This window comes from Ciconia boyciana, chromosome 16 (assembly GCF_034638445.1).
Source record: "Ciconia boyciana chromosome 16, ASM3463844v1, whole genome shotgun sequence".
NCBI classification, from domain to species: domain Eukaryota; kingdom Metazoa; phylum Chordata; class Aves; order Ciconiiformes; family Ciconiidae; genus Ciconia; species Ciconia boyciana.
Window position 1 is genome coordinate 3,917,295 of NC_132949.1, and position 1,147,734 is coordinate 5,065,028.

Consider the following 1,147,734-nt stretch of genomic DNA (forward strand, 5'->3'; position numbering starts at 1 on the left):
CATCGCGCTCCTGTCGCCGGCGGAGCCCCCCGAGAGCCAGCGAACGAAGCGATGCTGGAGCCCCGCTTCGGGGCCGGGGCCGCGGGCCGGGCTCTCCCGGGCGGGGCAGCAGCCCCTCGGGGGCCGGGCGGCTCTGCCCGGGGGTCCGCCGCCGGGCGGCCCCTCCCTGCCTCCTGCCCTGCCTGCCTCCCTGCCTCCTTCTTCCCTCCCTGCCTGCCTCCCTGCCTCCTGCCTTCCCTGCCTCCTGCCTTCCCTGCCTCCTGCCCTCCCTGCCTGTCTCCCTGCCTCCCTGCCTGCCGCCCTGCCTCCTGCCCTCCCTGCCTCCTGCCCTCCCTGCCTGCCTCCCTGCCTGCCTCCTCCTTGCCTCCCTGCCTGCCTCCTCCTTGCCTCCCTCCCTGCCTCCCGCGGCCGGCGCCGCAGCCCGGCCCCGCGGCGGCGGCGGGCGGCTCCCCCCGCCCCCCGCCGCGCCCCCGCCGCCGCCTCCGCCCCCCGCCCCGTGACTCGGCTGCCTCCCGCGGGCGGCGGCGGCGGCGGCTGCCGGGCGGTGTCGTGCGGCCCCCCGCGCCCGTGCGGGGACTATGAAGCACCATGGTGTGGTGTGACCGTGGCGTCCAGATGCTGCTGACCACGGTGGGCGCCTTCGCCGCCTTCAGCCTCATGGCCATCGCCATCGGCACCGACTACTGGCTCTACTCCAGCGCCCACATCTGCAACGGCACCAACATCACGGCGGACGAGGCGCAGGGGCCGCCGCGGCGGGCGCGGGGCGATCTCACGCACTCGGGGCTCTGGAGGATCTGCTGCCTCGAAGGTACCGGGGGCCGCGCCGCGCCGGGCGGGGGGAAGCAACTTCCCGGGGGGACCGGCTGCGCGCCCGGAGGCGCCGGGCTGAGCCCAGCCGGAGCCGGAGCCGGAGCCGCGCCGCTGCCTCGGACACGGCCGAGGAGGAGGATGGCGTTACCGTGGCAACCGGCATCTCCGAGATTGCCATGGGAACCGGGCGGCGGGATGCGGAGCTCTGCCCGGGGGAGCTCTGCCCAGGGGGGCCACCTCGCTCCGCGGCCCCCCCCGAGGCTGGGGGCCCCGGGGCTTCAGGGCTTTGGGGGGCTCCTGGCGGGTTCGGGGCTTTGTGGGGCGCATCCGAGCCCTCCAGGCTGGGGCCTGGGGACCCCCGGGGCTGTGGCCGCAGGGGCTTTGGGGCTCAGCCTCAGCGCTCGGGCAGGACAGCAGCAACCCAAGTTCCTCCCCATCTACCCTCACACAGACACCGGGAGCCTGGTTGAAGATGTTGTTGCTACTGTGCAAGTGCTTCACTGTGGACTCGGGGTTACTTAATACAGCTCAAGGGTCAGGCTGAATAATATTAACAAATAAAAAGCTACGTGTTTGAGTGGCTGGGATGGGTAGCAGGACACCCCCTTTCCCGCAGAGGCCAAACATGTGGCTCCCTCTCTGAAAATGGAGTTGTAGAGAAGGCGCGGCGGGTAACTACCAGGACAAAGAAACACATGGGTGTTTAGAGGATTTGGCATAGCAGATCGGAAAGCCCAGATGGGAAACAACATCTGTCAGCCGAGCGCGTGGAGCTCTGACCGTGGGAAATCAGCACATCCCCAGGAGAGGGACACACGCTGCGGGCAGGCGCTGGCAGCGGGGGCCAGGGCCGCGGTGGCTCTGAACCCCCTCACCTGCCGGGTCCATTCCCACCGCGCGAACAGCCAACAGAGCCTCAGTGATGCTGGATAAAAGGGAGAGCGTAGAGGAACACTGTTGACTTTTGCTGAGCTGCTCTGTGGCTCGTGGGGGTGGGGGTACGCCGGGGTCTTTCTCCCCACAGTAATGCGCTTGGGATATCGGCTGCAGTGCACCTGATTCCATCAGCACAGCTTAACACACGTGAACTTTACAAACCTGGTTTCCTGGTTTATTCTAACTGACAGACAGCTCAGCCCAGACGAGCCCAGCTATAGTTCAGAGTCTAGCAGCTGTATTCGGAGGGTTTTTTCTCCCCAGAAAAGGCGGTGGCATGGTAGAAGCACCTCATCCTCACGTCTGTTCTCATCTTCTCCTTTTGCTAACAATTCAAGGCTGCAGTGTAAAATCATTTTTCTCTTAAAGTATCAGATTTGCTACCTAGTCATAGTATACGCACAAAGAATAGCTGTAGGACAAGAAAATATTTTTAGACAATAAAGAGAGAAAGAATTACTGAAATGTGAAGGTTTACGGGTAGTAATAATAATGCTTGGCTTTATAACTCCTAAAGGAAATCTAACTCTCGGTATGGGCTTTTATGACACCTGGAAAATGAGGGCTTGCATCTGAGAGCTCCTGAGTTTGCCTGAGAGATGCTGAGCATCCTCCACTTGAACCGAATCTTGTGATCTTTGCTGAGCTTTTTCTAGTGTCTTCAGTCTCCGTTTTCTGTGGAAAATAAGTTTGTTTGCATCTTGCGGGAGTTGCTAGCATGCTCTGCTAGACTGGGCCTGCCGTCTCCGGGAGAAATCCCTGAGTTTCCCGAAGTCAGGATTTCTGCATGGTCTTCCAGGAATCTCATTCTTAGAAATGAAGTGCAGCTTTGACTGAAACTGGTGGAATTTTTCCCTTGATTTAAACTCAGCTTAAGTAAGAACTTTGCTAAAAAAAAGAAGTCAGTGAAGTCGTGAGAGATGGGCAGCGTTGCAGACAGTGCCCAGGAATGCTGGCTGAGCGCCGGTCTCATTGCATCACTGGGGCAGCGCCTGTGCCTTCCTGAGCACATTTTATTTGCAAGGGTGTTTGCTGAAAAATTGCACCCAGCAGTTGTGTACAAGTGAACCTTGAATCCTCATCAATTCAGGGGACAAAAAAAGCATTTCATGTGACCCATCTACCCAAACGGCAATTGAGCTTTTCTGCTCAAAATTCAAACGCTCATAATCAAATTACAAAGTTACAAAATTTAAAGTTGTCAAATATGTGCTAAGAATGGACAGTTTGAGAAAACTGTCATCTGTTCACAGATAGGAGGAACAGAGACTACATTCTCTCCTACATTTTCCGTATGTTCTGTCTTTGTAAGATAAAATCTATAGATACATTAAATTATTCATGTTTTAAACCATATCGTGGGACTTTGATTTCGACATGGAAAGGTTCCTTTGTTTCATAAAATAATAAAACCATTTCTAGAAGCTGATTTAAAACAACACCCCTTGATTGTTTCAGAGCATCACTCATTTGGTGTGGATGGGTCTTTTAGTAAAATCAACATAATAGTTGCAACTCTGAGGAGATACCCAGCAAGAAAATAATTTCAGTTATAGATTTTTATATGTGATTAAATGGTCTGGCTTCAAACCTATTTTTAAACCTCTTTTTGTGTTTTGGAGTAATAATTATAAAAACCTACTTAATATACTTTAATGGTCTTAAGCACCATTTCACTCATCTCAAAAAGACAAATCTAAGACGCAGATGTGCAAAAGCTGAAAATTCCTTGAACAGCCTCTCAGATTGCTTTTGACATGAATAAAGCATTTTGCGGAGTAAATTTTGGGTCAACTGAAATTTCCATTAAAATGTTTCTCAACTGCTGGATTTTGAGCAGTCACCTGTTCAGTATCCCAAATTCCAAGATTTCAGACAAAATTGCTGAAACAGAATGGAAACGAATAACCTTCTAACCCAATGATTAGGTGTTCCTCAATGTTTTCCTGTTTTTCTTCTTCAGGACAACATTTTACAACAAATTAACATCGTAATGATAACTGGAGTGATGCAGTTTAGGGATCCAGCATATTATCTTTGTTTGGAGCTGCAGTTGTCTTGGGGATGAAATCATGTTTCAGTACTAGTAGTCAATACTACTATGGAGCTTAGTCACTCAAGTAGCGTTAATGATACATCAATCAAACTCTTGCCTGTATAATCCCAATTTCGTTCTTTTAGCGTGTTTGTCAAAGGTGGAGGTAGGAGGCTCATTGAGTGGATTTTAAACAATAGCAGTATTTCTGCATGGATTTTTAAAACTTCTATCCAAGGTAATTGCCGTAGGTAGGAAACTGTTTAAAATAGTTCTTGGTATGAATGTGTGCATAGCAGAAGTGGATGTTATTTGACTGAGCCTCTGCAGTACAATGGCCCACAGGCTCCCTGGCAAAGCTGGTTTTTGGTTTTCCAGGGCCATGGCATCTACAATAACTGCAGTTTTGACAGCTAAAGTTAAGGTATCACTGGAGTAAGAAGTTTCTGATGAAGCCCCCATGCAGCCATTCTGGCCACACCTGAAATCTGCACCCCAACCCACAAATTAATAAGAAGAGCAAATCAGCCCCATTTCAAGGGACTGTTGTTATGTCCCATGTCCACACTCGAGCTACAGTAGCTGTCACAAGCTGTGGGTCTCTGTCAAGATGGTGAAGACCAGAGTCTTGCAAACACAGCAAATAATCCTTTCGTGGTCAAGCTAATCTGAGAAAGAGAGATTAAACCACCGTAATTTTCCAGCAGCCCCTGTTCCTATGGTAAATGTGCAGCACAACTATGTAAGCCTTGCACAGTCTTAGTCACAAGGAGGATCTGCTATTAAAATATTTGCCTAGAAGAAAAAAAAAGATATTTTAAAAACACCACTTTATCCACTGAAACTGCTTATCTTGGTGAACAATCATGCTGAAGTTAATAGGACGGCTCACAATAGAGAGCTCTACAGGCCCTGTGACATCAAGATACGAAATCAAGTAATGTACTTGTAATTTAAATTTATTCAAAGAGTATTTTATTAAACACTTCAGCATATGAATGTTTTTGAACCCATTGTGTCTACTGCTTTCAGTATTCCCTGTTTGCCATTTACTTTTCAAGTGATGCAATTGGTTATTTAATTCAGGTGGAACCATGTGTCCTTCCTGACTGGGTGGCTGGAACATTTCTAATCGGGAGGAAGGATCGAGTAAATCATTTATGACTCAAAAACTTGCACAAATGCACATTTGCACAATTATTTGCAAGTCTTCCGGCTTGGATGAGTGCACACAAACATGGGAACTGCAGCACGCCTATGCGCTGCTTCCATGGATACTCTTGAAAACAAAATTAAAATGCTTGTACAAGTGTTTGAGGCAAGCAAATAAAGGAAGGCTGCCATCCATCAATACTGCAAATTCATGGCTCATCCAAAAAGAATGAATATTCTTTAGTATTCTCAAAGCAATGCTATGAAGTCCTAGCACACCACTATTTGTAATAAACTAAATACAATGCACACTTTATATTCAAATGCTATTGCCAAAGTTTTATTTGTCAAAGAGCAAATGTTACATCACTTTAATGTCCAACGTGACCTGCCTTGGAGGTTATATCCACAGGCACGTTAAGAGATGGTTGGTCTTCTCAGTTTTTACAGGCATGTGAGCCTATATCCACACTATGAAAGAAGGTAGCTGCAAATGGAGAATACACAAATGGGTGTCTCTGCTATGAAAAACTCACTCTGTGCATGCTATTTCTTGGACAATATATACGTATTTTGTACATGCCTTATAGGTCCTGAAGAGTGAACTTTCATCCACACATCTTTCAAAACGAATGTAAACACATTAGAGGAGGACTTTTCTGAGATTCAGCCCATGTTTTCTTTCTTTCTTTCCATACATCCTGCTCATACCATCTCTGTTTCCTTGGTAAAACACGTGCTGTTGAGAAAGTGCCTGTGCTGCACTCATTGTGTTTAAAAGCAATTCTCAGAGCTCCAACGTCATCTTTGCAACAGTGTTTGAAGCAGTGCAGTTTTGTCAGCAATTGATGGAGTGATTTTTGACAGCCTTTTTAGGTTAATTTTTTTCAAGAGCATTCCATTTGCTAGAGAGAGTTTTTGAATTTGGAGCAATTTTTACAGATGCAGAGTTCAATCTCTTCGTAATATTGTCCATAGTTTAACGTATTTTAAAATACTGAGAAATTTTGTGCTGGAGGAACTGTCAGCAGAAGATGGGTTAAGGCATTATGTATTCTCTTCTCAAATAAAAAAAGCAGGGGTCTCCTAAGTACACCTCTCTGAACATTTGTAACAGAAGTTCTCAAATGACCGTATTGATGTAACAGAACAGCCATTCTTCCTGAGACACTCTGTGAAACAGGGATCTGAAGCTAATTGACTGAATATATGTCACTTTAATGAATTAATTTGCGTTCTTGAACTCGATCTACTATATAGCCAGTAGGGAGCTATCAGGCTACACGAGGGTTTTGGTTTTTTCTCCATGGCTCTCAGCATGTCAGATATCCCAATGCAAAGCTTAGAACCCAAAGACTTTCTGTGCATTAGAGAGACTCCCCGAAGGCTGTAAACCAATGAAAGCACATTTGTAATCCAGCTGTACAGCTTCTTCATCTGTACAAGATGTAATGTGGATAATATTAATCTTACCTAGGTTTCAGAATTGTTATGTGAAAAGAGTCAAGGATGCATTGGTTTATATAAATAGGAAACCTGTGGCTGTGTTGTGCTATAGTTGCTTTTTTATTCTGCATATAATTATACTGCATATTGTAGGTGGTTGACAGATGGCATTTGTGGTAGTATCTGTCAGAGCCATAGTAAGTCATTTTGGGGTTCTCAGGGACCTTTGCAGTGTAATCTTTGGGCTTCTTCCAGCTGCCATTACTTTTAACTGACCTTCTGCCATGGGCTTTTATTACTGTTTTTAGATACTGGCAGGAGCTCGTAGCCGTTGCACCTCATCAGGGCTTGCCCTGCCTTCTGGCAGCTCTACTAACCCTCGCCAGTGTGAACTGGTAAAACAGGCAAATATAACAATGTATTTGTTTGTTCCTGTAAAATTTCAACACAGTAATTATTTTACCGGTGGATCCTGTCCCATTCGCTGGGTCACTCCGCGTTACTTCTGCCCAGATCGTGCTGTCCAAGCTGTAGTTTTGGTCGGAGTCTTGCCTGGTGCAAACCACATGAACCTCCTTAAGAAGCTGGGCGAGAAGGAGTGTGTATCTGATATCTCCGTTCTGTAGCCTTGCGTATCTTTACAGAAACAGAATTAAAAAAGAGAAAAAAATATTAGGAGGAGTGGCTAGTGCTTTCATCTCATTTTTAATTCTTTTGAGGCAGTGGGAGTACTTAGGTACTGAGTGTAACTCGAAGTCTGTTATTAATACCTCTCAGCACCCAGATATTTAGCTGGTGTCTGTGTGGTTTGTGTGTCAAAGAGCTGAGCAGTAATTTCTGCATCCCCAAACTGGAAATGGAGAGGGAGGAGGAGGAGGAGGATGGGCTTCTCGGTCTGGGCTTTGCTAGGTTTCCTGCCTGATTTGGGGCCAGTTACTTTATCTTTCTGCCCCTGACTAGGAGGGGTAACTGTGCTTCCTTCCCACCCACTTTCCTCTCGTACTAATAATAAAAGGGAAAAGAAGATGTGGAGAAACTGGGACATGGCAATAGGGCTGCCCAGCTCAGAGAAAGTGTATGAGCACTGCTTCAACTGGGTGTGAAGCATTTTGCTTGCAACTTATGTTTTATACGTGGAATATTTGGTGTTTAAGCATGTCTTCCTGAGGGACAGGATTAAATCTGATTCTCCACCTACGTAAATTTAAACTGCTTTCTAGGAAGGCGGTGGAATTATGCCAATATGAAACCAATATAAGAGAAGGGATCATAGATCTGTCCCTTCAATTGGACCTTTTCCTACTGGTCGCTCTTTTCTGAGCCAAGACTCATCTCAGGAAATAAATCATACTATTGAACTGAAAAACTGGTCCTGCTTCCAAACATTACTTTGTGCTTATCTTCATTTTAGATTTCTGTTTACTGGTATTTATTATGTCGCAGACTTATGGTTCAGCATCCAAATTCTTACTAACAGATGGCAAGGCAGGATGCACAGGAGTAGTAAAATAAACAGGATAAATGCACAACTGCCCATATGTCTGAGAGGCTGATACACATTTCTGACTTACGAACAAAAGGATGTTTTCAGTAGACAGCTCCAGTGCTGTGCAGGGCTTCTCGCTATTTTCTGCCTTGCCCTGAAGTCTCTCACTTCTTCAGCATATTTTGATCAGTTAAATTACAATATATTTTGTCCTCTCTCTTCTATTCACAGATAGTTGTTTCCTTTAGTTATTTGTCTCCACTCCCAAGGTACATCAGTTCATTTTATCTTCAAAATTTTAGAGTGGAAGGTGGCTCTTTCCTGGGCTTCGGCTCGTATTTTTTCTTTCAGAGTGGTTGTTTTGGCTATTTTGAGGGGCACACAGAGGTGCTGGCGACCACAGCGATGTTTGAGATGGTGACTTTCTCTCTATTGGGATTTATTATAATATTAATGATATGTGGCCTCTCTAATCTCTCAAAATAGCAAGCCCCAGGGCAAGCTGCCTGCAGGATGGATGGCCCAGCCTAGACAGACTTTAGCTAGATTTCCCTTCAAATCTGGGGGCATTTTTGCCAGTTGTTGCATGCTGTGGGTCAATGCAGTGAAAGCGTTGAAGCAGCTCTTGATTTAGCCTGGCAGATAGTCCAGCCCCCCTTTCTCCTCCTTCTTTTGGCATCCTGTTGTCTGAACATCTTTGTTCTCATTCTCTTTTTGCCTCTCCTTGCTGAACTGTTATAACTTTCCTTCTGCTAAAAAGGTACCTTCTAAATTAGCTTTTCAATGACAGTGCAGGAGTCTTTCTTTTGAAAACTGGTAGCTACTGCCCCAGGTAGAAATTTAGGATTTTTAATTTCTCTTCTTAACTCTTGAGCATCTCTGTGCCCTCCTGCCAAGGAAAAATGTATAATCATATACTTGTCAAAAGGTACGAGGTTTGGGTTCTCTTTTCTCTACCTGTTTTCGTTTGTTTCCCATGTGTTTATCCAGGCTCCTGCTTACTGTACAAATAGCACTGTAAGTTCTTCTTCAATAGAATTGAGTCATTCTTTGTCAAATGTTGTATGTGAGGGAATGCTAGATTATAAACATGCAGTCCCGATACAGAGAGACAGATGAAGGGAGAGTGCATTATGGAATTACAGTATTTCCTGTGCAGATTACCAGACCCTGATACAAATTAACCTCTTTTATTGTTCTTTTTCAAGCATTCCGCCTTTTAATTGCTGTTTTGGAATTGTGCCACTTAGTTATGCCCTTTGAATGCTTCTCACTTAGCCAGTCCCGTTAGCTTGATAATGCCAAATATTTCAAAGATATTCAGAAGCGACAAGCATCTCCTGTTCAAGTGGGAGAGGTACCCTGTTCAGTGAGGAATTACCACCCTCCTTCAGCTGCCAGGTTTTTTTTCAGATTTAGTTAATAACCATTTTGAAGTCACTGCCAATTCTCTACTGAAGGATTCAGATCAGTTTTCTCCCATTTATATATTTTAAATAATGCAGTTTTGTGTAGAATATGGATGACTGAATATTTTTCTCCTGTCCAAATATATAGCACTCAATAATGTTAGGATTGTTATTGTGTCTTACTTGCATCTCAGAGGCAGTTTATCTATTGTTGCTGCTAGGCATTAAAAAGGAACCATGACATGTCGCAATTATGACTTGGAATAGGATCTTGCCAGAGGTACATTGCCTAAATATTATCAAATCTAAAATACAATTTATTGCACATACCTATCTTAGAGCTGTGCATACCTATCTCATGGCTCACTGAATATCAGTGATGGCTGTTAGCAAGCCACTGGATGATTTTGTTGTAAGAATTTCCATGCTGTTGTTTTTTTTTTAAAGCTCAGCCCCCAGCATCCAGCTGCCCACAAGCGAATGAAATAGCAAACTCTTAAGGCTGGAAGACCACGTGGCTATTTAGACTGAGTTTTCAAAGGTAGCCAGATGTGAAAGTTAGTAATATTCCTCTGTATATGACTCATTAATAGCAATAGTGGGCTTTAATCATCTTAGTCCAGTGGAGCTTCTAGACTCAGGTAAACCATAGCAATGCTCCTTTACATACTTGCATACATTTTAGTGCAAAATTGGATGAAGTTGGTTTCTTTGTGTGTTGGTTGCTTTTTAGCAAACTGATAAAACAGCAAGTTGCATGGTGTCCCATCACATTTTTGTCCACGTGGATCATGAACAAGGTCGAAGCCCTCACATTCACTGAACAGAGCTGTTACTTGAGCCAGTGGACTAAATAGCCCAAAATACATTGTTATTCTCCAGATATGCCTCTGCTGATGGTGGGTAGGTTATTTGTTGGCAATTGTGAACTGCCAAAGCTTCAGGACCTTGGTTTCTAGTGCAGGGTGCAGAGGGAGAGCCCCAGACTCTTCATATATTTCCTCCCAAATTTAACCTCCCCCGGTCCCACCCTGCCACCTGACATACACCCGGCTGACAGCGGTTTATTCTGTACAATTAGAGCTCGGCAACATTAATGATTCCAATTGGGTTTTATTAGGGGAACTGTTGGAAAACATCAGTATCAAGCAGAGCTATCCTAGACATGATAAAATATCGATTAATAAATCAGGGAGCTAAGTAACAGTTTGGAAATGGCTTCTTAAAACTAAAGTTTCTAATCCCAATCAGTTGGGTGCTTATTCTCATCCTCCTGCCAGCAGGCAGCAGAGCATCAGTTATTTGCCATTACAGCAGTTTTGGGTTCACCAGCGTGCTCTTTGCAGACAGACCAACCTCTTCCAGACGGACCGGTAGGACGCAGACAGCCCCGATCCAAAAGCCCCTCTACATTTATGCACGTGCTGAACCCAAGCCAACAAACCTGGCAAAGGCTGAGTTTCTTGGCTCAGGCTTTGTGCTGCTTGGATCTGCCCCCCCTGCATTTGGATCAGAGCTGGTCCACGTCCCCCCAGCTCTGCCCGCTGCGAAAACACATTTTTGTCTGTCGACAAAAGATCCTCCGAGATGATGAGTAATCTTCTCAAAGAATGTGGCTTATGAACTCTAACCATATTTCCAGTAAAGGTTTATGTCTTTGAAGCTTACGTTGCATCGAGAGTCAACAGGATTTTGGTTTTTTAAGTCACTTAGGTGTTTCCAAAAATATTTATCCAAGACTATGCCGCTATCTGCTAATCATGAGATTAAACATCCTGTGGTTCTCCTCAGTAGACTGAAGGTTTGCTTCAGAGGTTGGTAAATGTTTCTCCTTTGCTTTGCACATTTTGCTATACTCTTGTCTTTGTCTTTAGTGCTGGCAAATGCAGATGGTTTTGGAGATGCTTTGGGATCCTTAAAGATGCAAGACCTGAAATAAAGCGCGTAGTATTTAGGAATGATGCTAGGGCTGTATTCACAGTGTCACGTCTAATTATAGCCATTTGAGCAATTCATTTGCAATGTCCCGCTACGGTAGTGCTTATTAAAATAGAATCCTCTTTATAGTTTGGTAGCAGATTAAGAGGGGAAAAAATAGCTATCCCATTCCATCCGATGTCTTTGAAAGAGGTTTACTCTCATAACTTGCTTTCTAGGGATATTCCCCTTGTTTTCACTTGTAATCCTGGTCTGATTTTTAATGACTGACTTTGTGTCTCTCGGTAGCCAATTCCCAGTCACCTTTTCCTAATTTTATTTTAATTTATGTATATAAATGGCAGCGTTCTAGCTGGAGACAGTCTTTGGACACAGCAGCAAAACCCCATAGAGAAGGAAAAACAGGCCAGAAATTTTCCACCTGAATTCTAAGACTTACGCAGGGCTTCGGCCGCACAAAGAGCCAACACGCTTGACTTTGCAGCATCAGAGGAGCGCTCAGACACAGAAGCTGGATGAAGGGCAAGTGGTTCAGGATCAGGGCCAGACCTGGTCTGCCAGGACCTCGCCGTTGGCATCTCCAGGCGACAGCGCTGAATGCAGCTACTCCCACAGGTTATCCCTTTTTCTGGCATGCCTGCTCTGCCCCGGGAGGGCTGAGCAAGTGGTTGCAGCTGGCCAGAATATGGGTACGCAGTTCCTAATGCTGATTTTATAGCATTAATGTGCACCTGTTTTGGTGGCCAACTGGCACCATGTTCAGCCTAAAACGTGTGTGTAAGCCTGGTATTAAAAGAGGCATAAGAATTAGCGTGTATCAAACATGTCATTAGACACGTGCCTGGTAGACATAATGTAGGATAATGAATATGATCACAAGAATAAATTAATAACTGAAAATATTTTTTATACGTATGCACACTTAAAACAGGATAAGAACTAAGTGACACTTGTGTCACCAGTTTATAATTAAAATGCAGTGCTTGAATGAAAATGTAAGCTTCAATTAGCCAGCACGACCCTGCTTCCGGCTTTACTTCCCACTGAAAAGCAACGATAACAAGCTCACATTTATTATCAGAGTTTTTCCTGGAGCTGTGCACTGAAACATGCTCACATCTGAGCCCTTTCACTGAAGACATTTTTTCGCTTCAGCAGTTTGGCATGCCATACAAAGGCTCTCTGATTTTTAGTGATGTTCACCTCCTCTTACATAAAAATGTTTTCTGTGCATATTATTTGGTTTTAGTTAAAGTCCAGGTGCACGGGTTACTGAAGAACCAAAAGGATGGCTCATCACATAGCACAATGGGTAATTATTGCTGAGCTTCACTGTATTGCACAGACAAATCCTTTCTTGGAGCTCAGCATTGTAGCTGTGAGAGAGAGAAAATACCTACGATCTAGTCCAAAGTCCTACGAGGGTAAGAATAGATCCTCTGGTGTCTGCTTTGCCTATTTATTTTTTAACTATCTCAAGGGATAGAGCATCACAATTTTGTTTAGAGATACTATTTTGCATTTTAATTTCACCACTGGGAAGTTAATACATATGTAAATTATGAGGTCTCATGTGTTCCCATTTTCATCCCAAGAGTCTTTCTAGTTAGGCTTTTTGTAAAATGGTTCAATAATTCTCTGGGTTTGGCCTCCGTTTAAGCCAAGATTTATCTTGATTTATGCACGATCCAGGCAAAGTTCAGTGCTGCATAGCCTAAGAATTGAGCTTCTGATTTCTGCAAGACAGGGCAGGGTCTGTGGCTAGACAGCTGAGCTGCCTCTGTAGGCAGAAAGAAAACCCAGGTGCCTCAAAAGAGCAATTCTGGAAATGCGTGTGCTGGGTGGGGACCTGCCTATGTCAACTTGCAGGAAGGTTAATGCTGTGCCACATCTTGGCTCCTGCCCCTCTATGCAATTTGGGTACCTGGCTCAGCGCTCCAGCGAGGGGCCATGCCATCCACTTGAGATCCAGATCCTTGAGGTGCCTTTTGAGAGCTACTGACAGCAATGGTATCTTCACAGACACTAATCATGCCAATACCAAAAAAATAGGAACCTTTTAGTCTAGGACTTATTCAGCCTGAAGATGTCTTTCATGTCTTGAGGACATGCAGTAGGTGCTCAGTTGGGCATTATTGCACCCTTCAAATTGGTCCATGTGCAGACAAGGCTACAGAAATCAGAGTCCAAAATAAGGAGGCTAGGGAATGCCCTTCTCAACCAGTGCTTAGGACAGCTGGTGAAAGGGATACAAACCCTAACCAGCCCCAAAACGTCAACATAGAGCAGCTGAGCCTCGGAAAGTGTACTTAAGGAATATGTCCTCTCTGACAGAGATGGGACCAAATGTCCACATGGATTTCTTTTGCAATGCCCCTCCAATATTTTAAGCAATTTCTACAGGCAGAATTCTTTTAATGTAGGAGTGGATGTCAAGCAAGGATATCTCAACTCAGAATACATATATGCTCTTAGCTTTGGGTCAGGCAGTGATGTGTGGTGTGGTTAGAGCCCTCAGGGACTCTTCAAGCTGTAAAAACTACAAACCTTCTGGTTTTTCACTGGTGCTATTCACATGGGACAGAGTGACCTCTCCAGAAAGCCTTTCCAACAGCAGCAGCAATCTCTTTCAATAGTGTTTAATAACTACCCATGGAGAAAATTACACTGTATTTAAAAGGGCAGAAAAATCATCTTCAGTTTAACTCTGCTGACTTTGGTAGAATTACACCAAAAATGACTTTTGTCTGATATCCTTTCCTAGACTAATGTTCAGTAGCTGGGCTGAAAAAGCCTTTCAAAGGCAGATTAAACAAGTCCAAATGGTGAAATATTCTTTTAATTTTCCTTCACACACATTATTTTAGGTGTAGCTTGGAACGCTGCCCTTACAAGAGGCATCCCTTTAAATATTTATACAGCATCAGTATGTAGCCACCTTCATACGTTTTTAATGATATGTTCCTTTCTCAATTAACCATTAGGTAACCCTGTTCTATAGTGTTCCATATTTTGCACTGCCTTTACACTACCCTTGGATTTTTATTTATTTATTTTGCTGCGGAACAATGAAGATGTCAAGGCAAGGCCCAGGGGCACCGTGGAAATCGAATTCTTGGAGCGCCACTGCTGTTGCCATGGTGGACACGCACTCAATAGCACACTGTGCTGCTCTGCAAGCCAAGGGGATTAAAACCCCGGCTCCGCTGCTGGGCCATGTCGGTTCACCGCTGTTACAATGGCAGCTCTTCGTTTCCATAATTGTAGTTCCCAGGATCGGGGGGGAAAAATATTGAAGCAAACCCAAGCAAAGAGGTGAAGGCACTACGAAGGGGCAGGAAGCATATCTCCATTCTGAGGTTCTCCCTGGGAACCGCAGTTGTGTCTGACAGGTTTCTGGATTTTCCAGAGGCTTTTCTCTTGTGTCTTCTCATTTTGTGTTAGTTAGTAAGATGCTACGGTATGCCAAGGTGAATAGGTCAAAGCCCAGTGCTGTCAACTGAGTCAAAGATCTTTACTATTTCCTCAGCCCTGATTCAGGCTGAAAACCCACAGATGTGTAAAAGTGTTGGCACAAGCCATGGGTTTTTATAAAGGTGGGATGTTTGAGTCTTGTTTAATTATACCACATTATCGTAGCAAAATGATTTCTGCAGAAGCTGCTTATGGCTTGTTTCCATCCTGATTTCCCTCTCTCCCAAGAGGACCACAGGAGATGGCAGCGTCCAGACATCATGACTGTATAACCAAAAACTTAGCAAAGCCTCAGCAGATTGACAGAGGGCACACGCATCCCAGGTTTGGTAGGGAGATTATTCCCCTGACAAAAAAAAGATACATCAGAGCTTGTTCTAAGCCCTGTTATACTGAAAGCAAGAGCAAAATATTCCTGCATGCTGCTTCCTAAAGACAAGTTGCACCCTTTAGAGCTGAAACCCAGCCTCTCCTTCTCTTGCCTGCTGAAGGGGCCTTATCCTGTACTTGTTTTATAAGTAAGAGCTTCAGTTAAGTCAGTAAAGATTTTGTCTGAGGATAATGGGCTCAACGAAATACTGAAATGCAATTTCCCTGAGTTGCAGTGCATTGAAGAAAGAGATTGAGTCACAAGCAATCCCCTTCCAGCGACGGAGCTCGGTTTCTGCTGTACACATTGCTGAATCAGTCCGAGTAAGGATGTCACCATCTCTTATGCTGGCAGATACGATAATTCATAAAAAGCACAGGGGTATTTTCATATCTTCCCTCCTATGAACCAAATCTGGTATGATTTGGCTCCATCAGTGACTTGGTTTGCAGGGTTTTTAAATGTACTGGTAAAGGGACATTGTTTGCTCCAAACAAAAGCCGTCTGGGCTTCGCATTCCCAACATGTGTCTCAGTAAAAGAAGCCAGGCAGCAGCTGAAATACAAAGAACTGCTCTCTTCCACCAAGGGAAAGGAAAGGTATGGCCAAGCTTAAATCGTGCCCGTATTTGAGGCTCTTCTTTGAGTTGCAGAGGCAATTTTTTCTCAGTGTTTGCTGCAAATATGTTTAAATTCGCTCTGTTTTGGAGGCAAGTAGTCAATGCATCTGAAGTACATACTTGACATATGTTTCTTTTCACATGCTGTCCTCCATTCGTTTCATGTAGCAGATGCTCAGTTTATCGCTTTAAATGTATTCTTATTTACTAGACATTATTTTAGAAAATAGCTGTTTGGAACTAAACATTTCCAGCCCTTCTTTGGGTGCTGGGAGCTCCTTTCTGCAGCTGTCCTGGGTGGCTGCATGCAGATGTTGACAGGTCAATTTGCATTTGAAGAGCTGGATGCAGTGAGCTAAGCAAGGGATTTTCTTCCCTGCCTCTGAAGGCAGTCACTTAAGCACTCCTTGCCAAATTTAGCCCTGATGCTACTCTTCTTAATTAACTAAAGCAACATCCAAGCTGAGTTTGGCTCATTGTTAGCTGCCCATTTGTTCCAGGGTTGAATTAAGCCCCCTAACCACGTAAAATAAAGGATCTTATTCTGAAAATTGATTGTACAACAGTGAAACGCAAAGACAGTCCTAATTCACAGCAAGGTGGTATGTACAAGCTGGTTTATCTGATTTCCACTATATTGTCCTGTTGCCAGAAACGGCAGGTCCAAACCTTCCAGCTGAGGTCTCTGGTTTACCTGGCTGCTGCATACTACTGGAGTCAGAAATGTTTTAGTAAAAAGCAAGTCCTGCTATCAAGAAAGAAGTGTAGCTTGCACTGCTTGATCCCCCTTCCTGGAGAGTACTCTTTTTTTTTTTGTTGTGTGGGGGTCTTTCATGTACGTGATCCATCCACATTGACTCAAAGCACAATTTAGCAGAGACCAAAAACTTTCATGCTGTAGCAGGGAGAAAAGCTAACATTCAAAGAGCTGTAGCCCTGTCATGATCAAGGCCCATACACTTTGCTTCCTCTTCATTTTCTTTTCTTTCCTTTAGATGTTACAAAACTGTCAAGGAAAGCTACATCCAGCAGGTATTAGAGCACTGAACTGAACCTGCAGAAACATGGGAAGGCATAATTAAGGCTGTCTTTTTTTTTTTTCACCTTCATTTCACCGCAGTTCTGTGCTTCCCTGCCATGTCCCTGCCATGATCAGCTGTGGGCAGCTGCTGGTCTCGCTTCTCCCCCATAATCTGGATTTCAGCAATTTTCCAGTTTCTTCGTGCTGGTCTAACACAAGTTACAGCTGCAGCTGAGTTTGCTGCACATCCCCCCAGTCAAGGCTGCCATGGGGACAAAGTTACCCCTCTGAACTTTGGCAGTTTTGATGTCTACACATAGGCATTACAACGAACACTAACAGCACGTTGGACTCAGTCTGCGTTTTGGAGCATTCGTGGCAAAATTCTTCCTGGTCACAGTCAAGTACCAACTCATTCATCACCCCAGCTGTGCATGGGTGCAGTATGAGAGACTGCTGGCACAGTGCGCTTTCTTAAAGAAACGTGTTTCCTCCAGTCCATCCTTTGCAACACGCATGAAGCTTTTCTTGTAGATATCTTTTTTTATTTCCTATGTAAGAACTTAAGGGGAGGGGATAGGAATGGAGAATGTCACTGTTAGACAGGCGTGATTCAGGTACCCATGGTGACATGAGATCACCTCCGCATTGTCACCAACACAAGAAGATTACCTTATACAAGAATAACTAAGAAAAGAATTTTTGACCTTCAAGATTTTCTTATCTGTAAACATTATAACTGGATAGCAATGCAACCCAACTTGTCAACAACAAGAAATAAAAGAATAATAAAACTAATTTAAAACCCCACAGTGGCAGTGGAATAAATTTGTACATTTATCATTTCAGAGGTTCCCAACGCTCCTGCCTCTTTTCCTGCAAGGTTTAAATTATTAGATTTTTTTTTTTTTACATTATGTTTACTCTCCTAAGAATAGAATACAATTTACAGAAACTCATACGGATGAAAAAGCATTTTCCTTTTGTGCTGTTGCTCACACAGTTAACACGCACAAACCTGCACCTTCCAGCTTTCCAAAACCTCGGTTCATACCACCAGACAAATTAATTCAATATTCAGAAATTTACTTTGAAATCCTTAAAAGAAGAAGGTTTATTACTTGAACTTTCACTTAAGAAATATCATACATCTCAGTGTTTGGTGCAAGACTTTATCTGGTCCAGTTAAAGGGGCAGATTCTTCCCAACACTTACATGTGTGGCTGGTCCCCAGCTCTAGTGTTGGAGATATTTGCATGAGAAAAGATCCTTAAAGTGAAGAAATGCAGGATAAGGATCTAAGCTTACCGTAACAGCTGGAAAGAACCTAGTAAAATGAAATTCAATATCTGCTACTGTAGATCTCCCAGGTTTTAAGCTTCCGAGGCAGAGGGTGATTTTTAAGCAGAATTTTAACTTGCACGTACATGAATTATTTCTATGACTTGCTCAAAAATAGCAATTTGAGCCTGACTCGCAATGTACTTACACAGGGCTGAAGTGTGGCCAGGCAGCCTGCCCGTGCCTGGGAACGCGAAACTTTCTGCACACACCTGAACCAAATACCCCACTTGGGTCTGGCACTGCAGGCTGGGGACACGCTCTCGGTGTCCCTTGTCCCTCCCCTGACATGGGGCAGCAGGGGACGGCCAGAGTTCAGGGTCCAGACTTCTCGCTAAGGTCTGAGCCAGCGAGGGAGAGCCGTAGTTCGTTGCCGACAGAGGCTAACGGCAAAGTGCTGTCCCCTGAGAGCAGGGGAGCATCATGCTGCATGACTCAGAGGCACAGCTGAGTCACAGCCTCCCGTGGCTTCTCCTGTGATGGGAAGGGGTTAGACACCGTATTCAAGATAGTGCTTGAAGTCACGATCCAAATCATTGTGTTCAGGCTCCTCATTTGCTTCACAGGGAGAAGGTATGTTGTGCTTCTTGGAGTCTTGGAAAAAGCAGTCTGTGGTGCAGGAAGATCAGCTTCTTGATTCCCACTCCTAAGAGTGCTGTTAGGGAAGAAAAAAAAAAATCGAACAAAAAACACCTTTAAAGCACAAGGGGATGACAGTATCTCTGCTGGAGCCCCTCAGAAGTCAATGAAGGTACACCTGGCATATCGAGTATTTGCCGGTTAGCAGGACGCATCAGCTAAGATCACCTGAGGCATGCAGAGCTGCTGCAGAAAAGCATTGACTTCTCATGAGGGTATGTCTCTCCTACTCGAAAGCACTTAAGAGCAGATCCATGGAGGGGTTCAGGTGTTGCCATGCCTAAAAAAGCAGAAACTTGGCTTACAAGCCCCAGCACCCTGGACAATCAATGAACACCGAAGAGCAGACCCCAGGAGCTGGACCCTAATGGTGAGCAGCATGGCATCAGGCCTCAGCTTGGCAAACCCACAGGGCTGGCGTTTCGGGCTGTGCTCATCCTGAGGGATGGACATCACATTTAGGAGTCCTCTGGATGGAGTCACAGCAGAGCGGGCATGCGTCGGTGCATCCCCCCTCGGATGCTGGCGCTTCCCTCGCAGCACTGTTAGGGTTAAATGACACCGGCAGACCCTCGCTCTCCAGTAGGTATTTGCTGGCACATAACCCAGTGAATCCAGTCTCTAGCGCATGAATGATCTAGAGTCACTAGGAAAACTTTCTCAAGAGCTTATTTAGGAGAGGAAGCCCTGATGCATCAGTAGTGCTGTGTGCAGGAGAGCTGCTGGAGCCCGTTGATATTTCAACACGACCAAGTATTTTTAGAGCCATCCTATGGTGCAGGAATTTAACTTCCATTTCACAGCCCTTGAAGCCTGGCAAACTTTCATTAACATTTGATGCCTTGAAGTCATGTGAGGTCTGGGGGAAAAGAGAGCAGAAGGAGGAAAAAGAAATACACCTTTTTGGAGCGTGTAGTTTGCAAAGTTGCTGTGAAGCTTAGAAAAAGCCTCCAATCCCTCCTCTTTGTACCAAGTGCTTTTAAAGTACCCAAACCATTCAGAGAGCGTAGCTTGAATCCCAAACCATGGCTGTGTGGGAGAGTCTTGCTTAATTAAAAGATAACTTAAGTTAACATGTTAAATACCTGGAGTCTCTCCGACCCTTGGGGAGATTCAAGCACTTTTTAAACAGAGAGCTCCCCACCTTAGAAGGATTATGCCTCTCTTCTTTGTCCATTATTAGGCAACTTTGCTAATATAGGGCTTTTTGACCCATAAATCCCCACATTATTTATAAGCCATTATGCCTCCCTCCTACAGAGGAGAACCTGGGACACGGAGCAGTTACAGGATTTGCTCCCAATTCCCACTGCACGCACTGCCATTTCTGCTCAGCACAAAGTAAGGCTTTTCTACCCAAATTTATACACAGTTGTCCTGGTTTCGGCTGGGATAGAGTTAATTTTCTTCCTAGTAGCTGGTATAGTGCTGTGCTTTGGATTTTAGTATGAGAATAATATCGATAACACGCTGATGTTTGGGCTGTCGCTAAGCAGTGTTTACATTGGTCAAGGACTTTTTTTTTTTTCTTCAGCTCCCCATGCTCTGCCAGGTGCCCAAGAAATGGGAGGGGGCACAGCCAGGATAGTTGATCCAAACTGACCAAAGGGCTATTCCATACCATATGATGTCATGCCCAGTATATGGTATTCCATACCATATATGTCATGCCAGCATGTTGGGGACTGGCTGGGCATCGGTCGGCAGGTGGTGAGCGGTTGTATCATCCCCCCCCCTTTTTTCCCTCCCTTGGGTTTTGTTCTTCTCTCTCTCTCTCGTTGTTTTCCTTCTCATTACAATTAATTATTATTATTACTATTATTTTGTTCCAATTATTAAACTGTTCTTATCTCAACCCACGAGTTTTCTTACTTTTGCTCTTCCGATTCTCTCCCCCACCCCACCAGGGGGGAGTGAGCGAGCGGCTGCGTGGTGCGTAGCTGCCGGCTGGGGCTAAACCACGACAACAGTGAAAACAGTGCTTCCCTGGCTACAAGGCAGACTTTCAACTGGAAAATAAATTAACAGAAACTCTACTTCCCCCCTGCCCCCCCCGCAAATACACACACATATACAGACACACACAGGGTCTCTTTGCACACAACGGAGATTTTTCATAGGCTGAGGGAGTAGGAAGAAGAGACGTATTTTTGTCTCCTTGGCAAAGATATATTGGCAGCATATCACTGAGTTGTAAAGATTGAGTAAGTACCAGAGCGTGGCCCCGTTAAGAGAAGCGGGTTTTGGAAAGCTGCCCTTTGGCTGCCTGCGCCCGTCTGCCAGGACCATTGCAGGGATGCTGCCCTGGGGGGGGTTCAGCGTGTGGGACCCCAGACAGCCTGTACAGCCTCCTGTGGAGGAAGAGGAATTTGTAATACCTGGAAATGAGGAGCTGTCAGCTCTGCATCGCACCAGATGAAGTGTCTGAAGGGGAGAGGAGCTGTAAATCTCCCCTCGTGCACGGCACCGTTCCCGGGTGGTCGGAGGTGCTGCCTGCCTCCCGAGCCAGGTACCTCTCGGGAGGTCTCGCCAAGGTGGTGACAAACTGGTCCTCTCCTGCTTTCAAAACTGGAGAGGAAATATGGTCCCCGAGATGCTGTTACACAAGGTCGGGGAGAGAGATGAAGGACTGAAGAGGGAGGGCTGTGAGGGAGTCCAAGGCACTAAGCCTGTGCAGCCGGGCACGAGGGCACCTGCCTTTTGACCAGTCTTCCCGGCAAAAGGAACATTTCTTGGCTTTTCTCCTCCCAGCTGTAAACCTTGCCAGTCACTTCCATGCCATCCTAGGACAGCAAAAAGCAATAAGCATTTCTGGTTACAATGGAAGATGTGCCTGATGCTGCTAAGGGCTCTCAGATACATTATTTAAATCCAAGTATGAGATCCCAGACTGGTTTGCCCAAAGCTACCACCACCATTATCCTTCCCTGATGCAGGTAGAGACATTTCTTAGTAAAATGCAATTCTGAAATGCTGAAAAGAGAGATGAAAGTAAACTCAGAAATCTCGACAATAAAATATTTATGCATCTGTGCTTTAGTGCATTGTAATTTTGCATGATATGCTTTGCTTTTCAGGACTGACTAGATTAAGGCACTTCTGATTCATTAAACACATTTTCCCAAATGTTGTTTCTACAAATATTGTTGGGCCATTGTGCTTAGTTGTATTTATTAACTGGTGTAACAAGGAAGTTACATCTTCCATAAACCTGAAACCTGAGAGGAACCCGCTTAAATGTGTCGCTCTGAATCTCAGCAGAGAAGAAAACAGTTCAAATGAATAATTAAAGCTTAAAGAGGTCATGCTGCTTTTGCAGTCTCATTTTTATTTGTCACTGCTTAGTTCGCATTAGGAAATAGAAAGTTTCAGGTGCAGGAGCCAAATGAAATCTCTTCTGCACGTGTTCATTTAAACAGATCTTTTTGGTAGCCGTCTCTATTTTTATGTATTAGGTCATTTGTTAAATGTAATAATTTAAATCAGTCCTGGGCATTATAAGTTTCAGGCTCTTAATTTTCATCAGGCAGTGGCTTTGTGCATCCCCTCGCCTTCTGTCAGCAGTACGAGCACCGACCCTTCGGCCGGGCAGGGCTGTGGATGCAGGCAGAGCTGCTCGGGGAGGACCCAGGTCGCCATCTGGTCCCCGTCTCCACAGGCACCACCAATCTGCCAAGCTCCTGCTCTCCTCCTAGGCCCTCTGCTCGCCTCCGGCCACCCACCGCCCACCCTTCCCGTCTCCTCCTCCTCCTCCTCAGCTCTCTCTCCCTCCCACTTTCTTCCAAGCTTCCTTTCCTCCTCCCCTGCGAACCACCTCCCGTTCCTCCCCGCTCTGCCCCAAAGCGCTCCTTTTCCTCCTTTTTTACATAGCTCTCTGCCTTCCTCCCCCAGGCCCTTATTCCCCCAGAGCTGCTCATCATTTTCCTCCCCCTCTCAAGGTGCCCCAGTGAGACCAGCCTGCCCCATCTCCTGCACGAGGCTGGCCGCAGCCAGGGACACACCGTCCTGCTGCCAAGGCACCCTCTACCACCAAATGCCTGAGACACCCGAGCCTGCCAGCACCTACCCGCCGCGAGGGTATGGCACCTTTCGGGTTGCACGTACTGCTGGGAATCAGGAATAACCAAATCAGTAATAACTCTAATTCAAGCTAAAGTCCTTCATATTTCCTTTATATTTTCTTCCAGGATATATTACAGTTGCAAAATATTTTTGCTCCTTTTATTTTTTCACACTGGAACTTAGTCTTTCTAACCAGCAGCTCTGTTATTTTTTCCCAAGGTTAGGCATTAGCCCTGGGTATTCAACTGGACAACACAGTCTCTTGGATGCACTGCACTAATCTCTCCTAGCGGAGTGTCTTTTCCACTAATACATCACGCAGATGATTTTTGAAACCTTTGCCTTGCATTTCCCAAATCCAGCCATCAGTAGGGTTTGGCAGTTACACCCCTTTCTCCTAACCTTTAGATTCCCCATTGTCATCTGCCTTGTTTCAGTCCCGCATCACTGATTGTGCATGATCAATCTCTAGAGGTTTAGCTTCTATGTATAACTCAACAAGCTGGCATAGAAATGAGGAAGACATGCTCCAAAATGAATGCAGATCCAACTCAAGGTCACTGCATTATGAAGACAGACATATTGCAAGCATTCCCTTCAATTAAGTTGATTTATGGAGCGAAATTTCCCTATTGCTTCTTCAATATCCAACTGTTTTTCTAAACGCCATCATCTTATGATGAATCACCATGGATTGAAGAGACATGGAAACATTAGAAGATTGCAGGAGTGTCCAAATATTCTGCATATTCCTGATCAATTAACTAGTGAGCTCCTATATCACTACTTTCCAATCTAACCCTCACTTTTTTTTCATGAAAAAACTTTGTGGTGAGCCACAAATGAGCCAAAAGAAAGTTTTTTAAAGAAAGAGTTCAGTTCTAGATGTCAGGTTAGAGACATTCCCTGCTATTAGAGCAGACAATAATTCATTTTATGCAGAGAGGTAATTACGTGGTGCCTTGTAAGCTCCTGCTACACCAAGAGATCTCACAAGGTGTATCAATTACATGAACCATTTTTCCACTGACTAGATCTGGAGGGGTTTTCCATTACAGAAGCATTCTGTGCATGCTACTCCAAACATCCCCAGGAATTACCCGGGTCCTCATTCTGGAGAGCTGTATCTTAAATTTTAGACTGCTTTATGACAACTGCAAACCTTGCCTGTTGTGAAACGAAGATGTTTCAGGAGCCTGAGAAAAAGGCAGTTTAGGACGGTCTAAAAGTAGAAATTAAGGTGGCAATAGCTCAAGTCTGCACATGTATGAAAGTTGAGGTGGCAGAAGATGCAGGGGATAAAGCATCACACATTGTACTGGGTATATGTTTCATCTAGTTCAAGAACAGTATTCATTCCCCAGACATGACCATGACTACGTCTCAAATTATAAACTCAGTAGGGACTTTGAAGAGACGTGAATGTCCATTTCCTTAAATTTCCTCCCCCGGGTAGTGACGAGCCATGATACAGGCTTTATAGACATGCTGTGATCATAAGAATTGAAACCATCAAGCCCTGGTTGATCACCATGTTAATGAGGGAGAACTGATGAGTTACTGAAGTAAGGGAAACCAGATGGATAAAAACCAAACTATCCCTTAAGGGAAACTTGATTCCAATTGTGCCAACACAGGAAAAAAGCACAGTTTGACAATGTGAAAATAAACACAATTTGTCATTTTGTAGCATATGAACGCTTCATCAGACAAAATGACTATCTGTTCTCAAAATTGCATCCGGTACAATTCGGCATTTCAGCCCTCTCATAGTGATTGATGGACTGGCAGCAATCTGCCTGAATGATCAGTCTTTGTACTGGTGAATGTATGTCAGGGTCAAGAATATTTATTTCTGTTTAGTAGGCATGGAGGTGTTGGGTTGACGGTTGGACTAGATGATCCTAGAGGTCTTTTCCAACCTTAATGATTCTATGATTCTAATATTGGGGGGGAAAAAAGTGGATTTTCATCCAAATCAAGATATATCTGAGTCCTAGCTGGCATTCAGGCCACCACAGCTTATTTCCCACTGCTCTCTGAGGTGTTGGAGCTATGGTGGCCACTGTGTAGTTACAGTTGTGAATAACCAGTCAGTCTCTGACACATTGTGCCAAAAGCACTGCTGGTTACTAAAGTACCTCTTTAAATTAAAGCATTTTGGACCAGAATGTAAGAAAGAGGCTGGAAACTCATTGGAGAATGACTTTCAGTTTGAAGCTGTGATGGGTGAAGATGCTCACCTAAGAAGCCAACACCAGCTCCTCAAGTGTTAGACCAATTTTATATAAGGTAGAAAAGCCAACTGCAAAACTAATGGAGGTTTCTATCCAAGCTCCAAATTCACTTTAAAAGGGAGAGAATGATTATATCAGCCACCCAGAAACAGCTTTGGCAAAGCAGCAGTGGAGCAAAGTATGGAAATGAGCGGTGAGACAAACTTCTGGGCTGCCGGGATAAAGGACTGCGGCATGAGATGCAGGACGAGACGAGGTGTGAAGGCAGAACACAGCAAGCGTGGGCCATGGTGGTAGATAGAAAAGCAGACACAGAAAAGTGAGTTAACAACCCCATGACAACTGGAAATGTTGACAGTCTCTTGGGAATGAGCCAGGCATGGGAACGCTCGCTGTGGCAGGGCTAACTTAGCTCTGACTTGAAAATGTTCCTCAAGCAGCATCACCAGCATTGCCCAAAAAAAATCGTCATACCCAGGTTGAGGAATTGCCCCTATTTCCCTGTGCAGATGATTTCCAAAATGCAAACTGAACATCAGGGTTGGAAGTATGTCAGTGCTTCTTCCTAGAAAACACAGTCATTCCCCCAGTAAGCTCCAGAAAAAGGAGCAACAAAAAAGTCTAAAATAAGCCACAGACCCCCCGGAAATTTCCCCCACTTTGCCATCCAAGCAGCAGCACAAGAGGGCATGGTTAATAAGGAGCAAATTGCAAGTGGTGGTAGGAAGACTGTCAGCAATGCACGGGGGGGCTGCTGGGGATGCCTGAGCAGTGGTGGTGGAATAACGCAGCACGCGATTTTAGCTGCTGCTTGGCTAAGGAAAGGCAGCTGGGAAGGGGATAGGAGCATTGCCAAATAACCTCAATCATGACTTCTGTGGCCAAAATGCTGGTTTATGAGAGGAACATTCGAAGAAAATGGAAATTAAGTAGCTCAAAACAACATGTAACGTACAATCAACTGTTATCTACTTCACTGCTGTCCTACATTTCCCTGATACTATTGGTATTCACTGTGGTAGCACAAGGACACTTAGTACTTCTGGCAGCAGTTTTGTAATGACTGAAGAGAATTCAAAGGACAGCAGCCAGACACTGTGATGTGTTTTATTAGCTCCCAGATGTGCAGGTGAGGTGAATCTTCGGGAAATGAGTTTCGCTGCCACGGATTTTCTAACATCACTCAAGGTCTCAAATAAAATCTTATAATGGAACAAAAGGCTGTCAGAATTTTAAAGTCATCTTTGACAAAGCATCTTTTCTGCATCTGTTCATTTCTTAGAAATACAAATGCACAACATCTTTGATGATATTTGCCCAGCTGAAAACAGAAGGTCGGATGCTGAGCCTGTGTATACCCACATGAATTAAAACCAACTGAGCTTCTGCAGGCATTTCCCTGGATGCCTTCTGGTGTAGGTGATCAGAATCTGGAGATGCTTTACCAGGCTGTACAAAATAGCGTTCAGGTGTTACGTCCTGGATTGCAGCGTGCCAAAATAATATTGCTCAAAGAGTAAAATTGCTCAAGCCAGAACTAGAAGTCACCACCCAACAGCAGACTTCTTCACCACCCAAGTGAGATACATCTTCTCCTGTGTGGCTAACTTCTTTGGGCAACGGTGAGCATCCACTGGTATCTGGAGGACATCATCAGCTAAGGCACCACATCTAGGCCACAGGAAAAATCCGGAGTGTTCGAAGAGAAAAGGGTGGGTCATGACATGAAGGTCAAACTGCCCAAGCAGGAACCTCACCAGTCGCTACTTATGGCTGTGAAATTGGCAGTCGGATCAGCGGAGATGGCTATTCTGCAATGTGGAGCATGAGCTCCACTACAGTTTGAGACCACTGTAGAAAAAAGCAATGCAAGGAATAGAGCAACACAACCTTCGTTCTGCGGGGATATGGTGAAAGGAGAAGCTGTGAGCGAGGCAGCTTCCAACTGAGAGAGCTTTGTAGAGGAGCAACAAGGAGAGGCTGCAGATGGCAAAAGGCAATCAGGTCGGACACTGCCACAGTGCAGGCAAGTTGGGGAAAGCAGATTATCATATCCTAGAGTAAATACTTGAGAGTGGTGGCATAAGACAGTCTCTTCTCTCATAGACAGTCTATGATAAATACAGGAGGGAGCATTAGCTACTATACGAAGCTAAGAGAAGTGGAGCAAGGTTAATGGTGGGACTGAGTATGTCAAATGACAAGATAAACTGAGACCTGTTCCTAGAGAAAATGTGCTTTTGCCAGACTTGAGGGGAATGGCGAGCACTAACAATAAAGGCTGGGGTGAGAGCGGAGCGCGATCCCCTGCCAACACCAGCTACCAGCTCATTTGCAAGTGCGTGGGCAGAAGCAGCTGCGAGCTGCTCAGTGCGCGTCTCCTCCAGCACCGCTGCCGCCAGGATGGTCTGAGCCCTCGCGAGGTGTTAAACACACCGGGAAGGTGTTTTGTGTTTGAAATCGTTAAAGAGGAGCAAGATGGAGCCAGCAGCAAAAGCAACCCGTAGTTATTCACATGGCACTGAGGGGACCGATGGAAAGCTCTAAGCAGCGGAGGGTCTGTAGGCAGCGGAGGTGGAGGACTGGAAAAGGGGGAAATTCACGTCACAGCAGAAGATAAGAAAATAAGAGACTCAAGGAGGAGTTTTGCTTTGCCCACCAGACAATTGAAAATAGATCAAAAGAAGAACCCAAAGGGTTTGTTAGAGCTAACAGCTCCTAAGGAAGAAAGTGGGGCAAATTTCAGACGTGTGAACATTTTAAAATCATTTTCTTTTTGCCCGGGAAGTAGAGGGGGAGCAAACAAAGGGAGAAGACCAGATTCTAATATCGCTGTTACTGGGTGAGGCAGATTTGAATCCACTGCACTGAAATCAGAATCTGGCCCTTAAGTAGGCAGTTCAGCCCCCCGCAATGAGAAACAAGTGAATTCTGAGTTGTGGGATGAGAGATAGAGAAAGAAGGAAAGGACTTTTATGAGGAAAAATAGAAGGTTATTATTTCACTGTCTCAACACCTGTAGAGTAACATGGTTAAGATTCAGGATAATTTCCTTTTAAAGACTCAGCTGAGCTGAATTTGCTTTAGCCTGACCATGACGCGCACAGACAGCTAGTGATGGTCAGCTGGTTTATGGTACCATGCTAGCCCACAGTTATGGGAATGGACTTCTAATCTTTTTAGATCCTAAACATTTTCTGAAAACAAGACCTACCCTGACAAAAGCATGACAATAACCCCAGGTACTAGCTGTGCTCTTCTCCAAATTCACCTTCAGGATGAAACAAAAACACAAACTGTCATATGGACAAATATTTCCCGGACTGGCAGGACTCAGAGGGTGTCAGACAGCATCTGTCTCAAAAACAACCTATGCTTTGAAGTTTCCAGCTTCGCAAGGCTCTCACAACAGCCAAACTTTTCTCAAAGGCAGATACCAAATAAATGTGTATTTAACCTCCCGAGGCTTCTTTCTCTGCTGGCTCCATCCTCCGTGGCGATGAAGGCGGCGTTACAGCAGCAATGTGTAGCAAATTCACATGGGGTGTGTTTTGCACATGACCTGCATCAATACTTCATGATTTCTTTTATAATGACAGCATTAAACATCCTCTGACAGAGACTCACAGGATCTGTGCTTGTTCAAGTAACTTAAGGACAGGCCTGCGAAATTCTCAGCAAACAGCAGGAGACAAATAATCAAACTCGGAACAATTTAACATAGAAAGCACCAAGTTACAAAAAAAATATCTAATGCTGTTCCTTGTGGCCTGAGTGGAGAGCTCAGGACCATAACAGTCCCTGTTCGACCATCAGCACCACAAAGCAGGTTTTGAAGGTAAAAGGAGGGGCACCACCCGTTCCTCTTTTCAAGGGTTATTTTATGATGAGAGGAATGAAGAGAAAAGAAAGTTAACTTGGTGGCTGCATTTGCCATTGTGTGTCAATCCAGTGAGACAGGGGAGTTGTACTGGTGGAAAATCAAAGAAATGAACACAGTGCACAGATAGACTCCACGCTGTAAACTTTGCGGAGAGGAACATTTTTTGGCATGTCTGATCTCCTTTGCTCACTATTGCTCAAATCACACTGCAAAGGATTTCAGAACCTGTCAGCAGAGAAATCTTCCTAAGGAAAAAAAAACCAAACTGTTTCTCTTCTCCCCTGGCAGAGTCCAGCGCTGACACACTCTCACTCACTATTAATGGAGGTTCTCCGCTGTTGTCCAAGGGAAGTGCAAAGCCATGCCATTAGGGAACCCAGTCCCACACGGCATGCTCAGATGGACACTGTGTTCAGGCAACTGCTGGTACAGCAGCCCCACTCTGCATGTCACGCCTTTCTTGTTGTCTGTGATGTTATCTGTCAGCCAGCCTTCTCTGTGCTGATATATGCAGAAAACTTGTCATTTAAACATTCAGATATTCAAGCGTTGCAGTAAGTCGGCTAACGGTTGTCTCTGGAACTGAAGCACAGCATTTAATCACAGAATAGATGCAACAAGCAGAACCACCGGGCCAAATTTCCCATGGTTCCTTACTAATTGCCTTATTTTTAATATACAGTCAGCTCCTTGCAACTTGTATTCCCCGTATCTGGAAGCACTTGTTGTCAAATGATCTTGAAAATCATTTCCTTCCACATCTTCAGAGCACCCCAGAAGACCCACATTTGCCAGAACGAAACCAGCTGGTTAGTGGGATTTTAGGCTGGACAATTATGGGGTGTATTTACCTGCCCACAGGTAATTGCTGTAGCCATGCGACCACTTCTGCAGCTGACATTCATAGCACTCATTCCATCAGCCTAACCCCCCTCAGGAGAAAATTCTGCTTAACTCTATTAATAGTGTGCACATGTGTGACTGAGTATCTGTAGCTGCTCAAGAGCTACAAGAATGTGGCGTGTTGGCAGGGGAGAGTTTGATCCAAGGAGGTCGCAAATGTCTGGTGTCCCATGAGAAAACCAGAAAGGCTTCTCAACCAAGTCCCAAAACTGATGTTTTACTGCATAGTCTCACCAACAAGGGCGGGCGAGAGGGCTGGAAGATGAAATAGTTAATCGAGCAATAGCTCTGCAGAAGCTGTTGATGGAGAATGAGGCAGCAGCTCAACCCATCTATCCTCATGTGTCTCCCACTGCTATCAGATATCGCCTCCCGTAAGCTCGTGCTCAGAGCAAGGAGACAAAAATTGCTATTGACAGAAGCACCCTGCAGACAAGGTCCTCTACTGCAAAGCTGCTAGCGTCTTGCATGGTGGAAACCTATTTTAAATGACAACAGAACGCTAATGTTATGGAAAGATCTTGTTGTATATAGTTTTCAGGATTAGGGGGGAGGAGAAAACAAAGGTACAGCCTGCCTTGACATATATTGTCAGATATTTAAGTGCTCTATCTTCCAGTGCTGATTTGTGCAAACACTTCCAGGGCATCAGGGAATGTTGTCATTGATAAATACTAACCACGGGAAATGGCTGATGATATGGCCAACAATGACGTGATCATGTAACGCGTGGCCACAAACAAAGTTAATAAGCATTTGCATCCTACAGCATTAGCCGTCGCGCTCAGTCATCAAAAAGTAAACCCCCAGTGAACAATTCTGCAATGGTACAGGCAGGATTATTAGAGGATTATTTGAGAAAGAGCAAGGAGAAGGTAGTATGTCATCAGAATTTGGGATCACTACTTTGATTTAGTGTTGAAAACTCTATGTACTTTGAGATCTCAAACCCCAAAACAAAGCTTAATCTTCACTTAGGCGCTACAATTCCCTCCCTTATCACATTATCTGAGTACATCACACTCTAATTATAGTTATCTGAACAACACTTAGTGAGATTGGGAAGTACTAACCTTGTCAGAGAAGCCCTTGAACGCAGAGTAAAACCGAGTCAGAAACAATTTTTAGTTTTTAAATGCCAGCTAAGTACGCTGCAGCCAGTGGAAAAAAATGTTCTTACACTATCAGCAACACTTCAGAAAATTTGTGTCTTCATTATCATTAACCCAGATCCTGAAGTCCTGGCTCAAAATTCAGAACAAAGTTATTATTATGAGGAAAAAAATGCATTATAATATTAGTATTTCTAAAAGCGTCATTTAAAACATATCAGTAATCATTCAAAGAAAGGAGTAATACTTATAGCATCTCAGTGGGATATTATTCTTACTCTCAAGAGGTATCCAGAAGTGCTTCTCAATATTTTAGTATCTGTTAGGCAGTGATTGCAGTTTATTTATCTCTCTCTAGTGGGCACAGAAGTAGAAGTTAAATATTCCGTCTTCCTCTCCAAAGTATATAAGGGACTGTATCCTCAGACTCAAGCAAACTAAAAAAATCTCTTTTCCACGTCACATCCTGATGTGGAAAACGGCCCATGCGTGCCTTACTGAGCATGGCCCAGTGACCACGTTTGTCTACACTTTTCTTCACCGCATCCTCTGTTGAAGCCTTTGAGAAGAGCTTCAAGGCGTTCAGGCCTTGTGCAGATGCTGTAGCATAGCTGCTACTGAATTTAGTTGAGGTTTTTCCTGCCACCTCACCTGTTTCATGTCTTTTATTCTTTTGCATTGCTTTGCATGCTAGGGCATGGAGCCAGGTATTTCACCAAATCTCAGTTTTGGTTTGGTTTGGTTTTTTTGTGTTTAAGTACAAGTCAGACTCTGCTGTTGTGCTTTTAAAGATGACTACTGCTTCAGTAGCTTCCACCCAGCTAGTTTTAATTTTTCCCAAATCTGAGTTTCTAAGTCCATCATTATGAAAAAAAGGTATTGTTACATTTCCTAGCAAAACTTTGTTTCTGGTACTTTGTGGATTGAAAGAGCCCTCAATACCCTGTAGATCACCAGAGTTCTTGATAGCGACTTCAAGCCTCACTGAGAGTTTAATAAGCTGCTGCTGAGTTATATGACACCTATTAAGTTTATGGAAAAAATTTATCCAGTCTGTTGCTGTTATTAGCTATCAAATACCATAGACACTAGAGAGGACCCTGAACCAATATCTGTGATCTGAACTACAGCAAAAATATTGGGAAGAATATCTTGGATTCCCAGGCTTTGATACAGGCCCAAATTGCACAGCCATTTGCTATTTCTATAAGAAGTTGGCCAGAATGACCAATCTCAGTATCCCTAAGAACTGGAAATAGAAAGGAACTCCCAAGCTCATCTAGAATTTTCTGTTTGGGGCTAATTATCCTCTTTTTTCACCTCTGCTAGACTTGATTGATAATACTCTTTCATGTGACAGGCTCCAGATATAAGGACAAGGAAATGAGGGTTTCCAACCATAAAAGAGGAAAAGCCCAGACACTGCTAATACCAACCCATCCTGTCTTGCTGATGCGTTTCAGTCCTGCGATGGAAGGGATGGCTTCATGGCCTCTGTGTAAGAGAAAGTTCTGCTAAGGGGCCCATTGCATTCAGAAGTTTAATAACGTGAGGCCATTTTACAGAGGCCAAAACTCTCCATCAATCCATCAATGCTGCGAACACAAGAGGCTTGAGGAACATTTCAGTCTTGCAGACTTCTTGTCTCTTAATTGAGTTTCTGGAAGTGGGACGTTTATTTGGGCTGTCGCCCATGTCCATGCCCTGTGAATGTGCAAGTTCACAAAGCAGCCTTTCGTGGACAGAGCTCTCTCCTTCGTGCATCTACCTGTTTGCACAGGAGTTTGGGAGCTCAGTTACCTGTGATACTTCTACTTGTCTATCAGCTCTGGATAAATTCAACCAACTACCTTAAAAGTTATTGGAGGAGTACATACAGACTGAGAGACAACCCACCTATACACACACAAGCACAGAGTCATTGAAAAGCCTATTTCCATAGGAAATTACAGTGAGAAGATTATTTAGATTTTTTCCTTAATGAATAGGAGAGAGAAAAAATAATACTCTGAATGTATTCCCTCTAAATTGGCACACCATAATGAAGAGACTCAAAGAAATGACCATCCACTCTCAGAGGCCCTGTTATGCTGGGAGGGATTTGGTTTGATTGCGTGAACTGCCATAAAAATAAGCACCGGCATCTTTAAAATCTGAATTTTGGATTGCCTTGCTGGAGAGCCATCAGGAGCAACAGACCAGCTGATGGCAAACAGAGGGATGCATGGGCAAACATGCTTAGCCGGAGCAGTCCCAGCTGAAGTGCTCTCGTCCGCCTGCCAGACAGGACAGGTGTGTCACTTCCAGATGTGACGTGAGCCATTTATTTCTTGTTCACAGCCTTTGAAGTGCTGTGCAGAGAAAGCCTGAGCCGTTACCGCAATTAGAGTAGATACATCATTTACTGGAAGAATGAAATGCACTCTAGTAGCAAACCTGCAGTTGACACTCACAGGGTGCAATTGAAATCCTCTGGATTAGTAATTCTTTTGAGATCTTTGTACTCATTGGTAATAGGTAGTGAAATAAATCCATATTTATATCCTACAGACTGCAGCTGTGCTTCTGTTAAAGTCGTATTAACTGATGGTTTTTAAATCCTTCTGCTAGCTCGAGCTGTAAGCACCGAAACTCCTGTGCAGAGGATAACTCATCCTGGGTGATGTATGTTCCTGAGCACGAAAGCGCTGGTTAATGAATAATGAAAGCACCAAGGCAGAATCACACCTCGGGGCTTCACTCCTGCAGTAAGCTCTCTGGGGAGAGGTCCCCGTGCAGCTCGCTGTGCGACAGCAGTCTCAGCTACCCAACTGCAGCTAAGAGTGGATGTGGCTATGGATAACCGTGATAGAAAATAATACAAAATACTAATGGAAAGCTTTACCCAGATGGACAAAGTGCTGAACCTCATCTTGTTCAGTCGAGTGAGGGGTTCATCTGGCCAGTTCTGGCGTTGTTCCTTCAGGTATCAGGAGTGCACACTCGTGCCCTGACTTACTGCACAGGCTCCTGGTTAACTAAACAAATATGCCATTAAAAGCTGAGCCAACCTTGAGGGAGACATATGGGTTTAAATTGCAGCAGAAAGAGATTTATGGACTTGTTTTCCAAGCCTAGAGAGTAATTGAAGAGGCCTCAGACAGTTCAACATTTACCAGCTCTGATAAGGGAAACCAGCACTTCACTGGGGACAAGACAGGAGGGGTGATGGGTGCTAGATTGGCACTCAGCTTTGCTGTGGAGCCCCAGGCATGGATCAGGGACCCAGAGTGACAGTCACTCTAGGAAGAAGAAGAAGCTTTGCAAACTCAGTACGCTTGTAAGATAAGCACGGCGCTGATAAAGCAAAACACAGAGAGATTAAAAAACTCAAGAGAACGATATTAGTGGCAGACTGAAGAAAAGAGCCCAGGAATCCTGGCGCTCTCTTCCTCAGCTAGGCTTCAGCCCAATCTGCCCAAAATTCCTGACCTTAGAGATGGTTTCTTGATCGCATAAAAAAAATCAGTGACCAACCCTACAGGAGAATAATTTACTTATACAACCTGGGAGGAAAAGGAAATAAAGCAGAGCTGGCAAAAGTGCATTTACCTGGTTCTATTCCTTATGTGTTATGTTTGGTTTGTTTTCATTTAGGAATCTACAAAGGACATTGCTTCCGAATCAACCACTTCCCTGAAGACAATGACTATGACCATGACAGCTCAGAATACCTTCTCCGTAAGTGAAAAGTAATACCTAAAACACAGGATTAACAGACATGGCCAGAGAGACTTTCCTGGGTTTCTCTTCTGTAGAGTGCAACCCAAGTCTTATTCATTGCAAGAGACTGGCCCAAACTGGGTGGCACAGAGCAGTGGTGACGTACGTCCAGTTCACGCTGCAGCTGACACAACCATGACCCTTGGGGACCCCTATTTCAGGGATTTCCTTCAGCCAGGGGAAGGCTCATGATTGTGGTGCCCGTTCTCTAAACATTAGATGGAAAATTTTCAAATGAAAAGTACAGCTATCATTCCCAGATCGGTGTGGGTATTTTACAGAGGGAGTATTTATCAGATTAGTGTATCAAAACAGGTTTGAGGAGTGGGTTCCAGCCCAATAGGAAGGTTTTCCTAATGCTTAAATCCAACCCTTATGCAAGCCTCATCCTTTGCAGCTGCTGAGCCACCTCCCCCTTCAATGAAATTACTGCATTGTAGGAAGGAAGCTGAAATTTCTGCAGCTAAGAGCAAAACCTCAGCATGAACATGGGCTGTGGTTTCCCTGCATGGACAGCCAGCCATTGCTGCTCCGTGCTGGTGTGTAATCCCCCACAGCAGTAATTTCATCCACCAACCTGGTGCTTGAAATAAGGACAATCATTTCATCTCCTCCAGACGACCATTCACTCAGGTGATAGGAAATCTTGGAACCTGAGTGTGAAACTTCACGATCCTGCAAAATTTGAGTTCGATTTCCCCTTGCCCGGAGGACACCTTGCCTAGTTGTTCCTTTTGAACAAGAGAGCTGACCAGCCAAGCTGAAAGCAATATCCTTTACCAGAGAAAGGAACTGCAGTTCACAAGGTGTTGGGAAAGCTTCAGGGAGCAATGAGTGATGCTGGTAGCTGATACACCCGGCAAGGCAAAACACTCCTCAATTACACTGCCATTAATTACCTGAAACACCGCTTAGAGAACCACTCTGCCCTTCTGCTCACTTCTGGGAAACAACTTCTGGTTGCTAAGACAAGAAGAAAGAATAAAAATCTCTGAAAAGTGTGCTTTACCAGAGAACCCAGATTTTTTTTCATCTTTACTCTTGTCAATTTAGATCAGTCATAGTGCTTGGGTGACATGATTTCAGTGCTCAGGCGAAGGCAGACTAGCAGAGTGTGAGCACAGCTGCATTTATCTTTCATACAAAGCCTTGGAACCAATATTAAATTGATGCCAGGTCAGCTTTAGGAAAGAAATATCATTAGTAAAAGGACTGTTAAGGAAAATGGAATTAAGAAGCATCTTGATAAAAGTGTGTCATGCCTTCTTTATTTGGAGAAAAGGGAGAACTGGGAAAAACAGGCTACAGCTCCGCACTGAGACATGAGATTGGCAAATTGTAAGTGTAGTTGTGACGGGTGTTCCTAAAAGCTGTTTTCCAAAGTGACTAAGTACAGACCTTAAAAACAAGTTGGTTCAACCCTTTATGTCTTCTGCAAAATCAGGCTCCAGCTGCTCCCCCCGCAGAGGAGAGCTCATCCTCACGTAGTCTGCACGGGTAACAGGACTCCTCTGCTTTAACTTCTGTGAGAAAAACTGCAGCTCCACTTAAAATGCGTATGGTGATTTAGAGATTACTGAAAGGTTACGTATCTAAATCCAGAAGAGATAAGCTCATACGTATATGTAATAGGAACCAAATCATTCTCTAACTAGACACAGACAAGAGAATATTTGCATCCTGTTTCAAAGGAGACGTGACACCTTCCATCCCATTTGTGCCCTCTGTGCAACACCTTTGCAATCTGCTGTCTCTGTATCATTCACCGTGCTTTTTAGCCATTTCTTGGCACAAGTCTCCTGGAGGGTTATGTTGGGGGTAACCCTTATTTTTCCTGTCTTGCTTAGACAAAGGCACCAACACCATGCATCCTGTGCTCCTGAACGAGCAGCATGAGGGGTCTCAGCCTGCTCCACACTTACCAATCTAATATAGGCTTCAGATAAATGTAAATATTATGGTGCTAGCAGAATTGAGCCCTGGTTCAAAACCCTATTGAAATCAGTGAAATGACTGATTTTAGGGGACTGTGGTCCGGGGAGTGGGTAGGAGCAGGAATTTGGATTTTGCCCTTCAACATTCAGGCTGCTCCCTGCAAAACCAAGCAAACGGCAGCCACGGTGAGAACTAACACGTGCAAAGGAGCTCAGAAAAGACCCCTCCTATTGAACCTTCCCTGTGACAACACACGCCAATCTGTGTGTCTAAAAAACATCCCCTTCACATGTCTGTGCAGAGCCCCAGCAAGTGCCAGAGGTATCGCTGCTGCGCACAGAAAGCCCATGCAGCCCCCGGGGCTGCTGCCTGCGTCGCCCAACCGCACACATGTGCTCCAGCTTCCCTCCTCTCCTGCATTTCTGCAGGCACATAGAAACCAAGCTGCTCCGATCCAGCACTGCACGAAGCACATGCACCTCTCCCTTTGCAGAAGAGGGCATTTCAGCCATACTCATCCTCACCGCTCGTGTGAGGACGTCAGGGCTCTGCTGCGGTGCAAAAGTGCAACCATGAGGAGGGGTACTGGGGACCCCGTTTCAGGGGCATGTCTACACTTTCATGCACTTCTTCCCCACATGCTATAGCATCCCCTTTTTAAAGCTATTTGCTTGGCTCCTGCCTTTCGGAGGAGAATAAAAGCACGAGCGGAGTGCCAGGGCTCGCAGCCCCGTGGGGAGGAGCAGCACGGCACGCTGCGGCGCTTCACCGAAGGAGGTGTCACAACGCATAGCGGTGCAGAACAGCCGATGCAAACAGACAGGACGGTAAACAAGAAAAAAAAAAGCAGGGGAGAAAGCAAAAACCAGATTGCCTTAATGTTTTTTGATGTGCTGTCATTTTATTACCAGTATCAGGAGACATATGTAAAAAAATGAGCTTCCTTTTAAATTTCAGAGCTAAAAGTACACATTGTAGGAAAAAAATAGACTGTGGAGTTTTACAGGAAGAGAACACTGTGTGTTTTGTTTCTCTTCACATTAATTACCTACTATAGAAAAATTATGTCTGGAGATTATTGCTACAAGTAGAACACACACCCCCCCCCTATATTTGGCATATCTGGCAAGTTCCTTCTGATTATATCACTGAAGCATTTTAGGAAAGCTCTTTTGTTTAATTGAACTCATTATAAACAGCATGAACATAAACTATAGAAAACAACGACCAGAAAGGGCCACAGTAGATTTTAAGCCTAGGCTGCCTTTTGTCAGGACAGTAGCAGACAGACAGTGATTTGGGGTGCCTTCATGTCCAGCAGCACAAAGCCCGATATCATTGAATATTTTTCTAATAACAGACTCTAAAAACTGACCGAAAAGTCAGAGCCCTGTTACCTCACACCAGACACGTGGGGATACACCCAGGACAAGAGAGTGGGCTCTCAGCACTCCACGGGCTTTGATTAGAGACCTTACACCCTCATTACTCGGGTTTGCCAATTATTGCAAGACACTGTCAGAACAGTAATGCATCCGACTGAATTGGGTTTAGATCTGGTTAGAAAATGCCCCATCTGTAAAGGACACGTGCAGCAGCATTGCCAGTTTTGGAAGGAGATGGACTTTTCTCACTGTTGCAGATTGATACAGACATAAGCTTCCCAGGCAGGGATTGTCTTTTTTGTTTTATGTTTGCACCATCCTGATGCGGGCTGGGCCCATAACTGGGGCTCCCGGGGGCTTTGCAACGCGCACAAAAGCAATGCTGTTATTAAATGCCCAGCCCTGTCCCTCTTGCAGTCAGTGGGAGTTTTGCCACCAGTTATCAGGGGAATCATTAGGAGGCAATTCACGGAATTGGGAACGCCACGGCCATCAAAAGTAAAATGAGAAAGCATCAGCTGTAACATCTGGCCGTTTCTCCTCGGGAAACGGGCGCCGCTCGCTGTGCGTGTCAGCCAGGAAGATAGCACCCGGGAGAGACCGTGTGGCTAATGGCTCCGCATCAGCAGATTGGTCCAGATGGCGGTTTGCTCCTCTGCGTGCACTCAGCCCTGGGGGTCCCCATGTCCTCCCGGCGTGCTGTGGGGTTTCCACCCCTCTGTGACAGCAGCCTCTGACCCCCACCCACCTTGAGCATCCCCACGCCCCGGCACCCGCTCACCCTGCCGGGACTCCCCTTTGCCTTTGCCTTTCCATGGCCCCCAGCTTTGGGACAATCCTGTTTTCCACAGCAGCATTCAGCACCTTATCTCCCCTTCTTCAAAAAAATCCTCTGTCTATAACAATATAACTTGCTCTGCCTTTCAGGAACGCCTACCGGGTTTTACCCCTTTGGTTTTTACAATACGGACTTCCTCTTCTTGCGCCTGTTTATTTTTTCTCAGTCCTTTTGTTCCCTCCCTGCCACTTCCCTTTCGATTATTGCTTGGTCTTGTAGTGACCTGACTTTGAAAGCTGGCTTAAAGTGGTGTTTTAAATTTTTTTTCAGGGATTTTATAGCCCGTGCTGGTGAATGGACTGAGGCATACAGAATTTGAAATGGCTCTACTTAGCTGTCAGGAAACTAAACACAAACATCTGAGACACACTTGTTAAAATTTCTTCCTTAGAAATCTGAAAGGTTTCAATGTCCTTAACATTCAACGAAAGAAAAAGGGGTTATTAGCTGTGCTCACTGGCAACACGAATGCTGCAGACTCGAGCTGTAATTTGCTCGCCTTGTGCATGTACCAAGGAACAGACCCGTCTGCTCAAGCCATCCCCAAACGTTGTAGGGTTCATAGCCAGCTCATGAATTTTTGACTGCTGCTCCCTGCGTTGATGTCGGGTCTTACTGTCACTTACCTCATGCTTTGCTAGAAACGGTGCTAGAAACGGTACACGGTGGCATCAAATAATGGTGATAACGCTGGACTTTCTAGGAGAAAGCTCAAAAGATTTAAGCTACTCAGCTGAGAGTGTCTGTGCCCCACTGGCCACCTATCCATGGCCTCAGCTCCCAAAAACGTGCACAGAAATGCAGAATCAGTGATAATTCCAGCAAAAGCCAGGGGTTTTGAGACTTTGTAATCTCCACACTTGCGCCTGAGAAGGCATCTGAAATGATTACTGTCTGTCCTGGTTTTCTGCCTATCTCCCCTCCAGGGATTGTCCGTGCCTCCAGTGTGTTCCCCATCCTAAGCACAATATTGCTGCTGCTCGGAGGACTCTGTGTCGGAGCAGGAAGGATTTACAACAGCAAAAACAACATTATTCTCAGCGCTGGGATTCTCTTTGTTGCAGCAGGTATGTTCTCCTTAAATGGAGTTCTTAAGAAGCGCTGCCTTTTTAAACTGAAAAGGACTGTGGAAAAGCTTGTTGGCAGTTCTCTCCCTGTACCCCTTTCCTGGATCGAGGGCACTAGCAACATCACGCTAGGCAAATTTCTTAAGACAAAAATATGTTTTTGAAGCTCTACAATAAGTATATTCTAGAAAAGCTTTTAGTTTTCCTGAAAAAGGAAGCTAAAGTCAGTAACAAGCAGGTTTTACACTATTTAAAATGTATTAAACATTAGATGAATCAGGCATCTCTTACATCCAGGGACTTTTTCTTTTCTTCTATATGATGGCAGAAAAAATTCACCTATCATAGGTGAGCCCATTTTTTTTACACTAGAAACATCTGAGAGAGTCAGCCACATTGGTAATAGCTTTCCCTGAAGCTCGGATTAAGCATGCTGCATTTAGATGAAAATTCAGCAAGGTGGAACTTATCTTGATCAAGGTGAACAGCCATAGCCCTGAGCTCAAAATGTATTTTTATTATTATTCTGAATGTTAGAACCCCACTAACAATATTAGCGAGCTCCCATATGTGAATTCTTTTCCACCATGGCAATGAAGAGATGGGAACAAATCCTGCTGAATATTTTGGGATCCATGTGAGCATATGTGACCCAGATGTGGATCTATTGTTTGTTTTTCAAGAATAAATGAAATTTTGAGATAAATGGAAGAGTAAATAAGTGTAATAAAATTTCCTGGTCATAATCTTTGAACCATTCAGGTCCAGAAAGTAATGTGGCTTGAATTTTATCTTCCCAGCCACATAACCACTGATTTATGCTTTTCTCTCTCTAGGACTAAGTAATATCATTGGGATCATTGTCTACATATCAAGCAATGCAGGTGACCCAAGTGACAAGCGAGATGAGGACAAAAAGAACCATTACAACTATGGTTGGTCTTTTTATTTTGGAGCCTTGTCTTTTATTGTGGCCGAAACCATAGGTGTTCTGGCTGTGAACATTTATATTGAGAAGAACAAAGAGCTGAGGTTTAAGACCAAGAGGGAATTCCTTAAGACTTCCTCCAGTTCTCCTTATGCCAGGATGCCAAGCTATAGGTACAGGAGGCGGAGGTCCAGATCCAGTTCTCGATCTACAGAGCCTTCTCCATCTAGAGACATTTCTCCAGTTGGCATGAAGATAGCAAGCACCATTCCTATGAACGAAATTTCCATGTACACTCTTTCCAGAGAGCCTTTGAAGGTTACAACGGCTGCCAGCTACAACGCAGACCAAGAAGCCAGTTTTCTGCAGGTTCACAACTTCCTTCAGAAGGAATTTAAGGAGGGACTCCACGTCAACATGGTCAACAGGAGAACGACGCCTGTTTGAAGTACCTTCCTTCCTCGCGCTTTTTGAAGAAATATCGAAACAGAATGGATCTGTCATGAAAGAGAAGGAGCGATGTTAAAATACCCTCTCACCTCTTTAATTGTGGCATGTGTTGAGGTAGAAAGTGGAGATCCTCTGGACCAACATAAAGATATTACATGCTCGTAGCTTTTTTTGAAGCTATTCGGAGTTTGTTTCTTTCAGTTCTTGGTGTCACGAGATGAAGGCAGTTCATGTTCCTGCACTTTTGTAGCGTGTACAAAGTCTCGGAGAAACTGCAAAGGACTTGCCACCAGTGTGTTTTAAAGGATTACAGAAAAATTGTTGTACGACTTTTTTTTTTCTAATATTGAGATCCCTTAATACAAACTTGCAAATATGATTTATAACCAAGTCCAAGGATGAATACGAACTACTCATCAAGTGAGCCACTTCCCTTTGACACAGCATAAGCTTTGCCTCTTTCAAAAAAAAAAAAAAAAGAAAAAAGAAAATATATTTTTGAAGGCAACACTTTCTAAAACTGACCTGTGCTATGGAAACCGTAGAGCACCCACATACTGAGCGTTACAGACTCCCTGATGGGGTGGTAAGGGGGTCTCCCATTTCTGGGTGTAAGGCGTCCCTCGGGGCAATGCAGGTGGGGGAGAAGAGGGTGAGTGCATCTTGAAACACCTAGAAAGGGACGGATTAAAGTAGGTGGGACTTGAGCATATTTGCAAATATCATTTATTGCCTAACATTTAGAAAACTTGAATTCTTATTTTGACTAGCCCTAGTGCCTGATCCGGCAAGGTGCTGAGTGCTGTCTGTCAGGAGCCCCTATAGACTACTTATAGCAAGAGCGAGAAGCAGAGCTGAGCCGGGGTGGCCCGCGCAGGTGAAGCCACCGGTTCCCTGCGACTGCATTCCTGTTTTCCTTACTGCTTCACAAGTGCAACACTAACGCTACTGGAGACTAAGATATCTAAGCAATGTGCGTAAGAAAATGAGAAGCTAATATGTTCGGACTAGCAAAACTTCCTGCAGCAATGGGAACTGAGTGTTAACAGAATGGATGACAACTTTGTATTTTTTAAAATAGAACAAAAATAATCACCATTTATGAGATATTTATTAAACTCTTTTTATTATGAATAAGTGCCGCATGGTGCAAGGTATAGTTGCTTTTAGATGGAAATGATGGTTCGACCTAATTTAATTTATTTTGTAATGATGAATCTACTTATGTGCAGAGAGCCCACAGAAAACTCTATGCATCACCTAAGGGGGAACTAATTTGTACCCTTTGCTTCTGTATATTTCTAAAAAAGTCGGAAATATTTTTTTCTTTTAAATTCCTGCTTTTATTTTTTACACTTCGGCTTGGAATCTCAAAGATCAAGGGCCTGACTCAAAGGTCATTTAATTTAATAGTACTCATGTTGATTTTAGTGACCACTCGACCAAGCCATATGAGAATGAGGTGCCCAATTCTCCTTGGATGAATTAGGTGCAGTGAGAGAGGAGCATCTAATTCCTGTAGACTCCTTTGAATATTCGCGTCATCTTTGCCCAGAAAATCTTTGCTACCAGAAGACTAGAGAAGTGGTGACAAGAAAAAAAACATGATTTGGAAAGCTTGGCTCACTGATGGTGGAAGATCTCAGCCAAACTGTTAAAACCTCTTTAGTCTTAATTTATCTTGTGATGGCCGCAGCATCAGTGACTCGGTGGTGTTTTGGATACGAGGCTTTCAGCTAGTAGAACCAAGTCCTCCAGGGAAATCCTGGAGGAGCTGCCTTAACATCCCAAAAAGCAAGTCGAACCCACTCTCTCCCCCAGGTAAACCCTGCTTAAGCCTCTCTCCTTGCAAGAACCAAGACACAATTCTCAATTTTAAGCGAAAGTCTTCCCCTAGTTGCTGTTAAGCTCTGCCTAGCCCTCAGCCTGGCAGAGCGACATCGTTATTTTGGCAGAGGTGGGTTGGAGCCTTCATCCCTGCTTATTAAGAGTTTCCATTCAGGTTAAAACTCTGCTGGGATCCTTTTTCAAACCTCTGAACTCTGAGAGCTAAAGCGAATGGAGCGATGGGAACGATTTAAAAGTAGAAAATGCTGTGCTACTTTCTGTATCAACACACTATGGAGAAAGATGTTACACAAGCTTTTTAAAAAAAATTCAAACAGAGGCAGACAAGAAAACTTTTTTACCTACTTTTCGGCTAGGACAACGTAAAAGAGTTCTAAAATTATTAAAGTTCTTGATGAAAGGTTTTTTTTACAAGAATCTTTATGCTTTCAAACAATAAATTATTTCCTACTTTTTGAGACTTCGTAATATTAAAATACTTTGATTAGCTATGATAGAAGTAGAAGTTTGCAATGAAAAAAAAACCTTCTGTCTCATTAGTGTGTCATACTAAGTGCTAATTAATTTACATCTAATTATAGTTGATGTATTTTTCAAGTGCAATTTCCCAGAACTATTTGTTTCCCACTGTGTTAATAAACTAATAGTTAGAAATAAGTCCTCATCCGTGTTTACTGTAATTAAGAATAAAATCATTCCCTTTAAAACCAGGAGTTAGATATAGGCTGTTTTTCTAAACTCATGTACATTGAACTGGAAGTTGACAGTGTGAGGTTTGCTTTGCGCGTTGGTTTTGTTCCTTTAATCGCCATTCTCCAGTGAATGTGTTTAAAACCAACCATCCACTTCCAGCCAAAGTCTAAGGCTTTTCTAGAGCCCAGGTCAGACCTGCAGAGGCACGTGCAGTATTTTTACACCACGTTGGCAAAAAAAGCCTTGCCGAGCATTTCGGGAAGTTCCTCTCTGCCAGAGCCTCCTCGCCCAGAGCAGGGCTGCTTTCAGCAGCTCTCCGAGCACGATGCCCTGCTTCGGTCCGAGCCAGAGCATCCGCTCCTTCTCCAGCAAGCACCCTTGAAAAATGGAGCTGGAGCAGGGAAGTATTCATGGGATGCTCATGGAATACGGGGTCTGGACAGGGAACAAAGGCATGGGGAGATCACAGGGACCAGAGCTTTCGTCCTGTGGGAGAATGGGGGCTGCAACGTAAAACTCATGGTCTGTGTCAAATTGCAGCGCAGTAATGTGTTCAACCAAAGCGAAAAAACTGTTGTTTCATTTGACAATTCCGGTTAAAAAAAAAATCCTCCAAAAATCAGTCTTTTCCTGTGGAAAACTTTGATTCTGACAAAACTGAAAAATCTGCAGCATTGCTACCCATGAACAGTGTCTTGCTCCATGGCTGATCTATCTGAACAGAATTAGATTGTGCTCGGACTTTGCAACCACTCAGTGATAGTTTAAAAAAAAATAAAAATCATCTGCTCTTCCACATCTCTCTGGTTTCCCTGGACAGCATTAAACACAAATTAGCCCCCATTTCTCAACAAGGCCTGCAGATATCATCATCATATCATTAACAATAATCGGTCTTTTGGTATTATCCTATAACATACTGTAACAGCAGACCTAAAAAAAAATGCTATTGGATCAGATTCAATTTGCTGAGAAATAAAGTTTCAGGTATATCGTCAGGTCTCTCTTCCTAGTTTCTCATACACAATAGGAGTAAAAGGAGAAATCACTTCATATGCCCGTACAGCTAACAATAAACTATTTTTATATTTCCTTTTCTTTCTGTATGGATCACATATCCACAAGGGCTAATATATCATGTCCCTTGAGGCTACTTTTCTGTCTGCAGTTCTAAAGTGTTATTTCCACTGTGCTTCAGTTCTGCTGGTATAATCACAACCATGTATAATGTACTTAATCCTTACTTTTTAAATAAACCATTTTAAATGTATCCATTTTTGTGTGGAGAAAGGTATATAGATTTTTAACTTCCACATTCTCTGAGCTGAGATTTCTGTGTTTATTTTTTCACATTTCTACCTATTTTGATTGCAGCTGGGGATGTTACCGGAAGCCAATATATCAGAGAAAAAAATATTCTTGTGGTCCCACAGACAAAGAATTCTCCAAGATAAGCTATCTTCACATTTCCAGGCATTTGGGTAAGAAACTAAGAAAAACCTTCTAGTTTCCAGCTTAAACTTGGCCCATGAGAGACACACTCTGGTTTGGGTGCCCAGTTTGAGACTGGTATAGCGGCCAGGGGCACTGCAAATCACCGTCAACAAAAATAAGCCAGTGTCTTCTGAAGTCCTAGCCCCGAGCTTGTGCTTTGCCTCCACCTTTTGAGGTTTCATGTGAATTTGCTTCCGAGCATCCTCCTCTCCCAGCTCTTGTCTGTTTTGCCTGAAGAAAGCTCGACCCCGTGTGCTGAAGCTCCACAAAAGCCTTGCTCTGATCACCACCATAAAATCCCAGAGGTGCGAGCGGCACCGAACACGGGTCGGCAGTTCAGCAGCCTCTCGCTGCTCCCAAACATCCCGAACCATCCCTGTATCAGAGACAATATTTCTTCTTCAAATACCGCTTTTAACTTTACCCTCCCGGTTCCTAAGCCTCCAGATTGTCTTTAAAGATGAAGACCGCCTGCGTATCTCTATCTGCCTGCCTCTCCCCATACGTATGATCAATTGGCATGTCTGGAGGGAGGCAGGGGATTCATCTTTTCAAATGCCTCCGACACCCGGTAGTGAAGCCATTTAAAGCTCAAGCCCAAAGCTGCTTCCCTTGAACTAAAATAAATGAAGGCTCTTCCCACATTGCTGAGCAAGTCTGTGGGTAAATAGTGACCCCAAGAGCGGTGGCTGCCCCGCTGCCAACAGGGACGTATCAAAACGCGATGTCGTTTGAGGGGGAAGCAAAGACAGAGTCCTTAAGGCTTTGGAAAGTGGAGAAAGAGTCCAGCGAGGAGGATGTGGCATTTCCTTGGAATGAGAAAACTAACAAACATGGGAGGTACCGAAAATAAAAGGGAATGAGGAGTGCTCTGCACCTGTCTGCAAAACGGCTCGTCTTACAGCCACCGCCTCGCTTCACCAGAGCTGAAGGGATCGCTTACCGAAACAGCACACCCGGCACGGCGGTCGGTATTTTAAGAGAACGAAGCTGCGGATCAGAGGTGCGGGCAGCGGCAGGGATGGCCAGCCCTGCCTGCGCTCCGTGGGGCTGCGGGGCTGGTGCCGCGAAGAGGCTGGGCTGTGTCTGGCAGTGCGGGGCCGTATCTCCTTCTTCATGCCAATGGGAGTCTATTAAAAAAAATAAAAAAACAAGCAAAACACGCACACGCATTTTGCTCTTGCCTTCAGTGATGGCAGGATTTCAGCCCCAGAATTAGGGAGTTTTTGGAGGGTGCCACTGGCGGTACTCCTGGGTATCAGCTATGCAGAGCCAACCGTGCCCAGGGTGGTCTCACCGCGCCAGGGCAATGCAGGCTCAGGAGCTCAAATATTGCTAAGCAGCTCCCATTTGAGGAAAGCTGTTCGCTGAAAATGTGCTTGAGCTGAGAGCGGACCAGGCGCCATCTCCTCCGCTCTGGGTTATTCTCACCTAGGAAGGATCGTTCTGCAAGAAGGGAACATCAGAACATCTTGCAGAACATCGTTCTGCCAGAAGGGAACCACAGAATTTGGTTAATCTGGGTTGTGGTAAATACAGAGGCTGGTCTGGAAGAAATATAGAAAAGTGCAAGTTCTGGGGAGCAGAGCCAAGCCAAGGCCTCTGCTAGGGACAAAATAATGCAATAGTTGGTCTTGAGACACCTCCTTTAGCATTTTCTCTAGTAGAGAAACACAACTGTCTGTCTGTCTGTCTCTCTCTCTCGCACTCACTGCTGCTAAAGTGCAACTAATGACAACTCTCCCTGCTTCCCACCAGGTCCTCATTAATAGTCTGTTTCTATTTCATGTGATACTGGTTTTTAAGTGTGAATACTGGCCAGCTGATGCAGGGAGACTGCAGGAACTGTTCCTAGAGGATTATGCACCAGTCTTCTGGATGTGCAGGCAACCTTTGCGGTTTCCTTTAGTCCTTTGCTCCTCCAGAAATGGGGTTTGCTTCCACATTTGTCAGATGCCCGCCCAGCCCACCAGCCCTGCCGGGGAGGGCAGCTTCACCTCCACACTGCGACAGAAATTCCCAGGCTGGGGACAGAGGCTCAGGCCACGGGCAGAGGAGCCTTTTGGCTCTCACCACGGTGGTTGCAGGGGCCACAAGCCGTGATCACTGAATACCTGCTGCCGGTCCCCAAAACCACACCAAGCCTATGCCAGGAGAGGCAGGCAGCAGTGCCTCTGCAATACAGCCACATCAGCTCATGTAGCAAACCCACAGAGCCCACGGGGAGCAATAACCCCACAAGATAGTTTCTTTCCCAGGGACTGGTGGCTCTAGGTCACTTTTTTGGGGCTGGGGACAATGTTTCACCTCAGCTGCAGTAATGTGAGTTTCCAGTCTCCAGGGAAGCCGCTGCCACTCGTGTTGAACCTCATTGCGTCCCGTTCACACCCCCAGCTCCGCTCTGCAGGGGAGGGGAGCGAAGGATGAATTTTTCCCTTCTGATTTCACTTTAGTTGTTTCCTGGATATTATTAGGAAACTCAAAACAAAACCAAACCCTGAGGAACTTACCCAGATCGGAGTACCTAAATGAGAATAAAAAGCATGATTCTTGCCAACACTGGAAGAGAGACAGAGACCAACAAAAAAATTGAGTTCCCACCCCTGCAGTCCTTGTAGGTTGTAATTAGTCTAAAGCACGACCATTAGCACTTGCTTCCTCAGCAACCAGAACCTTGCTTTGTGCCCACATTTGCAAACACACATTCACCTTCTTACACTCAACTTGCAGAGGACCTGTGCAGTTTGTAGCATCAAGGAAGCAAAGTCAGGATGCGGCTCCTAAGATCGACTGATGTCTAGTGAAATTTAACAAGAGACTACTTCAAAAGAAAAGGCGTTACATTTTTAATGCATTCCTTTTCTGGTTTAAAGTCTGTTCCCCTTAGGATTTTCCACTTTCATGAGAACTCTTGGTTCTGGTTTAAATGTAAGCCTCTAATATTTCTCCTAGCCCCAACCCGGCATATCACAGTCCTACGTGGGGCTGTGAGCATCTTCCTACAGACGTGCCCGTGGTCTCTGGTCCCCGCCCTGCCCCATGTCCCCAGCACCCTCCCCAGTCCCCTTCCCCTCCAGTTTCGCACCGCGTACCTTCGCTCCTTCCCATGACTCCCACCTCCGCGGCAGGCCCAGGGCATCAGATGCCCATACCAGGTTCAGACATGTCACCCTGCTCCCCAGGGGCGTCTAAGCCAGCCCGGTCACACATCAAGCAGAGTAATGTTAACCCCTTTAAGTCATATTTCAATGACAGTTATTTTGGATCAATATTTTTTACCTTACTCTTTATTTTCTCTCCCTTTCCTACACTCCCCTTTCACCTTAACTCATTGCTTCAGGTCGTCCTCATTAATTTGAGAAGACAACTCACCACCTTTATTTTGACATCAAATTGGGGTGTTCATAAAACAGGACTGGCATAGCTTTGACTTTATCTTGACATGGTAACATGATATTTGCAGCTTTCCACTGACTTTTTTTTAACCATTGTTTTGACATTCAGGTACTGTCACCCTCTTCAGTTTGACATCGCAATTGTAATGTCATCTCCACAGTGGCCTCTGCATTGACATTAGCATCAAATTAGCTTTACAATCAATCAGCTGAAATATCAAAGGGAAGGAGAGAGGTTGGCCCCAGCCCAGGCAATCTGGGTTCAGGGCGACAGAAGTCACTTCCGACAGAAGGAAAGGATGTGGACTATACGCATCCAGGAAAACTTGGACAGTAGGAAAGAAAGCGAGCACTCGAGAGGGTTTGCATTAGAAAAAACAGGCAAAAGGCACCAAAAAAACAAACAAAAAAAGACTACTCAGAATACTTCAGGTTAATTAAAAATTAATTATAATTAAAACAAACAATAAAATCGATAAGTCTGCTTATTTTGCCGCTTTCTTTACACCACAGTGCTCGGCTCTGGAGGGACGTCCAGCTCTGAACTCCTTGCAGAGGCTGCTGCGAGCTGAAGGCGTGGGCGTGCAGTTTGTGGGCTCCGGGGCTATTAGACTATTTAGGATCAGACTGAACTCAGGCCTGATGCCATTATAAACACAGATGTTTTTATAACCGAGCTGAAAAGTTAATCATCCTATTAATGCCTATTTCTGGGCATGCCACAAGTCAAGAGATTACAGCTTTTGAACGACGGCTGTAGCAACTCTGAGCCAGCGCCCACCCGGTCGGCTCGTGGGAATCCAAAACACACCCGGCAGGACGGGGTGGAAAGCTGAGCTCTGCCGGGCTCTCCTCTCGTTACGTGCATTAATAGCCTCCTCGCTGCGCCGGCTGACACAGCCCAGCAGCTGTCTGCGGCCGCCCCGCTCTCCCCGGGCAGCGCGGGGCTGACATTTGCAAACGCTCAGATGCGCCAGGATTTTGGGAGACCTCGTGAATCACCCGCTGCGCTCTGCCGGGAGCACCGGTCCGGAGCGGGATGGACGAGAGCAAACCCCTGAAGGTCCGGCTGACGTTCTCCGTGATCCTGGTTGGCGTCTCGCTCCTGTTTGCAGCCGTAGTGACTGACCACTGGGCCGTACTGAGCCCCAAAGTGGAGGAATATAACGCCACCTGCGAAGCGGCTCATTTCGGGCTATGGCGACTCTGTACAAAGCGGATTTTTATGCAGGAGCAAGGTCCCAAAGAGAAGGGCTGTGGGCCGATAAGCCTGCCAGGAGGTAGGTGACCACCCACCAATGCACGAGAGAAAGCACCAGGCAGTCATGCCAGGCTTTGCTTAGGAGGTTGCAGGACATGGCAGACGGAAAATAGGGTCCGTGTTCCTGTGGCACTTAATTTGGCATGGGGCTGCGTGGGGCTGTTTTCCTGTTGGTCTCTAAACACACCTCGGTGTCACCCCTCTTGCTGTAAGTGTGCGCTGTGTTGCCTTGCACGTCTATTTGTGACCATATTTGAGCCTCCTGCACAACAACGACAGTGGTGGGGAGAAAGGGAGGAGGATCGGACACGGTGGAAATCGCAGAGTGAAACTGGGATAGAGGAAATTTTGCTGACATCAGCCAAGGGCCCCGCAGCACCCAGGCACGCTGACTGCAGCAGCCAAGAAAGCGGATTTATGGGTAGCTGGATCTTTAGGATTTCCAGATCCATATAGCTACGAAGGAACAGCCTGTTCATGGCTGGCATTAGCTATTGAGCTATTTCAATAACAACCGTTCCTCAGGGCAGGGAGGAACAGGGACCTGCAGTATGTTTTGCCGACTTCCAAAAAAGAGTCATAAACTGAGTTTGCAGCAATTTCTCAATGACTTACTGAGCCTCCTCACCTCTCGGCAGAGGCAGCCTGGTCCCACACGCGTCTCCATCACGGGTTCCTCCAGTGCAATCGATAGGGAGGGCGGCGGGGGAGTGGGTACAGCTGCTTTCTGGGAAGACGGTTACATTCCCATGGTAAAAGGAGCTCATTATGTTTTTGCTGATCGCAAAGTCAGCAACATTCGCGCCGCATGCACTAATACACTCCCTCCATGACCGAGCTACGCTGCTTTTTTAGAAGGCTCATAGGGTACTGGATGCTTTCCAGAACAGAAATAACAGGATTGCTTTCACGTTAGACTCACTGCTTGAAATGAAATATGTATGTTAACACATATTTGAAAATTTCCTGTGAAAAATCTTACTGCCTGGGCTTACTGTATACTCCCTGTATTACTGCAATTCTTTATCTCTCTGGCCAAATTACACGTTCTGAAGAGAGGAGCTCAGCCTCAGCGTTCAGATCTGCCTCTAACCAAATTTGGGAGTGTATCATCCGTATGCTTAATGTCTCTCGCGAAGGTACTTATGTGCCTAGAAACATATTCCTCACTGTACACCTTTCCTCGTGCATGGAGGAAAACTCCCACAAAAGGAAAAACAATAGAAACGGCTGGATAAACACCAAAATTGCACAACTGTGGGGTAAATATAAAACTCATAAATATCCAGCTGTCTGCAAAAAGCAGATTCACAGGCAGGGCAGCACGAAAGCAGCTACTATCTTTGACAGACACCAGCATGTGCTTGCACGGGCACTGAATCACGTCCCAGCGCTGCCGTTCTGCCGGGCACAGCGGACAACCGGGCAACGATGGAGGGGCTGAGCCACCCGCCCCAGCCCGGAGGTGGTTTTCCAGTTTTTAAAGGTATTTGGGAATTTAGATGACATCCTGTGTCGTAATCAGCATCCAAGGTTTCAAAGGGTGAAATTCACACCTCAATTATAATATAAATATTTTAATCCCTATTTTACTCACACCAGGAACACAGCGTGGGGTGGAGGGGGAGAGAAGAGCCCCTGCGGATTTGGGCTGCTAAACGGTGCTGCGCCCGCACGGCTCGCCTTAGATTGATTTCACACTTCTGGGAAGAGATGTCAGCAGGGAAACACCGGGGTTGTGAAACCTGCAGCAGTCGAGAAAACGTGAATGAACAAACATGCAGTAAACAAGCAGATGTGGGCACTGGTTTTCCTGAAAATCATGAGACATAACCAGACATTACTGCCAGGACTGGAAAAGAAACATAAGAATTTATCACTGCATTAGTAACCATTTACCAGTCACTCCCTGAGGAGGAAATGGATGGCATGATTAACATTATTTATTAGGTTTTGAGCTCAGCACAGTGCAAAATGGGGAGAATGACTTGGCTCACAGTCCACAAAACGGGGCTGTGATTTAGGCAGAGCTTTAAAATTTAACAGCGCTCTTCCGAGGATGTTGACAAATTGGAAAGGGCTCAGCATCCTGCTGTAAGAAATAAAAAGATCAGGGAAATGGCTGTTAAAACTAGGCAAATTCAGATTAATACTGAGACATTTTTAACTGTGGTCAGTGGGCACCGGGGCAGTTTACTACCGGCTGTAAACTGAGTTCCCCTTCACTGCCAGTAACTCCAGTGTAGGTGTTGTCCTACAAACTGGGCTCTTGTGCGCCTGCACGCTGGGCAGCAGCGGCGATGCTCTACAGCCTGCGTGTGCCACCGGCAGGTTAAACAGGTCCTTGTAAATATGGAAACCTGAGTTCAGGCAACTGGAGAGGAAAAGTGCTCGAGCAAATGGGTTATCAGCAGGGCTGTCTTGTTCCCCGTGTCCATATAAGAGACTCAGTCTGCAAGACTGGTATGAAATTAAACTATTTGGAGTTACCATCTACAAAACTCAGTGTGTGTCAAAGGCCTTCCCCTGGCTTGTTGGCCAGGTCAGAGCCCAAGGTCTGGCCCCCTCCACTGCTCAGCCCTCACCTTAACACCTCCTCTAATCACAGCAGCAGGTCCGGTCTCCCAAACGTAACAGAACTGGAAACCTCTCATTAAAATCCAGGTTTTTCTAACCATCCAGCCTGCCACAGAACCCCACAGTGTTCATCTGAGGTTCACTTGCAAGGTGGGCTCCAGCCCCTCCCCAGCCTGTCACTCCAACGCTCATGGGTGACAGCCGCCACCTGAAATTCGGCGTGGTCCAAACGCCTTGTGGCCTCGCTGCCCTTTCTTCCCCCATGAGGTCTCCATACTGCAGACCCCCAAGTTTCAACTATAGCTCAATGCAATCGCAGTTTGACTGCGTTCCACGACTGCGGCAGCTGCCGTCCAGCCCCGTGGCGGTGAGCGGCAGGAGAGGTTGGCTCTGCATGAGTAGAGGAAAGATGAATTGGCCCATTTGCCCCTGCACAGCGGTCATCCAGGAATGGTGGATCTGGAGGGAAGCGGCCAGGAGGGCTGTAAGGGTGGGTGACCTGGAGGGGGGAGGACACCGTGTGATAAACTGCACGTTGCAACCCTAAAGTTCACGCAAGTCTTAATGACCACAGAGCCCCTGGACTGCTCCCGTCAGCACACTGAGGTGACCTCGTGGCAGAGATAATGCAATTAGGGGTGGAGAGAAACCAAGATTGCCACACCGTTTTCATCCATTATAAAACCAATTTTAAATCCTATCCATTATGTAAATGTGGTGTGACACAAATGGGCTCTTCTCCTATTCATGATGGCACCAGAGAGGCATTGAAGTGCCTCAGTTCTCTTGAATAACAGCAAGTTTTGTTGAAACAGATATTCCTGGCTCAGCAGAGCACCGAAGCATCTTTAAACTGAAAACAATATATCACTTTACCAAAAACAATCTAGTTATATTTTCCCAGAATAAATGCATTTTCCAAAACCACCTCCCCTAGAGCTAACCAACTTCTGTGATAACCCCATTTATCGTACCTTGGCAGAGCTTTGCTATAAGCCACAAACGCAGAGGCAGCTCCTTTTCCTGCAGACAAGCCCATCTCCAAAAGAAGGTTTTGTGCGCTCCCCCTCTGCCGAGCCTTCACGGACTGGAGGGTGGACTGGGCTGGTTTGCTTCACCTGCAATGGACACGAAGCTGTGCCGTGTCCCCCATCACACTATGTCTGGATGGCTTCACCTGGGGCTTTGTCCAGTCAGCACGCCCGGGGAGTCCTTTGAGTTTAGCCTTTTTGGAGAATTAATTAAAAGCCAAACCAAACAAGCGAAGATGAGGAGTCCAGTTTCATCCCATCTCCCTCCCCTCCCACAGGAGCCAAAGGATCCCCAAACTGGGATCACCACACTGGATTCTCAGCCTCAGGCACCTCTCAGTCGCTGGCAGAGGCACCCAACCTCCGCTTTGGGGCTCAAAATTTGCAATTTCAGTCATAGAGGTCTGAATGCAAATATGTTTCCTCCAGTCTTTTGCAAGGATAATAAACAGGTCAGGAGATGCCAGAGCTGAACATTAACCTTGTCTCCAGCAAGGAGAAGCTGCAGATGAAATAAGAGTCAGCTTATAAAATTAAGTAGATAAGAGCATCTCGAAGGAATCTTCCGCTAACGGGCCCAAAACCACTGCTTTACAATTGCCTGTCTCCTGGGAGAGAGAAAATAAATCCTCCTTGAATCAGTAACTCCAACATCTGCCATTTGCATGACAGAAAAAAACCACAAGAACCAAGAGATAACATACAGTACTCTGGTATCTTCTTGCCGCTAGAAATTAATACAGTAAATAAACACCGAAATGCAGTCTGTGTCCCCAGGCAGAAACCCTGCATGGTCCTGCACCTGGGACCTGGCTCAGGTGACCTGTGCTGTAGCAGCATGTCCTGGCCCAGACACTGGAGAGGACCATAAAGTCCTCCTAGACTTTCTCCCAGCATCTCCTGGAAATCGGTGCTGTGTTATTTAATGGACAAGAGATGCTGGTGTTAACCAAGTGGCCCCTTGCCGCAGGCAGTGCCTGTATTTCATGCAATCTTGGCGTGATTTCCCGGTCTGATGGGAGTCCAACCTGGGGTGCAGGAGGGGTGCTGGGGCAGGCGCTTAGTGTGTCCTCTACAGCCCAGCTCAGCAGAATAGCGCAATCAGAGCTGGCGCTGCTCAACGTGTCTCTGCAATTGCACCCTTCCAGCCGAATTCCTGGCAAGCAACTGTTCTCCCAGCTCCGCGCCCCTTCAAACCTTCGATTAAATCAGTTATAAATAGCGAGAACACCCTCCACCCTAACCCTGCTGCTGCCAAAGCTTCGAGTCAGCAGGTCCTCACCAGATGCTCCCCCACCCCGCTGAGATGCTGAGGCTGAAAGCCTCCAGTGCATCTACTGACGGCAATGACATCTCTTTGCGGGCTGACTCTCACTAGGCTGAGTATGAAATGATATCGTGGCCATTGAGAGACTCAGCTACCAACTTCCCTCCTCCCAGTATCCCCCTGCCCCACAATCTTGATCCTTGTTCACTTTATAACCCCTCTATAAATATCCCATGTATGTGGCAGCATGCTCACGTAAGGTCCAGATAGAGGAACTTCATAGAGTTCCCACTATCTAACTCTGCTGTCTTACCAAATTAACTTAGTAGACTGCTCTGGTGGGAGTGAACTTTGGTAAAGCCAGGTTGAGTGAGAGCCTCTTCGCCCCTGACTCGGATGGCTTTGATCAGCCTTCCCTTCCCTGGACAACTGTTTGTGGCTTCAGATAGCTTTTGTCTTTTTGGTCTAACAGCCAAAAAAAAGCCCTCGGTGTCCCCGTTGTAGTAAAACACCATGTGCTTTGCTGCATTCAGCAGCCTCATTGCTGGGACCCCCATAGCATGGTGACGTCCCCCCCACGCAGCAAACTCCCCTGGGCTGCTCCGCCCTGCCAGCCGCTGCCACGCGGGGGTCTGTGAGCTGGAGGAGGGGTGAGCTGGGAAGGAGAAGGTGGATGAGGACACTCCAGCCTCCTTTTTTGGAGCCCAAGCTCATCACAGGAGCGGTGACCCTCCTATGGCCGACGGGGTGATGCCACTACGGAGTGGGCTGGCAGTGGCGAGGGGAGGTGAGCCGAGATATCAGCTCAGCTGCGGGCACGACAGGTCTCATCATCAGGAAATACAGCTACACAGAAGCAGGAACGTGTGATGGCCAAAGACAGAATGAGAAAAATTATCTGTTATTCATGTTTTAAATAGATGAGCAATCAGTGTGAAAAGCTCTCGGAGGGAGCAGCCCACAAAAGGTATCAGAGGGGACTTCAGCCTTGCCCATGCTGGAGCCGGTGGCCTGGCATGTGCGTGCCACTCATCTGCTCCCAAACAAAACAGATCCAACTCCAATTTCTCTGTGCTACCAAGGGTAGGGAACCTTAAAAACATTGCAAGTTTGATACATCAATAAAAAGCAAATTCGGTTTTACTACCTTTTATCAGACGTTCCCAAGCACACTAAATTTCCTTTTCTCTTTCAGAACACAACTGCTCCTACTTCAAGCACTTCACACCAGGACAGAGCTCGGAGATATTTGAAGTAACCACCCAGAAAGGTAAGAATGATCCTGAAAAATATTTTCCTAACTAACTGAGGTGCACACAAGATCTAAGTTAAGGGGTCCCCAAAATGAGGATTCAGTCCTGGTTCCACTGAAAGCAGTAGAGGAATTTCTATCAGATACCACAGCTGGGAAAAATGTAAGAAAAAAAAAAAAAGCTCTGAACAACATCAAATGCCAACTTCCTGGGAAGAATAATTTTTATATATGATCACACTCGTAACTGTGATTTTACTCAAAGTTGTCCCACAAATATATAACAATGTCAATACACATGAAAACTGCAAAAAGTCTTTTCAGCATAAAAATGACTTTACAACACTGGCACTATCTGCAACACTCTGAGCCTTTGCCATGGAACGAAGGAGACCTTAATAAAATCTAAATGAATAAACCATACCCCAAGCAGAGTCTTGGCCCTGAAAAGAAGTACAGAGACTCTGTGAAGACCATTAGCAATTTTATGCTTCATATTGATTTTATATGAAAGGCATGTAAAAACCAGAGCTATCAATGGAAGGAAGGAACAGAGATCCTACAAAGACACACACAGTCAGTGTTTACAGAGCATGGATTTTGAAAACAGTCTTTCACAGACAAATTTCACATTTCTCATAAGTCCCTGATAAAGCCAAATATTTTTAGCACTCATCTAATGTGCTCCTCTCTTTTTCTCGCCCTCTCATTAAGGACAAATTCCTTTCTAGTTCCCACACGACATATTTTGCTGTGGAATAAATGAGCTGATGATTACATTACACATATTAAACAATCTGCTTTGCTTCCAGTGGAAATTATAATGGTGGAAAACTCTGCACACAGGCTTCCTAACAAAGCAGTTTCCTATGACAAGGAAGACTGGGAATTTTAAGTGGATACAAGAGCATGTATCTGAGGTACCTGCTTTTGCTCATTTATATACTATCAGTTCCAGCCATCTGATGTTAAAAACCTACGCAATGCCTTCTTAGTCATTTCAGGAAAAAAATCAGGAAGAACTTCTTTTCTTTGAAATAAAAGAAAAAAGCTTAAGCCACAGCAAAAGATTTTACATCGAAACAAACTCTTTCAGGCAGTTCTAGCACATAGTAAAGAGAAACATTAAGGAAATAATAATAAAACAGTGGTATGAAAAGCAATGAGAACAAAGAGTGATCTGCTGTTCCCTTTCGCAGAAATAGGTACGTTTCGATGGGAGCTAATTAGTAACAGGCAAAAAAATTCTTCATGACTTTGCCTGGGAGATATTTTTTTTTAATGGCTTGAAAGGCAAATATCATCAGGCACTGTGATGTTCACGCATGGCTACATGTGTTAAATATTAAACTAATCTGAAAACGAATGCAATATGTAAATGAAGGCCTGAATTATTCAATTAGCAATTCTTCCCCTCCATTCAAGCACTGAACTGTGCTTCGGCTGGGGGAAGTGTCCAGCGCACATCTTAGCCGGCTTAGCAAAAACCAGGACATTTTATGGAGGGCTTAATCCTATGCCCTGAAGAAGCTGGGTTTTCACAGAGCTGGAAATCACTGTCTTAAAGGAAGAAAAAAAAAAGAAAAGATGCTACGCAAACACTTCACCTCTGGCCTCCTGCCTGCTTTGCCTGCTCGGATTTTGAGCCCCACGCAGCATACAGCTGTCTTTCTGCATCGGTACAACATCAGCACCATGCACGGGGGCCTTGTTGGGGCTCTGCAATACAGATCTGGAATAAAAATAGCATAGAGCCGTCTATTTAATCTGAGAGCAGAGTGTGGCGTGAGGGAAGAAAGAAGAGCGTGGAGCCCAGTAAGGCTTCAATAATAACATCTATGCAGCAGAGCTAAAATGACTGCAGCCCAGAGCTTCATCAGACCAATACAGGTGCCATTTGCTCTTTCAGTAAGCGTTCAGAAAGTGTTTCCCCCTCCTGCTCTGTTTTTATACCCTTTGCATTCAAAAGATACATGTCCAGTACTTGCCCCTGCTTTTATTTGAGGAAAATACTCAGTTCACCAGAGCCACCTCTCCGCAGCAGTGGGACGATACGTATTTCTCAGAGTGACCTACTGCAAAGTCGCAACAGCTGAAGGGAGCATGCTCAAAATTTGCAGACTTTTGCATTTTTTGGTGTTTGTTTTGCTTTGGCAGAATACAGCATTTCAGCTGCAGCCATTGCCATCTTCAGCGTTGGCTTTGCAATCATCGGAACAATCTGCGTCCTCTTATCCTTCAGGAAGAAGAGGGACTATCTGCTGAAGCCAGCATCCATGTTCTACACCTTCGCAGGTAGGAGGCTCGGTGCTCACATACTTGCACTCGGTTCATAGGACAACGTAGAGGAACTTAGATAGATCCTGGGAGGACGGAGACACTTCTAAAAATGCCCTAAAAGTGGCATTTTCCTCCTAGCCACAGTCAGACTACAAGTCCCTATGTGGTGCTCCAGCTGAAGAGCTCTGAACGTGTCCAAGCATTACCCAGCAGCTTGTCTGTATTTTCTCCAACTACCTTTAAAAGGGGCATTTCTAACATACTCAGTTCTGGCCCCAGTCTAAACCAGGGATATATACTATTCCAGCTCATTTATTAAGACTCAAACCAAGAAACAGCTGATCCAGGCCCAAAATACACAGCTGTCTCCCAAAAACATGAAGACTGCATTTTTACATGAGCTAGGAATACCTTGAATGCCACAATGACTGAAAGACAGAGGTGCAAATTGTCACCTCAATAAAACTCTTCTTCAGCCTTTGGAAAAGCTGCCTAGGGAACACAATTATTCCTCCACCACTTTGAGTTTCCCATCCAAGCCTGCCAAAAAGATCACACTCAACAAGTCAGCGGCTGAGTCGGATGGCCTGGCTTATAGCAGAGCTCTAAGCAGTTGCGAGCGATGGTTCCTTCAAACAGTCAATGACTCACCTGTGAATCTCACTGCAATTCCTGTATGCAAAAAGACAGATGAGGTGGTTAATTAAGGATGAAAAATTGACAGCTGGTTATTCAACCCACTGCTCCTATCTTCCTTCAGGCCTCTGCATCATCATCTCTGTTGAAGTCATGAGACAATCTGTGAAGAGGATGATCGACAGCAAGGAGACAGTCTGGATGGAGTACAGTTACTCCTGGTCCTTCGCCTGTGCCTGCGCCTCCTTTGTCCTGCTCTTCATCTGCGGCATCACCCTCCTCCTGATCGCGCTGCCTCGCTTCCCCCAGAACCCCTGGGAGACCTGCATGGATGCAGAACCGGAGCACTGATGTTCCCAGCACCCATGAGAAAAAACAGAAAGCATTCTGAAAAGATTTGGTTTTTTTAAAATGTCTGGGTCTCACTATACAATGTGCACTCCATTAGCTAAGTCATTACTGAACCAAGGCATGTTCAGTTGTAATTACTGCTTTGTGTCTTTTTTTTTTCTCCTTTTGTTTTTTTTTTTTTTTTAAGAAAGCAAAAAGATCATTCAGCACCAGTGTGGGTCGTGGGTGAACGGCACTGCTCTGTGCCAGTTTGGGGATGCCCTGTGCTGATGCAGTTGGGGGGAAATCTGTGTGTGAGCCAGCTTGTGCCACAAAGATAGCTTTCTTAGGGAGATGATGTTTGGTGTAGTTGGGTGTAGATCCGTGAGGGATATCGGGCTTTTACACCTCATTTGGTCAGAGAGAGACAGTGAGAAATTCTAGCTCGGCGGGGAATCTGTTTCCCCATTCATGCTGTATTCCTCTACCTCCCTAAGAAGGGTTAGCTCACCACTCTGGAATAAGTTGGAGGTCCTTATGCTATTCTATTAAACTGTTAAAATTTGAAAAACAAACCCAACAAAAAAATAACAAAACCAAAAACTTTGCCTAGCATTGGGATCAAAATTTCTCCTACAAATTTACACCCTGCAGTTCCATTCTTTTGAATTACGCACAAAAAACCTGCAAGATACAGTTTTTGTTCTGCTTAAACTTTGATGGCAAAGCGAAGAAGTACTGAACATTAAAGTGATATTTTCCTTTAATAAAAAGCATAATCTTCCAGTAGCATGATTTTCTGGAAAATTATTTTGATGGATGAATCACTTGGCCCATCAAATTCTGCTAGGTCCAGAATGACAGTGTAATTCTGGATGGTATTTACTGTACAGAGCTCTCATTTGTTCCCTGTGAATGGGCTTTTTCAGAATCCATGCTTTGCTCACTGCATATGTATACAAAACTACATTTTAGGAAAAATCCTTCAAGGTAGCTGCCAAGAAGGAAAGGTCTTAGACTGAACCACCCAGGAGAGTCAGCCCCAAAAATACTACGAAAGTGCCTCGCTGTTTATGCACGCCTGAAGAAATGTTCGCCCCAGGCATCGCTGACGGGGGATGCTGCGGAGGCTGGTTGCGTTGCAGAGCCCCCGCGGTGCTCTGCTGTGGCTGCCTGCAGCGCCGGGGGGGACTGGGGGTCCCCCAGCCTCACACCCTCACCCAGCCCCTCCGGCCGAGCCCTTTGCACCATCATGGTCCCCCAGCACCAAGACGTGGGTGTCCTTTTTCCTTTTTTTTCTTTTTTTACAGTTCAGTTTTCCGAATCTGCTCAGCATTTTCCCATTTTTCCCCCAAGTAGGAAAAAGTATTTGCTTTAAGTTGCAGTTCCTTCACCCAATAATTTACAAAGCAGGAGAAAAGGAAACCAAAGTGTCCTTCCCTTCGTGCTTACCTGTCCACAATTCTAAAGAAAAACAGAATCCAGAACAGAAGTTTTTTGATCATTATGAAGAGATCTGAAATCGTGACACGTTCAAAACATTTCAGCAATTTTGTGCTGGTGCGAGGGGCTGCCCATGGCCCTGCCGTCGGCCAGACCCCGTCCAGGCGTGCTGAGCCCCAGCAGCCCCCAGCCACTCTCAGGCATGTCTCCAGTTTCCCATCAGTAGAGCAGCAGCGAGAACAGAAGCCTTTTGTGAAGTTGCATTAACATTTTTCAAGCTCTTTGAAGTTGAAAAGCACTACAAATAACATGTATATTATCAAGTTTTGGGAGAAAGCATTCATTGGTGCTCAGATCTGAGTATGAGCTGAGGAACTCTGCCTGTCTCTCATCATGAGAGACAACTGCAAGTCTTCAAGTTGTCACTGAACCACTGTGAAATGCTAAATGGTTTTGAAATCTTATTTTTGGGTACAGAGCTGACATTCTTAATTTGCATTTTCATTGTTCAGAAAAACAGAGGCTAGTTTCTAGGGAGGTCCTTTACACGTGACAACAACTGAAAAGAAAGTAGTTGGTGTGACCCCTGCGGTGGCTGACCCCAGGTTGGGAAACCCAAACACACGCAACACAGATTAATCTAAGCAAAGCAGCTGGCAGGCACAAAGGCATTCCCAGCTCAGCCGTCATCATCAAAATGGCCTCACCTTGGACATGCAGTGGGTTGAGATAAGCGAGGCTTGGGGACGTGGGTCTAAGTTCATCACCCCATGCGGACCGGTGGCACGTCCTGTAGCCCTGGGAAGCCCCTTGCCCACACCTTTTCTGAAGCACCATCCCTCTCGTGCAATGCTTCTTCTGTGACAAAGTAATTTCTAGATGGCTTCTCATCCTGATGGGCCAACTTGTTGCCCAGCCAAGGAGCTGCTTAGTCCCCTTCATGACAGTCATGAGCATTGACGGTTGGATTAGATGATCTTAGAGGTCTTTTCCAACCTTAGTGATTCTACAATTCTAGAACATCATACATATTTCAGATAAACAGACCCTGGAAGGTCTCACCCATCCCATGCACGCTCCTGCTTGTGTCAGGGCTGAACCACTTTGTCCAAGCTACAGTGAGGGCAATGGAAAGATTCCCAGTGAGTGCTGGGGTTTGGCCTGGATCCAGAGGTTTTACAGCCTCTCTGTGCTCACTTTACTCCCAGGGCAGAGAAAACACGCAGCTCACAGCAGCGAGACCCTGCACCCACAGACAGCAACTCAGACAGCTGAGCTAGATGCCTCCTAAAGCTCTTAAACTTGCCGAGCTTTATTGTCTGTCTGCTGCAAGTTGAGGCTTTTTCGTAATTCACTACTTCGTATGGTCCCTGCAAGACTGAGAAGCATGTGGATGACTTCATTTTCTTTTTCCAGACATTAAGAAATGCTGAGGAGGAACCCGTCCATTAAATTGGTCATTGGTATTCACAGTGGGAAAGGCACTGCTCTTATAGCAGGTTTGTTCTGCCATATCCAAATCCCTCTGCCAGGGAGCCAATAATGTGTTTTGAGAGAGTTAATAAAAGTAATTCAAAAAGGCCTTCATAAAGTGAAAAGAAGACTATAATGCTGGGGGGGAGCTGTAACCAGTCTGAGTTTTCATTCTCTCAGCTGAGCAAATAGCAGGGAACGGCCACCAAAACTTCAGGAACGTAACATGAAAACGTGAAAGAAACATCCTTGCTGGCAGGGAGTCATCAGAGCAAAACGGGGATGGGAACCCAGCTGCTACGCAAGCCACAGGAGCACACACAGGTTTGGGAGATGGCCTAAGAATTGAGTGGGAAACACGTACCAGGGAGAGGAAGAGGCAAATTAATTCACAGAACAAGTAACTACCACCAGCCACCATGAAATCCCAAACGTTGGTCCTGCCACCACCAGACCCGTGGACACCTTTGGTCACGGGTCCCCTGGGTGACACACCATTTGCCACTCCGTAAACCATCACTGCCCGTCCCGAGGTGCCCCAGGGCATCACACGTGACACGGTATCGTGAGATTTCGGTTGCTAAAGTCTACCCACCACACTGCAAAGCCCAAGTGTTAAATCAGAGTCAGTGCAACACAAGACGTGAAGTTTTTTTGTTTATGTAAGAGTAAGATTTGCTGTTAGGCACCAGGTGCGGAGAGAATCTGCTTCCCTTATTTTTAAATGCTGTGTTGTGTGAATTTAATGTGCAGAAAAGGTGCCAGACTAACAACCCTGAAGAACAAAACTGCCTGTTTAGCAAGCAGCTAGCTGAGCCCTCAGAACAGCATTTATCTGCAGAGAGGGACCGCAGCAGTCAGCCCGGCCCCAGCCAGGCGGCGGAGGAAGAGCTCGCCCAGAGCTCGCAGGGCAGCCAGGCTTATGGCACACACGGGAGCACAGACGGGTGCTTGCAGTGAGGGTTTCATTCAGAAATCTTGGTGCAAACCCCTACTTTTCCCTTAGTCCATGCCTGAAAAGTGCCAGCATATGCACGATGCTCGGGTGTTTGACCAGCCTGACATGTAGTTTATAAAGGCACAGGTATGCTTGCTTACTTCTTTTTTTCCACTGATCCCTTTCCACACTGTCACTTCCTTGTGGCCATCACCTCTTTTTTCTCCTTACTTTGACAGTTGTGGAAATTATTTCCAGAAGGTCTGAAAGATCTGAGAATTTTTGCCCCCGCTGCAATGAGATCCATGGCCCCGCTGCAGAGGGGCACTTTCTCTCCTGGGCTTGGCAGCTCTTGAGGAACGTACCCAATACCAGAGGTCACCAACGTCAAGCGACGGCTGTTTGCAGTGCCACATCCTGCCAGCCCCAGGGAGGGCCCTGGAGATCAACACCGAGCCCCCGGGCTCGATCCAGCGCGCTCCAGTCGGACATCTGCATGCCAGGAACCTGACCAATATGCAGAAACTGTTTATTGCATAAACTGCATTTTAAGCTTCACTTAAAATAAGCTGCTGCACTGGAACAGTGCCCCTTTGAATGTTACATTATTTTTATAACTTAAACACTGGAGTATTAGGCTGCTCGGTACCACAGATTACACCCATAGCAACCATAGGATCTGTTTTTAAAGGCATCTACTCAAATTATTTCCCCTTTCCATTATCACCAAGGGGCAAGAAAAGAGCGTTACGTCTTAGTTTTGACTGAAGTAGAGAATGAGATTGTTCTTGCTTTGTCATATTTGATTGACGTTCTGGCTCCAGTGAAGCTACTGAACATAAATTCAAGCCATACAGACATCACACATGCACACTCTGCATCTAGACACACAGTGAGCCGCTCTTCTGCTTTCTACAAAGAAATGCAGAGAAGGGAGTAAACTCTGATTTCTGGCCTACTCTCCTTTTAATAAAACCAGCAGCACAGGCCTGTTTTGGCAGGGCTGCATCCCAGGGCTCTGGTTCAGTTTTGTGCCCACTACCACCGGTCTCGCCGAGAGCACCGCGATGGCTTTACAGCAGGGCTTGTGAAGGTATTGGCCCCTCAGGAGGGAGCAAGTCTTACGGAAAATGGACTGACATCTTCTAACTCGTCTTGGATAATTCAGATCACAGAGCATTTTGTGTAGTTTATCAGAAGCACTGATTAATCCTTAATGAGGTAAAAACTTTTCAACATTTCTCAACTAAAGTTGCCAAAACCCCCACACCAAACTGATGTTTCCACCACATTTGCTGTAAATCCTTTTACTTTACTTGAATGAAAGAAAAGAACTTAGAATGATTCAATCCTTGTTCCCTGACACAACCAACAAAAAGATACTGGCGCAAGTATTGCTATACCAACAAATAGCCCATATTTCATGTCAAGGAATATGATGTGCCAATTTTTTTGTAGGCACCATAGATCACCACCATCCGTCTTGATGAGTTAATTGTCTGCAATTTTTCTAGGAAAACTAGAAACTTAAAAACTAACAAAACACATTAAATGAGTTGAACGATGAAACAGGCAGAGCATGAGCATCATGGGCTTATTGCTCTGGAAATGTACGGATTCTGATATGCCTGAGTTCACTCTAAAAAGAAAATTTAGAGTGGTCAAACACACTGCTCTCAGTGCTACTTATAGCAGAGATATTATATACATAGCAAAAGAATTGCTTATACGGCATGATCTCTGCAAAAAAACCAGCTGAACTTGACAAATCTGGGAACAAAACATTAATTAATCAAAGCAGGGAACAGTACGCACAGGGTTTGTAAAGTCAATGGAAGCACTCACATATTGCTAAGGGTCAGTAATGCCATAGCCCATACAATTAAGTAAAACAGTACGAACTAAACTAGATTACAACTTTCAGGAGAAAATATGGATGCAGGAGCTTTGGTCCTAACTAGCCAGCTTTTATGCATAACAGCTATTTATTAGTTGTATTGTGGAAACACTTGAGGCTGCCATTTGAATAGCAGCTGAGCATTGTAAAGGGTGAAGATTTCTGCTGGACAGGATGGGGAGGGGCATTGTCCCTATGACATGCTCTTGGTTTCGAGGAGCTTGACACCACTGACGGATCCGAGAACGCACCCCCAGCTGGATCCACTGCACTTAAGTGTCCTACAGAGAAGGGAGACCGGCACACGACAGAAGAGCCCGGCAGCCAGAGAACTAACCAAGCGAGACAGGGACGTACCACGAAAGCTCTGCCCGAGACCTTGGCAGCGGCAGAGCTCCTTTCAGAAACAGGCTGATTTCCAGCAGGCAGGAAAGGCAGGAGCAAACCAGGCAAGCTGTGGACAAGCACAGTCATATCCCACACCACAACAGAGTTTACCCAGGACACCAAAGGAAGGTACTATACCATCAAAAGATGTAAACGTTATTTCATAATCCACCTCCAAGTTACCTCTGTGCTCATGGAAGCGAGCAGCATCTGCTCTGGTTTCTTTTTCTGACTTAGTAAAGACAAGTTTAAAGCTTGCAGTTTTGTAAGAATTCAGTCTTCAAATATACACAGGGAAACCTACCAGCTGCATTCAGTAAGTAGCTTTTTAAAGGGTAGAAGCTCTATTTGAAATGAAAAAAAAGTTTAATTTTTTAGAGTTCAAATAAGTTTTTAAAAAATCTTTCTCTCAATTCTTTTATTAGTTCTTAACACCACAGTGACAACCTCCCATGAGACATCCAGTTTTTTCTCATGAAAAACTGGAATTAAAGAGAATAAAACCAGAACTTATTCTTGATATTAAATACAAGCTTTAAAATTTAGATCGGGATGACCTCATCATTTAAATTTTCCACAGACAACAACGGGGGTTTATTCCTGGACAAGGAGCGTGGGATTTGGCACTAATTGTACTTTTAAGTGTGCCATTTTAGCTATAAAAAAAGTCAAGGAGCCAAACACGCAGTTGGTGTATACGCCCAAGCCTCCATTCATTTCCTCAGAGTTGAGACAATTTACACAAACCAAAAATCTAAACTAATCATTTTGAATTTTCACTGTAATCGCAACAGCTCCATATTTACAGTGCAGCCTGAGCCAGTGCCCACTGGAGTCATCTGTAAGGCTTAATTTGATTTTAATAAGAGTTCGATTAAAGCCCTAGAAGAGTTTACAATACAGTTTCGGGGGTTTTTAAACAGCTATGACTTCAATAAACATTGGATAATTTGCTCTAAAAACAAAAGATCCCACTCAGGGCTATATACATGACATATAATGGCTAGACAAGACATTTCGAAATAAATAATCTTTTGGAAAAAAATTAACTCTAAGAAATGCAACTGATTCATGCTAAACATTTCCAAAGCTGATAGTCAGAAGATCTCTACTATACCATCCTCAAACCCCTGGGTGAGAGTACTTATGAAAATTTAGAACCAAAACCAGCAGGGATTTTCATAAAGTTACAGAATTGAAATTGTAAGTCAGAGAGAAAATGCGCCTCTATGCATAATACTTTCAGTGTAGATAAAATGCCAGTGTAAAACAGAATAAAATGTGGTGAGATGCGACCCTTAACTAATTGACAGATAGCGGTAAATTAACAAGTGATGTTTATTAGTTTAATATTCAAATATGGTGAACAGAATCAAAAGACTGCTCCATATAAATGAGTGATTTTGAAACCCCTGAAATTACAATGCCGACTCGGCGAAGTGAAGTGCATTTGAACCCTACCTCTCCTCTGTCATAGTCTTGCACATCTCATCAAGAACTCTTCACAGACTATAACGTTCAGGCACACAGATTTTTCTTCTCTCAGAGCAGTGCCAGGTGCTCCGTTGAGGAGAACTGGCACAGCTCCACTGAAATAAAAAAGACTGAGGCTAACTTACACTGAGCACACGCCCGGCCCTTGCAAACAAATTTCCCGTGGACCTATTTCTGCAGCTGTCAGCTCGGCAAAAACCCATTTAACAGTAGTTTTGCTTGATTCAAGGTTGCAGAATTTGGCCTCTACTCATTTTTGGGTCCTCTTGATTTGATGCCATATGCTGAAGTGCTAAGCATAACTTGGCAGGGGCTTTCCCCTCTCCCAGCATCTTTTGTTTGGTATAGACATTAGGAAATAAATTAACGAGTTATGCGTGCTTTTCTTTACAGCAAAAAGAAGGAAAAAGTTTTTCAGATTAAGTTTCTGAATCACGAACCAGCAAAGATTTGGAATCAAAAATTTATATGCAAACCTCTGCAGTGTACTGAGTTTAAGATCAACCCCATACATAAAGACCCTTGCCTTAAAACATGAAGTCAAATGCAAAAAAACCTGATTGTAGCCAGAGCAAAAATCTGATTGAATACAGCAGTAGCCACTGCTCATTAGTAAGGTGTCCCATGGACAGCTGTAAAAATCTGAAATCACCCCCACACAGCTCTAAAATTTTAATTCTTGTATCTAAGAAGTAGAGGAATACTGCAAATACACCCAGCTCAGTCCCTGCAAAATATTTCCCAGATTTAAAGTTATTTCTTCAAGTGTAAAAGGAGGGACTGCTTCTCTGGGGAAACTATACAAACACCCCTCTCTATCTCCCCAGCCGCAAAAGTATGAACAGTGTGCAAGACCGGAAATCTTTATGGACAAAGTTTATCTTCTGAGTTTTCATTCACACTTGTTTCTTTAATTTGTAAATATCCCACAATTATTTTTTTTTCAGTTTGTATTCCTAAAGGGCCAGGTTTGTGGAGAACTTCGCAGAACTCGTACAGATAAATAACCTGGTAACCATTCTTATCCCCAAAAGATTTAGATTAATTTGGATACAGCTTTGACAAACATTAAATCTCTTCTTTAATGATGTTCCTCAAACAAAACAGTTAGCAAAATATCTGAATTTCCTTGTATAATGTCACATTTTAATGTAAACATCAAATAATGTACCAAAAGTTTTACCGGAAAAAAAAAAAATTAAAGCGGCACAATTCTTTATACCACTGGAGAAGGGGGGAGGAAAAAGCCAGATTACAAACATTTACACATGCATAGTGGAAAAAAAATTAAACAAACAAACAAAAAAGTATTTTACTAAATTCACGCATTTTTTTTAAAATAGTTATTAAATCTACTAAGCACCAACATACCTAAAAATTTATTTTCAGCTTCATGATTCATTTAAAAAACCTATCAAATTAACTTTTCAAACAAGCTTATATTACTAGCTTGTCCAAAAATAAAATGTAGAGTTTTTTTGTTTTTTGTTGTTTTTTGTTTTTTTGTGGGTTTTTTAATTGTTTATTTTAAAGTATACCAATACTTTTTATCTGAATGTTTCCAAACAATGGCATAGGTGTCTGCAAAGAATGCCTTTACTTTACCCTACAGTGGATGGAAAATACAATACCACATCATACAGAATCTAAAACTATAAAAGTCTGAGAATGCAGCATCCCTTCACAAAAAAGCTGATAAAACTGAAAGTATTTAGAAGATGCTGCACCTTTATTTAAAAAAAAAAAAAATTAAATGAATTTAAGCAGAAATAACATACATTTTTACATTAACTGGCCATTTCTGGTACAGAAACCCAGCATAGTATGCTAATGTTATTGAATAAATGTAAATGCTACTTACAATCTTCTTAAATACAATTTAGACAAACTTTTTTTTTTACTTTTTTCTTTTTTCTTTTTTTTTTTTTTCCTTTTTTTAAAGTTGTACAGGTAACCTCTCAGCTGCTAGTTTAATGCAACCTATCATTAACATTACACAAATTAAAAAATAACATGTGTGTGTTTTCCTACAGAAAAGCTTCCAAAAAACCGACCCACATCAAAAAATGCAAAATAATGGAATATAATAAAAAATTAGTTGCAAGTCTAGCAGCAAAGCAATTAAGTGAGGATATATTTACTAATATAAACAAAGGGAATATTTGCAACTACAGGTGAAGCCCCAACTATCTTAGATCTACTGACACAAATAAAAATTAAATTCTCTCTAAAAAAAATAATCTGATTATTTAAAATAGGAGTAAAAGCCATTGCTACCTGATGAACTACCTAGGCTAAGTTCCTGAAACAAAGACAAAGGGTCGCTATTCTTTTTTGTCTGCTCAGGAGGAGGTTTGGGCTTTGGCGGAGCCCGCAGAGCACTTGCGTAGGACATGACAGGCTTGCTCCCACCAGCGTTCTGCTGGCTGTTGCTGTTCGACTCGACGATCTGCTTGTTGGGCATGAGAGGTGGGAACTGGCCAAGATGTTGTAGCACGCTGTAGTTGAAGGAATTGGATAGCTGTATGTTTTCGGCCTTCAGGTGTTCCTCTGGGGGCTTGACCGTCTTCGGTGGAGCTGTGAAAGGAGTAACCAGAGTTTGTTTAAGTGAGCAGCTCTGACTTAGGAAATCTATCTGTAGTAACCCCAAAGCAAGTACTGAGGGGTACTGAAACTACCTCTTCTGGTAACCTTCACCACCACCAATTTTCTACGTTTAGTGACACTTGGTCCTAGGAAATTGCATAATTAAGTTATCTAGCTTCATTTCCAACGATTGGATCTTGTGTTACCCTTGTCAGCAATGCCGAGAAGACTGATGTTATTAAACATATTCTCCATGTGCATGTACCTATGGAGTTCTTAACACTGAACCTGCAATTCTGCACAGGCGGATTTAGCAGATGCACTGAAGGTAAGCTGCTTCAGAATGGGATATACTCTAATTTAAACACTTTATCCACTGAGACAGCACAAAGACTATTTCATTCTTCTTGCTTTATAGCTTAATAGGCTAAAATTAAAATTTACAGCACCATATATAATTCATTCTCAAACAGCAATTCAGAGTCCTGAATGCCAACCAACTAATTATTGATATTTTAGTCTGAATGCATTCCTGCTAATTAATATGTTCTTGCTCCAGATTTAACAACTCCTGTAACTATCAGAAAAAATGGTGCTTTAAACCATAGGTATAAAACTGCTTTCAAGTGAATTTCCTGAATCCTAATGAGGTATCTTACTTTTGTCTGGAGAATCCTGCTGTCTTACATAGCTAGAGGAACTCTACGCTGAAATGCAGGTATACATTCTATCTAAAATAGCCTAGGAATTAGGCAACAGATATATTCCATAATTATTTCAATCTTTAAATGTAGATGTCATTTTTAGAGTGCACATACAAAAATGTACCATCAAATGAGTACGAAAGTAGAAAAACATAAGTATATAGTAAGTTTCTCACTGCAAGGGTCACACACAGGCTTTTGTTTTTCATAAAGTACTCAAAAAAAAAAAAAAAACAAACCAAAAACCCACCAACCCCAAACCAAAAAAAAAAACCCCAACCCAACCCATAGAAGAATGAATATGGAAAGCACATAAGCAAAAGAGTTTTGCTAGGGTTGCTACGATTCCAAAAAAAAAACCCCAGAACACAAGCAAAAAAACCTCCCCAAAATAACCATAGCACTCAAGAGAAGGCAAGTAATGACAAACACGGCCAGAGGTGAAAGCTGTGTGTGGTACAGGTATCTAACTGAAGAAAAAATATGGAATAAACATATTGAAAAAGAACTCAAATCATTTTCTTTCTATCAACAGAAAAAGCAATGCAAATCATACTCTCAAATTGCAATTTTGGAAAATGCCTGAATATAACAACACTGAGCAATTCACAGCAGCTCTCCTTGCACTCCATAAATCCACGTGGATATAACCGAATACTTGTGCCGCAGCCATTTCTGATGTACAGGAAATAGAAGCCCTTGAACGGTCTGGGGTCGTGACTGCTCACTCTCAGGCAACACACACAGGCACAGGACTAGTTCATAGCATCTCATTCTCATGGATTTTTATTTAATGGATAAAAATCAATAGTAACCAGAAACACTGATGTTATTGGTCATTAACCCTTAGCACTATAAAACACATTTGGGCTTTAAAAATGATCATCATAGCCAGTGAGCTGTAAATGCAGAAAAGCACAGCAGCCATAAAAATGGAGATTTGTTTGCATGAACTATTAGATACAGGGTGATGTTGCACATATATTTATTTACAAAACAGAAACCATGCTTAACTACAATAAAAATATTTTCGTAGCAGATACAGACAGATACTAGTCAAAACTTGCCCCTTTCGCTTAGGATTTATTAGCAAATGTATAGATATGGTACTTTTTACATACGCATATTTCCTCTGAGGATTTTACTCACAAACATGTTCTCAATCTTTACATTAAAGCAAGGAAATGTGGAATCAGCCTATCCCAGCATAATCTTGCTAGGGTTCCTCAGCTCCTATTAGAAAACCACAGAGTCTAGAGAGCAACTTCAGAGATGGATGCCACTCCTGATGACACATAATATCATGCTTTCAGCTCCTTGGTTTTCAGTAAAAATATAAACAGATTGAAGGAGGTGCCTTGAGCTTGAAGCTTTGAACTTAGCACAAGAGACAGCGCTATAAATATGTTTTTGTAAAACAACATTTTCACACTTTGGAAATGAAAATGCACATTAGGAACTTAACTCTTGAGCACTGTCGCTGATATAAACAGCTTTTTTTCATTCAGTCTACACTGCATGTTTCTACTTCACAATTACTACACTATGAAATTACAAGATGTTTTAGGTTTATAAAATTTGACCTAAAGCAATTAGGTCTTTTAAGGGCAATAGAACCAGCTTATAAATATTTTTTCACATTATTAAGTGTTTTTAATGTTCACACTGGAAGATTGTTCATATTTTAATTATTACTGTTCATTATTTAATTATTGTTCATATTTTTTAATTATCATTGGAAATCCTTAAAGTAAAATCATGGAGAAGAAACTGTACTATCCTGGTAATTTTTTTTTCCCCCACAAACATTAAAAATATGCAGAACAGAAGAACAGTTACGCTGCTCCAACTCTCTACTTGCAGCTTTTTTTAATCACTGAAAAGTTAATTTAGTTTCTCTCTGCTAAATCAATCAGCACTGCTCCTACCACCAGGGAAGCCAGGTTCCAGTGCGATTCTTCCATGGTGAGAGTTTAAACTTCATCATTATTTTGATGAAGTACCAGAATTTACTAGGAAATACACTGAGATTACTAATTCAGTTTATGTTGTTTCTCCCCCAGACTGTAATATCAACAAGAAATATCATTGATTCTGGAAACAAATAACCTATCTTGCAAATAAATCCCACCAGTTACCTTAGGTCCTTTTAGCAAAAACTCAGCTGCACTTGAAACCACTGTAAGAGAATACGTGGGTTTACTAGAACTTTTGTGAGCAGACTAAGGAGCAGTATTGCTTTTTGTAGATGAAGAATACTCAACAGTATTCTTCTTAAGACATCAGCAATGTACCAGGATGTTAACAAGGCAGCAAATGAAAATAGGATTACTCTAAGCAAACCTTTAACTACTAAAACAATGAATACTTTAAAAAAATCTTTGTGTAAATTAGTTTCGGGATTTGAAGAGATGGCAGAAAGCATTTTGTGAAAAGAAAAAAAATAACCCCAGCCCTTTCATTTAGACTTGCTCACTCCAGCCTGAATAGTCTACTTAATGGAGCAGAGAGAGAAGCAGAGAAGCCAAGATCAAGTCTGTACCTACCTAACAACTCCCGGGGTGGAACTGCTCTGTTGGCTCCATTGCATGGAATGTTTGGGTATGGGGCAGATGAGGAGGAGTTTACCCACAACTCAGGTGATGAATAGTTGAAAGATGATGGGTTACTGTGGTCCTGAAGCTCTTTACACTGACCAAGACTGTCTTGAGGAGTGCTTAATTCTTCAGAACAAGCCTGGACTGAACTAGAGGAAATTCTTCTTTGGTACAACGGCCTGCCTGGTCCTCTTGGTTCATACTGCAAACAAAAAAACAAAACAAAAAAAGGCCTTTTGCTCCTTTTATTTAACTGCATGCACCAAATACCATTTTCCCATCCAATTTTTTTCCCTGCAATGCCTTACGAAAAAAAAAAAGAAAAAAAAAAGTCCTTTGCATTTAGAAAAAAAAACTAATACATTTCACATTATATTTTGTATATAGCAGTCACTGATAACGTATTTTAATCACACAAAACAGACAAAGATTTTTAAATGAAGTGCAAAGAGAGTCAACTGAGATTCCTTAATTCTTATCAACCTTTCCATCTTACACTCCTACGTGGGAGATGTATCACACAGTGAGGAGGAAGCTACCCAGCATTTACAAAGGAGGCAAAGGAAGCACAGAAAGATACAAGAGCAAAAGAAAATGTTCAATTACAATGTAGAGAGGAAAAAAATGGCTTTTCGTTTCCAAGGGACAAATGAGTGACTTGTATACCAGGATTTGGGGAAGCATGACACATTTGTATACTGGATTTTGTGTATGTACACACAAAACAAATGCTCTGGAGAAGTGTGTGCCCTCCGGAGAAATAATGCAGAGAATTTCATCTGAAACTACAGAAATTACTTGCTTCCATAAACCCTGTAGATCACGTAGATGAAAAAGGCAGGAGCTCCATTAATAAACCTGGTGGCTTCAAGAGTTCAGTTTTAAGGATCCTCTAAACCTTCTCAAGATTCAAAGCAAGCCTGTTGTATTACAGTTTATTTTTAAAAAATAAACACAGTATTTGCTTCCTTCTGCACTGTACTGACTAACAAGAGCACAAATAACAGAAGTCATGCAAGTAAATCTATACTTGGTAAAGGCAAAAAGTAAACATCCTAATGAAATGTCATAAAAAGTTAGCTAAATAAACATCAAATAACTTGCTTGCAATGCCCCAATATTGTTATTCTATCATCCACAAAAAACAGACAGGGAGAAAAAGAGTGCATGAAAAAAACCTGTAATATCTCATTATAGCTGCCACACTGTTATGATCTACCAAGGGAACAGCACTTAAGATATCCTGTCACTCTACTCTCTTGAGGATATTCTTTAACAACAAAAAAACCCAAAATTCAGAAGTTACTGCCTGAATCACACCCAAAAGTATACTTTTTATTGAGTTTAACGGGCAATTTTGGTAAGCAATCAGGAAGTTATCAAAGTTCTGGACACTTGCAAGTACAGGACCAGACAGAATAACTTAAGTATTCCCTTCGATATGCAGTTCAAATCTGGTTTGACCAACCATATGCAAAAGCTTTCAAGTATCAAGTCAATGAACAGTTTTATAAATAGTGATTGAGAAAACAGTTTAGTAAAGATACCAAAAGTCATGACATCTCCCCTGACACCTGCCTTACATGAGGGTTCTCTGTTAAAAATACACCTAAAACTGCATTTTGATTTCTTTGTATATTCAGTCCTACCTACCAGCTGAACTAGCAGTCCTGGAAACGTTACATGCAAGTCTCTGTCTTCTAACACTTTTACTGCATTTGGCATTTCTGTCACATATTTTGAAAGGAAGAAGAAATAAGAACTAAAACAAATTTGCACTAATTACATAAAGGCTCAGTCTATTTGTCTTCAGATAGCAGGAGCTGTCACAAACTCTGTAGGAATATTTATTAGTTTATTACTGCTGAAAAGCCATTGTTCCTATGTCCCGCTGTACTGACGACATTAACTGTTGTCACAAAGTATTAGATTTTATACAAGGTGGTATGGCTTAATGGACCGAGACATAGAATTTTTAAATGTCTATAAAACCAAACCTTACTACAGCTCTAGCTGGGCCTGAGGACTCCATTAACCTCTCTGGATCTGTGTAAGACAGGAATTTGTAAAACGCACTGGAATTCAATTTTAGTTATTTTGCTCAGGCATATAAACTAAGTATTTTCTATTTTCAGAAGTTGAAAGACAATTAAGTATGTATTATGTGGGACCGTGATGAGCAGGGATACCCCCACAGCTTCTGTAAAAACCTTGACAGAAATCCATCACAGAACAAGCCACTTAACTTTATGTACAAATATTGGATTACACACAGTCAGTGCAAGATTATCTGAGAATATTAATTCTGATATTCCTGGAATACAACCTGGCTCCAGCATACTCCAGGTCTACATATCATACACTCCTTAGCACTCCAGATTCCAACAGGGATTAAAAGCTCTTGTTCAAAATGTGACCTGTCCTAGTTGTATGTGCTTGGATAGTCTGCATCCCATAACACACCCCCTTAGAGTCCAGAACAAAAAAAGATCGAGAGGGATAGAGCCAGCTCTGCTGTGGCAGGGTTTGTGCTGGACCCAGATTCATGCAGCACAGCTGGATATCTCTGCACTGATTTCCAACACTCTGAGCCCCAAAAAGACACAAGATAGCTTTACACAGAATTAGCTCAGGCCAGGTGGGATTTATTAAATCAGGTTTTGTACCACACTAAAACAACTGCACTGCTCTGGTCTCAAGTTCGTATGAAAAGTAACTCAACCTGACTTTCCAGAGAGTCATTTCATGAGTTTGCACCTGGGGTGTGGTTAATTTGCACTCCAGGTAAATGACATGCAGATAACAGTGCAATGATTGCAAGAAAACTCTGAGTAACATTCAAAAAGCCCAGACCTCCTGCTTAGTAGAGAAACTGTTATACCTGCACTGATGAGAACCACAGATAAGCACAGGGTGAACAGAGAAGCAGAAATTCCCAGTGTGAGCTTTTAATACGTGAGATATTTTGCATTCATGACCACTTCAGAATATAATTTGATATTAAAATGACACGACAATTGTATACGCAGAGAAAAATGCCTACCTCTTCTAAGCTGTGGAGCGAAGAAGCAGATACTGCTCGAGATGTGAGTGGATGAAATGGCTCCTGACCAACTGCATGCTGATGATTCTGTATTTGTATAAAAGGGTTTTGTTGCGACCTATGGGGCAATGGAGGTATACCATAATGAAAGCCCTGCCCCATAAGGTGATTCTGCTGTAGGTTAGCGTAAGTCCACGATCCATCAGGTTGCAGGTATTTCAAGGGAGATGGGGTTATATGTTCAGATGGCATTGAGAAAGGAGGATTGTATATTTGGGGTAAATGCTGCTGAAATGCTGGGTTACTGGGTATTTCAATGTCTCTGTTGTTTTCAGTGAAGTTAGGAAAGTGACCACTGTGGTTAGAGTTGCAGGAAGGAGAAGGGAGTGCTGGTGGGCTTCTGGGCTGAACTTGTCTGTATTGCAACAGTCTTGACTGAGGGGGTGGCATTTCAGCTAAGTCCCGACTTTCACTTTGATCACGGTGTGACAGTTCTCTGAGCAAATCCTGGAATCTGTATTGACAGAATAAATGTATCAAGAAAAAGAAAAAAAATGTTTTGCTGAAATCCCACTCTTTTTGAGGTTGAGAAAACTCAAAGCACAAAACACTGAATTTAAATATACTCATCTTTGCGCTTATTGACCCTAACTTCAAAGGATATGACTGTGAGCAATCAGAAATTAGGCACAAGAGGATTACTTGGATGAAATACCTACCTGAATCATCTCAAAGTTTTAATAACTCTTGAGATTTCCTTTTCAGTCAGAAGAATCAATTTTTTGTTATCTCTTAAGAGACAACTAAGGTAAGGATTTCCTGCTTTATTATACAAAGTAAAAAATTTCACATAGTTAAAGAAAATTTTAACCCCTTAAAAGGCAAAGACCATAATAATTGGGGATTCCCCTCACTTGCACAATATATTTCCAAACTTCTTCAAAAGGTCAAGAATATTCAATTCAGCACTTCACAGAGTCAGATAAGAGAGCATTTAGAGGCTTTACCATGGCTATAATAAACCAGATGGAAAATAAAGCACAGTGGGAGATGACAGTAAGCAGAGGCAATTTAAAAACCCAGCCTTTACAGTATACATGATTAAAGCTGATGACCACTGGAACCATTTTTCTGCTTATGTTCAACAGCTTCCCTTCTTGCCCCCTAATGCTCCATCTCAAATATAAGCATTTTTTTTAATCTGCCTTTAAAAGCAAAGGCTTTTTCAAAAGGAAGAAAAGTTTAGGTTTTGTTGGGGAGCAGTGTTGGGGAGGGGTTGGTTTGTTTCTTTTCAAGCACATAAATCTGAGACTCCTAATTCAATGTGAAGAATTTACAACTTAAATAGGCCTTAACTACACTCAGATATCTCTTTTATAAACACAAGGTTGTTACTCTCTATCTTTTCCTTATTCCATAAATACAGCACTGAAAAGCTCCATAAAAGTATTTTTTCCACTACAGCTTTACTACCCAATATACTAACAGAATAAAGCATAACACATAATAAAAGCATAGTTGTAAGCAGCCTGCCAACTATTTTAACCTTCATAATACCAGCAGCAAAAAGCAATACCTTTAAGTGCCTTGCACTTGATCACAGTGTTACAGATAGGTGCCCACTGCTCAATTTTATACAAGCTCTGATGACTCAGTAAACAAATACCTTGAATATGTTGCCTCTGTTTCATCTTCTGTATTACTGGCAAGTTTCCAGTTTGCCCTAACTTGCTGCTGTTGATGCAATCCAATTGGTTGCTGAGGAAGATGTGGTAGATGAGGATGGTGATGGTGTTGATATGGAATAGTGCCTTGACTGAGATAGGCATTATGTTCATTCCATTGCTGTAACCTGGCTTGTTGTTGCTGCCTTATTGTTTCCAAAGCTACATTTCCATGCATACGATCTATAAAAATAGTTTTAAAAAAAAAATTTATCTAATGCCCCTTTTTAAAGATCTTTATGTCAGAAAAAAAAGAATACTTTTTATACAGTATATTCCAGGGCTTATTATATACTAACTGCATTGCAGTGTATAACCTGGTTATTTAAATCACATGGAAAATCATATAAACATGAATCTTCTAATAAAGTGCTGAATATTCAAACATGCCTCAAGCAGCAAATTATGCTCAATGACATTACTTATGGAAACTAACCCAACAACAACCCAATTCAAGGCAATATGCCTGAAAAGGTAAATACCTCCTTCATTTTCACTTCAATGTAGTTATAAATGCACACTCCGAATTTAAATAAAGGAAAATCACCTACCTAAAGTGTCCCCTAAGGGCATTCCTGATGGATTCTCTTCAATGAAGTTGTTCAAGTGGGTTGGCAGAACAGGGTTGTGCTGTGTAATGGGCCTCAAAGGATTATTGACTTCTTGTAACATAGGTGGGGGGTGTTGTTCTGAAATCACAGCATCTACAGCAGGAGAATGTGGTCGGTGGGGAATTGGATTATTAAAAAAAGATTGGCTGGGGCCTGCCTGGTAAGCAGGGGAAAGCTGCGAAGGTTGTGGAGGCTGCTGATTCAAATGATTATGCTGCTGAACTACCTGGCTTTGCTGGGGTGGCATTTGGTTTTGTTGTTCAGGCAAATGATTTTGTTGTTGACTTAAAAGGTTTTGCTGCTGTTGCAGAGGATATGGCTGCCTTGGTATCTGTGACACATGCTGGAAGTGGCGGTTGGGAACTGCATACTGTGAGTGGGGTGGGGTGAGATGTAGATTCAGCTGCCTGGGGTTAAGATTATCTTTGCGATGAAATTTAGCATTAGGATAACCAACACTGGAACGTGACTCTGGGCTTCTATTCTGAGAATTTGCTTCTAAGTCAACCTAGAAAAAGAGAATGAAAAAAACTTTGAAAATTTACATTAAAAAACCAAACAAAAAACATGTCAGTAATGAATAAATCCATTAAAAGAGGGAATATTAAAAAAACCAACCAAACAAAAAAAAAACCCCACACAACAAAACCAAACCCAAACAAGACAAACCCACCTGCTTGGATTCCACAGGTTTCTTCTCAGGTGTTCGAATTTTACTGATTTCAGGTCCAGCAGTGTTTTCACTTTTACCTAAATATATTTAAGAAATTAATTAATTTGTTTAAATGAAAAAATTATTATTTTGAGAGTTTTTTTCCAGACACAGGAAAATTTAGACTTAATAGTATAGCATTTACAGCATCATAGATATTTAATATTATTTACCCAAATAACACTTTTCCTTTAATCTCTGTGCTTTGTTCATTAATCATCACTAAGTAGTTCTTCCAACTTAATTGCAAATAACATCAGCAGTAGTTACCACTGGACTGTAGAACAGAGACAGACCAATTATGCCCTCAACAAACACACACCCCAACTTTGATTACTTCCTCCTCTGAATCTCACAATATCTTAGTTATTCTATTTGTAATGGCAAATCACAGGTTATTTCCCCAACTCTGTAGATCCTTCGATTTCACTTAAAAGAAAGAAAGAAAAAAATCCTTTCCACAATACCCTATTTAAAGTACATACTCCCTCATAACAAAACTAATTTGCAATGCAATTTCAACAACTAACCATTTCGACTTTGTTCATGTTGCTCCTTGTCTTGGTGCTGAAGCTGCTGCTGTTGTCCTATGCTAACTGGCGAATGATGTCCCAGGCCATAAGGTATAGGAGACCCACGCCCATGTGCCTGTAACAGGTTCATATTATATGCCATAGCTGCTTGATGAGTAATGATTCGAGGGTCAACTGCAAACCTACCCTGATACCCCGTCCATGGTACCTACATAATTTAAAAAAAAAAAAAAAAAAAGATGCAATCTGTTAAGGTACATTAAAGGAAGTAACGTAATAAGCACACTGATATTACATCAGTAAGAACCAGTTTTCCATGCATCAGATGACCTGACACACTACCACACAACTACAGGTGGTGCTGGAAAGGGAGAGCAACAAGGGCAGGCCTAGCAGCAAGGGGCAAAGAGCAAAGATTTTGGAGGACTACGCTGGGCAAAAAATTTTGTATCAAAACCCATTCTTGTTTCAGTGGTTTCAAAATTCAGAGAGAAAAGACTGATGGACAAATTGTATTTTAATAAACTTTATATTAATCTCTTCTCCAAATAAATAGAAGTGGGTGAAGTTCAAGAAAATAGAAAGCCCTTTCTCCTGGTAGTTAAAAGAGACATTAGGCTGTGTCTCAGGGGGGGAACAGAGAGAGAAGCCTCTAACCTGAGGAATTCTTTATGGTCCTTGTACCACCCAGTGTTGTAACACAGACTGAGTGGCCATAGCATACCTCTGCACCCACAAGACACTTAGTGAAGTTAACAGGACCATTGGTAGAATCAAGAGACTATCCACACGTTAAGAATGGCAGGGCCACTCCAACGTGTCTATGCTACATGACACATGTATTGCAGATCATCTTCCTAAATATTTGAAGTAAAATCCACCTCCTGAAAGCATGTAAAAAAGTCAGGAATTTTTGCAACATTTTAAATTTTATTCCTAAAAGGAATGCAAAGGAAGACAGCTCTGGATCAAATTAGTTCAATCTTGCCCTGTAGGGAATTTATTAAAAGGATGAAAATGTATTAATAAGAGGAGAGTGCAGGGAAAGTAATCATCAACACTCAGGCTGACAAAGCATCCTTTACTGATGACAGTAGACAACCTCCTCATGTTTTTACCTTGCATATGGAAACTGCCTTAAACAAAGCAAAGAGATTACTTTATCTTACATGAACATAAACACATTTTACTTCAGTCCCTACTTGTTTTAAGTGTAACAGCTTTTATGCAATTCTTTTTTTAAATTAGTATTTGCCCTTGAAATGTGCACTTTGAACTTTAGCTTTAGGCTACTATTGCCTGTACAATCTCCAACAAGCTTCTTTTCAAAAGCAGCTGTCTCATTAGTACCTCAGTCTTCCCACTTAATTATTTTAAAAAATCCATCCTCAGGGAAGGTAAGCTCAAAATACTTAGTTTTAATATACTTCTTTTGATTGGAAATACATAAAAATGTTAACCTTGGAACAATAAGACAGAACTTTTTAAATTATCTTGGTTTGATATTAATATAATGTGAGCGAGCATGACAAACAGCTGCTGGCCTTCTCATTGCATTTAAACTTATCCATCAAACACAGATTTCTAGTAAGCTAGGAAAAAGGAAAATTCCTTGACCTAGCACAGAAAACCAATCTGTAGCTTCCAGCTGATCTAACACATACAACTGAAACTAGAGTTTCTACAGCAAGTCCCCTGTGGAGCATCCATAACCTCAATTGTAAGAGAGGACTTATATTATTAAAAAACAAATGAACTGTATGCCAATGTTTAGCATTACGAATGGAGTTAAACACATCTGCATGTGTGGGTTCCACGTCCTTCATGTCTTCAGGAGTTGTGTACACACATACATGTTACTCCACAACATCGCTTCTGCAGCCTTTGTTCTTTCCTCCCCATTCTCTTCCTGGAATATGTGACTGCGGAGGTTAAAAATAAAGCAGAGACTGCTTCTTTAATTTGTGTACGTTTTGGTGAGACAGTTTTATTTGTAATGCAAAATTCCATACATAAATGTTGCCTAAAAGACCTGATTAGGGATCTTCATTGTGTTCTCAAATGTCATTAAGGAAAAGGATTGGAGATGAAACTGGTTTGCTATGAGGTTCTGGAAGGGGAAAACATCCCATTATGCTTATTTTTCTTATCACTTCACTTCAGACACCTTGCACTACAGACATCCAAAGCTGATAATTTAAACTGTATGAAGCCAATAAAGAGAAACAAGCTCTGTCTGAATCACCTATGTCTCTCCAATGATTAAGAACTGGACTAGGTAATTAATTCAGATGCAGGTATCTCAAGTCAGATGAGACAGATCCCACTGGTGTGCCTAAACCTAGAGCTGAGAAAATACACCAAATTACATGAACATGAAATTGCTTTTTAGGCTGCCTGGAGTTATTTGTGGGAGCAATGTTTTTAAGTCCTCATTTTCTGGTGGTCCTCTGCACAGCCACTCCTAGAGCCAGCTAAGCCCACGTATTTGAAGTAAAGTGCTGAAAAAGCTTGCAAAATATTCGCTAACTGATTTTGCCATTCATTTTTGTACATACAATAATTGGGGGGGGGGGGGAACAACAGGAAAATGAATTCTTACAGGCAAAGGCACAGACATGACCATATTTCCTCCATAGACAGCAGGTACATATAGAATACTTGTCCCAGTGTGTGGATCTATCCTTTGAACAGGACTTGGAGATTTCCCCAGATTGGGGTGAGGTCCCAGAGGAGGAGGGGGAGGAGTATATGCTCGGATAGGATTTCCAATTAGAACAGAAGGATTGGGCTGAACTAGAAAGAAAAAAAATATATATATACACACACACACAAAAAAAAAGAAGATATATACACAAAAAGAATATGAAGACTATCTATTTCTTTCTCCATCTTAATAGCATCTATCTTTATAAAGCATGTGTGCAACTCTCTAATAGCATAGGTCTGATACACCGAGAGAAAGCATTAATCAAATCCTGTATCCCATTTCAAAAATTTGAAGAGGCAGAAAATACAAGTTGAGATATAGAGAAACAGGTAGCTGGTAACTGCATTAACGGAAGAATGTCCCAAACCAATTAAATATGCTGACAGTCAGAGTAGCTGTTAAACACTGCATCAAAAACTAGAATCATGCTCCTTTCTTTAGCAGGGAAGACAAGCTTTAAATTAATGCTTTTCCAAATTAATACCAAAATTATTAAGCTGTTGCATGCTACCTTGCAAAAGTATCATTGGTAATATCTGGATATATGACAGCACAATGTAAGTTCAAAGCACAACATAAACCAGTGCATGCAATATAATATCCTAACTCTTATAGTGCAAATTCACTAGTACAGTATTTTACATTATGAATTTCAAACACAGCCATTTTTAAGAGGCCAACGACAATGCTGTGTTAAGGCTCTAAACTCAGTGTCCACAACACCTATAAAGGGATAGCCTCGGAAATACCTAATGTCCACTTAACAGTCTATAATCTGTTTCTCAAATGCACACAAGAAGTAAATGGCTTTCAAATAGAGAACAGACTAGATACTCAATTTATGTCAAATTACTATCAACTTCACTGAAGCCAAATCAGCATGAGCTCAGAGGAATTCCTTCAGTAACAGCACAGATACTTACCAATTCCATCAGGTGGAAAATGGTCATTCTGGTTATGATGATGGACCTTGCCCTTTAAAGGGAAAAACAGTAATAGTAATGCTTTGCATTCTTACGTAAACCAAAGCTTTCTATTTCAAGTGAACTTTATAATTAAATACAAAATAGAGTTTGAACGAAGTTAGCCCAACATTTGATTTTTACACATTCAACTGTCCAGTTCCATCACGTGACTATGAATTCACGAAGTTGGACATTAAATACCACTAATTCAATTAACCAATGCGTCATTACCAGTCCCTCTGGGGATATTCTCTCCCAAGGCCTGTTTTCAGATGCAAGAAGAGTCACAGCAAACTACTTTGAGTTTCTTTTCTCACCATTTTATTTCTCACTGTCTCACTTATTTTAGGAGCAGCACCCAGTACTAACGTAATCCTCAGTATTCCTCTTCCATGGCAGCTCTTAGTGGAAGCATGATCCATTTTCTTCTCCAGGTTTCAACTCAACTTGGAGACAACGTAGCTGCCACCAGTTTTACTCAGTTGCTCACCCAGCCTCGTTAGACATTGCCTCCCTACCACATCTCACATATCTGCTTCTGGACTTTGGCCCCTTAGTGACTGCTTCCCCAAAAGTACAATGTAGTAGAGTTAAGAAACAGAGCACTCTGGGGAAACTGTTTTTCCTTGCTGAACTGTACATTAGTAAAGGAGGGTAACAGAACCGAGTTATCCCTCCTACATGCTCATGAGTTTATAGCATCAACTAACTAGTTAATATTCATAAACTGTGAGCACATATTCAAATGCCAGTATGGTCATAAGTCTTTTGCAGGATAGAAATACTTTACTTAATCTGGACCTAAGTACCTTCACAAATTTAAAATAAATCTAAAAACCCTTTGATGCTGCAAAACTTTTCTTGCCCAGGAAATAAGTCTAGGCAGTTTTCCAGCACTCTGAGCAAATTAGTCAGGGTACAAAGACAGGTTGTTCGACAATGTTGACTCATGCATAAACCAGATTAAAGAACTGGCCTCTGAATTTTTGTCTCGCTTTAAAAATGAATTATTGAAAAATAAAATAATAATTGCTTTTCATTGCAGCACTTAAACAAAAGAAACCTGTTTATTCACTAAAGAGAGCAAGATTCAGTCTAAAAATGTAGAGAGCTACATGCCTTAATCACTCATGGTTAGTACAAGGCATTTCTGTATCCGTTATGCTGTCAGTTAGTATCAAGCTGTATGTGCACAAGTCCAACAAATCTCTGTTCTACCTACCATACTTGTATTTTATAGGTGCCATATTTTAAAAACTGAAATAGCAAATAATTACATAATTTCATAAGAATAGCTGTCTTGTTGAACAGGAGCTTCAGCATGTAATGGTAAATATAAGTCAACAGGGGCCATTTGTAAGTTGGGGAAAGGAGGTGTTGGTTTTCTTTTGTCTTTTTCTTTTAATAGTTTTGATGGGTTAATGACTTTATAATAGTCTATTAAGGACTTAACTGTTATCATTTCTCAAAGATTTCCAGATCAAGGTTCATTTCCCTACCCATCTACAGAACACCTAAATCTACACTTCAACTGATGGCGATTGAGAGCACTGGCGCACGGACACACTCAGTTTCCTCTAAAAACTTGCTCCACCTTCAGAGTATAAAAATCCACATTACATAAAGGCACTTAGAGGAAACTCAGACCAATATTTAGGTGACTTCACACAGTTAACAGCCCTGTCACTCCTAGGATCCCCCTCTAGTCAACAGACAGAAGAAGAGAGTATTCTCCAGAGACTTCATCAGATCTGTGGTCCTCACTGGCTGTATAAAATACCTAGGATGACGACACATCCCAATTTAAGTGCCTGAATCCAGGCCGAAAAGCTGGAGCACAGGCAGTGAGCGGGAGGTAGGCAGAGTTGTAAAATTCAGAGCCTAATTTACTGTACACTAACAACCCTGTGGGAAGCTCCGAGTTCTGAAAACTTTCTGTTTCCACATTATCACCTTTAATAAAGGCTGTGCCTATCCAACTCTGCTGCTCCTTCCGCACTTCCACCATCCCCAGCCAAGCCACACAAACGCAGGTGAAGGCAGATGCCCTCACAGACAGGGCTGCCATGAAGCACAGCAGCCCACAGCCAGCCAGTTCCACATTAGCTGTTTGCTTCTCAGAGAGCCAGGACTGAAACTTTTTTTCTTCTTTAAAAAATAAACAGCAAAGTGGTTTTCAATGTCCTTACATAAATCCAAGAGCAATTCTGCTGAATAAGAAGGTGCCGTATTTACAAAATCACTTTTCAGCGCATGTGAAAAACAAGCCCTGAGCTGCACGGATGTCTGTAAACTCACCACAAAACACTGTATCGGAGGCTGTTCTCATTTTTTCACTACAAAATACACCAGCACTAGGTTTTTAATCTTTCATCTTTTAATGTTAAATATTGTACTTAGGAGGTCTAAGATAAGCAAAGCTAACCATATGCTTTTAAAACTTGAGCAAAGGGAAATGTATCACTTATCACAGCCATTTTCTGTGTGTGTTTGAGAATTACCTGCTCGCTTTACTTCTGTTACTGCACATGCTAGCTGTCGATTGTATTCAGAGGGAAGAGATTTTATTATAATTATGATATAGGTGGTAAAACACTTCAGATCTTAAGCTGAAAATACAGTGCTGGCAGTTTGAAAGTGTCTCTTCTGATTTCTACAGCACAAGTGCTTAGTTTACTAACAAACTGGAAGAAAAATAAACAGAACAGTCTATTCACAAGACTCTCATTTCCCCAAGCCCTGCCCTTTTTTTTTTTTTTTTTTAAATGTACTATACCTGCATTTTCAAATACTCTTCTTTCATTTTAGGAAACAAAAAATATCAATAGTGATGTTCTATTATTAAAGAAAATGCATTCAAGGCTGAAGCACTCATGAAAAATGAGAGTGCAGCAATGACTTTTTAAAGACAATTTTTTCATTTACATTTTTCTGCAAGCCTAGTGTTTTGACACATGACTAGATGCTTTAGAAATCTGGTGTTTGTTTCAGAAAGTAATGCATTTTGATGAAGAAACCAAATGTTCTCACTTACAAACTCTCTTTTGGGAAGGACTGCCAAAGGGAAGACTTTCCTTTTTGTACTGTTAAAGTTAAAAAACCTGTCGTAAAAATTTCGTTTAAATGATACAGCCTGCAACAAAAATGCAAAGCTATGGGAAATACATACGTTTGTTCCTTCTTGTACAACAGAATTCATCACAAAGCTGACAACCTGCATTTTAGTTGCATCTCTAAACACAATTTAATGGAATTATAACTCAAATTATTTTGAAATAAACTACAAAGAACTATTAAACCAGAATTAATTACTAATATATCATTCCCCAAAAAAGCTCCAAAATTTAGTGTTATTCTTTATCATCCTAAGGAAGCTATGTATTTTCATCACTTCTTTACCTGCTTTTACAAAAAGAGCTGATAAAATTACCGCTGAGTGGTAATTTCATCTCTCTGCCCTCTTGATCCTAATGAAATCTGGTCTTCTGAAGGACATTATCAGTGAGCTAATCTAGGTGATATACTGTTTTACAACATACTTTTAATTAAATCAATTATCTTACATAACATAACTCCCTGAATTTTAAATGTGATTTTTAGATCAAACCAAACCACTTTTGGCTATTATTTTGTTGTTTCCTTATACTCCTTGCCACTGTCTATATCAACCTGTTGTTTCTCGGGGTACAGTCAGAGCACAAGCTGCTTGGGATAGGGATTGCCTCTTGTTCAGAGGGTTTAATTTGGCTTATCTAAATACTGAGGCCAAGACCCATGGGTGAAGTTCGTCAGGGTCATTGCAACACAGTCAATGAACATGCCAGAGTGAACCAAGGTATACATTTTAGTAAGGAAACAAGGCTTGGACAACCCCAAGCTATATTGCTAAATACTGTATTATAATACAAGTCTAGAGCTTTCACTTGAAAACGCTGAGGATCCCTCTGGAATTTGCATTCATATCTGATTGCACTGATGCCATTTTAAAACAAACAGCTTGTTCCATAAACCTCTGATATCATCTCTCAAAAGGCATTTCTACATTCACTTTCCCTTTCTGCCAAAATTCATCATCAGTGAAACTTTACCTTTGGTGGTGACTGCTGTTGTTTGGTGGTATTCGCTGAATGTTGATGCCGAAGAGCTCGGGGGATAAACTCAGGAGCCAGTGGGTTCAACACATAAGTTTTCTTTAACTCCAAAGCTTCCAACTGAGCTTTGATCTGTTCAAATGTGATACCGTGGAGGCTTTCATTCTCATGACATAGGGCAATAAACCTTTCCCAAAATTTCCTATGGAAACAATTTTTAGAAACAATAAAACGGAGTAAGACTTGATGAATGTTGTTAAAATTAAAACAGATTTAACATAACTGTGTGGTATTTTTATTTTTCCTGTATGCTCATTTTACAGACCAAGCCATCCATCCTGCAAGCTGATACATGCATCTGAACCCCACAGCATAATGCAAAGCTCCCCAATCATTTACAATGGGCATACGGGTCTGTCCATGCATATCAGATCACAGCACTGGCTGTATATTACATTTAATATTAATGTCATGGACAGGTCTAACTTGGAATTTTTTTCCTAGAAAGCCAAACACAGTGAACACAATGCTTAAAATTCTGGAAAGCATGTGATTTATGGAATTTATTAAATCTCAAAGAGTCACGGGGATTATATAGATTCTCAGTCCCAGAAGATGACAAAAAGATTCTATGAATTTAAGCAGATCGTTCAATTCCAGTGTCACAAATACCAAAGTTGAGATATACCCTCAAAACTACTCTTGTGAAACACTTCAGAGTTGCGTGAAGATTAACATGTCAGGAGTATCTAGAGGGCCTTTGAGATCCTCTGGTGGAAAACAAATAAAACCATAAATTTTATTGCGTGTCAGATATTTCTATAACATACAGAAGAAATGTCAAGCATCCATCAGATGACACGTGACTTTCTCTATGAAAATTCTGTATCCAACTTTTTGGAGGGTGGAGGGGTTATTTAAACCATGTAATAAAAGAACATTCCTACCTGTCTTCTGCTTTCTTATGACATGTCTTTTTATTGCTTATAAAAAAGTCTTTACATTTTTAACGTCCACAGCAGGATCTATACAAAAATTTTACACTTATAATGATGATTTATTTTTTTTTTAACCTCAAAGGAACTTTTTTGGTGAAGTTACTTAAGCTTAAAAGATATTTAAATAAGGTCTGAAGATGTCACTTTAAAAAAAACCAAACTCATTGAGCTGTTCTCTCTCAAAAAATCAAGAGTAATGAAAGTTATTGAAAAAGAGTATTAAAAAGACAATGATCTTAAAGGCGTGCTTGACTAACTCATTCTAGTTGACCCTTCAGTAATAAGGTCTGGCCTATATGCAAACACTGTTATTTCCCAAAACCTGTAAAATGAGAGATTATGGTGCACTAATTTTAACAGCGGTGTCACATTTTGCAAGCATAAATGTCTTTCTTGCAAGAATACTGTAATGTTACTCATGTATTTAAGAATTCAAAATAGTTTTCCCTAAAAGCCCATCTTCTGTTGTGATTTTATAAAGGCAAGAAATGCTCTTTTAAAATTCAGGGTGCAAGATGGCCCTTTTTCTGCATTTCGCTGTAAGGCAAATCGTCTTGCAAGGTTTTAAGTGAGGATTAAAAACCAAAATGAAATACTTGACTGGGATGCTTTAATGATGGAACTCCCTCTGATTAATCAATTCAGTCACCAAACCCACTGCCAAGTACCACAAATCCAGAAACCCATCCACTTTTGCTTAAAATGCCCCCAGCAGTCTCTCTACACATGGAACACTTGTACTGGGGTGTAAGAACAGAGAATAAAATACTGCTGTCTCTGTCTTACAGTGTGCTCTGGAGTTTAAAGGGAGTGTCTGCCAAAACAGCCCTGTCTAGTCCGATCGTAACACACAGAAATGTAATGATTACCCTGGGCATACTTCACAAAGCTCTCCACAACTATCATTACAGAGTCTTGACTCATTTTGACAGGTATTAGAATATTCATAAAATTCAAGTACTCTCTAAACTTTTTTGAGGTCTGTTTTTCCTAACGAAATGTCACTTCTCTCAGACTTCTATACTCCTGTTGTACTAAAAAAGAACCATCTTTCTAGCAGCATGCCTGAGCCCCTCCAGCACTATTTTCAAAGAGTGAATGTTCAATTATTCAGTGAAACAAGACAATGGTGTATTAAAGGGAAAGCTTGAGATACATCTCAATAAAGCTCCAGTGCTCCTTGTTTCTTAATTATCTTTTTGCTTTATAATTTTGAACAGCTATACATATATAAACAGCTGCTGGTCTTCAAAAGGCAAACTCAATTCCTAACTTCCAAGCCTGTAACTTATGTACCATGCTGATAGCCTATACTTTCATTTTAGTAAGTTTCTGCATGCCCTATTTCAGATATTTTGAAGGAGCCATGCTTGGAGAAACTGCTGAGCCCCCACATTTGAAAACTGGCTCCCCTTTGGGTATCTAATTTAAAACCTCAACACTCAGGCTTACGTGAAAATTCAATATATTATCTTCCTCACTGAGATTTAGAGAGAGTAAGACACGTGGTCATTCTCCAACGAAAGCTGTATTTAGACAGATGGTTAGAAAACCAATAATGGTCCTAGGTGCCAGCTAGACTAACTAGGGATTCACTAACTCTCTGACTTAAGTAACACTGCACATCCTGAACCCCAATGTAGGGAAGAGAAGCAAAATTTATCAACTAAGAGTAATTTCTGAACAAGCCATAAGAGAAATCTCAGCACAGCATGGCAACCTCTACAGCTAAGTCATGTATTTCTGCAGCATAAGTTGATGAACTAGAGACTGCACTAGCAGACTGTAATAGACACTCGTCATTTGTAGATCAAGTGCTTGGGAGGCATAGAGCTCTCTCTCATCAGTTAGTTACATAAACCAGATCACGTCTGAAAAAAACAAGCAGGTAATGGGAAAAGTGAAATACAACCACAACCATTATTTCTCTTTTAATAAGATGTGATTAGCAGTTTAGAGCAGATCACGTATTAATGTATGGATACTCTTGATATGTCCCCAGCAGGTAAGTGGTTAAATTCAGGTTATATTTCATAAATGCAGTAAACAAAGGTTTGGTTTCCATTTGGGTTTTTCAATTCTAATCTTTGAAAACCACATGCATTTTCAATACAGTATAAGAATACTGCTCAGGAAAGTAGAATACAACAACTAATACATATTTTTAGCTTTATTTTAATAATGTAGTCAGTGCAGTGTTTCCTCTCTTCGAGAAGTAAGCCTCAGGGTTTATCTCTGATCATCTCAACATTTCAGCTCTTCCATCGAAAAATAAACCTTTGAAGAACGAGAACTTGGTATCCTTAATGTCACTGTTTACATCTCTTAGCATTTTTCACATTTCTTCACATTTAGGTCTATGAAAAGTAAAATTCACTCAAATCTTAATGAATTTTTTCCTAGTGTCATGAAGACATAAAAACATAAATAATGATTTTCAAGTCTTCTACCTTCATACGACTGTAATAATATTCAATTTTAAAATACTACATTACATCACAATTTTTAACTCCAAATTATATATTACTTTTATTTATATATAAAATTGTAACAGGTATACCAAAAAAACCCACCAGAAAATAAAATGAAGCATCTTCAATTGTTACTCTCAAGTAAAAATTAGAGCAACTATAAATACATTAAAAGACAGTTTATCAATGACCAGGTGGTAGATATCTCACACTTTTTCTCTGTAGGCTGTTATACATGGTGACACAGTGACTCTGGATAAGAAGGTAAAACCAGAACAAAAGAAAAACAAAAAACCAACAAAAAAAGCCAGACTTGTCCACCCATAGAGGATATTAAAATGCTCTGCTTCTCACCTGTAGTGGTTTTCTTCACCATGATTAAAAAAAAAAAAAGTCCCCTCTCTTCCCTGTCAGCAAGACTTGCTAATCAGGGGGTAGAGCGGCCCTTGCACTACTGCATGCTTCCAGCTCCAGAGCAGACTTGGTAGATGGCATCGCAGGAATTACTGCAGCAGAGACCGACACTTCAGTCTACGCAGGGCTACAACTGCCTGCTCTGCCTGAGGGGTGAGCTTCAGCAGCACATTTGGACAAGCTGAAATCATGCCTGCAGATTCAAGCCTCTGCAAGAGTTGGGAACACAACTAATGCTTTACCATCTTTATGGTATTACTATGAATATAAATGTGAAGAATTTCAACTTCATTATACAGTTATTTTAAGGGTTTAAATATATTGTGTCTTATTTGGCACCTGAAAGAATATCCATCATTTTACTAAGTCCATCAGTCATAGATAAACACATTTTCTAGTATCCTTAGCCCTGATAAACTAAGGAATATATATAAAGTACCTGCATCTTCCAATGGAACATAAAGCAATAGGATCTCCCACCACAGCTACCAAGGATTGTGCTCTTGTAATGGCAGTGTTGAGAAGTTTGTAATTAGACAGAAAACCATAATCCAAGTCTTCTGTTGAATCCTCCAGTAACTGCTCTTTCCTTTTAATTGGTGTTTGCTTATGTTTGCATGTATGCCGTGTTCGTACTGTGCTGAGAAACAAAACTCTAAACTGTTTTCCTAAAATGAAACAAAAAACAAATGGCTGAGATAATTGTAGCTATTTCTGCTAGTAACACAATCAGATCACTGCACTTGCCAGCCAGATTTCACACCTAGATATTCTGAAGAACTGATAGCTACCCTTCACATGAAGAGCTTTATGCAAGAATAATAAGATTTAAAAATTTTAAAAGATGTACTATAAATAGCATATTCTATTACAAGAATATTTCCTCTTTAAAAAACTTATTTTTCATCTTGATATTAACCACTCCAGAACTTTCTGAAATGCTAATTATCTTTACAACATTGCCAATCAGCCAATAACAAAACTTGGATTTATTTATTCTACCTTAAAAAACAAAGTTCTGGACATTCTTGTTTCATATTTAAAAATTTCTCAAATATACGAATATCTACCATGAAAAAACAGAACACACTACTCACTGTCACTCAGATATTTTATCTTCCTTTGTTTTTTACTGAATAAAAGTGCAACCTAGCAACAGGCTATGCCTACACAAAATTCTTGTTATCAATGTGATTCCAGGAACAAATACCAAATTTGTGGACCCCTTTTTACAGTCTATTCCCCAAATGTAAAAATCAGTAAAATATTTTGAGGCTAAAGCCTTGTTACTTTTTATTTGGAACTCTGTTTTTCCCCCTTATGAAAAAAATCCATCAGTTTTCACATTTTTCACTCAATCAATTTATTTTTTAAGTAAGCTTGAACTTAATTTTGAAAAAAGATAAATCTCACATCCATGAGTTTATTGCTTTGGTGTTCAATGTTGGAACAACATCTAATCAGCATACTTGCCAGTTTCATTTTGATACATCGGTTTTTATGGGCTATATCACAGCTCTCCTTTTGTTCTGATCATTTTAAGATTATTTTAGTAAGTCTTACTTAACTTCAGCAGTCACATTTTTCACTTCCTTAGCATATCTTTGAGACATGTAACTATTACTTACCCTGAACATTTAGCACTCTCTCTACACTGACGTCAGACAGTCTTTTTTTCCGAAGTTCAGCCCGAATTCTGAACACTTGATCAGCATAAGGTGTTACGACACCTATACTACCATCATCCAATTTGCCCCAGGCAACAGGCCATTTTCTTCTTAATTCTTCAACACGCTCTACTACTTCAAACACCTTAAAAGAAAGTCAGAATTCTTAAAAGTATGCTCCACTGAAAATCATTCTTTATATGGAAAGAGAATTTGCATTTTAAAGCTCTAAAACATTTACATGACACAGTATTATGTAGCCCTACTGAACAAGCAATAATACTATTGCATTCTATAGTGATACTCTAAAATATCATGTATTAAAACAATGTATTTACTGTACAGTACCTTTTTTCAATCTTGAAATAAAAGTTTGCCCACAAAAAAGTCACCTTTAAAGTACAAGCTGGGAAATTATATCAGTAACCTTAATTTCCATGCTTATGTTCTTACAAAGATGTCAAGTGCAGTAGGACCTTTCTTATCATACTTTCTTTAATTTCCATAAGTAAATATACTGCCTAAATAGGGATTATTTTATTTTTATTCTGGATTTTATATATGTCACATTATAGTTGGATGACTCTAGAAAGAGAGTATGCATACAAGAGCACAATCGCTTCCCATTCCAAAGGATACCATCAGGAGTTTCCGATTATTCATCAACTGCTAGTTCATCTTTATGAAATACTATTAAAGTTTGCTACCTGAAAAAACTAATGAGTAATAACACTGAAAACCTCCTCCTGTGATGAGACAGGCTTAAAGTAACCTCCTGCCGAAAAGCGCCAGGCATAGTACCTTCTGTTTCAACACACTGAACAGAGATACTGCACTACAGAAGGTATTTCTGAATAACTTCATGGAAGGTTTGTGGGTTTGTTTGGGTTGTTTAACATTGACATTCAATATGTCATTTAATAAGTGTCAATATGTCATTCAATAAATATTTATCCAGCTATTTAAAGCATGATAATTGATGAATGCAGTTTTCCTATAGCATTGCAAACGCAACCACAGCCTCTTAATGGAAGCTAGGCAGATAGTCTTTCCTACAAGAACCTCAAAAGTATTCTTAACTTTCTTCTCTTCCCTATTCATCCAGCTATCTTTGGCTGTGGGAAGGGAGTGTTAAAAATAAATTTAATTCTCCTAGCTTTGATATTATCTCTTCTTCAAATTGGTGAGTGGGAATTCTAGGGACTTTTATGGACATTTCAGGAACATGAAAAGTGATATAAATCACAATGGGTATGTACAATAGTATAAAGCATAGTAGTTCCTAACTGCTAAAAATCTGTGGTTCCATGCTGACTTCTTAGCATCTAAGATCTGATTATATGACACACATTCTCATTTAAGTATATATATTTAAAAAATTAATCTAAACTGGAACAGTTTGTTGAAAAACTCAGGAATTTCAAAAAAATCAGGAGTAAACTAATAAAGAAAAAAAAATCTGTTAATCCTTAAAAAGCCACAAGTAGTTTAGTTTTGATAATTTCAGATTTTCAGAGGGCAGTGAAAATATGTGGCTTTTTTTGAGCAAGTCCTGAATATAGCTTTTTGAAACATAAATTATTGGATTTAAAAGCTAGTTCTACTGACAAAGGATATTAGAATAAACTTTGATATCTATAAAAACTGTAGCACAAATATAATGATCTTTTGCAGGTATTTTGGCAAGCTTTTCTGGAAGCATATAGCTTCTGGATATGTAGTTAGAATTAACACCATATAGGGAAATCTTAGAATTAAGACCAAAAAGGGAAAGCGTATTTTCCCTGATTAATACCTAATATAGGCACCAATGAACCATAAGATGCCCCAATGCAAACGTCCATTAAGGGTCAAACAGAAAAAATCTCCCTCATGATCCAAATTTCACTTTTTCATGTTGGTGTTTAAGCAGCTGTTGTCCTTCATTTCTGCCTGTAGCTATTAATGACTCACAATTTTCAGACAGTTACTTGGCCACTGAAGATATTTTTAGGTTTTTTACAACTTTTTTTAAATGGCAAAGCAATCCAAGTAGATTAATGAAAGTAGTCAGGTGCCTTCAGTTTTTTTCAGTGATGTGTCCAGAAGTCATTGGAGCTTCTTATTTAAGTAGATATTTTAATACATCAAAGAATGCATAACAAGTGCAGCATAACAACAACAAAAAAGGTTGAAAATTGTGCATCAGATTAAATGTACCATGATCAACAAGGGGAAACACAGACAGCTCTGCAGTGCTTCATAACAAACACTGCTGCTAAACTGCAACCTAACTTCGGTTACAATTCCTCATAAATTTAAGAAAATTAGTAATATTTCTTTGTTTTTCTTTAAATGGCAAGGACATTTCTTAAGACATCTTTTTGGTAGGAAAAAAAGGAGTTGGGTCAACCCCTCCCGGACTTGAGGTGACTGGAAAAAGGCATCTTCCACTACAAAAAGTATTACTAAGTCAGGGGGGAGGGTGGAGGAGTGTTTGTTTTCTGTTTGGTTTTGTGGGTTTTGGTTTTTTTTTAACTCACAGGAAGGAATGAGAATGAAAGTAATTTTTGAAGACTACAAATAAATCTATGTGAAACAAATTTATTGAGAATAAGTTCTCACCGAAAAAAAACCTCATCTGCACGTGATCAGTTAGACACTGATCCTAAACATATTAAAGCAAACACGAAATGTTACTCCAGAGGACTCTTATCTGAGTGGGAACATTTCTACAGCAGTCAAAGAGATCTAAGTTTTACTTCAAATTGCAGTTGCTCTCAGTTGCTAAGATACAACCATCAGAATGTCACAAAAATTATCAGGGAAGACATCCTGAAGAATGAGCCTGAGAGAACTATATGCAGCTTGCAATTTCCAAAGAAAAAAAGAAGATAAATTAGTGGAAATGTTTACTACAATTGCAATGTTCACTATTTCATGTTTAGCAAACTCCATGTTCCCCTCTCCTAGTAGAGGACAGTTTATGTCTTCCACCTCCACTGAGCATAAACCAATAAATTTGGGGGGAGGGGAGCTTTAAGAAAACAATCAAGAATAAAGCCAAAGACGAGTTACCTCTGCATTATTGTAAAAAGCGGTACTATTTTTTTCTTGCACATCTTCTCCACGTGCTGTGAAGAAAGTCAAAGGGTAGAAATCTTTGTGTGCTGGCTGCTTTCCACTTGCCATCAATTTGCCTTCATAGAAAAGTTCAGATGTGTAACTGTAACAAGGCAAAACAGAATAAAATGTGGAGTCTACATATGAGCTCACTGATAAAATATGCAAATCTCACTGATAAAATATGCAATCACAAAATACTTCATCAGGAAAACAGAACCACTGATTACTATTCGGCATCTTCAAGTGATTTCTCTGAACTGACATTTCCATACTACAGACAGAGAAGAAGGCACTAAAAATATGCTTTTCCAACACTTTTTCTACAAAGGCAATATTTTCTTCTAATCTAAAGCTTGACAGAGTTACTAACAGTCTCACTCATGTTTCACTCAGATGTTCTGGTGGCTTGGAACTGGGCAAAAGGAACACTTGCTGTCTGGGACTCGTTATTCCGCAGACTTGCTGGACAACAAGCCTGCTTACATCAGTTAAGAGTTGTTGAACTTGGAAGATATATTTACTAAAGATTTCACATGTACTGAGCACAATGCAGGCCAAGCGTTCAGCTTCCAAGCAAGCTTTTCTTCTGTGACTTCTACTCCAGACCAATCTATGTTGCTAGTCATCAGAAACACAACCAGAACATACTTCCTCTGCTGGCAAGCAGGCATTACAGAAGCTGGCTGACTGAAAAAGAAATGAAGCAAGAACTACTTTCATGGTGGAAAGCAGGAGGGAAGAAGGCAAATTGAATGGAACAAGACAAAAAGCCAGCAAGAAGAGACTGCAGATTACTATCGTTAGTACTGTAATACTGTTGCACGCACAGTAGAGCTAAACTAATGCACTGGCTTTCATTAATTAGTGAATTCTGGTATAATCTAACTGTGGAATGCTCAGCCTCCAACCTTAATGTTCTTCGGAGATAGCTCTGTGGATGCAGTAACATGAATGCAGCCTGACATGAAGACAACAAAAGCAGGAGACTGTGCAGTCAGCGGGCCCACTGAGTTCTTCCAGGCTTCCAACTATTGTAGCTTAAGATGTAAATAACTGGTCATGGAAAAGCTAAAGAAACCAGTCTGCTACTGAACCATCATCAAACAACTGCAGCCCACTACTGACCAGAACTGGCTTACACTGGACAATCCTGAAGAATATGCAACTCTTCTGTGGATTGAGTTGCAGCAGTCCACTGCTGCCAATGAGCAAAACTAACAATTTCTTCTGCAAATTAATTCTTAGTAATGAGTTCTCATTAAACAATGAAACACCCTTTCTACAAGGACTGTTTTGTCCAATTACAGCTCCAAAGTCAGGCTGAACTAACGGCTTGTTCTTTCCTTAATTTCTTTTGGTCTCTTTAGTTCAGTTAGGTAGGTATGATTAATGAGCCCACCACAAACCATCTTCCTACACTTACTTCTGTCTTAAGTGCCATGGTCCCATTTGTCAGGGGAAATTCCACATTATAAAAAAAAGTAGACTTGAGACAATCTCCTAAATGGACCACCATCAGAGCATTTAGCAGGTTTCACTTCACACAGTGATACTTTCTAGTGGAATTAGGCACACTGGACTTTCACTAGACAGCCGACTAGCCCCAGTGGTATTTCTGCAACCCTTACCTCGGCATTCAACACAGTGGATCTTTCTAGGAATTCACTGCTGAACTCCAACTGCTGAAGTGAATTTTCATAATCTGAGGCAAATTTCATGGAAGTGATCTCTAACCACGACCTGAAACGATCCCTTCCTTTTCACATTCCCTCTCATTTTGAACTTACAATTTCAAGAAATGTATAAGAAATTTAGCATCACCCAGTCTATAATTACAAAGTCCATAAAATGAAGACAGATCAAGCTGTGTAACAAAATACGTTACACTCTCACTTTTGATTCCCCAGAGCACTTAAATACTTCTGCTTTTGCTTTGAACACAGTGATAACCTAATTAGTATGACTGGATACCAACATAATATTGCTCAGTACATATTTGAGCCAGGATTTAAACTTTAGCATTTTTCCCCATGATTGCACTTTTTCTTTCTAGCACAGCTCATGGATGAGCTCATTACTCTAGCAGCCATTAGTTTATCATAGCATAAAAATGCAAACCCAGTGATTAATGTGTCTTGAAAGAAGTAATAAAAAAAGACAACAGGAAAGAAACATGCCCAAAATTTGACCTATTTTTTTCTGTACGTAGTTGTATACCCATACGTTTCTTACATTGCACATAACTTACTGTTCCAAGATAATCCACCACAGTAATTCTAAAATTCTGAAACAGTTCAAAGAAACACAGACCCTATATAATATACTGCATAACAGTTAAAAAGGGGAAGTTAGCTCTTCTTTCACTTAGTGTGCAAGTCTTGCAGCCAAAGCATCCCCACCTGAACGAGGAGTCTGTAATACAACTAACTGAACCCCTAGCATCTTCTAGGAGACCAAATTTCAACCTAGTAACAAATTACTCTACTAATTAACGTTGAAACAACTAAGATTTCATTACAGAAACATGTAATGCTTCTCTCTTCATTCAGTTGAGCTTGGCTCAGAGTTGTTTTGTTCACTCACAACAGTCAAAGAAAAGCATGATACAGTGAAAAAGTTCACACCTACTTGATGATAGCTTCATGGGAGCGATAGTTCTCACACAGCAAGATCCTGCATGGAAATTCTGCAGGGTAGTGCTCATAGAGCCGATCAAGCAATGAAACATGAAGGTTTCTTTCCCTGGCAAATTCACTGTAGACAAAAGGACTGAGCTGTAATAGACACACACATACAAAGAAAATGTAACTAAATATGTGGACTTGGAATTTCATGCTCCCAACATATGTATTTTGCATCAAAACAAAAAGGAAACCTTACTTTTACTGTACATTCATAGTTGGAAGGCATATACCATGGCTATGCCATAGAAATGCCCATTCCTACTGTAAAAGTGACAAAAGACCAGTATGCTCTTAAAGGAACAATAAAACATTCAGTAACTATGTAAAGAGGAGAGAAGTATCCTTGTATGTAAATTTTTTCTTTGTGGCTTGCACAGATGAATAACTCAAAGCAGAGAGCTGTTTGACACCCCCCCCCAAAAAAAAAACCCCAAAACACCAACAACCACGAACACCCACACCAAAACTGTGTTTTGAGTGACATTACACAATTACTCTGACAAGCACTTTACAGTTAAGTTAATACCACAAATAGTACAGATCAGAAAATACAGAAATTTGTAACACAATTTTAAAAACTTAAATAGAAGGTAATTGGAAAAACTAAAACCCAAGTGGCCTAGTTACTATTACACTAAACTACTACTGGGCTTGTTTAACAATAAAAACATCATCTAGTACAGCAGGAAAAACAGAACCAAAGACAATGAAAAAAGATTTTTAAAATAAAATTTTAAGATGTAGGAATTAAGCCAATCTATTCTGTCATTCTGAATACATACGATTCAGATTCTGAGTTTGAGTTTCACTTCAGATAAGTATTAGTTTTAGAAATTTAAACACTGGATACCTCATAGAGCAGCTTCTGAGAGAACCTGAGGTATAGAACAACTCTTTACGCACGTAGCCTGAGACACACAGGCCAAGTCAAGACTCTAGCCATCCAACCAGGCAGATGTGATCTAGCCTGAAGTGGTAAGAATTCCAGTCTCTTAAAAAGCACTTTTAAGATCTGTATTTAAAAAGCACTATCCCAGTCCTTGGGATTACTATGATCATGACTTGAAATTATCTAGTAGTAGTAAATCATAGGTCGCAACACTACTCTTAAGTTTATTACCATACCAAAGCAAACATTCACTCTATTGCTATTGTGAAACGTCAAGAGAATTAAAGGCAAATCTATAAAAACAAATAAATCTGGCCTAAATCAACAAAGCAAGTACGGTTGACTTTTCCAAGCATGCTTTCTCATGCCTACAGACTGCAAAATGACATGCACAATCAGCATTTTAAACTCTTCTAAACTCTTTAAACCAAGCAATTCCTAGGCACATCGCAGTAACATCAAGGCACTGGTTAACTTCTATTTCCTATTTCTTACCTGTTCAAATCCTTACCGGATTATGATGCTTCTAATAGAAAAAAGTTGTCTAAATCATAGTACACATTCTCCATATTCTTCAATTCTTTCAGAAATCAATAGGGACTATCAGTCATAAAAAGTAGGAGAAACTCCTACCCTGACTGTAATCATAACTATCCCCATATCTTATGCAAATAATATCCCTTGAACTTTCCTTGGCTTCCGCATCTATTATATGCCTGGTAAAATTTATGCATCTCCCTCTTTAAAATGAAATTTTACTTGCATATAGTTCAGTGGTTGAGCAGGCCCAAGTCTGTTCTATCACAGATTTCCTATGTAACCTTGGACAACTCACACGCTTTGTGCCTCAATTCCCTTACTGTAAAATGCAGACAACAGCATATTCTCACTTAGCAGAAATATTGTGAGGCTACATTAGAGATTATGAGGTATTCGCATACCACAGAAATTTGGAGTAGATAAATACCTTAAATATATAAATACAAATTATTATATATATGCACTTTAAATTGAAAAATTCTATAGCTCTTACCTGCATATGGTCTCCAGCCAAGACAATTCTTGTGTTTTTATTAGCTAATGCTAGAGGCATAATAGTTTCGCACTCCATCGCCTGCGCAGCTTCATCTAACAGAATGTGTGTAAAAAAACCTGTAAAACAGAGATATCAGCAAATAAATGAAACTTGAAATATGATAAAATAAACGGTGATAACAATACAAGAAATTGTACTAGAAGTTCTGTATTCTGAGAGTAAGCAAAACTAGAAAAAATTCAGTATGGCTTATACAAATTAATTTCTAGCAACTACTAGAAACCACACAAACAATTTTCAAACCCATCAAATGACCAACAGTGGTCAACTGATTGCCAGTGACATTAGCAGTAGCCCACAGCTCTGCCTCTCTCTTCTGATATACATGAAGTTAAATAAGTGTTTTATCTGAGCTCTCCTTATATCAAGAGGAAAGGTTTCTTGGCAGACCTCCCTCAGTAGGTTTCTCAAATCTGAAAGTCTTTTCATCACCATGAGGCTTGAAGAGCTTTGGACAATGACAATGAAAAGGACTTCCTCATGTACCTGAGTCCTATTAATTATTTTATATACTAAATTTCCCATTAAAATTGCACACATACCTGAGCACTTTGCTGGTTATGGGCTTTAAGGAATGGGGGGAGTGGGGGGATGGGGGAACAGAATTTGAAATTCAATCTTATGATACTACTGGACCAAAAGGTTTCTTGGGGGGCGGGGGGGGGTGGTGTTGGAAGCTATGCACTGGATAAGATGCACTTGAAAAAAACTGGGCCATGGTAGACTTTTATGAAATGTAAATTCAGGATATCTATACAAGAGAAGTGTTTTTATACACTGATATATATTAAGGTTTAAAACAAAGTATTAGAGGACTTGGTGTAACACCCAATTAAGATTATATACATAAAAATGTAGCAATTTTCTTTGGAAAATATTAATTTCATACAGCTGCACACACATTACTATGGCACGACTGTACACAGCTCACTGCCAAACAAAGCTGTTACTTCCATCTAAAGACCTGAAAATATTTACCATAAATTCCATGTCAGTTTTCTCTATTGCAACAAATGCCTAAACGTAGCCATAAAAAATTAACATAAAGAAATTCCACGTTCTCCAAAAAGCAGATGGATTTCATTTGGAGATCAAGAAAACAATAAACCCTAAGCAGCCTCTGCCCCCCAAAAATCAGTCTAATATATTTCAGTTTAGAAAACAACCCGAGAAGTATCACGTTAACATAGCATGGGTTTGTATGTGTGGGAGTTGTTTGCAAAGCTAAACAATTCACAAAACAAGAAAAAAGTTTTCTGTGTGTATTTATGCTTACATGCTCCACTGAGTAATGACCTTAATGAGCATAATATTCAAAGTCAGAATCTCAAACAGAGTTTTCCCTCTTGGATCTCAGAAACACCAGATCATAGAGAGCACTGATTCTTTATTTTTTTTTTTTTTAAATACGGAAAAAACAGAATAAGCAAAAGGTTAATTTGAATGCCAGCAGTTTACAGCTTTGTAATAAACATTTATTCATTAAAAAAAGAGAAGACCCTTTAAGATTATCATTGTTTACTTTATATTTTAACAGTTCAAAGAACTGGGTAAGGAACTGACACTGGTAAGAGGAAGATAATTCTCAAAGCATGGACACTTGTTATTTAGAAATTTTCTTACCTGGTTCAAGATCCAGTTGACATAGATACTGTGATGTATTTAAAGTAACAACTACTACTCGTTGCTTAAGAATGTCTTCTTTCTGTGGCATCTGAAAGGTGGAATGTGTGCTTGAAATCAAACAGTACTGATGCACAACTGGGTGGACAGTCTTTACCCAGCGATTTCTGAAATATACCCTAGAAAAGAAACAGTGGGCTTATTTTCTGTGCAGTTTGAACACAGTGACAGCCTAATATTTCAAATGCTAATATTCTGGTTTCTGATAAATAAAAGTAATCTTCAGGAAGCAAAATATCACAACTGTGCAGAATTACATGCTAAAATGTCTTGGATTTACCTTCCATTATTTGCTGCAGTGCAATACTACATACATGAACGGTTATCAAGGATTAACTCACATATGCAAATCTGTAAATTCTTCATACGTTTAAGCTCTGCGACCATCACATCAATGTATTTCATTTTAAACTATCAGTAAACTCATTTTAAAGAAATATTTCCTCAGCTGAAATATAAATATAGGTCTTGGAACTGACAGAGCTGCAGTGGTCTGCACATTTCATTAACTGCAGCCATAGGATCTTTAAAAAACTTTTCACAAGACATTAATAAAATCCTGTACGTCCTTTTACACATACTATATGTCTTCTGAGTTCTCAGAACCAAACAGGAAGTATATTCATCTTTTTATCATGCAGGGCCATAATTATGATACAGTGTAGAACAGAATGGGAAAATAGTGCCAAAAAGGATGGCTAAAGTATCAGGACACTGTCAGCAAAGCGCTGGACTTCAAATATCTTTCCATGGCACATAAGATAATTTTAATCACCATATCATGAGATCAATGATGAGTTTTTCTTAAAAAGTGATGAAATGTTACGGCCACCCTAGCTAAATGGAAGAGGCACAGGGAAGAGACAAAGAGTATGCCCCAGAAAAGAGAGTACAGATAACTCCACAGAGGTCTATAGAAATATACCAAACCACACCAGCTGAGCATCTGGATAAAGATGTCAAAGGGCTTCTCTATGGAGTGTTCCTCAGAAATATAATCTGTATCAAGTAAGAACTGTGAATCTAAAGTGGAACCTTAAAACTACAGGAAACTATTCTACAGATATTAATCTTTAGAACTGAAGTTATTTTATTTCCAAAGCAAGTTAAGATGAAATGATTTAAACTAACTTCAGTTCTAAATATAGGATTTAATGCTGTTTGGTTTATATATTCATTATTTATTTTCTTCTTATTAATTTCTCTTGCACCCATATTACAAATCCCAAATCATTAATAAGATATTTGGAAAAGTGTAATCATGCACCTAAGTGCAAAACGTGATTGCACTGGCTGGACTTTGGATATCCCATGTCCACCCACGTTTGAAAATTACAGCTCAGTTCCATATAATGTGAGAGAAACAATTCTTAGGATTGTAATAAATTTGGTTTGTGAAAATACAATGTCCATTTTGGACAATAAGCACAAAATGAAATGCAAAGAAGTGCAAACACACTGCAGTATTCTGAATGGCTTTTCAATTTGACAAGACAACCAACCCAAATTGACACTTCACGTCCAAAGGTAACTCCAGTTAAGACTGGGTTCAGGGCAGGAGCAAACAATACACTCCTGAGTTATTCTTGGAACAAGAACCTTCTAATGTCACCCCAATATATTTATTTCTTATCAGCCACCAAACTGATAAGCTTTATTTGATAAACTGTTATTACATCAATGTAACAACACAAAGTCATGGCCTAATAGCTAGAACAAGGTAGTAGGAGCAAGATAACCAACCACTGCTCTATTTATCCCAGCCATTCAGTCAGCTTTTATATGATTCAGTTTCTCAGTCTTGACTGAGGGTAATACTTACCTACCATCTCACAGGAGTACTGTGAGGATTAATGAGTTTATTGTGAGTTTATGTTTGTAAAGCACTTTGAGATTCTTTGATGAAAGGTGTTATTGAAATGCAAAACATGGTTATTAGACATTCTTATACCATGCACTGTCTTTTATTACAAAAATTCAACTATGTGTGACTCACAGATTGGCTGACAGCATTTCAAACTGGATTGCTGCTTACCCATTAATTTCTTTTATTTTGATGTGAGATCAAAAAGGTATCCCAGAGCTATTATTCACCTCTGGCATAAAAACACCTGACAGATGTGACTACTTCAAAAATATCATTATATAAGTAAGCCACACCAAACAAGGGATTTCTTTCTCAGGTGCAGTTTGGGCTAATAAAATCTCCTGTAATTTCATTATTAGGGTTTTTTTTTCTTAAAGTTAGAGGAACCCATTACAAAAAATGGGTTTTACCAGCTTAACACAAATCATAACGTTGCACCCTACAACATACCCTTAACTTCAAACAAGCAACTAACCTTCTAATCTTAATACCTGCACAAGCAAAGTACCTGAATGCCAGCAGAGTTGGGCAGTTACTAATCAAAACATTCATTAGTACCTGCAACACATTCTATTAGTGTGCCACTATAGGTACGAAGATGAGCAAAAACTGCAGCTACAAAACCAAAACCCAGCCATAGCTCACATGAGAGGATATTTTCTCACATCATGTGCCTCACATCAAGACTTTAATTCTGGAGAAATTAAAACCTTGAACGCTAAGGTTTACCCAAACCACAGGCAGTGAAATTACTAGCAAATACATAGAGAACCACATTGAAATGGAAATCCCAGAAGATTATAGATTAGGGTCTCAATCTTCTGCAAACAAAAGCACTGAATATATCCACTGTACTTACTAATGCTGGGTTAACATGCACAGAAGCTGCATTTTGCACGGAAATTCATACCACCTTTATTTCTAAATGTGGCATCTGGATATCTAGAACAAAAGCCTTAATTTTAACTGTCAGCTAACCTATCTATGTTTTCATCAGCTTTCCAGCCATTACATCAAAAAAGAAATTTGCTCAAGTATTTCTATTAAATGTTAGTCAAATTGAGTATTTCCTAATCTTTCGTGTTCTGCTTCCATTGATAAATTTCCATCGAAGTATCAATTTGTACAACAGACTATTTGCAAAAGTAGTGAATTTATATCAGTAATTCAGATTCACAATCATTTCCTTGTTCATGTTTCAGGCTGGGATTGCTCCTAAATCACTTAAAATACACTTCTAAAAGTTAATAAAGGGGGAGCTTAGTGTCAGAACCTCTGAGGGAGGCTAAATAGAGTTTCATTTGCACTCCTGTCCTACAAAAGCAACTTCTACTTCTCATGACTCCTTACAACAAAGTGAATGGGGGCTAAATTTAAGTTCTTCAAAACTTCTTTTCCCTGTTCTGCACTGGAAAACCCTAACTCCTCCCAGTTCTTGATAAAGAGGCCAGGATTCTCCCTTCAGGCTGTGCTCCAAAGAACTCTTCTTGGATAAACTCCAATCCCAGCTCCTCAGATTTTGTGCAGTTATTTCTCATCTGAAATCCCTCAAGCAAAAAGAACACGGAAGTGTAGAGGAAAAAGAATCTAGCAGTCTCATTTCATGCCTCTGTTAAAAGACCATTAAAAAAAAAAATCTAAGTGGTCCCAAGAAGCCTAAAGAAAACCTTAAAAGCACCTGATTTCCTGCTTCCATTTCTTTTGATCCACCTCCAAAGAGAGGCTCATTCTCACGAACAAGTATGTTCCTTGGGATGCAGAAAACACGTGAAGAACCTGTCTTACAACCTGAAACTTAACTTTTTAATCAATCGTCCTTTGAGGATGGCATAAGACAGAAGCTAGAGTTTCAAGAAAAAAAGTAATTGGCTAAAGAGGCATTTATTTTACAAACTAACATTTGATAAGATAAATTAATACCGTTTTCAGTAAGAGAACTTTACTCCAGGCAATTTGGAAAAAAGGGCAATGGTCCTTTAAAAAGTGTTGGGGTTTTGGTTTTTTGGGTTTTTTTTGTTTTGGGGGTTTTTTGTTGTTGTTTTTTGTTTGTTTGTTTGTTTGTTTAAATTCAAACTCTGGTTTGCTCCGATTGATTAATTTTTATAGTCTGGGTATCTCCTGAAGCTAGTAGCCACATACTAAAGCTACCTGGTTTCAGGCTACATGCAGCACTTACATATGTATGTTATGAACAAAATACTAAAAAACAAACCAGAGAGGTTTCAGCTGAGATAGTCAGCAATAACATGTTTAGGAATAAATAAAAATAAAAATATAAAAAATACAGATAAAAGCAGTATCAACCTCTTTCCTTTTCCCCTAATATTACATACAAAACCAGCGTATGGATACAACTAAATCTGAAATATGCAAGTAAAATAATAGTCATAAACAGCAGATACCTCAGTCACTGTATGCCCAGAAACACACACAGAAACTGCTGCTCTCTGCTTCCTAGGTCTTGACTGGAGTTTTTAGGAGACGGTGATAATCTGAAGTATCTAGCTACAGTGCCTACCTCAGCAGCCTACCTCCTGAAGACTCTAGCAGTTGATGGAGAGAGACAAGCACATCCACAGAGTAAAAGGGTATACAAATTAGGAGCCAATTACTACCTCTTATGGCTCTGACTCACTGTCTAAAGGTGCCTGCTTCTCCACACTTAAAATCAAGTGTCTTAGCACCTAACAGAAGCACTTAGTTGAAGGCTCTTTCCTCCTAACTGTAGGTTAGGGTTGGGTTTTTTTTTCTTTCAGAAACACTTCTGCATTAATTTACATAAGTATAACAAAATTGTTTCACTGTCAAGTTTCTTCAGTAAAGAGTCAGGTTTTGGAGTGTGCCCCTAATACAGTTGAATCATCTAATCAAACCCAGGGGGCTTTTTTTTTTTCTGGGTATGAATTTGTTTATGGGCATCAGGACTATGAGAATTTGGCCTTCAGGCTTCATTGGTATTTTATTTCGGTGCAGAACTTAGACTCAATATAAATTCTCAGTCTTCATTCTGACTTTGCATTTTCCAAAGGGCACAAAGTTATTTTGTTAGGAAAAAATATGAATTTATAACATGATATTTAAACAAAAAACCCCAAACTCTAGGCTTCAAACTTTTATGTCGCATCATTGACAGGATAATTTATTTAGTGTACATCTTACCCACAGAAATTTACAGAAATATTTACACAGTTCTCAGTACTCAGTCAATGTTAAATAATTAAGCTTTCCTTCTTTATAAACAACATAAATATTATGGTGTTCCCCACTAAGCTATGGAAATATTTTTAGCAAGGATACTATTCAGCTAACTCATCACTTGTAAATAAGGAAAAAAATCTAAAGCAAACTGTTCAGCCATTTAGAAACACATCAAACTCTGCAAGTAGCACATCCAGCTTTGACAATTAACTGCTTCTACTCCATTTGATGTTTCCTTTAAAATATTGCAAGAGGCTCAGCGCACCCTGTTTAAACTAACAGGAATTATTTTAATGTGAAAATATATCTTCACAACAGTCAGTAAGAAAGGTAACAGATTCATAATTAATTTTATGCTAGGAGACTCACATAGCTCTAGCTTTCAATTCAGATAAACTGACTCTTTAACGCCTGCCAGATCAGGTCGACATGCAGTTAGCTTTCAAACAACATAAGCTTCTCAATCACATGTAATATTTTTTATTTGAAAACATACATACTCGTGGATCCATAAATATATATACACAATTCCAGAGGTGCCTCCATTTTCTAAAACTCTTAACTCTTCATAGAGGTATCATGGCTATTTGAACAATATCATACAATCTACAGCGGCACTTTTGGAAGGATTCATAACAAATACTATGACAATTATACTTAAATTCAAACATTCAGTGACTTTTAAATTATGTGCTGTAATTTTCTTGGCAAATATGTATATATATTTTAACCATAAGAAAAATACCACTTTTGTTTATGTATGTTTTTCAAAAGTATTTCTGAGATGGAACTATACAGTTGAATACAGCACATAAAAGAAGGTAGCAAAAGCCTGGTAACCACAATAAAACTGTATTTAACTTTAACTCCTTGTTCTGTTAAATCACACTTCAATATTCCTGAAAGTGTCAATTAGACACATTTTTTCCCACCGCAAAATTAAGACACCGTAATGCTTTTCATCACAAAGTGCTTTACAAATCACCTTAAGACAATCTGTGTTAAAATACAACCAGATCAAAGGTAACTTTTCAAAAATTAGCTGCCTTCTTTTCCTTGGCCAGATCCTCAGTGTCTGTAAAATGTCACATGGCAACTAAAGCCAGCAAACCTAAAAGAATTTACACCTGTTGTAAATCTAGCCCTTTCACATAACTTCATTGGCTTTACTGACATTGCATAAAATGTGTAAGTCCAGGATGGCTTTTAATAGCTAGCAAGTAAACATACAGAATAATTTTCTTAGTAATACAATAAACTCACACACTGGCATTCAGAAAATGATGCCCATAATTTAAAAAAATATATACCAAGCTAGCAGTATACATGATATATCATGATTAGTGCACAAAATATTCCCAGAAGCGGGTTTCTGCCCATAAATAAATCCTCCTTAACTATTTCTATGCAAGTTTACCCTCCTTGTTCTTGAAGTTTCCACCTCTGCTTCATTTTTTTCCTTAACTAATTTCCACAAAACACCCATGGTAAGTACATTTAACCACATATACAATGACTTCAAACTGACTTATCAGAAGAGGCCAAACTACTTTCACATGATTCTCTAAATATGTAGCTCCTATGACATCAAAATTTTTCTTCAAAAAGCCAGGTGAGTAGCCCCAGTTTCCAAATTATCACTGTAAACGTGAGTCAAAATTTTCTGGAACTAAAATACAATTAAAGTTCATTTTATTTTATCATAGTAGCTTTTAGAGGAGCATATCAAAAGTTTGCTCATTAGGAAAGACACATTTATCAATAGAATAATAAAAGCTTAAAAAAGGATGTCTTTATTTTTATTTAACAAATGACCCAAAATTATGTTGACAATGTTTCACGTTCCTTTTAGTCTATGTTTTTAAAAGCACTGCTGGTAATGCCAATATGCTTTTATGTTTCAAAAGTTCTTTAACCTTTTTTATAGACACCTTTTCTTAAGAATAGTATTTTATAGATACATAATAAGCCTTAAAAAAATACCTGAGAGGTCTTGCCTGGGGATTGCCTGCTTCTACATATGGATGTAAATAATCCTTTATGTAGAGATCAGCAGCACTATTAGAATGGGTGCAAATGAGAATCCTGCTGGAATAAATGGTGCAAATAAAAAAGCAATGAAGAAACAGAAAACAATTCAAAGCAGTAGAATACAAAAAAAAGGAAACAGTGGCCATCTTCCTGCACATTTGTCTTAATGAACTAGTCACTAACCTACCATAGTTTGCATGATTCAGCCCTTTAACTCAAATCCTTCAGTTATGAAAAGATTTAAAGTTCAAACAGTTTTTCAATAATTATTTTGTGATTATTAATCTAGACTTGATTTTAAGTAAGGAACAGCTTTTATTATCTAGCATACTGCAAAACTTTCCATGTCGAGCAAATCACAGTCATTCTACATATTGCCAATTTTAATTAGTTTTGTTCTAAATGGAAAATACAGGCTAAGACTATAAAATTACATTATCATTCAAAACAATGACGGATGGCTTGGGTTTTGTTTGTTTTTAAGCTGGATGGAAATTCTATATTTCTACCTTTCACTTAAATTTAGGTAAAAAATTACATCTTCTCTGCTAATCAAGTATCACTCTTATTTAATGCCCCATCTCACCTAGTATCCTGTTGTTGGAGTATGTGCTTGACTGCCTGAGCCAGAGTGAACGTTTTTCCTGTCCCATAGGGACCGATGATAAGAACAGGAGGCAGTTGTATTGAAAGTGGAGTAGTGATAGCCAGAACAGCCTCTTTCTGCTTAGCATTTAGTCGAGGGTCCAACTGCTCATCCCATTGTCTGTACAAAAGGAGGCAACAGAGTTTAAAAACAGAAGCTATGACAATCTGCTGTCAGTCAGAAAAGAAATGAGGTAAGATTTCAAAAGCTTTAAAGAAATTAAAGACCCTACATGCTACTATATTGACTGTGTCATTCTGAGGCACACTGAAACAAATCAACAAATCTAGCCAAACAATCACATGCTTTAATTACAAAACTTTGATAATATTTGCAATAAATCAGTTGGGGCTTTTTTCAAAAGGAATCTAACTAGTTCTCAATTTACATTATCTCACCTAACTATAATTAACCTGCATAGTACACATTTTAGAAAAAGTATATGCTGTACCATCACCTGATAACAAAAGCAAGTAGACATACAATGATTTTCTACTGTTACTATGCAAAATGTAACATTAGTTATGTTTCTTCCCTGCAGTATTTACATTGTCAGCTTTAAAAGTCAATAGTTATACAACCCCAGGGCTTGGTAAAAAATATCTACCATGAAATTCAAAAGCAATTTAAAAACTAATGGCTACCAATTAACTACAAACTTCTCTTTTTTTTTTTTTTTTTTTTTTTTTGAGATCATTAAAGCACATACCTCTAATGGGAAAGCAGGCTAAAAAAAGGATTTTTGCTGTAACCGGCTAGTGATACCAGCATTAAGAGGAAGATGCTTTCAGAAAATTCCAATGAGCATAAGAGGTTAAAGATTTGTAGACACAGGTTTTAATATTCCCACTGACAGATTTAAAAGTAGACATGCATAGTAAAAAACACCTGTCACTGCTGCACATATGGCCATACTTTAGTAATGTGATCTGCTTTCGTACAAGCACTATGCTTCTTACAGACTGGGAAAGTTTCTGTTCAGTAGTAGTTAGCAACAGGGAGTAAAATCAAGAGGGAATTGACTGAATTCCTAACTTTTAAGACACATATGAACAACAAGCTGGCAGGAGACTCTATGAAATACTGGAAATTAATAGAATAAAACAAAAATAGAAGAAAAACAGAGGGACCGACAGTTCTGAGTGAGCCAGAAGTACTGAATCTCAAGGTAGGGCAAACCAAGCCACCAGATGGAAAAAAACCATGCTCATTACACTGACTTAAACTGAACTACAACCATTATATATATCCTTTATGTATATAAAAAATATAAAACAATTATACAAATAAATTGTATCAACTACAACTAATATGTAAATTTCTGTAAATATAAATTTCCTGACATAAAACAGAGAAAACAAAGTTCTAGCTTACTTGACTTACCTTCTTTTTATTGAAATCACTGCTTACTTCCAAACTATTCCTAAACACTATTTCCTTGTAAGATTCACCCAAAACTTAACTAAGTCAGTGAAGATTGTCATTGACCTCCAGTAGCTTTGTACTATAACTCTACGCAAAACCCATTCCCTTCTTTCTGCCTTTACTGTCAAAGCTTTGATGAATGCAGCAGCATCACCCAGAACACTGCTCCCACCCTTTTATCATTTCTGTTCTTCCTACCCTTCCAAAGACAAACCAAATTTTTTCCAGTAATTTTTTGTCTTACATTATCTAGCTGTCTCAGGTTTCTGGCCCGATCACTTTCCTTTTAATCCTTGAGCTATCTTCTGATTTGTACTGCATCACAATCACGCTCTTAATTCTCACCTTCAAGACACCACCCGACTCCACGCATGCTGCACAGGCTATCAGTTCCACATACCTCTCATTTCCCTGGTTTCTAAGTACAGAAACCTCATGCCTCTTTTATCCTTCCCTGTGCAGCAAGAATACTGACCATATTCCCTGAGCATTTCTCTTCCCTAAGTTTCCTCTTCGAGACAAACTATTTTCACTGCGTCAGCCTTAAGTTTCCTTAAAAGTATTTATATAACATAGGGATTTATAATTTCATAAAGGAAACTGTAAGACACATGTACAAAGAATCTCAGGACTGCTTTCAAGTGCAATGCTGATCCTTCCAAGACTCATTCCCACACCTTTCCTAGTCATCCCCCTCAGTGACATGTCCAAATTTGGACTCATTGCATCAAACTCAAAAAGTGCTAATGGATCGTTCCTTGCAAACAGGAGTCTGCACACTTGAGATCCTGCACAGAAAACTCCTTGTAACTGGCATTTACATTCCTATAAAGCATCATGCATATTTGCAGTGAAGAACAGCAGAACAGTAAATAACAATAGCAGATTTCTTTTCTACAACTACAATACAACTGCAACACCTACAAAAACACAGCTCAACCACAGGGAAAAACAATCAACAGATTCTAGTCCTCAGAGGATCACTTTTCTTGGTTTATTTAGAACAGTTTCACTCCCTTCTCTGAACCATTCTCATCATTAATGAAGAGCAAGGCATGTTTCTTGTTCTAGGGCAGATTTCAGCCATCTGTTATGAGAAATTCAGTACCGCATTACCATACAATCTTTGATATTAAAGTGTTTGTATTCTTGTACCTGTTGGGACTCCAGGGTATGGTGGGAGTCATGCTGACATCTGGAAACAAAATACTGTTGTCCTTAATCCTGTCCAAGGCGTAATGCATTTCACAGAGGGGTAAGCGATTTAACTGAAACTGAAGTTCAACCTGCAGCACAAAACGAATGAATAAATGAATAGGTGAACCAAAAATGATTAATTTAGAAAAAACACTCATTCGACTTTACTGCACATGATACATTTTTATCTGCCTGCAAACTACTGACTCTCAGAAGAAAACAGCAAACATCATTCAATGAAAAGATTTGCAATAAAATTAACTTGCTCCTTTTTTTTTTTGAAGCAAAGATAAATACAGTATTTTCTTTAATGTCATTATGTTGTTTGACTTTTAAGGTTAGATTCCACTGTACTTTCAGAAAAAAATTAAAGGGAAAGCATTCTTGGAATTATTTTTGGACAAAATACAAAAAGTACTCCTGGAAAATATTACTGTCCTAAAACACTTGTTTTTAAAAATATAAGCTTCCATCCCTTATTGTAAGAACAACCTTGAAACAGTGACAGGCGAGAAATTTTTACAGATCAACAGATGATATAAATCAGATGTGTGACCAGCAGGGATAAACCCCAAACATTATTTATTTCTAGTCAAACATTCTGGAATAATATAACTTCTCATTTACGTTCAATTATTAGAATTCTCCAAAAGTTAATTTCTAACAATTAGTTGCTTATCAATACATTCATTTCCTCGTTCTCTCAACTACTTATGTTTTAATACTAGTAAATAAAAGAGAATGCCAGCAAAATTCTGGTACAAAGCCAGAAACAACATGCAGAGCACGTTAACATCCCTGATTAAATTCAGAACTGAACAATGGACAGTGAAATTAGTTTATACATACGTATACTAAAAGAGCAAAGAGAAAAATACATTCTAAATTCGAACACTGGATAACAGCAGCTCCTGGGGAAACAATTCATAAAAATAGTTCACGCAGATTATCATTTACACGTATTGAAATTTGCAATTATTAATCTCTCCAAAAACAAATGAATCTGATCAGAGCATTGCGCCAAAGAACTAAATGTTAACTAACACAGAAGCCATGATACAAAATTTGACACAGATTTGCACTCATATACAACAGCATAAAAACATCCAAAGCTGCTGAAGAACTTCAAGAGACTGACATACATTTTTAGGGTTTTTTCAAAGCAGTGCTATCTATTGCTAAATATTTATGTAATTACTGTGCTACAACTCTAAGGAGCATTTTTTGATTAAATAAGAGTAAATAAGTACCTTTCTCAGATTTACAATGAACTGTGAGCATGCTGACTAACACCCAGCCAAATTACTGCAACCTGTCTGGAAAAGCACCCCTCATTTACCTGGAAAGCATACCAATAATATTTCAAATTTCTATGGTCATCTTTACTGATAGCTTTCACAACTGCCTTACAGAAGCTGGTTTGCTATTACCAATTAACAGATGAGAAGAATAGGAACGGAGTAAAGACGTGCCGAAGCTGATACATCAGCACAATCACACCGCTGAAGAGACGGGGCAAAGCTGCAGTCGAGCGCCCCATGTCATCCCAGAGAAACGCCACGGAGGTGACACAGTCATTCTAAACGTACCCCCATGCCCAAAGCAAAAATCGGGTCTCAGATCTATTAATTTTCTCCTCTAGCACTCTCACTGATTCTCTATTAGTCAGTCCATTATTACTTAACCACACTTTAATCTCATGATAATTATTGCTACCAACCAGAAAGTTCAAGAAACACAAAGCAATACTAAAATACATTTTTCTAATTATCTTTTCTGACAACTTATATAAAGAATTTTAAAAGTCCTTGTCAGCTAAAATAAGTTTTCCTTATATACTAGAAACAAAAACCAATTTGTTGTATTAAAGATCCCTGTGGTTATCAAAATAAGACAGCAAACTTGGGGAAAAAAAGAAAAAAAAGGAAGTTAGAAAAGCAGAAAATCACTTCTCTAAACACGACAGGCCTCATTCAAAGCCATATAAACTTCTCCCGTGAACCTTCTCCTATGGAGGAGAATTCCTCCTATGGACGAATAAGTTAGCCTTCTAGATTTAACTGCTTGTTGAACCTGACATTCCTTTATTTGCCCACAAAGTCCCTTCCTACCATAGGGATCACACCTGTAAAAACCCTCTTGAATACCAGTAATGTTTACTACTTGAAGACCATCTCCTTCAAAAGGATTTGCAAAACACAGCTCTTAGCATTTTCTTTTTTCTACTATATTTAAATATTACACTGTTCATATTATTATGTAGCACGTAAAATCAACACTAGCTTTGCTGTAAATAAATGATGTTTGCTTGTATCGGCGCAGAATGTAGCCATTAACTTTCAGTCTCTGGCAGATATGAAGACATTAAATATTCATCTTGACTATCACATTTTACAGCAAGATGTATAACCATAACTCTGAAGAAAAGGGCAGTAACAAATCTGTACAACATCAAGCATGGAGTTCACCAAAGTGATTGTAACTGCTAGGAAAACTTTTTTTAAATAGGACACGTAAACGTTTAAAAAAATCTTTTTCCCTGCTGTTCCACCATGTAGTTTATGCCTATCCACTACCTTAGTAAATACCCTGGTTTTCAAAAGCAGCGTGGTTTAGCACTTGTCAAGAATGACAGCGCCAGCCCACCCTGCCCGAGGGGGACCTCGAGCTGCCTTCCAAAGCTCTATCCTACCCATCTCTACCCAGCGCCCATTTGTCTGCCCAACAACATCCCACAGATGTTTGGAAAAGACTTCCATGCAAATGGCAACGGTCCCAACCTCACAGTTGAATCTATACAGGAAAAATATCTTTCCTCGGACAGATCCAAGGCTAACAAAAGACCACCCAATATAACAATGATAATTTAAATGCAGAAAAACTGTGATGCTCCTCTGAGCAACACTTTAATAGCCCCTTCTGGGAGTCCAAGCAAGGTGCTTAGCATTAAATACCTCTTATTATCTACCTGCATTCACCACTTTCTTTAACAGCTTGTGATTTGTTTTGTTTTTCATCCAGTTTGGATTGAATCAAACAGTTTTATTTGCTGTTGCAGAGTACTGAATGAGGCCATCTGTGAAGGAGAGGTATGTAACCTGCTTTAATATATATTCCACAATAAGAAAACAGTGGGAAAGGAAGTTAATCCATTGCCAGTTTCACAGAAGAGGACACAGAACAGAGTAACCACTCCAAAAATAAAACAGTCGCATGTTAGTTTGGTCACCAAAAAGAGCAGCAGCCAAGGGGGCTTAAAGCACCGGTTCAGTCCACCCCACCTCCATGAATGCTGCACTTGATAAAAGCAGAATTGTGTATTTATTATAGTTAAGCCAGGACAACAGGCAAACAAGTGATCAGGAAGCTTCCAAGATGAATTATTAGAAGAGGAAAGGAAGCAAACCACCTAACATATCCAAAACCTACAGAAATAAAAGCAATTTTGTCAATGTTTAAGAATCACATAGGGAATATGAACTCCACTGAAAACAACAGCAAAATTTCCAGCATCTTTAATAAAAACACTATACATCCAAATTATAATACCCTCCATTCTAACCTGAGGATCCCTTTCCAAATTTGCAGTCAATACTTAATCAGAAAAAATTTCCTCACAATTAGAATTCATTAAAATATAGGTAACACTTTAAAGATTTGACCACCAATTCACTGATATGTGTATGAAGTACTACATGATTTTACAAATAACTTTAGGATCCAATTTTTAATGCAGAATAGATTTGCTGCCTCAGGCGAAGTTTTATAAGACACTCAAAGAAAAATAAGCCAGTTACTGAAGCCCCAGCTCATTTTGCATTCCAGTGGAGTTTCTGATAGAATCAATTAGTAAGTTTAATTATTGTTTTAAGAAAACAAACACAAAGCCGAGAGCCCAGAACAACGTAAGTCTTCCCAGGCCAATTATCCATGTTAAATTAAGACATTAGGATTCTTGCATATGTTTCCCAAACAAAATGCATGGGAGGAGATAATCGTTTGGTGAAAATGCATTCATTCCAAGCAATTCCAGTGACCTTAATTTGAGGTTATTTCTGTTTGGTAACAAGATCAATCACAAGGTCTACAGCAGACGCACACTGGGGATGGGTGAGGAGTTTAAGTATATAACTTAACTAGAGCTTTGTCTTCCCTTACATGCATTTACATCTAATGCACTATCTTGATTGCAAACTACACAATATTTAAAAAAAGAAAAAATTATCCACGCCCATTTCATGTTAACTGCAAAGTAAACAAAAGCCTGATCTTACTGCCAACACAATTTTATCTAGCAAAAGTGTTATAACTCCTCATTTTGTGATTGAATGCCTCCAAGACAGATATTTATCTGTCTTAGATATAAGTGTCAGCAGAGTGAGAGCCATGGAGGCAAGTATTATCATTCTGAAACACAGGAGATATATAACAAAAGTATCTATTCACCTGCCTCATGCCTCCATCTACCAACCCTCATCATCTTCATCAGGGAAATACTGGAAGTTGAAGACTTTTCCACTGAAGGACAATATTCCTTTTGTTCTGATATGGGCGCAGAAAGCAGCACGAGGCCCCTTCATAACCTCAACAAACCTTATTAAAAATTAATCTCACCTCAGGCCTAGGAACAAATAGCGGAATCCACAATGACACAAACAAAAAGAACGAGAAGATACAAAAAGAATGAGAAGATACAAAATAAAAAGTCCAAGATGCAAGTTATCAAAGACTGAGTTCTAGCTGGCTAGGCTACGTCAAGAGCAGCAGAGAGGGGGTTTTTTGTTTGGTTTTGGTTTTGGTTTTTTGAGAAAAAACACAGGAATAGAAAACTCCCTCCTTTGACTTCATTAAGAAAAGGTTCCTGAGGTCTCTGGTGAGAATAGCTATGATGGACAGAACAATAGAAGCCACATCAGAGAGACTAAGCTGGAGAAAAGTCCAGGCAGCAAGAGTAAGTAGTTCAGTGGTTTTAGAATGAGAGGGGGTGGTTTTAGAATGAGAGGGGAGAGGGTGGGTAGGTCTGGTGGAAAGCCCATGAACTACCCACAAACACCTACCAGCAGGAAAATAAAAGTAAGACAAAGCTTTCCTTTACAAGTCCATAGAGAGACGGCTTTGTATTTGAACCAGAGATGTAAAAACAATGTCCAAGACAGCTTACAAATCACACTCTCAAAACTATGAGATATACAAGCAAAAATATGCAAATGATGCCTAGTCATCTCAGAAGAATTTTGCCAGAAATGAAATTCATTAAAATGTATTTTTACGCTGTGACAGTTCTAAAATATTAATTTCTTTTCCAAATAATAAGACTCATATATACGTACAACACACACACATATATCTATATGTGTATATTTACGTATAAAAAGATTTCACCTATCTGAAATACTCATCTGTGCTCTGCTTTCTGTGTATGGCAATGAATAACAAAATTCCTTTTCATATCTTCAAGCAATTATTTTGGGTGGAGCCAAAACAGACACAATGCAAACAGTTCCCATACCAAAACCACTTCCACTCAGACTTACCTGCATTTCACAATCTGCCCGAAGATTAAGTTCTTCGCAGCATTCCCTGGATACCCTCAAGAAGATATAATCCTTTGTTTTCTCCTCAATAGCTGCTTCATAAACCTTCTCTTTGGTTCCTTGGGTCTGTGCTGACTTATCTTTAGTGACAGGCAATAAATAAACAGCATTGACTTTGGTCATCACCAGCCGTCCAGCCAAAGTGTCTTCCGAAAGTGTTTCAGTGAGCTTAAAGCGGCCAAAAAGTTGTCCATTTTGGGCATACTTTGCACCTCCAGAAACACCAGTGAGCATGAAGCTTGCTACAATCTGCAATTGCACTTTTATGTTGAACCTAAGTAAGAAAGCATCAAGTCAGTGCAGAAAAATGCTCTCAGATTCAGAAATGTCATGCATTCAGACTGAAGATTAACTGCCTTATACATTCAGAACTTTTAAGCATAAACAAGTATAGCCAAACTGACCCTTCATAAGTACGTAGCTGTCAAATGTTTACACATTTTCCTTTTGATTATAGCCTGTAAAACATATATTCAAAAGAATCAACATCTATGAAGCTTAAAAAAAGAACCTGCACAAGAATCAAATACTAGACTTTCTGAGACCAAAATAAGTTTAGGGTGAATTAGAGTTGCTAATGTCCCAAAATCATGTCCCAAAGAAGTAAAAATTTCTATTTAAATAGTTTGTAAGCTTATGTTAGGTATTCAAGGAGAGACGTGCGTGCAGGCAAAGAACAGAATAAGATTACTATTTATTTCATGTATCTCTTCCTGCTGCACACCCAAGATGGTAATCTACATCTTAAAAGGTAAATGGTATTATACCTATAATTCAGAGGGATTGATTAAAATGCCTCAAAAAAAAAAATCAGAATGTAGGCATTAAAATGAGATCATTTTATTTGAAATGAGAGAATGGCCTCACAGGCTCAGCCATATAAACCATTTGTCCACAGAATTCCTATTAGCAGCAGGTTCCTCCTGTAATCAGACACGTAACAAATTCATTCTTTGTAGTTACCATTTTCTAGAAGTCACATGCGTAACACATTAAAGTGACTTATTAGCACACTTTATTGACCTCTCACCAATACATACTAATCGCCTCCTAGAGCGTTTGGGTTTTTTTAAACAGATTGCTTCAACCTGGTTTTAAAAAGAACAAAAGGGGAAAAAGGTCCGTCACACTAACAATATTCAGTTCTCTTCTCATCAGCAACTTTCTCCTGAATTTGCAACAAATTACAGAAGAAAAGTAAAAACCAAAGATTTTCACAAATGAAATAAAACCTCTTGGAAAAAACCCTCATTTTCTTATAATACTTTTCATACTCATACTGTTTTTATTTGACCTGTTCTTCTTGTAATTTCTATTTTAACCTAATAAACTGGTAATTCATTGTTTAAGCCCTGTAGTGTCAATAGTCATAAGCCCATAACAATAAAATCCAACATTTTAGCTCACTTGGTAATTAAACATCTACCAAACCAATCAAATACATTTTTTTCATATCTGGCAAAACATGAGTCTTGCACAAAAACTGCACGTTTGCCCCCTTGTGGTAATAGTTGCTCCTTTACATAATATGGGTATTTAAGTCAGACCCAAATTTCACACACCTCCACTCTCAAAAAGCAAGAGATATCTTCTTACTGAACACAGATTTGTTCAGTTCATCAGTAACCACAAAGGTTACTGCACAAGCTACAGTCAAAGCAATCACTCAAAAGCATGTACTTCAGGGAGCACACCAGAATTAAGTGTAATCTTTCCAATTTCCACACGCACTAAAAAAACCCAAAACAACAAAAAACAAGCTTTCTTCTACACAAGTGCTGCACTATTCCAAAGCAGCTATCAGCAAGTTAGCAACACCTAGAACAGCCCATATCTCATTCAGATGATTGTTAAAATACTATATAAAACATTTAACACAGTAACCAAGAGCTCAGCATTATTACTAAGATGCAATCACATGCTATTGTGAATTTAATTTGTTAAAACTTTCCTGAAGTTGAATCCCTATGCTACTGAATGTGCATCAGCTCATTCTCAAATTCAGATTTATAAAAACGTGCTGGAAGACAGTATTACTGCCATTCTGAGACAAGGCACAAGTTGGTGTCTTTATAAATTACTAAACTGAATCTGCTGTGCTAAAAGGAACCTAAAGTTTAGAGTTTATCAAGCAATTTCTATTGAGTAAGCTGACACCTTCTGGCAAACTGTTAAAAGTACAAAATCCTCTAAGGATTAGATTTTAAAAAAACAAAAGTTGCTTCTTTCATCCATTCCTCACCCTTGCTTTGCAGGTTTATACAAAAAAAAAGGTTTTCAGTCAGGCTTATACAAACCAAACAAAAATTTATGTTTCCTCCTAAGCACTGTAAAATCCCAGCCTAATTGCAGTGTTAATGAAACTAGCTACAGAAAAGCCTGTTGTTCATATTTAAAATCACAGAATTAAAGAAAGACTTCATAAATCATTAATTCATCCAGTACCAATGCAAGCAATAAATTCCTAAAAGGCAAACAAACCCATTCTGAACAAAGCCCCATATAACAGTTTCTTAAAAGTACGTTCAGCACATTTCCTCTTGCATCTACACATGCAGAGTTCAGACAGGGTGTGCAGTGTGACACCTACCTATGCATTGATAAATGTGAGACATAGTAATGACAAAAGCAAATTTATTTTCCATCAAAGCCAGTATTTTAAGTTTTCACAGCCCTGAGGATAAATCTGCTCTGTAATTCTGGTAGCAGACAGTGTACTGAGTGGAAGGAGCTACATGTCACCTCACACATTCTTTAACATTCGTACAAGAAAATACACACTAAGTTCTAGCCACTCTTAACAATACTATGCTGTTTTTCTTTTGAATGTGCAAGCAAGAAAGGAAGAGTTTTAAAGCCATCAACAGACTGTATGTAGGGCAAAACTTTCCAAAACCAAACTAGTATCTAGATCAGATCATTGTTCTGCTTTTTCTTACAGAGTATGTTTGCATTCGGAAATTAGACAGCAGTGGCTCCTTTATTCTAACCTTTATTACTCTATTTTGTGATGTACTCATGTAGAGTAATTTTTACAAATGCCTCCTGAAATATTAGAATAAACATGATCTAAAAGTAAAGCTCCCTGAGACTATCCAGAATGAACTCTCCTATAACTGAGTTCAAGACCTTTTAAAGCCACTGCAACCTTCACCCGATACTTTTCAGTAGTTCCACTCAGGTGATCCCACGTAAAGTCTGAAACAGTGTTTTCCTAGAAAGTGGGAAACCATCAACATTCTTAAAAGCCAACAGTTCACTCCAATCTGAACCACAGACACTCATGTTATTCCAGTCTTGTCATAAGAGACCATGTTGACAACCCTACTACTTTTACGATACACATACACAAACCCATTAGAGAGTAGCAGCTCATCAACATTTTCACTCATGGCACCACTTCAGAGGTATTACAACCCACTTGCATTTGTATTTCTGGGCCCAATTCTAGGCTTACAACCCTGTCACTTCACTAGAGAATAGCGAGTGTGTGATCTTAGCCACAGAGGATCAGGAAAGTGTGCTAGTTGGAGCCTTGTTGCAATAAAGTGGGTCAGCTACAAGATCAAAAGAATATTTCTGTCATCAACACTATCAAACCAGAAGATTTCAAGAACACTATTAAAACTTACTTTTATTAATCTACTAGGTAGAAAAAGAAGAGCAATAACTTATTGCTGCACCAAATTGTCCAAAGGGGAAGCATTACACACAGGATACACTTACTAATCTTTTATTTCTACAGGCATGCTGCTCTTTGGTTTCCTATGAGGCATGAGAGCGTAATTCTGAATGTGAAAATTCACTCAGTAAAAATATTGTTTAATTTTGTATCATATTTCATAATGTTTACTTTAAACCCACTTTTGTTTTAAAAAGCCTTAGAAAAGTCAACCTGATTATAAATATGTATAATGGAGAATATTTCTGTATGCTGAAAATAGCATTCAAGCATAATTCCTCTGTATGTTAGATTCCAGCTCAAGAGCAGAGCGCAGCAGCGATGAAAGATATGAAGGAAAATAGTTCACATATATTGCCCTTCATCTGAGATACAAAAAAGAAATGGAACTATTTTTCTGCTTTAAAAGCATGAGAAATACAACTACTCATAGTATTTTCTTCCTACATTCTAGAGGGGTGATTCAGCTGAACCTCTGCAGCTCCAGGAGTGGTCCGCCTTAAAAAGACATTTCTGATTTGGAACTTAATTGATAGAACTAAATTTGCTACTAAATTAGGTTAAAGGGAAGTTATACCATATTGACTTTCCATTCTGAGTAGTGCAACACTTTAAAACTCTTCTGTACCACATGAGTGCAGGCAAAATTTTTAACCACAAATATCCAGCTACAGAAAAAAACGCTCCATGAGAGTCTATACATAGGAAGCTCACATCTTCTTCCTAGCTCTGTATTTGCTCATGCAGCTAATCCAGTTGGGTAATATGTACATAATACCTAAAGATATTACAGAACAAAACAAACAAAAAATGTATACTATATGCCTTTTATTCACAAGCTCATTTTTCAACCTATTTAGAGAATAAATATAATAAAGTCAGCTGCCACATCATTGTAAGATCAGAGTTTAATCCACCCACAATTCAAACTTTTTCTTAAAAAAAAAAAAAAATAAATTTACACTCCCTCAAGGCCTTTTATACAAAGATTTCATATATTACTTTGCTATAACCTACTTTCACCAAGGAACAAAAATACGATTCTTCTTATTAATATCTTTTTGTATAGAGAGCCAAAACACTATAAACACAAATTATTATTATCCAGACACTAACAAAACATTGTACAATAGTTCTTTAGTGCCTCCAACTGTAAGCATAGACTGATAACATACAATTTCTTTTAAACAAGTTATCAGTAAATTACATTTGTTAAGTGCTAGTGACTTTTATCAAAGCTTACTATTTCCAGACTCATATTCAACTTCACTTCCAAGAAACAGGAAGACTTAGCATCTTAAACAATCACGTAGGTTTTATTTAAAAAGTTGTCATCCTCATTTTAACAGGACAGCAAGAAATATCTAAGAAGTATTTTTATAAAGGTATCACTTACTTGCTAACTTCCTTATACTGTGCTATTTCCTCTATATAAAGGAGGTCATGTAGCCGTGACTGATAGTTGGTCTTGGTCAATGATTTGTCCAGGACAGATTGTGTAAATAGCTGGTCAGCAGATAGAGGGATTTGGTATCTGGTAAGAAGGCTCTTCTCCAATTCAGTAGTTTCATTAGGCTCAAATTCTACAATAGTCTTAGAAGTAGAATCCCAACGCTTAGCTGTGGTTAGTAGCTGTTGCCGTGCATGCATCAGGTATTCAAGATCTGGGTGTAGATACATAATAAGGAAAGGAAAGAAGTTCAAACTCCGTATATGTTTGTTTTTTATTAAAACAAAACAAACAAAACACTATTAAAAATAATCCCATTAGAGATAATGAACTAAATGTAGGTAAGAGTCCCCTCGGCCTACAACAGCTTTAGTAAGTTCACTGCTAGTAATTGCCATCCCTACTTTTCAAGTATACACAGAGAGCAAGCAGGCTCTCAAACAAGACCAGAAAATAAAATATTCTATAGATAGCAAATAGAGTGAGTACAGACAAACAAGGAAAGCACTTTTATTTTAATAATTGCAAGCAACTTTGAAGGACTTGGCATCACAATATGCTTTCAAAGCCTAACTGCAACATCATCTCATTTCAGAAATATAGAGTAGTGAAGAACCTTACAATATATACTATAAAATTTAGAAGGCAATAAAAACAAATTTATAAACTAGCTAGTAAGAAATCATTAAATTTGCAACATTGTGAAAGCCTTTAAAAAAATTTCTACAGTACCATAATATGTGTATTCTGCAGACAGTTGCATTATATAGCTGAAGTTAGTTTGCTAGGCAAAACTTTGGAAATGTAACCTAACATGATATAAAGTTATAAAATTAAAAGGAAATTAATTTTTCAGTGTACCCTAATTTCAGGGACCACATAGCTTAAATGAAAAACCAAAGACCAAGCACTGTCTACAGCCACCCAAAATATATCCATTAACACCACAGAAAACACTATGACAACAGTGCACCAGTTAACAGAATTGCAGTTACATTGCAGAGCTGAAAATATTTGGCATTTATAGTGAAGCTATGATATCTTAATGTATTATCTCTGAGTAAGATTTAAGATAGGTATCCAGGATATCACACCAACGCTGAAAAGTGTGCAAAAAAGACATTTTCAAATTCAAATTAAATACTTAACATCATCTTGACTGTCTTTATTCTAAATAGAAGGAAAACAGCTTTTTAGCAAAAGAAATGTCAGTTCAGCTTGACTGTGACTACAGGAACATAGCTTATCTTACTCGCTAATCTCCTAAGTATGTGTTCACTAAGAAGCCAAATTTAAGTATCTACCTCCAGCCTGAACCATATTAGTAGCTACAGTTGTATGGCAAGAAAAAGTCCATGTTTGTGTGGTTTCTGTGTTTGAAATCATCTCACCATAAATGAAGCTTTCTCTGGTACTAAGCATACCTGAGATCACAAAAGCTCCGTAATTGTGCTGGGATTGAGTCCTCCTTTCCTAGAAAGAGAGCCATTTAATTCCCAGCACTAGAGAGGCTTACACTGGAAGCCTGACATAAAGAGTTCCTGGCACAGACTGCACATACGATGACCCTTTCTTAGAGAGCACTTTGTACATTCTCAGCGCACAGAAAACTTCTCTCAGTTCTCTTTTTCCGTAGCAAATAAAGATTTCAAAATGCATAATGGAGGCTCCTCCATTAAAATATTTTAATGTTGACCTTTCTTTCCCACCTAGATATCTAGACAGGGCCCTGAATTACATGCAAATGTAGAGACCTCAGGCAGCTTTCTGTTTGAAAAACAGTTCCATGAGATCCCAATTCATATATACCAAAAGTAAAAGAAACAATGGAATCGGACACACATCCAACAGTTATCCCTTTCACTTGCCTGCTTACACACTTCTTAGATTACCTCAGCAAAAAGCCCAGGATTTTGTACTTACATTTATCTGTAAAGCACCTAGCACTCTTTTCATTTGAAACAAATACTAGTAACAACCTGCTTGAAGACTTCAGTGTCCCTCTGCACACAGCCAAGCAACATGTGAAAAGGAAGTATCAGTAACTCATGCTAGAAAGTGCTATCTCAACTTCATCCATCACTTTCACGCGGACTTGAACTGGCTGTTCCTTGTATCGCTCTGGTTAGTAGTTAGTTTAAGCCAACAAGGACCAAGACCATAGACTGGTTTGACAGTAACTCTGACTTTGCAAATAAGTTATGGCTTAGTTTTCTCCATCTTAAACAGGTTTACAATAAAAGGACACCTGTTCTCCACAAGCTCAATGTCTTAGGAAGCCTGTCAGCTGTAATTACCCACATTGTTACATGGAGATCATATAATAGTTCCTGAAAAGACCACAGCCTTGCTTCTAAGCATAGTTTCTCGTTCGCAATCAATATTCTCTGCTTCAAGAGACATTACAACCTGTACAGTCTTCCTGCTCTTGGCTACAAGTGCTTGGGTCATCTGGAAAGATCAGTTCATGATCTTTGGTATTTCTTATTTACAGTTTCTTTTTGTTAATGTTGCAAATGTTAACCTGTTAGATGAAAATAAAGGCCAAGAATAGGAAACTGCTGGTTTTAGTTTCATCTTCTTTCCTTCTTTTTCCTTTTTCTTCTTCTTTCTGCTCACATCCCAGTGCCACAATTCTGTTTCTTTAGTGTTTGCATCACTCAAATATACATAAAAAATTACCACACTCTATCCCACCCCCTTGCTTGCTGCCAAGTGACATAGTGACCTATATTTAGGTCTCTTAATCTTTTACCATAAATCAAAGTGCTTCCTTCTTTTTTGCACCTCTTAGAACATCTTTCAATTTGTTGACATCTTTCTGATAATGGAGTTATTTCAGGTTTGAACTGAGAGGTACAGATCAATTTCATAAACAGAATACAACCCTTACAGTAACATGTAGTGGGGCTTTTTTTTACTGGAACACACACAAATAGTTACACTTTCTTTACATTTTCAAAATTCATGTCAACAGCACTTCACTGAGTTACAAGCCTATACTTTGCCTTTTGCCTTTGACAACCCTAATCAGATATTGCACGGAAAAAAACCCCACAACTTCTCAGATAGTCTGCTTTAAGTAATGAATGAATTACCAGGTATATTCTTATACAGAAGCACTTCATCTCTCTATCTGACCTTTTTCTATGGGTTTAACATTTTCATCAATACAAGAATGATTATAAAAACATACACATACTTCAACTTCCAGTGCTGCCTTCAGACACATACCAAACCAGAAATTCCCAGCATTTTGACAAGATGTAGGAGTCCTATCCCAACACAGAGTAATAGTCATACTCCAGTTATCTGCCTTATTTAGACCTTCTGAAGCTTTTGTCCACTATTTATATTCATATATATGATGAACATAACATACAGCAAAAGATATTCACTAGCTGCTAAAACAGATGCTGTTCTGCCCAGAAATGTGAAAAGGAAAGAGATGGCATGAAAGATTTCCACTACTCCAAAAGAATTTTTTAATACATTACCTTCAGTTGAAGCAGCATCAATCATTACTCGTTGCATGAGGACTGGTTCTAATCCAAAATCAAACACAACAGTTTGGCGAAAAGTTCCAAAGATTTCTGTGTTAAAGGCTATACTGACTTTGTATATATAATGATCTATTCCGTTCTGGACCATCTTTCCTCCTATCCATTCCTGACAGTTTTCTGGAACTTCTTGTGATACCTGGGTAGTGCTGTCTCCAGCAGATATTGCAACGATACTAAAATGTGGACGATGGGCATCATAAAGCAATGCCACTCGATACAGCATTCTTGCAGGCTATAAAAAAAATGCAAAGGTTGAAATGACAGTATGTTGGAAAACTGAAATTATTTCAGGAATATCTTCCTTTGCAATCAGATAATGAGAGCTTATAAGAAGCCTCAGCTTCTCAGAGCAGGTACAAGTCCTGCCCGCTTTCCAGAAATCTGGGCAGTCGATACATAATCGCCAGAGCTGCTGGGAAAAGAGAGAGAAGGGATGGTGCTAGGAAGCTTCTCTATTTTAAGAGGAATTATGCAATTGAAATCTTAATCGCAAAAGGTTATGGGCTGCATTCTAGTTATTATTGACTCACTTTCAAAAGATAAGTAGTCCTACCTTACAAGTGAGAGCAAATGTCCATGTCTGATGAGACTTTTTGGTGGTGACAGTTACCGATAGCTCAGGATTATGTTCTACTCTCACTCCTTCTACACATTCACTAAGCTACATTAAAAGAAAAAGAAGATAACATTAAACATCTACAGACAGTATCAAAATAAAAACATTCAGGAAAAGGTAGTATTTTTTTAACAGAAAATGGAAAGAATGGTTTCCTAGGTTGTGCAGGATTGATGCAAGTCCTGCGTAGGAATTAATGAAAATATGTGCTAATTCAGAGAGACAAGCAAGCCAAATCTACTAGATCATACTATGTGAGCAAATAATATAACCATTTAAGGACAATTAACCACAGGACTTGATTTTCAAAAACCAACTTAATTGTAAATGTTTAAAGTAGAACATTATTTCATTTGGAAAGAAGAATCTGATACAATGAGGCCCAAAGACTGCTTTTCCAGAAGACCCCAGATCTCACTGACGTCAATGAGACTACTGAGACACCAGGAAACTAGAATCAGGCTTTCTACTCATTAATGCATTTTGCAGAAAGTCCACTCTTCCCAGATTTTAATCAACAATAGATGGACCGAAAACTCCTTAGGGTCAGTGGTAAGTAGAGCTGGTCGAATGCCGCAAAAACGTTCTTTGGAATTCCAAACAGCTGCTAAGTTTGATCATGTCCATACCCCACACTCTTCAGTATTCAAACTTTTTTGAACATTTAGGGGATTGGCTGTTCTTCATACAAGTGCCTGCAGCTGCAGGCAAAGAAAAGGAGCCATGCACAAACAAGAGTATTCTCCACTAAGTCGTGAAAGCTTCGCCATTTATTGTTCTCAGTTTAAAAAGTTCTGCCATCTAGTCAAGGAACAGGAACAATACCATGAGACTTGGCTGACCCATCCTGCACTGGGAATAGTAAATATGCAAAATGAATAAGCTGTGATTAACCCATAAACTGTAATTCACAAACTCTACTGAACTCCTGAAAATGAGTACATTTGCAGAAATCAGCCTAAGTCTCTGGTATCTTTGCAAGAAGACATAGGGCAGGATGGAAAGGGGAGCAAATTGGTTGGGCAATTTCTTGGTAAGGAGTAATTCGACCAGCTCTGATAGTAAGGGCCAAAAACAGGCTCATCTGTTAGTTTTAAATATGAGCACATAGGGAAGTAGTATATTTTCCTTACCACTTTCTCAGGAGATAACGAATTCATCCATTTCTCAATCAAGGTTTCCATATAACTGCCCGAACATTGTTTGTTTTCCTTCTGCTGTTTTAATCTGATCAAGCGGGAAGCATATCGTTTTTGCCATTCTGTTAGCTCTTCCTGGGAATGTGCTGAAGTACACTGTGCACCGTACCTGCAGATCCCTTGCTCTAAAAATCTACATAAAATAGGAAAAACGATTATGCCTTGAACTTTTCGGTCTCCAATTAAAAAAATAAATTTATCAAAATTTTACTTTTAAAGCCAGAAGGACATTCTTTAAGTCTCTCTCACAGAACTAAAGGCAGTTTAGTCCATGTGAACTAATTTGGAAATATATACATCTATACAGCATTTTGTAAGAGAGGCAGCAGCCTCTCTTACTGCAAAGTCCAGAAAAGCATATCAAATTTCTTTGAAACATAGGGGGACACAAGTCTTCTTTAGAAATTTCTAGCTTCAAAGAAGAAAGAATCAAGTTTTTGTACAGCAATAACACAATGAGATCGTGGACCATCCCTGAAATGACTAGGCGCTGTATTAATATGAATAAAACACTGTTAATCAGGAGAAAAGGGAAGATATAACAAGTTTCCTCCAATCATTACGTTATTAGCTGACAAATACTTATTCAGCAGTTTTTCCTGGAGCAACAGTGACATCACATGGTCCCTTCTACCAAATACACCTGCACAGAAATAATCTCTCAGGGAAAAGGTTTAATCCTCTTCTTTGTAAAGGGTATATCAGTCTAAAAGGATCTATTTTTGCAGAGGTTAAGGATTTGTTAAAGAAGTACATTTTTCATTTAATGGCATGTACTGATGCATCAAAATTAATGATATTCCAAACACCTGTATACAATTTAAGCATTCTAGTTCTCAGAATTATTTGTAAGTCTGGGCAAATGCCTGTATAACTTGGGAACTATTTTTATAATTAAACTTTATATTAAAATTATAAAACACAAGGCAATAGCTGTACATTCATCATTCTTCAAAACTGAAGCACTTAAATAGATGACAAAACGAAGAATAAAATGGGAGGGGGGTAAATTCTGAAGGTACTAAGAAAGTGTTGGATATACAGAATAAACATCAGGCCAGGAGACTGTTTTGTTCGTTGTTTTGCATAAGGAGACTATAAAGAGTTAATGTAAGCATCACATTTATTATAAACAAAGCCAGGCAGGCTGATCTCTGTCAGGATATTAAGTTTATAGAAATTCTGTAAACATGACTATATTTGAATTTTATGTGGATATGTGTGTATATACTCATATTAAGAATCTCTTCCTACAGTGATGAGTTACTGTAAAAAAGAAAGGATGCACCAAGACTAAATTAATACAGCAAGTCAGGACCCCACATCATTGACGAAGGCAGCAGAAGGGGATCACTGACTGAATAACCTTTCCATAGTAAATGTATTATGTAATGTAACATGAATTAGAACGTTAACTTTGAGCTACATGATAAAAACAAATAACACCTGACTATGACATGGAAACCTTGCAGCAAAAGTACCTGGATATCTAGGCCACACTTGCATTAGCGGTTATAATTTGATTTAGCATACACTTTTCCTTTAAGAAAAGTTTAAGTATTTAAAGGTTTGAGTGACCAAATTGTAAATAAAATAAGCATGATATGTATCACAATGTTACTAAAGGCATTCTCAAGAAATGTTCCTTAGTATATTTTAAATAAAAATATTTTTCTTAGCAGTCAATTTCAATATTTTTATTGTAAATTTTCCAACTCACCATTGCATTAGAATCCTAAAGTACAATTATGATTTTCATGGCCCAAAGTAAATGGAGTGCAAGCATAAAAAAATTGTTGACCTGTTCTTATCAGCTACATAGCAGATTTAAAATCAAGTGGCTTTCCTTTTCATTATTTAATAGGGAAGCATATTACTTTAAAATGTCATCATTATGCAATTTTTCCAAGTTCTCATTGTTCGTATTTTAATAGAACATTTTTTCTCATTTTTAGTTTCTTATTTAATACCTCCTGCAATTCCATAGCTTCATTATCTAGAATAAATCTGCTGTACTCCTACTGCTTTATGGCACACGGGAAAAATAAATCACAGCTTCAAAAATTCATATTCAGTACTTGTAACTGTCTCCTTACAAGGAACTAAAACCTTTAGTCCATGGTCAGAATGATACTGTTCCTATGGATTTGCTGAGTAAGGCACATCCTTCTCACTGTAGGGGTTAACAGTGTGCATAAAGCTAATCACAGCTTTAGTGGAAAAATGTTTCAGAGCAATGGTTGGAAACATGGTATAGATGTTACTCAACAGAAAATCATCATGAACTAAAAACTGTAAATATCTGCTTTTTAAAAATTGCTGAATATGCACCAGATATTATAAAAATCAACAAGAGTTGCCAAGATTTAGCATCTCTAGAAAATCACGCCATAAGTAGCCCAAATTCAGTGATTCAGTCATGTAATTTAAAAAGCAGGTCAGATTCCTGCTCATTTTTTTAAATTATTTGCATCAGTTACATATATGGCAGAATCAAGTGCATAATGATGGTTCCTCCCCATATATATTAATACAGTTTTACATAAGTAATGGCAATTAACAACACAAACTAGAGGCAATATTGACTAGTAGACTGAAACAAACAAGGAGGAAAAACTCCAATACAAGCCATTGGATCTTCAGCAAGGCAATTCACCTCTGTGTATCTGAGCTTATGCAAAATGGAAATAATGAGAGCCGGAGGGAAATTCTACAAACATTTTTTTTATCTGAAGACAAAGACCATCTATCAACAAAGCCCATTTATCTGAAGGCATGCACCCTATCTGCTGTCAAAGCACACTTCACTGTGCTTCAGGCTGCTAACACTGTTGTCTGTGGGAACTTTTCACATCTCTGAAATTATAAAAATTAGAAAAGGTAGGGCAAAAAGACAGATGCTGACCCGTCACTAGAAAAATGGTCCTCCAACCACTCTCTTATGAAAATGGAGCTAATGATTCCATTTTATAAAGTGAGGTGCTTCTGGATATACTGACCCTTCCAAAAATCTGTGAACAAATCAACTCCTGTTCTAACAGGTACCTTCATTTTCCTGACCTTTTAATCATTCTGTCAGCAGCTAAATAAAAGAGGAAACGTTATGATCCCTTGGAGAATGTTGATATAAAGCAATGACTTTACCTTTTACATAGCGTGTATTCTTCACTGCTTGTGACTCCCCTGGGTGGAGGGCGGAACTGCCAGCCATCCCGGGACCCTGCCAGAGTAGCCAAAACTTAGGTTACTTTTCTAATTGCCAAGTATTTCTGAGTCAAATAGTAACTGTCCAGGGAACTGTACCTCTAAACATCAACCCAAAGTGTATTTGTACAAAAGCAAAATTATCCACCAAAAATTAATTTTCAATCCCTTACAAATTCATTTAGAACAAAGGCCCAAAGGCTGTTGAGGCAAGTTTCAAACAATTTGCAGAACAGAGCAGGCTCTGATACAGCACTTTGACGGATAAACAGAAACTTCTGCCTCCAAATTCAGTCAATGATGAGATAATTCTACCTCAATCCCCAGGGCTAATCACAATAGTCAAGCCCCTTTCTTGCTTTTTGACTACTATGCAGTGCTGAGCAATCAGTAGAATCCAAGTCTTCTCACTACAAAATGAAGTAACTTTAGAACTGAGTTACATACCTTCTTCTAAATCTTCTACATGATATCCTGATGGTACTTTACCAGCTGCCTACAATTATATAAAAAAGCCACAGTTATAAAGGAAATCAAAATAATTTCATCAACAAGAACTGCTTTGGCTTCTTTGCTGTCAAAATGTGTTTTAGAACAACCGATACAAAAATATTAATCAGAAGTCTGAAATCACTTCCAGTCACAAACATGAATTTCATATTAACCTAACAACTGGATTGCAGCCAGTGATAAAAGGAATTCTGACAGGAACCCTGAGTCTACTCATTGTTAGAAGAAAATTTTAAGATATTTTTACAAGACCAAATTCCACTCTGTGATCGCTTTAATGTGGACAGCTGTGAAGTTTTTAAAAGGCCCAAAGTCTAAACTGTATTGAGATGTCTTTCAGCTTTGAATCTACATTAAAAATAAAGCCCAAATCAACGACAAAGCATAAGGAAAAAAAAAAAAACAACAAAAAAGAAGTGGCAATTCAATCAACAGACATGACAGATTAACCTCTAATACGAAAAAAGGTGCCTGAGAGGTAACAAATTTGTATTTGTTAACCGATTTCTTAAGTCATGTTTATTACTTCAGAATCATTTCCAACAGAGAAAAATACAATAAATAAATAAATAATACAGATCTAAATGCTTTGAATTCTTTCTACTCACTACTTCAAGACAGTCAAAACCTATTAGCATCTTTCTCTATTTTCCCATATGTCATGCAAGATTGGGAGGAAAGGCTCCTGGATAGGTAGGTGGTGAAGACCAACAGACCAGTGGAAACAATAACGTTTGAACCAGTATGTTCATAGTGAGCCTGGGTCTCCTGGGACACATGAAAACAAGCCTTTCAGCTGTTTCAGGTACTGCTCATTATTTTCCCAATAATATGCTCATTATTACCTCTGTTTCAGCAAGAAGTGTTTTCAGTCGTGTCAGATCTTTAGTTACCATCCCGTTCTGGGGGGAGAAAGAATATTAATACATCAAACACATAAACCTTCACATGCATTAAACCACAGCAACAAAGTTCATCTCCCCCTGCACTACCACCAAGGAGAAGGGCAAGAAGGAAAAATGAGTTTGACTTACAATGCACAATCTTAAATGACATACTACATAACACTGAGCAAACATTACGGTGAAAAAAGGGAATTTTACACTGGCCAAAACCAGCACTAGACTTACAGCAAGTACCAATACAGGACAATGCAGGAGAGCAGCATATGTAGAACAACTTGGGGAAAAAAAAAATTTCTTATGAATTTTAGCTGCCACTCAAGACAAATATTAATAGCTACAAAACTTATTGATTGCTATCCTCCAGAACAGTACTCTGCATGCACAGTGGCCCTGGAGGCAGTATAGCCCAACAGACAAGGACTCAGGAGATCTATGCTCTATTATCAGCTTGGCTACCGGCCTGCTGGGTGACCTTAGGCAAGTCACTTCAACTCTCCATGCCTCAGTTTCCCATCTGCAAAACAGGGACAGTGATACTGACTGTCTTCACAGGGCACTTGGTAAGCTGCTGATGAAAAGCACTATACATGAGCCATATGCTATGGTTACTGAACTGCTTTGGCTCTAAAGGAATTAATATAATGAACTTTCACTGCTGTTGCAGTGATGAATTCATTTCTTCTTAAGGATCTACTTCATAGATTACTAATTTCTACAGTTTCATAACTCCCTCTACTCTGATGTAGATAGACCATGTAATTTTTGGAGTTTTCACTAAAAAGCAAATATTAGCCATGTAACTAAAAATAACTGCATATTCAAGTACATCTGAAGTAAAAATCTTTCAAAATTGAATTTATCTGAAATATATCGCTAAGTGTAACAATTTCACGCTCATGTAAGTGAAAACTTTTATTAAAGGAACCCAGACCTGTGGTTTTTATTTCAATAATCTCTTCAAAAATGTAATTAAGTGCTACTACATTAGTTAGACTTCTCTACATTTTGACTGTGCTACTGAGCAGCAGAAATTACACTCTTTGTTGAAAACTTACACACTCAACAATTCTCACACTTAGGCTTTTTTCAAAATGATTTTTTACTTCTTCAGCAGAAAGGCTGCAAATTGAACCTGTTGAGCTTAAACGTATTAGAGCATAAAAAAGTTAGCAAGAATCATTCTCTTAAACCACCGGGGAGGAAACTGGATGGATTCCAATTCTTCAACAAATTCATTCCAAAACTTTGTTTCATTTCTCCTCTCAGACAATGGCAGACGTCAGTAAATCAGTTGCTGGTTTTAATATTCCTACTGAAAACAACTGTGTCTAACAACCTAAAGCTTGTAAAAACCTCTCAAATTCTGCTTTGGGACAACAGTCTGGAATTATATATGAAGCTACCTTTATTTGCACAACAATAGCTCAAAACAAGGGCACTGTACATTTCCTGCGATAAGGAGCTTTTGGCTATTTTACTAATTTTTTCTGAAGGCAAGTTTCCTTCGACCTCACCAGGAATTTTTCAATGAAACATTTTTGTCATTAGAAAACACCAGCTAAACAAAGAAAAAAACCTCTTCTTTATGTAAAAATGGCCAATGGCAGGGGGAAGGGAATTCAGGATATATATCAGACAGACGAACAGAACTCCCTCTCAAAAACAACCTACTGATTAAGTTAAGCACCAAGATATAGGAGACATGATCCAATTTCAAGGTAATACGCCTTCCTACAACAGTTTCTGATGTCACTTACCCGTTCCTCATGGTCTGACCAGAGCTGCTCTTGTTTGTGCTATGACCATGTTTCTGGATTTAGCATCACCAGCAGTTCATGGTGACAAACTGCATGCTATTTAATCTAGATTACAGAAATAAAAAGGACACTATCCTTTGGAGACTTATATACGTTCCTAATTTTCCCCATATAAGTAGTCACATAAGAGTCAGAACAGTTACTTACATGTATGGGGTTAAAAGCATCTTTACAAGTTTTGGCAGTTCAAGGGTAAAACAGAAGCTTTGAACTCAAAACTTTATTTTCGTCTTGAAATGCAAAGCTTTTTCTTTTTCCTGAAAAGCTTTCCACAGTGTCTTACAACTTATCATGGGCCAGTTATTGAAAAGTCCTATCAATAATTTTTCTGCTTTACTGGCTAAACTTCGTGAAGTACACACAAAATGGTATCAGGTGCAATTTTAAAAAAGTAAGCAAAAGTTTGAGATTTACATTATTCTAGTCAATCACACAAATATGCAAATTATTTTGCATTCCCTGAGGATTCAGAGACAACAACAAAAAAACTTTTCAAAATCGTAACAACTCTGAAGCACTGGTAATGCAACAACCTAAATATCCCGATTATATATGTGTGTCCATATACTTATCTTTGTCTTTTTCATACAAATAATTTTTGTTGCAACCTGCCAGTCAAACATATGTTCAGAAGTTCATTATTAAACACATCTTAAAAAAAGGAAATACAAAACTGTTTTTTAAATTATGTAGATTGCAGCAAACCCACTTACCAGTGATTCACCCATCAGTGATTTGGAAAGAACATTAGACACAATTTGCAGCTTCCCTTTAAGATGCATGCAGCAGAGCACTGCACGGAAAGATCCATCTCCCTTGGCCAGCCCCTCTCCCAGCACTGCAACACAAATCAGCAACTATTAGCTTCATGATAGTATACATTTAAATAAACTATATACAGTTTTCATTCACCTTTAACATGAAAATAAAGTCTGAAACTTGGGTTGAATCCATAGCTTCTTGGAAATAAAAGTCTTGGATGTAAAGGAAGTATTACTTGCTCTTGTCTAATATGAACTTGAAACTTGTCTCCCACCACCTAAGAAATGCTGTACATGAGCTCAAAAAAGGTTGTAATGTTTACATGCTAAAATAGACAAAAATTAAATATGGGAAGCGTAAATTCAAATATCTGACACAGACACAAAGGACCTCCTCTTCACAGAAAGGGGGAAAAAAAATAGCAACCAACAACCTCTCAGTAACACAAACATGCTCAGGAAGATCCATTCATGCTCACAAAAAGCATGCCCTGTCGTTTCCAAATATAGCTAACCTCCTCATGGTCAATTCCTGCTACTTTGAAAGGGCTTTTATTCACTTACACTGTAAAGTGCAGGATATAGGAACAATTGTTTGAGTCCAGAAATTTACAGGCTCCATGTAACAGAAAACTTTCCTAATGCTTTCTAGCACTGGATCAGATAGCTAGCCAAACAGACACTTTCACTGACACTTCCAATAGTGAAAGGATTTATTTCACGATATAGACGTGCTTCAGACAAGCAGGAATAACACTTATTCATATATATTACCTGTCCAGAAAACGAAATGCCAGAGTGACTAAAAAGCTAGTAAGCTAAGCATGTGAGTTGAAAAGAAGGCTGGACAGTTGTTTAAGATTACAGAATTGTAATATGTATTACTGTTATTGCAGGCAACATCGACATCTGTGTTTATGCTGCTACTCATGCAGATGCAAATAGCTCCTCTTAGTGCTAACAGGAATTTTACATTCACCACAACTTCAGGATTACATTTTAGAATAATAAATCAAAACTCCTCACTCAACTGACGTTCACATCGTTAACAGAAATTGCGTGAAAGACTAAAGAAAAAATAGTCCCACAAAAAACATTCATATAAAACCAACTAGACATCTCTTCAGAATGAAATGGTAACTAAATCCGGTTCATGAAGTGCCTCAAAGATTAGTCTGAATTCACCACTCTGATGATACTGACCACATTTCCAAAAATGGAGCTTACTTCCCAAATCAGAAGAAGGAGCCCCAGAAATAGCTTTAACATGTCTGACAGTTTGCTATTTTAACCTCAAAGATTAGATGTCCAATTATGATATTTCGTATCATTAACTGCATAGTATTACCAAGCTAAAACATACAGTTGCACATAAAAGGTTACAACACAGTAACCAGTATCTTTTGTTAAAGATTTGTGGAATAATTTAACAGATTGTAAATTATCATCATTCCTTGTAACAGTGCAAGCAGCATACTATAAAGAACATATATTTTTCTAGCTATTCTAAAATGTACTTATCATTGAGGTTAAAATAAAACAGTCATATGTATGCAACATGTCAAGTCTTGTAAAAAGACAGAACAGCAGCTTGAATAAAACTCTATTTAAAAAAATTGTGAGTATCAAGGAAGTGTGAGTATCACATAGTCCATACTAAGGTTGTCTCTTTCCAAGGGTATTTCAAACATAAAACTAAAACTAAGGCCCTTCAGGATCACAAATGCAGATACTCTAAACTGTCAGATGCTGGGCTACAATTGATAACAGCACATCATAGGGAACCACAACCAAATAGTTCATTCATGTATTCATAAAAATACAGGGGGTGGTGTGTGTGTATACAAATACATATATATATATATATATACACACATACCCCCACTATTTTTTATACATATATAAATATGGCATTAATAAGTTGAAATATGTCCTCATATTCATATGTCCTTTCCAGTTTTAGATCTAGAAAAAATATTTGCAGAACATGCTGGCATGAACTAAGGAAATTAACATTAAAGTGGACGCTATTTCTTTGTTACTAATATACACTTGAAAGCTGTTTTCTCTACTTAATTTAAAAAAAAAAAAAAAAAAGAGTAGAGATCAGCGCTCCTATTCCATCCACTTCTATGCCCGTCCAGTGACAGAAGAAAAATAGTTAACATGACAGTTCCTTTGAGATACTGGTATCTGACACATATGCCAAGAAAAGTTTTAACAGATGAATGTCACCCATCTACCCCTATGACAAACCCATCAGATCTCATCAATCAGAATACTACTCATTAAACAGCATTCTCTCTCCTACCTCCTTTAACCATCATTCATCTTTCCATATGTCTCTCTTTCACTTTTATTTGCCATCATGAAAGACCACTATGATGTTAGTCAGAATATTACACCCTTGGCATATATCAACAGCTAAAAGCAGCAGCTTTAAAAAAAAAAATCCAGGCTATTTTAAGAATGGTACTGATTAAGCGATGTTCAGCCTTTTTAAATTTGTTAAACTTTAATTTTACACCTACAGAAAGCAAGTTTACTTTTCTTAGTTATGTTTTGTGGACCTCTGCAAGCAGGCTGCAGAGCCCCACAAATTCCCCACACTATGACTTGAGTATCAGTGAAGAAAAATGCATTTAAAACAAACAAACAAACCCCACACAAAACCAGAAAGGAACAATTTAAAGATTATCATTGCTAGCACAGGAATGTCAGAATAGTATTTCACACAGTCTGTGTAACAAAACTGTGGTTTGAGGAAACTTCCTTTAAAATTCAAGAGTAGTTAAGGAACTAAAAACTGAAAGGTGGGATCTACCCACCTTTTCTTTCCAAATCTAACTGATAAACTCTGATCCAACGCTTACCAAACTCAGCAAAGAGTTCTCAGTGAGTTTTGAATCACTTGCATTACACATGAATAACAAAACATTAGCAAGGATGGTTAATTCCCTTAAAAACACCCCAACCGAACAAGGCAGTGAAACATGAAAGGCTCAACTTCAATGTGACCTTTGCACATCAGGAAGCTTTAACAAATAGGAATAAATGTAAGGACATCATCTTGATTTTCTCTGAATCAAGTCCCGAAACGCAAACCAAAATATCCACCATGTCCCTAGGAAGAAAGACGGAACAATCAGCTGTCTTTATCTTCACAAGATTCCTAACACTATCAATTCATCCTACATTTGAATACTGAAGTATCTATTAGCCAAATAGCACCACTGTGCCAAAGACATGCATTTGAGTTCTGGTACTTGAACATGAGTTACAAAATAGTGAGATCTCTCTCTAAAAAAAAAAATTTAAAAAAAAAAAAAAAGGAGGAAAAGTATTATAAAGCAGATACATAATTTTAACTAGGAAAAAAACCATTCTTAGCAAACTAACAAATCTGGGCATCGGTTTTAAAAATTCAGACAACTGACTGCAATTTATAACACTATGTAATAAAAAAAGAAATAAGCATACCATGCCTACAGTCTTCATCTGCTTGCCCATACTTTTTCTGAAAGGTAAAACATGAAAAGTTTAAAAATAGCATTATTCCAGTTCGCATAAACAACTACATGCTTGAATTACAAGTTTCTTAAAACTTTTAAGAATCCATTATCTTGTTTTTTCCAGGGTGGAACATGTAAAGAACATCAGTCACATGTCAAATATAATATAATTAATTCTTAGAATGCTGACTTTTTCTCAAATTCTCAGCAAACGGACATTTTAAAAGAGGAACATGAATGGGCAAAGGTATATGTTTATGTATGTGTTTGTAGGTGGCTCACAACACCTAGGAAAAAATACAAAAACTTAACTTTCTTTTCTAGCCACTAAATTTTTTTTAAACTTGCACTAATATGGTGCTGTTGAAATTTGAAAGGTATGTATTTTATTTTACTGTCTCTCCACTGGTGATTTTAAAAATTACTTTGTTTAGTAAAACAAGAAGGAAAATTTGAATTTATTTTATATTTTTTTACTTATAAGCCTTCAAGTATCTATATAATTCATGTCTTTAATAGGAAGGTTTTGATTACAAGTATTTTTCCAAAGCCCCTGAAGACTTACTGCAATAATTTTCACTATGATGAACATCCAGACAGGTGCCTCACAGGATTTTCAAAGGCATCCAGGTCAGAAACGTATTAAATACTGCTAAGCATCTATCTGCATATTGGCCTATGTAAATAATTTTGAGAAGTCAAGTCTGTAGTAACACAACTTCCATTAAAAAAAAAAACTTGGTTATTTCTGAATCTCTTCCCCTGAGGAGCCATAAGATAGGTCACATCTTAATTTAAGAAGTTTCCCAGTCCTTGTTTTGCACACTGAATAGTTCAGTTCAGCTATCTATTTAAAGAATGCTTAAAAATGCTCCCTAATCAGATGGGCAAGATTTGTCTTAAAGCTGCCCAGCAAGGTCTTACAACTTGGCCAAACTTTTTCCACTTGGGATGAAACTGTTCATACCATGAATAATACATGAAGATTTGGGGTAGACAAGGCCCCTGTAAATCTGTAATAATATTTCCAAAACAGAAAGGTAAGGAAAAATGTAGGTTCATTAAGCAGGTTATAGGTTTATTCTTAAGCACTGTCATGTCCTTTCCTTTAAGAAAGCGTAGCGCTCTGATGCTTTAAAGGAAGGACACAAATTTGGCAATGAGATCACCTATAATTCAGGGTTATGCCTCTTGTCTTGCATTTACAAACCTTTACAAAAAGCCCAGTTTTCACACTTCCATTAAAAATCTGCCAGAGCCTAAAAGTTACATCTTTCACCAGCCTTGCTCTAGCCTAGCAATGGAAAACTAGTGTATGATCAAGTATTAAAAGAATAATGTTAGGCCTATGCCAATGGAGCTAAATTAGGTATGAACCAGCTATCTGAATTCTGGCATTTCTCAGCTTTGTTTGTTGAGTGTTTAGATTTGCAACCTTAATTTCATGCTCTTTAAAGATAAGGTAATTTGGTGTGTAATTCAGCATAACTGTACAAACATAATACCCTAAAACCAGGTATTTTGCCTTCCTGGAATGTATTTAAAACTTTTTTTTTTTTTTAGAAGTATTTTTTCTTCATTCTTTCAGAGAACTGTGATTCAGACCCAAACTACTTAGAGGTCCCAATCCTGAAAAATAAACAGATCAGGGAAAACTACAAGACAGAAGCCTCAGACATGCTTTAGCAAGTGGGATTCTGTGGCAAACCAACATGCCAATCACAGGAAAAACTCTGAATTTTATTTAAATCTTGACAGTACAAGATATTTGATCGCTCTTTCCAGTTCACTAGATACTATTAAAGAGTCACACTCACAAGTTGTAAAAAGGAAGCAATTCTATACAGAAGAGTCTCGATTTTGATGCGGTCGATTTCTGCCTGGCATGCCTCCGGGAGGTGAGCTGGGGGGTACTGGCTGAGGGAAAGGAGAGCCTCTGTGCAATGCTTCACTGCCACTTCATAATCCTGCTGCTTAAGAGATTCACATGCTTGTTCACATGACTTCTCTGGTCTTCTGTCTGCCATGACTCAGGGACAGAAATCCTAGAGTGGAGGCAGAGGGGATGATAAAATGTTGGTTAGCTGTATAATGGCAGTGACAACTTGCCAACCAACTTCCATTCCCATCTCAAGGTGTTGTATCACATCCCCTTCATTTTATGCCATTCGCATTTCCTATCCCAGTCTTTCTCACTAACTAACGTTTTCCCAGTCTCTTCTCCATCGCTCCCAGCTCTCGGTTTTGATTCTAATTCAAGAAGTTATTAAGCCCATGACTGATTTTAAGAATATAAGTAGTGGCTTCAAATTTTAAAGTCAGCATGGATTTAAGCACTTTGTTACATAGAGGCTTTTGGGCCTTCACGGGCAGCATGATCTTTGCTTTGGAAGTAATACAACTCATCCACCAACTGCTCTTTCTGCGAGCCTGCAGCCATTTCCTCCAAGACACCTTTCTCTCCAAAGCACTCCTCACCTACGCTCAGGGGAGGGAGCCGCTCTCTCCGGCTGGGTGAAGCACGATGGGGATGGACAAGGATGAATGAGAAAGAACAGGAGGTCAACAGGAAACCGCTTCTCTTCCTTCAGTTGGTTTATTTCCATTTATGCCTGAGAAAGCCTAGATACCTCTGCCACACCAACACCTTTATGCAGAACTTCTTAGATAATTTTAAAGTAAATATTTTTAGGGGAAAAAAATTGAAACAGTTGTTGTAAAAATCTGTATACAAGACAGACAGCATTATCTGCCAATAAACTGAGACAAATGGTTATCCACAATCTAAACCACCAGTAGAAAAGCAAAGCACTTCTACAATCCCTGTCTACATTCTCCCTTTGTTCACATAATATTTAAATACATGATACATATTCCTAGAGACACTGTACTTTAAAGCTGACTTCACAAAAATGTGTTCTGATAACTGAAAGAGGAAAAAATGAGTTCTCATTTTCATTTTTAGCAAGTAGCAGACTATCAATATTTGTGATATTAACTATCATGATTGTCTCAAATAACTATCTTTAGCCCACTTTAAAAATTCACTGCTAAAAACTTCCTTTATACTTGATAATTTTAGGTTTTTAACCAAACTAAGGTAAAGTAACTTCAAGAAGTTAATCTGAACATCAAATAAATGCATTTTCCTTATATGAAAAATAATACACTATCCCACTTTTCTCATTACCACATGCCTAAGCCAATATACAGTAGAAATGTAAACAAGACTTTTCATATATTATATGACATAGTGTTCTATGTGTTCTCTTCCATTCTTAAAATTTGCTTTTCAGTATCAATATAGAAATGTAAAGCAATATTGATTTTTCCAGACAATTTTGACTTAAACCACCTTCCCTTTTACAACATTTATATAAAAATTTCTTATGTACAACAATATATCTTCCCAAAAATGAAGGAGCGCAAGCATGAATAAATTTGCAGTTATCCTGATACAAATCTGTGACATATGCCTGTCTCTTAATAATGACCTTGCAACATATTATCTCATTCATCCAGATATTTCTCTTTCTGCTAAAAATAAGTCCCCATTTTCAATCAGAATAGGAACAGGCAAGTAGGTTTTGTTTTTCCATACATAGGAGTCAATTCATTCATGGAGTTACTCTATTAACATTAAAGACGCTCAGCTGGATCACTTAAGCACATATTTTCAATTATATAAATGTTAGGTATTCTTAAGCTGTTTATGCAAGGATCCTTTCTAGATACAACTAAAAATTACACTGATTTCCATTTCACTAACATTTTAGGCCACAGTGGGTTTTACAAATCTAGGATTTGCTTCAATAGTAATACAACAGTTAATTGATGTTTTTCTCATGTACATTCTGTTTTCCTCCTAAGGGACTGAAAAGAGAGGATTTCATGAACTCTGCTGTACTTCTGATTTCCTCACTTCCTGGCTGACATATAACCAAAATTCCTTTGACCAAAAGTCTCAGCAGAGCTTCTGTGTGTTTATTCCCGAAGAACTGTTTATACACAGATCCTATCCTAACTGACCTGGCCCGCGTAACTGACAGGCATTTGAAAGCTGCACTATCCAGCCCTTCGTCTCCAACATGGCACCATGTAAAAGAAAAACATTTTTATTTACCAGCTGTCTTATGCTGGCTGGTTTAATAACTATTGGAACTAGTCTGTTTGAGGAGAAGCCGGGTCTTACACACCCAGCAGTGGTCTACTGTCCTGCAAAGGCCACACAATTTCTTTGGGTCAACTTGGAGACTGAAGAGAGCACATCAGAGGATGTAACTGACCCTAAGCAATAACCTGCGGATTAAGTTTAGTGGAGCTAAGAGAAGTCAGGACCAGGCTGTTTGGGTAACTGGGCTAAACTGAGTCACACTATCAGTATTTCAGAGTGTAATTAAAAAAACCTCTGAAGTCACAGTGCTACATAAGGAGCTGCTGCAGTGTAATTTGTTTTTTAAAAAAAATCTAATTGTAACAAAGAAAACCAGTATGTGGACAATATATGGAAAATGATCCATTCAGGCTCTCAGATTTCATTTCAGTTCCATTTATATCCATGCATGCAGACACAGACACGCACACTTATTGGGTATTTGCACCATCTACTACTAGTTTGCACCAGACTCCAATACAGCTGCTCCAACTGTTCCTTGGAGGCACTCAGCTCTTCCTGCTGACTCTTTAAAAACCCGTGCTCCTAGTTTTGGTCCCCTGAGCTGTGCCTAAATTAGCAATTGAGACTAGATTATGTGAATGTGAATTACAACCATGCTTTCTTAAAATCCAATCTATTGTCATACCTGACGTACTCATGTTTAAAATTATTTCAGAACAGTTCATGTTTTAACAGCCAAGGAATGGAGACACTTGTCAAAGGAAATTTATTTTGAGTTCTAAAAATGTTTATTTTCAAAAATCTGAAAAGTAAAACTGGAATTTCTACATTCACTCCAAGAGTAGAAATTATTACAGATTAGAATTGAAAGCTAAAGTGTTAGAAGGTCTGCACTATATTCCCAACTCTCTTTGCAAAACTGAGCAAATTACCTATGCACTTTTTCTATCTGTAAAACTGAAATTAAAATACTAAGCATGTAACAGACAAATGTCAGGATTATTCATTTTCTCAAAATGTCCTGGAGAACCACATGCCAGTAGAGTTCTAAATTCAAATTTGAGTAACAATTTATTCTAATAGCAAAATTTAATACATCTTCAAAATTTTGAAGAAACAGTAAACAGGCATATCCCCACTATCTGAAGTTACACATCTAAAATAGGTGGACCTTCCTTAGAAATACAGGCACAATGTCCTATCAGCAGAGCCTTTATTAGCAGGGGTCAACTCAAAGCATTTCTTAGCTTTGAATCATCTCACAGCAGCACTGCTGCCTACAGAAAGGCTCCCGATTTATGCTCTCAAGTAAAATATTTAAACTCAGCGCCTGTGAATTCCACCTGATATGACAGTAAGCATCACGTTGACTAGAGCACAGACAGAAGTTTACACAACTCCTCCTCACAGGCTAATCCAGAAATCTAACCCTGGCATTATACTTTGTACCTCCAAAAAACTCCTGCCTTTAAGTAGAAGAAAACTTACTGATCTTACATTTCTTTGAAGGCCACGTTGTGCTCAGCTTAGCTTCCACAAAGTATCATTTAAAAGATGTGGTTAGTTCCAACTGATGTAACTTAAACCTTGGTGTTTTTTTCAGTGAACTGTGAGGGTTGGGTTTTTTTCCCTACAACGAATTATTTCAGGCTCAATATTCCTAATGAGTATTTTGCCTTCTTTCCAAAGCTACTTTGTAAACAAACATGAAAAGAGTAACTAAAATCTAATCTCCAAATAAAACTGCACATTTCCCCTCCAGAACTGCAGAGGGGGCTGGGAAAGGCAGAAGGGACAGTTTGAGGAAGAAGAGGGATAAACAATGTGATCTACACAGTCATTTATTTTCAAGTAAACACTGTGCCTGCTTGGTGCACAGGAGACTTTTGAAGAATTACTCCACAGTCTGATGAGTCCAACTTCAAACTAAAAATCGGTGTAGGAGGAGAGAACATCATGAACTAAAATTTTAGTGTTTCACAGCAGTTTAACTCATGACTGTGCACTTTCATGCTTCACAGCTTACCGATGCATTTTATGGAACCAAAGGGTCCATACATTAAGATAACAGTAAGTTAAGGCACATGACAGTTCCTAAAAATTTTCAGACAGATGCTTTTTCAATTCACTGTAAAGCATCTAGCCAGATAACTCTCGCTGTACTTCATAAACAAACAGATTAGAGGGCACAATGCTGTTCCTATTAATGTTATTGGCAAAATTCCCAATGTCTGCCAAGACAGAAGGATCAGATCCAAGGTCTCGCATGCCAAGCTGACAAACAGTAGACAAGTCAGTAAATATTTGCATATTTTAACCAGACATTAACATCTCTTGTAAAGATTTATGCTAAAGCAATGTTGTTCAACTTGCAGTCCTACAGTGAGACTGGTAGGAATTTACTGTCAATTGAATATACTTCAAGAGCCACATCCTGGGATTCACAAACTGAAGCAAATGAATGAGACCCATTGCCACGGGGAACATGCAGGGGGAAGAGCCTCTCCAGCTGCCTCCCATTACAATCCATAACCCTTCAAACAGTTCTGCTGTGAGAAATAAGCACCCAAATATTCCTTGCCAAAGCTATTCAGCTGTGTCCTCCTGTTAAGAGCCCACTGTATTGCAGGAAAGGAGCGGAGAAGAAGGGTTTGCCATTCCATTGCCTATTGCGGTCAAGCTGGCACAGGCTCAGAGAAAGCAGGGCAGGAATTCAACTCATCCTGCCCCTCTCGAAGGTCTCACGCATGCGGTGACCACGCTGTGTTTCCTAACCCTTTGTGATTTTTCAGCCCTTCTCGCAAACTGGAAAGACTGGCCACCAAACTGGACAGAAGTTTTAAACATGTAATAAATTCAGGTAATACCTCAAGAAGAGACAGCTGTTTTATCATGACTTACCAGCAATTCCATTAAAGAGGCAAGAAGAGATCTCCTAGATTTATTTTTGAGAATGGTTGCTCTGTCCTTCCCCAGTAACTTTTGAACTTCAAGTCAATTTGACCTGAATTTCACAGAAGTCTAAAGGGTCCTGAAGATGCTGCAAGTTTTATGAAAAATGTGTAACAAGACAGATAACAGAGACCCAGCTTTTTAAGTCCACCCAGGGAAAGGAGAAGTTATAATTCAGCCTCTTTTTGATACCAAGAGGTCAGTTACCCCATCAGTTACTGTCATATGCTGCCATTTACCCAGTGGCAGAGACAGCACTGTACCAAAATATCACTCATCAGTAAAAGAAAAATCTTATTTATGTTTCTTGCCCATAATGATGAAAGCCATAAACTGCATTCATTAGCTTAACTGCTCAAGGATCCATCCAGTAGTTTCCAGGTTTCACTAAAGCAGAGTTTCCAAACTTTTTAGACTTACAGACACTAGCAATACACATCGCATAACTTTTTGAAATTTGTAACTGGTAAAATTGAGATTATAAGCAATTCACATATGAAGGCCTCAAAAATTTGTTGTTTCCATAATACAGAAAAGTAATATTTGGGAAGTCAGAAAGTTGGTATGGACACAATCCCTGTGACTGAAGAGTCTTCTAGTTCCCTTTCACTCAAAATTATCAGGAAAAGACTGACAAGATACTTTAATTTACACAGGTATGGGAAGATCTGGGTTTATTTAATAATCTGGATTAACTACAATACATTGAGGATACTACATCAGAAAAATGTTAGCTACTGTGAACATGCCAACGTTACAGTTAAAAATGATGGGTCACTGAAATTCAAATATCAAGACTCTGCAAACAAACTGCATTGTCAGTCCACATACTAAAATAGGGAATAATACATCTATCTACTGTTAAATCATATTATATGGTTGCTCTGGCATCTCTAGCTATCCCATCTTAAGGCATGCTTGCACCTCTAGATAATGTTACAAAATTGTTTTTGTAGTACTCCAAACCAGCACTGAAGTACCTTTAGATTAGTAAAATAAAATTAAATATCTATTTATTTTCCTTACCTATAGTGATAAAATAAACTTATCTTTGCCTTGAGACAATAAAGCATTTTATTCAAGCCTCCAGGAAGGAATAAAATACAGCTGCACAAAATACAGAAACCACTTACAGACACACACAGAAAAAATGCACTTTCCTAGTGTCATGACATACACATCATAAATAATCCCACACTCAGAAATCATTTAATAAAATGAGAGTAGATAATGATAGTGCACTATACCAATGTGAAAGACTTAACAGAGAGAGAAAAGGATGGCGCATCTTTCATGCACAGAAAAGAATTATATGAAAGGTGCTTTTGCTGTTTTTTTATTTTAAGAAAAATATAATAGCAGAGATCTTATGCACTCATTTATTGCAATTATGACTGAAGTCAGTAATATTAGATATACACAGTCCTCAGAAATGTACTGCACACCTTACAGAACAAATACAAAAGTCTCCACCCTTGAAAGAAGACAATTTAATCAGTTTTCTGAAATAACTGAGTTACTCTGGTTAATGTTGTACAACTCCAGGCAAAATGACCCTACTTTAAATTCCAAAAATGATGTTAAATCTGAAATGGAGCATACAGAATGAGGAAAGCTTATGTCAAGGTTTTATTATATAGCATAACAGCAGCAAGAACTTCTGCTACATGGCCTCTAAGGAACATGATATACTTTATTTTGGGAAGGGGAAAAAAAGGGAATTAAGAGGTTCATGATGACCCCTACCATTAAATACTTAGGTTATCCTTCCACCTTGACAGACCAAGAGAGCACCATAAATTAGGAGGACAAGTGATCTCTGGCCACATAAATGGAGCCTTGAGTCTGGTCCTGTAAACTTAATGTATAGAATAAACACATCCACATTTACTGAAAAAGGAACACGTGCCTGTGGGTGGATTACCATTCACATAACAATAGTAACAAAAATTATAGCAGCAATTGAGATTAAATAGTTTTTTAAAAATATAGCAGCAATTGAGATTAAGAGCAAATGCCTTCTGCATCTGGATCCTCTGTGTTCTTTAAATCACTTTACATACATCACAGATAGTAACGAGTTAGATTTTATTGCATGCCACTTATGATTTCAGTACAGACACTTTATTAAGTGATTGTTAACAATTTATTACCTTTACTAACCTTTTTTATTTTAATTTTGGAAAATGCAGCAGAAAGGACAATCTATATAGCCACCAGCAGCAACATTTATTTACATGTGGACAAACTGGCTATCTTTGGCTCAAAATCTGAAAGTAACTCATGGCCTCAGCACTTGTAACCACCCCATCCACCACGTAAGCATCCCCAATACCTTCATCTCCTGCCTTTAAAACGATCCTTTTTCACACAGCTGTCTGAAAACATTATCTTGATGAAACTAAGCAAAATACATGGCAAGTCAAAGCACAACATCTACCTGGCATGTACACACTTTGTCTGTAAGCCATCCATAACTGACAGACACAAGATTCCTAGTTACACAAAGCAAATATATATATACATATTGCATTCATTAAAATCACAGTACAAATACTAGATTGTAAAGTCCAATACTCAAAGGTTGTTTAATGACAAAAGTATCTGTACAAGCTTATGTTGGCCCTCCTGTGTGTCTGCATTATGATACAGCCTTTAACTGTATTAGTCACATACTACATTTTCCAAGGGCAACCTGGCTGAATGAGCAGGCAGAACAGAAGCTGCCTGCTTAATAGACACCTAGTTATATACTTCAGCATAGGGTCTAAGGCCTTATTTACTGCATGCAACTCAAATCTGGTTCTCAAGATGCATTTTAATGTTTTCAAGAACTTTTCAATAATGGTCACAAATACTGTGACCAAGCACTTCATAAGTATTAAGAAAATATCTTTATCCTTCTGACATTATTCCCATTTTACAAAGAATTAAGACATTAAAACACATCAAAGCCAAAAGTTTCTATAAACTTCTTATATTCAGATTAAGACAACTAAAAGTGATTTTTCCCCATTATGGTCTGCCCTGTACTATACAGCCCTTTATATGATCAAAGCAGAACACCCAGTGTCTGCAGAGTGACTTAGGAGTATTCAGCATTTCTCTACATCACAAGATGGAAGCGTTCATTAGAAATACAGAAAACGAAGTGTAGCAAAGATAGGGCTTAAGTATGATTTGCCCTTTTTTTTTTTTGCTATTCCCTACTCCATTTATTAAACACCTTCTAATTTATGCAAATAGTGAAACTGTATTCCAACAAACAACTGTATTAGCATTATAAAATAAATTATATGTACCTACACAGTAGAGCCTTCCTTCTATTCCTTTCTTTCTAACACTAATATTTTTCAATCTCAGTTTTCTTGTTCAGCCACCCCCATCTCCACATTTATTCTACATACTCTGAGAAAATCTGCATTTTGCACCTTCTGTTTAAATCCAGTTGCTGCTTCCTCCGTGCTGCATGAAGGTAGAGCTGGTAGGAAAGAGGAACTGGCTATTGGCAGTACAGAAGGGGAATTCTCTGTGCTCTCATTTTTGTCCAAAATCACACCAGGGAGGAACGCAGAAGCCCTAGCCTTCAAACTGCATGGAACTCCTGTTTAGCTCAGGCTGAAGTATATTCACTTCAGGGATGATCTTTTAGATTTGTACTAAATGCTAATTTGACCAACGCTCAGAAGATTATTCACAGGCTTGATAACAAGTATATCCTCGGCAGAAACATCATACTATACCACATCTCAACTTTTTACAAAGCAGCGCTATAGGACATTAGATTTTTTTTTTTCTATTTTATTGTGAACGTAAGAATGTATTTTTTGCCCAATTTTTAGAAAAGACTGAATCGTGTTGGCAGACCCCTTCACTCCCTCCAGCACCCAAAAAGCAACCCTGGGATAGACACCTACCATGAGAAATTTCAACCCAAATAATTAAAATTTGGCAAGTAATAACCAACTGAAATGAGGAGTATGTCATAGTAAGGATCAGGTAACATAATAATAGGTGGTGCTTCTGCCCCACCTAAAGTTCTTTTGGCTCCTTCATAGAAAATCTTCACGTAAACAATCTTTCATAATAACCAGTTAACAGCAGCAGTTTGTATTCCATATACCTATATGTTCTTACTGCTTTTTGAGAGTAGAGTTTCTCACACTTATCCAAGATGAGGACATTTTAATTGAAATATTGTCCCATGGTTACCATTTTATCCCCATAACAACATCACCAATTACTTACTTTAAAAAAATGCATTAGTAAAGTAATTTAATCTTTGCTTCTCTTAATGAAATTTGCCAGAGAAAAACAAAGGGAAAAATCAGCACTGCACAACCAGCCAGCTCTCCGTGGAGCAGCACCAACCTACAAGTCTCAAACTCAAACATGCTTTGCAGAAGAATACAGTATTCATATTCCAAAAGCTGTTTTAAACACGATAATTCACAACTTTTAAAACTATAAACTACTTGTGGTAGAACCTGTCTTTTAGACACTTGAAAAACAGAACATGGCCTTGTTCCTGAGTGTCTCTGCACATTTCACATTATAATGTTCAGTAATAATTTTGACGAAAAAAGTGAACACCATTAATCTTAAGGACTTACACAGTCATGCAATTACCAATATTCTTCTCCGCTGAGTCATAAGATATTGCCAAAAGTCCTTTTTGAGAAATGTCTGCTGTATGATATATAGGTACATCTGTGTATATGTGACTAAACATCTGTCGCCTAATTTTCAAAATGCCAAGCAAGTACAAAACGAGTGTTCCCAAGGAATGCAAAGAGGAGTCAAAGAAGAATCCCAAGCATCATTTCAACACAAAACACATATCAGGATATTTACAAATGTGTTTCAGAAGTTTAAATGCAACACATGTCACGAAGTTTTCCATGACACTCATTGAATTTGCCACTCATACATACAACAGTCTTCAGAGGGCCCTTGGCCACAGTTCATTTGCCAAAGCTCACCAATTTAATCAGTCTCGGAGATGGAACCAAATTAGCAGTTCCTAATCTTCAGTCTTGTGTTCAATTCGCAGCTTCCTCTAATACAGCTGTATTTGGATTTCAGCAATAAAAGTATTTTTAAAATTAGGAAATTATTTCTCACAGAATATCCCCTTATGGAAAACCCGTGCAAACTCCAAAGCTCAGTGGTTCAATGCAAGTTTTCTCTTCTTAACAGGGATAATGTAGCAATGCGGAAACAGTTGTTCTGCAAATGCCAAACTTTCATTTTCATACAAGAACTTTCTCCACTCTTGACATGTCCCAGTGTTGCAAAGCAGCACACACCTATGACTAGGAGACCTATCTGAAGAACACAGCTTTGATCACCAGCGCAAATGCAGGTGCTATGGGTATATATATCACAGTTTTACAGTTGGATGAGAAAAAAAAGCCCTTAGTTAATTTTCTGTTTGAGATGCAAAACATGAATCACACTTTCAATCCATTCAAGAGGCAAAAGAATGTAAAAGTCTTCGTGCTGAATATCAGTTATAGTGCACAGTTCACAAACTGAACACAGAAATAGGCCAGAAAGTTGTGACACAAAACCAGGAAAATTTTCTTTCAGTATACCTCAGTCTTCGTTGCAGCATTATAATGAACTTAAATTTATTATAGTAGTGAATAATACTGTGACTGAGTTTTTTGTTACGCATTTATAGAGTGCTTAGTACAAAAGGATCCTACCATAACAGATTTAATAACACAATCATGCCACCCACAGATACTCCAAACACATCTTTCCCAAAATCATACCTATTATGTAACTGTGTAGGATATTTTTGTGTGCTGTTTTGAAAGTTCAAAGCAATAACTAACCTCCACCACTAAAAATTGCTATCTTTATTGTAAATAACCTTTGAAATTCATTTTTACATGACTGTGCTTCAAATAGTTTGACATAATATACCTAAGCTTGATTTGGGGAGTTGTCTTCTAACTGTATTTTAATGATATTAACCCTTCTGCATCCAGATAATGTTTTTGGACCGTCCCTGTTTCCTCTTCTCAAATGCACAAACATAATACTACCAACAGGTTCAATTTTTAGACCTCTCCTGAGAATAGAATATGGATTCCCAAGTTCTCCTCGCACAGCAAACCCTACGGGCAACACCATAACTTGTATCCAAAACACCACAAGTTTCCCAATGGCATTCACGCTACTCATTCCTTTTGAAATGAACATTAGAGATTCAGTCACGTATTTTAAACCCCACTCAAAGAACAGACATCAGCAGGAATGAGTAACGATCCTACTGTGGTTAATGGCATAATTCTGAAAAAACTTCGGAAGAAGAAAAGCAGTGTCTAGCCTAGCCAAACAAATATAAACAAAACTACAGCCAAGTAATATCAGTCAGTTCAAACGACAAAACTAATGTCCTGCACCATTCCAAATGCGTGAGTGTCTTAAGATACGGCCAGAGTACAGTTACCTCAAAACCGTTAGCACAAACAACTATAATCAAAAACATCACTTCAATAAAATACCCACAGCACTCGGCTACAACACTGCCTTAGCGCAGATTCAGAAGTATGCTAAAAAGACATTCCCCCTAACAACCTCCCTGTGTAGACAATGAGAAAAGCCCAACAAATTCTGGCTCCCGAGATGGCAGAGGAGCAGATGCAAGGCAGCTATCATGGCTGGTCACCAGCGTTAAGGAATCCAGCTAGCTGATGGGGAATTTAGTTGAGAGCAGCGAAGGAACATACTTGGGAACAGAAGCACACTGCCTGTCCCCATCCCCCCAGATTATCCCAGGATAAAATGAAATTTTCCCTTACAAAAATACAGATTGTCTTACGTTAAGTGAGAAGGTATATAAGGAAGAAGCATTATTTCACATGCTGCCAAAACCACTGTGCTTTTCATTTGTGGCATTCTCCATTTATTATGTCCACAAAGATTTGCTACTTTCTTGGTTTGCTGAACCACTAAATATTTTCCAGCAAATTAAACACTCGTGCCACATTACTAACAACCAAGATTCTCAAAAACAGCTCTTGCTGTGTTATGTTATTTCCCTTTTGCCATAGGATCTGAAGGGCTCCGAAAGATCTTCTAAGCATATTTAAGCAGTGTAATTTTTAGTGTTTTGATGAATACAGTATTTTTGCTATATATAACTATGAAAAAAAAAAACAACTGTGAAATTCACAGACTGAAAGATCATTTCTAAAATAACACTTACCCTAACTACCATAAAACCAGCTCAGACAAATCCACACACTGCTCACATTTCTACCCTTCGCTTCCTGCCACTCCAACATTCAAAATTTCATACCTAACAATTCTACTATTCTTTTGCTTCCAATGGTTAGTCATTACAGCTCTGAGAATCATCAGCCTTTCTACTGCTTACAAACAGGAGAGATCATGAAATGTATCTCCCCAGATTGCATATAAGCCAAAGATTAAAAACATCATTCTTCATGCAAGTGGTACTTCCTGAGACTAACAGAAACAAATCGCACAACAGTTTACAGTAACATCTCCAAAACATCTCTTTACAGAAAATCACTTACAAAAACTCTTGCTACCAACTCAGCAGCACTGTGTACCTACTGCTTCTTGGAAAAGCTATATAGTTCAGTGTTGTTAATTCTGAATTACCTTCTTGCGAGTGTTCTAACATCTGACAAAGACTCCATGCCACTTAGAAAATTTGATAGTTTGTACTCATTCAGAAGTAGGATGGGGCCATAGTAACCACTCAAACTTCTTAGTCATGAAATGGAACCTCTCAGTGTAGTAAAATTACATTTAAGAAGGAAGAAGGTTGAAATCCATGATTTCTTATCTGGCTCTCCTGTCATAAGTCTGCAATCTAGTATTTTGGAGGACTCTGAGAAAAGACTGGGTAAATAACCAGTGCATTTCCATTAAATTTATGACAATGAATTTGCATATAAAATTGTAGAGAAATATTTGGATATTATGTTATAGCCACATTAAGTATCCTCTAACTTCAACTAGCAGTACAATGGAAATGCAACAGAAAAACAAATTCTCACCCATGGGTAATTACAATCTTCCTGCTTAAATTCCTAAGCACTTCTTTTCCGACAGTAATAGTCACTTTTCTGTGTTTCTCAGACATGAGTGATTGCTTCTGGTTGAAGCCTCATGTTGTAAACATTTGTGTGAAGAGAAGATGAAAGCTCAGTAAGCAAGACTGGTTTGGAATAAGGAACTTGAGTTACATATCAATACCACCATAATAAAATCACCAGAAGCTGGACTGTTTCTGTAGAGCGGTCTGACCTTGCAGACTCCTAATTTCACTATCTATAAAGTTTAGTTATTTTCTGTGTCATCGTCGTCCCCCCCCCAGGAAAAAACAAGTGTTTACTTTCCCAGACAAAATCTCCAGAAGACCAAGCATTCCTTCATTTTTTAATTCCATATCAATGCTGTGTACAAACTTTTGAAAAAGCAGTCTCTTTTTTAATGTTCTCTTTCTTTTCCTCCTTGCTGAAAAAAGAATGACAATCACAGAAGTCTACCAAAGGGAGTAAGAAATCAAACATATAAAGTACGATGTCTTTAAATGTGTGTCATTGATATACATAAACACAAGTGCTAACTACTGCCAAAGGCCACAGAAGAAACAGCAAGACAAACAAGAACAAAAAAAGGAAGGTCTTGTTTGTTCTGATCATCTAACCCATAATACTTCCATTTAAAGGGGAAAAATGCATATACCATGTAGCGATAATGGGATCTTGCCTTAGGACCTCAACAAAAGAAGTGAGAAATGATTAAACAACTATGATAGGTGAGCAGGAGGGAAGATCAGGAATACAAACTTTGCTATTTTCTCCCCCACAACGAGCCACTAGCAACCTTGCACCAAGAGGAACACTGGGGATCTACTTCCAGGAGGAAGCCTTTAACAACGCTAGGAAAAAAGTAAGGACAGGATTCACGTTGATCAGGATCTTGGCCTACTGATCCCCAAGGCAGGGGGAATACCAGCTGTCCAACAACTCTATCCCTAAGCTAGAGCAGAACAACACCATCCTTCCTCCTTGTTCTCCAAGCCAGCTCCCAGGGCTTTCCCTAGTTATTCAGGCTGTACACAGGGGACAGGATTTAAATTATTACAAAAGACTTTTCTAATTTAGATTTCACTCCTGCTACCAGACCTATCTAGGTACCACTGACCTCAGGAGTGAATGCCAGTGAGGTGAAAGATTCAAGGGCTTTCAGATAATAATCTGAATTGCTCCAGCAATTGCTTCTGCCATTACTAAAATGAAAACACCTAGAATAAAGTGCAGTAGCAAATGTAAGATGGTAAGTAAGCAACAAATAAAAAGAAAAAGAAACAAGAAAACCACACTGAAAGTCAGAAAGAACATCCAACTATAATTGCAAAGGGGATTTTAGTAACAAAAATAATTGCCAACGATGGAGAAAATATTTCATCAGACTACTAAATTAACAGAGTTGGAAAACACTAGTAATAATACTGCCTAGGTCTTACATAGCCTCTTTCATCCACAGGAGTCAAGACTCTTTACAACTTGGTAAGATTCACTATTCCTATTTTAAATTCCTTCAAAAGGAAGCATAAACAGGTGAAGTGATTTGCATGAGGCTGTCCAGATCTCTCAAGCACTAGGCCTGTACCCTATCCACCTGGAAATATTACCTCTTCAAACCTTCCAGACACTCTTACTTACATTTTTCGAGATGGGAATTTCTCCATGAATCTAACCGTCAAGCAGAAGTTCTCTCCAAACTACAGCCCTTCTCCTGCAACCACATCTACTAATACAGATCCCAAAGCCCAGGAGCAACTTCTCTGGAATCAATGAGATTTCACAAAGGGAAAGGATCCTCCATGACAGATCAAGAAGCAGAACTGGGACAAATTACAGATTAAGGTGCTGCTTCCACATCTCCCTTTAATTTTTAGTCTGCTAGGAAGAGAAAAAAACAACTCAAAAAACCCCCCAGAAAACAGCAACAACAACAACTTACAAGCCCCCCCCCAAAAAAAAAACAGCTATTACAACTTTTCAAGTCCTAAAGCTTTAAGAGGCCTCTTTCATAGAAAAGTTCATCTGGCTCACTTAAAAAGGCACAGGGTCTGTACGAATTAAAGAAGGGGAAATACACACTCTGTATGTTTGATAAGTCAAAAAAATTCACGGAGGTAAGGAGTGATAATAGAAATGTGATTTCAGCTAGGGAAAAAAAAAAGTAATTTCTGCTTTCATAACAAAGATAACTCAATTTTATCAGTAATAACATAAAATGTTCCTTTACTTACCAATACAGAAAAACTGTTCTGCTAATTAAAGTTCAATAAAAAAAAAGCTTAACTCAGCTTTCGCCACTCAAAACTTCTGCGCTGTAAAAGTTAAGCCTACTAAAGTCTGATTCATCTAAGAGCGAATCCCTCAGTTTGCACCCCGAGGAGGGGGAGGGAACGTGGTGGGCACTTGTACACTCTCCCCTCATCTAAATTTCAACTGCATGTTCAAAATCAGCTCCTCACTGCAGAGGACGAGCAAGCTGCCCAGCATCCCCAGACTGTCCCAATCAAACAAGCTTTGCCATTTAAAAAAAACCCAGAGTTTTCATTCACAATCTGCTATGACTCTAAAGTATTGAAACAATTGAATTTAAAACACGTTACTTTAAAACCTCCCTGTTCTACCAATCAGTCTTGGAAAATAATGCAAACTTGCCAAGTATCACTTCATTTAATTTGGTTATATTTTCATTTTTACAAAGGAATGTGTTTTTTCTTAAAATAAATAACTGGGGGGGGATATTTTATCCCTTGCCTTGTTTCAATTACACTATTTATTAAGAACAACAATATTAGAAGACCTCAACAATTTAAACCATCCCAACAAGACTAGCCGTGATGCACTCATCTGTCAACGGGGATATTAATTTTTAGGACATTTTTGGGTCTTACAACTGAATTATTTTATTTCTTCAATGAAAAGTGAAATATATTATGTAATTTTAAAACTTCATCTCAAGCTCACTGTATCCCTGATAATGCAAAAATCCTATTACCTTGTTACCTCTTCCTCATTTTGTTATTAATTGGAAAGCAATCTTGCAACTGTTTCCTTGCAGTTATTTCTTAATTTCCATCAACAGTATGTCTACTCATGTTACTATAATCAAACAACAGCAGTTTGACTAACAATGCATTGAAGCCAAACAACTTCACTCATTTGGAAATTAATAAAAGGACACGACCCACCCCAGGAGGGGTAACATATATGCTTCCTCTACTTGGGGATTTGCCCTAAATATATATATATTTAGGGAGGACTGTATAGTCTCTGTTGGGAGGACTGTATCACAACCTGCAGTATTAACTCTCCTATTTGCAGTTTCACAACAGTTGCATTGTATAAAAGGTGATCTCGGGATCTGTGTTAGACCTCCCAAGTTCTAGCCACTCGGCCCTGACAAAGCCTTCCTGCAGAAAACAAAAATATACGCTCATCCGCCAAGCCTTCATTGCTCTGAGGGTTAATTTTATAACAGCTGTTAAATTCTCTCAATTTATTTTTCCACCCTTCAACAAACCCTACCTAAACCATTTTTTTACTTCTATTTTATTATTGTTATTCCCTGGCTGTCGCTGGCCGTTCCCTCCCGCCCCGCCCGGAACAAAAACAAAGCTGACTCCCACCCCTCTGCATCCCCCCACCTTCCTCCCTGACGGAGCACCCCCGGAGCCAGGGGAAGCCGGGGTTGTGCAAGGCATCTCCGGCTCTCCAGCCTGGCCTCTCCGCCTGCCCCCGCTGCGCCGGGCGCAGGGCCACCCCGGCCCGCCCGCCGGCGGCCGCGGGCCCCCGGGAGAACGCGGCAGCCCCCGGGGCTCCGGCCGAGCCTGCCCGTAAACAGCCCCCGAGCGGCTGCCGCTGCAGGCCCCTCCGCAGACACAGGGCCCTCTCCAGCCGGCACCGCTCAGCCTCCGGCCCGGCCGGCAGCCCCCGTTCGGCCGCTCGGCCGGCTGCGGGGCACCGAGGGTCCCCCGGGGCCTCCCCGAAGCCCTCTCCAGCCGGGCCCGGCCACCCTCGGCCCCCGCGGGGGGCGAATGGGGAAGTCCTGACTTACCTGTCATTACTTTCTACGCCATCTTGGATCCACTTGTCAACGTCCCCACAAAGCATTGTGGGAAAGCCCTCCCCCGCCCTCCTCCCGGCCCGGCGGCCAGCGGGGGAAGGCGGAGGGCGCTGCGGATGGGACGGGACGGGACGGGGACGGGGACGGGGACGGGGACCCGGACCCGGACCCGACCGGACCGGGACCCGCGGCCCCGTCTGCGGCACTATAGAGGGAGGCGGCGGCTGGCGGAGGGCAGCCACGGGCTCCGGTCCGCAGCTCTCCCCTCACGCAGCGGCTGGAGGGGGCACTGCCGCGCCGCTTGGGCTGGAACCCGGCAACCTCGGGTTTTTTCGTTGGATTTTTTTTTTTCTTTTCTTTTTTCCACCCCCTCCCCTTTCCTGGGAGTCGTGTCACTGCCTCAGCACGCACGCAGCAGCTGCCAAGCCCGAGGGGCGCTGGCGCAGCCGGCAGACGCGGGCCCTGCCGGAGCGCTGCCCGCTGCGCGGAGACGCGCTGCGCGCCCGCGGAGCCGACGCGGACCGTCCTCCTTAACGCAGGGTAGGAGGTGCGCACACGCGTAGAGAAGGTCCCGCCCGGTAAGCTGCGAGACAAAGTCCACCTGTGCTGAAAAGGTTGGGTTTTCCTCGTGGTTATTCTACTGTTGTGTTGTGTTTTGTTTTTAAAAAGTTACTTCCCTTAAACTTGCAGAAACCTGGGTCCGCGTGCGCAGGCTGCAGCCAGGCGTTAGAACAGCTCACCTTGTACACCGAGCTTTAAAAACCCCATCTGCCTTTGCTGAAGGACTGTCGGTAGTGCGTTTGTGGCTGCGCATGAATCCCAGAAACTGCTTTGCATAACAGTTTTATTTTCACGGAGTAATCTTCCCTGTTAGCTGCGTTTTCAAAATGTTTGGCAATCAATTCTTAATACCTACACTGTTTTGCAAACTGGCCTTTTTAAGGCGTTGCTGGCTCAGCCGCCACGGATGCGTGCCCCTCGCAGTGCATAGGCCATCGTGCTTCAGGGCAAAGTGGACAAGAAATTAGGGAAAAGCAGCTTACTTCAGGATCTTAATAAAGCTTATCAACAGAGCAGGATTCCAGTGTTTTTTAAAAATTTTTCTTTCTACTTTAATTAAAATAATTATAAGATCCAGATCATTTTAGTATTGGATTTTCCTAAATACATTTATATTTAAATTTACATTTAACGCCTCCTAACTCTTTGAAGAATAACCACCAGCCAAGCCTCTGATGCATTGCCACTGCATGAAGATACTTGTGCCCAAGAATATTTTCAATATTCATCAGTAATGCATTTATAAAGAGAGAGCTCCTTGCAAAAATGTAAATGCGTAAGGAAATAAATGTAAAGAAATCCTTTGCCTTTGCAGCCCCAGACTTAAATCAGTCCACTTTTTAATTCAAGCTAATAAATACGGTTGGGAGTGTAGTTAACTGTTTCAGTGCTTACCAGAGGCCTTGCTAGAGGGGAGTGTGGTTGGTCCCAGCCTCAACCCAGGAGACGCCATTTCAGGACAAAAACCCTCCCGCGGAGCCTGCCGTAGGCCATCTCTGCTGGTCCCCAGCTGCCCACCTCGGACACCATCCCCAGTGAGCCCAAAGGGCATGCTGTGGCTCTTGGGTGTTCTCCATGGGCACTGTGCAAGGAACAGGGCAGTTACGGTGAATCAGATAAAGGTAAAACCATGTTCAGGATCTAACTAACTTTGTGTCTCGTTCAGTCCAGGTTGTTGAAGTGGAATTAGTCCTTTTAATTTGGAGGTTGGTTGTGTTTGGTTCCTAGGGAGCTTTCATATTACTGATAAATTTTTCTGCTACAAAATGCAAGGAAGGTTTTCTTTAAAATAAATGATAATTTTAAAAAAGCAGTGGAAAATAGAATGAGTTTTATATGTCTGTATATATCTAAAAATACGCATATATCCTCTGGAGTTCAGTTTGGGGTGAGACAGAAATTTGCTGGGTTTATTTTTCACATAAGCTGTCATTAACTTTTGAGTCCATTTCTTCTGACAATATTTCTTTATACTGTGCTAGGAAAAAAAGTGTGTGGCTAGTAACTGAGTTATAGGGGAAAGGATTTGTTCAGTGACAGACACTGCTTTTATTGCGATCTGTCTCTGTTGTTTTAAAGTTCCTATATTGAAAGTACTGAAAGGCAAAGACTGCTGTAAAAAGATGGGAACTCAGCACTGTAGAAAGACCCAAAAAGGAGCTGGGGAAAGACTCTGGCAGCAGGGGAATCCCCCGCCTCAGAAGAAGTGCTGTGTATAAAACACAATATGAAGACTGTGCCCTTACACCTACTGCTTTTTATGATCTTCTTTCTTACTTAAATTAAACCTCTTAGCCCCTATATGAAGTAGGTTTTACTCTATTTTGTAGACTGGTTAATTGTATTGTATAAACCCTAAGTGGACATGCCAGAGGCTCCAGAGGGAGCCAGCAGCTCTGAGATGGGGTTGCCTGCCAAGCACTATTTTGTTCAAGTACTGCCGCTGAGCCTGCAAGATTGGAATAACTGTATTATTTCCATGTGGTGCCCTCTCCAAGCTCTTTCATAGTCTTTTTTCCCAGATAGAAAGATGAGGACTGTTGGTCCAAAACAAATTTGGGCTCCAAACACTCATTAACCTTGGAAATTCTGCTCGAAGTGCAAATCATACAGCAACTGGCCTAAAGGATGAGATTCCAAATCCGAAGGGCCTTAACATAACTAAACTTTGGTTTCAGAGCCACTTCCATTGTAACAGCACAGAAGGCAGAGTATGCCACTAGCAACCGGTTATACACTACATGGGAAGGAAGAGACTTCTTGTGGCTTTTATTGACACGTTTCAATACAGTATTAAAGGATAATTTAAGGAAATAAGCTTATAATACTAGCTGCTACTATGGGAGGGACTCCATAAGATGTCTCTCTCTTTCTCTCTCCCTCTCTCCTTAATGCATATTACCCCAGTGGAAGCTGCAATTTTGGCTTCCAACCTCTGCAATCAAACACATAATTCAGAACTCTACAGGCTGAGTTGACAAGCCAGGTCTTCACTCAGCATGGGCTGGGCACAGAAGCAGATGTGTTACGTGCTGACTACTGGCTTGCATTTGCAGAATTGTCCAGCCTTCCTAAGTTCCTGGAATCCCCATGTGCTATGCTCACTAATGGGATTTCATGACAAGAGGAGAGCTCACAGTACTAGGCTTCTGCTGAGGAATGTGAGTTTTTGCACTGGTTGCAGCACACTCCCTTTCTTTTGCCCAAGGAGAGCAGGAGCAGCTAGTCACATGGAGTCTGGGAGCAGAAGAAAAGCAACAGTGTATGTTGCAAATGTAAGAAAAGCCAAAGGCACAATGGGGAAGCATGAGATAGGAACAAAAACAATGAATGTCTGCTCAGCATCATGAGACTTGACAGGACTCAGATCCTCAAAAGCCTAACAGTTATATTTCTAGGGACTCATTATAATGGTAAGATTAAAACAAAACAAAAGGAACCCCTCCAACGAATGCAGCAATACCAAATTGAATTCCACTTTTACATTTTTTAAGATTTCAAAACCTTTCAGATCTGAAAATCGCAATTTCCTGCTGGAATTTTGAAAGCCCAGCCTCCCAGGGATCGTAACTGCAAGGAAGCCCTGTACAGAAGGCACTAACACATCCAGTCTCCCTACCCTTAAGTCAGGATTCTGTAAATTATGACAGTTCACAGGGTTTCTCCCTATTCTGTGAAGCTAGGAGCCATGGCCAGGTCCTTGGAGAATCTAGGCTCCTTGCCAAAAAACAGGAGTTTGAAAACCTGAGGCCACTCAGGGCTGCTAGGCTCCCTGCCATGAAGCTAAGATCTGAGCAGAGCTCCGAAAGGTGTGGCACGGATTCTGGAAGAGTTGGGAACTCTGAAACCCTCACTTGCTTCGGGGCTAATGGAGAGCTGGTAGCCAAAAAGCCCTAGAGTCCTGGCTCAACCATGAGCTGCGCGCTTGGAATCACAGCTATAGCTTGGTTTCTACATTTTCAAAACAAAACTATTTTAATTATTTCAAACTTACGCTGCTGCTTTTTTTCCTTTCTCCTCAGACTTTTGCTTTCACAGGAAATTCAGAAAATCAATTTCTATTCTATGATAAACTTCACTCCTGTTTCTGGGAACTGGCATTTCTTGAATTCCAATACAGAAAACACAATTTTCAATCAGCTCTACTCATGATGTCTAACTTCAGAATACAGGGAAAAACATTACAATTAACATGTAAAAGTAATAAGCACGATAGAATACATTCAGCACCAAATTGCCTCCCTGACCCTGCAGCCTAATACCCCGGCAGGCATCTTGAGCAGTTTTCACCTCCAAGAAACAAAACAACAGGAGGCCTTTCTCAGTAGAAGTTCCAGACTGACTGCAGTAATAGCAGCAACATTTTTATTGTCTTAGCACACTGGACCTTTATAAATTTTTGAACTCCCTCAGAAGCAGCAATCATGGGAAACTAACAGAAGTTAAGTGGTTTACCCTCTGCCACAAACAAGTCAGTGGTAGACCTGAGGTTAGATAGCAACAGTAACTCTTAGTCTTACTAAACAATAAAGCAAACTGTTTCTAGGCAGCCATTAATGTCTGATTATTAGGCTGAAGAGTAGCAAGTTTTGATTTTCCAGCATGAAAATTCCCCTGGAATTCCTCCAGAGTCCTCTAATGAACAGATGATCTCAACTTTAATCTTACTTCATAATTATCCAAGGATAACATTTCTTCAGCGTGGACTCTTTAAACACATACAATTTCTAGAGCAAGTAATATTCAAACCAATTAATTTTTCCTTTGATCCACAAAATGAGTGTTGAGAAGCAAACAGCAATAAGGGGATGTTGAGGGTACATTGAGGAGATAGGAACTACAAAGTTCAGATTAATGCAATGGTTTGATCCCACATTGTCAAGATCAAAGATCTTCAATCTCAGTGCCTCTTTTTTAAGAAGCCAGCATGTCTTTATGTTGACCTTTAAATTGCTCATGGAGGAGTTATATCTGACATGTATCTACATTCTTGAGATGAACTAGCACCAAAAGTTTACAGCTTGTCTTTTTTCCTAGCAACCTGAATGTGGCAACCTTTTCCAGGGAGACTCAAGATACACTCCTTTCGTTTTCATTAACAGTAGTCTGCCAACAACAAAAAAAAAACCAAAACTCCAGGCTAAATGAATAGATTATTTTCCACTCACTTGGGCTTACTGTACAGCCTAATAATTTTAGAATTTTGTTTTAATACTCCTCTTTTGTGATGTGTGGGGAGGGAAACCCTGAAGGATTCTTGCTTCTGGCACCAAGTACTAGATACACAACAGGTGTATCTCAATCTGAGGATAGAGTTAGGTAGGGAGTTTGCCTTGGGCAGTATGTTGTCAAACCAAGACAAAGGTGTTGTAAGTGAACTCAGTGAGGACAAAAATCTATTTCGGACCAAAAGGCAAAAAGCTTGATCACTGTGGATCTTTGGTATGAATACAGACCATGAAAGTGAACCTTCATAATCTTTCTGAATTGAGTTTTAAGGAGATACATGGACTGTTGAAAGATAAAGTGTGCTTCCACGTTCTTTCCAATGCTGACAGCAAAAGGTAGTTGCGAGGGGAGAGAAACCACCTCCTCTCTCCAACAAACTTGTGCTCTAAATGCAAACAAAGGCAGCAGAGAGGGATATAGCTAGGCCAGAGAGGGAGTAGGATCCGCAAGAACCCCAGAAAGTAGGGCCAAGGAACCACTGAACCATTCCACTCTAGGATAAAAAGGACAAGAGCTTTGGCTGGGGAAACAGGTCCAATATCTCTCATCTGGTAGAAGTGTCACAGAGTCCATAAGCTTAAATGCTTGGGGTTGAAGATTCCAGACCAGATTTGCGAACAGAAGAAAAAGGTTTATGATAAGAACAGGGAGAGGCGAGTTCCCACTTCCCCTGATGACCCATTGTTCCCCTTTCTGATTACCTCTTGCCTCAGTTTCCAGAAGATTTATTTTTTTCAATTGACAAAGTCAAAAACTGAAGTTACTTTGTTCATTATCCTAGCAGCAGCCAGTTTTGCTCATGCTACTAAGGCTAGCCTCGCAAAGGCCAGTGCATCCCATTCTCAGACATGGTTGTGACAAGACACAACTCATACATCTGGGATTGTAATACAATTTAGGAAGTTAGATGGTAAGCATTCTATGCATTCTAAACAGTCTGCTCCTCTTTCTCCCTTCCCTGATAGTTCAGCTGCTTTTTTGTTGCTTAAATGCAGTGAGCTGGATTGGCATGGCTTGATAAAGTTACATGCATCCGAAATGACATTCCCAAGCTTCCCTTAAGCTATGTCCAGAGTCTACATTTCAAATGCAAATCAGTGCTTAGAAGCTTCCATCTTTTCCTGCCCCTTCACAGACTTCCCTCACTCAAAATCACTGCCTAAAGTTTCCTGACTTACTGTGTATTCATATGATAATTACCTGTGCTAAGAGTGTTAGTTTGAATGAAGTTCAGTGTGCTTTTAAAGAGACAGGATTTATATACATCTCAATACATCATTTACAATTATAGTCTCTACCTAATTAATTATGAACATAATAGTTATGGCTAGCATTAAAAAATCATTAAAAAACAGAGCAAATTCAATAAAAGTTCCATTGATTCTTCCTATACTATTCGTGCTACTATCTTACTTTCTTAAAAAAACAGAACAGGGACATGGGAAAAAGTCCACAGCTTCCCTCCATTACAAGTAGGTTAAAGCAAATAATAGGACATTATCTTGTCTGAATATAACACATTCAATTATGAGAAGCAGCAGCTTTGAAGTATTATCTTAGCTAATTGCATAATTGCTATTGTAGCCATTACAAACTGTAACGACAAAACAGTGCAAATTAGTGACTTGCACCAAGCAGACAAGATTCAGGTAGATTTCTCAGCCAGTTCAGAATTAATTAATAAAGTTTATCTGTAGTCGCAAATGACAAGAAATAGCATTATTCTTAAGCATGAGCATCCAGAATTTTGCTCAAACAGTATCTTGATATAACATTACAATATTATCATTTTAAGTTACCTCAATGCATGCTACTGTAAAACCCTAGGATTTTATTATTTACAGTATATCCTCTCAATCACAGCCTCAAAAAGTCCTGTAATGAAATAACCACAGAATTATGTGTTAGGCAGATAAAGGTATACATGGAAAAGAAGAAATCACAAGACTACTGTTATACAGACAGTACAGTTTTATTATGTTCTTTCACCAATTGTAGCAAAAACATTTAACAACTGAATGAATAATCAAGGGAACTTAATTGTCAACAGGAATTTCAGAATTATGTTCTAAATTTTAGACCAGGAAGGCTTGACAGGGAGAAAACAAACCATATACACACTGTAATAATAGTCTCTATTATGAAGATTTAATGCCTTCTTTAAAAGCACTGAGATTATTGAGGCACCTTACTGCAGGTTATGTATCATCTCCTCTTTGGCAATGAGATGTGTGGTTTTGTTAACTAGGGCCATTAGTGAGTTGAGCTTGTGAGACCAGTCATTGAGTATATTGTTTGGGTCCTTAGGCCTCTGAAAATTGATAATTCCTGCCAGCCTGTCTACTTTAGCAAAGATGGTCTTATTAACTACTAGGTTAGACAGGAACTCCTCCGATTCCTGTAAAGACAAACAGCACTAAGTCAAGAAAATAGCATTTTTATCTATAAAACATCAGAATTCCTCCCAAACAGCACTAAAGCACAGGGAACAAGATTTTCTTTATACTTAACAGAAATACAGCTGTAGTAATATTGTACTTAAAAAAACGCACAATACTTAACATTGCACATGTTGGCACTGCAAGGTACTAGCACGATCTATTAAAAAACGTGTTGTGTTTTTTTTCATTTGACCTATATCTGATCATGTTTCATGAAATTAAAAATTTAATATACTACACCAACAGACTTTTACACTTTGGAGTAGTTGGCTCCACAGATATTGGAACAAGCCATCTGACAAGCAAGGCATAGGAAAACCCATGTAAATTACTGACCACTGTCAAAGAAGGTTTATTCCAAATTTGTGGAAAAGAGCAGATTTAATTAAAAGACAGTAAGGTAAAGCTTTTCATTTGCACTCGAAATACCAATATGCCACAATGTATGAATCTCTCTGGAAAGCTCTTGAAAACACAAAGGGGGATGACAGGAAGACTACTCCACCCCATGTTCCTAAAGTACAACCATCTATAAACAGGGACATTTAAAAGGTGAGAAACCCTGTATCTTCAGTCAGTTTTAATCATCCATTGACAAGAACTTTTTAACATTGAAACACAAGACAAGAAGCTCCAGCATTTCAATGAGACCTTGAATATAAATGAATTTTTAAGAGCAGCTTTTGCCTTATGAGCACATGCATCATGAAATTGAGTTCTGCCTGGATTAAAAAACAGTTTTCTAACTCCCATAAAGGCATGAAAATACACTGAGGTCTTCATATTGACTATATTCAGATTCAGACAAATATTCAGATTAATACTATTACTCCCAACAGACTTTTACACTATTTCCTATAAAAAGAACCCAGTGAACTAAAGTTCCCTTAATGCTCCCTGTCTATCACTATAGCACACTTCGTTCTTCCTGTAAGAGCTGAAAAGCACTGGTAACACAAACAGGGGAATTAGACTAAGGATGAAGCCAGGAGAGCTGCAAGGATACTACACAGACAGATATACAGAGATACGACGATAGATACTATATCCGTGAACATTCATAAACACACAAGTGTAAACCCTGAGCATTTTGTACTTAGTGTGGAAATACTAAGCAGTGTATTTCTACAATGCTATGTCTTTCTGCATCGTCTGTAAAACAATGCAATGATGATCTATAGCATCACTTACAGAGCTTTCTAAGCTAAAAGGAGAACTCAAATTCAAAGAGAACATTACTCTGCTGAATACGTACATTTTTGCCACAAACACATGCACACATATACTTCCACACCTTTTATGAAAGAAGGCTAAGCAAAGCAGCACTTACATCAACGGAGAGATCCAAGAGCTGTGCCATTCTCTTCATTGTAATTCTGGTGTAATATTTAGCCATTATTCTAATATTCTGGAATAAAAGGGTTCAGAGTAGAGGGTTATGTGCAAAAAATAATTGAAGCAGGCTGCAAAAATATAAAAGTCAATGTTAAAAGCAGATTAGGAGCTGTAGTGCTCTAACGGCAGTCCAGCATAAGGTACGTGAGGGAGTTGTGAACAAATTGTTCTTTTGCTTGTAAAAGGTATAAAAGTTTCTACATGACAAATTTTTAAGTAATGAAATCAAATAATTATGAATTTGAAACAAAGCAAGACTTTCAAGTGTCTGCTCTATTGAAATGTGAATGGTAAATCTCACAATTTGAGTGCCATATGCTCTCTTCTTCTGGCAACTGTGCCAAATACCTATCTATAATAAAGATATATGAGCAAATAAAATGTTGAAAATATAACACAATGGAAAAGACAACTTATCTGCTGCTTTACTACATACTTTTGTTTCTCTTTGTAACTAAAATATGACAAGCGAACAGCACTTTTAGTTGAGGCACTGAATACATAACTAATGCTTAAAGACAGCCATACTTACATGTTCCACAACTCTATTCTTTAAATCTTTCCATCTCTTTTCACCTTCCTCTGTACAGCCAAAAACATCTGTTGCAGGACTGTCAAGGGATCCTTCTCTCAATTCTTTCCCGTATTCTTCAACTAGGGCAGTCCATCGCATCAATTCCATGGTGGTAAATAGTTTTAGGAGGTCTCTAAACGGTTTAGTAAAGTTGATTTACAATCCTGTATTAATAAGGCTCATTTCATACTTAAATAGATCAAAGAAATAATTTTAAATGTTTTAATTTTATTACCATTAATATTCATTGTTCTTCATTAATATACTCTATAATACTTCATGCTATCAGGGGGCAGCTCAGGTCAGACTGTGTTTCTAACAAAGATCTTTCTCTTATAGAGAGACATTTATTTTAATGTAGAACTTGCACAATCATGAAAATCTTGCAGTATTTTTCATACAGCATTAAATTCAGAGATGGTTACAGCAGACTCAGCTGTAATAAACAGATTTCACTTGCACAGCTAGTTTGAGACAGACTTTTTTTTTTTTAACCTAAGAATTGTTTATTAGAAAGAATACTTACTTATACTTCGGGATTTCTTCTAGCTTTTTGTCACTACTAATTCTGTGCACCAAATCAGATTGCTCGTTGTCGTAAGGTGAAAGAATAACATAAAGAACAACGCTCTTCAGTGCCTGTTTAAGAGAAAAGAGTGTCGTTTTTTCCCATAATTAAACAATTAAACATGCTGCCCACAGAGCTTAGAACTTAACATGTAAAAGGCTTAAGCCCAGCATATTAAGAAGTTAAGGTGAAATTGATGTCATCTTGCAGAAATGAACCCTCATTCACAGTGAAAGATTTAAATTTATTCAGGTTAACTAAAATTCTAGTATTTAAAGTAAATACATGAAAAAATCTTTTCAAATATGTAACGTTTGTACTGCATACACAACAGTATCACTTAGACCAAACTTGCACAGCTGTTCCTAATTTCTACACTTTTATAAAACAGACAAGACATTCTCAAGATTTCAAAGACAATATAATGAAGATGTTAGCTATAAATATTCATTTGAAATCAACTTCATTATATCTGTTTTCAACTAACCAATTTGTTAATATAGCCATTAAAAAAAAATAAGAACACCAGACTGATGAGATATTTAATCTGCTGTAAATTGATCTGGTAATAAAATGGGTATTTGCAACATGAAAATACAGACATTTTGTATGCAATGTTTTTTACCTGCTGCCACTTTTCACTTTCAGCCTGGATACATGGAGTATCGTAAATGGCTCTGTAGTGCTTACAGATGGAGAGGTAGGAGCCTTCATGTTGATCCAGCTGGATCATTAAGTTGTAGTATTTCAACTTTAGTTTCTGAAACAGTATCAAACAGTAAAATTAATACAGCTCCATGAATCATATAAATGAAATCCAACTGGATACCAGAAAATGGAGGGATTCAAATACACTTGGACCTGAAGAGAGGCATGTCAGATTAAAACTGGGATGGGGGCAGGGGAGAGAAATCCTCCAATGACTTACTTCTGTGTTTTCTTCTTGAAAAAATTTTGTATTAATTTTTTTGCTGATAATTTGAGTCCGAATATAGTCTTTTACAGCTAGACAGAGTCTCATCTGCTCCAAGATAAATTCTACACGTTCTTTCTTTTCCATTGAACCATAGGTTTCCACCTAAAATGAAAATGTAACTATTTAACACCATCAAAGTCAAATCAAGTGAAGTCTTAAGTGTGCAAGAAGAGTGGAAGGTTGTCGGGGGGAAAACAAAAGAAAACAAAATAGAACAAAACAGAAAAAACAGCCATTCCAGAGCAAGTGAAAATGGAAAAAAGGTTATTCAATTTGAAATTATAGCCCCCACTTACACCGGAAGAATCCACTAAAGTCAGTGCACTACCTAGAGAATTGAAATCTGTTTTCCAAATGGGAAATATTCTATGTAACCTAACTATGAGACTAACAAAAGCAGTTAAAACTGAATTACACTGTCACTAATAACAGTTAATCTCATTCCAGGCATTTCTGCAGACGTACCTGATTAAGTTCCTAAACAATAATCTAAGAGCAGAGAGAATTAATTTTTATTGCCAATGCAATTTTGAGTTACATGGCATGTTACCTGCAGTTCTTGCAGAATAGAGGCAGCCTCTTTCACTTCACCATTCTGTTCTTTTATTGTTGCAAGTGTCTTTGTCAGGCGAGCACGTTCAATTTCCACATATATCTGAAACCAGAAGTAGTAGTTTAAACATTGGAATTTTCTAAAGAAGAGCGCAAACTCTAAGACCACAACCCCGCTAAGACATACATTTGATGTTTTCATACAACCAATTAATTCCTTGTGTATCCATATGCTATACTGATACTATTCACAACATACACAGATAAAATATGATGGCTGGTTGACACACTGGAAGTATTTGGATCAAATTAATCTAAAAAATAATGTCTAAATTCATCTACCATTCTTTAAGTAAACATAAAAGGATGTGCACTGTGAATGAAGTATTAGATATTTTGTCTGCTAAAATATATTGAAACAGATATGAAGATGTTAATGTGTACCAAGTACTACCATTTGCATTATTTCACTCACTCCTAACCATCCATAAATCAACAATACTTGATTAGTAACAATTTAGACTGACTTTGAACAGGCAAAAGCAGTAACATTAATACAAATTTGCCTTAATCCAGAATTGTTTATTTTCTTAAACTAAAAGGAATGTTATGTAAATAATTAACTTGGTATAATGCTTTGCTATCACGTTCTGGTTACCGTAACTGTACGTAACACTTTGCTAAGCCCAGGAGAAATTAAAATAAACCTGCCCATTTCTCTAACAAATTCAAATACATAACATTTTAAAAAGTGAAAAATAAATGGCATTAGAACTCTGAAATGTATTATTCATTATATTAATAATACATCCAAATATCTACATCATGGAAATATGACCCGTGTTTCAGCAAATTATTTAAATACAAAATCTTGAAAATATTTGCAGTCTTTTAGGAAGAAATACACTACTTGACTTCTCAGGTTCATTTAAAAATACACTTTTGCTCTTATTTGAACAAGACTAAAAAATAGCGTTAAGAAGCTATGCTTTTAAAGAAGGTGAACATTTTTATTCTACCTTTTAGACATTCAGTCTTAAAACAAAATCTTACTTTTCCTTCTGTAACCATACGCAACGTGTCAATTAGGCGCAGTTTGACTGGCAAGTCTGTGATGTCTTCAACGTAAGTGCAGCACTGCTGGACCATTTTAGCAACTGCCTAGTACAATAACAGGAAAGAAAAACATACTGTGTTTTTAGATTTCTCAAATGCATTCAAACTATAACACTCGGACATAAGTACTACATAGTTTCATATCAAACTAAAGAGACTCATCTCAACAAAAAGCATGCAAGATACATCTAATCACTTTTATTCATAAAAACGTGTAAAATGATGCTAGCAACTAATGCTAGAAGTCAAATGCGATGCTGTTCTGTCATTTCTTTCTTCTCAGTTTTTCCAATGATATTCAAAGTAATCCGTCCCATGCAGTTCTCTCTTGAAAACCAGTACTCCTCTTCTGCGAAATCCACATGACTCTCACATGGACTGACAAGACTTATCTGTTTGCCCTAAGACCTGCATAGCTAAAGGGAAGGCACATTTCTCTGCAGTTCTCAGACAGAACTGAATTCCAGAGTATAACAGGTTCAAAAGCAAGCATGTAAAGCACACACCTTATTTGATCACAATAAATTGCAATAACTGTTTAACATACACCTCATGTGAACAAGAAAAATTAAAGAGTATGTCTACAATACGGACTGTAGAAGACCATAAAGATGAACTATCATCTAAAAGCACTGGTATGCACTGAAAGCAGAAAAGTCACAGCTGTGTTGCCAAGAATGGCAAGCTGGACCACACGGAGCTTGGGCACAAGGTGAAGACAGACTAATTCCAGACATCAGTTTCATTATTGGCTTTCATTACGCCTACCAAAAAATGTCAACAAAAGCTAATTACAATATATTCAGGCAGGTGCTACAAAGTCAGGAAAGTCCCTACACACAAGGGGGAATCAGATATATAATACACCTCCAAATATAATTTTATTTTTTGTTTCAAAGGATTAAATTCACCTGTTTTAACTGACTTCTTCTCTTTGATAGAAGAATAATATTTTCATTAAGAGCATCCCAGTCTTTAGCTTCATAACACATTTTCACTATAGCAACTAAGATACGGGATGTGGAGACCATGTCAGATGCCTGTAACAAACAAACAGCATGTTAGTGATGGGATAAACAACCTGCAGACCTCTATCACTTGCACTTCTATTATACAAAGGGGAAAAAAAAAATCATTATATCTAGCCTCATTGATTTTCTTTTTAAACAAAAAAACAACAAAAGAGAAAGACTGATAGTCCAGTTCCCTTCATGACTTTAATGCAGTGGAACAAGGGGGTGTGTAGGACAACCAGCATAAACGCTGCACACCATATGCTACTTACCGTTCGTGTTTGTTTTTCCAGGGAGAGAAGGTTCTCAATTACTTCTTGCAATCTTCCTTCCTAATGTGATAGGCAAAGAATTATCAGCATAAGTGAAGAATACAACTCAGTTTCAATTGAGAGTAGCTCTAATTCTCATGTAAGTAAAAATCTTAAAAAAGAAACCTACATAGCACTACCTTTAAATATATGGTTCTACACACAGATTAAACTGGAAAGGTACTAGTTCCATTTTTGCCCAATACACGCTATAAATTGTCTGTCTTGAGTGAGAAACCTAGCAAGTTTCAGACAGGTTTGGTTAGCGCACATTCACTGAGCTAGATGGAAGACTGATTTATTTTCTAGCCAAAACAAAGCTTTGAGTGAGAACAGATAGGCAATTACATACCTTGGTCAAAAAATTGTTTTACTATTACTTTCATCCACCTTCATCGTATCTTAATTACAGCATATTATAGAAAGCATAAACTACATGCTTTACAGTCTAAGCAGGGAATTATAATAGTCCTGCTTTTTGGGTTTTGAGAACTATATTTGCCTTTGTTTAGAGGAGTTAGAGATACCACAATGTACTTTTAGTCCTAAGTTGTAATTCCTAGCAAATATCTTGTAAAAAATGTTAACATGGGAGAATATGCAACAGCCTATGGGGCTGAAAAAAAAGTTAGAAACTAGAAAATTAATAACAAAAGAGAAAATGAACTTATTTCTAAAATGTAGCCACGCTACTGAAATCTTTTAAACTATATACTATGGTTTGTCAAGGATGTGCTCTTACTGCCACAAAATTTACATGTTATGTAGCAATGAAACATGGTCGTGGTGTCCATACCTACGCAGAGCTGTGCCCATGGGATAAAACACCTGTGCCTACTCTCCATACAACACAGTCTTAAGATAGTGTAAGATGCAATTTACTTATGTTAAGGCTACTGCCTTCAGAATCCTACTGAATGCTATATAGTACAACATGTCTTATCATGAGACACATGGATCGAGCAAAGCATTTGCAGCATGTAAAGAATCAGATGCCATCCTACTGGGAAAGAACGTAACAGCAAATCCAATCTGTGTGTTCTGAGGTCTGAGATGCATAGGAATCTCTATGCTACAGCACAAGTCCATAAAAGATACCTTAAGATACACCAGATGCGTCACTACCTCTACAGTCCCATCAGCAAGACATTCTGTGGTCGTCTGTGGCTGGCTGCACATTCGTGTTTGCTCAGCAGATGCCAGGCACCCTATCAGCCTGCCATGGCTCTGGCCCTCCGTGCCAGTCTTTTGGGGCAGGTACATAACCCAGTCAGAAGGACGCAGCGCGCTGCCTGTCTAACCTGACACAGGATCAATTACACGAAGGCAGCTTTGGTGCACAGCAGTCCTAGGATGAACAAGCACCTACCCTCCGCGCAGAAAGCGGCAGCAGGGGAAAGCCACGTCTCTTCTGGTGGACCCGGGCCTTCCTATCCCCTTACCCGCGAGGCTGCACCCTGACATCTCCTCTCGTCCCCCTCACCGCCCCTCCTGCCCCCCATCCTTCTGCCCACCCTTCCATGCACTGCCAATGAAATGGTAGAGCAGTCCCTACTTCTCCCCTTCCCCAAGACGGCACGGGAGGGCCCGAGCCCCGGACCCCTCAGCACCGGATCGGGTGACAAGAGGCGGCTGCACGTCGCGCCGCACGTCCCCCCGCCACCGGGCCGCCTCCCCGAGCGCGGCCTACCGCGCCCCACGCCATGACTCAGCCCATCCGCAGCGCCGGGCTTTCCCCCCCACCCTCACCTGCGCCAGCCGCTCGCACTCAGGCAGCCGCTGGTCCACCGTCGCACTGTAATCCACCTCCATTTTCACGATACGGCCATCGGCCCGCTCCGCGCCGCCCTCCGCCATCTCCCCGGCTCCGCTCCGCGTCCCCCCTCGAACACACACCGGAAGCAGCCCGGCCCTGCGCGCAGGCACGGCCGGGGCAGCTCCGCGCAAGGCCCCCGCACTGCGCCAAACAGGCGCTGGCGGAGCCACCTCCGGCCGCCTCAGGACCCGGGGCGGGCGGGGGTGAGGGGATGGCTCCCTTCCGCGCCTCTCGGAGCATCGCCGTCCGCGGCTCTCGGCCTGCAGGCAGCCCCGCAGGCTGCTCCCGCCGCCGCTGCTAAGCCCCGGCCTGGCTCGCTCGGAGCCGTGCCCCGGGCTGAGGGGACCCCCGGCACCCAGGAAGGGGGAGGGTGGTGCCAGATGTGGGGTGGCGACTTCCCCATGGAGTCCAGTCACGGCCCTCGGCTTGCCCTGCGGCCTCCTGCCTCAGCAGGGGCGTGGATGTTGGGCACAGTTGCCACAGCCACGGTGTTGCTCGTAGCTTGTGTGTCAAGAGCTTGAGGCCTCGGTATGGCCGTAGGGTGAGGGGTGGCGAGTCAGGAGGGTGGTGTTTTCTGCTGTTTCCCCACATCTTGAGAGAACCGTGCCACGTTGACATGGCAGGCTGCACCATGGTATGGCCTCAGTGGAGGATTTGGGGTGCAGTAGCTGGTGACTGCAGCGTGGTGATTTCAATGTATCTCACGTTCCAGCCTCGAGTCATTTAATCATCTTGCATTGCTGGAGAGTGGGGAAAAGGTACGAGACACTGGTTTTTAAGAGTGCAAGGATCCTGATTTTTAGAGAGTGTTGCACCATCAGCGTGTTTGATAAGTTGTCGTGAGATGGTGGTGCAACGCTTCTGGTGGTAGATTGCCATCATCTCCTCTTCTAAAACAGAATTTCATATGCTACAGAAGTCTCATTCACTGGAGAGATTCACAGAAACTCACTCATGTTTGCAAGCAAACATCTCAGAAGGAAATAACAATGCTCTGTATCTTTGGATGTTATTTAAGACTCCCAGAAAAAATGAGTTACCCATTAAATTACATTTTGTGTTGTGTTACTTTATGACTATACTGCATACATAACAACACATTAATGTGTCAAAGGAGTATTTGAGAGAACTGTTTTAAATCTTTTGTTTACAGAATTAAGACTGAGTTACTACGTCTACTACACTGGTGTAAATACAGAGTAATTCAATTAAGTGAATTCAGAACTGTAAGACTGTATTTTGCAATGGTGTCTGATATATGCTTTCCAATTAGCACAGCACAGACCATGGACTTTGAGTCACTTTCTGTTTGAACTCAAACTTGATTTAAAAAGTCAAGTAACAGAATTTATCCATTATCCTTAATCATTGTTTAGTAATTAATTGACTAAGTATTGAAAATACATGCATGTATCACAGAGAGTGTATGAGTTGTTCTTTCCTAACTCTGGCCATTTACAAATTTTTACAGAGCTTTGGCTATTTCTTCTGAATTGTAAAATCTCATTCTTTTAGGTTGTTGTAATATTAGTATAATTTCATAGTCAATGGATAGGGAGTGATGGCTTTCAGGCAAGTTAAAAGTCAGATACTAATCTAATTGAACATGTTCCTATGCACAGTAACTTTGGCTCAGACAGTGAGCGAACGAAGAAGAAAATTAATGCATACTGCAACTGTTCTCTTCCTTTACCTGCGTGGGTATGCTGGGAGACAAGGAGGCAGCTTTTGCCTCCAATGTAGACTTCCTGAATGGCTCAGTAAAACCTACATTCTTATTCAAAAGTCCTTAGTAAAATACCTGAAGACTTTTACTGTCTCTTATTATGAGGCGACGTTTTGCTGACACAAGTCCATCTGGAGTTAACGTTCAGCGTGATTTAACATTCAGGGTTTTTTTTTCCACAGGTCAAAAATGAAAGATGAGTGAAAAATGTCTTATTTTTACACCTGATCATAGAGAGCGTGTTGCAGAGTAATAGTTTCTGACAATTCACAGGAAACAAAGAACCAAAATTGAAGCAGGCATGCTTGGCAGAAACTTCCTGGCTAGCTGGAGCTAGAAGTTTTCTCCCTCAGCACGTCCCCTAGAAAGCATTTGGTGAGCGTGCCTTGTTGAGAGTCCCGGACAGCAGTCATAGTAGGGAGTTGCAAAGGGTATTGCTATGATCACCGTTTTTTTTCCCCCATGTGTATGTGCAGACAGCGCAAGACTGAGCTGTGCTTGTGGCAATAAGTATGGGGTGACTGAAGAGTGTTTTGCTGCAGGTCTGGGAAGTAATTTTGGTTTCCATTTTAAGTAGCTACTGGATTTGACACGCTACTTTCCACAGATCTGCATGCTTTGTTATTTTAAACAGAGCTATAAGGTTTGGTTTATGCTGAAAGCACGTAATAGGTGATAAACTAGTTTAGGTTTTCTCCTGTTTTTATTGAAATCAATGTCCTTGCCTATAACTGGGTAGCATCAAGGCCCTATGCAAAGTAGCTCAATTTTTTTACACTGCTTTTCGGCAGAAATCCAGAGATACCGTTCGCAATGAATGAAACAACTAGCAAATCACTTAAAATTGAAGTAGATGTTTTAGATGTGAATTTGGATATCTCTCATCTATCGGTAACAGTACAGGTATTGCCTTTTTTTGGCTATTCTGCGTAGAAGTTTCAGGAACATATACTACCAACATTATGAATTACAGCTACAGTTTGGATATTTATAAATGGCTGTTGTCAGATTTCAGATAGAAGACTTGTTAACCACATTGTTCATACCTCAGTTGAAAATCCAGCCTATTAACAGAGCTCCTGCATTTTCTGTTTCTTTGTGTAGGTGTTTGCACTTCACTGGAAAGGCAGGGTGCGTGAAATATTGTGCCATTATTGCAACGGAATGGAAAAGTTAACATTGTTGACTCCAGGAGATGGCACTGTGTCCTCTCGGGGCTAAAAATGGTATACATAGCTTAGAAATGTACATTCAGAACCAATGAAAATCTGAGGTTTTTTGCTCGCTCTTGTTATGAAACACACATTTCATTGTAGACCTGAATTCATCTTCAACTGTCCCAAATATGGTGTTTCATCACTTTTATTTTTGCAAATGATTTATATTTGAATGCAGATGTGTATTTTACCATTATCTGTACAGTGCCCCGTATTTTCATCTTGCTGTCACAGTGCTCCCCTGCGATACGTGCTTTACAGCCGTTTGGCAGACAGGAGAAACCGCAGCGCGAAGGTTGTATGATTTACCTGAGGCTGTGTAACCTTTCGGGTTTCTCTGCTAGTTTCAGAATTGGGTTCCCATGCGTATCAAGTTGTAATTAATAATGCGTAAATGCCTCTGAAAAACACACAACCCAAGCATATTAAAAAACGATTTAACTACCAAATTGCCTACTAAGTAGCAAAAAAAAAAAAAGGGGGGGGGGGGACACCTCCTAAAACGGTTCTGCCCTCGTTATTCAACTAGGACGGAGGCACTTTTTCACTGAACTTTCTGCGTGGCGTTTGAAAGTCAACAGCTGATAGGAAAAAAGACTTATTTGTGTTGCAAAATCCGCTGGCTGATACCGAAGGGCTGACCGAAAGGGAAATGGGTGAGGCCTCCACATCCTGCGTGCCATCTCCCCCGCGCCCGCCGCCTGCGCCCAGCGCGGGCTGTCCCCTCTCCTGTGACGAGAGGCGGGCGAGCGGGGCCGGCGCTGCCGGTCCGCGGGGCCCTCTCCTCTTACACCGGCTTGTGAAGGTTCTGCGAGGTGCGCCGTCACACGTAGGGCAAGAAACTTCCCCAAAATCCAGAAGTCTTCGCGGCAGAATTAATTCAAACCGCGATTTCTCCCGGCCCGGTGCTGCCGGTGCGGAAACCAGGCGCCGCCGCGGGCCGGCCACGCCGTTCTGCTTAAACCCGCCCGGCTGCCCGCCCGCCCCCTCTCCCTCCTTCCTGCCGCCCCGCTGATGTCAGCCGCGCCCCCGCCGGGGCCGCCGCCGCCGCAGCCGCTCCGCGCCCGCGGCTACAGCTCGTCCGCCCGCCCGCGGCTGCGCCGGGGAACGCGCGGCCGCCGGATCGCCGCGCTGCCCGCCCCCGCCCCGAGCACAGCGGGAGCCGCGGCGGCCGCAGCCGCGTTGCGGTGGGGAGGCGGGAGCCGCGTTCGGCAGCCGGGGAAGGAAACGTTATAAACAGGCTTTGTCTGGGAAATCGGCATCCCGTCTTCCCTGCCGGCGGTGGGGAAAGCCGCGTTTTCGGCTCATTGGCTCTTCTCGCCGCCCCAGGCATGGCTTGACACGGCTGCCAGCGGCTGCCGGTTTCGTACCGCTTCCGACGGATGTCTTCGGCCGTAGCGACAGCGTTTGGGGTTTGAGACTCGGTGGCGTGTGTCGGTGCGGGCGTGTGTGAAATTCCCGTGATCGCAGGCTGAGGGAGGGCGAGCTGGAAGAAAGGAGCGGTTGTGTTGGCTTTTCGTCTCGCTGGGTCAGCCTTCCTGGACGGTCGCGTTACTCTCTTGTGGACACCCTGTCAAGCGCGTACAGAGCAAGAGCCTTGATTGTTTTTTCCCCGTGACTGGTTTTCGTCGTGATCGCCGTGCAGAAATAGCCACTTTCCTCCCAGTTTGCTGGTCCGCACTGAGGCAGCGGGAATATGCTCATGAAGGAGTACCGGATCTGTATGCCTTTGACAGTTGAAGAGGTAAGCTCCGCCGCGGTTAACGGGCAGGCTCTTACTTACCGAGGGTTTTCTCTTTCACGGCGAGTTGAGGTTGTATTTGTTTCACTGAATGTTTTTTCTTCGTGTAATAAACTTAGTCGGAGGTGATTGTTTAGAAGGTATGTTTTTATTGGGAAATAAGGGAGTCCTACAGGAACGAAGGTAACTTAAGTGTACTGAAAGCATCGTGTCATCGAAGTATTGGTGATAAAGATTTTCCAAGCAGACTTTCAAGAAGGATCTTATGTGTTATTTGCAAGAGCATGCTTTGTGCTGAAATCCTCTATCTGTTAAAGCGTTTGTCCAAACCCGAGATTCTAAATATATCGTCACCTTTGCTTAAAATACCCTTGCAGATGACCGTGGCCTGAAACTCCAGCACAGGTAGGGTAGATAGGTGATAATTTAGTCGCAAAACTTTTTCGTTATTTAAAGACACGATTGAAAGTCAAACTGCTCTTTGTCGATGTTCTAAACTCTGTGATAGAACATTATGTTTTTATTTATCTGCAAACAGCCTACCTGTTTATTGTTTTAAGTAAGGTAGTAATACCCACCTGGCATACGCGTGCCGTATACCTGTGCGTATGGCACAGCGCTCGTTTGGGTGCAGGAGGTACCTGCGGGCCTGACGGCATCTGTCGATGGGAGGGCGCTCTCTGGTTTGTAGTGTCTCGCACGTAGAACAAAAAGGTGGAAGTTTTAGTTGGCCGTTTACGCTACGGACGTGGACGCCGCAGAGCGGGAACAAGCCCGCTGCCGGACGCAGGCCCTGCGCGGGGCGGCGGAACCCGCGCCGCGCATCTTGCGCGCAGCCGGCCTCGAGCGGCTCTTCTCCGGCGGGCGGCGCCGCCAGGGGGCGCCCTCCCCGCGGCCGGCAGGGGGCGCGCTGCCCGCGCCCCTCTCGCTGCCCCGCGGGGCGGCGGCGGGCTGAGGCCCCGCGCGGGCGTCGGTGGCGGGGCCTGCACCGCCCGCGGCCGCCTCCGCGGCTGTGGCACCGTGCGGCCGGGCTGCAGCCCGTGGTCGTCGGGGAGGAACGCTCACAGGCAGAATATGCCCCTCTTCGCCTCCCCTCCCCCAAGGTTATAACAAGATACGGTTACTCTGCAAATTAGTTTACGCATTTTTTGTTTAAATGCAGCCAGGTGAGTGTCTTGCTGCACAATTTTATTTTACTTTTTGCAGTGTGTGTAGAGGAGGCCTCGCGAGTATGATGAGCAGTCATTTCAATGGTCTTTTTGTCTGTCTTCAGATTTGGCAAATTAGTAGTATTCTAAAACTGAGAATTTAAACTGCCAAATATTTACTTTGGGCTGCTCAGGAAATTCCTTCTTCTGCGAGCAGGACCTAAAACCACCACATACGTGTAGGTCAATAGGCATAGGTTTGATTCTAGCACTTTTCCAACCAAATTGTATAGTATGCTGTGACATGAGATGGCAATATTATTTTAATACAATTTGTTTATTGTATTATCCTAATGTAGACAACATTTTATCCAAGCCAGTTCCTGATGTCCTCAGACTACCACACTTAGTTAATAACAGTTCATTATGTTTTCAGAAGGGAGCACATCTAATTATTTTGAAAAATCATTGTTAAACAAGATTTCCAGATAAGAGAAAAGTTCAAAAATCTCCCAAAACAGGAATGGCTGATGCATGGTGAGGCAGAAGATGACATTGGAAGTATTTTGTTCTCCAGAATGCTAACAGAATTAGTAAAGATACTCATGCGTCTTGTAATTTCTCTTATGTTGAAACATCCATTATTTAATCCAAGAGCTGCAGCTGAGATGCATTAATGAGGGACCTTGAACATATCTAATATTTAGCATGAATTTCATTATTTATTATAAAATGAACTAGGACAAAATTGTGAAATTAGCAGATATCTCATTTTTGTTGTACTATTTACGTCCTAAAAATGTCCTGCACTGTGTTTCTCATAGTGGTTCATCTTTGTGACAATCTATGAAGGTGTTACTGTCTTATATTACTTTTAGTTGCACATTAACTACCAATATTGCATGATGGTTTTGGCATCTGTAGAATAAGAAGGTGACGTGTTATGTGGTCATTAGGAGAACATCACAGGGCAATGCTCAAAAACCAAGAGCATTTTGGTTCTAAGAGGCCCAAACTGCCTTCTGCAAGGCGCTAAGTCACTCTGAAGTTCAGCGGGCTTTGACGGAAATGCAATTTCCAAAGGATATGCAATTTCTCACAGGATTGGCATGTTGGGCCCTGATCTGCAATGGCACTTAGGTACCTAATTCACATTGACGTTACTGGGATTTAGGCACCTAGGTATTTTTGAGGTTGTAGGTTTCAACAGGTATGTGAAAAATGCAGTTCTTTGGTATGCAGCTGCATGGCTTCCCTTTTTGTGCCGTTTTCCTTACTTAGACTTTACAACTCTGTTTTTTCCGCCGTTTGAAAGTTCTGGCTTTCGGCCTGTGCACTTTATACATACATTGAAAAGCATTTCCTTGAGCAGTTTTCTTTTTTAGCACTGACTTGTCAGTTATCCATACATAGAAGTCTCACAACATGAATGAGAAAGAATTCCATCTTTAGTCTGTGGTGTTGTGTTGCCACCAAAACCAGAGTGGCTTCCCATGTCATTCCTGTGAAAATAATCAGGCACAGGAGGCAAAACGAAATGTTAAGTCTGTCAGCCAAGCACCTGTACCCAGTCTTCTGTAGCCAGATTTTGTGTGTAATGTGAAAAAATGTGCATTAAAGTGTTGCGTAATGTCCAGTCGAGTAACTAGAAGTCATTACTTTGCATGTAAATAAATATGCACGAAGCAGTATAGCAATTAGTACTACACTGGCTGACTATTACGACCTAAATTTACCTCTAGAGAAGAGTTAAAAACTGTCAGATGTCACCGTAACAGTAACGCTATCTCCAGTTTTGAAGAGTTTCTGGCATTGTTGTGGATGGGAGATTCTGCATAGCTGGTCTTCATTAGTTACTGCAGATCGTGTTCTTGAGGCAATCTGTCATTGATTCTCTTATGAGATAACATACCCAAATATTTATGGTAGTTTTGCTCGTATACCTGTCAGCTTGGAGGTCAAATGCTTTCTTGCAAATAAAACATTTCCTAAGAAATGCTGATGGCTACAGACTTAACTGTTCTTGTGTATTTTGAGCTAGGATACAGGAGTCAGAGGTGCATCTTTGTTCCTTGTCCATAAGCACCAGGAAGGGCAGGTTGTTCCAAGAGATGCTGTGGCACCACGCTACAGTTCTTATTCAAGGCTGAGGCTAACTCATGAAACTGAATTTTTATTAACAGTTATTTAGGACTGTTACATATATATTGTTGAAAGTGCCTGATCAGCTTTAAAATAATTTGAGAAAGGAAATACCATGTTAACTTCTAAGCAAAATAACGACAACTGCTGTAAGAACTTTGCAAATTAGGTCAGGATATAGCTGTTGGTTGACAAAGCCAATACCAATTAGATTGCCAATTAGAAGTCATTCTGTACCTCACTTGTGGTACTTTTGGGAGGCATGCACACAAATTCAGTCCTTTTGTTAACACTGAGACCTTATAAATTAGAAAAAGACATTTCTTTTCATTAATACATAAAGCAAGTAAAATCTGTTGCAGTAATTGCTTAGGGTATGTTACCAATCTTCATCCCAGCTGCAATTAAACAACGAGCCTGCCTTGTGGTTATTTTTCCCTTTGCATTTTCATGTGTTAGTTCATTCTTACAAATAGTTTGTTACATCATATGAGAGAATATTATAATAGGCTGCATTGTGGTTTTTTAAATATCATCAGTTAAAAAAACACATTCCTAAGCAAGCAAAAAGAATGCCAAGCAACGGAAAAGAACAGAGATGCTAAAAAATTCTCAAACTTAGGTCTCATTGAAAAGCATAATTCCACAATTCTTCACAGGAAGGATTACATGGTTTGGGGCTTTTGAGATGCCTTTATCAGAAAATGTAAAACAAATCTGGTAGGTTAGCATGTTACTGAACTTTTATTTTGGAAGAGGCAAAGTACAGTGAAGTTTATTATTTGTGTGGGAAGTTATTATGCTTTAGGGGAATAGGTGGAAAGACATTTTTGCTGGATCCTGTTGCAAATGGAGTTGTTATTGCCATAAAATGCTAATAAAGACGTGAAGCTAGGTTGTATATATTTTAAAGCTGAACATCAAATAAAATACAGTAGTCATCATAGGATTTTTTCCTTGGAAACAGGGATGACCATTAACATTTCTGTTAGTTCTGAACTATACGTGTATGGCCAGCACCTAAAGTCCTAAAAGGTTTTTCTTTCCTTTGTTCTTTATTTCAACCAGGATTATCTCTGCTGAAGTTGGTGGAATTGCTCCCATTCTATGCTTTAAATAAAAGCTATGTATCGAACATATATAAAATTATACGTGGTCCTTTTCCGGGTTGAGAGATCTGTGGGGAGCACTGCCTGCATGAGGTGTGTAGGAACAGCTGTATTGTCATGAATGCAAACAAGCAGAGACCTGCAACATGTCCGTAAATGTAGATCATGATTTTTCAACAAAAAATCCTTTCAACATTAACAAAGTCTGGTTTTGGAGGTGTTGTGCTTTCTCCTTTAGAAAAGTATCCAGTGTTTAGCTCTTGTTTCAAACATTATGAATTCTCCCAGTGTGGATTATTTAGGTAAAATTATTTCAACAACATATGTGTAAAATGTATTTGTGTTCTCTGAATCTTGTGTACATTTCTTCTTTAAAAGATTTCATAGTTACTGTTTTGTGTACAAAGGGTACTTGTTATAACATGTTTTATTCAGACAGATTTAAAGCTCAAGGAAAGCATTGGAGAAAGTGTTTTTATGCCCTGAGAGTTAGCAGGTGTTATGATATTTAGCCATAACTATATGCATGTAGAACAGAAAAGCCTTTAGTAGGGTATAAAGTGTAAAATACATTTTTTCTAACCTACAGGTATCTACTGCAGGACAAACTGCATATACTCATTCTGCAGTTAATACAGAAAGATTAAATAATGATTGATTATGTATGCTTTTTTCATTTCCCAGCTGTAACCATATAACATATTTTCAGGAATATGTAAATGTATGGAACATTTGAAAAAGCAGTATGTTGGTTGTAAGCAAGAGGACTATAAGAAAACATAAGGTGAAGTCAGCTTTTCAGATTTAATTTGATTTAATTACTTGTAAATAAAATAATAGTGTGACCATGTCATGACCATGACCTCTGCAGAAAAAGTTTATCTGGCAGTTTTGAGCTGAAGTTGTCCAGGAAAAATGGAAGCTTATTGTGCAATTTTAATTTAAACTATCAACATCTATAATGCATCTATAGTCTTACACTGATTCCTTTACAAGATACTAAAGTGCTATGAGAAGTAAAGGATTTTTTACTCTAGTTAATCATTCTTTCTGGATACACCTTACGAGAACATCACCAGCCTTACCTTCTTTTTGCAATTAATACTGTGGAGGCACTGATACATTTGTCTGAGGAGTATTCAGAGTTAATTAGTGATCTAGAAAAGCTCTTTACACCATTATGAATGTCTTCTTCCCCTTCAAAAGAAATCATTGTGTGAGACTCTTGTTAGCAAACAGATCTGATCTGGTCTTTTGTGGGTGGTCATGTCTGCTCACATCACAAGGCCTTTGCTACATACAGTGTGACCTTCAGTTGACCTTAAAGCTTATGGACTGGGAAGAATCATTGTAATGGTATAACAGACAAAATAGGTGAGAGAAAGCATCAGAAGGTAACTTTTAGTACCAAATAAGAACAGCTATTTAATTTTCTTTTGATGCACAGTCTAGTTGTAAGAATGAACAGATGAAAGTGAGAGCTGTGTTTTACCATGGGAAGAAAACAAATGCCTTGCTTTAGCTTGACCTTCCTGTACTAGTTGTAGTCACCTGGAGAGCCATAAAAGCAAAGCAGTGCAGAGCGGATGTCAAACCTTTATTGAACTCCACTGCAAACAGAAGACCAAAAATACCCAATTTTCTCCTTTACTCCTGTTTGCACATTTCAGTACAACTCTGTGAAAGAAACAAGACAACCTTTGTTCTTAAAGTTTCAGTGTAAATCATTAAAAAAATCTTTCAGTGGAAAGGATTAGATATTACTCAAGGAACTCCAGACTCTGACATACATCTCTCCATCTCTCTTGCTCTGTCTCTCCTTGTCAACACTTGTTTTCTCCAAGGTATATATATAGCAAATAATACTACACATTTGATTTGAAGGCTTTGTTGGCAAAATATAGGGCACAGTTTTGCGTTTCCCTTAAAAGAAAATGCAGCTTGTCAGTGTTTTAGGACATTTTCTAGCTAAAGCACTCTGCAGAGCTTTGATGCTATCAAGAACTCCACGAAGCGTGTTTGTCTTTGAAGCATAACGTAGGTTCGGAAACAAAAGAACAGGGAGAGAAAGACACAGAACGTCAATACTGGCTTTTAAAACTTAGTGCTTTCTGTTTGTTTTTTTTTTTGGGATGAACTTCGACTTGTTGAGAGCATGAAGTTGTCAGAGTTGATGTGAATGCTAAATGATCAGCACTTTTGAAACTGTGGCTGCTTTTGTTTATGTACCTAATAATGAATGTAGATGCCTATATTAGCACCTCAAAGTTTGAAAACTCTGATATGTCAAATACATTTTCCCTTAGTTTGGTTGGTTTAACTTCCTCATCTCTCTAATTGTAAGGTTAGAAATAATATAATTATACCAGTTTTCATGTGCTTTTTGCCTGACTGCACATGTTAAAAAAATGCTAGGTGATATATAGCCCTGAAAGTATATAAAGCCCTTTAGATTACAGAAAGAGAAAGATTTCTGTAATAACTCAGAAAGATTAAAAATTATATTTTCCTTCATGAGTATTCAGTTTAGTCTGATAGGCATTCGTATTGTTAAAACCTGTTAGAGATCATGTTCTTTTGTAGAAAGACTGCCTAGTCAGGTAATGGAAAACCCATAGTATATAACAATGATTCATTCACAATATTTTTCTTTGTGACTAGTGAGCTGACAAATACGTTCCCCAGGCTGTCCTTACAGAACCGAGTCAGTTGTGGATGCTGAAATACATGCAGGCTTTCCATCTTGAATGTCTAACCTAACACACAAGCAACCATTAAATACTCTAAGGATGGAGACAGATAATACACACATGCAAACGGTTGAAATATACTCAGTAGTTGTGGGTGAGGGATAATTCTTTGTATCCTTGCTCATGGAAAACTTATTTGTCATTTTAAATTAATCTTTTTCAAAGAATTACAATTTTCCTTATATTTTATCATTGTCTTCTTTGGTTCATAGAGCATCTGTCATGACCAGCAGTATATTTTGTAAGACTTGATACCTTGATACCAAAAGAAAGCAAATAGTGACATTCCACGCAAATTTGCTATCATAGCCCTCCAGTGCAGCCTGAAGAACTCTGTGTAGGCACATTGTGCATGTATTTAAGTGGAATTACCAATGTCTGCGTGCATCTAGAAAGAAAGGAGAAAGGTGCTCCCCAGGATTATTGACTAGCTTTAAAAAGGAGTGAAGAAAAGGTAATTTAGATTTCAAGTTGGGTTAACAGATGGGTTTACAGTCTGTAGGTGGGAGAAACTAGATTTGAACTTAACCTGTGTTTATATGTAGTGCTTTTAGTCTAGCCTTAGGCTTGTTTATCTCCTTCTCAGTTCATAATTTCTTTCCAATTTTGGTTATAAGTGATCAGCCAATTTTGAATCCTTGGGTATGTATTAAAATACTATTTTTATTTTTATGAAGTATAATGCAGGGTGCTAAATTGTAGGAACGACATTTTAGTGGCTTTTCTTGGAAAAAAATATGTATCTTCCATCTTTTTCCTGTTTGTGGTCAGAAAATGCTGAAGCACTTTTGGGTTCTATTAGTTTTGTCCTTTTACAGTTCTAAAGCTGGTTTTACAGTGCACACTCCTAGCTTTTGCATATACTTAACTTGCATACATACTTAATTTAAAGCACAAGTAGTCACATGTCATGAGTCACATGCATAAATGTTTGTAGACTGGATTTAGTAAAAGACTTGTTCATATGCTTTCCAGAAAAATTATGGTCTCTATTTAGGAGTTTTTACGTGTCTGTTCTAAGATTAGTCTTGACTAAGTGATTTAGGAATACTTAGGCTCTGTGGGAATTGTTTTCCGTGAGCATGCTGAGTACGCCTTATTTTCCATTTCATCACACTAAATGTCATATTAAGTTTAATGTGTTGCCCAATTAATGACTATGTTTAATTTTTTTTCAGTAAAAATATTATTACAATGCATGACGGAATAATTATGTGATAATGACACCTCAGTATAACACATACTGGTGCTCAATTGCTTGATTAACAATCACTCACTGATGATAGTCAGAAACACAACTAATTGTTGAAGATATTTTCAGCTTTTTGCTCTCATTTTATATAAAAGTTATTTAAAAATACAAAACTAACCTTTTGTGCTAGTGTCACCATGTTACTTGAAAGGTTGCCAATATACTGAAGTCCACTGTGAACCAAAAAACTGTATTTATCAGAAAGATAAAGACAATGATAACTCTAAAGGTAAGCGTGAAGTTCTTACACATGCCAAGCTTATTTCTCCTGGTCGTAGGTGGTTTTCTAAGTAGTCTCACTTGTTAGGCCCATTGAATATACTGGTCCTAGTATGTGTAATCTCATCTTCCGAAAGATGCTTGACAAATTTATCCAGCTATTTATCTGATTTTGTCAGGTTTTCTTTGAAAGTGCAAATTAGCTGACCTTTAAGTAATATTTTCATGTAATAAACTAATTGTACAGTGACTTGAAATAAGCCAAATGAAACATAGGAACTGTACACATGATCACAGTCTTAAGTAACCTGCCTGCTTCTTTTATCAGATAGCCTTGATAGAAAATTTATTTAAATCTTACTTCAGTGGATCAGCTTTTGTTTTTCGTCACTCTGTGTGAAAGGAGAATCGTTCAGTGGAATTTAGACCGTAGTAATACCAATGAGTTCTGTCGCTGATGTCAGAGAGGCCAAGATTTCACCAAATATGTATGACAAAACACAGCATATTTTTAGAATAGAAATGCTGGAAATTTAAATTCCATTTTAGTTGCATGGTGCAAATCGGAAATAATTCCATTGACCTCAGTAGATCCATTCCAGATTTCTATCAGTCTAATCAAAAGTAGACTTTAACCAATGGCTGTAAACTAAAAGAAAATGTAAATTTCTCAAATCTGTTGTTCCTAAGAAAGAAGCCAAGCTGACGTCTCTAAATCTTTAGCATTCTTGCCTAACCTAAAAGATGTTTTCACACGGTTGGATTAAGGGCCTGGATTTGTGTCAAACCTATGATAATGTCTTTGAGCCTACACAGAATTAAATGATTGCTGTCCTCACACCGCAAAACTTGGCAGTAACCTCTTCGCTCTCAATTTTCAGTCCTAACTTTGTAGAAACTCTGATTCTCTTTTCTTTCTCCCATTTTTGAGTCCTTGGTCATGCTCCCAAATAAGGAAGCCTAGCCAACCACAGCAGGCGTCTGGCCAGCTGGCAAAAATCTGCTGCTCAGAACAACAGCCTGCTGCTCTTGCTCTGCCTCAGTCTTGCAGAGGATAAGGAACTATACAGCAGACTAAAACAATTGATAATTCAGCTCCCCTCTGAGTACTAAGCTCAGGCTTGAATCTCAGTATTCCCTCAGTTACCATGGATCTGTGCACCCAGACTGAAGCTAAAGAGAGCACTGAGCTCCAAAATCTCTCAAACGTTTGAGAGGGTTGCTAAGTTTATTTGCATTTCCAAACTGTTTGCTACTCAGTCCAAGTTTTTTCGTTTGTTTTTCTTTTTTCTTTTTTTTTTTCCCCCAGGGACAATTCAGTATAAAAACATGTTTCCATATATTAAGGGGACTCTGTTATATGTTTGGGCTAGATTCTGCCCCCCCTGCCCCATTAACTTCAATGGAAGCAGAATAAAGCCTACTATGGGGCAGTTTTTGTTGATTTGTTTTCCGCTGTTTTGCTATAGCTTGTTCTCTCCAATATCTCTGCTTTTTTCATGTCTGAACATGAACTCACTCAGAGTCAAGTGATGCCGAGCTTCTATATCTGTTCTCAGTGGGTTTGAGATGAGGCAAACAACATTTTAGTGGAAATGTTATGTCATAGTAACAAATGCCTATGGATTAGTTAGTTTATTTCCAGGACCTCATGGGCTATACATTGCTATTTATAATTTCACTTTCTCAAGCAGCCACGACTGTGTTTATGTTACCATGGTGTTACTTGCCATACTTGAGAGTGGATAGTAAATGCTATAATTGAAAATAGATACTCCCACTGAAATAAGTGTAACAGGTGGCTGTTTTTATTTAATCGTGCTGCAGGCGTAACACAAGTTAAATGTGGATACCTCTAACCCTGCCTTTTCGCCAAGACATTTTCAGGCATGCCAGTTTGTCTTTGGTGGCCAAGACTGGAGTAAACAACATGAGTGATTTGTCTTGTGACAGTCCAAGGAATGTCAGTGGCAATCAATGAGTATTCTCCACTTCAGACTTGAGAAAGCAAATGTTCTTATGCAGGAGACAAGGAGATGCTCTGATATCGGGGGGAGGTCTATATCTCATCCTTCTGCTGGGGACCATAGTCTGGATAAAGCTCTAATTCCTTAAGAGAGTTTGAGGAACAGTGGTTGCCATTTCCTTGTGATTTCCTCATATTAGTCCTTTTATCTCATCTCTTAATTTCCTTCAATTGTCCACCATAAGGAATTACACATCTGGTTTGAGGTCTGCTCTATCTTAATATTATATAGTTTAGTTTGACGTTAGCTTACACTCACCCTCCTGGTGTTGGCAACACACATCCTACTGGCAAAACTGTTCAAACCATCCCCCTCTCACAACCATAAGAATAGCTTTAGATCAAATTTTGTTAACTCCCATAAAATCGTTTAAATGTTATGTATATAAAAATATATAATACATAAATCATATATAAATATATTTTCATATATGAATACATATATATTTTTTTCATTCTTAGAAGGACAGAAACATCTGGATATTATCCTGAATTCTCCTAAATATTTAGGGAGGAAAAAAAAGGATTGTAGATTTTTCTCTCACAAATATTCTAAAATGTGAAAATTAAATAATTCAAAAATAGCAGTATTGTTTCACACTCTATACTTACTGCAAAAAGTCATATGCCCAAGAGTTGTAAGTAACCAAGTACGAACACTTCAGTCAGGATAGGATGGTTGTTATCAAAGGCATTTGCAAAATAGATTTTAATAGAACCATACAAAAGATACCTAATTGGTGCGATTGTATGAACAGTAAAGTGCAGAGTAGAGAATCTTGCATGAGTTCTGCACAGGCATCTCCTGTTGAGGATTTTTGTAGCCTTTTTTAGAAGTAGCTGTCAGACTCCTGCCTTTACTCTGTTAAGTTTTTTATCAACCAAAGGCCAATTGGGTCCTCCAATTTTTTGTATCACTGTAGGATATGAAATTAATTTTCATCAGCAGGAGATGATCTGTGCATTCATAGATTTTTCTCTTGAACTCAGTTCAAGCTTGTTCCTCCGTTTTCCTTTTGCATTTTGCCCAATGAATAAAGCAAAGCCAAAAAATATAGTGGTTCAGAAGGCGGTATGATTTGTCATATTTTGTTTTTAAGCTGGTTTACATTGGCTTGAAATATTAATGTTATTTAAACCAGTATTGCTTCCCGTGTACACAAGACTGAGAGTCACAGTTTACGTCTTAAAGCTTTGCAAGGAGGTCCTTAAGGCCTTTTACAAGCTTCTAGCAATTGCATTCCTTTCCACAGGTTGTTATACTTAACATCTTTGTAGGCCTTTTCCACATGTAACAATTTTGGAAGTTAGACTTGCAAATTAAGTAAGCTACTTTAGCTTTCTAGGCTTACCTTATAGGTAGCAGTTGATTGACTTTATTGTTACAGAAAAGCTGAGGACATTCCCTAGGGCCACTAACAAACTTCCATGTAACAGTAAGTATGCAGTAAAGCATTAGTCTTTGAAGTATTCATGCATATTTAATGGTAAGGAAAGAAGAAGAAAACTCAGCATTGTAGCCGATCCAAGCCTTTGACAAGAACAGTGAGTTAAGAAAAAAAGCACTGAGTTTGCAAGATGTTTTTCATCAAATGAAATAAGAAATGCAGTACTGAAGGTGATTAATATAGATTAGTAGATCATGTCTGTTAAGAATTGTGTTATAGATCCACACATCCAAACAGAAGTTCACTGTCAATCTTGGGTTCTAAATGTCTTGCTGAGTTACCCCTGTTCAGCTGGCCCTTCGCCTGCTCTTTTTGTAGAGGCAGGACCTCTGCTTTCTTTTGGTGCTGGTATGGGGTCTGAAAGTCACAGAATCCTTGCTTAAACCTGTGGTGCCCTGGAGCTGCCTAAATCTCATCTAAAATAGACTATTGACCTGGGAAATAACTAACTAGCTTTTCTAACCAGTGTAGCCCATGTGGGTATAAGAGCAAGAGTCTTGAGTCAGAATGCTGTTTTAGCAAAGTCTTCATCAGTTACAGACCAGAATTTTGTCTTGAGGTTTATGAAAGAATAGCCATTGTGCTCTACCAGGCTTCATTTTGTTGAGTTTATATCTGGTTATTCCATGCTTTTCTTAAACAGTTATCTATTAATATTAATTCTTAAGTCACAATTCTCTGCGTGAAATTGTAGTGTGAACTTTTATGTTAGTGTTGATAGGTGGTTCCTGGTATCCCCTCCCTCCTGCCCCAAGTATTCATTTCTCTGGTATCTTGCTTCTTAACTCCAAATTAGACAGTACAGTGCAAATGCTCTGTGATTCTTGGTCTAAAACAAGATTTTAACCCATTTTGTCAGCTAAAAGAAAATATTGGAAAAGTAAGGGAACGAGGATGTATACAGAAGGCATTTTTCATAGAAAGGAATTTAATAAAAAATAAGGTCGTATAGCAATAGGCAGAATTCACTTGCTCCATCAGGCAAGAGTTAAAAGCATTTTCTATTTTTTTGCAACTGGAAATAGAAGAAAGCTAGGTAGGAAATGAAATAGACTTGCTGATTGATGAAAGCTTTGCCATTCTTTAAATATTTTGTCCTGTAATCACTGACATAAAATTAATTACAGAGCTGTTGGGGTACATTTTTGCCTTTCGTATTTTGCAAACCCTTATTTTTCTTTTGCACTTCTGACACCTTCTGGTCAAGAGTTTCAAAGAAAAAGGACTTTTACTCCATTTTGTCTACATAACAGTTCATCACCCCACTGATATATGTGTGCAAATTATTTGCACATGTCAGATTTAAACATACATAGTTTTGGAGGCACAGTAAACTGCAAGTTGACATGTCAAGTTAGCCCCAGTAAGTCAGCTGAAGATTTTGGTCCCTTATGTCCTTTCTGTAGCGAATTAGTGCACTGTATCTGCTTATGACATTCTAGAAAACAGGGAAAGAAAAGTGATATTATCAAAGTTTAAAAGATGTGGAGCATCAGTAGGCTTTTTTTTTACCATTTCCCATACCTGCATATTGATACTAGTTTAAAACTACTTTTCTTAGGCTTCAAGTATCAAATATTTCTTCATATTTTGCATTTATACTGATGAGAGGAAAGGTTCAAAAGTGATGAAGTAAAGAGTTACTGGGTTTGTTCCTGTTAAATCTTTAGCATTTTTTTATAAACTCCAAAAATATATAAACTCTTCTGTGAATCATTTCTTGAGGAAAACCAGTGTTTCAGTTTATCTGTCTAATGGAGTCACTGAGGAGGTTCACATTAGGGAGTCATGAAAACGTGAAGACTTGTGGGTGACATAAAGCCGTTCCAACATGCTAAGTATGGGATCCTTTTCAGGCAGACTCTAAACAGCTTTACAAATTAATCATTACCTTAAGGTAGGATGGCACTGTGGTGTGAATTGCATTTTCATAAGAATGAGAAATAACTAGCCCAAGATTGCAGGCTCGTGTACTGTATTCCTAAGGAACCATGCACTGGTAATATGGGTAGGTGTTGTCTCCTCTCAGTAGATCTTTTGAGATGTTTCTCTGCAATTTCACACCGTTAAGTCTCATGTCCCTAGTAGTACACTTACATGTTTTTGTAAGTAGAAGCAATAGAATAGCTGTGTGGTGATATGGACTAACTAGTGGTAAACTGGGGGCTGTTTGGTTCCTCTCTCTGTAGAAGACCATGGGGAAGCCTAAATTTTAATCCCTGAATTCTTCCATCTGTCATGCGCTGAGGTGACCTTGTGGTGAATCTGGGCTAAAGAATTTTAAGCTGGTGTTCCAGGTGTTCATTGCCACTAGGGTCAAGGAGATAAAGTTACTCAGCTTTTCATCGAATCAAGAGTTGCTCTCTAAGCGTTGCAGGCTGCAAGTGATCACTGTAACTCTGTATCCTCTCTGCTCTATGTTCTCTCCTTCTTTCTCTTTGTACTCTCTATAATATGCCTCCCACTCCCTCTTTTAAATCTTTTTTGTAGGAGGTTAATTACAAAAATGTAGCTTTCCATCCTTGTTGGGTTCAAGTTATCGCTTGTTCTTTTTATATATTGTTCATTGGGGATTTTTAAAAATAAGCTGTGGATGAGCATGCTACCATCGTTAATGAGTATGTTGAACACTTTAAGACCTAGCGCAAATTCCTCTGGGACTTCATTGGTGTCCTCTCTCCGGTGATAAAAATTACTTGTCTATTTATTTTAGTTTGATATTGTATCTTTTAAACAATGATTTATCCATGTAAGGACCCTTCTTCTTATCTCATGGCAAATTCGTTTCTTTCAGAACATCTGGGGAGTGACCTTGGCAAAATGGGCTTTTGATATTGACTTGGCCTGTATCAGCTAGGTCTCCTTTATCTGCATACCTGTTGACCCCTTCAGAGGCAGATTAAGACATGACTTCTTTCACTAAAGCTGTGTTAACTTTTCCCTCTATTTATGCATCCAAGCTGTGCTATTCACACTTCTTTTTTTTTTTTTTTTTTTTTTTGCTTGAGTAATAGGAATCACCCTCATACGCTTTTTCTCAGTTTTCTGTCCTGTCCTACTTGGTGAAAGTATAGAATTTTAATTTAATGCCAACACAATATATTGAATTAATTATAAGTGCAAAGAGACAGAATTCCAATTAGAGTACCAGCTGATATTTTTTTTTTAGCATGGCTATCTGCTTTACTGCATTTAAGCACAAAACTTTGGTAGAGGATCTTCAATGACTTTTTTTTTAAATACTTATTCATTGAAATCATTGACTATTTGGGGACTGCTTCTTCAAGAGAATCAGAGAGGTAGCAATAATGATAACAATTAGGAATTTGGGGGGTTTATTAATATTTTTGGCAAGCAATATTTGTTAGTGGTATACCATAGTATTTCCATATTATAATATAAGTTGTTTTTCCAAGTGCTGGTTGGCTGTGTCATGTTCCTTAGTTTCCATTTGGAGCTGAGTACTCTTCTGATCGTTTTATCTCTGAAAGGAATTAACATTTGCTTTATTTTAGATACTAGCTCTTGCAGGATGCATGTCATTTAAACTAATAGGATCCTGTGTTATGAGGCATGATTTTTTTGTTTATCTAGGCTTTGTCATTGCCAGTAGCAAACACTGTTCTGCTGACGTTTCGTCACCACAGTCCTAGTTCATGCCCGATGCACACAGAATTGGCAGTCTTCAAAACAGAGATAAATTGCCGTGTCCATGTTTAACTTTGATTTGTTCTTACGCTTCTGCTATAACCTCCTCCCACTGACTGTAAATCAGTAAGTGAAAAGCACACCATGTACACTATCTGCAGCCAGGCATTTGATATGGTTGTAATTAATTGACAACATTCCTACAGTATGCTGATAAGCAAGATTAGTGCCTTTCTCAGGTCCACTTCTACTCACAGTGAAGTCAGTGGGGGTTTCCCTTCGTTTGTATTAAGAATGCAAAAATATGATCCTAAGAGAGAATTCATTGAATGAAGAGCTGTGTATGAAATACAAGACAAATTCTGTACTGAACTGCACTCTGTAGAACTCCATTGGCTTTAAGTAAAGTAGAAGAAAATCTAGTAATTTATCTATCAGTGGGAAATGAGGATATGTCTGCAGGCTTGTGAATTTTGTATTAAAGCTTTACCTCAATTGTGGTGTCTTCATATTATAATAATACATGTAAATCAGTTTGCAATATAATCAATGAGCTGAGTTAATACCAATTATGTTAAAAATTATAATTAAGACAGGTAGTTTTGTAGTAAGAAGATACTAACTTGAAAATAAATTTTCTAAGGGAAGATCTAACATTAAAAAGGAAGTAGTATTTCTGTGGGCTACAACTACTGTCATGTCAAATCTTGTGGCCTTGGAAAACCAAATGCACCACTGCAAAACTTTCTCTGACGTATTTTTGTCTTTCACACTTAGATAGGAAGTATATCGGTTGGGTATAACGGTCAGAAGGAAGCAGGATCAGGAAAAATAAAAGTTCATGATCAAATGCTGATGGCAACATAATAGCTGACCAGCATTTGAACAGAGCATGAGGTTTGCATTAGGAAGGTATACTTTTAGGTTACACATATTTTGTTCTGGAATGCTGAAGATCTCCCTGTTAGAATTTGTATAACACAATGCCAGAAAAAAATAATGCCTGGTTTCATGATTCAAGCGAGTTCTCTTTGTCTTACTCTCCCACAATGTACTACAAGTAATTTTTGCATATGACATTTGCTTTTACGTGTTCTTTAGCTCTGTTCTATCAGAGGACCAAATTATGTTAGAAAATTCTAACTGTTTCCTAGGGACTTTTAATAAAATTGTGGAATAGATTATTTGATAAATGATATATAATATGGACAAATTGGCACAAGATGACGCAAATTTTTGTCTGGTGAGTAGATTCCTAGGAGAGATGAGCCTGGCTTGGTAAGCGCTAATACATCTTCCTTTTCTAACACTTGTTACTTTACTGCCTCATCTTCTCTAGCAAGTGAGTTAATAGTAAAAAAATTCTTCATGTATCTATTCTGGAACTTAGGCAATTTAATTGTCTTCTGTTGATATAAAATCTTAAAACCTGTCCTCTTCAGGAGAAAACCTGTTGTCCTCATAAGAAAATTAAAGCATCCCCTGACCACAAGTGCAGGAATTCTAGCAGTCTCCTTTATGCTCCACATTCAAATGGAAATGACATCAGTAGATGTTGGGACCTTTTTGTTCTGCTGCTGATGCTCTCTTGTAGTGGCTGTAGTCCTGAAACTGATGGCCCATGGAAGTCTTCACTGTCAGTAATGGGAAAATATGCAAATATAATAATCTTCTGAATCATCTTTTATAAGGCGTTACTGTAGTCTGAGACAGAATTACAAGCCACCAAAACATGCAAATCACATTTGTGTGAGTGACAGAGTGAGGGTGTCCCTGTGTTTAAATAGGGCATTACTCAAAATAGTGCTATACCAGCTTTCCATGGGAAAGTACTTTCTGTTCAGTGAGATGTTTTCTTTCTCTACCTAGTCATCAAAAACACCATCAATCCCATTTCCAGTGAGGCAAGCTTCTGTGGAATGTGATGTTTGTTATTTCCCTTACCTGATAAGAGCTGTATACCTAGATTTGTACAGAATGTAACACATACTCTTTTTTTTTTACTTTTTTTTTTAATGCAGAAAGCTAAATTCACTCTTTCTGTTGTTTTCGAGCACCTTAATGCAGGGAAGGAAATAGGAATGAGTCTGTTGGAGTCATGAAATAGAGTAGAGTATATGGTTCAAAATAATTCAAAGGTAACCTCCTGCTAGTATTTCTGCATCTGTTGAAAAAAAAAAAAAAAGAACATTATTATGGCACACAACTCTCAGATGAAATTTCAGAATTTATATATTGTGCAAATGGAATATACTGTAAATATTATTATAATGCTACCAATTTATTGAATGTTTTTGGTGTGATTAACAATGTAAAATTAAAATCTATGTAGGCCATAAACATATTATTCAACCAGCTAACCTCCTGGATCTTCAGGCTTGACCTTCTTTTTTCTCTGTATGCATGGACTTTGTACAGGCATCAAGAATTTCATACTAATATATAGAACTGACAGTCAAACAAGATCCCGTGAACAGAGGTGATAAAACTTTTCCCCCCTCAGTATTCAAAAGTGTAATTGCATCGCAGATATATCATTGCATATTTGGATATAAAAAGAAGCTTTAAAATGTTATAGAACACAGAAACTAATGTGTCATTTTCATGTTAATTTACATGGCTTCGGTTTGTCCTGCAAAATAAAATGTTCTTATTCTTACAAATTTTTTTTCTTGCAGTTTTTATTAGCTTAAACGTTTAGGATGATCCACCAATTCAGTTTGAAGTACTAAAGGGGAGGTATTCGTTGCAAGTATTAGTTCTAGTGTATATGTCCTTCTGAACATCAAATTAATAGTTTGAGTCATGGAGGTTAAAAGGAATTTTAAGTGCTGCTTTAATGAGGACAGACACTAACATCTTTTGATACCTTGTATCGAATTTAAGTAGTATGCCTATCTGATATACTATTATAGTGGTGCCCGCTAGTGCTTTCATAATTATGGGCCTGTCAGCATTTCCATTACAAACCCCTATATTACAGCTGAAAATATCACTCCAGAATGAAGTTTTGTACAAAGGCTTTCAGCCTTGAACGAAGAAGCTTTCAAAATTAATTTTGCTGCTTCTCCAATTTAAAAAATGAAGTTTTGCTGTTGCTTACTCTACCCTGTATTAATGTCTTGTTTTCAGGAAAAAAACCCACAGGGTCAAAATACTGATGTTTGTTTCCTGTAGCATGAATATAACACATCCAAAAGATAAGAATTGAAAGCTGAATGCTTTCATTTAACCACAAAAAAAGAAAAAAGAAGAAAAAAAAAAGGGCAGCACAAGCAGGAAAAAGTACCTCTGCAAGCTGCCACTCCGAGTTCATACCCATTTCATTTGCAACCTCTCTACAAAGATTTCAGTAGCCTATATCCTTTTTCATAGATTCCAAAACAGCAATGAAATTATAATTTCATTTATTTATCAACATAGACTGGTTTAAAAAGCATTATTTAAGGGTTCAAGGACAAGCACTTAGAATTAGGAGATGCCAGAATTCACGTTGCCCGTACAGTTTTGGTTTGCCTGCTTTTTGAATGTTTTTTCTATAAAACTGGTTCTTGGAAAGGCTGGGTGGTGCTCAAGTGAACACCACTTTTTCATTATATAATTTTTTGTCTTTTTTTCCAGTAACTTATTACCCGTCTCTGAAGTTGGAACCACTGTCTATCATGGTGTTGAGTGATGCTTATCATTAAAGTGTCTGAATGTTTTACAAAACATTAAGCAATTTATTTTCATTACACTTTTGTAAAATGAACACATTTTCTAATTTTACAGATGACGAACATCTGTATTGAGACATGATAGTTGAAAATATTAACTTATTTTGAATATTTAACACTTGGAACCTGATTTTTCAGAGTGGAATTACATAGCCCATTTAAAACAGAGTTCTCATTGACTTTAGCTACTTTAGCTTTAGCTATCTGGTAAATATTTACTGTATTTTTGAATCAGATCTCTTATGTCAAGTGGGGTACCTAGATCATGAGGAACAAGGAGATAGCAATTGCTTGTGAAGAGCTTGGGTTTAAGCAATTTCCCTTGTGTTACCTAGATTTCTTAATTTCTGTAATTTCTCTTCCTTATGCATCACAACTGGGTACTGTTGTGCTGGTGATGCCCAGAGGATACGCGCTGATGTGGATTCTTCAATTCATATGCCCTTGAGCTGGCACAGTTTTCCTTTCCCAGTATGTTTTTCAGCTCTTCAGCAAATGGAGCAGAAGCCCTATGTAAAATCGTCTACAGTAGTATGTAACTACCTCGTAAAGGGAGAAAAAGCGGTACCTAATTATTTAACTGTGCCATAGTGTTTCTGCACACAAGTGCATTAATATCCAATAAGCCGTCCATCATTTTTCCCTAACTCTTGAGTGTTTAGCTTTACAAGCTTGACAAGATTTCCTTAAGCATAGCTTTTGTTTGTAATTATTTTGAGGGCTTTTACAACATTCTGAGGGAAAAAAAGCTTGACTATGTGGTATCGCGTGAGCCACTTCCTGTATTATCATCAGTGCTGGAACCTCGAGATGCACTGCGCAGACTTCTGCGCTTGAGATAATGGAGGGTAATGGATAAAATAATAATTTAAAATGTACATGATGACATATGATAGAAGAGAATAAGCAATAGAAAACAAGTGTGATAACATACAAGGAAAACATATATCCTATATATAGTAGGATCTGTGAGGGGCTTCAGAGTGTGCAGTAAGCACATAATATTTTGATAATTCATCTGGAAAGCTCTAAAAAGCTTCAGTTGAGAATATGGAACTGTATTTGCAAAGGCTTAAATTTTAAAGGTTTATATTTAGCCAGGGGGCTAAATATGAATAGATTGTCACGTGAACAGCATAAGATAGGTATTTATGCAAAGACTACATGTCTGTTGAATTTCAAGTCCCTTTTCTAGACCACTCTAGGCATTAGAGCCTTCTAAAGGAAAAAAATAACATTTATTTCTAATACAACGAATCTTTTCTATTTAATAATTACTGTTATTCTTACCAGCAACCAAAGCATTCCTGAGCCATTTTGATTGCAGCTTTCTGAGCCTAAAGTAGACACAGTAAAACATTCATGCAACTAAAATTTAGCAGAGTTGTTACCAACAAGAGAACAATCTCTTCTAATGGAAGTTGTCAGCAAGCTTAATGATAGGTAATCTGTTACTTTCTCTGCTTATACTTTAGATACGTATCTCTTCAATGTAAGTGGTTCATTTTCATATTACTCTTACTGATGGTGTAAATTTTAAATACAATTCTGTTAACAGAAGAATATTGCTACTTATTTACACAATATACTGCCTATGTCAATGTTAAAATAAATAGTTGGTGGTAATATAAACTTGTGTTTTACTTAACTGGCAATGACCTGCTACAGTATCAACATCGTTGCTAGTAATATAAACAGTCCAGCTAGTAAATACAGAACACATTCACTAAACTGGCTTCATTGTCAAAGCAATATTTTGTTAAGTGAAACTGCCAGCTGCTTATGATATTTTAGGCCGGATTCATCAAGGCAGTGGCTGTCTTCAAGTCAAATACAGATCAGTAGGAGCTGAGAAGGGTTATTTGGCTTCAGTTATAAGCTCCTTTATCTTTCATTCCAAAAAATAATAATAAAACAAAAGTCAAAGTTAGCGAAAGTTAGGAAGGAGCTAAGAGTATAGGCACACTTCTGAGTGCAATACTGCAGTCAGTTATCTACACCTGGATTATCTGTAAATGTTAGCCTGCGTGTTGGAAACAATCTAGCCATGGTAGCACAGCGCAATTCAGCCAAACAAATTAGTCCATGCTGAGCTTGTACTGCAGTAAATGTCTGTATTATTTTTTATTATTTTCATGTTGTTTCATAGATGAGTTATTTGCTAGCCCTTAAATCTCATCGTCTTTCAGCATCCTCTTCATATAACCTAAAAACACATCTAATCTTTCATTTAAAGAGAATTTAAGGTTGTTCCACTTCTTTGAGCTTCTTGCTTAATAGCTATTCATACAGATCTTTAAGCTGATGGTGTTCTCTGAGAGGCTAAGATTAATTTCTTCTATGTTTTAGTGTATTTCTGAAAGGATAAAATATAACATTTTTGTTCATGGTTTTGTGTTCTCGCAGGGGCAATTGCAATTTTGGGAATTTCCAAGAGGTTGTGACATCTAGAAAATTATTTTGAAGCCAATATCCAATGGTAACCTGAGAATTCATTTAATGGCACTTTTTCTTCCTGATGTCACTGGAAGGAGGAATGTCAGTCAGATGGCTTTAATGAAATATTTGATCTACGGATGACTGGAGAAGCAAGGATGTCTCTGCAAGTTTCCCTTTGGGATTGCTTGCATTTCTATGCTTGAGAAAGTGCATATTGTGCTCTGTTGTTGCCCTGAATGCATGTCTTCACAAAGATGAAATAGTAATGCAGCAGTGACATCTTCCAGTTAATCATGTGGCAAATGTGCTATAATGTGGAAAACTGTTTCACATCATACCGACTTCACAAATACCTCAGCTGCAACGATAAAAGCATCCATTTTGTAAAGGTTGATAGTTTTGTGATATAAATCTCACCAACAGATAGAAAGGGGAAGAAAATAATCTAAAAATGTAATGGCAAAGAATAGTATAGTATTTCAGCCCTGCATGATTACCTTTAATAGTAAGTGGAAAACCAATGCTAGTTTTATCTTCCTGATGTCATGAAATACTGAATTATACTTTCATTTCCATAGGTCAAAAAAAAAAATTAGGAAATGTGATCCTTCATAGGCATTTATTCATATGAATGAATCTTTAGTTGTTCTGGCTCTCTTCATGACAGGGAAGTAATTTGTCAAATAGTTGGGCTTGTCAGGGCTTTGTGGCAGAGTAGAGGACTAGAATAACAGTATAAATAGCAAGCCTCAAATTCAAACCTTCTGGCTACAGAAGAGTACGTTGTGTCTCTTTCTGTAGCATACATTATGGCTTATAGGAAAAACTAAGGTCTTTTTTAAGAAAACAGCCTTAGCAAATTAAGGTAGTGTACAGAAAGCTTGGCTCTCCGATTTGTGTGAGCTCTGGCACAGAAAATGAAGTGACCTTCAGAGAGCCAGCTGCAGTGAGTGGATTCTGAACCCAGTCCTGTGGTCAGTGCAGCTCAGGAAGTTTCCTAAATTTTGTTTAGGAAGCCACCAAGAGGCCATCAGATCTATAATGCTGTGTAGTCATCCTTTTCTCTCTACCATATTTTGTACATAAAGAAGTTGAGGAAGGTGGAAGACTGATAGGCGAGCTGGATCTGCTAGATTTGTACCAATGGGAGGGAACTATGTGACACACATTTGCTATATGTAGAATTCTCTGGTGTTCATTAAGGCAGTATAGCCAGGTGATAGAGGAAAAACTAGCAAAGACAAATCCAAGGATGAAACTCGTTACTTCATTGCATCTCTTCTGCAGATTATAATTCAGGTGCTATAATACAAATCTATTTGTTCTCAGTAACTCAGAAAGAACTAGGCCATGGGAGTCCTCTGCATTGTAAAAGAAGAGCTCTAACCCTACGCTAAATTAAATTGAATTAAACACACAGTTTACGCTTTTGGAAGGCTTATTTGGTTGTCAGATCTAAGCTTTTGTACTCTATTTTGATGGTCATTATGTGTTTGTGTGTTAGAAATTATTGAAAGAATAAGAAAATAAAGCAATAATCAGTCATGCTTCCCAGACTCTGTATTTTTAATATCACTAAGTGCCACGGGAAAATGACATGAAAACACTATATTGTCATCCAGCAGACTTGAATGCAGTCTTGCATCTTTCCTTTTCCTAAATTAACTTTGTTTTGCAACACTAAGGCCTCTTCTGTGTTCAGGCTTCACTTTAAATGTCTTAAATATTTTTAAATAGTATTTACTGATTTTGCAATTTAAATTTAAAGAAATAGGTTGCACTCAAAAATTTGGTTTGATTTTTAAAAATTTTTTTTTCCCCTTTTGGCCTTAAATATTACTTTCAAGACCACTGCACTATCTGTTCTATTTTATTGTAATAGCTGGGGTACTTTTTCTTTATTAAGTAACTTAATTTACCTATCTTAGCTGTTTATTTGTTGTGAGTTGTTTGGACATCTAGATTACATCAGGTAGCTATTGAGCTATCCAGAATCATGATAAGAGAATGGGCACATGACAGGTTTAGTGTAGTCAACTAGAGGATACTCTTTCAGTATATAAACCCATAACTGCTTGTATGCATGCATGCATCCCACTGGAAATGCCAGATTTCTTCCCACATATTGCCCTACTTGTCAGCATTTGTGCTTACAGCAAGACAACCATTTGGCTACAACAGAAGTAACTCTGCAGGCTTCCCACAGAGCCAAACTGATAGCTGGCTCTCAGTGACAGTTGTGACCAGTTAAGACAGCAAATTTCTCATTACCATCCTTTCAATCAGAGAGTAGAATTTTATGCATTAATTTATTTGTTTTTAACTAATTGTATGCAGCCTGGATAGAAGAAAAGATTCAAGAAGTACTGTTTAGCCTAATTGTCTGCAGTGGCAGGGACTGGCTTTGATAATCCAAGACTGGGAAGCAGGTATATCAAATCCCAATGATCAAGGAAGATGCAGCTGAAGAATATGCCTACTCTGCTGTGACACTGTGTAGCTTTAATTTGTCTGTCTGAGGTGCTGGATAGCAGTTCAGCCATGGCAGCGAGGAATTCAGAGTGCATTGCCTGCCCAGATGGTTATCTTCTTCTCAGGAGAATTGTGCAGTCCACACCGAGCACAAGGCAAAACAACAACAAAAAAAAGAGCAATAGAGAATTTAGGTTTCGAAGTTGGATAATTAACCATTAACATTCCTCAAATGTATTCATTCTATGCAGTGAATGTGAGTGAGGGAAGAATGGGATATTATAAAGATTAACGAGTGGCTGGGAAGTGACAGTGTGGATCCTGCAGTAACAGTTTGCCGTGAGCTCCCATTAAACCTATTCTCTCAACTACCTAGCTAAAATATTCCTAGACAAACTCCAGACCCCAGGCCCTGCTTAAAATACCACATTCCGGAGTTTTCCCTGTTTTGGGAACACCTAGTAGGTAGTGTGACATCCTTTGCCTCCCTTCCCACCCCAAAAGTTTTCAAACATGGAAGAGAGATTTACATTAAACAAATCTGAGCAGCAGCGCACTAGAGCACTTAAGTTTGTCAGGTAGGAAATTCTTCAGCATGCATTTGCCTAGCCTTTGAGCTGTAGAATAAAGTACTGAGTATTCACATTAAAGTTTTGCATTATCTGGTTAACAAAACTGATAGTTCATAAAGTTTTTAGACTAGAAAATTCTTTCATAAAAATGCTTCAGTCACATGCCTGTAGAAATAGTAGAAACCATCCAAAACAGTATAAAAGCAATGTTTGAACTTGAAAGTAATACTGTTATGTATTGTTACAAATGTTTGACTGAACCACATGCATTTAAAAGTATGTTAGACTAAAATTTGATTACTGACTGACCTGTGAGACCAGTTTGGGCATGGACATTTTTAGTGAGATTTATTAATGTTTTAATCTTTTCTTCCATCCTTTTCCTTAATTATATATTTTTGTGTTTCCTGAGGAATAATGTACAGCCACATAGCATATGTCAAAGTATTCTATAAACTTTTCCAGATTCTTTATTTTTATGAAAAGTAATAAGTTTATCAACTTGCAGATGACAAACTAGAGGAAGGTCAAGCTATGTCGGCATGCAACAAGTTTGTGTTCTTGCTGTCTGCTCTTTCTGCATGCTATAAAAAAAAAACCAAACATATTAGACAAAGAGCTTTCATTGGGTTGCCATTGCTACAGCAACCGCTTCCTCTCTGACTTTGAACCAATGACTTGTTGAGAGTTTGTTGTTTGGGTAGCAGAAGGCTGTGGGGTAGCAGGAAAGGAAGCAATGATATCTTTAACTGTATTTTTAGACTATGGTGAGGGTTTTTTTGTTTAGCTTTTGTGTGTGTGGTTTTGTTTGTTTTTTTCAGTTATTGAGGTCTACAGCAGAATGCTCCAGCTTAATTCTCTGACTTTTGTATGAAACCAGCTTTTTCTAATGTGTATACATTTAAAGTCTTTGAGCTATATGTTTTCCATTTTAAACATGTGTATTTGATAGTAGATTACAGCAGATTGCATAAGCTGTAATCGCATGACTATCGCCACACACTGTGCTGTGGTCTGAAGGACCAGAGGAAGAAAACCAGGTTCTCTATAAAGAGGTCTTATCTATTTATACATTTTGTTATTATGGTTTTCAGCTTTATTCCCTGGTGCTACCATACACCATGAACCCTATACTCAAAGGACACGTTCCAAATGACGCAGCTGGCTCTAACTAATGAGGAAGTGGTTAACTTTGGAGTAGAAAGTGCAGAAAAGCTGTTTGTTCACTTACGTACAAAGCTCTCTGGAGTCAACAGGAGAGTCTTTCCATTGAACTCAACAGGATCTGTTCCAGCTTAAGTGGTCTTTTGGAAACTTCTCTATAGCAGAGAGTTTGAACACCAAAGAAAATTCTTTGTGGTAGAAAGAAAGATATTCCCACTTACAAGTATTGAGAAATTGTCTTATCTGTTACTTGTGGTATACAAGCTACTTCAGAAGAGTGCACCGCCCAGCACAGAACCAGGAGCTACTCATTCTTCTGCTGTTGCTGGTGATCATTACTGCTACTGCTGGTATGCAGCAGAGGCATGGCAGGAATATCTGTCCTAGAAGAGTTTTTTAGTTCTCTGGTATATTGTCAAGGCTCCATTTGTAGCATTGGATTCCCTTACATGCTGCACATCTTCACTGATAAATTGCCAGCTATCACCTACAGCTCCTGTATAACAAGACTGTAGGTATCTCTGCAGAATATAGAGATATTTATTTGCTGTATAAGCTCAAGAAATTATATCCCATTTAACCCAAGCATTATCAGTTTAACTCTATTAGTAAGGGTAACTGCCTTAGAGAAGGGTAATTACCTTTCTGTGTGTATGCTTATAATGATGTATTTTGACCATGTGAAGTTTTAAGGGATTATGTTTGGACCCTTATAAATGTTTGAGTTTTTAATGAAATTGTTGTAAGTTGGTTTGCAGTCCTTCAATTTACTGGATTCATCAGGATAATTATGTTGTATTATTTATAATACATTATGGCAGACAGTATGCATTATTTTGATATCAGGTTTAAAATATTCACTGGTGTTTTGCAGATATGATAATTAAAAGTACACGTGAAAGAATATTGCATTTGAGATTTCAGTAGCAGGATTTTTAAAATTCATGCACTAGAAAAATACATCATGTTTTAAAAGGTTTTATTTCTCTAATCTTTGTAAGTAGGATGAACCTGTGTAATTCTTCTGTATTGGTTAAAATCTGCAGTTTTGTTGTAGTTTTCTGTACCTCCCTCTGTACTGTTTCCAAGTTCTGTTCCAGAGGAGATGCTGGTTGTGTTTGTAATGTTCTAGACTTTCCTTACAGGATTTGTTTGGGATCTGACACTGGTCATTAAAAACAGATAAGCACTAGTAGAATGCTTAATGGTGTGAGACCATCTTTTAAAAACATCTGGAGACCATATAGCTTCACATTTCTGGATTCTGATAAAATTGAATTAAGCCTATAGAGTCCCTTGGCAGTAATTCTTTGCCTTCATCCTCCCTTTGTTCTACATGTGGTATTGAAAGAATGTCTGATCTGGAAGCTTTGGAGTCTGTCAGTTAGTCAGGAATGTGGTCCTTCCTGGAAATTTAACTTATGCTTACGTAAGAGCTTCCGTTCTCTGTTGTGCTGGAAAGCAGCAATTCTACTCATCTGTATATTGTGAAAGTACTTGCACCTTCAAGGTGGAAAAGTTTTAAATGAAAGGTTCTGTACTCTGTAATTAATCTAGAGAAAGACATTAGATGGCAGGCACATATTGTCCCGAGCATCCTCACTTCTCCAGCATGTGCACTCCACAGATGTCACAGTTGCATTGCTTTCGGCAGCAAACTTCAGGTTTCTTGCCCAAGAGTTTACTTGGCTGCAGTTTTGATTTTCCATAAGTCAGTAGCAAGCAAACAGATTTCTCCCCTAAATGTGCTTACTGCATTCATTAGAGACTCCACACATGTAAAAAAGGCATCAGTGCAAAAATAGTAAGTTGCTACGGTAGTGACTTATTTCAACATGGGATTTGTTTTGTCACTTGCAGATTTATAGCGTAGGTACTTAGTTTGCAAATGTTTGTTCTAATTAACTAAAATGGAAAAATTGTATCTTCTTTTGGTATTAGTTTTGAGATTTCAGTGTGTCTTATAAGTCTGGGAATGAGGACGAAAGTATGTCTTCATTTCCATCTTATATAATTCAAGTCTTGCTCTTGCGTACTTCCTTTCATCAGATGACTTTAGATAACCTTAATATCATCATCACCCTAATCTCTAGGTTGGACACAGAGCTGCAGAAGTGACCTCAACTATTTGCAGACACAGAACTGTATCTATCATTATTTTTATCTTCAGAATGCAGGCATAAAATGAGTACATTTCAAAAATAAAATTGAAGTCAGTTTTATTTTAGAAGATCAGAAAGTAAGATGAAGTATTTGTGATAATCAAATTAAATATTCTGCACTGTGAATATATTTTTGTTTCACTGGAAGTAGCAAACAAGATTTCATTTTCTTCTGAATAAGATACCAGAAGGCAGGTTGAATGTCTTGTTCAGGTTGTAAATAGTAAGTACTAAATTCTGATGCTTGTTTTTTTTCATTTTATATTGTGTATCCTGAGAAAGTTCTGCTTTTTCACATTTATAAGCAGGATTCTATCGCCTAAAATGCATCATAAGGAACTTGCTTGCCAAAAAATGTAGTTGCAGAATTATTGCCCTTTATGATTCTGGCAAAGAGCATGGAATCCTTTGTAGTCTCTTTGGTGCTTCTAAACTCAAAGTTTACAGGCAAAATTTTTTTCTGAAAGCATCAAATTCTCTGTACTTGAAAGTTGATGGTTTTGGTATGAGACAGATTTTTATAAGTCACAAAAATGAGTAATTACTGAAGAAGAGTAATTAGAGAAAAGTAGCCTGAGGGGAAAGAAGTTCTACTTAAACATTAAGCAAATACCATTAGCCATGCAAAAAGAGAAAAATAATTTCTAAAAGTATGAATAGATGTACACATGTTTGGTCCATTTATAGTTAAACTTAACTCCCAAGTCCATTTCTGCACTCTATTGAATTTTGAAAGGGTCAAAGGAAGTATGCAGCTCTGAATACTCCCAGCTTAAACTGAGCTGAATTAAAAAAAAATATTTTTTTAAAGTCCTGCACATCAGAGAAGTTAATCTTTATGTTCAAACTCAGCTTTGTGGCTCAAGCCCTTTGACGCATCGCATTGTCTGGCTGTCCACAGCATTTCCTTTCTCTAGCCAACAAAAATGTGTTTAATATGCACGGCACACAAGTTTAGTTTCTTCTCTTTTTTTCCCCCCAATCTTGTTTATTTTAATGGAAGAACACGTAAGAGTTTTTGCTGTCCGGTTTAATAAAGCAAGCTTCTCGATCACCACGACTAATCCATGGAGAACGTTACCTTTCACTGCAAGCGAAATAGATTCATGTGTCACCCTGCATGTAGGGCTAGTGCACGCTGCTGAGAAGGGGTCAGTGACGGTGATTAAGAAGGAAGCCTATGCTTTTCCATTCTGACTTTTCTTAGAATATCTGAAATGGAAAGAGTATTTTCCTGGAATATCAGGAAAAGAGTTTGGGTTACTAAAAAAACTTCAGTAACCTCTACAAAAAATATGTTGAAGTTTTACTTCATTTTACTGCATTCTAAGTTAAAATTTTAAGAGATTTACTAAACAGCTCCTTGAGCTTCAGCCTTCAAAGTAACTACAATCTCATGAATGAGTTGTGGTTAACAAATAAAATATGCTTTTGTATTGACTTAGAAAAAACTTCGATAGTATTTGATAGTTATCAAACCAGTTTTGCACTGTAAGGCAAAGTGAATTGTGCCTGAAAAACAATAAGCTGCAATTAAGGCATGACATATTTGTGGCTTAATCAGAGGGAGGTATTAATAAAGAGAGAACAGTAGATGGGAAGAGTGTTTCAATATGTGTTACTGATAGCCTGGTTAGAAGTGGTTAAGCGACATAATAAGTCCCTTTTAGCTGTTTTTTCTGGTTTTGTGAACAGAAGACATTTTAGACAGCCTCCTGAAAATTTATATGCACCCTTTGTAGGAAATGTATGTATCTTCATAAATCTAAATAATAGAATATTATCGGTATTTGTGTAAAAAGCACATAGTGTAAACGGTTGAAAAATTTAACCAGATGACTCACTGTAAAATATTGTTAATAAAAACTGATTCTTAAAAATTGTATGAGCTTGTACACTCAGGATAAACAGCTGGCATTTTTCAATAGCACAGCTGGTGTAGAAACATAAAATTACTACCATTTGAACAGGACATGAGCTATATTTGGCCAAACACTTGCATGAAAGCTGGAAATTTGCAACTTAATTTTCATTTATTTTAATTTTCACTGTATACCTATTAACCACAGATCTGGACCTGCTCCTGTTGATTTCAGTATCGCTCATTTAGGTTGTAAGCCATTATGCGCCAGGACACTGCAAATTTGGAGTAGGCCACGTTTCTTTAGCTGAAAATACTAGAGGAGGATATTGTCTTTCTGAACATCCAATATGTTGTTGCTGAACTGTCATTCATAAGAATTTAAACAGATGAAGTATCTTAAGGATGTAATTTCTTCCTTGAAAAGGCAAAGCAAACTTGAAAGCAGTAAGAATTGCACTTCACAGCATGCAGAAGTCAACTGTTCCTGCTGCAACTTTTTGTTTGTGAGGCTACAAAAGCATGTTCCCATGAATTTGGGCAATACTAAAGAAGACTGCTGGTGCAAATCAGCCGATGTGTAGTGCATTGTGAATCACAGATGCATGCAGGAATTAACTGAAAGAAAAATTTCAAGTTCAACTCTAAACTTTAACTAGTGAGATTCTTTATGTATTACTAGGGTAAGTGACATTTATACCACTAAATGACTAGTATGGTTTTCTAGGGCCTCAAATCACAACAGTGCATCATATTTACATTCAAATTGTAGGACCTAGGTGTTTATAGTTGCTATTATAGCCTTCCTGCTAAGCTTTCTATAGACCTTCTCAATCTGGCTGGTTTTTTAAATGAAATTACTTTAAACCATTAATTGTATGCTCGATCAGAAAGCACTGTTGCCTTCCTGACAGCTCATTCTGTGTTTTCCTGTCGTAGCTTTAATTTAGTCTAAGGGCTACTAGACTGGCAAACTACTACACAGGCAAGGTCGGTTCCCTCATTTCTACTGTAATGAAGCAATGGACACCCTGTAATAGGGACAGCATTTTGCCAGGAATTTAATCTTTACTATTCCATTAGTGTGGGAAGTTTTACACAGATTACTGTCCTGAGTAGTAATAGCATTAATCACTTAAAATCATCTATAGACAAAATAACCCTTTGACATATTTAACATTAATTTTCTTGCATCTATTATTTCTCCCACTGGTTGTTAGTGAATACCGTCTTGATTTCTCATATGGCTTCTCTTTCTTCTGTGCACATTTTTCTCGTTGCTGGGTTTTCCTGTGTTGCCTTATTGTTCAATTCAGGTGCTTCCTACAACTGATTTTCAAGAAAAACTATACCTCTAATGTATTTCAACCCAAAGACAAATTGACACTTGGAAATATGGCACTCACTTAGCTGTGGCACCTCACTAATAATCTGTAATTAGACAAGGTCAGTCATGTAGATTTTTGGTGGTATTACCTCTTGTAACGAGTCAATCCTTCTGTTGTTTCAGAAGGTGGATTGATCTTTTGTATAGGTAAAAATAGGTTTGCTTTTGAAGACGGTAATTTAGAAAGCTGCCTTTGCTTCTTGAGCTACTTGCTCCTATTTGTGCCTCAGGGACAGCCATTTTAAAATAACAGTTCATAAAAACTTCTTTGCACTTAGGATATCTCTACATGGCAAAGAGAATGAAGTGCAAAGGTGCCCAGTTTGCTCTAAGCATCTTAGCTTAGAAACTAGAAGTCAAATAATGTATGAGTGTAGACTCCACACTGCTATTCAGCCAGGCTGAAGGAGATCTAATATTGATTCGGTGGTAGTCCGGGTATCTGCGAGGCACTACACTGGGCTGTAAGAACACACCCTTTCCACATTCTCTGTTTACCCTTCATGCTTTCCTTGCAGATTTTCCCAGCAGTCAAAGCCAGCAGTACTCTTTTCACATGACCCTAGCCCACAATGTAGTTATTTTACCAGGAAAATCACTATTTTAGAAATACAAACTGCTACCTTCACACTGCTAAGTTATGCTACGTAAGAGAGACTTCCAAGTTCAAATTTACAGTGAGTTTATTTTCTTCCTGCGCATGGCTATCTAGGCAAAGAGAATGATTATTTCGGTGGCAAAACGTTTTCTAACTCTGCAATGATTAGAAGTCTGACTGATTTCCCTCCATAGCAATGTCCCGCAGTAAAACCTTGAGGTGGTGGTTAATGTATACTACCAGGCAAGAGAGAGATTCACTTCTGAGAGCCAGAAGTCCAACTGAAACAAAAACAAAAACCTAATTCAAAAAGCAAGCGAAGGAGGAGCCAATGCGAACCCACCAGTACATGAAACATCAAATACCAGCACATTGTACATTCCTCTACGCTCGTTAAAACCAACCTAGGAATGTTAATAACAAGGAAAACAAATCACCTTGTCAGAACCTGGAGCTTGTGTCATGGAAAAGATTTTTCTTAAATTATTCTTAATAGCTATGAATCATCATCTACACAAGTATGGGGATCAGAAGGCACAGTCTTGGTGCTCTATCAGCCAGTGTTATAATTGCCCACATGTGAGGGCTCTGCTTCAACCTCCGGATGAGCATGAGGATGCATTAGGCTTTGCCCATTTCAGAAGGCAGACAGAATGATGTCTAATAACAACATGAAGGATTTATAGTCAGTGAGTGAGATAAGAGAAACCACTTCTGTTTAAGTAATTACTGTTTAGAATTTAAATAAAAAATTACAGGTGTCTTGTGGTAAAAGCACTGAGCTGGAAATCACTAGATTGAGGTTAAATTCCCTTTCTATCACAGATGTCTTTTTTAAGGTTGAGGTATTAATTTAATTTCTGTTTCAATTAATCAAATATAAAAGAAGGATAATACTTTCTTTGCCTGTCTTCAATATCTAACTGTAAACTTTTCATATTTATGGCAATGTGGGGCTTAGGTCTTGATCGAGACCTGAAAACAACGCTTTCTAACATCACGACAAAACACACAATAGGAAACTTCAGTGTGTCCTCCTAAACAAAGATAGTTACTCAAGCAAGTACATTTCCAAACAAGTTATTCCAGACATAAAATATCTGTAAAACTGCTGTTAAGAGATTGCTTGGAGTGACAGGCTATGCATGTTTGGACAAGTCACTTACCTGGGCATCACCATGCTTGTGTCATGGTGGTACTTTGAGGAATAATCAGAACTTGTTTTAAATAATTCTAAACATGGAAATCATTATACAAGTGCTGAATATTATTCCTATTAATACTTTTAGTAAAAAAAAAAAAGGCCTGAAATGAAGTCTTGGAACACATTCACCAAGGAGCACACAAAGAGTCTTCCACAGACTATGACTTGAAAATAAATCAGAAACATATCAGTCAGTTTTAAGATTGTTTTCTATTAATGAGATAGCATTCTATAAATCAGAATTCCTTAATCAAATTGCTACTGCTTTGCCATAATCCATGTCCTTGGATTCAGTGTAGCTAGACAGATACAACTGACGATGAAGTTGATTCATTATCTTTTCTTGCTAGAAGTAAATCTTTACTAAATTGAGGTCAATGGCAAAACACCTGTTGCCATCAATGGAGGCAGGATTGTGCCCTTTATAGCTGCCTCTGCAAAGGAGCACATTTGTGCACAAGTACAGAGCTGTTTCAGTTTAGTTGTTGCTGGGTTTCTTCTTTTTTTTCTGTTTTTACCTTAGCAATTTTCTGAGGGCAGGACTAGAAGCCACTGGCATGTTTTAGCATGAATCACTGCGTGAGAAACACTTTCCATTGTGAAAATGCAGTGTGCTGAACAACGATTACCTTTAATAGGTATGAAAGACATTCAGCATCTTCTGGACTCTAGCTTCTAACTGCAGGGAGGGATCTCACTACTGACTTAGAACAATAAATTGCATAAATCGAAATGGCAGCACCATCCCTGATGGTTTAGTCTAGTTATAGAAAAGTAAATATAGATGAAAGGGTTCAACAATTCTTTTGAATATGAGAATTGCCATATAAGATGAAGCCAATGATAAATCTTTTATATTTTCTGTGAGAATTCAGATAAGAACTTCAAGGAATGGTATAAAAATTTCAGATTATGGATAGCTTTGGCATAATTTCTCCTTTGAGAGAATGTTACTTCTTGCATTCCACATGAAGTTTGAAAGGTTGTACTCTAAGGCTCGTATTAGATCAAAAACTGAGCATAGTCGGTCAGGCTGAAAAAAATTCAGACATGTTTGTACAAGGATTTCTTGTACAGCTTCTGCTTAAGACAATGGGAGTTCTACAAATGAAAGATGTGTAGGGTGGACCCCCCTTTTTTTCTTTTCTTCCCCCCCCCGTCTCAAGAACACCAAAAAGGTGATTTTGGTCTCACATAATTTTAAACAAAATCAGATTGACCATCATTATGCTGTTGCTAATACAAACCTTGTTTCTTGTATGACTAAACTCCCAATAGGCAAACACCATCTGCCTGTTGAAGGAAAAGAGAAGTCACCACTGAGACAATGTCTAACTCATTAGGAGTTGAGAAACATCAAGTCTCCTACAAAAGCTACGTAGCAATATCCTTAGAAATCTCTAACTCCACATTCAGTGCATTTGTTTGTTGAAGTTCTGCCTTTGATGTTGAAGAAATTTTCCCCTATTAAACTGAAGAGTTTTCAAACAAAGAGCTTTTCTCCAGAACCAAGTTCAGATCAGGTAACATTGCGTGAAATTTTACTAACTTCCTTGAAACAGTATATGGTCTTGGAAAATTGTCTTACAGCTAAGAACACAAAAATTCAGATTGTGATAGAGCAACATAAAGAATAGTGGCACATCAGTTTACCCTTGCAGGAATAATGAGTATTATCTACTGCCGTAAAATGTTTCTTAAGTGATATTTCTCCACAATATTGATAGGAACTTAGAAAAAGCTGTGACTTTTTTTCAGGCATTTAAATTTCAGCAAGTTCTGAAAGACACATCTTTGCTTTGGACTTTATTCATGTAAATATAAACATACACTTTTAAAACAGTTATTTTATCTGAAATAATAGTTGTGTACTCTCCAGTTTAGTAAAGTACTGTAATTTTGGAAGTTAACTCTTTTTTTCATCCCGCTTTGGAATGATATTAAAATTTTATAAACCAGATAAAAACAAATGAGTAGCACACAAAGGAGCTAAGTTAGCTACTTTGAAGTACGTGTAAAAGTATGTTTCTTTTGCAGAATACAGCTGCTTTCTAGCAGGACTGCACAGTCATTTCAGTAGTTGTGAAAGGTGGATATTTCCACTTGACTGGTGTCAGATCCATAGGTATGGAAAGTCATCGCCTGGGGAGAGGCGAATAGCGATAAGATTCCTGCAGAATTGCTGTCCAGGATTCCTGCAGAATTGCTGTCCAGCACCAGTTGTGGTGCCTTCTGTTTTCTTCAGCATCTCCCAGGTGAGAAGCGCCATGCTGATCTGCCTTGGATACCTTCTGTGAGATGTTGGTATAACTGGACTGTGTGTGATTTTGAGTCTCATCAGAGAAGTAGAACCTTTCTGTAAAGTAATTTCTACTTGACAACACTGATAATCATCTGAAGAGTACAGCAGGTACGCAGCTTAACCACTCTTAACCATGTACTCAGATTGATTTACAGTCTTTGTGATTCGATATTTTGCTAGCATTTTATGGTAGTATGGGTCCATGGAAGAACAACAATCTCCATTAGCAAAACGTGGTGGTCTTATAGGTGGATATCTCTGATTCGTGATGCTGGAGCAAATGAATGCTTTAGGACAACCCCATTGTTAGTTGTCACTGTGAACGTACATTCGTCTTGATGTTTCTGAGCCAATATTTCCAGCAGAAACTGAGAGGTCTTCATTTGACCATTGAATCTGAGAGCAAAATTGCAAAGGACTAATGGAAGTAGGAAATCAAAGCATGCAGTGATATGTGCAAGCACGAAACACTTTCCAGAGATGTCCATGGCAACTAACAGTCATAACTTTATGGGATAACAAAAATCTCAATAGAGATCTCAATAGAAATATTGGCTTTATGGCAAATTGTAATTCCTCTCCCCTCTCCTCACCTAACCTTTTCATGTTCCACAGGCTATAAATTACTGGTCTCTTTCTTTCCATTAGAAGATAAGCACCTTATCACCTCTCCTCTTTTCTAACATCCTTATCACTCCACAGGCAGTAAGCATCTTTACTCTCAGGTGGTCTAATTGATACATATCTAATTAAAGGCAAAGCATTTTTTCTCAACTTGCATTCAGCTTTGAAGTATGTTGCTTTGATATCAGACCTACAGAACAGCTTCATGTGCCTGAAAGTTCTCCTTTTTCCAACGGTACTAGTTGATCAAATAAAATATACTGCTTCTGTCCATAAACTTTGCCTTGCCTGTGTACCAGTGTATTCATTTATTCTTAGTGAAAAAGAGAAGACAATTTTTCATGGAATTAGTTAAAAGGTGTGTGTGAGGACAGCAGCTCTTCAGAGCCTTGAAGATTAGGACGAAATGTTTAAATATGATGAGACAGAGAAGAAAAGGATCCAGTAGAGACTAAGGTAGTTAACTGGATTAGCAAGAAAAATAATTTTAGGGCTTATCTCTTAAATGGGGACATTTTGTGTGAAAGAGGTACCATAGATGAGAAAGCTGGATATATCGGCAGGAGATAGTGCCAGCATCAAATTGTTTAAAGAGCATTATTCTGCTTATCATTTTAGTGAATCTTAGGAACATTTCTATGTAGTGAGAGAGTAGATTCTCCAAAGTTATATAGGATATAAAGAGAAAGAATGATCATTCTAATTTAAAAAAAAAAAAAAGGCCATAAATTCTCACCAATTAAGAGAAGAAAGGAGAGGAAGAAGCATTATGTGCGTAACACTGAAATTTCCAGGCACCTCTGAGTTGCATAGCCAGCACTTATGCAGAGATTTACTGATTTTTTTTCAAATGTTGCAAGGATCACATTTGCACAATTAATTGACCTGACCCGTATGACACTTGCTAGTTTTGTGACAATTGTATCTTCTTTTGTTCCTGCTCCTCTTTTTTACTATTTCCAACAAGTTTTAAGAGTGGGTTATGTTCTTCACTGTGAGGAGACGTTTGAAGAAAGGTAATGGGAAAGGAGTCCACTGAAATTACCTAATTAGATTAGAGGAAAAGAGACTAGATCCAAGGTACCTCATCCCCCCCTCAGAGGACCCTTTTGCCCTTCAAGAACCTTTTTATAAACTTGAGGCATTTTTTGTACTTTGGAATTATCAGCTGAAAGGCACTTTTTTGATGCAAGTAATTTGCTTCACTGTTGTAGTGTGTGGCTGGCAAGGAAGTAGATCTCCATTCAGCGCTAGGAGAAGGGAAATCCCTGTCCCTGAAGCAAATGATCCTGCAAGATGCAAGTTCTAAATTTCTTACCTTCTTGTGGCCTGCCTGCTGCAGGGGAATGAAATGGGGTTATGTGGAATTTAAAGAACTTCGGTAGGGAGCCCTCCATCATCCTATTCCTTATCGTTCTGTTTAGTAAGACTGTCTTGTTGGCAGTTGTTAACAAGGTCTGTGATGGTTTGGGGTTTTTTTCCCAGCTAATTGCTCTTTTGATTTGGGCTTTTTGGGCTTTTTAAAGTCTGCGATAGGATTGCTGTTTATAATATATAATAACCACAAGAATCTCGTAGTTTTCTGAGGTCAGACTGTCACTACGCTTTTGTTTGCTTATGCTGAGTGAGTACTTGGCAGCTTGTGTGCTCAGCTATTCTCTAAATTAACAGGTTGTTCTTTGTATTTGAAGTGATTGATGTGATTGAAGTGATTAGCATGTATATGCCTAAATAAATTACTTTGGGAGAGAGAGGGATCCAAATGGAGAAAACTGGATAGGTCCAAAGACAATTTCTTGTAAGAACCATGGTATGTTGAAGAATGTGGAAAAGACTTAAGTGAGAATAAAATCTCAGACCAGAAAAATGTATGGGAAAGTACAATTTTACTCTAAAATCTTTGCTAATGAAGGTTCAAGGATGTACTTTTTGTTATATTTCTCTGGCGGGAAAAGCCCTGGTGCAGATGCAGACATACTGAGAAAAAAAATCAATTGCCGGTACAACAATTTATTTTTCTGTGATAGCAACGTTGGGTCAACCCTCCTGGGTTTTGGCTTCCTAAGTAACTCAAGAACCTATAGAAAAAGGATCATTTAAGTGCTTAAATTCATTTTAATAATATTGCCAAATCACTTGTCTCAAGTGTCTCACTTGTCTTCTTTTTCGAAGGACTTAGAGTCTACATGGGTTTTTTCTTAAGAGCTGGCACTACTATTTCTGTGGATCAGCGATAATTCTCCTGAATCTTTTTGCAGGGCTTCATTATTTGGCATTGTGTTGGCATGACAGGAGAATCTTGTGTCCCATAGAATTTTTAGAGTTCACCTGCAGATTAAAATCCCCTTGCATGTCAGCACATGGAAGCAGTAGATCAATTGTTTATTTATGCTTAACTTATTTACTTACAAATACAGTCTGAAAATAAAGGGCTGGCCTGATTTCTTACATCTGTATACACACAGTTTTTTGTTATTTTTTCCACAAGTGACGCCCTGGACTTAAGATAATGGGAGTACCCTGACTTATAGGTCTAAATGAAGCTGCAAAATACTGGTTTTCGCCCTTGAACCGCCTTTTATTTGCACATACTGCTATATCATTGTATGACGTTGGCTTTTGAATACATGTATTACATAAAGCTAATACATTGTTCTTGATTGTGCTTTGCAGTACAGAATTGGACAGCTGTACATGATAAGCAAGCATAGCCATGAGCAGAGTGACCGAGGTGAAGGTGTGGAAGTGGTGCAGAATGAACCCTATGAAGATCCAAATCATGGCAATGGTCAGCTAACAGAAAAACGGGTCTATCTCAACAGGCAAGTGCAATAACGCTGTTTCTCTCGGCGTGGGCTGTAAAAAAATTTGCGAGGAATATCCCTTCCAGCCACTAGCCTTTCTGTTTCAAGTGGAACGTGTTCCCACGAATACATGCCGCTTCCTGGTAGCCGTGGGAAGAAGGAAGGTGGACTAGACCGGTGACTTGAAAGAGAGACATTAGTTGTCATTTCTTCTAGATTATCTTCACCAAGAGAATGAATTATAACTTGAAGTTAAGGATGTACTGAAAATCAGAACTTTTTGTTTTCTTTTACACTTAACTGTCATTCTGTTTTCCAGAATTATGGGGGGAAAAACAAGCAAACAAACAAACTAAAAAGCAAAAAACCCAAACACCCCACCCTCACCATAAAACCAAAACCAAACCACTAAAATTATTTAAGGGTTTCTCGCTTCATAATAATGTCACAAAGCCAGTACTCCATTTTTGGTGACAAAAGATTTGCCTCAGCAAAGTTAATTGACATTATGAATGACCATTAGGCTTGTACAATGATGACTTTCTGTACCAAAATAATAAGTTTAAAGACATGATGGAAAAAATTGCTTTTGTTTCCCAAATGTTCCATCATTTCTTAAAGTGAAATATGTGTCTCTTCCTATGGTGAAATTATACTGCTGAGAGTCAATGCCTCCACACTCAAAGGCTGGAGATGTTTTAAAATATATATTTTTTTGTGTCCTGTGAAATGTATTGCTCAATCTGTTCCCATTTTTATTACTGCTGATCTAATGAAGTATCGCTGCTTTTCTGGTGTTCTTCTATTCCCCTGAGCCTGTTTCGTTTTATTAAACTTATGCTCTGCAGCATTCCATAGTGGGCATAGAAACACTATAGCTATTGCTTCTACATTGCAAGTTACTCCTCCACTGCCATCCTGACATATCTATCCTTAACTCAGGCTAAATTGAATCACCAGTAATGTTGCACACACACACACAGAGTCCAATAATATATATATATATCTTGCCAACATTTAATATTGTTGTGATTGTAATTCTGTTCTCTCACAGGCTAGATACAGGACTTGGGGAAAAATCAATAAATATGTTCCTGTTGTAGAGATCCCAGAAGTTTGGGTTTTTTCTGTTTCTGGATATTTCTTTCCTTCATGTTAAAAAGAGATAAGGCTTTAAGCACAGAAGAGCATATTCAGAATTCCCACTTTAGGGTAATTCAGAATAACCACAAGGACTGTGTCCTAGAAAGCACGCACAAGACATACTTGGGAAGCATGTAGTTTCTGGTAGTGCAGGCAATGGAACAAAGGATCTCTTAGTCAAAGACGGGTATGAACATTGACAAAGAGTATCTGTGTGCCTACAACAACTTGTGAAGTTTACTGAAAGCTATGGTGGATGCTTGAAGTCAGGCTCACTGAGTTTAATGATAATTACAAATACTCCTTGATAATCATCACCAGCTTTGCTATTTGAATCTGGTTTTGGTGTCACAATACCACCAGCTCTTCCAGTACTATTAAAGCTTTGTGGAAAGGATCAGCAAGGTTTCAGGCAACTGTAGGTTTCGCTGGGGGGCCAGGATCTCTCTGGAAGACTTCACTCAAGGAGACATGCTGCCATACAAGATGTGCTGAAAACTTCTCCTCTGCCTGCCTGCCTTGAGGAACAGGACTCCTTACACCAGCACAGTTCTCTCCCTCATCTTTCTTCTTCCAAGGTCCACCGCCCTAATAAACTTGCTAGCTTTGCTTCACTTTATTTTGCTCTGTACAGATCTCTCCTGAAGAAATTGGAGCTTACATATTTCAGTGATGGTTTCTTGGAAAGATTTGTGCATTATTTTCACTTATCTTTTCTTGCCTGCTAATACTTTAATTCTTGCAGAGGGTCTTCTTGCTTACCAATGGTTTCAGCCAGAATGCCTTTAAGAAACACTTCCTCCCCACGTGCTGAAAGACTGAACTTCATCTGGGGAAGGAAGAAATAAAAAAAAAAACCCAAACCCCAAAAAATCCCCCAACAAAGAGAACGTGATCCACAGATACCAGTGCTGCTAAAATAGAAATACTATATTTTCTTTCTCTGAATGGACCCTTGAAACAATTCATGTGTGTCTATGACTGTGACTTGCTGGCAACTCTGAGTATAACGTGTGTTTTGCTCATAAAATTATTTGCTTTGGAGATGTGCTGTACTGGCGAAGATAGGTAGACAGGCAAATACGCTAAAAACAACAATAACAAACAAAAAGCAAATGAGCAGCTGTATGTTAGCTAAAACATTACTAGTAAAATTTTCTAGTGTCAGGGTAAGCCTTAGTTATATTCAGAATTGTTTACTGCCTCATCTCTCCTGCTGGAGCATTGTTTTCAGAAGCCGAAAGTCTGCGTCCTCTGGTATTTATTATTTAGGCATCAGAGTAAAGTTTAGCAGGGGAAAGGGAGGGAGCAGAGCGATAGTCATAAAAAGACGCTGACAGAGGCTGACAAAATTAACAAAAGATCTGATACAGTGAAGTCTATTATGCAGTATGTAAAATGCTGCTTAAAAGACTGTATGCAAGAAAGGTTTATGTAAAGAAAAGATTCTGGTTTTGAGCAGTGTCATCAAAGAGCAAAAGTCAATGCACTTGACTTTGAATCTTTAGATAATGTACTAATGTCTGCATTTTGCCTCTGGGCAAATGCAATATTTATGTGTAGCTAGATCATGGTTAAATAAGCCTTAATGATCCAAACTCTGTATTTTCCTCAGAAATTTGCTAATACGGAAAGTTAATTTACTTTCTGCACACAGTTATCTAAACATAACTGTTTCAAACATTTACACTTAGAAAACTGAGGTTTGAAAGCATCTACTTTAGTTCAGTAAAGATTCAGTCTTAGGCTGGGTGATCTGCTCAGCACATCACCAGACTAACACGATTTTAACGGAGTCCCTAAAGTACAGTGATATTTGTGGTCTCCAAAGGTCTGCCTGCCTTTGAGTGACTACTACAGCATCTTTGTTCCTGGCAGCTTCAGTGATTATAATTGATGTCATTAAGAAAGGTTTGAAAGATGAATTCTCATGAACGTGCCTTTTTAAAATGTATGTTTGTTCATCACTTCTTTGGTACCCTGAGTGAACAGACTTCTGGAAATGAGAGACCCAAGATCCATGGTAAAGAAAATGCTCCCACTTTTCCATAGGATTATTTAATTCCCCTTTAATGATCTTTCCATGTGCTGTATCCACATCTTTCATTTCTTATTCTACTGCTGTTCTACCACCACATTGGTAAGTTCTCTTGACAGACCGAGCCCTGAGCTATGACATCAGTTCCATTAATTCTCTTCACTTCTGTGATTTACTTTTCCCACCAGCAAAATGGGACTAATATTACCTACCAGCATCACAGAGGTGTTTTGAGTGATTTGTTAATTTTAATATAAAAGCTTCCTACTCAAGAGTTGGTGTTGGTAGCGTGGGAAGAACTGCGCGCTAGGTGAGTTGAATGTAAGGGTTTGTGTGCCAGCAGAGAATATGGAGGAAGAAATAGTCTCTAAGAAGAAATAATGGAATCGGGATCGAAGTGGACTGAAAGCACATATTTACTCGTGACCTCTTGTTAGAGGGTGCCTCCCTGTGGTTAAGAATACTGTGACACAGATACACCTTGTCTGGTCTAACCTGCTGATTTCATCCATGACCAAAGGTTTGAGGCCATAAATTCTTGAGATCTGCAACCTCAATTTAAATCTGATCAGAGGCACCATATCGGTCACTTTGAGAGGGGAACCAACAGACTTGGTTTCATGTATGCTTGTGGAGAAAGCTGAGACGGAATGCACAGTCATGAGATGAAAATGCTGTTGTGAAGTCTAGGTATTGCTGTGGCCTGTGAAACACCTGTCAAATTATGAGCACGTTTGGAAGCACCTTCTTTTCTACAATACTCATAAGTCATAACATATTCTAATTTCATATTTTCTTTTTGTTTTCAGCAAACTGCCTAGCTGGGCTAGAGCAGTTGTTCCCAAAATATTTTATGTTACAGAGAAGGCCTGGAATTACTATCCTTATACAATCACAGGTAAGGAATAAAGCAGAAATGATTACTGATTTGTACTTTTTGGATAGTTTAGCTTATCTTCAGAAGCTCCAAGTTACATATTGAGCCACAGGTGCCAAGTTACTTTAACAATTCCTGTTGAACAGCATATATTTTTCCATCTTATATTGACTGATATCAGGAAATAAAGATTATAGACTATGGATAGGTAAAAACTAGAGTGTTGTATCTATGCAGTTTCTTCCTTGCAAAGAAAACATCAGGTGCTTAGATTCTGTGCTAGCTTGTACTCTTTATTGTCCCGTAGATTTTAGTCAAATATAAATCAGCAGATTATCTGACACAAATTTTTTTATTATTAATGTATGTTTACTGTAAGGATCTTGCATCATTGTTTTATTTCACATTTCTTTTTTTTTTCTTTTCCCTCATCATTCTTTTTTTTACAAATGGACAATTGGAAATCAGAATACACAGTAAGTTTTTCTTCCTCTTTTTATTCTAAAAATAGAATAACTATGTGAAATAGTGGAATACAAACTGATTCCTTCTTAATATAACTAATACACAATGCATTCAGTAGTGGAACTTTATTTTAGCTACTTGTTTAAGAAATTTAAGGTTAATTTTGAAATGTTTCTGTGGGGATCCTATAAATTATTTACCTTGGTTTTTATTACTTAAAAATAATTTGATATATTTTTAGTCAGAGACTGTAACAAAGAGAAGCTTCTATAAAACAGGGCAGGGCTTTTAAGGTTCCAGTTATTACGTGGAGACATGAGAACAGATTTTATTTTATTTATTGTTTTATTAACTTATAAAATGCTCATCTCTGGTATAGTATCTGGGAAACTGTATGATCTGTAGACAAGATTAAAAATAATCTGGGCATGGTGCCCAGAAAAATCAGCTATTCCCTCTAGCAGAGCTAAGGCAAAATATAGCACATAAATCATGAGAAAAATTGTTTTAAATGTGCTGGCCTCAATAATATACAGTAAGTTTTCAGCAACCTTTGGAAGATGAGGAGGAGACGGTGAGGAAGTTCCAGGTGAAGGGACCTTTCAGAAACTCCTGCCTCGATTTAGTTTGAACTTCTGACTGTAGATAAAACATAATCCACTTGTTTTTCTTAACCCTGCAGTGCTCAAAATGTTTGTGCAGTTTTTTCAAAATCAGTAAAGAATACGGAGAAGAAAAAGATTCTAATGTGATAAATGTGAAAGAAAAAAAATAAAGGGATTTAAAGGCTCAGATCTGAAAGCTGGAGACTTAGAGTTGAAACTTTGGTGACCAGATTTGAAAATCCAAAGTACCAAACTGTGCTCTTCAATATCTGTGGTAGATACTTATTACATATTCTGCTTTGTTTCCTGTTTAAAATTCATTTGATTGTCAGAGGAAACCCAAATGTCCCATAATGGACAGTAGTAACAAGGGGACAGATTCTCAGCTATTTTTGTCAGAAGATATCTTCAGGAGGGCCTATGACAGTTTATGTTAATTAAGGGTTTATCCTTTGATAGCAGGTTTAATCTTAGGCTGGGAAGATGACGTGCACTATGTCTGTTACTTACACTCTGTTGTATATTTTTTCTTTAACTGGAAGTCAGTTAGAATTTTTTAATGTGATTTTTTTTTTCTTTAGCTGAACGAGACAAGTAGGAATGATTAAAGGGGTGGTAGCAGGCAGAAATATATGTCTGAATTTGAAATGCAATACATTATCAAAACCAAACAGCAACGCTGTACTCATAGAATTTGAATCAGGAGGTGATCTTTACCTTATCTGATGAGACAACACCAGGAACACAATTCGGTGAAGCTCTGTAGAAGGTATACAGCTAAAGAGATGTTCAAGAGCATCAGCAAAAATGATTGCAGGGCTGAAGAGACTTGTAAAGAAAAATTAAATCAGTCGACAAACATAGAAGGTAGGCAAAACAGTCACTAAGTGACAGTATAACTGCCTATGGGAGTTGGGGACTAATTACTCACCATGGTGCAAGGAAACAGAACTAGAAATATTGGGATGAGATTAAGGAAACTGTACTTCAGACAAAAATCTAAAATATATTTTAATGGAGCTGATAGACTATGAAATTATCTTCAAGGGAAATAGAGAAAGTGCCTTTGCCTCAAACTCTTGAATCTAGAACAAAAATACACTACTGGGAATAATTCCTATCCTTGTCTGGAATATTTCTCTAAATTTTGATCTTCTATATTCATTAGAGAATTCTGAAGGAAAGAATAAACCCACAGACATTGCCCAAAATATGGAAGATAGCTTGGAAACCCTTTTCTTAAAGATAGTAAATTCCCCCCAAAGGGTCTGTGGGACATCCTAAGAATTAAATTGAGCCTCATTTCAAGGAAAACTGATTCTAAAAGCGGGCCAATAATTGGATAAATAAAGCATAATCTTATCAAGTCAAGTACACACTGCTATGTAGTATGTTCACACCTTACTTAACCTCATAAGTTCCACTCTAAATAAAGAGCAAGGACCTTAAAGGCTTCAGTAGCGTTATTTCAGTGTATGTTAGTGATTTGGAAGAGGATGTGAACAACAGACTGAATCTTGCTGACAGTCTTAAGGTTTTTCAGTTGTAAAATATGAAGGCTGTTGAGAAATTGCATTTAAGCACATACACTAGCATTCAGAGATTCAATGCAGAGTAATTTCATCCATCTGGTTTTCCTGTGAAATATTAAGGATTTCATAAATGTGTCCTTCTTAAGGACCTGAAATTAGGACATCTTTTAAGAAAAAAAGCTCAGCAGGCATTGAAAATAATTTCCAGAATATTGTTCTCTGCAATGATAGTATAAAAAACCAAGAGTGATTGGAAATGGAAAGTAACGTGTCATGATGTTAGTACTCTCTAATCTGGGTCCAGTTATGATGGCATCTGCTTTAAGGAATGGTATTTGTTACACAGCAAAACCCTAAATTTGATGGCAAACAGCAGGAGATGGCTGCTTGGTCTACTACCAAGTCTCGACAACCGTATTAATAATATGTAAAGCAAATGACACACTTAAGATAATGAGCTTAACAGAACTACTGCACAAGTGATGCTTTTGTGGTGTGTAATATGTGAAATATGGTAATGTCAGGAGAGCATTTTAAAATGTACACTATGCTGTTTGTGGAGGAGGGCCTCATTAAAACTGCAATACAAAAGACTTCCTATCAGGAAGATGAGACATGGGTAATGTCCCAAGAAATGCTGTATCAAAGCTTGAGCTAATCCTTGCAAGCTTCCTGCTGACATTGAGAGGGAGGAGGAAGTAGAAAAAATACTTTCAAAGCTGAAGCCAAAGGAAGTCATGTATCTGTTTGGGGGTACTATTTAGAGAATAAGATACTCCTATGAAGTTCAAACCCTTGTTTTAGTGGCTGGGGCATTACTTAAGAACTGTACGTGAGAAAGTCTCTTAAACTTAGAACAGGAGTTGCTTTGGTTTTGATCTTGTAATAGAAACCTGACAAGACATCTTGCTAAAAAAAATGTTTGTTTTATTTATGAGTTCGTTTAATATTGTGATTAGGTTGATGTGAAGCTCATAAATTTGGGATACTGTATTTGGGATACAGCTGAATGGGAGCCCTATAGAAGTAACTCATAGGGACTCTGCTGTATGAGCAATTACAGGACTTGGGTACTGGTGAGTGCGTCCTGTCAAGCTAAACATGCTCTTGGGGAATGGGTGTTGCTAGCTGGTGGCTTTTAGAAAGAATTCCTTTGCTAGTCACAAGCTAGAACCTTTTTCGCTTGGAGGACGGAGGAAAGATGCCTTGCAGCTCTCAATGAACCCTTATGCGCCAGCTTATCACAGCATTCGCAAATATGTATCTTTAGCGCAAAATATTTATGCTGTTCTTAGATATGTTGACAAGAATGACTGAACTCTCAGGAGGCTTTCTTATTTTTCTTTCTGAGGTTGTCCAGCTAGATTAGAAATAATTAACTAGAAAGCAAACCTGTCTGTATTGCAAACCAAATGAAAAAGGATTGCATAGAACTAAGTTTCTTTACATGCATCAGGATATTGTTAGGCAACAAGCAGCACAGAGCAAATATGCATTTGACCTGTTCAAGTGACAGTTGAGATTCTGGACAAAAAGAGAGGAGCCTCAAGCAAACAAATAATCAGATCATGAATGTATGGTCACTCAACCATGGTACAAAAAATTCATATGATCAAAGTACACTGAAAATGAGCCTAACAAAGTTTAGCTATCAAGTTGGAGTACAAAGAGGTTAGGAAAAATACAAACAGAATTTAAGCAAACTCTTCTGACTTTGAAGGTGCAGTTCAGGTGTTTACCAGGGATAATTTCAAATAGTTTTGCTCACTGATCTGAACAGCACCAGTGTTGTTAGCAATATTTCAGTTCTGGGGCTGAAATTTAAAAACAGCTGGATAATTTTTTATGCATAATCTACGGCCAATTGTTAGTTTCACAATTATAAGTATATAAAGCAAAATAAAGTTTAAAACTGGCATGTTTTACTCTCTGCAAGGAGGAAGAGCATTCTTTCAACCTGCCAATGTCTCCAATTAACTTAGGAATAGGATATAAATTCAGAAAATTTATGAAAAACAGTTATGGAACGGAAAGCAGGAGACTGTGATTCCTTTGATGATATATCACAATGACACTAATTCTTCTACAGCAAAGGACTGAGGCAAATAAAATTATTTCATCTGGTATGTGTCAAGGCCCCAGAGTGATAGTTGCTAAATGTTCCATTATTGACCTGCTGGTTTCTGATTACTTTTGAGAACAGGCATGTTATGTGCTTCATTTAGCTGCCAGTTTGTCCATGAAGTAAATTATCTGGAAGGAATGTTTTTGTAATTGTTATTTTTATAATCAGATTACTTGAGAAGGAAAAAAAGTTGTTTCAGATAAACACTGCAAGGAATCTGTAGAGTTTTTTCCTGTGTTCTCTTTATCTGATTACCAGTGCTTGAAATTTGGATGTAACCCATCAGTCTTCAGTGCACAAACTTTTCTCCAGCTAAAGTATATGAAGAGTCTGCATCAAAAATACAACAGAATCTGTACTGCAGGATTAGAGCCTAATACAAAGTTACTACCAAAATTCCTCCCCGCTCACTCCCCAGCTTAGAAGACAGGCTAACTGGTGACATTACTCTAGTAAAATGCAGATTTGGTTCCGTTAGAGACTCTAGAAAAAGGAAAGACCTCTGTAGTATTTATAAGAAACAAATAATGTATTTTTAGAAAGCTGCAAACCTGTATGCTCATTTAATAGCTTAATCCCATTGAAAGAGTAAATCAAACTGCTTCAGAGAATTCCCTTTTTCTACCACTGGCTTATCATAAAGCAATCCAAACCCCTCTCTGATTCATGGGACTGTCATTTTCACTTGTGCACACTGCTTCTCACTTCCGTTCCTCCTCAATAAACAGGTTACTGTTCCCATGTATCAGAGAAGGAGATCCTAAGGGAAATCAAAACCAGAGATAAGTGCTGAGTTTCATGGTGGTTGGAGGCAACTTGTTAGACTGTTTCATCTTCAAGTTATTGTATGTAATACAAACAAATAGTGGTTTTCTTCCTGAACTTGTTTAGGAGAGTTTAACTCCCTTGCTTATTTTCAAGCCCTTTTTTTGCATTGTTCCTACTCTTTCCGCTCAACAGTGCTTTTTCTGCTCTTTGCCACCTTCCTGTGCTTATCTGGCTTTCCAAATTCTCCTCTCTCTCATTGAGTCACATCTTCCAAGTTCTGCCATCACCCTGCCCAGCCCTTTCCGTCTATTCTCTTCTGACTTTGTCATCCTGATTGGTGCTAGTTTGTGTAGTAAGTAACCTGTGTCACATAGCAGCTCTGTGTGCTCCCATGCCGTGCTGTCCGGAGTATTCTGAAGGTAGTTAATAACATGGTGGCCATTTTCCAAAAAACTTTGAATACTCAATTAAAGAAACTACCTTTATTCTTTCTGTAAACAGCTGAAGGAAATATCGTAATTTGAAATATGCTGTAGAGACATCACTATATTATCTTCACATATCTTCTTGCATATAAACTGTAGAGACGACATCTTGTTTATCCATACCCATGTGTGATTTTTATTTTATCCCACATGCAGGTCTCTCCATTCTGTCCTCGCCACTGTCCGGAGGCATTGGCAATCTATCTCCCACGTTACATCCCTCCTCCCACTCCATCCGTCCTTCTTGTTTATAAATGCCCACTGTTGCTCCGGGGCCGGTGTGCGTGTGTCTGCCTGTTTTCCCTCCTTGCCCCTTGCTGTGCTGGGCATTCCCTCCTGCCTCAGTAAGTCTGGGGACCTTCCACTACCCCATAGTCCCCACTTTCCCTTTGCCTATTAATGAGAAGTAGGGACTCCATTTGTCTTTTCCAGGTTTTTGATCTTCAATAAAGAAGTGTTGTTGTTATCCACTGACTACCAAAACAGTGCCCAAAAATTTTGAATTCAAAGAATGAGGTATCTAGAAGTTACCCTATTAAAAAAATCTAATTTTGCTTGGCCAGTCTCACCTCATTGTAGCAGTTACTGTGTTCTTTAGCTCTAGGCTCCATGAAGATTGCTCTGTAAAAGATCCAGTTCCACCTGTGTTGCCAAAATAACGTATCTGTGACCATATTAAAAAAAAAAAAAATCATCAGTCTGAAAAGTGGTGGGAGATCAGAGAGAACATTTACATGAAATGTCTGCCTCTCCAGGCTTTTATGTTAAGATTTAGGGGGATATACTTCACTGCTTAAAAAAAAAAAGTGGGATTAATTTTTACTGTACAAAAATAACTCCCAAGGATTGTGGATTAATATTCACAAGGAGCAGGAGAAGTGAAGTGCAATGGTGAGGTCTCTAGTAGTTCTTTGAACATTCTGCAGAAACAAACCAAATGGCAAATGAGACGAGCTAAAACGGTATTGATGGAATAGCACTCACAAATACAAAGGAGGGTACAGAGGGTAGAGAAACCTTTCTCAGTTATGCTCTGTCCAGCGTGTTTACTGGCAACTGTGGTAATTCCTGCAGCCACCTCGGGTGTAATTACTATGCAAAGGTTATTTTTACAGTCCTCTCCATAAAACGATTGTAAAACACCATATGTGTTTGACTGTCTCTTTAAGACTTTGGCATAGTGTTTTGGCATACTGAGGTTCTACCCTGTTCTTTTAAGTGTTGCTTATTGCTATGGCAACGCTAATCAATCATCACGCTAAAAATAGGCCTTTCATTTTTCAAGAGGTTATCTGTAGTGAATTGAAAATGCAACTGCAGTCTGTGTTTTCCGTATGCTGCTTTCATTTCACTTTATTTTAATCTGGAAATACCCGTGCTTGTGTGTGGTAATTACTATTACAGACTCCGGTTATTTCACTGGTTACTCTCTTGAGCTTTAAACCTCTCCTGGTTCTTCCAAAAGGGGTGCCAAATATAGAAAGTTTAAAAAAACAAACAAACCCCCCAGAATATTCTCCTTATTTGTTTTTGATTATCACAGGTGTACCAGATTATAACAAATTTTTAAGGAGTTTATAACACATCTAAAAAAATCTGGAGGTGACAATATAAAAGATGCCTCCTTTGAGAGCTTTACACAAAGAAACCTTATCATTGAAGACACTAGGACTCTGAAGACTTTGTCCTACTGTGTAGAATGTAAGTCTAATTTCAAGTTAAAGATTCAATTTGCCGTTGTTTTTTTTCAAAGCTTGCAAGCTGTAGAGATAGTGAAATGGAAAATTGGAAGGAGTGCCCTGTGCATTCCTGTGCGTGCTCAGTGTACGGAGGGGCTGCCAGGTCTGTGCTGGAAGAGCGCACGCCCCGGGGGAGGCAGAGCAGAAAGGGAGTGGTGCTTTGGGAAAAAAAAATCTACTAAAAGGTTTATTACCTACCATTCACTCCCAAGTTTGATTCTGACTGTTGCATAACACTTCTAATCCCTGGCTAAGTAAATAAGCAGCCACTTAAGCAGGGGAAAAAAACCAACAACTTTTTGCATGTTGAATAATAAAGTCTTTTGAATGATGCATAAACAGTTTTCTGGTTCTGCCAGAGCCCTCTGCCAATTAGTCAGAGTGCAGCTGATGAATCATGAGACACATTCTGTGAAACGTTCAAAAATTTGGACCCTGCTAAGTGTTTCTGAAAGCCAGTGAGACCCCCCCCAGCTGCTAAAACAGTGGCTGCCAGTCAGTTGAGTTTCTGAGAGATATATTTGCAATGGAGTAGGTTTTGGTGAATTTTAGTTGTCATTTGGGGTAAATTCATGTTACCATTTATAATCTCAAATTAGATTGTTACAGCCCTCGCCTTTATACTAAATACACAGGGAGGTTGACTTTTGATAGCTTTGTGCAGAAAATGACTTTCTGCTCTCTAATGAGGTGGCTTGAGGTAAATGGCACTTATAATTCTTCTTCTGTAATAGTCTGAAGATCCTTAGTCTTTTCTTAATGTTTCTTTTTTGAAATACCAGGCTAGAAGATCTCTTTTTTTTAACTAGAGTTTAGATTCTGGGTTCACAGGAAACAACAACTAGATTCAAGCAGTGGCTTGCTGAGCTGCTATGGGCAGCCTAATGCAGCCTTAAGTTCAATAGATGAAATGGCTGCATTTCAGTGTCATGGTCTGACTCATTGCTGGTAAACTCTAGACAGTGGTTGAAAATAGTAGGGTTTTTTGATAGCAAGGTAAAACATAAATCTGGAATTTGGCTTTACTCAAAATTTCCTATGAAACTGTAGCCATGCTTCAGATCAACAGCGCAAAGGTTTTTCACATTTTGCATTTTTATCCTCCACTGTACCTGAAACTGTGACCTAAAAGCAACAAAGAAAAATGTGTTTGAGTACTGAAAAATGTATTCAATCCAACAACTCCCGAATTTCTATAGTTAGATCATAAGCAAAGATGCTTTAATCAGAACCAGGAACGAGGAACTGTTTTGGTAAGGGTGTTAGCTTTGTATTAGCTGTAAATGTGACAGATGCTATACTGAAGTTCCTTCTGCCAATGGAGTTGTCTGACAATGGGACCATGAAAGCAGCACCAAGTCCTGTGGTGGATCCTGCTACTTCTTAAAAGAGCCAAGAGAACTGCACTGCCCAGAGCCATTAGGGTCAGCACAGTCAGAGCAATTTCGATAGCCACCGAGGTTTCTGACAATCCACTAGACTCGGACTGTATAACTGAAGTTTGCAGACTCACAAAGCTCTGACCTAGGTACTCAGTCTGCTCAAGCATTATAGTCTTGATGACCATTCCACTAGTGATAGATCATTGATGTTGTTCTGTTTTCTGTTTTTATCAATTACTAGATTTTATTTAGGGGGTGTTGATTTTGTTTAATTTTGTAGCAAAGAAAATTAAATTTTGGTCCTCATATCAAGAGGGCAGATACTTAACACATGCTAACGTGTAACTAAAACATGGCCTAGAGCAGTAACCTTGAAATCTGCAGACATGATGCTAGTAAACTGTGTTTTCCTAAGAACTGTTCTAAACAACTAGTATATCATAGGTAGTATGGCATACAACTCTACCATTTTCAGTGAAAATGTTTCTAAAAGCTGTTATTCAGACCTAAGCATTGAGTCCTCAGTAGTGCAGTACCAGTTACTGCATTCAGTAAGCAGTACTAGTAACTGCTGATAAAACAAAATATTCATTGGCAGTCTCCTCTCATTTCCTCAGGGATGCTTTCCCACAGGATGCCCATATGCAGAGCTCTAGACTGTTGTCAGCAAGAGCTCTGTACACCTGGACTGTGACCCTTGTAGTTGTACATCTTTGTAAAATACAAGGCTGCCATATACTAAATTTTTGAGATCAATAACCCATGTTTTTACCACCCTAGCACCAATGTAGTTATTTTCCAAATGCTCTAAAAACTATGCAGCAGATGATGTCTGTCATTAGGTTAGCCATTTTTTTTAAATCTGCTTTTCATAATCCACCTTCAGTAGTAATTTACTTTTCAACCCTCCATGTTCTACTGCAAACACAGAAAACAACTGGAATGTTGGTTTATGCTGTTTGAATAAGAGTCCTCTGAGTGACATCAAACATTGTTTTAAGACATGCTGGCATCCCTGTGTCTCCTGGGTCATTCCCTATTTTTTGTAACATCACATACATAACTTTTCTTACTCTAGGAACATTTCATTATAGAATTCTTTAAATCAACCCTTTTTATTCATCTCTTCTTCCAGCTAACATTAATATAGTTCAAGGATGTTCATTCCACTTTTTGGTTAATTTTGGAGATACAAATTAGAACCTTATGACAAACCTTGGGTTTTTTTGTTTTTTTTTTAATCTTTTTTCCCTGTAGTGCCTACTGTTTGCTAAGGCTTTTGTTTGCAGATGCCTTTGGATGTCTGCCAGTATAGGAGCAACATACTGAGATACATGGTGAAACCTCAGTTGGGAGAATATCTGGGGTTTTTGGTGTTAATTTATGTTACAAGATCCCCAGTTCTGACAGACTGCTTATATACAGACTGTAAATATACAAAATATTGTATATTTTCAGCTGGTGCTTCCTGAGATGTATACATAGGAAATGTTTAATTGCCCACAAAATATGGGTAATAGGAGCTAGCAGATCTGTCATTGAACTTGCCCCATCCTGCACTCCACATACTGCTGGGTTTTGGGTTTTTTTTTTTTTCCCTCCCACATATTCACTCAATGAACAAGTTGCACAGCTGAGAGCTAGTCACAGTTCAGATTGGATTGAAACTCATAAATGTGCTACTCCACAGAAATCTTTGATAAAAGGCAAAACATTTATAAGATCTGAAGAGAAGCCTGTGCGGTCTGGGCATCTGCAGCACCAAAATGTTACATGGGAGTATTTCATTATGTTAATGGGAAGACGGTTTGACCAGAAGCCTTCCACGGCACCACAACCTTATTCTGGCAAAACTCTCTCACTCTTTTTTCAGCGAGGATTGATTCTAGATGTGCTCATTGAATACTAGGTATCCTGTGATCAGAAGAAGATTGAACAGTGGCTTGTTGGATGATATCCATGGAATCAGGAATATATTTTCTGCAGTCTCGAACTGGCTTCTCATTTCAGTTTTGTTGCACTACAGCTGGCCTTCTAAATCACCTCTTTTCTTAGTCATCAGACTCTCCCTTAGAAGAACTCTCCAAATTTTATCAAGTCCAAACCTGGACCAACAGCAATGTGAACACTGAGGCATCATAATGTCCTCATTGTATAACCTGTACGTACAGCACACAAAATAGTCATAGTCTTTACAAAGACACTTTGCCATAGGGTATTAGTGATGCATCATACAAGGAACTTCAGTTTCACTGGCAGTTAATGCAAGAAAAGACTTGATGACTAACAATAAAGATGCTGAGCTAGTATCCTTCAGAGTTTTTTAGACACCTACTCTATCTGCCTATCTGAAAAGTTCATTTGAAAGAATAACTGTGAGATGCTGAAGAAAAGATATTTGAAATATTTTTTCCACTGGAATTATGTTGCCTAGTATTATAAATTCTAGTCTTGATAAGCTGACTAAATTAAGCAATCCACAGAAAAATAAATTTATTCCCATGTAAAATACAGAAATGTTATCTTTAATAGAAAGACATTTGTGCATTCTTAATTTTCTTGCATTATTATCTACAGATTGATTTGGGTTTAGTATAAAGGAATTTCCACAGCAGCTCATAATCCATCTTAATTTCATTAATAGAAAATTGTGCTAAAATTCGCTTCTCACTGAAAATTTTAAAAAGCCCTCACACGTCAAAGCATTGTTGTCTATTTGGTTAGCACCTACAGCTACTGAAGTGTCCTTGGATTATTTTGTATGGCGGGTAGACTAATCTATGGTGACGAATATCTAGTTGCTCTCAAGATCTTAGTGAACTGAATTTATAACAAGACATTCAGGACATTTGTACTCATGCATAGTGAGCATGAAAACTATTGTATCTCGTTATTCCAGAGTACTTATACTGATTTATTTCTACCTTCATTATAGTATGCAGCTTTTAGATAGAATCTCTACATCTCTCCAGAATCATAAAAACCTTTGCTCTTATGTTCTGTGTACATTTACTCTTTTTCTTGAAATAATCTGAAAAAAATAAGCTGATACCAAACAGGGTGTACTGAGTATATCAGCTGATGAAGCAAGGCATATTTTTTTATGTCAAACCTATTTTTCTTTTGTTGCAGTGTTCATTTTTGCCTAAATTCTCCATTCATATAGAGACAAAATACGAGGACAACAAAGGAAGCAACGACAGTGTAAGTATGATGACTTTTGCAAAATTTCGTTTAATCCTTTTAGTTAATCATGTTCTGTATCTGGGGGTTGGAGGTCTTTCAGTCTGGAAAAAAGGCCTAATCCGGCTTGTGTCTTTGCACCTACCTGGGTGTCCTGTTCATTAGCAGCTTGTCAGCTTGCGAAGTAGTTACCCCTAAAGCACCATGAGATCAAAGCTTCGTGTACACAACTTCCCTGCTGCATCTCACATTCTACTTCTCTAAACACAACGTAGTTTACATATGTGAATTTAGTCCTGATGAACACTTATGGGGAGTGAAGAAAAGATTATTGGGTTTTTTGGTGTAATTGTGTTCTACTGTATCTGTTTCACGTTATTCTCTCTAAGCGAAGGGGGTTGAATTCAAAGGAGCTGTTAGGAAGAGCAAACAGGAAACTACACAATGGTCAGAGATGAGAGATCTCAGTAAACAACTTCAAGGGAACAATGGCTGGACTACTAGGTGATGCTTTTGGCAATCACTTATCAAAAGTTACAAAGTTCTCAGAGTTAGAGCTTAGAGATGAAAAGGAAAATTAACTCTGCAAAATCCTCTCTAGAGGAAGGGTGGGAGTGAGCAGCCAGCAGCTGCTGATGGGGAGATGCTCAGGAGCAGAGGGCAGGGGGTCAGTTAGACTTCGTTGCCCTGACAGGGAGCAAAGCAGAGTCATACAACTGGCAAGAAAGAATACCACTCGATAAGGCCGGGCATGTAGAGACTCAGCCCGTGGATGAATACACAAATATGTTTCTATATGTTTCATTTTGGTATGCTTTAAACAGTGATTTGTTGCAGACTTATGGGAAGACGTTTCTTATAGGCATGAAATAAAGGTTAAAATGTCTGGAAGGTTGATCTGTAATACAGAGACCTAATGAAGGGGTGTTTAAACTCATTCTTGAGAAAGAAAAAGGCAGTAAAGTAGACTTTAAGGGGTCTGAGACACGGAGCCTTTCAGTTTCCAGGGGTGTCCCTCTAGCAGCCTTACTAAGGTTAAAGTGTTCTGTTCTCCAGATGGGAGGTACATTTCCCTAACCGCCTTGGGCCTGCGTGTTAATAGGGCTGACAGCTGTTGCACTGCTTATGGCAGAATAATTACATGTGAAAGAACAAGGTATAATTTTGAATAATGTTTTTGGCATACAGACACTTTCCCAATGGGGACATGACAGAGATCGTGTATTAGCCACCAGATACCAACAACTTTCAGTCACTGCTAGTCTAAGCCAGATCCAGATCAGTGACAGAGGAAAAAGAAGTGTATTACTTTACCAGCTATATGAGCATTATGTAATTTATGCACTTTTCAATGTTCACTTCTGCTTTTTGGCAGCACTTTAATTCAGAGCAAGCCCACACCTTTGGTTTTGGTAGTGTGCAGACTAGTTTTCTGCTACATTATAATATCATCAGTGAGAAGACACGTTCTGTACTGATGCCTAACAGAGGAAGAACTGAAGCTATTTAATCAGTGAATTTTCATTTTGTGTGTGTGTGTCAGCTTTGTGGATAAAATACTATGAATTAAGCCCTGACTAGTACCCAACCAGTGAATTTAAGATGAAAGTAACACAGAGGTAGGATACTCAGAGGATGTAAATCAAAGAATCTCTACTCTGCTTGAATCAAACGTAATTTTTACCAGAGTGCCAGTGGGGTAATGTTATATTACCTTTATACGGAGGTACCCGAGTCGCAGGCTAGGCAAGCATTTACCAAGATTAACAGAGTTAATTGACCCTTATGTGAACTGAGGAGGAGAAAGAGAAGCTGAATTAGAGGGCTGTATTCCAGCCCTAATTTCCATGGCTTTGTAATTCTGAGAGCTATGCTATTCACTAGTGTGAACACAATAAACCAGTGGAAGATCTACATTTTTTTGCTGTCGATACAGTGACATTGATCTGGTGACACAGATGTGTCTGGTACAGCACTGAAATGCTGGAAGGTTAGTAAATACGGAGAGACCTCACTGAGCCTGTGGAGAGACTTCTGTTAAACCAAACACCTCAGAACTAGGACTAAGAGTCGAACGCGTTTCTATTACTCCATGGGTAGGTTTAAATATCACTTGAGAAAATGTGAAGTGTATTTCTCCTTCGTATCAGACAAGTTTAGATTGAATTGCACTACATTTGCCCAGTCAGAAAACAACAGGAGACATAGCATCCGTTTCTATAGATTTCCATAGATACGCTACATTTTTCTTCATTGCAACTATCAACCTTGGCTGATGAAGAAATAACTAATCCAAAAAATACTTCTGTAAATTTTGCAATTGTGATGCAAAATATACTGAATTAATATTAATACTACAGTAATGAGGGTAATAATGCATGTCTGATTTTAACTCAACTATTTCTAGATATATTTTTGAGACCATACAGGTTTTTTAAAATCTTTGAACTCTGATCTATTCTTCATTTCCATGCTATCTAATAAAGTAGATATTGATTGTAAAAAGCAAGAATTAGATAGAAGGATACTAAAGCTAATTTCATTGATTAGTGGAAGAAAGCAGTATAAATGCTCTTGGGTTCCTGTTGTCATTTAGCAGGCTAGGATATTATTAGAATTATTTTATTTAACATGTGGCATTGCATGCTAAAATTCTACCTAATTACTGCAATATATCTTGATGCAAAAGTCCTCCTGATTTTTCTTCCCAATTGTCACGATAGAAGAAACTAGTGAAAGACAATGATATCTGCTTTGGAACTTGATTTTTCTATGTCTTAGACTTTGTCATTATTTTAACCTATTTTAAATGTAGCTTAAAGCACTGTTGTTCTGATCTGTTAAAATTTGCACAAACATAGACATTGCCAGAATGAACAATGGACAATAAACCCCTTCATTTAGATAAAACACTAATTAGGCTTGTGTAGATGGCAGTAGTGCAGTACCATAAATCCATCCAGTTGTGAATTCTACTGCTACAGCGCAGCTGATTTTGCTGTATCGCATCTAGATGTTCGCATGGCAACTCTCTCCTTAGAAAAACAGAATCAGTGTTGGATGAACATGTTAGCACATCAAATATTGTCACTGCTACCTTGCAGCTTTATAGCTTCACTAACAGTGTTAGAAACTAGACCGATGAGTCAGGCCATTCAGTGTTTCCTCTTACGGGGCTTTTAAAAAGTAAACTTCTTAATTTAAAGAGAAATTTTATTTTTATTTTACTTTTATTTTAAATTACAAAATGTAAATGACACGGTAGGTGGTAACTGTAGCATACATGAAAATATTGCTTCCTTCTTGCATCTTTAGCTGCTTACTTAAGTCAAGGTTGCAGTGGGAACTGCTGGGAAGAGGGAAGTGCAGGTGCCTACAACAGACAGCTTCAGTGAACACAGACAAGCTATAAAAGTGTATGTTAATCACTCAGTGCACACTTTTTTCCCATAAGAAAAATTAGCAATTACAGAATTTGAATATAGATACACAAAGTCTATATTTTGAATATTACAACCGTAAGTTAAATACAAGAGAATTCTTAAGGTTATCAAATTAATGAAATGATCAGAAATCGTAGGCGGGAGTGGTATAAGTTACTGCTTGTTTTTAATAAATGATTAGTCTGTGGTTTTCATGAACAGACTTTGTTAATCTCTTTTTTTATTTGGGCAGATATTGTTTTCTTTTAACAGTCTATTGATTGGTCAGTATTTATGTCCCATAAGGCTAATTTTATTCTAAACGGTGTATTGCTCTCACTTTTCTCCCACCTCTATTCTTCCTATGTCAGTGTACACTACAAATACATAGGTTTTTTATTTTTAATTTTAGTGGGGAATGCACCAACTTGGGCTTTCTGCTGATTACAAAGGATCCACCCCATGGCTCTAGTAGATATTGTAATCGATGCACGATGATCTCACGCGCTGCAGCTCCCTGTCTGTTCTTGCATGCCACACTCTAGTCCTGGTGAAAATTTCTAAAAAGCCATCTGTAGCCGAAGGTAGAGCAAAGGTAAAGTGTAGGCAGACACTGCTCAAGCAAATCACTGAATCACAGAGACATTTCAATTTTCCTGTTTGTTGCAGAAGGATCATTATGTTTGACTGGGTTTTGTTGGTTTGTTTTGGTTTGGTTTTTAGTCACAGAATTAATTTCTGCTGATATTTGGGCAGTGAATTTTTACCATCTGATGAGGAAAGTAAAGAAGCACAGCTTGTAAAAATAATCCAATAGCTGTCAGTAATGGAAATTCACTGTATGCAAAACTTAACAGTGCCTTGCTCTTTGTAGCATAACATTTTGCTCTGGAAGACTCAGTGGCTGGCTCTTGATTATTAAAGAATAACATGCAAGATCTTAAAATAGTGTAGTCTTTCTTTTTGTTAAAGGGCCATGATATTTATTAGCAAGAATAACATTATTCTTAAGAATAATGAAGGTGTGGAGTAAAAATTTTGAGGTAGAGTTATATTTCAAGATGACAAACTATGGGCATCATTTGGCACGTTTTTGTAAGTGTATGTCTCAGTAATGCTCATAAAGTCATCAGAGCTACATCACTAATTCTTTGTCAGTCAAGAGAAAAATATATTATCAATGTGTTTCTTGCCTTTCAAAGATAATATAGTGTTGAAAATGCATGTCGCAGAATGACCATTTGCCAAACGAAAACAAGAGGTAGTTCTGTATTCCATGGAGTTACAAATTAACACCGGTATCACTTGACACATGAATAGCTCGAGCACGCTAAAACCAGCCAGCTAGTAGCAGATATTATTTGATATGCAACCTATGTAAATTGCAGTGCCATCTTTTAAAGTTAGAAAATCCTTTTCTGACAGTGAGTTCTAATTCTGCAGCCCTACAAGTGACCGAGTATGCAGTATTGGGTCATTCATCATGCTTCATCCTTAGTGTGTATTTCTGAAGTGTTGGTTGTCAAATATTTGACTAAAGTAAAATAAACTTTAGGTATGGCCAGCTAAGAAGAAAAGCCAGTTCTAGTTTCGCTCTTTTTAGGATAGTTTTTTCCCCTATTTTTGTCTCCTATCTTAGTAACATGAAACTAGGTTGTAACAAACTTCAATATAGCACATGTAAATTAAATGTAAATTCACTATTTAAGGAAACTGCCATGAAACACTCATTTCAGCTGAAATGGATTCAGCTGTGCCCTGGCTTAGCCTCACTGCAGAACAGGATATCATTCTGTAAAGTGTCTAAATAAAGGATTGCTAGGCATCACTGCAAATTACGTCCAAATCAAAGCTAGGGTCACTTTTAGGGATGATTTTATTTGCACCTGGACTTTTTCTGTATGATGGTACTGAGTATCTGTTTGTCTCCTGTATAATTTGCAATGGAAAATCTGGATTTTGTGAAGCTTTCCCCTTCTAATAAGTCTCAAAACATACACGCAAACAAGTGGAGAGGTTAGCCGTTAGCCTAAAATTTCTTCTGTGTGAAGAGCTCTCTTTTTGTTGACCATAACTACAAATAGTATGTCCCAAGCACATATGGCTATTGCAGAACATAAGATAAGGCCGATACGGAGAGTGTGAACAAGTACTATGGTTGTGCCTCTATTTTTTGATTCTTCTAAATGGACTACTGAAGTTAATTAGTAAATCTAGCACTTGAAATAGATGTGACTTTAAAAAAACTAATCCCAATAAATATTATTGATAGCGTATTATGGTCTTGGAAGCATAGCTACTTTGACATAATTACATAAAAATACATTTCTCTGTTCAGAAGGTACAAAGCTAAATTAGATATTTTGTAAGAGGTGGGATAATAGAGGAGTCGTGACATGGAGATAAAAAGGAGGAGGGAGCAAGGCTGCTGATAAATATGTAACTGCCTTTGTGAGTTCCGCTCTGTGGCAGACAGTGATATTCCCGTGCTGTTCAGTGAGCCAAATTTACTGCTCTCAGGGAGAGATTCAATCTTTTTCCACAGAATAAGTGCTCCCAATTATGTGTGTCCACATAAATAGTTTTAGCCAGCCAACAGGTTGAAATTGGTCCATTCCTGTCATCTTTGCCCAAGTAAATCTCAAAAGCAAATTAACGGACTTTGGGGGTAACTGAGGTTGGAACATGACTTACAGAAAAGTTACACGCTCAATAAAACTCCATAGATGAAGTTCTGAGTAGGTGTTTTTTTATTGTAGACCAAATTTTCCTTCAGAAAAATGAGAGTTAAAGTGGACCAGATGACACAACCTGCGAAAGGATGCTGTAATAAGAAACTGGAGACTAGCCAGTAATTCTGACGATGGCAATCTAAGGAGATTAGAATTTCAAGTTGGAGAGAAGGTTTTGTGCCAGATTTTCCCTTTTTTAATAGGGAAAAAGAAAAAGCTTATTGTTGCAGTCCTCACTGCAGTTGTAGCTCTAACTTCCACATACTATGAAATCTAGATTTAAACCATCCTACAAATGATGGATACATGTATATTCTACTCACAGAAAGCGCTCGTCATCATACAAATTGCTCAATACCTGCAAGTTGCATAGTTAGACTACAATTCAGGGATGAGAGAAAATACAGAGAAAACCCAAAAGCTTCAGTGAAATATCAATATTTGAATTAAAAAAGGAGCATATATGTTGCATATATGCACCTAAGCTTGGGCATTCTTCTAGCTGCGTACTGTATTTTTTCCATTTTCTTGAAGCTCAATGACAATGAATGAATCAACATAATAGTGAGAAATGCAGAGATAAAATTAATTTAATTTCAAATTCTAATGTTTAAAGATATTTTTGTCATGCCATTCATGTCATAGCCTGCCTATTCCACTCATATGTCATCTTGTCATGTCCAGCTACTGCAAAGTCGAGATTTAAGTTCGTTGGGATGCCTGGTGGCTTTGTTGGCAGGGCAGGGAAAATGGGGAGGCAGAGAGGGAAGAACAACACTTTCAGGCATAGGTATTAACTCAAAGAAGGATTTAATAGAAGAGGAAATTTGATTTATAGTAGAAATTCTCATCTCAATAAATTACATTTATGCGTTGTCTATTGAACAGTGTAGTCATTTTGGCTTAAGTTTGTAGATAGGCACACATGTCTGATTACTTAGCACATGGGATAATAATCACGTTTGCTACCATATTACCTGCCTGTAATTAATTTAGAAGCGCTCTGCTTTTTTGGAAGAAAATCTTTTAGCTCTGAGCCATTTCATTTCTCTGCATTAGCTGCCTTTCTCAGCAATGGCTGAGTATCTGGATCTAACATAACAAGTAAGAAAAACATAGAGATCTTCTCTCACCTAAAGCCTCACCAGGGACAGAAAAAATAGCTTCCAGAAAAAAACACACCCATTTTCAAACTTGTTTGTTTATAGTATTGAATTTTCTATATAGGTTGCCTTATCACTTTCATCTCTAACAACTTGTCTTTATTTCTAAATTGCCTTGTTATTTAGCTGTTTCCACAGGAAATTTTATGTCCTGTGTGTATTAGTGTTTAAAATGCGAATTATCTGCCTTATTACAGTCTTCTGACCACAAACTCCTTGTATCTAGGCTGGTAAAAAAAACACTTTGCAGTAAAGACAAAGACGAACATCTTCCCAGTTGGTAATCCCTTGAATGCCTTCTTTGCTCTTGATGATAGGAAAAAACCATCACAAGAGAGAATCATATATTATGGAACACAGCCAAGCCAAACAAGCACAGATTTGACCCTCAGAGTCCTACTAGTGTAGATGAGTGAGGAGTTGGCCAGTGTGAATGTAATCAATGGATTCAGCTGAGTCTGGCTTTATACCATTTCTATCCAAACCAGGTTAGCTGTGGTGATTGGCCATAAAAGTTAAATTTTGGATTAGCTACACCTGAATGAGGTTGAAGCCAGCAACTTAGCCTGAAGATAGAAGGAAAAGAAGAAAAATAGGGAAGGAGCTTGTAGAAAAAAGATATTAAATTTGTTGTTGACTTAGCATCGTCTCATAACCTGACTTTCTGTTCTGGCTTTGGCTACAAGGAAACAGAAGTCACCAGCAAAGCATGTCCTAGGACATGTCATTGCAGGCCATGAGGAAAATGAAGGAAAGACATTTAAATACACCAGCACTTACATTTCTGCAGTATCCTGTGTGATCTTTCTTTCCTGAGGTACTAGAATCATCTGCCAGGGTTTTTTTGAGAATTTTCGCCAAAGAAACTATTGACAATTGTAAAGATGACACAATTAAAACTTCTCTTCCACTTTTTGACTAAATAATGATGAGTTTTCATTCCTCTTAGAAAGTGGAAATGTATAAATGTTTGTCTGTTGTAAAAAAGCTGTCACAACTGCACCCCCCCCAAAACCCACAGCAAAAAGGACACTTCAGCCTGAATGTTACTCTTTGTTTTCCATTTGATTGTGTATTTCAATCTCAATTAATTACTTGGCTTCCAAATGTAAAGCCTGTCCAGTTCTTTCCAATGTAATTAATATTCTGCCTTTCTACATCATCTTCTTAAGGATACAGATTGTTCTCACCATTCATTTTCTGCACATTTGCAAATACAGTTGCACAGATTGGGAGCCTTATGCTTCTTTTCGTGGACTTTAATCTCTTCCTTTATTTCTCTAGTCTCTTTGATCACAAACACAATAAACCCATCTTCCCTGCAGGTTTTAAGACAATCCCAGATTATGTGGCTAGGAGAGGCAATAAGAGAATTAGAGCTAAGAAAGAAATCAGTCTTGTTCTCTAATGACTTCTTATTTTCTACTGCTGATAAAATGAGAAGATTAAATCTCTATCTGCAAATCTTGTGAGGACAATCTAAGAAGGGGAGGAGCATGAATGATTAGACAACAACTTCTGCCAGCAAAGGGAAGTGAGAATGTCATTCAGCAAACTTTTGGAATGGAAGAAATGGTCAGAGATAGCCTAAACAGCAAATAAGGTGTAGTTGAAATAGTTGAAAAATTCCTCCTGGTTTTGACAGATTGGCAAAGGCATCTGTCATCCCCACTTCTATCAAAGCATTTTAAAGAGAGAAAAAGAATTTAAAACTATATTACTTAGAGGTGCAGTATGTAGATCAAGCCTGTGATAGAGCAGGGCACATTTCTTCAGATAAGATATTGGGTAATAGTCCCAGTTTAGGTCCTTGCAAACATGCAGAGATATGCATGTGCTTAAATTTATTAGGCTTGTACTTAAACCATATACAGATTCAGAGCCTCAGATGACCTGGTAATGTCCATTTAAGAGAAATCTCCATTATTTTCTTTAAAGCTCAGAGGTTATGGTGAAATGCATCTTGTTCCAAAAATAGTCAACGGATTTCATCAAGGGACTGCTCTGTATATCTGAATTTGTTTAGAAAAAAAGCAAGCAAGGAAGCTTATAAAAAGCAACCTATATTATATATATAAAACATAACGGTTATTTTAAAAAAACGTGCCCTAATTCTAAGAAAGAGCAATACAGGGGAAGGACCTCTCAGCTCAAATTCATTCAAATAATCAACATAATATTTTGCAAAACATGGACTGGAGAAGGAAAATAAGCACTCAAATAAAAACAGACTGGAGTTCCCCTTTGTTGTGTTCTTCTGCAGTTTCAGACGTGTTAACATTTTATATCCAGTTCAGTAAGCATGCAGTGTTGCCTATTTTATTCCACTACTGTTAACTACCGAGACAAGTTAAAATTGTAGCGAAACTTCAGCTTTTCATTTATTTGGATTATGATTTCCTGAACAGTGTTCTCCTTACCAGCTGGTGTACTTGTTCATTGTAGTCCATTGCTCACTTTGAATGCTTTACACATGCAGCCACATTTCTTTCAGAAATAATAAAGTAGCATTCTTGTTACTGAATAGTTGCTGGCATTTTGTATTTTTGACTGTTCCTCTAGGCTGAAATGAAATTAAATTAACAGAGTGTTCCCTACATTTATTTAAAAAAAAAGAAAACAAAAATATTTATGCTTCCTGGAAACATTAGCTATAGAACATTGTGCCCCAATGGAAAAAACACATCGTTAGCTTGTTACTGATCTTGACAGCGTATGCACAATTTCCCTGAATTTTATGGCACTAATTCATGATAGCCTTTTAACTAGTCGCTATTGCCAAGTCCCAGAATCGTGAGTAGAAATTTATTGCGGACATAGCATAAGTCACATGGGTCACTAAGATGCCTAAATAATTAAGTTATGGACACGGGCACAGAAGTATACTACGCTGCAGATGCAGCTTCCACTGAGGGCAGTTCAACCAAAATTTTGATTGTTGGTATAACGGCAACTTAGCCTGACTAGTTCACACGACACATCTGCATTTCATTATTGTCCCTAGAGTGAAAAGGTTAGAAATGTCCAGAGTCCAGAAAGTCAGGTTTTTTACAGTGATGGAATCTAGTTCAAAGATTAGAGAACACAATAAAACCAATCCTAGTTGTTGACTTTACTAGTTGTCACCGAAGTCTCCATTCCAAAAAGCGCAAGGAAGCACAGTGGTGTGAGCAGTAAGTGCTGAACACGACGTGTTGTATTTAACAGTCCACTGTCTCTTGATCTGACATAGTGGATTGCTGCCTAAAAAGTCTGTGGCATCATTCATTCAAACTGTTGTTAATCTTGCTTAGGAACACCTTGCCTATATAAGATCTGAGAACACCCATTTTTTTCCCTCTGATGTCTGCAGTAGGCTAGAGAATGTGACTGTGTCCCTGCAAAAACTGCAGTATCTTACATCAGAAGCTGTTCAGGCGCAAGCCTAAAATACATTATTCAGGTCACTGAAAATGGCTTGTAACCATTATTCCAGGTGGATTTTGTAAGGGTGTTGTTCTGTGACAGTGTTGAATTTCTTTAACTCTTGCAGATTTTTGACAAAGAAGCTAAAGATCTGGAGCGAGAAGTTTGCTTTATTGATATTGCCAGTGATGAAATTCCTGAGCGCTATTACAAAGAATCAGAGGTAAGAGATGACTTGATTGTGAAATGGTGAAGAAGGGAATGTAAGAGGCTGCACAAAAGCCTTGACAGGAATCAAAACAATTTTATTTTTGTATGAAAACTTGCTGGTCAGTAGTATTTAAAAAGCTTTTGATTAGAGGGGAAGCTGACAGCAACCTCTCTATCTAGATTGCCTGACACTTTCTTTTGCAGATGATTCCTCCAACCTTTTGAAATGCTTTCACACCCTTATCAGAACATATCCTGTACCAGACCTTTGATATTCAGCTGAATTTATTCAAAGTAGAAAAGGACTTTTCTTTGAATCATGAAGCTCAGTTAAGTGTTTGCAGGTCTGAGCAGTTTTAAACGTTACTGTTGTCCTTATTTGCATCCCCCCCTGACTAATAAGTCATGCGAAGCATCTAAGCCCAGGCAAAGGACAGATATGCTGCAGTGAGAACAGGGTTGATGCACAGTTGCTCAGAGGCAACCGTGACACAAGACCAAGAGGGACTGAAGCGTACTACATACTGCAGTAAATCTGCCAAAGAGCATCAGTGGCAGCAGACACATTCACTCACTTAAAATTCCCTTGAAAATTGCTCCCATGTATATTTGATAGAGCACACCTCTGAGGAGCATGTTTCTTTTAGGTCAATGCAATTCACTGTTTTGAAATCAGCAACCACCATGCAAATGCAGATGAGGTCTCAGTGTTTTAACCTCAGAGTTGAAAAATGATGGTTCACAAGAAGTTGCTAGAGAGGAATGATCAGATCTATGCTTGCATTTAATTTTGGAGATAGGGTTTGCCTCTGGAGCCAAGTATATATTCATAGCTGGCAATGAGTATGGCAGCTGTTTGACTATACAAAATGAGACTACATAATCATTTTTAGGATAGAAAATGAAGACTTGCCAATGAATCTATTTCTATACCATAGGAGACATGAGTTTCAGACTAAAAAAGTCAGGTATTTGTTATCTTCCATTTATAGATCCTATTTCAAATTTTATCTACGGGTCATAAAACAAAATTGTGTCTACAGTAGAATGGAAAGTAATTTTATTAGATTCCTTAGATAATGAAACCCATCTGTTATGTACCAAAAATTATATAACACCTCATGAAACAGCTTATTGGTGCCATCATCTTATCTGAACTCCATGGTCTTCTGGTTCCATTTAGGAATGACTGCTGCTATTGAACGGGTCAGCATTTGACTATGTTTTAAAGAAATCATGTAAGATTTTTCATCTCAGTGTGTGCACTTCCAGAAATTGTAAACATGAAGGTAACATCTAGCTTTTCAGCTTTCCTTCCTATTTTTAATAGCCAACTATTAGCATAATTTCCATATGATTAATCTTATGATAGAGAAAAACAGCCTCATGTTAAGTGAGAAAAGAATTTCAGAGTCTTTGTGTTGTTATTTCAAAGACAAATCTAGAGACCTGATTCCAAGCAAAATTTTATATGGTTTTAAACAACAAAAATAGCCCAGCATCTGTTGTTTTTTCTGTACTGATGGGTGATTTGTATGTTGGCTACCAAATTCTGTTTCAGAATTCATACAAAATAGTAAGAGCACCTTAGCATTTAACTGTGCACATACTGTAATTGATATTGAATTAATAATAGTTGAATTCAGTATCTTCCAAAGTTTGGGGGGTTTTTTATGCTACCATATGATGAATATGAAGCCAAATTCCCGTTTCTGATGAGGCCTCTTACATCATTTAGGGACTATAAAAAGACTTTTAATGTTTGTAAATGTAATTTCCATTTGTTTTCAACCAGAACAGCATAAAAAAGTAACTCTATGTAAATGAGAAACGGTCTGTGTTTTCCTAGTAACAGTTTCAGAGATAACTAAAAAACATTTACTGTAAGCTTTTGAAAAGTATTTTAGTTACACTAATAACAACGATTTGGCTGCATTTAGAGCATCTAATGTGAATTGATACTAAGTTTAAAGATTAAAAGTGAAGTACAGTTCTCAGGATTTAAGAGTTAGATCCCACAGGATAAGTGTTCTGAGTCCCATCCAGAAAGACCAATGAGAATGATTTTAACTTCAGGCATGTTAGTAATCTCTTCATTTCAATGAATCTTCACATGCTTAAAATTAAGCAAGTTCTGTATCAGGGTCAGCACACTTAGTGCCTTCTAGAAATGAGCTTTAATTTTCTTTTATATCCTGACAAAAGTGTGTCCCTCTTCAATTAAAAATATACTTCAGTTTTTAACTGCAATTTTCATTATTTAGTTGTCTTACTATATATTAGAGAAGTAGCTTAAATAATTTAAACCTTTCACACACTATTTACACTGCTTGCTTTTTGTTAGTGCTTATGAGCCTGCTTGTCGAGGCTGATTTCTGATGTGATCAGACAGTACTAATTACGTAGTTGCTATTAAGCTAGTATTTGTGATTTTAGTTATTTTTAGCTTTAAAGTGCTCAGTTATCCTTCATGAGCTGTTTGGGTCAATATCATATATTTTTTCAGAGTCCTTTCTATGAAAAGCCCCTTTCTACAATTTGACTGCAACCTTTCTTTGAGTTAGTGCCTCAAATAACTCATTGATGATAACAGAATGAACCATAGCAGCTTTAGTGTTGTTTTTCTCATTTATATAAACAGCAGATATGGTTGTGTATGTATTACACCGATATCATCAACAGAGGTAATAATATTGCAGTTACCACAGGAGGGTTCAGGAGATATCCCACAGCATCAGGCTCAGTACAAGCAAGTGAAGCAACCGTTCTCTGCTTCCTAGCACCTATGATCTAAAAAATTATTTTTCAGTTGCCCTGACATGAATCTTATAAACAGATCTATATTCTTCCTTCCATTGTAACTTACATCATAATGATTCACACGTAAAAAGACAAAATGTATAAAACATCTTCATATGTATAATATTCTATTTGAATTGCACAGCTCATTTTGACTTGTGCTGGCACTGATGAGAAAGGACAAGTGTTCCATGAACATGTCATGACAGTTGAAGGCAAAATCATTGAATTCAACTTTGTGCATATCTGCTTTTTCTCTCCCTCTAAATATTAACTAAAATTGAAAAGTAAAAAATATAGGTAGCTGGAGGCTTAAGGAGAGCTGTTGTTTCATTGAGGAACACTGTAAAGGAACCTCTGCCAATAATACTGAGTGATCTCTTGACTAGAATCGTCCAAATGATTTGAATTCCCCCAAGAATGGAGGGCTAATCTGTCAGTGTATGCACAAAAGGACTTAAATCACCAAGTAAATAGTGAATCAGAAGACAGTTTTGTTAGCTATTACAAACACAAACACAGAGTCCAATTCTGTCTTGCGTGGAGGTATACTGATTTCTGCTGTCAAAAGAGTTGCCCTTGTAGAAGACTGGGGGGGGTGTGACTGCAGCAATTCTGGGTATCCCAAAGCAGATGGCTTAATTTTAATTAATGACCATCTACAAACTCCATTGTGAAGTAGCCACCAGAATACTTAGCAGTGCTGCCACATCTTAAATAAAGCTTTTTTTTTACAAGCATGGACCTAAAAATCCTTAAACTTTTAAGAAGTTTAAATGTGAGGTTCCAAATTGAGAAAGCTTGAATCTAGATCCAAGCTAACAGGTTTGCCTGTTTTTCTGTAAGGAGTCACATATGCTTCCAAATCTGAATGTACATATTACACTGAATACAGAATTTTGTATTTCTGTATAAAGAATATACAAGCCTACAGGTAAGAGTAGTTGTACATTTCATAAAGTCATTTCCTTGTGACTTTACCATCAATGAATATGTATCACCAGCCATCATGTATTCCCCATATAGACATATATATTTATCTGAATTATAGAAAAGAATAAAACTGAGCTATGCTGAAGAGTGACGGCCTCAAGTGAATCATTCACTGAAATGAAACATTTACTGTAGATGTGAGCTACTGAGCAAAATGTTCTTTGCCACCATATTCAAGTTCTCAGAATTAACAGTGTTTCATTTCCTGTTTATAACAAAGCAGTTGAGAGTTGGACAAATGGAATAAACTTTTTAAGTCACCTCCAAACAGAAAGATTTCATGCAGCTGCTGCAGTGTTCTTCTTCAATTGCTGCCTTTTTTGACTTTAACACAGCTGCACTGTAATAGGTCCAGCTTACTACTGTCCAGGGGCTTTCAGAATAACAAAACCTCTATCTCATTACAGAGCCAGAAAATTATGGTAGTTGAAATAATACAGCTGCCTCAGCTCCCACAGTGAATGTGTGCAACATGTCAGTACAGTAGTTCAGTACAGGGCATAGCAAAAACAGATGGAAATTTCCTTTTCCTTACTAACTTCAGTTGTGAGCTTACATAAAGGCTGGCTGGATTATCATATTTTAACACCTCAGAACTGTCCCAATATTTACAATTTTGAAGTATTTAGCTGGCTCTTCCAGAAAATACATTTTAATGGAAATTTAAAAAGAGAAAAAAAAGTCTTTAAAAAATGACTCCACATAAATCCCTACAGTAGCATCTCTACATCAACAAATCTTTCCAGAGCCCTAGCTGTATAAGCTGAAATCCAAAACCTAGCAACTACAGCTGGTGGTGAAATGCCAGATCACATGTACTAAAACCATGAAGGGTTGATTCTGAAATTCAAGATCAAACAAAGTGGTCTTCAGCTTAAAGGGAAAAAAAAATGACTGCACTTCAAAAGCACAGTGCTGTAATATATTGCAATAGGAGTCTGAAAAAACAAATCCATGCATTAAAAGGAAGGAAGAATATTTTGTTTCTGGGACATCTGAGTAGCGTCCAGTAAGAGAATAGGACGTGTGGCATAACACAATGCGCTTTCGCCTCTGGAGAACATGTTCAGCTTGGGGATCTTTTTCCCTGCTAAAATGGCCATACAAGCAGCAAGTAATTTTCAAGACAGATCGGTGACAAGGCTAACAAGATGTTCCATGCTGGCTTCCAGCATACAGACAAAGGAGGTGGTGTCAGCTGCAGAATAGTGTGGGATCTTCAAATCATGCCTGATACCATGGCAAAGCTAAGGCAAAGCATGCCCGTTCAGGTTTGGAAGCTTTCTGTAAACAATGAATGTATTGCATTATTTAACTTTAAGTAAAAAATAACATTTCAGAATTAAATCTGAAAAGGCATTGCAACAACCCAGTGCCATACTGTCAACATGTTGGTGTTTGCCTCCTGGAAAGGGAGTTACAATTCCACATGACGTCTGCAGTCCATGAGGAAGGTTAAGTAAATAAATGCTAAATGCTAAATAATGGACTCTCCAACAATAAGCATGTTGAACCACGACCCACCAGATGCGGCCTAAGTACAAAATACTGGGAGAGCGCTATGTTTGAAACGACATCCATCACACTGTGGCTTTTATTTTATTTTATTGTAATTTTACATTTTATTCTCAAATAAGCCCAGCTCATGGGTAATGATGTTTCTGCTATGTTAGCAGAAGTTCTATTTTTAAATCACTCTGCACCTGGCAATAATGTATTGCAAATACAGAGTAGGTTTTGCTCCTTTGTAGCAAAAGGATTTGCCAGATGGGCTTTCCTCATAAATTGTGTCTGATAAAAGGATGAGAAGGTTATTTAAACAAAAAGATTTTAGCTATGCCATTACATTTAAAACACATTGAGGATTTTGCCAGTAGATAAATTAAGGGGAAAATTGTGAATAGACGCAGTATTTTTTGGATGATGGCTTCTCTAGAAAGGAAGGCATGGGCGACTAAAAGCAAAAATAAGGCACACACAAAATTAATTATCTAAATAATAACATAAAAATGGGGTCAGACCAAAGATCAGCTTGCCCAGTTTCCAGTCACTGACAGAGTGTTTCAAACTCATGTGTGCCACAATTCCTGCCTAGAGAGTATGCTTCTTCGCTCTACCCTGTTGCCTCTGGTATGTTTTGCAAATTGCTGTACGTTTCACAGGACGAGTAAAGAACGGCCATGATCCAGTAGAGGCAGGTGCTCAGCGCTTCCTCCTGGGACCTGGAAAGATGTGAGCATGGCACGAGCCTAATTTGTTCTATCTGACTAGCCTAACCAGTGTGCTACAGCATGAAAGTCAGGAGGAGAAGCAGTGCTGTTCCTGCTTCATCCCTGCTTCATCCCTGCTTCATTTTTTTTTGAAGGACTTTATATGCCTAATTGCAGAAAGGATTCCAGGCTGTGAATCTTAATCTGGCAATTTGAAGCCATTAGTTAGGCACATAAAATCATTCTGGGTTGTGGCTTTCCTGTCAAAGTTCTCATTGATTTCAGCGGGCTTTGGATCAGACATTGAAGAGCAAAAGATTAGCAGTCCTGGTCACACCAAAGGTCCTTCTGGCGTGGTATGCTCCCTGTGGCTGTGGCCAATAGCAGAGAGGCCTAGGAAAGGTATAAATATATGCCAAATATAGAGATAAATACAGAGATTCTTTCCCTAAATACCTCCTCACATGAACCATAGCACCCGCAATTGCTGAGCCAGAATTTGTGTCTTTCTAAAATAGTCTAAGACTTTTTTAAACACCTAATTTTTTAGCATCCGGGTAAGCAGCCCAGTGATGTTAGTTTTACTTATGATAACGACTCACCTCTGTAAAACACTCATGCCCTTTGAACTGATGGCTCAGAGATTAAACTCTCAAGTTCACTTTGCGTAATGTTGCTGCGTACCTTACGTCCCACTACTCAGCTTATACACAATCTTTACATGCAGCTCCCAGTGAACTGAGTTTTAGCTCACCTGAGCAAGCACTCAGTAAAATCTTTAATATCTTGATCTTTCGTACAGCAGTCTGGAAAACTACTCCTCTGAATTCTTTCTTCTTCCTGGCTTCCATTCATCAGTCTACAGTTTTATAGTACCAATATGTTAATGTTTTCAGAAAGGCAGGAATTTCCATAAAAGCTATTAGATATAAGTTGCCCAAACTGTCCATCGTTGCCTGGCTCTTTGCTTGAAACTGTCCAGCCAATTTGTGACTAAACATCATGTCCTTCAAGAAAAATGGTCACGATTAAAGGAAGCAACGGTGCCATCTCTGGGCGCTGTTAAAGGAGTGGTGTCATGGATGAATGGCATTGATTGTATTGCAGTAGATGGATTATTTGTGGGCCACCAATTTAAGAACAATTTCCACTATGAATCCCCTTGTATGCTGGGTTAACTTCACAAAAACAAAACAAAGCAAAACACTGCTTTCACAGCATCCAGAGGGTTCTTGCAGTTTGAACGAGACACGTTTTATGCAGTCATGCAGGGTAGCTGTTTGTTATTTAATTTTTATTTATAAATTCTGAATACTTGATACTCAAATTCATTACATTAAATCCCTTTGGACTGCATTGAAGTTATTCCATTATAGGTCTGGTTATCGCCGAAAGGATATAAAGTATCTCTGCATAACACTCACTATTATTAAAGTGCATAGCTGAAATGCTTAATCAAGACAATGGCCCCATCACACTAACACCGTATGTGTGTGTAAGAAACAGCAGATCCTTCCTTACATTAAACTATTTTCCTTTGATTTTCCTTTTTTTCCTTTCTGAATATTATGTCTTAGTTCTTCCCTTTTTATTTGTATTTTTATTATTACACTGATTGCTTCAGACAATAATCAGTTATAAAACAACTCTTTCAACCAGAAAATATCTAGATCAATCTGAGGTCAAGCTTTATTGAGTGAGAAGATTGGCAACAGCATGTGACTGTGAGTTGTGATATACAGTGGTATGTTGCTCTCATACATGATGACGTTGAATTGGTTTTTATGGTGATTTAACATTGAAACCTTATTATACTGCAAGCTTAAAGTTTCTATTTAGAAAAGAATATGTCAGCAATAAAAGCAATGACTTTCACAGGGAAGGAAGACTATCACCTCATTAGAGCTTTGTAAAGAAGCTTTAATGACAGAGCTTCAGTTTGTGGATAAAATCAGAAGCCAAGTCAGGGGCTAACTAAACATTAGAAAAAAGCAATGGTGAATGATACATAAGCTCACACTGAATGAAAGAAAATTAAGATCAGGGTAGTCTTATCAATTTTTTGTTAGTTTTTCTCCTGATTGTCTTCCATTTAGCGCATAATTTAAGCACATACTTAAATACATGTTTAACTGCTTTTATAACAAAGGATGGATTCAAAAGATCTTCCCAGATCTCCGCTCTGGGGAAGGCAACGCAGATAAGCACTGGTGGTTATTCTTGAAGACAGATTTTAGAAGCTCCACTATGAATTTACTGAAACTACATTATTTTCAAGTTTTGAAAATCAATGCTTAACTGTAGGTTATTTCTATTTACAAGATGTAATTAGCAGGATTGGACAAAAAGTGAAATGGAATTATACCAATATGGAAAATAATACTTTGATAGATAAAACTGTATCTTGTAGAGATAAAAGTAAACTTTAAAGATGAACTAATGTCCTTATTGGTTTTTTGGTCTTGCTGTTGTAATTTCAACACCAATTTATTTGATTTTCAAGTTTGTAAAAGAGAGACAGCGCTGAAATTAGTCAGTGTTTTGCCCGTAACGCAGTTGTAACCAGAGATGGCTAAATTGGAGGAGTTTCGTACTTAGCTGGCCACCTGGATATACAAGTTCACTTAAAATTGAAAATGGCATTGTCAGGGTCACATCAGTGTTGATGTGTCAAAGCTCAAATTGGACATGATTTCAGGAAGACAGGCATGGGTAGAAAGTACTAGTAAGTCACACTGAGGGAGTAGTGAAAAAGCAAGCTCTGAAGAAGCAACATTTTTTTTTCCAAAGGCCATAAATAACACTTGGAGAGTGCATTGTATTGTAATGACTTGCAGTAACGTATCTTCCTATAGCAGAAAATGTCCTAGATGATATGATTGTCAAAGCATGTCCAAGAATATGCTGCCATCGATTCACTGGCTGTTGGATAAAAGACAGGACTGGATTTCAGTATATCCTAGTGCTTATTTAAGCCAATTTCATATTACCTTTTCATAATGATTATTAGCATGGTTTCATATTTTATGTCTTATCAAAACACTTACTTTAGCAAACTGACAAACAGGGCTTCCTCTCCTGTGTTTCCCTGTATGTTTTCTTTATTTTGCAGGATCCTAAATATTTCAAGTCACAGAAGACTGGGAGGGGCCAATTAAAAGAAGGCTGGAGAGAGACCCATCAGCCAATTATGTGTTCCTACAAACTTGTGACTGTGAAGTTTGAAGTCTGGGGACTTCAAACCAGAGTAGAGCAATTTGTACACAAGGTCAGTGAAACAGGAGCTGTTTCTTATCCTTCACATAAGCAGAATTTGAGTACTACCCTGCACAGGAATGTAACTATGGCTGTGTAGAAGCTAGGGAGTTCAGCCGAATCTGCTTTCAGACCTCTCTCGAGGTCTGAAAGATCTGGAGCAGAGCCAAAGGGTTCATCTCTGGGTATAAACTTGACAAAGCCTGGAGCTGCTCAGGTCTAAGGTTGAGAAAAACTATCAATAACATTTTCAATACTGTGATAAATATATGAGCTAAAGTATTTATGAGTATACGTGAGTACCATACATGTAGCAATGATGTGCAGAATTTCTTACAAACAGGTAGTGGGAAAGTTTTCCAATCAGTCTACTACAAAATTAATTAATGAATGGCATAACAGCCAAATGACAGTATTTTTCAGAGTATTGACCTTCCACGCATTTAAAAAAATAACAAGGAAAAAGAAGAGTTCCAGAACGTTTAATTGCCCAAAGATTAATGAATTCTGTACACATTCCCAAATGGCTTCCCATGCTCGTCAAAGCCATGCTAATGCGATCCAGTGTCGGCAATAGATCCACTTCATGTGGGAGGTTGGACTACAAGACCTTCAGAGCCAGTATGTCTGACTCTGTAGGGCATGTCTTTTTAGAGATAAAACTGTCAGAATATTTCTCACTTTAAATCATGTTGAAAGACAACAGTGTCACTTTTGTAAAATGTTTTGTTGCTGCAGAGGTATTTAACCTTTTCTTTGTTTCGCAGGTGGTCAGAGATATACTATTGATCGGTCACCGGCAGGCTTTTGCTTGGGTTGATGAGTGGTACGGTAAGTGTTCTCCAAATTTAGCCCATTTAAAAGGGCTGATGCAAAGCTTATGACAATTAACAACAGATTTCCATTTGCTTTCATGGACCATCAGGTCCTAGCATAAGTTGTTCGTGAAAGAGATGGAACTATGTTCAGTTTCTCTGGAACATATGGAGCTCATTTACAGCAGGTTCTTTGTAACAAGAGTAGGCTGTATTTTAGGCGGCCAGTAGGCAGCATACAGGGATGCCTTTACATCCCATACATCTCAGAGTATCAGTCCAGTCAGCCTGCATTGCAGGCAGATAGGAGCTGCCCCTGCCAGGAGTCATCTATATGGAGACGCGCATGCAGGTTTGAATAAAGCTTCTTATTGAGACTGCATTAAAATGCAGTCATTTCCATACTGCAAACTCCTAAGGCCTCTGATCCAACACAATTTTAGCTATTTAGGAAAGTTTTAAATTGTTAATATGGATTGCAATAAAGAAAAGATTGAGCTCTAATGTCCTTTCTGAAAAATGGATGTAAATGTAAAACCTACTGGGTCTGATTCAACAGCAGCTGCATGCAAAACCTGTTCTGAATCCATGAACCAGCTGTAGGAATGGGCACTTTCAATAGTACAGAGTAATCCTGAATATCAAAACAGCCAATTATATTTTATCAAATAAGCTCACAGGGTTTGTGCTTTTTACATGTATTTTCAGTAAGATGTAGCCATAATCATAGATACTTGTAGAACAGTTTCTAAGACATTGCTGTAACATATAATAGCAATTTGGGAATATACTTAGAATGTTTATTTAGACCCTCCTTAAGCTTCTAGGAAACACTGTCTTGGGCATTTCATGGATAAGAATGACACCTGTCCTTCATCAAAAGTCAGAAACATTCTGCACTGCTTAAAAATAGTCAATTAGCCCAGCTGGTGCGAACACACACATCTCCAGTGCCTTCATAAACCTGCATAATTTTACACTAGAACCTAACAACAAACTCGTGCTGATTTTTTTAAAATATAGAAAAAATTGCTTTTGAAATCACAGTCTTCTTATAAATTTAATAGTGCATGAAAATCTTGTGCTGTAATGATCATAAAAATACTGAAATCTACTAAAAATATCCTTTATTTTGGGATAGCCATAAACTAGTAAGAGAATTTTGTATACAGTGAGAAAGCGTTCTTAAGAGATATTTTTTTTAATTTATTTTATAATTTATTTTCTTCATTTTTTACCTGAAATACAGTGATCTGTTGTTTTCCCTGTACAAAGTCAGGGAAACTGATGACTTTAAATAAAGAAGCCTGACTTCATGTAAAAATTGAGCCCACAAATTTGCCCCAAATCTACCCAAAATATCTGTTAAAGCAAGACATAAAGAAATGTTACTGGGAAGCAAAGAGTCATCTACACTTTAGCAGAGTTATTGATAATGATAACAAGTGAGTAATCATGAAGTAAAACATACAGAATAGGTTTAGCCAAAAAAAAACATTTAACCACAGATTTTCCCATCTTAACTCTGAATGCACCCTGTCAAAAATACTCTTTCCACAAATGAAATATTGTGATACACAATTATCTTGTGGACTTTTACTGTCACAGTGAGTCTTTTTACTAAATAATAGAGTGTACTTTTAGAACTTAATTGTCAGGCTAAGTACAAAACCTAAAAAATCTGGGCTTACTAAAATAGATATGAATAAAGGCTGAGTACGTAGCAAGATTTATTAAAAAAAAAAAAAAAAGAGTGCAGAAAGTTAGTTTTGGTAACTCTCTGTGCTGTCTGCAGCCTTTATGCATTGTTCTGAAGTATAACAGTTGTAAGACTTGCTGACTAGAAACCGAGTATTTCATTATCCAAAATGAGTGAGATCCAATTTGTGTACATCCAGTTCAATTTAATATGTATGATCTGTAAAACTGTTGTGGTACTGCTCTTGACATGTTTATGTGTGTAGGGAGAGTTTTTCAAAAATGTCATTTTTAAAGCATCTGTGTGCCTTCAATGTGTCTATTAGCATCTTTTAAAATAAAAGCTTGAGAATGATTTTGAGATTATGTAAGTCAGCTAAACTGAATCAAATAATCAGTGTAATAAAATCAATTATTAAACAACATGTTATGTTACGGGTATTACTGATTGATTACTGTCACTGATACTGTAAGTACAAATGTGTCTTTTCATTAAATTTACTAACCTGTATTTAGCTTTATTATTAAGAAAATCTATCTTCACAGTGTTATTTACTAATAAAGAGCATGTTCTCTGCTTGGCAAAATGCATCCTTAGCATGTTATTGACATGGCTTATGAGCTTGTTTTTCATTCCAGATAACAGTAAAAGGAAAAGGCTAAAAGAGTATGAGTTAGTGGTATTCCATGTTTCCTTTTGATCAGAATTTTAAACTGCATTTCATTTTCACTGATGAAGTATTACATTGTGCTACTGATATAACAGCTAAAGTTATATCTTTCCTTAAAAGCTGTCTCGTAAAATGCAGCAAGAGCCTCATATCACATAACAAGGAGTGGTGTGATATAAGAATTTGCAAATCCAAGTAGCACATAGTAAACCTGAGAAAAATGATAGCCTCAAGAACAAAAACACAGTGTACATTACCACAGTAAAAAGTTGATGGCTATTTTCATGGAGCTCTGAAGTTATGAAACCATTGTAAAGAACAGACCAAAATTCTGACAGCCTTCATGTTCACTTACACACCTTACTCGCAAGTAGATTTATTGAAAGCATGGGAATACTCAGAAGAGTAAGGTCACAAGTCAATTAATTGGATTCTTTATGGTTTTACTGGAAGTGTGGTTTATGCCAAATCTTTTTAAAATCTGTAATATTTGCTTTGAGTTACATAGCGAGCACCTAACAGATTATGCACTAGTTTGACAACATCAGGCATGCCTAGACAATGATAAATGATCCTACTGGTAGAATCAGCCTGATTTGTGGAATATTTCTAATTCTTACAATTCGTTAAATGGCTTGAGGCTACAAAATTGTTAACGTAGTCGCTATTAATTCACTTACCAGTATATTTAATTGTTAGTTTCTGGAATCTAAGCTGATGTGTGCTCTAACAGTAAGAATGTTTGCTGGTTATGAGATGTACTATGCAAAGATAACATAAAGTCTTTCTGAAAGTTCCTGGAAAGGTAAGTAAATATTTATAATATTTCTGTAGTTATCCTTTATTCCAAGGGATCTTCTAAAATCTTTTTAGAAGATCTTGGCCTTTGCCAAGGCCTGCACTTCAATACTTTTTGCCTACATTATGTTACACAGATACTCCTAAACAATTTCCACTCCTTCCTGTTCTCTGACTCCCTTTGACTTAACCTTCTTACACCTTCCTTGGCTGATACAACTACCTTTATGAGTCAATTTTCATAAAGCTAGTTGCTCTATGCTTCTTTTTTAAATTCTTTTTTGGCTTCTGCTGAAAGACTATGTGTTCCTAGAACCTTCTCCTTAAAAAAAAATTGTTTGCACTGAATCAATGGAAAATGCCAACAATTTTGAACTTTTTACAGATATGACTATGGATGATGTTCGAGAATACGAGAAAAATATGCATGAAAAAACCAACATTAAAGTTTGCAATCAACATTCATCTACTGTGGATGAAATAGAGAGCCATGCCAAAGCAAGAGTATGTCAATTTTTAAAACATATTGCCCATCCTCAGCTAATACACCTGCACAGATCAGAGAAGAGCAGTGAACTGATCTTGCTGACCAGTCAGTGGAATTCTGGGGAGGTTTTGCTTCAGTAGGAACAGAATCTTTCTCCATGAAGTGCAATCCTGCCTTCCATTTGCACTGTAAACTGCCACTGATGTAAGAAAGGGTGGGGTTGGGCGCATATACAACTCCCTGTCTTCCAGGAAAAAACAGCTCTCAAATTTCAGCTGGATGCATAAAGAGGAAAATAAATATCAGTTTTACCTTCTATTACTTGAATAGTTAAAAAATGCAAGAGTTCAGAGTGCTTCAGTCAAAAAGCCAGGAACATGGGGAGTGGAAAATTTCTATGGGACTGATAGAATTGTTTGCTTCACCAGGAAAAAAAAAAGCTAATGAATTATTCAGTCTTTTCAAACTAATTTTAATGTTGTCATTGATTAGCTACCAACAAGGTGAGAAGTATTTTCGGAAGTATGTAACAGCAGTTTGTGGAGAAGGGCAGGTTTCTGTGTAGGTTCTTTGATTCAGATTCTGGAAACTTCATCAAGTATTTCAGTTCGTAACTTGGGCACCTCAAGTACAGGTCTAAAATTAGAAATTACTACTATCTGCACATAGACAAGATGCAGTGATATTTGCTTTTGAAATGTTATTATTTTATTTCTACTAACTGCGCTGTAACAAGTGTGGGGCAAGGCCTGAAGGGCTTGAAGACTTTCCTTTGTTCTTACTCAGGAAAAATTGTCACCAGCCTGAGAAGATGTTGTCTAAGCAATAACCAGGAAGGTGATTCTTGTGTTTTTAATGCTGCAGCTCCATTGACATCAAGGTTAGCTGAGCAGTAAATTGAGAATCACTTCTGACTTTGGCTCTACTCTTCAGGATTTGGCGTTGAATGAAGTCTGCCATCTGTAGTTCCCATGTGGAAAATTGCCATTGAGGTCAGAATAGAATTTGTCACTAATGAAAAAAAAAAAGTCTGAGCCTTCTTAGCTCAGGGTAAGAACTGGTTTTACTTGAGTGTGTATCAGAACAGAAGTTAATTTAAAGTGAGTGTAAGCTAAAAAGCCAAAGTCAACTGAAGGGACAATAAATATTTCATGTCTGAATTTAAAAGGGACAGTCTTGGAGGATACCACTTCGTAAGAGTTTAATCAGTCTTCACTGAAATGGCCAGCAAATTGAGAAATCTTCCTGTTCTCTTTCACTTTCATTTATCCAAGACAACTTTTGTTTCATGTTGTACAGAAGTCCTCAGTCGAAAATAGCTGAAATGAATGCATGGGCTCCCTTTGATGTCAGGGTGCTTTTAAACCGTTTGAGTTCAACAACACTACACACACTGTTACAGGGTGTGAAACAAAATGTGAATCAGCAAAACAGGTTCAAATCTATCTCCAACACAAGTAGGTACAGTTCCTCTGAGACCATCTGTTTATTTCTACCACTTACCTCAGATTTGAAAATAGCTTAGTCCTCACTCCTAATAACTGACACAGCAATGTAGGCTGAAATGGTCCCTGGAATGTCGTCTGCAGGGAAGAGAGAAGGCAGCTGGCAACATGCATGCTTTTGTTTATTTAATATGATGTTGTAATACAACATAGAGCTTCTTCTACATAACATTTGCAGCCAAGGCTACAGATGCATGCAGCTGGGTAATATTAAAAATTATCCATGTACTGAAAGTATAGGATTTTGTCATGCATGTGGTAAGCACCATTGGCAGTCCCATGTCTCAGACACCCAAATGTGTGAGAATTTTAAATTTATTAAAATGCTAGTGGTTTTATTTCTGTTTTTTTGAGCTTTCGGAGCTCAAAGAATCTATAAAATGGCTTAATGAAATACTTCAAATTTACAAATTTAACATGACGTTCAGTGAAAACCACAAAATTTATTTCAGTTGGCTCAGTGGACATCTTGCAGGCAACGTAGCATGAAGCAGCAGGTTTCAGAAGAGTCTTGCCGATTTTTTTGCGCACCTTACCCGTTTGTAGCAGATGTCATTCGTTTGGGATTTTATCAGAAAAGTTTTGCACAGCTCAGCTTAGAGCACATCTATGCTGGGATCGCTCTGCCCTCTTGTGGGTTTCCACAGCAGTGTGACACATTTGTCACCTGCATGAGAAGACTCTCACTGCTTTTAAAGCTTTCTGTGGACCCGATTTTCCATTGCAAAGTGGCTTTAACCTCTCATCTCGTTTTGCCTCTATTTTGCAGGGAATTAAGCAGTGGATTTGTCAGTTGGCCATACATGTTTAAGTACAGATTCTGGATGGAAAAGTGGGAAAGCGTGTTGTGGCTTTATCAAGTGAGAGGGAATTCTTTAGGCTTTATTAGTAGAAAAGCAAAACGGCCTCAGTTATGTGTATGCAGCTGCAACTAGAAGTCAATAGAAGCTGTGCATGGGGGGGAGAATTTTTCATCCCTTGATAATTACAGTAAGATGAACAAACCGATGACAACCCTTTACTCGTTCACGCTCATAATTTAGATGGAAAAAAAAACCTAACAACCTATTAGTTTTATTTTGTTTGGAGTTCTGAAAAATTCTACATGCTAACTGTGTATCTAAATGTATTCTTTAATTGCCTGTGAAATAGCTTGTTTTCTCCAGCAATTACAGAGGTAGCGCTCTTTATTCAGTTCAGACCCAGGTAGAAGAAGAATCATTAGTATGTGATTAATGTACTTAACTTCATTTTCTTTATGTTGGCCACTTATTGTACTCCAATCAATGCATTACAATAGGAAGGCATTCATGTGGAGAATCACTTAATGATATGCATGATAAGCAATCATTCCCTGATTTAGAATTTGGATGGAAGTAGTTTAACTGAGTTAATGAAATGATCATTTGAAATTATTCTAACGTGCCTTTATCTTTCTTTCCTTCTTGTTGAAGACATGACAATGGATGAAGTCCGAGAGTTTGAACGAGCAACTCAGGAAGCTACCAATAAGAAGATTGGGATTTTCCCACCCGCAATATCTATCTCTAACATTTCCATGCCTTCTTCAACCCGCAGTGCTCCATCTAGTGCTCCATCAACTCCTCTCTCCACAGATGCTCCTGAATTCCTAACAGTTCCCAAAGACCGGCCTCGGAAAAAGTCTGCTCCAGAAACTCTCACTCTTCCAGATCCAGCGAAAAAAACCCTTTAAATTAACCCAGCATGTTTCCTCCTGATAAGCCATGTCTACCACAGCAAGAGTGACGTAACTCAATTTCTACAAAGGTCATGGTGGTTTGTGGTTGTTTTTTTGCTTAAAATAATCTTACTGGCGTGGAAAGATTACTCCTTTCCTCAGACCTGATCCTTAAAACCTTCAGAGAAGTGCATGCAAGAGAACGTAGTTTATATATTCCTATTCCTAACGTAGTGTTTCAAGCCATATGGTGCGTCTTACTGACATACAGTGAAATAGTCTGAGGGGAACCCTATAAAAGAAAATAAATCTTTCTGTAGCAGTATTCTACCTACAAATCCTCATCTAGGTCATAGCATTTATAATTAGGGGTAGGTATTTAGTAAAGCTGCCAAGGACTTCTGAGGCAAATTAGTGCCGACTAGAATGCAGGGTTAACAGGAAAAAAACCCTCCCATTTTCTTCTTTTATAGTCGATTTTAAAATCCTTCTTACTCTCAGGCTTCTCCTGTGTATTCATAAACTTTTGACCTGTTAACTCATTGTACTTGAACACCAACAGCAATCACTCAGATTCACATCTTGCTTAATATGACTCAGGATTTGGGGCCTAGCTAACAAACACAAAACTTTTCAAACCTAGAATACCACTGTATTGAAGCCCCAGTTGTAATTAATTATACTAACTTTGAGGCCATTGAACTATTTCTATCTTGCACAGAATTTGTAAAAGAAACCACCTATTTCTTGTAGATAATGTATTTTAATAGCTCTCCCCTGTCCTTTTTTGACCTCTTAAGTCTGTATTGGTGTTCATCAATGGCGTTCCGTGTGTAAGATTGGGAAAAAGCAGCTAAATTGAGCCAGTTGAGAAGCAAAACCAATGAATTCTGTCTTTTCCTCACTGGAAGAAGAGTGGTAGTTAACGCTGTAAGACCTTGAATGTAAAGGAAAGAAAATATGAGACTCCTTTTTCTTTCCTGCATCGCATCTTTCCTAAACAGCACAATCTCTGCTAACAGAAAGCTGGTTCCAGGCTTTACCATTGCCTGGGGAAGGAGTGAACAAAATCGGTCACTTTAAAAAGCAAATGAATCGTGGGGCTGCTCAGTCCCGTGTGGGGTGACGTTAAGGAAACAGAAGTGCTCTTCCTGGTCTGCATATGAAATCACTCTTCAATCTCAGGAATTAAAATGTAGGAAAGGATGTTTCCCAGTAGGGAGGTATAGATTGTGGAAGGAGGAGAAAAATAAATGGCAGAGGTGGTCTCTTTCTTCCAAATGTAAGCTCAGTGAGAAACTTTCCCTGCTGACCCCCATTTGGGGTACTTTGTTCTCTTTCATACAAATTGCTATTTAATGAATGCTGTCAGTATCTGTCTCTACTGGTAGCTGTAGTAGACGTTAAATAAGCCGCTGTTAATTCCCAGTGAATGATAGCTATTACCTGAATCATATGATCAAAGTGGGTGATATTTTGTACCACCGGTGACGTAGTACATGGATTAAAAAAAAGAGCGTCCTCCAGAGCTGAACTATCATTGAATATTGAACAATCAGTTTGGGGATGGCCTTTTACCTGGAGGGGACATTTGTGCCATCTTCCCAGCACAATGCTGTGATTTGACTGGCTTAAATGCACTGAACTTCTTCATGGCTGTAGATGCAGTAGAAGTTAAGTTTTAGTAGCAGGAGAGGTAATTCCACTGCCAACCTGCACCGAAAACAAGTGTATATTTGTTTGATAGTTAAAATTCTGTAGCTAGCAAAATCTGGGAGCTCTTTGTAGGTTAGCTGTGCTCTAACTTCATGCATTCTCCCACTTACTGTCCATGTTTTGCTTTGCTTTGCTTCGCAGAGCTAGTAATTCTGTGTGATTAGTAAACTAATGATGATTTTTTTGTTTAAAAAGAAGCCGCTGTAATGATGCAAACAAAACTTTCCTACATTAGTTTATGATTTCAGCTTAAAAATTGTGCAGATTAAGTATTCATGATTATAACTGGTCTAATCTTTTTATTATTATTTATGTAGTAGCAAGATTGGAACATTGGCAGAGAAGGGAAACCTTTGAAAACATAAAGCATTGTTTGGGGTTCTTTTTTTCATTTCCTGAATTTGACCTGCATAGAAATGGTTTAGGTCTGCTCCACCTGCAAATCTATTTTTCAATGATTTTTTTCTTTGTCAAAGAAGAATTTGCTCAGCTCTAGTTATAATGTCCTTGTGCTTACATATTACTGTTTCTATATATGTTTTGGCATCTGGGTTTGACACAGATTATTAGACCAAAGCAGTCATACCTTTACTCATATTTAACTGACTGATTTCCAATCGCATTTGGACATACTGGTTATCATATTAAGTAGGTTTGGGGATAAGGCATGTATGAAAATTATTAACATACCTGAATAGGACAAATCTTAATAGCTGCATGACAGAGAGATAGGAGAAAGACACTGGTCATGTCATGGAAAAAGTTACAGACTGCTTAATGCTGTGTCTCCGTCTGCACGTGGTGCTGCCGTAGCCCTTCCACCAAGCAGCACTGTTCTCAAGGATTTTACCAGATTTATTGACCGAACAGCCTGACTTCACCATTGGCCACAACAAGGATCACGATCAGCCACGTTCCCTCCATGTTGCTTCCTAATGAAGGTAAATAAAAAGATCTGTAATGTTTCATTGCTTTGGATAAGAAACACTCCAGGCTTTTCATTGCTGATGTAAGTACCCTCTGCTGTGTTCTGCTTTGCTTTCCCCACCAGTCATTACCCACTTGGTCAATATGATCTTTAAATATCTTTTTCTGTTTGGTTGTTTTTTAAGGTAGGATAAATTTTTCTAGAATGTTCTCAGCAAACACAAAAAACCCACACAAAATTAAATGAAAAGGAAGGTCTGAATACTTCAGTATAACACCTTGAGGCAAAGGGGTTGTTTTCATGACAGATTTTTTCACAGCGCTTTTCTGTTGTATTTTCAAACATATTAGGAGGAAAATAGAGAGCATTTTGCAGGCGTTCATCACTTCTTTTGCGAAAATAAATGATGTGATTATTTAGTGAGTACGTCTTGAGAGTATGGTGCCACACAGCAAAGCTGAATAGGCACAATAGCCGCATTCCTATTCTGTGCCACAGTGACTGAAGGATTACATGATACAGCTCTGCTAGGACTTGACAAGGAATTTTTCATCAAGGAGAATATAGGTCAGAGCAAATAACATGATTAGTTTGTTTGGGTTTCTATTAAAACCTCCTCCCAGCTTTGCTCATACTTTTATGTATTTCATATAGAACAATCATTACAAAATAACTGGCAATTGAGTGCAGTCTTTAGAAGGGTAGATCTCCTAATAAATTAAAAGGGAGGTATCCATAAAGACTATGAGGAGCAGCACATTCCTGAAACACATACTTCATGGGATTTCTTATTAATTCAATGGTTAATTTTGTAAATGACTGGATAAATTCTATGGAAAGAAACTATTTGACATTATTCTTTGGCTTTTTTGATTATTCTGGAAGGTGATTTTGTGACATCTAGTAGCCAATTTGCATTAATTGCTGCTGTAGAGATTTTGAAATGGAAATATTTGTTCCTTGAATTTTAGTTTGTAACAAGACTGCTACATTTTGTTAAAACTGCTTTGAAGCTTCCTGCACTATAACTTCAAAACAATGTGCTATCACTTGAAATAAGCCAAATGTATATGCTTTTTATGAATTAGTGAGTGCAGTAAGAGAGAATTCATGATCTTGTCAATAGGAGCTTTTCTGTTTCCATTGTTTGGACTTGGTTTTATATGTGTAAGTTAAAATTGCTAAATAAGTCTAACAATGTTTTGCTTTAAATGAACAGCATGATCATTGAATTACAATCTCCTGTGGTTTTGTGGTGTCACTAAAACAGGTTTCATTGTTTTATTTCATTTCTGTGATAATTCCACATGACTCTGAATGTCCAGTAATTCATTTCTTTTATTTAGAGCAATGATGGCTACATTAGGCAATACATCACTGCCATCAAAGAAGGACCAAGTTTTGAAATGCTCTGCATGTTAAATAATGCAAGGCTCAGTAGGAGAATTTGATTGTCATATTTCTCATTCATATCACTTAGTTTCTGATTTTTCCAAGTTATTTATTATTTTTAATATTGTATTTTTCCTTGCATTTTGTTGTAAATAAACTACCAACAATTATTCTTTACAATTGTGGCTATTTTCTTTTACTAGGTCTCCTCTAGCAAGGAACATATCCATTAACATTTCTACCCCCAGCTCTGCAAGTCACTTCCTCAAAATTAAGAAGCACAAAGCATTGGCTTTGTAAGGAAAATTTAAACCACTTACAACGTCTACTAGGTTTTGTTGTGCCTCAGCTTTTTAAAGATTTTATCAGGGCAGGTGCCCATCAGTCTGGTGTTAGCCCATTCATTTGTAAATGACCATTTGGTTGACAAGGAAGTTTGTCAGTAGGGAATCTAATTCTCTATGCAGGGTTTGGCAGCCCAGTGTTGTAGTAAATCCTGGAAAAGAGACCACTCAAAACCTCTCAGAAGGTAAGGATCCTCCATCACTTGTCTACAAGTCATGTAATTTTAGTCAACGGAAATTTCACATGTACAATGTTTCTTTAAGCTTTTAATTAGAGGCTTACTCCACAGAAACAAAGCTTCCTCTGCATCAAAAAAATGGTAGTTGCTTATTCAGTATAGAAATGCTTCACAACAGCATAGGACAGGACACAAGGAACTAGGCCTAGAAAATATTTAACGTAGAAATCACACAGTACGAAACAGACAGAAACCACGCAGTCCTGTGTGGCCTCGGGTCTGCGGTAATGACTCCTCGGTGGCTTCAGTTCATGAAGACCCTGTTGGGGTAAGCGTGCTGGGGCTGTGCCCTGCAGACAGCCGGGACACTGGCTGAGTCTTTGCCACCTAAGTGAGGTTATAACTGTCCTCTATGAGGTGAAATTACAACTGGATTCTCCAGCAAGCAGTGGCAAGACCCCCGAAATTACAGTGCTGGCAACACGTGTTCCCCAACAGTGGTCAACAGCTAGCACAACACATCTAATGACTGGGCCTGACCTGTTTTGCTGTTGGTTTGCTTTGACTTGATATTTTTTACAGTGTGGGCTGGTGTTGCTAGGGCTTAGTTAAAATCTCCACACAAACAAAATACTAATGCATGAAAATACATTACAAATTGGTTAAAAACCTGGACCTGATCCTACTGCTATTAAAACTGGGGGAGTTGGGTTGCGCTCTTGCAGAGGAAAAAAATGCCACCCTTTATTCTTTACAAAAATGAGACATTTCATAGGGCAGAAATACATTTCATTAAAGTAGTCTTAAAACCAGCAATGTTTTATTGTGTAGATGCAAAACTACGGAAGCCTTTTATCTGATGTCCTCGTGCTAATCTGCGTATAAATGACACCTCTTCTGCACGCGAGACCAACCGTATGAATGGCCGTGGCAATGAGCGGATCAATACCATGCATGAAATACATTGAGAACCATTGAATAAAGGAAATCCTAAATGCCGTTGATTTTCCTGCTTTGTAACGGTGTTCTGAAAAATTAATTTGATTTTATAATATTTAAAATCTTCAGAACGCATCGTCTTTCCACGTCCTTTGCACATGCCAGCTGGCAAAGCCTCCCCACGCCCTCAGGGGAAGAGGCAGGACTGGCAGTCCCGATCTAGCAGGGCACGGCCATACGACACGGCCGCACCACGCACCACATCGCGACGCCGTTTCCCTCCCGTGGGCGCCGCCAACACCGCGCCCGCTCCCCTGGGCCACGGCGCCCGGAAACTCCCGAACGGCCTCGGCCGTTTCCGCCCTCCCCCGCCGCCTCGGGCAGCGGCGCCTGCGCGGTGTGCCGCCCCACCACGTGCCCCTCCCCGCCGGCTCTCGCGCCGCGCCAAGTGTCGCGAGAGGTGGAGCCTTGCGAAGATGGCAGCGCTGTGCGAGAGCTTCACGCTCTGCGGTTTGGGTCCCAGTGGCGGCGTCGGCCTCGGCGGCGGCCTCCTGGCGCTGGAGCCGGGCCCCGACCCCGACCACGTCCTGCTCACCGACCGCGGCAGGACGGCCACGCTCTTTAAGGTAACCGCCCGGCCCAGCCCCGGCCGCTCGGCCTCGGGAGGCGTCGCTGCTGCCGCCGGGCAGCCCCGGCCTGTGGGAGGGTCCCCGCGCAGCGCCTCGGCGGCGGCGCCTCGGGGCCGCTCTGCCTCCTGCCCCGGCCGCCCTGTCCGGAGGGCGGCTGGGCCCAGCTGTCACCGGGCACCCCCCGCCTCGCCCCGCTCGCGTGCGCCCGCTCCCCGCGCGGCCGCAGGCCGCCAGCCCTTGGCTGGAGGTGGGGCAGCGGGGACCTGGCGCGCTGCCGCCGCCTGGGCGCCTTGGGGACGGCCCCGGCTTCGGGGAGGGGGGGCCCGGCCCGGCCCGGCCCTGCTCACCTGCGCTTTTCTGCTGTTCCCCGGCCTGTCTGCCAGCGGAGCGGGTGTCTGCTTAGGCGGTTGCTTGCATATTTCTCCCGTTGCTGATTTTTCTCTCCATTCCCCATTCCAAGAAGTACTTCCATCCCGAAGCTGCAGGGCGCGTAATGTTTCCTTCCAGTGGCCAGGGTGACATGCGTTTTGTCCGGCTGTCAGTTTTGTATCAGCTGCCTTCCTGTTGGCTGGAGGATGAAAGATTTAGGTTGCAGCACTTGAAACTAAAAGTATGCTCTGGTGTTTTTTAATGTATGCCTATATTTCAGTAGACCATAATGAGAAACTTTAGGAAAATACTTGGGTTTATATCTGTGCTGGTTTTGGCCAGGATAGAGTTAATTTTCTTTATAGTGGCTGGTATGGGGCTACGTTTTGTATTTGTGCTGAAAACAGTGTTGATAACACAGTGATGTTTTAGTTGTTGCTAAGTAATGTTTACACTAGCCAAGGACTTTTCAGCTCCCCATGCTCTGCCAGGTGCAGAAGAAGTTGGGAGGGGGCTCAGGCAAGATAGTTGATCCAAACTGGCCAAAGGGCTATTCCGTACCATATGACGTCATGCTCACTATATAAAGCTGGGGGAAGAAGGAAGGGGAGGACATTCAGAGTGATGGCGTTTGTCTTCCCAAGTAACTGTTATGCTTGATGGAGCCCTGCTTTCCTGGAGATGGCTGAACACCTGCCTGCCCATGGGAAGGAGTGAATGAACGCCTTGCTTTGCTTTCCTTGTGTGCACGGCTTTTGCTTTACCTATTAAACTGTCTTTATCTCAGCCCATGAGTTTTCTCACTTCTACTCTTCTGATTCTCTCCCCCATCCCACCGGGGGGAGGAGTGAGTGAGTGGCTGTGTGGTGCTTAGTTGCCAGCTGGGGTTAAATCACAACAATATCTTTAATTGGCTTCCATATTCATGGGGCTAGGGATTGTATCTTACTGGATTCATGAGACAACCTCCTTTGGGTTGTTTAGTCCCACTGTCAAGACCATGCACAAGAACATAAATATGTTGGTAAATATGCCCAATGTAGATCTGGACTGAGGAGAGGGGGTTGAGTACCCTCAGAGCAGCCAAATGTAAATCATACATAACGTGAGTTTAGACAGTAAGATTCATTGCTCTTGGTCTCAATAACTTACATGGAAATAGGAAGAGAAAAAGCATGGTTTTGTGCATGATTGCATTAGTGAGCAAAAGTACCTTCCACTAGTGGTGGGAAGTAATATCTTCACTTTGGAAAAGCCATGTGTCATACCTGGTGTTCATGGCATAAGCCCATCTTACTATTACACATCAAAGTTATTTCTTATGTGAAAAGAAATAATTTCTAATTAATGTAGAGTTCTGTCATGTTATTCTGAAATTTTTAGTATTAAAGTCAGAAACAGGAATGCTCAAGCAGAAGTTCTGAGTATAGCAGTTTCCATATTTTAATATTCTCATTCAAGTCAGATGTAACCACCTTGCATTTCCTTTCTGTCATGAGAAAAATCCCCAAAGGATACCACATTATATTTTAACTACAACGTCTTTCTTCTGGCTCTTCTAGGTTTCAGATCAGAAGCCACTAGGTTGTTGGTCGGTTAAACATGGGCAGATTATCACATGTCCAGTTGTATGCAACTTTGAAACTCGTGAATACATAGCTGTTCATGATGACAAGGTGAGATCCTTTATCTTTTCTTAAAGGAAAAAAAGGATGTAGTGAGTCTTCTGAGTGAATGTAGATAGGGAAGAAATCAGCGGTGCTGGATTTTTGGCTAAATGTAAATGCATGGAGTTCTCAACACCCTCTTGCAGTTCATGTCCTCTCTGCTCTTTGAGAGGACAGGGATGTGCAGTTCTGTGGCTGCACAGTGTGTTCCCTTGTTAGTGACATGAAGATCATCTGTGCTGAGCACCAGTTATGCAGCGGCCTTTTAAAAACTGAAGCGTTCTCAGTGAAGAATGCTTCATGCGTACGTTCTCTATGGACAAGTTATTTGTCCTGGTGCAGACTGGTTGACGTTTAGAACTGCGTGATTATTGTATTGAAGTGGTTAAAATAGTTCATACCTGCATCCTTGTTCTTCTGCTCATATTTTACAGTTAAACATTTCCTGTTTGTGTACTTGTAGTGTTTGCTCAGCAGTGCTGAACCTTTGGCTTTTTTTTATTGTAGTTGATGAAATATCTTTCCTGACCTTTCATTGTTCTTCTTGAAGCATTCTCTTCCAGATCAGGTCATCTGTATCTTAATCTGTCTCCATCACTTTGATCTACTTGCATTTAGAATTCTGCTGTATCTTTTTCCTTAACCTTACTCTTTCCAATTCAAGATTTCTGAGCTTAGTTTGTATTCCTGCTGTCTCTGCTTCAGCTTCTTCCTGTGCAAACTTCCCCTTCCGCTAAGGTTACTGTGAATACTTTCTGTATATTTTCCTCCTGTGTTTCAGTGACATGCAATTGCTAGTATTTTGTGTGCTGAGAAGTCTATATATTACTGTTTTCCTGTGCTTAAACAATGATGCTTCTCTTAAAGGTTTTAAGAATATGGAAGAACAAAGATATTAACTTGGACAAAGTATTTAAAGCAACGGTAAGTCTCTTACGTATGTTGACTTTTATGTTAATGTTTTGAATCCTGGTTGAGGGAAGAGATGCTAATTTTCATAGTACTGGTCATATTACATTTTAGCTGACCATTGTCTTAACTTGCGCTTCATGCTGTTCTGGAATATTGCAAGGAATCCACTGGGACTGAGAGACTTGATCATCAAAGTATTACTCTTAAAATGATTTGTATCCTAAGTCCAAAGTTTCAGAGGACTCTCTTTAAAGATGGTGAATTATGTTCAAATACAGATTTTTCTGTTTTGCTGGTGGATGTGTTAAACAACACTTTGTGTTATGCTGTGTAACAGTTGTTTGAACTCCTTACCCTCAATTATGTTTTTTTCTGGTGTGATTCAGCAATGTGATGCTCACTGGGATGCTTTCCTGGCTTTTTGTTGGGTAGTGACTTGTGATATTAATAGTATTTCTGAAAATTGGCAACTACTAGGCCTACGTTATTAGGAATCTTACAGGTTCATCATTCTTCTGTTACTCATTTATTGAAAGAACTTAAAAAAAAAAATCATGGATAAAACATTTGGCTTTCAAGGTAATGGACTGAAGAACATAGAAGTTTTTTTTCTATATAGCTTTCAGCTGATGTATACAGAATACATTCACTACCCAATGGAGGGCCAGTGGTACTATTCAAAGGAGGTGGTGTTCGAACTTTAGATGTCCTTTTGGAAGCCCCACAACAAGAAATTGAAAACATTATCTCAGACGAAGTCATCAAGTAAGTGATACAATTTTATGAAGCTTGCTTCTTGCTCAGAGGAATTGACGATGATGATGAAAGTTGTTCCCTTTTTTGAGGGGGTAGGGGAGAAATCTGAAGACCAAGATCTTGGGGTTGGGTGTTTTTTCCAACACATTGTTTTTAAAATCTTAAAATTATTTATAGACATATCCTAAAAATAAGAGTCTGCCTAAGGAATAGTGATATGACTTTAGGTATAGTTGTAGAATTTAGATGATGTTCATACAGCTTTCTGGTTTTAGGTGGAGTGAAGCTTTTATGGAAGGTCAACAACCTGTCTTAATTTTTGCTACCGAGAAAGTGAGTTGAATACTTTTTTTAAAAAAACTTTAATAGCAGCAAATCTAAGTGCTTTTTCTAAAATCCATCACCTGTTTCATTGGGTTTTACAAACTTTTAGTGAAATCATTATCCTGCTTGAATCAATATCCTATATATGTATTGTTTCTGATACAACAGTTAAATGGAAGTTGTGTTGCTTTCAGGGCTGAGGAGCCTGGCTTGTAGAACTTCAGAGAACAATTAAGATTAAATACAGTAGATGATCATGTGACTCTTCATTGCTCTCAAATACTTGCTCATTGTGAAGAACGTACTGAATAGGATTTATGTTTTAAAAAAAGAAAGAATTATACATTAATCTGTCTTTATTCAAATGCTTCTTCCTGTGAATCCATTTGTTTCATCAAATTAGAATTTTCTTTATGTGCTTGAGTCTGCAAACTTTTCTGAATTAGGCTGTATGTCCTATAGAAAACACAAATTCCTAATTTTGCTAAACATTCAAAGTTAAGCAATACTAATATCTGAATTTGTTATCTCTTTGTGTAAATTAAAGGAAAACTTTATTTTCTTTTTTGTTTTAGGATGGGGATTTTTCTGTCTATGTACAGAAACTTAAGATGAATAGTCTACACAAATACAAGCTTGAACAACAGGAATTATCTAAACCACTGAGTTTCACGGCATATATAAAAAATCAAATAATCACACTTCTGTGTCTGTGTAAGTTATATTTTCTAATGGGATGTGATAATAAAGCAAAGAATTGTATGGAAGGACATAAAATGTTGATATTTATTAATTACTGTTTAATATTTTTAGCTCTTTAAACTTTCTAAAACGGCTAGTGGTAGAAGGAGTTATTAAATCTTTCTGATATTTTAATGGCTGCAAAGGCTGACTGTTCCTAAATGTTATGACTCGTACCTTGCAGATCTCATGCTAGCTATACTTGTATTTTGCTGCTTTGCATCATAACGTGTCCTTTAAATATCCTGTGTTATTTCTTCTTTCAGCACTCACTGGATTTTGTTCTCTTTGGATGTCTTCCTGCCATATCATATCAAATAGTTTTTCCACAATAACAGATGATAAAAGTGTTATCACTTTTCTTTGACAGATTCCAATGACTCTGTGTACAAGGTTCTGATACCTCTGCAGCAAAATACTGAAGAGGAAGAGCAAATTTTGTCCAGGTCACTACTACTAAACCTTTCAGTATCTGGAAGCGTTCTAAAAGGAACTTCTTTCGTTGTTCTTGATAAAGACCACATCGCAGTATTAGGAAGTCTAGCTGCATCTGGTGAAGAATCCAAAGGTAACTTGAAAAATCAGATTAAGGTGGCGTAAGGTCTAAAATTTCCTTAGGCAAAGCACTGAGCAGAAAATAGGGCAAATAAAACGTTAGTTAGCTCTTGAAACTAGTACGTAGTTGAGCTGTGCCGTTCAGAGCACTAGCCGAAGGATAAACTTTACCAGTAAACTGCATAGTGGGTCGCAGGACTATACTCACTGTTGTGTTTTAGTATTTGCTTTCATGCTGTTTGTGAAACAGTTGAGAAGATGCAGCAAGAGAACTCATGGATGGAGGGGAATTAAATGGTGGACTTGGACACTTGTAAAAGGACCTATGCAGGGAAACAGACCTCATGTCCTCTAAGAAATCAGTGTCTAAAATAAGGGAAACAAACACTTCAGTCTCTCACGCTTAAAATTCTGAAGTGTGGGTTCACTGAAATTTAAGTCACTGACCTAGCATTTCATGGCAAAATGTTCTTCCTGACTGGAAGGAAGTGACTTCCACAGTGGCTGCTGTCCCTCTTGCCATAGCTTCGTGTTTAAAGCTCTTCACTGGAAAACTAACTCATCTTTAGATACTTTTCTTGAGATCTAACCAGAATGACTTTAATTCCTACTGTTGAAGACATTACTAATTGAGCTATTTTGAAACAGTTATTTCTGTTTCCTCAAGTGTGTTTAACTGACAGGAGCAAAGGCAAATGTAGCATTTATGTTGCTTTTGGGGTTTGTAACATCTATCCCTTATTTTCCCTAGAGTGCCTAACAATATGGAATACAAAATTTCAGACATTGCAGACTTCAAAGGAACTGCCCCTGGGAACCAGTGGACAAGTAAGCTCAATCTTTAATTTGTGGTCCATAAGCTTTGTGCATTTGGCATGATAGCAGTGAAGAGACTGGTGGGCTTCAGAGTTCTGCTTCTGTCTGGAAGAGCAGTGAATGCCAACTTCTGAAACACAATTAATATTGACCAGTTGATGAGCAATTTTTGTCAGAATATTTAGTAGGAGAATGGTGGCTTATGGCAATTTCTTTGATAATTCAGTGCCTTCTCACTTCTGGTGGTCTTGATTATTTGGTAAGAATGAAATAACTAATTAAACAGAAAACCCAGCCAGGATCTGTTCTGTTCAGACAATTTGCAGTTGACTGCCTAAATGATCCCTGCATCTCCCTAAGCAGCATTTCAAGGTGTTCAGGTGTCAATTAATGATAAGTAAACTGACACCTAAGTAATAAATTCAGTAGTGAAATAGAACAGCTGACTGTTTTTGTCATAAAATTGCACAAGAGGGAATTTAAAAAATAAAATTATCAAGTGGACTTAATGCCTCGGAGCAGCCGCTGTACTTTAAGACATCCCTGGAAAATACTCAGCAGAACGCTTCTTATTTCTGTATTTAAAATCAACAGTTCATGCACATCTGCTAACAAGTGTTGAACCTATCTAAAATAGTTTAAAATAAGCTGATTGCTGACTTTTAGTTGAATTTTGTAGTAAGGAGTTAAACATCAGCTTGTGCAGGAACATGCTTCTCTGCTCATCTCCTCATTAATGATATGTTTTAATATTTTGTAGTTGTGGTGTTATGAGGAAAAATTTTTTTTTACTCATGGGAAAGTGCTAACAGTAATTATGTACAAATGTGAAACATCATCCTTGGCAGCTGCTGTGGGAAAGCTCAAGGACAGTCAAACCCCTGGTAAGAATTTTTATAATTATAGTGAAAAGATCTTGTAAAAGGAATACTTCTGAAATTGTATAAAAATTATTTTAATACAGTCCTATAAAATAAATTTAATCTAAACAGCTTGAAGTAACCTAAAACTGTATTCTGTTCCTAGCTGTTAAATTTACTGTTGCTGAGATCACCAAAGCACACAAATGTCTGAATTTATTGTGGCTTTACTTAAACTGGGTTGTCATTCAAATACAGGAATTACTGAAAATACTGGAATGCTAGCTATGAATACTGAAAACAAAATGAAGTGCTGTCTCCTATAAATTGTTTTCAAAGAGTCTGTGATTAGATGGGGCAATGTCAAACCTTAGTTTGTAAACTTTAATTTAAAATTGTACTGTCATAGTGTCTTTAATTTAGCATTGCAATCGTAAAATGTTGTTGCAAGTAATGGCCACAATAAATTGTGTAATAACTTATTTCTCTTCCTCCCAGAGGCTAAATGGAAAAACAGTATGCAAAAAGGGTCATAAAATTACCTGCTGCTGAGATAAAACTCGAAACTTCTTGGCAGAAAATTACTTGGATTATACTTCAGAAAATACCTATTAGTATAAGAGGTTGATGTAATATTCATACATTCATAAACGTGCTTTCAGTGTTACCTTCATATAGTTTCATTTTTGTGTTCACAGATGTGTCTTCATTCGTAAACTGGAATACCCTTGGAGATGAAGAGCAGGTGGTTTCCTTTCAGTCACAGCAGTCTGTAGCTCTAAAATCTGAGTCCAAAATGACTGTAAGTTAGCATTAGGCGCATGTGAGATTTTTGCTTTCTTTCTCTTGTCTCTTCCCCATGCTGCTACTTTTAGGTGTTGTAGCAGAAGGAAAATTCACTTTGTATTTGTCACTCATTGTTTCTAACACTGTTTCTGGAATTGGACTACCCAGTTACTAATTGTAATCTGCACAGCAAGTTGACACATGAAGTTCCTAGTTATCTTGATTGAAATGATTAAATATATACCATATTTTGGAGCTGAATAATAACTTTTTGTTTTTCTTTATAATAGTTAAGATCAAAAAGGAACACTGTTGCTAAAGTACAGCCGGATACCATATCAGTTGGGCAGCTCTTACTAAATCTAAAAGTAAGTAAACCAAATATCCTAAAGTAGTGTTTTAGACACTCTCTGAATATTCTAGTTGTCTCTTAAGCTATTATCTTTTTCCATGTCCTCTTGCATGTAACAAGTTGATGAGGCTGCCTTAAACAGGTGAGTTGGAGGATATTATTATTATTGTGCTAGAATAGTATTTGGACATGACGAAATTAACGTTTTGTCATAGGACTGTGTTCTAGAATTGTACAATACAGGGCTTATAATAGCTATCTGAGTTCTGAGAACTTGCACAAATTTGTTCATTTTCAGTGAAGATCTTCTCTTACAGTAAATAAGGTGGGAGGATATTTCACCTAAACTCTTCTTCTTTAAGCTTTTTTTAGACTCTTATTTATGGCTTTAATTTTGTGGAAGGTGGTTTGGATCTAGAAAGTCAGAATGCTAGGAATTCCACTGCAAATATAGCAATAAGCTGTTTAGTTCCTTTCTAAAACTTGCTGCAAGTGTGATACTTTGAGTTGCATCCCTTCCTGTGTGAACGTACCTATAGTTCAGCTGTGGCTGGATATCTTGGTAATGTTACTGAAGTAACAGGCAAATAATCCATGAGCAATTATTGAAAGATACTGCTTACCTGAGTTCAGAGTGAGTAATTACCCTCATTTGCCTCTTTCATGATTGAGAGAGACTACCAAAACGCAGAGTGTTGAGGGGTTTTTAAAATTTTTTTTAGCTTGAATTCCAAAATAAGTCTCTTTCTACTTGATCTAATTAGTAACAATACAGTTCTCAAACCTATGCCTTGTACTTCTGAGCTGCACAGTATTTGTCATTTTCAGGACGCTTCTACAACTGTATTTGAAGATGAGTTGAGACAATTGATGTCAAAAGCACAGACGCCAGATTTCCAAGCCACCATTGGATGTGTAATAACTGCCCTTATAAACAGATGTAAAACAAATCCAAAGTACTACCCTCGAAATTTCCTGCTACAGATAGTCCAAACCCGAGACTTGTCTTACAGGTGATGATTCTGCATTTTTTTTAATTGTAAGGAATATTCTTTAAAAATAAAAACAAAGTAGAAATACAGTTCTTTATAAAGCACTCCTGAATTATCAGAATTTACTATCGAAGGTGCTTATGCTTATTTTCTGATGAAGCTGACACTTCCCAGATGGGTTTTTGTGTAAAACAAGATTAATACTTCTACATTAGTTGTCAATGTAGTTTTCAGTGGGTGTGAACTATGCAGCCTATTCTTTTCATGTTCTTACAGTTTATGTCCAGATTTAATGGCTGTTGCTTTGGAGAAAAAAGATGTGCATCTCTTACAAACCTGCCTACAGCAGTTTCCAGATATTCCTGAAGAAATTACTTGTGCTTGCTTGAAAGTATTTTTAAGGTAAGTTGGAATCACTCTTCTTTTTTTTCTTTCCCCCTTCTTCACCAAACCAAGCCCCTTAATAAAAAGCTGTGTGTTGCCAAGAATTACTTTAATTTTATAGATGAGCAATTAATGCTGTGCATGAAATTCTTAATTCTGAGTACAGTGTACGTTGCAGTCTTGCAGACTGACAAACTTTTTACAAGATGGCTGATGCATTTATTAATTCTAAAAACTATGTAAGTGGTAATTAAATGAATATGCCTTTTGGTAACACTGCTGGCTTGAATGGCACTTGCACCTCTATATATGTTTTTACAGCTATCTGTTTATTGTGCAACAGACTTAATTGGGAACTTATCTGGGGTAAGAAGCCCATAAATAAAGGTCAGCTCTTGTTAAGTTCACGACAAAAATGGGTTTCATATCCCAAAAAGGATGAAGTTTTAGGTAGGCACTGTAACCAAAAGAAAAGACTGTTGTAACTGTTCCTCTAGGGTTTCAGAGCAAAAAGAATTCTTTTTTTTATTAGAAACATAAGATCTTGTTAATTTCATACCTTAAAATTCTCAAATACTTTATTACTAAATATTAGGAAAATCATAACTGTCTTACGGGTTGAAGCAGTCCCACTAATGTCAGAATACAACAACAGTCTTGAATAGGGTATAACCTTTAAATCAGCCCATTACAATGTCTAATAATACAGTAACTTACATTGTTGGAATAAAAGAGCAGTACGTGTATTGTTCAAGGTTAATAATGACAAAATATTAACTGTTTGCTCATGGCCTTTATTCATGCTGCAAGAACTCTATATTTTAGTATATGTTTTTACTTTTATAGTAAGCTGCAAAGAGTTGATTGTGTTGTACTACTGTTGGGTTGATGGCATTGTTGATTTTAAAGCTAATAATTAAAAGTATTAAATGTTTGGCATTTTCTTCTACAGCATTAGTGAAGCCTATCTTCAAAGAATAGATGTGAATCTAGAATCTGTAATCTGTTACATTGATATTGAATTCAACAATAAAGAAGTTAAGACTGAAATTGTAGAAAATGGTTTCAATGCAGAGCTGGAACAAGACATCTGGGATACTAAAATCACAAAGGGAACCCATCTGACAGATGATGGTGAATTCTGCCCTGTTGGACCACAGAAGGCAGCATTATTGTATCCTCTGTATGTTTTAATGAAGGAAAGTCAGTGCATTATATCTGATGTTTATATTTAGTATTACTAAAAGACATACCTTCTGTTGTTGAAAATTTCTGAGAAGTTCTGGTAAGAGAAGTTCCTACTCAGTAGAAAAATTGTTTAGAATGTAAATAGAAACAATTAACTTCTAGAAAGCATCTACACCAATTTAAACTTATATTATTGCAGAAGTGTAATAATACTTTGTCTATTCAAGAGAAAATAGCATCAGTGATTTTGACGTTTGCCTGTTGAAACACATTAGCCAATTACATACTTGCAGTAAACAGAACTGTTCAAGCTAACTGAATTGTGATATTTCAGTTGCTGTATGTATTTCATGGTAGAAATAAGGGCGATTCAAAAAGCTGAAATAGGACCTCTCTCAAAGAACCTAGAGAAATACTTTAATTAGAATTCACTTTGGTTTGTAGAAACTGGTATTTTTTCCTGCCATTTTATTTCCTTAATAGTACTGCACAGAAATGCTGTTCTCCATTCGGCTTACAGTGAAACATTTCTTTTGCCTCATCTGAAAAACCTTCCAGCTCAGCAAGCTGTTGTAAGTATATTAAAATTAAAAGTTAACAAAATAGTTTTTCAATTGTATATCAGAAACTTCCACTCTTACTAGAGTCTGGATCACAAACTAATGCATGAAAATGAAATTTAAGATGCCTAATAAGATTTAACGTTAACGAACGTCATGATTTTCCACATACATACAAATTTTTATTTTTTGTAGTCCTTGCTTATTTTAGAAAATGTAAGTAAGAAACCCTCTTTATGACCCAGTCTGCTTGGAAAATGGTGTTCGTATTTTGTTAGCAAGTATAGTACCTTTTCTTTATTTGGATGCTTTTTAAGACAGGATGAGACACGCTAATTTAGTCAGTCCCATCAGAAACAGAAGTTTAGAAGATATGAGAAACAAACCGTACAGTGTGTAAAATGCCAAATGTAATACAAATCAAACTCGAGTATTCAATCTCAGATCCTCTCAGTTTAGAAAAAACAAACTCCCCTGTCCCTCAAAACCTGAAATAAAATTTCAAGAACTGCACATACCATAGTACCTGAGCATATATGTGGCTTTAGGGTGATTCAAAAAAACCCACACGTCAGAACAAAGCTGATCTTAGCACTGACCCATCTCCTTGATTTCTTTTGTTGGCAAGAGAAAGAAATCTTTGAATTGTGCTGAGCACAAGATGATGTTGACCTGATTCTGACCATTAGCAGTTTATTGTTGGCTACTGAAAGTGAAGCTGGGACTAAAATTTTTAATGTTGATACAGTTTTTAGCAAATTTCCTAGAAAAGTCTGTGTCTGAATTAAATTGCCCTGACACAATCACTGGAACAATTATTACCCCGAATGTAACTTTACACTGAATATTGCTGAGTGAGAATTTTCAAACATCTAGCTATAGACTGTGTAGGAGAACCATAAAACTTATTTTTAATGCATAGTATAGGTATCTATGCATTAGTATCAGGCATCTATGTTGCTTTAAAAAATTAATTTAAAAAAAAATATCCTTATGAGTATTTCTGTGTGCAGGACAAAACTCCTTGGTCTATTAAATGTCTTTCCTTTAAAAATACTCTGACTTTTCTACTTTTAGCTGTTTCTCAGGTATTTGTACTACCTGTATGTGAAATGCAGTGAAAAAATTAATACCACTCTTCCCGGAATACGCTCTCCAACTATAAATCAGGTGAGAAGCTAGTTCTAAGAGTTGTACTTCCTTCGGTTTCTGTGGTGTGTAACTTAGTGAGTAGTTGTGAATATCTAAAATCAACTGATACCTACATTCTTTCTAAAAAGTATTGTCTGTTAATATAACCTGTATGAAGTCAGATGTAACACAACACTTTTTACTGTTGGAAAATAAATATACTGCCTGAAGATACAAAACCATGCATTTTGCATTAGAAGTTAATGTTTCAGAGTTCAGCTTTTAAAGCAAAATCTGGGTCACTTGCATATCATAAAGTGTAAGGGTACTTTTCTTGTTTGTCTTCAGATTATGGATTGGATGTGCCTATTACTTGATGCTCACTTCACAGTTATGGTGATGCTACCAGAAGCAAAAGAGTTGCTTTCAAACCTGCATAAATTTGTGAGAGCCCAAGTAAGTTGCATCTTCTGGGATAATTATTTCATTTTAGTATGGATTTAGAATATGGGTGTTGGGGGGACAGGTGGCAGACAATAAAATATTATATACTAAATCAAATAATGTCTGTTCTCCTCTGTATGCTCCTTCCTGAGCATGAAGTGGCAGTTGCCTCTCTCATTTTGATTTCAAAAGCTGCTATATTTGTTTGGTTTAAATACTTAAAACTGTGCAGAACCACAGCAGGTTCCACAGTATACTGATGTATGAAAAGAGTTAAAATTTACTTTACTGTAGTTATCTGTGTTTTCTTGTTTTTAGGTACGATTCTACTCTGAACTCAACAAGATTGAAGGAAGTTTGCGAGAATTACAAAGACTTAACCACCAGAAAGACTCTCAGACATATTCTATTGAAGTGCTGGAACTTATTTGAATTTGAAATGAATTATTAACAAATTTATTTTTTATTGATTCCTTTTACGATGAGGATGTATTAGCACTCCATATTGGGGATGTGAAAAGTTGTTTTCTACATAGGAGGAGCACGGTTACTCTGTAGCTACATGGGAGTTGTAAGTTTGAAACTCATGTATTAAAAGCTCTCTTTTTGACTGGATGAGAAGCTGGGATGCTTGCTTACATTTTCATGGATAATCTTGATATGCAATCATAAGAACATCCTAAAATGCCACATGATTCTTGGCAAAGAATTAGTAGGATATTTGCACTAAGGCTTCAACAGAAGTTTCATCAAACGAATTGACATTTTTGTTCTACTTGCTTCTTTTTTACTTAATAGTTGAAGTCTCTAACTAGACTTTTCAGAGTTCTCTTATCTCCACTTAGGTTATGAACTATAGGTGAACTCATCTGAGTTTGCTTCTTTGGTTTTCTATTTTTAAGTTGTTTTTACTTTGTCCAAAGATGCCTTTGACATTTACAGATTTAACTTAAACAGGGAAGGGAGCTTAAGTGTAGGTATAGGGTTGTTACCTAACTCACACTGCTTTCTCTCTCCTATGTGTCACGGTATTACAACTTGTTAGTGTACCCTTTCATGCTTTCCTTTCCAGTCCAACCAGGTCTTCTTACGCTGCTTTTAAAAAAATAGAAGGCAGCGGGTTGTGTGGCAGTTAGTAGTTAAAATCTTGAATGACAATAATCTAAAGCTGTTTTGATGCATCTCATATCTGATAAGACCACCTGCATCCAGAAGCTGCCAGAACAGCTAGGGAGAAGGAAGAGGTACACAGCAGGAACTAGACTCCTTCCTCAAATGAAGAAGCAAAGTGCAGTTATTTAACAGGATGTCTTGCTACAATCTTTATCTCAGAGGTTGCCATCAGCTGAAGACGACTGTTTTCTCAAGCAGAGAGACTGCTCCTTTAGAGCATGCTCTCCTGCACAGACTCACAGAATGGATTTCAGCATAATTAGCTGTACTTCAAGACTTCTGCTTTAGAAATTTCTGAAGCTTTCTGAAAGATTGCATCCAAGATAGCTTCTGCTTTCTAAATAGAAATTTATCTTAATCTTGCCTACATACATTTGAAGCCTTGGGGGAAGGGGAGAGGAGCATAAAAATAACACATTCAGGTAAAATTTAATGCTGTGGACTTTGACATGTCTTTAAGCTGACCATGCAACTGATAACTGCCAGCACAGCTCAGAGCAAGAATGGTATCTTGCCTGTTAGATTGGAGCAAAGAACTAATGTAGCTGAAAATAACTTCACTTTTTGGATGGTGATTTTTCTCTGATAGTGCTCACTTAAGCATATGTCACTGGACACAGGGGAGATCGGTTTGATTTGGAACAGAATGTTGGAAATCATTGTTTGAATAAAAGGCTCCTTAACCTTTGTCATGTTAAACTTGCCTGAGAATGAACAACAGCATTTTTTCCTTTCTCTGGCTAGAGCTAGAACACAAGATTATTATGGCTGAAGTGCTAGGTGCATAACTTACTGGACTTTCGCTGTATAACTGTGAAACAGCTGCACACAGTTAAAAGCCTTGACTCTTTGGAAGTTGACAGGTTCTAGTTGTATACACTGTTATTGGAGGTCAGTGCCAAATGTATGTAAAAGTAAAATTTAAAACAACACTACAATGGGCAGCTGAAGAATCATATAGAGGGGTACTTCTTGGCACTTGCAGTAGTTGCTTTTAATTTTATGAACAAGAAAACTAATCTGTAATTTAAAATAAGAACATTCTTACCCACATCAGTGTCTGTTTTCTCCAAGTACTTTTTCAAAGAGTGAACGCCTCAACTTAAGTTAACCTAATCTATACTGCTTGTTCTGTACAGCTTGAATTCTAGCATTTCAAAGTATATCTTAGCTTTATATTTGTTTTGACTGTCTTCTTAGAAAAAGTGAGGAACTAAAGTTTTATGAAAGCAACACTTGTTGAAGGTATCACAGGTGTAAGCATCTATTGAATTGTACTTCTGATGAGGTGTTCATTTAAAACTGACTTGTTATAAGCTACTTGTGGGACTGAATATTCATCTAAATGAAAGCTTATCTGGGATAGGAGAAAATGGGACAGATAAGAATAATGCTGAAGTCTAGTATAAAATGGATGGTTGGGGACAGAAGCCTTCAGAGAAGATAGACTTACATCAATACATGTTCAGAATAGCAAATAAGATGTTAAAAACTTATTTTTACTAATAATGTGATTGAATATTCATATAATTCAGCATATCAATATATTGATATACTTTTGGTTTTCATCATACTAAATAAAATGGTAATTGGTGATATATTGAATTACACCAGCAAAAGTCATGTAAGCTCTTGCTTCCTAAGGCTGACTTTATTTAGTCTACAGCTGAGCTCTAGTCTAACATTACTCAGCAACACCTTGGTTTCTTATAAATGTACATGTAACTGATTTTAGAGCTGAATACTTAAATTCAATGCCTAATACATGTTATGAAATAATTTGGAGGGAAGGACTGGACAAAAGCAGCTCAATAATTTAAGCAAGAGCATATGCTCACTTGTTAATAATGCCATCCAGCTGTAGGTTCATAATTTTTTTTTTTTTCCCCCTTACCCTTAGAGAAAGGAACCCATCCAGACAACGGCTTTGAACAAGTAGGCTATTCATCTTCTCCTAAGTGCCTTTTGAAAAGAGCCTTTCTCTCCATCTGTCTTGAGCATGGAGGCAGTGTAGGGCCTCCTACCTAAAATTCCTCTTCCTGCTGTATTCAACTCACTTATAAATATGCTCATTTAACTATACCAGCAGACTCAAAATAGGAACTTCAAATTCATAAAGGAGATATGTTTTGTTCTTGGGAGTGGACAGGGGTAGGCAAGTAGGTTAAGGGGTTATGGTTGATTTCTCTGTACTGAGCTAAGCTCTGTGTTGGAAAGGATGAATTTATAGTTCTGACTCGGAAAGTTAACATACCTCTCTATGCATCCATTTCTCCACCTATAAAATTAAAATTATGTCCTATTCAGTAAGCACTTCCACATCAACAACTGGTAACTCTTACATAAGAGATGGGATTAAGAGACAAGGTGTTCTGGTTCACAGTATTCAAAAGCAAATGATTCTTAGCACCTTTGATCTACTACGGGTACATAAAATCCACATTATTTTACAGATGTTAACACTCATAATGCTACAGGCTGTGTGAAGTAGATACACCAGACACCTTTGCTAGATTCTCAATGTATGGATAGCAGAATTCACAGGTGTTTTTTCCAAGATCACGAAGGGAGATAGTGAAATAACTTACCTCAAAACATGTATCTGTGTATTCATGTATTTAAAGAGTTACCACAATCCTTTGCACCCTTGTAAGAAGTTGCAAAAATTAGCCTGACATAAGCAATCTAAAGGTAACTTTGAAAGATTCAGAATACAAATTGAGTATAAAGGTGTAAATGGGGTTAGGTAATGTTGTCTACTGCTGTTGCTGTATACTGCCGATACTGCTGTATCGTACTGTGTCTAGAACATGGCTCTGAGCCTATGCAGCTGCACCACTGAATATAAAAGAGTGCAACTGACTATAAAAGAGATGCAGATAAAAAGCTGGATATGAGAGTGCAAATTGGGCTAAACCCTGCTGCCTGGTGCCATTGTTGCATGCTTGACACTGCGGCAGGTTTGTGGGTTTAATGAGGTTCTCAGCCTGAGCAACAAGTTAATGAACAAAAGGCACTTCAAAAATGACTATAGAAGAATGCAAATTAAATTACACATTGGACATATAGCTGGCATGCTTATGCCATGACCAGCACTGGGTTTTACATCACACAAGCATAAGCAAGGGACTGAGAGAAAATGAAAATGCAAACACTTATTTGCTAATGGTGAGACTTCAGAGTCTCTGGATCCTAAAGCTGTGTAGATTTAGCAATGAAAAAAAGGCTGGTTGTAAGAAAGCAAGACATCTGCATGCCTTGAGCTGGCTTTCAGTTTGTACTGCTTTTGCTCAGAAAAACTGATACCCTGAATTCAAGTGGTGGCATTAGAAATCCAACAGTGCAATTGGTTTATGTAGATTTTTAGCCCTTTGGGGGCTCTGGCAAATGGGAAAACGAGGGAATACAAAATAGATGAAGCCCATCTCTTCTTTCGTACTGCTCCAGTGAGCTGCAGACACAGCAGTTCAGAGAAAGTAGATGGACAAAAATGCCAATGGTAGGGCCCTATGCGATCTCCTCAGCCTATTTTGCTTTATACCGACCCTGGCTAGGTAACTGATCCCTAAGAGGGGCTTAATTTCTGCATAATGGGTAAAGATTTAAACCACGGCAAGAGATGAATATGGCAGTGGTCAAGGGGGCCTGCTTGGTGCTGGGGGAGGGCGGCGGCTGCCTCAGGGCGGTGAAGGAGGGAAAACTCTCCTGAGGGGAGACCTGGTGGCTCTGGTTTTGGCGGGCGCTGCGGCGCGAAGGGAGAGCCCCGTGATGAGCCCCTGCCCGGGGCGGAGGGGAGGGCAGAGCCCGTCGCCTACCTGCGCTCGTAGCTGTGCCCTGCAGGGGTGGGCGGCCGCCGTGGGGCTTGGAGCTGAGGGGTGGCAGCCCGGGGGGCTCCCCTTAAGGCGCGGGTCGAGCTCTGGGAGAGAGGACCGGTAACGGGCGTCGCTATTCAGGTGTGGGGAGACGGTGAGTCCGAGGGGGGCGCGGGGCGGCGGCCGCAGGGCAGCTTCAGCGGTCGGCGGGGGAGCGCGACGGGGCGCCCCGGGAGCGCCCGGCCCCGCGGCTGAGGGGAGCCTCGTGGTGGGCGGCAGTGGCGGGGCAGCACCTCATGACAGGTGGCGGTGAGCTGGGGGCGGGGGGGACACTGTGTGCCGGTGGGGGGGAAGGCGGCAAAGAGAGCGTGGAGGAAGCGGCGGTGGGGCGGACAGGGGCCGGGCAGCGCGGCGGGAGCAGCGGGCGGCCGGGGGGCGCGGAGTCACCCCAGCGCGCCGGCTCCAACATGGCTCTCGCGGCTGGCGGCGGCGGCGCCCCCTGGCGGCGGCTGGCGGGCGCGGCCGGTCACGTGAGGCGCTCGGGGCCTGCTGCCGCCGCCGCTTCCCCCAGTCAGAGCGGAGCGAGCCGAGGCAGAGACGAAGAAACAAGATGGCGGCCGGTGGCGATCCGGAGCGGGACGCCGGCAATTCGGATTGAGCCCTCGGCCCTCACAGCTCGGCGGCCCCCCTCCCCGGCCCGGATCCCTCGCAGGGGGGGGAGCTTCCCCGTAGCCGCCTGTCCGGACTCCGAGCGCCCTCCCGAGCCTTCCTTCCCCCTCCCTTCCCCCCTCGGCCAGCGCCCAGAGATGCGGGGCCGGCGAGGCAGGCCGCCCAAGCAGCAGCAGCCGGCGGCGGCCACCGCTCAGGCGAGCTCCCCGGCTCCGCCCGCCCCGGCGGGCCCCATCGGGGGGCTGAGGTCCCGGCAGCGGGGCAGCAGCCGCGGCAGGTGGGCGACCTCGGCCCAGGCGGAGACGGCGGGGCCCAAGCAGAAGGGAGCCGGGGCTGCCCAGGCCTCTTCCCCCGCCACCGCCTCCCCCAGGGGGGGCAGCAAGAGGAAGGGAGGCAGCGGCAGCAGCAGCACCCCTGGTGGGGGAGGCAGCAGCGGTAAGGGTAGGGGCAGGGCTGGGGCTGGAGGAGCAGGGGGAGGAGGCGGAGGAGGCAGCTGCAACAGCCAAGGCAGAGCTGCCTCGTCCAGGAGGAGCATCAGCAAAGTGGTGTACGATGATCATGAGAGTGAAGAGGAGGAGGAGAGCATGGTGTCCGAGGAGGAAGAGGAGGGAGACCCCGAGGATAACCAGGACTCCGAGGAGGAAGAGGAGGAGGAGATAATGGAGGAGGAGGACGACGACGACTCTGACTACCCTGAAGAGATGGAGGATGAAGACGATGCCAGTTATTGCACTGAGAGCAGCTTCAGGAGCCACAGCACCTACAGCAGCACCCCAGGTAGAGAGTCAGTGGGATGAACTAAAACAAGTCGAGGGCACCCCACATGCTCCCTCTAGGTTTGCAAATACAGTCTGCACGCATTCTTCCTCCCATGCGTGTATGTAAGGGATGCCTGCAAGCACTCACAGGGAGAGAGGGGTATGCAAATTAACCACTGGCAACCCCACGGATGCAGGGAACATTAGAAGATGCTTACAAACACATGCACTGAGAGGAGGGAGGGAGGGAGGGCAGTACATGCTGTAACAAGGGGATGCTTTGCAAATATGCATGGAGATTCTGGTGACTGCAGAAATGCATGATACACCAGAACATGTTGCAAACAATGTCAAAAGTGTATGGAGCATTCACTTAATATTTAAAAACAAGGGAAACGAGATGCATGCCTTGCAAAGAGGTCCTTTCAAATATATACAGGAAAGGATGGCTTGTGCTTGCAAATATAACTTGATGTTAAAAGGAAAGGAAGCACATGCAACTTGAAGTGGCCTAAAAAAAACCCCAACAACCATAAACGCTGAAAATTTTCAAGCTCTTGAAATCAGAGGTATAACTGGATCCAGCGTTTACTGGCTTTGAGACAAAACTAGCTTTCCAAGGAGGGAAATGAGGTGCATTGTTCAAAATGGAGATTGCATTGTTATAGTTTGGGGAAAAGTGCACAGGGCCTCATTGCAAGGGTGTAAACCTAGTTTTAGTTAAACACAAAGATTAGAAGGTGGAGGTTGAGTCAAAAGTCTTGGTTTTAAATACTGCATTTATCTTAAGATATGGTAACCTTTAAAACTCAGGTTGGGGTTAAAACTCGTTAAACATTGTGATTTATTTTTTTTAAACCTCTAGTGGCAAATTTGGGCTCAAATTTTTAAGGCCTCCACTTCTGTTTGTCCTTAATTAGTCCATTAACCATGTGGGTTTCAAGCTTCAAAAATTCTTTTATCTAAACTTAAGCACTTTGGATTTATTTGAATTCATTCCAGAATGGAGTTCAAGCTTAGAAATTTTTTTTTTTTTTTTGTTAAGTCTCTGAATCAGGAGAGTAGTTAAACTTAGGGATAACCTAGGAGTGTTTGTGAATTGGGCTACAGGATAACAAACACTGCTGTTGTACAAGTATTTGGCCAATTTGGAAGGGGGGAAGAACAGGTTGTTGGTGTAAATGGATTGCATCTTAATTAAAAAAGGAGTGCAGTTCTGAGTAGTTAGCTGATGACTTTTTAAAAGGGGGAAGTACTGGCTACGAAATGTGTCATTTGTTTTTATTTTGGTGAGTTAATGGTATCAGCTCATTATGTGACTTCATAATAGTCCTTTAAAACACTCTGTATATCTGTCTATATATATATATATATAAAATTTTAATCTATATCCATATGCTCAGGAACCTAAATGAATCGAAATAAGTACGTACATTACTAAATGAATTTAATTTAGAGATAATTTTTTTGAGGTGTTCATTTACCTGTTGCAGGGATGTCCTGCAATCAAATTGAAATCTTTGAATATTTATTACTTTAAAGAATGAGGTCTGGCTTCACAGAAGAAAAAAGCTAAAGTATTCTCTTGACTTTTAACTCTTCATTTTCTGCTTAGTTGTGGTAACTTTAATTTTTATTACTTTTGGGGGGGGTACTTTTGTCAGGGAAAGAATATTTTTATTATTTTAATTGGCTAGGTCGGGAAAATACTTTTTTACATGAGCATCCAGGTTTAAAATGAGTTCTACAGAGTATGGGTGTATTCAATTTTTGAAATGTACTTAAGTGTTTTGGCAAATAACAAGATACCTCTGTGTGCATTGTTGTGCAAGCGTAGACAGGTTTTATGTGGTATTTAGGTGTATCAGAAACCATTTTGATAATTTATATGTTTATTTCTCACTTGGTCAGGGTAATTTCAGTTAACTTTTTAAAGATAAGTTTAAGTGTAAGCATTTTCATCCTTACATGCTTTTTCTTTTTCCATACTGAGTGTTTGATAGTTAAAACATTTATGTTGTTATTTTGGCAATTTACTGGCAGTTCTCATTAGTTCAGTATTTGCCTAAAGGCCTCCCTCCCTGCTTCCTTCCCTCTCTCCCAGACATGCTGTTGCCCTTTTGCAAAGAAAGTACAAACTTTTCATTCGATCAGCTCAGTCTGTGTCTTGTTTCTGCAGAACAAATATCTATGTTGTGAGCACTGCTACACAGTGGTGGCACTAATTGAAACCTTAGTTTTATCATCATCCAGGAAGAGATACTTGACGTTAGAACAGCATTAATAGGCAAGGAAAAGACTCACCTAACCTCAGTATCTCTTTATCTGACAGTGGCCAGTGCAGAGAAGAGTGTTAAGACTAGGGCAAGCATATGGTGATATGTCTTCAGAGTTCCTTCATGAGCTATGGTGCTCTTTGACTCAGGTGCATGCTGAGCCAGAATTGGTCTTTAGCTATGTTTAGATACGTTTTTTTTTCTTTCATATATTTGTCTTCAAACCAGACAAATTGTAATATACAGTGACAGAGTTCCTGTGGTTAACTGGAGGGCTTGAAGGAGTGTCTCCTCCATTGTTTTAAACTGGCCCCTGACAGATCGTGGGGTGCCCACTGGGTTTTTTCTACTAGGAGAGATGATGAACGATCGTTCTCTACTTATCTTCCCTCAATCATGTGCAGCCTGAATTACTGCCACTTTCAGGATGTAGTCTTAGGGGCTGAAGAGTTTATTTTTTGAGAGCAGGGTATTGAAAAATTGCAATCCCAGTCAAACTCTCCTACCAACCAAGATTTTACACGTAAATCACATCCCACTTAAATGGGTGACAGACTTTTTACAGTTTTTTCAAACTGACATTGAGCAATGAATTAAAAGATCACAGTGCAATGTCTCTAGCCAAGAAAGGCTCAATTTTTGTGCTCTGCTGGGGACTTTATGATATATCTTGAACTTGGCTGTAGGAGTACTTTTTTACTGTATTATTATTAAAGTATTTAAAGAAGCAAAATCTTAGGAATGATAAAATGCCTTTGATATAACACTTAATAATGGTACAGTAAAAGCTTATTGTGTGAATGCATGACATTTATAATTGCTTTTTCTTCTGCTGGATGGACTTTTGGTAAAGAGATCTTGTGTGTTTGTGTAATGTCCCTTCTCTCTTATCCCTTTGTATCCCCAGAAGGCAGATGCACTCTTAGGATAGGTATCCCATATATCTTGTATCGCTAAACATTTGTGCCATTACTTGTCCACTGTAAGTTCTACTTTAGGCTTGTCACAATTGCATTATAGATATCAAGTATTTTCCATATGTTGCAGAATTTTAAAAGAAGGATTTAATCAAGATGCCTAGAAGTCCTTCATTTTTTCTGTTTCTTGATTTTCTTTGTCAAAAACTTGGAAAACTAGCTTTAGGAAGAGCTATGTATCTAGATTTTGGCTGAGATAATAATCAGTCTATCTAAGAAGCAAATGCACAACAGTGGAGTTGTGAGGAGCCAAAAGATTTATCTTAAAATACATTAAATTTTTAGATTGATTTTGCTAGTCTGATCACTTACAGTGGTTGACCATCACTTCTGTTAACCAGTTACTTCACCAGTGTGCTTTTATCTTCAGAGTGAAAGAACTTAACTGGAAACAAGATGCTGCATTTTGTGTGTCTGTAGTAATTTTATATCTTAACACGTTTTCATGCTCTTGAAGAATTATTTAAGTGGAGACATTGAGATATGACAGTAAGATATGCAGCCTCTTTTGTCTCTCATGCGAGAAGATTTACCAGCTTCCCAAACATCTTACTCTAAATTAAATCTGGCGTGCTCTTATTTTACCGTGTAGTAACCTGAACTTTGATTTGTACTCTAGAGGAACTATCACAGTTCATCATGCCAGTCATGAAAAAATGTAGAAGATGAGTCCTAGGAAAGAAATTGTGTAGAAGGCCAAACAAGTAAATCTGTGGCCGATTCTCTTGTATTGACATGCAAATTTGCAGTTTATCTGAAGAGAGCGTTTGTCACTTCAGTCATGTTTCTAAGAAGCTTTGTGTAGCAAATACAGTACCATTATCAAAGTATGTATGTTGTAAAAGGTGGAATAAGTTGATGTACTACAGATGAGTTTATTGCGCAAACTTTTTTGTAGGTCTGCAGTAAAATGCCATAGCTGACCATTGTATTGCATAGAACTGGTGTAAGGTGAATAAATGTGGATTTTAGTAGATTGGGGCCAGCTCTCAGGGCTCACTAAGTTCTGAAATTAGTTACAACTTATCCCGAGTGTGTCCCAACTAAGAAATTGTCTGTCAGGATGTCCCTGAAAATCATTATGTTAGTGCTACTTTTTTCTTTTTTTTCCCTGGGTTCTAGGCACAAAAGAACTGTGACTCTGAGTACTTCTCAGAATGACAGTGTGGGATCTCATCTGCTACTTGTCTTGCATTAGTTATCCAAATATTAAAATGATGCCTTAGAATATAGGGGGGTTGTATTCCTGGCTCCTACTGAGAGTGTGCTGATGGCCATAATGTTGAGAAATTAAATTCTTAATGTAAAATCAGTAGAGAACTCTGGTTTGATTTAGAAGTGTACTACTAATGGATGTACAAACTGAAAAAATAAAGAGCCAAAAGTTTTAAAGTTTGTTTTTAAAGAACATAAAGACTTAGTTTTGTACAACGTAAGGCAGTAGTCAGACTTGACTTAGGAGCACATGTTGGGAATTTCTGCGATATGAGTGCTCTCAGGATCTAGTCTAGTAACTGGTTATTTTTTCATTTGTGCTTCAACTTCCAAAGCTTTTGTGGTGCTTGAAATGTCTCATTTTTAATGTCAGTTGAGATTTTAAGTTTAATCTGGTTTGTGGTTGGTATTTTTTTTTTCTTTTTCCAGGCAAAACAAATAAATTTGAGTTAGGTACGATTGTTGCAGAGCAATATTCAAATTGGAGCTGCACTTACAAGTAGTTACAAATGCATCTTACTCTCTCAGAAAATTTTCTGGAAGAGATTATTTGACTTGTGAATATTAGAAACATGTTGATTGTCATGTTGGTATTTTTAAAAGGGAAAAAAGTGTTTTGTGTAAGTTAAAGCCTTTAATTTTGGCCCATCCCAAGAAAAATATTTACATTTTTCTATTTTGGTAACTGCTTTTCATAATACATTCTTATTTTATGTTAAACTGGTTCATTTTACTGCTTTTTCTTCTTTGGTGTAAGCTGAGCAAGTGCTCTCCTAAGAGGCTGACTTTTAATTAAGGAACCAGTTTGCATATTGCTGTGACAAACATGTAGCTATATCCAGTTTATGCATTTTGCTGTGGAAAAAAAAGACAAATTTTCATCAACTGTTTTCAGTTTTACCAGTGATACCTAACAAGAACTTGTGTGTTGCTGTACATTCTCATTTGAAACTTGCCTGGTGCAAAGTAGTAATAGGGGACAGCAAATGTCTGATGCTTGTATGTTTATTAAAACCAAACAAAAATAGGATAGTCTTAGTGAGTTTAGGAGGGTAGTCAAAAGCCAAAATTTTCAGGAGGAAGGAAAACGTAGGAGAGGGCATCTTCTCTACGGAGTACTCGTGCTTCCAGGACATCATATAACTGCCAATTGGTCTTTATGTTGAGAAGTTTCTGTAGTGACTCATGATCTGGAAGACAAAACCAACCCAGTTCTATTTCACTGAAGATGGACTTTTATGTAAGAGTAGTGTAGCTTGACTTGTCTTGTGGAACTTGAAGCCAAAAATTAATTGCTTACTGGGAGCAAATTGAAAGTCTTTTCACTTGCTGGGGTCAATTTTGTGGAATGTGCCAGGGGGGTGTGGGGGGGGTGTTGTTCTATTCCCCCCCCTCCCCGTGGCAGGTTACTGAAGTATCTGAAACTCATTGGTCTGTCTTTTCTCTCCCCTCTTCTCTATCAAGTTTATCCTCTCCACTGCAACTGTGAACAGGAACTCTAAGCCAGAGTCTTGGTGCCCAAGTGCTGAGAAATTACAAGGAAGGGAAAGTTTTTAGAGAAGAGAAACAAGACCAGTTGTGAGCTTTCTAATCAAGAAATGCTGGAACCAGTGTTATTTTTTAGGTCATACCAGTGCAGCTACTACTCTCCCTGTTTAAACAAGACAGTGGTTCTGGCAGAATATTTGTTATGTAGCACCTCCATTCACCAGTCCATTACTTGAAATATGTTGGGCTGAAAGGCTGTGTTTACTGGTAGTGTACATCTGGAGGGAAGGAATACATAACATAAGTGAGACAAGGCAAAACTGTGAATTTTGTTAGGCTACATGCATATAGTCATTGGAATACAACTAAAGCATAAAGAGCATGAAGGTCATATTTAGTCATGGTACAACCTTTCTGTATTCTGGACACTGATGTAAATAGTTCATTCAAATACTCTGTTTTAAAAGTGCCCACATAAACCAGAAGATAGGTTAAAGATTATTAAAGTATTTTAGGTTCTATATCCTCCTGTGGTAAAGAGTTAAAGAATAGATGTGACTTTCCCTTGTCTTCTTTCAGTCTGTGAATGAAAATGGAGACAAGCTTTTTGGTCCTTTTAAACCCCACTTCATTTCTAAATTTTGAAAAGGTCACCATTTGAACCAAATAGGTTGAATAGATGGAAATTTAAAAAAAAAAAAAAAAGCAAGGGTTTGGTCTTTTAAGTGCTTCAGTAAATTCTGGTTTTGGGTGCTCAGCCTGTTACTTTACTTCAGTAACTTCATTTTATTTCAAATATCATTAGTGTGTTTTGCTTAAATATTTGTAATATAAATTATTTTAATAGATTATGGTAAGTGTAGACTATAATTATCAATATCTATAATTAAATGTGCCATGTGAATAAAATTGTTTACTCTTTAATCTTAATTACAGGCAGCTCTTCAACTAGAGAATTCAAAATAGGGAGAGGCAACCATTGCAGACTACTTCATCACTTTTGGAGACAACTAGTGAAGGAATGTGATTTAAAAGAAGCGTATGCTAGATAGAAGTATAATGCTGAGACACACAAGATGATCTGGATCCTGTAAATAGTCCAGTCGTGGCAGCAGGAGGCTATTGACAGATCAATTTATCCTTCCAAATAAAGCTGTGGAATTTGAATGGCGTAGAAGTGGACATTTTCTCTCTATGTACTGGCTCAAACTTGAAGGTGGAATTTGATTCAGGGATTTGGTTAATATGCAGAAATGATCTTAGAAGTATACCATTTACGCATAATAAAGCTTGAGTCCATATTGGGAAACTTCAGCGTGAGTAAATTGACTTTCTTTAATTGAGAGTAGATACATCTAGATTCAGTTTAAAGTCTAGTCAGTCAGGTGGTGGTGGTGCTTAAAGGAAAAGTAACTTCTGCTAGTACACCTGCTCTGGAATCCTCTTGATGTTTTTTGTTTAGCCAAAGTAGTACATATTGCATTTTCTATTTAAAACAAAAAACCTGCTGCTACGAGATTTCCACAAATGGGAAATTATTCAGGGCAAATCATAAAAATGATTTATCCAAAGTTATTTAAACTATACCAGGATAAATTGAAAAATACTAATGGCAGTAGGTGATGTAGTAATACAAAATTAAGAAAAGAGAGCAACAGTGTAATTCTGTTGACTGCTCAATGTGGTCATTGCACTGAATTTTTTATACTATTTCACTTCCATATATTATTTTAAATACATATTGATATAATGTGCATATGTAGTGTTCCAAATCAAAATAAATGTATGTTATTGTGTAATCATCAATTGTATAGTCTACACAAGCTTGTGCTTCTCTCTTAAATATTTAAATTGAGGTCATTACATTGATTATTTTTAAATCAATTTAATTACATTTCAGTTAACACTTTTTCTCACAGATAGTACTCAGAATTCCCTGTGGAGGGCAAAATCAGTGTTGAATGATGACAAGTAAAAAAAAAAAAAGGTGTCAAATCCTAGAATCTCTAAAATAATTAAAAGTAAAATAAGATAATTTGAACATAGAAAATGTTGGAAGAGACCCAAGTTTTTTTGTTTGGTTGGTTTGGGTTTTTTTGTCTGCCAGTGAATGTCAACTTCAAGCATTGCACAATTTGCCTTGTGGAAAAGAGATTTTCCTTGAAAGTGAAGAGCTTGAAAAGTTGAATATTTTTATTGTAGGAAAACTTTTTTCGAAACTGGGGGAAGGGGGGTTTGAGTATATGAAGAACAGTTGGGTAAACATGAACTGTGATCTTCAAAAATCTTCACAGAAGTTGAAACTGTTTCTAAGTAGTGTGAGCTGTATGGGATGTCAGAACACTGCAGATAATTAGCAATGAAGAAATTGTTGTTATCAAATTGCAAACAAGCCTAGAGTCCTTATTTGGAGTTCAAAACTGCCTTTCTTCAGCTGCTTGAGCTAGTGGCAAGGGAGGGGATTGTCCACCCAACCAGTAGAATGCAAATAATTTCGGCTCAAAACAGAGACTATAGCACTTCGACATCATTATATCGTATTTAATTGGCCTACACTTTTTATTGAAGTTCAACAGCCACTTAGAATGCTTCAAGATTTATGAGCACTTTGGCAGAGAATGTCCGTCTTTTTCACTGGAGATTAGACTGTTTGGGGTTTTTTTTGTTTGTTTGTTTTTTAAAGGTATCTGGAGTGTTTCTTGAGATTGCAGTTTATCCATCAAAAATATGTTTAAGCACAAATTGGAATGTCTGAATTTCCAAATCACACTTGTGGTTCTTGAAAGTTCTAGACTTCAAGTTCTATTCAAGGCAGGTACAGCAAATATCAATCACAAATTGAAAGTGAAATTGGAAAGGGAAAAAAACCCCAACGTAGAAAGATTTGAAATACTATGCCACCAAGCCATTCAAGAAAAATACGTCTGGCTACCATTTCTTTCTAAAATATTCTGCATCTTTGAATACTTCCCTTTTTTAGCTCTGGAAACCAAATTACATGCAGTGCAGAATTGTTCAAAGCAGTTCAGTGTCCAAAGAGAAAAATTATTTGAGCTCCTGAGATGTGGTGTGTGATTTACAGTATGGATTGGGAGTGTTGAGTGGTAGGATATAGTAACTGTGCTGCATACCGTAAGCCATAACACAAAGTAGTAGACAAATGAAGCATGCATTTTATAATGCGATATGTTTTTCCTTATTGTCTAAACTATTAGTTTTACAATTACTTTTGTCATTTCTGTGCTTTATACCAAAGCAGACATGAAAATATGTAAATTGATTTAAATAGAAGATGACGTGTGGTGTGAATAATGCAACCACACGGTTACATTGTACTTGCACCAAAGTAGAATTCTTAATTACAGTGTTGTGACATACTTTGTGTCCTGATAACATTTATTCTAGACCTCTAATTGTACCAATATGCTTCCTTTTTAAGGGGAAGTATTAGAGAAGTTTTTTAACTTTTTCAGAAAATAATAGGAATGCCATGTTTTAAGGTTCTTTTTTTTTTGCTTCTCCTGTTAGTTCGATGTAACAAATATACCAGTGTTTATCTCAAGAGACATCAACAAAGATGGTGCATGAGGAGTCTTTTTTTTTTTTTTTCAATGAAGGATAAAAATAATGCATAGGACAGTTATAATTTTGTCCTCAGAGTAGAAAATCTCAACAAATGAGAGGAAATAAGGAGTCTCTGCTGCTTTCAGCAGTGTTCCTTCATTCTAGTTTATCTTTGCCTGAAATTACCGGGGGTTTGTCACTTCTGATTAATTTAGGTAAACCAGGGTTGTCATTCTTGCTGCTTGCTTTCTTGAAGGGATGTTTCTTTTATGGCTTTACTGTGTGACAGACATGTTTTTCTGCTACAATTGCAAACACTGAAAAGAATCCTAGTTTATAGCTCTGCCAGCTTTTTGTGTTATCTGGACTCTGTGAGGACCATTAGAGATTTCAGAATATCTGTTCTGCGTTGTTGTCTTGCATGACCACCTACTAGGACTGGTCCTAACACTGTCCTGCAATATTGAAGGAAGCTTCAGGACCCTGAAGTCATTCAATCTATGAGTGTGCATGTATGTGTGGTTTCCTTTGGGGTCTTTTAATTAAACCAACTCTGGTTTATGCATATATGATTTTGGATCATGATGATAGAAAAGTTGAGTTTAATCTAGATATTTCTTGCTGTAAGAATGCTTGCTTTGTGCCTGGCTGTGAAACTCCTGGTTTTTTGTGTGTTTGCCATGATTAAACATTTTCCACTGATTTGTGCAGAAGCATATTGGAAGACAGTCATACAAGCATTCTTTCATTTTCCACAGTCAGAACTCAAACTTAACTAAACTTGGAAATTTATTTTTATACGCAGATGATGTTGACCCGTTACTTCTGTAATGGAAACATCTGGCAGTTCATCTTCTATATTGTTTCAGAGTGTCTAATTTGTTGCATAAGATTTTGTTCTTTAAAGTTTGAGAGGGAGAGATGTATCTGGTGTCATCTTGCCATACTAGCTCAATGATTGATTTATTTTTCTTCTGGAATCGTTTGGCAAACTGTCTATTATGCATCAAGATGTTTCTTAAAGGTAGCTTTTCTTTTCAGTAACTTTTTTTTTCCTTTTCAATGTGTTTTTGAAATTTTAGTGATGGTGTTTTCAGATTCAGCAGAATCTATCTTTGGGCATCTGCCTGCCTTAGCAGGTCTCTTCCCCCCCACTCCCCCTTAGACTTATTTCCTGTACTTATGGGAGTATTGGAGGGAGTAGGGAGGGTTGAACAAATGCCACAGAGAACCATTTCCTCTTAATGGTAACATCCAAGATGACTGGAACTTACTTTATCTCTTAATTTTTTAACCAATTGGGGGGGGGGGGGGTCCTGTTATTCACAGAATTTGATTGAGAAATTATTAATGTGAAGTTTAAAATTCCAGAATTTAAACTGTGTCACTCCTCAGTCTCAGATCATGCAATGCATAATATATGTCACTTTTTATTAAAGTGTGCGTATGAAATTGATGTTATGGACAGCTTCATTTTTCCTTTGGATTTTCTCCGTGAATAAAATGAATCCTGCCAATGACCTCTCTGTGTAGAATTGATAATTATGAAATTTAGTTGTTGACCAGAATCTTAGTACACTTACCCCAGAGGACCTAAAAACAGTTTTCATCTCAGTTCTTGGTTTTAAACCAAGATGATGGTTTTACGAGTAGTTTATGAGATTGTCTAAACTTGATTAATTTTTTTTTAAAGGAAGTAGGTTTAAAGAGTGCATCTTAATACTTTAACTGATAGCTGCAAAATAGTTGCATGTAGCTGGATACTTTTTCGTTATTTTGATAGAAGATCGAAATATTTCATCTGTCTAGTAGTGCCATGTGCAGAAACTTTCCTCTTTTGTTTTTCCTTCTGCTTGGCATCAAGGATAGTGGAATTAAAGGGAAGAAAGTGTAGCATCTCATCTGAATTAGCATCTGAGACTGAATTAATTATGCTCAATGACTTTTCTTTTAGGTAGTGAAAAAGCTCTTCAGATTAGCTTTTACTGTCAGGCTTTGTCCTTCCATAATTCTGCCTCATTCTCATTCTGTGGTTTTCTGTCCTGTTTTATTGAAGCATGGGAGTGGTTTGGTTGTGGAGAGTTTTGGGGTTTGTTTTTTTGTGTGTCTGGGTTTTTGGTTTTTTTTTCTTTTTTGAATTGGGAGTTCCTGAAGCATTTTCATAAAACTTCACATTTAACTTTTGTTTCTGGCTTATAGGTATCCAGGAGGAATATTCTAGTTAGAAAGCAGTGGACAAAGTGATTTAGGTTCTCTTTTGTATTTTAATTTGGCTGAAATAGATGTCCTAAGACATCTGCTGGAAATGATGTTTCCTGTATACTATTGCTGGATAGGAGAATAGCTTGCAATATTTTAATACAAAATATCTGTTGTTTGAAGCTCGATTCTTCAAGTTTAAAGTTAAAATTCCAAGAAGAAATGATAAACTAATCATGCTGAATAAAAATGAGAAAAATTTCTAAATTAATATTTTGGCTGAGGGAAATGTCTTTCTTTTAAACTAATTTAAACAATTAAAATTCTAGATGTCATTTTAAAGATTCAATAGATGTATATTATATGGGAAATGCAACTGCTCTAAGTGTCTAAAGCAAAACTTCAGATATTGTGTGTATTTTATTGTCATACTGTTAATTAAAGTATAAGATTATTAGTTGAATTATTTATGTAACTGAAGATGCAAATTCTTAATTTGCAATAGTTTAGAAAGTTTGACACAGTCATTGATGATAGATGTTTAAACATGTTGACCTATGAATGGCAAGATTCTTACTGTTGTGTTTTATTCCAGGTAGGAGAAGACAAAGAGTGCATCGTCCTCGTTCTCCAATATTGGAAGAAAAAGATATCCCACCCTTGGAGTTTCCTAAATCCTCAGAGGACTTAATGGTGCCTAGTGAGCATATAATGAATGTTATTGCCATCTATGAGGTACTAAGGAACTTTGGCACTGTTTTACGCCTCTCTCCTTTTCGTTTTGAGGACTTCTGTGCTGCTCTGGTAAGTCAAGAGCAGTGCACACTTATGGCAGAGATGCATATAGTGCTTTTAAAAGCAGTTTTACGTGAAGAAGACACTTCAAATACTACCTTTGGACCTGCTGACCTCAAAGATAGCGTTAATTCCACTTTGTATTTCATAGATGGAATGACGTGGCCAGAGGTTCTGCGGGTATATTGTGAGAGTGACAAGGAATACCATCATGTTCTTCCTTACCAAGAGACAGAGGACTATCCTTATGGACCAGTAGACAATAAAATCAAAGTTCTGCAGTTCTTAGTGGATCAGTTTCTTACAACAAACATTGCACGTGAAGAGTTAATGTCAGAAGGTGTTATTCAGTATGATGATCACTGTAGGGTTTGTCACAAACTTGGGGATTTGCTTTGCTGTGAAACTTGTTCAGCCGTGTACCATTTGGAGTGCGTGAAACCACCTCTTGAAGAGGTACCAGAAGATGAATGGCAGTGTGAGGTCTGCGTAGCACATAAGGTGCCTGGAGTAACTGACTGTGTTGCTGAAATCCAAAAAAATAAACCATATATTCGACATGAACCTATTGGATATGACAGGCATAGACGAAAATACTGGTTCCTGAACAGAAGAATCATTATGTAAGTAATCATTTAGTATTTTCTGAACAATAATAGTGTATTGAATATATTTCTACTATAACCTGTAAGTTGCTGTTGCCATCTTAAAATTGTTCTTTCTTTAGGTAAGACCATTGCTTACTGTTTTGTAAGTAGATTTCTAAAGACCATGTCATTAATCCATCAATTTTCTTCAAAATAAATATTCTCATAATCTATATTAAAAAGGGAAAAAAGTCAGGGCCTCTGGCTTAATTTTAATGTGCCTAAAACAGATAAACATGAGGAACAGAAAGGGAATTTTAATGAGAACTCCTCAGTTTCTTGTAAAAGCTACTGAAAAGTCGTTTAACGTTCTTTGTGATCACATGGTGTATAGGACACTAGTTCTGGTATACTTTCACCTGCTTAGCATTTGGTGGTTAGATACTGGTACTGGTTTGATGGTCTGCCTTTGAAGGTAAGATTTTCAGAGGCACTTGAAGGTATTCACCGTATCTATTAACTAGAAATGCAGAAAATGCTGTATGTGAACACTTATAGGTGTAAACAAAGTCAAAATAGCAAGAAAAGCCTGTCTTCAAGTGATCTATTTTGTATGTGTAATGCAATTTCCTGTTACTGGTTGGTCTTGAGATACTAGCGTATCTCAAAACATTAATAATAATCAAACCCTTGTTAGTGAGGGCATTGTGCCCTGTTTTTTTACCTGAAAAGTTGAATCTGAAATTATACAAATACTTCTATGTTTTTCACAGGAAAATAGCTAAATAATTTTTTCTTATAAAAGACTGTTCTTATGTAATTGTTCTCATAATGGAGGAGAAATAGTATTTAAGTGAAATCAATGGTATTGTTAATTTAGGAAAAATAAAGGGATTTTACTAGATTTCTTGATTTTCCATTCAGTATTATGGAGAAAATAAGCCACAGCTGGATACGTTGAAGAACTTCATACAAAACAGATTACAGTGAATGTTAAGATATTAGCCAGTGTCTTTAAAAGGGATTGTGAAGACTGTTGATGGCGTTACATCTTGCAAACAAGACACTTCTAAGGACTCATTTTAGGCCTTTAAAATATAGTGCTCTTTCTCTAATGTATTGTTAGCTGATGCTTTAAGTATTAATTATCACTGCTCTTTGTTTCCTGTGTTCTTCTTTCACACTTTTAAAAAAAGAGTCCATGTTTGATTATTTTTAGTTTCTCTGGGTTATAAATGCCACAGTAGTGTCAAGTAGTCTTTTAAAAGATACAGCGAATCTTTTATACTCCTACCTTCTTTTTTTATACTCTATGTTTATACTCAATCACGTGCTCTACAGTGTGTGGTATATCATTCAGATGGTTCAGCAGGATGTGATGGTCAGCCTGAAGCTGATATCCCTCACTTGCCTCATACATAATTTTCTACCTTCTGTTTCCAGAAAATGACTTGAAAGTTTGATTTTCACAAAAAGCCTGGTTGTGAAGGACGTGTAACTGATACTCTTTTTGTTCTAGTTACCTGTGCTTTAACAACTTAGTCTTCTCTGTGCATGGTTTTTGTATCTTTCCGTTCAAACTCTTGAGGAAAAGGTTGTTCTAAAGATGGGTTTGTCTCACTGCTGTACTGTACTGGCAGAATGATTATATTCTGCTTGCCATTAAAGGTCTGGGAATTAACATTAAAAAGTCCAGACAGTCGCTCACTCTACTCTTATCGCTCACTTTAAGATAAAAAGGCAGGCTTTTTTCCCTGCCAATATGTAGGCAGGTTGGTAATTATTTTTTACTAAACTTGATCTATGAAACAATGTTTTTTCCCCAATTCCAATTGGAATATTTCATGTTCAGAAGGTTTTGATACAGGCAGTACTTCAACATTTTTTAAACTGAAATAAATCATGCAGGTGCTTCTTGATCCTTTGAAATCTACACATGTAAAGTTCTTGTTCTCTAGTACATTGGTAGTGTCTTTTCTAGTGCAGTAAAAATTATCTTCAAAGGTTAAATTTATTGAATTTTGTTTTTAATGATTTTGCATTCCTGTAGGAGTTCAGTGGGCAAATTTTTTTTTTTTTTTTTTTTCAGAAATCATAAATCAGGTTTTATGGATGTAAGTTTTGTACCCTAATTGGGATTTATTTGAAGAGAAAATAGATCAGTATTCCATTTCAAATCAAAACAGATGAGAACTGTAAACAATACAGCAAAAGGAAAATTTTTATTGCATTTTCCGTTTTACTGGGTTTTTGTTAGTGATTAAAATATTTCAAAGCGTAAACAGAAAAGTATTTTTATGTTTACAAATGCAGTTCATCCATTAATTGTTTCCTGACTTTCTTTCGTATTCTCGCGTGGATCATCTAGGTTGAAAGATTCTTTCCCTGCTAGTTCCTATCCTTCCTGTTGCCATTGGATATCATGCCTTCTGCTAGAGTAAATGTACCTGTGCATGCTTCCAAAACAAGTTCTTTCTGAAGTATGTGGTTGGGATTAAAAATTTTTCAAATTCTCCTGATGGAATCAGAAGAAAAAACAGATAGGCAGTTGTTCTGGTAGATCTGCAGCAGTAGTACTCTGTAACAGTGCAGTGTGGTACATACATAATCAACCAATTCCACTAGACTTTTCATAGAACTTTGGCATAACTAAATTTGTGCATAATGTGCCTTAAAACTTCATGCTAAAGCCACTTCATAAGGGGACAAAAGTATTTACTACATAGCTAAATTCCCTGGTATTGCAAAACCAATAATTTCACATATATACACTGAACAAGATCAAACCACACCTAATATCTTGGATAACTGAAGGATAACTTAAAGGATAAATGCCAAATGCTAAAACATGAGATTCGTGAAATTATATTATTATATCAACTTTATTAAAATGAATAGAGTGTGTTCACCAATGCCATGTGATCAAATACATCAGAGGAAACTAACAGATCTAAAAATAATCTGCACAAACACTGATTGAAATCTTGCCCAGGGGCATGAGAGAACCGAAATCCTAAATTCTTGCCTTTTTTTTTTTTTTTCTTCCAAAGGGGCTTTAAGGGCTTTTTAATTCTTCTCCCTTCTCCCCTTATAAATGTTATAAATCCATCATACCACTGGTTTTCGCATCTTTTAAAGGGTTTTGTAGACTTGTTGTTGTTGTTCGCTCATCTTTTATTTCCACGCTCATCACTTGCTAAGGGTAATAAGCCTTGTTTAAGCCCATCATTGTGGTTTTATTTCTTTTTTCCACCTCTTCTGTTTTACAAAGGTGGAAAAGTGGACACTGAGGAGATCTCCTCTCATACATCCCCATGAGCAAATATTAACAAGATTTAAAAAAAAAAAAAAAGGCAAGAGAAAATTAATTCCTGAGTTTTTGTTTCAAGCTGTTAACAAATTTAGGATCGTGTCTCTGGGTCAGTTGCATTTGTTTTGCTTGTGAAAGTTATTTCTGCAAGTTAACAAGTCAGGAAATTTAGGACTTGCCTTCTCCTAGTAAATTGCTGCAGTGTTTTAACAAGTTATCTTTCTAGAAATACTGTGATGCATTGGATTTGTCAAATGTCTAGGAAAGAAGATAATGAAACATTGTTTGGCTTTCATTTTGATAGCAGAAATAAGACACAAATAGTTATTCCTGAGTTATATGTATCTTACTCGATTGTCAAAAACAGTTTCAGCTTTTTTTCTGCAAGATTTGTTATGCTGTTCTTAGTGGGTCCTTCTCTATTTTCTCCAATTAATTAAAAAGGTTTTGGATCTTCATTTGCATAAGATTACTTTAAACAATTTACTGAATTCTTCAGTTTCTAATTGTATCAGCATAGAATTCAGGAAGGGGTGTCTCTACTTTGGTATTACTTTGCTTGAAAGTTTCTAGCATCTTCTGTGTTGTCATTTTTATCAGTCTTAAAACTTGCCTCTAAAGCCTGCCAGTGAATAGTTCCTGGTAGTGAAGGAGGCTGAAAGAGGTAGGAAAGATTCGTGTGATTCTTTTCTCCCTTGCTTGGCCTCACTTAATGTGTGTGACTCAACTGAGTCCCCTGGAGACTAAGTAGACCTATCCAGCACCAAGCTGGCAAAACTGTCTGGCTTGTCAGAGGAAAACATTGGGAATTGGTTCTTGTGTAGACTTGCATCTTGCCATCTTCTTTTTATGATACCCTTTGACGAAATCAGAGAGGCTAAAAGTAGTGTCCCTTTAGCCAATGCAAGAAGGTGTTCAGGGAAAGTTAGCTTAAATCTTTTCGTTATTAATTTAAATGTTAACGAACTTTGCCAAAATGGATCGCATAGAATGCTTTCAGTGGTAGTTCTTTGACTGTTAGTGAGTTGGTAATGAGCACTCCAAGGCTTCCACAGGCATACACCTGTATCTTGAAAAGAAGCCTGACCAAAGATGAGTTTCGTGTAAGCATCCATAACAGCAAGCATGTGCCTTTTCATTTTCTGTCTGTGCTTTTGTCAAGACAAAACGCTAATTCCTGACCTTCTGTTACTAAGGTTGTGATAGCCTTCAATTCAAGAGAAATTCTGTGCTCAAAACCCTGTATAAATGAAGTATAAGGGAAATAAAATACCCTTGGATAAGCTCATTGTCCATTTCTAGAATATTATCTGAGCAGTCCTTCAATGGGTAAGACTTGAATCACACATGGAAAGATTAATTAGCTCTAGGTGCCTTCTGCAGAATACTCTCTCTTTGTGGCCTAGTGTCTTGATTCTTCACAGCATGCCTCTGGGTTTTACTGGCCTGTAATATAGCATACCTTTACTGGTACTGAAGGCTTTTTCATGAGTTATATAGGGAAATTGAAGATAACAGCTAATTGCTTTTCAGTCCAATGGAACCTTGTAACACTAGAATAGGAAGAACTGATGGGAAAGGAAGAGACGGATGCTTCTTGGGATTTTCAGGTGACATACATATGCATTCTGGATGCATTAGCATAGCTGTAGCAGTTTCAGATTTGCTAAATGGGGGGAGAAAGTGGAAAAAGAAGAAAACACTTGGATGATCACCATTGAAATTTAAGCAAGGTCTACAAGCCTCTGTGCCTGAGCTGCTTGTCTGGCAAATGGGTGCTAGCACAGCTTTACCTCATGGAATGATGAGACTATATAAAGCATTCATATTGTTGCATATCTAGGTCATATAAGATGATGTATAAATGGCATCTCTCTCTAGCAAACAATCATGTAATGAGCTAGGGGTTCAAAATGAAAGGTTAAAATTCCCTTTTTGGTGAGATAAGAAATAATTAAAGTATAAACTTAGCAACAGCATTATATTCTGCAGTCGTGTTTGTAAGGAGCAGTGCAGCCTTACAGTTGCTGCTCTGCCAGTGTCTTGCTCTCGCCGCTTCCATTGGACATTTGCCAGGGGAAATTCAGAAGCCATACTTTCCCTGTCCTTTTCAGTTAAGCATTTTGTTTCATCTTTTTCTTTCCTCTTGCAAAAAAGCTGTATTCTTGCATTCTCCTCTCCCCTTCCATCTTAGTTTTTGGGTGTTTGCCTTTATCTTCCTTTTCTGTGGCTTTTGTTCACAAACAATAATAAAGGTGCTGCCATTCCTATTATTGTTAGTAAATAACTTTCTTGGTTTAGAGGAAATATGGTTTAAATAATAATTTAACACGGAAGTCTACAGGCATAGAATATTCCATAGAGTCAAATGATTGTCAGTGTTCAGCTGTTACTTTTTGATGTGCAGTATGTGGGCAGTCTTCCTGAAATGAGCTGTTTTCTGAGAAAACTTGTCAAACTTAATCATGCTAACCAGTTAAAACTAATGGAAAGTTACTGGTAGGCTAGACGAGTAAATGGGTAAAGCAGAATTAGTTGCTTTTCATGAGCAAAGGCCTTTGTGAAAGAAATGATAGTATTTCTTTGCAATACACCAAGTTTTATCATCAAAACCAAAAGTCTGTTTTGCAGTAGTGGTTGTGACAAATTAGTAGTTGAATTTTGAGTAATTATCTTCACAACCACCTTATTTTAGTAGTATTCTGATTGAGTTGCAAATATTACAGTTGTTTCATATATACAGTGTGGAAAATAGTAGACAGAGGACTATCAAGTTGCCGTACGGTTGTTTGGCTTTCTGAATACCTGAGGCCAATTTTTACCATCTGTAATGTATAAGCCATGTGGAGGCAGCCAGTAGAGAGGAACATGCAACAAACCTTACAAGGGTAGATCTTTCAAACTACAGTCAGCTTTCCATTCCAATCGACAATTTGGTTTAGGATTATTAGTGAGCCATAGGTCTGTAATGCTTTTACAGTAGTGCAAGTGTAGCAATAGTTTAGCTCCTCTTCCATGTGTGAAGGCCAGGCTGATAAATCACTGTGTCACCCCATACGGTGTTCACAGTATTGGGAATGCTAGGGTGTGTTGCGGAAATGAATGGTCCTGCCCACAGCCAGCCTGAATCTGGCTGCTGCTGCTGAACAGGACCTAACAAGCCAAGCTGAAATCAAGTAGTCTTCTTCAGAAACACTTGCAGCATCCTCCTTACTCTCTCCAGCACTCTGGGAGAGCCTGTTACCTGAGATATTTATGGAGCTCGCTTGGGTCTGGTGGCCCTGCTGAGATGCTTTTGACACTGTGGTCCTCCAGTAGTTTTGTCTAGGCTTGTAGTGTCAGGGAGTACCCTAGATGAAAAATGTGGAAATCCCTTGATCTTTTCAAAGGATGGTATTATGATTCTTTTGTCCCTTACTGGTTCTCTCACAGATGAATACCGTAGAGATGCTAATACCAAATATTTTATGAATGTCACATTCTATGCTTTGAATTTCCTAACTTTGCTATTTCCTGAATATGCAGTCAGAAACACTACCCTTTATGGATTCTGGAGCCATACCCTCTTTCATTGCAAATTGTTTGAGACTTAGTAGTAGATTACTGATTACAGTAATAGTGAATAGAATAAACCTTGTTGCTGGATTGGACAAACCAGTTTTAAGGAGACTCTTGAAAAGCTTTCCTGAGGAAGTTGTCATGAGAACTTCTGAGGGGATGAAAAAAGGGAGAGAAGTGAGAAAGGAGCATTTTGGTACTAAACTGGGTGTACATGTGTGTCCTCATGTGATTTGTTTATTCACATTCAGGTATTGGCATTTAATAGTTCTCTGCAAAGACTAGGCTGATACTAATTTTTGTCATTTATCCAGATATTTTAAAATTAATATTTTTTTTAATGCTCTTACAGAGAGGAAGATTCAGAAAGTGAGAAAGATAAGAAAATCTGGTACTATAGCACAAAGATACAGCTGGCAGAGTTAATTGAATGCCTAGACAAAGATTACTGGGAAGCTGACCTATGCAAAACTCTGGAAGAAATGCGTGAAGAAATTCATCGGCACATGGATGTGACAGAAGACCTTACTAATAAAGCAAGGGGCAACAACAAGTCTTTCCTTTCTGCAGCAAATGGTAAGAATATTTTGTTTAATGGGAATAGATGTTGCATTTCGAATCAAATACTGGTTTATATTTATTTTATTATAAGAAGTTATAGAAGTTGATGGAGAAGCATCATGCATGTACCAGCATGGCTATGTAGTGCTGACTTCTTGTAGGACTATGTATCATGTATTCCAGGATGTCCTGAATGATTTGGATTCTTGATATGCTTAGAGTGTGCCGGATTGTGATCATTCCAGGTGTTGGAGTGGAGCTGTGTTAACTGTCAAATGTTTCTTGATGTACTGTTTATGTGTGTGTGTGTATATGTGTATAACTTCTCATAAACATTTAACAATCCAATGGGAGTTGGAGTGGCAAAAATATTAGAGCTCTAATATTTGCTCCAGTATTATGAAACATGTAGAAGAATGCATATCTTCTTTGCAGTTCCCCACCAACTTAATTAATCTACCTTGGGGCAATAAATAGCAATATAAATCTGTGAAGGTTTGAACTTTGGTTCTAGGGAAGACATGAAGATTAGATATTCAGGTTTAAAAATGGATTTAAGTCATCACTATGTAAATGCATAACTCTGAGAAATCAATAATTAAATCTTTGGAATTGTTTCTTCTAAGTAGGGAAAAGTGGTAAGAAGTTGGACATTATCTTTTGTCTCATTGAAAATAAGTAGTATTTATGTCATATTATTTCTGCTCAGTGGCTTTGTAGGTGGTGGTTTGTTGTTTATTGATGACAAAATACTTTCTATTGTAGATGAAATTTTGGACATTATCAGAGCAAGAAAAGGAGAAATAGTGGAAGATAAAAACACAGCAGATGATGAAGCAGAAAAGGCCAAAAGTGACGCTGATAATGACCTGACAGATGCTGAGAGAGGCAAGGAAGAATCTGGAGACCAAGATAAAACTGAGGAAACACCCACTGAGCAAGATGTGGAAAAAGTGAAAACAGAAGGTAAAGAAACTATGACTGTGCTTTAACAACTTTGTTTAAGTAAAGTGAATCTTTAGTTAAGATCTTCACATTTCTTTAAGTGTTGATGTGATTTTTACTTTTTTTTATGATTCTCTAAGTTATTTTTTAAGTAATAGGTGATATTTGTCAGTTTCTTTGTGGTTGTATATTAAATTGTTTTTCTTAAGTAATTTCACCCATTTTCCTACTTCTCAAGTTAAATACAGCTAGCTTGTAGATACCTTGGCTTGAGGTACAGGTGACACTTACAGGTTGTGATCAACATGTTTGTAGTAAGCAATATTACATAATTTTTAACATTGTTTTCCTCATCAGAATTAAATAGTTTGTTCTTTGATTCTGAGACAATACCATCTCATGGCAAAAAAAAAAAGGAGGGAAAGGAAAAAGCTTGATGTTTTTCAGCGTTATCAAACAGACAAACAAAGCTGCTGAAGTTGCTTTCTATGGATGATGCCAAATGACATCCTAAGACATACTAAAGAATATCCCTAAAGTTTTGTTGTGCATTTTACTATAGAGGCAACAGTCGTTGGGGATAAAAGTAACTCTGTGACATCAAGCACTGATGACAACAACACAAATCCTTCTGCAGGAGAGACTAGTTGCTCTGAAGGGAAGAACGCAATGGGGTGTCAGTCAGAAACCCTTGATAGCAACAACGTGGCAGAGAAGAAGGTGGCATCAGAGCTCCCTCAGGAACTCTCAGGTACAGAAGGCACTGTTACCAATGCCTCTGTAATTTGGGGAATCTGTTAATTTTTTCTATCTGGTTTGTCCACTAAAACCATTCACAGCGTATATCACTCATGCTGTTTGCTTGCAGTGCCATCCTTTACTGCTACGTTGTCATTAACATTTCAAAGTTAATTTTCTTGCAACTAGTGCTTGAAATTTGTGGCCCTCCATGACATTAGCATTTGTTTCCATGCCTCCCAAAGATGACTATGGCTAAGCTTTTTATGTTCTATTTTCTGTATATTTTACTTTTCCATAGCAATCCATAATGATTGTTAGCATCCTATCAAAGTTTATTTCAAATTCTAATTTGCTGCTGGCTTGTTTATTATTTTAACCTCTCATTTACTGTATAAATTACTAACAAAGTATTTTCGTTCACGTGAGAAAACCATTGCACTGAAATGTCAAGATTAAAATTGTCGTGCTAGGAATTTTAAACGGATTTCAGAATTATAAGCACAGAGGCTCTTGTTGTATTTTAATGTGTTTTGTTCTGCCATGTCAGTGATTCAAAAGTAGTAATATACACGTTTAATTTAACAAAACAAACAAACAAAAACCCAAACAAAAAAACTTTCTATTTAGGAATAAATGGGACTTGATTATGTGTAACATAAATTATCATTATACTATTTTAGAATGATATTCTATTACATTTAGAATTACATTCTATTACAAGCTTTACTACATAACCAAATGTTATTGTAAACACCTGATTACTGTTAAAAATGATCAGAGTTTTCTTTTCAGTTCTTAAAAATCTAAAAATAATCTGTGATGTAGCCATACTCAGTGTGTTATGTTTTAAAAAGTGTCAGTAAACACTTTCTCTCCTTTCTATCCATTCAGATACAGATTGCAGTTCTTGAACTTGCAAATGTGAATGCATCCAAACCTTGTAATAAATTTTGTTAATAGGAAGAGAAAACAAAAGTTAGGATTAATTTGTAATCTGGAAGCCTCATAATACACTTTTTTTACTGCAGAAAATGTCCTAGTGCATGGGACAAAAAGCATACATTTTAAATATTTGACCAAATATTTTTGCCTGTTCTCATATTTTTTATTCCATTTTAAAGTTAAAATAACTGTATAGAGGTTTAATGGAAAAGATACATATCCTATAACGTTGTTCCAGGCACATTTATGGGCTTGTATTTTATTTTAAAGATTCACTTATGTTTATTGTTATTTGTTTATTACACTTTCACAGATACTTTTCTCCTTCCAAAGCTTCTCGCTTATTTTTAAATTTGTGGTCTTTTTTTGTAGGAAAGTGTGTGTGTGGGGAGAGAGTTCTTTCTCAGGTCTAATGTACTGTATTCATAGTGAGACTTGTGTTCCTATTACAAAATTTCAGTTTGAGGCACTCATTTCAGAGGGAGGGAGCAATACTGAACCAGTATCAGTGAGGCAGTTACCTTCAAAGAGGGGGAAAATAAGAGTAAAATGCAAAGCTAGACGAGAATGTGTCTGTCACCATCCTTGTTAAACACAATTTGGATATGAGTTTTATTAAGAGTCTAGTTTGGGTGCTTCCACTCTCCTCCTCCAAACAGCAGGCACCACAAATGGTTCCATTTTTCCTCTTAGTAAAAAGGGAAATGGATTGAACAGTAGTGGTCACCTACTTGGCAAAGACAGAAATCAAGATGCATTCAGGTTAGGGATCTTCTAAGAATCCCAGAATATTTACCTAATTTTCTTTCTGCTAGGAGTGAATATTCCACAAAAAGGAGGTTTTGTTCTGTCACCTTTCTTAATAACAACAGAATCCCTGAAGATTTGGAAGAATTCTAGAAACAGAACAATCTTGTATTTTTTGAACAGCTAAGCTGTGTCTCTTTTGCACAAAATCAAGACGACATTGTTTTGAGGGATGGTGGCTTGTTCTTACTGGGAAGGTGGAGTGATTTATTTCTAGGTAGCTGCAATTCACTGATGAAAGGTCATAAGGTCATACTCGGTCATACTGATGAAAAGTCGAAAGGTCATACTTGGGCAGTACGCCTTAGCAACAAGTGAGGTGGCAATGATGTCCACAGCTGTCAAGATGGACAGTAACAAGGACAACTGAGGACCAAGAACCCATTTGTCTTACTGAACTTGAAGCAACATCTAGACCCATCAGATTGTAAGAAAGAGGCTGATGTTTTCAGTTTGCAGAGAGGAGTTTAGGTATAGTGGTGCCAACTGAACTGAAATCTGTGGGATTCCTCAGAATTAATGTGCTGAAGAAGAGACAATCAAATACTCGGTGGAAAACTGGAGGGGAATTGAAAGGTATATGCTTTGAGGAACAGGTAAAGCACAAAAAAATCAAAGGAGATAAAATCATAGAAGCTGTAGGAGGAGGACCAAATTTCTTGAAATCTGCATTCTAAAAGCAAAACAAAGTCTTAATAGAGGGTTCTCTCTGTGTGCATCTATAGAAAAAATATTGTATCATATTTAAAATATATTCATATTTCATCCAAGTATGAATTTCAGTTTTTAGAGCTGTAAAAGTTGAAACTGCTTGAAACAGAACAAAAAATACTTTCATGGATACAATGCTCTGGAGGGAATTAATATTTTATGGGTAGTTCTCTACAGTCCAGCAAAAGATGTTAATCTGATTTTTTTTTTTAATGAAAAATTTAAAACTAGAAAAAATTGTATTGATCCAATTTAAAAGACAAACTAAAAATGAAGTTGTTCTTTTGTAGAAGAAACTGGTCAGATGATCCCTAGCAACAGTAGCAGTGCATCTGCTGCACCTCTACACTCAGATGTTGAAAACAGCAATGGTAGTGAGTTGGGCTCTGGGCAGAATGACTCCATTAAGACACCTGATGATGCTGAAAACGCAGAGAGGGGATCCCAGAATTCAGAGGACATAGGTAATAATAGTGTCTCTAACTTTCATTTTATGCATCTTTTCTTTTTACTTTATAACTCCCATACATCAATATAAAACTTCAAAATTTTACGTTTGTTTTAAAAGCCTTTTTTTCCTGGGCAGGAGAGAAATCTAATGGTGAAAGAAGTGATTCTCCAGGCGCAGGAAAAGGCACGCCAGGTTCGACACGAATGCTCACAAGATTACGAAATCCAGATAGCAAGTTGAGCCAGATGAAAAGCCAGCAGGTTGCTGCTGCAGCACATGAAGCAAATAAGTTATATAAAGAAGGCAGAGAGGTTTGTGCACATCTTGGAAAATTCAAAGTAGTATGAAAACTGTTTTAGAAAACTGATAATATTTTTAAAAATAAAAAAGTGATTTTGGCAAACTATGGAGGTACTTAAAATAATAGTAATAATAAATTAGCAAATGGTGAAACTGTAATATCACAGGAAGGTGTGTTTTTTCCCTCCCTCTCCTTTGCTTTTGCTGTCTTAGTTCCTATCTACGGAGTGGTATGACAGTGACCCAGTGCACCTCCTTTCCTTTAATGTCCTGGTCATAAAAGTCAGAGAATTGTTTACTATGAAGCTACTTACAAGTTATACGCATTTTCTCCCACTTCTGTCTTCAAATATCTCAGAACTGGTGTGCCAAAACTACAACTTCACAGTGGTTTATGCTTGATTATTGTTTGAATTAGCCACATTTCCAGTTCATAACAAATCTGTACTGGCAGAGTATGGTTGTTTAAAGACAGTCATTGCAAAATTGTAGCCCTGCTTGATGCAGACAAAAGTGAAATCTCTCTCAAATGTCTGCTAGTTGGTATAAATTTTTTGTATAGGTTGTTTATATACAACTATAGGTTGTTTATTGGTTTTTTGGTGGTTTGTGTTGTTGTTGGTTTGGTGTTGTGTTGTTTTTTTTTTTAAGTAGTCTGGTTTCTCCAGGAAATAAGTGTTTTGAACATTAAGAGTTCATTGCAGTTAGTTGTCTGCATATTGTTTGATGTATTCATGTTATTTTTGTTAACTAGTTTTCCTCGTAAGTTAGCATTTAGCATATTTATTCACAAACCTGTCAAATTTGGAACTCGGTTATGAGTAATTTAGACCAGTGATGTTATCCATGCCGTTTTTTCCAAGTCGAAGATATTTGTTTGCTTAGCTACGTGCATGAATTCTGTGATTTACCAAGGAGGGGTTTCACAGAAAGCTTACTTAAGTTTAGTGAAGCTATTTTCCCAAAGCTGTCTCCCTCAATAGGCATAATTCAGAGCAGCAAAACGAGTTCCTGTTTGACTTCCTCAGGAGCCTGGGTGGCGGTTTTTTAATGTTAAAGTTGAGCTTTGGGAATATCCTGAGTCTATATACAATCAGTGATGAAGTACATATATTTAGTATATCAGATAAACAGTTATTTGCTTCTACAAACTGATGCAAGGTATTTTTCTTATTTTATATCTAGACAGTTGAAGCCTAAATCATAAATAAGTAAATAGAAATATTTGAAACTTATGTGAATCTTTAAAATCATTCTTTCTTTCACAAGGTTCTGGTGGTCAACTCTCAAGGTGAAGTCTCCCGAATGAACACAAAGAAGGAAGTTGTGATGAAAGGAAATATCAACAATTATTTCAAATTAGGGCAAGAGGGGAAGTACCGTGTTTATCATAATCAGTATGCCACTAATTCATTCGCATTGAACAAGCACCAGCACAGGGAGGACCATGACAAGAGACGACATCTCTCACATAAATTCTGTCTGACTCCTGCTGGAGAATTCAAATGGAATGGGTCTGTACATGGGTCCAAAGTTCTTACCATATCCACTTTGAGGTTAACTATTATTCAGCTAGAAAACAATATCCCGGCATCATTCCTTCACCCTAACTGGGCTTCCCACAGGTAAATTAATAAATGAAAATATATATTCTCTTGTTTTACTTATATTTTTGCTAACAGTATTAATAAGTAATGGTCTTTGTTTTTTAAAATCAGTGATTTCCAAGCACCATGCTTCAGTGTATTAAAATGTAAGATAACATGTTTGTGTTTTGTGATGGATGGCTAAAAGGATTGCACATTTGAATAAAATATTAAAATATAGGCGGTTTTATCCTATCATTAAATCTTATTAACATAGCATGCTATATTAGTGCATGTGTATGTTTCAGGTTTATATCTTTTTTCCAATTTAGGTCTAACTGGATTAAGGCTGTTCAGATGTGCAGCAAACCTAGAGAATTTGCACTAGCGCTGGCTATATTGGAATGTGCAATTAAACCGGTTGTCATGCTGCCAATCTGGCGGGAATCGTTGGGGCACACTAGGTAAAATAAATAAACATTAAAATCTTTTTTTAATATGAGAACTTTACTTTGTTTTACAATTACTAGTTCCTCTAAGCCTCTAAGAATTATGTTTAAATTTAATCAGTCATTCAGCACTTGAAGTGTCTTTCTCAACCAGAAACACCGAAAATACATGACAAGATTTTTATAGTGTTGTTGCTCCTGCAAAGCAAGTTTGTTTTCTTTATCTGAGCAACAGTCTCAAAGTGATAAAATTTTGGGAGACTAGAAGAGCAAATTTCAACACACTCAGTTCAGTGGAGTCTGTCTTTTGTCTCTCATTGTGTCATAGAAGCAGAAACGAAATGTGTCTGATGTTAGACACAGTTGCAGGCAGCTGTGTTTGCCTTACTGGAATAGCCAAAAAAAGCGGTGTTCCTATTGCGAGTAATACATATAACCTGATACTGATACTCTTAACTTCAGATACTTAAAATTATTCAAAGGGGTGGTATATGCTGTTGTTTGACTTCTTATATTTGCTTACAAGATCCTGTACTTAAAGGTACTTAAATCTATATGTATTAGATTACGCAGAATGACAGCAATAGAAAGAGAAGAAAAGGAGAAAGTGAAAAAAAAAGAGAGAAAACAAGAAGAAGAAGAAACAATGCAGCAGGCTACATGGGTGAAATATACATTTCCTGTCAAACATCAGGTAGTCTTCTTTTGTGTGAAGAACAAAAAAAATACAGAAATTGTTGATTTCATACTCTTTTTCTGTTTTTGTTTTAAACTTAAATGTTTAAAGTAATTGCATTACTCTCTGCCATTGGAGTAGGAACCATGCCCACCTATTCAAGCACATAATCTTGGTTTGAACTAAATTTGACATGTATTATGCTCTTAGTGACACTGCCTGAGTTGACGGATGTTTGTCTGCAAAATGCAGCCTTTCCTAACGGAAGGGTTCTAGATGGTTCTTGGAATCTTGTCTGTATGTCTGTCCCTGTCCAGTGCTCCCCTCCCATCCCCACTCCCCCCGCAAAAAGTTATCCTAGCTACCTTTACTTTGGAAGGTTCTGTTATATGGTGGGAACTACTATAGAAACCTCTTTATATTCTTCTACAGTAGATATTAAATACTTTTTTTGGAGTGGTTCTTTGCTCTAAATTTGTTTGTTTGTAACAAACATACAGGTTGATTGAAAAATTTGCATAATCTTTCAGTTTTTAGGTAAATAGATTCTCACTGTTACATGAAATTAAAATGGTTTTTAGATGTTACTATGATAGAATCAATTTAATTATCAGCAGATATAGCTTTAATTTTAGATAGTACATTATTTCACAAATATACTTCAACTTGCTTGAAAAAGTCTGTAAATTGAAGTTTTTTGTTTGGTTATTCTTTTTAAATCATCTTAGGTTTTTCAATGGATCTATACATTAATAGTGCAGCAAATAGCACCATTAAAACTACTGTTTTGAAAATATTTAACAGGTTTGGAAGCAAAAAGGAGAGGAATATAGAGTAACGGGATATGGTGGCTGGAGCTGGATTAGTAAAACACACGTCCACAGGTTTATGCCCAAACTGCCTGGAAATACTAACGCAAATTACAGAAAGTTGCTACCAAGTAAGTGTCTGCATTGCTTACTTTTTTTTCAATTACTAACATACTGCTTTTTATTGCTTATTCAGTTATTCTGTTAATTATTTGCTTGTGATATTTCTTATGTAGACTTCGTTACAGTGTTCCAGAGAAGCTTCTGCTAACCTTTGTCCATATAACCAGTTCAGTTGTCAATAGACATTTTTTAGCTACATTAAATTGTTTCAGTCATGAAGTTGTGTGTAATGTTTGTACAGCTTTGTATAGCCTTATTTAAATTAAAGGTAGATAAAAATTATGTAGATAATCACAAGCAAAAAGTAACATCTTAAATATTGGTGTGTATATATATATGCTTTTTTTCCCCCCGTGCATGTTGACAGAATACAATTAACCAATTTTATCTGGAAATAACAGTCTTATAAGGGGGAGGGTATTTATTTCTCTAGAAAGTTCAAAATACACCTTCTCACTTATTCGTTCCAAGGATTTATATTAAAAAAGAAAAATTTTGCACAGCTGACTTTTAGAATCCATCCTGAACTGTATGAGTCTTATTTATAATAAATTTAATCTTGACTTTCCTTTTAAAATTTAGAAAATGGCAGCCCACCCTATATTACATATCAAAATTATTTCTTTCCTCACATACTGATGTAATACTTTCCCTGTTGCTTTTAACTGGATCAAACACAAAATGGATGCTCCTGCTTTTAGTGTTGTCTACGTGATTGTTAAATTAGATTTATTTTGCTTTCTGTATGGCAATTAGTAGCCACTACAGTGTTAAGCACAGTCATTTGAATACTAATGTCCATTCTGGCTTAACTGTAGAAATCAAAATTATTTAAAATTATTTGTGAATTTTCAGAGTCTGAATTAATATGCTCTTAATAGGCTGGGTTTTCAGAAAGTGATATTTAGCTTCCTGAAAAATGGGGGGCAAGGGGGGTGGGGGCGTGGTTGGGGGGCAGGGGAGTGTTGTTGGGTTTGGGGGTTGTTTTTGTTTTTTTTGTTTTTGTTTTTAAAAATGCTGAACATGGACTCCTGAAAAAATAATGTAGATGAAACATTTTTATCTCTGGTGGGCTTTTAGATTTTTTTTATTATTATTATTATTATTATTACTTGATATTGCACTAAGCTTCATCTGTTATGTTACCATTGTATACTTAATTCTATTTCTGAATTTCAGTAATGATGTGTGAATGATTTGAGAGGTAAACTAACATACATTAAAAGGTAGCAGAGTATAAAAAATATTCTGAATAATTGAAACCATTTAATTTGTTAATAGCAAAGAGCGAAGATGAAAAATGCAACTTGGATAAACGAAAAGGTCCAATTAAGGTAAAAATAGAGAAAGACAGAACAAAGGATTGTCATGATCTGCAAGCAAAAGACAAAGCAGATGTTTCAGAAACCTTGGAGAATGTACGAGTGAAAGAAGAAAAGTCACGTGAAGACAAAGTAGAAGTTGATACAATTTCTGAAAACTTAGATCATGCAAAAGACAAAGGTGATATACTTAAGTTACTGTAAAACTAGCTATTCATTACAACATTGCATGTGTAAAAGCATAGAACCTCAGAAATAGCTATTGAAAAACTGTGTAACAGGTTTTGTCAAGACATTTAAAATGTCTCAGTTAAGTGATTGCTTATTAGCCCTTGTAGTAGTGTCTGAAGTTTTTGTTCCCTTTTTCTTGAAATCTATTAATATGCTGAAAGGTCCATTTGTTTCTTGGTACTTCATGTAAAAATATAGTTTGGTATTCATTGTTAGGGGATCTTACTGATTCAGAGTTATTTCTTCTTCACAGTGGAAAAAGAAAGCGATGGTGAAAATGATAAAGTTATCAAGGAAGAACCTATGGATGTAGATGATGTGAAAACTGAATCCCCCATAAAAGATGAGGATAGTCATTGTAAGCTGGATATAATCAATGTCAGCGAGGGATTTCATTTAAGGACTTGCTACAAAAGGAAAGTAAAATCATCAAAATTAGATGGACTACTTGAGAGGCGAATAAAACAGTTTACACTGGAAGAAAAACAACGTCTAGAAAGGATGAAACTGGAGGCTAGTGCTAAAACAGTAGGCATTCGATCTGTAAGCCCCCAGAAAAACATAGGTGAGCTACAAATGAGAAAAGTAAAAGAAGGAAGCCAGTTTGACATGTCTTCCCAAGATCAAACCTATATTTCAGATAAGACCCAAACTGAAGATGCAGAACAGGACTGTTTACCAATCAGCAGCATCTCTTGTACCAAAACTGGTGAGCTAGATGAACCCTCTTTGCCTTTGACAAACAGGCTGTCAAAAAGAGAAGGCCAGCTACTGGATGAAGACTCGCCTCAATCCTCTGAAGGTGAAAGCTCCATTCAGAATGATAGTAAAGAAAACAACCCTGAACCTATGACTGCTCATAAGTGTCAAGGACAAGAGGTTCTTGGAGACTCTGAGAGTTCCTTTGTGGATGGCTTGAAACAAACAAATGTGGAGGGTAGAATCAAGTGGGATGTTTTGGAAACAAGCGAAAAACCTTTGAAACAAAACCTACCTATTACCAGAGTATCTCAGCATGAATGTGAAAACTTAGAGCCAGTGGCAACTGAAAGCAGCTGTAGAAAAGATGCTTTGGCCACTCTTGAAAAAAGAGAATCAGAAGGGAATTCTGAACAGCAGAGCAAAGATCCAGAAAACAATTGTATGATAAAAAGCCATATTGAACCAATGTCCTCTCAAGAAAGTGAAATGGAGGAAGAAATTGCTCCAGGAAAGACTGAAAGTAAATCGGAAAACAAGGTTATATTTCACCAAAAATCAGCTAGTAAAGATCTAGAACCATTTAAAACAGACCTAATTTCTGAAAGAAACCTTGAAAGTCAAGCTCTGGAACATATGGATGAGGTAGAAGTTGATGAGGGTTTACCAAGCTCTAAACTAACTGAAGCTAACGGTCAAAAGAAAGGTCAGGAACTGAAAGTGGAGACAAGTACCATAAGCAAATATCTTGATCAGACAAATCTAAATAGTGTTACTGACAAAAAGAATAATACAGATGAAGAAACTGAGACAGACTTAGAAAAAGAAGAATCAGCATTTCAAATGAATGGAAAAGACAACGACATTACAGTATTATCAAATGATGACCGCTTAGTTAAAGATACCTGTGAAACTAAGGCAGGGGGTGATATTGAACCAAAAGTTAATAATATTAATAAATCCATTCCAGAACATGAAATAAAACCATTGACTTTTAAGGAATCTTCAGTAAAACCATTCATGAATGGTGACATCATGATAGAGGACACAAAGGATAAAAATAATGTGGACCCTAAGTCACGTCTGCAGAGTTCACCTGAGTTTGAATGTGGAGAGAGGCTTCAGCCACCAGATGAAGTTCCGAAGTATGTGCAGAAAACTGAAGAGAAACAGCTTTCTCCTGAGAGATCTGCCTTTGTTGGCACTGCTTCCACACCAACGTATACTGTCTGTAAAGAAAATAACCTGAATAGTGAAATAGAATCTATGGAAACTGAAGTAATTGAGGATAAGAAAGTCGCTCCATCGCCTGTAACCTCATGTGAGGAATCTAGCTTGAGTAGTGACTTTGCTGATCAGAACGGTGTACAGACGTATAAAATGGAAAATATTAATGGAGAAAGTAAAATAAAAACTGTTATTACTGAAGTGACTACCACAACATCAACTGTGTCTACAGAATCCAAGACTGTGTTTAAAGTTGCAGAGACTGTAGCTTCTAATGATGAGAAAACAACAGTAGTATCATCTACAGAAAATTGTGCCATATCCACTGTAACTACCACCACTACTGTAACTAAGCTTACCACTCCAGCTACAGACAGTAATGTTGATGTCATTTCTGTACAAGAGCATAGTAAAACAGTGGTTACAACTACAGTAACCGATTCACTGACCACCCCAGAAGGCACACTGGTGACTTCCATGACTGTCAGCAAAGAATATTCTACAAAAGACAAAGTGAAGTTAATGAAATTTGCAAGACCCAAAAAAACTCGTTCTGGAACTGCCTTACCATCTTATAGAAAATTTGTTACCAAAAGCAGTAAAAAAAGCATATTTGTTTTACCCAATGATGACTTAAAAAAGCTGGCCAGAAAAGGAGGGATCAGAGAAGTTCCTTATTTCAATTACAATGCAAAGCCTGCCTTGGATATCTGGCCATATCCATCCCCAAGGCCAACTTTTGGGATTACTTGGAGGTACATACTTTACATTTTTGAGGGAAAGTTTAGGATGTGACTAAATTAATTGAATTTTAAAATATAAGTAATATATGTATTTGTGCCCAAACATGCAAATTTTGCTATTTATTATTCAGTAATTTTCTATATTGTTCAGTAAAGGTAGAATGGAAAACCTTTGTCCCATTGGTTTGGTTAGGTATTTTAAATACATTTTTATTTTAAAATATAATTATTACTCTATTGTTAGGTACCGACTTCAAACAGTAAAATCATTGGCTGGAGTGAGCCTTATGTTGCGGTTATTGTGGGCATGTCTCAAATGGGATGATATGGCAGCAAAAGCTCCACCTGGGGGAGGAACTACACGTACAGGTATTATTTCTTTAAATTTCTGGGTTTCTTAATGCAAAAGCTCTTGATGTTAATTTTTAGTATTACACTCACTCTGAGCATTTCTGCAAGGGCTTGATGTTAGCTATGGCATTTGAATTTTTTTAGTCAGCAGTTTGTACTAGTCGCTGTTTCTTTACCTTGAGTATATGGGGTTGATTGGAGATTTAGCTTTTATTTGTTTTCAGTTATTAATGTATTGGGACTAATTTGTTGTAGAAACATCTGAAACTGAAATTACAACAACAGAAATAATCAAGCGAAGAGATGTTGGTCCATATGGAATCCGGTCAGAGTACTGTATAAGAAAAATTATTTGTCCCATTGGTGTACCCGAGGCTCCGAAAGGTATGTTTGTTTATACATTTTTTTCCCCTTCCCATAAGCTCCTACAGAAATTAGGTAACTGGATCTTTATGTTAATTCAGACTATCAAGGGAGCAAATATAGCTTGACATGAACTATTCATTCGCCTATTTGAAACAAATGACGCATTTAACAAACTGACGTGATATTTCTGAAGCTGAAAGGCCTTCCTATTTATAAAATGAGACTGAAAGAGACAGTAGACCTTGGTTCACACTTTAATTTTGTTTTATGATTGAGCTTAATGTGTGTGTTTTGACTGTTCTCTAAAGAAACTCCAACACCTCAGAGGAAGGGACTGCGATCAAGTGCGCTAAGGCCAAAAAGGCCAGAAACACCCAAGCAAACGGGCCCTGTTATAATTGAAAGTTGGGTAGCGGAGGAGGAATTGGAACTATGGGAGATCAGGGCATTTGCTGAAAGGTAAACAAACTCAAATGAGCTTTTAAAGAAAGCAGTTTTAATTTGTGTGTATAAGTTAAGTAAAAGTTCCCACTAGAGAACACAAACTTAGTAGCTACAATCAGTAAAAGCGGATCTGTGTTGCATTTTTACTGTGTCTTTTGATATAATGATAGTCAAGCTTAAAGTTGTAAAGCTGAACTATTTGCTGGTACCAAAACTATTTTATGCAGATCTTACAGATTTGTTAGAACTAATATTATATTTATTTTTCCATGCTTATGAACTAATCACTGTTGTATGCTAAAAGGCTATTACTATAATGCATGGAAAGGCTTTAGGCTACTTTTGGCATGACTTTAAACAGTATGGGTTTAAATACTTCTATAATACAAAAAAAATGATTGTGTACAAGTAAAGTAAAGGTAAATTCAGCCTGAGAATATTCAAGTCATAAAATTGGTATTTTTGGTATTGCATGCTTGGAGTTGGAACAACATTTTTGAGTCTCTTGGAAAGAATTGTTTTAAATTAATGGTATTGCATAGGTTGTTTGCAGTCTCAGGTGTAATTATAAATTCCAGGTTTGATTAATAGTTTCCTGGAAGGTGTTGCAGTAGTTTAGCATCAGAATATTTCAGGGATGTTGCATGCAACTTCAATAGTTTATTTCAAAATACTTTTTAAGTCATGACCAGTTTTTCAGTGATCTTCAGTCTTGATGCTGGTTCTTGTAAGAGCAAGTAAACTGGATAAAATGAAATCCAGTTTGATGGTTGGATTTTATGTGGTGGTATAACTTACTTTCGGTTGTGTCTTTGGCAGGGTGGAGAAGGAAAAGGCACAGGCAGTTGAACAACAGGCTAAGGTTAGTGAACAGAAGAAGGCAGAGGAGTTCAAGGCCCAATTGGAGGCTCAACTAAAACACCAACGATTGGCTGCCCAGCAGGTGGGGGAGCTATTGGTAGTCCCACCTGTCAGCAACTATGCACTGGTAGTCCACATGCATTAGAATGTGGGAAACAAACTTTATTCCTATCTTACACCATTTTTCAAATAGTTTCCACCTCCGGTGTAAACTAAGCCATCAAACAATGCTGCTCCCGCTGTGCACATTCGTTATTTTGAAACGGGGTTAAGGCAAAGATTTGTTTTGGATTCCCTTTTTTTTCACCTAATTTATAACACTTTAAAAAGGTTTAGTTTGTTTCCATTTTAAAAGAAGGCTGAGAAGCACCAATCTCCAGGTAAGGTCAGCAGTGTTCCGTGGTGTAATGGAAAGCTGCCTTAGTATATAGCTGACCTGGGAATACCACTGCATTTGTTCTTCATGCTTCAATCAAATTGAATGTTTTGATTTTATCCTATCTTAAGTTGGCTGAATGAAGCCCATTGATAATTTTTTTTATATACATATAGATAAGTGTGTATGTATAGATGTAAGTGTGTATGTGTATATAAATGTATGCCATTAAAATTGGGAAACCCAATGCCATGTTGGTATTTCACATACATTATTAAGAATTGTGCTTTTTTCCAACTTACTCCTTTTTCATTTCATCTTCCCTGAAGAAAATACATTACTAGTGAATAAGTGTTTCTGATTCGTGGGCATTACTGCAATAGAATGCTAACCAAACACTGAAATTTAAATTAATAAATACAGAGATAATTCTAGTAACATAGGGAAGAATGTTAGATTAGTTGGAATTTTAAAAGAGCTTACTGATACTGTCCCTTCACAAAGTGGCTCTTTAAATTAAATGTACCTTCTTGACAGTTACAGCACAGAAGTTTGCTGGGTAAGGTAAGGGATTTTGAACCTAATTTTTTTAAACAAGCTGCAAACTGGATTTACAGTTAAAAGAATAATTTTAAAAATTACATTCTTAATGGTGAAGTAGAATGATACAGTCTCTTTTTCTTTTTTGTAACTGGCAGGATCTCAGTGCAGGCAGCTCTAAACTTGGGAATGATAGTAATAAACTCTGTGTTAATGATGGTGTACCGCTTACTGACGTACAAGCAGGCCGTATGCACGTGGTCAAAGCCAAATATAGATGGTTATTTTTCAGAGTTTTTTAACCTTTCAGATTAATCTGAGACTACTAATAAGTTTTCTTTAAGGTAATATGTGCAGTGAAATTAACACAAGCTGAGGATTTTGAAGATGGTATAAAGGAAAATTTCTGGGTCTGTACTATCAGTTCTGCAGGTCAAGGAGTCTTGTGCTGTACACAAGCAGCCAATTTTTCAATCCTTTACAACTTGAACTAAAATCCTACCGGAGTGCTTTATTTTTCAATACTAGGAAGAGACTGCATTTATTTTACAAAATCTGAAAATGCTAATTATCCCTTTGTTTAATTTTTTTCTAAATTCTGTAGAAACGGCTGGAACAGCAGAAGCAGATACCTGCAGCAGGTGTGGCCCCCACAGTCACCACAGCCAGCAGCACTGCAACTACTGTCTCAACAGCACAGAAAGTTGTGGTAGGCCCTTTAGCGGGCCCAGTCCCCACTGGAACCAAAGTAGTACTTACTACAAAAGTGGGTTCTCCAGCTACAGTAACATTCCAACAGAACAAGAATTTCCATCAGACTTTTGCTACTTGGGTTAAACAAGGCCAATCTTCAACAGGTAAGTAGCCATTTATCACGGAAGGAACATGTAAATAGGATGAACTCCAGCACTGCACCTACGTCTTCACCAGAATATATAGCATTATTACATTTCTTGTTATCTTTGCTCTTAACTCTCTTGCTACGTCAGCAGGGTACTTCTGAGTTAATACCTGTAACTTTTCTTTGCTCAGACTTGCTAGGTAGTCTTATTTCTGACCTGTCACATTTATTACTGACAGTTGTTGTACTATTAATCATTGATAATGAAAGCATTCTATGCTGTATCGTACTGTTTTCAAAAAAGAATCTTTACCAAAGAAAGTATGATACATTCAAAAATGATTGTAAAAATAATCCTGTAGTTTGCTGTTTCATACTTGAAAATAGTCATTTCATTGACTAATTATTCTGCTCTAAAACTGACTGTTCTGTGTACCTCAATAGCCACTAGCACAGCTGCCACTTCAGCCACAACCATTGCCAGCACAGGGCAGACCTTCCAGATCTCAGGCAGTCCAGTAACGATGGCAGGGAAAGTGATAACTAAGCTGCCACTCCCTGCAAACAGCAAGATTGTTGCCGTCAATGTGCCATCAACTCAAGGAGGTAGGGGAAAGGGAACTGAATTAAAAATGTATTCTAGCTTGCTGATTAATTCTCCATTGACACTATTTTCCCAGTGAAGTAAACTGTGACTTGAAAGGGGAAAAAATATTTTTTTTATATATATATATGTATACACACAAGTTTCTAGAGCTTGTTCCCCCTGTATTGCATATTTGTGTCTGTAGGGGAAAAATGCAAGTTTTTTTGCCTATAAATTAGTCTACATTTCATAGTGCAAAATTTTAGAAGCTTTATTTTTAACAATGTGGAATGAAGCATGCTTTTTTTTGTTACCTAAATTATACATCAACAAAACAACTTTCTTCACAAAAAAAGCTGCTGTTCTTAGTTATTAATGCCTGCATCTGCTCTTCACTGATGAGCAAGAGTTTGGCTCCAAACTAAGATTAGCGTTTTTTCTTCTTGCTTCAAGAAGAGAACTTAATACTTTGAGATTTGTGAATGTATATTGAACAGAAAAGCTAAATTCTCTGTCTCCATTATACTTAGCATCTGAGGAAATAATGAAGGCTACTAGTTTTGTATTGAAATTTCTTAGGTGACAGGAAAAGCATTACCCATTTTCTTCAGCACCACGAGCTTGTAGGTGAAAGGTGTTTAAATTGGTCTCCTACATTTTAAATTAATCAGATTATAGCTCTTAATGGTTGTATAATACTAATTTGTGGCACCGTGTCAGTGCAAGGACTTATTTGTAGTTACCATCAAACTGATCTTTGTGAAGATTCACTCTTTCCTTAATCTTTCCTAAAATACCTATTTCTTAACTTAAAATGTAGTTAGACTATCGACAACGTATAATGCTGCTTCTTTTTACAATATGACAAAGGTTCTCCCAAGAAATGTTGAAAGACTCAAAGGTGTTCTAGAAACCTGGAGACTGATTTCTAAATGCCACTCTGGAGTTGCATTTACTTCTTTTGCTGGCAATTATGTCACTAATGAATTCTCAATTTTTCTTTAATTAGGTGTTGTTCAAGTTCAGCAAAAGGTATTGGGTATCATTCCATCAACTACAGGTGCAAGTCAAACATTTACTTCATTCCAGCCAAGGACAGCAACTGTAACCATTAGGCCAAATACCACAGGAACGTTAGGAACAACAAGCACTTCACAAGTAAGATGTTTTTCTGATTATTTAATGCAAAAAAATATGGGTGCATATATTTTAAGTTATTGGCAGATATTAAAAGTTCTGTCTCATCGCTTTTCAATGTTTTTGGCTCATCTCAGCAATAATGTTTATGGATCCTTTATTCCAAGGAGGTACAACAGTTCTTTCCAAGTGGAAAAATTAATAGTTTAGAGCTTGGTAAGCCTTAGCGGTGTGGGCATAGATGAAAAAATATTGGATCTGCTTGTATCTTGTCATTTCTTACTGTATTTAAAAAAAACAAACAAACAAAAAAAACCCAAACTTCAGGGCATATCCCAGTGGCTTTTTTCACAAGTTTACATATGCTCTCCATTTTGGTGTATGTAGGTAGTGCAAGGGACACCACTCCGCCCTGGTATGACAGTAATACGGACACCACTTCAGCAGTCAACACTTGGAAAGACCATCATTCGAACACCTCTAGTGGTGCAACAAGGTATTCTTCCAGCCAGTAGGTTCATTTTAATATTTAAATTTCCAGTGTGAAATCCATGGTTTGTTTCTTCATAAATACTTTGTATTGTATGTCCGAATGCAAAAATACCTCACTTTGATGCTTGACTTCTAACAAGTGTGTCTTCTGGCTCTTGAATGCGTCGGTTGCAGGCTTTGTCAGTGTTGTTCGTCATTGACACTGGGAAATCTAGTACTTATTTTTAAGGCCATTCATTTGAAAACAAACAAAGTTTAGAATAATTGTGCAAAGAGAAAGCTTTTTGTTTTGGTTTGGTTTTTTTTGTTAAGGCAAGCTAAGTATTCGAAGCACTCCATAAGTATATGAATTGAATTAAAATAGAAAACATTTTGCAGACATTTTTCAGTCAACCACACAGACAGATGGTTTGTAAAGAAAACTTATGTGCACACTGCAGTATTTGCTTCACATGTCTGATTATACACTATTGCACGTTGTTGTGACTCGGAGGTTTGCTGTGCTAGTGGTTAAAATGTTGGAAACGTGTTTCTTATCACAAATTATTCTCTTACAGGTCAGACACAGCAAGTGGTGACTCAAATAATCAGGGGTCAGCCTGTCTCAACAGCAGTATCTAGTACCAGCACAGCTGCTTCCAGTGCTGGACAGAAGACCGTCACAAGTCCTGGAACACCACCTCAGCAAATACAGCCACAAACCACATCGCAGCCACCCCGCCCTCAGCAGGGACAAGTGAAACTTACTATGGCGCAACTCACACAGCTAACACAAGGACAGGTAAAACATTTTACAGCCTCTGGGCATGAAAATGTGCTAATACTTACGATACATCTTATGAAGCCTTTGGATTTCAGCAGTGTAGTGTATCTGCTCATAAATTTATGTTTCAGCCTTCATTTAGGATGACCGACAGCATAATTACAGACTGAAAGAAGCTTAAATAGTATATGTAAACTTTTAAATATCTCTTCCTATTGTATTCCCCAGTAATATAAGTAGCATCAGGAAAGTTTAGCAGTATGGAAATAAGTATTTGCACTAATAGCAGTAAGGGACATAATTATTTTGTATGGCCTCTTTTGTAGACCATCAGAACATAATGTTCATTCCTTGTCTTTTGATTTTGTGTGAAGATTTAGTTTTCATTCATGTTATCCAGAGTCTCAGAGGAAAAATTACAGTATCTGGAACTGGAGGAGGAAAATGTTCTTACAGCTTCTGCTCAGATCATGAAGGTCTGTTGGCAAAATATAAATTTAGAGTCAAGCATAGGGTAAAAATAGACTTCTGTGAGTTACCACAATACCTATTCTTCAAATTATAAATAATACATGTAAATGATTGTAATGTCTAGGCTGCTTGTTGCCAGATAAGATTTTTATATGTGGAACAAGACTCAGAGTTCATTTCCACACCAAAAGACTCGGAAGGATTTTTGTAGGGTCCTTATTCTGTTCTATGGGTTCACAAAATGTGGAGTTCTGCATCTAGGGGTTGGGACAATACCCTGCCTTCTCCATCACTGAGTTAAGCGTGGTGTCATGAGCTGCCTAAATGTTAGCTTAAGCAACCGAAACTCACAATACATTACAGACTGAACAGTCAGTCATGAAAGCCTACAGTTGGGTAGGATCTGATACACGGGTAGGAAATGTTTTCATTGCAGAGGACTTTTACACAAACTGTTGGGATTCTTGAGAAAATAATTAATAGTATGTCTAAAATCATCCATGCCCTGTATTGCTTGTGAATTCTAGGAACAAATTGTAGGTTCCATTGTAGCTGCTTTCTGGCTAGAGTTCTTGTCAATATTTGGATGAAAATATGTGTAACTAAGTCCAACCCAGTAATCTGTTGATGATAGAATTGTTGAAAGAGTGTTTTAGTATTTCATGATCTCATGTGCTAGTTTTGAATTTTAGGAATTACAGTATGTGGTAAAAGTACTGAATTCTGAAATCCAAAACCCTAATTCTTATTTTCAGCAAAGTCTGTCTAAGAAATATATCAGTAATACATCAATATTGACTCTTCTTTTAGGGTGGCAGTCAAGGATTAACTGTGGTAATTCAGGGACAAGGTCAAACTACTGGTCAATTACAATTAATCCCTCAGGGTGTGACTGTAATACCTGGTCCAGGACAACAGCTTATGCAAGCAGCTATGCCAAACGGTACCATTCAGAGGTTTCTTTTCACCCCACTACCAGCAGCTGCTACGACAGCTAGCACAACTACAACAACAGTTTCTACTTCAACCTCGGGTAAGCATTGTTCTGTTCAGCAGAGAAAAAGCTTCAATTTCAGTTGCATGGGAGTTTTTACACAGTTGGAGATGGTCTGTTACTACAATAAATTTGTTGGAAGTGTATTATAAGCTTAGAAGTCTCTTTAATTTCTGCATAGAGCTTTACAGTAGTTCTAAAAGGTTCAAATTAGTAAGGCTCATAGACATGTCATTTGAAATAAATGGAATACTTGTTTTTATCCTTCACAGCTACAGGGGAACAGAAGCAAGCTCTACAGGCACAGCCAACATCAGTGCTGCCGCCAATTCAGCCACAGCCTCAGAGTCAGCAGCAAGCCCAGCCTCAAGTGCAGAACCAGAGCACTCAGCCTGTGCCGCTGGCCCAGCCACAGGCACCTCAGCCAGCGCTTCAGCCTGAAACTCAGACCCAGCCTGAATCTCAGACTCCAGCATCTGTTGACTCTCCAGTTACACCTGAAGCACAATCATCTAAATCTCCAGTTCAGTCTCCAGCACAGACCCAGGCTCAAGGGCAATCTCCAGTGCAAGTCCAGAGTCAGCCGCAGACTGCAATCCTTCCACAAGGCCAGTCCCAAGTCCAGCTTCAGCAACCAGCTCAGGTGCAGACTACAACCCAACAACAGATTCAGATGCAGCCCCATGCTCCCATACAAATTCAAGCTCAGCTGCAGCAATCACAACCTCAGGTTCAGACTTCAGTCTCAACCCTTCCAACTACTCAAAGTTTAAATCAGGTTCCTGTGCAATGCCCAACTCGTCCTCAGCTGCAACTTCAGCAGCCTCCAACAAAAGTTATTACAGTGCCTCAGCTTCAGCAACAAGTCCAAGTTCTCTCTCAGCTTCAGTCACATGTTGTGGCTCAGATACAAGCCCAACAAGGCAGTGTGCCCCAGCAGATCAAGCTTCAGTTACCTATTCAGATCCAACAAACTAGCCCAGTACAGGCTCACCAGATTCAGAATGTGGTAACAGTTCAAGCAGCTAGTGTTCAGGAGCAGCTGCAGAGAGTTCAGCAGCTCAGGGAGCAGCAACAGAAGAAAAAGCAGCAACAGATAGAAATTAAACGTGAGCACACCCTTCAGGCTTCTAATCAAAGTGACATTATCCAGAAACAGGTAAAGTTAACAGAAGGAAATTAAACTTAATTAATGAAACAACTCTCATTTTAAATGCCTGTTCTTGTTAACAATGTTAATACATTTGATAGGCAGTTAATTTGATTCTTTCAAAGTTTGTGCACGATTGCTTTTGGCAATTTAATTAAATATTCTAAGTTAATTCAGCACATCAAGTCAATTGTACCATGTTTGCAGTCTTCTGGCACCTTGATTCAACTTACCACTAGCTGCTGGGACAATATATCTTTATTCTCAGTTCAGGAAAGATAGGTTATAGATAGGAGAGCTGATGTTCAGAACACATGTACAGTACTTTCATTGTCTGCCATAGGAAACTGAGGTTTCAAAGAGGTATCTGAAATGTAATGCTGTTGGATGGCTGCGGGGCTTAAAAAAATACATATATATAAAAAATAGACTCTTACCATTTTTTTAAAATAAAACAACCAGTCACTGTCAATTTACATTTAGTCCCTAGGTTTAAGCAAAATATCCTGCGGGGGAGGGGGGTGGGGGTGGGGGGTGAGGGGGGTGGAAGTGGTGTTAATTTTCAATTTCATTTTCAATTTTCAAATAATTGCTTTAAACAAGCACTGCCCCCCCCAATAAAATCAGTTTTATTTTGTCACTTACTGAAATAAATAACACTTTAACTTTTTCTTTAACTTAGGAAATGTCCTGGTTCTCCCAGTAATATTATGAAATACTGGCTAAAGTTTTCATAATTTATTTTGGATTCTGTATCATCCTGCAGGTGGTTATGAAACAGAATGCTGTCATAGAACACTTGAAACAGAAGAAGACACTGACTCCAGCTGAGAGAGAAGAAAATCAGAGGTGAATATGCATCATAGTGTATCTTTAGATGTGAAAGTTTTACATTTATGACATCTTTTAATGGTGGTATAATAAAACACTGGTTTGTAAAAACCTGCATAAAGATATTTTTCTATTTTAAAATTGGTCCAAGTAATACTCAAAAGTAACTTTCATAATTATGTTCTTAATTTTAAGTAATTGAATCCTGTATATTCTCAATTTTATTTTGATTATTTGTTTTTAAAGTGAAATGTTGTATTGCATGTGTTTGGAGCTGGCCACAGTTTTTTAAATTCAAGGTAAAAACCATTCTTAAAGGAGCACAGAATGGAGACTTAATGGTTTTGTTGCAGAAAAGCCTGGTTTTTGTTTGTCCTTTATCGTGGCAGTTTATTTCCATTCTTGTCCACTGTACATCCCACTCTACAGAAGGAATTGAAGAGTTGGAAGATAGTACTGTTTGACAAACTAGATTTTATACTTGAAGCTGCTAAACACAAATTTGGAGTGTTTGTCATTTGTCTTGGGGTTATTTTGACTCCTTTTCACTCATGCAGTTGCTTCAAGTGGATAATTGTAAGTGTGTGTGTTTTCAGTAAGAAAAAGAATAGTGTTTTTTATAAAATTTTGATCATCAAATCAGAGTACAAGCTTACTTGATTACAACAGTATCACTAGGTGCTACTCAATGTTCACAACTGCATAAAGAATAAGATGTATTGTCATACACTCTTAATTTAATGGTGTCAGCCAAATTGGTATTTAGACTGACAGTCCAATTAAAAAAAAGAGTTCTAACTAGCTTGATTCATGGTGCAGCTGTCTTTCCTTCTCAGTGATTTTTTTTCTTCTCCAAAAATGTAGTTTGTGTATCTTACCTGGTGAAAAACCAGACTAAACCAAGTAGATATAGTGCAGGTAAGAAGAGCAAAGTAAACAAAATTGTATGGCCCTACAAAACATCTAGCATATTAAATATGTCATCAAAATACAGATGTGTATCAGGAGACAATGTGTCTAAGCCTAGGACTACAGAGTTAGCAGCAGCTACTTGTCCCGACCATTGTTATTTTGTTGTTTGCTTTCAGCTCATATGTCAATGGGAGTTATTTTTCATGGTCACTCTGGCAACGAGAAGCATTTAGTTTTCTAGTGGGTTTGAAATAGAATGGGAACGGAAAAGTAAATTCAGAAGAACCAAAATACATTCATTTTCTAATTGAAATATAAAACAAAATAAATGGAAATTGCAGAACAAGTGAGCAGGAAAAGAGATTTATAGTTGAGTGTACAACAAGCAGATGAAAAATTAATCCTGAGTTGTCATTAGTGAAGAAATTGGGCACTGTTTTATGGTGAATTCTATACACTGAAAAATATTTGTCAGTCCTTATGCCAAAATACAAAAACTCAGTAATATTTGGTGGTTACTGGAGGGTGGAAATTTGTTTTAAAGAAGGTGCAGGCTTCCAACTTGCTTTCATCCTACATCAGAATAAACAAAGTCCAGCTCTTTCAAACATATGTGTGGAAACTGAATTGAATGAAAATATCTCTCATCATACTAAAGCCTAAGCTTTGTTAGGAGTTTTATTGGGGAAGGGGAGGAACAATTAGTACTCAGATCAGTTAAAAGAAATTGGGACTGGCCCTCTTGAGCCTAACTAGGGACTTGATCTCTCCCAGTGGTGTTCTAGTAAATAAGTATGAGTGGAAGCAATGTGTGTTACTAAATTTACCTTGTACATCTTAAGAAATGTAATAATTTAGCTTGCAACTTGCAGAGACTGGAGAAGTAAATGATTCTGCATTCTCAACTGGGGATAAATAGGCAGCTCAACATAATGTACTTTTTCTTAATTTCTTCCCCAGAATGATTGTGTGCAACCAAGTGATGAAATATATTCTGGATAAGATAGACAAAGAAGAAAAACAGGCAGCTAAGAAACGAAAACGAGAAGAGAGTGTAGAACAGAAGCGTAGTAAACAGAATGCTACTAAGCTCTCAGCTCTGCTTTTCAAGCATAAAGAACAGCTGAAAGCTGAAATACTGAAAAAAAGAGCACTTCTGGACAAAGATCTACAGATTGAAGTGCAGGTAAGGACAGTTATTCTCACAGACTAATTTGATTTTAAGCTGGGGGAACATTTCTGTGTTAATCTTTAATTTATCCGTTTGCTCAGTTGGATTTTAAGGAAACATACAGGAAGAAGTTCTGGTTGTGGATGCATGGATCTCTGCGAAGCTAGTATATGTCCTTTTTATGCTTCTTGTTTTTCATCTGGACTGAAATTACCTTGTTTCCTGAAACAGCTTCTGATAAATTACAGCCAATGGGTCATAGTAGGCCAAGAGTGTCATCCCTTAATGTTACGTGAATTGTAGGTCAAGCACATTAACAAATTTGCATATTTAAATGGCTTTAATTATTTTCTTTTGGTTAAGCATGGGGATTTATGTCTAGATTTTAATCCTGTCCTGGAATAATCATATGAAGTGCCTCCCTCTCTATTTATTCATTTAATGTACTTCAGGAGGAGCTAAAGAAAGACTTGACTAAAATTAAGAAAGAAAAAGAAAAAGCCCAGGCAGCTGCTGCAGCTGCAGCAGCCGCAGCAGCCGCAGCTGCAGCCGCTGCACCACCACCACCACCGCCACCACTGCCACCACCACCGCCACCACAGCAACATGCAGCCCCCGTCACCTCCTCCTCCTCCACCACAGTCCCAATGCCAGTATCCTCCCAGAAGAGAAAGCGAGATGAGGAGAAAGATTCATCAGCTTCCAAGTCCAAGAAAAAGAAAATGATTTCTACTACCTCAAAGGAAACAAAGAAGGACACAAAGCTTTACTGCATCTGTAAAACGCCTTATGATGAGTCTAAGTGAGTAGTGAATGCCATAGCCTTTTACCATGTATTCTTAGCTTTAGGTTTAGTATTTAGCTGTTAGTGCAAGCTAGTTCTAGAATTGGAGATAGAGTATCAGGTGTTATTGCAGTGATCACTAAGGTATAAAGAATAAAGTCTCTGTTTTCCACTAGCAGTTACAAAACTATTAGCATACTTGATTTATACTATTAATGTACGTGACTTATATTTTTACTCGTTTGCATGTTTCCATTGTATGACTTTTCTGTCTCACATGCACATATTCTTTTTTCTTTTTTTCCTCCGCTCTGTTATTCTTTCTTTTGCCGTTTTGCCTCTGCCTCGGAAGCAAGTGACAATTTGGTTTGAGCAATTTCTTGTGAACAAGTAGCTGATGTTCTTTAGAAATAGCTTTGGTACCGTCTTCCAATAAATTACACTTTTTTTTTTTTTTGTAAGTCAATAGCCAGTAAAGGGGGTTCCAAGTTACTGGACTGCAGTTCACTTTGGACAATGTTTCAGGTAGAAGTGGTTTCCATGTGTTATAATTCACATCTCAGGGTTGATAAAAAATGGATATGTAAGCATTTGACAAAGTGAAAACTGCAGTTCTCTGTAGTTTGATTCTGACTCTGAATGAGGAAAAATATTTATGCTATGTACAAAGTTTGTGAAGAAATTTAGTAAGTGGTGGAGGTGGATTGCAGGGGGATAGTGTTATGCATTTCTGCTTAAGCTAGAAGTGACTAACATCAGTAGTTAGCAATGGTTAACATCTGATAGCTATGTAGAGCTATGTAAAATAAATTTTACGTCAGACCAATTCCAAGTCAGTATGTATCTGCTCAACAAGTGACAATACCAAAAAGTATTAATTGGTGCCATTTGGTGGTGGTTTAAAAGCTGATAACAGAAAGAAACTGTAGAGGTGGAGTAGTGTTTTCACTCCAGTAGTGGTTCTTCATTCCAAATTTAGGGCCAGGACTAGAGGATCTCTTGAGGTTCCTCCTAGCTTTTTTTTTTTTTTTTTTTTTTAAATGAAGTTGAGGTCTTTGGGGTTTTTTCACCTTGGTTGTTCAGTAGCTCTCACTGTTACATCAGTGCAGGAAATTGGACTGCTCTCTGTGCTGCCATCACTGTAGAAATAGCAGACTTCTGATGCCCTGGTTAAGTCACTATTACTTCTAAGGAATGTCACGCATCTCACTTAAAGTAAGAGCGTTGTGTTAGGCTTTCTGTCATCCAGTAAACTTAGGAGGATACCCTGTTTTCATTTTGTTGTGATACCAAACAAAGGTCTGTGCATTACTGCTTCTGTTGTTAGTAAGACAGTTAGAACTGTCACAAAAATGAGATGAGATGAACAAATTCTGTGAGCAAAAGGATTTGATTGTTAGACTAACTCTTTCTGTTGACTCCAGTGGGCATTTGAGTAAGCCAATGAAAAATGTGGTCATAGAGTGAATTTTGGTAGCCTGTATTGAGAACTGTGCTTAAATGCACAGAATAAAACTTAAAGAAAATGAAATGTTAATGACTTGGTAGTATCCTTAGCAATATGATTCAGTTCTGCTGCTTTGCTTTTTGTGAATTCTAAATTTTATGTTCTTACAAATGATGACTGTACTGTTGAACTACATTATCCTTTCACTATGTGGTAAGGAATTAGTCAAGTTTTAAAACAGTTTTCTGGTAAACATTTTTTATTATTCATTTTCATATATATATATGTATAGGCATCAGATACTCCTCTTTGTGCTGGTGTCTCTTTTCTACTTCAGAAAAGATAGATGTGCTGTTTGAAAAGCTAATTTGTGGTGTATTATGAATACCCGATGCATTTTTTAGGATGTAGTAAATCCTCAAAAGTAATTTGGTGTTGTGTATTTTATTGCAAATTTCCTATGTTTAGTTCTCATTTGTGATACTCCAGGGTTGTAGGGATCTGCTCATATTGTTTTCAAGGATGGTCAGTAAGGGTATCCTTCTAAGATTCCTACTTAGATTGCAACTCACTTGTTAAAGCATAATGTGCTGCCTGTTCATATTCTAGTGGCAAGGTTTAGCATCTACACCTAGATGTAAATGGGTTTCCAGATCACCAGGAGCAGACAGGCACAGTCCCTCTTGGGAAGAGGACATAGGCTGAATCGTTGCTGGTAGTTGTCAGAAGGAGCTATATCTATCCATTCTTTATGGAAGGCCAGGTTGTGTGATATTTTTCTTTAGGATTTGTCTGAACATTAGAGAAAAGGCAGGATCTGAGTATCCGGGACATATGCAGAGGCCCAAGAAATTAGAGATGCTTGTTTTGTGGAGCGTGTGCTAGCTGCTGTCCTGTTGCAGTGTGTAGTGTCCAGCGGGTGGTGCTTGCAGACTGACAAACTGGGATGGCAGTAATTCACACAGCAGCACATGGCAGGTGGTTGGTGGTCTCCGAAATCTAGGAAGATCGAGGTTCTGAGGCAGCTTGCTTTTGCTTAGGCAGAGAGAATGGATGTGTAACTTCGCCCATCTGGTCGATTGTCACCAGTCATAGGTATGTTTTGAGATATCCATACACAAAATGTCAAACATCCTTGCATAATATTTTACAGTTTTGTCACATCATTCTGTGCAAGGTCCCATTCACATGATTCTGTACCTGGTTCCCTTCACTTTGTGTCATACCATATCTGGTTCCGTCACATAGCTGTGTCTAAGAGTAGACATTATTCTCTGAAGAATGGTCCACGTTCCAGTTTGTTGCAATTTTGAGAAGTTTAATATATGTTTTTCAGTGCCCCGCCCCCCCCCCCAAAAAAAAAAAAAAAAAAATTACAACCATGTCTTGACCCAATTTTCTTTCGCATCATGTTATACCAATATGTATTCTACACATGGCTGGTATGCATGTTCTTCGTAGTATACTTGTAACTCCTAGTTGGTGTTTGCGCTTTGCTTTTGTTTTTTAAATTAACTGAGACCTACATTTTCAAATCTTAAGGAAATGTTTCAGTGGCTTTTGAGCTACGTTTTGAAAATGTAAATCTTTTTCTTTGGCCTTGTCTTTTTGTGCCTTTTACAGTTTTTCACACACACATCGGAGACATACATTTTTAGCCCAGTTTTGTCAAAGTCTGGTTACATATTGATGTGCGTTTTAATGAACTGTCAATTTAACATGGACCCAAGTGACCTTACTGACAGTATAGCTGCAGCATGAGAAGTTAGTTTGTAAGGATAGAATGCTAGGAAGCAGGGAAACCGAGACAGAAAATTGAAGAAAGTAGGCCAGCAAGAAAGTGCATCAGAGAGAAATGCAGGGAAAAGTGCCATGCCATTTGAAATGACAATTACATTGTCATTTTCATTGTGAATACTTTTAGGTTCTATATTGGCTGTGATCTTTGTACTAACTGGTATCATGGAGAATGTGTTGGCATCACAGAAAAGGAGGCTAAGAAAATGGATGTGTACATCTGTAATGATTGTAAACGGGCACAAGAGGGCAGCAGTGAGGAATTGTACTGTATCTGCAGAACACCTTATGATGAGTCACAGTGAGTTCTGATAAGAACCTCTTATTTAATGTTTAGGTAGCAAACTGCTCTGTGGTTACCTGTTCCTTACAAAGAAAAAAGAAGTTATTCTGCATATGTTGTATTCATTCGTAATACAAATTGCTTTTCAGTAATTGTCTTCCTCTCAAAAATGTTTCTATACAGTAAATGTTTAGGAAAAGTGAAGTTTTCAGGGTGGTCCGAATGTGTTGGGTTTTGGTTTGTTTTTGTTGTTTTGTTTTTTTAAAAAAAACACCACATACTTTAAATTGGGATTTTTTTTTTTAAAATAAGGGATGGTTAGAAAGATTAAAAGACAAATGTAGTATTTCGTGGATTTTTTTTTTTTTGTGCTTTAGTCTGATCTGGATAGAAAGCATAATTCTAGTATGGGGGTATATAGTTGGTATCTTTTACTGTAAGGCTTTGTGTCATAGAATACCCCTTCCGTATTTAACTACAAGACTGAAGCTTCCATATGAAAAATGTTTGTATGGAGTGAAACAAGAGCCCTAGCTGTAGTCCAGTTTGTGCAAAATGTATCTTGAATTGTTTTGGAATACTGGTTGGGTGAGACTTCTGGCATTACACTGTTCCTTTCAACTCTAAAGCAGAGGAATTATTTTTGAAATCTTGATTGCTTGAAAGTGCTTAGTATAAAACTTAGGAACTAATTTTGAAATGGTCTGTAATTTAGCCTGTTTGTAAATACAAAAGCAGTTTGAATAGTGAAATTGGAATTTGTCAGTCTGAAATATCACGTTACACCACTGTATTTAATTATGCCAAGTATCTGCTTGTGTGCAGGGGACTGCAGGTTTATGTATTTAAATGTAACCTTTAAATTCAATAGATCAAGTCACTAACATTTTTTTGGATCTTGCAGATTTTACATTGGCTGCGACCGATGTCAGAACTGGTATCATGGGCGCTGTGTTGGCATTTTACAAAGTGAGGCAGATCTCATTGATGAATATGTGTGTCCACAATGTCAGTCCACAGAAGATGCCATGACTGTACTCAGTCCACTAACTGATAAAGATTATGAAGGTTTAAGAAGAGTACTACGTTCCTTACAGGTGAGAATAAGGATTGCAGCTAAGTGGAGTGCTTTACTGTATAGGACATACCTAGTGAGTCTTGGAGTAGGTCTTGATTTCTCTTCTAGTCGTTTTGAGACTTTATAAAAAGGAAATAACAAAGCTTTTTTTTGTGAGAAATGCCACTGTGCCAGCTGCAAACTTGACTGGCATTATTGTGCTGAGGAATATTGACAATAATTAGTATATCACTGCTTCTGAGTTAGTGAAACTAAACAATCTCTTCAGTGGAAGGCTTTTAAAGGAAGCAGGTTCGCTTAGAATGCCGGAAGGCAGAGTGGTAGCCTAACTGCACAGGATGTAGAAGGTGCAATGTTCTGTTCTCAGATTAGTTTTCTGCGATTTCTGATCTACACTTCTGTACTTCATTCTCAGAGTTATTAGATTTCAGTAGTGTTCTCACAGAAAGCCAGTATCAGCATGTAAATGATGTCAATCCTGATAATAAGAATTACATCACTGTCTGTTACAGTATATTTCTGGTTTATCTGTCACTCCCAAATATAGTTTCTGTAAAGAAATTTCAAGAATTTTGGTGAAATTATTGTGTGGTAACAGAAATCCTCAAAGAGTAGTATTTTGCACTGTTCTACATTTTAAAGACGTTTATGAACACAAATTAATTTTAGAGTACTTGAAAATGAAAACAGTGGCCCATTTCTAGGTGTGAAGTACCAAGCGCTCTCAGTAAACTAATTACATACTTTTCTGTGCAGCCTGTTTAGCACAGTATCCTGTTATGTCTGAATTTCACATTGTTTCCTGTTTTGAAGACCAACTACTTGGTCATTGACATTGAGGTTTAAAACTTCAGACAGTCATTAGATGAGAACTAATTATCTTTTCATGTAATACTGCACTTCTTCCTTAAGTTCAACTCTAGACCCCAACAGATTAAAGGTTAATGAAAATGTTTAGCTACTAAATAGGGCTATTTTAACTTAATATTTTTTCTGTAATTATGTTTTCCTGACAGGCTCACAAGATGGCGTGGCCATTCTTAGAACCAGTAGATCCCAATGATGCACCAGATTATTATGGTGTTATTAAAGAGCCAATGGGTAAGTGTTTCTGAGCAACAGCATGAGCGAGTGAAGGAATTTGGGGTTTTGACTATCAAATTCGTTACTCGCTGGCCATTTCTATCCAGGGATCTTAAAGATATGTTTTGCAGAATACACAGTTTTTGCAGTCAGGCAAACTGAGACAATGTGATTTCTCATTGATATATTTAGAAGTTCATGAGGGTTAATATATCTACTTCTAGGCTGACTCCTTACGCCATTGGTCTAACGTATAAAATGTGAAATTCAGTGCAGCAGTAGGACAGCACTCTTGTTCTTAAATTACTGTACTTTTTAAAAAATTCATTTAAAGAGGACAATTTTGCTGTTTTGCTTGGGTTTTTTCTGTCTTTGTGCATTGGTTCCTCCTACAAAGTGTGGGGTATGTACTCTAGGGTTTGAGGAGGAAGTGGTGCTAACACAGTTAAGTGTGACATGCAACTTAAGGTGGAGTTTAAAATTATCTTCATCTGACTTGGTAGTATACTAAATTTCATATTTTATGTAATTTGTCTTTAAAGCTATATGAACAAGAATTATTTTGGGGGGGGCGGGGGGGGGGAGTGGAAGAGGAGATGCTGCAGCTTTACAGTGTTTTGTTCTGATCATATTTGACCTCACCAGTTAGCTGGGCATATGCTAGATAAACACTTGAATGTGAAACCTCTTGGGAGAATCAGCCTCCTGCAAGAAATGGGGTTGCTAAAGATTGTTCCTTCCCTTCCAGTTATTGAACCAATACCTTTTCATAAGTCTGAATGAGAGCTAGTGTATCACTTGAGCTTTCCCAGCTACTCTTTACTGATCCTAGAAATAGGAAAGTTAAATTTAGTATCTTGGCAAAATTTTAGTATGTTGACTGAAAATAATATTTTGCTTAGAAATTGTTCCCTTTTCTGTTCCAAAGTTTTGGATTGTGCTGTTATGAAAATGCTAAACTCCTCCTATTCCATAATTGATGGGTTACAGTTTATAAGGGAGGCTCAAATAATAATATAATTAAGCATATGATGATTGAATGAAGTAAACAAAAGTGCATTTAGCCCTTTCTGACTTAACTAGCAGGAAAATACACTTGTAAGTATAGAATTAAATATATATCTGTAAAATACACTAGGTAATCCAGGCCCATCTATGTTTGTTTTCACACATTCTGGCATTACTGGCATTTCAGAGTAAGCAGTTTAAGGGCATTTTTCAAGGGCAGGTCATTGTTTTTCCAGCTAAAAGTGCCACTATACATTTAGACAGCTATATTTATAATGGCAGTTCTCGTTCCTCTCTGTCTTTTTAATTTACATTTGCATTACAATAGGACAATTACTGCTTTACTTCACCATTCTGGTCTCAGTAATGTGTTTAGTCAGTAAGAATGAGAGCACTAGCATTTTGCACGGTCCTGCACTTGAAATCTTTCACCTGTGCCATGTGGTAATGTGCATATGCCTGTGAAAATTGGTAATTCATTCAGAGCAAGTCATGAATTCAAATAAAAAATAATGAGAAGGTTTAGATAGCTCTCACATGTACACATATGACTCTTGGTCTCAGTGAGGGCTGTAAAGAAAATAAAGTACAAGTAACTGAATCCAGATCGTCTGACCTTCCCCCTGCCCCTTAATTTCTTCAGAAAGACCCAAGTTTTCCAAGGTCATTTTGATACTTTTAGTTTAGCTGCACCCAACATATTCATGCATAAGTGTTTATTCTGAAGGAGACCTACTGGTGTCACCACCTCACAACCAGCGTTCCTGGAAAAGCAACTAACCTAGATAGGCTTTGTTTACAACCATCTGACAATGTGAACTTCTGTTGAGGATGAAAATGTCTCATTTTAATAATTTTTTGGTTTCTTTAAAGACCTTGCCACCATGGAAGAAAGAATACTGAAACGTTACTACAAAAAGGTCACAGAGTTTGTGGCAGATATGACCAAAATTTTTGATAACTGTCGTTACTACAATCCAAGTGACTCCCCTTTTTACCAATGTGCAGAAGTTCTTGAATCATTCTTTGTACAGAAACTAAAAGGATTTAAGGCAAGCAGGTAAGCTCAAGTGTTCCTAATCATAGGTATTCTGTTTTCCCCTAAAATCTCCTTAATGCTTTTGTAAGCTTACCTTGCATTCATACAGGGATTTGTGTCTCCATGCACTTTCCTGGACAACTGCTTTTCTTTTAAAGGGAAAAAAAAAATCTGTTCTATAATAGCCAGCTGTCATTTTCTGTCAAAATTAAGGCTTAAATATGATTTTGTGGAGGGTACTTTGTAATGTTTGTTCAAAATGAGTTGTTAGATGCAAATTTGGGCAGTATCATAAATGTAGAAAATTTGAATGACACTTTAAGTCATTACTGCAGAAAACTTCATGAGAATTCTTTCTGATCAGAACAAATACTGTGTTCTGAGTTCTAATAATGTTCTTCTGTGCAGTAAATACTTTTCAGATGCTTGAAAAAGACAATCCTTCCGTGAAGCTTATAATCCAATGAAAGACATAAAATACTTTAGTTTTTACTACTTCTCTCATCTTTTTACAACTTACCATATTTGAAACAGAGGAAATAAGTAAGGTTTAAAGTAGGATGTGGAAAACTAAACACAATTCAAAATTTACTATTTACAATTAAACTTTCTTTTTTAATGTAGAAGGATTGATGTAGAGTATTTCCCTAACGTAGACATTCCTGAAAAAGAATATGCAACTCTGCTACAAATTTTTCTGTTGCTTGCATATTCTGTCTAGTAGCACGTACATGGGAGTTGTACGGCACTAGTCAAATTATAATGTGGTATTTTGTACAGCTGTTCCTAAAACCATCTTACTCAAAACACTAATGGAGTATACAGATTTTTCCTCTGTCACTGCTGTATTCCAACATGAGCCAACTGCAACTGAGTTACAAATGTTGGATGCCTTTCAGCATTACTCAGAAATTGTATATGTGTAGTAGTTAACTTTGTCCATCTGACTGTAACAGTCAAAACTGTAACAGACTGCTAGTCTGAGATATTAATGCAGGATTATATCCGTTTGTCATTAAATTGAAAGCTTCACTTTATATCCGTTGTTGCAGAAGCTGTCTAATTTTCTATATGCAACGAGAGTAGGATTGTTAAGAAGGGATGAGATCACATGAATTAGTCCAGCATTTTTCTTTCAAATTTAATACCATATTAATGATTTTTATCAGGTATTTTTCAACTCATGTTTCTATCATCTTGCTTTAGCTGGTTATCCAGCATTCACTGCTTGCACACTAATTTCATTGCTGCATCTTATTTGTTATTGTTTTTCATTTATACCATCCGTGTTCTTTCTTTTCTTGCAGATTGTGATATCTTTAGTCTGAACTTTTTAACTGGAATCAGAACTGGATGTTGGGGTCACTTTCTTTTATTGTACAATTCGATGACATTAAACTGCCCAAAAAATCCAGATCATTTGTCTAAAAATTAAATGTTGTCGGGTGTTTGGTTTTTGTTACCAGCAGTCATGCTGGTAAACAACTGTATTAACAAAAAATTGTCCCATTCCTCGAATACTGTATTGAGAAAAATGAAAAATTCATCTTGGAAACCATGTATTTTATTGTTTTATTTTCAGTCACTAATAAAACTGTGAATGTCAAAGAGGAGTTTTGCTGAACTCTGATTAGCAAAAATGTGATTTTAACATGCCTGTTCAGTTTTTTCTATTAAGTTAATCCAAAGACGACTTTAATAAATTTAAGCAAAGTATACCTTATTATAAATATTCAGAATGAAAAATGTCTTTCTGCTTTCCTTTTGATGGACTACTATTTTGTAAATATGAGAGTAAAACTGATTTCAGGCATTTTGGAATATTCCAGTGACACACTGCATTTTACAAGTACTGAAAGATTTGTATACTTTAGGAAAAAATGTGCTTAAGATTCAGAGAGAATTATTTTAAGTGTTCTTTTTTTCTGAAGGGGAAAAAAATAAATGGAAGCAACGTGGTGGTAATTCCCTCCCTGTGACTTACCCTTGGCAACACCTTGCAGCAACTGTGTTCTCCAAAATGAAGGGTGCTTAATTCTTCACTTTCTTCTGTATTCTGCAGGTCCCATAACAACAAACTGCAGTCTACAGCTTCTTAGAGTTCAGCGTGTTAACCTAACACACGAGCAAGAATCTGGTTGTCTGAAAATTTTTAATTAAGAAGCCAGATGTTTTTAGTCAGGTTCTCCTGACAAGACTTGATGTAAACTGCGTTTTTATTGGTCACAACAGTCAAATTATATTCTTGGCTTATTTTGTCCAAAGGACAAAGAAATAACAATCAGCAGCACCACTTTCTTGTCAAGATCAAATTGTTGTACTATTGTGGCAGAAGCAGGAAAACTTTGTTTTGTTGAAGGAGAGAGAGAAAGAGAGCAAGAAAAAAGATACAGTAAATGGGGTCACGTTTAACTCCATGGAAATGCCACGTCTGTTCTTCAGTGAAGAAGCTGGTTTAAAGTCCACACAGAAAACTTTGACTGTATTTATTTATTGTTGCAAAAAAGACGCTTTTTTATTGCTGCCCTCATTTGTCAGCTAATTATTTTTTCTTATAAAATCCAGCCCCGGTTACATGTAATCCATTCTGTATCTTAACATGATTCCTGTAGGTAAAAGTACAAGAAGACCTCTAGATGTCTTTTCTTTCTATGAAAGGAGCTGCTATGTACACATGTGCACACACACAGAACTGGGAATCAACAATGAGTTTATCATTCATGGTAGATAAAAACAATTAAGCTTGCATAAAAGTTGGGCTAAGTGGTCATGGACTACAGACTCTGTTGCCTTGAATATAACAGTACAATTTGTCATTTACTCTGCACCAGACTGAAATGAGTAAAATCTATTTGAAGGTATCTTGTTTGTAAACATTTGTCAGATTCTAATTTTTTTCTTTTGTATTAAAATTCAAAATATGGATGTATATGAAACAAAATAAATGGAGATAATTGTTCTCCCCACAGATGTAGGTGTCTTTGAGTGTGCGCTAATATGTCTGTAACACTTTGGGGATCTGTTCAGATATTTCAAGTAACAGGGGAGGGAAATGGCCTGGGAGAGCTGACTTGACTTTGCTCCAAAGGTAGCGTTTACTACGTTTTGTTCTTAAGCAGCTGTTGTCCCTTTATAAAATTTCTACAGCGGTGCCAAAATCACTGTAACAGATAACGTGGTAGGAAGTATGTTGTGAAATGTCACTGCCCACCGCTGAATTAAGTGATATTTTGCCAAGCACTCTAGGAATGTAAAGTACCAAGCGTCATTATATCTTTGAAAGGCATTCTGGACTGCTTCGTTGTTTCCTGTTTGAGGAGTGCTGCCGTGAGGGATAACCTGAAGTCACAAGAAGATGCAAATTGCAGATGACGTTGCTGTTTCCTTCTGATCTCTCGCTTTCACGTTGCATATATAAATGACTTGCTGACGTCACCTGTCTGTAGTTAATCAGCCACGGTTTGTATGCGGCTCTTCAAGCATTTGACTAGCTTTTGCACTAATTCACACCTAACTTCTGTTGTACAGTGATCTGGGATTTACCTGATTTATGGATAAGCTCCTTTTGGGTTTAACCTCACACCTTGCTATGCAAGAACCTCTTCTGTTATTTTTCTTAAAAAGATGTTGCTACTGACCACACTTTCTTACACTTACAGGCTCAGGTGTACAGGTTCTTCTGGGATAATTTTATCTAATAAAAACCCGTGGTTTTTTGTACATACAAATGTTGTCATTTAACCTATATGTGCAAATTAAAAATAATTGTTCAATGTGAAAACAATAATCCATTTATGCTTCTTAAAGTTAAAGAAGAGTAGTTGCATTAGGTTATGTTGTCCTTTGACGTTTAAAGAAATGCTGCATATTGTATGCATTGTGGTTTTAATGCAAAAAGGAAAAATCTCAACTTTTAACAGCATTTGAACATATCCTGCATCTCATCCAAACTTCACAGTATTTCTGTACTATTTATTCATATATAAATATATATATGACATCATTTAAAACTTTCCTACCTGTAGGCAATAGATCGCTATGTTTTTAACAAATTGTGGCAAACTGAAGAGTACTTTTTTGTACCTTACAGGACACATCATCCTAGACAAATAAAGTAATGTGTTTGACATTGATTTGGTGGTGTTTCTAATGAAACATGTGATAATGTTATTGTATATAGGTCTTGGCTTTGCCAGATTATGTCTAATTGCCAGTGTATCAGGTTGATTAGGGAAATGATCCATACATGCGACTTAATCTTGCCGAGAGCCGTTTTTAGTGTTTTCAACTGCCGTTGAGTAGGTTGAGGTACTTTTCTCGATTTATTCATGGTGATCTTTTATAGTTAAATGGTGTTACTGCAAATACATCCCTTGTAATTAATACCCCCCTTCCTTAAAAGCATGGTAAGTTCATAAGATCTGTGATCTGTGTTCAGTCATCCTCCTCTTTGTATTTTTATAAATTGTTGCAATATTTGTTTCAAAATGGTGATATGTTGTAATGCAGATTTTCATAATGTGAGCTATACCAGCTTGATTTTCTTTTTGTCTCCTCAAATTTGAAGCAATTATCCTTGGTCTAGATTTAGTTCATGCAAAAGTTAACAGGGATTTAAAGTAGACTAAAAAATTGGGCTCACCCAAAAGCCTTGAGTAAACCCCTGGAAAGACAGGAAGGCAACAGGATTCCTGTAGGCCTGGGTTGCTGTGTAGCGGCTGTAGAATTTTCATGCTTATCCTGCTGGGATAAAAATGATTAACTGTAAGGTATCAAAATTACTGTGGCAGCTATTGCATGTAAGTGCCATCTTCTCTTCAGCGTGGTTAATGCTGTGAGGTTTTTGCAATAGCGAGTGCAAGGCTGTGGAAATCCACTGGATCTAGGAAACTTTTTTTCTTCAGTACATTAGTTAGTGTGTGGTAAGCCTGGTAAAAAGTAAGAACAGTCGTTTCATTCCTGCTCCAGCTGTATTTCAGTTGGGCTGTGAAATACAGTGGCTTGTGGCTCATCTGTTACGATAATGTTTTAAGGAGTGACCTTCCATGCAAGAAAGGCAAGGTAAGATGACTTTGTAACACAAAAAGAGACCATAGAACAAATTGCTCTTCAGGCTTGCTTCCACAGCAATAGCTGTATCTGAGAGTGGTACAGACGTTGTGTGTCAGTTACTGCAGGCTTTGGGGGCTGTTAGCATTGGTATGCTATTATTTATCTCTTCCAAGAGACAATCAAAATGAGATCTAGCCCTGGATATTATTTTTGTACCCACGCTTTGCCTGTTTTAGATTACAATAATGTCTTGGGGGCGGGGAAGGGTGCTTAATTGCTGTTCTGGGCAAATGGATTACTGTAGGACTTGCTGGTAGTCCCTGGACTTCAGTTGAAAATAGAAACAAAGAAACTCGAGATGCACATGTAACCCTTCCTCCTTCCTTCTCCTGTCCCTCCCAGTCCACTCTAGTGCTTTGATTCATCGCCAGGAACAGGCGTGCTGCCAAATCAAAAGCCCCCTTAAAGTCTCTCAGGAAAATTCCATCTATATATGCTGCGCCCGTGTGAAATCTTTCACGTAACAGAAGTGAGACTGTATTTTTTAGACAGACACAAGCTACAAGTAAATTTCTGTCCTATAGTAACAGCCTTCTGGGTCCCAAAACATACGATGTTTGCTCTTGGTATTTGGCTCAGATTCCGTATCAAGAAATACTTCATACAGTGTGACTGGCTGCCTGTCCACTACTCCGTAGCTTTTCAGTGATGCTAAATCAAGCTGCAGATGTGTATGATGGGTAGAATTGTGTTAGAACTACCTTTGCTTCAAAATGGAAAATGCTTATAGAAGCCACTTCCTGTTCCAGGTCACAACATATATGTCACTGTATATATACTGTTTTGAGGTAGACTGTATTTTCCCTTTTTTTAACATAAATACGTATCTTAAAATCCCTAACCGACTCGCCAAAGGAGGAGATGCCATTGTTTAGTATCATTACGTAATCTTTTTGGACCTTTCGGAACCCAGAACCCCATGGACATTTCATTAGTTTCTTTTAAAGCCTTATGTTCTGTGAATACTGACTCTTGGAATAGCCAACATTAAGATCCCCTTTGCAGAGGTTTCATAGGTTCTTACATCTGACCACATTAAAGGTGCTAAAAGATTCAATCTTGGTATCTTGGATTGAAAAAGTAACTTTACTGATGTGCAAGTACAAACTTGGTGACATTTCTCATGGGAAAATGACATTCAGTACACAGTTCTCGGACTGAACTTTTAAGGAACTGACAGTGTAACCAGGCATACAAACTGTGCGTGCAATTGCATGCTACTTTTGCATTCCTTGGCATGAACTCATGCCGTTATCTGTAAGCCTAATTTGGCATTTGTCTTGTGCAGTTACTTGGTTTGCTTTTAGTTAGCGTATTCATCTACTCAAATAATTACACAGCTGTTTCGTATGCTCCATGTGAAAATCCAGCTCTGTTTGAAGAACAATGTAATTTTTAAAAGTAGTATGGACACGTTTGAGGATACCAAAACACTACAAATGATACTTAGTTTTGTTGGTTTCTTTTGAATCAAATGCATGTAATACTTTACGCGGAATTGTGTGGAAACACAATGGACATCCTCTATAGATAAAGCTATGGTATCATCAACCATTTGTTCAGGGTTAAGGGTTTGAAAGTGCAGTTACTTCTTGCATACCTTCAACAGTATCTCCAGAGTCTTACTTTATAGTTACTACAGATTATTATGGGTACATTCCAGCAGGGGAGGCAATAATAACCTGTGGCTCTGAAAACAGCTGGAGCAAATTCATGACCAGTTAACGTTCCCTAGACTGACTTTTGTGCTGAACTTCACAATATGTAGGTACCTAGTCAAAACATTTGGTTAGTGTTTGCTAAAGCACAAAAGCAAGTGTCCTGTCACAACCAGTTTCAGAGGTGAGGAGAACTGCCTCCTCCTGGTGCTAAACCATGGCTGGGTTTATTCTGGTAGGTGAATGCTGCTGCTGCCCGTGTCCTAAACAGAGGTAACTGGAGCCTTATCTACATTTAGTGTGAGCTGCCTGCACTTTGCAATTCCTCTTCCTGTTGAATCTCTTCACGTAGCTGCTGCTGCTTCTAAGCAGGCCATCCCCTGGCCTCAGGCGCCCTCGCAGGAACTGCAGCAGGTTTGCAGGGATCTGTCGTCTCTTGTGGTAGATCTGACCCATCACAATGTATCTACTGCCTGCAAAATAAGCAAGACTTTTGTGCTATGAAGAAAGCATGGATTCATTCACTACGCTCGCTCTAAGGGCAACAGATTTATGCGTAGATGTAAAGTTGTACCCTGCTGAAATATATCCTGAATGTGTGGCTTAGGACAGCGGCACCCTGAACTTCAGTGGGACTTGCAGGTTGTGCTTGCATGGAAATAATGATTTACTGTCTTGTATTGCAATGATGAGCTTTTTGGGGGAAATACTGGTATTTGATCAACTTGCTTTCAGAAGGAAAACCGGACTACTTACAAAGACATCAGCTGAAGTTCCTGCTTAAATTTTTTGGCAATCCTGAAAACTCTTGCAATCATTTTGGAACTGGATAAAGTTAAGAAAGAACTACACTGCTCCCTGACTTCTTCACACAGTTGGTTCTCCTCTGAAAATTTAGAGAAACTGGGAGGGGAAAAAGCCCTCCAGTTTAACAGTAAATACTTTTTTTTTTCTTTCAAAATTTCACAACAACCCAGGATAAGCCTAATAAACTAGGGCAGACTAAACTTGCACTGCACGCAGGAGGAATACTGGAAGGGATTTAGCTGGAATTATTTACCAAGTTTAAAGTCTGGACACGGTTTACTGCAGTTTAAAGTATCCACAACTAGAATGTGAACTCGAAAGAAGAAGCCATCAGGAGTAATATACAGGCGACTCATCTTGTATAATCCATCGCTGTTTACCAAAAGTGTAACCAAGTGGACTCCATTCCCCAGTCTTTCCATGTTATAAACGATTCCATTCACCGCTGTTTTAAGGGAGGGGGGGGGAAAAAAGCAAGCATCAGATTACATATCTTGATGGCAACTCAGGGTATATGTGAAGGCTCTCATTTAAGAATGCTGCAAAGTAAGTTCAGCAGAAATTCTTTGGCTCAGTAGTGGGCAGTCTTGCAATTAGGAGTTGCTTCAAGTAATCGCATCTGATGAGGTCATCACCTTAGTTTTCGCTGAGTTACTAACCTTACGCTTTACAGGTCTGAGGTGTTTCTTAGTGACGTTTATAAAATGTTTCAAAAGGAAGTGATGCTTTTTAGTACTCTTTTCTATCCTGATATATAAAAAGTGGACATATTTACCTAATAAAGTAAAATTTTCAAATTTAAAACTTCACAATGAAGTCCAAAGCTAACCTGTTAATAAAGCGCTTCAGCTTTTGAAAGAAAAGGCCCTTGTCATACCAAGAGGCAAGGGCACCAGGTAGGCCACATCGTACGCTCAGACAGCCATTTCATGCTGTCCACCCAGCTTCTGGTTTTGACGAGTGCTGAGCTGACTACAGGAATCAGAAAACAACCACCGTGCTAGGTAACGGCAAACAGGACTTCTGTAACTGGCCTTACACCTGCCTCGCTGGGTGAGAACTTTGATTCAGTGGTTTATTCTTTAATCTGCACTGTAAATGTAAAGAAACTAAAAGCGCTCTCTGATCGCTGCAATGGAACCTTGGCTGATGCGTTGCTCAGACTGTCTTTCCTACCTGTCTTTTCCAATTTAAGAGATGAGTGAGACCGCTGTTTGTTAAAGGCTGATATATACAAAGGTCAAGTCACTATAAGGCCTGTGTTTGACAGGACTGCATGAGAGTGATAAAAAATAAAAGAATATAGCATTTGTAGAAAGCACTTCCTGACTTCTCCATTTAGAGAAAACAGATGTCTCGTAACGTGTTTATATTCTACAAATGGAAACATCTGTTACCACTAGGCATGTATTTTGCTTATCTCTTAAAATACTGTGAGAAAAAGTTGGTATCTATTTCACAACTTTGTAAGCGCAAGGCAAGATTTCAGTCAGAAAGTGCTTGCTCTTACACAGTCAGTACAAAAATGCCAGGCTATTTTCTACCACCTTTAGCTACATCACCTTGGACACAAGGACTAAAGACATTGAGTTCTAAGGAACTTCAAGGAGAATCCTCTATACAGCAAGGATCATGGTTTTATTTCTGTTTGGTTCTCTGTTTGATTTTAATTTGAAACTTTAGCCCCCAAAATCACAAACTTGCTCCAAACAGTAAGCGGTAAGTCACACAGCTACAATGTTTAATCTTAGAGTATCTAAAACAATTGGTCTTCTCTGTTCCATTGACCAGCAGCAAGAACATTGGCTTTGTCCCAGGAGTGAAAAGTAGAGGAAACAGAAAAAAGAGCAATACTGGCCCAAGGTAGGGAAAGGGTAATGTAAGACTTGGTACCTTTTTGTCGTAGTACATTTATAGAGCTGTGATGGGTCCTTTTGGTGTACTTAGTAATTATTTAACATACTCAGTGAAACAGTATCTTAAAAGCAGAAGGGAAATGTCAGTAACAGATGAACAAAGAAGGCACCTGCTTTGTCCGTGTAGCTCATGGAGAACCCAACTTACCGAATTCACTCGCGCAGTAGGCCTCCACTTCGTCTCTCTCTTTCCTGCACTCGGTCACACACGCCTTTTCCTTATCACCATCTAGAACAGGCACAGAGGCTGAGGGACAGCAACGGGCCCTTTTGGGATATTTCATCCAAATTATGCCACCCAACCTTTGGAAAGCTCAGGTTATCCCTTGCCAGAGCAGTCTATCCCCTTACCTTTCTTCAGCACGCTGAAGTCGTACGGTAAGCTGGATGACTGGCGGTTGGTGACCCAGGAGGGTTTGGTGATTTTTTTCAAGGGATCAGTACGTTTATAAGGGATTAGCTTGCCTGGTCGGTTGAAGTGATCCAGCGTGTTAGGATCATCTGACTCCGCTGCTCCAGAGTCTGGAAAAGGATGAGCCTCCATGAAGGATGTCATCTTTTGATAGGAAGATGCTGCGTGATGGAAGTGAGCTGACACGCTGTTGGCAGCCTCAGCCAGCCGTCTATCCGCCTGCTTTCTGTGCGCATGATTGAAGTCAAAGGAGGCAGGAGAAGGCCCCTCAGTCGGGCTCTCCAGAGGCAGGGCCCCTCCATACTGCAAGAGGTGTTTCCTCAGCCCTGTGCTGTTTTCCAGAGAAGCCTTGGTGCGTTTCTTCTTGTCCGATGAGAGGGAGGTGATTTCAGGAGGTTTTGGCCGCTGCAGGTCAGGAGACAGAAGCCAGCGTTCCGTGTGATTCTCTCTGGTGCTGCTGGTGCCCCAGGCTGGCCGCTTGACTTGGCCAGGTGCAGCATCTGCTGAACTGTAAGCATCTTTGCTGAGAGTCTGACTGGGTTTCTCGGCATAGGGCAGGGATCCTACATATGAAAAAAGGAGAGAGCGCGAATTAGCATTTTAATTTTTTTATTCTGTGTGCTTCTGAATGGGAAGTGCCTGGCAGATTTGAGGCTCTAGTCCATAAGCGAGGACTTCAACAATATGACAATATAACTGATAAACAGTTCAACAGATGAACTATACTAGAGCTCCTCATTCTTCTGTACTCAAACATGGAAGGTCAGTACAGAGAATGCAGCTGTGTGAGCAAAACAGGAGATTTGTATTTTTACTTTATTATTGTTGCAAATTAAAAACATTACTTATAAACAAACCCTTTTCTCAAAAGCCTGAATCTCCAGGGAACATCTGAGGAAACAAGGTTCACATTGCCATTTGGGATGCTTGTTTAAAAGACCATGACAACAGAACTATTTGGTTTTCCCATCCATGGGATGCCTTATTGACAATGTCATCTAGACTCTTCAGCAGCCTTGGACGCTGATGAAAAGATCTTTATCCACAGCTTTGGGTCTCTGACTTTTGCGCTACAGAGTTGTATAACGGTACCGTAGCCTGGTAGCTAGGCTATTGCTGCTGAGTAACAATTATTTCAAGGCTTTTCTTAAGTTGAGAGGACAAGGGTTGAGAAAGAGAGGAAGTGTCTGGGAATCTAGTGAAAAATGGAAAGGCTTAATGACATTGTTACGCAAGCTGGACAGTCACCTAGGCCTTCGTTTATACCTTCACCCCGATCACTTGGACCTCAGAAAGCAAAGTGACCTTCTGTTTAGCCTGGGAAGAGAGAAATTTCCTCTTGCAGTTCATTTTCCTTTTACTTTAGTCAGCCAGCACAGTTTTAACAGTTCACCCACACACAGCCGCTGTCTGGGTGTTCGCTGTCTGTGGTTAGCATCGTGTAGGAGGCTGATCCTAACTCCTTATGTGAAAAGAGATATTTGACATACACAGATGAACAACGTCCTGGTTTATCTTCTATAATTGACTCAACTGCTGACCTTGCCACTTCTCCCCCTTTGCTCTCACCAGCTGCTGTCATGGGAAAGATTCCCTGATATTTGGGCTGGCCACACATAAAGTCAAAAGAATGTCCATGAAGAACGGGATGGAAGAAGTCCAAGCTAAAGAAAGCAAGAGGGAAGGGTGTGTTGGAGATGTTTCAATATGAAGCTGTGAACTCTGAACAGGTGTTTTGGCTTTGGTTTTGTAAGTATACTCTTCTACCAGTTTATCATGCTGCCTTAGTCATGGATTGTAACACAAAATAGTTCATTTTTCTCTACTCAATCTGCTCAGGACCTTGAGGTTCGTTCTCCTATACCAGCATTTTTCTGTCTAGCTCTTGCAACCTAAGAAATACAACTGCAACATAATCAGCTCCTTCCCAATGGAAGAGATGTAGATCTTATTTCTGTTCCATCAATGAGGTACTAAAAAAAAAAATATCTGTTTAGGACAGCTTGCTGCAGGCACACACAACAGCACAGAGCATGTTGAAATAAATTAGAAATCTGGAGTTTACAGGTGAGGGGAAGGAGACTAAAAGCGAAAGGTCACATACAAATTAAAAAATCCCACATGCGGAAGCAAATCAAACCAGTTGCTGAATGATGGCTAGCTGAATTCATGGCACCAGCTAACTGCCTGCTTTTGGCAGGTGCTCTTAATTATTTCAAATGCTGACAAATCAAATACTGCCATTTACATTCCCACCCCACAAACATGTTGAAATGTATCTTTCTTGAGCCCTTACATGATTACTGCTACTGCTTGCTGAAAAGACTACAGCTGAAGAGGGCTGCTCGGGCAAGAATTTGTAGTAATGTGTTTAGCCTCCCCTGATACCAAAGGCAAATATGCCCCAGCCCCGCTTTGAATGTTAACAGACTTACCGGCCACTGAGCTGGAAGATGATCTAATGACAAAGCAGAGGAGCCAGAACACTTTGGTTGTCATTTTGAAGTAAAGTTTTTCCAGACTCAAAATGAACTGGAGTCTTTTATGCCCTTCCCCCGATTCATGCTAATGAGAGGCAGCCTTAGGGGAAACAGGAATCACTCACTGAACAACCCACTGGAGCAAGACCAAGCTGCTGCCGCCCCCGCTAGCCTCCCACTACCCCTGCCTAGGAGGAATGCGCACGGACACCCCCCTTCCCATATATACACGAGTCTATACTGCCGGCAGTCACCTGTGTTTCTGTGAATAACAAACAGATATGTGTTTCTAGCATAGATTTTTATTTTAGAGGAGGGTCTTGCTGCCTATGGTGTTTTTTAGAGAAAATCATACAGAACAAATACGGTTTTACTGGATATGGAGAACTACATTGTAAAGTGCGATTGACAGATGCTGGAACACGCATCACCTCCACAATTCAGGGTCTGTAAAGGATGTGCATTACAGTGAAACATATTTTGGTATTTCTGGCCACCTCCAGTTATACAGCTGATAATCTTCTCTTTTAGTCTACGGAACCCCTTTCCAGTGATTCTTTTCAGACTGAAAAATGTAGTAGTTACTGTCCAGTCCAAGGGACAGCTCTGCTGACCCCAGATAAAGCTTTGTTTTTAAATCTGTATTTGCTAACATGAAGAACTCTGCAAATTTTCACACACCAAGCCAACTCTGATTTGGATTACTGAATTAAGTAGGCTTATTCCTACATTCCCAACTGAAATGGGTGACCTTATTGCTAGACAAGATTTCCATTGTGACAGTTTATCTCACTAGCTGCTACTGGATGTCGTGAAAGTTAGTGAACTGATTCATGCCTTTAAGGTGCAACTAACAACTTAAAAACCCTATAAAAGCACTATATCCCAGCTCCTGAAACTCACCTCCCAATAGAAAATCTGCCCATCAGTAATGCCTGTGTCATGTGGTCCAGCTGTTGCCTAGTTTAAACAGTTTGTTTTGTACTACCTTAATTAAGCAGTTTAATAGAATTCTTAAAAGTACAGGGCTTTATCTCAAGCAGCTATGGGTGAAGATACAGAAAACTGGCCAGAATAGTGTGCAAAATAAATGACATTTTAACACATCTGTTAGTGTGTTAAGTTTCTACTGCAGCATTTATTAATCCTGATTTTCCTTTGTTATTTTAAACATTTTAATTCCAAAAGTATCCCAAGATAGCTATTATGGAAATAGGAATTTAGACTAAGGATGAGGCAGAGGTGAGCTCGTGTGTTCTTTATGTAGCTCACCTCCCGCTCAACCAGCACGTGTACCTGCAGCAAGCGAGAGAAGTCACGAGTGCGACATGCTCGTGCTGTTGACGGTTGTGCTGAGGATAGATGGATGCACGCGTGAGCGTCCTGCAGACCTTCTGTGCTCCAGGGAGTCTTCTGTTTAAATTAGCTGGTAGTGTAACTCAACCTGTATTAATGTATGGCTATGTCTGTATTAATGAGTTTCTCCAGACTCTTCACCTGGCCAGGATCTTGATTAAAAGGACAGTAGGAGCGTTTGGAGTATTTCTACCGTTCAAGAAGCTACACGTACGCCAGCAGCAGCAGAGAGGGGAAAAGCTTTCAGAGCAGGACTCCCCGGTCTGAGGAAAACAGGGACCGACAGCGCAATGGCCACGTCCTAGTCCAAGCGACGGCAGACAGCTGTGCTGGCAGCAGCAGGAGTTTTACAGGCTCAGGTTCCCTCGCGTGTTTACCACAACGGCTCTGGAGGACCCAAGGTGCGACCCAGAGACGCGACCCTGGCCGGGACACGGCGACGGCCCCCGCGCCCCGGCCAGCCCGCCCTCAGGTCCGCCCCGGGATCAAGCCCGCAGCGCCTGGAGGAGAACCGCCCGCCCGCGAACCGCCTCCGGCTCGTTTGGGCTCCCGGGAGCCCGGGTCACTCACCAGCCACACGCTCGGCCACAAATCTGCGGCGGCCAAGGCGATGCCCGCTCCGGCCGCCTCACGCCTCGTCCTCCTGCCAGAGACGGGCCCCGGGCGGAGTTGCTCCGCTGCCGCAAGACCCTGGCGGGAAGGAGGGGCACGGCGGCGGCGGCACCAGGCTCGGTGGCGCCTGGGGAGGGCCGTGGCGCCGGCGGGCAGGGCAAACGGCCCGGCGCGGGCAGGCGCCCCGCTGGCAGAGCGGCGGTTACGGCGGCCGCGGCTGAGGCAATTTGAGGCCTGTGCCGCGCGGCAGACCGGGCTGCTGGCTCCGCACCGGATCTTCCCCCCGGGCCCGGCAGCAGCGGGCGGCGCGGCTAAAAGTGTTGGGGCGTCCGGGCGGGCGACAATAACGTGCAGCTCCGCGCGGCAGGAGAGAACGGGCAGCCTCCACGCCGGACCTACCCTAGGGCCACAAAAACGTCTGCGGCACGACCCAGATGGGACTCGAACCCACAATCCCCAGCTCCGGAGGCTGATGCCTTATCCATTAGGCCACTGGGTCACCCAGCAAAAGCTGCGAGCGCTGCGCAGTAAGAGCCCCGCCCGGCCGGCGCTGGCTCCGCCCCTAAACGAGCTTTCACGTTCTCCCTGCTCGTGACCGGGAAGCCCCGCCCGCTCGTCCCTTGCCCCTCCCCTCCAGAGCACCGCCCCCCGGCCCCTCCCTCCTTGCACACCATTGGGCATGGCGCCGTCCTCCCCGACGGGCCTCGAGGCCCCGCCCTTTAACGTCATGCGAGCCCGAGTTGTCTCTGCGTGCAGGGAGTGGGCTCGTGCCCTGCGCCCTTGCCGCTTCACGCGCGCTCAGAGCCTGTTACGCATGGCGGACGTTAGCCCTCCGCGCGGCGTGAGGACGTCATCCTCTATCCCTTACGCGCGTGCCCGCCTCAGGAGATCCGCCTCGGGCCGCAGCCGCCCTTTGCGAGGGACCTTCGCCTTCAAACTCTTCCCCTCACGGGCTTCCCGACGTGCGGCTTCGCGCCACCGTCCCGCCCCTGCCGCTGGCTCCGGAGCTGCGCTGCCATTAGCTCCGTCCCGTCCCGGCCGCCCCACACTCGGCTTTCTCCCCTCGCAGGTCTTCCTCCCCTCGCCGCCCTTTCCCCTCCTGCTGCGCGCCTCAGCCCCAGCTTTGCCGCTGTGGGGCCGTTCGCCCCCAGCTGCCCAGCCTCCCCCCGCCTCTCTGTTTGTCGCTTTCCTGTATTGGTAACAGCCCTTCAAGCTGTGACACCTCCCTCCCACCCCTCCCACCCCAAGACACGTTCACCCCGTGTCGGCCCGCAGCACCCCGTACACGACCACCTCGAGTTTCCCAGTCACCGACAGCCCTCTCCCTGCCCTGGAGCACCCCTCCCTGCACTCCTCTTGGCTCCTTCGTCCAGGTTACGCTGCTCCAGACCGCGCACTCTGCAGCAATTTATGACCCGGCGGACTTTCTTCATGCTGGCCCTATGAGCCTTCTGCACACCAGGTGTCTTACCTCGATTTCTACGTTTGAGCTGCTTTTTTCTGTCAAACTAGTCCTTTTTCAGTATCTGCGTTTGTGACTGATGTGCTTTCTCTTCTCTTGACTTCCCTACTACTGCTTAAACGTTACGTGATGTTTTTATTTTACAAAGATCAGAACTGTAAGGCCCAAAACAAGCTACGTAAAATGCCACTGGTAATTCCTCCTCCTCTGCATACATCTTTGTCAACTACTGTGCGCATCTACAGATCAGTAAAAAGGATTTAATGATTTAACACACAGATGTATCAATGTGCATCTCTGACACTTGTCTACCCTGAATTGTACATTATAGATGTTGAAGTGCTTGAGTTGCTGGCAAAGTCATGTTTTTGCCCCAGGTTTTATGGTTGGAATTACATCTCTTGTGAAACAGGGTGTTGTTCTTTTGTGTTCCATCCCTTGTAAATAGGCCAAACCCAGCTGAAACAATCCCAAATCTGTTGATTTTCTGGGCATGCCACAGAGGCAGGCATACTTTTTTTGTTATTCTGTATGATTTAGCTTTGATCTGTCCTGATTGCTGTTGAATTGCTTTCAACTGCAATCTCACATCCCGTTTTCTTGAAATTCCTGCGCATCACGTTTCTAGGAGGCAACGCAGGGAGGCTCAGGAAAAGCCCGCGGTGACCTGACGGTTACTGAGGTAGAAATTAGGCCGTATGTGAGGAAATGGCGTGTTACTGCCCCAAACCGCTACGAGCGTGACAACCTCCCTGTTCTCACCCCATCCGGGGGTGCAGCAACCCCCCCGGCCATCCCACTCGCGCTCCCTGCGTGGCCCCCAACAGAGCCGGCCCCCTGTGAAACTACAAATCCCAGCACGCCATGGGCCGCCTCCCGCCGAGCTGCTAAGGCGGGAGCGCGGCAGTCTTCCCGGCGCCGTCCCTGCGCGTTGAATGCCGGGAGTTGTAGTGTTGAGGCGGGGACCGGTATTTGAATATGTGACGCCTGGTCTGTCCTTCCGGGAGCACGGGGGAGATGCGTTCCCCTTCATCGCGAGACGAGCTGCATTTCAAACTGGCCAATCAGGAGGTTGCTATGGCTCGAACTGGCCAATGGCAGGGCGAGGGCGCGGGAAATTTAAATCCCGCCTGGAGCGGGCGGGGGTAGTGCAGCGTGCTCGCAGGTCGGGAGCGGCGCGGCGGCGGCAGGACGGCTTGTGCGCGGAGCCCGCGGCGGAGGTGCCCGGCCGCGGGGGCAGGAAGGGAGGGGGAGCCCGTGGCAGCGAGAAGCCGGGTGTGGGGCAGCGGGGGTGCAGCCGTGCGCTGGTCTGTCAGAAGGGCCTGGGCTCCGCCGGCGATAGGGCAGACCGGCGGGCCCTACGGGGAGCTCCCTCCGGAGCCTTTCGGGCCTCCGCGGTCGCAGGCCGCTGCCTGGAATCGGGCTGCCAGGGCTGGCGCGTTCCAGAGCGGGCTGTGCGTTCCAGCTGAGCTGTGGCTGAAATGAGGCCAGTCCTTATGCAGCGGGTCACCCTGGAGCTGGCCAAGGTGCAATGGCCTGCCTCGTTACCAGTGTAGCTGCTACTATGTGCTGCTGGCTGCGCCGGCACAGCAAGCCCCCCCCGGGGGCCTTCCCAGTACGAGATCTCGCTGTTCCCATCAAAGGGGGTCGGGGTGGACTGGATGGGGTGCCTATGCAATATTAGATATACGACGCAGTGAAAATAGTATTTAAAAATGTATGTGTGCTGTCTATGGGAAGGAAGACCAGTCTTGCTCTGACAAACAATGACTGATAACGTTTGTGGCTGGAAGTGTCATCAAAAGATGTCTGTGTGTCGACTGCTTTTGTGTTAATGCTAGAGCTTGCTTGTAACAACCAGGCATTTAGAGACAGCTGTTATGTTACTAGTATCTTTGATCAAGTCAGAGGCTGTTATTGTATCTAATATGGACAAGTGTCCCTCATTATCAAGTATTGATCTCAGTTTTTAACTTTTGTGGAGTAATCTTACTGTTTATTGTTTGCTCTGTTTTCAGGCTTGTTTTTATCTGTTTCCCTCAAAATCTAATAAGCAAGATGTCTACTAATGAGAATGCCAATGTAGCAGCAGCTCGCTTGAACAGATTCAAGAACAAAGGAAAGGATACTACAGTGAGTATTCTGATACAATTGGTGTTTTAGCTAGCCATCATCTCTTAAACAAACATGAGTTGTAAAAGCCAAGAGCTTACTATGAATGTATATCCTCCAGGAAATGAGAAGGCGGCGTATTGAAGTCAATGTAGAGCTGAGGAAAGCTAAGAAAGATGACCAGATGCTTAAAAGAAGAAATGTTAGCACTTTACCAGATGATGCTACTTCTCCCCTTCAGGAAAACAGGAGCAATCAGGTAAGTAGGTACTCGGAACAGGTACACTTGGAGGTCTTGCAATATAAGCTCAGGCAGCCACACTAGTACTAATCCCTTCTCATGTGGGACATGGCACTACTACATATACATTACCAACTTAAGTTTATACTACCAACTGTAATGGACAACACCCTCAAAAAGTAGTTTAGCCAGTTGTGTTTAAGCCTACTGTATCAGTGTAACAATGGTGTGAAGCACTTGATTAAAAAAAGCTTTCAGTAGTTTGGATAACTGTAGATAAAGATGTAGCTGATGAGGTTTTGGAGTATCACATGGTGGTATAATCCTTTAATAAAGGAAGTCATTGTAAACTGGGGTCTCTTCATAGCATTGTATAGAAGGCCTCTGTGGTTGTGAAGGCACATGCCTCTCTCAACAAAGCATTCATGTAACTTTTTATTGTACAGGTTTCAGCACACTGGTCAGTTGAAGAAATAGTCAAAGGAGTTAACAGTAATAATATGGAGCTTCAGCTACAGGCTACTCAAGCTGCCAGGTAAGGAGTTTAGAGGTAACCAACTCTGCTGTGCAAGCTAGTAACTAGGCAAGGTAAAAACTGGCTTATGAGCCAAAGTGTCTGCTTATGGCAGCAGCTACGGCTTCTTATCACACAGTATTTCAACAAACACTTGAGTCAGCCTTATATACAATGTTTAGGTATACTTAATTTAGTCATAGTTTTATTGAAACAATGTGGCTTTTGAATGTTTAAATTGCCTGAACATTTTACTAGGAAGTAGTCATTCTTTCTAGTGGTCTTGGGGTGGCAAAATGAACAGTAGTCCATCTTAGAGTTGTAGAAGTAATAATAAAAAACTCTTTGTTATAGCAAAATAAGGTATCTTTAAACTGTGTTAACACTTGACTGCAATATCTGAGTGCAGTGATCTACCTTAGAATTATGTGAATAGTAAGATGACTGGGGCTTGAAGTATGTCAAATTTCCTTCTCCTTCCAAATCTAAAATCTCCTTTAGCAAGCTTGTATATTGCTGCAGTGCTGCTTCTGGCAGTCATTAACCTGTCTGCGGAGGAAACATCTAGCAATTCAGATGTATTAGGACTCTTGCAGGTCTGCTTTATTTCAGAGTCTGAACAGAACCTTTCATATAGTGAAGATGAGCCAAAACCAATGTTAACAGAGGTCTAGGAAGCTAGTGTTCAGCTTGTCTGTAATTCTCCTTCACATCTTGTTGCGTTGCCTTCTCTGAATGTTCAGGCAATGCTGAACCTTTTCTCTTTTAAAAATGGATCTTTTTAGACTGTTTAATCTGTTGTTCAGATCTCTGCAGGCAAAAATAATGCTTTCTGTTTGTCTTCCTCCTTAGGAAACTCCTTTCAAGAGAGAAGCAGCCCCCCATAGACAATATAATTCGGGCTGGTTTGATTCCAAAGTTTGTCTCCTTCTTGGGTAGAGCAGACTGTAGTCCTATTCAGTTTGAATCTGCCTGGGCGCTTACCAACATTGCTTCTGGCACATCAGAACAAACAAAGGCTGTAGTAGATGGAGGAGCTATTCCAGCCTTTATTTCACTACTGGCCTCTCCCCATACTCACATCAGTGAACAGGCTGTGTGGGCGCTGGGAAATATTGCAGGTATGTCAGTATGCTACACAACTTTCAGACCTGTTCCCTTGTTTAAAATAGGAGGATGTTACTACTGACATGTCATGCAGCATGCTGAGCTCCTTGGGAACTCTGCCTTAACGCTTTGCAAGTGAAGACATGCTCTGCAATGTAGAGTATGCTATAGACAAGTCTTTATCTTCAGAGCTGGTATAAGATGTCTTGTGCAATACCTGGCAACCTGTGGGTTGCATTATGTGGATTGCTTCCATATTTCAGTTCAGTTTTCATAGAGCTATATAACTATGCTACAACATAGGGCTTTTTCACATATCTTGCTGGATGTTTTTGTGATTTATCAATGAGCTCTGCTCTGTCTTGACTAGAAGGGGGAAGGGAGGAAGCAGATGGCTCACATAATTGTGTATGTGATGGCCAATATTCCTTGCTTTGAAATAGCTACTTACTGATGCAAGAGTATTATATACTTAAGTTTCTCATGCACCTTTCAGGATTACTTGATCTGCCAGTGTTGGATCCTATTCTCTAAAAAGTCAAAATTAATAATATAGTTCTAATACTGTATTTACTCTATTATGGCTTCCAACAGCTGTGCCTTACAGAATAGTGAATCTTCACACAGAAAATGAGCTCAATAAAAGCCTTGTTTGATTGGACTTTTCTTAAAATTTGTCCTTAGAGTTTTTTAAACTCAATTATAAGGTACTTTTTGCAGCTTGCAATAGAATAATTCAGTCAAACCTTGACATTCCTTCAGCATTATACTATAGAACCCAATCATGCAACCATTTATTATAATACATTTGAAGTCCTGAGTTATGGGAAGAGCTCTGTTCTAGTGGTAGGGCTTAGATATGCTTTCAAAGAAACATGCAAGGCCCTGCTTAGTTATGAACTCTAAGGAAAGCTGTATAGAAAACATACACTAAATTACCTCATTTTCCAAGAGAAAATATTAAGCTCAGTGGCTTGACTAGAAAAACACATGCTTGTCATATGACTTAACCATGGCAGTAGTCCTTTGTCCTCTTATTTCTTATTTTATCCAGCACTTCTTAAGCAGTAGAAGAATTCATCTAACACAATGATTCTGTATGCATATATCTCTGTATTCTGGTCTTCACCTGGCTATTTTTCTTGTTTTTTCAGGGGATGGTTCTACCTATAGAGATCTGGTTATTAAATTTGGTGCAATTGAGCCACTACTGAGTCTACTAGCTGTTCCTGATCTCTCTTCTCTGGCTGTAAGTGTGCAGTATGATTTGGGTTGCAATTACTAATAAGTGAGCAAAACAGCTCAAGTAACTAAACAGTTGCTAACCATTTATTTCAACTCTTGCAGTCTGGATACTTACGCAACGTTACCTGGACCCTCTCAAACCTGTGTCGTAATAAGAATCCTGCACCACCCATAGAAGCTATTGAGCAGATTCTTCCAACTCTCGTTCGGCTCTTGCACCACAATGATCATGAGGTGTTAGCAGACACATGCTGGGCACTTTCCTATCTAACAGATGGTTCCAATGACAGGATAGAAGTTGTAGTGAAAACTGGATTGGTGCCACAACTTGTGAAACTCCTGGGATGTAGTGAACTGCCAATAATGGTGAGTAATCAGACATGCAGATTTCTGTTGCTTGATTTGAGTCAGGAATAAAACTGCAGCTAGAATAGTGTCCATGTAACTGAATAGTTCTTTTCATACATAAATCTGATGCTTGTTCCAGGTTTTGTGTAGGTAAGACTTGAGCTTCTATCTTGCCTGGACGCTGCCCCACATGAGGCATAGACTATTGCTGTCGATGACTATCAAGCTTCTTCACATAATCATTGGATTTAATACACAGGCCAGCACAACAGTCAACATTCTTTAAAGCTTGCTTTTAACTCTAAACTACTGTTGCAAATCCAAATTCTAGGGACAGTGTTTAGAAGTGGGTTCTGTGCACACTATAATTACAGTAAAATAAAACTGCATTAGTACTTAGATGGTTTTCCTAAGCTCTGTCATGGGTAGTTTGCAGATTGGCCTTGGAAGGTGTGCAGTCTTAGCATGCTTAATGTCTGCATATGTAATGCTAATAAGAAGCTTAAAGTTTATCAGTGCATAGCATATGCTGTTAACTGGGAAGGCTAGAGCAGAGGAGGGTCAAGTATGGCTGTATTTGTTCAAGCACAGATTAGACGATACCAATTTTCCTAAGTACTATTTTCATATTTGTTTCAGACTCCTTCATTAAGAGCCATAGGAAATATTGTCACTGGTACTGATGAGCAGACGCAGATTGTTATTGACTCAGGAGCACTATCTGTCTTTCCAAGTCTCCTTTCTCATCATAAAAGCAACATTCAGAAGGAAGCAGCATGGACAATGTCCAACATCACTGCTGGACGACAGGACCAGATTCAGCGAGTTGTAGACCATGGTCTTGTACCTTATCTCATTGGTATTCTGAGGAAGGTAAACAAACTATATTTACTACATTGAGGCTTTTGCTATTACTACTGCTCTCTGTGTTCAAATACCCTGCCGTTACCTTCACAGGGGGACTTCAAATCTCAAAAGGAAGCCGTGTGGGCTGTGACTAACTACACAAGTGGTGGAACAATTGACCAGATCGTGTATCTTGTTCAGGCTGGTGTTGTTGAACCCCTACTGAATCTCCTCTCTGCTAAAGACAGCAAAACCGTGCTAGTTATTCTGGATGCTATTTCCAATATTTTCTTGGTATGTGGATTCGGTATACTCGGTCATTGTCCAAGTTGTTGCTAATGGTTCTCCAGTAGTTGGTGACATAGATCTTTCCTGAGGTTATTCCATGCTTGTCTCTTGCAGGCTGCTGAGAAGATTAATGAGACTGAAAAACTTTGCCTCATGATTGAGGAGTGTGGAGGTCTAGACAAAATTGAAGCTCTGCAGTCACATGAAAATGAACAAGTCTACAAAGCCTCATCCACCCTGATTGAGAAATATTTCTCAGCAGAAGTAAGTGGCTGCAGGATGGGGTTTTTCCACTTTCATTTTCTATTCTAGCACTGACTACTAGGTTAAAATGCTCCTGCTCTTTCAAAACTCTTTTCTTTTTCTTCTAGGAGGAAGAAGACCAAAGTGTTGCACCAGAATCTACTGCTGCCAGCTACACTTTCCAAATTCAGGGCAATACTCCAGATACTTTTAACTTCTAGGTCTTGCATATACTGCAACCACCTACAAGTCACTTAGCACACAAATGACTGCCACCTCTTGTCTTAATAGTTCCTCTTGTTTTTTACTGTGTTTTTTTGTGACCTCTGTAGCACTTTGTCTAACTGAAACATACTTGAACAGTTCAAAACTGTACATATTATGTGAATTTCTAACTGTAAACTTCTTTGAGATACTTGTAAATACTTGTTCTCTTTCTGGCTCTTACTGTCCCTGTCAGGCATAAGAATGCAAGTGGGTAATACAGGCTTCTCACAAAGCATGAGCCACTACTCTGCAACCCTCTTCATAACCTATTACATTCTACATAACCTATTGCTGTACACTGAGTAGGCTTTTAAAGAGGATTTATGTTTGAAGTTCAATAAAGTGGTATCAATACATCAAACTGAACTGTGTCAATTGCTCTCTTAAAAGGTGACTGATATGGTAAGTATAATTAATCAGAAATGTGTAATGGCAAGAATGCAGATCTAAACCATGAAAGATTCAAATCTGAAGATGGTGGTTTTAAAACAGCTTGATCACCCCCAGCTCTGACTTCTGCATATAGCAGCCTTCTATTATTGCAGAACAAATGAATTGCTGCTTCTCTCTAGATATCTCTTACAGAAATCTGATCAGTTCTACCCTGCTCATAACTGAGCTAAACTGTCTTCTGCCTTTTGGAGACATATTTAGTAGACATAAGTAGTAGCACTACTTAACTGCAAGTAATAGTGTGGAGGAGAGGTAAGTACAGCAGTTAACCTATTGTAAGTATGTTCAGCTAGCCTTAGCATAGAGCAGAGGAAATGCTTTGAAGCAGTTGCCTGCTCTAGAGAGCAAAAATGAAGGCCTCATCTTAGGACCTATTGTCCCTTTACTTCTAAAATCATTACTTACAGTAACCTGTCTCTAAAGGTGGTTGTGCAGGGTGGGGTTTGGGGGGGTAGTGGGTGGAGAGAAAGAACTATAGTCCTGTTCTGCAGCTTTTTGGAAAAACTTGGATTGAGCTATTTCATTAACTGGAGCCTCCTGGGAGTCAATGTGTCTGAATAACTATATTGACTCAGCTCTCTGAGCTTCTCTTGCTCTTAGACCTCTGAGAGGCCAGTTTTTCATAAGCATGACTTGTATTTGGAATGTAGCATGTCACTTCAGTATTGTATGTTAGATACAATTATTAAGAAAAGGTAGGGGGGAAAATCTAATGTGTAGGCAATTTGGCCTTAGGCTTTGCTTCTGCCTTTATGGGGGGAGGGGAATAAAAACCCCAAACACATACAAAACAAAAAACAATCCTTGTATTCTGCTAAGTGAACCTGATGAAAGAATCTGGTTTTTGGTCTTGTGCATTAGTCTGCTTGTTGTGCACTTTCAAGTCTATTTTAAAGTGCATATACATACATTAGTGGATTTGGGTGGAACTCTCTTTAAATTCTTCATTCAGAATACTTGATACTTTCTAAACCTAGATTACCATTCTCATATACTGCTACCACAGACTTCTTTAAATGAGCTATTGCTAATGCGGAAGATGCCACTCTCTCTTCCATTACTGCAGTGCAAGTCATCTACATATTTCACATTTGCTTGCAAAAATGGTACTCTCTGTCAGTGGAGGCTGATGATTACGTATGCAGCCACATGACTTCTCTGGGCAAGCCACTTGCTTGGATCTCAGGTACTGCTGGATGATGATAATGTTACAAAAGGTAGCAGATAACTTGTCTGCATGTACATTCCTATCTCTTATGGTTAGCAGCAATAATGTTCCCTGCAGAACAATCACTTGTGAGCTCACCTGCATAAGTATACTTCTGCTGGGCTATTTAAACCATTTTGTTCCTCCATCCAGCTCAGAACATGGGTGCGAGAGACTTACATGGCTGTCACTGGTCTATCAATGCGGTTGCAGTTTTTACGTGTCACAAAAGATATTATCTTGCAAAAATCACAATATCCTGAGATGATTAATGATGACTTCATACTTTTGACTGTACCACTTTAACTGCTTTTTCTTTACCCCAAAACAAAGCTGCAGCAAGTAATAAGCTTTACAATAGGAGTCTTTAAAGACAGTCAGCCTAATGGCTACTGTAACCCTATTGCATCTTCTGCTTGAGAAGTTGATGCCAGTGTTACTAACCTTCTGTCTCCATGCCTGAGCTGCCAAAGAAGGGTGAGACTGAACTGTGGCTGCGCACATTGCCAGCCTTCTGTACTAATGGGAGAGACTGCAGGTGGCACCCAGCACCTGCAGAAGAAGCTGTAGGCAGTGCCAGACTGAAGAGCAGAACGCAAGTCTAACACCACAGACACTGCAACGCCCTCGGGACCAGATTCTGGTATTATCTTAGCAGTACCCGTGCAAAGTGGAAAGAACCATCTGCCTTGCAATGCTGAAGCCTTTCATGTTCTGGGGGAAAAAACCAATCAAATAGGCCTTTTATGCATCTGCAGTGAAGCCTCGTGTGCCCTTTGCTTTGTTGTCAAACCTTCAGCTTTGACCTGAAAGCATCAGTTATAAAATAATGATTTTCTGTGTAACTGTCTGTAGAGAACTGAAAGAGTTAACCTATATAAAAGCAATTATGCAAAGTCAGCTTTCATAAATGAAATCATTGCTTCCACATAATTTATGTTTGTGGGTTTATAGGGGCAATGACATAATGACTTATGAAACATAATTCAGAATTCTTGAGTTAATTTTAGATTTCTAACTTTGTAAAGTACCGCATTTTCCTGTAGAGGGTGCTACAGGCAACCGCACAGTCTCGTTTGCTTCAAGGAGGTTGATGTGGAGTTTTCATCCAGCCTGGACCGTTCAGGTATGATGTTACTTTATTCTCCTGTTAAGAAAATACTGAGGTAAAATCCATCGGGGCACCTCTTGTAGTTACAGAAAACATATATGTGCTAATTCCCGAGTATTTAACCGGATTAAATATTGAGTATAAGGTATAATCTTTTAAAAGTGGTATGTCAGGGTACTGTTACTCTAAAACACAACTCCTTGCTTTAATCACTTTTTAGTATATATGCAGTTAATTTTATTTTTCTACCTCTGTACATAGTGAAGGGGATGAGAATGCAGAACACTTGTTGAATAGTGTTATCTCTACTTTTTTTTCCTGAAGTACTCGTTTCAGAATTATCTAATATATTGAGTTAATAATAGAACACTGCAAACTCTTCTCTAGACGCCTGACAGCTCAGTGGCTTAATAATTAACTTTCTGGGGACCAAGACTTTGTTTTTATCCAAGAAAAATGTGTTCAGCCTATCCACCAATAAGCCCTGTTCTTGGCAGCACGTATTTCCACAAGCAACAATCTACAGTGATTATGAGTAAGTGACTGGGGTGAGTCACTCCTTATTCTAAGAAAATGCAAACTATTTCTGAGGTTAGGATCACAGTCACCCATTAGGCTGCGTCTCTACCTTAAAACAGTGGTAGGAGCAAAAAGGGAGAGGAGAATTGTTATTGCTCCTGGTTCTTGGTTTGTTGGTTGCGTGTGGTGGATTTTTTTTGTGTTGCCCAGCCAGATTTAAGAGCTAGCCTTCTTCATTTGGCAAATGCCTAATTCAGGACAAGGGCTGGAATAAATGTCTGGTGGCCTGTGTGTCAGCCTGCCAACTGCTCTGTGCTGAGAGCAACAATAACAGACCCCTGCTGACATCAGCTGGCTTGGAATGCAGTTGTTGCTAATGCTGTTTTATCTGTGGAGTGATGGCAAGATTTCAATCTAAGATCTCAGCAGACGTAACCACCTCTGAAATTCTGATGCTAGCAGATGCTGCCTGTGTGATTGCTTCCACTTGCTGTTTCCAGAGATGCTAGGCTCTGAAAGAAGAGCAGAGGCTTTGCAGTCCTGTTGTTCGATAGTATGTCTGTTCACTTTCCACTACAGGAAGAACAGTTTAAACTGTGGAAAAGCTAGAAATGGTTGAATTAGGAGAAATCTATTCTTTATTTCCCTGTGATTTAGACAGTGAAATATTCTCTTAAGTGAAGCTGCTTCCTGCTGCTCTACACAGAATTATTTAAATTACACAGAACTACACAGCAGTATATCGGCAAAAAAGAACAGCTGTAAGTTTACAGCAAAAGAAATTCACTAGCCAACAATATTTCACAGATCTCTTCTGTTTCTAAACCTATTTTGTAGCAGAGCAAATGGCGATACAAGAAAGTTATCCACAGATGTCCAGAAAGTAGCTGGTTGAATTAACCTGGAGCCTGGTAATCCTGATATCCATTCCTCTAGTTAACCCATGGCACCTCTGGTCATGATTATCCTTTTACTGAATACAGGATTATCCCAGGAGTATTGAATCTCTTTTGTGATAAGGTACGACATAACGTTTAAGCACAGGTCTAAACTTTGGGAGTGTGTGCAATCTGGGGAAAAAGTACTGTTATTCAAAACAGAAGTAATTAATGAAGGTTAATTGTGACTGGTGACACTTGGTGTATAGAGGAAAATGTTGGGACTTTCACTTAAAACCTAATAGGAAAGATATTAACCCTTTGGTCTGAGCTAAAAACTTAAACTTGACTCACCTTCAGGGGAACACGTTAGGAGAAAAGTCTAAGAGGGAATGAGGTGACTCCTCCTAGGGTTGGGAGGGGTGTACCCAACCCAACTGCAAATTTCAGAATAAAAGCGTTCACAAAAACACTCAAGCTACAAGTGTGCAAAGTTGTTCATTGTGTTTGGAAAACACTTCCTTCTTATTGATCCACGGCATGGCACTGATGTGAGTCGGGCAGAAACTCAGCATGTAGACAGCTAAGAAAGAATTGATTTGCTGTGAGTTTCATAGCACTTCATATGGAATAAGGGTCACTGGATTCCAGTCCTGTTTCTGACTGCAGAGCACTGTCTGTCTCAGACTGGCTCCAGGAAATGGACGCTCTTCCGCAGAAGCCAGAAGATTTCGTGGAAGAGCCATGGCCTGTTTCCAGGTTGCAGTTCACCCACTGCCCTAGGGAGTGTCATTAGTGGGAGGGAAGTGAAGTTGGGATTGAAAGGGATGAGGAGAGGAGAGAAAAATTAAAGCAGGGTGGAGAAAAATCCTGTTAATTCTTATTAAGCAGAACTTGCTTGACCACATTAAAATGTTGTGCTAATCAATAAAATAAAACAGTGGGTCAAATCCAGAAGCGATGTATAAATCTTACATCAGGAAGGGAGTTTCAACTGACTGGCATATTAAAAGCAAAATCAATGGCACCGATTTCACTGCAGAAGAGGCTGAATTTCACCTATGAACTCAACAAAAGAGGCAGTATAATGAGGATGCGTTCTACTTCATTTCGTATCTTTCTCAATTTGCCTTGCAATGTGAAATGAAAATCATGGGGTCATCTTTTGAAGGTGTGATTTTTAGAGATAGAGATATATATTAAAAAATAGTGGAAAGCTGCCTAATTTGTTATCTGTAACAGATTGCTTTGTGTACAGGTTCACAGTGGTAAAATAGCTGTAATACTAGGAGTATGTAATAATGCTCTGTGGGCATGTGGAAGACTGGATGTACAAAGTTATCAGAAAATCTTGAATAATCTCCAAGGCACATTTCCATCATCCAAATCACTTCATTTTTACCAACTATATGAAACAGATGTAAAAATAGCTCTTTCATCAGTGGATTGCTACACATATTTGGGCTGCAGAGGTTCAATTCTGTTCAAAGCAATACTGTGAAATCATTTGCAGAATGTTGCTGTTAATCAGAAGCAGCAATTTAACGTTACGTATCCATCTCTCCTCCCATCCCCAGCTCCCCTTCCCAATTCTGAGCAGGAAACGACACTTGGACAGAGCTCAGCATACTAACTTTCTGGATAGACTCTCTAGGAATGAGGAGGGACTTGAATTCTCTCCATATGTCGTTTCCTTTCCCCTAATGGCTAAAAAAACCCATTGCTGCAGTCCATATAACTTACAATACAGAGAACATTACCAACATAGGAAAATAAAGGCAGGGGAGAAGGGACAGACAGGACATCCACATTCTATTTCTGAAGAACTGCTTTGCAAAATTTGACTTGAATTAAGCAGGAATCTTTCTTCTGTGCAGAAAGATTGTTTTATATAGTCCCTAACAGTGAAGCTATTACCCCATCTGTACTTAAGTGTATATCAACACCTGCAGTCTGTGGCCAGACGTGGATTAGAAAAGGAAAACGTAAGCAGAGGAGGAATGGTAACAACTGCGTGAGATTTGAACTAAGTCAGAAAGGAAAAACAGGTGATTGAGGAAGACTGACAATGGGGATCTCATAATTTCTAATAAAACCAATTTTAATAGTAAATAATCCTAGAAATTACTTAAGAAAAATTAGAAGATTAGCCCACTCCTGCAACCAGCTTTTGTCCAGACTACCTTTAAAAACTTTTCTGTTTAGTATAACCAATAGCATATGGAGATCTCTTACACTGCTGCAAAATACAAAATTTGATCTGCTATATTGCACAGAGGATTTGCAGCTGTCAACAGAATTCAGTGTGCCATAGTTACAAACAAAAAAAACCCCAGGAATAAACATGACAAAAAACCCCCCACCAACATTTTAACGGAAAGCTTACTTCCTCATAGCCATCCAGCTGTGTATTAGACTCAAATTGGAACATAATGTCTTTCTAGCAATATAATCCAAATATTTGTTAAATTTGTAGCAACCAAACTGTGCAAAGCACTTTGCAGAGCAAACGAGATACGACATTTGCTAAAAGACCCTGAATTTTGCAGTCAGTGAATGAATACATATGCACATAGGGGCTAGATGCATCTGCTTGTGGCATGGTTACATCTGATTGCAGAACCAAAACCTCACATCTTTTATTGGACATATTGCCTAATTAGACATATTGCCCCTGAATTCTACTGCTAAAAAGAAAAGAAAAAAAAAAACACCTTTCCTCCAGTTCTACTTTAAAGGGTTTCAAGAGTGGAATAAAAGAATTATTCAAGACACATGGTGACAGATTTTGCTTTAGGTTACTTTTAGCACTTCACTAGACCCACTAACCTACTTAAATATCTGTGCTGTTCTTATCTGGCATGCAACCTTGCTTTATAACTTTTAGGATGAAATAATTTCAGAGATAACTTTATCTTAAATCCTCTCAAATCGATTTTGCAGTGGACTTGTGGGTGATTCTGTTAAAAGAAAGCACAAAAAAAGCTAGTACTGATTGTGGATGGGTTAAGTATTTCTGCAGTTCATAAAGCGTTAGGAATTAGTTAAAAAAGAGGGATCATTGTGTTTATTGAACCTACGAATGCTTTTGTGTCATGATTGATCTTATTTATAGATTTAGTTTTCATGTAATGTGTTTATAAACATCTGCAGACTCGTTAATGTAAGACAAAGCAGAGTGCTTCCACAGCCGGTTAGCCTAGGTTCTTTTCAGTAATTCACAAAAATGTGTGAGTACATGCGGTATGCACACTTTAAGACAGCTCATTCTGAATCTTAGTGGTTGCTTCCCCATGGCAGAAAAAAATACTCGTGGGGTTAAGGCTTTGTTAGCTATTTTTGTCTTTGAACCTTGCAGACTCAATTACGTGTAGAAGTACACAATATTGTTATAATTTGATAAATCTCCTGAATTAATCGCATCTCTTGAATGGAAATCTTTGGAAGTAACTTGTATGAGACACATGGAAAAACTTCCACTTGCTTGAAGAAACATAGAAAATCAGAGCTACCAGGTGAGGGCTGTTTTGTTTAAGTGGTTTACACTGCCCCGGGACGCTTGCTTTCTCTGCCAACGTGAGATAGGCAGAGGAGTCTGTCGCCAGCCTTGTTGCCTGTCCATATCAGTATTTGTCTCTAATAGCCACAGTCCCTGCAATAGATTGGATTGGGATATACTGGCCCTCTTGAAAACCTCATCTTAACCCCTGACATGTATGGGATTCTGTGAAGCTAGGAACTTGCGGTTTTAATCCCTGAATATCTAGATAAGTAACAATGGCCAATGACAACAAGCTAATTATGCCAAAGTATTAAGGCTTATCAGATAATGTTCTAGGGTTTTTTGGGAGTCAGGAAAGCATCTCTGCTTTCCTTGGCTGCATGGATGGAAGGTGCACCATAGAACATTTTTGACTCCTTCCAAAGCATTAAATAGTGGCTGTGGCCCAAGCAGGATGTTAACTAGGCTGACCAAGAGATTGATTTAATATGGCAGCTACCTTCCAATGTATCGCTGTTGATCGACAGTATCTAAGGGGTGAATGAATTTATAGCAGCAGGACTGAGTCAGGTTTTGGCATCACTGTCAGTGGCACCCTCCTCTCAGCATCAGCATAATTAAGATTCAGAGAGACTTACAATACAGGAGATTTTATGGCTCATCTTTTGCAGACAACAGAATTGTTATTTCAAATTGATGCTGGGCCACGGGGGATAGGAAAGGTTAGAGGTTTGGTATTCCTTTAGTGGCTAAATAATATGGCATAGTCGAAAACAGTGCTTTATGTCAACTCTCTTAAATTCTTGTTCAAGCTGACGGTCTTCCTAATAACACTTCATTTGTCTAAGCTGCATACCACTGGCACAAATACACAGTGTCAAGTTGAATCGGACAATATCCGGAGACAGATGTTGTAGTACAGTAGTGAAGTAAATTCTTGATACAAGTCACTCAGAGGAGACTGTTTCTAACTGTCTTATTCTGTAAGGTCTTTTATGAACCTATTTATATCAGCCAAATAAACGTAAGGATGAGATTCTACAGTTGTTTCATTCACAAAGTAACATGAGAAAGTCCTGCAGAGCAGTTGCATGAGGGAACATGCGGTTCTTCAGGAAACCTTAGTAATTTCAGTTGGAATACTTAGCACGTAGATCTCAGAGCACTTGACAAAGCCACTCACCCAAGAGCCTGGTAAAGAAATTGTATTATCAACAGTATTTTATGGGTAAATAGGTGGAAATCATGGAATAATAAGGAAATATTTTTCAGAAATAGACCTTCTTTTTGGCCCAGGACTTTTGAAGACCTAGTTTGTACTTTGAATCAGCATTCCCACTGACTTTGAATGTAAGACAACTCAGGGAAAATCTTTTAGGCCTAAGATACTTCACTGTGCTTAAAGACTGAAGCTCGGCTCTGCCCTTTGTGCTGGGCTGTTAAAAATGCCGTGCAAAGCCTGTCGTTGGGTCACAGGTTCTACATTCAACAGCAGAGAACAGTGTTGACTTGAGCTAGACAACAGGGCCAGAACATGAGTGTAATCTAGTCATTTGCCCAAATGCCAGGACATGGTTTCTCACGATAGATTTACCTCTTTCAGAAAGTGAATTTTAGCCTCTGGCTAGTAATAAAATATAATGCAATGCATTTATTTATTCTGTGCTCAATGCCTGTCTCTAAAATCTGCCTTTTTTTCTTCTTCTTATAAAGTCACGTTAGGATAGTGCTGTCCTGCAGGACATGATGAGGAAATAACATGGCTAAAGAACTGCATGGAATATCTGTGCATCAGTTACTAATCTGTTCTGGATGGATGGACTTAGAAGTTATCTTAGTGACTAACCACTGGAAAATCCTGTGATATGGGAGCTCATGCATTTTTTTGTAGCCACAGCTGCAGTCATTTCCCTTCAGAGACACATCATTTCCCCAAGACACATCCTGTCTCAGAGGGCTATGGTGTCTGCTGCTCCAAGCTTCTGTCCCCTTTTTCAGTAGCCAGCATATGGGTGGAGATTTCCTTCCTAGTTTCTTCTCCTGAAAAGCTTCATCTCAAGCTCCAGCTTGAGAAATGGATTGAATCTTGACCTCTTGCATAAACATTGTCTCTGCATGCCAAAGGGAGTCTTAGTGAGAACCAGAGCCCCTGTCTAGACATGTTTCTTCATCATATAACTCTGATAGGTATGTCTTCCATTGCTGGGTTAACTCTCTTTGTCTCTCAGTAGGAACAACGCCAGAGTTAAAGCAGACATTTAAGCATGTGCATCTGAATAATGTAGTTTGTTCGGTTCACCAGCAAGACAAACAATGCTCCAGTCTGATAATTTTCATAATCTGCTAAGTGAAATAAGGAATCTTGTACAAAGTGAAACTATCTATTCCTGGTCTTTCTTCTTGAAATGCAGAAGCACTTTATACGTGACTTCAGAGGGACAGACAGAAGAGCAGCAAGGAAGGTAACAGAAAGCCTCACGGAGGACAGAATTCTATTCAGGAACAGGACAAAAACGTGATGGATCTGCAATGAATTTAGGAAGTACTTTTGCTACAGTAAGAAGTTATGATTGGATTAGAGAAGGATTAAAAGAAAAACCTGTGCCAAAGAGGCAGACTAGGAGAATTATGCCTGTTGCAAGCAAAGATGTTGATGGAGCAGGTCAAGGCTGCTAATCTAGTCTAATGACTACGTTTTACTGAGTAGTGTGTTGGGACATCAATTTAGATAAGGCCTACTTGTTATTAGGCACTGTGTTAACACAATAAGAGAAAGTCCTTGCTTTGAAGACCCTTGCTGTTAATGGTGGAAGTTGGCTTGGGACAGACAGTACATGCTAGTGAAGAGTATAATACACTGGCTGGCAAACAAACTAAGGCTTCTTCAAAATGATATTTTGCAGAGCGATAAATAGGAATGCTTTGAAAGGGAATGAGTTAATCAGGCAAATTAAGAAAGAGGCAGGGAACGCTGATGGTATAAATGTTCATCATTCTACTCTGTCTTTAACTCCATGATCTCCAGGGGTGCTGTCTATAATTCAACCATGACAGGGGCTGAGAAATTTAGTAAATGATGACTAGTAGAAAGAAATACAATCCAGATAATTTTAAATATCTTTAAAATAGTTTTAATAATAGGAAAATATTTTTAACCTTTTAATTTACTCACAAAAGTATAATAATAGGGGCAGGACTCTCTTGCTTTCTTGATATCATTACAGAAGCTGGGGAAGAACGTGATATAACACCAGCCAGCTCTCATTACTGCTGAAGGAATGTGGTGTGATTAAACCCCTATACAGAAAGAAATGGAATGTAATTCTTACATGTTGATTTGTTTTGAACAGATACCACATGCTGAGGAATGAGTTTCCAGTGTACTCTTCCGTTTCTAAAGATGGAGAGGACCTCATATCCAAAAAATTAACTACAACTATCCTCTTCTGAAAATGAACACTATTTGGTTAAAGACGGTTTTTCACATTTCCCAGTGTCCAAAACCACTAAATCCTTTGAGAAATATCTGTGAACGCAAAGCCTTCTTTTTAATTCCTATTGGGAAATCCAAGAAATCAAAGCCCTTTCTTGTGCAGCGATAGAACAAAAGAAGTTTTTGTATTTCTAAATACTTCTTCAAAAGTTTCACTAGTATGATACCAACTATTAAATTATTTTGTCCTTATGGACTCCTCTGCAGCCCTGTTTGTGTCCTGAAGGTGCCTGAACTTACCCCCTTACTACACATTTCCTCCAGCCCTTGAGACTGCTTCAGTTGCTAACTTCTGGCTGAAGAAGACTGGATGGGACTCCCTCCTGAGTCCAGCAGCGAGGCTGTCATCCAAGAAGTGAGCTGCGGGGTGATGCAAGGCACTCCCTTCCCTCCGGATCTGAGCTAGCTACCTCATCTTGAAAGGATTTGTTGCTCAATGATATCAGCCTAGAGTGAAACACGGATCACTTGTCAACAGTTAATGATGGTATTTGCTTGCTTACCTCACAAGATCAGCACTATAAAGCATGAAACTTCTTCTCACCCTTGAAATGGAACTGCATAAAGACAAAATTTACTGTAAACTGTTGGCTTCTAAAACCTAAAGCAGGATGGGCGAGATATCTGTTCCATTAATCTGAGGATATTTTGAGAACTTGGGGGATAGCACTGGCACAAGAAACTCTGGATCATAACATTAGTGTGGAGTTCTTTTGTTGGAAAAGTAGCACTTTTGATCATCAGGTACTGTCAGTATCTTTGGCCTCCTACGTTCCCTGCAGTTCTTGGCACTTTGCACGGCTTCCTGACCTCTGCTCACTGCAGGTCTTGCATAGATCCCTCACGGAGCTGCTCCTTTTAAATTCTGCTTGGCAACTCTACTCGGTGAAGGGGAGCAATGAATAAAAATGCTGATTTCCCTAGAGAATGGGGAGATATGGGACAGAAACATCTGTAGGACATCGAAGGTGCAGTCACTGTAATGCTCATACAAAGCCAGAAGGGAAGAAGCAAGCAGTTTGCACCTGGTGCATTTGTCTATCCAAGTGCAACCTGATCTAGGTCATTTCTACCTATGTTAGTCAAGAGAGGACATAGTCCTGACTAAAATGGGACATCTACCATGCCTGCAGGTGCTAATGAGAGCTAAAGCCCCCTTCTCTCATGCTATTAAATACATACATTCTGTATAGGACTTTCTTATGTGTCACTGATACACTTTGGATGTATTAGTAAAAAAGCTCAAGTCATGTAGGTAATTATAAATAAATACAAACAAATATTGGACTTATTTAAAAAAAATGCACAGCAGTAGCAGCAATCTTGAAGCCAGTGCATTTTATATAGTGACCCAAATGCACAAACTGTCAATTAATGCTCTAACACTTGCAATATATCACAGTATTTTCACTGAACAGTGAGAAGCCTGTCCAAAAATCTTAGAAAAATTTATACTTCAGCAAGTTGCTTTCTGAAAAGCAGTATGAAACTAATTATACTTCATGACCTTTAAAAAACACTTTTAATGAAAGCATTAAAATGTTCATATACCTACTGAGCAATGAAATACTATATTTAACCCCAATAGTTCTTTTTTTTTAAATATTGTCATTGCAATTAATGCCTGACACACTAGTTATCCATTAGAAAAAGATCATGTAGCAAGAGTACTATGTTTAAATATAACCTTAAATACTTTTGTCAAATTATATCAGAATTATTGAATGCTGGGTCCAGAGTGCACTGCAAGACCCCAGAAACAAATAGTCATCATGTTAGGAAAAACCTAGAGTAACCTAGAAATATGTTAAGTATGTGAAAAGTGGCTTTATATTTTGTTTTTCTGTTCAGTATTTCTATTTTCTATTCAGCAGTGGCCAGGTAATGTTGCAATATTTGCAAACCATCAGTCATTTGCTTTTTATAGTTGGTTTTAGAAAAGGATAATGACCTGGCTATGTGAATTTGCAACAGATTGAAACTTTAATAGTATGACCTTCAATTATTAAGGCTGATTTTTTTCCTTCTTTTTTTTAATGCAGGAATCAGGACACCTGGAATGTCTTTGGGGTGTGTGCGAGTTTACGTAACTATTATAAAGTAATCTTTTAACTGTTTCAGTGCAACATATAAGCCATAAAGTCAGCAGACATATTGTGTCTGTGTTTTGTAGCAAATAAAGTTTAGACTTTACTTGTTTCAATCCTCTTTGCTTGAAATAGTGGCTAAGCGATGAATCAGCATTTTCTCTTGTACTCTGGCTACGCTGTAAAGGAAGGTTCGTTTCTAGCTTTGCGTTGAACAGGCAATTGCACGGGCAATAGACACAGCCCTGTGCGAGGAAGGAATCCCAGGTCCTGATCCCAGGACTCCTCTGCTCCCAGGTGAAGTGACATTGGAACGGCAGTGCCACCGCAGCAGGAAGCATGAAAATTTCCACCTGGAAGAACCTGGTGCTTAAGATGCGCTTGGGGAGGAAGGAGATGCGAGTCTGCACATAGCCAGTGTGGGAAGGGGTCTCATTCTAAGGGAGGAAAGCTTTGAGAACCACATCCCACCTCCAAGGCCTTCAGTGGGAAAAAAATCAGTTCTTCATCCCAGATTTGATTTAATGAGGCCCAAGGCAAGAGCTCTGTCAAGATGGGACCACTCCAGTTCTGCATATGTAACTTCAGAAAGTAAACCTCCTGGGCTGTGTGGAAGCTACATTATAACCTCTGTGAAGCACAGGTTATCTTTTCATCCCGTGTTTGGATCATGATCCATAGGCTGGATCCTAATCTATGACTACGCATGTGATAATACTTTACAGGTTGCCTCAACAGGAAGAAGCCAGTGCAACGACACGACCAAATGAGTGGAGAATATTGTAAGGTTGTTAGTAAGAATAGGTTTATCAGCTCACTGTTCTAGGGTAAACTTTACTGTGGCAACCTTCATAGCTTTTCTGGGAGCTCTGTCCACCCTCCAGAGGCCCCTTGGGCCAGGCAGAAGCTGGCCCTGACTGCCGCTGCAGCGTGGAGCTCCCTTCACGGGAAGTGTGCTGCAGTGCTGGGAAAACTCTGGAAAGAGTCACCTTTCCTCCGGGATGGGAGTTAAATTGGGCCACACAACATGGACGCAAGGCATTGTAATTTTTTTTTAAATTATTTTGAGAATGGCAGTTCACAGAACTGGGCTGCTGATTCCTACAAAGCGCAGATAAGAAGTGAATCGGTCCAAAGTTTAACAGTTTCCACGGCCAGTCTGTCACACCCTCCCACGGAAATGCTGTCCCTGCTCAGAAGCACTCCGAGTGTGACTACACACATTTCAGCCCGGCTTTGAATTCTCACCCGTATGGTCTTTTCCCATTTGCACCTCTGATTCCCCTGTCCCAACCCCCCCGCAACTTCACCGTCATCTTCCTCCCCGTCTCCCGCTCAGCCATGGCAATGCACCCCCGTCGTTCCCGACCCCCCGGCTTTCCCGAGGAGGACCCCAAGCGTCGACTCCACCTGATGCGGCTCCCCCTCCAGCATCCCCGGGGCGGGGTGGGCTCCCCCTGCCCGGCGGGGTGCGCGGCGGGCGGCCTGCCCCGGGGGCAGGCCGGGCCGGGGGCGGGGGCGGGGAGGGGAGGGGAGGGAAGGCGAGGCCAGGCGAGACGGCCGTCTGTCCGCCCGCCGTGCGGCTCCGTCCCCGGCTTTGTTGTGCTCGCCGCCCGGGCTCCGGGCGAGGGGGCGGGGAAGCGGAGGGAAGGGAAGCGGGGAAGGCGGCCGCGTCTCCTCCTCCGCCTCCTCCTCGGCCCCGGCCCCGCTCATGGCGACGCTGGGCACATCCGGGCTTCTCCTCCTCCTCCGGCGGCCGCCGCTGCCCTGAGCGCCCAGCCCGACTCCATTAGCGCCTCCCCTCCCCCCGTCTCCCTTCCCGGACCCAGAGGCAGGGGGAGCCCCGGGCAAGGCAGCGCCGAGCCCGCGGAGCAGCCGGGGACATGTCCAACCAAGGGGCCCGGCGGAACGGGCCCGTCAAGCTGCGACTGACAGGTGAGGCTGAGCGGGCAGGCTCCGCCGGGGCCTGCCGCCGCCCGCCCGCCCGCCGCCGGCGGGGCTGGTCGGGCGCCGGCCGGGCAGGGGGGAGGGAAGGGACGGAGGAAGCGAAAGGCAGCGGGGGGCTCGGGGGGCGCGAAGCCCTGCCGCCCGGGGGAGCGGGGCGAGGAGAGCCCAGCTGGAGGGGCGGGAGCGGGCTCCCTCCATGTGTCTTTGAGGTTGAACCTGGGGCCGGAGGAGTCCCTCAGGCAGCGGGAGGAGAGCGGGGGGAAGGAGGGAAGAAGACGGTGAGCTCTTCCCTCGCCTCCCTGCCCCGCCGCGGGCTCCGCGCCTCCGGAACAACATGTCTTTGCGGGCTCCGGGGCGGTGGTGCCGCCCGCCCTCCCCGCCCGGCCCGGCCCGGCCCGGCCCGGGCCCCCCGCAGCCCCCCGGGTCTCCAGGCGTGGGGGAGCCGGCCGGTGTAAACTTCAGGCACGGGGCAGCTTCTCCTCTTCCGCAGCACCCCCTCACTTTTGTTTTTTCCTTCGTCTTCTCAGTGTAAACTCGAAAGAAACTGTCACTCTTTGTTTTGATCTCTTTGTTTGTTGGGTTTTTTTTAAAGCCAACTTCCTCGGTTAAGATTGTACACAGTTCGTTTGGTAAAGTGCCTTTTGCTGCCCTCTTTCAGAAGACCACTTGACCTCTAATATTTTAAAATATCATAAAAACTGTTCACCTGCATGCTGGGAAGGAAAATAAGTTGTTTTTAAATACTTAAAAGTATGTTCTTTTCCGTATAAGAACCCAGGTAAATAGGTTTAGAGAAAAAAAATCTTGGAAGTTCTGGTAGAGCTTTCTTAAAAAAAAATACAGGACGCTTTAAAGAAAAGAGCTAGTTCAAAGTATTGTAAGTCCCCCAGCAGATAAACGATATTTTGTATTCTAAAATGTCAGTGCATGAAGGTAAGCGATTAGAAAATAATACATAACACTGTAAATACTCTTCTCTGCTTGCAAATTCTCTGCTGGTTAAACAAAGTGTATTTAACCAGCTTGCAAAACAAATGTTTTTAAAAATACTAAAAGAGTTGATATATTTATTTTAGGTGCATGAGAAATATTTCTAGTTTAATGCCGAATAAAGAGAGAGGTGTTTTCATACTTATTTTTCAAAGTATATTATTTTTACAGGGCAAGTAAAATGTATCTGCTTATGTTTTACTTTGGAAATACTTGGACTAAATTTGTAATTAGTTTTCATGGAGATTTGTGTCTATATATTATACTTAGAAATAAAACTCTTAAAATAAGTGTAGCTGGGACTGATGCATGGAACAGTGCTGCCTTGTTTTTACAGAGTGTTTTGTAGCTTTCTCTTCAGGTTATTGCCTTATTGATGCAGTGCTGTAATACTTTTTCTCCTGAGCAGTGAGTGCTCAGACATGCTTATCTTTAAAACATTAAAAATGGTCTGTAGCCTTATGTAAAAGCTGAAAGTACTGTTGAGGGAGTTGTCTCTTTCACCTTTGGGTTTTGTGTTCTACTCTGTTTCATATTTATTTTATTTTTATTAAGGTTTAAGCATATAATGAAATCGTGTCTGTGACAATATAAGTATGTTTTGGGGAGTGTGACTGTGAGCAAGAAATAGGCAGCAGTTTTACATACCGAGTTTTAGTTGTGTGGTCAGTCCCCAAAAGGAGCAGGTACAACCTTAAGGAACTTTTCCGAGTTTTTTGTTGTCTTGTATTTTAGGAAGGGAATATGCAGAGCATGGGACGCTGGCAAAATTGTCTTTCTAGGGGCTATTCCAGGGTTAGCAGCTCTTGCAGTTGCTGAGTACCAGTTCTGTTACTTGGAAGTTTATATGAAACATCGGCCTATTTCTTGAGTTAAAAAGGCTTGAGGTATTTTATGCATTAGCTAATTGTGAGTTGTTTCACATAAGGTCACGTGTTGTAAGGAAGTTTTACATGTTTAAGAAAAACATTGAATTTTATTAATTCAGCTGACATGTTGTCAGTTCTTGCCTAGGAATAGTTTTAAGTGTTCTGTGTGGTTTTGATTACCCTTCTTGATTGGAAAAGCAGTTTGAGGGCTCTTGAATTCTAAAACTGTTTGGAATTAAAAGAATCTGTATATCCAGTGTTTTTAAAAGTTTATTCTTGAACTGACAAATGGTGTTTAATCTTAATTTTCTTTGGCTGTATGAAACTAGCAGTCTTCTGTTTTGGCTTGAATATTTATAGGATTAATTCTGCAATCATTGTATAATGCTTATCTTTTCTGTTCATTATCTCTAAATTAGATGGTATAGATTAAAAAATGGATTTCAAGAACTGGATTCAATTAGCAGTTTTTCAGGACATAAACATTAAAGGTTTAGATGGAAAACATTGTTTTGACTGACTGGATAAATGACAGGGTAATGTTTGATGTGAGTCCAAGAACTGATCTGGAGCTAGTGCCCAACTTCTCAGTCCATCTTGAAGAGCCAAATAAAATATTTAACCTAGGCCTCATTTTGCAAAAAAGGTTGATTCTTTGTTGGGACCTTAAGAAAGTTCTGAGAAATGTTTGGCATACCTTTACACTAAGTGTTTAACAGTTTATTTAGGTCTGGGTTCCATAACAGAGAAAAACCACAGCAGTGGCATACTTCTAGTAAGTTTTTATTTAGTTTACAGTGCATCTGTGTTATACATTTCGTATAAAAGGTTATTCTTTTGCTCCTAGGTTTAGTTGTCTGTCATAAATATCACTTGAATCTTTAGTGATATGTATGTTGATGCATTTTGCACAAACTTGAGCTAGAAAATCACTGGATAATTGTTAAAATCCAAAGATTATGCCTTCTGATGATACTTCACTTCTAGTATGAAGTGTAAATGCTTGTTTCTGATTAAAATATAGGCAATGTAATTTAAGTTAGCTAAAGTCTAGAATTGCACTAGTCTTCTCCAAAATTTATCTTAGCAGCTTGTAGTAACATTATCCAAGGAAGCTGTAATATAAGGAAAGTTCCTTCAACTCTGCCATTTTTACCACCATTTTATCTAGTCCTATCCTGAGTACATCTGAGTTCTACAAAAGCTGCAAGTGCAGTCATCCCCTTCCGTTCTTACTGTGATTTTTCTCAGTGTTGTGTTGAATTTGTGGATTTGTAAATATACTATACTCTCAGGCAGAATGTACTATTCTTTCTTCCACCCCCACGCTGAATTGCATTGATCTTATATTCTTAAAAAAATTGAGAAATGACCGTTGCTTTCAGTTGGTCAGTAAATATTTTATGGCCTAATCTGTGAATTGTCTAATGTTAAAATAGTTACATTTGACTGCTTTTACGTAATGATATTAATGACAGTTATGTGAATGAAGTCCATAGGGCTGTTTTTATTGAGTAGAAATACACGTTTTAAAATCAGTTTGAAGTCTGAAAAACTCTATGGGCACTAGAATATATTAAGTCGAATAAAGGTTAGTGCATGGATTTATATATGTTATAGCAAGCGTTTGTGTCAACAAGTAAGGATGCTTTGATAGCCCCAAAGCACAGTTACACTGTATTGTAAAAAGTGGTAATAAATACCCCATGGATAAAACTGGAATGAGCTGCAAGAGTTTTGTTGGTAAAGAATCAGAGGTAGGCCTGAAGAGTTGTCAGATCTGGTTTTCCTCCTTTTTACTGTAAGCTTTCAGGTTTCCTGGCAGAGTGTGCTAATTAGGGAAAGAAAAGCACTGGCTCTTGTGTTGTAGAAAATGGACAGCATCTCATCTTCTGTCCTACTCTCTCTCTTGCTGATTTTACTGTCTATTCAGTCCTTACAGTACAAAGGTGGTACTGTACTATAAGGTTATAGTGTTGAAGGAAGAAAGTGCTACTTTTTTTTTTACCAGTTCATAGAAACTCTTGTTGTGATGCTAATAATATTTCTCGAGAAAGATATGTATTATTTAGAAAAAGCCAGAATATTCCTGAGTTTTGCAAAATAATGTGGAATCTCCAAACCTGTTTTTTGCAGTGGATAAATCTAACAGTTAAATTGATACAATTGAAAACAGTGATTAACCTAAATCCTAAATTCTCATTAGTGCTGTTGGAAGCAGGACTGAAGTTTATGGATAGCAGAGCCTCATTGTAGGAACAGCATTACTGATTGATTGATTGAAAAAGTAGCTACCTATATTTTTAAGTAGCAAGGCTGTGGTTTCATAGTTGACTTAAATGGTAGTGCAATTTTAGGTCAGTTTAAAATCTGAGTACTGTTTTTTTGTTTTTCTCTTTGTAGTCCCTGGCTTCACTCTTCTGGGCCCTCCCTTGTGTTGACTCTAGCAACTCTGTAGCTATGTGATGAGCTGAAAGCTAATCCTACCAAGAAAAAAAATAGTTTTTTGCATTGAAGGAGAGGGATGCACGCAAGAAGCTGAAAAGAGGGCAGGACTGCCTCTTTTACCAGCAGCCTGTAGTTAGGTAGGCTTTGCTCAACAGTAAAACAATGGCTTTCCTTCATGTAAGGTGTATTTGACTTAATTACACATGACTTACTAAAAACTAGTACTTAAGAAATCAAAATCAATAAATTACATAGTAGGTGGATTAAACTGGTGCAGTCATAACAAAGTCAATAGCCATGTGTCTAATACGGTTGTATAGGGATTTGATGGATGCTTGGCCCTCAATATTTTCATCAAAGTATGAAGTGTGTGTATATGTATGCTTTTTATATATACAGTATAAAGTTATAGATATTTATATACATATAAATCGGTTGTGGATCACACAGACGCCAAAGAATTGTAATAAGCAACTGAGCAGCTGTATGGAGCAGTCTCAACTGCTTGTTTCAATGGGGTCAGCTTATATGACAAAGTTTTATTAATCTGGGTATAAAATTAGGTATCTGTGTTCAAGGATACGTAATAGGGTACCGTGGCAAGGAAAACAAAGATCAAAAAGGATTTGGCGAGTAAATTGTAGTAGGAAAACAGTTCTACAAGAGCTCCAATGAAAAGAGCAAAAAGGCTCAATATTCATCTTTGGTTGTAGAATCAGGTAAGCATCAAGTAGAAGGTAGTAGAGGATTTACATGTGTACGTAACACATGGGACATATGTAGGAGATGTATGGGAAATCTGCAGAGAGTCCTAATGTTAATGTTTAAAAAAATAAAGCTATTGGGGAAAAAATAAAATAGAAATCCTGGGGTGGCAAAATTGCAAGTAATTGTTAGAATTGTACTTTTCAGTTACATTTAAAGAGTTTAAGCTGTCCCGTAATGTCTGTCTGCATAGCTGAACTTAGCTGAGTAACTCAACTAGTGGCGACAAATTATTTTCTGTTTTCTTTTTTGTTTGTTAATCACACTGAAAATCTGATCAGGCCCCAGATGAAGACATTTTGTCTTTGTGTCCTTGAGGTGAATGGGTTGATCCCTAAAAGAAGACAGCTTCTAATGTTTTGTTCTGTTTTATCTCAGGGCCTTTGAAGTGTGTCCTTGCTTTGCCATCTTACTTAAAATGACATCTCACCATTGGGCCAGACCTTTCTTGTGGGTGTTTAAAAAGGTGGATGATTTCTTTGGGTGTCTTCCCTCCTCTCATCACAGTAATGAGATGACCTGACTTCTGACTTGGCTTAATGGCACGAGTACATTGCTACGCAGGCTATTATGTGCATGCTTTAAGATATAAAATGTAAATGTTCATGACATGTGCAATGTCTGAGATCATTCGGGTGACTTCTGAGAGGCTGGTAAAGATTAATCTCAATAATATTGGACAATGCGTATAAAAGTAGCTACTGTGTGTGTCTGCTATTAGCAGGGCACGTTTCCTATTTGGGAAAGAGGATCAAAATCCTGAGGGATGTTTGGCAATACCATGTTCAAGGAAGCAAAGTGTTGACTTTTTCTTGCTACTTAAACTTTAAATACTTTCAATGAAAGCATAGATAAGAATGCTTGTAACTTTAAAGAAATCTTCATCTGTAGATAACAAAGCTCAGGACAAAATTGGCTAAGCATTATCATCTGAGTTTAAGTGGGGAGAATGATACAGAATGTGGAATAGACATGCGGAAGATCATAAAAAAGGATAAACCAGGTAAAGCTGGGATTTAGAGCCACTATCTTTTGACTTTCTGCCCATGAACATTGTTTCTCTTGAGTTTAAATCCACAGAAGACATGGTTCTGTTTTAGGCCTTCTGAGACTATGCCGTTTAGGGTGCTTTGGGTTCAGTTCTCTCTTACATGCCATGTTTGTGTTGCACTATCAGCTGTATTTTAGCAATCCTGCAGATTCTTGGCAATTACTTTTTTTTCTACTTCAGAATACTTTTTTTGCTGTTGCTCAGGCAAATTAGACTAGGAGGACTGATATCCCCAAAAGTGAGTAAAAAGTATTGCTTAGATGAAGTGTTACTCACATTTTCAAAATTCTGAAAGTGAAAGAAAAAGTAGCAGTTTGAGTTTATGTGGCTGTATCCTGTTGTTAATTTTCTGGAATGACTCTTGGCCAGTACATATTTAACACAACTTACAAGGATTGTTTTCTTGCAGAAAGGGAGAGTCACTCCAACCATGGCTTTGGTATTGTCAGTGTAAACTGGTTCAATGCGTCCTTTCTATAATGAATTCATTTAAGTTGTTTCAAATATGCAGAGCATGTACAGACTATGTAATTTACAGGTCACAGTAAAAATACGCACCTAGATTCTACCATTTGTGCTTAAATTAGCATGTGTGATGCCATCTTGCCGCAAACGTTAGAGTGACAATGCCATAGTAAAGCTTTCCAACCCGCAGCACCGTTTTTTGGGATGCACGCATCCCTCTGCTCCATCCCGTGCTGTCAGATGGGGTGGATGAGGAATATATCCAAGTTAAAATCGACCTCTTCCTCTCACCCCCCTTTTTCTTTTTAACTGGGTGTAGAGGAGGACTGTTGTGGGATGGCTTGTGTGTGTGTGGTGGCTTAAGCCAGCCAGGTGTTTGCAGAACAGCAGGCTGTTTGTGGGATCAGGGGCGTATCTTGGCTGATCACATGAAATAGTTTTCAACAAGTGACATATACTCATTTTCATTCTGTCTTGACCTAGATTTTAATATTACTGATGGAGTTAAATGGAGTCATAACTAATTATATCTGTAATGATACTACTTTTAACATACCTATTTGACTTGGAGTTTATATATAGATACATACATAAATTCAATTATAGATGCAGTTGTGCTTGGATTTAATTGAAGGTGGGAGTCTGCATTGGTAATACTAGAGGCATTTTCTGTAAACTTGAGCCAACTTGGTGATTTCTTTATAATACAAATAAAGACCAGGCCGTACCTGCTAAAACTGCATATGGTAAAACTGCTGCTTTGTGCATATCATAGGACATGAGGAAAGTAGATGGAGTGTACTCAATAGAAGTTTGCTGTTTCGTTTTAGTAAGAGGTAGTCTACTACATGCAGGTATTTTTCATGGAAAACATGTAAATGTCCTAAAATGAATCCTGTTTTATTCTTGGTGGGGGAAGAAAGATGTGTCTCAGAGTACTTATGAACATGGCTGGTTTAAAAAAAAAAAAAAAAAAAGCTTAACTGTGCAAGGGAACTAAACATGTCCGGATAAAATGCATAGAATTACATTCATGCTTAACTGCCTGGGATTAGAAATTCATAGCATTAATTGTGCCAAGCATTTAGGTATCCTTATGACAAATAATTCTTCAATTCAACTCTTAACATAAAATTTTCACCTTATATTGTTCTGAAATTATTAATTTATGGTGTGTATAAATATTTATTTTCAGAGAAAAAGCTCTCACCCACTATTTTCCCTGGTGGATTTATTAAAATAATGGTTGATAGCTCTGTATAGAAGACTGTATGCAGGACTAAATGAGTAGTAGCATTGTGCTTAGGTGTAGCAATATTAAGGTATCCTCTTCTTTGTTTAGCAGCAAAATAAGTACTTCTGTCTTAATTTATAAAAGGTGATATCAGATGTGATATGAGAAACTTTGTAAGATGGAGTTGGTGTAGGCAGGTGGCATCATTCGGAGGCAAAAGGGGTCATTTGCAAAGGTGGAACAGGACAGAGGGGGGCAAAAGTGTCCAAGAGCTGGCCAGAGGAGCAGAGCTGACACAGGGACATGAAGGGACTGTAAGTATACCAGGTTTTGTGCCACTTCATAGTGGAAGCAGAAAGCAAACACGAGTTCCTGTACTTGGGCTAAAACATACAGAAATCTCTCTCCTGCATTTCATGCTGCTGATTACAATACTGCTCTTAGCCAAGTAGTAATGATTGCATTTTCAGTGTGAAAATCTGAAGATACTGAGCGTTTCTCTTCCTCGTGCGAATAGCAACACATACATTTTATGTCTCAAAAATGTATGTATTAATAAGTACTCCATTTAAATGGACATGAAGGACCTCGTCCTCAAGTATGCTGGAGAGCACTTGCTCGGCATTACTAATTATGAAATTAAAAATGACTGGCTTCTTTAAGCCTGAGTTCATAGTGTATGACACATTAATTGACCAAACTTTAAAGAAGGATATAATGCGTGTTAAAGCGGAAATTTTCTAGGGCTTTTACGTAGAGGATTCTAGGAGAAAGTTCAAAAATGTTTTATACCGCTGTTGCGGAAGCTTCTTGGTAATTGAAGCCTGCGAGCAACTGTAAAAATTTTAAGTGCCGTCTTTGATAATTTCAAATGGGTTGTATACGTGGCATTTCTGAATGTCTAACTAGCAGTTCTGGATGTTTGGTAAAGCACAAGGTGTTGGTGAACAGAATCTTCAAATCACACATTAATAAACTGTTGATCAAGTATGGATGTGTGGAATGGGGAAAAATTGCTGTTGACCTCTGTTCAAGCTAATTAATGCTGCTGCACAGGGGAAATGCCCCTGTGTTCTTACAGAAGCAAATGCTATCTGTAAATTCAACGTGCCATGCAATAATTCCAGTTTGCCTCAAATAGCTGGATATGTGCTTTTTGTCAAAAAGTTAAACCCTTTAAATCTTTGTGATTGTACTAATGCAGGAGTGGCCAAGATTTATCCTGATGTTGTGCCGTCATGTAACATTGTGTCCCTTTTGTGAACATCTTTCCTATTTGGGATTTCCACTTAAGAAGTGGGTCGAATGATGATTTAAAATGTTGTTGGTTTCTGCTTTCTTCTGCAACAGGAAAAGAGAAGGCCTTTAAGGAAAAAGTAACTTACAGTAATTTTCAGTAGTACATGCATCGTGCCTGGCTTGTCATAAAATAAAATATTTGTGTAGTCTTCTCTCCCTTCCTTAAGCAGTTCCCACAGGTCGTAATGTTCTCTCAATACCTGTCTTACAAGGGGGTGGTAAAAGGAGGTTAAAATTTCTGTAGTCCCATCTACAAGGATAGACAATATTAAATTTTTGGTTCCCTTCCCTAACAGCAAGTGGTAATTCTGCCTGGGGAGGTACTATATATTTATATTTATCTATGTCTCACTTGCTTCTGTGGCCAAGACATCATGAAGAAATTTCTCTTCATTTGTGAAATCTGAATGTGGCATTGTGAGTATGTGCCTCGGGTTTCCTCATTACAATATTTATCATTTTTCCTGAAAGTTCCTTTCCTCTGGTGAAATGTTCATCCTGTAGAATAAGTCAGCTATTTCCTGTGTATCAGCGTAATGTAACTTAATCTACGCCGGGTAGTACTTTGGACCCATTCAAAAGCTTTATATTTTTTCGAAGTTTATTGAAATTTAGAAACTTCACTCTCTACATTTAAACAGTTCTTCCTAGTGCGGTCCAAGACTGGAGATGCCCTTGTTCTGCACCCGCCCTGCGTCACTGTGATGGAGTAGCAGTAAATGAACAGAAAAATTGTCCCTGGTCAACCTGACACTTCTGCATGTTACATTCGCACTTCAGCAGCGTGGTGCGTAGGAGCGCTGGTTCCTGCAGTTGCTTCTACCCCATGTAATTTGAACACAATTTTGAATTGCTTTGTCTGTCTGAACATCTTTGCTTTTTGTTCGCTGTCAGTGGAATTTGTAACTATAGTTGAACTTGTAATACCAAGTTGGAGCTCGTAATGCCCGCTATAGTTAGCGCTTCCCATTATAAGACTGCCTTTTCAGTTGCTGTTAAGCAGCCTGCTAACACTGAAATTTTTCATGCTGAGTAGCTAAATCGGGCTGAATTTATTTTGGGAAGATTCTGTTAAAATTCAACCAATTTCAATAAGAAGATTAAAATTATGTTGCACATCCTTTAAAAATCCTTTGTTCTTGTGAACCCTTTATTCTTGGGCAGGAACACAGTCAAACAGGGACGTTGTAATAGGCAGATGTCTCTATCAGCCACGTAAGAATTAGTGCACGGCTTAACAAAGGACTGGGGACAGGAGTTGATCTCGTCCTGTTAACGCTAAACTCGGTGGTGCGCTCCTGGTGTGAAGACAGGCATTAACTAGAATGCAGAGGATTCAAAAGTTGGATGAGGGTGGAGAAGAAAGGAGTGACCTGGAACAAGGAGCTGCCGGGACAAACGGGCGGGTGGCGGAGACTGATTTTGGCAGGACAAGGCGCTGGGAATCTTTTGGTGCCTGGACTCTAGTGTTGTGGCAGTGAACATGACACAGGGTCGCAGGGGCAGCCCGGATTCTCTCGTTTCCAAACATTTTAACACTTGGCTTTGTAACTGGGGAATGCTGTTGCTGCATGTGCTGTGTTATTGTTAGTGATTTGAGTGTGTTACTTGGAAGAAGTTGTCATCTACCGCGGAGGTGCTTTGTAAGAACTTGAGATGTATAACAAATGCAAAGAATGTAAGCGGTTACAGTTGGATAGAGGACAGAACTTTAAAAACAAACAGGAAAAAACACCCACTCCAAAATTTCTCCCATCTGTTCCTTTGTTCCACACGTTCATCACCTCGATCCTATATAGAAGAAATAGGGAATTAAGGGCTGGCTTCTAAGTGGCCATGATTCCTAACATAATTCTATGAAAAGCTTGCAGATAAGGTCAGGATTACTCCTTACATGTAGAACAAAAGGAATTCTTCAGCTTTTAGCAAACTTGAGAATTTTTTTTTTTTTAAATCCTTGATTCTAAGAATCTATGTGGTGTCTTGGTCACTTCATTAATGCTAATATTTTCTTGCTTTAAAAGGGTCAGAAGACTTTCTGTGATATTACTTGAATTATGTAGTTTTTAATCTTTCCTTGGCTAATTTACATGCCATCTATTCGCAAAGGTTTTGGAGTTACAATTAATATTTTTTTCAGATAAGTATTATCTGCTATCGATTTAGTTTCGTGAAAGATTTGACCTTTTTTAGTTAGTCAATACAAATATGTTAAATATCAAATGGACAGAGAAAGCTATGGCAGTCATCACTTGTGTGCTCTAATGGATCTTGCGTTGCATGTAAAGATTTCTCTACAGAAGAGGAGGGTCCTCTAATTTTACAGAGTTTTTCAGCACTGGATTTGTACAGGAACAGCTTACTGTGTTAGCGGATTGATTTGATATAACATGCTGTGCTTTCTTTATACCAAGTTGCCTGCACTGTGAAAAACTTTGATCTTCACTCTATTTATTACACACACGCACACGAGTCTGCAAAAGAATTTAAACAGTGAAGAAAAAAAATCAGAACTTAAATGTAGTGGGCAGGTGTATCTCCAGCAAGAGAAAGGCATAATGTTCTATTTGAAGTTTCTTTTAGAGGCCTATTGAGAAAATGGCTACATATAGACAAACTGAGGAGAAGTTATGAGTGCTATCAGATACATTATTTTTTTTTTTAGTCGACTAAAAATAAATGAACTGATACAATGTGAAACTGCAAGGTTTCATTTTAAGTAAACTTACACGTAATAATGTCTAGCCATGAAGAAAAAGTGAGCTTTTAAACTGTTTTCATATTTGTACAGTGTTATTCGTTGACGCTTAACAGTGCTCTCTTTTTTTCCCCTCAATGTTTAATTGATACAAGGCCGAAACCATGTCTCCTCCTATGAAGACATCTTTCCCAAAAAGCTGCTCATTTTCACACCTTCTTGAGCTTTGGGCAATTATAAAGCTATTAAATACTTGATTTTTTTTTTTTCCCCAGCTGATCCCCTTTTTCATGATTTAAGGTCTGTGAAAGCCCTAACTGCTTCCCAGGGAGTTTAGGGGTCCCGGTGATGTTACTGTCTTGAACTTTCCAGAGCTAGAGGTCTGTTTCTTTTTCAGATGCACTACATGCATCACCTTTGTGCTGAAATAAATATCTGTTTATCAGCTTAACAGTGAGCTCTCAGTTTAAGAGGTGAGCTGTATCTTTGTTGTTTTAAGACTATTAACTTAAATAGCTAAAGAATAGAGTACAGTTTCCATCAGATATGGTGTTAACAGTATTTTATGGAATTACCTTTTTCTAACAAGATTTTTTTGTTATTTGCACACATATGCGTGGTTTTTTTTTTAAGGGCATGCTTTCTTCATTGTATTTGGCTGTGTTTTTAACTTTTTAACTGAAGTATTTACAATATAGTTATTTTTATTATAGTGAACTGTTTTATTGTTTCAGAAGTGAATGAATCATATATGCTGGGTTATTTTTTCCTGGCAAATATTTTTCTTTAACGATTACTCAGGGCTAGCTTAAATTGTACAGATGAATAACACTTGAAATAAAGTAACTGATCATCGTTGCAAATGTTACAATGAAAAACCTTGTGAAAATATATATATGGGTCTTTTTTCCTTTTATTTGCGAGAACAACGCCTTTACAGGGGACGAGACTGGCTATGTAGCTGTTGTAGGGCAGTGAAATAGTACTGCTTATCAGTTCTGTTCTTTGTTCTCACTGCATCTCTGTTTCCTAAAATCCCAAGATTTTGTTCTGTTTCCCAGGTTCCTTTCTTCTGTCCCACCTGGACGAACAGGTACGGGCTCTGCAGCTGAGGTTGCAGCAGGCGGTTCCAGATTCCGGCCCCCTTTGCAAGGGCAGGGTGGTTGCAGTAGATGAGCAGTTGGTGGGGTGGGGAGAGGATGTGCTGCAAATCCCCGAAGAGTTGCCCTGATTGCCTGTAGCTAGGTGCGCCCTGTATGGAACTGCATCATAGCGATCTTCTCCCGTAGGTTTGCTACATCACTATGAACCGCTCTAAATTGTTTTTACCCTGCACCTATAAATTTCTTGCGTTTCGCTTCCTCTTGTTTTAGGAACTTGCTACAACTTTTCTCATTCATACCATGTCTTAGCAATGCTGTTGGTGCCCTTTCACACAGTCCTCCCTGTAGCTATATTCTAGAAGCAATCTGTGCTACCTATAGCATAAACGATCTCCAGCTCTTTCCTATGTGGAGTTTTTGCTCGTGATTTCTCTTATTTATTTTACACTTATTGTTATTTTTTTCCTGTCTGAAACCAGTCAAGGCATCAGCCTGTTTTGAATGTTGTATGGATACTGTCATGAAGAAGGACGTTAGCAGGGATCCTCTGCTAGTCTACAAGTCAGCAAATACAGTTAAATTTAATTTTGGCAACAAATATAGCGGAAGATAACCATAGGGTAGTGTGGAACTGGCTCACAGTAAATGGCCTTTGCATGTTGAATTGCAATTTCTGACTGGCCTTCCAAGTCAGTCCCAGGTGGAAGAGCCCAGGTGTGCTTCCTCGACTGCCCAGCGTCAATTAACAAAGCCAGATTTGAATGCTAAAGATGAGTAAGCAGCTTCACAGCCCCCTGAAAATGGAAGAGAGGAATGTAAATACTTCATATTTTTTCTTAGCAGAGTGGATGCATTCTCTTATTTTTGTTGATTAGACTGAGTTTTAAAATATTTGGAAGAGTAAAAGTATCAAAAGAGCATCTAATATGTGGGTATGTGTTTCTGTGAACACAGTGAGCTTTTTAAAGTGCATTAGGAATTCTGGACAGTGTATAAGACCTGAAAAGAGTGAATCTACTTTTTTTGCATCCGTATAACTGATTTATGTAATCTGGAATGTAAAGACTCAAGTTATGGTAGTTTTGTTTAGGAGTAAAAATGTCATACATAAATTGTTTTTTCATATGTTTCCCAGATTCTCTGTAGGTAGGTTTAAAAAAATAAAATAAAAAATAAAAAACACCCCTACATATTTTCTCTGCCCCTACCCTTTTAAGCTGCTGTCCAGACAAATATTTATAAACAGAAAGTAATGCAGTTTCTTTTGCATGCACAAGGCCCTGGGGAAAATGAGGAAATGTTTTAGTGTGTGTGAGGCGTTTAATACTTTGTTTTGCTCTGATTTATCTTGTGGAGGCCTGCCTAAAAAACTAGAATACACTCCCTGAGCTTATATTACCTTTGTTTAAAATAGTCAAACCTCTACTGCTGAAACTCAGGAATTAATGGACAGAATGACTAGAACAGCAAATACAACTTTAAAAAAATGTGGCTATTGGATAAACTGGTATAAGCCCAGCTGCTGTGGATAAATTGATTTTGCTGTTGCTTTAAATCTATGATGTGTTGGTATTTTGGCAGAGTAAGAAAAACAAGGATATTAGAAAGTAATTTACTGCACTGGGATTAGTAAAGAGTGTTCTGTTTCTATGACTGGGGCAGAACAGGATGGTTTAGATGTGTCTGATAAACAGGACGAGGTCTAGTCTGACAGCTGGCAACAATAGCTTTTGCTCAAAGTCAGGTGTACTAAATTAGCAAATCTATTACAAGGATACAGGAGAAATCTCACAGAAGACAGCCTTGTAGGCAGAAGTGTTGCCAAATGGGAAATGATTCATCGTCTCTGAATGGGATGAGCACTGAGCAGAAGCAGTTTAAACCTCAGACTGCTTTGGCTCATAAACCACCAAATATGCGGTTAACACTTTATCTGCTCCAATCCTGTGTTTTGTATTGTCTCAGCAGTCTATATTTAGGATCAAAATCTATGAGGCTTGCTTGTTTGTTCTAATTTCTTTTTGGTAAGTTTGAATGTGTTTAGGTACTTTTTTGACTTTTAGCTAAATCACAAAACGTTTGCATGCACCCTAAGAGCACTCTTGTCTTGTGACCCTTTGGCAATATCACCTTTTAGTGAGGACTGTTACATGTCTGGAATGCAAGCGTGACACAAGTGATGCTGGCAGAAGTTGGTGAGCTGAATTAGTATAGTTTATTTGCTTATATTTAGTGAAAATACATGATTAGCTGGAGATGTAGTTTAACGTAGCATGCAAGTTCCAAGGCGGTCACTGCATTTTGATTTTCAGTGTTTTCAAAACTTGTATCTATCTAACATTGACAATGCCATTCATAGTCTACAATGCGCAAAGATAAACAGGAAATGTATTTGTGAATTCTTAAACTTAGTTAATAATCAATGCAGAAAGGAGGTACGGTTTACAAAGCTAGTTGAAGGAATGTAAAGGGGGAAAGACCTTGTGCCCTCTTCCTTCCTTCATTGTTCATGTAGCTGATCAGAGTTTTAGCATGTCTCTGGTCTTGTTTTATTTAATACAAATTGTCGTATTGGCTTTAAGATACGTAGATGATAGAGAAACAGAAGGATTTAGGTTGTTGAAAGGTGTTTAGTATTAAATACTTGAGATGTAAGAAGATAGTTGTGAGAGGAAAAATGATTTTACTTGGTAATTAATATATTGTTTAGCAAATAATTATATTTGGGGGGGTCTGGGGTAGCACTCCATTAGCAGTTGAGATATCCAAGGAGCAGTGTGCCTGGGAAATGAATGTAAAGATCCCTCTGGAAAACTGGGTCTGGCATCCTTGCTCTTACCTTGCATGTGCAACCATATAAGACATGGTAGAAATGTAGAGAAGTGTTATTTAGTATAATGCTTTGTGAGTGGTACTGCAAGAAGCTGAGGGTTTCTAGAGTGAAAGGCAGCAGAGTAAATGACAGTTTTCCATTTCTGTGTCCCCTCAAAATCCCTTTTGTGTCCACTCAGACTTTCTGTGGCTCATAACTGGTGTTTGAGATCAATGGAAATACTTGCATGCTCATTACACTTGAAAGCTGTTCTGCCTTTGTGGATGCCTAGTAATAAAATATCCTCTAACTTCTTGGAAATACCGTCCTGGATTTTTATTCATTTGCTATACTGCTAGGAGTGTTGATTCACAGTGTTCTACTTTTTACATTGATGTAATCGGCTTTATACTCCTCCTTTCAGTCTCACCTGCTTCCCATTATCTTTCTCAGTCTTCACTCTGCTGCTTATTATCTTCTACCATGTGCTCCTCTTTCTCAAAAAAATTCTTGTCTTTTCACCACTTGCATCTGCCCAAAAGATTTCTGAAGTTGTAGTTTAAATTGCATGGTAACCTGTCTTGGGCAAGATTCTTTATTTTCACATATTGGCGAGCTATTTCATCTGAATTGCTTGGTGGTCTGTTTCTTTAAAATCCCTTTTATATTATTTCTTACAATAGTACATAAATTGCACTGATTTGACTAAATAATTTAGGCAATTTATGTAAAAACAAAGCAAAACAAGAAAAGTGCGGCTTTAATATAAGTTCCTTTATTTCTGTTGAAATAAAGAGGATTGCTCATCCAATTAGCTCATCTCTGTTTAACAGCAGCAGCTTCTTAAACTGTTTGGATTTGATCTGTAGAACGCATCTGTTTACGCAGAAAGTAAACTGAATCTGTTCATATTAAAGGACTGCAATAATTTAACTAAATCAGTTTATAAATTGTATAGTCTATTGATATAATTATCTCCTGGAGATGAGGCTTCGTGGTTATCTGATGGGGGAAAAAGGCTGGACTGAGGTACCTGAGAATTTTAATAATGTATGAATGGTGGTATTGTCTTGGTTTTCTATGTGTACTTTCTTTAAGCAGCTGGCATTTTCCCCACTTGTATGGTATTACACTTCTGCAGATAGAGGCAGAATTACATAATGAGAGGTATAAGCTTAGTAACCAGGTAAAGGTGTATATATAGTCCACACATCTTTCTGCTGACCCTATTTTTTTTGGCAGAAGCCAAAGTGTCAAGTTCCAGAGAGAGGCAGTTTCCAGAGCTTAAAGCACTCCACTAAAAACAATTTTCCCCAAAAAAGTAAATATAGGGACATTGTGCTTAAATATTTCAGCTGCATTAAAGGAGGAAGAGGCAGGATCCACATATTATCAGGCAGACAGATCAGAATCCATGTCTGAAGCTGTGGATTTTGATGATAATGCAGGAGGATGTGAAGAGTGCATCACTCATCTGTATGCCCCAGTATAATAGCATTTCAGTGCATCAGGTGTAATAGTAAAACAAAATTGTGCTGAACTAGGAGTTTACATTAAGGGCGGATGCTTAATTAGTGTTTTTTGCTAGTGATAGTATCGAAATAATGATCCTCATGAACTCTTTAACATTAAGTTTTGTTTATTAGGGAATGATTAAAAAAAAAAAGTCACTCAACTATTTCAAGTTGTATATTTTGAAATGCTAGCATTTACTCCCCCCTCCCCCCCCGCCCCCAACAAAAGTTGTCACCTTAGCTGTTGTCATGTTTTAGGAGTTGTTTCTTACAAAGCAGCTGACAATCCTTTTGTTAGTGTTGGTAATATTTACAGCATTTTGCTGAAGAGTGGCATGAGCATTACTCATGAAGGGTAAATTACATGCATGCTTTTGGTGTCTTCCTTTTTTTTTTTTTTCCTTTTCCCCCCTTCTTGGTGGTTCTTTTCCTTTTGCCTCTTCCCAGAAAAGCCCCAGCAGTAGCAGTGTTCTCCTAGGATCATGCCTGTAGCGGAGACAGAATTTTGAGACTTCCTGTTTGAATCAAACGTGTGGCTGTCCCGACAGAGATGGCAGTGGTCCTGCAGTCTGGAAAGCTGCTGGTATCTACAATTCCTGATACCCAGGAGTCTGGGTTAGTTGCAGGTGCCTCTTGTCTGAAGCCCTTTTTAAAATTCAGGGCATTTTTGTCTGGTTGGTAATTAGATCATGAATTTCTTTTGTTGTTGCCTCTACTATAGATCATTCAGAGGGTGGAGAGTTTTACTGCAGTGAAACAAATCCGAGGGCTCTGCTTCTTGTTAGCGTGTCTTTCCCCCAGTACGTTTTCAGAGGTGCATGAAATACATCAGACAGAGCTATAATTTGTTTCTCGTGTTAGCTTTTTTTCCCCCATCCCTGTTCCTATCAAAACAAGCTGAGAAGTATATGGGTAAATTTCCATGTTACCTTTTTTATTTACCCATCCTCAGAGGAAGAATCCTGTGCTCTCTAAGTATTTTGAAAGTTGATAATTTTGGATTAATCGCTTCTGTCTAAACTGGGTCTTGGTTAAAAAATAGCTGCTGGGATTTCAAACAAGTCTTTAAGGATTGAGGTAAGATTTTAGCACAATGATTCTTGAGAGTTTGAGATAAGAGTACCCCATTTTCTTTGCCTGAGCTCTTAAATACTATTTTATTTCTGTATTTCTAGGATAATTGAGTTAATGCTCGTAACAGAGTTTACTTCACTCACACTTGCATATAATAACCACCTCTGCAGGTTTGAGACTAGTTAATCTTGGTAATGTTACTTTAAAAGTTTTTTTTAATGGGAATTATGTTTTTAATACTGCAGGAAGAGAAAATTAATAAAAAAATTGAGAGGATCATACAGCAAATATAACAGCAAAGCTGGTGGGTTCATTTATCTTTAATGGATTTCTGTTTCCCACCCTGATTGTTTACTGGAATACAATTTTATATTTACTACAAATGTGAGAAACAGAAGAGATAACTTAGAAATTGGTCTGAAAATTGATCTTTTACTGCCTTTTTTTTTTTTAAGTATTCTAATAGCTGTTAATTTAAAGCGATGTTGTTTCCTCCCTCTCCCCCCAGCCCCAAGTGACCAGCATAGTATTCAGTCTTTGTAAGCAGCATATTTATGCTGACTTCATGGTACGGCAGTGGTTTGTCAGATGTTGAAAAATGGACAAGATGCGGGGGTTAGGCCATTTTGGAGTAGGGTGGAGAAGTGAAGTGGAATTTCTAGTGTATGAAAGTTATGCATTAGAAACATCCTGGCTGGTCTGAGAGGCTCCATCCACACTAAACCAGGAAATGCAAATATTCGCAATAGCCTTTGTTTTCTTAAAGTTTCCCACGTGTTACTTCTGCTTCTTTCTCACTGTTTGAGGCTGTGACTGAAGTCCTAGCTTACACAGAGCCCTGATGGGGATGGTTTAATCCTGTATCATTCAAATTTAATTTGCATATTTGGTATATAGCTTAAAAAAAGGCAAACCAAAAGCAACTTCAGTTTTTTTCATCTACATATTCAGTTTCACTGGTTCAAACATGAATCTCCATAAAAGAGACTTGTAAACCTTCATGGTAAGATTTGAAATGCTTGGGGAGGGTTGCTACCTTCATTGCAAAAGTGGCAGTATAATTTCTTTCCTTTACCTCTTGACAGGCGTATCAAACAAACTGGACACATGAATAGAGTTGGTGACGTGTGTGGCAGTAAGCCCATCACCGAATGAATCTAGGAAATGTGAATGCATTAGTTGCTTGAAGGAGGAATTCAATGGTGTGTGGGGGTTTTGTGTTTTGTTTTACTTTTGGCTTGGAGTGGAATAAGGGAGGAGAAGTGGAAAAGGAAGCCTTTTGTTTACAGTAAAACAATACTGTGAAGTAGACATCGTGATGTTAAAACAGGAGTCTAAACATGGCAAATCTAGGCAGACTCCATCTGGCCGTGTCCACAAGTCATTCGGACATTGCCGGCACAGACTGCTGGAGTCTTGAGTTGCTGTCCTGTCGTCCTCCCCTTATGGGAATTTAAAATAGCCTTGGAGACTCTGTCCCAGAATTTTTTTATTGCATGAGATGAATGATTTATTGGCTTAACTGTTTATATTCACTGATGCAATGCATCTTTATTAACATTTCTTCCATGATAAATGTGTGATGTTTTCATTTTGAATTTTAATCTCCATGAGTTATATTACATGCAAGTAATATGGGTCTAGAATTCTAAATCCAGTCAAAGTACAACCTACTCTTATAGGCAGAATTTAATACAGTGAGTCTGTTGGAAAGAAAAATGTACTGTTACTCTGCTAGTTTCTGGCATATTTTGCAGTGATTTAAAGTATATTGCATTATTAGGACGTTTTTCACTTCTGGATAATCCATATTTCTGTTCGGTGTTTGAATGCAGGTCATTGTGGTTTTGTTTGTGTAGTCCCAGAGGAATAATTCTGATTTGTTGAGACACAGATTTCTAACTGACAATGCTTGTAAGCAGGTGCATGTGATCCTTTGAAATGGGTTTCATTTTACATGCAGTACATTAAAGGTTTAGCATCTGGGTTGTATTGAAGTTGAACTTGCAGAAATATGTTTATGGGACAATTTAGAATTTTAAGAATTATTAAAGGAAATACTTGTTAAAAGTGTGTTTCTAGTACTAAAGTTATCCTAATACGTATTTTAAAAGAGTTTATTTTAAATCTGTCTACCTTGTGTTTGGATATCAGCCTAGCAATAACGCTCTTATGTCACTTAGAACTAGTGTTGAATATTTTTTTTTTTTCGACCTGACAGGTTAGTATTTAATAGCACTTTAAAAATTCATTAGTACTTCAAAATAGTTCTAACACACATTCCTAGTAAGACAGTTAGAATTGGTACATGTTTCTGAATTTGCATTAGATTTTAACCCAGGTTTATAATTCTGAAAGAGAATTGAAAATTAGTTTCCTACCAGTATGAACTGTTAGTGTATGTGGTAAGATAGCTGTGCCTGTTGAAGAAGTTACCATCCCTTCCAAGTCATCCTGGCTCCCATAGCTCTGGGGGCAGAAGGGATCACGTTATGCATTTCCTAATTCACATCAGAAAAAGTTACAGAGATGAAACAGCTAGTGCTGGCGGTTTGAGGTTTACCCGGCTGCTCCAGAAGGCAGTGCTCACACTGTGCTTTCCTGCTGCAGAACCGTGGATCTAGTGGATGGTGGAGAGTGTTTACTTTTAATCTAGGGCAGCAGAGTATGTCTGAAATCGGCAGCAGTTTGTCCGGTGGCCTTGGGTGAACTGGGCTTTCCCGTGCGTGTCATATGGCCGTATGGCACCTTCATCTCAGCGTGTGCTGCCTCTCTACTGGTCCCAGAAAAAGAAGAGGCATTGGGGTGACTAGTGACCCTTTCAGCTCGCTCATGTGTTCAGGGGATGGTGTTTAGAGATTTAATTTGGGTAGCACTGAATTTCAGATAAAGTATTGGGGGAAAATAATTAAACCTTTTGAAGAAGGGCATGCCAGCCTCTGTGTTTGTACATGTTTTGTAGTAACTCTAGTTTAGAGCTCATTAGGTTATTCTAAATTTCTAGTGCTTTGTGAGACTCAGAAAGAGCAGCTGTCACTAGGTAAAATAGAGCAGCCTGAAAGCAGTCGTGTGTATACTTGCAAGAGAAATGCTTGTTTCAATGTTTTGATTCTGTGCTTCAGAGTGTGCTTTGGGAAATAGAAAATAACACTCCGTCTGAATGTTTAAGGTTAAGATTGTGTCTCTGAAAACCTGAAGGGTGTTAGGTTGTTATTTTAGTATCCTGATGGCAAGAATCTGCTTTTTAAAAAAATTTTTTTTTTTTAATTAAATGTCTAGAACTACAAAACAGAGACAGGAGGGAAAAACTAGCAGTCTGCATTAAAATGAAAATATTGGGGGGTGTATTTTGTTTTTAGAGCTGAAAAACTCAGTGGTGCAGAGTGCACTTTGACGGCATCTTGCAGTTGTGCTGTAAGAAAGGTAGCCTGGCTAATCCTCCTTCCTTTGCAGCCATGTGCTTCTGCCACTTCCTTTGCATTAGATCTACGGATGGCGTGGCTGCAGGATAAGTCAACGCAGCTCTTGGAGCCAATGGCAACCTAATCCATCTCCCCAGAAGGTTAATTTTCTGTTAAGCCAGTTCAGCTTCCTGATCTACCTTGCATCCATATGATTGCTAGACCTGATCTGAGAGAGGAACAGCTGCCACCCTCTTTATTGTTAGGTGCAACATGAAACCCCTCAGCTCGTGTTGATCGGTGATCGTGGTTAGAATGATGGTCAGCTGCTGCCTTCCTACCCCCTACCCATTTCATGTTTCAATACCTTCTTTACTCAAAACCCCTGCGCACCTGTAAAACATACATTTGTTAGGTTTACCTATCTTTGGGTGTTCCTTCTTGACGATAATCGATTGCAATCTTCTAAAATGCATGAATGCCATTAAGTGAAGGTAAAGTCTTAGTTTATGATCGTGTTCTGTCACTTAGTTTGTTCATCTGCAGCAAAAACACCTTTCAAAGAAATGAAAACAAACAAAAAATTTATTCAGAGAGATTAGCTGTAAAATAAAATTTAATGTGAGTAGTTGGGATAAACAATTTTATTTCAGAACCTTAATTGAGAAAGTTATTACCTCAACAGCTGTATTTGCAAATGTGTATGGTGTTATTTACAGCCCTTTGTTTGATGAATAGTTGAAGACCTCCTGTTTTATGTCTTCCCACGTGGGAATTTAGGCAGGTCCAAGGAGGGAATGCAAGAAGAAAAATATAAGTTTCTCAGTAGCGTGCCAACAATGGAAGAAAACAGTAGGAATTTGTTAGAAACGTTTAAAGTATTGAGCTATCCTGCTGGAACCTGTGGAGGGTGTGCTGTTTGCCCGTCGTTTTTCTCAAATAACTAAATAAATTTACAAAGTTTTATACAACGTGGAGAAAAGTACGTCACGTCAGCCATAGGTTCAAACACCCCAAACAATTTCTGGGTCCCAGGGGCAGCCATCCGAAGGCGAGGAGGGGTGTGCGTGTGCGCGCGTTCATTTGTCTCCCTGCCTCTCCCTCCCCCAAGCAGGCTCATTCCAATCAGCAGTGTAATTGGAATGCAACCACAGTCTGGAGGAGGAAGGGGAATTTTTGGCAAGGAGAGGCCGAGCAGTTGGGAGCTTTATTCAGATTAAAGCATAGACGACCATTCATTATCAGTACAACGCACATTAGCAACAGCATAACATTGTGTTTCTACAGCTGGGACTTATTTTAGTGATTGTATTGCACTGCGTATTACATGCAAACAACTGGGATCTGATCACAAAAAGCAATGCTAATGGCTTTCATTAAAAGATGGTGTTTCTGTAGGGGGAAGAAAGACTTGTCTTCAAAATGAACTGGTTGTGGTAAAAATTGATAGGCAGCCTGTCTTTCTCCTCGCTATCCCATGTGTTACATATGTTCTGGAACAAGCACTTTTTCTGGGGGAAAAACCCTTGGGGAAAGAAAAAAACCAACAGGAATTATAATGTTAAAACTGTTAGTTGGATTCAGAAGGCTGAACTAGTTTTTCTGTGGTGATGACACGTGAAAAGCCAGAAGATTAGTAAACATAATCTTAGCTTTGGACCCAGTCCTTTTCTTCCCCCTCAAAACTGGGGTCTCTCTGTTGACACCATGTTGGTTGCTTACGGATGTCTGACATGGGATAGGGGCGTGTTTTCTTACTAAGTCACCTTCTGAGTTTTAAATGTGTTGATTATGTGTTTCCTTCTGCTTCTTCAGCTGGTATGCTTGCTTCCATGGATGTGTGATTACTTTTTTATCTTCTTACCTGTCTTCCTGTATCTTTCACTGATAGTATTGATGTCTTTCCAATATCCACACTTAAAAATAATTTACTTAAGAGGATAGCTTAAGAAAGATTAATTTTTAATACAGAAATTTTAAAACCAATGTATTTCTGTTGTGATCATCTACAACTGTAGCCCTGAGGTACTAGTACCTCACCTTGCTGGGTACAAACACATTTAAATCTTGTAATTTGCCATAAATCAAGAGATGCATTATAGCAGGTAGATGAGAGTGTACAAACATAATAGGTAACGTAACACTACAATGTACCTGTGAGGTAAAGTAGTATTATTCCCATTTGCAGGTGTGAAAGAGTGTGGTGAACAAATTGGCTATAAACAGTTTGATGTAGGTTGGAAATACCGGGGAGGGTTGCATACAAGATCACTACCCTTAAATGTCCGAGTTCCTTAAATTCAGACAACGTTTTCTTTCTTAATGTTGCCTTCCTCAACACTCATTGTAGGTCTATTAACCAACCATTGTAGGTGAATAGGATCATTGAAGACTCTTAGATCATATCTAAGATGTGGTGATTCTGTGAAATCTCGTAGATCTTTATCACTTTTTACTTCTTTTCATTGTAAGCTTTCTACAATGGCACTCTCCTTTCCACTTCATGTTCTTCCCTTTAAGTATGGAGACCTTGTGTTATATATATACACACTTACTATTCTGAAATAAACATACTTTTTAATACTTATATAAAATAGTGGTAATGTATAACATGGGATACCTTCCATAACAACAGTTTGATGTCATAAAAAGCTTGATTTTTCTGTAAAAATGAGTCAAAAGTAAAAAGCAGTTGTAACAAGAGTTCTTCAGTAGCTAGCAAAAAGAGTAAGAAGAGTTCAGAAAATGAGAAAAATATTTATCTTTCTATAAAATTCACATTTTCAGTAATCCTAGTTCCTTTCAATTTTCTTGTGGGTTCCACCAATTATTTCATCCCCCTCTATAATTGCATGTAAATTTTAATAGCTAACAGGTAAATTAGATTACAGGAGTTTGGGGATATTAAATATTTTGCATTTACTTGCAATAGTTAAACTATTTTTCAGTAAACCATTCTTTGTTGGTCGCTGGCGTAATAAATCAGAAAAAGGAAATTGGCAAACGTGATTCACTTAATTCCTATTTTTGAGTATTTGAGAACTATGCGTAGCAAAGCAGTCATGGAAGGAGACTAGGTAGCTTATAATCTTATGCTCTTTTCATGTTTCTGTGAACTGACCTGAGTAGCATATGTTAGAATGAGATCATAAGGCATGATAAAAAGGTATTTAATGAACGTATAGTATGTAAAACTGATGTGCATGTTTGTCTTGGCACGTATATATTGTTCCTTCATATTGGAATATTAATGTTCTCTTTTCTGTAGACTACCCAGGAAGTCTGTAATAAATACAAAACATAGCTATCCACTGACTCACTGATACTCTGCAATAAATACTTTATCTACATATGTGTACTAGAAGCCATTAATGTCTTTTGATGATGCACTTATGGTACAATGCTTCCCCCCCGCCCCTTTTTTTTTCCAAACTAGTGTCTGTATATACAGGCATTGGTTTGTGTTCTAGTTTCTGAAAACCTTCAGTGCAAGTTTAAATAGCTTAGCTTCTTTTTGGTTTAAAAATAATTTTAATAAAAAGTGTTTTAAAACAAGCATGTACAAATACCAAATAACCTTCTCCAGTGGCCTTGTGCCACCTCTAGAGGATCTATTAATGGTGCAGCTGCATAGGACTGATAATGGTGCGGGTTTGGGTCCAGAACCATCAGCATTTTAGCTCGGCTTTGTCATGAAAAATAAATCTCGTTATGGTTCTTTCTGGTTTTTTTGAATCTTTTGCTCAAATTTGACATAGGATAGAGGTCTCGAAGATAATTAAGTCCCATGAGTTTTATGAGAATCGTTGCCTGGATAAAGAGGAGACCCTAGCAGTGACCTGAAATGAGAGGAAAAAGCTGCAGTGAGAGGTCCCGTGTTGTGAGACCACTGGAGAGTCTGCGTGGGAGAGTGTCTGTCTAAATGCCCTACCGGTGGGAAAAGCCTCAGCTATGGCTTTCAGTCAACCATAAAACATAAATCCATAGGAAACCAAACTTCCTTAGTTTTTATTCTCAAGGAACTATTAATCAGTTGGTTATCAAAATATTCAGAATAGGTTTTAATACAGTGTTGATACAGTTAGAAAAGTGGAGCATAAACTCTTGTACTTTTCCCATCAGTGGGAAAAGTTTTGTCCAAAAAAAGTCCTGAGATAGATTAGAGCTCTGTGCATGGAAGAAGATTGTTTCACTTAGAATTGAGCTGATGCTCCTGGGACCTGGGCTTTTTCACCTAGAAATACCTGGCAGAGAGGTTGGTGTTAATAGAAGATTTCTCAGTGTCTCTCCTGTTTTGTTAACCTGACAAAGCCAGAATGGGTTGACATCTGACTTTCCTTACATGTGGTTACTAGAGAGGGAAATCTTGAGCCAAAAATATTAGTTTGTTCACTCATGGCTAATTGGTGGGGGAACGGTTATTAGTCTGTATGGTGTGCGTGTGCCCAATTTTATAAAAATGAGACTTTGGTTAAATTGCACTGGCAGGCCTGCTTAATATTTTGAAAAGTGTTTATAATTAGTTAAGCTTGCAACTTCTTTCTCAAAAGATTGGTCAAACCTTTTTTATTTTGGACATTATACAATTTCAGGAACATATTGTATGGCTCACTGTGCTATAGATGAATTTTGACACAACTATTGGATTTAAAGCCTTCAGCTTCAAGTGACGCTTCCTGTTTCTTGTAATGGGTGAAATTGTGCAAATAATTATTTCTCTTTGAGATATTTAAAAAAGTGACCATCCATATAAGCATCTATTTTACTTGAAGTTTTTCACCACTAGATGAAAGATGGCTGGTGAGCAGTAACCTTTTTCAGTTCTTGGACGAGTGGTGTCTGTTGACAACTCCGGCTGAGGATATTCTTGGTGTAATAAAATCTTAAGGAACTGCAGAAGCACTTTTCTACGTTTGTCTTATCTGTTTCTTTAAATGTCTTTTAAGTTTTTATCAATTGTATGGATAGAGTAGACTTTAAATTGCTGGGCACACGGAAGTCTTTAGTAACTGTGGATTTTGATTACGCCATCCTAAGGACTTTATTTGAATGTTTTGTGGAGCAGACGGTGATGTGACAGTCTGTCTCCTATACATGCTTGGACTCCAAGTATCAAAAATACCTGAAACATTTGGCGGTCTATTAGTATTTTACTACTGTTGACTCTTTACAGTGGGATTACTGGGTGAAAATCCCTTAAATAGAGCTCTGCTTTAGGATTACCATTACGTCTTTGAATGGAGAGAAGTAATTTTTTTACCTTTATCATCTTTTAAAAAGAACAACTAATAACAACCTGGAACCAGGCAATTTTTTTGCAGGTTAACAGCATTGTTATTAGCACCCCTTTGCATCAAACTAATACGCCAAAACTTTCCTGGGGGCTTATATATACCTTTCCTGTGGTATATGTCAATGTGCAGGGGATTGTTCTATGACTACCTGCAGTCATTAATAGGTGTCACCTCATGTTTTATGGAGGACCAAAACTCGTTAGACCTGAGTAGAGTTTTAGCTAGATTTTACAGTACTGAGTGGAAAGCAGTTTCACTGAAATCAACATCTTTATGAACCTAAAAATTGGGAAAATATTAATTCCATTGATTTAGAATAACATGTAACTTTGTCTGTGCTAGCATGCAGAACTATTCAGGGTGGTGCTTCTCTGCCCTGACCGTGGAAGTCTCCCTGAGAGTGCTCATGGACTACCTCCGCTTACTTTTATTTGGGCAGATACTATAAAAGAAATTGGAGAATCAGTAGCCCTGTGGGATCAGTTTGAGGATATTCTATGGGGGAAAGCATGAGCAATTTTGTTTGGTTTTAGGTGATGTCTGTGGGATGCGATTATTGGATGCACTTTTCTGTCTTTACATTTCCTGGTAGTAAGAAATATTGGCAATCCCATAGAAAAAATATCCAAGGGAATCATATACTGAGGAGTCTTCTGCAGTACTGATTCCAGCCAAATACCTCTTCCCCCCCCTCCCCTTTTTTCTTTTTTGTACTAGCTGTGGGAGTTCACGCTTTCACTCAATACCCAAGAATCCTTTTGTGTTATCAGTAAATATTTTAATGTTTCACAGGGGAATCTAATATTTCCTGCTTACTAAACCTGTGATAATAGATAAGCATATGTAGTTGAACAGTGGTGCATTTTGTGAGGAGAAGTCTTCTGTGTGTACCTTGGCATCTTTATACGAAAGTTGTTCCCTTTGACCTTTATTTATTTATTTATTTACTCTATTCTCATATGAGATTGTTTTCCCCTTGGTATTTTTAGTTGACAAATGCAAATGTTCCTCCCTTATAATTTAAACAAAAAAGCCTGAAACAATTGTCAGCTTCTACAAATAAAACGTATCTTTGGAGCCATCAAAACTCTGGCATTAGAAGTTAGTCTACTCCACCCAAATGTTTTTCAGGTAAAAACTTTTATTTCGTTTCCACGCAGGATAACAGAAAAGCTTAGACTGCCTAATGCACTTTTTTTATGGTCAAGGAAGCTTTTGCTGGCCTGTAGAACTGAACGTAAGACCCTGCTCGTGAAATACCACTAATTTTACTGGTACAATTGTTTGTGCCGCTGGATGGTGAGCTAGTTAGAAATGGTCCTGTTCCCTCACTAGGTAAACACAGAGCTGGCAAAACCATTGGGGGGGAGCAGAACATGTGAAACTATGGCCCGAGGAAACCACTACCGTATCACTTCCACTATAATCTACCTAAAGGTAAATTGCCAAAAGATGACGCTTCTGGCTCAGTTTCAGGAATTATTTTACATGACAGTTTAAATGATGTAGGAGCACAATTCCTTTATGTTCATTCATTTTATTTTGAGCAGGATTTTCTGGAATGCTGGACAGGTAAAGTAACTTTTTTTTTGAAGTTGGGAATCAGTAACTTAATTTTGTACTTCTGTTTTTCTTACAGTACTGTGTGCAAAAAACTTGGTGAAAAAGGATTTTTTCCGTAAGTAGCTGCTAAAGTTTTATGTTTATAGATGGGATAAATATTATGCAGGTTGAGTACATCAGTGTTTGCACATGATCATTGTATTAAGATATCTGCATTAAGGGTGCTGGGGGCTTTGATGTTTTCACACTGTTTTATTTCAGGGCTTCTAATTATTTCGTAGGTGACACTTGTTACAGATTCATAATAATAATTAAAACACTGACACACTCTGTTTTTGATGGGAGTGGGGAACAAATTTACTCTCTCAGACAAATTACATGTTTTTCAATTAGTGCCACATATTTATTAAGATGTTTTTCATATAAGAACTTTTTGTCCAGCAGACAGATGTACATCTTAATTATTAATAATCATGTCATAATACTTACCTACTCTGAAATGATATTTTAATTAATTTTAATAATGTTTTGAAAGAAGTGCTAAGAGGTGGATGAAGGAGGCAGAAAGGAATGTTATTGGCTGTGTATTACCTGCCTGCCGCCTCCCAGTTGGGAGTAGAAAGAATTCAAAAGATCAGACCTGAACTTTGAAAAGAACTTGAAGAAGGGATGATACAGAATTATATTGTCATTTGTGATACTTCTAAAACTTGCTTTATATCTGGATTTTTGTATTGATTGGAAATTTTCAGGTGTTTAACAGTTTAATAATGCCTAAAAAACCCCCTCAAGATTTGAAATCTGTGATGCACTTCTGTACTGAAGTACAAATCTCACAAGGTCCTGTTCTTCCCCTTCCCCACGTGCTTTGCCTTTATCCCCATGTGCTTTGTCTGACGCTTGTCTTGAACCACTCTGCTGCTTGACTGGCTGTGTCGCGAGTCACCTGAGGAAGCGGAACTGGTACAAAACCCGTGCTACAGAAAATGTGAATAATGTTTCACCACCTTAGTTCCTTCAGCTGACTCACTGGGCCCTCAGATGAGGGGAGGAATTAGTATGAGGGGAAAAAGGGATAGGACCGCATGACTTAGGGGCGTTAGTGGTGGGACCATCCCTTTTGGTGTCAGTTAATAGGGTGGTTAGAATAGCAGTTGCAGTAGAGCTAATTGTAGCTCTGGTCCTGCTTCTTTCCCGTCCTCAGCTGTGTAGCCCTGCACCATCTTTGCACTGATTTTTGTTGATCCACTGAACCTGTGTTCAGTCTTTCCAAGGTACTAAGCTGGCAGAAAATGAAGTTGAAAGCTAGCAGGAAACAAAGTGGACCTCAAAAGCAAGAATAACCTGTTTTAGGTGATTTCCTGTAATACCAATAACAACCAAATCATGATTGTAATTAATCTTAAAAATAGGAATACTGTAAATCTGTTTTCTCTGCCTTTTGCTGAATTCTTTGTATATTGAGAATTTACTCAATTCTGAGTTAGGAAGATTAAGGTGTTAAGATTTTTTTTGCCCAACGTGTTTGACTTACACAACTTTTTTTCTTGGTCTGTATCAGTGAAATAAATTGCTAATTTAGCCATTTCCTGTGCTTAATATGTCATGTTATTCCTATTCATTAAATATGGCTCTCATTTATGAATAAAAGGCAACTTAAAATAAAAAATTAAAAAAAACCAAACCAATTGTGCAATGATACAGGACTTTAAAGCATCCTGATCCATTTGCTAGTTTTTTTCTTTTCCTCCTCTTAGGACTTCCTGATCCATTTGCTAAGGTTGTGGTGGACGGATCTGGCCAATGCCATTCTACAGATACTGTGAAGAATACACTTGATCCAAAATGGAATCAGCATTATGACCTGTAGGTGGTAACAGTGATAACCAAAGGTTTGAAGTGAAATCCTCTAAAGTACACAGAAATTGTCAGATGTTCATAATACTGTCCTATTTACAGCTTGGAAAATGTGCCAGAGTTTATTAGTTTAACTAAAAAATAAGTGTGTCAAAATCCACTTTCTCATTTCCCTCAAAATCTAAACACTACACTTGGTTTTCTAGTGATGATGTCTGCATCACTAGATGTTTACATGTACTATAGCATTATTTTATTGTAATATTTCCATGTTAACACTTCTGTAAAATGAAGCAAATAATTGACAATATTTCCCTCAAACTGCTCTTCTCTTCATGCTGGTTTTGTCTGTTGCGGTGCTACAGTGTCTTTTCTTCTGTGTGCCTCTTGTTCATTTTTCTCTCCTTTATGTCATTTTCTGTCCTAAATTTACTTCTCACTATAAATTATTATGTTGTTATCATCACATGAGCATCTTTCAGTGCTTTTGAGCAATATAATTGGTATGGGATGTATATGTCATGTTTTTCCTCTGTCTTTAAAGCATAGAATATTGTGTATAATATAAATTCTTAAAGGTTTTCTTTTTTATATAGGTTTCTTTGTGCATGCTTTATTTTCCCAGTCTTTTATCCTTTTATTCTTTACCTTTTTCTTTGGGATGGAAGATGAGGAAGAGAAGTGAACAGTTTTGCCTCATTGTATTCTCCTTTCTTTCTAAGGCATTGTTCTGATTTGTAACTTTTTTCACATGGCTCCGTTCCCTATCTTTATTATTAGAAATTGTTTCAGCATATTTACGTTAGCTTTGGACTTCACCAAACCTAGAGCAACTCAAGTATTAGTGCACAGAGAATCTCTTGTCCCCCTTTTTCCCAGTGAAGAAAAGCAGCTTGATAGGTCTTTCAGCAGAACGTGGAAGGCCTGGTTTAAAGTGTTGTCTTGACCTACTCTTTATTTGAATATCCAAGACTAAATATGTGAAGTCACTGTTCATAATGTTTTAGTGTAGTATACAAAACATTTGCATTACTGCTTAACAAAGTATCGTTAGCGGTTTAGTGAAATAATAGCACTTTCACTGAGGAAAGCTATAGTATTAGAGTTTTATTATTCACACCCAGTCCAAGCTTAGATTCTGCATGTGAGACTGTAATTCATATTCATTAGAAAGATGGATATAAAACAAGTTTAAGTTCATGTAGAAGGAATGGCTCTTTTTCATATTTAAAGAATTCTAAGTTAATTCTAAGAATTAAGTTCTAACTAAGAATTCTTAGTTAAAAATCAAAGTTAATTTGATTTTTTTATGTTGTTAAACCTACAAAATGTTGATTCATACTGAATGCAGATTTCAGACCTCTGCCCTTCCGTGCCCTCTCCAAGATTGCCCATCCATTTGTGAAGATCTAGCTTGAACATTTTTTTTCAACAGCAATTAACACTCCACGCAGTGTCCTAATGGTGAAATTCAAGAGTAGATTGCACTGATCTTGCAGCTTGCAGCCACCAAAAATGGAAGGCCCCCTTTCTCTCCTGTTTCAACCCCTTTCCCAATTCATTGCATGTGTTCATGCTGCTTCCCTTGTACTGGCTCCGTCTGGCTTCTGGGTGAATGGATTCAATTCACTTAACCCCCAGGAAGGTAGCTGGATGGGGGGAAAAGATGTGTGTGATTAAACACGTCCACTGATTAAATGAGTTGCGTTGGGTCAGTAACGGTGTGCCGGCATTAGCATGTTAGCTTGCATCAGGAGTGAGCTTTTGTAGTCTCTCAATCATCCCCACTTGCTGTGTCTTGGCTTCCTTCATGAAGCGGTCTTAGAGTACATGATCCCAACTGCACTGGATGAAGCTGAAGCACAAGGCGCATCCCCTGAGTACCACCAAGGCTCTCCTGCTAACAGGAGCTGAAGTTGACAGGATCAGACTAGAGCTATAGCATAAATCCCTGAAATGCGAGCACAGATGTTTATTGGTTTTTAAGTAGGTGGGTCTGTTGATGAGCATTAATGCATAGCTTTACAGGGATAAAAGGATAGTAAGGTGGAAAGTGCTGCCAACATGACCTGAGCGTAAAGCCTTCCTGTAAGCTCTGTACAGCTAGGGAAGAGATGCTTTTGAAGAAGGAATGGTGGGCCATCACTTGGCAGTTATCTGCTACTAAATTCTGTGTTGAAAACGGCAGTGGTTCCCTGCGTCTTCCCCAGTATCTGCCAGTCATGTCTTGGTGTTTGAAGTCTGTGGTGACAATGCAAGTAAGCAGTTGACAGGAATAGGTTATTAAGGATGCTGAGTGCTCCATGGGCTAATGACTTGGAGACTTGTTTCCCTTCTGGAGAAAAGAAGGAGCAGAGGACATCAGAAATGTGGGAGGATGTTAATATGCAATGAGAGTAATGGAAAAAAATATTGAAATCTTGAGGAAAAAATTCCTTTCTGGTTATAATTTTCAAGGAAGGATGAAGAGAAGGTATTTTTATGTTGTTTTATAGAACAAGTCATGGTTGTATCTGGATACTGTAGTTGTCTTAGCTTTGAAGCAAGACTGATTGCAGTCCACAACATATTATAAAAAGCAGAGATGGAAATGGGGTTTCTGGCAGAATGTTTTGCTTGGGCAGATTTGGGGCGTCTCTTGCTGGATTGTCCTAAGGAATCTAGACCGGTGTGAAATATTTTGTGTGTGTGTGTTTTTTTTTTTTTTTTTCTTTTCGTTTTTGGGAAGAAGATCCCTAAAAAACCTAGGGTTTGTTTAGTTAGGATATTATTTTCAATATAAATTACTTGTCCTGTAGGGAAAACTACTTTGCTTGATTCTGGCAGTTGAATTCCCTGATGACAGAAGTATACACAGCATTTCTAATCCAAAGTAAAATTTAGCATTATGTCAGGCCTTGTAATTTGAAAATAATACTCTCCCCTCAAAATTTCCTTCCTAATCATTTAACCCCTTTTATTGTCTTGCCTGTTATTCCTTACTCTATGGAAATTTATTTCCATTTATAAGCATCAGTTACCTAGTCTTCAGTTACTATTTGAAACAGCAGTAAAAGATCAGATCTCTTTGATACAACAACTCGCTGCCTGGCTTTTACCTTAAGGTAACTTTTTACTGTAATATACCCAGTGCCAGGTCTCAGCTTTTCACCTGCACCAGATAGTAAGATAATTAACTTCGGGGGGGCGGGGAATAGTAGGAATAGTAACCATCCTACTGCTAAGCACCTGATGGCAAACCTCATAGATTACAGAACTTAATCTTTCTTCTCATCCTTTGAAAATAATAGGTTTTTTAAACTTCCTAATGTTTACCCTAACAACACACCATTGCATGGGAACGCTGGTCTCTGCCTTATGACGCTCCCACTGTTACAGGAAATGCTTTGCACACCAAGCATAACAGATGGAGTCTGTGGCAGCTTGCCTGCTCCTGCCACCGCGCAGTGTAGGAATTGAACCAGAGGAAGGTGCCGTTATGTAGAACTTTTTAAAAGAAAAATCCAGCTTTTTTTTCCTACCATGAAGATTTCTGTTGGTTTTTAAATAACTGTAGTAGGCTTATGGGCAGTAAAACTGTCTCTTGGCTGCGTTGGGCTGATGGAAGTGTCCCCAGCCTGGAATTTGTATAACAGGTTAACGCTGCTGCTAATTAACAGTCTCATGTATCATGTGATGGCATATGCTAATTGCACAGTAAGATGGATCTGTTGTGATGTATTTATGCAATAATGTCTGAATCAAGTTGCTAATTCCAAGGGAATTTTGTGGCTTGCTAACCTGATTCAGCATAATAGATATTCTGTTGTATAAGATTTTTTTGAAAAGACTTCTGCAGTGTTATAAAGAACAAAAAAGGTTTTGCTTTTGCCTTACGTGATTCTTAATTCAGATGTTAGCGTGAAAGGAAGCAGTTGAATTAGTTAGTTGCTTAGATTCTTCAGCCTAGATGGGTGTGTGTCTGGGGGGGGGAGTCTGGGAGACTTTCCAGAAAGAAATTGCCAAATAGTTGCTGTCTGGATGCAGTTTAATGTCAGTAAAATACCATGCTTGCCCTGGATGTATTCCCCTTATTTTCAGTCTTATTTGTGTTTTCCCTATTGTTAAGGCCTTTCCTCAAAGCTTTGAATAACCATACTTAACACATTTACAGACCTTCTTGCATTCAAAGCATTTAAACACTACCTAAACCAGCAGTTCTGAAACTTAAGAAGTCCATTTTTTCTCTTCCTTCCCTTTTCTTCTGTTCTGTGATAGCCTAGATCTCTCCTACAGCCTTCCCATGCTCACCTGTGCCCTGTACCCTACTCCAGCCCTCCCCAGCAGCCTCTGCCCTTAAGGCATAGCAAGTCATATGGTCTATTTATCACTGAAAGATATTTGTACCATGGTCTCCACCAAAACCTATTCCTGGTCCCATCTTTATTCTTTGTCCTTCAAATCTGCACCCCCAGGCTCTAGCATGGACTTGTTGCTCTCCTTCTTTGTTATACCTCTCAAATGTAACCTCACCCAACTTCTGCAACTCGTCCTCTTCCCAAAATCTCCTCACTGCAGGTTCTAGTTCTGTTTGGTGCCTTCACATTCTCAAGCCTCTGCGCTGCCCTGGCAGAATTGCCTTTCTCCCCCAACCCTCCAACTCTACTTTGCCTAGTTATTGCTAAAGATCCTGGATTTTTCTCGGGGAGAGAAGGCAACAGAATCACAGAATCGTATAGGTTGGGAAAGACCTTTAAGATCATTGAGTCCAACCGTAAACCTAACACTACCCAGACCACCACTACACCATGTCCATAAGCACCTCATCCAAACGTCTTTTAAATACTTCCAGGGATGGCGACTCAACCACTTCCCTGGGCAGCCTGTTCCAGTGCTTGATAACCCTTTCAGTGAAGTAAAATTTCCTAATATCCAGTCTAAACCTCCCCGGCACAACTTGAGGCCATTTCCTCTCGTCCTATCACTTGTTACCTGGGAGAAGAGACTGACCCCCACCTCTCTACAACCTCCTTTCAGGTAGTTGTAGGGAGCGATAAGGTCTCCCCTCAGCCTCCTTTTCTCCAGGCTAAACAACCCCAGGTCCCTCAGCCGCTCCTCATCAGACTTGTGCTCCAGACCCTTCCCCAGCTTCGTTGCCCTTCTCTGGACACACTCCAGCCCCTCAATGTCTCTCTTGTAGTGAGGGGCCCAAAACTGAACAGCTCTGCTTAGTGCTGGCTTAGGCAATCCCATCCTGGATTAGACTCCTGAAGAGCTGTCAAACAGCTCCTTGCAACAGCTTTGCCTTCTTCGTTGTTTAGACCAGTTTGATGAAGCTGATTCCCTTGGCATTTAGGGTGAAAGCATTTCTGGGTCACGTTTGGCCCTTATCAGCAGATCTCACCATTCCAGCTCAAGCACATCAGGCATACAGGTCTTTGCTGAACTTCTTAGGTGGGTCTGGTAGGAGCATCTGGAGTGGAAGCCCACTGCTTGGTGTTTGCTTGGTGCAGCTGCTTTTATGGTGTCTTGTAGGCTCAGCTCAACATTGGGCTGGGTAGCACTGGGGAGGAGAAAAGAGCAGCCAGTCAGTGCCACGTGTCTATGCTGTGTTCCTGTCTAAGCCACAGCCTCTGGCTGGTTCTCTTCTGACCATCCCAGAAGCTCAAACACCCTTCAGTTGCTACCAGAGATGAGAGCAATGTCGGGGTGAAGGAAGAAAGAAGAGAAAAAATGGTGGTGATATTTTTTGTTATGGCTATTTGCACCCTCTTCTCCCCCAATCTGAAAACAGCTGATATCTCAAAGTATAACACTACCATTGTATTAGAAAAAATTCAGAAATGGGAAAGTGGAGAAACAACCGAAGTAGTTTGTCCAGGTCATAAAAAGAGTCTGTGTGACAGCATGGATTAGAAATAGGGAATTCCTGGCTTCCAAGCCTGAGTTCGTACCTCTTGGTGTTGCATTTTTCTCTCCTTCTGGAGGGAGTACATCTGGCTTGTGATCAGGAAGAGGTGTGTTTTTTCAGGAATTCCCCCCCCCCCACTTCATTCTGCTTTTCTCTACCAAGCTGAACTTTTCAGGGAAAGTGTATATAATGCCATGGGGATGAAAAGTCACTTGATGCCAAACCTTCCTGAGTGGTATATTGGCTCAGAAGGAAATACCACCTTGGCAAAGAGAATTTTATTTAGACAAAGTAACAATTGTCCCTGTGTTTTAAAATTTGATTAAAATATTTTAGAGGTTTCCAGTATGGCATGTACTTGATTTTTGTTCAGAAGTGGAAGTGCTAAGAGTAGGCATTTTTCTTAAAATTTCTGAACACGCAGTTCTTGTCCAGAGCCCTAATTTTACAGATTCAGGAAATACGGGAGTTAAAACTTATATGGAAATTGAATTTTCAGGTTTCCACTTCATTAATACTAATCCTTTTATCTCTGTTGAAGTACTGAAGCTGTCAAATAGATATTGCTGATAAGGTAGTGTAAAAAAAAAAAAAAAAAACAAAAAAAACCCCAAAACAAATAATAAAAAAAAACAAACACAAAACCACCCCACAAAACAAACAAAAAAAACCCCCCAAACAAAAAACCCCCCCAAAACCAAACCAAACAAACAAAAAACCCCCCCAAAAAACAAACAACAAAAAACCCCCTCCAATAACTTTAATTATGAGGCAGAAGAGAGAGGCATCCAACAAAATGAGGGTTTTGTGGTTTTTGTTTCTGTTCCCCCCCCCCCCCCCCTTTATTTTTTTGGAACATTCTTTTTTAATAACAAATAAAATTCCTAGTTCAGGCTTTTATGTTGGAACTTTATTGCCAGATGATGTCAAACAAATGTAACTTATCCACCAAATGAATTGGAAATGTCAACTTGTCCTACCGTCACTCTCTAAATGCAACCATGTATTTTCATGCCTGAAATTATGCAGAAATACAGATGAAACATTTTGCTATAAAGCCAACTAGCAGTTACTGAACTATTTCTTTTCCTCCTTTGGAAAAAAAAAAAAAGATGACATTTTTATTTGGAAAATGCAGCTTGTCTTGCTTATTTCCTTTAAATGTGTGCATCAGCCAGGTTTTCTGGTGCAAAAATCAGAGTAGGTTATAGTAGTAATATAAAGTCCTCACCTGTTTGGTATGGATGGCTTACTGTCTGCATCTCAACCATGAGAACCTCACCCTGAAATGTTACAGTAATTCTTGGAAACTGTGTTGTATATTCAGCTGTTCTACATATTATTCAAACTGTTCTGTTATGAAATTGTGTTTAACCATATACCTTTGACTTTTTTAAAGCAACAAGGAAAACTGGAAAATTCAAGACAGGTCATGATAAGTCTTTATTTTTAAGTGCACCTAATTGTTCTCATAAGAATTTATTTTAAGTACATGAAACATTGTAGACTGCAACTATGCACGTGAATACCCATCTTCATCTCTCGTTTCTTTATGCAAAATTGTCATTGTCAAGGTTGTAAGGCCAAAAATCTGACCTATATTATGCAATCAGTTTACTATTCAAAAAACTTTGGGGTTTTTTTGTGTGAAGTTTGTGTTTTGTTTTGGTTGTGTGGAGGTTTGGGGTTTTTTTGTTTGGTTGGTTTTTTTGTTTTGTTATTTTGTTTTTTTTGGTTTTTTAAAATGTGCACTGGTTATTTTAAACCATGCTCATGGGTATGTGCCTATGGTTAGGCTTTTCTGTCTTCTACTTCTTGGGTCAGTCCCTGTCTGCAGGTGGGAAAAAGAAGTTCTCAAAGTTCTGCTTTTTGGAAAAGGAAAAATGGGAGAAGTGTTAATTGAGAACTTACCTGATCACAGCTGTAATTTTAAGCCATGACAGTTAGTTCAATTGTTTGGTTTGCCAACCTTGACAGTATCATTTCTATCTTTATGAAAATATTAAGATGTTTTAAAGCAAAAAAAAGTCTCAGTCAATGAGGGAGATGTATTTAGACATCAGTTGAGTTTGATCAGTTTTCTGTCAAAAACAAACAAAAAAAAAAGCACTTGGAACTAAACTGCAGAAGGCCAGAATTTGTGGTCTGGGAAGGGAGAACTACAAGCAGTTCTTGGGATCTAAGCCATAGTTACAAATTCATTTTCCTCGACTTGAAATAACTAATAATTCAGTATTGGCAATAGCTGATTTATCTTAGGTGTTTTGAAATTGTCCTCTGAAAGTTTTGAAAATAAAAACTATCTCACAAAGTAATTGCTTCTGAAGAACAAAGTTTCAAACAAAAAAGCAAAAATAAAATAGCCTATAGGGTCCAGGTTTCCCCAAGTCGGTGAAATGCAGATCTAGGTTTTGCAAAGCATTTCCATGGTAATGCTGCGAGGAGGCAGTCCACGTGTGAGCAGGGGGCAGGAGGGGAATGTGGCACATCTCAATTAAAATACTGTATGAACTTTTTGTAATTGGTCACATTCGTAATATGTAATGTATGTTATAAACAGGGCCTTTCTGAAGCTTTTTTACTAGTAAATTAGCTTCCCAAAGATTTTGTGTAACCAGGTTTGCCTTATATTTTCCCTGAGCGCTCAGAAGAGCTCTAGGTGAGGGTGACTTGCATTGCTGGTGGTTGGAAGAGTAGCCTGAAAAGCAGCGGCAGATGAAGTGCTGCAAAAGGATGCTAAACTGATAGTTTCTGTCCTGGCATTTGAACCGCTCTGCCTGCTAGCGCTGCTCACAAACACATGCTGCCACAAGCATTGCCATTCTCTTTGGTTAGGCTGAGCATAGGCATGAATCTAAGCATGTTTGTAGCTGCTTGAAGAGATGTGGTCACCGGGCCAGCCCACAGTCTGTTCATGTTACCGTTTTAAATGGATTTCCGTAGACTTTGGATTCACGTGAATGTCTTCTTCCAGAATCAGGATTTTAGATTAGTTTGTATTCAAGTAAACGCCTTCATAAGACATGCTTTCATTAAAGTATAATGTGTATATCTTCTCTGAAGATGACTTACTCTCTCTTGCTGATACAGTGTGTGTTAAATTTTTAATGTAATGGTTGATAGTCTTTTTTTTCCCCAAGGTGATTTCTGGAGCATCTTCAAAGTATTCAGTAAGTGCCATTCACAGTACTGTTTTTCCACATTTTTCAGATATATTGGGAAGTCGGATTCAATAACAATCAGTGTGTGGAATCACAAGAAAATTCATAAAAAGCAGGGAGCTGGTTTTCTGGGTTGTGTGAGACTTCTTTCAAACGCAATCAACCGCCTTAAAGACACTGGTTGTAAGTAAGCTAAAGAATAGAGTTTCTTCTCTTTCATGAATAGACTTTTGAAGAGTGATAGTTAATTGGGTTTTTGTTGGTTTTTATAAAGCTTGTATATTCCAATTGGTTTGGTAGTTTGTAACAGTGTTTTGTGGCTGAGGGTAGCATGAGTAGGTTGGAGAATGTAACTTACCTTTGGCTTTTCAACTCCTTTGCCCTGTTACCATAGACAGCGGTAACTTCGGTGCTGCAGTCTGGTTGTGGATTGTCAAGACTGAGCTTTGCTGTGTTGGAATTCCAAAGGAAGACAGATTCTAATTACCTTCAAATTATCTTTTTATTACCTTCAAAAATGCAAGTCTTAAGGGGTAAACGAAAGGGTAAAGCTATCTTGAAGCCAAAGTTGTAGTTTAAAAATTAATGGGCCTTCAAAATTCAATAGTAAATTTTGTCATAAGATATTAAGTGCTTTATAACACTTTGAGCACTTTGTATTTACTTTTTCAAAAGTTAATTAACATGTAAGATGCTGTTTTCCCATTATCCTAATGGGTGCCATTTACTTCTGAACAAAATTAGGTGCACTGTTTGTGATGGAAAAGTAGTGTTTGGCTATACAGATAATTTAAAAAAGGAAAAAGTGACATGCTGGTAGAGAATCATTGCGATTTTACCTTCAATAACAGGCTCCTTGGCGATAAAGGCATAACTGAAGTTCTCCTTTTTAAATATTTGTCACTAGATCAGTGTTTCAGTGCATTGCGCTTTGTTCGGTTTTATGAAGTTCTACCTATTTAGTGCGGAACACATGGATTGATGCTGCAGGTTAGCTCTGTGCTGTACTAATATGAGTGTTGAACTGGAAGTGCATTATGACAATGGCTGGTCTTCACAAGGGAAGAGAGTTCAAAATACTTCCTACAATCACTTTAGACATCCAATCTAGGGTAATGTCATTTCCTATTCATCAAAAGAGCTTTGTGAAGTAGGAAAAATGTTAAAGCAAAAGTACTCTAGTCTTGTTTTCTGATTTAAAATTACGAAAAATGAAGTCTTGGCTGAAGATTTTTAGTTTTGCTTCCCTTCCCCCATCTCTTGAAGTCTTAACTATCTTACACTAGGCAGAATTTTGTTCTGATGGTACTTCAATGTACCTTTCAAAGGCAGCAAAATACTGTATGACTTATGCTTTGCGTCCTTGTTTCATAGATCAGAGACTGGATCTGTGCAAGCTTGGGCCAAATGACAATGATACTGTTAGAGGACAGATTGTAGGTAAGTAAAGGTTTTTATCTTTTAGTTCTCTTGGAGCTTAATAGTAGCTATAGAAATACCCTTCCTAGATGTCAGTTTTCTCTCTTGAATTTTTTTTTCTTTTCAAATTCAGTGTGTAGGGCCAGAGACTTTTGGACCTCAAGCTAGAAGTGTGCATGTAGAGAATTAAAAAAACCCAACAAAACAAAACACCCAAACCACCCCACAAAAACCTGAAACAAACCCCCTCAAATATTATTACAAGTGTTGGAACAGATAAGATCATACATCATACAAAATTTATTTACAAAGTTTTTAATTTCACTGTAAAGAATGGTGACAGTTTGAGCCTTGAACTCCCTGTGAAAAACTGACTACAAACTTCTTGGCCATGGAGAGTTCCAGCAAAGCTGTGCTTCCTGTAGGTTTTGTGAAAGGGTAAAACATCTTGCTGTAACAGGAGTGAGTTGCTGTCTGGGATGACTTGGTCAATTCATTTTATGTTTTCACTGGTTATTAACAAGTCTGTCACCAATCTTGGTAACTGTGCTTTGTCATTCCGCTAACTCGTAAACCTTAAATGACTTAAGAACTGAAAAGAAGCTGGCAAATTGAAAAACAAGTATCCACAAACAACTTCATAAACACTCTCTTTTTGGTGCATTGTAAGTTGTTTCAGAGGGTAGCGTTTCTAGTAGGTTACTTAAGAAGTCAAAAAAAAAAGTTGGTCAGGATAAGGAGGTCTTTATTTTTATGGCAAGATGTTAATGAGAATATTTGGACATGGGGGAAAGGAAAGTGAATTCACATGCTCAGTGTTATGTTCCATTCTTAGTTCAAGTAATGTCCAAGCACATTCTTGTTTTGTCAGCCAGGGAAAACTATTGAAATAGCAAATAAGGGCTTCAGTGCATTTGTTTGCTTTCCTCGAAGTGCTCTGATGAATAATACCTATGACTTTACCTCTTTATGTTGCTTTAACCATCTGTCTAGCATCTGATCTGCAAGTGTTTGCACAGTATTAAGATAAGAGTGAGGTGGCACAGGAGAGTCAAATGATGGTAGAAATGTAGAGTCATAAGTGCATTGCTGACACTTCAGACCATTCTTGAATATTAAATTTTCCATGTGAGTTTGCACAGAAGAGTAAAGTATAAAACAGTCATTTTTCTAGGGTGTGTTATCAGTTTGGTTTGCTTTTTGGTTTGCTCCAGTAGAGTGGTCCCCTGATCATCCATGCTGTATGCATGCGATATTGTTTGTGGGGTTCCTTTTAAGAGGAAACTGAGCTCAGGTGACAGGAGAGCTTGTTCAGGGTCTGCTCCAGGCAGCAGAGATCCACTTTGCCCACAGCAGTCCTTCAGGCATGACACTAGCAGGGACTGTACCCTCACACCGTGACATGCGCTCATGCTGCCCTCCAGAGTATGCTCCTTGTCATCATGACTTGAGAATGCTAGCATTAATTAAACAAGGAAAAAAAAAAACAAAACAAAACAAAACCCTAAACCCCACCCCAAAGCAGAAAGGTCTCAAGGCTATTGGGATGCCAGATGGGAAGCCTGGGGCAAATACTGTGCAATGTGGGCATGGCAAATACACTTCAGAGAGAACTAGTTGTCAGAGGTTAACTAGTCAGCAGCGTGGGCATAAACTAGACTGACCAGTTGGCTTAACCTGATCATGAAAAGTGGTATAGCCAAAGCAGTGTTAACTCTTTTGGCATGCTGCTGGGGCTGTCCCTAATTAGCAGGAGCTGCTGGATTGTGCATTGAACCTAGAAAAAACACAGCTTGTCATGTTACAGCAGAGACCGAGAACAAATCTGTATGTTCTGCTTTGCGCTGTTATCAGAAAGGTCAGGTTTCCTCAGTCATGGCTGTGTTTTAATTTAATGCATCCTTGGTAAGATTCCAGAGACTCCTGTGTCTTTTTTTTTTTTTTTAATTGAAATTGTTGTTATTAATCTCCTTATATTTTAATCTTTCTTCACTAATGCAATTTTGTTGAATGGGTGAATGAGCCAGAGTAAAACTAGATAATTCCGTTGCAGTAGTTACATGGTGGAGAAATCTTCATTAAAAATAAGTAAGAGGATAGAATAAGTTATACCCTCAGTCCTTCTAGTGATAAACTGGCTTGAATTAAGAGGCTATGCAAGATTGGAAAACAATATTAAAATGTAATTGATACCTTCAGCAGATGATAACCTTACCCACTTGTGCACTTGATCTGTATGTTATGAAGGCATAATTTGGGACAGGGAGCAAGGGGATCTTTATCTTAAATACCTGGGGTTATCTTCAAAGGGGGGAAGAAAAGGGGACGCTTGTGAGTAGTGGATGCAAAGGGCACCTGAACTGTGTCTTAATCTTGCAGCTCTCTTCTGTGCCACCATTTTATTTCTGATGTGGCGGTGCAGAAAAAATGAGTCCTTACTCATTACAAAATGAAGCCGTGCACAAATTTTGGTCCTCACATAGGCAAAGAGGAGGTAATTGCCTTTGTTTAGTTTCATTTTTGTCTGTGTGTATTGCTTGCCAAACCTTGCCTACATGCAACAATGTGAACTTGTAATGTGTGGGTTTGTTGCAGAATAAACCGATCATCTACAATTTTGTTTTGGTTGAAATTAAATTTAAGGTGTCTTTCGCTGTAAGAAGTTGCTTTGTAACATTAGTGTTCGTGGAAGATGAGGAGTTGATATTGATGAGGAATAAAGCAAGCAGGTACTGCAGGGCTCCCTGGGTTGGTCTGTTGAAGGCCCAAAATCCTAAGCTTCAAAACATGTTGTTGTTGTTGAGAACTTGGACTCTCTGGCAAAAATTGCCAGTACTACTACATCTTTTTGTAACTTTGTGATGTTGACAAAAGTTTGATTGTGTCTAGATTAAGGTCTGTAAGTTTATTTCACTTCGTAGCACTTGAAGGCAATTGTCCAGAGATACAGTAGTGCCACCTCAAGAAATGTGTGCCACAGCACGTATCTAGCTTTTTAAGTAATCGTTTTATTGTTAAAGGCAAAACAAAACATCAAAAAAAACCCCCAACCCCGCAGGAACACAAGTGTCATAAATTACCAGATCGGACACTTTCAAATTATGATACTGGGTACAAAAGCTGCCCAAAAAAATCTTTGTTTTCATAACTGTAGTACAAAAGCTTCAGGCATAAATATCCATTACAATGAATCATGTAAAAAAAAAAAATTAAATTAAAATTAAAAAGTAATACAGTTTTGCTGAGGGCTATAAGGGCTTTTCAGGGTGCTGAGCGCTGCTTTGTGTGAGAGTTGCATTTAACTTCTTACCACTGGTGTTTGAAAGTAGCCAATAAACCAAACATGTAGTGCTTCTAGCAGTTCAGTTTTGCCTGGTTTTGTGCGTGTGCGCCTGTATGTGCGTGTGTTGAATCCCGCGCGCACACAAAATACATATGAAGGAGTCAAAAACATACAGGATTTTCTTATTTTAGGTCTTTCTATTAGCGGTTCTGCCGTTAGCAGTGCAAGCCTGGCGCTAGCACCATCCCGCTTGCTCTCCCGCCGTGTGTGAGGTTAGCCACCCTGCTGCCGTCAGACAAGCCACGCAGCTCCGCTGTGTCACAGTCCGTCTCGTACGGAGAAAAGTTAATGACAGCTTCAGAGTTAACTTCTTTTTCTGCCTTAACTTGCATTCATATTCTTCAAGCTAGCTTTTTTGAAGTAATGTGTAGAGAATTATGTGTATGAAAACATACACTGTTTCTGTATAATGTTCTTTGATTTGTGGGAAGGGAAAAAATATCCAGAACATGCAGCTTAGTCCTCCAAGTTGTACCATTTCTCTTTCAAATATAACTGTAATTTGCATTCAGATGTCATATCTTTAATAATTCTTTTATTATCTTAATAGTAAGTCTTCAGTCCAGAGACCGAATAGGCACAGGAGGACAAGTTGTGGATTGCAGTCGGTTATTTGATAATGACTTACCAGATGGGTAAGCTGACATCACTGTACTGTGGTGTAAATACAAATACAGCTCATACAACAGACTTCTGCAGTAATGAGAAGTCAGTGTACAAATAGGTTAATTTATTTTTATTCTCGCACTCAGAGTTCTACAGTTTTGGATTTAAGAGCAGGACATAAGCCAGCCAGGCTACACAGAATAGTTAATAGTTTGACCCTTGTCTTGTCTCTTCTTGGAAAACGGGAGGTGGCATACATGAGTAAATGCATTAGAAAATATACTTGTCTAAGAAAACATATGTCTTTCAAATTATAGAACTGATAAACTAATATAATGTTAAATCACAGCCAGCAAACTGACTTCATCCATATAGCAGTTTTGTAGCAAGGTAGTGAACACACAGGCCTGGCTGTCTTCTGCAGCGCTGTGCAGAGGTATACACTATTATAAAAATGGATCACTTTTTCTTCCACGTAAATCATAGTAAAGAAAACGTGATTGGAAAAGGTAATGGAGCCTGAGTTCTTGCTGTATTTACCTGCCAAAGGCTGGGTTTAGGATTTTGATTTGTCCCTGTGAGAGTTAATGACATCATTAACACCTAAACCAGTTTTGCGAATACAGAAAAATGCTCTGTTTTAGGTTCTGGTGCTGTCATCAACTTTTTCAGAGCAAACACAGACCTTCTGAATGTGATTCTTGGCAGGTAAAGACAGGAGAAACTGATTTTTCAGATGATGAATTTTAAAACATAAATTATCATTTAAGTCCTAAACAGCATTCTTTTGTTAATTTGGAGTCTGGAGAAGTCAAAAACATTTTTGAAAATGCTTTTAAATTTTCACTTCAAAATGTTCCTTGTATAAATATTGCTTACTTAATTGTGTAACTGCAAAACTATCTGTATAGCCTCATGTATTTTGGAGTGCAAAAGTAATAATAATTAAAAAGTCATGTTATTTGAAGGTGACTTTTTAATGAAAGCAAGTAGTGCGTTAAGATACTATGAAAGCACTTACCTAGGATCAGTGGTCAAAAAAAGTTAAATGCATTATTAAACATTATGTTTTCAAGAAGTTTCTTTATGTGGCTATTTGGATTTAATTAGAATTCAAATAGTTATTGAACATGAAGGTGTGATATTGTTAATGATACGCATGGTTCCAAGGGAAGAATATGTAAAATCAGTTTTGAGTTGAACTTTCAGTTGTTTCCTGTTACCTTGTTCAGCTAACATGATTCATAATAGTGTAAGTCTTCCTGAGTTGGCATTTATGTTGGAAACATTTTGTGCCCTGGTTTCCTGGAAATACCACTCATTGCCTTATCTCTCAATGTCTGAATTCTAGGTGGGAGGAGCGGAGGACTGCTTCTGGAAGGATCCAGTATTTAAATCATATTACACGAACAACTCAGTGGGAGCGACCAACACGGTAAGAAATTATTTAGGAGACTGTGCATGTGATGAAGCTTGCTTGCTGACCAGGGGTGCTGAGCACAAGTGATTCTAAGTGGCTCTAATGGGATATTCAGCATTCCTCTGAGGCACTCTACAAATGCTGTATGCTTTTCTTCTCTAGCATCCTACTTCTTCAGTCTGCCTAATATTTAACTCAGAAGAACATTCTGACTAGGTTTTTTTCCTCCCCTAATACTAGCATCTTTGTTTTCTTGTAGAGCTGCTATGGTAGAACTCTATAAATACAGACATTACAATGTGCAGACATCGTAAGGGATGAAGAAAAGAGATCATGAATAGCTGACAGACGTTGTCTATGTACATGCTATGACCGTGTAATCCAGAACTTTTAAAGCTGATCATTACAGAGCATGTTTCGAAATCATTATGATCACCTCTTGTAATAACCATAGATGCGTGTTGCGAAGCTGTTCCTCAAACCAGTTTTGCTGTTACCTGAATTGTAAACAGTGTCAGTGCATATTTTTCAGACTCTTCTGCAGACCGTCTGTGACTGCAGACTGTCTCTTCCATCCTCAATAAATATTATTCCAGTCTCTGTATGGATATGTTTGACTTAAAATAATCTGTACTGCTAACGCTGCCAACTCTGATATATATTTGCAGTTTTCATGTGAGTGAAGGTACTGAACAGCTTTTTAAGTTACCTATCTGTATTTTTCCTGGTATGTTAAAATACCTGTTCTAAGCTCTATACGCTTTTACAGTAGAAAAACAAATGCAAAATATATAATTTGTTTCAGGGATTTCCTGCATCCTTATCAGTCCCCCTTTAACCCATTTTAAATCCTTTTGAAAGCAGCATTGAGATACAAAACCCCATAATTCAATGTTTCCTCTTGCAGTCAAGCTCTCAAGAGCAACTGTTTTTTATCTTACTTAGCCCTTTTTCACCATCCTCACCTAATAACCTTCCTTAAAAATTAAAAGGAATAACAAGGTCTGATCACTTCCTTAGCCATATGAAGACAAGGTGAGAAAGTTTGGCCTGTATGCTGCTCAATTAAAAAAAGAAAGAAAGAAAGAAAAATTTTGCTCTCAGCACTCTGGTTAAGGTGGGAACTGCTCATGTGAGCATTTGGTATGATCTTGATCCTGCAGCATCGTATACTAAGTGTCAGGTCAGACCCTAAGATAGGTGAGGAGGTTTACTAATTACGCTGGGGTGAACCCAGTAAGCACAGAACAGAAGCTTTCTGCCCATCATCGAGGTATCCTGCTCAACAAGTCAGCTGCTCAGTTCTGCCATCCACAAAGATTTCCCGAGAGCCCCTAGAAGAAGCTTCCGTAAAGCGCGTTGTGTAGCCCTGTGTCCAGCCAGCAACGCAATTTTCATGTTTTCCCCCACAGGCCAGCGTCTGAATACTCCAGTCCAGGCAGACCGCTGAGCTGTTTTGTGGACGAGAACACTCCAATTACAGGAACGAACGGTGCGACCTGCGGGCAGTCGTCAGATCCCCGGCTGGCGGAGAGGAGAGTCAGGTCACAGAGGCACAGGAATTACATGAGCAGGACACACTTGCACACTCCTCCCGATTTACCTGAAGGATATGGTATGCAAATTAATTTTTTTTAATTGTAGGTCTCCCAAGAAACTGGGAAAATGGGTTGCGTCTTCTCCTCGTATGTAAGATCCTTTTGATTCCGTAGTTTGGGGAAATCAGTCTTCGTGAGTCTTTTTTTTTTTTTGCATTTTTTATTCTTATAGTTATTAATTAATCTTGATTTCACAGAGCAAAGGACGACTCAGCAAGGTCAGGTCTATTTTCTGCATACTCAGACTGGTGTTAGCACGTGGCACGATCCAAGAGTACCTAGGTAAGAAAATGATGAAAGTATCCTTAAGGTGTCAAATCAAAATAGTTTAACCAGTACTGTCCTCGGAGTTCTCTGTCTGGTATTATATTTCTGACTCTTGGTCCCTAATATAGCATTTTAACAAGTCATTCATCAAAATAAATTAGTCTCTTTTCCTCAGTTCTTCAAATTGATATTTTAATGCAAAGATGGAGAATCAAGAAATAAATTAGTGATGTTTTGAAAGCAGGTATAGTTAACTGATTCTAGATCTTGCATATGAATTATAGCCAGGTCCAGGTTTTAATACTCTGCAAAATAAGGAAACAAAAAGAGGGTTCTGAGCACTTCCAAAAACCTAGATTTATCAAGATGCTTCAGTGGAAACTGGGTTGGTTTTGTTTTTTAATTCAGGCTCTGGAAGTTAACAAGACCTGAGCATGTATTTATGAAGAACAAACTTTGTGACAAATAGGCTAGACAAATGTGGTCGTTTTCGATGGAGGAGCAGACAAAGGGGAAAACCTGGAAAATCTAGTGGATGCCCCTTGTATGTTTAGTCACGCTATTTGTAGTGAACTACAGTCTCATCATCGAATTAACTTAAATTTACTTGTCTGTGAGAATTATTGTCCCATGTTCAGACTACCAAACGTAATTTACTCAAGGAATGGGAAACTTGGTACATTTTGAAGAAACTAGTTGGAGACACTGGTTCATAAAAAGCCTGGAAGCTGAAATGGTGAGCTGTGTTCGAAGTGCCAGGATGTTGGGCCTTTTTTAAAAAAGGAAGGGGGGGAAGGAAGGAGTTTTTTTCCATTTGAGTATAGTAGCAAACATCTAAAAAGGCACAAGCTTTTTTACAGCAGGTTTCCTGTTACAGAGCAGAAATTAATATTTCTTTTCTATATAATGCTATAACATGGATATTCCTAGAGCAATCATAGATGCTTTCAAGAATCTCATTAGCAGCATATAAATGGGAAAGATTTTTGGGGAGAGGGGCAAACAGATAGAGAAGTGAGAGAGACTGACCTGTGATTAAAATACTCAAACTGCTATTTCTGTTGCAGCTATGTCAACACTTAAGAGAAAATAAATCTGAAGTGTCCTTTTAGTTTAGTGTCTTTATTTACACGATACACACGTGTACATATTGTACGTGCTTGTACACGTGATTATTTCTGGTGTGTTTGAAAAGAAAGACGACTAACAGGGAAATTGTTAGCTTCTGATTGTTTTTTTAAAAAAAAACAAGAAATCCTGTTGAAAATGATTGCGTCCTAGAGTCTGTGGATGATGTTGTAAAACAGTGTGTGTAGTTTGAAATTGGCAGCTAGTATTGGCATTTATGAGAACTGTAGCAACTTTGTCAGTTGCTGCTGGTGTTCACTCCCATGGAAGTGGATTTTGGATATCCCGGGAAGGATGAAGTGCCTCATGGCCATAAGTTCACTGCATTTTCGAATGATTCTTTTGTTTTTATTACTGCTCTTGTGTTACAAGAATATACTTTGATGCATTATCTGTATACTTGAGTGGGATACAGGTGGCGGTTGTGCATTAGGAAGTCTTTGCTCCCATGTCTTGTGTACTATACAAAACTAGAAACTACTCTAAAAAAATTATATTAAGATCTAATCCTTAAGTTTGCACTGTAATAGTTTTGTACAAAATCTAACTTAGCACTGCTTTTAGGTGTGGCAACAGAAACTGCACGAGTGTGTCTCAGAACAAAATTTGTCTGTTTGCATGAGGATAGAGTTTATGTCATTTCGAAGGAATATTGTATTTTTACGCTAATATGCCACAGTCATTTAGTTAACAAAAATAAGCCCTACAGTTCAGCAGCAGTGTGTATATGGGTAATATCGGCAGAAGTTCAATTCCAGAGCCTTGTATTTCCATTAGTGGCTTCTCAGCCTTTTGAGTCCCGGCGGACGGCATCTTTTTAGCCATTGTGCCTCTCGGCTCTTTCCTCTCCCCAACTCACATCATACTGGGAGATCTGAAGACTTACACCTTTAAAAAGAGCTGCACTTGACACTGTGAGGTATCTGAGGTGTGAGTTATATACATGAAAAATCAGTAAGTGTACATTTTCGAAGACTGGTATTTGCTTTCGGTGAACCTCCAGAATTAATCTACATCTTCATAATTTCAGCAGAATTTTCTTGAGACCCATTAAGTTATCTCTGCATTGCTCTGTGCCGAGCTGAGTCATTGTTCATATAATACTTTATTTGAAATATGTTGTTAGAGAGCTGTTTGCTTCCCACTAGCACTTGGGCGTTCGGGGCAAAACCGCCTGTGGCATACCCACATATCCCATGCGTAATTCTTCGTGGAAAGTATAACTCTTCAGAAATATAGTTTTGTTTTGTAGGAGTTTTTGAAGTATGATTCAGAGTTCCTTACATGACTAATGTTTTAAAAATGTTTTCTGACAGAATTGGTGTAGAACTGCAATTCCATTTTGGCAAATATGGCAATGGTCTTTATTTTTGTTTTAAGCCTGTATTAATTTAACATCTGAAGTTAGTTTGTAAAAATGAAAGTTATTTGATAAGAATTTTTTTTCCCCACGGCATGTGTTCTGGGGTGTGTGTTTTTTCTTTAGTGGGCTTGCACCTTGGGAGTAGAGATTCCAGCTGAACAAATCAAGTTTCTGAAACAATACATTTTCTCAGACTTCATGGAATTGTTCTGTTACATTTACGCTTGTTTGGCTCGGAGGCCAAATGCTGAGGTATTTTTCATTTTATATTTGTTTTCACAGGGATCTTAGCAACATCAATTGTGAAGAGCTTGGTCCACTGCCTCCTGGATGGGAGATCCGAAATACAGCAACAGGCAGAGTTTATTTTGTTGACCATAACAACAGGACAACGCAGTTTACAGATCCACGGCTATCTGCTAACTTGCATTTAGTCTTAAAGTAAGTCTAAAGTCTCCGGCACATGTTGAGTGTAATAGAGGAAAGAAAGTGACTCTTGAGGGGTGCTAGATTTTATACCAAGATGTATTCTGCCATTCAGTAGTATTTAAAGTATAGTAGCGGTGTTCTTTAACACACTACCAACTTACTCTGTTACACAGCAAAGAAGACAGGTTTGATTGTTCTTGGAAAAAAAAAAAATCTCCAGCAGCATTTAGGCAGGAATGTGGCTATTGTGATGCCGGGAGTTGGGGGCAGCAGGGGGGGGAGCAAGCGCTGTCCGGTAGAAAAGATTGGCCCATAAAATTTTTTCTGACAGCGAGAGACACTTTCTTTCCTTTTCTTTATACATCATACTACTTTCAGTTATGGACTACTTGTTTTAAAATATGAGGTCACATTCAGTAGCCAGTAGTATGAAATACTGATGAGTTAAGCAAGGGCGCACAAGTGCCCAGCTATTCTCCTGGAATAAAGGAGAAATAATTCAGCTCCTATCTTCAGTTTTAGAGTAAGACTAGTTGAGATGTTCTCAAAATAAGACCCCAATAATTTAACGCAGATTTTTTTACCAGAAGAATAAAATTAAATAGGAACTGTATTTTTTCTGCCTTAGTGTTCTGATACCACATTTTCATATTGCACTTTTAAAAAGAGAAGGGGAAACTCAAAAGGATTCTGGCTCTTGTTTTTATTCCCTAAGCATTCATTTCACACTGGGGAATTTTCTACTAAAAATGGAAACCAAAAAGGAAACAAACGCTTCTTTTTTTTTTGCGTAGTCATGGCTATCAGTTTGTCCAAGCTACTTGGGAGTTTGGCTCTATTGTTTCTTATACTCACACCTTTTCATACTCTTGGGAAACACCTCTAAAGTATTGAGTAGGTGTTAAGTGGAAGAAACAATGAAGAGTTGGTTAGATAGAAAGACATGCAGCCCTGGGCAAGGAGTAAGAGGAATAGTCCTTTTAAGGAAGTGAATCATTGGGAAGAAAAGAAAGAATAATGGGAACAAGCACTGAAAAGACAAAACGGAGGAATGGAAAGTAATATCCAGGAGGTCAACATATCTTGTGTAATACATAAAAGCTGGCTAGCCTTTGTCTGCCCAATATACATTTGAACTTAACACCCCCAGAGGGAGAAGAGTCTAAATATTGACAGGTATGTATTTTGGTTAGAGAAATCATTGGTTATATACGTGTATGTTACAGAACTTTAGTAAGCCTCCATCATCCAGATGCTTTTGGTTCTTTTTTTTTTTTTTAAATTTAAAACAAATCACTACCAATTTTAGCTGAATTTAGATTGGCGCTTTCAAATGAACATGCTCTTGAAAAAAACTTGCCAGTGGAGGAGCATGTTCATGTTTGGTACACAGAAAAGTTCGTTAAATTAATTCAGATTTAGATTTTTATCCAAAGAAAAACTTCACACCCTCTTAGCTACAACAGTGCAATTCTTAAACTGTAGAAAAGTCAGTTAACTGGACTATGTTTGAAAAACTGTCCTTCACAGGTAGGTTTATTTTTAAATGGCAGTAGGGTCATAGTGGCTAGTTCTACATGTATCATGGAGGACAGATACATAGCTAGCTTTTTATCTGAAAAATCCAATTTTACTTTCAAGTTCCAGAATCGCAGAACCATTTTGCATTTCTTTAAACTTAAGTACTACTACAGGGTGCTTAAGTTTTTCATTTGTACATCTGTCTTTTATTAGGGAAGGATTTCAGAAATTCAACCAACAGTGTCATCAGCAAAGTCTGCTGCCTGATAAATCTTTTCTGGTGTTTATTCTTTTATTGTACCAAACAGGATATGTGAAAGGCCCCCCGCCCCTTAACCCACCTGCTTATTTATTCTTAAAAAAAAAAGAAAGAAATGTAGTTAGCCTTAGGCCTGTCATTTTGTAAATTATCTGAGAAATAAGTTTAGTATTTGGGTGGGATGGGTGTGATAGTGTTTTAGGTTCAAAGGCATAATAAAAAGCTTACTCTCAGTGATACTGACTTTTCTATGGAGCTAAGTAAAGCAGTTTGTTCTTCTAGTGATGACATTATAAGTTATGAAAATAATCAAACTTGTTACCCAGTTCTGTTTTAAAATATTGGCCAAGAGTTCGTGATAGGTTTTGATAGTTATGGCACTGAAAAGTACTTAGCTATATCTGTAAAGCACTGTACAGAATCATAGTCATTCAGCTGTGAAAACAAACTAAGAAATTAGATTTAATTATTTTAAGCACTGCAGATTTTTTAGCTAATACTGCACTGATTATTTTTAGTCTAATATGGAGGATGGCATTTTATTTTTTCTCCTCCTAGTACTGCCCTATTTTAGATGGGTTTAATTTGATGCATAGATCTTAAGTTCATGCTCGTTTCAGAGATTACATTTTCTTTAAGACTGATATTGACTAGCTTTGCATTTAGGGGACTGTGTTGTTTTTACTCTTAAAGGTAGTATGAACATATGCTCGCTTTAGTTTATAATTATGACCTTCTCTGGTAGGCATATACAAGGAATATTTTCTGATGCTCATCTGTATGGAATTAGAAAGTTCAGAAGACAGAACAATGATTTTGCTTTAATTTGTGTGTCAAGTAAATATAGTTTAAGCAAGATCCATATTTGAAACTAAGCACAAGTGAAAAGAAAGTACCACGCATGTAGCACAAATGACATAGAACCATATTCTGGAACCACATGGAGTGTGTGTCTAAATTATTGCAATGACTTGGTTTCTCAGGAATGTCTTAAAATAACTGTATTTTATTGTAAGACCAGTGTGATCAGCTTGAGAATAAAGTTAAGGTAGCCTTATTTAAAAAAACAACAGAAGCAAACAACAAAACACTGTGAAACTAACAAAATTGATTAAGCTAACTTCCGAAGTTCTGCATCCTGGGGCATAGTAACAAAGTAGGATTTCTGTGCATTATTCCCTGCTTAGAGCCCAGCAGTAAAGAGGTATTAATGTTAAGCTTTGAGTTATTGCTGAAGTGATCTACAATGTGTGCCATTGCAGGGGTTTCTAAATGTTAGGCTTGTAAGAGTACTGATAAAGATTTCCTGGTCACCTGGTGTTAGTTTCCCTTGAGGGTGCTTTGTGCAAAATTGCTTTAAATAGAAGGTTTGCAAATAACAGAATAGCTGTCAGAACCACAAGGCAAACTGGGAACACCCCCACCCCTTTTTTAATTGCCAATTCTGAGTGTTCCTGTGGTAAAAGCCTGCTGGAGGTGAATTTTGGTTGGCCAGGACAGCCTTCTACTAGACCTTGTTTCAAAACAGACAACAGGCTGAAATTTTTTAAAGTGTATTAAAACTGTGTTTGGTTCCATCTAATATTTTTTTGTCTTTGATGTTGAAAAAACCTAATTTATTAACATTCCACTGGAAAACATTCTGAATTGTAACCTTTCTTATTTATCCAGTAAATTTAGGGTATTTTCATGTGTTCCACACAGAGATATTCTTCTCATGGTTTAGGTAAAATATAACTTTTATCCTGGTTTTTTTGGAAATGCCATACTGAAAAGCTACAAAAATATCCACGGTATACAAGAAATGACACAAGAGAGGACATCTCTGCAACATGATTAATTTAGTTTTCCTAGTAAGAAGTTAGATTTACAAAATCTCTTAGAATTGCTAGTAAAAATACTTGTTTATCTGTGCCAATTACTTACATGTGAACTCCCACATTCCTGTGGTCCAGACTAGGCCAGGTACAAGGGACAAGGTCCTTGCCAAGCTGCCAGTACAAACATCTTTTCGTAAGCTTACTCTTTTTCAGACAAGCCATTTAAAACAGACTATGGTATTGCCTGTAGATTAGAGGCATAGTGTTTGGCAGATCCCTGAATTTTAAAATGGAGGAAGGCAAAACATGCAAAGGAAATATGGAAATGGTATCTGAGAAATTCAGTGTCAGCAGCTTAGTAGTAAAATTGTATGGATAATACCTTATTATATAGTGCTATAACCTTTTACATACTTTGTGGAGTAGTACTAATAGAAATAACAAACCCTAAAAACAACTGATAGCTGCCAAGAAAGACAGAAGCATATGTCTTTAGTCAGGATAAAATCTCCCTGAATTTATTTTTTACTGGACCTGGACATTTTTAGCATAATCACAGTAATAATCATAGTAAATTGAAAGTAGTTTAGTTACAAAGACTTAACCTTTAAGAAACGTCTGAAGAAAATAGGGGACTTATGACTTGAATATCTGCAAACAGCTGTGTTTGTTTCTAGCCGCCAGAATCAACTTAAAGATCAGCAACACCAGCAGCAGCAGCAGGTAGTGTCCCTGTGTCAGCTTCCAGATGAGGCAGAGTGTCTGACTGTGCCAAGGTACAAGCGAGACCTAGTGCAGAAACTCAAGATCCTGAGGCAAGAGCTGTCACAGCAGCAACCTCAAGCTGGCCATTGTCGTATTGAGGTCTCCAGGGAAGAGATTTTTGAGGTAATTTGAGAATTTGACCCACTTCTTAACATTGAGGGAAGGGGAGGAGGGTTGTTCGTAACTGTTTGAAGAAGTCGTTCAGTTAGATGAAATCTTGAAGTCGGGAGTTAAAGCTGGAATTTTATGGGTGGCGAATGGGAAGAGGAAGCATTTCAAAGGGATGTTAAGAACAGTTGTGTGCTTAAAGTAGATGTACTTACCCTGTCAAGAAGAAGAAAAATGAGGAAAGCTTTCCCTGTGGCTGGAGATGTACAGACTGTGTCAGGGACTGAGGAAGGAGTCCAAGTACTTCATGCATTTGAAGATACTGTCTCACTTCTTCATTGAATATAAGAACGCTAATGTTTGTTACAGAGGGAATGTTACAAATTGAAAACCAAACAATTATTAATGATCTTTGATCTATTGTAACTTAAGTAAAATTACTATTGAATAGCATTCATCTTTGGAGTTCGGATTACTTAGAGTCTATCTCAATTCTGGTCGATTCCCCCCTGCCCTGAATCAGACCAATTTTATGAATTGTCTAGGCTTCTGAATGACCAGAGATGCCCACAGTGGGATGTCTGCATTTTATTTTGTGACATTATTCAGCAGAATAATTCTGCTGAATTAATTAAACACAGTTATAATTCATTGTCTTTTTTTGGAGAACAGTCTGTCTTCTTGAGAACTTTATCACCCATTCCACCCATCCCTCTTGCATTTTTACCCCACCCATAAACTTGATAGCCCCACTGTGTTGTCAGAGTTTTTCCAGCCAAGAAAGATTGTGTTGGTTTTCCCTTTGGAGACAGTCAAATCACTTCATAATCAATTAAAAAAGAAAGGGAGGAAAGGCTGCTGTACAGCGGTGACAATTATTATGTTCGTGTTCTGAAAACTTAAGTTGAGCATGTTGGGTCCCAGACACACCTACCTCTTCTCTTCTGCAAAGCCAAAGATTGAGGCACCGGTACTGGACATAAATAAAAACTAGACTTTTTTGTTTAATGCTTTTTAAAAAAATAGCATCTGTTTTGCCTCTTTCAGCTTTCTTTTTGTGTTTTCTTGGTGAAGTCTTACTGATGGAGGAATAATTCTGTAGATTTACTGGGATGGCATTGATGCTTCTGTTCTTAAGAGGCTTCCTGAAGGTTTGCACGTGTTATACCCAGAGTAGAAGCTCCACTTTTGGGTTTTCAGACTATAAAAATTGTGAGCCTTTATGCAAAACAAAAGGAGTTTAATGACACAGATTTTAATTTTTTGTAAGTTCTGTGAGAATGAGAGAGAGAATATTCTGATCGCTGTACACCTCTGGAAATTTAACAGAAAGGGGTTCTTCTCAGGTATCTGTTTTATTTGACAAGTGCTATCACGTTTGTAGAAAACTAAGTAACAGTCTGTGATTTGAGGAACAGTGGTTAACATCTAGGAAAACAGTATCCCCTTTAATAGTATCCCCTTTGGACTTGGAGTCTGAGACTCCCCTCACTTCTAATAAACGGTAGTAGCTTCCTGTCTGTAAACAGCAGTTAATAAAATAAAGTGTTATGTGTTTACAGGAATCCTACAGGCAAGTCATGAAGATGAGGCCAAAAGACCTGTGGAAACGATTAATGATAAAATTTCGTGGGGAGGAAGGCCTTGATTATGGAGGTGTTGCCAGGTAAACAGTCTCTCCTCTGTCTCTTCCCCTGCACCCCAGCCCCACCAACCACACCTATGCTTTGAATCCTAAACCAGCCTTGTATCAGCCCTGTTTCTTTTTCCATTATTCTTATTTATATTTGTTTCTCTAACAGATTGTATGTCAAAAGAATATATTTTCAGAGAGTCTTTTAAAGGGAAAACTGCATCAAAAAAGAACTAATTTATTGTAAATAAATCAAAATGCCTGTTACAGATCGCATCAGACATCTATCATGTGAGACAGGCTTTTGGTATCTATTGAAATTACTGCATTTTTCTTTGGTTAATAAAGCTTGGGTATCTGAGAATTTATATTGCTAGATACTTGGCTTTGTGGCAGAACTTTGATAAAAAAATATGCTTTATAGCAAATTATCACTACTGTTTGAAGCAAAATGTTAAAAACTAGCAGTTAGTAGGCAACTAAAGTCTGTTAGTAGTCTGAGGTTAGTTTTCGCTTGCTTATAAAAAGTGACATTTATTGATTATATGAAGATACTCTTAAAATACTGTTAGGAATTGTAGGCCAATTGCACAGATGCTGGTTTACTTCACTGAAAACATTCCCCACCTCTGGCACGTAGATCTGTTTTCTCTAAATGAGTGTTGACTCATTTAGGAGTATTCATCTTTTGCATTGCATTGCATTTTTTTACCATTAGTATTCATTTCAAAGTACAGACGATGCTCCCAAACAGCCCATCTTCTGCATCTGTAGCTGGTGTACGGCATGTAACCTCTGGGACCTAGGCTGTTACACTGCATATATCTTCATGAGTTTGCGAATGGCCGATAGAGTTTTCACTTCATCCATTCCTAAATATTTTAACATGCTAATTAGCCATAACTAGTAAAACAGCCTTGTTGCATCAGTTACTGCTAATTGTTTGATGATAATAATAGTCTTTAAAATAAAGAAGTTACAGATGTTATTGTGCACTATTTTCCAAAGTATCTGCTAGTGGTTTTTGGCATGGGTTTTGTTTCTAGTCTGTATGCCGTGGAGCCTTTGCCATCTTCCATACGTGAATACAGGAAGACCAAGCTAGAAAGTCGTTACGGTTTTCTCAATTCTTAGACCATTATTTACTGATTTCTGAACATGTAATTAAAACTTTAATTAAATATGTCCGTTACCTGAAGATGGTTTATATTAAAAGCTTTGACTCAAACATCTCTGTAGTGTAGTCAGTAGAACACATAGTGCCTTGTCTTAATGTGTAATGGATGAAGGAGAATCACAGTCAGAAACTCTCTTGGAAATAAGTAACCTGGAGAAAAATTTTGGAAAGCTGGGAAATATGTCAACTGTCAGGGGCTGTGCTGTTACTGAGACAGTGAAAATAATTCTGATTTCAGCCTTATCTAAGCATGTTCAGGGATAACTTGCTTCACATTTATGTTTAACAGTAAGATTTAAAAAGTCATACTATTTTGAAAAGATTATCAGTGTAGGCATGCATTTGTCTAAAGTACACAACAAATTACTTTATTTTCTTCAGGGAGTGGCTCTACCTATTGTCACATGAAATGTTGAATCCATATTACGGTCTCTTCCAATATTCCCGAGATGATATCTATACACTGCAAATCAACCCAGACTCTGCAGTCAACCCGGTATGACTGGTAACATGAGTTCTGTAAATGATTGTTTTCTGACTAGAAATTAAGTACATCTGGAGATTGTTCTAGACTTAGGAACCTAATTCTCACATTAGTATTGCTAGAGACTGAATTTGTGCAATAATATGATAATTTCTTTTTAGTACTGATCAAAGAAACTTCTCAAATGTGTTCTTAATTTTCTGTAAGATGTCGATTTATGTTTCCTTTGGGAGAAATTAAGTTTATTTTGATTCTTAGTAGTAAGACTTCTGGACTGGAAGGAATATACTCCATGTGCTGTGTATAAAACCAAACAAACCAAAAAGCTCTGGATGGTTGGGTTGTTTTTTTTTCTTTTCTTTGTATTGAAATTTTATTTCATATTCAGCAGATATAACCTGGAGGTCTTATTTACCTGAATGGCTTAATCTCTTCTTTCAATTCTAGGAACACTTATCATATTTCCATTTTGTTGGACGGATAATGGGGATGGCTGTGTTTCACGGACACTATATTGATGGGGGCTTCACGTTGCCTTTCTATAAGCAGTTGCTAGGGAAGCCAATTACTTTGGATGATATGGAATTGGTTGACCCTGATCTTCATAACAGCTTAGTCTGGATACTGTATGTACTGTCTATTATATCTTACAGTGTTAGAATTCTGTCTCCGTTAATATGTGATAATGTTCCTAAATCCAGTTGAAAAGAAACAAAGTATATTTTGATCTCCTGCTCAGGCAGATTTAAGAAATACCTTTCTTGCACAATTCAGCTTCTTTAAAGGCTTAACATACTGAGGGGGGAGAGAAATTATTACTGAGCTGTAAAGTGCTCAGTTCATAAATTTTAATTTATTAGTTTTGCCTATTATTAACAGTAACATGTTATTAAAATATAACACTGAAACGTTGATAATGGTTTTAAAATACAACATAGTAAAAATGTATGTTCACCTTTTGCTTCCAAGCAGTAATTTGAAAAACTAAATTGTGATGTCTGTCAGATATATTATGGCTGTAATATATTTGCAGAATATGTTTTCCCTGAGTCACTTGCTTATTTTTTTCCACCAGTGAGAATGATATCACAGGAGTCTTGGACCATACGTTTTGTGTAGAACACAATGCATATGGGGAAATTATTCAACATGAACTGAAACCCAATGGCAAAAGCATCCCCGTGACAGAGGAAAACAAAAAGGAATATGTCAGGTACATCAATATCCTTTCCAAAATTTTTTGTATTTCCTACGGTGGGGAGGAACTTCTAGTTATTTGAAGTAATTGACGGTGTTATGTTGTTGGGTTTTTTCCTAAGCGGTAGTGCAAGAGTGTTGTTGTGTGTATTCCTGTCAGTAAGGCCATTTTTTTTGGCTGGATAAATTGCAGGTTTATTGTATTGGAATACATCTTTCACAAACCAAATTTGCACTTGCTTGCAGACTTTATGTAAACTGGCGATTTTTACGAGGAATTGAAGCTCAGTTTCTGGCGCTACAGAAGGGATTTAATGAAGTAATCCCACAACATCTGCTGAAGACATTTGATGAGAAAGAGTTAGAGGTCAGTCCACTAATGTTACATTACGTCGTCGTGTGTAACAATGAAAGCCTGAGGCATTCTGCTGAGACTGAGTAACATGCGAAGTTGTATCCCCAGTGCTTTAGGGGTTTGCAGGTGCGCTCTTACCAGAAATACAGTTAGCATAAGAGGTTACCAGGTCACGCAGTCACTGAGACTGCATGTGCCTTCCACTGAGAGCTATGGGAGTATTTCTCAAGGCGACATTTCATAGCAACTGCAGAAGCGGTAGAAGAGGATGCCCTCTCCTATAGCTGAAGACCCAGCTGAACCTGCTGAGAAGTAACTGCAGTGACCTCAGATTGTTTCAGAGTGCTACTCCAGCAGAGGTGGTGGTGCATATTTCTCAAGGTGCAGTTTCATGGTATTAAATTCAGTGCTGCCAGAAAAATAGTCTGTCGCTGCCTTCCACCTCCCACTGCTTGCTCCCAGCCTTTCAGTGCGCTACGCTGACTTTGGTGTCAGACAGCTGTGTGGTTTTGCAGAGCTGAGTTATGCCAGATTAAATTGGCCCTGTAAATAGAGCATAAGGAAAGGTGCTGTCTGGTGCTGTCACCCACAAATGTGCCACAAAATGTCAAGATTAGCATCCAAACAATATCCTCTCAAGGCAAGTCCCATAGATCCCAAGCTTGTTTTAAAACTGAAATCTAATATACAGTCTGTTAGCTGTGGAGCTGAGGTTTTTGCCATATAAAATGGCCATAAGGTAAATTATTCATGCTTTCTTCTCTTCGCTGTACTAGAATGTCAGTGATTGCTGCTCTTTTATCCTGAATATTCTCATTCAACAGCAGTGAGTCAGCCATCCTGTTAACCCAGAATAATTTTGCAGATGCAGAATAACAAAGGGGAAGATCAGTGTTCTCAGTCACTAGAAAATGTCTTCATAATCATATCCTTGTTGAGCTTAAACTGATCCATTGTGGATCTCCATTTGGGAAGTGCTGAAAGCTCTTCGGCAGGAGAGAAGTCTGATTTGTATTACGTGTGTGGTATGACAAGAACAAGATTAGTTTTGGGGGTCCAGAGTTGGACCAGCCAAACTATGCCCTCAGCTACGCTCCAGAAAGAAATATTGAGTTCAAATGGGAATTATGTATGCTCTTTCACACACGGGTAGAATCTGTGCTTCTGTTATTTAATTGACAGGTCAAGACACTTTCATGTAAGCTTATGAAATGGTTGATTTTCTTTTTTTTTTTAAACTTGAATTGAGGCCAGGTAAAAAATTGATTGTGTACAAAACTAAGATTTTAAAAAAAAGTTGTATTTCTGCATTGCTTAAGATTAGAGAGAGGTTATAATTTGCCTTTGGTATAAAATCTGTCAATTTTTCAATATCAGTTATTCAACATTTGGCTAGCTCCAAAACTATTTTTATATTGATCAGTGATGAAATATTTAATTATATTTTAAATTTACAGCTCATCATTTGTGGACTGGGAAAAATTGATGTTAATGACTGGAAGGCAAATACTAGGTTAAAACACTGTACCCCAGACAGCAACATCGTGAAATGGTTCTGGAAAGCTGTGGAGTTTTTTGATGAAGAGAGGAGAGCGAGACTTCTCCAGTTTGTGACCGGCTCATCCAGAGTGCCTCTGCAGGGCTTCAAGGCATTACAAGGTGATGTTTCTCCAGAAGTTATAACTGCATATAATAACTGCGTATAATAACTAACTGCATATAATAACTGTAAATGCCTGTACTTGGAGGAAGCAATAGGACACATCACAGAAACATTAGCTGAAAATGAGGCTGGTTGGCTGTAATGTGACTTTCGAAGAGCGGTTGTTAATGGTCTGATGAATAACAATCGCAAATAGTCTTGTGTGTGTGTTTATTACCTCGTTATTTAGCTGTAAACGGCTCTTTTGTTTCCATTATGCACTTCCTTCTCTAGCAAGAAGTTCTGATCAGCAGAGATCTTAGTGAGGTTCTCCTTGCGTTTTTTCTGGAAGCCTGCTTTTTAATTTCTGCCTTTTACAAGCCCTCATCACCTGGGCCGCTCCGGGGCCAGAAAACGCCAACGTGCAGCGTTCTGCGGTTCTGACAGCTGAGGCCCTTCGTAACGCTGACTGCTTTTATTGTAAGAGCGACGTAATCACGGGCAGCCCAGGCAGCAGAAACGGTCACCGTAACGACCGACCTGTCTTCTGAACTTCAGTGGAAGCTCTGGGTCTCTCTTGTAGCAGCCCTGCTGCTCTGTTGACACAATAGTTTGCCTATGTTCCCCTCTCACAAGATGAGAGAAAACTGTTGAGAAACGTTGATGAGAGATGATGAGAAACAAGATGAGAGAAACGTTGACCATAAACCATTGTAACAGGTAGAAGATGCCAACAGAACGCTAATGCTGTGTTAACAGCTGCCACGTACAAAAGCCAGTTGCTCTGTTTATTCTTCATTATCCCTTCATTATCAGATAGAAGCCCTCGTTTTCTTTTTCCTCTGTTCTTGAGCTCTAAAATGTTCAGGCACATTAAAAGCTCAGGAATATCGAGTTTAATTTTAAGACCCTAGTTACTTGAAGCAGCGTATGGTACTTTAAGTGGTAAGCGTTTAAATAACATTGCAGAGGGTGGATGGACTTGTTTAGGCAAACTGTGTAACTGTTAATCACCTCAGAATAGTTACAAGTAATTATTAACCCTACTATTGATGTGCATACTGTTAATGTAGTGGAGCAAGCTGTTTGGAGAATGGTAATGGAAGTAATACCAGTTTAACTTCATCTGTGCTGCAAGTTTTAGTATGACTATACTAGTAAAACAAGTATCTCTGTGAGCAAATGAAGCCTGCTTTCCTACAGATTTGAACATGAAGGTTGTCAGGTTTTAGACCAAGTTGTACTAACGCAGCACAACAAGCTCACGTTCTTATTTGACAGTGAAGAGTCCCCATGAGAAAGGCTGACCCTGTGGATTATATTCTTTAATGTCTGTCTACTCAGGCAAGAATTCCAGTTTTGCTGAGGTTAGGGCATTTGTAACCTCTTCTGTCCTTTGGGAAATCTTCGATGTATACGAAGTCTAAAAGACTGCTGTGCTGCAGTCTTTTCTTTAGCAGAGAGATTAAGGGGAACTTCGTATAGTCAGATTGATTTAACAAAATTATAAGAAGGTGGTAATGTGACTCTTCTATCGAATTTGAATAGAATTGGCCACTATTGTTATAAAATGGGGACAGATACAGCGGCATAAGTCTTGCTATCTAGGACGGGTGAGAGAAGTTAAATTAAAAACCATTAGAATTATTTAGTGCACTGTGTAAAACAGGTATTTTATTCTTCCTTAACAGTGCTTTGTTCTTGTTTATCTTTCAATGGTTTAAGTAACTGTATGGTTATCGTGTGGGTGGAGGGGAGGAATCTGTCTGATAGGCACTGTGAGTTTAATTTTTTTCCTGCCTGTTTATGATTCCAACTTTCTTTGTGCATAGCTTCTCTCTTTTTGTGGTTTCGGTTACTTTTTTTGTTGCAGTGCAACGAAGAAATTTCATATTATGCAATACAGTAGTAGTAGAGATCTTGTCTGGATTTTCAGGTGCTGCAGGCCCACGACTATTTACAATACACCAGATTGATGCCAGCACTAATAATTTGCCGAAAGCTCATACCTGGTAAGACTTTTTCAGGTCTCTGTTGTGATATATAGATGAAGACCAATTTGCTGTCTCTGTATTTTGAGCAGTCTTTTGTTTCTTTGGTTGGTTGGTTTTTCCCCCCCCTCCTTTTCTGACATAATAAATGCTATCTGTTACAGAGTAGTAAAGGTGTGAAAACTACAGATTGCTTTTATTTATATGAAGTTCTGTTGGCCTTGTTAAGTATTCCTTTGTCATTGTTCCAAGTACGTTAAATGAAGTGTGACAGAACTTTGCTAGGTGATGCTTGAAGTTCCAGATAGCTGAAACTTTTCTGCCTTCTCTCCACAGCTTTAACCGAATAGACATTCCTCCTTACGAAAGCTATGACAAGCTATACGAGAAGCTGCTAACTGCCATTGAAGAAACATGTGGGTTTGCTGTGGAATGACCCTTCACAGGCTTACCTGAGACTCTATTTATACTCCTGTCAGCCAGAAAGCCCTTCCCTCAGCCAAGACTCAAGAAATGCTTGAAATACAGGAAACTTTCCCTTTTCTACACTAGGACACTGGGAGGGAAAGGACAACTTTGGAATTTTTTTAAATTTTTTTTTTTTTTTTTTTTCAAGAAAATAGGTTCTGTGGTTCCTGCCATAGGATCATTCAGCTGCTATTAAAAATTAATATCTTGAACATACAGAATGCTGACTTTTCCTACATTTCAACAGTTAAGCAGTATTCTATACTTAAAGACTACTACTATTTTTGTAAAAGGTAATCTATTATATTTGCCTACCTGATTTCTATTCTCAGATACCAAGACACAACTTCAGCAGTCGGTACAAGTCACGTTTCAGCCTGTTTTAAATGTATGATACTGAACAGCATCTATACCTGCTATTTTTGGAAAAAATATTTTGGATTATTCTAACTTTGCATAAAATTGGCTGAAAGAATCATTAATCTTTTTAATTAAAGCCACTTACATGTTAACTGCATTTTCTTATAGTAAAACATTATATTCTGCAATGTAAATTCAACTTAAATGTTACCACAGGGGGCTTTTTTATATTTTTCAAGCATGAATTGCAAATACAATGTTTTGGGGTCCTATTTATATCACTTGTCAGATTCCTTAAACAAAATTTCTAGTGTGAGTGACACATACTGTATTTGGTACAGTACTGGTGTTAATATGTGGAATAGACCTTTTTTAATGAACAGTAGATGTTTTGATTTTTTTAAAACAGCATTTTTCTAACAAGTCTGTCAAGAGTATTTTTTGTTGCTTTTGACTTTAAACACTGCATTTTTCAACTTTTTAAGCATGCTGATGAGGTGATATTTGTCAGCAGAAGCCTGTCAGCAGTTCGTTTCAGAATCCATCCCGTCCAGTCAACCAAAGTTTGTTTGAATGCAGCCAAATCAGATTATGTATTTGTTGATGCTAAAGGTTTATCAGGTAAAACTTGTAATCTTTGTCTAGCTGCTCATGACATGTGGGTTTAAGTTACAGCTAAGGAAAAATGATGTATTAACTGAAATATGTGTAATGTGCTTTGAAAATGAGGTTTTAGAAGCACATAATTTATTGATTGTAGGGATGGAAGTAAGTATATATATGAATTATAACATGGGTTGATCTCTTCAAAGGGGAATAAAATGCACTACCAGTAGAGGGAACTGAACTTTGAGGTTAGTTTGGGAATTCTCAGTTAAGATCTGTATGATCTGCTCGTGGTGTATAGATAAATCAGTCTGCTTAAGAGATAGTGGCATTCTCCTCTCAGCGTTGAGAATATTTGGAATAAGTAGCGTTTTTTTTCCAATCAGTGTTGTGGTTTTTTAACTTAGGTTACAATTAATCATCAAATCTGCACTATTTTTACACTGCCAATGAGAAGAAAGTCAAGGGTATTGAAAATGCTAAAAGAATGGGATGTAAACAGCTGTTCCATTTTTGCAGCATAAGTCACACAGTGACCTAGCTAATTTTGTCTGTTCTGTGGAGCTTGAACTTAATTTTGTTCTGCCAAATCTGACTGCCACAGTGAGTAAACTACTACTGGTGTTGTGTATTAGACTAGTGGGCAATGGACTACTTTTGTAGAATTGTGGTAAGAATCTGGTGAGCCAAATCCACATGTTAGTTTGATTTTTTTTTTTTTTTTTTTGTACAGCTGTTGCTGGAAGGTTTGTTCTGAGAGACTTGCTTCCCATTCTGGGCGGGCTGCAGAGATGAGGCTACTTAGGGATGTAAGCATAAAGCCAAGAAACTTGCTTTGACAGCCAGGCTTGAAATACATCAGACCTTTTTTTTTTTTCTTCTTAATTTCAAGGGAGTATTGCGCTCTTGTAAAATGGCTGGTACCTTTGCGTCTCCAGTTGGGATCCCTAATTCACAGCTTTCAGGTAATAGTGTTACCAGAGAAGCTACCACTACATCTGTCCAGGTTGCCTAGGAGAGCAAAGTAGCTTGTTGCCCAGTGTGTTTCTTACTCAGTACTGCTGCCTGTGGTTGGGACCACTGCTTTAGACACTCCCAAAGACCTCTTCTCAGCCCTGCAAATTTTGAGGCATGATGTGAATTACTATTTACAGAGACTTTACAGAGACAGGTTCTTTTGACCACTGTTCACAGGATAGATACTCCAGTGTTGCATAAGTGGTGGGGTTTGTTTGTTTGTTTTTTGGGTTTTTTTTGTGTGTGTGTGTTTGTGTTTTGTTTTGGGTTTTGTTGGTTTTGTTTGGTGGTTGTTTTTTTTTTTCCCCTGCTCTTGCTCAGGCTATGGCTGCAGCCTCCCTGGTCATGAAACATGAAAATGTAAAATCCAGTTTGATCCAGCTTTTGGGAGAAGTCAGGACTCAGTTAGGTGATTCAAGGGGGAAGGTATGCTGCTGTTCCCTTTGCACCAGACAGCTCACCTCAGCACTATTTAAAGACTGTCTCTGTAGTGTCTCCTGACCACATCATCTATAGCCACCTCCCAGGAACCTTCTCCCTGTCAGCCCACTTAGGCTGGTAAATTTATTGAACGCATAGTTATGGCCACCTTTATGTCATAAAAGCATTTTTGAGGAGGGAGGAGATGAGCTCTGCAGAATATAGACTCTAGATCAGCTGATAAATACCATTCATTTTCACAGCAGCCTTAGCAGTACATCCGTTTGTTCTAGCAAACATTTTGGTATGGCATAGAGAATTTTTTTTTAACTGCCACAGATAAATATTGTAAATTTAATATATTATAGGCAAACTAGACAAATCTACATTTGACTTTCTGTAGCTGACAGATGGATGAATATACCAAGTATTTTGAGTGCCTTTCTACCTTCAGAATGACTGAGAGCTTTAACTAAAGCACCTCATCACCTAGTCAGGTGTTTATCTGAAAACATTAAAGGGTTGATTCCTTTGCAGAATTCTGTTTCAAGATCATGTCAGCTACTTTCCCCTCAAAAAGGTGCTAAGCCTAATATTGCATTTTAACCTTGGACTTTCACCCCATGATTAATGTGAATATTTATTTCAATGTGTCCCTCTTACTGGGTTTTACTTTATCCAGTCTTTAGTTGTTTTAGAGATGTCACATCATGGTTTTATGCTGTTGCTTTTCATTATGAATGTTTAATTATGAACAGTGACTTTTGTAGATTTCAAATATACAGTACACAGTTGAGTTTCAGAGGATTTAATTTCTCGGTGTAAAGAATTTTGTAATGGTGCTTTGTACAGTATGTATTCTAATTTTTTTGCACATAGTTTCAGTTTCCCTAAACTGATTTATTTGTACCAAATTTTTGTGTTGTACTAAAGTCTAGAGCACACAAGCCCTTTTTAAATTCTTGTTCTACAACACTACATCTGTATTGAACTTCTGGTGCGTTTAAACTGGCTGCATTGATGGAAGTAAAAGCTTTGCTTCTATATCATAAGTATGCATCATACAGCTTAATGTAGCATGCTCCAATTGCTTCAGATTTTAAACAGCACCATATAGTTAACAGGTGCCATTTGTTGTACTTTACACTATGTAGTAGGTTTCTGGCTCTACCACATCCTCAGAGCTTTGTCTGTAGTTGTAATTAGTTTATACAAGTGTAATTACTCCTCCACAAACTGACAGTTCTTAGTTTATCATTTCCATTGTATTTATTACAGAGTGTTTTAGCATTGATATCATTGTATTTTCACCCAGCTGTTACATGAGCTTTAACAAAAAAAATCTGTATAAAATGGTTTTTAAGTACTTAATGTATGTACCCATGCAGAAGTTGAGCAATAAATTGTATGCTGTTTGCACTGTCACAGCATCAATGGTTTTAAAAGTTTTAAGTTTTTCTTAATTATTTACTTTAAAATGCAACAGTATCATTTTTAAATAACTCAACTTTGTTTCAAGAGAAAATACTTAAAACTGGGTGTCTTTTTACATGCTGTTACCTACAATAAGGATTGCACTAAAAGTTCTAGTCAAAAAGTCAAAAAAAGGTCTTTCTGTTGGCTTTCTTGTAATGGTGTACACATCTTGGCAAGGTCTTTATCTCAGCATTGGTGAATGGATGTCTCCTCTCAAAATTCAGCAAAGCCAAAACATCTTCCTTAAGGGAAGAAAAAAGGTAAATAAATTTGGTAAATACTTGTTAAATTTGATCAACTTAGCTGGTAGATATTGTCCCTTAGATAAAGACTTTGAATTAGCCTGGCTTATAGCAGCTCCCTGGAAATGGTTGTTAAGAAAGTCAGGGTGTGGGTTTCTGGGTTGGTGGAGGGTTTTTCTTGTGTGTTTTTCTGGGTTTTGGGTTTTTTTAATCTGTAAAGGAAGCATCTCCCGCCACTGGGGGCTTTTTTTCTGCTTACTCTCTTTTCTTTTTCCTTCACAATGCATGAGTCTTAATTCACTGAGTGTGGTGTCAGTTCCATAACAGACACCATCTCATGGCAAGCTTTAAATATTGTATATACAATGCAATTAATTCCAGTATGTTTATATCACTTCTCACACATGCAATTTTAAGCAAGAATGCTTCTACTAGACCCCGATTAAAATGACACTTTAGTTCATCCTCATTACCAAGATAAACTATTTAAAAATGGCAATTTTGTCAAGCAGAGAATACCTCAGTAATGGGCTTCACTAATTATCAGCTTCATTTTATGTAATTTGTTCTCAGTTTAAGTATTCATCCCTCTGTTTGCATCTCACAGGGCCCATAATGCATGGCTGCTGAAACTTGAATTTTCTACTAAACAATGTATTGGTTATAGCACATGATTCTACAAATATAGGTGCCTACTGTCAGCTCCTACTCTGCCTAGAAGTAAGGTAAAAGCTGATTGATGGAATTTTTAATCACTATTTACTCTAGCTGCACACTGACAGAATGAGAACTAATCTGCTTCTCCCTAAAAAAATTAAACAGGGTACTAAATACAAGTACCTTGCAAAACTTTTGTCCAAATAATCCACTTCTAAGAGCAAACATAGTGAACTAAAGTTGTTATTGCTTGTCCATTTGTGTATAGCATTACTATGACTCCCTTTTGAAATAGATCAATTGAAACAAAACTTTGCTTGTTTACATGTGGGCTTATGTAGTTTTGAAAACCCTGTGTGAAATCCCTACAGAGCATACACCTCTTAGTATACCCCTGTTGAAAATAATTAGAAATGCTGTCCACAGGTCCTTCTCAGGTTTCAGTTCTTGCAGAAGCTTATATTTTACTGCTTTAGAAGAATTTTCATTGTTTTCTATTTCAAACTTTTTCCAATATAGTTGTAGTATAGGAAGTAGTACTTTATATGCTTTGCCATTACCAAGCACCAAAACTGCAAACGTAGTATTGTGTAGAATAAGTAGCCCTCCCTTGCTTAATATATTAAAATTACTGATTTTTATGTCAGGTTTATTGCAGGTACTCTCTAACTTGTCCTTCCAAAGGAAACTTGAACCACTCATGTTCTTTTAAAGATCTGCTTGTTCTTTGCGAGCTTTCTACTCCAGCAATTTCTGCCTAATAGTGTTAGTGTGGCTCTTCAACCCCAGCAATAAGCACCAGCAGAGGTGCAGAGGAGGGAGGCTTAGCATTCAACTGTTCCACTAAGATAACTCCCCTAAAGCACGCTGACTTCATCCCACTTCCTTTGTGTGGAGCTCAACATTTGACCTTCTTAGCAAGGCTGAGAAAGTAATTTAAAAACTTTATTCATGATCATAAAAGTACTGTAGACATCCCAGATACCAGCAGCTACACCTCTGACATGTCAAAGTGACAGACCAGATATTTTAGACAAAAACAGCCACACCCCATCTTCCTGTTGCAGCAGCTCTCAAAGATTTTCATCATCTTAGCCAGTGAGAACTGCAGCGATATTTACCATAAGTCTTACAAGAAACGGCTTTTGCTATACTGAAAGGAAGCCATCTGAAGTCTAGATTTCAGTCTGTCTGCTTCTAGTTCTTGAAAAAAGGTGTCATCATCACTTTGCATTATTGCTGCTTGCAGTTGCTGTATTTCCTTTTCCATCCTTGATCTCAATTCTCTTTTTGTTTTCTGTAACATCTAAAGAAAACAGAGACGTTAGCTACAGCACATAAAAAGAAGACATTTACACAAAATTAAAAATACTTACTTGTGCTTGTGCTTTTTCTCTGGTCTGCATTTCTTGGCGTTCTTGAGATAAAGCTGCTGCTAACATGGAAAACTAAGCATAACACGTGTTTGAGTTGAACCAATTAAAGAAAGGAAAGACTTCTAGTGTAAAAAATACTAACTGTCCTTGATGCAGATTAAGCTTTACCTGATCTTTGTAATAGTTCTCCATAGACTCCAACTCATTTTGATGCTCTCTCCTTTGCTCAGCACGCTTCTCTTGAGCATACGCTCTCAGGTCCTTCAGTCTTTGCTTCTGAATTTCTAAGCCTTCTTCAAATAAGTTTTTAAATATCTGCCAGCATTTAGAAAAAGCAAACCTGAAACTTTCCCAGCAACTTTTAAGTATGCATTTACATTTTTCAGCTGCTTTATCTCCTGATGGAAGGGTGATCACATGAAGATAGGTCATTGCCCATGAAAAAGTATGCAGTTGTGTATCTAGTAATGGTGGTAGAGAATACAGCTGAGCTGTATGTGTATTACATTTAGCTGAAATTCTGATAGATGAAATAAGTTTTTCATATGACTAAGAAAGGGGCTAGAACAGCAAACATACATTACATTTTTAAAATCACTTCAGACAACCTGGCAATGCAAGCCAGCATCTTTGAACATGTTACAGCCCACCCTGCTGTAAATTCTGTCATCTAACTTCAGGACCTTCATCCAGACTGCCAATAGCAGGAAATCCAGCCTGCACTCAGGCTTTCCATTTATACAAAAGAACACTTACCAGCTACAGTGCTGTGCAGCTTGCAGCAAACAGTTCTCAAATCACTAATAGTGGATTATGCACTAAACTTCTAGTCTTTTATTATAAAAGGTGAGAATTGTGTATCTGCTCTTGCAAAGGGTAGTAACTCTACTTGCCTTCCTTAGCTCTGATGTCCAGCCCTAATTAGAGATCATATCTGTCAAAAAGTCCACTTTGTTTAACAAACATAACTGAATAACAAAGCTGTCTTTTTGATCAGTTTCCATAACTGAAGATTTAGATTGTTTTCTTTGGATAGTAACTATAGGAACAACTTCTTAATCCTACTGTTTCTGAAAACTCATTTCCCCAATTCCTCATGTTACCAGCTCTGTTTTTCCATACTGATACTTCACCCTTTCTCTCCTTCTCTTAACCCCATAACACATCCTTTCTTGTTTTACAGTGGTTTGCCCTGAACTGTATCAGCACTTCCAAAGAAGGAACCTTTTCATCTGTGGCCTTGACTGACCAACCATTTAACCCTGGCTCCTATGCTCTGTTCATGTAACTTGCTCTGTCTCCTTGTACCATTATTTGAACTACCAGACTATGGGTCCTCAGCACTGGGGTCCAAACAAAAAAAGAATTCCACACTTGCAGAGCAAGACATGTTGTACTTACCCTTTCTTCCCGTGTCCTAGCCCGCATCATCTTGGCACGCAACTGAACCCAGTAATCTTCATAATATTTCCTGGCTCGAGCAATTTGCTGGCGTTTCTCTCTCACTTTATTCTGAGCCCATTTCTGTCGGCAGATACGTTGCTTAAATTCTTGCTAAATGGAGAACAGTAGCTGTAAGACCACCAGGCTTCCAACAGATATTGCTGCAGGCAACGCTTTGTTAATCATTGCTAAATAAATAGCGTCCTTTACTAAGGACCTTCTCCCTACCCTAATTTTACACTGCATTTATGGTTTAAAGCTTTAGTCACCACTGATTTAGCAAAGTGGTGCCATCAAGAGCACTATAATTAAGGAGTCAGCATTGCCATGGCAGCTGGTGTTTTTACCAGCAACACCAGGAGCCTGAAGTTTCTCCGCCTTGCACACGCTTAGAATTTGTTTGCACTTTTAAAGCAACAGTGCAGTGTAATAATAATATTCTACTCCCATGACCTCAGTAGCCACACAGCAAACAGATTATATGGTATTCACTACTCAGCTACTCAAGAGACATAAAATTGTCTTAAGACAAAAAGCCACTTTCATGGACTGGGGAATATGCATTCTAGCTAGCTCAACATGACACTTTTATATTATGTAACAAATACCCTCCAAAGAACATACCAGTCTCTTGTTATGGTCTTGATCTTTTTTGATAATTGCAGCAAGAAGCTCATGCTTCTTCAGGGCTTGTTGAACCTGGAAGTTTAAAAAAAGCTAATTACTTCCATCATTCTGCAGGACAGGCAGTTGTGTGTAGGAGTTTTAAACATTGCCCCTCTACTATGTTTTGGTTTTTATGTTGAGAGTTACCATGCTTAAGTTAATCAACTTTTGTATCTCATAACTAACTTTTAAACTAAAAGACTGTTCAGAACTAGCACTTGAACCTACAAAATGCTTTTAAAAAAGCAATAGCAATCCTAGGCAGTACTAGATAAACTAGTATAAAAAATGAACATTATATTCAAGTGGCTGATAAAAAGTTGGACCCACATGTCTAGATTTGTACATCCCTATTTAACTAACCAAGCTCAGCTATACATCCTTTCATATTATGCTTAGGTAGGATGCACATGTACCCTATCTATGCTGCATACAAGTCAGGATGACTTTATTATGATCTTTATTATGCAATACAAACTGATGACTGCTAACTATTATGTCAGAGGTACTATCCCTGTTGATACTTAAAAGGTAAGAATAAGAATGCTCACTTCATTTTGGAGTTTTGGTCTAGTTCTGCCAGAAGCTGCCTTAAGTTGTTGAGTATGTGCAAGCTGCTGCTGCCACATTTTATTCATAGTATGGTGGGAAATATGCAGGTGGGGAAACTCTTCCAGTAGTTGAAATAGGAGGTCATCATCTCTTACTTTCACTACAAGGTAAAGACAGATGTAAGCAATAAATTCCTGTAGAATACATTTAGTGATAAATTCTTCCAGTGTCAGCCTAAGTTATGAAATACTTTAGATTGAACACTATATACAACAACCATGCTGTTGTTATGATGTCAAGCTAAACCCAGCAGGACATAACATCACTCTGTCACTACAGCAGCAGAGAAAGTAATACTAGGTTTTTGTTGTTTTGCGGTTGGCTTTTTTTTTTCCTGCTGAAGAGTTGCTTTTATAGCTCAGGCATTATTTCCCTCCCACCACCACATTCAATTAAGACAGGTATCCCCTTTTCTTCAAATGGATCTGACCATCACTAATCAGTAATTTCTTTATCTGTCTCTCACTGGCTGCAGCAACTTAAAATAATGCTAATACAGCAGTATTAGTGACAGATCCAGGACAAGTCAACAGGTGGAAAATAAATTGGTTTGCAACCCACTTATTCCCATTACATCTTTCTGGCAGGAAAAGATGACGGGGAAATGAAACAGATAGGTATTAACCAAGTATATGCCCTTTAAACACTGAAAAAAGTAAGGCAGTGTACCTGAGCAACATTCAGATATGTAGGGGAATTATACCATGATCTTATACATAAGCATGCACAATGCCGTTTACCAAAACTGAGCCTGTGATGTGCATGTTGGCTGTTCTTGGAGCACCGCTTACTCAGCAAAACCAGTGGCAATGTTAACACCACCATAGCAGAGTCTTGAAAGGAAGATGATAGCAACTGACAGATTCTGCTCTATTACCTGTACATGGCTCAGCACCAGCCCACTCCAGCTAAAGGCCCAATTTTAAATCTGATATATATTTGGAGGAAAAAAAAATACTGAGCTCAGACTATAGTAGAGCAAGCATAGGAGTAGCAGTAATGGAAACAAGCTTGAAAATAATCCAAGGGATTTTAAGAAGGTAGCAAATGGGTCACAGTTTTGATTGTGCATTGGTGGTTTACATTTACTTAAAGCATTATCTTCCCTAACAAAAATCCAGACATATAGAGGTCATAAGAAGGGGAAAATGCTACAGCTGACTGGTATATGTTGGACTGATGCCTTTATTCTTGGAGTTCAACACATGCTTTCAAAAGATGCCAGTTTTCCACCAAGTATAGTTTTGCAGTTCTTACTTGGAGCTGCTTTCTTTGGCTTCACAGTCCCTCGTTTTGGAATCCACTGGCTGTATTTGGGATTCCGAGGTGTGGTTTTTCTAGAATAAACTTTCACTGGCTGAGGCATTTTTGGAGGTTCTTTAAAGATGTTTTCTTTGTATTCTTGTTCCTTAGGAGCAGATGTAAAACAGATGGAGAACAGGTATGAGAAGGGAAAGACTGACAGATCACATAGTTTGGATATCAGAACTTAAATGTCTTTGAAACTTTAGAATGAGAATTTGGACATATTGAATTGGATTCTCCAGAAGGCCAGAATTTACCAAATGCAGGTCAGGGTTCAAATAAAGGTTAAATCTCACTGTTGCATAACCTCAGCTCTTTTGCAGCACTTAACACTACTGCAGCAGCCTATGGACTGCTTCTGCAACAGTGGTGAAAAGGGCCAGTGCAGCCTACATTGTTATGACATTGGTATGACAGCTTTTCAGCTTAGGTTCTTTGCTGTTCCAGTAGCATGTAAGAAAGTAGCAAAAACCCCTTTGCCATATTCATAACATTAGAGAATCATCCTTGCACAAACCTAACTTTTAGAGTAGTTAAAAAAGACTTTGACAATATTAAGCAGATTGCCTACAGTGTACAGGGGCTCCAACCTTACTAACCTAGCTGTTGGGGATGTGTGTGTGAAGAAGTGCCCATCTGTGGAAAAGTTTAAGCCAGTCTATGGAAGCTATCTACTTGCTCAGTTAGCTTTAATTCTTTAAATCTGAGTGTCTTGAAGTTACCACTTCATGTGAAAAGCACGGTGGTTAAGTTACCCATTAGAACAGGTATTATTCTTAATACATAGAAGTGGTGAAACTTCTAAAACTACTTGTCCCTTGGTTCTTCCTATCTCAGGAAAAGCTGTCCTGTTCACTAGTTTAGTAGTATACAGTGCTGCAACTATGACACTGGAAGTCAAGGAGTTTTTGTACCCAAAAGACACATCCAGTGTCTGGACAGATTATCTAGACAAATTTAAAACAAAAAACAAAAACACAACCAACAATCACCATAGTGCATCACATACCATTTCCTTGATGACTTCTCTGAGCTTGGAAAGTCTAAACCTCTCCCTAGCTTCATAAATTCTTAGTTCATCTTCATAAGCTTTAGCGACCTTCTAGAAAATAAAAATAAGAGGACTTTTCAGAGAAAATAATCAGTCCATATGACCACCTCATTAACTTGTTCAGTGTATGGGTCAAAGTAGCTTCTTCCACTTTAAACTCTGTTTTTGCAAAATCTGGGGTTTAAGTCTTTTCCTCAGCAATCTACAGATATAACAGTACAAAATTACTAAAGTAGGCCAGATGTCCTCATTAAGTAAGAACATTCAGTTTTAATGCTTTTAGTATAACTGTTGGTAAGAATGATCAATAGGTCTAACCTAGAAATTACCTTTGCTTTTTTTGTTCTTTCACCCCTTTCTTTTTGCAACTGGCTGTGTATTTTCCTTATTTGGCCTGTTCCATTACTGCAAAGTTTATCTTCCAACTCAGAAAAGAGCTGATGCTGAGATGAGGGCGAGGATGGAGAAAGGGATCGTGGCCTGCTTGGGTACCTTAGATGTGGTGTGTCTATAAGAAAAGGTGATTCATTGAGTATCTAACTTGAAACAAAAAAAAACCCTCCAGCCAAACCTACAGAAAAAAAGCCCCCAAAACCCCACACAGCATAAGAGTCCAAAAGTTTAGCACAAATTAAGTCATAAAAAGCTAAAGCCTTTGCCTTTAGAATTATCCCTGCCCCAAATCACAAATTTTGGGGCTTATATAATAGCAAAGGTGCCAGGAGACATTCAAGATGTGAAAGGAAAAAGCAGTAAAGACAACTGAAGGTAGCTCAAGGTGAGAGACTGTCTGTATGCCAGGGTCACACAGAGCTCCATCTTGCAATATAATGGTGTGCATGTGAATTAGATCAAGCTATATGATAGTTCTACAGCCTGATGTACATATAGGGTGGTTATTTAATCATACTGCCACCAACACACACACTGCACAATATGTTTGTAAGATACCTAGATGTACATGCTGTGTTTGGCACAGAAGAATCTGCAGTGAAGTGTATTGTGAATAGGCCTTCATTTTAGAGTCAGAGTCCTATCAGTAAGCTTGTATTCTGTCCCTCCCCCCACCTTCTGTACATTTTTTTTACTGCAGCCATATTTGCCTTGTATTTTTAGTAAAGTTTTACCATAGCTATTTAAGTGTTAAATGGGAACTTAATTGTAATTGTTACTATTGCTCAGGCTTGGATCTGAGACAAAATATAAGTGAACTAACAATACAAAACTTAGTAACTAACTAGGAGTAGTTCAGTGTACCAGCTCTACATGAGAAGGATTTTTTTTTTTTTACTTTCCTTTCCATCCTAATACTTAAGTGGCATAAGAATTGTTACCTCGTACAGCTTTCCTTCGGCGATAATCCATGACGCTGTCACTGTGCTGAGACAGGTTGTCTTCATCTGTCAACTCTTCTTCTCCGGTGTGCCCACCCAAAGCTCTCTTTAACATCTATTGGATAGATTTTGGGGGGTGGGGGTGGGGTGTCAGGTTCAATAGTTCTTTCAAAATTTAGAGCTGTCTAAAGTCAGGTGTTAGTTGCAGATTTCCTTTTCATCAATATGAAATTTATATTCTGGTTCTGCCCACTATCATTACTAAGGCTAGCTTGCTCAGATACAACAAAGAATAGATTTCACTTACTAAATCTAGTGTATTTAACCCACGAGAGAGTTTTTCTGACACTTTATGAAGCTCTTGCTCAGATAGGTTTTCCTTTGTTGTTCTGTGGGAAAGAGACTCTTCAAGTGAATCTGTGGTAGAATTTTCATATCTGCTAAAACAGAAAACAGACAGATTTCATTTCTAGCCTAAAAACTTGAAGATAAGCATTACCTCATACAATTCCAGTTCACTTTTTGCATGAGCACATTTTTATAGGATTAAGTAGAAGCTGAATTGTGTAAATGCCTATATTTAAGAAAATGCATGTATGTCAGGAGAAACAGGAAATCTTTCTGTTAAAATTAATCTTTCACTGTCATGCAGCCAAGGAGGAAGATATCTTATTTTAAGGGGAGGGTCAGGGCTGGGTGGCCATGTATATGGAAGTGCTAGTTTGGCTCAGTACCAAAAAAACTGAACTTGCCTTTTCTTTCTAGGCAGATATCTAGATTCAGGTCTTGGAGTTTGTGTTACTTGTTCAGCATGTAGTGAGAGTTTTTGGTGTAAAGAGGAAGCAGATGAATTCCCATATACCCAGGGAACCTAGGAAAATGAGTAAGCATAAATTAAGATTTTATTAAGATCTTCACAGTAAAGCTCAGAAATACCATAGATCATGTGAGTAGAGAGATCCTACAACAGCTTTTATAGGAGAACCATCTCAAACCCTATGATTTTTTTATATATATAAAAAAGTAGTTATATGTCCAGGCCCCTGACTGAAGATAGTGTGCTTTAGAGAATTAGATGTTTAAAGAAACAGACTAGCAAAAATATAGAAAAGCAGTTCAAGGATCATCTACAGCTAAACCACTGAATCAGAAGAACAAGGTCTAAGTTAAGTTATATGAGTATCCCTACATACTACCTCATGAGCCTGGGACTAATGCCAAGTAATGCAAGTAAGCTGAACCTCACCGAGTATAGACTAAGCTGCAATTCACAGCAAACTAAAATAAAACATTTCTGTCCTTGTGCCATTTAGTAACACTGATTTAGTACTGCCTGGTAACTTATCTGTTCGAACTGGAGTAATTTGGGGTTGGCATGCATATACTTGCAAATACACCAATGGAAAATGAGTTTTAAAGAGAGACAATGTTTTAAACAGACAATGTAGAAGTAAAGGCTGTTGAAACTATTGGAACAAATGAAGTCTGTGAGTACCTCTTGTGGTTGCAGAAGGCAAAAAAAGTGTTTTCCAGAGAAAGGAACTTCCTATGCAGACATGTTTCTACAAGTATAGAATGGCATCTGCTGATCAATTTGTGGGTTTTGCATTATTCAGTTTTTGGAAAGCAAAGGACAATGCAAAGAAATAAAATGAAAGAATATAGCCAGGCAGTTCAGTGATCTTTAGGAAGGGAGCAAAATCTAAATTTTATTGGAGTCTGAACAACCACAGAAAACCAAAATTCTTACTAGTTTAGAATACTGATACACTTCAGAGAAAGGACGTGACTGTAGTCTTGTGATTTATATATCTTTGATTAAAACCAATATAACTAGTAACTGGTTGGTTGTGATAAATTAGAACGCTATAGGCACTGGCACTTATAATTCTTGGAGCAAACACCTCCAGAAAGAACTGATGTGACTTACAAACTGTACATAGTCGTAGTCTAACAACATTGCATCACTTATGTATATTGAATAAAGCAAGCCAAAAACAGGTTTAAAAAAAAGCCCGGAAGTGCCACAAGGTATCAGGAGAATTAAGTGGAAATCCAAAAATATTGACTAAACTTCCACAAATAAGGTAAAGATGCAACATCTACCTTTGCCACATTGTCCACAGCATCATTTGATACCACCTTGTCTCCCACTCCAGCAGATGACAGGTAAGTGTTAGTTGATGGTACAGACTGCACTGTGCCTACTAATGTGGGGAACAAGTGAAAAAAGATGTGATCCATGGCCTTTGGAATCAAATTATTCAAAGAGAACAGAATGACAAAGCAACTATGGTTACACAGTTTGACATTCATTTTGGTAATTTCTCAAGTTTTGAATGTTCAGTGTCATGGGAATGCTATGGAAACTAGAAAGGTAAGCAGTGTTTCCCAGGCAACAGAGAAAATAAGTACTGAAAACTAGCTTCTAAACCTTTTCTACAATAGCAGTCAAGGGCTTTTTCCTCGAGTTGAAACTGGCTTGTTTGGTCCATGTTTCTCTGCTTAGAATAAGCTCAGCCATGGGAGTTATCTGCTAGAAGAGATTTCTGTAGTATAGACGCATCTTAACTGGATTAACTAAGAAGAGTTGAACTGGGGACACAGATTATTTTTCTCCAGCACAGTGAACAGCTTAAAAGTAACCTATTTTTGTTTCTCTATAAAACAGAGATAGAAATATGAACTTATGGCTGAATTTAAAAAATGCACTAGTAGTTTCAAAACCATGTTTCTTGTAGTCCGAATAAAAATAAATGCAACATTTGACACTTAAGAGTTACACTATAGGAAGCAAAATTCTCTCTCACCAGGGATTTTCCTTGATGGAGGAAGCCTACCAGAAACATCTTCAGATTTTTGTGTAAGTGACTTTTCAAGCTGAAATAAAAAGCAACATGTTTTCTATAAATTCACAGGAGAGTGTTGACAGGAAGGTCATACATGAGGTTTGTCTGCATATGGAAATCAAGGCTGATTTTGTAGATTAATAAAAATACACTAATTATTTTGTTTACTATATTGTAAACTGTGTAGTTACATTGATTATGGGGATGTGTATGTACATGTATAAAATAAACACATCCCTCAGATTAACTTCCTCTCTGGATACTCAGTGAAGAATGAATCCACAATCCAAAATTCTTTGAACTGAAGATAAAAATTTGACTCATTCAGAAGTGTTCTTCAGAGACCAACTACTTCCATCCTGCAAGTATACTAGAAGGTTTCAAAATTAAAGCAGTGCTGATTACCTAAAAAATAAAAAAATTAAAAGGATAGGTTTTTACTTACAGTAGGAATTTTCACTCCTTCACTGTTAGCCAAAGTTGCTGACTGGCTGCCCAAGTTCTGATAATCTCTCCATCCAGGATAATAAGGTCTGGCTTCCGAAGGCTGAAATGGTGGTAGCAAAGGAATAGCTTGCTGTATAGGCTCCCCAAGTTTTGTAGCACTGGCACTCAAACTCTCTTTTTGAGGTTCAGTAGTATGAACAGACTCCATTAATCCTTAAGAGACAAATATGAAGAACTTAAAGTTCATATGTTATCTGTGAAAGCAGAATGTTAGTTTTGTATATTCTCCATACATATTAAATGTAAGTATCTAAATATCTAATATTAGCTGCCATCTTTGTTGGATTGTATAGAACAGTACTGTAACATTTTTATGCCTTACAATGTTTACTTTTTTTCTGTTTAGAGATACATACTGCAGCCCCTCCCTGTCTCACTACTTTTCTAAGAGCACCAAGTTTTTTTATGACTGTATATATGTATGTATATATATGAATATATATACATGAATATACTGCTCTCATACTGCATGGGTGTAGCTATGTGCATACACACCAAATAGCTTTCGATTTGCTGTTATTTTCCCCATAGTCATTTTAGATACATGCTGGGGAATACCTGCTCATGTGCAGGAATTCTAAGCAATGACAGAGCCATAGTCAGCAGAGGCCAGGGACAACTGGCGAAGATTGCTGACACTTATCAGAATGATTGACCCAATACACAATCTATCTGCAACTGTCCTTAAGAACAGGATGAAAGCCCCCATGATTTTGCATGCTAGGATCTTCCACAAGGAATTTTTACTTTTTGTATTTTGTTTATTGAACCACAAAAGGAAAAAACCTAGCTGAAGCTGAATCCTAGCTAAGCAGAAATACCCCAGATAATGGAGTTTGCATACTCTGGGACACTAAAATATAAAATTTCTGAAAAGAATTTATTTATTTCAAAATATAGCTAAAGCGTTTCCATCCATAACTAAGGTTCTCTTCTACACTACCTTAGTGCCCTACACCCCTTAGTCAAAATCAGGTACATTAGCTAGTGAGATGGTGATGAATACTCACCATCTTCCTTTTCCTTTACAATGGTCCTTTCAGTTTCAGAGGCCTGTTTCGGGAATTTTGCAATAGCTTCTGAGTTTTTAGATTCTTCCACCCCCTCGTCCTTTTCTGCTGGTAACAATTCAGGCAACTGGAATTCTAGAAGTGGTGTTTGAAAACGATTAAATTAAGAACTATAAAGCGTCTTGCTATGAACTGTTTAGATGGACAATTTTCATGTTTGGCATGTTATTAACTTGGTGTTAGCAATCCATACAATGATAAAAATAGGTCTGTTAAATTCCTACTTGTAATTCTATTCAATAAAAATGTCATAATTCGTAATATTTCTTTATGCCTCTACTTGGAGAGATTAATGACCAATAAGAATAGGAATATTCTTATAGGAAAACAGGAAATAGGAATGGACTGCATTTAAGTAGTCTTCACCTTATTTGTTCCAGAGCCCACCCATCATGTTTTTAAGTGGCCCACACTCCTAACAAGTCTTCTTTAAGAATGAACTTACTAGTCTGTTTACAGTCTTAAATAATACATTTTACACTGTAATAAATGAAATAAATTAAAGGCTTCAGAAATCTTTTATTCCATTGAACAAAATAAAATGCCTTTGTAGGGAGAACTGAATTAGAAGTCAAACAACAAACCTTTATTCAAATAATGTAGCACAGGAGTCATGAAAAACAGTGCCTGAAATACTTTAAGAAAACTACTTTTTAACTTCAGCAAGATCAACTACAGGTACGTTTGGTTATTGTGGGTTGAGTTTTTTTTTGGGGGGTGTGGGGTTTTTTGTAAAATAAGAGTTTAAACCAAAGTATTTGTCTGAAAGGAATAACTTCAAAAAAAAAAACAAAAAACCCCCTAGAAGTGTTACTACAGAGTAGTCTTAAAATTTTTCTCACCCAAACTCACCTTCCTCTCTCTTGGAAAATGAATGAGCAGTATCTCCAAGTCTAATTAATTCACTGGTAGATTCTGATCCATCTACATCACAAGATGGAACAAAAAATTCTGACTGGGACCTAAGAGGAACATCAAGCCGTAAAATATTTACTCTAAAAGTCTTTGCCCCTTCAGTCCACAAGATGGAGCTGCAGAAGAATGGCAACTCTGCTTCAGGTAGCTGGCTATTATAGCACAGGACATGAGACCAGCTTCTACAAAAACCAATGTAGAAGTCATGAAGATAAATTGAATGCAGTTTAACTCAAATACAATCATTTAAAACTGAGACAAAGTTTTCAACTTGTTTCATTCCACATGTAAAGTAAACTTAAAGGAAACAAAATGCCATCATCACTCTTCAAGAGCAAAAAAGTTCTGGATCTAACTTTAGCCCTCTCACTGCCCAACTAACAGAGAAAGTTACCTCACATTCCATTTGACATATGTAATCAGTATGTTTCCTACTTGTATACTATTAAAAACCTACTAGTTTCTCTACAGATACACAAAAAGATAGGCAATCACTATGTCAATGCAAATATTCAGAGTTGTTCTTACCCTTCAACTGATGAGAATATTGAAGGTTGCATAAGTTGACCAGCATTGCTTTCCAGCTGCTCTTGAGATGCAATTTGAATTTCATTATTGGATAGCACATTTGCCTCATCTGTTAATAATGAAGAGGCAATTATTTTCAGGAAAACTACTTCTACCTATTAACTAACAGGTATTATTGCCAATATCATCAAAACAGTTTAAGTATAATAAAACATTATAATGATGATATCTAAAATGATGACATGTAATGCCCCCCTTTGGGGGGGCAACTTTTACGGTAAGTTTTGCAAAGTGATACAACTGTCATATACCCTATTGTTTCAGTTACAAACAACCCCTTTCTTCTTCCTCAAAAGAATTAAATCCTCAAAAGAATTAAATCCTAGAAAATTGGAGCCACTAACACCTATTGGGTAGCAGCACTGGCAGCCTGAGAGAAGGGAAAAAGTAGGCACTAAAAATTGCTACTGCCCTCTTTCTGCCATTCACAGTGAAACAGGACAGGAGGCAATTGTCTCAGCCACCAAGTGCTCTCCCCTTTACTCACAGGTGCAACAGCCAGTGATGACAGTTCTTATCAGCTTTAAGATAGGAAGACCAGTACTCAGTCTGCAGTAACAATGATGCCTCTGAAGGGCTGAGTAGCTTCTCTTCCCCTGTTTAGCATTTTCCTCAAAATAGCCCCTGCTATGGATCCGCTCCCAAGACCCACTTCACAGGAAAGCTTCAGTCATCCCCCTATTTGTCTCCTAGTAAGTAAAAGCAACTTTTGCTCATTGTTCCACTTAAAGCCAACATTTCCCTCCCTGAATCCTAACCATAAATCATTTGACTTACAAGTTGAAAAGCAACATGCTAGCAGAGGATGAATTGTCTGGAGTAGGTTTCTGCCACAAGAATGAAGCAGAAATATCATGTTCTCCAATTCTTGCCTTTTAACAAGCTTTGGAGTAAATAAATTATCTATTTTATCATTGTTTTTGAAAGTAATGGATATAAATACTCAGTTTGGCCACTGAAATTTCCTCCCCCCGTGGTCAGTTTCAGTCTTTCTCCTCTTCTGCATTGTCAAGGTTATTTATAAGGCAAGATCACCACATAAATCTTTGCTACATTGGAAACACCTTGGGTATCCCAAAGCAAGGTTTCACAAAGCTTACATCTTCCAATGGATATCATTCCCTATAGCTGCTAGTGAGGAGAACAGCAAAGAAACAGTTTTTACCTATTATGGGAACTGTACTCCATCCATGAACACCAAGAACCATGGCCATGAGAACCTAAGCCCTTAGCAAGCTAACTTGATAGCCAACAAACAGAATAAGTAAGCTGTCCATAATATAGTAGTAGCAGAACATAATACCTTAAACTAGGGCATCTGTCTACTCACCTCCATTCTGAGAATATTCACTGACTTCTTCTGTGAGATACTCTAACAAACCATCAAATATTTCAAGGAGGTTTCTGATAGATTCCCCTTCTCCTTTCACAATGTTCTCACCTTAAGAGAAGGTACTGCCACATATTAATAATTAGTACTTCACAGAAGAAAAATTCTCAAAAGCAGGAGTTTTCTAGAGAAGAGTGCTTGGAAATTCTTGTGAAGGTGTCAGCTCAGAAGACAACTGGTCACGCATCTATGGCTACGTACATAAGCTTAAGGTATCTTAAAAGTTTCCTAAAGTTGCATATTTTCAGTTCGAATAAGTGAAAGTTTATTGATGCTATACCTGCTTCCAAAAAAAAAAACCATCAGGGATATTTTCAAGGATAGTTGGTATTTAATATTTTCTTATACATACTAGCTACCATATGAATCAAGTCTACAGACTGGCAGGCAGGATTACAAATACCAGCCATACTGTACAGGTACCAAACTAGAGAGATACTTCATATCAAGCAAGCAGTTTTCATTCTTTGCAGGCTGTTATGCAAGACTATACATATGAACACTCAATGAAAGCTATTACCTGTGTACAAAGGACAGACACAACATGGTTCAAGTCTTTACTCATCAACTTTTTAAAATTCAGTAACAAGTTTGAAATTCAGGGCTCATGTTTTAAAACCCAGTCTCCAAGCTTTAACTGTATACAGAAAAATACTGAGCCAGTAACAGACTTCAGGTAACACTTTAGCAGACAAATGAAGTATGATTGACTGTTAACTTTAACATTTCTTACATGTCTGTGTCATACAAGACAGCTCTTATTTATTCTCTCCTTGCTGTTTAAATTTATAACCTGATGTCCAAGGCAAGGGTTAAGTGTTTTGCTGACATTCACTACAGGAAAAAGACCTTCCATGTAAGTATGAAAGTATGCTTTATAACATATGGTTCTTATAAAATGTTCAAATTAAACCACACAGATAATCAGCTGGTGTTTGTCTACATTAAAATGAGTACTTACCAGTGATGTGTGACAAGCTGACCTGCAAATAGTCCAATGCCAGGGAATCTATTACTGCTTGTACATTATGTGCATCATCCTCTTGGCTTCTAGGAGTAGCTATGAAATCTATTTAAAATAAATAATAGGTTTTAGACTATCTAAATGGATAGCTTATTGCAGATCTTTTGACTAAACTACTTTAACTTTCACTTACAAGTTAGTACTTTTTCAATACCTTGTGTACTTAGTGAAAAGCCCAAATATTACATGGTTGTATGAAATCTTTTATAAATACTGAGTGCAAACTTAGAACACCCACTGGAAGATGTGAGGATTTTATCAGCTGAAGCATTAAATTCAAGAACAGAGACTACTAAAGTATTTTTCCTCCTTCACTCCCAGCACACACGTCTAGTTCAGATCATCAAACTGGAATTGCAGTTTGTCTTAAGGTTTCTGCTTCCCCTGTCAGCGACTAGATGGACTGCAATGTATTCTACTTAATTGGGAGCAACATTATTTTTAGTTCTGGGCTTATATTTAACAGGACTTCTACCACCAATAGCTGCCAGTTACCTCTTGCAGTTATCTTCTGCAAGTAGGAGTCTTGACACTTCCCAAACACAAAGTTCACCATAAAGCAAACAAATACATAATTGTATAGCCCTTGCTTATTGTTGTCACTGAAGTCAAATAGAGTTGGGTTAAGCCAGAGTTAAATCACAGCTTAGCTCTTAGCAGACTGTAAGTATTAAGCATTTTATGAGAACAGGCTTCAGTATTAACACTTCTTTAAGAGAAATGAGCCAATTCACACCTCTCAAAGGTATTGTGCTTATTGTGCTACTACAGCTTTCAAGGCCTAATTTACAATAGAAAAAGTTTTGCTGTAGCTATACTAGTGAATTCCCCTCATAGCTGCCATTCATAGCAGGCAAAAAAGAAGACAAAATTGGCCAATATTACTTAAATCTTCTTAAAGAAGGACAATCTTATGTGTTTGTATTTGGAAAGACACAAATACTTTAAAAACCCTACATCTGTAATGAGTTTTGCAAACTTAAATCTGTTCATTAGAAAATATCCAGAGACAAAAAAAAAGGAGGTTTAGAAATTATTATTCCCACCTGGTACTTTTTCTCCTAAGATTGACTCGTAAAGATGAACAAACACATCAGCACCACATTCTGAGAGATGCTTTATGTGCTGGTTTATGTGACAGCTCCTTAAAAGATCATTGGCAACATCAATCCAATCTATTAAGAAGTAAAACATATCAATGTCAGAACTGAAAGACACAGAAATAAAGACACAGTTAGTTACAGCGAAAGATGGAACCTGTTTAAGTGTTTTTGACTCCACCATATGTGGTCAATCCCAGTTATGCTACCCCAATGATCCAAAATATTGAACGTGTTGTATGCTTTCTGCTCCATGCGCTGTTTACTTCAGATGGAAACATGGACAGAGAGTGAGGAATGATACACGCCAGTATCTTGTTCAAGTACACAATCATAGCACGACTGGACTTGACAGCTGAAGGATGCTGAAGTACCACGGGCTGGGCAAATTACTTTTTTCCTTCCACATAATGGAAAGCAAATTTTGGTCTGGCCACATAGCCAGGAATTCCAAACCTTGAAGGACTTAACAAAATAAGCTTTGATACATCTTTTGCCAAGAATCAGAAGTGACACATACTTTTTTTGAAAATCATGAGGTCCTTTCTTACAAACCCAGTTTCTCTAATACTCTTGGGCAACGACAACACTTCTAATATAAGTGTTCTTCATGAAAGCTAAATTCAAGGACTACTTTTATTAGTTTGCTGTTTAGGGATTACAGGAATATGGAGCCGGTCCCACCAACTTCATGCTATGTTGAGCACAATGAGATGTGTGCATAAACATCCTGATTTTCCCAAAACTTTGAATCCTGAATTTAAAGTGCTTTGAAGTACATGTATCCTCTACAGTCTTCCTTGTCACCCAATTCAAATATCAACTTGGAAGAACAAAAGTCATCAACTCTGTTAGTCTGTGATCTCTTAAGGTTGGATTTTCCCCCTACATATTGCTTTTGCAAACAAAACAGTATTTTAACAAGTATTATAAAGGACTTTAAATTACTAGGGAAGGGGTAAGTCATCTTTGGAAGGAAAAAAAGTATACAGTTACTACAACAGAAACTAATTTGTACAGTTTTTACTCTTCTGTACACAGGGAGCATTACTTTTCCCTCACTCTACTCTTCACTCAGTTCTAGAAATCGCTTTACCCTAACATTTTAATAATTTCAGGTGCATGAAAGGTTAAAGTAGTATCTCCTACATTTCAGACTGATGTGTTTTAGAAAGCTTCAGTTAGTGTTCATCTCCCGATTTATCAATTTAAAAGTGTCACGGGGGTGGGGGGGCACAGAGAAGAGAGGGGAAGGGGAGGTTAACATAAAAAGCTTAAAAAGCCACAGCAGAAGAAAAAGACATCTTTAAGGAAAAGCACGTCTGAATGAAGTGGACGGCGTTAGCGATGCGAGCAGCAGGTGGATGACAAGGCAGAGTGGGGAGAAAAGGCAGCTCCCCACCTTGCCCCCCCACCCCTGCAGGGCACGAAGGCTGGCTGCTCCTCCGGGACTCGCACCCGCCCCACCGCGAGGCCCCGCAGGGCAGTGGGGACACGCCACGATCTACCCCAGCGGCGGGCAGCGCACGACAAGGCGTGGGGAGGCCACGAGGGAGAGCCGCCCGCGGTTCGGCGAGGGGCGATCTCCTCAATCCCCTCAGGAGCCCCCGGCCGCCCCTACCTCTCTCCTCCGCGCTGCCCATAGCGCGGCGCCTCACGCACCAACGGACGGCGAGACCGCCCCGCCCCGGGGAATTTAAATAGCCCCGGCGGCGTTCTCCGCGCTGATTGGGCAGGCTGCACTGGAAGGGGCGGGGCAGTCGCCAAGCATCCGCCGGCGGTACTATTGCGGCTTGCCGAAGAGCCGGTCGTCATGGAAACGAGGGGGGGCGGGAAGAGAGCCGGTGCCTCAAAGCCCTGCCGCAGCGCGGGTCACGTGGCCGTGGCCTTCCCCTCCTCCGCTTCCTGGTGCAGGCACCGCGCGTCTGTCACGTGACGGGCGCCCCTCGGTGCCGGCGCCGCAGCCCCCCCCCCCCCCCCCCCCGGGCTCGGATCAGCCGCGCCGTGAAGGCCTCGCCGGCCTCCGGCGGGGCCGGGCGCTCCCCCCGGCTTGTGTCGCCTCCCTTTGCCCACGACCCGGGCTCTGTGCGCTGAGCTCCCCTGGGCAGGACGGGGGGCTGGCTAGGCAGCGTTTCGGCTCCGGAGGGCAGTTGGCAGCGTAAAATGGCGGCGTGCTAAACCGCGGGCTGTAAGGCGGCGGTGGGGGTTTGCCTGGGGTGATTCCGCCTTCGTCACCCTGAAAGGCAGAAAGGTTGTTTGCATTTTCACGAGCAAAATTAGGTGGGGAAAGGGCTGGGCACTGGCGGGTGGGAGGAGCGGGGAAGGTTCTAGCACTTGACCTTGCAGGCCTGGTCTGGGGGTGTTGGCTGACAGGCGGAGAGGGTGTTCACGTTAACGCGGCTGTTGTGCAGATGGAGAGGTCGTTTTAAATTGGTCGGTGATGCAGGTTTGCCTGAGAAACGCGGGGTAATGTGAGGGCTTTTGTGCACGGTGGGAGTGTTAGAACCTTTATTAAAACCAAGATTTAGAAAGTTTTGTCTAGTGAAACTTAACTGTATTAGCTGCTAGCGTACAGGTTTTTGGAGATGCTGGATGGTGAAAATGTATTATCTTCCTTACTGAGCAACAGTATTCCATGCTCCTTAGGAATTCAGGAATTCCCATGTTGCATCAAGTCATGCAAAACTAGATGTAATGGTGCCCTTATCCTTAAACTCCTGGAGCACGACAGAAGCATCCCAGATCCCAATTAAGAACAATGACTGGCAGCAAGTAAACATCAGTGACAACGTTAGCTCTTAACAGTCTACGGATATAATTGGTACATATATAATCCAAACGCATGCATTGGTTGAATAAAAACAAAAGAGCTTTTGTGTATATAAGCAAACGCATATCAGCACTATCGAAATTAATACTAGAACATGGATTTCAGTTTGATACACACCCAGCTCTGCAAAGCGGCGTTGAATTGCTTCACGTACATTGGCTCAAACACGAGAACACAGGAAAATCAATGATGTTTAACTTAAAGGGGTGGAACACAAAGATGAAGTTTTTTTCAAAGAGGAAATCAAAAGGAATTACTTGCAGACTAAATGCATGCAGGCGAGACAGAGGCGAGGTTTTGTTTAGTCTTTTTGATTCTTTAAAACCTCAGCAAGGTTAAACAGCACAGTAACAGAAACCACTAAGTTATATGCGAACAACAAAAAAATCAAAATAATCTGTGTTAAGCTAAATGTAATAGGGAAGAAGAAGAAAAGATTGGACAATTTGCTATTAATTTTCACGGCCTTTGCAAAAACCTTTATCAGACTCCTCAGAAGCAGGAAGTCTATAGGGTTAGTCGGTAGAGAGCGGTAAAAGGAGTATTTTGGGAGAAAAGTCTTTTAACAAGCTGTTTTAAATCAGTAACTGATTTACTGAAAAAAATTGGTGAGGATGCCCTATTAGAAATTTGCAGGGGATAGTATAACGAACCTAGCCAAACTGAAGTGCTACTAAAAGAACAAATTTATAATAAGAAAAAACAGTTGATTGAGGTGGTATTCCAAATCGCTGAGGGGGGAACAGCTGTGGCTACTCATAAACAAAGATAAGCCTAACTTAGGTGTTACTTTTGAGGAAGAGATCATGGAAACATCTAGTACTGTTCTTTGAAAACCTTGCTCCATTCATAGCAACAATCAAAAAAAAGGAAAAAATTATTAGGAAGTAATAAACAACAGCTCAAAAACATCTTCATTCCTTCAGTATGTAAATCTGCGTGGGGCCCAGATCTTGAATACTGTGTGTGTTTCTTGTCAATAAAGAGAAAATGGCAAAGATAATCAGAAGTGTGGAATTGCTTTTAAAGGAGAAAGAATTAGATGGACTGCAGCTTTGGTTTACAAAGGAGGTGACTTAGAAGATATTGATGTCCACAAAGGGTATGCATAAATAGAAGATTATTACTCACCATTTCTAGTAACTCATTTTGTTTTGTGCCCCCTGTTCTTACCAGGCAATGGGTTGAAAATGAAAGGAAATGTTTTTCTGGTAGCGAACAACTAAACTGTGAAACACATTGTCATGGTATCTTAGAAGCTAAGAGCATAAATAGAACAAAAATAGGAAGAAATGGCCATCAAATACAGTTATGTTATTTTTGTCTCAGAAAAGCCTTAAAGCAGGGTTTGCTGCAAGGTGGGAGGATGTACACGGAGAGTGCTGTTACAACACTTCTCCTTCCTTCTGTTGTTTTCATTTGCATTGGCCACTGCTTGGAACAGGTGTTCTGGCAATATGGCTGCTTATATTTATGCTTCAAGCTTCACCTTTTCTTTTGTGTGCTTGAAGCCTCAGGTAGCAAGACATTCCAGTTATTCTTTAAGCTAGCAAAGCAGGGCAGATAAGCAACACAGTCCCCACCTCAGATATTTGATGTTTATTACAGGTGTGCTTTCTAAACAACCCTGTCTTTCAGTGCACTGGTGCACTTCTTGTGACCTTTGAATTGCTTTACTAGCCCTGTTGTGGAATTTGAAAAGATAAAAATAGTAACTGTTTCTAATCACATGTATTTAGTATTTGTAAGAGTGCCTAGGCAGTGGGTAACAGTCTAAACGTGCACCTCAAAGTAGCATTTAATAATCTGCTATGATGATTATTTGGTTCCAACTTGTTAACACCGTGAGGATCTGTGCATCTACCTCCTGTAGCCTCCTGGAAACCCCAGGTAGGTGTGTGGCTGCATCTACCATTCCTTCAAGTTAGTTAAAACGTGGCAACGCCATTTGAACCTGGGTTTTACCCGTCGAAGCACCTGCAGGAGGCTTTTCACAAACAGTTCATGCGACTGTAAGTATCTGTGAGGCTTTGAGCTCGGGGGAACTCCACGGCGAGCAGCTGGGTTCCCTGGCTGGGTTCCGTCCAGCCCCAGAGGACCAGACCTGCGTCACCGCTGGTCCTGCGCGCCAGCTAGGAGCCAAGTGGCTCTCTGGACAAACCAGGAGGCCGAAAGGCATCAGGCTGCACGTATCAAAGGCTGGCTGGGGGTACATCCCCCTTCCCGCCAGGCCGAGGCCGATTCGCGGCCCCCGGGCGCGCAGAGGGAGAGGCCTCACCCAGGGACGAGTCGGCGCCACTAGGCCGCGGCCTGCCGTCTGCAGCGGCTCTGCGCAGGCGCGGCCGCTCGCGCCCTTCCTGGCGTGGGCGGGGGCGCCTCTGGGCGGGGTGCTGCGGGCAGTGACGGCAGCGGAGGCCACGCCCCAAGGAGGAGGGGAACTTCCGCCCGCGAGCTGCAGAAGCCGGCCAGTCGGCCGGGCCGCGGTCACGCCCACACGGGAGGGGGCGGGGATTCCGGCCAGCTCAGGCCGCTTACATAACAGAAGGGGCGGGTTCTGCGCCTGCGTCACTAGCCGGCTCCCAGCAGCCCCCGCGGACCCCTATATAACCGGCATCCGGGCGGCGAGGCGCTCTACATTCAGTGGCCCCCACCAACGGCGTCGGATCCTGTTCTACCTTTCGCCACCCACTTTAAGTGACCGGGATCGTCTCGCCCACCGCCACCATCGCCATGCCCGGGTATTCCAGCGACAGGGATAGAGGGTGAGTCCGGGGGCCCGGCCGGCGCTAGCCGCCGCCAGCGTCCGGACTCTTAGACCGACTGTGGGGTTGTGGTGGTTGTTTTGTAGCCGTTTAAAATGGCGGCGAGTCGTGGGGGTTGGGCCCTGGAGCCCTTTTCCTCAGCTCTTGCCGTCTCGAGGTCTCTGGAGCTTCGCGAGGGGAGGCTGGGGGAGGGGAACTGGCTTCAGGAGCTCCTCGCGCCGGCGAGGGTGGCCACTGGGCGAGGGTGGCTGCACAGTCTGGGACGGGGCTAGATCCATCCGCCTCAGTGCAGTCCCCGCTTGTGTGTGGCTGCTTACGAGGGGCGCGGGTGGGGTTTTTGTGGGGGTAAAGGGGCTCGTCCCCCCTCCGTCCGGGGACGTACCCCCGAGTGTGGATGGTCCACGTAGAGCTCGATTCCTCCCTCCCCCCCTCAGTGGGGGTGGGCTGGGGAGCGGCGGGCTGCCTGGAGGTTTGTGGGTCAGTGGGTTGGCTGAGCGTTTCGTCGATGCCGAAGCCTTGGGGAGCTCTCGGTAGGGCGGTTCCCTTTCCTCCCTTCCCCCTCACAAGGGACGGTGGCTCTAGCTGTTGCTGGCAGAAGCCGGCCGGCTCCCGCTTTGTGTTGTGTAAGCGGATGTTAATGGCCGGCCCCGCCATGCGGTGACTGAGGGGAAATCAAAATGCCGGCTGCTGCTGCTGCCTTTGTTCCTCCTCCTCCTCCCCCCGCCCAGCTCAGACTCTAAAATGGCAGCGGCTGGAAAATGTGGCGTAGACAGAAATGAGAGACAAAGGAAACAGCGCTGGCAGGAAGCAGCGGCCGCTCAGGCAGGTCCCCTCTGGGAGCGCTGTGTTGTGCCGGGAAGGATCCGGCCAAAACTGGGGAGCAATCGGGGCGGGGGAGGGAGCCCCACGCTCGGATCCAGTTTAGCGGTCCTCGGCTCACGGCTTAGCGTAGCTTCGAGTTGCGCCTCGGGGCTGCCAGGACAGGCTTCTGCGATGAGCCCTGTTGGAGCGGAGGGACCTAGCCTAAGATGCTAATGTAAAATGCACGGCCTCATAAAACATCATTATTGAGAGAAGTCGGTATCTTTTGAGGTACAAGAAAACGGTTTACGGGAAAGTTATCCCAAGGTTTCGTAACTGCCCCTGCCCACTTTCTGCGGGCTGACACAATGGGAGTGTCACCTGGGTGGGAAACCATTTTGATCATGGGGTAATACAAAGGTTTTCATGTCCTTACTTTGCCTATGTGGTAACTTGCTAATAGACCTTTCAATTTCATTTTATGGAAACTGCAAAGATATGTTACCTTAGCGTCTGAATATGAGTTGTAGCTAGGCAGATTGTGGTATCTGTAACTTAAGTATGGTTTTTAAAGTTTGAAACTGTACCCTGTAGGTGAAGCTTATAAATCTGAATTGTAAAGTTACAGCAAATATAGTGGTAAAGTTGTATAAGAGGAGGACCAAAACATTTCTCTTGGATTCTATGTTATCATCTTATTCTCCAGGTTTGGAGCCCCCCGTTTTGGAGGAAGTAGAGGTGGACCTCTCTCTGGGAAGAAATTCGGAAACCCTGGGGAAAAACTTACAAAAAAGAAATGGAATTTAGATGAGCTGCCCAAATTTGAGAAGAACTTCTATCAAGAACATCCTGATGTAGTTAGACGTACTGCGGTATGTACCCTATCCAACTTGTGCAAAAGTAAACAAATAAGTGCAAACATGCTGAGGGTCATGGGGCCCAAGAGGCATGGATGGGGTAACTGAAAGATAACTTTTAATACCAAGCTTATTTCCAATAATGGGATTTTTGCCTTGCAGCAAGAAGTTGAACAGTACAGATCAAGCAAAGAAGTCACAGTTAGGGGCCATAACTGTCCAAAACCAATTATAAACTTCTATGAAGCTAACTTTCCTGGTAAGTGAAGACTACCATACTGGTCATTCTTCCAGGCTTGATTAAGACAAGGTCTAAGTTAATAAGTTTCAATCTTCTCTTCAAGCAAATGTTATGGAAGTAATTCAGAGGCAGAACTTCACTGAACCGACTGCTATTCAAGCACAAGGTTGGCCTGTTGCATTGAGTGGATTGGATATGGTTGGAGTGGCACAGACTGGATCAGGGAAAACACTGTCTGTAAGTTTTGATTGTAGCCTGGAATACTGCTGGATTTCAGCAGTGAAAGTATGGCCTGGCTTAGTGCAGGCTGAACACTTCTGGGAAGAGATTGTAATGAGGCTTTTCTTTCTTCCAAACAGTACTTGTTGCCTGCTATTGTGCATATAAATCATCAGCCATTCCTGGAGCGAGGAGATGGACCTATTGTAAGTACTCCTAAAGGAAAGGGGATCTTAATTTCTAGAGAACATGATTATTTCTTTTTTTTGCAGTCCAATTGTCCATACTCATAAGAGTGCATAGCTGTATTGTGTTTCTCTGTATGACTAAAGTGGTTCCATGTTTTGGTAGCTTCCCATGAACATTCCATAAGCTCTGATTGGATTGTCCTTAGAATTGTACAGAACAGGGCTAGGTGTCCCATTTTGGAAATTGCTATCCCCTGGAAGCTAGTGATTTTCAGATATCTTACCACACAGTGTAGGTCAGTGTTTGTTGGCAACTGAGATGCTAGGTAATTTAGTTTGCTGGTTTGGGCTACTTAAGTCCACTTCAGTCATTCTGGCACTGATGTAATATGTGACAACCTCTCAATTTAAAACTAGTGTCAGACTAGAAGCTTCTAATAGGTATTGAACTAAAAGCTGGTCATCTTATTTCTAGTGTCTTGTGCTGGCACCAACTCGTGAACTGGCTCAACAAGTGCAGCAGGTAGCTGCTGAATATAGCAGAGCATGCCGTTTGAAGTCTACGTGTATTTATGGAGGTGCTCCAAAGGGACCACAAATTCGTGACTTAGAAAGAGGTATGGATAAGCCTTGGTGCATCTCAATATGAGGCAATGTGCAAACTACTTCAGCTGACTTTACTGCTTTGTGTTTAGGTGTGGAAATCTGCATTGCAACGCCTGGAAGACTTATAGACTTCTTAGAAGCTGGAAAGACCAATCTCAGGAGGTGTACTTACCTTGTCCTTGATGAAGCTGACAGGATGCTTGACATGGGATTTGAACCTCAGATCAGAAAAATTGTGGATCAGATAAGAGTGAGTATAAATGGTTCATGTGTTTATCACTATTACAGAAACAAATGCCACTATGCTCATTAAAGTAAGGGCAGTGCAATTAACTTTTTCAGGCTTTTCTTGGTAGATCTTTTTGGTTGGACACTTGACTATATGTTGATCTTGTACTGACCTAGTCTCCTTCTCCAGCCTGACAGGCAAACTCTGATGTGGAGTGCCACATGGCCAAAGGAAGTCAGGCAGCTGGCTGAAGACTTTTTGAAAGAATATGTACACATCAACATTGGTGCATTAGAACTAAGTGCAAACCACAACATTCTTCAGATTGTGGATGTGTGTCATGATGTAGAGAAAGATGACAAGTAAGTAGTGGGGACAAAGCATTCATTCTGTCTTTTAATGGTTAGTTTTAGTTTATGAACTGTGAAATGAATTTGATTTGATGGATTTTTGATACCAGTCTGAGGCCACTGAAGCAAAAAATCAGGCTGGTAAAACTAAACTTGCACAGTACAAATCAATCCTAGCTCTAATGATCATCTCTTCATAATAGGCTTATTCGCTTGATGGAAGAAATAATGAGTGAGAAGGAAAATAAAACAATTGTTTTTGTGGAAACCAAAAGACGGTGCGATGATCTTACCAGAAAAATGAGGAGAGATGGGTGAGTCTAATAGCTTGAACTTCAGAGAGCCATCCCAATAGTCTGAGCATGCTCTTGATTCTTCATGAGTGCCCACTTAACTATGGTGTCAAAACTGTCAAATACACTGACACCAGGTGTCAGTTAAAATGCTAAAACTAACTCCAGAAGCTGTTTGGAATTTGCCAGTAGCCCTATCCTTAACTAATGAAACTACTCAAGGAATGGCCTGAGGTTAATCAAGGCCTGTATTTTCAGGTGGCCAGCAATGGGTATTCATGGTGATAAAAGTCAGCAGGAGCGGGACTGGGTTCTAAATGGTGAGTGTTCTGGCAATTTCTACAAGTGTATGATCTGTGTTACTTAATGAAGAAACTGATGAGTTGCTTGTGTTACAGAATTCAAACATGGAAAAGCACCAATCCTGATTGCTACAGATGTTGCATCCAGAGGTCTAGGTTAGTACAACTCATAATGCCAGTTGCCCAAAGCTATTTAAAGAAAGTCTATTGCTTTCTTTAACCTCTGCATTTTTCTAAGTTTTCTTCACATAAAGGTGCAGTCTTTGTGGCAAGGCCTAGGCATGACAATCGGAGGACTCGAGGGGGATGGAGGACTAGTGGAAATGATCGGCTGGCTGCTTCCAGTCAAATAGAGAGGTGAAAGCTGAGAGCATTGTGTGCCAGTAATCTTCAAAAGGCAAAGATCATCCTTTAAACTACTACCCCATAAACTGTTCTCTCATGAAATAAGCAGTTTCATTCACAGTTCACTTTGCCCTGGTATTTCTCTTCTCTCCATGCTTTGCATGATTTGCCATGGTGCAGTACTGTTAGTTTTGTGCATACTGTCTGCTGTGATCTGTGGGTCTTTGAATTTCAGTGAGTTTGCTGAAATGTCGAAGAAAATAATTACAAACTTCAATGTTCAATGAAATTTTTTTCAACCATGAAATGGAGAGAGCAGCTTTAAAATGTACTAAGCCTTGTACAAATTGGTGAGTACTGGCACATGAAATCTGAGAAAAAGTCCACCTCTCACTTTAGCAAGTGGGGCAGGAAAGCAATGGCTTTTCAAATGCCTTTGAAAGTCGAAGTTCCTCCACCTATACATAGTCGTCATGTCGAGACCTGCCAGAGAGAGACACATTCTCAAGTGAACCCTGGCTTCTTGGAAGCGCTTGCCTAGACGAGACACAGTGCATAAAAACAGCTTGGTGACTTTGGGGGGACAGGTATGTTTTTCTTGCAGCTGCGGTTCAAAGGTCTTGGCAAGACGAGCAGTGTGGCCCCTTTTTTTTGAGCTTCTAATGAGTGTGTATGTGAAGGACCTTGTATGTTTTTACTCTAAGGTCCTCAAATGAGCACATGAAGAGGCTGCTGTGAGCTTTAGTGGCCCTACTGCAAGAAGCATTCAGATGTCACTTGATGATTTGTAAAGGGGACTCTTGAGTTGGGAATGACAAGCAAATGCATACTCCTTTATGGTAAGGTTTTGGATCACAGGGTGGGTGATGAGACGGGAACAGACGGAGTGTGCATAACTTTCTCTTCCACAATACTCGTGCAGAAATGGATAATTCTAACACTGTTCTTTGCAGCCATTATTTCCTTTAAAGTACTATTGTCTAATGTTTATCTTCGATTTGGCTGTTGTGGTGTGCAAAACTTTGTACCTTGCTTTTTGCCACACTGCAACACTTTACAGATGTGGAAGATGTGAAATTTGTCATCAATTATGACTACCCTAACTCCTCAGAGGACTATATCCACCGAATTGGACGAACTGCCCGCAGTACCAAAACAGGCACAGCATACACATTCTTTACTCCTAACAATATTAAGCAAGTAAATGACCTCATCTCTGTGCTTCGGGAGGCTAATCAAGCCATCAACCCCAAATTGCTTCAGTTGATTGAAGACAGAGGTTCAGGTAAGTGCTGTTCTCAACCACAGTGCATAGCTTTCCTCTTGGAACAAAATGGAAACTCAAATTCCACCCCCAGCCTCTCTCCAAAATGGATGTGGAAGGTGGTTTAGCTACCAGTTATGGTGACCTGAAAAGGTATTTATTAACACCAATAACAAAAAACAAGACCCCCCCCCTCCCCCTGAATGCTGCACACACATGTTGTGGCGCATCTGTGGCTAGTGCTGGCCAAAGATGCACTTGTGAGTATTTGCTCTGAAATAAAATGCTTCAAGGCTCAGTTTTGTGGCCTTCTCTCCATATGGCTTGGAAGGATGGACGTAAGTGTCCTATTGGCAAGATGAAAGTGACTTTTTGCCTTGATGCCACCACTTGAGTTACAGGTGAGAGTATATGACTCTCCTCTTAGGTTAGACAGCTTTCTCTGTCAAAATAGTCTTCATCTACATAGTGGGAGTCTAACTGGAGTCTCTAGTTAAATGAAGACTGCCCAGCAAGGCAAACCTACTATAAGGGCTGAACTAATTTGGTGGTATGTAAAATGCAGCCTTTATGACATACATAACTATGCCTTATCTTTTTTGATAGGTCGTTCCCGAGGTGATCGACGTGACAGATATTCTGCGGGCAAAAGGGGTGGATTTAGTAGTTTTAGAGAGAGGGAGAACTTTGAGAGAAACTATGGTGCACTAGGAAAGAGAGACTTTGGAGCCAAAACTCAAAATGGGGCCTACAGTGCCCAAAGTTTCAGTAATGGAACTCCTTTTGGAAATGGCTTTGCAGCTGCAGGCATGCAAGCTGGCTTCAGGGCTGGTAACCCTGCAGGAGCTTACCAGAATGGCTATGACCAGCAGTATGGAAGTAATATTGCAAATATGCACAATGGCATGAACCAACAGCAGTATGCATATCCTGCCACTGGTGCTGCTCCGATGATAGGCTACCCAATGCCAACAAGTTATTCTCAATAACTTAGTGTATTTAAATGTCTCAGTTTTTCATAATTGCTCTTTATATTGTGTGTTATCAAAACAGGATAGTTATTTAAGAAATGGGAAATGCAGAAATGACTGCAGTGCAGCAGTAATTATGGTGCACTTTTTCGCTATTTAAGTTGAATATTTCTCTACATTCCTGAAACAATTTTTAGTTTTTTGTACTAGAAAATGCAGACAGTGTTTTCAAAGTAAATGTACAGTGATTTGAAATACAGTAACAGAAGGCAGTGCATGGCCTTCCAATAAAGAGATTTGAAGACTGAATTTTCTTTCAGGTGGCAATTTTCTCAACATGTGCACAACTTTACATTAATGGAATGTCAAATGTTTTTTATATTAAATTCTAGAAAGGTTTCTCAACTGTGTCTGATTAAACATTTAAGCTTATACAAAAAAACCAGCCTTGCCTTGATTGGGCTAGGTTTCTTAGCATGGCAGGCTCTGCTTTGATGGGGAAGAAGACTAAAGCTGGCTTCTAAAGTTAACTGTTGGGGACAGTACTCTTCCTTGTCTCAGTAGTGTAGGGCCAGTTTTTGGAAAAGATCCACTGGAGTAATGGTATAGTTAAAACTCTTGCTAACCAAAACTCTGCAGTGGTGTTGCTAATGAGCTGCTACGAGCGTAGGAAGCTTTTGCAGCACCGTTACTGTTGCCTTCACATGAGCATATGTGCAGACTAGGCTTGAGTGTAATGTATCTAACAGCTGTCAGGCCTTGTGAGTTAGCATGCAGGCTTACTATGAGCTTCAGAGAAATGGGAAGATCTTAGTATTAAAACTTCAAATTATACTTAAACTGGTATTGAGCAGTGATTTCTTTATGGGGGAGGGGGGGAAGTGGGCTGTTGATCCATGAACATACTTCATGGATTTTTTCCAAGACTTGTAGTACATGCAAATGACTGTAATCTCAAAGCACTGCCCATGCTGAGTGAAGCAATGGCATTTCCTTGATAAGTATAGCTGGAATAATACTTGATCCTGGGGTTAAAGTACTTAATGCTTTCAAGTACGGTGTATTAAAATTCCATTTAATACTGACTTTCAGTTCCTTCCTCTCACTTGTTTATCAGTAACAATGATTAGTTTCAAGTTTAACAATGCTTAACTACAGCTTAATGTATTCAAGCTAGAATCTTGCCTTGATTCTTGCAGAGATTCAGAGCTTGCAGAGAAGAGGTTATTTTGAACCCGAGTCAGATGACATATTTTGCACTTCAGATATTTTTGCTAGTCTGTGCTTAGCTCTTGGTGATTGTTTTCCTCTGAGGCTCAGTTTTTGATGTTCTTAATCCCAGCCTAATCTGCCTCTTAATTATGTATTTCTGCCTTTTCTGTGGGGTTCTATCAGTTGACAGTACTCCCATGATCATTCTCTGTTGCTCTGAGAGCTTCAGCTGGAGTCCTGAAATACTACCACACTTGAGTCTAAAACTGCAGTTGACAGTGTGGAAAGAGTCTTTTTAATTGGCTTTGCAACATTCCCCTTGCCCACTGCCATTGGTGTTGAGGACAAGGAAGTAGATGGTTATTATCTTGGCAATTAATGTCACATTTCAAAGTTTTCATCCAGGTCAGTTGCCTGAAGCAAAATGCATGGAAAGGTTGTTTTTATTTTAAAAACTTGATACTAAAAAAGGTATGTGTAGAAGACTTCTAGCTTGTGAATTAAAATTGATAGACTGAGGTCATTAACAGTGAAGCAAAGAACAAATAGCCTCTTCCTCCCTTTAGATGGGAGAGAACACCAACCAGCTTTGTTAAAATGTTTGCAAGCCATACTGGCTGAAATGTGCTTTGGAAACTTAATCAGGAAATCATAGGAAGAGATGCACCTTGTGACTTGTCGGTACAGGTTTTTCAAAGTTGTAGATTCTTGGTGGACTTAAATGTAATTATGTGACCAAATCAGCTACCTTTAGAAGCTGAAGTAATTTTAAACTTGGAGTCAAAAGGTCTGTCTTGCTTCTAGACATGTGGTGTGGGTTACTGGAGTTTCTGAGGTTTTTTTTTAAATCTTTATTTAACCAGAAAGGCATAACTCTGAAAAATAGGACTATGTCTTGAATTTTTTTGTCTTACGGTGTTCCCTGGGGGGAAGGGTCTTGCTCAGTCGAAGCGGGGCACACCTCTTCACATTTGCACAGAAAATGATGAAAAATGAGCTCTACTCAATAGCTTTGGTAACATTATCAGAGATACTCTGTGGTAGAGTTGAGCTCATGGCAAATCTGCTTTATAAATAAAATTGTAACTAGCGCTACTCCTGCACCTAGGAGTAGCAACTCCTCCACCGGCCTACTACTACGTTGCCTCTTCAATTCTCAGTCTGTCCCTCTGGCCTGTGGGACTGGGTTGTGGAGTAAAGAACCAATGCTGAGTAATTCCAACTCGCTGGGATTTAACATACATGAATTTTTCATGACTGCTGCCTCGCAGAGTGGTTCCTCTACTCTTAAGCTCCACCTTCTGGCACTGGTAGAAAATCGTGATTAAGCATGTATGGAAATTTCCACTGCTCTGCCCTTGGCTCCTGCCAGCTGCGCACTCGAGTAGCGGTAGCGAGGGGAGGTGCCTTGCCCGCCCTGCTGCAACTCCGCTTTCTGGTGCGAAAGCCTTTATGTTGCTTCAGACCATACAAAGCAACGTATAGCTGCTGTGATTAAATCTGCGTGGGCTTTTCCGCTAGAAATCTCCCCGTGCAGCTGCAATGTGTTCCCGTCAGGGCGAAGGGCGGGGGGCTTCCCGGCCCGCAGCCTCGCCCTCGTGCCAGGGAGCTCCGGGCTGCCGTGTCCGAGAGGGGAAGGCCAGACGCCACCTCCTGAGACGTGCAGCCTCGGCTTGCGGGAAGGCCGGGGGCCCGGCTGCCATGGCCGTGGGCGGGCTGAAGGGCACGAGGTACCGGCGGCAGCTGAGCGCGCGCTGGGCCGCGGGGGGGGCGGCGGGAAGCGGGCCGGCCCGACCGTAGAGTGCCAGCGCGCATGCGCAGATGTCGTGTCCCCGCTCGCTCCTGGCAGGCGGCGCGCCAGCTCCGCTTCCTGCGCGCGCGGGGTGTGGCGCATGCGCAATGCCCGCAGCGTCCCCCACCGCCATGAGGGACGAGGGAGGCGAGGAAGATGGCGCTGTGCTGCCGCCAAGGGGGCCGGTGGGGCGGCCGCGCTCCCTCGGGGCGGCCCGTGCTGAGGCGGCGGCCGCCCGCCGCGCGGGTCGCGGATGGGGCGGAGGCCGGGTCCCTGGCGCGGCCTTACGCGGCGGCGGTGGCCGGCGGCGATGAGGTGGCGAGCGGGGAGGAGCTGCTTGAGGTGTGCTGGCGGCGGCACTTCCTGCGGGGCGGCGCGGATCCGCGGCCAGCGCTGCCCTGGCGCGCCTACCTCAGCGGCTGCCACCCGGGCTTCGGGCCGCTGGGCGTGGCGCTGCGGAGCAACCTGGCGGCCCAGTGGTGGGACTCGGCGCTGGCTTTCCGGGAGCAGGTGTTCGCGGTGGATGCCCCGCTCCACGGCCCGCCCGCCGCCGGCGCTCCGTGGGCCGGGCAGGGGCTCCGGCTGCTGCACTCTGAGACGCTGCGCGAAGCCCTCCAGGGCAGGGGCTGCAGCCGGGAGCCGGGCGGCCCCTCTCTGGAAGAAGTGCTCGGGACCGCGGGGATGCTTCGTGAGAGCCTGCTTCCCGGTAGGTCCCTCGTCCGTCGCCGCAGGGATGAGGCGGGTTTCTGGGGAGCGCTGGGCAGCCTGGACGCCTGCTCGCGTTTTTCTTGCTGGGAGCGAAGCAGCTGCGTTTAAGGGATTTGTCCAGTTGTGTTCGAGCGCTGGAAAAGTTCCGTCTGCGTGCTGTGGGTTTCTGTCCTTTTCAAGGACCTGAGCAGCATGAATGCCGAAGTGCACATGGGATGCTTTCTCTTGTAATTAGGGGAAAGGCACGTTAAAATTACAGTTGCCAAAGTACTCAGAGGAATCGGGCTACAGACGGCTGAGCAATTAACATTAACGCTAGTGGGACTGCACATATGAACAGCATGTGTATCATATGTGCTACATTCACTCTCAGTAGAATTAAAAACTTAATTTTTTTGCTGTGGCTACTAAAATTAGCGATTTATCTTTTGACAGGTGCTTTGGCGCAGTATGTTAGCTGCTTAGAATTGGTGAACAAAAGACTGCCTTGTGGTCTTGCTCAAATTGGAGTGTGCTTTCACTCTATCCCAGAAAGTGAACAAAACAACAGAAACCTTAGAAGGTACAGTAATAGGGGGGTTAATCCCTTTTCATACTTTAACCAACTGTTTGCACCTGTTTCACTTTTGGATTATTTTTGAATACTGTCTCTTGCTTTTTCCCTGTTATTTTTGAAGGAGTTAATTTGCTGACCTTGCTATTGTTTAAAGAATAGGCGAAAGGACCGCGTCTTTGCTTGCATGGTTTAGCTCTCCCAGAACTGCAGGACAGTGGCTCGATTACTGGTTACGCCAGAGACTCCAATGGTGGAGAAAGGTAACAGCAGTGTATGCATGGGAAATCTTGGGCTGCTCCTTTATATCTCAAAGAGAAGGGGGAATAGACACCCTGATCGTTTTTATGGTGTTATATTGCTTGGCTATTATTGTCTCTGAAATACATGTATTTCTTGTGAGAAACCAAAAAACTGCTTAAGTTTATGACAAGTAGTTAACAACATGACTTGCAGAAAGGCAAATGTTTTGTGTTTGTAATTGATTTGAGATCAAAATGCTGTAACACGATAAAGAGATTTGGGCTGTAATTCATGAAAATGTCTTCCTGAAAATCATAGACTTCAGCTTGCATCGCAGACTTGTTTTTTGTGGTTAATACAGCATGCACAGTCATGATCACCTCTCATATCTTTAATTTTCAGTTTGCAGTAGGACCATCTAACTTCAGCAGCAGTGACTTTCAGGATGAAGAAGGAAGAAGAGGATTTAATTTACATTACAGCTTTCCATGGGGGACAGAAACAATAGAAACATTGAAGAACCTTGGTGATACTGAACTGTTACAGATGTATCCAGGGGATAGTTCAAAATTACTTGTAAGCTTTACTATATTAAAAACCTTTTTTGATAAAGATGATTACGTGTGAGAGAAATGGTTTCTTTGCTGGTCCGGTTGCTTAGCACGTGACTATCTTTTTATTCTTTTGATGTAAAAGCAGTACAATTGATACTCTGCAGTCAGAACTTCATTTCCAAAAGCAGATAAAATACTGTAATTTTTTTTTACAAGGAGTTAATTCTTTGAAATTAGCTATATTGACAAGGCAGCTGTTGTCAGTTGCATAGCCTTTACCTTTGTCTGCAAGTAGATGTCAAGACAAACTCAGTCCGTGTTTTGCAGCGTTGAGTTTGCATCCAAAAGAACCTGTAAATGTTTTTTCCTTCTGTAGCTTGTCCAGTTCCATACATATAGAAGTGTATGTGGGTTAATGGACTATAAACACTGCAAATAGCTTTATAGAAGTTACCACACTCAGAAGGGGGAATGGACCAGAGGGAAGCCTTTCCACTGAATATATTGGAGAGGGGCAAACTTCTAGAGAATGGCAATATTTGGAAAGTCAGGCTGAACAGTTAAAATGAGAGTAACTTGGTATTCTACCAGTAAATTGCAACCTTCTCCTTCTCATGACAGTCCTGTCTGTGTTTCCTGGTTTTGCAGCTTATTTCTGTACAGAAGGCAGAAGACTGTAATGTAACCTACAAAACTGTGGGTTACGTTGTGATTTCTCAGAATGTGGGGACATATCCTTGTGGTCACTTGCAAGTAATCTACAAATCTCCAAACAAAAAGGCAGAGTTTCAAGTGTATTGGCCATAGATTTGAATTTATGATGAGAGAGGTGGGACAAGAAAATAATCCCCTCCTGCTCTGATCTTCTGCTTTCCCCAGTGTTACAATCTTATCTAGTTACTGTTACACTTTAAAGATTGCTGGTAACTTTTTAAAATAGATGTCATTGTATTTTAAATGTAATAAGGGTGCTTGAGCTCAGTGCCTTATTATACTTTTAAAGTAAAGAAAAGGCCCTTTGAGACATTATTTGAGGTATCCCTTTGTGGTTTTTTTGTTTTCTCTTCAGGGTCGAGATGGACGAAAGAATGTTATTCCTCATGTTCTGTCTGTGAGTGGAAATCTGGACCGAGGAGTATTAGCCTATCTCTTTGATTCTCTACAGCTAGCTGAGAATCCATTAACAAAAAAGAAAAATTCACAGAGAAAGGTAACTTTCTGTAGAAAGCGTAAGGAAGAATGGATGAGGGAAGGCAGGGGCAGGTCTAAGTACAAAACCCACAGACAATGTGGTAAATTCAAGCACAGAAATATCTCCCTTTTCCATATCTCCATCCTCTGTTCCCTTCCCCAATGGGTGCAGGCAGAACGCTTTTCACTGGTAGCAATAGGCTGGCCCCATGGGACTGCCTCTGCGGTCCTTTTCACCCACATAAGCAATTTTTCTCTCATTCTGAGGTCACCTTTCCTGTCTTGCTGCCTTCTCTCTGATGAGAAGGGAGGCTCTTGCCATGCAAGTGATGAAGGATTTAAGAGGAATTGGAATGTAGCTGCTGAGCATGGGAAAGAGGAGTTTGTCTCTTCCAGCTGCATTTGAAGGTTGCTGAGAGGAGTAGAAAAAGTGGGTCGCAGGTAGTAGTGGGGCATTTCCCCAAGGACCATCATTATTCCCACTTTTACCCTGGTTTTCTGGAGTTAGAGTGCTAGTTTTCAGACAGCACTTGTTACTTAAACAGCTGTTTGGTCTTTAAGAACAGGCAGTAGCCTGGATGGTAATTGTCTGCTGGACTGTCTCTTTTCACTCTGGCTCTGTTAAAGATGATGGAGCTCTGCTAAAAAAATTAATCTCTTTTCTGGGGCTCAGCCAAAAGGGAATAATTTCTGCCATGCTAACCTAGCTGGCATGTATGCTAGTTATATGAAATACAGCTTGCTTCTAATTCAGGATTTTGTGTTATGAAAAAATTTTGCATGTTTAGAACCTTAATTTCAGTGAAAAAATTTTAGTATTTCCTAGGTCTGTTTAGAATTTCACACTAAATACATTTAGTAATCTGTTGCTTTTTGTAAAATTGTTAGGTACTTAAGCTTCATCCTTGTTTAGCACCTCTTAAAGTGGCCTTGGATGTAGGAAAAGGTCCAACAACAGAGCTGAGACAGGTACGTTGTAAGAAGGTATTTTAATTTTAAGCATTGACTTTCCATGCAGTCTTCTGTTACAATTCACACACTGTTTATGTTGGGGAAGACCATGCTGCTACTCTGATTCTCGGAGATTCATGGTTGTACAGATTTCACAGTGCTTCCACTATGCAGCTTGTGAGTCACAGCAAAAGGAGTACACTGCAGACGGTGGTAGGTGCCTTCCTTGCATACTGAAAGCACACTGCTTTTAGTACTATTAATGGAGTTGATACTTGTTCCATGTGAAATTAAGGAAAATAAATAACACAATCCCTCTTGGCTTCTTAATCTTTCGGAATTATATTAATGCATGGGTCACATCTTCAGAGGGATTTTAAAAAAGTTTTTATTTAAGTCAGTCATTAAGCCAGTCCCCACAGAAGGGAGGAAACTTACACCAGCATGTTTTTAAATAGAAATGGAAATTTAATTGCCAGGCTGCTTTCTACTTTGAGATTATTTCAGCCAGAAAATTAACACCAGCTGGGAATGCTAATACCACACATACTAGAGTTTTAATGGTTTCTTTGTGTAGGATTTCAAACCCTCAAAGTCTGTCTTTTAACTTTTGTTTTTAAATAAACACAGGTTTGTCAAGGATTGTTCAATGAACTGTCAGAAAACAGGATTTCTGTATGGCCGGGTTATCTTGAAACCATGCAGGTATCTCTGGAACAGCTTTATACAAAGTAAGGAGAAACAGTCTTTTGTAAATTAAACTATGAAGGTGATCTGTGGACTAGCGAAAGTATGCCTGTTTTCAGTAAGAAGTCATCGAGTGCAGTAACCACATGACTGAAGGCATGTATCCTGAGCTATAAACTTAGATTCAATTAGTTTTATTAGGAAGAGCAATGTCAGATACTTCATTTTTAAAATTAAATGAAGTATAAGCCTTTCACATGTTATTGTTGTTTCTCTGGAACTGTGAAATGCCTTTTAAAGACTCTCCTATTGAAAATAAATTTCTTAGGATCAGTCATAGGCTCACAGAACTGTTTCCCCCTCTCGCCCTCATTTTTGCACCTGGACTGGTTCTGTGTTTCATTCTTAAGTACTATTTCAAATAGTACACTGCGTCTAGTCTTGAACTTAGAAGTTCTTCCAAGTCTGGAACTGTTACCATTAGTGTATGTGATGGAATTATTTGTGCAGATAAAAAACTGCTATTGAAGTTGAGGGCTTCATATGCAATTTGTTGATCAGGAATGAATTTTGAGCATATCACTGTTTGTGTCAGTGGATCTCGAGCATATTGATGAATATTTTTTCGCCAAGAGAAAATAAATACCTCTTTGTTCTGTGCAGTGGTATTCAAAGTAAGTCTGGCTATTAAATAACAGAAGAAAGATATATTCTGCTTCTACAAAAATACTCTTGTAATAGGTCACCAAGTAACATTCTTTTTACGTACTAAAGTAACTAAATAATTTAAAGAAATGTAATAAGGAAAGCAAGGAATGGTAACAAGAAAACTGTTGTCTTCACACGGGACTTAGTACAGTATAGCAAAAATAAATATTTACAGCTTATGGTCATTTGTACATAACTTATCTGAATTTTTCATACACCAAAAGCAGTAACAGGTGTGCTCTTTTCTTTGCAGGTATGATGAGATGAGCGTTCTCTTCACGGTCTTGATAACTGATGCCACTCTAGAGAATGGAGTGGTCCAGCTGAGAAGCAGAGACACCACCATGAAGGAAATGATGCACATTTCTAGGCTGAAGGACTTTTTAACTAAGTACGTAACATCAGCCAAAAATGTGTAAACTTAAGTTCATTGAATAAAAGGAATTTCTTAAATATCTGTGCCTGAACTGGCTTCTACGGTGTCATGGACTCAGTGGTTTCTCTGCAAACAGTTCTGCTAAAACTTGGTAGTGCATCTGTTTTCTGTCAAATCTCGACCATCTAGGTCTTCCAGGTTACCTTGAAAAGAGGGAAGAGACAAACCTGTCCCTCATTAGCAGGGCTAACCATATTCTCTTTCATGTCTTCAGTTTTACTATCTTATTGAAAGTACTCCATCCTAACCTAAAAATTCATCTTTCATCTGTGTATTGCTGACACAATTATGGTCTCTGCTGGAAAATGGTATTATATATAAAATAATTCCAAATCTTAAATGTTTTAATAACATCAGTAAGTATCTTTGTACTATTTGTTTGTAGGAATGTATTTTAATCACATCGCCTCAGTTCTTCAACATTTAAGCTGCTTCATCTTGCACTTGATAAACATAACAATCAGAAATACTTTATAAAGAGTAACAGAGGAAATAGAAGAAATAAATTGTAAACCGTTTTTGTCAAGCATTTTTGTGGACAAAAAAATGCCTGTACATAGGAAATGGTGGAAAAAGACTAATGTGTGATCATATTTATCCTATACCTAAGTGTTGTAGCCAAAATCAGATACAAGAGTTTGCATAGATACGAAATTGAGCAATTCTGATCTGTAGATTTACTATACGTGTACAGCTTGTTAAGTCACTGTATTAAAGTGCTTTAAGGTGTATGCAACAGGGCATGCAGCCATGGATAGCCATCACTGTCGTGAAACACAAGAACTTGCCTTAAAAATGTACTCTATTAACGTGGTGCTTATTTAACTATAAACGGGTTATTTGTAACAATGATATTAATTGCTGCATAGTGTAATTATGCTAGATATAATGCAAGGTTAGCATAGTGTGGCTGTGTGACTTGCTGAACTCATGGAGTTCTGTGTAAGCTGGCTATGGAATGACATTAAAACAACCCAAAACATCTAAGAAACGGCCTATAGCAGGATGCAGAATTTGTTTTGGAGTTAACTGTCTCAAAAATTAATTTTAGCATCCTATCTCTACTCTGAGAGCTGAAGTAATGTTGAGCTGAGAAATTGCCATCCTTGCTGCTAGGTAGCAGCAGGTACAAAGGCCAAATATGGATCCTCCAGCATGTGCCTAAGAGGACAACACAGTTGTGATTTTTTTTTTTTTAATACTTGACTAATGCCTTTTGATTATCTTATGTTTGCATACAATCCAGTTTCTATTTCAGGAGAATTATTAAATGTACAGGAACTTGGGTCTGGGTGAAAGCTTCACCTCATTTATTTCCTTTCTGTTTATTCATCAGATGCGTATAGTCCCAGACTATATATTGGGTCCAGCAGGATCTTACCTGACAGTGATTGCATTGTTTTGTTTCGTTTGGGTTTTTATGGTGCTATTTGGGCAATAAGCTGCTGTTTGTCTAATGGGATTGCTCTTTGGGTCTTTGTTAATTGCAATTTTTATCCATTCTGCTTTTTCTTTTAAGTTGAAGTCCCTGGAGATTATGACTAGGGGATTTTGCTTGCTAGTAGAGAACGAGTTATATTGTCTGTCTACAGAATAATTAGGCCAGGAAACTAGTATCTAAACATCATCTCTTTCTCTGCAGACTTGGTAGTACTTATCACATCTGAGGACTTGAAAGATTCTTTAAAAATACGTGATTAAGTTAATCACAAAGAGATCTTACCTTGTACTCAATCTCTGATGAGGACCTTGGAATAGACTGTAGCACATGCCCTCTTCTCTGTTAAAAGCCAGAATAACATAATTCATAATTGCTTTTTTTGGTACAGATACACAACAGAAGAATTAATATTCCATCAGCAACTTGGTCACTAATAACATCTGCATGGTTTCATAATGAGGCTGCTGAATTTTGGGGTCATAGGATGGTGATAGGCTTTTCATTTGGGGCTTTTTGTTTGCTTTTTCCCCTCTCAAAAGATTCTTAAAGTTACTTTGATTTCTCCATAGTAAGTAAGCAATTTCAGTATGTAACTGCTCCTGTCTAAACCCTGCCTCCCCCCCCCAGCAAAATCCCCCCTCCCCTCCCCCAGCAAAATCCCCCCAAAACTTATTTGTGCGCATCAGATGTTCCAGTGTTATAGCTTGAGGTTTTCACCTTTTTCATCTTCTCTTCTAATAACAGAAAAGTTGACATATTCTTCTGGTTTAACAGGCTCTGGATTAAAGAGGATGAACAGCAGTTAAGTCAATTACAAGAGACTGACCAGGTTTTTTTTTTTAATAATCTTGAAACAAAGCAGCAAGATTCCATATCAAATATAAATCTACCATGCTTTCTGTAGCATTCATGAGCCTTACCAGAGCTATTGTCACTGTCCTTGCAGGCTATGTGGGTAGAATGCTGATTGATATCTGGCATGAGCAGCTGCACAGAACACTGAGCTAACACAGCAGAGCAGCTCAAATGCTGTCTACTCTATGAACAGGAAGGCAGATTTGTTTGAAGAGAATGATTCCCTTTTTGATATTTAGAAACAGGAAACAATACCTTCGCTGTTGGTTTGTTTTGGGGGTTTCTTTTTCCCTTGAAAATATTGACATTCCACGTATAAGGCAAATGCAGAAAACTACAAGATAATAGCATCGTGGCTTTCATGTAATGTCTTTGTTATTGTGTATTTTCTGCAATTGAAGTAGTACAAGGTCTTAATGTAGTTGTAAGTAGCAGCAGCAACTGTCAGTTGCTTTGTTGTCTAGCATTACTTCACGATTTCAGTTTGAACTGACTTTGAGTCTTGTCAAAGTTAAGAAACGTGGAGTAAAGAGCTATTGTGTAGTGAACAATTTTGAACAGAATGCAGGAGCTACATAAGTTTTATTTTGGTACAACTTGCATATAGCCCACTTTTGCCTCTTAATAAATGGGCATTGCACCTCTGACCTACTTACTGTCTTTTAATTTTCTTTTCCTCTGTGATGGCTATTTCAATCCTCACCATGAGTTGCCAAATGCAATTCTTCATTCTCCTTCTGTATACAGTAGATTTTTGTATAGAACTTCAGTTGCAGTTCTGGATGCATGGCTGTCAGGTGCTGCCAAATACGGATCCTGAGGGACTTCAAATAATGCCTCTGCCAGGTGCGGTCAATAGTAATATTAGCTCACTAACTGAGTGGTAGTAGGCGTCCCCTTCTGCTGCTTTTGCAGGACCTGAAGAATTTTGCCCGTACTAGCTACACATAGTATAATAGCATTCTTCAACTGAACTCCCACAAGTAAGTTTCATGACTGCACAGGGAGTAACATGAACTTACCGATCTCTGTGTATATGACGTAGTTTTCAGGCTCTTCTGCATTCATTGTTGAAGTAAGGCCAGTTGAGGACCTAGTAGACTTAAATTTTCCTGCAAATTGTAAAAGAAAAACAAACACATGCCTATATACATATATCAGTTTTTCTTAGAGGGAAATGAACAGCTCCATGATATTTTTTTAATACTTGGAGATCTCAGATGTTATTTTCATGATAAAAATTACTCCTTAACCAAGGGCATTTTTAATAGAATTTCCTTTCTTTACTAAGAACAATGATGTCTGATTCCTTCCAACATTTATGTGTATTAAATTAGATGTCGCTTTGCTTCCCCCATCCCAGACCTGCCATCTAAAACATAACTGAGGTTTTGCCTTGTCTTGTTAAGTTGCCTATGCCGGTTAAGATACTTGACAACATCCTAAAATACCAAGAGCATAACTCTACTTGTAACATGGTGTTTACACACTAAAATGTATTGACAACATAAGTGAGCATCTCTGGAAAATTAAAGACATTCAGATAACTCACTTGCTTTATATGAAGGAATTATGAAAAATTGAATTGCCAGAGCAAATCCTATTACGAATAGTAGCAACATCAGCCCAAGAGAAATGATCAAGGGTTGAGAATGGCTTCTCTCTTCTGCTAAAAAGGGAAAAAAAAAGTGAATGAAATGTTGTTTCATATTCTAAGTATTTTCTGTAAATTAAAATCAAGATTTTGCATTTCTTTCAGCTTTTGGATTGACTGTGGTTGACATAACTACTCGGGAGAGTCCCAAGTGCACACTGCCACAGCAGAAGGAAGGGAGCTTGCTGGTGCCAGTAGACTCTCTTTCATAAGACTGGAGAGAAAAATGAAACTAGACTGTCCCCAAGGTGGAGCAAGGTGGACCAGGGGTCTCTTGTAAAAGTGAATCTTTTACAGTCATCCTTCATGGTAACTTCAACTTCTACTGCTATCTAGGCTGCATGGAATTCTATCTTTCTGCATTAATCTTAAAAACTCAATTTATTTTTTCATTGTAAAAAATTATATTTTGAACATTATGTTGCAGGAACAAAATTTCTGGCTAAAAAACTTGCATTGTTACAACATTCTGAATTTTGTGTGATCCCTGTTTATTGACAGTGGTAAACCGTTCCATGCGTGCATACCTGCTAAAGTAAAGTTAAAACTGTTGCTGTATTTTGTATTATTGCGAAAGCTATTTTCAGCTCTGCATTTATAGGTTCCAAAGTCACTAGAGGAATTGATAAATAGAAAAATCACAGCTGCTTCCCTCTTCTGCATCTTCACTGCAGGAGAGATGCTTTGTCTTCCTTTGAAGAATATGTATGTGATAGGCAGAGAGCCATTCTCTGAGAGACAAGACAGGGTCACGTTCTGGCCTTTCTTTGCTTGAGAGGTGGGTGAGCTCAGCACTGGTTTGGAAACTGGCTCTGTAAAAAGAAAACTGAAAAGACTGCATCACTGAGTACAGGACAAGCTCCAAAGCAAGACTTGCAGTTAAGTGGCAACATTGGCAAATGAGATGGGCATCAAGGATGGAGGGCTCAGTATGATCAGATCAGAATAGCACTGCCAACTCTGAAGGAAATAACATTTGCAGTAAAGTTCAGCTCCGCAATCAAGGCAAGTGCACACTGCAGTCCAAAACAGTACTTGCCGCAAACAAAACCCCAACTCCTGCTGCTGCAGATACATTGCATCAGACGTGGCTATGTGCCCCTAAAATAAAATGTGCTGAGAAGGTATACAGCAAGACGTACCTATAAGGGTGAAGTTGAGACTGTTGCTGTATTTTCCGCCACCGGAGATGTTATTCTCAGCTTTGCATTTGTATTCACCCACGTCACTGGCAGAGTTGATAGTCAAGTTAAATAAACCGGGAGTCACGTCTGGCCTTTTTAAAGTGAATACCTTCCAATTGCGTTTAAACAATGTGTATGTGACAGGTGGAGAGCCAGAGTCGGAGTGGCAGGAGAGGGTCACGTTCTGGTTCATCACTACATTCAAAGACCCCTGAACAAGTACGAGCCTGGGATTGGACAGCATCTCTGGAAAGAAGAAACTTCTGAGTGATTTCACTGCACCTATCATCCAAGAAACTCTCAGATTTTTCCCAAAACATGTTGAGGACCAGGCTATACTTATTTCTGTTGAAATAGGGGGTTATATTTTTTTCCACCTCTGGTAGCAGGCAACACAACCTTGTATTTTTCAAAATCAGTGTGCAGCTTCAAGCACTTGATGAAAAATGCATGTCTTCATACAAAAGAGAGCATATACACACAAAGCCAACAGATGTATCCAGATGAACCAACAAAAATACCTTTGAACTACAGCAGCAATGAAAAGAATAGAATAAAAGATAAATTATGGGATAAAAAGATAAAAGATAGATTATGGGGTGTTAATTATAGGAGAAAGTAACCTTATATGCTAGTTGAGAGGTAGCATGGGAACCTAAAAATAAAAGCAGTATTTTATTTGTGGTTGTATGTAAACAGGCAGAATTAACCTTGTGTAAGTAGATTGAACTTTTGAATAGTAGCAGCAGGAGCCTTGACAGTCTATCAAATTAGTTTGCTTTTATGAGAGCATACAAATAAATTTGTAATAAAAACTTGTAATGTCTTTTCATAGAAAATGGTAATAAACTAATCATGACTAAGATAAATTATGAACTTCTAGAGGGGAAAAATATGTTTTAACAACTTAAAGCAATTTTGACTGTACATGCAAGTCAGCAAAGTCAGCAAAGACACAGTTAACTTTGTATAGAAACTTGTAAACTGCCTCACTGCACAGACAAGGGCAAAAGATTTAATTTTACATGCAGGTTTTGGACATTTTTAAATCCCTTCCCCATTTTTTTGTTAACAGTCGATTTCAGCACATATCCCAAAACTAAAAAAAGATAACCTACCTTTGCCATTGGCAGTAGTTTTCTGAATCTGCTGAGACATTTGAACTAAGAGAAGAAAATAAAGCTTTCAGACAAGAAACAATGGTTCTTGTTTAGAAAGATTTGTTATATGTAAGAAGTATGTCCTTGGCTTACAGTAGGAAAACAGCAGAATTGTGAGAAAAAACATTCTCTTGGTACTGTTGAAGACAGCTGGTGCAGTTACACTAATGAGGTCTTTGAGGAGTGGCTCTAGGGGTTGAGGAAGTCCTAAATATGGAAACAGTGCTGATCTTTCCTGATGTTTGCATAAAGACTTTTGTCATATTCCACTTATATTTAGCCTATGGCAGACAGAGCAGTGGGCAGAAGAACAAGCTGTGGAGTGAAGAACAGCAGTTTGGGATACAACTAAATGTTACATACAGTTGTTCTAAAATGTAGCTGACATAATCGGCAGCTTTTCCATGTGAGAGCCGTGTGGTAGAACTCTGCTGCCATGCAGTATACAAGACTATATATAATTTTTCTAGCACTGTTCTTATAAGGGAATGAGATCACTGATTCACATTAAACAGTCACACATCTGCTATAGATAATGCAAATGATCATATGGCGGAGACTAAGGGAGTACGCGGTACTGGTTTTTTATAGCAGCAATGTAATTTAAAAAAGAATTGTAAAAAAAAAAAGCCTATCAAATCTATTTAGAAGTTTTAAGATGTTAATAAATATTTATAGCTAGCCAGCTTGTTAGGGAAATATTTTGGTCAAACTTAAAATATTAAGCTGTATTAGAAGGTACAAATCTCATCACAAACTTGAGTTCAACACCACTGCAGAAACTAATTTGATGACTAATTTGATCATCTAACCAGTAATACAAAGCTGCATACAAAGCTTACAGCATACACTTACAGCAAGTAGATGTTCTTTATTTGTCATCCTCTGGGCAAAGTAAATGTAATCTTTAGCTATACGTGGGCAATGCCTTCTGAAGATCTCTAGGCCCTGGTGTATGTGAAGAAGTAACTACTTATACAGAGAATGCCTTAAAATTGTTTTTGTGATCCTTTTCTTATTTCTTATTTGTCTCCAGTTTCTGAAGGTAACAAGACATGGCCCTACAGTCTGTCGTCTTCTGTGTAATACAAAATCCACCCCAAAGCTTGGTCCGTTGCAGCATTGCAAAGTTTCCTCACAGAATTTTGTGTGCAACTTCCTTCCTCGGTTGTTTTTTTTTGTTTCACTTCTTTTAAGACAACTTCCACCCTCCCCTCGCAAATGTTTTTCATGTGGAAATGCTGACAACTACCCACAAGACTGGAATATTTTTTTGCAGCTGGCAGGAAGCATCTGTAAAAATGCAGCTGTCAAGAGAAGAACTGGGAGCGTTTGTGCATTTTCCTGTTGTGGTAGCCTGTTCTTTGTCAGAAAACCACAAAAAAGTCCTGAAGACGCTCGCAGCCAGGTGATGGAGGAGGAGAGGTGTCCCGAAAGCTGCGAAGGAGCCCGGTGTCTCACCCTCCTGTCAGGAGGAGGGGGCGGCCGGCTCGGGGCAGCCGCCGGGAGGCTCGTAAGGGCTGTGGCGCGAAGCCCGCGCGCAGCCGTCCGCCGCCTCCGTCGGTGCCGCCGGCGGTTTCGGTGTCTTCGCGGAGCTCCGCTTGTGGCTGCGGGCGCTGAGGGGGCCTCGGCCGCCCTCCCTTCCCCTGAGGCGCGGGCAGGGCGGCCTGGCCCGGTGTGTGGAGGCGGGAGGGGCTAGGCACTGCCGGCTGCCTCACACACAGCTGAGGGCGGTCTGTGGAGAGTACGTGGAGCCGTTAAGCCACCGGCCGTCTCTTACTCTTCCTGCTCTGTAGAGCCACGGAGGGGCTGGCTGACGTTGCTCACCCGAAACCGAACGCTCTACTTTTTCTAAGAAGCTGATTCCTTTTGTGTGTGGGTAATGGCGGATAGTTATTGTGAGCAGTGAATTTGTCCATAGCTTTTAAAAAAGAAAAGTTTAGTTATCACCAGGATCTCTCATGTACAGCAGCTTTAAGGGGCGTGTGTGCAGAGAGCTTGCTTGGTTCCCTCAGGATGCCCAGCCTGGGTATCTAGGGAAGACAAGTGCTGGTTCAAAGCACTGGTTTCTATTTGGGAAGTGAGGAGACCTCTTCCAGAACTGTTTGTGCCTTTCTTGGCTGGTATGGACTCTGCTCAGCAACCCTGCTTTCTCTCTTCCCTTGGGTGGAGGTCCTGCAGTTCAGTGCATCTTGTGCCTTTCTTGGCTGGTTTGGACTCTGTCCAGCAACCCTGCTCTCTTTCTTCCCTTGGGTGGAGGTCCTGCAGTTCAGTGCATCTATGTCCTCAATGTTTGTTTTGAGTTTTGTTTTGTTTGTTTTGTTTTCCTTGAAATTTGAGTTTAGGGTCTGAAATAGGAGAGAATATGCTTTCTTTGACACGTCCCATCCATCTCAACTATAGATGTAGGATTGTGGGGAAGAACTGTGTTTCATTTAACCATCCAATACCTGGGCCTAGCTGTTTCATCTGCTCAAATATCTGTTTACTTTTCAACTTTTATAATTGCTTTGCAGAGCATTGATAGACACACTTCCTATGTAAAAAGATTTTTGAACCATTATGATAGGATTTGGTAGCTGAGGCTTACTGATGAAGTTTGTATAAAAGCCAGACTGCAATTGCTAGATCAACACAGGGGGAGTAATAACATGTACTGGTTAGAAAATGAAACTTCAGATGAAGTTCATAACGTAAATGATTAAGTTAGGTTGATATAAAGAAGCTTCCAGAAAAATTTGCTTGACTACTCAGTCCTATAGGGCAAGGAAGGGCTGGATATACTAGAATTTTGTTAAAGCATAATCCATTAGACTGTGTGTACTCATGGGAGTTGTGCGTGCCAATGGTGCATTATTATTCTCAAGCACTATTCTTGGACTAACGCTTTTAATTTCTGCTGGTTTATGTGGATATAATTGTGATGAGCATTCAACAGATCTGAAGGTGGATAGCATCTTTATGGCAGCTTTGTAAAAGGCTTGAAGGCAGTGTTTTTCTACAACATGTGCTGGAAGTGTCCCAAAATTAAGAGAATGAGCTTCATTAAATCCTGTAGTATTACTCTGAGACAAAACATTACTGTCTTATTTTTCCCTTCTGCAAGGAGAACAGCATCCATTTTGTCCATATGGCATCCAGTTGGCCATATTATCAATGTGAAACAGGGAAAAAAGGCAAAATTAGCCCTTGGCATTACCTTTCTGTGAGGTTTTGAATACTGACTTTAACTTTGAATACTAACTAGCTCGTTAGTCTCTTGAGTGTCTTGGATAGTAGTAAATGAAGCTTACTTCCATGTTGATTGTTTTTCTGGCAGAGCTGGCTATTGACTTTGGACTAATATGATCTTGATTTGTTCAGCACATATATGTAGCGTTTTATAGCATCAGTAAGATATTGTGCAAGCTTGGAGTTCCCTTTTTATTAGATCTACAGATTTCCTGCCTGGAATGAATGTGGCTGTACATGTAAGAAGAACTGAATAAATTAAACAAAGAGTAATGAACAGAAGTCATCCAGCCAAAACAAGTAAGTTAAAAAGTCTGAAAGAGAGATGTGTATCACTTGGTGCTGTGACAATATTCTGCCTCAAGCAGGCAGGTGGAAGAGAATAAAAACCAAACTGTGCTTTCATTCACAAGGTCAATTCTTTGACTTGAGAATGAAAATAGTGTGACATAGCATTCTGTAGTAAGGCTGTGAAGGCTTCATACTGTATCTGTCCTATTGTAGGCTTCCAGGGAAATTTGCATGTTTCAGCAGAATTATAAAAGTTATTCCCAGTCCCAGTTTCTCATCCTGAGAGGTCCTCCATTCTGGAAGAGCATCTGCTACAGTAGATGTCTGCAGAAGGTTTGCTAGAAATCACCATACACTGACAGTTATGTCTGGTGATGAATTAAATTAAGCGCTTCTGTTTTGTCTGCAAAAAGGTTTTACTGATATAACTAGATCATCACGGAATACCATATTTTTACACTCCTACTCAAAATAGCTGTGGTGGCAAGTCTGCTGTTTAGTTTAACTACTTGGTATTTGGTTGTGAGAAGATTGTTTTTCTAGACGACAAGTAAGAGTAGAAGAGGAAAGGATCTCTTTGATACCCAAAAGATCGGTGCAAATAAACTTTCTAAGACTCGTATTGGGATTTTAGAAAGTTGGCATTCTTTATTGCAGCGCCGGGCAGCACTGGGGATTGCTACACCATGTTGGCATGCTCCAACAGGTTAACAAAGCATATCAGTTAATATACAGAAAAATCATACATATTCATCAGATATCCTGGAAAGGGCAGTCTTATGGTGATGAGTTCCCGGAATTCATTTACATAGTCCAAGCATGCGCTGTAAAATTAGGGTTAGGGTCTTTTCACCCTCTGGTGGTCGTTCATAGTCTTCCTCACGCTGTCTGCTAGTTGAACTTTGGGCTTCCTTTGTCCACATACAGTTATTGAATTAGCTCATCAGTCCTTCGGCCTTGGAATGTTACAAGGGGATCAGTTTAAACTAGTTCTTTGGTGTCTATCTCAGCACAAACGTCCTGAGTTCCTGTTATCAGTGATTTACATATGAAGCCTAACGAGCTTGCTCAAGGTCTGTTTAATCTTGTCAGGCAAGAAGTTACACTATTGTCAACTCTACTCAGCAAATAACTAAAACTATCTTTGCAGGGGAAGAAAACTCAAGAAAACAAGGATGCAAGTGAATCTAAAAAAAATGCAAGTAAAGCTTTTTATGTATCACAGGTCTTAGTCAGAGATTGTCAGAGATTTAATCCTTTCATCTTCTATATGCATATTTAAGATATCTTTACATTTCTTGCAGCAATCCTCAGGTTCTAAATGAGAATTTTAATGTAGTGAATGGTTTTCAGTGAACTGCAAATTGCAAGGAACATGTCAGCAGGTGAAAGGAACTTTTGCGTACCCAATTTGATTATCCTAGCAGCTCCCAAATCCCTCAAAGATGAAATATTTTAAAATGGTATGTCTTCCCTCTGACTCCTCTCCCCCTCCCCCCCCAAAAAAAAAGAAAAAGAAAGAAAAAATTTTGATGTGACACCAAAAACTTGGGTTACTAATGCATTTCTCTTGGGATAAATTCTGACATCACTGTCTGAAAAGTGTTCCAGACAAATGTGTTCAGGAATTGCACAAATGTGTTCAGGAATTGCTATAAGAATACTATGGGTTGAAAAATGTAGAGTACTCTCTTAATCAGCCTTCTTTACAGACTCACAGATGTAATTTTAACTTTGTTCTGCTTCCTAACCTCTGATAAAAATTAACTTTTTTAAAAAAATTTGAATACTTAACATACTGAATGAAAAAAGTGTTAAAAAAAATACACCTGTCAGGACTATGTCTGGTTTTTAGCCCTTTTCAAACTTCTGTTTGTGTACTCTGAGGAGTATCTACCCCTTTGTGCATCCTAACCAGAAGTTATATGAGTAGCAGCAATGGCTGTGTGTGGAGACCTGCTGCAAGTCAGGAAGCAGATCAGTTCTTCCTCTTGGTTTGTGTAAAGTCTGCTGACAGATTTTCTGTCAACTTGGATCAGCTTGTTGAGTGACTACCAACTGAATTTTACTTATGAAACTGATGTGGAATAACGCTTGGAGAATCATCAAGCGATACAAAAACAATGGGAATGCACAGAGAAGGAAAAATATTTCCAGAATTGATTCCCTCTCCAGCCAGAAGGTTCTGACCTTTTCTCTGGCACTGTCCATACTCTGTGATGAATATTATTGCAGAGCTCGAGGCTGTTTTTCTGCTGCATCCAGAAATGCTGGATGTTAAGCAAAACAAGTGCAAATTCTGGTGTGTTGCCAGATAAGCACACTGTGTGATAGTGACACAGACTGTGATGTCTGTTTCTAAACTGAGGACCTTGTTAACCCAGTAGAAGACAGCAGTTAAAAATGTCCTCAAGGTGTAGAATCAGCCACTTAGGCACACTACTGGAACAGAGGAAGTTTGAGAGGTGGTATCAGAGACCACGATCATAATGTAAACCAACAAACAGATTTCCCACCTCTGACAGAAGGAATTTCTCTTGTTTTGTCTGAATGAATTTCTGAGGTACATGGAAGTGTGTGCTACACGAAATACAAGTCAAGATTTCAGATTCCTAGTTTTCTTTTCAATGTGACACCATATCAGTAAGGGAGCATAAAGCCAAATAGTAATAATTAGCTCCTGTTGTATTCAAAAGAAAAATTTCAGTGTGAAAGCCTCAGTGATATTCTCTCAGTCTCTCCTCCTGGTTACTTCCGTTACTTTTCCAGATCTAATTTATATTGCCATTTGGAGGAGGTGTTGGACATCAGTAATCACAGGTTTAATTGTGAAAGAGGGAAGTGAGGAACCACAGCATGCCTCGCTGTAGGGGCCATCTTCCAGTAGATGGTGCCATTGTGAAATGCAATTTATTCTGACAAGCATGAACTTTCGGCATTCTAGGGTTTCTGTAAATTATAGAACTTCTAGACTTCTGAAAAAAAACCCAATGTTAATTTCTTTAATGTTCTTTGTAAATATTCAAATCCAGGGATAAAATTAATTTTTTATTCTTCTCTAGGGAGGTATAAAGAGACACTTTTAAAATAAAGACAAATGATGCAAATGTCCCACATTCAAGAGAAGACAATATACCCCAAAATTATACGTAGAAAAACCTCAGTTCACCCTCAGTTCAGTTCTCAGTTCAGTCCCAGTTCACCAGGGATTTGTCTAGACTTGTGGAAACAGCAACATTTGTTATAATTCTATTATCTATGAGTATACTGAAACAGGAAGTGATAATTAAGCAAAATAGTTCACAGCTGTAAGGAACCAAAAGGATTAAACTATTACACATGTCAGGGGTTGGGGCATTAGAAATCAGAGCTGCTTTTCTAGTCTTGATTTAGTTACTGGAAAGCTTGTGTTGACTTCAATATAGATGGACACAGATCTCTGAATTTTTATAAGTTTTTAAATAGAATTTAGAAAATCCTAAACATTTGTGGATACACCTCTCTAGCAATTAACTGTTTTTAAAATCAGTGAACTTATACAAGAAATTATGTGGAGCCTCCATTATCAGGGACAAGATCTGATGACCCCAGAATGTTATGTTAAGATAAATGTTTTCTCAGTAAATCAGTGAGATAGAACTTGAAGGCAACACATGTAGAGACTTCATCTTTTCTGAAGAAAGTGAAATTCCCATCAGGAATGGGCATGTGAGACCAGGAGACAAAGTTTAGGGGCCCCAGAAGATTCACTGGAATCAGCACGTGCTCTGTGAGGAAGTAAAATGTCAGTCCTAAAGATCGGCACTGCGGTGTGCTCTTTACTGTCACGCCAGCCAACTGGAGAGCAAATGAAAACAAACAGCTGAAATGTGGTGTGAACTCCTAGCTTCCTTTCCTGTCATAAGGGACTGGCTGAAAACGTTGTATCTGCAGAGGGAAAAATTTGAAAATCTTATTCAGCATTTTACCCTTTAATTAGGAAAATAGGCTTTGCCTCTGATTTTAGGCAAAGCTGTGTTCACATGACAGAGCTGATGGTTTTTAGGAAATGTCCTATGTAAGCAAGTAGCAGGGGACCCAGCCAGCAGAAACAGGGCTCATGAATTCCCAGATAAGCACAGCTTTAATATTTACGTGTCCAATTCATTGGGCAGTAGATTAAATGTAGTGATTCACATAGGTTTCAAAGGGCATTGCGTCTGATTATAATGACTATTCTGTCTGCTTCAGAAGGTGTGATGCATTTTTGAGGTCTATCCTACTTTTACCAGAAATATAACAGGGACTAAATAGAGTTCTTTATATGATGTATATTAGAATAACTTTGTCTGATCTTACATATTGCAGAAAAATGTATCTTGACAGATTACAATAAGATGACTGTTGGGAAAACATGCAGCTGTATTACTGGCACAGGTACTTTTAAGTTTAAATTCTTTAAGTCAATCTGATTTCCAGTTTAACAATGGAAGATGGTCTCAAGCCATTCTTTTGTGTTTGAAATGCTTTTCTCCCAAGTTTCATTATATTTTGGCTTAAATTCCTGCAGTTGAATTTACTTCTTGCATTCTGGTCAATACCAGTTAGATTTTCCTCTCCAGGGCAATGTTGAGGGCTTATCAAGAATATGACAGTCTAATCAGCCTGTGAGATCTTACAGAACATCCTTCACTTGGGAGTGACATCTCACAACAGCCTCAGGTTTTGGCACCATTAAACCTTACTCCTGACCTAGTTCATCCTAAAAGCTATCCTTTCCACCTCAGTCTGAAGCTAGCCTGGTTCTGAACTCAACCATATTGGCTCACTCTGAAGGATATTGGCCCACAGTCACTTTCTCCTTCCCTGGCTGCAGCTAAGAGGAGAGCCTTTGTTCCCCGTGGGAAAGACTGGTGTGGTTTTGCTGAGCTTTGTATGTCCTGCTGAATGCTTTTATGGGGAAAGGGGGAAGGGGGAAATCTCCTTCCTTCCTATTTTTTGTTATCAATAGCAAAAGTTGATCTACCTTTGTTCTCCACCTGCCATGTGTCCACCTCCTCTTTTCCTTTACCTGGCTCTGGAGACCATTGTTGGCAACCAGCCAAAACATCAGTCTTTTGTTGGTGGTGTATTTCAAACAGACTGGATTAAGCAGAACAAATACTATTGCTAGTTAACCAGCTTACTTCTTAGTCATTAATTGCTATGACTATTGTGGCATTCTGTACTCCCTCCCTGCAAAACAGGTAGATAGATGCTTGTTCATATTGCCAATACATTGTTAAACAGATGAGTGTTTCCCTCCTGTTTCCTTTTGCAAAATACCATGCTTATGTGTGTAATACAAGCATTAAAGTACACTTATAGCTTTAAACTATTGTTTTTTGGGGAAAAAATAGAGTTTTCATTGACCCGAGGAGAAAATCAGGGGGTTTCATATAAACAGTGAAGCTTATGAGAACTGTATAGACTTCTGTGAATGTGTTTAGTATTGTTTTAAGCAGTGTTTTAACAAGCCTGGAAAATGTCACTGGAAGTAAAGGATAGCATTGACTGTCTACAAAGGAAAGAAACTAAGGGATTAAGAGTTGAGCACTCGATTTTCAAGAATAACTAAATCGCTACTTAGGGAGTTCTGGGACACACAACTTGAGAAACACTTTTTGAAGGGCATGATTTCAACTCACTTTATCAAGCCTATAGACTGAGTCAGTGTTGGGGCTCAAGTGGAAAAACTTAAGTCCGACTTAAAAGTGGACTGATAAACTGAGAAAGGAATATCCTGAACAAAGGTACTGAACATTGGATTCCTAAAAGTTACACAGTAATTTTTTTCTGGAAAAATGAAATTGGTGCTTAAATCTGCCACTTGTGCACTGTCAGATTATTTAAGATTAAAAGCACATTCATACAAAAAATGATAGTACCAAAGCAAGAAAAGTGGAAGAGGAGAGATAGGGACAGGACAGTATCTCTGTAATTCCCTTCCTTTCCTTGTTCTGCCCATCTCTCCCAACCCCTCTCCATTTGAATATCAAGACACTGGTCATGGTAATGAGATTTTGGATAATGATTACATTTTACCTCACAACTAGTCTTCTTCAGAACAACTCCACCTAAATCAAAGCTGATGGCTACTGATTTACTTGTGTTTAGGCTTTCTTTAGGCTTTTTACTTTCCTCAGGCTTTTGTCCATAATCAAAAAACCCCCCTCCATTTTGTTAAACGAAGTTGAGTAATTCAAGTGTTCTGAATTTTACATCAGTTCCTTACTGTATCTCAGGCAGACATTTACACCAGTGGAAACTGAAGGCAAAATGCTGAAGTAGAATGTTTTGCAACTTTTTCTCCCCCTCTGATCACATTTGCTCAATTTCTGCTTTCAGTGTTTTGGATGCAGAATTGATCATCCCTGATTGCAGGTTGGCTGTAATATTGTCAGGCTATTTATACCATTGGAAAAAATTAACACAGAAAAGGTCAGAAGATCTCTCAGGGATGCCTGAATTCAAACAGTGTCAAGCTACTAGCAGATTTAACTCTTGCTCCAGAGTATTCTCTATTTCAGATTGTGCCAGTGCTGCTTCAGGTTTCTGCTAAGAAATGAAACTCCAACCGGTTCTTTTCTTGTGGGGTTTAAGTTTTATGATTGTGTATGTTTTGCACTGTCCTAACTACATAAAATAAAATCTTGTGCAGTTCCGTGTTTTTGATATATGATGGTAGTATGAGAGATCCGCCTGTCAATATTCTAGTCTAACACAACAGTAGCTATGGTTTCTGAGATAATTTGAATTTATTGTGCACCCTACAGTAAAGCTGTTCTTTGCCACAGCAAAGATGAGAGACCTAGAAATGGAGGTAAAGGGGAAAAATGAGTAATTATGTACATGTATTCTCTGAAAGAGTTCTCCATGTCAGGATGAAGGGAAATATTTGCTCAAGGCTCTGCTGAGGTCAAATAGTGAAGGTAATTTGTGTTTGTAAATGGTTAATTGTGACTTAAAAATACGCGTATTGACAGGAACTGCAGGATAAATGTCATTGGAACTTCTTGTTTTTTTAATACACCTTAAGAAATTAAACAAAGCAAATGCATTTGGTGGCGCCCTCAGGAAAAGTCCAGTCACTTCCTGAACAGTAATCTGCCTGTGAGCAGCAGATAGATTCTCATTGTTTGCCATTTCCAGTTTCCAGTAATGGGAACGATTACTTGATCTAGCCAGTTTCTGTTGAAGAGCTGGGAAAACTTACGAATTTTCATGGCAAAATTTTATCTGTTTCCATAAAACAACAAGAGAAAAAAACCATAACTTGTTTTTGGTAACTGGAGGCATCACGTCTGATGATGAATATTGTTTTATTTTGGAATTAAGTGTCTGTTCTTCAGGAACGAGATGTATCTTGCTCTTCTGGTGATTTTCTTGCAGTGTAAGTTCGATAACTAAATATCTGGGTGGGTACATGTGTTTCTGATTTGTTTGGGGTTTGTTGGGGCTTTTTACTCTTTCCCATTACTGTTTCTCAATCTGTAAGCTTTGAAAATAATATTTCTTTTCATTTTTTTTCAGGTTCAGAACTTTACACTCAGGAGAGAGGTAGGTAATGACAGGGGTTTTTTTCCACATAAAAATTTAAAATAAGTAATTTAACTAATTCCTCAGTTGTTGGTGTGCATCCATAACAGAGTTTATCTGGATTTGCTGTACTATAGCTCAGTACGAAATTTGGCCATGTAAAAAAAGGTTTTACTTGATGGTGTTTCTTGGTATAGTGTTTAAATGAGAGATGTGCTGCTCATACTTTAATAAATGTTTTGGTGAAATCTTTCCTAGAGTAATTTGCTTTACTGAGCCATACAAGAGAAGAGATGGAAGAGGAAATTTAAATACTAGCATTTTGTTTTGGTCTTTAAAAAACCCTTTCATGCCCACAAGCAAGGAGGTATGATAAAATTATAGAATATAAGTTAAGGGCACTCTCTCTTGCTCTTTTTCTGCAAAAGAAAAGATCATGTCTGAGCAGAGTACAGAACTTGCGTTCTGAAAGGAATGTGTTTACTTTTTACGTTATCATCTTTCTGACTTCCAGCACGTACACTCTGCATACTTCTTTTTTCCATCACTAGGGAGAAATGTTTGCTTCTTGTTGCCAGGTAGTCTATTCACATGCAAAAAAACTTACAATTTTTGCATTGGTTTTATGCCCCAAACTCTCTCTAGCAAGGACAATTTATAAATAGCTGGTAAATGTACATGGCAAGGGACTTCTTTAGATGCAGGACAGTTTTCCTGTTCTAGTAGCAAATTTCTAATACAAATCCTGGCCAAAATGGGTATACCCAAAAGCTGTAAGTTCTAAAGGAAGGGAAAGTGAATGAACTCATAAATCTTTCCCTATACTTGTTCATTTAGCTGTGTGAATAAAAATATTAATTATACCAGGATTCTAATAATTATAAAATTTTAAGCTACAAATTATTTATCATCGCTGTGGTTATAAACATAGAAGCACTATATATATATACTCTGCTATTATAAACTTTATTTCTTAAAGTGCTTATAATTTTTAATTTTTTTTTAATAGGAATATTGTATTCAGTGTATTTTTTCAGGGACTAACATCTAAATTCTAAATTAATTGAAAGCATTGCTTCTGCATATGATTCTGTATTTGAATTAATCAGGGTATGATTGCTAAGGACTCTTGAGAGTGTGATTGCTGGGCTGCCAACAATGTAAAGTTAGGCATGTACATGTTTGCTTGCAGAACTTGAACCCAAATACCTTCTGTTGTGCTCTAGTTATCTTAAACTAGAGATTTAAGATTATCCCAAGCTTGTGAGTTACATGTTTAAAGTGGAACTTGCTGAATGACATAACCCTAACCTTACTTTCAGATAAAAAATACTGGGATAACTCCAAGGATTTCTGCTAATTGGGGATGAATTGGCTTGGGGTTTAATACAACTCTAAGAAGGGTTTTCCTGTCATTTTTCAGTTCACTCAGACAAGTATAAATACAAAATTTTGTTCACCTCTCACATCTCCTGCCAATTAGAGTTGAAAACAACAAACCACGAGAAATAAGGAAAACCAAGAAGTAGCTGCAAACCTATTCCAGTGTCCTCTCTGTCTTCTAGGGAATTTAGTATGGCATGAGCATGGCCAAAACAATGATTCTCGCAGTCCCCCAAGGCAAAGACTGAGCAGATGGACAGTGTGTGCTGTGACAATCAGTAGTTGTCTCTAGTATACTTGTGCAGTGGAAGGTAAAGCTGCTGCCACTGTCAACATCTGAGATCTGACCACAAAACACCTGCTACTAGGGTACAGTGAATTAGTTTTTATGATTAACATGTAGCAGCTTGAGCTAACAGTATTATGTTGGACTCATTGAAAAGAAATGTAACTCTGTCTTTATTTTTTCCATCAAGTTTTTACTTTCAACACAGTTGAAATCAAGGCTCAGCCATCTGTCAAAGTAAAGAATGGAGCTCCTATGTCAATTGTCTGCCATGCTGATATTAGCAAAAGTACCAATTTCCAGCTGAAGCATAATTTTACAATTTTTAAGGATGGCAAGCTTGTGTTCATGACTGTATCAGACAAAGGAGATGCACAGTATGGAATATCTATGGCTAGATCTTCAGATACAGGAGAGTATGACTGTACTGTGGAAGCAGGCGGGAAGACAAAATCTAGTAACTCCTTACATGTTTGGGTAACAGGTGAGTATTCCTTCAAACGCGGCAGTTTTCTAAGATACAAAAAGAGAACAACCTTCCAGTGGAAGTAATAATAGCCAGTGCCAAATAGGATATCTTGAAAAGTGTTTTTTATCCATAAACATCACAGTACTTTACAAGAGTTTAGTACTAAATCCTAACGTTAAGGCACAGAAATGAAATCATGATCCCAAGGCTACATGGCAGATCAGTGATAGTCAGGAATACAATCTGTGCCTCCTGTGCCATCATCCCCTCTGTCCTGAGCCTCTGTTCCCTAGACTGAGAAAGTATTATTTGTGAAAGCTTGTGCCTATAGATCATAAACATGATGGGGGGTGGGTAGATTACTGGAAAAGCTGGAAATAATGTACAGAGATTCTCACCTTGTGATAGCCATTGCTAAAGCTAGTATCAACTGTGGACTACTTTTGTAGACAACGTTATATCAATCTTGTTCTTTCAGCTCTTATGAGAACAGAGGCCACCTCCATCTATACTCTTTCTAGCCATGTGTTCTTGACTGCAAGTGACATTTATCCCCTTGGAAAAGAATATGTTCAGCATTAAATAGTTACAGGGTTGTGAGGGCTTGTAATTTTTCTTCAGAGGCCTGCACCTCTAGCTACAGAAGTTGGGATGGCATTTAGTTTCTTAGCTTGCTTATTTCTGAGTGGCAATAGGAAACACTAAGGAGTAAGCAGTCTTACCTTCAAAACAGCAAATTTCATACTTCACATGTTGCATCAAGATTGTATTATCTGCTCAAGGGACATTTTGTTCTTCTGAAGGTGCCTTGGCATGCACCCACACATCAAAGGAACTGTCTTCAAAAGCTCAGTTCTTGCAAATTATTTGCATCTGTTCATTAGCATAAATCACTACCATAGTCGTCAGAGATAGTGTTTATTTCAGGATTATGCAATATTCTATTTCTTTTCTTGTTTTCTGTTCTAAGGAATGACCAAGCCAATCCTGACTGCTGAGAAAAAAGAAGTTTTAGAGGGTGAAGTTGTGAAATTACGTTGTGAGCTGCCAGAAGAAGAACCTCCTTTATATTTCTTTTTCCGGAAGATAAAGATGAATTCAACACCTAAAGAAAAACATGTATTTGAACCATACAGAAATTTTTCTGTAGTGGAATTTTCTGTTGAAGAGGGAGATAATATTTTACAATTTGATTGCTTTGGTAGGAGAAATGTAAAACTCGAATTTGAAAGCTCAGAACACAGCAACAAAACACTTGTTACAGTCAGGGGTAAGTTGCTTAGCTTTTCTTTTTACATTTCTTTGCTTGCTATGATTAAAAAGTTGGGTCATGAGTTTATATGTATTCTCTTGCAGAACCATTTATAAAGCCTACTCTGAATGCCAAGCCCTCAAGTAATATTACAGAAGGAGACAGAATACAGTTTGAATGCTCAACTGTGGTAGCCCGAATGCGTGACATTGAAATCATACTCCAGAAAAACAAAACAATACTAAACAGTGTACGAGATGAGAAACTTCTGAAATACTCTGCAGTAGCTACTCTAGAGGACAGTGGTGAATACTTGTGTAAGGTGGAGCAAGGGAGAGCATCTAAAACCACCAAACTGAATGTTGTTGTGTCAGGTAACACCTCTGTTCATCTTAGATTTTACTCAATGGATTAGTATTTAAATTTAAATTTGGTAGAACTCAAGATCTAAGTGTAAATTTTCCCTAAGTTAAAGGCTATTTAGATTTAGATTTCGGTTTCTAATTTTTGCCTGCCAATACTTTCCAACTAAAATAATACTTTCAAATAACACATATGAGAATTGGTTTCAAGTGATTGCTAAGTTTCTGTTTTCCCTGAAAATATTATTATATTAAAATAACATGATTGTTTTTTCCTGTGATTGTAAACTTTCAGTATGTCCTTCACTCTGCATACTTTGAGATAGGTAGTTATATTCTTTTAGGCTCAATTTGAATGAATTCCTTCCCTTTTTATCTTGCAGAATTATTCCCCAAGCCAATATTGGCTGCTTCTGTGAGTAAGCTGGATGAAAATAAAGAATTAACTTTGAGTTGCAGCATTAGTGGTTTTCGGAAAGCTAACTTCTCTATATTACGGAAAAATTCAAATGGAGACATCTGGTTGAAAAATTCTAGAAACTTAACAATGAGAGTTAATGTGAATGATACTGGATCCTATATCTGTAAAGCTGAAGTAAAAGGAATAGTCAAGGAGAGCAAACCTGTAAGGATAAATGTTTATGGTGAGTTGACACAGAGGCTTAGAACCCGATGGTGGGGGGGAAAAATCAAAACCGTAAGGTTATAAATAAGCGCATCTGTTTACAGAATCAGTCTCTAGTCCATGAACTAGCAGGGTGTCTCTTAGTTCTTGCAATATTAATTTCTGTGAGATGTGCTTGTCATCTTTAGCTGTAGAGGAATTGGCCTATCGTGGTCTAATCACGTCAGACTTTTCCAGGGCTGGCCCTAAGAGAAGGGAGTTAGCATGTCTTCCTTCTGTTCCCTTGATTCTGCCAGGTGCCAAATAAACTCTCATTCATTACCATTTGCAGGAGCTGGGAATGTTCTGCAAACCTTTCACTCATCAGTTTGATCTGAAACTCTGTCAGTGTCTGCCTTGAATCCCTCCCCCTGACCCTCCAGGCAGAAAGCCATGAGAGCCAGAGGTCATCTGGATAGCTCTACTCCAGAAAAGCCAAGTTTTTTGCTATCAATACAACCCCCTCACCAGCATGCTAATTATAAACACCCTAGTTTCCTTCCCTCTCATGGAACAAGCACAGTCGGTTCTCAAGTCTCTAAAGGGGGATTAACTGGGTTGTGACTCACTGTGCTGCAGAAACAGAGGTCCCTGATTAGGTGCTGCAGGATCCATCTCAGGTAATATGTGCAATGGTACTTGCGTGTATTTTTGCTCTACAGACTTACTCCTTGGATCAGAGTTAGTTCTGGAGTTTGGATGATCCGCAGCTGTGTCACTGATGCTGTTTTTGTTTTCCTTTACATTCTCCTTGTATGCTATTTTATTCTAAGTCATATATGTTCTATTACCTATGTTTTTGTTTTGTTCAAGTCACCCCCTGCTTCCATTCTATCAATGAGGAAGAGCTTCCCAATATAGGCTGTGTGTGCCAACTAGCTAAATATTGTATATTTATGTTTTCTATAAAATAATATTGTATCTTTTGGCCTTATGCAGCATAATTTGCAGCAAATTTTTCTTTATTCCCCTTTTAGCTCCAGTCTCCAAGCCCACTCTTTCTGTTGTCAGTGGTTTACCGGAGGTGGTGTTAGGGAAGCCTCTACAGTTAATCTGTCGTTCAGTGATGGGAACACCGCCAATAACATTCACGTTCTACAAAGGAAGTGAAGTTAAGAAAACAGTAATTAATGACACATATGCTACGTTCTTGGATGAAAATATTAGACAAAATGACAAAAGAGGATACAAATGTGATGCTAGAAATAATCACTCCAGTGGTATGAAAACTAGCAATATTCTAAACATTACAGTAATAGGTAAGTTGGTTTCATTCTTCTTCTTGTCTAATGTCATATTTTGATTTTTGAAACTGTAGCAGCAAATGATGGACTAAGCAAAATGGATGTGAAATGTTTACAAATTTTTGCTCCCTTGAATTAAAAGTAGTTGGAGATCTGTATCACAGACTATTTGTCACTGAAGTAAAAATCCTGATAGTAATCCAAATCAAGTTAACTACAATTGAGTTTATTTTAATATTAAAAGCAGATCTGACTTGAAATCTTATAGAAGCTGTTTTAGTAAAATTAATGATTAAAAATTTCAGGACCAGATCCATTTTCTTTATGTTTGATTTTCATAGGACTGGACTAAATTTATACATAATGATATTGGAGTTAGTCTATGATTTTACTCACTAAAATAATTGAGCTAGCTAGATTCCTGGTAAAAGACGTAAATCCTCACTTTTAATAATCCCTCTAAATGCCTCTGTTATTAGTTGCAGTTTTCAGAGGCACTGAGCATATGTTCAACACCAGAAGCTGCAGCTGCTAAGTAGCTCTGAAAGTCAGTCTATTATTATGCCTTATTAGCAACTAGGAGATACTGTATATGAGCAGAGTCTCTGATCTACAAATATGTGTGAAGTAGAAAGGGAAAATTCCTCTGCCCATGAGGGAAGTTAGTAGTTGAAGCTTTAAAAAGAAGATAAATTGGAAGTCCACAGAAGAAAGCATGACATCTGATAATACACTGGGAATCTTAGCAGTACTCCAAGAAGGGGAGTGCAAGTGAAAAAGCTGTGATTTACAAGTGTGCTATTGGCAGATATGAAGAGAAACCAAAGCAAATAATAATTCTGTAGTAGGCCACATAAGACCAGCGTCAGGACTTGTAACTCTTAAAATATGTGTGTGTGGTTTTCCCTGTCATTACGTGTGTAAGGGAGTGCCTTGTCTTGGCAGGATTTTTTAACCAGTATACTGTGTTTCTGAAGATTTGTTTGGTGCACTGGGAGCAGATGGTAGTGAGGTTTCCTGTGACAGTTCCTGGCTTAGATCCTAGTGGTTCAAAGGTTTGGCTTGGGAAAATTCTCTCACTGATTTAGGTATGTTCTGTCCCCATCACAAGCAGTTCCCTGTGTGCCCAAAGAACTTATTTGTTAACAATAGGTTTTGCTACAGGCCTTAAGGAAGTTTCTGGGATATCCTGTACTCAAGATACGGATTGTACCTTGGATTTAATTTGAAAATCTGAGGTAAATAATTGTAGAGAACAGAGTAGCTGTTTGAGGTGGCATATTGAAGCCTTCTGCACTAGATGAAGGTCCCTAACAGTTGCAGGCTTCATGTTGACAGATACTGTCTTGTTGGGGTTCATCTTTATTAGTGAATGAGGTAAGCAGAAATAATAGTCTCCTATCCAAGTGGAAATAAAGCACTGATTGTGGCTGCTGCTCCTAGAGGACCTGAGAATATTCTTAATCTACAGAAGGAACCAACTAATTGTAGGTATTGACCTTTTATTAAAGGAAATAATAATTTGCCTGTAACATCTTCAAAATGTTTGTCTGCTCAGTAGTGTCACCTCTACCTTACTTGGTTTAGAGTTGGTCAGTTTTGTCAAAAAAATTGACTGTTTTGGTAGTGGTTTGGCAATATCTGGTGATAGATAAGTAGAGCTGTGTATCCTATGCATGTTGTTGGCATCTATGTCGATGTCATTTGACCACATAGTAACTGCATACAGCTATTGGAAAAAAGTAGAGTTCTTTGGGACTGTAAGTAAGAGAATTGGTGATGGCAGATCCACTTGTAGAGCCATTTTAACCCATATCCTTGGCTCCTTGCTACTTTTCTTGAATGTATCAGCAGTATTTTAGATTTACCTAACCAGATTACAGCAAAGTAGCCCAAGACCAGAGGAAAAGTCTATTCTTGACCTATTGAAAAGAAGAGAGAATCTCTCTCTGCCAAGGAGTTTTCAGTTTTGTGTCCCAGCTTGAATCCAAATTGTGTTGGTTTTATTAAGATAAACTTGTGGTTAACAGGCTGGTTTCCCTCTGAGTTTGACATTGAGTTGTATATGACTAAAACAGATACATCCAGAATTGTTGCATTTCTTCTGAGTCAGTTGGATTCTTGCACAGTTGAAGGACATGCTTTCCACTCTCTGAGCCCCCAAACAGGTCTTTTAATACAGTATTTGCATTTGCCTAGACTATAGAAGTAGGACTGTACCTTAAGTTCATCAGTTCCACCAGGATACGCTTTGCTAACACTAGAGAGAAGCTGAATGATAAAACTCTGAAGAGATTTATCCAGTAAGATTTAAAGTCAAAGTAATTTGAAATAACAGCTAACAAATAAACAAATACAAAGCATAATCTTAGTCCATTAACAAGTGGGTATTTCTTTGCTGGAACTAGTGTATCCCAGCTGTTAGAGAAATGGTTCAGGATATATTGTGACACTGTTTGGAAGTTCTGAATAGAAAGTCACATTTTGGAGCCTGGTGAGCCAATCTTCTGCAGTCCACCACTCCTGAGGTGGTGGCTTCGAATTCTCTGTATTCTGTCCTTTCTGTCTGTACCAGATCTGAAAACAGACTTATGTTTTATAGAGCAAGCCTCTCTATCATGGGATCAGTCATAGTAACCCACATCTATCTAAATCTGCTTCAATTCTAATACAAATACAGCTTTCATGACTAGCATCTTTTCATATCAGATTTGGTTTCCTCCTTCCACTTTCTGTACCAGTGTTGTCTTAATGACTCCTCCTTTACATCTGCCTTGTGTTATCCATGACCCTGCCCCAAACACGTTTATAATATTTCCAGAGAAATTTTGTTTAGCGATTTTTAGCAAAACAGATGCTTCATATCCCAAACATTTTGTGAAGCTACTAACATTCTACATGCCTTGCATCACAGAATGTATGTACATTTTTTTTCCCCATGTAATTATAAGTGCCGATGCTCATCTGGTCCTATGCTAGCTCTGTATGTGCTAATGTACTTAATTTGTAAAACAGCAAACTTAAAAACTGTATTTTGGCTATGCATATTCTTACAACTTTTTCAAATGCAAACTAACTTCCCTCATTGTGTTCACTATATTCTGTAACCATTAGAATTTGGGACTTGCTTATGCCTTTCAAGAACTTGATCCACTATCTGCTGATATTCACTATTGTATATTAAATCTTACAAGAAAGATATAATACAGTTAGCATAAAATAGCATAACTCTACGTAACTGTGAAGGCATAGCTACATAAAATGAACTATAATTATTTACACTATTGAACTGCTGAGTGTATTATTTCTGAAAACTAAATAATTTGTAGGTTGGGGCCTGAGGGGCATCCAAAGGAGTTTAAGAAAAGAGGCTGACTGACTTCTGTGGAATGGGTATAGTTTCCTTCTCTGTCTGCTTTGTTTCTTTATACTGCCCTCTCTATTTCTGGGTGTATAAAAATATGTACTAGAGGATGCTGTCTGGCAGAGACTGTTCAGAAGGATTAATACTGTGCATTTAGTCTCTGTTTAACTAAGCATTAAAGCAAGTATTTCTACAATACAACATTTTATCATCAAAGTTATTTCTAATAGTGCTAACATTTGTTTTCTTTCTGCCTTCCTCTGTAGTACCAATCAGGAATGCTAGCTTGGGCAGTGTTCCACATGGAGAAGTGGAAGATGGCAGTGAGACTGCTTTTCTCTGCTCTGTGACAGAAGGATCTTGGCCAATCCACTTCAGGATTTTTAGAAAAACTGATAATGAAGTTCTTCTATTTGAAAAAAGTGAAAATGCAGACAGAGTCATGTGGCGCAAGGAAGCAATGAACAGGCAGGACACGGGGACATATTACTGCATGGCTTCTAATCGAGCTAATGTGGTTGTGAAAAGCCATCCAATAACCATCAGTGGTAAGCTAACTTTTCTGATAAGCTGCATACTATGTCATCATGATAGGTGAGGTCATGTTATCTAGGATGTTACTAAGTGTAACTCCCTTACTTGCATTTGTTCCACCATTGTCAGAAGTTAAATAGAGAGAGATCGATTTATAAACAGAGATTGTCTAATTTGCATAGAAAAGTGTAAGAAAAGAAAAGTTAAATGCCAAAGGAGCCAGATGCGAGCTAAAAGCAACCCGTTGTTGTACCAAGTTTTCGGTCACAAAGAAGAGGCCCAGTGGTGCACTTTGCATGCAAGTCTCCTTAAAGTTCTTCCCCAGTGTGTAAGAAGGCCAATTTGCAGTAAAATGAAAGGTCAGGAACTGCAGAAGTTGGTAATGATGACCGTCACTGTACATACTCTCTTAAACATGTCTGTCTTATTTCCAGTCATCTTAGCAGCTTGGCAGAAAGGAGTCATCACTGCATTTGTCCTGATACTTACTGCAGGAGCAGTAACTCTCACTTTATGGTGGTTTTTGTGTAAGAAGAAAAAGGGTAATGAATGGTTTCCTTTTATTTGTTCGGTGACAAATGTATTACAGTTAAACTTGCATTTGTTTCAGGAGCAAAGGCTTGTGGGGCTGAGGCAGGGGTGAGGCTTCAGGAGATGACTAAATACAATTTAAAAAAACTAAAAAACTACTTTAAAATGCCGGGTGGCCCAAATTAAGCTGCAAATGTGCTGAAGCTTTCCAAGTATATTGGGTAGAATGGGAGCATCCAACTAATGGTGCTGGGAAGGCACTAGTGAAGCGAAGGTTATTGGAGATAGGCCAGAATTGCACTGTTCTGATGCAGTCCTAGGTCTGGAATTCAGTCCCATTCAATGTAGAGGCAGACAGGGCCTGAGGAATTTTTTGATCCCTTATAGAGCTATGACAATTTGATTTGGGGTCCCAACTCAGGTGTAATTGAGGTACTTCTCTAGTCCTCATGAAATAAATTTAAGATTATTAGGTTGTGGGGGTTTTTTTCTCCCCACACTGTAATACAATTTCACTTAGGGATTTGTCTTTTATCATTAAGGTATTCTTTCAGATCACGTTATTTCAGAAAGTAAGTAAATCTGGTTTATCCTGTGATATACAGTACACTGCAAAATACTTGGGAAAATTCAGAGTATCTGGATGTCCCAGACTGCTTAAATTGGGCAGGCTAAAGTCTGGGGTTTGGGATCTCAGGTTGTCTGTAAAAGAGCTATTTAAGGGACCTGGGTGATAAACAGGATGTAAGATACTACGTAATGAATTTTGTGATAGCCAAGAGAAATTATGCTGACTTGGGTAGATAATCACTATATTTTTGGTTTTATTTTTACTTTTAAATTATTTTACTTGTGCAATCTATTAATAGATACTTTTATTTTTCTCTGTTAAGCTAAAGGACCATCCATGGAGATGTCTGGGTAAGACAGCTTGCTTTATGGTAATGGTGAAGTATTTCTGTTTAAAGGGCTGGAAGCCTTCCACCATATGAATATAGTTTATTATGGCACACACCTGCAGATGATAGATGGTTGTGCTTCACGTACCACCTGCTTACACAACAACAGGATGAGGAAATACTCTAAAAATAGAAAAAAAAGGCCAGCTGAGATAAATAGAAGAATGTCAGGCCTGCATTTGAATGCATTTAGATATGGAATTAAAAATACAGAGGTCTTAAAGAAGAGTAATGCAAGAGGGAACATTTTTTTACCTTAAAGTTTGTTTGTGCTTCTCTTAAAGACAAAGACAAAATTTTCATTAGCTTCAATAGTTAGGAATGTGTGGTAGTCAGCACAGACAATGACTGATCTTTGCATATCATCATGTTGTTTTTATTGACTGGTTTTGGATAATTACATCAACTTTTATTGGTTTGCTTTTCAGTTCTGCCTTGGCTACAAACTTGACAAGTGAAAAACTGACAAGACAGCACAATGATGGAGACTACTATTCAGGTAGGATATTTTGCTGTAAGACTTGCAATAATAAGTGAGTTGGCTTAATTAAACATTTATTTAAAATTTTGGACTCACATGGTTGTGGTTTGGGTAGGGCCCAGTGTTTTGGGAATACAGAGGAATACCAATAACATTCTCCCAAGTATCTTCTATCATTTTGTCTTTGTATAGTTTTTTATGAGCATGCCTTATACAAAGATTGGTTTATAAGTCTACTCAGACACTTCTACCAGGCAATCAGTTAACAATATTACAGATGGAGAAATCATGGTAAAAGAAAATTACTTTCTGTTTTTGACAGTTTTGACACAGCTGCAGGAAAATTGTTCCAGAGAGGAAACCTGAGTTGTGGCACATGGTCCTGTGATGTGCCCACAGTATAACGATGTTAACTTGCCATGACTGGGCACCTTTCATTCCAGGATCTCAGTGCACTTTACAAAGATAGGTGGATGTATTGTTTAGAGCACCTGATATAAACAAAGTTACCCCTTGGGTGTTTTTTAGCTGATAATTTAAAAAGCCACATTCTTCCCACCTGTGTTATATGAATGTCTTAGGTGTGAATCTAAAAGTAGAATTTCTCATATGTAAATAAACATAATGGCAATAGGAGTTGCAGCTGTGTAACTCATTTATTTGATTGGCTATATATTTTCTCAGCTCAACTTTTGCTTTAATATTTTAGGATCAGGTTACATTGAAGATAGTGAAAATCACATGAAATCAACAGATGAGAGTAAAGGTAATTTCATACTTAAACAATAGATTTTAAAATTATTTTGTGATTGAAAGTTGTGATGTTTTCTAACGGTAGCAGTCAGGATTTGATAGGTCCAGGCCTTTCCTTTTTCTCTTTCATAGTGGGGAAGACTTTCCTTAGCTGAGCTTTGTTCTTTTTCCTTACATGCAAAATGACAATGATAGGACCCATTTACCAACTGCATTATGGAATGTAATCAGTTGTGCTGGATTCCAGGCCATCTAATGAAGGATGGTATAAAAATACAACTTAGACTCAAAATTTTACGTTCTATACAACAACTTTTTTAAAAAATCTTTTCTACAGACTTCTGCTTCTTTTAGTTCTCTGTCCTTTCTTCATTTCTGTATATCTTGAAATACGTAAGCATTAAAACTAAAAATAATCTGCTATGAAATCTGAATAAAATAACCTGCCAAATACCTTGAGACACCATGTGGGATATATATATTCATTAAAATGTGTCATCAAGTACTGCATAATCTAGCACATTGTATCCTTCAAGACTGGTCTTTTAAAGATATTTAGTCAAAGTACTTAAATATGTGGGTATTGCCACCTGAAGGCATACTTTGCCCATATATTTTTGTTTTATATTGATGTGAAAGTATTCTCATGGGTTAGATGCAATTTCTGATGGCTTATAGTACATTTTGACTTGGTTGTCTATTGGACCATGAGTTGAAAGACAGTTGGAAAGGCATCTAGTGTAACTAAAGATCAAAGTTAAGCTAAAATTAATCCAGAGCATGGAACTAGACTTCTGCATAAGCCTGTATGCAACATAGGTGGCAGGAATACCTAATTGATAATTCTTTGATGCAATCCTGAGTGTGGAGGGCAGCACTGTACCACAAAACTAAGAGAAAGGTGCTGCACTAAGTTAATTTCACAGGAAAACTTGGAAACAACCTTTGGAAACTCTAGCTCAATGACTCTTGTTTTTTCCACTGTATCCCACCTATTTCAGATAAAATGGGCTCTGGTCTAATGATCTGCATGTGTGTCAGAAATAAATGGTTTCAATTCTTAACTACTGTGGATTGGGCAGCTTCATTAAAACCAACTAGGCTATTGCAGATCTCTCTACCAGATGTGAAAAACAAGTCTATTATTAATTTACCTCTAAAAATAACAGTATCTGTTCTGCATTTGTGTGACAATAGCTTTTACTTCAGCAAGCAAAAAGGAAGCTTATAGTCGGTGCATGGAAGTTATTCCATGGTGGCCTGAATAAGTCAAATTAGAACTAGAGAGACGTTCTCATGCAAAACAAACATACGGACAGCAGAAACATAGGAACGTAAGGCTGTATTGATCATTCAGAATCACTGCTATTGTAGGTAGCATGTAATTTAAACTTTGTTATTAACTAATAAGCCACTGTTTTGTTCAGCTTTTTTTTTTTCCTTCTCTCACCAATGCTATTGGAAGGCTGCTCCAAAACTTTGCTGTTCTAATCATTACATCTTTCTCTAATTTCTGTTCTAAAAAAATCCACAAGCAGTTCTGCAGGATTCTAGTCTAAATGACTGTTGTGGTTCCTTCCAACTTTTACAGAAATCTGGTAGAAAACCATTTCCACCCTAAGGAAAAGACAGAGTAGAAAGCAACAGCTGTTTCTTGTGCCTGTTGTATCCAGGTAGCCAGTACTTGTCAGCCAGTAGTCTTAGTAAATCAGGTGTCTAATCATTGTCAGGCTTTCTGTGGGCATTGTGGCAGAGAAGCGTTTTGAGGATGAAGATGGTTTGCCATTGTAGATGTTTTATGGAGAGCTTGAAGGGCAACATAAGAGAAAAGTGCTGAAATTTCTTATTGGCAAAGCAGAAATTGAGAGCATGAGAGGTGATGAGAGAGGCCATGAAAGACTTAGAGAAGGTTTTAAATGTGAGAAAAGTGCAGAATGGGAAGTGTCCTGCCATAGCAGCCATAGAAAAGGAGGAAAATTAATGGCAGGGAGAGAAATAGAAGAGAGAAGAGCTGGAGCTGGAGCAGGAATATGGGAGAATCTCAGATAATCCCTGCTCCATTTGTGTTGTGCCACTTTTGAAGGTGTTAAATTGAAAGTAAGAGTTTTAGGCACAATTTGCACATCCCACAGTTTCAGAAATCTGGCTTGAGTTCGTCTACTGCCTTTCAGATTGGGATGACCCTTAGGAGTGGGTTGGCCTTACAACTTTTAGCAGAGTAACTCACATCTGCCATAAGTAGGGCCTGATCCTGCACCTATCAAAGTCAATGAGGACTTGTCCATTAATTTCAGTGGCAGCAGGATCAGGCCCACAGCTCAAATGAAGCATGCAGTCCTACAAAGAAACATCTTCTTGATATTTTTGGGGCAGGACCTGACCTTGAGAGTGCTGAGGTGGAGTACACTGAAGTTGAAGTATCAACGCTTGATCCTCACAGAGGTAATAAACTATCTGGCCTCTATGGTTATGTCTTGGGAGCAACTCTGGGCATGTTGCTACTCCCTGACACTGGTCTGATATTGGCACCTGTGAATGTAAGAGCAGGTTGTGAAACTGTGCACGACAGTTTCATGCCAGTAGTGCTCCTTAATCTAGATGATGCTATGGCAACCATGCTGTTGTTCATTGCAGCCCTTCTGCCCCTGGGATCCTCTTGTGCACTTGCCCTGCCCATCCACATGAGGTTTGTGCAGAGCAGGGCTCCCAGCTGGAGCTGTGGCTCTGAGCAGAAGGCAGCCTGCTGTGAATCTTCCATGTTATGGAGTCCAAATTCACTGAGAGCCATTTGAGGTTAGCCACAGGGCAGGATAATGGAGAGAACTGAAAGTAGTGGAATTTCCTCCTTTATAAAGGAACTGGCTGAAGGGTCAAAGCTGTAATTCACTTGTGACAGAGAAGGAAGAGAGACCAGTGTAGATTTAGTCTCTCGGTCTGGAGAGGCCTGGAGACCATCCTGGATTTTGTGGTACATTAAACAGAGAAATGAGAATATTGATGCCCAGATAACTTTGGCCTCCTACCTGTAGTTCTGTGGTAACAGTAACCAGACCTCCTATCATGAGGCTAAGGTACATGTCCCTGCAGATCCACTGAAATTTATTCTCAACACCCAAATGCACACTTCACCCATTCTGTGTCATCTGGAGAACTGGGATATCATTATGCCCTTGTGTTGAAAGTTGTTAAATCTTTTGGAAATTTACAAAAAGTTTCAAGTAGCTAGAAGTGGATAAAACCCACGAGAGATGTTTATGCTGTGCTCTAGCTTCTTTGCTTTAGCTGAATGAGAAGCAGACTGAGGAAGAAATTGATAAATTTGCTTTTTCCTGGTAGGAAGGACCACTCACTTATTTCAGAGACCAAAGACATGATTGTTCAGTTAGTAATACAGATGTTTGGGCAAAAGTGCTCATTCTTCAAGCTTGGCAGCAAAGCTCTCCCAGAACAGCCAGTCCTCCTATTCTTTCTCTGTTTTCACTTGCTGGTATCATTCATCACAGAGTTTTCCCTGTGTTCTAAGCATGCTATTTATCCACCTCTGCTAAATTCTGCACTGAGATACCATAGTTGTACTCCTTTTCAGAATAGGGCTAATACTTAATTGTTACAACTGTTTCTGAGTGTTCACTACAGAGTACAATGGTGTAGAATGGTAAAGATATGCTAGTGCATGATTAGTTAAATTAAAAGCCCTATTAAATGCAAGATCAGCATCTCTAAAAATAGCCTTTTCATCCCATTCCTGATATATGACACTATTCCAGTATACCAGACTGAGTAATAAGATAGTACCCATGCTATGTAGACTGAACCCCATTAAACTACAAACTAATGTTTAAAAGATAGTATGTAAATGAGATCAGATTATTTTAACTGAATGCTGTCTCATGTTACAGACCTATGTGTGACATACAGAACCGTTACTGATTCTCTAAGACTGAACAGTGCTTCAAGTATCTTGAGATACGACAGCTCCCTAATCTATTTCTTTTGTTGCACCCAGGACACAAGTGAATGCTTACCAAATGCATGCTTTGGTTATGTAAATGCCAACTGCACTGCAAGTATTTAATGTGTTAATCTTTCAGAGCATCTTGAGGATGCTGCTTGAATGGAAGGAGTTGTATGAAACCAGCTTGCAAGACTAATTCTTTCCGCTCTGCACTGCCTATCACAATAAGAACAGGATGAGATTTATTCTTGGGAAAAGAGAAGCAAAACCAAGTTTCTTTATATACCCTTGTCACAATCATGTACCCTCACAAAAATAGTTCAGCCATAGGACTGCCACTGTTATTTCTGCCACGCTGATGTTATTGCACAAGTTTTGTTTCGAATCATAATATTCTTTCATGTCTGTCTGTGGGTTATGACCAGTCCTTCTTAGGGACCAGACCTTTCAGATTATTACCTAGCTCCAAATCCCTATCGCACCTCATTTGCTTCCACCTATTTTCTGAATGAAGACAAAGTATATCACGCTTACCTTTTCTCTGGGCACGCATATCTCATCCAGCAGGCTGCACCTAGAGTCTGATTCCTTCTGCCTTTTGAGGAACTCCAGATTTCTTTGATCTCTCAGGACTAACCTGAAATTAATTTATCTTCCCAATCATTTGTTCCTCCTGCCACTGCTGTCAATGTCAATACTAATTTTCGTCTCAGGAGCAGGATAATCATATTTTGTGCATTGTAAAAGACTACGGCAATAAATGCTGCAGTATCTAAGCTATAACAGTAGTCTTTATGTCACTTTTGGGAATCAGGAATAATTGAATGCCACCTCAAAACAAGTTTACGTAATTGTAGAAGGATGTACATCTTGTCTTTGACAGTAAAGAACTACTTACATTTGAAAACAGTGGTTTCACCCTGTTTTTCCAGCCATGTCTGCACTAGCTGGTCATTTCTGAAATACTTTTTAACACAGTATAATGGCGAATAGGCTAGTGCATCAAGAACTTTATATGTATTGTGCTTCTGTATGAGGAGCAAAAAACAGGCTTCATTACAGTATTACTGATAGTGAGTGGTAAGCTTGTTAGAAGCAAAGTTTCACTGCTTTATTTTAAAAATTCCATGTGGGAATAACTTGATACCTGCTTTTTGAAGTAGGGGTTAGACAAATACGAGGTAGAGTTGGGGCTACACAGTCCAGCTCTTATTTGGGGTAGTCATAGTGGAATGTTAATTTGATATTTAAAGAGGTGGTAATTCTAGGGAATGATTAAATTGAATACTTACAGTGATTATACGCTTGACAAAAATATAGTGCTTATCTTTTTCTAAAGCTTAGTTGTGCAAAAAGATGGCAAAGTGATTTAGACCCTTTATTGTTAATCTGAGCAAAAACAAAGGCCAGTGCTAAAGTAAGATCAGGAAATATCCCTAAAGTGAGAAGGGAGAAACCGCTAATCATGGCTGAATAAGAACATGCTCCTTCTTTTACTTTTATAGCTGGTTAGTTATCTGCAGGGTGGCAACATTATAAAGTTAGTGGGAACAAAATGTCAAATCATCCAAGTAATTTCTCCTAGCACGTTTTTTCAGTGCTGAGACGACTTTTGGAAGATTAACAAAGAAAATAACATGGGCAGTGGCATTATATCACAATTTAATGAAATGGGTCTGGGAAAAAAAAAGCAAGCTAAGGAAATGCCTCCCACCAAGTCTTTCCACAGAGTCAACAGGAGTAGATTTAGGACTGTAATCTCCTAAAAAAATGTATTCCAAAAGAAATGAGCTTCCTCTCATTAAAATTCTGAGAAGATTACTTCTTACTTCACTGGAAACTGAATTGATCATTTAAGCAATAGTCCATAAGTATATGAAATGCGCTTCAAGAACTTCAGACTATTTTGCAAAGAAAGTTCATGCCAAAACTGCAAGTCTGAAAGCTGTGATTAGGCACTCAGTGAAGTGTAACTCCTACTGTTGTTGAAATTAATAACAGTTTTGCAACTCAATTCTGATGTGTTAGCTCCCAACATTTAAAGGATGCTTAACAGAATTTAAAAAAATGAAATTAGCTTTGGGAAATTAGAATGTGGTGCCAGAGACACTTAGGTTCTTCAGAACGATGCAGAACAGTAACAGTTGTGATTCTGAGTCTGGCTGCAGATCAATATGGCTGAATTCTTTAAATGTGTTTTATAGCTAAAGTACAGGACTCTGTATCCAGAAATTTGAATTTTCTTTCCAGTTTCTTGCAGAGAGGGAACAACCTTTTTTTTTTTTTTTTAATTTAACTAGAAAAATCTAACTTCTTGGTTTATTGAAGATCCACAGAAATTGGAGGTGATATTGATAGAATTCTGAGGTTTTCTAAGAGGCTCAGTTTAACTGAAATGAATGAATGTTTCTAAAACGCTTTGAGATCCTTGAACAGCAAGCTCCTAGACCCTGCCTGCATAGGCCTTTATACCAAATGAAGAAAGTGGTTTTAAATGCACAGAGTTCTGGAGCACTTTGCTTGACTATGGTTGCCCAGGGACTCTTAATCTACAACCATGCAAGAAATAGAGGAAATTGTTCTAATTTCCTACTAGCCAGAGCTGTGTTTACACTGACCATAGAGAAACTGAGTTCTTGCTGTTTTCAGGCCTTTAGACAAGGCTCTGCCCCTTCCCTACTGGGGTAAGTGCCTGTAGTTTGGTATCAAAACTCTGTGGATAGGTTTTCACAGATGTCAGATAGCAAAAAAGGAAGACCTTTTTACTTTCCATCTTGTGCAAGAACAGAGGTTTACAGGCACTTTTTTGTAAACCTAAGGGTCTGAAAAGTATGTGTCTAAGACTAACACTGCATTTGTATCCCAGCTGTGTCCCTAGAGGCACAGATCTTCTCTATTTGCTTTTTCTCCTTCCTATCTTTCCACAAGCGTTCTTAGCCTTCACTCCTGCTATGTCCACCTGATCTCAGTGCACTGATGGAAGAGTCTGCCATGCTGAGGAACTGAGAGGAGACCTTTCCCAGGTAGCACCTAAATAGAAGCAGTGCAGTGTGAAATCTGCAAATATTCTTCTGAGACATTTCACAAAGAACAGAAAATTAGATTATTTTTGTGCCCATAAGATTTAATCAGGCTAGTTGCCAAAAGGGGGTGTAGTTAGTCTTCCAAATGATAGATCTCCTCAGGTCTAGGATCCCTAAATCCTTAGAACAAATTGAAGAAGCTCTTCAAAGTGATCCAGACAAACTCTTCTCTAGTGGTAGATGTCTCTGTAAAATTAAAGCAGTATCAATTTAAGTTGATAAGATTATTAAAATGTTAAAATCAAATTTAGAAAGGGAAGCCTATTTTCATCATCATTTTTATATAAAGGGGGAGACATCTCCCTCTCAGAACATTACAGTCTGGGTTTGGGGGAGGGGGTGTAGTGGCTTTTTCATACAGACTCCACAGGCTCATTGCTGCTTATGTAACTACTTCCTCTGAAAGTAAAACAGTGTGTTCTGTTTGTTTAAGGAGCTTTTCATAAGGCAAACAAAACAAAAAAAAAAAAAAAAAAAGAAAAGAAATTGATTCTGTGCCAATACATTTTCCAGCTCCTGTACAGAAGGGGACTGAAACAGTTTATAGTGAAATCAGAAAAGCTAATAATGGTAAGTAAGCTAGTGAAAAATTAAACACATAAAGGAAGCATTTGTACAGAGATTAGAGATAAATTTGTGACTGAATAGTTTAGAAGATAAATGCCATAAAAAAGAGATCCAAGTCACATAGGAACATACTGAAGGGCAGCTACGAAATAACTGGTGTTGATAAATTGCATAACACCTTCATGGTTTCTAATAAACCAATAATATTTAATGCAGTAAGGTTAATATTTGTAACATCTACTTCATCAGCCCATTTGTACTGTATCTGCTTAGTAGTTCGGCCATACATCTGGAGCTGAATCTGGAGCTGAACACGCCCTGTTAGGGATTAGGTTGCTATTTTGTGTTATCTCAAACTGGTCATGAACAACACTTGTCCTCTTAGTTGAGCATGTTTGCCATGTGTTATAAAGTATTACACTAGTTTTGGATATAACCCCAGCAAATATCTATAAAGCCTCCAACAACAAACTCTAAAAACCTTTAAAGCAGTATGATCACTTCAGTAGAGTAGGTTGTTTGTTCTAAGCACCATCAAAAATTGTCTCAGATTGTATGTGCCAGCCACTCTACCCTTCCACCTCCTGTAACACAGACTTTTGTATGCGGGTGTTAGCAGCTTACTGGCAATTACTGCCTATAAATGTTCTGGCAGTAATGAGTTCAGAGACAGTAGGTTAAAAGCCTTTCTTCATAGTTTGTCAAAGACTAAATCAGAAAGGATTTCCTTTCCTCTCTTTGTGTTAGGAAGTCTAGATTTGTAAATATTAGGGCTGTAAACTGTTCAGATTTTGTCCCCATCTGTGTTACCAAGTGGCTTTGTTGTGTGCCATTTTTAATTTTTGATTGTTGTGTTTTAATTTGCTATTTTTCTGTTTTATAAGGGATTTCCCACCTGGTCCAACACAGTACTCTGTTTCTAGGGAATCTTTCATGTGCGGGTCTCCAAGTACTTCAGAAAACATTATTTAATTTTCCCTTGTGAGGACTTATAAGGCAATTTTTATCTCCATTTTACAGCTGAATAAACGGAGAGATTAGGTCATTTGTTTAAGGCAATGTGTTTAGAGACTGACAACACCGGGAACAGAATTTCAGAATCCAACTCCTGGCTTGGTGCGGAGCCTGTATGTTGTACTCATTTTTCATAGTGTTGCAGTGACAAGCAGAATATCCTTTACATTAAAGAGCAGGGTTAGGCACTTCATGTAGGATGACCTGGCAGTATCATGAGAAAAAAAAACAGCTCACTTTAGGGCTGAACCTGAAGGCCACTAATGTTCTGAAACGTTTTCCAGTGAGTGTGAATTGGACCTGTAACAAGCTGCAGAAGCTGCTTGTATAACCCCTCGCTTGCTTTCTGCCCAGGTGTGAAGCTGATTGTTACACCTTTCACCACTCCTATTTTTGACATAATGGAAAGTGTTATATACTAGAAGGATGTTTTGTGAGTTGTAGTGTAAACTCAAGGTTGGTCCAGCAGAGCTATAATTCAAAGCACTTATAAGACTGTACTTGCCATAAAGTAGGAACTGCAATAAAATGAGATGATTGAAAGACTGAGCTGAATTAGCCAGATGATATGCAAGCACCCCTTAATCTTGCAGTCCACCTGCTCTTTTCTGCATAACATTCTACAGTTTCAGTTATTCTTGGAAACATAGTAACAGTTTATTGTTTTAATCACGTCTGTTTTTCCTGACTGATACACAGGAAAAGTGTTTCAATTAGATAAGCAGTGCATCCCATAGCTATGCAGTTGCTTTGGATAGCTACATTACAGGCTATGTAAATGTAACATTTACTTTGATTTTTGTTAGGCTGTGTGATTGCAAGGTGGCAAAGTATAAATGCAGTGGAGGATCCCTAGAAAATAGATCTATCTTCTTAAGTACTTTAATATTTATTAATGTAAGTATATTAAAGGCCAATTGTGAAAGATGTTGAGCATTACTAGTGGGTGCAGAAGTTGGTTTACCATTATGATCTTCACTATGTTTGAATATTCTTTGAGATTTTTGAGCAAATGCCCAAGAGTACAATCTACTTTAGGAAGTTAATGGTTCAGACAAACGTGCCCTCTGGGGAAATTACATGAATTTGGGAATTGGTGTCAGCTACACAGTTTGACAGATTTAACACCTAAGACCTATGTAACATTTTATTATTATTTGTTTGTAGGTCACTATTCTGTTTTGGGTTTGTTTAATTAGAATTGAGTGCTTCATAAGCAATTTTGTCTTTTCAAGGAGTTGTCTGCATTCCAAAAGTTGTGTCCATTAGAGAGGAAGCTGAAGAGCTGTCAGTAGTTGTTATGTCTGGTGCAATTCTTTGTGACTGAGCTAAAATATTTTTCCTCTTCATTTTTCTGATGGATCTCACTGCTGTCCCCAGTAAGGCAGATGCCATGTCAGTAACCAACTTCTCTCGTATTTTGAGTTCTACAGCTATTGCTTGTCCTTATCCCAAATCATGAATCCATAGTGCAGATAATGCTCTGACCTTTTCCAAGCCCCAGGCCTTTGGCAGTGTGCTGAGCATCTGCCATTACTCCTTTTCTTTTTATTTTCCTGGTATTGGCTATGTTATCTCCTGTTACTATCATTTTAGTGTCTCCATCACACTATGGTAAGACTTCCCGTCCTATCTGCTGTGCCGCTTTCCTTATTCTGAGTACCAGGCCTAAAGAGGTGTTACATTAAGATAGACAGAAACAAACTGTCAAATGCACGTTTCAAATCCCAGAAGACCTGCATGTGGTTAACTACAGTTAACCCGTTAACAGTAGGAAAAGCAGGTCATTTGTGAAATCCAAGTCTAGTCAGGTGTCTTTTGATTGAAAGTCAAATAATAGTACTGTAGATAGAGAATGTCAGTCTCTTTAGTTGAACGCTAGATTTCCTCTGATATAATGAGAGGTTTAAGGAGGATGCTGATCACTAGTATTGTCTCTGGAAGCAACTCAAAGAGATGAAGTTGTCCTTGCATTGTTATTGAAAGGTTAGTTTAATTCGGAGAAAGAAGATTTAGTGTTCAGGAAGTTCACCCAGGTATTGATTTAAAACCTTTTCTAGAGCAATAGGCCGTTACTTTAGTATTTTACATAAAATACCTAAAGCTTCAAGCCTCAGCTTTGAATCAAACCTTACATCCAAATGGCAATTCGGGGAATGGTCACAATTGGTACCATTCAGGTCAATAACACCTTTGTCTAAAAGCCCTTCACACCTATCAGGATGAACTAATTTCCTTAAAATTAGGGATTTCCTTTCTCTGGTTGCTCTCTGGAAAGGCCAAAGTATATTGGGAGTCAGAAATATCCAGCTCAGTCCCAGAGCTGTTGCTTTTTGTTCAGAAAGAACTGAGACAGTTCAAAACTTAAGCAAAACAGGCAATTGTCTAAATCAACAGACTGCCAAGAATGATAAAATGACTGTGGCTTTGCTGTCTGCTTTGCCTGTGCCGGAGTCCCAACAGGCTAGGCTGGCAGCTGATGCCCTTCCTGAGGGAGGGGTCAGGATGTGTCAGATACTTAGTTCAGCTGAGTGGGTGGAGGCTCTTTTAGATGCATGATTTATTTCCATCACACCTTTCATCCCCCCAGGAGGCAGTAGGGGCAGGAAGTCCCAGCATCTCCATACTGGTTCTTTATCTCAGCTCCACCTCTTCCCTCAACATTGATCCCAGTTCTTGGGGTATGTCATGGTTTAATCTCAGCCGGCAACTAAGCCCCACACAGCCACTCGCTCACTCTCCTCTGATGGGATGGGGGAGAGAATCAGAAGAGTAAAAGTGAGAAAACACGTGGGTTGAGATAAAGACAGTTTAATAGGTAAAGCAAAAGCTGCACACGCAAGCAAAGCAAAACAAGGAATTCATTCACTGCTTCCCATGGGCAGGCAGGTGTTCAGCCATCTCCAGGAAAGCAGGGCTCCATCACACGTAACAGTTACTTGGGAGGACAAACGCCATAACTCTGAATGTCTCACCCCTTCCTTCTTCTTCCCCCAGCTTTACATGCTGAGCATGATGTCATCTGGTGTGGAATATCCCTTTAGTCAGTTGGGGTCAGCTGTCCCGGCTGTGTCCCCTCCCAAGTTCTTGTGCACCCCCAGCCTCCTCGCTGGTAGGGTGGGGTGAGGAGCAGCAAAGGCCTTGACTCTGTGTAAGCACTGCTCAGCAGTAACTACAACATCCCTGTGTTATCAGCACTGTTTCCAGCACAAATCCAAAACATAGCCCCATACTAGCTACTGTGAAGAAAATTAACTCTCTCCCAGACAAAACCAGCACAGGGTAGCACAGTTCTGTTCATATTGCTGAGAAGACTAAAGCCAACTCCAGTTCACAGATTTTCTTACATTTTTTCAGGACACTTCTTGTGGAAGACAATGTATTACTACATTCTTGCTCTCTATCAGATCCAAAGGTCACAGAAACCAGTGACAGGCTTTGCACTGATCTTGATGTGTGCTGAATTTAACTCATAGTGGCTTATTGCAGGATAACTATTCCTAATTTCTTATTAGGAAAATGGAAATCTAGTGAACAAAATGCAGACCCAGCCTTCATGCTGCTAAGTCTGGAAAAATGAATTGGTCACTTGGAAGCAACTGCAGTGGCGAGACAGGAAATTCTAAGAATCCTATTGCAACCAACAATGTACTATGGAAAAATAAATATATCCCAGTGGAAAGAGGCATGAGAAATCCCTATTGCATTCAGTGGTTTGGAACAAACTATTAGAAATCAGTTCTAGCAATCAGGAAATCTGCTCGAATACTTTCCTGCTACTGAGCCTCAGGCTTAACACCTCTGTATTTAGCCAGAATTTCCCACTGAACGTCTTTTCCAGCATAGAGAAAACTCACAGGATCTGAGCATTCATTATGCTATTCAAAACTCAGGCCTTATGAGCACATACTAGTTGCATGCAGTCCGAAATCAAGCTAATAACCTGTCCCTTCTCCAAAATAAAAACTCTTTGGATCTTTAGGTTTCAAGACATATTCTAGACCAAAGCCTGGATCTGTGAGACATTGATTCCAGAGCCAAATGTTTACAATAGCTTCAGCCAAAAATTAGGCAAAGCCAGATGGTTTCAGTAAGAGACAAATACACAGGGAGCTTCTGACCTTGCTTGAACCTAAAATGCAAAGCTGAATTGCGTGCATGCCCCTGTGTAAGATCTGTTCCCAAGCGGCCTGCCAAGATTCTCTCTTAGAAGCTACCGCTCCAATAAAGGCCTTGGCAGAATGTAGTATGTGTCTGCAGTTCAGCACCTTCAGTTGATAATCTAGCATCTAGCTTTCACCAGTGTTGGAGATGAGTTTGAGATGGATTATGAATTGCAACTCTTTAGGCATATATTCTCTTCTCTATAACCTCTAGCAATGAGAAAGGGCAGAGCAGGTGGGGATGACAGTACCTTAAATTCCTGCTGTTAATGTATTCCTTTGTAAACATATGTTCTTTGAATTTAAAACCCCATCAACTAAAAGCAATAGCAAGAGTTTAAATTCATCAGAAATCCATAAAACCACCTACCTTTATTAGACTTGGGAATCTTTTAGAAATCACCAGGACCAGACCTTCAGCCCTGATTTCTTTCATGAAATATGCAGCTTCTTGTTTGCCCTGCTATGGAAGCTTGACCAATTTTTCTGTATATGACTAGAATCCAGCATATCTCATTTCCCTGTTTTTGTTAGTAAGGGAAAGCCAGATGTCATTTGAAAATCTCTCTGTTCTCTTTCATCACAGTAAAATCAGTGTGTTTCAAGTAAAAAACACTTCATATTTTTAACAGGAATGAAATTAAAAGTTTGTGAAAAGAATGACGTAGCAAAGAATCAACAAAAGCACCATATCATTGTGCTTTCATTAGAGGCTACATGCTGGCTTACCTCATGGGTACTTTTTAGAAATCATACAGCCTTCCAGCAGCACTTTCAAAGGACACAGATTATGACATTCTCCTGGTAGAGATATGATACTTAGCTAGAAAGCCACACTGTTTTGAATCTGGGTGACAGATAACAAGGAGGTGGGATATCTGTTATTGTGACCTAGTAGCTTTGGGGTGGCAAACATCCCATTGTTTGAAGTTTGGAATTTATACAAAATTTGTCATTTCCTCCTTCCTGTAAGCACAATACATTGTGACAGAGGACTAAACTACAGCTCATTAATACCTCACTCCATAAACCTTACATATAGTTTTGTCCACTTAAAGTCAAGCTTTGATGTAGCACTGTGTCAGCAGTGTTTTTGTCCACTTCTGTCAGCTTTCAGGATGCAGAAAGCTTTTACGTGTTTCCCATGTAACTTTTTATTTCGTTTCTTATCAAACTGGCTAAATATATAGGGATCAATCTTGCCAAACATTGAAATCAATTTTATACTGAAATTAAGTTCATGCACTGGTATAAGGTGCTGTAGTCACCTCAGTTTTTAATCCTTTTCCTAGGCTAAAAGTTCTGGGTAGAACTGTCTTGGAGAAAACTCATAGTGTACAGTGCCAGTGGCATTCATGTAGTCTGTGTTTCAGAAATTGCAGCCTTATTGTATACTGTGTTCATGGTGCTGCTTTCAGTGAAGCAGAATCAGAATCCTCATGTAATAAAAATGCGGATGGTAGAAACTGTACAAGTTTAACTGCACCACAAATATACATGGATGTAATCATAAAGGAGGGAGAAAAAGAGACTTTAGCATTGTTATCTGTGAAGTTAGATTCACCTGTGTCCAGTTTCCTCATTACTTCTGCTGGCTGGCAAGGGAGTCTCTAAAAGACCTTTATTAAGGTCTATTTATGGTAGTAGTACTTTTCATAATATCCTTCATTTAATGATTTCAGAGAACTTTTCAAAATTTACATAAGTGTTCTGCCTATGGGAAGACTGATATTATTATTTGCTATTTAAAAAAATACATACTTAGAAAAAACATAGCTTAAGAGACTATCCCATGTTTATAGAAAAAATACTGGCAAGATTAACCCAGAGTCCTAGTCCAAACCCCCTGCTTTGAGCATTAGATGAATTTCCTCGACACAACCTCTCTCCACTGAATTTTATATACTTTCCAAGAAAATACTCTTCAAGATTCAGCACTTACTTTTGTCACGTGTTAAATATCTTAACAGGCCATACAAAAGAGCAATTTTAACAAGACTTGAAGTCCTCTACTAAAAGTGGAGTGACTTTCCTCATGTCTCTAGATTGTCTTACTTTCAGAGGGCAAAGAAATATATATGTTTTAGTATTTGAAGGTATTCTGTGAAACTTCTGAATAGCTAAATCCACTTAAAAAAAAAAAAAGAAAGCCTAAGATCTAATCTTAAAGTTCACTGATCCTAAATGGAAAGACCCTGCTGGCTCTCAGGCTTTCATTGGGAACAAGCGTCTTTTTTTTATTAATAAAAAAATTTCAGGTGTCTTTGCAGGATCTTATTTGGCTCTGAGAATTGTATCCTATACCGGATTTCTGCAGTACGTTATTTTCCTGGCAAGGAATTGGAAGAGGAAGTATAATGCTCATGAGAACTTGCCTCTAAAAGGAAGACTCTTTTTTGTCCAGTAACAGCTTGTGCTCTCAGTAGAGACTTCTGCTCTAAACCATAATCAGGAAAGCTGTCAAACATGTACTGTTCGACACGGTCTTTGAAATGTCTGGTCCCACCCATGTACTTGAATTGAGCTAGTGCTTGGATACTTCTTAGGACCAGAGCTTGAACTTTAGTTTAGGTAGCAATTTTACATCATTGCAAGGTGAACAAAAAAGTTAGATTAAACATAAAAGTCTATTTTCTGTAACACTCTGCCATGTGCCGTTTCATAACTTATACCTTGTTATTTTATTTTGCAGATTCTGTGGAAAACAGGCATTCTGTAAGTATACATTTTATGCAAGCAGTTAAATATAGGGAAATTGGATTGAGATTATTGTGTATCTAGTGAGGTAGTGCTTAAGTGTTGCTACATTTTAATTGGTTTTTTGTTGTTCAGGACCTTTACTGGGCAGCTACTGGGCAATCCCTTCATGTATATTCTTACTAATCAGGCTTTCAGTGCTATGTTTATAGAATGGTCAGCTTTAAAAGTCCATGGAACTGACTGGTATTTGGTAGTGCTGGTAGAGGAGGTAGATGACAAATAATGATCTTCCAAGAATTTGTGTTGAACACCTGCACAGCTTTGGATATGTGCCACAAATATTCGTGCTGACAGAATGGCATAACGTTGGGGATGGTTGCTGCTTGCTTCAGGTTCCTGATGGACCTGAGGCACTCAAGATTTGCATATGAAAACCTGCTAAGCTGGTTAAAGTATCACTGGGGACAGAACCGTTGTTCCAGTCCCATCTGTAAAATCTATAGGGTGTTTAGTGCCAGTGAATCTCCTCGGGGTGTGCCTGCTCACATGCACACACATACATTCTGTGATTGGAATATCCAGAGAAGTGAGGTCCTTCCCAAGATGTGAAATGCGGAGTTAAACAAAGGAGGAATGGCTGATCACCTGAACTCGCAGAAGTCACTTATATTCACTGCCCGTGACTGTTTCCTTCTGAGTTCGTTTTCATCCACTGGTATAGCAAGTGGGATGACTCTAAGGGCTGGCGGTGAAAACTGAGACCTTGTAAGAAATTTTAAAGGCGAGCAATTTTTTACCTCAGAGTACATAGCTATGTCATAGTTATGCTGCTCTAACCAAGAGGTGAGAATAGTACCATCCATATATGGAGGATCTCAGCTAAACAATTAGAAGTTTTGTGAAGGTTCAGTAGGTGGCGAACAGCTTTATAGGGCTAAGAAGCCAGTGAAAAAACACAGATTTTTTTTTTTTTTAAAGAATAAATGTCTTGAATGAGCTGTTACTTTGCTCTCAAGAGATCTAAGAGGCAGGGAACTTACATTGCAGGAGTACTTTTATGAATGTTAGATAAGCTATCTAATCCAACCTCAAACCATGCAGACTGGGTGTTTTTTCTGCCATCCACTTTGTGACTTTGGAACTTGTACTTAAAAAGAAAGAGAGAGAGAGAGAGAGAGACTCATAAATAAGAATCACAATAGCACAGTCTACGTCAGCTTATGGCATCCATTTGAGTTTTGAAAGGCTCCATTAGCACTCACATCCCCATGGGATAAAAAAGCAGCCCATTGTATTATTTACAGACACTGGCAGTGCACTGAAGGTCACAGATTGTGTTACAATAAACAGACATATATTAACAGGCCAGTAGGGTTTATAGTATCATTGTCTCTCTTAGTTTAAAGGTTTGTTTTTATTCTCTGCTCTCAATTTTCTAAAAATAAATTGAGCTGAACCCTCCTCTGGGTTATACCACGCATTCCTTGGAGAGTCACGCAGAAGAAAGTTTGTCCCTGTCCGACACAAAAGGAAAAATGGTCAAGAGTGGCTGTGATAGACATCTGGTGTAAGCTCAGGGAGGAGGTTTTGTCTTTTTTTTTCCACACCCTACATAATTTATTATGGACATTGGATGAAAGACTAAAGTTTTATGAAGATTTTTTTGTTTTCGTTTCCTGCGGCCAAAAGTGAGTAAAAAATCTCTCCATGGAAGTATAATGAGGCTGCTTCAGTGAAAATACACTGACTACCCCATGTAAATCAGTTTCACCATAATTAATTGGGCTGTTAAAGCCTGCTAAACCAGACAATCTATGAAGTAATGTTAGATTCAAGGGAGAAAAGTGTCAGCTGAGGGCAGTGTTTTCTTTGTGTTGTCTGTACAAACTCCTGCTAACAGTAGGAGAGTAATAAAACTAGTTACTCTGTAAAACTAATCCCATTTTCAGAAACACCCCAAAGCAAAGTCAGCTTTATAACACTTGCACATTTTACTTGAGTTTTCCTAGTAGCCTTACTCAGTTCATGTCTGTGACATTGTCCCCTCCTTAGATACTGTTCATGTACTTAACACAGTAACTATTCTTTTCTTTGAATTATTAGTGCTTTAAAGGACACAGCAAAAAAACAGATCCCCATCTTCTGCTTCTTAAATTCCCACTTCTATTCCCAATAAAGCCTGTGACAAAAAGCATCACCATCCCTCTTTTGAACTCTCCAGATAAGTGAACTAAAGTTGGACTAGACAGATAAATTTCTTTATAGATGTTCCATCCCCCCTCTTTGCCCCTCAGCACTTTTCTGGCAACAGATGAGTACAGAAGAGGCAGGGAGCTACTAAGGTGCTTTCTATCATTATTTTCTTGCAACTGTTTTTTTCTGTAGCTCATTTTCACACAATGCTTAACTGTGATGTATCTCAGAGGTTTGGTCCAAATGAGGAGTTGTTGATCCTACTCATGAAAAGGAAAATGCTCCTTATAAAGTGATCAAGTGGCTTAAACTTCCTCCCCAGCTGTTCTGCTTCTTTATAGCCAAATGAAGTATTTGGCTCAGAGGTGAAGTTGCTTTCAATCTGCTACTCCCTTAATTTGTGAGTGAAAGGAGGCCTTCAGGAGCTAGGCTGGTCAGCTGGCATCTTAATCATATGAAATGCCAGATGGATTACTTAGCTGTAGTGACCTGTCAAAAAACTTGTAGAATTTGACTCTGTTTAGGAAGTAATAGGTATGCCAGAAGTGTGGGACAAAGGGCACCACAGCAGAGAGAGTAGTGTTTTGCTAAGAGCTATGTTTTCAGAGACAGGAGGACATGCAACCTTTTTGTTTCAGTAATGATGGTGGAGACTTGACATCAGATCCTGGTGTCCTTTTCACTCTTTACATTTGAATAACAATGTGGGTTTCACTCCTCAGATAAACTCTGTTAACTTACTCAGTTCTGCATTGATCTTCCAGAAGTCACAGGCAAAACAGTGGAAAAGAAAAGATGCACTGTGGAAAAGAAAGATGAAGCAAATCATTTTAATGAGTGCTAGCCCTGCTTTTGTGCATTTGCCCCTACAGAGTTTCTGTCAGAATAAATATAATCCAGCATGGAAATTTAGGAACTTTGCTTCATCTTCACGGAGAGACGATTACAAAATTGAGCTCAGGGCTTTAGTAAACAGCATGTACTGACAATAACTGTTATGTTACACAGAGGCATTGAAAGTGTTTGTATTATGTCAAGAAAGGTGGTGCGTTAGAAAAACAATCAGTTAAAGTTTGAATTATTGAATTGTATGAAGGCCCAATTGCAGTTACAGGTTCTGACTGATTTACAGTCCAGAGTACCTTGAACCTAAACGTCTTGGACTTTTAGGTCATTTAGAAATGAACCTAAAGTTTTGGGTTGGGGGTTTCTCCTCTGTTTCAGAAATTTGTATCTTAAATGCCATCCATAGGAAGCATTTGCAAAAGAAATGAATTACTTAGAGAGGAACTGGGAGGAGGTTTCCTTCCTGAAATCAGAGCTGGCAATCTTTCTAAGTTATTTAATGGTCCCAGTTTCTGAAAACATATTGAAGGAAATATCTTAACAATGAGATAGCCACTTCGCCAAATACTAATTGGTATTGTGTCAAATTTACCTCAGTGGTATGTTCTGACTTCATATCTCCTCCTCCCCTATTACCTCTTAGATGTGTGTGTTTGTTTGTTTGTTTGATTCTGTCTTAGTGGTATATAAGGACTGGCAGCCTCAGTCAGGACATAGCGTACTTTTAGCTGCCTATTTGTTCAGCCTCAGAATGTACCCTCTGAGACAAAAACCTGTACAATTTAAAATCTATTCAGAGACATTTCTGGGGTTTTTTTCAGCTACTTTCTCATCTTACACAACTGATCCCAAAAGTATTTTGTAAATTCTCAGTGGTAAAGGAATTGCTTCACATTGCCAGCACAACATAGCCAGCTCTGAAGGGGGACCTGGCATGTGTTTAACTGTGCACAGTTACATGGCACAATAGTTTCAGACAGGAAATGAAGATGAAGGATGTGTCCATTTAAAATTGGGGGGGGATTTCAGGCAGTCAGGATATGAAAAACAAGGTGATACACTGAAATAAACATTGAATTATAAACCAGGAATTCCTGCCTCTGACTCATGGGGCAAATCCTTTGGGGGTAAGTCCACAAAAGGAATTAGGCGCCTCAGTGCTGACAGACTAAACTATTAGGTTAGAGGCCACCATGTACTCTTAGCAGGTATTTGTTGGAGGAAGACTTGCTTTGGCAACTGATGTCAGGAAAGACTTGACAGTTGGGAATCCTCAGTGGACAGAATTATTTCTGTCATATAATGTAAAGACAATGAAGTCTGGGATCTCTCTTTGCCCTTTCCCATTGGCTAGCACAGAGGACTCCTCTATCTGCACGCTGCCTTTTGTGGTTCTCAGTGCTAGGTTTCTATGTCCCTGCTGTGTACTGAAGATAACCTATTCAAAGGAGCAGACTCTTGTAGAAACATGCTGTCTAAAAGTTGAACGCTGCATTGCTCCCTGTTGCTTCTTAGGAAAAGGTTTTCATTCTTGTGGGACTGAAGATGGGGTCCTAATTGTGGCAACTTGGCATCTACTAGTAAATAAGGGATCTGACTTTCAGATTCATTGAGTGCCAGTTCCCATAAGAATCCAACTTTTATCAGCAAGCGCCCAGTTGCAGATGTTGGTGATTAACAGTATTGCAGTCTAGCCCATAATTGTTAACCTAAATCTCCCACTGTCTTATTTCCTTTTTTATCTGATGAAGATAATACTAATGTCTCCCCAGGGAACTGTATGTATTAGCTCATTGTACAGTGCTCTAAGGAATATGTTACTATATTTAAAGTTTTTGTATTGATCAAAAAGGACAGGAGAGGGCAGGGGGACATTTATATTCATACCTTTTTTTTTTTCTTTTTTGGTCTTGTTGCCAACAGAGAATACAAGGGCATCCTGATGCTACTTAGAACACTCATCTCAAACATCAGCTGGGAGAAGAAAACAAGCCAAGATGGAAGATGTTGCAAATGTTTCAGAAGCTCTGCAGCCCTTATTTATGAGTTTGCCAGGCTCTTCTTTTCAAAGTTTATTTCCTCAGGGGGAACAATAGAGATGTTCCTAAAGCATTTACTGGAAAAAATTACAAATAAAAATTGTCATAGGGAAGTGGCTGTAGAAACCACTGACCTAGGTTCCCATCTTTAATTTCTCCTGCTAATGCAATTTTGCCTTTCTAGCCTCCAATTCATCATGCTCTGAGGAAATAAAAGGGGAAGCTACAGCTGAGGAAGTACATTTCTACAGTGCAGTAACTACTGTGATGCTAGTAGGCTGTAGAAATATCTAAGCTTGCTTTAAACTAGCTAACTTGGTTATCAGTAACACTCTACTGTGGCAGATCAGAGCTCAGCACGGCTTGGCCAGCCATGTATGTACTTTGACATGATCGTGCAGCTTGTGCTGAACTCCCTGTGCTGCAGCAGCTGGACTGCTACCAGTCTCGGAGCCAGCTAATTTATAGCTCATTTGGATGCTACACTGCATTGAGGGCCTGACAGAAGAGCAAGCTCTGGGCTCTCTAAAGACTTGGATAACTGTTCAGAGATTCAGTACTTTACCAAGTGCTTCTATCAGTAGAGGCACAAATATTCTTTATTCTTTGCTAAATTGCTTTTCCCCTTTAAAAGTTCTGATGCTTGTTGGTTAGTTTGGTGTGATGGTTCTTCAAGGAATGATTGCCCATCACAGTTATTTTGGATGATGCAAAATATAGGTCTTGAGTGGGTGGATATACTACACCCAGGTCAGTGAGTTTGTACGTGAAAATCCTGTTATGTATAATCCTTATTCCTTTGACTTTAGGAGAGATCTGAAGTTGTACTTGTGTCCAGTTTGTCCACTATGGAACTCCATACCTATCCTTTTTCTCTATAGTATGACAAACCACTAACATGGATCCAGTTTGGACCTGGCTCTAATCTTTTCTGCCTATGTTCATCTCAGTTGTATTAGTTTAAAAAAAGAACACAAAACAAAACAGAAAAAGTACTGTCCCCAACCCCTTAACCAGCTGGTCTTTGGCACTGCAATTGCTCTCCTTTTCTTACTGCAGAATAAATTACTACAAGATCTGGGCCACAGGTAAGAAGGTTCTCATTTTAATTAGAAAATAGTGAAAGAGAGGACATGGATTTGTATATACATATATAGTTACTGCTTTAAGCATTGCATCAAAGGCGCAAAACCAGCAAGAAATACAAAAGGGTTTTATATCCTCATTCCAAATGTTTAAATTTTCAAGCTCCAGTTACTGGCTAATATCTCTAATTTATTGTTCCCTATGCAAATGTTGTTTGTATCAAAAGCCTTTCACAAATGACTGACTTCATAGCACTCTTCTGTTGACAAATGTTCATTCTAGCGTCCCATGAGTGTCCATACAAATGCATTAGTATAAGGAATGTGAAAAAGTATTTTAATAAAGAAAACTCTGAATTGAACTTTGCACTGGATCTTGCATGTTCATATTAGTGACCGCTTGCAAACGAATGCCTGTAAAATTTTTTATTAGTGATGAACCATATAGATAGGTTGTATAAATTTACATACGGAAGATGTCATCTCTGCAACAAGTGATTCCAGGCACTTAGATCTGTTGTCATGAACCAGTTTAGCAGCAGGTAAATGCACTAAATTCGTTGAAGAGTTGAGCATGGGAGTGCTTGTGTTCACATAAGTCCTTTGCTAAGTTACAAAGGCAAAAGCTCCTCCACAAACCTTTCTGCAGTCCCTGGCACAGTTCAGGAAAGCACTGGTTTCTGGGAAGTTTCAGAATGCCAGCTGGACATGACGGAGCAGCAGTGGGACAATTCGTTGATCTATTTCAGCTTGTCTCTTGGCTGGAATAATCCTAAACTATTTTGGATTTAGCTTGCAATAAAAGTTGTTTGCCTTACTGAAACATACCTGAACTGTCCCCTTCTTAGAGTGCTGTGCACTGCTTTGAGCACCTCTGTTTTGTCTTACAGATATACCAAAAATATTTTAAAACACGGGACAGTAGATCAGCATACATCTCCAGTGAAGACAAGGTTAATGGGCCCCCGAAGTGAACAGCTACGCAAGGAGTCCAAATGTCCTGTTAGGAGCATGTCTTCTGGATGCCAAACAAGCCTCATTGTCCCACTGGAAACATTTGGGAAATAAGTCTTGAATCTGTTACTGAAACAGATTAAAGCTCAGATTAGAGCTCTAACAATACGTTATTGAAAAACAACCCCCAAAAAACCAGATTTCTACGTTGTCACCAAGTTGAGCTCAGCAATGAGGTGTGTTGCTAAAATGAGGTGTGTTGCTAAATACCTACTTTTTGAGAAGGCGAAAGGGATGGAACATCCTCAGGGCCTTTGTGGCATGCCTTGTCTGAGCAGTTCCACCGACAGCGCCGCATCCTGCTTGCACTAAGCGTGTTCAGAAAGACGTTTACCGATTCCACTGCATTCCTTGGTTAACTTGATACTATTTTTACTATTGCAGAGCAGAGGCTTTAGGGATGAGATATGGAAATGCTTTAAATCAACAGACTCTTCTTCCTTGCCACTGTTAATTTTTTTCATTTCCAGCAAACTAGCAGCTGCTTATTTTCTTGTCTCATCTAAGCACACTTCTGTGTGCCCTTTCGTGGAAAAATCAGTGATGATGTGCTGGAAACTACCTGGCAGGGCACGGCGTGCGCAGTACAGCCGTCTGTCTGGTTCCCCCCCAGGGTCACCTGTGCCCAGGGCCGGAGGGACCTCGCCCGGCGCCGTGCTGAGCCGCGCTCCTCTGCGGCCGCGTCGCTGCTCCCTCCGGCAGCACCGACAGCCTCCGGCGTTGATCCGGTGCTGACCCCTGGTGGCAAGCGGCCTGCAGGGGGACAGGGGTGGCCTCGGGTCCCTCCGGCCTCCGGGGTGGTCCCTGCCTGGGACAGCGCAGCCAGCGCAGGCCGCGGTGCCTGGGGGCTGCCCGGCTCAGGCTGGAGGGAGCTCAGGCGGAGTAAGCAGGGCGCTCGTGTGCGGGGAGGGCTGCAGGTCTGGGCCAGGTTCTGCCTTCTTTAGGTCTGCGTGCATAGAGTAAACTGAGCCTTATGACTTCTGTTCCTGCAGTGGTACGATCTCATCATCTGGACCTCTGCCACTCTTAAAGAACAGTTTTCAAAACGCAGTGTAAACCTACCAACCAGACTTCTTTCTCTCTTGCACAGGTTAGTGAATTGTTTGTAAATGCTGGGGCACTACTTCTGCGCAGAGTAAACATCCTGTTCATCGGTGGGTGAACAAACCCCAAAGTTTATTTACTTTTCTGAGGTGTTACGTGCTTGTTCTAACTGCTTCTTTGTGAGCTTGGTTCAGTTCAAGTTCTTAATGTTGCAATTAATCACTAAGCTGTCTTGCATCATAAGCCCCCCGCTTTTGGGGGCAGGGGAAGTAATGCTGTCAGACTGGCTACAGCCGTTCTGTTGTGAGGGAGAGGACAGGTACAGGGAAAGGAAACAAAGTTTGAAAAAAACAGAGGTATCAAATGAAAAAAACCCCACCAATTAAACTTGAAATCAAACGGAAAGAAATAAAGTATCAGTACAGACTTAAAATGCTAGCACATTTTGTTATTTAGAATTTCAAGGCCTTTCTGAATAGACCGGTGAAGGCAGAATAAACATCACTTTTACTGTTATTTGGGAGGTAATAAGCAAGTTGTCATGTCTAAAGAATCACAAAGAATGGGGCTTATTGTCTTCATGCTTTGAAACGCTCCACTCTAAATCACAGGTGCTCCCATTAAAAAAAACCTTAGAGAGTCTAGCAATCATGAGAACGTGGCTTGCATGGGAAGCTTCAATTAAATGTGAGCACTTATATTTATACAGGTAATTTGTTTTCTCACCAGCCACAGACTTGCTGAGGGGGAAGGCTGAAAAAATTCTCACCATTGCAGGAAATAATCACTGTAGTTAAGTTTTAAATTTAATAGCAAAAGAAATCACAGTTTCTTCAGGGACGGAGTCACCTGCAAAGTCTGATGACAGACAAGCAGAATAACAGCATGAAACTGAAATGAAAGATTTAGCACAAATCAGCAAAGGTCTAGGCAGCCACGGCAAAGGCACTCAGAATATGCCCCGATCAACCTGGGATCTGCAGTAGCATTGAGTTCTGTGTGAAGCTGTACTGGTGATTGTTAGAAATGGACCTCACATGGTATCCTGGATCTGACCACATTCCCAAGGAATTCAGATCCAAAAGGTATTGCTTGAGGAGTAGTTCCACAAATAAACTATTACTTATGGTAAAGGTAGAATCTGGCTCTGAAATGAATAGATTAGTAATATATTTCTGTATAATCTTGAATGTATAAGAGTGTTAGATGAAATCAGGGCCTCCTTTCGGGCAATGAAAATGCGACAATTTCTTCACTGAAGAAAACCCAGGAGTGACCAGTGTGACAGCTCACCATCCTCTGGTTACTGCTCTGATTTTTCTGTAGTTGTCTTTTTGTTTTAATGTTTTACTCGGGACATGAAAGGAGATCTTGGAATGAAGGGAAGGAAGAAAGAAAGTGAAAAGAAGATGAAAGGAAAGACAGAGGGGAGTGAGCAGGGCTGGGGGAGAGAACTCCCCCCAGACTGGGGAAGGTTTGGGAAGAAACAACCCATCAGCCCAGTCACCTTAATGGCTCCACACTTCACGGTGTCGGTGATGCACTGGGGAATGTGCTCGGCAGAATCGGTGCTGTGGAGGTGGCTTGTCTCAAACATTCATGTCTTTATACAAGTCCTGTGACTGCTAGGAGAAGCAGAAAACATACCTGTTAATAAAAAGCACTTTTGCAGGTAACAGCACCGTTGATCCAAGAAGACCAAAGGTCCATTTCAACTGCTGCTGTCAGCGCATTAGTCCTGTACAGGGACATGTAGTCATGAGGCACTGAGGAGCCTGTCTGATATACAGCTGCTCTAACACTATGATATTGACACTGGGAGTGTGTGTCTTCAAAAGAAAACATCATATTACACCATTATTTAGCTGGCATAATCCAAGCCCTGTTCAGTGCTTGCGGAAGAACTGTGACTGCTGAAATAGCCTGTTTCCACAAAGCACTTATCAACACTTGCATAGGGAGAGCTTGGCTTTCAATCCTCTGCACTGGCTTTTTGTTTATTCATTTTTTAACTACACGCAGAGCCAAGTCTGCACTGCAACTGGCACAGCTTCACTTTGCAAATCAATGAGACAGTGCTACAGGGGCAGAAAAGTCTCGCGTGTGAACTTCATATTGGTCAGAGCTGCTGAACTGACATTCCTGACTCACTACTGTCTTCATGGAACTACTCCATGCCAAATGTCTGAACTGCCCTGTGGCTCTCACCATCACCCAGGCTGTTCCCCAGTGGGACCTGCTGGGGCAGTTCAGGCTCCAGCCAGCAGTAAGCTGCAGAAATGTGTCCTCTCCCAAATGCAATCACTGCTTTCCAGCCCCAGCTTTTCCTTAGGGAACTCTCTGCTCTGTTTGGGGCTAAGTGCTTCCAATGCAGTGAAAATGAGAGCTGCTGGTCTGTCCTCAGGAGTGGAGGGGACAGAGAGGCTGACATCAATGGGACAAAGATGAGGGCTTTGTCTTAAGTGGGCTGAGTCATGGTATTACTGGAAGAGGTGAACTTGGTATCCCTGCTTGATAATAGACTGTGAGAGTCTAATGGAAGAAAAAATTGTCGAGTCTATTAAGATGCGGTCAGAGTGTAAGTCAATTAATGAAAATTACAGCCACGCAGGTTATTAAATTAACATGAGATTGTCAATAGGAAATATAGATTGCTTTTGAATAATTTTAAATTATTTAAAGCACAGTACTAATGAAAATCTCACCAAGTCTCCATAATGCAAAACTTAGCTTTGATTTTATTAGTTTGAGTTGTTTCTTGTATTTTTTTGTTTCAACTTCATGATCATTAAAGGAACAGGAGCTTTAAAGAGCAAGACATTCTTATTTAGGAATGTCAAAAGCTGCAAAAGCTGTTACGAGGTAAAAGCTCAGAGGTGGCTGGAGATGAGCTGTGATTCTGCAGTGTGATCCATGGCAGAGCTGAAATCAGGTAAAGCCAAGGGTGTCTCAAAGCTGTCCTTGCATGCGAAATGATAGATCAAATTTTCTAGCCACTGATTGTGCCCAGATCACCCAGTCAGGTGATCAGGACTAGATGGCCCGTATTGCTTCAATTACTTTGGCCATTAATGACAATACTTCTCACAAGCAAGTTGGACGTGCTGTGCCTGATACTCCTGTAACTCTCACCACATGTGGGCACTGCGACTTGAGCCGTGGCCTCCAGATAAGAATTTAGCATTTTGCACTGCCCTGGACTCCTGGAAATGCCTGCGTATAGCCAAAGAGAACAGGAGTGAACTACCTCCCTGGCTGCAATTTCCAGACAAATTTGGTGAACAGAGCTCAGCCCTGACTCAGGGTATTCCTCAGGGCTGGAAGAACAAATCTAAATGTACTTACAGCATGTGTCGGCACACTTGAAAAACTGGTTCCACCTGTGGGTGCTGAGCCTGTAACAGCCTCCAGACAATCTGTCCCCGCTGGCTGGAAGTCAGAGACCTTAAGGGAGCAGAGAGGGAAATATGCAGAGTTAGGAAGAGAGATTCATGTTCCTCCCAGGGACCTCAGGGGCTAGTTGAGCTCTACAGAAGGATGGTATGTTCAGCATGACTGAAAGTATTAGCTGGCTCAGCCCTGAAACCTCGGAACATTGTGTACACTGCTTAAATCCAGTTTAGTCATTGCTGGAGGGAGGCGAGGCTGCCCTATTAGAAAACAACCCTGACACACACCTGTGCTTTGCCAAACAAGAAATGCTGAAAAGGTTTTCTTTAACTACCTTTATTTCCTTTTCCTTTCTTTCTTTTTTTTTTTTTAAGCTGATCTTTTCCCACTAACTTGATTTCTTTCTGACTGTTCCAGCATGAATCACACAGTCCTACATGTCTATCTGTATACCGAATGGGACTGTGGAAAGCAGACCTGACTAATGTCCCCTGTGAGGAGAAAATGATAATTGATGCTTTTTAATTACAAGTTTCCTGCATTATGGTCTAGTTTTTCAGTTTATAATCATTAACAGGGTAATAGAGACTTAAGTCAATTGCTGCCTTTTCCTCTTTTGTAGCATATATAGGTCAGATTTTCATGTTTAACGGTTATTATCTCTGACACACTAATTAGTGCACTGACTGGCTGACAAAGGTCACATCTCTGTTTTCTTCATTGCACACAAACATGGATAGGGCTGTGTGCTGACACCAACTGATTCTCCTAATTGCTGTGTCTTCTGGAGTCATTTCCACCAGGGCAAAATCACTAGTTTGACTCGGTAACTGCTTTACACCTACTTTGAACTTATGTCAGTGAAAGACAAGGTTGAGGGCAAAGGAGTGTCAGCAGTCATCACATCCACAGCACATGTCCGCTGTTCTGCACTTCATAAGTCATAGCAATCACGCTTCATGCATCCCTGACTTTTCAAGCTCTGTGCAGTTGCAGTCAAAGGGATGAAGTTGTTGCCTTTCCTTGAGGAAATGAATGGAGCTTTTATTCCCTGTCTTTGACCAAAGCACTTAGATGGTTTTAGGCCCAGCGGATTGTTTCTAATAGCAGGCAAAATTGATCACTCAGGTATTTTGATGCAGACCTTTTATTTACAAAGAAAGTATAAAATTCTGTTTCCTTGAACAGAAGAGGAATCAGACAATAGGAGACACTTTCTCTGCATGCAATTTCAATCCTTTCAGCCAGCACTTTATCCAGAAGCACTCCACCAACTTTTTTTCTCAAGGTCATTCTTGTAGAGTTTATCCGGTTCTGCCTGGTTTGGAGAGAAGGCTGCTCCTGTCAGACCATAGGAGCACACAGCTGCTCCAAGCACTGTCCTCCTCCGCACGTCTTCAAAGCCCAACGTTTCAGTCGGGAGAAACCTTGAATGCATTAGCTTCTCCTCCAGGTTTGCCCTTTTGTCTTCTTTCTTCGGGTGGCTGTTCCTGTTTCAGCTGCCTGCTTCTGTACGAGAGCTTGTTTGTTTCTTATACAAAAGAATATCCAATGAAAGGCAACAGTAAACCTGCTGGGGTCATAAGCTTTTGCCTGAACCCCGTGTCTGGATGGCATTAGGGTTAGATACTCAGCATGTGTCTTTGTGCTGATGATGAGCAAGACCTTTGCACACTTCCTGTCAGTGGCGAGGAACAGGAATATGTGATGGAATTGGGGTGAGATGAGATTCTCACTGCCCGAGTGAAGTTTTTACTATATGCTGCCCTTGCCACCAGAGAGAAATACCCTGCTGACCAATAAGCAGTATGCATTGCTAATACTGGGTTGACTTTCTCTGCGTTCCTTGCCCTACTCATCATATTTAACCTTGGATTTATTTGTAGAGAACTGCACAGAAAATCCTCTTTAAGAAAGAAAGAAAGCCTGGACATTGTGTGTTTTCTTGTGATATTGTTGTGGACAGTTTCCAGTCTGTTAATGAATGAACACTGACATCTAAACCATCCCCAGGGGAGGTTCAAGATCCATCTGAGTTCAATAAGAGGTTCCTAAATAGCTGTAACAAGCCCATACTTCAAAAGAAATACATTTTTCTATTTTTAAAACATGTGAGTTTTGGAAGGCTTTGAATATCTGGATGAATTCTCTGTCTAAATGCAGTGGAAGGCAGCACTGTCTGATGAGTCTCACTGAAATCTGGAAGGTTTTAATATTGTCTGGAATCTGGATTTGATGTTCTAAAAGCTTAAGGTATGACTGTGTTTAGTTTACTTTTTTCCCCAGAGCAGACTGTGCATGTACTTACAGATTCCTTAGTATATCTCACTGGATTAATGTGAAAAATATATTACATTATCTATCAGCACTTGAAATTTTGACTCAGGGATTCTGGTTGGATAGATTACTGAGCAATGTTTAATTGAAAGATTTAACGATACTCTGAGCAAGAAATGACTCACTCTTGAACAACAGGGAATAGCTCCTATATATGAAAAAAACCCAAGGTCATGTGGAGCCAGATGTTGCTGCACAGTGTGATGCTATTTGCAGTAGGTAGCAATATAAGATGGCTGTGGAAGCCGTCAGAAGAGTCAGGGCCGCTGGGCAGGTTTGGAGACAGGATTATGCACCAGGTCACTGAAATTACAAAGTGAAGCTGAGCGGAGTATCCTCAGTGCCTCGCATTAGACATCGACCTTGGATGTCTGAGCTAAGAGGCTACTCTGCTCTCTAGTACAGTCATTGGGAGTCCTGTTCTGACTTGCTCTTTGGAGGTGCCTGTCCCTTTCCATTGTCTATAATAGGTAGTCTAAGGAGCACAGATTCTTATTTAGCCACCTGAGCGATTAGCACAGTGAGATGTTATTTAATATGTCTCTGTGCTGAGGTCTTCATCCTAAAGTGGTGTACAGTTAATATTATTGGAGAGAAGGAGAATGCAAAGTCCAGAACAGGAATTCAATTGTGGAGGCACTGAGAACATTTGGCTTCAAAGGCTGGGTCAAAATCTGTTAGAGAAGTGGGCCAGGACGGGGCTGTCACTGGTGTTTGGTTGTAGGGAGAGAAGGGAAGGATTGAATCTTGGCTGTCATTATTTTGTGTGAATGGACAAGTACTGAATGCTCTGTCAGAGGCAGTTCTTTAACATGGGAAAATGTCAGTCCTGTGTTTGCTTTCAAAGCTGTGCTCTTGTTTGTTCCAGGGTGTAACTGCACCTTCGTGTTCTCATTGTTTAAGCCCAGCCTCCTCAGCAAAGCTCAGTGTCTGACTTGCCCCATTTAAAAGAAGACCTTGTCCCTATTTTATTCCAAAATGCTGGACTGACTGGCACAGACATTTGGGTTTATTCTATGATATGCGGATATGGGCCACAATGATGCTACTGCTCAGTTAAAGGTTACTAATTACTGTCGCAGAGATTGCAGTTCCTGACACCTTGGTGAAGTTCATGTAAATAAAGGTTCTAGCAACATTCAGGTTTGACATTGCACTGTCTAGACATGCACAACAGCCTAAATGATATCAGCCTTACAAAAACAATGCATGCTGTTTCCACCTTCAGAACACGGGAAGTGCCCTGCCCAGGGGTCCATCTACGCCAGTTCTCCATCTATGCCAGTTCTCCATCTCAGCTGGAGAAAGCAAAGTCTCTTCAGTGTTTTATCACTCTTTGGTAACTAAGAATTCACTTCATGCTGCAATTTCTGGTTCCATTTTACAAGGTATACATTCAGGTCCGGATCAGATGTTAATGCTCTCAGAACAAAGACATCTGAGCGAGACAATGCTATTTTTATGATGGTGTTGATGTTTTGACCTCACGCCTGCATGATCCAGGAACAATTCCCATTAAGTCTATTGATGTGAGTCTTTCCTCGAAGGGGACACTCAGGAAACGTTACCTGAATTATCTTTTAAAGTAGATTAGTTAAATTCTATTAAACCCTATGCAGATATTCATATTCAGAATTAAGTGGCATTAATCTGATTTAGTGTACTTTGCTCTGAAACTGAAGAAAGCTAAATCAAATGTAGGCCCCTTTAATTCTGAGTAACAGCACTCATGCAGGACTCCAGTGTAACTTCAGTAACCACTTTCAAGTCCCACTTGTCATTAATTCGGTTTAATTTTTCTGACTTTCCCTGTGAAGACAAGGGACAATAAAATCATCATAGATGACCTGACCATACGTTCTGCTTTCCGCCTACCTCACCCCCCAAAACACTACAGACCTAGCTCCTCCTGAATATTGGACAGTTGGTTTGGAGTTCTGGATCTGAAGGTTGCTGTTCATTTCTAGTCTATAGTCAATGCTCTTTTCTCTTTACTAACCATTTACATTAAGCACATCAGTGTAGAACCTTAGCATCTGTCCAGGCAAGAGGAGAAGGGTACTGCTGGCTGGTGTTAATGTTCCTGTGGTAGAGCCGTGCACGTGGAAAAGTTGCAGTGTTTGTGCCTGGTTTAAATATGTAGCTTCAGCTGTTCTGTATCAGGAGTACTAAATTTACTTCTAGATTTAAAATAGGTGAATGATTTGGCAGCTAAAAGGTCAGGACACTTGCTGTTTATTTTGTGCTTTGCTTCTCCTGATAAATAGAAAATTGTCTGTAGCATCTGATGTTATTGTCAAGGATTTCTGGTGTAATGCCTGCACAGACAAAATGTAGAATAGTGCCACCGTATCCCCCACACCTTCCCCCAGCTTTGTATTTTGTCACAGTTGCACTCTGAAGTACTCCAGCACTCAGCCAGCATCTATTCTAACTCACAAAGGTCTCTGCGGAGGGAGGAGTATTGACTTCTCCATCATGTGCAGATCAAATTTCAGGCTTTTAGAGTTTTGTGCATTTGCCAGGTACACTGAAATACAGATACCAGCTCTTGCAACCTTCAAGTGACTTTGGCAGCATGCACGTGGCTATTCTGCATGGCACATGGACTCACCTCTTCCCCAGAGATGGATGGCATCACTGCTACAGGTATGCACCAGCCATTTTCCCTATCTGGATTCAGTGCCAGGAGTGAGATTAGCCTATGTGAGAAGCACCAAGAAGGTTTTGCAGGCCTGAGAGACACCAGTGCAAATTCACAGCATTCAAACTGTTCAACCTAGGCTGCATTGCAAAGCACCTTCCCTGGGAACAGGTCTGCCTCTGGGCATCACCTTGGCAGCACGGTCCTAGCTCTGCATGCCCTGCTGACCTTGGTTTAGCCTGTTCTGTGAATCCACTTGACCTCCTGGCAGCCATGAGAGAGGCTATGCTGTTGCCCTTCTACCAGTACATCAGCCCACAGTTGCAGGGAGATAGGTGGAAGTTAGAACCTCCTCTGGCTCTGGAAATGTGTCTTCTCTGAGCGTGTACAAGGACTTGATGTGTGCAAGGAGTAGTACAGAGCTGTTTCTCCACAGATACTTGGCAATCTAGAAACCTTTAATAAATTAAAAAAAAAAAAGAGAGAGAGAGGGAAAGAGGAAGATCACAAGGACAAATGAGGAGGAGAGGACCTATCCTCAGCTCAGCTTTAAAAATGAAGCAGCAATACAAAAAAACCCCCACAGAATACTGTGCTTTAGCACAGGAAGCAACAAGAGCTCAGTGCTTATGTAGATCCCAGGGGGATTTCAGAAGCAGAGTTGGAGCTAGGCTCAGAGAGCTGGCTGGGGAGGCTCTCCGAGGAGGGTATGACCTGGCCGTGCTCCTTTGTGCCAGTGAGACGCCAGGCAGCAGCACTGCTGCTCAGGGGCTGGGATCCGTGGGTGGGGAGAAGTGATGGGTTGGAGGCCAAGATGGGCAGATTTGCAACTTAGAGAATTCCGGTCCAAAGGGAAGCTCATACTCCCTTCCATACAGTGAAGCCATTGGGCAGGGAAAGAACTGGGAGGTGCTGAGGATGCTATCGTTTCAGGGTTTGACAAGCAGAAGATAGGCATGCTAGCAGAAGATAGGCACACAAGCACTGTGGAAGGAGCGTGGCATTCAGGAAGCTCACACTCTCCTCCGTACCCATAGTCAGAACCAGCCGAAGCCCCCTGGGAAGCCTTGGCCTTCTGAGTGCCTGTTGGGTTGCTGTACACATTGAGTGGGTGGCGGGGCTTGTTTGTTTTGCCGTGCTAAGCCTCTTTCCATTGCGTTTAATATCGTACAGATAACAAACAAAGAAAGTAACAGTAAAGCTGTTCTCACACATGCACGCAAACCCATGTATGCCAAGTTTCACGGGTTCAGGCACAGCTGCTGCCTCATTCCTTTTAAAGCTTCTCAGCATAAAACTGCGAGCAGGCCTGTCCTGCAGTTCTCGGGTCTTCCCCAGGAGATCTGACGGCAATGAGGGGTTTGTGAAAACCATGTGGAAACCCAAATCTCATGTAATGTTCTTTTCTCACAAAAGTACAAGCTTTAAACCATCCTGAGCTGTGAAATTCTGATGGGGGCATTACAGAGAAATGAACTGAGCCTCACAGTAGCTCTGGGAGAGAAATATTACTTGTTATTTTACAGCCTGCTCAAGCACTGCTTTTAAAAGGCATTTAAATGTCTCCCTCACATATTCTGAAAGATTAAAGTAATTTTTTTCAAAAGCAGCTCCTGACTATAGATACCTATTTCTAGAATATGCAGGCCTGTTGTTTCTCAGAATGACTGCATATTTATATGTAGGATACTGAAATATTAAAAATAAATACGCATTACTGTATTCTCTTGTCTTTTGGTAGGGTGGGTGGAAGATAAATTACCCAACAAAAACATTTGCTCTTACAGCACTGAAAGATTCAAAAATTCAGAGATTCTTCCTTTTTCCCTCTTCCATCTGACTGGGACTTGCCTTTAGAAGAGGATTCCCAAGAGGCCACATACACCATGAAGCTCAGAGGCAGGTAACCTGGTCAGACACAGCTTGTGCCTAGTTTTTCCCAGTGGCTGGCTCCAGCCTTTGCTCAGCACGTATCACTCTATGGAAGAAGCCTCTGCTGAGCACCTAACTTCAGGTGCAAAAATATTTCTCTTGAGGTCAGGCCTTTTAGGCCATATGTTGCCTAAGTTAGGTGCAAACAGAGGGCTGAAAAAGCTTCAGAAATTCTAGTGAATTGTTTATAGTTTAACACAGCTAAAACCAATCCATCAGTCACAGTTTCAGCCACAGTTTTAGTCTCCGTTCCTGAGGGGAAAACCTGTTGTTAAGAAAACAACCATTATCTTATCTTCAGACTTTGGAAACATTAACATCAGCTTTGTATAATGATTCAAAGGTCTGCCTATATACAATGACAGCTATGAAAAGGAACCTGTCCTAGATGACTGAATACACTTGTACATATATTTAAACTATGTTGTTTTTTTAATTAAAAAGACTGCAGAATAAATAAAGGTGATGCAGTGATGCTCACACAATGCAGTCTTTTGTTGGGTTCCTTCAACTCAGGGAGACTTAAGACTGCTGATTTTACTGCTCAGACATCCAACAGCTTGAAGGATCTGGCCCTCCATTTGGTGCGTTCAGGCCTTTCCTCACTGAAGCAGATTTTGCTGGGTGCTGACCACTCTCAGTCACCTCTGGTTTTACAGTTACATGCAGGAATCCTGGTTTTAAAAAGAGCTTTGAAGAACCCAAAGATGCCTGGCAATAATTCACTTCCACAAGGACTGAACTGTCCCTGAAATGTAAAGAGAAAAGCAGGATGAGCGCTACCTGCACCTACTTTTGAACTAGACCACAAAACCTACTACCTACCATACATATAATGCCTAGTGTAACAGGACCCCAAACCTTGGCTGAGCTATAGCTGTAGATAAGATCGTAAACTATTTGAAAATTAATATTGTATATTTATCTCTTCATATTAGCTAGTTTGGAGCAATTTGAATTCTGCTCACGTATCCCACTAAATGTTGGCTAGTAAATAAATTAACTTTCACCTCATCACCTCATAAAGTATAATTAATTTGAACACTGGCATGAAATAAAGAGAGTCCGTGTCGTGGTTTAACCCCACCGGGGGGGAGCGAGCGAGTGGCTATGTGGTACTTAGTTGCTGGCTGGGGTTAAACCACGACAGTCCGAAAGATCTTGTAGGATTCTTCATGTTTTAATTCAAGTGCAATTGCTGAAGTAAAGAAAAGTGAGGAGAATTCACACAGCCAAATTAATCCATGGGGTCACTAAAGAAACCTGGGTAGCTAAGGCCAACATCAACCTGACCCAGTGTAAATGTTGTAATCTCATTAGTAACTGTCTTCAGAAGCGAGAGCAATTAAGTGAAGGGTAAAAGCAGTGGTAAGGCTGTAATTTATTGCATGAGACCATTATTGGGAAAACAACCTTTTGACAGACTTAATTTTTTTTCTCAGTCTGCTGCAAATTGGGAAATACGAAGAGTAACCAAAATGACCCCTGACACGGTACGTTTCCGAGGATAACTGCCTAGCTGGTCGGGTAGCAGATAATTTTTGGCCATTTGTATAACGTTTTCATACCAAACAGCTTTATTTTGTCTGCTTGCATATACATTTCCTGCAGGCAGCAGCTTCTTCTACGAAACGATTTAGTCAGAGATAACAGCAGTAAACATTTGCCTGCAAAAACAATACATAGAGTTTCTAGGACAAACCCCAACCAAACGCAGTGTCTTCCTGGAACCGGCTGCTTATAAACGTGGTCAACACAGAAACGAGGAATTAGGTGGTTTAACACCAGCACCGGCGGCAGAGAACCGCCCGCGCCGTCGCCGGCCTCGCAAACCCACCCTGGTTTGCACCGGGGCGCTGGTTACTCGCGGCCGTTTTCCGAGGGACCGGGAGAGGACACAGTGTCACAGTCCCTGTGCGGGCCACCTACCATTTCCCCGAGCGGCTCCTCGTTGTGGGGAGGCGTTTCCTTGCGTCACCTCTTACCGGCTGCCTGAAACTTTGGCAGCGGGCTGCCCGCCTGAGGGAAAGGGGCGATTCCTCCCTCCCGGGGCGACCCCCTCAGCCCCGGGCCGCTCCCGCCCGGAGCGCCGCAGCCCCGCCACCGCCCCCGCCCCCGTCCCCTCACGCCCGCCGCGCCCTCTCCGCCCGGCCAGGCCGCGGCCCTCCCCACGCCGCCCGCGGCGGGCCCGCGCCCCGCCCCGCCCCTCCCCTCCGGCCGGCGCTGCGGCGGCTCGGGCAGGCCCGGCCCACCGCGGGGCCCGGATTGGCGGCGCCGGGCAGCCCCGCCGCCTCTCCTCCCTCCCTGCTGCCGCCCGGCGCGGCGCTGGTGGCGCGGGCCGGGGGACGCCGGGGCCGCGCCGGGCAGTGCCATGAGCCGCGGATAAGGTAAGCGAGGCAGGGCGGGCCCCGCCGCGCCGCCTCGGCCCGCTCCGGGCAGCGCCCGCGCTCCTCGCCGCACCCGCCGGGGCGGGAAGCGCCGCCGCAGCGCCCGGCGTGAGGTGCGGGAGCCCGGCGGGCTCCGCCGGGGTCCGCGGGGCTCGGGGCAGGAAGGAAGGAAGGGGCGTCCGGCGGCGAAGGGAGGCGGAGGCGGGCCGGGCCCAGGGCGCGGGGGGAGGCGGCGCCCGCGGCGCCCCGAGGGGCGGCCGGGCCCGGGCAGGGGCTGATGGCGGCCGTGAGGGGCTGGCGGGCGCCGCGGTCGGTCCGGCCGCGGTGCCGGCCCGCGGGGAGCCCGGGGGCTTGGGCGGGTTCTGGGGCTGCGGGGCGGCTGCCTCTGGGTGAGCCGTGCCTGGGCTGGGGCGGCCAGGTCAGACGGGGCTGGATGCGGGAGGCGTTTTTAGTGTTGGGCAAGGTTCGGCGGGATGGAGTTGCTTCCCCCTTCCGTCAGTGTAACTGAGATAAAGATTTGGCCGAGGTAGGGTATGCAGTTTGGCAGGAGCACTGCTGAAGTAGAAGTGATGCCTTGAAAACAAGCACCAGAGGAAACAGCGGTAACGTTTATTCTTGCTGGCTCTGGGGGAGGATTTCTAATTGGCTTTAAGTATCAAAGGAGGGAGGTTTTCTGTCTCCTAAAATTGTATCCTTCTTTCTTGTCCTAGGTGTCGGCTCTTTAGTTTCTGTTTCTCTTTTAATTCTCAGTATCATTTGTGTTTTACCTCTCCATTGTAGTTCAGTGTCTAAATCCGTTTACTGTGTCTTTTCAGCATGTGCTAAAGTTCCTTCTAAACGTCTGTGCTCAACTTCTTGATGATTTGTATCTGTCAGCAAATGCCTTAAGGAACTCCTGCCCATAATTTAGGGGAGTTAAGTATACAGCCAAGCTTAATTTAAACTTTTGTATGTAACTTTCATATTGTAACTCTAAGATAAATTAGTGTAAGACTTCAGTGCTGTAAGATTATCTTCTGTTAAGATGCTTTGTCATACTCCTCTGTCTTTACACAACTCCTCTTTCAAGATGATCTTGCCTGCATAATTTGGGAAAAACAAGGCAAGCTCACAGTCTCAGGGGTGTATTTTTTTACAAGAAGATGAAGCTTTTTTTTAAAATTTAAAATAACTTCATATTCCTAAGCTCTGAATAAAATTCAAGCAGTGTGAGTGAGTACCCTGTTTCAATTTTCTCTTAATTGAAAATGTGCTAAATTAGAGGTAAAAGCACTTTAACTTAAGCAAAAGAAAGTAAACGAATGTTTTTGATGTTAGAATTTACTTTTAAAGACTCTGACATCACGTTCTTTTATGATAGATGAGAGGTTAGTGTTCCAATTGACTTCAAAGCTGATCCAACAAGCTGCGTTGTTGTGGGTGGCACATTATTAATACTCCAAGTAGGTGCTGAGGTTTGAGGTAGTGTTTCAAAGGCAGGGTTGGGTAAGGCGCTTTCTCTCTTGAGCAAAAGACCAGGAAGGTAATTCTGTGCTCAAAGATGTCTTATACTGGACTCTCCTGGGGTATGGTTTCCCCTGTGAATTGTATTGGTAAGCTGAGTACTTCTCTTGTGAACTTCGCTTTTGGTCCATGCAAAGAACTTCTTTAAATGACCTGTGTTGCTTTTATTTCAGAAAAGAAAATCAGTTAATGAAATCCCAAGTGAAAACTTGAAGAAGGACACAGCCCAATAAAGTACATATATTCATTGCATCCTTCTTTTTGCATGAAAACAACACTTAGTAGTTTCAAATATTAATAGCAAATGCTTAGTTGTTTGTAACTAAAGAACTTCTAAGACAACTGTATTACAAAGGAAAGAATGTGGAGCAGGAAACCTAGGCAGAATGTATAATGCCAGTAATTTCCCTGTTGTGGTAAATGTGTAAACAAAGTAATGGGAGATGGGAAACTTGTCTAGTAAATAAAAGGATAATGTAACTGAAATAAATTTAAAATCATGTAGCTAGAGGACTGGAGATGTATTGTGGTATTCAAACAGCTTCTTAGTTGAGAGATTCGGGGATTGTGCTGCTCTAACATCACCTTTCTGTGCGAACTCAATCAAATCCATTAGATGAAATCAGAAGACATCTCTTCTAGCATGTCTGAAAGGCCACCAACCTTATATTGTGTGAGTGTGCAGGTGACCAGTCACAAGCATGGCAGTGAACGTACATAAGGATGTGTTTCACGTCCTGTTGTCTCTGTGTGATATCAAGGACTGGGCTTTAGCCTGTTATGGCCTGTGAGATGAGTCAGTCGAGGTGCTGAGTGCACAGAGTGTAGCTGATACCTGCCCAGGAGCTGAAGAAAATTAAAGCTTGTTTATTAGGATAAATTGTAGGTTTCAAAAGAATGAAGAGGAGGGGAAGTAAATTCTGGTCTTAAACACAATCTTGGAGCTTGGAAAAGTCCCTCAAATCTCTGGATTTTTATTCTTTTCCTTTGGCAAGCTAGAAATTGTGGTATCAGGTGTCCACAGTAAGTAGTAATGTTAATTCAGTGTGCTCTAAAACACTTAGCCTTGAATAAAGGCATCATGTTCTAGAAGCCCTTACTGCTCTAAATGAAACAATCAGATGACGATGTATGTTGGAAAATAAGAGCGTAATGTAGGCTTAGAGATTAGAGAAATAAAGATAAGAGTTAATACGGTGAGCCTTCATGAGTGTGTACTTAGTATTAGAAGAGATGTAATGTATTCAGAGTAGAAATCAACTCTGGAAATGCATAAGGATGCCACATGTGCCCAATAAAGGGGATGAACAATGACTTTTCTTACTCTAGGTAATGCAAAGTGGACACCAGAAAGGATGTGTTGTGATTTCAAGGGGGAGGATGGTAGAACAGTGAAACACTGAGAGAACAATACTATGTGTCAGGACTGCTGAAGAATGCAGCACTTAAGGGGCAAATGAGGGAGTTAAGTAAGGCAGTGTTGGCTTTGTGCCCACTAGATAGCAAGAGACCTGTTCAAAGAAAAGCCTCCATACGGAGCTGTCTAAACTTTGATATACTGTCTCACATTGGTGGCCCAACGTCTCTGATGGTCAGAACCAAACTTGTAATGCTGCATGCAACTGACCTTATTCCTGGTGTCCTCTCCTTGATATAAGGCTAGAAGTTGACCCTGTTTTGAGCAAGAGGTTGGACTAGACTAGCTCCAGAGGTCTCTTTCAACATAAATTATGTTGTGATTCTACAACAGTAGTATAGAGGAGAAATGACAAGCAGAAATGTAAGTCCCAGGCTACGTGTAGGGCAACATCTTTGTCAGATTTTAAAATTCCAGGTAATAAGTAAATAAGTTGTTTATTTTAAACTTTCACTTATGTTTCTGGAGAAAACATCAATTTATTTGCACTGGCATGTGATGTCTAGGAACCCTATTCATGAAAAACTTTCCATTTTCCAAGGTGCTGTACAATGATTGGAAAAGATGCTCTCTTCTCGAAAGAGCTTATATTTCAAGAGGCAACAGGTGACTAAATGAAGGAAACAGTGAGACAATATGAACAGGCAGTGATTTCAGCACATTAACACTACAATTATTAAGCTTTTTTAAGGCATCATGACAAAGGAGAGACTTAAAAGACAATTTGATGGAGAGCAGTTTAGTAGCTTTATTGATTTTTTTTTATTAGACTTGATTCCTGCAGTCTAATTCTCTTCTCCACTCCTTTTTGTGTTCAGAAGAAACTTTTATTCGAAGTGCCTTTTTGATTATTAGTGTTTTTCAGCTATTTTGACCTCTTCCTGAGTTTTACAAAGCTAACTTGATGTGAAGGCTCCCACTGAGTAGTCTCTTTCTTGCCCTGTGACAACATCTGCAGCTCTTATGGCTATAGCTCTTAACTTTGTGTAGCTCATCAAAGTTTTATTAAGTTAAGAAAATGGAGTTTGCAGTTTTATATGAAAATTACCACATTCACAATGTGAAGTAGTGCAAAAGAAGTCTTCATATGAAAAAAGTAGTACTTATGTGAACTAATTCGGTTGAAGTATGTTGTTCATAAGATAGCGTTAGCCTTAATTATGTATGTGTGAGGCCTTGACATAGGTGTTTGTGTCTGTAGGTATCTACTCAAGCGTCCCATCTGTGGATTTACAGAAACCATGTTCATCAGCTCTTCAAGAGGAGTATGTGTTCTGTAAAGAAAGATTTTTATATGGGCTTTTAGTTTTGATTTTTAGCAGTGTACTTTGAAGACAGAAAATGTTGTGTGTTCTGTGTACCAGAGACGTGCTTTCTGGTATTCTATACTGTTAAAACAGGGTATTTAATTACCTTAGTTCCATCTTAATCTCCTTTTTGTTTAATGATAGAGGTTTGTCCGTTAGTATGCCATATACAAGTCCTTTAATGCTGGTGTTTAGGAGAATGAATTGCTCTGTGTAGTGGGAGAAAGGACTATAGCAAACTGTTGAAGCAAGCAGAGTGGTGCATCTTCATAGTTCTCAAATCATCCTGACGTGAAGGCATGGACATCTTGTGCTATTTCTTCCTAGTGGAAGGCTGGATCCATGTTCTGAGAAATAAGCAAACAACTGTATATGCTGTGGAATTAAGCATTAGTGTTGAGGGAAGAAACGGATATGAAGGAGAAGAGCAAAAAATGAGATTGCTCAACTAGGTTAGGCAGGAATATTTTTTTTATTATTGTTTTTTAAAGAGGTCCTCTGGAGAACTCTTTTGAGACTCGACTGGTGGGAAACAATGCACAAACTCGAGGTCTGCTAGGCTTCTCCATGCTTGGGACCTTTTCATTGATGTCTCTTGCTGTCTCAGATATGCTATTTCCTGTCTGGATGTTGTGTTTTTGAGAAATTGTTGAAATTTGTGACATGGAGACTGTTCTCTAAGTGTTTTCTGTTGTTGCTTCATGCCTCTGTTGTGCAGGTCTGTAGGGGAGGCAGCATCTTCGTTAGGTTTACTGGAAAAGGAGACGGAATACAGAAACGAGCTTGTATTTGCCAAATCTTTTTCTTATTGCAGACTGGAATGGAAACTGCGAATTTGAGGATACGTGCAATCTGGGAACAGTTTTTCTAAATTCAGCTGAGTAACACAGTCATAGATAGCTTGAGGAAAAGGAGTATTTAACATTTAGGGACCAAAGGCAAAGCTGCAAAGTACAGTGTTGTCTGTCCCTCAGAAATCTCTCCCTCGTGTAAGAGCAAGATGTAAGGCCCTCAGAGGCACTATGGTAAATAGCGAAAGCTTTAGGACTATCAGTTAGTATTCCCCATTCTGTGTTTATTCCTTCAGTGCACTGATGCATATCGTTATGGTATGTGTAAAGCTGTTGTTGATTGCTAATTTAAAAAAAAAAAGTGTACCACTCGTTTCATTATTGTAAAGGATTGTGGTAAATGGTTCAGATCCACAAAGTAAAGGGTTTGGGTTTTTTTTTTGTATTACAAGCGGTTGAATTCAGCTTCTTTCCTGGATGTGTGGGACAGAATCCCAATTAATGTGGCATAAAAATATATGACCTGCTGTTCTTCCCAGAATTGTGAATTATCTGTTCTTGGACAGTTTAACTTTTTTTAAGTTTCTGTTAACATGGCAAGCCCAGAAGTTTGAAGGCAGAAAGTTAATAATTACTGGTCAAGATCCTATTTCCAGCTTGAGGCAGCAAAACATGAAGATTGCACATTGGCTAGGAACACTTCACCCAACAGCCTGAGCCTCTGTGCGCCTGTTCACTTGGGAGCGTTGTGACGGCTGTGATTTAACCACCTGGAGAGTTAGCACTTAAGTATCATCTTCTTCAGAAGAATGAAGTGAATGGAGTTGCATGGATTTGGGCCAAGCTTTGCATAGTGTAGATCTGAAAGTACCTATGTACTTTGAAAATGAAATTTTAAGTCTTTTAAGGTAATATTTAGGTTCTTTCACACAAGTCCTTTACTGGAGTGATTTTGCACTGGAGGCTGCCGTGTGCTAACTTAGTTTCATGAGTTTTGAGTATGCTTACAGAGCAAAATCCCCTCTCTTTGGCAAGCGTAGTAACAAAATACCCAATCTAGTGTAAGAATTCCAATTCTGTAATGCAGTTATTTGCCTGCATTGTTGTTCCTGTGCTATCTGCCTTCTCTGTAGTTTCTTGCTGTGGAGCAAGGCTGTAACAGTAATGAATTATTTTGGATCCCCAGGGCTACGGAGGTATCCCTTTTAAGACCTGATTAACAGATGCATCACCATTTCCTTTAATGGAGTCCTTGATGACCAGTATCTCTGGAAAATAAAAAGCAAGTGCCTTAAGTTGAAATTGCTCTATTAAGGCATCTGAGAGGAGTTTCTTAAAAACTTCCTGTGTTAGCCAAGGCCGGTCCTGCTCCTGTTGGAAATCCTTGGAGATAGGAAGCAGAGGAGCAAGTTTTGACAACAGAGTAGGTTAGTGTCTGAAATATCTGCAGCATGCAGTAGTCCCTGTAAGTTTTGCAGGTGTTTTCTTCCTGCTTCATGCCCTGTGAGAAGAGGAGTTCCAAGGTGTCAGGTTATTTACCAGTTGTCTTTATTCTCTGAGTACTCCAAAATATTGTCTCTGATGAAGCTGATTGTTAGTGTCTTTGGAGAGAAGTGAGAATATAATGGTAAAACAGGGTATATTCTCTGATCTTGCCTGTCTTGCCTTCCTGCTCCTCAAAATTTCTAGCTCTCTGTTCATTGTCTTTCTCTCCTATTTATTTTAACTCTCGCCTTTCCGAACAACAAGGTGTGTTATTCTGCTGCGCAAAGTCCAAATCAATACACAGCACAGCGGTTAAGTTAGTGTTCTAAAAGATGAGACGACTGATGGACAAAGGATAACAGAAGATCAATAAAACATAGTAAACAGTGGTGTTTTCCCATAAAGGCCAGGAGGGTAGCACAAATGAATTGTTGTATGAACAGGGCTTTAATATTCATTACCTAGTGTCTCTGTGGTTTATAAACTGTTATGCTGTCTGACCCCACTGGTATTGGATGACAGGAACATTGCAGCAGAATGTCCCTTAGTGCTGGTGAACGTACTGCATGGACCACTTATCCTGTCAATGCAGGATTATTATCCTGAAGCTGTGAGAAGATGGGATGGTCAAGGCTTAAAAGAGGATCGCTTAGAGAGTATGAAAATGCATATTCAGGAATTGGAGTGCTCTTCTGAAGGATCTGTTTGAGTCCTAAAAATTGTTCTATTGGGTTTTAGTAGCTTATGAAGAGGACTAGGAGCTGTAAGACTCTAGATCTTACTCTGGATTTCATGTGTTTTGTTTAAATGATCCTTCAGTTGTAAATAGGACTGCAAAAATATATGCCCAAACCAAGCTACTATTTCATTTGATACTGGGAATTTCAAAGCAGATGACAGAGGACTGAAATGTAAATGGAACCTGTCATGAGCTGCAATGAAGTTCTGATCTGAAATTAGAGAGCTGCAAAAATAATTTTGTTTCACTGGAAGTCAGGAATAACACTGAGGAAATAAAAATGTCTGTTTTATGATCCCAGACAGGCTCAAAGAATAAGGCTTCTTTGAGGGGAAGGGAGATAGTCATGTTCACACACTTGTGATTGTGGTAGCTTGATGAGGAGATATTGCTTAACATGTGATCCTAAAAGCAGACAGTGAAAGTCATCATCTAGGTTTGGTGCTCTCTGTCTCTGGGCTTGTATTGCAGTATGTTGTGTTACCTTCTCTTCTGAAACTTCTGAGTATCAAGAACCTTCCTGCGCGGGGCTCTGCCAGGTTTCCAAGAGCATCCCCTAGCCAAGGCTGGGAATGATAATCTTGCAACGGAGTCGCAGAATTCCCATAGCATTCCCGTACCTTCTTTCCCTGCTCCCTGCCTGCCGGTCACCTCCCACCTCTTGTTCCTGTCTCCCTGCCCCAAAGTACCCAATGCAAGGTGAAGATTTCTGCTCTGGATGCCTTCCAAGCTGGGTATTTCCATTCCGCTTGCTTAATATGTATCTGTCATTTCTGTTGCCTGGAGGGGCTTCACTTTCTTTCCTAATACTCTTGTGTAATGTTTAGGGTTGAACACGTAATTAAATGTATTTTGGTGGTAAATGAAAGTGACCCATACATTTCTTCTCTTGTTTGTAACTGCTGTGAAGTTTGATAAGGCTTATCTTAGTAAGACCTTCTCAGTAGCAGTTCTTTTTGCCTAATCGCTTTCACACTTCTTCCTTTTCAACTTGACCTGAAGTATTAAACAAATGATTCAGGAGAAGGGGGAAGAACTAAGGGGGAGATAATCCTAAATGTCTGTCAACTCAAAAATGTGCTAGTTAATAAAGGCTTTGCCAGGTCTTTAATAAACCTTCTGAGCAAATGTGTGGCAACTTTACAAGAGTATTTTATGGAAAAAAAAAATTGCTGCTATTCTATTTATCTGTTATTTTAGTGAATAACAAGAGATCTGGATGGAGAAACGACCAGCTGTGCATGCAAACTATCTCCTGTTTTGTAATTCCAGTTATTCCCTTTATGACAACAGGCCAAGTTTTCCAAGATGCCTTAACACTGTCTAGAGGTTACAGGCAAGCTGAAGATCCATGCCTAACAGTTGTAGAAAACTTCTGTGAGTGTCTGAAAAGATTCATTTAGAGGCGTGTTGTATTTAAGAACATAAATATTTGGTTGTATGGATCTCTGTTTCTTTTGTCATGCAGCTTTGAGATGTGAATTAGTTAATTCTTTTTGAGTATTGAACAGATTTTATGAACCCTTGTTTTTCTGATGAGTTGGGACAACTCTTCAGTTTCATTTTTATTGGCCAGATTTAAAAAATTCTAGGTAGATATTTATTTTTCTCTCTATCAAGCTAAAACTTCACAGTTTAAATGATAAGAATGAGTAAATCGCTGTGCTGCACCATGAGTGTTGTTTTAGTACTTTACTTTCCCAGTATATGTTTTTGTAAATCTGCTTCTTGCATCCAAATGCCCTAAGTGGTGTATTTACCAATGAAAACTGCTATGGGATAACTGTCCTGCAAATTTCTTTCTAGTCACAAAATGGGTATGGCGTGAACAGTGGCTTTTCAGGCCTCCTCCTCCAATACCCCAAGCCAAATAAATGGTGATTTGTGTGATCTGTTCTGATCTCAGAGTATTAAAGAAGGCATTGTCCGCTATGATCAAACTTCTGACTCCTTCATGGAGTTCAGGAGAACATTTGAGGGGATGTTGAGGCCGTTCCATGGTTTAATGGAGAGGAGTTTGTCTTGCGGTGTGGTGATGAATGCGAGTTGAAAAGATTTCCATCCCATGTCTAGATTTCCACTTGTACTGGTTTTGTCTGTTTCCCCAGAAGAGCAACCAATGTTGTCTCTAAAGCCTTAATTACATATAGTATGGCCGAGGCAGCTCCTTAGGGATGGGTGCAGCTTCCTCACACTTCAGTCGTCACTGTTTTGTCACCTTATCCTGAAAGACAACTGTAGCTGCCACCCATGCTTGGCTTCTCTGACTTGACCTCTCTCAGCAATTACAAGCCTCGCTTAAACAGCCACACCCCTGATGTACGGTGATGTATGAGGAAGCGAGTATGTATGTACTCACAAACTTACTAACAGCGTATGTAATTTAGAGCTTGTATAGCTGATTTGCTCTATTTGATAAACAAATGCAAATTTATTAAGCATGTATATAAGAACATTGCCATGTGTCTGAAATTAGAATTGCCTGCATAATACTGTAATTGAACAAGGCAGGATGTGGCTCAAAGACACTTATTTCCCTTTGCCCTTTTGAATCCATTTGGTGGCTTTTGCTGTTCTTTTATCTCCCAGCAAATCAAGACCTTAAAATTGATGACCTAAAATTCATTTCCTTGAAGCTACTTTAATGACACTTCTCTTTCTGTGCATGGGCGTGCACAAAATGTAACCCACATACAGTGGAGTGCAGTCATTCTTACCTATTTTATCAAGTATTTGAGACTATAAATGTTATTTCTGTCTGCAATAGTAGAAACTTTTACAGTGCCAAAGGCATTTGCTGGACAAACATAACAGTGATATGAATTGAACAGCAAATATCATAGGATGAGAAAGGGAAGATTTTAGCTCTTTTTTACAGGGAAGTAACTGCAAAGGAGAATGACAGTAGAGAGATTGCATGAATACTACTTGAATTTAAAGTAGAATTGGGGTTCTTCTTAAAAATTCATTAAAAAAAAATTTTTTTAAGCTCTTTTCTTCATATTGTGCTATGAATTCAGCAGGCAGCTGGGGAATTTGGGGTATGTATTGCCACAAGACACCCACCTTCTGACCTTTTCATTTTCAGCCTGTGGGGTTGTCAGATGAAATTCCTGGAGACAACTACGTTGATTATCGTTTGCAAAAGTGAGATCTGCGTGCGGGATTTACAGCTTTATATGTAGTCGATCAGAATTTAGTATGTGCATCTCTGAAATAGAGGCCTGGAGGAATGGTTTCATTTACACATGTTATCCCATCATACTAGTCTACCTGAGGTCTACTTTCCACTAAGATAAGCACCTATGTCTGTGCCTGCATGCTATATGAGTGAGTTATACCATACAGGAACAAATAATTGCTTTCTGAGCTCAGAGAGAATGAGTAATGGCTGGCTGTGTTGCTTCCTGCATTATTGATCTTTGGAAACTACTTTTCACCAGAGACAGTGAGAACACTTTTCAAGGAGTGCTGAAGAGTTCAGAAAACTGTTAACTAACTTAAATCTTTTAGAGAGATTTTTTTTTAAATTTATGAGAGGAGAGCACTGTTTGTGTTCTTCCCAATCTTATTTTGTTTACTTTTTTTTTGAGAGTATTCACATGACACATTATCTTTCTAGGCATGTTAACAGTACCCACATTTTGAGAGAGAAAAACAGAGTAGGAAGGATTCTCTCATATTCTTGTTGCTTAGGGGTGTGAACAAAAGGGCTTTAAGGTGTGTAAGGACTTCACTTGTCATCACAGTATACTGATTTTCTCTTTCCTTGTAAGAAATATGGTGTCTTTAGATCTACTTTTATGTAAAATTATTCCATTAATTCAGATTGCTAGTGAAGTTGATTTTCTTTCATGTATCTACCTGCCATAGTTTCTTAGCAATTAGGATTTAAAAAATATGTTGTGGGAGGTGCTCATCATTTTCTGACTCAGTTGATTTCAGTAAGAGTCAAGCCTGTAAAGCAGCTGTTAAGGTCAGGCAATCTGTAATTGACCTATCATATGTTGCAATTAAAATGTATTGCAGCTTTTAGAAATAGGAGTTACCTCAATCGCTCTTGGGGAAAAAAGAAAAAAAAAACCCAACCCAACCCACCAGAAAGCTTTAATGTATTAAACTGATCCATTAACTGTTGCTCTCTTCTGTGTCTAATGCAAGAAATGGAGGGGAATGCAAATCAAGCTAGTGGCTTTGATTTTCAGTAGCCTTTTCTTGGCAGGAACCTCTTTCATGTTCTGGATAACAAAGTCCAGGGAAGATTCTTGCCAATGTCTGTCAATTAATAAGTTTACACCTTGAAACGTTTAGAATTAAAAATACTATGTGAAAAAAAAAAAAGAAAACAAATATTTAAATGAGAACACACATGTGGATGCTTTTGCCACTTACTTCTACTTCTTTTGTTTTAATACTTTTGTGGATTTTGTAAAATATTAGAATGTACTGTAATAGACTCACTAGGAATTTTATGGTTGCTTCAGCCCTGTGCACTGGAGTGGGGTTTTTTGTTCTCTCTCTCATAGTGCAGTATTTTTAATCATAAAATGCTTAAACCACCCTTTAATGCAAAATTATTCTTTGTTAGACTATACTGAAATGTATATGACAGTTGCAAGGCTCTAGAAGCTTTTTGACAAGCTGAAAAAACCCCAACACCCCTTATGTCTTGATAGTTAGTTGGGAAGCTGGGAAAATCTGGGTTGTCTGTCCTAATGTTTTTAATTGAGCCTCACTTAATATCTTTGCTCATCGAGGTTTGGCAGTGTTTCTGTCTTGTGTGTTTGGTTTTGTGGGGTTTTTTTTGTGGGGTTTTTTTGGTGTTTTTTTTAATAAGCGAAAACTTTGTCTTTAGCATGGGAAAAATTCAGGTTGTTAGGGGCCATCTAGGTTCCATTTCAGTCTTGGGAAAATTTTGGTATCTTGGATGTTCTCCTGTCCTCATCACTCTGCACTGCGTCCTCCAGTTGGAAAGCTAAAATGCTGCTGAACTTTTGCATTTTAGTTTCTAGGTATTTGAGTTGAACATAAATCTGAATGAAATGAGATGAATGTTGCCTTAAGCAGAGAGAGACACGTCTGGTACTCACCAATTCTGAATTTGACATTTTGTTTTCCTGCTATTCTTAGGACAAGGTTTCTTCAGAGTTGACTTTACATTTTGTTAACCTTCTATGGATCCTTCTATGAATTAGAAGTTAAAGGAATTTAAAGCATAGAAGCTGTTATTAGTAGTTTATGATCTCGGCACACTTGTTGCTAGAATAAGATGGGTTGTGATCTTCAGCTGCTTTAACTTGGTTCTTAGTCTTTGCTATTGCCACTTTAATAAGATCATACAGAATCACTAACTTCTTTGTTCAAAGTGCTGTGTGAACACTACTCTTCAGTGAGGTAAGTTAAAGCAAAATTTTTCTCACCCTCCTAATAATACTGAAACTCAAAATAACATGGTTACCTGCTCGGGGCTTTCAGAGAAGTCTGGAAATCTAATCCATAAGCCATTTCCTTCCAAAATTAGATCATGAAGAGCTTTTTTGTTCATGTGGTGCTGATTTATTTTTGCATAAACGTAAATACCTTTGCATTTTGCAGGTAGCATGAAATGCTGGTAATACCTTTCTCCATTAATTTTTCATGGAATCCAATGACAGGCAAGACTACTCAATGAATGGCATAGAGCTATTGGCAAGACTACCTCTAAGTGCTAGGAACAATTTTTTTAAGAAATCTTGCAGAACAGTCTGACTTTTGGGTTGAATGACTTTTGAATTACTTTTGTCCCACCACTTCTCAAACTTGATTGCAACTCTGAAAAGACTTGCATGTTATGAAGTCCTATTTATTGACCTTTTCCTAAGCTTTTCTGTCCTTTGGACCCTCTGGGGATTATGCTTGCAAAAACTTCTGAGAAATCCTGTTCTGTTCTATCTGGAATGCATTTTCTGCATTTATCAAAGACACTTTTTACTTAGGTAGATGAGATGCAAGAAAGTAAGCAAATGTAATCAACGTGCCCTCTAACAATAGCAAGCTACAACTATTAACGTAGGGAACTATATCTTCAGGTAGCTTAGGTTAATTAATTTTCATGTGTTAAGTACAACTACCTTTCTAGTTAGGTATGAATACTTTTTTATTTGTATTAAATGCAGATGTAGCTTTTCTCCTTCCCATAGACAATTTAAGCTTTCTGAAAGTAGCCTTGCTTTGATTAGTTGTTCTTGTTTTGTTTTGTTGCCAACTGCCTAGGGATCCAAAAGTTGAAAAAGTACCACCAGAGCTGGAGAATGAGAAAGATCAGAAACCAGATAATCCTCGGATAATGACTGCATTGCGCCTGGGGCATGCCAAGGTCCTAGGCATGTGGAGTCATCTACATTTCTATAGAGTTCTGTATTTCTTGCACTTCTCACAGGGTCTAGAGTGGTTGCAAAGGCAGCAGCAACGACCTGGCTGCATGGGAAGAGCTGGAGATAATGCGCTGCTTCTGGGTGAAGTTGCCTTGGTAAAATAACCTGACAGACAGTGTGAGTAACCTTCTGGAGATGGCAACATAGACGTTTCTTTTAGCTGAAACATATTGACCATCCATTCCCAATACGCATGCAAATACGCATTCATAGATGCGTGGCAATGCAGGATGGCAAAAAGTCCTGCTGACACTTGTATATACGACGTTGTGAGGACTTTGCTGGTAGAGAACAGGGCTCACTGAGTGCGTGCAGTGTTGCAAAGATACTCCGCTTGTTTGAGTTGCTCTGTGAGAGGTTGAGTGGAAAGATTCCCCCCTCCCCCCGTGCCTTTTTCCTGCTCTGCCATTGTGACTTTCTGGAATATGCTTGGACAGGAAAATACATAAATGTGGCATCACTGGTCCATCGTGGTTCTGTAGCTGCTTAGGGATGCATGCTTGGTCCAAACCTAAATACTTTTATGTATTAAATTCTTTAGTCTGATTTAGTTAAACCAGAGAATGCCCCCTTCTCTAATTCCAAAAGCATCTCTGACAAATAAAGAAACCATTTGTCATGGTTTAACCCCAGCCAGCGACTAAGCCCCACACAGCTGCTCGCTGACTCCCCCCTGGTCGGATGGGGAGAGAATCGAAGGGTAAAAGTGAGAAAACTCATGGGTTCAGATGAAAACAGTTTAATACATTACAAAGCAAAACAAGGAGTTCATTCACTGTTTCCCATGGGCAGGCAGGTGTTCAGCCATCTCCAGGAAAGCAGGGCTCCATCAGGCAAAAGGGTTACTTGGGAGGACAAAACACCACCATGCTGAACCCACTCCCCCCGCCCCCCCTTCTTCCCCCAGCTTTACATGCTGAGCATGATGTCATATGGTACGGAATATCCCTTTGGGCAGTTGGGGTCAGCTGTCCTGGCTGTGTCCCCTCCCAAGTTCTTGTGCCCCCCCAGCCTCCTCGCTGGTGGGGTGGGGTGAGGAGCAGCAAAGGCCTTGACTCTGTGTAAGCACTGCTCAGCAGTAACTACAACATCCCTGTGTTATCAGCACTGTTTCCAGCACAAATCCAAAACATAGCCCCATACTAGCTACTGTGAAGAAAATTAACTCTCTCCCAGACAAAACCAGCACATGATGATTGTGTACTATGTTTTGTCCTGTCAGGTAAAAAAGCCTTAAAGCACTAGTTCTGCCTTGCATGCTAATCCTCTGCAAAATATGAAATTAAAATTAAGATTGTACATATGAAATATAAGATTTGATGAGTCATTAAAAATGCACTGAAAAAAACCACCTCTTTAGATAGCTGTGGGGTATGGTTTGTAAATCTGTAGATTCCATTCCTTTTTTTAATGATCTTTCATAACTACATTTTACATGGGGACCTAGAGTTTGAGTTATTAATTGGTGCTGCTCATCTGTGTATCTGTGTTTAGCTTCATGTGGACAAGCATATTTATTTTTAATATCTCTTCTGCTGTTTTCATATGAAGATGTATGATGGTTGTTTTAACTTTGTGGCTGCTGTGAATATTGACTGAATTTTTTTGTTAGCGAAATGAACGTAAATGTAAAAAAAAGTCCTTGAATGCTCACTTGTTACCTGTAGGCAGTTTTACCTATTGATGTGCATTTGAATTGTTGGGAAAAATAAGCCTGTAATACAATTCTGATAAGCCGTTTTTAATTTAGGATTCAAGGCAGCTTATTTTACTTTGTTTTGGAAACATGCTTTTCTATAAGTCACTCAGTCAAAATTTCCCCTAAAGATTTTATAGTGACCTTTAATTTAATCAGTGATGTGGACAGCATTTTCAACTGTGGACTAATCTGCCAAGGCTTTAGATAATCTTTCATCAGATTAATGAGGAGTTGATTTTTTTTTTCTTTCCACTGAGATAAGAGAGAGAGAGTTACAATGCTGCATAGTTTTATATTCTACTTCACCATTTACCCTCTCGGTAGGATGTAATTTTTTATGTGTAAGCTTTTGATGTTTTATTTCTGTAGTAATAAAACATTTTCTGTCGAGATGCAGGACTTCTGCAGCACCAACAAGTTCTGATTTAGTCTCTCTTCCCTTTTAGGAGAGAACAAACACAGCAGTTACATATTTATTGCTCAGGATTGCTAACAGACCAGTGGTTTTTTTTTTTTACTCCCCTTTGGCTTGTCGGGGTGGCTCTGAAGGTAGTATAGCAGTTTTAGATGAGAAAAGTGGAAAAAGCTGGCTTTAGACTGTGACAAAAGTTTGCCTCTCTTTCTGTCAGTGAGTATGCTCTGGTTTTAATGCAGTTATTTCTAAATCCCTTACTGCAGGAGTTTCAGATCTGGGTCTGTAAACCTTTGCTTTTCTGGGGCATTTCTCTTCTCACTCATGACCATATTATTTTTGGGGGTAATTTTGATGCCAGCAACTAATTACCTGGAAAAATAAGTATTTTAATGTGCTTTTTAAAGACAGCAATATATGACATAGGAAATTACTAAATCTCCAAAACGTGTGATGGAGGGGGAGAGGGGGGATTTGGTTGTGGTTTTGTTGTTATTTTGTTTTGTTCTGTTGAGGGAATTAGGGAACTAGTAAAAGGTCCCTTTGAACTGTTTAATGCTGAGTGTTTTGGAACGAAAAGATGTTACTTGTTGCTTGCAGTTATGAATGATAAACAAGAATAAAGTAGTTCATAGGAGGAGACTATGCAAATGGAGAAAGTATAATGTGCTAGAATTTTTATTTGTTCTCATTGTGCCAACTGGGAGTAAACCTTCTTTAATGAAATTACACTCTGGTGCAGTTTGAATCTGCTGCAAAGAGCAGAGGAATATGTCATTGAAAGTGTGTGAGTAATTAAAAAAAAAAAATCATAGTTTGAGTTGACTATATGGCAAAAGCAACTTTTTGCTATTACAACAGTTCTTTTCACAGTGCTTCACTAGCATGTATAATACTCAGAGTATTGAGGAGCTTTACCAGTAGCATCGCAATTGGTTGGGAAACAAACATTAGTAGAGGCTGCGTTGCAATTGAGCCCTTGAAGAGCTGCACATTAAGAAGCAGTTTCTGGGCTCAACTTGTAGCTGACATTACCAATACTCACTCCATACATCTTCCAGCTTCTCCTTTCAATTTCAGAGAAGCGGTTCTGTTGCAAAATAAAATTTGACCTATAGCGATTGAAAAGTGCTACACTGATATGATGGCAAGGCAGCAACCTCTGTCTAGGCATGTCATCAGGTTTCTTGAACTGCAGAAATCCTTCTTGCCTCAGTGTTGACAGGCTTCAGCTCCCAGCTCTGGCAGCTTGAAAGTGCTGCCTAACTACCAGAGATGTGTTTTGCTAGCTAGTTTTCTGTCTCACACTTTAGCAGATTTGCTGCTGCCCTGTTCTTAATCTAGTGCTGGTGCATGTTGCTTCGTTGGAGTCGAGTCCTTCTGGGACTGTGCCTTCCTTCTGAAGTCCGGCAGAGCACAGGCATCATTCTGTGAATGTGGCCTTTGGGTTACAGGCCAGAGGGACGAGGAGCGTGGGAGTCTCTGCTCTCCTGCAACTGCGATTTGTTCTCTTTGCAGGAAGCTCCTAGTATTTCTGTGTTACTATATGTTCTTATTTTAACAAGAATAAATGTTGCAATATGTAGCAAAACAAAGTGACTCTTTTCTACCCACTGTTTACTGTTCTTCTATGAGTTATTGCATGTTTTGTTTTAAGCTTTGATTTAACTTCTTTTATTTCTTCTGTTAGGGGAAATGTTCAATTTCTTATAAATACCGCTTCACTTCAGTCTTCAGAAAAGCATTAAATAGGAAGAAGTTAAATTTTTCTGAGTTTCTGGACAACCTTTAACTGCTTAGCTTTTTGTGTTCATCAAAATTAAACTGTAATGCAGCTTTATGAAGTTTTTGGCGTAAGTGATGCGTCATGGAAGGAAAATAAGAAAGAATAATAATTAGTCTTTTATCGGTGAAGGCAGAGAAACTAATGTGGTAGCTGACCTTTCTTAGGTCTTTGGGGAAAACATTAATATGGAATAGACTCGCTTAGCTAACATTAAACAATTGTTATTTGATTATTTTTGAAGCATTGTAAATACAAGCTTGTATTAAGGACCTTATTAGCAGTGCCTGTCTTCAAAAAAAATTCCAGTAATTTTGAAGACTCCTTATTTGCCATTGCAATTTTACTTGACCTTTCTGTCCTAGACTTCAGTAAACAACCCCTCTTATTTGTCTCTTTGATAGGTTTATAGTTTTCATTAAAAGTATCATCTCATTGACAATATTTTAAAATCTTGCTTAGGATCTTTCATTTAAGTATCCTTAAGCGTACCTAAACGCTGGTTATTTAACTTGCTTTATTCTTACCTTAAAAGCATTTGCACAAAAATATAATCTTTTTTTTTTAAATGAGGCTCAAGAGAACTCCTGATGGAGGTATTTTAGCTGTTAACCAGCCTAGTTGTGATAACCTGGTTGACCTCTGTCAGAGGTATGTGCTGTGGGAGGTCTGTGTGTGTATATTATAGCCCATAGTGGGTGGCATCATCCATTTTGGCTGTGATACTAGTGTTGACTTCTGTTGAACACATTGGATTACATTCATTTAATAGTACTTGATATTGATATAAAATTTTTCATTTCTGTGCTTAGATTTAAAACAGGTTTTATTGGGGTTTGGTTCCTCTTCCCCCCCCCCCCCCCCGTATCTCAAATCCAGTTGCGTGAACTTGAAAGGTGAAGCAAAACTTCCTTATTACTCCTGTTAGAAAGTGAGCTTTAAAGTATTATCTTCAGGCTGGGTAACTGGATCCCTGACACAAAGATTTCACGGGACTATTGTGTGATAGTAATTACCAACACTTTCTATGTAGTTCATTTAAAAGTAATGACTAGTGGATGTAAAAGGAATAATAGATGTTAACCATGGAATACATTAACTCGTGGAGATGCCAGGGGAATTTAATTTGTCGTCATTAGAAATTTGAATGGGGATGAGAAGATGTTGAAATTTGTTTTTTGTATACTTTTTTGTCTTTTACGGTATAAATCTGTGGAATGAGATGAAATTTACAGTGAGGTCATTCTGGGCTAAATGAGAATTGGCTTTCTAGACTACTTCTGTGGCAAAGTGATAGGACAAGAGGAAATGGCCTCAAGTTGCGCCAGGGGAGGTTTAGACTGGATATTAGGAAATTTTACTTCACTGAAAGGGTTATCAAGCACTGGAACAGGCTGCCCAGGGAAGTGGTTGAGTCGCCATCCCTGCAAGTATTTAAAAGACGTTTGGATGAGGTGCTTAGGGCCATGGTATAGTGGTGGTCTTGGTAGTGTTAGGTTTATGGTTGGACTCGATGATCTTAAAAGGTCTTTTCCAACCTATACGATTCTGTGATTCTGTGAAAGTAGTGGTAACAGATTATTGGAGATGCAAACTTCTGATGATTTAAAACATTGCTTAAATAAAGACTGTAACCAATAAGGATCACGATACTGTGCTTTGTTTTGAAGGACCCAAAATGAAGACTTCTAGCTCTTAACAGAAGGAATTTTGTCTGATGCTGAGAGCTCTGTTATTTATTTTAAATAAGTATAAAGAACAGCAACAGTCCTCCCATATCTCTCGGTGTTGGACGGAAGATATTGGCTGAGTCTCTAGTAAATCAAGTGGAATCTATAATTTTTGAGAGCAAATATGAATTTCAGATCACATTGGCTTGTGCAGGTATTCCCAAACGGGGAAACATTTAGCCTGGTTTGGGAACAGCGGCTTAATGCATTAGGGTGGTCCTGTCTATGTTAATGTGAGACCTGTAGCTCTTCTGTAACACCACATGGGTGTTGCAAAGTTAGTCTAAAACGCATACACTACTACTCCTTCCTACCAAATGGAGGTTAGATTTAGAGTATGAATGAATTATCTGTCTTCAGTCTGACACTTGGAAATGGCTATCAAGTAACCCAAAATAATAATGAGCCCCATTAGTCCTAAAGAAGTACTGTTTTCCCCAGTCTAGGTGATGGCAGTTTGCCAAAGCAGGAGGTGCCTGTTGAAAGTGTGATGGCACAGGAGGATCATTGGGGAAGGCAGAGACATAACCAGTTAGAAACAGCTTTCCCCTTGAACGGTGATGGCAATCTGCATGAAGTCAAATTGTGGCATTATCAATAATCAAATTAGTGGCTTCCTGAATAGCATTTAGGGCTTGCTTTTCTGACACAACTGACAGATACAGGGGAAAGTATTACAATGCTTGTTAATAACTTGTAAGACTTCTTCTTTACTTAGCAGGAAAGGAATTTCTGTTTTGTGGAAAACACTTTTTCTGGTCTGTTTAGTAGCAACGAGCAGGGAAAATACTCTGAGAAGTTTTGAACCTTGCTGCAGATTTTTATGAAAGAATTTACTAATATAGCATACCCTTTACCCCTTGTGTAGATGTTGCATTAAGTAATAGCAATGTGATGGGAATAGTTGGCTGTTGCAACATGTGTGAATTTAGTTACCCAATCTGTTCTGTTTCTCCAACTGAATGATTATGAAAAACATTGAATTGCTGTACTGAATATCCCTTAATTATCTGGAGGTTGCTTGAAAGGCAAGGTTGCTGGAAAGGGCCAAATCCCCTTTCCAAAGTGTTTATGAAGGCATAGTTTGGTCGTTTCTTTGGTCATGGGAAGGGAGTTGCTAAGAGTAGATCTGTAGCAGTATACCCCCACCCCAATGCTAGATTTAAATGTGCAATGCCAAAAGTAGCCCAAACAAGTGAACTGCGTGAAAGTGGATCACTTACTCACTGGAGCTGAAGTCATGTTGCTCTTCCCCCATTCCAGACTTTCCCCTTGACTTAGTTGCTGACTTTTGGTTCCTCTCTAAGATAAGAACATGGCTCCTGAGACACCATTTCCCACCTTCCAAAGATGTCTAGCCTTGCATGACTCTTCTGTGTTCTGCCTGTTACTTTCCAGGTGGGTACAGCAAGTAGTAACTGTCCTTGTTAATTGAGGAACTCTATATAGCTTGCAGGGTCCATGCTGTGCTAGCAGAAGGCCAAATGTATGATGAGTAGAAGGTGTTTGTTTAAAGTCGTCTTATTGCTAGTCTGGAAGTGCTACAGTTTGCCTTGCAGGGTGAGAAAACAAGTCCAGATGTGCTTTGTGAATGACGGGGTTGTGAACCGTGAGAGGGAGTAAATGCTCAGTTAAGCATCCCAGTTAATCCTAGATGCACCCAAGTTGCATCCTAGTTTGCAGACAGGATACAAGTAGACTTATTTTGAACATCTGTATTCTTTATGTGTATGTATATTCTGTGAATTTTCTAATTGCTATATCCTTCTAATCAGCAATGAAGATCCAATGCTCTAGCCTGCTTTTGAATGTAATCTGCTTTGTGAGCCTTATCCTCCTTCCCATGTGTGCATGGGCTCCCTACCTCCCCTAGCTGTGGTTGCAACCGGGGTATCTATCAGAGGTCAAAATTCAGCCTTGCCCATTAGTAATGCAGGATTAAGACTACTGAAGGGTTGCAAATTAAAGTTCCACTACCGTAACCAGAAGTCTCATACAAGCAAAAATATTACAAGAATTTTCTTCCTTTGAGTTCTCTTCTCCCTGCACTGTGGATTGAGCTTTCTGTGGTTTGCTGGAAAAGCTGTAGCTTTAATGTTTGCCTTCAGCTGAGTGGCTTCTGCTTTACAAATTGTTGATCTCTTTTTGTTAGAGAGCAGAATGGATATGAGCAGACAACACATTCTGGGTATCTCATGTCCAATGGTCAGTATACAATAGTTAAAGTAAACAAGCTGTTTAGACACCTGGTAGCACCATAAATATCTTTCCCTCCCCGGTTTCTGCATAATCAATGTGTTTGTGTGAAGCATAAGCTTGATTTCTTCAGTCTTGAAACACTTCTCATCTGGTAAAGGAGAGGATGATTTGTATACCCTCTCTGTGTGTAAAGCAAGCCGACAGTGCACCATGTGGTTTCTCAGTGCTATGAAGTAGGTGGTTTCTGGGGCTCAGCTGAAGAAGGATGGGGTGTTTGTTTTTCCACTGCAGGGAAAAGGAAGAGGGTTTGCGAGTTCTGGAGAAGGCTGTTTATGCTGTTGGACAAAAGGACAGATTGCTTGGGTGCTTGGCTGTTTCTATAAACACTCCCAATTAGTCATTCCTAGTGTAGGTAAGAGCACATGTTACTGTAGCGACACTCACAGAAGGTGTTGTGGCCTAGCTTGACCCAGTGCTGCCCAACACCTGGTCTCTCCCTGGGTGTCCCTGTTTGTCAGCAGGTGCATCACACCGTGGTGGAGACGTGTTGTCATCTAGGTAAAAATGCATCCTCGGCTCCAGCACTGTGCTGCCTCGCTGCTCAGTAGGAAAGGGCTGGGCAAGAAATATTTTTTTTATTCCCAGACAGCGTGCATGCACTGTTTGCCTGGCTTGCTGTTTCCTGCTGTTGTAGCACTTTAAAAGCAATGCCTGTAGGTGAGGATTATAAACTGCTGTTATGTGGGTGATGGGGTGCAGTGCCGTAACATAAGAAGTGGAAACGGCAGTAGCTGGTTGGCAACTCTCTCATTCCACCCTGCAAAAGCATCCGAAGTCCAAACCTTTGGGGGAAGGGAATTATTTTCCAAGTTTTCCAAGCAGCCTCCTTTCCTTCCAGGTAGAAGATCATGTTTTGAATAATTTGAAGCCTGAGGATCTAAGATTATTATTCAGGCCTGTCTGCCACATAAATAAAACTGATACCTTACATCTTCAGAATCAACAGCAACAAAAAAAACCTAAAGAGGCAGCCAGAGAACGTGGGGACAGTGTGGCTTTCAAAAGAAGGATCAATGAAAACCTATGTTTGTGCAAGTATTGATGTAACCTGTGAACAGTCGGTTTGGAATTGTGCCCCTCCAAATGGGGGGGGCCGGGAAAGCCAGGTCTTCCAGCAGCTGGGAGAGGAGTTGAGGAGTAGAAAAAGGGGAAGCAATGAGTGAGGAAATCGTAGCCGGAAATCAGTAAGAAGTGAATCTGTTAGAATGATTTAAGGGGTAAAAACTTGTGGTTCAAGAGCCTGATGAAATATCTTTGTTATAAAAACTGAACGCCTAGTGGAAGAGCTGTCAGTAGTGGTAGCAGTGGAAGAAGTCAGGGATGTTATTGTTGTATTTGCTATGGAAAAGCTTCTCAACATCTACTTTGAAAAATAAAAACCCAAATCCCTCACAATAAAAAAGAGAAATTGTGCTCAGGAATGGATTGGAAACATGGGCCTGCCCAGAGCAGGGGAAAATCTCCCCTATCTTGTGTTTGTGGGGGAGAAATTACTCTCAGTAGGATATCTGGTGTGTTGAGAGGGGTTAGAGTTGTTAAAAGCTTGGAATAATGTAGAGAGAGCACTACTGTTGTAATCCCAATTGATATTCAGAATGCTTGTAATGAAATATCTGCTGTTGGCCAAAACACATGTGCTCTCTTAAGTAAGTAGCATTACAATCTTTCTCCTGTATTGTACACTGTTTTTTTTAATGTACCAATTGTTTGAAGATTTGATACAAGATACAGCTTTGAACAGCTGTGCTTGGGAAAAGCATGAACTGCCTTGTAGCAAAACCAACCTATGAACAGGGATGATTTAGAAAGTTCCAGCAAGATCAAAGAAGGCTAAAAATTATTACTTGCCCAAACAGAAATGGTTGTTCCTGGAAACCAGTCCCCTCAACTGAAATATCACTTGGGCTAAATGTTGAGGGCATTGGATACTACAGTGTTATCTTGTAAGTCATGGGCTGAGGATGCCAAAGTGCAAGCAGTTGGATTATGTTAATGTTCTGCTGCTGCCCTGTTGATAGTGCTGATTTAAGAATGTGCTTTTATGAGACGTAATTCATAGTATAGTAGCATGTTTAAGGGTAGGCAAATATTGGCTAATGAAGAATTTCCTTCCTTTCTGTGTTAACTAGTTAATCATGATGTAAAAAAAACTTGCTTGTTCAGTTAGCGGTAAAATCTTTTTTCAGTACATTTGGTGTGTGCAAGTAAAATTCATCTGTTTCAGGTAATTAGCACTGCATTAGCACAACATGGCAACTGGTGTTTAAACACGAGGTAATTAACTGTACAGTGTAAACATAGTGTGCTAAAGAGCTAACCAGAACCATGAATTTCCAGATGATCAAAAATAACACACCAGAAATGTTATTTGGGGGTGGGGGGAGTAGTTAATAATTTTCTCCTGTGTTGCCGGATTATTGATACATGGTTAGTGCTGAATGGGCAGAAGAGAAAGGGTCAGACATTTCGAGTTGGTGCCAACAGCATTGTGTGCAAGTGCAGCTCTTGTGTGGGATTTTTTTGTTGGTTTTTTTTGTTTTTTCCTTCCTTAGAGTATAGAGTTTTAATGGCTCAATGACCTGGCAGATGGGTAGGGTTTTTTGTACTTTGAAATTTTGGTTTGGTAGTCTTCCAATTTCACAGCTGGCACAAAATGTTAGAGATGTGTGATAGCTGATGGTCCAGCACTAGGGAAATGGAAATAGGGTTGGATACATACCTTGTCCAGTAGTAGTTTTTTCCTCCCCAAAATAAATTTGGGTGCATTTGTCTAAAAAATTGGGAAATTTGCAGTTTGAACTACATGAAATGGAACTGTGTCCATAAGAAGCATGGATTCTGTATGCTGGTGGTTCCCAAGTGTGCTAATCCAACAGGGGAATGAAAGACCAAGTTACTTACCACCTGTAACGCTCACCGAGTTATATGTACCTATGACAGATAAATGCATATCTAAACTTCTGAATAACTGAGAATTCTTACTATTGGGGTAAATAACTACTTGGCCCACAAATGTGGCAGGAAAGGTAACAATCCGCTGAGTCCTCTGTGGGCTGGAGGTACACCTCCATCACTGAAAGTGAGTTCTCCATTTAATACTGCTACTTTGATATGTCCGATAGATTTTGGGGAGGACTGAAGAAAACAGTTCCATGGTAAAAGCTGAAGCCAGAACCTGATCTCAAGGCAGAACTTTGTCTCTTACACAGTTTGTCAGAAAAATGGTTAGGCGTCAAGTGAAAGCATGACTAGGGTCTGAAAGCTGCTTTTGGTTCTTTGAACCTAAACTAGCTCCCTGACGTATGCAGCAGAACTGGGACTGAAAACTGAAATTGAAATTTCTGGAGGCTTTGCATGAAGCCGGATAAAGTCCAGCTCCTTCTGGTTGGGAGCACCTGATTGGGAAGCATGCAAATGCTAGAAGAAGCAAGGAATAAACTAGTCAACAATTTAGGAGCCATAAAATGGACAACTATAGTGAGTAGGAAGTTCTGGACAGATACTCGCTTCTATTCCAACATTACTGGATAAGCTGGGTAGCAAAGATCTTCTATTTTAAAATGTTTAACCAGCTTATTTTACTGACAGGTTAAAAAATGTTTACATGAAAAGCTCCATTAGCAAGTATAAAGGGCTACAACCTTTAGTAGGAAGATGATGACGAACAGGTGGCACTGGCTTGCTGGATAATACAATCTGATATCACAACTGTTTGTGAAGTGCACATTTCTTCACCACCACATAATCATTCTTCTGAACTGCTCTTTAAATGTCAGCAAAGGCCTCTCATTAATTCAGCTTGACAGTTTGATTACAGCATTTTAACAGCTTCTGAAAAATAATTCAGTTACTGAAGTGGTAAACTTGCTGCCTTGGCAATGAAGATAAAGTGCTGCCTCACAGCCGGAAAGGCAAAGCTAATCTTGTAATTCCTGATCCATCTTTGTGTATGGTCACCAGTGCCTTGGTTTAAATGTGTGGTATTTGCTCTCCATGTAAATATATGCTAAGTCCACTTTCATGGGTCAATAAAATGCTTGAAATAACATGTAGGTATAATTGATGTAAAAGGCAGGTATGTTAGTGTACCTATCACATAAGCAGCCTGCATGCACTGATCTGACAAAAAGATCGGTATTTTCAAAAAGTACTATTGGTATATCAGTGAGAAGAACAGTTGCCTCTACTGAAGTGTCCTTACACATCCTACAGCAAAACTGCTAGCAGTAGTAAATTCTTTGGGTATATACGTTACCCGAGGTACATCTCAAACATGCTGTATCTGTGGAAGTCTGACTCATGTCTCTTTGACAACAGTTAGTTTGATGCTGTCCATTATTGAAACGTTTGGCATTCTGCTAAAATACATTTGGTGTCTAGTCCTGGAATTCAGAACGATAACTTTTAAAATTAAGTTCTGTCCAATTATGCTTTGTTTTGCCTGCAATTATTGGACTATCATGTATCCTGATCATTTGTCCATGGCTTGCAAAACTTGGAAAGACAAAGACTACATAGAATCATTTAGGTTGGAAAAGACCCTTAAGATCATCGAGTCCAACCATAAACCATGATAACACACATGACAAAATACAATTTAAATCTCTACTTCCTATAGACCAGTTCAAACAGGTATACAGGAGAAGGTACTGTCCCACACATGAAGACTTTTACATATTTCTGACCTTGCTTTGGGTTTCAAATTTGCTTTATTTAAAAAAACAGAAGACAGTAATTATTGTATGTAGAAGGAACTGAGAGTTAGGAGTGAAGAATTTCAGTGTGCTGGGGTGGGATGGGGCTTCTGGAACTCAGAAGTGGATCTAGTGGGGAAAATAGGAAGGTGGCACATCAGAGATGAACTATAATTTGAGAACACTTGAAGGTAATTTTAACAGCATGACACTTCTTAATATTGCCATTTTGTGGTATGTGGAAATATGTTAACTAGCAAACAGTAACCTAGATCTGTAATTTTGAGCATAAGTATCTTCTGCTTGTTGTTTTTTGTTGTGTGCATTTTTTTTTTTTTTAACCTAAAATTGTGTCAGATTCTTCCTAGATCATCTAAGAGGGTCTGGTAATGCTCACTATGCCTATCCATGATTGCCAATTGTCCTAAGCATGTTTTTCTCCTTGTCTGTCTTTGAATCTGTTCTTCCATTCAGTGATACTAAAATGAGGTAGTTAAGCAGATGTGAAGGGGGTATTAACTAAAATATAGATATGTTTTATGCAATGAAATAAATCTATGGACAATTTCTTTAGTGACAGTCCATAATTTGACTAGAAAGCTTTAAATCCAGTAAGATGAAGAGTGTCCAGATTGTTTTAATTTTCAACTGACTGACCTGTTGCGTATAACCTGTCTCTTGTGTTTGGCTAAACACTTGAAAATAAGGGTGTTTGAAGGGGGAAAAAATGCATTTAACACAGTATTACGTTTTCTTCACAGACTCTGATACATCTCTGGGACCTGCAATGACAAGTCAGAACAGTAGCCATGCAGAGAAAACCGGTGAAATGTCCTCAAAGCAGTCAGCACCAAAAGTGCAGGTCCAACGATCTGTCTCCCGAGAAACCATCACTATCCATTTCTCTGCATTTGGGAAGGAGGAAGAAGAGGAGGAAGAAGAGTTTAAGGAATTTCTTGATGAGGAACTAGATGACCAAAGCATTGTAACAGCACTTGAAGCCAAGGAAGACCTCTGCTTTGAGCATACCGGCCATGATTTTTCTGGTCCAGCTACCTCGCTTAACATGGCCAACTCTGCATCGCTACTGTCCTCATCGCCTGCAGTTCTGCCGGCGATGTTTACTGCAGAGACTGTAAAGCTGTTGGATTCTCCTTCCACATCCCAAGTATTCAGTGCAGTGCCACTAGTCCTCTCTCCATCATCACACTCATGTCATACAGTTAGTTTATCAGGTGCACCACCACCTGTGGAACAGAAATCCAGCCTGTCGTCTTCCCCATCCTCATCCCCTTCCAGATCAGTTGTCTGCTCTAGTGGATCATCCACAGTTTCTAGTTCAAAGCCTTTTAAGGGTTTAGTCAAGTCCCTTTCAACAGATGTGGAACCAAAAGAACCCACACCACCGATGCGACATAGACAGTTAATGAAAACCTTAGTGAAATCTCTGTCTACAGATACTTCTAAACAAGAACCTGAAGCTGTGTCTTACAGGCCACCCGACTCGAAACTGAACTTGCATCTGTTCAAACAGTTCACTCAGCCTCGAACTACAGGTGGTGATTCTAAAACTGCCCCCTCGTCTCCATTAACATCTCCCTCTGACACGCGTTCCTTTTTTAAAGTACCTGAAATGGAGGCTAAAATTGAAGATACTAAAAGACGCCTTTCTGAAGTGATCTACGAGCCTTTTCAGCTGCTCAGTAAAATAATGGGTGATGAAAGTAGTAGCCACAGGCCCAAAGCCTTATCTTCGAGTGCTTCAGAACTCTCAAACCTTTCCAGTTTGAATGGCCATTTGGAAAGCAATAACAACTACAGCATTAAGGAAGAAGAATGTGATTCTGAAGGGGACTTCTATGGAAGTGACTCTAACCTGAATAAGAACGATCAGTCAAAAGCGGCTGAGGAACATGCAAAAGAGACAGAGACCAAAAGCTCTCAGTCTGCAAGCACAAAGGACGTGAGTTCGAAAACTTCACTCGTACTTGAAAAATGTTCATTGTCTGCACTAGCAAGCAGAGAGGATGAGGAATTTTGTGAACTGTATTCTGAAGACTTTTCCTTGCTAGAGGATGAAAGCAAAACTGATAAACCTACTGAAACTTTGCTCGATCCAGAGATAACTAAGGAAAATGGTACTATGCTCAGTAGTGAAGATGAAAATAATCCATATGTGCAACAGCCTAAAATACCAGTGAAAACTTTATACTTCTTAACACTGTTAGTCTATGCTTATTTTATTATCCCTCTCCCTGGCTACTTAAGTGGACTCTTATTTGGAATGGCCCTTGGATTTATGATAGCTGTCTGTGTGATTTGGCTTCTTACTCCACGTACTCATGAATATCTCAAATTGCATACAAGTATGAAAAAGAGATGGAATACAGGAGCTCTAGACATCAAAGAACCTGAAATACTGAAGGTGAGGTCATGGCGTTTTGTGCGTGTGTGTGTCTGTGCGTTATTTTGGGTAGAAGTAGTAAACTAGATTTACTCTGAAGGTGTAAATGAGCTGAATTATCCCCATTTGTAAATAGAGTATTGTTTTAGGGTCAGGCGGCTTTGGCAGGAGCACAAATGGTTTAGTATCCAAGAATATGTAAGACTTCAGTGTCCTTAAGGATTAGCAGAAAACCAGAATTGCTTCAAAAGTAAAAGGGTAAATGGTTGTGCTGATGGATTTGAAACGATCCAGCTGAACTACTGAGAGCAAGTAGTGTCAGAGTTTAGCATGTAAAGTAACATTTGTGCTTGAAGCCGCATCTTGGGAGATGCGTTTTGTTTCTGGCGTATTTTATTGTCTAGGCAGTAATTTGTCTGTCTTGTCTATTCAGTCTAAGCAGATTCAAAATTGTTGTATTCAAGTCAAGCATAGATAGTTGGAGAGCACATGGATCCTCCTCAAGCATTAGCTAATTAGAATGGGAGGAGGAATGAGTGATGAAAGGGACATACTCATGGGTTATGATGTCTGTGGCTCTGCGTGCTGATATCTTGAATATTGTACTGTATAATATGGATTACAGTTCAGTAAAATGTGTGCCTGAGAGCTGGGTTTTAAATCAAGCTCTTAAAAAATGTATCCTCCCTTCTCTTTGCCCTTCCTCATCTCCACTTCTTGTTCAGATACTGCAAGTTGCTGTCACTTCATACATCTGGCATGTTGCTGTCTGTCCAGTCGTGACCCATGCAACCACTCAGTTACTTCAGTGGCTTTGTGCTTCTTCCTTATCCCTGTCCTGTCTCTTCTAATCTCCATCTGTGATGAATTAAAATAATATTTTCCCAATTGCAAAATTCTGAACAATAAAGCATCTACTAGTTTCTGACGTGCAACAGAAGCATTTCAGAATTATAGTGGTACAACCTTCGCTTGCTGTCGCTTGCTTATCAGAGTGTTTGTGAATGCTTTCTTGTATTTGTGTAAACATTAAATCCATCCTGAGCTTTCTGAAAGTGCATCTCCAGTTGTGTAACAACACAAAGGTTGCATGAATTTAAATTCCTACAGTATTGGTTATATGCTGTAGAATCTATAGTGAATTGATAGCTAATCTCATGTATCTTTAGGTAACTGAAAAGTTAGAGAAATGGGGTGTAAAAGCCAACTTTTGCTAAATACAGGCAGCAATTGCATGCCCAGCCCTGATGCTACCTTGGTGTTCCCTGTTTTTCTTGGATGTTACAAGTTGTGGTCTTTATTTGCTGTTGTGAGTGCAGACTGAACAATCCTGTCTGCACAATTGATTTACCTGCTGCTTACATGTACAAATCTTCACAAACATTAAGTTCTGTCCTTGTTAATTGGGTGCTGGGACCCTGCGTATAAATTTGCCCTGATACTTGAAAACTGGTAAAGATCCTAATACTCGTTGTTGGCTGGTGTTCAGATGGCTCTTTGAGGTGTTAGCTGTTATTCAGGAACCTTTAAACTATATTTTAATGCTTTTATCCAGGAGATACATTTTATGAGAATGGCTGTAGGCAAGAAATTAACTGTGCAGAGAAGTCTGTATGAATGTAGATTAATGTTTTGTATGACCTAATAAGTATTTCTTGCACTCATTAACACACAAAGTAATTGTCCTTAATATGTAAAGCCCTATAAAAGGGCTTTTTAATGTTTCAGGAGTTTAAAAACCAGCTCAGTGCCCATATTGTAGTGGAACATAATGTAATGTGATTTAGCAGATTGCAAGTTATTATTCCCCCCTCATACAACTATTTTCTATTTGCCTCTGTCAAAATGAGCACTGTACAGTTTAGATCCTCTGAAAAATGAGATAAAGATTTAATCTGTAACAAAACTCATGTGAATATAGGAAAATCAAACTTGATGCTCTTGCACAAAGATGATGTTCTCAGGACTTGTTGGTCTTGTATTCTGGCCTGAACTCCTTTCATGCCATTATGATAAATGCTATGAGTAAGATCTCTTTGTGGGGCTCTAGGAGTTGGGATTCTGCCAAGCTGCTGTCAAGATATTTTTGTACAAGTATGTGTGCATTCTCCCCCACGTAAATATTGTCTGAGAAGTTCACATTTCCCTGGTTTCAAGAACTACTGGAAAATTCCCCTCAGCAATTGCCAAAGTACCTGAACATTAATATTGTCTCCCCAAAAATTGTTCCTTTGCAATGAGAAAGAATAAAACACTGTTGTGCTGGTTAGTGGGTGCTTCTGTAGATTTCTGTACTTATTTCACTCAAATGTCTTTGGTATTGGAGGGAGAACACCCCCCAACCTGAAAATGCACACAAACCCCCCTGCATTTACAGTTGGACGCGATGATCTTAAAGGTCTTTTCCAACCTATACGATTCTGTGATCTTCAGTGTATGTTTTCTTATCTTCTTATTCCCTTAGTCATCAGTTCTCTAGCTTCCTTTTCCTTTTCTTCTTTGCCCACATTTTTTCTCTTCTTTAATGCATTAGTCTTTTCTAACTTCGTTATTGGCCTTCTCAAGTGTGCATTCCCTTGTGTTGTGCTGGCCAATACAAAAGGTTTTAAGTAACAGCTAAAATGGAAATGATAGATTTACCCTTTCCATTAGAAAGAACTTTTATGAGAAGACTGTATTGGCAGTGCCTGCTGGAGAAGCGAAGCTTTTTGAACCACAGCTGTGCAGAAAGAGGAGGCTTTTTACCAGCATGCTGTTCCTGAATACCACCCAAGGGATTTCGTGTTTGATAGTGGCCTCTGGCAGACGCCTGTGTTTGCCAGTTAAGGTGATGGTTACTTCTGCCCACCTGAGACCTTTTTTATGTCTTTAGATTTGATTCCCTGTCAATAAAAGCTCAAAAAGCTGCATTACATTTTTTCCTCATTTATCAAGCAAAATACTATTGAAGTGTTATAAAACAGTGGTAATGAGAGGGATACTAATACAATTGGTGTGATTTGAGTGATCAACAGTCTTCCGAGAATTTCAGTGCTGGAGCATTTGGTTATATCATTTAATGATAATGGATATTAATCAATCTGTTAATATCACTAAGAACCTCTGGGGGCAGTTATAATCCAGATTTGGGCTGTTATTGTGGAGTTGACTTGCTGATTCTTTTATTTATGTATTTGAAAATATCCTAGAAGTAATGATTTTTATTTATTTTTACTTACTGGTCTGTGCCCCCAACCCTCTGGGTTCTTCGTAAGGGTCTTTTGCAGTTCCCCCCAACCTCCCCTCTCAGGTTAAGGTATAACATGCCCGAGATCTTAAACTAAGTAACATGAAAAAGTTGATACTCTACAGGGCCTGACTCTGCAGTTCTTACTCGCATGAATTATTCTGTTGAACTGCAGTTCAAATAAAAAATTTGCAGCCCAGAGTCATGAAAGAGGAAAAGTGAACTGGGGTGGGCCTTTTAAAGCCGTTTTATGGAAGTGCTTGTGTTCCACAGCCCCGTGCGTTCCCCGCACGGCCGGTTTAGTTGATAGTGCTGCTGTGACGGAGGTGACGTGCTGCGCTCCGAGAGCCGGTTCAGCCTCTGCTGTCTGACAAACTGGCCAGATCCTGTTAGCCCATGTGTGGGGTTTTGAATAGTAACCGTGACCTTTGCTGTAAAAGCCACGCTGCCCAATATTCTAACCGGATACTTTTTCACGTTAGTTACCAAACTGATGGTGAGGCACCTTCTCCTAATTTCAGCTGTGAATTCAGAGCAACTGCTGACCTTTATAAATGGAGGTCACAGGATCAGTGTGAATGGCAAGCAGCTGCAGAGTGGCATATGACTATGGTCATTGTCCTCCCTGAATTGCTAAATTTCTTATTTTAACAACTTCGCTAGTACAAAAAAAGACCCATCATACAGTCACTCCTCTCCTACACAAGGAAATCCATTGTTGTTTCAGTAGTTTGGGAAATTCATCTGTTGCTAGCACGTTATGGGAACATAACTTCTCTGTTTAGATGCATTGCAAAACGGTTTCCGTAGGCTGTGAATCTTTTGTTAAAATTTGGTTTTGCAAAGAGAGGGGAGGAAGTCTTTCTGCTAAAATTGTTCTTAAAATACAGGAACTTTGGAATGAGTTTTGGGGTTTCTCAGGTAACCTTCTCAAAAATGGTTTTTATGCTAGATGGAACAATTCACAAAAATGAAAATTGCTGAAGTGAGAAGGCAGATGGTGTCATTTCCCCCTTTAACACTTGTTAGATATATGGGGGGAAAATTCCCTGCAGCTAGCACACATTTTCAGATTCATTAATAGAGTGAAGAGTCATCATTTGGTGAAGTACTAACATTTCACTCTCAACCATGCAATGTTTCTCTGTTACAAAATAACTTGAAAGTTGAGTGCAAAAAGGAAACAGCACATCCTTAGAAATTAGGAAACTAAAAATTTATATACGAGGAGGGTTTGTAGTAATGCAGTATGGTATCTCTTTCATCCTGACTGTTGGCTAGGTACTGTCTGAAAAGAAAACCCCAAATACTTGAATTTAAAGTTGTGTATTTTTTGGTTTTTGGGCTACGCCTCAAATACATGAAGCAGCCAGTCTCTTCCTTGTATAGAAATCGCTATGTAGGCTGCTGTTTTAGGCAGGAAGTGTATTTATCTTCTGTCAGTCCTAGATTTTGAATGTTCAGTAGCTTAGGCAGCTGGAAGTTAAGTCTTGGACAGGTTCTTCTGTCACTAATAACCTGATGGCCGTGCTATGAGAAGCAGCGTTTGCACTTCTGTTGGGTTTGTTACGTACAGGGAGCAGGGGAGGCAGCAGTACAGGGTTTGAGAATTGTGTGTTTGGCGGATTATACAGCTAATCCATTTGTTTGAAGTGGAAAGCCTGGGTGCATGGTAGGGATCAGAAAAGCACGTGGGACTTTCTAAGACTCCCGAATGCTGAAAGAGAAGTGGGACTATACAAGCTGAGGAAGCAGGGATTCTGTTTTGTTTATTTTTGCTCTTTAAATTCAGTGTCTTGCTGCTGCTGGGAAGAAGGTGGCAATTTTCAAAAGGGCCTCTCCTCTGCTGTTTAGTTGTGTAGGGTAAGGAAATTTTCTGGCAGAAAGGCTGGTACTGGCACTGTTATAGAAGAAATGGGATAGGAAAGGTGCTGCTCTAGTGGATGACATATGGGATGGATTCAGACCCCTGTGCTACCAGAGGTTCACTGAACTTGGTTAAGTCACTTAGTGCAGGCTCGGCCTTGCGCCTTTTTATCACAGACGTGGCTATGGCATCTCAGTGTGTGCTGGAGGGATAAAATTAAACATGACTATAAGGGTGTTGGATAACAGTCGTACAGCTGCTGAGAAGGTATAGCAAAGTTTGCACATGTGATGTGTGTCCCAAGGTGTTCGTGTCATCTCAACTCTCAGCTTTCCATCTTTGAAGCTATGTTCATGGATTTTTACTTCTCACTATGGAACATAGCAATCAAGAGAATGATGTGTAAATCTCACCTTGTTTTCATTGCTACGTGTTCTCTGTTTGGCTCAAGTGCTGGTGTCAGAAAACTCCAACCAGTTCCATCTCGAGCAGGACGTTAAAGAAACTTCAAGTGTACTCTGACCTTCCTTCTTGGGTACCACACATACCCAGAGGTTTCCAACCCTCCTACTGAAAACAACATCATAGCTTATTACAGTATAAAAAGGGCTCATGTGGCTAAGCTTCATATAAAGATCCGCTTTCCAAGTATCCCTTACTCTTTGTGCCAGCTTGTGTGGTCTTCGGCTGAACCGCCTTGCAGGGGAAGGCAATAAACTTTTGAGGCAGCAAATTTTTGTCAGTACGTTTGCCTGGCTGCAGGCTCCAGACTTTGGTGTCTGAGCTAGAAATAGCTCAGAGATCTGATCCGGGGGGCAGGTGGGAGTCTCTCCAGAGATCTGTGGGCCATATGGATATTCCAGTCCTGCACAGAGTGAATGGCTCACAGTGGCTTTAGGCAACTCATGTGATGTCCTTGTGCTTCAGTAAGTCCAGCTGGAGTTCTTGGCTGAAAAATAATTGCTGTCTGCTTAAAGATTTCTTGGCTTAATAATTTCTAGGAAGGGAATGGGATATGCTCAAACATATATCAACCCTGCTGTGCAGAACCTTGATGGTTTATAGAAAACTCTTCCTCATGCATTGTATTTCCTATATGGTAGTTGTATATAAGCCAGTGTAAGCAAAAAAACCCCAAACACAAAGCTTCTTCAAAGAGCATGTATTGGTATAGGTACTTCTGTTAATAAAAGAGGTAGTCTGCTTTGGAGCTGAGCAAAGATGAATGACTTAATCTTTCCTGAACATAAAAGAAATGCTAATTTATCTAGGTTTTTCAGGGTTTATAGTGAAAATGGAGCTCGATGTTGGAGTAAGCAAACATAGATATCACTGTTACTATGGCACCTAAGAAAGTGTATGCTGTCTACTTTGAGAAATTATATGGCACTGAAGTAAATGAGCATTAAAATAAATTTTACATTTCTGTGTGTGGGTGGGAACTTCTTTAATAAGTTAAAATGTTGCAGTAATTTCTGGGATGTTTTGCATAAGGTGGTTACAACTTTTTTGTTTTGAAGAATACTAGGGATGCTTGTTCAGCTCTCCCCACTTCCCAGCAGCAGATGCTCTCCCTCCTACTACACTCACCTAGATATTTATAAAGATGCTATTCTACTTTATGCTCTAGGGTACATCTGTTTAAGTCTATCTCCTTTGCTTTCTGTTGACATTAATGAATATTGAGTATGCCGAATTAAGGTTTTGATGTGCAGGTAGAAGTAATTATCAAAGTATGTTGTAGGGCAGGTTAAGAGAAGGAAAAGTTATCCTCCTTGAATGAGTATTCTGGGTTGTTTTCTGCCCCATTTATCATCTTTCATTTTCTGTAAGCAGATGTTAGAGAAGAGGAGTAACATCACCCCTATGGTTAGAGTCAGCACTTACGGCTTGTTACAGCAGGGCTGGTTTGTTTGTTTTCTGTTTCTTTCACTGCACAGAAACGAATGAAATTGAATCCCCACATGTAGGACTCCTGCGTTGTACCTGGGCACTTACACAACATATTAAATGGTGATGGTGTGTTAAAACAAACTCCATCGTGGTCCTGCCCTCAGTCCTTAATTGTTGGTGATTAAAATGTCAGTGCTGTCTATAAGCAGACAGACTGTTTGCTCTGCCTTGAGTGTTGGTGATTAAAATGTCTGTGCTTGCTGTAAGCAGACGGGCTGCTCTGCAGCATGCCCTTACTGGCTGCCTTGTGGCTCTTCCCAGCAAGCCTGCATCTGCAGATCTCACCGTGTTTCATGAAGATGAGGTGGAAGAGCACTGCACTACATATACAAGATGATTTACTCGGAAAAACAAATTGTGTGCTTGGGATACCATCCTCATCTCATGCTCTGTCAGTTTGGTGCCACCTCATTTGGGGCATTTACTGCTTTGTTGTATTTGTACAGTAAGTGACATAACTTTGGCAAAAGCTTGGATAATTATTTAAAACTTCGATGTATGTGTGGTATTTGGTTTTCCAGCAGCTTAAAAGCCTGTTAACAAGTGTTTTCTTCTCTAGGGATGGATGAATGAAATTTATAATTATGATCCAGAAACATACCATGCTACGTTGACTCATTCTGTCTATGTACGACTCGAAGGAAGCACCTTAAGACTTTCAAAACCCAATAAAAATATTTCTAGAAGGGCTGTGTACAATGAACCAAAGCCTGAAGTCACGTACATCAGCCAGAAAATTTATGAACTTACAGAGAGCAAGGTGAGTGTGCCCTACTTATATCTGATTTTAACAAAGAATACTTTGAAACTTTATTTTTTGAAATGTTGACATTTTTTTTTCACTCCTCTAGTTTCATGTGCTGTCATTATGTAAACAAAACTGTTGTCGTGACTAACTTGCAAAAGATTGTGCAGGGGAGGAAGATTGAGCAGGATTTAGAAAAAAATTACATATTTACACAGTAAAGGAAAAGTGTGCTTTTCCCCTCTCAGTTCAAAGCAGAAGTTAACACATGGGAGTTGAGAGAATTGTTCCCCATACATTAGATTACTGCGTGACTGTTCTGAAGCTTACACCAAAATGCGTAACCTTTGGTGGTTGTCTCTATCCCAAGGCAGTTCAGACAACATTTGGATTTCACTTGAAGGGGAATGTACATTGTATATGGATGTAGGAGAGGAGAGCGAGAGGTGGCTGGAACAGACACGACTTGGTACTCACTGTCTGGGGAAGGAGATGGGGATTTTTGCAGTTGTAAGAGTGCATCAAGAATAATGCTGGGACAATTTTCCTACATGTTATTTGCCTCCCTCAGATCTGTGGAGAGTTACCATGTGAAGTTGATTCTGTTGGCATTGTATTAAGTAAGACATCAATACCCCATTATTAAAAGAATGGATTTTTTTAATGTGCTGCATCAATAGAGGGCCTTGGCAGTACAGATGTAGGAGGAAACTATGCTTCAATTGACTGTGGGAGTTAGAGGGAGAGAGGGACCAAGGCGACAGTGAGGAAAACCTCCCTTCGTTTCCCTGAATTAGTATGGGAAAGGAGCTTGCTGTCAGCTCTGCTTTCCATTAAAGGAAGACAGTGAAAAAGATAAAGCAAAAACTGAGATTCCCGCCTATTGCTGATTTGTTTTCCCATAATGAAGACAAGCAAAGCTATCACATGCTACAAGAGCACTTGACTGACAATTGTTCTCCATGATATCTTAAAAAAATTTCCAGTACTTCCTCCTCCCCCCACCCCCAGTTGGTTGCAAAAGTGCTGGGTGCCCTGAATATAATAAGCAAATTATGGCTATTCTCCAAGGTATTTACCCACGGTTTTTGGAGAACACGGGGAAGTTCAGCCCCTAGATCAGAATTTTTAACTCTCAGTACTTGTCTCATCACTTGCATTGTCTCAATTCTCTCTGAATATACTGAATTTAGAATATAATTTATAAATAAAGGAATAAAATCACCTTTATTCCTTGATTCTTACATACTTGATGTGACTATTGCCAGCTTCAAACACTCAATTTCATGAGGTGGGCCTGAAAAGTTGAGTTTAAAACTCAGTTTAGATTCTCATTACCTACCCCACAGTCACAGAAATAAGGTTCTTGTTTTTCTATTTTTTCTGCATAACTATGAGAATAAGATATTTTAAATGAAAACTGAGTTTCTCCACATGATTGTAGAAGTCTAAGCTACTTGAATGGTCCTTGTTTTAGTTCCAAGGCTATGGCTCACCACAGACCTAGTGACAGCAGTGGATTGGACATCAACCAGCTATAAGTTAGGAGCCAGTTAAACCCAGCAGATCCAGCGTAGGATCTGTATCTCTCGTGTTCCTATGTTCTTTATGTGACTACAGAAACAGAGAAGATACAACTGAAAAATAAGTTAATTTAACCCTTTCGTTTATCCTTCAGATTTCCCTGGTTCCTAAGAGTCTGGCACGAAAACGGATTTGGAATAAGAAGTACCCTATTTGCATCGAACTTGCTAGACAGGATGACTTCATGGCTAAGGCCCAGACTGATAAAGAGAATACAGAGGAAAAGTTATCTGCTGAAAAAGTGGACTTGAACAATGAAGAATCCAAGAAACCTCAGGATGGAGCAAAGTATGCTAGCCAAAAGGATCAAGTGCTTTATCTCTTTGGAAGGACAGGTAGGGAGAAGGAGGAATGGTTCAGAAGGTTCCTTCTCGCATCCAAGCTGAAGTCTGAAGCAAAGAAGCCATCCAGTTTATGTGGGAACAAGCCAGGTATTCAAATTTTGTATTTTAGTAAAAGCGTCTGTTAAAAGAAACAAGCCAAAGTTATGTTTTCCCAGTGGTAGTTATAGCAACTGTGGAGCCATAGTGATCTTTACAGACAAATACTACTAAAGACACTCTTCTGCTCCTTATCTTGGCCTCGCATTCCCACCTTCCCACCCTGCCTTTTCCTCTCTTGGCTATATACTTGGCTGTATGCCCTCAAATATTCTTACTATTTTTAGATTGTTTTATGTGAATACACTATTTTTCAGTGACTGTAACAACTCCTGTAACTTTTGTTAGCATTAATTGTTCAATCCTTTTTTTTAGAATCATTAAGGTTGGAAGAGACCTCTAGGATCATCTAGCCCAACTGTCAATCCAACACCTCCATGCCTATTAAACCATGTCCATTTTCTCTCTGTACTGTTGGAACTGATGTCAATATTTGCAGTATTAGACCCAAGTCCTCTTATTACCTGTTCTTCCTCCTCCATCCTTCCTTCCACTCCAGTCACCTGTAAAGACTAAAGAGCTTTCTCATGGGTTAATGTCACAAGCAAACACATTTTTGTGTTTAAATAAAAAGTCCTGTGCTAATATATATATATCTGAACCAACCAACATGTTAGTCTACAGTATCGATCAAATGCTTGAAATACTAATTTAAAACCATCTTCTGATATAATTTTAAATCTGCATGACTCATGCTTTTCTGTCTTTATTATCTGGGAAGCTTTTTAAAAATTGGTTAACATCATTATTTCTGGCACATAACTTCTTGAAATGCAAATGCAAAATTAATGTCTAATTAAAATTCTAATAGTTACATGCTTTTGACAGTCCTTTTAATTGTAACAGCTTATAATTAAATGGGGGGAAAAAAAGTTTAGTTATAGGTACATTTTAATCACATGACTTTTATTTTAGGCATTCCCCAGCAGGGCTGTTGGAAATTCTGCCATATGTTATACATATGTGAATGTCCATATTTAAATATGCTATTGATCAGCTGGGTTTTCCAGTCCCACATCCTGCTGAGTGCTGAATCATACCAAATATTGACTAATTTGGGTTTAGGGCCACCTAAGCACATAGTAGTGGAATTTACTTTTACCCTTCAAAATGAGAAAGCACTACTCTGAATGGTCTTTTTTCAGAATAAGTTATATCTGCAAGCTAATTTTGTTCCTTTAAGTGTTTGATCATACACTCTGCTATTTGACTGTCAGGTTCCTTTTCTGTTAAACAGGTATTATTCCTTTTAATTTAGGGATCTTGCCAACACACAGTAGAACCGATAGTCAATCTGGAGTTCTCACACACAGCCGAAGCAGCAGCAAGGGAAATGCAGAAGAAATTGCATCCCAGCCAAAGCACAAGGATCTGGCTGGCAATGTGCGGCAGAAGATGCTTCTGGACTACAATATTTATATGGCAAAGTGTGTTCCACATGAAAAGAAAAGCCCTTCAGGTAGTCCAGTCCTCAGTGCAGATAGCAGCCCTACAGCTGTGAAAAAGGTAATACTTTTCTCTCAAAAGATGCATCAGAGGTGGTGATATATTTTATCTTGTTAACTACTACTTTAAAAATTAGTTATGTAGAAAGAAAAATTAATTTCTTTAACTACAGATTGGACCTAAACTTTTTATAAAGTCAGTATGGGTTTTCACGCTTGCCAGTTCCCTGTTGACCCGTTTCTTCTTAATGCAACATACAAGTTTTTCATTGATTTAGTTTGATTTCTTGTCTCCCAAGAACATCTATGTGTTTTCTGGCTTCTGCAGTGTCTTGTACCTAAAAGACTGCACAGCTGAAGGCAATATGGCTGTAGGTTTTCTTCATTAGGAATGCACAGGTGTGTCCTAAAAACTATCTGTCCCAAAATAACTTGTATCTTATGCTTTAAGATTAAAACAAACAAACAAAAAATAAAATTCCAGAAACCTCACTTCCCAATAGTAGTAAAAAGTTAAATTTTTCTGTGTATATTCTAAAGTAGATTGAACTAAAAGCATATTTTTGAGGTCCTGGCTTGCTGAAACAATTTAAGTGTAATTTTTAGTACTTGGTAGTAAAATTGGTCTTAATTTTCTGCTGATTGTGGGGAGCTAAAGGCCTTCTACCATTCCTGAGTGCATCTGAGCACCTGATTGGGACAGAACTGTCATATAACACAAGTATAAGTTGGATGCTGTTCGTGGCAGTTTTTTTAGTGCAAATATTACACTATAAAATCTGTTTTCAGCCCCACATTTGGCTTCACTCATGCACTCTGGATCACATGAAGCAGTGCTTTTTGTCCTGGACTGAGAACTGTTTTTCTGTTGCATGTTTCAGAAAGTGCTTAACCTCTTCAGTTCTTCTCAAGAATGATGTCCTGGCCCTGTTGCCATGAATAGGGTTAGGAATTTGCCTTTAGTATGTATCTGGTGGTTCTCTGACTGTGGCTTTGACAACAGTGGGACAGTTTTCACTGCTGCTTGGGTTGATTGGGGGACAGAAATGGAACTGGCTCTTGTATAGACTACAGCTTGGTTTGGACAGTCTTGCTCAGAAAGACATAAGGCACGGATGGATGGATCATATGGTTTCCATTTTTAAAATGTCTTTTAAAGCAATACTAAATGGCTGATGTTGTTAGTGTTGTGTAGTACATAGCAGCGTAATAGTGAACAATATCTATAGCTCCCCTTAATCCTTTGGCCTCTTGGATGGCATGTGAATCACTCTTAATAAACAGAACTGTAATATTAAGTACAACACGCTTTATAAATGGATCCTTAATGTTAAGTACGATCACCATTCATTTAAAAGATGTAATTTGTCATGCATCTTTGTTGTCAGACTTTCATACAATGTCCAGAAAGCAGTAGGAGGCCATGGTGTAGTATACAAATAAACATATCTTGTGTTCCCCCAGAAAAAAAGATATTCTAGCCTCCGACAACCCCTGAAGCAGTGACGAATTTGCTGCGGAATCTGGCACGTGTCAGAAATCATTCTATAAATAGATCACAGTGCTGGCAGGAAACTTGGATCACAGCAGAAGCTACTAACCCAGCAATTCTGTCTGCGTGAGGCTGCAGCCATTGGGAGCAGTCGTTGCCAAGAAATGATGTTCAGAACTCTAGCATCTACCTGACTCCTCTTAGAAAGCACTGCTTTTCTGCTGGCTTCAGGATTTCTGCTTGTAATAATGAAAGGCAAATTCTCCTTTCATTGCAGGCAGTTGAGAGATGTTAAGTATGTTGTCTTTCCTTCATGGAAACCTCCTGGTTTTAATGAAATACATGATAGCATGTACACACCCAAAATTATTTCAGCTGCCTTTGCTTTCATGTCAGCAATGCAACATCTGAACATGTATCTCCAAGTGTTTTGAGACCCAGACATCATCCTTTTGGACTGTAAACAAAACTAATGCAGCAGAAGGAACAATATGGTTTCCTGAATCCTATATACAAACATTGGAAGGAAGGATTTGTTTCCCTGTACTGCATTTGTTTATCATCTATTTGTGATGTTTCTGAACTGGATTTAAGGTTGCGTCTTGCTTTCCTATTTTTTGATAAACCAAAAGAAGAGTAGGGTAGCTGTTTTTCTAGATCCTGTTGGGAAGAGAGAGTGTCTCTACTACAGACACAATTCTAAGTCTGCCCAGTCTGGGTTTATCTGCTTTTTCTGACAGAGCTTAAGTTACAGACAACTTTCTCATTTCATTGCCAGAGGTGAATCTGTATCTATGTGGTCTCATTCACTCTGTTGCATGTCAGGATGACGACAAGCAAGCTCAGGTCAGGCCAGCTGATGTGGTTGTAAAGCTGCTATCTGTGATGAGCATTTAGTGTTCTTAGCTAACCCAGGCTGTAACATTGAACTTCCCAGTGTAAACGAGGCCTTTTCTGACCTTAGTTTATAGAATTTATAGAGCTGAATAACCTGCTCTGTGTTTTCAGTTACCAGATGCCCATGTGGAAGCTGAAGAAGAAGAACAGGAGGCCTGGGTCAATGCTTTGCTTGGAAGAATATTTTGGGATTTTTTAGGAGAAAAGTATTGGTCTGATCTAGTGTCAAAGAAGATCCAAATGAAACTTAGCAAAATAAAGGTAACTGATCTGGAGACTTGCACTACACATTCCTAATGGAGGAAAACAAGCATGTAGTCTTTGAGTTTTAAAACAGTAGAAGAAACACTTACTTCACACTTGTATGTAAAAGATAAGTAAATAAATGTGATACAGAGTTCCAGTTCAGCTTTGCTATCCATTTCACAGTAGGATCTCAACATGTTAACTTTGCTGCTTCAGTTTCAAATGAAGTACAGCTGGCTTAACTATTTGTGTCTGTGAAGTTTTAATGTAAAAAGTAGAAGTATTATTGTATTTACTATAGGGATAAATAGAACTGCTTGTAAGTTATGAAATCTGCTTTGGGAAATAGTAGATTGCCTTTAAGATGGAGGAGATCAAGGAACTACAATTCTAATGTGCTCCTATTAACTTCAGACATACACTGCTTGCAGGAGAACTCAGTGGGAGTAACAGTCAGGGAAAGAGCTGTCTGTGGAGTGATGGCGTATAATTGTGCATCAACTGCATAAGCTCAAAGGGTGAAGGGGAGGAGTGATGCTTTTGAATGTCTTCTGGGTCTTCCCTTTGCTTTCTGTTGCTTCTGAACAGCAGCAGTTAATCACAGGGCTGTTTAGCTCCTGATGTTTGGGGAGGAGTTTGCCTGTTCCTAAAGGCAAAGGAAGATGTAGTCTTGCTGACAAAAGCTCTGAAATTTAGCTGCCAGCACCAGCTGTGAGATAGTGTTGCTTGTGCTTTGGGAAATAAGCAGTAACTTAACTCTGCCGTGGCTGTTTCCACAATTGTGACAGCAGGGTACCCAAACATCTCATTGGAAACAGTTTAAGTGGAAAGACTGGGAATGGGGGATGGATGTATTTTTGATAGGTTAAAGCACTGTCTGTTCACAGGAGAGAGAATTTCTGTCCATTAGAAATACTTACAGTAAATAGATACCCAAATAATTGTGATTCTGTGCCTCTATTATAATAAAATTATGATACAGATTTAAAAGCTAATGTGCTGTGAAAGAATTTGCCAAAGGTAAAAATAGCCGAGACGTTGATATAACTGCAACTCTAAAATATGTGACTGAATTTAAAATGCAAAGAAGTCTTTGATTTTTATGCACAGTAAAATAGGATTTACACTTCATTCTTGAGCTTTTTACATGCTTTGACTAAAAAGCATACTGAAGGTTTAAGGTCAGCATCTGAACTTCAGCATAGTTTTAAAAACATCCCAAGTTCAGATGCTGAATCTCTCGCTAAAATATTATTTTGAAGCTGATAACTGTGAAATCCGAGAACTGGAAGAAACTTGTGGAATCGTATATGTTCTTTCACTGGTGGCTTTGCAGCTCAATCCATTCCTTAAGCTTAATGACCTTTCTTCTCTCAGGAAACAATGATGTTTAGTTCCATAACGTGGATTTGATTTCTACATTCTTTTCTTTTAGCTGCCGTACTTCATGAATGAGCTAACTCTAACTGAGCTTGACATGGGGATAGCAGTGCCGAAGATCCTTCAAGCCTTCAAACCTTCTGTTGATCACAGAGGTAAAATACATGCTTCCTCTTCCGGTTTTGCCAGGTTCATGCCTTTGTACTTGTGGAGAACAAAATTTTGATGTGTTTATCTTGTGGGTGTTTTAATCAGGGGAAGGTACACTTAAGAGCTTATTCTGAGGAGATACTGAGTGGTTTCTATCTCCAATATAGTAGCATCAGGCTTGGTATGAACATATTTCTGTAGATATGGAAATATGGTCATGTCTTTTCATTGGAAATAATTACTGAACTAAACTAAAATTTGCATGCAACACAGATGCAGACCTGTATCTGATACTCTGTCATGGACTACAGAGAGCAATGCACATCTCCGCAAGACGGATCTGATTCTGTACCATAGGGGAAAACAGATTTGTCTCTCTGCAAGAGAAGTTGCCCTGTTCTGGAAACACTGATTCAGAAAATACAATTGTAATAACTCAGAAAACAAGAATACAGTGTTGCTTTGAAAAGAAACTTCAAAATGCAGCATCATTTTATGTCCTTATTATTAAATATGGATTTTTTTAAAGCTGAATGACTTTTCATGCTGCTGCTTTATGAACCAGAACTGGTTTTTTTTCTTTTTTGTTCTTTCTGGCTTGCATATGGTCATAGGAATATATTTGAGGATACTCTTGTCATTTAAGTAGTTTCACAGAAAGACAAACTTGGGTTAATGTGTTTTAGCTTCAAAAGTATTTGTTTGTCAAAAGGTAGATGCCATCTTTCTTCCAAGACATGTAATCAGAGCAGTTTTTAATTTTAAATTGTTTCTGAGTTTATTAAGGGTTTCTTAACTTCTCTACTCTGACTCCGTTCTCTCCTTTAGTTACCATATTGTTACACTGGGCTGGAGAATGTGGAAGAGAATTATTTAACTCAAGGTGGAGAAGTTTCTAATTGGTCTAAAGGGAAATACTTCCTTGGAGGGCCTGTTGTGGTGCAGCTATGGATTGCATGGCAAACAATTTATTTTTGTTTTAAACTGTTCTTTCAACTCTTAGATGAAGATATCAAAATCATTTCTAGATGGTGCTAAAACCAATAAACTGGTAGTGAGATGGTAGGAATTTAATGAATTTACAATACTTGTTAAGAGTGTTAAGAGCCTCTGGAGAGGCTCTAAATAACAGGCCAGCAATAAGCCAAACTTCAGCAAGTCTCAGTAGCATATTTAGAACAATAACAACAAACATGGACAGAGCAAAGTTTGAACAGATAACTAGCTGAAAATCATGAGAGGATGAATCTTCACTAGCTCTCCTGTGCACAGTGTTTCTAAGTGAGGAACAGACTATCATGTTTCTTTATGTAGTATCATCTCAGAGCATGAGGGTATTGAACACCCAGCAGGTATATAGTAGTAGCATGTCCTTTCTTGCAGTGCTGTTTGGAGGAGATTGCCGTGCTGAACTTAGTGGGTTTGAGGGGCATTTCTATTCACTGGGGTGGTTTGTCTCTTCAAGATCTTAGTTCTGCTCACTGTTCTTAAAGGTCAAGCAACAGTGGTTCCCCAGGATGGAGAATTTGTGATAGAATTCAGCTGTGCACAGTATTAGATAACAAGCCAGTTTAGGCTTCATCTTTGCTCATGTTACATAGTTTGGACCTGGTCTTTTTAAGGTTTATTTAACTATAGTTTTTATGTAAGACTCATTTGTCTGCCACTCTTACTACAGCGCTCTTCTCTAACTCAGATGAGCAGTTATCATCAGACCTTTGCAAGAATACCAGATGCATGAAATTTAGAAGGAAATAAATAAACTTTGTCACTAATACTAAAAATGTTGTGCCACTCAAATCTCTTGACTAAAAGCATGAGAAGGTTAGTAAGCTCTAACCTTTCCCTCGTAAAAGTGTGAACAAAACAGACTTTGGGGAATTATTAAAATTCTCTTGGACATACATAACACGTTAACTAATGCTGCCTGTTGTATCCAAATGCTATTGTTTGCCCTTATCTCACTTGAGACTTGCAACTCTTTAGGGAAAAGCCTTATCTATAAAAGACTGGGTATTTTGCTCTCAACTTCTTAAAAGTATGTTTTCCACTGAGCTTTATAAACAAAGCATGTTTGAAAAGAGCAAATTGTTTTGTTGTCGTGAGGAACAAAACCTGTCTTTTAAGAGAAGTAAAAATTTAATAGATGGAATAAGCTCATGTGCAATCAGTGTTCGGGGAACTAAAACATATTGCTACTTCTTGTCGTATGCTTCCTGTGTGGGACAGCAGGTTCTCCACAGTACTTATGAAATCCTCCAGTGTCCCCAGTAGCAAAGTGGCTTCACCATTGGTAGAAATCTTATTTTGAGTTACAGAAAACAAAGTGAAAACTTTTTAAAATCGTTAACATGTATGATGCTTGTCAAGTGGTTTCGTGGTTTCTTTTTAAACGAACTTATGCTTTGGGGGTTCTTGTCAGTGTTTCACTTTGCCTAGATTTAAACATTTTTTGAATTCCTTTCTCTGTTCTTGTCACTTTAGTTGTAACCAAAGACTGTAGTTCTGAGTCATGAGATGGGATTTAGGAGACTGCTGAACACTTGGCTTCAATTAATTGCCAACAACAGCAGTGAGAACAATTAACTCCTTCAGTTTCTTGTTCAGTTGAACTGTGACAAGCAAACAATTATGGTAGAATTTGTAATCCTTGTAACTTCTTTCATATTGTCAAATAACATGAACTCTAGTATCTGAGTTTTTAAGAGCTTGCAGTGAATAATTACTGAAATAACTTGTTTTGCTATTGTACTTAAAAGGACATAAATAAGTAAGGGGATAATAATTGGAAATGCTTGTTTTCATAAGGATAAATGTATTTGTTGGTAAGTTGACCTATGAATAAACCACACATGGGGAAAAAAAAAAATCCTAAAACTTCAGGCCAGTATCCAGAACAAACACTTTTAAGAAATATTTTTTTTTAAAGTGTTTGAGACAATCAGTCATTTGAAGTAGCCTTTTGTGAGGCTTTAAAATGTAGTTACTAATTGTGATGTGCTTTGTTTCATCCATACATTTTTACCAGTGCTTGATTACGAGCAAAATATTGTTTTATTATATGGCTCCTCTAAGTAACTAAATTTCTTAACAGACAATGTTAAGGGGAAAAAAAAATAATCTTGTTTCTGTTAATACAGTCCTATTTGGGTGACAGCATATGCTGTAGTATTTTCTGTACTTCTGTCAAGGCTAGGGAACCAAATAATTCTGAATAAATTGTACCATCTGGCCAATTCTTCACCCCCTCTCCCTCCCCTACCTCCCTTTTTCCTTCCGGAAAATGCATATGAACGTTTTCTGGCCAGAAGGAATTTTCCCTCCCAGTAATGGCATCCTTTGCTTAATTTGACCTACTGTTAAAACAACATTGACGTTTGAAGCATGCTGGCTCATTGGTTATCCTAAAGGTCTGTTCAGCTGTTTTCTTGTTTCTCATGATCTTACTGCTACTTTGTTACTGTAAAGAGGAAAAATCTATGTAAGCTTGTGTTTGAGTTCTTGTGTTTTGTTTTAGAACAGCATTAGAAAAACTCTATGATGGAAAAGAATAATTTGGGTTAGTAAAGAAGCAGCTTGCCTTCAGTACTGCTTCCAACATGTAATCTCGTAGTGTATCAATGACCTGGTCTTTGGGAGCTGTGTGTATTTCTGTTAATATAAATGGGTGGGACTGGGGACAATGCCATTCTTCTGATATGTTTTTGCAGAAAAGAAAACAGTTGTTCTTTAACTGAAAAAGGGCGTCTTTTGTAGATCAATCAAACCCAAAGAGTAGTTACCATTAATTGCCTCTGAATAAGTAAATAAGAGTAGAATGCATTAGTGGTTGATGTGCCAGATACTGGTAGGGCATATTGCATGCAGCTGCAATGTCTGGAAAAGGAAGATGTATAATCTATGCTTAGTGGCATCTAATTTCTAATCTCTGGGTCACAAATACCCTACAGCTTTTTTTAGTCAGTGGGACTGCAGGGTGTCACTTAAGAGGCAGGATCTAATCTTGCAATTATTCCCAAAACAATTATTTTGGTGATTGCGATAAGCAAGTAGTCTGCCCAGACAATAGGATTTAACTTCATACGACACATATAGAATTGTTCTAAGTAATGACCTTGTTTGCTGTGAGTCATAAGAAGAATGCCTATATCTGAGTTACTGAGCAAACCTTTTCATACTTCTTCGATACACCATTGTCAAAAGCAAAAGAGACTGCAGGTTGTGATGTGTGACAAGCAATATTGCTCTGGGATTTCAAGTTTTGCTTCATTTAGACAGGGTAATACAGAGAAGTGTCCTCATTAGTGTTTGGCTTGGAGAAGTACTGTAAATAGTTTTGAAGCGAATCCCTGATTGTATTCTATTTTCTTTATCTTGATTCAGATCTCTTAAGCAGTTTAGGTGTGCGTAAATCACACTCCTTTTTTTAGATCATTAGCTGTACTCACTGATCTGTCTTTCAGCATGGCTTTGATTCATATCTGAATGTTCAACTTTGTTGCATAAGCTTAATGTAAACAGAAAACTTGCTTTGATAAGCTTGTAATTATTTGTGAATTAATGACATAATCGATTGACGAAAAAGTAGTTTTTCTCTCTGGAAAAAGTGTGATGTATGGACTTTTTAAAATGAGTGTTGGCTTGACATTAAAATAAAGTGATTGTGACTGTTCTTAAAGTGACATCTTTTGTTGTTGTTGTTGTTGTTGTTAATTTTAGGACTTTGGATTGATTTGGAAATGTCCTACAATGGATCTTTTCTAATGACCCTGGAGACCAAGATGAACTTGACCAAACTTGGTAAAGAGCCACTTGGTGAAGCACTTAAAGTTGGAGAGATTGGCAAAGAAGGGTAAGGTATTACAATAGTAGAACCAAGCGAGAGCTTTATAGTGAAAAAGTGAAATTTTCCTTGTGTATATGCAGCTCTGGCTCTGCAATAGATTGAAAGGAGTTGGGGGGGTTGCATACATGTGCGTGTAGATCTTGGCCTTTCTGTGCAACTTTAATGTTTGATTACACCATTGATAACTGTCTTAACAAAAGGCTTTTGTAGCACAATCTTTTTTAATATATATATTTTTTTAGTAGGATTTTAAAATGTTCTGTAACTAAACTTTAGTTTTGTCTTATGCTTGATTTGGGGTCTTAGCCAATAAGACTTGAATATTGGAGATACGTGCAGATCTGGAGATAGATGCATGTAACGTGCTACTACAGCATGGTACAGCTACAGGTGCAAACCATGTAATAGTAAACAACTGTGGAAGGTAAATAGGCTGTAATTGTTATGTAAAGACTTTTTCAGTAGCTTTATTGCATCATGGCAATAATCACACCCCTACTTTTAGTCTCCAGTTTTCCTCATACCCCACTTCTATTTACCTGCTATAAGTGAAATGCCTTATCGATGAACTAATTAGTAAGCACACATACTGCAACTTACCTAACTTGTATTTGTGCTTTCCCTTTCATTTTTATGATGTTGTTTGAATTTCATCAATCTGTCCATTTGTATTAACCTGGTGAGTGACACCTGTCAAATATCCATCCCGTCAGCTGTGGAGTGTTTATTCTTTGTGCTGTATTCTCTTTGTACTTAAGAAATCTGCAGTCCCTGAACAGTAGGTGGTCTCTGATTTAGCGTACAACCACTGCCAACAAATCAAGAAAATATTCTCTAAGTCTGGCCATTTGTTTAGATATGAATAAAATGTGGTCTTTCAGAATTAAGATACTAGATGCTTTGTATACTCATGTTGTAGCTCTGACCATTTATTCTGAGATATCTTGAAGTAATTCTTATAGCAGCACTATATTACAGTGCGATCATGACAAGAAAATAAATGTGAAAAAACTAATGGCTGAATGATCTCATACACTGGTAGAAATTCAGAGGATTTAAAATCGACCTAGATTCTCATTGCCACTGTTTGAAATAAATATTTCTGAATTTACATCAGTATAATTGTTAGGTGTGATTTTTGAAAAATCCCTTTAATCTTGTCCACCCAAAAAATGGGGGATAGAGAAGGAAATCTCTATTCAAATTGAATTCTTGCTTTTCTTCCCCATCCCTTCAGGATTTTCTTTGTGTATTTTTTTTATCTGTCCAGTGCAAGAACAGCCTCAGAAATAATTAGTGAACACATTGATTTAATATTTAAAAATCAGCTTGATTCTAGCTGAGCAATAGGCCCCCAGCAACGCAAATATAAATGTCTGTAGCTAAGCAACCAATTACTTGAAGGTATAACCATTAACTGTATTCCTCCCTGCACATGGCTGTGATGTTTCAAAGGTACCATGCCAGCTTTACATAAAGAGCAGTCTAATGTATTCTAGTTTGAATGAGGTTTGTTTGGTTGCTTGGTTGTTGTTTTTTTTCCTTAAATACAATGGATATTATAAAGAAACAAACAAATTAAAGACTCTGAGAAGTATAGAACAGTTTGATTCTCATCTATGCTTTCCATTGTGTTACTTAATTTTACTGGCTTTTTTAATTATCAGTTGATAATTGCTGTAACAAATCAAACTATTCTGCATGTGCTTGCATCCTCAATCGTATTGTCTGTAAGTGACGCATGTTGGTTGCTTACGCTCATTTCTGTCCCTCAAGAGCCTAGATCAAACCGCCTCTTGAGATGCAGTAACCACAAACTCATCTAAGAAAGGCATCTACTCATCCAGAAAGAGGAGGGTGGGGGAAGCAGCACTGAGTTTTAACTGTCCTTGGATATTGTCAGTGTAAAGCAACACCAATGGTTCAATGCTGCAGTCCATTCTATCGTTGCTGCTGCGTTACTGTTTGAAATAGAAGTGTGCTGTTATACAGTTTGGTAATGCTGTCTTCCATGCACTCTCAGGAAAATGCAGCTCTCAAAAAGGGTGGAAAACTATTTAATTGCCAATTTTATAAAATTAATACAGTAGCCGGTTCTAGCATACCGGAGATTAGGCAAATGCAGGCAGGCTAACCCAAAGTTACCGCAGTTTCTCACCCCATCAGTCCTTTTTGCTATGTTGTACTATGTAAAAACAACCCGACAAATAGCAATTCATAAAATATTGTGCAATCTGCTCAGGAACAATACTGTAGCTCCAAAGTGTTTTTCTGCTGATGTTTGTGTCATATAAATGGTCCATTGTATGCAGAGATCCCCTGAAATCTTACTCAAGCTTATTTATTGTTGCTTTGTTTAATGCGAGGAAATCTTGTGGTCTTAGCCAGTCGGTGCATGCTTGTGGAGGCACTTCAGAGGGCCAGGCCCCATTACCTAGGCAAATAAAACACCTTCTTGTAAGAAGGTGACACCTTTGAGAGCCTTGAAAATGCACTGGGCATGCTTTGAACTGGGTGGTATGGCGTGCACAGGAAAGTGAAGTGAGGTCACACCCAGGTAAAAAATGTGTAGTTTGAATCTGACCTAAAATCGTGAACTTCTCTGTGAGAAACAGCTCCAGCATTGCTATTTGGGCCAGTGACATGAACCATCCACCACCCCCTAAGTCCTCAGGGAGGTGGTTCAGTTTGGTGTGCTGTTTCACTCTTCTGCAGCTACAAAATGCATCTCTGGGTAAGAAAAGGAGGTTTACGATTCTGATTCCATAGCCTGGGTAGCTAATTCTTCGGTGTAGAGGGGTCATGGGATTGCTGCTCCAGTTCTTAAACAGGCAGTTAGGAAGGAGTGTTTTGCACTGTGAGCTGTACTTGAACTGTCCTTTTACGTTAGGACTTCATGCAGCAACTTAACAGTTTGTTCTATGTACATAACAGCAGACAGTAGACTCAGTCCATATCCCGTGTGAGGTTATTAAATGCTTCAGATAAATTTCCAAGAACACACACACACACAAAAAAAGAAAGAAAATGCAGCTATAAACTATATTCTGAACAAGCTGTAGAATATTATAGTCCTGGGTATAGTCCCTAGGGCTAAAACCATGTGCTTTTGAAGCTTGTGTTGTATAACTATTTCAAGCTCTTGCATTCGGTAGAGATCTGTTAATACTGAAGTGTATTCACTGTATCCTTCCCTAATTTTAATCCATTTAAAAGATTTGAAATTTTTTCTGTGATTGTGTACATAAATTCTTCCATAGTTGAAGTCTAGGAATTAGTTACTACTGTGTGATATTTTGTACCCTAAGAGCAGCACTTGTTTGATTTTATTACTTTACTTTTTTCCCCTTTTCTCCCCGTGACATTCTTTGCCTTATTCCATCTTGGACCCTCTTCAGAAAAAACAAAACTTTAAATCCTGTAAACATCATTCACTGTGTCAGAGGAGCTTAAAAATTCACAAGCCTGAAGGTCAATTTCCCTACAAATATAGTAGGGAAAGGAATATTTCCAGCAAAAATACTAAGAGGAGATTATAGCCTAAATTTGTATGGGACAAAAGTATCTCTGCAAAACATCTAGGAAATATGGCATCCCAGGGTTATGTTAGACTTCTTCTGTTAATGAAATTGCCTTTTTTTTACACAAAATTGGTAAGTGATGACACACACTGTAGCTACAGTAAGGTGAATCACTAGTTTGAGACAACTTTGCTCTGCCAGTGTGAGTGTTGTGCATTTCCTTTTGGAGGCAGATGATGATGATCTGATTCTCTTGTGCTTTGCATGTGTTACTATTGCTGGAGATATGTCTACACTGCAAAAATTGCATGTGTGTGTGAGTAGACAAAATGGAATTCATTGACTTTGGTTAAAAGTGCTGTGAAGATAAGGTATAGACGTAGTGAAGATAAGGTATATATGTTAGCACATCAGTTAACATCTTCGAGGGATTCTGGGATTCAGTTGGTAGACAACGTCATTTTAAGTTGGAGTCCTATGTTTGCTTTTAGTACAAGACAGAATTGCATGTTCTCACCTTTCAATTTAAAAGCATGTCTTTGTCAGAGTTTTAAAAACAAACAAAAAACCTGTCCAGCCTACATACTGCTCAACTTCCATAGAAAGCCACAAGCAGCAACAGAGATGCTTTCAAATGTATTTCAAATAACCTCCACATTTGATTTGAATATGTAGAAGGGCCGTTCCCCCACCATCCTCTTTTACACAGGATTACATTCCACTGGAGAAAACGAATTTTCTGTGTTGAAGCTAGTTTTGACAGACTGGCTTCAGAGTGGTTTTGGGTTTGTTCTTTTTAGATAGAGTTTATAAAAAAGAAGAGGGGACATTTCAGAGTCTCCAATAGAAATACGTGTAATGTCAGCCAAAGCTGCTATTTAAGAATATTACATTTGACCTGGAAATTGCGTTGTTTCAGTTTCAGGCCAAGGGCATATTGTCTTGCAGACAGCGATGAGGAATCCTCCAGCGCTGGGTCTTCAGAAGAGGATGATGCTCCTGAATTGGCAGGAGAGAAGCAGGTGACTCCAGGAGCAGAAGGGTGAGCTGTTTACATGGTGTTTGTTAATCTTTTCCTCCCCGCCGCATGTCCAGACTTAGTGTAACCGATATCTTGGTCCAGTCCTGTAATGTTCATTGTCACACAGGATGTCAGAGTGTGAGTATATCCAAGCAATTAAGCAAACACAACTCACCCATTTCTAGAGCAAAGAGCAGCAATCAAGCCATGTACTACAGATTGAAAGAAACCTGCTCTGCTGAGTGTTTTACCCTGCTGGGAGCATTGTTCACCATACAGCACTTCTGCAGAGTGACCTGTCCAGTGCACCATTTGACATCTCCTAATTTCTTCACTATTAGATTACAGAGAGCGCCACATCTTTGGGCCAGAGAAGCTATGGGGACCTTCCCCAGCCTGTCTTGCCTGGTAGCAGAGCCAAGAACAGGATTTTGTGTGTGAACTTGAAGTACTTTGTTTGTATACAGCATTATACCCATACTGATCGTGCTGATCCCTTATTTCCAGTGTGTTCTTTTCTTTAAAACAACTGTTATTCAAGCCTAGCTTTCTTGCTCAGGGTTTTGTGTTTTGTCTTGTTTTTCTTCCTCTTTTCTTTTTTTTTTTTTTTTTTTCCTTGAAGGGCTTTGAGTGTCTGGGCTATGCAATACTGCCCTCTGATGCTGTGCAAGAATTTTAAAGAAAATTTCCTAACGTCAGTTTTGCCACGTCATTCCTTGTTTTGGCTGCTGTTCTGATTTTTTTGCTTTTTACATCTGATTTGAAATTATGCCATGCAATGAGAAATCTGTAGTAACACTGAAATGTCTCAGACAATCACAATGTTTGCTATGTCTGAACACATCTTGGTGATTTTACAGTGAATATAGCAAAAGGCTCCATGACATATTCAAAATGTTCAAGGGAGTTTCCTTGAAGTTTTACTCCTGAAACCTTTTGAAAACTATGTGATGAATTGTTGGAATTATTTCAATAGGTGCATTTAATATCTTTAAAAAATATATAGGTCATATAAAGAACTCTGAAGGACAAAGAATTTTTAAGGGAAATACTGAAATAATTTCCTTACACCTTTCAAAAATCTCCATTACTATCACTATAGAATCTGATGAGAGAGTAACTACTTTATCTGGGTAAAGTTACAGCTAGTGTAAAATCCAAAAGCTGAAATTAATTCACCCCTTTTATTATAAGCTGAGGAGTTTCTTGTCTTACCTTATGCTAAGGAGAAAGTTCTGTAAAAGGCTGAATAAACACAAATTTTTTTGAAGGATAGGAAGATGTCATTTCCTTAGCAAGGCTCTCTGCTACGTAACATCAAGAGCCACGATTAGGTATAATACAGTGTGTGAAAATATCAAACATGCTATTCTTAGAGTGTATATTTCTGAAATGGGATAGGTGTGAGAAAAGACACATTCAGTCCTTAAAGCATCTGTTTTAAAAGCTAGGATGCCATCTGCCACTATTGCCAGGAAAAGTAGCCTCTTTTTGCAGGCATAGTTAACCATTTTTGGAATATCATTCCACCCACTGCCAAAATTGCCTTCCTCTTCTTTTTCACCACCTTTATGCTCATTGTAAATGCTACAATACCTTAAAATGAAAAATTTTTGTTCGACACACACTGTTAAAATAGATTAGACATGATAGGCCTTCTATGCTGATATGTGCATATGTCTCGGTGCATCTGTGTCTCGACAATTTTGTTAGAACGGTAATAGGCAGGTTGTCACTTCTCATGCCAGCTTACTGGCATAAATGATGTAAGTATATTTGCAATTTAAAAAAATGTTGCACTTCCAATGCCATCTGGGAAGGAGGAGTGTTCAGACTGGACGGAATTTCTGCCAGACACTTGTAGCTGGCAGAGCACGGCTGCTGTGTGCAGGCTCTGGTAGGTACTGCCTGGACATCTGAATACCTATCTGTTTAGAATTTTTATATCAAATACTCTAATCATTTAATAGGAAATCCATGGGTGTCTTAGAAAACAATAGGTTTAAGAAAATTACCTTGATGTACTCTTTTTCTGTTCTCTATCTAAAGGTATGTTGGAGGACATCGGACAAGTAAGATCATGAGAATTGTGGATAAAATTACGAAGTCAAAATACTTTCAGAAAGCAACAGAGACTGAGTTTATTAAGAAGAAAATTGAAGAGGTCTCCAATACTCCATTGCTGCTAACAGTTGAAGTACAAGAGTGTAGAGGAACACTAGTAATTAACATTCCACCTCCACCTACTGACAGAATATGGTAAGAGGAACTTACTGCAGAACTGGGCAATGTTTCAGGTGGGTGCTACCTAAGGGATTGCAACTAAGAAAAAAGGTAAAGTGTAGCTGAAATGGGTTCTGGAAGAGGTGCAATACAAACTAGTTGTAAATGAGGTAGGAACTGCTGTTAAAAGAACATTGACAGTTAATACATTTAAGTATATGCTTCGTTGGAGTGTTTATAATAAAACCTGTTCTGTGTACTCCCCTAAGGTATGGCTTTCGAAGACCTCCCTACCTGGAGTTAAAAGCTCGGCCAAAACTTGGTGAGAGAGAAGTGACTCTGGTTCACGTAACTGACTGGATAGAGAGGAAACTAGAACAAGAGTTTCAGGTGTGCTTCCTTTACATTTTCATTTCATTAATGATAGTTTTGGCCTATTAGAGGGATGGGTTTTTTAATTTTTGGATGTCCCCTATTTCATTCAACACTAGTCAGTATCCTCTACTGCTCCTGTTCAGTGGAAAAGATGTTAAGAACTCGGCTGAAACTGACTTCTGGGATGGTCTCAAAACCACATGTAGACCTGGATGGAAATGTGTTTTAGCACTTGTCAAAATGATTTTAGAGATGAAAATGCCATTTCTTTGAAATAGATACTATGTCAGAATTTGTAGTGCTTAAATAAAAACATGATCCTAGGTGTTCTTAGATGATAGAGGGCCAAACTGTTGTGTAAAACAAAGAGCAGATGAGGCAGTAAGGTGTTCTGTTACTACTTCCTTTAAAAGAAAATAATTTTTAAAAATCACATTGAGCATAGTGCAAAATAGGAAAAAACCTCCAAGTTTACAAATACTTGTAGGACAGGAAAACAGTTTACTGACCAGATTCGTTCTGGACCTCAACCTGTACAATCAACCAGAAATCAAAACTGCTTGTTTCATTAAAAGTAGTTTGAAAATATATGGGTAAGAGCTGAGAAAGCATCAGAGTTACGAAAAGTTGGTATGTTTCCTGTAGTGCCATTTCAGTTTAATGGAAAGTGCAGAGATTTTTGTATTTCTGAGCTTCATCTACAGCTGTAACACAACTAAATGGCTTGAGTTAATGGACACTGTATGGCTTCAGTACAGGCATTGACTCAAACAATGCCAAACTCAAGAACCTTTTATCTGCAAGTTTGTTGCATTTTTTAACTAAACAAATCGGAAAACTAAGGTTTCAAGTGGCATATGAAATGTAACTTGATTTAATTGCATCTTTTTCACAGAAAATCTTTGTCATGCCAAACATGGACGATGTTTATATTCCTTTAATGCACTCAGCCATGGATCCCCGCTCCTCTACAAGCCCTCCTAAAGATCTGATCACGGAGGCCCCTGATCAACCATGACATGTGAAGACTCTTGCAGTTTACAGTATTATAAAAGTTAATCTCATGGTTTTATAAACTGTGCTGTAGTTCTCATCCTTAACTTGTGCCACTTTCCCCCCCCCCCCAAGGACTGCCTATAACCATACCTTTGTGCTCACTTGCCTGGTTATTGTTCCTGTGTACTTCAGCTACGTGAAGTTTCATTCCATTAAGCAGTTGATTTATTTTTGTACTGGCTGCCATCAGGATTTTAACTCTGAGGCTAAGATGACCTGTTCTTTGGGGGAGGGAGGAGGAACCTAACTGTAATAGATCAAGGAGCTTGATGACACACCTTTTGTTCAGCTTATGTTTTTGTGCTATGTTAATGTGCATTTAAAGCATTGAAAGGTTGTTTGGCAGCAAAGGAACTGTGTGCCAAATGGAAAAAATCCTAAATAAGGAAAGAATTTATAAAACTGGAAGAATATTTTTCTTTCTCAGGCAGTTGGAGGTGTAGAATGAACTGTTTTATGTTCTTTCACTTCTGCAGTCAATAGCTTGTGTCAAGCAATCGAAATATGAAATGCTTTCAGGATAAAAGAATGTAAATTGGATGTATAGGTAATATTGTGATTCAGTGTGGTATATACATATTACTTTTTTCATACAGAAATTGTGCTTTTTTTGGGAAGCAAGTAGCCATAAAACACACACAACTATCAGTGAAGGTGGGATTGTCAGATTTTTGTAAATGAGGAGAAAAAAGTTGGCAAAGCCATGAGACCAAACCATAGCAAGCCGCCTTACAGTGAGGTACAATCACCTTGGTTCATGATTAATTCTGAATGTTTATAAAGACATGAGCACACACACGAAACATCTAATACTGCACATTACCAGAAGTACTTAGTTACCCTACTGTGTATAGAGCCTCTTGCTCCAATGAAACACACCAAGTTTTTTCTTATAGGAGAGTTTGTTGCTGTGAGTCTTTTCCATTGCACTGTTTACACACAAAGCATGGGACCAAATTCTGAGGTTACAGCCATGCAACTCCAGGCATCAAATTGCTTGATGTTTGTGAAAGTGGCTGTGACTGAAAGATTTTTGACCCCCATGCATTGGTTTTTTGGACTTTGTGGAATAGGAATTCAAGCATTGCAGTTACTCAAGCTGATCGTGATGTAATTAAAGACTGTTTCTGCTAATTAATGGCCAAAACTAAGGGGGGAAGGGGAACTGCCTTTGATTTCTATCTGGTATAATAATTCAAGACTAAATGTATGCAGTAAATTCAATATTTGAACACTACATATCCACTGTTTAACACATGTAATATTTTTCTGATACTCAGTGTTGCCAACTGTTCATGGATGTCAGAAAATGTTTTAGTTTACAGAGAAGGTGAGTTTTGGCTCTCCTTTTATAACATGATTTGCTTTTTTTTAGAAGTAATTTTTTAAGAACTTTTTTGTACATTGTGTTGTCACATTTGATGTAAATCAAAATTTCCATGTGTGACTTGATGATTTACCATCTCTAAATGAAGCTATTATATTGAAGGTTTTTTAAACAGCACCTTGCCTGAAACATAAAAGAAAACTAGCATTTAATATATTTAAAATTAATTCTATATTTGAACACCTATTTTGGTTACCTTTAATTGAAATATTAGTAGGTTATATTTGTTACCTGAACTCCTCCTTGACCATTCCAGGCTGTGTATATTCTGGGGTTTGCTCTGATTATGTAGGCATTATTTGCCTTTCATGAAGTCTGCATGTCTTGTACGCAGGTCTTTTATATGATTTAATTTCTATGTGCAATAACTAAAGTCAAAGGACTAGGTGCACTAATGTGTAAACAGATTTAGACTTATTACACAAGATTGTCATATTGCACTTCATAAACTGTGGGTAACTACAATCTGCTTGCTTTGTTTTATTAAATAAATTTATCCCATGTCAAACACGTATTCAGTTAAAATTTTTTTGTATAGTGCTTAGCCACTATCTTCTGCAAATAGTTTCAAAAACTTAATTAGAAAGGCAACTTGCCAAGACAATGTAGTGTGCTATGTGCTCTTCAGATTTTTTTTTTTAATATACCCAAGTTGTACTTGGTGGCTATATGGCATCATAATTTTAGGGTTAACCAATGCTGAGACTGTTCTAGCTCTAAAAGGAAAAACTTAAATTTGAGTAATTTTACTGTAGTGAAGAGAAACTAAACCTCACTGCAGCAGTTAGTATTCACATGAGGAACATATGCTTTAAAAACCTATTTTTTGTTTTATACCTGTGAAAACCTTAAAATTACCAGGAACTACAGAACAGAGGTGGCATGCGCTACCCTCTGTAGTAGGCATGGTGGTGAAAGCCTCTCTGAGCTTAAACAATTTTTACAGTCTTCCTAGACTTGGCTACTACTCCTCTATGTCCAATCCTGTCACCAGTATGGGTACACGTGTACCTTTTCTATATATAGAAAACATTGCCTACCTCTAGCCTCTCTGCCTGCAGGACAGCATAAGCACGGCTGAACGAAAAGACGGAGTCCCGTCAAATAGTTGCAGCTTAGATCACTACAGTCAAATTCCCATGTTGTTTCACTCTCTTTTGCTGTGCACATAAAGGACTGCCAACACTGGATGCTTGTCTCCTACAACAGCTAGGCAGGAATCCCAGGACTTTTACTACTTGTTCCAAGTCGCCTTTACCAACTGAACCCTGAACTACTTCAGGAAAAAATTAGCGCAGTGGTCTACACTGGGTTAAAGTCATGCTGAATCAACCGACAGAATAACCTAGATCCCCCTTCCCCCCGGTATTACCCTCTCCCATCATAACACGCGAGGTATCAGCGCCGTGGGCTCCCACTGCGGCAAGGCCAGCAGTGTACGAAGCCAGCCCGGCTCTCTCCCCGAAGGGCACCGCCTCTGCACCAGCACCTCCCGCCGCCTCCCCCTCAGGCTGCGGCGCCATTTTGTGCGGTGGCGGCGGCCGCCGCCCGCTGCCCCGCGCTGGGGAGGGCTCGCCGAGACGAGCTGTAACTTGCTTTGAAAAGCACCACCCGGGTCGGGCCGAGCAGCCCCAGTTATGAACAAGCGCTTCGCTCTAGCACTACAGCTTGGCCGGCGGCGCCGCGGACAGGGCACCCCGCCGGGTCAAAGGTAGTGCAAGGAACGGAGGGACGCGCGCAAGAACCAGCCAGACACGTTCACGGGGTGCAGACAGCTTTATTCGCCAGGCCGCTCCCCGCCGGTCGCCACACGGGCCCTGCAAGACACGGAGGGAAAAGGGGAGGTTACAGACGCGGTGCACCGCAGCCGCCCCGCGGGGTGGGCGGCAGCCTGGGCGCTCAGTAGTAGGTTTGCTTCATGCATGTCAGCAGTCTAACACGTGTCAAGAGACATCAGCGCGGCCCGGCCTGCCTGCCCGGCCTGCCTGCCCGCCCAACCACCCCTCTCGCAGCGAGATCTCACCTCCACCCGCCGCGCTGACAGAAAGGCCAGACTTCCGCCTCGCTCCACTTTATAGAGCGACCGCCGGCCGGCACCCCGCCCCTCCTTGTCTCGCCCAATAGGATTCAAAGGTGGGGGCACGTGTTGATCTGGGTGCGGCTGCGCGCGCGGGTGGGCAGGGCTGTGGGGAGGGCTGCTGCTCACAGCGGCGGAGGAGGGGGCGTGCTGAGATGGCGGCGGGTTGGAGGAGGTACGGCTCTGAGGGAGCCTGGTTCGTCCGCGCTCCCTCGGAGTGTTGGGTAGCTTTATTCGCCTTTTCAGAAACAACAGTACTCTTTTCTTTAGTATCTTGCTCTAGCACTTTGTTGCTGTTAGGAAATAGAGCGTAATATTAAAAATGTAAAAGCTTAGGCCCCGCTCGGACCTCAGAGGTGGTTCCTCAGTTCCTGAGGAGAGGTGCCAGGGGAGCGGGAGGGCGCAGGGTAACGCTCTTCTTTCCTCGGGTGGCCCCCTGCCGTCTCAGCCCCTGTTTTTGACGTTTTTCCTACCTCCTGTGAGGCCGCTGGGACGCACGTGTGTTAAATAACTACAATTTGGTAGTGGCATATGCACCGTTTGCGCAGCTGAAAAACTCCTCCCTTAATGTAGCATGGCATGAAATTCAGCTTAATAAAACTCTATGTAAAGAGGTAACAACACCTAAACGCTCACCAGCCAATTTTCAGACTGGAGGGCGGGACGGCAGCTAAGTGCTCACCCCGAGCGCTTCTTTCCCGGGAAGGCGGAGGCCGGTGGGAAGGGAAATGCTGCCATCCTCTGGTACCTCCAGCGCCCGAAGCCGGCAGCTGAGCGGAGGCAGCAGGGCAAAAGCAATACCCGCTGTGTTCTCGGGGGAGGCCCTAGCTCTTGCGCAACATCGCGTGTGCTTTTCACACAGGCACAAGTGCCCGCACTACCTGCCGTTGTTAGGAGGTTGGTTACGAGGTTACGAGGACTTTCTGTACGTGCGGTAGAGGTCTAGATGTGTTCCTGGTGCGTGCTGTTGCCATGGCATGCACAAAGCAGCTTGGTAGATGGTCTGCTTGTTCTCAAATGATGTAAATGCTTAAAATCCAAGACCACCGTAACAAAACCCATCTGTCAGTACTGGAGAATGGAAATCTCAGTCTGCTTTGCAGCTCCAGGATATTTTTATGTATTCAAACTTGCAGGTTACATCGTAATTATGTCTCCTGCCCGTATAATCAAGGGCATGCTTATTAGAAGAGGGAGCTGCCAGACCTGATCTGTTAGGTGCATATTGCATACTTAGCACCCAGTGTGCTCTGCAGCTCCATTAATGGTATCAGTATTAAAAAGCAAACAATATGTAGCAAGGACAAAGTGGCTCTGTTATATAAATAGGCATCTGAAAGCTAGGCCTTTGCCAAGCAGTGTAAATTTCCTTTCTTCTTTTGAAAGCTCCTGCCATTTGATTCAGTATTTTTTGTGTTTATCTGTTCAGAGGAGCTTGGACCTGGTTTTTGGTCCAAAGAGGCATTTTCTTTGGTTTTGCATTTATTTAAGGCATTGCAAGGCACATCAGGGTCAACAGTGGCTTTGTCAAAACAGGAGCTATGCCAGATAAATTTGGCCTGATCTGCTTTGAAAGCGAAAAATCAATAGGGAAATTACGCTGGGCAGGGCGGTGCTGGAGGAGGGAGGCTATTCGTTCAGCCTGAATTTACCCACAAGGTGTTTAACAAAAACCTGCAGCAGCCAGCTAGCCGCCGGTGCGCCCCGCGGTCCAAAACGCCAAGGGCTCTTGGCCGAGCCCCCCGGGCCGGCGGCCGTTTTGCCGGGCCTTAGCGCAAACGGGGAGGCTCCGGCAGCGGAACGAAGCCACGGGGCGTCGCGGGCCGCCCCCGCGCTCCTGGGCCGCGGCCCTCCGGCCCTTCCCGCGCCGCGGGGCAGCCCGAAGGCGCCCCCGGGAGGGCGCTGTCCCGAGCCGCCCCGGTGTGCCGCGGCGAACCGGCCGCTGAAGGCCACCCAGGCGGCGCTTCCCGCCCGCGGCGGCGGCGGCCCGGGCAGTACCTGTAGGCGGCCAGGGCCGCCCGCGGCTGACGTCGGTAGCCCGGGCCGGGCGGCCCCGCCCCACCCCGCCGCGCGGGGAGCGCCGGACACGCTGCGGCTGGCAGCCAGTGCCGCGCGGGGGGAGCCGGCCGGGCGCCCGCGGAGCCCCCGCGGGTGGCAGCCATGGAGCCGCTCCGCCGCCGCCTCCTCCTCAGCCTGGGCGCGCTGCTGGTGCTGCTTTCGCAGAGGCCCGGGGTAAGCCAGGCGCGGCCCAGGCTGAGCCTGCCTGCTGGGCCGGGGCCGGGGCCGGGGGCGGGGGCTGCCCCGCGCGGTGCGGGAGGCCGGCGGGGAGGGTAGGGACAGCGGCGGTGCCCCCGGCCCGGCCGCGGCGGGGGAGGGTGGGCACGGCTCGCCCGGGGTGCGGGGGTGCCCGAGCCGGTGAGAGCCAGGGGAGGCCTCGCCCCGTGCAGGCCGGCCCCCGGCCGCGGAGAGGGAAGCCAGGGGGACTCACGGACGGACGCCCCGGTGGGCTCCTGCCGGGGCTTTGCTGAAAGTTTGCCGTAGGTGCCCGCAGCCCGCCGCATCGGCGGTGTTTGCGAAGCCAACGCGCTGTGCGTTTCACTGTCGTTAATGCCGGGTGCCCGTCTGTATGCGCAGGGGTGAGGGGCTGCAGCGCGCCAGCCTGATCAGCTCAACAGCTGTGTACCTGCTTCCGTGCCGTACGTTCTCGCACGGAACACCGTACCTGAACGTGTAGCGTATATAATAATGCTTGAAATATAAAACCACAGCTAATTTATTGTAAAGTAATTGATGAAAGTAGGACAAAGAAACTTTTGGAAGCTGAAACTATGTAGGTGTATAGAGGAACTAGTGAGACATGCTAGAAGATCTTTGCTCTGTCCCTTCATAACCTCACAAGTGGGGGGCCTTGTTTTCTTTCTGAAAAAAAAAAAACCCAAACATTGTATCTATGTAGATATCCAAGTACAAACGATTAGCTGCATGCCCTGTATACCATCTTAGGGCATTTTGATCATTCTGTTTCCAGAGCAAAGATAGCAACATGCACCAAATGTAAAATGTACATGCGCTTGGTTGGTTTCCAAAAAAGACTACAGTTCTAAATTCAAAGGTGAAAAACAAAGTGCACAAGTCACTGTCCTACAAAACCTCTTTAAAAATAACCAGGTTGGTTATAAGGTATTGTATGGAGCAATAAAAGCACAGGGAGTAGTGAAACTGGTGCAAAGCAGATGGAATGCTGAGCAGGTTATTTATATGGAGGTAATAATTTTAAACAGTGTGTTTAAAATGGATGCTGTCTGCTATGTGCGAACTGAGATGGAAAACTAAGTCTTCAAAAATTCAATTCTGAAAGGTGCTGCTCTTTGTAAATTCTCAGGATCAGGAGACAATGAAAAGGCCAGCTGGCATTTTCTGTTTCCATTACACTGAAGTGTAGCAGAGGAAAGTTGTAGGTTATGTTCTTTGATGGATTGTTCATTGTTACCTGAAAATGCTGGTGTAATATATGGGGTTATAATTCAGGTTAAGTGAAACTGAAGGCTTTGGTTTTTGCCTGGGATATAATAGCACCACTCCCTTTCTTTAAAAGTAAACACATTTAGTAGTGAAGCTGTGTAACATTCCTAGTGTTGTTACTTCATTAGGAAACTGGAAAAAAATTAAATGCAGGCTGTCAACAAAAATTACTTTCAAATCTTTATTGTAGAGTGCTAATGTCTTTGTCTTAGTCTGGACTATGAGGTTGGACTGAGATCTCTTCAGGTTTGGGGTTCAGATTTTGCAAGGAAAACACTGATTTGCAACTCATGAAGTTTTAAAAATAGTACTCACTTAAAAATACTTCTTGGTATTCTTATTACTAAAAATACTTTTAGAATCAACAGATTATTACTAAATTATGTGTAATTTTACTTGCATAGGCACAAAAACCTAGACTCAGGCCCCGGTGGAATTCAGCCCCTTTTCTCTAGCTTTCTCTCTTGTCTTCATCTCCCTGCCTTGCCATCTTACCTCAGATCAGTACCTGATCTTGGGTTCTCCATTTCTCTCTTTTCTTGGCTTTTACCCTAGTCTTTTTACTCTGCTAGCTGTAGTCCTCACTGTGACTTCCAAGTTGAAATCTATTTCGTACTGCAGTCCCTTTTCAGAACTAGTTTTAATTTCTGTGAACTTAGTCCCAGTCACCTCACCTGTGATTAACCCATTTAACTGGGAAGGCTTATTTAGAACTATTAATGTCACTTGAGTAATAAATTCCCATGGAAAAGACTGGCGTACCATTCTTGGTATTGAGGTAAGGTGAAAAACATGAGATTGCCTGAAGATTTTGCAGATTGTGTTTTCTATAGATTTCTTTTAAGAGTACTGGTGATGATCTCCTGCTCTGTATTTTCTTTGTCTGATAAATGTACTCTTTGTTACTTTATATCCCAACTTTAATAGTGTTTTCCTACAATTTATATTACATGTTCATACAAGGGCTTCCTTTCCTGTCTTTCCTTTATAAGATGAAATGCTGTCTCTAGTTATTTAGGTGATACAGTGTATAGCTCTTGGAATTGCCCTAGTGATGTATGGGAACACATTATAAAAGGGTGACATCTCGGATACAGCAATGAGAAATGCAATAGAGCTGTCAGTAAATAAGCAGTCACTGTAAATATTATACAGTAATGATTTACAGCTCTCTGTAGTTTGAAAAAAACCTTGTTTTTGTGAGCCATGGACATTCCAAACTGACCTATTTCTCTTTTAACATGGAGTCAGTGCAACTCAAAAATAACAACCTCTCTGGGATTAAACTGGCATTTAGAACCTTGGTCTGTTCCTTCCCGCAGCATGTGGGGCTGGTTTCAGTGCTCTGTTGCACGGTATGCACAGGCAGCACATGCGGGCTGTTCTTGAAATGGGAAAACCCAAGCCTTAGCCAGATGTCTTTTCTTCTGTTGCGTTCTGTATCTCGGCATGAGGTGTTTGGCCAGTTAACTGATAGGCATGAAAACCTATGTGAGACGGCAGAAGGGTTTAAAGAAGACATCTTCAATCACTATGTTAATTAACATTTATGTGTTTTATTTGAGTTGCAGATCTCCTTGGTCGCTCAAAAAAATAGTATATTAGGGTTTAGGGGTTTTTTTGGGGGGGGGAATGCAAACTTGGCTTGCACACCTAAAATTATCATGGACAGCTCTGTCTTGGAGTGTGAATTCGTGTGTTTATAACTCTCCCTGTCTACTAATTTTGGTTGCTGGTGTTCTTGTGAATATTGTAATAAGTTTTGGTTTTACAGAGAGACCCAAGTCTGAAAACTTAGCTGGGAGTTTATGGTGTAGAGCACCACTCAAAGTTCAATCAAGCCAGAGGACAGTTGGAGTGGACCTCCCGTAGTTTTCAGTTTTTTCCTATTGTAGTACAAATGGGCATATGAATGAAAAGTCACTGGAACTGGGTTATAGCATTGATGAGAAATAGCTAACAAAGACACGTTGGAATTTAGTTTAAGATTAAAAGATCTGTAGATCTGATCTCACTTTAAAAAAAAGATATAATTTATTTTTTGTCAGCTCTCTTTCATATATCGACTTCATTATTACTTATACTGAAAAACTCCCTCCAGTAGTTCACTGAATTTTACAAAGAGTTTCTTCATGGCATGGTTTTATTATGCATAGTGAGTTTTAGCCTCTAGCCTGGCAATGTAATTAGAGGATAGCTGTCAAAACCAGGGTAATGAATCATACACTATCTGTGATGAATATGCCAATTGCTTGCAGTGTGTGCTAATGTTTGAAAATACTTTGCTTTGCATCCTTATTGGTTTACTGATTGTGGTTCCAGTAGCATTATGGTATAGGCCTTTTCTTATTGGGAGGAAAGTGTCTGGTGCTGTTAATGCTGAAGTTGTTTTTTAATAGTTTTTTAGTAAAATGCAAATATACAGCCGGATGTATGTCAAGCTAATTATGGAGTGAGGAAAGCAGAATTTTATCCTTGAGTGACTATATATCTTGTCAACTTTTTTGTTTGGTAAGCCAGGCATTGCCAAAGAAATTATGAGGATGTAAATTATAGTTAGCAAACCATCCATCCTTTATTATCCATCAGACCTTACAAATTAAGTTCGGTGCATATGTATTCCTACTTAAGACTCAGAAAAGAGAAAATTATTACCTGGTAACACATGGGACAGTGATTTGTTTACTAGTGAGCACTCAATTATTTCTATGAAATCAGTAACACTTCTCAGAGTCAGCAACACAGTCACACACCCAGTGTCACTATGAAGTGTTTTCCTGTTCTTTATTCATACTTGAAGATCCTCTTGTGGCATCACCCCCACAGCAAAACATATTTATAGGTTACAGACCGATAACCTCAAGGAACTGAGTGGCCTGGTTTTCTTTCTATCTGCTGTTTCCACTGACTTCAGTGGGATTTGTGCATACTCAGTGACCTGCATTTCAAAAGTACTGTTTTTAAGCAGGTAAATTAGTGGAAGAAATTATTCCTGTGGGGATCTGTTTTCTTCTAACACAATAAAACAAAACAGGGCATTGCTCTGCTACCCCTTAAAAAAATTTGAAATGTTGTGGTGAATGAAGATACTATCGTCTTTGACACTGAACTGTACCATAGACATATACAAACACACCAGAACTTGTTCTATAGCTTTCGCTGACCTTCCTTTGACTCCATGCGTGGTTGAGAATTGTTTTGAGTCATTTTGTTACTTTGATTTCTAAAACATTTTATCTAAAGATGTGGTAGATCTGGACTGAGGGGAAGATTCTTACGCTAGGGTTAACTAGTATTTATAAAGTGCATTTCTATTTCTATTTATAAAATGCTGTTGCTATTAGATAGTATATTTCTATTATAGCTTAAAAATGCTTTTTGCTAGTTAGTCCCAAATTTTAGGCTGTTATGGATTATTAGCAGTCAGCACTTTAGAGCATTTGTCAAAGTTTAACTCAATGAGAGCTTGAAAGTTATTAAAAATTGTGTTTTGAATTAAATTATTAAAAATTAACTCTAAAGCAGTCCTCAAATAATTTCAAAATAATGTAAATCCTTCACTTAACATCACTGTTGGGGTGGAAGATTTTTATGAGTACAGACTGTCAAGGCAGGGGAAGCTCTCACTGAATTCCAAAGAGGGTAGTTGTTAAAATATACATTATTGCAGTTTCAGATAAAATAAAAGAAGACCCAAACCACGTTTTCCTTCGGTCTCATTTTCTCTGTTCACTAAATTAAGTTCTTTTTGCTTAGCTGTTTCATGTCCTGACATATTTTTCTTGTATTCAATTGTTGTATCTCCTCAAAAATAAAATTGCAGTGTGAAATAAAAATCTATTTTAGAACAGCATTGTATCACAAGAGTTGAGACCACACCCCTGCAGGGAGGACAGTATCTGTGTATACCAGTATTTATAAAGAGTCTGTCTCAGGACTGAGATTATTACGGGTTCTTGTGGTGGAGAATGCTCTTAGATACTTCACACAAAAATGAAAACAAGTTTGGCTTGTACATACAGGTTTTTATAATTTTCATAGCTTTTCATAACAGTGCTAATTCCAGGCTTTAATTAATCCATTAATCAATTAATTATAAAGCTTTGTGTTCAAAATAAAGTCTATTGAGTATTTGCAACCTTGATACTGCAGTCTCTAGCCACTGATAAGAGTCACTAATAAAATCAAGAGGAAGTGTTTTTTATTTCTGAGTCTGGGTGAAACACAGGTAATTATTTAAATAATCTGTTCATTTTTATGTCTATTGTTTTATGCAATTAGAAAGAATAAAACCTTGTTTCCATATTATTATACAAATTTCCTAACCTTTTCTCCAAGTGATTACTGCATATATTGGTAAAAATAAATTAGCAATATCGCATTGCAAAGTCTACAGACTCATCTGTTTTTTTTTAATTTAGGCCATAAGCTCCAGCAGTGTCAGTGTATTACTCAGCTGGTTAATGTCAACTGCATGATATCGTATGCTTTGAAAAGCATGAGTGAATGGAAGATTTTTAATATATGGTATTTTATGTATTTTATCTGCGTGCAAATACAACATTAGAAGTAAAGGAAGAGCTATTGAAATTTGCCCTATATTCAGTCTTTCACTCAAAGAAGATGGTATCTTTGACATACTGGGTTGCAATGACCACATCAATGCGACTTTGATGGCTAAATATAAGAAAGCCCTTCAAAAGCAGTAAAACTTAAACGCAGACTTATGGGGGAGGTGAAGGAAAGCATTAGAAAAAAGTGGTATTAAGATAAAGTCAGTTTGAGTGGAGAACATGAGCTTAGCAGGAGCAGCGATGCTGCATAACTGTATTTTGAAGAAAAAAGATGCATGCATGTGGCAGAATCCTTTTGTCAGTGAAGTCTGTGTACCTCCGTGCTGATTTCACTCCCAGTGAAACTGCTTGGGCAGTGAGCAGAAATGGCCCCAGAGCCCTCTGAAGAGAAGGTGATTTCTCTGGCTCAATAGACCTAATAGCCTCTTTCAGAGTACCGTTCCCTTCCGTTCCCTTGATGCTTGTGAATGCCATAAGCACTTGCCATCCCAGGAAGAGTTCACGTCTCCCTGTTAACCACAAAGTGGTGGTAGGCACCAAAAGAATGGTAGCTGGGAGTGGCTTTTTTTCCCCCAAACCAAGGATACTACACTGAAAAGCTTAAAAAAAGCTATTGTAATTTCATGATCTTAGTCATATCTGAGAACTTCCTAGGTCATTCTGCCTGTGGCAACATTCAGGTGTTCATCTGGTTTTCAGCAGAAACTTGCATGAATGACTTCAGCTATGGTTTTCGTTCTTTATCGTTCAGCTTGTAAGTGATCTGGAAGGTAGATGTACGGAAAAGTTTTCTTAGTCCTGTGACTGCAGAATGTGCAGAGGAACTTTTTGCACATTAGTACTTTCTATTCCATCCCAAGTACTAGCAACCTTCTAAAATGTCAGTAATCTGGAAGACAATATTGGTTACTGATGTTTTGATGAGAGTTTCAGAGCTCACATTTAACTCCGTAATTTCTATAGCCTTGATGCCACAACAATAGATATTCAAATGTTAAATATGAAAATGTTAAATCTACAGATCTACAACAAGTAGTGTTCCATATACTATATATTACTGATATTTGATACCCAACCATAATCATGGTGGTTATTTTACAGGGACATTTTTTGTGAAGATGATACGCTTTAGTCACTTCTCAGTGAGAAGACAGGAAGAGAACATGCTTTGTGGAGAATATACTGATTCTGTAAGATAAGAAGATAAGAAAAACTTGTGCAGAGAGTAAAAAGTAGCCTAGAAAAACAATCTTAGTCTGTATACATGGAAGATGTGGTGGATTTGCTATATGTTGTATTTTATTTGCAACTAAACCTCAATACTAGTCATTATATTCTGGGTGTCAAATTCCCACCTGCAATTTAAAGGAACTTCAGTAATTTTCACTTCCTGCCTTTAACAGTTGTCTGTTCTTGCTCAACTTACTGTGTTTCATTCTAGATGCAGTTTCACTGTATTTGTTAACTAAAATGATCAGTTTGAATAATGGATGTTTTTGGTGTATCTTTCGATAGAAGACCAAACAGAGTCATTCCAGTCTTTCAAATTAAATGCTTTTGTTCATGGAGCAGGTTTAGGGTAGATAAGTCTTCATGAAGAAACAGGTATTTCTTGTGTTTCCTGTGGTGTATAATGTACAGGACTTACACCGTATACATTGTTGTATTGAAATATTGCCTAAAAATGTTTTCTGCCTTATCTATGAATCTGATAGAAGAAGAATTAAATTCTCTGGAATAGGGATTTTTTGTGAGTACAGCTGCAGTGAAAATAACATTTGTTTGGTATGAGAAAGCTGAAAAGTGCTTGTCAAAAGTCTAGGTAAAAAACAGTTCATAAGAAGTTGTTCAAATTTCGCAGTTCATTGTGATTTCTTCTTTGAACTTGCACAGATAGGCACTTTAAACAGTGACCTGCTGTCTGATGTTGGGCAACATCTGACAGTTGAGAATGATGGTTAATTAAATGCAGTTAACCTGATGGGCACGGTTTCTTTGTGCAATTAGTTGAAATTCAGAGCTGGAATATTCATTCAGTGTCTTTGGTTCATGTTTTTTGTTTCGTTTTGTTTCTATTTTTTAAGCCCAGAGCCCTCCAGACAGCTTTATGCAACTGAGGCTTTCAAGTTATTTCATTTATTACAAAGCTTCTCAGGTAATATTGAAAGAAATCAAATAACCGTTACATCCTATCTAAAACAAAAGCCTGGAAATTTTGTGTGTGTGTGTGTGCATTAAGTATATATTAGCTTAAAAGTAAACTAGCTTTTCAACATTTTTGTGTATAGGAGGAAGAAATTCCTTACCTGTCATGAATCACTGTTAACCAGAATTGTTTGGGCCTTTTTTTTTGGTAAAATGTGTTGAGATCTTCAAGTGAAAATTAATATATGAGTGCAAAATGTTACTGCACAGACGTTAATTTGGAATAAATTTTGACCACCATCCATTGCTTCTTTTCATCACAACATTGTTTCCACTAAATTTTGAAATTTTTGCCCTTTCTTAATATCTTGAAACCAGACTGATTAGTAATGACTTCATGAGCATCTCTGGGCTAGTATGTGGCTATACATATACATATGTTTTTTAGGATGACTGCTGTCAGTTATGTCTCAAGATCTAACCCCTATACAAAATGAGTATCAGAAGTTAGCTGGCATTTTGTGTAATGTCACACATTAGGGTGTTCCCCCACCATTACCTGGGTGGAGGAGAGGTGGATTTGGTTCCCTGGGAAGGAAAAACAAATAGACAGTTCCCTATTCTGTTAATCCCAATTGTTTGTTGAATATTAAAGCAAACCAGAAAGCTAGGATGATTGTGGTGAAATTTAATGTCCTTAATTTATGAATGACAGACTCTGAGAGCCAGAGAAAGAAGTCAGAATTGAGCTCCACTGCATCAGTAATGCCATAAAAGGAATTCGGAGAGACTGAAAATAAAATCATAAACATATATTACTGGAGTCACCCAAAGAAGAAGTAACTCTATGGAGAAAATGTTCTAAGATATGGAGGATTTCCTAATAGTTGTTCCTACTGCTGGTACCCTATTGAATTGAGATGTCTTTTCATGCTTAAATAGCTTACACATGGTGAGATCAGTTCAATCTGCAAGTCTTCTAGCTTTTCTGAGCTCAAAAGCAGTTTGGTCTTCAAAGGGAAAAAAACGTGTTCAAACGCAGGGTTTTTTTCACCGTCCTGGTATTCCTTGAACTGGTATCTTTTTGGGGCCACATCACAACCCACTCATAAAATATTAATATTATAACTCTGCATTCGTGCCACTGTCGTTCATTTCCTCACACCAATGATAAGAGTGAGGGAATTTGTCAGTTGGATGCAAGACGACATCTTAGAAGTGAGGAGCACTGACGTTACTCAGTTATTGCCCCACTTGCTCATTAGTGTTCCAGGTTAGGAAGATTAGTTACTATAATTCTTAGATTATTACAATTTTGTACAGGAAGCAGTTCTTTATTTGCAAAGAAGCTGTATCTTTTGCATAAAAGCAGCTATAAAGATATCTAGAATGCAGCCCCGAGCTTCCCTTCTTGTTTTTGTTCAAGCATAGTTTTATGCAAGCAGCTAGGCAATGACGGATTTAAAAAGTAAATCTTGGGGAGGCAGACTGAGCCTCACAATTAGATGGCTTTCAGCCCCAAATAGATGTGATAATGGAGTGTGGGTTGTGTCTTCCCCTTCTGGTTACAGAATCAGTGGATCTGGCTTGTTAAATGCTTTTTTAAGGAAGATCGGAAGACTGGACTAGATGATTATAAATCAACTACACAATCCTAAGTTGTTTTGGGAGTTCATGTACAAAAAGACATAAGGGGCAAAATTTTCATGAATTACTTTGATACAGTGGCTACAATAGTTTGCTTTAACAAAAGTAATAATACAAAAGAATGAGAACTCATAACTCTACAATACAGCTTCTCTTTGCTTTTACATATAAATCAGGTTGTTAGGCTAGAAAGATACTCTAAGTTCAGTTCTCATTACTAACATCTCGAGCTGCATATTTTAGAGGCCAGCATGAGAGGAACTGTTATTCAGTGTCCCTGTTTGAACAAACATTGCAGAGTTTGATTCCAGATGCAGTTGTAAATATTTTATTTAAGTGCAGATGGTAAATATTTTATTTAAGTGCAGATGTCTGCACAGCCTGCATAATTTAACTACGTCAGATAATGAAAATTATATTTATGTGTTAAGATACGTCTCCTTTTTTTCTGGACTTCCAGCAGTTATTGCTGATCTATGGTTTGTGTATTGTTGATTTGTACTTTCATTTTTTCTGCACTGTGTACTTTACAATTGTCTGCTCCAGCTGCTTTCATTATGAGCAGAAAGAAGCATGTATAATATTTGTAGGTGTGACCTGAAAGTTGGCTAGTTATTACTTTATTATATTATCCTTTTAGCTTTATGCTTTACCTGAAAGTCTAATGCTTTAGTTGAGTTGGACTAAAAATGTATAGTTTCCCAAAGAAAGTTACTCCTATATCCATGCATTTTAATTTGGCAATTGTGTATTTTGCTTTGCAATAATTCTAACATGACTGATAATTGTTTTTTACAATTTAAGTCATTGAAGGCATTATTAATTATGTAAAATGCATACACTTTCATTTCATGAACTGTGGTAGGTTAAGAATTATATTTAACTGTGAAACTTCCTAAACATGGCAGGTGGCACGCAGATGAGCAATGCAGATACAGTCTACAAATGACAAGTTACTTGAGCAATAACTTGAGACTTGATAAATGGAAACAGGTCAGTTGTAGGGTGCATGGGATCATCTTTAGGCAGGAAGAGAAGAGTAGACATTAAATGAACATGTTTTTTCTGCTTTGTGTGATGAAACACTTTGGACTTAGCCTCGCTGTTCCCGCAACAACTACATAGTTCAGAGTCCTCGATGTTTGTTTGATGCCCTTTTAATAAAATTACATGCTCTGCAATAGCCAGGCTCAAAAGCTGCTTGTGCTGTAGGAATAACAGCAGGCACCAAACAGCTCTGTACCCATACACGTAAATACGGAGTGACACGTCCCCAGTGGCAGAATGATTAGAACATCAAACTGAGGTTTGAATCCTGCAGCCAACTGCTTTCTAGGAGATGTCTGTGGATGTGTTAATACATATGGACTTTCTTAAGCAGTGTTATTTACTACCTACTGCAGAAATACAGTATTGGGAGACATGAGGTACAAAAACACAACTAAGAGGCTCAACAGTATGGATCTCCTCTAGCCTTTAAGCTGCATCTATCCTAAATATTTTGCCCTTGCTCAGAGACAGCCTACATGCTTGCAGCATCAGCCTGTGTCTCAGCTGCAGTCAGCCCCGTAGAATATTGATCATCTTTCAGTTTTATTTATCCGTGTTCCACCCAGCCAATATCTTTTCATCTCTACTGCACTAAATCTTGGCAAAAGTACGTTCTATTTACTTGGTATTAGCAGGGCTTTGACATTAACACTTAGGTTCTCTGAGCTGCTTTGAAATTCCTTACCCTAGCTATCTTATTGCATAGTCTTTGTATCAATTCTTTCCTAGATCAACTCTGTGTCTGGTTTTTCCTAACTCTGGTATAAGAAGACTTTGATATAAAATTGAAAATGGAGGTTGAGTTGTAGATAGATGGTTCATGTAAAGCATCTCCCAGTTTGTCTCTAGGGGAGCTTAACACAGTAAGCAGTTCCATAACAGTGACAGCAAAAAAAACCCCACCAAAAACCCTAACCCAAAACACTGAATTCAAAGGGACAAGAAAGTTGTCCAGTCTCTGCGATTAAAAAGAAGGATGATGTTCTAGGCAATGTACTATATGACAGTTACGAGTAAACTCTGTAGTAAATAATTACATTTAGTGTATGGGGTTTTCTTTTCCAGAACACCAGCTCAGTAACTGTGCCAGAAACCCTGTTGTTTGTTTCAACTCTTGATGGAAGTTTGCATGCTGTCAGCAAGAGGACGGGAGCAATCAAGTGGACTTTAAAAGAAGGTGAGTAGGAGGTGTCCTGATGCCCTCTACTCAGGAACAGTAGTAAAAGTCAAATCAGTTGATAATTCAAACTGTTGTAGGGCCTGGTAAATACTTCATTTTCTTTCTTATTTCTGCTCTTGCTCCAGAATTCAGCTACAGTGTTTCTGGAGTCATATTCATCTTCATATTTTCACTTGCAGATCTTTTCCAGGTTTATGGGCGCTTTTTTTGCCAGAATGTTTAAGCTGTAGTGGTATAATTGGTAGGTATCATGTTTTATGGGAATTAGCGCAATATAAGCAAGCATAGAACAGAACAGATGTCAAATGATAGCATCAGCTGGTGGAACTGGTGGCAAAGGGTTTGCATGATTCTGTCTCTGGAATACCCTACATTCACTAGTGCAGTGGATATCGTGCAAACCTCTGGTCTTTTTTTCTATAATAGATGTTTAGGGACAGCACAGTTTTTTAAATGAAAGAACTGCACTTGTGTAAAGAAATCTAACATTGCTCAGTGACTGGAAGTGATTTTGTTATTTTAATTACTGATCAGACATAGCTCTTTCTGTCTTCATAAAAATTCAGTATTTAATACAAATTTGTTTTAGTGGGACTCTGATTACATATGGTAGAAGTGATAGTAGCACTTTCTCTTCACTTCGGGAAATAAATTAGAAAGCAGGTCAAATGGAAAGGAATCACAGTGATTGCATCATTCTGTCCTCTGGTTTTAAACCTGATATCAGTTTAGTACCTGAGCTGAAATGGTAGGAAATGGATTCCACATATCTGATGTCTGCAGTACAAACCAGTTGTTCTTATTTGTGAAGCTATTCATATTTGAATGCAAATCTACCAGACAAAAAGTTAACTTCATAAATGAGCAAAGAATGCTTTTGTAGCTCCTCTTGGAGTAAAAAGAGGTGAGCAAGTATTTTCTTGAAGGATCTTGGTTAATAGGTGTGATTACATTTTCTCCCCTGTCTCCTCTTTAAATTTAGGCCTTTCCTTTCCCTGAACAGTCTTGAATAAAAAAAAGTTATCAGCCTCCTCCTTTATTGTTGCTATAGGCTACTGCGGTGTTAAGAGAAGCTTACTGGTTTTTGCTTGTCATTCAACTGACATGAGCATACAGTACATAGCCCTATCCTAGAAGGGTATCGTAACTGGCATTTGTTTGCAGCCAGACTTAGTAAATGGCAAGAGGTTTATTGAGGAAGAAATTAAGGCACTTTGGTAATGAAAAGGATCCTGGTCAGAGTGTGTTGCTCAAGGAAAAAAAAAAAATTGTTGCAAAACTATTGTTGGTATAGTAGAACTGCCCGACTGGATAATCTAGTTTTATAGGACTTCTTTTTTTTCTCTCTGTTGCTAACTATGTATTATTCTGCATCTTATGTACATGAGATATGTTCAGCTGCTTTTTGCAAACCACTTATTGCCCATTAGTTTATTTCTGTGTAATAGAACAACACACAAGGGTCAATGAAAAAAAAAATTAGTGGTAGTTATCATTGTTACAAGATGCTTCATGAGTTAACTTAGTTAAGTGTACGTGGAATGAGGGCCTGTACATATAAATTGGCGAATTAATTTGTAATTGGAGGGGGTTTGTTTATTTTTGCAAAACTGTATTTGTTGGTGATCACCCTGTGGGTGGGAAGTCCAACAAAAATGAGACAGTGTTGGAAATTAATAGCCCATGAAAGTCTTTACCATCATGCTGTGCTAAATCCCTGGAGAGATTTAATAGTGCAGAATTCAGTATTAATATTAGTGTATAAACACAGTTGTTGGGTGCACTCACTCTGTCAACAATATGCTTGTATTGTTACAGAGAATTACCCAGTGGGAAGTTGCATGCATTGCAAGCAGTGTTCTTGCAGGTGCCATTTTACCCTGATTATCAGACAATGAACCATGTGTTTGTGGTTCATGTACTTTGAGAAGTTGTGGAGGTCACCTAAAGTGCTGCAGCAGCATTCATCAGGAAGGGAACATTTTATTACTGCACTTAAGCAACAAGGTATTTAACAAAGGGCAATTCATATAAATTTGATTTTCATTGGGGGGAAAAAACCAAGGCAGTGTTCATTATCAGGCAGTACTTAAACAAACATGAAAACCTTGCCATGTGTGGCTTGTTTTAATTTAGCCCTGAAGTTTATCTTAGGTATGCCGAGTAAATGAGCCAGTGGTTATCACCACAACATCATGTTTGGGTTTCCTGCCTTCACGTAGTGCTGGCAAGAAAGGCAGTCTGAATACTTGTGCTCCCCATAAAGCAGGCAAAAAAATGGATCAGTTAGTAATAGGACTGTTCAGTAATTCTGAAATAAAGCTGCATTCCCTTCAGTTATATGTAGTGAGATTGTGGACCTGTTTGCTGAGGGTGGTTAATACCTTCATTTCCTGTTGGCTTTGATGGGTTCTACTATCTGACAGCTCTCAGGATTTTTCAGTGGCCAGGTAAGTGATGCTGCTCATTCCCTGGGCTTTGGAAAGCTGGAATATGGTTGGAAAGTTTATAGAAAGAACCCACACTCCTCCTCCCCCCAAATTTTTGAGAGGCACCTTTGCTCCTGCTGTGGCCCCACAAAAGCACATTGTATTGAAAGACACTCATTTGAAAGGGTAATGAAAGGGTGTGGCACGCATTTAAGATCAGAGACTAAATAAGGCCCTTAGTGCCATCTCTGATCAGTAAAAGGAGCTGTCGGTTCTAAGTGACGGTGTGATAGGATCCCATGTTTTCTGCACTTGCCCCTAGCAAAATACTTAGTGAGCATCCTCAGTAACATTACTTAAGATTACATTTCTTCCCCCAAATTGCTGGAAATGAAACTTCTTGTGTCATTTCCTATAGATCTCTTTGAAAGGTGTAGAGGTACAGCACTGTAGGCTTGCAAAAGGTAAGAAAGTAGATAGTGATAGATATGGTGACGAGAAACCTGTTGGCAAGATGGAATCTGGAGAATGCTTTTGTCCTTAATGTCAAACTTTATATTCACAATTCTGATTTCAGTGTGAGCTTTAAAAATGTGATTTTAAGACTGTCCTGTTCCCTCGCTTCTTTGTAAAAATCATCCTGTACATCTCTGTTAACTCAAGAGCTTAGGTTAATGATCTGAATATTGAACTTTGTGAGATGTTAAGAATGTAGTGTTTCAAACTGTACTCTTGGACAGAGTATTTCTTTGTTCTTCTGACAGTCACTTCTGTGTGTCCTTCTGTACTGTTCAAAGCGATCTCTTTCTTTTCATTCACCAGCTCCTTAAAAGGTTTTCTGCTAAGAACTAATTCAAAGTAATTTGCCAGAAGAACATATAATATATACAGATTTGGGTCTAGATTTAGAGCCAGCAGAAATTTTGTTATGATCTTCAGTTCTCTGTAGCAATCAAAAAACCTGATGGCCCACAATCAATTTAAAAGGTTTTGATTTCTTATACCTTATTCAGAACCTACAGACTTCAGTGGACTAGTCACGATAAGACAACGTTTATAAAGACTGTACCTATTAATGGTATACAATTGTAGATTCTAAAGGGCAAATCTGAGATCTGTAGGTCCTGCTCTAATAACAGTGGTTATTCTCAGGCAAGAAGAAATATCTTTGTGCATAGCTGTAAATTAATAAGGATTGTCAAAACAAAACAATTGCAGAACAGTACTCTTTTCAGCAAATTCCAGAGGATAGTTTGTTAGTATCTCTAACCTAATTTACTGTAATTGCAACAGCAGGCAAGGATGACACGATTTTAAATTGGCCCGTTAGCCCAAATCTTATGGTAGGGCCTCAGGTCAGGAAACCGTTTTTTCCAGCTCATTCCAGTGGGGCACCGACTAACTCATTTGCTGTTTCAGAATCTCCCACTTCTTCTTTTCAGTCATTGGTTTTGTATGTTCTACCTAAGGGCACATTACAGTGCTGAAAATATGCAACTCTATCTTGTGCATTAAAAAAGACTTGTTTTTTGGTCAAAGGGCAAGTTTTGTCTATCATGTGTTTGAAATATGGAGAAAAGTCTAATGCATTATATTTAGCATTATGGTTATAGTTTCAAAAATTGTATATATGGCTTTTTTCCATATATGTATGCAAAATACGGGTTAGAATAGTCTGAAACGTGTCATATACTTCTGCCCACTCACAAGCAGATGATACAGGCACAAATATTTTCTGGCCACGATGCAACCAAAACTGTATTTGGGACATCTGCCTGCTGCCAGGTCAAAATCTTAATTTCAGGGAAGCGTAACTGAGCCCAATAATTTACTAAATTACTGGACAGTCATTATGTTAACAGGTTTCTAATAACTGCTGTACTTCTGAATAAAATCTTAGAGTTCTAGAATAAATCTTTATAATCTAGGATCAATGTCTTTTTAATTATTTTTTTCTTGACACAGTTATTTTACAAATCTTTTTATTAACTTGTAAAAATGAAAGCTTTTCAGTTCTTACAGGATAACGTTTCTGAAATCCCACAATGACAAGGAGAGGTATCAGCAGTCTTTTCAATGGCATTTCTATTCTACTGATGCCCTTGAACTCCCTGTGCTTGGGGGCATTAATATGCTTTGCTGAATTAATTTAATGAAGAGTATCCGTGGCAATAATTTTACTGATAGTGTGTGCATGTGCTTGTTTACACACAGGTGTGTATTCCCAGGTCAGAAATCTAAAGCTAGTTTGTATTGAATTGTAGGATTTTAATGTAGGAATTGTTAACATACTCTGCCTTAGTGGAGGCTGAAGGAAAAACAAATTGGAAGTATCTGTAGAAAACTCATTCTTCCCTCCAGCACTGGAGATATTTACAGGATGGTGTCCTGCTTCCTAGCTCACCACCCATGCTCCATAGTTGTTTTGACATCTTTGTTTTCTTGTCTAGAAAGTGGAAAGCTTTTGGACAGGATATCATACCAAAAGCTTTATGTAGGACATTGCAAGAAGTTGGCTTTTCCTCTGCTACAGGGAATGGAAGCTTAAGGGAGAGGCAGATGTATTTTTATCACAGTTTCAACACATTTTCTCTGTAAAGTTTTTGTTCCGATGCAGAATACTTACTGCTTTGTTCAGTGGTTATTATCACTCTTGTTGGTATTGGAACAGATCAGGCCTATTAGAATGACTTACCTAATTACAGGGAACTGCAGTTCAGGGAAATTTTGAAAGCAGGATTACATTATTCTAGTCTCAGCATGTTAACACTTGAGTGCTGAGCTGTTGAAGAGAAGATGCGGCCTCAGTTCTCTGACTTTTGCAAGAACTTTTTCCGTTTGACCTGTTGTGGAGTAAAAGGTGACTTCAGTTATAAGACGACTCATTCTTTTACTAGTCTGTATTCAAGCACATGAAAACTATTGTTAAGACCTGACAACAATAAATTAAACTCAAGATTATCTTTTTATCTCAGAGTGAGTTCTTATTTCAAAACAAACTTTGAAATAAAGTTGGAATATGTCCCAAACCACATGAAAGTGAATATGAAGAGTTCATTGTCTGTCTTCAGAGTATCTTTGCATAGCTACAACCTTAGTTCAAGATCATGAAAGTGTTAAGAAAATTATAAAATTTACATTGCCCCAGGGGCTATAAATATAGAGAGATGGCTCTCCACAGCTGGGCTTTCCAGCTGGATGGTGCTAGTAGTGAAAGAAGAATTCCTTTCACTTCAGAAAATAAACTCCTCCATCAGTTTGTGTTCACTCATTGTCAATAGCCTCATGCATGGAAATGACTCAGATATTGATGCTAAATGCTTTCTAACAGTTCATATACAACACTTAAATGTTGCAGGAAGCCATCAGAATAATCAGTGTTTTGGTTCATGTGCCAGTAAGTACTAAAAAAATTTCCTGCTGCTTTGTAATAACATCCTAATCTGTTCCATCTACCTCTTTTTTATCAGTGTCAGTAAATCAAATTTCAGTTACTGAGAAAACAAGTAAAAACAGGATTTTTTTCACTTCTGATGAAGCACTGTTGCTCGTGGTATTGAAGATATGATACTAAAGAAAAGTTTAAGGACTTTCTCATGAGCATGGTGCTTCTGTACAGCACACACTGAATAGCTTGGAACTTGTCATAAGGCTTTCATTCATGTCTTCTGATAACACAAGAGTGCTTCAGAAAAACGCACGACAGAAGTTGAAGAGACATTCATGTGATTTCTGGGATCATTTATTAAAGTGTAGGATACATTTGTTGATGAAATTGTTATGAGTGACATTTTTCCAACAGCTGTCAGAAATACAAGCTTGGGGGTAAGAGCTTAATGCAAGTAAATATTGCACACATATATATATGTGTGTGTGTGTTCTTTCACTATTATGGTACTACGTGTCGATAAAATCATGCAGAACTTCTCAGACCTTTGAGATAGTTGGAGCAGAGTGGAGCACTTTTTTGTTTGTAAAAGTAGATTGCCCAGTCTTAGAAAATTAAGTGAAAACAAGTTATTAGTCCAAAAATGCTGTACTGTATTATTACTATTCACTGTATTTTGGGAGCAGAAAGGGAGCTATAGGAAAGCATTACTAACCAGACTCTCCTGCAAATGTCATGGACAAACCAGGATCAGTTGCTAGAAAACATAATCTACCTTTTGAAATTCCCTATAATTGTTCAGGTGTTCCTGAGCATTCTTTGAAAAAAAAACAAACAAACAAACCTGAAATACTAATATGTTTGAGAAAATCACATTCTGTCCTGTTCTACTGTAGAGTGCATGTTGTGTTGTATCAGTAACTGCAGTTAGAAAATTTGAAACTTGATTCAGATAGTACTAGTTTTATACTGTAATTTCATATAACAACACCTCCATTTAATTCAGAGAATAAGCAGTCCTTTTATTAAAATTAAATTTAAAAGTTTCTGAAGATAATTTGGGCAAGAAACTATTTTCTTTTGCTTTGCCTAGGCTGACTAGAAACTGATTTTAAAGAAAATCTTCATTACTATACTTAAACAATATATATGCAGTCAGATATCACTTCAAAAACAAGTTATGCAGCTTTGTTATCACTAACGATCATCTGAGGAGGAGATGTTTGTAGATAGGACAGAGTTGCTCAAGAACTGTTGGTGAAGATTGCTGTTGTCTAGCAATAGTCGTCATCACCACAGACGACAGTTTATTTTTTAACAAGTAAGACACTCTCTGTGTAATCAGTTCATCAAGAGACTTGCAAAGTTTATTTGGCTTTTGCCTTAACAATGCTTGTAGCATTTGCCATTTGCATTAAATCTTACTTCAACTGAGGCAGGTGCCATTTTCTGCTGATTTATCATGCTGGGTTTTTTTCACAAAACTGTGAGAGTTTCCCTTCCCATGAAGCACTTATGATTATAAAAACTCCAGCCTGTGGTCTTTAATGTCTCTTTCTTCTTTTAGTTCATTTCACCTAGACTTGTGGATGCATGGAGTATATAAACTTTATGTCTGTTTGCTTTTAGTCGTTCAACCCAGCAGTTCAGCTCCAGAGCTGAACCACTTTATATAATGGTCAGCTAATACTTTTTTCTTTATTACTTTTCTTTAGTAATGGAGAGATGATGATGTAAGTCACCATGTGTTGCATTAGACATTGTAAAGCTTGTGGAATACTTGAAGCAAACACTGAGAAATAATTGGCATATAATCAACCATAAGTTTGGAGCGGGGGGCTCCCTCCCAACATATCCTGAAACCAGTTTCTTCACACAAGGGATAGAAATGAATTGCTTGATGTAGTTAATGGAATAAAGGTCTGACTAAGCAGTGTGGTCTGTAGAGACAGATATATAACAATCCATCACTTAGCTCCTTTGTTTGAATGTTAATTATTCTTAGGCCCTTTTGATGTGTACTTGGGTTCTCAATAAATTAAATGGAGTTTATGATATAACGTGGAGCTCTACACTTGCATAGCACTCCCGTCTTACATCAATGAACAGTGGTAATGGTGATAATTCACCACTAAGAGAAAAATTGCTCAAGATAGGTGCTCTTGCTATACATCTTCTATGACTACATGTCAGTGCCTTGGACTGTTAAGAGTATCAGCTAAATTATCTCAGCGTTTTTCCTGCCCTATGTATGAGGCTCCAAGTATAAGCTAACATGACTAGGCAGTGTCTGTGCCCTCCTGTGGGTTTCTTCCCAGAGCTGGCACACAGCTCTGCAGGTCTACAGGGGTCCCTGCATTAGAGGGGATTTGCTGTGATGTGGAGGGAGACTGTGTTTGATGCTGTTCTTGCCAATGCGGGAGATGCCAGTGCAGTAGTGAGTAACCATGTGATGTGGGAGATAGGTAAAGCATGAAACTGGACAAGTCTGCTCACTGGGCAGTGAGTTTGCTAGGCGTAGTGTGATTCAGTGCTTGAGTAGAGCACTGCTCCCTCTCCAGTTAATTGGGTTGTTCCCAGAAGCTTAATATGCTTTTGAGTAGTTTATTCTGACAGGTTTGAGGATGTATCTGGAACACTTTTTTAGGCTTAAAGAGGAAAAAAAAAAGAAAAATATGTAGTTATGTTTTGAACAAAGCTGCTGTGAGAGTGTTTACTATTGTAAAAAAAATGGATGAAAATAAACATAGCTTTACTGGTATTCCTCATATTATGCTTTCTTTCTGTCTTTGATATTATATGTGTATCTTTGGTGACTACTGTTTTCAGCTGCATTGCTGTTACAGAGCTGTTTGGGTAGGGGTTTCTTATATTTTTTTAATCTGTTATATAAAAATGAAGGGACATGCTTCTAGGCTGTTATCATCAAACCCAGCATTTTGTGTGGTGCAATATACTGTGGAGTGGTAGAGACTTTGTAAGACCCATGTAATGAACCCTGAATTTCTTGTTCTTGTCTTGCTTAGCTCTGCAAATACCACAGTACACTCAAGCTGTCCAGAATCTGTGCCAGTTTCCCAATGAAAGGCTCTCAAAACATCATTGTTTTTGTTCTTTCTTCCTTCCTGTAGCATCATGGTGTTTGCATGGAGACAGAACAGGTGAAAAAACAGTATTTGTTTGCTTGGTCATCTTTCATCTTCTTAGTCAGGCTTATTCTAGTGTAATGGTTTGATTTCCCCTGCAGAAATAAAGATACCTTGCATCCTCTTGACGTCTGGTTACTTTCTGCCAATATACCCGTAAATAAGCACACGTTTGTCTTGGAAATTGTAAAGTACGTCTTACAAATCTGGGAACTTTTGTGGTTTTGACATCAGGATTGAAAATCCCATGGTTCAGGATTTTCTGAGGCCTCAGATAGTAATTTTGAGGTCACCTCACCTTACATTAAAATCAAATTATTGTTCTTAATTTACCTTTTAATATGTAAGGATTTAGATTTAGCATTGTCAGTTTTTATTTCGTAACTTCTTTTTGTTGATGAAAGCTAAACTGTGATTCTGATCATTCAAAATACCAACTACTGTGAGGTTGTTTCCAAACCTTTTGATTTTTATGTAATGTGGATTCTTGGATAAATTTTAGTGGGGAGATTATTTAAGTGAAAAAAATCAGTTTGAGGTAATTTTGTATAGCCCTTGGCAGACTTCTGTTTTGTTTTTTTTTATTTCAGTGACTTGCTCATCACAGAGGTTTTATCTTGGAGTAGGAAGTGGAGCTAAGTTTTTTATGACTTGCATCAGAGTCTTGCTTTTAAGTCATTGGCAGTCTTCCGGTTCATTTCAGTAGGTGTAGCGCTAGGCTTTCAATTTGTATGTTGCATTTGAAATTAAATGTTGAGTTGGCTAGAAAGCATTTGCTTACCTGCCTGATACACAAGGTATGCGAGACACAAAGTAGCAAAAGTTCATAAAATACAGATTAAAAAATATCAAGATACGTACTTTTGTATCCCTGTTCTCACAGTGCCTGCAAAGCTTCCATTAGCTGTGGCTTGTTTTTAAGATTGGTTGTTGAAGCCTGCACAGTGAAGGCAGTTGCTGCAAGTTATGGTAAGCTGCCTCCTGGGCAGCCAGTGCCCAGCGATTGCACATATGTATTGAAAGCAAGAGTTTTTATTAACATGTATACAGGCAGTTCTAACAGACTATATGCTCTATCCAAGTGAGAAATAAGGAGAAAACTCAAGCTACAATACAGTACTGCTATCTTCTCCGAGTCTCCTCCCAGGGACAGCTGGGGAGTAGTGTGGATAAAACTGAGCAAAGGACTTCAGAAGGTTTAAAACTTCTCAGGTGCTTTGTACTTTCCCATTTTACAAACCTAGTTTCACAACCAAACAGGAGATCGCTGAGGCTGCCGAGATGGCCCCTTTCAAACTCCGTGCATCAGCCTTTCAAAAAGGAGCAAGTTGTTGGAGGCCTGTCTTAATCATGTATCTAGTGAGTTTAAGGAATTGAATTGCCAGTATTATGACTTTCTCTTTTTCTGTTTATGCAGATCCTGTACTCCAGGTGCCAATACATGTGGAAGAGTAAGTCTGTTTCCTTATCTCATTTACTGCTTGTTTGATTTTCACTGACATCTTGAAATTTGGTTTAATTTGAACCAAAATTATCTATGTTCTAGAAAAGTTGCATACCTTGCATAAGTCAATTTAAGGTGGTTTAGAGAGCAGATACAGAATGGATATAATTAGCTACATATAATTCTCTTATTTGTAGCGCTAAGAAGAAACGTCCTGTCTGCAGACTGTTCTCTCAAGCCCTTGCTCAGGTTTAGAGATCAAGTGTGCTAACTGTGCTAGAATCTTAATTGAGCGGCTTTGAAAATGACACAAACAGCTAGGGAGTGATCTCTGGGGTTTGTACTTCTTATTCTCTTCAAATAAAAGACTAAAAGTAGTGAAGCATAGGAAACTCCAACCACCACTACTACCAGAATCTTCAGATGAAACCCTCAAGCTGTTACTTCAGAGTAGTTCCTCCAGCAAAGCAATCTCACATTTAACTAGAAAATTTGGGGCTTTAACTTTATGTCTCTGAAGTCAGTGGTAACATCCTTTCTTTTTTGTGGTTTGTTTTTGATGTTGGGGTTTGTTTGGGTTTTTTGTAGTTTGGGTGGGGGGTTGCCTTTACCTCTCAAATTTACTTAGTTCTGGCAACTCTTTTATTGTTCCTTGCCTTCCTTATGCTCTCTGTTTTTGTTTATTTGTTTGGTTTGTTTTTAATTCTGTGGCATTTTAAAAGCATATAGAACTTGTTTAAAAGCTTTCACCCAGGTGATTGCCTGCCACATTTGGATCTTTGAATTTTCAAATGTATTAGTAATCTTATGTTATATCAGTTCTGAAACTTTTTTTATATTTTCTCATTTTCACAGTTAATAAATGAAACTTCAAAAAATGGATAATACAAAGTAAAAAACTTAATGTCAGATGAACTTCTCTGTAAAGCCAGTACTGACCACATTTGCTTTCCTGTTCTCTGAGGAGCACAGTACTTTTTTTTATTATTTATAATTGCTGCTTAAATCCTAGGCCAGCATTTCTTCCAGACCCAAATGATGGCAGTTTGTATACGCTTGGTGGCAAGAATAGTGAAGGCTTGACTGTAAGTATATTTTTTAAAATTCTCTGATAAGTTTTAGAAAAGCGCCCTAATCGGACTCACATGAAGGATAAGTCCCCAAGGGAACTTTCTGCTTTCTTGACAGTACTGTAAAGTTTTGCAGGCATTTGTACTGTTTAATGGAAGTGCACCAGTTTCTTGGAAAAGCTTGATCAGACCAGCCAAAAACCAGTGTCCGCTGCCTGTGCCAATGTTAGGATACAAGTTTTTGGAATGACAGTGCCCTATGTTGTGTTGCTAGCACCTTTGCAGAGTGAAAGCATACTTTATTTTATTAGAGCAGAAAGTTGCCACCTTTCTTCTGATCATCAGGAAATAATTTCTGCTTGAAAATACCAACAACAGATATGTTTTGTCCACTTTTACTATTTTTCTGTAACTTGCTAAAATAATGATGATGATGACCAATAAAATTTCTGTTGTATTATCCAAATACTGAATAATCTCTGTATGATTTGATGGGAAAGGTGTACCCAGAATAATACAAATCAGTAATGTCACTTTCACCCAAATACTTAATTTTCTAAAACCATCAGCCAAAAGGCAGGATTAATATATGTTCTGTGCTGACACCTTTAGAAGACGTCTTTTTAAGATTTAGTAAGCAGACAAAAATGCTGAACCTTTTCAAAATAGTCACCAATCCATGTAACCCACAGATACTAGCTAATGTTTGACTTTTATTTTTAAACTTTGTAGTGATACTCAGATAAAATATTTGGCTCCCCACAAGTTTCTTTTCTCTGGCAGCTGCTGTGATTTCCCTTAAGAACTTTAATATTGTTAAATATTTTAGTATTTGCTCACCATTCCCCCCACCCCACAGTACAGCCAGATCATAACTTGCAAAATGATTCTTGGTTCTTTTCCTGGGTGAATCCAGGAAGCAGCAATCTATTTGAATCTATTCCTTTATTCTGTTAATCTCCTCCCTTTTTGAATTAAAGTAATTGAACTTTTGTTTAGAATCACTATTATAAAAGTTTTAAGCAAGAGTGGAGTAATTTTAGCATATTTAAGTAAACTTAGCAAAGGCCTGATCTTTATTGTTGGTGCAGCTTGTCCGTTACTCTTGTGACCTCATCTCAATAAAAGTCTCTTAAAACTTACTAAGGATCATCACCCATTCTGTAAGTGCAATACAGGCTTGGCAGTATCTCAAGAACTCTTCAGTCAGAGATTCATGCTTCGCCCTCTCAACAGTGTCATTTGTATGAAGATATCTGGCCTTTATAAATGTTACTGTACAGTCCTGTGGAGAACCGTTTTATACTCATTATAGGGGAGACAATTAAACCATGGTATGTTGAAGCCCAGACAGTTTATAAGTGATGATAGTAGACGTTAAAACCACAGAGTCTTGGCCTCCTAACCTCTCAGCTGCAAGTAGTTCTTCTGTTCTACATGCATTTTTCCCGTTGTAAACTCGCTGAGACAGACTTCTCTCTGCTCTGGGTTTGCAGAGCAGGGCCTTGACCTGAAATTTTGAGTTCTCAGGCACTGCAATAATACAAATAAACAATAAAAAACTGTCATTTGAGATTTCTGAAGTGTTCTGACCACCCTTTTGTATAAACAAATATGAAGACTATCACAGCAATGTGAATAAGCTTTTATTGTTGTGTTTTTTTCCCTAGAAACTTCCATTTACTATCCCAGAGCTGGTGCAGGCATCTCCCTGTCGCAGTTCAGATGGGATCCTGTACATGGGTGAGCTCAAATTTAATATCTTTTAGATTGTAATATGTTCAGTGACTACAAAATGTAGAGACTCCCAGACAGACTGCATGGAAATATGCTTTATTTTCAGTATTAATTATGGTTTTTCATTAACCTTTCTGATGATAGAAAATCTGATTAATACAGAATTCAGTTACTGTTTGAAGATTAAAAACCAACTACTTTTCCTGAAGAAGAAGATAGCTTTTCTAAGCATTGCATAGCCTGTATGGGGTTTTTTGGTTTCTTGAGATGCTATCTCTCAACAAAGTGTGACTTCTACTTAAAATCTTCTTGTGCTTATAAATGTCATTGACTGCCTGACCATTATAATTAAATAAGAAATCCCATTGCAACATGGTTAGACATCCTCCATTATCTGAGATCCGGTCCGTTCATTTATACTACAAATAATTACAAATTTATGGCTCACTGTCCTGACTTACTCTAACTGCAGATGGATTTGGGAGGAGAAAGGGAGAAGGAAGTACAGTTATTACTTATCACAACAGTAAAATGTGTGAAGAATCAGGATGGACTTTGTTGTTGTTTTGGTTTTGGTTTGTTTTTTTTTTTAAACTCCTGAAGGGCCAATACCTACTTCTGGTTCTCCACTTTGTGTCTCTCCAGTAAAAGAGTGAAAAATGTTTATTTGAAGCTTCTAAATACAACACATATGTGTTAGCATCAAATAAATATTTAAGGTCATGGCTTAGTGGGATATTTGATTTGAAATGTGTAGACCCTCACAATTTTTTTCCACCTACTGTCCTTCAACATTAGCACTTCAGTCTCCTCTTCTGCTAGCTTACAGGATCTTCTACACTCAGATCTCTGTTAGATATTATCAGTGTGAAAAAATAATTCAGCCAATAGTACTTACCATTCTAAATATTGTATCTAGTTTTTCTTGTCAATATTTGGGATTGGCCAGTAGTACTAAATGATGAAACTGAGCCTGACTATGAGAAATTGTTTGATTAAAAATGCTTTATTCATGCTAAATTCATGAGCCTACTAAAGAAAAAAGAAGACTGAAAAGCTTGATGGAAGTGCAATATTCCAACTGAATGGTAATGTGGCTTAAATTATTATTTCAGGTAAAAAGCAGGATATTTGGTATGTGATTGACCTCATGACTGGGGAGAAACAGCAGACCTTGACTTCCTCATTTGCAGAAAGTCTTTGCCCATCAGCATCCCTCCTGTATCTTGGGAGAACAGGTCATATGCTTTTTTTTCTGCAGCTTAGAAGGAAATTTGTTGTTGTCATTGTTTTTAAAGTTTAGGATCATAACAAATGACCTTGTGATCAGTTCAGGTTTTCAAGTTTATTTCTTAGAAAAACTTCTGTCAATTATGATTTCAGACTGTACACAGAAAAATTATTAACTCTCTAGACCAGCAGAAAGATACTGTTTTTTTAAACTTTGGCAGTAGGCATGCTCCATTATTCTTCTTGTTGACTAAGTAGCATTTATATTCTATTTAACAGTGCATTCCAGTAGCAGCTGTGAACCCAAGTTTGCTCTGTAACATACAGCTTTTATAAAAACTGTTTAAAGAAAATGGAGGTAGGGCATATCCACTGAAATTACAAATGCAGTATTCTAAAATAACTGTTAAAATTAGACCAACACCATATAGGTGTTGACTAGTAAAAAGGAATAAGTGTTATAGACTTGTTCTTTAACCTCTATATTAATGCGTTCTTTAAGTGTGATAGTTCAGTTACAGAACAAGGTATGCTGAATTTTAGAATGCAGGGTTTGGAAAATTGTGAGTAAAACAAAGTACATCAGAAGAACCTGTGCAGTAAAAACAAAATGCTGATAATGTGAGCAGTAACTGTCTGCAGGGCTTGTTCCGAGGTTCCTGTAGATCAGTATATGAGTGGATCAGGTGTTATCTTTAACAGCTATGAAATGTTTATTTATCAGAAGTGTTGGGAAAATGAAATGCAGAGAGCAGTAAGTGGTGCATGTGGTGTTTTGAAGAGTGTCTCAGATTTGAGATGATTGATTCTATTCTCTCATAGGTTTTTTTGCTTCACAGACTGTATATTTTTTAACAGAGTACACGATCACAATGTATGACACCAAGAAGAAGGAGCTGCGATGGAACGCCACCTATTTTGATTATGCAGCTACTCTGCCTGATGAAGACATAAAATACAGTAAGAATTTACTTGCTGTCTTTTTTTGTTTGTTTGTTTGTTTTTCCCCACATACTGACCATGGGTTTTGCATACAGGGAAAAATATTCTGATTTTTTTCTATAATTAATAGGTCAAGCTGTCTGTCTGATTTTTGTGCAGTTGATATACATTTGCCAGTTTTTATCCTTTACACACCGTAATATCTAGAGCCTGTTAGGTAGCTTCAGGTAAATTGAATCTAAGAAGGTACAGCTCTTGCAGATATGACTCTTTAAAATTTAGTGAAAAATGGCAGGAGAGGAAGCAAACCTAAACTGTGGTGCACACTCAGGAAAAGCTATTGCAATGCTATTTATTGCAACTGAACTTTTATCAACTTAATTCAGACAACTGATTTGCTGATCAGCTATTCTTTTGCAATGTAAGGTGTAATGGACTCCACAGTTAACATAAGGCTTGAACTGTTAATATGTATATTTAAAATTGCCTGTCTGCAGCAATCCAGATAATCTCCTATATATTTGTACATTGTAGAAATGTCCCACTTTGTGTCTAATGGAGATGGACTGGTGGTGACTGTAGACAGCGAGTCTGGGGATGTACTGTGGATTCAGAATTACGCTTCTCCTGTGGTAGCTTTTTACATCTGGCAACATGAAGGATTACGGAAAGTTATGCACACTAACGTGGGGATAGAAACTCTGCGATACTTGACGTTCATGTCTGGGGAGGTTGGACACATTACCAAGTGGAAATATCCTTTCCCAAAGGAAACAGAGACCAAGAGCAAACTGACGTGAGCATCAATATTCCTGTTGTTCTCACTATCTATTTGACAGAGCTTTGTCATTAAAACCTTATTTATATACATTCAGTTTAGGATTGTTCTACAAGTTTCAAGACGATGAAAAGAATACATAAATGCAGCTCTAGTTCTCCATCTGTTATTTTATATCATATTTGAACTTTTACTGTCTAAAGGCAGAGACCAAAAAAAAAAATGTGTCATAAACTTAGGAAATGTATGTTCATAACTTTTATTAGATGTTCTGTGTTGAGTAGTTTCTTATAATGTGGAATGGGATTGTTTTTTATAATGTGAAGCCTTTCACATTATAAAAAAGGTGCATAGCATTTTGGCAAATACCAGTTATTGAATAATGCAGAAATAGGACATGACTTATGTCAATTGAGTAATTGTGAGGTGAATAATCAACTAATAATGCTTTCACAATTAAAAAGAATGGCTTCATAGTACAGCAGTACTTAAAACAATTTTACAGATCCAGGCTTTTCAAGATACAAATATTGGTGATTTGAGAAACTCGTGCATTAGTTCTGCAGGATTGTGTTGCCAAGGTTTTAGCTAAGATTTGTCTACTTCTTTCCAACACTTTTGTTTTTTTCCAGACCAACTCTATATGTAGGGAAATACTCCACAAGTTTGTATGCATCACCGTCAATGGTGCATGAAGGAGTAACTGTTGTGGTAAGTTGGGAGCTGCAAGAGTTGAATGACACCTGCTGAAAAGTGCCTTTACAGAATTAGTACTGTCCTGGGTTTAAAAAAAAAGTTGAAATGGAAACACACATAAAAATATATTAAAAAAAAGACAACTTTGCCATTGTAAAGTGGCAAAGGGATCTGATTAAAATAGAAAATAAAACACTGAAGGCTACATCTACATCTACAGAAATTTGGCTTTAAATTGCAGATTGCTATCAAGAAATGCATAGCAAATTAAATATTTCATGAAACAATTAACAGTAAGCCTTAGAATGCATGACCATATTTCAGGAATCATTTTAAATGCTGCAGAGAAGTAACTGTAGCTCATCAGGAATTGTGCCAGGCAAGCTTAGCAGGAGTGGGCCAGAGGTTGCTATGCAGTATTGTTGGTGCATTGTGATTAATGTTAAAATTGTTGTTTTGTTCATCAAAGTAGCTCCCCATAGATAGGAAACTGCATCATAGTTTTGTTTTGCTCACGTTGTGGCTGTGCGGGTAGGAAATAAAGATCCTATTTAACTTTTCTAAAAAAAGAGAGAGTAATCTCATCTCCTAGGCAACGTGTAATTTAGAAGGTCTAATGTCCAAGGTTGTTGAAGCAGTTGCTGAGGGCATAATCACATTGTTTACTTACAGTGACTTTGCTGCCAGTAATTTTTGCTTGCCCACTAATTTTGACCTCCGTTTTTTTATTTAGTTGCCTATTTAAATATTAGAGGGACACAGCGCTTCCTTAATTGTAACAATAATCTCTCTTTCTAGCCCCGCGGCAGTGCCATACCCTTACTAGAGGGTCCAAAAACAGAAGGAGTCACAATTGAAGACAATGGCGAGTGTGTTATCACCCCCAGTACGGATGTAAAGTTTTCAGGCAGACTGAAAGAAAAGAACAAACTCAACTATTGGAACGACTGGCTTTTAATAGGTATCTGAGGTCCCTTGCTTGGCCCTGATCTGCTGCTCACGCAGGGTCGCATTGCCATCTGGTGGATAATTCTAATCCAAACCTCAGAGCTGTTTTTCAGCTGCTGTAAATCAGTCATAATGACTGCCTAAATTCAGGCAATAATTACTGAATTCTAGTAATCGTTTCTAATGCGTCCTCATTTGCATATGAATTAATGTCTTTAAGTATACGACTGCATACTGTTTTTTCCAAGGCCCCTGCTTTATTCAGTGCATAGGATGAAGAGTGCTTAGCTCAATATGTGGAAAGTTGTTTATCGCTTATTTGCCCCCTTCTTCAGAGAGGGGTATAGATAATTTATTATTTACTGTAAATATTGTATTCTGGTTCCTTTGGATCTTTTTATTGTGCATGTCACTTTAATTCTCATCATATGGATCAGATGGTCATGTTTTCCCCGCTTTACAAATGGAGGATTAAGGCACAGAGGCTGAAGATAATATTAATAAAGTGTCAGCCTGTCCTGTGTGTCCTAAACCCCAAAGTTTTGGAATTTACTTTTCAGGGCATTTACAGTCTTGCTTCAAAAATGAAGAACTGTCTGAAGTTCAGTTTTAAGTGATGCAAGTTAGGAGGTTAGCAAATGTGACACCCATCTACAAGAAAGGCTGGAAGGAGGATCCAAGGAACTAAAGGTCTGTCAGTCTGACCTCGGTGCTGGGGAAGGTTATGGAGCAGATCATCTTGAGTGCCATCACGCGGCACGTACAGGTGATCAGGCCCAGTCAGCATGGGTTTACAAAAGGCAGGTCCTGCTTGACTAACCTGACCTCCTTCTATGACAAGGTGACCCGCCTAGTAGATGAGGGAAAGGCTGTGGATATTGTCTACCTAGACTTTAGTAAAGCTTTTGACACCGTTTCCCACAGCGTTCTTCTGTAGAAACTGGCTGCTTATGGCTTGGATGGGTGTACGCTTCGCTGCATAAAAAACTGGCTGGATGGCTGGGCCCAAAGAGCTGTGGTGAATGGAGTTAAATCCAGCTAGTGGCCGGTCACAAGTGGTGTCCCCCAGGGCTCTGTGTTGGGGCCAGTTCTGTTTAATGTCTTTATAAATGATCTGGACGAGGGGATTGAGTGCACCCTCAGTAAGTTTGCAGATGACAAGTTGGGCAGGAGTGTCGATCTGCTTGAGGGTCGGAAGGCTCTACAGAGGGACCTGGACAGGCTGGATCCATGGGCTGAGGCCAATTGTATGGGGTTCAGCAAGGTTCAGTGCAAGGTCCTGCACTTGGGCCACAGCAACCCCATGCAACGCTACAGGCTTGGGGAAGAGTGGCTGGAAAGCTGCCCGGCAGAAAAGGACCTGGGGGTGTTGGTTGACAGCCGCCTGAATATGAGCCAGCAGCGTGCCCAGGTGGCCAAGAAGGCCAATGGCATCCTGGCTTGTATCTGAAACAGTGTGGCTAGCAGGAATAGGGAAGTGATCGCCCCCTTGTACTCGGCACTGGTGAGGCCGCACCTTGAATACCGTGTTCAGTTTTGGGCCCCTCACTACAAGAGAGACATTGAGGGGCTGGAGCGTGTCCAGAGAAGGGCAACAAAGCTGGGGAAGGGTCTGGAGCACAGGTCTGTTGGGGAGCAGCTGAGGGACCTGGGGTTGTTTAGCCTGGGGAAAAGGAGGCTGAGGGGAAACCTTATCGCTCTCTACAACGACCTGAAAGGAGGTTGTAGAGAGGTGGGGTCGGTCTCTTCTCCCAAGTAACAAGTGATAGATAGGACAAGAGGAAATGGCCTCAAGTTGTGCTGGGAGAGGTTTAGATTGGATATTAGGAAAAAATTCTTCACCAAAAGGGTTGTCAGACATTGGAACAGGCTGCCCAGGGAAGTGGTTGAGTCACCATCCCTGGAGGTATTTAAAAGATGTGCAGGTGTGGTGCTGAGGGACATGGTTTAGTGGTGGACTTGGCAGTGCTAGGTTAACCGTTGGACTTGATGATCTTAAAGGTCATTTCCAACCTAAACGATTCTATGATTCTAAGTTTATAATTATGTGATATATCCCATAGGATCTCTGTGGCAAGGACAGGGTGTAACTTTCAGCTTCTTTGACTGCCGCCTTTCTCTGCCTGTGATCCCTTTCTTTGTTAGTACTGCCCTGCTCTTGCATTTTGTCAAGCAGCTCCCTTTAAGCAGTTTGTATTCCTCTGCAGTCCTCTGCACTGAATGACCCGTGCCCTCAATCTTTTCCCTCCCTTTTCTTTCCTGCTCTATACATGAGCAGGAGTCTGTCTCTGTCTACTCCAACTGCAAAAGCTGGGAGCACAGTAGCGTCTCCCTCTTCTCACTTACTTCAATAGCATGAGTCAAAGGAGTATGAAGAGCAATTGTAGCTGAGCACTGGATTGATTCTTGCTTCATTCTTGTGCAGTGCGATCCATTCCCTTCAGAGCCATTTCATATCTAGAACACGATCTTCACCTCAAGGCCACATCACAAAGCAAAACTACCTTGAGAGTAAGCCAGCTAGGAGGCATAACGCATGTTCCTTTAATGGCCAGGGACCAAATCCACAGCCAGTGCTTGAGCACAGAGTTCTTCAGGATTGTGATCACTATACCTGTGACTGCTTGGAAAGAAGGGGGAAAAAATGTTTTAATTTGAGCTTTTGTTCTGTGATGTTCTCAAGCCTTTTGTAAATCAACTTTATATATGCTCTTCAGCAAAGATGCTGAAATCAAGGATATCTTTCCTAAAAAGGGACCAACTTTTTATTTCAACAAATGTGTTTTATACAGGGCACCATGAAACACCATTATCTGCCCCTACAAAGATCCTGGAGAAATTCCCAAGCAACTTACCTAAGAGGCCTGAAAATGTGATTCCGGCTGACTCTGATAAAGCCACTATTGAAGAGGTTTGTGTTGAGCATAATCATCTTGCTGGATGATTGAAGAATGTAAAGGAATAGAAGTTGGGGAAGGACTCAGAAGAAAAGCTACATGGAATTACTTCACATTTTTTGTGTCAGATTTTCATGCACTTAGCATGTAAAATCACTGGTATGATGATGTGTCATTCTTTATTTCAGAATTAGGGCTTTCAGCTGCTTTTTTTTTCTGCATGCAAAACTTTCTTTGACTTTGATAGGATTAGAAATTATTAAAAATGATGTAGCAGAAAGGCTAGCGTATAAATGCTCCATTACCCATGAGGGTATTGAGCTAACAGAGCTTTCTTTGCCTCTTAGGTTATTGACATTGTTGAAGGTTCCTCCACAGAAGTGCCGCCTCCTGTTCCAAAGGATATTGAGGAGAAACCTGCTCGGCCTATCCCTCGGCCAGAGGCTCCTGTGGACTCCATGTTGAAAGACATGGCCACAATCATTCTCAGCACTTTCCTGCTTGTGGGCTGGGTGGCTTTTATCATCACTTATCCAATGGTAATGCTGACTTAGTTTGATGTGCTTTTGAGTTTTGGGAGAGTCAGTAACATTTTACAGCCCAAGAAATGATACAGGAGTTAGAAAGTAATGCACTACAGGGTTTTTTTTTCCCTCCTCACAGATGTGTAGGGGGTAGCAAAGGCTACAAATTCGACATAACAGTGATTTCTCTGGGCATATGTGCCAACTCTGGAGTTGTTGTTTTTTTCTTCATCCCAGCAATTCTGTTTTTTGTATGTGTTACTCTTTTCATGGACATGATCTTAACACCACTGGCTTCACTCCTCTCTTCCTCACGTGAACCACTGTCAGGTTTTCCAGCTTTTGGATCAAAGCCTTTATCTTTCTGTGGTTTAAAGACACCTAGTCAACCTAGTAACAGTTAGCTTTTGCCATATTAACCAACCAGTGTGATTTCTCAGCTTTGCGATGGAAGTTCAGAAGGAAATTGAAAGTGTGTGAGTGAAAGTTCCCCAGCCTACTTGGCTGATAGTGTCATAATGAGAGTTTTCCTCCCACCTTTTGGCTGTGGCTACCCCAGTAGCTATAGAGTTCCCTTTTGTGACATGACCGTAAGAAACTTCACTCCACTTATGGAACTGAGGTCCTTTCTCACAGAGCGTGCATCAGCAGCAGCAGAGGCAGCATCAGCTGGAAGAGAAGATACAGCTCTTGCAGCAGCGGAAGCTGCCCTTCCATGCTCCCAGTGATCTACCCCCAGAAGCAGATTTCTTGGACACCTCCTATGGGCGGACAGAGAGCTCAGCTACCAGCACACCAAATATGTCCCCCAGAGCATCAAACCATTCTGCGTATTCCAGCATCTCCACATCTGATGTTGGGAGCTGCCTCTCCACTGAGCAAGAAGAGGGAGGTAAAGTTGATCCAGTGTATTTATTGTGAGTCTCTGTATTTCCCCGGTCTGTAGGATGATACAGCACAACAATTAAAATACTTACTGATGATACTTCATAGATCAGAAAGCTGAAAAAGACCATCATTCTCATTCTCATCATTCTCATTCTCATCAAGTCCAACCATTTGCAAAACACTGTGCAGGTATGCTGTGCCCTGACTTTGAGCAGGGTTATGTGCTTTAGAAAAACATCCAATTTGTAACTGCCATCTGAGGGATTGTGTTGTCCATGGTGGTATATTCTTATAACCTGTAGCCGTTCTAGGGAGAGGTTTGTTTAAATAAAAAAATTTTTATTATTATTAACTGGAGTCAAGAAATAAGGATTATGCAGCGCAGCCTGCCTTCCTGCCTGATCTTCCTGGGCACTCTTTTGTCCCTTCAAAGGCTATTCAGGGGAACTGCTAGTAAACCCACTTCCATAACTGTCAATCAGCATTTCCTAAATTCAACAAGACATCTATAAAACTTTCTAAAAAGAGTTTGTCTGCTGAGAACCACTAGTCGCTTATACTGTCTTGAGACATGATCTTTCCAGACCTTATGTCGGGTGTTGTGTACAGAATGTGTTTGACTCTGTATGTTGGATTATTTGGTCACCAGAGAGTATTTGCCTACTCAGCGTGAGTACCAAAATGCAGATGTTAATTTGTTTTGATCATCTGTGTTGTTAATTTAAACATGAGCAAAAAGGCTTATATGCTGGCCCAGAAGGGTGTGCAGTTGTGAAAGGCTGACTTGACCCATCCTAAACCAGTCCTTGTTTCTTGTTTTTTGTTCAGATGAAGATGCAAACAGAGTGATGGTTGGCAAGATTTCGTTTAACCCAAAAGATGTACTGGGACACGGAGCTGAAGGGACAATTGTTTACAGGTAGAAGACAATATGTACATTGAGCATTAAATAGACCAATGAATGGCGTATTTGCATTAGGGCTTTTTTTAAAAAAAAACAAAACAAAAAAACACCACATATCTAATACAAACAGAAATGAAACTTTGAAAAAGTGTTTTGCATGTGTCTGGAATATTTTCATGCAGTGTCTCTTCACTAGCAAAACGTACTTTACTTCCCTTAGAAATGTTTAATGACTGTCATGATTTATCCCCAGCCAGCAACTAAGCCTCATATGGCCGCTCTCTCACTCCCCCCCAGTGGGATGGAGGAGAGAATTGGAAGAGTAAAAGTGAGAAAATTCGTGGGTTGAGATAAAGACAGTTTAATAGGTAAAGCAGAAGCTGTGCATGCAAGCAAAGCAAAACAAGGAATTCATTCACTGTTTCCCATGGGCAGGCAGGTGTTCAGCCATCTCCAGGAAAGCAGGGCTCCATCAGGCAAAAGGGTTACTTGGGAGGACAAAACACCATCATGTTGAACACCCCACCCCCCCCCTCCCTCCTTCTTCTTCCCCCAGCTTTACATGCTGAGCATGATGTCATATGGTATGGAATAGCCCTTTGACCAGTTGGGGTCAGCTGTCCCGGCTGTGTCCCCTCCCAGCTTCTTGTGCACCCCCAGCCTCCTCGCTGGTGGGGTGGGGTGAGGAGCAGCAAAGGCCTTGACTCTGTGTAAGCACTGCTCAGCAGTAACTACAACATCCCTGTGTTATCAGCACTGTTTCCAGCACAAATCCAAAACATAGCCCCATACTAGCTACTGTGAAGAAAATTAACTCTCTCCCAGACAAAACCAGCACATTCACAACTCCTTATTCCATACCATTTATGTCATGCTCAGGTCTCACACTATCCAATACATAATTACCCACCACCCCCCTTCCCATCCTTTGATATAATACACAGATATAATTCCCCTAGTCAATGGACCACCCCTCTAAAATGTCCACAAAACGTCCATTGAGCTCATTTAGTCCATGACTTTGGGCTCCATCTGTTATGGTGGTCACTCAGGACGGGAGAGGTGGTGTGTTGTGTGGAGTTATTGGGCACCAAAGCCAGCTCAGGTCAGCTCACTGCTGCACTTGCACTGCTTCTTGTAAGGCTTGTCCTCCCTTGGTTCAGGTGGTTCCTGCTATAGTAATTCTTACAACATGCAACTGAAATCCCAGGTTACAACAATTTGAAGGTATTTCCATTACAGTCTCCACCCCTGGTCCCTTTGGACCAGGCCATCGGGTTTAACATTGCAATGAACTCCTGCCCTTGCCCCTGCTCTGGCTTGGACTTGTCCACAGACTGCAGTCCCTTAGGGGCGTACCTGCTCCAAGTAGAGCCTTATCTATAAGCCACAGTTTCTCCAGGGGTATACCTGCTGTGGCATGGACTTATCCACAGGCACAGTCGCTTTGAGGTGCACCTGTTCCAGCGTGGCCTTCTCCGTGGGCCACAATGCCTTCAGAGATATACCTGCTCCAGCATGGCCTTACCCACAGCCACAGTCCCTTCAGAAGTAAACCTGCTCCAACATGGCCTTACCCAGTACAGCAGCACAGAAACAGCAGTGATGCCCTGGCCATCTGCCAGCCCAGGTGCATCACCATTGCTGTTACCAAAATGTTCCCAGGCACAGCAGAGTAAGATGATCAGCAGTACAGCAGGCAGCAAAAGCAAAAAGCAGCCCCTAAGGAGCACTAGACTCTAATAGACAGTAAGGCAAGCAAGCCCCAGGGCAAGCACAGGAGCCTCTGCTGATTAATAGCTAAACAGCAATAACAGCTATAAATTTGATCTAGCACATTCCAATCAAACCTGTCGTTATCTCAAACCCTTCGAGCCCCACGTTCGGTGTGAAAAAGGACTGTCATCCGAAACCAGCACAAATGTATCTGTTTCCAGCATGAGAAAAATGCTTTAATATGCCTCTGTAAAATGTCTTTTGTTGTCACTCGCTTTGTCTTCAGAGCCCGTAAATGTTGATGTGGTTTTCCTTCCTGTCTGTAGGGGGACATTTGATAACCGCGACGTTGCAGTGAAAAGAATTCTTCCCGAGTGCTTCAGCTTTGCAGACCGTGAAGTACAGTTGCTGCGAGAGTCAGATGAGCATCCTAATGTGATCCGCTATTTCTGCACAGAGAAGGACCGGCAGTTTCAGTACATAGCCATCGAGCTGTGTGCTGCCACTTTACAGGAGGTGATGGGCCACTTGCAAACCTACAGAATTTGTGAAAGTCTTCTCCCTGGAAGGCCTTCAGTTTCCTTTAGCTTAAGTTGCTGAAGTGCCTGCCACAGGAGATGTTCTTCTTACTCCCGCCATCGCCTCTGTGACAATTACACATTCCTACAACAGGGGTGTTTTCAGACCTTTAGAAGGACATCCCTAACCCTGTACTGATTTAAGGACAGAAGCTGTTGTTCTTTGATTTTTATTTTTTTTTCCTTTCCTTCTTGTGGAGGACTCCTTTCTAGTCATCCCTCCCCTCCTACCATCCGGACTTTGAAGACCCTCTACGCTTGCTGCTGGAGCACAGTGCTATATAGCATGCTAGCTCTGAATGACATTTTAGAGATCATCACCTTCAGCCAAAAAAAAAAGGCTCTTTCATGTGTGTTACCAGCTAGCACAATTTACCCAGTCTAACCTTTTTTTTTTGGGGGGGTGTGAAGGGGATATACTTACTATTTATGCAGAGGGTAATGATAAGCAATGTTGTGGCTGAATCTTCTGTTTTTCTGTTATAATTTATAGTATGTTGAGCAGAAGGCCTTCAGTCACCATGGCTTACAGCCCATCACTCTCCTGCAACAGACGACATCTGGTCTTGCTTACCTGCACTCCCTTAGTATTGGTAAGAATGCGTCTTGTTTCAGTATTGGATGGAGAGTGGTACATTTTCTTAATTAGAAAAAGAAGAGAAACTGGTCTGGGAGCTTGTTTATTCAATCCCAGAAGAGAGCTGTAGAAGCTCCACCGAGTGCTGGCAGCAGTAGTGTCTGTCCTTTGACAGCCTTGTCCCTATAACATTCTGCTGCACTGGAGTAGTAAAGCTAGTCATTGCCATTTGTTCAGGGTGCTCCATTTTTTGTCTAGAAGTCATATAAAACATGATGACTAGTGGTGATGCAACACAAAAGTGATGAGCCTCTACCAAAGACAATAGTTTGAGGTTAGGACTTTGATTTAACGAATGGTGGTTCAGCCTTGTGAAAGGTTTACAATGCAAATACCTTAAAAATTGACAAATATCCTTGGGATTGCCTGGAGTGGATAAATGGCTGTTTATAACAGTCCACAGGGACCTGAAGCCCCATAACATCCTCATCTCGATGCCTAACGCCCATGGGAAAGTCAAAGCTATGATTTCAGACTTCGGCCTGTGCAAGAAGCTGGCAGTGGGCAGGCACAGCTTTAGCCGTCGGTCGGGTGTGCCAGGCACCGAAGGGTGGATTGCCCCAGAGATGCTGAGTGAAGATTGCAAAGAGAACCCTGTAAGTCTTCCTCTTTCCATCAGGCTCCCCCAGGAGAAGGCAGCACAACCAACCGGTGGCACGTTGTTGCAGTCAGACTAAGATATGCAGTACTTGATGCCTGGGCATTCATAGAATCATAGAATAGTTTGGGTTGGAGGGGTCCTTTAAAGGTCATCTAGTCCAACCCCGCATTCATGCTGGCTTGCAGCTGAATATGTGATTCTGAAAAGTTTTCTTCTGCTCTTAGATGCAAAATAACCACCCTGTGATGATGGCTCAAAGTCTTCAGGGGAAAAAAAATGTGTTATTGCTATTAAAGGTTGTTTATTTGCAGACATATACCGTGGACATCTTTTCAGCTGGCTGTGTCTTTTATTATGTGGTATCTGAAGGCAGCCATCCCTTTGGCAAATCTCTACAGCGGCAAGCCAACATTCTGCTGGGTGCATACAGCCTGGAGTCTTTAAATGCAGGGAGGCACGGTAAGAAAAGCATGGTAAACGTAAAGCACAACAGAGTTTAGTGAACTTTTGATGGGTGTTAAAATACCAACAGAAATGACAGAACTATGACCCACAGTGATTCCCAACCTGGCAGTGGTGAAAGTTGTAGTCCTAAAGTATTCCTGAAGTAAAGCTCCTGAAGTTCTTAGAATTAGTACTCCAAAGCATCTCTGGGATACAAAAATTGGAACCCTGCAAGCTTGACTGTAGAGTTATTTAATGTATTTAAAGGGTAGGAAAGAACTGAACTTTGATCTTCGTAATCACTCTGATTCAACACTTTGACTTTCTGTTGGTTGCCCAGTGTATCTATGAGGGCAGTGCTTGAGCTAGTGGGGCTAGTGTCCAGGATTGCGTTGGAGGAAGTAGAGAACATAATGATTTTCTAAAGTACAAAACATTAGATTTCCCTACAGCCTAAGAATTATCACCCTTTTCCTTGCAGAAGACATAGTTGCTCGTGATTTAATAGAGCAAATGATAAACATGGACCCTCAGAAACGTCCGTCTGCCAGCTGTGTGCTAAAACACCCATTCTTTTGGAGTTTAGAAAAACAGCTCCAGTTTTTTCAGGTTTGTGTTGACCTTTTCGGTTCTTTCAGTTCTAAGGACCCCTGTAGGCATTCTTCAAATCTGGAATTCAGTCTCTCCTGGCTTTGTGGATGTTTGAGGTGATAGAATCCACAGCCTTACTGTGAGGAGTGAAGAAGCAAAGTTGTAATACCTAGGTGGTATCTCTTAAGAAATTGGCTTAGTCTTAGGGAAGATTTTCTTATAGTGGGGCTAGAACATGATGTTATCAACTTAACTCTAGCAGCTACACTAGCAATGCAGGAGAACATGTTGCCAGGCAGGTTTTCAAGAACAGGGTAGCCCACTGTAGTGAATATGCACACTTCATCCTGATGGGGGGTGGGAACTGGCTGAGGACCTGAGGTTCTTTCCAGCCTTATCTTCTACTCTGATTAAAAGGCTCTGGCACATGGTGAAACAACTCATCATCTCAGAAACTTCTGTATCACAGTCCCAAGCATAATGCATTGTGTTGTACTTTGCCATGAAGTAGAATCATAACTCTGTTATCAGGACAGGCTGTAATTGGCCAGAAACAATTTTAAATTGTTGGGGAAAGCTTGGAAGTAAAACTAGAAATAACCTGAATGTCTCTTCCAGGATGTTAGTGACCGGATAGAGAAAGAATCTTTAGATGGTCCAATAGTCAAGCAATTAGAAAGAGGCGGAAGAGAGGTGGTGAAAATGGACTGGAGAGAGCACATCACTGTTCCTCTTCAGACAGGTAATGGATAGTATTTTATCAGAGTGCAAAGGAGTTGCATGCTGTTGTTCCCAGTTTGCCGGGACAGGAAAGTAAGGCTAACACTGTCTGAGTTTTGGCACATGACCTTTACTTGTCAGCAAAGTATTTCTTCAAATTAAAGCACATGTTTATATATTGAAACACACCTATAAGAATATGTGACTCTAGGCACCCATACCTTACTTTTGAGGCTAGCAACTAAAACTGCATCAAAACACAAAAAGAAATCTTGTAATTTCTTTTGCAGATCTTCGAAAATTCAGATCCTATAAAGGAGGCTCAGTACGGGATCTTCTGAGGGCGATGAGAAATAAGGTAAAGGACTTCTTTCCATAAGCAACACACACACTATGGTTCTGCCTCAGTTGCTGTTTGTTGCCAGTCTATGTCTATCTTACCTTGTTTTAGGTATTGAGCTCCTTTACGATAGACTAATATGAGGTTACTTTGTCCATGAAAAAGACAGTTCTGTTTAAAAGAGGATCCTTGAACACATATCCTCTGACTGAGCTTTTCCCTATTCTTTTTTCCTTTACAGAAGCACCATTACAGAGAACTGCCTCCCGAGGTGCAGGAGACCTTGGGCTCCATCCCAGATGATTTTGTATGTTACTTTACAGCTCGTTTCCCTCACCTGCTCCTACATACCTACAACGCTATGCATATCTGCTGCCAAGAAAGACTGTTTCAGCATTACTATAATCAGGACTCTGCAGAGCTGAGCCTTGCAGGAGACACTGTTTGAGGGGAGGGATGGAGCTTTCTTCTCTGGGACCAACATTTCAAGCACAGGGCTGTGAAACAGGCCTACCTTTAGCAGGGAAAAGTGGGATCAAAGAGCTGAATTCTCTCTCTTGGAAGAAACCAAGCTTCCAAAAAGTGCCTTGTACCTCTGCCTGCGCTGGATCAGGAGATGGTAGGAGCCCAAGGAGCGAGTGGTAACTTCAGAAAAGCAATGAACCCTGGTGATGGAGTTATTCCAAAGCAGTTTTCAGTTTTCAAGACAGTGAAAATGGAGAGCAAAAGCTGGATATAACCGTCACCCAATATCCCTGTACTGTACGTGATTTTATAACTATAATGTGTTTTACTACAAAGAATCAAAATACAGTGGTTGAAATCATATAATTACTAGGGACTGGGATCTGCAAAAGGAGCCTTTTAGTTGTAGCAAATCATCAGAACCTGCCATTGCACTACTGCCACATTATGCATTAGACACACCATAGTGATTGTAAAGGGAATCATTTATGATTATCCAAAAAACAGTAGAGAGTACAATTTCTGTTTAATCAGTACTACTCTGGAAAATTAGTCCCTCATACTTGAGCAGATACAATGAAGTTCTAAAAAACACTGACTTGAAAAAATCAGTTAAAGGTTTACCTACTTTGAAAATAAGCCTCATTAAATATCAGCCAGTATTCACAGAAGAGCTTGAACAGTCCTTGACTTAAATCACAGTATCAGAATAGATCTACACAAGTAACTTCAGAAAAATACACGGATGTCAGCTGTGAGCTGCTCGTGAGAGGCTAAAGATTTCTCTACTGCAAGTGTTCCTTACTTATGAAGAAGGGTCGCCAGTTGCAGAGCCAGAGGTAAGATGAGTCCTGGGTCAAAAGGAGCTAAATAGGAAACAATGAGAGATGTACAGAACAGTGAAATTAGAGGCAGTGTTTTTAATGGGTGCGATAAAGCTGTAAAAGAACCCCATTTTCTGTTTGTATGGGTTGCTAATTACATCCAAGTGAGCCTGTGTTTTTAAAGATGCAGTATTTCTTTTCATTGGCCCTAAAGCTGTGACAAAGCATTAAGTGTGTGCAAAGGATGAAGGAATGCTGAATTCTAATATAAGTGGGATGTTCTTTTAAAATATATTTATTTAACATATTTATATTTATTTAATTTTTACTACAAAGTGGTATCACATGCAAGTGGTACAAGTATAAAGCATGCCAAATCATTCTTAATCAGTTTTGTGTTTATATTTAATCATATTATAACTGGAAGAGGAAAGTGATACTGCATCTTTCATGGAATTCATTAAAGGAGAAATTACAAAGTGGGAATGTGTATGACTGTGCCATTGTCTCTCAAACTAATTAATTATTGACAGTAATGTGTATGATTGGGTACGTACAGCTACTTTTCTGGAGCTACTTTATGGGAAGTTTTTTTCCTAGTTTTACAATGTATGAGAGCAATTTACATAAGATGGCAACTGTGCAAGTTACATGTTTCTAAAGCTTGAAAAAAATGGTAGTTTTACCTAAGAAGATTCAAAGCCTATTTCATATTTTTGTACTTCTCATGTAAAGTTCTTTTGTAAGTCTACTAAATAAAGACTTGTACTCAGATTAAAAAAACACAACCTACACCTTTTAGTGATGATGTGTGCCTGGGGAAATGAGCCAGACTGCTGCCATGTGTGGACTAACACAGCGTTGAGAAGCAGGGCTGGAGCTGGTGAGCAGGGGAAGAGGGTAACGCTCCTACAGCTGCGCTGGGCTTGCAGCAGCCACATCCTGCCCCCCCCCCCGAGAAAGGGCATGGGCCTGTTTTTTGAGCAGGAGGACTGCTCAAAAACATTCTTCCTGCTAGTCAAAGATATGACTCTGATGCAGGAAACACCCACACCCTCTTGTTTCCAGCAGGGGTGAGCATCGAGCCTCCTTGAAGGCCTGGGAGCTTCATTTTGTTATTCCTACTAACAATCCCTAGGCAACAGCCACCTACATCTTGGTGTCTGAGGCAGGTGAACATGTAAGACGGAAGGGCTGGAATGACTGCACGCTGCAAAAATCTTTATTGCTGTGCAGGACTGAGATATCCATAAGTAAAATTTTTTATGTGAAACTAAGTTGATGAATGACCATGTGATTTACAGGAAAAAAAGCCAGCCTGTAAGACAAGTTTGCCTGCTAGAGTGTGGAAGGCTGGGAGTGCATCACACATCACAAGTATCAGCACAGCCGTCCTGTGCCCCAGCGTTACAGAGGGGTGATGAGCCACTGGTGTTTCATGGCCTCTCTGCTATTTACCTTGCTCAGCTGGCCTGGTGTGAGTAGGTAGCTGATATAGAGGGCAGTAAGTGGGGTGGGGGTGGAATGCCTAGTTTAAAAAAAAAAAAAAAAAAAAAAACAACAAACACTAAAAAAACCCACACAAAAAAGCCCCAAAACCACAAAAAAAGAAAGAAATGCAACACCTTGACAGTACCCTGTTTTGGTACTGTCAAGCCACACGGCGGGTCTCCCCACGCCACCGCAGGAAGCAGAGGATGCCGGCTGGGTTGCAAAGGCAGCACCACCCAGCAACAGCCCTGCCGACAAAGGGGTGGAGACTTGGTGGATCATCAAGTGTTTGCCCAGACCAATTTCCCTTTTCATTGCCGGTAGCAGTAGGAGCATTTACCAGCCCCACGGGAGCACTGCAGAAACACCCTCAGGGCTCAGACCCCGGCCCGTGCCGCTGAGCCGGCGGGCTGGCAGAGCCTGGCACCGCAGCAGGTTGGAGCACCTTCCCTCCCTCTTCGGAACCACTTTCCTTGCAGGCAGGATCTGGCAGGGCAGCACTGGAGACAGCTCGCGTACCGCAGGCTCTGCAAGGTAAGCTCTCGCCTTTTCCCTGAGGCGGGGGGAGGCGGCAGCGGGAGGTTATCCTCAGCCCGGCGCGTTACTTGACTGGTAGCAGGCCTAGGAAAAGCGAGGATCTCCCAGCGCTGCCCGCCGCCCCGTCCCACGGGGAGGAGGGCTGCTCAGCAGTGGTAAGCTGCTCTCTGAGCAGCTCGTGGGGGGGACGGACGGACACACACCCCTGCCCCCGCACGCCCATGGCCACATCCCTTCCCTGCCCACCCATGCAGCCGATAGTGCCCAGGCCCCACGGGAGTGCACGCCGCCTGCGGGAACCACACAGACGCTGCCGCTCACCCCCGGGCTGCTCTTAAAAACGGGTGGGGAGGATGGGCCCGTGGGCCCCCAGCGCGGGGCCCTGCGGGCCCGGACGCGCCTGCCCAGGGCTGCCGGGCTCCGCCTGAGTTTCTCTTTCCCATTAAGTTTCGTTTTCTCCCAAAACTCCGTCTGACGTCAGCTGTCACAGACGAGCGCAGCGGGGAGGGCGGGGGGCACTCACCACAAGCCAAGTCACTGTGCAAGCACAGCGCTGGGAGGTGGGGGGGTGGCTAAAAGCACCCCCTATAAACATTTCAGGGACATTTTTTAGCCCCATTTCTCAGGGGAGAAAGGGCTGTCACTGGCTGTCAGTGTCAATGCACTGGCTGTCAGCAGGAATCAGAGCGGTCCTGTAATAGGTTCCCCTAAGGCACTCGCTTAAACCAAAGCTATATGGGCCATGCTGGTGCCTCAGTCAGCCCACAAGCTTTCTACAGGGCTGACCAGGTGCACTTACTCCACATAGTTTTTCAAGCATCCCCTGTTCTCCTAGACCCATTATCTCCTCAAATGGCCACCTTCTGAACTCACCTCTTGCCAAGCTGTGATCCTGGGGAGTACTCCTTGCCTTCCCACAGTTACAACCTTTGTACTTTCAGACATTGCAGGGAGCTTGCGCCGAGCCTCACAACCGCCTTTTATGCCGGCTGCACTGGTGACTCTGCTCCTTTTAGCTGAATCCAGAGGCTGCGAGCATCACTGTTGTACCACCATGAGTTGTGGGGAGGGAGTTGGCCAGGCTATGGACACCTGCTGAACCAGCACAGAGCTGAGCTTTCACACTACAGTAAGAGAAACTCTTTAACATGTTTCCTCTGGCAGTACAGAACCGGCTAGCCCTGCTGCAGTCCATCTCTGTACCCCTGTAAATGGAACCTGAGCAAGGCAGAAGACGTCATGTATCAGGCCAGGACACCCCACTAAAAAGAAAATCTTCTGCTGGGTTGGGCAGTGAGTTGAACTGCTTCATGGAAAATCCAGTGAGCACCAGAACAGATGTGGGGAAAAAAAGAGAGGGAGAGGGGGAAAGAGTACCCACAAAAAAAAGGGGGGGGGGGGGGGAAGGGAGTGTGAGGGAGCAAGAGGCAGGGAAAGGGAGAGAAAGTGAGAAAAACACAGCAATAAAAAGCAAGAGATACTACTTAACCTAGGGGATAGAGTAGCATTGTGCTTCCTTTTTTACAATATCTAACAAACAGAAGTGGCTGTTAAGAGCGGCACGGCTCTCAGCAAAACCCCATCTCCTTCACATCCAGGCACATGAATAGCTGCCTTCACACAGTACAGGCATACAGAAGCAGTGCAGCTGGCAAGACCAGACTTTTAGAGGTACAGAAACTACTTTGGACTAAAGAGGTGGTGAGGGGGTTGGTTAAACAGAACAAATAAGTCAACAACTAACACAGGAATGTTAACTGTAAACCTGACAACAGTTATGTTTCCCCCTCTAGGTTTTGTTCATTAACAGCAGGATTTCCCTCATCAAAGGCAATGGGTATGTGTTGCTTTCAGAAAATTTGTACTTTATATGTAGCAATTTGCTTTTTCAATATCTGCATTTTAAGGGTTCATCTCTAGTGGGGAACTAATCAGTACTCTTAACATAATCTTATGGTTTGTATTGATGCTATCTTCATTTAGCAGAAAATGAACAGACTCAGGTGGGTAAATGAACTACCCAAACCTCTCTAGTTCAGAGAATTCAATAACTTTGTTCCAATAACTTTATCAAATCATTCCCTTCAAAAACATTTTGAGTTATTTCCATGACTCCCTTTGAGGATCGTTTCCAAACCTCCCTCATGGTTTCCTGCTTCACTGATTTGTTAGTCCTGTACCATTGCTTAGGACTGCTTTTGATTAAGGATGCTTTTACTGACGTATTTGAGAAGTTAAGACAGTCTCTCACTGTGACTGGTAGAAAGAAAACAATCTAGCATTCAACATGGCCAGTTTTGCAAGGATTATAATGCCTTGTCAAGCACATTAACATGTTTTTAATTTGTACTACTAATACATAATTTTAACTTGTAGATTACAGCACATTACCTGTGAATAAATGGGATGAAAACCATGTCCAATGTTGGCTAGAATCTACTGGAATCAAGAAAGAGTATGTAGAAAAACTATATGCGGAAGAAGTGACAGGTCCAGCGCTAATGGAACTGGATGACTCTTTCCTCAAAGGCATAGGTATGAAGGGAGGCCAAATCCACATGTTAATCCGCAAGAGAAACGAACTTCTGCAGCTACAGGAAAATGCACAGCAAGCCAAGCATTCCAGCAGCAAAAAGTCTGGCAGAACTGATGCGCAAACAGATCCAGTAAGACCCAGAAACACTCCTGCTCAAAAAACTTCAAGTGGAGACAGCTGTGATCCAGTAGATAAAATGAGCAGAAACAACACAGCTTCTACTTCTGGCAAGAGGCAAAGGAGAAGTAACACCTCCCAACTTAAAAATACTGATGAAATTTTAGAGCTCAGCAACTGTCGACCATTTAGAAGTCAGAATACTGATTTCAAATATGTGAAAGACAGAGTTCTTGATCCAGAATCAGGAGTCAGTGGTTTAATCACTCCTTGCCATGAATACAAATCTTTTGCCACTGCTGCAGAACTGAACAAAAATCAACTGCAATCAAAATTTGCCTGCGAAGTGATACGATTTGCTTCAGCCTGCATGAACATTCGAACAAATGGCACCATCCATTTTGGTATCATGGACAGCGTTGAGGACAAGGGTTGGAAACATGGCCAGATCATTGGCATAAAGGTCAAAGAGCGAGAATACTACGTTGATGCATTAGATTATATAGAAAAATGTTTTTGCGAAAACGTACAAGAAATTGCAAGGAAATGTATTCACCCACCTGTTTTTGTTGAAGTGATTTCGAAAGACTCTCAGGAACAAAGATTTGTGGTGGAGGTTGACATTGAACCAACATCCAGTTTAGTAAAGAACAGACTTTTTGAAGTGTATTTGCCGAAATACAATGAAGGCAGCCAGAAGGTGATCCTGACAAAAGATCGAGCTCTCTATCAAAGACTAGGAGCTAAGTCTGAACCTGTAAAGCACAATGATCTAGCTACTTTTATTCAGGGTTTACAAGACAGGGATGCTCAAAGAGAAAAAGCTGAGCTCTCCAGCACAGAAGTACATACAGAAATATCTCAAAATTTGGGAAGAAAGTTATCAATTCTACTAAACGATGGCAAAAGTTATATGGATGATTCCCTACGGTACATCCTTGTCACAAACAGATGTGAAAAGGATAATCTGAACTATATCAACTTTTTAATGCAGTTAAACATTTTCTGTGTCTTTGACTTTGATGAAGATTCTAATGTGTCAGGGCTGTACAACAAGTACAAAGAACACCATGCAACAAGGTCTTATTTTTTACAGGATTTTTCCAATGAAAGTAAGACTGGCAACCCTCCCTCTCAGAAACATTTGTGCCTGTTTGATCAGACCAGCTGGATATTCTGCAACGGGCGCAGTGACTTCCTGGGGGATGAAAAACCTTGTGATGAAAATACATGGATTAGAACAAAAAAGAAATACCTTAAGAAAGCAATCACTTGTATCTGTGACGAAATCCTGCCGAAGCGGTCTTTCATTGTGCTTTTCCTATTGCTATCACCAGTGCAGAAACCACTTGTGGACACTTTTCAGGAATTCTATACAGAGATGAATGGCACAGAGTACATCGTTTGCATTGCAGAGTCCAGAGAAAATTACAGGAAGTGGGCTAATCTAGCTCAGGCGTCCTGCAGCATTGAGACACTAGAACAATGCAGTATTGTGGGTATGAAGCTAAGTCACGTAGATGCCACCATTCAAACGATGCTGCCTTCTACAGCACAACCCAGACATCTGCCAGTTTCCACCAGAGGGCTATGTACATTTCCCTCGCTGGAAGAAGAGAAGCTGTTTTCCCTAGAAATCCTTTGTGTAGACCAATGTGATGATATCAAATTAGATCTTTTGACTGAAAAACAAATACAAGAAATAGAACAAAATTTTTACCGAGGGAGAAAAATAATCTGGGAAAACTTCTGGCTTGCTGATAAAAGACGCTGTGGAGAAATCATTGAACGCGAAGCATGTACAGATGCTAGCAAACTCCTAGATGACATTTTACGAGGAGGCGGACTCAACTATTCTGTAGCTAAACTAAAGATATTTCACCATCCTGGAAGCGGTGGAAGCACAATAGCACGGCAAGTTCTATGGAAAAGAAGAAAGGACTTAAGATGTGCTGTTATCAAAACCTCGTATTCACCTGCAACTGTTTGTGAACATGCACTTGCATTTAGAGATTATGAAGAAAAAGAAATCAGTCTTTGTCTTCCTGTGCTCCTCCTGATTGAGGATTATGATGAAGACTATTTAGAAGAACTAAGGAATGAGTTAATGGATGCTGTAGCAACCAGGAAAATTAATTCCCCCAGACCTTACTTCATTCTCATGTGCTGTAGACGATCCAATGACCCTGAAAGGCTCTGCAGGGCTTCTCCACTGGACACAGTTGCTGTCACTCACAAGCTGACGGACTCAGAGAAAAGTCTGTTCAGAACTAAACTTGAAAAACTGAAGCAGAAAGATGTCAAGCCAGAATTCATACTTACGTTTGTCCTGATGTGTGAGGAGTTCAATGAAACATATGTGAGAGACTTTGTAGGGCACATACTGCAAGACATAGACCGTTCTTCTCGTGATACATGCTTGATGCGTTATGTGGCTTTGCTTAATTTTTATGTACCCAATTCTTACGTTTCACTGTCACACTGTGAGGCTTTTCTGGGACTGGGGGTATATACAGAAAGGAAATCAAGAGCATATGGTTTCAAAAGTCACTTGAGTGAACAAGCCAGAATGATTTTTATTGAGCTACGGGAAAGTACCACCTATATTTCATCTGTTCAGATAATACACTGTCTGGTTGCAAAAGAAATTCTGCATCAGCTTTCAGGGAATGAACCTCAAAGCCAACTTGCAATGACTCTTCTTCAGGAAAAGACACTCTTTGAAAACAGATTTGGACGAGATGAATTCATAAAGTTCATCAGAGATCTATTTATTCGACGTGATAAAAGAAGCAGGGGTGACAATACTGACACTCTTTTCTCCCCATTCATTGAACATGTCTGTAAAGCTGAAGACTGTGAAAAAGCGATAGCTGTTTTAAAAGCTGCATATGAACTCCTTGGAAAAGATCCTTTTTTTGCCCAGCAGCTTGCCAGACTGCATTACAACAATGAAAAATTTAAAGATGCGGAATATTGGGCAGGGGTTGCAAAATTTCATTTGCCAAATGATTCTTATATTTTAGATACAGAAGGTCAAGTCTACAGAAAATGGTTTAGTTTCACTGTGGATAAAATGACACAGGAGGACACTCCTGAAAGCATCATTCAAAAGATAGAGATTGCTCTTAAAGCTATGAAATGCTTCAGGGCTGCACAACAGGCTGCAAAAGCAGAACGCGACAGTATGAACAATGCTGGCTATTTTGGAGAAGTCGAAGTAGGATGTCGTCTCCTTAGATTTTTGTCCACAGTCGATGTATTTCACAGAAGTCCAGAGGGGGAATATTCTGAGCTGGTGAAATACCTGATCACAGATTACATTCCTAAAGACATTGAAAAAACATGGGGAAGGCTTCACTCCCGCCTAAAAGGCTTACGCCAGAACCTGTACAATGCTCTGGAATGGATTTCAGAAGACCTAAGTTATTTCCAAACAGATAAAAACCATGAGAAGGAAGAGGAAGATGAAAAAGATGAAAAGGAAGAACAAATTTATAATCCCAGAAAATGGCTAAAAAGACAGTCTGAGGTATATGCCAAGTTCTTCATCTCAACATCACTTATTGAGGACAGCAATGGTGGCCTTGAGAGCCAGCTGATTAGACGCATGAATATTTATAAGAGTGGTGGAGGTAGCGTCACTAATATCCTGTCATTCTTAACAGATAAGAAAGAGAATAGGTCAGCTGAAAAGCTAGAAAACATCCTTAGTTTCTATACAGAAAACCCACTAAGGGACAGGCTGGAGGACAACGATCTGATCAATTATATTTTGTGCCACATCACATTAGCATGCTTAGCACCAGGATCAGCCAAACTTCTTCCAGCGCAGACTCTTCGTGAGCTCAGCGTAAGATTCTTTAAAGGAAAAAGACCATTTCCAGCAAGTGCCCATTTTTTGCTCACCTTGCTGTACTGGCCAGATGAGGCATTAGACAAAGAGCCTAATCCAGATAAAGATGAAATTCTAAACTTGGCCCTTCAAACCCTGAAACGTTTATATGACATCAAGATGAAAGATGTTCCTACCAGAAAGAAAAGAATCTACACCCACTTTTTTCTGGGAAAGGGTTACGGCTTAGGTAAGATTGTGCACAAAACTAAAATTGATAAATTAATTAGTGGGTCCTTAGATGAGAGGAGAATGAAGTGGCTACATGGGACTGTATGGAATATTGCCAAGATTCGTGACATTCTCAAAAGAGTTTCTGGTTGGACCAAGGACAGAAATTTATTTATACGTGGCCACGTGAAGGCGTTTCCTATCTTGCCACTCCATCGTGACTCAGTGCCCCCTGGAAATGAAAATGTGACCTTTTATTTAGGCTTTTCATTTAATGGTCTTGTTGCTTTCAATATTGAGGTTGAAAATAACCCAACTGTTAGCAGAATACAAGGTATTTAGTACATTAACAGTACCTAAGTACCTACTGTGCTGTTAGAAGATACAGCACTGAAAGCGTCCATTGTCACATTTAAAACAAAAAGTAGACTGCACCGGCTGAACATCACCAGGTAGCAAAGTAACCACACTTTACTACAATAATGACCAAATATCTAAAAAAATTTGAAGCCTATTAGTAAAATATACCTTGAAACAGAAGCCTTTGATAGTTTTGGAGTCACCAAAAGCAAGATTTCAAACTTAAGACAGCAATAATTGCAGTATTTGCTTGGGGACTGGGGGGGAGACAAAAGACCCACTATTTCTTCTCCCCCCCCAATATTTGGAAAACTGAGCTCCGGAATAAATCGGTATAGCGGGGATCCCTTTCTTCTCAGGTCACAGGTTAGGATTTTAAGTTAATTTCTGGGTGGTCCTGATTAATAACAGAATTTGTCCACTGTAACCGTATGTTTTTTCTTCTTCCTGAATCAGCAACAAAAAGTTTAAGTGAACTTACAACATAATATACTACAGTGGCTGTAACATACTTCGCTCACTAACATGTACCATGTATGAAATACATCTACCCATCAACTGCAAGCCAATATCCAATATAGAAGCACAGAGGGAAAGCAAGCAATTTTTAAGCTGACTTTGCAAACATCAGGATTGATAAAAAACAGGTCTCAAAATTTACATCACTCTTATATTGCTTCTCCAAACAGATTTTACAAACCATACTAGATATACCCATATCTGGGGAGGGGTGCAGAGACACATAAAGCAGTTAGACACTGATGACACAAAGATTATTTGTACACGACGTTATTTCACAGTCCAAACAATTCCTGCACTTGGCCAAATGTTTTTGCAGCATTATCCAAGAAATGTCCAGTACAAGTACAGTACAAGACTCAAATTTGTCTATTGTATATATCCACGCTGGAAAACATTCTTTGTGTAGCCCGATTTACTAATCTGAAAAACGCATAAGTTTGTTGTCAGCACTGTGTCCGCAACCATTGTGTCTCATTAAGCTTCTAATAATAAAGCCACCTGTTATTCTTGGAGTTTCACATTGTTTGATACCAATATTGTGACTAAAATTTCCAGAAAACCTGTAATATACCTTAAGTTTTAACCTAATAAACAACCTTTAGGAAGAATTACCATTTCTATATGAGCTTAATTACCCTACCTGAAGATGTAGCTCTTAGCAGTAGCAAGGTATGATTTGCTTTTCAAACTTTGGCTAAGATCTGGGCACAGCCAAAAACAGTAAAAGGAATTGCAAGCCACTATGAATTCAGAACAAACGAAGTCTCAAACAGGATGAAACCAAAGATTATTCTGTCTAGTCAAAGCCTTCACCTTCTGGCCTCAGGAAGCAGATACAAAGCTTGGGACTGGTGGCCAGGCAATACTTGTCTCCTTCCCTTGCCTTCAACCTGGGAGACACAACAGCAAAGTACTCTTGGAGGGCTGCACTTTTTGCTTGGGAAATCCAGGCTGGCAGATTTCACCAGGGTTAAGCAAACACTTAAGGGTTAAGCTTAACATTAAGAGATTAAGCACATTGAAGGCAGCTTTCCCCACGATGAACTATGAAGGTGCACTGGAGGAGCAAACCATGTCAGCATCTGAACTGCTAGGAGCAAGAGAGCTGGGGTGCTAGAGAAAGCCCCCTTTGTCCCCCATCCCAGATGCAGGGGGCGGGGAGGGGGGTGTGTATGTTTGAAAAGTTAATTAGTGAAAGAAAGCTGCAAAGGCAGCTTTCTTAAGTCTAGCATGGCGGTATAAGGGCAGCTTCAACCCAGAGTAGAAATAGGATGTGCAAACTTACTGAAAAAGCACAGGAGCTTAAAGAAAGCATGAACTACTTGCCAGTTTATACAACCTGCTCAAATGCTGCAGAAAAGCATAGCTTTTGTTTTCATAAAGAAACTGTGACAAAAAATTAAAGCCAGAAGACTTGGCTAAGAGGGTCCATCTTGTAACTTGTTTCCTTCCTGCCTGTAGGCACCTGACTCGATACTGTAGATAGCTAATCCTTTGCCCTGTAGCCCACACCACTGCAGACTCAAGTCTTTCCTTTGAGGCCTAAGCAGCGGTCTTACTTTTCAAAGATACCCATTTCTACCTCTTAGAAACTAAAGGCTTAGATGCAAACTCTTTACCTCATCAGGGTATTATAAACACTATCCTCCTCCCCCACAGAAAAAAACAAGATTTAGAGAAAAAGCATAAACCTACAGACTAATGCTCAGTCCTGTGTTGTAAAACAAGCTGCTGAGGCTCACAGGGCAGAAAATATAGACCCATCCTTCTTACTCTTTACCAAGTCATATTCAAATTCCCCAAGCATCCGGTAAATCAAACTTGGGAGGGCTTTAACCAGACAGACAACACACAAACCCTGTTGCTCTAGCCAGCTTTTAGAACAAAGCCGTTTCCCCGTTTTTCAAATGCCCCCTCAGATTTTCCTAGAGCCAAAAGGGCCAGAGGACAAACTCTAGAGCTCATGGAAAGTAGTAGTCTTCCTGAAAGGGTCCTCTACTTAGTGTTAAGCTCCTCCTCATTACACATATCCAACTCAAAATGCCATGAATTGTTCCAGGTAGAGTAGCATTAAAATCATGGATTTATCTTCCTTTTACCACCTCTTAGAAATTAATCTATGAGTAAACAGTGGCAGCTAAATGAGACCAACCAGCCTAGCAGAGTAATCCACTCTCATCCTGTAGACCAGAGTTGCAAGGACACACCTCTTCAAAGCCACCTCATCTCTCCAGCATTCTGCTCTAGAGGGGTTTAGAACAGACCACTTAACAGCATGCCCTCTCTACAAGGTTTTATGAAAATGCTATTAAGATACTTTCCTCCACATTCCCAACTCTTCCAACTTAAATAGTAGATTTTTTTTGTACCATCAGTTCACCAGAAGGACAGCAGATGAGCAGCAAAAGGAAGTTACGGGTTAAGAAGTGAGAATTGATTTGCTTGGCTCCAGGCATACACCACTTTGCTTTAAGCTCACATGAATGAGTTTTTGCAGTTTATAGATAATGAGAGAGCTAGTACAAAGTTATTCAAACTGTAACATGAGTGAACGTGGATTTTATACTTACACACACTCTGGAACAGCTAACATTCGTTGCAATAATAATTTAAATAGGTCCTCAAGAAGAGAAAAAAAAATACACAGAAACAGTGGTTTACTTCTGTTTAATCAGAGACTGTTACAAAGTGGTAGACACACATTACAGATATGTATATGTGCAATGATCCATTCCTGAAGCATACAGTTCATAGAAGGTTCCAAATGGATGCAAATGATGTTAGCTCCATATTTTCTTTGAATCTTCTTTGTAAACTGGGTGCTATAAAATTAAGCTAGTTACTATTATTTGCATGCATTAAAGTGATGCACATACTTACCAGTCTCTCACTTTCTCGAGTTAAATTCAACATCAATATTTTGCCACCTGTCTTTTGAAAAAGATCAATGATCCCATCCCTTTCATACTACTTACACAAAAGCAGTATCAAGTTACAGAAAAAACCTTTATGACACACTAACTTCTGTGGCTGTACTGCTACTGAGAGGGGACATCATTCAATCATGCGCTTTAAGGTACTTCAAGAAGGTACTAAAAACAGTTTGGAGTCTGGGTTTGCTGCACAGTGACCAGAATTTCTGAAGGGGTGATTTGGAGTCATTAAGCAGAAGTCTAAAAGGAAATAGTGTGAACTGACTCACTGTTCCATATATACCTATCAGAACTGGGAAGGAAGACTTCTGAACTACATCAGACTGGACAGCTACTGTAACAGTGTATCAGAAGTTGAGCTACAACTTAAGACTGCTCACCTATTTCTGAAAGCTCAGATTCATAGTATTGTTTTGGTCCCGTCTCAAGAGAAAATAAACTTAATTCTACCAAAAAGTGCTGTAATTAATTGCCAGAAAAAGTTTCACAAAGAGATGACGTTCTACCAGAGTTCATATTAGGATCTACCCTGGACAAATATACTTTTTGTTGATAAGACACTAGAGACCATGACTACCCTTTAGTTATCCCCACTGATTACCAAGCTGGTGTACAAGTAGTGCAGGTCAGCATCCAACCCCTGTCAAAACTGAGACTTCACGAAGTAATTCAGCAGCCAAAAGCGATCAGTTGCTCATTCCAATAGTACTGAGCATTGCATTAAGTATCAACTAAGGTCAACCACAGAAGTTAAAGGAAAGATGCACACATTCTGTTAATAGGATAAATGGCCTCACAACAAGTTATCCCTATTATTCATGCACATCTGCTGTTAAGATTTAGGAAATATAGGCAAAGATAAGTTATAAATTTTATTATACAACTTTCCTTTTTTTTGTCTTCTAGGGAGAAACACCTATGCAACATTATCCAAAAATTTGCATGTAGCTAGTTTTGCAGACAAAGCAATTTAGTGTGAATGACTGAGAACTGATGTAGAGGAGATGCCAGGAGATGGACTTCAAGTGTAACTATTCTAAAACCTGGGAAGATACAATCCCCTTTAAACTTTTTATATTAGTATGATGAATTCTGCAGCGTCGCGTAAGATTTCAAAATTCTAAAATAAGCAATACTGCTGGAAGCGTCAAGTCACTCATGAAACTAGACCATACAGATGAGCTGGCAAAACTAAAGTGTCCGTTCAGCTACCACACTAGTGTGATCTTCCCAGTACCTAGTTTCTATATAATTATCCACCAGTGATATTAAAAGCCCCTCAAATTCACCATGTGATAACATCCCCTTGAGAAGTGAATTAAAGCACAGAATTTTACAGCTCAGCTAGCTGTGAAACTATGCTATGTGCTACAGCACAGAAAGTCTTAATCTCCCATGCTGATATGTAGAGATGAGGTACACAAAGCTTAAATAAAAATAAACGTATGCAGCTATTCTGGAGAAGGTTGCATCTTTTATCCAATCACAAAGAATCTCTCCTATTTTCTTTTAAAGTGTAAAATATCCTACAAAATAAAAATAAAGTGCCAAAATTCCTGGGAATATGGAATAGGGCAGAAGGAAAAAAGAATAGAGGCAGAGCAGTAACTCTGGAGTAAGATAAAACAGCTGAGCAAAACCACATTTGTAGGTAGCCTCTGAAGTGCTGAAATAGGCTAACAAAAAAACCCAAAAACCAAACCAACAAACAAACAAAAAAAACCAAACACCAAAAACCAGAGAAGAACAAGCTCCTGGCTTACAGGCCTAACAGAGTAAAAATCTGTTGGTAGGAGACAGTAATTAGCAATAGCTAAAGTAAATTGAAAGAAAGATTAAATTACTGCTACGGATTCTTGCAAACAGAAATGCTTATTCCCCAACACAACAAATATAGTATCCTATAATTGGTTCACTGCTAAAACAGCCTCTTTTATAAAAGGCATGTTACTGAAGAAGTGACTTCACCTTTAGATCTTCACACTTTTCAGTAACACCAATGCCTATTTGTTAAGGTTCTGTATTAAATCTTCCTTAAAAGTGCTTGCAGATACTACCTATCCACAAGTGTAGTTAAAACCATTACAGATCTTCAAAAAAATCTAGACGTTCACTCACTACTGGTAACAGTAGCAGATAACAGATACATTCACATTTCAGAGACCAAAATTCCCCTCATGTATTTAAGTGGTATCATTTGAACAAATTATTTCAAATAGGAACATCAGGTACTTACAGATTAAACTAACCTGTACTGGCAGTGCTGTGGAATTTTTCTTCTCTACCAGTAAGTAGCAAATGCTGAAATTCTGCTGCTAGTTAACAGAAACACAAATTGTATTAAACCAAGGAGTTTAATCCATAATTTAGTTTTTCATTAAAAAAGCTGCCAAACTTCAATTACAGCAATTTGTTGCTTAAGAAAAGCATATGAAGTAAAGGCAACTATAAAACTACTTTCAATTTGCCCTTACTTTTCTGATATTTCTCATACATAAGCCAGAAGTTTAACAAGGTAATCTTGTTGCCTACCACAAACATAAAGGAAATTACAATACTTACATTGCCAGGTTCCTTCATTAAACAGTCTCATAAAGTGTGTTTTCTTATTCTAGACTTTACAAATGAAAGAGCAAAATGTATTTTCTTCCACTAAAATTTATGGGAAAGAAGCTAAAGAATTCAGTGCAAGTAACATATATGCAAGTAACTCAATGAAAACAGAGAAAGAAAAAAAAGCTCTGCATGACATCTTTATCTCAAAGTATTATGTAATTTCCTAAGTTGGGAGACAGTGAAATAGCTTCCTTTGGTTGTATGGCATTAAGTTCTGGTAATTCAAAATTGCCGTTAGCGAAAATCATTTACACATATTGGCTACTGAGGGCAGCAGAAGTTGCAATTCTACACACCTCCTCTTTCTGAATAGTGGCTGGGAACATGGTTAAGTTTTAGACAAAATATAAGAAATAAAATTTGAGATGTCAGAAGCTTGAATCTGGTATAAGGCAGTTAGCTAACAGAGAGATATACTTTTAACTGCTAACAAGAGAAGTTTTAAAGGAAGCTTCAAGCTCTCAAAGCTGTGTGTTCGTTTGTTTTCAGTTAAGATGATACTGGCATTAAAATTCTACTATTTTCTGAAAACTTTTAAACTTCTTTAAATCCCTGAGAAAGAAAAACCTTAAGATAAGTTCAAGACAATATTTATGGAGAAGTTAAATTCATCGCCATTAAAACAGCAGTGTTGCTGATTGTTCCTACTGCAAGAAAGCCCGTAAGAGTAAAACAAGTTATTGTAAACTCCCTTAGAAGGTGCAAGTGCCTCACTATTCACAGTCGTGATCAGGTGTATAAATACCAGCCCTCACGGACAGTTCATACCATGGACAGTCAATACTGACTCACCAGGATGCTAAGAACAAACGACTGAGGATAACATCCTGGATCCTGTGGTTCAAGACAGGATATAGCTGTCTGCAAAAGCAGCAAGCTAAAGTGCCTGGCTCCCTCAAATAGACCTTCACAAGACAAAAGTAAAAATGTATTCACTATACAACAGAATCTACAATTACTGTACTCAAACTGTATTTTCTCCTAGTAGAGCTTTAATGAGAATCTGCGCTCTGACAATCAAAGGACTGCATAAAGCTGCTGTTTACAGTGTGTTAAGAAAACTCACATTTTTTTTTCAGAACTTCAAAAAGAATGTTATACACATTACACTTCAGAATCACTTCAATTCTATCTTGATCCCTTCAAAGGCTGCCTCAAAACTTTTTCTTACTCTAAACTAGTATCTACCTACCCCAACCATTACAGAAAAATATGGTAGTCACCGATACCTGCATTTTTATAGAACCCAGTCACTACCATTATTTCACTGGTCTGATTATTTTGATTGCAAGTACACACACTTTAAAAAAAAATTTCTTCTGGAGGTAGCCTATTCCTCAGAGTATTTAAGGGCTACAATCTTTATTAGGCAAGGCACAGAACACATTATGAACTCAGCACACAATTCTGAAGCAAGCCAAAACTTCATGCATGGTACATACTTTATTTGCCACATTTCCATTCACTTCTCTTGTTAAAAACAGGGGTGCAAATTCACCCAATTTAGCAGAATAGCAGTAATTCTTGCCCTTTAAAAAAAAAAAATAGCCGTGTACGTCTACTTAAGCGTAAAAAAAACCCCAAACTCCCCAAGATCTACTTCCATTAATATCTGCAAGTCAAGTCACTAAAATATTGTCAGCATTAGAAAATAAATTCCACAAACAGTGAGATGTACAACTTTGTGATACACAGACTGCTGCAATACTGACAGCTGCAATACTAGAGCGTCAGTAAAAACACACCACCGTCCCTCAAAATGAAGAGATCTCTTTCACAGTGTAATTTTTTTTTTTTAACTATCCCCCTTAGATCCACACGAGGAGGTAGGGAGGAAAATGTCACTAACAGAACTCCACAAAAAAGAGCAAAATATGAACCATTTGCACTAGATGTGAAGTTTACAGGCCAGCTGGTCCAATAGCTGAGGAGATACTCCCAGCAAAAAGCACAGAGCCATTATGCCATCCTTGTGACTAGAAAGACAGCAGCACTTGCACATGTATCTTTTAGGACAAAACACAAAGCAAATGAAAAAATGCACATCATTACTTGCTGCAAATTTAAGGACAAACATTAGTCTGTGGTAACAGATCAGAGTAATATGAATGTAATCTGGTAAAGCTACCAACTCCCAAAGAGGGAACAAAAAAGACCTGCCCTGTCCAGTCCTTTAGAGACTTACAGAAAGGACAGGAATGTAAAGGATGGAAATGAAGGAAATTACAAGCAGTATTTGCAGTGTAGCAGGAAAACCCAGAGTCAAAATCCCCTTTAATTCATACAGTAACACCCCGCAGAACTGTCTTAACGTCAAATGCATCTTTCAGAAGTAGGCAGCATGAAATTAATCTTCTTGGAATTGTCCAAAAGCGGCTTCGAAAAAAAAATCCATAGCAGTGTGGTGCTGAGAAATGCTATGTTTTGCTCAGAAAACTTGCCAAAACACAAAGAAATGGTTCATTCGCTCCAAAGTATTAGTATACAGAGCTTAAACAATGACACAGTGAAAACAGGAGCGGCGTTTTTGAAACATTTTTTCCATTAACATGTCAAACCTACTAATCTTCAACAAAAACAGATCAAAGCAATTTCTCTGAATCCAAAAACCTTTTAGCTCTCACCAGGATATCAATTTATAAGATATAACCCAAGTGTGGATCTAAGTAGGGTACTCCATTGGACACAAGACAGCATATGTACCTGAATTTTAGCTTTGTGTGCTTGACGACAAACTGAATATGAGTAGCTGAATAAAAACTACCTAGTGCTGCATCAGTCTTAAATGGAAACTGATAACAAAGTTCAGTATCAGGCATTTGAAATTTGCCTATTTTTCATTTTGAGTCTCTTAAGAGATTCAGATACTTAAAGCAAGAAGTACAAGCCATACTGCATATTATTTTTGGTTAAACTGTTTCCTTAGGTATTCTAGGGAAACAAGAACTAAGCCAAATGCTCCTATAGACTGAATATGTGAAACAAATACTAGTTGCAGTAAGTATATCTTGAAGTGTTGTTCTCATCTTCACTGTTATCAAGGGTAGCACCACAATGAGAATTAGAAAAGCAATGCCATGCTCAATAACCATTTTGAAACAGTTAACAGAGAACATGTCAATTTTCCAGTCAGACTAGACAATTTGGGGGGGGGTCTTTTACAGGAAAAGTGCAAAGGGCAGAGTACAAACAAATAAGAGTACAACAGGAATGTGAAAGCCACTTTTGCAACTAAGTTAAGAATTACGACTCTATCCTTTCATTAAAATTACTGTAAATCACATCGGGGGTCATTATTTAGCAAAATCTTGAAGAAATGAAATACAGTCTATGCTCATCAAAAAACACCACACATTTTAAAAAGATCTCAAAAATTTTAAAAAATTGTAAAAACTGACTCCAATATTTGTTAATTTTCTATTTCACTGCCAATAGGCTGCAACACCTCCTCGGACAAAACCTGTTCTTCTGAAGCTGAAGTTGTCTTTAAGCAACCTAAAGCATTCAAAGACAATGTATCTGCAACAGAGTGAGCAGCAACACTAAAGCTCATTTTTCTTCACAAAGGGTAGAATTTTTTGCTAGTCGCTGTGTGAAAGAACGAACTTAGATAACCATATACCTAAGAAAATTTTGAATATGCAACATAGTTCCACAAAGTTTCAAAAAAAAGCGCAATGACTTTCAGTATTGTTGCGATAGACAAAATTTGGTGTATTTGAGAGACTGACCAAAAGGTTTTCCCTGAACCTGACAAACTGAAAAATCTGCAGCTTTGATTTCTCATTCTTCTATTCTACTTTTCCAACTTGAATCTCTATTTCTTCATAGGGCTCTACATTAATATTTGTTGTGGTGCAGCTCACATATGCAGCAGTATTAACATCTTAATCTCCTCCAAGGAAATTGTATTCTATAATTTAGGCTACACAATTTTGTGACTGTAAATGTCACTTACTAGTTAAAACCTAAGTATTTTAAGCACTTTAATAGATACATCTCCCCAGAAGAGGAAACATTAGTAATTGATATTTACATGCCACTAGCTCAGAAACTACACAAAGTCACATTACCAAAACAAAAAACAAATATAGCACAAATGCAATGCAGGGGAAGAGGGGGAGGGGGGCAGTGTGGCTGAAGGACTACCTGAGCAGCCTTGAAAGAAATGCATTCCTTTAAGAGAAAAGGTACCCAAACATCTTAAAACATGTTCCCTCCCCCTAAGACTCTTAAAAACACAATGATAATAAAAAGATAAATATTAATATAGAGCCCATCTACCAAAAGAGAATAAAAAACCTAAATTAAAATAAATTTAGGGGCCTTCACCAAACTTGCTGCAAGTTTGGGGACATAAATATCCAACAGCCATAAAGCTGTGAAAGCCCCCAGAATGAATAAAATAAATCCCACTTGCCTCAGACTGAACAGGGCAACACTGAGACTCTGCCTCAGCCTGTCCTATGGCAGGGCTATAGGAAGAAGAAAAATTTAAATTTTAGAAAAAACATGACCCAATTAAGTGAAAGACATGCATTCAAAGTTAACAAAATTCCAGTGATCAAGCAAACAAAAGAAAATTACTACTATTGCACCTATTTTGTTAGGCCCAAACAAAACTTTTTACAGTTGGTAGCTATTTCTGAATTGGCCAGTTTGTTTTGCTTTGTAACTTGATCAATGGAACAGAAGTCAGTTGTCTTGGGGCATTTTTCCCATAACTGATAGTATTTACTGTACTAGTTCACAAAAAGTAGAGTTAAAGATTCCATCAGCCACTGAAAATATTCACCCTCACCTTAGTATTTATGTAGAAGCTAGACCAGTACAATTATTAAGACATTTACTATTATTTTGAAGTGTCATTAGTTACCATTTTAAATTGCAGCCCCAGCTCATGGACTGGTATATCAGAGTCTCAATTTAACTGAAGAGTCATAATGCCCTTCTTGCTGTTTATAAAACTGAAGCAATCTTAGTATTTTATTTTTTATCTGGTATGCAGAATTCTTTAATTCCTATAAAATAACTGGAGGTTATACATTCCATTCAATTTTATCCAAGTTTTAAGTAAGCTATACAGTTCTGTGTAAGTACTGTTCAAGAGCTCCATACACTAATTGCAGAAACCATAGAAGGCAGATGCAGCTGAATGTGTTTCTAGAAGCCTGTTTATATTCTCCCATGCATGCACAGAGCGAGGAATAGTTATCCACTGAAATTATTAGATATACATCCCAGCCTCAAATTTATTATCAGCACCTAAAAATCTCATCTGTGGAAGAAGAAAAAAAAAGTGAAACCCAAAAGTTCCAGAAGAAGAAATTTTTAGTCCACATTAGCCAGCTAGATTTTCAAGATTTTAGAGCAACCTTTGCCAAAGGCAGAAAGATATTCTAAAGGCAGTACAAAACAGTCATATCAAGACTTCTGAAAAACTAGCCCGGGCTTTTCCAAGGTTCTTTCATGCCAGTCTCACTCCTTTTGCTCTAAAAATCAGCAGATATGAGATCAACGTCTCATAATGATATTGAGAGACTATGCATAAAATAATTTAGAACCTTTTAAACAAGTCCTAGATGCCATGAATTCTAAGTATTTTGCTAAACATATTTTCCCACCTGTGTCTGAACATTTTCTTGCAGCCTGTTTTTTTGTATTCAACATATGCATTACATTCCAGTTTAAAGATTCATCAAAATCCACTTCCAAGTTTTCATTTTACTACAAGATCTGCCATGGCAAATTTGGGCAACAACTGAAAAAAACAAAGCTTCTGCCTATGCAATTATACGAGTCCTACAACAGATATAAAAAGAGATATGCTTTTCTGTAATTATAAAAGCTTCTGCAATTTCTTTCGAGGGAGAGATTAACTAAAGCAAAAAACTGTCTGCATGGCTGTGCCACATTAGGGATTTTGCTGGCACAACTATGTTGATTGAACTTTGTACTGTAAACCAAGCCTTAGTCTTTATACAAGCAATTACTACATTCAAAGTAGTTTTCCTCTTTTTGGGAAAATGCACCATAAATCCAACTCTCTGAACATTAAGAAGCAGTATCCAAAGAAATGAAGGCAGGGACCAACAGACAACATATGCACTGAAATACCCGCCTGTTTACAGAAGAGTACACACAAGAGACACAAGAGTAACTAAAGATAGCCACATCACAGCTCTTACAGCACAGAAATGACAGGAGCAGGAAAGTAAGTATCCACGTGAAAAATCATGGAAAAATTGTTCACCTGCTTGCTGAAGGTTATTAGAGTACCCTATGAATAATACGTGGCAGTACTTAGTTGAGGGGTTATCACAACATTACTACTAAGGAAAGTTCAATCTTAAAATGTGTCCAAGCTATAGGTCTATGTAGTATTAACTACGAAATGGTACTATTATGGGAACAATGAGACGTTCACTATTTAAAAGAGGGAAACTCTTAATTAAAACAACTTGCAGAATACACTGAGTTAACAGTACATGCAGTAAGATTTTTCAAATATCTATCCCAGGAAAAGCAGGGGTCTGAAAACATACCAATGAGTTACAGAAAGACACCGAAGGGAGAAGGTATTTACTTTACTAGGGGCAGGAAGGCAAAGCATCCTTACAGCAGCAATATGATCTTCAGAAAAAGCAAGAAGTTCTATAGTTTTAAAAGCACAAGTTAAGATCATTTTATAATGTATGAATTTTATGTGTAGTATTACAAAAAGGATGAATGTAAGACACTGTAAAAGTCTCTCCAGTGTTTTGTAATCATCCTTATTAGACAGAAGAAAACCAGAGTATAAAAGCATTGCTTAAGCAAAACAGTTTTATCTGTTAGACTTACGTATAAAGCAAGATGAAGAGCTAACAAAAGATCTGACATCAAGGCCCACTCAGCACATTTGCAAGCCAAATACTGCACATCTGACAGGTGATCAGCAGATACCAGTGATCAGAGAGAACTGCTTCTCAACAGAGGCTTGGAGTTATGGTCTTAAAACTGCTAAACACTTCAGAAAAAGTGCCTGATAATTCTTAATGGTCAAACTAAGGCCATTCAGCTGTAATTACAGTGTACTGGATGCTCTAGTGCTGTTATGAGCCATTCCATGACCCCACGTTTGAAGCTGAGAGACAATGGAATATTTTAGCTGTACTGTATTTCTGGACTATTAAAAGACAGTACAGAATAAAGCCACATGAAGTACTTAAGTACAGCTAAAAAACCCCAAGACTTTCAAGAAAAAGAGCCATAATGCTCAGTATTACAATTAAGTGAAAAAACTACACCATCAACAAAAACATCTATGGAACATAAACCAAAACAAAAATGCTTGATAATCTTTCTAACCTACCCTAAAAGAGGAGATATCCCCATAAATTTAACTGCACGGATAAAGCTTGAGGCTGGAACATGTATTTAAAGTTGACCTGCAAATGAAAAATTTACCACTCCTTTATTCCCCTGTTGTGAACAGACCAGGGAAGCTCTCACTTCCCTCCCCTCCCCTCCAAAAAGTCTCCCTTTACATTTTCATTCTCATGAGAAATATAGCACAGTAACACAGTGATGGCAGACATTCAGAGAATTACAACCTTGACAGTAATTTATCACTCTACTCTTATAAACAGATAAAAGACTAATTCATATGGGGAAGACCTCTCTGATAACTATAATTAGGAGAACTGATAAAAAGGTCTCTTACTCTAGACAATTCCATTAAATGGCTCAAGAAACTCGGCCAACACCTGATCATAGCACAAAACGGATGGTTCATCTTTTAGACTCTGTTGAGATCTGAAATTCTGAACATTTAAAGTAAAAATACAGCATGTAACATATTACTCTTTCCCCCTCTGTCTCTTTTATACACTGAGAAGGTCGAGCTACTTTTTCTCTTTTGCAGGTCAACTTCAATACAGCATTAACTGGAAGTCGCTCACCCATGTGACATGCACCTAAGCTTCTAGAAATCTTCATCTAAAAGGCTCCTGAAATTCATATGCATTTGCACGTTAAAAAGAGTCAGTGGAAGAATGAACTAACAGGACACATCTGGCACTAGGATGCATCTTAAAGCAATCACCTTTACATCCTACAAGTAAGTGCCAGGACTAGAAATCATTTAAAATTTATTAAGGACAAGAAAGCACAAATAAAGAAACATATGCATTAAGAGAAGTTACAACCAAGAGTTAAGATGTGCCTCCTGCAGCCTCATTTTTGAGGAGTCAGTTAATAAGTGTACAGGTCTTTGTCTACTCAGACGTGCAGCTAAGGAGTGACTTAATTTTAGAACAAGGAATTCAGATTTTATCAAAACAGCACCAATAATTGTGTTCATTACACCAATAGCTACCATGGCATGCATCTGTACAAACCTTTCAGGCAGTTGTCCACAGCTGGTCATGAATAAAAAGGCATATAAATTTTTATCTTCTTTTATTACAATGAAGTTTATAACAGTACAGAAAAGTCACACGACCTTAGTGGGTCAGTTTACTTAAACCCTGAAACAGGAGGAACTCTAAATACATTAAATATTGTTACAAGTTCAGACTTAAATGTACAAGTAGTTGGGAACAGTTACAGCCCTCACCAAACTATGTTGGGGACATGAAGTCCAACAGCACTTGAAGTGCTGTGAAGGCATCATTTCACAAATAGCAACATAATGTTACAGAACTTGCCTTTAAGGTGGTATGTTCATGTAATTCCAGCGCCTTCACAATTTAACGAACCATATTTACTATACTTCACTTCTAAAAACCTAGATGAAACATGAAAAAGAAGCCATACAGTATAAATTGCAACATCAGGAAAAGTTCCTGTTATTATTCCAAATAATTTTTCCCGTGTAAAATAAGAATGTCCAATAGCTCCTTGCATGTGGGAAGATACTTATTTTTTTAAAGTCACAATGAAGCCTTAATTGACGGAAGCTCGGCTATATTAACAGCACAAGATGAGAAAAGGTTTAATCTCCAAACCTATTAGAGCGTGTGTAGTAGCATCAGTAGCGGCCACCTTGTGACATTACAGGAGGTCTCATTCCCATTGGAGGTCGAGGAGGTCCACTTTGGTAAGGGGGCACCATTGGAGGTCCCTGACCATATGGAGGCATCGCTCCAGGAAGATATCCTGGCATGCCCTGGTGATGAGCACCATACTGACCTATAAACAGAACATTTAAGATGCAAAGAATAATTTTTTTTTTTTTAAATAATGGGCAGAAGTTGCATTTTGTGAAAAGCTTCACCACAACCCCCCACCGGTATATGCCACTTCAAGTTTTAAAAAAGTTTGTAGCAAAGACAAATCTTTTCAAGAAAAGAAAGCTGGGAAACTTATGATTACCATGAGGTGGCATGGGAGGTCTCATTCCTTGTTGTTGTGGAGGAATTCCTGGCTGTGGTGGCATCATACCTCCGATTGGTCCAACCGGTGGATTACCCAAGGAAGCTTGTCCTGGTCGAGGAAGATTACGCTGATATTTAGGTAACTGTGCCCTTCTCTCTTCCTAAAACCAGGAACAGACAACGATAACACATTGTAAGGCTATAACTCACCAAAAGCAAAGTAAATAGAAGTGTAACAAAGTGGATGACAGGTACTAAACTATTTCAACTACCTTACAAGTTCAAAGACTGCTACTAGTAACATTACACAGTAGCATTTGGATTTTTCCCATTTCCTTCAAAGTTACTGTATTAATACTGGCCAATCTAGCATTTTGCACGCGACACAAATTCTCCTCCTCTCTCAGCTGAAGAAAGTCTTTTCCTCATAACAAGTTGAGACAAAAAAGCTAAACACAAATCTAAAGATATCTGAACTGAAATTAAGGTTCATTTGTTTTATCCACAAATTCCATATTTCTGACTGCTGTAATAGCACCAAGACCACTTCAAACTGTTAAGTCTTTTGTCCTACACTCATTAGCTATATCTATTTAACTTCAAGCTTAAGTCATACGCAGAAAAAGTCCAAATTATATTTTGGGTTGAGTAATCTCCTATCATAAACAAAAATAAGGCTTAGATCTGCAGCAGGATCATTGCAATATGCCAGTTATCACTTTGCAACCGAAGTTTTCTCGATACATGGTTCTGTTACATTAATCCTGCACAGTTTGCACTCTCACCGTTATTAAAATACACATAACGCACAAGAAATTCTATTTAATCAGCCATATCAGCATAAATTGCATTTTTCAGTAAGACAATGAAAATACTGTAACTTACCAGTGATATATCCTCATCTGGATGGATCAACTTACTGGTTGCACTGGTTGTTGTGAGGGTAGCAGGCTTACTTGTTATAGATGTAGCTGGTTTAGCTGCAGTACTGTTTGTCGTGCTAGTGGTTGAGGCTGTAGACTGTGTGTAAGCAGGGAATGTAGGTTTGGGGGGTTCTGTTGTTGTTGCAGGTGTAGAATTCAAAGGTTTGAAATCAGTACCAACTGGACCTGGAACAGCTGCTGCAGCCTGTGAAACACAGAGATAGATCAATATTTATTTCTCAAAGCATAAGAAAACTTAAATGATGTCTGTTAGACCTCTGAAACCTTTCAGTAAGACACATAATTAAAACAAGCTTGACAAAAGTAAAGTTCAGCCTTATCGCATACTAGAGCAACTGAAAACAAGACAAAATAAACCCCAGTATATACACATATGTACACACACACACTGGAAAGTCTAAAATTTGCAGGTCAAAAGCCACAACTAGAAAAAAGGAACAACAACAACAACAAAAAAACCCCACCATCAAAATTTTTTATCTCAAATACTGAGTTTGGTAAATGTCTAAATCTCTCTTGTATCACTGTCTTATTAAAAGCCTGTAAGTATAAATTCATCGTTCTCGCACTAAATTATTAGCATACTTTAGCAACCATTAGTTTAGAGTACAGCTCAAAATGTTAGTATTCATTAAAATTAGGTATTTAAGAAATGTTTTAATTAAATATTTAAGAAAGCTCTATTGTGCCAGGGTTTTTGTTTTAAGCGTTCTCTCTATAAAAATACTGCAATATTTTCACAGAGTACTATGTCTCTCTATAGATCTTTAATCTCGTTTGTGAATGAAGAATCAACTGAAGGCCAATATAAGGTCCACTACAGATTCCAGCATCTCATCTTTCCTACTTTTTTCTTAAATTAAAACTGTTAGACAAGAAAAGTTTGCTTTACCAGGCTTTCTCTGAAGAGAGACGCAGCAATCTCCAAAGCAAGCTTTAGTTATGAGAGAATGCTTTTCTTTCTAGTCACTGTACGTTTACAATTATCTGAACTTCCCAATCCAGACAAAATATTTCAATTTTTTTTGCACATAATGCAAATTACAAAATTCCCTACATTATGATGTACCATATTAAACAACATAAACTAAAAAGCCTTCACCATGCATCAAGCTAACCACTGCCCACTAAAATGCATTTAACTGCTTTCATGCTTTTTTAACCCTTTAGAACCAGGATGCAACATTCCATTCTTTCACGCTAGGAAAAATTGGGCACTTTGACATGCTTATTTCTAGTAAGATGCAACTCACAATCAAGGACTTTGCAGTTTTACCAGCTAAACATAATCAGGAATATAACAGAAAATATCTGAAGATGTTTAGTCAATTTTAGATTTTATGGAACGGTCCAAAGGGTTAAGTTGCAAAGCAATTTGTTTTTAACTGTGACTTCCTGCGTACTTGTGCTGTGCTAGGAAACAGAGCGTTAGAAGATGCTGACAGACTTTCTGAATTGGAGGAAGCTGTACTTGAGCTTGTGACAGGTGTCCCCATCTGTAGCATAAAAGAAAGGAAACAGTGAAAAGTCTCCAAACAAATGGATGGAAAGTATCCAGATGAAAGGATTTCTTATGCTAAGTCCTTTCTTATGAAAGGACTGTGTTTTTGTAAACAAGTATCTTCCCTGCAGAAGTCCAAAATGCAAATAGTACACTATGAAGTTTTCTGCAACATACTTGAAAGCAAGTAAAAACTTCATGACTTATACACAACAAGTGCAATCAAAGAGTAGAGGTCGCAAGCCACTATCAATTCCCCACTTCCCTCCCCAAAACATTTAAACAAATTTTTACTACCTTAACTTACTCCTAAACTTTTTAAAGTAAAAAAACTCCTAATTCAGGCAATATTTAACCAGTTTAACAAGACTATAGAATAAACTAGTCCATCTATGGGTAGAGAGCCCATTATGAAAAGGAGAGAACAAGTCATGTCAAGATTTACACTTTGGAAAATTTAGGTAAAGTTCTATATAATCAGATTCCTGTAGCTGACACATCCCTTCACCCACCCAAAGCATCCTTATAAATGACAAACTAAAGGGATTAAAGAAAGAAGTGTTTTGCCTACTCCTTTCTTCCCCACGTGCTTACAGAACTTCTGTCTGGTTTCATGGCTGTTATAAGACAAACAAAAGAATCTTTTAACATTCATTCAAGCACTACACTGAATTAAACTTAAGAATCGACACAAGCAAGAAACTTAACCAGTCACTTCTTGGGCCTTCTCAGTAATAAAGAATAGACACTGTTGACACAAGGGCAATTTGAAGAATATAACAATAGATTCCAGGCTATGAGATACCTTACCTGCCCCGCACTTGGGAAGAGCGGTTTAGTAACTGGAGGCTGGGGGGTAGGTGCCGACGCAGCAGGAGCTGGAGGTCTGTTAAGAATGCCCGGTGCTGTAACAGGCTGTGCTTGTGTCATTGGAGGCATTCCAGGACGAGGACCAACAGGTGGTGGCATACCTACAAACCACAAAGAACCGGTAACAAATTAGCCTGAAGGAAGTAAGACCACTCCTTTAGAGGATTCTGTTCATAGTCTTCCTTAGAACAAAGTCTCCCCCAAGGAAGATGTATTTTTAAGGCAATAGTAAAATAAAACATGACAAAGGGTAATGCCAGCAGTCACCAATAAATGCCCACGCATAGGCAGTAACCTCAAACACTTCAGAGCAATACTGAATTAAATTGTGTTTTCTACTAGAGCTTCAATGATGAAGTTTGTGCTCTCAATATATCAATGCAATTAATGCAGTAACTGTTTCCAACACACTGCGCCTAAGCTGCCAAGCGCGTGGATAAAGACTGTTACAAAATCCAAAAGATGCAGCCATTATGACCAGTATCAGAACTTTGACCGAAACACAGATCAGCTTTGTTGTGGGTCTTCAGCACAGTGGAACAGTGACACAAGGCTACCTTTTGTAGCCTGTCATCACAATACACGCACTTCGTATGTGCAGGGCTCTAGGAGAGGTTCAGAGACAGGACGTTAACAGCTCACATGGGTTCCATCATATTCCTGTGCAGCAGAACTAGGCTGTAACTGTCCTAGTGGTTTGCCTCCTCCTCCAGTGAGGAATGAGGGCAAACCAGCAAATCTCAAGTCATCACAGCATAGCTGCTGGTCAGGTGGAACACCCTCAGAACTTAAGGCTGCTTAAGAGCTGCACAAGCTCGAGAAACATCTCTTCTAGCTATGGCGAGAGACCAAAATTCCAGTTAGTTTCTTCACACAGCAGGTTCATTACTTGGGTATTTCTCATTTCCCACAACATTTTCAATCATTACGATTTTCCAGCTGCAGCCACAGACATTAACAAAAAGGGATGAAGAGAGACTAGGCAACACAAAAGCCAGAGAAAGTGCAACAGGAAGAGAAAACTATATTCTATTTTTTACCTTCACAATGGTACCAAACACAAATAATTATAAATAATCAAAAGCCAGAAATCAACCCCTTCACCTGTGCACAAGACTGGTTTCTGTGGCAATCAATCCACACCAAGGTGGTGGCGTAAGTCTGTATATTCTTTATATAAATCCTAAATCTCAGTGGAAATAAATAAATATAATTTAGCTCTCACCATAGTATGAGTTCGACAACCCTGACCTACCTGGTGGCATACCAGGCATAAGAGGTGGTATTCCTGGCCCAGGAGGCATCATTCCACCCATCGGCATCATCCTATTAAACAGAAAATGAGCACTGGTATGAACACTCATGACGAACTCTTAAGATAACTGGCACATACCTGTATTAGATAAAAAATTATGGTAAATAATTTCAAGCAGCTCTCAACAGAGGCAATTCAAAAACAGCTGACTCCACAGTTAGAAATATTTTTCCACAAGGAAAAAAAAACCCAAACCAAAAACACCCAAGAAAACCCCCAAACACTTTTTATTTGAACTTTAATTCCTCAAGCTTTCACTTCCACTATTATCAGATTTCCAGAACTGGTGTGTCTCTCGAAATCTGTTTCAGGCTACTAGTTTCAGCAGTGTTCCAAGAACCTGATCTTAGTGCACTCAGAAAATTTGAAAGTAGGAAAAACAGCTAAGTCCAATCATACTAAAGTCGCTGTACATCTGCTATTACTCCTTTCTGACACCACAAGTCTATTTGTGGTTATAGCACCCTCATACTATTTTAATATATTCTCCTTCCTCTAGCGAATTGCAGACAAGCCAAATTGGTAAGACTATCCACAAAATACTGACAAAAGCAGAGCAAAGACCACAGGGTAAGAAAGCTTCTGGAGTTTCAATTACATTAAATATTCCCTATGCTAAGGCTAGAAAAGTGGGATTTTAATTTTTTTTTTTAAATAAGAAGCCCTTATTATGTCATATTTTTCCTTCATATTAATAACAGGTTTGGGGTTTTTTTTCCTTGCTACTGATACCTGGAGAAAAAAATTGGTCTGTATTTCCTAACAGAAAGGTGGCATCTAAATGACTCCTTTTATCCTTATCTACTAAAATGCACTATGTATTAATACATGTTCCCCATCTAAACTATACATAAAACCCTTAATATAAGCAAATTCCTCTTGCACAGGGCTGCAAAGCCATAAAAAAAATATGCTGTCTACAACACTAAGTGCTTTTAAACTGGGAAACTATAGATGAATATATATGACTCCTTTACAGGGAACAACCCAAGTGTAGCCAAGTTTACTTAAATTTTTCCAGACACTCGAAACTGGATTAGGGATACAAAAAAAAGGAATGCTTATTACTTTAGTTAGCAAGATAAGCAGATATGGACCAGCCAAGCGCACATCAAAACCCCACTAAGAAGCAGTTTCTATTCGTATGATAAAGTCAAGAAACCTTCACCATTGCTGTTTCAAAATCAAAATAAATCATCGTAAACAGAGGAGCATTAATTCTGCAAAGCAAACTGCTACCCACTCTTATTTTTATTCTCAACTTGTCTACCACTGCTACAAAAGGAACAACCAATGCAGAAGCAGTAATGACTGGGAACATAGCACCATCGTCCCTTTTTTGAGTTAATGGTTGGAGAAGGCAAAGTCAGTCTTGCCACCCATTTTGACAACTATCTGTTAGACCCAAAAAAAAGTGCTGGATGCTCACTGCCTGCTGCCACCAGAAAGATGACTTTCTGAGAAACTGCAGGGATAGTACTAGAACTAGTGTCACACTAAAAACAAAGTTGCTTCCTAAGTCCTAATTCTTCTTTGCTCATTTTTAAACAAAATATCATCAGGTAAAGTAAGCAAAACTTTAGATTAAACTAGGTAAAAACATAACGTAACACCAACCCCCTCCCCTAATATTTCACCAAAATGGAAGCGCAGTGAATTTTTGGCAAATTATTTTGTGTCTTTTACTAGATGACATTACATTCACCTGAAGTTAACAAAGAGTTTAAGGAGGACTAAGCACCAGCAAGCCTGATAAAATTCTGTTCAGTTTCCACCCAGAAAACCTAGTCATGATGAGCATCCACAACGTGTTTGACTACGACATGATTTTTAAATTCTAAGACTATTAAAACAACATTTATGTCGCAGAAGAGAACAAACTTTCACCTCAGTGAACTTTAAAACTTGGAAGCAAAGTTCCTGCAGTATGTCCTACAGTGTAAAGGATCGAGCACATGGCGCTGTACTCTGGTTCAAGAGAGGTTTTAAATCCCTAAGGGTCTACTTCATTAATATTTGTAGAATGCATTTCTCATAACATATAGTTTTGTAATATTCATTTAGATAAAGCATAAAAACTTCAGATATTATACAACAGGAAAACCTAACTAGACATGCTCCCCAAACTCTTAGGCAATATTCAGAGGTTTTCAGTAAGACAATTTCAAGCTTATCAAAAACATGACATAAAATGGCATAATGAATGTACCTAAAATTACATTAATGAGATGCTTACATGTTTCCACCACAAAATGACTGCATGTATTTTCTCTGTTGATGTAATCTGTGAAAATTTATGACAAAATCAAAAATCTAACTGTGATTTTCCAAACACATTGTGATAGGGTACGGTGTCAACCCCAAACAAGCATAAAAACCAACATCTTATTTTTTGCCCAAAACACAAGAAAATTTTAAACTATCCAGTATTTTTTTTCCTGTTAGGTTGATGACTGATAACCAGATGCACAACATATGTGCAATACACAAAGTAACAATGGTTCACAGAAGGCTCTAAACCAACACAACAAAACTTTAAATGATTATACTACTACTCAACGAAGTTAGGAGAAAGGCAACATACTTTATACATAAACTCACAGTTTGGCCATATTTTAAATGTTGGTTTACAGCCATCCAGTTCTTTGGTTAAGCTTAATATTAAGGTTACAGAGTTCACAGGTTCCTACGTACATTTTTCTAATCAGCTTTACTTTTTCTGTGACAGTTTAAAATGCACAGTATGAACATGTAATATTAAGTCTTTCTTGCTACTCACCCAGGTGGCATTCCAGGCATAACTGGAGGCATTCCAGGCATCATAGGTGGAACACCTGCCATTAATGGTGGTATACCTTAAAAGAAAATAAATTTTCAGTAACTCCGACAACATACTGTCACTAACAAATCTCATCTAATAAATTTACACTGGATAAATGCTTTACAGGAAGATCTAAAAGATTGTTTTTTGAAAAAACACTGCTTACAAACAACTCAGTATAAAAGATTATCAGCAAATCTGACTAGATTCATTGTTCGCAGTCCTGCAAGACTGTGTAAGTTTTCTTAGTCTCCAAAGAACATGCCTTATCATTACAGAAAATGCAACGAGAAGAGACCAGTTTTTGCTCACTGTCATTGACCGAAATTCTTTCCTCAATATACTTGTGGCCTGTGTATAAGCTGCCTGTTCTATGTTAGCAGTCTCTAGATACATGGCAGCCTTTCTGCCCTGTTTCCAAAATCTTGCTACAAATTACCACAAACAAGTATCATTGGTAGACTTATGTTTAAAATACTAATATGTTTTACCACCATATTAACATTCCTTCAATCTAGATGCAAGCATTAGGTATCTTATTCTACTTCACAAAGGAAGAGGTGTGCACACACACAGAACGGGGGAAGGAAAAAAAAAGTGAAGAACCTGCTTATGTGCACCTCACAACACTATTTTGTGACCTCTAACACCCAGTGTTAGAAAGGGCAGATTATTATTCCAGCATACAAACAGCAGCCTGTATTTCTACTCAGCTTTTCAGTAACTAGCTTAGGACACCATCTTACCTGGAGGCATCCCTGGTGCACCTGGCACAGGAGGCAAACCTGGTTGCGCCATCGGGGGAATGTACCCCTGCTGTGGCTGAACTTGCTGGGGTTGAAATGAAGTTGAAGCCGCAGATTCATCATCTTCATACTCATCAGAATCATCCTGTTGTTTCTTTTTCTGGCTTTCTGCTAAAGAGTACAACATATATGGTCAGACTGAAGACAAATTATATTCTATGAAATTAATTTTATCTGGGGTATTCTAGCTGGAATGAAAAGAATAAAATTCAAATCTTATCAGCGTGTTCAAAAATTCAGAGAATTACAAAGAAAATCTATGTGAGCCTACCTATATGCACAAATAATAAAGAGGAGGAAAGTGACTCACACTGTAATGACCCTCAACATAAAGGGGGGGGTCTTTCTTCATGTCAGTCTTTTGTTGTCCAGAACACACCAAAGCAGTTCAAAAAAATGCATACTTAAACAGCAAAGAAATCAAAGTATTTGGGCATCATCAGGCTTGTATTACCCCTGGTCTTTCCTCCTCTTACCCTCAAAAATAAAATCATCATCCCCATATTCATTAGGTGATTGTCATAGTTGCACTGGCATGCAGCTACTTCTGAACAGGAAAAGAAAAGTATCTCTCATCCTTCCACATGACCGGCAAATGTCTAGAGCTGCCGTTAGAGAATGCATTAAACCCAACCCTTACTCTTCTGAGAAGCAAGACCTGTATCACACAGCTTAGTATCAGTAAGAAACAGACTAGGGAAATAACAAGATTACACTTTACCCTGAGTTTTTTGTTCAAGTAACCTCCTCCTTTCCTCCATATCTTTTTCTGGAATGCCCTCCATGCCATAGATTTCCAGTTCAATGTCTGTTCTTCCAGGAATTGCATTTGGAACAGCATCTATTGTTTCTTTATGTACCTAAAGAAAAAAAAATATCCTCCTGACCACAATTCAGATTAGATTCTACGTGTTCTTCAGCCAGTTTCAAGATACAAAAGGAACATCCTTAATGGGAAGAATCTCTCTGGACAAGCATTTTCTTGATATGTGCTTCCCAATCACTGTCAGCTACTATTAGCTTCTAAAACCAGTTTATATAAACTTGTCTTCTGAACACCAAGACAATACAATTCCTGCACTCCTCCTACACCCCAAAAAAGACAGCAGAGATCTCTACTGCATACTCTCCATATGACTGCTGACACAGCAGGACTCCTGTTCTGGAAACAGACCACTGCTGTCTTTTTCTCATCAGTTTTTAAGACTCTGGAAGCCCCACACACCCCCACCTTTTTAAGTTCACTATTAATTCCAATTTTAGATACAGCTAAAAAAAGCTTATATAAGTCTAAAATTTCTTACCTGCATGCAATGTATAGCTAAACCAGGTCCTGTATACAGTTTCTTATGACATATATGGCATTTAAAGTGCTTTGCTTTCTGATGCTGTATAAGGATTTTTTCATCATCAAAATCCCTATTACAATACCTATTGAAGACTGTTAAGGAAGCATTTAATCCTGAAAGTCACCTTCTATATAACACTAAACTAATTAGCATCATTGTGATTTTTCCTAAAGCAAAAAAAAAAGCACAGGAAGCATCTCTGAGCATTCAAAGCATGACAAATATTTCACAGATGTCTGAAACCAAACCTCCCCCTCACACCACCTAGCATTCCCCTCTTCAGATAGGTACAAAATTGGCAAGATGTGTGCATGCAATGAGAATCATCATTTGATTCCATATTCTTTGACACATGCTTTTCAAGTCCTAGTTATTTCTAAGTGGACTCATTCCTTCTCTGCATAGGTGTAGATTAAAATAAAGTTGCTAAAGCATTAAAGGAGAAATAGACTTGAAATCCACAAAAGGGAAGTGATGCTAAATACTCAGAAGAAGTGCCTTTTTAATAACAGTATCAGTAGCTAACATTTATAAAAGAGAACAAAGGTTCTAGTTTAAAATTCCTTTCCTTTTTCAGGCATCCAGCTATCAATTCTTATGACACCGCATAACTTGCTGCGGTCATTAAAGAATTCTCTGTTTTTAAACAGAAACATTTTAAGCTAAGCTCTTTCTGGACATCTATGTGACAGAAGAGGCAAACTGCAATTTCTTTTCTGCAGATCAGCATTAGTATTTCAGCAAACACTCCAAACGTATCTTCCTAAGAAAGATAAATACACATTTGTTATTTATTAGTTGTTCCTTGTTAACACAATGTGTCCCTCACTTCCGCCAAAACGTGAATTAATACCTAAAATAGAAGCACAGATGCCTTCCAACATAAAACGATAAAATATCTCAGAGCAGCTTATAAATTCGTTTATTAAAGAATTCTAGATTGGGCAGAAACATTTTAGAGAAAAGATAAATCCGCAATCACCCTCCAACAAAAAGCAGATTGTGAAGGAGGGAATGAAGAAAAATCCACCGGTATTTCTGGATACTGAGAAACTGTACGTGACTTTGATACAGTAATTAGAAATTGGAAAGACCCTTCCCCCAAAACACCCTCCCCCTCAAAAAAGTTTTCAAAAGGTCTCTTCCAACCCCATCTGCCCCACTTCCTCTTGAGTAACAGGCAGGGTTTTCTTCCGTTGACATCCTACCCCCCGGGGAATAAAGACCGTTCTCCATTTTCCCCATGATCTTGGCAATCCCGCTGGGCCTGGCCACAGGAATGCCACGGACAGCCGGCCGGAGAAGCTGCGGCCTGCCCTGGCTTTACAGATCGGACGTGAGGCCGAGGCCTCAAGCGAGGCAGGCGGGAGTAGGCGGACTAGGCCGCGAGGGGGGGGGGAGCAGGAGAAGCAGAGGAAGGGCACGGACCAGGCCCCGTCCCCACGCTGAGGAGCTCAGAAATGGAACAGGACCAAACACAGAGCCAAACCGTAACGGGGGTGGAGAGAAGGAAAGAGCCCCATCCCAGGGCAGTGAGGAGCCGGGCGGAGAATGGGATAGGACGAGACAGAGTCCCGACCGGGCCAGGCCGCTCCCCTCCCCCACCCAGCTCCCCACACCCGCCTCGTCCCACACAGAAGGATACCAGCACCAAGGCTTCAGCTGCTTCTTCTTCTTACGGCCCATGGTGGCGGCGTTCCCGACCTACACAGGAAGGAGACAGCCGAGCTCTTCCCTCCTCAGCCGCAACGCCCACACCAGCACCTCCACGGAGGCGAGCGAGGCAGACACAAAATGGCCGCCACGGTCCCTCCTGGCGCCACCGCCTCCGAGCTTCCAGCCTGCACCGCGGCGCGGCGGGAGGGGCTGCCCACGTGACGGGCACCCGGCTGTCCCCACCGCCTCTTGGGCTGTCCCGTCGTGCCTCGCGGTGGCGCCTGGCCGCCATTTTGTTTCAGCTGCTGTCGCCCGCGGCTGGTGGTGTTGTGAGTGGGCTGAGCTGTGTGAGGCACTTGGTTGTGTTTCCTGTCTCCGTGTTTAATGTTAAGCAGGAACTACTTTTTCCCTACGAAATCAGATTGGGCAAGAAGCCGGTATCTCTTAAATAGGCCGCTCTGCACAGTGGTTTGGTGGTGGCTGCCTGTGTCTGTGTAGCTGGCTCTTGATGGGGAGGCGTTGGGGTGGGGGGCGCAGGGCCCTCCGAGAAGGCGATAAAACACTGGAATGTGTCGAGCCCTCGCCTCCCCCAGAGCTTCCCGTGCCTGGCCGGGGGCTGGTCCGTCTGTTACACCCCATCGGGTGATGTTTCTGTGTTAGCCCGCCAAGCATCTCTGCGGCTTCCGAGCTCCCAGGAGACCTGCTGGCTTCCTGCAGCAGCCCTGCCGTGGACTGGGGGCAAGAGCTGCTCCCTGGCCCGCAGGGCTTGTCTGCGAGAACTGCCTGTTATGAGGCTGAGCTAACAAATGTGCTGTTTTGACAGCAAGTATTTCAGAAGCAGAATAGGCTTTTTAAAATCAGGCAGCACAGCTAATCCTGTCAAATGTGCTTTCAGCAGGTCCTGCCATTCAATCAGTGAACAGCTTTTGAAGGATTATCTGTAGTGATAACAGGTACTATAGCATCGATATTGAGTTTTTCAGTAAATTACATAAACAGAGGAGTTGCAGCAACTACTCTGTGCCAGGTAAAGCTATTTCAGCTTTATCTAGTACAGCTCTAGTTTGGGAGGATGTGGCCTGTTGCACCTTGAGCGGTTCAGGCCCTTGAAAGCTGCCTCGCTATGAAGCCTCAGCCACTTCACCCTCCTCCCAGGGGCCAGGCGCGGCCTGCCCACGGGCGTGGGTACACCCACTCGCGGCGGGGGAGACACTGTAGCGCAGCCCCCGCGATGCGCCCGCCCTCCCGCCGCCCTGCCCTGCCTCCGGGGCGGAGAGCGGCGAGCGCAGGGCCCGGAGCGGGCGGGCCGCGGCGGGAGGGAGTGAGGCGCGTCCCGGGCGGCGGCAGCGGGCCGCGTTCCCCGCGGCACAGGCGGCGGCTTGGGCCGGGATGTTGCCGGTGCTGCCGAACGGCGATGAGCGGGAGCTGGAGAGCAGCGAGGAGGGCGGCGGTGCGGGCGAGGAGCGGCGGCCGGAGCGGCACGGCAGCACCTACCACAGCCTCTACGGCTACCGCAGCTGCAGGTGAGGGGGCCGCTCGCCGAGGCCGAGGCCTGGCGAGGCGGGTGCGCGCTCGGTCCACCCCGCGGGGCGGCCGTTTCCAGGCCTTGTCAGGTCCCAGCTGGTTGAATTCGCTTTATTTTTTTCCGCTCTCTCTCCCCGAAGAGATTTTTTTTTCCTGCCATAATGCCCCCACTCCCTGCTCCTGCTTTAAAACACCCCCAGGCCATACCTTTCCCCGCTGCAGTCCCTTGTCCCTGTTCTGTGTGTTAAGGCTGTAAAATCAATCGTAAGAATGGCTTGCTTTTCAGATCCTCACAGCAGGGTGCAGGCAGTGGGGATGGCAGTCCCAGCAGTGCGGCGGCAGAGACACCCTCCAGCGAAGACTTCAGGTAAAGCCAATCTGCAGAACTGCATAATCACCTGTAACACCCCATTTTGAAGGCTTTGCCGTATTGCTGTTAGGTCAATAGTAAGCAAGTGCATTGAAGTCCCTTCAAAGCAGAAACCTCTGTGAGAGCATACTGAAGTCTCCTGGGTGCTTTTTCGGGAATAGCTAGGGAATGGACTCAACTACAGAGCTCAAATAATGTATTAAACATAAACTATCATCTTTGAGCTTGAACTCTTGTTTTCTTTCCTACTAACACTTGACATTTCTGTATTGACTTAGGTCTTCATGTAGATAATAGATTATTAAAATTTATTAAACAATTTTAAATTGACATCTTATCGTTCCACAAGCTCTGTAATGGAGTTGTTGCTCTGTATTACAACTAGGGAAACATAGGAACAAAGAGGGGCAGTGATGTGTTCATAGCTGCTGAGGAGTTCAGCATCAGCTGACACCAGACTCCAGACTTCTGGTCTAGTGGGCAAACCACTGAATGCATTTCTGATGGGCCAGAAGTCACAGAGGGAGTTAGCTGTAAGGCAGAGAGAGATCACAGTGGCCCCCCATCTAGAAGCAGGTGGTTCTGTACTTGTTCAGAGAAACAAAACAATATTTGCTTTTTGCTAATGATTTCTTCTTGTTTTTTAAAGCCTCTCCTTACTAGACACTAACTTACCAGCTGAAGCGGAGACTGAATTGCGTAGTTTTATCGCTAAGCGTCTTACTAAAGGAGCCCTGTTTGAAGGAATGGGGAATGTAGCGTCAGTGGGGCTGAGGTAAATTTTAAAAATTATTCGTGAATGAGAAACTGTAAGAAACATTGGCGGCATTGCACATCTTGCCATCTGCTGCTGCACTTAAGTTTAATCCTGATTCCATGTTCTCAGTCTATGGCTGCTGTTAACAACAGCTTTATGCAATGCCACTTTCCTCAGTTTCTGGGTAGCTTTGAGAAAAATAATTGTAGTAAATAATTTACTGTTAGAATACTTAAAAAATACTACATGTGTTTATGACTATTTCCTTTTAAACTACTCTGATCACACCACAGAGGAAAAAAGAGAATGTCTAAGAGCTCTATATATGACCATAGGAGCCACCAGTGCTAGTGGGTGAAAATTCTTTGCAGAAATCATGTATGTCTACTTTTTGCACTTATTTATTGTGATGTATCTGTAACAAAATAATTCTTTTTTTTCTGCATAGCATACCAGAATATAAAGTTGGTTGTTATTACTGTCGTTTCCAACAAGAAAATCTTCTAGAAATGGCAACGCTGGAATCAGACATCAATGCTCCCGAATACGTGGTTTGTTTCTTAGGTGGCTCAGAGAAAGGTCTGGAACTATATCCTTACCTTTAACTTTCTTTGTCTGTGTGGAGACGGAGATGATGTAAAAGTTATGTTCTCATTTTGTCTGTTTCCTACTTGAAATCAGCTCGTTTGTGCACACCTGCCAGTAACTGAAAATGTCAATAACAGCCATATACTGAAAGGGAAAAATGCAGTTCTTAACCGATGCATCTTATTTTCCTTAAGAAGATACTTTCAGACTTGAGCTGGACAAATACATTCAAAGTCTGAAGATAAACCTGGATTTGGAGGTAAGGCCTAACTGTTTTTTTTAAGTGGTGAAAATGACTATTTATGCAAATTAATTACTAAGACAATCTGGAAGATTTAGTCTATAGAGACAAAACAGGTGTTTTAAGGACCAGTATGAAACACTGTGAGAGACACTTGCTTCACTGTAGTGACAGTGAATGTTTAAAGTGCTATCAACCACACAAGTCAAAAGGAAGAAGAAAAGGGGGGGGGACTTTTTTGTGCCAGTCATAAATCTCTTAACTTGCAGTTAGATTCAGAGGGAAGCATGCCTAATAAAAGGTAATGGTCTACAGGAAAGTAATCAATGGATTATCAATAATCCACCTGGATTCTTATCACTTCTGAATGTTAAGGAAGGATTTTTAGTAGTTTTCTTGTCACAATTTTTCTAATGGAAACTATGTATTTTAAGTCTCTTTCTCATCCCATCTGCTGTTGCACGGTCTTTGCTCAGCATATATTATTACTGTTCTGTCTATTTCTTAAAATGCGAAGCCCTTCATTGCTGATAAAGTGTGGCTTTAAATGTCAAACTCATTATTTTAGTTTACTGTGGTTTGAAATTAAGAAGGCTCTGACATCCAAATATCCTAGGTTGAATAGATGATTAATAGGCTTCTTTTTGTGTAGAAATCTAATTTGTAGTTAAAGTTTTAATGTTTCGACTTGTTACAGCAAAAAACCTTGGAGACCTATGTTAACCCCTACTTGAGAAGCTGGTTTGAGGATGCCATATGCCCTATTCAGAGAGTAGTACAGCTCTTCCAGGAGAAACTCGCCTCTTTGTTGCATGCTGTAAGTGTATTTCAAACTGGATAACTAAAAAAGGTTCAGAAGAAATCTCGGTGACTCCAACATGTTTAAAATGTTTCTTGCATTTGCTTTCCCAGTCAGGGGTAAATGAGGAACAACTTTTTTCTTTTTTTTTTTAATTCAGGGCAAGTACTTTTTCCCTGCTTTATTGCTAAGGAAGCACATAGCAATTTCTTCTATCAATTTTTATAGTTAAGGAATTTTAAATTATATAGTAGTGTCCAAGTTGAAATTAGAATGAGAAAATAAGAAACAGCATGAGAAAGCTGGCCCTGCTATAATTCCTCTGAACCAAAAGGGGTGTTATATTGCGTATGTGCCTCATGTAGTTCACTGGAAACAGAAAAGAAATTAATCCTAGCTGTAGTCCCTGAGTGTGAGGAGGTTTTGGATGGAATAGCTAATAGAGTATAACTGCTGTGTTTCTTCTGAATGCAAAACCAGCTGCAATTACTATAATATGGAGTGTTCCCTCAGCTTCTACTCTTTCTCTGAAAATAACAATTTTTGAAGTACCATGTTACGTATTTATTGCTAGTAACTGCAATATAGTGACAGAAGTAGTATCAAAATTGTGTCTAGCTTTTTGTTTGTTTGTTTTAAGGCTTTGAGTTACACTCCTGTAGAAGTAAAGAATGCAGATGAAAGAACAGAAAAAGACATTAGCAGGTAAAGATACTTTGAGACCAAGGAACCTGTGAGTAACTTGGCTTTTGTGTATGACAGCCTCCTGTTCTTGCTGTTCAGGAATTGTAAAGAAGCAAGCAGTTCACAAGAGCTTTTTGTGTCAGGTTTCTGGCAGCTGCCAGCCTCCAAGGACTTGTTCAGGAAGGCACAATGACCTCCTTGTGTATTGCCATGACTGAGGAACAGCACAAGTCAGTGATTATAGACTGTAGTGGACCTCAGCCTCAGTTGCATAATGCAGGTGAGATTACAGCTGTGAATGCTTCTTCATGTTACTGACTTGTATCCATCAGCTGCTGAGAGTTGTGGACGTTAGGGGTAGTTGAGGATGTTCAGAAGCTCATAGGTTCATGCCCAGAAAGTTTGGATTCTGGCTGTAAACTACACCACCTGTTTTCCTATGAGGTAGCAGAGTAGTTTGTTTTACCAGATACATTGTAACTCTGGCTTGACAATGGTTGATAATAAAATCCACAATGCATTTAGTTTGCAGACCATGAAACTATGACTTGTACACTTCAGGGAAGCTGCAAAACTCCCCCCCCCCATTGTATTTTTGACAAATGTTGTGAAAAGGGATTCAACAATTGGAACATAATTTCACGTAATCACTGTAGCTATGTTTGCTTTTCTTTTCCACGTGTATTGTTTTTGTTAAGACTTACTTCCTGGCCCAGGTATACTATTACCAGCTATTTATTTATGTTCAGCTCATTTACTTTTTCTCATCTCTTCTCTGTGTTCCTGAACATGTAACAGGAAGCAACAGATTCTGTGAGGACTGGATGCATGCTTTTGTGAATGGTGCTGAAGGTGGAAATCCATTTCTCTTCCGGCAGATTTTGGAAAACTTTAAATTGAAGGTACCTGTTCATATATGTTAAAGACTTGGAGAAGACATCAGGGTTACTGAGGGAGCAAATACTCTTTTTGTAGCAAAGAGAAGTTTTAGGTTACTTATGATGTCTATACATCATTAACTGATTAACTCTGAGGTTTAAGGTGAGGACTGGCTTACTGTAGTTCACAAGACCAGAATGTAAAGTAAAGTAGTGTGAAAGTTTCTTCAGTGAGTACTCCAAAGGCATTTTCTCATATTTAAAATAAAACCCACTTTTTTTTTTCTTAAAATACTGTTAATTTGAGCTGTGCACACACAATATCATGTAATTGGGTAACATGGATTCAGTAGTTAACACTTCTTAGGTGATCTGTCGTAACAGAAGAGGAGAACTCTTGATACAGGTTTGGACATGATCAAGTTGTGGTGTCCACACATTTTGTATTGTTACAGTAACAGTGGTAATAAGCATCAAAGACAGTACTCAATTCTTACATTACTCTTGAGTAGTAATATAAAATTCCTACTGGAAATGCTTTTGCTTCTCCTGCTAGTCTTCCTTCACTTTTCTGCATGATAGTATGTTTTCTTTCCATATAGAAGGATAAGAAAATGCTCTGTTACTCTTTTCCCAGGCTATACAAGACATTAACAACCTCAAGAGGTTTATCCGCCAGGCTGAAATGAACCACTACGCCTTGTTCAAGTGTTACATGTTTCTAAAGAACTGTGGCAGTGGAGACATCCTTCTGAAGATTGTTAAAGTAGAACATGCAGAAATGCCAGAAGCCAGAAATGTAGTGACTGTCCTTGAGGAATTCATGAGAGAAACATCAGTGGCTTAAAATTATCTTAATTATTCTGTACTCATTTGAGGGTATTGTATAAATCATTAATTTCTTCTGTGCAGCTTTAGTTTCACTATTGCAGGATTTTAAATTTGTATTTAAAAGTATTACCTAAGTCAAACCTAAGTTGCAGTTTCATCTGCCTTTTCTCTTTTTTAGATAAAGCAGTATGAGCTTTTTTTAATGTGTAAATATCAGATCATACAAACTCCTGCATAGTTTTCCATGCTTACCAGATTCTCCAGCTGACTTGCTCCTTTTCTAAGGAAATCATGACATTTGGTTTTTACAGTCATTGTACCAAAAAAATCCCAAATCCCTTACCTGGCAAGCATTCCCATGTTTTAAATATTTTAAATATCTTTAAAATTATCATGTCTAATAATTAAGATCTGGTTACTTTTGTTTTAATATATAAAGAAACACAAACATCTGGATAAATCATAGTAAAGGAATTAATCATATTTGTTTATATGAGAGAACATAGGTAACAATTCCGTAGCGAGTTTCCACGTTCTACTTTCAAAGTGGCAGCTTGTTCTTCTGTTACTAGATAAAGAACTTGTTACTTGGTATGAAACAGAACTGTCTTAAGACTGAACAGAGTTGTATGAATCGGTTTGTAGGTGCTTGTACATATGCATATATACACTGGACAGACATGTTAAATTCCCAGGCTATTTAATGAATCCCATTCTTCATTAGTTTATGTTGTGATCAAGACCTTCTTTGTATGTTCTTAGTACCCATTTTGCATAACTGTACATAATCGCATGTTTTTCAATTGTGGAGAATTAAACCTGAAAATTTTACAGATTAAATATTAACTTTAAATTAATAGAAACTTCAGCAATTGAAGTAAACTAAGTTCCCAAGTTAATTATTCAGACTTTAAAACATTTCATTGTATTACAGCAATGAATTCTTACCCACATCATAGGACATTTAGACAGCAAAATACTTAAAGAGCTGGAATCAAAACTCACGAAGCCTCTGAGTGACCACATAAATGAGGACTATTTCTGCAAACCTGCTATCAGGAAAACTCCCCCTGCTTTCCTTTGCAGCAGAGGGTGTTTGAACACAGAACTTGGGGCATTTGAACAACTCTCCCTGAAACAGTAACTGTAGCAGTCTTACTAATGCAGTGAAGTTTGACTGTTCTGCCAGTGCTGTATACTGTGATGGTAAGAGCTGACTGCTTTCCTGTGACACCATTGTGTTGAACCGATAATAAGGTTTACAATAAAACACATTCAAATCCTTAATGGTGTGCCTACACTAAATTACAAATGAGTGTTGTCCTTGATGTTTCCTGTTTAAAACCCTTTATTCACACAATGTAGAGGAGCTGCTAGTGTAATGTGCAGGAGTCTGCAAGTGTCATATTGACAGCCGAGGTGACATGTAACATATATGGGCAGGTCAGAGAAGAAAAAGGTAGTTTGAAAGAAAACAAACCCCTTATTCTGTCATTTGCAGGAGCTCTGAGAAGTAACAATGTTTTCCTTCAGAATATTTTATTCCTGCGTAAAGCAGTGCCACTCAATAAAACGTCACCCTTTGTTGCTCTCGTACCTTTTCAACAAAGTTGGAGCACTGATAGTTTAGAATTTTGCCTGATCAGGAGGCAGGGAAGAGCTCAGTGCTCAAAAAAAAAAAGAACAGGTAGCTGTGATCTGGTAGGAGTGCAAGAAATCATTGTGTTAGTCCTGTCCTGTTCCTTGTGCCTGCAGCTGGGTAGAGAGTTGGGCCAGAGCCTCATGGGACCAGGTGTTCTGTGCACTGGCCTTAATATTTAAAAAAGTAGGTCAGTCCCAGGCACAGCAATGCTGGTGGTGATAAACTTTTCCTGAGATGCAATCACAAGTGAATTTATTCTTGAAAACTTCCATCCCTGGAAATTTTCAGGAATAAACCGTCTGAAGTGCTGAACAACCTGCATTACCTCTTGGCTGACCCTGTCTTGAGCAGGAGGTTGGACTAGAGATCTTCTGAGGTCCCTTTTAACCTGAATTATCCTATTATCCTGTGACCTGTACTACACTCATTTAAATAAGATTTTTGTTTTGTTTGCTAGGTAATTTATCATAAATCACTTCAAAATCCAGGTATTTTTAACCTTAACTGCAAAACTTCTCTTAGTTGTCCTTGAGGCTTCTCCTCTCCAAGGTAATGCATTGTTCAGTATCAGGCCCACTGAATTTGTACTCTGTTACATGTGGACAGCTTCAGTCACAGCTTTTCCTGTGGTAAGTTCCTTTCCTGACTTTTCCCAGCGCTGAAGGTGGCTGGCATTATGAAAAACACGACTTCTTGCTTTCTGCACCCTTTGTTCTAACATAATCTCGCTTCTGCCAGCTTTGCAGTGACTTTGCCATTCAGTTACCTAACACCTAAACTCAAGACACTTACAAGCACACACACACACACATTGAAATAGACCCTGGTAGTTCATGAATTTGCAGGTTTTACTGGCATCTTCCCATTATAAATTCTATTTTAAAAAACAAAACTACAGGAAATTAAACAAAGGCATAATAAATAATGCAGAAGCAGCTGGTTTAGCTGCATGAATGCCTGGAGAGTATTGCACACTTAACTTTCTCCAGCAATCAGCTATTCAAAGCTCAGGATGAAGCACACAAAAGGTCAGAAGATGCTGAGGTGTGCACTTAATTTGCAAACCTGGGAGATTTTTACTGTAGTTTTAAGGGTCTGGTTTAAAACCCTTCAGGAAAAAAAAAAAACAACCACCAAAAAACAAACAAACAAACCCAAAAAACCACCCACCAAAAAACCCCAAGCCAAAACAACAAAAAAATGAACAAACAAAACCCCCAAACCAACCAAAGACAAAATCCCCCAGGCCTATGTTAAGACAGCAAGTTTAGATTTAACTGCTACAGACCTCTTGCAGTTCAAAAGATCAGGGTCCAGTTTGTTTTTTTGGGTTTCCCTGCTCTTTACTCCCAAGAGAAGTAGCACATAAACCAATTAGTATTTCTCTTTCCGACACTTACTAGCAATGCTTACTATACAGAATATGACTGGAGCTATGGGAATATAATGATAATGAGTTTTATGAGTTTGTGTAATCAAGGCTGCGTATCAAGGCTGCCAGCTTTTGGCTCCTTCTCTGCAACAGATATGCTGGAATTGGCAATATTTTTGTCCTTCAGTTTGCCTTCCTAAAATTATTTTAGCCAGCAAGAAAAAAAAACATATGTTGCTAGCAGACAGTAACACTTCCTGTACTAACTGACAAAACTCACCTTACCTTCTTGCTGAAAGTCCTCAACTAATGAATAAAGACATTTAAGTGTCTCAGAAAGCTCAGTTAAGTGCAGAAAACTAACAGCAAGAGCTGAGTCCCACATACGGTAGTAGTGATCTGCCTCCCCTTAGGAGTAACAAATCTGACAGGAACTGCTGCTAGTTACATCTTCATTTCTTTAAGTTACACTTTAACCCAATGTTTCCCAACAAAATCACAAAATATTTTTCAAAATAAACCTCCCTCTTCCACATTGGTGGAAGGCTTTTTTTTTTTTACTTATCTCAAAATAACTAAATCAGTTGGAGGTTTGCTGCAGAACTTCCAGGATATGTTGTTCCCACTATCTATTCAAGAGATGAGAATGTGTTGGCTCTGAGATTTTAAGACATTCAGTAGAGACTGATGTTAAAAGAGAACAACCCTTCACCCCAATAAAAAATTTTAAACAGTCTAATGTACTTGGTCGTCAACTTCCCGGCGGTTCTGAGGTCACTACTGCACTAAAGTGTCAGTTGTCAAAAGGACAAGACCTGAATTTCAATACAAGTCCCAAGCTGGTTCTGCATCCTTGTTATATCTCATGGAGAAATAAAGCAGCAGTTCACTCTCCCCCTTATCTTTTAGACAGACACTTGTAGAGAGACATAAAAATGAGTTATCAATGTCATTATTAAAAGATTACATTGCAGAGCTCAAAACCAATTGCTCTTTTGTTAAATACTGTGCTAACTGTAGACAAACTTACAAAACTGTCTTTGAAAGTTTTTTCTTGGTTGTTTTTTGGCATGTGATGTAGAACAGCTCAATTTTATTTAAAAAAAAAAGAAAAAAGAAACAGAAAACCAAAAAAACCCCACCAACAAAAAAATTTAATGGATTCTGCACTCAAATAATATTGTTACAACAAAAATATACAGAATGTACACAATACAAAAATATTTGGAAATGTACCATAGCGTCTTACCTTGCAAATATAATTTTGTTTTACTAGCCCTTAACGGGAAAGTATAATTTGTTCAGTATTTTAAGGCAGAAAATTACATTGTTTAGTGCTTTGTGTTTAACACTTGGATGTGTTGTTAGCATTAGCACTGTAAGCAAAAGAAAAGCTGCATAAATCTAGCTTTATTTGCAAACTAAACAGACACTGTGGGGGAGTCAGGAGACAGTCAGTGACTAACATATCTATTAAGCTCACTGGAAATTAAGGTACTTTTGCTACTTAAATCAGGCCTAGGGAATATTTTGTGCTCTGTGTTGTAAAGTACCCCGAAACACAAATTTTCTGTACTCCTACTGGCATTTCAGAAATACCTCATTAGAAAGCTTTTTCCAATTAAAAGCCAATGATTAATGGTGACATTAAAAATACATTTACCTTTAAACAAGCTTGGTTTCTGTCTTATGTGTGATTCTTTCTTTGCAGAGCTGCAAAATGCACTGTTTTCCTTTATAACCAGCTCTCAGCATCAGTAATTGCAGAAGGAATTTTTCAGTCGTATCACAGAGCACTGTAGAGCAGCCACTACTATAAAAGAAACAGAACAGCAGCAAAATTCAGAGAGGCTAAAACCCCAGAGGTGCTGGCCTTTGTTCTCTAGATCCCAGTTTGCCTCCAGAGGTTGCTGGTGTTGAACTGCATCCATATTCTCCAGTTCCACTTTGGGTAAAGCCAGTGGATGGGGTTTCCAAAGCAATTGAGCTGAGCTTGAATCTATGTAAACAGATAGACTGTGAGCTCTTTACTCAAAGTGTGCGTGAAAGTCCTACCCACGATCCTGTGAGACTAAATATTGGCACAAAACAGGAGCTGTCTTGTGAGGTCAGCAGATAGCTGTTATTTTAGTACCAGCTCTAAATGTGTCAGATTCCGTCCTTCGTACCCCAGTTCAAATTGATCTAATCCGGTTTAAAACATATGGGCAGTACAATCCATCAGAAGGAGCAAGGTCTTGGGATACAGAATCCCTGAGCTTTATTTGTAGTCCAGCAACCTCAGACAACAATATTTCTCTGGCCTCCCCCTTTACCATTGATAAAATACTTCCCACTGCTAAAAGAGCAAGTAGTGAAGAATCACAACATGCCACATAAGTGCTAAGATTCCTCATCGACGGACAGGGAAAAAGTGACATGAGATGTTGTCTTAAGAACTCAGTAAAAGTAAATTCATCAGCATTTTTATGACTCCTCTACACCTCACTCAGAGATTGTTTCTGGTAACCTCCTCTCCCATCACTCCGTTACAACCTTCCCCCTCCTCCCTATATTATTATTGATGATTGCAAAATTAATCTCTACCTGTCTCCAAGCATCTAAGACTAAAAGGTGCAATTTGCAAGCCCCATGGACTTTGATCTACCTGGTTCTCCTCCTCCCTCTTCCTCCCCATGGCTGTCTGAACCACTTCTCCCATCTCTCCTCTGGGATGAGGGACCAGCAAGAGTCTCTGAGCCAGACCCCATCCGTGCTGTCACCGTGCTGTTGCAGTGCTGCCAGCAGCTGTCTGTGAAGGAGCTGTACAGCCAGTGCCCCAGGCTTTCCCAGTCTGCATTACTACTCCCTACACCCATCCTCGCTGGACCAGTGCTGCAATATACATACTACATGGGAAGTCCAGTGCAGAAACAACTTTTTTTTTTTTTTTTTTTTTTTTTTGCAGGTGTTGTGTCCTCACTCAGGGACACAAGCATAAAGTAACTTCCTCTAGCATGCACTGTTCAAAATCTGTACATTGGTAACAGTCCCTGCCTTTTGCTCTAGTACTGCACGTCTGTAAGGTTCAATAGATTCACATTTTATCCAATTGATTTAAAATCCTGGCAGCAGCTGAAATAAAACCAAAACAATCACCAAAACTGGTCCCTCTGTGGACGGCTCCTTCAGGAACACATTGCTGACTGTGACAAGTTGGAAGCACAAATGAGCAGGATGGAGAATCTCCAACATAAGCCAGCAGCTTCAAGGACATCCGGAGGTAAACGAAAAGCCTGTTTGCTATTAGCTGTCTGGTGCTGCAGCACTGTGGCACTCCTGGGTGCATTAGAAAACAACATAATTGGGTTTCCTGATACTCTGTAAAAACAGAACAAGTTTTCACAGTATAATTTTAGTGATTAAAAAAAATTATAAAAGCTTAAGCACTTTGTGCTGCTCCTGACTCCATGAGCTGATAGATTCTTAGCAAACAGGCTCTGTCTACAAGCTGCTCTATGTATGGGAAGAGATTTCAGCTGTGATGAGCACAAATGTGAGAGGGTTTAATTTCTTCACCCACAATAAATCTAGTACTGCTTTAAAGTCTGGCCTTTCTGATCCCTAGGGTTGCTTTTAGACTTGCTCAGCCAGAGCATGGGGACACAGAATGGAAGTCAGAAAGATGAACAACAGTTTAAAAGAACAAGTCATAAACTCAACCTCAGAGCCTTTTTTGATCAGTTCATGTAAACTATGTTAATCTATGGATAAAGGACCAAAGAAGGGCACCTGGATTACTCTATTCAGCTCCCTCCTACTCCTGAGCAGAGGCAAAGATATGTTGGCCAGGGTCAGCCTGATGAAGAAACAGGTGGCCCTTGAACTCGTAGCTTGCTGCTTTACCCCAGAGCACAGTGCTGGCAGGCACAGAAACCTTTCCTGGGGAGAAACTGATGGGCATTAAGTAGCTTTCAGTTGAGAAACCAAGAATAAGAGTCAATCAGTGCATACCGTACTCTGATAAGTTATAGGCAAAATAATCTGGGTTTTGTTGCGATTGAAATTTTCTACCAAAATGTTCAAAGTTTTCCTAAAACTTCCAGGGCAACTCCCATTTCTGCTCACTTGTGGTTTAAAGGCATCTGTAAAAAGAAAGGCTCAGCAATAGGTGAGGAATGTCCTTCTTGCACGTTAACCATACTTCTGTCAATATTCTCCTAGCTCCCTGCTCTCCTGCTTGTCTGCTGCTCCCCAGTGAAGTGACCTCCGCTGCTACAAAACTCACTGGCCAGCTCCTGACCTGAAACAATGCATGCAAACTCTCATGACTGCTTTGACCTGGACCCAAACTGCAGAGATAAAATGGCATGGGGAACCAATCCCCTTCTCCAAAATGAAGAGAGCTCTGACCCTTATCCCTTCCTCTTGTTCCTTGATCTGAGGGCCCATTAGCAATGTACTAGCCATGCAGAACAACAAAGGTGCAGTTGCCCTCAGAGATCCCATTCCTGTGCACAAAAGTGACAAAAATTCTTTCTTTTGCAGGTAAGGCTTATTCCAGGCTGTAGGAACACTTATTTTCTCCCCCCTCCCTTTTCCCAAGGCGACAGGAGTTTTACTAGTGCATACTGTGGGAGCAGAACTTCACCCTTCCATAGCGCTTTTTCCAGTAAGAGGCAAAGAAGGGGGCAGCTGATAAGCACTTGTGAACGTCCCTTCTAGAAAGACAGACTCCTCCTCATTTGTAGTATCATCTGGCAGCACCGATTACACAGCTGAGAGAATAAAGCCCACAATACAGAGACATTTTGCTACAGAGCAAACACAACTGCTACAGTGCCTGTGAGATGTGCTGTGGAACGCTCTGGTGGCTGATGCCTGGGCACCAGTATGCAACTAGAAAAAAAAGGAAGAAAGGAGCTAGTCTAGAGAGACTCCTATGGCTGCTTTTTCCAGGCCATCAACCTAGGTGGGTAAAGGGGAGAGAAAAGGAGGGCATCCACATTCCTGGACTGTAGTTTGGCAGCTCTCTAAAGTGAGAAGCAAAATGACATAAGCACCTTACAGAGAAGTGTACTTATAAGCACTGCTTGTGCTACAGATGTTCCAGTCTGGTCCCCAGGTGTGTGCAGGCAGCTGTATAGACTGTGCTACAGACCAGTAACAGATTGCTAAAACCTCGGGTTAACCAATGTTAAAGAAAAAGGCATCATTGCAACTAATTGTTGCTTGGAGAGCCCCTGAACGCCCATTGCCTCAGGAAGAGGCATCCTCAAAATTTAGCAGTCACTTTAAAACCAGTTTTATCAGTTTCACAATGACCACTATAACAACCTTTCCACCTCAGTGGGAAACCAGTGCTACATACAACCTGATTTAACTCCACTGACTTCAGTGGACAGATTTGGCCCCAAATGGACTGTATGGCTGTAAAGACTAGACAGTTCCCACCCTGCACTGCTATAGGTGATCCTGGTCCCACTTTTCTAGTAAGAACCTGCTGGAAGAGTTGAGATCCTTGCTAGGAGCTCACTGCAGGCCAGGTGTTAGATCAACGTGGCCAGAAACAAAATGAGAAGAAAACAGCACCTGATTGTCAGCTGATAAAAACACAATTGAACATTTGCCCTCCTTTCCTCCATCCCTCAAAAAATAAACCCCAGTCACACCCTCTAGCCACAGCGGGGGAGGGGGGCGAACAAAAATCGAGTGAAACATGCACAGTAAAAGTCACCTCTGGCTGGGTGTCCACAACACTTTAAGAGTTCCCAAGGTTTATAGTGCAATTTCATTTGACCTGTAGTTGAAGACCAGTCTCCATCACTTTGGGTGATCAAGTTCTGCTGATTCCTTTGAAAGGTGCGTAAGACAGGTTTCACCGTAGGCTAAAATATCTTAGGAACCATTCAAGTAATTAGACAGTGGCACTGGTATGGCTGAACAGTCAGATGTGTCCATAGAAACCAAACCCCAGCTGCCTTGTGAGTACCATGCGAGTCTCTAATTAGCAAATGTCTGCTCTTTTTCCCTTTTAGTGTTCAGTAACATTAAGGAGATTTGTTCAACACTGGCCACAATTCCAGCACTGACCTGGAAAATACAAATATCTCATACAAAATATTGATGTGTGCTAACAAACCAAGTGATAAGTGCCCAGGTACAAGCTGCCTAGTGGGAGCCCTGTCAGAGGAGAAACTGCAGGGTCCAGGCTAGCCAGTATTACAGTACCTACTAGATTTGTGAACAAACTGATCAGCCCATTCTTTCGTGAGATCTTTAAGCATCTCCTCCAGCACACACTTGTGTTCAAAAGAATTATCCTCTCCTAAGTTAAATATAAAAATAGATCCTCCATCTTCATTCATTTAACATAACTAACAAGTTTTGTCCGCTCTCAAGTTTTCTGTCCCATGTTTTCAAGGAGGGGGAGGTAGCTTTAGATCCAACAGGCTGTAGGCAAAAATGTTCCAGAAGATGGCAAACAAGACAAAAATGACATAAATAGAAAGGAAGATCCACCATAAAGTCTGATCTTGGAGTCTCTGCTCATAGTTCCTCAGGATGATGACACCGAGTGTGATTCCAACCATCACCCCTCCCAGGTGAGCCATGAAGCTGGGGTGTGGGCACGGTGGGTAAGCGGAGGGGTGGAATCGCAGCCACACGGCTCTTCCAAATTCAAAGCTCACTGGAACAAAGAAGGAAAAATAAAATTAATTGTCTAAGTCTATCCCTTAAGTCCACCTTGCAGGCAGCACTGCATCCCTGAAGAGATGGAGAGGGAGAAACTGCCTTGTACGGTGAGCATGGGAAGCTGGGAAGCCATGGCTATGTAAGGGTTGTGGCACAAAGAGAGGAGGTCTCCCCAGTGGCTGGTAAGTGGTCTGGGTTCCTCGGAGTGTAGACAGGTGGGCGAATATTTGCCTTCCAAAATTTATACCATAAATTTTGGACCAGAACCATTAAAAAAAAAAAAAAAGGTTATGACTTTGAAGACAATTGTCTGTGATGAAGACACAGCCTAGTCTCCCTTATCATGCCACCCTAGGGATATGGCTGGAAGATAATTCATTAATGTGTGTATAATGCTGTTGCCACCCCAGATAGGAAGTGCTCTAGGAAACCTAAGTATTATAATTACTAAAGCATTGCTGGTTTGTGAATTCCAAGATGAGATGTTTAAGTCCTGGGTCTTCACAAATGCCACAAGCTACAGATGCTGGCTAACAACAAATCCTCATTTACAAATGCTTGTGTTGAAAGCCAAAATCTGCATTTGAGAGTGATGTGGTTTCTGCTGCCAGAAGGTCCAGCTGCAAGTTCCTACCAAAACTGCTGCAAAGTCAAAACTCTCTGAATCAGCATTAATTCTTATGACAAGGAGAAATGTAACAGGATTGCATGCGTGCCAAGTATTGCATACTTACTACAGATCAAGGCAACAGCCATGCGCAGCAGTTTGAATTGGCACTTCATTCCTGACCAGTTCTGGAAAAGAGACAAGGAAAACAAAGTGATGTTGCATGCAAACCTGGAGGGATTTTACATTCAGATCTGCACTGGAAGAGCATCAAGGATGACCATCCCTTGAAACAAACCCCTTTCATTGCCTTTGCCACCTGGCTGTGAACTCTCCACTCACCACACCAAACACAGTTCTGTCAATCCCAGAGAACATAAATGTAAAGGATATATTACAGACATGTCCAAGTTATGGACAGTCCACAACTTCTTTGCCTGGCAGTCTTACTGACTTCCCTTGCCTGAGATCCAGCTGGTGTGGCATGGTCCTTGGCTGGCCTTGCCATTCTCTGTTCTTCAGATGGACTAATTTTTAACATGTTAGTATGATGTTTCACCTTAAATTCTGACTTCTGAAAATATTTTAATTTACCTACCCTGCAAAACCCTGTTGTACTAGGCCACATCAAATAAAATTATCTTAAGTAGTACCTAGCATTCAACACAAGCATCGTTTTGGTTAACATCACACAGCTCATCATGATTCACTTGGAAGCCCAGCACTGTCACCTGTCAGGCAGTTTCTCGGTGCATTCAAGCCCCACTGCACTTTTCCAGTGCTACTGCTGTACCTCAGGCTCCCTGAAATTCTGCAACTTGGATCTTCTGCAGAGCACACAAAAAAAATAAAGATCTCAATTAAAGCATACCAAGGAAAGAGTACCATAAGAAAGCCTGGATTTGGCCTCCTCTGTCTTCAGGCTTGGTCATTAATGAATATAGTGGAATAAGAATCTCTGAACGATAGTCAGAAATCCTGGGAGAAATGTTTAAATTCCTCCTTTTCCACTTGCACAAAATTTCCAAGCAGAAAAAGAGATCATGTTCTGGGGAACTCAGTCGTATGACAACACTATTATTATTATTAAGTGACTAAATGAAATTTTGCCTGTTGAAAGCAGTATGAGATACCAAACTAGCCAGGAGGAGTAAAAAGCTAGCTGAGGAATAAAAAAAAAACCAAAAGCCTGTAAACTCTTCAGCCTAACTTTAATGGCACCCAGTGACTTTTCAGCCTGTTGAAGAAATATTCTGCAATACATATTACATATATTCAAGTTTTATGTGGGATCTGTCCGTAAATCACTTCTGTGACTGCACAAATGCAATCTTTACAAAATACGTAACTCATTATCTCTCTCCACTGAGACACCTAACCCAGTCAGAAAGCTCTGAACTCATGCTGATTAATACTGTACTGCTTCCTTCAGTTTTCATTTCCATGTAGCTGTTTTGAATTCCTCCCCTCACTCTTTTCCTTAGGGTGACATGCTTTATTGCTTCCCCCTGTTGGTTATTTTATGTATTTAATTCCAAGAATATTTATTTTTACAAGCAGGAATGTTTTCATTTCCTTTGGTTACCAGGAGGCACAAGGGAACAGAAGATTCAAGAGACCCTCCCTGCAACAGTCCCTCCTCTTCCCAGCATGCTCAAAGCACCTGTGCAAGACTGCGCGCTTTACCAGCAAATGGCCAGCATGTCTTTCAGCAGGCAGGAGCACCACATCTAAGTAAGCAGAGAGAGAGAAGAGGGGGAAAGAAAAGCAAAACAACTCCAACAGAATTGGAAAGGCAGTAAAAGTAATTTCAGACAAGAAGAGAGGCAGTAGCTAATGGAGAAATATAGATGCTAAGGTACCAATTGCTAAATAGATTTGGAGGAGGCCAATGAGTAGTGAAGTGACGGGCCACTTTGCAATGTTTTAAGAAGTCTGGTAAGGCAATTGGTGAAGACTCTCCAAACACCTCTGGCAGAGCCTCTTCCTCTAAAGCAAACCAATATTTCCTCCAATGTCCCCCTCTGACCCTGTGAACCTCAGTGCGAAGAAACCCTGTGTGTGCATTACCACCCTGTGAGACAGAGGAAACTCCCTCCTGCTGCTGTTGGCCCAGTGGCAGGGAACACAAATCATACTGAAAGTAACTGTATATAAGGAGGCATTTCACCAGTAGAAACCCTGTGGTATAGGGGTAGCCCCTCTCTCCTCCACTCCCTATCTCTCTGCCAGATGCTCAACTGTCCTAATTTGGCAACAGCCCCCAGCTCATTTATGATCTGAAAAGCTTGAAGACAGCAAAGGAGACCTATTCTGCTCAGGAAACCACCTCACTTCCCTGCTCCCAACTGCTACAAACGCTGCCTGGAGCAGCGCCGTTGTGGGTTGCAGCCCGAGCCTGCTGACTTCACTGCATACAAGCATTAAATACAAGGTTTTCTTTTAGGCTTGACACAAGTACCACCACACACACATGTTTTTCAGCACCCATATAACAGACCTTCTGTCTCTACTGCAGCCGACTTGCATTATCTTCCCACTCAGACCCCAGGGGAGGCCACATTACCATCCTTTTTATGGTTATTCTGCTCTGACATTGCTGGTACAGGACAGACATGCAGCCCTGCACCATCACACACGAATCCTAATCACAACAAAATCAGGTCTCTCAGCAAAGCTGGTTTTGCCCAGTGGTCAGCTTAGGAGTCACACAGGCAGATATGCTGGGCTTTGCCACCACCTAGCTGAGGACCTTGGATGAGCTCCAGTTTCCAGGTCTTAGAGGAATGACAATGCTGGTATTTACTGACCTTTGTAACTTATTTAATTAGGTGAAACAGCAAGAAGATGCATCACTAGCATGCCCAGGGTTCAGCTTCGGTCTGGGTTTTACAAATGGAGATAAGGGATATTCTCCACACAAATACACCAAATACTACATTTCCTTAGGTACCTGCTAACATTACATGGCGCATGCCGACAGAAAGTCTGCAACTTCCGCAAAGCCAGTCAGCTCCTTTTCCAAACATTTGTCAGCCCTTGCAAGGGGAGCTGATAGCCTGGAGTACACTGATAAGTCTTGGATTACCAGCATCTTTGGCTTCTCCTGGCAAGCTGCCAGCCATCAGGATACCAAGCCATCAACTGCAGTGTAACATTTCCATTCCAGGACCGCATCACTGAGACAAGACTCCTAACTGGGGCAAGCTCTGAATGACCAACAGCTAGCTCAGGCCCTGTTTCCAGCCCCTTTGGGCTACCATACCTAGCTCACTTCTGAAGAGTTTAGACAGTCATTCTGGTACTCACCATGACTATATTCGCCAAGTGAGCTGAGACAAGAGCATATACGCCTCCAGAGGAACCCACCACAGGCGCAGTCATATCAGCTACTGACACTGCCAGGGACCCTGGGAGAAAGAACAAGGGTTTGTGACAATTGCCAGCCAAATAAACACACTCTCTCCTACCCTACATCCCTGCTACTGCCCGTTTTATGCTAATTGCTGCAGGTCAGTAATATACAGGTAAAAAGAAGGGGGGGAAGGAAATCAATTGACTTGTAAAGCTAACTCAGTCCTGTAGTACTGCCAAGACAGTGACTGATTGATTCTTTTGCACCTACTTTAAAAGCAGCCAAGCAAGGCAGCAACACATCTTCAAACCTATGCTGCAAAAAGGCACTTACACCCTGATTAAAATAAAAAGGAAGCAGGAGACAGACAAATGTCTGTGTCTTGTTCCTCACCTGAAGATAAAATAGAAGTAGCTCCCATGCTGGCAAGACAAATATTTGCACAGTGAGAAGGAACTGGGGACTTGTAACTTAGCACAGGCCTCTGATCAAAGCACAGCCTGTTACTTACAAAACTTCAGAGTAAAACTAGCTAAAAATAACCTGGATAGAGGCAGTAAACACAAGATAGCATTTGGCACTTTCTTCCACAACTTACAGGTCATAAGGTGTGAAAGGCCTATGAGGCTGTGGCAGCTTGTCTGAGAAAAAAGTGGGATCACTTGTGTAGCAGAAATGAACCAATAATGCTAGGTGGGCTAGTGAGCCTCACTCAGGCACTGGCTACAAGCCTCCAGAACTCTGGGTGTTCAGTCCAGCACAACACGCAGTAAAACCTGCCTCTGTCCCTGTGGACCCTGCCAGCAAGTCCATGGCCACAGGAATGAGAGGCAGCCAGCAACTCGCAGTGCTCGCCTGCACTCAATTGCAGCAGATTCACTGCTAACTTGCTTTGCTTACCTGGCACAGATGTGCTATGTGTATTTACGAAGCCCCCGGGTTTGGTACATGGATCTATGTAGAAAAGCTTGTGTCTGGAAAGTTGCAGATTGGGGACCACTTCAGTGCTTATTAAAATAACAGGCAAGGGACGGTGGAGCTGGTCTGCTAACTCCTTTCTCAGCATTAAAGAGCGTGGTGTTTGCACCGTGCCTAGTCCTATGTCCTAGTCCAATTATTCTTTCCACAGCCTCTCTCCTGGAATGCAGGATTTATTAGTACCCAATGCAGCCCATTTTACACAGGCTTTATCTGCTCATTATGGAAAAAATAAAATTATGTAGCTGGAAAAAAAAATATCACCATAAATCTTGAACTAAGGCAGTCAATCGTTGTCTGAGTTCCACTGTGAAGCCCTTGGCTGTTCTCACACTCTCCTCCTGTTTTAATTAGATGTCGATCTATTGTCAGCTAACTTCCATCACCTCCAAACTGCTGGAAATGCCAAACATAAATAAAAGCAATACAGCACAAACTAAAAATCAATCAAACCCCACAGCTTCATGATTAAATGAATTTCCAGACTCCTGTGCACTGCTCACAACCTACAACCAAATATTTCTTGCTTACTCAGGCTGTAGAAAGCAGACAGCACAGGACAAATGGAGGAAGAACTGGCACAGGACCTGGAAGAAAAAAATTACTTTTCATCCAGGGATGCCTGTGATGCCACCTTTCTTCTAGGCTTCTGTGGAACACAAGAAGAAAGGCAGCATGGCCTCCACATTCAGGAAGACCACCTAAAGCAAGGCTATTTTAAAGTAACAGGTTGTTGGTGCTTTTTTAACAGGACTCCTAAACACAGAGCCTATGGCTAGTTAGAAACAGATGTCAAGTTGTAGCGTATTTCCACTTCCAGCCTACAAAAGAATTTCAATGCACAGAAGCTCAGTGACTGCTCTCCTCCTACACCCAAATGTCACAAAACGTTTCTCCTACACAAAAGTCAGCACAGGCCGTTTTCAGATGCTTCTCCATCTGAGGCATCCAGAGGTGTCACCTACCTGCCACAACTCCAGCAACGTACACAAAACTGATCCTCGCAGCTCCATGCACCATTTCCAGGGGAACCCCAACCAAGAGCTGAAGGACAACATTGAGTCCAAGGTGTTCTATCCTGCGGCAAGGAAAAAAAACAGTTGTCCTCTTTTCTAACTCTTTGTTTCCCTTCTCTACCCTTGAGACAGAGATGTCTTAGAAAGGAAATCAAATAGCACCTGCTTCATGAAAGTCAATTGTAACACTGGGAAAAACAATGGTTCCTGAAAAAATCAGACCGAGAGCTGCAATGTTTCTTCCCTCCTTGCTGCTTATTATCTTTTTCATATCCACCCAGGTCCTTTCATCCAAAGACCTCATGGCACGTTTGGTTCTCAGTAAGACTTTTTTTTTTTTTGTAAGAAGTTAAATGACTTGTCCAAAAAAGCAGCAAGATGGCAGCAGAGCCTGGAACAGAAGCCAAAAACTTGACCTGCTCCTCTCTTCTCCCCTTGTAATGATACAGCCTTTCCCTGCATATATTACACTGCGATAATGAGGAGCAGATATTAAGTCAAGAGCAAGGTAAGTCTAGCAGTCCCAAGGCAGTTGCTGTTTCCTTGTGACAAATAATGCCGCTTTACTGTTTGTGCTATCTGCCCCTCACCCTTTTCTGCTGTGCCTACTTCAATGTGATCATGGTCAGAATGGGAAGCAGAGGGCACTTTTATCTCTGGTTAGGTGCCCAGTGAGACACAAGATGTATTCACTGAAGCTCTCTGTTCACCTACCCTTGTTCCCATTACAGTCAATAGCAAAACTCCTGCTGAACAGAACAGGAAAAGCTGGGCTGAGACTAGTCTTGTAGAAAACCCCACTGTGCACATCAGGACGTGCAGGACCGCTTGCAGCCTAGAGGTAGAGAGTGTGACAGCCAAGATGTGCGTATTTGTTAAAGACTCCAGTGCAGTCGTTTTCTCCTGTGCTGAGTCAATACTTTCAAAGCAAGTTCTTTGTTTTTCTAATCAATAGTACTTAAAAAAACCTGTCTTGATACTTTTCAAAGATCTATACAAATATTCACCTGTGCCTTTGCCATCTGGAGGATCTTCCAGTGATGTAACAGCACGAGGCCCCTGAACAGGGTCCCTCTCAACACTGTGCTAGTGTCTGAGATTTCCCCTGGGCTCACAGGGCTGTGACCTTGCTGAATGGCCACATCACACTGGACCCCAGGGGTCTAGTGCTTTCTGTATGAAGAGTGCCCAAATCTGCTTACAAAGCAGGTGGACCTAAATGACACAGTGGTACCCTTACACAGAAGGCTAGCATCTTTTGGGGGAAAGAGCGCAAAAACAGCTAATGCACTGAAAATCTACGTCCTATTTTATACAAGAAAAGGATTGCTCACAGACAGCCACTAGCAATCTTTGGTTTAAGTTATAGGCATTTTCACTCTTTTGGTCTTTCTTCATGTTACGATAGCAATTTCCCATATACATCAGAGAAAAACACTGATGGTAAGATGCAGTAATGACAGAACAGTCTCATAAATGAGAATTTAAAGTTGGACCGGAAAAAACTGCTAGAAATGATACTGCAGGAAACAGTCCTTTCTGGAGATCTTAATAGGTTTGTTTCGACTGAATTTCTCCCCAAGGATAAATTTCTCTCCTGCACGAGACACTCAGCACTGCAATTTGTCATCATGGGAAACTGCTGTGTGTAACTGAGTGTTTTTATTACCTTGCTCAAGACTTTTGAAGCCATTGGGCATGGGCATATTCTGGCACCCATTCTGATCCTGCATGTTCACAGAACTTAAGAACTAAATTAGGAACAACCAGCAAAGGTCAAACTGAGATCACAGAAAAGAGTCAAAGCATCCAAGTACCCTTTTACAGAGGGGACGGAAGAAGCTTTGGCTGGCACACAGTCAACGTCATGAGGCGGCACCTGACATTTTCACACAAAGCACTGGGTCTTGTTTTTCAAAGGATTCTTTTGTAAGAGCTCAGCAAAGTTTATCCTAGACTCTAAAGTGACTGCCCTGATTCATAGCTGTTCTTAAAAGACTTTCCAGGAGCAATCCCATTCACTTCTCCTCCCCATCATGCTAAGAGCTTTGAAGGCTCCACAGTCAATAAGCACCCATAAAATATAATTAGCCTTTGCCAGTGCTGAATGCGTCATTCTTGAAATGACAATTTCATTGATTTATTAAAGACTTTCTCCTTCCCCGGGACCAAACAAATGGGACTGAGCATCAATGCAAGTCATTAGTTATGGCAGTGTTACAAATGCGTGGGCCCCAGATAATCAACGTCTGCTTTCCATGAAAGCAGAAGGGCAGAATTTACAACTTTGCCTGCCTTTTCAGCCCTTGACAAAGCTCCCTCCATCAGGACCAACACACAGCCTGTGCATTTTTGGAATCTTTCTAGAGGCAGAGCCAGCCAAGCCTTAGCAACTGCTGTCTTCTCGGACACCTTCTGGCTGTCACTTCCTCTTCAAAAAAACAGACCGATTGCACTAAATTAAGGAGCAGTCCACATTACCATTTTAAAGTCTCAGCTGGAAGCAGGACAACAATAGACCCCATGGCATTGTGTTAGCCTCTCATTTGAAAATGAGAGGAGAATGATGGGTTTCCACTAACAAATGTTATTACCTTTCCAAGATTTATCTGTTCTCCTGATATGAAAGGAGCTTAACGCACAGAAGTTAGCAATAAATGAACATTTAGCCTAACTCCAGATACTGCAGATAAATCATGGGGTTTATTGTTCCAGCGGGACTCTCCATTGTTTTGAAGGCTACATAGCTAAAGAAGTTGGAATCCATCACAAAAACAATGAGTCTCCTGCACACCACCTTCCCCACTGTTCATCTCTGAGCCAGCCACAGATGTGAAATAAACCTGAAATATTTTTCAGCCAGTAAGCGTGAAGAACGCCAAAGTACTGCCTGCTACAGGAAAGGGTGACCTTGCACAGGTGAGGAAAGCATGCCACAGGTGATACTGGACGACATTTAAATGCTGCAAGAATTGTCCTTGTGCAGGTGCTTCTCTTCAAATGTATCCCAAAGCAATCTGTGGTTACGTAAGTGATACAGTAGAACACCACCACCACCAGAAGAAAACCCAGATACAAATTAGCTAATATTAGTTAAAAATCAAGTGTTTCTTCCTTTTACAAGCCCAGTTTCCCCACATCCTCAGCAATGGAAACTTCCAATTCTCATTTTACATAACCAGCCTCACATCTAAGCCAAACAGTCTCCACTTGCAGACTGAAACCTGTAAACAATGGACTTTTTGGAGGGATTTAGCATGCAGAGTACAGATGTTGCCACGTTCATAAGTTTCACCTATAAATTTTTTCCTACTCTCCCCTTGGGTGGAGTCTGTTCTGTCCTATGATTTTTATTCAGAGATCTGGGGCACATCTTGTGCTCAAGGGCAATTACACACTGAGGCAGTTATTCCACGGCAGAGAAGAGACATCAGCACGGCAGAGAAGAGACATCAGCACGGCAGAGAAGAGACATCAGCATGTCTTCCATCAGAGACACGGAAAAAGGAAAAGATCAGCTTGATCTTTCTGGCCTTTCATAGGAGAACATTGACTGATGGGAATATAGGCTTTCTGTTTAAGAACAAAGGGTCTTTATCCAGTTTCAAACTATAAACTACTGCTAAAAAGCTTGTTGCTGTGATTTTTCAATGACAGAATTAAAGAAAATTGCAATTATCTGCCAGGAATGTGTGAAGATAATGATCTGAGAAACTACTCAGAGGGGGTAGAGTGTTTTGTACAGGGATGAACTTTCCTGTGACACTCACTCATCACCATGGCATCACAAACATCACATAATTAAGTCTCTTTGAATCTTGGGCAGACGAGCACAGTCAAGAAGCACAGACTTAGAATCACCACGCCTTATATTCTCTTCCCAAGTCTGCCACATACCTCCCATAGGATGAAGGAGGATTCGTTTTACTGTGCACCTTCATTTTGCATTTTGCGTTAGATGGACCATTCTCTGTCCATCTGGTCAGTCGAGATTATCAGCTCTTCAGGAACACTGGCATTTGTACAGTGTGTACAAAATGGGAGTTCAATCTTGACTCAGGCTTCTAGGCATTATCTCAGTCCATACAGAAGGGACAACATTACTAAAATGATGACATGCCATAGGCACAGGGAATTTAATTGACTTTTCCAACCTCAACTAGGAAGTCTAGCATGAATACACCATATAGTTTTTAAATACCAGTCCAGCATCTTTGCAGACTTGTTCTACCACTTGCACAGCTCCTCTAGAGGGACACTGGGCTTCAATCTGGTGAGTTTTAGGAAGCACGCACTGGGAAGTGCACAATAAGAGGCAGGTGTGGTTCCAACACTGCTGGGGAGAAGAGCAGCATCTGTTAAGTTCCTTATGTTGCCTCCTCCCTTCAGAGAGCTGTGAAGGTTTGCCCCTCATTGCCCAACACTCCACAACAGCTTCAGATTTTTATAATAATTTTTTTTTTTTTTAAACTTATTTCTGAGCTGATTCCATCACGTCCTCCTCCTCCCTCTCTCTGGGGAACCTGAACTGTAAGGAATCTCCGCAGTTTGTAAGTACTCACCCTGCATGCATGAATATGTAGGTTAGGTACCTCCAAGCCTGAGCACGGAGCTGAGGATGGTAAAGTAATGCGTTCTTCAGGTATAAGGGATGGGTGACTTGCAGCACAAATCTGTCTAATACCACTCCATTGTAAAGAAAAAAGGCAACCTAAAAGAGCAGGGAGATTCCTTGGTTAGCAAATGCCTTCTCTCGCTGAAAAGCACTTTGTAGCTCAAAATCATGGAGAAGAAAGTCAAACGTACAATAATTTTTCTCCCATTTGACAGCTTCACACAGCATGAGTTCCCTGCTTTGAGGAACCTGCAACACATTGGTATAACTATATGTAGCTTTCTGTAACACACCAGCCACTGAGTCAGAGGAACTCGGCACCCTACTGATCAGTGCCATATTATATCCTCTCTGTGTTTATTCCAGTGCATCATTCAGCAACTGTGCAAAGGTCTGATTTGGGCAACAGATGAGCAGGTCAGAATATTTAATCCAGTTTCTCTTCCCTCCTTTTTCTCTCCATTCAGAGAACAGAGGTAACCATATAGGAATTTTTCTTCTAAGTCCATTATTTGAATTACCAGTTTCCCTAGAACTGTCCATATTTTCACTCCTCAAAAAGTTTTGCTATAGTTTCCCAAATTCTGTAGTTTCATATACAAATTGTTTCAATGACTAATAGCCATGCTTGGAGACAGATAGCATCACAGTCTCCACTTACACACACATGTACAGGTAAGCCAAAATGGCTATCAGCTTCGTGCCTATCCTTGTCTGGGTCTAAACGAGTCCCACTCTAGCCCTTGATCATGTCCCAGCAAAGCCTTTGGCAGTGTGGTGTGGGTTCCCAGAGAGAGGGAATTAAGGCACTTGCCTCTACAATAGTGATGGTAATCATGAACCAGGGTGGAGGGCAGCAGGTATAGCTGTCGTAGTACCACTTGCGGTCTATCTCTCGTGGCAGGGTCTCATATGCAACATGCCGGATCAGCCTCTGCGAAAGGCTCAGCCCCGTTTCCTCCAGCAGTGCCTTGCTGCACAGCCTCCTGTTCCCCTGAAGGATGGCTTGGCGGAAACTATTCGACCTTTTGTTGCTCATCTGGGTAAAAAAAAAAAAAGGAAGAAACCATGAGGACAAAGCAATGCCTGGCACAACCATCCAGGGAGATTTGTGCCAGTTTGGCAGCACCAGATCCAGGCAGGCAGGAGAACCACGAGCAGGCTGGAGCTTTAGGAACCAAGTCTGAGGATGATCATGGGGTGACCTACATGGGGTGTGAGGAAAACTAGTACCAAGGTCTCCTATTACGATGCCAATAAATGAGGTCAGGGCAGAACACTGGCAAGGCAGAGCAGAGGCTGCTGATCCACTTGGCTAAGCTCTCTGGCCCATTCTCCAGCCTTCCATCCACTGTCTTCACCATCAGTTATCACGATCCATATTCCTGTGTCCTCCTTCCCTCAGCTCCCCCTGTTCTATCACACTTCCCTACACCTGCCTTCTCTTGGGGCAGAAAATTTCTTGAATGTAGCAGCAGGTCCATTCACAGCACCTAACCCTTGTGTTCTGGTCCTTGTTGGCAGGAGTTCGCTCTGAGCAAAGAAAATTTTCCCTTTGTGTAAATCAAAACTGCATGAGCAACAGCAACAAAACAACAAACTAAACTGGTGTACAGGCTGTCTTAGCTGCTGTAAACTTGCAAGAGGAAAGTACTACTACTTTTAAAACAGTTATCCGCAAAGGAAGCAGGTTTTGAGAAGGTGCAGGCTTTGGAGGATACAGCTAATTTGTATATGCATTATCATCTTACATGCATAGAATTAGCTATCTATCTTTTTGAGCATACCCTTTCCCAATTTGGATGCATAATTAAAGCAATTGCATTTGCAAATTAGGCAGATGGAATTTTATGCCTGGCCTGCTGGGGGGGGAAGGAGGAAGGGGAAAAAAAAAAAAAAATCACATCTGAAAGAACTTGCTCCAAGATTTGGATAATTGCTAATTAGCCCTGATGTCAAACAAACCTGCTGCATTAGAGTCACTATCTGTACTAGCTGAATCTTTGGCAGGAAGGCTTAAAAGGCTAGCTATGCATAAAGACCACTACAGGGGGATCTTTTACAGTAAAAGACAGCAAAGCAAATGTGACAGCCTGGTCCTTCTTCTGAAAGAACTGCTAACTGATCTCAGAAACCACCAGCATCTTCAGTCTCCCAGAACCAAATGAGAGATGACGTTCAACAGCGTTGACTTACAGTTGTCTTGGATCACACTGGATTCAGCTACTATCCCAAAGACAGCAAGGCCCGGAGCTTGTACTCTCGGTGCTCAGGCAGCTGGGTAATTGTTCCAAGCTGGACCAAGCTGCTTAAAACACAGTAATCATTGCAGGGAGCCACCTCCTGTTAATCACTGAAGGAAGGCGAAGGGGCCATCTGAGGTGATGGCACTGCGATCCATTCTCCCAGCAGCTGCCCATCCCTCCTTAGCCTTCCATTTGCAGCCTGTCCCTCCAACGCAGAAATTCATCGACATGAGCAACATTGACAGGCAATTGATCTATTTCAAGTTTTTTAAAACTGGGGAAAAATTTGTTGTTCTTTTTGTTGAACTTTTGTCCAACAAATGTTGTTCTTTTCGAGTTGTTTTAGTGAGAAAAAGGTTTACTCTCAAACCTCTTTCTCCTTTCTTGGTATTTCTACTTTGCGCTCTCTTTCCTTCACTCATTCATAAAACACTTGTAAAAGAACACTGCTGGCAAAAGAAGCAGAAAAGGCAAAGAAGAAGAAAAAAATCTGCCCACAATAATCTTTCTTCCAATCTTCTCAAGTCTATCATCCAAAAGCTTTTATCTAAAACTAGGAAAATGTTGTTGGTGATCTTCTGTTGCATTAAGAAAGCCCACTCATGTTGAAAGACAGTTATTTTCATAATGAAACATCCACCAGGTGTAAGGCTTTCCTTAGCATTTGTGAGACGCTTTTTGGTAGGTGACAGATGTACCTCTGTTTCAAAAGGTACCTTTAGCCACCTAATGACCTCACTGTATCCGCAGAAGAAAGCTTTGCTCCGGGTTATTTCAGAGCAGCCTGTCAGAGATATACTGTGCATGCTCCCTCGCAGAGTTGGGCAGGAAACTCCAAAGGCTGCTGACATTCATGTCTGTGCTAGGGTCGTAACAGAAATTTCCTTCCACTTGTTCAGCAGAGGATCCTAACACAGGCACCACTGAACCCGTCTGTTATTGCTGAGCATGGCAAAGAGAGACTTGCTCAGTTCAATCACCTGAATTCAGCACAGCCCCGTCAGTCCAGTGTCCTGCTCTGCATTACTGCTAATGCTGCCCAAAGAGCTCAAATAACAGCAAGGGCAGTGCAAATTCATCAGCATGACGTTTCTGAAGGTGTTCCTCAACATACTGAAAACAAAACAGAACGGAAAGGTCGTCTTAGTTTTGTTAAGAGCAGGATACTGCAGGATCACTGTGGAAGTCACACCTCAGATGAACAAAACCTCTGGCTCTCCCGTGGAGGTGGGAAGCTGAACCTCACAACACTAAGTGACTTGCACAAGGCCATACGCTAGAGTTAGAAGAATCCAGGTTGAAGGACTTCTCTGATCACTAGGCTGCACTGCTTTCAAGCCCTTCTGTTCAGCAGAAAGATCTGCCTTCCTCCTCCAAGAGAGGAAAATAAACCACAGGACATTCCACACCCCTCACAGAAGCCAAAATGGAAGCTCATGACAACGTGATTTCCTCCAAGGAATGATGAAAGACAGTCGTAGCTTTGTTCTCTCAACTGCCTGTTCTCACACCCCATTATTTTTACAAGGTGTTCCATATTGGTTGTTTCTGGCCACATCTGGATGATAAAACGTCAAGAGTTATTTAAACTGGTAATGATAGGAAACCAGTAAAAGTTGATATTACAAGAGCAAGGTAAGCCCTTGGGCAAAATGCTGATAGCTCTCTAGGGAGCATATGTGACTGCTGGAGAAAGACCTTGTATGCCTCAACACACACAATAAGGTTATTTCTACACACTATGAGGCACTGCCCATTGGTAGCCTCTCTGAACAACAGGTATGGATGTATCACACCAACTACACTTGTAAGTAGCAAGCACAGCCTCTTCCTCCTAGTTGATTTTTGGTAGACCTCCCCACAGATACTGTGATATAGGTACACAAAAACATATAAATGGATTAAGAGTTTCTAGGGTTTGTCAATACAAACAAAAGCAAATGCCTGAGAAATCATTTATGGCTAACTCAGATATGAGGTCATGGCATCACAGTGTTCAGAGAGGGAAAAATACCTTTGAAGTCAACTTCTTAGGTGGCTGGAATCCTGTCCCAGTAGACCAGAGGGTCTACTGGGTATTCAAATTCATCAGCTCTTAGCAAAGAGGCAACAAGAAAACTGCCTGCAAATTAAATGGAGCATGTCATGAACTGCTGCAGTCTTGCAGAACATACGGAGATATCCAGCACCAAGTGTATTCTTCTCAGATTGCAACACATCAGCAGACTCCTTGGAAGGAACATGACTGGCAAGGAGCAAGATAGTCCCTGCATCCACCTACAACAGTAGGTGCTGTGTCAATGGGAGACAGATTTCAATTTACCCAGAAAATGAAAAGCCTTTGGTAGCCATAATTACAACTCTAACTCTTCAGAGCTCTTAGCACTAACTAAACCTCCTGCCACCTCAGGCAAGGACATAAAAATATTTGTCAAGCCTCTTTTAGAGCAGAGGATATGGAAAGAAGGTCCAGGTTCCCTCTAAATGCTGTAGCCTTGGCATGGTTTTACAGCCAGATGAGGCAGGGACACACAGTGTCAGGAGCATATCACGCGGGCTGGATGTACCAAGCACCTGTTAAAATTAGGCCTCCCAGTAAGATGACATCCTGCTGGTCCCCCATCTGCAGTTATTGCCCATCACACTAATGAGGAAATGATCTCCAAAGAGGCAGCACAGCTGACTGCCAGGGCTCAAGCAAACGCAACAGTCCTGGGCCTACTCACATAACCCCACAGGCCTTTGGATTAGGCTGTTAACCTCAAGCTAGGAGGTGATGGGCATGAGGAGAGACAGAGGATTAAGTCACTACCACTGCTCTCACCAACTCTTGATGAGAAGCCTATTTCATTCCTCAGACTGACTTTGGAAGACTCAAATCTTCCCAAACAGAGAGACTTCCATATGGTCACAATTTGCTGACTTGATTTCGGAATGACATAATATTGGTATTTATGAGCCAAGTATTTAATCATCAGCTAAAAGAACACTGGGCCCATTGTTGGCCTGCACATTATTACAGCTCCAGAAGCTCAGGGCAGCCCACCCCACTTCTCTTAATGCAATTGATCTGGGACTTCTTTAATGAGCATGATATTAAAGCTGCAGGCAGATGGGTACAGCAAACAGTATGAGGGGAATGAAGGTAGCCGCGGGGAACACCACATTCCCTTAGTCCTTCATGCCTGCAAAAAGTTATTATGCAGAGAGAAAGAAATTTCCCTTGCCAAACAGCCAAGCTGACATGACTGGTAACCATGCACTGCCACCTCTGCCCTTTGGTATTACCATACCAAAACAAAACAAGGCTTAGTGCTACAGCTCTGCTCCAAGGATGGGTTTGATACATCTGCCAGAAAGGAAAATTTTTTTCCTACTTAGATCTGAACCTGTCTTCAACATTGAAAATGTCAAAATTTAGGATAAGAGTCCTTACTGTCTAGCGTGGCACAGTAAACTTTGGTAAAATACAAAGCCCTGCTTTTGTTCAGGACACGTGCCAATCTAGAACTAGCCTCAGATAATCTCCAATTTGCAATGGAAACTGTCCATTCTCACTGGCAGACCAATTTCTCTGGGTTTCCTGGCTATCTGTACTACTGTTGCTACCCCAGATAATCAACAGCCAAGTCATGCAGCATTTCCCCATCTCCGGTTTCATGGCTTGTGTGGGGCACAGTACCCTTTTTATGGTTTTTATTCAAGCCTCACTCAGGAGGTTTTGAAAAACATGGATTTCTGTCCATTATGTATTGGCATCTTTGAGGCTGGTCTATGTCTATTTTTAAACACATACAACACTGTGACAGCCAATGCATTCAACTCTCCAGCTCTAATCCTCCAAGACACAGAACACTAAATCAGAAGTTAGCACAAGCTTTTTAAAAGCCTCTGTCAGCTCCAGTTTTATAACCCACTTTACTTACAAATGCAGCCTTTCCAATCAATTTTGCTTTCAAGATTCACATTTATTTCCTTCCCTCACTCTGCACTTCTACAAAATGCTAATGTGGGTAAAGACTGCTTCTCCCAAAACACATAGCTCAGCATCAAGTTCATCTGTCACAGATGTTCACCTCCTCTGAGCCAACCTGGTAGCACTTTCCCAAACAGTATCAAATGGAAAAAAAGCAAATATCAACATCCTGATTTGCTCTGATCAAGCAGTGGTTTACTCTGGGGATTCAAGAAAAGTTAGAGGCAGGAGAGACCAAATAAGTTATCCTGGTCATTGCAAGGGTATTCCCTGCCCCAGGTTTTGTCTGGGCTCCTATTAAATGTGCCAGGCTTAGACCTTCCAGCACTGCCATTAGAAAAGGTAAACCACATTCAGATTTCAAGGTTAATTGCAAGAACACTGCTTGCAGGACAAGACTAACACTGTGGTTCAAATAACATTGTGTCAAAACACAGCAAGTTTGAAACTTCAAACCCCCCAACACCTGTTCCATTTTTCATTGGTGCTGGGAAGGATTCCACAACTGAAATGAATCCAGATTTAATTTTCTGAAGTATTTTTTTTCAAAATATCTTTATAACATTTCCCACTCCCATGTGTATTTTAGAAACATACACAATTTAAATGACCATTTAAGTTGACACTGTGCTTCTCAAGTTTCAACTGTACATGACTGGAAACAGCTGAGGAATCATGGTTACGGATGGAAATTTCTATGTTAACTTCCACTTTAATTAGCGTAATGATTATTTGCCAGACTAGTTCACTTGGAAGAAAGTTCTCTCTTCTGCTGCTACGTGTAGCCAGTATCTAATGGACTCAGATCAATGTACAAGCTGAACACACTGCAAAAGCACCTCTTGCATCCCAGTTATTAAGTTTCAAGATATTCACCTGGCCCTCTGAGGGCTTTTCTTCTCCCTCAGGAGATGCACATGGCTCTTGGAACATCAAAAATCACCAGTTTTCTCCAAAATGGGAGGAAAACAACATGAAGGCAGTGAGGCACATTTGTCAGAAGGGGTATCCAGCTCCTGGGAATGCTCCCTGGAGTAAGAACTTTGCACCTCAATAAGGGCTTTAATCCATTGAGAGGTAAGAGATGGATAAGGACACAATCACATGACCACCCTCATCTATCTCTTGAGAAAACCTTCTCCTTACTCATAACAGCATAATATTAGATCAAATACTGAAGTAAGAGATTTTCAAACTTTTTTAAATTAAATATTTATTATTATACCTCTGAATAAAGGCCAGGAAAAGAGCTCAGGAATCCTACACTTTCAGCCAAGACAGTGAATCAAGGACAGAGGGAGCAATTAAAGGGGTGTCCCATTGGAAGCTGAAGGACATCCCAGAGGACCCCAGATGAGAGTCCTCTTGATGTTTGGCAGAGGATCTGCCCTGGTTCAACAGCGCAGCTAATTGAAAACACAGAGGGGAAGAAATGGAAGTATAAAACCTGCAGCTTTGCCTGCAACTCACTTTCCAGATTAACAATAGTGAGAACAAAACGACAAACACCGGACAAGATCAGTAGAACTGAGGTCCTGGGTTATTCTGCAACAGCCTTTTAAGCTTAAAACACTCACTAGAAAGTGAACAAGGATTTGGCAGGAAGAGGAGATATTCATTTGGGCAAACTTTTGTCTTGCCTGGGGATTCCCCTGAGAATTGGAGATTTAGGCTTTATTGCTTATCTCAGTGACTCAGGTAACAAAGAATTATATACGGTTCCTGCAAAGTCTTCTTCACCTAAGCCTTCTATGCAGGCTGTCAGCTGGTTCAGTAAAGGACATGCAAAGACACTGGAAGTGGAATTTATAGCTACTTTATGACTGTGCTATGAGCTACTTCGAAGTATCATTAAAAAAAACCCCAAGCAAACCACGGTTTAAAGGACCTCTCTCACCTGCACATTCTCTGACAGAAAGAATACAGTATGTAACTTCTTAAAAGCTCACCTCCACAAAGATAATAAAGCCCTCCTGGTGCTGTCCCATACACACTCACAAAGCCAAAAGATAAAATTCAATGTTTTCTCCTTTAAAAAGTTATCTCTTTTCCTAGCTACAGCTCTTCTTTCACTGTTTCCCCTCATTTCAGTTCAAGCCAGGTTGGAGGAAGTATCCCAAGTAAAAGTGCTACCATTGCAAGCACTGAAACAGCAAAGGCAAGAGTTACTCACCTTTCAAAGCAGAAAGAACAGCCATGAAAAAAATATATGGGCACACGCATTGTCCCCACAAGGGACAGAACCAAGCCTTGCTTTTACCACTGAAGTGGCTAATAAGAACAAATGGGTTCCAGCCATGCATTATTGAAAAACGTCTTAAGAAAAATATAAGCAGCTACTTTTGAAGCCTTGGAAAGCAATGGAAAAGCAGGGTGGAGCTAGAGAAAGACGGAATAGGGAGCTAAGGGAACAAGCAGGAAGGGTTCAGCAGCTTGCAGAACTGGTCCTTCTGACATGGCTGGCTATTGCCTACTAAAATCCTATGCCCAGCTGGAGATATGTCCCACCTCTGCTCTGTTAAGATAAAACATGATGTTGAGAGTTTGGAGAAAAGTCCTTTCACAGACTCAAACAATGTGAACTTTTAATTTGGTGACTACTGACAGGGAGGGTGTGCTGCTACTCTGAGATCTCTGCAAAAGAAAAACTCCTAAGTCAGAGAAGGTGCTTTAATGCCCCTTTTTAGTGGCATAAGTGGCCAGCAGAAGGTCTGCAGAACAATTGCAAAACACACATGACCCGGGGGGGGGGGGGGGGGGGGGGAAGAAAGAAAAAGAAAAAAATCTCTCACAGATGGAAGAGCTTTGCAGCCTCTAAGACAACATGTATTTTAATGGCTACCAGCCTACGTGCTCTGCCTTTCACAAAGCAAAGGGAAAAGAACTGTGGAGTCCAGAGAGAAAACTGCCAGCAGTCTTGTTCCACAGGGGGATAATTCCTAGTTTCATAGGGAATTTAATGAGATTTTAAACTGACATTGGCTCTTTAAAGAAAAGAGCAAAAAACCTCACTCCCCACTTTCTATTACAGTTGATAAGGCTGAACCAGCCTCAAGAGAACCCCATTTAATGATGCTGTCAATGGCATTTTAGAGGTTTTATCCTTACCAAGTTTCAAATAAGTCATCTAGAAGGGAAAGTTCTCAACACAACTTCATTAAATCAAAGCATGCTAATTCCATACCCATAGGGCTTCAACTCAGGGCTGTGCAAAGGCATTAGCTTGTTGTAAGCACACGCTTAAGTTTAATCATCCTTCAATCGAGTGCATCTTTAAGTATCTTTCTATACTGCATTACAGACTCTTACAAGTCTACGAAAGTGTTAAAACTGGAGTGGGAATTCATTATTTTGCTATATTTTTTCTTTAGGACAAGCCACGAAATAAGTTTCTATAGACTGATGAAGCTGTAAAGTGCAAGTCAAAGCCTTCATTGAACAAGCTCGTTTCCCACTTAAAACATTCTGGGACCCACTTTGGACTCGCTGTTTTTGTTTGCAGATTGTAACACAATCCCAAAATATTTTATCCCTTCAGCTAGTCCTGCTTCCTCTTCAAATGCCTACACAGATCACCCTGCCGAGGACAGAAAAAGCTAGCATCTAAATCTTAACCTTTGTATTTCTACAGCATCCACTAGCATAGACAGACCATAAGACTCTGGGCAGTCACTTCATCTCCTGCACCTCCCACATTTTATCTTATTTTTAAGATTCCAGACATATTTTGACATAATAACTGCCTCTTTGAACATCCAGCTTGACAGCATATAGCACAAGACAACCTTCCACCAACAGTTAATCATGTTCCAGCCTCTTCCATGAAGTAAGAAACTTCTGCAAAGAGATCTTCCTCTCACCTTCTCTGATGGCCAATAGACCTCCGTATCTGTCACTCATGAGGAGGAAGAGCAGAGGCTGCAGATTTCTTAGCCTGCATTTGCAGTTTTATTTCTTTACTTGAAGAGGCAGTATTTGCAGTCTGGCAGCACACTGAGAAAGCCAGAGAGGAAACCACAAAAACTAAAGGAAAACTTCCTCTGAAGGATAAAGTGTGCTGGCACCAGCAAAGTTTGGATTAGGGTGACCTGACTGTTGTTACACAGTGCTTAAAAAAACGTGTGCTGTTCACTGAAAATAAGGTAGAATTAGCCTGTCCCTAGAAGCCAGCAAGGCCAGGGAAAGGAAGGCAGGTGTTAATTCTTGATCCAGAAAACAAAGGATATGCATTTAATTAGCTAATATATTTTGCTTACTACTGAGATGCTACATCAGCTTCAAGTTACTACAAAGCTACAGCTAAACTTTTCTGTTGGAAGCAGCAGTGTTTTGTTTTTCCCCAAGTCACATGAACTCTGTCTCAGAGCTTACTGATTCCTCCCAAACATGCTGAAATACCGTTGCCTTCAGGGAACAGCATTTGTCCTCAGCTCTTCTAAACCCAACACAGCCCCTCAAGCAAATGCTCAGAGAGCTGGTTCCCCAGCACCTGGTCTGCTTCCACTGGAGAACTGCCATTGACTTTGCCAAAATTGCAAACCCCAAAAGAGATGCAACTCTTACCTCCTTCCATCTGGTGCAGAAACAGACCCATGAGGCATAGACAGGCTTCCACAAGTTTCACAGTGAGTCTGTTGCAGAGCCAGGAACAAAACTTAGGTCCACCTGACTTCCAGTCCTGCCCTTTGAACATGAAATCCGTAGCAGGGTCAGAGAGACCTTCAGTGTGCACTAGGGATACCTCCCAGGGTAGTGCCAGTGTTGGAACGGGGGACAGCCACATTCCCTTCTCCTCAAGTCCTCCTGCCCCATGCCGGCAGGTCTAATCTGGACCACACTGAATGCACTGAGGTCAGCTTTTACAACACGTTTGTTTCAGCAGTGATCTGTTAGAGTTGCACTAGCAGAGAAATCTCTTGGGCTGCAGAACAGATTTTGCTTTAGTCTCGGTATAAGCTGTGATTTACTTTTCTAGCATAGTGTGATTTCACTTTTTATTAAACATGAGGTTCTGTAAAACTTTTCCTTGTCCAGAGCAAGGCTAGGAGTTACCTACCTGATTTTCACAACAAGAGAATAAAAGCTATCACCACAGCCTGAACTGGCCCCATATTGCCCCTCCATCAAGCAAAGTAAGGTGTCAGAAGTTCCATTGCACCCCCTTGCCTCTGCTCACATGTCTGAAGAGGAACACATCGAGACGGTGAGGAGGTGGTAAAGCCATGATCCAGCCTGTCCAAAGGAACAATCCACATTCCCAGGCAGAGAGGACAAGAAAGGTTTAGCCAGAGAATAATAGACTGAGTCTCTCCAGGGCCTCACTGCTCTGCTCTTTAGCTTTGTTACAGTTCACAGGATATTATGCAAAGTAGTCCAGGACTGCCAGCAGCAACTGCTGTTCAGCAAGGATCCCGGCAAATAACATCTCAACTATAATTACCTCCTGGCCTGTCTCCTCTCTAAAAGTAGCAAAGTTAGTTAAACAGCTTTGTTCGTTATCTCCTCCTGTGGCCTATGCTGTTCATAACTAGAATTTTCACTGTGCATTTTTAGCATCTCTCTCCACAATGCAGAAAAGCAACCAGACAACAGAAATGCACAAGACATCTCCACTTGTACAGGAAACACTTTTGTTATTCTGCACTCAGACACAGGATAAGAAATCCCATCTGAAATTGCTTTCTGCCATTCTTGCAAGCCCTAGTGTAGAAAAAGGAAATGCATATGATTGCAGCATTGTGTTTATGACCATGTGAGATGAATCTCATATATACAGAGGAGAAATAATTCCCAATGAGTTGCCTATCTGCTTTCTTTTTCAGCCCTTTCTGTTCACAGATCACACCAGGAGTCTTCATTCCCTGAATTTATTCATTACTCAAATTATTTACTGAGTGATTTCTAGGGTCTATTCTCATCCTGTAAAATTTTCAATTTCAGAAATGTAAGCTGCTTTGCTGAGTTGAGAACAGGCATATGTTTTGTGTGGGTATATCTGGATCGCCTTATTCAGTGAGAAGTCCTAGAATTACATTTTTGGTGCATCTAGAAGTTCACAACACACTTTGGACATCAGGGGATAACACAGCTTTGCTCAGTAGCAGTCCCTTAGTTGGGGATCACAGCATCAGATATCAGGCAGAGTTCTTGGTGCTCATGATGATGTTGGAGCATAAGGGTGCGAGCACTTTTTACTGCCCTCTCTGTGACATGCAGTACCCTGAAGGAAACAAAGTGTTAACTCTATTGCTCTGTGAGGTTTATGGCCTGTAGTGCCTTCTGGAAATAATAATTTCATGGAGTTATAGCTGCTTCTGTGGTCACTAATAGCATCTCTCGGCATTAGACTCTCTAGTAAGTAGCCAAGCACCCTGTAGAATAAGTGGCATTACGTTCTGTCATACTTCCAAGGGAACCCAGCAAAGATTAAGGGTTCTACAAGGCCGAAAAAAGGGAAGATGCTCCCTGCTCAATTTTTATCAACATTAGTGTGCTGGGTTTGGTTGGGATAGAGTTAATTTTCTTCATAGTAGCTAGTATGAAGCTATGTTTTGGATTTGTGCTGGAAACAGTGCTGATAACACAGGGATGTTGTAGTTACTGCTGAGCAGTGCTTACACAGAGTCAAGGCCTTTGCTGCCTCTCACCCCACCCCACCAGCGAGGAGGCTGGGGGGGCACAAGAAGCTGGGAGGGGACACAGCCGGGACAGCTGACCCCAACTGCCCAAAGGGATATTCCATCCCATATGGCATCATGCTCAGTACGTAAAGCTGGGGGAAGAAGAATGAAGGGGGGGGGGGGGGAATGTTCGGAGTTATGAAGTTTGTCCTCCCAAATAACCCTTATGCCTGATGGAGCCCTGCTTTCCTGGAGATGTCTGAACACCTGCCTGCCCATGGGAAACAGTAAATGAATTCTTTGTTTTGCTTTGCTTGCATGCGCAGCTTCTGCTTTACGTATTAAACTGTCTTTATCTCCACCCACGAGTTTTCTCACTTTTATTCTTCTGATTTTCTCCCCCATCCCACCAGGGGGGAGCGAGCTAGCGGCTGTGTGGGGCTTAGTTGCTGGCTGGGGTTAAACCACGACAATTAGCAAAGCTGAGAGAAAAACCAGAGAGGATATCATATCCCAGGAACTGACCATTGACAATAGAGTTCTCTTGATGCCCAGTGGTTAAACCCTACTTTCTGCTGGGTTCTGTAAGACAGCGTATGTTTGTACTAGTTTTGGCTGGAATAAAGTTAATTTTTTTCATAGTAGCTTGAGCAGGCAGCTCATCAGCTCCTTCCATCCCCATGCTTGGAAAGAAACCAAAAGAGCTGCTTGTGAGACACACACACACACACACACACACACACACACAGAGGAGTCCCCTTCCTTCCACACCTCTGCTTTGACAACTGCACTGTAATGCATCTTTGATACCCAGCCCCACTCTTCCCCTCAAGGCCTCGCCAGTGGCCAGAGCTTTATTAATGCAATTTTACCTCTTGCTCAAAGTTTCAGTACCTTGGACACATTTGGAAGGCCATGAGATTCTCTGATCATGTCAGAGTACTTGTTCATGAATATTGATGGAGAAAAGGAAAACCACACACACAGAGCCATGCTTGTAAAACCTCTGTGGATCTAATAAAAGGTCAGCCTTTCCCTTCCTCACATCCAGCACCATCATTTTGGGGAGCAGATCAATTCTTGCTAGGCTACTGAAACAGACAGATTAACCTGAGCAAAAAGCAGAGATGATCATCAAGCACAAGCATGCACTTAAACACCACCACACATAGTTTCCAGGATTGACAGCTATAAAGTGAAGGAAATCACTAATTTCACAGTGGTTCTGTGTCAACTGTGCTGTTTCTTTCCATCAGGAAGTTCAAAAGGCAGGTTTGGTAGCAGGAAACTAGGGAAAAGAGAAGGAGCCCTAAAAAGTTTGGATGTTGGAAATGAATAACAACTAGAGGAGGCGTGAGAAAACAGATGTCATTTTGTAAGTAGTTTAATGTTCTGGCATTTGCATTGCCTATTGATTAGAAACTGCAAAAAATGCAGATGAGGATAGAGGGACTGATGACAGAAAAATCAATGGCTTCTTTACAGGAGTCATTCAATAGTAGTGAAGGAAATTTGCTATTTTGCAGAAATCACATCAGGTGGGTGTGAGCTGGCACAATCTCCTGTTCCCCAAAGGAGGAGGATGTCCAAGCCTTTCACCTCCCACCTGCCTCTCATTAGCTTGTGCTGCTCCCAAGCTCAGTGGCACAAGGAGAGGGGAAAAAGCCCAGTTCTATTCCTGAGCCTGCTGCCAATGTGTTGGCTGGCCCTAGGCCATCATTTCTGTAAAATAAATTAGATGATACCTCTTCCTGCTACCTAAGTTTTGTGCAGCTCAATTAGTGAATGCTTGCATGTTACTTTGAATATACCAAACTGTAGAACAAGCAGCTGTTACTATAAATACATTGCTGATCACAGAGTACCATTGACCACAGTGTTTATTAAGCCCGAGCTGTGGAAAACCTCACACTCACTGTGATCTGTTTAATAGTTGCTACCTTTATTTTACTGTGTACCTAAATACATGCAAGGTGCTAACAAGATAGCTTGATTAGACACAGCAGATCTACATCATTGCATCACAGTAATTTCACCTTCACACTGACCACGGCCTGACTGAGGTTGCGACCTGGATACTTGACAACTGTGCCCTGTTATCATACTTTTCTGATTAATGCGAAGACAGGACATATGGAAGATACTTTCTTTCTAAACCAAGAACACATGCATGAGTGACCATGACAAATGGAGGGATCAAATCCCCATGTTGACTGCAGGAACACACAGAGATGCAAATTATTATACTCTGCATCAAGAACACCACCAGCTTTCCAGCAAAACCTTAGAGACATCACTGACTTTCATTGCTCATTGACTGTCAGTCAGGGTTCTCTTACTGCTGCCCTAGATCTGCTGGGACCCAGGTGGGAAATGACAGAGCAAGAACAGGGCAAAGCCCCTGGAATGGCCACTGTTCAAGATACCTATCTTGCAAACAACATTTCTAGGCCATCCTGGGCGTCTAACAACATATGTCTACATCTGTGTTGACTCACCAAACTGCCTTGACAATAAACAGAGAGATCCCTTCACTAATTGACTTAGTAGAGATAGAGAGGCATCCAGATCATGACTCATACAGTCTGAGACATCTCACCTGGGATAAAATGAACATGACCTAGAAACAGTTGCTGCTGTTGATGCCTACAGCAGTGCAATATGACTCCACCCAGCAAGTCAACACAAAGTTATCTACATATTTTTGTCTGGAAGTCGTGAAATCTCTAGATTAAACAGGACACATCCAGACTGACAGACCTCTGCTTGCAAACAAATGGCTCCTTATGACAGCTACTAATTGATATTGACAGCAAAAGCCTCTAAACTAGCAGCAGCCATTGCTTCATGCTACTCTTACAATAGCTCCTGCAGTTTCTTCCCATGCAAACTTGCTTCCCTAGAAAAATCAGCAGCCACTTGACTCTTGGCTTGAGAGTTCATTCACCACTGAATGCTTCAGCAAGCCCACGCAGAATGTGATGCAGAGACACAGCAAACACTGGTGTTGATAGAGGGAGGGAGGGAGACAGACTATCCCTCAACAGCCAATGTTTTAAGCAGAGCCAAAGACTGACAGGCCCTGCCAGCCAGAGCACTCACCAGGTTGACAAAGTCCTGGTAGCAGATCCTCCCCTCGGAGTTGCTGTCTGCCAGGGCCAGCAGGACCTCCAGCTTGTGGGGGTCCAGCTCTGAGCCGTGTCTCTGGAGAAGGGTGCGAAACTTCTCAGTGCTGATGTAGCCGGTGTTGTCGGGATCGAACTGGGATAGGAGGAGAAAGTGCCAGAATTAACCATTCCATGTTACACACAACTCTGCCCTCCTATGCATTCATCACCTGCTGCAGACCCACAGGGAGCCCAGGGGCTGCTCTAGGCTTTGGTGATGCATTGCCCTGCAATCACCTCATCTTGAGCTTCCATTCACTGCCCAGGGACTGCAAAGCACCCTGCTGCAGAGAGGGGTGAACCGCGGCATCATCATCCATACCATCATCCCATCTCCACCCAAGCTTCAGCTAAGTCAGCTCCCTTCACCTTCCTTCCCGCTGCATCATCGTTTCTCTTGGCTCTTTTTTATATCCCTCTCTATCTGGACTATCAAGCAAACCAGAGATGCAGTCTGTGAGATAAAACATACTGAAAACAGTTTTACTCCTGCATTTCTTAACACAATTGAAACACAGGAATATGCCATCCCTCCTCAAGCTGTTTCTGTGCTCAGTGTTTCTGACAGTCACCTTTCTAGATCACCTCTACAGATGCCTTCAAAATGGTAAATGCTTTTCATTGCTGAAGAGCTCTCTATTTTAAGATGGATTGGAAAGAAAGTCTTTGGACAGGGAGCAAAGCAGATGACCATTATGTCAAATTAAAAGTGACAAGGCAGCCACATGCCATTTTCAGAACATAAACCAAAGTCATTAGAAGGAAAGTCCCAGGTGAGATTTGGAGTGAATCCCACTCTGACCAAAAACATCACTGTTTTCCCCCAGACTAAGTGGTTACTCTCCTAAAAATGCCACCGACTGAAAAGAGACAGTTATGCACGGCTGTTCAAACTTACGACTGCTTCCAGCGGCCTCTAACCCACACCAAGCTCCCCAGGACACACTGCGAGTGGCTGCCAGCTCACAGGCGGGCACAGCCCCAGCCCTGACAAAGCCAGCACTGGCACCATGCTGAGTGCGTTTCTTTTGTGCTTTGAAAATTAGTGGACGCAAGCTGCCAGACCAGCCTGCACTAGCTGTGGTACAGCCTGATCTCCGCCAGCTCTCTGTTGCTGGGAGATTTGCCTTTGATTTCCCAAACTTGGCTGTGAGAACCCTGGTACTCACTGGCCTCCTTTTGTAGATAATGATATCAAGCTTGTTGGCTGGATTGAATGGCTGTCAGGGGGCAGGGTGGTCAGGAGGGAGTCTTTTCATGGAAACATTTGGGACATAAAAGGCCTTGGCAGAGCCAAAAAGGTCCTGACAATCCTCGCTCTTTCCTAATAGAACAAAAGCTGAACAGGCGCTGGGCCTTCGATCTGATGCAGCAGAGTAAAGGCTGCCTTGGCAAGGAAGGAGGTGAGAAGAGGGATGTGGCAGATGATGCAGCCTGACAGTGGCAGGGTTGGCATTGCTCTGAAGCAAGCAGAGCAGCTATAAAACAGACCGGTCTCAGGCACGGGCAGCTTGTTTAGAAGACGCAGTGCCCACGTGCAAGGATCTGGCTCCGTCTCCTTCCGGCCGGAGCACCTTTGTCCTGCTGCTCCTGGGGACTTTGCTATCGCTGGCTGCTTTGTTGAGGAGGAGCTGTCTAACCTGAGATCACAGCCCCTTGCGGGAGCAGGGCTGATCTGCTATTCTGTCAATGCAGCAGCCACTCTGTGAGGAAGCTGCTGGGGCAAGTGGATTACACAAAACAAGACAAACCAAGTGACCTGTGGACAGTCAGAGCTGGGCGCTCTCCCCTGCCAAGGGTTGTTCTGTCCTTGCAAGGTGGCCTGGATGTACCTTCCTGACAGCTGGCACCCAAAGCCAAAGGTGGATTTCATTAGCTGTTTACTGTTAAACAAGGGCTTAATAGTAATCCCTGGAGAAGTTTAGCTCCCCTACTCCAGTCAGCCCACTCCGATGCTTTGAGTTAACAGATCAAATTCTAAAACCAACCCCAAAATCAGAGCTTCTCCACTCAGGCTCAGCTCTGATTTTTTTTGCCTCTTGCTGGGACTCCCAAGCCAGCCTAAGTGTGCATTGCCCAATCCCAGAAGCACAGGTAGCCAGGAAATAAAGTATTATTAGCATAATACCCAAGATGACCTTTCTCAAGGGGAATTTGCAGAAGCTGGGAGATGAGTCATTCAGTGTATGGATCTAACACCTGCAATCCCACAGATACTACTGTATTCATCCTTGTTTCCTGAAAACATTTGACCTAACCAACATCTTACTTAACTGCACCACTTTAACTATATCGTGACATTTAAGGTCTCAGAACCTATCTTGTCTAGGACAAAACCATTTGCTCCTTGAAGGCTTAAATGCCTCCCTACTTTGAGGGCCAGGGTCAGTGACTGAAGTGCAGAACTCTCCCTCCGTGCTGTGTGCTCACTGTTTGACTTGGTAGGAAAGACCAATGGTCACAGCAGTGGGGAACGTGGCTATTCCTTCAAAGGGCAGAAGAGATACAGAGCTGAAGCACACAGGATCCCAGCACAAAAGAGCTGCTCAGATCACAAACCACTTCTCCCAGACTGTTCTGCTTTAAAGCATTCCAAAAAGAAACATTTTGTAACCCAGAACAGAAGTTACACAACCACTTCAGAGCTTCAAACCAGTCCACAAGGACACACTAATGACTCCAGACTCACTAGTGCTACAGCAGATACGATCCTGTCACTCAAGACGATGCTGTCCATACCTGTTACTGGCTGCTGAACAGACAGCTGGACACATGGACAGACAGCTGAAGCCTGTCTGGTGGCTATGAATGAGCCTCTGCTCCAAGGATGCTTCTTTCTCACACCAATAGGCACCAGTACTCCTCCTTCAGCTCACTGGCTTGCTGCTTGTCCCACCAAAATCAAAGCAGTGGCAGAAGGTAGCTGGTATTTTCAGTACTGTAAACATGCTAGGGAGCCTCTTCTCCTCTTTCACATTACTATGTATAATTTTCTTTTTGGCACTAAGTTAGTGACACTAATTAGAAATAAGTTTGAATTACAATGGTGGATCTGAACAGCATGAAAGAGTAAGAGGTGAACAATGAACAACTGGCATCTGAACTAAAAAGGCCTGCCTCAGAGCAGGACTAGACCACTGCTTCCACAACCTGGAGCAGAATGTTTTACTGTAAACCCCAGCTGTAAGGGAGTTCTCTTATTTATGTTTAAACAATTTTCTTTAGCATATAAAAATCTCATCTGTCACCACAGCACTCAGAATTCACCCCAACACTCCAAACTGCCTCAAACCCTGTTTCTGGTATCACAGCTAGCCACAAAAATCAAGGGGTTGAGCTGGTCCTGAAAAACATGTGTCCCTACACATGGCAAAAACATGTGACGGCACACTCAAAACGCTTGGGTCCATCAATTATAAAAGAGGCAACTGACCTTTGCTAGACGCTTCATGTATTTATCCATGATGATCTCGTTAAGGGCCACTTGTCCCACAAGCCCAGCCAAGCACCTTTGTCTCACCGAGAGGACAGATGATGACCGGTAGCCAGCAGCATGGCTGCACTGAGCCACAGGTCCAGCCCCACAGGTGTCCCCCCCAGCTTCCCAGGCAAAGCCTACCAGCAGCTAAGTCAGCACAGTGCCTTCCTTCAGTGTAGTTACTTCTCCCTCTGCCCATCCACTTGGGCAGACAACTGCAACAAAACCGGTGCAGGCATGAGGAAGGCCATTTGCCCCCCCTCACCTCCCCAAACAATAGGACGCAAACAGCAATTTCATGCAAGGTTTCCTCTGCATTTCAATGACAATCACCCTTAACTCCCTTGATCCTCAACCAGACTCTTAAGCAAAAATGTAAATATGTTAATGACCGTAGCAGCCATCTGACCCAGAATCTTAATTCCCTGGTCCAAAACAAGCTATTTTTTCCCTATTTCTTCCTTATTTTAGAGCAGACATACCATAAACTGAAGGCCCCACAGCAAAACTACAAGACTAAAATAAGGGGAGGGGGCCCCCGCAAACTCTGATGGAAATAAGAAACACAGTTGAGAAGAGAAAATGAAATCTCAAATTGTTCCTCCTCTTTAATTAAAGACACATCAGCCACAGCTGAGTGAGCAAGTAGGGTGGAGGCTGGTGCTGTAGACAGACAATGGGTATCTTGGGAAAACACAGACATTTCACACAGCCCAGCCAGCTGCTCCTCTCCCCCATGGCAAACAGCTCTCTGGGGCATCAGAGCAGCTGGAGAGTCAACAACTGATCTAGGCACAACATGAGGATCTTTGGCTGGCTTTAGGATTGCAGATCTGTGGCAGGAACAGAGAATTTGCTACCACCCATGGTTTCCCCATTGAAGGGCTTTGTCTTGGCATCACCCAAGCCATAAGTTGTCTTCGCAATGGGCAAGGCTCCAAGCAACTTCATCTATTTTGGAAGTTGGCTTTGAGTTGGATCAGTCCCTTCAAATCTGAATCATTCTATGGTCTGGTGGTATCTTCACTTCTGGGAGAGACTGGCCTGGCAGTCAGGCCTCCTGGAACTGACCCCAGCTCTGCTCCAGACTAGGAGGCACATTCTGGAAATAAGTTGTTCTGAGCTTTAGCTTCCCCTCCTATTATACGGAAGTGACAACTCCTGCCTTATTTCCCACCAGAAAGGAGCTATCAATAGTAGGCCTGCTTCTTGTTCCCATGTAGGCCCTTTCCCACTGGAAAGGGGGACTCAATCACATGCAAAATTTGTTCATCTCCAAGGGTTTCAGAAACCACTCTGAGCTTCACTGGATTTGAACTCAGACCGTTAGATGGCATAGTCTCTGCAATCCAGGGATGCTAACAAGCTTTGGAAACAACCAGACCATCTCCAACCTCAAGGGTCATGCTGTAGTTAAATCAAGAGTCTCCAAGTCAATACATGGAATTGACAGACTCCAAGCTGAAGCTGTGAAAGACATTTAAGACAGGCACAGAAACTCTTCTCAAGATTGTCACACATTTTACCAGAGCCCATTCTCTACTTTTCCACAGTCTCTGGGGTCATGCTGTGAGGTGGTGAGAGGCTTTTGTTTGTTTGTTTTTAAAAAACAAAACAAAACAACAATGTGGCAACAGTATATGTAGCATTTACTGCTTTGATGAAGATTAAAGGAATGACAAGGCAGAAGATGAAAGTCTGCCTTATAATCCAAATGAGAGGGCGAAAAGCAGGGGCTGTTTTAACAGGAGTTTCATCACTGCCTGGTGGTGATGCTCTTCTGAGCAGCTTAATGATCCTGCTCTCTCTTCCAATAGTGGGAGGCGCACAGAAGAGGAGAAACCCTGATCCAGCAGGGAGGAAGGCCAGTCAAAGGTAAGTGCATATCCCTCCACCTTGAAATCCAGCTTCTCACCATTAAAAGTCACCTAATCTGAGTTGCCTGAACATGTGTGGTAAAATATTAGTGCTGGCTCCAGTGACGCACACTCTCTTTGCCTGTAAATAATGAATTTACCCACCACTGCCCAGACAATATAAAGTGATTAAGGGCAGTACTTTTAGTGCATGTTAGAATGCTTTGACCTGAGGTGAACCTGAGGGCTGGAAGCATCACCCAGCTCTCAAAAGCCAGATTGCATTTAAGCACAGAGGATATACCCTCACTAACTCACCAAGCAGGGTCCTCAGACAGACCCGCTCCCTGGAAAGCTGCAGTGAGAGAGCACAGAGCTACTCAGCTCAGCATTCACCTGGGCGGGGAGGCGTTTGCAGAGCAGATGGCCCGTCACCTGGATTCAGGTAAGTGTCTCTCTGCATGCAGCACGTGGCAAAGTGGAGATGGAGGGAGCTGGTATAAGATTCCCTTTTCCTTGAAGAGCAGAGTAGCCTGAAGGACCAGGTCCATCAACTAGCTGGCCAATATATAGAGGCATTTCTGCTCTAATTTATTTCTCCTACTGTCTTAGATGCAAAGACAAGGAAGGGACCGACATTACTACCATCTGTTGTTACCTTCTGCAAAAGCACTTCATCTAGACAGGCACTGGAAGCACAGATTCAAGATGAATGGGAGAATGAAAAGATTCAGGAGTACACCACTGCTCAGTTGTTAGGCAGACAGGAAAGAGGGCTCTAGGACTAGGTTTGATTCTTGGTATTGCCAAAATTTCTAGAGTGAGCCCAGATGCCTGTTGTAGTGCCTTGACTTCGCCATCTACAAGGCACAAGCAACGTACCTGTGCCTGTGTGATCCTGCACAGTGAGGGCTGTGGAACACTTACAGAGCGTGACTGGATGATAGCTGCAATGGCAAAGGGCAATTAGCAAGCCACAAGGCCAAGCAGCACAGGGAGAATATGACAGAGCTGGCCTTCTGCCAACGTTTCATGTATGGAAACATATCAGACTTCCCAAAGCCAGTGACAGCTGGACTGAACTCCTTGACTCCATAGAGGTTCAGACCCTGGTCCAAGCCACCACAGGCCAAGCAAATCCTGCATTTGGAGACCCCAGGAATTTCTGACCCACACCTTGCTGGGGAAGCCTACCATGCTCAGCCAGGTACCCAAATCCATGTTTCTGTCTCCACACACATTTTTAATGCAACTCTCTCCCCTATCCTTCCTCTGCCTGTGGGTTTCTTCCTGCAAGTCCTTGCTAAGACACTAAGAGAGGATAGAGCTGAGATGCACTCACAGGACCTGTTGAGCTAGCTTTCAGTCCTCTGCTGTCTCAACAACCCACCACTCTGAGTGATCAGCCTCCTGGCAGAACACTCACAGGAATCAGCCTCCAGTCTCAGCTGGGGAATAACACACAGTGTTCAAGCCACCCGGAACTTAATTATTCAAAATATGCCACTGTGCTGGCTTTGAAACCAAAGCCGCTCCCCAGAAAGAAGCTAGGGTAAATAGAAGCTCCATTATCAGCAGTACTGACAAGGAAGGAGATGCAGCACTGAAAGTGAGGGAGATAATTACATGATTAACGAGACAGCATGGATGGCAGAAGATGCCCTCCATTATGCCACAAGGCTTAATGCAAAGAGACATGTTTATAGACTGAGCCTTCTCCAGCTCTGCTTCTTCCTCTTTTATTATTTATGTAAGTGCATTAAGACTAAACGGAAAGAAGCTGAGGCACTCTAAAAAGTGGTGGGGTTTTTTTTAGGTGGAAATATAATTTTTAATCTTGATTCAGCACTGGGCACCTTGCACATTTCGCTGGATAGATGTCCTCAGCTGCAGCAACAGGCTGGGCAGGTTACAGCCCAGACTGGCGAGTCACGTATCTTGTATCGCCAGCCCAGCTCTGGTTCTGACCATCCGCACATTTCTGAGATTGTGAACAAGATGAAGCCTACAAGAGATCACCTAGTGACTGCCATGACCAAACCCACCCTAACAGTAAAAACCTTTTCTTAAATCCTTAGGCAAGAGGTTTAACACTCTTTCCACATCTGCTTGTCAGCACTGGCCCAGACATTTTGTATGTACAAATGCCCAATCTCTTGCTCTCCCTCTTGAATTCCTCTAGTTTTTAGGGCTCCACAATCTCCTGAGGCAATGAATTCTGCAGGCTAATTAAAATAAACCCCACTTTTCATCTGGATGGTGTAAGGCATTAAATATCAAAAGCTGAAAACAGCAATATCGATACTACCATGAGACATGATATTCTCATTTACCACCACGTAATTATTGTCTATGTCTTTTTAGTCATGTCTTATTAGAGAATCTCAAAATCCTGTATCAATATTAATTACATCTCTCAGGGCTTCTACATCATGAGGCGACATAATGCGTAAGCCCCTTCATTCAGAGCTGAAATGCAATACACTCTGGGTGGGATGCTGCATTTATTTGGACTACATAACTCAATAGAAGGCATAGCATGCACAGTTAACCTCACAGCCTGGAGACAGACAGTGTCTAATCACTATTGCTACAAGAAAAAACAAAAACAAAAGCAAACCAAAACAAAACACACTCCAAAAACCAACACACAGCAATCAGAATAGCTGTTCAGCTGGGGCTGTATTTCAGGCCAAGTTCCTGCAGTCAGATCCCTGCTTACCTCCAGGTTAACTAAACATACACAAGCATTTCTCTAAAATTCACTGCTATTGACAATGTCTCCTGTCACAGCAGTGTCTCTGCTGGCACAGATGAGACAGACAAGTCTTCTCATTCAAAAGGGGGTTTTGGTCTGATATTATCTGGAAAAAGTGGCATAGGTGATACCAGCGCAAAAGAGCCAGGAGTAGTTCAAATGTTTCTGTTCTGTATTTGGACAAAAGCCCAATGAATTATCTCTGTCATATGATGATGGTACACTTTCTGTCCCAGCAGTAACTCTGGAGAATGTTACACAGCAGCTGCTAAAGTTAGATAGTTTTGAATCAGCAGGTCAAGGTAACTTGCATCCAAAAGGTAACTTGCACCAAATATGGTGACAGGCACCCACACCACTCCCAAAACTGCAGGGCTGTGACAAGAATTTAATAGGACAAAGCAGGTCTGTCAGCCTAATAACAACCCACAGCAAACAAACAGATGACTGATACTGAGTAACGCATAATTGAAGGAGGACTGGTCTAATATCGGTCAGAATAGGCTACAGAAAATAGATTATGTTCAGCTGATATTACCTGGATGAGAATACAAACTTGGTGCAGATCATAAGACAAGATCGCCAGTATAACCAGTTTCTGCAGGGCATCTGACATCACCAGACAACCCTGTGTTTGAGGACTTACTGTGACACAAACTCAGGCTGTCACACATTCAACATGCTAAAGTCCGGCTATTTGACAGGTCTCAAAAACAGAACTAAGCTAGAGAGGGAGATGCCAGTAATGGGGTCCCATGAGAATTCGTTCTTGCCCCTATAGAATTATTATTAGGAGAAAGCATGAGATAAGTCTGCATCATGCTCACAGATGAGCTAAAGCAGCAAGTTACTAAGCATGAGCTGGGTCTTTTGGTAAAGCTGGGTGCTTGCAAACAATACATATCACAGTAAAAACAAATAGAAAGCCATGTGGCCAGGAGCCAAGAATGCCAGCCAGCTTACAAGATGGGGAATGCCATCTTCAGAAGCAGCCACTGGGGGTGGGGGGGTGGGGGAGGGGAAGCCTTGTTTGTTACACTGAGTGCTCTCAATGTAACACTGCCTTCAAAAAAGGAAACGTGACCTGCAGGTTTGTAAATGAGGTGACATTATCTCTGCATTTGGCACTTTGTTACTGGTATAGTCTGACTAACTCCACTGACAGGCTCAATTCATTAGTTTATGAAAGGGAAGGTTAAGCAATGACTTGATCACTGTCCAGAAGAACCACAAAGGGAACAGAAATTTAGCCGTAGAGGATTCTCCACTATAAAGGTATAATCACATCTAGGGGCTAGAGGTCAAAGCTGGGGAGCTTTAGATTAGAATAAGTTGATTATTTTTTACTATTAACAAGTGAAATGGCTCACTAACTTCACCAGAAGTTTTACAATTGAATTGCCAGTTTTCCTAGGAGATGAAGTATGGCTAGGGTCAAGCAGAAGACCACTCAGAAAATCTTCTGGCCTTCATTATGAGAGACTAGATGATCCCAACAGCTCCCTTCTGACCTGACTGCAAGTTATTAGGGCTCAGAAAAACTTAAGCCAAACAGACGCATTTAAAGCCTCAACTAACAACTTCCGTAACACACGTATAATGAGAATGACCCACCTATACTGGAATTCAAACCACGCTTCTGGTTAGAACAACAACCACTGAGCAAAAACTCCTACTAAACAGACTGGGAAACATATTTAACTCATACTGATTTTACATCTGGCTTTGCTCAGTCATAGGGACTAGAAAAGTTAAAATATCAAAGAAACTATCAAAGAAGCTATCAAAGAAACTCCTCTGCTTTCCAAGCTAAACTGGAGCAGAAGACAATGTCAGCCTTGTGAAGAGGAGACAGAGGTATCGCATGATTCCCTGAAATGCCTTGTAGGCACCTGGCGTTACACAACAATGACATAGCCATCTCAAAAGTGCCCCAGACAGGCTGGGTCCAAATGGAGCCCAGAGATGGGAGTATTAATTATTACTCTAACCTCTATAATTTAAACACTTGAGAGCGAGCAATCCTGGCTTGTATCTTTCCAGGGTGATCACAGGGGTTACAGCTGCAGTAAGGAGCCAGACTGCTGGAAGCTGTGGTGGTTCACATTTTCTCTTAGAAGATATATCCAAATCAGTCCTGGATGACACCCAGACTGGAACCTTCCATCCAGGTTCCCTGCATGGAAGACTGCAAGGGTAAGGTCTGCAGTGTTTGCACTTTCCCAGTGTCCACTATGTCAAATATACTTTGGTTTAAGGGTAGAAGAGATTTGTCCAAGTGCCAAAGCTGCACAACCAACAAATCAGAAAAATCAAGCTGCATTTTTGGCTTCTTTATAGGCCCTCACTGTATACAAGAGACAAATGCAAGGCAATGCACAGTGTTTCTAGAGTTCTCTTTGCCACAGTTTTCAAACAGACACAAAACTTGTCAGAAATTTTAGAGCAAATAATGACTTAATAAAGACTCCACAACAGGAATGCAACTAACTTCATAGGAAGAAGTGCTGTCCATGCAGATTCCCAGCCCAAGCCTCGCAGCTGGAGCAGAGCAGTTCTCCCAGCAGGTGACAAAATGCAGGGCTGGCCGAGGGCTAGCTGTGCCCTTCAAGGTGTAATGTCTCTGTGGGGCCCAGACACCACGAGTAGGGAATCCCTTTTACACACTCGCCAGCCTGACAATAAACTGTACCACAGCATGGTTTGAAATCCCTCTTTTAGACAGTTACTGGGGAAAGACTCCTTCTCACAGCATTGACAAGTCCTCACAGAGCCTGGCCGTGCCCGAGCCATATCAGGGGCTCCTTACTGCCTCGGGAGACAGCAGCAGATACTCCCTTCACAACCTCCTACACAACAGAGTGCTCATCCTGTCAGTCAATCCTGCACTCACTCACCGAGCCCCTCTGCTTGCCTGCCTCCACCTCATTTCTGCCCCCTTTACTGAACTAATCAGATTTCTCATGTGTACAGGGCTCACGCATGCTTTAAAGAGCACCTGCTTCCTCTGACAAGCCTGTGCACTGTTCCCAAGCTCTAATATTCCCCTTGTACTTGAACAGACTGGCTTGAATGCAGTTTAACCATTCAAAGCTGAAGCCCCCATGGGCACTGACAGGCAAGCAGACCTCCCACTTAGTTTTCCTGACACACTGCAGAAAAGAGACCTTCTCCTTCAATAGGATCAGGTGGATATCTGCACACTGCCGGCATAGGTGTGAGCTATAGGGGACCAGGTGCACAGCAGACTGGGGGATCTTTGGCAGAGGCCTGTGGTCCATATTTGCCATGTCTGTATCACAAGCACAGGGTCGTGGCTGCACTGAGACTTAGAAACAACAAGCCCTGGCTACTATGATTCACAAGCTCTGTTTCCTGGGTGACACTTAAATCACACATTCAAGTGCAGAGATGGCTTTCCAAAACTGATACGACCCAAATGCAGATGATTAGAAGAAGAAAGCAGAGAAGGCACAGGCAACAACCATAATTAGAGAGCCAGTATAACTAAGAGAATGCCTGTTACACTCATCAGGAATGAGGAAATCAAAGAGACCCCCAAGTCACCTGAGAGCTGCAACCACTGCAAACAAAGGGGAAACAAGCCAGGAGGGAGAGACAGAAAGACCAGACTGAAAAGGAAGGTTAGGAAATAGCAATACTCTTCCTATTCATGCATCATGCTGCATCTCTGGGAAGCGGGAAGAGAGTGGGGAAAAAAAATCTTCTCACCTGCAGGGTAACTAGAGAGACAAATCCACCCCAAACAATCCCACCAGGCTTCCACAGGGGATTAATTAGCCCTTCAAGCAGGGCCAACTTCTAGCAGAGCATCTTCATGGAGCACACTGCAGACTGCTGTGCTTCAGATGGTCACAGAGAAGGGAATGCAAAGACACAAAAGGAGGACTGCAGAAGGGGCAGGAGGAGAGGGCAGCCCAGACTGGCTGAGATGAAGCCCAGATGAATGCAGAAAGGCAAGCAGGGAGGTGAATGAGCAAGAGGTGATGAATGGTAGGGAGGGTATGGAAGTTTTTACACAGGGCAGAGAGCAAAGACAAACCTGAATGGGGAAGACTGAAAGATGCCACTTGAATAGAAGGGGAAAGAGGGAGGAGAAATGAGGCAGAGAGCACTGAGTAGCACAAAGTGGAACAGTACAGGCAGAACAGCTTCCCTCAGGGACTTTACGAGGCCTGAGAGAGAGAGACAAGTAACTCAGCATGAACTTTAATACAGAAGCAGAAAAGCTGCCTGGAGCAGAGAGTGTTACCATCATCTGTCCCTGTGTAATCCCTCCAATATCAGGCACCTGCTTTGCTCCCAGTCAACAAATTCCCATGAACCCAGAGCAACTCGAACAGCAGCCACCAAAGGCCAGACAGCCCCCGTCAAAGGGAGCTGTAGCAAAACTGAGCTAGTGACATGGAAACAGGTGATGGGATAAAGCCCCAAGATAATTACAAGAAGCAGATGCAAGTGTAACACTACCCTAAAGGTGGGACAAGATGCAGTTTATATGTATGGCATAGAAACATTGTTTATCATCAGTGTTATTTGCAGGGCATTCCCATTTCTAAAGCCAGGATAACTTTTTCAAAACAAAACTTTTCCAAGTAAAAAGTTGGAGATTTCAGTCATGACAAGACTTTCCTGTCAATTTGCCTTAGCTTTGAACACTGTTTAGAAGAAGTTCCCTCAGATTCTACAAGGCCAAAATACTGTATATTACCATTTTCAAAATGTTTCATTAGAAAGTTGCATTTATGTTTATGTTAAGAGTGCTCAGATGGCTCAGCTCAAGTCAAATTAAATATTTTGCTCAAAGTGAAACAAAAAGCGTTTTTTCCAATCTTTTGGGGAATTGCAAACAAAACTCTACGTAACATTATTCACCCACCTCCAGCCTTTTCACAGCTGGGGAAAATAAAGCATTTAGAAAGGACACATCTTATTACTTGAACCTCACCGGCAGAGCTGAAAACTGGATACATTCCCATCCTTTTTGGGTGTGCAGGTTTAGATAGGCCAACGTATCCATTATCCTCCTAGGTCTATCAGTCACCCGTTACATGATCCTGTGCCAAACCTAATTTTCCCAACTGCAAAGCAAAAGATACAGTGACTCACTCTAAAAGGGACAGCGTAAGGCCTTAAATCATAGCCCTTTACTTCATGCTCAGAAAATCTTTCATATTTGTCAGGAACAACCATTTAAAAGCTAATTCAGTGTCCGGAGCTCATGTTTTGCTCACTCATAAATAGACTTCACTGTCACACAAGCTAAAATGAGAGGTCATAGAAATCCAGTAGAAGGTAGGACACAGCCCTCAAAAACAAACACAATGGAAAGGAAAACAAATTTAAATCTAAGACTTGACCCTACTTTGCCTTTTCAACACATCAGGGTAGTCAAACATACAAACTGGCTTTTAAAGTGTTGCTAGAGGAACCATGAGGGGGCCATCTGTGCCTCAACTTGAGACTGGTTCCTCTCCCTTCTTTTTTGATGTTTCTTGCACCAAGCAAACACAACAATATCAATGCAGTTAATTTCAGGCAAAAAAAATGTGAGCATCTTGGAGTCAGAGCACAAGCAGCAATTCATCTGAGAAAAGACATGAGGATTTCTCCCCGCCTCCCCACTCCAATGAAGTAGCAAAGGAATTCCTGAGAAATCTAGGCTGGATCATCAATCCCTCTCAGAGAGGTCCAAAAACATAGGACACAGACTTGGGATCTGGCCGTTAGCAATCAGGTCTCTAGCACATAGTGCATTTTTAAATGATAATTTGTGCTCTTTATGATTCACAGTGGTAACACTGCCGTTGGCTCAGTAGACAGAGTTCCACTTTATAAACTGGGAACTTAAGGCAGAGAGGTGAAGTAATTCACCTAAGGATGCAAGAGGCTTAAAACACTACGATAGTTGAGATGAGCTGCCTGTGCTCCCATCACCTCCATGAATCACTCCTACATTGCCACCTAATAACTGACTACTAAAAACTGGAAATTGCCAAATACTAGAGGGGGGATTTTTAAGGAGGGGTTAAGGCAGAGTAAAGGTCAAAGCACCCCCAGGAAGTACGCTAAGCTTGCTGATATCCACAAGCAACAAGAAAAGATGTCCAAGTATGAGAGTCTCTCCTGGAAGCAGGAGGGAGATGAAGAGATCAATGTGCGTTTGTGCAGGCATATGCACGCACATAGCAGTGGCAGAGGGACTGTAAAGGGTCTCCAAAAAGGCTGCTCTGCCGAAGCCGGCAAGCTTGAACATCGCAACTTCACAGACCAGTTGAGCCCATGAAGAACCATTACTGCAAATAGAAGAGTGTCTTGCTTTTCCATCTGCCAGCCTGGGCACAGGCAGATCATGTTACATATGGCACTGGGGGGGAAGGGAAAGAGAATATGAATAATTCTCAATTCAGTGAAAGGAGCGTGAGCTGTGCAGCTGCTGCAGGGTGAGCAAGCTCTAACAGCACTAGCTATTGCTTTGGGTCAAGAGATCATACCATTTCAGCCTGCTTCCTGACTTGTGCTTCATCCCAGCTGCTTTTGTCTCCCTTTAGTGCCTGCCTGCAGGAACAGCTAGCTCTCTGGAAGAAATCCAAACACAAGGAGGAGAGGTTACATGTGCCTGAGGGAAGTGACAGCACAAGGCAGGTCACTGCTTACTCTTAAAAGCATTCAAGCAGGGTCAACACCTACTAAAAATAAATACATAAATACACACATACACACTATACAGGAGAAGGATTTACTCAGATGGCACAGCCAGGAGCTCAGGCATGTTTGGGGTTCCTTGAATCTGCATCTCTGGGAAACTGGCAGCTATTACAACTGAATCAGGCAGACTTGTGCTGCCAGCAGCTGGGAGCTGACAAGTCATCCTCCTTCCAGGAAGGGCTGCTGTAGCACCCATGCTGCTAGGGACCAAAACTGTCACTCCCTCCCCATCCCACACCCAGCCTGAGAACTCCAGTTCTTTTCTGCTCCCCAAATCTAAGTGTCCCATATCAGACAGCCAAGGCAAAGCCACTACCACAGGCTGGTCAATCTTCTTATGCAAATGAACTCAGAGTAATTGGGACAGTTACAATGAATCCCTGACAATGTTTGCCTTTGTGCGCACCAGTGGTAAATATAGACTGAGCTGCTTTCTAAGGATGGGGGTGAGGGGAGAGCTGTGCTGAGGGACAGGATCTCAGCTTCTCAGAGGGATGATAAGGAAGTAAGCACTGTTTAAATGCAAGGATGCTCTCAGAAGTGTGGAGCTGATGGGCAAGGAAGGAGGCAGATGCTGCAAATAAAAGTCACTGGCTGGAAGTCTCAAAAATATTCAGGAAAGCATAGCCACTGTGGCAGGCCCACGGAACTGTCCCCCTGCATTACAACCTTCATTCCACAGACAGAAAACTTCCACAGCATTCATTCAGCTAAGGATCTCAGCCCACAGGATTCAGACACCCACGAAGAGCTCCCACCAGAGCCAAGACTGGACATAGCACAAACACCCCACCCAGAGCAATTGCTGACAGTCTCCAGGCTCCAAGTACACAGTGGCTGGCTCTGGCTCAGTCACTCCTGCACTGACAGCTTTGCCTCTTGGTTATCTCAGAATGCTTCAGCCCCATGAATCTCATATATATGCTCTACTTTTGTTGTAGCCCTCCAGGGCTCATACAGCAGCCGTGGAAGAAACCTAAACAAAAAGCAATCGCCCCCTGAAATCCTGTCATGCAAACAAGACTCTTCCCACCCATCGCCACAAGGACTGAATGGAGAGGGACTGAACACCCCCCACCCACCCCTGCCTGGTGGTCTTTTTGTCTCATGACCTTCCCCGCACAAACACAACCCCACAACAATCAGACAGGCAACATAATGCGCCAGCGCCAGCTTTCCCAGCCCTTCAAGGCAAGCTGTGGAGGGAAGGGGGGAGAGCTGGGGAGAGCTGAAAGGATTTGGGGATGAAGAATGGATAGGATGGGCAAGGAAATACCAAGCAGTGTTTTAATTTCTACTTGCACAGTCCCACGAGCCAGGATAAAAATAGTTTTAATGAAAGAAACAAAAGAAATGTTATCTTCAGTGGCTTGGGAGATTGAAGATATTCCCCAATGACATGGGAATACCAGCCAGTGGGATTTTCATATGAAAAAACAAAAAAAATCCAACAATGCTTCTAAACCCTGTGAACAACTTTTAACATTCCCTCCAAGAAGCCCACAAAATCAAGCCCTTTGGTGCGAACTCTGCTGGTTTTACTTGGCCATGTTTGAGATTTAAAGTCTGAGATGGATTAGATATAAAAGTTTTCCTTTAAACTGGAAGAAGGGAGAAGACTTTTTTGCAACAGCTTTAGCTGTAGACGGCATCAACACACATGAAAACCCTCCCCAGTGTGATAGCTTCAAAGCACAGAAAGTTTCTTCCAGTCTGTCTTAACTATGGAAAAAGAGAGTCATCACCTGTGCTACTGGCAGCATGGAGTAAATGTGCCTCCAGGCCCTAGACTGTCCTTGCAAGGTAACAGATACCCTTTGGTTACTGCAGGACACATATCACCTTTGGGAAAGGGCAACAAGGGTCTCCAAGGACTTGTTATGAGCAGACCAGGAGACCAACGAGGTAAGGGGAAACTCCTACCTTCTGAAATGCCAAGGGATCCTCCCCTGCTCCCTTGCACATACAGGAAAAAAATACAGACACCACAGGAAAGCAAACCAAATAAAGCAGAAAGAAATATCATCTCCCAGGGCCTGGATTCAGTGAGCTCAGCAGGGCCCTCGGCTATGCTTCAGGGCACTGAAAATACATACTAAGTACCTTTACAAGGAAAGGAGGTCGTGCTTTTGCCGAAAGCTAAGATCTGTGTCCCATGGAATCCTGGCAGCTGAGGCAGTAACAGGAAGCAAAGCTACGGGAAAGCACTTGGGTGATTTACAGACACATTAGCCACCTAGGGAGCATGATACAGTAAGAAATGACATCTCAACTCCTACTGCCAGCACCCCCCACAAGGCTGTTATTGTTATCCACATCCTTGATTAAAGCACTGCGATCGCACAGTGGAAACCACCTGATGAGCCAGGTACGAAATCACCTCCATGGGATGCTGTAGCTGATGTAGAGAGACTGAAAGTCTTGACAAAGGCCACATGTAGCAGCTGGGTGCAGAAGGCCTCTCCCAAACCCAGCATGCAGTGCACTAGGCCACATCTGGCCAGCTGGCCCTGATGAGGGGGCATGGAGCTGCAACTGACTCTTGCCTATGTCCTGACATGAACTGGAGTAACTGGAAGAGCAGCAGCACTGAGCCCGCACACAATTGGCAAACTTCCCACAGCAAGGATACTGTCTCCTGTCAATCCACTCCAGCCTTAATCCTCTGTGGAAAGATCCCATCAGCACCGTGCTAAGAGGCAATCTTTCGAGCCAGACGCTAACAATTAACGATAGCGAAGATGAGGGAGGAAGGGACAGATGGAGAACAGATATAACCAGACTCTGCTCATCACACTGAGCAATGTGGAGGAGCTGGACAGGAGATACACAGGCAAGATTTTTAGCCTTGCTCACCTCTGCAGTAAAGTACTAAACAGAAGCATGCATGGGACAGCAAATATATTGCACCCCCAGAGACAGATGTAAGCCAGTGACAAAGTCAGTAACAGCACTTGTTCTCACTAGAAAGGAAGTAGCTGTGGCCCAACTGTGAAGCTGCTTTGGGCTCTGCAGTATTTCTGTCTCATGTAGGATAGGCACAAACCTCCTGCTGGTTTGAGGATTTGCACCCAGGGTCCATGGAATGAACTGAGTTGAAACTCCAGTTTCCCCTCCACGCTGGGGAAATACCTAGACTGGGTAATAAAATAACTAACTTTATTTTACATTAGTCTTTATTATGGCAATGAAAATTATATGGTTATTTTAATTGACCGGTGTTGCTTGCTCCAGTTCTCACCTCTACAGAGTTTGGAGGCAGCTAAAGTAAAAATTATTTCAGAAACTGCCAGCTGGTGCCACCATAAGAAGCAGGTCTTGGTGAACAGCTTCTCCGTTCACTCTTCTCTTCCCAGGCCTTGTGGACCTGGTCTCAGACAAGCTGAAAGTGAGAATCCCTCCTACACCAAGGAAATGGGATAGTCCAGATAACTTTGATCTGTGGTGAGGGGCTGATGAAGAAGGGTGGAAATTTCTTGAGGTCTTTTTCAGACCTATACATCTTACCATTCCTTTACCTTTGAGCCATACGAGCTGGCTGCTGTGTGTGGAGCTGTATGCTGCAGCCCAGCCCAAGCAAAGGAGGCCAGAGCTCTCTGACAAGGAGCTGGTGGTTCGAGTGGCCTGGCCGAAGTATCCACAGTGCAATGCTGCCTTCCGCAGCCCCAAAGAGTGACTGATACCCAAAGATGCCAAATACCTTCAGCTGCCACTGAATTCACCAACTTGAGATAAGACTCCCAAGAACCCTGGGCACTGACTATTTCCAAGATCAAGCCTCCAGAAGAAAAGCAGCTGGGTTTTGCCCACATACTTGCCTGATGTCCTTCAAGCAAACACAGCAGCTTTTTTACAAGTTGAAAGATGGGCTTATACCATCCCATAGCAAACTGCAAATCCCTGCAATCACAACTAGTTAGCTTCAGAGGCAAGACATCATAACCAAGCACCCCTGCTTGCCTCTAGGGGATTTTTTTTTTCCCCCCCCAAACACCATAGTGTGGGGAAGAAGCGCCGTGAAGGTGCCACCCACACCCCCGGCCACCCCACGCTGGTACTTCACCCTGGTTCTAATGCTGCTGCCCACCCAGCAAATCTGGTTCTTTCGATCGTCTTCTCAGAAACATACCAAGCCATGGTCATTTCCTCAGGCTGCAAAATGGAGACACTGTTCAGTCTAACCCTGGCATACATTCTTATGAGAACAGATCAGTCAGAGATGGATGCAGTATCCAAAGAGCCATACATTATTACAGTAACAATAGACTTTCCACAGCCAAACTCTGCTGTGTTGAAGTCACCAGCATTTAGAGAGGCTGTGGCCAAGGAAGACTCTAGCAAAAAATTTTTTCCCTGACATGAAAGATGCGAGCTGTTAGCAAGGCTTGGATCTAGCACTTCACCTTAGAAAAAATAAACCATAGAAGCCTCAGGGAAAAAGATCATTTGAGCCTGGATATTCCTTTCTCCTTGGCACAACTTTATGGTGTGTATCACAATATTCTCCCTGCATATTTGCTACTGCCTCTTCAGCCCAGGCTTGCATAAGTGATGAAGAGTTGAAGTATTTGTCTCACAGGGCTAAAGGGAAAAGCAAGAAGTGCCAATGTTTTCAGAGTGCAGCCTCTCAATATCTGAGGGATCATCACAACCTCATGTGCTTGAAAAATGAAATTTATCACACAAATGCTCTACCATGGAAGGGGTGCATGTTGTGTGAGCTTCCTTTAATAAAACCCTCAGCAAAAGAAATTGAATAATTCTATGTCTGCATGCTTAAAGAAACACTGTAAAATTAAAATCAGGAGAAGTCCTTACCCTTCTGAAATCAGTAATGAAATTAGCATGGGGCCCAAAGGAAGCAAATGAGGCCCCTTCAGAGGGGCCAGGATTTCATCTTGTGTTTAAAACTCCACAGTGGCAGATCTGTACTTATTTTAATGACTCATCAAATCCTTTTAGTCCTCTACATCCCTCCATGAAAGCCTAATAATAAAAAATTATCTACTAAAACTTGGCTTTTCCTGAAAAATGGTATCTGAACAGATCTCCAAAGACAGATATTTCTGTGGACACAGTGAATTTGGACTGCAATGCTTTGTTTTCAGATATCATTGCATTTCACATTTTCACAGCTTCCTTGGAATAACATTTGATACAGAAAAAGTGTAAGTGATACTCCCAGACAAAAGAATAGCCAACCCTCTGAAACCACAGGGCCTCTCCATTTGTATTGCTTTTGTAACAAATATAGCCTGAGCCACGGAATTCCAAGTAAGAGATCCTGAGGCAACTTAAAAATTCAAGCAAACCATTGCCATGCAACATTAAATGCATTCATTTTTATGAGCATCAAATTCCACCTATTAATGGATCGGTCATCCTCTGCAGCTACCAATTTACATATCCAGCCTGCAAGCTGCTGAAGGGCCAGTGGACACGAAATACATGAATATATTAAATCTCAAAAAGGAAACTAACGTCCATTGTAATTCAACTTAATGATCACATTTTCTTTACCAGCAGCAGCAGAGTCCATGCCTGACAACCACGCACCCCATAAAGGCACCCCAGATGCAATGAAGCACTGAACCTTCTACTTAGAGACCGTAACTGTGATGCACGCAGTGCTCACAACTGCATCACATTCAAGCCCTGTGCAAAGAGGGAATTCCTTGGAGTTACATTTTCACCAAGTCACTAAAACCCATGCTATTGTACATGGACTAAGTTCAAAGGCCTGATCCTCGCTATGGAAGACAGTTTATCTGAACATACATTAAAACCCTGGAACAATTTCTCAGCCCTTTTGCCAAGCCAGGCAGTATTACCAGCTTTAATGCAACAGCACTTTTGATCTTGTAACAGCTAGAGTGGTGCTGGTACATCTATTATTCCTCCTGGAACAGAGCCGTGCTCTGATATTACACCTACAATTCACTCTTTTTGTGCACAGCTATCTAGAAACAGATGTAAGAGAGAGCTTCTCAGCAGCATGTACCCCTTCTATCATCCCAGGGAGGTGAATGACCCTCTCCAGTGCCCAATCCAGGGACAATTACAGCTATGGCAAGGAGAAAGGCTTCTATTTTAAGCTTGTTGAAGAGGTAACTGGGTGCTGCAGGCAGAAGGATGGATGTAGGGGAAAGTCTCCTGTAAACTGGTTCTCTTTTTTCTCAACTGGGCGCCATGCAGGTAGACAGCAGCTTGAGGAATAAGGAGCAATCCCATGATCAAATGGATTCCATACCTTTTTTAGGTCTGTAGCAGCCCGTCCCCCATTGTAACGGGATATGATCACCGATCTCCTTATTCCATGTTCTCACCTGCGAAACTAAATGAACTGATGCTGGAGAATGAGCTTTGAAGTCCATGAAGAGGAAGGGCTATTGCAGTGCTGAATAAGGCCAATTCCCTACAGCCCACAGCCACTGCAGTGATACAAGAAAAACGCTAAGGTGCAGAAGAATCAGGCCCTGAAGGAAACTAAAAAGCTCAGAGAAAAGATTAAAGAAACTGGACATGGAAAGTTAATACTGCTTTGAACGTTTACTGAGTGTTATCAGAAAACCTTCCCAAAAGTGACAGAACTGCAGTTAGCAATCAGGGGCTCTTGGTCTGGCATCCAGGCTGTAAGGTGAGACCCAGACCTTCCAAGAGATCCAACTGCAGGGCTTACTCAGACCCATGTCACAGCCATCAGCTATAGTAATTTTGCAGAAAGGAAGGGCAGGAGCTGCTAGTTGAGCAGTGGGGAAGAAGCAAACACCACTTGTTTATTCACAGGTCTTGCTACTCTTAACTTGTTGCTTGCATCAGATGTCACAGTGATTAAGTACCTGTTTAAGAAAAAAACAGGAACAGCAAAACCACCCCCCTGCAGCTAATCCAATTAAGACACAGAATAAAGTTGTAGAGGTTAATCAGACCTGAGCCATTGGGTCTCTCTCTGCTGCTGCTTAGTGACATATCTGGTGAGCAACACCAGTGAGATGAAGGCCAGGCAGAAACACCAATGATCTAGCTAGCCCCAGTAGATGAGAGCTGCTCCCCTGCTGCATCAAGCAGAAAGGAGAGGAGCACACTGCAGGGCAGTACTGTGGGTGGTCTGCTAGGCTCAGAGCTTGGCTGTCCCACTAAGCCTTATCCGGTGCCAGGATGCTGTGACCAATGGGCTGCGTTAGAGAGTCCTTACAGCAAAGACCACCGTAGACAAAGTGTCTGCACCTTGGTTGACAGCTGGCTGAACATGAGCCGGCAGTGTGCCCAGGTGGGCAAGAAAGCCAATGGCATCCTGGCTTGTATCAGGAATAGCATGGCCAGCGTGCCCCTGTACTCGGCACTGGTAAGGCCGCACCTCGAATACTGTGTTCAGTTTTGGGCCCCTCAGTGCAGGAAGGACATTGAGGTGCTGGAGCGTGTCCAGAGAAGGGCAACAAAGCTGGTGAAGGGTCTGGAGAACAAGCCTTATAAGGAGCAGCTGAGGGAACTGGGGTTGTTTAGTCTGGAGAAAAGGAGGCTGAGGGGAGACCTTATCGCTCCCTACAACGACCTGAAAGGAGGTTGTAGTGAGGCGGGTGTCAGTCTCTTCTCCCAAGTAACAAGTGATAGGACAAGAGGAAATGGCCTCAAGTTGTGCCAGGGAAGGTTTAGACTGGATATTAGGAAAAATTTCTTTACTGAAAGGGTTATCAAGCATTGGAACAGGCTGCCCAGAGAGGTGGTGGAGTCATCATCCCTGAAGGAGTTCAAAAAACATGTAGGTGTGGCATTTCGGGACATTGTTTAGTAGGGATGGAGGTGTTGGGTTGATGGTTGGACTGGATGATCTTAGAGGTCTTTTCCAACCTTACTGATTCTATGATTCTGTGACCAAGGCTATCTCTGCAGGGTGCTGCCAAGTTGGTAACCAGGATGGAAATTTTCTCAGCAAGGAAAAATTCTGCCCATACAACTGCAGGGAGCTTCTCTCACCTTGTGTTTCATTAGCGGCAACTCTGTGCTGACCAAGGCTGCAGCCGGGCAGGTGAGGGCTGTCCCGGCTCAAGGCGCCACCAGCACGGGGACCATTTGGACTGTCACAAAATAGCCACTTCAGCATTGGGAGCCAGAAGAAAGCTGAGCAGGGGTTTGCACTGAAGCAGCTCCACCAGGGCTGCTCCACCAGGTGAAGCAGCTCCACCAGGGACAGACACAGCAGGGTTCAGCGCTGACTAGGGACCGTTTTTCCTGTCACACCCAAGGCATCCAGCCTACTGCCTAGCCTGAAGTCCTGACCTAAAACTACCTTACAAAACTGAGCATGTTGCTTTCCCCAACTCAAGCCTCCCTGTATGGTCAGATCTGCTCTGCCTCTCTCCCTCCTCCTCCCTTTAGGGCAAAAAGAAGCCAGCGGTCTCAGCCCTTGTTGCTTAGACAAGTGTCTGCACCTTGGTAGTACAACTTGCTATCCCCATCATCACAGCCCTGGGTGCAGGACAGTCAGCACAGAAGGATGGACCTGCTCTGGAAAGTGACCTCCCCTTTGACCCATCAGACTGGCCTGGGGCACAGAACAGCCCATACAGTGGGGAGAGGAAGAAACTTTTTCTATACCCATTTCTTCTGGGCAGGGAGAACACTTGGACCAGAAATTAATCTTCTCTCCAGGACAATACATGCCAGCATTTCAAAGAGGACAGATGGAGCAGTGACTCCAGTGGGATGATAGAACTGTAGTGACAGCAAGAAGATGATGAAAGGTGTGTAAACACTGTTCTGCCAGTGATGCTGATCTTTTTGGTTGCCAGAAATGGTGTTTCAGGCAAATGATTCCTAACCCAGTGACCATCATCTCCCCTCCTGGAGGGGAACTGGGTCTCTTGACACCACTCTACCACACTGGACTTTGCTAGACTCCTCTGTTAAATTGTTCCTCCTTCTTGGTAAAGTCTTCAATCCAAGGACAGTGATTGCCACAGTTTTTCAGTTTCTCAAAGGAACTAAGATCCATAGCCCCAAAAAATCAGAACTTTTGCCCTTCCTGTAGGAAGTTTTATCCTTCCTTTAAAGACAAGGAGTTTTATAGCAATCAGCCATGAAACTTGTCAGGAGAAAAACTACATTTTATACTCTGGACTTGAAACACAGAACATTTCAGATTAAAAATAGCTCCCTTTTTCACCGTCTGCTAGATCTGGGAGGGAGGTGAAAATCCACAGGGACTTGATTTGATGCGTGAAAGAGTTCTATAGCAGCAAGTATGCACACACACTTATTTTAGGTCAAATTATAGATCTGCAATACTTAGCTTAGCAGAGAAAACCAAAGCTTGGGATAGACCCATGCTAGCTGGTATTCTGGTAAAGCGCATCCATCAGAAAGAGAGGGGGGAAAACTTTAAAAAAATTTTTTTTTTTAAATCTCATCACACCACAGTTTTCCTGCCTTTTAAGATGGTTTATCTTTCAAATTCCAAATACCTGCTCCTGTATCAGCAATCATGACAAGTATCTTGCCAAGATAGGAGATACTCTGTCTGCATGACCCAGGTGTAGGCACAGACCTGGCCAGCACACAACCTTCCCCCCACAGCAGGTAGCTCCAGATCAGGCTCCCTCATTCCACAGCTGCATAGCAGGGCAGCAAAGGGACCTGGTACAATATTCAACCTTCCTCCCCTCTCTTCTCAACACGGGGAGAGGGCAGGCCATGCACTGCCTGCAGCTTTCTGAGGAACCCCAGCTCAAGCCTGTGCAGCTCAAACATAGCAAACAACTGCATAGCTTACTCCAGAGCACCCTATGTTCTGCAAAAGGGCCAGCTCTGCTCTTTGGGGTGATGAGTTATTGATCAGAAAAGAACAGCAAAGCTGCATCACGTGTCCCAGTGAACACAGGTTCTACACAAAGCTCTGCCGCCAGATAAATTGATAGACCCTAGCAAAGGAGAACAGAAATCAGCAGGCACAGCTTTGACTCTAACAATACAGGCAGTTAGACATCCAGTATTAAGGGCTACTGAGTAATGCAGGAGCAATGGGACAGGAGGAGGGTTACTTTAGCAATCTGATTAAGCGGGAACAACGGCCAGTCATTCCCTCCCTCCCAATCGGTGTAGATTGACAGAGGCTGGATCATCTATACAATGTTGATAAGTGTCTTGTCATTGGCAAGGAACACAATACCGGGGAACAGAATCAGAAACAACCCTTTTCTGATGTCACTGTCACAACCGGCACACACAGAGCATCCTCATCCCAGGAGGCAGGTCCTGAGCAGGGCTGACTGTTTGCCTGCTAACATCAGAAAAACACCTTGGTGTTCCCACTGGGAAAGAGCTCATTCAGCTACACCTCATGGGGAACAGTGAGCAGAGAATTAATTACCTCAGAAAGACTACAGCACTCACACTGCAGAGAGCATCTTTCCTTGAATGAACTGCTTCGGCTCGGGTTGGGTGTGCATAATTCAGGCTGGTTTAGACTACAAGAAACCATCCAATGCAGCTTTGTGTCAAACCTCCACCCACACATCAGCTGCATAATTAATAAGGATGAAAGAGAACATTATCCCAAGCTGGTATTCAGATCCTCAGTGATCAGTAGAGCTTGTTATATTCTGTTTGGCCTTAGAAGTCAGCAAAAGGAACATACTTCACGCATTGTACTGCATGCTTGGTCATTAAATACAGGCTTATAAGCCCATAAAATCACTGCTGCTTGCAAGTGTGGAGTAATTTTTTGCATGAACTAGTTTGTTTTGCAGTACGCCCGAAAGTTAATTAGTTTTCACAGTTTTATTACTCCACATGGTCAAATAACAGCCCGGAGCTTCCAGTCAGCTGGAACTGCATAAGGTCCAGAAAATTCTCACTGCGCTTTTCAGGACTGTTTACTAGGGCCATAAATCAGCAGCTGGCAAATGACTTTCTGCCCCAGCTCTTCTTGGACACCAGTAGCAACCCTAGAAGATCCCATAAATCAATGCAGCAACAGCTCAGGGGCAACAGAGAGAATAACACTAGAAGATGCTGTTTCAGACACATACGACAATTCTTTGGGAGACATTTTGGCTATTACCACCCTAGGAGATGTCATCCAATGCACCTGTCTTGTTGAAGGGGACTGTGCAGCATTTACACTCCAGCCAGCTTCAGTTCTCACATATAACTATGAAGCTATGCTGCTGCTCTCTCCACCACCAAAGCTGTTTCCTGTCACGCCTGACAGGTAGATAAACTGGCCATTGCACTCATTCATAAAAACACACAGCTTTGGCCTCTCCAAATGCTGTAGAAAGCAATGACTGCAGGCAGGAGGCTCCTGCCAGGCGAAGAGCACGCAACCAAGCCAGCACACTACAGCCTCTCGGATACAGACTGACTGAAAAGCATTGCAAGAGCAAAAACCTCTGGTGGGGATGCCCAACACTGGGGAATCCTCTAAAAAAGCCAACGTATGCTCTAGAGGAGACAACACCAGAATATTTAACACGTTGAAGGCACAAGAGCAATCCTGCACACAGACACATAGGCACAAGACATCCCCAAACAGTTCCCAGGACTGGCAAGTCCAAGTGTGATAAAGCAAACATGCAGCTCTACAAAGGTTCTTCAGACACTGTATTTAGGTTGGAAGGAAGTTATTCCTCTGGCCATGGTCTCCAGGCACAGCTCAAAGACCAAAGACAGCAGCAGCAGGAGGACCATCTCCAATGCTTTCCACAGTAGTCTCCCCCAAAGGGGCTGCCTAAATGCATCAATCAATGCAAAATAAACGTTTCTCCAAAACCCAAATGCTATTGTCAGAGGACACATGAAGGAAAAATGTTTGTGCCTTCCCTGCTGATGGGGAGGAGAACAACCCAGAGACATAAACCCAGTGATAACAAGGCTGTGTGCAAAAGCAACTCCTCTATTAGCAACCAAGGGGGAGTAGCTAAGGGAAGAGGCAGCAGTTCAAACGGAAGAAGGAACCACAATAAACATTTCCATTTTCCTCCCCAGTGAAAACAACAAGGCTAAAAAGCAACATCCTTCCACGGAGGCCACTGCCTGCAGTGAGGAAAGATGCTCAAGGCCCACTTCCCATTATTTCTCAGCATGAGGGTAAGTAAACGTGTGAGAGGAGTGGCAGGAAGCCAGCGGAGGGAAACAAGCATTTGGCTCTGTTTCAGCGCCAAGGGGCAGCACTAAAAACCCACTTTGCTCTCCAAATCCCTTAGGGCACACACCGTTCTGTTACACACACTGTTCTGGTACCAGCCCCAGCAAAACATACAGTTGATGTTAGACATATAATGGGTCCAGGACAATCATCACACTTGTTTTCAAGTGCTTTGCTAGACCAAGTCAGAGCACACAGGATCAAGTCCTCCAGTAGTTTTTGCGAAACTTTCAATTTTTCACCTTTTATAATATTGATCCTTTCTCTGCCAAGAGGTAAGCATGGCTACATCTCATTGGCTGTAGGCTGTCATCAACAAGCACTTCCACTACAATTGTACACCACAAACAAGTATGCCACACAAAGCAGGGTCTCCATCATCACTGGTACCTAATTGTGAAGGAACACAAAGAGATGCTTCCTCAGGTAACACTGCCCTGAAGAAGTGCATGAGAACAGAGGTTTGATGGGAGGCACAAACAGCTTTGCCTCCAGCAGCCTCATTTATTTTTGCCTCAGGAAACTCAGGAAACTCCAGAGTATATGCTACTTATAGAGTATGTCAAGTATCAAAGAACATGAAGAACAGTTCCTAGGGGTAAGATTGATCTTGCTTGCTTAGCATCAGTTTCATACATCATTACTCTTCTCACCAGCAACACAGGGTCATTGCAGACAGCTGTTCCTAAGCAACAGGAACATATACTAAAAATACATACATTCTCTGTGTCTTGTTAGTGCTGGGGTTTTAGTTTTAGAGTTGAAGGAATTCAAGGTCCAAGTGAGACTTCTGTGCATTCTCTTCATGATTCCCTGGCACAGAGAACAACTCCATGCTACAGGCATTGATAATTAGTCACTGCTAATTAAGGTAACTTCCAGAGAATCTACAATTCTTTACTGGTTTGTGCTTTCTAAAGAAGGAAGAGAAGTTCCTACTGGGAAGTTCTGGGTTGGTGTCAGAGAAGCTGATGAGAGTGCAACAGCAGCCATTGCACAAGACATCTGACATAACACAGGGACAGCCCAAGGCAGAAGTTAATCTCCAGGCTCCTCTACTCCACACAGCATCCAAAAGAAACACTTTACAGGCTTATAATGAGTTGGATGGTCAGACCTCATGGAGTCCTTTGGATGATCTTCACCCCATACAACAAAAAGTAAAAGCCAACTTTTCCAGCTGAAATTACTGTCAGACAAGTACAATTAGCCAGCTGGAATCCATCCCGGGCAGAGATGATCATGACTGGTCTCAAAAACAAGTATCAGGACAAGTGTGATCACAAACATTAAGGACTTTCACTACATATTTCGCCAAGACATATTGCACCTAGTGATTGAATATCCCCAGCGTCACCACAAGTAGCTGAATCAGGGGGGTTACCACCACTCAGGAGATTAGGACAGGAGAGGGAAAGAAGTGACTGTCCCAAGTGCTACAGCTTGAACAGGCAAACACTGCAAGGTTTGAATCACATAAAAATCCAGGGCATTCAGAGATCTGCTTTCCTCAGCAGCCTGTATGTACAATGGTGCAGGAAAACAGCCCATCACCTGCACCTCATCAACTTTGTCTCATGGTGTGTTGGTACCAAGCTGATTTCAGACCAACACATTGTACAATACCTAGTGAGGAAGCAGAAAGAGATCACAGCTTCCTTGGCTGCTGTCAAACTCAAACATGCCCACTGCTGCATTTAATTTGCAAACATGCCCTGGAACATTTGCACAGACTACAAATACTGGAAGGCAAGGGGAACATCATACTTCCTACCACAGAGGAGAAACACTTGCTTTCCAGGTCTGGTGGAGAGTAACTTTAAAAGCCCTCTAAGTGTTACAGGCATAAGTGATGATGGTGCAGAAAAGCACCTCCAAACTGTTTCCACTCACTAAGGAGCTGATTTGTTCCTCTGGAGGCAGGATGATCTCTTCCCCTTCTCTATCATAACAGAGCACACAGCCACAGAGCACAATGCACCAGCTGATTTGCAGGACAGCATCAATCCACTCTGTGTTTACGGCTTTTACCCCCCTTTCTTTTTAAACATGCAGGCTTAAATGTTCTTATTGCTTCAGTGATTTTCTATGTGCAAGACAGGATTTGAGAACAATGCATTAGCAAGGATCTATGTGCCTAAAAACCATCCCGCACATTCAGCTTGAAATGGCAGAGTGTACACTACCAAAGCCTCTCACTGCAGCTGGGATCAGGAGGCAGCAGAGAGATACAACGCTCTGAATGCAGCTTGCCATCCCTCTCGGATGCTGCACTCTAACATGCAGGTTTCCAGGCAGCTCAGACGTGGAAGGTACACAAATGTGTAATGAGTAGGAAGCCTCCTGAGGCTTTTAAAAATCTAGAGACATCAAGCTGCCAGTAACTCACGAGCTGTGTAAGACTGACTCAGCCTCCATGTGCTTTTTGGTGTGTTTGTTACGACTCCTTGAAACATTTTGGGAGATGCCTACTTCTACTAGCACAAGCTTAATAGTGCTGTGTTTGCTACACTGCTGACATCTGGTTCATATTGACAGCTTCTACTCCCAACTTTTTGCGCTAGGCAAAGCCAACAGTCTGTGTACAGGCTGGCAGGATTGGAGAGAGGAATATCCGAATAGCCAGGGAAAAGGGAAATGGGGTAGCTGATCACAAACCTTTCATGCTGCAGGGAAGGTGTAAATACAGACAATCCCAGAGACCCGCATCCAGCTTAGGGGCTGGCTGGTGTTCAGTGTACAGAGGTATTAGACAATTAAGGAGGAACTTGGGGAATTTTTGCTGTTCATCCTGCAAGAGGCAGAAAGATCTTTAATGACCTCCAGGAAGCTTTTTCATGCTGAGTCATCACACCAGGGTATCATGGCTAAAAGCCAAATCTGGGTATAAGCCCTGAAGTGCTGGGAGATTGCCATCCACTGTAACAACACTGGGGATGGACACAGGCTAATCCAGGCAGGGTAAAATACAAGGCATTACCTTGCAGAGAGAATAGTCTCTCAGACATCTATTTGCTGCTCAATGCCTCAGTTTCCCTCCTGGACTGAAGGAAGAATAAATTCCCCTCCCATCTTTTCTGGGGACTGCTGTATTCAAAAGAGCCTCTGGCAGAAGGCAGCAAGGGGTTGACAATCCAGACAGCATCAGCAAATCACTCTCCTTCAGCAAAAACAGATCCTCTCTTACCAGCCCATTCTTCCCTTCAAGTTTGTCCACAGGGCAATGAATTTGAAGGGACTCTTTTTTTTCCCTCCAACCCCATAACCCAAAGTGAAAGAGTCAAAGGGTTAATGCTGCATGACAAAGGTCATCCCAGTTTGGGGAGGGAGGAGAAAGGGAAGCATTGTGGCCACAGACAGCAGCTCCCTGCATCCAAAACACCACTTGAGAAATGTAAAGCGATGGCGTTGCTCAGAAAAAAGGCCCAAGAGCCCTGTCTAAATCCCAGGGCTTTATCACTCACAAAGGCCCAGACCCTTGAGTCATTAATCGTGTGCTCCATGGCTGGGCGCCTCAAAGAGCAGCAGATGACACATGCCCATCTGCTATTGCCACCCCTCCTCAAGGTAGCGGGGCAGAGGCAGGTGCACTCCCAGTGCCCTCTGCTCAAGACTAATCTGTTCTCCCTCCTTGTCCTCTGCCTTTCATCTCCTCCAGCAGCCCACGCTGACAACTGTAAATGAGATTAGACTTCAAGGCGTGGGGCAGATGCAGAATCCCCTCTGTGCATGGCCAAGAGACCCTTGTAGCTTTTAAAGTGTCTTTCCCCTTTACAATGCACAGCTTGGCGGAGGGGGAGAAGGGGGCAAATTTCTTGTCATGCTCACAGAAGCGTCTAATATAGCAGACAAGGCAGACCCTGGTTTTAGGGCCTGGATGCTAATCTGTGATCACCTTGGACAGTCTTCCCACCAGCACCTCTGATTCTCCAGTTCACATTAGGAGATGAAGTAACAAGTCTATGGCTATTTCTTAATGCCAGTTCCTCTAACCTCCTCTTCACAGCCCCACTCCACTTAAATGCGGACATATGTCCTGACAAACACGAATCTAGAAAGGCAGCAATAGTCCAAAATTCAGGCAAGGACCTGAAGGTCGCATACAGCCCTGTGCTCAACCCCCTGCCTATACTTCTACTCTCACTGCCATCGCTTCCTTTTCCTCATCTTGCAGTTTCTGCTCCTCTGCTCCCAGTGACCCACACAAACCAGCAGTAAGGCCCAAGCAATTTGTCAGAGAAAGTGGTAAAATCTCCAGGCACAAACCACTGCCTAGAGCTCAGGGATACCTGCCTGGCAAGGTCTTCCCACCACAGCTGGCAGGCGTTAGCCAGCAACAATAGTCAGGGAAACTTTTCAAAGTGAAGTGTGATGTTTAGCTCAACAGTGCCCCAGTAAACAAACCGGAATTTCTTTTACAGTGTGGGAAATAGCTCGTCCTGACTTTGTTAAAGGCTATCCAGAGAAAAGGGACACAGTTAACATAAAAGATCATTGAGTTCAAAATAATTGCCTTTCTCAGTTACCACCAACCATGGTCATAGCTGGCCTGATTTTATGGATTGCTTTGCAATTTCAATCATGCAGGAACCAGCCCTGGATTTAAGAAGGCTGCCAAGTCAGCATATTTTCAAGCATATTTTAATGTTTTATGAGACCATGGCAGAGCAGGTTCAGCTGCACCCACTGTTGGTAGTGTCAGCAACTGAACTCTTCCTGGCAAGTGTACGTCTGGTCCAGGATATCTCTACAGCCTTGTTTCTGAGCTCAAGTTTTCCATTAGCTGCCTACACAGACTGGGTAACTTGGCATCTCTCTGCATTCTCCATAAACTCTGTTCATCTGTTGCCATCGCACCCACGTACAAGTCTCAGGAAGGAATCCAGGGTTTCTAAAGCAGCTGCAACCAAAACACAGCCTGGATTGACAAGCAATAGGATCAAGGTGCTGAGCCAGCAAGGAGGGTCTTTTTGGAGAGTTTTGAGTGTATCTATTTAAAACAAGTTTGTTGTCATGACTACAAACCAGAGTACGGGTGAGAAGTGAGAACTCTGAGATGAGGGATGATAATGTTAATTCACCCTTGAAATCTCAGCAGCCATGGGGATGGGGAAACAGAGAAGATGATACAAGCTCTTGGCATCTAACAAGGCTAAAAGCCACCTTCAGAAGACAGGTCTGTCCTAATAATGAACATCATCCTCCTAGATAGCCCCTTTCACCCTGCACAGCCAAGGGCTAGATAATACTGATTAGCTGCAGTCATCTCTAAGGCAGGGGCACTGGGGACACGGAGGCATGGAAGGGCACCCAAGGCCCTAGAAAAGACATAGCAAAGCAGGAACAGCCCCTCAAGACACTCATCTGCAGACTCACTATCTAACCAGCAGACAACATGGCTTCAACAAGGACAGTGAGATGTTCTCATGTCTGCGTGCAAGGCAATTAACAAGGGATCTTCTTAGCACAGAGAAGTATGCAACTGTCAGGACCCACTCCTGGGATTGTCGCATTTTTAACTTTACCAGAAGATTAACAAAAAAAACAGGTTTTTGGCCAGTAAAGAACAAATGAAGAAAACACCACGTGACTGCAGAAGGATGGAGAGAGGCAATGCCGTGCTCTGCTCAGAGCTTGGATTCCACATGGAGACAGCGTGGAATGCTCAGTGATGGTGCAGGCTCTGCAGAAGGCAGCAGATGCGGAGCTAATGTGTGTGTGGGGGTGGAGGGTGTTTATGAGCACAATAAATAAATGTATGAATCCCTATAAAAGTTCCCATATAAAAGTGGTTAGAGCTGCCCGAGGGCCATGGCCTCATAATAAAAAACGCATCTCGTAAGCACAGTATGAAGCAGCAGCTGTACTGTAACTGCCTGGCTGCAGCACTGAAAAGCCGTGAGTCTGCCCACTCCCAAACTCTTGGGTGAAGTGCTGACCACACTAAATGCAGGAGGAATTTTGGTACTTGCTTCAGTGTAGTCAGGATTTTGCCCTGGGAGGGGCTTCTTTGAACCTCAAAGCCTAGGAACCAGTTCTGGATCTGCCTTTTTGCCAAATTTAAGTACTTTTACTTCTTAAAAAGAAGCAAGGGACTGGTGATATTGGCTTGAGTCGCTGACAGTTCCCAGTGTGACAGATTAGAGCTGGATCAAAACAAATAAAAAGTTCCTCCAGAAAGCATTGTCAGTCACTCCTCTCCCCCAAAATAAACAAGCAAAAAGCACTGCCTTATGGCTGAGCAGGAATTTTCATCAAGAAGTTTTGAATTTTTAATTTAAGATGTTGGAGGGGGGGTGTAATAAAAAAGCAAACCCTTTAACTTTGTATGTCTAAATAGAAACCTACCTTTTTGTCAGTAAACCTAAATAAAAGTATTTTTAAAAAATATCTCCCCACAGAAAAAAAGAAAAAAAGCATGAATAATAATTTATTTCCCCCCTCAAAGGCAAGGGGGAGAAGTGCTGACCCTCCCTGGCACTGATGCTGTCATACTCCATCACCTCAGAAACAAGAGGCCTGCAGACTCCCAGCCTGTGAATTCCCAACTGCTCTAGCACTTTCTCCAGAGCCTTCTCTTGCTCTGCTGCTCTCCTGGGAGGTGGTGAACGCAGAGGCCCACATGTCTCAGCTGAGAGGATAGCTATCAAACTTCAGTCCCAGCCCATGAATCACAGATGCATAGGGCACGCAAGTCTTCGGCCACACATTTCCACTCTAAGCACACATAAGGCCAGGTCATATCTCCCAGGGAGAGCTGCAACTGTTCCGAGTTTCAACACACAGGCTTTCTCTAGTTATTAAGACTGTCCTCATGTTTCACATGGATGCCAATCAGAGCTAAACAAAAAGCTCCCCTCTCCTACCAGCACAGAGCTGCTGGGAATAGCAACCTTGTTCCATGACAAACAGCATCTTGCAATTCACTGCAGGGCTAATTGCATTGCATTGCTGATATAACGCGCAAGGAAAACGTCAGTTCCTTGGCTTTGCCCACAGGCAACAAGGACTTTATTGATTTATTCAGGACTTACAACTAGTTGTCACAGGTTGCATTCTCTTTGATAATAAAGCCTTACAGACAAGGCTTAAATTTCAGCTGCAGCCCTAATTGAAACATAGCTAATTATTGAAGGTCTGCCTTTACAGCCCATTCCCTTGTCACTGGGGTAATGTTCTGTAAATCCAACAGTCAAACTCTCCCCTCCCTTAAAAAGAAAAAAAGAAGGAAAAAAACCCCCCATCTACTATTCAAGCAAGTCCAGTGGGAAATTACAGATTCCTCTCTTTAAGCCCGAGTTAGCTACCAGCCAAGAGCCCCATCCCACAAGGACTCAATGACTTCAAAGGATGCTTGTAGAATCAGACTCCAAATTAAGGCCACCATTTGAGATGGGGGAGAATTCAAAGTGGCTGAAACAAACATTCAGCCCCAAACGATTTATCTTGCATCCACCTTTTGAGTGGCAGCATACCCTACGAGCCCCGGCAAATTCAAATCCACCACACAATTTAGGTGTGATCAACAATTATAGTAATCTAATTCCCAACTGCCAGCTTGCTTGACTGTACAACAACAAACGTACTGCAGTCCAGACACGTGGATTAGCAGTCGGTCACAGCTAACCGGGTATAAATGAGCACTCATGAGAGCAGGCAGTCCAGTTATTAGCTGAATGATAACAGGACCCCCAGGGTACCAAGGACATCCTTTCCCGGAGACTGCACCACAGCTTTTGGCTCTGCAGTTCAGTCAGATGCAGAAGCAAGATTATCGCCTCATAAAGCAGGGACGAAATCCCATCCGAACTTTAGTATTGCCAGGACAATGCCAGCATCAGAGTAAGCTTCCCTTACAGAAGGTGACATTTACACTCACACACAACAGCACAAAAGTTTACGACATCAAGAGAGTGCTGCAGTTTAGAAGCAAGTCAACCCTAGAAAAAATCCTTCAGTTTATAGCTGCTTCACATTTCAACCTGGCAGATGGAAGGAATACCACAAAGCAAACACATCAGTTAAAGCAGCTAAAAGCATAATTTACAAACTAGAATCCACAACCCAAATTCTCAGCAGCTGTAACTCAGCTCTACAGAGCTGTGCTGATTTCAGCGGGCTACAGATCCAACCCAAGGCGTTTACCCGATACAACCATAGTCTTTGGTACAGAAGCAGATACTCTACTAATTCTGTGCAAGTTTAAAGCAGCAAGTCCTCCCCTGGAGGATGTAACTCCGCAGAAGTCAGTTTAGCAGCTGGGCAGCCATTTCAAAGAATACAGTGCTGGTTTTACAGGTCCTAGTTTGCCTGCCTCAAAGAATAGAAGATCCTTTAATCCACAGAGCAAGGATAGTGCAACTGGCAGCAAACAGAGCACCTGCTGCAGCACCTCAGCTCAGACCCTGTGCTAGGAGAGATGGCCAGGCTGTGCCCTGTAGCTTCTGTCCCTGGCTACTCTGAAAAGAAATTGAGAGAAAGGCCCAAAGCAGTAGTGATAATTACCACTTGCACACCAGCATCCTGGGAACTAGGAGCATGGAGCACATTATTCCTAGGCTGTATTTTAAATGCAGGGAAAATCTAGTACAGAGGAAATTAACTGGAGGTTAGACTCTTTGCTCACAAGACAGACAATATATCAGTTGTTCACATACCTGATCAAATAGGGCTTTCCAGTGCTGAGAAGCAAGGCATAAGGGAGGAAAAAAAGAAGAAAAAGAAGGTTTAAGAGCAACGACATTAACATGCAGTAAACTGTAGAAGTAGATTCTAACAGAGAAATAACCAAATGATTTAGTGCCATTTCCAACATCCTTCTTCATCCCAGAATCACCTACCCTTCCGGGGGAGGAGGCAGGGGGAATCTACCAACCACAGGGAGGACAGTTTTCATTTACAAATCCAAATTAGGATGAACTCTGAACATTCATGTGTTAATTTTCTTTTCTCCCTCTTTGTCTACTTGCAGGCAAGCAAGGAATAAAAGGCTTTTTTACTCACAGGGATCAAGAAAGCTTGGTGTATATTGAGGGGAGGGAGGAGTTAGCAATGGTTTTTCAGATCACTTTCTGAGGTCCTGTGGCCCAACACTGACCCACAGACCACCTTGCTGGGTTGTCAGAGCCTTGTCAGCTGCCTGCTCCTCACTCTGGCAGGGACTTGCTCCAAGGTCTTTGATAACCCATCAGTTCTTTGAGCCTCACATGTCCACATCTGAAAAACAGGTAATTCCTCTTGCACAAGGTGGAAAGGGAGAAGGCTAGAGAGAGCCCATTACAAGGATTTACCCCACAACTTTTGTTCTAGCAGGTCTGCCTTAAAAGCTCTGTATAGTAGGAAGCTCCCCTTCAACACAGATGACCATGTGAACACTCCACAAGTCCTTGTCACTTGGGAACAGAAAAAACAAGCTGGCAACTGGCTCCGATTTATGCATCGTAGAAAAACCAACATCAAGTCACCTCCCTGCCCCAGACTTGCTGCCTCACAGTCCCATGGAACAGAGGAAATTCCTAATGAATTGTTTTAGGCTCTCTCTCATCTCTCCTGGATTTGGGGGCCAGCTGAGAAGAGAGCAACTTCCATGGGGCAACAGTGGGCTAACCACTGGCTTGGGGTCCCCATAAAAAACCTTGCACATTTCCAGCTCTCCTGCCTGAAGGGCTGTTCAGCACACCACTTTGTTTCTGCCTCATTCACCTTCCCAGAAAAGCAAAATGAGAAAAATAACAAACATCAGACTCATACAAGCAAATCTCCTCACTGTGCTATATGCAAAGCAGAGCTCTGGTGAGAGTCTTATCTAGTCCTGGAAGAACATTTCCTTTCACATGGTAGGCAGATCTAAAGCTGAATTGACTGGAGAGACAGTGGGATATCAGGCCACTGAATTCCATTTAATCTATTAAGTTGTTGGTTCCCCTCCTCCCCATGCCTCTATCCATTCATAAACTCCCATTTATCATCATAAATCAGCCCAACACGTTAAACAGAACATTTTGGGACAGCCTGAATCCTGGCTTTGTGGAATGCTGCTCCGAGAGCTGTAATGACATCACAGCTGAGCTGTTATACACTGTGAAGGCTGTGACACCCAAACTTCCACTATGTAATATTTTTGTGGTTAATAACACATAAAGAATTGACCTTGTGTCAGTTCTTGCTGGCCAAGCCAGAGAGCTTACATCAAGCTTTCAAACATAATAACAACAGAAAATCAACCCCCAGTTAGGTCTCAGGGGGCACACTCCTAGCACAGAGCAGTTTGAATTTTCAGAGATGATGCTCCGTAGCCTGCTTGTTTCAGCAGGAAATCTTGGCTGTGGAGGAGGAGGGCATTTACACTACTTCCTGCTCTTCCGACTTGCAGATATACGATACCTCAGGCTTCTGTCACATCATCTATTGCCAGGTCTCAGCAGCTTCCCATAACCAATGCAACTGAGGGCTCTGGCTCAGTTTTGTTGACGGCAGAAAACAAGGTACCAGAGTCAAATAACAATGCAGATCCCAGCATAAGTAACAGTGAGACACTGAGAGCTGGATCAGACCCAAGCTGTCCTACCTCAAGGTCAAGCAGCAAGTCAGTAGCGGAACTAGGATGAGGATCTAGATTTCACCAAGGAAAGCTCATAGTCTCTCTCCTATCTCAGGAGCCCAATCCTGCCAGGCACTCAGCACTTCAGCATCTCCTGGGCCCCTGGCAGGATTGAATTGCTAATGGCTGCATTCGTGTGGAGGCTGGAGTAACTCCAAGGGGCCCATGTGCATCACAACAGGAAATATTTCTTGTAGACCATCCAGACAAGCACAAAATTTATCAGGGGAAAAAAGGTCACAGCCTGAGGTAAGCAAGCAGAGAGATTTGGAAACCTGGACTGTGAAAGCTCCTGGAAAGCCACCCTTTCTGAGTGAAAGCTACACATGCCCCTGGGTCAGGCATGCTACTCTTAGGACTGTCTGGCAGTGTTGTAGCAGAGGTCAAACTGCATCACACGTTCCCTCCTGACCGTACAGCGCTCAGGAATACAGCCTGGGGAATGCAGCTCTACCAGGCAACTGCACTTCCTCCGCTACCCTCTGGGAGGAAAATCCAACAGCAACCGAATTCTAGGCGATTCAGAAGGAAGGGCTGGGGGACGAGGAGCAGGCACTGCCCCTACGCAGCCCCAGACGGGTTCCTCCAGCAGTATCATAAAAGTAGAGGGGAAAGGGGATGTGCTGTTGCTGGAGGCTTAGTTCACAAGTGTCCCTTTCATACCGGTGCAAAACCCAAGACAGAGCCTACTTCAGAAAGACGTTTAGTATCACTGCTTCATCCCTCCATAGGCAGGAACAGAGCCTGCACTTAACCTCTGCAGACTGAGCACTTTGCACAGTCCTCATCCCAGTAGACTGTGCTGGGAAGGAGAGCTGCGAGCAGCCCTGGGATGCACCAGGAATGCAGGATCTGCTTACGTTCACTCCCTCCCAGACAGGTGCACAGCGAGCTCCTGCCTCCGGGACCGGTAGATGCAGAACTACCACCTCAGCTCTGCAGGCTTTGCTGCTCAGCCTAGCAGGAGCAGATTCAAAGCACGCAGGACCACTTGGTGTCCTTCGAGGCTGGATGAGCAGAGGCAGGGACCCGGTGCCAAGTTATCCCACCCTCAGGTACAATCAGAGCCCACAGGGTGGAGAGAAGCTATCAGCCCTGCCGAGCCGGGGAAAAAACTTCCTCGGCTATTTGTTGCTCGGGGGCTGGAAGAGGGAACAGGCTCCCGAGAGCGGCAGCGTTTCACATCTGTCACCCTCCGAGTGGCTGGGACTCTGGAAAAGCTCTCTGTCCCCAGGAAGCCCCTCAAGCCAAGGCGCCAGCCCCTCTCCAGCCTCTAGAGACGCCTCTGCGCGCAGCCCCGCTGCCCCTGCCCGGCCAGCCGCAGCTCGCTGTGAGCCAGCATCTCCCCGCCGGCGCGGCTGCGGGCGCCGACACCGAGCGGACCGGCAGCCTGTCCGGGCCGCTGCCGCCGGGGCTTGCCGGGCTGGGGCAGGAGGAGAGCGGAGCTACGGCCCTGGGGACGGAGACGGCCCGGCGGCTGCCGGAGCCCGCAGACAGCCGGCGGCGACGGGCGCGCAGAGCGGCGGGGACGTCGGCTTTCCCTCGCCCCAGAGGGTCACCAGCCCCATTCCTCCCCCCATCCCGGACTTCATCTATAAATAGCTTGAGCCGATTAACCCGGCCCGGGGGAGAGGGGGGAAGACATCGAGCAAAGCAAACTTACATCCTCTGCGGCCATAGGTAGGACATCCTCGGAGTCCAGCACCTCGATTTCTTCCGCCTCTGAGCTGGCAGCCACAGCAGGGGAAGAGCTGGCGTGAGGCTCCGGCAGCCTGTCTCCCATGCTTGGAGACGGTCCCCGTCCAGCCCCCGCCCGCCCCCCCCCTTCTCCCCAGATCCTTAAAGAAATCAAACCTAGCTGCTGCTTGGCAAACTTTCAAGCGCGGCCGAGCCTGCCTTCATGACTCCCGCAGCCGGGAGGGGAGGAAATCCTCCATCCAGGGAACATCCAATTAGCGCGGGCAGCGCCGGCGGGCAGCATCCCGGCGGCCGGCTCCGGACGGGGCAGGTGACCCCTCCCCGCGCCGGCTCGGGCAACTCGCCTCCTCCCGCTGCCCGCCCCTGCGGCCCCAGCCCCCAGCCCGGGGCACGGCCGGCGCCTCCCCCGAGCCATGCCGGCCCGGGGGGGTGGCCTGCCCTGCCCTGCCCGGGGGAGCTGTGCACGCTCGGGGGCTCCGGGAGGCAGAGCCCGGAGCTGCAGCACGCCCGAGGATGCGGGCTGGGCGGCGACGAGGCGGGGAGCCCGGGCTGAGACCTGCCCGGCACGGCCCGCCCGGGCACCGCCTCCCTCCGGGGCGACCCCGAGCCGGGCAGGTCTCAGCCCTTTCTCGCTGCCCTCGCCCCCGCCGATCCCGCTCTCGGGTGCCTGCCGTTGGGGTCCTGACGCTCCTGGTCTCGCTGAGCAAGCGCGGGCAGGTGGCGAGACGTGCCGGGTTATTTGGGCTTTCTGAAGCGAACTTCTCCGTCCCGGAGAGTCCACAGTTCGGGGTCGGTGTGGGGTTTTAAATTCTTTACCGTAATTATTCGTTCCTATGTATCAAGATGGGTACCTTAACCATCTGGAGCCTGGACTAGGAACTTGAGGAATGCCTTGACTGAAGGCAAAAATCCAGCAGTTTTAGCTTCTTCCAATCAAGTACAGAAATAGCAGGCTGGCAAGGGGGAAGGGCAAGCAGAGCCAGGCTGATCCACACGGTGCCAGTGCCTCTGCTTTCTGCTGCACTGGCAGCCAAAGCTAGACAGAGCCCGGATGCAGAGCAGAGAGGGGCCAGCACCACAGGCCACATTTTCTCGATGCAAGAGCTCCAGTACCAGATCAGACACACCCCAGCCACAAGGACAGAACCAAGCTAGTCCCTCTTTTCCCTACAAATTTGTTTTAAAAAACAAAAAATGGCAAAAAAGACCAGATAGAATACCGCTGGAACAGGAATGGGATCTTCCATCCAGCAGTAGCAGAGCATACAGCAGAGACTGTCTCTCACTCCACAGCTGTCATGAACTCCATACTGCATATTGCTTTTTATCTGGATCAAATTTATCCCACACAGTGATGAGAAAACACCTGGGCCCATGCTCTCAGCCACTGGGTCCTAGCTGCTTAGTTACTAAAATATTTTTCCACAGGAGAAGGGGAACGGTGCCCAGTTCTTTCATGTGCCCACATGAGCTACACCTACCTACAGCCACCAGGGAACAGCAGGTTTCCACATCTTAGCATCCTGCATGGCTGGCACTAATTTAAGGTCAGGGCCAAGGGCTAAAATATCATCCCACACAGCTGAGGAAGGTCAAATAAAGGGAATGATCTCCTCTGTCATCTGGTCTGATTCCTTGGAAAGAACAACTGGAGAACTCGGTCCTGCAAATGATCCATATATGGGGAACAAATGAAAGAGCTAAGATGATAACCTTATCCTGTAGTACTGCCCAGATGCCCCATCCTGAACAAACATTAGAAAGGAATCTGTTATCTTCAAGGAGTGCTAAGGTAAAAAACTTCCCTCTGTTCATGGTTCTGAGCCCAACTGATCACAATCCTAGCCAAAAGATATTTTTTAAAGAAATGTCCCTTCCAGTATTTTGAAGATTTTAGCTAAACTTTTAAAGCAAGTGCAAGAAGTAAACCCAGCACCTTTAGACCTGAAGAGCAGAACTTTTCTACCTTGGGATTCAGGGGGGAAAATGACAACAAAATAAAAGGTTGTCAGGGATCTCCAGTGCAACTGATGAACAAGAGGGCTTCTCCCCTCTTAATGAGCAAAACTGTCATCATCAATTAAACAGGGCAGACTTCTTCAGGTTTAAAGGTGACTCCTTCAGCACAGCATCCACTTCTTGCTTGTCTAGAGCCTGTCCAGCCTGCTCTCCCAAAGCATAAGAACAGGCTACCAAATCCAGCACTTTTGAGAAGCACTAACCCACTTTACTCATACAACACCACCGCTGCCAAAATATTCCAGGCACTAAACAGCTATTATAAAAACAATCTCTTTTTGATTAAAAAACTAAACCTCATCAAAACTTCAAAACAGATGGATAAGCAAAAATACGCTATGCCAACAGAAAGAAACAGCAATCATTTAAAGATGCCTGTAGGGAGGAGGGAGGCGAGTTTTTTCAAGTAAAGAGAGAATAAATGAGCTGAATTTCAGGGGTAACAGGTTCCACACAGTTGGGGACTTCCATGTCAAAAGCTCTGTATTGCCTCTGAATCCAGATGCTAGTGGGAAAATGCTAACCATGAAGTCTAACATAAATGCAATAAACAATAGGGAGAACCCCCAAAACCTTACCTTAACACCAAACTCCCACTAAACTGGAAAACTGCTGCAAAATTACAAGTTCATTTTTCTCCTCTAAGGAATGTTTTTCACTAGTGCTAATGATATTTTTTTTTCAGGGAAATATCTCTGCACATTGCACATATGAGCTAGTGCTGTGCTATAATTGTCACACAAAGGAAATTAACAGTATTCTAATGAGGAGTTTTGTTACAGACAAATTATCGTCTTCCAAGTCTGTGAGAGCCTCTTAATTTAGACGGTCATTTCTCCCCACTGCATGCCCTGGTGACTCTACCTTGGAAAACAGTAATTGCTAGAGAAACTAGGGAACCGTGGGCCACCACAGAGCAGATGCAGGCAGAATACAGAAGGGCGTCAGAAGAAACTTAGACAGAAGGAACTTGAGATAATAAACCCTAATCCATTTCCACATTCAGTCATGTAGGCAACCTTGTATATTCCTAATACTGCAAACAAAATGTAGATATATGTCCTTCCTGCATTGGAAGTGGCTAAAAAGGTCAGCTCATGAATATGGAATAAAAAGCCCTCAAAGTAGGGACCCAGCCAACATCTGTTAGCTAAGCCTCCTGGAGCAAATCAAGTTTGTTCATGGGTCCTTTTTCCACCCGAAGTAGCCCCAAAGGGCTTTTACAAAACTGCCCAGCTCTCACAATTGTAACTAAATGGAGCAACTTACCCGGCTTGATTACTGCACTGGAGCTCAGCCAACCGGCCAGCCCTGGAAGGCAACTTCTGAAGCAAAATGCAGTATTTTGGATCAGAAGCCAAAAACACTACATCCAAACACAACCCTAGCAAGAAGTTAGATAGCACATACAAAGTTGGGACTGGATCAGACCAGTCAGATTAACCCTTTCAGACTCATGAAAATGGCAAAAAATCTTTAAGGACCACAGATGGTATGAAACTAGGGTTTAAACTGTGTCCAAAAGGTAACACTGGCAAAGGGCTCTTTCAGTATCAGTGATATTCCTTGTAGCTGCGACAGTACAAGTTCACCTTTTAGGATCAAGATGAATTAGACTATATGTGCTGCCTTTTGGTTTCTCCCTCATGCATGGATACTTTCCCTCCTGAAGAGAAGGAATAGTGGAAAAAAATAAGGTCCAACCTCTTCTCTGATTTCTAACCTGTGTTGAAAGACTATCCTCCTGACCCTCCCTATTCCCCATGTTATACTTAGAACTTTTTCAAGTCCAGCACTGAAAAAGCAGACTCTAGTCTTTCTACCTGCTGCTCTCTTCTGCCCCACTAGTTGTTATTGGTTGCAGCTGGTTCTAATTGTCTTTTTTATTATAGCTGGGGAAATAATTAAATCCACCACTAATCCTTTTTTGGGTGGTTATGTTAAGAGGCAGGTCTTCTATCAGGTCAGCCCTACAGTATTTAAAATGTATCTCTGCTCCTTTTTTAACTGTCACCTGATGGGGTCACAGCACACATTGGTAGGTTCATTCCAAATTAAAAGAGTTGTTTGAAATGGAGACCAATTAGTAACTCAAGGTTAATTTCCAACATAAAATCAAGTCATGCTTTCAATTAATCCTGAACTGACAAGCTTTCAGACAGGAGGTCAAAGCTGAGGGGTGAAGGATGTGTCTCCAATGAAGATGAATCAAGATCTTTGTCCACTCAGTGACTTTACACCATGGCCAGGTGATTCACACATCAGACTGAACAGGAAGAGGAGACGGAAGTCTGGTTTTGGAAAATACAATTAAAGAAGGTGTTAGGAAACTGACAGGATCAGAGGAGAGAAAACAAATCACTGTTAAGAGAGCGCGAGTGAGTAGAGTTGACTGGGCTGCTGCTCCTCCTCCCCACCAACCAGCACTCAACAGCAACAGCTCAACTTTTTGGACTTTCTTCGTTACATGCTCCATGAGTAGAATACTTTCCCCTGACAGTGGCTATAATCCTCACAGGATCCAGGAGGTCTTGGCCAGCGATACAGTGAACATTGTAACTCTTACCTCAGTGGCACAGCTACACAGGTTTCCACAGGGAATGCCAGCCACCCGCCCAAACAGAGCCGCGGCAGACTTAGATACCAGGACTTGTGTTCTCTTCCCAGCCTTCAGTCTAAGCAAATTCCTTTCCCTAAACCGATGGAGAAGGCCTGGTGTTATGTAGCGATGTATTCTGTTCTTCACCTGCACCTGGCAGCCCCAGGAGGCCTCGCCCTGAGGGAGGACAGAGCCTCGCCTCGGGCAGGGACGTTTCTCTCCCCGCGGCGCGGCCCTCCTCAGCGCTGCCGGCTGGACACGCGTTCTCCTCAGGGGCGGTCGGGCCGCAGCCGCCTGGGACGGCCCAGGGAGCCCACCGCGGCTCTCCCCCGCCGGTACCCGAGGGCTGGCTGCCCTGAGGGAGCCGTTTCACACAGCAAAGCCGGTGCCCGCCGGCCCCGGCGCTACCGGGCGGAGCCGCTGCCCTGTCAGCTCGGCGGCAGGGCGCCCCCTGGCGGCCGCCCGCGGCGGATCCCTCCGGACGGTCCCGGGAACTGCCGGCCCGCCTCACAAGGTGCTATTTTCGTATTTCCATAGAAACGCGGCTCTTCTAATGCTTGTTGGGTGATGAGTATAAAGCATGTTTAATTAACATGAAAATATTCACCAAACAATGAACACATTTTCCTAAAGTGGTAGCAATCTTACAGCCCCCACAGCAGCCCTTGACAGAAAACCCACAATTCTATTAGCTGAGCCCGAAAAGCACTCGATGGTTGGCTGATGCGCAAAAGGCCTAGACCAGCACACCAGAGCCGGCGTTTCCTTCTGCACGCCCATCCCACGCAGGAGGCCAACTGCTCCAGGTAGATCCATAGCGTCCACACCAGGCTCCCCCACAGAAAAATATGGCAACAGGCTCAATACAGCCAGGTTTGCAAACTGCATAATAAAACACAAGCTACTCATTGGAGTGGCAGTTACAATGCTCTCATACTTGGCACAGATGATGAGCTGTGTCCTTAATATAATACTTAGGAGATTTCTGAGAGGATACTTACGGAAGGTGAGTGGGAATTGTTAACTGTAAATCCAGAGCATGGTATCAGATATTTAAAAGAGTTTTGGAGCCAACAGCCACCGACTGGTTTAAAATAGCAGACCCTCCCCAGAACTCTGACCTCGGAGACATGCCAGGCAGTGCTGCAGAGCCATCAGTCTCTCAAAAGGCACTTTAGCATCAGTACATTAGCTGGCTGAGATAAATTTGTGAGAAATGAAGTCCTGAAATATCCTTTCAGAAGTGCATTGAGGGTGGTGGTGGTGGGAATAATCAGCAGTGTTAAGATCTTCTGTTAGATCATTAGGAAAGCAAACAAAAGTCTCAAGGCAAGTAAATATCTGGTCTTCCCCGCTTGCTTTTATGTTAAAAGATCAACAGGCCCAGATGAGCAAAGATCCCTGCAGATTTAAGTTACACCATCACAGTGGGATAAGTTCCTTCTTATTTTCTATCACAATCTGGTTTCCCTCTACCAAGGCAGGTACGTTGCACCTAAACAAAAGAAAAAAAAACAACCACAAAACAAGTGATCTGTCAGCTCTTGAGAACACATTGTGCACTTTTCAGCTTTCATGTACCATTGCTGCATGGCACCACAAGCTCATGAGAGAAGTACTGCAAAAATTCAGGGATAGGGAAACATTCGCTTGCTCAGGTCATTGGTTCAAAAGCTCTACACAACACTAATGCATTTATTTTCTGCATCATGGATGTCAGAAGATATCTCACAGAAAAAGGGTAGAAAATACTGCTCGACTACCTGATAAACCTTCCACAAGCACTATCCACAGTCACATTCAATAACTGGCACTTGTGAGACCATACTGTATTATATGTCCAGTTTGAGGCTTCCCAGTACAAGGAAGACATTGACATACTGCAGCAAGTCCACTGGCAGAAGGCCACTGAGATGGGCTGGAACAGGAAATAAAGAGAGAGGCCAAGAGAACAGGTACCTTGTTCAGTCTTGAGAGGTGGTTAATGTGGGGGAATCTAATTTCTGTGGTCTCCAGTTACCTAGTGGGAGGATACAGAGCAGGTCTCCAATGATCACTTTCCCAGGGAAAATGATAAGATTTTATGTAACAGCATACACACCTCCCCAGAAAAGTATTAGCCCTCTTTTATTCAAAAAAATTTTAGAAAATAAATAATTTTCTAGGTAGAATGTAATAGTTTCCCTGAGTGGGAGCTCTCTAATCTTCTGTTGATAAAACTTTCTCATTCACCTCCTCTCACCTCACTTTTCTGGAAGGTCAGTGTAATAGACAGGCATTAGCTTTCCCAAACAACCCACTGCATTATTTACTTTCTTCTCCTGCTCTCTTTTGTCCTTGACAGTAAACACAAAGTTCATGGTTGACTATGCACTTGTGTTTCTGCTTTAAAATATCACAGAAGTCACTTTTGTCTTCTGATAAAAATCAGAAATAAACCTCTAATGGAGGCAGCAGAGTTGTAAGACAAATAAAAGAAACTACATAGCCAAGAAATTTAAGCTCCAACAACTGAAGGCACTGACAGTATTCTCTTGGATAATGGACAAGGTTTTATAAGGACCACCTTTCAGGGCACGGGAAGGGGAAGAAAAAAAAGAAAGAAAAACGCAAACACAGTACACAGTTATTTTATTGAAATACTTGAAAAGGCCAGCAATGGAAAAATAGGTTTGTCATGAGGAATTCATGTTTGATTTACTTGATCATTAAAAAAGCTGTGTCTATAGGTGATTCTAGTCAGTTACAGAATGCACTGTGATCCATGCAACTAATATACTACAGTAGAATAGGTACTGTGTACTATTTTAGTTTTATCTGATACACAGCTTTCAACAGGTATGATTGACAGATGTGAGAAATTAAACAGCAACACTTTCTGAATTATAAACATTTATAATATACAAATTTGCTCATCTGATTCATAAGGGTCATAAAACACAACATAGTGGAAAATGAAAAACATGAATTACACACAGTATATGAAGTTTACGTTTTTCCTTTTAAAAGAACTATCAGACTGCAAAATATGTCGCTGGTCATGTAACATACAAAATCATAGGCCAGGACAGCAACAGTAACTTTTTATTGAAACACATAGTTAGTGGGGAAATTTGTTCATCCGTTAAAAAGAATAGAGAAGAATGAAAATCACAAATTCTGCCTGGTATAGCTTATAGTCCAAAAAGATGAAGTCACTTCAGATGAATGTGAAATAAATAAGCAATCCTTGAGGAAGCATGATCCTTGAGTTGAACCTACTCAACCGAAAATGAACTTCAACTATACACTAGTATGTCACCATGGTGAAACATCTAAGAACAGTATTTTGAATAGCTTTTTGGGAAGCAATATCTTACTGCTTTAATATGTACAGGTTATTTACAACAAATTCCCTTTTGGCCTCACAAGTTAAGCCATTTTAGCTGGCTGTTAAGATGCAATTCTTTTTTCCACACATTATGCAATACTGTAGTTAGAGCTATAATTTAAAATAATCTTATGCATGAATTACAAATATTAATAAAGTAACTCTGCATATATAAATATTTCTAGCAGAATTTAAAGCATTCAGAATGTACATAAAAGTTTTTTTTTTTTTATTTGGTAGGGCCAGATGTGCTTCTCAGATCATCGTTGCTTTAATAATGCTTTGTACATAGCAAAACCCAAAACTGCAAAGACAGTAGCACCAAAACTTGCTCGGAGCCAAAATGTAGAGCTCTTGAGGTCCGCTTGTGTCACATGCCTAAAATTTAACACACATACAAAACCAGGTTAATTCCATGACAGGAATATCAGACAACTTGTGCTAAACTACTCTGCTTTTGGAAATTCATCACTACACTTGTCACAGGCAAGCAGCTTACAATTCAGCCTTACAAGTACTTATACAGTCATTTTACTTTTCTAAAACCTTAGGATTTGATCTGCAGCCCCGATCACATTAGTAGATCTCACTAAAGTCAGAGAGCTCACATAGCTGAAGAGAAATGCAGGAGCAGATCATTAGGCATAAATGTGGGGAGGGCAGTGTGTCCTCTTTGAGAGCAGCAGCAAGCTTTCAGAAAAGGAAAACAAAAATAGCTAGCAAGAAATTAATAACCCATAGTGAGAACAACTCTGTCCAGCAAAATCTTTTTTTTTTTCCCCAATGTTGAGTTTGCATATTTCTCCTTTTCCATGAAAAGCTTTCCAGTCCTGTTGAATATCTACTTATACTTCTTTCCCCAAAAAGTTTACTGACAAGTAGCAAGTAATATTTTTCCAAAAGCTAGAATCAAAAGAAGGACCATTTGTAAATCCCTTTCTTCCCAGTACAGTCACAAGAACAGCAATAGAAACAGTCATCCAATACCAGCTGAAAGCTAAGAGAAAGTGCTAGTGAAACAAGCAGTGACAATGGCATCAACAGAAAAAGACAAGATGTAACAACAGTATGAAGTGACTGTATGACATAAAAAGCCACATCTTGCATGACAGTAGAGACAGCCAATGACCCAACTCTCCCAAATATTGCAAGAAGTTTGTGAGCATGCTCAGTTAAACACGGCTAGCCATCCTCAAAGTAGTCTCAAGTATGACAGCTTACCATAAAGCAGGAGCTACTGTTTAAAACAAGTTATAAATGCCACAATTCAAAGCACAAGAAGTTCCTAAACAGCCGTAAAGGGTTTTTTTGTTTGTTTGTTTGCTTTTGTTTAAGATGGAACTTACAACAGAACTTCACTAGCCTACGTATTTTAGCCTGTATTAATCATCACGGGTTACTCGGTGAAAGCTGCAGGAGTACTAAGTACAACGAGCACACAGAGATCCTAAGCATACACGGTGCACAGAGTTCAAATAGTGTGAACTGCAGAGCTGTAGCATACAAGCTGTTTAATAAAGCAGGAATTGTCACTTGCTATTGAAATACACAAATACACTTCTTTAGTAGACATTTGCAGGAGCAAAATAAGCCATATAGATAACCAGTGTACTGTCATACCACATGCTGAAGAATAGGCTCTTTGGTGCACAAATAGCAAAACACAGCTGGTCTCTCAAAAAATCCTATTTAAGAGTGTCTTGCTGGGTTATGGAACAGATCAAATTCATGAATTCCTGCAAGCATTAGTTCTACAGCTAGTTTTGACAAATTCTGCAAACTAGATGTCAAGTGGTTTGCTGAGGGGAAGAAAGGGAAAAGGCAATGGCAAGGCCACCTTAGTTTGGCTGCTGTTACCTGTCTTCAAGTAAACGTGGACCAAGAGATGACTCCATGAAGATGGAATCTTCTACAAAGTTGACGGCGTGCACCTGCTGCATAATACTGCTCTCCTCGTCTGCTAACAGCATGGCCCCCAACTCATCTATGTAGGGTCTTAACCTTTTTACACACATGCACAGTTTGCAGTTCATAGCATGGCTCAACAACAGCAAGTGTCTCAAATATGCTCAAATGACAAAGCCCAGAGAATTTTTAGCCATCTAGCCCCTGATTCTTGTGCAGTTGTTAAAAACTTAGTGCTTGGGGAAAAACAGAAATAAATGGAGTTTGTACTTTTGATGAGCTAAGTAAAAAAAAAAAAAAAAAGAGATTTCATATAGCTAAATGCCATTGCTTTAAGGACAAAGAAAATGGCTTAAGAAACTGAATCTCTTCCCACTCCATCCGCAGAGCCTCAACTTTCCCATGCCGACAGGATACTGCAATACTCCTGCACCGTATGCACAAGCTAGAGCACCTGTGCTAAACACACTGGAATGACTCCAACACATCAGCCCTAAAACTGACAAGATCTCATTACTGTTGATAATTCAATTCAAGACTGTATTTTATTACTACTAAGAACTTTAGCATTTGTGGTTTTTTTTTTTTAGTAAAAGACTATAAAACACTTGTCTTCAGATCTGTAAATTATAAAAAACTTATCAGTGTATGTAAAATAAATCACTTACATGTAACATGATTTTAATAAATTATGTGACAAGCTGTTGGGCGAATATTTGTATAACTACCAACTCTCAAGTTTAATTTGGTTAATTCAAATGCCCAACTATTTGTGCAATTTAAAAAGCATCCATTTAAAAGTGCAAATAACTGTTTAAATTGCAAATGAATGCTTTTGCATTGCCTCCTAAAGCACTATCTCCCACATCTAGATTTTCTGATTCCTATCTATAATTTGCCTTGTTTTGACTTTTGCACATGTCCATATTTAATGGTATGCAAGAAACTTGCTGAGCATGCTTCATCCTTAAAAACAATTAATATATTCTCAGCCATGATAAAACCTCTTTTCATGTCTAAAGGGAAAGTAAATTGACTCTGATCCCTTTTCTAAGCCTAACAGTAACTCCTTCATTTAAATAAAGGAACTAAATCAAGGCAGGGATTTGTCTTATAAGCTCAGGGAAATCTACTGACTTCAATAAGAAACTATTAGTGCCCTCTGAACATCTCAGCCCAAAAATCCAAAGTTCAAAAATACTTACTGAAATTCAGAACACTATGGATGTCTAATTGCTTTACACCTTTAGAAAAAATTCTAATTTTTCTTCCTTAATGTTCCTTATGCTGTCATAAATTCCATTTTTGCAACTTTGATCCCTAGTATTGCTTAGCTGCCATTAAAGGAAAAAAAAAAAAATCTGTCTGAAATAATAAAAAAGGATCAAGGTTTGTTTCCAGCACAGGTTCTTTGACATGCAAGTGGCTATAATGCAGAAAAACTTTTCTCAATACATACTGAAAAATTCTACCTCTTCAGTTAATAATGTTCAAATTTAATTTCAGTGTGGTTGTGTTTACAAAACTAATTTTCACCAGTGGTAGAAATTATTACTGCCTTGTAGTAAGAGAGTAAGTCTCAATTAGAAAAATTATTCTCTCCAAGGGTTAAACTTATAGATGGATGTGCACAGACACACACACAGTAGTAGTTAGGACTCCATATATGAAGCTGTATTTGAAACTCTTGCTTATTAGTAATTATAACTAGCTTTCAAACTTCCCAAATAGATTGGTGTGTGTATTTAATCATAGAATTAGTTCCACATATATAAGAAAGTCTAGAAATCTTGCCTTTGGCATAAAATTCAGATTTTAATGCACGTTTTGGAAAAAGACAGACTTATATTCAAACTACCCTTACTATTAAGTCAAATAACTTGTCACTTGTTGAATAAGATCTTTGAAATCTGCATAGTCTTTCTTTTAAGAGGCTTTAACAACTCACAAGAAGTTTGCAACATGCACTTATCGAGAGGTTAACTGAGCATGCCTATCATTGTTACACACAGAAAATTGCTGAGTTATGGGCCGATACTGACACTTTTCCCTATGTCAGCAGCAGAAGAATCCCAGGTCTGGGAAGGTTTAACTTTAACTATAAAAGTTCAAAAACATTCCTGTACTAACAACAAAAGCATTTTAAAAGCACAGTGGTGAGGCCAACAGGCTAGTCACATGGCTACTCACACCAAAATTATAAGCAAGTTAATGCAGCCAGCAAGCAGCAGCAGCCTGGTCTGACAGACAATAGGTTCTAATGATAAAATATAAGCAACTGAATTCCAAAAACATCGTGTAACATGCGCAAGCTGCTGCAGCTTCCCTTCAGGCACCTGTTTTCCTAGGATGTAAACCCATTCCAGCAGTTGGAATTTCCCCCCATGCATTAGTCATCTAAAATGTGAAAAGCTCCAAGTGCATCTTATTATCTACAAAACCTAAGAAGAATGTAAAATGCCAATTCAATATATTCTACTTGGAAAGAAATCAGGGGACACAGCTTTGCAAATGTCTACTCAGTATGGGGCATTAAACAGTTTAGAGAAGAAGGAAAATAGGTAAGTAAAATATTGTTATACTGTCCTAATTTGGGGTACATCTAGGTATAGGGACAGATTTCTGCAACTGGATTTAATGGCAATATACTATAATTTTGAAAAATAATCTGCGTACACTGCACATAGTGAAAAGTAAATCCTGGGTTATACTCTTAAAACTTTCCCATTATTACAGGAAAATAAAACCATCGTCTTAACTTTGATTTCACAGAAGGAAGGTTTTCATATAAAAAAGAAAAAAAATCTTACAAATAATTCCTGAAAAAACATGTTTTATATGCAAATAGAACTTCACTTCTATTCCACAATATTTAAAAACTTTAGAAAAAAGAAAAAACATGCTCAGAGAAGTCTCCCTCACTGAACAACACAATTCTTATGCATTAGAATTATTTTATTTTGAAATGAACTTAGCTGACAGAAAAATGCCACTACTATACAAGCAAAGGCAACAAGTGAATGATTTAAAACTAAGAAAGCAGAAAAAAACCCACACTTAAAATTGATGCTCTGGAGTTAAAAAAAAAGCCAAAAATCCAAGCTCATCATTAAAGAAAGGGTTAGAATGACATAAGCAGAAACCTTGTTTTTAAAAAGAGGTAAAACAATGTAGTAAAAAGAGATTAAGTGCCAGCCAGACAAATACAAATGAACACCTAAAGGAAAGAACAAATTAAAAATATAAAAATACTACAGCATAGTAACAAGTCTCATACATGCATGTACAGTGCTTTGAATGCAGTGCTGCCTTCGTCAAAGAACCAATAAAGTGTGATCCTGGGTAGTTCAAACCAACAATCCCATTCCAGAACAACAAATATCTCCAAACTGAACTTCCACATTTGTTGAACTTGCCTTTCTGATAGCCTACAAACCTTTGGGAGAGTCTCTGAAGTTTGTCCGTATAAAATAAACTGAAGGTGGGCATGAATAGGTTTTTCAGTTGCATAGAGGCAACGTCCTTCCTTTAATTACTAAGGTGGGAATATTCAAATGTGATATTATATTTTGCCTTGGTAGCAGTATTTAAGCATTACTTAGCAACAAATAATACAGGAAGGGTCCAATCTGAAAAATTTCAGTTTACCTACTTCCACTGTCTAAAGCTTCAGAATAGGAAGGGATAAGGAGAATAAGCACTCTTGAGAAACCTCCTTTACCCATCAGTTACCTAACTTTTGCCCAACTACCTGACCTAATGGTAAGCACTTGTAAAGGCAAAATAAGAAAAGTTATATAAACTAACTACATCAGAAAATCCTTCTTGATTCAAATGCTTTCTCTAATCTAATCACAAATCATTAGATTAAAAAATGCATCTAAGGAGCTAACATTTTTTAACAAGAAAACCATCTCTACCCTCCTAAGTCTACAATTAGGAGCTACTCCCTCTTGTTTACAGATATCTCAGCTCTACTATACATGCAGTTATACAGTAGTCCATGTACTGAATGGTGAATAACCTGTGGCAATGTGTTCTGTAAGGAAACACCCTTGAAGAGCTAACTAGGAAGAGAGTTGGTGAGATGAAGTGAGCATGCTGGAAACCTGCAACAAAACCCTAGTGACTAACTGAATGATTATAGACAAAGAGATTTTAGCAAATAATTTTTCCTTTCTGTAAGGTCAGTGGAAAAGTCTATGAGGAATTCTCCTTACCTTGAATTATAGACTTTTTTAGGCAGTAGTAGATTCCTATGCTTATTCCACACTATCTAGCGACAAGGTGTGGAATGACAGCATCCTGAGACTTCTCATAAAAGATTTCAATACCTCGAGTCCTTGACAGTATTTCAGAGGAACAAAGTGCAATGTCTAATGCAGGACTCAAAAAAACCCACAGGCCCATACAAGACAGAAACAAGCCACGACAGCTAATGTAGCAACCCATAACCATTCCAAAAAATCAGGATGCCTTACAGAGGTGATTTCAGCCTCAATAATAAAGAGTTGGGATTTCCTAGTAGTGACTGCTGAATGAAGTTTTAGAGCGACAATATGCAAAGATATTGCTGTTTCAAGGGATTTTTGTCTAAGGGATGACTGCTGTAGAAAAGATGCAGCAGGAACAGTCTCACTCATATTCACAGTCTTTTCCCAAGCTAGTGAGCTCTTCACCCTTCTCTTAACTCTCACTCTGTGGTTAACACTTCTATCTTGGATTAAAGTGGCATTTCACAAAGATGCTCAATACTGTAGGTGGGAATATCAGTAGGCCTCCTATGTGCGTGTAACTTGCATTTAAAGGAGACAGCCACTCTTACTTGGAGCAGCTACATCTGAAAACAGTACGAAGTAGTAACATACATGGACCAGCAGCATGTCAGGATATTCTAACCATGGCCTTCAAACACACACATTTATCATAGCTGCCTCCAAGAATCACATTTATCATATACGCCTCCATGAAGGCTATAAAGGATGGAACCACTACACTACAAAAATTGTTCGGTTTGAACTCCCATTTGCTGGGGTGAGATGACAAGTGCCAAGGTGTTAGTGAATCATGTGTGTTGAAAACTGCCTACCATACACACAAGACAAGGTATAGCACTGTTTTCAATGCTGAAAACCAGTTATCTCTCTTTACCAATTGCTTTTTACAAAGGGTCTGCAAGTGTTTAACCATTTACCACTTCTTACATGTTGCATTTTATTCAGAGGAATTGGATGTTAAAAGCTCTAGATTTTTTTTTTTTTTTTACACAAAATACCCACTCTTCGTGCAAACCAAGCATAACACACACACAGAAATTCTCTGAATTCCCAAATATCAAACAACTAGCAAATATAAACATGTAATGTTATACGATGCTGCTATAGTCGAGCTGTGCCTTTATGAAAATATTTGTGTAACTGATATCTAAGAGGCACTACCTCTAATCATTACTAAACAAACCCGTAATGTCTCAAGTGAGACACATTACATAGATTTATAGACACTACTTAATGTCCATTACCAGTTCCCTAAAAATACAGTCCTAATTTCTCCACAGTATTTCTGCAATCACTAAGTGCCTGAATCAACTACCAAATTGGTAATGTTTCAAAGAAATCACTGGACTAAGCTCAAAAGACCAAAAGTACCTTCAAGTTAAACAAAGTTTGACAATTTCATGACAATTATTAAAGTAAGTATCTGCCTATTTAGTGGATATGGAGTGAAAAATCTGCAGTATAAGGCTACCAATTGCTTTTTAAAAAAAAATTTGTTTTAAAAGCACACCTGGTACCTAGTAAATAAAGTTAAGGACCTGTTAAGAACTGCAGTGAAGAGTTTGTTCTTTACAGATTGCAGCAAGTCTGAGTTGAGGAAGTTCTGACAGATGCAAAATGTACACCTGTTGCAGGCGCACATACAGCGTAACCGGGCATGGCTGCGAAAACACACAGAAGGACAGGAGTTGAAATCTTGCTCATAAAATCAGGTGCACATTAGGACTGTGCCACAACCAAGAGAGATTTAGGAATAAAAGGTACATTTGAATGAGTAAGGAGAGGAGAAAAAAAATACACTGGGGAAGCAAGGGTACAGGGAAGCAACTACAGCTGTGCAGAATTTTAAGGTTACATGTTCTACGTCTTGGACATTTTGGCATGACCACCATACACAGGTCTTAATAGAAAAGCACAAACATGGATGAAAATGTTTGCTGAATTTATTTAAGTTTGTAAGGAAAGCATCTAAAGGCTTCTGAGTATGTCTGCACAGCAATAGATAACACCCCTTTTTCAAAGGAAAGTAAGCCACATTTTCTACCACTTCGAATGCACACTTTACAAAGTGACCGTTACCTCTACCTTTCCCACCCTAACAAACACACATGCTTGAAAACTAAGGGAGAAGCAGGAATATTGTTATGACAAGACATTTGGTCAGTGCTACACTTCAGTGGTTTCCCAGTATTCCAGCACTACAAAATAAATACAAGAGAACAAAAACAAAACAAAAGCTTTACAAATCTAATCCAATAAATTCAGCTTCAAATATTTTTTAAAAATCCTATTATTTTGGGTGAAAGTTACATTAGTTCTATTTAATTTAAAGCAAATGTCAGCTGTCATACTAGACTCCATCTGCTGTAATATTTATGTAGTTCAACACCATATTAAAAGCTCCACCCACCAAAAAGAGAGATGTAAAGTGAGCTTAGCAACAGTGAGATGTGTAGTGAAGAAGAATGTGACCTTAAGTATCTTCTATCTGAAGCCCAAAAGGTGTTTATAGAGAAATTCTATTTAAAAATATAAGATCCATTAGATTAATGAACTGAAGCACATAGTAATAAACACCCTGAAAATAAAAAAAGCTCCAAGCAGTGCATTGGGGGAACTGTTGTTCACTAAAGAGTGTCATTACTTGTAATCAACTGTAAAGTTGAGCTATGAACAAGGGTTACAGTACAACTTATTCACAAGTATCTCAAAAATACCGAGACATTGATATTGTCATACTGAGTTACGCATATACAGTAAGGACAGAACAGAACCCTACATGTTCATTGGAATTTGCAACAGGAGCTGGATGAAGTAGCGTATTCTTTAAAAAATACCTTAGCAACAATAGCTGAACACTGATGTCTATGTTGGATACATACCAACTTTCTCAATTTGAAATAATTTGAAGATTCTACTCAAGTCACTTATGTCTCTCTGTTGCTAAATCTCAGTGAGGAAGTTCCATCCTCGTGACTAACAATGACATGCAGTGGTATTGTGTGTGACCCATGCACTATGAAAAACAGAACAGTTCAAGTACTTACGGATACATTGCCATAGTTGTCAGTTTAACAAAGATATCCTTACTCGGCACGTCAACTGTATTACAAGTAAAGGCTTGAGGTGGAGGCATTTTGTGTTTTTTGCAGAATTCAGCAGGAGAAATACTATATTCCTGTCTAACTTCATGCAAGTCAGACTTTGCAGCTACCACTAAGCATGGTATTCTGCTATCCATGAAGTGCTGCTGCAAATTTAAAGAAAAAAGGTAAAAGAAACAGTATACGATACATTCAACCTGGAACAGCCTGAGTTGAACTGTTTGCAGCAGCATTAAGACATACTCATTGCACTGAACCCAGGCATTTCTAGAAAGCAGAATATTTTATATAGATAAGCAGACGTTAGCTTTGTATGAATAAGAAAACTGCATTTTTAGTGCATCAGCCACGTATAACCAGGACTCATAAATAACATGTCTTTTAAGCACTAGAACTTGTGTATAGGACCAGTAACTGACACTGAATATTTTGTCACTGAAAAGATACATAAATGTAAAGGTTTGTATATATAAACTATACAAACCTTAAAAATCCTGGCACAGTACTCAAAGGACTTAGGGTTACTGACATCATATACCAGGCAGACAGCATCACATATGGTCTCAGCATCAGTTAAAAATTCAGAGTCACTGACATCATGTAGCTGGAAAAAAAGATGGTTAGAGAGGGAGAAAAGCTTTATCATTATGCAGTTAAAGGAATTTTATAACTTTTTCCTCATAATTTTTATGGTTCATTTCTATGTAGGCTTAGAACTAATGGACTGACAATAGGCAGAATTAACAAAAAACAAATAGTAGGAATTTACCATACAGCCAACATATGTGAGCTGTTAACATCACATCTGCAGGCAATTAAAACCTCAGCATAAAAGTTACATTTACTTCTAACACAAAGTCTTAGATTCCCATAGAAACTGGCATTCATCCTACAGAGCAAAACCACAGAGCAGAGGACTAGATCTTAGAAAACAAAGATATCATATTATCATAAAGGAAAACTACAGTGGAACAAACTTTAAATAAAGTATTTCACCCATTGAAGATTAACTTTAGCCATCCTAATCACCTTACACAACAGATTCTTCTTTTCTAAATAGGTAGATTGCTTGTTGATAATTTCTGTTATAATTTGACACCCTGCAGCATAAACGTAATGGACTGGGTTCTGTACAATTTAGGTCAAGGTTTCAAAAATAACAGGTCCTGAACAGGTTCAGTTTAAAGTATTAGCAACATATAAAACCAGAAATTATTTGAGCTGGGGGGTGGGGGGAGGGATGGTATGCTGTGGGGAATCCACATTTATGAAGAAGAGGTAATTAAAACAGAAATGTGTTTGCAGAAGGCTCTGAATAATTCACTGAATTTTAAGATTAACCAGTATTATGCAAACAATAATGAGGCAACCTTACCAACAAGTATTTTTCCTGTCCGTATACATAGACTGTATTAATGGCGTAGTAAGACTTGTGTTCTGCACGTACTTGCCTCTGTCTCTGAAAAAGCACAATTTCATGTTAGACCACAGCAACTTTCCCCTTTAAGTTAGATTTGAACAGCTGTTTTACTCCATTTATTAATGAATGAAAATTACAGTAGTCTGTGGTTTATTTTGCAAGTACATGCATAGCTATAATCCATGATGTACAAGTAATTATTGCATGCAATAGCCATTTGTCTGTTTGCTTAAAAAGAAAAGAAAAAGAATCCCTCCCCAATAATTCTATACTCCCTCACAGAACTCTCCAAACTGAGTAATAATCAGTAAAGCTCTAAGATCAATTGCTTTTGCTGTCTAAGCTTAACTCAAAAGCATATATAGGTGAATATAAGCAAAAGGTTTCTTACTATTAGATTTCTTCCAAGAAGAGCCTGAAGAACTCCACTTTTCCCACAGCCTTTCATTCCAACAACATTGCATCGGAAAACATTTCTCTGAGTCTGTTTTTTCTGGAGGTCTATCTTTTTATCTCTTGTTACTTTTGAAAAAACACAAATATTTTTCACAAGATGTACATGCATGTATGTATGTGAAAACATTAAATAATTGTCTACTTACACTAAAATGCACACAAAACAATCAAAAATATTAAATCAAAGGTTTGACTGGAGCAGAAAGTAAAAAAGTATATAAGTGAAAAAAGACAGACCATTTGTTTAAACAATTTACTCTTGAGCAGATTTCTAAATTTAAATTCCTAAGTTGTACCAATTTTCTTTTTTATTACCTGTAATTGCTGATGCTTGAGATTCTTGTTCTGCAAGTATCGAGTAGCCTAAATAACCCAGATACTCCAGGCAACGCTGTACATCTAAGTATGTGGTTAGTCTAGCAGAGGGGACAAAAAGAAGTTTCTAAATTGTTAGCATCTGTGATACCAATTCTTTACAGTACTGAAACAATTTCTTCCTCCTATCTCCAGATTCACATGATAGAAGTATTCCTGGCACTATGTAGTACTGAAGGACAAAGCACTCTGAAGGTAAATGGTGGCAACTTTACCAATCTTAGTAACCAGCAAAACACCATGAAGGCAGTACTCGCTGAGGCCTATCAACCTACACCCTATTTTTTCCCCCCTCAGGAAATAATGTTTTCCTCATTTTCCACATTTTCAATAGGAAAAAACCCTCATAATCGAACATCATTATTCATACCATCTCTAAAGAGTAGAACAACAGAAATAAATGCTTCAACAAGTTTCACGGAGATTTCCACATTTTGAAGAGACACTTCTTCATAGTTAGCACTAAATACTGGCCAAATCCTGAACAGGTTATTACAATTGTCTGAAGATTAGGCCACTGGATGGCTACAAAAACTTGACTGCTTGAGTCAATTTTCAGCTATTAAACTTCCATTCTTTCTACTAGATTTTTAAGAGGCATCTACAAATGCATTATCATACCCAAAGTTCTCAACTACTAAAACATAATGTATCACACTTACGTCCACTGAGAGAGAAACCCTTGGTATGTAATCCACCCCCTTTCATTTGTACAAACAGTGTTGTTAACGTCAGGTCCCCATGGCATATAAGGGAAAACTTTGAACAAATCTTTCAATTCATCGGGAGACAAAGCACAATCTCTATCCTGAAAACAAGCATAAAATATTAGACATAAATCACTTAATGCATGTCTATTCGAAACTGATATTTTCTTGCTGTATGCTTGCAAGATTCGAGAAACTGGCTATAAGAAACTGAGATGCTTTCTTTTCAATAATTGCTCTTTTCTTGTTTTTAAATAAGACTAAATATATGAGCCAGTTAAAAAAAATTTGGTAGTACAACTATAACTGCCAACTCTCCTTGTAGGCAGAAATATAAACAGCAGGCTAGTTTTGACTGCAAAGCTTAAGCCAGAGCCAGTTTCTGAATGAAATGATGTAATGACAAAAAACACACTTTTTGCTAGCACAATTGCTAACAAACTAAGACTCTTAAGTATAAGGACACACACAATCTCAAATTAAAAGCTTACCAAATCATGCTTATCAAAAATACTTTGAAGAAACAAGTATGCATGATGATTTAATTCTGTTGTGCAGTCTGGAGGAATTTTTAGCCTGTTTATTGAAAACAAAAATAAACACAAGAAATGTTAAGTGTGTTTATGAAATACAGAATATTAAAACTCAAAATACAGATTTTTTGAATTACAATATTTGGTATTTTGCATTTACCTTCATTAATTTATCTTTAGAGATCAAAGCACACACTTTTTATTAGGAATTCTACAATTATGAGTGAGTGTCTTTATATTACACGATATATAGCTATATAGTAATCAGGTTTTTGTTTGTTTGTTTGTTTGGGGGGGGAGGGGTTTAAAACGGAAAATTATGTAGTTACGTTTTTGAAAAGAAGCCACACAGTTGGTTGATCTCTTAACTTTTTAATTTGGGGATTTTCAAAGGATCTCAACTGCTATGAAAATACTGACAAGCCTTTTCTAATTTGTTGCCACATACAATAAGCAACTGCTCAGATTTATGTTCCAGTTTTGTATTAAGAGTCTCTTTTGCCATCTTTCTTATAAAGAGAGACAGCAGTACATGATTTGGCACAAGAGACAGGAGTTCTTCCTTCATAATTTTCAGTCACATGAAGATTTTGGCTGGTAGGTCATAAAGTAAGGGAGATACTTTATGTAGCAATGTGTTAAACAAAAACAATACAATAACCCTTTGAAGCACTATAAATTAAATGCCTGTAAGTTAAAGAAAGCTCAAATAAGTGATACCTACAGAGGAAACAAGTACTCTGGTGTAAGCTCTAAGTCATCATCATATCCAAAGCGACGTAAAACAGTCCAAGTTGTTTCATGCCTTCCTCGCTGAATGAAAAGTGTGTGTAGAAAAAGAAAACCTAAAAATCAAATGATGAGATCTTGAGGTCCTGAAGTACTTTATCTGCTACAAGTATTTTTAATAGAATCAGTATCACACTGAAAACAAAAAAGCTTGAAATACACATTCAGATTTTAAACCTCCTGGGTGACACTACAGCATATCTGTAGATACACAGACTGAAGGTTCAGAAATCATGTTATTTGTAAAAGTGTCCTTCAAGGAACTGTTTCCTTAAAACAACCCACTTGGTTTTCTATCGTTGTTTGCTTCTTTCAGTACCAGCATTTTAGAAGAACTTAGCTGTATGAAAATAAAGACAACAATATTTTCAACAATTTAAAATACTAAGCCTTAGCAAGAAGCCTGGAGAATAGTCTCACGGAAGACTGCCTTTAGTTTTCCTGTATCAAAATAACTGGGTAGGATTTTTGTTTAGCACTTTCCAGGGCTTAATGAACACTGAGATTTCACTGTTCAGTAAGGCTATGCCTTAAGATTCCCACTCTTTACAATTTCTCACAAGTCCTATTACATATGTAAGCTCCACAAGCAAAGCAGTTATCTTGATGCTCAGAAAGAAAACGTTTTTTCTCCTTTCGCTTTTGCCATATGCTCTAAGCAAATCTGTACAATATAGCTGTTAAAATGCTGACAGACACCACACCTTGCTGACAAGTGTTGCAGACAGTGAGCCTAGAGACAGGATACAGATTTATCTAGGAAACAACCTCTTTTGAATCAGTATACTTATTTGGATTCCAAGCTCTGTAACGAGAAGTAAGAATTTATTCTTATTTTATTCACCCCAGTATTCCTCAGTTTAATCATCCTTTGATATCATACGGCCACTACACCCAGCTCTTGTAGTCTAAAAGAATCAAGACAGAGATCACATTCCAAAATACTAGCTTTTTAATGTAAGAATGATTATCAACTGTATAAAGACATATCTTAAGAGTTAAATAGGGCTTACCTTTTAATGTTAATCCATTATCTGCAACTCCATCACTTAGGTTTTTCCTGACTACATTCTTTACATCTTCCAAAGCTTGAGGTGCCAGTGGTGTATTAAAACAAATTCTCTAACAAAAAAACCAAAAAGAGCGTGTTAGGACCACTGGCTACTAAGCTGGACAAACAGCTGCATGAAATACAGCTTTAAACGTTCTGATAAGCTAGTAAAGGACAATCCAATTTCTTAGTAGAAATAAAGGTGTACAAACTTTATTTTATTTTATTTTTAAATACAAGCATTGGGGCTTGTTCATTTAAATAGTTTTTTATTTTGCTCTTGAACTAACACTTGAACAATGGTTAGAAATAAAGTTAATAGCATTTCCGTTTTTACAGATCCACTCTTTTATGCTGCACTTGAAACTTCTAGTATTTATAATTCCCTTATAATTCACCTTACTACTGTTCCTTCAAAAACAATCACTTGTTTTTCTAGAATTATATAGTTCAACTATTAAGCATGGTGAAAAGATAAGCAAAAGACTTACCTGAAAGAAGTTGAGCTCTGCATCATTGAGGGTACCATCATTATCCTGATCAGAAATTCTAAAAATGCGAGTGAGAGCTTTAATACAGGCAGGTTTCATCTAAGGAATAAAAGAAAGTTCAGTATCTTTCTGGGCTTGAATATAAAAAGATTACACTGAATGACATCAGACAGCTCAATCACATTAAAACAAATACCAGCCTTCATTTTTAATTTTTAGAACGGAGACATTCATACACACATACACAAAAATAAAGAGCAAGAGGAAACAAAATCCTGATCTAGCAAATTTATATCCAAAAATTTAAAGCAATCATTCCACATTAAATGTCTTTCTATTCAATTATTAGAAGAGCCTCAAGCTCTTCACAAGCTGAAGGTGGCACTACTTAGTTATAAAAAAAAAAAAAATCAGTTCTCTAAATTCAGTCTTATTGCTACAGAAAGCTTTAAAAAACAACCAACTGAATTAATTTTTTTTCCCCCAAAAAAAACATTTGGAGGGCAGGGGGGAGGGAAGGCCTTGAAATCCCAGTGCCTTGCAAATGAAACAGCTCTAGAACTACAGTCAACTCTTTCTAAACAAGCACACTATCTCTATTCACTATTTCAGCTATGGCTTCAGAAGGCTTCAAACATCAAATACTGAAAATCTTCACAGGGCTCATTCATCTACCAGGCAAAGCATTGATCATATGGACTATCTCTATGACAAAACAATTGCTGGGATACCTTCTGAGTGAAGGAAAACAGACAGTGGTAATTCTTGCCCAACAACTACAGTGATGACGGACTCTTCTCTTCACAGAGGTCACACAGATTGCATAGAGATTGGTTTTGGAAAACCAAAAAGATTTCAGCACAACAATTTTACAGCACAACATTACTAACTCATAAAGATGATTCTGATGGAAGAAATCAAAACAGGGTTATTCTCTGGTTCTCTACTTAACAAAGTATTTATGATTGAAGCAACCTTCCTACTGCCCAATACTACACGGCTGTTATTTTAGAGATTTTATTTGTATTTGCCCATTAAATTGTTTTAAAAAAACAACAAACAAACATACTCCTCCATAATACTCTGAGCTAACTACCTGTGATACTTAAAAACCAGCCACATCACTTGTTTCTTATCCCTTTTGCCAAAGTCTCACAAGATGCTCAGAAAAGTTCTTTCCCTTAAATCAGACCAAGTCTGAAGTAGTTTCCCTGAAATAAATGGAGTTACTGTGAAAAGTATATCTAAAGGAGAACTGAATTGAACACATGATTTTGTTCACATTACATTGGGTTTAAAGCCATTACCAAAGCTTCTCATTTTACTTAGCAATTCACATGGGCAACAAAAAACTGTCTTCATTGCTTTGAATGAAGAGGAAAGAGAGGTCAGATTAATACAACACAGAACAATCACCGTGGTTCTGGAATATAATGCTTGACATTTGGAGATGGGGTGGTGGTAACAGAACACACTAAGAAATGCAAAATCCACTGAAAAGGAAAGAATAGGAAAGTGATTAACTTCCCCCCCTATATTATTTGTTCTTAGAATCTATGTATAAATACCTCTTTCTCCTCTGGGCAATAAAGAGGACCTGTAGGATGTAGAACAGCTTTCTGTGCATAATAAAATAGCTCAGATATATTCTTCAAGTTTTTGGCGGAACACTGAAAGAGAAATCCTTATATTGATTAGCTAGTTTCTTGACTATTTGGTGATTTCTTCTGAAATTTAAGCAAGCATCAAACTTTTAAAGATCTAGCCCCCTCTTGTGGGTACAGTGCTGTTTTGGAAAAAAGACATCTAGCTCCTGTAACTGTTCAGTAATTAATAAAGGAGGTCTCACAACAATGCGCTGTCAAACCAATAACAGAGAAATCAAAAAGTTGTATCTACTTCGGGGGGAAAAAAAAAAGAAGAAAAAAGGCATACCCACATATATTAATTCCATTTTAATTGAATTAATTTTAATTAATTTGCAACTAAATTTAAAACACATGCTAAAGGCAAGAATGTGAGGAGGCTCCAAATATTAGAAGAATTTTACAGTAACATTTGATTATACAACAGTGTAATCTTCTCTAAAGAAAAATAGCATACAAACTCATGATTATAATAACTTATATTTGAATATTTTATTTTGAACAACAACAACAAAAAAATCACCTTTTCTATTAAAAAGTTGCCACACATGCTTGGCAAGAATGTATTTTTTGTTATTCATTCTAACTTCAGAAAGTCTTGCATACCTCTACACATGTTTCTATCTCTGTATATTGATTCATAATGGGAAGGATAGTTTCCATACTGCTATATTCCACTAGATCAGACTTGTTTCCAACTAATATAAGAGGCAGCCTGAAAACAAAAACAGGTTAAGAGCTTTAAAGACAGAGGGATAAAAAGATGTGTCTTAATTTAGCATCCTACCTCCCACCAGAAGCCATTGTATTATTTTAATGATGTAATTAAATATCACTGGCAGCCAATAGGCAAAACTAAATGATAGCAGTTTTAAGTAAATGGTTCTGATATACACTTAGGCAGAAATGTACTTCTTGTTGATACTACAAAAACCACACAGTTAAACACAAAAGTAACTGATCATATTATTATACAAAACCAGCATCAGTAGAAAACCTATACAGACCATGTAGTCAAAACTAGTTATACCATAACAAATATAAACACACCTGGTAAAAGCTGCCCATGAAATTCAAAATAAATAGCATTGCTGGCATATGTAACAGACCTACATACTTTATATCTCTTGTTGCTTGGACTTCTTATATAAACTTTAAGTTTAGAATTTGATTTTCTTAAACAATTAACATCCTCAACACTGTCCATTGACACCCATCGATGTGCAGCCTAATTCACACTTCTCATCTTTACTTATGCACCTGCTATCTTTGTCTGTCCTTTCATTGATGAGAGGAATCCATCGACTTGTTACCTAAAGTGGGGTTAAAAACAAACATGAAAAATACATTTTCAAATTTAATGACTGAACTGTGCAGAAGTTCAACTACAACTGCTACTGCTTCTTTCCCAAGAAGGCACATATTTGCCCACAAAGGCAGAAACAAATAAAAACTGGAGTTGATTAACAAGCAACTTTCTCAGATGACTGAAATGACTGAAAACTCTGATGTTGAAATGGACCAGAAGCAATAATACATTTGTACGTTCTCTTAACAACTTGATCTCAAACACCATCTTATGCATTTTAAATGTCTAATACAGTTTTCAGCTTGCCAACAATTAACAGTGCACAAGTTACATCTCAAGCAATAACTGGATAAAATGTGTTACCATACCTTATCAATAGAATTCTTGTTGTTAACAGCATATACTATACAAATCACATTTGCCTAAAATGAAAAGAAAGGAAAGGCATAGAATTCCACTGTTTAGAGTCTCTAGAGCAACAGAGACAATTAAGAACCATATGTAACAACATCAGAGTAAGAACAGTTCCACTGTTAGTCAAAAACTGTGTCCCTGACTTGTTTAAGCTACTTGTAGCCTGACAACAGCTTAAACCAAATAATTTATATGTTGAGAAGTGCCAAAACGCATGTCTTGCAGTGCGATGTTCACAGCTTATGCCTGCAGAGAGACCTATGCTACCAAGAAATCTAAACTGAAGAATCATCATTTGCAGCCTCCACTCAAGTACCTAACTAAATGCCAGAAATGGAACACAACACTGTGACAGACTGTACAGAAAATGTGCAAAGGTGCTCAGAAAGAACTGAAAATAGGAAACAGAAGGAATTACAAAATTACCAAGAATCCCCTGCTATTCATAAATGCAATAGTACAACATGACAGAAAGAATCAAAATTGATCTTTCCAGGGTAGGATTATTTCTTTACAAAAACTGTCAATCCCTTAGCCTACTGACTAAAAGATATTTAGGTTCTGTCCTTTCCCTTGGAAGCACAAAGCTTAAGCTCAATTCACCAACACAGTGGCAGTACCTACTTTTCTTAAATAGAAGAAGGTTTACTATAGCACAGGGCACAAAACAAAATAAAATGAAATGCCAAGCAAGGAAAAGCAAGAAAGGTTGGTTTTTTTTCAATTCAAACTGAAGCACATCTAATGCGGAGAACTTGAAAGATTTCTCCAAAAGCAGAAACTATTTTCTAGTAAACGCTAAAATACACTTACCTGTGATATTTCATGGTAAAGCTGCTCATCACTTTGCTCTGCTTCTGCATTCAAAAGAATAAGCCATTCATTAATACTAAACATTTTTGTGAACAAAACTGAAAAACTTAAGTAACTGAACTAGGGTATTTCATAATGTTCATAAGACAGCCTTGTAAAAGCTCGTTATTTAAACATCTTTTTATAAAATGCACTAAAGAGTGCTTCTACTGTAACAGTAATGAAACTGATCCATTAACGTGCAAGACAGAAACAGTCTGTTGCACAAAAGTTTTTTAGCAGCTATTTTAAAATTTGTAGACAGGTTCTCTCTGGAATGAGTCATAGTTTGCATCCCCTACATTTACCAACAGCCCCTTGCTGAGATAATAAGTAGCAACATTGTTCTATAATGTAAACTTTTACAACAGAATATGACATATGTTAATTTTATTGCAGTGTCAATTTTTTTTTTGTGAGACCAAGCTTCTGTTAACCGAATCTATGAAACACTTCATCCAATAGAAAGAAAAACTCACTCCACATACATTTAAGCTCAAGTCCAATTTAAAAAAAAAAGCATTATTTCTTTGTTCCAAATAGGTAAACACAGCAAAGATATTTCCTCAGCAGTGGTGGGAGAGAGGAGACAGGAAGGTATCTGCTAACACGGCCTAATTCTTGGCTTCTGTTATAAATGGCGGAAGGATTTTTCTAGCTGTGCAACAGTTGCATATATTTATGATAGCATATGAACCTTGATACTGAGCCTATTTATCTATTCAGTAAGGTCAAGGAGATTAGAATATATCAAAAACCAAAAATATAAAATATGAAACTGACACAAAAGGATATTGTGTCCAAACTTAGGAATTTAGAAAGACATAGAATATAAACTATGTAAAGTCTCCTGCATCTTAGTAAATTCTTCACTGAAAGAAAGAAAAAGAGTTTTGAATTCCGTGAAAGTACCCACCTTTGTCTGAACCTGTAAATATGTTCACCACACAAAGAATACTAACTTCACTGGAATATTGCTACAATTGTCTTTCATGGAAGTACCAACAGCAGTTGATGTTAGGCTTTGAATTAGTAGGACCAGCCGTCTTCATCTGATTTAGTTTTATCCCAGGAGCTTCTACTTAATCTAGTATTTTCCTACATATAGCTTTGGTCCCACACCAGTATGACTGTTAAAGAGGCTACTAAGTTAGATAAACAATTCCATACCAAATCAGTCAAACAGTAATGGCACTGTGTAGTCCTTACCTGAATAATCCACTATGTGGGTTGGCACTCTTTCAGGGGTGACATCAGCTGGAATGGTGATTTCTTCAGCTCGTGGTGGAACCTTGTGTTGTAAAGAAACAGCAAGAAAAAGCCTTTAAAGAAAATCCAGATGGTAAAAAAATTGTATACTATAATACACCTGCCAATTAGTCAGCTTTAAATAGAACAACTATTTAAACAAATAGAACAAAGTAGTAGTTCAAGTACTTTGGGTTGGGTTTTTTTTTTGCAATGTACTGAAAGTCACTGCTACTTTCTCATTCTTTATTAGTCTACTTACTAAGGAACTTCCTGCATGCTTTGCAGGAAAGCAATGTTGTTACATGATTCAGTGAATGCTTCTATAAAACTCAAATCCACTATACCCAACCACCTATAGAGAACTATTATAATAGTGAAAACTATAAACAAAACCTGAATTGCAATTTACTTTAAACAAAAATGTCATAAATAAAAGTCCTAAAATTTGGGGGGTTATCAAATTCAACCAATTACTTCAAAAGGCTATACATTCTTTAGCAGGACAGTAATATCAGAGTTAGCATGCCATTATTGACAAATTAAATACGGTTTAATCTATGTTTAAACATTTTAATTTTTGCACAAGATATCCTGATCCTATTCCCACTGAAATCAGTACAAGAACTACCCCTGTGAACAGTGCACGAGTTGTTAAAAAAAAATTTAAAATTCAAGATACAGCAAACAAGCATTACAGACAAAATACAAGTCTCAATGTTTACATAATTATAACCTGACAAGTTCCTTGCTTCTGACAGAGTGCTAAACATTAAGTTCAGAAAAGCCTGCAAAGCAAAACATGATACTAATAAAAAGTGTGTTCTGCGAAATACCGTAAACTAGCTATGATTGCTGGCCAGTTCTTCCAGACAACACTAATCCATATTCAGGAAGAATCAGCTTAAACCTAATTTTAATGCAAACTTCCTGCACAGCTATTTATTGACTTTTACTTGCTGACCCTGAACTTTCATGATACTTTTCAATAAAAAAAGGAAAAAAGAAAAGCCAATCACCAGAAGAATGGCTCTTTGTAAAGCTTCGGGCTGTACTTACACCTTCGTCAAGAACGATTACTGGTAATACCCAATATATTAAACACTATTTCAAAGCCTGAAATGTCTGTTACACACACCCATATAGCTCCGATCTGCATGACTGACCTGTAGGAATTGTGCATGTCTCTTTCAGCAGTTTATATAGGATGCAGTATTTTTTTAAAAGTTATTTCTGTAATGTCAGGCAGATTTTGTGTTTTATATAAATGATGCTTTTTCTCTCAACATGAGTTTAGAGAAATATTCTATATTATACAGCAGGAGGAAACTAAGAAGTGAATAGAGGCCTACAATTCATTAAATACATCAACAAACAACCTGTCAAAGGAATGGGTCCCTGAGCAGTTTAAGAACAAACAGAAACTGGAGCTCCTTCTTACCTGCAAGGTTGGGAACTAAATTCAATTATGTTAACAATCTAATCCTGACTCATGAACTGTGGTAACCTACTGATTTGCATTAAACACAGCACAGTGTAGATTCAAAGAGCTGCACATGATGTCTATTTTAAGACTTGTGATCAGAAGAAATAAACATTCATGTTTGTATGTAAAAAGCTTAACTATTTGCAGCAGCTGCAGTTCTTTTTATGGTATAAAGAGAACTATGTGCTGTTTTTTTAAAGCAATAAAATGTAGAAGTAGCTTTACTTTTAGTCTGGAAGAAAGCAGTAAGAGTTTTCAGCATTTTTTTTTTCTTCAAAAGAGTCAAGAAAAGATTCCTCAAAAATAGAAATAAAGGAATGTCTCGCTTAATTACAAAAAATGGCTAAGTATAAGTTATACTATGTGACTTTTTAATTCCTCAATCTACTTGCTCTTTAAATACAACACTCAAAAAAAATTTGAAAGTCTTGCCTCTTTCAGCACCTTCCCATTTGAGTCTCTAATGTTGAAATATGCAGCCAGTTATGACCATTTTCAACTACTTAAAAAAACCCTAACATTCCTCAGATATCAAAAAATTAGTTTAATTAACCATGTGAAAAACAAGAAAGGAACTTAGATAAAATTTAAATTCCTAATCTACACGCAGAGGTATATTTAAACTAGCCTACGTCACTCTTACAGAAGTCATCATTGCAGTTTTAGTCTTCTATTTTTTTTCTAAATAGGAAACATTATTTTAAAGTAGAACCTATTAACTTAGTCTTTGGAAAAAAATTATACAACAGGATAGAAATAAAACACAGAAAACAAATAAGGATGCTCTACCTCTTCTGGAAATTCTTCACTGACAAGAGACATAATTAGTGATGTCTTCCCAACTCTGGCTGCAAAAGCATTAAAAACAGAGAATAAATAATTTGGTATTGTTACGCTCAGTAGTTGCATCGCATCTTAAAACGGGAAGTATTTTAAAAACATTTTCCAATTGACCATGTTAAAGGCTTTTAATCTGTTGTTTAAACATACTAAATATGGATGACAGCAATTCTCTCATAATTCTTTTATTGTAAAACCTTAGGATCCATTTCACACGTCCGCATTTCATCCAGAAAGGAATCAAATCCTGCTCTGTCTTACACAAAAGAATTAGCAGGTTTTAACCTTAATACAGAACACTTAAGCAAACAAACAAACAAAAACTCAAAACACACTGGAAATGCATTAATACAACTTAGTAAATAGAAACAAAGAAAGCACACAGAAAGGAATTTAGGAATTAACTAATTTTATAGTATTCTTGATATGATGATTGTCCTTCAGTCCTAAACTACCAAGGATAGGAGCTGGACAAGAAGACACGGCTCCAGCATCAATGGACAAAATCGCCACAAACCAGTTTGACTACTTTGAAAGTGCAAGAGCATAATCTCCTTGATACAAATGAGCTGTCCCCCACAACAAGCAAAAAAAACCCCAAACCACCAACCCTTCTAAAGTCACAGTTTTCTTAATCCAATAATAAGAAGAATATAATCTCTGCTTCAATTTTCAACTGTATTCAATCAAATAAATGACTCTGTCTACCTGCAAAGTTCAGACTTCTGATATCACAGTTGGATTGCTTGGTTTTGAGAATCTTTAACGGGACCATTTAAAATTAAGAGTTGGTAACTTTTCTCAGGGTTCCCCTCTCTCTAAAAACTTCATCTGTCAACTTCCTGTTCCTTTGAAAGGCTTGAAAGACTATTACTGCTTTATTTGTTTGAGGCATTTCTTAAAAAACAAAATGTTCAGATTCAACTATTATCTGGGATTGTATATTTCTGACAGCCCTCGATTCAAGCACAAAACTATTTCATCCTGGACACAGAGCACCTTCGCTAGCACGCACTTTTTACCAACCAAGACAGTGCTCGCAATCAGTCAGAGCCTGCATCACTGTTCCTACTGGAAACAATATAAAATGTCACCCATTGACAGAAGTTGTTTTGCTGATATCGCTGTATTTACACTTGCCTATTTAAATGTATATGATTCTGAATATGGGAGGAAGAAGAGGAGATGAAATTGTAAGACTGATTGCTTTTGACCAGAAAATGGTATTACTGAACGGATGATCTAGTCAAAATACATTCAACTTATCCAAGTCTATTTTTGGTATAGTAACAAAGGGCCTTCTGACATCCAGAAATAAAAGCTTCTCTTCATCATGGTAAGTTAAAGAGTAGTTATTACAAAATTACAAAAAGCAGAGAAAAAATTATCCTGGGGAGGAAGACTTTTGTTTTCCTTAGGGACAACAGTTGCAAATTTTTCACCAGTGGTATTAGCTGGAGAGCAGCAAGATGCAGGTTTCTTAACAGCAATATGGTTGTGTTTTCATCAAAGATACTCATATGAGCCAAAACCATCATTTACACTGCCACACGTCCTCCTGCATAAACTACATCTTAAGTTTCATCCTGACAGAATCGCAAGAACTTTAAAAGATCTCCTGTTTCCATAGGTAAGTACTTTCCCGATAGGCAAGTACAGTTATTAGATAATTACTGAAAATGGTGCAGCATATTTTGCATGTGACCAAGTCAGCTTTAATTTGAAACGGTGACAAAACACGTTGGCTTCAAGATATAGAATCTCATTTCATTAATGTTATATGACTGAAAATATAAAATTACGGACTGCTGGTTAGTAAAGATACTCAGTACTTATAAGCTTCTAACACACTTCCAAGTGTTCTATAGTTGTTTTTTATGAAAATCCATAGGTTGAAGTGTAGAGATTTGGTTTATTTTGCTTGAATCTAGGTCAACCATTTGCCTTTCCAATTCTGTTTACAGTCTTAGGAATAACAGCCTAAACAATATCAGCTGACTGGGATGAAGAAAACAGCACAGCACTTTGTGATAATTAACTCATCTTTTTCCTCCTAAGTCATTCTTTTAGGTCACGCTGCATGAAATAACATGCTGAACATATTCTGAAAATCATTGGCTATTAAAAATTGATGTTTGCACCCTGGATACTAGGACTAAAACAACCTAAAACCTAAAATGTAGACCACTGGGGATGAAAAAGGCTGTGTTTTGTAATGGGCTTACAACAAAAGGTCTTCACATGATATTTCAGAGTCTGAACCTGACGATCTGCTGTTATCATCTAACAAGTATTACATGGTCTAGACTAACTTGTGGTTTCAGACTAATATATATAAAACACACGTATACAAAACAGTACTAACAGTATAACTGACAAGTTTTACCCATTTGTAAAACAAATCTCTCCCTTCTGTTCGTTACAATTCCAACAAAAATATAATATGAAGATGCTCACAACCTCTGATGTGTGCCATGTACTATATGTTGCTATATTTAAGAGACCTGTATCTTTGAAATTTTCAGTTGAACACATCGTGAGCCTAGTTGCTAATCAAAGCACCTGTTACACCTGTACTTAAACCACTGCACAGAGCCAGTTCAGAACACCCCATTGCCAAAGAAAGTAAGGTAAATTAGGCATCTACTCTGAAGAGGAATTCAACTGTGTATTCAAATGCACAAATACATTTCTAAATAAACTGAATCTTGTAAAACTAGCCAAATACAAGCTTAATGAATTAACTCTTTCTGCATAGTACTATCTCCCTGAAGATTCGTCTCTAAAGAAGTCATAGAGGATCTTTCTAGGCAGTATAGACAGAGCCAACCAGTGCTACAAAATAACTGCATAAACTGTACTATAAATATATATGAGGCATTCAATCCTCAGGGAAGCTTTGTTAGTAGTACTACATTCTTAGTATAATTAAGTAATTTTACTAATAACACTTGGTAATTAGTCTGTATTCTTTCCTTGTGAGGAACTTAAGCGCACTTTACAAACAAAACAGAACCTCCTTGCTACTATTTACATCAGTAAGAAGCTGTATCTTTGAAAGCCTAACCACTTATTTGGGTACCTAAGTGTGAACTTAAGGATATAATTTTAGGAACGTATGAAAAAGCACACACCCACTGTAACTTTAGTATGCATATAAGTACATGCTGTTTATTCAAGGTCATACAGCAAGCTAATGGCAGAAGCAGGGATCTTGCTCCCTAGCCCTGTCCTAGCCGCAAGTCCACAACACCCGACTGATAACCGCCTGGAGCACATCTGGCCACTGATTTTCCAAACTCAGTAAACAAGAAAGATTTAAGTTCGGTTTCCACAAAAAAAAGTTTAAACAGGACGTGGCCAAACACAGGGCAAGAATTTCAGCCCAGTTTCATCTCCAGACACGTCCAAGAAACACACCAACTCCGCACGCTGACTTCCATGCTGCGAGCTCGCTATCCAGCAAAGGAACGCGAGAAGCCGGGAGCTCCGGGCCGAGCGCACGCACAGGCTCCCGAGCCCGCCGCCGCGTCCCTCCCGCCGCTGTCATCAAGCACGGAGCAGTCACGGCGCACCCAACCCCGACCTCTGCCAGCCACGCAAGGCCGGGGCTCCCCTCCTCTCCCGGCCGCCCTGGGCCGGGCTCACCGTCCCAAGGCGAAGGAGCACGGGCAAGGATGAGGGACCCCACGCCCCGCAGCGCCAGGGCGATCTGACAGCCGGCGGCATGGCGACAGCAGCTATCCCTCACCCCAGCGGCCCCCGCCCTGCCCCACAGCCTCGGCCCCCGCCCTGCCCCGGGGCCGGCCCGGCCCCTCCCGCACTCACGTTCTCCCACCAGCAGGATCCTCACGTCCTTCTTCATGGCCCCGCTCCCTGGCCCCGGCGCGGGGCGGCTCACATCGGGCTCGGCGGGGGAAGCGGAGCCGCTGCGGCCTGGGATCCCCTCACGCCGCGACCCCCCCGCGCCGCCTCCTCCCCGCCGCGAAGCGGGCAGTCTACGGCGGCTCGCGAGGGACAGACCTGGTAGCGGTGGCCCGCGCGCCTGCGTGCGGCTGCGCGGAGCGCTCAAGGTCGCGCGCCGCCCTGAGGCAATTTGCGCCGCCGTCCCTCAGAGCCCGGCAGGGGAATACAGCAGGCACCGGGCTGGTGGGCCCCTGCCCCCCTCTGAGGGGGGGTTCTGCTCTGGGCTTCCCTGGGACCGTGACTCAGTCTTCTGCCATTAAGGTGCCGCGATGCAGATTTCATGTACTGTAATGAAACGGTGCTGGCTGCAGTGGTGTGCCAGCCAAGCCAGCGCGTCCGCGTTCATCAGAAGTGAGACAATGCACTCCCTTTCAAATTGCATGGTAATTTATGATCCAAACCATAACAAATTGCTGCTCCTGGGCAGTATAGTGCAACTTGTATATGGAAAATTAGAGGTGCCCAGTGAGTTCATCATGCTGTCGCTGTTCTTTTTCCAGATGGACCAGGAAGGGACACCTCAGTCCTAACAAGAGGCAGCAGCATTAGCTGTGCATTATGTTGTTGGCAACACTGACAAAGACCTAATGCCAACTACCCCCCAGGTGATACACACCCTTCTGGGATTTTACAAATGTGCATTTAGTCCAAAGTGCTTTCAGAGTGTTCAGTGACAGCTAAGGAGAGTAACCTTGAAGATTACCAGCAGTTCTGTCAATGAGTTTAAAAGCCATGGAACTCCATTTGGCTAATTGAGCTAGTTGAATCCTACATGCTTTATTCACATTAGACTTCTTATTTTGTTCATTCTGGAATGCCACTTGTCTTCCTGAAAAAGCTTTTGCTTCTCGGGAACTGTTTTCAGTTTGCCTGCATGAAGCAGTGGTCCTCTCAGAAATTCAGCTGTCAGTAGGTTTTGCAGGAACTCAGCTCTGGCCCCTTCACCCCACATAGGCAACAGGGACCTCCCTACAGCCAGAAAGATGTGCCAAATAAGGGCAGAAACATTGCCTGTATGCTGGCAAGGAAACTCATACAACCTCTTGTTTCCTCAGGCTCCCTGGCAAGAAAAGATGATCCTTTCCATGACACAGTCCTGTTTGCTGTCTCTTTAAAAGAGCAATAAAGTGACCACATGATTTATTAGCTGGTACAAACACAATTGAAAACATCCACTTCCAAAACCATTCCCATGGTCACACCACCACCAGGACTGACAACCCTTTGGCCTGGGCAAGACTAAAAGGAGATACGGTGCCAGTGAGACAATGTTCTTCTGGGAGACCTCCCGAAGTGTCAGGTCCTCAAATACAAAGCCTATTTCCTGTAGTTTAGTACCTAGCCTAAAGAGAAAGATTTTCATGCATGAGATCAGTAACATTCTTGCCCTCTGAGCATTCCTTACTCAATCAGATCTTCCTAAAGAAAGCTCACTTAACAGAATGAAATGGCATCGTCTGTTCTCATATAATTTCTGGATCAATATAGGAAAATGAGGTCCATGGGAAGGACTTATCCCCAACCTCAGAGCTTCCTTGGTGCATTCCTTCCTCGGAATATCCTGGGACTATTTAAAGCTGCTTAAGAAATCCACCTCACTCCCACAGGGATGGTTACCACCTTTAGCATACACTGGAATTGCTTTAATGCAGTATGGCTACATCAGAGCACAGCATGAAGAAACGCAGAGCAGGCAAAGTATCAGTTGCTGATCTGCAGGAAAGCCTGGGTAGCTATACGCTCCTTGGTAAATTCCTGTGCTAAACACTATAGAAGCTATTGCAGTCATAGCCAAAATTGTCACTTTTCTGAACAGGCTTTACCTCCTGTTTGTATGACTTATAGTTAAAGATCCATTTTTTTCTAGACTATAGAGCCAGAAAGCAGGGTAAAGAGGGTTTGACGTATTGATTTCAAATGTATGCAAAAGCATTTCTTTGTCAGTGATGGAGTAAAATGACACGGTCTTCTTTTGTAGCTCCAGGAAAACTCCAACCTTCAATGGTTTATCCTTGTGTAATAATGTTTCTTGATCCCTGTGCCATGCTGACAGCTGCTTTTTGGGACCTAGCCATTCTACACACCAGGAATGCTCTGTTCTTCCTAATTTGTCCCTTTTACCAATCATTTCATGAGCAACTCCAACAGCCCATCCATCACTGTCCTTGGTAATTACTTCCCAGTAGTGGCACCCAGTAGAGAAGCTCTGGGAGCACATCACTTGGCTGATGCAGAATCTGTTGGGCGATGGTTCATAACCAGTCAGGTAGCTGGAAACCATTACTTTCGTCTTCTGGGCTGTGATTGCTAAGCGCTCATATACTCTTGTGAGATCAAAAGTCACATCATCTGCCCCTAGAAGAGAGAAAGAAAAATATTCTCACCTGCAGGTAACAAGAATACAGATCATCTTAATATTTACGTGCATCCTAAATAACAGTGGATGTGCATCCCTACTCAAGAACAGAAATGAAAAGCAATGATCATACAATAACCCTTAATCAAAGTTCAATCCTGCAAATCAGCAAGAATCCTCAACCAAACACTAACAACTGTATCCTGAGCATACTGAAACAGGCACAATTGCGCAAACATCCATGACAGACTCATGCACTCCAGTGGGAACGTGAAGGTACTTGGCACCCTACAGGATGGATCTTATTCCTAACCACAATCTTATAAAAAAATTACCCTTTTGCCGATAATAAATGGGATGCTTACCTTAACAAAACCTACATAGTCATCTGTTCACTGGGACATGTTCTTGCATATTTTATCAGCAAAAACATTTGGTTTGTGTTTTAAGCTACAGCTGTAGTACTGTGTGTTGACTGCAAAAGTATTTCTGTAAAAATGATGCAGAATTCAGACAACAAATGGAGTCATTACAGCTTAACACAGTAAAGATCAGTAAGGTGTGATAACTGCCCATACACCAACTCAGACTCTGCAGCCAGCACAAGCTACAGCACAGGTTATAGACCTCTATGAAACAGGTTTCTTATCCTTTTTATCTTGCATATGCAGTCAGGTATAGTATTGCATTATGCTGCAGTAACTGATTAATTAATGGTAACTTCATTGTGTTTCTATGCTTCAGGTAATCAGCCAGATCTCCTGATGATGTTTATAAGTACAGTTTTCTTTAGCAAATCCACAGTCTTATAGTCACTTGAATATTGTTATTGAAGAGTCAGGCTGGCTTGCATACTTACACTGAGAAAACTGGCTTGAAGTCATCGGTTCTGGATTTTCAGCTGCAGACTCTGGAGATAATGAGCAGACATTTGTCTCCTGATGTAAGTCTGGAGGTTGCACTAAATACGAAAAAATTAAAGTGTTAAGGCACTTATTCAAAATGTAAATAGGAAGTATTTATGCTTCTAAAGGAAAACATACAGAAAATAAACCTAGCTAGTGGTTAAAGTACAAAACAGAGAGTTGCTTTTTGATTGTGTAAATTATCAAAGGATGTGTAGGCAAACATTTGCTGGATCGATGGGCCGAGGTCAATTGTATGGGGTTCAACAAGGTTCAGTGCAAGGTCCTGCACTTGGGCCACAGCAACCCCATGCAACGCTACAGGCTTGGGGAAGAGTGGCTGGAAAGCTGCCCGGCAGAAAAGGACCTGGGGGTGTTGGCTGACAGCAGCCCGAATATGAGCCAGCAGTGTGCCCAGGTGGCCAAGAAAGCCAATGGCATCCTGGCTTGTATCAAAAATAGCGTGGCCAGCAGGACTAGGGAAGTGATCATGCCCCTGTACTCGGCACTGGTGAGGCCGCACCTCGAATACCGTGTTCAGTTTTGGGCCCCTCACTACAAGAGAGACATTGAGGGGCTGGAGCGTGTCCAGAGAAGGGCAACAAAGCTGGGGAAGCTTCTCGAGCACAAGTCTGATGGGGAGCGGCTGAGGGACCTGGGGTTGTTTAGCCTGGAGAAGCAGAAGCTGAGGGGAGACCTTATCACTCTCTACAACTACCTGAAAGGAGGTTGTAGAGAGGTGGGGGTCGGTCTCTTCTCCCAGGTAACAAGTGATAGGATGAGAGGAAATGGCCTCAAGTTGTGCCGGGGAGGTTTAGACTGGATATTAGGAAATTTTAATTCACTGAAAGGGTTATCAAGCACTGGAACAGGCTGCCCAGGGAAGTGGTTGAGTTGCCTTCCCTGGAAGTATTTAAAAGACGTTTGGATGAGGTGCTTATGGACATGGTATAGTGGTGGTCTTGGTTTACGGTTGGACTCGATGATCTTAAAGGTCTTTTCCAACCTATACGATTCTGTGATTCTGTGATTTTTATCCAAAATTAACAAAACACTGTATGCTGCTGCCCTAAGTGTGGTCAGAATGGAGCAGTCAGAAAAGTCAGATGGGTAAAGCAGTTGGATCTTTCTATGCAGATAAGCCAGTTTCTGTCATAAAAGTGTTTACGGTGTTCTTCATTTTTTTCTGAGTATCGTGTGTTTCTTGTGTTACTTGCACGTGCATTTCACAAGCACAAAGTAATTTTTTACTCTAACGGCTGACCAAAGAGCCTGACATTCAGCCCTACAGCTTTAGGCGTTGTTTCTAATTTTCTATGACATTGTAGTGCATATTTACAAGACTCATTTGCAGATGCTTTCTAGTATAGTTACACAATACATTGGCTTCAACATGAAAGCCATCCTTAAAAGTTCCTGCCCCACACCTCTGCCTACTGATTCCTCGGTTTTGCTAGTAAAAATGATTGTGGAGCAAAGCTGTAAACTCAGCTGCTGAAACGATCAAGATAAGAAAAACCCTGAGGTAAAAATATGAGTAAGTATCTGGGTTTTTTGAGAACTAGTGCTTGAAAAAGGCAGGTAGTATTGGAAAGGGTGGGAAGGGGAGGATTGCCCCTCAGTGGCAGTGCGGCATTAGGTCAGTCTTAAGTTGCTCTCAAAAACACTCAGTGGTCTTTCTACAGGAGAGAGCCGGTGCTGGGAGGAGGAGAACTCCATAGCAAAGGCCATACCAGATCTAAAGCTTTGCTTAGACACAGCTTTTGGTGGGAGGTAATTTTATGTCTGCTCTTAGCATAGACTTGCATAGACTTGCTGTTACATTACTCTATATTTAGAAAAAAATATTTAAATGGATTATGTTTCATTCTCCGTTACTGATCTGCATGTCAGTCAGTTCTTTTCTTTTGGGCTCCCATGAAAGAAGTATAAAGTAATCATGTTGTCTCCAAAACTGCAAGGGGTTTTATAATAACCACACACATGTACACCTGTTTTCTCTGAAGTTTTTGATTTGTTTTCCAAAGTTGCAGACCTACTTGTTTGTAAGAATGGTGCTTTCACACAAATCTTTAGTGTGGGGTCAAAGCAGTGTCAAATTACAGCAGTCCAAGCCCCCCATGCAAGGGACTGAGTTGAGGGGGGTCACACGCAAGGCCCCGCTAGATCCACTCCCTCTAAAAAAGATATTTCAAAATAAGGAAAACTCACCGGGTGGGAACTGCTGAGCGTATTTCTCCAAAAGTAAAATTTCCAACTTTCTCTTAAGATCTTCTACAGCACTTTTGACAATGTTAAGTTTCTCATCAAGCGTAATTTTATTCATTGCTGAAGGTGAGCCTTTGTACCTATGTCTCTCAGGTAAGTTACTCTAATAATGACATAAAAGAACCAAGGGGAAGATGTAAACAACAGCAGTTATTTCACCTAGCTATCAGATTATATTACAAAGCCAGAGTGGAAAAACAGCAGTGATCTCTCTAAAATCTTATTCTTTGTACTGAGAGCTTCCATTGTAGGATAGTTATCTAAGAGAACTAACCTGAAACTTACAGAAAATATGAAAGGATAGTTTATTCTTAATAAAAAATAAAATAATTTGTTTTCCCCAAGAAAACTAAGAATGGGACTAATTTTTCTTATATATATTACCATTTCCTTAAGTATACATATGTATACACAAACTTTCTCTTTTAAAACTTTCTTCTTGTTTTATAACACAAACCAAAAGTTTAAAAATGTGTTAGTATGAGATCTAGCATAAAATACCCATGAAAGAGTAAGCCACATTTGCCTAAATTTAGAAATTGTGGAAATCTAATCTGAGCTTGTTCTCTTAGTCTGCCTTTATAGTCTGTGGAAAGAAAGAGGCATTCTGAAGGCTTGATTAATCTCATTTGCAGGTAGGCGTCTCAAGTAGGCCAGATGACTCACACTCTAAAAGTACCCATTTCCTTTCATTCCCTCTCAGGGGACTCTGGATCAGATACAAATACATAGTTACACGAGGTTAATTCCAATGTAGGCCCCTGTGCCTTGGCCCTGGAAGTCCACTTCTACCTTCTGGCACCGTCACACCCAGTGAGCCCCACTCCAAATTCCTGCTAGCTAATTTGCATCATTGGAATTGTTGTTTTCAACATCAAAACGGGCTCTGCAGAATTTAAAGTGCTTTAACTGCCTCTTTTGAGAGCCCTTGACATATTTTCCCCAAGAAAGTTGTTAGAAAGTACTTAATAACTTTGTGAGTTCTTTAACTTGCATACATATGTGTATATACACATTCTGGAAAATAAAAAGATAATAAAGGATCTTATCTTAACCTTAGACTTGACTCAGGACTGGATTTAAGCAATGCAGCCCCCACTTCACTCCAGCTCACTGATGTCCTTGGATGGAACCAATGTAGTTCTGAATTGCATCCCCAGCCCATGCCTTTTTCAGTACTTTTTCCCTCTGAATTTCTCAGCCCAAACTTTCCCTGGTAACAGCAATATCTGTGGATTGGTATCATTGTGTCTAGTGAGAATAGTGCAGTGGGGACCTGAAAGTGCTCTGTACGTGTTCAGCTATCCAAGACATGTAGCTTAAGAGTTTCTAGTCATATTCTGCCACTTCATTTCATCACTTACCGTTTGGGCATTGATGTCTAAAAGCTCGTTCACTTCAACACAGAGCTGGTGAATAGTCTCTTCAGTTTTCTGTTGAGCTGCTTTTTGCTCTTGTTCAATGAACCTCAGTGTGTTTCTCTCCTGTCTTTCAACATACTCTTTCATGCAACAGAAATCTTCAGTAATCTGGCTTTTGATCTGAGACGCATATTCCTGAAAGGCAGAAAACATGGAGTTCACTGTGTTGTTAGAAAAGATGTGTGGAATATGAGAATCTACTGCCCCATCTAACGTGCTCTTTGACTGACCCCTGCAGAGCAGAAACAGCTACCTTTATTCAAAGGAATAAAACGTATTTGACACTATCCTGCATTACCTGCAATGGGATTTTGGGCATGTTAAGGATCTTGACTATTTTATGGCCAGCAGTCTTGGCTTAACAACTTGGAAAGATCAATATTTCCTCTTTACGATTTGCATTTTGCATCTAAGAGTTCCAGAAACATTCAGGCTACTCCTGGGGTAGGCAAAAAAGGCAACAATGTACAACTCCAGTGGCCTTTGTGCCAGCCAAGACAGGAGTTAGTACAGCTGGTGCCATAGTTCATTCTCATCAATAAACAGAGTTGTAAGAGCAACAGAAGGAAACAAGAAGGCAGATTCCTGCTCTGGGCTGGAAGGCTAAGCTGGAGTCAGTCACGTCTCCAGGTGGCAGCAGGAACAGACACTAACTGCAGGTGGTGAATGTACAATGTGTACCTTTGCTTTACTGAGATCTTTCCTCAAGAGGTCGATGGTCTCTGCAGTAATTTCTAGTTGCTTGGAGATGTCCCATATATCTTCCTCCTTTAAAGTGACACATTGGACCATTTATCTATATAACCCTCAAAGAAAGCATGACTAGGTTAAGCAGCAGGATAATATAAAAATGCCTACATCATTGACATTAGTTAAGCACTGCACTGGTTGAGGAGGGGTCTGGAAGACACAATTAATTCTGAGTGGGAAAAGTCACAATGAAGTCAACATGCAACAGTCATCAGTTACATGTTCAAATATAATTGTGAGCTTAAGCCCTTTGCTTCGCTGCAGAGACTGAAGAAGACTTTTTAGATACATACGTGCTAAAATAATGAAGGTCACAAGATTTTTATCATCTCCAAGTTTGGGAGTTATTTTAAGCAGAGATCTAGATAACAAACCAGTCCCATTTTGTGCGATTCAGCTGGGTGGAGCCGTGGCAATGTATAATAATGTTATGTGTCCTTTCAGAAGTCTCCAATGCTATATTGGTGCAATAAGTAACACCCAGCACAAAGAACAGTTAGTTATTACTATCGCATATCAGCTGAATACATACAGCTATTAGTTCTTCTAATTCAGCTATGCAGTCCTCAATGTATCGGACACCACCAAGGAACCCCAAACACTGCCTTAGCTAAACCTATCTGCTCCACGTACATGATATTGTTACGACAATGCTAATATTAGCGTGTAAAATGCAAAGTATCCAGGGGGGTGAGGGAAGCGAAAAGAAAGATAAAGTTAACTCCATCCTAGCCATGTCCCCATGGTCAGGACCCTGGTGAAGTATTTAGAATTGTGGCCAGAGTTGTTCCAGGGGGTGCCGCGGGGAGGAGCCCCGCGCTGTCCCGGGGGTGCCGCCGGGAGGAGCCCCGGGCTGTCCCGGGGGGTGCCGCCGGGAGGAGTCCTGGGCTGTCCGGGGGGTGCCGCGGGGAGGAGCCCCGGCCTGTCCGGGGGTGCCGCCGGGAGGAGTCCTGGGCTGTCCGGGGGTGCCGCGGGGAGGAGCCCTGGGCTGTCCCGGGGGTGCCACCGGGAGGAGCCCTGGGCTGTCCCGGGGGTGCCACCGGGAGGAGCTCCGGGCTGCCTGCGGCCGTTACCTTCTCCCCAGGTCGCCGCTCCGCCGAGCTCCGGTCGTTGCAGGCAACAGTTTCGGAGGGTTTCGGTTCACCCTGTGTTTCCAACTCTTCTTCCTTTACCTCCTGCAGGATTAAGTTCACCAAAGCGGCCAGCTCCCGGTTGGGCCGCAGGTCCTTCAGCTCGAAGTCCGCCCGGCAGAGCGGGCAGCTTGCGCGCTGCCTCCCCTTGCAGTACTGGATGATACAGGGCCGGCAGAAGCTGTGGCTGCAGCCCGTGAGCCACACGGGGTCCGTGAAGTACTGCAGGCAGCAAGTGCAGCTCAGGTCCACGGCGCCCAGCAGCCGCTCGAGCTCGACGGCCGCAGCCATGGCCCGGCCCGGCGCGGCCCGGCCCGGCGCGGCGCGGGGCGGAGCGGAGTGGCGCGGCCGGCTGAGTTTCGTTTTCCCCGGGCGCCTCCTCCCGCCTCCCGCGCGGCTCCTGCCGTGTGCCGCAGCGTGGGGAGGGCGCCGGGACGGGCGAAGACGCGGGGCTGGACGGCCCTGCTCTGGTATTGCTCCGTTAGAGACGGCCGCGCTGTAGCGGGATGGGGCTACCCACAGGGCTGTGCCCCACTGCCGAGCCTGCGCCCCGGGGCAGGCGTGGGGAGCTCCGCTCCCCACTCCAGCCAGAAAGCCCGGTGCCGGCCCAGCTCTTCCTGTGCTGGTGACCTGGTCCGAGGATTTGGGTTGACTGTCGAAATGAACTGTGATGCAGAGCTCTCTGTGACCTGGCCTTGACTTTTATTGACTCTCCAAAAAAGTTGCCGTTATCTGCACGATTTAATTTTCACAGGGAATTTCCCGGTTTTGTAACAAGTCATATCAGATTTGCTGACACGGTTGGTCTACTGACCCACCCGGGAGAGCAAGCAACACAGCACAGTGGGACTTGCACAGCCCCATCTGTGTGAAGTTTAGGCTGCTGGACGGACCGAACTCTTCTGAGGTCATCCTGGGTTACTCAGCTCATCTCAAAATAACAATTAACGTATGTCAAACCAAATGAAGACTGACATTGTTCCTCGTACAAGTCAGAAGGTGCTTTGCTATCGATTTCAAGGACTGCAGGATTAGGTTGTTAAAAAGATTTGCTGAACCAGCATGTGAGCTAGAACAAATCGGGTTGCGTGGGGAGAGTGGGAACACAAGGAAGTTCACGGGAGCCTATAAGCAAGCAAAACTGCTGCAGATTGCTCAGAGTTGGATGGTGATGAGCTGGCTGAGACAGGCAGAATGACAATCCAACTCAAACAATTCTTCTGTACCATTGGGGGGGGGGAAGAGTTAATCTCACTAATCCCTGCAAGTATTGGTACTTCCTCATTTCTGCAGAAGAGGAGAACTATTCCGGGTATCTCAGACTGGCTGGCAATTGTCAGCAAAAGGTGGAAGCCTCACCAGAAACTTAGTCTGCAAGACTTCCTCTTGATTTGCAAACTAATGCTATCTGAAAAGAAGAATTAAATATCCGAATGACTGGCTGCTTGGCAGAAGCAGATCTCAGACTTGGTCTTGAGGCAAGAAAATACTGTGCACTGTACCAGCCAATACAAATCTTCACAAACTCCTGCACAGAATGGATGTAAGTGGTACCCAATCAGGAGGCGCTCACCCTCCACTTCCAGCACTGGTCCTCATTCACTGAGTGTCGTCAAGCAAGTCACTGAAGATAGCACTTTCAAAACTAGTTTCTGCCTTTCAACACTCAGACTAATCAAGCTTATTAAGCTTCAGCTATTTTGTAGGAGATGAGACAGACCAGCGTACGTTCATCCTGCACTCAAGATGTGTTTGCTAGGGCACTATGTGGGGTTGCTTTGGGAAAATTTGGTCTGCACATGTTGGATTTGCCACTCATAAAGAAGTCAAATAGCAGAGACTGTTGAAAGCAAGGAGCTAGGAGTATTTGTCATTAGAGTGATTCCGTCACAGTATCCTCCACAATTCAAACTTGACTTTTGTTTTTTACTGTGCCAGAAACTTAACACTGTAAAAGACGTTAAACCCACTCTGTTGAAAACAACCATGTCCCTATCTGGACAGGAGCTGCAGCCAGGTGGAGTGTAGCTGCCTGACGCTGCTCCTCCCTGAGAAGGACATCGAGTGACTCCAGCAAGAAATGGTATCTTAGATCTATCCAACAGGACACCCTGCATCTTCCTGATAGGAGACAATATCTTTGCCTCTTGGTCACTGTTCCTATGTACTCATGCAACAGATGACCCCGTTCACTGGCAGGATATATGCCACTGGCTGGATTGTCAAGTACATACTTCAGGATGTACAGGAGTCCTTCTGACATCAGACCAAGGCAAGAAAAGGAGGAGCTGATATAACAGCACCTGCAGGAATCCTCAAGGAAATGCATGCCAGCCTTTCTGGGGTCAGACTTTCTCCATTGACTTTGGTTTTTTTTTCCATAAGGCAACACTGGATGATTCATCCCTATGTCAGGCTGAGAAGGCCTCCTCTGCTCAAAAGCAGAGAAGGGTAGGAAGAGAGAAGGCACTTCAAGCAAGGTTCTGCAGGGGCACAGATAATTTCTGAATATCTGCACTCCCTCTTACTCATTTCTCTGTTGCCACCCTTCCTGTGCCTGTGGCTGTTGAAGGAAGAAGCCCTTTGTACTAGAGTCACTGCAGGGTCTTGAGCACCATCCTTGCCAACAGAAAGAGGCCACAGAGCAGTGCTGAACAGAGCCCAAGAAGTGCAGTTCACCAGAACTCAGTGCTAGTCTTAACCAGTCAAAGGCTGGGCAATGACTCCATTTAAGGCGTCTATCCACTCCCTCTGCTCCCTATCGTTCTCACATATAAACACAAACTCTCTCATTGGCGTGACCACAGTGATCGCTGGTTTCCTCTTCTTCACCCGAACTCCCTGGGGCAAGCCAGCTCGTACTTCATATCCCTCATCCATCCGTCCAATAAAAAACTGGCCCTGTGCAAATGCATCCTAGAAAGAAGGAAGCAGAAGACAGCCATTAGCCAGTGGACTGTGCAGCTCCAGCAGACACTGTTCTATCCTTTGACATGGAGCAGGAACTGGGGATGCGTGAAGGGGACACCAATTTGGTGACAGGCAGCAGGAAACACACTGGAGTTTTTTTACACTCACGGGCATTCTCAGAAGAAGGAGGTAGGGACCCATCCTTACAGAGCTGGTTGGTGGGTGTTCAGAAGGAGCAAGGAAAGATATTCTCGTGGCTAGAGCAGTGCTAGGAAGCAGGATATTGGGGCTGCCAAGCCTCTGTTATTGGCATATTGCTCATCTTGCCTAAGGTTACAGGCACAGTGGCAAATAGGGCTGGGAGAGAGTGGGCTATAAACACTACAGGCAGTAGCAGCTACTTTTAAAAGACTTAGATATTCCTCACGGCCACTGTAAGGGCTAGAGTTCCCAAGTAGCTCAGCTTCAAAGAGATCCATTGACAAGGGAGATGAGCTCTTGAGACTGAGCCTGCTTCAGTCTTGCACAGCCACTGGAAGAGCTGGATGAGAACAGACCCTTCCTCCCCACCCAACTTCATGAAGGGGCTTGTGGAATAGTGAAGAACACTCCTCTTACCAGTGGATTTTTAAAGTACATGAGGTTCCTTTCTTGAGAATCCAGGCAGAACCAGCGCACCTTAAAGGCCTCCTTCTGCTGCAAGGAGATGGTAGTTCTTTAAAGACCATGTCCCAAAGGGGAGTTCAGCCTATTCAAGGCAGATCCCTGGACTGCTTAAATGACTCGGAGCTTGAGTTCAGTTTCATTTATCCCCGTAACTGGTAATGGGTGAGTCCCTGCTGTGTGCAGCCCTCAGCTCCCTTCTCCCTGGGTTGGTTCAAACTAGAGATTTGCATTCAGTGACCATCCTTTGGGTAAGGCAGGGAAGTTTGATTCTACCAGTGATCAAATTACTAGGATTAAGAAAGTTGCAGCAAATGGATTAATTGAAAGCATAGCAGAGAATGATCCCTGGGCCAGTGGCGATAATGAGAAGAGTGTGCAATCAGTTTCAGCATTTTGGTTTGGGGGGTTGTCCCTAGGATTGCGGGATGCACAATGGTAGGGACAAATGGTAGTTTTTTTTAAAAATGCTAATTCCATCAACTACACTCATCTGACCATTCCCTGAGCTATTCATTGCTCTGTGCTGAACTGAAGGATCCTCTTCTAGGGCTCACTTCAGTTTGAGTGGAATTTAGGCCTCAGGAGAAAAACACACAATCTTTCATGCTTATAGCTGCAAGTATTCTCTGTGCAAGTACCTGCAGGAAGATGCATTGGGACACTAGCACTGAGCTGGGACAAAAACCCAGCATATTCAGTATCAGCATTACACCACTGAACTTTTTAATGGAACTTTGACTCATGGTTCACTCAGAGGACAGCAAGGCAAGAAGTGGTAATGTTCAAACAAGACCTCAGATCTTTATCTCCCCTTTCAGCAGAGCCTGAAATCTCCCTCTCCTGTTCCAAGGAGTAGTGGCCCAAATACTTTCCCACAAAAAACCAAACCAAACCATAGGCTTCACTGTGGAGAATGTGCTCAATCATACTTTGCTGCTATAAGCAGATGTGACTTACACGCTACTGACTTTAAGAGAAACAGGGAAGTAGGGGAGTCAGCATGTGATGTTCTGTTCTGGCACGAGCTGCAGTTCTAGAGCTGCAGTTAGCAGATACAGCAATCCATCTAGTGTTGCGTAACAGGGCTTTGCACGTCCACTGCCAGCTAATCCATCTTGCTGACTCTTCAAGGAGGATTGTTCTTCCCAGTCTTACTTTCCACACAAAATAAAACATGATCCCAAAGAACATGACAGGTTTGAATATAATGTCTTTTATCAACCCAGGAAGCATATAGTCACTCAACAAATCGTTTACTAGTAAACATCACAGGATTATCAAATATTCTCCATCTGGAATAATCCTGTTTGTGTACTGCCAAGTATGCACTTACTTTTGGTCCTGTTTTCTCCATATATCCTTCTTTGACATAATTTCTTGTGATCCTGGGTATAAGCTAGGAGAACACAAACACACACACAAAAAAAAGTGTCTCATTCAAGCTTGCTTTTCTGTTCTGTTTCTGTCAAAGCTAATCACCATCAATTTTGGCTTTTGGGGCCTGGGTTTTTTTTGGCTGCTCAGTAAAGGGAAGTCTGAAATAAGAAGGAACATAAGGTTTTTCAAAGATTACACTTTATAAGGACCACATGGAGACTTTTAGGCCTTAAATGTTGACTATGTTTCTGCATGTTATCCAGTGTGGCCTTTCCTTCTACCTCTTCTGTCCATTCCCTAGACCCATATGCTGCTGTTTGAGCACCTGACTCTGGCAGAAGAAGTGAGAAAATGTTTTCCCATGCTATGTTTGCACAAGCCCTGTTCAGTTCTCACCTCAGGCTCAGGGACAGTTGGGAAGGTTGTTCTGAGATAATGGTAACGTGCTGCCCGAATGGCATTGAACCAGTCAACAATCTCCTAGGGAAAACAGCAAATACAAACATAAAGACAAGAATAACAAGAAGGAGTAAGAGCGCTGCCTCTCCAAAATGCCTTTCTCCTTCCTTGTGACCTCTTTGCAAAGATGCACTTTCTCCCCAAGGGGCAGAGAGAGTCAGTGACTTGTCCCAGACAGCTGAAAAACATTGAGCCTCCAAAAGGGTTTAAAAATGCCCCTCCAGGGAGGTCCCAGACATTCTCAGCATGGACAGCCACCCAAGTCTGTGTACACAGGCTTTTTCAGTTGATTCAGTTATGGATTGTTTAAAAACCTTTGTTCCTGGAAAGACATGAGAACTATGGCAAGAGAAGAAACAGAAATCTAACAAAACCCGTAGACGTACTTCTTAAAATTATCATTGTTTGCTTGGAAATAATGCAGAACAACAATATTTTCTATGTGTGTCAAGAAGGCTTCAAAGACTATAACCACAGAATTGTATAAAACCGTTAGGCGGTTATCTTACAGAGATTTACATATGTGCCTTACTGAGGCCTTAAGACTGTTCAGCGTGTGAAGTTGAATATATGCCCCAACAGAACAGGAACAAGATGTTATAGTTATTAGTGTCAAATTCTGCAACTTTCTATATTCTACAAGTCGTAGTGACTTCAAATAAAATCAGATCCTGCAGAAACAGGGTATGTCTTCCAAAATATAGATCCAACATCTCAGCAGCTTGCTTATTCCAAAATCTCTGTGGTATTCACCTTTCCACTTTCGTGATAGACAAAAAGGTTCCTTGTTTGACCATCTGTGTTGTATGTGATCTGCAGCCCGTGAGCATGTTGTATTTTCTCTGTCTGGAACATTGCATTCAGATTCTCAATGCTGATAATGGCTTTTGGACCTCTGGACTGTGAAATGAAAAGCATCACTGTATTAAAGTGCTCTCAGGAAAGGTAATGGAGGACAGATTAGCTGTATGAGAACTAGATCCCTACTGAAGAGAAAGCAGGCATCCTAAAATATCTGCATATTGGATATACCTGAAATATAAAGCCTTAATTACATGCTACATAAAATCACTTCCAAAGAGTGGCTCCTTTTCCTTGACAAATGCTGGGTCGCTATTCGAGAGGGATGCGTCTGAATTGCAAGGGATGGGTTCTATCTCCAGCCTCATAGTTGGAGAACAATTAGCTACACTCTCCCACGGAAGGGGGAGTTGAGGATGTTGAGGATGATGCTGCAGCAGTTGATGAGAGAATATTTTGGTAATATAAGAGGTAACAGCTGCTAACAGATCTCTTCTTCATCTTGCTATTCAACCGCTAGTATCCATTTCCTTTGTTCACCAAGTAAAAGGAGTCTGCAGGGTTAAGATAAGGGATGAGGAAAAGGGCTAAATCCAAAAGAGCAACTGCCTAAGATACCACATATGTTAATGGGGAAACATCTGGGCTGCTCCAAACGCAGGCTGGCCTGGCTGCAATACTAGAGACAAAGCTATTTATACTGGTTTTTACTGGTGAAGAGCAGGGTCTGAGGATAGATGTTGACCAGCTACCTACGGCCAACTCTGGCTGAGGAACTCACTTCTTTGGTGTAGTACTTCATCACCCCTTCCCTTGCTGACAGGAGAAATCGCCTCTTCTGGAACTGTCTGCTTTCCCGCCCACGCTTCCAGAGGAATCCTTCACGGCTACCTGCGGATTGGACCAAGATAAGTGTCAGAGAAGGGCAGCACAATAGCAGGACTGTTTATCTAAATGGTGATGTGGCACAGAGTTTCCAGTCTCTTCTCCATCTGAGAATTTTCACCCCATATGAAAAAAATCAGTGGAGAACTAGAGAACTGTAAGATCTGAATACACCCTTGCACTTGTCTAAGTGCCTTTTCTTAGGAGCTTCTTCTCAAAGTTAGACTCAAAGCAAGGCCTGCACATCCAACAGTTCAAATATGACAAGCCAACCTTAAAGATCTTCAAAGTTGCAAACACAACACTGTGCTGTTGGCCTTAAGGCTAACACCTTTTCCCTGACAATCCTAACTTTTACCTGCAGAACAAGGATCTTGGCAGACTCGGGTGGCAACAAATTCCTCACGCTCATATTTAGCTCTAATCCATTGCTCTCTTAAAACCCTGAAAGAGGAAAACATGGATAAAGCTGATCTGCCTCTACTCTATTTTCACCAACCAACCAAAGAGACCTGTAGAGGGAAGCAGTAGTTCAATAGCTGTAAAGGTCTGCAGCAATAAATACACCATCAACTTACAAGCAATCACAGGACTGAGGGGTGTAATAGTAGGGAGGGACCTTTGCTTCATATTTAGCTTTGGCAGAAAGATTCCCATGCTTCTTCATAAACTGAAATACAAAAGAAGTTACAGGTAGGTGTGCAACTACAAAATCAATACCATGTCATGAACATAAAATGAAACTTGTATCAAAGGGAGCACTGCACTTTTTGCTCAGTCTCACCATAACTCTCAATGCATCTCTACATATGTTTATAAATTCGCTTTGGCACTATAGTTTGCACTTTTTAAGTGGCTGAGCCTTTTTCAGTATTTACAGTTGTGAACCAGATGGGAAGGAACACAAGATTGTGGTTGTTGATGAAAAGAACAAGAGAAAATTAGGAGAAAAGATATTTACGATCTCCTTATACCTTAATCTCCTCCTAGACATTAACTGTGATTATATTATTAACACAATTCAATTGGAAGATGAGAAGCTGAACCAATATTTAAGAAGGGTATGTTGATTAGCGAATAGAGCATACTATCTGGAAATATCTGTGGGCTTCTAAACCACAATGAGGAGTTACTGTGTGCTATAAAAAAAATACACTGGAGGCTGTTAGAAACATGATCACCTATCAGTGTAATTTGATTGACTATGTAATAAAAACCCCCCTAGAGTTACCCATGGAATTAACTTGGCTCTGTGTGACTTTGTTCCTCTGTCCGTGGTGGATGACATAAGAATTATGAGGCAGAGGAGGCTATGATGACATATGGAGAAAAGTAAGTGAATTACTACTTTTTCCTCTGTACCTCTATAAGATCGTTCTCCCAGAAGTCAAGGCGAAGGGATTTGACCCTGCTGATTTGAGGAAGATTGCGATGGATTCCAGAGCAATTCAAACAAATGAATATTCCAAGTTTGTAAGAAGCCCACTCTGGATCTAGATACAAACACAAAGAATAAACTAACATGTGGGAAAAGGCACAGCCACTGGCAAGGCCAAAAAAGCACATCTGATGCACAGCCCAGGCTTCGCACGTAATACATCAAATTCCACTCCATTGTTTATGGCTGTCACTTCACTGTGTTCAGAGGAACAGCACGTGCTTTCCCCAATGAAGAATGCAGCCCCTGCATTTGTAGGCTCTTTCACTGACTATTTGTTTAAAAATTAATGTGACTGTGCAGGCAGCCACGTGGTGATGTAAAAGCTAAGCTAATTGTTAGTTCTGCATGGAAAGCTGCTGTTACTGAATTAACAATGGAAGGATGTTGCGGACAGTGAGCACTACTGAGAGTACAACAGAGTACAACCCCAGAGCGAGGACTTGTATCCACTGCCCACGAAAGCTCCTGCTTTTGCCTGCTGCTGCATCCCCTGAAGCGGCCTCGACAAGTCGATGCTCAGAGGTGTTCTGAGTGCTCTGGCAAGACCATTTCCTTAGATTGCCACTTTCACCATGTCACTCTCTGCTTCTTCCTTATGACATCAAACAGAAGCTACTTGTCATCTTCTTCCAGCTGCTGTAGGCTACCGATTGACTGCTTGCTTCGGTGAGGGTCACTCCCACCTTGGACCAGCGCGGGGTGCCGGCCTGATGCGGGCTTTCCAGCAGGCTCTTCGGTGCCTTTCTCTGCGCCAACCCCGGTGCGGAGACATTTCGCCCAGAGCTGGAAAACCACCCCACACTCTCTCCTCCTCCGGCCTTATGTGCTGTCTACAAATAACTCTGGGGAAGCTGCTGGTGCGCCGAGGCCACTTCCTGTCCCACGCTGTCCTCTCCTCGCCCCGCGGGGCTCCCGCCGCCGCTCCTGGCCCTGTCTGGCCGAGGGGAGCCGCGTCCTGACGGCCCGGAGCCCGGCACCCGCGCAGGGCCCACCTGAACGGCCACCTCCGAGAGCGGGACCGCGGGGCGCTGCCCGCCTCGGGAAACCACCTGCTCCCGCCTCCTGCCTCTGCGGTACATGAAGTGAAAGGTGACGACGGGCCCCACTTTCAGGAACTGAGTGAAACAGAGACCGGCACGCCGGGAGGCTGACCGGGAATGGACAGGCGCCCGGAGGGCGGCACAAGCCCGAGGGGCCGGCAGGCCCCTCACTCACCCCCACTTTCCTGTCAGAAACGCGCCGGGCGGGCCCGGGGGGCCGAGAGGAGTGGGGCTGCGGGTGCTGTCGGGCGGAGCGCCCTTACCTGGCTCCCCGCAGTCGGCGCAGCGGCCGTTCCCGGTCCCGGTGGCCCTCTGCAGCTCCAGCAGCAGCGTCTTGTTGCGGTCGCGGTCCATCATCGCCGGTCGGTGGTCGGCGGGGCGCGGAGCTCTGCAGGAGGCTCAGCCCCGGGAGGAAAATGAGGAACTGGAGCGCGGCCCCGGCGCTGCGGGGCGCCCGGTCCCCTCCCGCGCCGCCCCTCAGGCCGCCTCCTGGCGGCGGCTCTCCCGGAGCGGCGGCCCCGGCCCCGCGCCAAGGTCCGCGGCGGCGCCGGGCGGGGCCAGCCCGTTGACAACCCGGTCGTCCCTGTCCCCCGATACTGCCAGAGGCGAGTCAGTAACGGTCGGTCACCGCAGGAGCCCTGCACCACCGCTCGTCACGAGATGAGCCTTTCTTTCTTTGCGCAGCACTGAATCAAGCTAGGATAAGCCTCCCCCAACGAGTTAGGATTTTCTGCTCTGAAAATTCATTACTGAGGGTCCTGTTTCCAGGAGGAGGGCTCATCCAGGCACCCCCCGGTTTGCCTCAACTCCACCTCAGGTTTGTCTCTAAAGAAGATAATTTTAAAAAGCCTGCTGCCTAACAGAACGGCGTCTGTTCACCAGACATCGATCAAAGCATTTGATACCCAGGAGAGGAGGGGAGCTACGCTTTCCTCAGCAGCGCTCTGCCACCTTGCAAGTGCTCGACACAGTATCTGAGAAGGAGCTGTGTGACACCCAAGTGCTGCAAGGAAAAAAACCTCTCAGCATAACTCAACACAGGGAAAATAGAGCATTTCAGGATTTGCAAAGCCTAATGAAAATGTCCCTCTTTCAAGAGAAAACCAATGTCAAAAGGTCTGTGACTTAATACTCAGTTTATCTAAGGAAAGAAAAGAGAGAAAATTTTAAGGTGAGGGGGAGATTTTCAAGATTAATTAAATCAGAAATAGATTAAAAGATGTTAAAATATTTTTCATTTTACTATAGTTTCAGGTTAAACTTAATTTGCATAGTAAACTGCATTGCTATAGTGCACTGTAATATGCAATTCTTCTTTAGTAAAGTTTATGTATAATCTTGTAAAAACACTGTGTAGTTACTTATTTTGCAGATGACATAATACTATACTAGGAATGTGTTATCAGTTGAAAGTACTGACACATTTTTTCCATCTTTTTAGGCACTAAATAGCATTGTACCTTTTATTTTTTTAAAATAGTGTGAAGTCATGAATAAACAGCAGCAGAATATCTGAAAAGTTGAGTATTGTTCAACTACCTACATAAAATCTCTTTTTCAGCACTTACCCTTTAAGAATGGTGCTATACTACAATATAAACATTGATTTAATTTTCCACAGAGATCATTTTCTTGCAAGCCATACATTGAAGCTCTTTTTGCTAGCTTAATCTTTGTGGTGTCCTTACAAATCCTGTCGAATATGAAAGAGAATCTGTATGACATTTGCAAAATGGTTATTTATATTCAAGACAACCTATGAACTCACCACTAAAAATCTGCATTGGCCAGTAGCCCCATGATTTTTCTCAGTGTCATACTTGGATGGCTGAGCTTCAGTGTCTTTCTGCAACTTGCAAGGGACATGTCCTTCCCAGCCCTTGGCTGCCAAGATACACCTTGTCCTGTTTCAGGGCTCTTACAAAGACTGAGATAGTCTCACTTGTAAAGGAATCCTTCCACGCTCCTACTTCTACTCTCCATTAGTATTAATACAGCACATGCTTGCAAGAACACACCTAAGGCTTAACTGCTTTTTTCTGTGTTACTCGTGGGATTGTAGAATAATGTCACCTTCATTTAGATTCTAGAAAGCAACATTGGAATGACAGCAAAAAGAAAAAAGCTTGAAACTTGATGGAGATTTCAACAAGAACAACATGTTGGTTTTTTGTTTTTAAATTATTATTAAATTATTGTTTTTAAATTTATGATTACTAATAAAATTATTATTATTAATTTTAAATTATTTAAATACGTTATTACCTAGTAATAACTACTGCTTAAATAGGGTGTAGAGTCATTGTGAACTCCAGGGTTTTTTTACTTCTGGTTTCACTGAATTCTTCTGTTTAGGTAGATTGCAGGCATGGGTTTTGTCTTTTTTCCTTTCCAGGTATCTTCAGTCATTCCCAAGATGCCTGAAGATGATTTTTTATGTTTTGGAAGAAAAGGTGTGTTCTGCTGCAGAGAGAAGCTTGTTTTCTCTTACACTTTCACACTGTGGAAGCAATGTTGTGTGCCCTGCTAGGTAAGACACATAAGCTAGCTGGATGGGCAGTATAAAGTACTAAACAGGGCCCAAACTATTGCTGGAAAACATTTTCAATCAAAGGTAGGAGACTTCCGCAGTACTGGAATGGATCTTATGAAGCATTTCCGTTTAAGCCAAGTTAATCAAAACCAGCCCCAGATCTCTTTTCCTCAAGATCAGCCCATCCCCTCATGGAAACTTCCTTTCTTCTAGCATACAAAAGATGCTCATACTTGATGCATAAAAATGCAAAGTTGATAGTTTATCAGAGTTCAAATAAATCATTACAAGAAGATTATCTTTCATTCAAACTAGCTTGAGTTGTTTTTATGTGGTAATTGCACACAAGGATCTTACCAAGAAGTGAAATACTTGAATTCCACCTCACCTTTTGGACACCATAGCCTGGAGATTATATTACAAAAAATTCTTAAGGCAGTTATTAGAACCAGAGAGTTGACTTCAAAAGGAGGTAAGTTGTCTCCCATTGCTTTCTACTTTATATCTTTTAAATTACCGATGAATTTCCTAAAATAATAATACTTTATAGGGCCTGTTTCCAATTTATGTAGGTCCCCACTGTAATCTAGTTAGATTGAGATTGCCTTCATAAAGCAGTGAACAGATATACTTTTACTTTAATTTTTTTTTTAAAGTTTTGTTTATTTATTTTTACAAAAAAATGTACAGGAGTGGCTTAGACCACTAATACAACAATACAACCCATTAAGATTTTAACAGCCACCACTTTATTTCATTCTTATTTGGTAATTCTGGGCTACTGCAAGAGTAAGCTATAAAGATTATTATCTACAATGTAGAAGCTTAAAATAATTTACTGTTTTCATAAATATTTCTCATTCCTGAACATCTTTAAGACATGAAAAATATAAGATGAGAACAGAATGTCCTACAAAATGGCCTTCCTTATTATTGCAGAAACACTGAGGTAAGTAAGTGGAGCACCTCTGCATGGCACCAATCTGACTCAGTTTGAGGAAGAAGAACAGTCCAACTGCAATATAAAGGTGGAAAAGTACATGGTTGAAATATTTCCAGTTAAAAAACCCTTGAACATCATCTTTATGGACTGAAAACATTAAGTTTTAGGAGTCTTTCTTTTCATACAACAGAATTGTAGCAAAGTCTCACAAATTTATTGTCATATAAAACCAGATTCAATCACAAATAATCAGGCTGAAGCCTTGTCAAATACAAAATGAAGTATAAAAATAGAACACAATATACAAGACTAGAATAGTTAAATATTACTGAAACCAAAGTAACACTGGAATAAGTGTTATTTACAAAATGTTGCCTAATCTCTGAGTCCATCTTGAGCTACAGTAATCATCTCTCTACCTTTTTAGGAGATTGACATGCAGATCTGACAGTTGTAAATAACGAAATGAAACGAATGTATACAAATAAATGTACATTGAGGCACAGTGCTTTGTAAAGACTTTGTTACCCAGTCATTATTGTGAAGAGATGTTTTTAGTCATTCACATTTTAGAAGACTTGTCTCATCCTCTCCCTGCCCCCTCCCACCCCAGGTTATTTAACACGGAACTGCAAATTCAGAAAGAAACAAGACTATTTTAATAAAACGGTCTCCTCAGAAAAAAGCAACTTGGCTGTGGAAGTTGTGACAGCTGGTCATTACAAAAAGACTTCTTGCTATGTGATACACAAATTACAGAGAAAGATAGTATGATGTAGTCCCCATTGATTAGTTTGTGCATTTAATATTATAAATGCACTTACTGGACAAGCACCAAACAAACCCACATTTCAGTTGTGGAGAGCAGTATCATGACAATAGATATATACATAATTTTAAATACTTATAGAAATTTAATATACAAATGGCTCTGAATATACAATAAAATAATGTGGTAAAAAAAAAATAAAAAAAAATCAAACTATGGTGAGAATACCACCATTGGGCACAAAGTATTTCTGGTGTTAGCAATTTTAAGAGAAGTCCAAAGACAGATTGTTTATCATTTGTCTGGGTATTTCGAGATGAATCCCTTCAAGATAATGCAAGAACCTATAAAAAGAAAAGTAAAAGTGACTATAAGGGAAACAAAGTTATTTCCAAACACGAGGCAACACTTATTACTTAGAGGCAAACATTCACCTTTCTTGTCTAGAATTATTTGACAAAATATTTTATTAAAATTTTTAACTACCTTGTATATTGAAATGTAGCAAGATTTAGGAGAACCAAAACTTACCTTCTTTTAGTCTTCCCTTGCTCTTTAAGCTTCTCAGACCTACAGATACTGCGAAGAGTGGGGAGGTACTCAAGTATGCTGGCTTGCTTATTACCCAGGTTTAAAGGACTTCTTGAAAATACAGTTCTGATGACTGCCAGCCTCTTCTGTGCTTTTTTGTGAATGCTAAAATGGAGAATGAAGATTTATTGTTTCTTGTTCAAGAATGTGCAGTACCTATTTTGTTCCTTTAAGATCAAATCCACTGGTTTAAAACTCTGTTAAACATACAGATGTCCAAAACTGCATCCCAATGGATTAGATACCTGCAACTTCTGATCGTGTGCTGCTTACAGAGCATCACAAAGCTGCACTCAGACAGAAACAGGAGGGACAGTAGTTTGTTTGGCCAATCCTCTTAGCTTAACTACGGAGTCTAGTCTGGGGAGGTCTCAGAATCTAGTTATGTATGTGAGGTTTAGCACATCCGTCAGACAATATAACTGAAAGCATCTGTGGTCTTCAAAAATAAAAAGTGTCATGCGATTGGTATTTGCCAGAATGTCAATATCAGATCCAATGTATAACTCATTATATATTGGCCAAACTTCGTCACAGGTTAGATGGCTACCTCTACTTTGACATTGCTCCTCTGGGTACTGACTTACAGAAATAAGTCTAAGCTATTTTCCTATTCAGACACTTGAATAAATTTTATTCACCTATTATGCCAATTTTATGTATGATCACTGGTTTATGTTAAAAACAATCTTTCATATCCACACTCGCTAGCAACAATGTATTCTGTAATCTTTTATAATATATTAAAGGTTATTCTTCATCAGCATAAGTTACTACAAAAAAATTGCAATAACTTTGCTCTGAATTTTGTTAGGTCTTCATCAAGCAACACCTACGCATTTAATACAGACTCAATACGACCACGCATTGGATGAAAAATTTGCATGTCTAGTACTTGCAGAATCCATTTCAGTCCATCTGTCTGTCTTGAAAAAGCCATTCCTTTAAGTTTTTGGTTTTTTGGGGGGGATGGTGGTGGTGTGTGTTTGGTTGTTTCTAAAGTAAATAGACCAGATTAAGGCTACCATTCCTAAACAACATTATAGTCAGGCTATTCAAACAAGAAAAGTCACTTTTTGCAGAGACTGACAAGCAGTTAATTTAAGCTTATTTAAGCAAAGTGAACAATGTATTCCAGTGTTTTGAGATGTACTGACAGCATTCATCTTGGTATGAATGTTTATCCATAGTATCTGAAACAGTCCTACACCCATGAAATGCTTTTCTTGACAAATAACTGCATTATATTCCAGAAATATTAGCAAAGTCTTACCTTGAATCAGCAGCCTGACTGAAGGATACGTAATTTCTTGTGTTTGAAATATGCAAAGTAAGTCCCTCCAGTTGATCACTTTCAGGGGTTTTACTGGTACTCAAAGAGGATTCCAGGTTTTGTGAAATATTAACAGAACATTTGTTAAAACTGAGTGCTTCAATAGCTGCCTTTATTTCACTACAGCTCTGGGAACTCCACCAATCAGTATTTTCTATACTGAACTCATCACAAAGACCATTTTTGATTTTGCCATTTGTCCAATTAAATCCTTCGTCTTTAGAAAACTCCAGTGGTTCCTTGGTGTTAGTGTTTACACAGCAATCCAAGAAAGACATGTTGTCCACAAATTCAGTCAGTGCATTCAGACACTGAGAAACAAGAGTAGACCTCTTCTCATTTGCTGAGGTTTTAGTTTTAATTTCTGTTTCTTCTTTATTCATCAACAATTTTGATTCCTCTTTATTCACTTCAGCACATGATGTAGGACTATCTGATGGCAAAGTTATGAATTCAGATGAATAGTTCAGTCCAGTATCAAATAAGTCACTATCATCCAATATATCAAGCCTTTTCCGGTTCTTTGTCTTTTTAGACTTTTTTCCAGGGCAGTAACTGTTAGTAGATCTGTTTTTCAAAGAAACTATGCTAGTCCTTTCAAGTATAGAGTTAGAGGCTTCAGATTGGTTTGAAAGAACTTGCACTGGTAAGGGAAGAATAAGTTCAAGATTACTATATAGAAAATCCACTTTCTTCATCTGGAATTCTGTGAGAAGCTGCATCAACTTATTCCATTTCTCCATGGTTGTGATTTTGTGCTGTAAAATAGTAATTGTGAAAAATTTATTAATACATTAACATAATTTTTTAAAAATAAAAATGTTATTACAGAAAATCTCACACTCCTGGCTTTGTGTTTATGAGGCAAGGAACTGTTTTGCTTGCAGGAGACTGCCCCAGTTCAGATTTTGCTTAATAATGACAGAATCCGCTAATTTCTACAACAAATCTTTTCAAAGAGATTTGTTTCTAAGAAGATGCTATTCATAGTGACAATTACACTCAGTTATCTGGCAATCATTCAAAGTGTTATCTAGTCAACTACAAAAATACCTTAAGAAATGTAAACAAATCTTCTGAAGGCAACAGGATATTCTTAAGGCCAAGCAATGTCTCTACACAGCCTGTATCACATTTTGGAAACTCCTGAAGACGTGCATCAACTTGAGAAAAATCAATCTTGGAATCAGTAGTCTTTTCAGAATGAATTACGTGATCTGCTTTATTTGTCTCATCTCCTCCTGCACAAAGATAACATGCTTTACTTGAAAAGAAACAATTGCATCATGAAATTGATTTTTCCCCTCTTTGCCCCAATTCCTTTTATAAAGGATACCGTAACTGTCGCCTCTTGCTGCAATTCTGAATGAATATAGCAACTGAAATTAGTCATTCCCACCCCCATTCATCATCCCCATTTCATTTCTTTAAGCGTTACCAATCTGCCCACTCTCCCTTCTTTGCAAATAACCATTTGAAATAGTCTCTTCTTCCTTTTATGCTTCACTAGTCTCACATGCTGTCTCACTCACCCCCACCTGTTGAGGATACTCTTCCTGTATCCTTTGGGACCAAGTTCTTACCCTTGCTGCCTGCTTGCTAGCTGTCCAATTTTTCTCCATTTTTCAGTTCTGCTTCTTCTAGGTGAATTACCTACAACCCAGCTAAACAGATGAAGAACTGCAAACTCTGAGTTGAAGGGAAACTACTACTGGCTCCCTGCTCTGCCCAATTTTGCTACTGTCCTGGTTTCAGCTGGGATAGAGTTAATTTTCTTCCTAGTAGCTGGTATAGTGCTGTGTTTTGGATTTAGCATGAGAATAATGTTGATAAGACACTGATGTTTTAGTTGTTGCTAAGTAGGGCTTACACTAAGTCAAGGACTTTTCAGCTTCCCATGCTCTACCAACTGAGGAGGTTGGAGATGCACAAGAAGCTGGGAGGGGGCACAGCCAGGACAGCTGACCCAAACTGGCCAAAGGGCTATTCCATACCATATGACATCATGCTCAGTCTATACACTAGGGGAAAGCTGGCTGGGGGGGCTGCTCGGGGACTGGCTGGGCATCGGTTGGCAGGTGGTGAGCAACTGGAGCATGCATCACTTGCTTTGTATATTCTTTTATCGTCATCATCATTATTACTATTTTATTTTATTTCAATTATTAAATTGCTCTTATCTCAACCCACGACGTTTTTGTTTGTTTTTTCTCCCACTTTTACTTTTTACTTTTCTGATTCCCTCCTCCATCCCACTAGCAGGGGAGTGAGCAAGCAGCTATGTGGGGCTCAGTTGTTGGCTAGGATTAAACCACAGCAGCTACTCAGTGGAGGAAAAGGAGATAATCAAGTACCATAATGATGGGTAATAAACAGGTGCAATAAAAAGCAAACTTTTAGTTCCTCATGCATATATACAAGGCTTTGAAGCAGCCAAAAAAACCCCCAAAACCCTACCCCAATGTTTAGGAGTTTTACAGAAAGTTACCATCTAGTCATACATGTCTAAGAATGGTTTGATTTAATGAAATTCATGTTTAGATGGAGAAATTTTTTAAAATTAAATTAAATCAACATACCATGATGTGCCAAACATTTGTCTTTCAAGCATCCACCTCCACTTCTAGCCCAAAATTGTAAGTAGAGGACACTTTGTCTGATATCACAGTTATTTGTGCTTAACAGAGCAGCTAAGTCTTTTACATCTGTTCGTAGATTCTCAGCCAGACACAGCACTTGAAGATAGCTAGCAGCATTTATCTAAACAAAAGTTAGACAAAGACCACTGAAAACAACTCTTACCAATCAAGGTCAATAGTCACACAGAAGCAAATTATTCTATTTATGCTTGCAATGCATTTTTCCTTTTAATGTAGATTAGTTTATTAAATCAGATTACAGTTACATTAAAACCTCTATAGAAAAGCAGAATACTGTACCAAATCTAAACAGTCCACATCAGAGAACTAAGTTAAATTCAGAAATTCAACTAATTAAAAACAAACAAAACACACATATTCTGCCTGTGTTCCTGAAACCACATACACCTTGCTTCTCATCACCAGTGAACAGGTTTTAGAGAACTGTATTCACTTTAAATGTTTTTCTTTCTTTCTTTCAACTCTGCAATTGCCTGGTAGCCCAAAAGATTTTCAATTTAACTTCAAATAAAACTATTTGCTATACAGAATACTAGTGTTTACATTCAAGGAATAACCCATAATATTTCTAAAATAGTTCCTATACTTTTAATGAATGAACCAATACTGGCATAGTCAGCCTTCAGATCAAAACCGTTAGATATATAATCTATGAAACTATTTACTACATCCTAAAAACTAAATTAAGTGATGAAGTGATGTTCTTATTGTAATACTCTCAAATACTAAATGGTTAAGAAAATAAATCTTCCAGGCTAGTAATAAAAATTCTTCATGTAAAGATAAATACATCCTACACATCCTTGCATAAAACCTGAAAATACAGTCTTCTGATGAAATGGATCTATTACATCAGGTAAATATAAACCTGCATCAACATTTAAATTTCAAACTTAAATTAGCTGACAATTACTTGCTTAGGATGCATCTGCATTTCCAAACACGGACTTACCAAGGAAGGGGTTCTAAAGTTGATCTCCTCAAAATAGCCATCAAACGTTAAGCTGAAGGTTGGATCTATATAAAGAGATATCAGTGAACTGTCATGACATTATGCTCAAAAGTAATTATTTCCTTTACCCATTAGAGCAGCCAGTATCTCTATTCAAATACTAAAATACTCGCTTTATAGTCTCTACTCATTTAATTTTACATTTAGGAGCTGTATTCAACCAGCATAATTTAAACCATTGTATTAAAAGAAGCTCTTCTTTCTGTAAAGCCTAATTACTATAACAAACACTACTCACCATTGGTAGTAAGAATTACAGGTCTCTTTGCAGTTGCCATGAATGTCTTTATTGCACTTAGAAATCCTGCATCTTCATCAAATATTATATCTACCTATAGAAAACAAATGAAGTGCAAAATACCAATAGCTTTAAAAATAGCTGCAAGCTGTGAATGCAGTCATACTTTTAACAACTGAGTAAGACTTAACACTAATACAGGTTTCTTGAACATGCACAGGCAATACATGCTTCAGGTAAAGTTCACTTGTTAGCACACAACACTTCCATCACAGTCTTCCGTGCCGAAGCTTACAACAGCACAGACTGGTTGAGGTTGGAAGGGACCTCTGGAGGTCAACATGTCCAACCCCCCTGCTCAAGTTGGGTCACCTAGAGCAATGTCCAGGTCACCATGTCCAGGTGGCTTTTGAAATTTGTTTTTAACTGAATTGCACCAGTCATCTGTAGGATCAACCCACAGCTGGCAACATTGCTATACCTCATTTATTTACTTAAAATTATATTCTTGGCTGCAGTTTTGTATTCTTAGTTTAAGACTCAAAGACATTTTTGGGCAAGAGGTTAAAGAAAAGAAGAATTTAATGTGGGCTTAGATATTGTAATTACTGGGGTGTTAATGGTGACTTTTAAAGTGTCTCAGTGCATTTAAGTACTGTAAAATTATAAACCAAAACTTTTGGCATAAATTAAATTAGCAGAATCCTGCCACTGTTCCAACAGTGAACAACTGTTGATAGATGATAGTTTCTTTATCTTTTAAAACAACAATCCATGGTTAAAAAAAGTACTCATGAGGATGAAATCATTAAACATTGAATTAATTTTTAAGAAGTTGATCATCTTCACACTTGAATCTACATAGAAGTCTCAAGGAGGAAGGGGAAAAAAAGTTAAACTCTTTAAACAGAATGAAAGGACGTATTGCTCACATCAATATATTTCACATGAATTTTACCTCTTCAAAAAGAATGAGAGATGTTGCACTTTTTCTGTTGTGTTCTCCTCCTTCTACGTCTTTGTTTATTGACTTAATTTGAGCATCTTTCTTTTCTTCACATGAATTCTGAGTATTTCCTGCAGATGGGCAAAGAATTGAGCAGGAAGTAAAGGAGGACTGAAACCATTTAATAGGCATTCTAGACACTGGATTCAAAAACACCCCATGTATAAACTGCTTAAGAAAATATACACTGACACAAAAAATTAAAAACCTGACCTACATCCTTTTCTGATTGTCTCTTGTTTAAAAAAAATTGCAACAAATTTGTTGAGAATTCAACAGTGTTTGGTGAAGGGCTGACTATTTAGACAGTGCAACATGATTGCCTGAAAAGAGGAGGACTAGACTTGATTGCCCCAATTCAGTCCAGCACTTTGCTCATGCATTCCTCCGTACTATCTGTACCAAAATACTGGTTGTCCAAATATATTATTTGCTTTCTAAAAACCTGTCTTTAAGACTTCCTGATCCCATGAAACATTTGGAAATATACCTTCCAATATTAACAGACTTAAAGATTTCAGTGTGCCTTTCTATGTATTAAAATCCACAGTCTGTAATCAAACATTTACTGGCTTTACAGGACCTCTTAACTCTGTGGCAGTAATTTTGATGTATATATACACCACATAGCACAATGACCATTCCACACCAACCTGAAACAGGCACTGAGGTAATATAAAGGTGTGTTTTTCTAGAGACAGATTTTAATTTATCTTCTCTTACCTAAATGCTCTGGGGGTAAAAAAAACAAAAAAAACCCCCAAACCAAACCAAACCAACACAACACAACTAAGGAAAGCCTACTGAACTTCAGACAGTCTGTACCCCAGTTAACTCTCCTGTAATACAGAGTAATGACTACTTCCTAAGTAGTTAGGTGTATCTGAGATGCATTAACTCTTGCCAGCAATTAGAGTGCAATAAGTGTGCTCTACTCTTTTCTCCACACAGCTCTTCATACACAGTAGTACAGTGCAGCATTTCCATCTCCAAAGGTAACTAATTATTAAATAGTGATACCTACCTTTATTTTTTTCTCGAGATGTTACTGCTCCATCATTACCTTTACGTTTAGAAGAAATTTTGAAATAGCTTGCAAGTGTTTTAGGGGGCAAGTTTCGTTTTAACCCAGCTCCTTTTGGTGACAGTGGAGGTTTTCTTGGTGAAATAACTTTCTTTGGAGAATACATTTTTTCTGCAAGATGTTTTATATTAAAGTTAGCTGGAAATAGAACCTCAAACTGACATTTATCAGGCAAATTTAGAGCAAATCCCAGTTTTGTATCTAGTACAGGACAGGTTTGCTGTGCTGATTTCTGCTTATTTTACTTTTCTCCTTTATAGGGAATGCTTTCTGTTCAACTTTCTATTCAAGTGCCATAGCACTTACTCCACTGCTACAGAAATAACTTAAGATAATCAAGAGTCAGTCATTTTGATAAAGTAATTATTTAATTTGGTATGTAGTTGTGTTAACCAACACAGCATTTCTTATTATTATGGCCAGATAAGCTGAAATTTGCTCTCTTTTTTAAACAACTGATGTCTAAAAATTGTTTTGGGAACTGAGCTCCCAAAACAAAACCAAACCAAACCACAACACCCCTCCCCCCCCCCAACCAAACAAAAAAGCACAGATATAACCATGAAACGTACTTGGTGACTTGGCACTGCTACAACTGTTAAAAAAGCAAGGCTTATGTGCGTTAATGCCTTTTTTGTCCACTTGATGAGACTGAGTAGCTTCTTTTAGTTGAGACAGTATCTGTCTACCACTACGCTGGCAAGAGGCATTGACTTCAAATATCTGCAATGGTATTTAATTTACATAAAAAAAAAATTTAGACATCTTGTATTACGAATGCTTTCATATCACTAGTGACAAATAAGATAAATAGCACTGAGGAAAGGACTCCACAAACCTTAAAACCAAGCTCCTGAGCACAAGCATATACTGCAGCAGTTTTCCCCACTCCTGGTGGGCCAGTTATCAGAACTGTATTGCAAAGGCTAGTCTCTTCCTCGATATCAGATTTATTATCTTTAAAGTCAAGGCTGTCCAAAGAATCTGTAGAATTATTTAAAAGAAAATAAAGGATTAATGTAATTTTTATGCCAACTTTAACAAAGGGAAGCTATATATATTAATTATTTTTAATTCTATCAGCACCTTCATGCTCTTTGTCATCCTTTTCCCCTTTCTGATTTCTTTTTTCTTCCCAATCAGCTCTTTTTTTCCATTCTTTTAACCAACTATAAAAGGAAGGAACAGAACACAAAAAAAAAATTACTGCTGAATAAAGTGAACCAAATTCAGATGGAACAGAACATAAAACTAGGGGACATCAGCCACTTGTTATCCCTCTCAGAAACTTATCAAGTCCTTTCAGATTAAAAAAAAATTAATTGTTCAGAGTTGTTTGATTCTTTTGTAAAAAATGATTCCTTCTCCATTCTATTAGTTGGTTGGTATAAAAACAAGTCACTTGGCAAACTACTTAAACTGTGGAAAATGATTTATAATTCATAGTTTAGTGTTCTTTGTCAAATGGAACTTTAAATTCTGCATAAGAGCCATAACAATAACTTAAACCCATACAGAAAATTTAACTGAAAGCACAATATATTAGATGGACTTGAACACTAAATTACTGTCAAAAGCAGAGGCAGTGCATCAAGATCAGGATCAGGCATGCTTGTAGGGAAGTATAGACAAGTACTGGTAAGTTGCTCTCTCTCATTCATAGTGTGTAAGCTTAAATAACCTGACAAAAATATATTTTTTACTAAAATTGTAAGGGCATTAGTTACTTAAGTATTTCATTCTATCCCACAGCCTAACGTAGCATTTCATATGTGTTTTTGTTTTGTACGACACCACACAAGCTACAAAGGTATTACTGTAAAAAGAAACTATGACCAAAAGATCACTCACACCAACTGACGATTTGTTTCTGCAACTTTTTGGAAGTAAACCAAAACAAAGGCCACAAACATACACCCTGTAAGTGTTATTCAAGCATAGTGTAAAATAATTGACTTCACTTCTTTGAGCGTAATCAAGTAATAGGAAGTTTTGAGTTATTTTAAGAATGGATCCATGCTCCCACTTCTGACCTGTGTAGTCTTTCAATTTCTTTCTTGTTCCCTACAAGTTCACTTGAATCTTGAGGCTGATATTTTTCTGTCCAGAGCATGTCTTCCTTTTCAACACCTACAGAAAAAATATTATCCATTTTTAAATAGTTCTTTATGCAAAAGAGTTGATCAAGTCTAGTAGAATATTAAGGCTCGATACGATTTTTGCATCACAGTGGAAAGCTGACATACATCATACATACATTCCCTCAATGCAAACAGAATTAAAATAAATCAGGAAATGCAGTTACCTGAAAGTGAATTTGGCTCTGATAAATATTCAGTGTCTTCTGTCATAACATCTGGTTTCTGGGTCTTGTTTTTTCCTAAATGCGTAGCTTGTCCCGTCTCTGCTTGTTTTTCTCCAGGTATGGTGGAAGTAAGGTTCCTGGAAACTCTGGATTTTATTTCAGTCTCTGTACCTTCAATTTGTTTTCTCCTTTTTGATTTGTGGTCTTCCGTTTCTTTCCTTTTCCTCTTAGTTTCCTTCCAATTGTCAGAATGTTTCTGATTTACCTCAGAATTTGCAGTGCCGTCTCTGCTTTCTAAGGAAAAAAAAAATTACATCCTTTTAAAATTTCAAGCTACAGCCATTACAACCGTATGTTTGGTTAAGCCATATTTGAAGAATTTGGTCAAAATTACCTAAAATGTGAGGACCAATTTATTTCCCACAACAGTATTCCTTCACTGACATATTTCTGGAAATTCCAAGTTGCCTTTTTATGCCAGAGAGAGTGAGAGTGTGAGTTTATTTTTCCCTATGCAGATTACTAACCTTGTACACTGTTTTCAAAAACCAACCGTTCTGTTTGCTTTTTCAGAAACTTGTAGAAGTATTTTCTCACAGGAAATTGAGAATTAGAAGACGTGATCTCATCTAGTAAATCTTTCCTGAACGTACCAGAAAAAACTGGTCGGTGGCCAGAAAGCTGTAATACACCAAAAAAAAAAATTATTACTCAAAAACACTACACAGAATAACTATGACAGTTTTGCATAATTTAAATTGGTTACTGTCTTGTTAAACCCAGAGATTAACAGAAAGCCTTGAGAATTGTCTAACGTTACAATGTAGAATGGGTAAATCACACACAAGGGGGGGGGGGGGGGGGGAATATCCAGGACTGAAACAGATTCAAACTACAGGATTTTTTAAAACAGAAGTTAAAGTACTAACCACAGGTGCAGAACAGTTTCCAGTTAGTTTTGAATTCACAGTGGAAAATTCACCAAGTGACAGAGTGATTTTTGTGACATTAGTGACTTCGGTATTCAGTTTCCTTAGCTTAGTTAATAGAGGACATGATGGTGATTTCAATTTCCACATTGGATAACCTACAGAAGAACCCCCACCAAAAACAAAACAACAAGAGGAAATTTTTGTTAACAAAGCAGAGATACAGTCACAGACCAAAACATCCTACAGTAAGTAAGAGTAAATGCTTTTAACTACAGCTTTATCATGTCAAAGCCAAGCTTATTTAACTTACACTGCATCAACTTTATTAATTCCACCTCCCACAAGCAGAACAAATTTGCACATTTTTGCATACAACATTTCTCCAGTAAGTTGCTCCTGGGCTCTGCTTGCTCTAAATAACAACCTGTGCCCTCACTGGGTCTCTGTAGGACAGATGCTCGCTAAGGGTTTTGTTTGTTTATTGGTTGGTTTGTAAATATATACTCTGTCAAATGCTATTCTACCTTCTGCTTTTCTGTCATGCCCTTTCCTAAGAACACTGTAGCATACACCCTCACTTAGTGGAAAGAAATGGGCTGTTTTTTTCTCTTTTGAGAAATATTTTGCCTTTGTCAGAAGGAAATGGTTTCTACCCCCATCAGTCCAACATGATCTTTATTCTCCAAATTGGAACTTGAAAGACTAACTTTTTTGACTAAATATTAAGAATTTTGCATCCTCACCCATAAATGTATGCATTACTTTAGCATCAATTTAATTTGTAAATTGTGTATTCAAAAACATCTCACTGGAAGCTTGTAAGTTTTGTTTTCTTACTGCAACACAAAACAAGAGGAAACTACCAGTTATTCCAGTCATAATAGTAAGTTCTGCTGTTCAAGTTTTTTCTTTTCTGCCCAGATTTACTAGAAATTATTATATACATTTACACAATGGCTGAACAAAAGCTTACAGTCATCCTTCTGCTGTACATGGACAACAGTCTTAAAACATGAACTCGCAAGAGAGTACGCTTCCATTGCTGCTGCTTTCTTTGCAATCTGTCTTTTCAGTGACTCTGGCAATCCACTCATCAAGAATTCACGTTTTGCTCTGAACTGATCATCATCTTGAGAATTTTCAGATGCATCTTGGCTTTAATGAAAATAGAAATGAAAAAAACAAAAAAAACCCCAAAACAAAACATTAGAACTACCAGCTATGTAAGGCTTACAAGAGAACTTAATCACATTCACTTCTACATACAACTTAGAAATAGTCTGGGAGAACTGCTAAATTAATTTAAATGTAGTAAGCTTACATTTAATTTTAAATTTTGTGTTAGAGATTTTAACTAAAAAAAAAATCCTCTTTGGTTTTGTATTTTTATATGCAATTTAGGATTTCTTTTTGATCAGTCATCAACTACATTTTCAACCATCTAAAATAGCTCAACAAAGGTTCAGGAACTCTCAAAAAAATCAAGGAAATCTCAAATAAAAGATTAACATATTGATCAGTATTAAAAACATGAACATTTTAATCACATTTCAATAAGTGTATTCAAATTTGTAAAATGAGAGAATGTTAAAGTAACCTTGAAATGTATTTTGATTCTTAAGCAACTGCAATCTTGAAAACTGACCTGCTTTCATCAAAGATCACAATTGGTTCACCTGCAGAGTTTTGAACATTTCTGCCTAGGAAGGAAGGTGGATATCCTAGTTTTCCTTTAAAAAGAAAAAAAAAATCATTATTAGATTAGCACCGATATAAGATTCTAACCTTGCTTCTCTGTTCACTATCTGTATGTTTCATTTAATAACATTAGGGAATCTCCTTTTCTTAAGAGAAAGCTGAGTATTTTAACAAAATTGATTATAGTTTTATTTCTAGTTACTTCATCACTATAGACATTATTTTCTGTAACATTACAAAAATAAAAAAAACCCTTAAATTAGAAGACAACAAAACATGGTATACTATTGGCAGTTTTTCAAACAAACATAGTTTTCCCTGAATGAAGAAAAATCAAAGCAGCACATGTAAATAACCTCTGCACTATTAACTCATATCATAAAATTAAAAGGTATATATTGGAATATTATGCAAAAAAAATCAGAAGAAAAGATGAATGTACTGCAAAGGCAGCTTTATAAAATAAAGTTATAATAGTCAACATCTGTAATAAAAATTAAACACATTCAGTAAAACCCAATTACCATTTGAGTTCTTCGCAACCTTCAAGTTTCTAGACTTTTTCCCCAAAACATCATTTAAGCTCCGAAGATTCTTTTGCTTCACATTCTGCACTGTACTAGTGGCATTACTCAGGCTTGAATCTAAAATTATTACTGATTCCTAGAGGGAAAGCAAATAAAATAAGAAAGGAAACACAACTTTTCTTCTTTTATTAACAATACAATTTAGTGATCAGTACCGAGAAAACTGAAGAAACTGCTAGAGAGCTTAGAAGTTAGCAAATACAATTTGAAGATTACACAATACTTTTATTACTGTTGTCTACACAGAAATAGTATATAGAGTAAGATCTCCAATATATAAACGAAGGCCAGAATTACTCTCATCTAAATTTAAATGTCTGAAACATACACATTTGAAATAGACACCTTGCTGTCCATTAGGAAAGAGAAACAGTCACTTCTAAAGTGTGACTATCTGCTGCATTTTATAGATCTCATTAGCTCATCTCAAGATGAGCTTTCCAGTCTATGCCTGGCAGTTACTTTACTATTTGACATTTACCATAGCATTGCATACGTATCTACCTTATTTGATTCTTTAAAAGAAATGTTTGCAAGATAAGAAACATTTTTCTTGCTTAAATGAATCACAAAAACATCAAAATATTTTTTTTCCCCTAGAAAGTATACAGGCTTACTTCATTTTCTTGTAATTTTTTCTTTTCAGCAAGAGCTCGCTGTCGAGATGAGCGCCTCACAGGAGTTGGTACGTCTTCATTAACCTTTGATCTATTATGTCGTATAGCCTTTGCTTTTTCAATCAGCTGTTTTGCTTTGGATATATTTTTAGAAGTAGAGCTTATCTGTTAAAAAAGTACAAAAGAACCAAAATACCCAGCAGTTAATAGCAATATATTGGGTATTTCACATATTTCACATACTTTTTCACATTCATAAAAGCATATGATTTTTATAAAATGTTATTGATATCAAAAAGAAAATGAAAGAATGGAAAGGAGGAGCAAACCAAGATGATATAAATACTTTTCAAAAGGGAATGAGAGCTCTACAAGGGGATCCTCCAATTTGTCCACAGAACAAATGAAACATGGGGAGTGACATTCTTAAGCATAAGTTGTTCTGCTGTACCTAAACACTATGTCCCATCCTGACAACCTGCAGAACATGAGTATGCTATGTTATTGGATTTTTCTGTTATGAAAAGTAGATTTAGACTAACAAAACATATTTTAAAATATCTAAGGTACAATAACTGTGCAAGAAACTATCTCAAATTCTATCATAAATCACAGTCATATTCTCTTTCCACAGGGCACCTGAGAACTGTCATATTTTATTACATTAGACTATCACTTAATACTGAATATTAACACAATCATATGCATATAGTAAATGAGAAAATACTGAAACACAAACTGTTACATAAATTACCTTTATATTTTTGGAGTTAAACTCTTCATTTTTCATTGCTTCAGCTTTATTTGATTTTGTAGTCGCATTGATACGTGTAAACCTCATTCTAATTAGGGAAAAAAGTATTACAAAATGATTACTTTTTAATAAAGGGAAATGTTACTCTCATTTTCAAACACCTTTAAAAATACAGTGCTGCAAACAGAAGCAACCCCCCACTTGGTGGTGGTTTTTTGTTGTGGTTTTTTTTTTTGTTTGGTTGGTTGGTTTTGTTTTAAATGTCTTTAGTGCAAGCACATTTATAGTGTCACCTTTGGTTCTCCTGTATTATTATCCAACACGATCAGTATTCATGCAGCTTTGGTATGCATTTCAATCAATTTATAATTATGTCTTACTCTTAAAATACTTGCAGGAAAACAAAGTGCAAAAAGGTAGAATATACTCTAAAATGTTTACCTTATTGGGCTGTTCCCATCAAAGGGCACTGTAATCACCTCGGCTTTATACATATTACTTTTCTTCAAGGATTGCTTGCTTGCTTTTGGTGTAGAAGTCTGAAAAGGACAGCCACCTAATTCATCTTCAGAAAAGGTATTTCTAATCCTATTTTTTTTAGGTGTAACATTTTTTGATGTTTTGATTTTCTTCTGCCTTAAACTCCTCCTTAACTCATTCACTTTTGGACTTGATGAAATTCTTACATCTAAGGTGTTTACCTTAGTGAGAACATTAGCTCCTGAATCCTCATCTTCATTATAATTGCTAGTATTTGAAACATTCATTTCATTAATTTCTGAAGCCTTTGTTCTTCTGTTCCCTTTTTTCTGAAACTTTTTAGGTCTTTTGGTTTCAGTCCTATTGTTTTCAGGACTAGAATGTGTATATTTGTCCACATAATCTTCCAGTACTTCACTTTCTAATGCTTTATTTGAAGCAATGTCATCTTCAGGTCCTTCTTTTTCTTTTAAAGACTTTCCAATGGCTTGCTTTTGTTTTCCAGGTGCCTTTTTAACTCCACTTTTTATTACATCTGATGTTGGTTGTCTAAACGCCTTCATAAACTGATGCCTTTCTTCCAGAGTACACTTTGGCTTCAAAGAATCTGACCCTGCAGTCTCTAGTACAGCTAACTCCAATTCTTCTTCCTCAATAACTACATTAGATTTTCTTTTCTGAGCAACCTGTTCGGTTTGTTCACTGTCCAAGAGGGGTGGGCTACTTTCTTTTTCCCCTACACATCCTTTCTGCTTCAAAAAAATGGCAGCTATTTTCCTAGAGCCTTTTTGCTCCTTGTGTAAAGGAGCTAATTTTGGGGGAATGGAATGAACTTGTGCGAGGACAGTTACTGTTCTAAGTGGTAGCTGTTGAGATTCTTCACACTTTTCTGGGTCGCTAATACTATCACTTTTGTCCGTTTGATTTGCTGTAGCAGAATTGTCCATTGTTGGCTTTGTGTCTTCTTCAACATGGTCTACATTATTTTCTCCCTGACTCTTCAAGAAGTCCTCAAATGACACTGTTATTATACTATTATTTACCTGTGATGTCTTATCATCTGTATGAACTTCAAAACTGGAGTCACTAATAGTAGCGTCACACTCTGCTATTGTAGGAGATACCATATTTTTCTTATCTTCAGTTTCCTTTTTACACTGTTCATTCAGCTGGTTTTCAGATGAAAAACTTTCAGACAAATCCGTATTTACTTTGTGCTTCCTTTTCCTTGATTTTCTTGTCCTATTTTTTGTTCCAATTATTTCAGAACCAACTTTCTTTGCATTTTTTCCGTAGATGACAGCATTTGAGAAGTTGTCTCTTTGCCCATTATCTTCTGCTAATTCTTTTGCACATTTTTGGTTAATTAAAGTAGCAATAAAATCATTACTGTCTTGTTTCAGTCCTGTTGTTTCTCTGCTGTCATCACTACTAATTTCTATTTCATGTTCATTCTCAGATTCTTTCATCTCTCTTAGCTTATTATTTAAATTAACTCTCTTCCCTTTCCTCTTCTGCTTTAAAGGTGGTTTAAAAGGTGACTTACAGTCTTTGCCATCAGCATCCAACGGTGTTTTATCTTCTCCAGCTACAACTGGTAACGTAGCTTTCTCAGTTACAGATGTCTTTTTAAAATAATCCAATATATTGTTAGGTTTTGGTGGTGACAACACTTTATCCGCTGGTTTTGCTAATGGTGAAAAATATCTTGTGATTGTTTTTACAGAAGTATCTTCCTCTCGCCGTTTCTTGCATGGCTATAAAAAAGAGTTCAACATTAGTTTTTAAAAACTTAAGATGACTTCGTAAGGTAATGTAAAGCAGTACAGTACTTGCAGTATATATTAGTGACACTAGTACTTTTTCAGAGGATAAAAAATTCATGTCAATGCACTAAGACTGTGTGCACATCGACTTTATCTCCATGTTTTCAAAAGCCATTTAAACTTGAAATAAAGATTCTGCCATTTCAATAAAATAAAAATCCCATGTAGATTTGAGACCACCAAAACTGAAAGTGACCGCAAGGTCTTCAGAACAGCTCTGCAGAGATTTCGTAATACTAGAGTTCAGAAAGCCTACTTCAGTTCAGATGCTCTATTAGTTACCTTGAGACGTTAGCCAGAGCATTTGTGGAGCACTTAACAGAGAATTCCAACATCCCTTAAAGATGTATGATCCTACCATCAACAGCTAACATATCTTAAGAAGAAACTAGACCTTTTAAAATACTTACAGAAAACGAATACAAGAGAATTCATATCTCATATCATAATTCAAACCATAAGAGAGAATTTATTTGTACAACTCCAAGAAAGATGGCTCACAAAGACTTTTATAACTCTTCTAGTTTATTAAAAACTGAGCTCTTCGGAAATCACATCACCCGAAACTGAAAACACTTCTTCCCAAAGCTACCGGGGACTCCGCTGAGGTGCCCCAAGAAGGCGTTTCATGACAGCTTGGCCCGCGGGCTGCGCAGCGCTCCCGAGCGCCGACCGGCAGGCTGCGAGCGCGGGCGCGGCGCCGGGCACGGGGCTGGGCAGCCGCCGCGCAGCGCCCAGGCGGCGCCTCACGCCTTCCCGTTGCACCAGGCGCGCCGTGTCAAGCGCGGGCGACAAAGGGACGCCCTCCGCGTCCCCCGCCCAGGCCGCCCCGCTGCACCCCCAGGACCGCCGCCAGCCCCCTCTCCGCACTCACAGCGCGGCCCCCGCGGCCCGCCTCCGCGGCCCCACCTGAGCGTCGCCGTCTTTCCCGGGGAGGGAGGCGGCCGCCGCGGCCACGGCGACCCTGCCCACCATGCCCCGGGCGCTGGCGGGGAGCGGAGCCCTCAGCCGCGGGGGGAGGCGCGCGCTAACGCCATGGAGCGGCCCCGCCGCGGCCCGCCCGCCCGATGGCCGCCGCCGCCGCCTGACAGGAGCGAGAGGCAGGCGGGCAGAAAAGCGCGCGCGGGACAAGATTCGGACCTCCGCGCGGAAGGGGGCGGCGCCACGGCGCCCCACGTGACCCAGCCGCGCTGCCAACGGCCGGCCACTTTCCGCCCTCACGTGACGCGGGCCCGGAGCCGCTCACCCCGCCCCACAGGCGCGGTCACGTGCCGGCAGGGCCACGCCCGCCCCCCTCCTCGCCGCTGTCAGTCGGGGTTTCGCGCCGCGATGCGGAGAGGGGCGGCGCGCGTGACGTTGTGCGGGTGGCGCACAGGGCGCGAGAGGGGCCAAACTTCGCGGGACCGGCGGCGCCGCGCAGTGCGCTGAGGCGGCGCGGGGCTCTCTGGCGGCACGTGCCCGCCCACCGCCGTCGCCCTCCGCGCGCGGCCGCTCCAACGGCCGGTGCCGCCGCCCCGCCCCGCCGCCGCCGCGGGGCCGGCTCCCCGCCGCGCTTCCCGCTCCGCCCCGCGGGGCACGGCGCCCGGATGTGGGGCCCTTCCGGGGGCCAGGCCCGCCCGCCGCCGCCGCCGCCCCGCCCCGCCGGGTGCCTCGCCGCCGTGGCTGCCCATGGAGGCCGACGCTGAGGCCGAAGCGCGGCTCCTCTTGCAGGAGGCTCGGGAGAGCATCGAGGCGGCGCGGAGCTACCGGCGGGAGCTGGAGCAGCGGCTGCGGGGGCTGCACCAGGCGCGAAAGCAGGTGGGGAAGCGGGACGGGACGAGGCTGGGCTCTCCGGAGGTGCTCGCCGCCGAGCCCGGGAGGGGACGAGCGGCCGGCCGGCCCCGCCGCTCCTGCCTCCCCGGGGCTCCGCGGTTTGCCCGCGCCTCCCGCCCTGCGGGGTGTCGTTAGGCGGTGGCTCGGGTCGGGAGACCCGCTGAGCCTCCCCCCCGGCCCCAGCTCGGGGCGGCGGGTCCGCCCGGCCCCGGGCGGGGGGTGGCGGTCATCGGCGAGCCTCCCCCGGGGCAGCGGTAGTGCTCGGTCCTGCGCCTCTCACCTGGAGCCGTGTTCTTCTTTATAAGCCCGGTCTGCAGCGTGCGCGGAGCAGCCTGTTAGAGCTGGGATGGGGACGTGTAGGGAAAGGCGGGTGGAGGGAATCCCGCAGGACCTGGGGCGGATGGTGGCTGCGGTGACCCCGCGGGTTCTGTGCGCGCTTCAGGGACACCAGCGTGTTGGCTCTGTAGGTGCTGGAGATGGGGGGCTTGGGAAGGGACAGATGTAGAAGGTGTCAGGAAGGAAGGGGTGCGAGTTGAAGTCTGTTACTGAACTGAGCCTGGTTTTCTGGGATGATAAGGAGGTTTCCTAGGCGAGAATAAAGATGTCTAAAGGAATTACATTTTCTAAAGTAGTTGGGATGCTAAGTCTTACTTTATAGGGAGTGTCATGCTTGTCGTCTTCCCCTCACGTCTAAAAGATACCTGCCTAGGCGAGTTACGCTCTAGCTTGGTTGCTATCCTGAACTCTGCTGTCCCCATGCACCAAACTCCGTGGGTCACGTACTCTGTGGGTCACATATAAGTGTTGCCAGCATTCCAGGTTAGCTGGTTTTTCTGCAGCTGTGTACTGGAGCCAGAGGAGGGTTTTCATTGGGACTAGTAACCCACCCACTCTGTGCTGAAGATGCATGATAAGATACGCAAATGTGGGTAGGGAGATTGCAGAGAGCCAGTGCAGGACTGGCTTCTCTGCTAAGACATCCTCTAAGGATTTTAGTTTTTGCAGACTGGAACCAATGCCTTACTATCTTTGACTCAGCTCTGCAAGGGGTAAATAAGAAAAAAAACCCAAAAACAAACTCAGAAAATGTTTCTGTGGTGACCTGATCATTTTTCTGAAGCAGATTCCATTAGCATAGAAATCTGCTACAAACCTGCTAGGCTACTGTCCTGCTACTGAGTGAATGTGGGCGATCGCTATACATTAAATTAGTCATCTTCAAAACCACAAGCTGCTTAAGAAAAATAATTGTTCATGACCGTCTTTAATCCAAACCTTGTCATCTCAGAGCGTTGCCTGATAACGCATTGAGAGGGAGCCAGTTTGCCTTTCTGCAGTGCCTGCAAGTGCTTCGTTAGCTTACCTTTCTTTCCTGTTCTTCTCTGGGAGAATTTCTTTGCTTGTGTGCATGTTTCTGTTTTCTCTCTTTCCATCTTCAGGACCACACACTGTTTTGTCCACAAAGAAACAGGCATGCAACACACATCCAAGAATTCCCTGTGTCCAGAAGTGCTGAATGTCTTAGACTGGGGTTCAGATAGCGGAAGCTTTATTATCTGGGGACTGGTGGGCTGATGTGGTAGGAAAACCCCTTTAGATCACTTATGTTGCATCCTTTTCTTTTGGACCAATGGGACGCGATTTTCAACAAGCTTCATGCAGCTCTGTATGTTCAGGGACGTGCATTTCCTCTTCTGCGTAGCTAGTAGTATCTGTAATTCTGAGGCTGACTTGTTGAATTTGTATCTGCATGTAATGGAGGTAATGGGCTTAGAGAAGTGACTGTTCTGTCTTCCTCTGCCCCACCCCGTCACGAACCTAAATACTTCCTTTTTTTCTCAAGCATTGAAATAACAAGAGAAGGGAAACTGAGCTGGGTGGCAGCTGCAGCGCTTCATGAATATTACTTGAAGAGGAAATTTATTTTACCTAACCAGAGAACTTCCTGTGTTGGTTGTCTGTACTTCTAAAGATCTAGAAATTACGTGTAAGGCTGTGTGCATGTTGCAGCATTTCCTTGTGTGTGTGACTTAGAAAAGTTGTTCATAGGGAGATGTTTACTTCTGACTTTTGCATCTTTAGCTCAGGGGTGTTCAAATGCATTTTCTTCCCTAAAAGTCAGATTCAGCAAGTTTGCAAACATTTTAATTAGCACTTGTAGAACCTTCTGTGGTCTAGTTCTTCCAGAATCAAAACAGACTTGCTGTTCACGCTGTCCTGTAACCCTGGAGCACAGACAAATCAAAGGTGGCTATTTGAAAGAAAATTTAAAAGAAAGCAGCTTTACAAGGATTTTAAAAATCCAGTGAAGTGATAGGGCCTGGAAAAGTGCTTCTAGATAGTCTTCTAAAAGCCTGATATCTTTTTCTTTCCAGTGAGGATTACGTGTATATGATGGCAGAGGGGTTTTTGAACAGAATTACAGCAATTTTGGGAGGTGGTGGGGAGAAGACCTGCAGAGCATTCAGACTTTTCTGACAAGAAAAATTCTTTGATTGAAGTACACGTAACCCAATTTGTATTTCGCTTAGTTAATACGCTCTTCCCCTTGTCCAGGATAGTTTCTGTGCCTCCTTCCCTGCTGTACACATACTAAAAATGACTGCACTACTTTGTTAGCTGCCAGTGGTCCTTTTTTTAAAGCTGACTTCACAGGGAGCTTTTCTCCAGCAGATGCAGATGAGGTGGTTCAGAAAAAAAAAGATGTGCATGGCCTTTGCCTTTATCCTGAATCCTTCTTTCCTGTTACCTGAATTTAGATCAGAGAAAGTGCAACGTTGACCAGAGATGTACTTGAGCAACATTTTAATGATTTGAAAGGGACCCTAAAGAAGCTGTTGGATGAGCGACTGATGTCACTGCTGCAGGAAGTGGATGCTATAGAACAAGAGAGCATCAAACCCTTGGATGAATGCCAGAAGCTAATAGAGCATGGAGTCAGTACAGCCGATGATCTGCTCCGGGAAGGTAAGGCAGGACCTGATACTAAGTCTTAGCTCTACCTTCCAGTGTGTGTGTCTCAAAGTCTGGAATGTTCCTGTTATGTTCAGCATTTTGGCTCATTTTGGACTTCTCTCAAACCAAATGTTAAGAAGAGGTTAAAGTTGGGTAGATGTCGTGAAAAGCTTATCGATATTATCTTCTACAAATCCGTATTTTAATATTTCGCCCCAATCCTAGGGTGTACGTATGTCAGTGTAGCCTCTCCCTAAGGGCAGGAAGTATCTACTTTGGAAATGTCTCACTGCAGAGATGTCCTGCACCCCTCCACGCTAGAAAAAGGATTATGCCAGGCTACTTTGAGATAAAATACATCTTGGGTACCATAATAACAACATGTCTCTGTTGGTTGAAGAAAGTTATTTGTGTCTTAATGGAACAGCTGAAGTAAACAGATTATCTTTCCTGTTAAGTGTGATTATGTTCACTGTTGATGGGGAACATGAGGAATGGAATGGCCACTGTACGGGAAAAATTTCTCCACAAAGTCTAAGGATGAGGCAAACAAAAATAGACGTGTGGAATATTATTGTAAGGGCCAGTTTGTACCCTACTGATGCTAAATACCTAGCCAGAAAGGAATGTCACTCTTGACTGTTTTCCCCACACTGGAGAACCTACTGGGAGCATGTCTGAGCCATGAGTATGTTGGCAGTTTCCTTGCATTGTTCTCGTGTCTCAACTTTAACTTTCTTTCAACATGATCTCAGTTCTGTGAACTAAAGTGCATTGAGCAGTCTCCCACGGGTAGGAAATCTACCAGCTTCCACTCAGACGTGAGCTTTGCGCTTAAAGACCATGCTGGCTTGGTAGCTCTATGTCTCCTGTTCACAGGAGTAGTGACAATATTTAAGAATTAATTTGTTGGGGGTTTTTTTCTAGCACCACAACCTCTGGGACAGCTGGTAGTCACCTTGTTTTTATTTGAAGTCTCAAGTTACTGAATCACAGGGTGGTGGCAAAGATTGCCTGTGTTTCATACAAGTTTCTATCAGATCTCATGAGAACCTGAATAGCTGTGTGCTTCCTATCCTGTGGGTCACCATTCGCTCTGTAGCAGTAGAAGCATTGCTAAGTCATGTCGTCAGAATGAGCAGACGTTGCATCTGAGTCAGAAAGGAGTTAAGCCTCCGTAGTTATTAAATCTCCTGCTGCCAATTATGACGTATGCTTTTCTTTAGAGATTTGTAACGTTTGTAATCCTCCATTTGGAAAAGGACTGAGCTTGCTTATGTTGTAAATTACCATGAAGTCATCAGATAGGAGAATGGAGCATATGTCTCTCTAAGCTGAAGTGTGGGGCGCTACTTTATATGGAAAGCTTATGAAAAGATTTCTATTTATCTCAATGCTTTAATGCAGGGATTATTTCCTTCATTATGACAATAGTTACCATTTAGATTCTAGCAAACAGAAAATGATTGAAATTATTTTTTGCTTTTAAGCTCCTGCTTGTTTGTTTTCTGCTCAGTGAAGGTGCTTTGCTTTTTTCTTCCTCTAAAGCAGGTGGAGAAAGTGATTAATAATCCCGACTTCTGGCATCTGAGCCCAGTTCTGCTACTGTCTGAGACCTGAGGCAAATTATTACATCTCTTATGGGTGCGTCTACAGGAAGCTTTGAGAGCTTCAAAAGTTGCTAGATAGGCTTTATATTGTTAACTATAATTGTATTTTCTAGCTAAGAGTCTAGCAAAAGTGCTGAGAATGCTTCATGTTTAATTGGTTGTTCGTGTCAGAACTGGTGGTTCTTTGAAGCAAAGTATGCCTTTCTTGGATGTTTTCTCATTAGGAATATTTTTACCATTTGATTCCAGGAGAGAGTGCAGTCCATGGAGATGTGGGACAACAGAATGAGAAACTGTGCAGCTTTACAAAAAAAGCTTTACATATTCAGCTAGATAGGTAAGATACTGACACACTGAGGTGATCTGAGTCAGTGGCACATATGCTCTTCCTGTACAGGGGATCTTTTCTCCTTTGAAATGAAAGCTTTCCGCTCCATTGCCTTAAAAGATTCATTTGAGGTGTTACTGTCCTGTTTGTTTCGTAGCCTTTCATTGGGGCTGGCAGTCACAGAACGGAGTAGTTTTCAACCTCCATATGTTCTGTAGACATACAGGCTGTTTATTTGCGAACGATGAAACCACTTCTTGTGGAACAGCCTGTATTTCAGAGTATTTACTGAGAAACAGACAGTCTGGTTAGGGCTGAAACACAATGTTTTCTGAGTCTTTTAAGTTTGACATGCACATGCCAATTTCTGCAGCTGTTCTCTCTTTGCAAATCTGCACAGATTCAAGTGTATGGACAAAACATGAATTTGTAGAAGCTGGCCCCTTTCATTACAGCAAACTTTCCTTTCTCAGCTTACCAGAAGTGCCCTCCTTGGTTGACGTGCCTTGTTTATCTGCCCAGTTGGATGACTGCCTTCTCACTATATTGAAAGATCAAATATTCAGACATGGAACTGTGGCATCTCGCCCACCTGTACAGCTAGAAGAATTTGTTGAGAAGCCTGGAGGCATTTTAGTCCGATGGTGTAAGGTAGGTAAAATATCCTGGGTGAAAATCATTCAGACTTGAGTTTTGTTGAAAGAAACTGAAAAAGCCACTTGCATTCTGGGTTCTCTACTGCCTGCAAAGGAATAGTCCACTCCACTGTGTAGTTAGAAACTTCAGAAGATATTTTTATGGTAATGGCCTCATTTAAAGGCAAGGCAATCTAGTGATGTGGTTGGCGCTGGCAGTAACACTTGTGTGTTAGACTCTTGCTGTGGGACTCTACCTCCTCCCATCTGCAGGTGGAAAGGGCCGACACACTAATGCACCTCTGCCTCACGGTCTCTTTCCCTGTGTGTGGAAAAGTCAGGAGGGGCATCTGAAAACACTGCTACCCCTGCTTCCCATGCTTAAGCAAGTGCCAGGTACTGGACAAGCAGGAAACACCTCCTTCATATACTCTTCCCACTAAACAAATAAATAGTAGAGAGTAATCTATCTGTGATGCTGTTGTACAAACAGGACCAAGAAATCCTGGTGTGTGTGTTTCTGACAGGTGATTCGCACGTAGCCATTTGTGCTGTGGAACAGTGGTTCGTTTGTGTGGCAGTAACAGCCAAACACTCTCAGTGAGACTGAACTTCATTGCTGGGGTGATGCTTTTGTTCCCTTTGAAGATGCTTTCGCAGACCCAGAATGAGGCTGAACCTGTTCTGTTATGCTTTTACCCCTAAATGTGTTTGTGTTCTTAGGGAGATGCAGTGGCTAGAAAGAGAAAGTATTTTAATATTGGCATTAGCTAGTCAAGTAGCCTTTCTCTTCAATACACAAAAACTATTTTTGCATAAATCACTGCTGTGCTCTGATGTGGTTTAGTTGTTGGACAGCTCTATCCTCCTTGGCAGCATTAAACAAACTTTGGTTGTTCTAGCAATAGCCAGCCATTGGCCAGCCACTCTTACCTTGTAAAGGATGTGGACTCAGATTATAAAACCACAGGCGCTCTGATTTTCTGTGCTATAGAAGAGTTCCCTGAATCTGGTCATGCTTGAGGGATAGTGGAGCTTTGGGGAGGGGGGAGGTGGGCACAAATCTCTTTTGACTTAGAGATGTCAAAGAATTGGAAAACATTCCCTGGAACAGTTTATGAAGGATAATAGTGAATTTCCCTTGCTGTTAAAAACTGGCACTGAATTTCTTCTGCAAATTTGTCTTCAGCTTTTGGCTGAAGGATCTTGTCATATCTCTGCTAGATTGAAGAGCCTTCTGTTAAATGTTTCTTCTCCTATAGATCCTTTTAAACTGTGAGCAAATCATTCTTATACTTCTTTTTGTAATAGTTGGTTCAGACACTGATTTCACTTTCTAGAAGGCATGCTTTCTGCTCTTTAATACCTTGTGACTCTGAATCGCCTTTGACAGCCTGCAGTACTATACTAATATGTGCTACTTCAGGGGCAAAAGAAAAAAAAGAGGGGGTCCTTTATTAACGTTTTATTACGTTATGTTTCTCTAGGTGGATGATGACTTCATACCACAAGATTACAGACTGCAATATCGTAAGAGTACTGCCAGTCACTTTGAAGATGTATATGTCGGCTCGGAGACAGAGTTCATAGTGCTGCATATTGATCCTAATGTTGATTACCAGTTCAGAGTCTGTGCCCGAGGAGATGGACGGCAAGAGTGGAGTCCATGGAGCGTTCCTCAAATCGGCCGTACCACGCTAGTTCCCCATGGTACTGTTTTGTTGCCGTTCATCTTCATCTTAAGCCCATGTCATCAGTGCAGCGCTCCTGAAGGTCTATAGCTGAATGACTTACGGAGCTACTTTTTGTATGATGATGGGGTGTCCTCAGCTGTTATGTATGTGTATAATGTATGATGAACTATCCTTTCGTCCTAGAATTTATTCTTTGCTTCGTAGTGACACTTAGTGAGCCTTTCCAGCAGGTCCTCATTGCTTAGCCTTGGAAAGCATCAACGAGCCAGAAGTGAGGCATTTTTCTTCCTTGTCCCTCACCCCTACCTCAGCATTGTTTGATGACCTACAGTCACGTAACAAGCTCTTATCTTGGAGAGAGAAAAACCTAAATTTTCTCTTCACTTGCAAATTTTTAAGGGCAGTGGGTCATGAAGGTTTTCCTTTGCCTACAATATGACTTCACAGGGATCGCAGCAAAGAGTGAAATTCTGGTGAACCCTGTGAGCTGGGAAATATTTTTTGTAATTGCAAACGATTTGAAAAATAAATCTCTCCATCAGAAGAAGGAACAACCAGCCCCTGTTCTTAACATAGCTTAAGCTTCATATGAGGTAAACTGTGGACATTGCGACTGACTTGATTTTGCACAGACAGTAGCTAGTCTAGTTGAGGTTCACGCTGCTTTTTTTTTTTTCTTTGAAGAATGGACAACTGGTTTGGAGGGTTACAGCTTGAGCAGTCGAAGAAACATAGCACTTCGAAATAATTCTCAGTCATGCGGTGTGCTCTACTCCAAAGCTCCTACTTATTTCTGTGGGCAAACATTAACATTCAGGCAAGTACTTTCTGGATAGCTGTTGTCTGGTGCATCTCCTGTGAACCACGCTTCCTTCTCTAGTCCGTTACATCTGAATTGTATGTAAACCTGAGTCATGATGCATGTTTGAGTTTTACATCAGCTCAGCCCCAGTCAAGGTAGCGTGTGTGTGTGAAGTCTGAACTTGGTTCTCTTTACTTCTGCTTCCCGGCTCTTCAGGAAAACACCTGATGTTTTTGTAGGACCTGCGCCTATCTAAAACAGAGACAAGACTGAACTCCTGGAGGGTGGTAAATTATAGCCCATGCTGAGCAAATCTGTGGAATGTTGAACTTCCTCAGGTTTTGTAGCAGCTGTTACTGGTTGGTCAGAAGTCAGTGGAGGCTTGCCATTGATTCTTTTTAACCTTGGGTCAGTGATTTTTTTCCTTCCCAGACTATGCACATGCTTTGATGACTTTGGACATGAAAACATTATATGTGCTGTTGGGACAGGTAAGGATGGCAGTCTGGCACTGATGTCTTTAACATCTGAGATAATTAGTGCTGATCAGACTATGGCTTGAAACTGGCATTAGAAACTTTTGAGTGGAGAAGGGATCTTGTGAAATGCAAGCTTTTCATTTGACACAGAATGCGATTAAAAACCTTGGCAGCTTTGGTGCCTTTAGTCCTGTCCCTGAGATGATGCTGTTTAACGGGGTATGAGGAGCTTCCTTGTGGATACATCAGTTGTAATTACAGACCTCAGAGACTCTGAAGCTTTATTCCATCTTTCCCTGATTAAATAAAACTACTTGCTGTACAGTAGGCAACCCCCAAAGGCAATTTAAGGGGGTTGTTCATGATATTTTTGTAACTTATTCCATGGTGTTTCATTTATCCCTTCCTGATAATGAATTATCTTAACATTAGATGGTTGTAGTATGAGGATATATTCAGTTGCCCTGTCTGAGATGGGATAAAAAGATCTAAAGCTTTCATTTGAAATCTGTTGCTAGATTTAACATCTCTTGGCTCAGAAATGCCTGTGAAATTAAAGGCAGAACTTTGAGGTTTCCCTTGGTTCTCTTTCAGGCCAATGCCTTTTATCTTTTTTTATTGGTAACACATGAAAATCTTTTGCTTTACATTTTGGTAATGTGGACTCCTCTCCAAGAGGAGATTATTTCAGGATGGCAGAGCACTAACAAGCACATGTCCACAAGAACTGTAGTGACACGACTCTTAAGATTGAAGACAACCTCAAAAACCAGTTGTGTTCCTCTTCCAAGGTCCAAGAGTAGCTTCCTGTTTGAAAGTGTGTGAGATTTTCCTGAGCAGGGAGATGTAGTACTTGGCGCTTGGCTTTCTCCATCTGTTGAAACAAAAGTATATTCACAAGGGGATAAGTGGCTTGCAGAGCAAAACAAATAAGCAAGGTTCACGTTACAGATGTTTGTGAAGCAGCTTTGTATTATTTTTGTGCGTTCAGGACACAGGCGTACCTCATCAGTGAAAAGTGAAGCTGTGATAAATGCAATGCTTTGTATCTGCTTTTTAAAGATAGACTGCTTTAGTTACCCTCAGAGGTAGGGCATTTGGACAAGTTGTAGGAAAACATCATTGCTTTAGGTCAAGACGCATCCTGTTTCTTTGCAGCCTTCAGGGAGCTGCCCTTAGGAAAGGGAACATTTCTCCACAGTGACCTGCTCTGCAGCTGTCTCTAAAGCTTTTGCTTGCAGTGGGGAGCCACAGTCAGTCTGGCCAGGCTGGTGACTTGGGATCATGCAGCAGACGCTGTATGAAGATCACGCTGACTTTGTCAGGAACCCACCACAACTCTACTGACAGCTGTTACAAAGGAAGCGCATGTGATCACCCACAGATTTACTTCTCTGTGCTCCGGGACAAATGGAAACTGGCGGTGCTTGAACTGGTTCAGTGTCTGTATGCTGCAGTGACAAAGGCAAGGTTTTGCTCTGCAGCATTGGAAGTGGTGAGAAGGGATTCAAACAGTGTCCCACTGAGCATTGTTCGTACCATGTATTCTGTGGGCTTTTTAAAATTTTAAGTCCCAGGGATCATAGAGGCTGGAGAATAACTTTGTTAATGTGATAGGAAAAATCAGCCTAGTAGAGCAAAGCTTAGGAGATTGTGCAGTGATGCTCTGTACTGTACTTAGGCTGTTTGTCTTGGGCTGGTTATTAATTGCTGAAAAATCAAAACTTAGTAAGGACAGGAACGGTGATCTATACCAGATCCTGGTCCTCTTCCCTATGCATTCGAGAGGGGGAAAGCCACTGCAGAATTATAGGTTGGCCAGTGTCTTGGGCACTTGGGTTGTGCTTCCTTTTTATGGTGTAAGGAAGGCTTGGCTCTTTCCTACCTTGCATTAGCATGCAGCCCAGTCTGCTCTCTTGGAGTAAGGGCAGCGGTGTAGGTAGGGTAGCCCTGATGCTGGAAAGCCTGGGTGTGATGAATACAGGAGTGCATGATAAAAATGTGGCCTCCGCCTGGATTCAGTGTGGATGCCACTGAGAGCGCCAAACCTAAAACGTTCGGCTGGTCCTAGACAGACTCTTGTGTAAATGCTTCCACTCTGGGTGTATCATCGCTCCTCCCTCACAGTATTCGCTGTCCTGTTACTTGTGTGATGGTTTTTTCTTCCTACTGCTGCTGGTCCAGGTTATCTTGACAGTGCTCTGCAAAAGGGGTCTATATAAAGGAGCAAGCAAGCGTGGACACAGATTGACGTGATAGAATTCCTACTTTTTAATGGGTTTATAATTATGCATTTTTGTTCATTCTTGTGACTGTACAAACACTTACTTCCAATGCAAAACTCGGGAAAAGCTCCCTTAACTAGGGATGGAATGAATTGTTACCTAAGCACAAAGGCTTTACCTCTCAAGTTTACAGATAAATAGCTGTTTATAAAACTTCACCAGTAACTCAGGCAGAGTTTAAAATCTAAAGTAGAGTACCAAAATGAATTTAAAATCTCATTCAAAGTTGTTTTGGGAAAGCATTGTGGATCACTTCCAATTAAAAGCTTCTTGGATATTTAATTTTTTTTTTTTTTGCTTTACAGCACAAGGCTTTTGCTATCTTAGTGACATCCCCAGGGGACTGAAAAACCTAATGGAGTACAACAGTAAAACATGGTTCCAATTTTATCTTCCCTGTTTGTCTTGAAAGGGTTAACCCCTTGTGTGCCAGTCTACTGCCCAGTTTAATTTCCAGTTCTTAAAAACTTCTGCTGAAGTTTTTCTGTTGTTTGGCAACAACCCCGTATCAGTGCTGCTCTTTCTCTCAAGCTGTAATGAAAATAACTACTGTTTTACTTTCTAGAAAAGACCATCTCAGTTTCCCGAGTCACTCGGGCTCTCTCTAAAGTATGATTTAGCACCTTTGAGAGATGGCAGTACAAGAGAAAGGACTCAAATACAGAAGAGTCCTTCAGTGTACAAACTGCGCAGCCTCACTCAGCTGCTAGGGCCCAAAGGGACCTGTGTCCCAGGTCGTTTGCACAACTTGTTTGCTTTTTCTTTGGAGATTCTTTCCCAGGACCAAAATCCTAAATGCAGCTGAGAAGCCAGACTTGTAAATGCTCTTCTAGGCATTACTGTTTTTAATGTCCATTTGCACCAAGCTGATTTATTAAAACAAACAAGAAACCCCACACACACGCTCCCAAACCCAACAACGCACCACCACCAAAACACATCAACCTTCTGCCCCACCCCTTTACAGCAGAATATAGCAGGACTCAAAAAACCCCTGTTTAAGTCATGCTTATTACATACTTGCTGAAACTACAGCCGTCTTGCCATAATATGTGGTGTTGACCAGTAATCTGGTATAGGTGATTGTAGTTTTGTATATACCAGTTGTTTCAGACAACTGGAAGTAATTTCAAAAGACTCTAAGCTGTGACAGTGGAGAATTTTATTAAATAGCAATGAAAGTTTACAGGAAGCAGATTCATGTTTTGTACAGATTAACACTTAGAGTATTGCTCAGTGGCACTGTTGGGAAAGCTGGTAGGACTTCCGGTCATTCAACAGCAATCTCCCCAAAAGGTTTGATGAATTTGTTGAAAGCCCTGGAGCACAGTACAGAGGTCTGGTATGACAGGGTATTACTGTCTGGATTTCATTGTATGTTTTGATTTAGAGCTTCAGGGTTTGACTTAACTTTTTGCTTGGTAGAATTGAAACTGTGGGACAGCCAGACAGACGAGACAGCCTAGGAGTGTGTGTGGAGCAGCAGAACGGCTATGATTCTTTGCAGCGGGATAAAGCTGTGTGCATTAGCACAAATGGTGAGTCTGAATCACATAATTGAAGAATGTGATCTTTTTTTTCCCCCCCCTGCTTCTTTCCCCAAACCCATGGCCTCCACTTCTTTGTATCCCTGGATCATATATGAGCACCTTAATCCACCTTTTATGTACACAGTTTGTGCAGTTAAAATCTCTGGTGAGGTCACAGGTCTCCTTTTTCTGCTTGCAGTTATTGCAACCTCTTTGATGTGATGAAAAAGAACATTGGAGGGTTGCTTTCCATTTCTATTTGCCTGCAAAAAAAATAGGGAGACATAGTATTGTGCATGTTAGTATGTATAGAAAGTGAGAAATAATGTTTGATATCCTGACTGTTTCAGGGGCAGTATTTGTAAATGGAAAAGAGATGACAAACCAACTGCCTGCTGTTACTTCTGGATCGACTGTGACGTTTGACATGGAAGTTGTGCAGTTTGGGCCTTCCAGCAACGAGGGAGGAAACTTCAAGCTTAGAGTAACCATTAGCTCTAACAACAGAGAAGTGGTCTTTGACTGGGTACTTGATCAATGCTGTGTCTCTTTGTATTTTGGATGTTCATTTTCATACCCAGGCTGGAAAGTTTTGGTGTTTTAGCAGCGGGTGAAGGGATTTTTGTTCTTGCTATAAAGTGTGATGTTAAAACCTGAGTTTCCAGCTGTTTGACATCAACAATCTGTTAACAAAAACATGTCTTTATACTACTTGAACTCCACTATATTGTACTTCCTACTGGATTCATTTAAAAAAATAATTGTGAAACATTGGATTTGTTACTCTGGAAAAAGTTAGAAACAGGCATTTGCGTAGGCAGATTAATTTAAGCAGTCCGTAAGACTTCCCTTTTTTCCTCCAGACTTGATTTTTGTCAGTATTTCATTGTACTCTAGTCTCAGGGTACGTGTGTTGTGTGGAATTAACTTTGCTTAATGCTGCTGTAGCCTGTAAACATTTAGGGGGGTGGAGGGGTGGCAATGGACCAAAGTTTTATTTATATCACAAAAGAGCAAAGTATTTAGAGCAGTGATGTCCTACTATGCTTCCTTGTACACAATGCTGCCTTAATAGTATGAATGGATAGTGGGTTCTGGATGCAACAGGAATTTCTTCCATGCACGGTACTGTTCATTCCTCCAGAGCAAGGATGTCTGAGCCATAATGTCTGTTTAAGTATGTAACTAGTCTGTTAATATCTCACTTAAGTGCCTTATTTCCAGATACTTCTTGAACTGTTTTCTGTGTTGTCACTTGGAATATATTTTCTAGAGTAGTTGCATGGTGATGCTTACATCAATGCAGATGTAAAAACTAGTCCAATACCTAGACCAGGACGGTTACCCTTATCTGCTCTGAATGTCTTCCCTACTTAGAATTTACCATGTAGCCTATGTCAGAGCAAGTCTTAGCAATTTAGTACTTAGGCATGACATGCAAATGGCACCTATCATTCCTCACAGAGCTGTTCTAAGACTTAGAGACAACCTTCTTTCTGTTGTCCAACAACAGAGACAAGGGATTCCTGGAAATCCCAGAAAGCTACTTGGGAACACCTTGCATTCACGTGCAATAGTGCAGGTTTATGGTCCAAGCGCTGGGGATGAACTAGGCCACCCAAGCAAGCTGGGACTGCTGCTGGAGATCCACCTTGGGAGATAATGGAGATGGGCTTTGGGTATGGGCTTAAGGCAGACCCCACTGGCACAGATTTAACCTGTGGCAGTCAAAATGGAGCAGATGGTAGTAATTTAGCTTTCCTGCATGTAGCAGGATGGGATAAGAAATTATTATGAATAATTGACTTTGAATTCAGAAGTTACATAAAGTTACCACTATTTTCCCTAAGGAGCAACTAAGATTTAGAATGAGCTTATCAAAGAGAGCCTATTGCTGGTCAAAAGATTGCAATACTACTGGATTTAAAGAATATTTTAAAGTAACACTCACTGAGGGCCTTAAAAGGGACTTTCTTACCTCAAGTTCAATTAAAATTAAATATATTTTAGCATAAGTTAGAATAGCAGTATTTTTATACAACCTAGACAATCATTCTGCCCATTTTCTTTCAGTGTCAACGTGCGACATTAGCCCTCTATGCTAGCGTAAAGAGAGCTTAATTTACATTGGATTACTATCTCCCATACTCACATTGTCAATACAAGAAGATTAGTCACCTGCCTGCCTTTTTTTTCCCCAAGCATCTGTCATAGGGGTACATGAATTTCAGAAGAGGAGAAAGGTGGTTGATATTTATACCATTTACCAGGAAAAAAAATTGTGACTAGATTCAGATGGATGCAAAGAACTTGCACATGGTAGAATTGGGTTGGAATTTATTATAAGACATGAAGTGAGGAAGACTGGACACCTGCAGGTAAGATAATCCAGTGTTAGCAAGAAAAAGCTTGCAGAATTCTGTTTTTCAAGCTTAACTATTTCACTGTTAAGGATTAAGAGAATACTAGCTTATCCTGTACTTTCAGTGTTCCTTTGAATTATCCTTTGAAGAGTATTTTCAATACTTTATAAATATGGTTCTTTTCCTATAGCCAAGACTGTTCAGTAGATGAGCAAACGGTAAAACTGTAGAGAAGGTCAGGCTGGCACTCCAGCTAACAGCCAACTTAAATCTTGCTCCACTTAGTAGTGCTGGTAGCTTTACTTACACACTTCAGGTGTCAGGTACTAGTTGTAACTTAGTACTTTTACCATGGAAACGAAAATTGTGAATATCTACACTTCTGAGGTACCGATGGGTCAGGTACCTTTCCATCTGCTTTTGGAGGGGCTAGTCAGACTATTGATTCTGCAGGATATTCAGTCGCATATTAGAAAATAAAGCTTAAGCCTTGAATTCAGGTACTTCCAGAGATGGTAATGCCTTGTCAGTTTGTTCAGAATATACATACAAAGCAGCTTAAGATGACTGTGAAGGGCCACAGGAGGCCCCTACTGCTCCCCTTGAGAGCTGAGGATGGCAATAGAAACAGTTTTTTCTGACTTCAGTCTTTAGCTGTATGTTGAACAAGGGCAGCTTGCCAATGTTGGGTTGTTTTTTTGGTGGTGTTGTGTTGGGGTTTTTTTGTTTGTTTTGTGTTTTTGTTTTTTTTTTAACTTAGCATAAGCCTAGCTGTCCAAATTGCAAATTAGGTACTGTTCAGCCACCTCTTAGGGTTGCATCTTTTAAACCTGGGAGGGGTGAAGAGTCTCAGGGCAAGAGACCTGAGTAATAAAGTAACAAAGTATGCAAAGAATCAGAAGAGGCTTGAATTAAAAAGGTTGAAATTCTGTTCTTCCGCAGCAGAGTTCAGCTAGATAGAAAACTTGACACTTCCTTTACAGTTTTTCACATCTAGCTATTGGAGCCTTGCAAGCAACAGTGTTAACTGCTTATGAAATCCAGTCCTGAAAGTTGTTTTCTTAAGCTAGTACATTCACTTACCTCAACTAAGACTTATGTGTCAAGTGAAATTTGAAATTTTTTAAATAAAGTTTTATCCCTCAACTGTGTATGGTCTAATAAATTATTTATTGGGGCATAAAGCTGAGCATCACTGCATTCTTCTAACAAAGAAGATAAAAAATGTATTCTATAGCACTGCAGCCATCTTTAAGAGCTTTCCCCCTCCCCCCCCCCTTTTTTTTTATTATTTTCATGTTCTGTCCCTCAGAAGTCCCAAACAATTTTTTTTCAGGTTTCTTTCTTGTCCACTTACTTTTAAAGTAAGTGCAGATCTTAACTGGTATCTCTTGCAGAAATAATTTTCCTCCTTTTTAAAAAATTAGTTACAGCATCTGTAAACTACTTCCCTCAATATTCCGTCACAGCTAATTTGTCTCTATTTTACTGTTCCCAGCTCCTTACAGTTGCATTAGATGGTGCAACTCTTATAGAGAGTAGTTTTTGGCCACCATTACTGAGCAAGAAGCAGAGGTATTTAATTCCCTTCAAATAAAGTCCATGTTGAACTAACACACAGCTTTGCTTTATTCCCTTAGTTCTGCTTTACCTGCAGACTGTTCCATTTCCTTGGTCTCTTTTAAAGGAAAAAGAACTTGTGAAACCAGTAAATAAGGTTGCTGAGATAGTAGCTTTCTCTCATAAATACACCATTCATATGAAGAACCTTCTTCATGATAAGATATATCTCCTGAGTATCTCTCCTAAAGAGCGCATCTTGAGTCTCAAATCAAGCAACTTAAGAACAGCAGATATCAGAGTCACAGAAGGCTGACTTACCTACTTCATTCAAAGCTCTTGTTCTCTCGGCTGTGAAAGCATGCAGTATCAGATTTATAACCAGGATCTGGTCCAACAGGAATACCTTCATTCAAGCACTGGTTGACGATGGCACCAAACTGTTCTGTGAATTAAGAAATACTTAACTTTGAACAATAGTGTCAAAATTGTCCTCACAGAATGGCTCCTGCATTCTCAAAGGTAAAATCAAATTGCTGGTTTGGGGTGGGTTGTATGGTTTGGGGGTTTTGTTTTGGTCATTAGTGAAGTAATCAGAACAGTTCAAATTATTTTCTTCAGTCCAGGCAGTGAATCTTTACCCCACCCCCAAAAAACTCAAGGACTACATTCAAGACACAGTCAAAGCAACATACACTTAAGGTTAACAACTTAAATGCATCTAACAATTTTGAATATAGTATTTAATGCACTGAATTAAATATTCAAGTCATATGATAGGTTCCAACTTGGGGTTCACCAAATACAAAAAACATCATAAAAATCTGCCATGAACATATTAAAGACTAGATTAGAAGAACCTTGCCAATTTGAGAGACAAAAGCATACTGGACAACTGCAGTCTGAAGTCAAGTTTACAGAATCCAGCTGTCAGATCCTGTATTTCAGTATCTGAATTATATTTAACATGGAAAAAAGTTTTCAATGTCTGCTATTCAATAGTCACTATTTGGCCAAGCAGTGCAATTCCTTACTTGTTTTGTTCTGTAGTACCTGGAGTATCCATCCTCTACAGTCCCAGAGCAGCACTATTTTAAACTGATATCGATTTAAACTTTGCTCCAAATAAACTAAATATCTTGTAAAATCTGTTTGAAACATTAAGTGCTTGCATGTAAAAAACTCACAAGTCTTACTTTTATAACTGACAAGTGATATGTTTCATTTTTCAGTTATATAAATTACAGTTCTAAACAGTAATACACAACTTACAGATGTATCTCAAGTATTCAGTTCTGCCCCCTAGAAAGAATGAAAGTTTTTACAATCTAGCTAAAAACCTGGTAATTTATGGAGACACCTTCAATATAACAAAAAGACTGGACAGAAACTTAGCTACCTTTATAACAACCTGGCAAAGGAAGAACATGTATCCAAATTCTACAAGACATGCAGAAGAAAAGTTTATACAAGGTACCGCTTGCGGCCTTTCTGCATGCACACAAAATGACTGGACAACCATCATGGCAGATTTTGTATTACTGAACTTTATGTACAAAAGCCGATTTCAAATAAAACATTTTAATGTAAAAACAATGGTTCATTTAAACAACTGAACTGGTTTTGGGTTTTTTTGTTTTTGTTTGGGGTTTTGTTTTTACATCTACTGTACCATTCAAATTTTTTTTAACCAGCTTACATGATATCTTCAAAATCTATTAAAGGTACATATAGAAAAGGCATCTTTATAAATAGAAAACAAAGGGATTTTTTCAGCTTTTATTATAAATTGACATGACATACAAAGTTTACTGGACAGAAGTAATTTCATTACTATTTTTGGGGGGATCACCAACTTTTTGTGCAAACAATGCTAGCCTTCTTTTAAGCATTAAGAGCATAACTGCTTAAGAAATGACATAAGCAATAATTCTAGAACTACATCTCCCCTAAAATAATCTATTTTTTTACATATGTGCACAGCTTTAGCAAATTAAAGCCAGAGAGAAATGCTTGATGTACTATCCAGAGGCATAATTAGAGTTTGCTAAAACTCAGAGAGCTGGCAAATTCAAGAAGTTTGTAATGAAAGCTGCAGTTTCCCTCTTTCCTATTTTGTACACAAAATCAGTGACTAAGAACTTAATACTGGATGACAAATCACATCCACACCATTAGTTAAATAGTCTCACAGTTAAACACATCTTAAGGACCATCAAAATCAGTATTTACATTTTATAAATTTCTGAAGACACCATTAGAAAGCTTATATACCCCTTAAACAAATAGGGAACTGCATCTCATGGTGATGGAATGAAATAAAAAATTAAAAATACCTGTATTTACAGCAGCATTGTTCCTTTATAAATAAAGAATATGAAAAATGCAATATTTTAAGGATAATAAAAAATTGAGGTGATGTCACTCAACCACAGTGCTTGCTGGAATAAACCCTTCGGTGCTGATACTGTACCAGTAGTGAAACCACTTTCCATTGGAAAAAATCTGTAAACGTATGCATAAAATGTGTTAACAGCAGTGCAAAACTGCTCAAATATAGTTTAGTCAGCATCTTAGTATCTGTATTGAATACAATACATCACAGAATACTTGCATAAGAAGTGCAACACATTTTCTGGTCCAATTTTACAGTGCATTTTTCCCTCAAGAGTGGCATCTCGAAAGCCAAAGCTAAACCTATGGCCTGGACTTGCAGTCTGTACTCAGGCAAAACAGCAGGCATAAACTTCAAAAGAAGTTAATCGACGTAATGCCTACATACTGACTATAGACTCTCGGCTTTAGCATGGCACACTATGATGTGGAACCCCAGTAAAAAGGGTTTACATCAAATAGTTTGTGTAGCTGTGTAAATGTGTAATAAAAATATAAAGGAGCTAATGTTCAAGTTTAAAATGGTACACTGGGTGATCAATACATCAGAATTATCCACGAAAACCAAACTGCTGGTAACCTCAAAAAGCCAAGGTGGTACTTGACTGTGTCTGTAACATGAAAAGCCAAGATCTTTCCAAACAGGCACAAGACAAAGGAAGTGCTAAGTTCGCCAACTTTGATAAATTTTGTGTAAAAAAATTAATTTGTAATTTATGATCAATTGATAAATGATTTCAAATACAAGGATCAAGGTTAAACTTTAAATAGTGAGACGTTATTTTCACAAAAAGCTAACTGGAGAATTTCTAAATAAGAAAAGCAGAAACTGTATCCCAATCCCCTTTCCCCAATGTTTCACAACTTCATGGTAGGAAAAACAGCCAGATACAGATGCAAAAATCTTAATATGAAAATGGTTTTACATATACTTAAATTATGTAAATTCCATAAAGTTCTTAAGACACTAATTACTAAAATTACAAAAAGATTTTCATATTGCTCTTCATGCTCAAACTCTTAGAATATTGTCATTACATCACCAAAACTGATATACATGTAGTACTTGCATAATTAACTGAATAGAAACCCTGTTAAAACAAATATCCTTGTTGAAATCATTTATTTCCATTCCACAGCAGTGCCTGTTTGGAATCTCTGTATTTTTGTGTGTAATTCTTTATAGAGCTCATGCACCCTAGAATGTCACTTCAATGCTTGTCCGTTGAATGGCATTTGACTTTTGACTTCAGAGCTTTTGTTTCTTGCTCTGTTTTGTGACACCTGAGATGCTATCCATTTCTGAAATTCTCTCTCTCATATTATTTTCACTATATCCATTTGTTGTCCCACTTTGTTCCTCAGAAGATTCCTCATCCGTTGGGGAGGCTGATTCTCCTTTCTCTAACTTCTGCTGCATCTCTCGGAGCCTGGCAACAGCTTTGTCTATTGACATTATGCTGATGAGGTTAAAGTCATGCATGCTGACCAGATGTAGCATAAAGTTTCGACACAAGTTCTTCTTAATTATTTTTTGTCCGTAATTTTCAACAAACAGCATACAGGCATGATTCATTTGATTGTCAGCAATAAACCTGTCAAATTAGAAAGCCATCATTATGCAAGTAAACATTTTCAAAAACAAAAAGATACCCTACAACATGGTTTATCAATGTAACTGCATAGACCATCTATTACATAGTCTCAACATCTGCTATGGTTTTTCTTTTCAAAGCCTTAGGGCTACTAAGCACAAGAACATTTTTTAGAAACTTAAACAGTCAATAGCTCGTTACCAAATTATCCTTTAATGATCCTTTCCTAAACAACTGAGCTAAGTGAATTTTAAGTGCTTAGTGAATTGCAATGCAAAATGGTCAACCAAATCTATACCATAATTTATTTGTATCAAACCTAAGTTTATAGTAACATACCCGTGCTTCATAACATGAAGATTCCATAATTTCATCACTTCCTTCTCTCCTTCGTTAACATCAGAAAATTCTTCAATTTGCTGGAGAGATAAAGGATTGGGAAAAAGGACAGGAGAAGAAACAAACACACGCATCAGAACTGCATGTCTGCCCACAAGTAGTGAAAGCATGCAAAATTCAACTTATGCCACCTATACATCACAGAAATAACTACTGCTGAAAATTCAGGTACTGCAGCCAAAAAGGTCAGAAAAAAGTTGTGTCATGTAGAGACCTGTGATGATACATTACTTCCATATTATATACACACACCACTGTGTATTCCTGTGATACCAGCATCTCCTCTTTTGAAGGAGAAAACCAGCCACAAACAATGAAAACATATTAGGACCCATGTGGACTGAGCTAGCTTTGCAACTAAAGACATAACTTGAAAATACAAATTTTGATTCCATGAATTTCTATCATTAGTATCTCAGCATCACAGAATTTTCTACTTACTCTTAAACTAAATGCATAATTTTCACAATACGTCCCTGTTTGTTCCCTACAACAACTGCAGACCATCTTTTAAAAACCACAGTTCATTTAAAATAATTTTGTATAAATGGAGTAGTTACAGTAATGGTTTTCTCCCGTAGCCATTCAGGGTCCTTTTCATCCTCACTGTCTACTTCCATTTCTTGTGGACGGAGAGGTAAACACGTGTCACTGTGGAAATATAGCCGATTGTGCCCGCTGCTGTATGTTCGCTGCTGTTCTACTTCTCCATCTTCAGATTCAAGAAATTCTGACATACTTGCTTTCGTACGCTTTGGCCTAGCAGAAGGAAAAAAAACCAAAACAACTAACTGCTTTCAACCATCATATCAAATACGCAAATACTAAGACCTGTAATTGATTAATACAAATTATTCTTTTAAGCTCTAGCTTGCAAAAGTGTTGGGGGTGGGAGGTGGGAGAATCACCAACAGTGAAATAAAACCCATTAAAACCCAACATCCCGTTCCAACCCACACTCCACCTTTTGGGGAAGAAAAGTTTTAGGATAAGGCAGTTAAAAAAAGTTACATCATTATGAATAGATATCTCACTGAAAAGATGTAGAAAAATCACAGGCAAAGCTATCATCCTTCAATAACATTTTATTTAGTCATAAACCACTGTACTTTAATGATAGTGAAATTTAACACTGTTTATGCGCACCTACAGATTTACAAATCCCTAGGTTTCACAAATCTGGTCCATATGCTATATTACACAAATACAGATAGACGTTGTTTTCCATCTCCCTACCTGCAAACAAGTATGTGTGTGATAGGAGTTCTTTTGACCGGTCCATTGCGACTGAAGGCAAATCCAGGTTGACGATGAATATCCTGGGGATTTCCTGCGTAGGAGCCATCATAGCACTCATTGATAGATACGTCTATCCTAGCACCTTTTGGATGATACTGAAACAGATAATTGTAAATATACTTAGCAAACAGTAATGACAATACATCAGGAGGTTTAAACAAGTAACCTTTTCAAATCTGAATACCTTAAATATCACCCTATCAATAACCTGACATAGCTCTATAGTTTCCTTCTACAACACCCAAATAATTTTTAACCTCTGGAAACAAATTATACTAAAGCTTCCTTGCTCTGTCCCATTTTACCGTTTTCTATAAAACCACTCAGAATAGAAGTAATTGTAAAATTAAGGAAAATATTAGCAAAAGATTGCTAACAAGCACCCTAGAAATTAGAACATTTCTAACCAGCTAAGGAGTGAAATCCCGGAATATTAACCTGAGCATGGTAGTCGGTAGAGGAAACTACATTATCTTCAAATAAATAGGACAGAACTCCTCTTTGAGGTCAGATTGTTAGGAACAGGTCCTTATCAGCATAAGTAAATATAATACTGTCTTTAAATGTTTACTGCCTTCCTAAAGCTTCAAGAGACTTCCAACCAAATGTAGATTACAATGCTTTCTAGATCACATGAAAAGAATATATTAATCCAAAAGCAGCAGCTAAAAAAAAAAAAAAAAATCAAACCCACAATTTTTTTTTCCCCCCATGTAACACAAACATTCACATAACATTCAAAGGAAGCTGCATTTAACCTGTAGATACAGTCCTACAACTTAACAGGCTAGTAACAGAATCACTGCGTACGTAGTATTTGTGACAGATTGTACAGTGTTTCGTAGTGTTAAAACTACAAAAAGACTACTTACAACATAATTAAAGATAAATCTGCTGTGGCAAAGTTTAAGATGTTTGAGTAAACTATACAGTTTCCGACAGTTCAGTGTGCACCATGGGCAATGCAAGTCATCTCGGGCTTCAGTCTGCTGTCTTGTGTTGTTGTTATAAAGGAACTGATGCAAACAAACAAATAGGTAGTATTAGCACCAAATGTGTTTCATTCATTAACCTCCCTACCCCCAAAACAAAGTTGGACATCATTTCAGTAAACCTCTACAGTAAGTTCTTGGGAACACTACATCAGCTCAGTGTACTGAAACACTGGTATTTCAAGAATTTTTTCCCCATAGGGAGACCACCTGTCCCCCTCCAGATGTCTAACAAGAGATGTCCTTTGTATTTTGGAATGTCAGACGTGCCCGCAGGAAGATTAATTTTCTAAAATACTTCCTGTAAGAAGAAATATGTGGAATAGCTCTTAATATGTGAATTTGAGACCCCTTAAGGCATCCACTAAAAAGGCAAATGGAAATTTCCACCCAACTCAGAAAAGAAGTGAACATTTTAATTCCATGCAATATTTACAATCTATTTTTTTCTTCTAATGCGTATTTTCAATACCTGGTAAAATATTCGCAACTTTTGTCGAGGCTCATTTAAAACATCTCTCTCTTTTCTTGTTTGAAGGTCTGTCGGCAAGGATTCTTTCACAGCTGAAAAGAACATATATAGACATATATTTCTTTGGTGAAGAGGAAAAAAAAAAAAAGACATTGTTTCTTACCCAAGTATGGAAGTTCTGAGAAGGGCACACCGCTGCTGTAGGAAATGGGCTACCCTATACTGTGATATACTCGTACCAGCAACAAGGAAGTCTTGATGTTCAGCTTCCTTCACAAATCTACAGGCAAACCTACCACTTTTAAACACCAGATTTATCTCCAGTTTTGGAGAACCCTTCAGAGAACTTAAAAACTGTCAGGTAAAAAGCAACATTTTTTCTTACTCCATTTAAGCAAACAGAGAATTCTGTAGGTATAGCTAAAAGTAGGTGTGGCTGGGAAATAAAAACAAAACACTGCTTTCAGAGGGCTGCATTGAAAATACATTGCTTAAATTCAATTTCAGAAGCTTCCCAAGTCACACAACAGAAAAAACAATATGAAATGCAAGTAACACACAAAATATTTAACTGAAACTTTAACCCTTAACTCTTACACTCAAACACTTACTGTTTGTATGTGCAATGGCACTGCTCGGTTGCCTCTGAGCCTCTTCCATACATTTTAATCTTAGTAAGATTATTTGATTCCATACAATTAACAAGAAACCCCACATATCTAAGCAGGTTTATAAATCTACCCCCAGGAGAAACCAAATAATGACACCTACTTGCTTCTGAATGGTGAAAAAGATGGCAAAACAAGTCCCAGCTCTACTGACATAAGGAGATCTTTTAGAAGATGCACTTACTTCATATTTAATATTTTGGAGAACAAGGGAAATTTCATCCTCTTTCTGTATGAAAAAGAGAGGAAGCCTGACACTTCGGCCTGTACCACATCAGAGAAATTAGAATTCCATGGCTCAGTTACTTTGAGCACTTTGTAATTACAGCAAAGCTTAAGCAGCCACATTTAGAAAGTCTTTGATGTCTTTATTCCACTGGTCTGCCTTGGGAAACATGCCAAAGTAAAATGACAACACCAAATTCATATACCCTTGGGAAAGATGCACTGGATTTTCTTCTTTTACTATCAGAACCTCTAACTGATAGAAGTTTCCTACTATTTTCACTCTCCTGCCTTCTTGGTATTCAGAGACTGAAAACAGCACAACCATCATAAATACCCTACAATGCTGCGCACTGCACTGCGATATATTCTTGTATTAAGAGTCTGCTGTACTATTTTGGGAGGTGGCTCTTGCTGTAACTTTACCAATTTACTGGAATACTTGGCTTCTCTGATACAAGAAAAAATGGGTTCTATCAGTACATTAGCAATGCAGCCTTGCCACGTGCCTATTGCCTCTGTATTTATTATGTAGTCAACTAGTACACACCTTCTAGAGTTAGTCAACATACCATCATTTCTTTTGCAAGTCTGAGCATAAAATCTGCCTAACAAATTACAATATAGGTCTCCAAGAAACTCAAATACAAGGAGGCCAGGTATGAGGAAGTAAAGAGAAAGCAGAACAACTTTTACAGTGAAAGTTCAAGTACTTCCCTGCTTCTGCTGCCTTTCTTCTATTGGAAATTACTTCATGTTTGTGTGTGTTAAGTGTCAGCCATTCATCACAATTTAAGAAACCTAAGTGTCTGCAATCCCTAGCTCAGGTAAAATATTCAATTCAGAAGACAGGAATCAGTCTTATTTAAATATTCTTGTACTCTTTCCAAAGACAAAGATGTCTGTAGGTTGGCTGAGGATGTTAGGGATCATTCTAGACAATGGCTTCTGTACAGGTAGGGGTGAAATTCTTCTTGCTCTAACTTTTGTATTACTACACACTAAGGCTCTAAAAGCAGTGAAAAGAATTGCTACTCTTAGAAAGTCTCACCAGAGGTGAGCTATCGTTGACACATCAAGTTTCCCAACATATACTGCAATACAACTGCATAAAAAGCACATTTGGAAAAGCAGTATTTTTTTCATAATAATCATTCCCTTGCTATTACTACTACAACTCCAAAACCTCAGAGTTATATACCCAACACAAAACCAAACTGAAATACCATTTTGCACAAATTCTCTGATGCACTACCACAGATGAACCCCAAAACTCCAAGCAAGGCAACTCTTTGCAAACAGTGCCTGGCTACATACCCCAGAGATTAAGCCTGGAGACAGAACCACTGCACTCCAGATAATTACTTCTGTAATAGGGACCTAGAAGTTTCCTTAATCACACAGTCCCAGTCTAGTTACATGCTTGAAAATACTGATTACTCTGAAGTGAATCGGGTGCCAGTCAAGTCTAGGTATGTTTGTAAGTGTTTAAACAACAGGAGCAGCCTGTTGCCTGCTGTACAATTTAAGTTTTCCCAGCTGTCCTTGGGCCTTACCTGACAACACAATATTCCAAGCCAAACTTACAAACAACTGTGAGCAAGACAAAAGAAAGATAGTATCTACGCCAGCCCCCACTGCCAGTTAGGAATCAAAGGGGAGTTTCAGATTAAATATGATCCTGAGACAGGAAATGGCTATTAAAAAAAAAAAAAAAAAAAAAGACACAATGGTCATTCAAAGGTGCCTTTTCTATCTAGTGTCAAAAAGTATTTTAGTAGTAGCTTTTTTGAGCTAAGCTCTGGGATAGCAAGGAAGAAACATGTTTTTAGAAACATATTAATGAAATTGCAATTAAGCAACTGAACTAAATTAATAATAAATCTGTATTTTAAAATATAAAAACTTAATTTCTTGAGATAATTATAATCAAATAGCATGCTACCTGCTGCACAGCTACATCACTTTGTGAAGTTTTCAGTTAACTGGACTGAAATATACAATTGGTTACCCCCACCCCAGCAGCTATCCCAGTATTTTGCAAGAAGATCTAAACAACTCTTGAAGGAGAAAAATTCATGGGTTTTTTTTTCATATCTAACCGCATATCTTAATACTACAATCTTCTGCAAAACATCTCACAAGTAGACATCTGTTAATGTTTTTACCTCATGCATGAATTAAAAATTTTCAAAGAATGTGTGATAGCACATTTTTTTTTTTTTCCAAAGGGTCCAACCTTGTAAGTCCATTAAAATTATCAAGGTAAGTCCCAGCACTGCTACTGATTAGCTAACCTTATGTAAAGGGAAATGTTCCCAGACGACTTTCCATAAAGAAACTGACTGGGAACACATACTTGTTGTTTTAACATATGCCTACAGAAATACCAAAGGACATTTTACAAAGTTTTTCTAAAATAGTGCTTAAAATTACCTATATAAATTTAGGATAAATATAATTTTATGTTCAGCAGCTTCACAAGACAATCTTTTTAGTAACAGCAACAGCAGAATGAGCAGTTTCTAGACATTTCAATAGCTCTTGAACTAATGTGTTTAAATATACAATGGGATATATTAAGGTAACAAAAACTGTAATTTTAGATTTGCAGTGAATATTAGCAGACTGCATTAATGTTTTTGACATTATGTAATCTCCAAAGTAGTGGATCATATTACAGTGGTAATGACATTACATTTTCAATGTAGCCGCCACAGAGGTGCCACTACTACATTAAATACAAACCAAGCAAAGAAGTAAAAGAAAAATAATTGTACACTACTTAAAAATGTTTCCATAAAGCAAGGTTCAGCAACCCAATTTTAAATAGTCTATTCATTACTGCTTTTAATGTGATATATATTTAAAGTTATGATAAAACAGTTCAAAAGCTGACTATGAAGTTTGACAATATGTAAATTCTTCTGGAAAGAATGCACAGAAACTAACTTGCAAAAGGAAACAAAACCAGTTACATTTCAGATCATTGAAAAATTCTGAACTTAAAAAGCATTTAGTTTTAAATTACAATGCTCTAAACATTAATTAATGACTAGGGAGAAACTAGTTCAATAATACATACAGATTAATTTACATATAACAAATACAGACTTACCTCACATTGTAGTAATAGTTTGCAGACTTGCTATATTTTTCTCTTACCTACACAGAATTATTTTTAGACAGTACTAACTGTAAGCCTGCATTCTATCTAGACAATCTCAGACTGCCCAAAATGAATAAAAGCAGAAAAAACCTTTAGGCTCAAACAGAAATCTTTGTTAACTTGTGCAAACATGCAGAAAATGCCGCTAAATAATAAAAATATATATATTGTGCTTCCATTATGGGACCCTGCCTAGACATCAAACTATGTATCAAGGAGATTAGTGCCAGTTCATAAGCGTTCCCTTAACACCACAAATGTGCAATGTAATGTACAATATTTTAGACAGTTTCTGTCACATTTCACAGTAGCAGCTACGTTTTCCATGAGCTAAATATATCATCTGATAGACAAATTTGTCTATTTTCACTACAAAGCATAAAAAAAAGGAACTTATTAATACTATAAATCCAAATACTTACAGAACAGTAATTAAAATGTGTAGAGCAAAACAGACAATCCTAGAAGTCCTATTCAGGGATTTCTCCCAACTTATTTCACATCAGGATTTATGAGCATCCTATATAAATCACTTCAATATTCTCATGACTTCAAAGACCCCACTATTTTTAGCTTTTAAACTTACCTTAAAAAAATGTACAAAATATGGGATACAACAAAGCCCAGTCATTGTTGCTTTTTCATGTTTAAGATTACCTGAAGCAGTGGCATCAGTGAGTCAGGAACCCTGAAGTACAGAAGTGCTAAGCAGATGATTATTCAGCAGCAAAACCAAAGTTTGCTTACCTATAGTCTGAGTAGGTTTAACAGAATTGGGCTTGTTTTCTTGAGGGAGGCTTTCAGAATTTCGTGTTGCAAGAGGCTTAGCTATAGGAGCTGTAGACTTATCATTTGTGTCTCCTGTCCAACGAAGAGTAAACTGAAGTGTAGGTCCCTGAGAAAATGTTTCAAATGGAGGCAATCTCTGGGGGAGGGAATCAAAATAAAACAGCAGAATTAGTGTCTTCCCATGTAGAAAAACAATCATGAGAAAATGTTCACGGAATGGGGACAGATTTAATTTTTTAAATCACCAGAAGTCCTTGTGTTTTCAACATAAGCATACACATTTAGATATACTAAAAAAAAAAAAAAAAAAGCTGGAAAAGATGACTATGCAGTTTCCTGCATGTTACTTGAGCAACCACTTCATTAACATACTGTGGCACACATTGATCTTTGTGAAACACTAAACAGTAAACAGCATGGGCCCTGACTAGAAAGAAAACAGCACTTACTCACCAGCCTGAAGCCAATGTACTTCTCTTTCTACTCACACCTACTCCTAATTCTGCAGTCCATTATTGTATATTAATACACAAGCTTTAAAAACCGTACCACTGTCTGCTGTAGAAATGCTATTGTAATATTCTCCTGTGGATATGTTCTTATATTCCACTCACTTATCAAGTTAATAAAGAAATAGAAGAGACCTGAGTCAAGTCCAAACTCCTATTATCAAGCATCATACCCTAAATTTATCAATGAGATTAGAGAATTCCATCTTAAAAGCTCTTTATTAGACTTCATTAGTTTACAGAAATGCTATTGCAAAAACAGAAAACGAATGACAATGTCCTTAACAGATCTGGGTGATAAACGCATTGGCCGTGACTATTTTCTCTTCTCTTTGCGGTAGCACCTCCAGCATGAAAAACATCTCTCACATTCTCCCAACAACAGAAAGCAACCATATCCCCATCTCAGTTTAACAAAGTTACAGCAATTTATATCTCTCTCTATATATCTATCTATCTATCTATCTTTTTAAGCACATTTACATGTGGAGGATATCCTCCTATGATCTTCCTAAAAGCTGCTTCTAGCTTTTTCAGTTTTAACTTCTTGAACACAGTTTAACAGAATCAGAAGCAGTATTCCAGGTAAAGACTGAATAGGATAACAGAGCTTATAACTATAATTTTACTACATACTTTGGATCATCTCTGCTTTTTTCATAATTATATAATCATGTTGATACACAACTACTTTGCAACCATTTAGAATTTTCACATTCTTCTCCTCAGTCACTTACAACTGATAGTGTCCCAGAACATGGGAGCATGTGACTATGTAAGTGCATAGAGTCACCTGCATTCACTGTATCACTGAGTGTTGACTCATCTCACTCAACAATTTCTCTCTGCACAACACTTTCGCCTACACTGACACACCCTCTTCCTTTCATCACTAAATTTCATCAGCATTCTCTTAAGGTATGTGTGTAATATCACACCTATGAAAGCTCTGGGTTCCTCTTTCTTTCCCCAAAATATTCTGCTTCTGCAGTTTGTTCCTTTTGATTCGTCCAACTTGAATTTATTACAATAACAAACATTTAATTTGCCTGATTTTATAGGACAGAATTTCAGAAGTCATTGAAAGAGACAGCTGCCATACCTACAGTAGTTAATACCTGCTTGTATTAACAATCTAGTGCAGTCAAAGCTTTCCTAAACCGAGAGCTAAATTAAAACTTATGTCCATACATCCTGAAAGAGAAGTACTACTTCCTGTTCAATTTAATCTATTTTCAGAGGAACAGCCACTGACTGCACTTTGAATTGTGTTCCACCTTAATCCAGACCATTTTAAGTGAAGATAGGTCTTTCAGCCACTAAACAATCCATACCTTTCCATCAAGTATTGTTTCCCATGTTGCTCTTTTCTTGCTAATGGGACACTCTTCCATTTCCTGCATGGCCACTTCATATTCCCCATCCAGAAGTTGCAAGCGCCTGTCAAGACAAAACATGTATTATGAGTAAAGCAGCTCATTTTTATTGTTTACCTATAAAAATGTAGAATATATTTTACAGTAACTAAGTTTCCATGAAACTAAAGGCAGATTTTCAGGAAAACTTATTTGGCAACTAAGTGTGAATCTTATGTAAATACCATCCATCATAACGAAAAAGCTGCCTAATGCCAAATGTTAACGCAGAAGCCTCCATCCAAGTGATTCCAAGAGATGTAGGAAAGCTATTGTTAATACAAAATTAATACTATGATGGGAATCTTCCTGTGAAGAAACAAAAACCAAACTGAACGACACCCCCTCCAAATCATCTCTTATTTATTGTGCTTTATTAATAAACTACTCTGTTCTAGCAAACCAATATGACCTCTAATCGGGCCTCGAAAACTAAGGAATCCTATCTTCGTATTAAAGCCATGTCAGGTGTAACCTTAATATTTACTATGTTGAAATCCTCTTAAGTATGACTTTCTCAAAAAGCAAACAAAAAAACCGCTTTACATAGACTAGCATGGGTAATTCAAACATGTTAATCAACATGCTACATTTTCACTTTCCTCCCTATCTCACCCTGCTTCCTTCTATGTGGCAGTCTGTTCAGTGAGGCTTGAGAAATTCTGATTTCTACTTAGTTTTATTTTGTTGCCACTTGCTGAACAGCACAGGAAAAGCAAAAAAGAAATAGCAGTGAATCAAAGGTATAGTCTCAGGAAAATGTTTCATGGATACATGTGTTTTAAAGATATCAACACAAATCAGCAAGTAACATCAATTTACAATACAAGCTCACTTTCCCAAGATTTTGTATTTTTTCTTTTGAGACTTTACTTTCTGAAGCAATGGCACTGAATTCCTGACAACAGATCATAAGCTACAGAAGCATCATTCAAAATAAATGAGTTGTTACTAAGTAGATAAATTGTGAATGTGTGCAAACTGTTGCACAGTTTGAACTTGGGAATTACATCTTGCAGCAAAAGGCTGCCTCTGTTTCTAGACACTTCAGTATTCTACAGTGAGATATTGGAACAGGTAAACTACAGCCTATCTTTTTCTTTTACATGTAAACTATATTACAGCAGAAGTATCCCAGCAGAATAAAGTTATAAACACACCAAGTAAGCCATCAGAGACCTTTTGCTCTATTTCTTGACAGCATCTTGCAAACCACTAACTCTTTCATCATTTACTCTATTTAGAACAGTAAGAGCTTCAAAAGGTAAAAAAAATAAACATATAGAATAGAGAAGATAATGGACTTAAGACAATACTTTCCCTAGATCTGCATGATATGTATAATCCTTTTCCAGGCCCGGAGTCTGGGTAAAATAACTTATTTTTCAATTTCTCCATCAAACAGGAGACTGTAACTTCAAGAGGTTAACATAAATTAATAGCTTATACTTTAAAAAAAATCCACAAATAATTAATCAAGTTAATAGCTTATATTTTGAAGATGGCTTTCCACATAAAGTAAAATTTTAAGATTTAAAAAAAAATACCAATTTTTATGCATGATTTGGTTCTGCTGCAGTATCACTTATACAGCAGCATGGTTGAAAATGTCCTAGCTTACTACAAAACCACCTAACAGTTCATATCATGTTTAGCATATTAAAGTTCTCCAGTGGAATTCAGTAATAGAAAAGAAGAAAATATTGTCAAGACTTCTAAGAAGATAAATTAGAGAAAGACATTTCTTAAAAAAAACCTACTCAAAATATAAGACTTCTAAAACTTTATTTGGATAAATGACCATTTTGTCAGAATCACTTGGAACTATGTTTTAAGCAGCTTTTTCTTGAAGCTATATTTATATTTTTACTAATAAAGAAATTATCTGAATACCTATCTCCACCTGGGATCTACATTTGCCATGGATAGAAGTCTTATTTTCATATACTGTGTTTTGGCTGTCGCTGGTATTATCATCTTCTGCAGGACAAACAACTACAATGTCCACTTACCGGTAGATGGTATGCTACTTATCTTCTGAACTATCTGGACTGCTCTAAGCTATAGCTACATGCAAGTTCATCCCACTCCACCTTCTTTAAAATACATTAAGTAGTTCCAGGATAACAAATATTAAAATATTTCATCACATTTTAACTACTTGTTTGATTTCACTGTAGTAATGGAGAACTAATGTCTTCTTTAGGTACTAGCAGAATAAGATCTGTGACTGCATCAGTAAGAGTCTGGGCATGGAGAAAATTATGCCACCAAATAGAATGTAAGCAGTAAGCATATTTCAGAGACTGTTTGTTTGTTTGATTTACTTTTCAATTATGCTGTCACTGATCTTTAACAGAACCACATAAATTACGTCTGTCAAAAAACTGACAAGGAACAAACTGATGCATATTAACAGGACAATACTCAAGTTTATAAAAGGGAATAATTTACAATTGTCACTGGACAGGTCTCACTACACAATGTGCATTATGAAACTTGTAGACCTTAAAAAAAAAAGACAACAAGCCTAAGCTCTTATTGTAACTACCAACTAAAAATGCAGCCAAAGACAGCCAACACTGAAAATAAAGAATAGATTTAATATTAAACAAATTCCTAACAATTAAAAGAAACAATATTTATTTTGGATAATATTACCTGTTTTTATCAAATACAGTCATTTGTGCTACAAATGTCTTTTCCCCATCTTCACGATTTGAAGAGTTTCTTTTTCTTCTAGCTGGAAGCTCCTCATTGACATCTGTACATAAGAAATACGGTATTCAATTATTATATAAGCATGAATTCAAAAGGTTGAACAGCTTCTATGCAACTTTAAATATAGCTGGCTGTTGATTATGTCAGATGTGTCATACAACAGAAAAGGACATAGTATTTAATGAACAGCTCAATGGCACTGGAAAGAGCACTTAGCTTAACAACAATCATATTTTAGATATGTTCACATATATTTACATTTTAATCCTATTACTCTGTCAGCATAAAGAATTTGGGATTCAACCTTCCTCCTCTTGTAGCTACAAAATAGTGAGAAAGAAAGTCTTTCATTCTACACGCACTCTTCAAAGCTGTAACATTTGTGATGTAACATAACATGTCTTGATAAGATTAAGAAAATAGCTTTTAAAATTTTGTTATTAAGGTATTTTCTTTATTGGCTAGTCATTTAGTTTTGATGAGAGACCACGATAGCACCTACAGCTGAGTCAGTGGTGACCAGTGTGGCTGGAGGTTTAATGATAGTCACAGCGACCACAGGGCTCTCTAACACTATTCACCCCCCAACAGTGTTGCCTCACACCTTCACCATCACACATTAGTAAAAACTGGTGTTAAATTTACACAGAAATAGAAGCACCATTTCTAGCTACCAACTGTATTTTAGCCCCATCTTGAAAAAGACTGAAAACAAATGAAAGCCAGTTTAGTCACTCATCTATTACTGGCCCTTCTCAGAGTATGACCTAACACTGCAGATCAAGACAACTGTATACGTGCCTACAAGATAAACCCTGTAAAAGCATATTTAAAGATTGAAGTTACCAATGTTTTCATTAGTTTCGCCATTGATCAGTCCATTAAACTCTCTTCTTCCTGGGCGAGTTACTCTGAATAACAATGAGTAAGACTTCACCATATGGCTGTTGCTTGGTTCAAACTCATTGCTGGAAACTGCAAGTGATGGGAAGTTGCCTGGTTTTATTTGGCTGAGGTCTGGGTTTAAAGGCACCTGCTTTTTACCTGTAGGAACCTGTCTTATAGGACAACTGACATCCTGCAGGAAAACAGGAAAGAAAGCTAAGGTTTAGGTTTTTAGAATACAAAGTAAAGACATTAAGTGTTAAAATTTATATTATTTATGAACTGTCCTTGTCCTGCCATCTTTTTGAAAATAAGCCTTGTAACAGATGTAAATAAAAAAATCTGGAATAACAGTCCCAGGTTTTCAATGTAAAAACAGAGAGTTGAAAGTGTAAATAAAACTGGCATTTTATAACCATTTCTGGCAGCAGCCATCTTTCTCTAAGTGATTAAATTAACACTAACATGAGGCATTTAGAAAGATTGTAGAACAGTCATTAATACTAATTTAATTCTGTTTACTTAAAGAAATTAAATGTTTTGGTTACATATATATTTCCAGGGCCTCCTATCTTCTCCTTCCAATATTACAAAGTGCACTTTGTGCTATCTGGGAGATAAAGAACCACTTACCTAGGATTTATTATATTCAGTATCTCTCAAATAGATCATTGAGCACTGTGTAGTATTGGAAAAACAAGGCAAGATGGCCTAAGTATGAAACTTGCAGCAAAACATTTCAAATAACCATCAGTACCTCCTGCTTCTACCATATTTATCCATACTATAACAAGTAACAAAATTGGCTAGAAACAATATTAACTCTTAAAAACATGTCAAAACAGCTTAACATTCTTAGGAAAAATATACAAAGTTCTGACTGCAAATCTTTCCCTTTTTTGTTAAAAATTACAGCATGCATTACTGAGCCTCCCATATTCCCACAGCTGTAAAGATAATTTGCCAAATGGTGTGAAACAAACATAGCTAAAAGAGCAAACAAATTAAAAGATACTTTTTTAAAAATATGTAAATTGTTTATGATTCATAGTAGCTAAAATCTGCAATAATTGAGATGATCAATGTAAAAAACATAGGTACAGAAAAAGCAAGGAAAGAGACAAGACTTGGCAGATGACTGGGGAATTCAAAACAATTACAACTTGTTCCTTCTTATTTCTAAACTCAAAAAGGCATAGACTATTTTATGATTGCCTGGTTTACTTAAGCCTCTGGAACTCACAACAGAATTAATAGTTTAATGATGTGATACAAAAAAATTGAAGTAAAAATAGAAGTGGCTGAAATTCACAATGAGTGAATCTGACTTACAAGCAAGCTAAATTCAATGAACAAAGCTGAATGTTTTTTTAAACTTCCAGTTATTTCTCACAAAGCAGAGCAAAATCCATGTGTGTGTATATATATATATATATATATATTTGTTTCTGAAGAATCCCTTACCCAGTCAATAAAAACCAACTTGAATAGATTAGTTCTGAAATTTAAAGACTAAATTAATCTCAACAGAAGCATCATTTCACCATCACCTTTTTGTATGGCAATGTTAAATACACGTTCCAGAATCAGGTAAACATTTTGCTTTACTACATATTAATACTTTGTCAAATCATTTTTACCTTTCGTTTCTTGTGGCAAACTTTCACAAGCAGTACTTCCAGGGTTACAGAATTTTGTTCATTCTCTGAGTTTTGTGATGGCTTATCTAAACAGAAAAAAAAATTAAGTTCTGAAAAAGTGAAGATCTATTCAATGGTGTAAGTCCACCTGTAATTACTTTTTAACCATAGGTACCTCCAGGCACAAAGACCTCTAGTCAAATTCTAAGTTTCAATTCTCCCCAAACTTACTTGCAAATTCCCACTTGAGAACATATCCTACCTATCTATTCTAATACTAGCAGATTAAAAAGCATAGTTGATCTCTGATGTTTAAAGGAGTAAGCTTGCTACCTTTGGTATTGCCAAAACCTTTCCATAGCAGAGCAAAAGGATATCGGTAGATTTAAGGAAAGTCAGAATACACTAATTACAGATGAGTCAAATTATTTCCTATAATGCTTTTTCTTTACAGCTTGCAAACCTAGAATTTGGTTTGCATCAAAACTTAAGATCCAGATGCTGTCAGATAGGAAAACAAAACAAAACAAAAAAACCCTTAAAGATTATGCAAGGCTAAGTTTATGCAAGGCTAAGTATATGCAGAATAGCTGTTAAAGGACTCTTGAAATAACCTGAAAAATGTCTTAGAAAAGAAGACTTGGCTTCACAGTCTCTGCACTACAAATTTCCTAGAGCCCGAAATCTTCAAGATGGCTACTACCAGCAGTGTGATCAGCAATGCCAATTAAGAACTCCCTTACAAAATAAATTTCACTGTACGGTAAGAGAACCTTTAATCATTTGAATTTATATTAATCTAGAAACGTGCCCTCATATGGAAAAAGAATAGACAGATAAAACTTGATTGCATATCTAATTAAAAAAACAGTTTGTCTAAGAAATTCTGAAAAACAATGATCAGCCAAAACTGAATGAAGCTATAAGAAGTTATTTCTGCTCTTTTAAAATATTACAAATATCATTATGGGCTTAAGTTAAAAAGCACAATGGTTTTGCCTTAGTCCATTAAATACTTTGTTATGCTCATCAGATATAATGAGCAAAGCTTTAGCATAGTAAAGACAACACAACCCATGTGTCTTCACTTGCTTTCCTCCTGACACTATAGCCACATTCAACAAGCTTAACGTGTTTCAGTTGAGAGAGAGTTCTGGTAACTCATCTAAAGACACAAGCAGTTTTATGAAACAAATTGATTTTTTTTTAAGTTGTAAACACAAGACATATTAGAAACCTTCTTAACAAATACAGAAACTTGGGGTGGAGGGGAACCCAGCCAAAACTCCACCACACTCTCAGTTTCAAGAGTTTCTAACAATTTCTATCCAGACAAATAAGTATATTAATGGTGCCAGCTTCATGAATTTAAATATTTTCTATATTTAATATTCACTATAGCATACATAAATTATGTTAGTGATATCCTTTTCTATGGTACAAATGTCCATCAGGCTCTCACTATATGTAGTACTCTCTCGAAGTGAAAGGGTTTTTTTTGTAGTTAACAGTAGAGTCACATAATCTAAACATTCAAAAACACACAGAAAGTCATCAAATATATTAACACCTTGAAAAATCTACTACAGCCCATCTCTGAGTAAGACCACACAATAACAGAAAAGCAGTAAGAAAAGCAAGATCTGTCAGCAAAATCTATGGAACAACTACCCTATCCACTAGGTATTTCAAATTCCATACGTGAGGTTTACTACTACAAACTGTCCTGGAAGGATCAGATTTTGAAGTTATGTATTTGAATTTAAGACACAGCGTACCCTTTCTTCCGCATTTATTCTATACTTCTCTATTCTTATCACTAGCTGCCCCAAGTCCTTATCTCTTGTAACTTCCCAGCTTAACTATTGAATGCAACTGTGCTGGTTTTGTCTGGGAGAGAGTTAATTTTCTTCACAGTAGCTAGTATGGGGCTATGTTTTGGATTTGTGCTGGAAACAGTGCTGATAACACAGGGATGTTGTAGTTACTGCTGAGCAGTGCTTACACAGAGTCAAGGCCTTTGCTGCTCCTCACCCCACCCCACCAGCGAGGAGGCTGGGGGGGCACAAGAACTTGGGAGGGGACACAGCCGGGACAGCTGACCCCAACTGCCCAAAGGGCTATTCCGTACCATATGACATCATGCTCAGCATGTAAAGCTGGGGAAAGAAGAAGGAAGGGGGGGACGTTCAGAGTGATGGTGTTTTGTCCTCCCAAGTAACCCTTACGTGTGATGGAGCCCTGCTTTCCTCGAGAAGGCTGAACACCTGCCTGCTGATGGGAAGGAGTGAATGAATTCCTTGTTTTGCTTTGCTTGCATACTCAGCTTTTGCTTTTTAAACTGTCTTTATCCGAACCCACAAGTTTTCTCACTTTTACCCTTTGATTTTCTCCCCCATGCCACCAGGGGGAGTGAGCGAGCGGCTGTGCGGGGCTTAGTTGCCGGGTCGGGAGGTTAAATCACGAGAGCAACATGTAACATGAAGTTTTGAGAGCAGAAACAACATTAATACTATCCATTGAGAGCAGCAGTATTTTGAAGTTCCGGAAGTAGAATGTTCCTAATCTACAGATTTGAAGAACTTTCTCAGAATAATATTACAGTTTAATAAAGAAGTGATTCTGAAATCTAGACATTTGCAACTTTAACTTTCAAACATCTTAATAGATCTGGTTAAGCATAAGATACTTTGAGGGAACATAACTTCCAGAAAAAAAGTAGAAAACATGTTACGTGAATTGTAGTAGCTTTTACACCCAAAGACTAAGATGCCATTCAGAATGTTTTTAACCGAAAAATTAGAAACACCACTTTATTTTAATGGATAAACAGCTACGTTTTTTTCAGGGAAGTAAAAAGACAGTGAATTTACCCATGCCTATACAGCACAAAATATGTCACTTCTGCTTTCGTTAAAGGAACAGAACCCTTCATTCTGGTCTGGGAAGTCCAACATTCTGATTTTGAGGGGTAAAGCCTTATGTGCATAAAAGACAATAGAATGACTGCAAGTCACTAAAACATGATTAGTGTGGCTTTTCTAATTGCTGACATGGCCTTTCCCTCTTTTCTAGGCTCTACTTGGTAAAATTTATTCTCACATTTCTATTTTGAATTAAAAAACACTGAATCTTCTAACTATTTGAAGGCTGAGGGTTTTTTTAAAAGCTACTTCAACTACCCCAAAAGCACACTCCCATAAAATCACTTTCTTCAGGAACTCCTCAAGGTCTATTTCAGTTTGAATGGGTGATGACTTGAAGTACTTCTCAAAATCACTGTTTTGACTAAAACCCCGGAAGGCTTATCTGTTTAACATTACAATTACGCTACAGCTATTAAAAGCGCTATTGAAAGTATTGTAACTAATGGGACAGTCTGAGCTTAAATAAGTTAAAATCTGCATTCAAACAGCAGATTCAAAATATTCAAATATTCCCCTCACAGATCTATACTAATTTCAAAGGTGCTATACAAATTAACAGTATAACGAATGAATTAGCAAACATACCATTTTTATGGAAGAACCCAGTAAACGTAAGTTGCAAATGAGCAGACAAGCTAAACAGAAAAAAAAGAAAGGAAATGTTAGAACAAATAAGTATTTTCTTCTCACAGCAGCCACTCCACTTCATTCAACGATGTTCAGGGCAGGCCTACACAAGAGGCAGAACTATAATGAAGCGGTCAATCTTTCTAACTTGGAAACTGCCTGGACACAGCAGTTGCAATTGACACGAAGTTGTAGACCAGCTTTCTCTTTACAGACTGATTCTCTCTATGTATTCAATGACTTGATACATTGGGGGGGGGGGGGAAGTAGAGGTTTAAACACTACAGTAGAAGGGCACTGCCTGAAGACATGAGATCTTGCCTTCACAGGCAGGCAAACAGATTTCCTAGACATTCATCAGCAACAGAGATGACTTTTGGTGGAAATTTTGCAGGACTCCACCCTGAACCACGTACTTGGTACCAATTTTTTTTTTTAACAAGTGTTTTCAGTTTGTAAGGAGAATCTTTACAATGGGGAAGCTACAGCCTTAGAAATAAAGATTAGCAGTCACATCAAGTCTGTATCATTCATAACATATGCAATCAAAATAATAATTGCATCTATTTTGTTTCACAGCACTGCAGCTCATAGCCTAGACTATTCTGCTGACTGTAGACCCATTTTATTTCAAATTGTTAAATTTGGAATACATTTCAGCTTAAAGCAAGTATTCATAAACCTAGATTAAAATGAGTCTCAAAAACACTTAGTATTTCTGAAGTACATAGTATTGAACAAAATATCACCTGTTACACTAGAACACCAGACACAATTTTGAGCACCTTCACTGTCTTTTCAGGAAGATACAACCTGACATTCAACGCCTATTTTTAAACACAAACACTCCTGAGAGCACCGAGATGATTAGTGAAAGTGCCCAACAGCTTGAGCATTCAGAAGACTGCATCTATACCAACTTGCATCATTAACCCATGTTACTTTTCCAGACCAACTCCACACTGAAGTACATTTTTTGATAGTTTTGAAAGTACAAAAAACACCACACACAAATCAATATTCTATTTTGTTTCAACATGATCCTTATCCTTAAAAATAGAATATTTACCTAGCAAGTATCCACAATATATAGAGCAAAAGATAATTAAGAAAAATAATATACAATAAATCTATAAAACCTCTTAGAACACAAAATTTATAAGTTTGTCTCAGACTAAATTGTATCTAGCATGGTTGCCTCCGAGGTAGTCTAATTATTTGCAAACACTATGGAAAAAGAACAGCTGGTTAAAAAACAAGCAAAGACCACCAAAAAACAATCTCGACAGGTCTTCACACATTCCAGCAACTTAGGTTAGTCTTTAAGATGTCTGCTTTTCGTTTAAAACTTCAAAATGCTTTGCATTTCATGATCTATCAGTACAGTAAATAGAAGGGTTTTGGCAAATTATCTCCAGTCTTTCTACCAAAAAAGAACACAAAGCCAACCTGCAGGACTAAAACAGATCTCTAACTGAACTGTACAGATTAGAACAAAATTCTGGAAGTCCTACAATGGATTGGTTAATTTCCATCATATATACTTTCACAAAAAGCTTAGATGTTTAATTCATACATAAAGAATAACATTTAACAAAAAAAAAAAGTTATGGTCATCATCTATCAGACTCAAATATCACAAACATACTGTATGGTACATCACTTCTCAGTGAATAAGCTTTTTATACCATTTTATTTCAGCACTAGGAAACTTGTCAAGAAACAACAGACCAGGCATATTTGCTATGCCTTCTTTTTGCCATGATTATAAAGACAGGCTAGGATGAAAATGAACTGAAATGCATCAGTCCCAAGTTTCACATCTCTGCTGAACTTTGACTTTTGCCAAATACAATATGGCAAATTCAGCAAGACTTCAGTATTTTTCTGAAGCAGAGTAGTAAGAGCTGATAAAATACGAGTTTTATCCAGCATTTAAGTATGTTATATAATTTTAAGTAAACGCTTGTGGAAAAAGAAAATTAACATGACAAAACCAATAGGTACACCAGTATAAAGGTAATCACTATTTCACAATTAGAATTCACAGAGTAAGCCCCCCTGCAAGTGACAATTCCATATGGAATTAAGACTTGAAATTATCTACTTGTTAAAGAGGGAACACTTATTCAGATACAACTATGCAAAGGTACAATGTGAGATACATGTGGGGTCAGACAACAAGAAAAAACTCAGACTAAGCAGTATTTCTCATGAGAAAATTAGAAGGGAAAATCATAAGTTTTACAGCCTTTAATGAAAACATTTTTGTGCTGGTTTTGTCTGGGAGAGAGTTAATTTTCTTCACAGTAGCTAGTATGGGGCTATGTTTTGGATTTGTGCTGGAAACAGTGCTGATAACACAGGGATGTTGTAGTTACTGCTGAGCAGTGCTTACACAGAGTCAAGGCCTTTGCTGCTCCTCACCCCACCCCACCAGCGAGGAGGCTGGGGGGGGCACAAGAACTTGGGAGGGGACACAGCCGGGACAGCTGACCCCAACTGGCCAAAGGGCTATTCCGTACCATATGACATCATGCTCAGCATGTAAAGCTGGGGAAAGAAGAAGGAAGGGGGGGACGTTCAGAGTGATGGTGGTTTGTCTTCCCAAGTAACCCTTACGTGTGATGGAGCCCTGCTTTCCTTGAGAAGGCTGAACACCTGCCTGCTGATGGGAAGGAGTGAATGAATTCCTTGTTTTGCATACACAGCTTTTGCTTTACCTATTAAACTGTCTTTATCTCAGCCCATGAGTTTTCTTACTTTTACTCTTCTGATTCTCTCCCCCATCCCACCAGGGGGAGAGGGAGCAAGCTGCTGCGTGGGGCTTAGTTGCTGGCTAGGGTTAAACCACAACAGTCCTTTTTGGCACCCAGTGTGGAGCTTCGAAGGGTTCGAGATAACAACAGGTTTGACTGGAATGTGCTAGATCAAATTTATTGCTGTTATTGCTGTTTAGCTATTAATCGTCAGGCTCCTGTGCTTGCCCTGGGGCTTGCTTGCCTTACTGTCTATTAGAGTCTAGTGCTCGTTAGGGGCTGCTTTTTGCTTTTGCTGCCTGCTGTACTGCTGATCATCTTGGTCTCCTATGCCTTGGAACATTTTGATAACAGCAACGGTGATGTGCCTGGGCTGGCAGATGGCCAGGGCATCACTGCTGTTTCTGTGCTGCCATACTGGACAGGCTGGAACTCCAGCATGAACTCAAGTTGAAGGGACTGTGACCTGTGGATGAGTCCACACGGGAGCAGGACACCCCGAAACGCCTGTGGCCGTGGATAAGTCCACACCAGAGAAGGTACATCTTGAAGCGTCTGTGGCCGTAGTTATGTCTGTGCTGCAGCAGGTATACCTCTGAAGGGATTGTGGCCCAAGGATAAGTCCACACTGAGAAGGTACACCTTGAAGCAACTGTGGCTGTGGATAAGTCCATGCTGCAGCAGATACACCTTGAAGCATCAGTGGCTGTGCATGAGGTCATGCTCAAGCACCTCAAAGCGTGTGGCCATGGATAAGACCACGACAGAGCAGGTACACCCCTGGAGGGATTGCAGCCATGGGTAAGGCCATGTTGGAGCAGGTTTACTTCTGAAGGGACTGTGACTGTGGGTAAGGCCATGCTGGAGCAGGTATATCTCTGAAGGCATTGTGGCCCACGGAGAAGGCCACGCTGGAACAGGTGCACCTCAAAGCGACTGTGCCTGTGGATAAGTCCATGCCACAGCAGGTATACCCCTGGAGAAACTGTGGCTCATAGATAAGGCTCTACTTGGAGCAGGTACGCCCCTAAGGGACTGCAGTCTGTGGACAAGTCCAAGCCAGAGCAGGGGCAAGGGCAGGAGTTCATTGCAATGTTAAACCCGATGGCCTGGTCCAAAGGGACCAGGGGTGGAGACTGTAATGGAAATACCTTCAAATTGTTGTAACCCGGGATTTCAGTTGCATGTTATAAGAATTACTATAGCAGGAACCACCTGAACCAAGGGAGGACAAGCCTTACAAGAAGCAGTGCAAGTGCAGCAGTGACCCGACCTGAGCTGGCTTTGGTGCCCAATAACTCCACACAACACACCACCTCTCCCGTCCTGAGTGACCACCATAACAGATGGAGCCCAAAGTCATGGACTAAATGAGCTCAATGGACGTTTTGTGGACATTTTAGAGGGGTGGTCCATTGACTAGGGGAATTATATCTGTGTATTATATCAAAGGATGGGAAGGGGGGTGGTGGGTAATTATGTATTGGATAGTGTGAGACCTGAGCATGACGTAAATGGTATGGAATAAGGAGTTGTGAATGTGCTGGTTTTGTCTGGGATAGAGTTAATTTTCTTCACAGTAGCTAGTATGGGGCTATGTTTTGGATTTGTGCTGGAAACAGTGCTGATAACACAGGGATGTTGTAGTTACTGCTGAGCAGTGCTTACACAGAGTCAAGGCCTTTGCTGCTCCTCACCCCACCCCACCAGCGAGGAGGCTGGGGGGGCACAAGAACTTGGGAGGGGACACAGCCGGGACAGCTGACCCCAACTGGCCAAAGGGCTATTCCGTACCATATGACATCATGCTCAGCATGTAAAGCTGGGGGAAGAAGAAGGAAGGGGGGGACGTTCAGAGTGATGGTGTTTTGTCCTCCCAAGTAACCCTTACGTGTGATGGAGCCCTGCTTTCCTCGAGAAGGCTGAACACCTGTCTGCCGATGGGAAGGAGTGAATGAATTCCTTGTTTTGCATACACAGCTTTTGCTTTACCTATTAAACTGTCTTTATCTCAGCCCACAAGTTTTTTCACCTTCACCCTTCCGATTTTCTCCCCCATGCCACCAGGGGGAGTGAGTGAGTGGCTGTGCAGGGCTTAGATGTCAGCTGGGGTTAAACCACAACAATTTTATAACTAGTTACCCGATTATGGCTTGAGATGGGTAATATCTTTTAAATACTGTTAAAAGTTTCAGGGTTTTTTGGTTTGGTGTTGTTTTTTTTTTTTTTTTACATAACTATGAAGGTAAGGTTAAAAATAGCAAGTGTACAACCATAAAAACCCCAAATACTCTGACCTCATGGTATTTTCCCAAATCTTTTTTTTTTTTTATTCCAGAACACACAGAATAGTTACTGACACAACTGACAGTCTTAACTTTTCTTTTTCTAAGGCAAATACCTATTTGAGGCTTCTATACACATTTTAAGAAACAGCACGACAAATATTAAAAGTTTATCATGATATTTCTTTTCTCCAAGTTTTTAAGTGACCAGCACACATACACGCATTTTAAGATTTTGGAAGCAACATTTCAAACAGTAAGTACCTTGCTTCTAATAACTACTCTTTATCACTTTCATTTTATCAATCAAAAAGACTTCATTTAGTGCATGCATGTGCTCATTTGTACATACACACACAAATATACATGCAGGACAGTACCTGTGAGATTCTTGTTCTCCCTTCATTTTCTCTACTTTTGACAACATGTCATCTACTTTGAATGTTTTCCTGTGAAGAAAAAGCAGAAAGAATAGTTTCACACAGCCACTATTCCCATAACACATAACAAGAAAACTTATTCAGCCTAAACTTTGACCTGGTTTTCAATCTAAAACTGTCTATATATACAATTTTAGCCTTCTGTTCAAAAAAGCACCCTTTTTATACCTTTTTAGGCCTAGTAGCACACCCGTTCTGTAGGGATACAACTGCAATACAGCTTCTCAAGCAGTATCAAAATAATACAAAGAATTAAAACCAGACCTTTCAGAAGTAATCCTACTGCTACTGAGAAGTGTCATTTAACAGCACCATATTCAAACCTTGCAATGAACATGTCTAAACACATTTCAGCTTTGGTCAAAGAAAATCTTCCTGGTTTAGTGACACTTGTACCTACTAGGAACTTAAGTATCAGCTCTTCAGTCATTACTATTTTAATCTTGATCATAATAATGAAAAACACTTAAAACCTTATCTGACAAAACAGTCAAAAACCTAATTATAAAAACTCCCTTCTTTCTCCAGAAAGTTATATTAAATGGACACAATACAAAGAACAATGAATTCTGAAGCTACTTCTAGAGCACACTCACAGGAAACAGAGGGGGGGATGACAACCAACAACAACAGTGCCGTAGAGAATAATCACTTCAAATCATTTCTCTCCATAATTCTGACATCGGTCTGTTCATGCTCATATGTTCAGCCTGTTCTACCATACATATAATTTAACATTCATTTCTAAATAAGGTTCACTCATGAACAGAAGTTATTCAATAGTTTCCAGAACAGCCTTTCAATTTTTCTTTAAAGGAAAATTAATGCTTGGACCTAGATGCCAACAAAATTGCACTACACTAGAGTGACAATGCAAGAGCTGCGAGGGCATCCTTCCTTTACATTTATACTTTAGAAAAATGAAATAAGAAGAACATAAGCTGTTGTCAAATACTGGATTTCTTGTGGGGGGGGGGAAAAATGACGACACACTCTGGGGAAGTGGGAAGCAACGTCTACAGAAATATCCTGACTGAAGAAACACTGATGTCGTACATTGTCTACATTCAGCATGTAATGCATCTGAATGATTTAGTTACAAATGACATGGTGGCTAAATAGTAACACTGGACAAGAAACACTACACAAGTACAGGACTGCAGTCAGATGACAAGGAGAAAAGTAGTTATGATTTGCGTAGTAAACAATCACTGATTCAAAGCTCTACTCAGCCTAAGGTTCATACAGATGACAGATACAAGAACTGACTCACACTAAAATGTGGGGTTATTAAAATGTGCATTGCAATGCTCAGCTTTAAAGCAAGAGATGGTAAGAACAGAGGACTTTGTTGAAATTTTCAGATTCTAAGGTGAAAAAGTCTCTGTGTGCACTTTGCCCAAGCTCATAAAAATCAGCCACTGTTCAGCAGAACAGCAAGTAGTACACTTATCTTTAGAAGGCTTTCTTCAGACTAAAGAAATGCTTAAAACAGCTCTAGAGCAAAGTCATGTCATGACTGGAATATCAGCCAGAAACCAGCTAAGAGACAAGCATGTTGCAGGAATGGGGGAAAGCTTACCAATCTTTCATAAAATATACTAATATCTGACACAGCTTGCATTTAATATTTGTGAGCATTACTGATCCAGAAAGAACAATGATATACCCTTTCCTAATGTCAAACTCAGGTTAGTTAAAACAAGAAAAGAGTAGTCCTAAAAATCTTTCAGAAAAACTAAAAATAGCAACCAAAAAACCCATTAAATAAAAAATTGTTGCCTTTGAAGTTAACTTGTAAGAACATTTAAAAAAAACCAGAAATTCCTTTAAACTGAATTACTATTTTTGTGTTACCATTTCCCATGCATAACAGAAAAAGCTAAGTTTTTGTAATAACCATCCCTAACATCCAGGATTTTCAAGACAGCATTTACTTGTACTGCAAGTATATGCACCTTGCACATTCCTTTCCCCACCCACCCTTATTCCAGTCAAGCACAATAATAATTAATGAAGTATTAAAAGTCACATCATAGCATGTCATTACTCTGCCAATAAATAAAAAAAACCTATTCCATTATCCAAATACTATATGGGAAGCAACTTTTATTAACAGTTAGTAACTTCTTTCCAACACCACCATTTGGTCTAGTAATATAGTAACACCTGAAGATAGACCCACAGGCGGAAATCCCATTTCAATTCTCCATCAAGTATCACTTGACCCAAGCATATTAGATATTACCTCTCCAATGATAAGCAGCAACTTCAATATTTTTTTTAGCCTAAGCTGACACATGCCCATTAACTTACTCCCTATCAACATTTCTCTACACTCTAAGCATTCTAGTCTTTATAAACACTTTCTCAGTATTAAACATACGGACCAACATCAATGGATAATTTCTTGGTAAAAATGCAGTTTTACTTCCCTACCTCCAAGTGATAAATTTGTCTGGCATTTTTCTCAGACTACTGTAGAGCTAGAGATAAAAGATGTGGAGCTATAATTACTATCATGATAGGTAAGTTCTATAAAGTTTGGAGATAACATCTTTATATTTTACATATGATACTGTTTACTGAAATGGCAATCTAAACAATGATCAGCAATTAAAAAATGGCAGAATTAAGAGGTTCTAGAAGAATAAATAAATACACATGTATAGTCATGGTCCACATAAGCAGGCTAACAACGATGCAGTTCCAAAAGATACTTCTTTGCAAAGAGAACTCTACTAACATTTTCTCTATACTGAAGCCAGGTACACAAATTTTTCCTAATATAAGCCTCAGGAAGATCATCTACTCCAGCTCGGATATTTGTCCTCTTTTAAAGCCTCTTTTTCACCAGAACAACAGGATCACATACCTTAACTATTTCTATTGAATGAAGTATGGCAATTAAGGTGGTGTGAACATTTGAAAGTGTTTACCAGCACAGATCAGCAAACAACTATCCTGCTAACCTCCTCTGTAAGTTCAGTTGAGACTGTTTTGCCACAGTCTCTCCGTTTTGCCACTATGTCTAAATACTCCAAACTACAGCTTGTATGGTTTTAACTAGGCTGAAAGAGAAGGACCACAGTACTGAGAGAGCATGGAAAGGTGGGAGAGGAGGACTGAGGGGTGAAGAACGTGCTTCTTTGCAATTACTTTCCGTTTTTTTCCCCTCAACTATGCTAGCTCAGTTCTGTTGCATTATTGTGTTTTTATAAAGAAAACGTACTGAGATGTTTTACTTAATCTTCCTAGACCTAATTACCAGAATGATTTCAATAAGTCAGTATTGTCAGAAAACTATTGAGTGAAATGGCTATTAATCTGTCTGTTATTAGAACACTACCTAACTAAAATCACAGTTCTAAAACAAAGTGTTAAGGGAACTAGTAAAAATTAGTATGTTTCAAAGAGAAACTAAGCATTACTTGTACAGCTGAATTTGAACTGGAATTTGGAACAGTGGACAACACAATGTACATGCAAAAGTACCATTTCTTGTTTCCCAGCAACTACAGCAGATATCCAAAGAAACAGATTCAGGTAAAAGAACATACGCATTTCTATCAACTATAAGTCAATATAAGTTATAAGCAAGAACTTCCTTTTGCACAGTTCTAGTTAAAAAAAAAACAAAACACTCTGAACATTATTTCTTAAAATTTGGCTTGCCCTTATTTTAAAATGAGCAAACAATTCGCTCTGGTAACTTTTGTAAGTAAAAGTAAGCATCAACCTCAAGTCTGGAAAAAAAAAACACAAAACCCAATCTGATCATTACCTAAGTACCTGAAGTTGTATGTTACAGCTTTAAGAAAAAGTTATATTGTAGCACTAAAGTTAATGGCAAGAATATTAAACAATATCCAAGAGATTCAGGAATGCCAAATATAGCTTCTTTAATTTAAATAAAAACACTCAAATTCTATTGCTCAACAGATCATTTAAATATTACCTTCCTTAGATACAAATATAGTTTAAATTAGAATTGTCTGCATAATTTTGTTGCTATTCCTTAAGTGTTCATGATTAAGTATTTCAGTCCCACAGCAACTGTTTCCAAGTGATAAGAACTTTAGTGTTAAAATATTTCAAAATAAATGTTCAAGCTACAAAAAAAGCCAAAGTGTAACAACTTATTTTCAGTGAGGGGGAAGTAACTGAAAGGACTTTGCGATTCCGCTAATAAATAATGTACACTGCACTTTTCACTCTGCAGTATTTATATATTTTAAAGTCTACTGACATGCAGCTGTAGCACCTCACATGATAGGAATGACTATTTTGCAATGCCAAAACTGAAGCCCATTTCTCAGATGTATCCAGTTCAAAGCAACCTTTTTAAAGGTTGCTTTGTAAAATACTAAAAAATTACCTCTTTCATTTTTCAGCTTTAAAAATAATTACAGAAATAATTACTGGATCCTTTCAAGACTAATTAACAAAGCGAATAGTTTTGTGTTTGGGTTTGTTGGGGGTTTTTTGTTTCATTTTTTGTTTGGTTTTTTTTTCCAAACAAGCAGTTAAGTTACAGTTTAAACTAAAATGTTCCATATGATTATGATCAAGCACCATTGATTAGAAGAGCTCAGATGTTACACAGTTTTGTCTAAGTTCTCTCCCAAAACAGAAAACAAACATGGAAGAATTAGTTAGGATTTTGCAGATAGTTACCCACATTTGAGTACGCCCAGTATCAACAGAAGTCACAAGCACAAAGTCATACACACCCTTAACATTGCAGAAAAGTTCTTAGGTCTCAGAAATCAACTGTAAAGTGATGTATTTTGAAGAATATTTTTTAAGTTCTTCAAAAAGAAAAGGTCATGTTTTACACACCTCATGAAAAGACAAGGTCACCCTCCACTATTTTTTGGACTTCTGCTACTTGGTTAACATTTTAGGATTACTTTTAAAAAAAAAATTTTACCTTTTGATATTTGTTCGGGAGTTTCTGTGGGACATGTAAGTGAGAGTTCTGTGCAAAAATATTGGCTGCAGGAAAAAAAAAAAAGGTTATGCTTTAATTAAAATTTCCAACAAGTCCAAAGTAAAGGAGTGATAAAGACCAATTACTCACTGCTATTAGATTCCGGGTACGTAGAAATCTGTATATCTGTGTTGGTTCTAAGAAAAGAAACACATGTTATCCAACATACCCTATAACTCCAGAAAGACAGACTTATAATGATAAAAAAGTATCTAATTTACCATGTTGATTATTTTTTAAACAATTATCACAAAAGTCATCGTTTAAGTGAAGCATCACAATATCCAAATAACTCCAAGTTAACAAGTCAAAGGTTACTCCACCTATTGTATAACACAAAGCAACTTCTTGTTTAAGCCACCGTAAATCAGTAGTCACAACTCAACTATGACTGTTCTTGCTTTCCACAAAATAGGTTTCTTACAGGCTTTGTAACATAAAAGGGCAGAAAAAATATCTCAACATATCACAACCTATTGTTGAATAGGTAAGTTTTCTTCACAAAGTTAAGGAACATATCTGATAGGATACCAAAATAGTATACTAAATTTACATAGTTGGACAATTTGATATCTGATTGTTTTACCCTTCTGGAAAGTACCAAGGTCACTTGCACAAGGTACCAAAACAAGAGGGACTGTCAGTTGACTATGACACATTACGGATCATTCTAAGCTAGGGAATTCATTTCCAAAACCTTTTACATTCATAGGACCAGGAAAATGTTGATTCTGGTAAAGCAACTACTGTTTCAAAGTGCAAATGGAGGGAGGATAATACAGCCATAAGCAATACTGACACGAAAGGGTAGCATCATTTGAAATAGGTGTAATAACCGAGTTCAAAAGAGCAAGACTCGCCTACAGAAAAGAGGACCTTCAGTTTAATTTTAACCAATTCAGTCAAGTCAGGACAAAAAAGGTTTTTGTCTGGATCGGGTTATAGCTAACAAGAATTCCAATCTAAACTGAAATACACCCTTTTTAAACTGAAATAAAAGCCAGCTTCATTAGATAACATCAGCAAGAAGCATGGAAATTACTTGATAAAACACATTAAGTGTAGAGAAAAAGATAGAGAATGGAGAATGCCTTGATGCCCATGCTAAGGCTACTAACACTGCCTCCATTTCCCGCAGAAAGAAAACAAACAGCTATTTATTTTTTAAGAAATATAAAACTTTATTTTCATATGACCGCAAAACATTTATTTCAAATAGCTGGAAAGCTTATTGTAATTTATGGAATTCTGTGATTAGAAGTGAAAAAGGGCAACATTTTATATCCTTCATCCCTTTTTAAAGATATGATTCAGCCTTATTTCTACACTTATTAATGTAAGACCACAAAGAATCTATTATTAGAGAGACATATTATTATTAGAGAAGGAAATCTTAAAGTGATCCCAGTATTTCCTTTCAGAAGCCTGATGAAAACCAGTAAAATTCTACTTAATGCAAATTAGCATAATAAAACCCTGTGTTTTTCAAATTAAGATAAAAGACAGAAAAGAAAGAAATGAAGAAACATGCACTTTGCTAGGAAGTGAAAATACAGAGTAGTCACAACTTTTAGAAAAACATCCTGGGTTTTTTAGTCTCCAAAAAACCAACATGACATAATTATAATTTAGAAAGGTATGAAAACATTAAATTACATTCACAAGGATGTAATTTAATGACAGTGCACTGCTGCTTCAACTTTAGTTTTCCCAAGTAGAAAAATTCTGAAACACACTTTTCAACCTGCAGACAGACATATGTTTCAAAAGTCCATATTACTCAGCAAACGCTCAAAATAAATCTTTATCTTTTCTGGCATATGACCTTGAAAAGGGACAAAAGCATTCAGGAAGAATGTGATTCAATACTATATGTATTCGGATTTTTTATTCCAATATTCTCCTATTGCAGTTTTCCCATAATATTCACACTACAGAGTTAACGCACTATGATACATTTACACTGTAACTTACTCCTGATCACTACCTGCACAGCTCTGTGCTTCCCTTGCCTGACAGACTGAGGCATGGGCAAGAGAATTTTTTCCCCCATCTCGGACACTGACACTGAGCAAACCTCTTAAAGCTCACTTGCCACTTGACCTATTTGCAGTACAGTATTTCTTGAACATATAGCTTAGTTAACAGGGCTAAGGTTCAAAAGACCCCGCATTATTAAGGATTTGAGACACCACCAAAAACTCCAACATTTTCTCAGACACTGTCACCATCTATAGCAAGTGAGTGAGAGCAGTGACAGCACCAATCCCAGAACCGGATCACGTATTTAGTATGGCATTAAAAATTTCCTTCAAATCCCAGCAATTGCACAGAAATCTTTTAGTACAATGTAAGTTTACTGCTACACTGTGCTTTTGAATCAGATTTCCATAAACTACTTTCTGGTGCATCCGAGGGGATTCTTCTCCTATCTGGAGCTGCCACAGGGCGATGCGTGGGTCGCAAAGGTCAATTTCCAATATGAAATCTCAACTAAGGGACAATTATTGCCAGACAAAGAAAAACCAAGTACAGTGAAGTCTTAATCACATGCTGCCCCTGAAAAGAGCTCGAAAAACAGTCACCAAAGGGGAAAGAGCCTCCTCGTTCTCAACTCCCCAGTGCCTCCAAGGGCTGTGAGAGGAGGGAAGGGAACCAGCCACCCCGAAAGCCTGATGGGAACTGTTACTGAGAAACCAAGTTCATCGGCTGGGCGCAGACACACACCCCCGCCCTCCACCCAGCGGCCCCGGCCCTGGGAGCCTCTCGCCACCCTGCCCGCACACCAGCCCCCGAACCTCACGCTTCCGCCCGAGACCCGCCGGGCCCCCGCCTCCCCGGCGGAGCCCCCTTCCTCCCCCAGCCCCGCTCCCTGTCGCCCTCCTCTCCGGTCCCAGCTCCCTCCCTCCCCCGACCATGTTTACCCCCGGAAACCCCTACTCTCCACAGCCCTCCCCTCCTCCTCCTCCCGCCCTTTCTGCGCCGGCCCCGGCCGGTCCCGCCGGCTCGGGCCCCCACTTCCTCCCCCGGCCCGGTACTCACTCTCGAAGGCCTGAAGAAAGAGCTCGTGGTCGGCCTGGATCTGCTCCATCTTCGGCTTCTTCACGGGGGGCAGCGCCGCCGCCGCTGCCGCCGCCGCTGAGGAGGCCGAGGAACCGCCCGAGTAACCGCTTCCTCCACCGCCGCCACCGCCGCCTGCGGCACCACCGGATTTGCCGCCGGGAGCCGCCGCCGCGGCGGAGCCCCCGAACCCCCCACCGCCGCCGCCTCCGCCGCCACCTCCTCCTCCGGCGGCGCCGCCAGCGGAGCCCGAGCTGGGCCCCGCACCTCCACCGTGCTTCTGAGGAGCCATGGGCCTGGCCCCCGAGAGGGCCCCGGCAGGACGGAGACCGAGCGGGGAGGGAGGGGGCGGCTGGGGCGGGTGGGGTGAGGAGGGGGGAGGGGAAGCGCCGAGCTCCAACTCCTCTAAGTCTCCTCCGCTCCGCTCTCCTCAGCGCTACGACCAGCCGAACCCGACGACCACGACGCGCCCGCCTCCCCCACTCGCCCATTGGCTCCGAAGATGGCGCCGCACCGCCGCATTGGCCGGTGCGGGGCCCGCCCCCGCGTGACGCACGGATGGTTCTGGAAGAGTTTGGTTGGTCGGTGCGCTTCGCCGCTTGGCGCTTCTCCCCTCCCCCTCCTTTGAACTGAATTCGCGGGAAAGGGCCGCTCGCCCTCCGGCGCGGGGCATGCTGGGTAGAGCGGGCCGCCTCCGCCTGCCGCCCGGGGCCGCCCCTCGCCGCCCCGCCGGCTTGCGGGGGCCGCCCCGCCGGCTCCTGCCCTCGCACCTCTCCTCCGCTGCTCTGCCCGCCTCCGCCGGGCTGCCCGGAGCTCCGGGCTTTCCGCGTCCCTTCCCGCGGCTCTGCTCCGCGCCACGTCCCGGTGCCTCCGCGGCCGCACAGGTAGCTGCTGCCCCTCTCGCCTGAGGGAAGCCGCCCCCTGCGCGGCGGTGCCGCTGAGGGACCGCCCCGCTGCCCGCGGGAGCTGGGGCTCGATCGTTCAAAGAGCCAAATTAGTCGAAGTAGAAGGTTGGATATAAATCGGTATCGGGTTTGTGGTAAAAGTGGTTATACTGGCTCGGGCACGAGGTCCTGCTGGTATCCCGTAGCTTTAACCTTAATTAACCATGAGGTTTCCTCAGAGGACGGCACAAGAAATCGCCCATAGGTGCAGGGAGACTTGAAGTCTGAGGTAAAATGTTTCTCTCCGGTTTTATTCCCACCTTTCTCTGCTTAACGAGGACCCATGGAGTCCTCGGGGAATAAAACCTGTGCCGCCGTGGCTACCTTCCGCGTCCTGACAGCTCTCCGCCTGTGGCCAAGCACGCGTTCAGGATCAGGCCTTCGGGGCAAGCTCTCAGACTATCTCATGTATGTGTAAAAAGTAATAGAGTCCAACTGTGCAGTGGGAAAATTCAGCACTGGCTTTAATCAAGTCCTTATCAGTGGTGTGTCAAGCTCAATACGTAAAAGGCTTTGATAGCCATCCTGTTCTATTTGCTTTCTTTTGCGAAACTTTTCAAGAGTAATTGTACAAGGTAGGGTGAAAATGGTCTATGTGAAACACAGCCTTAAATTTTGATACCAGATACAACTGTGATGTTGGCACTATGCTGTCTCGGTTTATCTTCTAATTTTAGCGTTAAGGAAAATGAACTTAATGATAAATATTAAGAGGAAAACCATATATTGAAGTCAGCCGTGCTGTAAATGTGCCTTACATTATCAACAGAGGGGGATTCTAATGTGATGTCTCAATTGTCTGTTATTAATCTTATTATATTTTAAAGAAAATGTATGTATATACACGTCACACATTCAGATAAATAAGTCTGTATTGGCTACTGTTCCCCCCCAATTTGCCTTTTTTTTTTTACAGTTCCTTACTATTTATTCTTATTTAATATCTGAAATGTTAATTTTATTTTTCAATTGCCTCCTCTCTTTTTGCTTTTTCTGCTGCACCATTTACCTTTCATGTTTGTTTTGGAAAGATCTTTTCTTCCCTTATGCTTTTTTTTTTAATTACTTACTTTCTTTCCTTCCATTTTTATCAGCTATTGATGTTTTACATGCAGCCTTTTCTGTAATTTGTTTCAACCTTAATTTTCATACATTTTTAAAAATTCATCTTTGTCACCATTTTACCTATATTCTATTTTTCTTCCCTCCAAACAGAAAGTGATATTTCTAAAATATTCTGTTACATATTTTGTCCTGCTTATCATAATCGTCTCTGCTTAGTATTCCAGTTTCTTGATCTTCTGTTTCCTGCTCAGTTTCTCTACAGCCACTCATTTGTTGTTGCTGAATATATCTTTAAATACTTACTGGCAGCAGCAATGTTTGATGCACTTTACATTTCTGAGGACCTTACATGTAGCTTCTTCACTCCTAATACCAGGGGACTTCCTGGTGAGCCTTCTGATGCACTGGGTGTTTGCCAATCTTCTGAAATCACAGACTAGATGGCAACAGTACACCAAATGAAGAGCAGCTTTAGGTGATCAGAGGTTGATCCTGAGGTCAGTGATACCCTGTGCCAAGTGACAAAAGGTAACAAATATGGCAGTATGTGTGAGAAAGGCTCCTAAATGTTGTATAGCTGCAATTTTGTCCTTGGAAGTTGTTGATTGCCTGAAATCTATTCCTGTTTCCTCCTTACTGTTTACAAGCCTCTGCTGCTTCTGGTGGCTCATCCTTCTAAATTTCAAAACCAGGAGGAGGAGCCAGAGGGCAACTTTCCAAGCAGGAGTAAGAAAGATAATTAGGCAATTAATCTCTGGCATTGGAGTCGGATCTGCTTGTGAACAGAGGAACGAAGGATGAGACTCTAGCCTTGAGTGAGACAGGACAGCACAACACCAAATGTGTGCATATGAGCCCCCTGGAAGCATAGGACTGTCTGCCAAATAGTAGTGCTTCGATAGCTTGAGCCTGTTTTCCTTAGTTTGTAGAGAGACTCTTAATTTTTTAAGTTTAGATATGCTGCCCTGGGCTGTTCATATGTACTTAAAGAGCATAGAGTACTGTTGAGATATGTTCAGCCGAAAGAGCCTCAACAACTCTGAAATGTCATATTTGGGGCTTCATAGTATAGATGGCTAGAAAGAGCGCAGGGCATAAAATACAAGTAACTTTTATTTACTTAGCATGGTTAGAAGCTAGAAAATAAAAATTCCTTTTTAGAAAGATGGAAATCATAATGGTTTCCTCAGAAGAAATGATCTGTGGCATGAGACCTTTGTGTCCTTGACCTGCCTGGTAATATAGACCTCTACAGATTTTACAGATTCATTTATTAAAAAGTAAATAATTAAAAAAAAATTTGCGTATATATATACCAGGTAACAGAAAGAAGTTGGCCGTATTTAGCAAATGACAGGGTACCTGCAAAGCCAGTGAAAATGTGTTTTCTAATAAAGTAGTCTAAAAAGGACAAGCAGTGAAATATAGTGTACCTTACTGAAATTGATACCAACTCATAAAATTAAAAAAGTAAAAGATGATGACAAGTAGTGTATTTTTTTGCTATAAATATAGAAAATATCCTAACATAATGCAAAAAAGGGCAGTTTAGTTAAGTTTAATGTGATAAATGGAAGAAACAATCATTTGCGAACCAGGTTTGCCGTTGGAACAAATTCCAAAGCAGAAGTAGTTGGCAGAGGTGCTTTTATGATATGTCAGATTTTAGGTCTTGAGATGGCCAATCCATTATTGTTTTCACATACCGTTAGTGAGATTTCCATTTGATATCCAAAAGATCAGATTTGTTTCCTGCAGATTGAAAGCATATGCTACTTCTAAATCTCTTTTTCTGAAGCCTTTTTGCAACCTGTACGTACCCTGCATTCCTGTCGTCTTGAAAGGCTAAACTGCAGTGATTTTTAACTCTTCAGATATGTATGAAAAAGTGCATGCATATTTTATATCACTTTATGAATTTTTTCTTCATTTAATAGTTACATGCCTTTCTTGGTTGCCTGTAGTACCCCTATAGTCACACTACTTAACTTTCCAGCTTCCAGTCCTCCAAATTACTATATCTCAGCATAGGAATATTTACAAAGTAAATCCTTTTTTAGAGGGGAAATAAATACCTGTATACATGGAGCTCAGTCTAAATGAAAGTTCTGTCAGTATAATTATACTGTTTTCCTCACATCTTTAAACATGGGTCTGTCTATATAGATTGTTAGTGACTAACTAAATAATACTACAGATCTAGCTTATCTTCTGAGAACTTAATTTTAAAGATAACTTTGGAACAAAAGACTAGTACTTACTAGCTGAATATAAACTTTTGGTCAATCTTTTTTAAAAATTGCTTACAGATTCAGGCCATCATGAAAGCTAGTGTCGGTATTTCTTAGGGAGTGCTATTATATCACATTGGTAAGGAACTGAAGTTTGCTATTCAGCGTGCTGCTGAGAATAACAAATCCACAATGAGTGTTCTGAGTAGCTGCATTTCTTTATTTTATCCTCAAGCTAATGAGCACATTCAGTGGGATTCAAGGGCATCCAGCATGGAAGAGACCTTACACACTCCACTTCTGTGGTTACATCCAAACGCTACTTCTTTCTGTTTTCATGCTTCCAGGTTCTCCTTCCCACTCTCTGTCCAGCCCACTAAACCCAGGTTTTCCATGAGAGAACTGAGAATGCACAAATGCTGTAGAACTGAGACAAACAAAAATACTTCATGCATAGATGGGAAGGTATGGGTCCCACAGCTCTATCACTGTACTACAAGTACAGATCCATTTCAGTGGCATCCCTTTCTTTCACTTACACGAATAAACTTCACCAGATGCTGAGTTAATTTCATCTGCAATAGTTATTAATTTGTTTTTTCAGTTCATATTCTTTATTTTCAGCCTGATTCGATGTTGATCAGCAGTAACAGGCCATGGAAATTATTAGACAAGCTACTCTTCCCCACCTACTTGGAAAGCAAAAGTCAACTCCCACTTTGTGTTTTCCCAGTCTCTTGTAAACAGAGGCTACAGAATATTGCAACTGGAGAAAGGGAGTACCTACAGCTTTCTGGACAACAGCACAAGAGCGGTAGGCGGAGTACTGGGTATATTTAGGATGGCAGGATCATATTGCAGTTAGGGTGGTAGCTCTCAGTTTCAGTTTGCCTTTCTGCATGTTAATGTCTAGTGCTGCCCTCTTTTTATAAGCAGGGAACTAAGAAAAGAGAAAATAAACTTTACTGTAAGGGAACAACTATACTGAAGCATGGCAGAGGGAAGAGCTAAGATCTGACATAGCAATCCAAGTATCCTGATGTATAGCTATGAATGCAGTATGTGTGGAAGATTGACAGAGCAGCCACTTGTGATTCTCATTCATGTGTTTGGCTGGGGACTGCTTTTGTACAGAGCTGTTCAAATGTATTCCAGGAGCACAGTTCTCAAGGAACTTGGCCCTCAGGGAATCTTAATGCACCCATAATGCACAGCTTTCAGCGAGCAGGTTGCTTACGTGTCTTGAGTTATTGTAGAGAGTGAAAAGTGAATGTGCAGTATGTTTTGCACCACTGAGTAACCTATCTTCTGCATTCACATGGTGAACAATAAGTGATAATTATTAGTCATTGTTGCTTAGTAGAAATGTGTGCTCCGGAGCTGTTTCTTGGAGTCTTGGATGCTTTAATATGTTTTTCATTACTCTTCTACAGTGAAATTTATTTCCTGATTTTCAGTTAATGATTTATTTTTGCTTGGTGGCTTTTTAGCAGTAGTGTTTGTTTTTAGTGTTTAGATAGTGGACTAGAAATACCAGAATTTTTTCAAAAGCATTATGAAAAGCCTAGGCCAAATATACGCATTTGATCTAGAAAGGTAGGAGATCTCTTATGATGATTTAACTGTAAGCCCAGAAATGTACTAACAGCAAAAGCATTAATTACAGAAAAATACATCTCATACACTGAACTAAAAAAAATGTTTTTAATGTAAAAACAGTAAGTTCAGGATAACATCCACTTAGTTTTAAAGACAAAGTCTAAACCAAGATCTTTATTCATATAAAATTGGATCAAAATCAAAAGGAAATGTCTGCTGAAAGAAAATAAGGTAGTGATATTCACCTTTGTTAAAACCTGAATAAATTCCATGTATCACTGAAGACTCCATAGGTAAGAAAAGAACTCGCGGAGTCTCTGTGCAGAAGGACTGTTGTTGCTCAGTTGAGCTCACACAGCACTCAGAACAGACCTTATCTGGCTTACTCGGTCTGTGCCCTTCATTTTGAATGTCTTCATCAAATTTGTAATTGTTTGAAAAATTGAAGGTGCTTGAGGTAAGCTGTATGAAAGTTCTTGTCCCTTTTGTCGTCAGATGAGTTCTGGATCTTTGTCATGAGCCCCCCTTTTAAACTTGAGCTTCAGAAAAGAAAATTGTAGGCTTTTAATATTTTAATCCAGAGTTGTTTGCCTTTTTTACAGAAAATCTGTAGACCTCCTGTATATGATTAAAAAAAACCCACCCACACTACAGTATGTTTAATGTATGATTCCAAACAAAATACACAGAAAAAAACCATGCCAAATCCCAAATCTTGACCTTTAAATGTTTAATACATGGAAATGGAATAGGAATCATGCTAGTTCATACTATAATTTCAGAGATCTAGCTGTGTAGTACTTAGTGCAAAACTATAAAAAAATAATTCTAAGTGAACTTTCAGGAATTGTGTTCTCTTGAGTCCCAGAAACTGTGAAAGATACGGAAACTGAAAAACTTTTGATGTAAACTTAATGATTAAACTCAGAAATGCAGAGATCAAAGAGAAACTGCTGGGAAGATGTGAGAATTAAGTCAGTTACAGATGTAAATAGAAGTTTCTCACCAAAGGGTCTGTTGACAGTGCAAGAATGAAAGCTTCAATCAATCAAAAAGAAAAATATAGGAGGATCAACAAGTATGTCAACAGATAGTAAAATGAAACCTCAAATTAATTAGGTAACAAATTAATTTCAGCTTTAAGTAAGGGATACGTTTTAACAGGGAGCAATTCTTTCTTTTGTGGCTAAACCGAGTACATGTCAATAAGATGAGAATTTTGAATTTTATCATCAGCAATTACTGAAATTATTAAGATCAGGGCAGAAACTATTTTCCTAATGTTTTCCAGCTAGCACAGGTATACAAAATTTACACACACGAGAGCTTATCTAAATGTTTCATACCAAAGTTAACATGTTATCTGGGGTTTTACATGCTAGAGGTTGCTTCAGAAGGCTTTTACGAGAGTTTATCTTGTTTTTGGAATGCTGCTTGGAATATATGATTCTGCACACTATAATGTGAATTATCCATACTCCAGAACTAGTTTTCCTGGTTGTTACCATGACAGTGGTCAAAGTACTTTTACCACGCTAAACACATCTCCACAGAAGGAGGTGAGAAACAAAGCAGGAGGCAAATTGTGACCAATCCTAATCCCACTTTTTGGAAGGAGAAGTAAATCTATATGTGGCATAATTTATGCTCTTTGGCATGCCACTTTAATTGATGCCTGTACTGACATCTTTGCATTTAAAAGATAAGAGGCTTTGCTTTGAGGAAGTTCCATCTTTACGTGCCTTGTTACTTATGGTATAGCTAGGTCATCCAAGGCCATGTCACAATTTCACCTACTCTTCGAACCTAGACAGGTTAGTGAGGCAAATTGAGATCAGCACAACTCTGTTCTACAGAGGTCTGGCAACAATCCTAAATACAAATGTACTTGCAAGAAATAATATTAAATTAAAGGCAATTAAGCAATGCATTTCATGGTGTTGACAGTTTGGGAGTATGTAGGAGGTGACTGATATAGTTTTAAATTGTTGAAATGTGACTGGCATTCCACTGGATTATGAATTGGCAACTAGAATATGATGACTGACTAGTTATAACTTCCCTGCTGCATTTAGACAGAGTGTCAACTACTTACTAACCAGCCAAATGACAAAATCAAATTAAAAGGCATACTTATAGCCACTATTGTACAAGCCCCTGGAGACCCTGAATAAACAGATGGATCTTGTACTGAGTACCAGATGTGAATTGGCAAGGAAACAATTCCAGAGCCATCATTGCCCTTCACTGAAAATTCCCTGTGTATAGATGTTCAGATCTTGGGGCAACTGAGAAGAAACAGAATTCCTCAAAATGAGTAGGAGGAAAAATCTGATTCATAAAAATTCAAGTTCAGTGCCAATGCAGAGAAGAAAGTAAGGGTCTTGCCTTTTTTAAGAGACTATATGTAAGAGTAAATTGTCGGATAACAGTTCTGTTAAGGCATTGAATGAAAATGTTTATTTTTTTTTTACCAGTAATAGTTGAAGAAGAGATAAGTGAGTGAATTAAATTCTAGGAAGCATTCAGATCTAATGCTGCAGGGTATGGGCCAACAAGCTGCGAGAGTAAAGCAATGCATTGACAAAGACAAGTATTTGTCTATCAGAATGGAAAAAACAACATTTGTGTAGGACAGGTACATGTACCAGTATTAAAGTAGGTATGGAGCAGTCCAACTGACCAATTGCATAGTCTCAAATATAAATTCTTGGAGGCTCAGAGTGGAACTGCAGTGATGAAACCACTGCTTATGCACACTGACTGCTGGTTTTGGCAGAGGCAAAACCAAACCATCATGTAAATTATTTTAATTACAAAACTAGGGAAGTTAATATAGTCCAAAGTTTGGGTTAGTCTATTTTTGAGCATAAATTCCAAGCTGCTATTAATAGCTGTGTTCATGTATTTTTAAACCAAAGCCCCACATTCTCAGTAAACGCTTTGAGGGCTTTGTTAAAAATGTGTCCGTAAGGATGAACCACTGTCTCAGCTGAAGTCAGTGGAAGTTTCCCAATTATTTTAATGAGGTCAGAACATCACTCTCATTGTTTAAAAGGCATCTTCATATAGTATAAGTTAACTGTAAAATACTGTACATCTGGTGGCATCTTCTAAAAAGCTCTAATTGTTTATGCACACATGTAGTAAATAGAAATAATTAAGATATATCTAAATAAATTTATTATTTAAATTGCCTTATGTACGTTAACCATCGTGCATTTAATATAGACAAGACTTAAAGCAAAAACACTGTTGTTATTCCTAGTTCACAATATATCCATTGCTTGCAGACTATCATCTATAAATGTTAAGCTGTGACAGCTTGCCAGGACTTCTCCTGCAAGGACCTACTGATGGAGTTTTTCTAAAGAGACTTCATAAAAGAAGCAGCATCAGCAAATTGAGTGACCCTACAGGTGCAAGCTGCAGCAGTTGTCTCTCCAGTCTTCCCAATAAGATTTGTTGAAATTCTCTGTATCGCAACGTCTTTATTAGTAATGGATCCCTCCCTTAATTTGCACTGATGCATTTGGAATGTCAGCTTCCAAAACAAGGCACATGGGAGGCATTTAAAGTAGATTTTTTGAAAGGAAAATGAACAAAGAGCATGTCAGGTTCCATTTTGATTTGCATGACAAATCCTGCATGCAGTGTTCTGGTGGGTCGGGCTGGGCGTGCCTGCCACTCACTGCATTTTTCACTTTGGTTTGAACACTTTTGACAGTCCGTTATGTTAATTGTTCTAAGGATTGTTTTGCTGGGAGGGAAAAGGAAAGGCATTTTTATTTTTGTACTTTTTCCATTTACAGGAAAGGAGGGATATCTGAGGGAACAAAAAATGTTTTCAATCGGTTTGTGATCTCTTTAATTGTAAATAATCCTGTGAGGTCATCAACAAGTTCAGTATTTTAAATCTTATTGTTACTCACTCTGTGCGTGCATTTTTGAGTGGGAAATACTAGGCCCCTAAACTAGAAACTTGGGGAGTCTATTGTTTTGGTGCACGCCATTCTTCCTTTGAGTTCCACAGTGATGGGTCCTGCAGAGTGGTTTGTGCGCTGCCTATATGCTTCTATCGGATGATATTGTGGTGCTTTGACAAGTGCTAACAAGGGATTTAATGCCCTAAGTGGCATTGTTGGACACACATTGTTATTGGTATGTGGATAGTATGTGAATAACTCTCACATGTGTCAAAAAGACCTGTTGGTAGATATGTGCATATGACGGAATTCTCCTGGAGGCACAATTCAAGGTGGAGGTTGCTGTTGCCCCTGCGGGTACACACACTTCTCTATCATCTATGTTAAAACAGTCATGGATTGCTTGGTGGTGGGTTTTGGGTTTCAAAGTTCGTAACTGACTGCAGGTGGCAGAACACTGTAGGTTCATCACAAAACAGTATTTTCAGACTGATAGAATGATCAACCATAAAGTTCCAGGAGAAGACTCCGTTGTTTATGTTTGTGTCTCTCTTTCACAGTTACTGCTGTTTGTCAGCCAAAAGAGAGCTTAGTGTTTAAAGAATGAGGAAAGCAAGAAATAGAATTTCCCAGAGGTTTCCAGGTAATGACTGACATCTACCTTTTAAGCTTTGAACTCCTACACTGCATGTGGTGTTCTCATTTACATGTTGTGATCTAAGTGCACCATGACAGATAAGCTCTAAATACAGAATGCTTTTATTATATAAAATCCTGCAATCAGATGCAGAAATATCAAAATAAATGAAGTTAAACAATCAAGTGTTGTAATTCCCATCACATTCTTGCTTAGCGATTCAGTATGCTAATGCTACTTTTCCTGACCAGTGTAGTCCTCCTTAAGTACTATTTTAGTAAAGTTGGTGGACTTACACAAGTATCAGTTTGAGCTGGTGCATCTCAAAAAAAGTCAAACCTAACATAATTAATAAGTGTTACTGATGATCACAAATAATATTCTTATGCTGCCACTTTGAGAAGGATCACCTGTTGTGCTGCTTTACTGAAAGCTGTACTCAATGGGAGGTGAACCCACTGAAATTTAGTTCCTAAGCGATTGAAGGCTTTGCCTCACAAGTGGGGATGGCTCGCGCCAGGGCTGCTGTGCCCATACCCCCTCCACCGCTCCAGCTGTCCTCGCTGTGGGAAGTTCCTCCTTCCACTGCAGGGATGGCTTAACTGCTCTGAGGCAGCTGCTGGATTTTGCCAATTGTGCATATTGTGAGTATATAGAGGTGAATTGACAGCACTGTGATACGCAGAAGCATAGCCCATGGCAGTTCCATGTAGGACATGGGAGCCTCCAGCGTGGACAGCGTACATCAGGAGCTGCATTGTCCTTGTGAGGTGGGTAAGTGGTCCCTTTGCAGGAGACAGCTGCGATTCAGAGCTGCCTCAGCCACTCAGCTCTGAACTCAGTAGTTTGTAGTTCTTGGTCTTGTGACTGGATGGTGCCTCTCCATTTCCTGGTAGCTTTCCTGTTTGATCACTTCTTGGAAAACAGTGTCACTATTTCCTGTCAGAGTGAAAAGTTGCTAAACCTCTCCCACTAAGAATTAGTTTGGTTTTTTTTAATTGGTGCCCAATATTGAGAAAAACCACCAGGAATACAAGTCATAGCAGGTGAAAAAAATGACCACTGTTCTTGATAGTTCTTGCAAAGTGTGTTTTTAGCAGAAGTCAATTGCACAGGTTCTCGCTCTGTACCCGGCAGCACTTCTTAAGCTGTTCAACTGTAATAAAAGGGAAAGATCACCCACAGCTTTTTTTGGCAATTATATATGAAAAATGCTTGCCAGAAGTCTTCTTGCCCTTAGTCCACTGCCTGTTGCCCCTGTGCTTTTTCAGGGAAACAGCTCCTGCCTTTTCCTCCCAGAGGCAGTAATTGTTGCAACAGGGCAGAGCATGTTTGAAGGTGTGGTTCCATCTCTTACCAGCTCGGTGATGGCAGTGACAACTCAAAGCATAAGCAGAAGGTACTGCTGTGGATAATATGTATTTAAAGCAACTCCCTCAAAAAAATTATCTCCCACCTCAATTTTTTTTATTTCATGGGATTTCCCTCATTTAAGAAACAGAAATTTACCGTCCCCTGGTTTTGTTGTTAATGTTCTCAGAAGAAAGGTGCCTTGCGAGAGTGGAAGAGCCATTTATCCCATGAGGAATCCCACCAGGAAGCAATGTGCTTGCGACGGTTGGGCTGTGTCCCCCCGCCTAAGCCTGGGTCGGTGCCGTGCATCGCCTTTGGGTGGCGAAGAGGCCAGGGCAGAGCACCCCGCGTTTCTGCGGTTCTTGAAATGTCAGAGCTCATCTCTCTTCCCTGCCCTCCAGACGTCCCTTCCCACCCCAAAGCCATTACGTTTGGAACCGGTTTCCAGTCTGAGCAGTCACCGGGGCGCTTGTACTTCGTGTCTTCGCGTCCCGGGCTCGCCGTGCCGCGCTCCTGCCGTTCAGTCCGAGCCGCGCCAGGGGGCGGAGGGGCGGCGGGGCCGGCAGGGGGCGGCAGAGCGGCGCGGCCCCGGAAGGCGGCGGGCGGCGCGGCCGGAAGCGGCGCCGGGCCGGGCGCACGCGTGAGGCCCCTCGGCTGCCGCCGCCATGGCGGAGCGCATCGAGCAGCGGCTGGAGGACCGCGTCCCGGAGCTGGAGCAGCTGGAGCGGGTCGGGCTGTTCACGCGCAGGGAGGTCAGGTGAGGCGGGCGGGGGCCGCGGCGGCGGGACTGGGTGCCCGGCGGGGGGCAGCGAGCGCAGGCGGCGCGGCCGGGCTTGCTGCGCTCGCTGATTTCCCCTTCCCGCAGGGCCGTCCTGAGGAAGGCCTCGGCTCTGGAGTACAAAATACAGCGGAGAGCACTTCGGAAGCAGGATTTTATTAATTATATTCAGGTAATGAGCAGAGCGTGCTAACTGACGTTGTAGATCCCGCGCAGTTAGAAGGCTAAGTGATTTTGTAGTTACCCACGTAGGAAACGGGCCGTTTCTTGGGGGCCCTCCTCACCTGGCCCGTGGTGTTCACTCGTAAGTGGTTTGTTGGCATAGGCTTTTTATTAAGACATAGCAGAGTATGAAGCATAGCCGGGAGTTGGTGCCGCCTGAGTTTGGGATGAGAGTCTTCTTTCTTGCTGTGACTTTTTCCTGTAGTTTCATGTCTGTACAGGGATGCAGAGACCCCAGTTCCCTGATGGGCTGTGCAAATTGTAATTAAGCGTAATTAATTTTTTTGCGGTGTTAGAAGTTCGGCTTGTGCATTACGGTTCTAGGAATGTGTGGGGTGCTAACAGCTGAAGTCTGAAATACCATGTGCAATACAAATACTCAAGCTTACTTTCAGTCAGCCTTAGAAAGGTACTGATCTGGGCGAAAAATTGTTGCTTATGTTTTCCTGGATTTAATTTTTATTGTCCACCTGATTAGCTATAAAAAACTTGAGCTGTATTTTTTTTCCTTACTGTTATGTGTCTTTTCATTTCCTTTTAAATGTTTTTTTTTCCTCCCCATTCTAGTATGAAATTAATCTGCTGGAATTGATCAAGAAAAGAAGAGCAGTAAGTTTATCACTTATTTAGTGTGAAAATACTTTATGCGAAATTTTCTATTGCAATAAAATTAATACTTTTTTTCTCCTAGCGCATTGGATATTCATTTAAGAAGGATGAAATTGAGAACTCTATTCTGCATAGAGTGCATAGTCTCTTCAACCGTGCTATAGGAAAATGGAAAGTAAGTTTGTTTATTTGTACTGATAGGTTGAAAAGTGCCCTTTTGGTATGTAAAAATTATCTAGATATCATTGCCACCAAATACTTGCAATAATACAGAAGAATGTAATAGAAAAACTAAGTGGACATTTGGTCTTACAGGTAGCAGTAGCCTAGAAATAGATCATTCATGTCAGATAGACGTTTTTTGTACACAAACAATGTTATGTCCTTTCTGAGTCATTAGTCCTCAACTATCTTGAAACAAGTATTGCCATGTGAGTTTGGCCTTTCTGCTTGCAAGGACTAGAAACAGAATGAAAAGAACTTTCAGCTGCTTTAGGGAAAGATTGTCTTGATACATTTAATGGTGAAATCTAAATGTGGTGCCTAAGGAACCATTACAGTGAGCTCTCTATTGAGTTCAATGTAACACAGATTTGACTGGAGAGGCTGCGAGGGTGTGTCTTGAGATGGGAGGGTTGGTTTGCTTCGGATGTTTTGCAGGAATTTGAATATCGGGAGGGGAGAAGGGAATTTGAGATTCAAAATTCCTTCTCTCTGCATGACAGGTTGTCATACCAAGGGCATATTGTTTGCTTGTCAATGTGCAAGTGATTTTGTGCTTGCGTTATGGTAAGGTTCATTCTCTCCCTCTTGCATTTCCAACAGGAAGATGTACAGCTTTGGCTTTCACATGTTGCATTTTGCAAGCAGTGGGTGAGTTTTCAAAATGCTAATCTTATCTGGTTTGAGGTACTGGATTGGTACCTGAAACATCAGGCATCTGGAACTTGAGTTACAGGACAGGGGTACAAACTTTACTGCCATATGCTATAATACTGAAATAATTTTGATAGTATGAATGAACTAGTATGAAATTTGATGCTTGCAGGTGGCAAAGGTGAGGCTGATCGCCTTGAATCTGGAGTGCCATTTGGTTTGGGAGAATCATAATACTGGTTATACCTCCTCTGGAATGAATGGATCACCTGTCTGTGAATTGTGATTTTGTTCCAAACATTTCTTATAGAGGCTATGCTGAAAAGTGTAATTCTGGCAGTTCTGTACTTTGTAAACTTACCTGTGCAAGTCTTCCCATTACTAGTAGCATTCAGTCATTGTCCTTCCTGTACTGAAGAAGGTGACCTTGTCATAGTAATGCAAGTGGCCAAAGAAAAATGAGTCTTTACCTCAAAAGTGGCCAGTGAGACTGTGGGTTTGTGACTTAGGTGTTAGCTATGTAGTTCAGAAAGGTTTGAGTTAACTGCTCATCTAGTTTGGTAACATTTGAAAGCCGATCAGTATTGAACAAGTATGAGAAACTTTCTACTGAAGATAAAGTAGCAGAGAAGTGTCTTTTCCAGTACAATTGCATTACAACTTGTAACCTTTCATAATTAAACTTTGGTGCTGGTGGTTTAGTTTGGTACTAGAGTGGGTAAAACAAAACTTCTTCTTTTACAGAATGCAAAACATCAGCTTAGTAAGGTGTTTTCTTCCATGTTGGCCATTCATCCCAATAAACCAGGTAAATAAAACAATGGTGAGTGCTGCATAAATGACTGAGTATAGATTGTATAGCGTTGGTTTAAGTTCTTATAGATCTTGGTTCAAGCTATTGGGGTAAAAGTTCCCCCTCTCTTTTCTTTGCCTTGCTGGTACTTCAGAGAGAAGGGCTCTGACAGGGATTATTGTGCTGAGCAATCAAAAGGTGATGTGAAGTAGGAGTCCCCATGGTCTGAATGACCATTTCACAGGTAGACTGGGAACTAGGTAGATATTTCAGAGATAGGAGATGTTGAATACTCATGGCTGCCTTTTGGCTTTTGAAGACATGGTTGTACATCATTGGATCTGTAGCTATACCAGGTTAAACTTCCTGGATCTGCTTAGCTTTTAGTCCTTTAACTCGGTTTTACATGGGAGATAATCAGTCTTACTCCATTGCTGAGCTCATGGATTGTGTTGGGGTGGGTACATCGGACAAAAACAACCTGTGCATCTGAAGAGTGGCTTCAAAATGGGTTCTCATGACCAGCCACTTGCTTTGCCTTAAAATGAGTTTATTTGAATCATCTGTTGCAGCACTGTGGATTATGGCAGCAAAATGGGAAATGGAGACACAACTCTCATCAGAAAGTGCTAGGCGCTTGTTCCTTCGTGCTTTGCGCTTCCATCCAGAGTGCCCAAAACTTTATCAAGAAGTGAGTTGTTGTTTTTCTTCTACAGCCAGTTATTTGATCAATCAAAGCAAATCAGTCCAGCATATTTCTCAGATCAGTCTGAGAAAACTGGAAAAAACTTGTTTCCCCATCAGTGGGGAAATGTTGTCAAAAAGATTTAAAAAAGAAAAAAAAGTACTTTGTACTGGTAGCATTTATCAGTTGTTTAGCAAATCCTGTATTTATGTATGCAGAGTGAGGATTTTACACTGTTTATAGATAAATATGTCAGAATTCCCTTTTAAAGTACTGTAAGCTCTGCTAGGACATAGTTCTCTGGATTAGACCTGGCATCCCTTGCCTTTGCTAAGGAACATGGTTTTCTTTGAGGGCAAGTTAAGGTTTAAAGAATGGCTAGAAAGTGGTAATCTCTACATGTGGGAAATTTCTGAGTAAATATGTAGGGCAGAGAGCTATATATATAAACCTTTAAAAAACAAGGCTCTCAGACGTATGTGGTATGTTGGCAAAGTCCTGATTTGTAGCTCCTCAGGTGGAGCTTGTTTTACAACATTTGTGGACTTAGAGATTTTATGATTTATCCCCACCCCCACAATAATTTCATTTTATTCTCTCTCTTGCAGTATTTCAGAATGGAGCTGATGCATGCTGAAAAACAGAGGAAGGAAAAGAAAGAATTTGAACAAGCGAAGATGGACTTGGTAGGTCAGCTAAACCTCAGAGATATTGTCTGCTTGCATGTCACACATTTGAATGCATAGTTTCAAGGGATCTGTATTAATAGTTGGTTTGAGAACAGCTTAGAGAAAGCTTTTGTTCATGTTCTGTACCTTCATTAAGCTTTTCAAGTGTTGGCTGATGCTCAGCTCAAATACTTCATACGTTGACTTTTCTTTACATTTGTAAAGTCTTTTGTTACATCCCCCTGTTTGAAAGTTAGTAGTAATTTCTGGAAAGGAATAGTTAAACACTATCTCTTACTTCTTTATAGTTGACTTGTGCATATTAGATGAAGAAAAACATTAGTATCTTCTGATGTTTTTTTCTGTGTTTGCAAAAATGGTAGCTGAGAAAGGAAAACAAATTTTTTCAATGATGTTATGCTTGATATTGCAGGGGGAATTCAATTATTCTGAAGAGATTCTCAATGGGGAAATGGCTCGCATAATCTACAGGGATGCTGCTCAGAAAATTAAAGGTGATTTAACATTTCTTGTACTTAGAGGAAAATCGTCACCTTTAACTCAGCTCTCCAGTAGGTAATACAGATAGACTTAGCTCCAGTGTACACACTAAGATATTTTCAACTATACCATTTCTTCACTAGAACCTAGATAATGCCAAAGTATAAATTAATAGTGCTGATCGTTCTGATTTCATAACTGTTCTGCAGGCTGACAACTCTTCCAGTACAACAGCTTTTGGGCTGAAGTGGCATAGGTGCTGGGCTTACAGTCTCAAAACTTGTTTGTTTGTTTAAAAAAAACAAAGGGAGGACAGTTCGGAATTACACACCTTTTGCTTTGTTGTTTACTGAATGTTAGATGACAACTAATCAGCTAGCCCTAGTGACAGAGAAGTAAGAATTCAGACTGATAATAAAACAGGTTAGATGATTTTAAATTAACGAGGCTTGGTAAAATTCCCCCATTTTATTGAGAGAATTATTTTACAATAACTTCAAAGTAGTAGCAGATATCTTTGAGGAATCATGATAGATGGGGATATTTTGGAAGACAATGGACAAAACATAATAACAGCGTTGAAAAGTAGAGGGGGAAAAAGGACATTAGAGGAAATGACAGAAAAAATTGGCTTAATTTAAATTCTTGGAGAAATACTGGAATAAATAAGTATACAAATGATTTGTAAGCACCTAAAAATAAGGAGGTGAGTAATGGCTCATAGGGGTTCACAGTGAACTAATTATGTCAAGTCATGTCACTTAGCGTTCTCAGAGATAAGTTATGGAGGTACAAGATGGATGGATATAATTCATTGACGTATACTGTATGCAGCTTTGGAGAGGTCTGTCCCAACTGTGGAGCCTTCTGTGTTTTTATGGCAGAGTCAAATGATGTTTTCATGGCAGAGACAAATGAAGGAGTAGAGGAGGTGCTGATTAAATTTGCAAGTGGAGCCAAGCCGGAAGGATCTGTAAGCATGTCAGGACATACTAGTTTATCACTTTGGAGTCTGGAATGTCCTGCCTCGTCATGGCCGCCTTTTGTAACTGGATAACATGAAGTGAAGAATATAGTCAGACAGTCAACATCCTAACATATGGCTTATCATATGGGTGGAACACTGAGATTTATAGAAAAGAAAAGGGTATCTGTCTAGGCACTTAAATGTTATCTGTGTCTTGACAAAAGCTTGCAAAGATACAGAAATGCAAAGTGTGCAATGGATGTAATACTCCACTTGATAGTTGTTTTTTTTGTCCCCTTGAAATGTAGGTGTTGAGTTCCATCTGGCCGTGCTTTCTATTGCAAAGCTCTTTGATTTTACCCAGGATTTGCAAAAAGAAATTCTTGAAAGGTGAGGTGTGGCTTTGTGTTGTGGGGTTTTTTTATTATTTTGTTTTGTTTTTTAAGAAGCATGTTGTCACAACTTCTTAATTTATAGTGGGTTGACAGGTTAACAACTAAAGGCTGTTCCTTTAGAGAAATAGAATGGTAAGGCCTATGGGAAATCCTTTAAGAAAAATAAAACATGAGGCAAGCATGCTCTTTAGAAAAGGATACTTGTATCTAACTTCAGAAAAAGCTTTGAGAAGCTGCTAAGAAAGATAAAATACAGTTGTCGCTGAATAATTGCTATACTTTAGTTTCTGTAAATTTACTGCAGGAACTGTGGATTTTCCTAGTGTACCTTGTCGTTCTTTTGCATCTTTAGTTTCTCCAGTTGTTCCTCTCTCGAAGGAAAGATCTCTCTCGAAGGAAAGATCTCTCTCGAAGGAAAGATCTCTCTCGAAGGAAAGATCTCTCTCGAAGGAAAGATCTCTCTCGAAGGAAAGATCTCTCTCGAAGGAAAGATCTCTCTCGAAGGAAAGATCTCTCTCGAAGGAAAGATCTCTCTCGAAAGCTTCCTGTCTAGTTCATGCTATTACTGGAGAATATCCATATTAAATAAAAAACCAAAATAGGCTAATATTTTGTCTTTCTCTTGTGGAAAGGTAAAATGTTTTTTCTCTGGCATTTGGTTACTTAGAAATTAAGTACATTTTTATACCAATATAACAACCCTTCTAAACATACCTGCAAAAGAAGAATGGCGGTTGAGGGGTATTACAGTCATGCTGTGTTTAGTTTGCAGACCAAGTATGCTGATGATCCTCTTACATGGGACTACATGGCCCGTCGTGAGCTGGAGCTGGGGTCCCTGCAATCCACAGAACACACCACAAAACAGATGAAAGTATCTGAAATGACCCAGAGAGAGGAACGGTGCTCTGCAGTCTTTGAAGAGGCTGTGAGAGCAGTCCCAACAGGTGAAATGTTCTGCCTGCATTTTAACATTTTTTCCTGGTACTTTAGCACACTGTATACTGTGAAAGTTTCAAAGTAGGTGTTGGCAGGCTCTACCATACCTAAGAGAAAGCAAGCAGTTTTTAGATGCTGCCTTTTTGGGATCTATTTTATGTGTTATTTGGGTTATTTTCCAATGCATTTATGCTCTTGAAGGAGCTGCTTAACTGAAAGTGCCTTTTGTTGCTTGTTTGCTTTTATTAATGTGACTTAACCAATGAGGAGAATAGAAGCCCACAGATGAATAGAGGTTTGGGAGTTGTAAATAGAGAAAATTTCCTAAATAAAGGAAGCCTGTAGAACGCAAGTATATTGCTGGTTAGCTGTGAGTAAGCAATGTTTTTGAGTTGCCAGTGGAGTGGATATCCAGCTTCAACATTTGGCATTGTCCTTACTATCAAGGGACTATCTGTGAAGTGAACTCAAACTTGCTGCTTACATAGCCTTTGAAGTCAGGCAGACAAAGAAGGATTTTCTCGATTGCGTGTGAGTGTCCTCACTCTTGCAGGCCCATTGAAAATTACAGGCACTGAACAGGAATTGTGACAGTGTGCGCTGAAGCCTCAGCTGAACTAAGAGCTTGATGCTCTTCAGAAAGAGTTACTGTCTGCAGCTTATACTGGGAAGCCATTTTTAAATGTTAATGTTATAAATGTAGGGCCTCTTTTATGATACAACATTTTAAAACAAAGTTGGCATTAACACATAGTGCTTGGATTCTCTATATTCCTTAAAGACAAATATTTTTGCTTACTCTTGTGATTCTATAAAGTGTGATACTGTGCCTTTGATTCTACAGAGGACATGTGGAAATGCTACATCACTTTTTGCTTAGAGAGATATAACAGGAAAACAAACAGTGAAGAATTAAAGCAAAAGGTAAAAGCTTATTAGGAAATCATAGTAACAGATCATCCCTGTTTTTACTGACTTCTGTAATCTATCAGACAAGAAACAAATATATTTTGACATTTTATCAGAAATACTTACCTGCGGCCATCATTAAAAATCGTGTAGTCTTCATCTGAGGGGGACCACTGTTACTGTCAGGTTCACGTGTGGCCTGCCTGAACATGAATAACTTGAGCATAAACTGGCCTTGTCAGTAAAGTACAGTGACCTCTTTGGATGAAAGTTAAGAATGCAAAAACTTGTTCATGTCGCTGACAGTCCTGCAAACCTGTGCTTGTTCAAAGAAAAGGATGAATTAAAATGACTCTTACAAATAAGTCTGAGTAAAGTTTGATGCTGGCACATGGGCACCTTAGTTATGCATCTGTGCTTGAGTGTGACTCAGTAAATTAACTAATCATCCTGTGCAGTTTGGTTCCCTTTTAATACAGTAGAAGAACATTACTATGTTCTTTTGCTCCTTAAGGAAGAAGTGTAATTCAAATGCTCAGATTTCCCCTTTATCTCGGAATGTATGCAGGTACCTAGAGCATTAGATGTGTAAATTTACTGAATTTCAGTGACATGTTGATACACTAATCTACTGGGCTTCTTGTAATGCTGGGATCTGGTATATGCGGGAATAATGCTTATTTTCTTTACATTTTCTTTTCTGTTGGTTCTAGAGGCTGGAGAGGACACTGAGTGTGTTCCACAGAGCTCATGAGTCCAGTTTGCTGCCAGAAGCTCTCTATAAGCAGTGGGTAAGAGTTGACACAGAAAAATAGATTGTGAGACTGTCCTGCATTGCTTGCGTGCCTGTCTTTACCATTTTGAGTAGATAGAAAGGTGGGCAATATTTTGATCAAGGCCTTGCTTTTTAATAAGGTATTACAAATCTCTTGTGGTGATTAGCTGTATCTGCTGGGTTTTAGCTTCAACTGTTACTGGAGTCCAACCTCTTTGAGAAGGCTACGGAGGTAGCAGAAGCTGCAACTAAGCACTTCAGCCTGTCAGTGGAAACGTGGCAGATGAGGCTGCAGGTGCTGATCCAACTGAAGAGTGACGATGTGACCCAGTGTTTTGAAGAAGCCATTAAGCACGTGAAATCTAAGGTCTGTGCTGGTTTTATGGACTTGCATGCATTAATCTTAGAATCACAGAATCGTATAGGTTGGAAAAGACCTTTAAGATCATTGAGTCCAACCGTAAACGTAACACTACCAAGACCACCACTATACCATGTCCATAAGCACCTCATCCAAATGTCTTTTAAATACCTCCAGGGATGGCAACTCAACCACTTCACTGGGCAGCCTGTTCCAGTGCTTGATAACCCTTTCAGTGAAGTAAAATTTCCTAATATCCAGTCTAAACCTACCCCAGCACAACTTGAGGCCATTTCCTCTCGTCCTATCAATTCTTGCCTAGGAGAAGAGACCAACCCCCACCTCTCTACAACCTCCTTTCAGGTAGTTGTAGAGAGTGATAAGGTCTCCCTTCAGCTTCTGCTTCTCCAGGCTAAACAACCCCAGGTCCCTCAGCCGCTCCCCATCAGACTTGTGCTCGAGACGCTTCCCCAGCTTTGTTGCCCTTCTCTGGACACGCTCCAGCCCCTCAATGTCTCTCTTGTAGTGAGGGGCCCAAAACTGAACACGGTATTCGAGGTGCGGCCTCACCAGTGCCGAGTACAGGGGCATGATCACTTCCCTAGTCCTGCTGGCCACGCTATTTTTGATACAAGCCAGGATGCCATTGGCTTTCTTGGCCACCTGGGCACACTGCTGGCTCATATTCGGGCGGCTGTCAACCAACACCCCCAGGTCCTTTTCTGCCGGGCAGCTTTCCAGCCACTCTTCCCCAAGCCTGTAGCGTTGCGTGGGGTTGCTGTGGCCCAAGTGCAGGACCTTGCACTTGGCCTTGTTGAACCCCATACAATTGGCCTCAGCCCATGGATCCAGCCTGTCCAGGTCCCTCTGTAGAGCCTTCCGACCCTCAAGCAGATCAACACTCCTGCCCAACATTGTGTCGTCTGCAAACTTACTGAGGGTGCACTCGATCCCTTCGTCCAGATCATTGATAAAGATATTAAACAGGACTGGCCCCAACACAGAGCCCTGGGGAACACCGCTTGTGACCGGCCGCCAACTGGAGTAAACTCCGTTCCCCACCACTCTTTGGGCCTGGCCATCCAGCCAGTTCTTAACCCAGAGAAGAGAAGGAAACCTCTGATATTTATTTGAGGGGTTTTTTTCCTTTACAAGGCATTCAAAGTCCCTAACCATTTTTAAGGTAAAAAATAAGAACTTGACATTTCACATGCACATTGCATGCAGGAGCATTAGGGAATTGCAAACTCACTTCATATTCACAGTTTTAAAGTCTGAATGCTCACAGGTGACATTTTGCATACTCTTCTAGCAGTCAGCTGGTATTCTTTGTGTCTTAACTTGAAAAATGTGTTTCCTTTTCACTGCCCTGATACATTGTTTGCATGTGTGGTATTTCAAGCCTTGAATTGGCTATGCGCTCTCTTGCTGTTCCATTTCAAACCCTGGGCACAAGGAGTGAGGAGAGGAAGCAAGGAGGTGATTGTTTCTTTCCTCCTTGCTCTTCTCAGAAGTTACCTTTGTACTGCAGTGTTTGGTGATGCAGAGGAACTTGTCTCTCATCCCTAGCAACATGTTTTGCAGCTGTCCAGCTAAGTAGTATTTGTCCTGTAAGTGAGGAAGGAAACAAGTGATTTCAGTGTGCAGTCCGAAGTTGTCTAAGAGCTATGTCTAAAGGACATTTTTTACGGCAGCTTTAATACAGAACCTGGTGGATGTGTTGCTGTCTGTTTCTGTAAATCAGGGTCACTGTATTTCAGTCATTTGATTTATGTCCTTACCTTGTAGGGCACTTTGCCTTTATGGACCCTCTGGGTGGAGTGGAGTGAAGGCACAAACAGCAAGGAAGACACAGAAGCTCTCTACCAGGTACTTAGCTAATAGAAATCTACTTTTTATGACTGTGTAAATAAACAGGAACAATGTGTGTGGATGGAACATGTAACAAATGCTTTATACTGCAGTTCCTTCATGGATGTGTTGATATCAAAGAATTCCAAGTAAAACTGTGTATGTTACCAAAAATCAGTTGGACATAGGCTTATAAGCACAAATGTCGTCCCCATGCTTCTAAGACATCTAGGTGTTTGTAAGCACAACCAATGATGGACTCTTATGTTTCTTTTACTTTGTGATCTAGAATTTTTGCTCTATTTTCAGATGTCTGTCTGAACATGAAACAGAGACTTTTCCAATCTGTGTGAAAACATCAACCTTGTTACAGAAAACTCAAGAACAAAACTGGGACTTCAGTCTCACTGTAAATTCCCTAAATAGCTTTGAGCAAAACATTTCTTCTTTGCCTGGCATGTTGGGTACCCCCCCATTTACAACATAAAACACATATTTTAGGTGGAAGCTTGAATTCAGTTGTTTGTAGAGCATTGTGAAACCCTCTGCGTGAGGAATGTTAGGGAAATGCCAATTGCCAGCTGTGTGGAATATTGGAGGAGATATGTATTTTAGGTTACAACTAATATTTTAATTTGAAAAATATTGGATGTGTTACCTAATGCTGTCTTTCAGACACCATTTGGGATGCTTTTGTCCAGTACTTTGTGTCACTTATGAGATCTGCTTTATGTCAGATGCCTAATTGGGGAGAAGGTACTATTTGGTTTCTTCTCCCTTGTTGCCTTTTAATTGTAGCTTATGTGGTTGGTTTGTTTTTTGGTGCTTTTGATGGTGGTGGTTTTTTTTTTTTGCTTTTTAAACTTGCAGAGATCCTTACGTGCCACAAATCCTGCTGAATCTGTGACTATGAAAGAAAAGTATCTTGACTGGACTTACAGAAATGGTGGTTATAAGAAAGTTAAAAGAGTCTTTACCAGGTGACAAATAAAACCTTCAAACCTGATTGTTCTAGGGCATATGTTAAAAGGCTTGAAGTCTAAAGTTACTTCTGTTTTTACTTCAGCCTGTGTGAAAATCGTCCATTTTCCCTTGACTTCTTCAGGAAGATGATCCAAATAGAAAAGGAGCAAGTAAGTTGTTGAATATTCAATTAGTGCCTTGTATTTGTAAAATGCACTTCTAACTTTGGATTTGAATAGGAAACTATTCTATAGTTCTATAACTTTGTATTTGAATAGAGGGCTTATGAGTAGTGTCATTAGTTTGTGATCAGTTCATATTTGTCGTCTAAAGTTGATTCATAGCATGTAATACAAAACCAAGTTCCATGGTAACTAATCTCTGGCAGTGCACGCGTGCGCGTGTAATTACCATGACTCTCTTTGTAAGAATCTAATCAAGCTGCAGATTCACTTCTGTACAAAATAAATGGCCTTTTAATACCTTCCTTTGTTAGGAATCCTGCAAAATGCTTCATCTGAGAGAATACTATGAACGTGCCTTGAGAGAGTTTGGTTCAACAGATTCTGGTAAGGGGATTTTATTTATTTATTTATTCATTCATTCATTCAGTGCTGCCTCTTTTATTTCCATCCATTTCAACAGGTAGCTGTTCTGCCCTTGTGATTGCTGTCATGCAGAGTGGAGCTTACTACTTCTGTGCCATTAAGTGCATGACACTCTGCAGTGACTCTTCACTTGCAGTCCAGGATTTTCGTTCACAGTGGGTTGGTTTCAGCAGAACTACTAGTAAATAAGGTTTTGATGCTGGGTGGCATAAGAGATGTGTATCACCTTTAATTTGGATTTGCAAACAGTATGGTGCTATGTTTTTTATAATCAAGATTTCTGCAGTATTCCTTTTAAGAAAGTAAATGGCGCAATTATTGCTGCATTATTTCTTAAGACATCACTGTTCCAGCTGGGAATAGAACCCAGGCTTTTGGCCCTCAAGGGGCAGGGGGTTATAGTTTCACAAAGTAAACCTCATCGCGTTAACATCAAGGACACTTGCAAAAAGAGGGTTTCTAGGTTAGGTTTGGTACGTGTTTTAAGTAATATCCAATCAAAATCTAACCAGAACTTCTATTTTCCTTTTAAAGATCTCTGGCTGGATTATATCAAAGAGGAGCTAAGTCATCCCCAAGGCAAACCAGAAAACTGTGGGAGCATTCACTGGCGAGCTATGAAGATGTTGCAGGGAGACCTGGTGGAAGACTTTGTTTCCAAATATACTTTATTGCAAACTGGACATTTATGAAAAACTATAAATAGTTACAACATGACAGTGCGGATTTTTAACTTCTTTGTACAACGGTAAATATGTGCCTGGATCATATTAAAGTGTACCTTCTGTACATTCTTGCCTATGTGGAAAAGAATAATAATCTGCCCCATTGCAGTTGTTTCTAGTGTTGCTTCTGCTAGTGACAAGTTCAAGTGCACAGTTAGAGGAGAAAGCAAAGGCATCTCTGAGGGTGTTCTTCGTTGAGATTTCTGAGAGCAAACTTGTCCTCCTGCCTAAACATTCAGATGGAATAGTCATAATGTATCAGCTTTTACACTCTGGAAATCTAATACTACAGCACATAAAAGCAAAAAAAAGCCCCATGGAAACTATACCTGTGGGAGATCTTCATATCTTACTAAGTTGAATAATGAGAAGTGGAACACTGGAGAAAGAATCTGTAAAATGATGGTATTTATTGTTTCCTAGCCTTGAAGTCATCTGTAATCCTCTTTTCAAAAACAAAACCAACCTCTGCAACCACCTTGCATTGGTGTTTGCATCCTAAGGTGTAATTCTGAGAGTAACTATGAAAGGTAGAGGTGAGCTGAGATTTGTTACAAATGTCCCTCATGTGACAGTAGAAAAGTTCTGATCAATGCTTCAATGTTCTGTCTCCAATGCTTGAAAAATGGGTAACAGGTTTTTTTGAGACAGTGCTATCCTTGGCTGTTTGCAGAGCCACATTTTCCCAACAGAGCCAACAGAGGATACCTAGGGAAGGTATAGGAACATGCAGCACTAGTTCCTTTATCTAATTTCCTAATGATGGAATGGTGACATAATGACAATACGGAGAAATATTTAAGATTTTTCACACAAGTAGAAACTGCAGCTCCTCCCAAGCAATGAATACCAGTAATTTTTGACAAACCGGAAACAAGGTTTGGAGCAACAGCCTGTTAGGATTGCTCCTTCTGTGACGTCTGTGATGTGCTTTGTCTTTCCCAAGCTTTTAGCCAGGCCATCTTCTGTCTCCCCACTACTTCTCAGCTGTCTCATGTCTGGCATCATGCTTTCCCCCAGTAATCACTCCTCATACCCTGCCTGCCCTTTATTAAGTTACTCCCTCCCCTGAATCCCTTGTCTTGCTTCTTCAGTTGCACAATGAAAAGCTTTTAAGCACAAAGTTTGGGTTTTGGGGATTTTGTTTGGGTTTTTTGTTTTAAGTCCAGCAAAGCTGATAACTCCACCGTTTCTGAAAGTGGGTCCTTTTACTTTACCTGTTCTGGTTCCTTACAGAACTTTGCTGCAGCACCTTTGAGCGATACGCATTTCCTAAAAGCACATTTCGCTGACACCTGTTCATGAAGCACCTACCAGCTCTGTTCAGTACAGGTGCTTCCCATCTCTTAGTGTTTTCTCTGAGTGTGCTTCTAGCAGGAGGCCTAGAGGAGGTTGTTATCTTTCAGCAAGAGTAAAAAGCCACAGAGCCTAGAGAGGCAGTGATATTTTATTTACAACTGTATGAATGTAAAGGTGTTTTCTTACAGCTCTTATGTCTGTATTTCTCCACCTTTTTTCCGCCAGTTGTTTTAATTGCTTGTTTCTGCCCTCAAGTCAGACTGTTTTCCTCTCTCACTGGACACAACTTCCACTAGCAATGAAAGAAGTTACGCATTATGCGTTCAAAAAGTACAGATAGCCGTGGTCTCTGCAGGCTGAGGGGGTTGTGGGAGGTGGCAGGGTTGCACGCACCGCGGCTGAAGCGGGAGAAGCCGCCGCTCGCCTCGCGGGTGGAGGCTCCCGCGGCGCCTCATTTCCAGCCTCTTTCACGACCGGTGTCGCACCGAGCTCCTCGGTCAGCGGGCGCCGGGCTCAGCCATTGCGTTCACCGGGTTCAGCGGCAGCCGCCCTTCCTCGGAGACCGCCCGCCTGACGGTGCCCGTGGCCGCTGGCTGCCCCGGGCGCAGGCGCTGCTGCCGGCGCCGGCCGGGCCCGGCGCTGAGGGGACGAGCGGCTCTGGCAGGGTGGGAAGGCGGGCGGGGACGGACGGCCGAACGTCTCCTCACGGCGGCGCCTCGCCCGGCCCTGCGGCTGCGCGCCCGGACTCTCCGCTAGCGCCGGCTGGCATGGCGCGGCTGGTGGCACCGCCGCCTCGGCAGGTGTGGTGGGCTCCTGCGGGGCGGGGAGCGGGGGTCGGGCAGGCTCGCTTCCCCCGCATGGCCTAGGCAGGCAGCGGAGACGGTGGGGCCCGTCGGTGCGGGCTTGCCCGAAGTCTGCGGCGCTCTGCCCTTGTTCGCCGGCCGCGACCCCTGTCAGGCCCCTCTCGGCAGCAGGCCCAGTCTCGGGCGTGCTGGGCTCGGCTCTGCGAGCACCCGGGAGCCCGGCTTCCTGCACCCACCGCCCTGGGCAGGGGCTGTCCTTCAGCGAATTCGTCTTTGTTGTAGTGGAAGCGGTGGGGATAACTCACCTTTCCTTTCCTGTCCCTCTGGGGACCATCAAACCAGCTGAGGTGTTACCTTCTGCTCTCTAGGTGCGCATCCACCATCTTTCTCCAGCTCCTCAGGGCTGCTGGAGGGTCTGGCCCTCTCCTTTCTTCTTGGCATGTTGGCTCCCACAGGGTGGTTGATTCATAGTCCTTGGTGCTTGTACTTGTTCCACTCCTTGTGTCTTCATTACCTCTGCAGCTTTCACAGTCTGCTGCTGTTCCCAAATGGGCACATTTTGGGTCAGTTCTGGGACCCGTTCCCAAAATGGTGGCAGCAGGATTATGACCGTGAGTGAGGAGACGCTGTGCAGTGGTGGCTGCTGCCTGGGGTGACTGATGGCAGCAGCAGGATGAGCCATCCCTCGGTAGATTTGCTTTCTGAAGTGAAAGCCTGTCTGGTTTAAAACCTCTGATTCATCAGGGGAACAAACAAACAGGTCAGGCTCAAGAAACACTCAAATGCAGTAGAAGTTGCATGAGCCTCATTGGAGCAGTCAAGGAAAGGTGCTACCTGGATTCTTTAAAACTGTCTTGTAGGTGATGGCTGCTGCCATTGAGTGTGCAAGCTTTGAGGAGGAGCAGCTTCCTAATAAGAGAGAAACTATGACATGGAAGCCCAGAAAAGGTAGGCCTGAAATATTAGGACAAAACAAAGCAGACAGTGAATAATGAAACTTACACTCTGCTTGAGGAAATATACTTAAAACTTTTTGGTGATGCATGGGAAATGCCTCTTCAGTTACTGCACTAAATTATTTGCATGTAGATATTTGTGTATGCTTAGGTGCAAGAGTAATTAATCAATACTACAAAAAAAATTTTTTTTTTTTTTTTTTTTACTAGAGCTGTGGTTTTTCAACATACCTATTTTTTTTAAATACCAACAGGGGAATGTAGTGAAACAAGACTGCTGGGTCCTTTGCCCTAGTGTAAAGAGTTATTTTCCAACAAGAGTCTGTGGAAAATCCTTACTTGGGCTAGTGTTGTGATGCAAGCCTATGTCCAATGTTCCCAAGCATCTGAAACCGCACTGTAGTGGTATTACATATGTAAGAAACTGCATATATTATAATTAGATTAGTAGTCACGAAGTGCATTCGTATGCCTGTCTGAATTATTGCATGCTAAGCATTTAATTGTTCCTGTTTAATTCCTAAATATCTCTGTTGGCTCTTTCTATTGGTTTTAGAATGTTTGCTGAAGAATAGTCCAAATGTTCTCGATAGTGAGTCTGAAGAAAGTGAATTCTCTGATATCTCTCACAATGAAAATGATGTCAGTGGCTCTCCTGTTGACTGTGTTCATGTATGTCCTGACCTGGAAGACTTGGGTGGTGAAGTCTCCAGTATGGCTGAGGCTGTAACTTTTCCAGAGCTTCAAACTGCTTCTGTGCACGAGGTGGAGGACTGGGATAAAGAATTGGAGGACTCTGAATGTAATCCTTATGGTGAGTACAAATTTACTTGTGCTTCATTTGATAGTATGTGATTGGAGGTAGGTGCTTTGCAGGTGAATGTGTTTAAATAACTCCACGTTCTATTTTGGGAAGCATTTTTTTCTTGTTGACCTAATGGATTTGTAACGCGTAATTTTGTTGTCAAATATGGGATTTAAAGGCAGTGTTATGAAGGTCACATGAAACTCTTGCTTCAGCAATTGAATTCTTAGGGAGTGGAATGGTAAGGAGAAGAATTGTATGTGTGTATCAAGTTTCTCTGGAGAAGCTAGGTCTCAGTAGTGTATCTGTTATTCTGAAGCAGAAGAGAAGGGTACATGGAGTACAGGAATGTAACTTTTTTGTGTAAAAGGAGTTCATCCTTTCCTCCAAGAAAATTCATCCAGACTGTGCAGCGTAATGTCCCTCTAGAGCATGGAGTTCTTTGGAGGGGAGCAGTACAAGCACTCAGTCTCCGAGTATGGTTTGTTGTTGCTTTTGCTGTAGGTGTTTTGTGGGTTTGTTTTTTTTTTTTTGTGGTAGGGGTTTTGTTTGTTTGTTGTTTTGAAGCTTGATCCTCTTAAGTGATTGTGCATATGATCAGTCCCATGGACAAAGGTGGCAATGGACAGAAGCAGTTTCATCCGCATCTGTAGAGTTGTATTAATCCTCCAGTCTGTAAACTGTTTTACAGTGACTCGTGTTGATCTGAGTCTCAATCTTCCATTTGCCAGGCTGTATGTTAGGGTACAACAAGCGGATGGAATTTAGCCAGCAGTGGTGACCTGCTGTGTCTTTGTTTACACAGAATAGTACCATTTCCATTTTCTTCTCATTAATGGGTATCTTTTGTAATTAATACAAACACTCCTTTCTTGGCTTAGGAAATATCAATTCTCTGTTTATTTTAATTCCATAAATGGCTGTTGTATTCAAGTTCCATTGTTTGGTAACAGAAGGAAGCGGGAAAGTTTTTGCAGCCTTCCTGCAAAAATGTATGTGTTCTGTATGTGTTCTAGAAAATCATTCTGATTTTAAAATGAAAATACAGTAGTGGTTTTTCACACTGGGTAATCTGAGAAAAAGACTGTTTCCTTTTTGGATGTTTCCCTCTCTTTCATCCTGCGCTTTCCTTTTAATCTCTCATGTACTCAAATTTATGGAATGTTTTGAATTATTTTTTTTTTTTAACTGGAACTGTCATAAGGTCTCTTCTTTTCCTTTATTTAACTAACCCATCCATACCTGTAGCTTATGCTCTTCAGATCCTCACAAACTAAGGAAGCTGATTATAGGATTCAGGTGCTTGTGAAGGGTACTGAGTACAAGTGTCTTAGTTGTTAACTGCTACAAATAAAAAACATGCTTGGTTGGTCATTTTATGGCTTTTTAAAAACGCTTGTTTTGATGGCTTGTTTGGCAGTGCTACTGGAAGGCTGACACGTGGATATACTGTGTTGGGTCCCCTATTCGGGGTCTCATATATGTCTGCTGCCTGATACTGTGGGCTTTTCATTTGCTCAGTCTTTTCAATGTCTGCCGGCTAGAAATCTTTTGCTTCTGTTAAAGGACTTTGGCCTATTTTTGTGCTAGGTTGGTTAAATAACAGGCTTATTAGGCTTAATTCTAGCCTAGTGGAACTGTTGTTCAGAGCTCGCTTTTATAGGACTCCACCCTTCCGTTCTGTCCAGTGACCCAGTTCTTAAAGGGTTCAGGGGGCTCCTAACTGGGATGTGGTTATGGAGGCAGCAGGAAGGGGGAGGAGAAATAGAAGTAATGGTTTCATGAGCCTTTTATGCCTGGAGAAAACGTAGAAGAACTGCATGCATTGTAAGAGCTGGTGTTGGATGTTCTGAATCCAGGTATATCAATGAGCTTTTTGGAAAAGTGTTTTGTCTCTGTGGCAAGAACCTTCCTTAAAATGAAGACGTTGCCAAATTCAGCTGTTTGCTTTGTTTGTAGGTCTAATTCATGAGTGCTGGCAGATCAAATTGAAATACTTAACTGCAAGATGCTGTAGACTTGCAAAATAATCTGCTACGCTATACCACTAGTTTTCTAAGTATCTGCTATGGTTTAAATGTTTTCTTTGATCTTCTTTAGATGCTGGCGATCTCCACTGTGGAAGCTTTCAGGAAAATAATCTTTTGGCCTCATACTCATGGCGAGAGGATTCGTTTTACAACCCGGGCTGTCACCATGCAGCTTGCCTTGCTTTTACACCACCAGTTAGAATGACTGAGGCTGGCCAGTTTGATGATGCTGATGAATGAGGTTGACCCTGGTCAGAACTAAGTTTGGCTTCTGAGTTGGATTATGTTCTTCACTGATTAAGTCATGTCAAGTCCTTTGGCTTGCTTGCAGAGTTCTGCATAAGGCCAGAAATGCTACAGTACATCTCCGAAGTTTTGCTTAGACTGCTGCTGAGCTGTTTATAAATTAACCACGCTTGACCTCTGGAAAAGAGAGTGCAGGTGCTAGCTGTAAGGAGTCAGTGCATTTCTGGACTTTTTGTTTGTATTATATCGATCTATGTTGCTAATGAATTGCTTGAGAGGAAGTATTTAATTTCTAAACCTCAGCTTGTTTGCCCAGCTTTGCCAGTTTTGACATGCTGGTCCCTGTGTGTCTATGTAACTTATAGTTTTCTTTCCTTTCTGTTTGATGCTGTCAAATTGGTTTGGATAGCTTTAAAAAACTCTTCCTCCTTCCAGCTTCTCTGTTGTATTTCTATGTTGCAGTTTGTGATTCCGTATCTAATACTGGTGTTTAACAAAATTAGCCATGACAAATACAGAATGAGTTGTTTTGTTAAAACATGATACTTGATTTTATGTATTTCAGTATAAAGGAATTACAAATACGTGATACACATTTTGCAAATACACATGTGGACATACAGTAGGGCCTGCTGCATCCAAGGGGAATGCTGGGTGCTTCAGACTGCCTCCCAGCAAAGGTTTCTCCACATCAGACCTTCTTGTATATGGGCATATTATCCTCCAGTCTCACAGTTGTCTTTATAACATTCTCATGCGACATCAGACATATAATGACGAAGAAAATATCTATGCTTACATAGTGTCTTGCAGCATATAATCTCTGTGTCCTGCAGGCCATAGTGGATTAAGGTTACTGATACTGCTGATATGTTTGTTTTGTTGTTGTTTGTGTTGTGAGGAGACGGAAACACAAAATACCTCCATAAAGTCTCTAGGAGAACAGCTGGAACTAGAACCATATCCTTCTTGCCTTTGCTTTGGAGTTAAAGGAAACGTTCTCAGATGAAGTATGTAAATGGATTGAATGGCTGATCACTTGAGTAACAATAATCTTCAACTAATGCTCATTAGCATGTTTCATTAATCACTTATCCCTCAAGAACTTTTTGATGGCTTTGTGTTTTGACACTGACTGATACTGGAGCACAGTACCCATGTTGTTTATTCTCAGGCGAGGAGTTAACATTTACCACTGTGAGACTTTTTTTTTTTTAAATCATCCAATGTATGAGACTGAAATAATTTACGCATTAGTTTGGAAGGAGGAAGTGAATGACACAGTGACGTTTGCTTAATCTTTTCCTTGAGAGCAGAGGAGGACAAGAGCTTGGAAGAGTCTTTCCTTCTGGTACCTTGCAGTTCCTGTTTATGTCTTAGTACCTAGCAAGCAGTCAAAGTAAAGAGTGGAAGCCTGGTGTTGAGGTTGCAGGAAAGAGGGCCAGTTCTTTTATTCCTATATGATGGAGTGATCTAGGGATTAGCATTTCCATCAAAACTTACCTTGGCATGCCTCCAGAACACATACATAGAGCAGAAAGCATAACAGACTGTTCTTTTCCCTGCACGGCAAGAAAGCCCTAGCTGTGCTATCTAAGGCATTGGGAGTGTTTTTTTGTTCTGTGGACTGCTGTGTATCAGCGAGAGAGTGCAGCTCTTTTGAGTCCTGCATTAGTTAGAACATGCACTTGACTCTCTGGAATAGAAGTGAGAATTGACTATGCCCAGCTTATCAGGTTTGAAGATACAGCGGCTTCTTTCTCTAACTGAGGAAACAGGAATGAAACTCTGAGCATTACTATAACTGACTCATCAACTGGAGTACAATTGTTGATTTGCATTTATAAATGCAATATGATAAATGTAAATTGAGTGCAGATTGCAGCAGAAATAACAATACACCAGTAAAGTGTAAAAGTTCTGAAAAAGCACAGGCTATTTTGTGAGTCTGTTGCTGGAGCCTCGGCAGTCATCTGTAGATGGCCATGCTGAGCGCTACCCTGCAGAGGGCAGCACAGAATTGCCTGCCCTGCTCAGCGTATTTTCATCTGGCACCAAGTTTCATCAGCAAGTGTCAAATCCTCGGCCTGGATTTCTACTGTTGATAGCAATTTAGATCTGTGTTCTGCATAGCCCTGTTGTTCCCTAGTGAGACTGATTCATGGCTCTGATTAGTTTCTCATTTTTTTTATTTCACTCTGAAGTTACACTTACTGGACTGAAAAATTTCTCCCATGGCTGAGAAAAGAACATCACTTGGCTTCAGGCTTAATATATTTTTTTTTACTATGCTTGTGGGAGATGTCCCGTCGTATTTAATAAAGATGAAACTAACAGAATTCTGTGGAAGCAAACCTGCCTTCTTTAAATTGTTTTAAAAGGATAACTAAAAAGTCTTTATAACATTGATTAGGTTGATTTTCTTCCTGTATGGTTCCAAAAGTCCATCAGTCACAAAGTCTTCAAGCCATTTTCTATGTACTCTATAAATCAAGTTTGTTTTTTCAGCCTGTACCTTTAATTGCAATCAGCCTTGTCTATCTCGGCTGTCATGTTATTTGAGGATAAATTGTCTTGAATGGCTGCCTTGCTGAGCTGTTTGTATTTTAAATGACTGTAAACTTGAAAGATTTGTTTTCATTCCCTTTTAGGTTAAAACTGACACTACCCCCACCAGCATTGGAAAACATGGCATGAGGATTTTACAGCAGAGATGCATTGCACTCTCTAGGGACATGTTGGCAAATGTAACTTTGTTCGTCTTGGCCCTGCTTGTTAGGGAAGGGGCTTAATGCAAAGCTTGATCTGAGTACTCTCAAACTTCTGTGGGATTAGAAAACCAGATGCAGACTTCTCAGAAAGCATCTCCCTGGAAGGATTTGAAACCAAGCTCACAGATTCCGATGATTCTGCACTACAGAGTGTTTCGAATTCCATTGTGAATCTTGCACTGAGCCTGTTTTGTGTTGACACAAGTGTGCCATTCTAGGCAAGAATATGTTGCAATTAAAAACAACATAAGGTAACACATGAGCCAACAATTCAAGCCAAGAGCATCAACCCTTCAGCCTGCTCAAGTTATTGGAGGGAAAAGAGTCCCATTGCAGGACCAAGATTGTAAATATTTTACACATACAATAAACACATTGGCAGTACATAGATCACTTGGAAAATTTATCAGTGTCCAAGATTTCTCAGTTAAATGCGCATACATATCTAACAAGATTTCCCCCTTCTATACCTACGGTATAAGATACCATTCAAAGGACAGAAGGCTCTTCTGCAGGTTAATATGCTTGCTGGATTTATATCGTGGGGGACGCTTAGTAGTGTGGCATAATACAGTAACTCAGGAGACCTGGGTACAACTCTGAAGCTGCTCTTGCTTTTCTTCTCATTTCCCCTTTTTACAGGTAGAGATAATGATACCAGCCTGTTCGTAAAGTACTTCAAATTCTCTGAGCAAGAAATTTTGTCTAAATAGTGATGTGTTTAAAAAAACAAAAGAGTTTTGCATTTTCTTTGAACAGGTCAGCAAAGAAACTAGAATTTGTTTTAGGTGCATCTGTTGTTTCCTTTGAGACCTACAGGGAATGATTTGCAAGAGGAAATAATTGAAGGAAATGTGTTCATATTTCCTGTTGATAAGGTACAGCATTTAATTCATACATCAGATTGAGATAGTGGTTTCTTGCTCTTATATAACCACACAATCCAGCCCATTTTAGTGTCTTTAAAGACACTACTACTTGACTTGTTGTTTTGTCCCATCTTTTAACTAGTGTGCTTTGGCTCTTAAGCTGAGAAAACGCCTCCACTGTTGAGGGGACTTTGTGAATAATTTCACAGACTAAAGGAAAAATGCTGATGGCAGCAGCTCATCCTGACCATCTGCTGCTTCCAAGGACACCAGTGTAAATCCCATTGTAACAAAGGTCATTTTGTGAAGCTAGTGGGTAAGTCTCTGTAGGCACAGGGAAGAAGCTTGTGATACCCTCTGTGCTTCTGTATTGCAAACGTAGGTATTGGAGGCTTGAGTATTAGAGGATAAAATTGTGGTGGAATTGTTAGTCCTGGGAGTACCAGCTGCTCATAGCGTAGCTTCCTAGTTTGGCAGAAGAAACCGTAACCTACTAAAAAAAGCTGCAAAGCACACAACCCTAATAATTGGTTTTAGTGATGGAAACAGCTTCCTTTAAGCATTTGGAATAGATCCTCAGCTGGTATAAACTGTTGCAGCCCATCACCCAAGCAGAAGCTCTGTCCTTGTATATCCCCCTATGCAATGCCTGTGTACCAGAGTACCAGAAAACGCCCAGTTCTCATTGTGCTATTTTGCAATTTTAATCAGTGTAGGTATTGCGGACTCTTGTTCTGACATTAAACAAGTTATTTAGTATTTCTATCTCTGCCTTGGGAACTACTCCAGAACTTTCACATTCTCACTGAGGAGTTCCTTCAGCTACTTAACACATACTAGAAAATATTTAGTCTTTTTTTTTAATTATTTGATCACAGATAAAGTAATATCATTTAATCTGTAATCTTTGTCCAGACACCTTACGGGTTTGTGAGTAAATGTGCAACATTATAATATAGAACTGACTGGCTACAGTTGGCTGGGAATTATCTAACTCCATCTCCCGCTGTACACGTTACATGCTCAAATGCTTCTGGGGGAGTAAATAGGTGTGACAGTGGGATTAAACAGGACCTATACTCCACAGCAGAGAGTACAACCTCCTTTTGTGTAACTGGGGTTCCAGATAGTAAGGAAAAGTATTTTAGCTGAGCAGGTCTTCACGGTGTTGGTGACAGTAGTGTGGTAGAATTGGAATAGCAAGGCTGATACTTCCAATGGAAGCATGGGCAACAAATCAAAATAATATATTAGGGGTTGTCTTGGTAGCTTTTAGGGGGAGTGGTGATAGACTGGAACCTTGTTCAGCACTAGATCTGAATTAATTTCTAGCCTGGGTAGGCAGCCACTGAGCACCAGTGCTGTTTGAAGCCAATCCACATTGAGGTATTTAGCACGAATGAATTCTGAGCTGGTAGTGTCTCAGGTGGATTTTCTGCAAGGAATTGGGGACTGAACTGAGTGGCTCCAAAAGCACCCTTTTTGTCAGGAGAGAAGCATGTTATATGTTTGGTCTAGATTTGATATACCCTTAAGTGGACAATATTAGAAAACTTAGGAACTGCATCTGCTCCAAAATAGCATCTTTTGTGAAAAGAAAATATCTGTAGAGGAGGATAACAAGGAACGTCTAGATTTAATGCTGTGCAGGCCTGTTAGATTCTTCTGTTTGGTTCCAGTTGCTGTATTTACTGATTTTACCAAAACATACTGGGTCTGCTATAAAAAAACATCTGATACTGCATTGCAATTCAGAACCCCTCTTAAAACTCTCCTAGGGAAAAGGGGAAGGGTGTAGGGAGAAATTAATGTAGCTGTTATTTTAAACTTTTAATGGCTATGTGTCATAGGTAGGGATTGCTTTGGTCATGTAGCGTAACCCACTGTCCTCCAGTGTACAGTCAAGGAATTCTTGTGGCAGAAGAAATGCTTCTTCTGTATTGGTTTAACACATCTTGTAAGCTCTTACTTCCCAGACAAATTAAAGCTCTGAGTGCAGGTTTAATAATTAAGTATGAACACATAAGATGATGTACGAAATAGTACCTGGAGTGTTGATCTGCTGGAACAAGCCCTTGTCCCTATGTGCAAGCCTGAGGAAGTCCATGTGGGGCAACAGGTCTGGTACAGGAATCTCAGTTGCTGCATTCTCCTTAGTACAGGAGAAGAACATGTAAGGGACGTTTGCAAAGTTTGTTTCAACTGCAGTTAGCTTGTTATATCACCTGAAGCAGGACAAGTGTTAATCTGAAATGAATGCACAAAGGTGGAGCCTGTAAATAGACACAGTGCTAATTCAGAAGGCATCATCATTTTCTTGTCTGCTGTCACTACTGGATTTGCTAGAATACTAGATTCCCCTTATCCTGTTTGATCAGTATCTTCAGTTCTGTATTCTTCAAACAGGCCATTATTTTCCTGGTCTGAAACACCTTTTACCTTATGTTTTGTTTAGTTCTAGTTTTTCTGCATCATTCATACTTGATTTGTTTTATTGGGCCTCTAACTCTGCAGCTTGTAGTTTGCCAGAAGTCTGGTCTTTTCAGTGGGATTGGTCAGACATTATAAAGATAAACAGATAAATGTTTTTCAGGCAGAGACTGCCTGTCTACTAGATAAGAACTACATTTAGTTCTATTATCTGCACTTGTGTTAGGTGAATTAGATTTAATTTGGTCTTTTGGAGAGAAGTGGGCAAACTGTTCTTCAGACAGATCTGAGATTTGGTTTAAGGACAGGCTTTCTTATGTGGTCTATAAAGTGCATTGTAGCCCTATAGGAATACTTTGTGTGTCTGGTTCCTGCCTGCAATTTTGAATGCTAACTTTAACGATCGTGCTTCTAATTGTGTACAGAGGTAAATTCTCAGATGAAAGAATGGGGAGTTTCATGATCTGTCCCATTAACTGCAGCAGGTTTCTGTTGTGCAAAGGAGTGGCTGCCTAAAACTGACACCTAATACTGACAGCAACACCTTTTCGGGTATGCTGGCTGCACAAGGCACCTTCCATCTCTCCACAAAGTGTAACTGATTAAAGGATGTATCGACTTCTTAAATCAGCCACATCTTTTTCACTTACAGGTTACGTTACTGTCATTTACTTTTAATTAGGTTGCATCTGAAAAAGGAGTAGATGTGGACATCTTGCCAGCATGTGGCAGCGTGGGTGTTCGGTATTAGAGAATGGGGGAAATTGGTAACACCCAGCCTTTGTGATCCTGACTGCCTGTAAACAAAAGGGCTAAGTTCAGTGTCCTGCTAATAAACTTAACTGTTCGGAAATTGAGACTCCAGGTACTTGGGAAACAACCTCTTTTGCTACATATCCTTTCAAGTTTGGCATAGTTAGTCCTGTTCAGTTTACCTTGGTATTTGATATTGCTAAGGCTTTAATGCTAGCTTCCACCACAATTCAGTCCCCAAGGCTTGGCAATAGGATTTTGACTGGTTTCAGGGCTTATCTCTATGGTTTGTGTTTCACTTTCTGCTTGAATTTTCCATTTTGGAAGGACTCTTTTCCTTTTTTGTCCTTTTTTGTACCGAGTGGTTGCTTCTGCCTGGGGTTAAATTTGGTTTTTGCTTCTACCTGTAGTACTAAGTCCCAGCAATGGATGCTAGCTAAAGAAAAGACAAAATGCGTTCTCTGACTGTTATGGCAGCGTCCACCTTGTATCAACAGTGAGTGTGGGAGGAGGCTGAAATGAGGTAAATATGGGAGAACACAGAGAGAGAGTGTGTGGTAACTGTGCTCATTTTTACAATTGGAGCATGCTTCAAGTTTGACTTGATTACTTCCTCTTTGATTAATTGAAGCCTCACCTAATTGAGCTGAGAGCTTTCCCTTCTCTAGTTTAGAGTGCCTTGTATCCTTTTTTGCTGTACTTGCTGTGTTACCTTAGACATGACACTGATGTGAGAGGGATATTTATTTTTAGCACTTCTTCCCATGATTAATCCATGCAGGTTCTGTTTGACCGTTCAATGCTATTTTAATGATGTAGGCAACAGCTGTTTTCTCTATGTCTTATCAAATATCCTCCATGTTCTAATAATAACAAAGAAGTTTCTGTATTCTTGGCTATTCCAAATTTCCACCCGAGGGATCTCATTGCATCTCTTCATGGGGACTGCAATCTAGGAATAGGTACTTGTGGCTAGATAGATAGATTCTTTGCTTTAAATAAATAAGTATGATTGAGGATTTAGCATTCATTTTATCTTGATTCTATCATTACATCTAGGATGACATTTAGGGCTAATTTTTTTTTTTAACAGCTCAGTAGTTTTAACTGTCATCTTGTTGCTTTAGTAAAATTACAAGTATACCAACGTGCTTTGCTGTCAGATGATGTAGGGATGATTTAATTAGACTAATTTCTGTTTTCATTAACGCTTCTATTGACTGTGTTTTAATGCTACTGTTTACAGATTCTTATTTTGTGACTTTTTTTCTATATATTTTCTCTCATCCTTTTTGTTGCCTGTTTACTATCACAAAACTGATACTGTAGCAATTGTCTAATTTTACAGGAGGTCTCTCGCTGATTGATATTATCTGGCAAAATATGGTATCTGCACCACTGTTAAATGGTATCTTCTTTTTTTTTTTTCTGTTGAGCAAGACTGCATGTGATTTAACTTGTCCTTCAAGTGGTCTATAGAAGCCATACTGAATGAGAGGACATGACATGTGTGTACCAGACCTCTCATCTCCGTAGTCCCACTCAGAAGCAGGGTAGCATGAACTAGTACTCTCCTAGAAAACTAGTACTCTAGGACAAAATCCTATGCATCATGACAGTGTTGACATACCCTGATAAACCAGAACTGTGATAATGTGACATATCCCAAATTCCTTCTGACTTCATATTTTCACTGCTGATATTTTTGACTGTGGATTTTTAAATCATTACACATTTAAGGTCTGAGAGAGATGTGTGTTTTCAGCAGGGAGTCTGTCATGTTTAATTATCATAATTATCTTGAGAAAGTTCTGGATTTGTGAAATAGTTGCTTGTTTTCAAGCTTTTTACAGTCTGCAGTATACAACAGAGGAATGCAGTTTATTCTTAGGCATGGAAACTTATTATACTACCGAAGTGCTTCATCAAATTCACTAGTAGTAAATAGCATGTTTTTTCTTGCTTAGCAGTCTTATCTTCAGCAGTAAATTTCAGAAAGCCTTTTGCAGGTGGATTTCATTCTGATGTAACTGTCTACTATAGCTCAGGGCCAGCTTTATTAATTAATCTTCTGTCCATACAGCTACCTACTTTTAAAGTAACTTGAATATTGAACAGGATTTGGAAGAGAAAGTATTTCAGCTACTCTTAACAACTTATGAGTTAGTCACCACAGAACACTGCCTGTTCTGTCTTCTAAAAAAATGAACATTTGCAAACACTTCACTTGGTTTAAAAAGAAAAAATAAGTTGTCAAGGACAATAACAACAGAAGTAGAAACCACTTAGCAAATTTTCTTTGTCAAGGCTGATATGAAAATTATATTTGGAAGGTAGCTATGTTGTAAACTACTTCAGAGGCCACTACTAGTAAACATGAATAGCTTCATGTATTGAAAAGCCGCGGTCCGCTGGAAAAAAATTGTTTGAATGCCAGTCTGTGATTTGCCAAATTAAATATCTATTAAAATTTATAATGAAAATTACAGTGTTGCTATAGTTACCGAAGCTTCCTTAGTTCCAGGACTGCAGTGCATTTCACTTCAAAGAAGAATCCCTTTTCTCCCATTCTTTCAGTATAATCGAATAGAACTTTGAAAAGTGCTTTTAATTTGTGTGAATTAGTTGGTGGAACTTGTTGTCACGAGGAATTGGAAAAGCTGGAAATAGAGCTGTTCCCAAAACATATGCTTTTATTTCACAACATCTTTGAATTACATCTCATTAAATCGCATTCTTCAGTTCTGTCCTGTAGGGCAGAGGTGACCTTCCCTTGGCTGGAAAGACAAGCACGGCTTACAGCAACCCCCTGAACCTGGGCAGAGCTCTAACAGATACTACTGTGGGTCTCTTGCCTGTGTTACGAGGAGAATGCGTAGTCATGCGTTTGTCTGTGTTATATGAGTGGCTTATGCCCACTTGTTCTTGAAACTGGTCTTGCGCTTCTGAACATTTCTGCTGTAAAGTACGCCTTGACTAGTAAATGAAAAGGCTAAGGAGGCATGACTTTTATGGTCAAGATATGCCATTATTGTTCCGTTAGGGCTTATTTCCTCTGAAGCTGCAGTTGCTGCCACCATTGTCATCGTGGCTGATTATTGCAGAATGCTTGTGAATCTGTCAGAAAACATAACCTGTTATTTGTAATGTGAAGGGATGGACATAAGCCCCGTGGTGATATCCTGTTAGACAATTCCTATACAGCTTTCCTCACTGAGCTCAATAAATGATAATATTAGCAAGGTTATAAAAACAATAGAGTGAAGCAGAGGAAATAAAACCAAAGGATTTTGCTCTGTCATCCTGGCATCTGGCCTGCACCAACAGCACATCTGCCCAGCAAAGGTCAAAGATCAACTGCTTCTGACACTGCTTACTTTTGTCAGGGATTGTTCCCCTTATCTTGAGCACAAAAGAGTGTGTGTTTAGGCGTTTCCCATCATGTCCTGTAGGGTTATTATGCAAAGATTACTTTTTTGTTGTGGCCATACATTTTCTGCATATTATCAAGCCTTTTGTATCCAACGTGGAGCTTCTGCTTATGGTTTAAAACTGTTTTTAACATGTACATTTGTGTCCGTGTAAATAACTAATGGAGGGAAAGTATTTGCTGAATTAAGTCTGTTTGCTTTAGAGCTGCAAAGCTTTGTCCTTCAGAAAAACAATCTCATAGGATGTGTGAAAGCATTCAGTTGTTAGTTGTGAGTGTGCACATCTGGCCAAGCCATGGCATTCCTGGTGACGCAATTCCCTATTCCCTTCCTCACTGTCCTGTCTGATGTGGGCTAGGTTGGTCCAGCTGGAGAGGTGTGCAATGATGCCTTTCAGCCTGCTGCATCCACAGAGGAGGAGGGTGTGGGTCTCTAATGTACCACTCATGGCCAGATTCATCATTGACTTGTGCGGGCTCTAGGAGTGCCTAAAGGCTTCCTTAAGTGAAGATGAAAAACAGGTGATGAAGTAATATTTACTGTGACTTTTGTTGCAGCCTGGATATGTATATAAAATCTCCTACCCCTTGTATGAAACTACTTGTTTATTTCCGATGAAATATATAGGTGGTTACTATACCAACCTTCCTGAGGTTTATGAGGAGTTGAATGGAAGATGTTCCTTTTAAGCCTTTGATATCCTTAGGTCCATCTGCTCTGTAAGAGCCTTTATCCACTTTGCATGCTCTTGAGTTGGAGTAAGAACAATCAATATAATTTTTACACAAAGAATGGGATTAAAATTTGAAATTGCCACAGTATCCATATCCTCTTTTTCATATTAAATAAACAGGGAACTGGTTATTTAAATCCTACAAACAGTTTTGAAAATAGCTGAAAGTCCTCACAGATCCGCAACATGCAGTCAAGATAGTTCTTTGTGAAAACAAAATGATTCCCATGTGCACCTCTACAAGTACATACTTGGGTACATCCACGGCATATTTCTGAAAGAGCTCGTTCACCAATACCAGTGTGTTTCAAAGTTCAGTTTTCTGGCACTTTTGAATCTGCTGCCTGAACACATTCTGAGGATTGGAAACATCATGTGGTTTGAATAAATAAAAACACCAAATTGCCTGGGGTGCATCTGTGCCCCCTTGCTGTGCAGCCCCCTTGTTTCTCTGCCATCAGCCTGACAATTTCAATCAAGTTTTTAATGGACTCCTGGGGCTTCCCCAGTTTCTGTTCAAGCAGAGTCTGGCACCAGTCTTCCCAAGTCCATAGCAATGAAAAGCTTTATTTTAGCTTCTGATTGTACAGAAATTTAGTGACAGGCAGGAAAGAAATAAACTGGTCAGATGAGTGCTAAAATAGCAGGAAAGGGCTATCTTTAGAAAAAATTCATAACTTGCATTTTGCTTTGTCAAATTAGGAAGTGCAAAGTATAGAGCAACCATAGATCAGACTTCTCTGTAATCTCTTCCAGATTTTGACAGATTGACAGTTTTAATTAAGAGTGTTTTGTTTAATTCCTTTTGCCTTTACACCTGAGAGTGTTCACAGGCCTATGCAAGTTTAGACTGCAATCCTGCGGGTTGTTTTTTTTTTTAAAGATAATTGTTGGTCATTAAAAAAAATTGAAGTAAATATTATGAAGGCTTTTAATTTTCATTCCTGTTCAGGAAGTTTCCAAATCATCTCTAACACTTACATAAGTTATTTTCAACAGTTTCTTATATTTAAAAACCTTCTTATTATAAAGGAAGAGTGTACCATAAAACTATAACAGCGGCCACTTTGCAATAATTACGGGCTAATGATCTCTTTTGTTCTAAGTAAAATAAGCCATTGTGATTGTCTCTCAATATTAGGTTTTTAACAGCAGCTGTTTTAACAATTGGTAAAGGTTGAAGTACTGTGATCTATATGGAATAGATGTTGGGTTTTTGTAACGACAAGGGTATTCACTATCTTTCTCTGTATCCTTCAAGGAGTTACGCATATTATTCCTCCATACAGTAGGTGGAGACAAAGACCTAATGAATTCTATAATGTCTCCTCAGACTGATTTTATTAGCTATGCTAGGTCTCTCCTGATTTTTGGTGTTATTAACGTCCTTTATAAAAATAACAAGTATCAAATAATTTTTTTCCAGAGGCTGTTAATGTATGTTTACATTGTGCCGTAATTCTTTTGCTGGCTCCTATCGATAAATTGGTGCTTTCAAATACAAGGTCTGATTTGGAGATTGAGGAGATATCTGTGAAACCTTTCTGTGCAAGTTCAGATCTGTCTTAGGCCCAAAAATTCAGGGGTCAAAGCACGCCCAGGATTGACTTCAAGTTTGAACGTATCTAGAAATTCCCAGTGGTGTAGGAGTTGGATCTCTGTGCAGACTGGAAGATTGAGGTGTGGTCTGCCTCTGTTTATAAAGTGAATTTGTATGTATATGTATGTTTATATAAATCCTGTGCATGTTTACAGGTAGGTGTTTGTGTGCTTACAGCACGTTTGTGGGCACACAGAATATGGTGTTGGCATCCTGCCTCTGCCTAAATGTAACTGAAATCTTACAATGTAATTTGGGTAGTGAGAACAAATGGGGTGTAATCTATAAAGTGGGAGAGATGGTTTTATTAGCTTTTTGAAGGAAAATGGAGCTTGCAAGTTTCTCAGATACATTGGTTGACTGTTTCAAGTAAGAAATAATCTGTAGATACATTTTTGTTTTAATCTTCTCCTTAATATCATTTACACTGTGCTGCTAGATGCTTCTTTGATAGAGGAAGTCTCTCTGCCATATGCATCATACCACATGTACTGAAATTAATTGAAATAGTCATGCCAGAGATGGATTTCCAGATGTATAACAGTGTACAATATGTTTCTCCTGTTCTGTTGGATGCAAAGCAGGTTGCCTTAGGAGAGAAGGCTTTGTCACATCTGTCCCTCATGCTCAGCTAAGGTTACAATTTGACATTAACCCCTGCGATTTCAGCAGACCATGGCAGGATTCCCTCGTTTATTGATCTCAGACTGGTCTGTTGAAAGTTTCTGTGCTTTGTAAATGCAGAGTTTAGCTAGTGAGGTATGTTTGTGACAGCATTGATGCAAGAATGCAAAGCGGAGTTTAACCCAGCAAGGAGGAAGTGGAGAGGAGCCCACATGTCAGGGTAGATCAGATGACCTGAACGCAGAAGCCATTTAAGCAAACCCTTTAAGAAGGGATTTCTTGCCTTGTTTGCAGTTCCATGGGCTGCTTCAAAGCTTGAGAAGGATTGCTATCAAGTGCCCCCTGTTCCTTGTCCTCCTGTGAGGGGAGAACGTTTGCCTTCTTAAAGAGATACTTGGAGATTAAGTTTAAAGCAGGAGAATGAGTTGTCCTCTGTTCAGTTCCTCATAATGCCACGTAGCTTTGTGCGTATGGGACATATCTTTTAATTTCTCTGGACTCCCTTCACTGGAATCCTGACAAAATCTCCATCTCGTGCAGAAGAGTTGTGTGTGACCTGATTTTTACTCGTGGGCAGTATATGCTATAGAAGGTCAAAATGTATGTTATTATTAAATACAGTTCAAATGAAGAGGCAATGAGCAGAGTAGTTTTCCAAAATTAAGACAACACAGGCTTTGGGGGTAACTGATAAAGATGTGAAAGTCAAAGCCTGCCACAGTATCATGTCTGTTCTGGTGAGGTGGGTGTTTTGCAGGGCATCTATTTGAATAAATCAAAATATCCTTCAGTAAACATTAGTGGGAAGCTGAGAATGACATGCAAGTGGGTGTATGGATTTTGCCACTAGTGATGCACAGAGCCTGTCTTTCCAGCGTCGTTCAAGTAGAGGCAAAGGGGAATATTGGATTAGAAAGTCTGAACATCTCAGCATTGCTTTAACTCCCAAGGATGGAAGCAGCATTCAGCTCTTCAAATGCAATGTGGTATTTTCCAGTTTTGACCTACTGAGCTAATCTCAAGGATTGAACAGAAATCCTGACTTGGAGAATAAAGATGATAGTGAGTGAACATGCAGTCAAACGACAGTGTTACTGCTTGGTACAAGGATTACTTTTATTGGTCTCACTTAAAGTTATGGTTCATCAGGGTTTCTTGTATGCTTCTTTATGAGCATAAGTTAATTTAAAATGTCAAGGTCTGTGTAATAAACTGAGTTAGATTATTAACAGACATAAACTGTTATATTTCTTAGGCTTGTGGCACTACTTGCTGTAAATCCAGCACAATGCATCTGCAACTAGGAATGCTGCTAGGGCTGAGAGCTCTGGAGGAACCGTGCTTTTGATGTATCCGCCTGAACTTTGCTAGATTGAGGAAATTGGATTTTGAAGAGCCCAGATCCAAAAGGGGATGGTCAAACTGATGGCCCATTCTCTGGCTGTATCTACCTGCATCTACTCTTTGACCACCAGATGCTAACTGAAAGATGTGCTTTCTAAATAAGCTTGTGTAAAAGCACCCAGGTTCTGTGCTTTTCTGGGCTGTGGCAGTACAGAGGATGTTATATGAAGCAAGGATGTTTGTAGCTTTTGGATTGAACACGTGAGACCACAGCTTCCTCCCCTCCTCTCTGTACTCCATCTGCTTGCTGAGACTTCCCTTATGGGAGAATATATGGGGCCTATATCTTATCTTTGCCTGGAACTGTGATCTGGCACTCCAAAGAGAACTTGTGAAAGCTTGCACTGTGTTATACACCAGGGAAGTTGGGGGAGAGGTGGATTTGGTAAGATGAGAGTCATCATAGGCTAAGTGGAGCTGGCAGAATCCCTGTGGGCTCAGGTGCCCACAGTCCCTCCAAGTGACTGCCAGGGCAGTTGGAGCGTTGCCTGGGGAACAAAATCTCTTGAACAGGAGAATTTTTAAAGGGGTGCCCAACTGTATGTTGGACAAATCTGGACTCTAATCCATTGGTTTGTTTGATTTACATGAGCGAATAAGCTGCTTTTCGTGTATTCTTTCATTCTGCCTGTTGTCTTTGTGCAAATTCAGTGCGTGGCCATTTTGCTGAGACCCCATGCAAAGGTGTAAATCCTGGGGTTTTGAATGCCTATGCACTGGAAAACAGACATTCACAAGTTACTTAGCTGAATGTACAGCTTTCAGTACATATGGCTTTCCAGTTCAAGCTGATGACCTGAAAAGAGACAGTCTCACAAATTATCAATGGCTGGAGCCATTCACTTCCTTCTGTCTTGTGTGCTGGTCATAGCACATGGAGGAACACTAGGACATCACTGCTTGTAAGGGTCTTAACTAAACCCAGTAGGAAATCTTTAGCAATACCCTGTTTAAAATATATAAAGTAAAAACAATTAATTTCTCCCTCCACTTCCAAACATAATAATACAAGAGAAGAACGTCTTAAGTTCTGTGTTGGCTTTTTTTTTCGTCTGTTCCGTACAGATGAAGGTAGCTTTTATAATAAGTTCTCTGGAATGAAGAAAATAATGGAAACTATGCTCTTTGCGTGTACTTATTCATGCTTCTAAAATTAATTGCTTGAGTCTTAACAGAAATTGCAACTAAAAAGTCAAAAAACAATAGACGTAATGAAATAACATTTGTACAATTTAAATGGCATTCTTTTCTATGTGTTGTTAAATATTTCATACAAAAATGTAGAAATGGATCAATATAAATGCCATGCAATTTATTGGTTTTCTGTATATGAATTTCCCTTGTGTTCTTCTATAAATGCATGTACATAATTTATACATTGTATTATTCATATTCTATATCAATAGCAAGCATAATTAATGAGGAATTAAAAAACCAGCAACTTAGTATATTTGGTTATCTTCTCGCTGTTTAAAAAAGCCCTTGGAAGTGGAAAGATAATGAATGGTGTGCTGTCATTTAGTTTCATTTTTAAGGATGGCATGTGGATAATATCTGGTAGGCTTGAAGAATGAAGCTGCCATAGCTGCAAACTTTTAAGTGCTAATGGTTAGGGCAGAGAGGTATGAACAGTTGCTAAACACAGAGCTAAGACACTAGGATGGACAGAGCTTTTCATTCCAGCATATAGTTAAATGTTTTTGTTGGCTTTGCTCTTTCTGTTGGCTTACATTTAAAGGATACAGACTACTCTGTGAAAGGAAGAATCAAGTGTCAAAAGTGGCTGGAGGAAGACTTCTTTGAAAGTTACTGAATTTGTGAGCCAGTAAGTAAGTGGGCAAATGTGTTAACTTAGAAGGAAGTAAATTTCATTTGTGCGTGTTATTTTGTTCACGAAGGGCCAAATCCTGAGAGATACTAAGGATTAAGTGTTTTTTGATAAAATGTTCTTTTGTAGATTCAGCTTCAAGTTGCCTTGGGTTTTCTTCTCCAGATATGCATAAGATTTGGCTCTGTCTTTGACAACTCTAGTTTTGCTCAAATTATTTATCAAACTGCTTTGTAATGTCTGACTCAAATGCACGTAACATTTACCTAAAAAATGTGTTTTGGTAATGAAAGACCTTGCTTGAGGTCTCTGCTATTAAATCTTTGCTGAGGGGCAGGGAGAGGCTGTGAGTTTTTTGGCGAAGTTAATAAAATGTGTGGATTAGTGAAGTGCTGATTAGTGAGGTTCTATTGTAGACAGAAACATTCCTGCCTTAGCTGAAACCCAGATGGAAAGCTGCCCGCCTCAGATTGCGGAAAATGGTTTATGTTGCTGGTTTGCTGTAGTATGTTGCTGAGGTTGCAGCAAAGTGAATCTTACTAATGTCTTGAAGTGTAATTAACTCTGTTGTTCCATGTAAATATTTGAATACTGCTCATTCAGTCTCTACAGGGCCCTGTTTAAAACAATTTTTGCCAAAGAGCTCAAAGGCCAGTAGGAATGTGTGTGCATTAATAAACTTCTCTTTGTCCTGGACTTGATCCAGGGCTTATAGAGTGCAAATGGGAAGATCTCATCCTATCTGATGTATTTACAGTAGAGCTCAGAGCACTTGGTCAAGGCTTCATTGTGCTGTCATTGTTCCTAGGGTTTAGTTTAGATATGAAACAGAGTGCAGGGTATGGACACAACAGGCAAAAGGATCTAGGGTACTGGAAGGGCTGAGGGGGAAAAAACAAATAGAGTTGATCAGAAAAGTAGTGGACTAGGTTGTCCTCTATGTTATATAAAAATTATGGCTTTTTTAAGTTGTAAAGCTTCAATTTTTGTTCCCAAGTATCAGCATAAATGCTCAGAAGTAATGTTGGTCAAAACAAAACTGTCAGGGAAATAAAGTTATATTTTGTTGCAATCATTGTCTTTTTGGGGGTGAAAAAATGAATGTGCTTTCTGCCAAAAGTTTTGTCTGTTTTTTAGAAATAAAATCCTAATTTCTGAGATTTGAAATATTTCTTTCAGAAATGCAGTGCGCTTCCTTTAGGAAATGTCAAATTGCTTCCAAGCCATTTCATCTTATATTCTCTGGGACTGGACTCCCTATTATGCCTATTTTCATACTGTCTCCTATTTCTGAAGACCCTGGTCCTGCCTGCTTAAGAAGGTAAAACTGTGTCAGAGGAAGAATGCAGCCATGCAGTAGCAGATTGTCAACCTTCATGGGCCCAGGGTACAACTCTCATAAGATACACTGGCATCGTTTCCAAATGAAAATATCTCTTCTGCCAAAAGGGATTTTTTTGTTTGTTGGCATTTTGAATTTTCACCAGAAATGCCTTTCTGTTTATCTCTGATGAACTCTGCTTCTGAGCAGCTCTCATCAGTTTCTGCAGCAGTGAAGACGAGCAGGATTCTGTAGTAATTGCACAACGGGGAAAGCAACACAGCCCAGACAGTGCCAGGAACTGAATCAGATTGTCATTATGTTTCTGGCTTGCTCTAGTAATGTTCTTGGTAATTCAGTTTAGCCTCTGTTAATTTTTACCCCACTGTGAAATAACCTATAATAGTGACACTTATCTCCTATGGATGTTATCCATTTTATTATTTTCTGTGAAAGTACCTTGCGATCCTTGGATCTTAAACCACTGTTTATTCCCGTTAGTGGTATTATCCAACTTAGTCTTCAGATCACTGGCAAAGCTGCAGAGAAAGGTAAGCAGCATATTGGAGATGTTTGTCTGCAGCTTTGAAACTGCTTATGAATTAACTTTTTGTTTTCTAAAGATGTGTGCTCCGTATCTGCAATGAAAATAAATACCGAGATCAAAGAGGAGCATTAGTCTGATGGTAACCCGGTAGCATGGCATTTGCTATAGCTTCTGGTCCTGAATTGCTAGCTTTCTCTGAAGTAGAGATCCATAGAAAACAGTCACCTTTCAGCCTGGCTGCTGCTCTGTGAATGATGTTCATCATGGAGATGTGATCCTTTCCTTTCTTCTTTGCACCAACAGAAGTCAAAGGAGCAAGGGCAGTACAGGCTGGGAGGAGCTGGCAGTAGCTGCAGAAAAGCAGCAGTGCAGCTTTACTCCCTCTTCGGAAATTCACAGCTCAGATGTTAGTCAGTGCTGCATCTTCCTGGGATCTTGCTCAATGGCTCTGACTGTCTGCAGGTGGGGACTGACTGATGGTGCTTTCCTTATGGCTAGCACAGGTCAGGCAAAGATTTAAGCCCTGCAAACCTCAGCATGGGTGACATCCAGACGATGTCTACAGGGAAATGCTCCATGCAAAACATATTTAAAAAAAAAAAAAAAGTCCAGGAATGGAAAAAGTGGGTGGGGGAGAGTTGTTTGTTTGTTTTCTGTGGGGTGTTTTTTGTTATTTTTGGGTTTTTTTACCTCATGTAAATAAAAGTTCACTCTGAAGAATTACAGTCTAAAAAGACAAGGTGAACAAGGGGTGGGAAACAGTAGGTCTTACTCTGTTTTACAGATTGGCAGCTAAGGCACAGAGATGGGAATAACTTTCTCAGTGACACATGGAGTGGGGATAACAGTTCAATTCCAAGTCATTCATCCCAGCACAGTAGTGTCTTTCCTCTCTAACCTTGACTAAAACAAACCTCACCTTTAAATCCTTTTGTCTTCCCTAATAGAGAGTTAGGCAGGAAGAGAGGAGGAAAAGTGTGTTAGAGAGAATTTGTATTAGCTGTAGTTTACTCTGTAGAAGATAGGCTCCTGAGCTGTTCTGTTCTGCTCTGCATCATATCATCATAGAGAAACAGCTAACTTGGCTGGAGGAAATAGTTATATGTGTTCGAGTAGTTACTGTATCATGCCTGTGGGGGGCTTTGTGAAAGAGGAGTCTGAGTGAGTACACCAATCCTTGTGGAAAATCCCAGGATTAGGCTGATCTCCTTAACAATGTGCTACTGCCCCTTCTGACTGAAGATGCAAGGATACATCTCTTCAGTTTGCATATACAGTATCTGTGGGTTTAAACCTTTGGGCAACTTGTCAAATAACTGCCGTTGACGTAAACCATTGCTGTGCATCAGCAGCAAAGAGAACGGGAGAGATCATTTCACTTCTAGTACTTCATGTCATGTCAAGAAAAGTAGAAATTGCTCATCTCGTAAAGGAAGGAGATGGCAGAAGGAAGCTCGTTTTAATGAGCGGTGGTTGTTTGGAATTGTGCACTAGCAAACATGTCTTTCATCTCATTCCAAGGTGTCACTGGATGCCAGGTACACAATGTGCTCTTGAGTTGCATAACAATACACACTCATTAAGGATTTATTTTTTGAAGCTATGTTCCGTCACTCATAACACCTCTGATGTGAGATAACTTGCTGACAGAACTTTGAGGACAGATTTATTGAAGACTCACAAACTGAGGCCTTAGACACACAGCTGGGGTGGTGCATGTGAGTCTTGGATTGTCGTCAGCCTTGCAGTGTCTCTAGGAGACTTACCAGTCAAAGCACTAAATCTTCTTGGTTGCTGTCTACTACTACTTTGGTGAGAGTGAGTTGTCTTTGTTTCCAGTTGAATGAAAAGGGTTTTGCTAAACTGGCTTGGTTTAAGTCTGATCTAGAAATGTGCTGAGCACACCTCCTCGTGGGTATTGCCAGGTGGTGTCCTTAAAAGCCCTTTGGATCATCATCGGATGCAAACTTTTGAAGTTTTGACTATGGTCAGTTGGTCTCCTCAGTAGATCATTACCTGTGTTTTGCTAGAGCCTAGGAACTGACAAGGATACAGCTCTGTCAGCACTGTAGAAATGCAAGTATTAAGGAGCTGACCTCTCCTAAACAGACAAGATGGATTTAGTCTAGGAGAAAAGGATGTTGCATGCAAGCACAGTGAATGATGCAAGGATTGGAAACAGTGATTTAGTGGCACTATTTTGTTTTATAACTGTGTGATGTCTTGGGAAGAGAGCAGCTTAGCGGAGTAATGGTGGAGGAGAGGAGGGAAGGATGAGTGTAGCTCAGGCAGTGTGGGCAAGATGAAGAGACAGTCAAAAGGGAGAAGTATCTGGAGGATAATGCACTGTGGTCAATCCACAGTGGACAAAGAACTGTAAATCCTGGTCTCACGGTATCAAAATCCACCCACTTGGCTCTTTGTCAAAGGCCATTTATGGCATCTTTGGCAGAAAAACCAAAACTTTATTGTTTTTTTTTTTTTCTAACCCATTTGAACTAGCAGTACTGCTGAGGAGGTCTGCAGACCTGGGATGGAGGGAAGGTCCCAGCAGCACAGCTTTCCATCTGGGCTTCGTTGAGTGGAGTAATGGAGCTGCACTCTCGTCTTGTTTATCTTGTTCCCACAGTGCCACTGAGTTGCTCTGAGTACTTAAAAAATCTCCCTCCATCATGCTTTCCTGTCTCAATCTGTTCTGTGTTCAGCTGTAAGATTAATTTGTGGTAGAGGCTGTCAGAATGTAGCATAATAGACCCTGGATACAGATCATGCCTTTTGGGGAACCTGTAATGTAAATAGCTCTCTATAGAGGATCAATGCAAGCTAAACTCAGCTGAGAATCTGGCTTGGAGCTAGTTCATTTTTTCTCTGTCTTATTAATTTTTCACTAGATGCAAAGCATTACAAATAACATTTTATGGGACTGACTAGGAAAGGTTGCTTTTCATATTAAATTACATATCTCATAACTTTTTCAAGTTCATGCATAAATTCAACATCAGACTGAAGATAACTGCTTTTTTCCTATTGTAACTTTTTCAGGACAGTATGTGCAAAAAGAAAGATTAATCCTTTCAGAGACACTATGAAGAATTATCATGTGAGGTTTTTTTAAGGTTATACTGACTTCTGAGAATGCAACTTCTGGATTAAGAATAAGGATCTTTGAAGTAGGAGTTTTCTAGAAGAGTGACTCATGAAGCTTTTTGGAGATGTTTATCGTTGTAGTAAGTGTGAGTCTTCAACTGCATGCTCTGCCTCTGATCTATGTGGCTCCACATCATGAATAAGTATTTGTTTTGAGATCCCTCTGACAACTTTACCAAATTAACATATATGCAGACCTAGTGAATATTAAAAAGAACCAAACCATCACTATTGTAGTTTGCAGTCTTTTGGACTGTTTTGTGGGACCAATGTAGATTACATGGCTTCTTACCTTTTTCTTCCCGCTTTTGCTAGTAGAAACTGGACTGTTAGACTGTGATCTTAGCCTGTTGCTTCTTGTGCTGCAGCCTACAGGATTGCCTCCAGACAACAAAACTCCCTGGTATTTTTATCAAACAGAAATGGCTGCAATTTCAAATTTTCTTAGAAGGTATCAGCAGCTGACTCAAGAGGAGGTGGGAACTGGAGGACTGTAAACGTTACAACATTAAAAATTGGTTCTCCAGGAAATACAGAAGGGTTACGTGGAGGAAGGGAGAAACCTGTAGGAAAAATTGTCTGTAAGAGCCTTCACTTTCTTCTGACTTTGACAAGAAGATGTCTCATCCTGTAACTAAAATGATCAATATATTTGGAGTGTTTTAATGGAGTTGTTGGAAATCCTATTTGGGAGGAAAATTCCCACTTTGGGGCAAACCACTGTATTTCACACCTGCAGTGTTTCTATCTATTACCACTTTTGGGGGATTCTATTGAATGCAGAACCCAGTCATAACCTGATTCTGATTGTCAAGAGATTCTGTGAAACACAGCTGTCCTCACGTGACCATGGCATACCACAAAAGCAACAGTTTTTCATTGAATTAACAAAATTGAGGATACATATGAGGAAAATCAGTGCTCAGAGTCCCAAGGCAACAAATTTCTGGAAAACTAGGAATAACAAATTGGAAAACACATAACTAAGCACCTTATTGTCACCTGATAATGGCAGTGAGTTCACTGCAGTGAGACTGATTCCTCTGTGTGTTGTTCTGTGTACTGTCCTTTTTCAGTTTCTCATAAGAGTGTCTTCCTCGTGTGCAACTTTGGTTGTTTTGTGGTTAGTACTCAGAGCGGATTCCTACAAAAGCATGTTACCCGTGACAGAGGGCATATAATTGGCTTTTGGTCTGTTTATTTTTCCTTCATGTAAATAATGTGATGTGGCTTTTTATGATGCAAAACTGTATCAGTAAATCAACCTACGTCTAATAACTGGACGACCATGAGAATGTGGACTGCAAAGCGTCAGTTGTACGGATGTATAGACACTGACTGCAAAAAGGTTAAATCTGTTTTGTATACCTTATAATCTTTAGATTTTGTATCTGTTTATTGTGTAGTCTTCAGTCTTGGCTTACTAGTTTTCCTCTGCATCCATGTTGCAAATGAAACGTGAAAAAAGCAGGCATGTTGTTGCAAATGAAACAAATGTTTTGTTCTCAAAAATGCACATTGGACTCTGCTGAAAAATTACTTTCTAACCAGAGCGTGAGAACTATGGTTATTCCTAAATCATTGGCCACAAATATCTCCCTAATACAAATAGCTGATCTGTCCTCTTTGTGAACACAAAGAACAGGAGACAGACAGACAGGGGAACAGATCAAAATTTTCTTAGAATGCCTGCATTAAGATCTTTGGAGGTCTCCAAGCAAAAAGGACTGGGTTGACAAATAGATGTGAAAAGTGCTACGAACACAGAAATGATGCTGTTAGTGAATGTGTGGGTGTTTTCTTCTTACCTTGAGAGCTGAACTACTGTCCCTCATAATACTGTCCCTGTTAGTGAAGGTAAAATCATTAATGATCAGAATGTAACAGGGAGAGCTCATCTGCCTGAGTTAAAGATGCCTCTGAAAATTCAAGATTGCTCCTCTTGTGATCCCCACTAGTATTAGACTGGTATTAGTTCTAGTGTGTCAATCAAGTATCAGTGTAGGCCATTTCAGTGCCATGTCTTATGCTAATACTACTTCACAAATCTGCCTTTGGTTTCAACTGGGAGTAAATTAATTTTTCTTCTCTAAATGACTTTGTTTTGAGATTATGTGCTTTTTTTTTTTTTTAAAGTAAGGTCTCCAAAGTGTCCTTTTTTTTTTGATAGCAGTAGATGCATAATCCTAATACCAAAACAAATTAAAAAAAAAAAAGGCACTGTCCAGGGATACAACTTCAGCTGGCATAAATTGTTAGAAGGCATTGTGCTACTATCACATTTTAGCTGAAAAATCTGTTCTTTTTCAAGTTACGATCTAAGCAAGCACCCTGAATATTTCGCAAGAGATAATTGGCTGTTCTTCATTGCTGAAAATTATCAGAGTACTCCCTGGGAACTGCATGAACCCTTTGCATATCTATTAAAAAAATCTCTGAGAGAGGAGCTAAGTATAGTTTGTACGAGGGTTATGGAGCACCTGTATGGATCCTGCTGTAGGATAGAAATGCATCACAACTTTTAGCATGTTGATCATGTCCTGCTGGTTAGGGAACTGTAGACAGGGAACCGAGGCACAGGGGAATCAGATAATCTTCCCGAAGTTTATTTTATGTCTCACTTCAGAACACTCACATCACAGCAGAGATCAACCAAAAATATTTTGCATATTAGGACAGAACTATCTGCCTTTCTTCCAACACAGCCGCTCAGTCTATTCCTCTTAGCCCTCTCCTCACCTTGTACATTCTCATCTTTCAAAACTAACAAAATGCAAGAGTTTAACTGGTGCTTTCAGATCTACATCTTCCTCCTGAATATTGGTGCAAATTGGTTAAGTTTTTAATATGATTATTTTCTGTCAGCTTCCTGTGTCTTACATCTGTTTTCAGCTTTAGGGAAGAGAGAAATCAGACGTCTGTAGGTAATCTGGCTGGGAGGTGCTATGTGACTGAGGAAGGCAGCTTCTGGCAAAGCCAAGGCTGCAGAGGGTGGCCAAGGTCACTTCTTAATGCAGTATGTATATGAGCGAATTCCTCTATACTAGGTGGCTGCATGACCATCGAGTTGACACTGAAGTAAGTAGCTAGAACTCAGCAATACTGGGGGAAGGCCTCGAGCAGCGGCGCTTGCTGGTTACACATTGATCAATTCTCTGTACTTTCTTCTTGACTCTTATTCTAATCTTTCTTTCTTTTCTGCTTTTGTCTCTGTTATGTGACCTGCAAACATTTGGAATTGATAGACAATCTTTTGGTAGAACCTTTCCTGTGACTAAAACTTGGGGATTTATTAATTGCCATGGAAGGAGAAATAACAATAGAGTTGTGCAAAGATGAGTGCAGTGGGAGGGGGGTGGCGGCAGTGCTGTTCAGACAAGCATTGCCACTTTCATCCCTGTGTTGCCTGATATGGGGCAACATGGAGCCCAACATTACCTTAATCCATCAACAGCTGTAGGCTTGGACACAGCGGCTCACTTTTTGACTGTGGAAATCTCCATTTTCTGCCCAGTCTGTCCATTTTCTCTTCTCTTCTTAAAATGAAATAGCAGAAAGGACGCTGGTGAATACGTGCAGCTGCATAGGTGGGGTCTGCACTACCATGCCACTTTGTGAAGAGCTCAGTGGAAAGCTATTTCGTATTGAGTGTTGCTTTTCTATGTGCTAATAAAATAGGGTATTCAGGACTCTCTGCAACTTGCAGTGTGATTTGATTCTAAATTACGTGGAAGACTGTCTGTACCACCCCAGCAGTCTAACAGGATATTAAAGTAAATTTAAATTTAATGTATTTTTAAGCTCCTTTGCTCAGCTAAATGATGGAAAGGGGCTGTTTTATAGAAAAAGGGATCTGGCCTTTTGAATTTTCAGCCCTTCGGAAGTTGCAATTTTTTTCCTTTTCTCATGAAATTGAATTTTCTGAATCTGCATGAAAAATGGCAGAGGAGCTGCACACAGATCAGCTTGTGCTGGCAAACTATTTTTTCTTTTAAATGACATTCTCTAGCCTACTTCTGCAAGGGTGTGAATCTTTTTTCAATCATACTGGTCTGACAGCAGCTTCATCAGAGTTAAGTCTTAATCTATGTTTTCAGCTGGTGAAAACTTGCTTCTTGCTTTGATTAAGGAAGTGTTGCCATTTTCTCTTTGACATGCACTTATTGTCATGTCAAGAAGAATGGAAAAACACTGATATCTCTGCCCTGCCATTAAGCCTTATTGTCATGGTCTGCAGTTAAGATTCACCCATTCATAAGCAAGAAACTTGGGGAGGCTGCAGAACCTCATGTGCTTCTTTCTGAAGTCTTGCTTGTGCTTGAGCATGCTCCTGACTCAACTGTTGGTGCATGTTTGTTGTAGAGCTACTGACCTCTAAGCAAAGGCTATGAGTCAGTTGATAGAGCTCATGTCACAGCCTTAACCTCTCCTTGTTTACAGTGAGGCCTGTATTACCATATAGCTGGTACTCTTAGCCATGGCCAGCTGAGATGATGCTATTCTCAAATGTAAGTATGGCCACAGATGGATCTTAACCTAATCTCTGAGATGAAAGTTTTCATTCTGTATTTTCTCTCCATAGTTTCAGTACCTCAGGAGATGCTTTGGAGAGAGATTTCTGAGGAATACTTAGGATGACCAGGTAGCTGACATTCCTGTTTTCAATCTGAGCCCTTCTTCACATCGTGCAAATGCGTACTCTCCATCTTCTCAATGAGATGAAACATTAATTTCAAATGACTTGTCAGCTTTAAAGAACTCATTGCAAGTTATCCCTCTATTCAGGCTAAATTCCAACTTCTTACTTCTACCTATTTTAAAATTATTTTGCAGTTATAACTGTGTATTGATGACCCTCACATCCTGTTGTAAACTGCTGTGAAACTCCCTTTCATAGGAGGCTGCAATTCAACCTTTTTCAGGTACTGTGTAGTTTTATAAAATGCGTTGGGTTGGTGCAGCTGTGTAAACGAGGATTTTTGCCTCTGCATCTTAACAGAGTTTCTTTATTTATTGCTAATTCTGGGCACATAACATAAATATACTATTGCTTTTAGTGAGATGTGGACTGTGGATTTCAGATTGACACAGGTTTCTCTCCCGGCCCCTCAAGGTCCTGTAGTTTTGTAAACAACTCAATTTCAGTCTAAAGTTCTCTGTAAAATGAAAATAAATGAAACCAGTTTCCCACCTGGTTTTGTTTATGATGTTTGTTGAAATTCCCAGGAGGTTGTACATAGCTGGTCAGAAATACACTATCAGGTGATCCAGTCTTGTCCATTAAGATCAATTTTTTTTTTTTCCTCTGGGGTCATGGGGGGAAGGGGAAGCTGATGAGAGAAAGAGAGAGAGAGAGATTTACTGCCGCTGGCAGGGAGGAGATTTACTTCTCTTCCATGACAGCTCACATTTTCCTCTACGTTCTTCCAAGTCTGTGTTCAAAGTTCTTCTATTTTGGACTAATCAAGATTTGGTAGCTAGAGCAAAGCTCGCCCATCATGTAAGATGCCAAATGCTTTCAAATTCATTGATCTCAGTGGAACATGAGGGAGCTCAGCCATCAGCACTAGCATTTCAGTTCTTAAACATTTGCAGGCTTTAAAATGGGCTATTAATCTTGGCTCTGGCAAAGCATCCAAGGACGTCAGTAGTGTGTGATATGTCCCATAAAGTGCAACTTCTAGGAATCCTTTTTTTTTATGCGTAGAGCGCGTCAAGGCTCATGTTCTGTTTGCATTTAGTCTAACAACGTCTCAGAATGTGTTATTTAGAGCACATTTCAAAATTAAAAAAATTTTTTTAACATACAGCCAGTGTCTGGGCTAACCTGATTACCTTAAATCAAAATACAGCTGCACTCTCAGATGTATAGAGTTCAGTGCTTTTTATAGGGAATATTTGTTTTGAAATAAACAAAAGTTTAGAGCAAAATCTCCCTCTTTATAGTTTATACCATAATTTAATCTGTTTTCATATAAAAACTTGCAATCCTTGTCAGTCTAGCTGAATTAAAAAAAGCATCAGTACTTTTAGGTGAGAAAATGGCAGGGACCCAGTGTCCTTCATTTGGTCTTGTCTAGCAAACCTAAACAACAACAGAGCTTATGGATCCTGGGCAATACATGACCCTATAATAACAAAGGAATGTGACATGAAATGTGCATGGGGAGGTTGTTTTTCAAAGCAGCAGACTGCACTTTCCAATTTCTAAGGGTTTCAACAATGTGATAACAATGAGAATTGTGCTTTTTAGTGCACTGCACGTTCCCAGTCCACGTGAAGCAAATTTGGCTGTTGTTGTGACGTGCCGCTTTGTAAGAAGCGTAGTTACTCTGCAATTACTTATCTTCAGGCTTGTGCCAAGGATTAACCCATGGGTTAAGGCCAAAGGGTCCCGGTCTGTTGCCCATTAAAGTCAGCAGAGAGACTTGCATCGACTTCAGCAGCTCCTGGATCAGAGCTGAGAATCATGATCTGAATGCAGCTCTTAGTCTGTCTTGGGTTTTCAGTGTGACCTGGAGGAATATCACTTTCCTCTCACTTCACTTGACTTTGGGCAAAGCTGTTACTCTCTCTGTGCCTCAGCAAGAAAGGGAGGCTTAAAAAATCATTAGTATTTCGAAAGCACTCATTCTAGAGAGGGGGGCTGTAGAAGCAGAGTGGTAAATCCTGCTCCATTGGAGCTGTCCAAATATTATTGCTTGTATTGAAAGAAAGCTCTTAAATGAAGGCTGGTGTTTAGAAGCCAGTACAGCCCAAGAGTCATCACATCACTGATCTTCTGCTAGAAAAGTGGAGCTTGTCAGTTGACTTAGTGTGCTTTCACACAAACACAAGTGATGAACTTCAAGCTTCTAATTTAACTATTTGTGTCTCTGGAGGAACAGATTTGTCTTTGTTTTATGGATATTCTCATCCCTTCTTTTAAATGGTGCTGCGTTTCATTCAAGTTAGGTCTGGAGTACATAACTCTGGAAAGCATTTTTTTGATTTAAAAATAGACATCACAGCCTAGTCCCTGTAAAAGTCCCCATTTACCAGTCATTCTGTCACAGTGAAAATGCAGTTTATCTTTCCTGCAGATATATAAAGCTCTCTCTGTATAATTAGGAGCAATTAAAGCTTTCATTGACTTGATTCAGAAACTGTTAAAGATGCGCAGATCTTATTTTCATCAGCTCCTGTTGGTCTTTGGTTCAAGCCATTCCCTGGTTAAGTATTTTTCAAGGTAATGTTGTTCTATAGGAAGATCTTATTCACAATTATTGCAACATAGATTTTTATTTCAGCTTGTCATCTGCAAATTCAAAGCAGAAATTAATAGAAAAATACAGCAGGATGATGTGAATTTGTTACTAGAAAATATTTGTGTCTTTTCATCTGAAGTCTGTGCACAGCTGTATATCCTCCATAGAATGAAAGCAAAGTAGAAAGCTTCAGGCTTTTTTGGCAAATTTTGGAATAATTTACTTCTAGTCACAGTTTGGCATTTCAGGCTTGGAGCAGCCGCATTTCTAGCAGCTCCCACTGGTTAAGCCTCTTAATTTTTTTTTATTTTTGCTGCTTTTAAAATAAATGTTAAATGCTCCAATCCTGTTCTGCTCTTAATGAATTGGACCTACCTGTAAGACAATATTCTGGAAAAGAGTTGTCTGTTTAGAGCAGCTTCATATTAGCATGCTTGTTACGTAGGGAAAGGGGGAAAGAACCTCCTTCCCTTTGAAATCCTCCAGACTTAGTTCTACAATTCTGCCTTGGGGCCAAATGCATTTTGTCTCATCTGTTCCCTGCTGCAAATCAGGGCTTTAAAGATCTCATGGTCTTTGGAGGGGGAGGAAGGTCTTGCGAACGCAGGTTAATTACTGAGGAGCATTACTCCACAAACTGAGATCATTGCATGCCAGAAACAGTCTGTAGGCAAGCGCTTCAGTTCCTGCAATAGAATCAAAGGTTCCCAAAACACCCTTTGGTTCCTTGCTTGCCATTAGACCAGCTGGGTGTACTCATGGGCATCCTAACTGAAATGCTCTGGCACTCCTTTTGAGCTTTTGCAACACCAAATCATCCTAGAAAGCTGTTCAAGAGGTTCTGAATTCTTAAAACAAAACAAAACCCCCAAACCCAAAAAACCTCAACAAAACAACACTGCCAATGAGATCTCAAATTTTGTCAGCTGGATATGAAAAGACCAGTGTCTCTCACATGCTTGCATACGCAGGACAGGCTGCACTATGGAGTGCTGCATTTAGCCAGATGTTTGACCTGTGGTGCGTTTATGGAAACATTTGAGCATGTGAGTAAGTTATCATTTTGCACTGGGACCACTTAAACTTGAAATTTCCAATGACAAATTGAAGAATACTTCTTTTTAAGTTGCAGCGCAGTAATGGGAGTTAGGATTTATAAGCCCTGCCAAATTCAATAAACTTGTGTTATAGCCTTTTAAAATTGTTATATCGAACGCTGCTTATAAAGAGCCATCTCCCTTCTATTGTTTCATAATTTATTCAGTGTTTTCTTAACTGACCCATCAGCAGAACAGTAAAAATGCCACTGAGTAAACTTTGTTTAATGGTGACCAATTTTTGTCTATGTTACAATAATGTCTGTGGGAAGAAACAATTACCTTGTGATTTGCTGTCAAAGTGGTAAGTGCATTTTCTTTCCAGTTCATTTAGAAGGGACATCACTTTCAAGCTTTCCCTTGTTCTCTTTGTGGGGTTGTTTCCTCTTCTGCACATTTGGGTTTTTTGCTATGCACACTAGAAAGGACTGGTTTAGCCCTGAATCCAGGATTCATAAATAGAGCCTCTGCTGTCCTCTGTGCAGTGTTGGTCTTCAGTGATGCATTATCAGTACAGCTCAGACTTATTGCTCGGATGTTTACTGACCCCCCCAAAAACAGAACAAACCTTCCAGTGTCAGCTGCTAATGCTATTTTTCTACTGGGTTTGCTGTATGAACCAACTTCAATTGCTGTTTGTTTTGTTACATTTTAATATTCAGTTGCATCTCAGAGACTCTCAAAGATATGATCTGTTCTCTTTTCATGCCTGTCCAAGGTGTTAGGGATGGAAGCATTTGTGAGTTTTTGGCCACTGCATGTTGCAAGCATTTATTGTTGTTATTATAATAATGTAAGAAGGCAGTCAGAAATGTTCATTGTGGCCTGAAACTTCTCAAGTGTCTCGCAATTCTTCCTTTTAGTGAGTGATGGCCAGTCCCCAGTATGTTTGCTAGGATGAGAGCATTCAGAGGGACTTTCAGAATCACTAGTGAAGTCTTTCCTCAAAGAGGAGAGGAGCACACTTCACTGCCCAGCAGCACATACAGAGACTGTTTGCAGGAAAGATGCTGAAGATTCAAATACATTAACAGAAAATACTTCTCAGAGTTGTTTGGGGAGGGGGGGTGTTAGGGTTTTGGGCAGCACCCATATGTGCCACCAAGCTGTGGGTATCTGTAAGCAACACAGAGCCTCTTGATTTGTATAGTCTAATCCAAGATGTGCTTCCTGTACTGTTCACAGAGCTTTCATCCTCAGAAATGCCTCCCAGTCTCAATGCCCCTATTGTACACTGAAAGGATGAAAAGCTAAATTGACCCCAGGGGTTCAAGGTGTTTCCAATCTGAAGATTAGGCTGCTAAACAACTCTAGGTCATGAATAGCCTAAAATCTTTCCTTTGGGCTCTACGAGAAGAGTTGAGGCATAATCAGAGTAGTAGGTTCCATATATCACATTACTCTTCTTGGATGCCAGAATTCTGTTACAAAAAACATATTTGGAATTCATAAATTGTTCTGCGCTCTTCTCCAGCATGCTGGCCATTAACCACGGCAGGGATTAAACAGCTACTATTATGTAGGCAGCACCATGTTTATAACAAATTGCTTCCTTATAGCCCACCTGCTGCTTTCAGTAATTTGAAAGCACAGTAAGTTAGGTCTCGAAAGTTGTATTTTGGAAGATGATGGGGGTTTAAATAAAAGGTTTTAAATTACCAGGCCTCAAATAGCTACCTAGAGAGGCAGTGTCTAGCATCTGGACTGTTACTGAATTACTGTAAGTCTCTTAATCAGCAAGGGAGCCCCTAAACTGAATGGCTGGTGGGAGTGAAACCTGACACTAAATGGACAGCAATGTAAGAAAGCTTTGTGAGCAACTCCCAGAGGAGTAGGATGAATAAGTACATCTTTAGGGAAAGAAAACCAAAGTTGCCTTTTAGGCTAGAAAAGCACATTCCCTGCAATGTGTTTCCTCTTGTTTTTGTTTTTTGGTGGGCTTGTTTTCCTCATGTGGTTTTTGAATGCCTCCAGACCAGATCTTTTGGTGCTATAAATTGATGTAGCTCCTTTGACTTCAATAGGGTTATGTTGATTTACTCCAGCTGAGGATCTGCTGTGTGAGCCTATTCTTATACTGCTGGAGTTAGCAAGTTTAAGCCCACATTTTGAGTACTTCATGCATGCACAAGAAATTAATCATAGCAATGATGTGTGCAAAGTATGTGTGAACATTTTTCCACAGGCGGTTCTCAAAATCCCTGCCTCTGCTATCTCCATTTAATGTTGACCCTGTCTCTTCTCTCAGTTGTGCTGGTTTTACACTTTACTTAAGTCCACTGACTTTAGTAGGGTTGCTCCTAGTTAACACCTGTCTGTAACAGTAGTGTTAAATCATGCCTGTAACGTTAAATCTCCTGTCTCCATGTAAAGTATCATATCCCCAAGGCTCCTAGTTTTGGAATTACTATCCCCCTCCATTTAATGTAGTAATGAGTGATGAACTGTATAGCTCCCGTCCAACACCTACTGAAGAACAACGTTTCACCGTGACTTCTGTGGATATTGGCTTAAGCTCAGATTTCTTCAGGAGTGGTCTGGCATTGCCTGTTGCTAACTTCATCTGTCTCTGCGTCTTCTTGTCCGTTGGCTGAGACATGGTGGGCTTGGAGTGGAGAGGGGCTTGCTTAAATATTAGTACTTCTTTTGTATGATGTCCTGAACTATCACGCTGACAGGGCAGAGAGTTGTATCTAACAGTTGATACAGAGGGAAACAAGATGCCATCCATCCCTCTTTGCCTGAAGTTAGCAGTGACCATCTGAGCAGCGTCAGGGGCCTGAGGAGAACCTGGCTGGTGTGTGTTTCAGGGCTAGGATTATCAAACAGGTCCCAGAACACTGCACCTCAGTGTCAGTGCAAACTGGGTCTTAATTCTCTCCACCCTTTCCTGTTTCTCTTTAATTCCCAGCATAGCAGATCATAGCTCTGATCTGCTTTTCCAAAACAGTGGCAGAGGTGTGATGTGAGCAGCTTTCCATTCATTCCCACTGAGCATAATGTAGGTGGTTTCTCTGTGGCATTCAGCACTACAGGTGCTTTGCTAGTATAGAGTTTCTGTATTTCAGGAGGTGGTAGGGCAAAGCCCACCCGTGGTCACTTGATTTTCGTGCACTCTTTTGTCCTCTCCTCAGTGCTCCATTCTTGAAGCTACTGAGCAAGAATGTGCTCAGCCTGGAGACAGCCTCTCTGTGCACCTATGTCCTCGCTGGAGCATGCAGGATCACAAATCTAGACATTCAGCACACCACCTTCTCAAACAGCTGTTCCCCAAAACCAAAGGTCCAAATCATCTTGGAAGATAAACTTTAAGATGGTCTCAGTCATGAAGGCACGACAGGGAAGGGACCAATGAAATAACCATTAAGTGGATGTGTTGAAGAAAGGCAAAGAGCCTTTGGCAGCGTGGTGGGGATTGGCCCTTCAAGGGGAACATGTGAGCAAAGGAGGTCTCTTCCTCTACCTGTCCTTGCATGACATGGGAGACCGACCTTCAGGAAGTCTGGAGCTTCTTTCCTGTGCTGTATTTCACTTCTGCTTTCCCTGTAGCAAAGCTTGGGAGGGGATACCTCACCTCATTTAACAGCCCTGGCTTCAGGAGGCACTAATTTCTGGGCAGCTTCCTTTGACTTTCAAGTAGAAGAGAAATCTGTGTTCAGGTAAAATGCAGAAGGAACCTTATGGCCTGGCAGGTGGAGAGTCCCAAAGAGAAAAACTGGACTGCCAAAGAAATGTTTGGCTTCCTTGAAATGACCCACAATGGAGTATTTGTTTCAGTTCTGATACCTGGGGTATTTTAAACTGACATGGCTTAATTTAAACCTTCCTGCTATATGCACATTTGCATGTTTGCACAGATTAGCAGTGCATGCAGCTGCATGTTTGCACACACAACTACTTTGGCGAGCTGTTTAGGCCTCCACGCTGCCAGCTATATTGATTTATTTAATTCTTCTATTGGCTGCTCAATAAAGTGTGCCAAATGCAGAACTTGGATCTGCTTTATATAAATAATATAAACTAATGTAACTGCCCTGTAAAAGGAACATTCTTCCTTTTTGCTAGAGGAAGATTCATGCTCTGTATTTGTGCAATTTGCTCTTGCAAATTTCCTCATGCAATTTGCTCTTGCATGGTGTCTTTCTTTTTATTTTCTTGTCTGAGTTGGAACTGATGGACCTCATAATGTGAATAAACAGGTTAACATTTTTACTCCATATGGAGTAAAAAGCTTAAAATCTTTGTAAGTCAAAATAGATATGAGGTGTTATTTTTAAGTGTGAGAAGCAGAAGTGTAGGTATGGTTTGTAGTCAGAGTCCTCTCTGTTCCATCAGTAACAGGAATAACATGAGCTGAAATCACTGTGGTTACTGAGAACTGCATTTAGCCTATGATTTCTTTAAAACAGCAACGTGAACACCTAGTGAAGGATTAAAATAGAAATACTTTAGCTACGTTAGATCATTATTTTGAAGATTCATGTATGCAAGGAGTGATTGTTCAATCTCTACGCAAACAAATCTCAGTAACTTCATTCCTAATATAGCAAAGTTAAATTACATTTTCTGCAATCTTAGTCATTGTGCATCATCTTAATTGGGGAAGTTCTGTACGTGGCCTTTCTTTTTACTCAAGCGCTTATGATTATGCTTAAGAAGAACCCTAATACCATTGTGTAAATAGTCTTTTCTTCCTCTCCTGGGTAAATACTCTTCCTGCCATCTCATTGCCACCTCAATCATCCGTTCTTGGAATTTCCTAATACTGGCTATGGGACTGCAGCTGCAGTTTATAGAGTTCAATTTAATTCTTTCACAGATCTCTCCTAAAAACAGAATTGTGTGTTTGTTCCTCCAGCTGTCTGACATCTATACAAGAGTTTTGCTTCCTCTAACCAAAGCTGTTTGAAACTACGTAAGGGATATTTGGTACTGAAGTTACAGACTTCTTAATATTATGTAAAAATGTGCTTGTTTCATGTGTCTAACATGCGTGAGCGGCTCTGCCCTCCCGTGGATAGAAGGAGAACTCAGCTGCATGCCCGGTCTCAGCGCTGCTGATGCATCAGAAATGTTTTCAGTCGAGAGTCCAGTTTATGGGGCAGAAGAACCTGAATCCTGGTTTTCTCTGGTGTTAAACAATTCTTCACAGTAGCATGAAGCACAGAGACAACCTTGTGGTTTGCTAGAGCAGTTTCCTTTCTTGAATCTTGGTCCTACTTTCGTTTCCTTTTTTTTTTTTTTTTTTTTTTGTCCTTCCCCATCTCCTCTGCGGCAGGGACACCATGCCTGCTCTCACGAAGTCAGCCTTACCTTCTATAAAGCAGTTTCTCAGACCCAGTGCCACACTCACTGGGATACTTAACACTCTGAAAGAGGTGATATTGTGACACATGGATGTGCATCACTGTTTGGGTGCACTGAATTTGAAGTGATATGTACTAGTGTATTAAAGCATACTTGTTTCTGGTCACAGCATATTAATATGATTTATTTTAAATTCTAATCAGCCACTTAACCAAGTCATTTTAACCTATCTCCATCTGCCCTTGCTTTTCCTGTGATTAGTAGTACTGTCTCTTTATTTCTTTACTTGTCCTCTCCCATCCCTTATGAATTTTTGGGAGGTGCCAAGGAAACTTTGAATAAATCTTTTATTTCCCTGGGAGGAAAACCATGATTAAAAATAGTGTTATATGATGTTCCAGATGATGATGCCCAGGTGAGCAGCACCATCCAACTATACTGGTGCTGCTGATGGTGTCCAGAGGGCGAGGAGAGGAGGGGAGGATTCATCGAGGAGGGATGTACAGTTTTTTCCATCATCCTGCCAAGCTTCCTCCAAAAGAGCCAAGATTGCTGACATGAGCAGAAGCTTGACCTGCAGGCAGCAGTGCCAAGTAATGCCGGCAATGTGTTTTACACAAGGGTGTGCTAACCTCGGCATTTTTCCCGAGCTAGATCATTCCCACAAAAACAACTCTCTCCCCTCTCAAACGTAGACCGCAGTAGAGAGCTTGGTTTGCAAGCTCTGATTTGATCAAACACGCCCAGCAGAAGACAAAATGGAATTGCAGCTTTGCAACTTTAAAACGTGTCCATTTCCTTTCAAGCCACATAAATAAAAATGGTAGACTCTTCCTGCTCAGAGGTGCTCGCTTTGCATGTGATAAATTTTGCATAGCAGGAAGAACGCGCTGTGTCAGTGTGTCATTAGATTTGATAATTCACAGATCAGACTCAACAAAAATATTTATTGCCTGGATTTACTTGTCATGAAATTACCTTAAAATATGGGTGGAAAAAATATCCAGTAAGGCAAAAAAATAAAAGGAAAATGCATTATTGGATTAACAGAATAAAAAGTATTTTGGAATTGGTATTTTATAACCTTTATTTATGTAGGTAGATTCATTTTCTTTTAAATGCGTTTATATATAAATCAATGAACTATATACCTTAACCCAGAAGGATGCTCTCAGGAATTCCTCCTCATGGTAGTGGTAATGAATGACTTGGAGGAGGAGGCTGTTAGGATTCGCAGTATCCTTTCTCATTATGCTGGTGGCTTTTTGTGGGGCTGTATCAAAGTACAGATTTTAACAGTGAATATATTTTTTAATTTGATAACATTTTGTAATTAAAAAAAGAATGTGAATAAAAGATTCTACAATAATTAGGATAGAAATTGAGAGAGTCATCAATCCTAATCATAAGAATTCTTTTTACTGGCTTTTTTTTCTTTTTTCAATTGGGTATTCATATTGTTATTCATATTTAATTTAGAAAGATCCTATTGTAGAGACAACTGCCAAAACTTTATTCAGGATATTCCAAAACATCCATTTATTTTCAATCTTAAATTTAGCTCATAAGGTGAGATATATTAGAGATGCTGTACACTGGAAATTAGGCAGCACTGTTAATTTGATCACTTGCGTATGTATAAAAATGTATGTAAGGCTTAGGTAATAACAGTACTCTTTCATCTCCAAGGCACTCCTCTCAAGAACGCTTTCTAAGTGCCTGTGTGAAGCCGGAGCTCAACCCCTTTCTAAATACGAGCCTTATGCCAAATACCACGTTGGCACGGGGAACCTGAGTTTGGTTTCTGATCCTGCAGCACAACTCTTTGTGTGACTGTTGGTGAGTTGCTTAATCTTTCTGTGCCTCACATTTGTAACATGGGGTAAAGACATTTCATTTTTATAGCTGTGCAGTGAGAAGAAGCTAAGAAAACTGGAGAGCCACAGGTGAAGTGATGAGTAATTTAAAGTATTTTGGCAGAGTGGTGAGCTAGGGCTTTTCTCAAGAGTCATCCTGAAGGCCACTTTTATTAAACCAGTGCAATAATGTGCTGGTGGAGGCTAATACGTATCCTGACTCAGCATCCTGAGCCATGTGGAGAGGTTTGGTTTTTTGGGGGTTGGATGTTTTTGTTTGTTTGAGTGGGTGGGGTTTTTTTGTCAATTCAGTGCTCAAACAAGCTAGCAAAGAAATCTGCTGGGATTCAACTCCCCTCTATATTTTTTCTACTGAAACAAAAGAATCCCTGAAGTAATTCATTTTAGCAAAGTCTTTTTTTTTTTTCTATTTATCCCTAGAAAAATAATGACCTACACTTTTAACCATGCAATTTCTAAGCAAAATGTTGACAACTTTTAAGAATTCAGTGAAGCAAAACCTTTGTTTTGTTTTTGTTTGGTTTTTTTAGTGTTCATCAAGTATTGTGCAATCATTTGGGTTTTTTCTACTTTCTGATCTAGACTCTAGAAGCCAACAGTCACATGTGTCTCAGTGGAGGGAGCAGACTCATGTTAGCAGGAAAGTGGAGGGCGCATTAAGTACACACATCAGGAAATTTCAGTCCAAATCAAAGCCAGAAAGAGATTATTCCACAAATGATCGGATTGCACCTGAAGTGGGTGATTGGTGCACTCCCCATCCTAGTCTGGCCTAACTGGAAAATGGCAGGTTACAAAAAACAAAACCCTGAAAATTGACTCCTCTCCATCTCCTCCTTTGCTCTGTCCCTTCCTGCATGGTCTCTGCATTATTTTCTGTGGTGGTTTCTTCTCTGTTTGCAGCTAAGTGTAATCTGCACAGTAGCATGCTATATCAAGCTCTCCTTTCCTCTTATTAATTTAATTGAATCATTAGGTCGATTTCAAGAGAAACTAGATGGGTATGAAATACTAGTCTTGCTACTTTTTTTTTTAATGATCATGCTGCGTTAAATCAGTGTGTAAAGTCCTACAGTATCAGTGGGATGGTTAATACAAACTTACCATTTTTGAACGAACACACTAAAGACTAGCTTAATATATAGGAAAGGACTAGAAGTGTCCATTCGTAAGGAATGAACGAGTCTACAGGAAGGTTTGCTCCCTGCCTGGCAGGTGCTCACAGGACCCTAAAAACCCAGAAGCCTGGCAGGAGACAGAGGTGATACTTAAAACTGACCCTGTTGAAGAGGACTGCATCTCTGACAAAACCCGTCTCTCCCAGTATAGCAGCGCAGAGGTGTGTGGTGTCAGTTGTGTTTGTCTCTGCTCTGCTTCCTTGGGGAGCCACGGGGCAGTGCCAGGCTGGCACCAGATCACCACACCCGATTGCTCCAGCCTCTGTTTGTGGAACAGCACATGCTGCATCTTGATAAAAAGCCTGGAGGATGTTCGTTTGTGATTCTCCTGGGCATGGCAGGGTGCTTCGAGGTATTCCAGAGTGAACCTTCTGCAGGCTGCAGATGCTTTTCTTGATCTGTGTGATAATGGCAATGATGATTTATCCTCTATTCAGTTACATCTCTTCGGGTAAATCTGGTGAATAACTATGATCTTATTTCCCCTTCAACCTTTTGTTCTGTTCAGGATGGAAACACAGACGATGGAGGGACTGCTAAAAGGCACAACTTGCCTCAGGCACTTCTGCTGGTATTTTTTCCTGTCGAGCCTTTTTCGTATTGTTCTGGAGGCCGAGCGGTTTAACTGTGTCACTCATGCCAGGCTTTTTAGTATTTAAACATCTAGTATTTAAATTAAGCATCTTCTTAATCTCTCAGCTTCTCTCTCCATTTTCCACTATTTTGTTTGCAATAGCAACGAACTATTCCAGCAGAAATGCTGAGCCAAATTCCTTGCTGATATAAAACAGAGTTGGGGAACTTAATAATGGCAAAGATCTGGATCATTTGATCTTACCTGTCTGTGTGGAAACCACAGACTTTTTAAAAAGTGAATTGGGAAATGAGGCCCAGGAGAGGCTGATGGGTTGCTAAGGTCACACACGAAGTTGGTAGCATAGCAAGGAGTAAAACTGATGCATATGTTTGTCCTCTCCAGCCTCCTGTGGTGCTTACAAGATGATAATTGAACTCTGCAGTTTCTTCAGCTAAGGAAAGTCTCAAAGAGCTTTCTAGGTAGAGGATTGCCTTAGGGCTGCAGCAGAGATTGTTTTCCCCATTTTATGCAGGCTCAAGAAGTGAAGGGCTTGATCTGTCCTTTCTCACTTCGGATTTTATTCTCAAACTTGGGTGCCTGATCAGTAGTGAGGCCAAAAGCAGAACCCAGGGACTCACTGACATGGTACAGGGGAGCAGAGTGTATCCTCACCATGTGTTTCTCATTAGCCTACCTGCAAATCTGCGGAGAGACAGCAGTGTAGGAGGGTGGTTCCCTGTAAGCTCATAGTCTTTCAGCCCTGGCAATCCAGGATTTTGTTCCTGCAAGTGCCCTTCCTGGAGAAGCTCTCTAGAGCATCATAGGGAACTGGGAGAACAAGGTTGCCAACTACCAGGACTTGTATTCTCAAAACTTGTAGGTGGAGTGTTTGCACATCTCCTCTGCATCCTTTCTGATTCAATTGTGGGCTGTTCAAGGTGCTTCTCCTTTGTGTCTCATTCTGTTCAAGTCAGTCCCCATGTTGTTTTCCAGAAAGCATTGCAGAATGTAGTCTACAACTAGGAATTACTTGCTTTTTGTGTTTGCTGGTTTTTGTCCCTCCCCCCTTCTTCCATCCATGTTCAGCCATTTACAAAGTATTATTCATTAGAAACCTGAGCATCTCCATCCTGGGGGGGGGAGGCTTCTAGTGATCCAAAATTTACTCATCCTATCCTGTTTTTCTGCCTTCTAAGAAAAATTTATATGGTCTAATCATAATTCCCAAGTGACCCATAAGCTGGGTCTAGCTGTGGTAATCAGAGCCTCATACTGGAGGCTGACTGTCAGAGATGGTTGTTAGAACAATTGATGCAGCAGACATCTGTCTCAGCTGAACTCTGCTTGTACCTTTTGGAAGAAAGTGAGCATTCATTTGTATACATAACATGGGAACAGGAGAGAGTCTACAATTCCGTTGCCATCTTTCTTTAACGAGCTATCATGATATTTCATTAAAATAACATGCACACTTTGAACTGTCACATCTCTGCAGAAGGTGCTGCTTTAGTAGCTGGAGGAAAAATTGCTTCATTGCACAGGATGCAATACTTCTGCAATTCATCGGTCTGTGGCTGAGTGGCATGTGGGGATAAATTAGTGAGGGACAAAAAGATAATTTTTGCTTGTATAATTAGGGCTGTTTAAAATTTAAATATATAAAAAACCTCTTTGTCCCCTTGTCTTTCAGAGAGATATTTTTGTGATGCTTTTGGAAACAATTCAGACTTCTAACTCTTCCACAAAGATTATGCTTCTGGCTCTACAGAATTTTCAACAAATATCAAGCTCCTGAGTCAAACACGCAGAGGCTATCATGAGGTTGAAAAGCACACAAACAAACTATTGTTAAAATTTGCTGATGCTGCTGGCATTGCCAAGGGGGCATCTTGTTCTTCTTTGCTCATATGATTTAAAGTAATGAGAAAATTCAGAATGAGGCAAATTAAGAGGCAGATCGTATGAAAGGACCAAGCCTTCCCCAGTGCTGCTGAGCAGTATTCAGACATGTACACAATGGGGCCTGTAGCCGGATGGGCAAATGCATTCTAAATACTTGATATCAGTAGTAAGGGAATATAAGGATGATATTAGAGGGGCTGAGAGGGGGAAAGAAAAAAGGTAATTTTGAAAAAACTGAGGCCCACAGTTATAGTTATGATTTAAATATTAAAGTCCCAATTGTATGAGCACAAATTATCTCTTTTTCTCAATAAATTATCACTACACTCAGCTCGCTCATATGACAATGATTTGGAAAGTGCATCATCCTATGCAGCCGGGTAATTTTTTTCTCCTCCAAATATATTACACTGTTTAAATGAGGCTACATTTTTGTGAACAATGTGTGTATCAATATAAAATGAATCACACTCACACATTCTTCTCAGGCCTTTATTTAACACGTCCTTTGCTCAGCTTTTGAAATATAAGAATATATCTTTGCCTATTCTTAGTGGAAAGTCTGGTATACAAAGAGTCCTTTGTACCATATTAACAAAATAGTTCAAACACCTGTCTAAAGGCCTTCAGTATATCAGAAAATCAAGTGTATGAAGCATCAGATTTCCTTTTTTTTTGAAGACAATTGAACTCTCTTCTGTAATAAAAACAGAAGGATGAAAAGACTCTGGTAGAAACAAGTTATGCTGGTTCCACTTCTAAGTGGAGGTACACCAAAGTACTGTTGCTCCCATTGTGTGGGTGAATGACCTGTTATAAATATTCATGTATGAGTACAGCAGCTGATGTGGACTCAAAGGTGACCAACTGGAGCTGCCACCAAGGTTTTGCTGAACTGGAATGTGTTGGGTGCCCTTTGGCCTCGGCGTGATGTCTCGCAGTGGGTGGAGTTGACAGGACCTCACGGCAAGGTGGAAACGTGTATGGGGTAGCTCTGGAGGCTGGAGGGGCTGCTGTGCTTTTGAAGTGGAAAGGTTGAGGTTCGTCTCCTCAGGCACTTGGAATGGACAGACAGCTGTGTGCTTCTTCCCAGCTAAACCACCTGTGATGTGATGCATGTGTTGGCATGAAAGTGTTAAATTGATTTTTTTCAGTAGTAAAGTAATAGTGTTCTCTCTTTGGAGTTTGTTCCCATAATACAAATGTAACATTATTCTCTGGCCTTTAATTAATGCAGTGCATTGCTGTTCAGCACCCTGCTGGCACAGCCTTGGTGAGCAGCGCTACTGTGTGCTCCCTTGTTGTCTTCATTGCCAGGGCGTCTGAGCACATCAAAACCAAGGACTTCCAGCATATGTCTGTAGTGCTGGGAAGTGATTTTTATCCATGTTTTCCCTTTGGGGGGGAAGTAGGAAAGGACATGATGAGAAATTTTCTGGGTCACTCACAACTGGTCTGTGGCATGCCCAGGAGCTGGGCCAGTGTTTAATCTTTGTACCTGAGCCCTAAAATGGACATTCATTCCATGGACTGGGCTACCCTCTATGCGCTGCCCATGGAGCTGAATTAATCTCCTTATGAAGCAGTTGTCTTTGAATTTGTTTCAGGGCCTTAACTGCTTTTTCTTTAAATCCGTGGCTGCTTAGGTCCTACTGAGGTGTTCTGTGTACTTGAAAATATATTGAACCTGAAGTTGTGTGCGTGGCTCACATACCTTTTTGACTCCTTTTCCTTGTTTTTGTTTTCAGTATTGTATTTTTCCAGTCTGACTGATTTCAGTCCCCTGTTTCTATCATAACATCCATGGTGTGAGTACTGGGCAGAGCAATCTGACTATTTCAAGCTTCAGTCTGGTTTCCTTTTTTTGTCCTTTTAAACCGTGGTACTGGAGACTGGTAGCCATGGTAACTCCCTTATCTGTGTTGAGAAATAAATACTAAAAATTGCCTTTTTTACTATTTATATAGAAAAATGCAGAAGCAAATAAAACCTGCAGTATATGACTCACTTCATATTTTGAAGTCTCCACTACTTCTGTTAAATGTGGAACTAAATAATCTGAGAAAATTAAAACAAACTGCTCCTTTTCAAGGGATTCCACTGGCAACATGCACAGGAGGGCTTTGGCTGTGTTCAGCTCCTGCTGAACACAGCCAAACCCCTCTTTGGGGTTTATGTACCCCAAAGAGGCAAAAGCGACTCCCCAGAGAGCCTCAGCCGGGCTGTGGGCTGGATGTGAGTGATGGAGGCACTCCAAAAGGAGCCAGATCTGGAAGAAGGCTTAGACTGATCTTTGCTGTTTTTCACGTCTTTGTTAATCAGACTTTATCCCACAAAAGAGCCTGTGTTTTCCATACCTTTGGATCAGCTTTTTTGTTTTTAGAATAGGCTGAGAAATGCACCTGCTCTCAGTTAATTTAGCGGAAACCTTTCCAAGATGGAATTGCTGCAGGTCTAGAAATCTTTGTTTAATTACTGCACCTTGATATCCTGAGACTAGTGCATAATTCAGTGATTCCTCGTAAAGCAAATCAATGTTTTCATTTCAATTCCCACATAAAGGAACCTGCAAATTACTTTAAAAAAAGTTTTCTTTACATTCATTATATGTGATATATGGCTGCATAAATATCTCCAATTTTTACTGCCTGGGTGCCATTGATGTATTTTAAAGACAATGTGCCATCAGTTCCTCATATTGCCGCATACTCTGAAGACCACTGGGATCAGCTACTGGAAAGTGACTCAGACAGTCTCAAGGAATATCTCATCTAGGATCTTCATTTATTTTCCAGTAACTGGGCTCCAGCTGTTGCTGAAGTTGTCTGCCTTTTGTAAATGATGATCTCTCTAGCACATCTTTCAGGCTAATTCATTCTTCCTTCCTCCATCTGCCTAGCTAGGGTGATAGAAGGTTTTGTTGGGAGAGGTAATACCTTTTATTAGACCAACTGATATAATTGCTGGGAAAAGACACACAAGTTTTTGGCCACTACCACATTTGTCTGTGCCTCACTATTTGATCAGTGTGTTCTTTCAATTCATTCATATCAGCTTCCATGAGAAAAATGGAAAGCAGAGGTTTTCACTGATGACATTTGAATGTCTGGAGTTGGCAATACTGTATTTTAAATTCAGATAATATGCTGTTTCACTTTACACGTGTGATTTTGTTTCATTTCTTGGATTGGATGAATATAACTTTGGAGTTCATTGAAAATGCTTTTGCATGTGAATTCTTTGAGTATATGCCAACATATGATTAAAGTGCTCTTGTTTACAACATTCCTACTTAAAACCTTATTTGCTAGAACAGTCACATAGAGCAAACACAAAAAGAACCATGTGGACTTAGTACGAAGAAAATGATTTTAAAATGTTTCTTTTCACAGAACTATTTGTTTTGGAGCAGCTCTATTTCCGTCTCAGTTCTTCTATTTTCTGTACATGATAATGTGTGCATTTATTTTCCAATAGGGCTCCTCCACGTGCTGTTCCATTGCTCACTGTCTCTCCTTCTATGTCTCTGATTCACTAGTAAACTATTTTTGGTTCTTCTTTTCCTCTGCCTGAATTTCAGCTCTTTCTCAGTTGTTGCAGCTTTTCCCTCTCCCTGCAGCGTGTGTTACTGAGCAGTGCTTTCTGGCTTGATTTTTTTTTTTTTATTTTTCCTTTTTAATACTTCACATTGTTTCGAATGGCAGAGCAGCTCTGAAGCTTGCTGCGTGGCCATCCCTGTTCCGACAGGCAACGCTCCAAATTAGTGACTCTGGCATCCAATTGTGACAATTTCTAGGCATGATGTTGAAGGATAAATTAGGAGCATCTGTTACTCCAGAAATGGGCTGCCCATATATAGTCTGAACTGATTAGCAAAGGGGGTTTAAGAACTTGTGGAATTGCCTGGGAACTGAAAGGAAAGGCAGGCAGCAGTGTCCACATATATGTGTGTGCATTTACAAACACGCATGCCTTTGCAAATATGTGAACTTAATGAGTAAGGTATTGCACATTTTTTTGCCTATCGTGTATAAAGGGAGGAGTGAGCCCCAGAAGAGTAACTGTTGGCTTTTGTACTATTTTAGTAATTATTTGCTGTTTAAAAAAGAATAGGTTTCTGTATGACAGTATTAAGCAAACATGGATTTGATTCTGAGAGCAATGTTGAGAGACCTGTTTCACAGGCTGAGGTGCAGTCCAGTTGAATGGGCTGCTCCAGACACTGCAGTTGTTTGGTGGCGGAGCTCAGGAGTGCAACCCAAGCACCGTCCCAGAGCCCAGGCGCTTGCTGTCCCGTTTGCTCTGTCTGTGCGTGACCTTGGCCTCTGAAAAGTTCCACTTCAGCTCGAGGCACTGCTATTTTATTTGAGCTTCTTCCTTTGGGAAAAGGGGAGCTTGCATTTCTTTGCAGAGATTTCTGATGTGAAAGAGAGCTCAGAAGAGCTGCAGAAGGCTCAGCACTGCTTACAGCAGTTTTAAGTGTGTTAGAAACTCTGTGCAGAGAGAGGAAAATTTGCTATCGCTCTGTAGAAGCTTCTTTGGCAGTTTTGGAAAAATCTTTCCTCTTCCTGAGCAGCATCTCAAGTCCATTCTCCCAGGGCAGAAGCATACAGATGGAAATTCTTCTTTAAATCTCACACATTTCTTATGAGTACCTTGTCCCTGATATGTGCTATTTCATGCCCTTATGTGGAATCTGCTTGTCACCAATGCTGATGGATGCAGGATAAAGTGCACTTTCCTTTGGCTGTGCCAAGTGGCTATGCAGCAGCGTGCTCAGCTAGAAAAGCTAACAGCAGATTCTGTGCAGAGCAGGATTGTCTGAGGGAGAGCTTTTCTTTCTTAAAAGTACCTGTTTAAAGGGGGTGTGTGCAGCTGCCTTGATGTGCCAGTAGAGATGTGATAGTGGCCAGCAATACGGAGTTAGGTGGACGTGCCAAGCCCGTTCCTCCTGTCTACTTGGGATTTTGAAATCCAGAGTGATTGTTTAAGTTATCTCTATTGTAAATTGAAGTACAAATTTTTAGTTTCCCCATTCAATGGCTCTGCACTCAGGTCTGACGTCAGGGCCCACGGGTTTCAGCTGTAGCATCTAATCCTTGCTACTGAATAATGGGTGACTTTACATAGCAAACATGTTACAAGATCTGAGGTCAGTGGATGGGAATGAAGAGTCAGAAAGAAGGTTTGTCACGTTTCAATACGTGCCGTAACAATCCGAGTAGCAAGAGCCAAATTCGAGCACCCGTTACAGATCATGTATCTTAGCATTCAGTTTGTTGTGAGAGTTACTGGTGTCGAAGTTCACAGTAAAATATTTCCAGGGAATAGATAGACATGGGAATTAGGCCAGTAGATGTTGCCTTTCCATTTCTAGATTTAAATAATCAGTAGATGTTCATTTACTTCTGTAGTCTTCTAGCACTGGATGAAAACACAGGCACGGCACAGCAAATCACCACACTTGGGCTATTTCTTCCCTTTAAAGAATAATTTTCCTGTTTGCCAGCAGCACTGCTGTTTACAGCCTGAAGATTGCAGACAGATGGGTTCATTCATTGTGAATTTCCAGGCAGTATTCAACCTTTACCTTATTTTGAAGTGCCATGGGAAAAATAATCCCTGTTTCTGTGTGCTGGTTTTCATGTATGCAGTTGCAAATGCTGGGTGCCAAGAATGCGAAGGATCCAAACCTACAGTAACTAACTAGGTCACTCTTGAAATGTTGTCACGTGTTTGGGCTTTTGCCTTTTTACTTGGTGAGGCTGCAGAAAGTAAGGGCTGAGCAAGAGGCAGGAAAACAAAAGCTCACCTATATATTCTCTCTCCAGCTCTTCCTCATCCTCAGTAGTGTCTAGAAAATGGTAGACTGCAAAGTGGGATTTGTCAAGGATGAGCTAACAAGAAGCTTCCAGTTGTGAACCAGTCCTTTTTAACGAGCAGGTAATTGAACTGGGAAGCAGTAAGAAAGGCCAGATTCTAAATCCTAATTAATAATTGATAGTGTCTACATGAGAGCTAGTCAGAGGCTTTTGGCTTGCATTTTGTAGTTAGAGTTTCTAGTTTCAGCTGCTAATGCTTCAACAAGCTTATGCAAAATTGCTAAGGTTTATGTTAGGAGATATCTGCCTTTTATGGTTCCTTGGTTGTAAGCTCTGACTGTACGTAGAAACGTTATGAATATCTGCCTGCCTGCTTCCTTACTCAGTCTTTCTAGTTGTACAAAACACTTGTGTGCTTTCATGGGCTGGCAGTTCCAGTGAGTTAATGGATGGAGGAATCACTTGTGCAGGGCTCTGAGAGATCAGAGCTGCCTACCCACTCCAGGGTATCACTCTCATAACGCTGTTGGGGAACCTAAGGCACATCTCGGCCCTGCTTTACAGCCATCACCTCATTGCAAACGCTTCCCTTCCAATGGTTTAGGCTAAGAGGCTCTGAAGGATGTGTGGTAGGAGTTTAAAATGCAGTAAGTGAACCTTAAGGGCACAGAGTTGAGATCGGGGCTGGTGTAGCAGGGAAGGTCTGTACTGCTTACCTATCATGCTCTGAAACTACCACAGTTTTATTCCAACATGTAAGGCAAAGAGATTCCAGGAGCTGAGTTATCAGTATCTCAGGTGGCCTTGTCTTGGCAACAGCTGTCAGAGGTCAAAACTGGTGGTGAGAGGCACTGTTGTCATCACTGCAAGATGCTCTGCAACTGCATCTTCAGAGTTCAGGTCCGCAGTCATGACCTGCTGTTACACAGGCACAGCAGGTCTTACTGTGGCACCTCAACTGAGCAGAACAACCTTGAAATTCTGCAATGAATGGTAAGATTGTATGCTGGGGACTTGGTCACTGCTCTTGGCTATTGCTTTGGAGAAAAACCAGATTTTTGAAATGGATTTCAGCTTGGTCTATTCCAACCCCAATCAATCACATTTAATTATCTGCCCAGGGCACAGGGTATCCGTCAAACTCTGATAAATTAAATGAACATGCAGATTGTATCATCTTTTGTCATCAGTACCGTCTGTTCTTGGCATTCATGCTACGGGGCTAGACTGTAGATATGTTGATTAGCAGATATGCTGATCAGTCATGAAAATTCATTTCCAAAATGAATTTGGATTTGGAATGAATATGGGGTTTTTTCCACCTCAGGCAAAGGGAGCCTGAATTCTTGATTACACATAATTGTTTATACTCATATTTAGGCCATTTTATATACCCCCAAGGTGGTGTAAACAGGTACAAGCTTAAATATGAGGTTAGATCTGAAGCGTTTAAGCATTTCACTCACTTGTTGGGTACTTGGAGGAGGAGGCAGAATGGCAGTTGTCTGTCTTTTTAATTGTCTTTATGTATAAGCTGATTTAGATGTCCTCTGCTATTTTATTTTCTCTTTGGAGGTCTGACTTCATCTTAATCAGAAATAGCCCAACTGGTTCCCTCAAGCTTTTCCTAGAAAGTGCAATTTTCAGTAGTCATGGTTAAGAAGCATATTCTGAGGGGTGCCTGCTCTTCCCACTTTGAAGTTAATGGGAACCCTGCCTGTTATTTCCCAAAAGACAGATGATATCCTGCACTTGAGATCCCAGTACATGAGACTGCCTTGTGTCTCAGCTGGTGTTGCTGGGAATATCCCCCTTCCATCTTTACTTCAGTGTGTCACGGGGAGGCACCTCTCTATTCTCCAGTTGTACTGTTATGTTGAAGGTAATAAGGGTCCTTGCACTATGGGCTTTCAAAAATCCTTGCAACACCAGTCACTTGGCATTCAAAGGAAATTTTTGCAATCCTTAGGAATGTCAGACTGTAGCATGTGCCAACGTAGTTCAGCCAAAATTGTCGCCTGGTGTTTCCACAACAAAATGGCCTGCCCAGAGTTCAGTGTCTGCCATCGTAATACCTTGGGACTACTGATGGCTCAGTGTTCCTTCAAGTCTCAGTTTTTCCATGTAAACCCAGACAGGCCTTGGTTTTGATGTGCTAAAACCAGGTTGGTACTGTGACTTTCTCTCCATTAGTGAAATTTAAGCAAGAACAGTGTTTTAAACTACATCTTGAAAAAAAAACAAACAAAAATCCCCAAGCAGTTGGCTTTCTACCTAGTCCAAATTTACAAGATTTTACATACCATGCAAGAGATTTTTTTGTAATGCTTGTCTGGGAACCTCTCTTCCAGAAAATTCTGTTGGAGATTTCTTAAATCTGTCTCCAGCTGTCATTCAGACTGAGTGGCAGCAGGAGCTGGACTTTCCCTTCAGTCTGTAAGTGCATTTATTGTAGAGGCCAGTAAGTGTTTAAGGACGTATTGGCAACCTGGAAACAAGCTGAGGTCCTGGACTTGATAGTAAGCCCACTACAGGTTGACCCAGCTGCTATCTCTGTCTTTTACTATTTGTTTAGGGTCACCCTACCTTATGGTCAGTCTCTGCCTATTTGCGTACGTGATTTTCAAAGCACTCAAGCTCCAGTCCTGCATTTAAGTCTACAGGGGAGCAGTGAAACTTGTTTGGGCTCAGTGCAGGCAGAAGGACATGGCTTGTGGTACCTTCTGGCGATTAGGACCTACTCTCCAATATTCTGTATTCTTCTTTCCTTTTTAACAGATTAGTGTTTATTTGATCTTCCCTTGGGTGTGTGTTGTCCTATTTTAATTGCAGTTTTTTTGAGTATCCATACTCCTTTGCTTAGCTTCTAAGTTTTGCTAATAAGTTCCTGATGTATGCCGAGATAATGAAGATGATTAATGAAATTGTTACACTCCCAGATTCTTGTTCTAACTTGCTGTCTTTAACTGGTTTCAAACTTGGATTCATCTGCACTGTTACCTGCAACACAGCCCTTGTGTTGTAGCCACAGAAGCAGGAAGATGCTTCGCTGTCTTCAGAGATTGTCACGCAAGAATCCCAGTGGAAAGTTAAACATAGTGAGCAGGCTGGTGGGAAGTGGCTGGTGATTCAGTCATGGGTTTTACTGAAGCCAACAGGGAGGTGACACAGGTACTAGTAGCTCACTTTCACATTTGCCTAAAGGCATGTTCCTTCTATGCCAGACTGCAATTATCCCACATGCCATAAAACAGAACTGGCAAAGATGGTGAAAGAATACATACTAGTACGAAGTGGTTCAAGGGGAATTAATAGCTCTCATAATCTCTGTTATACTGCTTGTTTTTCTAAGTACTTTTACTCTTCCTCCAAGACTAAAATACAGCAGTTAAGCTCATTAAAACACTTTAAGTTATAAACATTCACCATTTTTCATTTCCTCTGCAAACAGCACTGATCTGAAAAGTGTTTCCTTTCCCAGAGCCATAAATATTTCTTTGTAGAAGAAAGTTTGCTCTGATAAAAGCAGGTTTAGTAATGTGTGAGTGTATGATTCTCTTCCCGCTGACAAGTATTTTGCTTCTCACTGATGTTTTCTTTTCCAAAGATCTGCCCTGTACAGGGAATTTCAGATGTGGAAAGAAAAGAGCTCTTCACAGTGCCTTATGGAGGCATTTGATATAATACCCACTATGTGCCTTGAAAAGCAATAAATAGTGCTGGGACATTGGTCAGATAATTCTTTTGAGAAATACTAGGAAATACATCCAGTTTGCTTCAACTAGCTTTAATAAAAAGGTATGTCAGTGTAAAGCAGACTTATCTTTTTCTGGAAATTTGCATGATTGCAGTGAGGTTTTAAAATACTGCCTGTGTTAGAGACGGCTGTATTTTCTTCTTGGGATTCTTATTCAGGAATCATCTGAAACAGAGTGTGACGGTAGAGCTGGGAATCACCAGAGTTTCACTCCTACATTTCCTTTCTGAGCTGTTATTTGCATTCTTTCATGTTTGTGTGGATCCTTCCTTGAGAAGAGCAGAAGGAATAGTGAGAAGGAAAGGGGCACACAGCAGCTAGTCCAGCCATGGGACTGGTAGTGTCCAACTGCTGACAGCTCTGGGAGATTGTTAGCGTTTGTAGCTGTAACATGGAATAATGTGTGTATCTCTGCCCACCCAGCCTTGCGGCTTTATGCAGTACGGAGGCAGTTGCTGAATCTTTTCCTTGCTGTCTATCCCTTGGTTGATGCTTCTAGAAGAGTCCAAGTGCACTGGAAGTACAAATCTTAAAGCTTATGTCTCACCTTAAATCTTGACATATTCCAGCCCATACAAACTTTTCTTCTGTACTATTCAGTGACCCTACTTGTTATCTGCCTTGTAACAGACCTGGAGAAGAGTCTAGGCACTCACGCTGAAGGAGATTTATGTTTCATTCAAGTCTGTAGCTCCCAAATGTGCAGAGATTCATTTGCCAGCGGGGATGTGTTGTGCCGCTGCCTGATCCAGGGCTGTTCTGGGGCCAAACACACCCCTAGAAACACCTTGTGTACGAATGATAAAAACAAAAACATGATTAGTTTCTTAAAACAAGAGCAGAACTAACCTTTTCTGGAACAAAAAACATGCACTGTAGAGCTAAATGCTACTTTTATTTTTAACTCTGGAATGTTTGGATTTTGTGATTGAAAATGAAATAATCTCATCATGGTTCATAGGCACATCTTGCACACACACATCATCTTTCTACAAACAAATCAGTTGTTATGATAAAGAGAGAACTTAACAGCTACAGCCAAGACATCTTTCACAAAGTAGCTCTGAAGAGAAGTACAAACTGATGACGCTGATCTGAAGTGTGAAAAACCTGTGTTCAGTTCCCTGCTATTCCACAGGTTTCTTCTGTGACTTTTGCCAAATCAATTAATCTCTTGATGCCTCCCTTTAATATCTGTAAAACTGCTATGAAAGTATTTTCCCCCTTACAGCAATATTGTGGGTATCAATGCATCTAGAGCATATTGCACAGCGAAGTAGTGATTAGATGCTGTGATAATCAGGGTCAGGCAAGTACTTAAGCCTGCAGGAACACAGAGGAGCTCCCCATGTGCGTGGTCTGAATTGTGCTATTTCGTCTTGAGAGGGAGCACGAGTGTGGGCTCTCTCCCATCCGTATGCAGTAGGTTCGACCTCTGTTCCTAGGATGTATTATTTCTCAACCACTGAGTCTGCAAACTAGGTCTGCATGTAACAGGGCATCCTCTCGCCTAATTGCAAAACTCTGCTTAGAAAACAATCAAGACAGCAGGCTGCTAAATCATCCTGCTGATTTTCTTGCAACATCCTTTTCTTCTCTGTTTCATCTGGAAACTCACTGACACTCAAATATAAGAATTAATGCCAGTGATTTGTGAACCATTTAGTTATGTAAAGATTATCCATGTCTGTAAAAGTAGCCTGCAATTCATTAGCTTGGCCAAATATATTTAATGATGCTTCATATAACTGATGATATCACATCCTAGCCTAATTATATGATTTTTTTAATTTTTATTTTTTTTCCTAGTTAACATTGCTCTTTTTCCAAAATATGTTGTTATTAGCTCACAGTATTATTGGCTAGGTTCCCCTAAAAATCTCCCATGTAGCTAGGGCAGACAAAAGGAGAAAGCAGTTTTTTGAAAAAGGTGGGGGGTGGCTGTCAGTGGCTCTCCATACAGCTCATGTTTATGTTAAGTACTGTGGGCAGAAAGAGATTCTGCTGAAAGCCTATAAATCCAGGCATTCACAGGTGTTCAGGTGCCTTATCTCCCCTTGAGGATTTAACCACAGGCTGTTGATGGTCTCCTTAAATGCAAACTCTGACAGGTTAAATTTCAGCACTAACAGCAGGGATTTCAACACATGAAGAAATGTTCAATATCTATGGATTTTGCTTAAGAAATGAAAAAGCTTTTTATGCTTCTTGGAGAAATGTACAGCTTGTTGCTTCTGTGGTCAGAGTATGTTCAGACTGGGGAAAGTGTCCCTGATTTTGAGCTGACAGAGAGGTGTAAGTGAAATCTGAATCCAAAAGATTTCCAATAAAACCCATTGGCTAATCCTTTAGGGCTGGATTGGATGAGTCCATCTGGTGAGGTTAGTGACTTCCCAAGTGCAGCTCCTGCCTGCATTAGAAGAAATGTGTCTCCAGTTCTCCTAGGTTTCAGCTAGGAAAGAGGATTGGTTTGAAAGCAGAGCAGGAGCCTCGGTAAACCTTGTTTGGCAAATTCTGTTTAGAGCATGTGCTGAATCCCTCCAAATGCTCATGCATAAACCCATTGACTAATTCCCTTCTTTGGCCATATATAGTCTTTTTACCTCTGAATCTAGTAGTGTATTTACTTCCTTTCTCAGTAATAGCTTAGGGATTTAAGAGGCCAAGACCCGTTTTCAGAAGAGATTCTTCAGGCCAGATTCAGCCAGTATATACTCCCTGTGCCTACTGTTACTGTTGGTTGGATGTGACCTAGAGAGATGCCTTATGGATAGGAATCACTAGGCATCGATTTTTTAAAAGTAAAATTTAGATTGTCTGGGCCTTAGGAACATAATTTGGATTGGCTTTCACTGAGATGTGTGCTTCTAAGAACTTAGGCCACCTTTAGAAATGGGACTCCAAAGTGAGTTATTTTCAGTGATGTGCCAGCATTACGATGGTGTATGGTATGCCTGTTTGAACGCATTCAAAATGCGCAGGTTCACTGTGACCCTGGTTGATTGGTCATGTGCAAATGCTAAATGTATTTTTGTTGGTTTTGAGCATGAGTAGTCTCCAGTGAGTGATCTGCCTCTCATTGCGCTAGACACTGAATATGCAACCAAATGAAGAAATGTGTCCTGCCCTGGTGCAAAGGACAGGAGAGCTCAGGCATGCAGTGGAGAAGGGGCGGGGGCTGAAGTTAATGGCAAGACTCTTGCAGTTACCAGACGATCATGGCTAGGACTGATACATAATAGTGATACTGTTTATGCCCACATTTGCTGTTTTCTAGGTAGTAAGAAGGACTTCTTGCCATCCTTCCATGGTAATTTTCTGAATCTCTAATAAAATGCTAAAAGGACTGAATTTGTAGCTTTTGCCAGTTACATCAGGAAATAATTGGTTCTGGTAAATAATAAATAATTTTGCATTTATAAGTTTGGTTGCTAGCCAGGTAGACACATGCTTCCTCTTGCCTTAAAGCCAATCCTGCACTTGCCTTGTTCCTGAAAGGGCTTGGATCACCCACGCCCTGCTGCGTGCTTTCAGGAATAGCCTCCCCTTTCAGGCTGTGGCAGGGTCTCCCAGGCTGAGTGCTCTGGCTGGCCCCTTTCTTTGCATCTAACTGCATGTAAGTGCAAAGAGCTGATCCAAAACATCTTGAAGCCAGCCTTTCCCCTGCTCTTGCAAATGTTTAAATTGTTCTGTTTGAATGCTGAAAAAATTATCATACTGTTTCAAAGGCGCCTAGGCTTTGCTTTCTGTCCCCTGTGGCAACCAGCTCCAGCTCAGACTTCAGAAGTTTCCTTACTCCAGGGCAAGATTCAACAGTCTCAGAGATTTGTGACCCTGTGTCCAAAGCCAGGAAACTGTAGTTGAGCCAAAACCATTGGCATCACTGCTGAGAGTTAATAAATACATTCATTCCTGTAGTACATTTTTATTGGCATGAGCGAGGCTTAATACATACCACCTTGTTTTCTCTGTGCCTGAACAAGGGAAGTTGTACAAGTTGGACTTACCAGTGATTAAGAGACCTAAGCAAGCTGGACTGCTAAGATCATAGATTTTATGACCACTATGTGTCATTTTATCATCTTATCTGAGCTCCTGTGTAGCGCAGGCTGTAGAGCTTCATCCTTTATCCTTCTTAAGCCAAGACACATTGTTAGAGTGAGACTTTTCTCTAGAGACTACCAGTCATTACTCTCTGGATTTGAGTTCTTGTGGGCATGCTGAAGAATCACAAGCAGCTGGCCTGTATCAGAGCTTCTAGATGACTTCTATTCCTGGTTCCAGATGTGATGTTTCTGATACTTCTGCAAAAAACATGCAGAAGTGAAGAAGTTAAAAATACCTATGAATCGTCCTGAAGCCAGTCCCTCGGGGTGCACTCCTTGCACATGGAGTGCCTGCTTCCAAGAGCGTATCTCCAGCCCCACAGCCGTCTCTCCCTCCACATGTCTGTGCTGCTTGCAGCTGCTGCTTGCTCTTAAATATGTCTGAGCTGGGGTACTGGGGGCTCTTCTGATGGGCTGATGCTTTGGGGCATTTTGGGTGGTTCCACCAGTTTCACAGCTGGCTGGGCACTGGCTGTGACCAGCACCTGGCAGAGGCACCACTGCAGCCCCAGCTACCGAAACCTGCATGCATGCCCAGCGCAGCACTCAGGGTGAGTTAATGGGGTGCTCATGCATGGAATATTTGGGTCCTCAAGCATAAATTCCTTCATCATTCATGCATGTACTGATTGGGCGCTCATGCATAAAATACATCCCTCAAGCGTAAGTTATTTGGGCACTCATGCATGAAGCATTTGAGTGCTCAAGCATGACCTATAGGGCATTCAAGCATATACCGATTAGGCACTCATGTACAAACTAATTGGCTGCTCATGCATGTACCAGTTGGGCACCAATGGATAAACTAATCATGTGCTCATGCATGAATTAATTGTGCACTCATGAATAAATTAATTGGCTGCTCATGCACAGACTTATTAGGCAGTCGTGTGTGTGTGTGTACTAGTTAGGCACTCATGCATTAATTTATTGGGTGCTCATGCATGAACTACTGGAGCATTCCTGCATAAACTAATTGGGTGCACATGGGTGAACTAATTTGGCACTTATGCGTGCCCTGATGGAGTGCTCGTGTGTATTGTTGTGGCACTCATGCATGAGCTAATTCGGTGCTCTTGTGTAAATACCATAAACCCTGCAATTTATGCCCGATACTCCCATTCCTGTGCCTTCCAAAACCTTTAGCACTTTGGGTGGTTTGGAATTGAGTTTGAATTGCACAATTTAGGCCTAGAGCTAAGTGGGGCAGTAATTAGAAACAGATGGCACAGAAGAAGAGCTCCTTCTCTTGCGGAGATTAATGACCATCAGTTATATATTCTGTGCCATCCTGGAACGTCCTCCCAGCTCATGTAGTTGCTGTTCCTGTCCTTGCCCTTTGTATACACCAAATTCCCTTTGTCTGTTCCAGATCACTCTGTTGTTCTTCCCAAGCCTCTTTGTTTCCTTCATAGCCCGTAGTTTTAGAGCTCATGTTCATTGCTTTCTTTACAGAGAGCAACTTTAGTAAGTAAACTAAGCTGTACCTGTTTCTTTCCTCTTGTGTCCTTGGGTCTTTCTCAGGTAGAGGGTGTGCCTCTCTGCTGGCTGAAAATTACTTCTTTTAATCACGAGACTGATGTTCAGCCGGTGAGGCCTCATCCCCCGAGGGAATGCTGATTTATAAAGGGAATAGGCACCCCCGAGACAAGTCAATCCAGCACTCTCTTTTAGTGTGAATCATCTGTCAACAACAAAAAATCGGTGGTAGAATTAGATGATGTCCTTACCAGTGGCATACCTTAAGACCACTGCCACAGCTAGGAAGAAATTAAAACACTGGTTGCAATACAAGCTATCACGGTAAATACGTACCGAATATGTCATGTAAGTACACATATGCAAAACACATGACTACGGCTCAGGCTGCCATCACCAGATGGCACTGTTACATACACACCCGTTCTTCTGTCCTTTGTGGTGGTGCTGTAGGGTGGGATGCTCTTTTGGGAGAGCTAGCAAACAGCAGAAGAGTTGCTGTTCCCTTCATTTCTCTACGTAGATTCAGTTCTTGTGATAGAGCGCTCCCTGGGGAACAGGCAGTTGTGCTTGAGTTTTTTTGCAAGCTCTTTGAGTTCATTTCTCTTCAAAGACTGAGTTGTAGTAAAACCAAAATCAAGTTATACTAAAAAACCAACCAATTGACCCCCCTCCCCAGATGTGATGGCATCACTTTCTTTTCTAAAGAGAAACTAAGCTGTGGATCAGTGGGTGTGAGGGGGAGCTGGTTTGTCCACTTACTCATACAGGCATGTGTACATGCAGGTTGCTTACCTGCACAACCACAAAAGTGTATTTCTGATGCTAAGACACAAGTTTTTATTTCTGATTTCCAGGAACAAAAATTTAGATTTTGCTACCATACATGTATACAATTCCTGCTGACGTCAGTAGGTAGGTTTTTGTGTAGAAAATGTTGAAGGAATCAGGTCTGTGGGTGGCATACGTCCAACTTCATGTTTTATTGGTCTTAAACCAGCAGAACTGCTCTGTTGGTCGCTATTGCGTATTTCCAAGTGGCTGATATTGTGGTTTTGAGGTTTCAGGCAGGAGCCTGGTTGGAAATCAGGCACAAATAAGATAGAACAGCTGTCTACGGCCTCTTGTCCTGAGCTGGTGTGGAGCAATTTCAGCAGTCCAGACCTATAGAGCTTTTACAGCAACATAAAGAAGGACATAATAGACCAGCTCCACCCAGGACATTTCACCCCAGAAACACAAGGGTTGGAAGTTTCAAACAGGCTCATTGCTGCATTTCAGAGGTAGATGAGAAGATGGCAACTGTGCTCTAACTCTGTGCAGCAACTGGGAGAGCCCTGACACTGGCCCTGGAGCCCGGTTTGGCTTCCTGGGGCTAGTGGGGGGCTTGATATGCTGCTGGCTGTAAGGGGCAAACTGCAAGGAGAGCCTGGCTGCCTTGGTTAGCACAAGGATGGAGCCTCCTCCACTGCCCTGTGTCCGAGATCTTCCCCTCCCTTTGGTTGCTCATTCTTGCCAGCTACTTTAGGAAAGCCAGCATCCGTGTGTGCCTGGCCTCTTTTAACAGCAGCATGTTCTTCTGCCAGTTTCAAGTGACGTGTAATCATGGCCTCTTAGTCTCTGGGATTCTCCTTGTAAAAATAAAAAGCCTTGATTGTGTCCAAGGCAGAGCCTCATTACGGTTCATCTTTTGGATGGATGCTGCACTGCAAGTGTCGGTACATGACTTCTGTGTACAATGAAGCATATAGAGTAAAAATGTGTTAGGGCAAAGTTGTTGTTTTTTTTTAAAGGGAATTCTTGGGACCCTTTCCAGGCTTTTGCAGTGACTTTTATGAAATTTCAGGCAAGTGTGCTGTCTCCCTTAGTTTATGCAGGTATAAAACAAACATGCAAACAGTATTTATCCTATGAACAAACTCCCACTGGAGCAGGACCCCGGCTTCTGTTTCTGACTCTGCCCTTCATCGCTGCAATGCATTGGACCTCAGTTTATGTATTGATAAAACGGAGATAAAAATATTAACTCCCTAGCAGGTGCATTTGGAATTAATAACTAGTTGTAAAGCACTTTTAGACTCATCAGTATGAGATAGGTTATCCTGGAAAGTGTTGTGATTCATTCTGGTCCTCTGATGCATTTCCCTAAAATCTGGTCTGGATTCCGCACTGGGGAAGGGGCTGTTGATGGAGCTACAGTGTGAAGGTGGGCAGATGGCTTGGCTTTGCCTCCCATGTTAGAGGGTGCTACCTGCTTCTCCTGCAGCTGCATCACCCACTATGTCGGACCAGACCCTTCAATCATTTATGGCGTTGTATGGTGGGGCAAAGTCCAGCCCAGCCAGCTCTGAGCTCAACTGGGGCCCCCAGTTGCTACCCCAGTACAAATGCTAAAATGATCCCCCACGCTGCATCGGAGGGCATCTGGGTGCTCTGCAGGGCTGGAGCCTCAGTGACCAGATTGCTGCCAGCTAACTGGAGAGGTAGCTGAGTAAGAAAATCAAGTGTTATTTTCATTTGGTAAAAGGAAAACATAGAGCAGCCCTTCCCACGTTTGTTGCTCCCTGTTCAGATTATTCATTTCCACACCATTAAAATGCGAATGTAATTCCTGCCCTTTAAACTAATTCATGTAAAAACTTTTCCTCCAACCACTCTGTAGTTTCTTGATGAAAGCTGGGACTGAGTAAGCCAAGGATGGAAATTAAAGCATTACCAAAGTGCTCCACTCAGTGCTGCATTCCTGAGGTGTCTTATCTGATCCTGTACAATTGCCATAGGCCTTTCGGGGCTGGATTCTGCCCGGCTCTGCACTGAGCTTAGGCAGCAGCTGTCTGAGCAGAGGTGGTGGCTTTCACCAGCGTAAGGCTGGTGCAAGTGAGGAGAGAATTGGACCCGCTGCCTCCTTCCTGGCAGGAATGAACTGCGCCACTTGAAGAGCAACCTTAATTGCTGCTGAATCAGTTAGGCCATCTTTAATCAAATCCTCCCCTCCCCAGCTTTGACATGTGATTTTTATCTTTTTCCCTGTCAACAGTATTTAGTTATATTAATGGCTTTCCTGATATGAGCCAACATGGTTTTTAATCTATTCGATTTTGGTAATTCTTTCTCTTACACTAGGAATAACCCCATCATATTTGCAAACCAGAACTACCCCAGTTTTGTCCCAAATTTGCACAGTGAAAAGAACAAGTTACCCGCACAGGCACCTGTCCGTTGTTCCTTTGCCGCTGGCCTGCCATCAGGGATTGCCACTAAGTCTGGTCTGACTTACAGCAGCATGAGCTCTGAAAGCCTTGTCCTGGGGGCCTGCTGACCGTCCCCCGAGATGATGTCTCATGGCCAGAGGGAAATCAAAAGGGCAAGAACTAGCAGGGGGTCCTGGTTCCTTCTTCACTGCTGAGCAGTGGGACAGTGACCATCCTTATTCAGAGCAAAGTATAAAGTTACAAGCTAGCCCAGAGTAAGTTATTACTCAGCACAAATAAACCTATAATAGTGTGTCCATCTGCATTTATAGATAGGAATTTAACATGAAGCTAAACCAATTAAAATAACTGGAGCTGCCCCTGGCTGCTTGAGGAGCGACAGCCATGCTGTATGGGAGCAGACACTCCCAGGACACTCCAGAAACCAGGAGTGAAAAAAGACACTTTATGCAGCTGATCCTTCTGCTGATGCAGGGTTGTTTTGCACCATGTACTTTCTCGTGGTTTATTGAGTTTAATTTTAAACATCTCAGTTGATGGGGCTTCTGTGGTTTCCCTGGGGAACTTGTTCCTTAGCCTACCCTAAATTTCCCTTTATCTTTATCTTAGATCTTCCCTTTTTAAAGCACACTAATGAAGTGAAATACTCCTTTCCCTTCTCTCTATGTTTCTTATGATATTAAAATACATTTTTCCCCACCTGGGTTGGCAGGGAGGGATTTAAATCCATTCTGCAGCCATGCCGGAGCACTGAAGAAATGCGTAACTTGATGGGAAAGGGTTTGTAATAAACCCCCTGCAACTGTAGCGAGTTGTACACTCAGATAGGGGCTTGCCTCTCATCTTTGCTGTCTTGTTTCCTCTCGTCCCTCAGTGTTACAGTGTATCCTGTGCCATCATAGAAGAACAGTAGGAAAATACATATTTTCCAGAATTTTCAAACATCACAAGCATTCAGCGCAGAGGAGTTTTCTGCCAGGACTGTGTCGTTAGAGCAGAGACAGATAGGATTTCATAACTGACCGGCGCAGGGAACCTCCAGAAATGGGGCTTAGAAAACAACATGCCAGTGGGTATTAACCTTTTCTAATCGACATCTGCTTCATTGTTAGATGTTAAGTTTCTTTTACGAGAGCTGCACAGAAAAAGGGAAGGGGTTTTTTTGCTCTTCTAGGCTACACTAAAAAAATTGGAAAAAGAAATCCCTGCAATTGATTGAAAACAAAGTATTTTTTTCTGTGACAACTGAAATAATAAATAGACAAAATGTTTTGTTTATAAACTTTTTATCTTTTTTTTAATAAAAGTGAACTAAATATTGACCTGGGTATTGTGAACTGAAAAATTGGAATGGTTTTATTTTTCTGGATTTTCTTTTCATATACTTTCTCACACTCTCGAAATGCTTTATACAAGCACTTGTGGAAAAGTTACGCATAATATTTCAGAATGGCCTGACCAGATTAAAAAAAAAAGCTGCTTTTTTTTCTTGTCCATCTCTGATTTTAATAAAAAATAAAATTGAAGTTCTTATTTGCATAGAGATAGAAGATCCAAGGGAATGTTGATTTTAATATTGCATTTATGTATTTTTCTTTCAAAACATCTTGGAGTGGAAGGGAAACAATGTAGGGAATAAAAGAGAACAAAGGCTCAGTGCAGAAACGAGCAAGATGACAGTGCAGTGAGGCAGTTTATGACCAGAATTGTTCAAACAGCTGGAGATTGTATTATACTGTTTATCATGTTTAAACCCATGTCAAAATGACATATATTGTGGAAGTTTTTGTGTGAGATTGTGAACTAGGTATTATGTGAAAAAGTCAACCATATGTTATATTCTTCTGGGGACAAGAAATCTAGCTGAGACTAAAGGGAAGGGTGAGTTCAGTAAAGAAGTCATCTTCTCTCGAGACAGAGGTGATGGTGTGGGCTGCATACAAAATACTTGTGTGGTTTGCAGAGCTCCATGAATCATATAATTTAGTTGACTTTTTTCCCTCACTTTTTGTCTCTTTGTAGAATATCCTTGGCTTTGAGGTCTTTTTTCCCCTAATTTTGCATTTTTTTTCTAATTTGTGTGTGTGTGTGGGGAATCAGTTCCTTCCCCTTTACATTTTTTTCAGTCTGTGACAATCCAGAATGAGCGTACCTGTGGCTGGCTGCCTGCGAGTCACGTGTGTTGTTTCTGTTTTCCCTAACTCAGAGAGACTTATTCTTGTCATCACGTTTTGCTTGTGAACACTTCTAAAACTTGCAAGTCAGCAGAAGACCGGGGCACAGCAGAGAGCTCCCCTGGCCTACTGGACAGATTGAATTTCATCCACTAAATACATTTCAAACTGCGAGAATTCAAGCAGCTCACAATTTCTGTGGTCATTTGTGCTAATAAAGTTTGACAGCCTGAATGTTAATGAAAAGTAAACAGGAGAGGGGGTGCTAACAAGGTCATAATGAAGCTCACATTTAAATTGAATTGAAATGAATATATGAACACTCATGAGAAACAGTTTGTCTTTCTCCTCTAGGCAGTAGTGCAGCATGTGGTAGCAATGGGCAGTTTGTGAGTGGCAGATAAAAAGGAAGCTATAGCTATTCTGCATGGACAAATTATAGCTAGTTTAATAAAGAAAACTGAAACTAGAAAGGAGGGAAGCAAGGGAGGATGCTCCTTTTCAGGAGCCCAGCAGTCACGGCAGCTCACTCTTGCCCTCTCATTGCTGTGACTCCCAGCTAACCACATTTATGTCTCCAGTGTAATTCCTATTGATTTCAATGGCACAAGCCTGCAGGGAAGCGCTGATCTGGGGTCAAATTTTACCAGATGTGAATGCTCTCAAGTCTTCCTAAATCCGATTTTGAACTCAGGACTGCTTCACTTCTTGCAGGAGGGGGCTCAGCCAAGATCAGGCTGGCTAGCAGATCCTTTAAAGAAGTTTTTTGCTACTGCCATGGTCAATCTTTTAATTTATCCTATTTTAAATAATGGCTGAATACAGACAAATGAGTTATTTGCATTCTCTCTCATGCGTGCATACAATGACTATGTCATAGCCGAGGAATTGGGCTGACTTATCCAAAGCTGTTGGCTCTTTCTTTCCAGGCGTGCTTTCCTAATTCCAGATGGATAAGAGAACAGTGGTGTGCAAGGAACCATCCCCCTCTTCCCCTCCTCCCAACTTTGGCATAGTTGCGTTTATTGCCTGTGACTGAGGGAGTTTCAATATCCTTGCAAAGTTCTGTCTGAGGAAACCCGGCGAACAGAGCATTATTGGTGCAAAACCCTCTGTAACCATCAGATGCTTTTCCGTGACTCAAAAACATTTCAGGCTCTTTTGTAATAAATGTAAATGGCAAACCAGAGGTCAGGGATGGTCTCAAGGGCAAAGGCTTGTGTCTAATCTTTATTTTCTCTTTATGAGCTGCTGTAACAACTTTGAAGGTATGAAAGAAATCAGCAGAAATGTGAGACAAGGCAATCTTATTAGGAAACGGGTACATAGCTTCTCAGACTTGGTCTTTGACCTCCTTTGAAGCAACTATGGGGCCAGGATCCTCGGATGGTGCAAAAGCATAAATGTAGCTGTGGATTTACTTTAGCAGGGATTTAGTGTTTCTGTTCAATGATAGCTTCCCTCCCCCCACCAGAAGATGCTTGCAGCAAAAGTTTTCAGCCATTTTAATCTTGGTTTTAATATAATGGTTCTCTTTACATATTTTTCAAATGACTGTAGAGATGACAAATTGCTTGAGCTTAGCATTTCTGGATGTCTTCAGGAAACGGGGCCAGTTTATGAGATAAAGGTTTTGGTCTTGCAGTGATCTTTAAAGCCAATCCTCCTAAGTCTCCTTAGGAATCTGCATAGATAAGGACAAGTTTGGGTTGGACTCTTGGTTCGATGGCATTATATTCTTACCTTTACAAAAACAGGGTTTAAAGATGTCTTGATACTGTTTGCAAGGGTGGAGATAATAGTGCCAGTTTGTTAGCCTGAATGCTCAAGCATTGTAATAATCTGCATATTTCACTAATGCCCTGTATACATGCATGACTTTTTGGCTTGACAACCAAAAAGTTAAAGAAAAAAAACCCCTGAATTCCTCTGTGTCCAACAAGATGTTCCATTTACCACTCCACCCCACATAAGGTGTTTCATTTTGGGGCTGTTGCACTTAAGAGGGGGGGAGTGGAAAGCAAGATTTGCAATGCTGCCCGAAGCAGAGGAAATGCTGGCACTTGCTCTGTACTGTGACTAACTGGATAAAATGCTCAGCTACAATCTGGGAGCCCCAGGTTTGATTCCCTTCTGTTTAAAAGATGTCCTAATCTCCCCCTACAAGACTGGAAGTCCTTTCAAGGTGGGGGACTCGCTTAGGCTCTCCCCAGTGCTGCACTTTGTGTAATACACTGGGACATTAAGAGCAAAGACTGCAGTCTCGTGTAACGGCCAGCCAAGGATAAATGCTGTCCTCGGTCCCCTCCACTGGCCAGAACTAGGCAGCAGATTCATCCTGTGGCCAGATATTGTTTCCCAGCAAACAAAACATTTCCCAGCAAGTTTGCTGTGTACCAGAAAGGGATTTCATCCATTTCTCACTGAGGCACTGCATGCCTGCTGCAGTTGATGCTAAGTTTCCCAAACCATCCCATGCTGTTCAACCACATTAAATATTGTGCTGAAGCTAATTAAGCTGACAGTTTGGGAATGTTTTTATTAACTTTGCTTGCTGAATTTCCTTCCCCCCTGGACCCTGGCTCTTGTAACTTTCAAAAACTTACACAGACCATTTTTCCTTTATCATGTTCACATTGGCATTAGCCTGTAGGTTGATACAAGAATTATTGCCTATATTAGTATAAAGGAAAAGTGGACATCTAAATGCTTAATCTAGTTTAATCTAGAGGGATGTGACTGACGGGCCTTTACAACACTTCCTTAAGGATGGGAAAACTGAGTCTCTGATACATTTAATTCTCCTTTAGCTGAATATCCATGCAGCAGGCGTTTCTGACAGTGCTCCAGGCATCCCGCCCTGCCACAGAGTGTCAGGAGGGCTGGGGCAGGTCCCGCGCTCCTCGCCTCGGGTCAGTCCCTACAAAACACCAAAGCAGAAGAGCCCTGATGCGTGGGGCAGTGCGCAGTGCAAACCTGCAGCCAGGGCCAGCTGTTTGACATGTTGGTTTCTGACTTGGAATTTTCATTTTTAGGGTTCTTCGTATTTTATGTGTAAAAATTCATTTGAGAAAAAACCTACTCCAGTCGGGCTTTAGGCTGCAGGTCTACAAATTGAATGCTCAGAAAAATGTCTGAGCCATTCCATAAATACATCTCGGGGACCTTCGCCTCCCTTCAGGCTGGTTCCTATGCCAGGAAGAAAAATCGCTGCAGGCCTTAAATCTGATGAAATTCTTCTGTTGCTTCTGTGTGAGGAAGTGGTTGAAGTGACAAAATCTGGTCAGTCTGTAAAAGCTGTTTCAGTCATTGATGAAGGGCCAATCCTCATGAAATCACTGAGAACTTTTTCCTTTGGGATGATAAATGGTTAAGTCCTTGAAAAAATATCCCATACTTTAAAAAATGCCCTCTGAGCATCAGAGTGAACACAGGCGAGGGCACAGTGCTGCGTGTGCTGCCAGTCCTCTGTGAGAGCAAAAAGGAGACAAACACATTGGGGGACTGGTGAGGGACGGGAAGGGAATCTAAATATGGCATAGTAAGTCCATTTATTTTCTTGTCACCCCAGACATATTAAGCACTGGCACCTATAGCTGACAGATAAACAAACTGTGCTCTCTTTTAGAAAATATGTGAACAGGGTTGCTCATTGTCAGTCTTGCAGCCAAAAAAATAATAAACACAGATGTATATTGGAGAGGGATGGAAATGCTCTGAATTCTCCCAGCTGAAATCCAGGCTTTGAGAGGAGCCAGAGGAGAGACTCTCCCTGGATGTCATCGGTAGCAGCGGTGCGTGGGCTGTTATCCTCTTATTTAACGACTTGAGAAAGTTAGGAGGAGGACCTGGCATGCTCCTTCCATCATTCATAGGCTTTTCTGTCCCCTAAATGGTACCGATTTCTTTTCCTCCCTACTCTGATCCCTCTTGGGCTTGATCCCTCTTGGGCAGTGGCAGCAGAGGGATGTTGATGACATGAGCTGCAAGCCCTATTTTTCTACTTTTTATACTGGTATATAACTTTGAATTTGAGCAGGGAGCTGACCTGTGAGCTTTGCTGCTTTGAGACTATATGGCTGCTAAAGAAAAATATTGGATATAAATGTAGATTTTGTTAATCCTGTATATGAAATAATGATTTTCTAAGTGACAAGAGTATACTAATTATGAATTAACTTCATTAGGCAGCGGTTTTAAGAGAATCCAAAACAGCACTCAAATATGTCTAGGAAAGAATAACCTAATTAGCAAATCCTGCTGTCTGCGTTGTACCCATCACTGGGAAATGTTAGGATTTTTCAAGTTAAAATGTTAACTTGAGCTGTTAACTGTGTGTGCTCCATAGACAGTTCGTGGTGCGACATCGCAATAACTGTGAAGGATCAGTTCTGCCCAGCCAAATAGACAGGGGAGCGAAGGTGGATTTGTCCTGTTGTTTCTGTCTCGCAGTGAGGTGTGTCTAGGAGGGCCGACAAGTGCCTTGGCAAAAGCAGGGCAGCTGGCTCTGGCGCTCCTCTGAGCGTGGCCTCGACCTCCGGCGCCTGCTTGCCGTGGCCGTGCCGGACTCTGCGCCTCCTCCCAGGCGTTTGCCAATGTCCTGCAGCTCAAATCTACTTACCCATTCCTCCTCTAATGACATAATTAGCTTTCCACCTACTGCACTATGTCAGCAAAGCTCAGTTATCTCATTATTGGTTTTAATTGGTGTTGTGCTAATACTTAGAGGTCCCTGTCACAAGTTAGATCCTACTGCTTAACTGTTTTTGCCTGAAGTGGGGGGCAGCTGTGCAAGAAGAGCCATAAACACCTAGAAAATTATTTTGCTTCAAGCACGGTTTTCTAGCTTGTTTGTAAAATCCCAATGGCAGAGATTTGTTTTGTTTGATCGGTTTGTTGGCAGTGAGAGACTCTTGTCTTGGCTGTGTTCCGATAAATCCAAAACCTCCAGAAAAAGAAAGTTTCCGTAATAAAAGAAACGTAGAATATGCACAATAACTCCTCGATAGTTCTCTTCAGGGAACTTCCGCCCGTATTTTGAGATCCAAAATAAAATTCCCTGCACACTGGTATGTCTTGTTTTATGTCAATATTCACAAGTTCCAAACAGGTTCACAATCCCCATGTGCCAGATGCTGTATAAACAGTAGGGAAAGAGGCCCAGCAAGTTTACAATCTAAACAGAAAACAAACTGGGATTAAGCAAAACTTGGGAGAACTTAAGGATTCCCATTTATGAGTGATTTTTTGGTGAGGTATCCGAAGCCCCACAGTTATAATTATAGTAATGATTAATTTTATTGTTGTTTATCCTACAAAAATTATAGGATCAGTTCTCAGGATCTTATCATGAGTGCTGCGTTAATTAGCGTTATTTGGAAAGTCCCAGCACCTAGAGTTAAGATGTTGGTTAAGACTCAGCTTTCATTAAAAAACCCACTAAGTTTCTTGTCTTTGTGTTTTCGAAGGAGCTTGAAAGCATGACTGAGATGTTGAAAAAACTCCCAATTTGTGATTTTAAGAAGTCTGACTCATGACTTTTTAAATGTCTAGTGTTAGAAATATTGGTAAAATGCTCATGAGATAAATCCAGCCTAACACAAGGCTCATGAATCCTTGTTGCGTAATAGGATTTTCATTGTTCTGCCTTAGAGTTTATTTTGTACAGAGTCATGCAGAAATGGGAGCCTCCCGTTTCAAACCTGTACAAGAGTGAAGTGCCAGCAAACAAAGCCATATTTCATTTCAGCTGCTTTGGTTTCTCGAAGCCTTGCTGCCTTGCTCATAGAGGAGGTGGGACTTCTCGGAGCCATATGCATTGAGTTTTGGAATCTGCCGAGTACCAAGCCTGAGATCTGGGGAGCTCCTGAACATCGAGAGCTGATATCAGAGGGTCAGATTGTGCTGATCCTGCTGCTCCCGTATGGCTCATCCAGCTCTCAGCAGCCGGGTACGTCCCTGCGGGAGGTTCTGACCCCTGGTCTGGACGGGAAGCTGGCAGACGGCTTGCTGCAAGGTGTTGAGGGGAAAATAGATTAGTCTGAGACAGAGCGAGTCTCAGAGCTGTCACGGTGCTTTAAAAAATAAAGCTTGAGGTAAACAAAGCAACACGCCTGTTTCCATGCAGTCTGTGGGATTGCTGCCGCCAGCCTTTCCAACAGGCTCAGGAATTCCACCTATTTCCTACCCTAGCTCCTCTCTGCCTCCCAATGTTGACTAAGACTCCCCGCGTGGCCAGGCGCATGGCGAGCGTTAGCTCCTGCCAAGGAAACTGAGGCACCGGAGGAGAAAGCACTCAGAAACACCCGCCCGGGCTCTGTCCCACGGCAAGGCAGCGGCAGGCTGGGGACTTGGATACGGCTTGCAGTTTCTTGCCTTAATGCTTGATCATGATTCCTTGGTTTACACACTATTAGTACCATGTGTTTAGTATTTCAAATCTTTATATTTCAAATTCGTTAAACAGCAGATCATTTAATACTTCTCCTGAGATAACTGGATGGGTTTTGTCTTTTTTTTTGTTGGTGCTGCTGCTAAGACGGTGCCCTAGGCAGGACTCTGCTGGCTGAGGAATTGGAAACAGCCACAGCTGCAAAAGACTGAGGAAGTTTAGCAAATATATGACAAAGAAGAGGAAAGAAAAATGCCAAAGCTACAGAGGAGCACAGGTGTGATCACATCTCTGCTTAGTTAGAGACTTCCAAGCCTGATCGTTTCCAACATAAATCTTTTTTACTTTATTTTTTGAATGAATAAATAATTGGCACCCCTAACGTGGAGCACCTGTGTGACTGGCAGCAGGACTGCTGGGCTGCTGCCCTGCCTGCCCCGCTCGAAGTTATTGCAAGGAAATGAGGATTTTCTGCCCCCTACTCTGATTTTGCAATTCTTTTATTAATTGGATTTGACTCAAGTCAGATGAAATTGAAGCTGGCCTGCCACTCATCTCTCCTTTAAGCTCTCCAAACAAAGCATACATGATATGTATCTAAGTTTTTTGTTAAAAGGATGGATTTCACCCTGTGTGGCACACTATGGTTAATAAAAAACAACCCCCAACCCTAAGCCCTCCCCCCAGGCTTTCTGGTGTTGTCCCTTGTAGCCTGTACCTGTTGCAGGAGAGCATGCTGGCCATGGCTCACTTCCTCGGATGGAGGAGAAGCAATTTCTGCCAGAAGAACTATAAAAATAGCATCCTCTTTAATCCCTGGCTCTGATTTCCACCATGAGTGACCGTTAGCCATGAAAATACCAGTAGACTTTATTGGCAGTAAAAAATGATGTATATTATTTGAAAACCAAAAAAGGCAAGAAAAAATGTTATGGGACCATTAAAAGCTCCACGAGGAATCCTTATTTCATGTTTGCTTTGGGAGTTTCAGCTGCTCTGATATGAATACTGTCTTGCTGGATGCCTTGCACTACTTTTTATAGAAGATGAAGCAATTGCTTCTGGAAGAGTTATTTCTAGAGTCTCTTAAAATATTGTCATTTGGGTGACAGCAGCAATTCAGTAATCGTTTTTGCCTTAAAATGGTTACATTAGTTTGGTGCTCCTATTAAAACAATAGGACTTTCTTGTGGGATTTAAGCGCTTAATTATTAATTGCAAGTGCTCCATAGTTAGCTAAGGTTATGTTTAAAGATAAATTTTGTGTCTTTAAGACCACCACTATCAATTAGGTTGGCTTGAGAACTTGAGATAAATTGATAGAGTTTCTAAATGGGAGGGGGTCCATTTCCCATCGAACCTCTTCCTCCTTCATTCCTTCCCCTCTTGTTTCTTAAGCAGTTTTTAGAATTTTTGAAAGCATAACACATAAAAAATAGACTTTTTCATTGGTAAAGATTTTCATTGAGAAATGGTCTTTTATCTAAAATAAAAAATTCACTAAAATGCATTTTTTTCAAAACTCGATGTTTTATAATTTTGACTGTCATTTAATTTTTCATTTAAAATGTTATCAAAGTCTATAGATATTTTCCATTATAGAGAAATATAATAAACATTTTTCCATAATATATACATTTTAAAAAGAGCAAAGAAAAACTGAAAAATCCATCCATTTCATACACTAGACAACTTTGACAATTTTTGATTAAATATTCTTAGGTTTTTGCCCATCTTGATTGTAATACATCCTGAGGCAGAAAAGGAAAAATCAGAACATAAAATATGTATCAGAGCTCTTCTTGTTTTGTTAGTGTCGCTCCAAAAAGATCTAAAATATTTCTAAATTCTTCTTTCTAATAAGTTCATATAGAGGCATGGTTACTATGAAAATAAATGAATCGAGCTCACGCCTGCTTTATTTACGTAGCCAGATTCTTTCTTTGGTCTTGAAACTTTGCTCGAACCATGTGTCACCTGTCCATGTAACCAGATAGGTAATTTAATACTTTGTATTGTGCCATGATGAATCATAAGATGATGCAAAGATCTATTTTGTTAGTATGCACTATGTTTAAAAGAGGGAAGGAGCAGAAGCTCAATTTAGTGTCTGTTTTCCACTCACTCACTACCAATTGATGGGAATTACACTTAACATCTGTTTGATTCTTTCTTTTATTACTGACTTGAGACCTTTGTGGGTGATTTTGATCTTCGGTGTGGCACCCACTGACGTAGCAGTGATTTACATGGGGCATCTCTCATTGGTTTCAGTGGAGCTCAGATGAGAATTGAACGATTCCTTTGACTTTCTTCATCCTGGGGGCAAAGCCAGGGGTGGTGGTTGTGGGATGTGGTTAGAGTTTGCAGGTGGACCACCCACCCCACGTTGGGAGCCTTGTGAGGGAACAAAGTTGCCATCCTTGTCCTGAATACCTCTATTTTGTAGCAGCCTGCATCAATTTTCCTTTGAATTTCCTGTGTGATCACTTTGTCTGATGTGAAGACAACTGTCTAGACATCTTTTTTTTTTTTAAAAAAAAAGTCTCTCTATCCTGCAGTCTGAGAGAGGCCAGAGCACAAGTACAGATGGGTAAATATAGGGCATATGAGATTGATTTGAAACCAATAACTGGGAAGGTAAGTATTGCACTCGACTCTGAAAGAGCTGCAGTTCTATTGCAGAGTCCTACATAGCTTTTAGATCTCACTCCTACTTACCTGCTCGCTATTGATGGGACCGGAGTATTCAATTTCTCCAAGAGCCTTAATGGATTTGTTTTTTATAAACAGGCAGCAGTTCCTGGGAGGGGTGCAATTTTTTGTTGGTTTTATTTTGTTTTGTTCTCATATTAAATTATCATCTTAGCATCCTACTATTCATTGCAATCAGCTTAAGGAAGAAAGTAGAGCATGTATTGAGCTGGCTGTTTGCCTAATTATTTACAGTGTGCCTGTAATAGGTGTAGTGCTTAGTGTTTTCCCCAACAACTTTATTCTGTTTTCTTCTGTCTTCACATTTCTTCTGCTGTCCTAGAGGGCAGTAATACTAACTTTCATATCCATGCATGCAAGAGCTTGTTTTGAACGTGGAGCTTTTTAGTGTACAGCTGAATTTCCCGTGTTTCTCTCATGCAGCCCTTCAGTGATGAGAATTTATCCTTCTAGGTCTCCATCTTATCTGAAATATTCTCCAGCTCAGCAACGGCAAGTAACTTACAGGCAGCTTTTCCCTCTTGTTTTGGACTGAATCAAAAAAGCCCCAACCTAATGCTCTGAGAGTATATTAAGAGGACAGTAAAAAGTGCAATGCATGGCAGCAAATAGAGACTTGTCCCCTCAGCTTCCACACTTCTCCTGTAGCTTCATCAACCTTGATATTGGGATCTCCCAATTTTATAAGCTTTCCATAGCACAAGAGGCCTTAAATCAGGGCAAACCAATAACCCCACAGATCAGAGACTCAGAAATATCAACTGAATGCAATTCAGTGTTGCACGCAGCATCACCCATGTGCTACCTGCTGAAGTCCTGCAGGAGATGACATTTTCTTACCCCAGTCCCAGTCTCTTGGGGAGCATCTGCTGTGCTTTGCTGTGGTGCCAGTCTGGCGTGGGACTGGTTGGCCCAGCAAAACTGGGGCTGCCTCACTGCTTCTGGCTGCTGGTAAAATTACTCTGTGACCACAGTACGAATTAGTGGGCCTTGCTAAAATTGCCTAGGGAACATCAGAAAAAAAATTAGTTGAGTCGCTTTGGGCTCATACACGGCAGAACCCTTGCCATTCAGAGCTCCGCTCTTTTCTGGCTTTGTTGCACCACTCACAGCAGGGCAATGGCGTGCACTGCGTTTAGCAGTTGTTGTTTGAATTACGGTGGCGGCCAACTTCCCCCTCCAAAATTATGCCTTTTTGTGCTAAAAACCACTGTGCTGATATGTTTTGAGGGAGTCTTTCTTTGCTCCAAAGAAGTGGAAGTCTAAAGAGGGCTGGGGCAGGGGAGAGGTGATGGTACGTCTGTGTTACAGGTGGGTACTGTGCAGAGGGTACGCAGTTCGCCCAAGCTCACGCGGGAAGTCTGCAGCAATATTGGGAAATTAACCCAGACCTCACAAATGTCCTGCCTGCTGGCAGAGTCCCAGACCACCCTTCCTCTTCGTTATAATTTAGATTCCCTAGTTCCCTGCAGTTCTCTTAAATGAGTTTCAATAGGAGACTTTGCCCCTCGAGGAGAGGATGAGGCATTGTATAGGCATTTCAGCATGGAAATATTTTGTTCTTCATTATTTCACTGAAAACTCACAATTTTCTTCAAATGGATGCTTTTTTTAAAAAACTGAACTTTGAATAAACATGTTATTGAGTATTTTAGGTAGCTAAGAGAAAGCCTGTTGACCTTTCTGACTATGGTAATTGTTTAGAATTGAGCAACTCCTTATGAAAATATCTGCTGTTGACTTATTAACCCTTTTGAGGAGCAGTTTTTGGAATTTTTCCATTTGGCTTCAATAGGTCTTGGATTCAGACCAACTGAAGTGGTTTCAGCCTTTTTAAAAACAGCCTACATTAGCAAAAGGATTTTTCACATCAAGCATGTAGTCAGAAAAGTGAAATCGGTGCCTATCTATTGCTTTGCGTGGTTCCTCAAGGCAGCAGCTTTGAGAAAAATGAGTAAGATGGAATCAGAGTTTAGATTAACATAAAACATTTTGGTGGAATTGCAGGTATTTTTAAGGCACAGGAAAAATAATATATAAAACAAAGGTTAGAATGAATAATTGTTTCCATTAAAGGGACTTTGGTGCTTCTATTAGGTAATTCTAAGCTCCTTTCCCACTAATGGTAATTTGCCAGAAAAAAAAGGTACATTACATAAATATTTCAAAGTAACCTGGGCAGCAATTTGAAGATATTAAGCTTTCAACTTGACAGCCCCAAGCACCTTGATTCATCTTAACATCCAGTAAGATCTTAAATGCAAACAAACACTTTACTTGAACAGGACTGACTTCAGAACCAAAATGAGCTTCATTCTACAGGACTGAATGAATATTCGGGACCAATCAATGTTTCCTCAAGAATGTTAATTATCTCAACTGGAAGAAGAGCATATAGGGGTGGAGACGTGAAGTAAACCAGAGTCATTTTTCTAAACAAATCCTGGATCCGCAGTGCGCACACAGGCAAACCTGTATTTCATCTGAGCTAATCTCAGAACAGCACTGTTTGGATTTGATTCTGCTTCCCCAGGAGCCAGTGCAGCAGCAGGACTGCGCTGTGCGAGAGGACGGGTAATGCCACAGATGTACAAGAAGCAGCTGAAATAGGTGTCACAAGTCGTTAGGGCAAAGAGCTGCTTTTCTATGGCCTGAACCACAGCCTGCAAAAAGGGAATGAAAGCCTTTTTGGTGACTCCGTTGGCCTTTGGATGAGCAGCGGTGGGCTGGATATGCTGAAGGACTTGACACCCATAACCAGGGGATAGTTACTGAAGAGAGGTCAGCTACTGGCTGCAAGAAACCAAACTTCCTTTAAAAACAGGGCTTGCAGTGTTCATGATGCCACTTCTCCTGGAGAATGTACAGGATGGAAACTTCTCTGAGCCAGGGTTTTGTTGGTTAGAAAAAACTTGTAACTATGGAATTCAGTTATTAATACATTTTAGCTCTAGGACTATGCTAAAGTAATCTGTAGCAGATGAGTGAAGTTGGAGGAGCTGTGGTCAGCCATTGGAGAAAGGCAAGCAGTCCCGGGAAAACAAATCTGGCAATAAGGCTCGGTCTGGGTTTGCTGGGCTGAGGGACGGTTCACTGCTCATTTACTCTCCTCCCCATCCCTTGGCACTTCCTCTTGATGCTGCTGCTGCTCAGAAATGAAAAGCAAATTCAAGATGCAACTCTGGGTTTAACAGATGCCAATCAGCAAGTCCCTCCCGCTCCTGGCACCTTCCTTTTCCTCCTGCCTTTCCTCCTGTGTGTGCCCCAGGTATACATTTAATGTCAGCAGCCCTGCCTTGGACTTCCTACTTCTGTTTTAAAGCTCCCAGTTACAAGAGGGTTCTGTCTGTCTTAGTTCCTCTGAAGTGTTGTTGAATTCTGTCTGTCTCTGGTTGTGGGGTTTTTTTGGTTTTGTTTTTTTTGTTTTGGGTTTTTTTTGGTTGTTATTTTGGTTTTAATAGGGTAAAAAGAGAAGTGACTTCTCTTAATTCTCTGTCGAGTGTGAGCCTGCTGGGGGAAAGGCAAAGAGTTCCCAGTCCCGTTCCTAAGGCTCATTTGCCAGTCTCCATAACTCTAGAAAGTAGGTTACAGCCAAGAATACAGGGATTTGATTCCTTGCTGGATATACTGGACAGAAACTGGCATGGAGAAATAATGTAGTGTGTATCTTATACCTTGTATAAGAGTTCAGAGTCTCTTTTTGAACTCCTATTTGACATGCATGTCCTCAGAGGATTCATAAAACAGGGGTCGCAGTGATTTGTGGTCATTAAAGATTATTCTAATCATTGTGGTAATCCCAGGGACTGATATATAAACTCTGTATAAACAAATACCAAAAGACTGTCTCTGTCTTTAAGAACTTACAATCTAAATAGAGAAAAAAGGCAAACAAAGGATTATCATCACCAGGGTTGGGTGGAACCAAGAACAAAACCCAAATCTCCTGCATTGCCTTTGCAACGTGTCCCTTCTTGTTCACTCAGATCATCTTGATTTTTTTTTTCCCCCCCAAGTAAAAGGGATTTCATGCCAGAGGTCTGGCGTGATTCCAGGTTGGATAACTCCGGGTATGTTTACACTGTGCATTGGAGTAGGGTTTCCTGAGCGATCAGAGGTTACAGCCAGTAAGTCCAGAGGGCACAAACCAGCATTGCTCAGGCCTCCTAACTCATGCCCAGAAATTGTCTGGCTGCCCTTGCTTTGTGACCACGCTGTTACAAGGGGAACATAGCTGCTTCCAGGCTCAGTTTGACTCACCTCTGGCCAGCCCGATGCAGCAATTGCAGCATGCCGTGTAGGTGCCTTTATATCGTACTTCACACTTACCAGGCTATGTGGGAAGACTATGCTTTAGGCTGTAGGTACCCATCATTGTAAAACGTGCCCTGTATTTTCTGCAGTGAACTCATATTCTCTATTTTCTAGGCTAAACTATAATAAGATACTGCTGTTTGATGTTATGTGTTTGTTCTGCTTCAGCTCAGAAGTGACTGCAGTCACTGGTGGGCATAGTGAGCCTTTGCAGAGGCTGGGTATCACTTTAAGTGTGTATGAGTCAAAGGGTTTTGGGGATTATAAAATACTAAGTGTAGGCTGTTACATTATACTGTGATTATTCCTGAAACATGCAAACCTTCTCCAGTCCATCATTATGGGGAAAAAGGGCTGTAGCAAGCCGGTCACCTTTCTGAGGCATACCACTGCCATGGGACTGATACTGGTGAATCTCACACCAAGTAAAGGCTTGAGCATCCCTTGCTGAGTCAGTCAGTCATGTCGGCTCAGCTCCAGCACGGCTGTTCAGAGGGACTGCATGTAGCAAAGGTCCTGCAGAGAGCATGGGAGGAGGGCAGAGAGGAGAGTTTGCCTTGTAAGCACAGGCTTTGTGGGACACAGGAGAAGGGTCTGTATTTCTTGCACTCCTTAGTGCTGTGGCAGAGCTAGACCTACCCTAGTCATCATCAGTCTTTTAAATCTGTCTTTTGTAGGACAGGTGCAAAAGTTGATAACTACCTAATTTGGTGATGTTGAGCTCACTAGTTAGTGTTTGTAACATGTTGTAGGAAGGCTAGGTGGTACTCTTGAGCTGGATTTTGCCAAAGCTTACCCAACAGGGAAAGTGCTGTGGAAATCAGTAGAGGCACTTGCTCTTCAGAGCCAGGTACTCTTCTGCATGCTGGGAGGTGGCAGAAGGTGCTCTGTTGGTCCTTAGGCTGCAGTCCAGATTCAGTCAGGAAAACACTCAAGCACATAGTTAATTTGAGGCACTGGCTTATTAATCTTATTGCTGTTCAGTATTTGTGTGTTTGCTTTGCTGACTGGGGACAAACTGAAGTGCATGAACTCCTGACCCAGAGCTGGGGGAGCAGGTCCTTAATTCGTGATGTCTTCTCTGGATAAGGCATAAGTTCATTTGATGAAAGGGTTTTCTGTCTCAAGCTGAGCATCTTGTGCCATCAGTATAACCAGCATTTTCACACTGTCACTCAGGGGAGCTGCAGGAGAAGTGAGTGCTGATGCGCACGGCAACACCTGCATTGTCTGATACTAGCTTCTGCAAAGGACAAAAACTTCTCTAACCCTTATACAGCAGAGCCCCATACACAGTATTTCCCCTCTGGGACCTTTCACACCACTGAAACTGGTAACGTTCACAGTCCTCTCAGTCATTCCTTTTAAAATAAGTTTAGTTTGTAAACAGTCAAAACCAGTTTATTTTAGTAAATTTTACTGATCAATAAGCGGTTGGAGAGCAACTGACTGCTTATAGCTGGGACATTTGGGCTGGAGAGCATCTACTGATGATGAGATTCTGCAACACACAGCTCACACCTGTAAAGGTTCATAACAGCTGGTAAACATGTATAAACCCTCTATTAGCTGTTTATTAGATTTCTTTTAAGATATGACCCTCAGCTGTACTAAGGAGAGAAAGAGGTTGGCGGGTGTGGGGTGAGATTTTGACAGCCCGTTTCAGAAGGACTTGGGGCCAGTGAAGCACAGCACCAGCCAGCCCAACTCTGGAAAGTGGAGTTCTGCCACTGAGCAATTGTCCTGGGCTATTAAAGCCACGCTAGCACGGCTATGTGGCTTGCAAGGCCCGAGCCTCTAGTCCTGTATGGTCTTCTCCTTCAGCATGTGGGTGGATTGGACCGCGTAGCTATTTCTGAGATCTCTGTGCCCTCCTCTCTCAGTCAGCGTAAACACAGTCTTTGGTTTGTAGCAGCTAGATTTTTGAAGGGTATATAGCCATTTAGGATAAAAATAGGAACTGCTCTAAATCTTTAGATGCCAACACAACCTTACAGTCTGGCCCTAGATTACTGTTGAAAATGGGATTTAAGCTTCTATCTCCTTAAAGTGTCCTTAAAAGGTTTACTCCTGGACAAGTTTATGCTCAAATTTAGAAAGTTTGCCATTCATCGCTCATTTGACCATCCTAGGTACTTCACCAAGAAGGAATTAATGTAGGGAACAATGGGAGATGATTTTGAGGAGAAACAGCAAATTATGTTGTTCAGAGGACAAACTTATATGAAGTTGAACTGTAAATTTCTAGGAAGATGTTATTTGTCGCAGAGAAACAGAATGTTATAAAAATGAAAAGATGTAGTTGAGCTATACATTTTGCTTTTAATTCTCTTGGCTGGGGATGTTTGGGAGCTTTCTTTCCAGATACTGAAGCTGTGTGTATTATGCATGTGGCACAGTATGCTGTAAGCTCATATGGTCCCTGTTGTAGCTATTCCCAGACACCGCTGTACTGCTGTGGCATGGTGTGTACAGTCCCACAGACACGTCAGTCTAATGTCCTGTGAAAAGCATCACAGATTATTGATAATAGGATTAAGGTATCTGAGCACTTAATTCTGCGTTCATGTGTTTTGAAGTTGTTCCTAAATAGAAGAAGATTTCAGTGTAAGAAAGAGTATACTTGAAAGACTGAACTTCTCAACCCAGCATCAAGAGGGATAAACTGTATTTAAACAATATGTTTAAATAAAGTCTGAATTGATACTGATTCATTCCAGATGAGACTTTGGGATCTGTAAGATGTGTGGGCTTGCTGTACTATACTCTAAACTTTTTATCAGAAATAGTCACCTTCTGTACTAAAACAGCTATCTGCAAGACTTTGACACATGATCGCGATCACGGCAAACAATGGCGTCCCTGGTCCTGGCTCCTTATCTGCTTCAATGACCTGGGGTGTTGGCTCGGAAACAATTCCTCTTGGTGGTGTGTTGGTGCAGAGATCAGTGAGTCAGCCTCGCAGGGCACCTTCCCAGATCTGATACGGTATTTTGCAAGTCATATGACCGTTCTTTGCCTCAGTTTCTCTCTCTGGGAGATGAGGATACCAGTTTCTCACTGAGTATTAGGGTGAGAAATGCTGTACAGATACAGTGTTACATTCCTTTGTATTCATTAGGCTATCCAGTATCCTTTTTGTCCCTCATTTCAGCATATAGTTTTGTAAATCTCCATGCTCCACGGTCTTCCATCAGTGCATTTTTTTTAGTTTATGTGCACAGCATGATATTACTATTTAATGATGTCTGGGGTTTTTTGGTCTTCTTTAAAAGACCTGGCAGGAGGACAAGCATATTCCTTTTCTCCTTGGCTCCCCAGTATACTTCCAAATACCCAGCATAATCAAGCTCTTAAGTATATGCTTAAGATCTTCATTATTCAGGGTGGCATGTAAACATAGTGTAATATTAAGCATGTTTCTGAGTACTTTTGTGAACAGAGATGCTTTCCCAAATCAGAACAATACTTCTGTACAGGCTACCAAGCAAAGCTTCATTTCTTTGGTCACTGGGAGTAGGGACATGTTTTGGTTTGAACTGCTGGCTCAACTGATTCAGTTGGTAGAACTACCTATCAGTAACAGCCTGGTAGAAGGGATGCAGAGAGCTCCCTGAGTCCTGGATCTCAATTTACTTGAACAGTAGTTTCTCTTTAGCTGTTACTTGGCTGTGAAGCTGAAGCTCTGACTTGAGCATCACCACAGAGCATGGCATTGGTAGGTCACTGTGCTGTGGTACACATGGTCTGAGCAGCTGCAAATGCTCCATGAGATCTTCTCGCTCTTTATCTCTCTGATCCCTTTTCTCTCGTTGTGCTCCATGGTATCACACAAAAGGGCCATATGTATATATGTGTGTGTATATATATACCCACATACACATCAGATTCTGTTTTGTCTTCATGCTCAGGGTTACTGAGCAAAACTTCAGAGTAAGAGGTGACCAGCTGCACACTGAGGCTTTCAGCAAAGGAAACCAAAGTCATCTCCAATTGTGAGAGTGTTTAATTGCTCTCTGCACAGTTCACTGATTTCAAGACCCATAGGGACCCCTGCGATTCTTTTGCCTGAACACCTGCGTATTACAGCCTGTGGCATTTCATCCAGTGTTTTCTGCATTACAGCCATTAACATGTGGCTGAACCAGAACATATCTCTGAGATCAACATCCAGTCTCAATTTAAGCTTCTTTTATCAAAAAGGACCTCATAGAGTTAGAAGAAAATGAATTTCTAATATTCCAGATACGCACAGGACCCTTGGAGTACTTCAGCTTGAAAGACTTCAGGTGAGGGACCAGCTACTAGGTCCCACAGCATACATATACAGTTGTTAATTAGTGTGAAGAGTTTCTGCATTATTTCCTGTCTCAATAATTTTTGATTCAGTTTGTAGCCACTGAGCTTTTTAATGCCTGTTTCTACTTGACTGAGGTAGCCGATTAAGACACCGTGTAGCTTGTTCCATTTTGGGCCCCTCGATGGTAAAGCCTTCCAGCGTCATTCCAGCCAGGAGATGACGGATTCAGGTCATGGGATGTAGAGCTACCTATGGCTTTTTGTGTGTCCATGGGGTGGAGGGTGTTGGTTTTCAGTCCTGTTGTCAAACTTGCAGGCAGTATCCATGTAAACTTCTTTCCTGGTTCTTTCAGATCTGGTTTCATTGTCTGTCTTCTTGCATTTGGCATCATTCCCAAAAAGCTTATTTGCTGTCTGTATCAGCTGAGAAACTTTTTTATAAAATCTTGGCTGTCCTTGCTGTTGAGTAAAGTCCAGAATTGCTGTTGTCTGCTCACAAGCATTGTTTCTGTAATGAGGATCTCGGGTAATGCTGGCATTAACGTGGGCTTTCAATTGACTACTTTTCCAAGGTTTTGCAAGCAAGACATTTCTTGCTTGCTTTTTATTTTTCATGTAAGGCTTCATATTCTTGCAATGCTCATGTAAAAGTTGTAGTCATTTCCGCTGTCTCAGGTTCCCTCCATAGGTTTCCACAGTTTGGTCGTATTTTCTGATAACACGCTCTTTTCTAAAGAACCAAACCCAACCTTTCCTGGCAGCTGCGTTTTGCAGTTTTATTTAATTGCATTTTCTGCACCTTTTACAAATTTTTCTCTGTGTGTCTCAGCCCTAAATCAGGAGCCTAGGTAAATTATAAAAAAATACCTGTTCTGATTCTTGCTTCCATTTTGTCCTAGTTGCTTGCATTGGCAAGACCAGATCTTGAGCCTGCCAAGTGCTGAGTGCTCCGGCTGGAGTCCGCGTGACCTGTGCAAGTTCAGAGCTGTGCGAGGCATTCGAGGCCCAATCCTGTGAAGCTTACTGAAGTCAATGGAAAGACTCTAACTGATTTTGTTGAGCGCTGGATCAACATTTAATCTTTGGCAAACACTTTACTGCCAAACATTTTAAGATACTTAAATTAAAAAAGGAGAGGTGTGTCAGCCAGAGCCCCTAAAACAGACAAAAGATCTGTGGACGTACGTGTGTGTGTCTGTGGGAATCTCAGTGCTGTCTTTTGTGTTTGTAGTATGTCATGTGTGGTGGGTAGGAAGAATTAACAAGCAGGAGATTGGTTTCAGCGAGGTAGGTGTGTGCACTTTGAGCACTTGTTGTGATACACGAGTTAGGAAATGTGAAAATCCTGAAACTATTGTGAACAGCAAACCCCTCATTTGACTGGGAGGCAGGAGCTTGGGGGACTGCGGACTCAAGGAGCCTCCAGGGAGGACAGAGCCCACCCGCTGCAGGTGTACTGGCAGCAGTACGAGTTTCTGAAGGCAGAAGAGGGAGAAGAACAGAGTGTATCTGCTACCAGAGGTCCCCAGTCAAGTTGTCTAACTTAAGTGACCTTGCATGGTAGCTGGAACAAGAGATCTGTATCATATATTTTTGTCTGTATGTGTTTACAAATACACTGATTCCCATTTGTAATTGTGAACTCATCCCTGTGCTTTCCTGGAGTACATTTATTTTCTTCTCTGTTTGTGTCTGCTGTAAGAAAGACCTTGGCTTACTGTGACAAGCAAAAGAGTCATTACTTCTCCAGAAATATGAGATCTTTCAGGGTACCACAACCTGTGGCAGTGTTGCGAATGCCAGGATTTATACTGTGTTTCCCAACAAACTGAAGGGCCACAGAAAGAAAGAGAGGGAGAAGTGTGTAAGGGGCAAATGGTTGAGAGGCAACTCACAAACTTAAGAAAAAACTGTGTTTTCACAATGAGAAGAACCAGCTCAGTGTCTTCCTTTCTAGGGTACTATTAGGGCAAATCTTGAAACTTTGCTACCTCTGAGGTAATTGCTTTTTGGGAGATAACAGCCTTGCACACCTATCTTGCAGAAGACCAGTTCAAGCCCAAGTAATTGCAATATAAGGGCTTGTGAAATCTCTGTTTTCCTGCTTTCCTTTGCAAGCTAAGCAACTTGCCACGCCTCCAGATGTTGCAAATAGTGCATGGAGCTGTACTGAATATGTAATATTATTCTGATCCTTTGATCTTGCAGCACACTGCAAACCTCCAAGCCTCAACAAGCCCTGCTGAAGCAGGGGAAATACTCATATTCCTACCTTTGCAGGTTTGGAAACTGAGGCACAGAGGTTTGCCTGCCCTGTAGCCACACAGCAGTCAGTGGCAAGCTGAGGAATTTCCTACCTCTCTCGCCCCTTCCCTTTCTTCCATTTTAGAGCAATAGGTGTTGCGAAACCGATTTGTTAAAGCTTCCAATCTACTAGCCTCTGTGGTCCCAGCAGATGGAGTGCAGGGTAGGACGCTTGTGGTGCTCCCCTCTGCTCCTCTTCCTGCTGCACAGCGTAGCTGCCCTCCTTGGCAGGTGCTTGTTCCTCCGTTCATTTTTATGAAGGAAACAGGGAATTCCTCACAACCAAACAGAGCATGGATGTGAAACCTGGATAGACAAAAGGATGCATTTTTTATCTCTCCCTCCTTCCCAATTTCCAGAGTGCCATCCTCCCCTCGAGCTCACTCGTGCCTGTGTGGCTGCGCCCGTGGGCTGGCTGGCAGGAGCACTGCAGTACTGTACTTCGGGCTGGGCTGGGGATAAGGCACTTGTTGGGTGGTTGAAGGAGAATTTGTTGCAAATCTGTTCTGGCATTGTACTGTGTTTCGGTATGTTGTGACTGGGTGTGTAACATGACCCACCAGGGTAACCTGAAAGCAGAGCCGTGCTAAAAAAGACTGCTGCTCCTCCTGCGTGTGGTTTTGTAGTGGTTGCTAGCATGATGCAGATTTATGTGTGCACCATTGGCAGTGGGTGCAGAAAGCTTTGACAGGATTAGCACATGATTTTAGCAGCCCTCAGGAAATATGAGCAAAGGCTGGTTGGGATTTTACCCTCCCTGTGCAGAGGGTCTCTTGCACCAAGGGTCTTCTGACAAAACTCATCGCATTTGCGAAGGTGTAAGGGAAGGCTGGTAACAGTGCTTGCTGCTGTTGGTGCTGCTGCCTTGGCAGCAGTGCAGTCCGGGTGCCATGCCAGCAGCACCTGGATTTATGTTGTCATATCAGGCACTGCTGCCAGGTGCCCCCGCTCATCTCCTGTGATTGTGTGGCATGTTTACCACGTGCTCTGAGCACTGCACTGTCCTCCAGAAGAGAAGAAGGATTGCTCTTCCAAACCTTGAGCAAGGGGCCTTCCACAGGCTGGGTTTTTTTCTTTTTTTGTTTCTTTATTTTTTTCTCTTGGGACATACAGGTCATGGGAGAGAACTGCTGCATGTCACCAGTCCCCATAACTAGGCAGTGATGCTGGTAGGTTGGCAGGAGTCACTGAGGAGTTTCAGAGCCCCCTCTATGAAATGAAGATATTCACCACATGATTTTCATAGGGCTGGATGCAAAGGTTGCGCTGAATCTGTGTTGTATAATATTGACCGGGTCGATTTTTAATGTAATGACAATAGCAGCTTTGATCTGCAAATTAATGTATTTTCACTGCACAGCTTGGAAATCCTGCTTCAGAAGATGCTATAGAAGAACTTTGATATTATCAGATATGAGTCTATAGATTACAAGGATGTAACTGCGGGAACTATAGATGCTGAAGACATTGAAAGGAGGAAACAAAGGACTCAGTAGTTAACTACTGCTTTTCATGAGACAGGAGGGAAAGAGAGGGTAGTGTGCAATGGGAAGAGTCTCCATTTGAGTGAAACCTGAACTATATAGCTTAGTATAGGGAAGAGTATGTAGAAAATATATTTTAAGATATTCCCTCTCTTCCTCATGCTCTTGCCCTCAAATGAGCCAACTGCATTCTGTTTAGCAGAAATGGGGTTTGTTTTAGATTGGGAAAGAGCTTGAATTTTTGGAGATGGCCTCATAGTTTAGTTCTGTGCTTTTATTATGATAGATTTAAGAAACCACTCTAAGTTCCATACAGACACTTATGGTAAAATGGCCTGTCTCATTGCATGATCTACTAAAAAATGCACTTTCATCCTAAGATCATAATTATACAGATTTCCAAGCAAAGGGTAAAAAAGATAGATAGGCTCTGTAAGTATGCTGTACATTTTTAAAGGCAGGGCCAAGCAATTCCCTTTTGAATGTAACAAACATAAATGATTTGTCTTTCATAAAGGCACCACTAGGTAGGAGAAAGCATTTGACTGCAGACGAGCCCATTGAATGTGGAATGCAGGAGGGGGTGGGATGGCAGACAGCATTCCAGCGGCTGGTGGGAAAGGTGCAGAAGGGCAGAGAAACGATAAACGATAAATGGAAACTTTCTGAAGTCTCTTGTAATGGTTTCTTCTTGAAAGCACACAACCCACAAACCAGCTTTAAATAGTTACAATCCAATTTGCCGAAATTAAATTAAAATAGGATTTTGAAGAAATTGAGACATTTAAGTTGGCTGATGGCTTTTAAACCAGGAAGCTGAGCACATGGAGAAGGTCTGTGCAGCAGATTCATAGACTGGGTATGTGCAGAGAACTGTTTTGGGGCCAAGAAATTACAACCTACCTTTATGAATTGTGATGGAAGCAGTTGAGTGTGCATAGACCCTGTGAGGGAGGGGTGTTCTCTGAGGTGGTGCAGATGCCAAGGAGGAAAGCTTACTGATGATCTTACCTAGAGCAGCTTGGCATGGCACATACTATGTATGTTAGGATTTTAACATTGCACGTCTGGCAGAGCTCCATCCGTTGTTGGCACCTGCAGTAGCTGGCCCTCACTTACATCTTAAGACTTCTGTAGAGCTTGAGGTTTGGCCACGTAACTCACTGACACTCAAGCTGGTGCTCAGGCAGCATCTAAACACAGGATGACTACTCAGTTAGCGACAAAGCTGTGTATGGGAGGGGTCTGTTCCACTGATGCCTGAAATGGGGGATAGTAGAAGCGGCCTGCAGAGAAACTGAGGGAGTTAGGGGTAAACCTTGTCAACCTTGGATCTTACTTTCAAACAAATTTGTAATCTCAATTTTGCTTAAGAGCTGGCAACATTGAGAGAGAGAAAAGTATCTCTAGGCTGAAGAGGCTTGAGTTTTGTCCCCATTGCCTGAGATATGGAGCGTCTTCAGCAAGTTGTTGGGTTTTTTTGGGTTGTTTGTTTTATTTTTTCACCAGCTGGGTATTAAGTGCTGTTCCCAGCTGTGCCACCGACGTGCTTTTGTAAGAGTTGCTGTACCTCTTTTTGTCTCTGTGCCTCCTGCCACACCTTGTGTGGGGGTTTTGGTTGTAAATTCTTCAGGACAGAGATTATCTCTTACTAGGGTGATTGTTTCCAGCATGGAGTTAACTCTGCAGTGGAGTTAACTCTTCTCCAGTGAGCCATACAGGGAATTGACAGAGGGGTGGCTCATACGTGATAATGCCATGCTGCTTCTGTGTAGGACAGCTAGCCCCTTCTAAAAGCACCCTCCAAAGTCCAAGCTTTTCTGTGTGAGTGGTACTTCAAGTGAGGTCAAGACTCATGTTATTAGCTGAGTTAACTCAGTGGTGAAAACAAGTCCTAAGTAACTGTGCAGCCCCTAACACATTGCATCCTCGATCTTATCTGAGGCCACTAGACATTTTTGAAGTGAAAGTAGTGTTAATTTGAAGCTGTCCCCAGTGTTCGGGTCCCCTACTGAGTGATCTTCTCATCTAACCAAACTGTTCAACTCTCGCAGTCCTCTACAGCAGGATGTAAAGGACTTTCCCATCTTCTCTGAATTGAACTGAAACAGTATTTGTATGTTCTAGTATGGGTTTTGGGGTAGGAGCAGGATAAATCGCTCTAATTGTGCCATTCAGTAGACACAGCTTTGTTTATTTTTTAAGCTGGCACAGAAATGCAGGATAAGCTTAGCTGACCACAAGCCATTAAGCGTTATGACTTGAATTGAATACTGAACAGTATTGTTAAAGCATAAAGGGAAACTCTGGAATAAATTAACAGGTCATATAATATCTCACATTTCCCAGAAATGCAACAGCAGCCACTCATCTCTTTTCAACTACTTTCCCAGCTAAGGGTGAGATATTTCTGCTCTAACTCAAGGCATCCAGAAATCAGACACGTATGTTTGAGCTGGACACGGCTGGAGCCGTGCTCCCTTTGCAGTTGACAAGGAGAAATGGGAACCTCCAGAGGGTGATTCAGCTTATCCTAAGACAGACGTCTAAGATGGATCAGATGAATTGCTCTCAGAAGGTGCCTGTTTCTCTCCACTGAAGGAATTCCTGTAACTATCTTCTCGTCCCAGGTATGGGCGATTATCACTTCACTGACTTAAATGCTGGTGCTGGTGTACAGCTCTGTACTGCTGTGACTGGAGCAGGATGGTGCTGATCACCATTTCCTTGCACCAGTGGGATATTTGGAAGGAAAAGCATATTTGGTGCTTACGGACTTCTGTTTGCCATTGGCAGATGGCAGGGCTTATGCTGCACACGGCGGATCTGATTCATCCATAATCCAGTTTGTTAGAGCTCAGCCCAGGATACAAATCCAGCTGAAAAGTGGAGTCAGGAGCCCGTGAAGACTGTTAGGCAGTCCTGCCTACTCTGTGTAATATACGCTCTTCAAAATAGGTAATGTCACTGCACTGGGATATCAAAGCCTTCTTCTATAGCTGGACTTGATGCAATGGACGTGTCTTTGTGTAGTTGCTACGTTTCTTTGAGCTGGCTTAGGGAAGGGTTTTACGCTCGTGTTCTGGAGCAATTGCCGCACATTGGTATTTTGACTGACTATTTCTAGGAGGCAGCAGGCAAACTGCATTGAGACTGAAATGTTTTTTTGTCTGGACGCTGTCTGCTACAAATTCACATTCATATGTGTAATCCCAGAAACTTTGATTGGAAGACTGGAGCTCATTGGAGTAGGAACTTCCAGGATTAGACCCTAAAAATATATGTTGTTATACCAAATAATACATATTACTGCTTAAAATAGCATAGTTATAAAGCAGTAGCTGGCATCCAAAGCCTGACATCCATATTTCTGTTGCCAGGATATTTTTCCACTAAAAGTGAATTAACAACATAAAAATCAATGTCTACTTAGACTGTTCATTATTATTGCTTGGTTAAGTATAAACAATTTGTCAACACATAGCAGACACTTGGAGAGGATCTTTCCCTACACAAATCTGAAATTCTCCTGGCTGTTTCCTAACCTGGCACTCATAACCTTGGATCCAACTGCACAACTCAGAAGTTTTGAAACTAGCCTTCTGAGCTGGGCTTTGGGTAAAGTTTCTCAGCAGTATATAATTATTCCCATTATACCTGTCGGCAATGATTCATTGACCGCTGAGGCATACATACGAGCTATTTTTCTCTTTATGACTTTTCGGGGGGATGATTCACCAGTTATAAGTGTACATTATCATATGACTAAAGAAGAAAAAAAGACAAATGGAGTGAAGTGCCACTGAGATTTTCCATATTAAAACAAAAAAGTGTTTGGTCAATAAAATAGTGATGCTTCTCCCATGTAAGGCCAGCAAACATCTGTAAAGCTTCAAAACAGCCAGAATCCATACAGCTTTACTTTGGTTTTACACTTCGACAGTTCCATATGCTGAAATCAGTGGAGTAAAACAAAGTAAATACAGCTGGGAAAAGACAGGGGTATATTAGCTTTTCTTCTGAATGGCTTGACCTTTCTTTGCTCAGATGTTGGTCCTTCCTTGTTACTCACTAACCCAGGATCACAGATGCCAGAGGAGAGCTCTTTCCTGGCTGTGCAACAGGGAGAGCAGGATGGGTCATTTGGCATAGCCGTGGTGGCAAGGATGCTGACAGCACATCTGTTCTGCTGGGTTTGGCTACGGGAGAGGGGCAAGATCCTGGTCATTGACTCCAGTCGAATGACATCACTCCTGGGAAACAGTGGGGCAGCTCTTGGAAATAAAGTCATCAGTGTCAGTGGTTGGTGAAAGCCCCAAGCAGTTGCAGGACTACCTTGACTTCAGTAGCTTTGAATGAGTTTTGTAACCCACAGGTCCACATGAAGATGGGTAGCAAGTACCATTTAAGGTGCTGACTGAAAGACAGAAAGAAAAAACCTCTTCCACTGCAAAATCTGGTCAGCAGAGTGAGATGGTCTGTTGAGCAACAGGGAAAACAGATTTGTGTGTCACTGTTAGCTTCTGCGAACAAGCCAAATTGCTTTGGCACAAAACAGATTATATTTATTCACCAAAATGTGGAATTAATTGCTATCATCCACATTTTTTAATGGGAACATATTTTATTTTTTGGTTACAATAGTCCTGAGCCTCAGTCATTGTCAGGAGCGGGACTGCCCTGCCTTGTGAAGGGTCTGACAGGAAATGGTGGTGGGGCAGGGAGGGGGTGCCATGAAAATGTCCATCCTACAGCAGCCTCTGAATGAAGGGAGTTCACTTACATTTTTGTGGAAGTCACATTTATGTCCTAATACAAAGGCCTACTTACATTAGCTTGTTACTAAGAAAATAGCCTCCCAGCCATTTTACTTATTTCACTGGCTTGTTACATTTCGTTGATTTTCCTCTTCTCTGGCTTTTCTTTTAAAAGCAAAGGAGGTGAATTCTCACCTCTCCTCCTCTCTGTCTATATCTCTCTTCATGGCTGACCTGACCCATCTTGAAACTGAACCATGGGTTTCCTTTGTCTTGGATCCAAAATTTTCTACCTAGATCACCCAGGCTCTTGCCAAATGCTATCCTCTAGCTGCCTGAGGCTTTATAGTCTTCTCCTTCTCCTCCCACGCTGTGGCCCAAACTGCAGTTTGCACCAAGGCAGCCTTCTCTCATCTGAGCCACCAAAACATTCTCCTCCTGTGCCTCTGCTTGTACTTGACTTTCCCCTTTGTTTGGGCCACACAAAAGCCTGCTCTGCTGTTGGCTGCCCTGGGACAGGACAGTGCTCATTCAGCATAGAAATTACGAGTACCGATTCCTTCAGCTTGTGGTAGAAGGAGAAAAAGGGCATCAGAAGGAGTGAATGCTAACTGAATTTGGGAAGGAGAGGCTGAGTTGAGGCAGGAGAGAGCGCTCGGTTACTCAGTTTGGAAGGCACTTCCTCCAGGTTAGCAGGAGACATTTCTGCTCTCACCTGAACTGGGACTTATGTTTTTACAGTGTTTCTCCACACCATTTGCACACCACCAGCATGAATTGTAGTTATCCCTAGACAGACCATCCCATGGTAATTAACTACTGGACATGTCAAGCTGGGCTCAACGTGCCATATCCACATGTGCTGGGCTGCCTGGTGTAGACCTGGCAGTTTATGTTGATACATGGTGTCTATAGTCAGCAGCAGCACTAAACTACTCCCTATTTCCATATTCTTACTGTACATTTTAGGACATAATTTACCTTTGCTTTGCACTCGTCATGGTTTTGCTGTATCTGGGTTATCTGCTCCCTCCATTTCCCTTGTTAATGAAGAATTGACTGTCCTCACAGTGCCTTCATACATGTGCAGAAGAAAGAGATTTTTATCTACAGAGGCAGATCACAGATATATGAATTATGCGAGGGGTGAGCAGGTCATTCTGATGCAATTCCATGGAAACAAGCAATTACATTTATAGGCACAGTTGAGTAAGGTAATTTGGAGCACAGCTGGCCAGTAGCAGGATTTTCTACTCTCTAATCATTGCCGTGGACCCACAGGCTGGAGGAAAGCCCAGGTTGAAAGGGTCACTCGCAGGCCAATAAAAGAATATCTGTTGGCTGGGAACACCAGACTCAACAGTTTCAAAAACATGTTTTTCTTCATCTTGTTGAAACACAAGATTACACTTAGTCATCACTTATATGGTTGGACTCTTATGATCTCACAACTACAAACCTTTTCCTTCCCCCCCCTTCTTTTTTTTTTTTTTTTTTTTTTCCTGAAGAACCATTTATTAAACATATGTTTTATTCCTGGCTGGGGATTTCCACTCAGTTTTCTGTGGTCAATACCCCAATGCCTAGAGAGTTCTCAGAGTAGGGTTGGGGAGATCTTAGTCAATGCAGCAGGAAAGAAGTCATGGCTATTCCCTTGCATTAAATAGGTGGGTCAGATTTCCAGCTGGTGTAAATTATCCTGGCCCATAGATCTGTTCAGATGGTATTTGCAGCTTCTTTTGGAGACGTGGAGGAGTAAAGCTTTTCTAACAGAGATGCTGAGGGAAGTGTTCAGTACTTGCGAGGACGTGTTCACATTGCCAGAGCAGTCTCTTGATCTTGTCTCTGGGTTGGCTCTGTTGGAAAGGATGGTGCGACAGTGCCTTGTCCATTCAAGTGAGTGCTGCATGGAAGTTTATGAAAAATCTGGATTTGTCTGTCTCTGCTTTCCAAACCTTTTTTCACCATCTCCTAGAGATTTGACTCTTTCCTACAGTACCACTAAGCTTTCTTAGTACTGCAGCAATTCACTGAGTCTGGGTAAAGCTGTCCTACGTATCTAAACTGCTGCCTTTGTTTCTGGAGGATTTCCATGAGTTTATCGCAGTGATCCACTTTTCCTCATCCCTTTCCAGACAGAAACTCCGTCAGCTTCTCTCTACTTCCCTGGTGAAATACTGCTACACAAGTCACTGCTTCACCCTCTCACCCCAAACTCATTATTTCAACCCATCTTCATTATACAATGTTATTATTACATTTACTATAGTGTCTGGAAGGCTTAAAATGCAGACACACAAAACAGAGTAAAACAATTTGTTCTGTCCCAGTGATCTTCTTGGTTGCTAGAGACTACTTTAGCAACTTCCAGCTCCATTTACTCACCAATTAAACCAAATCCTTGTCATTTAATAGCACTATATAAATACTTGCTTGGAATAAGTTTTGCTATCTGATGTCATACTGTGTTGTACAACTTTAATTGATACAGCTAAAATGCAGCCCAGCTTTGAATGATTTTTCTTGTGACATGTCCTGTGCTAGGATATTCAAATTGCTATTGTATAATGATGACTAACTCCTTAACTAAAGTCCATCAGTAAAATCTCAGCTTTGTGTCGCACTCTTTTGAAGTATAAAATATCATTATTTCATCTCCATAATATTGTTCGTCTTTTGTCTCTGCTTAATCCTACTGCACAATTATTTACCAGCATCTGTAGTATCATCTTTTGTGTATATTTATCAAGAGCTGAGTCTTAAGTATTGCAATTGAATTTGAGCTGTCAGCCTATGGCTTACCTGGTGAATATATCCTCAGCACAGTGCTAGTATAACCTTGAGGAAGAAGTGTTTATTGATTTCTGGTGGGGAAAGTTCTGTCTTTTAGGATCTTCCTGCTCTCAAGCTCCATGAACTTCTAACTAATTTCTGTTTGGTCTCGGGTACTCCTCTCTCTTGAAGAAATTGTAATCTGAAGGGATATATTTTGGTTAAGAGCAGAGGCCAGCAGGTAGTTCATGGGACACTCTTGGAATTGCTCAAGAGAGGCACTTGAAGATGCAGGTAAAAGCACATGTCCCTAGTCTCAGCACCATGCATTGCTTTGCTCCTCTAGTCCTTGGTGCGTATGCTTGGTTGTGCCCTTGTCTTGGCCTACAAGTTAGAGGTTGGACATTCCTGGACAGGGGATAGGCTGTGCCTTCATTGCCTTGTACAAGGACTACATGGCTTCCCTTGTTCAGCCAGAGTCATGGGCCTGAGATTTTAGCTAGAACAATCCCTGCACAGGGGTTATTCCTAGGGTGAACTGGTGGGAAGCCATTGACAGGGAAGGGTAGGAAGGGGAGAAGGTGGCCAGCAGCTGGCTCGGAGGTGGGGGTTGTCTGCCTGCTGTGATTTACACTTATTTACACTCAGTGAAGAGCCTAAGTAAGTAGCTGTAATGGTCATTCTTTCATGAAGCTATTCTGACTGCCCCCTTGATAGTCCTCTGGTAGCCTTTATAAGTATCCAGTTTTAAAAGTTACCAGAGTAACAGCTTCTGCATCACAGAAGTGGAAAGGACCACAGAGGGTGTATTAACTGTACCCTGCACTTCTCCCCGAAGTTGGAACCATGCACACATCAAATGAGACCACGGCAGCACGGAATGTGTCCCCTTCCTTCTTGGCATAACTATGCCTGGTTACACCTGTGACTTGGAGCGAGGAAAACCACTGCACTTACAAGAATACCACTGTATTCCAGAGGCATTTTCTAGGTTTGGTTTCTCTTCCAGCATTCTTCCTTAGGTGTGAGTTTAGCCTTTTGTTTCAGGTCAGCTCGGAAGCAAACTGGATTCTCTATTTTCAGCTTGTACTTTGGCTGGAGTAAGCCTTGCATTTTGTTTTGGCTTTTCATGAGACAGGCTGTCTTTATATTTGCTTTTCTCATTTATAATTCAGCATACTGCAGCACTGCTTCACCTCTATCTAGTGTTGTAGAAGCCTTTTGTTGTCATCATCTCTCTGGTCTGTCCTGTGCTGTGATGTTCGTGTACAAGATGCTCATTAAAGACATACATTAGAAAAGCTGAACTGCACCTCTGAAGTTGTATACTCAGTCAACTTTTTTTGCACTTTGCACTACAACAGGTGAATCTGTTAGGCTGCTGTGTTTCATTTCACTGGGATTAATTATAGAGTGAGAAGGTATGTTTTATGGCAGTGAAGTGGAAGAGCAAAACCTTTGCTTTTAAACTCCCCAGTCTCACGGTCTGCAGAGAGAGGTCCATCAGGAGAGACAGTGCCTCATCTAACTTTTTTGTGTGTATCAATTAAAACTTTTAAACCGGGGTCTGAAACTTCGAGGGTTATTCAGTAAACAGAACCTGTGCTGGATGAAAACCCTAGGCTAGAACAGACCCTGCTTGACAAGACTGGTACTCCAGATTCCTCCTGGAAAAGATAGCTCATCTCATTAAAGCCATAGCTTGTACAGTGTCAGAAAGTATACAGCCTGGGCAGGAAGGTCAATAAAAGCAGGGTATGTTTAATAAGTTATTAATAATATCTAATGTATAGAAAAGAGCTACAACACTGTAGCTGTTTCACCAAAGCTTTGGTATGGACTGCGTAATTGGCACCAGTATGAAACAATAGTGTTCAGATCAGAGAAGAAGATGAGGGTAATAGGGATGGGATAACAATATCTAAGAATGCAATTTAGGAAATAAAACAGAGAAATTGATAAAGCAAACTTCAGAAGCATACGGCAATGGTTACCATGCCTGCAGAAACCATCACGAAGTCCAGTTGCTGTGATGTATGGGCTTGTGAGCAAGACCTTGTTCAGTGCTGCCTTACTCTTCCGTGCCCCTCGATCCCTTAATCTTTAAATGCCTCTATTCTTCATCTGCAAAGCGAGGATCCCGTATCGCCTTTAGGAGGATGTGGATTGTCTTAAATTATGAATGTCTGTAAAGCACTTTGAAATCTTTGGATGGCTCTTGTTTCAGCGGTACAAGGTATTATCCACACTATCATTGCTGTCTTTGTTCGGGAAGTGTACAATGGCTTTTATTTGCAGCTGTGGTCCCAGCTGAACGCTGCAGTTGGATGCTGGGGGATAGGTGTTCCATTAAAGCTGCATGTGGAGAGCTTGGCTGCCTCTAAATATGAGAGCTGCAGGAGTAATGAGAAAGAAGGCTGCAGGATAGAGATAGATAAATGCTAGCTGCAGCTTTTGCTTTATTCTTCCCTTTTTCTTTGTCATGAATCTGGCCAACTAGAAATAAGAATTTATGCCTGTATCTATTAGAGAAGCAAGGCTGGAATGTAAGATTTATTGGCACCAATATGAAGGAACAATTTCAGAAAGAGCTCTGGAAATAAATTCATGTGTTGGGGTTTAACTTATTCTGAACTCTTCCTCTACAAGAACTAATGAGTAGAACTATGCCAATTAATCATTAACCTTTGCCCTTCCGTGCCACCTTTAGCAAAGATTCTTAAACCCTCTTTAAGGTTGGCACTTGGTGCCAATACAACCATGGGGTGGGAATTTTAATACTCTGTTTACAGCTGGCCTGGAGAAATGGAGTCATTAATTCCAAGCCTCGCAAAGTCAGTGAAAGCTTCAGTAAGACCCAGGCATGAGTGACAACCCTGCTCTACCCGCATGGCTAGGGCCGAGTTCCTACAAAATGCAGTGCTGTGGAAAGGAGGACTCAAGGGGTTCCAGGAGAACTCAGACTGATGCTCAGAGTGAAGCAGGGAATATCAGTGTGTTTCGCTATCAGAGCTAGATGCAGCTCCCTGTGCAGTGGAAGCACACAACAACAGTACATTGTGGTGAGCTTGTAGGAGTTTCCGTATTATGCAGGGCAGAGTGTATGTTGGCCTCCATGAAAGCTTCCTGTACTGGATGAAGACCAGAGCTCAGGTGATCTGTTGGTGGTCCAGGAGTACCACATGGACAATACCTTTGCGGTAGCATCTGCATTGTGGAATCATCCCATGGCATCAGATGCAACTGTACCGTGTATGGGAAGAGGCTGAGCAGTCTCATCACATGTCTGTATTTCACTCAGCTGGGACCATCCTTGAGCCTGGATAGTGAAGGCAGGGTCTGCAAACACCCTTCGTCTTCTCATGCTTTGCTGTGAATTCACGCCAATTCTGTGAATACCCCTAGGGACTTGGTTGTCAAGACAGGATGGTGGAGGCAAAATGATCCAAAATGAGGGGAGGAGCAGCAGGAATTGGCATGGTTTTCACAGGCAACTGCACATGTGTTGTGCTGTGAATTCCCATTCCAACATGTGGATTGAGCTTTCTGATCACGTTATCAAAATCCGATCTGTAGTGATGAGCAATGATTTAACAGGGTTGTGAATGGTGGTGATTTTTCACCTCCTTTGCTTTTTTTGATACTCTGGATTTAGCAAAAAGCCTGGCAAATTATGTCCAAAGTTTCTTGCTCCCCACAGAGCTGAGTTGCAGCCAGAGGGGCTCAATTCTTTGTGTGTGAGGAGCCTTCAAGGACGGATACCTTCTTTCCTTAAACCTCCAGGATGCCCAGGAAGTCACAACTTGGAAGTCATTATGAATGGATCATTAGATAAACCATGTTTATGTGTGAGATAGTCAACTTGGCACTGGCTTCTAATTCATGCACAGCTGAGGCTTAACGCCGCTCCAAGAGATCAGTGTGTAATGATGCTTTTCTACTTCGTTCCAAGGAATGTTTCTTCTGCCCCTCCTGTTCCCCTGCCTCTTTTAGCTCTGGTTAACTGCAATAGAGAACGTTCACTCACGGAGCTTATTCTACTTTCTTGCAGTTTTGCGATTGGTTGCCCAAGGAAAGGCAACTCGGTCTGGTTTTCAAAGCATTTTTGTAGGACTGAACTGAGTATAAAGCTTAATGGGATACGTACAGCGTTACACAGAATGAAGCTCTCGTGCTGTGCGCTGAAGATTTACAATTATTTTAATTTAACCCAAATGAAAATATTATGAGCCAAGTTATTTTGCAGACATCTTTTCTGGATGGTTATTTGATTCCTTACACTTCATATGGAAGATTTAAGTTGAGGTTTGGCCACTATATTCATGTGTCCAAATGTATTTTGGAGTTTGGTTTTTCAAAGCAGGCCTCCTCAGCTTTTGCAGGTGCAGTTTTTTGTCCTTGCAACTAACTTTGCCTTCAAAGTGACATTTGGAGAGGGTAAAGTGGGACCCACCACAGCACGCAGAACAGCACGACACAGTGGGCACCCAGAAACACAGGGTGGGTTTGAAACAGTCCTGCAAGTCTGTTTTCAGGGATGGGAAGAATCAGGCCAGCTGTGTTCTCTGGATGAAATCTTCAGTATCAGGCGTTGCGGTTACTTCTCTTGCTTTATTCTGCAGCAGCGAGTGTGCTGACATGGGCCTGACCTCCAAGATGGAAATCTGCCTCTGCAATGCCTTGGCCTTGGCAGCTGAGGACCCCAAGGCTGGTGGTGTGAAAGGCTACCCTATCACAGGGTGCTCTGGGCAAGAGAGGCTGTTAGCGTGAAGCTCTCTTTTGCCATTCGTAGAGATAATTAGTTGCTGCTTGGTACCCCCAGAGTGCCTTTGTGAGAGCTAACTGAAATGACCTCTAGAAAGCAAATCCTGAGGCTGTTCAGTGCAGATGACATGAAGAAAGGGCCATCGTGTCCTTGCTAGCTCTGCACCGGCATTCAGCTTCTGCATGGGGTGGCCATAAAGTCAGTTGTGATCCTGGGCTTGTCTTATGTTTTCTAAGATACTGGAGAGGAAGAAATGCCCAGTAGAGATTTTTTGTGTGTCTGATTTGTATTTGATATTTGTTGGGCCTCATGTGGAAAGTCTGGGGGATTATTTTAACTGACACTTCTGCAAAGAGGGAAGATTTCTAGTGGACAAATGGGAGATGCTTGTCCTCCCTTCATTTCTGATGTTAATTGGGAGTTTGGAGCAAGTCGCTAAGGATTCAGCCAGGCACATTCTTGCTCGGACGAGCCTTGTTTTCTGTCCCACTCATGCGAGTGCTCAGGATTAGCACCAGAGACTAAAAGAACTAGAGAGGAGATCACCCCAGTGTGCTGAGGCTTGGAGCTGGACTGGCCAGGGTCTAAATCTTACTTACCTGAAGGGGAGCCTGAAATAGGGAACCTGGCACAATGATGACGGAGCTGTGGCTGGCCTAGTACGGGGGCCAAAGCTGTATGGCTGCTACAGCAGGGCAGTGGGAGGGGAGAGAGCCCAGCCTGGACAGAGAAACTGTAAGTTTGTCAGGTAACTTCCAGAACTGTTATTGCTTCTAGCTGCTCCCACCTTGCTCCTCTCCATCGCAGATCTCCAGAGGCCTGGGGATGCCGACAGCCTGACCCACGTCATCCCTGCTCCTGTTGCCCTTTACAGAAGGGTCCAGCGGGTCCGACAGGAATGGGAACTCGGGAGCAGTGTGGGGGCATCAGCTCCCAGGAGCCACCCTTAACCCTTTTCAAATGCTTCACCTTAATGGAGGAGGCTCTTTGTCAACTGCAACAGCGTTTAAATTGTGTTTAACAGGCTCAGCTGCTAAAGCGCCTCCCAGAAATGTTCTCTCTTCATATTTTAAATTCCAGCATCCTTTTGTGGAAATTAACGACATAGAGATGGACTAATTGCATAGTGCTTTGGTTGAGCTAGAATCAACATTTCCTTAACCTCTTATTAAGCCTATCATAAAGGTATATCTATTTTTTGAGGTCATATTGTTAGCATGATGTGCTTGGATTCACGTCCTACAGAAGTGCTCAAAAGATACTAACACACACTGAATTGAAGGAAAGAATGAAGATGCTGATGTGAAGCCCAAGAATTTTAAGTCTGTTAAAAGTTTAACTATAAAACTTTAGTTGCTGAACCATCTGCTTTTAATCTTCCTATTGCTATGCAGTCTTCTGGGGACTTGGGCTTGGCAACAGATTTCCAGATCGCTAAATTAATCTTGTCAGCTTCAGGAAGCACCAGAAAACCCTTGGGAGGTAGATTCTGCGCTCAGTTACACCTGTGTGAACTCACCGCCCTCAGCTAGCACAGCGATGCTACGTTTTCTCTGTAGAACCATGCAATCAAATATCTAGACACATTGATCTGCAAACTGAAATCTAGCTGGATTATTTATCCAAAGCCTCTTATGGATAAATGGCCCTGGAATATTCGAAACAATCTGCATTATCATCAGGCAGTCTCAAATATCCATGTGGATATTGAATAAAAATGCTTAGCAACATTGCAATAGCAAGTCTTTTACAGCAGTATTTTTTTTGGTTGAGCCATTGGTTTATGTGCGGATGAGACGTCCTCACTGCAGCCCCGTTCTGTCAGCCTGGCCTGTCAATATGTACATGGCCTGATGAAAACAGCCACAGCAAAGATATTAAGCACAGAGTCTCTCTCTAAAAAAACCCCAAAAGTTAAACCTGCTTCAAGTTCCTTAAATTTGGATGGCAAGCAGAGCTGGAAGCTGGCTTTAGACACCTGTTAGCTTCAGGAAATAACCATGTAGAAACTATAATTTCTTAATGTGCATATCCAACAGCATGACAAGTGCTCAACAAATAATGCAACGGAGACGGCTGTTGCTGCCGGAGGCTTTGCTGGTATTTCACTGTAACAAAAGGTCCCACCTCTGCATTTCTGGCCTTCTCATTTAAAGGCTACAGCTCAGTGGGTACCACTGAGGGTTGTGAAGAAGTGGTGGTGAAGGTCTGGGGAGCCCTCGTGCCCAAGCTGGGCTGGGGGCAGCAGCAGGAACTCCTGGCACTGCAGCTCCGCAGCTGCCTCTGCCCCTGAGGAGCCACCTGGCAGCTCTGGCAACAGCTGACGGATTTTATTAGAAAGCTGCATTTTCTGAAGCCCTGCTCTGCGTCTGTGCTTTGTTTCGCTGCAGAGTGTCTCCCCAGAACGTTTTCAGGCTCCACGTGTCTCATTAGATGTAAAAGACCTGCACATCTCCTTCGTGCTGGGAATCTCCTGATGCTTGCTGAAAAAGCCGCTCCTGTGGGGCTGGGTCCCTTTGGAGCTTTGCCCTGGAGTAGCTGCGGTGGAGCCCCAGCAGCACAAAGGGGGAAGCAGAACTTCTACGTTGTTTTTCTTTTTTAATTCTCAGGGGAAAGCCTTTAGAAAAATCCTGTCAGTCTCAGTTGTGAAATCTGACGTACAGCCTAAAAATAGCATTTCGGTGAGAGCTGAGAGCGTCTACAATGAATTGACTGGAGGAACAGAAGTTGGCAAATCCACACTGCTCAACATTTCCAAAGCTAATTTTCCACATCAAGTCTCCTCTTCCTTTTCCCTGTGCTGTTTAAACAGGAATGTAAAAAGAAACTGTTAAGGAAACTCACATATGTAATTGTTAGGGGAGGAAGAAAGTTTTGTGGCTGAGAAACAGGAGAAGAGCCAGATGATCCTGTTACTTCTCCTGCCACAGACTTACGTGACCTTGGCAAGCCAACATTTCCCAGATCGTTGACTAATATTGGCTGTTTGTTCCTTGGACACTCAGCTTGGGACAGTTCGGACGGGTGTTTTCAGAAATGTTGAGCAGCCAGATTTCCACTAGGTTGCTCAAAGTAAGAAGATACATTTTTCAACTCTGCTCCTGAACTTTCCATTCCTCTATCTAAAGTGATGAAAGTCGCCTCCTCTGAGAAGGGAGTGATGGTAGCTGGGACTGCAGTCGGGTGCTGGCCATGGAGCTGTGATCTTTCGTACCAGCAGAGTATCTGTCCTTGTTGTCGCAGATTTCCTCATCTGCAGGATATTTGATCCTGAAGAGTCAACAGTGAGTTCCTGTCTTAAAAAAACCCCTGTGCCCAGAGGAGTGGGGGAATAATAAGGCTCCTGGACTGTACAGTCCCCGCATTATACTCCTATTTCTCAAGAGAGTTATATTTCTCAAGTGACGTTTGCTGTCTGGTGTTTGTATCTAATTTCTATGTGAGTAGATGGAGTCCGGTGCGGGACGACGAGGGATCTCTGCTAGGTAAAGACAAGCAATGAAGCCACCGTTCCCTAAAAGGGAAAAGAAGAGGTTGTTTGGGAAGGTCCTGCACCTTCCCAGATTATGAGGGAAGACTTTGAAGTACAAAAATAGTTGCTGTATTATACACATATTGTAGGATGTTTACCACTGGAGACTAATGCCTAAACAATGAATTTCCAAGCCACTCCAAATGTGATCTAGCTTTATTCTAAACAGTCATGAAAAAAGTTCTGATTACAACAAATGAAACTCTGCTATTTGTTTTCTTTTCACAGTTGGAGATTCTGTACACACAGAGAAGTTGCTTGGGGTCTGAAAGTGTTTATCCTGCCAAAAATAAATGTTCTAAAAATGATCACTTAGCATTCTCTGCATCTCTGCATATTTATTTACCATAAAGAATCTGCTTACAGAGCTTATATTGTATTTTTTTTACATTTCAACTTTAGTGAAAAAAAAATGAGCATGCTTCTTTACCACCACCCATTTCTACTCAAAGTCTTAAAACTGTTTTGTAACTATTTTTGTGTGGGCTGTGGTTAATCTCCAGACAAGTTTATTTAGCAACCAAAGGTGATACTAAGAGCCAGATTTGCAAAGCCACCTTTTAAATACAGCACGGTGTTTGGAATGGCTTCTGTTTGTATGTGCGAGAGCTTGTGAACTTGCAGGTTTTCATGAATACAGATGGTTTTGTATCCAGTATTAGTAAATTTAGAAATAATAATATTAGACTGTTGAACAAAATTCATATTACAAGAGCAGTGCGTGTATCAGAACAGCCTTTTTCCAGGAAACTGCAGGAGGAGGAGATTGCTGGGGGAGACTTCAAATTCTGGATGTTCTCAGCCCCCCCCATGATTTCTCCTCCCCTATGAATACTGGTTTATTTGTGGATTTGCATATTTACAGAGAATCTTTGCTGTTGTATTTGAATGTTTTCAGAATTAATGAATTGAGCCTCCTGTGAAGTTTTATCACCACTTTACAGAGAGGGAAACTGGGAAAGAGAAGTGACTTACCTGAGATCACATAAGATATCTGGGGAGCTTTGGAAGATGCACAGTTCTCTTCCTTGGGAGATGCCAGCTTTTTACCTGTGACCAGCTCAGCTCCCTCTGGCTGTGCCGTCTTTGGGGGAGTGCAGCGGGCTATTGGCCCTATTGCTCTGGGCTTAATGATGGTCTGTCTCTTGGGGAAGTTTCTGCAATTCTCCCACTCCATCTCTCCATATGTTAAAAGTTTGTCCGTCTGTTCCCTTTCAGACCTGTAGAAACCACAGAATGAATTGCTAATGTGCAGTGGGAAGAAAAAGCCTCTAGAAGCCTTGCAAGTGCAAGATCACAGAGCACTTAGAAAAGCAGAAGCATGGTCTCCCCTTCGGCAAGGGGCTTGGGAACCTGGCTGTCTGCCTAAGGCTTATTTGGCGTTGGGAATCCTTTCCCATCTAACTCAGCTGAGCAGGAAGAACAGAGGACAGGAGCTTCCTAACCAGGGGCAGAGGAGCACTTTGCGGGTACTGTGCCCTGGAAGCGAGAGACATGAGCAGCCCGGCCACTCCTTTCTGCTGTGTGGGCAGGTTATGGTCTCTCAGTGTGGACTAGCCTCGTGCACGCCTGTCGGGGCCAGCATCTGCGCTCAGTTGACTAGTTTGCATGCTGGACTGCTCCACTCAGTCAGTGGGAGATGGTTTTGCCATAAAGAGTAATACTCTTGCTTAATCTTTGGAAAGAACTGCCATGAGTCCTGTGTGGAAGTAGGTTATAGACATGTGAATCAGCTCTTACAGGGTTACACTTTACTGCAGGTACCAGCTACTCCTCACTGTTTCCATGTGTGCAGGCTCTTACCCCTCTATCTCTGCAGGCCAGGCTACTCTGAATCACCTTACAGGTACTGCGGGGTCACACTGTGCATTTAGCATTTGTTTTGGTGCCGGTAACCTGCTCGTGGAGCTGAGGAGCAGTCATGCTGCCCACGTGCGAGATCGGGCTGTCCGCCGAGGAGTCCCTGTGGCTGGGTAGCACATGCGCTTCCCCTGGGCAGCGGGAGCTTTCTGTTGATGCTGACTTCTGCAGAGGCTCATCACTGGAGCTGCTACTGTGGATTTTTCTTAAAGTAATTTTTAAACAGTTAGATAACTTTCAATCCACTTTCCATAAAGCTCTAAGAACTCTTCTTTCATCTCTCTCCTGATTGCAGGAGAATATAGATTGCATCCCTTAGTGAGAGAGAGTGATGGGGATATTTATTCTCTTGCCATCTTGGTGCTAGGCCATGGGATTTCAGAAACCATCCAAACTGCTGCTGCCAGGGCCAGGATACACGGAGAAGAATCTGATTTCCCCTCTGTCCAGTCTGTACAGATGCTGCCATTCAGAGGGATGCGAATCAGAGTGCTTTGTGCCGCTGACTTTACAGCCTGTTGTTAGTTATCACATTTAATTGTGATGCCCTAGGCTGCTCCAGCATTACCTTGTTGTGTTACAGTGGAGGGCACAAGGACAGTGAGAGGCAACTGGGGGCACAGATATGGGAAGGAATATTGCTTTTGCAGTAGGGCTCATATGAGCAGGTTTGCTGAAGACAGCCTGAGAGCTTGGTGCCAGTGGTTGAGAAGAGCAGGTTGTCTGAAGCAGCATTGCAGAGACTGTGCTGCTTAAAATGGTGCTTAAAATGTGCACAAGAAGTGAGCACCAATGATGTTAGAATAAAACGATGGATAGCAACACTCCCAAAAATCGCAGCTGTACTGTCCTGCTGTGGCTTGTCTGCCTCACAGTGGGACAGAGCCTCTTAACCCTTTTCAGGTAAAGGCACTATTGGCGTCAGTCAGTGATGAGCTGTCGGGATGGTGGAGGCACTGTGGCCCTGAGCAGGACTTAGCACAGGCCTGTCTTTGCACAGCCAGGGATGTCCCACAGTTTGTGGTGACCATACCCCGTAGTTACTAGTACCAATGTGTGCCCAAATGCGTTGTGGATACAGGTGCTCAGCGGTGTTGCATTTTGCCTTTCTGAGTGCTCCAGCACATTCATACGCCTCTAAGGACACCGTAACTCATGCCACAACAAGCTTTAAGGGTACTTTGACTTTGAATTACTTAGAAAGGGCTTGGCGTCTTCCCAGCCAAGCAGGTTCATCTCTATTGCTGTGACTCTCTAGCATGAAGACAAGGGTCTCACTTTACAGACAGAACACGTGCAGGGGATGCTGGTTAGTAGCAGATAAATACATAATTTTATTTTTTTAACTTGTCCATTTCAGTAGCTGTATATTATTAAGCTAGTGTCATTCCACCCACTGTTCAATATAGAGGACATGATGATTAACCATAAAGGTTGAAAAGCTCTCTGTGCTTGCAGTGAATAGCAATCTAGCAGCTAAACTCTTTACCGTGCCGTTGTCAGATGTCCCTGTCCCCATGGAAGGACGTAGTGCAGTAAAGTGCTTTTGTTATCATGGCACTGACTGAGTGGAGCACATCTAAATAGAAGTCACTTGTCACTTAACATGACTGACAGTTGCTATGTCATAGCTCACACAGATACCCGATATTGGGGTGTTTAGCAATTCTTCTGACCCAGTTGTTTTCCAGGCTCTCTGGAGGCCACTGGTCCATGTGTTACATGCTGCTTGGCATGAGCTGTGACTCGGTTAAGGGTGCCCTCATCTGTTGTCACTGTAACTTGTCTTCTGACAGCTTGTGTTTGAATCTGGTGACTCGCTGGAAATGGTCTCACATGCAACAGCCATTTCACCTCCTAAAGCAGGGATGTTTGTTGCAGTTTGGATGCCATTACAGTTCCATGACCTCAGGAGACAGCTCTGCATTCACACTGCCAGGCTGGGAATAGTTGGCATTGGGCAAAAATTGCTATTGTGTCAAGGATTTGGCCTGGCTCCCTACATGATGGGAAATAGGCGCAGAGCCCAGGCAGCATAATGCAGTTGGTTTCTTGCTGATTTTTACCTGCCAAATCTGGAGCAGAATAAGTAGTTATGGCTGATGTCATTCTTTTTTAGGTTCTTATTTATTTTTACAGGCATCTGACTAGCTAGATTAGTGAGATCTAAACTCATCCTACATAATTCTATGCAAATACCTGACTATTTTAACATTTCAGGTTCAGGGAGTAAAGTACATCCTGACCTGCCTGCCTTATAAAATGCCTGTGGTCTAATTGAAGAGCTCATAACTTTTTAAAACAACTAGTTGAGATTTTTCTGTTTCCACTGCAAAGCAGCTTTTTCCAGCTTTTTTCATCATTCAGCTAAAATGAACAACACAAGTGTATCCAAAACTTGCTTTTAATGTGGTCCTGGCACCGCCAAGTACTAGGTTCAGTAATGAAGGCAGGGCAAACTAATCCACATCCCATTTTGTAATAAAAGAAGGATTTCCCAGTGCTGGAAATACAATAAATCGCCCTCATATTGATATACTTCTGACCTCACATGCATCGTGTGTGACATAGTGCCATTTCTTAGGATAAGAAATATTCTGTGCTCCAGCCACAAAAGTCATTCAACAGCAGTTGTTCCCTTCCTCAGCCTGAAGCCCTCGCAGTGAAATGCAGCTTTCTTCCCATCGTCCTCGGAAGCGGAGCTCAGCTGTGCCCTCCTCCAGCACAGCTGAATTGTGCTTAAACTCCGACAAGCAAAAAGGCTGGTTATTTTGGCCTGGAAAGCTCTGTTTCAAGGCCAGGCTGCCTGTACGGGACTGTTTCCCTGCTGGCCCCGTGCCTTCCAACTAAAACAGCAGCGCTGGGCTTGCATGCTCCTTTGGGTTGCAGTGGCACCAGGGTAGCAGGCAGAGCTGAATGAGATCAGATTGGTCCCTTTGGTGCTCGGTTTTGTAGCCCTCGAGCCCAGATCCTGAAAGGACATCCTTGAAGAGAGACCTCTGAGCTCGTGCAGATCAGTTTGCAGGACTGAGCCTCGAGAACCACAGTAATTAATAACAACTTGGCAAGACGGTCCTGGATTTCAATAGCAGTTTTGCACTAGAGCAGGATGAGAATACAGCATTAAAATAAGGCAGACAGTTCACAGCAGGCTGAGGAGAGAGGCCAAGATCAACAGGATAAAACTCTCCTTTTACAAAAACTGCCCTAAACCTTTTTGTCCACACACAGGGCCTTAATTCAAGGCTCGTTGAAGTCAATGGGGAAAAAAACCTCATTAATTTCAATGGGTTTGAATCAGTTTGAACCCTAGTTCTGGCCAGAGGACAAGTGTCTGTAAGCTGGCCATGGATGAATTTAAGCTGGAAACTAGAGGATGGTCTCCAAGTACAGAACAGGGAGGTTCTGGAGCCACCTTCAGCAAAAGGGGAGGTGGCAGAAATGTCTTAATAATTATTAAGATGGAGCTTGATTGAGCTAAAAAGGAGACTACGTAATACGGGGGGTGTGCGATAGCAGAGAAGAGATCTCTGGTCCCTTCTCACCCAGCGGCCCTGCACTAGCCAGGCGGTGGGGCACTGGCCTGTCACATTCCTTCTTTTCCTGTAACTGCTGTGCAGAAAACCCTATTTTAGGCAACTGCTATTTTATGCTTCCCGCATAGCTTCATTTCAAGGAGATGATATATGTCCAGATTATTGAGTATTGGGGGATATTTTGTGACAAATGCTACTGACAGATTCCACACAAACACCACGCTGTCTGGTATTTCATCTAACATGGCTTTCTTGTTATCGTACTGATGTCATATGATTTCCAGTCATGCTACTTTTTTTTGTTACAGATCACATACTTAAAATATCTTTTTCTTCAGCCCCTTGCGTTTTAGCTGAGCTCTCATTCCCTCCCCAACACATGCTCTTACGAGTTCCTGAAAGCCACAGTGACATGAATTTCTGATGGTTGAACTTTGATGTTTGGTGTTTCTCAGATTTTGTGACTGTGCCTTGTAAACAGCTTTGATGTGGTTGGGCCAGCATCCTCACTGCTTTCCCAGATTGTCATCTTCTTCCTCAAAGTTTTTGCTTCTTTGCTGTGTTTTACTTTGCTTTTTAAAGTAGGGGTATGTCTGTGTCCTACCATGAAGCTGGATGAGGATTCGCTGTGGGCTCTGCAAAGCGCCACGGCACGCTGGATTGGCAAACCCTTAGCCTCCATCCCTGCAAGGAGGGATGCTCACTTCTGGCATCTGAAATGGGCACAGTTTATAGCCAGTGTATTATTTGTAAGCCTCTAAAGTATAGAAAATCCATTTCCTGAATGTCGCTGCAGTTAGTAGGAAATACATAATTAGATATTTTAAGGAGGTGCATATTTTTGGACGTTATAGTGAGGCTGTAACTGTTCTTTGCTCAGAGTTCCCTGCTGCTGTGTAGTGCTGTCACTGGCTGGCTAGTGTACAAAGTGTAGTATTAGGCCTTTAATTAACATTAGATTAAATAAAATATATGTGATTCAAATAGCATCCAGTCCTCGCTACTGAAATTAATCAGACTCTAAATGAAATTAAACCTACTTTATTGGCTATTGAAGTTAGCTCACTTTAATGGAAGAATGATAAATTGCTTGTTGTAAACATGCTGTAATACTGAACATCGCTTTGATCCAGTTTTGATTTCTCTTAAAATCCCTTACAAAACAAAATTACTTTGTACTGTCAGATATTTAATTTATTTTCTTTTATCTGACATTGCAAAATATAACTAGTGAATTTCCAGTATCTCTTTCCGTACAAAAAATAACCCAAATTTAAGACAGTGATAGCTTTTCACAGATAGTTAGTAATATTTTTTGGAAAAAACCAAACCACAAGTCCAAAAATAACACTTGTCCTCAGTGGATGTAAATTAGAAAATTATTGCAAAGTTAAAAACAAATTATGTTCTTTCTTGCTTGTCTTTTCTTAATCCAGAGTGAAGTGTTGCCAGCAGTTAATGAACTTCTTAAACAAGATTGTTAAAATAAAAGTTCTGACACAGAATTTAGCAAAATCAATAACCCTGCTAAAAATGCTGTTAATTTGTGTGAATAAGATTTTGATGCTAATGACATGGTAAAAAAACCTTATCTCGCCTAATTTAATCATCCTTTATGTCAGATTGAGAGCCATGTTGTGATCGAATATAGACCAGCATAAGCCTGGAAGAATCAAACCCAGTGCAGTTACTTTGGGTTTGCACCAAAGTAAATCAGAGCAGAATCTGGCCCTTATTTTTTCTGCAAAAACAAACCAGAAACGTGAGTGCTCTGAAGCACGTTCATGATACAGATTTGTTTTTCTTAACAACTGTGAAACGAACTGGCTTAGAGCTTGTGCCAAATTTGGCTGAACTCCTGCCAAGTCTAGTGTGCTGATTTGTATGGCAACATTGGCAACCGAAGCGAAGGTTTACGTTGACTGCTACGTTACACATTTATACAAGACTGGGGAAGTGGTTCCAATTACCTCCTGTTCTGCTGTGTGACCACAGCCAGTCTGAGGGAACAGTCATCTTTTAATGAGCTCGTAATGAAACGCTTGGGCTGAGATTTAAAAGCCGTTTACGGGGCATACGGTGTGTTACGGGCTTTTATCAACGCTACTGTGAGCACGACATGTCAGAGACCATTTTGGTGGTGGGAATTAAGCTATTTGTTTTATGGATAAGTATAGTCACAGCTATTTCCTGTGCGTTCCAGGGACAGAGAAGTCGCCTTGCCAATTCGCTCTTGACATATTTACAGACGGAGAAGCCACCTTTGGACTAGTTTTTGCAAACATCGTGTTCCATTATGAAAACGTTCCCAAGGCTGAGGGTGAAGAGTCTGGCTCAGAATATCTCCAGCCCCAGACAGTGCGGGCCAGTGTCTGATCTCAGCCGGGCTGGGGAACGTCTGAAGTAATTCCATTAACTTTTCGGCATGTGTTCTGGACGAGCAGTGGAGTAGCTGAGGTTAGAGCCTGACCTTCAGTCTTCAATAGGTCCAAAGTGGGCTAAATTGCTGGATTTTTATTTTCGCTATTTTCTAAGCAGGAAATAGCCCCACCGAGTCCTTTTATGGGCTCTGCTTTCTCAACAGTGAGAGTCTGGAAACTGTAAGGACATCCACTAGTATCCAAATTCCACAATTAATGATGCATTCCCAGAGTGGAGGGGGATTGCTGCGGTTGCCAACAAGGGCTGGCGATTCCACATGTCAAAAGCAGTATTGCAGAGCAGGCAATCTCCGAAGGCAGCTCCAGCACCGTTAGGGCCATGAATAATGAACAAAATGGATGCTCAGTTCTGGTATCAGCCAAGCTTTTAAGTCCATTCTTAAATCCCAGGACTAAAGCTCATGGTAATGTGCTGTACCGAGCAGAGCTGGCCTGCTTGATTTAGGTAAAATCATGCTTAGCAAAAGAGCAAACAAATGAAAATCAGGCAGTGAGTTATGTTTTAATAGGGCCCTGGAAGGTGATGGGAAAATTCCCACTGCCCTTTGGTGAGCCTTAAATGAGGCTATCATTACTGCGTGGGCCTGTGTCTGGTAGAACAGATGAGAAGGCAAATAACCTTTCTGGGAAAATGGTTACACTGGTACCACAGTTCAGCCACTCCAGTGCTTGAATGGAGTTTTTTTCAGCTTGCTACCAAAAGGTGTTTGCATTTGAGCCGAGATGGTGTCTCTGCTAAATGCCACTCCAGAGTAAAATTTTTATGACCAAGTTCTAATCTCTTAGAAAAAGGCGGTATAAGAGAGGTGCTAAACTCCTCACACGGGCCTAAATACAGACCACATTGCTTTACTGAAAAAAGAGATGGCTACTTTTTATTGAACATAGTCATAAGTAGGCAGCGCAGATGTTACAAGGATGTGGTGTTTAGATTGCATTTTGCAACAGGTAGATTTCCTGGCACTGGAGGTTGACAGCCTAGTTTGCAAAATTACTGAGGTGTATTCTGCTTGCTCTTACTTGTCCACTGCCATTGTTGAAAAATGATAGGTATCACCACAGCCGCAGCTGGCCCATTGTCTTTGTTTTCTGTATGCATATAATCAAGTATAAGTGCCTGTTCTCTAGTAGCAAGCCTTAATGATAAACCTTGTTAGTAGCAAATAAGATACAGTAAAATGGTGGAACTCTCTAATAATAGAAAATGTGGCTGAAAGAGATTCTGGCAGGTCATCTAGCCTGCGTGTCTGTCCGGCGTGCTGGGCACAGTGCTGCCTGCAGCAGGCTGGGCCGGCAGGAAGGACTGCTGCTGAACTCCCGAGAGTTTGCTGCTGACTAAATGCAGCAGAATGCACCAGCCAGAGGGTTATTTTGTGTGTTTGAAGGGAAGTTGATGTCTGTGGTCTTCCAGTTAACCCTGTTTGTGATAAGCTTTGCTAAAACTGAAATCATTGGACGTTTGCCTGCCTTTGTGACAAGCCAAAATGGGTCCAGAATGAGGTTGTCCAGGAAAAGGAAGGGTTTTAAAACAGACCTCAGCCAAAACCCATGGAAATCGTGGACTTTGTTGTGGTTTGGATGAAGCTTTCTCACAGGATAACACTGGCAAGTATGTCCTTGGTGTGTGAGGGCTAGGTGCCTTCTGCGGATTTTGTTGTCTTCCATCACTTGTGGTCAGGGATGGGATTCTGGAGCGTCTTTTATCCTCATTGGAAATGCACAAACAGTACAGGTACTGCTCAGAGGCAGAGGAGCTGCTTGCTGGGGCCTCACGCCGGGACAGAGCCTGCCTGGCTCCCCAGGAGGAGAAACGGGCAGCGGCACCGGTGAACGCAGCCCAACCTGCCCTGTCAAATGGCATCTTGCCTGCAGCCCTCACCCACTCCTTTGAAGCCAAAAAGGAATGGACATTGCCAGCCATGGGAATGGCTTGCAGTGCAGGTGGTCAGAACTGGCTTCCTTCTAACACCGAGTGCCAGGCAGGAGTGTTGCATTCCTGCAGGTCAGAGATACAGGAACCTGCAACGCACAGAAAATGAAGCACAGAGATGGGTGTGAAGAATTTGAATCTGGAACAAATGGACTTTATTTTTTAAAGGCTAAATGTGTCAGCCCACTACGAGGAGATTTTTAGTAAAAGACATCTGGATCTCAATGGGTCTGTGCTTTCACCCGATGGAGCAAAATATTTGAAGTGCAGTAAAATACACAATCATTGGATAAGAAACATGGGAGCGGATTCATAGCATCTTGTGATTTCAATAAATCGCAATCTGCGTAGCATTATTACGTAAGCGTATTGCACAGGGATTCCTTAGAGATCTTGAACCTTGTGTTGCTACAGCTTACAGGTGACTTTCTCAAACACTGGAGTATCATCTTGCTGGTTTCCTGAAGTTGAGAAGTATTGATCGTATTTCTGTGCATGTGTGTTATGTATATAAAAAGCAGCAAGGCTGGAGACGTGACTCAGGTTATGAGTCAAAGAAACAGGGGGATATTTAATTAAGTCTGCTCGTTTTCTTTAAGGCTGACAATACATCTGAGAATTTGACATTTATTTATGAATGCATTCCAGATTTGCACACTGCATATCAAAACCTAGGACAAGCCTAGGGAAGGGTGGGGTACTGTGCTGAGATACTGTATCTGACTTGCCCTCCTGCCCGCAAGTGAAATTCTTTCCATCTGAGTCCTTGTGAGGTGGTGCTGGGTGAAACAGAGCCCTTGGCAGAAGATTGTCTTGTCCCTACTCCTGCCCCTGAGTCAACCGAGGTTTGCTTTGTTTTCATCCACTTCTGCCTCCCCTCTGGCATCCCATCAGCCTCTGAGGGTGGTGCCTCCCATCTTCTGTTCTCACCAGTGTGGGGAACTTGTCATCTTGCCTGCCTGCTTTTTCTTTCCACTTGTGTGGTTGGAACAGGCCCCTGGTATGAAACAGGACTCCTCTCCTTCCTAGGTGGCTGTCTTTGCTGCCTAGACCCACAGTGTGTCCTAACACCACTCCTTTACTTCCCAAACGTATCTGTGTGATGTTCTTGGGGAACAGAAGGGGAGGCAGTCCCTGCTCACAGCCCTCCTGGGGCTCCCACTCCCCAGACTCGGTGTACTACATCGTGTAGGTACAACAGTTGCATCTCAGGGCAAAGCGTCTAACTAAAGTGTTGCTGATGCATAAGCAGAAAGCAGGAATGACTCTTTTTTCCCCAGGGCTGCGCTGACTCTGCGAGCTAACAGGAGCGGCAAGCAGTAAATGTATCCACGTGGTTACTGAAGTGAGAGGCTTTGAGTCTAAATTCAGGTGGTGATCAGGTCTAGTGAGTAAGTAGGCAGTGTTTAAAGATGGCAATCACTTTGATGGCCTTATCTGCTCTTTGAAGCCAAGGAACCGCTCCCTGCTCCGTACACACGTGATAAGGTCCATCAGATTCTGCATATCTTCTCTGCAAAAATAAGGGGCTGAGTTGACTCAGCTGGGACTGGAGCCTGTGACTGAGTGTGGGTGTGCTGTGTTTTTCGCACATGCATGCTGAGTGGCTAGCGTCGGCACGGAGTGGCAGGGCTGGCGTCCCTGTGAGGGGCTGCCCAGCACACACAGGCTGGGCCTTGCTGATTTAAATGCCAGAAGAGGCAGCATGCCCACCTCCCAGCTGCTGCTACCCCTCCCTGGCAGTGCAAAAACTGATGCTAGGTCTGCAGTCATTTCCATTCAGACCCAAAGGTGGTCAGTAACTCAGGAGGATGTTTCTTCAGGATGGCTTAATTTATCATACATGGCTTTCAGGTGCCCACCCCCGCCGTGGTAGGACTTTGTCCTCAAGCTGTGGGGTCACCATAACTGGCTCAGGGTAACTCGGCATTGAGGCATTGCTCATGGGGTTCCTGTGGGTGGTACGTGGGGAGAGGTACAGAGCTGGGCTGCAGTCAGGCAGCCAGAAACATCAGGAGCAATAAAGCAGAGCAAAGTTATTTACAAAGCAACGGAATATTTTTCCTCCCTCCCCCTCACATTTTTTAACGAGCTTCTTTTACCACTAAGAATTTCATCCTAGAGAAAATTGGCAAATGTCTGAGAGGCAGACGTACACCTCCACTGCACCGGGGAAGGAGCTGGGAGAGGGCTTACTCTGAAAGGAAGGCCAGCAAGAAATTGCCTTGTCATCTGAATTTATTAAGTCTTTCTAACCTATTAGTTAATGCAGCAACAGCGCTTTTCAATAGCTACAGCTTGGCAGGCATTTAGGTATTTCTAAGATATTTTATTTGCCAGTAAAAAAATCACCTAGGACAGCAGAAGGCTTTTATGTAAATGGGGAGAATGGGGATTATTGGACAGGGAACGGCCCATGGGGTGATCCGTCAGCCTGCACAGTCTGCTTCAAATCAGTAAATATGTCATGCTAAACTTGCTGTGGCAGTGTCTGATCGTATGTTAAATGATTTAATAACAATGTACTCAAAGTCCGAATAGCAGTAGGTAGCTTTTTCTGACCCAAAGAATGTACATTCCACCTTGAGGCAAAAAAAAAAAAGACATAGAGAGGAGAGAGGGGAAAAAAAGGTTTTGTGTTCATAAATGCTGATTTGAAGCCAAACGATTTCATGTCAAAAGTGTCTCAGATCCCTACAGTAATTGCAAGCAACACATACAAGATCTGAGCTCAAATAGCTCCAAGTGTTGAAATTCAACCCATTTCGGGTCAAGAAGCCAGTGGGGAAATGCTGTCTTTGTCAAAAGACAGTTGAAGCTAGTTTAGAGCAGATACAAAAAATGACTCGAAGCTACAAAGCGAAGTTGTCAGAAGCGCGTTTCACTTACCAGGCTAAAATGCAATTAGGGCCTGATTCAGCTCTTATAAAAAATGCTGGAGGCGCTTCCATCGATTTCCATGGGTGCTGAGTCACCAGCGGCTGCTGAGTCACCAGCCCCGAGTGCCAGTCAGGACTGTCAGAGCCCTAGTTTGAAGGCAGCTCTGATTCAGCTGGGAATATAAGCTTATTTTTATGTACAATGTAATACTGGTTTGTGTCATTACCTTGCCTGCAGCTGCACTGTGCATAACAGAATCGCCTGACAACTGATGAAGTGAATGTTTCTTAAAAATACCTTCTGAAATGACAACTGCTTTTTGTCCCTAAAATATGTAGGAATTTTACAATGTTTCCTCCTTGACTTCCTCTCCCACCTTCTGTGGCAAAAACGGGAAAAGAAAGTAAAGGAAAAAAAGCAGCTTCTTAAGAACTAGAGGTGAACGTAGTGCTGGTTGCTTTCTAACAGTGTATAATTAGGAAATTTCAGGAACCTGAAAATGGTAATCTTTTACATGTAATAAAATAAAAAGAAAATAATTGTGCATAAGAAAGACATTCCAACCAGTCTCTAGAGAATATGAGAAAATTGTCAGGGCAGTCCAGAGAGGAGGAAAAGATTATTTCAGCTGAGCCGTTCACTACATGGAGACTCATTTGTTGCAGAACTTCTTGAGAGAGCAGGAGCTGCTGAGGAGACCTCAGTTTCAGCAGCGCAGGAGTACACTAAACCGGGATGTGAATCTCTCCTCTGTCCTGGCGTGGTTTACAATAATGGCAGGATGTGCTAAGCGCTTGTTTTGGAGTAGCTGGATGCACTGGAAGGGCTGTTTGTGAGTCCATTAACAGCAGTTGCTGCCTCTGGAGAGTAATAAATGCTAATGCAGGTGGCACCAAAATAACCAGGGGCCTGAAATGCCCCTGTGTGGTACCTGCTGTGGCCATTCCCGGGTGGGCAAGGGGGTGTGAAACTTTAAGAAATCAGAATCGTTTTGGCTGGGGTCAGGTGATAGCCCAGGGAGAACAGCAGTGCAAAGCGATGTCTCAAGTTTTGTTTGTTTTAATGAATTAAAGCTCCTGACTCTTCCATAAGTCAGGGTTTTGCCGTGTTTCCTCCTTATCGCTGTTAAAGCTTTTGGGGTATCTTTCAGCCAGTTGCTGGCTGAGGTGCTGCGAGGAGGGTGAAGGTGGGTTCCCAGAGGTGGAGGGTGCTGGGAGAGCTCTCTCAGCCTCCTTCCCTCTTCCCCCGAACTGCGCTGCCTCCCCTGTGGCTGCTCTCTGAAGCTCTGGGGGAGGTAGTGAGGCTGCTAGTGAGGCTTCCCTGATGGTCCTTATCTCCTGCTCCTGCACGAACGTCGCAGGGTACAAGCTGGTGATTTGTCCCCACCAAGCTGGGATGGTGGCTAAGGCAGGTGGCCTCTGCCCCAGCCAGGTGCCGGAGACAGACCAAGCTTATTTCTCTTCTTCTCTACCTCCCAGTAAATGCACAAAGTTGACAGCACTTCTAAGGCCTTTCCTTTACCTGTTGAGCTTCACCGGACAGGAGCCGGAGATCTCGTGGTGGGGCAGGTTAGGGACAGGCTCACAGTCACTTCCAGGCTCTGGTCGGAAGCTCCTAACCGCAGGGCTGCTCTAGAGGACCAGCCTCTGCATGGTCGGTCGTAGAGGAAGTGCCAAGCAAAACAAATAGCACTTGAGGTTAAAAAGCTCCAAGTGCGTTAGTATCACAAACCCCAACCTCTGCATCTGCTTTTCTGTTCCAAAATCATGACAGAGAGCAGCAAGTATCAGGAGGTCGTGGAGATAAGTAGGACCCCGCTGACGCAATGCCGCATCTGGTGCAGGAGCTGTTACCCAAGCGCCAGCGCCAAGGGGACACGCTTTCCCTTCCCTTGTGTTTGTGCTGCTCCAGACAAGGTTGCTCAACAGCCTACTGACAATTAAAGAATGTTAATAGTAAAACCAATGGACCAGGACCTGGAGTAGCCTGTGACACCCTAATACTGGATGTTGATACTAGATGGAGGGTAGCACGCGTTGTGAGTCACACAGCCTTAGGGCCCCTATGGCAGACATGAGAAGAGTCTCTGCTCAGAGAGCTCGCTGCCTACGGTAAGAGATGGTGCGACGAACGTATGCAGGCAGGAAGAAGTGGAAGGTAATGCTAGCAATCACAAGATCAAGCAATTACTTGGGCTGACAATAAGCTCAGTTTGAATTGCAAAAACATGTCTGATCTTCACTTACAAGGACATGAACTACACATGGCAGGGCTGGCCAGCAAGGGACTGGCTCCGGATTTGCAGCCAGCAGGCTGGGGCCGAGCTGCAAATTCTGTCTCATTTGAAGAGATAAAAGGGGGCAGAAAAACATGTTTACAGTCTCTGCTCTGGTACTTACGGGTACTTGATGGTATTTTTAGATGCTGTGGTACTTGTAGGTGTAAATGACAGGTTTTACATGAAATACATGAAGTTTGGGGCCTTTTCCAAATGACCACATCAGCCCAGGCGCAAACTCAGTGCCATGTGCAGCTGGGAACGTGGAGCAGTTGGTGATAGAAGATTTTGATCTCTAACTCCTCAATTTGTCCATTTCCACCTGTAGCACTGCTGCAGCTCATCCCTGGCATGCCCTGGGTTCTGGTATTCACAAGTACGTACACTGATCTCACCTGGAAATCGCACCTTAACATCTGATGTGTTTTATCTCCATTCAGCTGATGCCTATCTTGTAATAAAATTTCCCATGGCTTATCAGCACTTGACAATTAGATGCTTAACATCCCACTTAATGCAAAACAGATTACATCCTGGGAATTAACAAAACAATAAAATGCCTTAAGGGATAATGGAAGATTTTATATAGATGTGTATATGTTTATATATATATGTTTAGACGTACACACACACACATACATAGTTGTGAAATCTGGAGATGCTGATCACTGCTTGATTGGTTTTCGTGGCTCATTCCTGTGCCCGTTCTCTATTTGTGCGACCTTTTTTTGGTAGAAATTGTGTTGCCTGCTGGAAGTGCCGCGTGTTGACCTTCTGGAGGTGTGAGGAGAGGCCGGGGGCCGGGGGGGTCCCCCGCCCGGGGGTCCCCAGCCCGGGGCTGAGCTCTCCCCGCCGTGCCCAGCCGGCAACTTTGCTCCCTCTTGTGGCAAACCGGAGCCCCGCGTTGGTCCGTTCCCGAGCCGCGGGTGGCTTATCCCACCCCGCAAGTGTCCGTGGGAGTGGTCAGTGCGGGAGGGCGCGGGAGAGGGCCAGCTGCAGGGCTGTGCAGTAGCGTGGCCAGCCCCGCTCGCTTTTCGGAATCCCTCCCCAGGCCAGGGGTGTGGGTCCGATCCCGCAAGCTGATCCTGGGCCGGCCGCGGCAGGGCCTCTGCCCGCCGAGTTTAAATATAGTCGGTCGTCTCGAGCTTTATCGCAGAGCGTGATTGTTTTAACCCCAGTTCTTGCACGTTGCTGAGGCTGGAGCTGTCGGGAATAGCTGCGTTGCTGGAGAAAGATGGGGAGTCATCTCCTTCCCACTGCCGGCATCCCTACGGAGCAGAGCGTTTTGCCTGTTTTCCAGTCCTGCCATCAGTGCTCTTGTCACTCAGGCTTCCAGAGGAGGCACGCGGTCCAGCTTCGTGGGCTTGCGGGACCTGACCCCTGGGACTTATAAAATTAGAGGAGGGAATGAAAGGACTGAAGGGTCACAGCAGTTAGTGAAGATTTAAAAAAAAAAATTACTCAGAATATCTCTTTAAAAATATTGAGAGAGAAGAAGTCGCTCAGTTCATTGGTACAGTGCCTGCGTGTGAAGGGCTGAGCTGCCCAGTGGCTGCCAGCCGGGGTGAGAGCTGGGGACCCGCTCCGTGCCTTCATCTGCTTGCAGGTGCCGTGGACACCCTCACGGGGAACGGGGCCAAATCCTGGGCTCAGTGATTCAACTGTGATCCCCGCGGCTCCGTGTCTCTGGGTGACCTGCGTGGGCCCGTCCTGGCCTGCTCACACCCTGCGTGGTGCCGTGCTCGCGCACAGGCCAGAGCAGAGGCTTACGCGTCCCGTGAGGAATGCTTAGGATGCCCTGTCTGCGTGTTGTTTGGTAAATGCTGATCTTTTGGCTGCCTGCCCTCAAAGAAGAAGACATTTCTGTTGCAGTCTGGTCATCCTTCTAATAACTATTGACCTTCTGAACTATTGACCAAATGCAATAGTTCAGATCCTAACACACACAGTGTTTATTCATTTAGCTGGTTATTTCTGTTATAGTGGTGCTCTGCAGAGCTCAGTGGAGACAGCAGCCCCGTGATACAGTGCACCACGCACACAGAGAAAAAGCCATTCGTGCCCTAAAGCGTGTAAATAAATGCCAGGCATAGCACTGTTACCTCTCTTCTAAAATATGATAACGTCTCTGTCTGATAGTGCTTTACAAAAGGTCAATACCATTAACCCCATTTTACAGAGGGGAAACTGAGGAATTGAGCTTTTATCCATGGTTATCCAGCAGGCCAGGAATAAAGAACAGGTCCTGTGAGTCCCGGCCCTGCTCATCAGGTCCCAGTGCCACATCTCAGATTATTAATTTGTCCTGTCCTCTGTCCTCCACCACAGATGAACATTTGTCAAGTCATTGAGTCTTCACCGACATTCCCAAGGCCACTGCAGGATGCAGGCTGGGCGATGTTCTGGGAGGAGGTGAGGATCCCAGACCCACGCCTGGCCTTACCTCCGTGAGCCACAAGCACTGCTGGCACACGGGCAGCCTCCCGTGTGCTCTGTGCTGCTGGAGAAAGCTCAAGTCCTGGTGTGCTCCAGCTTTGTGCTGCATTTCATTTGCAGTTTTTAAAGCAGTAAGTGACTCCTAAAGCCAAACAAACGCCTGGCATTTGGCTGTGCCTGTGTTTTCCTGTGGCCAGGCTGACCTTTATGAACACTAGAGTCACAACTATGACAGGCAGCTCACTTGAGCTCTCCCTTCTGGGAGCTGGGGAGGTTTTGTAATTACTGGAAAAGCCAAAAAGTCTTTCTTCAGACCTTGATTTTCCCTTAGCAACCAACTTTCCTCCTTGATTTCTCTTCTCTTCACCTTTCCCTTCCATGTAACACCCAGCTGATACTTGTTCTTGAAACAATCCTTTTATTGATGCAGATGCAATCAGCAAAAATGCCGAGCAGTTGCAGAGTTCAGCCCAACTCTACGAAATCGCTCATAAATGTGCTTAACTTCACTAAAGCTGTTCTTGTGCTCAGTCTTAAGCATGTGCTTAAGTCTTTTGTGAGTCCTTGGCCCTCTCACAGTCATAACTGGGTCATGCTGATTACCCAAGTAATGGCAGGATGAGGAAGAGGCTCTCGTTGGGATCTCTGTGAAAGCATTTTTTCAGAGCCTATGGTCAGTGGTCTGCTCTGATGGCAGATGAGTGCAATTTGTGGTTGTCCAATGAAGGAATAGAGCATGAAATCCCCTATTAAGGTCCTCTTAGATATGTCTGCAAAATGCTGAATAGCAAGTAAAGTGCTCATGGCACAGCTGCTGCGTCTTGTGCTGTCCTTGTCACTTGCAGTTACTCGTCCGTCTCTCTTCATCTGTTTTCTCAAACTTGTTCTGGGCCTTACCAAGTTTCCACCTTGCTCAAATGTTAAAAACAAAACAAAAAACCCCCAAACCAAAGCTAGCATCATAAAGTCATGAGATAGGTTTTTAAATTTAAGTCTTTAATTGGGATTTGCTGTCTCTGCTTTGGGGTGTGCTCAAGATACTTACACTTTGCCTTGAAACCATGAGCACTAGACATCATGTTCTTTTGCAGTGGATACAGGATGCTCACCTAATGGCTTGACTTGAGGAATGAAAATAGAATTATGTACTCTATTATTGCTATGTAGTAAAGTCCTACAGAAACTGTGGTTAAAGTGTTATTTGCTAAATTACTGAGAAGCACATAGATACTGTAAGACATGTTTTAAAACTGTGAATTGACACACACTGTTTACTTCAGTTGCGTATTCTTTGTGGCATGGCTGTTCCTTGCCGTGTCCTGTACAGCACCTAGCACTCTGTGGTGTGGTTCTCAGCACCTGCTGGAGGCAAATAATGATAATTAGTCCTAATAGCTGTTCTGTTTCACACCTCTTCTAGCTAGCCACAACAGATCACAAGGAGATGTCACCAAAGCAAATAATTACCATAATGCCAAATGGCTTAGCACAATTTCAATACATACCACGAAGGTTTGCTTGTATGATCCATGACAGAAGTGCTGAGGTTCTGTAACTTTGCCTGCCCAATATTATATATTTCCGTTCCCAGCTTTACAACCTGTACTGGTTCTGAGTCTTTCTTGTGCTAAGGGCTCTGACATACAAGCGAGTTACCGCAGTGTAACAAGCTCCTGCATGTCAAGTTCTTCACCACAATTGCCTTGTTCACGCTCTTCCCCCAGTGAAGGCAATGCAGCCATCCCCTTTTTTGTGGAAGGGGAAAACTACCTTGGCTTACTTTGTATTTGCCAAGGGGGGAGAGCAAGCACAAAGATAGTTGTTACAGAGTAGCTGATACCTGTTAACGTGAGTTATTATTCTTGTTCCTGAAGTTACTTTATATGTTGGGGTCATGCTCATCATTTAAGATATGAACTTGGTACCAAGCAGGCAAACACTTTCATGGGTCTCCTCATTACGTTCAAACCATAAGGAACTGTCTCCATTGGATGAGTGTAATAGATGTGCCTGGGGCTGTTCAAGCTAGGGCAAGATATCACAGGCAGAAAAGAATCAGCATAGGAATATTAACAATGCGTTATTTTGCTGGTGCAGTTTTCCCATATGATTACAAGTGATGAGTGCTCCGTGGGAGAGAGGGGAAAAAAAGATTGGGCCCATACCGATAGGCCGTACTCAGTTGTTCAGAGTCATACTCCATCCTTTACTGTTAATTCATTTGCTCTTATGCCGCTGTATTCTATCCTGAAGGCTAACCACATATCATATATATTTAAAAGAACAGTAGTGTATAACTGGTATAGATCTTAGGGTTTCTTTCCCAAAACATTATGATATTCCTGCTGAGAATATGAAGATAAAGGCTTTAATCCTTGGGAACAAAAGGGTGTGAGTAATTCCATTTCATTGCATGACCTGGAATCTCCACCCATATAAATACATCAAAGAGCAGCTATGATTTCACTCTTTGACACCCATGGGTTGAGGTTCTCACCCTGGGAAGCAAACAGCTCCTGTGGTTGGGCTGGACAGTGCCCGTGAGGCTGGGTAACATGGATGTTTTCAGCATTCTTTGATCTTCCTACTGGACCAAAATTATTCACATCTCCCCAGTGTTGCTGAAAACTTATCCAAGCACTCAAGGCAATTATTTTTAAATGTATGTGTGTTTTGGGCCAAGTCCATGAATCCTGACTCATGACTGACTCAGCCCTTACTTAAGCAAAACTCCGCTTGATTTCATTACAAATGAAGGCAGGACTTTGTGATTTAGTCCCCTGCCAATGGGAGCTGGCTGCAGGAGCTCAGCGCCAGCTCTTGGAGCTGATGCCCTTCTACAGCTCCCAGCAGACTGCCAGTGCACTGAAGCCCTCTGCACCTCTCTGAGTCTTGCGTGACAGTGATGCTGTCTACTAGGCAAGAAGACCCATCCTGCTCGACTGCACTGCTCAAGCCACCATGTGGGTGACGGAGAACGACACTGGCCCAGTGCTTTGTTGACTCTCAGAGCTAATCTTTTAGCTCTCAGAGCTAATCCTACCAACCGGCTGTAGGAAATTCTGTGACCCCCATTAATCAGGAGATCAGACTAGATGGTCGTGATAGCCTGACCATCTGGCCGAAAACTGTTGCACTGCCGATTGGCTGTAACTCAGAGTATTTTAATTCTGTTATAAATTAATTTCCAACATGGTCAGCTCAGCATTACGTGTTAGAGGCCAAGATAGTTCAGGTAAGGAAAGAAACTAGATAATATGAATACTGGGAAGAGTAGTATAAAATACTCAGGCAGGTCTGTATGACAGAAGTCTAGCTGGTGCTAATAAACTCTGCTGGATCTGAGCTACTCTCTGTGCCATGTTTCTCAGCGCTCCTGGCTCCAGGCGAGGGTAATGCCTCGGTGCAGCGCTGGACCTGACCTGGCTCCCTGCACTCATGACTGCAGGAGTCAGCTCAGGTCTCGCCAGCCTTATTAGCTCTGGCTCAGTGCCGGCAATTCCTATTCAGGCTGGCTCCACGCAACATGCCTGGATGTCTGCGCCGTGCACATCCCGGCATGGGAGTGGTGTCCCGGTGTCAGGAATGTGGGACGGAGACGCTCCGGCTGCCTGCTGAGAGCAGCACGGTCACATTCACACAAACGAAGAGGCTCTGCTGAAGCAAGCTGTCCTGCCTGGAGGCAACCCAAGTGTCTCTGTCCTGGCATGGCTAATCCAGAAGCCACCCAAGGAAGACTGAGAGTGAGAAAATAGTAATGAACTGTCTTGAAGTGTCCCTGCTGTCCACCACTCCCAGGAGAGCCTATTAAAAACCAACCGTTTTCTGCTTAGCAAGTGTGACTGCCAATACGTGGCTAAAGCAACCAAAAAACTTTAATGGAAATGTTATTTATTTATATGTCATTTAAGATAATGCCATTGTATTTTGCATGGCTGCACCTTGACAAATGGCCTGATTGGTTTTATTCCTAACTACAGCTAGAAATAACAGAGCTGCTGTGCATATTTGTATCATTTGTGCTACTTAGATTTTTGGCCTCTTCAGAAGAGGAAGCATTTGCAGGATTGGGCTCAGTGTATTGCCCTGTCAGATGTTGCTGCACCCTTTGTTGCCCTTAACCATTTCTTTCATCAAAGTAAACAGGTTTGATCTCCAGTTTGAGTAACTGTTCTGTCTTTTGTAATGCTGCATGAACAGGCTTTGAAGAGATACATTTTCTGCCAACGTAAACACTTTCTTGAATGTAACAGAAATGAGTCCTTGCTTGCATTAGTTTGCTGTGAACATTATGAAGGCTATAAAATAATCATAAGTAGATGGCCTCTTCTGAATCTCCTTTAGACTACTCCAAGGCTTCCACAATAATGACTAAATGAGGGTCCTCTCAGCAGGCAGGTTTTTTTCTTTTTTTCCTTTTTTCTTCTTTTTTCTCTTTTTTGAAAAGAGCAGAACGGGAGCTGCCTGGCCCAGTGATGTTCCCTGTCCCTCCATCTCCCCATCCCACCCCAGACTTCCTGGGAGGACACATGAAAAGTGACTGTGCACAACTCAGTGTCCTGCACAGCGCTTTACCTGTGTGATATTTGCAAAGGAGTTTTGCGTCTCTTAGATATTCTTGAGGGGTCAGAGAGGTTTAGTTTTTTGTCCCTGGCCATCTCTGACTGAAGTCACAACTCTCACTTTTACTGCCACAGTACCTGCTTGGCTGTATAGACTTGAGATCTAAAACCCACCGTAGTAAAAAATTATTCCTATTGACTCCACAGGTGTTAGGTTAGCCCTTTATTTTCCTCAAGGCCATCTAAGGCCCAGGCAGCAAATATATTCAAATATAGACAACTCTATGAAGAAATGTAAATATCTTCTCTTCAGCACATTCACATCAAATACAATTTTGGCTCTGTAGTTCTGAAAAGATACAGAAATTAGTAGAGTCACCAAAATCTAAGTCAAGACTAGGGAAAGCTGGTGAGTAAGGAAATTCTTTAATGTTAGCTCTTTTGTTTTCACATTCTTATGACTTGAATTCAAATCTGTCCCACACTGAAGAGCCTGGAAACAAGATCTTCAGGTCTTTCCTAGTTGTAATGAGAACACACCCAGACAGAGTACATGACGAGAATTAAAGAAAGGAGATTTGCAAAACCTCTTAAAACAGCAAGCTTAATTTTGCTTTAGAATTCAAAGGAGCCGTCAGCCAAAAATATTTGAGGACTGAAGCAGCTAAGCCCCAGCAGAGTGCATGGCTGGTTTGGTTTGCTCAGGCTTATCTGAATTTCGTCCTGTAAAAGCGTGAATTATTGACTCTCCCCTTTTCTCTGCTTTACAGTCCTCAGGTACCTGGAGGGCATCCCAGAAAAACAGGAGGTTGAGCCAGCCCTCTCAAACGCTGGTGCTTTCTAAGTGTGTTCTGAATCTGACTGGCTAAGCCCGAGTTTGAATATTTAAAGGTTTTCAAAATTCCCATGTAACACCCCCCACCCCAAAAGAAAAACCAGCTAAGCAGCAGCGCTCCCTTGTAAACCTAGACCATGGCCGGGGAGTGGCAGCCATTGCCTCTGTGGTGCTGGGAGCCAGAAGCCGCTGCAAAGACACACTATTATTCCAGCCTAGTGGTTTCCAGAAGCTGGGCTTTTATTGCTGTGGGTGAAATTCGTACTGTGCGTGGAGAGAACCAACAAGGCTGACAGTGTAGAGGGACTGAATAATGCAGAGGTCTTTGCTAGTCCTGTTGCATAGGAATGATTCCCACATCCTTCAGGCAAAGCAGAGTGAATCAGGTTTGAAGAGCGTCTGCAGCAGTACTGCAGCAAATTAGAAAAATATTGCAAAGTATAAGTATAAAAGCCTTTTGGTCAGATGCTTTTTTTTTTTGTTGGTCATCTGGCTCTTTCCATGCCTGAAATTGTGTATTTGTTCTTGCAGCTGTTGGAGTTAACGTGCAGCACTTTCTGGGGGGAGTACCCTGGGCTTTCGCCTGCTTGGACGTGCTGCCCTGGCAGCCCTCTCCCTTCCCATGAGCCGCAGCATCTCCAGTCGCTCGGCAGGATCCGACCAGGCTGCGCTGTGCCCGCCAATCCTCCCTTCTGCCCATCCAGGGCCCTGGGGGCTGCCATAAAGCTGAGTTTTGCAGCATGCTGGACTTGCTGTGCTTTTCACGGGGTCCTTTGCTCTCCAGCCCTGCACCATTTGCTTCTTTGTGCAGGACAGGGTTTAACACTCTCTCTTGTAAAACCTTGAATTAAAAAGCAGTGTCTTAGAAGGCTTAGATGGGATTAAGAAGCACAAACCTCTTACACACTGAGCTAATACTAAGTAAGCTTTTCTAAATTACCAATACGTGAAGTATTAAGATGAGAGCTCTCCTATCACTCTCCATCTCAGCTGGGTTGTTTCAAGGGATATAATGGAAGTTGGGTTTATTGACTTCCACTAGGACTTGGGCGTTTAATGCCTTTTTGGTCTTCTGATGCTCCAGCCATAATTTCTAAAAACATTTGCCACCTTCTCAGGCCAAAACCAGAACTGGTGTAGACAGGTGTAGTTTCAGTTGCTTCAGCAGATCTGTGCCAAACTACAGTGATTGCAAATCTGGAGGCAGCCTTTGTTGGCAGGTAAAAGCAGAGAACCTTGGCTAATTCTAGCCCTGTCACTGACCTACTACGGGACTTTATCTGCAGGTCTGCTATCCCCTCAACCCTATCCTTACGTATTTAGAAGACAAGACCTCTGGATAAGGATTCCTTTATTATTCTTTTATGCAGAGTTAGTCTGAGGGGTTACAGTAATGCGTCACTTAAATAATTGACTCATAATATCACTTGCATTGCACAATTCAATGTGTGAAAAGCTTTCCTGTCCCATGCAGAGGCAACCTGGAGATGAGGGGAAAGCACCTCTGTCTTCTGTTTCCTTGACTGCCTTGCTCTCCCCCACATACTCCCACTTAGAAGGCATTTATTAGGTGCGGAAAAGTACAGCAAAATGTAGATCTCGGGTATCTGGAGCTGCATTGCTCTGCAAAGCAGCACCTTCTTTTCCCGCACACACAGGGTTCTCATTACACCTTTAAAGAATCACAACAAAGAAAAGGAGCTGACACAATGAATTTTGATCTGGAAAATGAAATCTGACATAACCAGTAGTTACATTTTTCTTATTCCCTGGTAGTTTGCCTAAAGGCAGCTTTTAAATAATTCCTGCTTTTCACCTCCTGAGAAATAATCTATTTGCTTCTGAATTAATTAGGCAGCATCATAAAAACCCTCTAGAGACTTTGAAAGCTGCTGATCTAACTTTTTAAAATATATAGTAGGCCTGATCTTTAGGCCAGCCAGTGGGAATTCTGCTCTTAACTTTGATGCGAACAGGAGCAGGCATTTTATGTGTGATGCTACTGAAAAAATAGGGTTCCCAGTAAATAGTAATAGATGTTGCTTTTTCTGTCTGCTTTATTGGCATCTGTTTCTATAATATCTTGAGTCTCGCAGTATTGAGAGAGTACGTCCTTTCTTATTTCATCTTCCTTTGGACAGTCAGTGTTAGTATTTCCATTGTTTGCTGCCTTGACGAGCAGACGTGTGCAGGATAGTTAAGTGCTGTCTCTCCACTTGTCATGTCCAGTGTGTGACTGATACGCAGGAGCTGGGTGGTTGTGCAAGGCCAGGGAAATCAGTGAAGCTCTTGTGGGCATAATAGATCATTTCAAGATTGGCTTTGAGATGCCAGCTACTTTGGCACTTGGTAACTTAAATTGGCATCAACTTAGTAAAGTAATTTTTAAACAATAACTTAGTTTTCTGTTAATCTGAAATGTGAAAATACTCAAATTAATTTTTGTCTCATTGATATGAAATTTTTTTGACTGAAAAAAAAAAAAGGACTTTAATTGACCAAATTGAAAATGTCTGTACCAGTCTGTTTACAGGGTGATGTAAAAACTTCTATTTGACAAGGTAGAAGAAATGGATAGAAGAAACAGATAAGTTTCCAGGCTCATGAGTTTCTCATGAAGTTGGGCTTTACGGCCTGGATGGTCTCTCTCTGTTCTACATTTCTTTGTTCTTACATTCCTGACTTTGCCTGTTGCCAGTGGCAATATCACCAATACAAGTCAGGACAAGGATTAGATCAAAAGATGTGTGAGGAACCAAAGATGGCTCTGAGTGAGATTTGGAGCTCAGATTAGGAGATCTAAACACCTGTATGTCTTTCAGGTGTAGGTTTGTGTACTGCTGGCATTATGCTGAGGGGTTTGCTCACATAGGTCAAGGAGTATTTGTGGTCAGCATGACATCTGGTAAACTTGTCTCATGAAACTGTACTGCTCTTCTGAGTGACACAGGCTAGAAATGCATTAATTTGCAGTATGGACCAGAGAAGAAAGACTCGTTTCAGGGATCACCATTTCAAACCTCATTATTCCGCAGGGTTTTCTGCTAGCTTTTAGAAATGTCAAAATGTCTTTACTAACATTTCTATTGTTTAAGACTTGAAACCAAATTCTTTCCTAAACAGATACACTGGACCTGTTCCCCTCCTCTTTGTGTTACCTGACTTCTGAGTGCAGCTATGACTTGCACTGTGCCTTCCCCAGGTCAGCACCCAGGCTTGGCTTCACCCAGTTACTGGGCTGCTCTGACAGTACTGCTTTGGGAAATAAAACAAGAGAAGAATTTGTCACAAGAAAGCCCAGATTGTGAGCGAGAGCAGGAAGGTAGCTCCAACTTTATCAGTCTGATTATCCCCAGCTCTCCCTTGCAAAGTAGGAGATTTGGTGCCTTCTCCATAAAGGTGTTGGGCATTTGGAAGGCTCCTGGGGAGTCCAGCGATTTGAGAGGTGTGGGCTCAGAAGCCAACTCCAAAACCAAGTCAGCTCATCTCCAGCAAGATCTATGTGGAAAGGAATGAAAAGACCTAGGCCCAGGGAGCTGTTATCTGACATGTTCTTTTTTCAGCTGATGTCAGAGATTTTACTTGTATTTTTTTTCAGATCTGCTCATATGCATTTTATACACTGGAGCTTTGCGGAGCACAAAACACTTTCTAAGATGGAGAGGTCAGTTACTTGTGTTCCTGGCATCATCTTGGTCTTCCATGTCAGTCTGCCCTGGGAGGTTTTAAAAGTCAGTGTGTTCTCCCTGCTCTCTATCAAGCTTGAATTTCCAGTCAGGAAAAAACGTTGTTGTGGGCAAAGTCCAAAGAGTTACAGCTTATTTACAGTTTAGTTACCACCTACAGCAACGTAGCTCATCGCTAGCAGTGCCTTGGGCGTGTTTCCACTTTAAAACTTAGTGAGGCTGTTTACAGTGTTGTCAACAGAAGAAATAAAGGACCAGGGTGGAACTATGGCCCCAGTAAAATCAATGGCAAAACTCCCATGGACTTCAGTGGCCCAGCATTTCACTTAGTACTGTATGTGAGGAGCATGTATTTTATTGTCACCTTGATGTCTGCTTGTTCAGCTGCTTTTCTCAAAGCATATTCAGTCCATGGGCAGCCTCACGGGCCCTGGCAGTACCTGAGGTACCTTTTCTGTGCTGATAAATTGCAGGTTGGTCTTTCTGTCACATCTGTCACTTTCTTTTGTGTCTTCAGATCACTGCTCTTTCTTTCTGGCTCTTGGAAATTATTTTGTGTCCTTCTCTACAGTTGCTCTAGATCTGAATCCATGTAACGTAGGGAAGAGGAAGAAGAAAGGGTGTTTATGGACTTTCCCATGGCTACAAAAGAGGATCAGGAGTTGAATTTGTGGGTTGGGTCAGTAGGCCAGCACTCCTGTTGGGCCAGTAGGTCAGTGAGAATTCCCTAGATTAACAAATCATCCGGTTTGTAGAAGAAATGGATGAATTCTTCTGTTCCTTCCCCACAGCCTTCTTTGCCATCCACCCGGTTAACTTAAGTTGTGAAATTCTGGGCAGATTGTATGTACGTACACCCACCAAGCCTACTACGTAAAGATACACACATACGCATACATAAACACCCTGCACAAGCACGTACTTCACATGTATACTGGTTTGGTAATATTATTTCCAGCAATTAATCTCCCTGTTTCTGAGTTTGTACAGATTCCTGTCTAATCTCCAGAAAGATTGTTTCTTTCTATATCCTGAGTGCCAGTGATATGCAGAGGCCGAATTGCACTGCACAGTGTCCTTTGGGAGGAGACTCCTGCTTAAAAGCCTTCCAGATCTTGGCTGTCACAGAATACTATATTTGGAAGGATGGGAAAGCAACATGAGAGGCACATGGAGCAAAAGCTGTGAGCATCAGCAGTTTACTACAAGTAAACAGTTTCACTTCTCTAGCTGTTGTGTTCATCAGTCTTATAAACAGGATCTGCCTACAGTAAGATAACAAAGCAGTAGGCCTAAACCTATCCTCTTCCTTTGCAGTTTGAGTTATAAACTGTCAATGCTCATGTCAGCCATTCTGTTTCATCCCTCTATGATCCACCACTGCAATGTTTAAGTCCACCACTGCAATATTTAATTCCACCGTTGCAATATTTAAGTCCACCATTGCAATGTTTGACTTGCCCCTGCAGAGTACTTTGCTTTTCTGGAAGCAAAAAATCACCACCCTTGCTCCCTACTCTTGCAGCGATTTACAAAAGAAGGACTTAGTTAACTGTCTGGGATCAGGCAGTTACAACAGATCAGATCAGATCACACCAAATCACTCCAAAACTGTCCTCTGCATTTTGGAGAATAGGATATTACTGTCCATTTTTTTATCCTGGTCATCAAGGTGCAGACAGTGCTGGCAGCTCTTTCTGCTGTCCTGTTTAGAAGAGAGCTGTGTCATCTGGAAACTGATGGTGCAGTCTCGTCTGATAGCATCTGCTTTCCCTGAATAATTGTGGACATTCCCACCTCTCCACTCATCCCTCCAAGCACCTTGGAGTCATAAATCACAATGCTAGAGCAAATGGAGTCATGCTTAGGGAATGATCTCCCCGTTCAAGGTGAATCCTGATACCTGACGTATGAGAAGACCAGACACATGCTAAAAATTCCTTGCTAATTTGGGTTGCTAGTTCATCAAAAACATCCTCCCAAACACGCACAGGATGTGTTAAGTTATGGTATAGTAAGCGATCAGCTTGTCATACTGACATTTCTGCTCCTTGCCAGAAAGTCCTGGACTTCATTATCTCTCTCAAGAAATCAGATCTGTTAGTATCACCCTGCAATAAATTTGTGTAACTGGAAACCTCTCCCCAGGCATACAAACATATGAGGACAACTGAGCATTGCTGCTCTCTGAAGACTGATATATAAATATATACTGGACTGACTAACAACATCTCTTCCCTGTTAACGGGTTCAATGAAGTCTTAGCCTCCAGGTCTTTATTTTGTTGTTTGAGCCTTGGTCCAGTAGCACTTTGGCATAGGCACATAGCGTGTTATGAGGTAGGGCTTAGCTTTTGGGGCTATCAAATGAGGGGATATAATTGTGTGTAAGTTACTTTATGGTGTTACCTTCCCACTTACCGTTCTACTTAGAACAGCTTGGAAATGCCACCTGTCCTGGTGCGGCAGGGGAGGTTGGCAGAGGTGGCCCCGGCAGTGTCAGGACACAACTCCCATGTATGCTGTCACCTTGGTGACTTACAGACCAGAAGGAAGGAGTACTTATAAATGAAACTTCCTCTGTGTGGTGATCCTGTTGGTAATGCAGTAGATGGCCAGAAAATCTGGAATCTCCAAGCTGCTGTCCCTGTATGACCTTTTCTGTTAATTGCTCTCTGCCTCAGTTTCCTTATTGGAGAGTTAAGAGCATTTCCCCCTCTTTTGGGACCTGTAAAGAAGAGCTCTAGATTAAGTATCCTTTTGTTTCTTCTCAAAATCTAAAAAAAAAGTCTAAGAAGACAACGGAAAGCAAATTTTCCTTTAGAAAGTCCTGAAATGAAACATTTTACCTTTTATTCCAGTTTTTAAAAACACTGTCCATTTTACCAACTATTATCAAGGTGGTGATTGGATGGTTTTAATTAATGAAAAACTATTTTTCAAGAAATGAAAGGTTTCCATTATATATGAAATAAAAATTGCCCTTTTGTAATAAGGAAATGCTGAGACAGCTGTTTAAAAAAGTCATGGCAGAAGCACAGAGGGCTACCATGTGCCCTGCCAGTGTAGTATTTGAACCAAGAGAGAAAACTGAGTATAGGCTGGAGCAGGCACAGCAATTACAAAAGCAACAGTTTCCCAACAAATATTATTATTATATTGTTGAGAATCACCAGAGCCGGTAAATGCAGGTGATGGTAAAACCCTTCACTCTCTTTAAATCACCTCCTCAAGTTCTGGAGGGCTGGGAGTGCCTTTTGTCTGTGTTTGTGGAGCCCAGAGCAGCACAGTAGCTCTGAGTCCACCACTGTGGCTTCTTGGTGCGGTGTCAATAGAATTGAAGAGCAATATTACGCCATACGGCATATGGCTGGAAGCCATTTTGGTAGGGCTAGAAAGGAGCATCCAGGCTGATCTGTGGCTGATATTATCATGGGCCAATGATTTCTTGCAGATGATGAAACTAGTAGTAAGGGCTCTCATGGTGTAATAAGTTTCCATATTAGCTTTCAAATGCAATGCAGCATGTAATAGTTTACCAGGTGCTCCTTGACTTCCTTATGAGGCTAATTTTTGGGATACTTTCTCAATTTTAACGTTTTTGATTGGTATTCTTAAGGAAAATCAGTATAAATAGTCTACTGTGTTTTGCAGAGATCATACCAGTCCATATTCTGTTTTATCCTGTTTCATACCAAGGCATTAGCCCACACGATTGTCTCTTATTTGCAATCTTGGCTCATTAAGGTGGTAATTTGATAAAGCAGGTTGTTGTCTTTACCTTGGGGGATCTCTTCTGGGTTGATGTATTGATATGGTGGACAGACCTGTCAATATGCTCCTCTTTGTTCTCAGCAACTGCTGCGGCACATCCCGCACTGTGATTTATGGTCCCCACCTCGCGCAGCATGCCAGTCCCAGCACAGTGCTCGCGCTTGCCAGAGGCATCCAGGGTGTGTCTTGGGAAAAAGCTGGGGATGGGGCATGGGGAAAAGACTGGGGGAGGTTTCTGAGGAGACCCTCCGTGGCCGTGTTTCTCTCCTGACTCCTCTCAGGAGCTGGTAGGAGCTCAGGGAGGCGTTTATTCAGCTCCTCAGAGCCCGTTTCTTGAGTAAGTCAGATGCTGCAATGGATTGAGGAGGTCACAGCGGTCCATGAGGATGTCCCAGATAAGTTTCCCTCAGGGAGAAGTCAAGACAACACACAGAGAGTGGAAAGGGGTTATTTCACTCCAGCAGCAGGGTAGGGGCTTGGCTGGCACCAACCTGCTGCTTCAAGGCTCAGTTTGTCACTCGGGTGCCTTGAAGGGACCCAAGGGGTGGAAACAGCCTTGTCCCAGCAGCCCTGCACAGGACTTGTGTCCCCTGCAGGGACAAGGCAGGTGTCAGAGACATCCCAAAGTAAGTGAATGGCAATGGTAAAGCTGGGTCCTGTGCATGCAGCGGTGATGCAAAGCAGGGCTCTCTTGGGACACCTGCAGGGCAGGTGTCTGCAGGGAAGCTCCTGTCCCATCATGTTCTCTTGCCTGTTTGAGAAACCTGCATGTAATCCTGCTCAGCACTGTGAACAGTTGTTTCCACACAGGGCTGACCTGGAGATTAATTAGTGGCATACAGTGTATGTTATATATTACTGGTAAAAATATTTTTGGAGACGGAGTGCTGATAAAGAGCTATTTCTGGGGGGAGGAACAGAAATAGTCCCTGTGAGGACTGAACGTTTGGCATTATCATGGTGTACCAGAGCAGGTATGGAGCCTGGCCACCTGTGGGAAAAGGCAGAAATGCACCAAGCCAGCCCTTTCCTTGAGATCTCTCATACAGAAACTTGGTGCCGAAATGCTGCCTGTTCCCCCCCGATGATAAAAGGACAAGTTAAATAATTAATAATAATCTGAGTCTCAATGTGACTACTAAATAATTTTCAGTTAGACATTATGTAAATTTGAAGTAATTTTTTTACTGGTCATGCATAATAAAATAACTATGGTGTTTAATTTTTCACCCTCAGAGTTTAATTAAGATCATTCAGGAGGTTTGGGTTGATACACCATCCTATAAATCACAGTCCAAGCCACTGAAAAATAACTGCCTAGCTTTCAGATTAGATAACGATATTTTGGGGGTGGAAATCTTGCTGACAGATAGTCACACAAGTTGTCCTAATCAGGAGGGCCATTTGGTCTTCTGAGTACTGAAATGATATACACTGGTTATTAATGTATGCAATTCAGTGTGTGCTTTTCTGGGTTTAATTTTAGGGAGGGACTCATTCCATCGTCTGTATTCCTGCATAACTCATTGTGGAATAAATAGAGCGTTGTTCTATGTTAGCATAATCAGCTTTTAAAGCCAATGCAACTAAACTGTCCAAAGGGATAAAGTGGATAGTATCAAGTCACATTTTATTCCAGAATAAATGTGTCCAGGTGTGGCATTTTGTAGGAACAGCCATTGTGCTTTGAATGCACAGCCTCTTAGTTTGAATCACTTCTCAGGCTTAGACAAGCCTGTGTTTCCCAGTCTCAGCAGAAGCACTGCAAGATACATAGAGCAATGTTGATTATGGTTATTATAATTGCAGCCTCTGCAGAGACATCAGAGCTCCACCAAAATGTCCCAAGTCCAACACAAAAGAGTTACTTTCTAGTACATATGCAGTTTTTATAGTGTGGAGCAAAATGAGCAGCATGCTGATATCCTGGGAAAACATTGGTGGGAAACTGTCTCCTATATGGCAGCTCCTGGGATGCATTGTTTTCTCTCTGGTTTCTCTGGGTGTCTTCCATGTGACTGGGCTGTGCACACCTACGGCTTTGCCCCACAAGTTAGTGCAAGTCTGAGGATGTGTCAGTACACAGGATGGACCCTGACTCATGGGGAAAGCATGTATGGAAAATGTTGCCATACTCCTACAAATGCTTGTTTTTCTGTGTGATTTTTTTTTCCTTTTTAAATAAATCAGGAGTTTAGTAATAAAAGCTAATGCTGAAAGGAAATGGTGCAGGTGATCCCTGTAGAATTTCCCACTGTATTTATGAACAGAAACTCTTTTCAGGAGAGTCAAAAGGGTTTGAAAAAAAATAAGGTGGAGGGTAGTTTCTCTGATGCCCAGAAGGTAAAAAGTAAAATGGCCATCTTGCTAAATCTTCATTGCTATACCTGTTACTCCAGAGTTACGAAATAACAAGAAGATACTACTCTGGAGTACCTATTCCTAAATCCTACCATTTTATTTCAGAATTAAGAGTGTCTTTGTTCTAATTCAGCTGTATTCTGGGGAGCAATTCAGTAATAACTATTGTGCTTTAAATTCAGACCCTGTATTACTCCTAATTAATCATCAAGGATAGGCAAATTCTAATTTTCCTTTTAGTTTCATTGCTGTAAATCCAGAATAACCCTGCTGAAATAAGCCAGTAGTTTTCAGTCATATCTATGAAATGTGTCATTTCAAAACAACCACTCTGGATTTTACCATGCAAATCTGGCCCACAGTGTGTGAAAAGAGACCGTCTGAGTTAATCAGACCAAACCACTCCCTCGACCGAAGCGTCTTCAGCAGCACTGCAGTAATGCAACAGGCAGCAATTCTCACTGCGGTGTCAGGAAGAACAGAACATCAAGGTAATAATTAACATCTAATTCAGCAGTTAGACCAGGATCTAGGTGGGTTCCTGCATTAAGTAATTGCTTCCAGAGTCTGGGAAGGTTGGGGCTGCTCCCTCTGCTCTGCTCTGCTCCACGAGGCCAGGCACCCATCTCCCTCCAGCTCCTCTACTGCCAGGGGATGGCAGCTCCTTTAATGGTGCTGTTGAGGGTTGTGTCCATGAATGTTGTAAGGAGCCCGTCTCTTCTTCTGACATTAAAGGAAATGCAGGGATATAAGCACACCCCTACACTCAGGCATCTTGCTTAAATGTAGACAGTGTAAATGGCTTTAGGCACATCTGAATTTTCCTTGCAGCTGAGGATCTCACTATAATCCTCCTTAAAAATCTGTCAAAGACTTGTGGTTTGTGTTGGAGAAAATGGCCGATTTGTAGACAGGTCCCTTCTAGAGAAATGTGATTTGCTCTGCCATATTCTTGATGGCTAATTCCTACGTTCGGCAAGTTTGGGTATCAATGCATAATGGGGCGCTGGGACCTTCCCTGCCCAGTGGCTGTCTTCAGTGCTCCCATTGCCAGCCATTGCCTTGCAGTGACACAAAATCTCCTGAGGGGTTCAGGATTTTACATCCCCACCCTGTAGCTCTGTGGACTTAAAGCTGGTTGACATGGTTGAACCATAGGAAGAATAAATTCTGCATCCTTCTGTTTGGAAAAGGTCTATGTTGAAGGTCCATAATCTTTCCTGCTCCAAAAGGCAGGGACAAGCAGGGGCTCGAGCTCCCTGCCACGCTTGTGGGTGCCTTTGTAGCCACCTCCTGTCCCCAGGTCCCCCTTGTGCTTCTCTGATCATGACGCAGACCCCGACAGCTTCAGCTTTCCCTGGCGTTTGGCTCCTCCCCAAGGAGAGTGCATAGCGTCAACACTTCTCTTTTTTAAAATCCTGGATGCAGATTCTGGCTTTGATAATTTACTGCTATTTGAAACATCTTTTTGATTTCTGCAGCCTCTTGCTGCAGCTCTTCTTCCCCTGGCATGGCAGGTGAAGGGCCTTGGCTGGCTGGGAGGAGGGAGGCAGCGAGTTCTCGCTGGCTGCGCAGCCTCTGCTGCCCGCTTGCAGGCAACTGCTTCTGAGATTTTAACTTCTGTTGCTGACTTTCCAGCCCCTTTTTTCAGCCTTTTAGATTTTCCTTTATTGTCTTAGCCTGTCTACAAATATATTTGTTTTTCTTCCAAAAAGGCTTCGCTTGCTCAATTAGCAAGAGAGCTCTTTGTGGAGAGTGCCGTAGCTCTATTTCTACTATGGCTGAGTGCTTCTGGAGCATTGGGCTCCTCCCCAGAGAGGATTTACCCTTGCTATCCTCACACTGGGTATTGCTGGATGTCTTACTGCACATATTGCTGTGTGGTGCCTTGCAGAAAAGGAGCTTTTGTGGCACAGGAGTCTAAACATGTTGCCGAGGGCCAGGCCGATCCATGCTGTCCCAAGCTACGATTTTAGCTGAAATTTTTGCTCCCTGCCCTATTGGGTCAATAGTGTGTTTTCCCCACACATGGGCTCTTTCACCATCCAGATTTTTTATTTGCTTTTGTCTTACTTAATGGTTTTGCCGCTTTGTTTAGAGCAGGGGTTATGAGGATACAAGTGAAACCTCTCACATGTTGGGAGAGAAAGGCGAGTGCTGGCTGGTGTAATGCTGGAAATACCTTCAGAGGTTTGTGTCTCACCCACCCCGATCAGATCTGAGCCCTGCCCTGAGATACCCGCCCTCATCTGGGACCTGGACACGGCCCATGCAGCACAGGAGGAGTTTGTAGAAACAAGCCTTCATCTGGAAGGCACCTCCCTGCCCGTCCCCAGGGCAGATCCGGCGGCTGTCCCCAGCCTGCCCTGCAGCTGTCTCCAGCCCCGGCCACCGCAGGACAGGCTCCCGCAGCCGGCTGCCCTCCTGCCGCTGGGGAACCCGGTGGGAAACCTTGCAGAGGAGGCTGCAGAAGTCTCTGCCATTGCATCTGCATTCAGTCTTTGCCCAGACACAGGATGAAGAATTTCTCCTCTCAGGAGGTTTGTGGCACTTTGTGTTGCTATTTTCCCTGTTTTCGCAGTCTGTTTTAATTGTGGGTTTGCCCTTACAAGCTGGGGGCTAAAGCCTAGTAGAAAACTGTTTACAGTGCTGCTTACAAAATCTTCATAGAGTTCAGGGGATATTTCAGCAAGACATTCCTGAACAGTTCTTTGCTTCATATTGGCCCCAAACTATTCCCTTACACACTCTGCATGCTACGGCATGAAAGCTCAACTATGCCAAGGGAGCTGCTGCCTTCTCGAGGTCTTAGCCACCACGTACAAATGAATGTCATGACTTCGTGAGTGCCCCATGAGTGCAAGTAAATATTAGGACAGCTTCTGGAGCCTTGCAGCTTGGCTGGCCTGCTTTGGCCTAAAAGTTGGGCAGAACTTGCTTCATTTTTTCAGGACAGAAATCTGTCTTGCATGGGACACTCACTGTTTGGGGATGTGGCATTAGGATCACGTTCACAAGACCCATCTCTCACAAGATCCTGTGATCTGCTTTGAAGACCCTGCCCTGTGCAAGTGAGAAGGCTCCTGGGCTCACCGCTGGCACAGGGGTGACATTTGCCCTTGCTGGAACTGGGTGGTTGTTGGAGCTGGTTATTTGCTTTGTGTGATTGATCACATCTGTACGGCACATAACGCTGCCTTGTGAAATGGCCCTTTTATGTGCCAAACTGACTCACAGGGTGACCTGATGCAGATGTAAGGGGATATTTAAGGAACAACTGAAATTCACAGAGAACCATGCTACTTTTTTACTTTTTCCCTGGAGCAAAAGGCCCTTGCCAGCTGACAGGAACACGGCACAGTGCCCTGCGGGGCCAGCGGGGTCCCTGGTGATGGCTGCGGACATGGGAGCTATGCCGTTAGCTGCTGCAATGCTCCACCCCGCTGCCTCCGTCTCGCCAAGGTGAACCTGTCGGGCTCACGCCAGTGTAATTTGATGAAGAGGGTGAGGGAACAGGCCTGGTTTTCCCTGCTTTGCTGCACCCCACTGTGTGATCTCAGGGAGGTCAGCGTGAGCCACACCACAACAGCACCGAGGCCCTGAGTTTGCAGGTGAATGTGCGTCCTTCAAACTCCAGGTAATTTGTCAGTAGGAATTGGGCATCTAAAATGGATCTGACCCTGCATTTCTTTCCCCAACTGCTTTTTGCTGGTTAGCTTGCACATAAGATTTGCCTTTTACCTTATGAACAGCACCTAGCACAAAGTGAGGCCTTTGCAATCCCACTGGGGTCTTTAGGCACTTGCTTAGTGTTAATGCTGGGACTGTGGAACAGAGAAAACCAACCGCCTGGCTGGCTCATGGCCTGCTGTGATTACAGAGATGGAGTTACTGGGAGGGTGGGCTTTATCCCATCAACACCTTCCTATCACTGCTGAAGCGATGCTACCCTTACATGTCAACACTGAAAGCATATCTCTGCTGCATGCAGTCCATCTACTGGCAACAAATGCCTCAGTGAAAGATGCCCTTTAATTAATGTACTTCATAACAAGTCATCTGAAAATGGATCTGTGCTTGGAGCCAGCCGCTCCTGCGTGTGCTGTAGCTGCTTGTGTGAGGAAGGGCTCCTCGTGTGCATCGTTTGCACAACTGCGTCTTGAGCATTTGACACTGGATGGTAAAACTGGTTTCTGGACGCCCAATCTTCGACTGCGTATTGGATGCTTTGGTGAAGGCACCACTGCCTCGCTCACCAAGGCCACTTCCAAGCAGAAATGAGCTGCAGAGTGACATGGGCTGTGCTGGGTGTGATCTGGCACGCTCTTGCGTGAGGCACCTGGCTGGGGACATGTATGATAGGCACGTGCCAGTGTGTGGGTGCCGTGATGGACGTGCCAGGCCACGTGAAAGTTGCACCCCTGGCCGCATCCCTGTGCACAGCAGGAAAACCAACAGCGGCAAACTTAAGTGAAAGGGATAGAGAGGCCTGAAATGAGTTCAGAGTTGGCCCTTTTGTCTGAATTAGAATAAATGTACAGCCCTGCCTTCCCTTCCCTCTCCAGAAAGCCAGAAACCCAGCATTGAAGGGTGCAAGGACTGCAGGCTTGGGTCTCCCCATCCCTTTCCTTTGCTTTGGCCCTGGCAGTGATGAGAGGGTGAGATGGACCAGAGTACATTTCCTATCCCTGGTGAATCATGAAAGAGAGAAGGGAAAAATGATCTTGTGCTCAAATCTTGGTGTTAAAATGAATTGAGTGTCTCAGAAAACTGAAAACAGCCTTGCCTGGAGTGGTGAGCAGTGTGGTCTGCTCTGCACGGGATTTAGTGTTTCTCTTAGCGCCTGTGAAAACTGGCTCCACGCACCTTGGGCAGAGCCAAGGCGAGGTACTTGGCAGCCGGGTTTGTTAGTGCATTGCCTTTGAGTCCTGCCTGAGGTTGGGCTGAAGAAGACAGATGATCCATCATGTAATGCTTGTTTGTCTGGCCCCGTTGACTACAATGAAATGCTTTTGTTTTACCAGGGAAGCCTGAGCATTTCATATGCAGGCCTGTCCTGTGAACTTTAAGGATTTGGGCACAGATGGTACATGGGAATCTAGCCCAGCCCTTCACAAGCTGCCGTCCCTGCAGGAGCCATTGCTGTGCCACTGCAGAGGGTATGTTGCCTCTTTCTACCCTTTAACAAACACAATAACTAAGAAGTCTCCTGTAGAGGTGTGGTAACTCCATGTGACTCTTGTATACAAAACCACAACAGCACAAAATCCCCTTGTGCAGCTCCAATCCCTTGGTGAGTCCCAGCCACTCAGCGTGGCTTAGTCGAGCATTCACTGACATCAGGACGTCGCCTTTCCTTTAAGCAAGTGCATGGATGTCTTTGTCCATGAGAGCTGAACCAGCGCATGGATTCGCACAGTGGGACTTGCTATCGGGCACTGGAAGCACCACAAGAGCAGTGAGAACAGCAACTTCCAGAATAAGAGTTGTGCAGAAAAACTGGGGGAAGCAGTGCCTGTTTTGCATTGATCAATATTGCCTTTTTTTCAGTGTTTCCTGGAAAAAAGCAAATCCAAAACTCTGCTAAAGGAAATTATATTTTAGGTTGAAGCAAATATTTCATATTATCTTGAAATACTCTTTTCAGCCTGGGGATGCAGTTTGGTTTAGTAGCAGCAAGCCTGTCAAATAGTAAGCCAAAAAGTTGGAATTTTCAAAGGGAAGTAGAGACAAGCAACTGCTGCACGTGTTCAGGGTAGTCGTAGCTCCTGCTTATTTCTCTGAACATCTCAGCGGTGAGGGTTAATAGGGATGAGGATGTGTCAGCCCTATGCCAGGTAGTGGATTTCAGCCTCCAGCGGCACCAGCTTTTGCGATTTTACCACAAATTTTGTTAGAGTTGTTTTTCAAAGCTCTGGTTCCTTATATCCTGTAATTATGTGAGAGTTTCAGCATTCTGTAAAACTGAAGGTAAATTGTCAACTTTTGTGATTGTACAGAATAGCTTGAAAACAACCAAAAAGTTTTAAAAGGAAGAAAGGCAAATAGAGGAAACCCAAAATTACATTTCTTTGAAATCTCAAGATTTGTAACGCAAACTCGTGATTTTGTGGCCTAGGACAGAACTGCTAAGTGCTTGGTGTTGGCACTGCTGTGTTTATTTTCCATGCTTGGATTTCTGCATGGCTTTATACACGTTATGAAAAATGCAGTATTTTATGTTATTTTTTAAAAGGAAGCAGATCGCTTTGTTGGATGATCTCCAAACCAGACTGTAACATACAATAAAAATTCTATAGTGCACTGTAACAGACTACAAAAGGCTAAGATGTTACTTTACCAGCACAAAAACCAGGCACATTACGGAGGAAGAGAATTATAAGGTATATCGCTTGTATTTATGGCCAAAAGAGAAAGAAAAAATATACAGTGTGTGTGTACACTGCATATTGAAATTACAGAACAAAATTTAATTAGGTCTTTATAAATAAAATCCACATATGCTGATTTATGATATATTTATTTCTCAGCCTTTGAAATGATGGCTGCCTTCACTTTGAAAACCAGTCATTTGCAGACATCAGGTCTGTAATTCACAAACTGGCACAACCAGAAGTTTGTGGATTTGAGTCTGGCAAATGCCAGTCCCAGTGTATCTGTTTCAGAGGCACATGGTGGGATTCCCAGTGAAGGCAGCAGAGGAAGCATGCTGCAAAAGGCATCTATAACAATTTTTTTTTTTTCAAATGTGTAATTATAAAGATTAAGTCGCTTGTTTTGTTCATTAAAAACCAACACTAATGTAATACATAATTATAACAAAAGAGAAGATGCATGCTCTTTGTAGGCTCCGTCTAAATGTCCCCTTCCCTAGAGGGAATGCTTCATGCTATATTTGCAAAAAATATGTGATTAGTACCCAAGTCATGAGTGAGAACTAAAAGCAACTGCAACACAGGCCTTTCTCCTGTGAGTAGAGCGAGCTCAGGACTGGATCAAGACCTAATTAAATGTGCATATGAAAGGCTAGATTGAGTTGCCGTTACTCACGCTAATGAAGTGTCAAGTTTTCCTGAATCGCATTGCTATACCATGGACTTCCACTTCTTTGCCCCAGTACTGAGAACTACTTAGACACCTGGTTTCCTCTCCACCCCTGAGCAGCTTTGGAGGTTGGTGCCTAAATGGCTCCTGAGAACAGGAATTCAAGTGTGATTTCTTGATGTGGTTTGAGCCACATTGTAGTTTGCTGCTGCTGGAAGAGGGAGATCCTGTTCTTCCATCCGCCTCCCAGCTTCTGGCCACATATTCCTGCCAGTCAAGCCCTGTCATTCAAACCAGTGGATGGGCCACAGCGTTCTGATGTGAAGTCCTCAGCTTCTGCATGGACACCTTGGCTGCCAGCCACAATGCAGCACATGCTTTCCTGAGTACCACTTCTTCCTTTTTGCACAGTCCCAGAGTTGCCTCCAGCTGCCACACAGAGGTCTGCAGGGAATAAATACATAAGACTCGCCACCAGCTAACCAGGAGTGTTACCTGGAAGGTCTTGATCGAAGCCCTGGGGGAAGGTGGTGGCTCAGCATGAACCTGAGTGTCAGGCTTTCCTGTCGCCCCTCTAAAACTGCAGCAACTTCCAAAGAACGTGTCCATTTCGGTTGTAGAAATAGGAACTCAACTGAGACGAAACAAGAGCTGCTAGTTTTTAGCCACTTCTAACTGGAGGTAAAATTGGGTTTTAAACTTTAAGGTAGAATCCATAAAGGACTAAGGCGTGCGGCAGGACTCTTGATGGAGGGTGCGTTCTGTGGCTGACCGAAAGGAGCCTGTAACAACTGATTTTGACTTCAAAGAAAGAAATTCATGGTTGTAGCCACTTTAGCCTCTGCTATGGGGGATGTAAAAGGCTGCAGTGGGTCAGTAGCTTAGTTTTACCTCCAATCCTAAAGGCAGGTTTATTTCATCTCTTACGGAGATTGGTTTGTGTCTCTTACTATGGAGCCTTCACATCACAGGGCCCAGCTTTCCTCTCTGAGTAAATAGGTAGAGGTTGAATGAGGCAGCTCTCCCAGAGTGGGACTGTCACTAGATGATGGCTCTGTCTCTGTGATATTGAAAACAGACATCAAGACACTTTTCACTAACACATTCCATCAATGCTAGAGACTTGTCATGCAGGGAGCAAACACTGAGTGAAGCAAAGGAAGCATTTACAATTTGCTGCCATGAAAGAAGACAAGATAAATCAATAGGAACTAAATTAGCACAGCCAGCGTCCCTCACACCTACTTTGGAAACTCTATTAAAATCCATGGCCTAGAATTTGCAGGAGGGATTATATGCGTGAAGTCAAGATTTTAGAGTGAGCTAATGTAAGTGACACCCACTTCTCAAACTGCCTGAAAACACTTACTGCCAGAATGCGCTGCCAAAGACAAGAGTTCTAGTAAGTATTTGCTGGCTGTCATTGGCCTCAGATAAATATGTTGGGAGGGGAATAGTGGAGGAGTCAATCAAAAGATAACACTGAGTAAAGCTCAATTGTATAACACAACAAGAAGTCAAATTTAACCAGAGCTGAACATATGTCTGAGTACCGGGGGCATAGTTAGAAGTGCAGTAGTCCAATAAGAATCCAAAGAGAGCCATATTTGAGAACACCACACAGGAACAAGATCTGACAAATACCTCGTGTGATTGAGTTGGTTGTGTTATTGTGCTGCTCTTGGGTGACCTTTTTAATTCAACTGAAAAGATATCTGTCCTAGGCTTTTGCAGAATTTTGTAGATTTATGACAGCATCCCACTGACACACTGAGGCACAAGAAGACTTGCTAAAAGTCAAGTTGAGGTAATTAGTCTTGCAGAAATCTGTTTATTGGTGCAGTGAATGCGGCATTTCCAGGAAGCATCCGGTGTGCGTGTTCTGTGCAATTGATCTGCACATCCATGGTAATCTCAGACACTGGGACTATTGTAGAAGCACAGAGCAGGCTCAGATCTCCAGGGCCACATGTGTGTTGTAGACTTGATCCCTGTGTATGTGACAAATCAAGGATTGCCAGAAGTCCAGCAATTGTGACTCCCAACCTGGCTGCTGGATATCTAGGAATCCCAGGCAAATGTATAAAGTCCTCTACTTCTGCCAGGCACAACTTGTATGAGAAAAAGAGAAGTATCCAGGAAAACCTGAACACATGGCAGCTCTGGGCAAAGAAAATGTCGTTGTCAGCACACTCAGTCTTGGCTCCCAGACTCTTACTATTTCACAGCACCTTCAGGAGAATTTCCTTTTTTTCTGGTACTGACAGTAGCATGCTGGTGAAGCCCTCTGGACTTGCAGGGGAGGAAGGGCTGGATCATGGCTAGCTGCACAGCAGTGGATTTTTCAACTCTGCCCCTTTCCAGAGCTTTCCGAGGAAACAGGTACATGCAGGCCCTGGCTCTACACTGTCAAAAGGGTAGAAACCTCAGAGTCACTTACCCAGTGCCTGCCAGAGGAACTGCAGGGATAAACTAGTCTGGTCCTGTACCAGTTTGGCAGCCTTTTGCAGAAGAACATGGGCTTCATGCAAGAGCAGAAGGGCACCACTCAGCAGTTACAAGACAACTTAAAGTTGTCAAAGTAGTTACAGAACAGCGGGTTCTGCCAGTCTTGGTGGTATTCTTCAGCTTAATTTACATTTCTAAAGTGTATTGAGCCCTTCACCTGGGAGATGCTATGGAAACACAAGGCATTAATAGCATGGAATATACAATAAAAACTAAACAATGTAAAACACATGCAATATAAGTGGGAAGAGAATTCTGTGCACGCTCTCTGCAATTGCTTGGGTCTTAAGCATGCATTAAATTGCAGCAACTAAAGGCTATGGAGTACGGATCATAAACTTGAATTCCACTGCAAAACTGTCAGGGCAGAGATCTGACCAACGTTATAAAATAAGAGAAGTGATTTTAGGAGCCTCTGTTTTGATGAGAAGGATTTCGGAATTGCTTTTCAAAGGTCGGCTGCACAGCATTTTCAGAATATCAGGCGCCAGGATTGCTCTTCTCTTTTGTAAACCCCCTGATGTTTCTTGTGCATTGGCACTGCACCTCGCTGGGGGAGACTTTGTTTCACAATGGGATATTTGGGCACTGTAGTAATGGGAACTTGGAAAAACTCGGAAGGACGTTCATGATGAATCACAGCTTATCTTCTGCATAGCAGAAGGGAGGATTCCAGATCTTTTCTTCTTCTTTTTACCTTTAAGGGATTTATGGCAAACATCATTTAGAAAGATCACAGGGAAAGAAATATCCATCCTCCCTATCTTTTCTGCCTTTCCTACAACAAACAGCTGGGAGATAATTCACTCTTAAGTGGTCAGGTTAGCTGTGCTGGCTTCGGTGTTGTGTGCATGCTGGAAATGAGCTATGGCTGGCAATGCCAACTAGATACTTGGGGACCACCCTAATGTACCATGTTGCCACCCATATGGACCTTGTTTTTGCAGAGCCAGAACTAAAACCTGAAGGGTGGGCTTGCAAGGTTACTCTAGCAGATTGCTAGTGGGAAAGCTTGTCATTGCTCAGTATTTACCCACGGGGCGGCTGTTTTAACCAGACTGTCTATCTGATCCATTTTGGGGGACCTTGGGGCTGCATGGGAGGTGAAGATGAGGAGGGCTGCTCAGGCAAAGCCTTTATGGTTGTGCTTAAAATTGATCAGTAGGTACGTTTAACGTGGAGCAGATTTTCTGTTCTGCCCCTGTGCAGTTTGGTGGGGCCGGGAGAGCCTGTGGTGCTGGCACTCTGCCTTGGATGAGTGGAAAGGACCTTGCGGGACTTCACTCAATGGCTCAGGGTCCTGCAGGTCTGGACATTCTTCCTACTCAAGCACACTAATACATCACATCTGGTTTGGTGATAGTGCCTGCAAGTCTCTCATGGACGAGACACTGCATAAACTGAGAGCAGCTGGTTTCCCATCCCAGCAGAAAAATGCTTTGGGGAAGGAGCGGTGGAGGGTAGCAGGTGGCCGTCCAAGCACTGCAGAGGAGTTCCCTGGAGAGAGGTGGGGCGGAAGGTACGGGAATGTCCAGGTGAGATGCTGGCGGATGGCGGCTGTCATGAGAAGTGCCCAGGTGCCTGGCCCTGAGCCTGGCCTTGGGGAGCAAAGGGGCAGGTGTCTGTGGGCTTGAGAGCAAGGAGCTCCACTGGCTGTGCCAGCACGGGAAGCTCTGCCATGCTCGGCCTCCACCTGCGCCTCTCAGGTGCTGAGCATAGCCCAGAGACAGACAAGAACTTAACTGTGTGTTTAAAGAAATGCATGTGATGCCCTTGCCAAGGGAAAGGTGGTCTGTTGAGGAACATCAGCTTCGTGCCTTGTTTCATCAAGGACAAAAACCATCAAAAAGGGAGGGGATTTCATTAGGGCTAGAAAACACTTATTTAGGAAATTTTGGATTCCTGGGGATATTTGCTGGCTTTTCAAATGGATCCAGCATAGGCTTACAGAAATTCAGCCAGAAACGAGCTGAGAAGGGGCAGTGAGGCAGATCTCACAGAGCTCCTGTCCCTGCAGGCTGCTCTGCCCGCACGCCTGCAGCGCGTGGAAGCACAAGTGCCGCTCTGTCCTGCCGTGTCTGGGCTGGTGCGCTTTGGACATGGCACAGCTCCAGTGCTCAGAGCTTCTCCTTGGCGTTTGAGCTAGGTCATTTCTGCAGCTCCCCTGCATCCCCAGTTGTTATTAATGGCACACCTGGTGCCAAATAGGATCTTTTCCATTCTTAATCTGTGATTAACAAGGTTGTTAAAGTCATTCTCAGCTCTGCTGAAACCAAACAGAATTTTATATGACATATTGGGCAAAGGCTCTGTTTGAAGTAGTTTTTAATCTTAGTTCTAGGATTAAATCATATGTAAACAGTCACATTTTATCAGCTTAGCTACAAAGTAATTTATTTGTTAGTTTAATTTTAGTAACTTGTAGGTAATTCAATATTATTTGAAAGAGGTTATATAGGAGTGAGCAGATCTAATTTTCCTCCAGTAGGGCAAGTAAAGGAGTCCCCTGATCCTGCAAAAGGCCCTTGCCTGTTATGGATAGCTTCACTGATTTTAGAAAAGCTATTCCAAATGTGTGAAAAAGCAGAGTGACTAGATGTGGGGCTTTGCAGGACCAAGGCCTGCCATTGTGTTTTTTTGGCAGTTTGTTTGACATTGAAGTACATTTTTTCTAAGTGCTAGTGTTGCATCTATTTTTACTGCGTTGTGCAATTAGACTTTTAGGACAGAGCTATAACTATTGAACATTTTGCTGGAAATTACTGTATCCCAATGGAAGAGATAAGCTGTATTTTCCATATAACTAGAGGAGGATGTAACTGTGGTATTCCAGTCTCTGTGGCAAAGAGTTTTAGTGCCATTGCTGTCTGTCAGCTCTTTCATGCAGTTAGACTGTATAATCTTTAATCAGCCATATTTATTTCATGGGCATTCAAAGGTGATAGGGATTCTTGCAAACATAAATATTAGATTAGGTTAGCCTTTACTATAGGACTTGATTTTTCCTATTGGAAAAATTGTTCTACACTGGAAATCTGAAAGATGTTCCCATGTGAAATCTGATGTGCAGGATGTGAAACTATTTCCCTTTGCACGAAGGCATTTCAAGACAATTTCTGAGTGAACATGGATATAGTTTTATTGCTGCTTGGCGCTAACAGCTGAAGTAGGTTACAGGAGAAAAGGGGCTGAAAGTTGATAGGCAGTGATCTTACGTAAAACTGAACTCTGTCCAGGAATATTTTACAAATCGAGACTCTCCTCTCCTTACAGCACCTGGGATTTCCAGGTGATTTTTATGGGAGTAGGAGACTCTCAACAGCCTCCTGTGAAGGAGTATGGCTCTATTTCCTATTCCTGCTAGACTTTGTAGAGTCTACTTCCAAATGGCCTGACTGTGCATGCCTTAACTCCTATTTAATAGGCGAGCTTTATTGTGTCATGGGGGAATTTCACCCATAAGTGCCGATCTTTTGTTTTTCTATTGGGAAATTCAGGCTGAATAAATGCCAAAGAAAGCTTAAAATTTTCCCCTGATTTTCTGCCCAGCATCTTGCATGCTTGAGTACTGGTTATACCCAGATCAGTATTAACTCACACTGGTAACTGAAATTCCCCCTCAAGGGATCAAAGTTGTGCGATCTGAAGTAGGAATGCCTTAATTTGAGTAAAATTGATCTAATCCAGGATTCTGCAACATTTATGGCAGCTGGCCTGAGTTCTTGACCATACACATCCCAGTCCTTTACAGAGGCAATGTTTACAGAAAACATCTTTCCCCCCTTTTTTGCAGTTCAGCTAGCTAAAGACATTTCATTATCTGCCTGACTTGCATGTCTGTATTTGGGGAGGATTTGAGTTTAAAACACTTTAAAGAATACTCTGAAATCATAAGCTACAAGGCTCTCACTTGATTCACATGGTTGGCAAATCTGGATACCAGGGCAGGAAAGGCCAATATGAAAAGAATAATGTGACTCAATTGACTGTGAAATTCTTCTAGGAACAGGTGTAATTGTGATCGTAAACATTTGTGAGATATTTTACTACCAGCTTTAATCCCTGCAGAGGGTAATATTTAGGAGTAGGAGAGTAAATGTGAAAATAACTTCAAAGGCTGAGTTAAAAGATCAGGAACATGAACCTCAGGTCCAGCCAACGAGCAGCTGAGCAGAGAGGGGTCTGCAGCTTTCTTTGAGCCATTGTTTTCCTCCAGGTTGGTGCATCTGTGACTCCAGGAGACCCTAATGGGGATCCTTAGGGTGGTGGTTACCTCAGCCAGAGTCCTCTCCAGCACGACCTTGCATTTTTCCATTAGTCCCATTTCTCTAATGGGGTAACACAAACTGTGTAACAAATTGATCACAAACCCCAGGAGGGGAAAAAGCGAAGAGCAAAATTTTGCAGCTGTGGCACTGTCTGCTAGAGAAAGTGGTGCTGGGCTGGAGCAGCTCTTTGTGGAGGGAGGCACTAAGAAAATAGGTGAAAAAGGTCGTATTTCCTCATGCCTTGTGGAAGGCACAAAGCTTTCCTTTAATGAATGCACAGGAAATGTAAAAGCAGGCAAGGGTCTGAGAACTGTGCAAGGAAGTTTGATAGGGGTTGAAAGTCCTTCCTGTGCTTAAGGCCAGCGTCAGAAGCAAAATGCCATTTACGTTCCACTGGAGCTCAGGTTTGCACAGTTCCTTGCAAAGGCCTCTTTGCTGGGTGAATTTTTCCCACTGCCGTTAAGGAAACACAACTCATTGGTGATTTCAAAGAGGGAAAATGAGAAGCTATAAAGACAAACATGTAGGAAGTGCTATAGAGTGATAAGGAAGCCAGGATGGTAAATCAAAGCCTAAGGAGGAAGGATATGAAGGGGCACATACATATAAATCTTTCTAAACTGAGCAAGGAGCTGATGGGGGCTTTAGAGGGATGTGAATGGAGAGTAAGTGATTGGAGCCGCTGAGAAGCTGAATGAATTCCTTGACTTGATAAGCAAGGGAGAGCAGCTAAAGGTCACATGCTATAAGGAGGACAGGGAAACACAGCAGTTTTCTATGTGGGGAGAGAGAGAAGGCATGCTATTTAAAAGTTTTATGTGTGTAACCCAAGCAGACAGTTGGGAAATTAAAACTATTAAAATTGACAAGTCACCAATTTTAGATTAACTGCAACCTACAATTCCTGGACTTGGTTTCTGGCCTTGGTGTTTCAGAGGTCCCTGGGAGAGTGGTGGTCTGAGGAAGGAGACACAGAAAGCATTGTCTCCTTATTTAAAAAAAAAGGAATAAAACAACAATTAAAAAAAGAAATTAGGCAAGTTTTAGAGAAGATAAAGTAGCTATTATTAAAGGGCAAGCAGCAGGCAACGTTTGGGAGCCATTTGGTAGGCAGTGAAGTGGCCCTCAATACCCAGCGGTCTCACGTTTCTGAAATCTGTACTTTAAACAGGCTGAATGTACATTAGAAGTGCTCTGTGCGCGTACAGCACCAGCTACCACAAAGCTCTAGTTTTGGAGAGAGCTTTGAGGTGTTGCTGCAGTACAAACCGTATCACAGAGTAATGCAGTGCCTGGGGCTGCACAGGCCACTGAGAGCAACTTGCACACCAACGTTTTCCCGATTCCCCAGTTCCAGTGAAAATGACAAACACGTTCCAGTCTTAATGTCGTGACTTTTTGAAGTGCCTTGTGAGTTTAAGTGCCAATAACCTACAATGTTTTACATCCACTCTGTGCTACTTGTTGCCAGCCATAGCAGTGGCAGATGACAAGCTTGGTCAAATTGGTGCTTCCAGCTGCCCTGATCTCTTGGGGCAAATGATCCTGCCACTCTGATTATATGGGGTGTAGTCAGGATGCAGCTCTGTGCTCACATGTCTTCGTTATGGTCAGAACATTGCACCATTACAGGGTCTGAGCCTTCAGACAGACACACCTTCTCCCACATCCAGCATAAGCGGTGAGATCTCATCCTGTAGATGCTGTGCTGATGGCAGAGGACCTTTGTCAGGTTATTTTAGCTAAGCCAGTGTTTTCCAGCCTTATTTTTAATTTATGGAGCTCTAAACATTTGACACTGCAGGTTTGAACCCTTTTACAGCAAACCTAAGCCTATATACTATCTCCTTGCTCATGTAAATTCTTAGTAGCTTTTCAGACCTATAGAAAGAGTCTGTGTGCCTGAAGGGACCACGGCTCAAACCCCCTGGTTTTATGAAGCTATTGCTGCTCAGAGCCTTTTCTTTTCATAAGCTATGTGAAGATGGAGAGAAGCAAAGAGAGAAGGATGCAGTACCGCAAGCTCTTCTCACCTTCAAGAAATGAGGAATACTTTTTATTTAGAGGAGAATTTCAATAGAGTTCCCAAGACTCGTGTCCCACTAAAGAGCAGAGGCACAAGGCTCCTCTTGTGGGGTGTCAAGTTACCCAGGAGACAGACTGAGCAACTCAGAAATGTTGCAAGTTTTTGGAAAAGAGATTTATATATGAATGTGTTACGAGAAAAAATACCTCTGCTCATACACATGGTAATTCTTCTGTCTTACTTTGTTTGCTATCTTTCTTTCTCTATTGTTTTCAAAGATTTAAAGGAATTTAATTAAAAAGGCAGTTTAACTACCCTCTTCTTTCCAGATAACAAACACTAAAATAAAATGAAGTGAAATATTGGAGAGCCTGCTTTATACCCCTTTTAAAACTAAACACAAAAGCCAAATGAGATCATAGGGTTTATCGGGCAAGATATTTCCAGAAAAGATGAGGAAGTGCTCCTGCCACTCTACAAGGAACAGCTGAACCTTCGTCTGGAAAGTCGTGGTCAGTTGTCATCATCCGTCTTTGGGAAGGATAAATCGAAAGTGGAACACAGAAGGTGACTGGGGCAACAGGTGACGCTTACAAGGAGTAACCAAAGGCGTGTGGGTTGTTCAACGCAGCAGAGCTGAAGTGAGGGCACTGCTTTCTGTAGGTGCAATAGAAGGAAAAATATTATATAAATGAAAGGAAATCTTTGGTCGACAGAATGATTATAAACTGTCACGGAATACACTTAAGCTGGAATGAGGAGGGCTCTGGGCCTCAGAGCAACCAGGTTCTGCAAGACCTTGCATCAGGACAGCAGGGCCAGGGTCCCATTGTGTAACCCATATACGAAAGGGATTGCATGTGGAGCTGTGCAAGTGGAGTCTGGCTGCAGTGATCATCTCCAGTCCCGTATGCTCCCAGAATACCATTAATTTCTTCCATTAGCCTGGTATTCCACAGGCAACTGTCTAGCTGTGATCTTCCAGAGAGCCAAAAGTAGGCTTTATTATTTAGGTTTTAGCTCAGCTATAATACATCATTTAGAAAAGATCCTGCTGTCTTAAGATGCATTCAGTAACGTGGCAACATCCAGTGTATATGTTAGACTGCACTCTGCTTCGTCTTTGTTAGCTTCCACGTCAGCAGGTAAGTGATCAGGGTGCCCCGAGACCTGCCAGTGGTGGTACGGGGTGCTGCAAGTCTGTCTTGGTTTTACATCTTTTGCAAACTGGGTGCTGCCGCATTCCTTACCAGCACCCAGCACGCCAGTGTCGATGCATTTCTGCTGGAATGAGCAGACACTGCTTTGCTCCTGACTGTGTGTATCTATGCTCTCTGCCTTTCTGCCATTTCCCTGAAGGTTTCAGCTGCTTGGGCTTCTGTCCTCAAATCGTGGCTCCCCCCACCCCTGCATGCCCTTCCCTTTCCAAAATGCATTTTGAGGCTTCAGCTGTAGTAACCTGGGTGTGGGTAGCTGGGGTGCAAGCACCGTGGTCTCCAAGGGGGGAACCCTGGCCCTGTGCCCTGGGATGGAGTTCTGTCTTAAAGGTGGCTTGATGATGGGATCTAGGAGCTGCCACACAGCATGCTTAGTGGCCAGTAGTGACAAGTTTATAAAACAAGGCATCCATTGCCTCCAGTACAGATCATAGTCTGGCTTTCCTCCTGGTGGCTGTCGTAGCAGTAATCATGTGTCTGCAGCTTTCTCCAGAGTATGCTGCCATGCCTTCCTCTTGCAGCAGCTGCATACCTGACTTGGAGAGCTCTCCCATCGCTGTGGGGGCACTTACAGCACCTCCTGGGCTCGTGGTAGCCCTAGTTCATCCCACTTATTACCAATAGCTGCAGGGGGAGTCTGGAAGTGGGGATGCAGCAAGGGAAGGGACCTGTAGGGCTGCTTTCATCCTGCCATTCACCCTGCTCGTCGGTACCAAGAGCTGTGAGGTGTGACAGAGCAGGGCTTTGCCGAGTGCGGGTGCTGCCTGGCACGCAGGGTCTCTCTGCTGGTCCCTCCCTGGGCAGGAGGCAGAGAGCAGAGCTGAGACAGAGCAGCACCCGGGTGTCAGATGTCTGTCTTAGCCTCTGACCGGCAAGAAGGTCTCCATCTAAATCAACAAGAGCTCCCTGGACTTCGAACCATGGCGGGTGGATATTTTTAGAAGCCAATCAATCAGTGGTGACTGTTCAAGTTCAGACAAGTCAAACACAGCCTGAAAAGTTACACAGAAGCACTGTGTGTCGTGGAAAGGTTGGTGAGCCGGCTTATTCGAAAAGCTGTGCCAAATCCATGAGCTACCAGAGCTGAGTTCTTTTTAGAGAGATAGCTATAAGAAGTAGAAGTGTAAATAGACTGTGGATTGTAAAACACACACTTTTTTAATTGAAGCAATAAATTACAGTTTGGGCTTCCACAGAAACCTTCTTTCAAGCTGCTAAAAGTGTTTTCCAAACCTGAATACAGCCCTAGGTTGAGGGGTTTTCATCCTGGCCTTTTTGCAGGTGAGGAAATCGAGGCACAGAAGCATTTAGGGGCTACCAAGGTACCTCAGAGTCTCTGAAGAATCCAGCTTGTCTCCAGGGCAGTGCTGCGCTGCAACAGTGTTGGAAGAAGAAAACAAGCACCTGTGCCCTGGCATTCCCCTTCACACTCTGATTAGCTAAAATAGCAGCGATGGGGGTAGGTCAGCCTCGGGGCTCTGAATGGCAGTGGCAGAAGGGTGACTTTTTGGTGGTGCTGCTACAAGGTAGCAGCATCTGAAGCCCTTGTAGATCCTTCCTCCAACACGAGCTGGAGTTTGCTAACACTGAGCACAGAGAAGAGTTGATTCTTGCAGGAACCTCCAGATGCTATTCGAGTGTGTAGGGATGAAATAAAATAATAATAATGAATCATCTCACTCCATGAAAAATGCCAGCACAGACTGGCCTCAGACTGAACCTCTAAAACGAGACACCAACAAGTCCGTAGCCAGATTAGAAAATGTTGGTGTTCTGATTTCCAGAACCTCAGTTTATCCATCTTGAAAATGGGCCTGATGTTTTCTGTTGTTGTTAACCATTGAGAAAAGAACCTGTGGCTCCTACCCTGTCTGCTTTGATGCTACTTCTCGCCCTTCCCTCTGTCACTGCGAGGCATCTGCTCCAGAGCTCCTCGCTGGAGTCTTTGCACAGCTGCACAAAATGTAGTGCACGATCTGATTCTCAAATTGGGCTTAACTCATATGTTCAATGCCAGCTGGAGGGGCCTGCTGAGTTTTTGCTGATGCATCAGAAATATATTTTTAGGCAGGTTTCTCTATAATTATCACATTATAGCTACTGCTGGATTGCTCAGAGTATAGTAAACAATTGCTATACTTGTTAGAGGTCATGAATACAGAAAAACATTCCTCTGTGTGAGGTCTGCTGTTAAATAATAACTTGTCGTTTCATGGTGTAGGGGGAGTGAATGCCCTCGAAGGGACGTGCTGACATTGTTCAAGCCAGTGATCCAGTTCCTGTAATTTACACCACTTTCTTAAAGCTGCTTCTCTGAACAGGAAAAATGGATGTGCCGAGGGACAGCTGTCACCCCGCTGCAGCTCCCATCATCTTGCATCTTGATCGTCTCGCTGTTCCCTCCGTTACCCATTTTGCGGTAACGCTTAGGTACCCTCATCGCCAGAGATTTAGGCCTCAGGGTGATGGGCAGGTGAGTGAGGAAAGCCGTTAACATAACAACTGCGCAGGGTCCAGCTCCAGACAGGCAGGGGAAGTGAGTGGCAAGAGAAGGTGATCAGGCACACTGAGATTATTAACGAGTAATTTCATGATCAGCGGGTCTAATGAACAGCGTTCACCCTTGTGGCGTCTCTGCTGTCTGATGTGGAGGGAGCACTCACTGCTGCCTTTTCCTTAGGGGATACTAATGGTGTCTGTATCCTCCATCTGTCATCTCCAGTGCACTTCTGGGAGCTTCAGAGCTTTGAGAAATCCTCCTCTCTGTCTCGTTGAAATTGTCTGACATGTTCAGGAACTACTCTCACACACACACACACACACACACTGTGATCACACGTAAAGCTTTGTTTCCTTAGGAAATCCAGGCTTTACAATAATCACCTTGCCGTTTGCCCAGATGTAACGTGCAGTTGTGGTTTTCATGGTGCAGAAGAAATGCAAGGATACAGCTGTGGCTCAAATCAGTTAACAAAACGGGAAAATTAATGATCCCAGGGCCCCAGGAGTCCTATCTCAAGGCCAAAGCAGAAATCAAGAAATCTGACTGAGCTGCAAAAGCTGGGGTAGAGCAGTGAGTACTGGCCTGGGCAGGTGACAGACGTGTCATTTCTGACATCTCTCAGTCCCTCCCTCTGGTGGGGGGGATCTGTCCCTTACTATGTGGTCAAAAGAAAATGATGGCTTGGCAAAAACATGGCAAGTGTAAGAATTTGGTCTGGAAAGAGCTCAGCAAGGACGTGTAGGAGCTGATTGCAGCATTTCAAAGTCTTTCTAGAACCACTAGATGGAGGGGGAAAAGGGGATGACATCTTCCACGTTGCTGCATGCAACTCACCGGTGCTGGTGATCTTTGGTAGACACCACTAAAAGCATGGCCAGGCTGCCCGTGGTTGGCCAAAGACAGTCAAAACTGTGCTTTAACTGTTGTCTGACTTATGTGGGGAGTCATCCCTAGGGAACAAGTATCGCTCCCCAGCAGACCTGGCAGCAAGACCCTTGGGCATTACCTCCCAGAGCTGTGAGATGAACCCAGATGCTTTAAGACTGCGCAGCTGATGGGTGGGCTGCTAGGGCACGCGATTGTTTAGAGTGTGACTAGTTGCAAGTTGAGGAAAGGCGCTTGTGTGAAATGGGCCTCAAGATTTGCAAAGGACTGCAGAGATGGAGGAACATCTTTTGCAGAAGCAGCCCTGAGCAAGCAGTGGAAGAGCTGAAATGCATCTAATTAACCATAGCAGCATATGAAGGTGTGTTGCTGAGGTGAATTAGGATTTCAATACAACCAATTAAGTTCAACATCTGTGACAATCTGGTCAATATTTGCAGCCTGGGAGGCCGACACAAGTCCCCGCTGCTGCCACTGGAGTGACGGAGCCTCCGTTGCTGGTGTTTGCTCCCTGTGCATAGCTCAGTGTCCTCTGCAGCTGCTGCAGTTCATGGGGTTGGTGGCAGACAGCACACGATCTGCAAACCTGGAGAGGAAGAACACTCTAGGTGCACAGTGGACCACAGACTTCTATTTAATGATGGTTTATGTAGATTGGAGGGAGATATGGCTGAGGATGGACGCTTGTTGCTTCTGGGGAGATTGCACTGAAGCAAAACTCTGACAGAGCATTCAGTTTTGGGAAGTACTGACTTCTGAATTGGCAGCTTGCATCAGAGCTAAATATCTGCCCCCACTTCTGACCTCAGCAGCTACCCTGGCATTGTGGGAAGGAGCCAACCTCGGACACAGATCTGACACTTCCCAGACATGCTGTGACCACCGGGCCCTCCACCTCTCCAAACAGCACTGTAACACTCTCCATATTCATGTAGAAGAGGATGATTGAAGGAGGGAATGGCAGTCTCCATACTCAGCCCCCTTGCTTTTTTTGGTTTGCATTCCATGCTCCATGTTGTTTTAATGTAGTTCCTAGTATTTAATGCGTTTTTATTGCTTTCTCTAATAACACCGACTGAGCACTAAGAGCCAAATTAAACAAGCCGTGCCAATAAGCCAAACATTTCACTTTGACCAGCAAAGCAGATGCCTCTTACCCCTACTCAAGCGTAGATATGTAAATCAAGGACCTCACTGCTCATCAGGGAAAACGAAGCAGATGGCTGCTGTGGTGCTGGTAGGGCAGAGCTGGGGCAGTGTCCCTGGTGTGGGTGCAGAGGCTTCCGTGTGCCCCTTCCCGACACGTGCTGGTCCTATCACCCTACGTCTTGAGGTGGAAGTCAGACAAGGTGAAGGCTGGTTGTTCTCAAGGTTGTCATGTGGCATCTTGTCTCATGGGCTTTGTCAAGCTGGGTCTTGTTTTTCTGCGGCTATAAGCACCTCTAAACCCCTCTGACTTCAGTGGAAGCTGGAGTTCATGTTCTGTGTCGCTGAAAGCCTTTCCATGCAATTAAAAAACAACCCCAAACCTCTTCCCCTGGTGCTGATCAGTGGTGTGGTATTGACGTAAGTGTACTGGAGTTTCACTTACAGCAGCTGGGTAGCTGGCACTTTTATAAGGCTTTTTTTTTAATCTATTCTCTCTGTCTTTTGCACAATATTCCTAAAGTTTTTTCTGTTTACTTTTCCCCAACAAGCCCCAGCCGTCATCTCTGTCCTCTTAGCACTGCTTCCTGTTCTCTGTGATCTCCCTTGTTCCATCTTTCTTCTCTTCTCTTGTTTCCTCCCTTTCATTTTAGCCCTTTTTTGTTCGGAGTGGCTCAGCCCATCCTCCCAAAGGGGAAGCGTATCTGTTTCATTCCCCTGTCTCCATTTCCCTCCCAGCCCCACAGCTGTTCCCTCTCTTTCCCGTTCCTACAGGCCCCTCTCCTGCTCACAGCACCATCCACTGCCTTCTCTTTTTCCTCTCCATGTCCAGCCCCTTTCCTCCATCACTGGAGGTCAACAACAGAGAAAACAGAAAATGAACCAGGAGGGGGATGTTACAGCCAAGAATGATTTTGCCTGCGAGATGCCAAGTATTGTCTCACCAGCATTAGTCTGGACTGCTTTCATCTGGCTGGACGAGTTGCACCCACCAGCTCAAGCACTGACATACAGTTTTCAATGTTTCGTGCCACACAATCTGTCGTTACACCCGAGAAATTTTAGCCTTTCGCTCTGCCCAAGCCTGAAAGCCATAAGCTCTGCAGCGGGGATGTGGTGGGGTGGGAATGTACACTTCATTTCTAACTTCCTTTTTTCCCCCCGTGGGCTGCCCTTTACCAGCTAAGTACCACGCATCTGTAGCTACCGATCTCTGTGCTTTGGCCCATGTAATTGTGTGTTTTCTAGTTGTGCTCAGTCGAAAGTAAGCACGGAGCTACAATCTCAGCTGGGACAGAAAGTAATCTAGCAAGTTGGCTTGTGTGCGATTATAGAAGATACATTCTGCCACCAATTTGTTCTGCCACTGTTTCACCCTCCTAAGTGGAACGCAGTGGGGGAAAAAATGAACACCAAGTGCAGCTTGTCTGCGCTACAGGTCTGTCTATTCGCCTGGGGTGGGTTAAACACATAGCTTAAAGGTGCAAAGAGCTTTTCACTCTAGAGGGAACTGGGCTGTGTTTGGGCTGCACTGTGTGTCTCTGCCTCAGAAACCATCTGACCCCTGCATCTTTTTACAGATTTAGGGAATGATCAAATCTGGAAGGAGAACCTGCACGGGCTGATCTGTCAGCAAGTAAGCAAAAACCTAAGACAGCCCACAGCCACGGTGTGTGCAGCCCAGGCATTCGAGACCCCAGAGCTGCTGTCTCACTCGCTCCCCAGCTGCGATTGCTTCTCCTACCCCTTCCCCCTCGCCTCTCCCTGTAATCCCTAACTTAGACTTTGCCTTCTGCAGCAACAAAAAAAATGTCTTCAAAAAACCTCCTTACGCTGATGCAGCGGGAGGCTGTGATAGATACAGTCACGGCTGGGGAATGAGCGCGGAGCAGTGCCGAGCTGTCTGTGCCATTATTGTTCTCTGCTGCAAACTGGAAGCAACTGAGAGAAGGACGACGCAGTCGGTTCTTCTGTAACGACCCCCTGGGACCCGAACCAACCTTTGGTGTTGCAGGGTATGCACAATAGTCAAGACTGGCAATTTGTTGCGTGAAGATAATGACAAAATCCCTCATTTGAATTTAGTCTCAATATCTAGTACTTTCATAGTGATTACTTGACAGTGATTGACATTTAAACTGTGTTTTAAAAAACCAAGTAAGGAAATGAAAGAGGGGAATATGTGAACTTTCAGGGGAAGTGCAGGGTGTGCTGAAAGAGAAAACAATGCGGTGATTGCCCCCAGGCCAGTCTTGGTAAGCCTGACCCTCATGGGGATAGTTAAACAACTTCTTAAAGGGCTCTTCTTGTTAGAGTTTGTTACAGTGAAGTCAGAGTGCATTTCCTCTGCAAGCAGTGATCGGCTCTCACAGGTTCCATCTCTCCGTCCGTGATTCAGAGCAGCAGTCTGGTACCTCCACATGTAGCAAACGCCACAGATGACGACTTTGAAATGACCATCAGCATTTTTAGGGGCAAGTACACACGGAAGTGGGATGAAGAAAAACTCAAAAGAATACTATTAGCTTGCATTACCCCTTGCTAATGTAGATGATTGAATTAAAGAAAAAAGTTGAATTATGCCATGCAAACAGTCGTTTTCTAAATATATCATAACGGCCCTCTGGTAAGCTCCATAGCCCATAAAAATGCCCACTCTGTTTATAGTATTTAATTGGTTTAGCTTTTGATAAATCATCTGTTACAGCCTGTTGAACATTTTAAAGCGTTTCTTGCTAATGGATTTTCACAATGTGGTTTAAGGGATGTTGTTATTAATAAATGTAACTGCACTGAATAGTAATTTGATAAAGATGAAAGAGGCATTTATGAATTCCTCTTCCCTTTCAGCTGTTGCTAGGAATTTTCACTCCTTCAGAATATACTGAATTTAATCTTGATTTCTTTTTGTTAAAACTGGGCTATTCTATTATGATTCTATAAAGAGAGTATTAGTGGAGTTGGACCAGTTGTGAAGTCCCCTGTGGTGGTGAAAACCCAGTTCTCAGCGTATCAGAGAGGTTTCCTTGCTGTGAGAAGAAACACGACTGGCCCATACAGACATCCTTAGTACTAGTGGAAAAGTGTAAAGGCAGTTTGGGATTCGAGTAGTTTGGTTTTTTTTTAAAGATGATTAATGGATCTTAATATTGATGGAAACATGAAAAGAAAATAATTTGTCTGTGCTAGATAGCCACTTTTTGCTAATGGGCTGTTCTCTATTACGTTATCATTGCAATGACTGAAGTACTTCGTTGTGTATAAATTAATTAGGGACTTGCATTTCAGTACTGAACAGTGTGTGATTGGCTGCAGTGAAACAGGAAATGTGGAATGTCTAAAGGCTGGTATCTACCACAAAAATGGCTCTGTAAACACTTGTGGCACACAATAATGGGAAGTACTGTGAGTTATGTTGAGACTGCATCATAAAATTATCATAGGGCTAAACAAGGGCAATTGTGAGGAGGAATGTTAGCAGAAAGAATGGAAAACATGTTATTTTCTAAGAAGAGAGCTTTGCTTTATTAGGATTTGATCCATGCAGAGACTGACATCTTTAGCACAGGAGACAGGTATTAATCACGGGAAAGAATTTGTTTGCACAACTAGCAGAAAGCTAGTTCTCTTGACAAATAAGAAAAAAACTGTTTTCTTTTTCTGGATTGAGCTTCTGGTTAAAGATGCATCACATCCACATGCAGAAATAGAAAGGACCAAAGGGCAGTGTGAAGCTGGAGAGGGCTGAGAGACAAGGGATCTGCTCCTGCCTCTCTCGGTTGCCGGCTGTGTGATGTTGTACAGCTACTTCGCTTTTCTCTGGCTCTTCCTTACCTCCCACCCTCTGTGAATACAGCTTCTTTGTTAGCTCTTTTCAAGAGCAGAGAATTTCTCATACCTTGTGTTAGTACTGCATGTAACTTCTCCAGATGCTATGGTAATGTCATCAAAACTAATAGCTAGTCTGCCACCCAGCTCATCCTCGCAACTCATTCTTTTGCCAAGCTGCACATCCTTGTGAATAGGCAGCTAGGAGATTTATATATAAAGCAGTAATATGGATCTGCCTCTGATCTTGAGTATAAATCAGGGGTAACTTCAATGAAATTCAGCAGGAATAAAATGGGTATTTGTTATAGAGGAACCGAGACATTCTGTACAAAATATACAAACAGTACTTACAATAAAGTTTGTAATTCAAGACAATAAAATGGTGTGAGATCTTGGCTGCCTGCACCTTACACTAGACTTCTCTCTTGGCATGACTGTATTACATTATAATAATTCAGTTTTTCTGGACTAATTTCCTTGCATAGTAGGCTATAAATAATCATTATTGGTATTGCAAGGAGGCTGTGGGTTCCTGAACAACCGTGACTGTATTCTTAATTTGTCAGTTACTGATACAATGCATCTGTTTTTCTAATTATTTTAATGATGTTTTATATGCAGAGGAAAGAATACAAAATTACTTAATTTTTTTTCTTTGTAGATTCATGGGCTAATTGGAGGACAGCCCACCTGTGGCTCTCTCTTGTGTTTGTAAATCCTGGGTCTGGACTAATGTGATACTCGGGGTAAGCATTTTGTGTATCTGGTTTAGCAGTGTAAGACCCTAGCCCCTAGCTACTCTCTGCAGACGATACCAGTATGTTACCAGCATCCCATGGGGCACATCTTATTACTGGAGGAAGATTCTCAGCAATAAAAATGCAGTTTTATCCTTCTCAAAGTGCCCCTTGCCAAAGTCAGCCAAGCATCCAGAAGCACTTACTCTGAGTGATGCATCATTAATATTCTGCTAACTTGCTAAGCGTGCAAGGCAGACAGTGTCTTTCCTGAGGTTTCAATTTCTAGAATGTCCAAGTGTTGCTACCCCCATTTCTTTTGGCCCAGCCATGCCCTCATGGATGTCCAGGGCCTGACAGCTCTAATTTCATAGAAGTCAGTGGACCTAAAAGATAAGGTATTGATGTAGGAGGGAGTTGAATCAGGCCTGTGGAAGAGTCCCGCTGATTTCAGTGAACTGAGCTGTGGTCTTGAGAGCCAGGTGCTTTAATAACTTTGTTCTCAGGTGTCCAACTAAGTCACCATGCTATAGGAAGGGAGCGCAGCTGCCTGATGTGGGATGCCGCATGCTGATGGGTGGCCCAAAACATAGTCATTGCCAAAGTGAGCTTATTTCCTCTCGCAGATCCAGTCTGAAGGGCTCCTGATGCAGTTCTGCTCTCCTCTTCTGCCTCTCCCCAAAGGAATGCAGGTCTTGACCACACACACTGACAATACAGGACCTCTGCCTTGAACTTTGTGCCTCGGACTTCAGCTTTGTGAGCCCTTAGACGGCCCTTCTGCAGCTGCATCAGGCCACACACAGTTGCAAGTCTCTGCTGGGAGGTGACAGGCACAGAGCTGGCACTGGATCTGTGAATACTTATCCTCTGCAAAATCAACAGGTGAGCATAATCCACTGGTAGCCTAAGTGCTTTCGTTTGGCTTAGCACTAGCCTTGAGTAGGGAAGAAGTGTGCATGCAGCTGGCACTGGTCTCAGGAGGCAGTGACCACCTGCAGCCTAAGCTCTTTCACACAGCATAAGAAGCCTTGTCCTGAAGTGCTGGCTCTCCAGGAGCCAAAAGGGCTGTGGAGTCAGTGCAGAAGAGGCACGAAGGGGTGTCTTTCAGATTTGGTATCAGTGATAGGCAATGTTGTAAAGTCTGGGATTGCCAAAGAGTTAGACCCACCACAAACAGAATACGACATTGTGGAACATCGGTGTCTCGCTCTCCTGCGCAATCCCAGCTGGAAAGGCTTTCCAGGACAAATGGAAATGTGGCCCCTGGACTTGTTATTATGATTACAAAAAAGCCTCAGGCATCCAGGCTCTGGCCTATTTGACCAGTTGCTATGTGCTTCTGAGGATGCTCTGCTGCCTTGTCACTAGAAAGCAAAAGCAGTTTCGTGCCCAACAGGCGATAGATTTTCCTCTTTTTTTTTTTTTGTTGGTCTCCTCCACTGCCTTCCCCTGCAAAGGGGGAGCGAAGGGGTGGTGCAGCCTGTGGGTTTTAACTGGACACCATCCCTTTAATGTGGAGTTGTGTTTTTCTTTCAAGGCCAAAAATAAATGCTAGTGAAGGAATAAACAGACGTGAAAAGAAGGCTCGGACACTTGGAAGACAAGACTGCTTTGTGTTTCCCAAAGCAAAGAGCCTGTTCACAAGGAGGTTACTCTTTTAGAAAAACACATGAGTTCTGTGACACTGCCAAGGTCAGTAGGTGCCCAGCAGAGCAGTGGGCATTCAAGGCAGACATGCTTTGGGAGAGGGGCACATTTTTCTCCCACTCCAAAGTATTTTCAAGTATATTAACGGACAGGAGAGAAATTTGCTTTGCTCTGCCATTTCATTTATTTCTACAGGGTTTGAACATGCGCCAGTTTGCCAGTGGAAGATAGCTTCCGTCTATCTTGGATGGCAACATGGCGTTAGTGCTGTGGTAGTGTCACTCACGCTGTTCTGGGAAGCAAGGGCAGTGCTGCTGCTGTTCTGCAGCTGAGGAAGCAGCTAAAGTGAGGACGCGTGTCACGGGCGGGGTCCCAGAGGGATTCTCAAGGGAGTGAGGAAAATCAGTGAGCGGGTAGGTGGCCCACTGCTGAGGTGCAGAGCCCACTTTCAATACAGATACCCTGTGACAGTAAGGCCTGGATTTTTAAAGGGTCTTAGGTGACTAGTACATTTTTCCAGAGTGTTTTGAGGGCAGGGCTCCTCTTTTCTAATGTTGGCCTTGTACAGCCAGTCTCAGCTAGGCCTTTGCTGCCTGTCTTGGCTGTGTGTCTGGGATAGGTCGATCTGCAGTCTGGATGTGCTCTGCTTTCTTCAAGAACGAGACAGAATTCAAAGCAAATAGCTTGGCACAGACACCTACTTTTCAAGTGAGCAAGGTTAGACTGCTGCAGTGATCTCAGTGGGGTTAGGAAGCTTTGTACTTTACCTTAGGTGCTTAACTAATTCCTCATACAATGCAGTATCTTCTGAAATGTGATCTTTAGGCTCTTTATGTCTCAGTTGTCTGTAAAATGAAAATGCTAGTTAATACTGAGAAGTGTTACGGTGATATGGAGTCTCACACACACAGAAAGGCAAGTGCAGTTCTTTTACTATCTCTAAAGCACCAAGCTGTGAGTCATCCAGAGCCTCTGAAGACTCTGGTTAAGAAGCAGGAGCTTTTAAATGTACCTCATTAGGGCTGAATCTCCAGCACTGTCTGTAGTCACACACCAAACATATTCATCTCAAAAAGGGCAAATGTTGAGAAATTAAGGGAACTAATTAGTGGAATCAACTGTACTGAAGGGCTGAGGAGTTGAATGTGATGGAAACTGGATTCCAAAACTAGCTGGAACACGCAGGAGGATGAACCCTGAAGGGAAACAGTCCAAAAGTGGTGGGATAAATAACCAGCCCCAAACACATGGGGGGAGTTAACTGAGAGCAGGGAAGGAATGGGCAGAAGATCTGATCAGCAAGAGCGTGTTCAGTTCACATACAGCCAGGGATTGAAATCAGATGTCTGGAGGGGAACTACTGCAGGGAACGACCACCTGCTTTGCTCTTTGATGGAACCTATCACCCCTGCCACAGGGCTGACTAAGCAGCTTACGCAGCAGGTCCTGAACAGCCATCGTGCCAGTGACGTGTTCAGTCCAGCAGTTCTGGACCTGCTTTATGAGCTGTTCTGTCATCGTTGCCACAAGGGCGGCATCAGAGAAGAGTGGTGGGGCAGAAGGCTGGAGGCAGCATTTGCCTCAGTCATCCGATTTTAATTTGCTGAGGTCAGGAAATGTAGGGGTAGAATGAGAAATGTCAAAAGTAAAGTTGTGAATTATACTTAGAAAAGGAAATTAAACAGATGGCAGAAGGTTTCAGCTAGATAAATAAAAAAGAGAAAAAGAGGAGAAATGTGGTCATTATGTAGTGAGAATGGGGTTGAGATTAGACCAGTCTACATATGGTCTACAAATGAATTAAAAACACTTTGCCTACATTTTCAGTAGAGGTGATCGTATTGAACAGCGGGGCAAAGACAGGATTTCTAGGAGGAACATACATAAGGGAATGAAAATTATCACATGTAAGACGGAAGGAAAAGCTTAAAGAATTCAGTGTGCTCAGATCAAGGTGCACTGGCAGATTTCCATCCCAGGATTTGGAAAGAACTGGCACATTAAAGGAGCTCAGGTTAACCTCATATTTCTCTTTGATGACTGACTTTTTTTTTTTCCTAGACAAATGAAATACAGGTGATTTACTCTACCCAGACCTGAGTTAAGAATCTGATATTATACCACATGGGAAATTACTAGTTGAAGTTGAGAAGATGGGGATTAGTGTGGACGGCAAATGCAGAACTGCTAAAGCAAATGACAAGGAGGAAAGGAGAAATGCGGGACAGCAGCAGTTAATATGGCACTCCTCAAGGGTCAGTCCTGAGCCCAGTCTTACTTGTTTCGTTAATGACTCTGGCACAGCAGTAGGAATGTAGTAAAGAAATCTGCTGAGGACACAGGCTTTGTTAATACACAGGAGGATCAGAACATCAATCAGCAATAACGGAATGACAGAATTTGTCTGAAATAGAATAGACAAAGTATAAAGACATGCAGTTAGTTAGAAATTAATAACTAGAATATCACATTACTCGCTTGGGAATGACAAAAGCAGGGTGGTGGAAAAAAAACATGGAGAATTACTTGCTTGGAGGTATAACTGTGAGCCACTGATCTGATATGGAAAGGCAAACACAATCCTAGAAGATACAGGTTCACTCATGTTCAAGGAAGATTAGCAGGTACAGAGAAGGGCATTGAGGATGATCAGAGGGTTTAGAACAAGAGGAGACTAGAAGAGCTTCATTTGTTTAGTTTCTCAAAACAAAGACTAGAGGAGATAGGATTGTTTTCAGTAAATACATTTGATAGGTAAAGATCAGAGAAAAAAGAGAATTGTTTAAACTAAATTATGATGCTGGCACAAGAACAAATGATATTAAGGCTGGAAATTTAAAATGAAGTGCTGGAATAGCCTGCCAAAAAGCGTGATATGATGTAATTGACTGTAATAGTGGGAGACTGGATCAGTAATCCAGAGCCTTGTGTTCCTAGATAACTTCTTTACGGGTAGGGAGTCAGCCATGGTGATGGTTACATGCAGGGAATTGAAAAGAATGGCCTAGACCAACACCACAAATGTGTTCCCAGAGATGGAGCAGTGTGGTAAATGACTGAGACTCGCATTGTCTCTACCAAGTAGTGGTCTCTTTTTTACGAAGAAAGCTAAGGCAAACTGTGCTATGAAGTGCCAGCTGTATTATAGAAACAGTACCACTAAAACATTGTACTGTGGGTTTGAGCTCTTGCTTTTTACCCAAAAACATCACCATCTTTCACCTCCCAAGCCTGAGTCTACATAGTTGAAACAACGCCTTCAGGAACTGCTGTCCTGACGCTGGCAGTGTCACTGCCTTGCCTCCATGCAGCCTCCCTGGCTCTCACCTGGGAGCTGGAAGCAGGCGATGCGCTCAGCTCCTGGGCCCTTTCCTCTTCCGATGTCCCGTCAGTCAAAATGCCCGGCCAAGGGATAATGCTGTACATCTTCATAGAGAAACATGCAGTAGACAGGGTTTTGGCAAAGTGGGCACTGGCCTCTAACAAGCCCATCTTTAATGAAATTTGTAGACAGATACATGCCGCAGTAATGCCCCTGTGGCAGCAGGAGTTCCCCTGACCTTGGGGCATTGAACCGGGTGATCCCGCAGGCCTCTCGGGAGGTCTGGGAGCGACAGCCGGTGCCCCCGGCCAGGGCCAGGGGCTCACAGGGCTACTCTGCTCTTAGCACAGGCCAGGAGCCCGGGGCTAGGAGCTCTGCACTGCTTGTGCGAGCGCAAGAAAATGTAACTGGCCAGTCATCAGGTTTGGAAATGGCGGGGGGAAAGGAGGCTGATACTGAAGCTTTTACTTCAACAGCTAAACTGAGGTCCTTCCCTCCTCCTCCCCTTATGGGAACTGGCAAACTCAGCTCTTTAATGGTACAAGCTCATCTCAGCCTTGCCTATAAATAGATAAATGAGATTCCTCCTGTCCCAGTGAGTAATTCTGACATCCTCCCGTTGCCTCGCAGAGAGCTGAGTCACAGGCATTCTGCACTCCAGTCTCTGCATTACTTACATGGTCTCAAAGGAAATTTTAACACATCCAATGAATCATCAGGGATTGGATCATGTTTAAAGTTATTCCATTGGCATTTCCCTTCTATTGTAGCAAGTCTGCCAACACCTAAAACTTCAGCTAATCTGGACTCAAAATGCATTGAGGAAATAGCATGTTGACATATACAGCTACTAATAAAAATAATAAAAAAAGGTCCTTTTAAATCTGCATCAATAAACAAGTGACCCTTAGTGGATTGCTTTAGCGCTTTGGACCTGCTAATTTTGTCAGACTGCTTCCTTGTTTTGTAGCTGCTTATTTAAAGGAACTCAAAGTTTGAAATGTTTTAATATTCAGTCGTTAGGCCCCTAATTTAATCTCCTGCAGGTCTCCTGCCAAAATATTATTTGCACTGAGATGAAGCTTGCAGCCCCATGCTCATTCTCTCACAGAGACACACACATTCCTGCTCTTACCCATGATAAAAATAAAATGCCTGCAAAGCAGAGGCAAAACCAGAGCAGTGTTAAGTACAGAACACAGGGCACTAATACGCTGCTGTACAAGACGCTGAGCTCCAGCCTGAAGCAGTATCTCCTGATGGGGCATTTTCACTTGTTACCTTTTCTTCTCCCAGATGGTACAGTGTGGTCTGATCGGCTTAGAGGCAACACAGCATTTGAAATCGGAGTATGTCTCTCTGCCCCTCAGAAAACAGCTGGAAGAGTGGAAAATTCTCCAGCAGAATTTGGGAGCTGTGAAACAAATATAATAATATTTCTCTCTGTTGGTTTTCTGGCTTGCCTTTTGTATCTTAGAACTGGTTGGGACATTTCACTCATTATTACCAGACTCAGTTTCAATGAGTGAGAAATGCTAACATTTGCTGGTTTGCTGCTGTGGTTTAGTATTCTTAGACCTAAAACCTGGCTTGTTCTTTTGATAACCCTAGGAAATCTGTGTCTTATTTAAATAACATTTTTCTAGTACCTTTTCATCAAGCAATTCTCTGCCTGTGCATAGATTGTTAACAAGCGTTTGTTCAACACATTCCAGCATGAGCTGCAGTTGCTCCATGAGATACTGTGTCTTCTGCTCCGAGGCTCATCGGGTTACTTATCAGCCCAGCACAGCCTTGGTTGCCAGCTTTCTGCCAGCTGATAACTATACAACAGTATTGGGAAAAAAAAATCAGTTCTGGCTCTGCCAGCGGAATTGGATATAATTCAGCTACCTGTTGACAAATGATGATTTGTTTAACAGCATAAACTATAATATTTTTATAGCTGACAGTTTTCACCCTCCTCTGCAGCTGGAAAAACCTGGGGAATTCCCAGACGTTCCTCACTTGTGTCCTTTTCAAGTTTTCTTATAGTAATGCCTTGTACTGTTGTCTCTGTGCAGGAAATGACATCCTTAATGGGCACATCAGTGGTGTCAGCATGATGCTGGAATAGGGCAGCTGCATTAATTGGTGCCACTCAGCTTCTTGGTTGGCCTCCTTCCTGCAGCAGAAAACCCCACTGGACGGTCAGGCTGTAGAGATGCTCAAGGACAAGTCAGAGGCCTGACAACAAGCCAGCGTTCCTGTAAAGCATTAATCACCCTGTGCAGGGCCGGGGAGTGGGAACGGGGAGAGGGTGCACTCTCCCTCAGCACACACATGTTTTCTATCTAAGCTTTGTTTCAGCTGGATCTTTCCCACTAGCGCATCCTTCTTTAACACCTTGTACTCATTTATTGCGAGGCTGTTTAGCAGCACAAATCAATTAAGTACTGCAGAAACCCACTGAGACAGACAGAGGTTCCTATCTCTGGTTCAGCCAGGGTGGGAGGCGTGCAGAGGTTAAGCCCGTACTTTTTGCCACACAGCGAGCAAGGGTGGAGCCTGAAGCAGCCCCCAGCTCACCTCCTGCCTGGGTTTCAGCCTTTCCCAGCACCCTCAGTGCGGCTCCACCATGCCGAGCCTTCCCTGCTCACAGCTGCTGCTGGAGCTTTCAGGGCCCTGTGGAGCTTCTTCTCTGGCATCAAATAGTCATGCTGCCAGAGGGTGCCAGCCTTGCTGCAGTGCTCCAGTGGCCTGCCGAGACTGGCCAGCAAGGCCTTGCTAATGGGGCTATTCCTCCAGGGCTTGGCTGAGCCAGTCCCGAGGTGCCCAGCTCTGTGCCGTAACTGGGACAGGGTAGAGTCGGGGCCTCTGAGCTCACCTACATTTATCCTGCAAGATCTGCCATCAGGAGATTGCCTGCTCCTGCCAAGGGAAGTCACTACTCAGCGGTACGGCTAGCCACTGGCCAGAGGACCAAACCCCAGGCAGGGGTTTAAGAAGTAAAAGTCAAAAAATGTGAACAAGAACAGAGTCAGATAAACTGAGAGGCTTTAAAATAATTGTTCGGCTGGCCTTGTTCCAGCTGCAGCACCAGGCTTAGCGTGCAAGTGTGAGAGCTCACTGTAACGTCTTCAGGCTGCCTGCCCTGCAGGTAGGCTGGCTGTGGGGATATACCACTGCTCTGGTTCAGGTTGGGTTAGAGCTACTTATATACATCACACACTTTGGAAATAGGAGCCAATAATTCAAGCCACATGACATAGATGATCCACAACATAAAGGGAAATAAAGCCTAACCAACCAGTTCCTGCTCCTGCCTTTAAAATGTGTTTGGCCAAACTGTACTTCATGCATGTCTCTCAGGAGGGCCAGATTCTGTAGGACATGTCCTCAGCTCACAGAAGGAGACCATTAATCATTACTGTGCCTTGGTCCCTGGCTATTTTAATCACTGTTAAAATACACATGCAGTTCCCACTCCTAAAAATGGAATTTGACTCCAATGCACGTGCTTTCCTTCAGCTTCCTTTCCCCAATTAAGAGCAAGCTGTAACTACTTGGAAGTGCACATGCTGGAATCCATAGATTTGCTTCTCGTCTGTCATGGAGCAAAAAACTTGGTACTACATGTAGCATAAGATCCGTTCCACCAGACATAACTATCAGAATATACTGTAACCGGTAGTGTGGTATGAATGTGTGGTGGCTGTTGTGCCTATGGGCTGGTGGCCAAAACCTGTCCTATGTAATGGAGCACTGGAAATGTCATTGGACCCTACTGTATCATTAGTCCTTCTCTGTTCTACTTTATTATGTAATGATTAAAAATGCCTCTTGTATATGCTGGCACTAATTAGAGGATGTCAGTCTGTTGTGGGAGAAGTGAATGAATCATCAAAAGTGGATGAACTAGGAGTATATTTGTAAACTGTAAGCTGTAGAAACCAGTAAGTCTTTCGTTAATTTTTCCTTTAAAAATGCTGAACAAAAGTCACAGGAAGTTTAAGGAGAAAACAAATTGCTCATCCACAGATTTGGGAGCGCAGTGAATCCTTGTACTTCTCAGCTTCTCTCATGAGGCAGATGAGCAGCCTGAGGAGTCGGGGGGTGTGCACAGGAAACTTCATTGCCTTCCCTTAATTGCAGACTAATAAATAAATGCATCATGCCCATCTCCATGGGTTTACCAGTACCCTAATTTATAAACGCGATGATTGCCACAACTCTGAATTTCTCTGTTTGCATTCTTTGTATATGAACATTCTGCTATTGAGCTTAAAGAAGGAGTCTGAGTTTGCATACAGAGACACTAAGTGAAGTTTACAGGAATATGAACTTAAAAAATAGGGAAAGTTTTGCAGGTACACTAATCATCACGGATCCCTTCAGTGTTTGTCACACTGTGTCAGGTCACGGGCACCATGACAAATAGTCGAGGACTACTGACAATTATAATGTGAGATTTAACTCATTACACCTGACAGCACTATTTACCTGGAATACCATGGATCTTTTTTCTTATATCCTTAATAGCCAGGAAAGAGCATGTACTTCTTTTAAAAAAAAAACTTTTTTTTTAGGCTGCATATAAAGCAGCATCAGCCTCAGTAACGAGAGGACCTTTCTGCCTGCCTGGCTTTCAAGTTAGGAAGACAAATCCTGCTACAATGACATAATGAAGTTTTCAGACTTGATGTTGCAGAGAACAGCAGGCACAGAAGTCAGCTATCCTAAATCAGCTGATGAGTTTGCGTGCTTAACTTGAGACTCAGGGAAGTCTCTTCACTTTGCTGGGGATTTGTTTGGTTTTTCCTCTTTAAAAAGTACCAAATATCAACCTTTGAACCCCAGGCAATACAATCTGGGCACCAGAACAGGGTCCAGCTCTTGTGAAGGCTGGCCCAGCCATCCCACTGGAGAAGTTGCTGCTTCTTTCCCACCAACTCCTGCAAATGTTCTTAGTTAAACATGGTCCAATTAAAAGGTCCAATTCTGGTCTAATTAAAAAGACAAAGCCCAACAACGACCTGCTAAAGCTAAAGGTTTCTTAAGAGCTTGGATTTCTTCAGTCTTGCTGAAAATTAAATGTTTAAATTGTGACAAAAGTTTGCCTAAATAACCGTATTTCCTCCATGAAGCAGCTGTTCATCCATCAGAAACTACAGCAAAGTACCAAAGGGCTTCAGTACCAGAGAGCAACAAAATGTATTTCCTGCAACTGGTTTAATTCTGTTCATGTGGCTGACATACAATTTATGTTTGACTGAATGTACCACATTAAACTGTTCTGGACAGGAGTTGTGCACTGAAAGCAGCTGATAATATTACGGGGCAGTTCAGAAAGTGTCCCCTGAAGCAAGAGACTCATTGCAGCCTGGACACTGGTGCTTGAAAGACATTAATAGAATTGCTTGTACTTTAAGAGCAATTTGATTTTTTTCTTTTCCCTGTTGGGATCTCACCCTGCAACCTTTGCTCTTTGCTGCTTCGGATCTATTCTTTGTGGGCTGTTGTAACACTATTACCAATCTAGATGCTGTGTGTATGAACAGTGGCTCAAGTTTAGTTCATCTGCTGTTACCCATGTTTCAGGGAAAGAATTGTGTGCATGCAAGTACCAGGGTGTTTTATTTCAGTAGGGTCTATTTTAATGTTCATACTACTTAGCATAGACTAGGGATGGCAACTTCAAGGAAGCCTGGGGCAGAGCTTAAGTGCAGTAGAAGCTGATGGCATCACCTGAGACCAAGTCTAAAAAAAACCATGATTGCCTGCGTGCACTTTTCAAAACACCTTTATTTAGGTATTTCTGCATTTTTCCAAGCCAAACTGGAGGTGCTAAATGACACTGAACTTTCAAAAAGAAAACCCAGCCAAATTTGTCCTTGAAATCTTAGTGGCTTACCTTGGGCACAGAGAAACGGACTCAGGGGTCTGCTGAAAATGTCCTAAAGTGTTAAAGAGGGGCCAGCAGGGTTGGATCCCACCTGCAGGATACGCAGGAGGGATCCTGCATATAAGCCCCTGGCCACATACCAAGTGTCCCTACAGACCGCTGCTGCACCTACCCTCCACTCTTGACAGGCAGTATGGCAACTGGAGGGGATGTGTATGACCTGCGTGACTGGGAGAGCTGTTTTGGGAACAGATAGGATAAAAATAGCACCAAACCACCATGCTCTCCTATTCACCACATGGCAGTCACATACATTAAGGCTTTCGTCCACAGAGGCCATACAAGGTGCATAAGCGGGAAATTGCAGCTTGCCATAAGGTGCAAGACAAGGTTATAAAGCACTGGAACAGCTTGTCAGACATTTATATAGGCAGAGTTCCCATAGCGCATAAGAAAAAGATCCATTCATCGGGGCCCTGGCTTCAGGATGAATTGCAGGAGTTGCTCTGTGCGCATCCTCTGTTAGAGGTTCAGACTCGTCCCTCTGACTTTAAAATCCATGACTGGGTTCTCTTCATAGTGGCAGAACTGAGATAGGAAGAAGCTGGAGAGGCGTATTCCAGTATTTCAGAGCAAAACTGTGTTTATTTGAACATATAAATATTCTTATTTTGAGTAAGGTGGTGATCCCAGAGATAAAACTTGTAACAGAAACACATCCAAAAAAGTTACAACCCTCATTCCTCATCTTCCTGTTTTCAGCACAAAGAATATTCCACTGTAGTAGGTCGTTGCTCTGCAGCCTGTTAGCAGTTGAGGTGAATCTGTCCGGTTATTTGGTAGATATCAGAATCAGAACAGATTAATTCCATCCACACACCATGCCAAGGAAACATTCAAGCCCTTCCATCTCGTTTCAGAAGCAGATGAAGCCATGAGAGTTGCTAGATGAAGAAATCCTCATGGAGAGGAGCAGAGGGTCTGGTGCTTCCTATGATGAGGCAGTCTCAGAAATCAAAGGTGACAAAACAAGAAGTCCTGAAACAAACAGGTCCAAAAGTGGCACATTCCTGGAATCAGCCTGCAAGGAAGGACGCTCCTGGGACAGTCCTGTGGGGCCTTGAGAAGCCCAAGTTTCTTTGTTCCCAGCTGGTTGAACAGTACCCATCCTTAACTGATAGTAAGGTGCCTTTCTTGTGCCCATTGTCTTGTCTTATCTAGTCACACAGTCACTGGGACAAGGATTGTCTTTTAGGGCTTGCTTACACAGAGCAGTTGACAATTCTGCAATAGCTACAGCAGGATGACTTCACGTGAACACACTCATTCCACAGCGGCTGGTACAGCTCCTGATTCATACCATACCTTAACTGGCGTAGCATCAGTGTGCCTTACAAAGTTAAGCAAGACTTGGGACTCAGTTCAGGGTTCTAGTCACTTCTTGTTTACAAAGAATTCAGCTTTAAGAAAAGCAGTTGAAATGCTCCTGAGAATAACAAATAACAAATGAGTAAATCCTGTTCCAGAGCCATATAACCCAATTAAAATTAGGTAAGTGATGTGTAAAGCAAGTCTATGTAGTCGCTGTAAAAAAAAAAAACCAAACCAAACATGCATTTCTAATCTATTGGCATAGGCATATAAAGCAGAATTAATTGATAAATATATCAATTAATTGATAAACATTACAAAAGCCTTAAACAAAGCCTTTTCAAAAAGGTAATGAGTAATTCAATCAGACAGTGCAAAAGGGACTGTTGCTGTTGTGGGGCCAGATTAATTTGACTATCCATACCCCTAGGTAGAGTTATTAAAGGATAAAAGCTTTGAACATTGTTGCAGAGTTCAATGAAAATAAAAACTTTTACTCAACTTATAAAAGCTCTCAGAAATGCAAATGAAGTGTTAGAATGCATAAAGATGGCAAATAATTGAATATTATGATTCTGTTTAACAAATTGCTTCTTTGCATGCAATTACTGCATCCTGGCCTGATCTGAAAAATGGGAGTAGAAATAAAGCTCAGAGAAAGGTGCTATGGATGAGCAGACACCTGCAAGGACTTAGAGCAGTTCGCTGAAAGAGGAGTAAAACAGGGAATCGGGGCAGGGAGGAGGAATGGTTTGGGTACGGGCTCTTTCTCTGGGCTTGGGTTGTGCGTCTCTCCAGTTGCATTTCACGCTGGTGGGGTAAATGCAAGACAGACACAACAGGGAGGGAAAGCACTTGATTTGTTTCATTTCCCCCACTTTGTGTTCCAGTTCTTATGCCCCGTGCTTCATACAAAGTACACGCTCCATACCACAATTCACAAAAACACATCTTTGCAGCTCCACTCCAACAGAAACGCTTTCCCCAGCCTGAAACACTGCTCCAACTTGCAAGCAAGCCCTCCTGACAGCAGGCCTGCCCTTCCATGCTTCCCCTGCCCCAAGCGCTAGTGCTTTACTTCCAGGCCTCCCCGTGCCGGAGGTCACAGTAGACCATTGCAAGAACAATAAGGATTTTTAGGGGCATTATGACTGGGTTAGTAAAACACAGCTGCCCCTGAAAGTCCCTCATTTTTCTTGCTGCCGCTCAGTCCGTCCCTAGGAGGGCAGAGGTCTGACAGAGTCCTTTCTCTCCAGCATGGCTGTGCCGTCTCATGCTGGCACACACGGCTTTGCTGATATGCCCAGTAACCACCACGGCCAGCGGAAATCGTGGAACTGCTTTGTCATCCCTACAGGCTCCCTCCTAAGCAAACGCCGCGCTGTGTTTCAGCATAATGCCAGATGGCTCGTCTGTCACTCGGCAGAAATGCCATCAAACAAAGCCTGGCACAGCTAGCTGCAAGCAGCCCTCAAATACCCCAAACCATTGGGGCAAGAGGAAGCGACACCTTGTCCTGCAAATACACGCGGTATTGGCAATCAGATGAGCACTGGCGCTTTGTCCAGGAGAAGCGGAGACTCCAGGCCTGACCAGCTCATTGCACAGGGAGCACTGCACATCTTGCACTCATGCATCATAACCCACGATCCCCAGGGTGCTTAGAGCTGCCCAGCCACAGCACCCAGCTCCCAGCAGGAGCAGGTCACACCCACTTGCCCAGCTACAGAAGCAGTTGCTTTTAATTTATTAATAAAGCTGGGGTTTTAATTAGGGAATTACTACTGATTTCTCAACAACTTTCAGCTTAAGTAATATCTGAAAAAGATCTATAGGTTCCGTACTAAAAAGGTGCCAAGTAGTTGGCTGGGAATTTTCAACCCTCACTCACAAGCCCTCCTGGAAATCCCAGCCCAGCATGTCCTCAGGGCAAGGAGCAACACTTTCCTTTTAATTCATCAGTAATTTGAATTTTGATGGAGGTGGACTCAACAGAAACCATAGGCAGATTCCCACAATTCTGCTCTGTTGTTTCCCCATGAACTCTCTGTCTGTAGGGTGCTGGGACAGGCCCCATGCCCATGGTGGGCTTGCAAGCGTCCCTGCAAACTGTTACCCCTGAGAGGGTCTCTGTGACGTGCTCAAGGGCTTCCAGGGTGTTTGTGGCAGAGCAGGGAACCCCTGAGGACTCTCAGGGCTTTTCTCCTTTTTTTTTTTTTTCCTTGCAGTAAAGACATCGCATCTCTCAGCAAAGGACCCTCTTCCCCGTTCCCAGTTACAGGCTAGGAAGAACAGGAGTGGTTGAGTGTCTCTGAAAGCCTGCAAGGTGAGATGCGAGGCAGCACAGTGATCTTGCAGAGCGTAGCTCCCCCTCTCCCTGCCTGGGCCCAAGTGCTTGCTGGCCTCAACTGGTGTGTTAACATTCAGCTCCAAAACAAAGCAGCTGAGTTGCCACATTCAGCCACACAGAGCAGCATCTTGTTTGGAGTTGCTGCAGTTCAAACATGCCATCTCCAGGGACACGCACGGCAGGCTGGCATGGCTGCTCTGCACGCAATGGAAATGCTGAGGCTTGGGGCACTCACAAAGATCCCAGCCATGTGTAGCACAAGACAAATACCCTCACCTATCCTAACAAGGGATGACACTCCGCAGTAGCAGGCAACCTGGCATCCAAAAACACCGAGACCCTCATTACTGTACAAAGCCACACCTTATTTTCATTGAGAATTTCTTCTAAGGCTTGCAAGTCAAATGAAAGCAAACCCTATGCCCTGATTTGGTAATAAAACATGATTCATGATTCTGATCCAAATATTATTTGCAACTTTGAAAAAATTACAACAGCAGTATAATAATAATAATAAATAAAGCAGCAGCCCTCTGAATGCTAATGACGTTGGTGTCCTAAATGAAGCATAAAAGCCAGAGCCTGCAAGAAGCAAAGCATGAGTCACAGCATCAGCAGTCCCACACTGAAAGCAGCACTCATGGCTGCTTCATTCATTTAAGGAATCAATTCCTTTGTAATGAGCATCAAGTAGTTTTTAAGACTAAAATTAAAATGAGGTGCATGCTGTTATTATTTTCAAAAGTTCTTTTTTTTTTTCTTGGATTGACAATAAACAACTCTTTGTAGTTGAAAGGAGCCCCAGGCAAGGACCAGGTCCCTGCAGCACTTGCTGTTGTACCGACATGGGAAGAAAATCTGATGAGCCCCTGCCCCAGGGAGACCACAACCTCCCCAGCAGCCAGGACCCCACCACAAGCAGACAGAGCACACCCCAGGTACAGAAAAGCAGGTAATCGGGGTCGTTGCAGATTTCAGCCTGGGTAGGCTATCTCACCCCCGATTTTATTTTACTCGCATTGGATCGTTGGCAGATTCCAGCGAGGATGGATGTGTGTTGCTGCAGGGAACCCCCTTCACACAGGCTTTATGTGTTCCTTGTCAGAAAGCCAGCACAAGGCTGTGTGTGCTAGAAGAGGGGAATACTGCCCCAAGCTGCTCTCAGCTCCCTCCTGCCCCACTTCCACTTCTAGTAAGGCACAATCAGATTTGAATCATCAGAGCACAGATCTCTAGGTTACACTGATGTTATCTGGGTGATTTGGGACTGAAGTCTTTTTGGTGTGTTGGATTTGAAACTCAGAAAATGCAAGAACAGCACAAAACCAAATTGAAGGTAAAAAAAAAGATTGCAGTTTCTAGAGTTCTTCCAGCTTTAGTCATCGAAGGGGATTGTTAGAAACGGACAAAGGGCTGTTTCCCTTAATTTTTTTAAGTGTGAATTTTGTCTTGACAGTTTCCTTTTAGAAACAAAAATTGAAAACAAATTGTCCTATACACAAAACAAAGGGACAGATCCTCAGCTGGAATGGACTGGTATTACCAAATGAGTAACACCCACTCAGAGGAGAGACTCCGGCCCTCTTAACAACAGCTGCTGATCCTGCTCTGCCCAGACAAGAGCTTCAGCCTGTGGGTTTTAGGTGGCAGCAGCGTTGGCTCTAGGTAGCTTGAAAAATACGAAGGGCTGCCTTCAGAGCAGCTGAAAACACACCAGGGCTCCAAGGACTCTGTGCACTGTACACTTCCCAAACCTGGAGCTGACTCCAGGTGCATGAGCCAGTGGACACAACAGCAAGAAAATAACTGATACCAACGTGGCCCTGAAATTAATGAGCTGCTTTGGAGAAATGCTGGCAAAGCAGGCTTCCAGAAACCACTTACATGTGGGGTTTACTTTCTGAAAAGAGGCTTGTCTCTGATTTTTCTCTCAAAACCAGGATCGGGCTGATCACCATCTTGAAAATGACATGAGAGGTCCCCAAGAAAACATTAACTGTGCAGTGCAGGAGAACAAACACATGACTGTGATCCATCCCAGCCAGTCCTGCCCTGAGAGAGACTGTGGCACAGCACAATTGCACCCAGCATTTGGGAAATGCCATCAGCCGTGAACAAGTTACTAAGAGCAGCAGTTACTGGCTTTGGGTCCTGCCAGCACAAACTATGACTCTCATCAGGCTGTTCTTTGTGCAGGCCCAAGCATGCTCCAGAAGTGCCCATGTTAGCTGAGTTCAGTAGTCTCCCTCACCCACACGAAAACAAAAATACACACACCAGGAAAATTCAGGAAGTCTCTCACTTTGCCAAGGAACAGACGACATCCCATTGCTGCTGTCTCCAGCAGCGAGAGCTGCCCAGCCTCTGTGCGGAGCACTGAGCTCCCTGTCCTCACAGCTCCAGCAGAGTCCCTGGAAGATCCCAATGCACAGGAGGGTGCACTGCACCGGGACCCAAAAGTGAGCAAACACCTGAGCACTAATGGATTGAGCACCCATCCTCCGGAGCTGACAAGGGGTGAGTTTGGCCATGTGCATTTTACATTTCACTTCCTTTGCAATCCTCAGTTTGGAGCGTCACTTCTCCTCCCTCCCACCCCCAACATCAGCAGAGAAGCTGGAAAGCCATAGTTATTTTTAGGGGATGGTACATTTAGGCCCTGTTAATCTTGACTGGGTCCCTTTGAAAATGACAAGGTTGGATAATCAAACACATTACGCAGACTTTCCATGGAGGCCGCTTTGAAAACGAGCCTTCCACCATTCAGCAACATAGAGGCCAATAGTTCGAATAGTTACATTTGATGCTGCACTGACTTGCTTCATTGTGGTAACCTCAGTAGCATTTATATGCAGAAGCCTTGGAGAACAAGGAAATTAAAGCAGCTAACTGACTTTAAGTATATAAAATAAAACAATTAGTCATCAAAAAGTCTTCTAGAGGCTGCTGTGTTACACCCACCTTGAGTGGCAAGAGACCATTATCTGGCTCAGGCTGGCAAAGAAGAGGATGGCAGTGCTGCCTGGTCAAATCGCACGGCCAAACGACCATGCTGGCGAAACACACCCAGAGCAACTCAGAAGGGAGCTGCTGGTGTGACGACTAATGTATTAAACTGGTTGGCACAAGGAAGGCGACAGGAAGGGAGAACGCTAGGAGAAAATCGCCAGGGGAGGAGCTCTGGCTAGAAGAGGCTACATGACTGCTAGTAAATTAACCAGGGCACAGCCAACCAGCCCAGTCTGGCCACAGCTGTCCTATTAAAGTCTCTTCGCCACCAAAAGGAGGGGGGCCACATTCAAACAGCCTATTGATAATGGTCCCTGGCCCATGCTGACTTTCCAACCATATCCAGGACGGGCTGGAAGAGTCCCAGGCCAAAGCTCTGCCCAGGACCACGCTCAGTACACAGCCATCAGCTGTTGGGTTTACTAGTGCAGCTGTAACCCAAGGGTATGGCCCCTGGCACAAGGTACAGCAGAGCTGGAGAAACCCAAGCAGGTTGGTGGGTGCATGGATAGCAAGCAGCAGTGCAGAGATGCCTCCCAGGTCCCAGAGGGGTGCATGATCGCAGAGCTGTGCCTGGACTGATCACTGACAGGAAAAGCAGCCATGCTGCTGGCATCACCCTGCCAGTGCTGCCTCCAGTTCTGAATCTACCTAAACTTTGACCAGCAAGTTAAGGGAGAAGCTGCCAGCCAGAGGCTGCCCGGCTTGGCCTTTGCTGGAACAGAATCTGGTCTGGCTGGCATTGAGGGAAGCAAAGAGTTATAGGAGAGCAGCAGGAAATTGCCAAGCAAAAGGGATTTTTAAATCATTTCACTTTAAACAAAACTAAGGCATTACCATAAAGTAAATGGCCACACCTTGCTACTTACGTGGTTCTGCTAACAAGACCAGCTTTTCCGTAGCTATTCAAATATAATGAGACCTGGGTGCCTTACTAACTCTTTTAAGCTAATTTCCAAACTCCAGCCAAAAATCACTTTCTGATTCACCACTTTCTCAGGCACACCAGTATTTAGAGAACGCCTGCAGGCTGGTACTGTGCTGTACAAAGTACATAAGCACATGCTTAATTACTCCATGGACAAGGGATGTGATTAATCATATGCTTAAAGTTAAGCATGTGCTTAAGCATGCTACTGACCTGGAGCTTTAAGTGGATCTATCAGGTATTCTGGTGCTCCCCATTTCCCAGTTTTTGAGGCTCAGTAAGTGCAAAGAATATAAGAATATTCCTGTGGTCATACACTCCAAAGAATTCACCTGAAGTCTGGTTTCTGACTTCTTTTTTTTAAATTACAACTTTTGTACCTATTCTCCCTACGTTCCCACCAATACTGATTATGGGTATTACAACAGTATGTATATTATCAGAATTTATTAGCATTAAAACATGAGCTAATTATTATAATACAGAAGCTTTTAAAAAGCTTTGGGCTTAGCTTTTACTTTGCCTGAATAGGGCTTCAGGTAAGAACTTAACATTCATTTCATTTGCACATTTTGGGGATTAGTTCCCTTATGTCTGAGCATTATACAAAGTCCTAAAAAAAATATGAAGCATATCACTGGATCTATTGCTCCTGCTAGCAGTGGACTCATCACATGGAAGAACTCAAGCATAAAATATGCATCAGCTATGGGTGGTCACGTAAATTCACATTTCATTAGCCACAGCGTACATTATCCTGGGGATTTTCTTCACTGCGTTCTTCCACCTTTTCAGCAAAGGTTTACTCCTAGTTCATCATAATTTCAGGACAGTCAAATTGTATCCATTCCTCAGGGAGGAGCAAGCAGAGGAGACTGGAACCTGAAAGCTCCATTTTTTTCTAATACACAACTGCCTCTTTTATGACTAAGGAACTCCCCGCTCAGGGAGGCTGGATGGACCGGACAAGAGCTGCTTCTCGAGGCAGGCATGTGACCCATGTGCACTGCCAGCTGGAGCACCGCAAAGTCAGGGAACACCCATGCACCAAGTTCACCCAGTAAAATAATTTAATATTGACAAGCCAAGAGACTTCAATTAGAGCAAAGCATGTGCAAATCAATTTTCAACAACCAACTGAAAGCACACAGGATTTGGTTACAAGAGAGGAGGCATGTGTCTCTGAAGGAAGTCTTCTTTGAGGAAGGAAACAGATACAATAATTGATAAACGTTTTGGCTGCTCCTCCTAACTAATCCCATCACATGTTGTTTATTGCCAGTACATTCATGAAAAGTGCCTATTTTGGCTACCAGGGCATGCCAGAGAAGAGGAGAAAACACGGTCCCCAGAGAGGCGGCTGTCCGAGCCCAGGTACCCTCACTCTTCTCACAGCGCTAATACGGTGACCTCAAGCTTTTAAACTATGTTGTTCTCTGCTTAAGATGGTGGTCTTTTGTTGTAAGTTTACAGCTTTTTTTGTACAAAATGTAGTAAAATCTTCCACAGAAATTAAGTCTATATTACTAGGGAACCTACCCTTAATGCTGTAGGTTTGGGAGAATTACATGACTTTTTTTTTCCCCTCTCATTTCAGCGTTACTTTACAGTGGTGACTTTGAAATATTTTTCTAAAGGGACTAGATTGCCAGATACAGGTTCAGTAACCACCAGGAATGCCCATTGATTTTGGGTCCAGCCCTATCTATCCTGAACCTCCTTGCAGCAGTAAAAGTCACAGGACCACCCCTCTCATTTGCTGAATGTCATTAATTAAACTAGACAGGATTTGGCAACATGAAGTTGAGCTAGTGTCCTTAAAATTGCTGATGTTTTAGAGCCATAAGAATAGGTTAGAGAAACCCAATTCACTCGCCATATAGACTGAAAGAAAGCCACAGCAACGTTCAGAAAAGCTGAGTTGTGTAGGCAGGCACTGGTGCCTGCTGGCGTTCAGCGCCTGCCCAGCACAGTGACTTCTGGCAGGAGCAGCTTCACACCTACAAGCTTTAGACATCTGATACCAAAGCCATCAAGCACATCTAAGAGTTAAGCGAAACATGTGGTTAAAAGCCTTGCCATTTGCATAAATTACCTTAGGCGGGGAGCCATCCTCTTAGCATCTGTGACTAAAAGTTGATTGTACAAACTTCCTCCGATTAGGATAAGAGCAGTACTTCAGAGGGTGCTACCTCCCACCTTCAAGGGTCGAACTAGCCCAGTGAGACACACTGACCCTGGAGCCATCTCCCTGTCCCCTCTGCCTCGAGAGAGCCTAGACCAAGGACCCACTTTTTAGACAGATAAAGTTAACTGAACTCCATCCTAGGCAAATTAGGAACCATTTTACTGGATACTTTTAATGAGATACATTAATGAGAATGAGGTGTTGTGAAAGCTCTACCAGTGTCCAGTTTATCACTGCTATTCAATACTGCACGGGATGTGCATTAAATGCTTGGGAAAGGGGAAATTCTATCCCTTTAAAAATACTATTAATGATCAAGAGGCCTTGCTCCTAGCCCTGCTGTGATTAATAAGATTTTGGTTCATCAGAGCTGGACTCAGAGTACTTTCTGTGGGCATACGCAGGTATTTTTCCTTCGGCCCTGACAGATTACGTACATTACAGCCTGTAAGCAGCAGGCACCAAGACTGGCTGGCAAGAATATGCTGAGTGTGGAAACCCGATGCCTTTTCTGCCCACTCCCTGCTGCCTGGTGCTCTTTTTCCTTTGACTTCAGGTCAGCCACCATAATCAATGTACTTGGTTTTGCTTTTATTTTCAGCTCTTTTCCTTCCTGGCTGTCAGGTAATAGCTCAGCAGTGCTGCTTACACTTAAAGCCATGCCTGGAATAGTGAAGTTGTAGCAAATTTCATTTAAAAAAAAAAAAAGTATTTGGCCATATCTCTAGTTGGTGTGAAACTCATTCTGGTGGGAGATTATTTCTGGAAGCTGTATTGGGATGCACTACATTTCTTTCATCTGGACTAAAGTGTTTCCTTCCGGGTGTGGATTTACTCAAGGGGAAAAGGGGAGAAGAGAGAAGAGCTCAGTCACCATGTCCATCCTGTTCATCTCCTGCGCACTGCACAGGCCACATGCAAGAGAGGCACAGGTAGTCCTCATGCAAATCCTCCCTCCTCGGTGAGATCCTGGCTGCACAAGCTGTGTCTCTAAAAAACACTGCTTATGTTTGTGGCCCATCAGGTCAGGGCTTCAGGGGGAATAAATCAGTGCAACTCCACTGCAGTCAACACTCAAGTCCATTTACACCAATTTACAGCACAGCCCACTGTGCTTTGCAACAGCCTCATTATATGTATTTTTAAGCACTTAAACCTGTGCTTGCTGCCTGCAAGCAACTGATCATAATTCAGCATTAATGTAACAGTGGTAGTTATAAAATATTTCCATCTGGAAAATGCACTTCGAAGTTAGAAAAGGTTTGAAAGTTACAGAATTTCCAAACATTTATGAACATACCGCTCTAAAATGATAGACGTGCTCATGGCTGTTCATGCAAAAACATTACCAGTCACCAAAATTAGACTACGGAACAAATCCTGAGCTGGTGCAGATCAGGGTATCTCCACTGGCTTACAGGAGATGTTTTACTTAGCAATGGGCACACCTGCTGCTTCTTCGGGGAGCTGTAAATTAATTCTGTGATGTAGACAATCTACAAACCCAATTTATATTTTAAGATTAAGCTCCTATCAGATCTTTCAAAATGAAACTACAGTTTGTGTTCTTTTTTAAGGCAATAATATCTTAAAAGTATAAAGACATCCAAAACTTTATGTAACTAGTATTACATAACACTTTAAACTGGCTCACAAGCATTTTCCTTACTCTGGATTTATTACATTTTTATTTGGGGCATGTGAAACAACTCGCTATACAAGTGCAGTTACTCACGCGGGGCTGGGCTGGGGGGGAAAGAGTTCACTCCAGTGGAAAGTCTAAAGTGAGAAGCTTATTACTATGTTTGCAAAGATGTCTGCAAAGAAACACTGTCAGAAAAAATGTGGTTTCATTGTGTCCCACTGCCCTTAATGGCCATTGATATGGAAATTAAACAAAGTCCTGGAAGGAGGTTAGAGATAGTATTAGTTTTAAAGGCTGAATGCATGCAGAACCTCCGACTGCATATAGCATTAATGTCATAAATGTGTGTGAATGTTCTCATTCAGGCTATAATTTATTCCCCAAGGAGATGCAAAACTAGCTCAAATATGCTACATGCGAACCAAACTCTTCCAATGAAGTGAGTGCAGTATGTGAATCCTGGAGCTCAATTTAGGCTGAGACTTGGAGTAACATAATACTAATCTCAGTGTCGCACCTTGAGTCGCAGCTAACAAATATTGTGAAATGATTCAGTGAAGTTCTGCTCCTTTGTTACAATCTATTTTGGATGAAATTTTGGAAGCTCTTTACTAACTCAGATTTAAGAAATTCAGTTTAAGTTACTCAGTTGAATTTCGTTGTTCAATGCAATTGTTTAAAAAAAATTAATGCAAGTTGTTTTTAAAATGTAGATTCAAGCTGATTTTTGGGTGCATACGATAGCTCATGTGAAACAGACACTCTTAATATATTGAAAGCAATATGTAAAATACCATTAACTGTATAGCTGAATAATCCACAACACTGAAAAAAAATGGATACTGTAAATATCTGGTTAAGTTTTTTCACAAATTACATTATTTGTTTGGTTTCATGGTCCGAGGTAAATTAAAATGGGCAGGCTCGTTTGCCATTAAGGACCTTTCTGCTTCTTGTTCTGTACAACCATTAATATTTGCTTGGGAATGTTTTCCTCCTCCAGAAATATTTCCTTCAAAATTAACAGATGAAGTCACGATTATACAAAATATCTTCGTAGTCAAAGCAGATTTTGTAATAAAAAACATTTTAAATGCAACTGAGACTTCAAATCTACTTTTATAGTATCCTTCAGGTGTAAAATACACTCATAATGGTAGAATTGAGGAAACTTTTATCTATCATAAAATATCAAAATAGCATTTAGTTTTAAATCGAGCATCCTTTAACTGAACTACATTCAAATTCTTCTTTATGAAACAATCTCTCTTTTCATACAAGATTTTTCATGCATATTCTGGCTCCAAATCTCCAAATCAGTTCGCCACAACTTGTTTCACTGGAATTCATCAAAAGACTAAAAAGGCAAGTGCCAAGGAGCCGAGCTCCTGGCCCCAGTGTAAACTGTCCTACCAATCACCGCAGCCTGGAAAGTCCCCATTCTCAGAATTAGCTGATGTTTTAAACGAGATCATAATCAAAATCACGATTCCTGACAAAGTCTTAGTACTTCACTCTATAAATTCTTAATTCATTTTCCAGCATTTGTAGGTTGCTGCTAGCTCCACCCTCTCAAATATCAGCAATTGCTGCTGCTCTTAAAGAAAATTCCGTTTTGGGGAAATGTGATATTATTCCAGATGTTTCAGCATACGGCAGTTCTGCCTAACCCAACCTGATCGTCACTCTGTAACGAAGCTGAGCGTTAAACAGCTTCTGGAATTTATTCCTTAAACTCCTGCACTTGCATATTTGAATTTAACCCTATTGACAGTATCGCATTCAAAAGCCCTGTACTTTGTAAAACAACAGAGCCACTCCTAAAGATTTTTTCCAAAAACATAAAACTGTGACTAATTTTAGCAGGCCTTTGGGCCACTTGTAGATTAGTTCCTACAGGCTGCTGAGTGAATTAAATTTAAGTGTTTTAAATTGTGTTCCTCGCCATGTTTTAAAAGTTATCATGCAAAAAGATCTTGCTGAATGAAATCTGCTTTCAAATTTTATAGTTTGAGGAAATTCCATACTTAGAACTGCAAAAAAATATAAAGTGCATTTAGAGCTATTCAAAACAGCTGTAAGAACTGGTAGGTCACTATCTCATTTAATCAAGATTTCATCAGGAAGAGGACAGAAAGAGCCCCTGCCCTACCTCCAGCTGTACAGGACTGACCCTTTCACCAGATCGAGCAGTTCAGGGTAATGTTTGCTCCTCAAAATAATGCCCAAAGCAGCGTGCATTCCTCCCAGGTCTGTCATCTGCACTGAAACTGTCTGAGTACTGTACTGTAACTGTCTGAGCAAGACTCCAAAGCCTTGGTCAGATGGGATACTTTGTAATTAAAATAATAATAATGAATGACAACACTAGCAGGCACGATCTAGGAGTCAAGACTCCAGTCCTGGACCTATAAACGGTGTCACTAACAAATCTGTATTGGGAAAATACTCAAATCCTGCACAATGCCATGGAATGTGGGCACATCATCCACCCACGTGGACGTTCAGGACACCGTGAAGGACTTTCTGCCAAAGGGGAGGAAGAACAAAAGGCCTGTTGCCTGCTGCCACAGAAGGGAAAAAACCAACAGTCTAACCCTCCTAAACTGACAGGCCACTAAGATCCAAATAAAATCCAAGAAATCTATACAAAAACCAAATCTACCAAGCAATGTCTTGGAAATATTTTGATTATTCAGTGCTGAAGAAATACGCCATGAATCCGTAGTCCATCAGTTAGGCAGGGAAGAGGAAGCTGTCTCCGGACCAGCATCACTCCTGGCTCATTTCCTTCAGTCTGCAGCCACATGATTTCTTTTCCACACTGTTGCTGGCTCACACCAATGTGCAGACTGGCAATGGGATTTGAAAAACCTATTCTGCCCTCAGCAAGGAAGGGTTCCCCTACCCCAGCATCAGACACTTCCCTCTTTGGGATCCTAGCATTTGTAATCCTCCTGTTAGTACGCCCACATGCACACACACCCTTCTCACTCGCTCCCCCAAAGCAACTGAACCCCGGCAGAAAGCAGAAACCTCTCTACCAAGCAAAGGTCATACTTGGCAAAGGGAGACAGCACTGTGCCTTGTGAAAGCCACGCAGATGCCACCAATCTTTCTCATTTTACAGGGATGTCACTTGGGCTGCAGGAAGCAGCTGATGCCTCAGAGGGGTGTCCCCACCTGCGGACCAGCACGAGCCACCCTGCAGCCTCTTCTAGGCTCTCCTGCCTTCCTCCTCTCCCCTCTGGGATCTGTCACTTTTGGGTCCCCAGGAAGGGAAGTGATGAAATCAGCAGGAGCTGATTGGAAGGACTGGAAGGATTTTCTCAAGCAGGCCAGCAGTGGGAAGGGAAAAGCACATTCTCTTCCACGTCTGGTTTGCCTTTGTGTGCTTAAGAGCTGGCCTGCAGTGGGAGCTGGCACAGAGCACACCCCAAGCTCAGGGCTGTCATCTGCAGATGGGGCCAAGAGCGGAGGGGAAAGTGTCTGCAAACTGGGTGCACGCTGGATGCTTCACTCTTACAAAATTTATTCCTCACTAAGGGTGCAAGGCTCTAACACAAGTGTGTCCAGGCTTTTGTGAAAGGTCTGTACTGAACAACAGAGCCGATACCAGGCACGGTCTGAATCTAACCAGACACTGCAGACTTTCTATGCTCTGTGCCCTCCTACAACTTAAAATACAACCCTGGCTTGAAGGTCTCTATTTGCAAACATAGAGGAACAGTGGTTCCTAAATTGCAGGCAAACATTTGACTTCACTCAGTACAATTCAAAGAATATCCTGCATGAACCCCACCCTTCTGCCCAACAACTCAAGCCCTTAATGCCTAGATAGTTTTCTTTCAGGCCTTATCACAGATAAAATATGGCCCTTTTTTTGTTGAAGGAGTAGAACCTGCCAAATATTTACCAACTCTTTCAGAAGGCTGAAAATGTCACTCCTACAGTGTAATAAACTTCCCCGGAAAGGCCCTGATAAATAGAGAGCCTTGCTGTGCTGCCCAGAACTAGTTTAGTGTGGCGTAAGTATTGCCAAGTCTGACTGACGAAGAAAGCATATTTGTACACACAGAAAGATTAGCAAGAGAGGCATAAAGTTGAGAAGCAAAAATAACACAAAGCCCCATTATTAACCGGGGAGGGGGGGAATAATTGAGTCTGCATCCCAGAGAGCAAAGGACATTATGAAAGCTTCAGAGCTAAAACAGTAATTTAAGAGCTTGTCCACAACTTGCAGCAGAAGCTTGAACCATCTTCTTTAGCATTTGGAAAGTGCTAAACCGTGGCCTACCCCCAACCCAGCCTTCAGAGCAATATTATTTAAAAATAAAATAAAATATTTTTACTTTGTAATTTGACCCACAAAAAGTCATTTGGGGCATGAGGGAATGTTCCCTTCCAGCCTGAACTTTAATTCAGAGAGAATGTTTAAACTCAACAGTGTAAAACAGATGCTAAGAAATATATCTGCATTGCATTGTATGTTCTTTGGGGCACAAACAGAAGTTGGAGAGTGCCTGTCAATGCGGCGTGTGCGGCTACAATGTAAATAATCGCTAATAATGTAGATGAATGGAGAAAAAAAATACATTCCTAGTATCAGCAAGTCTGTCAACAGACTTCTAGCAGCTGTAAACAACTACATTCACACTAGTTCAAACAGATGAATGTTGCTTGAAAAAATGTGTCCTTTCACCTTGGCAAATGCCATTAAGAAGAAAAAAAAAAAATTTTCTAAAAGTGACTACTGAATTGGAAGCTTAAATTAATGCATTTAAGAAGTCCTGATAACCATAAAATGCTGAGCACTCGCTCCCTACAGAAGCCAGGCTTCAACTGGATCTTGAATGATGCACTCATATCAAAAGATAGTAACTCAAATTATGATATAGAGTGCTCTAAAATAGGGGTTTGGGGGGACAAAACTTGCCAGAGTTACTTAAAGGCAGGAAGAAACCAATTATTGCTGGAAAAAAAATTGCCAGATTATGTTAAACCTGGCAAAAGCTAAACCCAGCAGTTTACCCAGCTTTACAAAGCAAACCACAATTAAGAAAGTCTCCTATGAAAAGGAAAACTTCAGTTTAGCCTACCAGCTAGTCCAAGAGCCTGAACAGCAACACAAACAACCTCAACAAAAATTGCTGCTTGCCAGGGATACCTAAGAAGTTGTACAAGAAGTTGGAAGGAGCATGCTAAAGAGGCACAGAAATCTAACTCCCCGTTCCCCCCCTTTTCACACCATCAGGTTTTAATGTTAATGATACGGCTCCGTGTGCTTAAAGTATTTTTACACTATGCTTGTCTTCTTGTAGCTCCGACTTGTTCCAGGGTGGATGATTAGAATCAGATTTCTGTGATTTCACTGCAGATTAATTTTGTTAAGAGCTACAGATCTGCAGGGAGAAGGGGGCTGCAAATAGGCCAGCAGAACGGTCTCTAACAGCATTCTCTCCAAAAACGGTAACAGTGTTTTTGCCTTTACTCCTTACTTTCACATACTTTTCCTTTTTGTGGCCGCTAGACAGAGTTCTTTGGAAAAATGGGCATGCGGGGAAAAGAAACGTGCAAAAAATTTTCCTTTAAATTTTGGTTTCAAAGAAGCTCCCAACCAGTACTTCTGAATAGGTTTATAAAGAGAACAGGCCCAAGGCAGACCTGACTGTGCCTGCTGTCCCTGAAGTCAAACAGGCAACTGAGGGACGGCACACAGGGAATAATTCCGATATATCAAGGTCTGCATGCCCCACCACATGTCAGAGGAATAGCTATTAATATACATTTTAGTATGCTGTGCACAAGTGTTTGGATATAGAGAGCTGAAGAAGAAAAAAGTATAGAGGTCTGTAATACCATTTGCAAATTTTTCCTAATTGTGAAACACTAAGTAAATATTGTTATTTTTACAGGCAAATGCTACAGAATATAGCACTGAGAACAGGGTTTGTTTGCAAAAATCTCACAGGACCAGAGTACAAAAGTTGCGTGGAGTGTGTAAATGTCTATGTACACACATGCAGAACGTAGACTCCTGCAATGCTACATCAGAGAGAGAATTAAATTCTATGTGGCTCAAAAAAACACACAGGAAGATTTTAATTTTCCATTTGCTTTTATAGACCTTAGCCATGAGAATACTGTAGCCACTTAGCCTTTTTTCTTATTCTAGGTCAGTGTCATTGACTTTACATGAGAAGAGTAAAAACATCTCTACATAAATTAAAAAAATTATGAGGACCCTCAAAATAATTCTAATCTAAGAACTTAAAATGTAATGTAACATAACACAGAAGGGCACAGAAGCTATTAATACAATGCTATATAAGCCAACAAATATACACACACAGAGTTGTATATATACACTGTGCCCAAAGAAGGAACACAAACCAGTGTTTCCAGAAGTGCGGTGTGCCGAATCGAAATCAAATAGTAAGGAACATTGGAAGGGTGGGGGGTAACAGCACCTACGTGACTAACAAGAGAATTACCGGCAGCCAGGCCACTCCGTATGTATGTGACTAGATTTATTTGGAAAAAAAAAAGGAGGGGGGGGAGGAGGGGGGAGGAAAAAAGAGAACAGATGTGTTTTCTGAAAGTGAAAGCGGTGAGAAGGATGCGCATGGCCTTGCAGGAGCGAAACCCGGGCGCGCTCCCTGCTAAGGCAGAGCCCAGGCACAGCGTCCTGAGCGCCAGCAGCCGGCCGCGGCCGGGCACGTCGGGGCCCGCAGCGAAGCCGCGGGGACGGCCGCCAGCACCAGCAAGACGCGCACGTTTAACGCCCTTTCAGCGGTGGAAGAAAACAAAATGCACTTACGGTTCGCGGAGAACCAGCTCCGTCCTCTCCCCACGGCCCGACCGCGGCGAGCCAGGGGCACCCGCCGGCCCCGGCACGAACGCGGCGGCCCCGGGCACGCCGGCAAAGGCCGCCCCAGCAGCGCCCGCCGGTGCCCCGCCGGGCCGGGCTGGGCCCCCGCGTCCCGGCGGGAGCGTCCCCGGGCAGCGGCGCCGCCGCCCTCCGTCTTCGCCCGCTGCGAGCCCGGCAGGTCCTGGGAGCCGAGAACTGGGACTTTGTAGGCCAGTTGAAGACACAAATCTCTCATCTCGCCCGCAAAGACCCAGCCCTCAGCTCGCCCATCGGGCGCAGGCTGCGACTTCTTACTACTATTTTTTAACTGAACTCCTCTCTCCGGCCGGTGCCCACCGTCAGCGCGGAGCCCCCGGCCACCGCCCCGGGGCCACCGGGGACCCGGCCGGAGCGGGGCCACCCCCTCGGCAGCAGCCACCGCCCCCGGCCGGGGGAGGCGGCGATCCGCGCCGCCCCCTCCCCGAGCTTGCGAGCTGGCCCGAGCCGCGGAGAGGCGAGGCGGCCGGCCCCGGGTCCCGGAGCCGCGGACACCCCGGAGCCAGCCCCGCACCTCGGGCCGGGCCCGCAGCCCCCGGGCTCGGCCCCGCAGCGCATCGTGACTCGGCACCGCCGGGCCCGATCCCGCTCCTGCGGGAACTTCGTACGCGGGGAGGGGGGAAGCGAAAACACCCCGTACGGTCCAAACGGCCAAAAAAGCCCGAGCCCCTCCGTTACCTGCTCTGAGTGAGGAGGGAGCACGGGAAGGGGCTCCGGGGGGAGCCCTGCGGCCGCCTCCCCCTCCCCAGACCCGCCGGTCCTCGGGATTACGCACAGGAAGGACTCGGCTGAACTACAACCAAGTGGGGAGAAGCAGCGGGCGACCGCGGTCCCCCTCTCCTGCCTCCCGCAGCCCAGTTGCTCTCAGACGGTGTTTAAGCTGGTATTGATCACGTTGGGATTTTTTCCACCCTTCCTCTTTGCCCTTGCAAAAGGCAAAATTAAAAAAAAAAAAAATTCGTTGCCACAAGGGACATTGCAACATTTCTCTCGGCTTTTCAAACGCTGCGTTTGCCCCAGCCAGCTGAAAAAGTCCCGACCTTAAGCAGCAAAGGAGAAGTAGGGGAAAGAGGAAAAAAAAAAAAAACCCAAAACACCCAAAAGCAGCAATTAAAAAAAAATAGCCAAAAACCAACACCCAAAAACCATCAAACCAGAGGCGAGCTGCTCCGCGCAACGTTAAGGCGCAGTCCCGGCGCGGCGGAGTTTCTGTCCGGCGGCAGACGCACATCCCTCGAAAGTTTGCTCCACGTGTTGCGGCCGCGTCCCGGGAGGGTCGGCGCGGCCCGGCGCAGCGGGGCGGTGCGGGCCCGCTCCGGCGCTCCCCGCCGCTCCCGCGCCGTTTAAGGAAGCGGCCAGTCCCCACCCCTGCGCCGGGCAGCTCCCGCGGCAGTCCAGCTCGGCAGATCTGGAGGCTCTCCCAGGCTGCCCTCCCCACCCCCTGCCCGCCCGACGCTCCGCGGGCCCACCCGGCCCCGCAGGAGGCAGGAAGCGGGCGCCGCGGCTCCCGCCGCCCGGCTCCCGCCGCCCTCCCGCCGCCGCCGCGCAGCCGGCCGCCTCCCGCCCTGCGCCGCGCTCCTCCCGCCGGCGCCTCCGCCGGGGCAGCCCCGCCGCGCCGACCTGCGCCCCGCGGCCCACCGAGGGCGGAGGGCGCCCCCTGGCGGCCGCTCCCCGCCGGCGCGCTGGCGCGGAGCGAGGGCGGGGGCGGGGGCCGCGCCGGGCCGGGCCGGGCCGGGCCGGGGGGTGCGCGGCGGAGCGGGCCCGGCGGAGCGGGCCCGGCGGAGCGGGCCCGGCGGGGCTGTCCGGGCGCGCAGGCCGCGTCGAGGAAGCCGCGGCCGCGGGACTGCGCTGCGGGGCTGCCGGCGCCTCCCTTCCCCTGCGCCGGTACAAAGGCTGGAGGACCCTCGGCCGCACTGCAAGCCCTGGGGATCACCCCGGCGATCGCCGCCCCGAGCGGGCTGCTGCGGCGGCACCCCCGCCTCACGCCTCCCAAGCACCGCATCCGCGCACAGCCAGCGTCTCCCTGTACATCTCCCTGTGCGTGTCCCTGTATGTCCAGCCTTCCCCTGTGTGCCTCGAAGTAGCCACGCAGAGACCTTGTCTCTGTCAAAGGGATGTCAGAGGACGTGCTCTACCCTCGTGTGTGTCGGGCATCTTGTCGCTTACATATCCAGTGAGGCTTGGGTGAACATATCTGGGAAACATACCCAGTAAGGCTGGGTGAACATATGACTGGGAAAACCTGTGCACAAAGCCCAGCTATACAATGTATACAATCTACAAAGGTTTTGTGAAGACCCACTCGTTCACATATGCGCTCAGTTAAAAAAGTGTTTTAAGAAAATACCACAAGGCCCTCAGTAATGTGAGGTCAAGTCAGAAGGGACAGCTGAAATGCTATAGAAAATAAAATTTACTTTCTTCCTGCTTTTCGTGCTTATATTCCTCTGCACATCCTCACCTGCCTCGTGGGTTTGAGTTTTCTGGACTTTTTGGAATTATACTTTTTTATGCTTTGGATACCAACCCAGCATGTGCAGGCCCTGCCCACAGGTTATAGGGGGTTGGGCAGTTACTACACCTCCCTTTAATCTTTGCTACAGATCGTCTGAACACCAAACTGTGGGAAAGGGGACAAAACACACACATACTACAGAGACCTTCAGTTCTTTGCATGACTGTACCCCTGGGCAGCTTACTCTGGCGTGATAGCAAAGTAGTGACCAGTCCAGCAGCATGTTGGAACTGCCAGAAACACAGGGGATGGCTTGCAAGGTTTTGTCCTACAAAGAGAGAGGAGATCACTCACTGTTCCTGCGAGATGTCAGCAATCAAAGTCATCCTCACTGAAGATCAGGAACACAGCAGGAACACAGCTCCATCGAGTTGAGCAGCAGGCCTACAAGAGACGCAGACTAGAATGATGGGATATTGATGGGACAGGATTCCCAACGCATGGGAATGTCTCCATCATATCTTCTGTACCTGGTAGGAAAACCTCAGCTGAGCAAGAAGCTCCAAACTGGGCTTCAGGAGCTAAAGCTAACAAAAATCAAAGCCAGCATCCAGAGGACTCCTCTTTTAAATATTTGAGTTCAGCAGGACACAAATGCACATCCCTGCTGTCAATACTGGATTTTTTTTTCCTGTGTCTACACAGACGCCACGTAAGACTGCCACGTGTATGCAGGTTGCACTAGAAGCCTTTGCATGCTCAGAGCTTTATGGCACCAGCATTATTATGGATGTGGCAAATGACTCGACCTGGCTTGCATGGATAGAATGAGACAGAGACAACTTGAACTGATCTGTCACGTAACTGCTCCTCTTGATCAACACTGCAAAGCCACCCTCTACACAGAAGAACGTGTTCCTTGGCTGGAAGCCTGATGAATATTTAGAGCCAAGGAACATGCTGTTTAAAACCAATAGTAGAATGCAAAGTGAATCATGGACCATAGGCAAAAAGGTTTGAAAGAGGGAAGAAGTTGTATGAGCATTTTGGAAACAAGACATACTGGCAGAAGGTACAGAAATTAAGACTTTCTTGATCATCTGGAATGGTGACACCCAGGAATTTGTTCTGCAATGATGATGCCCAGTGAGTACTGGTAGAAATGAAGACTTCCAAAAACTGTGTAAAAGACACTCACCTTTTCTCTGGTGAAGGGCATGGATGCTGTAGAAATCACTTGGATTGAACGAGAAAAGGCCTCACCAACTTTTAGAAATTAAGAGACTGTTACAGAGACTGCAAGTTACATCCGCCAACCTCTTATTCTCATTCTCTCTTCTTTTTTTTTTTTTTTAAATACTGTTCTTGCTCTTTGGCTGTATAAAGGGCTGCTCATAACAACACAGACCAATGCTGAGCACAAGAAATTCATAGCAAATAATGTACCTACGTGTATGGAAGGAAGAGCGTGAGCCAGGGAATGGAGGAGTTTCTTCCTAATGAAGCTGATGGCATACTGCTTAGCTGATGTCTTGACCAACTGTTTAATTTGCTATTTTCAGCAGCCTCATACATGTTGCCTCTTGTCTTCATCTTGCCCCCACTGGTACCGATGTGAACAACCTCTTAATTTCCATGAGAGCAGGGCAAGACTTTCACACAACATTTTTGCCCAGCAGGAGCTCTTACGCAGGAAGCCCAATCCCACGAGATGTGCTCAGCTGCTGGCAGCCCGCTCCCACTTCCACTGATGGCACTGGCAGTCCTTTGGTGGTAACTGGATAAGGCACATTTCAGGCAAGTCTTCCCTTGGCAGGAGGTACTTCCGTACCTGAGAAGGTCAGGTCTTTGGACTTCATCTCCTCTCACAAATACCTGCTGGCTGCTCTCCATGGTGTGCAGAACCCATGTGCTGGGAATGCATGACTACAGCCCCTGTCTGGATGGGAGCTGGGAAGAGGATTAGCTCTGCATTCAGTTCAGATGTAATCACAAGCATATCAAGTTGTAAAGCATCACAACTTTCACAATTCTAAAAATAAACATACGCAGTTTGTTTCAAGCCATTTGGCAGCCAAAGGGCTAATATATTAATAACATTAGACCAACAATAGCCCAGAACAATAACTACGGAACAATAGGTTCTATCACTTCTGAAAATAGCTCTGTTTGGAAAAAATAAAACATTTTTACAAGAGCCATGAACCAGATGTAGTAGCTTCTTTATAGATCTCCACAAAGGCTTCACAAAGTGGAAGACTGGTGTGATACCTCCGAAGTCAGAAGGGAGCTTCTGTGCGTGGGAGACTGGCCTGCATGTTGCTGACTGGGACACACTTAGACCCTGCGGACGCAGTTTGGTCTAGTTGAATGCATGCATTAATCTGAGTTTTTCTTTCTCGATCCTGCCTATGCTTATGCAATACCTTTGTCTGCAAGCAGATCCATTGATTTGTTAACTTTCCAGCATGTGGTACTAAGCAGCATGTAAGCAAGCGTGGCTTGTAGCCAACAGCTTGGTATTTCAGCATCAGACCTTGTTGACAAAGAGACTGGATTGTCAAAGAAGTTAAACTGGAAGACAATGTAGTGAGAGAAATAATTGAAACTCCACTGCTGGCACAGGATGAAATTCGCTGGTCTTCACCTGAAAATATGAATCCATGCTGGAGACCCAGAGTCAGATCTTTTTTTATCAGAACAATAGGAATAGCAAGCTTATGATTAAAAGTTCTGAAATGTGCAAATACGGCGTACCGCAAGGAGCTGGCCTGACCCCATGTACCTCTGCAGGAACACCGGGCAGCCAAGGCCATTAAGGATTTATAGAAACTGCAGTCCTTCTGAGCTCTTTACTGCAACCTGGTTGTTCAGCTCTGAGCACCCGCATAACGCCAGTGAGCTCCAGCCTCGGGTCACTGCTCAGACATGGTCTGGTTCTCTGCTCACTGGCCAAGGCTCTGCCCATCTACAGAACCTTTGGCAAATTGTCAATACAAGATGAATGCCCCACCATAAATGGGGCCTTCATATTTAAAGCATGTGTGGTTGTGTGTATATGGGGAAGAGGAGAAAATCACAGGACTAACAAGCTATGATTAAGCTCAGAAATAATGGTTTCCTGTTCAAACACAGAGCTATGTCTCTTCTTAGTACAACTACCTCATCCCCAATTGTGTCTATTAAAGACAATTACTGGGGGAGACAGATATGTGTAACCAGATGTGGAAACAACAGTCATGTTATGCACAGTGCCATATGCAGTTTAAATTCTTTGGGGCTGAACAAGTTACACATAAAAAAATTGTGTATGTGTGTTTGTGCACAGAGAAGCAGCTGTCAATGGGGAAATCCCCTTAGCCCACTTTAATCCTACGTTCCACAATCCCCAGGGATTAAACAAATGCACTAACATTATTTACTGTAATGCTCCCTCCCTGGGGGGCTTCAGTCCATGAAATCCACTCCAGCATTTGCAAGTTCCAGTTGTGAAATAGGCTGTGCGCATTCTATATTTGGTAGCTCGCAAGTACTCTTTCAGTTGGGCCCGGAGTGATGAAAGGACGGGAGTCAGGAATTCAGCTCAAGCAGAGGCTAACAGGCAGTGGGCTCAGGCCCAGAGTGGGAGCTCATTTCTTGTTGCACAGATCTTACACGGGCACCAAGGCACTGCAGTGACTGCTGAGAGGGGACAGTGTTCACAGGACTATACAAGACGCTTTCTTAAAATTAAAGCTGCTGCCACAGTACTATTCCTCCCATCTACACACTGGGAGTATGAAATGAGGCTTTAAACCCAGCTACGCCAGTAAAGCCTCACATGCCTTCTGCTTTCCTTTTCCTATAATGAAATAAGTGTTTGAACTTGGGTACAATCCCTGTGAAATTAGTGACAAGGATTCCATCGATTCAGATGCACAATCCTCACAGTCCCAATAAGGCCGTGACAGTACAAACTGCACAATGCCATCAAACTCTTATGCCCATTTGGGTTCAATTGATGGCCACAGTGCCCGGCAATAACATAGAAAAGTTTCAGGCTGGGGATCCCAAGAACCCTCTAACATATTTGCAATGCTAGCTGACTGCTCCATCTCTTTCTTGAGCTTCCCATCTAAGTTTATTATAGCTTCTTCGAAGACAGTAAACATTAAATTCTATATTAGGCTGTCCTTGCCTTGAATTCATATACAGTTTAAATTCTTTAACTTAGATGATTGTACCAACTCAGCACTACAGTTTGAATTACTGCTGCCACAAATGAGATGGCAGGTCACAGTCATGGGGAGCATCACCCTGAAGAAGCCACTGCTGTTAGTACGGGGACAGATTGGGCCCTGTGTCTTTCAGGCAGCAGCAAACAGTACAAACTTCAAGGGCAAAGGAGTTTCACAGAATCACAGAATGGTTGAGGTTGGAAGGGACTCTGGAGGTCATCTGGTCCACCCCCTGCCCAAGCAGAGTCACCTAAAGAAGGCTGCCCAGGGCTGTGTCCGGACGGCTTTTGAGTATCTCCAAGGATGGAGACTCCACAACCTCCATGGACAACCTGTTCCAGTGCTCAGTCACCCTCCCTTGAAAAAGTGTTTCCTGATACTCAGATGGAACCTCCTGTGTTTCAGTTTGTGCCCACTGCCTGTTGTCCTGTTTGTTGGTGATGCTTTTTGCACTGCTGGCATGATGTCTCAGGCTGGATGCTGAAGCCCGGCTTGTCACCATACTCACCAGGCCAGTGGAGCTGTATTGTGCTGAAAGCAAAGGAAATTATTCTCCATAATATGAGATTCATATGAGGACTAATAGTTCAGAAGCTCTATTAATCCAACATTTGACTTTGCTCCCATGGCACTGCATTTACAAACATATAATTTCATAATCTCCAATGTAATTTTTTTCCAATTTACACCAAGATCATAATAAAAGCTATACTCATGTTACTGCCCTTCATCCTGCAACAGCTTGCGTACTGCAGTAAACTTCACTCAGTGGTAAATGCAAGAGGGTACTCACATGGATAAGGAGAACCCTCGTGCACAAACCTTCCAGGCCTGGGCTCTGAGCCTCTGTTTCTTTCATGCAGTTTACAGTCAGAAATATGAACAAGGACCTGAGAGAGAAAGAGGGAGAGGAGAAGGGCTTCTGTGACCAGCAGGCCCTGTGCTGCTGAGGCTAAACAGACTGTGGAGGAGATGAGATTAGAAATCTCCCATCCATCCTCTTTGCTCCTCCTTCCCTGCATAACTGAAGTTCATTTCAGACACTGCCTGGAGTGTCAGCTGGCATCTTCCGGGCTTCACAGAAGCGGTTGCTGCCATTCAGCACCACTTTTTCAATTTAAATTCTGTTTTCACAGGTTCCGTTGGGAAACAAAGGCACCGAGCGCTGCTCCGCACTATGCCAGCATGGCAGTAAGGAATCCCGCTCCTTATCCTGAGCGCCCACAGAGCTCGTTCACAAAATCCCACTGCTGCCACTCATGACATTACACCTTGCTCTCAGGGGAGCAGCAGCAGCAGCATGCTGTGCTGACCCCTTTGCTCATCTGGGTCAGGGAGGCACACCTGGCCCTTTTCATTAGTATCTAATTATAGATGACAGCAGCATCCTCAGGACTGGACCTCTATAAGAGCTGCTACTCCTGTACCGAAGCAAAAATACAACTGGGATCCTCATGGAGGAACTTCACAACTGCTCATGTTTACTAGGGAAGGGGACACCAGTAACACTGCCCCTTGAACACAGAGTGAGGAGACTCACTTTGCCTTTCCAACAGTTGCTATAAACTGAGTTCTTGGGTGAAAAAAAATAATTCTTATTTCCTATCTCACTGTCATTTTAAAAATTATTGACTACTGCAGCATTCAATGGATTACTATTCGCAAACACGTACCTGCTCCTCTGGCAGAACAAATCGAGTAATTTCTGTTTCTGCTTGAGCCTTCAGCATGCAGACAAAAACATTTTTTATTCATCAGTGGTAAAAGGCTACAGCCATTTGACTTTAAACACAGACATGCTTCTGGGCTCTCTTCCAGGAAGTCTGTGTCACCCAGGCTTTAGATCGATATGTTTGTCTGCAAAGTCACCCTTTTGATCTGTAATTTTTCATTTTGACACAAGAAATGCCTTTTGGTCAAACTTCAGCAGTCCATTAAATTCCAGGCATAATGGAAATGGGAATCACATTGCTGTAGCTGTGTGAAGATTTCCACAGTTTGGGGTTTATTTACTCATGGGCTAATTTACTCAGCCATATATTTGAGATTCAGACAACACTGCAAATACTGTTCTCCTGCCTCATCTAAGATCACTGCCTTCCCCCCAATTGTTTGTTGGTGGTCTCACCAGCCGTCGCAGCTTTATAAAATACTCTGTACATTTAGTTGTCTAATCTGCAGGAAATGTTACCGCAGTTTCGTATTGCAGGCGCTGAGCATCCTCCCAGCTTGGCCCTGTCGTTTGCCATGTACAAAGGCAGGGCCAGCCGCAGGGACACCAGCCCCACCGCTGAGAGCGAGGGGTCTTGCCAGCACACAGCCCAGCTGACTCACGCAGCCTGGTCACCCCTGGCACACCATGCTCTAATTGCACAACTCGGCACATGTATTTTCTTTCGAAGTTCAAGGTTTCAGGGCTTGGGTTTGTGGTTTTTTCCTCCTTTTTTAAACAAAAAAGGTGTCAGCTGTCCCATGGAGGGATACCTAAAAAGCAAGAGAGCTGGGAAGACAATCCAACACCTTATTAACGGGACAAGCGGGTCTGAACAGCCTCTGGGACAATCCCCCTGCCCGGCTCCACACAGCAAGGTCTGAGTAAGGCTTTCAAATGATCTCACTACTATTTCTGAACCAGACGCACAGCTCCTCCTGTGTTGCTAACACACTGGTTTTCAGTCACTGAAGTCTTACCCTAGGGAGGACGCAACAGACACTCAGGAGAGTTGCAAAGCACTGAAAATGTTATTATAATCTGAATAAAGAACATTATGCTTTTAGTCCCCATTCACATCTTACCTTTCAAAAGCAAGCATTTTTTGTCAGCCTCTGAAAAATACATAAAATACACAATTCAGAAATACTGCTGTTATAATTGATTCATTTTTACACCTATTTTAAAAGGGTGATGAAGATGTCTGGATTCTGAATAACTGATCTGTCAAACCAGAAGGATCAGGAAATTCTGTATCTAAATATGGCCAAGATTTTCAGCAGTAACACATCTTTTAAGTAAATTAATTGTAATGTGTTTTTATTAAGTAATTAAAAGGGGCCTCACTTTAATCCTCATTTAATAAGTCCTCATTTAATAGAGGCGTTATATTCAGAGAGGCTGCTCAGTATTTCCTGGAATAAAATCAAAGATCTTAAAGCAACTCAAATGGGGCACCTAAAAATTTTTGGTTTTGGTCAGGACTTGTGTCCAAAGTAAACAACTCTCCCTCACCCACCAAAAAAACCCAAACCAAAACCATCTCCAGCACAGCTATGATCAGATCACAAGCATCTTGATTAAAGCTCATTGGCACTTCAGGACTTTAGCTATTAAATTAAAGCCAAAATAAAATTTATTGCCTCAGTGAGTAAGAAGAGGGGGCCAAGAATTTGGGAGGCAAGAGAACACGTGATCTGCCTCAACACAACCCTGCTGTGCCGGGAACTCCCACAAAAAGTGAAGGCTCAGAGACACCAAAGAGAGGGGAGTGAAGAGAACCAAAAGCCCCAGCGCTGCCTGCACCAGTGAGTCAGGAGGGGAGGGAGCAGAAGGATCAGCTCTGCCTAGATGTGGTGAGCAGGACATTTTATATGGATTTAATTTTTAGGCTAGACTTTGCTCACGTACAGGGTCAGCTGACACAGTCTTGTTAGCTTGAGTGGCTCTCTGCTAATTTACATCAGTTGGGGTCTAGCTGTTGATTTCCAGCTTTGTTAACAAACCATGCAGTGCTCCTGCCCCAAGTAAGGCAGGCCAAGCACAGCACACGTGCCAGGGGACAGACACGCGTGGGGCCAGACTTTCAGATCCTGAGCTTCTGCTGCAAGAATTCACTCAGTTATCTTAAGTAACCTGCAGCCTCCACTCTTGCCTGAGCCAGGACTGTTAGTAGTTTATCTCCAGGATGCTCAGCACAGCATCTTGCCCTGGCGTAAACTTTATATGTGAGCCCAGAGGCACAGCTCCATTCCTTCTAAGAAGCCAACCAGAACTTTTCAAAGCTCACAAACTGTTCCAAAAGCTTCACCTGTTCAAATGTGGTATTTATAGCAAGGCCTCCACCCATTCTTTTCTGTACAGTAACACCTCCTTGTCTTCCTCTGGACTTTCTTGACTACTACCACCAATGCATTATTTTTCAGTCATACTTTGGGGTGAGCAGGGGCCTGTATCACACACCAGGACTCTGCTGTGCTGAGCAAAACCAACAGCCCTAAAAGGATGGTCCTGAAGACTTCAAAAAAATACCTGTTCCCTGGGATCAGTGTGTCTGTGAAGAGCTGGGGAACCTTGAAGGCAACAATGTGAGCAAGACAGCACACAGAGAACTGCGCGTTACTGAACAGAAAGGATCTGGGCAGGTAAGCTTGTTCCAAGAGAGAAGCTGCACAACAGTAGTCCCGGCACAGAGCTTTCCTGTGGGCCCCTCCCTGAGGAGCTGGGCAAAGAGCCTGCAAAAGACCTTCCTCACAAGACACCCAGGAGTCAGAAGAGAATATTCCAGTCCTGCAGAGACTGAAGTTAAGCAACTGGTAAGCTGCCTGGATGTGTTATGGCCACAGAGAACAGCAATGCCAGAGCTTCATTGAAATACCTGGCTCTTAGTGCTGAGTTTGTGGCACACATTTGGGCAAGACTCAACTGCTTGAGTTTACGGGATGGCAAGCCTGTTTCAGGGAGGACCTAGGTTTCACAATTGGTTTCAACCAGAAACAAACCCACAGAATTCTGAAATTCTCTGCAAAAGCTGCAAGATGGCTTTTGAATCATTAGAAACATTTTGGTTTGACATTCTGATGTGAGATGCTGTAGAATTAAAAAAAAAAGTCAAAATAGGGTGTTTCAAAGCTGGGACTTTCATCCTCAAAAGCCTTCAACAAAGCTGACAGGATTTTGACAGCACTGCATTTTCCAAGTAAAATGGTGTCTACATTTTTCTAAACAAGTTTTAAACTGCATTTCCTGTTTTTATATCAAAATGTACTATGGCTTTTTTTGTGGCTTGTTAATAACATACTGTACAACCGTTTTGTAGAAACCTCCCCAAACACCTTATGCGCACACACTTCCAATACCTATTGAGAAAGACAAACAGCCTCCTACCCAGTCAGTCCCAGGCTGAGTGTGGCACATTAAACAGCAAAACCCAGCTTTTTCTAAGCATCAAAGGAAGCTGCTAGTTTTTTGGAAGAGGCTCCTCACTCTTCCCAGATATGTGGCTATTGTGACTTTGCAGTGAAATGACTATTCTTCACATATTTTCAGCTGTCTGAAAGCAGCAATAATCAAAGTGATGTTACACAGAGCCAGCAGAAATGCCCTTGTACATGTGTAAAGCTTCACACAGCTTTATGTATTAAGGACCAAGCAATGAAGGTCAGTTCTGGTGTAAACGGTCCAACTGCACTAAGCTTTTCATAGCTGTATTTGTTTATTCCAGGATTCAGCCTCCCTCTACTGTTTCAGGACTCTGTGAGAATTACATCAAAACCAGCACCCACAGAGAACACAACAGCAAGAGGGATTCACCACTTCCAAGCTCACCAAACGCTTCCTCCACAGCAATGCAGTGCAAACATCAATTTTATTTTAACTGTGATCCAGTGCATTCAAGACCGCTGTCCTGAAGCAAAAATACCGAGGAATCCCTCCTGCAGAAGCAGTCAGCACAGGTACGACGCGCAGCAGAGCATGTCCACATCAGGGCAGGGGCTCCCGAGGAGGCCCCGGGGTGCAGGGCTCTGCCCCTGCCAGACGCTTCCCCCCGCAGCCAGGCCGCCCGCCCTCCGTTGGAGCCTGCCAGCCCACGGCCTGCAGCGATGCCATCCGTGGGCTCACCACCAGCTCTATGGCAAAGGCCCGCGGGGACCGCCGCCACCCCACCGGGTCCGCGGCGGAAACCCGCGGGCTTTGAGGCCACTCACTGGCTCTGTTGCTCCGCAGCTTCCCAGCGCGCTAGGCCGCGCGGCTCCCAGGGAGCACAGCGAGGACCCAGAGCAGATCTCCGCGGCCGAAAGCAAAAAGGAGCCGCAACGGAGGCGGCGTCCGCGGCCTCCCCGCGGCAGGGCTGCCAGCGCACCGCGCTGCCTCGGCAGGCACGGACGGGGTTCGAACCCGCGATCTTCGGTTTACGAGACCGACGCCTTACCACTTGGCCACCGCGCCTGACGGACTAGCAGCACGCGCGCGCCGCCAGTGGAAGCCAGCGAGCCGCCCGCCCCGGCCGCCCGCCCCGGGGAGCTGCCGGCGGCCGGACGGGGCCACCCCCCCCCCCCGCCGAGCCCCCCCGCCCCGCGGGGGAGAGGCCGCAGCAGCGCGGGACGGCGCAGGGCCGCCCGCCCGGCCGGTGGTGGTTCCTGCAGGCACGTGCGGGCGCTGGGCGGCTCCGGGACGGCCGCGGCGCGGGGCGGGGCACCAGGAACGGGCGGCGACGGCCCTGCGGAACCGCCCAGGGCGGTGGGACGGGAGCGCGGGCGGGTCGTGCCCCAGCGCGTCCCCCCGTCGGCTGCCGGCGGTCGGTGGCCGGGCGCTTCCCCGCCTGCAGAGCTCAGCTGTCCCCCTGCCCGCTTCTCCCTGGAGCGAGGTTCCTCAGAAACCCTTTTCTGCTACAAACGCCCGTGCAGTATTGCCGCGGCTGAGCCTTTCCGTCGGGTCTCTTCGGCATCACCAGCGAGGGCAGCACTGTTGCTCGAACAAGACCATGGAATTATTGGTGAACATTTGTTTTTCTTTCTCCTGGTTAACAACTCCTGATGTTTCTCATGACAGAGTAAAAGCTGTGCATCACTACAGAACCACCGAGAGTTGCCTAAGGAAACAAACAGTAGCTATTTTGTATGAAAAAAGTCTACTGCTAAGCTTATACATTCAGCCCAGTTGCTTTCTAGTGTCTGGCACCTGCTAACGAGAGACCGTGCTGGCCCCATCTCCCAGTTTCAGGGGGAGGGAAGCTTCCCCCCAAACCAAGAGCAGGGGGAGCAAGCCCTGCTCCCAGCGCTGTCCTGTGGGACACAACCTGTCCCCAAGGCCCAGGACCTGGGGACATGGCTGGGCCTGTCCCGGCACAGCACAGCTCCCGCCGTGCGGTTGCTGCAGCCCGCCGGCTCCATCACTCTCTGTGTGCCAAGCAACAGCGTTTCCACCCCTTCCCTTGGGACAACATCAGGCAATCGAACATGTTTTTGTGTCAGGAAGTGTTTCCTGATATTCAAACTGAATTTTCACATTTTACTTCAATCCCATTATCTTCTGTTTGCATAGTAAAATCAAAATAGCATAAATCACAAACACAATACTACATTATTAATATTTCCTCCTTTGGGTTTCTAGCTACCAAATATTTAGTCTTATGGCTAATGCTTGGTTAAAACCCAAGAAATGAATCAGCTCTCATTTTTATCACTGCTAGCTGTAGGGCAGGAGGGAAGAATTTGAAGGATGTGGTTTTGAACGATTATTTAGCTTTGCATTGAAATTTCTCATTCTGGTTTCTAGTTTTCAACCATTGCTGGGCGGCAGAAAGTAATCTGGTATTTTTTGGCTTACATACTCCTGAAAAACACAAACCAAACCAACAAAACAAAAAGAAAATAAAAAAATCCAAGCACCGTTAGAACCTACTACCAATCTGACATAATATAATCCCTCTTTTCACTTTATACCTATGAATTTGTAACCAGGCACCACTGCCTGTTTAATCAGATCTGAGTTACACAACCTTTATTACAAGAATGCATACTGCATTTGCAATGTGCTCCTTGCTCAAAGGAATAAAACATGTCAGGTCTGAAGAGCTCATTCCGAAGAGGAACAGTTGCTTTCCTAAGGGTAAGTCCCATTTTTAGGTGTTAATACAAATACTGTGCCAAATACTTCCAAACAGGTCTCTGATGCTAAGGCTTACATTTTTGATGCTACAATCGCTCGGGAAGCCAGCACCCCAGCGACATCGAGAGGAACTTAGCCGAAAGCAGCAGGGTGGCAGGAGCTGTTGGGGTTGCAGAACTCGCGGCTGTTTTCCAGCCACCTGCACCCTCCGCGGCGTTTCAGGTGGCCGGTGTGTAACCATGTCCTTCTGCCCATGGCAGCCCTGGCAGCGCTCCCTCCCTCCTTCCCTCCCTCCGGCAGCGGCGATGCGCAGAGCCCGGCCGTCCTCTGCCGGGGGAAAGCTCCACTGCACCCACCGCGGGAGGCGGAGGGGGGCTTCAGGGCTGCACTGTTAGCACACGCTTAGGCAGTGTTTCCACGGATGAAAGCAAACTCCTCTGCTGCTGCTTTTCGACAGGACACCCCCCCCCCCCCCCCAATTTATTGCTTTGCACAGCCAGAGCTCGGCTGCTTAGTCCACACTTTGACCAAAGAGGGTAAAGGACAGGCTTGGTCGGGGGTTACTTCTCTGCCACACGGGACAAGTGCTCAGGCAGACCGGAGGATTACTGAAGGGCTGAGAGCAACCCTGCCCTGTGGCCGTTCAGGTTTTAAATAAAAGCCTGGGCACGTTAAGAAAAGCCACAGAGTGGCCAAGAGAGACAGTGTCTCTAAAACACAACCTGCAATTCGCTTGCACCACAGTACAACAGGGAAAGAGGGAGCCCAGCCTTTCAGCAGCTAAATTCCATCTACCTCATTTGGTGCCACAGCCCAGCTCTCCTTTCTTTTCAGAAACAGTCTGTACTGTGAGTTGTAAGCCTTATGTTACACGCTATTGCATCAAAATATGAACTACCTTGTCTGTTAGCAAGCTAAGGCACAAAGATCTCTGTGTGAGGGAATAAGGGTTTAAGCACCATGCCAGAAGCCATGCTTACACGTTATCACTGCAAAGTTGTTTTAAAATCATCATTAACCCAAATAGTTATGGTTATACACCTGGGACAATCTTCAGTTTAGTAGTCATATGCTCTAACCCCTTTTTTGCATCCAAAAAGCAGCTGGCTCCAAGAGCAAAGCTTACCTCGAGTTAAGCAAGCTAGGAAAGTCCCTGCTGCATTACGTGGGTCAAAGGACATTTAGGGTGGAGTGACACATCCCAGACCCCTATCTGCCATCAGAGAGCCAGGAAAACATTGTAACATAGGCCGTCAAGAACAGCAAACAGAGCAAGGCAAAGCAACAAAGTCACAGCTTTGAGACTGCTATACTGAACAAGGCGTGTCTGCCAAGACATGAAGAGATCAGAGCCTGCTGCCAGACTACAGGAGCTGGCCGGTGTACTCGCTTGGTGCTCACATGAGATGCATTTCCTCTTTGTAACGGCTCTCCTTGCCACCGTCCAAGTTTTCAGGAGTCAGAACTCCTGCAATCTATTTCCTACTCTGCTACTGCCTCATTTAACCTCTGTCCGGCTTCAAACCCTCTTTCCGTCCTCCCTTCCCCCCAAAAAGATAAGAGCAAGATAACAATCACCTTCCAGGGAGTTCTGAGCTTTAATTCCTGGTTGCAAAATGAGCCAAGGGCCTCGGCTTTTCCCAGCCCAGTAAGAACAGCATCATTTGTTAGAAACTATTACAGACTTTGTGATTGATGTATTCCTACCCCCACAGTAACAGCTGATTTACTTTCCCAGTGTGTCTTTCTTGTGTACCAGTGAATAATTGATCTGGAAGCAGGTCAGTAATACAGCATGTTAGCCTGAGCTGCTGAGATTTGGGAACAAAACTGCTCCATGTCTCTCTGGTGAAGTGGTTTAGCACACACAGCAGGGAGTTTTCTTTGAGCCTGCTGTTATGAATCTGAACATCCAACATCTCATTGCCATGAGGAATTTGGGAATGGGGAAGCCTGAGAAGATAACACACAGGTAAATTGCTCCATGGATTATTCATACACTGTCTTTGCTCTGATTCCCCAAATGTCGGTACCCACTGGGAGAACAGCTGCCCAGCAACCACATAGGATGATATTATAAAAGACGTATACCAGGTTTAGAAACTACTGACAGCCAAATCAAAGCAGTTTGCATGCTATGATCACTTGAAGATCATCAAAATGCTTTTTAAAAGAAAACGTTTGCCCTGCAAGGCTTGAAACTGATCAGTTAAGTCTTTTCAAAATTCCCTTTCCCCCTCTCCCTTGCTTCAAGCCCAGCTGGAGGCAGAGAGCTTACCACGTTAGACTCCACTTCAGATTTTAAATAATACACCACAGTCCCAGTTCTTTGGCTTTACACCTTTCACCTTCATTCACATGGGTGCAAAACAGTCACTTTTTTTTTTTTTTACATCAAGGGTGCAAGTGGCACCTGATGAAGAAGCAGGCTGGGGGTGGGAGCAGCAGCTTTTCAGGAGGCAAACTTTAAACCCACTAAATCCCCCTGTGGAAGCACAGCCATGAGCCATCTGCACCCTGCAGCCATGTCAGCATGGGCTTTGCTGGCATTTCCAGGCTAACACTGATGGTTTCCCTCTGACACACTGCTGGGCAGGTAGGACAGGGCACTGAGCTGCACGGGGCTGCTTGAGGAGATGCTTCACCCCAGGAGTCTCCCCAACACACCACAGAAAGGCCCCATTTTTCCCAGTAAGAAGCACCCGGCACCCCTGTAGGCTGACTGTGGCTGCCCCTCTATCAGCAGCGTTTTCCCAAACTAATGGACCCCTCTTTTCAATAACGGTGCCCACAGACACCAGCCCCGGGGCTGGCTGCCCCTGAGATGACTGTGCCCACAGCACCCTCCCCTCACTCCACACAGACTCTTGCAAAAAGTAGCCTTGAACCTAAACAGCTAGTCACTTACTAGGCTATTTTTTTACTCTAGCAGTTAAAATAAAGACCAGAGAAGAGGCCAGTGGGTCTGGCAGCTCAAACAGAAGAAGAAGAAAAAAAAATTACCTCAGAGTGTTGGTCGAGGGGGCCCCACAGGCATCAGTGTGTCCTCCACCTTCCCACCTCACACAGAGCCTGTTTTGCTGGGGATGGTGACTTGGTGAATCTCGGCCCAAGCCCATATCGGACCGAGGGTCTCCTTTTGTCCCCACTGCCCCGGCGATGGTCCCCAGCTCCCAGCCTGTGCCCGACGTTTCCCACCACCACCTTGGCCCCTCGTGGGCAAACTTTGCTGTCCTGCTCCTAGGAGGGCTCATCCAAGCACACCTGGGAACTGCAGCTGCTCCTGGGGGCTTGGCAATGGACAGGCCACTGCCAGGCCACCCGTGACAGAGCTTTCCCTCAGGCCTCGCCCCGGCACAGGTGAGCAGGGGGAAAGCTGTTGCCTTTAACTGTGAACCTCCTCTCTCCAGTGCCCCGTGGGCATGCCCTGGGGTGGTCAGTGCTGGCCAGGCAAGGTCAGACTGTGCACCAGTGCCAGACCCCCCTGAGGACGTGGCTCCAGGCTGTGCCCTCCCCATGGCAGCGCGCTGCTCCCCAGGAAAAGGAGTCAGAGCACATGCTCATTAGCCACACGGGTCAGTAAATAATTATATTTAAGTCAGATTAAAAAGTTGGGTCCAAATCCTGCAAGCAGCTCACAGCTGGAGTTCCCATCAATTGTGAAGGGAGCACTGTGGGTGGAGAGGTTAACGGGTTGGTCCCATGAAGCTTTGGCATTATATATCCCACAAAGCTCTTGGAAATTTAATAGTTGTGGCTGTCAGCTAAGGCACATACTGAGACAAACTCATTCCCTAGTGACATCCGTATAACTCGGTCACAGCTAATGAAGTTGGCATTTGGGCAGGCGAGAGCAGAACTGTGCAATCCTTCTTTAAATGAAGTACAGAAATAGAGGTGGGTATACACTGCATGTGCCAGGGATGCAGGGTAAGGAGGGACATTGAATCAGTCACCCACTACAGACAATGTTTTAGTCATGCAGGGAAAGCAAATAATTTATTTACATATGTGATTCTTCAGTTTCAGCTACCTGAAAGGATCCACATTAGCAAGGACAGCTTTATTGTCCCCAGAAAGTATTTCAAGAAAATACAGAGAAAATAGTGTAATGGCACATTGCAACAGTACTGACATCACTTCACTTGTGTTGTAAATTACAGAACGAGATTAAAAATAGTCATATGCCACTTTTGCCAACTGTTTTTTTCAGTAACAATGGAGCGAGTGGCCTTTGTTCATTTTCATACCAAGCAGCCTTTGAAGTAAAAATTAAAACCTCCTCCTTGCTTCTAAGGCAACTTTATAATCTGTCGAGTGGGTGCCAAATTCAGCTAAAAAAAATTCTGCTCCATGAGCATGGAACATATTATTTTACAAATCAAAACTTTGTGTTTTGGGAGATTTAGGGGATGTTGATGATTTCTTTCTTGTGACTTACCACAATTTATTATCCCACTGTGTCCAGGGGCTGGTGAGTTAGATATTGATAAACCTCAAGGTGTGAGAGAGGGAACAATTCAAGCATCTCACCAGATGAGGGGGTCAACACTCAAGAAATGAAAGCACCAGCTCAAGAAGAGGTTGATAGGAGGGAAGGACACTTCTAGGACCAGGTACCTGGTTGCCAGTTACTGCTGGCCCAGTCTCACAATGGATCTATTTAGCTTCCCAAATGCTGCAGGAGAGTGCTGTGCTACAAACCCCAAGGGAAGGAGTTTATTCCGCAGTTGCCAAAATGTGAAAAGCAAGACACCCAGTTTCTCACATCTGCAAGAGGAAGATGTCCAGTCATGCAGATCCAGGGTCTGTCCTTAGAAAAAGCTGCCACAGAAGCCAGGGAGGGAACAGAAGTAATCTAAAGCATATTACCCCCTCTAAGAAGGAGAGTCTATGAATTGGTAATGCTATTTCTCTTTCCATTTCAATGGGCAAAGTAAATAATTTGCCCACTCCCACAAAAATAACCCCAGAACTGACGTTAACCTGAAATGGGCAACGTGTTCAAATGAGATTTTGGTCTTATGCCCATTTAATGTATAAAAAGAAGCAAATTTGCTTTAGTGTGAATAAAAACTATAATCGCCAAGTCAGGACCATAACATTTAGTTAAGTGTTTTATTATTTTGAATTAACTGAAACCAAGAAATGGATAGAATTGGTCTCATAACGATAACAGAACAATAAATATGGGGAGTGTGTGTGTGACATTGCCTTACAAAAGAGACCAGCCATCTGACACAACATTTCTAAAAGAAGACAAGGAACTGCTAATTATGTTGAATTTCATTTGCTGCGTAATTTAGACCATGACATAGTGCTTCTAAAAAAACCTGTACAAAATTAGTATTTTTTACATCTCAGAGGCACATGAATACAAATCTGATCTATTTTATATATACACATGTACATTACATGAAAACCAGAGATGAAGATCAAATGAAAAAAGTGTATATAAAAAGTGCCCAAAACAGGAGATAAAATGTGGAAATAAAATGTATCCTCACAACAGAGAAGTAAAAGGCACAAGTACTAAAATATGTAACCATGCAAAAAATGTAAGTACAGTCTGTGCAACAAAGCAAAACAAATGGCTCCCACAACTGATTTTACAGTAATACGCAAAATATCTCAGTATTTAAACATACAATCAGTGCAACATTTACTGCCCTGTAGCGTACTAAAGTGTTCACGTTACGAAATTGTTGGTTCCCCTTCTGACTTTCTTTCTCCAAAGCCAGAATAATTTAGTTACAGATAAGGTATTAAATCAAATGGGGCTGATGTTGGGTAGTGTAAGAAGATCACTGCTCCAACTGCCTGGGTGGAAGAGTAACTGCATCCCTCCTGCACCTCTTACCATCTGCATATTGAACGTGTGTCTGCCAGAACAATCACCTCCGTGCCCTTCTGCAGGGCACAACAGGCTTTACGGGGTTTTGCCAGGGTGAGTGTCACTCTGCTGAGAACAGTGATGCGAAAGCTGGCAGCTCAGATGTCACAGTTGCACCACTAACACCACCTACATAAAGAAGAAATACAGGTTGTAGGGGTAGGTGTCCAAACTATACCAAAGAAGTCCGTGTTTGTTAATGTATGTTTTCATTAGGTTTAAATTTTAAGTACAAAGTAATCTCTCTCTAATTATATGTTTGAATAGGTACTACTCTTGCAGTTGAACAAAACTTTTGAGACTTAAGCCAGTAAGCTAAAAAAAAAAAAAGTTTAAGGAACAAAATGTAGCACTGTCAGCTGGCTGCGCACTGTGACAAACTATGGTATGGTGACCGTAGTTGCAGAGGTTTCTATCTTAATGGGCTGCTGTCATTATCTATAAGGTATGCTTGCTAGGCTAAGCTAGTAGCACTATGCCTTGCAGAATGTGTAAGTACCGCATGCAATTGAATAGCTATACAGAATCAAGGCAAAACTTATGGGGACATCCCAATGATGCCTTACCTGGATGGTCTTCAGGCTTATTCACCCTACCTGCTTGCATATCATGAGAACCAGCTACAATATTTTGTCACGTAGATAGGACACAACTTGTCTTTAGGACCACACAAAAGGCATGGACAGGACTGGCCTGGTATAAAGCCAGGGCTAAAATTCTTCGTCTCAGTAGCTAAAGCTGTATTGAAGCCAAGAATATTGTGTTTGTCCCTCCCATCTACTTAAAAGTGGCTGCCCCAAGGCACACAGACACTCTGACAGTGGCCACAGTGGCTGGGGACAAGACCAAGAGCGTAAATGTCAACAGAAGATAAATTGGGGAAGAACCCCACAAAGAAATGAGACTCTTGTGCATCAGAGCAACTCCCAGTGCATTATGCAGGATTACAGGATTCAGGCCAAACATCTACTGCAATCCTTATCAAACTCTAAAGGCACAGGCAGAGTTTCATTAAATAAGAAATCCACATATGCCACATGCTTCAACAGCAAACTGCTCCTAGGATCAATATTTTGGACTGAAAAATACTGAGAAACCAACCCAGAGGATGCTGCAAAGGAACAAAAGGCCAGCAACTGTTGAACTATATCCGTTAAAATCAGCTGTGTTACATCATCTGTCATGCCTTCTTGACAGTGTTCCTTGAGTAACAAATGACATAACAAGAATACGAGCATTGCTACTTACACCAGAACCAGTCCAGGAACTGCGCAGTTAAAGTTTGAGTCAGTTTTCACTCAAATCAATATAAGCCAAGCCACTGATTTGGCAAGTGTTTGATCAGCTGCTACTTCCTTCCTTCCTTGGAAAAAAATCCCTCAGACCACAACATACAGTATTTGTTTTATGAGAAAACCACTATATATTCACTGCCATTAAAGAAGAAAAAAAAGTACTCATTTATTTGTAAATTCTAGTTCTTAGATTCATCACATGTCATTAGCACTATGATGCAGAGACTGCTGAACAGTGACTTATGTAGCAGGCCACAATGTATGTTTATATATTAGCTTCCAAGCCTTCAATTACTAACCAGATTAGGGAGCCTAAATACTGTAGGCCAAGATCCTCTCTGGAGACTAATGCAGCTCTACCGAAGTAAGTGGAGCATTGCTGCATTCAGACAGCATAATATTTGTTGATACACATATCTTTGAGAATTAATGACGCTGTGTTCAACTCCCTACAGAGCTGGCTGAGAAACATCAGATTTTCTCTCAAGACGATAGAAGGAAAGTTGGCAGCAAAAGTGTATTGGATTTTTTTTTTTTTTTGAGACTTGCTACAAATTTGCGTATTAAAAACTCCTTAAAAATAGATGGGATGGTTACAGTTTGTCAGTGTTGCACTTCAAAACATGACAAATTCTCAAACACCTTGAGTCTTTAATAGAAGTTATTAAAAAAGCTGAAAAATAGTCTCTTGATGTCAAGGTAGTTTTGAATCAGCATCACACTCTGAAACCAGAAGTAGGCAGCAGCTGAAGACTAGTGTCTGGAGGGAAGCAGCCAATACCAGAAAAATTTCAAGAGACTAATTTCAGGTACTCTTAAGTGCAAGTTTTGAAAGAGGTATTTTTTCTGCAGTAGCTTGTGTGTGGGATTAGCCTGATGAAGGACAGCTTCTAGCCAGAAGCAAGTCATTTTTTTCACTGTACAAAAATACCTGCAGTGGTTTGCAACTGGTTTGACCAGAATATCACTTAGCTTTTCAGAATCGACAGTAGAATGAACTAAGGAGCAGCTCAAGATACAGTACCTTGGATTGTGTTTGCATCCCCAAGGGTTAAATGAGAAGCATGGTTTTGACACAAGAAAGTTTACTGCATTTGAGTATTGCTAGAATGAGATGATACCACATTTCTGTGTCTGAAGTTATCTACCCAGGGAAGTGAAGCCATTGTTTCACTAACAGTAACACTGACACAGAGGCAGACTGTACTTCCCCAGCTGGCTTGTGAGCACAAAGGAAGCCCACAGTAAAGAAATAAGAAATTTATCAGAGAAGACACTGAAACCAGTGCCTCCCTATCTCCCACATCTCCTGTCTGTTCTGCCAATGTGTCTGTCTGACACTTGATCAAAATATGCATTCTCTGCAACGTCGATACCAGATTACTCTTCTCCCTGCCCCAGTGACCTATCAAGTGATCCCTTATTACCAAGTTACCTGCATGTCATAAAACGTGATGACTTCTTTTCTGGGACAGAAGAGTTCTCCAAGGCTTGGGTTGCAAGACAAGTTGGTCTATTATCTGTAGTTACTGTAGTTACTCAGTCTAAAAATGCAATTGCTAATTAGTATTTTTAGAGGTGGATACCTTAGAGGAAAATGTATCTGCCAGTGAAATGCCTCTCCCACCTCCAGCTCACATTATTTGTCAAACATAGCAAGTGTCTAGATATGTATTTGAACAATAACAGAAAGCAGTACCATGCCAACAGCCCCTCAGGAGCGGAAGTATAACTCCTTTATGCAATAAAACAAAGCTACAAACACCACCAACATGGTGGTAAGACAACTCTTCAAATGCAAACACTGGAGCAAGGAAGAGGTTCTAAATGCTAAAGCAGCTGTGTAGAGAGCTAAACAAGATGACCTGCAAGTCTTTAGAAAATCCACTGCTGGGTACCCCTGGCTAGAGTGCCGCTTTCAGGATTTCAGCCAGATCTAGTGACTATTTGTCACTATCAGTGACTATGCACCTCTTACATATAGTTACCTGCACAAAAACTTGGCTGTCTCTATGACCATGTATTCTTCTGCTCACATCCACAGGCTCTGTTACCTCAGTGAAGTAAGCCAGGCTCTCTGCTTCCCAAGTCCTCAGCACAATTTTCAGGAAATAGTCCTCAACATTCGCTGATGCTCAACCCTAACGAGAATGGGTTTTAGATTATTAAAATTCTGAAGCCAAGTCCAGTTTACCTCAAAATATTTAGGGGAAAACATTCAGTCACCAGTCTGACCCGTAGTAGCTTCACTCTTATTTAAATCCACTACATGAGAGCAGGACAGAAGTGTAATTTACCAAACAAGAGTTAGCTCCAG

General features: G+C 40.7%; 29 protein-coding genes, 4 long non-coding RNA genes and 5 other non-coding genes across 110 annotated transcripts; 20 read left to right on the plus strand and 18 right to left on the minus strand.

The window, feature by feature from the left end:
* Window positions 1-518: 518 nt before the first annotated feature.
* Window positions 519-45,052, plus strand: CACNG4 (calcium voltage-gated channel auxiliary subunit gamma 4). The gene is made up of 4 exons (XM_072881445.1): window positions 519-811; window positions 34,513-34,596; window positions 39,723-39,863; window positions 40,700-45,052. The coding sequence occupies exons 1-4, from the start codon at window positions 589-591 to the stop codon at window positions 41,236-41,238; spliced, it is 987 nt and encodes a 328-aa protein (XP_072737546.1). The 5' UTR covers window positions 519-588; the 3' UTR covers window positions 41,239-45,052.
* A 4,499-nt stretch (window positions 45,053-49,551) lies between these two features.
* Window positions 49,552-59,381, plus strand: CACNG1 (calcium voltage-gated channel auxiliary subunit gamma 1). Its single transcript, XM_072881339.1, has 4 exons — window positions 49,552-49,951; window positions 56,003-56,077; window positions 58,217-58,354; window positions 59,100-59,381. The coding sequence occupies exons 1-4, from the start codon at window positions 49,711-49,713 to the stop codon at window positions 59,324-59,326; spliced, it is 681 nt and encodes a 226-aa protein (XP_072737440.1). The 5' UTR covers window positions 49,552-49,710; the 3' UTR covers window positions 59,327-59,381.
* A 7,286-nt stretch (window positions 59,382-66,667) lies between these two features.
* HELZ (helicase with zinc finger) lies at window positions 66,668-158,678 on the minus strand. 6 transcript variants are annotated; one of them, XM_072880948.1, is made up of 31 exons: window positions 158,598-158,678; window positions 141,214-141,441; window positions 139,365-139,401; window positions 135,837-135,961; window positions 133,247-133,303; window positions 132,339-132,387; window positions 131,832-131,907; window positions 128,622-128,820; window positions 127,426-127,533; window positions 126,807-127,104; window positions 123,256-123,523; window positions 118,118-118,451; window positions 112,542-112,672; window positions 109,902-110,081; window positions 109,268-109,369; window positions 102,160-102,338; window positions 100,474-100,592; window positions 98,496-98,641; window positions 95,820-95,967; window positions 92,724-92,907; window positions 91,535-91,763; window positions 87,210-87,414; window positions 83,080-83,131; window positions 82,049-82,242; window positions 79,444-79,654; window positions 78,875-78,951; window positions 78,142-78,709; window positions 77,533-77,773; window positions 75,867-76,380; window positions 72,773-73,025; window positions 66,669-69,513 (listed from the first exon to the last, which is right to left on the minus strand). In XM_072880948.1, exons 2-31 carry the CDS (start codon window positions 141,421-141,423, stop codon window positions 69,182-69,184), a joined length of 5,826 nt encoding a protein of 1,941 aa, XP_072737049.1. In that variant the 5' UTR covers window positions 141,424-141,441; window positions 158,598-158,678; the 3' UTR covers window positions 66,669-69,181. The 6 variants fall into 6 exon arrangements, with proteins under 6 accessions (XP_072737050.1, XP_072737049.1, XP_072737047.1 ...); XM_072880946.1 differs by having other exon boundaries at window positions 109,268-109,372; XM_072880947.1 differs by lacking the exon at window positions 158,598-158,678 and adding an exon at window positions 141,875-141,993 and having other exon boundaries at window positions 109,268-109,372.
* A 7,168-nt stretch (window positions 158,679-165,846) lies between these two features.
* Window positions 165,847-174,874, minus strand: PSMD12 (proteasome 26S subunit, non-ATPase 12). The gene is made up of 11 exons (XM_072881408.1): window positions 174,591-174,874; window positions 172,803-172,862; window positions 172,429-172,557; window positions 171,455-171,562; window positions 170,400-170,504; window positions 169,802-169,951; window positions 169,499-169,633; window positions 168,832-168,944; window positions 168,264-168,438; window positions 167,667-167,744; window positions 165,847-166,293 (listed from the first exon to the last, which is right to left on the minus strand). Exons 1-11 carry the CDS (start codon window positions 174,696-174,698, stop codon window positions 166,084-166,086), a joined length of 1,371 nt encoding a protein of 456 aa, XP_072737509.1. The 5' UTR covers window positions 174,699-174,874; the 3' UTR covers window positions 165,847-166,083.
* A 3,419-nt stretch (window positions 174,875-178,293) lies between these two features.
* On the plus strand, window positions 178,294-262,488 carry PITPNC1 (phosphatidylinositol transfer protein cytoplasmic 1). Its single transcript, XM_072881411.1, has 10 exons — window positions 178,294-179,344; window positions 218,258-218,406; window positions 222,379-222,467; window positions 222,915-222,922; window positions 234,680-234,751; window positions 245,580-245,675; window positions 254,777-254,932; window positions 255,687-255,750; window positions 259,287-259,405; window positions 262,348-262,488. Exons 1-10 carry the CDS (start codon window positions 179,297-179,299, stop codon window positions 262,351-262,353), a joined length of 807 nt encoding a protein of 268 aa, XP_072737512.1. The 5' UTR covers window positions 178,294-179,296; the 3' UTR covers window positions 262,354-262,488.
* On the minus strand, window positions 233,179-233,291 carry LOC140660645 (U5 spliceosomal RNA). Its single transcript, XR_012045443.1, has one exon. It is a non-coding gene; the product is annotated as a U5 spliceosomal RNA (small nuclear RNA).
* Window positions 262,489-268,531: 6,043 nt separating the features above from the next.
* NOL11 (nucleolar protein 11) lies at window positions 268,532-283,416 on the plus strand. Its single transcript, XM_072881410.1, has 18 exons — window positions 268,532-268,716; window positions 270,651-270,764; window positions 271,623-271,679; window positions 272,287-272,432; window positions 272,699-272,756; window positions 273,323-273,461; window positions 273,859-274,056; window positions 274,795-274,871; window positions 275,620-275,743; window positions 276,418-276,521; window positions 276,796-276,873; window positions 277,686-277,870; window positions 278,126-278,251; window positions 279,186-279,407; window positions 279,915-279,993; window positions 281,059-281,151; window positions 281,461-281,568; window positions 281,875-283,416. The coding sequence occupies exons 1-18, from the start codon at window positions 268,567-268,569 to the stop codon at window positions 281,986-281,988; spliced, it is 2,172 nt and encodes a 723-aa protein (XP_072737511.1). The 5' UTR covers window positions 268,532-268,566; the 3' UTR covers window positions 281,989-283,416.
* Window positions 283,417-287,116: 3,700 nt separating this feature from the next.
* On the plus strand, window positions 287,117-346,142 carry BPTF (bromodomain PHD finger transcription factor). Of its 16 annotated transcripts, none has more exons than XM_072881656.1 (33): window positions 287,203-287,645; window positions 287,722-287,987; window positions 300,283-301,105; window positions 308,290-308,513; window positions 309,264-309,464; window positions 310,006-310,194; window positions 312,935-313,108; window positions 313,213-313,406; window positions 314,665-315,020; window positions 315,314-315,445; window positions 315,995-316,124; window positions 316,911-317,046; window positions 318,320-318,541; window positions 318,845-321,272; window positions 321,505-321,629; window positions 321,867-321,995; window positions 322,286-322,436; window positions 323,241-323,364; window positions 324,803-325,055; window positions 325,484-325,645; window positions 326,635-326,783; window positions 327,150-327,273; window positions 327,812-328,035; window positions 329,299-329,521; window positions 329,755-330,641; window positions 331,399-331,481; window positions 333,336-333,561; window positions 333,999-334,348; window positions 337,702-337,875; window positions 338,762-338,954; window positions 339,952-340,036; window positions 341,900-342,086; window positions 344,128-346,141. In XM_072881656.1, exons 2-33 carry the CDS (start codon window positions 287,795-287,797, stop codon window positions 344,162-344,164), a joined length of 9,288 nt encoding a protein of 3,095 aa, XP_072737757.1. In that variant the 5' UTR covers window positions 287,203-287,645; window positions 287,722-287,794; the 3' UTR covers window positions 344,165-346,141. The 16 variants fall into 16 exon arrangements, with proteins under 16 accessions (XP_072737745.1, XP_072737746.1, XP_072737742.1 ...); XM_072881654.1 differs by having other exon boundaries at window positions 287,519-287,645; window positions 287,737-287,987; XM_072881644.1 differs by having other exon boundaries at window positions 287,117-287,987; window positions 343,373-346,142.
* A 913-nt stretch (window positions 346,143-347,055) lies between these two features.
* On the minus strand, window positions 347,056-357,214 carry C16H17orf58 (chromosome 16 C17orf58 homolog). 3 transcript variants are annotated; one of them, XM_072881659.1, is made up of 5 exons: window positions 357,090-357,214; window positions 351,910-352,533; window positions 351,707-351,787; window positions 349,896-350,087; window positions 347,056-349,308 (listed from the first exon to the last, which is right to left on the minus strand). In XM_072881659.1, the coding sequence occupies exons 1-5, from the start codon at window positions 357,145-357,147 to the stop codon at window positions 349,121-349,123; spliced, it is 1,143 nt and encodes a 380-aa protein (XP_072737760.1). In that variant the 5' UTR covers window positions 357,148-357,214; the 3' UTR covers window positions 347,056-349,120. The 3 variants fall into 3 exon arrangements, with proteins under 3 accessions (XP_072737760.1, XP_072737759.1, XP_072737762.1); XM_072881658.1 differs by lacking the exon at window positions 357,090-357,214 and adding an exon at window positions 354,406-354,597; XM_072881661.1 differs by lacking the exons at window positions 349,896-350,087; window positions 357,090-357,214 and adding an exon at window positions 354,406-354,597.
* Window positions 356,845-356,917, minus strand: TRNAR-CCG (transfer RNA arginine (anticodon CCG)). The gene has a single exon. It is a non-coding gene; the product is annotated as a tRNA-Arg (tRNA).
* A 1,756-nt stretch (window positions 357,215-358,970) lies between the features above and the next one.
* Window positions 358,971-365,452, plus strand: KPNA2 (karyopherin subunit alpha 2). The gene is made up of 11 exons (XM_072881283.1): window positions 358,971-359,100; window positions 359,899-360,013; window positions 360,114-360,251; window positions 360,680-360,768; window positions 361,600-361,868; window positions 363,009-363,103; window positions 363,202-363,465; window positions 364,087-364,320; window positions 364,405-364,587; window positions 364,696-364,845; window positions 364,953-365,452. The coding sequence occupies exons 2-11, from the start codon at window positions 359,939-359,941 to the stop codon at window positions 365,043-365,045; spliced, it is 1,590 nt and encodes a 529-aa protein (XP_072737384.1). The 5' UTR covers window positions 358,971-359,100; window positions 359,899-359,938; the 3' UTR covers window positions 365,046-365,452.
* Window positions 365,453-367,739: 2,287 nt separating this feature from the next.
* Window positions 367,740-378,589, plus strand: LOC140660616 (uncharacterized). Of its 5 annotated transcripts, none has more exons than XR_012045430.1 (4): window positions 374,781-374,948; window positions 375,173-375,317; window positions 376,112-376,998; window positions 378,297-378,589. It is a non-coding gene; the product is annotated as an uncharacterized lncRNA (long non-coding RNA). The 5 variants fall into 5 exon arrangements; XR_012045432.1 differs by having other exon boundaries at window positions 375,173-375,223; XR_012045434.1 differs by lacking the exons at window positions 374,781-374,948; window positions 375,173-375,317 and adding an exon at window positions 367,740-367,877.
* A 1,307-nt stretch (window positions 378,590-379,896) lies between these two features.
* Window positions 379,897-448,595, plus strand: SMURF2 (SMAD specific E3 ubiquitin protein ligase 2). 6 transcript variants are annotated; one of them, XR_012045429.1, is made up of 20 exons: window positions 398,072-398,162; window positions 408,945-408,983; window positions 410,626-410,734; window positions 419,826-419,959; window positions 421,151-421,216; window positions 425,089-425,173; window positions 426,496-426,579; window positions 427,977-428,179; window positions 428,360-428,444; window positions 431,203-431,361; window positions 435,627-435,837; window positions 437,385-437,488; window positions 439,014-439,128; window positions 439,564-439,742; window positions 440,192-440,329; window positions 440,560-440,680; window positions 442,126-442,327; window positions 444,247-444,322; window positions 444,638-445,062; window positions 446,469-448,595. XR_012045429.1 is itself a non-coding variant. In XM_072881633.1 (19 exons), the coding sequence occupies exons 1-19, from the start codon at window positions 380,225-380,227 to the stop codon at window positions 444,735-444,737; spliced, it is 2,262 nt and encodes a 753-aa protein (XP_072737734.1). In that variant the 5' UTR covers window positions 379,897-380,224; the 3' UTR covers window positions 444,738-448,595. The 6 variants fall into 6 exon arrangements, 5 of the variants coding, with proteins under 5 accessions (XP_072737734.1, XP_072737735.1, XP_072737732.1 ...); XM_072881633.1 differs by lacking the exon at window positions 398,072-398,162 and adding an exon at window positions 379,897-380,276 and having other exon boundaries at window positions 444,638-448,595; XM_072881634.1 differs by lacking the exon at window positions 398,072-398,162 and adding an exon at window positions 395,348-395,405 and having other exon boundaries at window positions 444,638-448,595.
* Window positions 448,596-450,478: 1,883 nt separating this feature from the next.
* On the minus strand, window positions 450,479-468,480 carry CEP95 (centrosomal protein 95). 5 transcript variants are annotated; one of them, XM_072881627.1, is made up of 22 exons: window positions 468,399-468,480; window positions 466,724-466,852; window positions 465,615-465,722; window positions 464,594-464,704; window positions 463,204-463,312; window positions 462,613-462,722; window positions 461,701-461,835; window positions 460,629-460,843; window positions 460,145-460,214; window positions 459,441-459,541; window positions 458,087-458,205; window positions 457,642-457,771; window positions 457,335-457,449; window positions 456,330-456,508; window positions 455,959-456,051; window positions 454,902-455,052; window positions 453,584-453,744; window positions 452,991-453,065; window positions 452,325-452,477; window positions 451,092-451,238; window positions 450,924-450,995; window positions 450,479-450,853 (listed from the first exon to the last, which is right to left on the minus strand). In XM_072881627.1, the coding sequence occupies exons 1-22, from the start codon at window positions 468,418-468,420 to the stop codon at window positions 450,677-450,679; spliced, it is 2,682 nt and encodes an 893-aa protein (XP_072737728.1). In that variant the 5' UTR covers window positions 468,421-468,480; the 3' UTR covers window positions 450,479-450,676. The 5 variants fall into 5 exon arrangements, with proteins under 5 accessions (XP_072737728.1, XP_072737729.1, XP_072737727.1 ...); XM_072881628.1 differs by having other exon boundaries at window positions 452,325-452,447; window positions 457,642-457,774; XM_072881626.1 differs by having other exon boundaries at window positions 457,642-457,774.
* A 3,716-nt stretch (window positions 468,481-472,196) lies between these two features.
* DDX5 (DEAD-box helicase 5) lies at window positions 472,197-479,436 on the plus strand. Of its 2 annotated transcripts, none has more exons than XM_072881638.1 (13): window positions 472,197-472,345; window positions 473,877-474,042; window positions 474,190-474,286; window positions 474,372-474,505; window positions 474,628-474,693; window positions 475,151-475,292; window positions 475,371-475,531; window positions 475,700-475,872; window positions 476,064-476,174; window positions 476,412-476,473; window positions 476,552-476,611; window positions 477,861-478,085; window positions 478,671-479,436. In XM_072881638.1, exons 1-13 carry the CDS (start codon window positions 472,338-472,340, stop codon window positions 479,051-479,053), a joined length of 1,788 nt encoding a protein of 595 aa, XP_072737739.1. In that variant the 5' UTR covers window positions 472,197-472,337; the 3' UTR covers window positions 479,054-479,436. The 2 variants fall into 2 exon arrangements, with proteins under 2 accessions (XP_072737739.1, XP_072737738.1); XM_072881637.1 differs by having other exon boundaries at window positions 472,214-472,369.
* Window positions 479,437-482,078: 2,642 nt separating this feature from the next.
* Window positions 482,079-492,310, plus strand: POLG2 (DNA polymerase gamma 2, accessory subunit). 3 transcript variants are annotated; one of them, XM_072880916.1, is made up of 9 exons: window positions 482,080-482,745; window positions 483,183-483,309; window positions 483,458-483,563; window positions 483,946-484,119; window positions 485,167-485,307; window positions 486,177-486,257; window positions 486,870-486,970; window positions 487,888-488,025; window positions 492,126-492,310. In XM_072880916.1, exons 1-9 carry the CDS (start codon window positions 482,196-482,198, stop codon window positions 492,145-492,147), a joined length of 1,440 nt encoding a protein of 479 aa, XP_072737017.1. In that variant the 5' UTR covers window positions 482,080-482,195; the 3' UTR covers window positions 492,148-492,310. The 3 variants fall into 3 exon arrangements, 2 of the variants coding, with proteins under 2 accessions (XP_072737016.1, XP_072737017.1); XM_072880915.1 differs by lacking the exon at window positions 492,126-492,310 and having other exon boundaries at window positions 482,079-482,745; window positions 487,888-488,087; XR_012045362.1 differs by lacking the exon at window positions 492,126-492,310 and having other exon boundaries at window positions 486,870-487,082; window positions 487,888-488,087.
* On the minus strand, window positions 488,021-494,523 carry MILR1 (mast cell immunoglobulin like receptor 1). The gene is made up of 8 exons (XM_072880917.1): window positions 494,458-494,523; window positions 494,323-494,367; window positions 493,163-493,450; window positions 492,548-492,832; window positions 491,919-492,032; window positions 491,389-491,478; window positions 490,229-490,288; window positions 488,021-488,213 (listed from the first exon to the last, which is right to left on the minus strand). Exons 1-8 carry the CDS (start codon window positions 494,489-494,491, stop codon window positions 488,152-488,154), a joined length of 978 nt encoding a protein of 325 aa, XP_072737018.1. The 5' UTR covers window positions 494,492-494,523; the 3' UTR covers window positions 488,021-488,151.
* PECAM1 (platelet and endothelial cell adhesion molecule 1) lies at window positions 492,215-539,373 on the plus strand. Of its 6 annotated transcripts, none has more exons than XM_072880911.1 (16): window positions 492,215-492,329; window positions 505,438-505,464; window positions 507,303-507,596; window positions 508,552-508,851; window positions 508,938-509,207; window positions 509,579-509,839; window positions 510,837-511,118; window positions 514,734-515,015; window positions 515,436-515,543; window positions 516,426-516,453; window positions 516,920-516,990; window positions 517,682-517,738; window positions 520,099-520,167; window positions 525,277-525,333; window positions 533,200-533,222; window positions 538,170-539,373. In XM_072880911.1, the coding sequence occupies exons 3-16, from the start codon at window positions 507,368-507,370 to the stop codon at window positions 538,197-538,199; spliced, it is 2,067 nt and encodes a 688-aa protein (XP_072737012.1). In that variant the 5' UTR covers window positions 492,215-492,329; window positions 505,438-505,464; window positions 507,303-507,367; the 3' UTR covers window positions 538,200-539,373. The 6 variants fall into 6 exon arrangements, with proteins under 6 accessions (XP_072737012.1, XP_072737009.1, XP_072737010.1 ...); XM_072880908.1 differs by lacking the exon at window positions 492,215-492,329 and adding an exon at window positions 505,033-505,297; XM_072880909.1 differs by lacking the exons at window positions 492,215-492,329; window positions 525,277-525,333 and adding an exon at window positions 505,033-505,297.
* A 343-nt stretch (window positions 539,374-539,716) lies between these two features.
* Window positions 539,717-553,824, minus strand: LOC140660249 (uncharacterized). The gene is made up of 4 exons (XR_012045363.1): window positions 553,661-553,824; window positions 544,774-544,872; window positions 542,936-543,053; window positions 539,717-540,453 (listed from the first exon to the last, which is right to left on the minus strand). It is a non-coding gene; the product is annotated as an uncharacterized lncRNA (long non-coding RNA).
* Window positions 553,825-553,948: 124 nt separating this feature from the next.
* On the plus strand, window positions 553,949-613,111 carry TEX2 (testis expressed 2). Of its 6 annotated transcripts, none has more exons than XM_072881604.1 (13): window positions 553,949-554,118; window positions 555,795-555,855; window positions 581,112-582,775; window positions 590,360-590,560; window positions 592,224-592,560; window positions 593,807-594,075; window positions 596,515-596,664; window positions 598,085-598,184; window positions 602,899-603,031; window positions 607,466-607,588; window positions 609,617-609,826; window positions 610,060-610,180; window positions 611,061-613,111. In XM_072881604.1, exons 3-13 carry the CDS (start codon window positions 581,138-581,140, stop codon window positions 611,181-611,183), a joined length of 3,405 nt encoding a protein of 1,134 aa, XP_072737705.1. In that variant the 5' UTR covers window positions 553,949-554,118; window positions 555,795-555,855; window positions 581,112-581,137; the 3' UTR covers window positions 611,184-613,111. The 6 variants fall into 6 exon arrangements, with proteins under 6 accessions (XP_072737705.1, XP_072737706.1, XP_072737704.1 ...); XM_072881605.1 differs by lacking the exon at window positions 555,795-555,855 and adding an exon at window positions 567,779-567,890; XM_072881603.1 differs by lacking the exon at window positions 555,795-555,855.
* A 1,080-nt stretch (window positions 613,112-614,191) lies between these two features.
* Window positions 614,192-614,326, minus strand: LOC140660655 (small nucleolar RNA SNORA76). The gene has a single exon (XR_012045453.1). It is a non-coding gene; the product is annotated as a small nucleolar RNA SNORA76 (small nucleolar RNA).
* Window positions 614,327-614,505: 179 nt separating this feature from the next.
* LOC140660652 (small nucleolar RNA SNORD104) lies at window positions 614,506-614,568 on the minus strand. Its single transcript, XR_012045450.1, has one exon. It is a non-coding gene; the product is annotated as a small nucleolar RNA SNORD104 (small nucleolar RNA).
* A 1,889-nt stretch (window positions 614,569-616,457) lies between these two features.
* ERN1 (endoplasmic reticulum to nucleus signaling 1) lies at window positions 616,458-659,518 on the plus strand. 2 transcript variants are annotated; one of them, XM_072881607.1, is made up of 22 exons: window positions 616,458-616,917; window positions 628,689-628,800; window positions 639,184-639,217; window positions 640,223-640,295; window positions 641,951-642,023; window positions 643,133-643,255; window positions 644,106-644,207; window positions 644,724-644,985; window positions 645,600-645,678; window positions 646,462-646,624; window positions 649,404-649,522; window positions 649,856-650,047; window positions 650,669-650,924; window positions 651,749-651,839; window positions 653,867-654,056; window positions 654,612-654,711; window positions 655,152-655,351; window positions 655,668-655,815; window positions 656,282-656,409; window positions 657,010-657,133; window positions 657,402-657,469; window positions 657,693-659,518. In XM_072881607.1, exons 1-22 carry the CDS (start codon window positions 616,846-616,848, stop codon window positions 657,897-657,899), a joined length of 2,916 nt encoding a protein of 971 aa, XP_072737708.1. In that variant the 5' UTR covers window positions 616,458-616,845; the 3' UTR covers window positions 657,900-659,518. The 2 variants fall into 2 exon arrangements, with proteins under 2 accessions (XP_072737708.1, XP_072737709.1); XM_072881608.1 differs by lacking the exon at window positions 628,689-628,800 and having other exon boundaries at window positions 616,478-616,917.
* Window positions 659,519-660,244: 726 nt separating this feature from the next.
* Window positions 660,245-669,079, plus strand: LOC140660605 (sterile alpha motif domain-containing protein 9-like). Of its 3 annotated transcripts, none has more exons than XM_072881597.1 (4): window positions 660,245-660,765; window positions 661,710-661,897; window positions 662,562-662,605; window positions 663,145-669,073. In XM_072881597.1, the coding sequence occupies exons 3-4, from the start codon at window positions 662,602-662,604 to the stop codon at window positions 667,827-667,829; spliced, it is 4,689 nt and encodes a 1,562-aa protein (XP_072737698.1). In that variant the 5' UTR covers window positions 660,245-660,765; window positions 661,710-661,897; window positions 662,562-662,601; the 3' UTR covers window positions 667,830-669,073. The 3 variants fall into 3 exon arrangements, with proteins under 3 accessions (XP_072737698.1, XP_072737699.1, XP_072737700.1); XM_072881598.1 differs by having other exon boundaries at window positions 661,785-661,897; XM_072881599.1 differs by lacking the exon at window positions 661,710-661,897 and having other exon boundaries at window positions 660,386-660,765; window positions 663,145-669,079.
* A 1,931-nt stretch (window positions 669,080-671,010) lies between these two features.
* Window positions 671,011-694,725, minus strand: ZNF207 (zinc finger protein 207). Of its 10 annotated transcripts, none has more exons than XR_012045427.1 (14): window positions 694,529-694,724; window positions 692,839-692,965; window positions 692,256-692,394; window positions 691,475-691,645; window positions 690,687-690,762; window positions 690,144-690,191; window positions 687,848-687,918; window positions 686,533-686,693; window positions 684,163-684,405; window positions 683,276-683,438; window positions 682,909-683,092; window positions 682,609-682,688; window positions 678,339-678,393; window positions 671,011-673,617 (listed from the first exon to the last, which is right to left on the minus strand). XR_012045427.1 is itself a non-coding variant. In XM_072881615.1 (12 exons), exons 1-12 carry the CDS (start codon window positions 694,567-694,569, stop codon window positions 682,932-682,934), a joined length of 1,491 nt encoding a protein of 496 aa, XP_072737716.1. In that variant the 5' UTR covers window positions 694,570-694,724; the 3' UTR covers window positions 682,346-682,931. The 10 variants fall into 10 exon arrangements, 7 of the variants coding, with proteins under 7 accessions (XP_072737716.1, XP_072737712.1, XP_072737713.1 ...); XR_012045426.1 differs by having other exon boundaries at window positions 671,022-671,191; window positions 673,552-673,617; window positions 682,609-683,092; XR_012045425.1 differs by having other exon boundaries at window positions 671,012-673,617; window positions 682,609-683,092.
* A 138-nt stretch (window positions 694,726-694,863) lies between these two features.
* On the plus strand, window positions 694,864-702,493 carry C16H17orf75 (chromosome 16 C17orf75 homolog). The gene is made up of 10 exons (XM_072881617.1): window positions 694,864-696,062; window positions 696,350-696,430; window positions 697,083-697,208; window positions 697,639-697,779; window positions 697,980-698,037; window positions 698,717-698,836; window positions 699,459-699,523; window positions 699,646-699,782; window positions 700,301-700,404; window positions 701,018-702,493. The coding sequence occupies exons 1-10, from the start codon at window positions 695,929-695,931 to the stop codon at window positions 701,225-701,227; spliced, it is 1,176 nt and encodes a 391-aa protein (XP_072737718.1). The 5' UTR covers window positions 694,864-695,928; the 3' UTR covers window positions 701,228-702,493.
* An 8,130-nt stretch (window positions 702,494-710,623) lies between these two features.
* Window positions 710,624-776,829, minus strand: RHBDL3 (rhomboid like 3). Of its 2 annotated transcripts, XM_072881196.1 has the most exons (10): window positions 776,710-776,829; window positions 773,104-773,127; window positions 752,088-752,171; window positions 737,416-737,574; window positions 722,286-722,510; window positions 721,419-721,567; window positions 716,806-716,918; window positions 714,817-714,917; window positions 711,635-711,695; window positions 710,624-710,895 (listed from the first exon to the last, which is right to left on the minus strand). In XM_072881196.1, the coding sequence occupies exons 1-10, from the start codon at window positions 776,827-776,829 to the stop codon at window positions 710,624-710,626; spliced, it is 1,308 nt and encodes a 435-aa protein (XP_072737297.1). The 2 variants fall into 2 exon arrangements, with proteins under 2 accessions (XP_072737297.1, XP_072737298.1); XM_072881197.1 differs by lacking the exon at window positions 752,088-752,171.
* Window positions 776,830-783,976: 7,147 nt separating this feature from the next.
* On the minus strand, window positions 783,977-811,661 carry RHOT1 (ras homolog family member T1). Of its 9 annotated transcripts, none has more exons than XM_072881011.1 (21): window positions 811,464-811,661; window positions 807,585-807,643; window positions 805,271-805,352; window positions 804,023-804,066; window positions 803,164-803,217; window positions 802,747-802,799; window positions 802,093-802,201; window positions 801,409-801,510; window positions 799,841-799,939; window positions 799,312-799,420; window positions 798,234-798,354; window positions 797,468-797,552; window positions 796,932-797,077; window positions 796,210-796,310; window positions 795,830-795,960; window positions 795,394-795,477; window positions 794,503-794,622; window positions 793,962-794,161; window positions 792,432-792,575; window positions 786,590-786,733; window positions 783,977-785,110 (listed from the first exon to the last, which is right to left on the minus strand). In XM_072881011.1, the coding sequence occupies exons 1-21, from the start codon at window positions 811,498-811,500 to the stop codon at window positions 784,993-784,995; spliced, it is 2,142 nt and encodes a 713-aa protein (XP_072737112.1). In that variant the 5' UTR covers window positions 811,501-811,661; the 3' UTR covers window positions 783,977-784,992. The 9 variants fall into 9 exon arrangements, with proteins under 9 accessions (XP_072737112.1, XP_072737113.1, XP_072737111.1 ...); XM_072881012.1 differs by having other exon boundaries at window positions 792,453-792,575; window positions 793,962-794,164; window positions 811,464-811,660; XM_072881010.1 differs by having other exon boundaries at window positions 793,962-794,164; window positions 811,464-811,660.
* A 1,044-nt stretch (window positions 811,662-812,705) lies between these two features.
* On the minus strand, window positions 812,706-820,778 carry RNF135 (ring finger protein 135). 2 transcript variants are annotated; one of them, XM_072880955.1, is made up of 6 exons: window positions 820,375-820,777; window positions 819,233-819,319; window positions 818,495-818,686; window positions 817,074-817,233; window positions 814,817-814,918; window positions 812,706-813,956 (listed from the first exon to the last, which is right to left on the minus strand). In XM_072880955.1, exons 1-6 carry the CDS (start codon window positions 820,720-820,722, stop codon window positions 813,421-813,423), a joined length of 1,425 nt encoding a protein of 474 aa, XP_072737056.1. In that variant the 5' UTR covers window positions 820,723-820,777; the 3' UTR covers window positions 812,706-813,420. The 2 variants fall into 2 exon arrangements, with proteins under 2 accessions (XP_072737056.1, XP_072737057.1); XM_072880956.1 differs by lacking the exon at window positions 819,233-819,319 and having other exon boundaries at window positions 820,375-820,778.
* Window positions 820,779-821,126: 348 nt separating this feature from the next.
* ADAP2 (ArfGAP with dual PH domains 2) lies at window positions 821,127-830,397 on the minus strand. The gene is made up of 10 exons (XM_072880970.1): window positions 830,274-830,397; window positions 828,892-829,022; window positions 828,108-828,199; window positions 827,888-827,973; window positions 827,426-827,535; window positions 826,597-826,743; window positions 825,781-825,864; window positions 825,341-825,403; window positions 823,960-824,037; window positions 821,127-823,347 (listed from the first exon to the last, which is right to left on the minus strand). The coding sequence occupies exons 1-10, from the start codon at window positions 830,365-830,367 to the stop codon at window positions 823,129-823,131; spliced, it is 1,104 nt and encodes a 367-aa protein (XP_072737071.1). The 5' UTR covers window positions 830,368-830,397; the 3' UTR covers window positions 821,127-823,128.
* A 2,813-nt stretch (window positions 830,398-833,210) lies between these two features.
* On the minus strand, window positions 833,211-852,600 carry ATAD5 (ATPase family AAA domain containing 5). Of its 2 annotated transcripts, none has more exons than XM_072881185.1 (23): window positions 852,288-852,600; window positions 849,514-851,309; window positions 849,073-849,160; window positions 848,319-848,483; window positions 847,639-847,777; window positions 847,062-847,146; window positions 846,390-846,571; window positions 845,414-845,571; window positions 845,012-845,165; window positions 844,485-844,778; window positions 844,213-844,309; window positions 843,266-843,348; window positions 843,018-843,163; window positions 842,752-842,902; window positions 842,120-842,290; window positions 841,048-841,166; window positions 840,090-840,183; window positions 839,792-839,856; window positions 838,759-838,939; window positions 837,233-837,420; window positions 836,120-836,937; window positions 834,787-834,951; window positions 833,211-833,558 (listed from the first exon to the last, which is right to left on the minus strand). In XM_072881185.1, exons 1-23 carry the CDS (start codon window positions 852,351-852,353, stop codon window positions 833,474-833,476), a joined length of 5,490 nt encoding a protein of 1,829 aa, XP_072737286.1. In that variant the 5' UTR covers window positions 852,354-852,600; the 3' UTR covers window positions 833,211-833,473. The 2 variants fall into 2 exon arrangements, with proteins under 2 accessions (XP_072737286.1, XP_072737287.1); XM_072881186.1 differs by having other exon boundaries at window positions 833,211-834,599; window positions 852,288-852,599.
* Window positions 852,601-852,678: 78 nt separating this feature from the next.
* CRLF3 (cytokine receptor like factor 3) lies at window positions 852,679-869,021 on the plus strand. The gene is made up of 8 exons (XM_072881190.1): window positions 852,679-853,175; window positions 855,950-856,157; window positions 858,005-858,092; window positions 858,557-858,734; window positions 860,206-860,428; window positions 861,097-861,229; window positions 865,404-865,516; window positions 865,858-869,021. Exons 1-8 carry the CDS (start codon window positions 853,047-853,049, stop codon window positions 866,109-866,111), a joined length of 1,326 nt encoding a protein of 441 aa, XP_072737291.1. The 5' UTR covers window positions 852,679-853,046; the 3' UTR covers window positions 866,112-869,021.
* A 3,910-nt stretch (window positions 869,022-872,931) lies between these two features.
* SUZ12 (SUZ12 polycomb repressive complex 2 subunit) lies at window positions 872,932-906,184 on the minus strand. Its single transcript, XM_072881187.1, is given in 17 exon segments — window positions 872,932-873,419; window positions 873,759-873,838; window positions 874,379-874,577; window positions 875,055-875,212; window positions 875,990-876,133; window positions 876,582-876,673; window positions 881,391-881,568; window positions 883,276-883,381; window positions 886,018-886,120; window positions 886,924-887,155; window positions 888,603-888,688; window positions 892,115-892,164; window positions 897,581-897,649; window positions 902,574-902,638; window positions 902,724-902,770; window positions 905,676-906,121; window positions 906,123-906,184. Coding segments are annotated over 17 exon segments (2,463 nt in total). The 3' UTR covers window positions 872,932-873,073.
* Window positions 906,185-918,041: 11,857 nt separating this feature from the next.
* Window positions 918,042-931,144, plus strand: UTP6 (UTP6 small subunit processome component). Its single transcript, XM_072881188.1, has 19 exons — window positions 918,042-918,205; window positions 918,314-918,398; window positions 919,016-919,057; window positions 919,140-919,232; window positions 919,883-919,930; window positions 920,678-920,741; window positions 921,299-921,417; window positions 922,020-922,097; window positions 922,513-922,594; window positions 923,856-923,937; window positions 924,708-924,889; window positions 925,726-925,805; window positions 926,504-926,581; window positions 926,753-926,932; window positions 928,715-928,795; window positions 929,648-929,757; window positions 929,844-929,910; window positions 930,237-930,309; window positions 930,883-931,144. Exons 1-19 carry the CDS (start codon window positions 918,114-918,116, stop codon window positions 931,038-931,040), a joined length of 1,794 nt encoding a protein of 597 aa, XP_072737289.1. The 5' UTR covers window positions 918,042-918,113; the 3' UTR covers window positions 931,041-931,144.
* Window positions 931,145-932,887: 1,743 nt separating this feature from the next.
* On the plus strand, window positions 932,888-937,710 carry COPRS (coordinator of PRMT5 and differentiation stimulator). Of its 2 annotated transcripts, none has more exons than XM_072881191.1 (4): window positions 932,888-933,172; window positions 934,036-934,123; window positions 934,688-934,945; window positions 937,037-937,710. In XM_072881191.1, exons 1-4 carry the CDS (start codon window positions 933,140-933,142, stop codon window positions 937,204-937,206), a joined length of 549 nt encoding a protein of 182 aa, XP_072737292.1. In that variant the 5' UTR covers window positions 932,888-933,139; the 3' UTR covers window positions 937,207-937,710. The 2 variants fall into 2 exon arrangements, with proteins under 2 accessions (XP_072737292.1, XP_072737293.1); XM_072881192.1 differs by lacking the exon at window positions 932,888-933,172 and adding an exon at window positions 933,426-933,543.
* Window positions 937,711-1,094,404: 156,694 nt separating this feature from the next.
* On the plus strand, window positions 1,094,405-1,102,318 carry LOC140660229 (uncharacterized). The gene is made up of 3 exons (XR_012045360.1): window positions 1,094,405-1,094,490; window positions 1,095,166-1,095,366; window positions 1,101,517-1,102,318. It is a non-coding gene; the product is annotated as an uncharacterized lncRNA (long non-coding RNA).
* Window positions 1,102,319-1,134,803: 32,485 nt separating this feature from the next.
* LOC140660493 (uncharacterized) lies at window positions 1,134,804-1,137,083 on the plus strand. Its single transcript, XR_012045418.1, has 3 exons — window positions 1,134,804-1,134,934; window positions 1,135,843-1,136,074; window positions 1,136,346-1,137,083. It is a non-coding gene; the product is annotated as an uncharacterized lncRNA (long non-coding RNA).
* On the minus strand, window positions 1,136,496-1,136,567 carry TRNAT-CGU (transfer RNA threonine (anticodon CGU)). The gene has a single exon. It is a non-coding gene; the product is annotated as a tRNA-Thr (tRNA).
* Window positions 1,137,084-1,147,734: the final 10,651 nt, after the last annotated feature.

What these genes read in the sequence shown, in the direction of transcription:
- CACNG4 (XM_072881445.1), top strand. Translation starts at nt 589, where the DNA reads ATGGTGTGGTGTGACCGTGGCGTCCAGATGCTGCTGACCACGGTGGGC. An exon ending in GAGGATCTGCTGCCTCGAAG is followed by an intron (nt 812 to 34,512) that starts GTACCGGGGGCC and finishes GTTTTCATTTAG; the next exon opens with GAATCTACAAAGGACATTGC. An exon ending in CAGCTCAGAATACCTTCTCC is followed by an intron (nt 34,597 to 39,722) that starts GTAAGTGAAAAG and finishes TCTCCCCTCCAG; the next exon opens with GGATTGTCCGTGCCTCCAGT.
- TEX2 (XM_072881601.1), top strand. Translation starts at nt 574,762, where the DNA reads ATGACTCTTCTGTGTTCTGCCTGTTACTTTCCAG. An exon ending in TTCTGCCTGTTACTTTCCAG is followed by an intron (nt 574,796 to 581,111) that starts GTGGGTACAGCA and finishes TTTTCTTCACAG; the next exon opens with ACTCTGATACATCTCTGGGA. An exon ending in CCACCTACTGACAGAATATG is followed by an intron (nt 609,827 to 610,059) that starts GTAAGAGGAACT and finishes TACTCCCCTAAG; the next exon opens with GTATGGCTTTCGAAGACCTC.
- NOL11 (XM_072881410.1), top strand. Translation starts at nt 268,567, where the DNA reads ATGGCAGCGCTGTGCGAGAGCTTCACGCTCTGCGGTTTGGGTCCCAGT. An exon ending in TAGCTGTTCATGATGACAAG is followed by an intron (nt 270,765 to 271,622) that starts GTGAGATCCTTT and finishes CTTCTCTTAAAG; the next exon opens with GTTTTAAGAATATGGAAGAA. An exon ending in ACCCGAGACTTGTCTTACAG is followed by an intron (nt 277,871 to 278,125) that starts GTGATGATTCTG and finishes ATGTTCTTACAG; the next exon opens with TTTATGTCCAGATTTAATGG.
- RHOT1 (XM_072881010.1), bottom strand. Translation starts at nt 811,500, where the DNA reads ATGAAGAAGGACGTGAGGATCCTGCTGGTGGGAGAAC. An exon ending in TTCTTGGAAGAAATCTAATA is followed by an intron (nt 795,478 to 795,829) that starts GTAAGAAACCTT and finishes GTGCTTTTTCAG; the next exon opens with AGACAGAGGCAAGTACGTGC. An exon ending in CCACGTTTACTTGAAGACAG is followed by an intron (nt 785,111 to 786,589) that starts GTAACAGCAGCC and finishes GTTAAATTTTAG; the next exon opens with GCATGTGACACAAGCGGACC.
- ATAD5 (XM_072881185.1), bottom strand. Translation starts at nt 852,353, where the DNA reads ATGGTGGGCAGGGTCGCCGTGGCCGCGGCGGCCGCCTCCCTCCCCGGG. An exon ending in TAGCAGTGCCAAGTCACCAA is followed by an intron (nt 842,291 to 842,751) that starts GTACGTTTCATG and finishes AACATCTTGCAG; the next exon opens with AAAAAATGTATTCTCCAAAG. An exon ending in AGTCAGGCTGCTGATTCAAG is followed by an intron (nt 834,952 to 836,119) that starts GTAAGACTTTGC and finishes TCTCCATTTTAG; the next exon opens with CATTCACAAAAAAGCACAGA.
- RNF135 (XM_072880955.1), bottom strand. Translation starts at nt 820,722, where the DNA reads ATGGCTGCGGCCGTCGAGCTCGAGCGGCTGCTGGGCGCCGTGGACCTG. An exon ending in TAGACATCAATGCCCAAACG is followed by an intron (nt 817,234 to 818,494) that starts GTAAGTGATGAA and finishes TGTCATTATTAG; the next exon opens with AGTAACTTACCTGAGAGACA. An exon ending in TTCAAGCCAGTTTTCTCAGT is followed by an intron (nt 813,957 to 814,816) that starts GTAAGTATGCAA and finishes TCTCTCTTCTAG; the next exon opens with GGGCAGATGATGTGACTTTT.
- HELZ (XM_072880946.1), bottom strand. Translation starts at nt 141,423, where the DNA reads ATGGCAGACAGAAGACCAGAGAAGTCATGTGAACAAGCATGTGAATCT. An exon ending in GGGCAGATTGTGAAATGCAG is followed by an intron (nt 112,673 to 118,117) that starts GTAAGTCTGAGT and finishes TTTGTGCTGCAG; the next exon opens with GTTGAACTTCAGTTTCAGTT. An exon ending in CTCCAACAACAGGATACTAG is followed by an intron (nt 109,373 to 109,901) that starts GTGAGATGGGGC and finishes CATTTATTCCAG; the next exon opens with CAGGATTCTCATTTGCACCC.
- SMURF2 (XM_072881631.1), top strand. Translation starts at nt 398,087, where the DNA reads ATGGCAGTGGTCCTGCAGTCTGGAAAGCTGCTGGTATCTACAATTCCT. An exon ending in CAGACTCTGCAGTCAACCCG is followed by an intron (nt 439,129 to 439,563) that starts GTATGACTGGTA and finishes TTTCAATTCTAG; the next exon opens with GAACACTTATCATATTTCCA. An exon ending in GGGCTTCAAGGCATTACAAG is followed by an intron (nt 442,328 to 444,246) that starts GTGATGTTTCTC and finishes CTGGATTTTCAG; the next exon opens with GTGCTGCAGGCCCACGACTA.
- KPNA2 (XM_072881283.1), top strand. Translation starts at nt 359,939, where the DNA reads ATGTCTACTAATGAGAATGCCAATGTAGCAGCAGCTCGCTTGAACAGA. An exon ending in GTAGTGAACTGCCAATAATG is followed by an intron (nt 363,466 to 364,086) that starts GTGAGTAATCAG and finishes TATTTGTTTCAG; the next exon opens with ACTCCTTCATTAAGAGCCAT. An exon ending in AGAAATATTTCTCAGCAGAA is followed by an intron (nt 364,846 to 364,952) that starts GTAAGTGGCTGC and finishes TTTTTCTTCTAG; the next exon opens with GAGGAAGAAGACCAAAGTGT.
- CEP95 (XM_072881626.1), bottom strand. Translation starts at nt 468,420, where the DNA reads ATGGGCAGCGCGGAGGAGAGAG. An exon ending in AAGGAGTGAAAATTCCTACT is followed by an intron (nt 460,215 to 460,628) that starts GTAAGTAAAAAC and finishes TTTTTATTTCAG; the next exon opens with CTTGAAAAGTCACTTACACA. An exon ending in AAGACCATAACAAGAGACTG is followed by an intron (nt 452,478 to 452,990) that starts GTATGTTCTTTG and finishes TTCTCCATTTAG; the next exon opens with CAAGAATTTAAGCAACGTAT.
- CRLF3 (XM_072881190.1), top strand. Translation starts at nt 853,047, where the DNA reads ATGGAGGCCGACGCTGAGGCCGAAGCGCGGCTCCTCTTGCAGGAGGCT. An exon ending in CGATGATCTGCTCCGGGAAG is followed by an intron (nt 856,158 to 858,004) that starts GTAAGGCAGGAC and finishes ATTTGATTCCAG; the next exon opens with GAGAGAGTGCAGTCCATGGA. An exon ending in GGGCAAACATTAACATTCAG is followed by an intron (nt 861,230 to 865,403) that starts GCAAGTACTTTC and finishes TTTGCTTGGTAG; the next exon opens with AATTGAAACTGTGGGACAGC.
- PITPNC1 (XM_072881411.1), top strand. Translation starts at nt 179,297, where the DNA reads ATGCTCATGAAGGAGTACCGGATCTGTATGCCTTTGACAGTTGAAGAG. An exon ending in TGCCTTTGACAGTTGAAGAG is followed by an intron (nt 179,345 to 218,257) that starts GTAAGCTCCGCC and finishes TGTGCTTTGCAG; the next exon opens with TACAGAATTGGACAGCTGTA. An exon ending in GCTATTACAAAGAATCAGAG is followed by an intron (nt 245,676 to 254,776) that starts GTAAGAGATGAC and finishes TTTATTTTGCAG; the next exon opens with GATCCTAAATATTTCAAGTC.
- BPTF (XM_072881641.1), top strand. Translation starts at nt 287,348, where the DNA reads ATGCGGGGCCGGCGAGGCAGGCCGCCCAAGCAGCAGCAGCCGGCGGCG. An exon ending in GAACAACAAGCACTTCACAA is followed by an intron (nt 326,784 to 327,149) that starts GTAAGATGTTTT and finishes TGGTGTATGTAG; the next exon opens with GTAGTGCAAGGGACACCACT. An exon ending in GAGTACTACGTTCCTTACAG is followed by an intron (nt 338,955 to 339,951) that starts GTGAGAATAAGG and finishes TTTTCCTGACAG; the next exon opens with GCTCACAAGATGGCGTGGCC.
- C16H17orf75 (XM_072881617.1), top strand. Translation starts at nt 695,929, where the DNA reads ATGTTGCCGGTGCTGCCGAACGGCGATGAGCGGGAGCTGGAGAGCAGC. An exon ending in GTAGCGTCAGTGGGGCTGAG is followed by an intron (nt 697,209 to 697,638) that starts GTAAATTTTAAA and finishes TTTTCTGCATAG; the next exon opens with CATACCAGAATATAAAGTTG. An exon ending in TCAGAGAAAGGTCTGGAACT is followed by an intron (nt 697,780 to 697,979) that starts ATATCCTTACCT and finishes TTAAGAAGATAC; the next exon opens with TTTCAGACTTGAGCTGGACA.
- COPRS (XM_072881191.1), top strand. Translation starts at nt 933,140, where the DNA reads ATGGCGCGGCTGGTGGCACCGCCGCCTCGGCAG. An exon ending in GACATGGAAGCCCAGAAAAG is followed by an intron (nt 934,124 to 934,687) that starts GTAGGCCTGAAA and finishes TATTGGTTTTAG; the next exon opens with AATGTTTGCTGAAGAATAGT. An exon ending in CTCTGAATGTAATCCTTATG is followed by an intron (nt 934,946 to 937,036) that starts GTGAGTACAAAT and finishes GATCTTCTTTAG; the next exon opens with ATGCTGGCGATCTCCACTGT.
- ZNF207 (XM_072881615.1), bottom strand. Translation starts at nt 694,569, where the DNA reads ATGGGCCGTAAGAAGAAGAAGCAGCTGAAGCCTTGGTGCTG. An exon ending in TGTTTCCTAGCACAGCACAA is followed by an intron (nt 684,406 to 685,624) that starts GTACGCAGGAAG and finishes TGTGTTTCACAG; the next exon opens with GCTGCAGCAGCTGTTCCAGG. An exon ending in CAGATGAGGATATATCACTG is followed by an intron (nt 683,439 to 684,162) that starts GTAAGTTACAGT and finishes TCCTGGTTTTAG; the next exon opens with GAAGAGAGAAGGGCACAGTT.
- ADAP2 (XM_072880970.1), bottom strand. Translation starts at nt 830,367, where the DNA reads ATGATGGACCGCGACCGCAACAAGACGCTGCTGCTGGAGCTGCAGAGG. An exon ending in CGCCGACTGCGGGGAGCCAG is followed by an intron (nt 829,023 to 830,273) that starts GTAAGGGCGCTC and finishes GTTTGTATCTAG; the next exon opens with ATCCAGAGTGGGCTTCTTAC. An exon ending in CAACTGTCCCTGAGCCTGAG is followed by an intron (nt 825,404 to 825,780) that starts GTGAGAACTGAA and finishes GTGTTCTCCTAG; the next exon opens with CTTATACCCAGGATCACAAG.
- UTP6 (XM_072881188.1), top strand. Translation starts at nt 918,114, where the DNA reads ATGGCGGAGCGCATCGAGCAGCGGCTGGAGGACCGCGTCCCGGAGCTG. An exon ending in ACACAGAAGCTCTCTACCAG is followed by an intron (nt 928,796 to 929,647) that starts GTACTTAGCTAA and finishes TTAAACTTGCAG; the next exon opens with AGATCCTTACGTGCCACAAA. An exon ending in GTTTGGTTCAACAGATTCTG is followed by an intron (nt 930,310 to 930,882) that starts GTAAGGGGATTT and finishes TTCCTTTTAAAG; the next exon opens with ATCTCTGGCTGGATTATATC.
- ERN1 (XM_072881607.1), top strand. Translation starts at nt 616,846, where the DNA reads ATGGAGCCGCTCCGCCGCCGCCTCCTCCTCAGCCTGGGCGCGCTGCTG. An exon ending in AACAGCTCCAGTTTTTTCAG is followed by an intron (nt 656,410 to 657,009) that starts GTTTGTGTTGAC and finishes TGTCTCTTCCAG; the next exon opens with GATGTTAGTGACCGGATAGA. An exon ending in CACTGTTCCTCTTCAGACAG is followed by an intron (nt 657,134 to 657,401) that starts GTAATGGATAGT and finishes TTTCTTTTGCAG; the next exon opens with ATCTTCGAAAATTCAGATCC.
- CACNG1 (XM_072881339.1), top strand. Translation starts at nt 49,711, where the DNA reads ATGGACGAGAGCAAACCCCTGAAGGTCCGGCTGACGTTCTCCGTGATC. An exon ending in GCCGATAAGCCTGCCAGGAG is followed by an intron (nt 49,952 to 56,002) that starts GTAGGTGACCAC and finishes TTTCTCTTTCAG; the next exon opens with AACACAACTGCTCCTACTTC. An exon ending in CATGTTCTACACCTTCGCAG is followed by an intron (nt 58,355 to 59,099) that starts GTAGGAGGCTCG and finishes ATCTTCCTTCAG; the next exon opens with GCCTCTGCATCATCATCTCT.
- PSMD12 (XM_072881408.1), bottom strand. Translation starts at nt 174,698, where the DNA reads ATGGCGGAGGGCGGCGCGGAGCGGGCCGATGGCCGTATCGTGAAAATG. An exon ending in TGGAAAAACAAACACGAACG is followed by an intron (nt 172,558 to 172,802) that starts GTAAGTAGCATA and finishes TGTTTGTTACAG; the next exon opens with GCATCTGACATGGTCTCCAC. An exon ending in TTCAAGAAGAAAACACAGAA is followed by an intron (nt 169,634 to 169,801) that starts GTAAGTCATTGG and finishes ATACTGTTTCAG; the next exon opens with AAACTAAAGTTGAAATACTA.
- POLG2 (XM_072880915.1), top strand. Translation starts at nt 482,196, where the DNA reads ATGGCGCTGTGCTGCCGCCAAGGGGGCCGGTGGGGCGGCCGCGCTCCC. An exon ending in TCGTGAGAGCCTGCTTCCCG is followed by an intron (nt 482,746 to 483,182) that starts GTAGGTCCCTCG and finishes ATCTTTTGACAG; the next exon opens with GTGCTTTGGCGCAGTATGTT. An exon ending in CAACAACAGAGCTGAGACAG is followed by an intron (nt 486,258 to 486,869) that starts GTACGTTGTAAG and finishes AAATAAACACAG; the next exon opens with GTTTGTCAAGGATTGTTCAA.
- DDX5 (XM_072881637.1), top strand. Translation starts at nt 472,338, where the DNA reads ATGCCCGGGTATTCCAGCGACAGGGATAGAGG. An exon ending in AAATTGTGGATCAGATAAGA is followed by an intron (nt 475,532 to 475,699) that starts GTGAGTATAAAT and finishes CTCCTTCTCCAG; the next exon opens with CCTGACAGGCAAACTCTGAT. An exon ending in AGAAAAATGAGGAGAGATGG is followed by an intron (nt 476,175 to 476,411) that starts GTGAGTCTAATA and finishes CTGTATTTTCAG; the next exon opens with GTGGCCAGCAATGGGTATTC.
- RHBDL3 (XM_072881196.1), bottom strand. Translation starts at nt 776,829, where the DNA reads ATGGGAGACAGGCTGCCGGAGCCTCACGCCAGCTCTTCCCCTGCTGTG. An exon ending in TACATATTCATGCATGCAGG is followed by an intron (nt 716,919 to 721,418) that starts GTGAGTACTTAC and finishes TCCTTGCCGCAG; the next exon opens with GATAGAACACCTTGGACTCA. An exon ending in ACTTGGCGAATATAGTCATG is followed by an intron (nt 711,696 to 714,816) that starts GTGAGTACCAGA and finishes TCTCTTTTCCAG; the next exon opens with AACTGGTCAGGAATGAAGTG.
- PECAM1 (XM_072880908.1), top strand. Translation starts at nt 505,264, where the DNA reads ATGTATCTTGCTCTTCTGGTGATTTTCTTGCAGT. An exon ending in CCATCCAATAACCATCAGTG is followed by an intron (nt 515,016 to 515,435) that starts GTAAGCTAACTT and finishes TCTTATTTCCAG; the next exon opens with TCATCTTAGCAGCTTGGCAG. An exon ending in AATCAGAAAAGCTAATAATG is followed by an intron (nt 525,334 to 533,199) that starts GTAAGTAAGCTA and finishes TTTATTTTGCAG; the next exon opens with ATTCTGTGGAAAACAGGCAT.
- MILR1 (XM_072880917.1), bottom strand. Translation starts at nt 494,491, where the DNA reads ATGTTTTTTCTCACAATTCTGCTGTTTTCCTACT. An exon ending in TTTTAACTTTACTTTAGCAG is followed by an intron (nt 492,033 to 492,547) that starts GTATGCACGCAT and finishes CCTTTTTAGCAG; the next exon opens with AAGAGAGAAGCCATTCTCAA. An exon ending in AATTCCTTCATATAAAGCAA is followed by an intron (nt 491,479 to 491,918) that starts GTGAGTTATCTG and finishes TACAATTTGCAG; the next exon opens with GAAAATTTAAGTCTACTAGG.
- C16H17orf58 (XM_072881658.1), bottom strand. Translation starts at nt 354,469, where the DNA reads ATGACAACCAAAGTGTTCTGGCTCCTCTGCTTTGTCATTAGATCATCT. An exon ending in CTTCAGCGTGCTGAAGAAAG is followed by an intron (nt 351,788 to 351,909) that starts GTAAGGGGATAG and finishes TGCCTGTTCTAG; the next exon opens with ATGGTGATAAGGAAAAGGCG. An exon ending in CTACTGCGCGAGTGAATTCG is followed by an intron (nt 350,088 to 351,706) that starts GTAAGTTGGGTT and finishes CCCTTAAAACAG; the next exon opens with CGGTGAATGGAATCGTTTAT.